Consider the following 1043008-nt stretch of genomic DNA (forward strand, 5'->3'; position numbering starts at 1 on the left):
TTAGTTATTAGTAGGTAGGTTTTTGTTTATAATTTCTTCCGTTTAAAAATAGTCATTTAACTTATATAAAAATAGACATTTAAATATATTTTAATAAGTACTTGAAAAGATTAGTAGCACAGATTTAAAATTACGGTACCTACTAAAAAATCCTTTCTGTGTAAAACAATTGGAAAATCCTTATTGAAACTACGAAAATGCGGGTTGCATTAGGGTTTAATTAATTTTCACATTATCTTAAGTGCTTTGCAAACATTCATTATATGAATAATCCAGTAGAAAAAGCGGGCGAAGCCGCAAGGGGGTCGCTAGTTAATATAATAAACTAATAATTTATTCTTCCAAGTTGAAATCGAACCAACAACCCTTGTACCCTGCGCCGACGAATAAAAAAAACGACTGTTAAAGAAACATATTTTGATAGAAGTCCAAACCCATCATCGCAAGCAGCTGTCCTACCAACCGATCATCATCATCATCATCATCAACAGCCATCTTTTGTCCACTGTTGGACATAGGCCTTCCCCAATTCTCGCCACCACACTCGATCTTCAGCTTTTCGGACCCATCCGCTTCCCGCCAATCTCTTCATATCGTCAGTATGTATGGGCTGACCAACCGATACATTAAACTAAATTGAATATTTTTTTATATTAATGTTTTCATTTAATTTTTTCTTGTTAAACTTAAGTAAATGTTACAGTGCAATAGAAAACAATGGTACGGCGGATTGTAGTCTGTAAATGGAGCGTACCTTTGCTGATGTACTATTTGTATTTTATATAAATAGGAATAGTTAGCTGTGTTCATTGTTTTTATCGTCATTCTTGTGAATCAAATACGAAAAAAATGTATTAATGAACTATTAATAATATATTATTTATATTAGTTAGTTATAAGGCCACACGTGGCGCAAAGACGGAAGCTTGCGACTGTAAATGCACCAGGTTGTGGATTCGATTCCCACTCGAGGAGATGAAATATTTAAAATATTAAGAATGATATATGTGAGATTTCTATCAGTACAAGAGGTGTAGCTGGTTCTCACAAATACAAAGGTCAGCTTAGACCTCGCGGACTGTAGGTATTTTATATTTCCAAAAATATGTAAAATTTCAACTGACGTTAGCCCATTGTTTTATTTAATTCAATCCTATATAGAATATAATTAAATAAGATCATTTTACACTGTGTCTATACAATACTGCGTATAAAGATAGCTATGTAATTTCTGTAGCGACGAAATTTTAGCCTTCCATTCAGAGACGGTAAGTTACCGTCTTTGCAGCAAGGTTTTTTTTGTAGTCATAAACAGTACAAACTATCCCTACGATATAACATGTGCCCCGTTCTTATATCAACGATTTTCTTCAACGAAGTGTGTTCAGTGTTAAGAAATTTAAAGTAAAGGAAAAATATTTTAAATTCCAAAAAAAAAACTATGTCACACTTAATCGCCCACTTTCCGCCCAATTCTCGACACATATTTCGAAAACTATTGTTTTTAATATACATACTATATTTAATTTAAATATAATAAATTATCTTAATTTATATATATATCGTTATAAGTAGTATATGTCGGGTATGATTTTAAATAAAAACTAACGAAAAATCTGCGTCGGAACGTTCACACGATTCCGGCGATTCTCGTTTTTTGACAACGTCCAACTACTGTCAATGGCAGCGGACCAAAGTTATTATGGAACATTTTTGAAATACTAAAAAATAGTTGACATGTAGTTACATATTTTTACAAAAATAAAAAGCAATATTTTGACTCAGTGAACGCAACGGTTGCGGGTTCGATACCCACTTGGAGATTAATCAAAATTAACCTGTATTTTTAACCATTTGTAATCTTTAACAATTCTGTCATCATGAAACTGACGTTAATAGACCATAAATACACCATAAAAATATGGTGTAATCGAGATGGTCTTAAGATCCAGGATCTGAATAGTGAAACTCTTTATTGCAGTTTAGGTTACTTACACTCTACCTTTCTAGAGCTATTTGACCTGTAATCTACCGCTGTTTTCTAACTGCACAGTACGTCACAAACTCACATTCCAAAAACATCTTCTGGATACGTGGAACTCCACTACTCTATAATAATATAGCGATTTATAAATACTGATTTTATTCTAGTATTTACCACCCAATATTATTTATTTTCCCTATTCTAACTCTATAATAATAGATAACAGTGTAACATAATTTTCAAAGAAAGGGACGCCATACTTGCAACAGACACGAACTCTGCAGTTGACATTCGATTAGTCGAATTGTGTACGTCAAGAGTCAGCTTTGATTGTGTTCTCGCGTTTGACTCTATGAGGATTGAGTGATCGGAGATTAGCTGGAGGAAATGAACGGTGAAATTGCTGTTAGCGATGTGCGCAGGGTTGTGGATTCGAATCCTCAAAGGGATTAGATTACACCAGTAGACTTAGTTTGTTAAAGGCACATTATACAAATTATACAATTTTTTTATATAAATTGTAGTTTTGTTTTTGTAGGTAAAAATTTATATATAAAAACACTCACTGTATTTTCATACACAAACATGTATGTGTGTATTAAAATAGAATTCATAAAGTAGGTGAAACAGGATCAGTGCTTTTTCACCTGACTCCTAATCAGGTCACAGGATAATGAGGGTTAGAGGCTTAGTTGATAAAACTACTTATAGCTAATAATCTAAATATATTTATAACCATTCAGCTACATGCAAAGTGTGGAAATGAAAAAATATAACATTTTTTTCCATAATAATTACTGTTTAGACTTAAATTGTGTGAAACTATAATAAATAACCATTATTACAATCTTAATAAATATTTTTTGATATCACAATCTATAAAAAATATTTTAAATTTTATTTTTCGCACATGATGTATGTACCAACGGGATAAAACAATGTGAATTAGTTATGTTATAAAGTCCAAGCACTATATATCAAAATTTTTATTCTGTCTTAAAATATATCGAAAATAAAATATTTCGTTTATAAAATGAAAAAGGATTTGTTCAAATAAAATTTCTCGTCGTTAAAACGAAAAAGATTTTATTTGTTTGTTGTAAAATATTGTCCATCATGAAATTCTGAAATTAATTTTTTAGAAATACTTTTAAAAAAACATTTTGAAAATGTTAATAATGTAGCTTATAGTGCTTAGGTATAGGGAGAAGGGTGGTTAAGGCACTTATTTATTTTTATTTAGGTAAATATTCTTAATATCTTATATTAAGTAAACTTCAATCTTTGAAGTTCATTTTAATTGAACAAAACTACTTGCTGTAATTGTTCGGGCAGTAGCTGCGGTCTGCTATTCAATATTCGTAAGTCTATTGGAATTTTGAAGTAATTAGAATAATATGCAGGTATTATTAGGGGAAAGGAAAAATGTCATTAAAAAATGTTGAATAGGAAATTATTGTAATTATTCTCTAAGTTCGTTTTATGACGACGACGTTTAAAAAAGTAAAGGTTTATCATTTATTTAAAAAATATATATATTGAGCTTTTATCATCCATCATCCATCATTACAGTGTAATTAAATCCCGCATACAGCAGGGTAGGCAGAGGGAACCTAGTGTTAAGACACTCCGTTCTCCACTTTCCTCTGAATTTTGGAGGCATTGCGTATTTAGTGGCGGAACTCAATGTCGAACCCACAACCAATCGGTTTACAGTAACACTTTGTGCCTCTGGGCCACGACTGGCCTCTGAAATAATTACTGACTATTAGGGGATGTGCTGACGGCATAATCTACCTCAAAACTTTGTCAAAAGAAAACTCTAACAAATGCCAATTGCCTCTTGAGAGCTACCAACTCGGTTAAAATAATTTTAAAATATATTATTTTGAAGTTAACTTATCTCCATTTTATTGAAAGATATTTTTTAAAAACAGGTTAAAGAATTACCATCGGGTGCATTATTCTAAGGTCGTATCGCAGGGCACAAGTGTAAATGCGACAGGTTGTGGGTTCGATTCCCTCGATTTCCCACCATTCGAGAGGTTGAAATATTGAATCGCTCTGGTGTCAACATATAATGCCGCGAAAATTCAGCTGAAAGGGAGGAAAGGAGTGTCTTAATACTAGGTTCCCACTGCCTACCCTTCTATATGAGGGATATATATAGATGTATATCTATACTAATATAATAAAGCGGAAGAGTTTGTTTGTTTGTTTGTTTGTTTGTTTGTTTGTTTGAACGCTAAGATCTCTGGATCTACTGGTCCGATTTTCATTGTTTTTGTTTTGTATGAAAGCTGCATTCTTCAGAAGTGCTATAGGTTATATAACATTACATTGCACATATATACTAATATATTTTAAAGTACATTCTAATTTGACATGCAATTTATTCTGCCATGTTAATAACAACCGTCGCGTCGCTACGCAACCGTTACCGCGACATTTTGATATTCATCCTTATGAAAATAAATATAAAAGTCACTTTTAGCATTTTATCTAGATTGAAATTATAGTTTACTGTATAACATACTAATAAATAACTAAGAGATCTAACTAAGATGTCACTGATTCCAAATGACCTAGCCACCTAGCGGGCGGCATAGTATGACCGACGCGAACGGGCAGATGACGTTGACGGTTTTATAAATTTTCATACATTTTCGAACTTTATTTGTTGTTTATAATTAATTTAAAATACACTTTGATTCTCTTCTTATTTTATTTGAGATTGCCCGCTAAAATTATCCTACTTAATAGAGAGAAATGTTTAGTTATTTCGTAGAGTCGATATCTATGTACGCACGTACGGAAAACTTTAGGTACTTTTTCTAATATTAAGAATACCTATCCTTTAGTTACTTTTAATCCTTTTGTTAGTTCATTTCAATAACTCAGATAATTTTTTCTAATAATGTGTATCTACTTATTATTCTTTTTGATTATTTGAGCTTATATTTTCTTACTAATTCTATTGAGAATTGAAAATAATTTCATGAATGTATTTAATAAATATTCTTATAGTTGAAGCAGGCGTAGCCGCGTCCGGGTCCACTAGTAATATAATAAAGCGGAAGAGTTTGTTTGTTTGTTTGTTTGTTTGTTTGTTTGTTTGTTTGTTTGTTTGTTTGTTTATTTGAACGCTAAGATCTCTGGATCTACTGGTCCGATTTACTTTGTTTTTGTTTTGTATGAAAGCTGCATTCTTCAGAAGTGCTATAGGCTATATAATATTACATTACACATATGTACTAATAAATTAAAATACTTTCTAATTTGACATGCAATTTATTCTGCCAGGTTAATAACAACCGTCGTTGCTAAGCACCGGTTTGCAAAGTTTCTTTGTTGTTTTAAGAAAACGTCACCCAAAATGAACTTATATTTCGATATTCATCCTTATAAAAATAAATATATTATATAATATTTAATAAATATTCTTATAGTTCAAGCAGGCGTAGCCGCGTCCGGGTCCACTAGTATGTATATATAGGTAATTCATTACATCACAATAGAATATGTGTACCTACTTTAGCAATAAAACATTTTAAGTAATTGGTCTTGTATTTCATCATTTTAAATATAACTTTATTTCATTGAAATATTATACAAAAAATATAAATTTTAAAAAATATACATTTCTTTAATTTCTGTCGCATAATGATGTACTTTTAAAAATTAATCTCGCCACACAATAGGTGCTAGGTGCGAGGTGGTAGTCGCTGAGCTTTTGTATTTAGGTAAAGTGGGGTCAGGGCGTTTTATTGCTGAAACATTTCTGGTACCACGGTGTAGGCAGCCTTCAATGTTTCAGCACTCACTACAATACAGTAACATGCTGAAATAAAGTGAAAAAGGTATCAAAATACTGGATTGTTTCACTACGTAATGTTTGTCGATGTAATTTTTTTTTTATTTTATTTCCATATATTTTTCCCGACTGCTAAGGAAGGGTTATGTTTTTCGCGCGTATCTTTTATGTATGTACTTATAGCCATCGTTCTCCACACGGTTTATTTCTATTATATTGATATCGTATGTAATTTTTATATGTTAATTTTAAATATGCGGGTGAAATCCAGGTGCGCGCGCTTAACGAGCAATACGGCTCCCGCTTGACCGCACAAGCGACAGCTGATCCGTGATTTCTTACTATGCTTAATTTACATCTTGTGCTTTCCTTTTTTATAATACATTTTTCTTTATAAAACTACACGTTTTATATTATTTATTCCTTTTGCCTTTTCTAGTGTAGCGTAGCTTTTTCTTATCCTATAAGCTCCTTATAGTAATATTTTATTTTACAAATGGCTGTTAAATTAAAACTTTGAGAAGGCCTTATTTATGTAGAATATTTCATTTTATTTATTAAATGACCTAAAGACATTGCTATACCTTCAATGGAATATAAGGAATATAAGAGGGGGGTGGGTGGCATTTTTAATATTTAGTGGTCAGAGGTCACCACCATTAAGGGAAAAAGGAAATATTAGAGCTATTTTTAGACAAATATTTCCTAACTAACACAAAACTCACAAAATTATGTGAAAAAATAGATACATCCCTTAGGTATTATTTTTTATATCTTCTCGCTGTATCCTGCATTTAGCAGAGTTGCGTATTGAAACAAAAATATTAATAATTGCGAAACAAAAATATTAATAAAAAATAAATGCGAGTGCGAATCGAACCTACGAACGTCGCGTATAAACTATTTACTAACGCATCGACTCTAAGTAAACTCGTAAGTGACTTGCATCGTATAAGTTAAAGCGTAATGCCAGCTTAACATAACTACTTTGTGAATTAATGAATAACTTACACAAGCTTATGAACTTTCTTCTTCCTTACAACTTAGTTAGCAACATTGAACTTATTAAAATCTTATTATATCTTTTACTTTAAAAATCGCAAAGTATTTTTTTTTACAATGGTGAATTCAATTAAGTCTCTACTTTTTTATTAATTTATTTTTAAAATTGATACGTACTCATATATAATTATGTTCGACAAATTTTATTTAAGTTTAGTTTAAGGTTTTATAACGCAGAGACAAACAAGGCTCCCAAACTACAAAGATTTTGTGGCTTGATAGAAATATTTATATCCAATGTGTATAAAAACTTAATATAAAAAAAGCTTTTATTTGACCAACGCAGTAATGGGCAGGATTTGAATCTATGCTCCCCATCCAGGGGGAATCTGGTTGGGATGCACATGCTTAATCCACATACATGACTCGAGCTGTAGCCCCCAAACTTGAGTTGCATTTCCCGTTCCCATAGAAATGTCAGGGAGTCTTTCAGTGCTCCCCTACACTTTTCAAGGAACCGACATACCAAGTTTTAGCGTTATACGCCGCGTATATTCGGTTCTTACACAGTAATGGCTGAGTTTTATATACAAGTAGATATTAATATTAAAGTCAAAGTCAAAGTCAAGTCAAAGTCAAATTTATTTTATTAATATTAGTGTTGATTAACTCATACAAATTCTGTAACTATATGAAACTTATATTTCTATTTTAGTATGTCACGTGGTCTTATATCTTACGACGAGGATTGGAATCGAATTCGTGCTATTTATCACGACAGGTTAATGCAGACTGATTTTCTGGTGTACATCAAAGCTAAACATAAAACATGTGAAAACATGTGTGACAGCAATAGCATGCAATATTTATTAAACAAATTTTATTCGTGTTTTACATAAAAGCATTATCCATTTTAAACTAGAAATAAATTTAAAACTTTTAAATTTAAACGAGCGCGAAATTTATTTTCGTTTTATTTGAAAAAAATGTTTGCTGAATATTAAAAACATGTAAATTTACTCACAGACAAGAACTTCAACATTTTTTCATTAAATATAATTGCATAATTCAATTCTGAGGCCTATCATGGCGAAGGGGGTGATTTTAAGCACTACAGGTTGTATGTTCGATTCAAACTTGAGGACATAAAATATTTAATATTTTATTTTTTTCGCTCTGGTATCAAGGCAGAGCGCGGCGTTGAATTCCGCCACTCAACAGGCAATGCCTCCAGAATTCGGCGGAAAATGGAAAGCGGAGTGTCTTAAATCTGTGTTACCTCTGCCAGCCCTGCTATACGGGAAAAAACTTGAAGCATTAGCAATATAACTTTCGCATCGTTATGTATTATGCAACATCATGTTTCAAACTCCAGATATTCGCGAAATAAAATATTTCCAGTGCGGTCCCGAGATGATAAACAACTTTACGTACGACTTGCAGTCTTGAAAGTCTAATGCACATTTGAATAATGTTTTTAAGTGCTCTAAATGTAATGTATATACTATATTATTATATTTAGTCTATCTATACTAATATAATAAAGCGGAAGAGTTTGTTTGTTTGTTTGTTTCTTTGTTTGTTTATTTGAACGCTAAGATCTCTGGATCTACTGGTCCGATTTACTATGTTTTTGTTTTGTATGAAAGTTGCATTCTTCAGAAGTGCTATAGGCTATATAACATTACATTACACATATATACTAATATATTAAAATACTTTCTAATTTGACATACAATTTATTCTGCCATATTAATAACAAACGTCGCGTCGCTACGCGACCGTTACCGCGACATTTTGATTCTCATCCTTATGAAAATAAATATAATAGTCAATTTCAGCATTTCATCTAGATTGAAATTATAGTTTACTGTATAACATTCTAATAAATAATTAAGGAGATGTCACTGATTCGAAATGACCTAGCCTTCGGGCGGCATAGTATGAGTATGACCGACACGAAAATATTCTTATAGTTCAAGCAGGCGTAGCCGCGTCCGGGTCCACTAGTATTGTATACTAGCGACATGGTGTATAGATGTATTAGTTATTCTTATTAGAATATACAAGCGAAGCCGCTGACAAAAACTAGTTAATGTGTACCTAAATAGTTTCCACCGTCATCTATTTTGCTAATTGCCTCGATAGTGGATTATTGGGAAACTTTAATCGTTCCATTGTTTTTGTAAATAGTAGGACGTTTCATTCATTTCATTTCGGATCTAATATTTCTATTATAATAAAATATAATAAACTTTTGTATTGATACATAAAAGTGTTATCTTGAAAAGGTTACAAGGTAATAGTCCGGCGTTGAGTTTCGCCACTCAACACGCAATACGTCGAAAATTTGGGGGAAAGTAGAGAACGAAGTATCTTAACATTAGATCCACTCTGACTACCCTGCTATGTGCTATATTTTTTTCCTCGTACGGCTGGGCAATGAAAACAAAGAAAAATGTGTCTTTACGATATTCTTAGCTTTAACCTTGTAAAATATAAGTAAATATATAATAATGTATAATATATAATATAAACCTTATCTTAAAAATTACACTCGTACAACATTCCGAAGCACTTTGTGAACAATAACGTAAGAAAAAGTACTCTAACTCCATTAATTTTCTCACTTGAACTAAACATTCATATACTGGAATGATTTTCTACTTAAATAAAACTTTCGTGAAAAATATTATAAAGTAAGACAGTAAAGTCGCGTCTTTTCCGTTGCTCTCAAACTTAACTCATTAACAAAATGTTTCCCTCTTCTAATTAAGGAAGTACCTAAGATTTCAAATCTGAATAATTTAGTTAATTCAGAAAACAATTATATTTCCTCTCAACCAATGTGAATCCGTAAATTGTAAAATAATCTAAATCTAATTAATCAAAAATTAATATTATTGTATGAGTAAGATTCATCCCATCTAAAACGTACATGTAAGATGAGAGCCAAGTTCAATATTAAAGAAGTGAGACAATTTCCTCGCTTTAGGAACGAGGACAAGCGTGGCGTAGAGTTTCGCCAACCAACACGCTATGCCTCAAGAATTCGGCGAAAAATAGGGGGCGGAAGTGTTTTAATGGAATACGGAGTGCCTTGACACTGGGTTCCCAGATTCCCTATACCTACCCTGTATAGCGTGAACTTTAAAAAACTAAAAAATAATTATATATAATAAAAATAATTATTATCATTATATGTGAAAAAAATAATTCAAAGCATGTATTATATAAGCTTTATATCAGTTATCCATTCTCCAATGAGCTTTATTTGATTAATGTATTTCGAAAAATGGGAAACAAATCCTTACTGATTATTATAATAGATGCTGGCATGCCCGGTACCGTTTCACGTTATCCGCTTACATTGATTGGGCTTTAGTTAATGGTATAGAGCTTTTATAAAATTACTAGCGACCCGCCCCCGGCTTCTTCCGCTTGAATTGCACATTTATTCATTTAATAGGTATACTAAATTGCAGTCGTGTTTTAACCTTTGTTTGGAGAGCACTTACAGTATTTTTTATATGGAAATTGGTAAATATTAGGGTCGAATTTTCTTTTTTTAAGATATTTTTGTTGTTTTTCAAAAATGCAACTTATTTAAAAATTTACTTAACTTTAAGAATTATTTATTATCTGAAACTAGTTCACTTTGTTATACAACTATTTTAGGATTCCGTATCTCAAAAAAAAATGGAATCCTTATAGGAGCACGCGTTGTACGTCTGTCAAGATCTACCTATTATTTGCTGTGGCTGTAGCTATATGAAGTATGTTTTTGCAAGTGCATGTGGTTATTTAGGTACATTATAAATAAATACAAAACTGTCTGTCCGTGCGCGGGCTCTTTGAAATAACTAAATATTTTTCTATATTAAATACGACAACTTTTGCGAGCAATATCTAATAAAATCCCAAAAGATTAAAATTACGATTTCTTAATCGTATAACAACGGTATAAATAACCGAACGGAGATAGCCATGTTTTCCTTAATACACTTAAATAACATTAAATAAAAAGTAAAGGGCGATGCTGCTCAGGACTAAAACTTATACCACACCAAGAAATTAAAAAAAATCTAACGAATCTACTACTCGAATAAACTGAGAGAACCAAAGAAATAGTAGATCCAAAATGTATGAAAGTTTACAAAACCGTCAACGTCGTCGGTCATAACGTGCAGCTTTTAGGTTAGGTCATTTCGAATCAGGGACATCTCCTTAATTATTTATTAAAATATTATACAGTAAAGTGTAATTTCAATCTAGATGAAATATTATATTATATATATTATATATTTATTATATATCTATATATATAAAAGGACTTGTCCTCACTGACTGGGATAAGACGCACGCACAGCCGTAACCGCTGATGGTAGAAACGTGAACTTTGGACAGATGTTTACTTTCGTAATCTGGACATCCACTAAGAAGGGCTTTTGGAAAATTTTAATTCTAAAGGGGTGAAATAGGGGATAAAAGTTTGTATGGAAAAAAAATTAAATCGACACCGATTCTTATAAAATTTGAAATTTAGATTTTTAAAAGTATTTAATTGAATACGTGTTTCATCGTTTTCCAGAATTCTCTCCCTAAGGGTGCAAATAAGGGGTTGAAAGTTTGTATAATTTTTTTTTTAAATCGGCACCAATTTTTATAAAATTTGAAATTCAGACTCTTAAAAGTATTTAATTGAACACATGTTTCATCGTTTTCTAGAATTCTTCCCCTAAGGGTGCAAATAAGGGGTTGAAAGTTTGTATGGACAAATTCTTAAATCGCCACCGATTTTTATGAAATTAGAAACTTAGACTCTTAAAAATATTTAATTGAGCATGTGTTTCGTGGTTTTCTAGAATTCACCCCCTAAGAGTGCAAGTAAAGGGTTGAAAGTTTGTATGGAAAAATCTTTAAATCACCACCGATTTTTATAAAATTAGAAAGTTGGACTCTTAAAAATATTTCATTGAACACATGTTTCATGGTATATTAGAATTCACCCCTAAGTAAGTAAGCAAAGCTGCGCGCGTCCGCTAGTATAATATAATATTAGAACACATAGAGTTAGAGAGAAACATAGAGTTCTACCACCTCGGGTGGTATTAATTGGCATTGCAGGTAGTCACCCCCACGCCGGACATTAAATGTCAGACGTAGACACCGTGCCGGATATGAACCGTGCTACTATAGTTAGCGTTGCATCCGATACTATCAAGTTTCAATACACTTTGTAAATATCTATATCTAACATGTAGGTGAGGCTACCGTGGCAATGCGATGGTAGGGGGTTCGATTTGAATACGAGGAAATGAATTATTTTGGTTACCCCGCGTTGCCAAGAAATTTTAGACAAACGGCGGTGAAAAGAGTGTCTTGACACTCAGCTCTCTCTGCCTGTAATGCAAACATAAAAAATATTATAAACACAAGAAATTAACGTAAATTGTGTCATCACATACATGTATATCATCGTGGTGCAGATATGCGTATGACTGTGAACGCCATAGATGAGGGTTCAATTCCAACTCTGGCAAGTCGAAATCAACGTTGAATTCCTCTACTTAATAAACAACTCACACACTTCGTCGGATTCTGAAGAATTGAGTGTCTTGATGTTCAAAGCGTACCAAAGCTACCTATCTACTACTATTACTTTCCCCCGAGTGAGAATCGAACCCACACCCATCGCGCTTACAGTCAGACACTGATATATTCTCAAATAACGACATATACAAAAATAAAACCTAAAATATTTAATCCCATTTATATTTTACGGTGTTTCACAATCTGTGACCTACATTTCACAGTACCTTTTCAATAGGACCCTTATTTCACAATATTGAAGTAAAGTAAGGGCCTCTAGGGCGCACGCTCGTCCCGATTACAAGGACTCGGTCCGCTGTCATTATCGGAAACAGATCCGCTAAGTATTTAAATGCTATATTGGATATATCTATATATATTTATTACGTACGTACTCATTAGTATAAACATAATGAAATTTTAAAATTATAATTAGAAAATCTTATATATTATATTTTAAAATTATAATTATTATTATATTTTCAAATTATAATTAGATAAGGTTATTGTGTGGAAAATAACTTAAGTAATATACACAAAGGAAATTAGGAATAAATTAATAAATAGTTAGTATTTTTTAAAAATTATACTCGTACGACATAGCTTATGTTGCAAGTAAAAACCGTCCAAGTGCGTTGTAAGTTGGAATCACTGGGTTCCGTAACAATTTCAGGTGCTGTGCGTGAACAGGAAGATAAAAAACACAACAAAAAACTACAAAATAAAAATTTATAATGTTTTTTCCTATGACTATATACTATCACTTCTCGGATTGTTTTTTATTTGTATTACAAAATTTCACTTCGTACCACATTTCATAACTGAAGGTCCATGGGAAGTACCGTTAAGTATAGTTTTTAATTATATAGAGAATTTTATACAAAATTTAGCAAAAAAGTATAATACTAAATATACTAGGTTAATTCGTTAAAAGAGAGAGTTACATAAATTTATTTTTCACAATTTTTTCTCCTTGATCTTCAAATTGACTCTTCAATATAAACAATTTTTCTGTATCAGAAAGCCCTGCAAATACAGCACCACCTAACCATGTAACAGTGTAAGGTTCAGGTGAAGAAAGAATCGACACCGACTGATTTACTAAATTTGTTATTTCGCATTCCAATCTTTCGTTAAGACCAGGTATCAAAGACAATCCTCCACAAGGTACAATAGCATCATACAATTCTAACCTTAATTCATCATCACATTTCAAAGCCGCCGTCACTACAGCGTCTTGTAAAGAAATATATTCAGTATCTACGTTTTTAATTAGGTCCGGTTGAAAAAGCATTTCCCCAGCCATGAAAACTTCATTAGTTACATCTAGTTCATCTCCACTGGCTAGTTTATATTTAACTTCGTATTTATTTTTCTGCATAGCACAATCTTGTGTAATGTAGCAATCTTTTTTAATATTTTCAATATCCTCTGGTACGTTGACTGCTTGAAACAGGTCCCTGTCTTGTAAACTTTTTTTTATATATTCTGATATTTGTAATCCCCCTAACCCCGTATCGATTTCTGCATAGCTGACCATACCTCCTTCAAAGACAGGCATAATTTTTGTAGTAGAATATCCAAAGTCTACGCACAGGCCCGTAGTAACGCCCGATCCGTACATAGCCAGGACGTTTTGAGATTGTATGCAAAGCGCCGGGGCGTTCAGTGTTTCAAAAAATATTTCGCAACACTCCATTCTAAAACAAATTGTATCTAGTTTACTTTCCGTCATGAAGAACTTGAAAAGTATTTTTTAGGAAAGGAAATCAAAATAAAATTAATAATTAAATGAATACACAATACAATAATAATATAAAAGCTAAAAAACTTAATAGCCAAGTTACTTTTCCTTAAACGTAGCAGCGGGTCCACACGCCAAAATAACAGATCGATCTTCTGGAGCAACTTTTAATTCTTTGTAGAAAACATGATGCCAAATTCTTTCCATATTGTCCCAGTCAGAAATTTTACTATTTACAACCGGCTGTGAGAGTTCTAAATCTTCAGCATTCATTGTATCATCACCAATACAAACGTCATAATATTCACGACCGTATGTTCCGTGTAGATAATTTGGTCTTCCTACTAATGTTCTGAATATAGAAACGGGATGGTTATCGCATGAGAATCCAGCTTTGATACTGTAACTACCGTTATCAATTACTACCACTGGTTTTTCGAATGCCATTATGATGTATTTTATTGACAATATTAGCTTTTAATGTGATATATTTGACAAGTTGCAATATAAATTATTGCACAGATAAACAACTTTATTAACTTTTTTTATAAACCTTATATTTCAGATATACAGTACCTTAAATTAATTCCTTTACCGCAAATATCATAAAGCTATTTCGACACTATAAAGGGAATCAAAATTAATAGAGTACTTCCGGTTGACCTAGTATTATGAAATTTGGCAGCTAGCATCTACAGGTAGTACTAGTTAAAGAAAAATCTGAAAACTATACATTTGTAGTTAAATTTTAAAAAGTAATAACTTTAAAAGGGAGGCAAAATTTGGTATTGAAGCCAGGTGAGGTATCAGATGAAAGGGCTCTGGCTAAGCTTTGGAGAAATTATTATATTTCTGTTGTATTGTGTTAGTCTCTCAACACGCAATATCTCGGAAATTTGGCAGAAAATGGGAAACAATGTGCTTGAACACTAGGTTCTGCAGAGAAAACGTGTGAAGTTATAAAGAAATACACTGAATTGACATTTCTTTTATATGTTCCCTTTTAAGAATTTACCATATTATACAAGCAGAGAAAAATCTATTTGCATAATGTTATACCTTGGACTATACCTAGTCCAATAGCGTCAGCGACGTATAAGTGGTCTAAAAATGAAATATACATGCATATCATAATTTATCTAAGCAAGAATCATTATCAGGATATATATCTACCTAATTACCTATAATTAAATAAAAAATGGAAATAATCTTTCTTTCCAACTTTTTTATTTTTTATCCAGTTCTCCAAGGATTGCATTTAAATTTATCATAAGAAATTATTGCAAATATAATTATTTTTCTTACATAAACTTAATTTATTTAAGTTAAGTTACAAAAATAACATTTCATACAATTGTAACATCAAAAAAATTTATAATGTACTCTTTCGGCTCCATTATCTCCGTATTCGTTATTGGTCATCCAGAAGCCTTGAGACGACTTGAGTGACGCCAAGATCGATCCACCCAACCAGGCAGCATACCGCCTCGAAGGCATGGCGTCGACCCGTGCTACCATCTGCTCCTGTCCAATTACTCGTTTCGATAGTTCAATGCCCAAACGCTCTGGTAAACCCTTAAATAAACTTGTCCCTCCCGCTATTACGATATTTTCGTAGAACAAATGTTTGTATTCATTATCACATTTATTTATACTAGAACAAATATCATCTACAATATTTGCACCATTGTCTTTTAAAGGTCGAAATAGTGTTTCGGGACACAAAAATCTTTCCTCCCCAATCAGGACGTGCTGGCCATCAGGAAGAGGGTAACTTACGCTTTCTTTCTTTGAGTCTTTCAACTCTTTTTCAAAATCTGTTGCTACATAGCATAATTTAATCTATAATTAAAACGTAATTGGTTGAAATATGATTAATTGAGACTAGAAGTGGCGCAAGGGCACAGCCGTGACTGTAAACGTGTCCGATTCTTATTCAAAGAAATAAAATATTTAATATTTCCATTTTCTTCGCTCTGGCGTCGATGCAAAAGTCAGCATTGAGTTACGCCACTCAACACTTGCTTCTAGAATTCGGCGGAAAATGTAAGTAACGCAGGGTCTTAGCACTAAGGAACCTAGTGTAGTTCTGCCTGCCCTGTTGTGTGCGGGAAACGCCGTACTATATATAATACAACTATGATTATATTGGCAAAATATGTAAATCGTTTAATATATTTTATTTAATTTATTTACCTTAATCTTATCTAATATGTCGAGTTCCATGGGAGTGGTGAACGAATAACCGATTTGCGCCAGAAGATTTTGAAGGCGATGTGCTAAACAATTTCCCGTTATTTCAGAACAGACCGTAGCGTGTTTTAGAGGGAACCCCTCGAACACCGGAGAAGCATAGGCACAAGAGTGGCCATTCTCCCACGCAACCCCCGTAGTTCTGCCGCTCGCGTGCAACACCAATGCGGACGACACAGCTAAATACAAGTCATGTATGTCAAAAGATTCAAATAATATTTCTGCAATTTTTTCCCTGTAAAGACAAGTTCAATAACATTAGTCTTATTCACGTATTTCAAAAGGTATGTAAATAAACAAAAATATGATATTTTATTTCTAAGCTTTTGTAATCTCATTATAATAGCTTATTACGATATACGACAGTTATTAAATCCTTCCTTGAAATATGATCAGCAATAAAAATGAAGACAAATCCTGTTTAATTTTTATTTTATTTTTTACAGCCTCATGCTGTATTCCATAGCAGGACATTAGTGTTAAGACACTCCGGATGAAAATATTAAATATTTCATTTCCTCGAGTGGGAATCGAACCCGCAACCTTTCGCGTTTACAATCACACGCGTTTACTCCTGCGCTAAGTCTAGCCTCAAATATATATTTAATATACATAAAATACTTTGATTGTGTTATAAACATGTACAATAGATTATACTTATCCCGCCGCTCTGTCAGTGGATGCAGAGAAACCATAACTTGTGACTCTTCTGGGGCTACATGGAGTTCTCTATAAAATATATGGTGCCAAAGCTTCTCGATATCTCCCCAGTTGTCAACGAGACCTTCCTTGACCGGCCAAGACAGTGTCGATGTTCCTCTGCTTTCAATAGCTTTGTGTCCAAAACATAAATCTGGTACTCCATCTATTAGACCATCGTGTCGAAAACTAGGAACAATTGATAATTAAAAACTTCTGGCACAAAGAGCTCTAAAAATTTTGTAATCACTACAGAAAAGCTAATCTTAAAAATAACATTTGAATAATATTTTCTTAAAGAATTTGTCGCATTCACGTGAACAAAAAAAAACTAAATCTTAATCGGTTTTTCGTTTAAGAGCTAAAGGAGCAAAGAAAGCCATACTGATACACACATACACAGACACACACGCATATGAAAAGTTATAACCCCCTATGTTTTCGTCGGGGGTTAAGAAATATGATTTTTACATTGACTTAAACACCGGGTATAAATTTGAATGTAGTACCGTCAATGTACTCTACCAATTAACCTACGTGCCTACGGTAACGTCAATTTTTTATATAAATTTATGCTTTACTTTCAATATCGATGCAGTAAAGCAAATATATAGTGGACTTCGCTAACGTTTGTTTTGGTTGACACACGTGTCAGTGAGGATTGTATTTAATTTAGTGTTGTTTATTGTTTTAAGTGGAAAAGTTTAAGTTTTTAGAGGTTCCATATTAACAAGGTGTTTGGTTTTAGTAAGTGTTTGTGTTGTTATTTGCTAGATTGGTGTTATTATATATATTTAAAATTGTAGGTGAGGATTTAAAATGGATCCAGACCCCCCGCCTTATCCCCCTGATCCTGGTGGTATAGAATCTCAGGTAAGCAGAAAAAGGCAAAGCGTAGATTCTCATCCTGATGTTGATATGGTTAAAAAAACCATAATCGATCCATCCACTGCAACTCCTTCAATCCAAAATATTTACACTCACCCCTCCCTTTCCGAAAATGCTAAGTCATACTTTGAATCCGATAAAGGCCCTTTCATTGTGTATGTGGCGAGGGAAATTCCTGACCCGGCAGCTGGTACATCTATTAGAGCTATCAGGTTTGGCCAGTTTCTACACAAGAATAAAATTAACGACATCATTGATGGTGGTATTAAAAACATTGGTCGCAATAAGATTAGCGTTGAGTTCTCAAATGCTACTGCAGCGAATTTATTTTTGACTAACCCATTATTGAGTCTATGTAAATATGTTGCTGTTATTCCAACCTTTAACATCACTAGAATGGGTATAGTAAGAGATGTTCCCGTTGACTTCTCATTAGATGAACTTGTCGAGTCCTTGGTATTTCCCTCTGGGTGTGGTCAGGTATTGAAAGCCAGGAGATTAAATAGGAAGAATGTAAGTGAGGGGGTAACTACATGGATTCCGACACAGTCGGTTGTAGTTACGTTCCGTGGACAGATGTTGCCTGATAGGGTCTTTTCCTATCACTCTTCCCTCCCTGTAGAACCCTACAAGTTTCCTACCATTCAATGTTTAAATTGTTGTCGGTTTGGCCATGTTAAAGCACAGTGTAGGTCTAAGCCTAGATGTTACAGGTGTTCCCAGTCGCATACTGGTGATACATGTGACATAACCAAGGAGGAGTCTAACTGTATGTATTGTGGTAGCAAACATTTTGCCAATGACAAAGATTGCCCCGAGTTTTTAAGACAACAGTCAATCAAACTTTTAATGTCACAGGAGTGCATATCCTACATGGAGGCGTCATCACGTTTCCCTTCTTCCCAACGCTCTTATGCTGATATGGCAAAAGAAGTGTTCTCCCATCCTATCCCCTCATACCAACCAATTCCCAAGAATAAATCCCTGTTACCACATTCCAGTGTTCCAGTCGGTCCTAACAAATCTTACCGTAAGACTGTGTTCCAATTTCCCCGTCCCCGCGCTCCTTTAGCAAAGGGATATGATAGGCCAGCTCACCAGGCAATAACTGGTAATTGTTCCTCTTCCCTCCCTAATGGTTGTGCTCTTAATCAGAGTGTTGATAATTCAGCAATGACAACAAAAGGACCTGTTAGTCGTTCTAACAGAGACCCTTGTGAGCATAATCTCTTCCTCTGATGAATTTCCTTTACCGTCCCACGTTGCCCAGAACCTTACTAAAATCTATAATAAAATCATTAATAATGGATCCATTGAAATTCCTCCAGTGGAATAGTAACAGTATTCGGCCTAAAAAGCATGAATTACTGAATATTATTTCACTGTATCAGCCTGTCATTGTTGCCCTCTCGGAGACATGGTTGTTGCCTGATTCCCATTTTAGGGTGTCAGGTTTCTCTTGTTTGCGGGAGGACAGGAGTGACGGGTATGGAGGTAGTGCTATTCTTATCCGGCACTCCTCTTCCTATTCCCGTATTCCTCTTCCACCTCACAATCAGCAGATTAATGCTGTTGCTGTGAGGGTTTTTAATATCTCCTTTCTTTCCGCTTATATCCCTCATCCTTCCTCTTCCCTTTTCCTTGAGCTGAAGTCTATTATCTCTGCGCTTCCTAGCCCTGTGCTGGTCCTGGGTGATTTTAACACTCACCACACTATGTGGGGGTGTTATTACTGTGATAGATTTTCTCCTTCGTTGGTAGACATAATTGACGATGTGGATCTCTGCATTCTCAATGATGGCTCACCGACTCGTAGGGCTAATCCTACTCAGAATCCTAGGACTGCTATTGACCTCTCCTTATCCTCTCCTTCCCTGGCTTCCCAACTATCATGGTCTGTACTTCCTTCCACCCATGGTAGTGATCACTTCCCAATTCTGTTATCCCTCAATAATTCACACTCTCCTACTGTTAATCCCTATTCGACCCTTAAATATAATTTAAAAAAAGCTAACTGGTCTGAGTATGCTGACTCTGTGGATTATATGTTGGGCAATCTTCCTGAGTATGATAATTATGAGAATATCGTTCTTTGCTATGATAGGTTTATTTCTGTCATTTTATCTGCGGCTGACTCACATATTCCTAAAAAGCGCTCCATTCAGAATTGGATGCAGTCCAATCCCTGGTGGGATCAGGAATGCTCTGATTCTGTCGATCGGCGAAAGTCTGCCGAGGTGACATACGCGGCCTGTATGTCAATGGAGAATTTTATTGAGTACCTACGCAGTGATGCGAAGTTTAGAAAATGCATTTGTAAAAAGAAAAAGCTTGGCTGGGTCAATTTCTGTGAATCCCTAAGTCCTCGCTCCTCTTCCTCTCTAGTGTGGATAAACGTTAAGAGATTTCGCAGATCGCTTAACAATGTCAACTCTCCAAACTCCAATAATCCTTCCAGTTGGCTTAATGATTTTGCTGACAAATTGGCCCCTCCTTCTGTGCCATCCTATGACCTTTTTGTATCCTCGCCGGTTGAATCTTCAGAGGAAATGGATTGTCCTTTCTCCTTTGAAGAGCTCAATAACCTCTTAACGGATTTAAAGGACACTAGTCCAGGAGAGGATGGTGTCTCTTATTCTTTTGTTACTAGATTAAGTGAACAAGCTAAGCGCCATTTTTTAAATCTGGTAAATATTATATTTCAATCAGGCAACATTCCCAACTCATGGAAATCCCAAATTATTATTCCTTTGCTTAAACCAGGAAAGTGTTCTTCCGATCCTAATTCCTATAGACCCATTGCTCTATCATCTACTTTATCAAAAATTGTTGAAAGGCTTTTGAAAAACCGTTTGGAATGGTTAGTGGAAAGCAGGAATATACTAGCTCCCTCTCAATTTGGTTTCAGAAAGGGGTTAGGTACCATAGATAGTCTCAGTGTTTTAACTACAGACATTCGACGGGCTTATGCCAAAGGAGAGTATCTAGTTGGTGTTTTTCTGGATGTTTCATCTGCATATGATGGTGTTCTTCTTCCGGTACTCAGGCAGAAGCTTCGACAGCTGAGTATTCCGCCGAGGATGTCTCATTACATATGCAATTTGCTGACCGGTAGAACGGTATCTGTTAAGCACCCGCTTCTTACTGTACCTTCCAGACTCGTCTGGAAAGGTCTTCCTCAAGGTTCAGCTCTGAGTCCTCTGTTGTATAATTTATACACACATGACCTCGAACTGTCTGTCAATAGTTTTTGCAACATACTTCAGTACGCTGATGATATCGTTCTCTACTACAGCTCAAAATCTGTGGAGGACATAACTTTTCGTTTGAATACTGCTTTGCACTATCTTAACCAATGGCTTTCCGATCATGGCCTGGCATTATCAGTGCCTAAATGTCAAGCGATGATATTTACAAAAAAGAGACTAATTCCAAATTTTAACATTTTATATGATAATATTCCCATTCATTTTTCGGATAATGTAAAGTTTTTAGGTTTAATACTCGACAAACGATTGAACGGAATTGCACATGCTGAGTATCTCAGCAAAAAATGTGAAAAAGGCATAAATGCTTTAAGAGCTGTGTCTGGTGTGTGGTGGGGTGCACACCCTTATACTCTTAAATTATTATACCATGCAATAATTCGTAGTCATATTGACTATGGTTTATTTGTTTTAGACCCCTTTAATAAAGCAGCGTCAGAAAAGCTCAATCGAATTCAATATAAATATCTTCGAATCATTCTAGGTGCAATGAGGTCTACTCCCACTAACGCACTCCAAGTAGAGTGTGTTGATCCTCCTCTTCCTATCCGTCGTCAATATCTCTCCGATCGATTTGTGGGCAAAATGTTACAGCTTTCTTCCCATCCTTTAAGGTCTAAGCTATCCGAGTTAGCCGACCTTATCCCTCGTGACAAACCCCTACCATATGTACTTAATAGTTTCCTTAAATTTACCAATCTTCCTCATCCTCTGTCCTGTTCTCCATCTAACCCATTGTTTTGTACACCATACAAGGCTTTGGTTTATGCTCCTCGTATCATCACAGATCTTGGCTTGATCAAAGAAGATCCTGGCACCAACACAAAGTTTCAAGATATAATTCAACTCAATTGGTGTAATCATCTTCTCATCTACACTGATGCGTCAAAGCTCTCTAAAGAAGGCTGTGTTGGTGCAGCATGCTGGATCCCAAAATTCAAAATTATTTTGCAATTTAAATGTCCTCCCGAATCCTCTGTGTTTACAGGTGAGGCTGTTGCTTTATTAGAAGCAATCCTGTTTGCACATTCCCATGACTTTAGACAGACGGTTATTTTTACTGACTCGCTAAGCTGCTTAATGGCGTTAAGGGGTAACCCATTTCATAGTAAATTAAGATCTTCAATTGTTTTAAGGATTCGTGAAGAATTGTACTCATGTTATCTAAAGGGTTTGGATATTACTTTAGTTTGGATTCCAGGGCATTCTGGAATTAGTGGGAATGAATCGGCAGACTCCTGCGCTAAGTTAGCTACACAGTGTGGCACTTTAGATCATTTCTCTAATTCGGCCCAAGATTTATTGTCCCTTGCATCCACTCATCTCGACGAATCCTGGAGTAAATTCTGGGAAAGATCAAAGTCTCTAAAAGGTAAGTACTACGCTTCTATCCAACCTTCTATCCCAAAGCGACCTTGGTTTTTTTCTCAAAAATTTACTGAACGGAGAATTATATCGACAATTTGTCGCTTGCGTTTTGGGCATGCATGTACGCCTGTTCATCTGGCTAAGATCAGGGTCAGGGATCACTCTCTGTGTGAATGTGGCCTCGACGACGGTTCTCCTTCTCACATCCTTTTCTCTTGTCCTAAATTGACCCGTCCCTTATATGACATCCTTCCTTATAAAGTTCCCCGCCCCCTTAATGTTCAGTGTTTGTTAATGTTTGTGTTTAGTCCATTATGTAAATTTTTATGTAAATATATTAAGAATAACAAAATTAAACTGTAAACTAACATTTTTGTAAAATAATAGTATAGATTTTAGTTTAGATTTAGATTACTAACCCTCTTGTTTATATATTGTATATATATATATTTTTTGTATTGTTATAGGTGAAGGCAGTATTTTAACTGGACCACTCTTAAAAACATGCATTTTTCTGTTGTGTAATATTATTTCTCTTTTTTTACCGTACAACCTCTTTCGTGAGTTCTCCATTCAACGTGACACTGGCGAAGTGATTTTGTGCTCAACTGGCACGCTCGGAACGCCATATTAGAAAGAACAGAACAGCAAATATATAGTAAAATTATAATATTTCAACACCATATTTGTATATGTTAACCTAAATTGTAAGTACTTACCGTCCTACGGTTGTTGGTATAACACATCTAGGGAACCACTCTCCCGCAAATCCAGCTTTAGTAAATAAGGAACCTGTATCTAGAACTAAGCCCACAGTGCCTCCGTTAGACATAATTATTTTTATTTCTTCAACAAATCGTCCAATCTTGTTACAATATAAAAATATTCAGTACGATCGAGTATATAACGTGTATTGTAATGCAGCATGGCTTACTAGATCGTTGATTGCAATTAATGTTTTGAATATGTTCCAATAGATTTCTCATTCAAGAGGAATCTTTACAATAAAACTGTAAAGGGCGTAAAATCTGTACATTGAATATAAAGTAAAAAAAACACTTCAAGGACTTAATACAAGTAACAGGAGATAATTTTTGGAATTCTTGTCCGTCTGTCTGTATCGCTCGCTTCAGTATTTTTTTTGTAAATACATATTTGAGTGTTTTTTTTATCTTAGAGTAATTTGCAATATACCATATTGCAAAATATTATTTTTTACTTTCATGATATGATAAAAAAGAATATAAATAATAATTTGAATTATAAAAGCCTTTACAATTGCGTAAATAGACTCAAACTCTGTGTTCTTAGTAACATTAACCTGATATATATCCTAAGGTATCCAAGATACCCAAAGGCCTAAACCAACGTGCGTTTGGTATGTAAAGTTAATTATTAGAAACATCTACATTTTTCTATTTAAATATGTCTTTCTACATTATACAGTAAATTATATATAACCAAAAAAACTTATTTATTTTATAATTGTTTTACAACCTTAACCAATACATTCCAGATCTAATTCTAGTGTAATTCGGTAAAGCCTCAGTAGGTCCTACAGCTGCTACAGCAGGACACTTATCATAAATGTATTGGAATGCAAACTCCTTAATCATTTTATCTGTTATATTGGACAATTCTTTGTAAAGTTCGCACGAAGTTTTTATTTCTGAACCGTATAACAACTGAGATCCTATATCGCGACAGCAAGAATTAACTCCAGTCATTCGTTTGATCAATTCAAGTTTGGCTAAATTAACTGCCCGTTCCACATCAGATTGTACAATAGTAGTGCACATGTGCATCCATTGGTCTTGTATGTTAGACACCATGTCGTCTAAGCAAGAGCGATCGCCTACAAAATAGATTCCCCACAATCCTACATCTTCATATGCAATATAAAAAGATTCAAATCTCTCGCATAATAAAGAAGTGGAAGCCGCACGTGCTAGCGGCGATCCGTTTGCAATAGATCCTCCTTGAGTCCTGTCCCACGATCCTGTCAGGCAACTTGCAACCAGACACGTAAAATATTCAGGAGAGTTCCGTCCTGGGGCTTCTACGGCGATAGTAGTGTGAGCGTAAGGCATGGAATCGTCTCTGTAAATAATTTGAGATCCTGTAAAACGTTGAGTGCCAGTTTCTATTGGATTACAATTCTTGTGCCTCAAGCAGTGTAGATTCATGTTAACTTCATCCATTAGGGCTGTATGTGTTACATTCCCACATAATGCTACAAATAACTTTTGTGGTTGATACGTTTCTTTAATAAAACGCGATAGTACAGCTTTATCGAAGCTTAAAATGTTTTCTGTTGGACCTATCACACTCTGCTCTAAAGGAGTACCTTGAAATGCCGTTTGGTGCAAGTAATCAAACGCCACTGACTTAGGATTGTCGTCATAGTCACTTGCCTCGGAACAAATATTCTGTTTATTCAAATTCAAATCATTATCGTCGTAATCATCAACTTTAGAAATTATTTTAAAAAGTGTCTGCACACAATCAGAGGTACATTCTACTGGACTTACAGCTGAGAACATTTGATATTCCCTAGTGGTGACCGAGGTGAGTTTCACACATCTATTGTAGACAATTTCCTGTAGATCTTTATTCGATATGGCCAAGTGCTCGATAAAATGAGTAATACCATTGTTGCAAGTATTTTCGTATCGTGATCCGCATTTAATGAAAATTGATGCACAAAAAAGAGGAGAATCCATCACTCTAGTAGCAACTTTTAGACCGTTTGACATGATCTTAATGTTTAATCCTGTTGTTGACATTGGGTTATGGGCGGATGAAAAGTAATGTTTTATTTTGATTTTCTTTCTTAATAAATTGAACATAGTAAATTATTGTGCCTTTGTTAGAACAGACGTTTAAACGTTTCCACAAGTACAGAATCCACTCGAATAAGATGAAATGAAAAAAGGCAATTATTTGAAAGATAGACAATATAAATACTTGTATTAACGTCATCGGTTAATAGACTATAAATACAAAACTATTTAAATCAGTAAGATTTATTTGTGCCTATGTAAGCTGAAGTACGGTAATGGTTTGGCAATTATTTAACGTAATACTAAACTAGAGTATATAATTTTAAAAGTAAGTACTTACCTATCTAAAGACAAAGATACTTTAAATTAAAAATTAAATCAGCTTCACGCTGTATCCCACACACAGCAGAATAGGCAGAGGGAACCTAGTGATAAGACACTCCGTTCCCCACTTTCTGCCGACTTCTGGAGGCATTGCGTGTTGAGTGGCAGAACTCAACGCTGCGCTTTGCCTCGACGCCAGAGCGAAGAAATGGAAATATAAATGTAAATAAATATTTCACTTCCTCGAGTGGGGATCGAACCCACAACCGTCACGTTACAGTCACACCCTTGTGCCGCTGCGCTACGACGGCTTCTTTGATATTTTAGATAATAAAAAAAATATACAACCTCATTGAAGATGAAATATGCGTATTGTATCTTTATCTAGACGTTGACAATATCGTAAGTCCTATCATAGTAGAAATCAATATTCGAGTAAACACAATTTAATTTTTTGCTAAAATGCTACTTCATTGGGAATTATTTCAGAATCCTATCAAACTATACAAGAGATGTGTGAGATATAAAATTACCTCAACAGTATATAAGCACGTTTTAAAAGAAACACCTAAAGTACAAATTTTCGAAACAACCAGTGGATTGACAGTTGCTACACAAGAAAGAAAATGTGGAAATGCCTGTATAGGACTGTTCATCAACGCAGGATCTCGTCACGAGGACAACATATCAAATGGTATAACATATTTATTTCAACATCTTGTCTATAAGGGGACACGGAAACAGACGAAAACTGATCTGGAACGTGAAATGACAAATATAGGAGCGAAATTCAAATGTTGTACAACTCGTGATATGACATCTTTCTATGTAGAATGTCTTGCAGGCGTTTCAACACGCGCATTAGATATATTATTTAACTGTATTTTCAACAATGCATATGCCAATCCTGAAATAGAAATTCAAAAGGATTTAATTTATAAAGAAATGTTAGAGCACGATCAATGTCCATCAAAGGTTTTGCATGATTATCTACATTCAACGGCATTTCAAGGCACATCGCTGAGTCAAACTGTAATGGGTTTGAGTAAAAATCTTAGTAATTTTAATTCTAACACCGTCCGTGATTATATGAACAAGATGTTTGTTCCAACAAAAATGGTATTAGCATCAGTCGGGGGGGTCAAACATGACGTTATGTTAAATTTGATCGAACAAAATATTAGAAAAAGCGATGCGTGTTCACAATCTACTACTTTGGGACCCGCCCGTTATACAGGTTCACAATTAGTGTACAGAGATGACTCGATGAATGTAGGATATATAGCTCTTGCTGTAGAGGGACCTTCGTTTTGTGATGAAGATAAACTTTGTATAGATTTAACGTCCTCAGTTATCGGCGGCTGGGATGGTTCACAACCAGGCGGAATAAACCATGGTACTCACGTTGCATATATTGCATCTTCGGGGAAATTCTGTGAATATTATAAAACATTCAGCTATTACTATGAGGATACAGGATTGTGGGGAGTAGAATTCGTATCACCGAAAGAGGAAGTCGATGATATGGTCTTAACAATTCAAGACGAGTGGATGCGCCTATGTCACATGATGACTGATGGAGAACTACTCAGAGCAAAGAACGAGTTGAAATCAAAGATGATAATGAATTACAATAGTACCGTAGGAACTTGTCTCGAACTTGGCCAAAATATTCTTCGTACCGGCTACCATCCTCACTTTCTGGAAAAATTGATCGCTATAGACCAAATAACAGCCAAACAATTGAAAAATGTCTGTGACAAATACATTTACGATAGATGTCCAGTAGTAGTAGGCATAGGAGCAACTGAAGCATTACTGCCTTACCCAAGAATTAGGAGCTACATGTATTGGCTAAGAATATAATTTGCTTAAAATAAAAACAATACAATATATGTTTACCTATATCCTAATTGTATTAAAAATGAAATATATATAGTAGACATTATTTTTTCTTTTATTTCATTTAGAAAACTTAATCAATTTCTCTAATCTTAATTCTCTACAAAGTTAATCGTTGACAAGTCTATATTCTTAATGCTAGCGCCATCTGCCCTCTATTGTTAGCATTAAAAAGTCTATAAAGTCTGTGAAGTCTAAGTCGAATTTTGTTTTAATTGAAATATGGTGCTCGTGCTAGCTGAGTATCGCAATCAGTATAAGTGGTATCAGAAGCGTAGCAAGAGGGAGTTAAAATTGAGACTTAAATATACTTCTTTTATTGAACTTAGGGCTGCGTTCTCCTTTTTCCACCAAAATTTGAGCCACTACGTACGTGCACTACATAGCTTTATTATGAATAACTACAGAGCTTTCATATTAAAGCTTTAGTTTTTTCCCGTAAAATGGCCAATTTTCACATGCGACAATGTTGATAGGGACATGCGATTTTCTTATTGTAGTTATCAGTCTTGTATCTGAAAACATTACTAAGCTGATTATGATGATGGAGGAGGAGGCCTGATTCCTCAGTGACTAGGAATTACGGGACAATATTTTAAATATCATAAGGATACTTGTATACTATCAGTTTATAAGATGATTGTAGAATTGTGCCTTCATACTCGCCCATATTAACTAAATATTATGTAAAGATAAATGAATTGAATAACAATGTAGCTGTTACTTGGAGCGTCAATGAAAATGTTAAAAGTAATATCAATAACTAATATGTAAGATAATATAATTTTTAACCCACTTTAAAGAGATCAACGATTTTGCGAGAATAAACAAAAATTAATATATATACAAAGACAATGTTTTGTTTTATTCCCGCACATAGCCAGGGCTATGCAGGGGGAACCCGAGAACCTAGTGTTAAGACTGCCCACTGACCGCTAAATATAATGATTTAAAATTAAATATTTAGCTAAAAATAAAGGAAAAGGTAAAATAAAATGACGAATATAAAAAATTATAATTTATTACTTTTAAAAGAGCTAAAGTAAAAATATCAAAAAAAATGATGAGTATAAACGAGTATAGTTCCGACATATTCGAGATATAGAGATATTCGTCGAAACATTGCAAAGTGTGACGTGACTGCCGATCGATTAACATTTGACTGTATAAAATAATCAAAATATTTATTTTGTATTTAATTATATTATTATCCACTTAATAAAAATACTGCTATTGAAATCTTTTGAAATACAAAAAAAAGAATGGTGAAGCTGAAGTGAAGTTCGAACTAAAGTCAAAATCGAATATTTTTTATATGAAATCTTAAGACGGCAAATAGCAAATATATAAACAAAGAAATTATATATTTTTCAAAAATATAATATCTTCTGGGACTGTTTCCGTTTCTAAAGCTTTAAAGTTCGACTTCATTTTAGTTATACTTCACTGGCCGTATGAGACAATTAGTGATAAGTTTCTTAGTATACAAGGGAATTAATTTCATTCCGAAGATAAGCGAGATTAAATGTGTATATGTAAATTACATTAATATGTAAGTATTGTTACAGTAATATTTACAAAATAAATATTTTACATAATTGTGATTTATATTCTGTTTTCGCAGTCTCATACGGCCCTACATAGGTGTCCAAGGAAGTAGGAACGAAGGTAACTCTTTGTTTTTTCACGTTTGTTATCCGATAACCGATTTGTTAGCATTTGTTATCCGATTGGTTAGCATTTTTGGTTTATATTTGTTTTTCTTAAGGCCCTGACGACTCTCCAAGTTATAAGGACAGCCGTGAACTACGACTGTTACAGAAACAGTTTGTCACATACTGCGAAATAATTTGTCTACAAGAAGAAGTTTCGTTAACAAAATATATCGTTGAGAAATTGAATTTTGTGGGAGATTTGTGAAATAAAAACGTGAACGTGTACAAACGACAAACAATACACTAATTGAGGTAGGAAATACAAAAAAATATTATAAGCATCTTCAATGAACACATTGCCTATTACCGGCGACCCTTGGTTAGTCATATCGGGGATATCAATTTTCGAACATAAATGGAAAAATTAACTCTACACTTATATATTTACAAAATAATACTTTTTCAATAAAAAGTTCTACAGCACTTCAATATTCATCCCTACTTCCTGGACATCTATATAATAGCATAGTTGACAAAAGTTACTATATAGCAAATGCTTGTATTTGTGCAAAAATAGATTTATTACACAGTTTCATTGTTTTAAAAAAATATATATTCACGTCTTCGCACCGCAAAGATCAACTTAAAAATAAAATAATAAATCAAAAATCCAAAATGATCTCTAGCAGACTAAAACACCGTAAATACAGATCGGCAAAAATCACAGTAAATGTACAAAAACGAAATAGCGTTTATCTAAATGTAAAAATATAAAAATAAATCGATCACACCACTAGAGAGCATCCGCATTTGTCCGTTTTTCGAAGTGATGTAAAATATAATAAAGAAAAAAATATACAAAAATAAGTGATATAATCTAATATATATCTTTATAGATATGTCCACAGACAAATCTCACAATTTAATATAAAAAAGAGTGAAAACGCACTCAGTGCGCTCGAGTACAAAAATCCAAATGCACTTAGCTTAGTGGGAATGCTGTCATTTATTTGTGTTTATTAGAACTTATATTAATAATAAAAATGGAATGCCATGAGTGTAATCTACAAGTATACAACCTACATTATTACTTTCCTTTTCAATCGTTTACAACGCATTAAATAACATTGTTATAATAAGAAATATCGATAATAGAATATCGATAAGATTTCGATGCTAACTATTCTGGCCTTTGGCCTCACTCGCGTTCAACACTAACTACGTCATCGATTCAGAATATGCTTTTTGATATACCATAATGATCATAGAACAAAGATTGCCAAAAAATGTCGGTAGATGTAAAACATTTGGATTTTTATTATATTACAAAAAAAATATATTCGAATATTTTTTAAAGAAACGGTTTAAATGATTTAGTATGTATTGTATATTTTTTAATAAGTTAATAAAATAAAAAAAAATAAACAAATATGATTACAGTGAAATAGTTAAACAGTGATCGAAAATTATTGAGATTATCATTGTTAAAATAAACAAATAAAATAACAAAATTGTTAAAATGTATGTACAAGTGAATGTTTAAAATAATTAAAAAGAAACTGGAAGAAATCTCTTTTAGAGATAAATCCATCCAGTCCGTCTTTGTTAACCTCATTTCTGTTAAATCTCGAAATATAAGAATTTTTCATATTTATTTTTCACTTTTATTATATTATTTATTGAAATTAAAAAGTGTCATAGATTATTTGTTACAAAACACATTCTGAGTCGATATAACGCTAAGTGTTAATTTATAAAAACCTTCGAAAAGTCAATGTTTTTTTTGTTTGACAGTATAAAATTTTAAAAATCTCAAAAAACGTTTTACATACTTGTACAATTCTACGCCAATACTATCACATTTGACACAGAAGCAGCCTTTCGATTACGAGAGATTCCATCTCTTGAAGGACGAAATATATCACTGCAAAATGCGCATATACCTCGCCAAGTCTTTATACAGCGACCCTCACAAATACTGGCCAATTTCACAACATTTCTTTATATGTTCAATACCACAATATTACGCTGATGTATCAAATGAAACTAAATTTATGAATAATGTATGGGATAAAATCGATTCAAATTCCACTGACAGCAAACGTAATTCCCATTATCGATATTGAATTAGAGGTTTCGATAGAGGTCTTATATATACTTTACTTTTTTTAAAATTTTATAAAAAAATGGCAATAGATGCTTGTATACTATCATTACTGAATTCGATAATTCTGACATGAAGCTCATTTTCGTTTTTTATTATATACCCTGATATTGATAAAGTAAAAGGAAAGTACGATATCATTAGAACTTAATACTACGGGAAAATGTTAAAAAAAGAGGTTATAGAAAGTTCTACTAGACACCTATTATGAATAATTATATGGCGAGAGACGACAAATTGACAGTACTGAATATATACGTGATCTTAATATAATTAAAAATTATTATTACTGTTTGTGTACAAGAAAATTAAATTGAAGACAGAAATCGAGTTATAATCGATATGTACCAAACGAACATATTTTATGACTTACAAACTACGTACATCTAATTTGTCATGAAAAAGTCCTCTAAAATAGACATAAATATTTGAGCACTTATTGTACAAAATAACCCAAAGAAGGTAAACAGGTGATTTCTACATAATCTAAACGCAGAAGTAAATAAATTGAAATTTATAAGATTCTAATACGAACAAATTACTATTTGGTCAAGTTGTGCACATTTCCACAGCCCAAAGTATGTCATATGATCAGAAGAACGCTGACTAGCTCAAATTAAAACTTTTTTAAAAATATTAATATAATATTTATTGGAATGTACAGTAATGGAATGCCACAGATAAATAAAACATATAAAATTATCGATATCATTTTCAAACGTTCCCAAATCACATTTTGAGTACAACAACAAAATGGACTGCAGTAATGCGACAACTCTTGGAATTTGAGAAAAATCGACAAAGATATCCTATGTCGTGATTTATAATGAGTATTTAATCAAAATAAAAAAAAAACCTAAATTAACACTAAACAACGCGGCTAAGACCTATACGGGCTCGGCCTCTATCTAACGTATTCGTTCAAAGACCGATAGCTGCGCCTCCCTACACCGACACATAATATAAAAGAGCATTGGTATAAAAAAAATTTGGTAAAAAATATCGTTATAAACGCTAAAATAATAATACAGCTACCAAAAAAAATATGAAATGTGCCTTACATAGAATAAAAAAACATAATAATCTCCTTGGAATATATATAGAGCTTACTCTAAGAGTACTTAATATATAAATATATTATACTTTACCTTATCAGGTTGATTATACGGACTTACAAACTAATGGAATGTAAACATAGAAAACCCTATAGAAAACTGTGTTAGTTAGTTATACCCCTTAATGTTACGGTTACACATAGATTTACCCAAACCATAATAATATAATTTCAATTTAATATGAAATATGAATATCGAGACGTTATCGATTATCGATATTCGCCCTTTTTAAATCTAGATATGAACGTTAGTAATAGTATTCCTATTCTACATAGAGGTACAGTACGCAATCACAACATATGAATTGAGCTTTTCGGTTTGCGGTTTCAAGCTAAAATATTTTGCAGGTTGTGTCCTTTCACCCTGTTTCGTTCGTATCTATTAATTTTATGAATAAACACATTCGATATCTACTAACGTGTTTACGTCACTACTATTGTAGTTACGTCTTTTAACTTGCGGGGGTACATTTAATCTCAAGATACACATATAACATATTATAAATTTGATTTAATTTTAACCGAAGCTTGAAACAACTAGTTTGTTTTAAATAGGGACGGCATAACGCAATATAATATGTAAATCCGAAAAATAAAAACTAATAAAAGCTAATCCGATGCACAACTCGCTTCCATTGTACGTATAAACATTTAACGAGAGAGCTAATGACTAACAACTTCCGTATTCCGACTTCAAACCGATGGGACGAATCGATAAATTAAAGCTTCATTCAACGCCTGCACAACAGATGAAGATAAAAATTATATTATAATATAAAAGTTAATTAACTATTGAAATTTAATAAATGGTAGAAAAGGGGTGGCATTGAGAATATACTTATATTCCTTCTTAATAGATCTGGCCTGGATCTCGCCGCGTCCATTCTACACCAAAACTATGATGGCGACATAATTACTACTAAACAGTCCTTTCAAACATGAGGTACATACAAAATTTCACTTAACTACACCTAGAACCCTTGTTTTTATAAAATAATGAAAAAAAAATGCCGGACTAAACTAAAAAAAATTGTACGTATAAAACACTGTTCCTTCGAAACTACGAATATGGAAATCTTAAAATAAACAAAATAAAATCTTACAATTACTAAGTAAAGCATATACTTTATAAAATGAATAATATACACAATAAGGTATTTTGTACTGTAAGGTTGTTTAAAATCTTGTCCTTGTATTGAATGCAGACGATAAAAAAAATCGTGAAATTAAAAAAAAATACACATTGTTTGTACATTTGTTGGAATGGCAACATTACATATATTTAGAACTAACCGAAAAAGCTGCCTACACACTACCTCCGTGGTCGTTTCAAAACTAATAATAATATATTAATATTAAAAAAAAATCCCGTGACTATAACGCATCTAATAACCTCGTAACCCTAAGTATTGATGCCAAAGAGAAAAAAAAACCGCTTTTAAAACAAAAAAAACTGTAGATGATCTCGAGATTCTAGCTACACTAATACATAAAGCTTGAAACATACATCGATCGAGGCGGCACAGACCTTTACTTAACCTATTTATTATACAGGATGTGTTTATTTATTCATATGATTGTTTTTAACGTTATTTATTGATTGATATTCTATTATAATTATGCAGTATCATCGGTTATATAGGTAGCTTAATATTTGAAATTTTATTTATGAAATATTATTAGACAATTAACAATATGTTACTTTAGACAAGTAACATATTGTTCAATTCAGATTTATATCGAAAAATCGAACGATTACCTTAAAATACAACACCGACAATATAGACAGTAATATGATTATGATTAACTACGTATAATGATTACACAACTAGTAATGTTTGCAACACATCCTGTATATACATTAATAATATACCGTTGCAACTTTTTCTATGTTTTTGATTCAGTCTTTGGAACTTATGTGGTGGAATGTAGAAATATACAACACTCGTCTCAACAGTATGCACTGGATACAAATATATACGTGAGTCGAGTTCAATATACTAATAATTAAGATATATGGTTATTATAATGAAATATAAGATAGTATAACTATTAATTATATTCGTTTATGAAGTTCTTGCGTTATTTTTATGATGATTATTCTTTTGATGATTAATGAGCTGAGTATTTTAACAAGCGTGTCACATGTTTTCGTAAATTTCCATTGGAATCACAGTTAAATCACTTTAATCAATTTCATATTTTTTTATCTTAATTCAAGAACTTCATAAACGGCCACAAGTAGAGTATAGTAGTCCTACAACTACCAGACACAGTTAAAAGTTGTGGTTATACAAAATGCTATAAAATACTATCATCAATTAAAAATCCTCATCCTCCTATTATGTTAAAAAAATGTACATATAAAAGTAGAAATAATGATTAATAATATAATTGAGATGTGTAGTAGTTATGAGACTTAATAACCACCTCGTATCCATTAGTATTGGAGATAATTGTAAGAAATAAGAACTTAGCTGCTTCGAGCGTTAGTTCCAACTTTACTGGCCCATATGTATATACGAGTAAATAATATAAAAGATTACTATATAGATATCGATGTCTTGAACATTCAAATTACATTTTCCTGTCATTGGGCTCAACTCGTCCAAATATCAATGATTTCCAGCGAAACTGTTGAGTGAAGATATCAGCCAAGGTTATCGGGTCTACGAAGTCATCATCCGTAGGGTTCGGTGCTAATCATACGGCCTCGTTGGCCTCAACCTTGGGGATGGTGGCCTCTTGGACTGAGGCCTCGGCCTTGACCTCGCCTGGTGTCGGCGCCGATAAACTGGAATAATGTATAAATATCTTTAATTATTCGAAAAAATATTATGTTGTATGAAATTAATGATTATCTTAACAACAAATATAAATAAATGTATTAATGTTAATCATGAATCGTTATCGAATCCGCTAACTCAGACATAGCAAAACTTCGTATTGAACAACACCTCTTTGCTTCACTTAAAATTTAAAAGTATTACGCAATTTAACTTTAAATTCAAAACACAAATTTAAATTCGCGCAAGTCACTACAGCGACACCCACGATGAAAGAAAAACGTCATACTATACAACACGAACGATTCACGACGGCGCCCGCCCTTATTTAACATTAACAATAGATAGAAAAAAAAAGAGCAATACAAAACTAAAAAAACAATACGAATACACCGCAAAAAAAATAATCTTACGCATATACAAGTTTAGCGTCGAAACCGTCGCAAAGCATTTTAAAAATCACAATATTATTAATAAACTAAAACGACTGTATCGCTCGGGGCGACCGCGGCAAAGTGTACCAAGTAATTAAAAGCAAAGGACTCTACCCTTTATGATTGGCGCATTTGATCCGCGCGGATCGATAATTGCATCTAACGAGATGAGATGAAGCGACATACGAAGGTATTATGTTGCAAGTGACATTCGCTAAAGTGACCTCTATATGTAGTATTTAGGGTTGATTATCCGTTGCCTAGGTGTGCCCCGTCCAGAAAAACCCACCCCTAATTCAAAGCTAGACCGTCTGGATGTATTATTATATTAACGGTACATGCAACGGCTGTACACGCCATCCCCTTGTTCAATATCATCCTTGGATGGGAGGGCGAAACAGAAAAAAAATCGCACATGCAATTATAAGCAATTTTTAATAATAAAGAAATATAAATTCGCTGTTAACCTTAACACAAATTATAATTATATCTTTCTTTAGTAATAATTATATCTATCTTTGGCACATAATATGTCCGTATGGTTATTTTAACCGGTGCCGCATTGAGAGCGTTACGTCTAGAACCATTCAATCTCATAAAAATTTCATTTCATCGTAGTATTTTTTTTTTGTCATCTTCACGATGATCCCCGCATTTAGCAGAGTAGGCAGAGGGAACCTAGATTTCATTCCGTTCCCCACTATTAGCTGATATTTTCGAGGCATTACGTGTTTGCCTTGATGCCAGAGCGAAGAAATGAAAATCTTAATAAATAAAAGTTCCTTCCCTCGAGTGGGGATCGAACCCACAACAGTCGCGTTAGTCACAGCCTTGTACCCGTGAGCCACAACGGCTTCATTTCATCCTACTACTTAATTACAAAAATAAACTTATAAAAATATTACAAATGAGAAAGTTGTATAATTTGGCTATAATGTAGCAATAACTTTAGCGGGCGAAGCCGCATGTGGTTTGTTAGTTATTTCCATATGCTCATCTTAACTTTTTCTTTTTTTTAGCATCACGCTGTATCCCGCACAAAGCAAGGTCCGCCGAAATCAGGGGGTATTGCGCGTTGAACGGTTGAATTCAACGCCGCGCTTTGCTTCAACACCAGAGCGAAGAAGAGAATATTAAATATTTAATTTCCTCGAAGGGGAATCGAACCCACAATCTGTCGCGTTTACAGTCACACTGTCCCCTTCCATCAGGACTGACCTCAATCTTTACTTCTATATATAAAATATTTTTTAATTATGGTCACCGACCTTACATATTGGTCATGGATTCAATCCCACTCTGGGTTGACTTAAGTATAAATACTTAAGTATATTTACTACTCGGTAATAATACCGATTCCACGTATTACACAATGCATGAGTAAAAAGGAAAACCCTATTTTCTACTTTGCCTTTGCCCAAATTAAGAAGTGAATTTATAGAACAGATTTTAATAAAACTGACTTTTACGTTTGCGTAACGGTTTTGTAATAGTAGGTATGCATTATTAACATATTTTTGCTTATTCTTCAATTTAAAATGTATAATTATTTAATAGGAATCGTTGCTATAAAGTTCTTATCAATTCGCTAGAGCTAAAATCTTGCTGAAATGGCAGCGAGGCAACCTTACATAAATATATAAACAGTTTTTTTTCTGCATAAGAAAGTTAAAACAGAGTTAGCCTAGTGTCACATCACTCCATTCTCCTTTACCCGCCTAAATTCTAGATATTGCGTGTTAATTGGCTGTATTCACATTCACGTTTCTCTTTGTCTTGCCAGAACTAATTCTTAGTTCACGGAGTTGGAATCGAACCAGCAACAAAGGGTGCATTGAATGTGAAGGAGTGTTCCATTCCGCAAAAATGTCATATATCATAATATTTATTTTTTATATGAAAATAAGTACATGAATATAAAACTTGTATGGCTAAAAACACACCAACATACAAAACATGAACTTCGCATATATATTATATATAAAAAAACTCAATAAAAATTATCAAATAAGTTAACTTGTTAACACTTACTTGTCAATTTCTCTGAATTCCGCATTTGATTCGTTACGCCACTTGTTTCCCATATTTTGAACACTGCGAATGACATTAATTTTTCTTATACAATACTCATAATATAGTAAAATACAACACAATAAACTCCACAAACACCCAACACAGTATATATTCAACTTAAATCCAAAACCAAAAAAGAAATATACGGAAAAAAAATGTTAAAAAAAAAAACAATTAAAAAGTGCATTAAATACATAAATTAAACAAATACGATCCACAAGTCGTGATTTTGATTACCCTCTTCTCGAATGACCAAAGCACAAACGTTCATAAATCCTAACTTCAGAGCGCCCACGACTCGTCGACCGTACTATAACCAGGTAACAGAAACAATACATACACGTGTCTCATTTGATCTCCTTGCGCGCTGAGTTGAGCCAGATAGGCGGCCTGCTTGCGGTGGTGGTACATGTGGACCCGCAGGCAGGAGGGGTTCCTCATGCGCTTTTGACATATGTCACATTGCAAGGTACCCTCCCTAGTGTCGTGCTTGTCCCGAATGTGCACTTTCAAGTTGTATCGATTCGCGAAAAATCGGTGGCAAGACGGACACTTAACACCGCCGGATTTGCAATTCCATCCTTCGGTACAAAAAATAATATCGATTAAATATCGATTTTTTTTCTCTCTCTGATTAATGAATTAATTAATTTAAATATGCAAGTACTTCCCCGAGTGATAACCAAACCCGCAACCATCTTTAATTTTATTATAATACATGTATATTTTTCGCGAATCGTTTTTCGTTTGAACTCACCTGATTCTTTGCCTGAGTCTGGTAACACGAGGACGTTGTGAAACATGTCGTTGTCGAAGTCAATCATTGGTTCGCTGTAAAGTTGTATATGAAATAAAAATAAACAAAACAAAATGTGCCCAACTTAACAAAATTAAATAAAAATTAAAATAATAATATGTGAATTATAAAAAAAATAATTATATTTTTCGGTATATTTATTGTAGACTTACCCGTCCGAAGCATATTCGGTGTTTTCAGCATGAGATGGACTGTCGTTTACTGGTCTTGGTTTCTTCTTGTTGGAATTATAGCTGTTTTTATTTGACGTGTTCTTTAATAATCTGTGAAAGAAAATGTGAAATGTGATTATGATTTCATTTTTTTCCATCTTCACTTAATCTCTTATAGCAGGATAGAAAAGGTGAATCTTCAATCTTCGATTCAAGACATTGTTTTGCTTGATTTAGGGAGAAGAAAAGAAAATAGCCTATTCCACTGAGGGAGATCGACTAACCTACTGACCACGATGGGATTGATACACAGCAGTGCAAGCAGTGCCTGGAGTTAAGACACTCCGTTACTGCACTATTCGAGATAAATTCTGACGTTTTGAGTTATTCTGATTTAATTTTTGTGTTTTTATTTTGATACCTTACCACGTCAATATCTGTATTAATATTTTTTTATGTTTTAAATTCTCTCCATTCCCTATTAGGACACTTCCGTTGTCTACTTCCCCCGAATTCTTGACGCATTTCTGTGCCTCGACACCAGAAAGAAGAGACGGGAATATTCAATATTGTAGATTTGATTTGAGGATTTTTCTCCGTATGTTGGAACATGCACAAGGGGAAGCTTAAGACTTAGATAAGTTGTCCCTAATGTACACTATTTGTACCACCTTTACCAAATTAGAAATCATTATACCAATACCACCTTCATTTGTTCTAGAAATCCCAGTGTATTTGTTTACATGTATTGTATTTCCAAGTATTTACCGTTTTAGAGGACTTCTGGTTGCCTCCTCTTTAGGGAACGATGCCATAGACTCCTGTGACACCTCAGGGGTTGTTTCGTCAGCGGGCGGCACCCATTCTGGAAGACTATCAGACACAGGCTCCACTGGAGCCCTTGTAAAAGATGTGTCTTCCTCAGAAACTGGAGGTGGTGATTCACTTTTCTGTAAGCAAATTACAAAAATGATATATAGCAAGATCACGAGGCCGTTGTAGCGCACCGCAGGCAGCGGTTAACTACAAGAACGACGGTTGTGGATTAGATTTTACTCAAGCAAATTAATTATTTTCATTTCCTTGCTCTTGCAAGATGTCAAAGTGCGACGTTGAGTTGAAAATTGGACGGCAGGTGAAGAACAGACATTGTTAACACTAGGTTCCTTCTGCATACCATGCTTTATGCGGGATACAACATGAAATTATAAAAAAAGATTAAATACTATAATAAATTTACAACACTAAGTGTTTTTATATAATAGTATCACAATGGCAATTTCTTATTTTTTTCCAGTTAGTTTTCAATTAGTGTAGAGGTTTATTTCACATTAATTATTGTTGGAATATCAATTGAAATAATTTCATATAATTAGTGGCTTTTGATTTTCTATTTTATCTATAAAAAGATAGGCGTCTTTTTATAGTGTCACTTTTTGGTCTTTAACATTTGCATAAGAACATTCTTTCAAGTATTTGTCAGTTTAATAAAATTACATTCTTTAAAACTGAACTATCATTATTTTTATTTACTCTAATCTCATATCATTAAAAATATCAGGCTCTATTTCTTCTTATGTTAAATTATGATTGAACACAAAAATGGAAGGTATATATGTGCATAAATCAATGAAGTATTAATATCAAAAAAATATTCCTACGCCCAAATATGGCCCAAAATTAAGAATTTAAATAAAATTAGCACTATAAACAACTATATTTAAACATAGCAATTTTGTTAACAATTTTGTTAGTAATTTTGGTCACAACATTTAAAATGCAAAAAGAAATTGTAAATAAAATGCCGTATTATTTTATACTAACCTCTCTACCACCTGTAAGGCCTTTAACTTGCAACAGCTCAGCTGTGTGTAAGAAACCTGACAATTCTTGTTGTCGCACATGAACTTCCCCACGATACATAAATTGTAATAGCTGTCTTAGTTCTTGATGAGCCACATCTTTGAGTATGACAATTGGATGCTCACATGGATTCATCTAAACATTTAAAAACATATATATTATATATTTATTTATATTCTGCTTAGCTAACATAGTTAAAATGTTTTACAGTATAACCTTAATGTAACAAAAACTATAAGAGGTAATACAAAATATACTTTTACATTACAAATACATTTGTTCAAGACCTTTTTATGTATTTAGGATTTTTTTACGTAAATAAATATTTTACTTCCTAGAGTGGGAATCGAACCTACAACTGTCGCGTTACAGTGACACCAATGTGCCGCTTCGCAACAACAGCCTCAATCAGACAAAAAGAAAGATTGCCCCTATTTAACAAATTTCATTAGCTTATATTATAACCTTTTTATACTACAAATCCTATCAGTTTACTACATTTAATTTAATTTCATTTCATTTCAATTCATGTCTAGACAGGTCCAGACTTGCTAACTCAGTCTTAAGACAGTTATTATTATTTGGTATTCATTAGTGTAAACATTGCTGTTTGACATTGTTGTTTTAAAGTTTGCAATGGCTGATAAACGGAAATGCTGACATCAATAATTTTTTTAATCTTGTTAAGACAAATCGTAGACCATCCAAATGTCCGTATGACAAACCTCATTGTAACAAATTACTTGATAAGTATAATGAATTGTTTTCTAATTCCCTTCAGTATCATTAAATTAAGGTAGCACTGAATTGTTAATTCTAGTAATAATAGGCAATTGGTTGATGAAAACTCCTGAATAAAAGCTCTGAAAGCAATAAAACAACCAAGCTGATAGGCAATCATGTCACTTTTAAGCAAAAAAGCTAAATCAAATCAGTTAATTTGTTTGGGAGGTACAATGCTATACAGATACAAATATACATGTCAAACTTGTACTTATACACCCCTATGTTGTATTAGTGGACAGAGAGAAGCCAATGTTAAGATACTGTCTTCACCATGCACCACCCAATTTTCAATATGAGACAGAATTTAAAGTAACAGAACTGAGTGTGGCACTTTTAGTACCAGAGTGAGGAAATTTAAATAAAATCATTCCCCTGAATGGGAATCAAATTCACAAGTATCATATTTAAATTCAAATGCTGTCCCGTGAAACCATGAATGTCTTATTTCATTTTAATATATTATATTATTATATTTATTGTTATCATCTATATTTATGAAGTAATTATACTTTAAAGTATTTAACTAAGGTGTGTCCTAAGTGTATGGTAAAGTATCAAATTAGAGGAGTAAATATTATTTTTATACTTTTGTGTAATAAAAAATCCACCACAAAATGTATTAAACAGCAGTACAGTACAATCATAGTGATTTCTTTATAAAAAAAAAATACTGGTTTATATAAATTTCTTGATGTATCCTTAAAATATGTATAATTAAATATACAAATAATAAAGTATTATGTAATATATATGAAAACTATAAGAAAAAAAAATATTTGCTTACAATTACAAAAAAGCAAATCATGATGTTTCATTATTTATATTTTGATAAATAATCCATCTTTTATTATAAATAATCTTTACATTATATTATGTGTAATTTACACATAAATCTTTTGTTAAATATAACATACAATGAGTGTCCTTACATCAGAAACTACTATCACTCTCTGTAATTTACTTATCTTTATTTATTGAATAAATTAACAATGTCAACTAGCTGTTTACATTAAATGTTTACAAAAGAAAGCAACATGTATACAAATATTACTGTTTACAGATACACAATTCATATAAATAACAGAACAAGTATTGATTTATATGGAAAATGTCTGCCTTTTGTAGAACATAAGTATATGTATATCTATGCAAGTATTGAGGAAAATATTTAAACTGACAAAGGCAAATTATTATGAGTCATACCTTAAATAACTCCTTGAAGTATGGGCTGCAGACGGATAGTATAAGCTTGTGAGCGTGAACATACTGGCCACCAGCCGCCAACGTCACATCCACCAGATCTTCGCCTTCCAATAACGCTTGAAAAGACTGGGACAGATTTGAGTGGAAATCATTCCATCTCAAAGAAAACTGCTCTGGCATCGCCATCGCCACCTGAAAAACGCCACCCTTTAATCAGGACTGACGACGCCCGTGTTTTGCGACTAACTGTACACACGACTTTCAGTCGCACTACGCGTCCGCACAATGAAACTGGTACTTACTGAAAATCAATCACAAATATAACTGGCTACGTAAGCATCTAACTACGCGACTGCACAAAGTGTTTTACAAAAATACATGTTAACGAAGGTATATCAAGTATTATATTCCTGCCCTACGGTATGAAATAAAATATACCTCTGACTGGCATGGCAATCAATACACGGAAAAGTTCCGTACCAAAATGTCGCGTCTCGCTTGCGCTAGACTATCACAACATAATAATAGGTATATGTTGACTGATTTTTTTATTAGAAAATAATAACTTACCTCAAATGTACATATATATATATATATCTATGTGAATAATAAAAATATATATTTATATTTTTAGCAAAATTAATATTAACAAACAAGTAAAATAGACGTAAAAATGTAAATGTACAAAAGCATAGACAACTATGGAATAAGCCTTCCTTGTATTGTCTATTTTATTTACTTGTCAAACAACTATGTCCTAGTTTGACATATGTCAATAGTGCTAAAGTGATGAATGCTGTCGTGTATGCCGATTAATCAAGGCTTTTACTTTTATTTATATTTAATGAATAGTGTATATAACTGACCATGAAATCGATGGTTCGTGATTAAGACGACCCCTCTGCCGCTAAACACGTCAGTTAACAAACGTTCGCTTTATTATTTGTCGTCGGAAGTTATCATGATAGGTAATAACATTAATAAAATTAAGTGATAAATAATATTTTCAAGAAGCACCATGTCGGCACATACTACACAAGAAGATCCAGAGGCTGATAGGACCGTGATGGTAAAGAAGATATTAAGCGCTGCATTTTATGCGCTAGCTTCGTTCATGATAACGGTAGTCAACAAAACCGTATTAACGTCGTATGCATTTCCTTCTTACCAAGTCTTGGGCTTGGGTCAAATGTTGGCAACAATAACAGTGCTATGGTGCGGTCGCTCCGCAAAAGTGGTAAAATTTCCACCTTTAGATAGTGGTGTAGCTCGTCGAATTTGGCCACTGCCATTGATATACTTGGGTAATATGGCAACAGGCCTAGGTGGTACTAAAGAATTAAGTCTTCCAATGTTTACAGCACTTAGACGATTCAGCATTCTAATGACAATGCTTCTGGAAAGATTTGTACTAGGCATAAAAGCATCATGGCCAGTTCAAGCTAGTGTGTTAGCCATGGTCGGTGGAGCCTTGCTAGCAGCTGCTGATGATGTTACCTTCTCATGGTCAGGATATACTTTAGTTCTACTAAATGATGGATTCACAGCAGCAAATGGAGTCTACATGAAGAAGAAATTAGACTCAAAAGAACTTGGCAAGTATGGACTCATGTATTACAATGCTCTTTTTATGATAGTACCAGCTGCAATAGTAGCTTGGTGCACAGGAGACCTCGAAAGATCTGCAGCTTATGCTCATTGGTCAGACATGTTGTTTTTAGCACAATTCATGATGTCATGTGTGATGGGATTTGTACTCTCCTATAGTGTTATGTTGTGCACGCAATATAATAGTGCCTTGACTACAACTATTATTGGTTGCTTAAAGAATATTTTGGTAACTTATTTAGGAATGATGATTGGTGGGGATTATGTATATTCATGGCTCAATTTTGTTGGCTTAAATATTAGCGTATTAGCCAGTCTAGGCTACACCTATGTCACTTTTAAGAGAAAGCCGACTAACTATATGCTCCTGAATGAAGCAAATAGCAAAGTGGATACTGTATAGCAGCAGGGGATGAGACGAAGATCAACCCATAACTTTACATTGCATATTGTATAAGTAAATGAGGTTGTTGCCAAAGATGTTTTGTATGGGAACTTTCGAGTTATTAAGTGACAAATAGGCTCAGTGTACCAAAAGAGCAAGTGTTTATTTTTCTCACATTAAGTGTTTTAAATTATACAAAATATTACATATTTAATGTAATTTCCTATAATCGTGGTTATAGTAACCATCATAATAAATAGAAAACTAGTGTTTTATAAGATAGATGATTGATAATAACTAAGCAATATTTGAATAATCTTTAAACATTTTTATCAGTATGTACATAGTGTATGTTGTATATTTATCACAATAAAATATCTAAGTATTTTATGGCTAGTGAGATATTTTACATGACACAAATTATCTTTCAATTTCATTTTTTATAATGTTCATTTATTAATTTTATAATATTTCTGCAATTTCAGTTGTTATACCTTAATAGATATAAGGAATGCATGTATACAATTTGATAGCATTTTTTTAAACATAATGATGTTTTTAAAAGGAACTAAATGAAGTTGAAAATCTATTAGATGTTTTTTTTATTTTTATAAGAGATTGTATGCATGCTTTTAGGATGTTATATCATTTAATTTATTAATAAAATAATTTACTTAATAATTTCACATTGCCTAATAGAATTTCTATTGAAAAATAAAATAAATTTTATATATGCTGAAAATATTTATTATAATAAATTAATAATTATTCTTCATCCTATGATAACTATTAAATTACTATGATGACACTTCCCTTAAATAGATAAGTTTGGTAAAATTATTAAAATTTGTTACACTATTAAAAATAAAATACCAAAAGTCCCCATCAACTCTATGTGTGCTGAAAAAGTTATTCAAGGGCAAATTATTAAACTGATTCTGTGGGAAAACATACAAGGACAATTTTGTAGGTAATTTTTTGATACTAGGTACTTTGTCTTAAAAATTTAGTTTTGTTCATTACCAGAAATAGAAAAAATAGGACCTTTATAGGACCCCTTTATTGTATCTCTGCTGGTCGACTGAGCCCTTTGGAATGGGGAACCTAAGGTATGCCGGGACAACTCGTACTTGACTGGGTTATAGCACCTATAATTTTTATAGCTAGCTCAATGAGACTAGTAATAAATATCAAAAACATTATTGTGAAACACCAAGTAAATATTAGCACAAGTGTGTGTATTTGACATTCTCAAGTGTATAATTAACAATGATGAAGAATATTATTATCACTTAATATTACGAAAATTATATGAACATTTACATGTTATTTTGATGAATATTAAATAATATTTAAAGGTATCCTTATAGAAACTTAAAGGTATCCTTATCCTTATATTTACATTTTTTTGTTTTACAATCTAACCAACTTTACATTAACATTTTTTGTAGATTTTTTAAACTCTCTAATTTAGACTTTTACAGAACAAATTAAATACTTTCAACTTATTTAATTTAACACAATGGTTTATAGTAATGACTAAAAAAATGTAATCACTTATTTGTAAAGGAATTTACTGTATATATAATTATTATCATATTTATAAATATATACAATTTACAAAGGTGTGGTTGGGATTTACTAATACGAAAGATTAAAATATCCTATAAATGGTAATATTTCTACAATGTCCAAACATGTATATTGAAGAAATATTACAATGAGCTAACTTAATAATAAACAATACTTATAATGTACAAGAAAAATACTGCAATAATATTGAAACTTCTATTTATACGAATATTTACATACATAAAACTAAGCTTATCTTAGTTTTACATAATATTAAATTACATATGTGTTTAAAATTATAGATAGTTTTAATTAATTAATTGACCTCTAAATATTATGTGAAATACATTGTATATTGGTAATATACAACTATAAAAAAGTTATTTATAATAACCAAGAGGCCCTAATTCATTAATGCCTGATAAGTACTGTATTTAGATTGTTTATCTGTGATGGTCTCTTTCTGTTTATTCTAATAAAAAAAATGTTTCGTCTATTAAAATAACAGTACCTTATCAGACAGTTTTGAAAAGGCAAGTAAAACTGTCGTTCATAAGGCTTTTCGATTTCTTAATTTCACTACATGTTATGCTATGCTATAACTTATAAACTAAGGCCCGTATTTATAAATCGCTCTCTAGACTGAGATCAATCTTGAGATGCTGTTTTCATTCATTAATTATACATCGATAAATGAAAACTGCATTTCAAAATCGGTCTTGTAGTTGTTTGCTTGAAGTCTAAGATCGATCGCAGACTTGAGAGCAATTTATTAATACTGGCCTAAGTGCTTGAGCAGTGATTTTCAACTTATTGTTTGTGGCGGTGCGATTTTAAAATTAAATAGTATACAAAAATCTTTTAATTTTTTTAAGGAAATTATTAATTATTTATAACAATTAGAATTCTTTTTATATGTTTGCGGCTAAATAGTTGAGAACCACTGTACTAGACTATAGACTATAGTGCCTATGTACGCAATATTAATTGCGTATAAGATGTCCATTAATACCTACCACATGCATTTAGATTGGCGTAAAATCAAAAATTGTGTTCTATGGAAAAATAATAGAAATTAAGATTAACTATTTGACGGAAAAAAAGCCTTATTATATAAGTAGATATACTTACTAGTTTAAATAAATATAGTGTTATTAAATAAAATGTATTATCGTAATCGAGTTGGGGTCCTGTGGAAGTAGTCAGTTGTATATTTAGATAGAGATATGTTAAATTTTATATTGTAGGCAGCATCACAACTTACTAATATATATATATATATATATATATATATATATATATATATATATATATATATATGTAACAGCCGCACGTAGAGACTTAAATTGATATTTAAATATTATTAAACAGTTTCAATTCGCGATCGGGGAATTAATAATTATTTATAATTATTTTCATTTGTTCGCTCTGGAACCAAAGCAAAGCTCGGCGTTGAGTTTCGCCACTCTAACTGCAATACTTCAAAAATACGGCGAAAAGTGGAGAACAGCTAACGCTAGGTTCTCTACTACACGCGGGAAGTGTAAAGCTGAAAAAAAATAAACCGAGAACGTACATATGTGTGGATTTAATGTTAACTAAATACAAATTTATGTCTCTAAGAGCGGTTACAGGTAAATTAAATAATATCTATACATATATAAGAAAATCTCGCACAATTTTAAAATAGTTTAGACTGTACAAACATCGTGCCTATTCGCCAATTGGATATAATACAAGGTCGTCAGTTATCCTATTTTTGTTGGGAAACAATTTGTATCAGCCATTATTAGGTTCTCTTCATTATTATCGTATATTGTAATTTGTATGTAACAATCACTAATTCATCAATCGTAATTTTCATCATTATTTTGTAATACGCAGCAAATTTAATTTAAAACGGAAAAAGAGTCCACAAACTATACAAAAAATTTAAACATTATTAATTTAAACATAATTAATAATTATTATGATCGATATGATAGCTAAAGCTGAACATACGTTACATATAAATATATTTATAATATATTTTGTTAAAATTTCAAATGGCTTAAAGTAATTGGTTCTATATTTAGATTATAAATATTTATTTGGAGGAAATAAACTCATTATTTCAGTCTTAAATTTTATTTTTGGTATATTCAAAGGCAAATTAATGAGATAAATACCTATATTGTAATATTTTTTAAAGTAATCGTGTTTTTTTTAATGAAATACTATAAAATCAAAAAATATGTATTTTTTGAAAGTTTCTATGTGAAATTTTGCAATGTTGCTACTTTTCTTACTCATTAACATTGCCTAGGTATATAATATGTCTGTCTGGCGCATTGGCGGGGTGTTTGGTTACCAAGGTTCAAAAATATATACAAAGTAAGGATTGTTAGTCTTTGCAACCCCAATTTATATATATTTTTTTTAATTCATAATATTAAATTGACAGATATTTATATTGAATTGCTTAAATATACAAAAATAACTCATTCATCACCGTCATTAAAATACCTAAAGCCTTGTGTCATATTAGATGATATTCTTTGTTGTAATTTAGCTAGATTTTTCATTTTTTCACCTTAACATGTGGTCAAGTAAGGCTGTGTTAAATATTTTATACAGTGATTTAAAATGTAATGAAATTGAATTTAAACGTTTCACTCATATTCCTCATATAATATACCGAAGTACAATTAAGTATTCGTTGAAAATTGAAACATGGCCACACGAGATAACATTTTCAAGGAAATAGCGCATGCGTAGTGCACTATATACACTATGTATGTATGTATGTATGTACAATGCCTTTAGACTATAATATGTATCGCGCTTTAAAGCCGTAAGTAACGTCGACACACCGCCGACACATTTTTTTGTCTTTTTTTTTTGATATTCATGCATGCGACGCGCGCGGATGGCATGTCTAAGTAGGCAAGTAGGTGGTGTGGGAGTGTGTGTCTCCAGACGACTCCATTGCTTTTTTATTCATTGAAATTTGAAAACCCACTTTGCCGTTGCTTAGCCCTGAATTATGTTCATATTTTATATGTTAGGTATATCCTGTATTGCGTAATTATATGCTTTTCTATTCATATATTTTTATAATTTACCACTAGCTAGTAATTGCGAGAGAGAAAGAGAGAGTTAGTATGGAAAGTTGATATATAGTAACTTTTGTTCATCGTGTTTTATTAATGTTTTTAACATTTTTAAAGTGTTATTCTACAATAGGGAAAGAAAAATATTTTTTAGATAACATATAAAAAAAATAATAGCGGGATTCGAACCAGTGCCAAGAGGTATCCAAGAGGCGGTTCAAATCCCGCTAAGTTAAAATTTTTGTATGTTTTCTAAAAGTATTTTCGTTCAAGTTGTTGAATTCGTAATATACGTCAGACTGTTAGAATTTACGCCAGTGTATTTTGTTTTTCTAAAGCAATTTGGTGTTTTTTTTATTTCACTATTGAAATATCATTATTATTTATTAAAATATTATTATTATTTTATTTTATTATTAAAATATTCAAAACAGTTTTCATTATAAATCGAAAGCCATAATGTTTTAGATATTAAGTAAAATATGTTTAATTAAATTATATAAAATTGAAAGTTTTTTTTATTCCCTCCATATTGACTGAATCCTAATGATTTGAAATATAATTTTAAAGTAGTAAATAGAAAAAATAGTCTCTTGCTTGCTTTATTTAAGAAAAGCTAAAGTATTGTGGATACAATACTTTAGCTTTTAGATTTAGCTTTTATGAAGGATTTCTATCCTATTATTTTAAAAAAAATATCTTTATTATTTTTATATTTTGAAGAAAGGATATGATTTTCAGACATTGAGTTACTATTTAATGTTATAAACGAATGTCTCAAATTATTATATATTAAATTTAATTCTACATTTCACACTCATTAAAGATGACATCCATAAAAGAAAATGGAAAAAACACTTGCTTATTTATTTATATAAATATTGAATACATTTTCCATAAAAGCTAAGTTTATTTCAGGTGGTAGTATATTGAAAGATATCCTGCATTTGCGCTCCGCTCTACGGGCTGCCATAGACACCGGGGTCATGGTAAGTGGGGTCATATGAAGCCGCCGGTAGGAGCTAGTTATTTTATCTTTTTTTTTCAGTATAGTGCCAGTGACTGCAGGATGAAATTGCGACATCAAAATTTTGTTAATAAGTGAAACTTTTATACAGTGTACAACGCGACGCTTAGATTTAAATATTAATTTAGTATTTAATTAATGTATCCTTGAATTAAAATATTTCTCTAACTTTGTTCTATTCTTTTCATAGGTTTTTCTTTTCCACAAGGTATAAAAATTACGTCACAAATCAGAGAGATTTCAATCCACTACCGTTATCACATTGACGTCACTAAGTTAAGCTACACGCTGTATCCCGCACACAGCAGAATAGATAGACGACACCTAGTGTTTCACTCCGTTCCCCGTTTTCCACCTAATCTAGAGGCATTGCGTGTTAAGTGGCTGAAGTCTTCGCCACCAGAGCGAATGAGCGATTTCATTTTCTCGTGTGAGAATCGAACCCACAACCTATCGCGTTTACAATCACACATTGTAGCATTTATATGAACATATAACATAGTGATATCAGTAATGTAGCAAAAAAGAAAAATATTTTCATTTCCAAAGTACCGTGAAGACTCGATGTTCATTATACTCAGGGTATGTATGTATGTATCATGGAAGTATCGTTCATGTCATTACATGCAGAAGCAGACATTAAAAAAAGGTTCTGATAGCCGTTGTGAGCTAATGTGACTGCTTCATAGTAGATTGTTAGAAAAAAAAGGTCATATTATGTTTACTTTACATAGGAATATTGAATTTACTGTAAGTTTCGCTAAATATTAGTTGTGCAACTTGGTTGTGGGTTTGATTTCCACTCGAGGAAATTAAATATTTAATATTTTCGTTTCCTAGCCGACGCGTTGCCTCGTTCTGGTAAGAGGTAGGCAGAGCGCTCGTCAAATTCCGTCGGCGGAAGTTTATTAACACTTTCCTCTGTTAGATTAGTTATTAATATTTTTAATTTTTTTCCATTTGCATTTATGTAAAATACAATAATAGAGACAAATCTACGATAGTTATGTAGATCTAAACATAAATAATCTTTTTTTGGATTACAAACCGCGTTCAGTCGTGCACATTACGTCGGAGTTAAACACTTAAATAATAATAAACTTCGTCATAATAATAAACGTCAGTAATTATTAATTAGAATTATTTTTACAGAATTATTTTATTTTCGACTCCATTTCAGACGAGCCGAAATGTTAGTAATATAATGCCTATTATAAATGGCAGTGTAGGTATATATCTTTGTATGAAATACAAGCTTTTTTACAAAATTTTTCATTATTAGTAAGAATATTTTCATTCTCCTAGTGGCAGAATGGGATAGCGCCTGACTGTAAAGGGGATAGCGAAACCCCATAGTTTTATTTTCAATTGAGGAAATAAATTATTTTCGCTATTCCACACTTGCACGCAATGTCCCGAATTCAAATTAGAATGAGTTGAGGTTCTGTAGAGTGAGATTTTTTACGTACCTCCTGTTGTGTTGCACGGGATCACCTTTCATCAATATCTATAAAAAATACTGATTTTATAAGTAAAATTAGCTAACATTATAGGTATAAGTACGTACGTACGTAGGTAAGTAGATAATTATGAATCCTTCCAGACTCACTCACACTTCCAGAGCGAAGTGAAACTATTAATAAATAAGTATCCATTACCCTGAGTGGGAATCGAACCTACAATCGTCGTGTTAGCAGTCACACGCTTGTTCCCCTGCGCCACGACAGCCTCAGATGGACGGATATCTATATATATAAAATCGAAAGGTCACTAACTCATCACGAAATCTCAGAAACTACAAGTGCTAGGAATCTCAAATTTTGCATAGGAGTTACTTATAGGACGTAGGTGCTCGATAAGTCGGGAATTTGTAATATTCTACTTCTAAGGGGTTGTTTCTGGGGTTGAAAGTATGAAACTTCGTTACTACTACTGGTAGGAGTCTCAAATTCATATTTTGCATAGGAGTTACTTATAGGACGTAGGTGCTCGCTGAGACGGGAATTAATAATAAAGTAGTTCACGCAGGTGAAGCCGCGGGCGGGCCGCTAATAAGTAATATTAATAAAATTTCACGAGCATGTTTAAATTAATTTGCGTTTCCTCAGGTATCCCTGCAAAACCATCCTCTACTATATACCTACATATTTGTGCGCCAAATATTATATCAAACCTACCACTGCCTACCTATGTATCATTTAACTTAGATCTAGTGTAAAGAAATCAAACACCTCGAGACTTTTACAGAACTTACTTAACTTCACTACAACTTAACTTCCAGGGCCAAATACCATTAGGCTTGTACAATGTATATCTCAGGACTTTTACAGAACTTATATTTCTTCCAGGGCTATATACCATTAGGCTTCTACAATCTTAAATTGTAATACAATATTTTATTCTAGAAGACCACTTTCCTCTTCAGCTCCAAATCTAAAAGTGCGTATCAAAATTTTCATCACATCAAGCGTCCTTTTTATATTAACAACTCGTGCTAGTTCTATGTATAAATTTTCAAATATATCTTTTATTAAACAAAGAGGTTGATTTACAATTTTTTTATAACAAACTAGCGGCCCGCCCGCGGCTTCGCCTGCGTGAACTACGTTATTATTAATTTCTATCTCCATGAGTACCTACGTCTTATAAGTGACGTCCATGCAAAATTTGAAACTCCTAGCATTTGTAGTAACGAAGTGTCATACACACTTTCAACCCCAAAAACAACCCCTTAGAAGTCGAATATTGCAAATTCCCGTCTTAGCGAGCACCTACGTCCTATAAATAACTCCTATGCAAAATTTGAGATTCCTAGCACATGTAGTTTCTGAGATTTCGTGATGAGTGAGTGACCTTTCGATTTTATATATATAGATAATGGTGAATATAAAAACTATTTATATAAAATCATTACATAAGTTAGCTGATCACTTCAGTCTTTTCATTGAGAAAGTGGTGTTGTCGGTTAAGTATAATTAGTGGTTTACGCACAAGATGGTGGTGGGTTCAATCCCCACTCAGGGGAATGTTTACAATTAATATTTTCGTTTATTTTGTTTGAATGGAGTACGCGTCGTAAGCATTTTCCACTTACGTTCACATTCCCTACATGTAATACAGGAATGTATTGCATCATACTGAAAATATAGAATTAGAGGTTAAAATTTTAAAACATATTATGAGAAACGGTTATGTTTTACTATCGCCCGTTATCTAAATTAGTACAACAAAACTTAATTATTTATTTACGCATTCATTTCTTATCGAGCGGTCCTTGTGTAAGTATTAATGGCACTTTATTGCAGTCATTACAATAGTTTTTTATTTTTCGTTTAATCTATTTTTTTTGTTTATTTATATCAACTTAATATTTTGAAACTAAAATTACATTTACTGATTTTAAATGTTCCGAAATGGAGATGGATTGAGCCTAGTGTCCGGGTGCCACGATGGCCTCATTGAGGAACGGAGTGTCTTACCACTATGTTCCCTCTGCCTACCCTGCTATATGCAGGATATGGGAACAAGAAGATAGTAGTATCCAGAATTACTGAACCAAAGGCTGGTTGCCCACATCTCGGCCAGAGACCCACGCCTTGTAGTAGCCAGATCATGTTAGTGTATTAGCACCATCCGGGGAACCCGTGTAGGGTGAGTCTCATATAGCTGTTTTATTCTTTTGTCGGTGAAGTCGAGAACGCCACGCTACTTAACGTTTAACTCGGCCCCCATTTATGTCTTTTATGGAATTTCCTCACTTAATGGAAAAGTGGAAAGAAATTATTATTGTTAATCATTAATACTTTATTATTTTTAAAATCTCTTTATTTTCCTACGTTCTTTGTTATAACATTCATACTTCCAGTTCCAGGTTATTAAAACGTGTAAATAAATTAATTAATAAAATATGTACTAATAGTACATTTATTAAAATGTACTATTAACATTATAACGCTCGCGTTTGGCTATCCGTTCTTCTGGGAAATAATTAGCATAACATCCGCCTAACTTTGTTTATCTGGTAGGCGTAGTGCCCCTTGCGCTTCGGTCAGCTCGTTTTGTCAGATCCAGAACCGTGGTCCCAGCTACTATTTATTACTTTTTAGTTTGTACGTATTTGTTAGGTTGATCGTTCAAAAAAAGGTTTTTTTCAGTAATTATATTTTCTACCTTTTAGCTTGAAATGGACCTAGTCAAGACTCTCCAAGTCTCCACTTCTCATCTTCCAATTCCAGCGCCCAATCGAACGTCACACTGTTTTGCAAAAATAGGAATGAAATTTTATCATAAATGTTTATTTATTGCCTTTAGGTTCAAATTAAAATGTTATTCTTATTATATGGACGATGTAAAATAAATACAAACGTGTGCTCTCTGTAATGATTTATTTGCAACTGGCTAGTGAGGCTACAATACGCTAATAACGATCGGACAATAGATAATAAGTACTTCGAGTGGGAACCAAACCCACTATCCTCGCACCGTAATACTGCGGCATGATGATATTAATATTATGATTATGATAATTTCAAATAATTACTTCATTGACTGATAGAGGTACTAATTTTTTTATTTCACTCAAGAACTGGACGGTGATTTATGTTTCTAACGTTTTATATTACGTAATTTTAATTATTTAAAATTATTTACTTATGAATTCAAGTATACTTTCCTACAGTTGCATGTTCGATCCCCACTCAAGGAAATGACATATTTATTTAAATTTATATCTCCATTTCTTCGCTCTGGTGTCGAGGCAAAACGCGGGGTTGAGTTCCGTCACTCAGCATGCAATGCGAAAAATTCGGCGGAAAGTGGGGAGATGGGGAGTGATTTAACACTAGTTTCCCTCTGCCTACTCAGCTGTGTACTTTACTTTATTACTTTCAGTTAAACTTCTATTTTAGCTAACCTTCCCACTGAGTAGGATTTGAACCCACACTCCCGTACCACCAAATATAAGAAGAACGGCCGCTTATTGTCGTTTCTACACAGAATATTAAAATTCAATCAATTCTAGATACAAATTAATTTATATTTCGTCAACATTAAGAATCAATAATCTTGCATAATAAAGTATTCTATTTAATGAATCAAAACAATATACCAAGTAGTGACACCTGTTTGTAACTATGGATATCGAGTGCTTACTAATTTAAGTTAAAATTGATATGTAGATGGCGATACCAGTCCGAGACGAATACTAAAGTAAGCTCATGTCGAGTGCGCTAAGAAAGAAGCTTTGGATAACGTTGCAGGTTAAGCTGCACTTTCACTTTTCTATACGAGATCAATCTAATGATTTCATCAAGAAATAATATACTGGCACAAACTATGAAACTAAACTTAGTTAATTAAATACTTTACTAAAATAGAAATAGTTACAACAGTTATTTATTTCACAAAAAAAAAACTATAAAACAATATGACATTCAATTAACCTTATAGAATGATGGGAGAACCTTAAAAATATAATCAAACGCAACACAAACTCGTTTGCATTTTGTAATAAAAATGAGTCATTTCGTTTAGCACGGCGGCTTCAAGAATGTGCGCGGGGTGCCATTTTGTCAAGTCCTCTCTTTATATACATTATCCATAGTATAAGATTAAATTGCAATTATGCGCGCATAATATAAATACAAGATATAAATTTCTATGGAAATTGTGAAAGGATAAATAAATAAGAAACACCCATATAATTATCAATATTTATTACATAAATTATAGCCAAGCTTACATTTTCATTGATTGTATCTAATCTGATTTAAAAATTTAAACTGCCTAAGTTAACCATCTGTTACCGTGCAGGGGCATTGTGATAAACCTGATCCGAATCTTATATCCGTCTTCCAATTATTCCTAATAACATTTAAAAATTTTTAACATATTTCAGAGGAAGTACGTCGACACGTTAACGCCAGTGCCCCTGCATCAGCGCTATATATAAAAAAATCTTATCATTATTATAAAACCTAAGATCACGCTATGAATTAGATATTAGGCTATTATTGGTGTTACTACAGTTCAACTATTCGATTTAATAAATGACAAATATTATTAGCGCTACGACAACGTTTTGCGTAAGCAATTTTTACACACTAAAATTTCATTTAGATCTGAATATGGCTTTAAATCTTAAAGTATCACATGTAAAAAGTGCCCTCTTTCCCCATCGACCGAACTTTCGTGTTCTAATGAAACGTAAAAAGGACGTATTTGTTATATTCTCGCACAAAAATTTTATTAAATGTCGATGGTGGTGGGATTTAAAAAATCTTATCTTATTATAACTACTAAGAAATATTAAACTATTCAAATATTAAAAAGGAAACGATGAGGAAAGACGCTACAAATATACATAACATTAAATTTATTATTGTACAAATGTGTCTTATAACCTTCTAGAGAGAGGCGAATTTATTGCTTTAGGCGTAGTTTATTATCGGAGACACAATGTACAAACGTATAGATACATTTAATAACGATATCTAAATCTTAATATATATATATATATATATATATATATAGTGTATATAAACAAAAAAATGTAAATGTAATTAAAAAATTAAACAATATAGCCACCAAGAAACGTAATCATTAAAATCATTGAGATATATATATAAGATGTCAACATAAAACAAATAAATTTACACACACAATATTAAGGTCTTTCACCTTGCTCTATCACTATATTAATGAAAAATAAATATGTATTTTACATTACACTAAGAACCAATTACATTACTGGACAACAAATTTCTCAATAAATATCTAGATTTTTTTTGTCCAGTGTATCAAAAATCGTATATTCTTCCTAATTTTTAAAAATAAATCGAGGTCATAAATAATATTATTTCGACCTATTACTATTAATATCAATATAAATATTATTTCTACTTTGATTAGTGGATATGACAATTGGTGTTATAAGACCGACTTTGTAAATTGTTTAAAGGTACATTTCATGTAAACATTGAAGTTTCGAACAACTGTCAAAGCTAGGAAATTGTTGAATAAATATTTGTAAAGCATTTTATAAGTGGATGATAATCCTAAGCACGATTTAAAATTATTATTCAAATCCAAACAAAGTTCGAAATATCCACATGGCTTTCCTAATTTCGGCAATATACCTATATTCAATAGACCTTGGAAGACAGTACCATGAAGAAGTATAAATAATGAACGCTTTTTTTTCATTTCTATTAACAGCCAATAGCTGCATTATTTGATGGAACACGTAATCATTCTTTTTAGCAAGTACTAAATATAATTATCCATAATTAAATAAATATAATTTATTGTTTTACATTAACAAATACAATTATAAAGATAAAAATTAAATCGAATTTAAATGAAGTTACTCGACCATATTTGCGTGCTCGTTTGTTTGTTGATTCGTTCTCTAATTACAAGTTTTCATTGTAAACAGCAGCATTTTGTGAAGCGTCTAAATATTAGTTATTGTGAAACTTTACTTTGTGGACATTTTAATTAATTCAATTTAACTTTGCTATCTCACAGTTGATGATGGAAGGCGGAACGCAAAACAAGAAACCAAAGTTTTTCAAGAAGAAGTAAACTATCAGACGTAACAATAGTTTCTAGTATGAAGAAAGAACTTCGTAAAAACTTGTTTCTACATGAGACTCATCTATCCTAACAAAACACGAAAGACATCTAAGAAGCCAAGAAAATATAAAACAATGTCTTATTTTTGTATAAAGGATTTTTGGACAGTGGAAAATTTTCAAACGGTAGTAGCTGAAAACGCGAAAGTTTTTTTACATCACGTTTGAAATCGTTTACGAGGAATTTTACTTAAGGTAATGAGGGTCACTAACCCTAAGAAACTACCCCTTTTCACGAAACGGCAGATGGCACTAAATTGTGTCAGACGAGGTGACCAGATGGTATTTTAGGTATAGGCTTCGTACCTATTTCCGGAATACCAACCAGCTTGTGTTGTATAGAAAGCGTTCAAGCGGTCTAATAGGTTTCTCAAGCCCCAATTTGAAATAACAATCTCAATATGAGCATTCACGGTTGAATTAACATGAACTTACGATAAATATACGAAACCTTAAGGACAATTAAAGAAGTTAAAAATAATCAGGTGATATTCGATATTGCCAAGATTGAGGGTTTTAATTTAAGGTCGCGATAAGAATTGTAGCCTAAAAAGTACAATCCAATAAAGTTTCCAGTGTTGTTTTGTCATGATTTGTTCGATGGTTTGGTTGGTGTAAGGTTGCGAATGATTGTAAGCCGCATTATATTATTTGTATGGATTAGTCTTCGAGGAAATTTTATACATAACAAGTTCGTTGAATACGTAATCATATAACTCCCAAACTTCATAGAAAAATATAAAATTACTTGATAAAAAAGCAATAAAGAGTCAAAAATGACATAGTCTTGAATTCAAAGGGGAAGCCTAAAGGATGACTTTATTTATACTAAATTTTCCGAATATCTAAAGTATTGCTAGATAGGCCACTTTTTGTCGTCTAATTCAGTACAGTTCCATTACTTAAGACAATGGGGTGTTGCAAAACAAACTAAAACTTAATAAGTAATACAATAAAAAATCGCATTCAGCGCCACTGCTTTTTGTATAAATCGCTCTGCATTCATATATATTTTTTTTATATATAATTCTCTAAACTCGCATAGCATTAGCCATCGCACCCATGACTGTCATAAGCTGGGAATAATAAACAAGCTCTTACAGCTATATTGGCAGTAGTATTCATTTACCCTAGGTTATGCTAATTTTTTAATGTTTCTAAATAAGAATGTTATTATATTTTAAAAAAGCAGTTGGTACATCAAAAGCAACCAATGTGGATCATATAAAGTGTACATTTCACTTATATGATATAAATATAAAAAAAGATTTGGCATAATACATCAAATGATAATGATATACCATAATCTGTATTACACAGCCTTTGTGAAACATTGGAAACACTAGAGATCCAACATATTAAAGCAAGGAGAGGCATTACACTAGCTAACTTATTATGTACCACTATAAAAGGAAATATTTTAAGCAGCCAGAAAGGATTTAACTTAAACTTAAATAAACACACAGTACTGTGGCAAGCTTAAAAGGTATTTAAGTACTTGAGTCCAATCACAATTGTAGTATACACATACAAAAAAATTAATTTTGGATAAATAAACTTTATGACTGGCATAGACTGAGTATTTCTTATACATTCTTATGCTAAAATACTTTTAATCTTAATATTTAAAAATTTAAACTTTAAAAAACACAAATATATCAAAATTATTACAGCAAATTTAGCTACCTACAATATATATTCTTAGAAAAAAATTACAATTGTTATTCGGAATGTTTCTATAAAAAGGGAGTTACTCTTAAACTATATCTCTTTTGTAACATTTACTAGTGATTATTAGCTTTTCGTTTTAATTGTGGTAAAAATATTAAAATTTTACACTGCATAATTAACATTTAAGGCCAGCTGAAAAAATTGCTTCATTTACATATTTCACAATTGAAACATGTCTTCAGTGTATTTACTGGATTTATTTAAATATTTATTTGTTGTATGTTTTGGAAAATAAAATAAATATATTTCTTATTATTTAAAAATAAATGATGGCATTTACTTCGTTGTATGGTACCTAGAGACGGTAGTATAATAAAGCTATGGTTGTGTATTGTTACTGTAAGACTGGTTTTATATTATTGACAATAACATTAATTGCAAGTTTGTCTTAATTGTAAAAAATTATAAAACAATGATAAATCCAAGTATAAAAAGCGTGCCTAGTCAATAATTCTTCTTAAAATCTATCTTCTGACAACACTATGACAAAGTTAGTCTATTTCTATGACAGTCCTTTTTAGAAAAATATACAAACTGCATCATTTTTTAATATTAATCACTGTATTTGAATCACTTTTTTCGGAGATCAATATCCAAAGGTTTCCTTCTCACAAACACTGAGAACGTTAAACACTTTATTACACAAGAAAACCATAAGGGCCACTAACGCGTATTTGAGCTCGCATACTTTGAACGCTGTTCATTATCTTCTTTTGATGTCCCACTAGAGTCACACCTAGAGAGGCCAGCTGGTGAACTGTGAGATCGACGACGGCGTTCATGTCAGTTATACCGGCAGCTCGAAACTTCTCAATATATCGAGACATTTTTATGCACTCTAACCATTCCTCCACAGAGGAGAATTGTATCAAATCTGGAGTGTCGCCTGCGAGAGGATCCGCTGAGCGATTTTGGGCTATTTTCCTTAAAGTGTCCGGGCATCGAATGAGTTTGTCCAATGTTTTCACGATACTTGCAAAAGAAGGTCGATGAGTGCGCTCTTTCTGCCAGCAATCAAGCATTAGTTGATACACTGCCTCGGGACAGTCCATTGGTGCCGGAAGGCGATAACCTTTTTCTATAGACTTAATAACATCTTGATTGCTCCAATTCCAATATGGTCGTTCACCAAAACTCATGACTTCCCAGCACACTATGCCCATAGACCATACGTCACTAGCAGATGTAAACTTTCTAAACGCAATCGCCTCAGGTGCGGTCCAGCGGACTGGTATTTTGCCACCTCGCGTTGTATAGGCACCATCTGCAGTGGACTCGATTTCCCGCGATAAGCCAAAATCTGCGATTTTACACACGAGCTGGGAATTAACAAGAACATTTCGCGCCGCGAGGTCTCGGTGAATGTAATTCATCTCTGATAAATATTGCATTCCAGTGGCAATGCCACGTAACATTCCAACCAACTGAAGAACTCTAAATTTACCATCATTTGCCCGCAAAAATGTATCTAAAGATCCGTTTTCCATAAATTCTGTTATAATCATAATTGGATTACATTTTGTAACAACACCTTGTAAAAATATTACATTAGGGTGCTCAAATTGCCCCATGATAGATGCCTCTGCCAGAAAATCTCTTCGGGCTCTTTCTGTGGATCCTGGTTTGAGGGTTTTGATGGCGACATCGATTTCTTGCCCACAATTAGCTGGTAGCTTAAGTTTGCCTCTACACACATCTCCGAACTCACCGCCGCCAATGATTGCCTCTATCGTAATGCAAGAAGCATCTATTTCTCGTGCGAACTCTCGTACTGCTTGATTGGGATCTTCGTATGTATGAGGGTCAATATATGTCCTTGAACCTGTGCCTGCAAACAATGGGGTTGTAGCATTACTGCTAGTTTTCGCTGGTCTGTCAGGCCCTGTGTACACTTCTCCATTACGATAGTTTAGAGCATTACAGTCACTTGGTTGCTTTTTGTCACATTCATCATCAGAGCGCAAACGTAAAATTACAACTGTAGCTATAATTGCTACAACCGAAATGACAACAAGAGTGACCATCACACCTGCTACTAGTTTTACTTGAGCACCCTCCTCTTCTCCCACAAATGTTGTCTCTAACACTGATCCAGTCCTAGCATATACAATTGCACTTAATTCTCCCCAACCTCTTTTCATTTTGGCTCTAACTCTTATAGCATATTCTGTATCTCCTTTCAATCCACTAATTATAACATGAGGTTCTTTTGTTATTTTGACAGTTGCATTAGCATTCTTTTCAAGGTTGTCTTTTGGATAACATTTAATTTCATAACTTTCAATAGCATCATCTGGATCAGTCAAATCAATTGGTGGTGGATTCCAAGCAAGAGATAGCTTGTTACTTTCAACACTCACAACTCTCAATTTTGTTATGACACTAACAACAGATGCTTCAGTAACAGCCGTCACTTCTATCTTTTTTGGAGGTTCTCCTGTCAAATCTGTGACACCATTAAGTGCAAAAACTTGAAATTTATATTCTGTTACTGGGTCTAAGCCCATTACAGTGACTCTAGATGAATTGAGACCAGAAGCAGCTGGCCTATATTCAACATTAGGACCGCAATTGGAGCAGTGTATCTTGTAGTTGACATCAGTTCGTCCACCAGCTTTATGAGGAGGTTGCCAAGCAAGGGATATTGAGAATTGATCAGCAAAAGTTACAGTTAAGTTTTCTGGTGCTGAAGGTGGTTGAGTGCAAGGTATGTTCTTAGGATCTTTCTTTGCTCTGAAAAACCCAGGAACACATTTACATTCTATTGAAGCAAAGCCTGTAGATTCAGAATAATCAGGACACGGTGTGCAGGGGTCATCTCCTGTGTGTGCTTTAAACTTTCCAGGTGAGCACTCATTACAAATTTGATTAGTGTGATCTGGTTCATATCCAGCTCTACATTTGCAAGAACCACTGGGCAAGGTCCATTTGCCATCCCCTTTGCATAAATACACCGGTGGAGCCTCACCTGATGCAGTTTCAGCATTTTGGACACAGGTTCCATTAGCCTGTTCAATTATAGTCACTTCACGTCCAGTTGGTGTAGCTGGAAACTTTGCAAAGTTTATTGTCACTTCTGGGCAAGTTATATAATAAACTTTCACAGCTAATATTGATATGCAAGCTCCTTGATCTCTGAACGCAATATACACTCCACGTTTTGTCACTGCTATACTCTTTACTTCAGTGTTAATATCCACTTCAGAGTTGGTGTTAAATCTTCCATCTCCAGCTGCAATACGACCAACTAACTTATAACTTTCAGGTTCCCAAGGAGGCTGTTCTCGCGTCGCAACATCAAACTCATAATACAGTAAACTGAAAGTTTCTTTACAGCTTAAAGCATTTCCAGGAAAGAGTGAACAATCACGAATTGTGAATTTAATCTCGATATAAATACGATTTGCATTTCTTCGTTCAATAAATGGGGTCCACAGCCAGTTATTTACATTATGGTGCGCGACGTCGCATACCACGTAGGATCGCCAATTAATTTGTTTCTCGAAATTAGTGTATGATTCTTCTAGCCAGCCAGGTGTACTTGCTTGTAGACCATACGGAAAACGTGTCCAACCAAGAGTATCCTCGGTCGTAGTATCAAGAAGCATAACTTGCTCGCCGCTTACATGTAAAGCGGCTATCACCGCGGCCGCCACCGCTGCGCAAATCCACATCATCTCAGCGACATAACAATAACTAAGAGAACTCGTAAATACAATATTTATTAAAAGAAACGTAAGTAAAACACGTCGTTTTCACTACATAATGATAAAAACGATTCCTCACAATTAAGGGCTAACACTCCACTTTGTCCAAGATAAAGGATTGTCCCGTCATTTCTCTACGGCAATGTACTTCAAGTGTTCACGGTACAAGAGAATATGGCTTAATGCTTTTAAACGAGTATGATCACAATAATATCACTGATAAATAAACATAATAGGTTGTAGACACTCTTATGGTATTTTATATGAGAATCCACATTTTAATTTATATTGATCCCGTATATAGTCGAAAACTCGCTTACTTTACTTGACATGGACGCGCAGCACTTTTTTGTGTTGCTATTAAAAATAACAATAAGAAAAAAAATAGAATATATCATTGCCATACTTAAAAAATATGTATATTTTGTTGTTATTTTTGCAAAGTGAAACAAAACGTAAATTTTAATAATTTTACATAATAGTTTAGAATAAATATGAAAGGTTTAAAATTAATTAATTATTGACTATTACTTAGTGATTGTAAGAATTTATTAATTTTAATTTATTAAATTAATTCTTTAAAATTAACATTTTGTAGTAAGAATTAGTGGTTCATTTTATACAAAATTATTTTAATACATACAAATAACAAATCTATGTAAAAAAAGCATTTTATTACATTCTTAATAGTAAATAAACTTAAAACACTGTAGTGACAAAATATATATGAAAAATATACTGGTATAACATGAGATATATATTAGTGTTGCCAAACTATCGATAGTTTTAATCTAAAAAAGCCCTTGCGATCGATAGTATCGATTAAATAGATAGTATCGAAACTATCGACAGTTCAAAAGGGTACAATATTATTGGACAAATGCAATACTATCGATATTATCGATAGTATCGTATCTCCTAGTCAGAAAGGTATCGATACGGCGAGTTAATGCGTGAAATACCTTTTACGCACTAACTTTAGCTTGATTTTGTTCAGAATAAATGTGACTGATGCTGACTGTTCAATAATATACTAATGAAATAGCAGGAACATAAAATTCATATTAAGTAGGTTTTAAAGTAAAGATAAGTTTTGTATATTAAAAAAATAAATAAAAGTAATCATATATTAATAATAGATATATTTTATTTATTTTCAATTAATATTAATAAAAAAAATAATTAAAAAAGTATGTAATAATGATATATACAACATTTTTCTTAGTATAAATATTTTCATTGAAAATATACATCATTTTTTTCCAATGTTTTATGAATATATATTTGTGTTAAATAATAATATTATTAGTCAGAGAATATATAAATTTTCATAATTGTGGCCAGTATTTTTATAATGATCTTAACAGAAATGAATATTTTTTTGTATGCAAAAGGGCCTTTTAAGCACAAATTTCTTGCCCTGCCCATTTTCTATTAAATCTTACGAGCAATAATATCCTTTAAGCGTCTATTCACCACCCGTTTACTCTTGTTAACATTACATTTAGTCACAAGTTTTTTTTTGTTTTTCCTCGTTCATGAGCTCTCTTCTAATTTCTTACATGTCATATCAACATTTTCAGATATAAAAAGTTCTGTTTGGGGGGGTTGTGTTGTTGGTGACCACAGATATGACCAACAACTTATACCCAACCCTCTTAGCCCCTCTCACCCCTTATAGCCAACCCTCCATCCTGGCAGAGAATACTAGATCTATCTATCTACTTTTTTTCAAGTTTTTTCTTCACATTTAGCAAAATAAACTATAATTAATTGAAATATAGCATATGTGCTATTTTGATTTCATTTCTTTTCTCCCATTATCTTGGGGACATCTTTTATTTCATGCTTACTTCTGAAGTTTGTCTTATATTATTTTATGTTTATAGGTTTTTCAGATCTAGTAACACATCCAAAAGTACGTCTAATAGCTTTTAATGGTGGTAGAGGTACAAACATGGATTTAGGTGCTACACCAACTATGAAGGGCTTTTTCTTCTCCAGCTTAGCTTCCTTCTTCTTCTTCTCCTTTTCTTCCTTCCATTTAGCTAACTGTATTTTCTTATCATTTGATGTTTGTTTCTTGACAGGTTGTGCACTATTAGCACTTGGGACAGCTCTGGATTCGTCAAAACTTTCGCGTCGCGACTTTCTTTGCCTTTCAATATCCGTCTCCAATCTCTTCTTTAGCTGTAAATTAGGGAAAAACTATATACAAAAGAGCTATTGCCACTCTTTTTTTTTAAATATTTATGCTGTATCCTGCACAAATGAGTAGAGATCGAAACCCACAACCTCAAATTATTACTCTTATTTCTTAAAATATGTAATGTATATTACAGATCCGACCTACCATGACATGCATAATGGTACGATCAATATGAGTACAATATGATTAATATAAAAATGGAAACAGTACCCCGCTAGCTACGCTTACAAATTGCACTGTCTTGTTATTGCGTATATCCTGATATTTCGGCAGTAATTTGCCGGAATGAATTCGCCTATTCTCTGTAAATAATTAGAAAAGAAGCATTTTTTAATAGAAACATAGTACAATCTAAAGAATTTCATGTACTTTCAATCAATAATTGAATAACTTTTAAGATGTTATTAACTTTCAATGTAATCAAGTCTAAGGTCAATATGATATGATAATAATTATTTATTACGTAGGTAGATTATTTAAATGTTTTTATAAACAAATTAAAATTATAACAAATAATATTTACCCATTAGACAATCTAAAAATGCAAATGCAAGAGCACTATTTCAGTAGAGTAAAGAGTACACACAAGGCACAGAACACATTTACTTGCGACGACGGGTCAGGAACACCGAAGGAGAAATTTTAAATTTGTAACTGTAAGCAGTGTTGCTAACCTCGGGAATATAATAATAGAAAACAGTAAAAATACAACAATTTATTAAAAATAATACTTTTACATTTATAAAGTTAAAATGCAAATATCTAACCAAAATATTGTAAATTTTATTAAAATAATTAACTTTATCAACATTTTAAATTTCGAGGCTTTCGACGTTTACGTAATAAATTTTTTAGAATGACGTATATAAAAAAACTTAATTCTTATATAATTTCGTTGTTTGTCTGTTTTTATGTCTCTCTAGACTGCTTATCTCAAGATCGAGTATCGGATATGTTAAGTTGAAAGTAATAATATTAATTTCAGCTCAACATAATAACCAGATTTACGGTCTCTTGGGGCTCAGAAAATAAAAAGTCAACACAATATAAAAATACAAGCGATTATAGTTTTTGCTGCATTTTGCATCTTTATAGTACTTCCTGTGTATCTACAACTATGAAAATAGACTAAAAGTGAAAATTTATAATACAAATGAAGGTATAAAATGAGTGCAAACTTATACATATTTCTCAACTATAATAAGCAAAGTTCTTGTTTACTTACAATCATAATTATTTTTTTGCATTTCAAGGCAAAAAAATCAATCTACTGTTAAAACAGTAGGGCTGGCAGCACTGACCGTAAGTTCGCGAATGAACGACTTCGAAAGAGCATTCACACCACAGAACACATATACCTGAAGGTTACTAGTTAGAAAAAAATATGTAAATTTCTTTTCACGGCAACGCAGGACCACACATTGCACAACAGATGGCTACCAAATTAAAAGAGCTTCAATCGAAAAGTCTAAGATTTTACTTCCGGAAAGTCTATATGTTTTGGATGTATATTTTTCGAGAAAACGTAAAATTAAAATAATTCAACGCTCTGTTTACGGCCGCAAGACTAGGATTCACGGCCGGTTTCTAAATTGAGAAAAGTACAAAATTTCAACTGAGAATTCTCAAGTGGTTGAGCAAGCACTAAAGTTTTTTACGTTTCACTCTTCAAAATTTACTTTCGTCGAACTGTAATCAACTCATTTGCTCAAATACCTTTGAGCACGGCTGTTACGTTCCCATACACGTATAATACCGACCGATACCCCATACCGATACTTATCGGCAATCTGTTAAATAGTGTATTAATTTTGAGTGTAAAACAAAATTAACATTCCTATATGTATAACGTATTCGTGTAATTATTATTTCTGGTGGTAGTGCTATTTAAACCTAATAATTTCAAATATTAAAATATTCATAATTAAAGTCAATTACTTTTACAATTTTCGTGCACATCTTTAAGTAAAACGGATTATTAATGTCAACCGGAAAATAAATATAAACAATAGAGTGTCACTCTATTTCCAATATGCTCTAAAACGGATAATAAACAAAAAACACTAAGCGGTTACCTAACTACACTTTAGAAGAAAAAAACAATCTGTTCATCAGATTCTGCTTTCAATAGTAGCAAAGTAAGTATGTTCAGTAACATTATTACACTGTTATCAATATATATGGCATTATTATTGTAATATTAATTCTACCTTTTATTATTATGCTTCAGATACCTAAACGTTATAGATTGTAAGAGGACAGGAGCATATTTTGTGCATCAGAAACAGCCAGCCTGGAAATCCGTTGTTATGGTTTATCCGTTGATATCAACTGCATATGTATGACCGGGCCAACAGATGAACACATGCTTAAAAATTTTATAATGAAATGATCCTGCAATCAAAAATGTAAGTATTAATAATAAATTATATCAGTATACCCATTTCCGAAAACATTTTGTAATTAATAGAAGAACCAACAAAAATATCATAACTAATATTACATAAATGCTTAGAAAAATTGATACTTGGAGCAATTGTCTGGTCAATCAAATGAAGACTTTTCTTTACAACCATTGACTAGTAGCCAAGCCAAGCAAACTGTGCTTGTCGATGAGGCAAATAATGGATGTGTATGTTGTCTTTATAATTATTATATAATTTATATATTTTTTAATATAACTCTATCTATAGTGTTACTATATATCTCATTTAAATGATAAAATAAACTTTAATAATGTCTAAACAGAATCTTTTTTTTAGGAGAGTTGTGGGAATTTTATCTAAAAAAATTTTTTATTTACCATATGTTATAAATAAAAATCTACTAAAAGATTTAAAGAAGAAGTGTGCTGATGAACAGGTTACCTTACTTTGACATAGTAAATACAGTATTTTTGACATTTTTAAGCGGTGGTTGAACAGTTTTCAAAAAGTGCCAGTTTAAATCCTAGTTTTCCAAATAAATAGTAATACAAGCTCATAATTTATACTTTCTCAATATTTTTTCAGAAAAATATTAAGAAATCAGGTTGTGAATCCTTTACACCTACTGTAATGGAGAGTGAATACCAAATACTCTCAGTTTTGGATAATCAAGTACACCCTGATATAAATCCATACCATGAAGCAGCTGAATATTTTGGTAGGCCTAGATCTTTAATTTTATAACAAACAAAAATATAATACATTAGTATATATACATAGTTTTATCTCTCTATCTATCTACATTGATATTGATATGTTCATTCATGTAAATTAATATTTTCAGGAGAAAATGTTGAAAGTTTCGAAAAAGAGCTAGACCAAAACGAGTGGGCTGCTAGTTATAATAGAATTAAAAATATAAAAATAAAAATTTTCTTAATTTTTTTTCTATTTTAACTGTAATGACACGTTATAAAAATATACAAATTAAAACTATTCATTCAAATGACCATGACTCATGTTGGACAATATTTTAAATTATCTCTCTAATGTGATAATCATTAAAAAAAAACTTTAAAAAGTTCAATAATATACTAATGAAATAACAGGTACATAAAATTTATATTAAGTAGGTTTTAAAGTAAACTGTTGGATATTAAAGTTGTGTATATTAAGACAATAAATAAAAATAATCATATATTAATAACAGATATATTTAATTTATTTTCAAATAATTTTCTACTAATATATATTAAAAAAAGTATCTAATAATAATTTATACATTTTTCTTAGTACAAATATTTTCATTGAAAATATACATCACTTTTTTCCAATGTTTTATGAATATCTTCTAAACTAGCATATGTATTTAAAGATGCTTGTGAATTACTATGTTTATCCACTAGAAGCAGAGCATGCCACCCTGCAGCTTTAGCACCTTCATAATCATTTTTGATATCATCTCCTATGTGCAAACATTCTGAAGCAATAATATTTGTATTGCATTTTCCTTCAGCTAATTTGAAAATTTTCTTATCCGGCTTAGTGATACCGACATCATAAGATATTAAAACAAAGTCAAACCACGATTGTAACTCTAAATTCCTTAAAACATCATGTAGACGTGGGTCAAAATTTGATATGACCCCAATAGTGATTTCAGACTTCTTCAGATATTTCATCAAGTTTTCTGTTCCTTCGGCTACTTCCCAACATTTAGCTGTTTTATAATCTTCAATAAGTTTTGAAGAAATTTTAAAAATTTTCTCTTTATCTAGATCACTTTGAAAGGTCCTCTCGACTATACTACTCCACCACTGCTGCCAAGATATGGTATCTCTACCAAAATTTGGATGTTCTTTGTCCATATATTTATAGGTTTGTAATATTTTTGGTTTTATATCATTAGCATTGCCTTTGAAGCCATATTTGTTCGCAACTGTCGCATAGTATTCCCATGGGGGAACGCGAAATTTTAAAAATGTATTCGTAGCATCAAAAGTAACCAATTTTATTCCATGTAATGGCATTATATAATGGCATTAATATCCTAATTCCTTAATTACTTCATACTACACATACAAAATATTATTTTATTGTTATATAATTAACTGATAGAGAGAGATTCTAGCACTTCTCGTAATGGAATGGAATAAAGATTATATTGCTCGCATTTAATAAGTACTTAAATAATAATAACGATAAGCAAAGATTGATATAAACATATACATAACACTTATAACAAAACGTCAATATTATGTATATAAGTAAAATATATTTAATTTATAATATATGTTCAATAACCAATTCATTGTCAAATACTAATTAATATGATATAAAAAAGATTTTTAATTTAAGGAAAATATTTATCAAATATTGATTAATTTATCATTAAAAATAAATGAACTCGTGTGACGTAGTACTTATTTATTTAACTATTCTTATACTCAATAGTATTTTATAATAATTTAGTAACACGTAACTTAGATGGTACGATTATTATTTAAAGCTGCAGACCATATTTTAATTTGATCAACATAGAGATTTCACAAATCGTTTTTTTTTTAAGGAATATGTTATATTTATAAACATAAGCACAAAGCACATATGTTTAAAAATATTGAATAAAAAGTAAGGCTATATGAAACTTAACTAATAAACCGAAATGCATTTAAAGTATTACTAACTGGGGTTAATAGAAATGCGTGAATAGATACAAAACCAGGAAAGTTTTATATCGTAATATTCTATAACTTTCGTCAGTAAATCTTTTTTTTAAAGTACAAAATAATTATATAAAGGTAGATCTTGGTGTCGACTAAAAGTTAGGGAAATGTAAAATAAAATACATTTGTATGGTGTAATAAAATACTAATTTTATTATATTATGATCAATCATTAAATTGTCTAGTAATCAGTAAGTACAATTGTAATTTAAGTTTACGAATACAAATGAAAAATTTAGTTAAGGTGAATAGAGACGTTAAAGTGGTGAATAGGCTCGATATATGGGCTGAATAGAAACGTAAGGGTTGATAGAAACGGGAAGGGAATGTTAGAAAAACTGATGTTATTGTTGATACAAGCCTATATTCCGTTAGTGGCGGACGCGCGCACCTTCGCTAGCTTATTTAGGGGTGAATTCTAATAAACCATGAAATATGTGTTCAATTAAATATTTTTAAAAATCTAAATTTCAAGTTTTGTAAGAATCGGTGTCGATTTAATTTTTTTTCCATACAAACTTTTAACCCCTATTACACCCCTTTAGGGTTAAAATTTTTCAAAATCCCTTCTTAGTGGATGTCTAGATTACGAAAGTAAACATCTGTCCAAATTTCACGTTTCTGCCATCAGCGGTTACGGCTGTGCGTGCGTCTTACCTCAGTCAGTGAGGACAAGTCCTTTTATATATTAGACTAGCGGACGCATGCAGCTTCGCTTGCGTAATTAGGGGTGAATTCTAATAAACCATGAAACATGTGTTCAATGAAATATTTTTAAGAGTCTAAATTTCAAATTTTATAAAAATCGGTGGTGATTTAAAGATTTTTCCATAGAAACTTTCAACCCCTTATTTGCACCCTTAGGTGATGAATTCTAGAAAACAATGAGACACAGGTTCAATTAAATATTTTTAAGAGTCTAAATATCAAATTTTATAAACATCGGTGGCGATTTAAGAATTTTTCCATACAAACTTTCAACCCCTTATTTGCACCCTTGGGGGGTAAATTCTAGAAAACCATGAAACATGTGTTCAATTAAATACGTTTAAGAATCTGAATTTCAAATTTTATAAAAATTGGTGACGATTTAAAAAAAAATCTATACAAGCTTTCAACCCCTTATTTGCACCCTTAAGGGGAGAATTCTAGAAAACGATGAAACACGTGTTCAATTAAATACTTTTAAAAATGTAAATTTAAAATTTTATAAAAATCGGTGCCGATTTAATTTTTTTTCCATACAAACTTTAAACCCCTATTTCACCCCTTTAGGATTAAAATTTTTCAAAATCCCTTCTTAGTGGATGTCCAGATTACGAAAGTAAACATCTGTCCAAATTTAACGTTTCTACGTACAGCGGTTACGGCTGTGCGTGCGTCTTACCTCAGTCAGTGAGGACAAGTCCTTTTATATATATAGATTATAATATTTAAAAAATATATTTAATGTCCTGAATTTATACAGTTACATATTAATTCGAAAGATAACATTTTCAAGATATATTTTATATATACGTGATTTATTTTTATCTTTATGATTTGTTTGCAAAGTCGACGAAAGCAGTTTTTAAAATAATATTTTTTGTACACTATTAAACATTTATGGCAAGTTTATATTAAAACTTCACTGTCAGCATTTTACAACTTAACAAAAACAAATTTTGTCACGATTGTCAATAGTGGTCAATCTCAATAGTGATTAAAGCTGTTCTTGGCTTCGAATGTTTTCTTTTTCTATTTGAAATTTTGAAGAATTGAACTTTAAACATATTTAAAGAAATATCAAAATTAAGAAAATGGTTTACGTAAAAGGAGGTAATTACTAGTCTAAATGAAGGCCACGTCACAATTTGTGTGGGTTTTCAGGATGATGTTATCGACTCAGAACTTGTTATCGAGTATGGACTTGAATAATTTAGTACTTAATTGAAGGAAAAATTATTTAAGTCTACCTTTTTTATGGAATAGTCTAGTTTGAGAAACAATGTTTTATTCTTAAACTCAAAATAGACAACCCTAACTTAAATAAATAAAAAATAAAAATATTTTTATTTCAGTTTCACATTTTCTTTAGCTATGTGTGAAGTAATGAGACCAACTTAGTAAGTTACTAGTAAAACACTAGTACTTGTGTAAGGTGGCCCCGCTCTTCCATAACACTTCATACATTTGTGGAAATAAATATCTATACAATATCAACTAAAACTACAACAATTAAATATATATATATATATATATATATATTTTCTTTGTTTGCAATATATATCTAAGTTTAAACGTAACTTAATTTTAAATAACAATAAAAATACAGGCAAGACAATAGTTTACAATTTAGATGTTATTTTAAGTTAGTTTAAATAGTGATATAACTATATCCTTGGATTTTTTGCTTCTGTATTACTGCAATTCTTGTTATTTTAGATGGCACAGTTGTGGAGAGCAACTCTTTTAGTATTTCCGGGTGGTTTTGGGGCGCAGTAAACTTTATTTATTTACTGTAAGTAAAAAACATTATTTAGTTTAAAACTTAATTTGTTTCAATCACATTTATATCTAGGTTATTGCATCACAGTTTTAGAAAATATGAAACCTCATTATATATTTAAATGATGTTTTGTAGATTTCAGACCCTCATCAATCCAAATTACAATAAGCATGGGGATAAGTATGTGAGAGATTTCCGTCCACCTGGCAGTGGGTGAGTTTACATTTGATTTATTGACTTGAATTATATATTTAAAATATAATACTTGTTTTTCATAAAAGTTATTAAATATCTATTATACATGAAATATTATACATTTATTATACACAAGAGGAGGTGTAGTGACACAGTGTCTGAATGCAAGTAGTAAAGATGTAAGCTTGACTCCCAATTTTGGGAATGAATTATATTCATTTCCTCCCTTATAATCTTGCTAATAACTACCTCTGCCTCTGCTTACCATATTTTAATACTTTTTATATTGCTGCAGCTAGCATTGTGAAGCCAACCAAGTAATGGCAATATGCTTGTATACATTTCAGTCCTCCTAAACCACCATCTAGGAAGTTTGGTGGATTTGGGCCTTCCAGCTCCGGACCCTCACCTCCACCAATGGGAGGTGGTGGATGTGGCTGCGGCTAAACCATTATGTGCAGTAAATGTAAACATGTTATCTTCTTCTTATTATTAATTTATATAGTAAAATATTCATGCTATTATATTAAGAACTATTATAGATAAGAACTATTATATTAATAAAGCAATATTAATCTGAATTAATGCAGATCATAAAATTTAAACAAATGTTATTGTAATCACTTCTCTAACTTTTGACTTAATATTATTAAACTATAACCAATATATAGTATATATCCATAATTTTTTGGCTATTTTTAGATAACTATAAATAAAAATAATAAAAAAGAATCCTCCTTTCATCACTATTATTTTATAAACATTCTTTATTTAACCTTTATTCATTTATTCATGATTTTTATTGTATCAATTGGCTGATTGCTGTTTTGTAACCTATGCTGTTATCTTATCATAATAGTAAAGCAAACACATTTTATTATTAAATACATTTTATTATAATACTACAGGCCAATTATAATTTTATTTATCTATATAATGATATAGAAAAATAAGCATTTTAACTTTTCTTAGCTGCATTCTCTAATTTGAATGTTTTTCATTTCCAAGTAAACTTAATATAGTAAGTTTGTGATATTATAATAAAAATTAAGATCTGTTTTTAATTATACAATTGTATGTATGGTCTTTTTGGTTCTTTAAATTGTAATATACAGGGTGGAAGAGGCTGCGCTTCTTTAATTGAAACTGCATATAGGGTAAAAAATTTCAAACCCGAAGCTAAAGAAATTAATCAAGATGCCTCAACAGTTTGGCCGTAGGATTTTTTTTTCATTTCACGATTTTGCTCCATACCTGTATTTCGTGTGACGCACACATACACATACTACTACAAAAATACCACTAAGCGTTGCCAAACTTCTACTTTTCATTCGTCAAAACAAAACCGAACGGGAAAGAACGAAATCTCGCGTTCTTTTTCACGCAATTACCTATTTATTATAAATCTAAATAACGTTCAAACCTCTTATTAAAATTGTTTAACAAAATCCTACTTTAAGTCAATTTATTATATCACCTTTATTATGAAATTATTTAGAAATACTGCATGGTTATTGAACCACCCACAAAGTTATATTCAAAATTTTTAACACACAAAATGATATTGAACTACGATAGATAGGTACTTACATTTAACATTAGTTTTACATCGTCGTTGTCGCATTCTCCTTTTACTATCACTAATATTTACATCATAAGTAATATTAAAAACTCAACATTTGTTTCAAATGTCTTAAAAAAATGTATGTTTTGATAGTACACTCAAATACTGACACAATAGTTTCACATTTGAGAAAAATACTCAGTAATCACATCATCACGATCACGAAACATTCATCACGATTTTAGAAATCCGATTAATGATAAAATTAATATTAAACAACATCCAAATAATTTAAAACACTTAATAATTATTCAACGTATAAAATCGAACAAAATAATGTAAATACAACAGAACTTAGCCGTTCCGCGGCTAAGTTCTGTTCTCACACAGATAATTAAAAACATTGTAATAGTTGCCATTAACTAAAATACTTATCGAATATACTATTAAATTTTTTATTAAGATTTTCATTATTATTTATATTTGTATGATTATTTTGATAGAAAATCGTATAAAAATTAAATATTAAACGAGTTTTATAATGTTACACGAGGACCTGCGAAAACTCAATACGAAATAAATTAATATTTAGTAATTATTTGTAAATAGTATTGATAATTTTATTAATTATTTTAATATCAAATCATGCGTAAAAAGTATAATCTACATTTATTATGAATTATAGTGTTATATTGCACAATCAATCAATATTAAAAATGAATTTTGTTATCTGTACAAAGACACCCCGCTCACGCCGCACCGATTACCGGGGATTTCCATAGAATCGGTGCGGCGCGTACATTCTGCGCAATAGTAGTTGGGTCGGACTATAGCTGAATGCTATTTACTAAACCATATAAATACAACGGGTTATGGGCCCAGACCACGTCGTAACAATAATAAAGAAAATTGCATCAATCGTAGAAAATTAGAAATACTGGCGAGATTAAAACAGCGTTACTTCACGCGACGCTTCGGCGTTGGTATTGAAATTTGGAGGTTAAGTTGCCGGGAAGGAATAAAAAAGAAAAACAAGCAAAATAAACAATCACAATGAAAAGGAAACAGCACAGTAATAAAACTGGAAGGAGTAAAAAATTGGAATGCTTGGAAGTTCCAAACCATAATACTACTACGGGGGGAAATTGTGTCATCATCATCTGCATTTATTGTAAAAAGAAATGCTACAATTAAAAGAAATATTAAATGTTTCAAGTGTAATAATATGGGTCATTATCGAGCTGAATGTAATGTGGACAGAAAATGTAATATTTATTGTTAAAAAAAGTGAAAAAAAATGCTATTATTGTAATAATTTTGTAAACATGTTAAAAATGAGTGTTAGTTTAAAACGGAACATAAAAAATGTGTTTGTAGTGCAACAAAAGTAAAATTAAAAACCTAATAGAAATAATTCAATAAAAGTGTGTGTAAAGTGTATTCCTAAGTGTTGCGTTAATTTAACATCAGCTCGCCGTCGTTGCCTACATACCTACGCTAGTTGCTGCGACTCGATTTCTTGAATGAAGCGTGTGCGACGTTGCCGCTTTGACAGGTAAGTGTGTGAGTGATAATATAACACTTTACAAATGGCGTTTTTTTTTAAAACGATTATTTTATTATTTATTTTGTTTGAAAAAATAACTTTTTCATTTTTGGGAATTATTTTTTTTCTGAATTATATTAGGCTTTTATAGAGTAGTTAAAACTGTGGTTTCATTTAAAGTGGTGCCGTCAATTCCACCCTGTATAATAAAATTATATAAAAAATTTTGTTTGTTTTATTAAAAAACGTATTTTGTGATATTATTTTATGGCTTTAGTAGGATACATCAGGGTTGTACTGTATATATAGATACAGGAAATATTAATGTAACACAATGCAGTGTTGGTACCGACGTTGTTATACTGCAGCGAAACGTGGGTTTACAGAAGAAGAATGAAAGAAAGATGAATGCCGTGGAGATGCGATCTCTTCGTAGGATATGCGGAGTCAGCTGATCGAATCCGCAACGAAGAGATATACTGAATGGCAGGTACTAGCTAGGATGTCACTGTGAGAATGAAGAAAAACGTGCTCAGCTGGTTTGGGCTCGTCGAACGAATGAGTGATGAAAGAATGGCAAAAAAGATCTATGATCCAGAACAGAATCCAAACAGTTCTCCAGAACAGTCTCCATGATATATGCGGTAGAGAACGCACAGCGACGACACGCCTCTACGCAAAGCCAAAGTGTCAAGCCTTTCGCAGATCATTGGGTCCCCAACGATTCGATTCTCTCTACGTTGTATTTGATCAAATGAGTCAAGCTGATACCGGGATGCACCAGCCCAGAGATGGGGACAGTATTCCACATGAGGCCGAACCTGGGCCCTGTATAGGGGTGTTTAGGTGGTGACCCCCAATTTCTTTGAGGCCAACTTTGTCTTGCTTTCCAGATGATCGCAATACTAGCAGTAGCTCGAAACGCTAAGGCCCAAGCCGCGGGTGGGCCGCTAGTTGTTCAATATATTTATTAACTCTTATTTTTATAGGTTAAACAATAAGGAAGTATTTAGTTTTTTAATATATTTTTTTATTATTCAATTGCATAATATTAAGGTAGTTTTTAGGTAGACGGAGGTTATTTTGGCACTAGTTGTTACATTACATTTGACCTTGTATTTTACTGGTGCTTATTACGGTGATTTAATATTTTATGTAAGCTTGGGGAATGGAGTGTCTTAACACTAGGTTTCGCCTACCTACCCTTTTAATTGTTAATTGCATTCAACATTTTCACAACTCTGGCGTGGAGCTGTTTTTTTTATAATGCATTACGTTTAATTTTATAAGCAAATTTATATATTATCAAATAAAAAATGTTTTATTACATAATTTTATTAAGGAACTGTTTATGATTCAGCTAAGGCCTCAGGTGTCTTTAGAAAAAAAATGTATTAAACATCTTATTCATTAATTATTGTCGAATGACAAGTAATAAATTTAAAATAACAATGATAAATTACTGACCTGGTTTAATTTATTTAGCAGTACAATTCCGGTATTACCGATAAGTTGCCAATTTTCAAGGTTATTAGGTAAATAAGCAAAGATAAAAAAGCTGAGTTCGTTGAACTGTAGTGTCGACATGATTTTTGTTATTGTTTTTACTTAGCTATCCTGCTGTACCTTTACGGGATTCAGTGAACCTAAAAATTTAACAATGACAATTCCAAGACAAAAAATACTGCTGCTTTCAATTAAAATTAGTGTTCATAATTAGATTTATAAATCCCCTAGACGAGGATCAAAAAAAACAAACAATCGGGTGTATTTAAGATGCTGTCTCCTTTTGTCCAATATATACTATACAAGATATACAATACAATACAATATATACTTGGTAAGGTAAGATTATGGAATAAGGAGTATAAAAAAGAAAAAACAATTAAAAATATTTTTTTATTTTTTATCACACCACACCAGCACTCATAAAAAATAATTGAAGTAATCGAGTAGGTAAATTGAAAAATGTTATAATATATAGACGCCATGTAGGTACGTAGGTGCCACCTTATCTATATATATAAAAGGACTTGTCCTCACTGACTGAGGTAAGACGCACGCACAGCCAAAACCGCTGATGGTAAAAACGTCAAATTTGGACAAATGTTTACTTTCGTAATCTGAACATCCACTAAGAAGGGATTTTGAAAAATTTTAACCCTAAAGGGGTGAAATAGGGGTTCAAAGTTTGTATGAAAAAAAAATTTAATCGGCATCGATTTTTATAAAATTTGAAATTTAGATTTTTAAAAGTATTTAATTGAACACGTGTTTCATCGTTTTCTAGAATTCTCCCCCTAAGGGTGCAAATAAGGGGTTGAAAGTTTGTATGGAAAAATCTATAAATCGCCACCGATTTTTATAAAATTTGATATTTAGACTTTTAAAAATATTTAATTGAACATGTGTTTCATGGTTTTCTAGAATTCACCCCCTAATTGTGCAAATAAGGGGTTGAAAGTTTGTATGGAAAAATCTTTAAATCGCCACCGATTTTTATAAAATTTGAAATTTAGACTCTTAAAAATATTTCATCGAATACATGTTTCATGGGTTATTAGAATTCACCCCTAAATACGCAAGCGAAGCTGCGCGCGTCCGCTAGTCTGATATAACACTCAATAATTATTTAATCAGCTTCACGCTGTATCCCGCACACAGCAGGATAGTAGGGTTACTGTTAAGACGTGTTGAGTGGCGGAACTCAACGCCACATGTCAATACATATTAAGTACATAATATAACATTAAAAATAACAGTATTACTACAATTTATATGTAATAATTATTTATTGGTATTTCATATCTATGTATAACAAACGCTAGCTACTACTATAAATATCTAGATAGGCATATAAGGAACAATAAGCTACAATATTAGCATTTTTGAGGTTGTGACCAGGTAAATATGTTAAAAACGTGATGTTTATCTTTGGTCGTGACTGACTGACAGAACCAGTAAAACAATAGTGAAAATGCTAATCGTTGTTACTATACTATACGAACGATAAAATATAGATTTTTCAACTATCACAAGCTAGCAATAACTTTTAAGATATTCAAAACTAGGCTTAAGTAATATAAATAAAGGATAACTTGTATATAGGCTATTGTTATTTATTAGATTTTTTATAATTTAGTGGAATAAATTATTAATTTGCTTTTAGCATTGAAAATCTTATTGGTAAAACGGCAACGGGTTCAGAAATATTTGGTTTGTTGATGAAGATACTCCATGTCATTTTGTCCAGTTCGAAGAGTCCTGCAATAGAAATTATTTTTAAATTTTTGTGTAAGGAAACGCTCGTGCTTAAAAAGTAAATTCAATCAAGGCCTGCCATATGATTTTGAAATTAATTTTAGAACCACATATTTGCCAAATCTGTAGTGTAGTACTAAAGTATTGTAGTATCTTCTATATATATAAAATCGAAAGGTCACTCACTCATCACGAAATCTCAGAAACTACATGTGCTAGGAATCTCAAATTTTGCATAGGAGTTACTTATAAGACGTAGGTGCTCGCTAAGACGGGAATTTGCAATATTCGATTTCTAAGGGGTCTTGTCTTTGGGGTCGTAAGTTTGTATGAAACTTCGTTACAACAAATGCTACGAGTCTCAAATTTTGCATAGACGTCACTAGGACGTAGTCATGGAGACAGAAATTAATAATAACATCGTTCACGCGGGTGTAACCGCGAGCGGGCCGCTAGTTATCTATATATATAAAATCGAAAGGTCACTCACTCATCACGAAATCTCAGAAACTACATGTGCTAGGAATCTCAAATTTTGCATAGGAGTTATTTATAGGTGACTTAGGTGCTCGCTAAGACGGGAATTTGTAATATTCGACTTCTAAGGGGTTGTTTTTGGGGTCGAAAGTTTGTATGAAACTTCGTTACTACAAATGCTAGGAGTCTCAAATTTTGCATAGACGTCAGTAGGACGTAGTCATGGAGACAGAAATTAATAATAACATAGTACACGCGGGTGAAACCGGGTTCGCTCCCTATTATTTTAGATATTATTCGGGACATAAATAAATAATAATATCTACTTTCAAGACGTCAATAACATTTAAATTGACTTTAATTATATAATCTTAATATATTTTAATTTATTCGTAATATCTTCCAATATGCTTAATTAAGCGTGATTAAGGCACTTTCTAATCACCTACATATGAATATCGGATATATTATATGTATCTTTATATCCTAAATCCAAATTTAGGAAACAAACAAATTTTCTAGAAGAAGATGGCTTCTACCTCTCTTCCAGAAAACTTGTGGGAGTTGATTCCGTAACTAATATAAAACGCTGTTTAAAGCCTGCACCGATAACTTAATATTTTTCTATTGGAACTTCACAAATTGCAAGACGTATCCGAAAATATTAATATAAAACCCTCATTGGGAGATAAATTTTAAACATAATATATAATTACCGGCAGCAATAGTTTTGATAATCGATTCTTTTTTCTCTTGGAAGACTTGGAAGTCAGTTCCGCTGGTGTCCGACAGAATATCCTTTACATCGTTCTGGCTCTGCGGTGGTGGGTGACCGTGGATGACCTTCAGTCGAGAGGTACTACTGTCGATTATTGGCCCAATCACTTCTTTTATGGATATTCTTTGGTAGCTGTTGATATATATACGAATATTAGTAAAAAAATCAACGTAGTATAAATTACTGTATTTCTTTGTCTTTGTAATTTTTCTTTTGTAAATTAACGGAGTGTCTTAACACTAGGTTTCCTCTGCCTACTCTGCTATATGCGTAATAAAGCGTGAAGCTGATTTATCTGATTTAAATATTAATACAACTTACATGTTAGTGTGTACCAAAGGTTCATCTACGTAATTGTGAATGTTAATAATGGACCTATCGCCTTTGAGGTCGGGAGCTACTTCCGCATTGTATATCTTCCTCTCCCCATCCTTATTAGTCCATATCATATTGATCGAGAACCCGTTCGCGATACCAAGTCCCTCATCTCGAAGAATCCTTTCAGCGTCAGCGTAACTCTTGGATGCCAGCAGAGCTCGCGTGATGAAAGTTCGTGCTGTAATTTGTTGGTGATTAAAAATTTTGTAATTTATGATTTATAGACATGATTTGTATTTCGTGCTAGTATAGGATGTAAAGAGTGTTCTCGACTGGCACGCTCTAAACTCGAAACAACATAATTATGAAATTGAACTGATTGATCTACACTCAGGGATATGCTTATACTTAAATTATTTTCATTTTCACCGTGGTTGGTGGTGGTTCACTCAAAAATTGAGAGGAAATATAGTTAAAAATAATTTAATCAACTCTAACATAATTTGACTTTCACACTTACGAGTGTTTCCAGGTTTCAGTACCAGGGGGCTAAGAGTGTTGATGGAAAATACCAGGCCGTTTTCATTGTAGCCCATAGTGTATCCGGGTAGATGACCAGCGTAGCATAGCGAAGCGAAACGTTCTTCAATTGCCTATGAGGGAGTAGTAATATAAATATCTCGACCTTGAAATGTTTCATGAAATGTGAAACCATAAAAATTACTAATGTAGTACAAATTGGTTACTTTTTCAGTAAAATAATAAGTTATTTAAAGTAAATAATGGTAATAGTTATTATAAATCTTTATCACATTGGCCTTCAAACGATATATTATAACCTTGCTTATTTTGTCCCGCAAAAACATTATCAGATTTTTTCTAATTACATTTAAGAATTTAATAAACAATTGCCATATACATTTCAATGAGAAAAATAATATATTTATATGTATATTAACAGCACAATTATAACACAAAAAGTAATTATGTTTTATACTATTATTATAATACTCGCAAACCTCAAAAATACGTAGGAAACTGGGGAACGAGGTGTCCTAACATTAAGGTTCCTTTGTATTTCGCAGATACAGGGTGTAACTTAAAGAATATGCTATTTATAACTTAGCTCACTCACCCCACGTTCCTTGTCCTCGTCGGTTGGTATAATATGCGCCGACATAATGTAGAAGTGATTTAGTGTCTCACTAAAAGCATCTTCGGTGTGACCTAAAACAGCCTGAAACACAAAAAGTGGTATTATTAAAAAAATATTTTAATGTTTTTACAATATAAACTAAATTACTCTCAATATAGAAAACATAGAAAAAAACGTATATAAATATTAACGTCCTCTACATGCTTATAACAACAGTAAGCTGTAATAAGCGTATAAGAATTTCGACAGTTTGTTAAGAACGTATGGTTCAGTGGTCAGAACGATTGGAGGGTTTCCAAGAGGTACGGGGTAGCCCGATAGCATTCTCGCTACACTATATTTATCTATTTTTTAAAATTAAATATTTTAAACTGCTATTATCTTACTAAAATTGCTGCCAGGTTTTAACTTTTTAAAAATATTATAATATAAAAAAAAATAATGGCCATTTAAAGATAATTTTGCTTTTTCATATTAAAAAAAAAACCAAATGACTTAAGACAATTAATAAAAGCACCGAACCGTAAAATAATTCCGTATTCGTCATTTCTCAAAAAGTTATTAATATAAACATTAAATTTAAAAAAGCCTTCTACTTTATATGGGACTCGAATAAGTATAATTAATTATAGATATTATAGGTAGGTATTATAATAACAATTTCGGTAAAAGAATATAAAATGTCTTAAAATAAAGATATAATTGATAAAAAAATGGTTATCTATTCTTTTATAAAAAAAAAACGGATTTTATTATATGAAGAAGTTACTTTAAGACTAAGTTCACATGTGTTATATGCTGATCCATTTAATTATCTACTCCGTTCCTCATTTTCCACCGAATTCTGGTGGCGTTGCATGTTGATGTATGTGTGTATGTATGTATGTATGTATGTATGTATGTATGTATGTATGTATGTATGTATGTATGTATGTATGTATGTATGTATGTATGTATGTATGTATGTATGTATTTATGTATGTGTGTGTAAAACTAGATATCAGCTCTGTACACCCCTTCCCTTTTTCAGACAATGTATTCTCTCCTCTACCCAAAGGTTGCCTGGAAGAGATCGCTCTCTTAGCGATAAGGCCGCCAATTGTACTGTTCTATGTATTAATACATGTATATGTGTCTTTTCTATGGTACAATAAAGAGTATTTTGTTTGTTTGTTTGTTTGTTTGTTTGTTGATTGACAAAACACAACGTCGCGTCTTGTCACTAGGGCGAAGAAAGTAAAATATTAAATTTTTCATGTTCACGAGTGAGAATCGAACCCACCTGTGCGCGACGACTGGCCTCACTGTGTCACTCACTGACTTTTACCCGTATATGGGTAACGTATATGGGAATAAGTAATAAATGGTTTTTTCTTTAATACTTACACTATTCGGAGTTTTAATAGCGAGAGAGCTGCAGCCTCCAGTGTCATTGCGTGGAATGTGGTTGTCGTTGATAGTACCGATTATATCGTCCATTTGCAAAAGGAAAAGCTGCAAGGAAATATATAAATAGTTAATAATTTTATGGTATTTCTAGTCAATTAGTAGTCTTCCGCAAGTTTTATTAGTATAAGAGATCGTTTGGTCGATCGGGTTAGATAAAATTATTCTGGGAATTTGTTTATTTCATAAACTTTTTTAGTTGTTGTATATAATGGCTTCTTAAATATTATATTTATTGCGACATCATATCTAATGGAGGCCATACCTTTAACTTTTTTTTCATAGAAATTCTCTCTATCTATTTTAATCCTGTATCTTTTATTATCTATTCTATTTAAAAATGAATCCTAAAAGATAGTCAAGTGCATGATATTATTAAAATTAATAATAAATAGTTTATATAAACTAAAAACACGCTTTTCGACACCAAGTGTGCTAAAGAACGTGCTTGGAGTTGGAACTATAAATTATATGAGCTCAAACACGAATGGTTTACTAGTAATCTTTGAAAGGTTAACTGGCTCCATCATCAGACCAGCTCGAAGATATCATATTGTACATAATATTACAGTTATTACAAGTGGCACAAATTCAGTTCTTTAGATTTTATTAAATACATACCTGGTGGAATGGGACTTCTGCGCCGTCAGCGACACCTTGCATTTCCTTTACATAATAAGGAAATCTTTCTTTCATATTGGAAAGGGTTTTTTCGTATGCATTTCTGCCTACTTCCGTCTTATATTCCTTTTCGAAGTCCCGAAGGTTAGCGTATGATGATAAAAAGCTTTTGATGACGTTCGCGAAGTTTCGACCCTGCAACAACGTAATTTAACGAGTGAAATTTTCACCTTTCTCCCATGTTGTATACTGAGTGGGGGAAATGTATAAATAGTTACAAATTTAACTTTAATTTTTTTACTTTATTTAACTTCAGGTAATTTCCCCCATAAAACAGAGTAGGCAGTGCCTCTGCCTACATAATGTTAAGATACACACATAGAAGAGCCTTAATAGAAACGGAATGCTTAACACTAGGTTCCCAAGTTCTCCCTGCCCTGCTTGAGCAATAGCGTAGAGCTAAAAAAAATAGAAGAAAATCATAATAATCAGTTAAAATATTAATAGGGCATTTTTAAATATGTACAAGCCATAAAATATCAATTAAAATTCTAAGTTACGTAATTGTATCTACAATCCATACAATGCATAAAATAATCCTACTCTTATACTACAGTCGTTTCAACATATAATTATTTTCATATATCAATTCAATAGGTTCAATTGAAATGTATACAGCAATATTAAGTAAGTACTTACGATATAACAGTATACTGTGTAGGACCCTACTAGAAATTATACAATATAACTTTATGAATAGATAAATTTCTTCTAATTGGACTTAAAGCAGCAGCTCTTTGATGAGATAGAAGCACCAATGTATTTCTCTTATTTTTTATGATAATATTATTATAGAAAATAAGAGAAATACATTGTTATTAAAATATATATATATATTTAGACTCAGGCTGAACACTGCATTCAGTACGATATGCAACGGACTAAGCCATTACGTATTTGACTTAACGAGCCACTCAACACACACACATGTGTGTTGAGTGGCTTCACTCAACGCCGCGCTCTATCTTGTTAACATAGCGAGGAAATAAAAAATAATTCATTACCCAGAGTAGTATTTGAACCTACTACCTTCACGTTTAGAGTCATTAGCGAAATAGTGTAACGACACACCACGACAACCTCTAAAATAAACAATAAAAGCTTTTAAAATAACTCAAATATTTGTAAAATTGTAAGCGAAATGTTCAATATACACTTGAAACTTTCATATTGTATTTTATAACAAAAGTTCAATTTCACATATAGCATCTTCAGACATTTTAAGATTTAATAAAAATCTAAATTTGAGCTCTGTGTTCTAATATGATAGAAATATTTATAAAATTACGAATTACGAGAGATGCTCTCAAAGTAAATTGAATAATATTGAAGCGCATAGCCGCTACCTGAGCATTATATTAATCTTGTGAGAGCATACATTTTATAGAAATTATTTTATAATAATATTAGCGGCCCGCCCACGGCTTCGCCCGCTTGAACCACATGATTATTTATTTAATGAACAGTAAACCCTATTATTGTGGGTTCGATTCCCACTCGAGGAAACGAAATATTTAGATTGTTTCCTCGCTCTGGTAACGAGGCAGGGCACGGCGTTGAGATCCGCCAATCCACACGTAATTCACTATTTCATTTTGAGGTGTGCAAAAGAGATAACAGGTAAATATTATAATGCAATACTTTCATTCAAGTTTCTATCATGGAAACTCGTTATTAGATCGCGCACCGCATACTAAAGCACTTTAGTCGCAATCGCAAAAGCATATAGTTTAGGTAAATGCCAGTATTTTGAAAATATATGAATTTATTTATTTATTCTTAACTTTGTATTTGAGTAAGTGGAACGTTGACAGAGGAGACGTAGAGTTAAGACACTGCTACCAGATAATTCATTCGTCCAATTTATTTTTAAAGTATAAAAATATGCAGATGTGAAAGACGTAATGAGATATTTTATTTATTTTCAAGACTTACGGCGTAGTTGTTAGTTGTTAAAATAATATGCGAGCATATATGGAAAGATTTACAAAATTGCTGTTTCATATGTATACACTACGCTTCGTTATAAAAAAAAAAGGGAATATTAATCAGAATTTAAGTTATTTCTTTTGCAATAACTATATTAATACAAACAGTATTTGACAAATAAAAAAATTACACTCCGTTCTCACTTCCGTTTCCCATTTTCCGTCGAATTCTGAGGGCATCGTTACCAGAGCGAAGAAATGAAAATATTAAATGTTTAATTTCCTTGAATGGGAATTGAACCCACAACCTGTCGCATTGACAGTCGCTTGAGCTTCTGCGCCATAACTGGCCTCGGCCACGAGACACAGCGTAAAGTTTAAAAAAAATACATGTAAAAGATACTAAATTCAACATACCACATCGAAGCCGACTTCATAGTGCGAGCCTTGTAAGTACAATACGGGGACGGCCCGACGCCTCCCTATATATTTTTCACATACAGTAGTTCCTGAAAAGAATATACAATATAATATACTGATATAAAATAATTTATATGATTTTGCTAGTTAATATCAATACTAATATTTTATAATCTAAAAAATCGTGTGATGTAAATACAAAAATAATTAAATATTTAATTTTACAACGTATGATTCTTTCAATAACCTAATCCTACTCCTACGTCTCCGTAGCTAATTAAATGTAAAACGTCTCATACATATATATATATATATATATATATATATATATATATATACATGTTGTATATATATATATATCTCGAATTAAAATTTGGAATTAGAACACTTTAGGGCCTCCAAAACAAGGAGACAAACTCACCATTGAGTTCCTTCATTTCGATCGATCGAGGTTAAAAAAACAAAAATTCGTAATTTTAAATTTTCGCCGCACTTGCTGTCTCAACAGAGGCGCGATTGACACTGTGCACAGCTGTTAGCTCTCGGCTTGTAATATAGCTCTAACCACATCCGAGGATAAGCTGAAATTACGTTTTTCGAATAGCACCGTATGAAGATACGGATGGTGATGAGTAAAAAGCTTAAGTAGTAGCATATATGGTTTGGTGGTGGAATTATATGTTAATTTAGTGATATGATAAATTTGCAATATCAAATAATAAAGTTAAAATCGAAATTTTATATGTGAGTGGTAGACAGACATTGCTTAACCTACCAAAATACAGTATCAAAGATTCTGGAGGAAGGTCATGTAAAAAGCACGAGGACCCCTCGGAGGGCATGTATGAAGTGGTTGATGACGGTAGACGAGGCGAAAGAGAGGTATGAAGAGACCATGGCGTTCTGTTCCCTCTGCGCTAGCGATAGAGCGTGAAGATAGTGTATAGTAGCTGACTGTGATGGTTGTGGTTTCGATGCTCACTCGAGGAAATTGTATATTTTTTAATAAGTCGTCTTCACCTACTCTTCTATATGTGGGGGAAAATGGGCAGTTAATAAAAAAAACAGATAAAATAATTCTCAAGACATTCTCCTATCTTCTTTTGAAGAAAGAAAATGTTTCCTTAAGATAATAGAAGTTCGATTCTATTTATGTTAAACTTGAAAATAAATAATAATCTTTTTTCTATGTCAAGATAACTTTTTTTATCAGATTAAAAATAAATATGTAAATTGCAAGAATAATCTAAGGATTATTTACTATAAGTGAGTGAGGATCCATTATCTGATAAAGACCATTTCAATCTGGTGTAAAATAATATCAAAGTAGATCACTTGGCAATGAAAAATTTACATAGCGTCTTATATTTTTTTAATTTACCTTAAATACCAGTCGTCGCGCAGGGTACAAGCCTGTGATTGCGAACACGATAGATTATAGGTTCGATTCTCATTCGAGGAAATGAAATATTTAATATTTTCATGTCATCGCTCTGGTGCCGAGGCAAAGCACAGCATAGAGTAACTCTCAAAACACTCAAAACGCGATGCCTCCAAAATACAGTGGAAAATGGAGAACGGAGTGTACACAAGGTTTCACTCTAGGTTCTCTCAGCATAGAGCTCTGCCACTCAAAACGCGATGCCTCCAGAATACAGTGGAAAATGGAGAATGGAGTGTACACAAGGTTTCACTCTAGGTTCTCTTCGCCTATCCTGCCGTGACCAAGAGACCCGTGCACAAAGTAGTTGGTCTTTAAATCGTGCTAAGTAATTTTTGTAATAATTCTACATAAAAAATTGTATATTAATTTTTATTTCCTACTGAATTTATTCGCGATATGAATGTATATTGTAATAAAGAGAGAGAGAGAGAGAGAGAGAGACAGAGATCTACAAACACATGTCCACTATGCATTCATATTTAATATCGATCTTCGAGAGTTTAATTCAACGATTTCTTATTGTGCATTTTGATTCATCTGCTAAATTAGTCTCAATAACCTATTCCATACTGATTAATTTGTATACTAAGTATTATGATTATATAAAGCAGTTAGTGAGAAAGTGCACTAACTCTTATAAATGAATAAATGGCCTTAAGAGAAACATTTCTTTAGTATTTTTTTTATAAAACCTAAAAAAAAATTGAGGCCGTCGTAGTGCAGCAGCGTAAGAATGTGACTGTGATGCGGCAGTTGTGGGTTCCACTCGAGGAAATGAAGTATTTATTTACATTTATATTTTCATTTTATTTCACGCCGCTCTGGTGTCGAGGTTTTTGCCTTGAGCGGCGTTGAATTCCGCCACTCAACAGGCATAGCCTCCAGAATTTGGTGGAAAGTGGGGAACGGAGTGTCTTAACACTAGGTTCCCTCTGCCAACCCTGCTTGCTGTGTGTGTGATGCAGCGTGAAGCTCATTTTTTTTGAATGGGTGTCAAACTTGGAAACTGAAGAAAGTCAATAAGTATAGATATCCCGTTTCTACAAAGATAATTTTCTTATCTAAGTGTGTAATAACACTTTAAAAATGTTAATAATTCTAAGTTTTGTTTCATTCTGTCTATTGAATTCTTTAAAATGTAACTTACACCATTTGTGTTTAAGCATCTTATATAATATGCCTTTTCTAGCAACCTCATTTGCTTGCACGTGTTATCTATACACAATACCATTTTCTATACAAAATATACTATTTATATATCTTATTTACTGAAATAAATGTATTATTTTTGTAGCTTATTTAAATTATTATATGTTTTAACATAAAATAATAAGAAGAAACGTAAGAAGCCGTTATGGGTTTGATTCTTACTCTCTTTATACTCTCTTATTACTATTCTCACTTAGAATGAGTCATACAAAATACTTAGTTGAGAGCAAAATCTAGTGATTTAATAAATATATTTTTATTTTGGTCTGGCATTACTTGTGCCTACATAAGATATATATTTTGTTATATTTACATTTTTGAACCATTTATGTAATAATTGATTTTACGCCAAGGTCCACTTCACAAAGTAGAAGTAGGAAAAGCTTCATTTACATTTTGATTTTGAATTGATCATATTTTTTTTATTTTTTTTTTTGATATAAATTATAACATAAACACGTAAGTTATTTTGTTGTTCATGTTTGAGAAAGATATTTTTTATAATTTGTTATTCTATTTTCTCTTGGTGTATACAAAAAATTTATACGAAAGTAGTGTTATTAAAAAATAATTATGCAGAATTAGCTTTAGGTACTATTTTCCCATTATCCGCTATATTCTGGAGGAGTTTTGACAGCAGAGCGAAAAAACTATTTTTTTTCCTCAACTGTGAATCCAACCATGACACTGTCACAAGCTTGTGCCTCTGCGCCTTGACTGGCCTCGAATGATTGATCAAAATTCATATGCAAATTAAACAAACATTATTTCAAAATGTTTTTGAAAAATCTAATCTAAATATATAACTGATTATTTTTGATACTTCGAGGTCAGGGGAGCTTTATTATCAGTAATTTAATAGGTTTGGCCAATTAATAGAAACCGAAATCAGCGTAATAGGTAAGTATAATTTATTTTTATTAACATAAAATAATAGATATCTTCTGAAGTGTGTGACTGTCACGCGTGGGTTGCGGGTTCGACAATCACTTGGGGGAAGGAATTATTATTTATTAATATTTTCATTTTCTTTCAGACTGCAGTTCTGCCACTTAACAAGCATTATCTCGAAAGGCTTCAGCGGAAAGTGGAGAACAGAGTGTCTTAGCACAAATTTCTCTCTGTCTACGCTACTGTGTGTGAGATACAGCGTGACGCTGATAAATTATAATTCTGAAGGTACCGGTCGGTCGCTTATAATAATGGTTGTTTATTGTATTTTATAGGAAAGTATTGCATGTATCGAATAAGGTAATTTTACTTTGTTACTAGCAAAAACAACAAGATTATATAACGGGAAGAATTAATTTAATTTTTTAAAATTAATTATGTTCAATTTAAAAAATGCATTACGTAAGTAAAATATTTGGTCTTTGGGAATTTTTGACTCCCCCTTCACTTAATAATCTATGTTTCTTCTTAATGTTGCCGATGATCTTATCACTAGCGTCTATCAAAGTAGAGGTAGAACGTAAACATAGAAATAAATAAAAATACAATGTTAGTTATTTTTATTGTTAAGGTAAATGCAAAATAAGGTAAGAAGGAATATTTTGCAGCTATTACAGATAAATTAAATCGAACCCACAACCATCATGTTACAGACAGACCCTTGTGCCGCTGCGCCATGACGGCCTCAATGATACATATAGATGATGATGAATAATCGTTAATTAATTACCTTTTATTTTAAGATTTTCTTAGTTAGACGTTATAGCACGAACATAGCAGTGTAGAAAGAATAGTGCTAAGACACTCCGCCACTTTTTACCCAATTATACGAATTATACGATAATATTTTTATTCATAGAAGACAACAACCCGCCCGCGGCCTTGCCATATTTGTAGATCTTTTTAAGATATACAATTCTCTAGTACCTAGATTATTTTCTCTATCTCCTAACCAGCATTTTTCATATAAGCGTACAAAAACTATGTTTTTAAGGTTATCTCGGTGTTATTTTTATGTTATTACATTTATGTATAATAACTCTGTCTCTTTGTGAAAACGTGTCATTGTCACGTGTAGCGGTGCCATTTTTTAATGTAGTTTTCTAACTTTGCATTGATTATAATTAACTTTTCTTGGCAATTATCTAAATATTGACCGCGGCGTTAAACATCGTCGCGCTTTATCGACTATAACGCAAGACGCGTGTCGCAAAAAATTCAAGGGTTTCTTCTGTCTATGTCTATCCTAATATGTGGAAAAAAGAAGAATAATGGAGCTGCTTTTTTAACTAGTCTATAGATACTAAATCCTTATAAGGCAATATTTTTATTCGTAATTTTTATAATAGTATAATGTAGTAGTAATCGTAATTTAAATAATATTTCTCAGTGTGAGCGTGTTTATCATATTAAAATTGCTTACCTACATACTGATATATTATGTAAATATTTCATTATTCATCTAATGTCTTATTGTAATTACTGTGGAGCTCCATGAAATACTAATTAGATAATAATTGTCATTTACTAAGGTAATTAGTATTACAAGTGCATGTTTCAATATTATTGACATTTTTTTTATTATTTTCACGGTTTATCAAACATAAAAAAGCAAGGAGAGAAAATTCCATCTAAATTCGAGACATTGCATGGTGAGTGGTGGAACTCAACCCTGCAGTTTGATGTTACCGGTGCGGGGAAATGAAAATATATTGACATGTCCTCCGATTGGGGATCGAATCATCCCATCATACGTTTGTGGATGATGAAAGATCATTATTATAGTAAATATTATCAAGAAACTGAATAAAAAGACAAAAGGATTGTTTATTCAAGAATTAATGAGCTTTAATTTTACATATATTATTTACGGACTCTTCAAAACCCCTTATAAACACCCAGACCAATTCGATGGCTCAATCATTTTCCCAAACAGAGATGCACCTTTATTTGGTGCTACCTCTAAATGGTCCCCACTTTCAGGTTAGACACTGTCTTAACTACATATTGGTTTAATAGTCCTTAAAATTTCATCTTTGCTAAAATAACTTAAGTCTGAGGGCCCTGGGATAATTGGGATAATTAGGTAATTATAAGGTTACAAAAATTAACCTAGCAACATCTCAATCAAAAGAATAGGTCAATATTGACCATATCAATATTAAAAATATTTTATGTTTTAAATAAATTGATTGACTACAAACAATCAAATTTAATATTATATGTATTATTTGTGAGAGACATTAAGTTTTCATGCTACGTGCGCCATCATATCGCTATGCCAGCCATATGCAATTTTTTTAAATATGCTTTTTTGAAATCGCTTTGTGAACATTTTCTTTTCAATTCAGAAATATTAATTGCACTGTACAACTTATATATCTAATTATATATTATACTAGCGGCCCGTTCGCGGCTTCGCCTGCGTGAACTACTTTATTATTAATTTCTGTCCCCATGAGTACCTACGTGCTATAAGTGACGTCCATGTAAAATTTGAAACTCCTAGCATTTGTAGTAACGAAGTTTCATACAAACTTTAAGCCCCAAAACAACCCCTTAGAAGTCGAATATTGCAAATTCCCGTCTTAGCGAGCACCTACGTCCTATAAGTAACTCCTACGCAAAATTTGAGCTTCCTAGTAGTACATGTAGTTTCTGAGATTTCGTGATGAGTGAGATGAGAGACCTTTCGATTTTATATATATATATATATAGATCAGAGCCTCGTTCGTTGATCAGCAGGATGCACCACGGACAGGTGAGGTTGACGCTTTGAGGACACTTAGATATTATGGCCCCCTTGCATCCTATATTATATTATAATAACTATAAAAAAAAACGCCAATTTAAATCGAACTAGTAATAAACACTAAAACTAAAGGCATTGTTTAAAATACAATAAAATGTTCAATAACATGACAAAGAGCAATGTCGTGTAATTCAATATTTATATATTTTATTGCTTATTGTAATGTTACGTATTTATTATGTCACTAGCTGCCTTTCATTTCCGCTCAGTAGCTAAATATCTACCATTTCATATGGGGTCTAATCTTACAATATACATATAATACATATAATATTTCAATGCTGAATATTTGTAACAATAAGCTAATTCTTTTTAGCTTCAAAGCTGCAAAGTAGGGTAGATAGAGGCAAAGGCGGGTCCCCAGCTATTTTTTTTTTAAATATTGTTTTTTTTAAAACGTCGTACTACATCTCCGTCCCTATGCTGTCGAAGCCTAATCCACATGTACCAATATTATACATTTCAGTTTTCTATGTCATGGAGTTTCAACTCTGATTCGTTTGTCAGTCACTCATTGAGTAAAAGCTAATAGGGAACGCTAGGTTCCCAGCATTCCCTCTGTCTACTCTTTTATGTGCGGAATATACATGATTGTATTGATCGACAAAATGATCCCAATCAATCTAAATGCACTAAGGAATCATTTTGAATCCGTTATTTAATACTTTAGTAATCAGTATCTATCAATGTCTCTGGCTATGAATGGACAGTGTCTATTTTTGGCTAAACTTACAAAATTACATGTATTTATCTCTAAAATATGAGTTCAATGTTTTTTTGTTTAATTTGTGTGACAATCGTGAAAAGAACACAGATTATTATTTCAAATTTGGTCTTTTGTGCAAAATAAGTGACAAATCAGATGTCTAATAAGAACTCTCTGGCTTTTACAAAGTATTCGTCACTCTCATATAAACGATGAATAGGGTTCTATATGATTTCTTAATTAGATGTTTAATTTTTTTTATCTTTTATGATGGCAGGTCCTTACCTGCCTGATATCTTCATCAAAGGTAAACATGATGATGTAGTTAGGGAAATTTGGTTGATCTTTCATCTATACTGTTATGCACCTAATAAATTATGATTAAAATATTATGACATTTTGAAATCAGATTCACGCAGTATCCCGCATACAGCAGGGTAGGCAGAAGGAATCTATAGTTAAGACACTCCGTTCCTCGCTTTTCTTTGAATTTTGGAGACATTACGCGTGCGTTTCGAAACTCAACGCTATTCTTTCCCCTTTCAGAGGGAAGAAATGAAAATATTAAATATTTCATTACCTCGACTGGGAATCGAATTTACAACCTGTCGTGCTTACTGTTACGCACTTCTGCCCCTGCGATACGACTTTTTATAACATTGACCTATGCCTCGCTATAAACAAAAGAAATAAGTAATGTCATTGACTGTTATTACATTTTTGTGAAAGGCTCAAAAAGTTGATAAAGAATTTAAAAAATATATATTAAAAATGAATGTTAAAATTTATATTAAAAAGAAACATTTAAAAAAAAGATAAAAAAAAGGGCTACGCATATGTGAGTAAAGTGAATATCTGAGTTTTATTTAAAAACTGTTATAATTAAAAAAAAAAAGAGTCTTTTATACTTTCTACACAACGCTAGAAATATCCAATTTGCCTAAATAAATATATCACTATATACATAACTACACTATATATATAACACACATAGTTAAAGAGGGACCATCCGTGGCGCAGAGGCACGAGCGTGTAATTGTAAACACGATAAGTCGTGAGTTCAATTTCCATTTGAAAGAATGATATATATTATCATATTTTCGCTCGAGTGTCGAGGAAAATCGCGGCGTTAAGTTCCGGCCACTTGCAATGCCTTCAGAGTTCAGTGGAGCGGTGTGTCTTAACACTACGTTTACCTACGTTAAATTATAGGTAACATAACAACGATCAGATCTAGTTTTCGCAGCTGATCTATGAACCTTTCGACTAGCCCCTTGGTAAAGGTGGGTAGTTATTGAAACCGCACGGGTTGCAATTTTCTTTATTATTGTTTTAAACTACTAGCGTTATGGTAATAGAGTTTTCGATTTCAAACAATATTTCTTAGTACTTACTTTAAAAGAGCAATGACCACATTTGCGGTTTTACACTTTTGACACTTTACCTGGAGACCATCGTTTTCAAGGCCGTGTCATGAATTTTCTTAAATAAATAAAGGAAATAAAGAGGTCATTGTCATTGCAGCATAGGGGCGCACAAGGCTAGACGAGAAATGCCCCATTTGCATAAATAAATAAAAATTAAATAAATCATGTTAAAAAGAAACCGTCGTACCGCAAGAGTCACACTCCTACTGTGTATAAAAGGTACATTGGTTTTTTATTTATTTATTTATTTCCACAAATAATATTATGTGACAAAAATGATGTAGAAAAATAGTAATTACGACGAGGTCAATATAATTAGTTAAAATATTTATGTTACTTTATATTACACATTGTGATAAAGTATGTCCGTGGTGCTTTAAAAATGTCATAAATTTATAATAACCAGATATATCAAAAAAATACGTATTAGCTTTAGTTTTTTTTAATTTGAAGCCATTTCAATATTGGACACTTCTTTTAAAATTTCAACAAATATCTATAACAAATAACCTGAAAAAAAAACGGTGGTTCTGTTTGCGGAACACTATCTGTACTTACTCGTAAAAAAACTTGTATACATTTAGTATGGTATATTAGCCATATTATGGTATGTGGGAATGTCACTTTCCTACGCTTCGTATTTAGTAATGCGGAGTTAAACTACGCATTGATGTCATCATTCATAATAGATGTTTAAATCTAGATGTTTACGAAATATAGAACATAATTGGCAACGAATGGTAAAATATTATTTTAACTAGAATAACCATCCTAAGTCAGACTAGACCTAATTATTTTATAATAATATAGTTATCAGATTTCAACTAGATTTTTCCTCAAATGAATGAATTAATCTCAATTCTATTGTTAAATATACGGCTAGTTATGAGTTAAAAGGACAAACAAAATGCTAATGTAATATATTTAGATATTCTGCTTTTTTTTCTGAAATAAAACAATATTTTTCAGGAAAATAATCTTGGAAACTCTAGCTGAATTCATTATTAGCTGTAATTACATCTAAAGTGCGGGTAATTTTCATGTCGGAAAAGAATCGTGACTGGAAAGGTAACCGCAATACAATGTCATGGTTTATTTACATATTATATTTTTATACCTTATAATTCATATATTTCTGGACCAAAGAGGTGAAAGTAGAATTTGTAATTAATTATATATTTATTTATCTTATAATATACGAGTAATAGTAAGCTTCATCTCCTGATTTCCTGGCTATAATTGTATAAACATAACTCTTTGAAGTATATCATCATCATCATCATCAACAGCCATCTTTTGTCCACTGTTGGACATAGGCCTTCCCCAATTCTCGCCACCGCATTCGATCCTCAGCTCTTCGGACCCATCCGCTTCCCGCCAACCTCTTTATGTCATCGGCCCATCTGGCAGGGGGTCGTTCCACCGGTCGTTTTGTATGGGGTCTCCAGAAGTATATATATTACAATATAGTTTTTCGTATTTTTTATATTTTATTCAAAATTTTCTTGATTTAGTACGAATATATATGTAAATGTTAAACATATAGACAAAGTTAGAAAGAAGACAAATACAAAAAAAAGTCCTTCAAAAATGTATATTTAACCGTTCGACGTTTAATATACATTTTTGAAGTCGTTCAAACCTATGTACTATTTCAATAACTAAATACGATAGATCTATATTAATATTTTTGCCTATCAAATGCTAAATACTTTTTTTTATACTTAGCTTATATATTTTTTAGTGTGTGATTAGTTTTAAATCGATACAAATTCCAAGGTACTATCGCAGGAAATGCTGTTTTAATTTTAATTATATATGTATTTAGTATGTCCTATCCTATATATATAGTGACGTAAAAGGTCATCTGTGCAGTAATTTTTCACTGCACTCGTGATTTTTATGCCATTTGCCTCGTTTAATTTAGATTTGGTATTAATCAATATTGTTTGTCAATAATTAAATGGTTCTTTAATCTAAGATTTAATTTTTTTTTGCTAGAAATAATTAATTTGAGAATTTCATAATAAATGAATGCAATATTATTCATACATCTAAAATAGCTTTTCGACTTACATATAAGTTGTGTACCTTCAATTGGATGTAAAATACTATTCCTTATAAGCAATAACTACGAAAATCGTAAATCTATTATACATACAAAAGAATTAATATCCATATCAGATGTCAAACAACGACAGAAATTATGGTAAAATCGATGGTCAACAAAACTATTGAGATATCCAAAAAATAGTAGGAAGGTCAAATAACATGTTTTTAAAAAATAAATTTAAGACATCGTTAGAATTTTTAAATTAAACTTCCGGAGTACCTACATGGTATTTACTTAGATCATAATTATATATATATGTCGACATTATATTGTTCGACATTATGTTGTTGCTAAATGTTTTTGCGCTCATTATAATATATATATTATATATTTTTTATTGTAGCTATGTATTTAAGTATAATTAAGTGTAGCGTTCTGTATGCGTACGTAACCACATAGTTACTGTGTTAACGGATATCTGTAACACAATAGGTAGACCTTGACAAAACATGTGTCCTCAGACAAGGTAAAGGTAAAAATATATTAGTTGCAAAGGCAAATCACCGCAGGGGCGTAACGGCGCAGGTTGTGGATTCGATTCCTATTGGAAGAAATAAAATATTTAATATTTTCATTTCCTCATTCTAATAAGGAGGCGCGACATTGAGTTCCACCACTCAACACACATTGCCTCAGGTAACCGGTGGACTCTGGGGAACGGAGTGTCTTTACATCAGGTTGAGACTTCTCTCTGCCTACCCTGCTATGGGAGAGTTACAGTCTACATAGGTAGGCTCTATGCAGCGTGAAGCGAAAATATATAACAACTTTATTGACCAGGGACCATTGATTCAGCCTAACGTGACCAGTAAAAAAATATTAACTAATATATGAAAAAAATAAAAGTTTTTTATGTATATTTTGAAAGTACTGAAAATTATCTTACTGAAAAGTTAAAATTTTATTAGTCTCTCTATTTCTTTAAATATTCTAAACAGATCCAAACTTACAAGACTTTACTGATATAAAAATTTCCCAATAGTGAAATTATAAAGTTTATATATTAATATTTTATTTCATAGAAAAAATAAATAAAAACTTATAGTGTTAATATCACACAAAGTAAATACGCCGCACACTTAAGTTTGTTAACTTTATTCGCTATGTAATGCGTCATATAGGGTATTTCCAGTAGACATACAATTATGAAAATTGGCAAGAAGTAAAAACTTGCAGTCCAAATACAGCCTAAATAAATAAAATAAATCCGAAAAATTTAAATATCTTTATATTAAAGATAAAAACGATTATAAATTTATAATTGTTGTAAATTTCATTGAAAATGATTGCATACGCCAGCAAACTTAAGTTTGTCACTTTTATAACCGACCAAAATTCCTGAAGTTGGTATGGAACACTCAGTGGGGGTGTCCGATTCGCACTTCATCGGTTTCTTTTTTAATTTACTTGATAGAGTATATCCGGAAAGTTACCATAATTAAATTTTGCAAAAAAAAAACAACCATAGAATCAATCAACCTCCTAATTTCTTAGGAGGTTGATTGATTTATCATTCGCTGGTTTTGATGTATGATCATGTACTATTATTTTTTATTGCGTCGTTTGATTTAGATATATTGCGATTTTTTACATTTTCAAGTGTTATTCCACTCAGGAAAGAATAATATATCTTTAAAAAATCGTACTCTACTGACCACTAAGCGCTCTCCAAGAGGCGAAAACACAGTATCAAAGATACTAGAGGAAGGCCACTTAAAAAGCATGAGGAACCCCCGGAAGGCATGTATGAAGAGGTCGATGACAGTGGACAGGCGCTCCTTTCTCTCTGACTACCCCGCTAGGGATAAAGCGAGAAGTTAAGTTAAATTAAAAAAAGAAACCTTTAATTACCTATGTAATTTTGAATCAGTGTTAAAACAAACGAACAATGATCGAAGACTAATTATTATCGATCATTTAATTATCCTTAATTAAAGGAAACCGAATGAAATTAACTCCAGCGATAAATTAAAATTCCAAAAAGTGTACGCGTCGCGTGCATTAGCTGGCAACTGAGTTATTAAAATTAATATTTAAAATATTGTTTATTATTTGCTTTTCAATTTGATATTAAACGAATAATTTTTATATAAATATAAAATATTTATTTTCATTTCTTTTAACATCTCCTACATTCAAGGGTTTCTGGTAGAGAATTTTATTTAAAGTGGAAGCTAGTCGTGGCGTTGTGGGTTCGATCCCCACGGAAAAAATGAAATATTTATATTTCGCTCTGGTGTTGAGACAAAGTGCGTTGTTAAGTTACGCCATTCAACACACAATGCCTCCAGAAATCGGCGGACAGTGGGAACGGAGTATCTTACCACTAGGTTGCCTCTGCCTACTTTGCTCTGTACCGTAAGTTTTAATTTTATGTTTACATTTAAATTCAATCCGTTGTAAATATAGAGCATCTAAATTACTTCAAGTCTCTTCTTTTTATCTTTCTTCGTATTAGATTCATTATAAGAGTTTTCAACTAGATACGTCTCTGCTGCTCCGCGAAGTAAAAATAGGAAAGGATTTATGGGTCATAATCAGAAAAAGTGTACTTTTTGTGTCTTTTCTTGTCCCGCTACTTTGAATGCGTTTTAAAAATACAATTTTAAAGATATTTGAAATATTTTGCCATTTACGATAAATTTATTTATTAACTTAAAGATTTTTGTAATATTTTAAATGTATTATGGCAAATAATAGTATTTTTTGTTAGTTGCAAAAAACCTTTCAAAATGCTTCCATACAATTTTACGTGTCCCATTCACCACTTTACTTTTTAAAAATTGATTTGTTACGAATATTTATGGTTTTATTTGATTTCAGATATGTTTATATTACTTTACATTATACATAATATCAAATAGAACTATTTTTATTGATACATAATTTAATAAATAATATATATTAGTTAAGTAAATTTGTCCCAAAATATTGTCTTTTCGTTACTCAGGGCTAGTAACGTACAATTAAATTATAAATGCAATTATTTTGGATGGTGTTTAATATTATTTTTTGTTGTGGTACCATAATTCAAAAAGTCAATGCTGTCGTAGCTACAACAAGTAGTGTTCTCGCAGCAGTTGAGGGGTTCAAATGTTTCAGAGTGAATGCGTGAAATTACATCTCAGGGTTATACACGGCTTTTATTTTGGTAAGTATTCTATAATTTCGTTTTCTTGTTTATGTTATTTGCTTCTTTTTACATCAATCTCAAAAAAGAACTTCAGTGCTTGCACATGCAACACGTGGCTTATGAGCAAATATTTAAAAAGGTTAGAATTTCTCAGACTTCATTCTCAATTTCGTTATATTTCGTTACGTAACGAAACTGAGAAAATATGAAGCCTAGTTCACAATTACGGTACCAATGTTTTCTTATATATGTTTATAATAAAATTGTATCGAACCGGTGCTTGTATATGGAAGATATGTATATAAGAAAAAAAATTGCTGGCATATGAAAAAAACGATTATTGACTTTTCATAGAGTAAAGTAACCAAAAATAATGATTTTTAAGTTTTTTAATTGTTTACTTGTTTGTCTATGTGTTTGTGCATGCTAATCTCAGAAACAGCTGAACCGATTTAGTTAAAAAATTTTTTATTCTTCCTGAAATTAGTTGTGATTTTATGATTATTATTTTTTGATATATATTTTTGTATTTTCAGTAAGCGTCATGGCTCCTATGTCAAATGCTGAAACACATAAAAGATATAGAGAACGTCTTAAAAAGACCAATCCTATTAAATATGAAGATATGCGGAATAAACACTTACAGAGAATTAAATTTAATTCCAATGATAACGACTCAAATTTTGATATATTTTAAAGTGAATTTAATTTTACCATTAACTTTGTGATCTCTAACTAGAAATATAAGTTTATTACGTTACGAACTAGCATTATTATATTGTTAATATTGTCACTTTGTTATGTTTTCTTCTTACATTTATAATCTGTTAATTCAACGATTGAATCTTTAAAATTTTGATCTGTGTCTCATTAAATAAAAAAAACAATAGTTTTATTCATATAATATCGTTATTTTGTTGTGTATAATGCCTTATGTCATCAGTTTCGTAACAAACATTATCAGTGTTGTTACTTATCAGTTACGTTACGAATACGAAAATGTCCACTTTTCTGATTATGACCCTTATACCTAACTGGCTTATGGAAATTATTCTTGCTTTAGAAATACTTATGTAGATGCAGCGCTACCCACCTCATATATATTTTTAAATGGCTCTATTGTTGACTCGCAACGCCACTACACATTTGCAAATACTTATATTTGCAAATGTGTAGTGGCGTTGTGCCAATGCATCACGACTGGCCTTAGCCAGTCGTGATGCATTGGCACAGGTATGTGACGGTAAAATGAATTCAATAGATTGTGGGTTTGACTCCCACTCGAAGAAGTGACATATTCTCTCTGGAAAAATGGTGCACTAGGTTTCATCCGGGATAATGTGGATAAAAAAAAACAAACTTTTTCTAACAAGTAGGTATCAAACACTTAACCTCGCGACAAACCATTATGTACAAGAACACCTAATACGAAATTTTGCGAAATAGCGCATGACCTCTCGACTAACGTCATCTGACCTTCTAAGGAACATTAATTTTGGAAAAACAAAATATATTCAAAAATAGTAATATTTTGGATTTCATCATTGCTGTATATAATAAAATTTATTACATATTTTAAATGAAATTATGATGGTTTTGTAAATGGACTATAACTATATATAATTAACGAATACGTGACCACCGTTTCAAAAATATATAATACTAAACATACGCAATGAATCCAGTTAAAAAGTTTCATTGAAAACTTATGTTAAAAATTATATTTTTGACTTAATTTTGACATGTAGTTTTGTATAGGATCTAGAGAAAAGAAAACTAAATTGTTCTTCTTCGTATAAATTAAGCCGTTTAATAGAAAAAAATAAAATGATTTAAGATATTTATAAATGTTATATTTTATATTTTTTTATTGTTTTGTGTTTGAGGATAAGAACGAGTCTCGTAAGTTCATCTAACATGAGAAAAAAATAATATAAAATTGTAAAAAAGAAAAAATAATAAGGATAAAAGATGTCCGAATATTTCGAACAGGTTTTAAAATTAAAGACGACTCATAAATTAAGTGGAACAATGTTCAATACAGCACATTCAAAGACACATTTTATCCTGATGGAGAGTTGTCCCTCCAAGTTCCCCCAAGTCAGGGTATTGCCCAACTTGGTATTGCTTCGGTTTTTACTTCCATTTAATTTTTTTCATTAAAAGTATTAGAATATGCATATAAAAACTTTAAATTTCACTTAAATAGATGGAAAACTCATATGAAATGAACAGCTGTAATATAATCGTATGTTTTGATTGCTAATCAGCTAGGCGATGATGGAGTGATTAGAGTTGTGGTTACAAAAACCACTTTCCTGTGGCCAGGCTATTAATATAACGTGATAGGTTATTGTATGACTATAGAGTTATTCTTGTATCTTATAATATAACTACAAAGTAGAATATTTTGAGGCCGTCATGGCGGAGGGGTTTGTGGGTTCGGTTCCCACTAGGGGGAATGAAATATTTTCATTTCTCCACTCTGGTAACCACAATCATTCAACACACAATGATTTCGGAAAGTGGGGACTGGGGAATGAAGTGTCCTAATATTGCTTACGATTATAATAAAAAAAAGTATTTAGAGTTGTTAAAACTACTAATATTAATTCGTAAATTTTCATATTTATAACAAATATTCATATACTTTGCTATATGAGCGTTAGTTTTAATAATGAAGATTCCTTATTCCTTAGTGTTAAAACATTCCGCCCTCCACTTTCCGTGATGAATGGCGGAACTCTTGGCGGTGCTTTGCCACCAGAGCGAAGAAACGCAAATATTAAATATTTCATTCCCTCGAATGAGGATCTACGCCACGAATGGCGCACTGATAATTGATAGCAAAATATCAATTCTAACCCTGAAATAGCTCTTGGAGGCACCGAAGTCACGTGACGTGCAATAGGAAGGTCACACGCGAACCGCGCCGCGCCCACAGGGCATTTCATATAAAATGTTATGTGTATTTTAATAAAAGCCTAATTATTTTTTTTCCCAAAAATGAAAATGTTTTATTTTTCAAACAAAATAAATAAATAATATAGTGATATATCTTAAGTAAGTGTTGTTATAGTATATATTTAAGCTAGCATTTAAAAAGAATTGTAATGGTTATAATAAAGTAGTTCGTATCCAAAATTCATATGCTCAATTACGATCCCTAACATTAGAATATGCTCTTCAAGTCAATTTCAGAAATATATTTAAAGAAAATACATTTTTAAGTAAACAGTCAATGTGAAAACGCTTGACTAATACGAAAACCGTATAATTTGAACCATTTGTTGTTAGGTTACTGTCAAGGTCTTCATTTTTCAATACCAGCGTATGTTATATGAGACTGACTGTACTTTTATTATATTATATATTACGGGAAATGAATATAACGATTTATTAATTCATAATTTATTGTATATTTTATTATCAATAATAACTTAAATGTTTTTAAATTAAATTGGATATTAAATATTTAATCGTTTTGGCTTTAAATATCGAACCTTCGTTTCCTAAATTTAGATAACGCTGTAGTAATAATATAAAAGCTAAACAACGTTAACTTAACTATTAATATAAAAAATAATAAAAACACTTTTGTGATATTATTAATATCACAATATACAAACTATAATCCTTTTTTAATATTTATAAAATAGCATTTCTTACTATTATAACTTAGATAAAACAAAAAAAAAAACACCGAAATTTACCTTCGTTGATGTGAACGTCAAATAAAATAAATATAATAATTTCTTTAAGGAACGTCATCATCAGTGACATACGAGTCCAAAGGGTTTAAACGGGGTTTCCTCTGTCGCTAAACTGTATGCGGGACAAATGGAGGTTTTTTTTATTTATAACTAAACTAAATAATTTATATAAAAAGAAATAAATATTCTAAGAATAATATTTTAAGAAGCATCTTATTTATAATACTGGTAAGAATTTAAGTTTATATACATACATGTATATATAGTTTAAGTGAATTAGCAGAAATGTATGGTAATTCCCTGTGAAGGATCGATTCAATGTAAAAATTGTTACGTACTTATGGCACGATCTGCAATGTTTACATCCTGAATGAAGATCAGATTATTTTTTATATTCTATTAGTCAATATCAAGTTATCTTCATAAGACATCCGCCCTAATATTTAATGCAAAAGAAATTGTCTGTTTGTTAGTATCTTTTATTTCTATTAAAATTGATATTGAAAAATACATTATAAACACTGAAATATTGATTATTTGATAAAATATTTATAACTATTCATATTTAACAATGATTTGTCCATACATTTGTGAACGAATCAAAATATCGATGGGCCGACGTGTCTTTACTAACTTGACCTAGAAACTCCTCGGAGGCAAAGTGGAATGGATATAGAAATTTGCTTTAACATTTCCTCATAAATATAAATAAATCAGCTTGACGCTGTAGACAGAGGGAACCTAGTGTTTTATTTATTCTAGCACTACAGACGTACCCTTTTCTACTTTATAATATAGTCTAACCAAAGATATATGTATAGTCAATCAAAAGAATTTGTTATAGGCAAAGGCTTTTAACTTTCAATTATGAAATTTCTGAGAAAGTTGAAGTGCGAAGCCCGATGTCGATACTAAAAGTTTTAGTGCTTAATACTAACAAGGTATGAGATCATCAGGACGCGGTTAGAACGTGTTTTATAAAACATACCTAATGATTTAAGGGATTCAATAATATATTCTTTTATTCAACAAAAGTGAATTTAGATTAAATCCGAACCGACACTAAAAAAAATATCTTTGATTGACTTTACAAGAGCGAGATGCACAAATCGTTAGCGCTTACATATATTACGTACCTACTTACTTTTAGGGATACGCACTTCATCATCATCGACAATTAATTTAACTTAATTAACATATATTTTTAATTTAGGGATAACTGAAACTAAAAAAAATATATTTTCGTTATATTGTTTCAATACAACAATTATCCACCCGGTATTAGAAGGGTATTCTTATAAAATTTACAACGTATGCTATTTGATGAAATAATTGTATTAAAATTTAGTAAAAATTTTAATTTATTAATTATTTTTGCCAATTTTGGCTTGGATATGCACAACTGTGTGATCAGTTGATAACCTGGCCTTATTCTTCTTTCCTTGGGCAAAGAGAATTGAACTAAGTAAGGCTTTTATAAAAAAAATAATAATATATCTTTCACTTTTATTAACACACATTGGGTGTTGACTGGTTCACCTCAACGTCTTTTATAAATAAACTTTTTATAAATAGATCTTTATAAATTACTTTCTTTTTTCTGTTTTTGTTTTGTTTTAAATATAAAAATTGTCCTAGAACGCAATATGACAAAATAAACCTTTTTCCTCTAGTTAACTATTTAAATGTCTTAAAACTATTTATTCAAAACTTAAAGTTTTGCAAACTTTATCTAAATGTCAAAGGAAAGTATGCCAAAATCTGTTGCGTGGCTTAGAAGAAGCATGTGGAAGAACTGGTTTAATAAAGATTGACCTGGCGATTTAGTTTTGAGGTCGTGATGCATGTCCTACTGATTCGCGATCCATATGAAAAACTATTGGTTAATTTTCTTAATATTTTTTGTTTAAATATGCTTTCTATTAAGAAACTTGTTCTATAAATTATTGTTAAAATGGAAAGAAGAAAAGGCTGACTTAACAAGGAGGGTTATTTCACAGCATTTTATTTATAGATGGATGAGGCCAGTCGTGGCGCAGGTGTAGAAGTGTGTGACTGTAAACGCGACTGATTGTGGGTTTGATCCCCACCTGAGGAAATTAATATTTAATATTTTGGCTTCATCGCTCTGGTGTCGAACGAAAACGCAATGTTGAGTTCCGCCATTCACCACGCAATGTCCCCAAAATTCGGGGGTTTTATTAACCCCCCTTACCTTTAACACTAAGTTCCCTCTGATTTTAAGCAGATTAATATGTTTTATCCCATAGTGGGACACCGTGCCTAGTAAGTATAAAATTACCAATTTATATCATTTTAAAAATATTTTAAGAAAATTAACGAATTAAAATTAAAAACAGACTTATTTTATCGTCATCACTTTAATTGTTTATTTACGAAAAAACACGGTTAACTAAAAAAAATATTTGATAACATCTTTATTAACGTAATTAAATGATAATAGGACTTTATTTAAGTTAACGTATGTAAAAACAAGTTTAAAAATGCCTCACTGTAAGTGTTTGGGTTGATGGTATTTTTTTGTTTTCTTATACGACTATAGCATTATAGATACTTCACGTTTTTTCTCGTATAGCAGGATAGGCACAGAGATCTTGTGCTAAGAGTGTGCTTTCCCATTTTTCGCCCAATTTTCGAGACATTGAACACCATGTTTTATTTAACAGAGCGGCGAAATAACAATAAATTTAAATATCTATCCTCCGAATGGGAATCGAATTCACAACCATTGTGTCAAACAGAACCGTGTAATCTGTTATTATATTGTTATTATTATAATAGATAACAATGCAAATATATTACCACGTGTACGAAGATTTTTATAGTTTAAAAAGAAAAATAAAAATTTATAAAAAACTGCATGTGATTCATTTTATGACCATTGACGGATTTAAATACAAATATATAGCAATAGTGAGGCCATCGTGGCGCAGGGGCGGAAGGGTGTAACTATATCACGACGGTTGCGGGTTCGATCCCAACTCAATGGAATGAATTATGATGGCATGCAAGCTTATATTTTTTGAATATTACTCGTATTGCTATATGAGATTTTTCTTTGTATTAACTTTTGAGTTTGTAAAAAAATATATATAAGGAAAACACGATTTAACTTAATGATGTCCGGTTATTGTGTGCAAAGTTAATGGTTAACTTCAAAATAATATTAATATTTTTTTCAGATATATATATTTTTTTATGATCACTTCAATTTCGTAAGGTTGATACACTTACAAAATAATGAAACGTCACTATGCTTTAAATCCACATAATTTTCTTCAGCTAGATATATGTACACACATATTCTATTTGCACCACATTGGTATCGATAATAATTATTCTTATAATAATTTTTCAAATTATATGTTATTGTAAGAATAACATATTATTATGAATGATTATTTTGTAAAGCGCGCAGTTCTTGTTGTAATTGATATGCATAGTTTAAGAGTTCTATTGAAAAGATTACAGAAAAAAAAAACAATCATAGAAAATAAGAAAATTTTGATGTAATTTATTCTGTTTTTTTAAACAAAAATAATCATTAAATATTCGTTACAAATTTAAAGGTCGTTAGTTAAGTATGACTACTAGAGCAATCTTGTGCAAAGCTCCGGTAGAGCGAAGAAATGTTATTATAAAATAAGTAATTTCCACGAGTGGGAATCGAAACTACAATTGTAGTATTTACGTCATACGCTTGTGCCACTGCGCCATGAGGGGCTTAGAGTGTAAACCTGTGAACAACTTATTAATCAAACTATCAAGAAAGGCAAAAAACCGTCATAAAAAAACCCTCCCCACTTTCCGCCGAATCCAGGAGGCATTATGTTTTTTTTTTTTTTTTTTTTTTTTTTTTTTTTTTTTTTTTTTTTTTTTATTGAAGATGGGTAAGCATTTGTCCGCTATCTCACCTGGTGGTAAGTGACGATGCGAACGATGGTGGAGCATGCTTACCCAGAAAATGCCTATTCACTCTTTCCTTGAAGACGGTCAGGTTATATTTAACGGGGAACAGTTGAGCAGGCAGGGAGTTCCACTCCTTAGCTGTTCTTATAAGGAAAGTGGAGGCGAAGCGCTGCGTACGAGAAGCAGGCACATCGATAATATATGGGTGAAACCCCAGCCTACGTCTAGTGCTCTGCTGATGGAAAGGAGAAGAGGGTATCAGGTCATGCAACGCTGCTGCACACTCTCCGAAATGCACCCTATAGAATACCGACAGGCATGCTACTTTACGACGGTGTTCGAGGCTTTGCAGCTTTGCCTCAACAAGCTCTGTGTTGCCAATGAGCTTCTTGGCGCGATTTTCAATCGCGTCTAAGGTCGCTAGCTGATATTTAGCAGATCCATCCCATAGGTGACAGCAGTACTCCATACACGATCGGACTTGAGCTTGATAAAGTTGAAGAAGCTGTCCCGGTGTGAAATACTGCCTAACCCTTGAGAGGACACCTAGTTTTTTAGCTGCTGTAGTAGCCAGAGACTCGATATAACGTCCAAAGTTCAGATCTGACGTAAGGTTCATGCCAAGAAGCTCAAGATGGTCAGCCATCGGCACGGGTACATCTCGGAAAGTCGGAGTAAGATCGAAGGGGCTCCGTTTTGTAGAGAATAAACACGCCTGAGTTTTGGTAGCGTTAAACCTGACAAGATTAGCATCACCCCATTCGGAGACGCCCTGAAGTGCCAGATTCAGACGACTGATCATAGACTCCCGACAAGACTGGATTTCGTTCCGGTTGGCCTTCGCATTAGACCGATATTTGTCAACAACCGTGCTGTCATCAGCGTACCCAACGATACCGGGTGCTAACATATCGTTGATGTGCAGCAGGAATAGGGTTGCGGACAGAACAGAACCTTGAGGAACACCGGCATTTATAGCCTGTTGATCAGATACGCGGCCATCAAGGACAACTTGTATCGATCGCTCACTCAAGAAGTCTGATATCCAAATGCAAAGGTCAGGCGGTATTCCGTATGCGGGAAGCTTACTTATGAGGCTTGCGTGCCAGACCCTGTCAAATGCTTTAGAGATATCGAGAGACACGGCAAGGGCCTCGCCATATCTCTCGATAGCCTCGCCCCATACGTGAGTGACATACACAAGGAGATCTCCCGTCGATCGTCCTTTACGAAATCCGTACTGGTTATCGCTTAGGAGATCATTATCCTCCAGATATGCCACAAGCGTTTTGTTCAGTACACGCTCCATAGTCTTGCAGAGTATGGAGGTGACTGATATCGGCCTGTAGTTGGCAGGGTCAGCCCGACTGCCTTTTTTGGGCACATGTTGCACGTTTGCAAGCTTCCACGACTTGGGCACTACCCCAGTCTCTAGTGAGAGTCGAAACAGGCGTGTTAGAATAGGAGACAACTCAGGTGCACAGTTTCGCAGCACAATCGCGGGAATGCCGTCTGGGCCGCTCGCCTTATTCACGTCTAGATTTTGCAGGGCTACGCGTACCTCTTTTTGGCGAATGCGGACAGCTGCCATAGAGCAGTCGGCGCGGGGTAATGATGGTGGTGTTTTACCAGCATCATCTAGACGCGAGTTATCCGCAAACATAGAAGCGAACAAGTTCGCTTTATCTTCCGCAGTGTGAGCAAGCGAACCATCTGGCCTCTGCAAGGGCGGCAAAGAGGGCCGACAGAAGTTAGTTTCGACCGCTTTCGCAAGTGACCAAAATGCCTTACTACCCGCTGGGTACGAGGCAAGCTTAGCGCCTACTTTACGAATGCGGTCGAAACGAGCTCTGCGTAATTCTTTTTTGCCTAGCCTGGAGGCCCTGTTGAAGTTTTTCTTCAGTTCACGAGTATTCGGAGCTTTGCGCGTGCGAGCATCAGCCCAGGCAGTGTACGCCTTCTGTTTCCGCGCTTCTGCACGGTCACAGTCAGCGTCAAACCATGGGCGAGCTTTACCACCAGAAGGAATATCAGAGTATGGTATGAAATACTCCATGCCCTGCCGTAAGACTTCGGTTATGGCTTCTGCGCAGCTCGACGATTCTCCTGAAGAAAAACAAGATCTCCAAGGATAAGCTGAAAAGAAGTGGCGCATCTCATCCCAGTCTGCTGACTTGTATCGCCACACCCGTCTTAAACCGCAAGGGCCCTGATCGGGTGGTGAGTACAAGGATACAGACTTCACCAGACAGTGGTCAGAGGAGCCCAACGGGGCCGTAACTGCCACAGAGCATCGGTTTGGGTCTGTAGTCAACAGAAGGTCTAAGCAATTAGCTGTGTGGGACCCAACATCGGGGACCCTCATCGCACAATTGACCAGCTGGGAAAGATTTTGCAATAGTGAAAATTTGCGCGCTTCACGTCCAGCGTGGTCAGTCGTCTGGTATGGGAACAGCCACTCTTTGTGGTGAGCATTGAAGTCCCCCAGAATGAATAACTGTGCGGCTGGATACCTCTGCTGAATCTCCTCAGCAGCTTCGTTGAGATGACCAAAGAGCCTGGTTGTCTCCGCATCCCCACTGTGCGAGCGGTAGACACCAGCATACACATTTTGTGTTGCTCCAGTATCGACCAGTACCCAAAGTAAAGAAAAACCCGGTACCTCAAGGTTTTTGAGACGCTTGATGCAGATGTCATCGCGAACGTACAGGCAGACCCCTGCTCGCAGTTCGAACCTGTGTTCCAAGGAGTAGCCAGGATAGTTGAGGTACGAAGCGTCAGCTGGACATTTGATCTGCGTCTCAGTTAGGAACAGAAGATGCGGTCTTTCGGTCTCTAGGTGGTGGTGGACGGCGTTGATATTAGAGTGCAAGCCTCGAATATTGGTGAGGTGCACTTTCAATGGGAGGACGTGCAACCGCTGTTTAACCTTGTTTCTGTTTCTGTGCTTCATAATATTATTATTTGAGACGAGAGAAGAAGTGAATAGGCAGGAAGAAGGCAGTTGTGCGAGGCATCCTGACTCGTTTAGCCAAAGGAGCGAGCTGACTGCGACCACACACAGAAGAGGCTGGCTTGGAGACCGCGGGGACGCCCGAACCCCCCCGGGGATGCTCACCTGGTCCTCCCATCCGGTCGCCAACCGGCAAGGTGGAACAACCCGGGATTTTTCGTCAGGTGGCGGGGCAGCCTTTCACGGGTGGCTTTCCCGCTACTTGGGCCCCAACTGCCTACGGTCGGCCAGCGGTGCACCGTGCTTCGGATCCCGCTAGCCTCCAGAGCCAGACACCCGGTGCCGCGACAGTCAGGCGCTCCAAACCGCTTACTGTCAAGATGCAACTGCACAGACCCAACCTCCACATAGGCTACTACTAGCTGCGTACCGGAACGCGGTGATACCGTTTGGCGGTACGATTTAGTTAGTAGGGTGGTAACCAGCCACGGCCGGAGCCTACCACCGGAAAGAGTGTTGTCCATTTAGCACTGCCCAGGGGTCACGTGTAGGGTATCTAGAGTCATGAAGCCCATACTGGGCTTCGCCTACGGACGCGGACAACAATTAACCCCCTAAAAACAACAATTAACCCCCAAATGTGTTGAGTGACGTGATTAATTAAATAATTATAATAAAAAATACTTTATTAAATGTTATTGTATCAATAGTTCTACCTGTTCTGGTAAAACTCGTCGCACTAGCATATGTGAGCAAAGCATATTACGTACCGAAAAATATTATTTTCCAATGTCATGGTCGTTCACTTTGAGAAACGAGATTGTATAGGTATATTCATCTTCACAAGAACCAGATTGTGTTGTTTTTCAAATCTTTAAAGGTTTACTAATGAATTATATAAAAAAAATAATGTAATTTAAAACCGGTCACGTGCGAGTCGGACGCGCCCATCGCGGATTCCGTACCAAGTCTCTCACTTAAATGTTCTCTCTTCCTGCCAAATTTCATAATTGGATGTCCACGGGGAATACCCTGGACTTGGCTGGCAGGCCGGGCTGGCACTGCGGGCAACCGACCGACATTCGAGGAAATTAAATATTTATATTTTCACAAAGCCTCCAGAATTCGGTGGAAAGTGGGGAAGGGAGTGTCTAAGCACTAGGTTCCCTCGACCCTGCTGAGTGCGGGAAATATCGCGAAGCTGATTAGTATACTTTTTTCAAAATATCTACTCCTTATGATGAATATATTACCGTATGTCAACCTGGAGATGTATCATCTCTTTTAGGCTTGTGTGCATACCCATTTTACCTATAACGACCGACCCGCACTTGTCCTGAAGCCTACATCCACATGGTGAATCTTTGAAAAGCTAAGAAGTTTCTCCAGTTTTCCGGTATTCTTTAATTTTGGAAATATGAAATCCGGACGGGGAAAGTCGCAGTATCAACTATGAATAGTATAGCTATTGCAATGTAAGGTACATAACATTTACATAATGTATATTAATACAGCTTAGACCATTTTTTTAAATATTTAAATAAGATACAATTGATTCTGTCTAACTAGATTGCTATCTATATTCTTATTTACAGTTTATATTCAGATTTTATATTAAATCTATCCTTTTTATCAGGTTCTAAAATATATTAAATGTACTTATTATAATTAGCTTTACATTGTTTCAATTCAAGAAGCTTCTATTTAAAAATAAATGATTATAGTTATTATTTATATATATAGATAATGTAATCTAGTCGGAGTCGGTTATATTCAAAATAAAAACCGGTTGAGTGAATTTTCACTTTACTGATTTTTCCCTGTATTTGATTGATATTTATGTCAATTTGATACCTCCAGACGACCTCACAAAAAAACAAAGTGATCCCATAAGGATTCCGTTTCACCCTTTGAGGTACAGAACCCTAAAATCAGCAGAAGGTCCTAATTATATGGATACAATGCACATTCTTTAACTGAAATTTAACAAATACACGAAAACAAAGCAAAATAAAAAAAAACAACCGTTGCAACTAACAATGAATTTTAATATAAACTTTCATACATTTAGTGCGAACCAGTTTGAATAATATTCGTTTTAGAAAAAAAGTTAAATACAAAGCGGAGTGGAATTAATTTGATACTAGGATAGACTGCATAAAATAATATTATTGAAATTTGCATGTATTTCCATATACAGTAATACTAGCTCATTATACTTTACACGGTTATTAAATACTAGCGACCAACACACGGCTTCGCCCGCTTACGTTTATTATTATAAATTATAGTCAAACTATACAAATTATATAAATTAGTCTATTTTTCATTTAAATGAATGAGTTGTAAATACTACAAAGCCACATCCAAATAGGTTCAGTAGTTTTTGCGTGAAAGGGAAACAAACATTCGTCCTTACAATTTTTTACATTAATTTATAACAAATCTAGCAAATTAACTTCAGAGAAACCAATGTGCTTATCTAGTAGCTATCTATGTAGATAGATAGATAGAACACATTGACAGAATCGTTAATAGAAGAGCATTGAATATGTATGTATAAACGTGCTTCATTTTTTTATAATATTAGATACATAAAATCTTAAGTGAATTATCAATATTTTACGCAAATTTTAAAGGTACGGTCCGATGAGTCCCTTCCTTTTTCAAACAAATAGATAATTTATATTATTAAATAATAAATAAGTAAACAAAAAAACACAAATTAAATTAAAATTAAAAGATTACAAGTGGATATCAAAAATTAGTTTCACACGGCGCATAATAAATTGGTTTTAAGCTAGTATCAATAATTTAAGGTGAATGCTTTAAGAGAATGCCCCCTAGTACTTGGTCTCAAATAGAAATTCTACTTAAGCAGTATTTAAATGGTATGTTTTACTTTTAAAGCTAATAATTTTCTTATATATAAATACTGTTTTCCCATTTAAATATTGATGTATTAAAAATAATATTTTTGATATATATATATGCTTATTTAAAAAAATCGCAATCGCAGAGTCAATAAAAATAATAAAATATATTTTTCTTATATAAGAAAAAAAAAATAAATACACTAAAAAACACAGCAGTTGTAAAATACAAAAGAAAATCTTTCAAATACATTATTTAAAATTAAATTGAATTGGACTTACCTATGTTAAATATTAGAAAAACACAACACACTATGAAAATCTTCATATTTGTTAACTCGTTTTCTATACAGAAGTGTTAAAGATCGCGCCACTACTGGCTTAGCAAACGTTTTACGGCTATTTAAGAAAGGCGCGAGGCTCGGAGAGCATCCATAAAAAATATTATATGTAAAGTTGGAAGTCGTACACGTACAGTGTACGAGACGTTTCTGGTATCATAGTAATACAGTGTTATATAATTAATTAATTATGTATTCCTCTACGTCTTGTTTATTACTAGTATATAAAAAGTATTTTTTATTAAAATGTAAAACTAATTTTTTAACAGCTATGTCAAAAAAGCTAAATATAAAATAATTATCCATTCAGGTAAATTCAGTTGTTACGATAAAGAAAGTAAGCGAATATACGATAGTTAGATAACGCTTCATTACACGAACTAAGTATATATGAATGATTAGTATATAAGAGTATACGTAATAATGATGTACCGAATGGTTATGACCAATTAATTGATTAATCAATTAGTTAGAATAACACAATTAAATAAGAGACTAAGTAAAAAATATATATTATTGAATAAATTAACGGAATATCTCTGTCTGTTTGTTTCTTTTCAACGAGATAGTTACTGAAAGTACCGGTCGGGTTTTTAAAATTTCTTTTTGTGTTTTGTCAATGATAATGACGCTAAAGTTATTGTTTCTGATTGTGTAATATGCAAAAACTATTCTTGCGTATTTTATGAAGTTTATACAAGTGATGTATGAGAAAACAATACTTTTTTTGCATTTTGAAGTTATATCTCGCACCAGAGTAGGCATAAAGAAAAATATATGAAATTAAAAAGTATTTGATGATAAATATGATTGTGTAACTTGAAAAAAAATTCCACTGTAAGTCCACGTTTTGAATAACAATTATTATTCAATTATGTATACATAATTTATTATTGACACTATAATAATATGTTTCAGATCGTGTCTTTAACACAATATTATTATTGCGTAACTCGACACTCATAAATAAGTGTTAAGTTACGCAATACGTATCGTCAATCAATAAGAAAAAACATTTTGCAGTAACATATAAAGTAAAAGTAAGAAATAATTTTAATAAGCATTATTTTATAGCGTTGAATTGCCCTTTCTCACATACATATATGTAAAAACAAGGTCAAAGACTTTCTTTTAATTTTAAGCATTTTTTTAAAAACTTATATGGCCTTAAATAAAAAAAATATTGTATTTTCAGATATATAATTGTTGTTATCATTAATGATATTTCTCTAGATATTTTATACAATGGCGCAGTTTCAACGAAGTCCATTAAAACAACAATATCATATATTAACCAAATATTCATCTTCATAATATACTAGTTTTACGTGAGGCTTCGCCGGCATTGTCAGGTAGAAAAAGCTTTGATTTGTATATGACTCATGACTCATTGTAGGTACCTAAGGTAACTCTCAGGTACAGTGAGTTACATCGAAAGGACTAATGTGAACTAATACTAATAGCTTATAGCCTCGATAAGTGGACTAACTAACACAAAAAAATCAACTCCAATTAATAGTTACTGAACAAATTCAACAACAATAGTATTTAAGGTCCTTAATTAAGTCGAAATTAAAAACACTTTTCTTTTTAATTCTGCAAAATATGGGAATAAAATGAAATAAGAGGCCAGTCGTGCGCAGGAGAACAAAGTGTGACTGTAAATGCGACTGGTTGTGGATTCGATCTCCATGGAGGAAATGAAATATTTATTTAAATGTATACTTCCACTACTTCCCCCGGTGTCGAGGCAAAGCGCGGCGTTGAGTTCCACCACTCAACACACAATGTCTCCATAATGCCGCCTGACTAACCCGCTGTGTGCGGGTTACAGCGTGAAGCTAATATTTTAAAATTGAATAAAAAAATAATAACCAGTGCTAGTCTGAACGTACACCATAAAAATCGGACAGAGCCGGTTTAATTGTGTTAAATATCAGAAAATATGTTATCAGCGTTCTTTATAATAGAGTTGCATAGAAATAAATAGTTGATAAACATGAGGCAATGAGAGGCTGTGATAAGGTAAAGTCGGTCAAGTCCGTAACTTATAGTTTATTGTAATTCATTCAACATCCTCTTATAGTAAATAATCTTATAATATTCCTACTTGAAAATGTATTACAAATCTTATGGAAAATCTTTTGCAAAAGGAATTTAATCATAAGTTTAGCTTATCTGTTTTTTGTTATAATAAACTAAAAGCAATTAAATGTACCTCAAAGTATGTCAAGTCCGACATATTTATCATCATCATCATCATCATCATCAATATCAACCTGGCCTCGAACAGTGCCTGGTCATAGGTCTCTCCGATGACATGCCACGGAGTTCAACTTTATGCTCTTGACATGCAACCCGATGGAGGTTCGATCCCCACTTGATGTAATGATGGATATAATTTCTTAATATTTTCATTTATTCGCTTTGGGCGTTTAGTTCCGCCACTCAACAGACTATGCCTCGAAAAATTCGTCGGAAAGTGGAGAACGGAGATTCTTCACAACGAGTTGATCTGACAGAGAATCAAAGCTATTGATAATAAATACCTTCAATTTTTTACTACATAGTTAAAGGTTACTGAGATTAGCAGACTGTATGATTTGTTTTTTTTTATTTATTTAGGTGTTCCATATAGTGAAGACACTTTTAAGTTCACAAAATATTAGAATGACTGTTAAAAATATATTAATATATATATATATGCATTATATAATAAATATATATATGCATTGTGTGTTGCCAGAGCAAGGAAATGAAAATATTACATGTTTAATTTATTCCACCGAGTAGGGATCGAACCCATAACTGTCGTATTTACGGTCACACATTTGTGCCATGACGGCCTCGATTCACATTTCTTGTCTCATTTTATCGAAGTGTGAAAATTTTTATTATTTATTTAAATGTAATAATTTTATACATGTAACTTTCATTAAGTACCACCATCATCACAGGTCAACCTATTTCCTTTATAGATGTACTAGCTTTTACATGTGGATTCGTCCACGTGGTAATGGACCTAAAAGTACACGCTACTCTTTTTTTCTAAATTTAATAATTTTTACTTAAGGGATTGGTTACGTAATTTAGCCTATTAATAGTATTCCTCAATAAATGGAATATCCAATGCAAAATTTCAATTCAAATCTGCAGTTCCTGAGATAACCGCGGTCAAGCAAACAAACTATTTATGTTTATATTATTAAATGTAGATAGTATAGATGCACATATGCAATATGTAAACAACGTTATAATAGTTTTTGCCTTGCTCTAGTAAAGATAAGGTGTTGAGTATCACTACTCATCATGTACTATGTAGAAGTAGTGATTGTGCTCTAGGTTAAGGCTACGCGGCTGATATTGACCCGTTACATTATAATTATATGCATACTCGTATACATAAATCAATAATTTATATAAAACTGCACGTGACAACATTGATTTTTTATTATATGTTATTACAGTTTTTACGTCGTTTCGTTATGATTTTACTTCAAAGTTGTGCGTTCGATTACTCTCTCATAAATAAATATAATTTTTTAATACTAGCGACCCGTTCGCGGCTTCGCCCGCTTATGTTTTAATATATCTTACAAATAATAGCTTTAAATAGCAAATAATGCATATTTCGACACTCTTAAGGAAATCAAATTTATTACGGTCCTTCTGATTAACCCAGAATTATGAAATTTGGCAGCTAGCAACTACAGGTAGTACTAGTTCAGGAAAAATATGAAAATAATGATTGATCTGACAACAATCAGATGAAAGGGCTCTGTCTAAGCCAAGCCTGAATTCTAAGGCCTGGAAACTCAAGACCTTCAATTTGTATACGGAACCCTCGCTGGACGAGCCTGGCTCGTGCTTGTCCGGTTTTTTTGTTTAATAGATACCAACAGTAATTACAACACATGAAAAGATTACTCAAAGATACAAAGATTACAGTTTATTTTAGGCATTTTTTTATTCTTGTACCATTGGAAAAGCCACAACAATCTTGTAGTTAATAAATATTTTTTCCAAATTACAAAATAGTCTATGTCTTTCACCAGCTAATTATCATACCGGCGGAATTCCTGATTAGTATCGACATTGTACTATTGATAGTAATTGAAAAATTGTTATACGGCAGGAGGATACCTTTGCATTATGCAAAAATTAAAACTATTTTTTAATACACATTATAGAATAATATATTCTATAGATGAGTATTTAATATTGTTTCACTATAATACCTAATTATATTCCTTAAAAGGTCACTCTGTACTAATATTTTAAATCATTTAATGAAATATCAATAACTTCACTATATCGTCGTAGTCGTATATATCTATTTCATTATAGTTTGACTATGATTTCCATTACCTGTTCATATTTACTTTCGAAAACCAACGAAAAAAAATTCAGGATTTTTCATATCAAGTGAGCGATGGAATTAGAAAAAGATTTTATTAAGAAAGAATAAGAATCACGGTACATTTAACACATTAGTAAAGGAGGGTCTATATTAACAATATCTTAATTGTAGTTTGCATTTCTATACAATCTAGGACTAGGCTATTAAGGTTAATGGGCTTTAAGACTATATCTATCACAAATATTTTATTTGTGTAAATAATTACTATATTAGATTTTAGACTATAATCATTTTAAAAAAAATCATTTACATAATTATATTTAAATATCTTTTAAATATAATTGTGTTAATGACGTTACAGTAATTAAGACATTTATATTTAATTATCTATATCTTTATATTAGATTATAGTCTAAAACAGAATTATTATCTGTGTAATACGTTATTCAGAACAATGAGGTCCTGGTAACTTCTGACACTACAATATTTGAGATAGTTCATGAAACATTATATTTCTATAAGAGTCTAAAATCCCCTATATCCCCCTATAATTATATAAAATAATCTCCTATATTCCCTATATTCTACCCTGCTACCATGCTATATGCGGAATACAGCGTGAACCTGGAAAAAAACAAGATCATAAAATAAACCGTTATCTGATTACATAAAACGAATATAAGATGTAATCGAATCGAGTTTTCTCAAAAGGAATCCATCCATCCATCCATCTATTTTAAGAATGATCTTACATTTTATCCTATTTAAAAGAGATTTTCCGGTATTCATTTTCGTCCAAATGGACCGTACTAGTAATATATTCCTGACGTCTGTACTTGGACCGTCTTCCGGAAAATTTATTTTAAATGAAAAATTTCATTTTGTGTAGATACGTATTTTTCTCATAAAACGCTGAAACGGGAATACGTCGTCGTATGTTGTTCGTGTAATTGATTTAATCTACGATACGAATATGTTTGTACACATGTCACTGAGCTCGAGATCAGAATATTACAGAACCTGTATAGCTGTAGCAGAAGAGCGTTATATATAAATAGCTAATTGCATTAGATTTCTTTTTTTACTACTTTTCTTTAGCTTCATGCTGCTTTTCCCTTCTGTAATAAACGGAGAGTACATGATGCCAAAATAGCTAAGATTTAAATTATTTCTTTGCTTAGTAATATACAAATTCAATTGTCATATAAAATATCTGTTTGCACATGCTTTAATTAACATAAATATAGAGTACCTGTATTTCTACATTTTACTTTTGAGATAGTTCATAAAATCTTTCTATAAGAGTTAGAAGCTTATAACTAAATTGCTGAGTATTATTATATTGCTGCAAATAACGTTGAACTTTTATACGTTTCCATATAGGAAAGTCTACCTTTTAAAAGCTGAAAGCTGCAAAATCTGTAGGAAGTGGAAAATTGCAATATTCCATTCCTATTATATATTATTGGCAAGACCTTACGAGTGCGTTCCTTTGATACGGCTCGCTATTCAATGAGTTCTAATATGAAGTGACTTTATTATTGCTATAACTGTACGTCTGTCGTCTACTAACAAGAAATAAGTCAAATAAATAATATTTATACTGTATCCCGCATATATCAATAAACAGAGGCAACCTTGTGAGTTCGATCCTGCCTCGAGAATTTTCATTTCATTGATATTTTCAATTCATCGCTCTGGTGTCGAGGCAAAGCGCGGCGTTGATTTTCACCATTCAACAAGCAGTGACTCAAGAATTCGGCGGAAAATTGAGAACTGAGTGTTTTAACACTAGGTTTCCTCTGGCTATGAAGCGTGAAGCTGATATTCTTTGTATGTTTTGCTAACAAAATAGAATTTGTTGTGAACTACAATAATATAGTCACAGATAAATATTTTCTTACGTAACATAAATAAAGTTCGCTCATTATTTTACAGATACTTAAATAAAAAACCCAGCAAGTTATAATGATTTATTAGAAAAAGTGCAATTTTTCTTGACAATTTTAAAAGCAATTGCTTGTTATTGCGCACTTCTGCGTTTCATCCTCTTATTACAGTTTTTAATTTCTTTTTAATGTTAAATATAAATTTAAAATATTAAGTGAATTTTATCCACAATGTCCATGATTGATATAAATCAAATTAACAATTTTGATTTCATATGAGAATTTGGAGTTTTAATGCCGGTACTATCTTTGATAAGAAATATATTTTGTGTCTAGTATATTTTTTTTATTGGTGTAAAGCGTGGAGTTAAGTTCCACTACGCATTTTTTTGAACATGAAGTAAATGACATAATAATTACAGTACACCGGGTGGGTAGGGAAGAGGGTACTCTGTCCCTGAAAATTGCAAGCACTACGTAGCTACTTGAGAGTAGTACTTACTTAGACTTGCAGCCGCCGATCTGGCTGGAAACATTCCATCACTATATAATATGCAGTAAGTGGCAAGCGCAGCAATTATAATATCACGTTAATGTTCAATAGGTTACAAGGAAAGATGGAGGTTCTTTACAAGGGAAAAAGTAGATCCGTAAAAAAGAATAATTCATACACTTATTTAACTCGAACCACCGATCGACATAACGATGTATGAAATGTGTATACAATTAAAGACAGTAAAATAATGAAAATAGTCTTAAAACATCTACTATCCTCTGATTTTTTAGTCAAAATGTTGTTCCATACTATTTAATTATCAGGAACCTCAGTAGAAACAATAGAATAGAATATTTTTATTGCTAAATAAAAAAAAAATAAACGAAATAAAATAACATATATATACTTATGCCGAAGGAAGAAAAAATGATTTTAGAAGTAATTTATAAATAGAGAACAAAAGTGGAGAAAGGAGACCGCCCTGGAGAACACCCGCAGTAAAAGAGTATAAGAAAGTTGATTTGTTATTTGCTTATACATACTGTTGTCGGTCAGGTAACAAGCTTCTGAACAACAAAGTTATACAATAATAAAAATGATTAAACCTTTCTACATTTATTTTAATAAAAAACGAACGGCGGTAAACGGTGAAATATAATTTTGTTTGTGACAATAATCAATATCGCATGGAAGCCATACTGTTTACTCCACTAAGCTACGTAACGTATTAGAGTTATAATTAAATTTATCGATTAATAGTTTATTTCTTCGAGTGAATACTAACAGAAAGTATTTTGCTTAAACAAACTCTTGTCGGCATTCCTAAAGAATAAGTATCGTCTTGGCAGTAGTTAGTGTTAGTGCTTAAGAAAGGCACACATTAGTCGGTTAAAATTTCTTAAAAAATAGCCACATTTGAAATTTCATTTCGTCTTTTTGATTTTCTTTTCAGATTATATTTGATGCACTTACTTATTGTTGCCTATTATATATCTTAAATATTAAATATATATATATATATAATACAAAGCTATATAATATTAGATACCCATGCTGAACATTGAAATTTATTTCAATACGAATAATATTGCGATAGGTAATTTTAAATTCTTTTAACTATTATTATAGTATATATTGTGGGCTGGAGCACCCAAGGCGAGTGTTGATATATCAGAAAGGGTACCCTTAATAGGAAAGGGTACATTTGTGGTAGCAGGTCCACCTCATTTAGAGAGCGTAGATAATATTAAGTTGTAACTACCATCTACTTCTGATATGTTAACACAGGTTTGGCAATTTGATTTGTTATGTGAAACTGCGCAACCAATATAATTATGTACTGTGTATAAAGTTATATGTATTTTTAAAATAATTTGAAATATCTACGTCTTATTCTATATAAATATTGCGGTAAAATATTTACCTAAGAATTATATACACCAACGATTACAACTTAAGTAATAGCATATCATTACAATATTTATTCACTAGAGCTAGCCTAGTAAAATCATATTCAAAGAAACTAGTATAACAGTTACTATCGTAGAAAGTGTCAGAGATATAGTTATATATATTTTCTTATATATTTATATATTACAACGTAAAATAAAATTCCACAAAAAATAAAACAGCAAAATAATAACCAACGTCTTTCATATAACGTGACCAAGGTATTTAAATACGAACATAATTATGTGTGATCCATCACAAGAATATACCTACTATAAGAACTATTCTTATATTTGTGAACGAAACTTCTATAGGGGAGTCCCCTGATTTTAAACTGAAATATACTTTGCTTAGGCTGAAAATACGTAATTTTTACAGATAAAAAAATATATAGAACATATCTGGGCATATCAAAAGATAAAGCAACAGTCGCTCGCTTAGCTATAGAAATCGTTATCTCTATATTTTTAGTTTAAACGAGTTATCTTATCAATGCACTTACCTTCCGCCATTACCTCGACGCACGTCCAAAACTCAGCAAGAAATGATACAGTACTGCCTTTCCCACTAATGGAAACCTTATGATCGTCTGTAATTGTATTAGCCGCATTATCTATTTTTACTGTTCAACAGCGGTATATTTGCACGTGAAACATAATGTGTTAGATAATTGATGTTAGTTTATTTTATAAGTTTATAGTTTGTTTACTGTGGTAAGAGAGATAAGTGTTTCAGGTTGTTTTAAAATTTTTACTGCGACAGTTATATTACACTGTATCCCGTATACAGTAGAGTAGGCAGAGGGAACCTTCCCTTCCGTTTCGGTCCTTTCGTTTCCTATTTTTCAAATTCTGGAGGAATTTTGTGTTGAGTGGCGGACTGAATGCCGCGCTTTGTCTCAACACCAGAGGGAAGAAATATTTCATTTCTTCGATCGAGAATCGAACCCACAACCTATCGTGTTTACAGTCACATGCTAGTGCCAATGCACCGCGACAGGTTCCAAAAGCTGAATATACATATGTATTAGAAACACTTTGTAAGAATAACTTAACATATACGTTATATATACCATACCATAAAACTATACTTGGATAGATAAAAAATATATTTTGTTTAGACTTACCACGAGCACCTTATTCTACGAGACGAGCATATTTTCAATATTATAACGTGAATAGGTAAAGCTCGTTGTAATCTTCTTATCGGGATTTCAAATAATTCTACCAACCCGCTCAGCCAGTATAGTGGCATAAGTTACTGGCCTATATCTGGGATATTTATATATGTTTTATTAATCATTGTGTATTTGCCAGTCGTGATGCTGACTCACAATTGTGTGACTGTAAATGCGCCTTACTGTGGGTTCGATCCCCGGACGAGGAAACAAAACATTTAATATTTTCATATCTTCGCTCTGGTGTCGTGGCAAAGCACGGCCGGTTGAGTTCCGCCACTCTACACGCATTGCTTCCGGAATTTGGCGGAAAATGGAAACGGAGTGACACTAGGTTCCCTCTGCCTATCCTGTTCTGGGCGGGATGTATTTGACGAAATCGGATTAATCACAATTTAGTTTCTTTGTTTCATCATGGTATAGGAACTTTACTTATACCCATTATCGTCATATTTAGTTAAACACATTTACAAAACGAATGACGTAAAAAAGTATTAATAATTTCGCACAAAAATACATGCAAAGGAATAGAAAATCTAGAAATGTACTTGTAAATGTTCTTCTATATTTTTACTGTTACAATTAGTTTTTATTAATTACTAGCGGACCCGGACGCGGCTACGCCTGCTTGACATATAAGAATATAATTTCTATAGAAATATAATTTCAATCTAGATGAAATGCTAAAAGTGACTATTATATTTATTTTCATAAGGATGAATATCAAAATGACGCGGTAACGAACGCGGTCGCGAAGCGACGACGGTTGTTATTACCATGGCAGAATAAATTGCATGTCAAATTAGAAAGAATTTTAATTTATTAGTTTATACGTGTAATGTAATGTTATATAGCCTATAGCACTTCTGAAGAATGCAGCTTTCATACAAAACAAAAACAAAGTAAATCGATCCAGTAGATCCAGATATCTTAGCGTTCATACAAACAAACAAACAAACAAACAAACTCTTCCGCTTTATTATATTAGTATAGATATGAAAGAAACTTGAATATAAATGCCGTCGTAGAGTAGTCTTTCCTCTGGTAACTAGACGCAGCGTTAAGCTCCGCCATTGAACAAGCAATGTCTTCGAAGTTGGTTTTAAAATGAGCGTTTTGACACAAACCCTGGTATGGCCTGCCATGCAGCCATTACCACGAAAAAATCCATAAATAATTATATGCCTTCATATCTTTCTTTCTATTCCTCTCTCTATTTATACCTATAAACCTATGCTTCATAAAAAAATTATTTATCCTTTAAACGGCACAAACGTTTAGCAAAACCTTAGCGAATCCAATTACGCCAGTTATGTGGTTGACTGCAGTCTGTTTTGTTATAATTTTGTTGCTTCGACGCTATTATGAGGCATAATAAGACTTGACGTTCCTATTTTGATCATTAATTATCAATACATAAATGATATTTTGTGTATAGAGTAATTGGTTATTAATAACTTATTAATACACTATTAATTGAAAAACCAGTTAGACATAAAAAGGAAATAATAGCGAGATGGTGTTAGTAGATGAATATTTTTTTTTTCGTTTCAGGTTCACTCTGTGCGCCGCATGTAATAGGGCAGGCATATGGAGCCTAGTGTTGAGACACTACACTTCTCGCTTTCCACCGAATTCTGGAGATCTCACGTGTGGTGTGGCTGAAATCAACGTTGCGCTTTGACTGGGCATCAGAGCGAAGAAATGAATATATTAAATATTTCATTACCTCGTGTGGGAGTCGAACCCACAACCTGTAGTGTTTACAGTCCCACGCTTGAGCCCCTGCGCCAGGACTGGCCTTTATGTCTAAATATTTTTGTATATTATAAAATAAATGTATAAATAATTTTATGTCATGCTACACAATGAGGAAAAAAGGAAAATTGTGTATAAATAGACATTGCCGTAAGTGCTGTAATGTGAATAAAATTACATCGTTGTCCTTCAAAGAGTTCTATATTTTGAGATTGGTTTATTTGAAGTAGAGGAAATTTCCTTAGTTTGTGTCATATAATATGTATATATGTTTGGAAAATTTTGTTATTTATGTATAGCGTAGAAAATAACGTAAGTATAACGTCTTAAATACACGAAATACACAAAAATATAAATTCAGGGATTGTTATAATTTAATAATTTTATTATATCCATTTCCAAGGCCTTATTTATCCTTTTCAGTAAAACTCCAGTGAAATGTAAAGATTACCATAAAAAATTAAGTAGATATATTAACAGGTAATTTTTAAAAAATGTAAATATACTATATATTTACATTTTTTTAATTAATGTGCTTAAAATAAGGTCAAAAAAGGACACAAGTGTGCGTCTGTAAAAGCGACAGGTGGTTGCCATTCGAAGAAATGAACTATTTAATATTTTCTTTTCTTCGCTTTGGTAACGAGACAAAGCACAGCGTTGAGTTTCACCAGTCAACACGCACGACGAAATGCCTCTAGAATTCGGCGGAATATGGGATACTGAAGTGGGAAAGGAATGTCTTAACACTAGGTTCCCTCTGCCCACCTGGGTGGAGTAAATGGCGTGAGATTAAAAAAATATATTAAAATTTTGAGTCTTTATAATTATATTATAAGTAACAATATAACCAAAGCCTGTAAGTTAGATATTAATATGAAATAAAACATTATTTTTACTTAATTTTTGCCTGCTGTGGTGGACTAGTAAAGATGAACTTCAAAAGATAAGGTTTTATATGTAATTACTTCCAAGCCTATACGTTGTTAAATTTGTTTGCCCATTTACTTACCAGCATAATGAGTCAGAGCCTCATATCGCTAGGAGATCCTGAATTTCATAATATTAATAAAGTAATATATATGGCATGTATCTACTGAACCAAGTCTTAAGTATATATAACCTAAATTACTTAGAATATTCATATTAAAAGTTGGTTTTGTTTCTAGTTAATTTTTTTAAGGTATAATGAAATTATTACAAAAAAAAATTTTCTCGAAAGATTATTGAGTTAGTCTAACGTTTGCTAGTTGCTAAATTAATGTTTTCAATCAGTCTATATTATATCGTAAAAATGTTTTTTATAGATCTTAGACAAAGCTATTTTTAGGGTTCCCTATCTAAAAAGAAAAAAAGGGGGCCCTTATAGGCTTACTTTTTTATCCGTATCAAATGCATTTGGGTAGAGGTATCAATCTGAAATTAATTGCAAATATTTCTATTGTCTTTGGTCCCTTAGCTCAGAAAAAGTCAAGTTACTAAGTCAACGCAATCAAAAGATACGTCGAAACCAATAGAGTACTTGCCGTGGACCTACAGTTATGAAAGGTACGAAGGTATCACTTCCAAAGAAGAGGAAAAAAAATCCAATATTATTTTTTTTGGATATTTTATAAAATATATATATATATATATATATATATTACAAACTTAAATATGTAGTTAATTTCATACAAAATAAATGCACACGTCCACAAACTTAAGCTTGCTTACTTTTATAACTTTGCTTTAATATACAATACTGAAATTGGTACGGAACCCTCGATAGTGCTTCTGATTCACACTTGGCCGGTTTTTCCTTTATAATCTGTTTTTAATGTCGTCTCAAAGTCTGTTTTATAACTCTGGCTGGTAATAATTTAAAAAGCATTGATGAGTTTTTCTGTTTAATCTGCTGTAATATGCCAATATTACTTCTGATTTTTAAATGGTGAAATAGTACAAGGTGACATTAACAAATATAAATAATGAAGGTAAAGTAATGTATATGTTGAAATATAACAATATAGTTTTTTATTATCAAAGAGGAATACATTTTACATTTAAATATAAATTAATATAAAAAATATACAAAAAAACCTTCGGTGGCTAGGGCTCCAAAGACAGACCTCACAATACGCTCAGTCTCAAGTAATACTGCCTTCTGCATTCGGTTCTTGATTTTACAGCTAAGTGAAAACGTCTTGAGATGTTTATAACTAAGTTCTTTCTATGTAAAGTCTAAAAAAATTATAATTTCTTGTAAAAAGTGTGAAAATATTTCTCTTACAAACTAATGAGCAACGACAATATTTTATCTTTCGATATCACTTTTAGTGTACGGTGATGGTATATTTCGAATTTGTTATGAAATTAAAAATACTTATTGTGGTAGCGATGTAGTTAGTTATTTAAGTTTTTTTAAAAATTGAGACATTAATAGTTTAAAGAACAGACATATAAGGATATACCTACTTAAAATAATGTCAATGGTTAATTTTGGTTGTTCAATTTTTATAGAAACATTTTCACAAAGTTTTTCAGATGATAATGACAAACTTGACATAATGTATTTTTTTTTGTAAAATAAATTATTTTTTTTTAGTCTACGCTGCATCTACAGCACCTACAGCAGGGCTTGTGTTAGAGTCATTGCATGTTTCATTGCATTGCACTTTGTCTTAATTCTGGAACGAAGAAAATGATAATAATTAAAGGCTGCGCCACGATCTCCTCTACTATAATATATTTAATTATTATTTATGACATTATAAGACGTTTCAAGATTCTAGATGGCAATGCAAAACAGCACTTAGATTATTTAAACATTTATGTATATTTACTTAAATTTTCAATAGCATTAATATATTCTGTTTATAATAATCTTATTTTTCAGTCTTCTAAATATATTTCGAAAACCCGAGCTGATTTGCGAGAATCGCCGAAAAGTTGTACCGTTATTGAGCAAGGCGGCAGTAGTGTCAAGACCTTTCCTTTACCAAAACAATGGAGTACTTTAAAAAAGACGGATCAACTTGCAGGTGGTAGAACGCTCGCCAAGTCACCACGAGAAAGAGGATCTGCATCAGAATCAAATTTGGTAATATTTTTAATATATAGATTAATAATTAGGTACATCCGATATCATAGGTAGGTAGTAGGTTCGATTTCCACTCTCTGTAGCGGGGTAGCCAGAGAGAACGGAGAGCCAAATGCTACGGTCTCTACATACCTCTTTCGCCTCATCAACTGTCATCAACCTCTTTTCCGAGGGGTCCTCATGCTTTTTACGTGACCTTCCTTCAGTATCTTTGATACTGTGTTTTCTCCCGTGGAGGACTGTGTTACAATAAATTTATTATATTTTCATTTCCTAATAATATTTATTAACATTTTTATTTCTTTATTTTTATATGGGATATATATATATATATTTTATACCTTGTTATATATTATACCTTGTTATATGGGAGAAAGAGTGAATTTGAAAAACAAATCATTGTAGTATATAATTAATCATTTATTTATGAAAGGTTGTTTGTAGTTGCTTGAAGCAATAAGACCGTTCTTACATACAACTTATAAATATATGATTTTATTATTTTGTGTTATTTGTGTATATTATTTGCATAATAAAAGATATTCCACAATTTTTTATTGTAGATTATCTATTTAAAATGTTTTCCTGAGGCCAGTCGCTGTGCAGGGGCACTAACGCAATTGGTTGTGGTTTCGATACCCACTGCTTTTCTTTGCAACACGCATAGCCTCCAAAATTCGGGGGGAAGAGGGAAACAGAGTGCATGCAACATTAGGTTCATTCTACCTACCCCGCGTGATACAGCGTGAAGTTTAAAATAAATAAAAGATGTTTTTTCAGCCAATTACTGATATTACAATGGATGAACTTACTCAAATAGAGATTGATATTCATCATGGCGACGATAAAAGTTCATCAGTGGATAATTCCAAGTTACAACATTCTGAAAATTGTGACACTAAAAAAATACACGGTATTTGGAAAAATGAAAAAGCTAAGAGTTTTGACGCACAGAATCTGGTTGGTAGCTAGTCGAGTATTGAGATGATATAAATGCTTATCGTATAAGATAGAGGCCAGTCGTGGCCGCAGGGGTACCAAGTATGATTGTATACGTGACCGGTTGTGGATTCGATTCCCACTCGAGGAAATTAAATATTTATATTTCCATTTGTACCGCTCTGGTGTCTTTAGTGCCGTCACTCAACACGTAATACCTCTGGAACTCGGCGGAAAATGGGGAACGGAGTGTGTTAACACTAGGTTCCCTCTGCCTATTCTGCATGCTATTATATACTCATAATAATTTATATATTCTTAAATATAAACGTACTCAAATAATTCTTTTGTTTCAGAAATCAAGGACCCGTAAGTATCTTCCTAATTCATTAATTAGAAGTTACATTTCTAAGAATAGCCTTCGACGATGTTATGCAAAATTTTAATGAGAAAATTTTGTAACGAAAATTCTCTTTCTATATGTAGGTACCTACATAACATACAATATTAGTATTACCATGTTAATAAAGTATAACTTTATAATTGAAAAATCACAAATATTTTCATTGCTCTTTTAAATTAATAAGAAAGATCAATTTAAGATTTTCTTTCAAAATTAAAAAAAAAACGTTGTTTACGCGTTTTTTAAATGTTTAAATGTAATCTAAAACTGCACTTATTAGCAGTTCAAAACAGCCATAAAAGAAATAGAAATAAAGGAAATTTTTGGTTTTACCTAGGGACCGCCGCCGTATTATTTAATATTGTAATAGGTATAGAATGTTAGTAGTATTTCATACTTGCGGTTCAGGTTCACCATCTCCAAAGATCACGGGAGATGCACTGACAAGACAGATACGTGATATTCATACTGAGACGCGGAAAAGCGCCAGGATAATAAGAGATTCAAAAGCAAGACTACTTGAAATACAAAAGGTAATTTAATATTTAAAAGTAAGTAAAAATATCTCAAACTGTTTTATTAAAAAAAAAATGTTTTATTTAAATAAAATATTCTTTATTCTTAACTATAAGTGCTGGCTTATTCCTCAGATTGGTCGGCTTTGGTTCCCATGGAGTTCTTATAAGAAATTCCTTCGAAGTCATATTACTATAAACGGGTCTCTTGATATCGGGCTCTTTCTTTATATTTATTACCTTTAAAAACAAGTCCCCGATTGTGTTAGAGTGGGATGACTAGTATATAGCCGTAGTCAGTTCGTGGCACTAGTCTATTGACAAATATAAAAATTTTAGTTAAAAGTTGGCTCAACTTCGCTTCTCCAAATAAAAACTTTGTTCGCTCTGGTGTCGAGGTGGAGCGCGGCGATGAGTTCTGCCCCTCAACACGCACATCCTCCAGAATTCGGCGGAAAGTGGGGAGCGGAGTGTCTTAACACTAGGCTCTCCTTGCCTATCCTGCTACATGTGGGATACAGCGTGAAAAATTGACCATTTAATAATAACGTTTAATGGGGTGGAGCAAAAATATAATATTTGGTGAAATTTTCCATTTTATAAGATGTCAAATAAATATACTTCACTATATTTATAACCTTATTTATTTTAAATTTAAGAAAAAGCCCTTACTTGAAAGTGATATAAAGGAAATCGGTGAACGGAACGAACTGCTTCTACGTGAAATGAAACGTTTTGACAAATTAACTAGAAATATTCAAAAACTAGTGTCTGACGAAAGTTCCCAAAACCGTAAATTTAAGGAAAGTTTACTACTGAGAGAAAACATCGCTGCAAGTATTTATGGTAATCACTTGACTGTTAAGCGCAGGCTAGCTTTCAAAATATTCTATTAATATTTTTTAGTACTTTTTTGTTAGATTTTATATTGAAAAGGATAGACTAGGTTTTTTTTTGTATTATAATATCTTAGTCGTGGCGCAGGGTCAGAACAGTTTGTGGGTTCGATTCTCACTCGAGGAGACGAAATATTTTATTTTATTTCATTTGGATCTTGGGTCGAGGCCTTTCATCGATGAGGAACGGAGTGTCTCAACTCTAGGTTCCCTCTACCAATGTTATTGTGTGCGGAATACAGTGTGACGCTAAAACAAAACCTTAGCATTAATTTTACAGAGTCACCATCGTATCCAGAATGTGAATTATCCACTTCAGATGATTACGACCGTTGTAAAAAACACACTTCCACAACGACAAGCAGTCAGCCAATTCGGAGCAAATCTGTACGTCTTTCTTTATATATTATAATACACATGTTGTGTTTGTACTTTAAAACCAATTTTTCTCGTTTTCGTAAGTAGCTTAGTTCGGTAGGTAGAGAGAACGTGGGAAACCAGTTTTCAAACACTCTGTTTTCCCACTTCCCGCCTAATTCTGGAAGAATTGCGTGTGGAGCGGCTGAAGTCAATGACTTGCCTCGTCACGAGAGCGAGGAAATGAAAATATGAAATATTTCATTACCTCGAGTTGGAATCGAACCCAGAATCTGTCGCGTATACAGTCACACTCTTGTTCACCTACGCCACTACTAGCTTCCAAATAAATTATTTACATTAAATTTCATATATTTTTATCAAGCTTCCGTATATTTTAAGGAAATTGACCTTTCAAGAAAATTAAGTGAAAGTTACGACATGCAGGAGAAGTTGGTGGCAGATAATGCGGATTTGGAAGTCAAGAGGTTCGTTTTAAATTCACACTTAAGGCCCAAACTTTGAAACTAAGTAACTAAGAAGTAATTAACGATATAAATGACTTTTGAGTAAAGCTTTTAGTTCTCAATGTAATGATATGAGGCCAGTAGGTAGCGCACGCATAAGTGTATGACTGTGAAACCGACTGATTGTGGATTCGTTCCGCGAAATCTACACTATACTTCTTTTTTCTTACCAGAGCGACAAAATCAAAATAATTCTCTTCCCTGAGTCTGACCCGAACCCAAACTCGTCGTATTTCTCGTATTAATTTAATATAGATAATTAAAATTCACAATTAGAATTGACAGATTAACGTTTATTACTGTTTTTTTTCAAGGAACATCTAACAAGTTATGTAAATTAATGCTACCTTCAAATTCAAAATCAGCTCGCTATATTCATTTTGAAACTAAATGTCACGGTGTACGTGTATATTTTTGAAAAATAACAGTGCTTTTAAAATTTCGATCTAAAAAATTATAAATTATGGATTTTTTTTATTGATTGCGCAATTAATTAATTAAAAAAATATGTCCCCAAGGCTTTAAGTAGGTATATTAAAATTCCACATGTTGAAGTAATCTATATATATAAAAGGACTTGTCCTCACTGACTGAGGTAAGACGCGCGCACAGCCGTAACCGCTGATGGTGGAAACGTGAAATTTGGACAGATGTTTACTTTCGTAATCTGGACATCCACTAAGAAGGGATTTTGAAAAATTTTAACCCTAAAGGGGTGAAAAAGGGGTTGAAAGTTTGTATGGAAAAAAATTTAAATCGACACCGATTTTTATAAAATTTGGAATTAAGATTTTTAAAAGTATTTCATTGAACACGTGTTTCATCGTTTTCTAGAATTCTCCCCCTAAGGGTGCAAATAAGGGGTTGAAACTTTGTATAGATTTTTTTTTAAATCGGCACCAAAATTTATAAAATTTGAAATTCAGACTCTTAAAAGTATTTAATTGAACATATGTTTCATAGTTTTCTAGAATTCTTCCCCTAAGGGTGCAAATAAGGGGTTGAAACTTTGTATGGAAAAATTCTTAAATCGCCACTGATTTTTATAAAATTTGAAATTTAGACTCTTAAAAATATTTAATTGAATATGTGTTTCAAGGTTTTCTAGAATTCACCCCCTAAGGGTGCAAATAAGGGGTTGAAAGTTTGTATGGAAAAATCTTTAAATCGCCACCGATTTTTATAAAATTTGAAATTTAGACTCTTAAAAATATTTCATTGAACACATGTTTCATGGGTTATTAGAATTCACCCTTAAATACGCAAGCGAAGCTGCGCGCGTCCGCTAGTCAAATATAAAGTAACAGTTCTTCTGCACAATATATTATATAAAGAATGATATATGTAATATTTATCTAATCATTTGTAATATTTATCTAATAATCCTTTTTACTAAATATTAAAATTTATGTCAAACTGAGGCCAGTCGTGGCGTATTGGCACAACCATATGACTATAAACGCGACACGTTCCACTACACAAAATGAAATATTTTATATTTTAATTTTATCGCTTTGGTGTCGAGGCGAAGCGCGGCGTTGAATTCCGTCAGTTGTCTTAACACTAGGGTACCTCTGCCAACTGCTACATGTAGAATACAGCGTGTACTGAAAAACTGAAAATAATTGAGTCTATAACCACCATATATCTATATATATAAAATCGAAAGGTCACTCACTCATCACGAAATCTCAGAAATTACATGTGCTAGGAATCTCAAATTTTGCATAGGAGTTATTTATAGGACATAGGTGCTCGCTAAGACGGGAATTTGCAATATTCAACTTCTAAGGGTTTCTTTTTGGGGTTGAAAGTTTGTATGAAACTTCGTTACTAATGACATTTGTCTTTGTCATTTGTTACTAAATGCTAGGCGTCTCAAATTTTGCATGAACGTCATTTATAGGACGTAGGTACACAGGGAGACAGAAATTAATAATAAAGTAGTTCACGCGGGCGAAGCCGCAGGCGGGCCGCTAGTTTATTATAAAAATATATATTATTTAGAACACAATAAACCAATTATTGTGTTACTTGAGACTGACAGTCTATTACAGGACACAAGCCTATGATTATAAATGCAATAGGTTATAGGGTTCAGTTCCATTCGAGGAAACGAAATATTTATTATTTTCATTTCTTTGCCCCGGTGTCGAGGTAAAGCGCGGCTTTGAGTCAATGCGCAATGCCTTTCAGCGGAAAATGAGGAACGGATATGTCTAATTGGGAACAGAGTGTCTTAACATTAGGTTCCCAGTTCCCTTCTGTGTACCCTATGTGCGGCGTACCCGGGTACGGTACAGTGTTAACCTAAAAATAAGAAATTTTCCCAAGATTTATGTGTTCAACTTAACAAATTTTATAATTTTAGCATTGGAGTAGATAAACGAGTGTGGCAAGTATGAAATTACTACATGTGTTTATTAATAAGTAGATATATGAAAGTAATTATATAATTAATATATGTACTAACTAATCACCTAACTTGTTTTGTCTATACATATAATAAAATTGTAACTCATCTCTGTCTGTACATGGATGGTATATGAGAAATTCTATTATTTGGGGGCATTTATCAGTACATTTTTAACAGTATCCAAAACAATGATTAGTATTTTTTTCTCTGATTATCGATTTGTCTTTTTGTTTGTGCGTTTAATTGCGCCAATCTCAGAATCGGCTTAGCTGATTTAAGTGCAGTTATAAGGTAGATTTTCTAAGGTTCTTTAAAAATTGGTGTTTGTAATAAATAACTAAAGTTATTTTTCATATAAAGTTAGTTTTCATATAAAGTATATGGTTCGAGAAAATTTCTACGAAATAATTTTATTATTCAATTGCCCGAAACTTCAGTTTTCAATGTATGAATATTGTCTTTAAAATGATAATGTTATTAGAACACGAAAGTAATTGAGAAGCCAAAGCTAGCGATAGTCTTATAATATATTTATTGACATTATTATTATTTGCAGAATTTACGTTGAAAATTTTCATCTATATATTATAATTTGCCTGCCATTCAATTTGTATCGTACTTTATCGAATTATATACAACCTCATGTCAAATTCAAAGACATGCGTTTAAAACAAGAACAATGGATTTGTCTAAATTGACGTGTCAACTGGTCTAGTGACGCTATTGTCGCGTCTAAACAATTTTCATTACTAAATTGTGGAGTAATTATGCCGCAAAACTACTAACAAAACAGAATATTGCAATAATGTTTGACGTAAGGTTAGTGTAATTTATATTAATTCTAGATACATTCTGTATAAGGAGTTGATGACGAAGGATCAAAACTTGGAGACTTGTCGAGCTCAAATCAAGAGGCTTCAGGGCGAACTCAAACTGATGAACAAAGAGAACGTTACTCTTCACGAGAGATTGAATAGAAATAATCCTGAGGTATCATTTAGTGCAGTAAAATAAAGTTAAACTTAAAATAAAGCAAATTGTAAAAAAAATTATATAAAGTTAATAGTTTATTTTTTTTTCTGGTGTGACTTGTGAAACATATTCTACGATCCTAAGCTTCTATAATACAAAATCACAACATTATATCTTTTATTATAAACACACGTTTGCCATATTTTATTATAAAAACGGAGAAAGATGTAGTATAAAAGTATAATTTATAGTTTTTGTCATCACTACTTTAAATGAAACCACGGTTTTAACTACTCTATAAAAACTTAATATTTTTTTTCCCTAAAGTGATTCTGTCAAACTACAACAATAAAAGTATCGCTGCAAAATAAAATGCCATTTGTGATTTGTCATCTGAACGATATGTGGATTTAAATTATTTTACCCTATATGCTGTTCCCGTAAAAGAAGCGCTGACGCTTCCACCCTGTATATTGGATTGTTTATAATATTTTTATCAAATCCAGGGCGATGCAACAACTGTGAAACAAGATCCCTCAAATCAAAATACAAATGAAAAGGTATAATATGCACATTGATTAAATTAGATTCACGCACACAGCAGAGTAGACAGCGGGAACTTAGAACATCTTATATCTGGTGTCGAGGCAAAGTGCGGCGTTGAGTTTCGCCAGTAAACACACAATGCCTTTAGAATTCGGCATTTAGGCAGTGGTCGTGGGTTCACCCATTCGTGATTATATTTAAATTATATTCGATTACTTCCGGCGTTAGGGTAGGCAGAGAGAACCTAATGTTAAGACACTCCATTCTCCAAGCGTTGCGTATTTAGTGGCAGAGTGAGAAAATGAAAATATTAATAAATAATAATTTGTTCTCTTGTTTGGGAAACAAACAAAATGGAAAACACAACCGTCACGCTTACAGTCACCTCGGTAGGTGTATAATGAACACACCATATGAAATGGTGGTTTGCAGGGGTAAAGTAAATCGAACTATTAGGGATTCAATCAATTAGGGATTCCATATATTTTTTCAATATTAGGTTATATATAATTTTTTAATTGAAGGATTGATAAAAGTCATATATATCTGTACTTTTTTTCCAATTTAATATTTTATGCTTATAATAATATATTCGTATAATGTACTTGTTTATGTTTATTTTGTATTTCAAGGAGAGCGACACAAACGGGAAGAACGTAGAAAATTTGGTGGGCAAATTAGAAAATTACAAGATTTCCACAGAAGACCTTGTAAATATATTGTTTGAAATCAGTATTATCGTTATATTTGTAACATTGCTTTCTTATAAATTTTAAAGGATATTCATATATATTGTTTGACTGTTCATTTCACAACTTTTGCAGTAGTGGATCGGTAGCGCTTAAAGTTTTAACAACCATATTAACATATTTAGTGAAATAAAATCATATTTAGTAAATGGAACTGATTTTTAAAAATAGCGTTAAGAAATGTATATACTTTAGAAGTAAAATAGAATATTTATTTATTATATATTTATTTTTTATATTATTTATTTATTTATTTTAGAATATTTGTCTAATTTCTTTAGTTACATTTAGTGATGTATTGTATTTTATACAAAAGCTCTTCTATATAGACTCTTTTTCTGGAAAGGCTTAGGAAAGGAGTATTTTAAATAAAGTATGAATAAGGTAAGAAAATAAAGGCCCGCATCGCTCCTTCGGTGTTATATGGCATCGTATTTGGCATCAAGCGACCCTTCTGTCCGCCTGTATGACTTCTGTCTAAGACTTCTTACATAAAACTAGAGACCCGCCCGCGGCTTCGCCCGCCTTATCTACTGAATTATTCATATAATGTATGTTTGCAGAGCACTTAAGATAATGTGAAAATTAATTAAATCCTAATGCAACCCGCATTTTCGTAGTTCCAATAAGGATTTTCCAATTGTTTTAAAGTTAAAAGTTTAAAATTTTAGACAGAAATATGATCACTACACGTTATCCTTAAAAGATACGAATATGCTGTCGCGGACTTTTTTGTAGATCTTATTAAGAGGAACAATACTCCAGTACATTATTTTCATGTAGTACTTACCATTAACGCAGCGCATGCGCGAAAGTGTCTCAACGGGTAGGATTTTATACACATTTATCTTATTTATGTTAATTTACATAAGAATCTACAAATAATAAACAATATATTATAAACCTTCCCTGAGAAATAATCGACCTAATGGTGAAAACCGCATCAACCTTTTAGTGCAGTACTTGTACCGTTTAGTGTTGTACTTTATACAATGAGCAGTCGTGGCCGAGCGGTTAAGGCGTCTGATTAGAAATCATTTTCCCTTCTGGGGAGCGTAGGTTCGAATCCTGCCGACTGCGTCGACTGTCCTGAATCTCTGTCTTTTTTGAAAAATCTGTCTTCTTTTGTACAGTTTTAAGTATTCAGATTTTCCCTTTTTTAACCGACTTCTGTAAGAAAAGGAGGTTATCAATTCGACTGTATGTCTTTTTTTTTTAAATTATTATTATTATTATTTTATGTTTATAACTCATAACTTTTGATTGGGTGAATCGATTTGGATAATTTTTAAAATTTCTATTTTTTTAATGTTTTACTAGATTTTTGTAATTAAAACAAAGCTGAAATTAGATTATATTAAACACAGTACAGTTAATTGAGTTTTATTTTAGTGAGCGAAATTTCGTTAAGACTATTAGTCTTTTAAAGCTTTTTAGTAACAAGATTTTTTTTTTTGCGCTGTATCCTTTTTGTAGTAGGATACTGCATTTCCTACTTTCAGTCGAATTCTGAATGCATTGCGTATTGGATGGCGAAACTTAACTTAACAGAACTTTGCTCCGACACCAGAACGACGAAATGAAAATAGAAATCGAAACCACAACCTGTCGCGTTTACCACGACTAGCTCATAAAAAAATGTTAGGCATAACCTAGCCTAGCTAATTAATTTTGTTTCCTAAAAATATAAGAGGGTCCATTTTGTATGTATGTATTGTATTTCTATTGTAAAGTAGCTTAGCTTTTAGTGGTAGTTTCAATTAATATAATTCGCAAACATGTACCAACAATAGTGGGCCTTGTTTTTAAAAAATACAGATATCGGATATTTCATAACGAATAGGATTTGTTTATTTTATATTTTCGTGTTTTTTCATCAATATCGTTTTTTTTATTTTCGGTGTCATAGAGATAAAATGAAAAGAATATATTTCAATTTTCACTGTTCAGTATTGATTTCTGTCAATTAACCTGCAATATCACGAAAATAATTATATAAGATATAAATGAGGAACGGAGTGTTCTTACACTAGATTCCCTTTGCTTACCATGCTATGTGGTAAAAAACCTGAAATTGTTATTTTCTTAAAAAATAAAAAAATATCTGTACATAATGATTGGATTAGAGTTTGTTTATCATAAATAACTAGCGGACGCGCGCAGCTTCGCTTGCGTATTTAAGGGTGAATTCTAATAACCCATGAAACATGTGTTCAATGAAATATTTTTAAGAATCTAAATTTCAAATTTTATAAAAATCGGTGGCGATTTAAAGATTTTTCCATACAAACTTTCAACCCCTTATTTGCACCCTTAGGGGGTGAATTCTAGAAAACCATGAAACACATGTTCAATTAAATATTTTTAAGAGTCTAAATTTAAAATTTTATAATAATCGGTGGCGTTTTAAAGATTTTTCCATAGAAACTTTCAACCCCCTTATTTGCACCCTTAGGAGAAGAATTCTAGAAAATCATGAAACATGTGTTCAATTAAATACTTTTAAGAGTCTGAATTTCAAATTTTATAAAAATTGGTGACGATTTAAAAAAAACCTATACAAACTTTCAACCCCTTATTTGCACCCTTAGGGAGAGAATTCAAGAAAACGATGAAACACGTGTTCAATTAAATATTTTTAAAAACCTAAATTTCAAATTTTATAAAAATCGGTGCCGTATTAAATTTTTTTCCATACAAACTTTGGACCCCTATTTCACCCCCTTTAGGGTAAAAATTATTCAAAAGCCCTTCTTAGTGGATGTCCAGATTACGAAAGTAAACATCTGTCCAAATTCCACGTTTCTACCATCAGCGGTTACGGCTGTGCGTGCGTCTTACCTCAGTCAGTGAAGTCCTTTTATATATATAGATTAACATCGTTACCAGAGCGAGGAAAATTGATATATTAAATATTTTATTAATATTTTAGGGGGAAGGAAAGTGCCTTAACACTATGACACCAGGTTCCCTCTGCCTACCATGCTACTTATGGAGTACAGCGTGAAGCTAAAAAAAGATTCAGCTTCACTCTGTATCCTGCACACAGCAGGGTAGGCAGAGGGAATTTAGTATTAGGACACTCCGTTCACTCCGTGGGGATATTGGAGACCAGACCAGACCAGAGCGAAGAAATGGAAATATAAATTTAAATAAATATTTCATCTCCTCGAGTGGGGATCGAACCCACAGCCGGTATTACAGTCACACTCTGTGCCCCTACGCCACGACTGGCCAAGACTGGTAAGAAAAGTGTTTTCAAGATGTCATTATCACGAATGATATTTTTAACAACACACAAGACACAGTTGTGTTTTCTCAAGTCCTCGCATTTTTAGGTCATTCTTCTATAATACTAAGTATTTTTATAACTATAAGTCTTCATCTATATTTTTATATAGTACTAGCGGCTCGCCCGTGGCTTCGCCTGCGTGATTTACGTTATTATTAATTTCTATCTCCATGAGTCTACCTACGTCTTATAAGTGACGTCCATGCAAAATTTGAGACTCCTAGCATTTGTAGTAACGAAGTTTCATACAAACTTTCAACCCCCAAAACAACCCCTTAGAAGTCGAATATTGCAAATTCCCGTCTTAGCGAGCACCTACGTCCTATAAGTAACTCCTATGCAAAATTTCAGATTCCTAGCACATGTAGTTTCTGAGATTTCGTGATGAGTGAGTGACCTTTCGATTTTATATATATAGATAGATATAGTATTCAGTGTATATTTCTCATTATAGGAGCGTCAACTCAGTGGACTTGAAGTTGAAGTGCGCAATATTCGCGTAGAAATGGCGGACGTGAAATCAGTGAAGGCATGTCGGGGCGGCGGCGGGCAGAACACATGCTTCCAACAACCGGTAATAACTTTATTAAATAATACTGTAACTTGTTTAGCGGTGTCAAATTATTTCCTTTTACATAGTCTATGCGAAGTTTTGAAATAAAATATATTTTTTTAATATAGTCATGAGTCATTTTGACTCGCACAGAAGCTTCATGCTACCAATGAGAAATGAGTCCTAATCACACGACGACGGATTCGCGAAATTTACAAATGAGTCAATTTGACGCGAACTACCTTTATAGGATTGATTATTTTATCAAATTCAACTGATTTTTTTCTACCTGTTAAGCTTGGTTTCCACCGTGCAAGAGAAATGAGCTGGTAATGCCTATGCGGAACTGAGTTCTTTTTACTAAAATAGGTTTATATTACCACTAATAGAGTTTTGTATATTGTCATTACTTCGCTTTGCTCCCTAGAACTAAGAGTTTATTTCAACTCTTGCTCCGTCCTTCCGCCAGACAGTTTATTGGTGGGAATAACATTATTCAGTTTACTCTTGCGTGTTCATTTTAGTCCTTAATGGTCCGCTTCGAAACTGAAATGGAAATAGTAATAATTAGTAACAATTATAATTATATAGATATTAAAAGGTTTAATCCTCCTGAACAGGTGTTCGTCTAATTTTATAACAAATATCTCGTATAAGTTTGTATTTTAAATATAAATGTAAATTGAAAAGAAATAACCTTTTCATTGACTTGTAGTTATAATTCATTACTTTGTAATCTACAGTTATCTGTCTATTAAAAGTAAAGCGTTAAAATTAAAGATTAACTCAGCTTCACGCTGGATCCCGCACACAGCAGGGTAGGCCGAGGAAACCTAGTGTTAAGACACTCCGTTCCCCACTTTCTGCCGTGAAGAAATGGAAATATAAACATAAATAAATATTTCAGTTCCTCGAGTGGGGATTGAACCCACAACCGTCGCGTTACAGTCACACCCTTGTGCCGCCGTGCCACGACGGGCTACATTACACATATTGAATACCTCGACATATTATAAAATTCGTGAATTTCAACTATAAATAAATATACAAAATCTGATTAATATTTTTTACAGCCCGGTGGTCCACCTGTGCCTCCTATGACAAGAAGCGTGAGTGAACTATTTTATATATTTATTAGTAGGTACTTAAAAAAAAAGGATAAGCAGCTAGTTAAATTACTCAGGCGAGAAAAAGGCTTTTTAAAAATTATTTATTTAATTTTATAAACAACCTTTCTGTTTTAAAGCAAGTTGAAGACAGAGAATCTTTATTAAAATTTTATATAATTCAAAACAGTTAAATCAGCAAAATACTAAAACACTATTGTTCGATTCCGCGAGGTGCAAGTGCGGCGTCATCGGAATGTATCCTTATGCTTATGTAACTCCTCCCTCCTTAAGATGGAAGCTGGTCCTGCAGGTTCCTGAAGCGTCCTCGCTGCTGGTTTCCTCCGGGACTCTGGGAAAATGCTCGTAGATTTTCCAAAAATAACATTTATTATAGTAGTATATAATAATCATAGATAAGCTTGAAACAGCCAGGATAATACTCTATTTCTTTATTTTCTCCTCTTCTTCTAAGGTTTGGATATTATATGCAAGTTGATGTATATAATCGAGAGGTATATATTCTAAATCCTTCTTTTAGCTAAGAGTGCCCTTTGTTACCAAGTATAAGTGTTGGAAATAAGGAATAACTAGGTTATATTTATCATTAGAAATGGAAGGAATTTCTAGGATGGAAATTAGGAAATGTTCTGTACTATATGCTTTCATCATAATAGACACTTTGATTTATTTATTTGAATAGGTTTAATGTTTACAAAATTAAAACTACATATATTTTTTATGAATTAATAAATTTCCTTATAATAATTAGTAGTATCTAACTACTATCGAAACTAAACCATATATAATACCATGATTAACTCTAGAAATAGTAAAAATATTTTTTTTTGTTTTTTTTTATAAGTAAATCTAACTTATATTCTATTTTATTTCTATAAACCTTATATATCCTTTAAGATGAAGTATTCTCGCATACAACAAAATAAGTTCTTTAAAATAATTATATATTATTATATATAGTATTTATTTGTATGTAAAATTATTATATATAATATTTATCTGTATATAGAACTATTATATATAATATTTATTCGTTATTAAGTAAGTAAAAGCAAGGTTAAACATATCATTTTGTATAATAGTTTTTCTTTAATTAATAAAATGTAAATAATATAATATAATAAAATTCCATTATGTATGGGATCTAGGGTTATTTTGGCTCTTGTGTGGAACACGAGGGACCTGATGAGGCCTTCGTAGCAATTTATAACGAACTCTATTAGAGTTAGAGTTTGGATGATTTTTTATAATCTCCGTTCTATTGTAAGGGTGCAAATTAATTATTTTATACGGACCTTTGAAATCTGGTATGGCTTCATCTCTGAGCGTCGTCTTAGCTACTTGCTCATAGACTGTTTCACCTACCTTATGTGGTTTTCTTATGTACTTCCTTAAAGATGATACAATTTTCTTCTCAGTATTATTTACTTTTACCAATATCCTAGTATTAGTTAATCTATTGTCTACTCTGTATTTCGAGCTGGGTGTTATTTTAGGGTTAAACTTTGAACTGGGCGTTATTTTAGGGTTAAACTGCCTAACTCGTCTGTCATTATCGTTATATTTAATTAGTAAGCCTTTATTTTCGTTATCTGGTTGGGAATGGTTAGTAGATACTAGATTATCAGGGTTGATTGTTAAAATACTCATACTGTCAGTCTCAGTCTCTGACGGGATAATGTTTTGTCTGTCGTTGTCAGGCTCTATGTTATTATCGTTGTTATTACTAGATACAAGGGGTACCTGCGCTATGTTTTCACTAGTTTGTGCACCTACGTCTTGGGATATACTGTCATTTATAATGTCGTCTCTATTATTATTAGAATTTACGGTTGATAATGATTCTACATTTTTGTGAGATATTTCATTCATAGGAAAGGCGTCGGCTTTTATATTTTGTTTGCCTTTTTTATATATAACATTATATGGTCGTAACTTAAATGTACCTATGTTACATATGGTTCGTCCTTCTGAATTGGTATTAATGACTTTAGTTATAAATTTTCCATTTTTAACATTAATAATAGCAGCAGGGGATGTTAATCCCTTAGACCAAATATAGTCGTCGTAGATATAAAATCCGTCAGTATAGTTTGTTTTTAACGTGATAAGTTTTTCACACTTTGGTTCTATTTTTATAAGTTTCTTATTATAGTCGAAATAAATAGGTATGTCGGCTGTCGCTGTATGTAGTATTTTATTTTTCAAATTAATATTGCTAGATAATGATTTTAATAAATCTAGACCTATAAGTCCTTTGTATTTAGGGTCAAAATCAAAAATAAGGAATTTATGAAGAGTATCACTATTAAAGATTGGGGGTAAAGGTAAATTCACTACATGATTATGCTGTGTTGTCGCATGGGCTGTTTTTATTTCAAATGGTTCATATTCTACACAATTTTGAAAAATAGAATTAAGTATAACTTCTGGTGAGATAAGGGATCTCGAAGCTCCTGTGTCAATTAAAAACTTACCTTTAAATTCGGGAATTACTATGTAGGGTAAATGATCTTTATCATGATTATTTATTTTTACTATCTCTTTACGTCTGGGTCTATGCCTAACGTAAAATCCTGCTGGTTACTTGTTTCGTCATTAACTGGTTCATAAGTATCCTGCTCGTCTGGTATATGTATATTATCATAATAATACTCACCTGGGGTGTAGTGTTGGGAATACTCATTGAGTTGTTGCTCCTGTGGCTCGTCTGTGTAGAAGAGTTCCTCCACTGCGAACTGCGGCTTCTCTGGTTTATTTGTTGACCTCATAGTCACATCTGATATTTTTTGGGGTGGATTTATTTGCTGGTGAGGGATGTTACCTCTATGATTAATAAAAGGTCTATAATTACCTGAGGGTTGTCGGTTTTTCCATGGTAGCATTGACTGAACCCATTGTTGACGTTGTTCTGGTGTCCAGTTATTTTGTCTAGGGGTAAAATTTGAATTTACGTGCATAGGTGGATTATTTAATCTAGATTGTGAATTTGAAAATGGAATAAAGATTCTATGATTTTCTTTAACCTTACTTGGAGAGTTTGACATATTAAAATTATTATTAAATCTATTGTATGTGAGCTTAGCTTCTTCTTGCCTAGCTTGTACAATGGCTAGTTCTAATGTGGTAGGCCTGGCTAGACGCACACCTATTGAAATTTGAAAGTCTAATTGGTTCGTATATTGCTCTATAACCATGTTTTCATAATAATCTTTGTTACTATGTTTACCTACGGACAAAAGGGTGTCAAGTATGTCTCGAAGGCGTTTCCCAAAAGTTTCCGCGTCTTCGTTTTTATTACGTCGCGTTCGAGTTAGCTCTTGCATTAGTTGGATTTCGTTCCTAGGTTCACCTAATCTTCTAATCAAAGCGCGTTTAATCGCGTCCCAAGAGTCTAGAGACTCTTCGTATGCTATTGCATCTATTGCGGCTCCACTGAGTCTACTTTTTATCAAACACACAATAGCGGGGTGGTGTTTCGCTGCGCCCTCTATTAATTTCAATATATTATCTACTTCTCTAATATAAAAATTCAACGTTTTTGAATTACCATCGTAACGTGGCATAAAATCTGAAATTAACTTAAAACTAGAATTCTCGCAATTTTCAAAAGACATTTTATCTTTTAATCACGACTAACCTATTTAACAAAATAATTCAAACAAATAAAATATTTCAATTTAATATAATATTTATTAAAATAATATTTTATTATTTCATTTAATTATTTATTCATTATTTCATTTCATTTATTTATTATTTCATTTAATTATTTATTCATTATTTCATTTCATTTATTTATTATTTCATTTCATTTATTATTTCATTTATTTATTATTTCATTTCATTTATTATTTCATTTATTTCTCATAAACTTATTCAATAATAGTAAATGCCTATCGCGATTTGAGCTATATAGACAGATACAAAAATACGGAAGGAAATATAGCATAGGAACTTGGATAACAAAAGTACTCACCAAAGAAACCTCTGCATCTCCAACCGGGACTCAACTGCTTGGCAGAACCTCCGATGCTTAGGTGCTCCGCCGGTCTCGCCGTCGTAGATTCTTCTTAATAGATCGCGGTAATAACGATAGAAACCGTTCGCGGGCTTTAAGAGTTTGATTAAAGCCAAACACGCCGCGATCCTACCGACTGCGCCAGTTAAATTACTCAGGCGAGAAAAAGGCTTTTTAAAAATTATTTATTTAATTTTATAAACAACCTTTCTGTTTTAAAGCAAGTTGAAGACAGAGAATCTTTATTAAAATTTTATATAATTCAAAACAGTTAAATCAGCAAAATACTAAAACACTATTGTTCGATTCCGCGAGGTGCAAGTGCGGCGTCATCGGAATGTATCCTTATGCTTATGTAACTAGCTTCACGCTTTATTCCGCATAGCAGGCTAGATAGAGGGAACCTAGTGTTAACACTCTCCTCCACTGTTGAGTGGCGGTATTCAACCTTGTCTAACAGAGCTTATGAATTACCTATTTTTAATTCAAATTCAAAATAATGAATATTATATTCAAATAAACTGTTATAAGCACTTTTGAATCGTCGAATGAACATATGAACAAAAAGCTACCACCGATTCGGAAGGCAGTTCTGCAGAGAAGAGCCGGCAAGAAACTCAACAGTTGATCGTTATTTATGCTCAAACACTTATAACGAAGAGTCAAATTATTCCACAATGAACTTTTCCACGCATTCTTATCTTTTGAGTAGGTAAATCTTACTCTCCGCGGCATATTTATTTTCAGCTTCTTGCTGTATTCCGCAAGTAGCAGGGAGTGTTAACACACTCCGCTTTAGTGCTGCTCAGCTATTGTTATAACATTCACGATGTCACGAGTATTCCGTGAACATCCTTAACATAATCAAGATTACGTTGTATTCGGCGTAAGCGACCCATTTTACGCCCATACACTTATGACAAAGAGTCAAATTACTTTCACAACCAACATATTCCACGCATTCTTATCCTTTGAGTAGATCCCGTCCCGCGCCGCTAGTAGGGTTTTACATAATTTATGTATATCACGGTATAAAGGAACGGGAATGCTAATTTACTTGTAGATGTAGAGGTTTATGTTAGGGTAATGAGATTTTTTTTACGACGTGAATATGTATATATATATGAAATTGGCTTTTGGTATGGGGGGAACGAAAAGTCGAATTTTTTTTTAATATGTAAAGGTTTAACACACAAGCGAACCACATTTTATAAATTAGTCCTTACGCGTATGTTCGTTTACTCAGACGTAAATATTATTATGTATTTTAAGTTTAAATGTAGGTTTACGTAGGGCATTTCAGTAGACTTTTATTATTGCCGCCTACCTATTTTAGGCGCTGACTTTTTAAATAAATAAATAAATTAGCTTCACGCCGTATCCCGCACACAGCAGGGTAGGCAGAGGGATCCTAATGTTATGACTCTCCCTTCCCCACTTTCTACCGAATTCTGGAAGCATTGCGTGTAGAGTGGCAGAACGCCGCGCTTTGCTTCTATACCAGAGCGAAGAAATGCCGGAAACTGTCGATCAGCTTAGAAAGTTTTTTTGTATGGTAAATTTTTATAGGCTACATTTACCGACCGCCGTAGACAGTCAAATAAAATTAAATAAGTATTTAAATTATTCAAAAAAGAAAGATAAAGCTTAAATTATTTGGACTGAAAAGTCAAATTCAGCATTTATTCAATCTAATACAAAGTTAAAAAACGCAGTAAGTTTGTCATATCCGAAATCTGACATCCCCCTCGCCCTGATGACCGATGCGGCCACCGGCAGTGTCGGAGCGGTCGGGGTTAGGTTATTTTTCCAAGAAAATGTCGCCTACAAAACATCAAAAATATTCAACGTAAACCCGTGGGGCCGTGAACTTTTAGCTGTGTTACCTCACCGTTAAATATTTTAGAAATATGATAGAAAAACAAAATTTGGTAATATAGGTTTGGTACACTGACCACAAACCTTTGTTTCGCTTTTTCGAAAATCGGTAGTGATAGTGAGTTACCTAGATGAATTAGGCAATTGATTTTTATTGGCGAGTTTATTACAAACATTAAGAAGGTGGTAAAAATGTAGTAGCAGACGTTTTGTCACGCATAGAGACAGTAACGTGCTCGACCGTATTCAATTACAATTCTATATTTGTCACGAGCAATGTGATGACAGTGAGTTGAATGCATTCCTCAAAGTGTCAAATAAATATTTATTTAAACATATAGTTATTCCTGGTAGCAATTTACCCGTTTGGTGTTAAATGTCCACCCATAGTGTTAGACTATGGTTACCAGAACTGAATTTTTGAATTTGAATTTATGTTTTGGTTCTCCAGTTCGATTTACTAGTGACCAAGGTAGGCAATTTGAGAGTAGTGTTTTTCAACATTTAATGGAACTTTTAGGTATTAACAACACAAGTAGTACGCCCTACCACGCCCGCCAAGTAACGGCATGGTTGAGAGATGGCACAGATCTCTTACGCTGCACTTATGGCCAGATTAGATTATAAAACTTGGGTAAAACAGTTTCTATAGTTTTGTTAGGATTACGGGCATCACCACGTTCGGATACTAGTTTTAGTGCTGCTGAAATGACGTATGGGCAAACTTTAAGGTTGCCCGAAGATTTTTTTTATTGTAATAGTAATTTAAAAATACTAGATCATTGCCAATATGTTAAACATCTTCGGCACCTGATTCGTAAATTACAACCAAAACCTACGTTGCATAAGGATAACCACACTTTGTTTGTACATCCAGACCTTAGTACATGTCTTTGTTCGTAGCGATCTCGTTCGGAAGTCTCTACAACCTCCGTACGACGACGGTCCGATTAAGGTACTGGAGAGAAAAAAAAAACTTTTTTGGTACAAATGCCTAGTAAATATGTGTATCTATCTATTGATAGGCTCAAACCCGCTTTTATCACCGACCAGATATACTCAAATATTAATATTTTAGAAAATAGGTTTAAATCAAATAATACGGAAAACGTATAATTATGTCATAAGAGAAGCGGATAGCTCTGATCGCCCGCTCAGCTACACTAAACGTTACGGCCGAATATCAAAAAAGCCCGTACGTTTCAATTTACAGTTAAGTGTTGAAATAAAAAATAATATCATATAGTGTTACAGGTTGATTAATTCATTTCCATTTTGACTTAACAGACTTTAGTAGTGGATAATTATCTATATCTATATTAATAGATAGTTTAATAAGTAAATATAAATCTTGTGTAAAATTGTGTAAAATCTTGTGTAAAATTCAAATGGGTAATACATTAAATAAAGACGAGGTTGTTATTGCCCAATCCTACTCTGGATGGGCCAAGACAATGTTGTTGGTAATGGTTCCTAAGGCAAGTAGAGATTGTCCAGGAGCTAACAGCACCAGGGCTGGCTTCCGTGGTCCGCGAGGGTAGTCACAATCTTCGACAAAGCTGGAAATATCATAAGTTTTGATTAGAGATCTGAGTAATAATTATCAGATCTCACTCATCTTAAATTTATTATTGCATTCTTTAAATTTTACTTGTAAAACTAGCAGACCCGGACGCGGCTACGCCTGCTTGAAATATAAGAATATGATTTCTATAGAAATATAATTTCAATCTAGATGAAATGCTAAAAGTGACTATTATATTTATTTTCATAAGGATGAATATCAAAATGACGCGGTAACGAACGCGGTCGCGTAGCGACGACGGTTGTTATTAACATGGCAGAATAAATTGCATGTCAAATCAGAAGGTATTTTAATTTATTAGTATATATGTGTAATGTAATATTATATAGCCTATAGCACTTCTGAAGAATGCAGCTTTCATACAAAACAAAAACAAAGTAAATCGATCCAGTAGATCCAGAGATCTTAGCGTTCAAACAAACAAACAAACAAACAAACAAACAAACAAACAAACAAACAAACTCTTCCGCTTTATTATATTAGTATAGATGTAGTTTTTAGTGAATTTTCTGTACTCTTTTTTATGTACAAATTTTAATGTACTCAAATTATGTATTTTTGTTTTCGTTACTTAAAGTAAATATATTTCAATTTTGTTCAATAAATATTGTACAAAAAATGTCAAGTCAAGTTCATATTGTCTTATTAGTATACCTGCATTGTAAAAGGAAACCTCGTGTTATTATTATTTATTTTACCCAACTTCGTATAATGAAAAGAGGGTGTTTTAATTGTATGAATTATATCACTTATAATATTTTGTATACAAAGATTGTTTTTGGCACAGGAGTAATGTAAAGGTTCGACACCGGTCCCTCCGCGTGTGTCCGTTTACTCAGACGTACATATTATTATTACATGCAAATACTATTTTCATTTCACTTGTACAAATATAATATACTAGCGGCCCGCTCACGGTTACACCCGCGTGAACTATGTTATTATTAATTTCTGTCTCCATGGCTACGTGCTAGTGACGTCTATGCAAAATTTGAGACTCCTAGCATTTGTAGTAACGAAGTTTCATACAAACATTCCACCCCAAAACAACCCCTTAGAAGTCGAATATTGCAAATTCCCGTCTTAGCGAGCACCTACGTCCTATAAGTAACTCCTATGCAAAATTTGAGATTCCTAGCACATGTAGTTTCTGAGATTTCGTGATGAGTGAGTGACCTTTCGATTTTATATATATAGATTAATTTTATCAAAGTATGAATCATAGTTATTTATCCACTTTTGCCATTTCTTAGTACATTGATCCCTACTAAAAAAAGCATTCGGACGGCAATCGATAAAATCTTTGAAATCGGTTTGGACTGCCCCATCGGAGTTGATTTTTTTCCCTTGCAAGATGTTATCCAAATTACGAATAAACCCATAAAAAGTTACTTTTTTTGGTCAATTTTTACTTGGGGAAGATTTGATTGGCGTGCTAGGCTCCAGCCATTGCGATGGTCACTTTGATTATCATAGATAATCCATAGTCATCAAATATATCGTTATCAACTAGTCTCTAGGATTTTCTATCAAATTAATTCTTAATTGGTAAAATTGGAAACTTTTAACAGTTTTATTTATTTACAGTGTGGTGTATGCCCACCGTGCCCTGCGCCATGCAATCCAAACGCACCACCGGTGAGAATATATTTAATATTTTATCATATTAAACAAACATAACATTAAACTACATTATTACAATTTTCTATCATATTTGTATTATATTAGACTCCAGCGGAGAGGGAACTTCAGAAACTTAGTATACAACTTCGTCAGACAGAAGAAAGTTTGAAGACCAAAGTCACTGAGGTACCTATATGTATACTGTATACGTATAGAAATATATTATTTTTAATATAATTGTATCTTTATATAGCGCCAGCTAGCTTTTACACCTAGCTAGCACAAAGTGGGTTGCGTTGAGAAATGTCGATGGTACTTAAATAAACAATTGCAAATGTTTTTATATAAGTCTTTTGAACTATATCTAAAGCGGGACCTACTCATAACTAAATATAGTTCTAATTCTTTTCTTGTTTTTTTTTAAAAAAGTTATTTATACGTTTTTAAAACGTGTATATAATCCAAAACTACCCTTGTTAGTAGTTTAAAACAGCTATAAAAGAAATTACCAATTTTTAACGTTCGTCACTTTACCTAGGTACAATGGTGTGAAACATTAATTTATTTTTTCAATTTGAAACAGTAGTTCAATTGAGATCAAAGCGCTTAACCAAAGGAAATAATCAGTTATACAATATAAGTGTAGATTTATTTAAATGTTTAACTGCATATATTCAGTGTGCAATGCTACGAACTGAATTATTGAAAAAGAAAGAAGAATTAGAAAAAGAAAGATGCCAACATAGAGAGGTCCAGAATAAACTGAGGGAGCTTGAAATGAAGTTTGAAGGGTTAACAACACACACTAATATGATGTTGGGCACCAAGGAGCAGGCCTTTGAGCAAGAAGTCAATGTGAGGGCGCTGAAACAGTGTTACAGGGAAGCGAGAGAGGAAATTGATGAGTTGAGGATCTTAATGAAAGAACAGATCAACCAGTTACAAGACTATAGAGTTAAAGTAAGTTTTGTTGAAATATGTACTTCGTTGTTTACTTTTCGCCCCAATTCAAGACTTGACATGTTTAGTGCCGGAACCTAACGCCGCGTTTTGCCTAGTTACTAGAATGAGAAAATCGAAATATTAAATATTTCATAATCTCTAATATAAGTCGAACCCATAACCGTCGTGTTCACAGTCGCACGCTTATCTCTGCCTCTAAATAATGTATATTTTAAAATATTTTATTCAACTCTACTGTAAGTAATTAAATGAAATATTTTTTCATGTTAACTTTGGGTTTTCACATTTTTACCAGTATTTACAAGCGCAGCAACTTGTTGAGGAACAGCGAAGACAAATGGACATGATGGACATGGACAACACGAGGATAAGCGAACAAATTAATTTGGAAATACAGCGTGTAAAGGTATATAACAAAATATTACATAATTATAAAAATTGCGTAGATCGAGTTTAGAGGAATTTAGGTTCAGTCTTAGGAGTTCAGTTCAGTTCGATTTTTTTATTACGGCGTTCCGAGCGTGCCAGTTGAGCACAAAATCACTTTGCCAATGTCACGTTGTATGGAGAAAACAAATGGTCTTATGAGACGATGTATGTGAATATTGTCATTTTAACCATGACAATGCTATGGATATTGTCCCTTAAGGGTGTTTAGAAGTAGAGAAACTACCGCCATTCTGATCTCTAGTATATCCTTCACAGAATGTGGAATGAAGCTAAAATAAAAATAAAAAATATGAAAGAACAATGAGGCTTTTAATTTCGATTTCTAAAAGAATTGCCTCTGTTCAGTAGGTACACCAAATGCCAATTTGTATTTTTCCCTCGTTAAAATTGGATATTTTAAAACACCGTTTTATACAAGATCTTCCATGCATTTTTGAACATGCACCTGACGTGTATTCCGGTGTGACGGTGGCCTAGTCGTTTCGTTAACCTACTTCTGTTAATACCGAAACATTCTTAGACGCTGAAATCCAATACTAATGCCTTGCCTTAAAGAAGACAGCATAAATATTGATAGAATATCCTTCGTATATTCTATTCTATGCAATTCTTCACTGCTTGTGGCCTATATCGGAAACTTTTATTATTTGGATTATTTGGTTGCCTGTTTGTGACTGGACTTCTAATTTATGTTTCAACAAGTTCTCGTATAGAATATGTAGTAGTCGATAAATAGTTTACTATGAGCGATTGATATTTCCTTAAAATATAATATAATATGCATATTATGAAAGATTATACTTGAAATATATATGTTGTTGCAGAAATGTCAGATTCCTTTGCCTGTTACATATTAAAATGAAAGTGAGAAAACTAATCAACCTTTATAAGTTTTATCCTAATATTTTCTTTCTAGCTGAAATTCCAAGAAAAATTACAAGAACTGGCACCTATTCCGGACCTGCTGAAAGCAACGCAAATGAAATTAAAAGATGCACAACAGTCGCAAGCAATAGCGGAGCACAACGCCGAACAACTCGCCAGGGAGTTGAACTCAGCTAGAGAAAAGGTCGCGGCACACTTCTCATATGTTTTATATTATTAACGTATTTCAAATGTTAGTTATTCCAGTTGAAGGTAAGGAAGTCTATATCCGGTTGAGGCACATATTATTATACTTATGCTTTTGTTTGTTATGATGGTAGAAATGTTTTCTTTTTGCCATTATAAAATATAGTAAATTAGTGTTTGTTTATTATATTTATAAGATGATATAAGTTTATTTCTGCTCTTAGACGTAAGTGCGTATTTATTTTTTCACTATTTATTTAAACGAGTATGTTGATTTTATGAAAAATTAAGTTTTATCTGTCGCAGTAACCTTTTTGAATTACAATCCCAACTTTAGTCTTTAAATGTGCGGAAAGAGAACAGTTCTTATCACTAACCAGTTAAGTTGTGTACGCATTCGGACATTATGTCGACACAAAGAAATAATTTTACTTAATTATTATTATTTATTAAATAGGTGCACGTTCTACTACATAATAGCCTAAAACAACCTGAAAAGCAGCCAGAGCGGGGCGCGGATGAGAAACAAATGGCGCTACTGCAACAAAGAATAGCACAACTCACTGAGACCAATGTCTCACTGAAAAATGAAATAGAACGGCTTAAGTAATTATAATACATAAAGTTCCTTTTCATTAAGATATATAAAGTGTTTGAGGTCCCATTTGTATTTTGAATATTTCTTTTTTGAAGCTGCCTTGGAAACGCAGATGTCGTCTCTTTGTTTTAACATTAGTTTTGTTATGTGAAGCTTAAAAATAGTAATTAAATATAAATATTTTAGTATAAAATTTTGAGAGAGAAAGATGTGTTTGAATCAAGATAAAAACCAATGTGTTAACACATTGGTTTTTATCTTGATTTGATTAAATTTGCTTAAAATTTTAATTTTAAGTGCAGTCTTTTTAATCTCAGGATGTATTCGCCGACTGTAAATTATTTAATTATGTACATACAACAACGCACACATTGTATGTAAATATATCATCTATATACTATTGTCGACCGTAAACGTTCATATTTGGTTAGTACCGCGCCCTTTGGAAAGTTAACCTTACAAAGGATTTTTGGAGATTCTACTCCCAAAACAGTAAAATAGATTATGAAAGTTTGCATGAACCCTTTATATATTATATTATAATGTTAGTTTTAAGCCTTTATATTGTGAAAATGTACGCTACAACTTTACACTAAAATTGTATTACAAGTTGTATTTAATTAATCCCAAGTGGATATAAAATCAAACAAAAATACGACAATTGTGTGTTTGATCTGCCCTACAGGGAATGATTACTTTATCATTTTAACTTATGAAATTTCACCCTAAATTGGATCGACACAACACAGCGTTAGGTTCCGCCACCCAATAAGTACAACATTTTTCAAAATACAAGTTGAATGTAAGAAAAAGAGTACCTTAACACTAAATTCCCCCTGCCTACTGTATCTACTATAGGCAAAAAAATGTATAAATCTATAAAAAGGGAAATAATAATAATAATATTCCAATCTTTTTATTTTAGGTCTAACGTAATACGCATGGAAGAAGCTGTGCTGGCCAACGATAAGCGCTTGCAGGAGAAGATGCACGAGTGCGCCCAGCTCGGCGGTGAACTGGACCGCGCGCGCGATGAGGCGGCCAGGGCGCTGCAGCGAGCTAATGAACGTACCGAGACTATTAGAAAGTAAGTGTTTTTGCAGCTTCACACTGTATCCCTCACACTCTTTCTGTCAACCCTGCTACATGCTCCGCCGAATTCTGGAGGTATTGTGTGTTGAGTGGCGAAACTAATCAGCGCGCATTTCCTTGACACCGGAGCGAAGAAATGAAAATATTAAATGTAGAATTAATAAATGTATACAGAAAGTAAGTTTTCACTTAGGTAATTTTATAAAAACCCACAACCGTCGCGTTATAGTTATATATTTATGTTTCTGCGCCACGAAAGCCTCAATTTTAATAGGATAGTTTCTTAAAAAAAGGTTTTATATTATGTAAGTATGTCATACATATATACACATGTATAGATGTATGCAGACAACAGTAGGCGAGCTGGAGAGGCAACTGGCATCATCGAGAGCTCAAGTCAAAACGGCTGAAAAAGATCGGGAGGAAGTGAGTGTTTAATAATAGATTTTTATAATGTGATTTTTAATTTCTTTAGATATACATTTCAGAAATTCTTCCTAAATGAACTGGTAGAAAAGCTAATGTACCCAAAAAGTTAAATTGAAAAAAAAAAAATTGAAAAGTGAAATTTGGTAAAAAGTTAGGTTAGGGAGTATAGGGGGAGAACTAAGAAAGGTTCTCTCAAAATTCTGAACGGAAACGGTAAAAATGGGATGATCCATTTTGGGTCTTAAAGTCCACATAAGCCAAGTTGCGGTTGCGACAACTATCTATCTATTAATTTTATTCATCATCATCATCATCATCATCATCATCATCATCAGCCTGTCTTCGTCCACTGCTGGACATAGGCCTCTCCAATGGCACGCCACTAAACTTGATCTTCAGCTCTTCGCATCCAGCCGTTGCCCGCACTTTACGAATATCGTCACTCCATCTAACTTTATTTATTTAGAGAAATATATAAATTTATCAATTAATTCTATTTTGCCATCCGATTTTCTTGAAAATTGCTCGTATCCGAGCCCGATGACAATAAATTATTTTGTAGCACCAGAATTGTCTTTACCAAAACTTCTACTAAGAACGTGCATGTTTAACTTATAATTTATTTCTTTCAAATTAAGAGTCAAAAGTAATTTCTTTAATTACACAAATTTAATATTTTTTTATACAAATTTCGTCTTCTCTTCCCCTTCTCTTCTAATCTTTTTTATATGTAAGTACGAGTACATTTGCATAAAACTAATTGTTCTTTTTTTCAGTTACAATGTCGCATGCAGTGTCAAATTAAGAGACTGAATGAGAACTTCGAGCAGGCACAATTTAGAATATTAGGTCTTCAGACGCAAGTGCAGACTTTGAGGCGCACCGTCTCCAGCACCGGAGAGGGAGAAGGAGATGGGGACATGCAAGAATGCGCTTGCAAATCTATGTTTGATAATCCATAATGTCTACGGTATTTGACATTTAATTTTGATCTATATTTTGTGATAGTATCTGTTTTGTTAGCTAAACGTTTTTTTTTTAATTTGCTTACTTGTGGGCAACGCCTTGGATATAAAAAAAATAAGACAGCTTTAAAAAAAATTGAAATAGCTTGATTTTTTTTCTACATGCTTGTATGTATATATTACTTACTATGATTATAAAATGAACAAATGTTTTCTTCTGAGGTTTATTCTATAATAACAAAGTTGCCAGACGGCTAGTTTTGTAATAGAGTGGCATCGCCTTTTGTTGAAAAGGGTCATTGTTATCATTCACTTTGATCCCTCTTAGTTCAGATAATGTATTACTTCCCTTGTTGAAAATTATTTCTATGTGCTAAAACAATATGTTATGTATAAAATTTCACAGCTTTTATAAATAATGGAATACTTACTACTAGATCTGATTTTAAAAATTATGAGTTATTGTATGTATATACAATTGTACTTGCAATATTATATGTTCATTGTAAATTGAATTTAGATTGCTATTATGGTGATAATAAAAAAAATGGTTTATGCATTGGTTTTTATTTATTATTTTCTCTTATATCTATTGTCTTGTGTCTTACAAAAAAACTTTACCTATTTTTATGATATTGAAGTGTTATTAAAATATTTAATTGAAATTCTCCTTTAACCTAGTATCGAAACTTTTTTTCATTTATAATCGAATTAAATATTTTATTTTAATATAAAAAGGTTTCAAATTAAATTAAAAATATTTACAACAACTTGAGATTGCAATATTATATAATTATAGAAAACACAATTGAAAAAGATCCAAATTGAAAAAATGCTCTATCGCGCTATTTTTTATGTATTTTTAAATGTAACGAATATAATTTTAAATGTATTTTTTAAACTAGACGATAATAAAATATAATGGTTCTATTTTTTCTGTGTTTCAACGCTAACAATATAAACATTGCTACCGGCTGCGAAACAGGATCGTAGCGATTCTTGCGCAATGTGAGTCTCTTTGTGCGGCGGTCTCGCTACGGCATGGAAGCGGTCTACTGCTTCGGATAATGTGCTGATAGCTTCGTCTGGTTTCTCTTCTTCCATGAATCTAGCTCCGTCCTAATAAAGAAACAGTTATTGTACAAGGTTTATAAGAAAGCTGATTTTTAATATTAAGTTTTTTTTGAGAGCCCAGTTCCCAGTCCATCCACACGTTCTTTACCTTTTTTTTGCCGCGAAGACGCGTTTTTTTCTTGTTCCCAGAACGAAGAAATTAAAATAATTTCCTCGAGTGGATATCGCATCCACAACCGTCGTGGTCACAATCAGATTTTGTGCCGCAAAACCATGACGGCCTCAATAAGGAGAATGATAAGATATACACATATATGCGAGATTTAACGAAATGTAGGATGACCTTTAACGACAAACAGAAGGTGACTACAACGGTTGAATGCGAAGAGCTGAAGATCGAGCTAATTGTCGTGCTATTGCCAAAACCTCATACTCATAATAATGATTCGAGATTAAAACAAAATGCATATTTTAAACATATTTTTATAGAACCTGATATTGCAGTAAACATTTATCAATGTCTTGAAGATATTCTCCTTTTAAATTTTCGTTAATGGGTGTAGAACATTTAGGACACCTATTTGGTAAATTCTTATGGGAGCCAAATTTTGCATGACACCTATTATTAGGACACCTGAAATTAAAATAACGAATATATAATTGGTCTTTAGTATGAATATCCACATGTGACAATTTTACATACTCCTGTATTTAAAATATGTAAAGAATATTTCTTATCAGCAATAAGAAGGCTTACCATAATAATACTAGTACAAGTTTTACAACATAACATTTTTTACAATTGTTAAATGGATTTTGGACAAATGTTTGGTGCCCTTGTATTATATACAGTTACATACAATTAAAAAATTATTAACGCTTATATATAACTAGCGGACGCGCGCAGCTTCGCTTGCATATTTAAGGGTGAATTCTAATAAACCACGAAACATGTGTTCAATGAAATATTTTTAAGAGTCTAAACTTCAAATTTTATACAAATCGGTGGAGATTTAAAGATTTTTCCATATTAACTTTCAACCCTTTATTTGCACCCTTAGGGGGTGAATTCTAGAAAACCATAAAACACATGCTCAATTATATATTTTTAAGAGTCTAAATTTTAAATTTTATAATAATCGGTGGCGTTTTAAAGATTTTTCCATACAAACTTTCCACCCCTTATTTGCACCTTTAGGGGAAAAATTCTAGAAAACCATGAAACATAATATATGTCTAATCTTAAAAGTATTTAAATGAATACATTTAAATAAACATACATTTAAATAATAAATGAATACATTTAAATACTTTTAAGAGTCTGAATTTCAAATTTTATAAAAATTGGTGCCGATTTAAGAAAAGGTCTATACATACTTTCAACCCCTTATTTGCACCCTTAGAGGGAGAATTCTAGAAAACGATGAAACACGTATTCAATTAAATACTTTTAAAAATCTAAATTTCAAATTTTATAAGAATCGGTGCTGATTTAATTTTTTTTCCATACAAACTTTCAACCCCTATTCCACCCCTTTAGGCTTAAAATTTTTCAAAATCCCTTCTTAGTGGATATCCAGATTACGAAAGTAAACATCTGTCCAAATTTCACGTTTCTACGCACTGCGGTTACGGCTGTGCATGCGTCTTACCTCAGTCAGTGAGGACAAGTCCTTTTATATATATAGATAATTGTCAAACGATATTTTGACATTTTTTTATAAACAAATTTGATAATAATATACCTGAAAGATACATTCGATTCAGTGCCCATCTGCTTAAGGGTCGGCCAATCTTCATTACAAGCGCTACATTCGCAACGGAACCAATATCTACACGCTAGCATCCTTTGTCTTTCCTTAAGATTTCGCATTAAGAAATGAGGGCCATAATTTTCTGATACGACTGCCCCGGGTTGAAGCGGCCTGGTAGCCCTTAACACTATTTTTTGATTTTCAAAATATCTGAAATAAGAAATATACATATTTTTTTAATATAAGAGTTTTAATTTCAGCTTCACGCTGTACCTCGCATGGCAGGATAGTCAGAGAGATTATAATGTCAACACCCTCCGTTGGGTACCTCACGCCTGAATTGGAGAAATTGCGTTTTACGTGGCGGAATTTAACGCCGTACTTTATTTTACCGGTGGTAGGAGGGGGAGCGGCCGTGTATACCGTTCTATTGCGCCATCAAGTCCAAAAAAAATCCATAATTACCTATTATTATAATATCTCCTCATGTTTCAAATTGTATTTTAAGCAAACATGGAAAATTCCGTCCGCAATCAAGTCGCAATGTTATTTTTAACCCTAGTAAAGTTAATTTCCATTTTCATCGCTTTTAAGAGGTAAAATATTTTTTCGCTGCATCTATAAGATGTACATGATAAAATGTAAGTTGGTTATTGGTTTAGTTAAGAATTTCAGAATTTTTTACTAATCCGATCCTTTATCCTAGACGGGCGCCCACATATATGGGGCTCATATTTAGTGGAAGTACTTAAACGAGTACAAGGAATCCCCCCTTATATTAATCTGCCGAACTTTAGTAAATTCCGAAATCCCCGCTTGGGTTCTCCTATCATAGAGCTAATCCGACTCGTTTGTTAAAATTGATTTTCAATACAAAATAACGGCGTGCTAGTTGAATTTAATTTCCTGTAAACAACTTCACCAGAGCAAAGCTAAGCAATTAAAGTTGGCACTAAGCAAATACTATACACCACGAAGTTGGAACGACAGCTGCCGATGAATATGTTTTAAGCTGTGAACGCACCACATATAAACTGGTATTTAATAGCTTTTAAAAAAATTACCTCCACCCTGGTTCCCACATATACCAGATAAGGCAGAGGGAACCTAGTGTTAAGATACACCATTCGATATTAATTCGATATAAAATAGTTAAAACAATTTAATAATAGATATCACTTCTTCGCTCTGGTGCCGAGGCAAAGCACATCGTTTAGTTCCACTACTTAACACGCAATGACTTCATAATTCAGCGGAAAATGGGAACAGGTTGTCTTAACACTAGGTTCCCTCTGCCTATCCTGTTATGTGTGGGATACTGCGTGAAGCTGGTAAAAATAAACTTGGAGCCGTCACCGTGGTGCTGTCGCCGTCGGACTGGAAACTCAATGAATTAAAATATGGACCGTTTATTTTGAGAGTGGTGTAAGTCCATTTTCTTTTGTTTCGAGAAAATTAAAGTTTAGTATGTCGATGATTATGCAATTTCATTTACCGACCGATTTTAAGTTGTTCAAAACATGGGTTTTTTTGAGAAATTAAACACGGACTAGTTATATATAAAAAAATTACATTAAATTAAGCATGAATTACGTGATAGCTCATTTTTCTCAAAAATGGACTTACACCACTTTCAAAATAAACGGTCCATATATGTACATCAATTATTTTTCATTTATCGCTACGGTAAACAGCGCAGGGTACAATTTTCAATATAACACGCTATGTCTTGAAAAGTTAATGGGTCGTGATAAAGCTTGTTGTTAAGCAAAAAGTTAATTCTGCCAATCCAGATATGGAATGCGGCAAAGTATGTAAGTAAATAATAATAATAAATAAATAAACTTAAATAATATCAATGCGGGTTAAAGTTTATATAATATCCTTATTATATATTCGTTTTCGTATATTTATATACAGATGAATTTTACGATTTATTGAAAAGCGCTACATCCCTAGCATCCCTAGAGGGGAAAAACGCAGCAAACGCTACACAAAAAATGATAATTGATACAACACTATAATATATATAATTATTGAAAAAAAAAAAGATAATTGCTAGTGTTAATTAGGCACAAATGTGTATATTATTGTACGAGTGTACCAACCGTGCCACTGCGGGATAGCACTCGTGATTGAACAGTGCTCCGGCGGGGTATATACCGACTGCGACGTACACTGGCTTGGAGCCACTGAACGTGTGCTGGCCGCGGACCGTTTCATATATCTCGTGGGCATTGAATTGCAGTAATTGCAAATTACGGACAATCAACTCACATATCGCTTTCTCGGCTGAAATAGACGAATTTTATAAAGAACTAAGCTGTGCCTGCGGCTTTGTCTATGTGGGGTATAATTTGATATTAATTTAATTTATGAATTGATGGAAATAGAACAAGCAATACATGCTAAGGCGAATTTACTAATATATAATTATGAAAATATAATATCTATAAATTGGTTGAGCCATTTTTATGATTGTAAACAAACAAATATAACCCTAATAGCAGATTGTCTCACAAATCACATTTTTTTTATTCTTACAGATGAGATGAGATGTTACCGTGACATAAGTTTTCTTTTTCGCAATCACGAAAAAAGCCACTTTTTTTTAAACATTCCTTAAGGAAGAGCCCCATGATTATTCTTTTCAGATAATCACCCCCCTTCCTTTGGTCTGAATGTGAACATAGTGTGTAAATCTGTGCCGATGTCGTTTCCAATTTCTCTTGGTAAGTCATCTTGTCCTCGATCTTTGCCTCCACACTTTCGTTAGTTAAATTTTTTTCCTCAAAACATTTGAGGCCCTTTTTCGTTCTATTCAGACGTTCCTTTCTGCTTTTTAATTTATTCTTTTTACTTCCTTCGATGTCGTTTAACAGAGCGCTCTCCATTGTTTTAACTTCGCCGCACAAATATTTCTTATGGATTTGTAAACATGTATCTAGGCCGGCTTGAGTGACCATGCGGACTGCAATATGGCTGAGAATAGACATTCCTGATCCTGAAAATAATTATGTTATTATTAATATTTGAGGCCAGTCCAGCTCTGGTAACGAGGCAAAGAAAGGTGTTGAGTTCCGTTACTCAATACGAAATGCCTCCAGAATTCTGCGAAATAGAGGAACGGAGTGACCTAACACTAGGGTCTACCTACCTTGCTATGTGCGGGTACAGCGTAAAATTACAGGAAGAAAAGCTCTTGTAAGTATTTATCATGATCCTGGTCTTCATAACGGAGATTTTTATAAATTTATTAGTTTCATGCTATAAAAATACAGTATTAGCATCTTATCTGAGATAAGCGCGCTTAGACAAATTGAATATGCAATATTTTAAATATTTATATATATACAGATAAAACTACTTAAATAATATTACAATTTACCCATAAAAAGGTCCAAAAATTGACACTCGTAAGTATGGTAAGTGGTCACGGCCGCGTCCCGACATTTAGTGGAACAGAACGCCACCGCGGAGCACGAGGGACACCACACCGGCGCTCCGTCTTCGAAACTGTCTAACCTATTGAAAGTAATTACAAATATACATTTTAAATGTTTTTTTTTTTTTTATAAAACGCAAGCGACTCACATACAGCACACAGCTTCGCCCGCTTAAACTAATGGTATAATCATTATTATTTATTTTTTATTTTATTATAGCCAAATTATACAAAATCTTTTCATAAATAAATGCCTTTGTTTTGTTTCATCTAAATTTGTTCAGTAATTTTTACGTGAAACTGGAACATTCAACTTCGTAATGTTTCACGTTTGTAATATTAGTGGGATAGAATAAGTTTTCCTGAATTTATAGTAGTTTAAAGTTAACGTTTTAAACGAATTTGTGTTTGTGGCTTCACGTAGTGTCCCGCATAGGTGTATCAAAATAGGTGAAAGGCAACTTATATTATGATACTCTATTACACACAACACCCAATATTCTATTTGGGTGTTAAGTGGCAGTTCTTAACGCCGTGCTTAATTGTGCTGACACGTGAAAATAACTTATACCATATTCAACAATATAAAAAAGTAATTATATAAAAAATAAGAATTTATTGTGAAATGATAATAATTTAACCAATATTATAAAATAAAAAAAACCTCCATGGTCTTGTACCACCATAATTAATAGTTTATTTTATTATCAGCTTCACGCTGTATCCCGCACACAGCAGGGTAGGCAGAGGGAACTTAGTGCCGAATTCTGGAAGCATTACGTGTTCAGTGGCAGAGCTCAACGCCGCGCTATGCCTCGACACCAGAGTGAAGAAATGGAAATATAAACGTAAATAAATATTTCACTTCCTCGAGTGGAGATCGAATCCACAACCGTCGCGTTATAGTCACACCCTTGTGCCGCCTCATAATTAATAGTTGGACAAAATATTATATAATTTGATAGATGTATACAATTTCAATATTTTCAATTGTTATCATAGCGTTCATAAATAATAAAAGAACATCGTAATAAAGTATGAAGTGACGTCCTCCATTGAAAGTACCTCGGCTGTTGAAAATTGAATAAATATTTATTTTTTGGCGGACCGAGTTTTAACATGACTGTGCCATAATTAATTATTTAATTATGGCACAGCATTATGTATATGAATACAAGTGTGCACTTCTTTTGTGTCTGTTTTTCGTATGTCATATTTTTAATTTATGAACAGACTATATTAGCAAAGTGTGTCCACATTCGACTAAAGAAAATATATAATAATAATTATTAATAATAATATCCATGCATCCATCAGCCTTTTAATAATATATCCAACTCATATTATGACCATGAAGGTTTTTTCCACTTTCACGCAATAAGAATAGCAGAATATTAGATATAATAATATAAGAAAGATTAAGCGGGCCAAGTCGCGCTGAGGTCACTAGTATTTCAAATATTTTTTTATAATCGAAAACGAATAAATTAAAAGGCGAGTTCAATATATAGGTACACTAGAATATTTACTATCTTTTAAAGAATCTTCTCGACCATTTTAAAGAATTAAATCATATTAAAACAATTAAATTATAACTGAATCTACATTTATATATATAAATACCATTAAAACATAATATATGTATATGGTTTCTATTTTCCATTATAGGAACAGTTACGTAGCAGTTGAAGCTCTTGCATTAAACTATAAGTAAATCGGGATTCGTGTCCGTTGCAAGCTAAATGGTATTTCATATATGAGACAGAAGTTACGGAAATTAGTTATATTGTTAAGATGTTAAGCTTTAATCAATGTTGCTTTAATATTATATATAATATATTATTTAAGCAGAAAAAAATTGTAGTAATGTGTGTCTGTAAGGTGCTGTAAAATTTTGTACTGTAATACAGCACCTTACAGTTTGTGCGGTCGAAGAAGTATAAAATTTGGCACAGTTATAGTTTATGTAGAGAAAGAGTAGAGAAAGCTAATATTTTTTTAAATAATGTATAGAAATAAGTTAAATTAATAAAATAAATACACCACACTCTACTATATGTTTGACATTATTTAAAACGCGCGGAGCGCGTGCCAAGTTTCTGGGTTTCAGAACTGGCGAGCAGCACCGTGTGTTATTTTACACGAACCATTTGAAGCCACTTTTTACCTATTCGTAACTCAAAAACTATTCCACCTAAAGCTGTCATATTTGGCTCAAATATTTAGACCCCCTACCTGTATACGTGCATAAAATTTCATAAACACAGCTCAAACAGTTATTTAGATAATGACGTCCAAAAATCGTAAATTTTTAGGGGGGTGACTGACCTATAGACCTTAATGTTAACCAAGTTCCAGATGATCTAGAATGGTGAAATTTAGCATCCGGTTAAGTAATTGGGTGTATGTCAAGGGAAAAATCCGAAACTAGTATTTTTTTAAATATTTTCTTATAATTTTTCAATAAATAGATTCAATTAGGAACATTTACTTATAGCACCTGTAATGAAAGCATAGCAATCAAAGTTAATGATAACTGATTTTTAGGCATAGCGCCTGCCAACAAAATAAGAGCAATGCATTATTTATATATATTTGCTTTTATTTATGTCACACGTTAGTAAATATTTTATTTGTTTTGTAGACTAACTTCACTATTACTTACGTAAGCCATCTCAAACAACACGATGCTTTCAAGTATATTTTAAGATAAGATATGTCTCCATTTATAGCTGAAAATGACTCTAATTTATGTCCTGAGAAAGCCTGTCATCTTGTGGACTTCAAGGGCTTTACGTAAAAATATAAAAATACTAACGGACGCGCGCAGCTTCGCTTGCGTATTTAAGGGTGAATTCTAATAACCCATGAAACATGTGTTCAATGAAATATTTTTAAGAGTAAATTTCAAATTTTATAAAAATCGGTGGCGATTTAAAGTTTTTCCATACAAACTTTCAACCCCTTATTTGCACCCTTAGAGGGTGAATTCTAGAAAACCATGAAACATATGTTCAATTAAATATTTTTAAGAGTCTAAATATCAAATTTTATAAAAATCGGTGGTGATTTAAGAATTTTCCCATACAAATTTTCAACCCCTTATTTGCACCCTTAGGGGGTGAATGCTAGAAAACCATGAAACATGTGTTTAATTATATACGTTTAAGAGTCTGAATTTCAAATTTTATAAAAATTGGTGATGATTTAAAAAAAACCTATACAAACTTTCAACCCCTTATTTGCACCCTTAGGGGGAGAATTCTAGACAACGATGAAACACGTGTTCAATTAAATACTTTTAAAAATCTAAATTTCAAATTTTATAAAAATCGGTGCCCATTTAAATTTTTTTCCATACAAACTTTGAACCCCTATTTCACCCCTTTAGGGTTAAAATTTTTCAAAATCCCTTCTTAGTGGATGTCCAGATTACGAAAGTAAACTTTTGTCCAAATTTAACGTTTCTACCATCAGCGGTTACGGCTGTGCGTGCGTCTTACCTCAGTCAGTGAGGACAAGTCCTTTTATATATATAGATAATAAATGGATTAACATCCTTCATTATTATTTATTACTAGCGGACGCGCGCAGCTTCGCTTGCCTATTTAAGGGTGAATTCTAATAACCCATAAAACATGTGTTCAATGAAATATTTTTAAGTCTAAATTTCAAATTTTATAATAATCGGTGGCGTTTTAAAAATTTTTCTATATAAACTTTCAACCCCTTATTTGTACCCTTAGGGGGTGAATTCTAGAAAACCATACAACATATGTTTAATTATATACGTTTAAGAGTCTGAATTTCAAATTTTATGAATATTTATGAATATTTGCACCTATAAAGGTTCTCTCTAGGGGGGGAATAATAAGAGGGGACAATTCTAGAAAACGATGAAACACGTGTTCAATTAAATACCTTTAAAAATCTAAATTTCAAATTTTATAAAAATCGGTGCCGATTTAAATTTTTTTCCATAAAAACTTCGAACCGCTATTTCATCTCTTTAAGGTTAAAATTTTTCGAAATCCCTTCTTAGTGGATGTCCAGATTACGAAAGTAAACTTTTGTCCAAATTTAACGTTTCTACCATCAGCGGTTACGGCTGTGCGTGCGTCTTATCTCAGTCAGTGAGGACAAGTCCTTTTATATATATATAGATAATTTAAACATTTTAGTACTTATTATACTAAGAGCATTTGCATAGTCGATTAACGTATTTGATATTAAATACCTGAAGAACTTTTATTAAATTAGTGAATCACTTTTACATTTTTAAATATAAATTATTATAAAAAAGATACATTTAAAAATATAAAAAAACCACTCTTCCGAGGGCGGGACAAGGGTCCAAGCCATCGGTGGCTAGGGCTCCAGAGAGAGGAACCGCCGCACAATACGTGCCGTCTCAAGTAATACTGCCTTCTGTATCCGGTTCTTGATCCAACAGCTAAGCGATAGCCTCTTAAGGTGTTGGTCGAGGCTTTTCGCTATTAAACCGTTAACCGAAACCACTATCGGCACAATGATAACAAATAACAAATTATTATAACAAATTATTATTACAATATTTAAGTACTAAGTCCTATAAGGGTTCTGCTTTATTGCTTTCGAGGTACAGAATCCTAAAACAGAAAAAAATACACTAAAAAATAAATACAAATAAAAGCTTTTAAAAAGTAATTATATTGATAGAAATATATATAAAATTTAATAATAATATACTATCTGTAAGGTCAGTCGTGGCACAGGGGCATAAAGTGTGACTGTAAACCCTGACTGGTTACTGGTTACTAGTTACTGAGTGTTTTAACACTAGGTTCTCTCTGTCTACTCTTCTGTGTGCGGGATACAGAGTGAAGCTGATTGGATTTTTATTTTGAAACATTGTCAGCCTACCAGCTATCTTAACAGAAGTGTAAAGAAATCAAACACCTCGAGGCTTTCACAGAACTTATATTTCTTCCAGGGCTAAATACCATTAGGCTTGTACAATTTATATCTCAGGACTTTTACAGAACTTATACTTCTTCCAGGGCTAGATACTATTAGGCTTGTACAATTTATATCTCAGGACTTTTACAGAACTTATACTTCTTCCAGGGCTAGATACCATTAGGCTTGTACAATTTATATCTCAGGACTTTTACAGAACTTATACTTCTTCCAGGGCTAGATACCATTAGGCTTGTACAATTTATATCTCAGGACTTTTACAGAACTTATACTTCTTCCAGGGCTAGATACCATTAGGCTTGTACAATTTATATCTCAGGACTTTTACAGAACTTATACTTCTTCCAGGGCTAGATACCATTAGGCTTGTACAATGTATATCCTAAATTATAATACAATATTTTATTCTAGAGAACCACTTTCCTCTTCAGCTCCAAATCTAATAATGCGCATCAGAATTTTCAACACATCAAGCGTCGCGCTAGTTCTATGTATATATTTTCAAATATATCTTTTTATTAAACAAAGAGGTTGATTTACATTTTTCTATAACAAATTATCGTAAATATAAAAACTATTTATATAAAATCATTACAGAAGTAATTATAAAGTAATTATTAACAGTAAAAATTTAAGTAATTGTTAATAAAAAAATAAGAGAAAAAAAGAGAAAATTAAAAATTACTTAAACAAAATAATAAAAAAAGCCAAAATGTGGTGTCGTGGGACACCAGTTAGGAACGAAGTTCGCCGAACGACGAGTCCTTCGGCTAATGTAGAATCGACATAAATTGCAAAAAAAGTCGTGCTCAATTTTATGTAGGTTTTCTTGATTTTTCTCTTAAATTTTGCTGATTTGTTTTTATTTAAGTACAAGAAAGTATTTAGAAAATTCAGTATTTTAGGAAATAATAAATTACTTAAAATAAAAAAACATCGTAATTCAAATTATCAACTAAAAAAAGAAAGAGGGAGAAAGAGAAAGGTATTATACATTACTCGTCTGTGTATGCGACTGTCGCGCCTGCGCACGTCTCATTTAACGGTTTTATTCCACGCATTTTTCTTACGGTTTTACTATCACATTTTTTTCAGTTCGTTCACGCAGCGAAATCCCTATCCCTTCCAAGCCTGCCGTAAGGAACTTCGTTCCAATAAATAAATCCGCTTTACGGTGTATCCCACATATAGCGGGGTAGACAGAGGGAACCTAGTGTTAAGACACTCAGTTCCCCTCTTTCCTTCGAACTCTGGAGGCATTGCGTGTTGAGTTATTCCAACAAAATAATAAAATTAGAAAAAAATAATAATAAATTTATCAGATTTCTAAACGCAGCATACATTAATTACTTTATAATCTGACAACTGTCATTTAATCAACAAAATAAAAACTATAGTCGAGATTCATAGATAAATATAATCTAAATTCATATATAATTAAATATCATCTTAAGAGTAATAAAACATAATATTATTGACTATAATAAAAAAGTAAATACCTAATTATATTAGATACATTTTATTGTACGAAGGCGCTCATATTTTAATGGTTTTTTTGGCCTGGGTTTCATGATTTTACTGGTTTTAGGAACACTTGTGAAAACGGCAGACAACGAAGTTAACCTTGGGATCATATCAATTCAGATTGGTACCGTCAGCACTTAATAAACTTATTGTTTATATTTTTTCCAAGACCTGTTGAACAATGAGTCGTTCAATAGAATTGCTTGTGGTTGAAACAAGAACTTACACCGAATTGTTCCAATGCCTCCCGATGGGAGCTGTCTCTTCCGTGCTATTGCATATTCTTTGTTTGAGCGTATTGATATACAACAAACTAATAAATTGCGCGAGACTATAGTAGAGTACGTATGTCGTAACTGGAATGATTTAAGTATCTACACTAGCGCTCGAAACGGGAATCCTTACTCTTCTAAAGAAGACATGCTTTGCTTAACTACGTACGGAGCTACTTCCGAAATAAAGGCTGCAGTAGATTTGTACAATATTAAGATAGAAGTGTATTATCACAATGGTGTCCTACTTGGTTTATTCGGCGAAGAGAAATGTCCTATGAAGCGCTTACTCTAAACTATGTTTTAAAAAGAGCAACTCTTGAGTTTCTTGTTATAGTAGCTTCCTATAGGAAAAGTACTTGTAATGGCCAAATTGAATAAAGAATATTTTGATTTTGATAACATTATGAACCTTCCTACTTATAATTTCTGTACAAAAAGTAATGATATCCCATCAAAAACATAAATGTAAAAAGAAAGCCAAGTTCTGTAATAAAGCGTATGCTTTCAGCGATAAAAGAAGTGAGATGTAAATGTATGCCAAGTTCAATGGTCAGTCCTGAAATTTATTTTTAACAATATAAAATATTTTATAACAACTGAAAATGCCCATTCTTCTTACAACTTGGAGACTTCATTTATGTGTAATATCTGACTTGGCTAGTTTTCAAATTAATTTACATCGATATTAATGAATGTATTCAAATTCTATTCTATTCTATTCAGATTCTATTGTAAATTTATATGAAAACTAGCCAAGTCAGATATTACACATAAATGAAGTCTCCAAGTTGTAAGAAGAATGGGCATTTTCAGTTGTTATAAAATATTTTATATTGTTAAAAATAAATTTCAGGACTGACCATTGAACTTGGCATACATTTACATCTCACTTCTTTTATCGCTGAAAGCATACGCTTTATTACAGAACTTGGCTTTCTTTTTACATTTATGTTTTTGATGGGATATACTTCTTACTTATATAGTGACATACACGTTGCTATGGTAACGCGTATTAATATGAATATTTTTCTTGAATATATTTTCCTCGACCAACATCTGAAGAGGTTATCGCTTAGCTGATGGATAGGTTCCTCTCTCTGGAGCCCTAGCCACCAATGGCTTGGACACTTGTCCCACCCTCGGAAGAGTGTTTTTTATATTTTTAAATATATTTTTTATTACTATTTTGGTTCGAGTTGGTTATATAAAATTTTCTTGTTTAAAATATATTTTTTTCTTCTAACACATTTACTGCAATTTTACATACTTCCTTTAAAAACTGAACTCAGAAGAAATTCTATGGCAACAAACTGAAAAATAGTATTAATAAAAACTACCTTTTAAAGCAATGCAGGCAATGACTGCCGTAGAAGTCTGAAAGTAGGCACGCTGCGTACGGACTGTCGACCAGCAGGATGTCTCCAGTCTTGATTCTCGCGTCAGCTACCGCGAAGCGACCCTGGATTGAACAACATTGTAAATCAGATCTACGAGTATTTTAAGTGTACATACTAAACTAAATCAACTTCCCGCTGTATCCCGCACACGGCTGGGTAGGCGCCTAGTGTTAAAACATTCCTTTCCCCACTTTCTACTGAATTTTGGAGGGATTGCGTGTTGAGTGGCAGAACTCGCGCTCGCGCTTTGCCTCGACACCAGAGCGAAGAAACGAAAATATAAATTTAAATAAATATTTCAGATCGAAATAAACACTTTAAATAGATTAACTGATCGCTGTCTATAAATGAAAGGTATATGAGGATGAAAAAATATTGGGGGCATTTATCAATGCAATGGAAAATGGAAAATTTTAATGTTTCTGTACCTTTGTCTGTGCGTTTGTGGTAACTAATTTCAGAAATGGCTTACTCGATATATATGCATTTTTCTCTATTGTATTTATCTAAGGCAAACTTTCCTTAACACTCAGTGTCGCTTTATTTTAAAAATTAAATATGTTTAAAACTACCAATAAACTACCTTCCTTCCAGATCATAGTGTATTAATTATAACTTATAATATTCACGAGTACATACTTTATTTTCCTCTTCCACAATTCGCACCAATTTAGATAATGCCGGCAAATTCTGTTTCGCGCCACCTGATAATGTCACATCTGAAAAGTTGAATTATTTTATTGTTAATTTTAAATTTGTGTTTGTTGTCGCTATAAAAGGAAGCTACACCCACATTGTATAATTTATTTCATTTTCAGCTTTATCTTTTGTGAATTATATCGTTATTCATTTAAATATGCAAAATGTAAAATAATTATGTTTTTAATATAAATTGGTATTTTAAATTCTATTGCAATTTAAATTAATTCTTTTGTAATCGAGTGTATTCGTAGATAGGCGACTAACATACGTAGGAGACTAAGCCCTGTTATTGCTCTAAACTCTGAGATCAGTCTTGAGGACGGGCGGATCGTTCTCAGAGTTGAGAGCGGTTTATAAATATTACTTGCCTTAGGGAATACATTTCGTCAGAACATAATATATTTTAATGATGGAAATGAACTGGACTTAGACTTTGAAAATATTTTATACTTTTGTTTTTTGAATATTTTTTCCTGCATAATCTATATATATAAAAGGACTTGTCCTCACTGACTGAGGTAAGACGCACGCACAGCCGTAACCGCTGTGCGTAGAAACGTTAAATTTGGACAAAAGTTTACTTTCGTAATCTGGACATCCACTAAGAAGGGATTTTGAAAAATTTTAACCCTAAAGGGGTGAAATAGGGGTTCAAAGTTTATATGGAAAAAAATTTTAATCGGCACCGATTTTTATAAAATTTGAAATTTAGATTTTTAAAAGTATTTAATTGAACACGTGTTTCATCGTTTTCTAGAATTCTCCCCCTAAGGGTGCAAATAAGGGGTTTGTATGGGAAAATTCTTAAATCGCCACCGATTTTTATAAAATTTGATATTTAGACTCTTAAAAATATTTAATTGAACACATGTTTCATGGGTTATTAGAATTCACCCTTAAATACGCAAGCGAAGCTGCGCGCGTCCGCTAGTACAAAATAAGCCGAGGGACTAAATCACTACGTTCCAAATTGTTCATCTAATTTTCAAGACATTGCGTAGTGATTTAATTGAATAGAGTGATTTGTCCACCAGTATAGGGACATTAACTAATTCACTCCCCCGAGTTGGGACCGCACCCACAGTGCAGTCTTGAAAAAGTGGGTAGGTAGGTGTGTAAATTGTATGTTACGCCGCGACAGCCTTTAAAGTTACTTTACATATAAGAGTCTATCGTCAAACAAATGGATATGTGTATTATATTTATTTTATTTATTAATTTACAGTATTAGTGATACATAAGTTAAAATAATATAAAGTTTCTGAAATTGAAGAAAAGATTTAAAATTTAAACGATGTGTATATTTTTGGTTCGCGCGATGAACAAATTAATAAATATCAAATCATAGTTTTGTATTACCTTTTTTGTCCGGGGGAAATTTAGGTTTCACTGTGTAGTCTATAGCGTCTATGTCCTCGGCCAATTGTAGCTTAGCTTGTTCATTTTTCCCCAAAAGTCTGCCCGCTAGTTCGTAAGATACTTTAGCTCGAGTTGGTTCTCCAGTTCCTGGTTAACAAACGCATGATAAATATTAAAAAAATATTTTTTTAGCTCACTTGTATTTTAAAACTTTGTATTTTTCAAGCACTTTTTATGTCTTTATTACTTGAATTTTACTACAGTACTAAAAAGAAATCTGTGAAAATGTTCCTATGACCCGTTTACATGATTCAACTTTATACATATACAACTACATACTCGTACATCACTATGAGCACTATGACCTGTTTACATATTCAAAGATTCTTATGAACGCCTACATACATGTAGGTATAGTTAAGTATTTATCTTATAAAAGTTTATAGTTTCAGTAACTGAAGTAGGTCAAGTCCCTAGATAGCGGTAACAATGATCGATAGCACGTTTGTACATGCAAATCTATTTTGAATCATAAAATTCTTATTAGTTCTATGAATATTTCATGAATTTGTTGTTTCAATTAATTTATAAAATTAATTCAATTCAATTAATGAGTTATTTTAGAGTTATATTATATGATATTATACAGAAGCAATTGAAGCATACTTGGCACGTGTATGCATTTGTTAGTTCAAACTCCACTTGGTGTATATATTTATAGTGTAGTACGCTCGCGGCTTCGCCCGCTTGAACTTCGCAGTTATTTATTTACTGATCTGAATTACTAACGTGTCCTAATTTACCATTACCTTTTAAATTTTAAAGACAGTATTCATACATTGGAAACTATAGTTCTGGCCAATTTAATAAAAAAAATTGCAAAATGCAATATGAGAAAGAAAACGAATATTTTTAAATATTCTATTTACGTCTTAAATATGCATCTACATTAACCTTTCTAAGAATAAAACCAGCGGTTCTGGTCTTAGAAAGGTTAATGTACCTACCCGCTGGTTTCACTTATATCTGAACAAAAATCGATAATAATAAATAGAAGAGGGACAAACGAGATTAAAGTTCATTCTTATACATGTTTTTACTATTCTTATAAATAAACCGGTCAAGTGCGAGTCGGAACAGTACATGAAGAGTTCCGTACTATATTTATCTATAAAAGTACCCTTCTTAAATACATATTAATTTTATTCTGTGTCTTAGTATTTGTTGTTATAGCGCCAATAGAATATAATTAACAAAATTATCACAATTAATTTGTTAAGTTATAATAAAGCCACGTTAATCAAAATCCTATCAAAATTAATCTAAAAGCTAATCCTGCAGAGTGTTGCATCTCGACAGCTTTCAAACGGTAAGGCCATAATAATGTGGGTGTGATAAAATACCTGGGACAGCTTAAGTGTGTGTGTTATAGTACAAACCAGTACTACTATATTAAAAAATATATAAATAAATGTATTATTATTACCCTACTAATACTAATAATAATATTATACTAATTTCAGTCTACATGTACATCAATTTATATTTTTTCTGGTATTCATAAGCACAGGACACACTGGGAGACGTAGGTACGAACTTACAGAAGGTTTCCCGAAATTAGGAGAATGGGAAAAACAGGAACATGCAAATAGGTCATAAATTACACGCAAAATATGTTAAAATATGTCAATATCACACATTTATTAATTACAACCTAGTGATAAGACACTCCCCATATAAATAGGTCGTCATATAAGATTAACATTTAAAAAAATACAATCTAATACCTATATAAGTATGTCCCATCCTCCAATAATACTCCGCTCTCATACGAGCTGGTAGTCTCTCCTTTAGTGCTAATTTCAAGTCTTCCAAGGCCGCTGCGGGTCGTTTTAGTTGTAGAAGTACCTCAGAACGTAGCCAGAGCGCGAGCGCCAGAGATACTCCGTCGTCTATTACTTCTTCTGCTCCTATAATATTTATTGGATATTAGTATATTTAATTTTATTCAGTCCGTTCCGTCTCCACTTTCCCCAACATTGCGCTTTGAATGGTGGAACTCCATGCGTTTTTGTTTTGTTACCAGAGCGAAGAAATGAAAATATTAAATATATCATTCCCTCAAGTGGGACTGGAACCCACATGTTGGTGATGTTCACTGTTGAATATATCTTTACGCATATTATATTTCTATTATCTAGCCTATTTCTAATAATTTTCTTCGTATTGCAATTTTTTCTTTTAATTTTTTTAACGCTACGTAACATTGAAATTTTAAATTATAATGAAAAATTCGCCATAATAATTAGACAATAAAACTTAATATCGATATTCCAAACCCACCAACAACGATTCCCCATTCGTATTCCGATACAAACAGAAGATATCCAAATCGATGATATGCTCACAAATTGGTGCATCAACCGTACCGGGATCGTTGCAATCGTTATGATGTTAGTTCCGCAGTTACCTACTCGTACATAGACAGCCCCTGGGCAGGGTTAGAGTGCCGGCCACAAGTTAACTCGGTAAATCTTTGAATATATTTCCATTGTTTATTATCAAATAATTTTATTATGAAAGTGATTTAATAAAATCAAACAAAGAGTTTTTTATAGATAATAAATTCACTACGAAAATGACGCAAAAATTGGAGAATTGGAAAAGCGGAGAAAGAGCTTTCTAGAACGACGTTTATTTACTTTATATCTCGTTACAACATACAACTAATTTCAAAATGCAAGGTTCCTAATCTACTAAGTACTTAACTTTCAACTTCTTTGAATAGTCAACTTCAGTGAAGATAAATATCAACTGGGGTATTCAATAGGAGGGTTCCACTTGTATTAGTTGAACAGTTTTAACTGAGTTAATTTACTTTGGTTTTAGACGTACACGGGGTGACTGTGGTTGTTAATTATATTTTCTTATATATTCATAATAATGTTAACAGTTTGAGCTTTCAAACGTTATTTTGTTAAATTACATTTTTAAGCTTTGAATACGTGGCACAAGTTTGTAGACGCGACGGTTGTGAGTTCAATGTCCACTTGGGAGGTGAAATATTTCATATTTTCATATTCTAGCTTTGGTTACAAGGCCAAGCGCGGCGTTGAGTTCAGCCATCAACACACAATGCCTCAAGAATTCGGCAGTAAGTGGAGAACGGAAATGTCGTAATGATAACGGAGTTTCTCAACTTAGGTTCCCAGGTTTTTATTTACCCTGCTATATGTAGGATACATTGTGAAGCTAAAAAAAATCTCCTTTCGACCAAGCCGGTAAATTTGCAACTGATAAGTTTTAGCATTAGAACATATCTTAACAAAATGTGTACACAATGTTAATACTTATATGTATATTATAATGATTTTAGCTAATTAAAATATACTATGTTAGTTTCGTGTCACTTTTAGATTTCGAAACGATTGTTATTTTATAGCTTTCGCCATTAATTTTTCTTAAGAAAAATCTGACTATTCTTCACCATTCTGCGATTAAGCATTTGTATGCTAATAAAATATTAAAAGATATTAAAATTATTTCAGTAACCTGTCATTGGTGCTCGCAATACAGCTTGGCTAACCAAAGCTAGACTTTTCTGTAGATCTCCTTCCTTCAGAGCCGCCTGCGCCATTATCCTGCGTTCGTGGGATATTCTTGCGTCTTTTCCCCGAAAAATTGGCTGTATCCTTGCTAATACGTCATTCAGAGGTTCCATGACCTTTTTAAAATATAAATAAGATAATTGAATAAATAAATTTCGTTTAATAAATTGCATTGCAGCGGTGCCTAATCAATGCTTGGCTTTAAATGCTCCAACGACGATTCTTTATCTTTGTACATAAACGAGTATTATGTTTGTAGCACAGAATATTAATCTTGTTTGTTATTTAAGTAAATGATTTTTTTTTATTGTAGCTTTTCAATCTAAATACATAAAAAATGGGTCAAAAATATTAATGTTTAAATTACCCACATTTATAAAAGTAAAATCATATTTAATATATAACTGAAATGGCTTCAAAACTACACAAGTAATTATTTTAACAACTTAATTAAAAAAACACAAAGCTTTGTTCCCAGACTATATAAAAAAATATAAAAACAGTATAAAAACTCATGTTTGAAGTTTTTTTTTCCATTTCATAAAAAAATGTCATAGAATAACAAAATTGTAAACGCGTTTTGATTCGTAGCGTATTATTTTTACGAAATAAAAGCTTCTAAAAACATAACCTGAAAAGAATTTTTATAAAGGAATAACATTAAGGTGCTTTCTCTTCTCTTGAATTTTTTAACTGAAACTTATTTAATACGCTGAGTGATAAAGTAATAGATTTTCTTCAAGGGTCCAAAGTAAAAATCTATTACCTTGGACCTTTCTTAAGAAGTTTGTTTTATAAAAATATGAGATTTATATTAACTTACCATTTCATTTTTTAGCACTGTATTAATTTTTTCATTATCTTTGACACTTTCTAGAGTTTCTAACCACCCATCTCTATCTGCTAAAGACACTATGTCTTCGGCCAGGTTTTTAAAAAATCCTTTGTTATTCGAGTACAGCGTGACATCGCTACATATAGTAGCGAAAGATGAATCAAAATCTTCATATACTCGAGCCATCTGAAAAAAGTAGTTTATTTTTTTTATGTGGTAACTTTACATATGGTAACAATTGTCCACTAGAAAAAATAATAATTTGTCTTATAATCTTAATCTTAGCAATAAAATTCCGTCAAAGCAGTAGGCATCGATGCAGACTTGAATTCTATATTATATCTATAATACATAGAATAATAAATAATTAAGTCCAGACGTTGAGGCCAGTCGTGGCGCAGGGGCACAAACGTGTGGGTTCGATTCCCACTCGAGGAAATGAAATATTTAATATTTTTATTTTTTCGCTCTAATGTCGAGGCAAAGCGTGGCGTTGAGTTTCGCCACTGACCACACAATCCCTCCAGAATTAGTCGGAATGTGTGGAAGAGAGTGTCCTTACACTACCCTCCCTCTCTCCCTCTCTACTAACATGCGGGTTACAATGTGAAGCTGAAATAAAAATATTTTAGTATAGACTTTGCTGTCACTTGTTAGGTGCATTTCGCTCAATTTGCTAACTGAAATTGCTTGTCTTGAAATATTTCAAAAAGTGCAAATACGTCATTGTTGCACCAAATGACCTAAGTGGCATATATATTAGTAAGTAGTGTTTATATTACGCAGTTCTCCATTACTACACTCTAATGTAGAGTTTTTTCGTGATAGGTAACGAACCAAATGTTACATTAATATGAAGAGAATGCGGAGAACGCTAACACTAGCTTCTGGCTACCCTATAATATAAAGAAATAAACTTAAATCTTATCATTATTATTTTTAGTTTCAACCCCGGGATACACCCGGGTAGGCAGAGGAACCGTCCATAAACCATATAAATTATCTTCATAGTTCAATAATTAAATTATCCTCGATCACGGCATTTAGGTACTCTATGACCTAATTTAGGTTCAGCTTACGATAATTGGACAATGTGATGGCGTTTAACGCCGATTAATCGTTCACATTAAATCCTAGGTACGTTCCTATGCTATTGGTGGTATCGGGTACGGATTTAGCGCATTCACATTTCCATGCCTCTAATCTAAATGTCAGAGAGTTGCGTGGCTGTCTGATAATAGATTTTTTTAAAATTATATTATTAAATAGAGATATTTGATATTAAGATATTTGTAATATGTATAATTTTCATATTAATTACTTATGACTAACAGTGGAATGTTAGGGATTTATTTATAAAACGATATAATTATTGTATTTATACTTCTTGTAATTTAGTCTATTTAATGTTTTGTTTTACGCAACAAGATATTAAATTAAATATATGACGCCGTTTTCGTATATTTCTTTCCGCATATAGGACAGGACACAGGGAAATCAACCAGTTAATAAATAAAAATAACACATTAATCTGAATGGGAACCAAACCTACTACCATCGGGCTTTCAGTCAGATGCTGTAGAGTTCCTGAACCCCTACTGTTCTTATGAAGTTATGTATAGAACAAAATGAGTTTTATAAGTATTTTCGACTATTCGCACAATAAAAGTTTTTATTTATTTTAACACTCTATCCCGCACTCAGCAGGCTAAGCAGAGGGAACCTAGTGTTAAGTCTCTCAGTTCCTCATTTTCCGCCAAATGCTAGACGTGTACCGAGTTTAATGGCGTAAATCAACGTCGCGCTTTGTTTCGATACAAGAACGAAAAGATTAAAATATTAAATATTTCCTGGAGTGGGTATCGAACCCACGTCGTCGTCGAATTTACAGTCACATGCTTGTGTCCCTATGGCATTTTAAATCTATGTTCATCAATTTAAATTTTCACGAAAATTATGTATTAATTATCTCATAATTACACAAGCTATTACAATCACATATTAATTTAAATCATAGGTAGGTAATTGAAACACGGAAATTTCGTAATTGCACATTTTCCTATAAATTGTTAATATTGTGACCAATTACTGTTACAACAGAACGAAACACTCGTTTATTATTAATTGTATTTTATAGATACAAGTAAATATACATATATATACGTACGATCGATATATATATATATATATATATATATATATATATATATATATATATATATATATCGATCAAGATAAATTAATTTATAGGATTTAATCCGTCAACAATCTATTATTTCCATATCTCAAAAACTGCTAAACTCATTTTGATGCAATTTAGACTGTTCCCTAAGTTGAGCTATGTGACATTTAAATCAAATAGGATAATCTCGATGAGACTTTTAATTTTTTAGAATTTTCTGGACAAACATACATACTATTACGAAATTTATCACACGGGCTTGTAACATTAAATAGATCATCAAACTAAAACACAATACCCAATACCATATCAAGCTGATAATCTCCTTTCTTTTAAAGTCGGTTAATAAATTATAATCCAAAATACCTATTTTAAAGTCAAATTTCGCAAATAAAATGCTCTCCTTTTATAGTGGGTTATTTTATATTGACTGTTAAATCAAAATATCGTATGGAAGTGTAATACCAATATGCGTTCAAGCTATAAACCCTTTCTATAGTGTTCTTATCTGACGGAGGAATTTGATCTCTCTTCTTTCGCGGCTACCGTCGCGGGTAGAGTCACTAATATCCGGTTCGGTATTTCAGCGTCTAGATTTTGCAATCATCTTTCCGTGAGATACTTCAGCTCTAGATAAGTGTCTATATATACTTAATTTTAAAAACCATAGGATAGTTGAGTTTTATTCATGTAATTTTCTTTCAGCATCAGGCTTTATCCCGCACACATCAGTGTAGGCAGAGGGAACGTATTGTTGAGACGCTTCCTTCTCCATTCGTCCACCAGTTGCGTGTTGAGTGGCGGATCTCAACACCGTGTTTTGCCTCGACACCAGGGTGAAGAAATGAAAATATAAATTGAAATAAATATATCTTAAATATTATTATTATAATAAATATTAAATAGCAAATTACCTTTTTGTTCTTGAAACGTGTGTGCGATGGTCGAGAGCTGCATGCAAACTTTTCTAAAATTATACTTGAGACTATTTCGAACTATACAGTTCTATTTTTGACGTGACAGAGTTAGAAAAGCGCCATCTAGAAAGAAGGATGTGCATTTTAGTGTTACGTGACAGATAATTACGTGTTCTTAATATTTATTATAGTAATATCAATTATGATACATATAAACAAAGTTACTTAGTTTTATTATATTTATAATTTGGAAAATAAATATTTCTATCTAGAGCTCAAGTATTAGAAATATGTTTCATATATATCTATCATTATATATAATTTAATTTAAAATAATAAATTAATCAGTACATATTATATTGATTTGAAAAAAAATATTTTAAAAGTCATAATGTAGGTATTATTATTTAACTGCAAAAATACAAACAAACAAACAAAAAAAAAATATTTTGTTTGTGTTTTAGTATTGTGTAAATGGCTTTAAAAATATGGTTATTTTGAAATTACATACAATTAACGACTTCAATTCTATATTTTTTATACCTACCCTAAAGCACCCTTGATGATAATTTTAATATGGCACATAATATTGAGGCCGTCCGTCGTGGCCCAGGGGCACAAAGGTGTGACTGTAATGTGGAGTGAAAACTGTGGGTTCGATCCCCCCCGGCGAAATGAAATATTTATTTAAATTTATATTTCTATTTCTTCGCCCTGGTGACGAAGCAAAACGCGGCGTTGAGTTCCTCAACTCAACACATAAAGCCTCCAAAATTCTGAGGAAAGTGGGGAACGGAGTGTCTCAACAATAGGTTTCCTCTGCCTGCCCTGCTGTGTACGGGATACTGCGTGAAGCTGATTTTTTTGATAATATTATCATTATTTTTTTGAAAATACGAAAAAAAAAGTACCTACGATAATAAGGAGGCAATGAGGCAGTATTATAATATCGCGGCATAGTATGGTTTTTCTTACATTTGTGTGCAGATTTTTTTTTAAATTACATTCAGACACACCTATATTAATTATATTTATGAAAACCCGATGAGAAAATCAGTTATTTATTTTATTATAAACAATATAAATTACAAACGACACATTATTTTGATAAATTTACCTCTATAGTATATAACCAGTACAAGTCCGTTAAATTATTAAGCTTTTTTTTATATTTTCTTGTTAATACTATTAGAATAGACCTTGCCTTTGGTCAGACACTTGGCAAAGTTTCTGCCCCCTGCCAAATACCTCTAAGTCCTAATAATCTATAAGCGCCTACGGAAATTATAGGAGCAAAGTTAACGCCGCGCCTTTATTAACAAGATAAAAATAATTACTCATATGTGATCAATTTTCGAAACGAAACTTTTATCCTTTGAAAACGTTTTCCTACTCTTTCATTTAATTATTAAAATAAAATGAGGAAGGGTTACGTTTTTATGTACTTACTAGTGGGCCCGGACGCGGCTACGCCCGCGAAATTATAAGCCTAAATAATTAAAATAAGTTAAAAAATAATAATAAGTAGAGATTTTTGAAAAGAAGATTTTTGAGATTATTAGAAAAAATATCTGAGTAACCGAAATGAACAAACAAAAGAAATAAAAGTAACTAAAGGAAATTCTTAATATTAGAAAAAGTACCTAAAGTTTGCCGTGCGCGCGTACTAAACATTTTTCTATATTAAATAATTATTAATTTATGCGAACATTATTAAATAAAATCTCAAATGATTAAAATTACGATATTTTAAGTGTATAACATCGGTAAAGATAACCGAACTGAGATAAATTATTTATAAGCAGCAAATAATTACATAAAAAATATATAAAAATTTACAAAATCATCAAAGTCATCTGCCCGTTCGTGTCGGTCATACTATACCACTCGTAGGCTAGGTCATTTGGAATCAGTGACATCTTATTTATTTATTAGAATGTTATACAGTAAACTATAATTTCCATCTAGATGAAATGGTAAAAGTGATTATTATATTTATTTTCATAAGGATGAATATCAAATGATAGAAATCATCTAATTTTTGTTAATGTATACAAATCTATATCGGCGCGCGCCATGTAGGGGAATTGTGCTCAAGATGGCATACTATGATAAGATGACACACTACCAATATTGATGAAACTATTAGCGCTAAGTGCGATCTTGTGACGTTTTAGAGAGTGTCTGTAGATGCAGCTAGTGCTTAAATTCAGTATGGCTGAAAGTGAATGCAGATGGGCAAGTAATTCATGTTTTCGTTATTTTCAATTGCAACAAATTTTTCTTTCGCTTTTGCATGATGGTGAAAAGACATGTAAGATAAAGATTTTCTATTTGAACTAACTATAAATGTAAAATAGGATTATTATATGACACAACTAACGCTAAAAGCGCATCCTAACCTATAAACTTTTGACACAACGGTTAAAATTAAATTCATATATCTATTGGGTAAGATGACATACAAAACGTGAGTATAAGATGACATACTATCTTACCCTTATAAATAGAATCGATATATTTTTTTTGCTTTACCTACAAAATGCCTGGCAATTACAAACGAATATATATTGGTCACAAGAAGACATGGATAAGGCTGCTAGAGCAAGGGCATTCAATAGCCGCAAGTGACGAAGCTTATTTCCCTTTTGGAAAAGGAAGTGACTGATAACGGAATCCAACCTCATAAAATTTGCAACATGTATTAATCTGGCCTTAATACTGTTTAAAAGCCCCCCAACAAAGAAGAAACTATTGCAGCATTGTGAACTATGCTCGACAAATAACGATGGCGTTTTTATGCCACATACTAAGTATGTCATTTTACCCTGTAGATATGTCGTCTTACACTGGTCGACCTAAGTGCGATTTTTATTTATTTTTATGATGTTTGAAAGATGATTGTTCTGAAACTAAAATAATTTCGTTGATTATGAAATATATAATAGTATAGGCAATATGCTGTTCTCAGATGACTTTATTTATTTGAAATATTTGTCTTCAAACAAAAAGTATGTCATCTTAAGCACAATTCCCCTATGCATTAAGCAAACTCACTTTGGGTGACGTTTTCTTAAAACAACAAACTTTGCAAGCCGTTGCTTAGCAACGCGTAGCGACGATTGTTATTAACATGGCGGAATAAATTGCTTGTCAAATTAATTATTTTAATATATTGGTATATATCGAAAATATTACAAATATGAGAAAAAAAAGTATCCTATGTTCATCCCGGGACCCTCAAGTATCTCTATATGAGTATTTTATCACAATTAAATCAGCGGTTTGGCCCTGATTGCGTAAAAGACAGACAGACAGACAGACAAACAGACAAACAGATTTACTTTCGAATTTATAATATAGGTATGGATTATGTTAGAAGCTTTATTTAACTTTAACTATAAGTAAATGTTAACTTGCATATAAAATTTTGCAACCTCAATTTAATACATTTTCCAGTGTCCAATTGAGCTGAAATTTGGATCAAAACTTCAGTTCTGATTATAATGAAATTACATAAATATACATAACTAATATTGTTATTAATCCAAAAAGTTGCCGCAACAAAATGGCGGATTACAAATGTTTGCACAACCACCCTATATGGACATCTAATGAAAGCTTAATAATTAAAAAAAAGATTTTAAAATTGATAAATTTAATACAGACATTTTAATTTAACACCCACTAGTGCCCAGTATAGTAGGAATTTCAGTTCTTTGACTGTTCAAATAGAACCCTGAGAGAGAACCAGCTATTTTGTGATGCACTGCATTGCTCCCAACAAAGACAAGTCTGATTTTATTGAATGCTCCATACCTTTTATTCGCAACGGTACGTATATAGGTACGAGTACGTACATACGTGGTGCTCACCGTACCGTTAACATCGGTTCTGTCTTGTGCATTTCTGCTGGCAATAAAACGCCGGCTTCAATATACGATTTATTAACTGTAAGGAAGAACTTCAGTTAATATATCTTCTTGCATTGTAAAATATTTTGATATATGTTTATATTGAATTTGTAGGATATATGTGTATAAGTAGAGGCCGTCGTGACGTAGGGGCTCAACACGAATTGCCTTGTAAACTTCGAACCCACTACTGCGAATTACAGTTACTTGCTTGTACCACTACACCATGACTGACTCAATATACAAAAGATAGAAAGTGAAAGATAGATACAAAAGATAGATACAAAAGATAGAAAAAAAATAGAAAGTGGTGAACGGAGTGCCTTAACACTAGGTTCGATTTGCCTACCCTGCTGTGTGCGGGATACAGCGTGAAGCTGATCTTTGTTATCTATTAATTTAATACTTAGTATTATATTATTTTACAAATATTTGTTGAGAAATGTAGGATACATTTGTGTCATTCATAACTCGAAATTATTTTCACTTTTCACGGAGAGTAAGCTCAAAATGAGAAAAATCTCTCTTCAGCATGTATCATCATATATTTTGTTTTCAAAGCATCGTCTAATCTATTCTAATAAGAAAATTCAAATGAAAGTAGGTACATATTAAGAATAACATTATTTATTTTATTGTTACACAAAATGTTGTTTGGCAATTTTGACACTATTTTCTCCTAAATGAATTAATTATACTAAATTGAGCGTGAAGCTATATAAACTATACAAGTTTGAAAATATAACTTTAATATAAACCTTAGCTGAACTATGTCAATGAAGAGAATGTCTTTTCACTGCAATGCTTAAACAAATTGTTGACATAAGTACAAGCTCTTAGCTTAATCAGTTGTGAAGGATATGTTTAAAATACATGATAAAGCATTGTTTAAGATTGTTATACTCAATCGCTGTGTTCTATGCCCTCGTAGATAAGTTAGAAGGTACAGAATTCGAATAGTAATTCAAAGAAGGTTTTATTATATTTGAAAGTTATCAGTATATAAGGCGCGCAGGCATATAAACGTGACTGAAAACTGTGGTAACGAGGCAAAGCGCGGCGTTGAGTCCCGCTACTCAACAAGCAATGCCTCGAACTCAGCGGAAAGTGGAGAACGGAGTGTCTTAACTCTAGGTTCCCAGGTGCTCGCTGCCTACAGAAGAAATTGAAGAAGCTAGTTTAGATATCTGAAATTTCTTTATATTAATTTAGGCAAAAAAAAAAAATGTATTTACAGTTGTTTTTTAATGGACACAGTAAATACAACAAGATATATTTATGCTTTCATTATATTTACATTTCGCTTTATTTGAATAAATTATGTACATATTCACATGTAACGTATTGACGTATAACAATATTTAACTATACTATAATACAAAAAAAAAATACAAAACTAAACCCACTATACAGTATAGCAAAGTTTGTTTTAAGAATATATTTTAAAACATAGTATAGGCACATTTTAGTGAGCATCATGTACCTGATGACGTCGCTTATCAGCGGTTATCACCCCGCGAGCCTCGTGTCTCGATCGTACTCCAGTCTCGCGTCCTCGCTCTTAGAGAGCGGACTTTACGCTCGTTTTTAACGGATTATTTTCGAATGTGATTTGTTAAAGTTAAAACTTAACTATTAAAAACACCAATTTCATCTCTCCAAACAGTTGTAAGTATTACTTATCTATATCACTATCGATATAAGTTAGTCGAAATCATATATTTCTCTAAAAGACACATTATTTCAGATTTGTAAATAAATCTTGAAAGTGTAAATCCTTCGGAAGCGCGTGATCTTCGCGTTAGACGGTTTTGAAAATATTTTTTCTTCATTTTAAAGAGATAATGTGAGTCACTTCATGTGGAAAGATGTGAAGGTCGTGCCTCTTCTCATCCTAAAGTAAATTTGTCCTCGCAGTCTTAAGGTATCAGGATGGATTGGTGTCTCCAAGCGACGACGTTACTTTTAAATGGTAATGGTCATTTGGATATTGGTTTTCGTGAGTTTTGGTTAATTATCTCTTAGTAATGTCGAAGGATGAACATCTGTTCTGGTATATATTACGTAAATAATACTGTACATTTTCTTAAATTGTTTTTCTATACGATCGTAAAGCGTGAAGTATGCGCAAATAGTATACTCGTATATACATACATATGTATGAGGCCGGTCGGTGCAGGGGCATCTGTGAGTCTGTAAAAGCGACGGGTTGTAGGTTCGATTCACAGTCGAGGAAATGAAATGTTTAATATTTTCAAGTTTTTATGGGAACGGAGTGTCTTAACACTAAGTTGCCTCTGCCTACCTTGCTATATGCGGGATATAGAGTGAAAATAAAAAAATAACAAAGTTATTCAATACAGCTATTCGAACGGAAAATAAATATGTGCAATAAACTTTGTAAATGATAATGGCCGCGTGTTGCTGATTTTAAAATTAAAGGTTTCCCTTTACAGATAAAGCAACAGCTACAAGAGATACTTATGTAAGTTGATAAATATTATGTCATAATGTATTGACAGTTATGGGTTCGTTTTACGTCCCAGTGCCTAGTTTAATAGTTTACCATAACTTTTAAGTTATTATATTAAAATGTAATTTTTATCATACGATATCTGATTTACATGGTAGAAAACTTTTCTTGCCAATATATAAGTTTTAATTGAATATATATATATATATATATATATATATATGTATATTTATTGATTTTTCTGTATCATTTTAATCAATCATTACATTGGAAAGCGGAGAACTAAGGTGTCCTTACACTAAGTTGTCACTAATTAACTTGATATCAAGGAATCCTCCTCGGGAATAGGCGAGAAGAGGGATGAGAGAGGGATCTTTGTGCCCTCCCCAGAATAGATTTTATCCACTCCAAAATATTTCCATCCATCCATCCATCCATCAGCCTTTCAGCGTCCACTGTTGGACATAGGCCTCCCCTAATTCTCGCCACTCCGTCCGGTCCTGCGCCCTTTGAATCCAGCGGATTCCCGCTGTCTTTTTAAGGTCGTCGGTCCACCTGGTTGGAGGGCGGCCTGTGCTCCTTTTGCCGAGACGTGGTCGCCATATTCCAAAATATTTACTAATACAAAATTAAGCTTGAACTTGAAAAAAATACCATTTACACAAAAATATCATATAAATAAATATCGATTGGCTTAAGCTTATTGTTTTTCTATATTCATTGCAACTATTTAAAAATATCACAGATTTAGAGGCACGAGCGGCTTAGAATACAATATCTGTTGAGAAAGGTCAGGGTATCTTGAAAATTGTTTAAATTCGTAATGTTGATATTTATAGATGTATATAATATTTATATAGATCCACTGGCTTTTTATAAACATAATATATATATAATATATATTTATTAAGACTTCTTTATCAAGACTTCTCCTTTTTATTCTTCTTTGCTCTCTTCTTGTCTCATCACAGGCGGTCGGTTTTCCTTATCATGTGATGCCATTTGATTAGTTCACTTATATCTTCTACATTAAGACCCTTTATTTTCGTGTCCTCTTGAATACTTGTTAACATGGTAGTTGGAATTTAGCCCTACCTTTCTCTTTTAGGGTTCCTTACCCAAAGGGAAAAACGGGGCTATATGACTGAGACTCCGCTGTCCATCTGTCCGTATGTAATCAGGCAGTTAACCGTAATAGATAGACAGTTGACATTTTCACAGATTATATATTTTTCTTGCAGCTATAGCTACGAATACTAAAAAACAGAATAAAATAAGTGTTTTAGAGCGCACCCATACAATAAACATGACCTTTTTGCTGTTTGGTACGCGGGTCCAACTCGCACTTGTCCGGTTTTTTTTAGTTAAGCAGTACTTCTTTTGTAAGTTTTATTTATATATCTTAGTGTAGACCAAGAGTAGATAAAAATCACGTCAGTCTCATTTTTAATTCAAAAGACTGCATAAATGTACTTAAATATATACGAAACAAAAAAGGACAGGTATAGATTTAATTGTAAGTTGAATTTCTCAATAAATTATACTTTAAATTTTCTATTTACTTTCATTTTTGTAGGTCTGAACATATAAATGACAGATTCATTATCAATGAAGTCTATTCCATTCTATGAATTAGAAAATAGATTTAACAAAAACATGTTTTTATAATGACTGCCATATTAATTTTTTAGTATTTGGTCTCAATACATATCTGTTATTTTCTGCAACTAGTGCATAAATAGTAAGTAGGAGCAAAAAAAATAAAGTGAAAATTGTACCATATTTTACTTATTCATAACTTCTTTAGTTCCGTGACCTACATTTGAAATCATCAACGTTACTTTCAGCAAATTAAAGAAGGTGATATCAATTACGTCATAGGCTTTTAATAGAACATTAAATATTATGAAAAAAATGATAAACTTTAGCATCTTTAAAATTTACAGTTTTTTTTAAACAATGTTCAGACTCTCGTTATACATATACATGGGTATATTATACATGGGTTCGATCCCCACTCGAGGAAGTGAAATATTTATTTACATTTATATTAGTTAGTTGAGTTCTGCCACTCAACACGCAAGGCTTCCAGAATTCAGCAGAAAGTGGGTATCGGAGACTTAACACTAGGTTCCCTCTGCCTACCCTGCTGTGTGCGGGGTACAGCGTGAAGCTGATTTTTTATTTTATTTTATAATCTCAAAATATCACTCCGTTTACAAATATTTTAACGATAAATACAATTTCAATGCTTCTATAATAATTATCAGCAATAGCAAGCAAGCAAGATATACAATCTTGTATGTAGACTATAACACAATAAAGGATCTAATCAGCACGACAGTCAGCCTAATTGTTTGAGAATGAAAAAAAAATGATAAAAAACGTGTATTACATTTGAACAAGAATAAATATATCTACTTGTAATTACATCATAGTAGATTATATATAATACTACTTACATTTGCGGAAATTTAAATAAATTACTATTTTTTTATTTCTTATTTTATTTTAATTAAACAAATTTTGTATTTTGAGTCAGTCGTGGTGTAGTGTTACAAGCAAGTGACTGTAATTCGCGGTTATGGGTTCGATTCCAACTCAGGGGAATAAAATATTTAATATTTTATTCCCCTCAGGGGAATAAAATATTTAATATTTTCATTTCCTCACTTTCGTTTATAATTTATTTTGAGACATACTCGTATTTATTTTATTTAAAATTTTTAATGTACCTTTTTTATGGTGACAATGTTTATCTATCTATCTATCTATTTATAGTTAATCTTAATCGAAGCAAAGCAACAGTATGGATCAATATACATAGATCAACCAAGCTATTCAGTAACGTAGTATTTCAGTACACATTGAATGATCGATTGAAATTCATGCTATTAATCTATTGAATTTATTGTCCGAATTTCCATCGTATGTATCTACATAGTCCAAAAAATAAATTTAATACAAAAATAAAATATTTATCAACAATATCTTTGAGTCCAGTCGTGGCGCAGGGCCACAAAGTGTGACTGTAAAACCGACTGGTCGATTCCCACTCGAAGAGATGAAATATTTAATTAAGTTTATATTTCCATTTCTTCGCTCTGTCATTTCCCAATCGAGGAAATGAGATATTTAATATTTTCAATTGTTTGCTCTGGTGTCGAGGCAAAGCGCGGTGTTGAGTTCTGCCACTGAACCAGCAATGCCTCCAGAATTCGGGAAAAAATGGGGAACCGAGTGTCTTAACACTAGGTTCCCTCTGCCTACCCTGCTGTGTGCGCGATACAGTGTCACGCTAACGCGATACAGTGTCACGCTAAAAAAATGTACAAAATGCCTTTGGAAATCCGTGACATTATGTCCTGGAGATAAATCTTTGTTTCAATTACGAGTCGTGTATGTGTTTAAGCACTAATAATGAAGACGATAACGTCCTAACACCGGCTAACAAAACATGTTATAAGCGCTCGTGATTTAAGATATTTTAGTTATTTTAAATCAGATTGTTATTACTTATTAACTGACTTCAGAAGAAGGAGGTTATCAATTCGAGTGTATTTTTTTTATCTCTAATCATCTTCTTTATTGTGTTACTGTATGGTAATGACGCTTTCTTAACGAGATTGCAACTATATGCTTTTTTTCCGTATGACAGGGGAAACTTAGTGTTATGACACTCCGTTTTCGAGAAGACACAAGTGTTGTGCGGTGGAATTCAACTCTGCAACGTTTTGTCAATAAATGAGTTAAAATAAAACCTATTTTTCTTGGTGGGAATTCAACCCGTAATAAAAGTTAGGACATTTTCTACTGCGCCATGAGCGTCTTCTCTATGTTATGTGTGTTTCAACGTTTTCTTTACATATTCCAAAATAAATTTTATGCAAGATCATATTCATATTATTACAGTAATTTTAAACTCAAACAGTATAATGAACGTTTTTTTCATTTCCTTCTACTTTATTCCTCAAACATGGCTTTGGTATTTTTTGCGGATTCTTTATTAGTTAATCTAAAAAGCATATAACATTAATTGTGTGATTAAAAAGTATTTATTATATTATTATTACGGCGTATACTAGCATTATTATTTAATTTAAATATACCTTAGTGAGTATGAAGGCACGTTCAACTGTAAAAAAATAGTCAAGCTCATATCGGATTCGCTCACTAAGGGTTCCGCACCAAATTCATGATAACGCTAACGAGATATAAGTTTAATTAATAAAAGTTGACATATTTAATTTTGCATTTTTGGGTGTATGTTCTATTTTTGTATTAAAAGAACTACAAAGACAAGGTAGTAATGTTTTTTTTTCAGTGCTATAAATAACATAACAAAGTAATATTACAAGGTACCGTTTTTTCTTTTGAGATACGGAGCCCTAAAAATGATGTAAATTCCATAGTTTTAAATGTAAATGAAATCAATAAAATATAGGTACATACAAATGTACTTATATAAAAACAAATAGAAAGCATGGCAAGGCACAAGCATGTCTCATACTTATTTCATACTCTATCTTTAAAACTATTTAACATTTTCATATAAAAAATATAATATTTCATATGGACTTCGCAATATAGTTCAATAACATTTGTCAATAACGAGACATTTCAGATGATTTTTATTCACATATAATAAAATTTAAATTGAAATTGCAATTTGGTCATAACAATTATAATTTTAACTATTATTCCATTTTATCGTAGAAAAATATGTTATAATTTGTTTTGAAAATGAAAACTTGCACACTATACATATTAATAGTACAGATATGGATTAAAATGTATGCAAAACATCGGTCTCCACCAAAAACGAATATGTTTGATACAACAGAATGCAGTAGTCAAAGATACAATTTAGACAAGATAGCGGCGCCCTTATCTCTATTATATTTATAAGATTTAGATACGAAGGTGCGATAGGGTTTCATTATATTCACATTTATTTCCCGTAAAAATTCAAATTTAATATTATTATAACATAAATAAGACCATGCAAGGTGGCTATATATTTGAGATTGACTATATTTAAATTTTACTTATATATGTTTGACTGTAAAGACGACAGGTTGTGGGTTCGATTCCCACTAGAGGAAGTGAAATATTTAATATGTGCTCTCATGATATGCATCCAGAATTCAACGGAAAATAGTTAGCAAAGTGTTTTAAAAGTGTTTTTGGTTAGTTTTTCGTTTCCCGCTTTTTTTACCATGCATATTTTCTTTTCTGAATAATATCGTAATTATTATTATGTAATTTGAATAGAACCTTTTCTGTGAGTTGGGTTCGAACTGACAACTAGGCACGTACCGTCAGACACTGCCTTCCTACATCACGATGACGTCATAACTAAAATAACTTAACTCACAAACTCCACTTATACTTAACTCTAGGTTAAAAGTACTTTAATTTTAATATGAGTCAAATGTATTTACCATACTGGGTTAATAGGATATTGGAGTGTGATGCTTGTACTAGATAGATATTTTAGTTTAAAATGATTATATCCAATAACGGTGTGCCATATATGACAACGATTGTAGTGTATTCTTTATTTTTAAAATATTGCAGAAGATAGAATGAATTTCATCTTCTTTTTGAGATATATGATATTTTTTATTGACGACATTTCTTTTCTTTATAGTGACTGGCTGTTTCCCGCACATGTCAGTGTAGACAGAGGAAACCTAGTGTTAAGAAACTCCGTTCCCTATTTTCCGTCGATTTTTTTAAGTCATTTCCTGTTAATTGGCTTGAACTCAACGATGTGCTTTTGTTATCACCTAAACACTAAAAAGAGTATTCCTTTTTTATAGTTATGTCAAATTAGTCGAAAACCGGGTATAAAATAAAAATATAGTTTTATAATTAAAATCAAATAAGTAAGCAAGTACTATATTTAAGTGCTCATACATTAAAATAATTATTTTATTTATTTCTTAAAAAAAATCTGCCATTGAACCGCGAGCACACACACATAATGTCACTTTTAAAACTTTATATTACTATTCTTTTACGTTTGTACATGTTACTTTTATTTTTTTGATTGATCTAGAAACTCGACGAAACTATTTCGAAGTTTCCATTATTATTGGCGTCGTCTAAAGAGAAGTTGGTCCACAGATAGTTTTTTGTTATTCCGTCGAAGTAAACAAAACGAATTTGTCTCAGCAATTATTAGGCCTTGGAAGTAACAATGTCTGTCGGTTTCATTTCGTTGTAGATATTTGTATTTACGCCTCGCTGCATTGTTTTAACTAAAAAAAAATACTGTTGACATTTTTATTGAGTTATATTTGTTTGATTTTATTTATAATAACGAAAGTGTTGCTATTCGAAATTATTTTTTATTTTAAATTACATTAGAATTTATTTTTTATTGTATATTTTTTATTTTAACATTAAAAAATATACGACTCTTCGTTTTAGAACAAGAAATTAAATGAGTCTAGAGAATAAACCAAGTAATCAGTTCAGAGAAATCATTATCACTTACACTTTCAGTTTCACGCTGTAGCTCGCATACAGCAGGGTAGGCAGAGGGTAACGTAGTGTTCAGACACCCATTTTCCGCCGAATTTTTCGAGGCATTGCGTGTTGAGTGAGGAAACTCAACGTCGGGCTTTTGACTTGGTAGCAGAGCGAAGAAATGAAAATATTAATCTAATTATATAAAATCGAAAGGTCACTCACTCATCACGAAATCTCAGAAACTACATGTGCTAGGAATCTGAAATTTTGCATAGGAGTTATTTATAGGACGTAGGTGCTCGCTAAGACGGGAATTTGCAATATTCGACTTCTAAGGGATTGTTTTTGGGGTTGAAAGTTTGTATGAAACTTCGTTACTACAAATGCTAGGAGTCTCAAATTTTGCATGGACGTCACTTATAGGACGTAGGTTCAATAGAATAATAACGTAGTTCACGCAGGCGAAGCCGCGGGCGGGCCGCTAGTAAATAATAATTCATTCACACGAGTGGGAATTCAATTATATATAAATATTTATACATATACGGCCATACATATATATAAAAGTATATTTACATACTTATATGTAATATTATATTATATTTATGCTAAACACGAACAAGGCATTATTGGACTTGTCTTACGTAGATCAATACGTATACATTACGTTTATAGATTTGAACATGTGTTTATTCATGTGCCCGCACAATAAATAATACAATAGTTCTACTACAATGTAACTTGCACAAAGAAATGTAAATATGGAACTACATGCACTTTCTGAAAGGCAAGATAAGAATAAGAATATTTGTATCCTAATATTATGTCGAAAGATCACCATTTGCCTATCGGTTTTACGGGTGTTTCTAGTTTCTAATATTTTGTATGCTAGAATATACGAATATTTATTTCATAGTAATCAAAATATATTTGCGATTTTTTTTTAATATTACAGTATGGTTCTCTACATACTGTTATACACTTAATAAATCTTAACACTTCAGTTTTATTTATCAGCAAAGACGATACGCTTTTTGTGGGACCACTAGGGCTTATTCAAGTCCACCTGCGCTGTGACTTCTTCTTGAAGTAAGAGTTCTCCACACGCAATGGCTCCATAATATGGGGGAAAGTGGGGAACTCAGTAACTTAACACTAAGTTCGCCCTGATTATTCTGCTGTGAGCGTGATTTATCACGCTCACAGCAGAATAATGTGAAGAAGTGAATTCTAGAGATAGAATTCACTTTTGTATAAGGTTTATTGTATACGCTTTGGAAAGAAGGATTCATACGGTTTCTAAGCTACGTTACACGAATTTTCAACAATATTGAATATTCAAATCGTATCTCTCAAGTCCCAATGTTCCGTAATAACATGACAATATTGTTATATTAAAGTAGCAAGGTATATCTCACATAGCGCATAGTATTGGGGTTCATATTCCATATAGGGTTTTTTTTATCTATATATATAAAATCGAAAGGTCACTCATTCATCACGAAATCTCAGAAACTACAAGTGCTAGGAATCTCAAATTTTGCATAGGAGCTACTTATAGGACGAAGGTGCTCGCTAAGACGGGAATTTGCTATATTCGATTTCTAAGGGGTTGTTTTTGGGGTCGAAAGTTTGTATGAAACTTCGTTACTACAAATGCTAGGAGTCTCAAATTTTGCATAGACGTCACTATGACGTAGTCATGGAGACAGAAATTAATAATAACATAGTTCACGCGGGTGAAACCGTGAGCGGGCTGCTAGTATAATATATTTCCACAAACGAAATGTATGTCAATCTTCACTGGGGAAATAAATATATTTCAAGTCTTCTTTGTTGAGTTTCACGGAGAGCTGCGTATCTTATCACTATCTTTTCTCTTAAATAAATTACAACTAAACTCTGCCTATACATTATTATGTCGAATCGATCCAATAGTTCAGTAGATTCCCGTCGTACACTGTTTGTACAATCCAAAAATAAGTAAATTTGTTTTCTATGCTTATTTTTCCATCACACGAAATAACTTTTTTGGTAAAAATATTTAAAGTACAGACCCTTGGAAATGGATAGGAAATGTAAACAGGTGTTTTAAATATTATATGAAACTGTTACAAAATATAATACTTGACATCCCACCAACTCATAAGCTTATCGATAAGCCTATGCTGCTCTCATGAAACTACTCATATCTTTATTTTGCTGTAAACAGTGAAGCAAGTCTCCGGCTTAACATTAAATATTTACGTAGACTATGTTAAATAATTAAATCTTGGAAAAGCTGGTTCGGGCATTTTACATATTTTGAATGTCCATCGATTTTACATTTAAATTACAATACATATAAAAGCATTATACATATCAGGAAACCGGTCAAGTGTGCGTCGTACCGTCCACTGAGGGTTCCGGATCATATGTCGATGGGAAGTGCAATTTATAAAAATAGTCAAATTTCAGTTTCTGACTTTATGCGTTAATTTTACGTGCAATAAACTATATTTTATAAATATTGTAATGATGTTTTCTTTGATATATTTATATATTTTACTTTACTTTAATTTACAATGATTCTAGGTCAAAGGAAAAAGAAAAAAACTCATTCGCCCATGTGGGTGTCAGTCATCGCGCTTACTGTCAGATTTTGCACCACGAGTAGAATATGTAATAAGTATTGTATTGTGCATACGCTGTATCCCGCACAGAGCCGGTTAGGTAGAGGGAACCTAATGCTAGGTTACTCTTCGCCCTTCCACCGCAACTGGCGTTATGTAGAAATAACATTAAATAAAAAAAGCCTATTCTCGTTATACGGAGGAGATTTACATCATGAGATACAGTGCCAACTCATTCTGTCACTTAGTTTATATGAAAAGATGAAAAGCAACATTATTACGCAGTACAGGTAACACACCTACTTCAACTTGATATGACGGAAAAGTTAAATGGAAAAAGGTCTTCTCATTTAGTTAGGTAAAGTTAAAGTAATTTCACAGATGTAAGCTATTCCACAAGCACCCACCCGCAGTTTCGCCTACTTTTACTGTACGATTTTTTATTTCGTTCCTGCTTTGTCGTGTCGTTTTGCGTTCGTGTTTAAATATACGTAATTATGTTTGTAGCGTATTTATAGTGACTAGAAGTCACTATAAATTAAAAAAATGTTGCCTTGGGGACTACATATTTTTTTTTATATTCCGCATAAAGCAGGGTAGGCTAGGGAAACCCACTTTTCCCCACTTTCCGCAGAATTTTCGAGACGTCACAACGGCCATTAAGCATTGAATGTTTATAAATATATAACATTTTCATATACTAATACGAGCGCTAATACAAAACTATATAACGAGAACGCAAATTGGCCGATAAAGCTTATAATACGTGTTGAACATTTCGATCCATCATCAGTCGAGCTGTATAGGATCAAAGTAGTAACTAATTGAGGCAAATCAAACGTGTTCAAATATAGTGAATGTTTGTTGTGTTCTAGTTACAATGATGTAGGGAACTTGCTCTTGTACTGAATAGGGAACTAAATGGTAATACATAATACTGACCTTTCTAAGTTAATTGATGATTCAAAAGCATTTGATCAATGCTCTCAACATTGAATGAACTTATCTTAAGTATTGATAATTTTTTAACTTCTTTTAAGATCTCCTCTATTTCTCACTTTCACGCTGTGTCCCGCATGTAACAGGGTAGAGAGGGAGCGTAGTGTTAAGAGACTCCGCCCCCAAATTTCCACCGAATTCGGAGGCATTGCGTGGAACCATGGAGCCCACGACCTATCTTGTTTACGGTCTCACGCTTGTGCCCCTGCACCACAACTGGCCTCAATCGGTATTGGTATTTTAGCAATAGTAATAACATTTACTGGATTCACAGACTAAATGCGATATACGAGTATATATGAACAGTAATTGCATTGCATATCTGGTTGCATTTGAGTTATTCCGCATCTCTCGTGGTTGTATATATTTTTTTTATACTAGCGGCCCGCCCGCGGCTTCGCCTGCGTGAACTACGTTATTATTAATTTCTGTCTCCATGACTACGTCCTAGTGACGTCTATGCAAAATTTGAGACTCCTAGCATTTGTAGTAACGAAGTTTCATACAAACTGTCAACCCTAAAAACAAACCCTTAGAAGTTGAATATTGCAAATTCGCGTCTTAGCGAGCACCTACGTCCTATAAATAACTCCTATGTAAAATTTTAGATTCCTAGCACATGTAATTTCTGAGATTTCGTGATGAGTGAGTGACCTTTCGATTTTATATATATAGATAGATAGATAGAAAAAGCAGTATAATAATATATTTTTTTATTGTTTACAATCAGTCAACAAACTGTATACTGCTGTATACAGTTGGTAAAATGGTTATAGTGTTATCAGTTTTGGACTTTTGCAGATATAAATTTCAGTTTTGTTTTACTTCAGAGCATTTTAAAATGACAATATTGTATTTAGTTGGTAATACTGAAAACACGATGGGTCGTAGGTTTGACTCCTGCTCGAAGAAATGAAATATTTAATATTTTCATTTCTTTGCTTTGGATACGAAACAAAGCGCGGCGTTGAGTTCCACCACACACAATACCTGCAGAATTCGGCGCAAACTGGGTTTTGTTTTAACACTAGGCTCCCTCTACTTATCCTGCTAAATGAAGCGTGTACGTACATACGTAAACAGCGTCCACTCGTATTATTACTCGATTACGATTTGAATGGAAACGCCTAGCTCATTAAAACTATCAAGTTGTGCAATCGTCTGTCGCATGCTGTAAAATAGATGTCTATACAAGGTTAAGGGTAATGAGCGAGGTTCCTCGCTTGAGTGCTCCTTCCTCCTTAGCTAAGAACTGGTATGCTTGTTAATAATTTCGTCATATTATGCAAAGATTTTCATATGGGAAATATTATATAATATAGAGGTAGACTCGAATTACTCGAACTATTATTTACTATTTAATAATTCAAAATCGAATTTATTTCACTCTTGAATTTCTTCTCTTCTCGAATTTCTTTTAGTAATAATCGATATACGATATGAATTTTACACATGTATTTATTTAAAATTTCACGATAATATAAAATAATTAACTGGTTCACATGTTGGACTTTTAGCCAAGTTGCCAATAATTTCTGAGCCAAAAACTGTAATTTTGAAAGCCAGATATTTAGTCATTTTTTGTATCTAATGTCAATTTATCTATTTATCTATGATTATACGTTTTTAATAGTATTACGTGTATGTTTATCAGTTGCAAGATCGCTATATCCTACCTACTTAGGCTCCAGATGGCCGTACGTGAGTTATCTAGAGATGCTATCATTATTAAATCATTGCTATTGTGGGCATAACATTTATGTATTGTTTATCGATATTATACATTTCTTATCTCTTATCAATCATTCTTACAGTATATACTTGTAAAATTCGAAACTCTCCACGTGTTCCACAGAATATCTGTGAATACTCGTATTTTAGTATATATCTAGAACACGACAGAGTGTTCAGTCAAGTTCAAAAACTCCTTTATCGCAATTCGTAAATTATTTAATTTAAATTCATAAATTTTGGCATACTTATTAAAATCATTGCATATCCTTAGTGAATACAGAACTGGACATCCATATAGATTTCAATTTGTTATTCACGGGAGGCGAGAACGACGCCTTATTCAATATTGAACTTGGCTCTTATTTCCTATATACATTTTAATGACACTTAAAATTATAACACTGTTTTGTTTATATAATAATAGAAATTAATATAAATAACATTAAATAAATTAAAATCCATTACTGCAAATAGCAAACTTAGTCGTAGCTCAAAGGCACAGCGACTGACGGTAATTGCGATGGTTGCAGGTTCAATTCCCACTCGGCAGAAAGGATTTCATATTATCATTTTCTCATTCTAGTAACAAGTCTGTCAACTTGGAGTTTCTCCACTCAACACGGAATATGCCGAAAATTACGAAGAGTGCGGTGACCGTAGCACAGTTCATTCTATTATTCCAGATACTACTGTAGCTAAACGGATGCAATGTGAGACTATTACGAAGAAATTACGTGATCCTTCGATTGTTTTTGCTTGATCCGTGAGACGGAACGTATTAAGGTTTTATCATTAATTTAATGTTATCACGAGAATTTTACTAAATACGACATCTACTACCCGATATCAAACTTGTTATTATTAATATACATATTGTAAAGAAAATAATTTGATATTAATTATTATATTCAAATAGCTGTTGCTTGTAGATTCGCGTGGCTTAATCGAAATAAGTAAAAGTTGTTCATGATAAATGAATAGTATTTAATTATTAGGATATCTGACCTATATAATCTGATCTATATAATCTGACCGCTTTACATAGAAACGATTAAAGTGTGAATGTAATGAATATTTTTTTCTATAAAGGACTATCTTATCTAAAAAAAATTTTTATTATTTGAGCCATTGGTAGTTTTGAAATATGAGCATTCAAACATTTTTAGAGAATTAGTTTAGACGGAATTTTCCGTAAATTTTTTCCAAAAGAATTGTCATAATTAAAGTTTAACAAGACAAGATTTAAAAAAAAATATATATTTATATTTTGATATTTGGTACTAATTTCTTTTTGTATAAAACAATATTAAATATTTTCTTCGAGCTTTACACTCTATCCCACTTACACCGCCAAATTTGAGAGCGGAACTCTACGTCGAAATTTGTCTTGAATGAGAGTGATTCGGGATTCCCGCAAGAGGGAATCGAACCTACTATTAGTCGTTGCGTTTTCAGACAGACGTTGTACATTTTGAAACAAATAAAAAAGAGAAAAACATAGAGTAAATAATAATCTCACTACTTTTTCAGTAGAAAGTATAGAAATGCTTTAATATAAAGAAACATAAAAGAGTGACACAACACTGTAACCACTATAAATTTTGTATCAAAAGCAGAGTTGCAAAGTTAATTATCTTGTGCAAGCTAGAATAAAGTAATAGAGCACTCTAAATTAGTAACAGATATAATTTGCCCTTATTACGTCGCTGATCACATTATATTTTATAAAACAGGATAGTCGCGGGCTCGATCCCCAATCGGGGTCATAAGTTATTTTCATTTCCTCATTCAGGAAAGGCAAAGTGTAGTTGGAAAGTAAAGAACGGAGTGTCTTATCATTAATTCTCTCTGCAAACATCTCTCTGCCTATATTAGAAATAAAATAAAATGAACATTCCTCTAAGGTTGCTTGTGATTCAGGTCGATGTTTGGAACACCAAACCAATCTCTTTCATAAATCTTGTGATACGGGCGCTTTAAATCTAATAGTATTTATTCCTGCCTGAAAATTTTTGCCTACTTAGGCCGCGGTACAAGAATTCACATTCTTATCGAAATGTATATTGATTAAATAATAACATGTGTATGGGGGACGGAGTGTCTTAACACGGCGTTCCCTCTGCCTAGCCTGCTCTGTGCGGGATGAATCGTGAATCTGATTTATTTATTTATTTTTTTACATATTGAGAGGGAAGTCTGAAATACTGTCATTGGATGATTTAAATCGCTAATCAAAGTGAATTTAGATTTGATTTCTAGGTATAGAAATATGGGTTATTGCTTAACCGATTATAGCAAATATTTCCTCAATCAGTTTTAAGCGGCCATTACTCTTATTCTTTAAGATATTATTGTTACTTATGACACATGATTAACAAATATTTTGTAATACTTGCGCAGGTACATACTAATTGATTTTTTCCAGCTTCACGGTGAATCCCGCACGTAGTAGGGTAGATAGAAGAAGTAGGGAAGTAGTGTAGGGAGTAGTAGTAGTAGTAGTAGTAGGGAACTAGTGTTAAGACATTCCGTTCCCATTAAGACACTTCCGTTTCCCACTTTCCACCGATCACCACTATCTGTCGTATTTACAGTCATACGCTTTACCTTGTGTTATAACCAAAAGCCAGTTTTGGCGCAGGGGCAAAAAATGTGACTTTCAATGCGACTCGTTGTGGGTTCGATCCTCACCCGAGGAAAATAAATATTTATTTAAATTGATATTTTCATTTCTTCACTCTAGTGTCGAGGCAAAGCACGGCGTTAAGTTCCTCCACTCAACTCACCACCGACTTTCTGTTCTTTCTCTTTTTCTTTTTCTCGGCGACGAAAAGTCGGGAACGGAGTGTAACATCTACTTTTATACGCTAGGTTCCCTCTGCCTAAACTAAACTGCCAAATAAACACATACATTGAATCCATGTTTTAAAAGGAAACATAATTTTGTATTCACTCGTTGCTTTGAGTTGGTCTAATCACGCAAACGAGAGCAAACATCAATATTTGTTAATGTTGATGACCGAACATTATCACACTCGCGTTAGTCTATTAAGCTGTGTAGTGACAAGTAGTGGTCGTACTGTTTGTATGTATGTATGTGTGTACCTAGTAAATACTATACTAGATTATTCCAATTCAAAGTTCAAATTGAAATTCAAAATATTCCTTATTCAAATAAAGTTATTATAAGCACTATTGAATCGTCGAATCGTCGAACATATGAACAAAAAGCTCAACATTATCTATCTATATTCTAGATCATATTATAATCTGAGATGATGTCAGGAAATGAAAATATTAAACATTCTCTCAAGTGGGAATCGAATCCACAACCATGTCGTTTACAGTGAGGTTGTGCCACAAAGGCGTTTTTTTTTTCATTTATTAAACATCCATTATATTAATATGGATATGTTTATAAAAAACTCTTTTCAAAAGCGGTGTTGAATTCTGCCACTCAACACGCAATGCCTCCAGAATTTTTTAAGCGCTACGGAAATTCCGCTGTTTGCGGGATACAGCGTGAAGCTGATTTATTTATATATTTATAATTTCGAATAGTGAATGAAAAAATAATTGTGTTTAGTAGTCCAACCCGTTCCAGTGATCGTGGTTAAGTTAATAAGAGAAATTACCATTTCTCAGTTAGCACTGTAAAATATTATTTTGTTATCTTATTTCATTATGAAATTTTCTCACAGCATAATTAAAGTGCATATGGTATACAAAGGTACTAATGTTATCTTCTTACGCAAAAGACCGTGCAAAGTGGAGTAGGTTGAGTAGGAGGGCAGACCCTGGCAATAGCCGGGATTAATGCCAGGAGGAAGAAGAGGTATTAGTGTTATCTATATATATAAAAGGACTTGTCCTCACTGACTGAGGTAAGACGCACGCACAGCCGTAACCGCTCATGGTAGAAACGTTAAATTTGGACAAAAGTTTACTTTCGTAATCTGGACATCCACTAAGAAGGGATTTTGAAAAATTTTAATCCTAAAGGGGTGAAATAGGGGTTCAAAGTTTGTATGGAAAAAAAATTAAATCGGCACCGATCTTTATAAAATTTGAAATTTAGATTTTTAAAAGTATTTAATTGAACACGTGTTTCATCGTTTTCTAGAATTCTCCCCCTAAGGGTTCAAATAAGGGGTTGAAAGTTTGTATAGTTTTTTTTTAAATCGTCACCAATTTTTATAAAACTTGATATTTAGACTCTTAAAAATATTTAATTGAACATATGGTTCATGGTTTTCTAGAATTCACCCCCAAGGGTGCAAATAAGGGGTTGAAAGTTTGTATGGAAAAATCTTTAAATCGCCACCGATTTTTATAAAATTTGAAATTTAGACTCTTAAAAATATTTCATTGAACATGTGTTTCATGGTTTTCTAGAATTCACCCCCTAAGGGTGCAAATAAGGGGTTGAAAGTTTCTATGGAAAAATCTTTAAATCGCCACCGATTTTTATAAAATTTGAAATTTAGATTTTTAAAAGTATTTAATTGAACACGTGTTTCATCGTTTTCTAGAATTCTCCCCCTAAGGGTGCAAATAAGGGGTTGAAAGTTTGTATAGTTTTTTTTTAAATCGTCACCAATTTTTATAAAACTTGATATTTAGACTCTTAAAAATATTTAATTGAACATATGGTTCATGGTTTTCTAGAATTCACCCCCAAGGGTGCAAATAAGGGGTTGAAAGTTTGTATGGAAAAATCTTTAAATCGCCACCGATTTTTATAAAATTTGAAATTTAGACTCTTAAAAATATTTCATTGAACATGTGTTTCATGGTTTTCTAGAATTCACCCCCTAAGGGTGCAAATAAGGGGTTGAAAGTTTCTATGGAAAAATCTTTAAATCGCCACCGATTTTTATAAAATTTGAAATTTAGATTTTTAAAAGTATTTAATTGAACACGTGTTTCATCGTTTTCTAGAATTCTCCCCCTAAGGGTGCAAATAAGGGGTTGAAAGTTTGTATGGAAAAATCGTTAAAACGCCACGGATTATTATAAAATTTGAAAGTTTAGACTCTTAAAAATATTTCATTGTACACATGTTTCGTGTTTTTTTAGAATTCATCCCTTAATACGCAAGTGAAGCTGCGCGCGTCCGCTAGTCTTCTATATTCGTATTTGAATGCTGTGAAAAATACTTCTGTTGTTTATAATTAGACACTTTTTATTCAGCTCACGCTATGTCCTGTACATATAGCAGGGTAGACAGAGGGAACCTAGTGTTAAGATAGTCCGTTCCCCATTTTCTGCTGCTTGATGCATTGCGTACTCGAGCTTCGCCTGTTACCAAGAAAAATATCTTGTTAAATAATGGTAATAATAATATTATATTTTAATCATTCCAAAATGTCCGGTAATTTGTGAGGAACGTCAAACGGTACTTCTGTTATTTAAATTCATTTTGGGAGCAACCGTCTCATGTTCTAATTAAGTTTAAATTAAACTCACCCTATAAAAATACACAGTAATTAAGAGCGCATATAAAACGTGAAACCAGTCGGGGCGCAGGGGCACAGTGTGACTGTAAAAGCGACAAGTTGTGGGTTCGATTCCCACTCGAGGAAATGAAATATTTAATATTCCAATTTCTTCGCTCTGGTAACGAAAAAAAGAGTGATGTGGAGTTCCAAAGATTAACAAATATAGATAACACTAATAATATAATAAAATTATATATAAAAATACCAAACAATATACTTACTAACAATTATTCTAAAGAAAAATCTAAGAATTCTTATCCTATCTATAATCTAATTATTTTATAGCGAGCTAGACGATAGAATTATATTTAATTAATACAATGACCATTACTCGTCTGTGCACTTAACCCGCTGACCACTGCAGTAAGCTAATTTTGAGTGAACGCTGACATCAAAATGTCGATAAAAGCCTCCTCTTAATACTTATATGTAAAAATAACTAAATGTTCCGTACATTGCTGTATCCCGCACTTTTCAAGTAGAAGTAGAAGTTGTTGAGGAACCTAGTGTTAAGAAACTCTGTTCTTGCATTAAGACATTTTCGTTCTTTATTATCCATCGAGTTCTTGAGGCATTGCGTGTTGAGTGGCGAAACTTAAAGCTTCGCTTTGCCTCGTTACCAGGATATGAAATTATTAAATATTTCATTTCCCAGCGTGAGGATCGAACCTAGAATCATCGCGTTTACAGTTGGACGCTTGTGGACCTACGCCACGATGGTCTGAATTATATTGTTGAATATTTACATAGTTAAAATTATATTTGATTTAGTTGGTTCTTGATAAAACAGCAAAATAATATTCTTTATAAATTTGAAGTATATTAGAAACAAAATGTAAAAAACAAAAAAATATGTGAAATTAGAGCCAAGTTAAATGTTAACCTTTAACTATGGACGTAATTTTTTTATAACATACATATGGACGTCGGGCCTGTCAGACCCGACGTCCATACTTAAAGGTTAAAAAAATACTATAATATAATATTGTTCTCGACATCACCGACAAAAGAATGAGAGATTCGTATGGGTGCCGAGTTCAGAGTTCACTCCAGATAAAATTCAAGCACTAAATTTCACTTGACAATGTTTTTACGTATAGGCTTTATTATATTTTCAGTTAGTGTACTTCCAGCTCATACTGGACTGCAAGGTAGATATTTGATCTGGTGCCTGCTTGTAAAAAATAGGGAAGTCAAATTGTAATATAGGGTGGAACTAGAATAGTATACATATATGTAAAGGTGAAAAAAAAAGATTAAAAAAAACTGTCAAGGGCCGTGGGCTGCGTTCCTTTTGTTTTTTCCATAAAAAAAAAATTACATTTGCTCAAGTTATATTTAAATAACTCGTAGAAATTCAGATGGTCAGACGAGCTTTGAAACATAAATATAAAAAAATAATTTGTAACATGTTAGTGTAAATTTGAAGAGCCTTATTTAACGAAGGGACTGGACGAACAGTCGACAGTTTTGGTCGCTATCTCGTGGCGTGAGTCTAATTTGATGTCGACAAGGGTGTTGCGCTTGTTTGCTCTCTACGGTTAGCCGTCTAAACTAGGTATAGGAAATTGTTAATGCATATTATATATATTTATTATAATGATGTTATATTGATTGTTTTAATATTCACAATATATAAATTTTATTATAAAAATGTCATCGTTTTTTTGTTTATTTTTGTTTAATTAACGTCGAGCCGAGGCGTGTTGAGTGGCGTAACTCAACGCCGGGCTTTTGCCTTGGTGCCAGAGCGAATAACCCAACCATCGCGTTACAGTTACACCCTCGTCTCCCAGGGCTACGACGGCGTCAGCTCTGTGTATATATAGATAACAACAGATGCAATTTTATACAAACATTGTGAAAACGTGATTTTTTTTTTGATAAAAGCCCAGATATAAAATGAAAAATGAAAACCTACAGAATGTATGTATTTACATATCTGTCTATACTAAATAAAGTACGTGAGCTGATACAAAAAGTATTTTTTATATATAGCTTCACGCTGTATCCCGCAGCAGCATAGCAGGGTAGGCAAAGGGAACCTTTGTCTTCGATAAAAGTAAATAACAAAGTAAAAAGCACTATCACTTCAAAGAGACTATTATTACCTATTACTAAATTAGTAATTAAATAGATGAAAATATTTTACTGTCATTTTTTTCGTTTCAGTTACTCTTTTAAAATTATTCTATACTAGCCGCAAGAATTCCTATTCACTTTTTATTTGAATTAATGGTATATTGAATTTATGTGTAAAATAGTGTATTTTCTCACAGAAACTAGCTTTACGGCGAAAATTCACGGTAAATTGTATTAATCAGCTATCTCTCTATAACAATGTTTGCTGAGTGCTCCTCATTATCGGCCTGTGCTGGCCGCCCTCCGCCCTCCGTCCTCCGTGCACGAGGTAAATAAGAGGGTCCCATGTTTAACAACAACAAGCTTCTCCAATAACATCATCATTAGATTACTTTAATCCACCTTTTGTTACCGTTGATGTTATTAATTTCTAAGATAGTATTTAATAACGTTTTGCTACTGACTTTAATGAGGTGAAGTGTATAAAGGGTACTAGCCTTAGAGAAAAAAAATGAATTAAGTTTTATAAAAATATTTTAATTTAGTTACAAAATATTAAATATGCATCATCAGATTTTATGGTTTTTCAATGACAGAATAGCTCGTTTTCCACTTCTCCGACGTTCTTGGGCTTACTTACTGTGTTTTGTAATGGAGACGCCTGGTTTTTTCTTCGTCATGGTTTTCTTAAAAGCAAAAACCATGATTTTTAAGAGGTCTTTTAGGGATTTTGGGGATAGTATAGATAAGAATTGTCAGTCAGACTTTTATTTTTTAAAAGATTCTTTTACTATTTAAAATAACATTTCTATTATCAAAATTCACATGTAAGTGTACATAAATACGTTATCTCCTTTTAAAAGTTTAAATTAAAATCTCTGACGTTATATTACATCGTCACGTTATATATATTGTTTATTTATATTTCAGATCTTTTAATTTAATATTCAGAATTGAATGCTTGTATTCTACCACAAATTATAATCAAAAGTATAATTATTTCTTATTTAAAGTCAACTTTAATACCAATATTGGATTACTAAAATATTTTACTGAATAAATTTTAAATAATGACAACAGTAAATAATAGCCTTTTATTCCATAAATACTGATTTTAATTAGTCCGTGGAAATTGACATTCATTATTATTTAATAATATGCAAAATCGTATTATGAATGATGATTAATGTAATGGTAATATCCGGATTTATGTTATTCGCATGTCATTTTGTTAGTTGAGGGTTAAAATTTAACAATATATTAATAATAAAAAATTATGTTATACTATTGTATAAGAGAATGCATGTTAAAAAGAGACCCAGTTAAAATACTGCCTTCGACTAGAAATACTTAATTAACACCATTGTGAGTCGGAGTAGAACTGTTTTTGTTTTTTTTAAATAGACTGAAATTATTGGGGATGTGAAAAAATCTTTAGAACCATTCCATTTCTTCGCTCTGGTTTCGAGGTCAGCGCGGCGTTGAGTTCTGCCACTCAACACGTAATGTCTCCAGAATTCGGCAGAAAGTGCAGAACGGAGTGTCTTAACACAAGGTTCCCTCTGCCTACCCTGATGTGTGCGGGATACATTGTGAAGCAGATTTTTTTTTAATAACACTTAAGAAATTAAGAACACGATTACACGATTTTATTTACAAAAAATATATATTTAAAAAGATGTTATTTCATATTAAAATCAATTTGGTCAATAACCCAGAGAGGGTTGTTCATCTCTTTCAAATCTTTCAGCGTTAGTCTCGTGAAAATCGGTCCAGCTAGGTCGGACAAACAGAAAGATATACACTATTAATGAATGTATAGATTTGTTTGTAATGAAACTGATATAAAATGGATGATTTGTTAAAAAGAAACGCTACTTAATTGAAGGAAATAACCATTTACATTTATTATAAAATACAACCTTTTAAAAGTGCTATAACTCGGAAATAGATACTTTTAACTTTTAGTCAAAATGTAGCCTGAGGCACAATGAATAAAAGAAGTAAATAAAATATGAGAGAGCCATATCTCAAGCAAAAAACTGTTTCAGACAAAAAAAAATAAAAACAAAATAAACTTATTTATAAGAATTTCTAATTTGTTCGTTTCGTCTAATGTTTTTATTTTTTATGCTTTTTTCGCATAGAAAGTGGGATTTTGTGTCATGACATTTTGTCTCTGCAAACCACCGGAACTTCTTTAAATTTAAATTTTCATTTCTTCGCTCTGGTGTCGAGGCCGCCACTCTAAACGCAATGCCTTCAGAATTCGACGGAAAACAGGGAACGGACTTAACACTAAGTAGGTTCTCTCTGCCTACCCTACTGTGTGCGGGAAACAGCGTGAAGATGAATTTATAGTAAACTTACAGCTGCAAAATATGCGTAAGAGGAAGAAAACAAGCATTTTTTGAGATTTGTATCAAAATCTGTTTTATATTTAGTTTTTTTTGTTTTTCAGTGTATTATTGCATTTGATGTATGTAGAGTGGTACTAAATTACATATTTAATTTCGTTGTAGTACAAAATATATAAATATACGTAGAATCCTTCAACCAAATTAATCCTTTTAACTCAGTTCCGTGTGGTCTCCTTACTCGTATACATATAGTATAAACTAATAGCATTAGTCTAATATTAAGTATATTTGGTAAATTGAAAAAGCCCTTCCGTGTTTCAAACGACACAATCACTCTCCATCTCCGAATATATTTGAAGAGAATGATGAGGTATTAAATAAGACATCACCTTAATTAATATTTGTGACAGTGTGGACGGGCGTCCTCTATTACTTGTATGGATTATATAGAATGTCATTAAGCTAGAAGTAACTGAAGTTTCTTAAAAAAATGTTAAAGTTAAAGTTGTGTTATTATTTTGATGCCATTTGTGGCGCAGGAGCACAAGCGTGTTACGCGAGAGCTTGTGGGTTCGATTCCCACTCGATGTAATATTTAGTATTTAATATTTGGAGGAAATAATTATTGAAATTTATATTTAAATTCCTTCGCTCTGGTGTAGAGGCGAAAAGAGCCAACACGCGCTGCCTCCAGACTTCAACAGAAAGTGGAGAGCGGAGTGTCTTAACAATAGGTTCCCTCTGCCAACACTTCTATGTACGGGAAGCTGATTTAATTTTAACTTGATATAATTTCTTAAATAACATTTAATATAAAAATTTTAAGCTTTATTAAGGCTTCTCACTCGATTTCAGTTATTTTCAAAGCACATGCGCGGAGCAACAGATAGGTGGGGACGCCCCTCCCGTAACCTGACGCCATTGTTTTCCCTCTGAATCGCGCGCCGACTGTCGCCTAGAAAAGTCGCGTTAAATAGTTCTCTGAAAGTTGACTATCGCGTTCGTTTTCCTCTTCCCTCTTCGAAGGTAAGAATAACATAAGTTGTCATTTTATTTGTGCTCGTTACATTTATTGTGGAAGTTGAACTTGATTTTAACTTTTTTAACGTTTGTTTTTTTATGACTATAACTTTTGTGGGTTATTTTCTTGAAATAATTATTAAAATTATACTTTTTTTTTGTATTTAAATTAAATCTTGTATATTGTGTGAATTAAAATATTTTCATATATTAATTAAACTTTGGTTTTGTATTTGTATGCGTTTTTCTTTGGTCGCAATTCATTATAAATATTTTTTTTTTGTAATATTTAAAATTAAAAGAATATTATTAAATATATTTATTTAATAATTTCATTATAATAATGCAAAAAAATATTTTTATTGCAAAATAAAGCAGAATTTTTTTTATGTAATAAAATCATATTTTTTAAAAAAACTTGCATCGTAAATAATCTTTTGTTGAAAGTCTATAAGAATACATTAATAAAAATTGCCCGACCTTTCGCGTCGTCGTTGATGTATTATTCAAAATTGTTTAAGACGAACACAGGAAAGATAATTTTAAGGACCTCTTTATTTCTTTATTTTTTTTATATTAATATAATTTTTGTTTTTTTTATAAGAAAATATCATGGCTCATAATCACTCAAGTAAAAGTCCTAAAAATGGTCCTTTAAGGACTCTAACAGCATGGAGGATTGAAAAACATAAATACTGTGTATTTATTTGCACTCTGTCGAATTCAGGCGGAAAGTGGAGAGTAGTGTGACTTAATAATAGATTTACTCCGCCCTACGTAACGTAGTTTTCAGGTGTAAATTGAAAACTTACTTTTACAGTAAAAAATATGCATGAAATATAATTTTATTTAAAAAAATATTTTTACTATAATGTACTTAATACTTACATATGTCTTATTTATTTTCATAACAATTTTAATCTGATTTCCAATAAACTATTAAAATTATTGTGATTTGCTAGTCTATACTTTGACTACAAATTTAGTTCAACTTAATCCTTAAATATATTACGATTATACGTGGACGTACCCCGAGTGTTTGGTAAATGGTTTAGTTTTAATGGGATTTTTGATTTTTTGATAGCGAGTCAAAGGCTATGAGATCATTGTCTTTCCCTTAGCTAAAAGGTCGTACCCTATAGGATGTTTATTGGGACAGATTATTATATATATATATATATATATATATATATATATATATAGCTTTATCTCGGATATACCAAGTTGCATAGGCAGAGGCAGCGTAGTGTCTTGACACTCTTTTTACCTCTTCGCGCTCGAAACTACAATTTTTTTTAAAGATCCTATATGACGATAGCAAAGTATAAAAATAAATTGTGTTAATGGAGTTTATTTTAAAAATATCTTTGTATGTAACTATATTTATACTTTATGAAAACTTTGTTTTCTGTGAAATATAATCTCTATTATTCCTAAAAGTAATATAGGTTATGTCGTCTCTATTACATAGAGTTCAAAAAAAGGGAATCCTTCAAGATTTTGAAACTCAAAAAATTAAGTAGAGTTAAAACACACCGTTGTACGTGAGTTTTGAGTGGCGGAATTCAACGTCGCGTTTCCTCTCAACAGAGAGGGAATGTTAAAATCTTTTAAATTATTATAACCATTTCCTCAACTTTCGACGGATTCCTTAACAATATTTTTAAACTATAATTTTAGTACATACGCAACAACAGATAAGCTATTAGAAATTAAATATATCCGGATCAATGAAAAGGGTAGTACAGAAATAGAACAACACTATTTATAGATGAGATAACAGGGATAAGGCTATAAATAAACAGTCCTAAGAATGGATAACGGGCCAGTCGCTCGACAGCCGCAAGCCGAGGTTCAATCCCGCAGAGGTGGCTTTCTCCGCCATCGGCATCCTCACAAGCAGCCATATAGTGTTTGGAGATTTTTCAGGGACAGAGTACCCTCTTACAGCGACACTGGGCGGGTGTCGTGTGAAAAGCCAGTAGGGCTAACAACATTAACTTCAAGTTTGAAAAAAAATGGATTACGAGTAAAATTAAAGAACGATTAATAAAATAAAAACTGTGGATCTATTAATATGAGAAAAATATCAAGAATTTTCAGTAATGTCATAATGCATTTTCGTCATTTCATTTAAATCTTAATAAATTTTAATTAAAAAGGTAATGTCTCGCTGTTGTGGTCTGGGTTCGATCCTCTCTCGGGGGTTGATTGGTTATATTCACAAATTATAAAATCATCAAATGACAAATAAAATAATCACAGAGAAATAAAGGTATACAAAACATTTTCTTGTAACACTAGGGACGTGGGGAACGTACATTAACTATAGGTTCCCTCTGACTATCCTGCTATATGTGGGATACAGCGTGAAGCTAAAGCGTGATAACAAAGTAAAGAAAAAATAAACTTATATAATTATAATAACTATAATCTTTGAGAGTGATATTAAAACTAAGAACAAAAGAAATGATAAATGGACAAAATATAAAGAAAACATCTCAAGTACTTGATTTAAATGAATTCCCTATTAATTTCTCTAAAGGCAAATCTTTATGCAACTTGACTTCTGACATTTCATAAAGCCGACGGTTAAAGAAACAAAACTTAAAGCTGCTAGTTCTACAAAGGAACACTCTAGCAATAATATAAAATTTCTTCTTGAGATTGCGATGTTCAGAATTAATTTCAAATATTAGCTTACTTATAACAATATTATTAAAAATAAATTGCTAAAATCTTTGAATGAATACTTACTCATATTATAATACGAAACAAGAATAGAATAATAATAACGGCCCAGTCGTAGAGCACAAAGTGCATTGTAAACGCATCTGGTTCTTGGTTCGATTCCCACTCGAGGAAATGAAACATTTATTTAAAATATCTTTGCTCTGGTGTCGAGGTTATAATAGGAAATAAAAAGGACTAAGGAGATTTAACAAGATAATAAAAAAATCCGTTAATACCTGTGTATTACGAAATGCGTCTACAATTTCTTAGAGTACTATAAAAATACTTTGAATGTATATTATTGTTTATATATTTGTTCTATAATTTGATTAGACAAACCCTCACGATTAGTTTACCAATGATTTCGCTTCACAAGATTTCGTTTCCGAGCACGCAGTGTTATATCACAAAATTATTCTTCACTTCATAAAATACAGCAGTGTTTTTAAAACATCTCTTAACTTAAATAAAGATTATCTCAAATTAATTAACGGATCGACACGCGATGGTGCAGGAGTATATGCGTGTGGCTGTAAACACAACAGGTTGTAGATTCGATTCACAATCGAGGAAATTAAATATTTCATATTTTCATTTCTTCGCTCTAGTGTCGAGGCAAAGGGCAGCGTTGAGTTCCGCGTTCATTTCCTGTCCTGCAGTATGCGGTATATAGCGTGAAGCTGAAAAAATATATTTATATTAAAATAGGCTTATAAAAGTTACAAATTATTATTCACAGTTCAAAATAGTCACATACATTTAACATCTGATTAGAATGCACAAAGTGAGAAAAGTAAAGCCTGTTAGCGGTATATAATTCAATTTATACAGCTAGCTCTTGATCATTCTCTTTAAACTCTTAATACGATTACCAACAAGTATCTTAGTTAAGTATTGTGAGACGAAGTTGATGCAAAAGTAAATCAATATTAAAAGTTTACATTTACACAAGAAAAATACATTTTAATTATTAACTAGATTTTAGAATGTGCATTCTTAATTTAAATTTAACAAGTGATACTGTATTTTTGTGAATTCTAATATAATAACAGTTTTAAAAACCAGATCTACCTCCACTTTAAATACCGGCAACGCACCTGTGGCTCTGGTATTGCACGAGGTCGTGAGAGGCAGAGTTCTCTTACCACCAGGTGAAAAAAAAGCTTCACGCCTTTTCCTTCAAAACACGGAAGGCACAGGACCTAATCTAAAGATATTCGGTTAAATTTTGTTATTTTTCATGTAAATTAATTCAAAAGTATAAATAAAAATTCTGCCCTGAGTGGGAAACGAAACCAAAACAGTCACGTATAACCGGTAAATACTTAGCCTACCACAAACATTGTTATACAGAAAAACTATTCTTGGTTATTGAACATAGTGTTGTTAAGGAGCTTAACTATCTTCTCAAGAATGGTATCTTGTGTTGATATTTTGATATCTTTTTCACAAAAATATCACTCAGTCACTCGACTCGAGTGTTTGATCACCTTTTTCGTACGAACACTACATGGACCGCCAGATCTTTTTCTGTCACTAACAGAAGAGATTTCATTGTTCTTATCAATAGCCCGGTCACATAAACATTTGACTAATACCAGTTGAAATATGGAGAATCTTAAAAATTGTATTTGTCTCCATAGCAACCTCATGTAATGCAATCAAAGCGATTCCATTCTTTGTATCACTCCTCCATTTTAATATTACAAAATATTTAACAAAAAAAAGCAATTTTGTATTACATAAAATACAGTTTATCCATATCATATTAAACTACGGAACTTAACTATAACATTTTAAATATAAGTTAAGGTTTTCGTGCTTGCGGTTTAATTTAAATAGGGGATCACATTTGGTGGTCTATAGTTAAATGAAATGCCGCCGCAGCCAGAAATCAGTAAATAGACTAAAGGGTTTATCTTTATACATTTCACAAATCGTTGAATGGACAGGAGATGGCCCTCCTATTTTGTTTTATAAAACGATAATAAATTAATTTAATTTGGCTTAGGAAATATTTATTAATACTAATATTATAAAGCTGAAGAGTTTGTTTGGTTGAACGCTATGATCTTAGGAACAACTGTATAGGACAAATAAATTTTGCTATCTATTTGATCACGTGGGCAAAGCCACAAAGCGAGCGAGTTCTGCTACTCAACAAGCAATGCCTCCAGAATTTGGCGGAAAGTGGGGAACGGAGTATCTTAACACTAGGTTCCTTCTGCCTATCCTGCTGTGTGCGGGATACATCGTGAAGCTGATTGATTTGATTTTTTAATAGGATAAGTAGCTGATTTTACAAAGCTCAGCCTGAATTCCTTATCGATTCTAAATTTAATAATAAGTGCCACGCTGTTGGCGTCGGTAATAGCATTGTTCCTAAATTAGTACGAAATATATTCTTGAAAAGAAATAAAAAACATATTTTGTTTTTGTAATTTTGATTAAATTATGCTAGCTACGGTTACAGTACGCTATGTAAATAAACTGAAAGATACTATTTTGAAATAGTTTTTTTTTATATACAATTTGAACCGGCAACCATCGCACACAAAGGACTGTGAGATAAGAACAATTAAACCAAATCATCATTCAATATGCAAAAGGAAACATTAACTATGTAAAACATAATTATTTGCGAAATTCCCATTAAATTTTAGCTAAATAGTTCCCATAATAAAGTAAACATTAATTACTTGGTACCGTGAATAGGTATTGCTTTGTGGCCTTCGGGAATACAAACTGTATTGAATGAAAATAATAACATTTTTTTTTATTTAAATCGTTGTAATAAATATATTATGAGGCCATCGCGACTGGCTGTAGGTTCGATGCCCATTCGGGGAAATTAAATATTTACTTAAATTTATATTTCTATTTCTTCGCTTTGGTGTCGAGGCAAAGTGCGTCATTGAGTCAGCCTACATAATTCAGCGGTAAGTTGGGAACGAAGTGTCTCAACACTAGGTTCCTTGTGTCTACCCTGCTGTATGCGGCATACGCGTGAAGCTGATTTTTTTAATAAATATGTTTATTTTGCTATTACATCATCTATTTAATATTATAATCCTTGTTTTTGACGTTAATAAGCGATAAACTAGTTACATTTTTTTATATTATAGATCTGTATGGAAAATGTAGGTACCTACTTATTTTCCTCTAATAAGAGTTACTCTATCACGTTTTATATTTAATTAGAAATATATCAAAGTGTTTGGCCTAATGGTTGAGATTAACATAAAAATGTTTTGGCACCATTAATGATGCTTTTCTAAGCCTTAAAATAAATCCGTCAAAGGGATTTTAGGGTGCGTCCTTGAAGTTTCGTTCGGGATTTGCGTTGTTTAATTGGGATGAGTTGTATAATTTACATACACTATGGAGAATTTAATTTACCGTTAGACACTATTTATATATAGGGGTTGGAGTGTTTTAACACTAGGTTCACTCTGCCTACGGTTTTACTATTTATTCACCTTGAAAATGTGCTAACGTACGAAACACCAAATCTTGGATTTAAATATCTGATCCGTTCAAATATTGCTTTATCATGAAAATTTGAGCCTTGATAATAGAAATTAATTCCTGAAACCACAAAGATCATTCGTTTGGTCCATATAATTTATTTATATTTTGATGAGATAATCGGTAAAATATTTGATAGCTTAAGTTCATTATTTACAAAAAAATAAATCAAATCAGCTTCATGATGTATCCCTCACATAGCAGGGTAGACAGTGGGTACCTAGTGTTAAGACACTCCTTTCTCCACTTTCTGCCGAATTCTCAACGCCGCGCTTTGTCTCGACACCAGAGCGAAGAAATAGAAATGTGTGCCCTTGTGCCGCTCGACGGCCTCATATTATTATATTTATAAACAGTTTCACACTTTTTCAAACATAGCGAGTTATAGGCAGAGAGAACATAATATTAAGACACTACCCAATATTTTCCGAGATATTGCATGTTGAATGGAGGAAATCGACGTCGCGCTGCCTCTACCAGAGAAGGGAAATTAAAATAAATTGTATTAAATATCGTCCCCCGAGTGGTAATCAAATTCACAATCGACGCGTTTTCACTGAACCACTGCACTAAGAGTTTTACTACTGCTTTAAGAGACTGAATTTCAAATTTTATAAAAATTGGTGCCGATTTAAAAAAAAATCTATACAAACTTTCAACCCCTTATTTGCACCCTTAGGGGGAGAATTCTAGAAAACGATGAAACACGTGTTTAATTAAATATTTTTAAAAATCTAAATTTCAAATTTTATAAAAGTCGGTGCCGATTTAAAAAAAATTCCATACAAACTTTGAATCCCTATTTCACCCCTTTAGAGTTAAAGTTTTTCTAAATCCCTTCTTAGTGGATGTCCAGATTATGAAAGTAAACATCTAGACTGGGATCCGGCCGTTGAATCCTGCATAAACGAGTTTTCTTAATTAAACCTATATTAATGAATAATACATGATTAGTAGAACAGATTACACCTGGGTTGCCTGGAAGAATCCTGCCGCAATCACCTTTAATTTCATTTTTTCGTAACTCGTTTTTGGAGATAATTGCACCAATACGTTTTTTATATGAATCGCACATCATTTGAAAGATAATCGCATAAGGAATTGGAAAATTAAGGGTTGCCAGCTCTCAGTCTGCCGCAAGTCTAGGGTTGCCTGGTTTAAAGATGTCACTAAATGTTAATAATTTGCACTCATGTGTTTTTTTAATGAATTATATATCAAATTAAAGCTTATTTTTTTCTGAACACTATAAAACAGGGTTGCCTGGAAAATTCCTGCCGCAAACTGGGGTTGCCAGCGTTTGAAATATTTTATTCCGGTTCCGTTTGACTATGAGAATAGACGATGAAATGCGCGGTCTGCCCCATGTTTTAAAGTAAAATATTATATAATAGAAGGTCAATCTTAAAATCAATGTTTATTCTAATTGTTCACCTGTTAAATGATGATTTTAATCATATTAAGTACACGTAGAAAACTATTTAAAGATGAAATCATCCTTATTTTTCAAGTAAAATAATGAATGTATAATATTGAGTCTTTGCAAAATCTATTTTCTAAATACTAATATTTATTTAAATTACCATTTTGAAACAACTAAATTATCTAATTAAATAAATGTTTACAAATATCGATCTACTATAAGCTATTAATATACATACATATACATCATGTTTCCTTAATATAATGAAGGGTGACCATTATTGCGGATATTTTTTAAATTAATTATATTGAAAAATATATTTCAATGAACTCTCTGTCTCTCTCTCTCTCTCTCTCTTCATCCTCTACTTGTTTGATTTGACAACGCTTGCCGCAACTTTTTTTTTCTCACGCAACTTTTAATAATTTGCATAGGAAAAGAAAATATATATATAATAGAATTATAATAAACAAAACTAAGTTAGCAAAGATTAATTCCAAGAAAATTCGGCAGTAATGCCGACTAATAAACGCTATTTAAGATTTATGACCAGGAGTCGGCAAATATCAATTAGTTAGTTCGCTATTTTTTACTATAGATAAACATTTTGCAGCGCGAAACAAAGCAAACCACATGCAATAAAATTATTTTCGAAGATGTATTGTTTCTAAATGCAATAAAAGTGCAGATGGCCAAATGAGTTGTTTTTGAGCATATTACTTAGTTACTTACCTTTCGTTTTCGAGTAAAGACGTTTTTACTTGACAAAAATGAAGATGTGTTTTTTGTGCGGCCGGAGTGAAAATGTGATAGAATTTAACGAGGAATCTCTCCAAAAGTGTAAAATTATGCTATTGTTTCGCCAAAAAATGAATTTTAAATACAGTGACATTTTTTTTAATAGTGACACAATGCACGGTTATCATTTACAGTGTTACAAAAAGTTCATTGTTTTAAAACAAAAATATAAAGAAGTATTTTTTAATTATTTTCTAATGCAAAACGTAAGTATATTTTAATGTTTAATATTATATATTTTTATCTATGTAAATAACTTCTAATACAGAATAAAATCTAGACAATTGTGGCAGTGGGATAGTTGCCTCAGTTTTGATTACACTAAGTTAAGGACGTTAGGAGTGATTGCGCTTTATTATAATTATAAGAACAATTCTTTCAGACCTAAATGCCTTAAAAACTATCAGCATAAACGGACAAGTTCTTGCTAGTGAAATTTTTTATTTATAATTTTTTAATAGTTATTATTATTTGAATAGTTTTCATTTACTTTGCAAAAAACGTAAATATTCGTACCAAAAAGATGGACACCATAGTTCTTTCTACGGATAGTCTCCCTAGGGGCATTATTCTGAAGATATATATATTTTATTCATATTTTATAATACTATTTTTTGAGAAGTGTGGCAACTATCCGGATTTTATCCTATACTCTTTCCTATTTTCTCCTGTCTTTTCTTATGTTACATATTACATATGTAATTATATTTATTATTGATTTTTTACAGGAAGAGTCGACTACATTTCGTGCGGATGTAGGGCCGAGCACTTCAATTATTAATAATGAAAACAATATGGATGATGATGAAATCTTGTCGTCCAGTAATATTTTGTCTAAAAGTGACCACTCAGCGTTATTAAAGAGTTTATTAGTGGATGTAAAGATAGTACAAATATTACTGTGGATAAAGATTTAATGTGGATAATGTTATTATCGCGTTTCGATTCAATTCCAATGTGGTTGGCTTATAATTGCAAATATTCTTGGGACAATAGTAAAATTCAGGCAATTGAATATTTGCCTCCAATTAATGAACGTACGTCACATGCTGTTGTTCATAGAACTCTTGAAATAACAAGTGAGATTGCTAAAAATTGTAACCAAGATTATATCATCGTCACGTATGACTTGGCTATAGCTAAAATAGCTTTACAGATTCAAGAAGCTTCGAGACCCAAATTTGATAATATTTTCGTAAATATGGGTGCATTTCATATACAAATTGCATTCTTTAGAGCTCTTGGAAAGTACATCGATTCTAGTGGATTGGTTGACATTTTGGTTAAAGCAGAAGTACTTGCTGTAGGCTCAATGAACAACTTTATTGACAGCAAACACTTCAATCGGTGCAGACGACTTCATTCTATGATTGCTGCTGCATGAAAATAATTTTATTGCATGTGGTTTGCTTTGTTTCGCGCTGCAAAATGTTTATCTATAGTAAAAAATAGCGAACTAACTAATTGATATTTGCCGACTCCTGGTCATAAATCTTAAATAGCGTTTATTAGTCGGCATTACTGCCGAATTTTCTTGGAATTAATCTTTGCTAACTTAGTTTTGTTTATTATAATTCTATTATATATATATTTTCTTTTCCTATGCAAATTATTAAAAGTTGCGTGAGAAAAAAAAAGTTGCGGCAAGCGTTGTCAAATCAAACAAGTAGAGGATGAAGAGAGAGAGAGAGAGAGAGACAGAGAGTTCATTGAAATATATTTTTCAATATAATTAATTTAAAAAATATCCGCAATAATGGTCACCCTTCATTATATTAAGGAAACATGATGTATATGTATGTATATTAATAGCTTATAGTAGATCGATATTTGTAAACATTTATTTAATTAGATAATTTAGTTGTTTCAAAATGGTAATTTAAATAAATATTAGTATTTAGAAAATAGATTTTGCAAAGACTCAATATTATACATTCATTATTTTACTTGAAAAATAAGGATGATTTCATCTTTAAATAGTTTTCTACGTGTACTTAATATGATTAAAATCATCATTTAACAGGTGAACAATTAGAATAAACATTGATTTTAAGATTGACCTTCTATTATATAATATTTTACTTTAAAACATGGGGCAGACCGCGCATTTCATCGTCTATTCTCATAGTCAAACGGAACCGGAATAAAATATTTCAAACGCTGGCAACCCCAGTTTGCGGCAGGGATTTTCCAGGCAACCCTGTTTTATAGTGTTCAGAAAAAAATAAGCTTTAATTTGATATATAATTCATTAAAAAAACACATGAGTGCAAATTATTAACATTTAGTGACATCTTTAAACCAGGCAACCCTAGACTTGCGGCAGACTGAGAGCTGGCAACCCTTAATTTTCCAATTCCTTATGCGATTATCTTTCAAATGATGTGCGATTCATATAAAAAACGTATTGGTGCAATTATCTCCAAAAACGAGTTACGAAAAAATGAAATTAAAGGTGATTGCGGCAGGGTTCTTCCAGGCAACCCAGGTGTAATCTGTTCTACTAATCATGTATTATTCATTAATATAGGTTTAATTAAGAAAACTCGTTTATGCAGGATTCAACGGCCGGATCCCAGGGTAATCTGTCTAAACTTTACGTTTCTACGCACAGCGGTTACGGCTGTGCGTGCGTCTTACCTCAGTCAGTGAGGACAAGTCCTTTTATATAAATAGATAAGCCTAGTAATATAAAATTATACGAGTAGGTATATTCCTAAATGCAGTTAGGAATCAGAATTCCAGAATCTATCTATTCTATATCCGGATTTTAATCAAACAATTTATTGACTATCTATTAAGATGTTGATCGAGGTGTTGCGCTACAAGTTATATTGAAATAGCAATAGGTCCTAATAATTGTAATACAATATCTTACACCTGATAATATCGAATCTGCTATCTTGATTGAAATTACTTTAAGATAATAAAATTCTCTGTTACTTATCTGTTAATAATTTCAATAATTTCTTGTTTTTGTTTATTAGCTTCACGCTGTATCCCGCTTACAGCAGGGTAGGGATAGGGAACCTAGTATTAAAACTTTCCGCTGAATTCTTCCGCCGCGCTCGACACCAGGCCGATAAAATTAAGATATTAAATATTTCATTTCCACGAGTAAGCATCGAACCCACGACCAGTCGAGTTTACAGTCATATCTGTCAGTCTTTTGTATCCCTGCGCCATGACCAGCCTCAAATTCTCGTATCTCATCATAATTTCATTGGTAAATTAATTTCATCAAAAATTCGATAAGATTGGGTAAATACTTTTTAAAAAAAAAAACGGAACATTTCATAATAAAAATGTTTGTTTTGACCAATTTTGTAGGCTTTCTGTAATAAAGACGATAACACTTAAATGGTTTCCCCAAACCCGATACAGTGTACCACGTTTATTTTTATTTGCATGAAAACATTTCTCTGATAAATAAACAAGGCTTTCGTTTAGAATTATTAGTTTAGTAAAGTGGGGAACGAAGTGTTCTAGCAGTAAGTTCCTTCTGCCATCCTTCTATATGAGAAAGACATCATACAAAAAAGAAAGAAAAGAATATAATACTTTTAAATCCCTAGAATAGAACTTGACATAACGATTGGTGAACTTAAAAATGACAGTATTTTACGAGTTCAGCGTAGCGTATGACACAAATGATAATCTTCTGTACAGGTCGATCCTACGGTCACTGGCGAGCGGTACTCGCTGGTATTCAATTACAAAAGAATGTTGAAATTATTCACTTTATTTACACGTATATTACTTTACTTGGTGGTGGAACATTTTCGAGGGTTCCTCTACCAATTTCAGAATTGTAGGTCATGGTAAGTACAACATATAAAGGTTGACATTGATTGTTAGAAATGATTGGAATAATTTTTATTTGTAGTATAAATAAAACTTATCGCAACTTGAACTGCAATTTCTCACTTATGTAGTACGGAATCTTTCAAAAGATTAAATATTTAGGCTCAGCAGGATGCACATACAAATATTTTTTACTTAAAATATTTATTAAAGCAAAATTTAAACCAATAACTAAAAATTCCTAAAATAACACTGTGATACTTACCCCAATGAAATATCTATATACCTCTCACTCTCGAAATCGTAATAACTATTATGTTTTGAGTGAATCGAAAATTGATAGAGAGGTTCTAGTTCTAGTTCCGATTTCAATTAATCGATGTTGCCGTGAGTTTTAATTGCATAAAACGTTAACCGTATGAATCAAACATCGTTTATGTTACGGTTTACGGTATTGGTAACAAATATAGGAAAATAAATATTCATATTTACAGAATTGACAAAAAATAAATAGGTACAATTAACTACAAAAAATTTCGAGTTATTGATAGGATTGGATTATTTTTGTTTTTTTTTTGTTTCCATGGTATATGTTGTGTTCTAAAAAAAAAACGGTTCCATACATGAATGAGGCTTAATTTAACTTCTCGCTTTATCACTAGCGGGGTAGTCAGAGATGACGGAGCGCCAAACGCTTCGGTCTCTACACACCTCTTTCGCCTCGTTCACTGTCATCAATCTCTTCATACATGCCCTCCGGGGGGTCCCCCAGTCTTTTATCATCAAACCAATGATATATCAAATTATCTTATAAGCCAACACCAAATCAACAATACGGGAGATTTTGAACAAATATTACATTTAAAAATGAAGCTTTATTATATTTAAGCAATCCCGATGAAACGATCCTAAATTTATTGTATTCCGTTACACCTGAGCGAACAATAAAATAAATATGTTCACGATTCTTTGAATTGATAAATAATCTTGTCGAAGAAACGTTAAAGTCAATTGCGAAAAAGGTTCCGTTGTGGCGTAGCGGCTAAACTGTAAAATGCGACAGTTGTGGGTTCTATTCCTATTCGGAAAATTGAATTTCATTCATTTTCTCGCTCTAGTCGTTACCAGAGAAAGTTGAGTTCCACTATTCAACACGCAATCTCTCGTAAATGACGAACGTAGTATTAACACTGGGTTCCCCCGGTCTACCCTGCTATAAATGCCATACACCATGAAGCGATGTACATGATTCATTATTATCTAATTACAACAATGAAAAGTATAAAATGTGTTATATTACCTCTACAATATATCTATATTATAAATTCTAAAGTAACACTGTCTGTCTGTCTGTCTTTTACCGAATCAGGGCCAAACCGCTAATTTAATTGTGATAAAATACTCATATAGAGATACTTGAGGGTCCCGGAAGGAACACAGGATACTTTTATTTCTCATACAGGGTGAGTCATATTGAACTTTCCGATTTCAATAAGGTGTGTATGTGTGTGTATTTGTAATATTTTCGATATATACCAATATATTAAAATACTTATTAAATTGACATGCTATTTATTCCGCCATGTTAATAACAACCGTCGCTATGCGACCGTTGCTAAGCAACGATTTGCAAAGTTTGTTGTTAGAAAACGTCACCCAAAATGAGCTTGCTTAACTCATCTCTCTATTGAAAACTGAAAAAAAAAATCATAAATATATTTAATAAATATTCGTATAGTTCAAGCGGGCGTAGCCGCGTTCCAGTCCACTAGTTTTTTTTATAAAAAAGGATATTTATTATTTTAACACATTCATATCTATACTAATATCATAAAGTAAAAGAGTTTGTTTGCTTGAGTGCGCTAATCTCCTAAAATACTAATTCAAATCCAAAATAGCTTTATTGGATAGTCCGTTTATCGAGGGAAGTTAATTAGATTACGTTAATAGTTTCAATGTAACCCACAGTGGATTTTACTATTTCTATCTTCGGTCGGAGTTAGGTCCGGAATGCGTCAGATTTCGTATACCAGTAATGTTATACTTTTCTACTTTTATAGATAGACACACATATATCTACCTTTTAATATAAAACAACAATAAACCAGTACTGTTCAGTGAGGCCAGTCGTGGCGCAGGTTGTGAGTTCGATTCCCACTTGAAGAAATGATATATTTTATATTTTCATTTCTTTTCTTTGGTGTCTTTTGCACTCAGAGTGCAATGCCTCTAGAATTCAGCGGAAAGGAGCTAGCTGGCTGTCTTATTAATAAACAGTGCAAAGGTTTCCCTAGTTAATTTTAATATTTCATATTATTATATCACATTGTGATAATCTTGGCATCATAAAATTAAATCAACATTTTTTATTACACCACTTACTTAAAGTCTGGCTGGCTATAAATTGCTAAATATTATTTTATACTTTCCATTTCAAAAATAGAACACATTTTAAAGAAAAGAATGCTTGAGTAATCCTAACAAGGATCATGTGTTTTCCTTTTCCGGCACGAAGAAACTTTTCAAGGAAATCTTTATTATGAGATTCATTATATTTCTTCATACATCTTTTTTTGTAATAATTGCTCTAATGTAATTTATATGTAAGTAATGCTATTTTGGGAATATTATTTTAAGATAAATTATGAAAATCCAGTTTTGAGGCCACTATTGGTGCAATGGTAGCAAGTGTGATTGTTGTGGCTTCGATTCCCACTCGGGGAAATGAAATATTTAATATTTTAATTTTCTTTTAGTAAATTTATATTGATATGTAGAGATATCTTGTCACGTGTAATGTTTCTCTTTTATCTTTTCTTATCATTTCTATTTTATTTTAATAATAATTGTAACCCAAAAATATCTTAGGCATGCCTACATCGTCTTTTCTCAGCAAGCAAATCTATATATAAATTATAAAGTTTTAAAGTTTTATTACACAGTTTTTTTGTCTAAGTGCCAATAATACTTTAAAAATGGTAAAAATAAATAAAATATTTCTAATAGAAATTACAATAAATAAAATATTAATAAAATACCTTCTGATTTTTATAAACGACTTATCTTTTACCATGAAATATTTTGAATCCCACACTATTCAATATCTCTACTTTTTGTTACTCAATAGACAACACTCAGTAGATAGTTCGGGTATACTATATCAAAGTTGAATGGTGATAACAACTTTAAAAGCTTTAACTGCTTTCCGATAATATGGGTTGGACTTAGAATCAAGTAATCTACATGGTCGAGAGGTTCAGCAAATGGTCCATTATATTATATCGAGCTATTTCTAAGGGTTTTGTTCAATTTACCCTCCGTTTTAGGGTTCCGTACTTTTTAAGAAAAAAAGGAACCCTTATAAAAAGGAACACTCTATTGTCCGTCTGTCCGTCTGTATGTATCTATCAAGACCCTTTATCTCAGGAACGCATGGGTATATCGAGTTGTTATTCAAACTACATACTCAAATCTATAGCCCCATGATTTTCTGAAAAAAAAAACGTATTTCTATATTTACATATAAAAAAGATATGATCATAGCTGAAAAGGCATCTTAATTACCCCGTAATTTAATTCTTTCAATATATGATACCAGCAATTAAAGCGCGGCTTCGCCCGCTTAATCTCATTGTTTATTTTAGCCAAATTATACAAAATCTTTACATAAATTGTATCTTAAATTTAAAAGTGGGACAAGCTTCCATCCTCATTAACTTTAACATTATTATTATATTACTAGGACAGTAAGATATACCTATTTATTAAACAAATTTAAATGATGAATCATTACGTTTTATTTGAAAATGTTTAAAACATTTAGAAATGACTACGGATTTGTACTTCAAAGTTGTAACGTTAATAACAGAATTGCAAAACAATTTAATATAATTTGAGTCAAGATGTCAATTCATCTAAACTTGAAGGCTTTCTGTAATTGAATTAGCTTTATTACTTCCGATTTATGGAACTTATGAGAGGCCTTACGACTAATGCTCATCATATTACAAAGTGATTTACTGCTATGGGTATATAATACGTGTTTGTGGGGAACAGAGTGTCTTAACACTAGGTTCCCTCAGCCTTCCTTGCGATATGCGGGAAATATTGCGCTGAACTAAAAAAATAATAATAATGATATAAACACAATATTTTCTATGAGGAAATATGACAAAAATGTCTGTATCTTTACGTTTTTCTGTATGTCCCTTATCTATATATATAAAATCGAAAGGTCACTCACTCATCACGAAATCTCAGAAACTACAAGTGCTAGGAATCTCAAATTTTGCAAAGGAGTTACTTATAGGACGTAGGTGCTCGCTAAGACGGGAATTTGCAATATTCCATTTCTAAGGGGTTGTTTTTGGGATCGAAAGTTTGTATGAAACTTCGTTACTACAAATGCTAGAAGTCACAAATTTTGCATAGACGTCACTAGGACGTAGTCATGGAGACAAAAATTAATAATAACATAATTCACGCGGGTGCCGCTAGTATTGTATATGTAAACGTAATCAAAACAATTAAAAAGAAATGTAAGAAGAACAAGCGCGGCGTTATGTCCCGCCATTCAACTCGCAGCGTGTCAATAATTGGACGGAAAGTTATGAAGAAAGAAAAAGATATATATTTTAAATACAATATATATTCTGCCTATATAGCAGGGTGTATCCTATATCTTATAAAACAAAGTCGCTTTTTGTGTCTGTCTGAACTTTCTAACTCTTCTTCTCCTAAACCACCCAACGGATTTTGATGCGGTTTTCACCATTAGGTCGAGTATTTTTCAGGGAAGGTTTATATATAGTTTATTATTTGTACATTCTTATGTAAATTACCATAAATACGATAAATGTGTATAAAGTCCTACCCGTTGAGACACTTTCGCGCATGCGCTGCTTTAATGGTAAGTACTACATGAAAATAATGTACTGGAGTATTGTTCCTCTTAATAAGATCTACAAAAAAGTTCGCCAGAGCATATTCATATTTTTTAAGGGTAACGTGTAGTGATCATATTTCTGTCTAAAAATTGTAATTTCAATATATTTTTTATTGTGAGGGATATTTTTCCATAATGTTATTAATCCTTATCCTTTAAAATACTTTATTAAATTTCTATGTTAAACGAAGATAAAATTTGCTTTTTACACAAATTCGAAATTGCGAATAGTTTTAGAGAAAAACGCATTTAATTGTTAACACATCACGCCGTTTACACATCAGCTGTATCGAGTCAAGTTTTACTTATCCCTTACTCTCAGCATATAAATAAGTATATTAGTTACGTTGACCATTTAATGTAGATCAAAACTGTTATTTACTGTTTTTCATTTTAATAAGTACTTTAGAAGTTGTTACAATATAAAAACATCCTTTCTGCGAAACGTGCCCCGCGACGTTTTGCTTATATACAAGCGCGTCATGAGCAGTCATCGGTGGTTCAGTGGTAGAATGCTCGCCTGATACGCGGGCGGCCCGGGTTCGATTCCCGGCCGATGCATTCTATTTAATTTTCCTCACAGGAAGCCACGTAGTGCCTACCCAACCGGTGTCGCTGTTTTAACAGCATTAACCACAAGCTCAAAAAAAACCCGCCTGCCTCTATAGCGAAGATTTAGATTTGTTATTTATTTGTGTTTATTTTAAAACAATTTTAAAATCCTTATTAGAAATACGAAATGCGGGTTGCATTAGGGTTTAATTAATTTTCACATTATCTTAAGTGCTTTGCAAACATACATTATATGAATAATTCAGTAGTTAAGGCGGGCGAAGCCGCGAGCAGGTCGCTAGTATATATATATACTAGTTATAAAATCTTCTTAACTTAACTCATTCATTTAGTTTAGCCCAACGAATTTATTAGCGGGTTAAAATAAAAAAATAACAGAAAATACTTTGGTTAAACAAAAATATGTTGAAACATATTTTAAAGTCAACATTTTTCTTTGCAAAGATTAGAAAATCCTCCCAAGATTGCCTCGAGCACGCAGAATAGTAAATCAAAGATAACTTTGAAAATATAGTGTAAGAATTTTGTAACTGTATTAATTTTATAACATTTTATAATCCAAGACCGGTAGGTAGGTATTAGATTGCGTTCTCGGGTGCTACTAATTACTATTATTATCAATTTCTTATTCTATATTTAACATTCATTTATGTTTTATTTAGCTTGACGATGTCAAAATATAGTAGGGAAGCAAGGATCTAATTTTAAGTTACTTCGTTCCTCAAGCATCGCACATTGGCCGTCGTGCAACATTTGCGGGTTCGATTCCCACTCGGGAAATTAGGTTATATTTATTTCCTCAATCTAAAACAAAAATTTGGTTTTTGTATACGTCTTGTGTCTTACACCATATTTTACAAATGTATAAATATTATCTTATATGTTTATAGAAATTATAAATAATATAAATGTACAAATTTAAAAGTCCCTATATATAAATATAACATAAACAAAAAACAAAAAGATTAATTAAAAATAATATATTTAAGGATAATGGAGAAAAACTCCGCCTCGTTGGCATCTCTCCGAGATCTAAATTAATATTGGCACGCTTAAATACCGTCGGTAACTCGTTCGAATTAAGCATTAATAGAAAAGTCAACCTTAAAAGATTTCATTTAGCGCTGTATAAAGAGAGGTAAATACTATTTCTATTTTCTGTGAAAGAAATATATTTTTATGCTACAAATTGCTTGGATACAACCCTTTATAGCTGTGGTCGCTTAGAAAATTGGTTATTACGATACATTTACTTTTCCAAAAAACGCCAATATTTTCAATATTAACACCAATTTTTGATGAAATGCACGTGTTTACTTCTATACGGCGTTTTTTTTAGCTTCACGCTGTTTAACATATATAGCAGGATAGGCAGAGAATCTAACCTTAAAGGCAAAATTTGGTATTAAAGCTAGTTCAAGTGAGGTATCAGATGAAAGGAATCTGGCTAAGCTAAGCTTGAATTTCAGAAAAAACTCAAAACCAATACAATCCAATTTTTGTACGATTTTTGACGGAACCCTCGGTGGGCAAGCCCAAATCGCGCTTGTCCGGTTTTTTTATTTACAGGTATACCTATTTATGTCAGCTGAAATCGAATCTACAATTCTGCACACAGCTAGTGGTACTACCATTTAAAACGTTATTTATTGAACTTCCATCTTTTTCTCGTTAACTAAGAACATTAAGTTAAACGTTAAGATATCATTCAATATTCAAAGTTATTAAAATTTCCTCTTTGCTTAAGTTCTTTGCCGGTTTGTTTATATTTAATTGAATGTTAGAAGGAATATAATGAAAGACTTGATCGTTATTCCATCTGTAAGCATATACTATACCAAAGCTAAATTAGTATTTTATTCTATTAGTATTTTTCATTAATTTAATTGTAATTTTATAATTTATTGTAGTCTATGATATATAGACCAAATATCTGATTAAGAATGATTAAATACAAACATGTAAATTATGAAAGCCCTAACTTGTAAAATAAAGTATAGGGGCCTGCTTTAAATTCCTCGACATATAATGTAATAATAATAATAATATTTATTAATAATAATAATACAATTATCATATAAGTGTATAGATATGTTATTTTTAAAATGATATTATATTAGGAAACGAAAGTAATACATATTAGTAAATTAATAACTATATAGTTCAAGCGGGCGAAGCCGCGAGCGGGTCGCTACTTAATACCTATAATTGAAAGCCCAATACTTTTAAAAGGTAAACAAATAATACGTATTGTCCACTAAAGTCCACTATCGAAACGATGGGACTAGAAACTTATTGCTGCAATAAATTTGTTTCAGAAGTATCATAATTTGTTATCAAGTAGTTCGCAACAGCGGCCGGAGACATTAGCCCTGACCTGAAAATGGTCCTAGAGCGCACTTCCAGTTGAATGTTCGAGGACTCTTACGAATTCGAATTCAATATCATCTTTTTAAGTGTACCATAGTTCTTTCGATATTTTGCATGTATTATTTATATTTTTCATTGTTTCACTGTTTAGATGCATTGCTGTCTTATTTTAAAAGGTTTTATTTATTCTATTAAATCATTTATTTATATCAAAAGTGTTGTAGAAACGGAAATATAGCTGTTATTATTTTTTTCGAGTAAGCATCGTACAATTCTATCTAATTATGTGTCCAACAAATAATACAAATGAGGCCAGTAGTGACGTAGGGGCACAAGTGTGCAATTGTAAACGTGAGAGATTGTCAATACGATTCCCACTCGAGGAAATGAAATATTCAATATTTTTATTTTCATTGATCTGGTAACGAGGAAAAAGCGCGGCTGTAAGTAGAGAACGGAGAGTATTAACACTAGATTCGCTGTTTCCCTCTGCAGGGTAGCAGCGTGAAGCTAAAAAAAAAAATTATTAAATGAGGTGGTTGTCGATAAGAAAAGAAAACTTCTTTTACACTTTTACTATAAACAACAATGTAAATGTAAATGTCTTATTTATTGAGCTTACTCGATATTCTTACTTAGTAATCTTACTTATATAAATCAGTCTATTTTCGACTTAATGTAAGACGATATCCACTAATTACTTGATTGCAAAATCTTTACCCATCTTCATTTTTGCAACTTAAATATTTTTCTTTCAGAAATGAAACACCAGAGACCGTGGAAGGGATAATTAGGAAATTGCAAGTAACCGTACCTTCGCAAAGGAGTGAGGATATTTCGAGCACATAAAACTGACACTTTTACTTTGTATTTGTTTAGTTTTTAGGGTTCCGTACCTCACCCTTTCAATTTCATTGGAACCCTTATAAAATCTAAATAAAAATAATATGGGTAAAATGTTTATTTGTATAGAACTTGGCGGTCTTTCACCCGCTTCATTAACTTTCTTTGTCTATTAGTCTATATATTTTAAATGATTTTTTATCAATTTTGTATATCTAAAAGATACCTAGGCCAAATTATTTCTAAATAATTAATTTAAGATTTTTAGAATCCCAAGCTAAGATTTGAGTATAGACATCTGTGATACATACAAAAGGTACCTTTTAGCTTTCAAATTACCATAGGCTTTATAGAGTTCATAAATAATGTATTCAAATAATATTACCATTTCAATGTAAGTGGAACAAAAGTCAACATGGAATATTTTAGACGAAATCAGTTAAACTGTTGAAGTTCTTTTAGTGTCAGTTCATGTAATAATGGTTACGTATTATTCCAATCCTTTTTTATTGATAACTTGTTTATCATAAATATAAATATATTATACTTATTCTAAAATTCTATAAGAAAAGTTAAGTCTAAGTTACGAAATTTCAAGTAGGTACTGAGGTTCCCAAATTTGGAACCATAACCAGCTCTTAGTCAGACAGATATGTTCATCTAAATATAAAGAGATATCATAAAAGTATTTTATTTTCTTAAAGAAAATACCTAAACTTCCGAAACATTACTTAATATTTTCTCAAAGGCAGGGACGATCATAAATAATACAACATTTTAAAACGTAATGAGACTCTCCTGTAGACTTCAATTGGCAAATCTGCGTTGTAAATAACAATGAATTCTTAATTAATTATTTATAATTATTGTAAAAAATACATATCCATACCTATATTATGAATTCGAAAGTAACTCTGTCTGTCTGTCTGTCTGTCTGTCTGTCTTTTATGCAATCAGGCCTAAACCGCTAATTTAATTGTGATAAAATACTGATAGAGATACTTGAGGGTCCCGGGATGAACATAGGATATTTTTTTTCTCATATTTGTAATATTTTCGATATATACCAATATATTAAAATAATTAATTTGACAAGCAATTTATTCCGCCATGTTAATAACAATCGTCGATACGCGTTGCTAAGCAACGGCTTGCAAAGTTTGATGTTTTAAGAAAACGTCACCCAAAGTGAGTTTGCTTAATGCATACATGGCGCGCGCCGATATAGATTTGTATACATTAACAAAAATTAGATGATTTCTATAATTTGATATTCATCCTTATGAAAATAAATATAATAGTCACTTTTAGCATTTCATCTAGATTGAAATTATAGTTTACTGTATTACATTCTAATAAATAATTAAGATGTCACTGATTCCAAATGACCTAGCCTACGAGTGGTATAGTATGACCGACGCGAACGGGCAGATGACTGATGATTTTGTAAATTTTTATATATTTTCGAATTACTATTATTTTTTATGTAATTATTTGCTGCTTATAATTAATTTATCTCAGTTTGGTTATCCATACCAATATTATGCACTTAAAATATCGTAATTTTAATCATTTGGGATTTTATTTAATATTGTTCGCAAAAATTAATAATTATTTAATATAGAAAAATGTTTAGGACGCGCGCACGGCAAATTTTAAGTACTTTTGCTTCTTTTGTTTGCTCATTTCGGTTACTCAGATATTTTTTCTAATAATAAATCTCCACTTATTATAATTTTTTAACTTATTTTAGTTATTTAGGCTTATATTATCGCGGGCGTAGCCGCGTCCGGGCCCACTACTTTTTTTAATATTTTTATTCCTTTTGTATATACTCGTATACTCGTACCAATCAACGGGCAATGTGTCTGTGAGATAGTTGAGAAGAAGGAATACTGCATCGCTTATCTACCGCTTACTGAGCTTCTCTTCCAATCTTCTTCTTTCCTACTATTTTATTTTGTGGAAGTTGTGAGTGGTCCATACTCACAACCTTCCACAAAATAAAATGGTCTTTCACGCAAAAAATACTGAACAGATTAAGATGAAACGTTTAAGTAATATAACTTATAGAATCAGAATAACGCATAGGCTAATTACACTTCACAATTCAAATTCAAATTCAATTTCATAATTTCAAGTTCATAATTGCTTTAGACACTTCTAATTAATTATTAATTAGAAAATTTCTAACTATATAATCTGACGTTAGCAATACTACCTCCTAATTAGTAGCCTAAATCTTATGACATTTATTGAAAATTCAAATATAGTTTAAATTTGAAATTCACCAAGCGCGATGAATGTTCCGTAGATATCGCAAATATTACATGTAACGTACCTACGAACAGATCGGTGACCGGATGTGGACGTAAATCTAATACCGACAGCTCGACACACGCCAGGAATGAAACCGTCGGCCTCGCTAATGCGACCTAACATACTTCCGGTCTGTCATCCACGAATGCTTTCTATGAAATTCACTGAAATTAGCTATTTCAAAGGCACAAGCGTGTGACGCGAAGTCGTGAAGCGTATTGGGTTCGATTCCTATTCGAGGAAATGAAATATGTCAATTTTCTTCACTCTTGTGTTGGGGAAAGTGCCTCGTTATGTTCCGCCACTCAAATCACAATTCTTTCAGAATTGGGCGGAAAGTGGGGAACGGAAGTATTTTAATGGAAACGAAGTGTCTTAACACTAGGTTTCCAAGTTCCCTCTGCGTAACCTTCTACGTGCGGGATACAGCGTGAAGTTACACGCGTCAAAACTAGTCTGGTAATATAAATGATGACTTTCTCCGTACACACAATTTGTCCTATTTTTTAAACGGTTTTTTTGTATTAAGTACATAACTTCACGTAAAAACTAATTTAATTACATCTTATTTCATTTTAAGCATTAAATAAATAAAACAATTGAATTCTAATAATGGCACAGATAAATAATTTGTTGATATGAAAATAAAATTATTATAGGTATTTTACAGTACAATAAATAATTTCCGTTATATATTTATAGACCGTACTCAAATATGTCATGTGTGAAAACAATTTTAAAATATTTATTCTGTTATTTGCTCTTCCAATTCATTGAATACGACTTTGATTGGAGATATATTTCAATGGAAAAAGTTAATAAAACGTTCACTTTAACTAAAAAGTGCATGCACTTATTTTTAGGGAATTTATTATGCGCAATATATTTTGCTGAGTTCCCGTTGATTTTAAAATTTTTAGATATATTTTAAAAAGTTTTACTATAGCCCTATGAAGCTTTAGAATTCTCGTTTGTTGTGTTTACTGAAAATATATTATATAATAACTTTGTCCACACTTATTTAGAAAACGTACAAAAATTGGAATATAGCGGATTGGAAACCGCGCGCAATCTTGGAAACCGTCCAAGTGCTCCGACCACCAAGCCATGCATACGTTCTGATCAAGCTATGTCGAAATTCTTATACATTTAATAAATAAGTTGTAACAAGCGTTTTCAAGGTAGCTTAATGAGAACGTATGGCTTAGTAGTCAGCCATTGGACGATTGCCAACAAGCGCGGGTTCAAATCCCGCTACGTACAAATTTTTGTAGGTTTCCTAACTGTACCTATAATAAGTATTTCTCATTCCTTACTGTGAAATAACGTCTTAAAATATAAAAAAAAACTTAGTCAATTCTTATAGTTATATAACATAGTTTCTTAAATGAATGGGCTATAAAAGGCTATAGCTAAGATACATTTCTCTATACTTTTCTCAATAATACTGTCGTTCTAAGCTACGTGACATATTTTTCGATATAAGCCCTTCGTCTGCGGTGAGCGATGAAAGGACGTAGCCGTGAATAGCCATAAGAACCAAGAAATGGCTTTAGTGACGATATCCCAGTCACGTACGGCGACGTAAGCAAAATAGTAAAAATTTTAAAAATATGTTAAACAATTTTACATAAAATTATTGTTTTTATGGGTAAATTTATTTATTTATTGAATCTTATCAGTCATATGTTTTATGTAGCCTTTCCCCAGTATTTTCGATTCATTGTTATCGGAGCCCCTCTTTCATTTCTCATTTTCTCCATGTGCCCAGACATACACGACAGACAGCAACGCTAGTACCTGCCATTATGCATTTGCACTGGTAATGTATATTACGTGGTTACGATATTTTACACCAACTTCTTTTACAAAGTTTCATCGAAATCGGATTACGAAAACTCTTAAATGGCGATTGTCGCACTTCAACACGAGATGACCTTGTATTATTTTTTGCGGTCCCGCTAATTCTTCGGACCCCCATCCTTATTCCGGCAACTCACGGAACTGAAAAATGGTGCGTGATCCCGCAATACCGAGATCGGAAACCGTAAACCAGAGTCGATATGCAAAAATAATTATAAGTTTTTTAACCAAACTGTCTTTATAGGAAGCGAGTGTCCTAACATTAGGTTCCCAGGTTCTCTCTGTCTATCCTGCTATGAAAGGTATTCAGCGTAAAGCTAAAAAAATATAAATATCATACGTTCGTTGGTATGAACCGAAATGGGAACCGAACCCACCGCCATAACGACGCCGCCAAATTATTTTGGCGGCGTCGTTATGGCCGTATCGTCGTTATCTAACGATTATAATAATTACTAAGCGAAAACGCCTGCAATATCAATACAAATATATAAAAAATCTAAATAAACGTAATAATAAAATCGTTGTCCCATTCAGTAATTTATTTGGAGATATAGAAGGCACTAATGTGCGGTTTTTTAATGTAGTTTGTTAAATAAGATTCGAGTAAGCCCTAAAACGGGCCGCATTGCGTCTGGTATCGATTCGAGTTTGTTGCCAGAACCCATCGTGCCAAGGGCGATATTTTATTTTCGGTAACAACTTAGTACTCGTATATACATACCTCCAACCCATATTTTACTTTAGTTAATTTGTACTGTGCCGATATAATATAATAAGGTCCTTTGATCTTTGTCGGACATAATTATATGTATTTGCGGCGTTGAGTTCCGCCACTCTACACGATATGCGTCGAAAATCGAAGGAATCCGGCGGAAAGTGGTGAACGGAGTGTCTTAACACTAGATTTCCCCTGCCTATTGTGTTGTATGGATAAAGAATGCAGCTACAAAACAATATTACATATACAAAATGTTTAAATTTGTAATAGTAAACATATTTTATCTTGATAAAAACATAAAATATTTTTTTTACTTGTAAATGTAAATAATAAATATCAAAAACAAACAAAACTCATTGCGTTTTCGGGAGTACACATGTACGTAGTCATCTAAATAGAGTCCATCTCAACGAGCTTCTGCTTTCCTCCAGATTATAATAGTACTGATATTCGGCAGAAAGTGGGGAACGGACACTGGGTTCCCTCTGCCTACCCTGCTGTGTGCGGGATACAGCGTGAAGCTGATTTATTTTATTTATTTAATAGTACTGGTTGAATAAATAATATGCAAATAATAATAACGATACCATTTTATAACTTGAAATTGACCAATTTACAAAGTATTTTTTTTAGAATTAACCAATTTTCCTGTCAGATTTTTATTTTTGGCTTCAAATTGAATTTCTCATATGAAAAGAAGAGGTAGCCAGAAGAAATTTACTTACTGAGTGTTAAAACTGGTCTCATTTAATGTTAAAAGTAATGTATTCTCTTAATCCTAGATACGAGACACTATTGTTGTTGCTCTTATACATGTATTCGGGATTCTAATCAAAGGAATTCTCGTCATCTGCTAATTGTTTGATATCCAAAGGCAATCTCATCTTACATCCTCCTTACAAGCTCACATGTAAGCTGCATGTCAATCGGCTTCAATATCTTATATAGAATCAATATGTTCAATACATTATAGACTATACTATATTATAGTAACTTAACCCAACTCTTCTGTTTTATAGTATTAGTATAGATAGCAAGAAGAATTATAGATCTACATATAAAATGTAAAAAAATAACATATAACTTTATTGTTAAAAAAAGATAACGCAACTTATTAAATTTTTCTTCGTACAAACTTCGAGTCGGCTGCTGTAATTTTGTTATAGCCAAAATACGTTTTCCTTTTGTATGTTAAATGTCGGATCTGATTTGAAAGAAAAAGGAGGAATATATTTTTGGCAATTTAATAAGTGATTCCAGCTAAGGCTCTATTATTACAATAAGGATTACATCATCTTAGTATTTTCTCATAATAATAATGTTGATACTTTGGTATTTAATAAACATACAAAAATAAAAATCGAAATATATTATATTTATTTAGGTTTTTATAAGCATTTTTGAATCGTCAATTGTCAGTAGTGTCAGTCCTACAGGAAACTACCATCGGGTAGCCCCAAAGATTATTTTCATTATCTACATCAGCGTTGTCAGTAGTCCCGATTTTGCTGGGACAACCCAATTTTTCGTCCAAAATTTAAATGTCCCGAGTGAGACATGATCCCGCTTTTCGTTAATTATTCCACTAACTTTGAAAATTATTTTTAAAAATATATTTTTTTTAATAAGTTACTAACAATTCCAGAGATAAAAATCCTCTTGTAATAAAAAAAAAACATTAAGCAAAATAATATGTGAACTATAATACCTCATAGATAATTTTTAGTTTATCTACATCCATGCTTATGTAAATTCGTATTACACAATAACAAACTAATTTCCCCAGAGTACACTAATCTGTATATGTTATTCTAAACATTATCATATATTCTATTAAATATTTTAGCAAATCTGTTTATAGATTAACCTATGCTAATAAATTATTATATATTTTGTATTGAAAAGGAATCTGAATTGGTGAACCCCCTATTAAGATTTAAGCTATTTCTAACTCCATCAAAACCTCTAAATGACTTAATTTACATATATTGTTTATTTTGGATATAAAATAAACCAAATATATCAATTATATAGTATGTATCTAGTAGTTCCAGATCTCGGATACGGACTATAGTGCACGAATCTCCTTCCATCGAATAATTGCAGGTCTAATTAGATCGAATGCTGCAATGCTAGAACGCCGGTTCGTATTTCACTTACTTCCACTGTTGAGGTTTGGTTTGCTGAACTTCTATAGTTTCAGTCTCGTTAAATGTTCAGGTCATTATAGAGTCCTTTTGCTAAAGACGTTGGAAGTTTAAAAAAAACTTACGCGATAAATACGTTTTTCTACGTACGGGTTGCGTGTTAGTTATTTTTCTTGATATAGATAAATAATTATAATATGATAATGTGATTGCACACATAGCTTTAAATTAGAGCTATTGAATATTTTCTCTTCTACTGTGTGACAAGTATCTATTAAGTATTATTAAAATAAAATAACACTAATAAAGATTTGTTTGATTTTTAGTCGGCAAAACGGACAGTCATTGAATTTACGACCCGGCTTAAGTCATAGTTGTTTGCAGTCATTTTAAGCCCACTTTGTGCCTTTTTGTAAAGATACTAATGTAATGAAAGGCCATCGTGGCACAGCGGCATAAAGGTGTGGGTTCGATTCACACTCGAGGAAATGATATATTTATTTACATTTATATTTTCATTTCTGTGACCTGGTGTCTAGGCAAAGAGCGGGGTTGAGATCCGCCACTGAACACGCAATGTCTCCAAAATTCGGCGGAAAGCGGGGAACGGAGTAACACTAGGTTCCCTCTGTCTACCCTGCTATGTGCGGGATACTGAGTGAATTAGCTTCAAAAAACTGAAATGTTTGTATGGTTGAACGCAATATCTTAGGACCTACTTTATTTTACTTTAACTTCACGCTTTATCCCTAGCGGAGTAGTAAAACGCTACGGACAATTTAGTATCCTAAAACTTATTACAAATGACATGTTGATAAGTAATATCGACGTCAGCAATATGTTTGCACGTTATCCATCTATGCAATCTCCGAGATCCTTAGCAAACCTTATTTAACGGGTATATATAAAGACGTTCCTAACTAAACAACACAATCCCTTCTTACCTTCCGTTCATTCTAATAAGAGGTAACGGGTAACAATATTCAAGATTGACAGATCTACGGTACGGTACGGAAGCCGGTCGCGTCCTGTGCCTTAAACTATGATAAAAGCCACTCGGTAAACATCTAAAATTTTGTGACAAAAATTGTGAAAAGGGATCTTTTTAATAAAATGTCTTTTTTTATTGGAACGAAGTTCGGTAGCTTACGGGTAGTGCGAATTGGTAGAAATCGTCGGGTAACGAAATACCAAACGTTGTAGGCTGGATAACGAATAATGCACATTTAAATTATTTTTTGTAAATAGTAAATATTACTATTATAAAAAAAATCGATCAAGTGCGAGTCGGACTCGCCTTTCGAGGGTTCCGTACCCATTTTATGATTGTAGGTCAACGAGAAGTACAATTTTTAAACGGTTATAAGCGTAAATTTGAGGGCTACGTTATGATTATAATTTTAAATAAATTGAATTTGAGGCTTTATCTGTGTCATACCTATAAATTTTGAATATTCGTTCTTATTTTTCTTCATTTGTAGGTACTATAGGTTTTGACTACGCGACGTATTTCGTATAAAATGTGGAAAAAAGAAGTATAAACGCTCGTATCTTTTAATTGCGTTGATTTTGAATTTAATTTTTTTCTGTGCTTCGAGACTTTGTAGTATTCTCATAAAATATTTGATATTATGTCATTACATTAGATTGTAGAGACCTACGCGCGATCTTGAATAGGATAGTCAGACTGACATACAGACAGACAGCCGGACAGCAAAGTAATCCTATTGTACTATTTTATATAAATCCTAATTGAATCCTATTTTTACATAAATCCAAATAACCAAGACACAAACAATACTTGCAACAAAATTATCAAAGCTTAAACGTAAAGCTTGTCATAATCTGTTATTAAAGTGACGAAGGACGATATTCAGAGGTCAGGTCAGGTAGATTAGGGTGAGTATGGGTAAATAATACAAATTATAGAAGGGTTCTACCTGTACATAAAGGTTCGCACGTAATTAATTCTATGTGTAAGGCAATATCAAAATTATAATATACTCCTAATTAGGTAGTAAGTTTACTAAGTTGTTCTAGCTTGATTTATATTGTATTGTATTATAATAACAATTGATACCGTTGTTGTGATTGGGAAAAATTATTTAGGTACAGCTTACGCGGGAGTAAATTACTTTAATTGCTTTAACCCGTAAATACGTTTAAAATATACGAGGTGTAGCCGTTCAACGGAATAACACAAATACATGTATAAATAATAGATAGGTAATAAGAAATTAGACACTCGTGGCGCAGGAGCAAAAGCGTGCAATTAACCTGTGTGCAGTAAATGTATGACTTGTGAGTTCGATTTCCACTGGAATGAAATATTTAATATTTCATCAGAATTTTCAAAAAATTAATACTTTCTTATTTATAATATATTTTATAACAATACTATTATTATACGAAGTGCGCTGCAAACATATTTTAGACTAAAAACACAATTCAGTTTATTAAACAAATTATGGCACAGTAGCCGCGGGCGGGTTGCTAGTTAAATAAAGTAGTCTCTATGGCAGTAAAATTCTAATTTGGAAAATGAGGTCGAAAGTCTTAGTGCCTACGGCAAATCATATGATGAATTAGTGAATTACCGACGGCATTAGGTTGTTTATATTGTTTTAAAATAAATAAAATATATACAAAAAGTTATTTATTTATTTATTTTATTCTTTATTACACCAACTTAAACATAAAAAAGATACAAGATAAAACTAATGAAAAAGTTGTCTTGTCTTAAAATTTTGTATAAAATTAAATGCTGTAGTAGGTGCCTACATGTATGTAGCTCGATCGATCGGAGTTTCAATTTAAAAAAATAAAATATGAATATTTTTTCCTTACAACTATACATCCATGAGTACAGTTATGAAAGTTGGCAGAACGTGAGAACTAGAAGAAGTATCCTGTAGAGTTTTGATTCATACAAAAAGTTTTGCAGCAAATGAAGACTAGGAAGCTTAAATTTTACCGTGGTCAAGAGACCATAGATCTGAATGTTTGATATTAATTTCAGTGTGATAATCGCGCGTGATCTCAAAATAAATGAGCTTGACAGATGGACAAACGGACAACAAAATGATCCTATAAAGGTTCCCTTTTAACTTTTTGTGGTACCTACGGAACCCTAAAAATAATTATTTACAAGCATTTAATTATTACACCGAAAACATTAATTATTATAAAACACAATTTGTATAAAAGAATCCCACGGGATTACACCGTCCTAAATCAATAACGTGAGTACGTTTTCAATTAAAGCAAAAATTTCAATTATACTCCCACAATATTTGTATGTATATATGTATACACTGGCGCGCCCCGCCTCGTTTACGAAGCATTGCTTTGTTTCATTCAGAAGATCATTTGTTTTGCTAGTATGTATGTTTATCTGCCACCGCCAAGGTCGATGAGGCCCTCGTGGCACAAGTGTGTGACTGTAACGCGATGCTTATGGGTTCGATACTCACTCGGGGGAATTTATTCATATTTTCATTTCTGCTCTGGCACCAACACGTCGAAAAATTCTGCGGAAAGTCAAGAATGGAGTATCTTAACACTAGGTTCTCTCCGCCTACCCTGCTGAATATAGCGGGAGATTAGAGCGTGAAGCTGATTTATTTTATTTTTATCAAGGTCGATCTAACAAACTGAAACTGAAACACGAGGTTGATCAGTCTCTAAAAGTACTTTCACATCTTCATGAAAGACGAAGGCCGAGAATGTTTAGCTTTGTGGCTTTTACAGTAATTTGGTATTACAGTTGTTGTGCTATAGTGTAATGGCTAGTAGGTGTTTTTGTTTTAACAATCGTTTAGTGATAAGTGATTTATTGCTATTTTATACTCGTAAAGTTTATATATTCAGAATATCTTTAGTTTCATTTTACGTGATATCCGGCTTGGGGAGAGTGAACTCAGAGTTAAGACACTGGTTGCCAATGATATAAATAATATTTTACTCTTGCACTTTATGCCATCAAAAATAATAAAATATTTATGTAGATATATAATATACTCTTTTATTTATAATATTACAGTTTATGTTATTATTCATTTTTAAAATCTTAATAAAGTGTTTTGCTTAAATTTCTTTTCATTAGGAAGTGAAACCGACAATAATTTAAAAACAATAAATATAAATAATACGTATTTTAAATATTAATCTATTTTATTAAGTTCTTAAAGTAAGATATACCTAAGAAATAAATAGCAAAAAAAAACCGAAACTCAAAAGCAATAAAAACTTAAAAGATAACAAAAACAAGCCGAATATTATTGTTGTTTATTTTTATTTTCGCAAAATATTTATGTTTTCCTCAAAACATAGTGCATAAGCACTAAACGTGCTACTTTGTTGCCGTTTTCACGAGAAAAATAACTAATTAATTTGTAACAACTTAATCAACTCGAAATTTATAGAACTTCGTTAGAAATTAGATCGAAAACTTTACTAAATGTTAGTTCTATTTTTGTACCTTGAATCCTTATAATTCTGCATTTATTGCCTATTTTTAATTTGCACGCTTTGAATTTATATAGATTTTTTAAAATTAATTTTTAGAATGAACATTTTAAACGTGCGTGAGGCTTCAGTTACCACAGAAGGCGTTATTTATTTTTCATATTTAAGTATAATATTGGCATAGCGTCTAACTATAAACACAACGGTTGTGAGTTCGATTCCCAGCTGGCGATAAACCATGAGAACACTAATTAAATGAGTGTTTATGTAAAATACATAAACCAAAATAAATAAAGCTTAAAACTATTATTTACTAAGTAATATGAAATGATGGTTGAATTTAAGCTTAAATCACCGAACGAATTGAACCGAAATTATAATGTAATATAGAGATAAGTACTTGTTGCTCATGAAAGGGTTTTTGGAAATCAATCCCGTAAAGGGATGAATATCTTATTCACATTTCTGTTTGGAGCGGTCGGCCTTGTCTCTGTAAATAGTAACTATGTCTGTCTTTTTGTCACATATGTAATGTGATTTTTATTTTAGTACTAGCGATCGCGAAATATTGTACGAAATTTAATTTGGGAAGCAATCCTGGTATTACAGATAAATTTGTTTGATGGTAATCTATTTATGTTGAAATTTATTTTTACTTGCGTTAGGTTAGCAGGAGGGCTTTTGTCTAAACTAAACAGACCGAAAATCAAATAATATTTTAAATATAATTGTCCGAAATGGAAGCCATAGTGCATAGCATATCTATAAAGATTTTATTGGAACAGATAGAGACCTGTTCCACTCATTTAGAGTTGTGCCAATTAGTTTACTTTCACGTCAACACGTATTATTAATAAGCTGATATCATTTCAAGTAATTTACAACCGTACGAGGTATTATTGATATTATCAAAAAGATATCGATTATATTATTATCGGCTTGTAAATAATCGATTTTTATCTATTCGTTATAAAACAATACATTAAGTAGTATCTGTTAACAATATTCGTAGAAAATTATTATTATTTCATAGCAAGTAGATATAATAGTGGAATTTTTATATCCCATAACAAAGTGGATGAGAACTTATTTCTTTGTTTTATGTTGTGTACTATAGTCGTATATTAATTGATGGCGAAGCCGTAAATAGTAAATATGCCGTTATTGTGGTCTCTTTATTCTCTTACACATTTATGACCAGTTAGAACTTCGATCTGACGCCGGTCTAGTTTTCATTTTAATGATTAAGTAGAAGGGTACAATTATACTGTACTTTTTTCAAAACAATTATGTAACTACTGAAATCTATTAAAAAAACAGGTAAAGGATTTTTTTTTCATTTGACGATGGATAATCATAATTAGAAACATTGGAAACTCATGTTTAATAAATGTATTAATAATAATTATGTTGTACTCATCCAATTGAGGAAGGCAGACCCTGGTAATAGCCGGGATTAATGCCAGGAAGAAGAAGAAGAAGTTGAACTCATCCAATTATCATATAATTTTGTACACATATATATCTATTCTTAGAGGTACAAAAAAGGACAGAGGATACTTTTTATTAACAAAAGAAACAAAAAATAAATATTTTGGCTATAAAATAAAAATAAGTAAATAATAGAAATAAATAAATAAGTATAATATAAAAATAAATAAATATCAAAATATGATATTTCATAATAAAATAAAGGAGGATGATTAAAAAAGCTTCAACAAAGCTATTCTGGCTTGCACAGAGATAAATGACATTATTTAGTAACTAGTCGTCGCCCGCAACTTTGTTTAAGTGGTCGTTAATGAGCCAAAGTACAAAGGACACTTTTTACCCGCTTTTGAAAAATCGCAATTATAAACCAAATTACGCACACAATCTCACAATCTTCATCCACATTTTAATTTCTGTATTTGTGAATTCTAGAAGGATATTATTATTTCTATATAGGTTAGTATTAGTCGTCGTATTCTTGGGAGCTGAGTGCGCTTCGTTAGTATATATTTCTTTTTAGCAAGAGTTCTATATCAAGAGGAATTTCAGGCACCCACGGCGTTTTTAGACAAGACTTTTGTTAATGTCGATGTTTTTATTATTTAACGTTTCTCTCTATTCTCTATATCTATATATATAAAATCGAAAGGTCACTCACTCATCACGAAATCTCAGAAACTACATGTGCTAGGAATCTCAAATTTTGCATAGGAGTTACTTATAGGACGTAGGTGCTCGCTAAGACGAGAATTTGCAATATTCGACTTCTAAGGGGTTGTTTTTGGGGTTGAAACTTCGTTACTACAAATTCTAGGAGTCTCAAATTTTGCATGGACGTCACTTATAGGACGTAAGTACTCATGGAGACAGAAATTAATAATAACGTAAATCACGCGGGCGAAGCCGCGGGCGGGCCACTAGTTTAATATATGCACAAAAAAGTAGAAAGACCTATTTTTGTATGTTTCAGTAAATCTATTTGGTACTTATATATAGCAAGAAGCCCATGCATTTAATATAAGTTTATTAACGAGTACAATAAACATCTGACTTAAAATTATTTGTGCTTGCCGTGGGTAATTATCCAGATCCAGAGGAACAATTATTCCTCATCTCATTTGGTTATGTCCGGTACGACGGTTTCGTCTATACTTTGTCAGTTCATTAGCCAGGAACAGTAAGAGTTTCATAAGTTTTATCAAGTAAATAAATATCTTCAATATACCTATAATCTACTTTGTAAAAAATACCATTATTGACAAAATGTCACGGCAATTTGAATGTAAATTTCCTAACATGGCGTCAATTTTGGATTAAGGAGGCACAAAATGCTTTTACGTATTCGTTGGTGAATTTTTTATTTGTATTAGAGCCATTTTGTGAGCAATTTAGTCTAAATTGGGAAAGCTTTCGCACGAAGCATGTCGAGTGTTTACATATATCTAAAGGTGGAACTCGTTTAAGATCTCCATCATCCTTTCGATTCAGTTTGAGAACTTGGATTGCAGTATAATATTTAATTTTAATTTTTTGTTCCCCTGAATTCCCTGCAATATGCGGGGTGAAGTGAAGTTAATAAAAATATATCTAGGGCTTATATTATACTAGCGGACGCGCGCAGCTTCGCTTGCTTATTTAGGGGTGAATTCTTAAAAACCACGGAACATGTGTTCAATGAAATATTTTTAAGAGTCTAAATTTCAAATTTTATAATAATCGGTGGCGTTTTAAAGATGTTTCCATACAAACTTTCAACCACTTATTTGCACCCTTATGGAGAGAATTCTAGAAAACGATGAAACACGTATTCAATTAAATGCTTTTAAAAATCTAAATTTCAAATTTCATAAAAATCGGTGCCGATTTAAATTTTTTTCCATACAAACTTTCAACCCCTATTTCTCCCCTTTAGGGTTAAAATTTTTCAAAATCCCTTCTTAGTGGATGTCCAGATTACGAAAGTAAACATCTGTCCAAATTTCACGTTTCTCCCATCAGCGGTTACGTCTGTGCGTGCGTCTTACCTCAGTCAGTGAGGACAAGTCCTTTTATATATATAGATTCTGTATCTAAGAATAAACGTTTAAGCATTCCACTTTAGGAATTTATTATAAATAAATATATAAATCGACTGTATCTAATCTATTAATACAAAAATAGAATTAATTATATGTATCTTTCAAAGTTAAGTATTTATAAAAGCATATTATAAATATGTATTAGCATTAGCCATCAGTTCCGTATCATCAAAGGAAATATCTCCAATACTTAAGATACCAACTCGGCGTGGTGGTATGACAGACTACAATGTTTTTACATTAGGATCGATTACTTGAGATTTAGAGGTTTCTCACGTTCTTATATTTGAATAAATTTATTGCTTTCTTGCTATTGTATTCAGAGAAAATGTATGTATATTGATTTTTAACATGTATCTAAATTTATAATATACGTATCAGACCTCGTGCGGATTCGCCCGCTTGAACTATACTAATATTTATTTAAGAAAATAAAAATTTTAGTATGTTAATTTTATCCTGTTATGCACTTAATACAATAAAACAAATTACAATTAATACATTTTTATATATTTTACACTCTCGATAATTTAACAAATCCCTTTTTTTGTTACATATCTGTAAAGTAATTACTAAGCTTAGTTCCACAAAAAAAAACTATTATATTTTAATACGTAATTCATCATCGCATCTATCACGGGGACCCTCTTCCACTTTTTCGGAGAAATCAATAGACTTTAAACATAAAAGATGTCCTGCTTTCTCATTCGGTGCGTCATACGAAATTAGAAACGTAAAAACACTTTCCATGTTTGTTTTTATTAAGATTTAAAATTAAGTTAACTTCTTTAAAATTAAATGAGAATATTCATTTAAATTAATAATAATCCCCTGGATTTAGTTATTAATATATAATTATAATATTCAATATTAAAAAACCGAGTAGTTGCGACGGTTGTGAATTTGATTCCCTCTTGGGGAATTATTATTAGTTACAGGATAAATTAAATTCTTTATTAAAATAGACTGTTACAAGCACATTTGAATCAATTACATACTTACAGATACAAAGTGAATCTACAAAAAATACTATGATATCATTATCGAGCAATACTTTTACTTCTCTACCAAGTTAGTCTACTAAAACACAAAAATAAATTAAAAGTCGCTGGAATTGAAACAAATTAAACTATTAATAATTTAAGATCTAATTAAGAGGCCAGTCGTGGCACAGGGCCACAAGTGTGTGATTGTAAACGCCACAGGTTGTGGGTTCGAATCCCGTTCGGGGGAATGAAATATTTACTATTTTATTTCTTCACTCTGGTGTCGAAGCAAAGCGCGCCTCTCCCCACTGCCTGCCGTGCTAATTGCGTGATACAGCGTGAAGCTGTATAATAACCTAAGCTACGACGTGAATTATTTTCTAGAGAGATAAATTATTTTCTAGAGAGATCAACGGAGCGCATAATTGTTATAAGAGATTTACAAAAAAACAGGTGCATATGACAAGGCCTACATCCGTCGCTCAAAGCCTTAGCTTACATGGCTCAAACTCAAAGGGTAGATGTCGCTAACTAGGTTAATACTAGGTTCTACTCGACTACCTTTTACCTATTAAAACATATTTTTTTATTATGAAAATAAAAGCATAAAGAGTAACCATGTCCTTTTTGTTTCAGATTTCGTCGTGTTTTTGTGTTTTAATACAAGTTTGTTTCTCTAAATATGTCCAACCGTTTTTAATTTTTAAATTAAAATGTGTGTGTTTGGTCTCCACTTACGTTGGTTTATGACTTGAAAAAGTTTTATTTTCAATATTTGAGTGTTTTAATATTATAATAGTTGAGTTCAATTTAGTTAATATGTGATTTTTTTAAAAAAAATGGCTTTGACATTTATAAACAACATGACGTCTAAACAAGTGTGCGTAATAGATATAGTGATATAGGGATAGTTTAAAGTGGAGGTAACTTGCGATAGAGACGCATAATGTTAGTTTGAAGTTGTGTGATGAAGAAGAAGCTCAACAACTGAAGATGTCGTTGCCTATGAAGCGTTCGTTCAGCTCAGAGGGCGGGGCCTCCAAGAGAGACTGGAAAATGAGGCTCAGTCTCCGGAGCCGCAGCGGCCATAGCGTGGTAAGTGAAATATTTTTACAAAACTAGTCAACAATTAATTTAAATTCATTAATATATTAATTAATTTAAAAAAATATAGATAGGATAGCAATTTATACTATAACTAGTGGCCTCGCCGCGGCTTCGCCCGCTTGAATTACATGATTATTCATTTAATAAACAGAATTAACTGACAGTCAATTACATGTTGATGTCAATGACTAATTTAATTTACTCGTTCAGAAACAGCTTTAAATGGTAAATTATTGATTTGAGTAAGGATTATAAATTCATCCTTTGTAAAATAGCTGTAATGATTGTGTATTACAAAAATCCCAAATCGAATCGAATAATCCAATATCGAAATCGAATCCAAAATAATTAGTCGAATATCGAATCGAAAATAATTAATTGAGAATCTCCTCCTTGTTTTAAAAGTCAGTTTAAAATACAGATTTATTATAAGTATAGATATGGATTGCTATATATTTGCAGGCAAATTCATGCCTTGAGTTTTCCGTGGTAAACGTAGTGCCTTAACACTAGTTTCCTAGGTTCTCGTGACACAGCGTGAAGTTAAACTAGTAAATACTTACTACTTACATTTAAAAATAAAATCGTATCAGGACAAAAAAAATGTTAATGCCAAAAGTAGTCTCAATAAGATAAATAAAATAACAAAAGTAACGAAAGGAAAACCTCATACAAAAACTCTAAGACGGCTAAAACGCCTCAATCCAATAAGAAAACAGATAAATGATCCCAATACTTTAAGGAAGTGATGTATCCCACGTTACCCATAGCTGAGTGTGGATAGACTTTAGAAAAGAGCTATTTTAAAACCTCGTGTATATGAATAGACGGCGTAGTGGCACAGTTATAGAGTATATGAGTATTTTTAATGATTGTTAGTTCGATTTCCACATTAGAAAATTTTATCAATAATACAAACCCTTTGTTCTTTTGTTCATAATGTAAATTCCATGAATTGCATATTTTAAAGTCATTTCTTTTTGAATGGCTTGCACATTTTATATTTAGCTTTAGTATTTTTTATTCTTATTTACTATTCTTCACCCTGTATCCCGCATATAACAGGGTAGGCAGAGGAAGCCTGGGAACCTAGTGTGAACACTCCGGTTTCACTTCATTCATCCTTTCACTTCATACTTCCGTTTCACACTTTCCGCTGAATTTAAATGAAAAATAAAATAAAATTGAAAATTCTAGAGGCATTGCGATTACATGATCATTTAGCATAGCGTGTTGTTTAACCTGTCTGTCTTATTATCGAGGAAAGAAAGTAAATCGAATAATATAAACTTATATAAATGATAAATTTAATGATACAAAGAAATAGAGTCGAATAAATGGTAATTTTTATAATACTGTATGAAAAGAATACTGAAAATATTTTAACTTTCATTTAATTTGATTCAACTAACTGTATACTACATATTCCTCTTTCCCCTAATATCTAAGTAGCGTAATACAAAACAATTTTGCATATATCACACAGATTACAAGAAGCATCTGTTTAGGGAACATGAGCTGTCGCCTTACCGGATATGAATCCGGATACGACCTCATATATAATATAGAGTGTTCCTTATAATCGTATACCCACTATATCACAGTAGCCATCTTACAATGTAATCTATATATATAAAATCGAAAGGTCACTCACTCATCATGAAATCTCAGAAACTAGATGTGCTAGGAATCTCAAATTTTGCATAGGAGTTATTTATAGGACGTAGGTGCTCGCTAAGACGGGAATTTGTAATATTCGACTTCTAAGGGGTTGTTTTTGGGGTTGAAAGTTTGTATGAAACTTCGTTACTACAAATGCTAGGAGTCTCAAATTTTGCATGGATGTCACTTATAGGACGTAGGTACTCATGGAGACAGAAATTAATAACGTAGTTCACGCAGGCGAAGCCGCGGGCGGGCCGCTAGTATCTATATATATAAAATCGAAAGGTCACTCACTCATCACGAAATCTCAGAAACTACAAGCGCTAGGAATCTCAAATTTTGCATAGGAGTTACTTATAGGATGTAGGTGCTCGCTAAGACGGGAATTAGCAATATTCGACTTCTAAGGGGTTGTCTTTGGGGTCGAAAGTTTGTATGAAACTTCGTTACTACAAATGTTAGGAGTCTCAAATTTTGCATAGACGTCACTAGGACGTAGTCATGAAGACAGAAATTAATAATAACATAGTTCACGCGGGTGTAACCGCGAGCGGGCCGCTAGTATTATATATATATATAAAATCGAAATGTCACTCACTCATCACGAAATCTCAGAAACTACATGTGCTAGGAATCTCAAATTTTGCATAGGAGTTACTTATAGGACGTAGGTGCTCGCTAAGACGGGAATTTGCAATATTCGACTTCTAAGGGGTTGTTTTTGGGGTCGAAAGTTTGTATGAAACTGCGTTACTACAAATGCTAGGATTCTCAAATTTTGCATAGACGTCACTAGGACGTAGTCATGGAGAAATTAATGATAACATAGTTCACGCGGGTGAAACCGCGAGCGGGCCGCTAGTATTATATACATTTGTAGTAAGCCACAGATTGCCTTAACAAGTAAATCAAAAATATATAGTGCTAATCACTAAAATCTATATATATAAAAGGACTTGTCCTCACTGACTGAGGTAAGACGCACGCACAGTCGTAACCGCTGTGCGTGGAAACGTTAAATTTGGACAAAAGTTTACTTTCGTAATCTGGACATCCACTAAGAAGGGATTTTGAAAAATTTCAACCCTAAAGGGGTGAAATAGGGGTTCAAAGTTTGTATGGAAAAAATTTTAAATTGGCACTGATTTTTCTAAAATTTGAAATTTAGATTTTTAAAAGTATTTAATTGAACACGTGTTTCATCATTTTCTAGAATTCTCCCCCTAAGGGTGCAAATAAGGGGTTGAAAGTTTGTATAGGTTTTTTTGAAATCGTCACCAATTTTTATAAAATTTGAAATTCAGACTCTTAAACGTATATAATTAAACATATGTTTCATGGTTTTCTAGAATTCACCCCCTAAGGGTGCAAATAAGGGGTTGAAAGTTTGTATGGAAAAATTCTTAAATCGCCACCGATTTTTATAAAATTTGATATTTAGACTCTTAAAATATTTAATTGAACATGTGTTTCATGGATTTCTAGAATTCACCCCCTAAGGGTGCAAATAAGGGGTTGAAAGTTTGTATGGAAAAATCTTTAAATCGCCACCGATTTTTATAAAATTTGAAATTTAGACTCTTAAAATTATTTCATTGAACATAAGTTTCGTGGTTTATTTTAATTCATCCCCTAGGGGTGTAAATAAGGGGTTGAAAGTTTATATAGAAAAATCTTTAAATCGCCACTGATTTTTATAAAATTTGAAATTGAGACTCTTAAAAATATTTTATTGAACACGTGTTTCAAAGTTTATTAGAATTCACCCCTAAGCAATAAGCAAGCGAAGCTGCGCGCGTCCGCTAGTATAATATATATAGTGATATTAAAAAATCCAGTCAAGTGCGAGTCAGATACTTACTAATTTCAGGATTATAGGTACATGGAAGGTATAAGTCATAAAAGTTGACAAACTTATTTACTTTTTTCATAAAAGGTAGATAAGTTAAAGACAAAATTTAGGAATATGTCAAAATTGATACATTTTAAAATTATCTACAACAAGTATTATTTCTAGAGACACATTATTTTCTAAGAATCACTATTTAGATAAAGTGATAAAGTAAAAAAAATATATGATAAAGTTATATATAATACTACTCAATGAGCGAACTTCAATTGATAAACGATTAAAATAGTGATTTTTGCAGCTGTATATAAACTTTTTGTAACTGAAATGTCTATTTTCACGGGACTATATTTTACTTAACAAAACACAAAAGATTAACATGAGGAAAAAGTCCTATTTAAATGTAGCCTTTCTAACAATGTATATTTACTTATATAATTACTTATGTACATTCAACATTAGCATGTTTACATAAACAATAACAATATCTGTACCAAATTTGTCTGTTACTCCGAGCGCTAAATTCACAATACCGTCGTAGCCATAACCGATTCGTTATACTGTCAGCTTAGATTGAACTACATTCAATTATATTTAACTGTGATTGATCTACGTATTGACATTTACTGATCATTTCCAGAAACAATATGTTGGAGAAGCTTCAGGGTATGGCGAGATAGGATACTTTTTAGCGCTACTGAAGTAAAATACTGAGAAAATTTATTAGTTTCAATTAACCAATGTCAGTTGGCGCTCCAAATTGATATATGCGGAAGATTTACAATATTAAACGTAATCTTAATTTCTTTAAATAACAATCCATACTTATGTAATGTAAAATAATCTGAGAACTAGAAAAAATTTCTTTAAAAATGATGAAAATAATAATTTCCGCAAGATAAACATAACGTTGAAAATGAATTGATACTATCTACACGCACAGGCCGAAATTAAAGATTTTATCAAATAAGTTTCAATTTGGTTTTTATTTGTTGAATATATTACTATTACAGATTTACTGATAAAAATGAGCTTATTAGGTACTTATTTATTGTAGTACTCAAAATAATATTAATAGCTGTTGACGATTTTTGTTGCAAAATAGATGGATTAAAATTGCTATCCATTTTTTAACCAAGTGTATAAATCTTTCCAAGGATCCCTAAATTGAAAATTTTACCAATTTCCAAATTTCCCAATTCCCAAATTATGATTTTTTTATTGTATTTCATTTCCTCGAGTAGCGATTGAACCCACAACCGTCGCGTTACAGTCACACCCTTGTGCCGCTGTGCCACTACGGCCTTCCATTAGAGATAAATATGTACGAGTATATGCACTCGCGAACTTTTTTTTTCATATTTTTAATAAATACGATTTTGTAATACTATTACAATTATTTGGATCTGTCTGTTAAGGGTTACCAATCAATTTTTTTTAAATTACTTTTTCGGTTTAACTATCATACTGACGAGCATCATATTTTTTAAATCAATTTTTAGCTTTCTATATTAAATTCGAGTATTCATTTCTAGTCATTAAAAGTTTCAAAAGAACGAAAAATTAGCGTTACATTTCTAGCTCAGTAAATTCAATGTTCTATTTTAATTTGACCAGTTGTAAACACGTAGTATGTGTTCATTGAAACGTGTATGCGAAACGGTAAAACTGGCCGCAACGAGCTTTCAGGAGAGATGCAAGAACTACTTCGTGAAGTGGAACTATTCGGTGTAACGAGATTTAGTCAGGCACGTTCAAATGGATTTTTCAGTTCTCTGAGGGAAACAATTAGTGTTAGACGATAATCGTTAAATGTGATTTAATATATTGAGGTCAATCGTGGCGCAGCGCAGGGGCCTAAAGTGTGAGTGTAAGCGCAACTGGTTGTGGATTCGATTCTCACTCGAGGAAATGAAATATTTAATATTTTCACTTGGACTCAATGCCTCCAAAATTAGAAGTGTGACATTAGGCTTCTTAACATTAGGTCCCAGGTTCCTACTGCCTCTTTGCTATGTGCGGGATAAAACGTGAAACTAAAAAAAAGGTATTACGTAAGTACCTTGTATTATATTTTAATTCTATAGTTTGTCATTATAGCTAAGTAAATCACGAAAATTAATAATGTTTTATAATTATTATAATTATATTATTAACAAACGGTATATAATATTGATGTATTTTAAATTACAAACCTCATTTGTGGTTGGTGTATAGGAATATTGAAATTGAAAATATGCCGTCGATTTCCAATGACCCAAATAGTTGGACCGGTTTTGAGATTATTCAAAATAATGTGAATCTTTTCACAAACTTTTTGAAATGTTTCACAATTTTTAATACAAATATATACAAAAGAAATATTTACTTATATAATTGACTAGTGGACCCGGACGCGGCTACGCCTGCTTCAACTATAAGAATATTTATTAAATATATTCATGAAATTATTTTCAATTCTCAATAGAATTAGTAAGAAAATATAAGCTCAAATAATCAAAAAGAATAATTAAGTAGATACACATTATTAGAAAAAATTATCTGAGTTATTGAAATGAACTAACAAAAGGATTAAAAGTAACTAAAGGATAGGTATTCTTAATATTAGAAAAAGTACCTAAAGTTTTCCGTACGTGCGTACATAGATATCGAAATAACTTAACATTTCTCTCTATTAAGTAGGATAATTTTAGCGGGCAATATCAAATAAAATAAGAAGAGAATCAAAGTGTATTTTAAATTTTAAATAAACAACAAATAAAGTTCGAAAATGTATGAAAATTTATAAAACCGTCAACGTCATCTGCCCGTTCGCGTAGATCATACTGTGCCGCCCGCTAGGTGGCTAGGTCATTTGGAATCAGTGACATCTCCTTAATTATTTATTAGTATGTTACACAGTAAACTATAATTTCAATCTAGGTAAAATGCTAAAAGTGACTATTATATTTATTTTCATAAGGATGAATATCAAAAAATCGGTCGCGTAGCAACGACGGTTGTTATTAACATGGCAGAATAAATTGCATGTCAAATTAGAATGTACTTTAAAATATATTAGTATATATGTGTAATGTAATGTTATATAGCCTATAGCACTTCTGAAGAATGCAGCTTTCATACAAAACAAAAACAATTAAAATCGGACCAGTAGATCCAGAGATCTTAGCGTTCAAACAAACAAACAAACAAACAAACAAACAAACAAACAAACAAACAAACAAACAAACAAACAAACAAACAAACAAACTCTTCCGCTTTATTATATTAGTATAGAAGTATAGATATATAGCGGTACGACAGCGGGCAATGGACCAATTTATTATTTATACGCATTTTTTTTTTAATTTCATGCTACATTCCGCATGTAGTAGGGAGAGAGAGAGCCTAGTGTTAAGACATTCCGCTCCCTACTTTCCGCTGAATTCTGGAGGCATTGTGTTTTGAGTGGCGCAAGCTATAACACAATTTGCCTCTACATCTTAGCGAAGAAAATGAAAATATTAAATATTTCCTCGAGTGGGAATCGAACCTACATCCTGTCGCGTTTACATGCTTGTGCCCCAACAATGGCTTCAAACCTATTCCCACCTATTTGTAGTAACTTCTTTTGATATTTTAAAATAAGATACAAAATTAGATTAAAAGGTGTATAAAAGGAAAGGTTGTGAAAAAAAGAATGGCTATATTTTATAGACATTATTATTTTAATAGTCAAATTGAATTTACCAAGAATGTTACCGCGGTCTAATAAATAACAAAGAAGAATATTTAATATATTAGACTTAGTAGCTTGATTTTTTCTGTACTTCAAGGGGCCATAGACCTCCACGTGATCTTGAAATAAATAGTCTAATAGTCTTGACAAACGAACAGAAGATTTTTTTATTTCATACAAAATGAGTGCGTGCGCCCACAGTCCTGAAATTGGTACGGAAGCATCGATGAGCGAGGCCGACTCGCGCTTAACCAGTTTTTTCATAAATATTTCACTTTGAAAATCTGTGATCGCCCAAATCAAACTTCACTATTATTAATTATTTACGTAAAACAAAACAAAATTCCCACGTAAATTCCCCACATATCCTCATGAATCTCATATAGGCGTGTCACAAATGTTATACGAAATCCCCAGCTGTCAGAGTGTAATTACGGAACGAGTACTCAAAAACGCATACAACATTTAGATATATAGTATGTGGCATATATTAACAAAGTACAAATATTAACAATGTTTTTGCTCCCATATGTTGAAACGACTAAACCTAAACAAATATTTGAAGAGTACACGTGATGTGTTTGTTTATGGTAATGCCTGTAGTGGATCATAGGCCTGAGTAGAATTTATAAAGCGCTGTTTCAAAAACAATATGTTATTCTATTTACTGCTGCTGTTTTTGCGTCATAATAGAAAAATTATATTCACTTCCTCTGAGAGGGTTCCCTTTTTATTTTGGTCAGTAAAAAATTGTTTGGTGCTAAGCAAATATGACAAGATATATTATATTAGAATACGTGCTTTTCTATTATGTTTGGTAGATTAAACAATTCTAGCCAGAGGCGTTGTTAATACTCAAATAAATTAATTTTTAACAAAAAGAAAAACTGACTTCTAACAACGAACTAAAAAGTGAAAAATAATTATATAAAGATTTTGTAATTTTGAAGTCGGTGCCAAGTAAAACAAACAGGCTTAGTAATTAGATATTGTAGTAAGGGTGTTGTAGCATTAGTTTGACACCGACTTCAAAATTACAAAATCTTTATATAATTATTTTTCACTTTTTAGTTCGTTGTTAGAAGTCGGTTTTTCTTTTTGTTAAAAATTAATTTATTTTACGATTTTTAGTGATGGGTAGATCTTAAAATGATGCTTCTTGAACGAGAGGTGATGGTGGTGGTAGTGGTTGTCAACGAGTGGTTGTGATTATTCTATGTAAAATTTCATTTAATTAGCTATTATTTTTGTGCAAAGTTACATTTTGGTATATTGACAAGAACATACATAAAAAGTATTCGGGTGAATTCGGAATCTCCCTTTTTTGAAGTTGGTTGAAAATGAGAACATTCTCTTTTTTGAGATTGGTTGTAAAGAAATGCAACGATCAGGAATCTCACCTCTGATATCAATTTAAAAAGTTTTTGCTTGTAACTATTATAGTATAATCAATTTTTTACCAAAAAAAAAACAAACTTTCTCAATTTTCACCGGATTCCATAATCGGAACCTAACCAAAGTTTCACCAAATTATCCTTGAAGTGTATCCTTTTAAATAAAAAAGAAACATCAAAATCGGTCAGCGCGACATTGAGTTATTCGGCTATTTGTCGCGCACATACATATGTGATTTTCTCATAGATACCATTATCAGACATGGACCAAAAAAAAATGGGACCATTCGGAAAGCTTCACCTTACAAATAAAAAAAAAAAATTTCAAAATCGGTTCACCCAGTCAAAAGTTATGAGGTAACAAACATAAAAAAAAAAAAAATACAGTCGAATTGATAACCTCCTTTTCTTACAGAAGTCGGTTAAAAAATGATGGCCATAGCTCATATATGATTAGGATCCGCAGGAGGAAACATGACGAAATCAGAAACCTTTAAGTTGTTTCTGGTTAATCTCTTATCCGATATAAAGAATGAAGCTGAAAAAAATCTATTCCTAAACAATAATATTTAGAAAAATGAATATACATCACACAAGCAGGCGAATCCGCAGGCGGGTCGCTAGTATGTAAATAAACATAATAAACAACTATTTCTATATAGTTAGTATAATGGTAATGTTATCTCAATAATACAATTAATCAAGTATTTATTACACTAGATAATTGGGATTTGTGTTACAATGCAAATGCTTAGAAATAGATTAGGTACGTAATTCAACCTCGTTACGAATCTAGTAATAGGTAACATATATATGTGTAATTTTATAATTACTATAGTTAACGATGACTGTTGGTATATACCGAAGCAGAAATAAACTATATGAATTATATAATATGAGGCAATGGAAACAAGATCCGGCGTTCTTGTTAAAAGTTAGAAATTATTCAAAAATATTTAAAAAGGTATGTGTCCAGGCTAAGTCTATGCATATAAGAGCAAAAATTTTGAACTCTAATAATAAAATTAAAGCTACATGGGATGCTATCACTACTGTAACTGGGAGATCTAGAGCTGTCAGTGAACCTATTAAATTAAAAGTTAATAATATAATCTTAAATTCAGATTTAGAAGTGGCAAATACTTATCAAATTTTTTTTTCTGATATATCTACTGAAGTAACACGTTCACTGCCATCATCTCCTTCGGAAGCAGAATTAATACTAAAATCCCATGTAAATAGTTGTAGACAAAATTTTGTGTTTAAGAATGTGTCACCAGAGGAAATTATCAAAACTTTTAAAAGCCTTAATTTAAAGAAAACTGGTGACTTATGGGGCATGTCTGTTAAAGTTTTTAATTCAATTATACCTAATATTGCTCCTTACCTTGCTTTAATTTTTAACAATTGTGTAGAATCCGGTACTTTTCCTGATTTAATGAAATATAGCAAAATAGTGCCGCTTTACAAAAGTGGAGATAGATCTGAGCCTGGAAATTACAGACCGATTTCTGTTTTGCCATCCTTAAGTAAAATATTTGAAAAAATAATGTTCAACCAGCTCACAATTTTCTTAAATATTAACAATTGTTTCCATAGTGAGCAATATGGTTTCACCAAAGGCAAGTCCACTACGGATGCGGGTGCCGCACTCCTAAAGCATATTTATGACGCATGGGAGAGGTCACAAAATGCAATTGGAGTGTTTTGTGACTTATCCAAAGCCTTTGATTGCGTAGACCATGTAACTCTGTTGTTAAAACTAAAACATTATGGTATACAGGATACTGCCCTTGACCTTATTGCCTCATATCTAAACCAAAGAATCCAGACGGTTAGTATAAATAATGTAAAATCATCTGGATCTCCTCTAAAGATGGGCGTTCCACAAGGATCTATACTTGGTCCTCTTTTATTTCTTATTTATATTAACGATCTGCCTTTTTATGTGAAGAACCTATGTGATATTGTACTTTTCGCGGATGATACCTCTTTAATATTTAAGGTTGACCGAAATAAAATAAACTATGACGAAGTGAATAGTGCATTATCGCATATTCTTCGTTGGTTTGATGTTAATAATCTAATGTTAAATGCTAAAAAAACGAAATGCATCGAGTTTGCTTTACCAAATGTAAAAAAACATAATTTTAATCTAATAATTAAAAGAGAACCTCTTAATGTGTCGGAATCAGCTATTTTCTTAGGTGTTACTATAGATTCCAAACTCCAGTGGAACGCTCATCTGGAAGCACTTGCAGATAAACTCAGCTCTGCCGCGTTCGCAATTAAAAAAGTAAGACAAATGACGGACGTTGACACTGCCCGACTAGTCTACGATAGCTATTTCCATAGTATTTTATCTTATGGAATACTGCTATGGGGCAGTGCTTCAGATATAAATTCAATATTTATCCTCCAAAAAAGAGCCGTAAGATATATTTATAAACTAAGAGCGCGAGATTCTCTGCGAAATGTTTTCAAAGATGCAGGTATTATTACAGTTGCTTCCCAATTTATATACTATAACATTCTCTTCGTCCGACAAAATATACATTGTCATAGTAAACATAGTGACAATCATATGATAGAAACGAGAAATAAAGATAAGCTTGTTACACCAAGTTTTCGCCTCCAGAAAGTTAATAAATCCTTTATGGGTCTGAGTATACATGTATATAATAAAATTCCGCAGTGTATTCTTAGTTTGCCACTACAAAAATTTAAAATATCTGTAAAAAAAATTCTAACAAGTAAAGCGTATTACACTGTTCAAGAATATCTAGAGGATAAGCATGTATGGAATTAATGTCTATTGAATGTAATGCAGGATAGCTGCCAACTAATGTAATAGATTGTACCATTGATTTTGAAAAGAGCAACTGTTGAGTTTGTTGCCGGCTCTTCTCAGCAGAACTGCCTTCCGAACCGGTGGTAGCTTATTGTTCATATGTTCATTCGACGATTCAAAAGTGCTTATAATAATTGCCTATTTGAATAAAGAATATTTTGAATTTGAATTTGAATTTGATGCAGCAAACCAACGTGGTACTTACATGTTTTGAAATTTAATATATTAATATATTTAAATTTAATATGTATTGGTTTTTTTTTTCAAATTTTCATACGTTACTTTTTATTTTTTTACGTTTTCTAAAAAAATAAAGACTATTTATTACAAACAAACGAATAAATCGAAAAATCGATGTATTCACTTGATATTTATTAGAAGATTAAGTCGTTCTTCATCTCTGTGATGAGTTAATTACGACTTAAACTTAACTGTTAAGAATGTAACCATCACCAACAATTCAATTTTGTTTACTTTGTAGTTTGTACTTTGAACAATTGTGCTTTCAAAATATATATTTTTATTAAGAGTCATATAACAGAAATTCTTCTTTCAACTTCCCGCGGGGGAAGAGGGGCAACGGTTCCAGGGCTAAGCTCTCTCTCTGATCGTGGTGATCAACCTCCGCCCTATAGACAGACAGACAAAAAATTCAAAAAGAACATTTTTACTTTCTATTATTCTTTTTAAGCGTCCCTCTATCTATTTCATTCAAAAACTTTAAATTGAAATTAACAAAGAGTAAATGAATATTAAGGATAGTTTTGTAAAAATAACATACATACATACATAAATATTAATGAATTCTAATATTTGTACACATTTGATTCACGGCGAAGCCAAAAGCAAAAATTGTTTCCCTGAAAAGAAAAAAAACTAAATGAAAATTACTTCCCATTGTGAATTACGTCTTCACATAAAATGTCACGCGGCATAACTTGTCACGTCAAGTTAAATGATACAGAAGCTGTCGTTTTTAGAAATTGTCACGTAATTGCTCTTGCGGAAAATAGAGATTGAAAAGATGCGCTGCTATAGACACATTCACAAGCTTCAGTTCAATGGTGGAATTTATTAATTTTCTTAGAAAATTATAATTATATTTTGCTTTGGTGATCTTATCACAAATTTTACATTTCTACATATAAATAAAAATAAACAAATCTAAATCTAAAATAATTTGTTATTTATAATTAAATCTTAAATCTAAAATCTAGTCTTAATATTAATAAATGAGTTTATATTCGATGCGAAATGCGGATTGAAATCTTAGGCAAAGAAGTCTTAGTTCTTATATAAAAGCATATAGCAACAATGTACATTACAATGAAGTCAGAGTTAAATCATTTTGTTAAAAAATCAAAGTTATCTGTTTAATTTAGCATCAGTTCATTAGAACTAATGGCTGTCTGAGAAGACAAGGCACAAGAAACTGAAATATCCTCTTTTTGTTTTCGAAAACAATAAATTACTAATAAACAATTGCTTAATTGTGACCTTTGAAATAAGCTGCTGCTATAAATATTTTTTCATTTAGTCAGAAAGCACCTTTGCCTTTTTCCCCCATATCAAGAGAGAACCTAATATTAAAATACTCTAGTTCGAATTCAAGGCCCAACTAAAAGTATCGTTTTGTATTGTTATACGGACCTATGAAAATAACACATAGGAGGGCAGACAGAGGAAACCTAAGAACCTAGAGTTAAGACAAATTAAATGATGTGAATGATATACTCAAAATAAACTTAAAACCAAGCAAGAGCAGAAAAGGACACGTATGATGTATGTGAAAGAAATAAATAAAAAAATAAAAAGAGAGAGAGAGAAAAACAAGATACTGTAAATCGAATCCACAACCTTTCACGTTTACATTCAGAAACAGTCCCAATGCACTACGACTGCATCGAGTGTAATAATTATTTAATTAATTATGTATTGCAGCTTACATATATTAATTATCCACCATTGAACTTTCTCGAATATAGCCAATTGATATACTACTGGACATATTCAAACTGTACGAATTAAAACAACCGATTGTGATTTAATTCCTTCAGTTGCAGTACATATTCATATAGATGTACATACAAAAATATAATTACATTTTAAATAAAAAAAATCAGCTTCACGCTGTATCCCGCACACAGCAGGGTAGGCAGAGGGAACCTAGTGTTAAGACACTCCGTTCCCCACTTTCCGTCGATTTCGGGAGGCCTTGCGAATAAACAATTTTGTAAGACAGCATTATTTACTTTGTCATAACGTTCTATTGTAATAATAAATTAAAAGAAAAAAGCGGCGGAACTGAACGCCGCTCTATGCCTATATACCATTTCATTTCCTCGAGTGGCCATCAAACCCACAACCGGTCGCGTTTACAGTCACACACACTTGTGCCCCTGCGCCACCTGCGACTGGCATCAATAATATTTATTGAGGCTCGGAAAATAAGTTATGCTCATTTTCTTACTCTGGTAACAAACTCAAGGCGTAACTCAAAGTGCGGTTTTGAGTTACGCAATGTCTTGGAAATTGGGCGGAAAGTGGAGATGAATTGTATATAATACTGACTGACTGCTTAAAAAAGATTACTATGCAGAGAATAAAGTCTTGAAAGTTCCTTATTTTATTTATTTACTAGTGGACCCGAACGCGGCTACGCCCGCTTGAACTATAAGAATGTTTATCCTATCCTATCCTATCTATATATTGTTAGAAATAATCAAATAATGACCATAGAGGTTATATAAGAACGACTCTAATTACTAGCTGGCACTTTTATGGGCTGTCAACGGCGACCGAAAGAAAAGGATCGCTAACGTCACTCTGCCCGATGGATTCTTTAGAACCAGATATTGTTATTAGACTGCTAGATAATTCCCTTTGGTTGTTTAATAATTATTTGAAGCCTTGTTTTAATTCATTACCTTTCCCACTTTATTTAATATTTCCAATAGTTTCTAACAATATATAAAATCGAAAGGTCACTCACTCATCACGAAATCTCAGAAACTACATGTGCTAGGAATCTGAAATTATGCATAGGAGTTGCTTATAGGACGTAGGTGCTCGCTAAGATGGGAATTTCAAATATTCGACTTCTAAGGGGTTGTTTTTGGGGTTAAAGTTTGTATGAAACTTCGTTACTAATGACATTTGTCTTTGTCATTCGTTACTAAATGCTAGGAGTCACAAATTTTGCACAGACGTCACTAGGACGTAGCCATGGAGACAGAAATTAATAATAACATGACGCGCGAATATAAACACAGTTCACGCGGGTGAAACCGCGAGCGGGCCGCTAGTATCTTATAAAACAAAGTCGCTTTTCGTGTCTGTCTGTTGTTTCTAACTCTTCTTCTTCTAAACCACCCAACGGATTTTTATGCGGTTTTCACCATTAGGTCGAGTATTTTTCGTAGAAGGTTTATATATAGTTTATTATTTGTACATTCTTATGTAAATTAACATAAATGTGTATAAAGTCCTACCCGTTGAGACACTTTCGCGCATGCGCTGCTTTAATGGTAAGTACTACATGAAAATAATGTACTGGAGTATTGTGCCTCTTAATAAGATCTACAAAAAAGTCCGCGAGAGATATTCGTATCTTTTAAGAATAACGTGTAGTGATCATATTTCTGTCCAAAAATAATAATTTCAATATATTTTTTATTGTGAGCGATATTTTTCCATAATGGTATTAATCCTTATCCTTTAAAATACTTTATTAATTTTCTACGTTAAACGAAGATAACATTTGCTTCTTACTCTATTTCGAAATTGCGAATAGTATTAGAGAAAAACGCATTTAATTGTTGACACATCCCGCCGTTAACTCATCAGCTGTGCCGACTCAAATTTTACTTATCCCTTACTCTCAGCATATAAATAAGTATATTAGTTACGTTGGCCATTTAATGTAGACCAAAACTGTCTTTTACTGTTTTTTCATTTTAATAAGTACTTTAGAAGTTGTTACAATATCAAAACATCCTTGCTGCGAAACGCGCCCCGCGACGTTTTTCTTATACAAGCGCGTCATGAGCAGTCATCGGTGGTTCAGTGGTAGAATGCTCGCCTGCCACGCGGGCGGCCCGGGTTCGATTCCCGGCCCATGCATTCTATTTAATTTTCCTCACAGGCAGCCACGTCGTGCTTGCTTTTCATCAGGGACAGAATACCCCCTTCAGCATTAACCACAACTTCAAAAAAAAATCCCGGCTGCCTCTAAAGCAACGAAAATTTAGTTAGATGCGTTTGCAGGTATTGGATAATTGGAGTTGATTGTATTATTTAAGCGCGATATATTTGGTTTCACATTTTTTGTAGTAGTTATTAGTAGGTAGGTTTTTGTTTATAATTTCTTCCGTTTAAAAATAGTCATTTAACTATCTAAAAAGAGTCATTTAAATATATTTTAATAAGTACTTGAAAAGATTAGTAGCACAGATTTCAAATTACGGTACCTACTAAAAAATCCTTGCTGTGTAAAACAATTGGAAAATCTTTATTGAAACTACGAAAATGCGGGTTGCATTAGGGTTTAATTAATTTTCACATTATCTTAAGTGCTTTGCAAACATACATTATATGAATAATCCAGTAGTAAAAGCGGGCGAAGCCGCAATAGGGTCGCTAGTATATGGATATACCTATCGTATATATAGGCACGGAGATGGGTTGCGATAACGTCAATCCAGATAGACTTATATAATTAAATTGCAAATACATTTCCGTAATAGCTACTCTAGTGCCCGGACATGCGTTGACACTTATTGAAATGAATATAGTCTTTGAAACGTGTTAATGGTTTATTTGATTATTATAACTTAATGTTGAAATGTTAGTAAGTTTCTAGGTAGGCAGATAGGCAGAGGGAACCTAGAGTTAAGACAGTTCTTCACCCGTTCAAGTTTTAATACAGCGGTAAGAAATTTCGGTAGGCTAAATTCATCGCCGGGTTTTGCCTACTGGCAGGAAATAAATTAATTCAAGTCATTCCCCCGAAATGGGATCAAACCCATAATCATTGCGTTAACATTATCACTGTGCCACGATGGCCTCGTTTATATGTAGATACTGTAAAAATAATATCAGTTATTAGCTTGTATGAATATTATCTCCAATAGACATAAAAGAAGTCTCTGTGCGTATTTGGAACACAATAGGTATCTATAATAATGTTATATTATTGTACTTAGTATTAGGGATTAGGCGATGTTACTACCGACTTCACGATATTAATAAGGATTTATTCGTTCCATTCTTCTTTTTTTTTGAAAGCTTAATAAATATTAATATTCATCTTAGGAAACTTCTGAGGACTTATGTTTTCGGTTAATATAAAAAAGCTTGTTGTTATTAAAATATAAAGAAGAACGTTAGAAATTACTTTTTGCCTCAGGGCTTGACTGAACGGTTACCACCATATTGGATCATACAGTCTGTTGCCAAGTAACAATATACGAGCTTACCATTTCAATTTACCATTCCAATTTTACTTTTGTGGCTCCTCCGGGTTCGGTCCTTAGGCCAAATACTAATAAATAAGTTTTTTTTTTCACCTTCACGCTGTATCCCGCACACAGCAGAGTAGTCATTGGGAACCTCGTGTTAAGACATTTTGTTCCCCACTTTCTGCCGAATTCTGGAGACATTGCTTGTTGAGTGGAAGGACTTAACGCCGCGTTTTGCCTGGACACCAAAGCGAAGAAATGGAAATATAAATTTAAATAAATATTTCATCTCCTTGAGTGGGGATCGAACCCACAACCAGTCAGTTTTACAGTCACTCTCTGTGCCACTGCGCCACGATTGCCCTTAAATAACACATATCTATTCTAAGTTCCCGAGGTAATTATTAGCAGACCAGGTACAGATTACATCGGAAAGCTCAGAACGGAGAGTCTAAGCACTAGGTTATCTCGGCCTACTCTATTATATGCGAAAAGCGTGAAGATAAAAAATATTAATGCTTACTTCTAACAATATTTTATTCAACAGATCAAAATTTAATTTATTAAATCGTTTCACGATTCTTAAGAAATAATTATTTTCTCCCCGGCGGCGATAGTTTAATTTCGTTCATTCGTCGAAACAAAAATGATAAGTAAATTGTTGTTTTACTTTAGAGAAAATCCATTATCTTTGTGTATAATAATTTAGAGAAGTTCACTGTATTCACTATCTAAAAGACATCGCTCGTTTGGTGTAACAATGACGAGATATTGCAGCAGAAGTAATTAAACTTTGAAAAATACAGGAAGACATGCATATATTGACAAATTGTTTTTTTTTTCTACATATGACATGCCTAAGAAAACTATATTTTTTCATTTAACACTTATAAACAATAAAGATGTAGTATATAGACTCAGTTCAATATTCAGTAGAATTAGAAAAAAACATAGAAAAGTAAAATAATGCTTAAAGAAAATAAAATACATTAGCAATGGTCACTATTTATTGTTAAGCCTTAAATAAGTAAAAATAGCGATAGATATATAACATAGAAATAACACAAAGATAATATAAATTAAATAAAAAAATAAATACATAAAATATAAATAAGGCACAAAGTGTGACTGTAAAATCGACTGGTTGTAGGTTCGATCCCCATTCAAGGAGATGAAACATTTATGTATATTTCCATTTCTTCGCTCTGGTTTCGAGGCGAAGTGCGGCGTTAAGTTCCGTCACTCAACTCGCAATGCCTTTAGAATTCGGCGTAAAGTTCGGATCGGAGTGTCTTAACACTAGATTCCCTATGCTTACCCTGCTGTGTGTTGTGTCAGCGTGAAGCTGATTATAAATATGAATATTGATAGAAAATAAAGAATATTGCAAATCAGATTAGACAAAAAGACACATACACACACATAGATATAAAAAAATTCTGGTCAAGCCAGAGAAGACGAGAAATTTGGACGGAAACAGAGTGCCCTGTTACTAGATCGAAAAACCTTGCTAAAAGGAATAAAAGAGCTAAAAAAATGTATTTAACAACATATTTTAAGGATAATTTCAATTATACACCCAAAAGAACTTATCGTGTAGCTGGATAAATATTCATACCGAATTAGGGTAAATGGTTCGGCAAATAAAGTAACATTTTAACGATAAAAATTTTATCCCCAGATCTTTCTTTCATCTGAGATAGCAGGCCATTATAATATTTTATTAGTTAAAAGAAATACTTGTAGTTTTATTTCATTAATAAAATATAAAAGATATAAGAAATAAAAAAAGCAATATTTATAAGGTAAAGGGGCAATATAATAAACATGACGATATTATTAGAATTTGTATTTATCTAGCTATGCTAATACAAACGCAACGACACAACTAATAGTAAGCGTCACGGCTGTGGGTTCGATTCCCACTCGTGGTAATTAATTATATTCATTTCATCGCTCCGACATGCCATAGGGATGAATTGCAACAGAGTGCTTCGACACAACTTACACTTCACTTTATTTTATAGTATAATATATATTCACACTACACTGACAAACAAAATGTGAATGTTTGAATTTTAATCTAAAATATGTCAGATATATTGGATAAAATATATATTTCCTTTTTATTGATAATAATATATTGCTACAATATTTTTCTTTAAATATTTGATAAAAATATAACTCCGTGAGAACTCTTGAATCCGTTAAAATATTCAAACTACAAACGAGAACGATTTAAAAGTTATGCAGAGTTTTCCACGAGAAAAATTCTATTGAACGTGGGAAATGTTCGCGAATAGAATGTAAATAATTTGATAAAAGAATAAGCGAATACTAGTTTTAACATTCATATAGAAGTTCACTAGTAGGTAGCACCTACGTTGCGTTGGTTTATGCGGCGTTGATAGATGAATGTAATCCATCATTCGCTTTGGATTTGCTAAACATCGTTCAGCGCACACATATGAAATTGTATAAATGGTACTTATTATTATATTCGTATTACATCTTTTGTATGAAAAAGTCATAATATTGTAAATTAAATAAAAAAACATTCTCTGGTTAAAAAAAATCTTTCAATTTAATTGTTTTTATTATATCGCTTCATGGTTTGTTTGTTCAAACTAAAATATCGTAATAAATTGTATTCAGTACAAATATTTTGATAACGCGAAAGCTTTATAATTTATATAAACAGAGTTCTAATGATACGACTGTTCGTAGTCTACACTAAGATACACTCAGTATATACATAGAGTTTCTCTGTGTGAAGTTTAGTGTCTCTAACTGCATAATTAGTGTCTAAAATTAAAATTGATTTTTCGTAATATCATTAGTTTCATTCCTGCCTGTACCTACGCAGCTGAAACGTGGTCACGGTAGGGCTGGTCCACAAATTCAAGGTCGCTCAGTGAGCGATAGAGCGCTCAACGCTCAGAGTTTCTCTGGCAGATAGAATCCGCAATTAAGTGATTCGCCAGAGAAACAAAATCACCCAAATTGTACGAAGAATCAGCACCCTGAAGTGGAACTGGGTCGGCTATGTCTCCAAACGTACCGACGGTCAATGGGGCCGACACGTGTTACGTGGAGAACGCACTTATTCAAGTTGTGTTCCTACACGCCTTGCAACACGATGGATAGACAATTTAAAGAAGGTGGCTAGCATCGGATGGATGTGATAAACCCAAGATCTACATTCAGCAGTAGACAGCGATAGGCTGAGAGAAATACTTACGCAGTCTAATATACATATTAAGCAAAATTTTGTTTACCTATTTAAATATTTATAACTAAAGTGAAAACACTATTCGATGTTCTGTTTTCCCTAAACTCAAGTCAAACACAATTAAAGTTATATTAAAGCTAGTTCATACATCGAATATAATTTTAGTTAGCAGTTACACCCACGCACCCTTCTGCCATTTAGAGTCTTTGGCACCGCAGTACAACAATGCTCGAGCATCGAGCTCGGAATGTTGAACTAATTTCTCATATTTGTAAATTTAAAGAGATTTTTGAGGCTTTCGTAACACGGGTGTGTGTAAACGCGACTGGTTGTGAGTTCGATTCCCATACGAGGATATAAAATATTTTTAATTCCACGCAATGCTTCCAGAATTTGGTGAAAAGTGGGAAACAGAATGTCTTAACAGTAGGTTCCTAGTTTTTCTCTGCCTACCCTGCTATATACGGAATACAGTGTGGAGAAAAAAATGTTAATATTTATTGTTTTTTTTAATCTTTCTATCCAAAAGTCAACAAAGTAGTACCAAAACTTTAAGTTTTCTTTGCTTATCCCGCTAAACTTGACGTGAATCATTACGAAAATTATATCAAATTTACTTTATTGAAAATTCTAAAGTAATTTAATAAACGTCGCGTCGTTACGCCGCGGCCTTATGTCATCTTTAAATTTAGTTTTTAATTAAGAACAGTTTCATTTTCCAAATTATCCTAAGAATTAACGTCGTCTGTTTCAATTTCGATTCGAATGATTAAACGACGAATTGAGGTCACCGTAATCTAATCTGTAAATCTGACTTTTTTGTTTATTATAGTTGATCGAAATTTACTATACTTATCTTTAAATTTCACTAAGAGTACTCGCTTAACATATATGAGTATAGAAAACAGTTTCACGCTATATATAAAAATGAATATAATTCATTGACTAAGTAAGTATTAAACCCGCAACCATCACGTTTACGGTTAGACGCTGTTCTGCAGTGTGACTGCCCTATATAGAGGATATAGATATAAATATTTCTGGTGGCACAAGACAAAACTAAAATAAATATGTACATCAAATAGAGCCTGAGTTCGATTCCCACACGAGGAGCAGTAACTAGGCGTGGCAGAGTGGGACGGAATGAAGCGTTTCGTGTCAAAAATCCGTAACTCATTTAGTTTTCATCGCAAAGTGTTGAAATTTTGCATATATATACTTGAATATATTTGCTATCAATGACATAAAATAGATATTAAAAAAAGTCATGAGTTATTTAATAAAAAAAATTCAAAGTTAAAAATTGTCATAAATAAGAGCTTATTAAGATGTTTAAAAATTATTATTATTTTTAAATCATTAAAAGTTACTTAAGTATACTGAATCTAGGCTGTTAAACAAAAAACTGATGTATCATATGTAATATAAAAATATTTTTTATAAAAATAGTGACGTAAAGAAGGAATTTATTCTGTGATTTGCAGAAGTTCTTTAGCTTCGTCAAAAAGTTCGTTAGATACTTTTGTTATTCTTATTTTTTGCTTCCTGAGCGTCTTCAGAAAGTTGCCCAATAGGAAGAATTGCATAGTACTGTATAATTTGAGCTCCTTGTATAAGAATTTTATGCACCGAAGAAGGCATGTAATACTTGTTACATTATTTAACATATAATTGCCCTGTATTAAGTGTATATTGATCGAATTATTCGACATTTACGGCAAGTCCTGATGACATAGGTTGAAGAATTATATTAAAAAATTTTTTGAATGTTGTTCATTATAGTTTGTACGTCTGATGACGACAAATTGAAGTTCTCCTTTTAAAAGTTTTCTATTTCAGAAGTATTTCTCCCCTCAATTATAAAAGTGCATAAGTTACGTCTACTGCAAACGAATTCACTCATGTTGCACAAAATATATGTATATTTTTTAATAAGTTAAGAGTATTAGAAACAATGCGAAAAAGTCTGGTTACTCTAATGAAAGCAACTAGTTATAATTGGCCTTTTTATACTTGTCCAGAAAAGTGTTTTGTGCAAAAACATATTAAATTAATTAAATATTTTATTTTGTATTCACATAAAATTGTTTATTCACATAAAAAAATGATAATGTTATCATGTTTATGGTTGGAATGACCACAAAAAATGTCAATTTCAAAACAAATACGCTCTTTCAAAAATAGACATATTATTATTTTTCATGTTAAAATAAACATTCTGATAGTTTTTTTCTACTTATAGAATAAAAAAGAACTAAATAGGACGCCAATTATTTAAAATAAAAGCAGTATTCATGAAATATCAAAAATTTACATTTTTCTACATTTTGGTTTTTTTGCTCTAAATCAAAATGGCGCAAATATGCGCAAAATTTTATTGTTTCCCGTTATTCTTGAATAGTTGTAGTATATATAAATATAGTTTTCTCGGCAGCGGCAGCCAGCGGCAACAGTGAAAACTCCAATTGAAAACATGAAAATGTTAAAATATAACACTTCTAAAAATTTTAAGATATCTTTTTAAATATAGGTTTTTATTATACACTAATTATATTTTCTTAAAGAAGAAACAATGAGCTTTATAAAAATGTATAACATAAATATAGTTACTATAGAAATTTATTAAGAAACTAACGCTTAAATATCGCTATATGCAGTATGGAAAATAGGGAAATATCGAAGTGTATTGTTTGAAGGTCATTTTGGATACTTTAAACTGTTATACATCTTGTTGTATTGATAAGATAGTCTATTCTAGTATATAGAACAATCAACAGAACTTTGAAATTACGACTTTTGTTTCGACCATTTTTGGCACGTTTTTATAGAAAGCGTTCCATAGTGCGTGGGGGCGGAGTTGAGTTATGCCACTACACATGTAATACTTCAAGAATTCGGCGAAAAGTGGGAGACGGAAGTTTCTTAATGTGGAACGAATTGTCTTAACGCTAAGTTCCTAGGCCGTTCCCTATGTGTGTTTTATGTCCGGGATACAGTGTAAAGCTAAGAAAAAAAGTAGTACAAGTTCTTTACAAACGATATCTCTCTTATGTATATGTAATACTAGCAATCGACTCGCGGCTTCACCCGCTTGTACTATACTATTATTTATTTAATAAATTGAATTGCATGATTGCATTTATTTGTAGCCCACTTATGACTTAGTGACTTTCAATAAGAAATCTTAATATCTTTTGTGGGTAAGGTGAGATGTAGTGGTTCAATAAATAACAGCTTATGTTACGGAAAACTAATAATTATATAACAAAAAAGTATAGTAGTTTATTTTGTGATTCACAAACACTATTGTTTATCTATATAGAACATACAGAGATAGACAGACAGCCAATCAAAAAATACAAAAAACATATTTTGCTTCTGTTGCCTGAATAAAAACCACGAAACGCATATTTTCAGTCTATATTCAATGTATAGAATTGATGTATCACGCTAGTTTAAATAAAGTTAGAAAAAGACCATAGATAAAATACATTATGTACATATTTCTATTTAGTTTTACAGAAAATCTAAATGTTAAGCTTTGTCGAATCAAAGGATATTAAGTATTCACATTAATTTTCCCCCAAACAGAATTCAAATTCACAATCGAAATTGCTAGCATAATCACATTATAATTAATTTACACAACTTAAACTTACAAAAAAATCTTTAATAATATATTTTTTTGTTTTCTCTCTCTGACTCTTTTTATGTCCACAGGACGCTCTACGCGGAAGGAGATGCGCATCTCTACGGTCAGCCGCTACGCCGCTACGGGCGGACGACTCCGGTCGTAGCACCCCGTCAGCTATGCACCGCGCCTCCCCGTCACCGGCTGATACACCAGCACCAAAGAAATCTAATTGGGAAGTGATTGAACACTTCTCCTCCAGTCGGAGCAAGAAGAGCCCTACTTCGGTGAGTGATAAACTAAAAAAATTAAGAAAAACGTATGTGTATATAATAATATATAATTGCACGTCTGAGTAAAGCGAACCTTTACATTACTTCTCCGCCAAAAACAATCTTTGTATACAAAATATTATAAATTCTTACAATTAAAACATAATCCTCTTGTAATTATACGAAGTTGGGTAAAATAAATGATAATAACATACATTGTGCATTACAATAACACGAGGTTTCATTTTACAATGCACGTATAACACACTGCTAAGGCAATATAAACTTTACTTGACATTTTTTGTACAATATTTATTTAACAAAATTGAATATATTTACTCATAAAAGTTAAAATATATATAAAAGTTAGCATATTTGGTTTTTTTATTTCATTACTAGAATTTTACTTATATAGCATATATATTTTTCATTTGGAAAAATAACAGGAATATTTTAATGAATACTGAAAGCTACCAATCCGCTTAACTTTTAAGCATCGAATAGAGCTTTGTGTTTTAAATACAAAAGGATAACGACAATTGAACAGTGCCGAGTAATGCCAAAAATGAACTTTTATAAAATTCCAGATTCCATCTGCAATGGAATACCAATACCATGCAGGCTTTGCAGCCTTAGTACTGAATCCAAAAAAGAATATTTAAATTTTACAATACAATATTTGGCCTTTTGTGAAATGTGAATAATTCGAATATTGCTATGAATAAAAAAATATTAATTAAAGAAAACTGAAGACAGCATATAAAAGGAATGATAAAATTTCACAATAATATATTTCAAAAGAATAATTAAAAATCAATCAAATCTATTATTAGAAACGATTATTTTTTTAATCTAATCTATAAATAAAAAAAATACTCAATTAAAAAATGTTTGTATTCTAAACCTATGTGGCTTTTCGAGCTCTATTAGACGCCAATAATTGAATTACTCGGCAGCGCTATTAGTACGTAGCGGTGTCCGTTTTTCGCACAAAATTGAACATAACATTTCGTCCCGATCGAGTTAACACGGCTTTTAGCGATCATTCGAACTATAATTTTATTATCCTGTAAAAATATTACAGCCAATATTTTGTGTATAAAAGTTATGAATGTCTACATCAATTTATCAACGATTTAAATATGTTTTAAATTTGTAGTATTATCCCACAATAAGAAAAGATATTTTTTTTTGAGTTGGGTTTGAGTTTTGTTATGTCCAAATAAAAATGAAATCAAATCAGCTTCACGATATATCCCGCAAACAGCAGGGTAGGCAGAGGGACCTAGTGTTAAGACACTCCGTTCCTCACTTTCTGCCGAATTCTGGAGGCATTGCGTGTTGAGTGGCAGAAGTCAACGCCACGCTTTGCCTCGACACCAGAGCGAAGAAATGGAAATATGTAAATAAATATTTCACTTCTTCGAGTGGGGATCGAACCCACGACCGTCGCGTTAAAGTTACACTCTTGTGCTCTTGCGACGTCCTCAAAACCCAACTTACTATTCGTTTTCTATTATAAAATATAGGTAAAATATTGTTTTAGTACACTTTTAGTAGATGGAGGAGTAACTAAGTAACTACGTTACAACTAAATAACATCTAAAAATATGTACACTTCTAATTGTTTCATCATCATCGAAGTTGGCAATTGTTTGTAGATTAGATGTCAATGTAATTTTGTGGTCTGATGATGGTATTGGAAGAAGCCCGATGGGACCTTGGACTTACTGGTAAACAAGTAGAGCTTGTTTTTACATTATGTATGTTACATTCATCAGCTTCACGCTGTATCCCGCACACAACAGGATAGGCAGAGGGAACTTACTGTTAAGACACTCCGTTCCCCACTTTCTGTCGAATTCTCGAGGCATTATTACATTCGTCTTATAAAGTGTTAGTTTCTGAAACTATTAATTTATTGAGAAATATAATCTATATATATAAAAGGACTTGTCCTCACTGACTGAGGTAAGACGCACGCACAGCCATAACCGCTGATGGTAGAAACATGGAATTTGGACAGATGTTTACTTTCGTAATCTGGACATCCACTAAGAAGGGATTTTGAAAAATTTTAACCCTAAGGGGTAAAATAGGGGTTGAAAGTTTGTATGGAAAAAAATTGAAATCGGCGCCGATTATTATAAAATTTGAAATTTAGACTCTTAAGAATATTTCATTGAATACATGTTTCATGGGTTATTAGAATTCACCCCTAAATACACGCAAGCGAAGCTGCGCGCGTCCGCTAGTCATTTCATATTTAGTGAGAGTATGTTCAAAGCAACAGTGGCGAACTTTATTGATGTCACTTTATCAACATGTAGTACTCACTCATAACTTCGTAGCGGAGGAAGGAGGAGGAGCAATATCGTATGCATGCTTTTAAACTTTCTAAAGTTGCCATTAATGGGAAACTAATAGAATAGTTTGCGATGACAAACTGAAATTCGGTAGATATTTTGCAAATACCTATATATAGTAATAAAACAAATAAATCAGGTTCACATTGTATCCCGCACAGGTAGGTAGGTAGAGGGAACCTAGTGGTAAGACATTCCGTTTCCCACTTTCCATCGAATTTTTCGTGGCATTGCGTGTTGAGTGGCGGACCTCAATGCTGGTCCTTGGTGCCATATCAAAAAAATGAAAAAAAAATATAAATAATAATTCATATTCTCGAGTGGGAATCGAACCCACAACCGTCGTGTTACAGTCACACCAAAAAAATTATAATCATAAATACATGCTATCTTAAATAAATGTATGGCAATTAGATTTTTTTTACATTTAGGATCACATAGTGATGTATGTAGTTATAAGACAAATCAGCCAGACCTGATCCAGCACTTGGTACATATCTGTGCTGGTTCATATTTCTACATGTACCTGAGGAGTAGGTATACCTGAGATATCTATGCGTTAAACATATAATAATAATAATAATGCCCTTTATTTCACAGCCAAATGTTTATATATTAATTGATGTTAGTCTTATATTAATGTTAGTATAAAATATTTTATTTAATACTATCGCTATGGTTAGGCATTCAGTTCAGGCCAGGCCACCCAGGTCTTCATCCCTATCCTCTGCCATTCATCTCTATTTTTTGCTATGGTCGTAAAATTTATTCCTGCAATTTTTATAATGTTTTCAATCCTCCGTCTTGTTGGCCCGCCCACCTTTCTCAGCATATTTGCGAATACTTTCAAAGTTTATTTCTCGTTTGAAGTAATATCTAACATCGCACTCGTAGATGAGTACAATAACAACAATTATTCTGCTAAGTCGCGTGAAAACATAAATAAAAATTGTAGCCAAGTATTTACTTATTTAATAGCTTCACGCACACTTCACCAAGTGTTAAGACACTCCGTCTCCATGAATACACTTAGCCTTTGATTATTCAAAATTGATATCCTAGTGTTTCTAAAATTAAGTTTCAAAATTAAACTACATATAATTGTATTTTAAAAACTTTATAGGAGTTGCAATTATTTTGTGAAACAAAAACACTAACTACCTAAAACACCAACATCCTCTAGAATTAATAATTTAAAATATTAATGATTTCAATATTAATATGCCTGTGACTATGACTTCATGGGTTGTGAATGAATTATTATTATTGTCTCTTCAAAAAATTTCTTCGCTCTCGTACCCCAAGGCAATGCTTCGAAAATTCAACGGAAAAAGGGGAACAGTATTAAGATACTGTTAAGACACGAAGTTCTCTCTGCCTTTCCTGCCATATACAGTGTGAAACTGAAAAAACTACATATATTATATGCTAAAAGTACCTACGTAATATAATTTTAGTTATCCTCCCATACTTTCCTTTTTCCCGTAATATTATAAAAAGAGCGCGAGAAAATGTTTTTGTACACTTCAGCCTTTATAAGTGTTTGAGACCGTGCGTGTTTGAAGCGTGATGCTTCAACGAATTGATGGAATCTAGTTTCGTGCTTCTGAATATTTTAACACGCGATATGTTGAAAATATTCTCACGCCCAAATTGAATCACACCCATTGTAATCTGTTACAATCTGGTTTGAAAAATCCTTTTGCAAACAAGAAATATGTACATATGTACTTATTTTTTATACAGCTTCACGCTGTATCCCGCGCACAGCAGGGTAGGCAGAGGAAACCTAGTGTTAAGACACTCCGTTCCCCTGACGTATTTCTGCTGAAATCTGGAGGCATTTAATAGGCGTTAAATGGCAAAATTCAACGCCGCGTGTTTTTTTGACACCAGAGCGAAGAAAATGAAAATATAAACGTAAATAAATATTTCACTTCCTCGAGTGGGAATCGAACCCACAACCGTCGCGTTACAGTCACACGGCCTCATATTTTGTCTTCGGACTTTTTTAATATACAGGGTGGAATTGTCAGCACCACTTTAAATGAAACCACAGTTTTAACTACTCTATAAAAGCCTAATATAATTCGGAAAAAAAATAATTCCTAAAAATGAAAAAGTTATTTTTTCAAACAAAATAAATAATAAAATTATCGTTTTAAACGCCATTAAATAAAACGCCATTTGTAAAGTATAACATAGGCACGCACACACTTACCTGTCAAAGCGGCAACGTCGCATACGTATGTTTGCGTGACGCGAAATACAGGTATGGATAAAAATCTTGAAATGAAAAAAAATCCTACGTCCAAGATGTTGAGGTACCTGGATTAATTTTTTTAATTTTGGGTTTGAAATATTTTACCATATATGCAGTTTCAGTAAAAGGAGCGCTGCCTCTTCCACCCTGTATATTATTGTTTATTTACATTATATGTTTAAAATTCAAATTTCAGATTTTATATTGAATGCTTATTGGTCTTTGCTGTGAACGGCAAGTATTTGTACTATTTGAAATGTTTCAGGAAATGCAATCAAAGTTTAAAAAAGTGCAATGCAATAAAAGTGGAATTATGTCATTGATGCACCAGATGAGCGATATATTTTGAAAGCGTGTATGCTATAAATTATTTATGGCTTGGAAAAAAATGTAATTAATTTGTTTAATTGTATTTTATACAATATATAAATCCATTTTCGGTTTAAAATTTTCGAATCCATAAAAGATTGAAAGCTTCACTTATAAAATTATGAAGAGTTAATTACTTTAACAATATTATAATATTAAGTTTGAATTGAAAAAGCTTTTAAGCGGACAATTTAAAGGTGACGTGACTGACCGGAGTCTAAAGTTGTAGGTGATCATTTTTATGTTAAATTCCGCACACCAACATTTAATATCTATTTGTTTTTTTGCTTCACTCTATATCTTGCATATAGCAGGGTATGCAGAGAAAATAGTGTTAACACACTCCGCTCCCCACTTTCCAAATTTTGGAAGCATTTCGCTCTGAGAGGTTTCGTCGCGCTTTTTCTCGACACCAGAGCGAAGAAATGAAAATAGTAAATAATTTACTTCCTCGTGTGGGAAGTGTACATTCTACCACAACCTGTCGTGCCTACAAGTATTTAGAAATCTAAATAATAAATATGTATTTACACTTCTTGCATATAAATTTCATAATTTATAAAGATATATAAGATCATCAAAGTAATATGGACTACTACGATAACATAGTTAAAATAGAATGGACGTGCTCGTGAAAAACGTTCGCAAGGTTAGCTCGAACAAATAAACAAATAGACAAACTGACAGTAAAAATGTTTTGAACGATTCATACACTATGAGGCGCGAGTGTACAGAAACATATTTTCTGAGAAAATCTAACTACGAATATATTTATATCAAATAGATATTATACCTATATTTTTTTAACATTTTTAACAAATTAAGATTTATTACTTATTTATCCTTAAATAATATATGTATGTTTATTATTGTTTAGTTTTAAGACAGTTTTTGAAATGTTGTGTGTTGAGTGGCGAAACTTAGGGCGGGCTTTTACCATGTCGACAGAGCGGGATCCCTCTGCTCTGAAGCCATGTGATGTTATTAAATTAAAAAGATTTGCACAGAATTTAGAAAAAGAAAGATCACTAGATTGCTTGTGCTCAGGTATTACGTTACAAATTGGAAACAGGGTAATTCGCTTTCGAGCTGAACGGTGAACAATTTATAAGCCACAACGGAGCTGCAACGTAATACACACGGGACGACATCACCGATCTCAGAATATTAACTATTGCAATATTGAAATTTCATTTGTACAGACAAATAAGTGTTTAGCTGAAATGAAAAATTTATATATACAGATTTGACTGAAATCAATTGTGTCTTGGCAGCTGGAAAAGAATTATAAATAACATTTATTACTAAAAAGTAAAAGGAATGCGTGCTTAGACATTTTACACAGATTTTCTATTATTTATAGTATTTTTCATACAGCCAGTATGTGAAGAAGACAAAAATAATTATATCAATATTTATCTAACAAGAATATCTCAATAATAATTACAGCAATTACCAGAATATCGTTTTTGATAATATATAAAGGAGATAAATAATTCGCTCATTTATAAAAGTTATTACAGATAATCACTGCTATCTCGGTTTCATTTATCAGAATACGACAAAACCTTATGTAACCCTAATATATATTTATAATGAATCTGTAGAAAAGTCGTTTCTGTACATTGAAAATATTAAAAAAAAAGTAGCCAGGGTGTTAAAGGATAACTAACAGAATACATTTCCAGCATATTTGGAATTTTTATCTGTTTGTCTGTTTATGTGAATACGTATCACGTAAAAAGTACACAACAAATTTAAGCAACTTTTATACATAAAAATGATAAGTAACTCAGGGTAGGTTTTAGTTTTTATTTCATTGTAATCGCTTCACTCTATCAAAAGATGACTGAAATAGAAGATGTATTTAAGTTTTTAAGAAGTTCATATTTGAGATAGTAGAAATAGACACATGTAACGCTATTTATTGTCAAGAAATGGTAGGTACTAAAGTATCTTGATAACGTATAAAATATACTGTTGAACTAAGCTTTAATTTCGTCAGGAGGACTATTAAACATTCTAATCCTCGGGCGAAACCGCGGGCAGGCCACTTGTATAATATAAAATATACATATTATGTAACTCTGCAGGACTGGCTTGCGAGCATTGTGTTCATTCGACTATTCAAAATGGCTTTCAAAAATGTACTATAAAAAAAATTATTCTTAATATTTGTTATCAAATATAAATTTATATTATAACATTTTCCTTTTATTAATATAACTTTAATGTAAATACTTTGATTGTCGTTCGTATATCAGATAAACTATGACAAAAGTCAAATGAAATACCCAGTTTATTTCCTTCTTCTGGTAAATAGAGTCTCCAAAATGTACTTTCATAACCGACAGTATAAATATTAATAGACATATATACTAAAAAGACATCTGAGTATTTAAATGCTTGTAAGTTAGTTTATTAAGCCTTTGATATATAAGCAAGCACTCATTTGGGTTAAACGATTAACGTCAGTACCAAACAGCATTCAGAAATTAGATTTAATTCTTAGTTGGTAAATTCAAAATTTAATTAGATTTATACTAAGATCATGTTGTTGCTTGAAGCAATGTCTGTAATGATTGAAAATATTGTTTTTAATGTTTATTAGGCTATTTAATATGAATTATGAAGCCACACTCTGGGTAACTAGAAATAAAATTGTCGATTACTTTTGAAATAAATGATGATGATGAAGAAATTGAAAATATTTTATATAAGAAAATATTTTCCAGTTTCTTCAAATAAGAAATCGAACAGTAAAATAAATACGAGGCGAGTTTTTTGATATCACATTTTCTGTTCACCTCATTTCAGAAGGCGGTTATAACAATAATTTTATACGAAATACAAAAGAGATTATTCACGGAGATCGTCAATGTTTACAAGGGATGCCCAAGTCCTTAAGCATTAAGCTCCATCCTGCTAACTGAAGTTTAACCATGCGTTAACTTCTCAACTGTTTATCTAAGTTTTGCAGTTGATATTTATTACAATACGAAATACACGAACAAGCTTTGACTTTCGTGAGTTCTCAAAGGAAACTGTACTGTGTATATTATACTTTGTAAATATGTTATAAATATTTTACGATGTGGTTATGAATAGTTATATCAAAATATTGATATTTTGAATCAGATCATACATTAATAAAATCTATGTCGTCTTTGTATAATGACGGAGTGTCTTAACACTAGCTTCTCTCTGCCTATCCTATTATATGCGGTATACAGTGTAAAGCTGAAAAAATATATTATATTATGGTAATTTTCTCCATTCACTCTCTGTTCTCTAACAAATTAAAAATTGAGCACTTTAAATTGAGATCCTGGTTAGATGGACTGGAAAACTAAAGTAGTTGGTCTGCCATAACATCGTTGGAACATTATATCTTTACTATATATTAAAAAAATATTTAATTTTTAGCTATGATACATTCATATTGTATACGGCCCCTATGCGGCTTCGCCTGCTTCTATACGAATATATATTTAAGCGTTTTGATGCTTAAAAAAGATTAATTATTTTAATTTTAGGAATTTATTTGTTCGTGCTCATAAAAATAGACAAATATATATATAATCCACAAGCCCCTCTACGTTTCAATGTTGGTCCCATAAATATCAGTTCAACTATGTCGCTTAAATAAGTATATATACTTTGGACAGTCATATTGTACATATTTAAATTCATATTAAATCGTACAGAAGATTAATCTTATTAGACATACAAATTAGTTCGTAGACGTGCTTTACGTGTAATTATATAACACAAATGAGTGAAGCTTGGACGCTCAAATGTCCGCTTATAATTATATGCGTAGAATTTCAATGAACCACTAACATATCTCAATCAAAATGTATGGATTAGCCGCATATTTTAATTTAGATATGAATTAGAAATTGCACAAATTGTTTCCATAATAATATTGGCATTTGAAGGAAAAAATCGATGTGGTAAGTAAAATTTGGATACGAGTTATTGGCCTTATACCACTTTTAAATCTTTAATTAAGATCTATATAGTGTGTTTGCATGGACTTCCGTTCCCATAGGGATTCCGAAAAATTTTCTTTTAGTACTCCCTTATATATATTACATATGTATGTAGATAACTAGAGACCCAAACGCGGATTCACTCGCTTAAACTTATTTTTATATTATAGCCAACCAATAAAATAATTTTTTTTCAATAAAAAATATCCTATGTGCTCTCTAAGAATATGTGTACAAAGTTTCATGATAATCGATTGAGTAGTTGTGGCGTGAACGCGTAACAAACTTATTTTCACATTTATTATGGTTTTTTAAATATGTTTTATTAATATCTATTAACAAAAAAATGTTTTTTTATGTTCCTTTGGTAATATTAAAGTAAGTATAAGCTGCGTTTGAATCTCTGGTAGGTATATATATAAAAACACGAGTGCTTTCGGGATTTCGCGGACGAAACCGCGAGAGTCTCTAGTATTAGCATAAGACTTATCTATATATATATATAAAATCGAAAGGTCACTCACTCATCACGAAATCTCAGAAACTACATGTTCTGGGAATCTCAAATTTTGCATAGGAGTTACTTATAGGACGTAGGTGCTCGCTAAGACGGGAATTTGCAATAGTCGACTTCTAAGGGGTTGTTTTTGGGGTCGAAAGTTTGTATGAAACTTCGTTACTACAAATGCTAGGAGTCTCAAATTTTGCATAGACGTCACTAGGACGTAGTCATGGACGTAGTCACGTAGACAGAAATTAATTATAACATAGTTCACGCGGGTGAAACCGCGAGCGGGCCGCTAGTAGTATATATAATTCGAATTAAAGAAACATAAAGGTGGTCTAAGTCATACTTAGAAAGGCTAAAATGTTGCTGTCTTTCAAAAGCGACGGTGCAGTTAATATTTCATCAGTCATTAACTTTGATAGCTCGACCTTTTCAAAAGCGTTCTCGTTCGTTCATATTGTAATTTTATATCGACAGGTACTTATTTCATTTATTATCAAAGGAATTTCGCTTAAAATGTGTCAAAACAATTTTACCCTTTCATATAGCGATAATAATTGATTGTTAATAAATATGTCGAGCTTGTACCTACTATAATTTTAAATTAAAATATGATTGATTATTAAAACTGTGTCCTTTGTGTGTTTTAAAACATACGCACCTATTATATATACAAATAGTATATTGTTATCATAATTTAAGAACTTAAAAAAATTATTGGAGTATTTTCTTGCAAAATCAAAATTATGATTTTTTTTTCTTTGTTTTTGCAAGAGACCACTCGTGGCGTATCCCATAAGCGTATGACTATTTACGCTACAGGACGTCGTCAGGTTTTACATTACCAAACTAATTTTAACGACGACGACGACGTAACGCAGTGGGACCACGTCTTACCATAAATGAGATGACTGTGGGCTCAATTTCCAATAAATCGATAAAATATTTACATTTCATTCGAATGTACTAGTTTCAATAAGAACGGACACGAAGCACGGCGTTGAGTTTCGCCACTCAACTCACAATGTCTCGAAAATTGGGCACAGCTACGCTATTAGGGAGTGTTTTAACACTAGGTTCCCTCTGCCTACTATAAAGTGATATACAAACTTTAAAAAATTACATTTCCATTTGCAAATGTATCAGCAAGTTGCATTCGAAGCCTTCTATTTAAATTGAAGTTGCAATATGAGGTGCTTTAGATTAGTTTTTGGCAATTTGAAACTAAATATATATTCGGTAACTTTAATTGGACTGTGGAATAGCTAAGAGCATAGTTTTAGGTTCATTTGTAGTTTTGATAGAAATTAGGATAGTTATATAATATTTTTTCCAATTTCCAATATAATATTTTTTTAAAAGCAGTAAACTAAAACCGTAATGCCTAGAGAATTCTTTGGAAAGTGCAGAACGGAATTGTCTTAATGGGATCGAAGTGTCTTAACAATAGGTTCTTAGGTTCCCTCTGTTCTAAAAACAAAGATTACCAGTCATATTCTGCATGCACTTAAATAACATACCGTATGCTAAGACATGCAAATCTTAATTCATGATAGAGCTAACTAACACATACTGTGGTATACGCAAATAAACCTATGGGGGTAGTCCGAATGGAGTCTAATTTCGTGACTCGTATTAAATTAAAATAATAAATTCATATTATTAATGTTTTACTTATAAATTGGAAACATATCCGAAGACAAATAAATTACATATTACTAACAACCCAAACGCAGCTTCGCCCGCTTATTACGAAATATTTACATAAATATTTCAAAGCTGTGGGTTCGTTTCCCACTCGAGGAAATTAAATATTTTAATTTATTCACTCTGGTGAAGAGGCAAAATGCAGCAGCGCAATGCCGCCAGAATTCAACAGAAAGTGGGGGACGGATTTTCTTAGCACTAGGTTCCCAGGTTGCTTCTGCGTACCCTACAGTATATCTTAATATATCCAAATTAGTTTTAATATATACGATTACTAGTGGACCCGAACGCGGCTACGCCGGCTTTAACTATACGAATATTTATTAAATATATTTATGAAATTATTTTCAGTTTTCAATAGAGAGATGCGTTAAGCAAGCTCATTATGGGTGACGTTTTCTAACAACAAACTTTGCAAATCGTTGCTTAGCAACGACGGTTGTTATAAACATGGCGGAATAAATTGCATGTCAAATCAATAAGTATTTTAATATATTGATATATATTGAAAATATTACAAATATGGGAAAAAAAAGTATACTACGTTCATCCCGAGACCCTCAAGTATCACTATATGAGTATTTTATCACAATTAAATTAGCGATTTGGCCCTGATTGCGTAAAAGACAGACAGACAGAGTTACTTTCGAATTTATAATATAGGTATGGATATATAGTAGTCACAATAATTGTACACTTGATGCAGTCATGAAACACAAGCTAAACTAATTAAACATTAACTTAAGACCGGTTAGGGAAAATGTTACTTGAACTACGAGTACAAACTGAAAGCCCTGAACGGAGAATTTCAACAAAAGGTTTTGAACAAAAGATGGTTGCTTATTTCAATACGGACTATTTAGAAACATCATTGTTTTGTTCTTGTAATAATATGATTACAATTTTTATATGATAGGGTGAATCTGTAGTAGAAAGGGACTTTTATATATGAATAGGATAGTTTATAGGTCGGACGTTACATATATGTAGAATCAGATTCACGTTTTATCTCGCACATAGTAGGGTAGACAGAGAGAACCTGGAAACCTAGTGTTGAGACACTCCGATCCCCATTGAGACACTTCCATTCTCCACTTTTCACCTCTAAGACTTCAAGACATACGTTATAATTCTATTTTTTATAGATTATTTGTTTTAGATTATTTAGGTAGACTGCAATAATAAGAAAAACCATTGCACTAAAAACATTTTTTTATTACTATCAAGCTAAGTTAATTTACGTTTAAAAATAATATAATATGCTAAAATTTTAAATTTTAATATTGTATTCAAATATTATAATGAAACAAAAAAATATGTTATGTGCTTATCAAGTTCGAGAGCATGTAAATTATGTATATAATTAAAAATTCTATATAAAAAATAGTTGCCGTTTACTTTGAAAAATTTTCGTCTCTTGCTTATTTTTTGTTTTAAAACTACTCTCAACTCAACCTCTACGAGCTCTAATTTTGCTGGGTTAAGAAAGCTATTCACTTTTTCAGATATTTTTCTGTTAAAAAATTGTAATGAAAACAGTTAATTTTTCGCAAGGATGTGACTGTAACACGAGGGTTGTGTGTTCGATCCCCACTCAAAGAAATGAAATATTTATTAACGTTTATATTTCTATTTCTTCGCTCTGGTGGCATTGAGTTCGGCCACTGAACACGCAATGCCTTCAGGATTCGGCAGAAAATGGGGAACGGGTATTTTAACACTAAGTTCCCTCTGCCTACACGAGCACACAATGGATGAATTTATTCGATAAATTATTACACTTCTCACACAACCCGGGAACTGCTAACCAAGACGAGATCTTAGAGGAGATCTTAGAATTGAATATGAATCATTTTACACCCATTGTTATATTTAAAATTAAAATTAAATTTTAACTTGCTCAACCTGCTTGCTCAAATTACAAATGCAATTTGAACAAATTCTACCACTCTAGTTATAAATTAATTTTAAAATTCAAACCAAAAGAAAAACTATATAGATTTTCTTTTGAGACATTTCAATTTAACATATTCTCAGATTTTATTTTATTTTTAAGTGTTTCTTTCATTAACCAATAAGAGAGCTAAAAAAGAGACATTATCCTCTGTTCCTTGTTTGTTTATAAACATTGAGTAGGATCCAAAAAAACCGATTTAATTAATATACTTTATATATATATAAATATTTATAACTTTACTATGTATCTTGTACATAGAACGGTAGACAGAGGGAACATGGAAACCTAATGTTAAGACACTCCGTTCCCATTAAGATACTTCCGTTCCCTACTTTCCGCGGTTGTTATAAACCTACCTATATAGGTAGGCAGGTTACGGCAACACTGAGTGACTGAAAAATGAGATTTTTCATTTTACATCTTAGTTCCAGCACAAGTCCACGCAAACTATGTTGCGGCAGCGACTAGTTCATACATAAAGTTGCTTATCAATATGTTGTGAAATATTTAATATAGAATCTTCTTATTACTTTGTAAAATTGTATACATTATATGTTTTCAACTAATCATGTTATTAAAAAGTTTTGTTTAAAGAGGTTAATTAAGTATAATATATACAAAAATCTTACGCAAAGGCACCTACAGTCTCTCGCGCTCGTAATAAATATATTATATTTACATATGATTATTATACAGCCCACCCTTGTGTAAAGTAGCGAATGAAATTATAATATTGCTACCAAAAGATCATTTATTTAGACTTTACATATTAGGACGAGGCCGTTGTCCGTAGAATCGAATAATTCACGCATCGCATGCGGATAGCATGTGACTACACGATGATTTGGGATTCGATTCCCACTCTGGAAACCTGAACTCTATCGTCTACCATATACACGGTGACTACTTTCGCTCTAACGACCAGACTGGCCGATAATACAGTGTTTGTGAACACATAGATGCACTAAAATTATATTTAAATAATTTTTATCTTCGTGCTTTGGGAGGATAGGTAGTTTCTAAAGATGGAGAATTCAGAAAACGAACGTGAAAAAAAAGCAAAATCCGTATAACAAAAGTGTTTGAAGAGAATAACATGAAGCACATAAATATAGAAATATATGTACATATGTTACTAAAATAAACTATAATGGATTTTAAAATTGAAGTTTCAATATAAATCTACAATATAAGATGAATCCTTTTACTTCGACAGTAAATGCATTATCATTGAAAATCCCGATTTGTTCACAGAATGAACAAGACAAATAATAGCATCGTTAGTGTGTGATTTAGAAATATGGCTTTGAGATATTTTATATCGAAAGGACCATAATAGTGCAGTGGGCTTACTATTTGGAAAAATTAGCTATTTTAGGTAACATAGTCTGTCTCTCGATGTCACGAATTTAATTTATCAACACTCAATGCCCTCAGAATTCGGCGGGAAAAGGGAACAGAGTGTCTTAACACTAGATTGCCTCTGCCATCCCTGGATTTAAATATATTTTATATAACATAAATTGTAAATAACTTAAGCTATTTTATTATGAAGCACTCTGTATGTCCTTTATGCATATTTGAGCAACATCAGGTTGAAAGCTTACTTCGTCTTCTAGAGCATTTAAAGTATTTACTTATCCTCATATAACATAATATGTGTAATATTTATACGGAATATTTATATGACATTGCAAATAATAAAATGAGGAATTAAAAACTCTAAATATAGACAAAATGGCGTAAGTGGGATTCGATTTGATCGGCAAATTAAATTATTGTTCAAGTTAACTTTATTTTTATATACACATTTCTTCGCTCTGGTGCCAACGGCGTTGAGTTCCGCCACTCAACAATGGGGAACACAGTGTCTTAACAATAGGTCCCCTGCGTGACTCTAAAAAATCTTTAGTACCTTTATATAAAAAATAATGAAAACGGTTTTTAATATATATTTCTACCTATTTATTTATTTATTATATGTATAGATACGCATTAGCAGCCGAAGCCGTGTGACCCTGCACTACGATACTACAATACGCTGGTTAGTATTAAATAAATTCAAAATAAATATCAAACCGTACAACCCTTTAACCACAATTCAATACAATTAAGGAGCAGAATAAGTGTATTTGTTCTCAAGTCTAAATTAATCTAGAACCGTCCTCCAGGGAACAAAAGCATTCGAAAAAATACAAGATGTAGGGGTCCCAAGTCAGGATGAGTAAATATTGGGATCCGTGCAATCAAACTGAGTGAGCCGCCGGCAACTCAAACACCAATCTCAGGAGGTCTTATTCAATTAAGCCGCCTTGGGGTCGGAAGTCGCGACTGGCTACTTTCATCTTCTAATTATGTATTTACAGATCTAATAATCAAGTCCCGAAATATCTCGTGGTCCTTCTGGTTAATTCTATTTTTAGGAATCTATACCTCAAAAGAAAAGAAACTAAATATAAAATGACCCTGTTGTCCATCTGTCCGTCTGTCAAGAATATTTATTTCGAGATCATGTGTACCAAGCTGAAAATAATATCATATATTTAAGTCTACATTCCTTGGAGCACAGAAAAAACAAGTGTTACAGTTACGAAAATTGCCACGAAACGTCGATTTAGGTACAATAGATATAAAGGAAAAAATGCAAAAAATGAAAATTTATAGATATTTTATAATTTATTTAGTTCATTCGATGTATCGTTTTGACAAGATTTTCTATCTGTGAGTTGTTGCAGTCTACCTCCTCGATGCACAGACTTTGCAATGATTTTACTCTACTAAGTTCTACGTAGCCTTTGAGTGTGAAATAGTTTAATAATTTAGTCCTTTCATTCATTTCATGATATCAATATTGAAGTTATAAATGTGAAATATGAAATCCGTTTTTTTCAATCAAAACAAAAGGCATATACCAAATTTCATGTCAATCGGTCATCAGGAAGGAAGTAAAAATTTAAATACTACACTTGACTCACGACGAAGTAGGTAAAAGGTAGAAAATTGGCTGGCGCATGGAGAACTGTTCCGTTCTCTTCAAAGGTAAGCTGTAAAAAATATTTATTGTTTTTTTGCAAAAAATACGTCTCAATTATTATCGTTTTATTTCTTAGATCAACAACCTAATGGTCCATTTAGTTTAACTAGCCTGCAGAAACGAAATAGCCCCAAACCACACGTCATCCCTGACCGATACTCGAACCCACCACTATCTCATAAGCACGGACAGTTCCAAACCACAAAACCATAACACCAAAGCATTTACATACACAATAAAATCGATTTAGCCTCGCACTGAACCGAACAGCAGCATTTAATAGTATTTTTCTAATTTCATTGTTCATATACGAAATATTAAGTGCAAGCAAATACATTATCTCTCTGTATTTTATTTTTCAACTAGTATACTAGTAAATATTGTCAGTGCTCTTGAATAATAGTGCATTATAATGGTTGAATTTCAACGACTTAAATAGATGTTTGCTCATAACTCAGAAATACAGTATGGCAGATGATCTATAACGTCCCTTATACGTCGGCAACGCTTAACTGAATACATTCTGGACATACAATGTACAGTGGAAATTAGTATAAAATAATATTTTTTAGGGTTCCGTACGTCAAAAGGAACAAATCGAAACCTTTATACGATCATCCCTTTGTTGTCCGTTTGTCAAGGCCATTTATTTCGAGGTAGCGTGAAGGTATAAATCTGACATTAATATTAAACTCTCAAAGTCAGACTAACGTTCCTTAGCACACAATATCAAAAGTGTTTATACATAATGTTTCAGGTGGATCATCGATTTCTTGTATTATAGTTCTCTTTATAGAATAAATAGATTGTTTTCATTTACTTACTCTGGGAACAAAACAAAGAGACTGTTGAGTTGTGCCACCCAACATACACTGTCTCGAAAATTAAAACTAAGTTCCCTCTACGTATTCTTATATGGGAACTCAGCTTAAAGACAATATTAAGTTTTAAAATAAAATTGACTGAATTTATTATCTTTAAATCATGTAGTATTTATAAGCAAATATAATTCTGTTTGGTATAGATTAATACTTCATCATCATCATCATCAGCCTGTCCTCGTTCACTGCTGGACATAGGCCTCTCCAATGGCACGCACTGAGCTCGATCTTCAGCTAGTTTTATACTTATGTGATTGTTAATTCAGTTTTAGAGTAGACGATCTATACCTTTGCTATACAAAAAGAATTATTTTATTTATGCATATTCTTGAAACCTATGCTAAATTTACTTTATTACAAGTTTCTGTAGGAATAATTCAAAATGTATTTCTTAACCCAATTAATCAAATTAAACGCTAAAACGACTATCAAAGCTTATATTAGAACTCCGCTGAGCAAACTGAGAACATCTTTATCGAATTAAATGTTCATCTATTCTCGATCTGATTTACAGTAGTATTACTGTTGTAAATTGTATTCACAACTTTTATTATTTTTTATACTGTGCAATTAATTATTTATTATAAATTTATATTATAATAAAAATAAATAAAGTGACGAAGTTGATAAAAAAAATATCTGGTTTTATTTATGTTTATATTCAAATTATGCTTACTAGGCTTATTACTAATTTTCTGAATACTACATTTTTTTCTGAATCTATTATTAAAATAACCGGTCAATTGCGAGTTTAACTCGCCCACCGAGGGTTCCGTACAAATTTCATGATTATAAGTTAACAGAAAATAAGACTTATAAAAGTTAACAAATTAAGCTTTGCGTACGCACAGATTTTGTATAAAATTAACTACAATTGTAAGTTTGTAATGGTTTTTTTTTGCAGGTGCTTCCTACCAAATTTCATAATAGTAAGTCTTCAGGAAATACTCTACAGATTATGTTATGTGGCGAATAAAGTTGTCATCCTTAAGTTTGCGGGCATATCTATGCACTCATTCTGTATTAAATAATGTATAAATGATTTTAATTGCGTTGATTTAGAAGCTAGATTTCTGTGTTTTTATTGACCGTAGACCCGAGGTGAATGGTTTTCACAGACGAAGCGACAGAAAACAAAGTAATCCTATAAGGGCTCTATATTTTCCTTTTGAGATACGGAACCCTAAAAATAAAGTAACATTTGTATGAAACAAACAATTTTTCAATTATAAATATGTGTGTATGAGCTACAAACTGTGTTTTTAAGGAAGTATTTCGTTTTCATTATTCTCCACAGACATGTTTTTACGGAAATTAAACGTCGATCTTTCATGTACTCCACAGCTCACATTATACGCACAAAGAGTATCAGAAAATTAATTACCGGCCGTAAGAGTGTAAAGTACGTATGTAAATCACAAAACAATATTACAGAACAAAATTAAATTATTGTATTAGTAATATATATTTTAAAATTTTGAACCTCTTTGAACAAATTAAGGACGATGACAATTTCAAAAAAGACCTCAAAAGAGCTTTTGAGCTATTTTAAGCAACTTTTCAGCTTATTGCTGAGTAAATAATTTTTTTTTACGTTTATTTTTTAATATATTGTTTTTTATGTATATCTATTATGGTCCAATAAATCTTTTAAAAATTATTAATATTTCACGATATAGGTCAATATGTTGTGATTACTCTTGAAATTATTAACTTCATTCATATACAGTTAAAATGAATGCACGGTATTTTTATATTAAAACAAAAACGAAAGTGGATAGTTTTAATAATATCATAGCATAAAATAAATATGCATATAAATTATGTCATTAGTTGTTGTATGGGTAGTAAAGAGGGTGTCATATACATATATGTACACTAGCGGCCCACTCGCGGTTTCACCCGCGTGAACTATGTTATTATTAATTTCTGTCTCCATGGCTACGTCCTAGTGACGTTTATGCAAAATTTGAGACTCCTAGCATTTAGTAACGAATGACAAAGACAAATGTCATTAGTAACAAAGTTTCATACAAACTTTCAACCCCAAAAACAACCCCTTAGAAGTCGAATATTACAAATTCCCGTCTTAGCGAGCACCTACGTCCTAACTCCTTTGCAAAATTTGAGATTCCTAGCACATGTAGTTTCTGAGATTTCGTGATGAGTGAGTGACCTTTCGATTTTATATATATAGATTACAGTACATCAATTTTTTTTCTACTTCACTTTGTATCCCGCAATATAGAAGGGTAGGCAGAGGGTCACTCTGTTCCTCTCTCTCCGTTTTTTTCAATTTCTCATTAAGTAGCGGAACACAACGCTAGGCTTTAGCCTTGGTGCCAGAGGGAAAAAATGAAAATATAATAAACATTAATTCATTACCTCGAGTTTCTTAGTCTTGGTTATATGCGTATAACATTATTACCTGTGTTTTAATCAAAAAGTAAATCAATATTATTGTTAATTCGGTTATTTATTATTATCAATTTGTGAATTTACTTTTTTTTATAATTTTAATATAGATACTTACTTTTGAGCTCAGGGAAATGGCTGGGACTCAAGTGTTGGGTTCAGAGGCCTCTTTACAATGCATTAACACTCGCCTTAACTGCTCGAGCTTAATATGGTTAATTAAAAGCAACCTAATCAAATAAAGCCACTTATACAATTTAGTTTTATTTTAGCTTCACGCTTAAACGCAGACTTACGCAGGCAGAGGAAACCTAGTGTTAAGACAATTCGTTCTCCACTTTCCGCTGTTTGGAGGCATTCCGTGTTGAGTGGCGAAACTCAACACCGACTGACAATTCAGTTAGACACTTCAAGATAATGCACGGTGCTACTATTTGCCATTGAAAGAGAAGAGAAGAGAGTTGCATTAAAAGAGATTATAATATATACAGATCCATACCTATATTATAAATTCGAAAGTAACTCTGTCTGTCTGTCTGTCTGTCTGTCTTTTACGCAATATTGAAAAATGAAAATAATTTCATAAATATATTTAATAAATATTCGTATGGTTCAAGCGGGCGTAGCCGCGTACGGGTCCACTAGTAATCTATATATATATAAAAGGACTTGTCCTCACTGACTGAACCAAATTTAACGTTTCTACCATCAGCGGTTACGCACAGCCGTAACCGCTGATGGTAGAAACGTTAAATTTGGACAAAAGTTTACTTTCTGTACAATTCTTTCTGTTACAATCTGGACATCCACTAAGAAGGGATTTTGAAAAATTTTAACCCTAAAGGAGTGAAATAGGGGTTCAAAGTTTGTATGGAAAAAAAATTAAATCGGCACCGATTTTTATAAAATTTGAAATTTAGATTTTTAAAATTATTTACTTGAACATGTGTTTCATCGTTTTCTAGAATTCTCCCCCTAAGGGTGCAAATAAGGGGTTGAAAGTTTGTACAGGTTTTTTTAAATCGTCACCAATTTTTATAAAATTTGAAATTCAGACTCTTAAACGTATATAATTAAATACATGTTTCATGGTTTTCTAGAATTCACCCCCTAAGGGTGCAAATAAGGGGTTGAAACTTTGTATGGGAAAATATTTAAATCGCCACCGATTTTTATAAAATTTGACATTTAGACTCTTAAAAATATTTCATTGAACACATGTTTCATGGGTTATTAGAATTCACCCTTAAATACGCAAACGAAGCTGCGCGCGTCCGCTAGTATATGTATATAACAAATTAACAACAGTAAATTTATAGTTGATTTACAACGGCTTCTCTGGTTAAGCCCATTGAGTCAGATATCCGTAATACCAATACTATCTTACCCTTGCTTGTACACGCACGTGAACTGTCAGTAGTAATAAGATTTAACAGTCACAATGACAATGCAAGAATGAGTAGAATTACGAGTAGCTTCTATTTCGATTTATTCTTATTCCTATTGGCGTCAGCCGCTTAACATGTTACGCCTCCACGATATGGCGAAAAGTTGGGGGCAGAGTGCCTTAACACTAGGGAGTTCTGCCTGCCTTGCTTCATGCGGGATCAAGCGTGAAGCTAAGAAGAGAGGTTTGTTCGGATTTTATAACAGATATTAAAAATTTTAACAAATATTAAAACAAATATCTTCACCGTGGTAATTGTCTGGTGTCATTCTAAATCCAACATGGCGAAACACCTAAGATGGCGGACTAAAACAATAAAAAAAAAATATCCTACGAAATGAATGTCAAATGATAGGGCTTACTTGGTTATTCTCATAACTCAAAAAATAGAATGACACCACTTTGTATCCACTATAGCGAATTTTTGAATATGATAGGCTAAGATTTTTATGCTTTTATACTTAGGGTATTAAATGACTTGTTGAGAATACGAATGCGAATTAAGTCTTTGTTTACATAGGCTCGAAGCTCTTTGCTGCCGGTCAAGCGTACGTGGCCTAGGGGGGTAAAACCATTAGAAGGCAATTGAAGAACTAAATTGTTTCAGATTAACCAGCAAACGACTTTGCACTAACAATGATGCGTTGAACGAAATGAACAGACTTAGAAAAAAATGGTTAAAAGTACTATTTGAGACCAGTTGTGGCGCAGAGGCCTGAGTAAACACGACCGGTTATGGGTTCAATCCCTGCCCTAGCAAATTAAATATTTATTTAAATTTATATTTTCATGGTGTAGAGACAAAGCGCGACGTAAAGTTTCGCCAATCAACACACAATGCCTCTAGTATTCAGCGGAAAATGGGGAACGGAGTGTCTTACCACTGAGTTCCCTCTGCCTACAATGCTGTGTGTGGGATATAGCTATTATGAAGCTGATATTTGATTAAAAGGAAATGAAAAACTAAAAGAGCTTCAGCTTTTATTTAAATGTGTTATAAAGTTTACAATTAGCGTAGATACACCCTTTCAAGTAAGTAAATTAAATAATAACTCAGTCTCAAACTAAATAAATACGAGAATTTAAATCTCGCGACAAGCTGTTAAGTCATATAAATTGTGTAATGACGTTATTAGATCAAAGTAAAAGTCAAAGGATAAGTTTTTTTTATACTTTTAAGTGCATTCAAATGCAAGCCAGATTTAAAATCTTTTTACTTTTTTTTTATTTAATATGAAAATAATAAAATTAAAATATCGATGGCTATTTTAATTTAATTTTGACAAAAGGTTTCCCATAAATAAGATTTGTTTCAGAGTTAATTTGAATTAAAGTTTTTTTTATATAAATAAGTTTTAAATAAATAAAAAATATATGTATTTCAAAAAAAAATTTCACTTTTCAGATTTTTTCCTTTATTTGTAATGTAAGTTTTTACTTCGTGCCAAATTCCATAACTTTAGATCCACAGGAAGTATCATGTAGGTTTTGATAACTTCACGAATTTCGAATATTTGCGAAAATTTGCAGCATAAACGCTCCTGAGAAAAGCGCGTTCCTGAGAAAAAGGATCTACAAATAACAAAGTAATCCTATAACGGCGCCGTTTTTCCCTTTCGAAATACGGAACCCTAAAAACGTCAACTATACGATTGTCATAAAATGCTATACGTTAAAATGAAACTGTTTTTTTCTTTTTATTCATTCGCAATACACTCATAATTCACTATTACATTTTGCATAAAGCGATGAATAAAACTACCATTTCATTGTGTCGCAGAAATCGGAAAATTTATGTTTAATAATGCAAAAGTAAATGCGGACCGGGACGCCCAATTTTTTTAAAATAATAATTAATTTGTTTCCAATTTCAATTTTGTATCAAATAAACTGAGTATTTTTTATGGTTTTTGTTAAAATGTGTCGAAGATGGCCAATGTCATTGGTTATGCCAATAATATGTTTTGTTTTCTTTTTCAACTTAATTGAGAATATCTATCAGAAATAGTAAATATTAAAAATATGATATAATTTGTTACTTTTATTGTCTATATAATAAATGCCTATCTTTAAGAAAATCTTGCATAATAACAAAATAGATAGGTGGGTCATTACATAATGTTTTTTTAACTTCACGCTATTATTCCACACTCAGCTGAGATGGAACTTGGGAACTTGAGGATATGAAAATATGAAATGAAAAATTTATTTCACCGAGTGGAAATCGAACCCCCAAGCTGTCGCGCTTATAGTGCCCCCGCGCCATGGCTGGCCTAAAAACGCAAAGTTTTTGTTTAAATTTTTCGCCTAAATTTTGATCGTTTCGTCGAACTTACAACCATTAGAATATGCTATCAACAACATCTTAGCAACAGACGCCAACAGATAGAGAATTTAATTTTTTTAATTAAACCTACCTTCAATAATAAAATATTAATATAGGTACGTAATATAACTTTCTGAAACAAAATTTAACTTATGATGTTAGATCTATTATTGTATGGCCCAACTCGTTTCATTCCTTTGTAATATCATGCGAAATTAGGCACCGTTCTAATATAATGTAATATACGTACACGGAATATGCTTATTAATGTAAATATTTGGTGGTTCGAAGGATTTACTACTTCAATATCATACTTTATTTTAAAATTTTAAGTGATTAAAATCCAGAAATTGTCAAGTACGACAAAAAGTATAATAGAGGCCATCGCGACCTCGCGTAATGATAGTGTTTGACTATAAACACAATTTTCGTGTTGGGTTGGCACTGATAAAACAAATCACGGCGTTAAGTTATATCACTTAACATATTATGTTTCAAAAATTGAAAGAAAAGTGAGTAATAAAAAGAGTTAGACTAGATTCTTCTGTCCGAAGCGAAATGAAAACAACATATTAATTCTAACTTCTGTGAAAATCCCGGAAAAGTAGGTTTTAAAATGTCAGCCCGTAAGCACTCTCAAACGTGATTTAGACTACGTTTCGAATGCAAATCGGATTACTTTCTATAGTATAGTATATCTTGTTACTTTATTTTTATTTTGAAAAGCACTTTTCCTATTCCTATTCATTTCTGTGGAGGTAAATTGAAAGGGTCAAGCAACATTATGGTTTCCTTTTGGAGTAAACATTATGTATATATAATTATGTGTTGTTATGTCCATCAGTCCCTCCAAAGTAGCCTACGGCGGTTGGGTTAAGAAAAATAAATATTCTATACACCCTTGTACAGTAAGTATATCTACTGTAATGGATGAACTGAAATGAAATTAAATAATTTAATATTTAATAATTTCATTTCTTTGCCCTGGAGTCGAGGTAAAGCTCAACGTTGAGTTCCACCACTCAACATAGAATGGGAGGAATGTGGGGACGGAATATCTTAACACTAGGTGCCCTCCGCCTACCTTGCTGTATGAACCTAAAAAAACACTAGCAACACAACCGAAAGTAGTGCGTTGGAAGAGCTGAAATCTATACTCCTATATTATGTCTATAAGTTCTACTAATTTGAATTGCAAAAAAACAGTGTTAAATACTCTATTCATCGATGAAGGCTATAATCTTTTTTACTTCAAATTTATCATTTCGTTGTAACTCGCAGAGAGTCACTTCAGCCACTCAAAATGTATCATACATAGAGCAAAAGGCAAAAGGGTGTGACTGTAACGCGACGGTGGGTTCGATTCTCACTCGAGAAAGTGAAATATTTATTTACGTTTATATTTCCATTTGTTCTGCCACTCAACACGTAATGCCTGCAGAATTCGGCAAAAAGTGGGGAACGGAGTTTCTTCACACTAGGTTACCTCTGCCTAACCCGCTGGGTGCGGGATACAGAGTGAAGCTAATAAAAAAAGTACTAAAATACATGTAGATATATCACATCACCCCGTAATCCGCTGTGAGTATACCACGTAATGCAATATTTATATCAGAAGGTTGCATACAAAATAATGAAAGTATTGTTTGTTAAAAGCTTCCGGCGAACGTGCTTAAGTACCATTGCTCACTGCGCTGAGGCTGCATTTTCAAATAATATTTTAACATATTATGTATATATTTAGAGGGAAATGTAAAGATATACACTTTTATTTAGTTTGATTTTTTTTTTCACTTTATTAGCTTCACGCTGTATCCCGCACGTAGCTGGGTAAGCAGAGGGAGCCTAGGAGCGTATAATTAAGATATTCTGTTTCCATCTCTTTTCTCTCTGACTCTTCGGTTCTCCATTACGTGTTGAGTGGCGGCACTCAAAGCCGCGTTTTGCCTCGTTACCAGAGCGAGAAAATGGAAATGTTAAATATTTCTCTTCCTCGAGTGGGAATCGAACCCACAATCTACCGTTTACGGATACAAGTTTGTATCCCTTACATCACGACTGGCCTCGCTTGCTTACTGAGCTAAAAAATACAAATTATGCGAGTTTATCCTTCATTAAAAACATAATGACAGCATCTACAACGAACATTTTGGTATTATAACCCACAGATTGTAATTACATTTTTGTTCTGTCTTCTTTTTATCCTACATATACTAGTTTGGAAAAAAAAACACAAACAATTAAAAAAATATTTATGTAAGTTTTGAAGTGACACAAACTAACGAGCACGCTAACGATGATGGAGTTGAGTATAATCTGAGAAATGCCTTCTTAATTAATGATAGGAACTTCGGAAACAGACTGGGGTAAGTCAGCCCGATGTATCCTCGGCTGTTGCTAGTGGTGATAAAGTTATAACAGATATAAAAGATGTTTGGTTAATTGAATATCTAATAAATATTCTATGAATCTTTTCCCAGAAATTTAAATATATATACTTTTTAGCTTCACGCTTAATCCCGCACAGAATAGTGTAGGCAGAGGGAACCTAATGTTAAGATACTCCGTGCTCCATTTTCCGCCAAAGTTTGTAGTCTGAACGCTCCCAGAATTCGGCAGAAAGTTGGCAACGGAGTGTTTTAACACTAGGTTCCCTATGCCTACAGCGTGATGCTGCATATATGCTAAGCTAAAAATATTTGCATTCTGCACTCATTCGCCATATAAACTATAAAACTACTCCGCCCGCATAATTTTCGTATAAAGGCGTACAAAGTTTTTGTACGCCGTTTTCGTATTAATATTTGGATAAGTTGTACGAAAAACTGGTATTTAGATTTTAGCCTCAGGTTGCAAAACCAGATTTATTATTTTTTTACTTTTTATTTGTTAGCAGCCTGCGAACAACAAAAATATTGCGTTAGCATTTTATGAGAAATCTTTTAGTTTATTTTTATTAAAAATCCAGTGATTAATTTGGCGAATTCTGAAGGCATTGTGTGTTGGGTGGTGTGAAGTATTGGAAATATTAAATGTTGCATTTCCTCGAGTAGGAACTGAACTAACAACTGTCGTGTATACTGTCACACGCGTGGGCATTTGCATCACGACAACCTAAAATCAATTAAGCTCCAAAGTATTTTGTTCAAATAAAAGCTTCTCTTTAATTCAACTTATTCCAAGTCATATGTATATATACAAAACTAGCGGCTCGCTCGCGGTTTCACCCGCGTGAACTATGTTATTATTAATTTCTGTCTCCATGGCTACGTCCTAGTGACGTCTATGCAAAAATTGAGACTCCTAGCATTTGTAGTAACGAAGTTTCATACAAACTTTCGACCCCAAAAACAACCCCTTAGAAGTCGAATATTACAAATTCCTGTTTTAGCGAGCACCTACGTCCTATAAGTAACTCTTATGCAAAATTTGAGATTCCTAGCACATGTAGTTTCTGAGATTTCGTGATGAGTGAGTGACCTTTCGATTTTATATATATAGATTTGAACCTGTAACCCTGTGGTAGCATCGTTTTCAGTGCAAACACCTTATAAAGTATTAACAATGTCCTATTAGATCTCTCTAAAGCCGTCAGTGACCTATTTAAATTCAATGAATAAATCTATATTACAAATGGCCTAGTCGATATTGACAGTCGTAAGTGCTCTGAAATGCTAATATTGGATCCTTATTGTTAATACTGTAACCTATCGGCGTACAAAAGCTAGATCTGTACCTTATCAACTTGAATTTACACTTGAATGAGATTGTGAGAAAAATAAGAAATATATATAATAGGTATAAACGAGAACGAAGAAAATATTTAGAAATTTTAACTGCTAAACTAGAGTTTTTAAATTTCAAAATGGTAAAGCTATATTGTATTTTGAAAATGCTTAGAATAAGATGATTTTATTTATTAAACGTGCATATTGTTAAATTAAAAGTCTTTTTAAATTCACTTTATTTATACGAATATTCAGGCGTGTATTTATAAAACGGTCTCAAGTCTGAGATTGATCTTGAGAAGCCGTTTTCATTCATAGATATGTAATTTATAAATGAAAACGGCATCTCAAGATTGATCTCAGACATGATAGAGGTTTATAAATACGGGCTTTAAAGTCATAGGTGTATCATATATAGACGAGTGCCCTCAATTCCCTCAGGACTCAAAATTACTTTGTGGGTTGGCTTTTCACTTATCCCGCGGGATCTACTTAATAGTACGGGATAAAAAAATGAATTAATGGAAAATTTTTCATTATAATCTAAAATAAAATATTTCTTAAAATATTTGGAGAATTTGGCACCAAATTTATTATTTTTTGTCAATGCTAAATTCGTCTTCTAAAAATTTACATTTTAGAATCAAATTGAACAGAATTTCATAACTTAACTCCCTTAAGGATTTATAAAAAAATACCTTTTTTAGTGGTTGATTTCATACTTTATTACCAAATCAATAGTTGAAGGAATATTTTCCAAATTATCATTTTATTTTTATATTTAATATTTTCAAATAAAATATAACATTGTAGCTGAAACTGAGCAAAAGCTCTTCCACTAAGCTGTATAAGCTGTATGTACTTTTCATCAGACTTGTTTTCCAAAGTGGTTTCTGTTTGTATGTTCTTAATAAACACAGGTCTTAGTAAAAGCAATATTTTTAAATAACTTTTAATAAAATAAATGGCGTACACGTGTAGACATCAATATATTATTATTATTATTGAAGCCAGTCGTGGCGCAGAGGCACAAAGTGTGACTATGAACGCGACTGGTTGTGGGTTCGATTCCCACTCGAAGAAATGAAATATTTATTTTAATTTATATTTCCATTTCGTCGCTCTGGTGTCAAGGCAAAGCGCGGCGTTAAGTTCCGCCACTCAACGCCACGCAATACCTCCAGAATACGGTGGAAAGTGGGGAACGGAGTGTCACTATGTGCCCTCTGCTTACCCTGCTATGTGCGGGATATAGCGTGAAACTGATAGGTTTCCAATATATTCACGACAAACTCATTACCTCTCTTTTTGAACTCGTTAAAAATACAATGAAAATGAAATAAATGAAAAATCTACTAAAATAATAATAATTCATTCTATTTGAATGTTATCATGACATTGCAGTAAGTGGCTGAGGTCGAGCTCAGGTAGTAAATTCACATCTTCATATTATTTTATGCTGCGCTTTAAAGTAGCTTCAGGACGTTTCTCATAATCCTCATAATGCTCGAACATTACCATTCTCGCATTCCATATTCTGTGAAAGTTTACAATGAAAAGATTTTTTTATATATACAGATTTCTAAACTAAAACACCTAAAGGTATAAAAATTTATTATTTTATTATTGGTCTTATCAAATTATCTTCACAGCCTAAATAAATTACATGAAACGAAAACTTTAAACATACATTTTTCCCTGAGTGCAAATATTTGTTTAAAAATTATTATATAAAACGAATAATAATAAACACAAATTAAGTAAATAAATAAATATTCATATTGATAATGGGAATATTTTATTTTTTTATTGTAAACAAGTCGTCGCAACTTTGTTGCGTGAACTTTAATATGTAAAATTTTCAATTTTTCCTTTCCTCTAGAAGTTTCGAGAACTATTTTCTACTTTATGCTTCACTAAACAATATAAACTACTTACATACCAAATGTCAATCATTCACTAACAGTACTAAATTTCTTATCTGTAATTATAATCTTAAACGTCATATGTCATTAATGTACAAAAATTGTTGTATAAAAAACGATAAATGATATTATTATTTCAAATATGATGTTGCGGATGATTTTTCAAGTATTATTTCTTCTTTTAATTTTAAATATATTATATTCCACACTATCAATGAGATTTTGCTTTAGAATGTTGAGTATTTTGAAAAATCGCGTAAATGTCAGCAGATATTAACGTCGGGAAAGGTAAGAATGTAAGTTTTGAACTTTCTACACAAATGTTGTTTGCACATCACTTAAACTTTTTAAAGGGGTCCACTTAAAACTACTTTAATATGAATATAAAAAGTTATAATCTCGTGAGACCTTTTATAGGTTTTGGGTATATGATTTTTAGATAGTTTCATTGGCAAGTTAATTTTTTGTTGTACAACTATTATTATTATAATCACTATTTTTGCCTACGGCTTCGCTCACGTGGTCAAATGCAACAAATTCCTCAGCCTTAGGTATAACATGTATGTATAGAAATGTCACATGAAAAAAATATTTTATACTATTATATTATTTTATTATTTATAAAACTAAATTCAATATTTAAGATAATGTTTCCAATATATTTATAGATTTTTTAAATAAATAAACAAAATAGTCAATTACGATTAATATTTAAAAAAACATGTGAAGTATAAAATGATGCATAACAATAATTTTCACCGTTGATCGTTATAATAACAGAATTATAAGGAGTTTTCCCCTTACAGGCGGAAGCAGAAGGTGGCCCAGTATCTTCGTCTCCCGCGCTCCCGCTCTGCCCCTCTGGAAAACCGGATGTTGACGCACAACCATTGCTGAGTGAAGGTGAGTACTATAATAGCTAAATTATTTAGAAATTTCAATGTACTTCACTTCTTCTTCTTCTTCGTGTCAATGAATGGAGAATTCATATCATATTTTGCCAGTATTTAGCCACGTCGACTGCGGCATCTGTTGCCTCCATCAGATCGTCATGTGAGCAGGTGAATGGACATTTCGGGCAGGAGAGTAAGTAAGTGCCATCGTTTGTGGATCGGCGCCACAGTCACAGGGTGACTTATCCCTCAGTTCGTACCCCCATCTCACGAGAAGCTCTTTGCATCGGCCAACCTGGCTCCGTAAACGATTAAGTGACTTCCATGTTGGCCACATTACTTCACTTCTTTGTACTTTGTACTAAAATTATGTTATTAGGGCCAGAACCCTTTAAAAGTAGCAAAGCGTATTATGGTCACTTCAAATATCAACTTATATTGTCTACGAATTAAAGAACATACTAATTATAATAGGGCTAAACCAGCATGTGTTCAAACCATTTGGTTTGAGAGTCTTTGAAGATAGAGAACGCACGTGGTATCTTGCTGCCTTTTGAAAGTGTTCCTACATATTCGATCAAGCTTCCCTACACGACGGTAGAGTAAATAAGAATCTCCACCTCAAAGGCCGGCATCGCATTTGTAGCTCCTCTGGTGTTCCGCAGGGTTGAGGACGGCGATCACTTATCATACCCGTACGCTCGTTTGTCTTGTCTTTTTCCATAAAAAAAAGAATATTTTTATGCTCTCTATTTTCAATTAGGTACTGCTGCACTGGCATTTATATACACATTTGAAAAACTCGTACGGTGTAATTAAGGATATACGAGTATGTAATGACAGGACAACCCCTATACCGTATAACGTATAAACAGCAGAGAATCCATTTTTTTTTCAATTCAAGTGCCACGAAAACTAAATCACTGCTATCAAAATGCCAAAGCTTTACACAACAATGGTACCAATATTGCACAGAGACCATGAATATTTCAGTAACATTCCTGCCATACAAAAATACAATATTCACTGTGAAAAAGTAACTTTTTTGAAACAACCCCTGGAACAATTGTATACGAAATTTGATTTTTAAACTTTTGGGGGTAGTTCCAGCGGGAAGTTGTATTGTGGCGGAGTTATAAATAGTGATAAAACTTGTCTGTCCTGGCTAGTGCAATGTAATTTCGATAGATGCTTCTAAAGTTATTACTGCCGCCGACTTTGGGAGGGCATAACGTGTAACGATTATTTTTACCTATTGTATTTAGTTAAAACTCGCGTCCGATTCTGTTTCAACTGTCGTAAAGTTTCAAACAATGAAATGAACGAATTTTCGTTTTTTGTGTATGTGAAAGCGAAATTAATAACAAAGCAATTTACTCAATAGTAAGTGTGCTTGCTATCTCTATTAAAAACTATTATTATAATTTTCAACTCCAGTTTGGATAACATATGATTTTTAAAACAGTTTCACGCTTCTTCCCGCAAAGGTAGTAGGCAGAGGAACCTAGTGGCAAGACATTGCGTCTATTGTGTGACGAAACTAAACGCCGCATTTTGTATGACCAAAACGAGAAAATTAACATAATTCATTCCCGGACGGGAACCCGACGGTTGTAGGTTCGATCCCCATTCGAGGAAGTGAAATATTTATTCACGTTTATATTTCCATTTCTTCGCTCTGGTGTCGAGGCAAAGTGCGGCGTTGAGTTCTGCCACTCCACACGCAATGACTCCAGAATTCGGCAGAAAGTGGGGAACGGAGTGTCTTTACACTAGATTCCCTCTGCCTACCCTGCTGTGTGCGGGATACAGCGTGAAGCTATTTTATAAATAATCTTTAGCGAAGCTGCTGTGCATGAGGATGAACAAAATCAATTAAATTCCTCAAAATTAAGTGATTATTTGTGTAATGTCTTTTCTTCAAATTTATTTTAGCTTTAAATTATAACAGTCAGGTACTCAATTACAATATATGTTGAAATATATAATAACTCAAAATGCTTTTAGCATTATCTTTTAAAAGAAAGGAAATAAATCTTTTTGTTATTCCACGATTCAGTGATTTTAACCAGAGCTGTCAATATTAGTGTCACGGGTGAGCCCGCCCGCTCGTAATGTATTTCCGGAATCTCTTTATTACGTCGGGTACAAAAGACTTTTGCCATACGATAAATATTAGCCTCAGGTAGTATGCTATTTTTGTGTTTTTTTTTTAATTTTTACTTTTTAGACGTTTTCGGGATTGGTGGTTTTATATATTTTTTGTAATTGTTATAATTCTATTAGGGTTCAGTAGCCGAATAGAAAATATTTTGTCATTTAAATACAAATAGTATGAAAAATAAAGTATTTTCTACTGGTATAAATTTTGAATGGTGTTTTGCCTATATGTACATGTGTAAATAAACAGTTGCTAGCAATTACAAAAAATAGATTACGCAACCTGTTATATGTCTAATTCGCATTTTGCCTTTTTATTTTCTTGAAAGATAGATATTTTCACATTTTATTACGTGAGAAACGGACAACATCTACGGGAATTTCATCTATAGTTCTTTACTAATGTTTTAAAGCTGAAGAGTTTGTTTGATTGAACGCGTTAATCTCTGGAACTAATAGTTCAAATTGGAAAAAAAAAATTCTGTTCTTTTGTTGTAGAAGGCTATAGTCTATGTTATATAAAGTTAGTAGTTCCAATATAAATTAGATAGACCATGTTATACTCGTAACATCAACATGGTCAACCAAAGACCAACTAGAATATTGGACGTAATGGAGCGCAGGATATTCAAATTTAGGAAATAACCTTTGAAAGAGCTCTTCTAGTCGTTCAAAGACTACATTAAGCTCCAAACATCAAATCTAATTGACGTTGACGAGGACACTGCTCGCCCTCATGAACGCAATTTATCTACTATACAAGGTATCTCTCTCTACTATTTCCACTTTAGTGATAGAATTCAATGTTCATGTGGCTTCAGAAAAACCATAAGTTAATTAAGTAAAACACAGGAACAAGAAAAACATGGACGATCAAAGTCTGTGGGGCACAAAAAATTATTTATAAAATAAAGTAAAATTTTCTGAGGGGATCTGATCTGAAAATTGGCTATTTCATTGGAAAAAGGAAGCTGGAGCCCATAGAAAAACAAAGCGGTAATTTGAAAAATCCTAATAAGGACATCGGGGCAGGCTTTTCATATTATAAGTGTTGCATTGTCATCAGACCTTGAGAAGTACGCAAAGTTTCAAATTAATCCGACGTTTCAAAGTCGATCCAAATCACGTTTAAAGTTTCCGTTACAGATATGTACAATGTACTTACATACATACATACATACATACCAAGCTAATAAAAGCGTGTTAAATATTTATGTAGTTAGATATTTACATTAAATCACGATGGTTAAACCACATGTAAAAGATAGTGGTATTATAATGAGTTTATTGAGGAGGTTAAGTTTAACTCGTTGTTGAAATGTTGAATTAAGAAATATGAATAGTTATTCATTTCATCACTCCGGTAACAAGGCATAGGGCGCTCAACCCCGAAAACAGAGTGTCTTAACTCTATGTTCTCTCTAAATACGAGGATACAGCGTGAAGTTTAAATAAAAATATATAATCATTACAGGTTTCGATTTGAAATCTAGTGAATCCTTAAAATGTCCATTGGTTGTATAACAGAACATTAAACACTTCTAATTAGAAAAAGAAATTGATTTTTCTCGTAAATACATAAATAATAAAAGTAAAGTTGTGTTTTGTAATTATATTGACTTGTTCAGGTAAAGTGAACTCAAACGAGAAGGCAATCTTCAATAGTTAATTAATTAACCGCAACCGTAAAGCAACTGCTTTATAAGTTTTCTTTGAAATTTCTATATTTTCTGTTGCGTTACAAGAATAAACATTTTGAGTACCTGTATAATTATTCAATTATATACAAAGCTAATGGCATTGTTATGTACTTTTAGGATTCCGTACCTCAAAAAGAAGAAACGGAACCCTAAGTATCTTAAAGATGAATCAGAATCAACTTAAGAATTGTTATTATATAAAATATTGTATTCCCAATGTCACGAATAAAGTTAGATATAAAACTTACATTTATTACATTTATAAATATATGTAAATAAATTCTTAAAAAAAAAAATGTAATAATTTAAACTAACCAAAAAATATTCAACATTTCGTATGAAATTACTTGTTTAATATTTATATTATTTCTGTTTAAAAACTCGATTCACGCTTCAGATGTTAAATTTCTTATTTATTCTTCGTATTTCTTTATACTATTAACTTAAACTTTTGTTTTTGTTTCTCGCTCATTAAGTTTTTAATTTCAATAACTTCCATATATATTTTTGTAATTTTTCAAGGCGAGGTGGTGTGCATGCCTAAGGACACTTGCACGCACACCGCCTGGCAGGGTCACCATGTGATGATGTGACGCCTAATCAGAGGCTACCTAGAATCCTAAAATTGGTACAGAACCCTCGGTGTCAAACTTCCTGTTGATCGCACTATTTTATTTAAACAACCCGACATATCATTCTAATGGAACAAACATTGATAAAAGTGATAATAGTTCACCAATTAACTAGTGAAATATTCGTAGATTACCTCTTATCATAACAAATTATATAAACGAAAAACCATTTTAGGGAATATTTCATACGAAAATAGACCAACTGGTTTATGTTAAGACTTGCTAAGTACCAATACTTATACATTTTTATATTATAGGAGTACGCAAGAATTAATTATGATTAGCTTAAAAAATATATATTTTTTGTATCAGTGTAGGTAGAAGAATTGTTATTCCACAGTCATTAGCCTCTTCATACATAATTTACATCCGTCCGTCCGTCTATTTACATCCTTATAAAAATATTTAATTATTATATTAAGTGTATTTAAAAAACCTTTCAAAGGAAATACAACTATTATTTAATATTTATGGTATTTTAATCAATTATTCATCGACATAGAGCGTATAACATGCGTCCTAAGGATCTTTAAAATAATAAATATTCAACATGTATATATTATATATATTTTTAACGTCACGCACGTCAGGGTAAGCAGTGGGAACCTATGGGAGTGGGAGTGTTATGATACGAGGAGGAATTGCGTGTTGAGTGGCGGTATTCTACGCCTTTGCTTCGACACCAGAGCGAAAAAATGAAAATATTAAATATTTCATTTCGTCGAGTGGGAATCGAACCTACAACCTGTTGCATTTACAATCACAGTTCTTGCCCCTGCGCCACGATTGACCTCTGTATATGTATTTGTATTCTAACAATAAATCTTAATAAACTATCAACAATGGTGTTCAAATGAAGCAAGGTTAAATAATACTAGATAATCCTTTCATACAATAACCAGTTCCACGAGAGCTGTACTTCGTTTTCAGAATTCATTTATTCATTCCAATATTTCATTATAGCATATTAGAATTGCTATGAGAGCGAATATTGCTCTCAATTTCCGATATACGTAATTCAAATGAACTATTTTAGATATTCGTTTATGGTTTATATATTTTCTTTAATTTATTGATAAAAATGTTGCACATTTTTCCCGCATAGCTAGTGTTAAGACACTCCGTTCTCCGCTTCCCGTCAAATTTTCGATTTTTTGCGTGTGACGCAGTGTGGAGCAGCGGAACTCAACACCGCACTTGGATGTTCTTTTTCAACGATTTTTTATATGAATGTATGCGACGTTGTAGTAAAATAATTAGGCCAAAATATTAAAGTTTTTTTTTAATAATTGTTACTATTGAGGGGTATTCTAGATTTAGCTCCAATTCAAATCATGGTTGGTGCGTGCTTTGACTGGTTACGAAAAGCTAAGGGTCCAAGGGGCCGAGACGGGAATATTTGATATCATTTTAGCTTGATACCTCCAAACTTAAATACCATCCACACCACCTGGATACGTGGCACTCCACTACTGTGCGGTTTCGTAGAAATTTCCTTCCAGGCGCCACCGAACTGTGGAATGGCCTACCCGCGGTAGTGTTTCCAGGTCGGTACGATATGGGTACCTTCCAAAAGCGCGTCTATCTCCACCTCAAAGGCCGGCAACGCACCTGTAGCTCCTCTGGTGCTGCACGGGGTCGTGGGCGGCGGTGATCATCATCAGGTGACCCGAACGCTCGTTTGCCTTGTCCTTTTTCCATAAAAAAAAAAGAGATAAATGATCTTGACAGGCGGACAAACAAAGTGATCCTATAAGGGTTCCCTTAATCCTTTGTATAAGGAACCCTGAGTAATTAAAATTAAATATTATTCCAGTATAAACTACTGCAGCATATCCTATTTATGGGCCAATATTCGATGTTTGTTTAACACGCGTATAATATCGTCATATTAATTTCATGCTTTCTGATTACAAGTTGTAAGATGAGTTGAGCTAATTAATATTTTCACTTCGTCGTACTGATGTGGTTATCACGCTCCATACTAAATAACTTAGAAATGCTAACAATATTGCTTCTAATTCAAATTAAACTGATATGTAGATAATTAAAATCTATTTAGATTTTATATATTTATTTTCATTGTTTTTTCAGCTTCACGCTGTATCCCGCATGTAGCAGATTTGCTTTGTCTTAATACTATAGTGAAGAAATTCTAATGCTATGTATTTAATTTATTCGAGTGGGAATCGAACCCACAATCTGCCCCTGTGCCGCGACTGGCCTGGCTCTTACAAATATATCATTACTAGCGGACGCGCGCAGCTTCGCTTGCTTATTTAGGGGTGAATTCTAATAAACCACGAAACATGTGTTCAATGAAATATTTTTAAGAGTCTAAATTTAAAAGTTTATTAAAATCGGTGGCGATTTAAAGATTTTTCCATACAAACTTTCAACCCCTTATTTGCACCCTTAGGGGGTGAATTCTAGAAAACGATGAAACACGTGTTCAATTAAATACTTTTAAAAATCTAAATTTCAAGTTTTATAAAAATCGGTGCTGATTTAATTTTTTTTCCATACAAACTTTCATCCCCTATTTCACCCCTTTAAGGTAAACATTTTTCAAAATCCCTTCTTAGTGGATGTCCACATTACGAAAGTAAACTTCTGTCCAAATTTTACGTTTCTACGCACAGCGGTTACGGCTGTGCGTGCGTCTTACCTCAGTCAGTGAGGACAAGTCCTTTTATATATATAGATTTTCATTTAATTTCAAACATTTGCAAACCATATGTCAATGATAGGGTTTTGGCAATCAAATTACAATTTTAATATACATATTGTTTTGTGTGCATGCGTTTTCAATTTTTAGAATATTTAACAGTATATTATAATTGAAATCATTTTTGTATTATATAATAAACAATGAAAGAAATAAACAAACATTGGTATATTGAAAATTCGTATAAAAGTTTTGAAAGGTCAAAGTTATGTTTAATTCCCACTCGCTACTATCTAAGCGCTACAGCTAGCTAATTAAGCTGTACGAGTACATTCTCATCGTGCCACGTTGGTTTTTTTACTACAATTGTTCTAGATTTTGTTGTTAATATTCGGATATCAACATTTATTTATAGGATAATTTGACTAAATTATGACCGTGGCTTTGTCGTACATCGCTCAAATATAGAGAAGCATCGGTGTCAGGGCGAAGGGACACATCTCCGATATCAAGAATGGGCACGTATCGAAGTCAGTGTGTGAACATACTGTGGTTAGACTCAACCATTACATCAGCCATGATAAATCCGAAATCCTCGCTAAGTAAAACAGATATATTCCTAGAATGATCCTCGAGGCTATCGATATACAAAACTGCCTAATTTCAATAAAGAAGAGAGGCAGAGAGGGCAAGATATATAAGTATTCGAAACATCAAGCTTATAAATATATGCGATTAATCCGGTTAAATACAATAGTTTCATTTAAAATACATAAAAAAAGAATGTTTTTTAATTTAAATTTATTTAATAACTGTGGCGTATCGTTGTGACATTGACATGGAACGCCTCTAACCAACACACAATGCTTTCTATAAACTGAATAGAACTCTATGAGAGTTAATTAAAACGTCGTCTTACTTTAATTTCCTTTTAGAATCTTTATTATAATAAAGCCATACCATTGTTTTTTTTGGTATGAGAATAAAAAAAATGAAAAATCTAAAAATTTTAATGCAATAATTAAAATACTAATAAAGTTTGTTTAAATTTAAAATATTTTAGCGTTTTTCAAAGTGTTATTTCAGACAAAGGATTTTAAAATGTTACGGAAGACGTATAAAAATTTGAACGTAGAGCCGAGCTCGCGACAGTATCCAAGAGGAACGGGTTTTAATCCCGAGCTATGCATGTAATAAAAAATTCTTGCTTATTTTTCCTTTTTTAGTATTGAATTACTTATGTAATCTTATTAATCTTTCATTTATGTATCACGCCTTGCTATAAATTTCAAGTCAAAGTAATATTTTTCCCAGCAACCGCAGAGCCCTCAGGAAATTGTACAATAATTGTATAGTTTGATGGAAATCCTGTTGCCGCGTTCAAAAGGTTTCGTAAATTGCCTTTGAAATTACTTAAGTAGTATTGGACATTAAATAACAGTATTATGCAAATCGATTGTAAGTAAATGACGAGGTCCATTTTGTTCTGATGTCCATTTTAACTATTGTAACTGAGTATTTAATAAGTTTCAAAACAATTTTTAAATCTAATTAAAAATGGTTTTTTATTTAACTTTACACTGTATCCCGCATGTAGCAGGGTACAGAGCAGGTAGCAGAGGGAGCCTAGTGTTAAGACTCTCCGCTCCCCACTCTCCGCCGAATTCTGTCGGCAGGCGTGTTGAGTGGCGGAACGCAACCCTGCACTGCAAATATCAAATGTTTCATTTCCTCGAGTGGAAATCTAACTCACACAACCCGTCGTGCGCCACTACTTGGCTTGGCTACTTGTATATATTAAAAATACATATTTAATATAAATTGTGTCTAAATTGAAATTACACATTCAATAAATTTTTGTTCATATTTGGAGCAAGATTATATACGATTGGCATTTGAACGGTTGAAGAAATTTCAAAGGTTGCCTTTTTTCCAACGAGTAGTGTAAAGTTTCATATTATAAGCTTTGGAAATACGAGATTGGCCGTTGAATGTTTGTTTATATTCGCTTCCAGTCATTTTAATATTGACAATGTGATGATTATTATATTAATTGTTGATATATATTTAAAGTTATAATATATATAAGTTTATATTAAAGTTATAATATATATAAGTTTATATTAAACCAATCAATATCTGCTAATAATTCATTCTTATTGTATATAATTAGGAAATAAAAATCGGTCAAGTGTGAGTCATACTAGCCTATTGAGGGTTCTGTACTAAATTTCAAGATTGTAGATCAACGAGAAGTACAACAAAAACTTAAGTTTGCGGGAGTGTGCACTTATTTTGTGTGAAATGAACTACAATTATAAATTTGTAATAATTTTTATCTGTACTATAAATATAAATTTCCATTTTCGGTATTTTCTTTTATTTGTACTGCAAGTTATCCATTCTTATGAAATTTCATCATTGTAAGTCTACGGGAAATACCTTATAGGACCTGATTTGGCATGATTACGCGGTGAATAGAGTTGACAAATTTAAATTTGCAGATATATGAACTCATATTTTTTCCTTTATTTGTTTTGTAAGTTCTTTGTAGCAAATTTCATAACTGTAGGTCCACAAAAAACACCCTACAGGTTTTGATTACGCGGCTAATTTCAAACAAAACTTTTGTGGTACGGAACCCTAAAAATTTAAGACATAATATATTTATTTCGAGGCTGTCGTGGTGCAGCGGCACAAAGGTGTAACTTTAACGCGACGGTTGTGTGTTCGATTCCTACTCGAGGAAGTGAAATATTTATTTACGTTTATATTTTCATTTCTTCGCTCTGGTGTCGAGGCCAAGCGCGGCGTTGAGTTCTGCCCCTCAACACGCATTGCTTCCAGAATTCGGCAGAAAGTGGGGAACGGAGTGTCTTAACACTAGGTTCCCTCTGCCTACCCTGCTGTGCGTGAGCGTGACGCTAAAAGAAAAAAAAAGAAAAAAAGATGTACTTTATAATATGTTGTAAATTAGAATAAAATTGTACAAATATATCGTTGAAATGCTATTTACATTACGTTTTCGACGACGCGTAAAAAGGCTTTATACGTCCACTTGGTAGAGGAGGCAGTACTTAAAAGCTTGAATATAAAATGTGTGGCAACAAATATTGTGATTTCTTTTTTTAAAGGTTAAACCTTTTAATTGATATTTTTATATGGTTTTTACGTTTTGTTATATACAGGTGCACCCTTATAATGCAGCATTGCATCACTTTAATGCTATTTATACATGAAATCATTAGTATAAAACTGCTCTATGACGACACGAAGTTAGTCTATCACTACCTGGAACTCTCCTCTCCTAACAGCCACACATTTTTCTATCTCCACTGTACAGTGTACACACACACAACTCTATGTGTACACACAACTCTATTTCTTTATACTATATACTTTTATTACATTAAAGAAATATTTTTTACATTTTAAAATATATATACAGGGTGTCCCAGGAGTCAACGATAAAACGAAAACAGGTGATAGAAAAAAAAATGAAAAAAGAGTAATATTTGTAGTCTTAGGACTTGAAAAATCATCACAGGGTGTCGGTTTTTTCGATATTTTTTTAAATCAATATAATATGAAAAATACATGACACAGATTTTTTTTTATATTTTTCTCATAACTGTCACGACTTGGTCTATCACCTGTTTTCGTTTTATCGTTGACTCCTGGGACACCCTGTATATAAGTGTGGAATAACATTTCAAGTTAATTTAATATTTCCCATGAGAGAATTAGTATCGCCATAATACCTGGTACGCTCACTTCAGTAAACTTGCACTATTGAAGAACTTGTTGAGAAAATGGTTGGCTTTGCTCGCCACTTTCCGCCCCTAGTGAGGGGTTTTCTTATCTCACTTAGATAAGTGTGTTACTAATATAATATATAATGTTTTTTTTAAATATTTTAATAGGTTATTTTAATAATTGATTTTTTTCATTTCCTCGCCCGCCAATTAATATGCAACATAATTTGGTGAAAAGTAGAGAAACGGAAATGTCTTAATAGGAAGGGAATGTCTTAATACAAGGTTCCTAGGTTCCCTCTACTTATACTATATGTTATGTGCGGGATACAGCGTGAACTTAAACAAAAACACTACATACATTAATTAGGTCAAAAAATGCTGAAATTCATTTTTTATATACATTAATCAAGAATTATTCAATTTATTTGCTACTATTATTGTACGTAATAATAAATCACGCGGTAAGGAATTTTTAATATAGTCCCATATGAATCACTCTCAGTGAAAATAATTATCGTAAATAACTCCGCTCTCATCGCGTAAATCGTTTCTATGATGTGCAAAATCCTCAAAAATAAGAATAGATTTATATAAATTATTAGTCGATATTGTATTTTGCATAAATATTTATGTCTAATTATTCATATTTTATAGAATGATTTGAGCTTAGTTTAATATACAACTCACAAGTTTAATAACTGGACTTGGAAAATGAAAATTGGTATATACCATAGGGATATATGTATGTAGGTGGGTGTAGGCACTAGGAGACGATTTCTCGAAATTAGATATTATTTCAACTATAAGTTAGTAGCAGTAGTCTACTGGAAAAAGGAGAAGGAAAAAAAGAGAGTTTACGATTGACATCTTAAAGTGGCAAACAAAGTTGCGGACGACGATTAGTGTATAATAATTTATTCTAAAATAGTAGGTTTGGGACTTTTAATTGATCTCAATTTCAATTATATATGTAGATTTGCACAATATTACAATTTCAATGAAGTAAAGTCTAGTTCTAGAATTCATATAACTACTTTAATTAAACAACCTCGCTTGTCCAGAAGTACGATGTAGTCGAGTAAATTTCTGATATGAAATACAAAAGCTTATAAAAGTAATAAATCTAAATTACACCTTATGTTCTTATCTCACATATAAAATACTAGCGGACGCGCGCAGCTTCGCTTGCGTATTTAAGGGTGAATTCTAGTAACCCATCAAACATGTGTTCAATGAAATATTTTTAAGAGTCTAAATTTCAAATTTTATAAAAATCAGTGGCGATTTAAAGATTTTTCCATACAAACTTTCAACCCCTTATTTGCACCCTTAGGGTATGAATTCTAGAAAACGATGAAACACATATTCAATTAAATACTTTTAAAAATCTAAATTTTAAATTTTATAAAAATCGGTGCCGATTTAAATTTTTTTCCATACAAACTTTGAACCCCTATTTCACCCCTTTAGGATTAAAATTTTTCAAAATCCCTTCTTAGTGGATGTCCAGATTACGAAAGTAAACTTTTGTCCAAATTTAACATTTCCACCATCAGCGGTTTCGGCTGTGCGTGCGTCTTACCTCAGTCAGTGAGGACAAGTCCTTTTATATATATGGATAAGCCCCGAATTCACGAACTGTATCAATAGGATCAGCTCCACGCTGCATCCCGCATGTAGCAGGGTTGGCAGAGGAATTATAGTATTAACACTCTCTGTTCCTCACTTTCTGCCGATTTTTTGGAAGCTTTGAATATTGAGTGGCGGAGTTCAACGCCGGGCATTTACCTTGGCGCCAAGGCAAAAAAATGAAATATTATTAATAAATAATAATTTATTCCGGGAATCGAACCCACTGCACCACGACCGCCTTCCACGAACTGTATTCAACAGAATATGATAAACGTGTAAAATTGCGATCCTTTAACCAGCTGACAACTTCACAAGCCCAGCCAAGCAAGTAGGGGGAACATCCACAACGTATTATAATAACATAGGCCTACGGAACTGCACTGTTATTCGTTTATATGGTTCTAAAAGCATTCCTCGTGAGAGAAATATTTATTTTCATAAAATGTGTAAAAACTCCTTAATCACCGCCCACCATTCACCCTATCTCGTTCCTAGTTGATATTGTATTGCGTTTAACACATTTTGTTAGTTTCACGCTGAACCAAAGCGCTAGGAGTGCGGTGGAACTTAACTCCGCTGTTTGCCAGAGCGAAAAAATGAACTTTAACTTGAGTTAGGGGCCTCGAGCCCAAAATCTGTCGCTTTTACAGTCGCACGCTTGTACCCCTGCGGCACGACTGGCATCCTGGCATTAGATGAACACATTATTATATAAAATAATTATTACTCTTGTGATATCGGGTGCTATATAACACGCTGGTCTGGTTCAAACAATAAAATAAAACAACTATATTAAAAAATATATTACTTACTTATTGTATTTGTAATACCTACAAAGAAATTATGTAATGTAAAATTCAATTAAAAAATAATAGTATATTAAATTCATACATTATGAAACCATCGCGGCGCGAAGGGTTGTGGATTCGATACCAATTCGAGGGAATGAATTGTTATTCTTTAATATTTCATCTTCACTCTAGCACTAAGGCAAAAGCCCGGCGTTAAGTTCCACCACTCAAAATGCTTGAAAAATTCGACAAAAAGTGTGGAAACGTCAACGGGAAGTGTTTTAACATTTTGTATGCCTACCCTGCTGTGTGCGGGATAGAGCGTGAAACTGATTCATACATAATATTATACTATAGGTATATAAATTAATTTGTGAACAAGAAAAGTAATGCAATACGGATTATCCTAACCGAAACACGCTTTACAGCTTAAAGCTACATAATTGAGATCCTCAAGTCACTTTATTAATATACCGAGTGAATAGAGTTACCGATGCCGAGAATATTGAATGAAATTGAAATATTCTGTTATGCGTACTGACAAGTGACGTGACACTATTATATTAGTGTTTGCGTACTTATCTTTTATATTATATTATTATATACTAGTATGTGTATGTGCATGTGCCTAATCTATATTTATAAAAGGATATATTTACAGTATTTACAGCCGTCAGACATTTCAAGTATTTAATAGAGGGTCGAAAGTTAACTATTTTTTTTTTCAGATCACAAACCATTACAATATGTTTTTACCAAAATTAATAGTGATAAAGAAAGTCCAAGTTCTTATATCAGTGAATTTTGCATTTCGGCATATTAAAGGTACTTATAATACGGCAGCGGATGCTGTATATAGAATTTAAACGATAAGGCACCCGACGGTACTCGATTTCGCAGAATTAGCTGACAAACTGTCCGCCGACATGTACCTAATGCAAGCTTTGAAAGTATCTGATTGCAGGTTACAGTTTAAACAAATGACTCTTCCTACCTGCGATAAGTATATTGTGAAATTTCTAATAATAAAATAAGTCCATATTTACCTTTATAATTATTTAGAATATTAGTCATCCCAGCATCAAAACCAGTAAAAAGTTAAACAAAAACAAATTGGCCTATCTATCCCTATACGATACTATCTATGAATATAGAAGTTGCTCAAACCAGCTTGCACTATTGACACAGACATTTCTAAAAATAATAATTTATATACTAAATGTAATTATTATAACAATGGTAGTTTAAATTTGAATAAGCAAAACCCTTCTATTAATCATTAAATTCCTAAAGCAATACGATATGCCCGCGTTATCTAAGAGCCCTATGTTTTGCTTGGTCAACAGACATAGGAGTATGGTAGCACAATATTAGGAATGTTCTATGAATGCATTTTTCAATGAATTTTATTATTATATGAATAAGATTTTTATAGAATTTGAAGCGTATTTAAATACTTTAAAACTTTAGCATTATTTTTTTAGTTCACACACACTATTTTATTTTTACTATATTTTAGTGAATTACTTAGAAATTATACTTATTGTCGTAGCTCTGGTATTGTTGTGTTGACCATAGTCAAGGAAGCATGATTTGTTAGTTTGTCACCGGTGGTCAAGGTGGTCAAGGTCGATACGGTTCCAACCACCAAACATTTCGCATTTTACAGACGCCTACGCTTAATTGTTGTATCTATATATATAAAAGGACATGTACCTGTTTCTACGCACAGCCGTAACCACTGATGGTAGAAACGTGAAATTTAGACAGTTGTTTATTTTCCTAATCTGGACATCCACTAAGAAGGTATTTTGAAAAATGTTAACCCTAAAGGGATGAAATAAGGATTGAAAGTTTGTATCGATTTTTTTTCAATCGGCACTGATTTTTATAAAATTAGAAATTCAGTCTTAAAAATATTTCATTGAACACGTGTTTATGTACATAAATATATATGAACTTAGTTTTTTTATGTGTGTAAAAAAATAACACAAACATGTTATTTTTTTCTAAGTTGGGAAAATAAATATTTTTTGTCATGAGCAGGGCTACTGTAGGGACACAATTATATTAGTGTTTGTGTACTTATGTATATATTATATTATGTGTGTGTGTGTGTGTGTGTGTGTGCATGCAGTGGCGTCGGCGTTGCCTAATAAGTAATAAGTCCAGTCAGAGATAAAACGAGTTTCAGTGAAGACGTGTATACCGAATACCCTTCTGAATTAGGTACACATATACAATACCTATACCTATAATTTAACTTAATCTAGTATTATGCAATAATTTTCTTTTTAAGCTTCCCGCTGTATCCCTCATACAACAGGGTAGGCAGAGAGAACCTAGTGTTAAGACACTCCGTTCCCCACTTTCTGCCGAATTCTGGAGGCATTGCGTGTTGAGTGGCAGAACTCAACGCCGCGCTTTACCTCGACACCAGATGGAAGAAATGGAAATATAAACGTAAATAAATATTTCACTTCGTCGAGTGGGGATCGAACCCACAACCGTCGCGTTACAGTCATACCGTCGTGCTGCTGTGCCATGACGGCCTCAATATGTATTATTATTTAATAATATTTAAATTATTTATTAATATTTTCATTTCTTCGCTCTAGCACCAAAGCACAATCCCGACGTTGCAATGCCACTCAGCATGCAATACCTCGTCTTAACACTAGGTTCCTTCTGTCGACCCTGCTTTGTACGGGATACATCGTAAAGCTGATTTATTTATTTACTGATTTATTTTATTTTCTTACTTTTTGATTTCCTACAACATTAGTAATATGAAAGTAAAAAATTATATTTAACTGTTGTCACTTACGAATGCGCTACATTTGTCAGCGTCCGCATTTTAAACCATTTAATGTCATAAAAAAAACTATTATTCGGGTTTATATAATTTAAAAACATTTTGCAAAATATCTTCAGAATTGTAATATCACGCTTTTCTGCAACAAGTACCTACTACACATGCTATAGATTTCCACTATTCAACTCCTCGCTCCGCCATCAAACCAGCTCGGCGACACCGTATCATGAATGAAGTATCACCAGATTCAGGTATAACCAAGTTTTATTATGACAAATATTTACATGTCAATCAAATTCTATAACGTAATAAAAATATATGATATATGTTCCATTAGGTATTATGTTTTTTGTTTAGCTTTTAGCAGAGTAGGCAGAGGGAATCTGAGAACGACATTTTCCGCCGAATTCTAGAGGCATTACATGTTGAGTGGCAGAACTCAACCGCGCTTAGCCTCGTTACTAGAGCGAGAAACTGAGAATATTAAATGTTTAATTTCCTCGAATAGGAATTGAACCTACAACCTGTCGCGAATGGCTTTAATAATGGCCAGATTTTGCAATCTCGCGTTTGTTTTGACGTGTTAACGTCAAAATTTTCCATGGAAATAGAAAACGGAAATGGTGGGAAGCAAATAAAATGTTGTATCGATTGGGGAGAACAGCCCTCGCTGTTTTGTCACGTCAATCATAGTGCGTGACACTTCAGACGCTTTATTCACCTTTGAGGAAATGAAAACGTGAAAATGACTTATATTATTGTTGATGTCGAAGTTCTTATATTTAGCTTGCTATTATTTTCATTATTTATTTTTTTAATATGTTTGTATAATATTTTTTTTTGTGTTTCTCTGATAAAGCGTGACAAAAATAATTGCTCTGTTTTCTTTTGCATTATATTTTGTAAGTGTACACTAAATTCGTCCTTTTACACATAAAACTCTCAATTTCACACTTCAAATTCATTAATTTTAGTAAAATTTATAATTTATTATATAATAAGAAAAATTATAATTTATAATGACTGAAAAATATATAAAAACATCTTATAACGTGAAATGAAACGTATTCAGTATAAAAAGTACCTACACCACTAACGCAACTCTCATGGTGAAATAAACAAGGCCAAAACTTGACAAATATATTTAACTGCTGCTCTCGTACTAAAAGATACCAGCACGTCGTTAAACGCCGTAAACTCGTCCTAGTGAGGGGGCCCCATGATCACTCGGTTAAGAACCAAATAAACCATTTTATGTCCCTCTTTTATTTCCTGCTGCTCAGCTTTTCTACCTGTTACTCAGTTGAGTAACAGGTAGATGCCTCGTCTCATTTCCCTTAATTTTATTTCAGGGTTCTGTTTTAAAAGGCCGAATGATTGACATGTAAAATTTATTGATGTAGGTTGGATAGGATTACGTTTTTTGTTACGTATATTTAATATAGTCGTATAGTTATTTAATGATCTTCTGATTTTGACTCCCTAATCTAAGCCGTAGATTTTAGTCGAAAAAAATATGTATTTTTGAAGCATAAGTGAGTGATTGTAAACGCGACTGATTGTGGGTTCGATCTCCACTCAAAGAAATGAAATATTTATTTATATTTATATTTTCATTTCTTCGCTCTGGCAACTAACAAAATGGAATAAGTGGGGTGTCATAACACTAAGTCTCCTCTACCTACACTGCTGTTGTAATTTAATATAGTTATTTAATGCTCGCTTCCCTGCTTCACTAGATTATATTTATTTTCACTTATTTCTCTTATTTAAGTCGATTGTAGTATTTCAAAAACGTTTTTTTCTAAATAACTGTCTATATTCGCGCCTTACAAGCATCACAACTAACCTTATTACCAAGTAATAAAATAACGTAAGTCCGCCCACCGTAGTACGTAATTACAGGTCGTTCCACAACAGGTGGAAGAATATTTTATCATTTTTCACGTTTCATACGCCTTGAGATTTGTATGTATCAACTTTAGCCTCGTTTGCATTACAGCTTCGCTCGGTGTTTATCTTTCCTTATTTTTTGCTATAATAATTTTCTTGATTTTCTTATAGGAAAACAGGAGTTATTTTTCTTAAAGTAGATGCTGTTGTTTTGCGATGTTAATGATATTCGATGTTTTATTAAAAATAGTAATGTAGAAATAAAAGTAACGTAACTTAATGAGTGGTGTGGCGGAACGGCAGGGCCTGTGAATGCACACAGTTGTGGTTCGATTCCCATTAGGGGAATTATTTTTATTTTCTGGCTCTGGTGATAAAATAAAGTTGCGGGCGATGCGTGGGGAGTGTGTTAACACTAGATTATCTCCTCTCCTCCTTCTACCTTATTAGATGCGGTCTGCAACGTTAGGCTATAAAAATGTACTTATAACCTAATATACTTATAGCCTATATAGAATAACGGAATAGGCAGATATACTATGAGTGCATTTTTTTTAGTTTATATATTTTTTTTAAAATATTATGCATTTTTAATGATAAAAATTTAAGCAAACTATCTTAATGACTAATCGATATCGATATCTATATATTTCGCATTCTTCTTTATTATACTCTTCATATTATCTACTTTGGTTTTAGCAGCGGTTTTTTTTAATAATATTTCCATCACGTTTCAATAGCATATAGAAATTAAAACAAATTGATTAAGCATTCTTTTAAAAAATAATTAATAGTTAAGAGAAAAACTAATGAAATAGACATGAACGAACTAAAAATTTTTTTTTTCTCTGTTCAGATTCACGTAACGATCCAGCAGGTGGAGGGTGCGCGACCAATAATGACATGGTTGAAGAAGATGAAAACTGCTGTCACCAGTGCGTCGAGAGGTGCCCCGCCCCCATACGCGCCGTATGCGATACACACAGATTTGAGAATTTACACGTAAGTACCACTTCCTATTAATATTATTAATGTAAAAGTTTGTGTGTTCCAATTTTACGCAAAATATAAATTTTCTAATTATTAATGGAAACGTAAGAAATGTTTATAAATGGTCGATCCATAATATATTTGATTTGGTTTTTTTTATGGTAATTACGTCGTTGTTGTACTAAATAAGAGATACGGTAACACAAATAAGGTGCAACGATAGAAATATAATCCTTGAAAGTACTAATATTTGTACACTCGATAAGTAATATTCTTCTATTTTAGTACAGAAATCAAACGTCAATAATCAGTCATAATAAAGCTGTGCTCGAAAGTAATAAAGTGAAGAATTTACAGCCAATAACGCGTACGAATGGGTGTGAACGAAAATTCCGCCCAACACGAGGTCGAATAAAGGCATTGTGAGTTTGCGCGACTAGCTACTGTTTGAATGTAAAATGTACGATCTGTTAAGTAAAGGGAACCTCCGAGAGGTCCTCTTGAAATTAGACCCACGCTCGTTGTAGCTAACGGTTGTATTATGAAAATAAATACTATTGATGTTATATTTACGGCCATCGTTTTTAATATTTTTTTTGCCACCTTCACGCTGAGGGGGGAACCTAGTGTTAAGTCACGCCGTTACTCACTTTACGCCAAATTTTCGAGGCATTGCGTGTTGATTGGCGGAATCCAATGCCGCAAGAGTCATGAATAATATTATGTTAATTCGATATTGTTTATATGTAGTACTTATTTAGGCAGTTAAAATATGTTTGTTGTTATTTAAGAAAGAGTTTCATGTTTACCTTTCAGTTCGCTGGATGAACACCTAAATAAAAGCGAAATATTCAATCATCAATCCACTACTAATATAATTGCAAATTAACTTTATAAATAGTTTCAAAATTCAAAGCTTATTTTGTCATTTTTGTTATTATTATAATAACAATAAATAACATGATAAACCGTAGATAGGTTGGATAAAAATGATGAGTTAAACAGTACGAGAATAATTTTGCATATACAAATAAATTTACATTCATATCCAAATAATTCATCGATTCGCCGATTCTAATCATCGATTCATTCGAATATTAACGTTATCTACCTAATTTTTTACCCGACTGCAAAGGTAGGGTTATGTTTTACGCGCGTATCTTGTATGTATGTATTACCTCATGACTACAGAACCGCTGAACGGATTTACATAATTGAGGTCTCGTTTGATTTGTCGTAGTAGCCTAATATTGGATATGTGACGTTAAAAAAATTATTGCTGTTTAACTCTGTTGTACTTAGTGAAAAAAAATCTTTTTTTTTTTCGATAAACACAATATGGGTATCAAATTAAAGGGCCCAACGCAAAAGGTTCGAAAAGATATATCATGATTATCATTTCCATAATACAAATAAAAAATTATTGATAACTATACCCTTACCTTAAGGGACCTTACAATTCATCAATCAATTAAATCATCCCTAGGAGACCCGCAAAATTTAAATAGGTCCCGAATGTTAATTCTAATGAACTATTGGGCTTATTGTTCTCTTAGACAGTCTGTTTTTTTTTTTCTTTTTGATAAAATTTTTTTTTTCAAAGTATTATTAATTATAGAAGATTAATGTTTTTAACCTCCATACGAGTAAGAGGAAAGATAGAGTGCTTAGCTGCATTGATGGGGCGACAAAACGTCAGTTGAACGTTTATCGGTACACAATGCAGTGGACATGCGACGTATTCGTAGGATAATATGCGAAGTCAGTTTAGCTGACCGAAGCCGCACATGTGATGCCAGGTACTAGCAGGGATGCCACGAGGAGAATGTGAAACAACTTGCTCAGGTGGTTTGGGCACGTCAAGAGAATGAGCGATGAGAGAATAGCAAAAAAGATTTAAGAAGGAAAAGTGAGTGGGGACAGAGGCGTGGCGAGGGTCCACGTCGGTGGACCCTCGAAAACACAAACACGCGTTACGCCCTTTCTCTCTGCTTTATCCCTAGCAGGGTGCTACGATTTAAACATGAATGTAAATAAGTAAAATAAATAAAAAATAATTAAAGGTTAATATCATATAGTTACGTTTTATAATTATATTAATGTATGTTAAGTCTAACATATATTTAAAGGAAAAAGGCTAATATGAAATAGTCCTAATTTTTATAATATTTGACACACACAGTGTACACGTCCCTTTGTTGGCACAAATAGCTTTCGTAATAGTTATTATAGCCGCGCCCGAGCTCAGCTAATTCTCGTAAGCTTATTGTTACTTCAACACTAGAGCGTTTAAACACTAAATAGACCCAGCTATTCATGTTTTTTAGATAGCTAAATATTTTTAATAATCATATTATTAATTGAGGTGAATTTTCAAATTATTATCGATTTTAGATGTCACACTGTTGTCTGGCCGCACAGCCTGCAAAATTCTTCGGAACCCTCTGCCTAACCCTGCTGTGTGCGGGATACAGCGTGAAGCTGATCTGATTTATAGTCGATTTTATAATATAAGTTTTAAATAATCAATACCAGTAGAAATGCATTGGGTGTGTGATCTTTGCGCACAATCTGTACAACGGTTGTGGGTTCGATGCTTATATAAATGAAAATTAAGTGTCATTAACACTAAGTTGTGTTGCCCAGCATATACAGGGTGTCCCAGGAGTCAACGATAAAACGAAACCAGGTGATAGACCAAGTCGTGACAGTTATGAGAAAAATATAAAAAAAAATCTTTGTTATGTATTTTTAATATTATATTGATTTTAAAAAATATCGGAAAAACCGACACCCTGTGATGGTTTTTCAAGTCCCAGGACTACAAATATTACTCTTTCTTCATTTTTTTTTCTGTAATGTAATCATGGATAACCCTTCTATGAATTACAGTTTAAGATTTAAACATACCTGCATCAGTTTTCAATAAAATGTGGTGTTTTTGCCAAACATTAAATTCAAAATATTTACTACACCCAACTTTAACCGACTGTACTATAAAAAAAATGTACTACACTGTTTTTGCAAGTAACTTTAAAAGTTGGCGCATTTAATCTGGATTCCGAAATGGTACGACACTTGCTGGGTTACTTCTTTGTTGAAGAGAGAAAAATCAAAATACACGATAATCGGGATGACGTTCAGTTTTTTGGTATCTTTTCCGATACATTCTAGCTGCAGCATTTGCGTTACATACCCATTCTCCATGAATGAAATGCATATTGGCAATGTGTCAAAGACCGAGTTTATGGCCTGCGAGACCCCGGACTCGAGCACTGTCCTTATAAGTCCTGGGCCAGCCCCTAAGTCGGATAAGCGTTGGCTGGGCTAAGTGGCGGGGGGTCACTGGTGTGGTCTGTGATCGCAGGATACCGTCCAAACTCTTATCCGTCTTATAGAGATCGTGATCGATGCCTTCAGACTCGTGCATGACGGATTCAAGGTACCTGAACTTTTCCAACTTAGGGGCTGGCCCAGGACTTATAAGGACAGTGCTCGAGTCCGGGATCTCGCAGGCCATATACTCGGTCTTTGACACATTGCCAATATGCATTTCATTCATGGAGAATGGTTATGTAACGCAAATGCTGCAGCTAGAATGCTCGGAAAAGATACCAAAAAGCTGAACGTCATCCCGATTATCGTGTATTTTGATTTTTCTCTCTTCAACAAAGAAGTAACCCAGCAAGTGTCGTACCATTTCGGAATCCAGATTAAATGCGCCAACTTTTAAAGTTACTTGCAAAAACAGTGTAGTACATTTTTTTTTATAGTACAGTCGGTTAAAGTTGGGTGTAGTAAATATTTTGAATTTAATGTTTGGCAAAAACACCACATTTTATTGAAAACTGATGCAGGTATGTTTAAATCTTAAACTGTAATTCATAGAAGGGTTATCCATGATTACATTACAGAAAAAAAAATGAAGAAAGAGTAATATTTGTAGTCCTGGGACTTGAAAAACCATCACAGGTGTCGGTTTTTCCGATATTTTTTAAAATCAATATAATATGAAAAATACATGACAAAGATTTTTTTTTATATTTTTTTCATAGCTGTCACGACTTGGTCTATCACCTGGTTTCGTTTTATCGTTGACTCCTGGGACACCCTGTATATAAAAAAATATAAAATAACGAGAAGTAAGAAAGACTTTAAGTTAACTTTATTATTAGAATATTTATATTATCTCAGAAATAGAGGCCAGGCGTAGCGCAAGGGCACAAGTGTGTGACCGTAAACGCAACAAACTATGGGTTCGATTCCCATTCGGGGAAATAAATGCGCGGTGTTGAGTTCTGTCAATGAGCACAGAATACCTCTAAAATTTGCCGGAAAGTGGGAAGCGGAGTGTCTTAACACTAGACTCCCCCTGACTACTCTGAAAAAAAAAGAAAAATCTCAAAACAACTATTCAGTATCAACTAACTTTTGGTTTTACTGTGCTGTTTGGCTGCACCAGATGATGAAAATTGCAATTAAAAATTGAATATTCACGTTGCTAAAAACCGAAACTAAGTTAAATTGAGCTTTGATTTTATAATAAATATTTTTCAATAGACTCTCGTGGTTAACTGCATGTCACCAAAATAAAAGTAAATGTTTTATAAATTCTGTCTATGAACATATTTGCTTGTTTAAATTTTATTTTTTGTGAAAGATTATTTTGGTATTTAAATACATAATGTGAAAGTTAATAGTAACACATTTTTTTTTCATTTATCTTCACTCTGTTCTTCACATAATTTTCACATAGCAGAACAGGCAGAGGAAACTTGGGAACCTAGTGTTAAGATACTCCGTTGCCATGAAGACATTTCGGTTCCCCATTTTTTGTTGAATTCTCGAGCGGACCTCAACACCGCACATTGCCTCTATCACAGATATGAAAATATTAAATATCTAATCACCAACAAAATAAACAATAGTGGTATTTAATTTTCAAAATATTATAATTATGTATTTTACATTATAAAACGGAGCATGCTATATTTTGTATAGTAATACGTTAATTATAATGCCGATTGTATTTTTAATTACAATTTAAATTGTAACATACATAATCCCCACTCACATATATAAATAATATAGGTATTATGTATTTTTCATTTCCCTCCTTGAATCTTTCTGTCGCGGACACGTTTGGTAAAATACAAACGGACCACATGTTTATATTAAACGATAAATACGCTAGCCCTTTTATCTGCTGCTTTTTGAGTAATATCGAAAGAAATATGCAATAACCTTATATATTAAGTGAAGAAGTTAATTGCTTTTGGTATTGGCAATATTATAAATTGTTTAATTTGTATTACTAGCGTTGTATTGTAGTGTAGAGCCACCGTCTTGGTACAGGGGTACCAAAGGTGTGACTGTTGTGGGTTCGATTCCCACTCGGGGATATGAATTATTATATACTAGCGGCCCGCTCGCGGTTTCACCCGCGTGAACTATGTTATTATTAATTTCTGTCTCCATGACTACGTCCTAGTGACGTCTATGCAAAATTTGAGACTCCTAGCATTTGTAGTAACAAAGTTTCATACAGACTTTCGACCCCAAAAACAACTCCTTAGAAACCGAATATTGCAAATTCCCGTCTTAGCGAGCACCTACGTCCTGTAAGTAACTCCTATGCAAAATTTGAGATTCCTAGCACATGTATTTTCTGAGATTTCGTGATGAGTGAGTGACCTTTCGATTTTATATATATAGATTAACTAGCGGCCCGCTCGCGGTTTCACCCGCGTGAACTATGTTATTATTAATTTCTGTCTCCATGACTACGTCCTAGTGACGTCTATGCAAAATTTGAGACTCTAAGCATTTGTAGTAACGAAGTTTCATACAAACTTTCGACCCCAAAAACAACCCCTTAGAAGTCGAATATTGCAAATTCCCGTCTTAGCGAGCACCTACGTCCTATAAATAACTCCTATGCAAAATTTGAGATTCCTAGCACACGTAGTTTCTGAGATTTCGTGATGAGTGAGTGACCTTTCGATTTTATATATATAGATATTTTCATTTTATCTCTGTATTGTATTCGTGATAGTGATTCCATATATTGATAAAAGTAATGTAACTTTAAGCATTAGGTACATGTTTTTTGTTACATAATTATTATATTTGTGTACGGTACATCGAAACCACTCAACGACTTTTGGCCGAGTTTCCAAAGTTGAATGAATTCAGAACTGTATCGATAAGATGCGTGAGACGATTCTATAATGAACAATAATAAAAAATAACTTCGGACAAATGACGCGTTTCCCTTGATTGTCAAATTCTATGGCCTACGAAAGTTTGTATTTTAAGTGTCTTATTTTAAGATTGCCATTGCTCCCTGTACTCGAGATAGTGAGAGAGTGAGAGTGAGAGTGAAGAATGTACTCAGGCACGTGCTAGAATGAGGGGTAGAAAAGATATATGGAGCAAGAGTGAGTGGTAAAAGACGTAAGGGAGAGCTCGACCTTCGGAAATCCAGTCCACTTAAAAAACATGGGATGGGAGAGACCTTGGCGTTTAGCTACACCGTGAGGCATAAAATGCAATAAAAAAATTGTCTAATTATACTAAATTATATAAAATATAAGAATCAAATCAGCTTCTTAGATCTTCTCAGGTAGACAGAAGAAACATTGTGTTAAGACACTTCGTTCTATATTTTCCGCAGTACTATGAACGCGTTGTGTGTTAAGTGGCGGAACTCAACGCCGCTCTTTGCCTCGACATCAGAGTGAATAAATGAAAATATAAATTTACGATGGAATCGAATCCACAACCGGTCGCGTATACAATCACACAGCCGAATTAGTAATAGATTAACTTAAAATATATAAAATTAATTAAATAAATTATTTTTTAATTTTGCGCACTCACAACGTCATTACTTAGACCTCGTAAGTTCTAATTATAACATCCTCAATTTTACCTAGTTAAGAAAGTCCTCCGAAATAATCAAGTGATGAGGAGGCACGAAATTGGGGCGAGAGAGAAAAAGTTGATGCAGTGGATAACTTGGGAACCTTAATTTATTTTACGCTTCCTCCGTCGGTTATTTGAAAAGTTTCAAATCCGATAACGGGAGCCGTCAACTCGCTCTGTCTGCGAGTTTACTTATCTTGAACGGAGCATCATTATGCTCCGTTCAAGATAACACTTTTACTTTGGAGCAAGAAATTAAATGTTATTTTGATTGTAAACACTACAGGTTGTGGATTCAATCGAAGAAATTAAATATTTAACATTTTAATTTTTCCTCGCTCTGGTAACAAGGCAAAGCGCGGCGTTGAGTTCCGCCACGCAACAAGCAATGCCTCAAGAATTCGGTGGAGAGCGGGGAACGGAGTGTCCTGACACTAGGTTCCCACTCCCTGCCCTGCTTTGATGTTCACATCAGTATGTCTATTACCTAATTGATTTTCTATTGTTTCAATTATTAAACAATCTGGATACATATAAACGAGATATTGCCAGTCATTAACACATTATTATACACAAATATGTCTATTTATAGAGCATACAGCTTGAATAATGATAGTGCCTAAAGCGTTAAATTGCATCTATTTTATATTTAATTTAATGAAATTTACATATTGTGCGGGTTGTACTATTCATATTGTAATCTATAAATATTTTTCGATTTACCCAAAATGAAGTATAATATCTATACTAATATAATAAAGCGGAAGAGTTTGTTTGTTTGTTTGTTTGTTTGTTTGTTTGTTTGTTTGAACGCTAAGATCTCTGGATCTACTGGTCCGATTTTCATTGTTTTTGTTTTGTATGAAAGCTGCATTCTTCAGAAGTGCTATAGGCTATATAACATTACATTACACATATATACTAATATATTTTAAAGTACATTCTAATTTGACATGCAATTTATTCTGCCATGTTAATAACAACCGTCGTTGCTACGCGACCGCTACCGCAACGTTTTGATATTCATCCTTATCAAAATAAATATAATAGTCACTTTTAGCATTTTATCTAGATTGAAATTATAGTTTACTGTATAATATTCTAATAAATAATTAAGGAGATGTCACTGATTCCAAATGACCTAGCCACCTAGCGGGCGGCATAGTATGACCGACGCGAACGGGCAGATGACGTTGACGGTTTTATAAATTTTCATACATTTTCGAACTTTATTTGTTGTTTATAATTAATTTAAAATACACTTTGATTCTCTTCTTATTTTATTTGATATTGCCCGCTAAATTTATCCTACTTAATAGAGAGAAATGTTTAGTTATTTCGTAGAGTCGATATCTATGTACGCACGTACGGAAAACTTTAGGTACTTTTTCTAATATTAAGAATACCTATCCTTTAGTTACTTTTAATCCTTTTGTTAGTTCATTTCAATAACTCAGATAATTTTTTCTAATAATGTGTATCTACTTATTATTCTTTTTGATTATTTGAGCTTATATTTTCTTACTAATTCTGTTGAGAATTGAAAATAATTTCATGAATATATTGATTAAATATTCTTATAGTTGAAGCAGGCGTAGCCGCGTCCGGGTCCACTAGTATATATATATTTGAACAAGAGTGAGTGGTAAAAGGTTCGCAATTTCGCCGTTCGCATAATCGATAGCTCATGGCATCCACTTATGGTGCATATTTTGTCAAAATTAGATTCATAGTCGTATACGTCTTACATAGAATAATTAAACAATCCACACGGATTACCGACTTTAGAAGAGTTTTTAAAGTATTTGGAAGTTTTCTACTGTCGAATCAACTAGAAAGGTAAAAGAGACATTAAATACTTATTTTAATTTTCTTAAAAACAAAGTGATCCTTGTTGAGTGAGCAGCATTAACATTATACATTACGTGGCAACTATTACAAGCCACAAAACTCATCAAGACCTTCAAAATCTTTACAAAAATCATAGTATAAACATTACAAATGAAACATAAAATTGTTTAACAAAAACAATTGTTTAATAATTGTTTGTATAATCATAACGAAAATCGGTGTATTTCTTTGAAACGATGCCGCCTTTGCAATGGAAACCACCACATGTTGTTACATGAAACCAGAATAAATTCGACGCCAAACGGACAGCAAATAACAGCTATTGCGCAAAAAAATTATGTAGAAAACAATGACCACCCAGTGAGCATTTTAAATTTACCTAACGTTGATTGTAAAGAAATATACATGATATACTTTTATTAAATTAGTGAATCAATTTTACATTTTTAAATATAAATTATTATATAAAAAAATACATTTAAAAATATAAAAAAACCACTCTTCCGAGGGCGGGGTCCAAACCATCGGTAGCTAGGGCTCCAGAGAGAGGAACCTCCGCACAATACGTGCCGTCTCAAGTAACACTGCCTTCTGTATCCGGTTCTTGATCCAACAGCTAAGAAATATTATTATTAACTGCTAAGATAAAGATCATATCTTCGAATGGATCAAACATGTCTCTTATTTTCTGAAAACGCAGCACAGAGGCCAGCTAGGCTTAGAGAGAACACAATGCGCACGCAAAACAAATTTTTATTAAATTGAAACTTTGAAAATTTCAACTTAGTAGATTTTTACGTAATTAAATTAGTACTAGTTTATTTATCCAAGTAAATCGCGCGACAATCTTTTATGATCATATAAATTGTGTACAATGAGGTTATGAGTTGATGAGTTAAAATTTTCGAGACATGGCGTGATGAGACGCGGAGCTCAACGCGGCGATTTGTCTACCAGAGTAACGAAAATAAAAAAAATAGGGGAAATAATTTAAAATTAAACATGCCCAAGTGTGAATCGAAACCACAACCATGCTTACGCGTCCTATTGCTTCCCGAATGCCGCAAAAAAATTATATTTCTTTGTATTTTAAATACACCTATAGATCTTTAATAAAAACGACAACAAAAAGTTATTTACAGGTATTACTTATCTATAACAAAGTTAAAAATAAACTATAATTTAAAATGAAATATATGACATTTTACTTATATTGTTGCAATTTTTTTTTTGTATTCTTCTTAGCCATCGAAATATGTGTCGTATTCGTGTTAAGTTATTAACCCGAGCCCAGCTTGGGGCTATTGATCAGAGTTACTTGAGTGGAAAAAGGACCGTGATCTCGATAGAACGACCAACAGTTTATATCTTTTGTAGGTATCTATTTAATGTCTTAATTAAAATATATTTATCTATATAAGTGTAAATAAAATCCTTTCTTTACTGATTGACAGTCAACGCACAGTTTAGACTTAGAATGTTTAATATTGGCATTTTGTTTTTATGCTTAGGGAGTAGTAGGATAGCTATTTTCTATTGTATCCCTTAAATTCTCGTGCAAACAAAGTTATCTCTTGGACCTTTAATGAAAATAATTATTAACAAAAAATAATCAGGTTATCGGTATTAACAAATAGTTAAATCCTATCCTATATCTTATAAAACAAGGTCGCTTTTCGTGTCGATCTGTTGTTTCTAACTCTTCTTCTAAACCACCCAACGGATTTTGATGCGGTCTTCACCATTAAGTCGAGTGTTTTTTGTAGAAGGTTTATATATAGTTTATTATTTGTACATTCTTATGTAAATTAACATAAATACGATAAATGTGTATAAAGTCCTACTCGTTGAGACACTTTCGCGCAAGCGCTGCTCTAAGTACTACATGAAAAAAATGTACTGGAGTATTGTTCCTCTTAATAAGATCTACAAAAAAGTCCACGAGAGCGTATTCGTATCTTTTAAGAATAACGTGTAGTGATCATTTTTCTGTCTAAAAATAATAATTTCAATATATTTTTTATTGTGAGGGATATTTTTCAATAATGGTATTAATCCTTATCCTTTAAAATACTTTATTAATTTTCTACGTTAAACGAAGATAAAATTTGCTTTTTACAATATTTCGAAATTGCGAATAGTTTTACAGAAAAACGCATTTAATTGTTGACACATCAGCTATATGTTACTCAAGTTTCACTTATCCCTTACTCTCAGCATATAAATAAGTACATTAGTTACGTTAGCCATTTAATGTAGACCAAAACTGTCTTTTACTGTTTTTCATTTTAATAAATACTTTAGAAGTTGTTACAATATCAAAAAAATCCTTGCTGCGAAACGGCTCGCCACTCGCCATGCGTCCGCCGCGCCCGCCTGTCTTACACACATCGGTGGTTCAGTGGTAGAATGCTCGCCTGCCAAGCGGGCGGCCCGGGTTCGATTCCCGGCCGATGCATTCTATTTAATTTTCCTCACAGGCAGCCATGTCGTGCTTGCTTTTCATCAGGGACAGAATACCCCTTTCAGCATTAAGCACAAGCTCGAAAAAAAGAACCCGGCTGCCTCTATAGCAACGAAGATTTAGATGCGTTTGCACGTATTGGATAATTGGAGTTGAATGTATTATTTCAGCGCGATATATTTTTTTTCATATTTTTTGTAGTAGTTATTAGTAGGTAGGTTTTTGTTTATAATTTCTTCCGTTTAAAAATAGTCATTTAACTATCTAAAAATAGTCATTTAAATATATTTTAATAAGTACTTGAAAATATTAGTAGCACAGATTTAAAATTACGGTACCTACTAAAAAATCCTTGCTGTGTAAAACAATTGGAAAATCCTTAGTCAAACTACGAAAATGCGGGTTGCATTAGGGTTTAATTAATTTTCACATTATCTTAAGTACTTTGCAAACATACATTATATGAATAATCCAGTAGTAAAAGCGGGCGAAGCCGCAAGGGGGTCGCTAGTTGAAAATAAAAAATAAAAAAATAAAGTTGAAATTGAGTTGTTTGTGCTATGCACAATTAAGATTTTCTCGTAAGCGGCATTGTTAGAACTGGACCGAATTAAGATGGGACCATCCTGTGTTTAATAGCACTAGCTTTCAATTAAAAAGCGAATCATCAAAATCGATCCACCCAGTCGAAAACTCTGAGAATAAAAATAAAAAAATATAGTGGAATTGAAAATCTCCGATTTTTATAGCAATCGGTTAAAAATGTATTTTTTTTTTGAATTGTCAAATAGGTTCTTAGTATTCTATTTTTCGCATACATTGCATGTGTTCAGCTGGCAAAGTAACGCGATAGAAAGACATACAGGGCGGTATGTTGGCACAGTGGGATACGTTTTAGTTTCCTTTGCAATATTTTAGTTTGGATATAAGCAGTTTTTGTAATCTATGTTTTATTGTAATATTACAACATCAAGTTAGTGATTGACTGATTTTGGGTGATTTCGAAAAAATGAAAATGATGTAATATAGGCTAAAATCTACTTCAATGATCCTTAATGGACATACAAATGAAATAGATTATTGCAAAATATTAATAGTAAAAATACAATTGAAATTATTTAAAATTATTTATTTGAAGAAAAAAACATATTTTAACATCATAATTCTGAGATAAGTCTGGTTTAAATATGAGAGTAGTTGAGAGGGTTTAAATATGGGAAAATATAAATCCATTGAACACATTTCAAAATGTTATTTGGAATTTTATTTTCTCATAACCAATTAATAAGTCAAAATGGCCGAACAATAATATCCAATTATAAATTTTCGCTTATAAGATTGTACTTTTAAAACAGTCTTGAAGTCAAAACTCTAAGCATTTTTTCACTAGATTAGCGTTTTGGTTTCACGCTTTTTCAAACAGAAGAAAATGATGATTAAGCCAACAAACCCCCATCCCAAAGTGGCTGCTGTACCTCTCCTACATCAGAGTAGACCCAAGTAAAACATGTTTTTTGTCAGCATCTTTTCATTTCCTAGAGTATTAATCGAACTCATAAGCTATCGCTTTAATAGCCTCATGCTTGTACCCTTGCACCACTACTGACCCATATATGAAAAATAAGTATATTAATAGTATTTATTTGTTACAGGTTGAAATGCTATACCAGCGCTATTTTCTGCGCATGAACCAAACCAATATGACTCACCTGCTCGGACTCCTGCTGGCCGTGACCGTCGGTCTCACCACCGTGCAAATAAGTACACTGATTATAGTCCAGAACTTCATCCGCGGACTGTTCTCGCTTACGGAAGGAACGTATTTTGAAACGCAATACGAGTACGTATATAAAAATATATTATTATATTATATTATATTTTTGTGTTAATATAATAAATTAATTATTATTGTACGGGCGGTAGTGAGTACAAATCTTATTCCTGGTATTCGTTTATTATATTTTTGTCAATATGGTTTGGATATTTCAAGGGTTGTAAATCAAGAGCACAAAATCCTAAAAAATATAAAAATAAAGGAACTAAAAATTGTTAACAAGGCAACCGTTTCACAGTCCCTTTGCAACAGCTCTACCGCCATTCTCGACGATGAGCTACTTAGACCCATCTGTATACAGGAACAGCGGCGTCAAAAAAGTCTACTATGAGAAAGAGCGTATCGCTCACATCGTCAACATTGCCATCTTCGGTATGACGTCCGTCGTCTACACTTGTGAGTATTTCAATTATTTTTATATCTATCTTCTATATATATATAAAATCGAAAGGTCACTCACTCATCACGAAATCTCAGAAACTACAAGTGCTAGGAATCTCAAATTTTGCATAGGAGTTATTTATAAGACGTAGGTGCTCGCTAAGACGGGAATTTGCAATATTCGACTTCTAAGGGGTCGAAAGTTTGTATGAAACTTCATTACTACAAATGCTAGGAGTCTTTGGAAGGAAATTTTGCATAGACGTCACAGGGCGTAGCCATGGAGACAGAGATTAATAATAACATAGTGCACGCGGGTGAAACCGCGAGCGGGCCGCTAGTTACCTTATAATTATATATCACACTGTTTTCTGCATGTAGCGGGGTAGGCAGAGGCAGTGTTAACACACTACATTGCGTACAAGCCATTGCGTGCTTAGTGGCGGAATTTAATTTTAGTCTCGACACCAGGGCGAAGAAATGAAAATATTAAATATTTCATTACCCCGATTGAGAATCGAACCTATGTACAACCTGTCGCGCTTTCAGTCATATATATGCTTGTGCCACTGCGACATGACAGGCATCTAAGCTAAAAAACATATAAATATAGATGTTTTTGAATTGAACAATAAGAGGAAATTATAGTCAAATATTTTGGTTTTTAAATCGACATACAGCTCTCACTAGCAATATTTTATTTAGAAAATATATATATTAAATTCATTAATTGTTTAGTTAATTAAAAACTAACCCTAAAACATATATATTATATAAAATATTATGTCGCCAACAGAATATACAATAATTAATTATTAAATATAACAAACTAACAAATAAATGCTAATAAATAATATTGTATGTTAATATATTAATGTTATTTATTTATATTTGAAATATTATCACAGTCTTATACATTTCATACATTTCATTGGTATACAAGAATTACATTGTTATTACAATTTCTCAGTCTAAATACTTAAATAGGATTTAGCTTAAATACGATTTCTGTGTGTGAAAACGTGATAGCCGTTTATTATATACAGTTGAGCCCTTTGTAAAGCTCGACAAAACACCGTATAGCCTTTTGTAAGTGACACGGCACGCTCCCGTTCATCAGACGCAGGTTTCAGTAAATCTTTAGATAATTGAAAAAATGCTTACCGTTTTAATGACCAGCTAATTAAATCAATTTGGATCAGCTAACAATTATATATGGTGCTTTTATAGTGAATAAAGTAACTTTAAAGTTGTGGGTTTGGTTCCCACTCACGAGTCACGACGCATGGTGGCATGGACGCATGGTCTTCATTTCCTCACCTTTGCAACGTTGAGTTCTGGCTCTCAACACACCATGTCGTGAGAATTGATAGGAAATTGGGGAACGGAGTGTCTTAACACAATGTTCTTTCTTCCTACATTGCTATGTGCGAGATACAGCGTGAAGCTATTCTTTAATATAAATGTATAAGTGTAATAAGTATTTGAGGCCAGTCATAGAGCAGGGACGTGACTGTTAACGCGATATGTTCAGGGTTCGATTCTCATTTTAGGAAATGAAATTTTTCTTATTTTCATTTCTTCCCTCTGGTATCGAGGTAAAGCGTTGAGTTCCGCCACTAAACACGTTATCTCTAGAATTCGACGAAAAATGAAAAGGGAAATGTCTTCATGGGAACGGAGCATCTTAACACTAGGTTTCTAGGTTCCTTCTGTGTACCCTGTTGTGTGCGGGAAACGGTGTGAAGTAAAATAAATATATCAATAAAAATATAACTTTGCCCATCCTTCAGGCTTGCTGGCGTGCCTCAGCCGACCAGCAATGAACGAGATCTACCTCCTGACCATTTCTTACATCGTACTCGTCACATTTTTGCTGATTGAGCTCTCTGTTGCCGCGACTGCCGTCCTGAGGTATCTATTACTATTAAATTAAAATAATACAATACGTTTATTCTATTTAATATACGTTTTAAGTCGTTGCTCACAAAATTCAACTCTGTCACATTAAAAATGTATTACCGAGTAACTTTCCATTTCGCCTGTCGACAGTCAACGCTTTAACAATGCCTTGATTAGAAACCTTCAAGCGAACTTCACAAATTTCATTCTAAAACGAAATTTTCCTCTATAAACCTTTTACTGGCCTTGTTTACGTGTTCTGTGTATTACGCTTCGGAGAGATTTTCTGTTTAGATACTTGCGTATAATGTATGTAAATAATTTTTGGGTCCTCAGTTGAGATAATTTTCAATGATTTTGGAGTGGTGTAAAATTAAAATATTCATATATTATGCTCGACAAGAAGCTCAAATTATGCTAATAATAAGTAAAGTATATAAATAAGTTAATTTCACACCCTAATGTCGTGTTACATTGTCGGATGGAAATTCTAGTCGAGATTGCAACATATAATTTTGTTATTTTTTTTTTGTTTGTGAATAATGTTTTCTTTAAGGAAGGATGGTTATAAGTAAGTATGAGGTGAGTATATATTGTGTTGTAATATATGTTAGATGGTTTAAACTAAATGTATACGACTATATCACTTTAGTATTTATGACATTAGAGCATAATAATTGTATTATGTTCTAATGTCATTATGTCACTATGTTATGGGTTCGATCCTCACGAGAGGAAATGAAATATTTATTAAAATTTATATTTTCATTTTTTCGGTCTGGTGTCCAGGTAAAGCGCGGTATTGTGTTCCGCTATTCAACATGCTTTGTTGTGTTTTGACACTAGGTTCTGCCTACCTTGCTGTGTGCGGGATGATGGACAGTGTAATGACTCAGTGTGTACCATATTGAATATGTTTAGATCACTGGAGATCAGCTCCGGCACCTGCGCTTTATTCACATATGTGACGTATGCGACCCTACCATTGCGACTACACGAGGCGATGATTGGCGGTTTCGCTCTGGCTGCCGTCAATATTGGTGCCCAACTGATGATGCCCAAATCTACAGACTCTCAGGTGAAAACTAAGAACTATGTTAAAACTTATAAACTAATATTATAAATGTGGAATATTTGTTTGTTACGCTTTCACGACAAAATTATAAAAGCGATTATCATGAGACTATCTACATATATTCTTAGATTAGAAAAGACAGTAATCTATTTACTTTTTATTTTTTTTAATATTATCCTTTGGTTATAATATAAAAATAAGTTTAAGCGAGCGAAGCCGCGTTTGAGTCTCTAGTATTATATAAAGTTAATGTTTTAACTAAAAGAACATAGGAAGCTATAATAACTAATTTCTATAATAACTACGAAGCACCTCTTTACTGTTTCTGTAAAAGTACTGAAAATCACAGATGAAGAAATTATCTCAAAGCTTTCATAGCATTTTACTTTGTACTTGACAGTTACCCATGTCTCTTTGTGAATCTTTCATAATATTATTCATTCGATAAATTCAAAGTGACATTTATATATTATTTTGTTGTTATTATTTTTAGTTATTACTAGTTGTCATCTGCACAGAATCTGAATTTCTGTTCAGACGTCAGTCGTGGTGCAGGGGCACTAAGTGCGATCTGTGCCGATCGGTTGTAGGTTCGATCCCCACTCGAGAAATGAAATATTTATTTAAATTTCTATTTCCATTTCTTCGTGTCAAGGCAAAGGGCGACGTTGAGTTTCTCCAGAATTCGGCGGAAAGTGGAGAATGGAGTGTCTTAACATTAGATTACCTCTGCCCACCCTGCTGGATGCGGGATATAGCGTGAAGTTGTATTTTCGACTGTAAAATTAAATAAATTTTGTAACTGTAAGAATTCTTAAGAAGATACTGCCCAAAGGATCTTACATATAGCGTCTCATTTGAGATGCCTATATGGAGAAATGGAAGAAGATATACCGATAACAATAATATACATTTATATATTTTTTTTCTGTATAGATCATCGGTAGTCTGGTAACACTGATTGCGTGCAACGTTGCCGGTATCCTGACCCACTACCCGCGGGAGCTGGCGCAGCGACGTGCCTTCCTCGAGACCAGGGATTGCGTTGAGGCGCGTCTCGTTACCCAGAGGGAAAATCAACAACAGGTTAGTTGAAAAAACATTTTTTTTTTAAGATAGAATTAGGATACCCTGTTCTCTTGTCGTCCGATTTTGAGTATTGCGTGATGGATCCCAATGTCACTAGTATCAAGAGTTATAGAATCTAATCCAATGCCATCATTTCGATAACCTATTATGATTAAATAGTAAGAAAAATGTGTCTCTACTGCATAAAGTAATTTAGAATATTATAAAAATAATATTTGAACTCGAACATATTATGATGTTTAAAATTTTTGTCTGATTGTTTGTCCGTTTGTATATACATCATCTGAAATACTGGACGAATTAGGATGATTTTGGTATTTTATTTCGAGGAGTGAAACATCAAAGGTCAAACTAAATTATAAGAAATTATTAATGTGTCCTTAACAAAACTTGATAAAACAAGTTTAATAGGCGAGATGGACATCATACAAAAATTAAAGATGAAATGTATGATGAATTCCAGTCCAACTAAACTATAAGAAATAACAAATTGCCGTCTTAGTTAAATTTGTTCAGTATGATGTGCGATTTTCATTTAAAAAAAAAACCATAAAAATTTTGGCAATCTCAATCTCTTGGAAGAACGCTCTTGTCCATCCGATCTAACTACAGGCCTATTGCTATCAGCTAGGGGCTCTCAAAAGTAATGAAGACTTGCAATAGTGGCACTTGGTTTATTTGGAGGATCACCGATTGAAAAATGACCATCAATACCAGTACCAGTTTTGGACATGGCGAAGGCTTTACGGTTGTGACGTCTTAATGTTAAAAGTTAATAACAACTTTTGTTTAATTAAAAAAGCCGTAACTATTGAATCAATCCATTAACATCCAAACAACAGTGGTATGAATAGAAATTGACGTTGTGACGTCACATACGCTGAAATCTCTTCGTGGACTTTATTAACTATAAGAATATTTTCGCGTCGGTCATACTGTGCCGTAGGTTATGTCATTTCGAATCAGTGACATCTCCTTAATTATTTATTAGTATGTTATACAGTAAACTGTAATTTCAATCTAGATAAAATGCTAAAAGTGACTTTTATATTTATTTTCATAAGGATGAATATCAAAATGTCGCGGTAACGGTTGCGTAGCGATGCGACGGTTGTTATTAAAATAAATATAAATTGCATGTCAAATTAGAAAGTACTTTAAAATATATTAGTATATATGTGTAATGTAATGTTATATAGCCTAAAGCACTTCTGAAGAATCCAGCTTTCATACAAAACAAAAACAAAGTAAATCAGACCAGTAGTTCCAGAGATCTTAGCGTTCAAACAAACAAACAAACAAACTCTTCCGCTTTATTATATTAGTATAGATTTATTTTTAATTAAAAAATACTTGTTAATTATAACGAATACGAAAAAATTAAAATATCCAATTGAATAAACCATTCATTATATTTCGATTACTTAGTTGATTTGATAAAATACACACTATGACATGACAGAGAGAAAACAAAGTGTTATGTTACTAGGTCAGTCGTATACGGAATAGAGTGATAAGCCAAAGAAAAATAAGAAGGAATATTAAAAAAAACATGCAATAAAAAATACCAGAGTTAAATTGATTAAAAACCTTTGTTTGTCCTCGGTCTAGACTAAAGTGATTGTAAACGTGGCCGTCGCTCTTACAATAGCATTTTGTGTTTGTGTTATTTGTAAGATTGAAAGATAAATATCAAGAAACGTTTTAGATAGAAATACCGTTCTAAGAGCTCTATGTAGAACTTTACAAAACTAAAGAAAAATATTTTTAAACTAGGGATCCACATTCAGCATTATTTTCATTATCTAATAATATCATAATAAAAACAATATCTGTACCTATATTGAAAAGCCAAGTTTTAGCCAATTCATATTCAATTAATTTCAATTATTTATAGACATTTTATTGCACAATGTTCTGTAAAAGATTAACCATTACTTCTTTTTTTATAAACCAATTCAAATAAAACAAACACTAAATGTTAAGAAAAGCTTGCCAAAATAAAATAGATAAAACTACAATTAAATCGGTAAAGCCGTTTCTGAGATTAGCGTGAACGAACGCACAGACAAAAAGGAAAAAAAAACCATTGTTTTGGATTCTATTATGTTATAAAGGCTACCAATAAAAAAAAACACATGTGCAAAAACAGTGCTAAGAATTCTTCTTCTTTCTTTTTGCTTCAACCGTGCTACGAATATAAAACCACCAGCTATTATCATTGTTTTGAAGTGATCGTTCACTTACGTTATAAATTGTTAATTTAATTTAAATTGTGTCAAACACGCCTACATAGACATAAAACACTTCTACATATGGGAGGCTATCAAAGCTGCGTCAATTTATTGCATTGTGCTAGTGACGTGGGGATGACCGTAGCCACGAAGTGCATAAGTCTTTGTCAATTTACTAAATGACTGGTGCATGCTATGGGCTTATATCTAGTTTCTATCTTTTATTTTTTCGTGACTCTGTCTCTGTGTGTGTTTTCGCTGCATTCTGGAAGTGTTGCGTGTTGAGTGGCGGAACTTAACGCCGCGCTTCGCCTTCGGCACTAGAGATAAGAAATGAAAATATTTAATATTTCCCCGAGTGGGATTCAAACACCACAACCTATCGTGTTCACAGTAACATGCATGTGCACCGGCGCCACGGCTGGCCTCTAAATTAAAAAGAAATAAAATATGATAATTTTAACATAGTTAGTTTACCTTTTTTTTAGATGTATAATCTTTCATTTTTAAACTTCTTATATCTGCTGTATATATCGGGACTGTTTTGGATCATATTTTGTTTACGCAATATTGATTGATGCGTGATAATAATATTTAGTCTGTCTGTTGCGAAATTTCTTAAGATTTGTTTCTTGTTAGCTTCTACGTTTTCCAGTATATCAATAGACTTTTTTAACTTCAACTTCGATTAGTGAAATTTAGAACAAGATACATGCAAATTAAAGTTGTCATTTTACGATTTTTCCTTGCGTGATATCAGAGACTTATTTTATTTTAATTGTGTTGTCCTATTTGAACAATATAGAAATAAAAGAAATATGTTCATTTTTTTTTCTTTTCTTACTTTTTTCTCTGGCATTTTCATCGATTCGTCGGCGGATTCTCTAGTGTTGCAACGCATGAAAGTAAACGTCAAAATATTTTCATCTTCGAATTATTTTTCGCTAGACAAGTGTACATAATATAAAAATACTTTTTTAGACACTAGGCCAATAGTGGCACAGGGGTACGAGTGTGTGACTGTAAACGCTACTGGTTGTGGGTTCTATCCCTAGTCGAGGAAATTAAATATTTATTTAAATTTGTATTTTCATTTCTTAGTTCTGGTGTCGAGGCAAAGCGCGGCGTTGAGCTACGTCACTCAACGTGTAATGCCTCCAGAAATCAGCGGAAATGATGAAAAGAGTATCTTAACACAAGGTTCCCTCTGCCTACCGTGCTGTGAGCGGGATAGGGCGTGAAGCTGATTTTTAATTTTTATAAAAATTTAGACGTAGCGGGATTTGACCCTGCACCTCTTGAAAATCTCTTAATATGCACTCGTTGCTATGAAAATTCTCTCTTAATATGTACATAACATATATATATTTTAATGAATCCTATTAGTATATATAGAATATGAATATTATATACCCTTACCGATACAATACTGATACAATCTCGTCTTTGTCACTATATCGATGCAATATAACAATAGCCATTCGACCGTTGTCAGTGATAGCGGCGCGGTAAGTGCTAATTTAACGATGACGACGGGATGAAGGATGCTGGAGAGATCGATAATTGATAGGGGTTGCCATCACTCGTTCGAGTCATCAATGATTAATTAAAGTGAAGCCAGGGTAATTCACTTAGTGTTGGTTCATCATTATTATTGAAGGACGTCCTGGTGCAGCGGCACAAGGGTGTGACTGTAACGCGACGGTTATGGGTTTGATCCCTATTCGAGGGAATGAATTATTATTTCTTAATACTCGTATTTTAATTTCTTCGCTCTGGCACCAAGGCAAGAGTCCGGCGTTGAGTTTCACCACTCAAGACGCAATGCCTCGAAAAATTTGGTGGAAAGTAGGGAACGAAGAGTTTTAACACTAGGTTCCCTCTGGCTACCCTGCTGTATGCGGGATACAGCGCGTAATTGATTAAATTGATTCATAAAATATAAACATTCAAATAAAATTTTATATATTTAGCTTTTGATACTGTTGATGCATAAATAAATTATAATTTTCAATGTTGAATTAGTATGCTTGATTATTTTGTTAATTAATTTTGATGGCTGTAAGCTAAGTAAGGTTCATACAGTAATATTATATAAAATAATAAATAATGTTTTTTTTTTCATCAGCCTCACGCTGTATCGTGCGTGTAATGCAGAGAGAGCCTAGTGTTAAGGCACTCCGCTCCAAACTTTCCATCGATGTTTAGAGTCGAATCTCAACGTCGCGCTTTTGCGTCGACTCCAGAGCGAAGAAATGAAAATATTAAATATTTTCATTTCTTCCAGAGGGAATCGAACCGACAACCTGTCGCTTTTACAGTCACATCCATGTGCACCTGTGCCACGCAGATATAGATATTAGAAGTTGAATAGAAAATAAACGTTCAAACACCATCTACCTTGTATACACGGTTATCTAAGCGGTATGGAATCTTGTATAACCCTCTGTCAACGACAGATTTACAGACCATAGCCTCGCTATCGCCGCTCGGTACGCTCACCCGGGCTCCAACGCTAATCCTATTATAATGAAACTTTTATTTTTGTCGGTGTCTAAGTCCTGTCTTCTCATGTTGAATAGGAGCGTCTGCTGCTGTCTGTGCTGCCCCGCCACGTTGCCATGGAGATGAAGGCTGACATCGCCAGCCAGCCGCGACAGGAACAGTTCCACAAGATATACATCCAGAGATACGAGAATGTGAGGTTAGTATAAAAAATCGAGATTATTTTTTAGTGTTATTTAATTTGAACACTTTTCAAGTTAATATTGTGTTATTGGGTAAGTTATGAGAGATTTTGCACTTAAATTATTTAACTACAATGTAAATAATCTATCATATTTAAAAAGTTTAATTGAACAGTTTGATCAAAGTACAAAAAAAATATTTGTACATATTATATATATGTAATTTGTTGCCATTAGCTTGTCAGATAAATTAAGTTTTGGGTTAAGGTAAGGTTGGGCTCAGGGTCTTCACAAAACTAATCATCTATTAATAGCACTGGGGATAAACCCAAAATTTCATACGTAACTTTCAATTCACAACAATGCTTCAAATATTCTATATGTTATATATAATGTTAGATTATTTATAGTGATGTATGTACTAAAAACGATATCAAGAACGGATTCATATTGAATCAAACTTATATATATTATATATTTTTAATTTTTAGGCAGGTATGATTTTTGTTTTCGTAAAATTGTAAATAGAAAATGATTGCGGCTTGTTGGATTAAAATTTCTCTACTAGCTCTAGGGCACAATGTTTCTAGTCAACTAACTTTATAAATTTGAATTTTTGTTATGTTAAACGCGTCTATCGGATCTATTCAATAATAATAATACTTAAACAATTTATTGTAACATTAGATTGTGTCGATCTTAAGTTTATAAAATATCATCATTTTGGAAATAAACGTTAAAATAGTAGATGACGAATCGAATTTATTGAAATATATTTTTGGGTGGATATTTATAATAAATGTCTTTATATTTGGAAAATAAATAAAACAGGAAACAAAAGTAAAATCCATAGGAGAATAAAAAATCACAAAATATAAAGAATTGATCTACGTCGATGAACATTATTACTCAACAACCAATGAAAATCGTTCATTTTCGCGCCACTTCCGCGTCAATGACGCCATTGGCTTCACAGTTCACGTTTCACTTCATTTGTTGTTGAATGATTGTTAATGTTACAGATCAAAATAAATATACATTATAAATAATTACTTTTTTTATTAATCTAAAAGTAACGTTTTAATTTTATTAATTTTATCATTTTAAATCATAAATTAGCTAAGAAAGTATGTAGCTTAATCTTATCCGATAAAAGTTTATTATAGATTTGTTGACATTGCTCTTAATTCGATTTAGATCACAAATTAAAAAAAATAACAGAAATGAGTAATGTCACTAGCAATAGACACACTTTCATACGCAATCGATCCCCTTCGTTACCTAAAAACACCAGTTTTATACAATATTATTAAAAATATATATATATAAAATATGCTTTCAATAAAATATGTATATACTAAAGTTTTTAATTTTCATTTTCTTTGGTATCTACATTTAAAAGAAATATATATTTGTTTGAATATTACAGTTTCAATATATTCTAAAACACTATTTTGTGTGCTCAGCATTCTCTTCGCGGACATCTGCGGCTTCACATCCCTGTCGGACCAGTGCACTGCCGAGGAGCTGGTGCGCCTTCTTAATGAACTATTTGCGAGGTAAGTTACGTTTCGGTTAGGTCGTGGCCGCTCTGAAGTTAGCTGTAGACGGCTGCGCAGATTTAATTTTATACTTTTTCTTACTTTTGATTATATTCTTCCTTCCAGATTGCGCAAAAGTTTACAATGTCTAACTTCACTCGATTCGTTGACTGTTTATATTTTTTACAGTTTTACAGTTACTTGTAAAAGTTTTTATTAAAGTGTTTTATGTAATGCGAGTGTATGGGTTGTTTATATATTGTACCTATTGGTTACGTTGCACAATATTAATTTAAATATTTAATTTATTTTTTGTTTAATGTATTTTTTTTTTACTATTTTTTAATAGAGAATATCTTTATACGAATTTATTCACTTTTTAGCCATTTTCGATGAGTGAATTGCACGTTGGAATAATAACAGCGCCATTTGTCTAAAAACGTAGTATTATACTTATAACGATATATTTATATAACGAATATTATTTAATTTACGAAATCATAATTATTGCTGGTACTCGTACGAAATTAAGTACCTACTATGTCACAGCAATATATAATTATTATTTAATTACAGACAAAATCCGTCTTACAACTGTTAGATCTCACATTTGAAAAAGAAAAATAATGAGAGTAAAAACAAAGCACTTCAGACAGTCATTAAAATTTCAAAGGACTTATATAAATTGCTTAGAAAATTACTTGCCGTTTCAGAAATATCTTTATGTCAATAGTAGTGAAGAACTATGTAAATTAAAAATATAGTTTTTCATTTGAATTCGAGACGTTGCAGAGAGTTTTCTGCGGCAGTTCTCAACGCCGTCCTTTGTCTCACCTCAGCTGAGAAATGAAAATAATTCAATGCACCTAGTTGGTGGCCACGATGACTATATTTTGTACCACATTAATAATACTACGTAAGCGTAAGTCGATGGAAAGTGGGAAGCGGAGTGTGTAAACAATAGATTGCCTCAGCCTACTCTGCTAGAGAAAAAAAATATAATACTATTTTGAAACACACAAGCCTCAAAAATTACTCAAAGGCATTTCTCATATTCACGAAAGTTTGAACAATTTTTGACAGCGGAATATTCAGCTGTCACAAAGTGAGGCCTAGTATGTTACTGGAACGTTTATCGTTCTGTCGAAACTTAAAAATTCGTTACTATTCCTATATTTTTACCCCATGGCTGAAAATCGATACTCCCTCAGGCATGACCTGGCCTTAGTTTTTGTTTGTTTTTTTAGAAATAATAAGATAATCAAAAATAGTAATACTATATTAGTTTGTCATGATTATAGTCAATTCAGAAAACATGGAAAACTTTAATTACTTTCATTATCAAATACTATTTAATATATGCATGCTTTCTTGTATTAATTTAAACAAATAAATTTAAAAAAATGGAGGCCAGTCGCAGTGGTGACTGTAAGCACGACAGGTCGTGGGTGCGATAACCACTCGATTAAATTAATTATTTAATATTTGCACTTCCCTCGTTTAAGTAACGAGGCAAAGTGCGGCGCTGAATTCCACCACTCAACACGCAATCCTTCCAGTATTTGTCGAAAAGTGGGGAACGGACTGTCTTCGCACTAGGTTGCCGTCTGCCTACGCTACTATGATCGGGATATTGCGTAAAGCTAAAAAAACATGGTGCAATGGAAAAATTTTGTTGCCAAGTAGTGACAAATCTTTCCGTTTCGTTTTCGTTTTTTCCTTTTCGTCAATTAACATTATATTTTGTTTGCAACAACTTGTTAGGGTTTCGAAAACTCTATAACAAAGTCAGCCTTTTGTTTGGAAACTATTAACACAACCAATTAAAGACTCGTTACGATGAGGTAACGAAGTTTGTTTTCAAGTTTTAATAGGTATTTATTACATTTCCAATATTTCTCACAGCTTGATGCATGACATAAAAGAGAATATTTTAAGTGTCGTTTTAGGTTCATATACTTAACTGTAGTTTGTAGCTTTGACCCCAGCACTTGCCCACCCAGTACAACTAGGGAAGTACAAATTATAAAACAAACAATAAATTTAAGCTTGCGAGCACATTCGCTAATTTTGTATGAAAAGAACTCCAAATATGAGTTTGTAATTATTATCTTTCTATGAAATATCTATAAATTTTCAATTTTCACAGAAATGCTCGTATATTTTGATTGCGTAGACTTAGAAGCTTCATTTTTTCTGTGCTTCGAAGGGCCATAAATCTGAATATTTGATATTAATTTAAACTTATACTTCTACGCTATCTCGAGATAAATGATCTTGACGAACGGACAGTTGGACACAAAGTGGACAACAAGCGAATGAAAAAGAGTTCCGTTTTTACCTTTTAAGTTACGGAACCCTAAAAGAATCACATGTCCACGTCTTGGCAAAAGAAGTACAGGCCGCCCTCCAACCAGGTGGACCGACGACCTCAAGAAAACAGCGGGAACCCGCTGGATTCAAAGGGCGCAGAACCGGACGTAGTGGCGAGCATTGGGGGAGGCCTATGTCCAGCAGTGGACTTTAAAAGGCTGATGGATGGATGGAAAAGAGTCAAAATTTCAAAATCCATATATCAGAATTAAAGTTACATTTCTATTCGGATCCACCTTAAAAAAATTAAATCGCAACATCACAATGTTATTGGATTTTATATCAAAATGACGCGACGGTAAAATCATTTGTTAAACGAACGCAACAAAGAGGGTCTTTTATGCCGGCAAAGAAGCAACGAACGCCACGAAAAGTTATAACGCTTTGAGGGAAAGCCGAAAGTAATTCGACGAAGCTTTGTGGTCTCCTTTAATAACAAAATATAAAATAGACAGTAGTAGTCAGTAATATTAACAAAACGACTGAAGTTCGCGTTGTTTGAAAAAAAATGTGGATACTTTCCTTGTGAAGGTATTTTTGTAATTATAATATTTTTTTTATGTTGTATCTATATATTTTTTTATATCTATACAATTGACGTGTTTGTTCGGTTGAACGCGCTGATCTAAGAAACAACTTAGGTTTGAATTTTTAAATAAAACTTTTTGTCTAAGTTAATTTATAAAGTACGGCTATATAATAGTATATTTTAAATAGTGTGAAGCGCTCTGATGTAACCCACTGTAAGAGCAGTTAGAGTTAGGTACCTCCCGCACTCAGAATGTTGCATGTTTCATATACAACTCCTCGTTATTTCCATTTGGGGGCGGGGGCGAAGCCGCACGTAAAAGCTAGTCCAAAACAAAATCAAGTTATCTGATCTAGATAGATCAACTCTGTCCACCCCAAACGTGTGGATGTAAGGGCGACGGTTGTGGGTTCGATTTAATATTTTCAGTTTCTGGCTTCGGTAGTGAGGCTAAGCGCGGTATTACTTTCCGCCACTTAACACTCAGCCTCGAGATGCAAACAAATCTTATCACTAAGTTCACCAAGTCTCCTCTGCCTACCTTCCTATGTGCGGGATACAGCGTGAAGCAAAAAAAGTTACATGCTAAGTGGAATATTAACATCCCTAACGAAACAATATTGTTAATTTATTTTAAATATCTGTATGTGTATAACAAAAGGTCGCTAATTTAAAAATATTATATTATTTTATTAAGCATTTATATGATTTAATCAAACATTAAAGGTTGCAATAAAAGTTGTTAGTGTCAGTAAAAAACTCGTGCCGCGTGGCTGTAATATTTCCCGATTCTTTATTGCACTCATAATGGTGCGTAGCTCAGATTTCATTCTCCATTAACAACTTCTAACAGAGAGGAAATACAGCACCAAGTTGTATCCTGTATATTCCGGAGTAAGCAGAGGGAATCTAGTGTTAAAACACTCCGTTGTCCACTTTCCGACGAACTAATCGAGACATTGCGTGTCGCGTAGTGGAACTCAACACCGGCTCCGGTAATTCATTCCCCCAAGTGGGGATCGTCATACCATTCATTGTGCCGTTGCGCCATGACGGCCTTATACACTTTACAAAGCGAATGTAGCAGTCAGTATAAATGATAACATTTCCGTATTGAGATGATGATATGGATATCTTTATCGAATTACTTAGAGTATAACATTTTATTACGCGCGCCCACGTAGGCGGTTACTCTGCCCCGATGAATATTTTATCCTTTCTAATATATGCCATCGATTTTCAGCCACATCTTATTCGTAGAGTGGATATGAATAGACTTTCGACTATTGTGAAAAATTGAGACATATAGCCGCGCGCCTACTTTTCCATTTTCGGGCCTTCTATCACTTATTTTATTCAGTTTTTTTTATCATTTATCCCGCATAGGGTATGCAAGAAGGAACATGACTAGATTCCTAATGTTAACACATTCTGGTCCTATTAACGCACTCCCGTCGCCCATTTTCCGCCAAATTCTGGAGGCATTGTGAATCGAGTTTCGAAACTCATCGCCGTGCTTTCCCTTCCCTTACCAGAGCGAGGAAATTAAAATATTAAATATTTAATTTCCCCGAGTGGTAATCGAACTCACAACCAGTCGCGTTTACAGGCGCACACTTACGCACCTACCACGATTTACTTCTAGCATTTATATAAATGCGCCATAGGATGTTATATAAACTGAATAAAAACATTGGCTGCTTTTTATTAAGTTTTTCTCCCAATCATAATAATATGAGATAGCTACTAAATTTTTTATTCACCGGTCAATTTCAATCTCCTTACGTATTGCCCCGTCCATTTTGCACTTAATTTTTTTTGGTTAAACCAAAAAAACTCGTTATATTTTGTTATGACTGTAATAAAGCGCAAGCAAGGCGTAGCTAGTTCGTAGCGCCTGCAGGCTAAAGATGTTGTAGAGCGTAGCACCTGCTACTGAGATGCATGAATACAAAATACATATATCTCTTTGTAATTTTTTAATTGAAAAAAAAAATAATTTTATTGATTTTATAATTTTTTTCAAAAACTTATTTCTTGTAATATTTTTTCTTGTATGTAATAAATTATTACACAGTTTATACGATTCAAAGTTCAATTATTAATTCTTTTAAGCATAATATTTTTTATAAATAATCCTATATCTTATAAAACAAAGTCACTTTTCGTGTCTGTCTGTTGTTTCTAACTCTTCTTCTTCTAAACCACCCAACGGATTTTGATGCGGTTTTCACCATTAGGTCGAGTATTTTTCATAGAAGGTTTATATATAGTTTATTATTTGTACATTCTTATGTAAATTAACATAAATACGATAAATGTGTATAAAGTCCTACCCGTTGAGACACTTTCGCGCATGCGCTGCTTTAATGGTAAGTACTACATGAAAAAAATGTACTGGAGTATTGTTCCTCTTAATAAGATCTACAAAAAAGTCCGCGACGGGATATTCGTATTATTTAAGAATAACGTGTAGTGATCATTTTTCTGTCTAAAAATAATAATTTCTATATATTTTTTATTGTGAGTCATATTTTTCCATAATGGTATTAATCCTTATCCTTTAAAATACTTTATTAAATTTCTACGTTAAACGAAGATAAAGTTTCCTTTTTACACTATTTCGAAATTGCGAATAGTTTTAGAGAAAAACGCATTTAATTGTTGACACATCACGCCGTTGACATATCAGCTGTATGTTACTTAAGTTTCACTTATCCCTTACTCTCAGCATATAAATAAGTTACGTTGGCCATTTAATGTAGACCAAAACTGTCTTTTACTGTTTTTCATTTGCCTTACACGCATCGGTGGTTCAGTGGTAGAATGCTCGCCTGCCACGCGGGCGGCCCGGGTTCGATTCCCGGCCGATGCATTCTATTTAATTTTCCTCACAGGCAGCCACGTCGTGTTTGCTTTTCATCAGGGACAGAATACCCTCTTCAGCATTAACCACAAGCTCGAAATAAAAAACCGCCTGCCTCTAGCAACGAAGATTTAGATGCGTTTGCACGTATTGGATAATTGGAGTTGAATGTATTATTTCAGCGCGATATATTTGGTTCCATATTTTTTGTAGTAGTTATTAGTAGGTAGGTTTTTGTTTATAATTTCTTCCGTTTAAAAATAGTCATTTAAATATATTTTAATAAGTACTTGAAAAGATTAGTAGCACAGATTTATAATTACGGTACCTACTAAAAAATCGTTGCTGTGTAAAACAATTGGAAAATCCTTATTGAAACTAGGAAAATGTGGATTGCATTAGGATTTAATTAATTTTCACATTATCTTAGGTGCTTTGCAAACATACATTATATGAATAATCCAGTAGTAAAAGCGGGCGAAGCCGCAAGGGGGTCGCTAGTATATTTATAATATCTTATAATTTCCTGTAATTTTCTCTGGTAACAAGGCAAATTGCAGCGTAGAGTGCCACCACTCAACACGCAATGCCTTCGTAATCTGGCGGAAAACGAAACAACCTTAATGGAAACGAAGTGTCTTTTTATACTAGGTTCCCTCTGCCTATCCTGCTATGTGCATGATGATAAAAAGTAAGATCATCAATTTCAATATTTATTTATTTTCCCACCTGTAATATTAGATTCGACCGCCTGGCAGCAGAACACCACTGCCTTCGCATCAAACTCCTCGGTGACTGCTACTACTGTGTGTCGGGGCTGCCGGAGGCGCGCGACGACCACGCCAAGTGCTGCGTAGAGATGGGACTCGACATGATCGATGCTATTGCGTGAGTATAGTATTTTTATATTTAAAGAAAAAAAGTAAGATTTGTTTTTTTTTTTATTTAATTTAAAAAAATAATGACACTAAACTTTAGTTTCATTAAGTACTTGGAACGCCAACAAATTGAACAATGATTAACATTCGTATACTGTAAAATATCTATTTTTTAATTAAAAAATATAATTTAAGCAGTCTACTTTATATATACTTAATTTTTCTATTATAAGTAATATACAGTTTAAAAACAGTACAGAATTCATAATTTTTTATATTACAGGTTTATTTCATACTAAGTAATTGAAAATATCATATTAGATTATAAGACGGACGAAAAAAACTGAATAAAAGGATCCTAATTAATTTTGTCTTAACAACATTTATAAAACCTTATTATTATTAATAGACTAAAATAGAATTTGAATTTATAGATATAATATAATTTAATTGTATACAAATTATAAACAAACATTTATCCACAAATTTAAAAATATATATAATAAGGTCCCACTTTGACCATCGTGGCGCAGTGGCACAAGCACTCGACGGTTCTAGGTTCAATTCCCACTTGAGGAATGAATTCTTTAATATTTTCACTTCCTCGCTCCAAGACAAAGTGCAGCGTTGAGTCTCACACTTGAAAAACATTTTATAGCCTGGTCCGCGAGGTGATGGCCGTCAATGTCAATATGCGAGTCGGCATCCACACGGGCCGCGTGCACTGCGTGGTCCTCGGCCTGCGGAAGTGGCAGTTCGATGTTTGGTCAAATGATGTCACGCTGGCCAACTACATGGAGAGCGGTGGTGTAGCTGGGTAAGGGTTTTTTATGCTTTAAGGTATAAGTAAACCTGTACTTATAATAATTATGAAGAACAAAAATGTTTAAGAAGGAAGTATAAATTAGGTTAGCAAGCTCTTTTCATGAAAGTTTCAGTAGTTTCAGTCCTACAGGACGCTATGAGGCATCAGCTCGAAACATAGATTCTGCTAATAAGGATAGGCGAAAAGCACATTAGTTGCTTTTTTAAAATGTTATATTGTGTATTTTACTGTGTTTCAAATAATCCATACCTATATTATAAATTCGAAAGTAACTCTGTCTGTCTGTCTGTCTGTCTTTTACGCAATCAGGGCCAAACCGCTAATTTAATTGTGATAAAATACTCATATAGAGATACTTGAGGGTCCCGCGATGAACATAGGATACTTTTTTTTTCTCATATTTGTAATATTTTCGATATATACCAATGTATTAAAATAATTAATTTGACAAGCAATTTATTCCGCTATGTTAATAACAATCGTCGCTACGCGTTGCTAAGCAACGGCTTGCAAAGTTTGTTGTTTTAAGAAAACGTCACCCAAAGTGAGTTTGCTTAATGCATACATGGCGCGCGCCCATATAGATTTGTATACATTAACAAAAATTAGATGATTTCTATAATTCGATATTCATCCTTATGAAAATAAATATAATAGTCACTCTTAGCATTTCATCTAGATGGAAATTATAGTTTACTGTAAAACATTCTAATATATAAGATGTCACTGATTCCAAATGACCTAGCATACGAGTGGTATAGTATGACCGACGCGAACGGGCAGATGACTTTGAAGATTTTGTAAATTTTTATAGATTTTCGAATACTATATGAGTATTTTATCACAATTAAATTAGCAGTTTGGCCCTGATTGCGTAAAAGACAGACAGACAGACAGACAGACAGACAGAGTTACTTTCGAATTTATAATATAGGTATGGATTACTATTTACTATTATACTTATTTTTTATGTAATTATTTGCTGCTTATAATTAATTTATCTCAGTTCTGTTTTGTATACCGACGTTATACACTTAAAATATCGTAATTTTAATCATTTGAGATTTTATTTAATATTGTTCACAAAAATTAATAATTATTTGATATAGAAAAATGTTTAATACGCGCGCACGGCAAACTTTAGGTTTTTTTTCTAATATTAAGAATTTCTTTTAGTTACTTTTACTTCTTTTGTTTGTTCATTTCGGTTACTCAAATATTTTTTCTAATAATAAATCTCCACTTATTATTATTTTTTAACTTATTTTAATTATTTAGGCTTATACTTTCGCGGGCGTAGCCGCGTCTGGGCCCACTAGTTATAAATATTTTTAAGAAGGCATAAGTAGTCTAAAAATTTACAAATTTCATTCTCACGGTATAATTCGATGGAAGGGTGTTCTGACTTCCTCCACCTGGAGTATCTATGGAATGGTCAATCAAAATGTGAAAAAGAGAGTGTCTAAGCACTAGTTTCGCCTACTCTATGATGATGTTAGTTATAGATAGATAGTTTTTTTTTTATTGTTGGCTATTCATTGTTTTTTATTTAATTATAAAGACGCGTGCACATCACGAAGGAGACCCTGCGATGCCTAGGCGACGACTACAAGGTAGAGCCCGGCTATGGGGGCCAGCGCAATGCCTACCTGAAGGACCACAACATTGAGACATACCTGATTGTGCCCGATGACACGAGCCGTGTGGTAAATAAAAAAATATATATATAATATAATATATATATAATATAATATAATATATATATATATAATACTTATATAAAATCTTCAACAGTGCACTATATAAGTTGATATAGTAATATATATTTTTTTAAAATGTCTTTAAAAAATATAATATTATGACTTTGCGCTCTCATTGTTAAAGATTTTCTTTAAATGGTTGAATTTCTAATAGTGAAAGTTCACAAAACTAATACCATCTATTATACCGCTAGCAAAATATTGATAGAAAAATTCTTTTGTCCCAAAAAATCCTTTGTTCTGTATGTATATAAAGATATAGATCAAAGAATTTTTTGGGATGCATTCACGTAGAATCGTATGGTACACCTACGCATCACAGATATGCCAGGCCACTGCATAACGGTATTAGCGAGTAATTCCATTTCCAGCTTTTCCACTAAAGGCTATTTTTACGTTCAGCTTTTTCACTAAGTCGTTTTGAGTATTTTCAATGTAGGCACTACGTCAATCCTATACGAACGAAAAACGTGAAACAATCACGCACATGCCTGAATCATAATAAAGAAAAACAATTGATTTTTTTTTTACAAGCTTTCAGGATTAAATATATTGTTTTATTTTGTGTATATTAAATTGAGATTGTCAAAAATAGAAATGAATACCTTATAGAATTCACTCTGACGCTGCTTGGCCTTAAAATATAATCCTAATCGAAATACTCAAAATAAATCAGCAAATGGAACCTAGTGTTGAGACACTCCGTTTCTTACTTTCCGCCGAATATTGGCGGCATTCCCTGTTGAGTGGAGGAACTCAACAGCAGGTTTTGCCTTGGTGTCAAGGCGAAGAGATGAAAATATTAACAAATAAGATGTAATCTAGATATATGTACATATGTAAAGATGTTTGATTTAGAAGAAGGTATTTTTGTTAATTATTGATAACATTCGAAACATCCAGTTTCTTTTCATATCTTCAATTTATTTTTAATTTTCTTATATACTGTAAAAGAAAAAATACATAATATGTTTTTTTTATTTGTAAAGGACAAGAAGCCACAGCACTCGTTCGCGCTGAACGGCAACATCTCGAAGGAGATGCGAGTAATGGGACACGGCTCGCAGCACGGCAAGCACTCATCAAAGTGAGTAAACCTATTTACCCTGACGTTACTTTACTATTTTAAATGTAAATTACATTATTTGTAAGTACCTACTACAGCAGTGCAGTGCATTTTAAATGAAAAGCAGCATTTGCAAGAGATCTTTTTTTCTTTTTTTTTTCCGTTCCTTTTGAGGAAAAAAGAAACCCTTATAAGATCACTTTGTTGTCCGTCCGTTTGTCTGTCTGTTTGTCTGTCAAGAGCCTTTATCTCAGGAACGTTTGGAGATGCCGAGTTGAAATTCAAACCATATACTAAGATATGGATCTACGGCCCCATGATTTCCTAAAAAAAAATCTTTTTGTACATTTACTTAAAAAAGATATGGCCGTTTGTATCGCAAAAAATGTGTATTTCAAGACTAGAAAGGGAATAAATGACCTAGAATTATGAAATTTGGCAGCTAACATCTACAGAAAGTACTAATTTAGTGAAAAATCTAAACATTAAACATTTATTAATTTTTACATAAAATAATAGCCTTAAGAGGGGGTAAAATTTAGTATTAAAGCCGCTAGTTCTAGTGAGGTATCAGATGAAACGGTTCTGGCTAAGGTAGGCTTGAATTTCAAAAAAATCTCAAAATGTCCAATTTTTGGACGGAGCCCTTGGTGAGCAAGCCCCAATCACGCTTGTCCGGTTTTTTTTTTATTATTTAGCTAATTTCATCCGTGTTGAAACGTTTGGTATAAAGTTATGAAGGATTATTGAAATGTAAATGTCAACTACCCTGCTGTGTGCGGGGTGCAGCATGAAGTTAAAAAAAATGTATAAAATCCTTGTAAAACCTGAAAACAAAATTCCAGTTATATGATACAGGGCTCATTGCATCAAGAAATTGCGAGTTGCAAGTTGTATGTTTATTGGAGACGAAAGATACGAAAAAGATGTAGAAATGAATATTTCTTGCGATAGGAATAAAGCTTGAGATTTAAAAAACATAAATAGGTATATTTCAAAGTTCTTTTTATTTCAAAGTCTGCCCGTTGGCGTCGGTCATACTATACCACTCGTAGGCTAGGTCATTTGGAATCAGTGACATCTCCTTAATTATTTATTACAATGTTACACAGTAAACTATAATTTCCATCTAGATGAAATGCTAAAAGTGACTATTATATTTATTTTCATAAGGATGAATATCAAATTATAGAAATCATCTAATTTTTGTTAATGTATACAAATCTATATCGGCGCGCGCCATGTATGCATTAAGCAAACTCACTTTGGGTGACGTTTTCTTAAAACAGCAAACTTTGCAAGCCGTTGCTTAGCAACGCGTAGCGACTATTGTTATTAACATGGCGGAATAAATTGCTTATCAAATTAATTATTTTAATATTTTGGTATATATTGAAAATATTACAAATATGAGAAAAAAAAAGTATCCTATGTTCATTCCGAGACCCTCAAGTATCTCTATATGTGTATTTTATCACAATTAAATTAGCGGTTTGACCATGATTGCGTAAAGACAGACAGACAGACAGACAGACAGAGTTACTTTCGAATTTATAATATAGGTATGGATAATATAATTTTCAATTTAAATATTGTTTACAAAAACTAAAAGTGACTCAGCTTCCTACAATAGCTTCCACATCGCTATAACATAATATTCTATTGTACAAGCTGCCCCGCTTTGCGTTGACTGGTCGGTCAATTCTATATATAATAAGCGAAGTAGAAAATTTCGATAGCGCGATTCAAGATTGACCTTCGAACATTAACGGCATCGATGTTTATGAGTGATCTGTCACCTAGAGGGAACCTAGTGTTCAATATTCTATATATAACATATAGTTCTTGTTGAAATATATATTCTTCAGTCATCTAATAAGACATTCATATTGAATATGATGATAAGATAATTGGTATATAGGGGCACGTCAATGACGCACGACAGCTCAACGTCGACTGGTTTATTAATTACCTACACCACGCTCCACACTTCACCTGGCGTCGTGCCGTCCTCGTCGTGTCGTGCTTTCCCTCTTTTGCTTACTAATCTAATGTAATATAAATAACTATTCTATTATATAAACTAATATAAAAAAATATCCTAACCCTTTCCCGCCAGGATATACATATTTAAAAAATCCTTATTTAAACTATTTTATATTGATAAGTTTGGTAAAAATAAATACATATACCTATATTTGTTCAGTTCATTAAAAACCCGATTTACAATAATTAATTACGTAACTTGACCGCGCGTCATGACTTACGCGCGTCGTGGCGCGCCAACCCCCGTAGCGGACCGCCCGCGCACGTCGTAGCTGATCGTAGCGACCGGGCCGTAGCAGATCAAGACGTCCGCGTAGCAGTCCCGTAGTATTTTGTTCTGTATTTATATACGTAAACGAGTCGCCGTACGGTTCGCTCATCGTACGGTCGTGCGTATAAGATTCTTATTTGTTTTTAAATTCACCTACATAAAGAAAAAAAAAAAATGGTTCAGTGTAAGAAGTGCAAACTTTTTGTGTCTGTAACTAAGAACGATACTATAAAGTGTAAAGGATGTGAATCCATCTACCATAAAAAATGTGCACCAAATATAAAACAGTTTGCACAGACGAGTACTTGTGAGGACTGTCAAAGCACTAGAACTAGTCCTCCACTGCCAAATCCAGGTGGGAACGTATCCAGGGATGTAACACACGAGAAGGTGTTAGAAGACATAAACAAAAAACTCGAGGTCATTTACTGTGTGGAAAAAAAAATTCAAGACCTGACGACTAGTATCGAATTTTGTGCTGAAATGTACCAACATGTAAATGAGTTTAAGGAAGAAGCACAGAAAAAGATAAAATCCTTAGAACAAAAGAATGTGTACTTAGAAAAGTGTAATACTGCCCTCGAAGAAAGGATCCAGGAGATAGAATTGCGGGAAAAAGAAAAAAACATAGAAATTCACGGACTAGAGAAGAGAAACGACGAGAATACAATAAAGGTGGTTAAAGATCTAGCACAAAAGCTAAAATTAGACCCCAACGATATCGAAAATGCAAGAAGGGTAGGCCAAGAAAAATCAAATGATAGTAAACCTAAAATCGTACTGGTTACACTAAGATCTAAACATGCTCGGGACCAATGGACAGCAGTAAAAAAGGACCACAAAATAACTAACAACACAGTATACAGCAATGGCAGCAGCAACAAAATTTTTATTAACGAAAGCTTGCCGAAATACAAGCGCCAGCTGCTATGGACGGTTAGAAATACTTTAAAACCAATGGGCTATCAATATATTTGGGTTCAAAATGGTAATATCTTGGCAAAAAGGAGTAATAAAGAAAAAAAAATATACAATATAAGATCGGAGCAAGATTTAAATAAGTTTGAGGGTAACAAATAAGTGCACTTAGCACTGTTGTTCTACACTAGGTGATTTTGTTCCATAAAATTCGACTCAACAAATTTTATTACAGCTGATTATAATTTCAAACGTTACTGCGACATAGAAAAATTGAATAATGATTTGACATCAAATAAGAATTCCCTACACTTATTGCACTTGAATATTAGATCACTACGAAAAAAATTTAATGAGTTGCAAATGTTGCTGGAAAATTATAAACATAAAGTAGATATAATTGTATTGAGCGAAATAAATATAAAGGAAGAAGAATTAACTTTCTATAAAATATTAGGATATAATACACATATATATACAAGGGAAACTACCCGAGGAGGAGGTTTACTGGTTTATGCAAAAGATAAATTCCATCTAAACATCAAAATACAGAAAACTTCAGAGTTCGAGGTGATCCACGGACAGCTAACAGCAGGAAAAAGCATTACGCACATTTTTGCTATTTATAGGCCTCCAAATAGAAATAAATCACTATTCGTGGAACAGCTGTCGAATATGATTAAATTTATTCCGAAATCTGAACATATTGTGGTAATTGGTGACATGAATATTGACATTCTCAAAAACAAATTAAACCCGATAACTACAAAATACAAAAACACCTTGTGTGAACTCGGGCTGCAGTGCGTCATACCAAATGCAGAAACAACGCGCGAAGCGATCGTCGGCGGCCGCGTCGACGCATCTTGCCTGGACCACGCATGGGTGCGAGCGAGACGGAGCGAGCCCACGCGGTCGTACGTGCTCGAGGCGGACCTGTCCGTGCGAGTGTGTGTGACGACGCGAACGACAGCTTAAACAATGACGTTAGTGTGCTTGAAGTGATTAGTGATAAGTTAGTTAAGCAAAAACTCTATATATATGATATATGTATTGTTGTGAGTGGAATTTTAATAAAAAATAAATATATAATTATTATTGTGTTATATTTTTTAATTATATTAATGTCTCAGACAAATATAAGCAATAATATTATTTAATTATCATTACTTTTTCACTATTTAGTCGGTTTTAATAAATGCCCCGTCCCGAGACCCTCCCCCTACCCCTTGTTAAGTTAGTAAATAATTAAATCAAATTAATACATATGCTTAAATAAAATACTGTTAAGTTAGTGTCGAATGTGGGTTTCATTTTAGAAGTATGTGAATTTGTGTGTGTGGATGATGACTACGTGTGCCCGTTATTGACGATTAAGTAATAATATTATTTTATTTGTGTTTTAAATATATATTACTAGTGGACCCGGACGCGGCTACGCCTGCTTGAACTATAGTGACATCTCCTTAATTTTAAAATGTTATACAGTAAACTATAATTTCAATCTAGATAAAATGCTAAAAGTGACTATTATATTTATTTTCATAACGTCCTTATGTTATGTTACGTCCATAATATCAAAATATCGCGGTAAGGGTCGCGTAGCGACGACGGTTGTTATTAACATGGCAGAATAAATTGCATGTCAAATTAGAAATAAGTATTTTAATATATTAGTATATATGTATAATGTAATGTTATATAGCCTATAGCACTTCTGGAGAATGCAGCTTTCATACAAAACAAAAACATAGTAAATCGGACCCGTAGATCCAGAGATCTTAGCGTTCAAACAAACAAACAAACAAACAAACAAACAAACTCTTCCGCTTTATTATATTAGTATAGATTATTACTATAATACTTCCAATTAATTGTTATTTATTTACTATGTACCTGCTCGTAATATAAATTTATTTGAATTACAATACAATTATTTCTTATTTTTATTTAGAAAAGTCAAAACGCGGCGTTGAGTCCCACCACTCAACAGGCAATGCTTCCGGAAATTTCGACGGAAAATTAGAAATGGAGTGTCTTAACACTAGGTTCCCTCTGCCTACCCTGCAGTGTCTGAGGGTAACAGAAAAAATTAAAAAGAGGAGGTTGTTAATCAGTCAATAATAGTAAGCTACTTTTTATCTGGAATTTGCATGGAATCGGGATTTCTGCAGCAGAAACCACGATTGTCCTACGATCCTCCTACCTACAATTATATAGATATGAACTAACTATATTTTTCTAATATGACATTTTATACGAGCAAAATGAAATATAATCCCAAAATATTTAAATTACGGTCCATTTTCTGCATAACAATATAAGATAGAACTTATATGAACACCAATTCTGTAGGAATAAACTAAAATATCTAAGTAATAATATAAAATTAATTAACGAATAACAAACATATTTGGCACATGTTTAACTAAAACAACTTGTAGCTTGCTAAGGTTTTGCAATCGGAAATTGTTGAAGAAAAAAATTGGATTATAGGATATATAAGCCCATTGCCCATTGTAAACATAACTTTTTAACTGTTTTCTTATTAATAAAGAATATATATATATATATATATATATATATATATATATATATATATATAGTTAGAAATTATATAAAAAAATAATATGGTCACATTGGTAAACATTTCTTTCCATGTCTAAAGAATATGAGCTAGTAAAAGAAATGATATAACAAAGGAAGTCATTCCTTTTTTAACCGACTTCTGTAAGAAAAGGAGGTTATCAATTCGACTGGTTTTCTTTTTTTTTTTTTTTTTTTTTTTTTTTTTTTATATGTTTGTTACCTCATAACTTTTAACTGGGTGGACCGATTTTGATAATTTTTTTTTTATTTGAAAGGTATAGCTTCCCAAATGGTCCCATTTTTTTTTGGTCCATGTCTGACAATGGTATCCATGAGAAAATCACATAAGTCTTAAATTTGCATTATGCATGTGCGCGACTAATAGCCGAATAACTCAATGTCGCGCCAACCGATTTTGATGATTCTTTTTTTATTTGAAAGGATACACTTCAAGGATAATTTGGTGAAAGTTTGGTTAGGTTTCGATTATGGAATCCGGAGAAAATTGAGAAAGTTTGTTTTTTTTGGTCAAAAATTAATTATACTGTTTATTATAGTTACAAGCAAAAACTTTTTAAATTGATGTCAGAAGTGAGATTCCTGATCGTTGCATTTCTTTTCAACCAATCTCAAAAAAGAGGATGTTCTCATTTTCAACCAACTTCAAAAAAGGCAGATTCCGAATTCACCCGAATACTTTTTATGTTTGTTCTTGTCAATATACCAAAATGTAACTTTGCACAAAAATAATAGCTAATTAAATGAAGTTTTACATAGAACAATCACAACCACTCGTTGACAACCACTACCACCACCATCACCATTCGTTCAAGAAGCATCATTTTAAGATCTACCCATCACTAAAAATCGTAAAATAAATTAATTTTTAACAAAAACAAAAACCGACTTCTAACAACGAACTAAAAAGTGAAAAATAATTATATAAAGATTGTATAATTTTGAAGTCGGTGTCAAGCTAATGCTACAATACCTTTACTACAATATCTAATTACTAAGCCTATTTGTTTTACTTGGCACCGACTTCAAAATTATAAAATCTTTATATAATTATTTTTCACTTTTTAGTTCGTTGTTAGAAGTCGGTTTTTGTTTTTGTTAAAAATTAATTATATAAATTATATTTACATCATATTTTTCGCCTAGTACAAAATTACAATATCAAAATATTATATTGTAATAGGCTGTTATAATACAGTGGAACAATGTCTAATATATATTTAAATTATTTTCATTTGCCCGCTCTGATAGACGATCCGCGGCGTTGAGTTCCGGCACTTTTCACACTATATATCGAAAATTGAGCAGAAAATAAGGAACAGAAATCTTAAAGCTAGGTACCCTCGGAATATCCTGCAAAGCGAGAAAAATTATAAATTTGTTTTTGTTTTCTTTTTAATTGGTATTGCATGTTTGTATTGCATAAGCTAAGCTAATTTTTTACTTCGATCACTATCATAATTAAGACAGGATATGGTAGCTGGATCGTTAATTAATAATAAAATTTAATTGAATATATTAAAGTCAGAATTTTTCGTTACTATTAGACCACCATTAGAAATGAATGTGCATTATTGCGTCATTGCATAACTTATCGCTTTGACTTGCACACTCATCCGATATGCTATTACATTAATAACCAACAAAATACTACAAAATTTCATGCTACCCTACATTTCAACTAATGTAATAGCAAAGAAGGCTCTTGTACTAATTTAATTTAGGAAAATATTAATATTTATATTAGGATTTATTATTTCTAGGCCTTTGCTGAGTAAAGAAAGGTGTGTTTTTACTTAACGACATATTTTTCCTTTCTTAGTTACTTATTTCCTGAGAAACTGACAACTTTAAGTATTTAATCTTGTAACTAAGCCATAGCAGATTTCTTTAATAATTAATAAATATGTCCGAAAAAGTCCCTATTCTGATTTAACATTAAAAGATAAATGTTTCATTCAAAATAATCAACTACAACAAAAGATAAGATATGATATGTTGAGATAATATATATTGTTAATCAATATCATCGATCAGTGTTGGCACTTCCTTAGCCAATATACTTGTGTTCAGGGTTTTTTTATATATTAATACGAAAAATATAACAATGGAGATAGAAACAAAAACAGACAACAATGTTACTAAAAAACACATAGCGAAACTTCATGAAAGAATTCAAAATAAGTATGAAGAAATGCAAAGGAAACTGGAAAAATCTAAGTCCACCGAAATCATAGTGGATATAAGTGATAATTATTTAAGTAACAACAAAAAAATGTTTACAAGTGAATGTGATTTGACATCAGTTGATGATAAATTTACTAATGATACCAAAATTCTTAGTAACTCACACCTAGAAAATATTACATATTTAGATAAACAAAACGATGCAATTCTTTCTGATATTTTGTATGACAATATTAATATTATCGATTCTGAATCAGTTTCAATAACAGATGAATTAAAATTAGACGGTGGATCAGATGTAACAGAAGAAAACGAGTTTTTTAATAAAAACTTCCTGAATAACAGTCTTGAATCGTAAGTATTGCATACAAAATTTATTTTATAAATACTAATAGTTTTCGTTAATAATGTATTTCCCTTTAATAATGAAAAATCTATAGGTTAAATGAAATAACTAAAGAGAGCGATGAATCTTCTGAGCCAATCACACCTCCTACAAAATCACACAGCACGATCTAGTTTTTTCCATTAACTTCGTAATATAATCATAGTTCATCGTAAGCAAAGCTAAATCGTACTTTAAATAAAAGATAAAATATAATAATTGCCATCCCCATTTTGGTGTAAAATGGCACTGTGCAGAAATTTGTAAACGTAGTTATTATTTTAATCTCACTCGTTGTCGTTTCAAGCGCTATAATGAGCTTAACTACTGTTTATTTAACTATTTATTTAACTTAACGACAAATTTTACCAAAAATTTATAATATACATATATACTCGTATATAAACTTTATCACTAAAAGTATAATTATAAAATATTTATTTGTTATTTAGCTTCGCGCTGCATTTCGCATGTAAGCAGACAGGGAGGTTAGTTTTGAGACATTCCATTTCCAACTTTCTCCTAATTTCTCAAGTGTGGAAGAAGAGTGGAAGTTGCGCTTTAAGAAGTCGTCTTCTTCGTCTTGACCAGAAAGAGGAAAATGAATATAATTATTTCCCCCTCATACAAATTGAACCCACGATAATATTATATAATAATATTATTTATTATAGTTTAATAATATTATATAATAAAGAAAAATAAGTATCGTGCTACGCAGAGTTTCTTTCCATTTATAAGGACAGTTAAAACTTATTTGATTGCCTTTTCTTCGTTAATATCATTTTCTAATTATTATTATTATAGGGTAATTCGTTGTGGTTGATAAGCTACGTTTCCTCCCCATTATTTTATATGGCTAAAAGTACTAAACTTTTATAGAAAATATTATAAAAATGAAAAATGTTTAAGAAATAAAATAATAATAAGGAATTGTCTTTCCGTTGAACCATAAAGAGAAGCGTTGTGTCCACGATTTTGTTTTCTTTTTTTATTGCTTTATCACATATATTTTTCCATTCTTGTAAGGTGATAGTGCCAACTTTATGTGACGTTGCTATCGGTACTAAAGATAATATATAAGCTGATTGCCGAAAAGCAGTATAAACCGATTTAGGCTAACAATGTGAGGTTACACTACATATGGTCTGTCCTATTATTAAAAATTACATAAACTTTCAATTTACTATAAGTCTAAAAAAAAACACTTTTTACCCATCACGCTTACAAGTAATGTATATATTTTGTATTGTAATACTCGTATACTTAATGTATATACGTACGGATAATGTAAGCTTTAATATTGTGAGATATTTATTGATTCTAGAATTCCTTCCAACAACAATAGTGTTATTCGAATATTTATATATTCGAATATTTACATGTTACAAGTTTAATATAAATGAAACGTGTGGTATATAATATCTAGTGGATCTGGACTTGATTATAATTTATAATGGACTTGATACTGTCGAATTTTCTAAGCTCTATCTAATAAATAAACAAACAACAAATCGATTAACATATATATTTACTATTGAATAATAAATAGCCGATTTAATGAAAAATCCTATCAATATCATTTTAAAGGTACATTAAAAAAACTATATTTTTCCTTAATATTTTTGAAAGAGACATTAATAACGAGATATATATTTGGAATGTAATCTATATATATAAAATCGAAAGGTCACTCACTCATCACGAAATCTCAGAAACTACACGTGCTAGGAATCTCAAATTTTGCATAGGAGTTACTTATAGGACGTAGGTGCTCGCTAAGACGGGAATTTGCAATATTCGACTTCTAAAGGGTTGTTTTTGGGGTTGAAAGTTTGTATGAAACTTCGTTACTACAAATGCTAGAAGTCTCAAATTTTCATGGACGTCACTTATAGGACGTAGGTACTCATGGAGACAGAAATTAATAATAACGTAGTTCACGTAGGCGAAGCCGCGGGCGGGCCGCTAGTAAATAATAAATTTAACACAGTGTTGTTCACATAAACCGTAATCACATGTGCTAGACGACGTGAAAATATTATTTAATTCAGTGATGTAGAATGTTCGGGGATTTGTGCAACATCGTAATCAGGAACTATAAAATTAACGATGTTTATGCTCAACGCACGCTTCACTATCGGCGCTTAGTGATTCGACTTTTCGTTTTATCGACACCGTTTAGCAGCAGTTAGAAACGTAATCGGAAAAGTATTTACATTTCAAATATTTTCTTTCGATATTTTACCCTGCCCTAATACAAAAAGTGAAATGTTAAGTTGCTGCTTGTAAACAAAAATAATCATAGTCAAAATGCCTATAAAATCTTTTATTTCCGAGTATTGAATTTGTTGTTAAGATATCCATTACTGCAAATAAGTATGTATTCAATAAATTCAGCTTCACGCTGTATACCGCACACAGCAGGGTAAGCAGAAGGAACCTAGTATTGAGACATTCCATTCCCCACTTTTTGCCCAATTCTGGAGACAGCGTGTTGAGTGGCAGAACTCAACGCCGCACTTTACCTCGACACCACAGCGAAGAAATAGAAATATAAACGTAACGCAACTTCCTCTAGTGGGAATCGAACCCACAACCGTCGCGAAGGACGGTAAATAAATATAATTATCAATTAACATCTACAAGTACAACTCACGAGGTTTAAGCTGAGCTTAATAATAAAGTTTAATATTATTACTGATAATTTTGATGTCGTTTAAGTTAACCAAGAATCGTTCCATTTTATCATCAAAAACAGTGTTGTTTGGACGTTTTTTCTAACTGCTTAATCATATACATATCCCATCGCACACAAAAATAAAATATTAAGAATTATATATGTGACACTTCTATCGGTACAAAAGGTACCTCTTTTTATCAAAAAAAAAATATAAACCAAACATGAAAATATTTTTTATGTAATATGGGACATACACAGCTTGTAGCTGAATTGGAAGGTAATACTGCATTGCGGTTCGCCTTTCATGTAATCAATATTAGATTCTAAATCACGTAATCTAATTTTATTTTTGTTTTACAAATCTTTGCCTGTTGAGTGGCGGAACTCTGCGCCGCCATCTTCGATCTTGATCTCGATCAATCATCATCAATCGATGCTTGATCTTGTTATCAATGCGAGGAGATGATTTTTTTATTGTCGCGAGTGGGAATCGATCCCATAGCCATTGTATACACTAAGAGCTGTGCCGCTACGCCATGACGGCCTACAAAAAGCGAATTTCTAAATGAAACATTAAAGTTCAAACGCGTTTTGTTCATTTTAAACGTTATTTTTGTATGTACCTACAACGAAAAATGCAGTGTATAAAAACGGCCAGTTAAATCTTCTGTACTTGACACGTGAGAGTCCATTGTGCGGGAAACTAAGTCGAGGCCGAGCTATACGACTCACAATTTATACATGTTGAATTTAAATTATATCGATGGCAATGAAACCTGGTGCAATTTCTTCACTTTCAAATGAAGTCTGTGCTTGACGTCAGCATGTTCTTCGTAATAACATCAAAGAGGGAACAAGTTTTTTTTTGTAAAATTATTCTTTAAAATTTTCTCAAGGTTAAGAGATTCTGCAGCCCGACTATTAAAGTATGGATATTGTTTTAAAAAGTAAATCGTTTGTCTGTTCTAAGTTTTAGTGAAAAAAAAAACTAAGTAATCCTAAAATTAATTTTCTTTAAACATTTATTAAAGTTTCTTAAACACAAAATAAATATATATATTGTTATAAATATTGTACATTATTTTAAAGGTACCTTATTTTTTAAATGACATTTAAACTGCGGCTTCGCCCGCGTAGCTAAATGAAAGTAACAAAAAAAGTGTGTAGGACACATGAAATAATGCGGGAAGTAATGTAGGCTTTTATAGCTATTCCTCGATGAGTGGACTATCCGACAAGAAAAAAAAATTATAAAACAAAGCAATAGTTCCTGAGATAAGGGTGTTGAACAAAACAAACACTTTAGTTTTATATATTAGTGTGATGCATATACTTGTAATACGTCTAGTTATTTCAACTTAAATATATTATTTTCTAATATTCTAGAAATCTATAGCGAAGAAATGAAAATATAAAATTAAATGATATATAATTTATAAAGTAATTCTTTAGAAAGTTATTAAGCTAAGCATTAACCAAGCGCATTTATTTTTCTACTAGGATCGGAGTAGATGTCAGCAACGACAATAAGAAGCCAGAGGACGAGGTGAATGAGTATCTGATGAAGGCGATTGATGCTCGCTCCATTGACCGCCTGCGGGCGGAGCACTGTCGCCCCTTCACGCTGACCTTCCGCGATAAGAAGTTGGAGCACAAGGTACTGTTGCATATTTTTTTTATTACTGTAATCTATTTAGAGCGACGCGACGGTCGTAGATTCGATTCCCCCCAGTATACTCATCCTATTTCCATTTCCATTCGTATTTTCATTTCCTCGCTCTAGTAATTCCTCAAGAAATTGACGCAAAGTGGGGAACGGAAGTGTCTCATTGGAGAAAAGAATGTCTGAACACTAGGTTCTAAACCCAGGTTTAATCAGGCGTACCCTGTTATATATTTATATTTTTAGCGTTACTCTGGGTACGCAGAGGAAACCTAGTGTTACGACACTCCCCCTTCTCCACGTTTTGCCGAATTTTCGAAACATTACGTGTTAAGTGGCGAAACTAAATGCCGCGGTTTGTATTATTAATTAATCCTCCCTATAAATAATTTATTATCCGAGTGAAAATTAAACCTACATAATTTTAAGGGTCTCGTGGCGCAGTGGAATAATGTCCGATGATTACAGGCTCAATCCTCACTAGGGTGAATTAAATACATGCGTTTGTGGAGTTCCTCCGCTCAATAAACTGTCTCGATAGATATCTACTATGCTGATGATGAGTAGATGCTCACCCGGCTACAATATAAAGATAAAATAAATAAAATACACTTATATTTGACTTAGTCAAAATGTGTTAATAGTGTAGGCTTCCATTTAACAAAATGATAATTTTAGTTTACCAACATCCATATATTTATGTAGGTATGTACGTAATACTCTCTTTCGTGGAAGCTATTCAAGATTCCCTAAAAAGTCTACCTATTTTCTCTTTAAAGAAAAAGTAACTAAATATATATTTTTGAATTAAAGCGAAGCTAAAATTAAAGAATACCGATTTTTTTAGTTCTTAACTTCAAATAGCCTACTTTACTGGCGCGTTGCCAGTGCTCCGAACGGGCAAAATTAATACCCATCTTTTACGTGTTTAAACCACAAAAATAAATTGGTCTACTTTAATTGTAGTTATTTCTGACTAGCGCAGTTTGTTTTAGTGGCGCGGGGGCACAAGCGTGTAAACTTCAAAGGTTATGGGTTCGATCCTCACTCAAGGAAATCATTTTTTTTTTATATTTTCGTTTCTTCTCCCTGGTGTGGAAGGAAAGCGCGGCGTTGACTTGAGCCACTCAACACGCAATACTCCCAGAATTTAGCAGAAAATGTGGGACGTGTCTTACGTACGAAAGTGGCTGCGAGCGGGATTCAGCGTGAAGTTGTTTTTTTTGGGGAAAGCTTATAGTTCAATTGTTTGCCCTTTTTTAGGGTTCAGTACCTCGACAGGAAAAAAATGGAATACTTATAGGATCGCTTTGTTGTCCGCCCATCCGTCAAGACTATTTAAATCAAGATCGCGTGTAGGTTTTAAACTGAAATTAATATCAAACATTTAAGTCTATGGTTTATTGAAATACAGAAGAAAAATCAAGCTTCTAAATCAACGAAATCATAAGATTATGCACCGATTTTAGTGCATTTTGTATAAAATTCGCATATATACCTATATTCACGAATTTCATAGAAAAGAATCATTATAACTTTATATTTGTAGTTAATTTCATACAAAACACGCGCATATGGCCGCAAACTTAAATTGATAAACTTTTACAAGTTGTACTTCCCGTTGTCCTACAATCCTGAAATAGGTACTAAAGTCTCTCATTTAGATTTGTTGTTTGTTCATACATTGTATTATATTATATATACATTTGAAAAGTACTCATGGAATTCCAATATAAAGTCATAAAGTCACCGTATCAATATCACACGTGTACATAAAATACGTCAGTCCGCACCAACTCGATCAGGACTACCCTCAAACGAGTTTCCACACGAATGAGCCGCAAATTTATAGATGCGTGAAGCGAACACTGTCCCGTTACGAGGTGATGTCGCCCGCAGTTTGATAATTGCCTGCAATTATCCGAAATTGACGACAATACTCGTTGATTGCACTATATATATATATATTCTCAGATTTTATTTTTGTTAATAGAGGCCGTAGTTGCACAAGGTCCCCCACTCGAGGGAGTGAATTATCGTTTCAGGCAAAAGCCCAGCGTTTAGTTCCGCTGCTCAACATGCAATGCCTCGAAAAATTCGGCGGAAAGTAGGGAACGGAGTGTGTTTACTATAGAGTAATTTAATTATTATTAAGTATTTTAATTCGCTCTGCCGTATGAGGGATGCATGATGTATGAAGCTGTTTTAATTTGATTTCATTTATTTTATTTATCTTATTCCAAGTGCTATATGTTAGACGGACGTAACAAATGATACACAGCTTGTTATTTCTACGTGATGATACAGAAAGCAAAGTACTATTATTGTAGTAAAATGGATATAAAGAAAAATATATATACATTTTGAAGATAAAAGAATAAACCGTCAGCTATTGTTTGTCTCGATATTATATAGATTTTTACATTATCAGTTGAGGTTTATTTCGAATATTGTTTGTGTATTTTTTGTATTACTTTCTTACATTAGGCCATGTTGTTTGACATGGTCTTGTTAACCGAAGCAAACATGCGCGTGTCGTCCTGATAATATTAGAATTATCGGCGATTAATTTCAAGATATAAATTTTACAGTAGAATATATGTTTAACTTTAATTCTGAAGCCGTAGTGGCGCACGTGCACAAGGGTGTGACTATAACGCGACGGTTGTAGGTTTGATCCCCACATGGGAAAATGAATTGTATTTATTAATATTTTAATTTATTCACTCTGACACTTAAGTTCCGTAACTCGCAATGGTTCGAAAAATTAAAAAAATAAATAAAGGAAAGTGGGGAATGGAGAGACTGGGTTCCCTCTGCGTACCCTGCTAAATGCGAGATACAATGTGAAGCTGATTTATATCCTATCCTATATCTTATAAAACAAAGTCTTTACGTGTCTGTCTGGCGAACTCTTCTTCTTCTAAACCACCCAACGGATTTTGATGCGGTTTTCACCATTAGGTCGAGCATTTCTCAGGGAAGGTTTATATATAGTTTATTATTTGTACATTCTTATGTAAATTTACATAAATAAGATAAATGTGTATAAAGTCCTACCCGTTGAGACACTTTCGCGCATGCGCTGCTTAAATAGTAAGAGTATTGTTCCTCTTAATAAGATCTACAAAAAAGATCGCGACGGCATATTCGTATCTTTTAAGCATAATGTGTATGATCATATTTCTGTCTAAAATTAGTCATTTCAATATATTTTATATTGTGAGGGATATTTTTCCATAATGATATTAATCCTTATCCTTTAAAATACTTTATTAATTTTCTACGTTAAACGAAGATAAAATCTGCTTTCTAAACTATTTCGAAATTGCGAATAGTTTCAGAGAAAAACGCATTTAATTGTTGACAAATAACGCCGTTGACACATCAACTGTATCGAGTCATGTTTTACTTATCCCTTACTCTTAGCATATAAATAAGCATATTAGTTACGTTGGCCATTTAATGTAGATCAATTGATGATTTTTTAAGCTTAGATACTCCAGTTTCGACATTTTGTGTAGACCCCTTCGATAGCTCAGTCGGTAGAGCGGTGGACTGTAGCGGTCCATAGGTCGCTGGTTCAAATCCAGTTCGAAGGTATCAATCACATATTGACAGTTTTTGCATATAATATTTTATCAATTATTTTTTATTACTATTTTCAGTTCAAAAATTACATAATTATAACATTTTAATTCAGATTTCGTTTAACATCAGCTCTGTGAATCATTTTGGTTATTTATTTAATTACTGTAAAAATTGCAATAAATAGTGTTGGAATATATACATGGACTATAAAAGGACGTGAAAAGTGTAAAGTGTCGGCGATTAAGAACATGTATGTGCAAAAACAATGACAAAGTACCGGTGACAGTGTAACGGCCGAAAGACGGTTGTATTTGGTTAGCTTAGACACTAAAATCGATGGTGAAGTGAACACAGTTCTTGGACAGATTTATTGTTCCATTTTGCTACAAATTGTAAGGACGATTAATCTAGGAGTTTATTAAAAAATAAAAAAAGCAAGTAATTTTGAAAGGGAACTGCGAAACTACCGAAAGACGCCATCTAGCGGATAATAGGCGTAAATACTGTTAAAGAAAATCAATCAACTTGGTCACAGTTAGGCTAAGTGTTTCTTGCATTGACCACAAGAGGGCAGGAGTTATAAAATAAAACCAATAAAGATTAAAGTTATCTGCTGTAAGAGACGACAACAGAGGCCACTACCTGTATTAAGTCAAAACAATTACACTTTAGAACCATAGAAGAAATAGTAAATGCTCTTAAAAAAATTACGGTCGAATTGAACGATCAAAAACAAGAAATCAGAGAAATGGGAAGAAATATTACTGAACAAGTATGAGTAGAATATTTGAAGAGAAATTTTCATTAATAGAAAAACACTACGAAAATCTAAAAGATAGAATGGAAAATCAAGAAAAAAAGATTCAAGCCTTAGAAAGACAGGTAAGAAAAAATAATTTGGTTATTTTCGGTATAGAAAACAACGAAAAAACATACGAGAGCCTAGAAAGAAACGTAATAAGCTGGTTGGAGCAATATCTTTCTGTAAAACTAAATTATGCCGACATTCAAGAAGTCAAAAGAATTGGAAAGAAAGATGAAAGAACACGCCCAATAGTAGTTACTCTCTCAACTCTAGGAACAAAAATAAAAATATTGAAACAAAAGAGGGAATTAAAAGGTACGCATTATTACATCAAAGAAGACTATCCAAAACAGATACTGGAGAAAAGAAGAGAACTACAACAACGACTACAATTGGAAAGAGATAAAGGAAACATAGCTGTAATCAAATATGATCGACTTATTGTATGGAAAAATAATACTAATATACAGAATAATAGAAATATACAGAAAAATATACAAATAAATAAAAAGAACAAAATACAAGAAAAGGATGTACCAGCTAAAACATCAAATAGTCTTTCAGAAGGAGTTATAAAACAAGGAAAATTAAATTTTGTAATTAATTCTACAAATAAGAATAATAATAAAACAAACAAGCATAGCAATCAAGCACCTCCTCCATAGTTAAAGTAATAAGAAAAGAAAAGAAAAAAAATAATAATAATTAAAACAAAAAATCTTCCAATTCGGCTGGTCACCGCGGAAGAGTACGACCAAAAGCCTCCAAAGTATAAAATGCTATAAAAAGAAAAAAAAATAAAAAGACTTAGATTATTATACGTTAGATTATTATACAGGTGGAATTGTCAGCACCACTTTAAATGAAACCACAGTTTTAACTACTCTATAGAAGCCTAATATAATTTGGAGAAAAATAATTCCCAAAAATGAAAAAGTTATTTTTTCAAACAAAATAAATAATAAAATTATCGTTTTAAAATAAACCGCCATTTGTAAAGTATAACATAGGCACGCACACACTTACCTGTCAAATCGGAAACGTCGCACACGTATGTGTGCGTCACACTAAGTACAAGTATGATAATTGATTAATTTCTTAGGTGTGGGTTTGAAATATATTACCCTATATGCAGTTTCAAAGAAAGAAGCGCTGCCTCTTCCACCTGTATAAGACTATGATTAGCTATAGCAACATAATAATGTTGTTACCAATTGAAAGCAAACGGCACTGCATAGAGAAAAATGGCTACTTTTGGAGGAGGCCTATACCCAGTCTGGGGACCTTGCCTGATATTAAATTACTACTAAATTAGTTATATTTAATAAATAATTTAGAAAATTTTAAATAAGAAAATAAAATAATTTATAAATAAAATTAGAACAAAAGGTAACTAAATAAAATAAAAATATTAACTAAATGAATAGTAACAAATAATTAGTGTGAGTGTGTAGCAGAGTGTGTATTATAAAATACCTAATTAATAAAAGAAACAATTAATCAGCACTAATGTAAAATAAGAATAAGTAAAAAAGATCTTCTTATAACATATACTTAAATATTATTAGTAACGTGTAGATAAAATAAATAAGTTAGAAAGTAAACTATAATAAATTAGCATTAAGTTTGTAACTGTGGCAACGGTAAATAAAAGGGTTTATTATTATTATATTATAGTTCAGAGGAAGAAATGTGAGAAATTTTACAATTTATAATTTATTTGTCTACTAACAAGTAACAATAATGTATTTCCACGCGAAATAGTTGGTTACATCTTTCGTTAAAGTTTTCTGTCTTTTGTTGTTATTTATTTGTGTTTATTTTAAAACAATTGGAAAATCCTTATTGGAACTACGAAAATGCGGGTTGCATTAGGGTTTAATTAATTTTCACATTATCTTATGTGCTTTGTAAACATAGATTATATGAATAATTCAGTAGTTAAAGCGGGCGAAGCCGCGAGCCTGTCGCTAGTATGAAAATAAAATTAAACTTTTTATTTAAATTAAACACTATACATGCAAAGTTAGTCCATAATTGAGACATACTTTGTATCAATATATTTAAAAATGTTTGTAACCATTGTAGTCTTAGTATGTAACGTTGGCTTCCTAATGAATAGATAAATAAATAAATATTAAATGTACAATACAAAATTGATGGCTGAACTGAACACGAGCAGTGCAGCTATCTTTAATATTTTTATAATTGAAATAAATTCAATTCTTTAATTAAAGGTCAGAATTCATATAAATTACTTCGCGGTACATTGATTGATATATATTCTTTTCAGTACACCTAGTTCTGCTTTAAATGTTCTTAACATCTTTTCTTTCATGAAATTAAAAATTAAATTTTAGTTTTTTTTACCTTCACGCAAAACATTTTCGTTCCTCATTTTCTGCCAATTGCTGGAGGCATTGCGTGTTGAGTGACGAAACTCAACGCCGTGCTTTGCCTCAACACCAGAAAATATTAAATATTTCGTTTCCTCGAGTGGGAATCGAATCTACAACCTGTGGCGTTTACAGTGATACGCAACTTTAATAATTTCGATTTGAATACAACATAGACAATTCCATTATTCCACTTCCCTTATTATATAAGTTGAAAACGTGTGTAGCTACTGCGATACTCGAAAGGATCAAAGCTACACTAAGTCGACAGATCAACGTGACTCCGTTACTCCATTTTCTGTTGGTTCACTTAAAAGGGTATTATTCGTAAACTCTATTCAATATCACGAAAAGGAAAAATTGGATTTGGTGTACCGGGTCAAAAGTTGTGGACTAAATTAGCTTTTTTTTTCGTTCTTTACCCACAAAAGAGATTATAAACTGTAATGCCTTTTTAAAACTTTCAGATTAATTAGAATAACCAGGGGCTGTAACAAGAACAATTTATCACTTTATAATACTGTTCCATGTTACGCGTAGAGAAAGCTGATGTTGGTTTTTTTTTTCTCAATTTTCATAGAATACGTTTCTTTTTAATTTTTTGTGAATTTTAATTAATTTGCTTACACAGCGCCTAGAGTAATATTAATTAATCGAATTACGAATAAGCTTTGGATGTGAAGCTTAATTTCATAAAATATTATATCACTAACGCCATCTAGTGAAATGATGGGTAATTTGTTCCAGTACACGATGGAGAGGGACAGAATGCTGAAGTTGTACTTCATCTGCACGACTATACTGTACCTCGCCATCTCTGCCGTACAACTGATGATTTTCGACATGTATGTGCATTATATTAATACTTTTTTTTTTATTTTGTCTAATATATATTTAGTAAAGGTTTTTTGTGTACACATTATAAAATTGTGTGATATTATAGATATTTTTTTAATTAAATCATTTATAAATTTTCAGACCACTTGTATTCATTAATATTAATAAAATTTTAATATAATAAATAATATTTTTCAGCACACCCGCTGCCATTGGAACAATTGTTGTATCAGGATTCGCCATCTTCAGCGCAACATACTTGGTGCTCAGCATTGACTTTCAAGTACGCTAACATTATCCTTGACTCCTATCTAACATCTTATTGCTCTTATTTATATCCTACTAGCGGACGCGCGCAGCTTCGCTTGCTTATTTAGGAGTGAATTCTAATAAACCATGAAATATGTGTTCAATGAAATATTTTTAAGAGTCTAAATATCAAATTTTATAAAAATCGGTGGCGATTTAAAAAAAATTCCATACAAACTTTCAACCCCTTATTTGCACCCTTAGGGAGAGAATTCTAGAAAACGATGAAACACATATTCAATTAAATACTTTTAAAAATCTAAATTTCAAATTTTATAAAAATCGGTGCCGATTTAATTTTTTTTCCATACAAACTTTGAACCCCTATTTCACCCCTTTAGGGTCAAAATTTTTTAAAATCCCATCTTAGTGGATGACCAGATTACAAAAGTAAACATCTGTCCAAATTCCACGTTTCTACGCACATCGGTTACGGCTGTGCGTGCGTCTTACCTCAGTCAGTGAGGACAAGTCCTTTTATATATATAGATATAGATTTTATTAAAGTTATAGTAATATAAAAGTTAACTAAAATGTTACAAATAAAAAAAAAATGTTACTAAATTCACAATGCAGTTTTAATATTAATTTCAGCGCGTCTCGGCCCGTATCAAGAGACTAACGACCGTTGTGCACAACAACCGCACAGTGGCGCAGCTGCTGTCCTTCCTGGTGGTGGCTGCGGTCGTTCTCCAGATTAAAGCTATTATGGTATTCATTGTAAAATACTTGTTATATTATATTATATTTATAAAATATTCTATATGTTCCTTCTCCAGAATTTGTCGAGACAATGAGAAAACAAATTTCACCGCCCAATTTTGACAATTAACTCATTAGATTCGTGGTTTAGTGGTGTTTATTAAAATAGGACAACATTTATACTATAGTAATAATATATTACATCCAAAACCAGTTGCCGCTCACAACAGAGATTACGTGGATTTTATAATAAAAATATAAAATTATGGCTTTTCTCATTCTTTTTCTTAATATTGATGATTTTTAATATTGGAGAATCATCTCATCATCTAGTGTGTCCTATGTACCCAAAAGTAATTATATGATAAATTTTACCTTTCTACGCCTCGTGGTGTCGACCTTTCGTTGTCTGCCAGTCACTCGAAAACTTAAGGGCTTTATATTTTTGTACATACATATATAGGTACAGATTCGAGGCATAGCTATCGGTCCTATTAAAGTGTGTCCTAAACAAATAATATAAATAAATATGCAGTTTTATAGAATATTTAAATTGTATTTATCAGGGCATCTACATGCTTGCGGATAAGGAATTGGTTTCAAAGGATGGAAGTGTACAGTGCCCGCATGATGTCAATGAGGTTAATAGTCTTAATTACTATTATTTAATTTAAGTATTTAAAAAAGATTAAAATAAAACTATTCATACAAACACTGCTGTTTTTCATAAATTTATAAGTATTTTTTTACCTCTCTTAGCACTACCTGCAGCTGACATTGCTGGCGATGTTCCTCTGTGCAGTACATCAAATTCTGATCACGGCGGTGAAGACCATCATCTTACTGGTGATCAGCCTAACATATGTGGCTGTCACAGTCCAGAAGCACTTCTATTATAGGGAACACTTCTATAACTTCCAGTAAGTTGTCATATCTACAATTTTATAATATGATATTTAATGGTAAAAAAATTGACATTGTGAACCTTGACTTAATTTACTTTTGGGATTCATCCGAGCGTTGAATTCTGCAACGTCACAAATTTATACAGATTTTCAATATCTGAAAATACTATTCTCTGTGAATACATACCACTTTAATATAGATTTCATAATAAAAATATTACAATAACCATTTAAAAATATAAATTCTTAAAAATCAAAACAGGCACAAGTGTGAAGTTGATTGGAATCAGCAATGGACAAACGTCGTGGTGGCCGTCGGCGCTCTAGTCGCGCTGGTGCTACATTCACAACAAACGGAGAGCACGTACCGCCTCGACTTCATCTGGAAATTACAGGCCAATGGTAAATTATATAAAAAAAATCAAATGAGCTTCACGCTGTATCCCGCACAAGGCAGGGTAAGCAGAGGGAATCTAGTGTTAACACACTCCGTACTCCACTTTCCGCCGAATTCTTGAGGCATTGCGTGTTTTGAGTAGCGGAACTCTTAATAAATTATATATTTTCATTTATTGAAATCCCACCTAAACATCCTGTAAAAAACAAGCCAAGACCTTACCGTCTACCGCTTTATACCGTCTTAGTGTAAACGCGACGATTGTGGATTCGGTTACCACTCGATGGAACTGTGAACACGCAATGTATCCATAATTAGGGGGAAAATTGGGAACACAGTATCTTAACACTATGTTTCTCTGCCTGTTCTGATATATACAAAATACGCCGTAAAGCAAAAAAATGTTTATTTTCAAATGTGCAATTTCTCTAAAATGGCAAGAAGATGAAAAGCAGAGTAATCCACAAAGAACTTGGTCCTTTCTAATCTATCCCGCAGAGTAAGATAGATGACGTATAAAGTTTAGTGGTACGGTTGTTACTAGACCTATGTATAATATATTTATAAAATATATATTTCTTATTTCCTGTGATTTATTGTTAAAGATGAGAAGGAGGAAATGGAGCACCTCGAGGCGTATAACAGGAAACTACTTGCCAACATCCTGCCAGAACATGTAGCCCAGCACTTCCTATGTAGCGACAAGAACATTGATGTGAGTTAATGAATTGTCATTATTATATTTTATATTAACCTATTTAAAATTTATATTAACCTATTTAAAATTAAATAGATTAATAAAAATATATTTAGGTTACTATTAATTACATTAAAATTAAATAGCTAATTATGATTAAAATTGTAATATCTATAGGAAATAATCTGATAGGAAATTATCCAATAGGATCTAATAGGAAATTATCCTATTACGTAGTTTTGCTTATTAATTCCTCCTTTGATTTGTTTGGATTGGCAAGACCTGGAGTCACTCGCTACTGTGTCCTTGATGAGGGATAAAAAGATGACATCCTAAGCCTAGAACTTTCTCACTATTAATAAACTTCGACACATAGCAGAATCCCTCTGCTTAGAAGGAATCTGGAAACCTAGTGTTCAGACACTCCCTTCCTATTAAGACGTTTTTTACGTTTTCCACTTTTCGCCGAATTCTAAAGACATTGCATTTTGAGTAGCGGGACACAATGCTGCGCTTTGCCTCGTTACCAGAGCGAGGAAATGAAAATATTCAATATTTCATTTCCTCGGGGGAAAATCTCGTGCCTCCTATATTTTAAAATTAATTTCAACAGGAGTTGTACCACGAGCAGTGCGAGTCAGTATGCGTAATGTTCGCGTCGATACCCAACTTCTCGGAGTTCTACGTCGAACTAGAGGGCAACAACGAGGGTGTGGAGTGCCTGCGCCTCCTTAACGAGATTATTGCTGACTTCGATGAGATCCTCGCAGAGGACCAGTTTAAGTATATTGAGAAGATCAAGAGCACTGGTGCCACATATATGGCTGCTTCTGGTAAGTGAGACCAAAATTAAGTTAGTAACAAGCCTCCAATATTATTTATACGAAATTATTGAATTATTTATTTCGAGAACTCGGCAAATAAGAATCCAATTGAGCATTAGTATTAGAAAAGCGGAAAAATATTTCACTTCCTATATTATCATACCTGGATCTTTATCCCTGCTGATTATATTTTTCCAGGATTAACTGCTGCGACCAGGGACCTGCGCGGCTACCGCCACGTAACAGCGATGGCAGACTATGCACTACGACTTCGCGAGCAACTACAATATGTCAACGAGCACTCATTCAATAGCTTCCGCATCAGGATAGGTAAGATGTTTCATCTTAATGGTAAAATGGCAAAATGATAAAATATAAATATATATTATTTAACGTTTAATTGCATTGCGATGTACTCCAGCTTATATGCGAATTGCTTTATATTATATTCGATGTATCTGCAAATTTGTATTAGTTGCTGCTATTGAGTTAGCAATAAAACTTGGAATATTTTGATAGGTATCAACATTGGGCCAGTAGTAGCCGGCGTGATTGGGGCCCGCAAGCCGCAGTATGACATCTGGGGAAATGCGGTTAATGTTGCATCGCGAATGGACTCCACTGGCCTCCTAGATCACATTCAGGTTGCTATTATAATTTGTTAATTCTTTGACATATTCTGTAACGACTTGTTCTTATGTTCATATAATGGCACTGCGAAATTGTGGTACCACAACTAATTGACAATATATATTTACTTTTATCTAAGACAATTAATCCAATTATAATAAATGTTGATATTAATGCTGCTAGCTGCGAATAACTATATAATATAAAATAACTTGTGTTTATGCTTTTCTTAATAAATCATTATATTAATATTTATAATAATCATATATTATATAGGAGCTATGTACCCAGTTATTATAGCCATGCGAATCTTAAAGGTGACACAAGAAGTGTATGACATCTTGTCGACGCGCGGCTACAAGCTACGGTGCCGTGGTACTGTCGATGTTAAGGGCAAAGGCAACATGATCACGTTCTTCCTTGATGGCATCGGCGAAACCCCACAGGCTGGTGTACGAGATATCTATGCTGTAAGAGATTTTTAAATAATCAAGATAATGTCGAATATTTTCCAAGTCCATCAGTTGTTTATTTTATGTATTGGTTTTTAAATAAAGCAATATTAAATAGATATCAAGAAGATTAACAGCGATTACTTTAATTAAAGCCATATAACGTACCTAATTCACGATAGACTTTAATTTGATTATTTGAATCAAATCCTCAAAAGTGTTTCAATTATTCAACAGTATTATTTAGTAAATTCTATTCCAGTCATTATACATTGAAGAACTAGCAAACGTCAGTTCTTTTTTGCTTTACTATATCGTGTGTGTTATGTTTATTGCACTTGTTAATAACGTCTTTATAGAACCCAACGCCGTCAACATCTGGCGTCTGCTTGGGCGTGGACCGCGACACGCACGATGACCGCCGCGTTGAGCACCGCCCGCTCGACACCCTGTCTGAGGGACATACTGATGAGGATGGCGGACCATCCCCACGGACCTCGATCCCGAAGGGTATTAATATTATAATAAATTTTAATGTTCAATTAAAAATCTTTGTATGATTATATATAATGACTTTAAAAATAATATTTTCAGACACCATGAACGGATCAGCAAGCCCGAAGATCGCAAGCGGAGGATCTGCATCACGAGAAAGCCTTGCTAGTGCCGTTCGAGCGCGAGTCCTGCGCCGCCTCGAGCGGCCACTATCGCTGGCGGACACCGCCCCACTGCCCACCCTCTTCTCCCTCTTCAACTCACGAGCGTATTCAGCGGAGCTGGGTGCTGAATTCTCTCACGATGAGGCGAAGAAGAATTTTTCACTTAACGACGTACAACCAGTAGAGACCAGGAGCAGTGGAGACATCGAAGCCCTCCTGCAGGACGGTGGTCCCCGGCGCGCCGCCAGCCTTGCTGACTTCCTTTTCAGGAGGAAGCAACCACGAGCATCGACCGCCCCTGTACACATTATTGAGAATCCAATGAATGCAGTTTAAATTGATATTTTTTGTTCAAAGCAATACCATTGTGTAACTTAAACGACTTTATCGTAAAAAATGCATCGAAAACATTTCTTCAGTTTCTTAAGCCATCACTTCTCATTTCTGACATTTAGATTTACATCTCTTATGTCGTCGATGTTTTATCGCCATTTCACCCTAAGATTAAAATATATATCTACTAAAACACAATTTAAACATAATATGGTAATAGTAGCATATAATTCTATTTTCAAGGACAAATTGTACCCGGACGCGACGTAACACTCAATTTGACAACTCTTCTCGGATTTGACTATTCGTTCTAGATTTGATGAAACTTTTGGAATTGACGCAACTCCGGATTGAGACTCCTTACTCATACCAAGACTGATTACAAATACTGACAATGAAGCCTACCGCCGAAGCCGCCTTGCCGCGTGACTTTACGAATTTAATGATATTAAAGTCACGGACTGGGTTTTATCAAAGCTGTAGTTATATTTCAATGCGGAAACATAATGTTAAGTCGGCAGATATCAGTTGCCAGATGAAATGCCAGTTCTACAATATTTACACAGTGTATGTTTTGGAGAGGGATGGAAGGTTTAGGATGTGTAATTATATAATTAGTTAGGGTGGTTCATAAGGAAATGACTTTCAGAAACATTCAAAAGTTTCTTAAAACATAAGTATTAAAATGTAAGCATCAGTATTGGCCAGTTTTGCTAAATGTTAATGGCGATTATTTTCTTAATTAATATTTAATTGCATATTATATTAATGTTTCACTATTACTTAACTAGCCCCTCCAAACGACAGACTGGTGAAGAAACTTTTGGATATATTTACAAAATCCTAATACAGTGATATCATGAAAAGCACATAGCCTAATCTTTAAAGACATATGACGCCATTTTTATATATGTCAGTATATATTCCGTAGCTGGGATTTGGAGTCATTTCAAGTATTTATATCAGTTTAGTTGTATTTTCAGAGGCCAGTCATAAGCGTGTCAGACACACACACACACTTGTAACTAGTTACGAGAAAGGCGGCGTTGAGTTTCGCCGCTCAACACCCAATGCATCCAGAATACGGCGATCTTAATGGGAAAGGAGTGCGCTAACACTAGATTCCCAGGTTCCCTCTGATAACCCTGCTGTGGGGGATACAGCGTGGAGCTAAAAAAAGTGTAGTGTTCGTGGTTATGGAACAAATTATAACAAATGTGGAAATTAGATCACGGGCTTCGCGTCGTATGGTTAGGTTGTGACTGGCGCGCGGTCCGGACCGAATGCGCCGCGATGCACCTGCGGAGGTGAGGGGTGCGAGGGCGGCGGGCGACGCTGCGCTCGCGCATCCGCGAATCTTAGGGATCCGTAAATGATTTTATATATTTTAATATGAATAATTTTAATTAGAGTTTGTGTGTAATTATATTGTATGTATGTATATGTATATATTTATTGAACAATGTGGGTTGCCCACACATTCATTGGGTGAAAATATATTTTGGAGGGGATGCACGTACATATAAATATTTATGTATCTATCTATTTTAATCATATTAATGATAGATTAATAATTTCCGTAGGCTTTAACATTGATGCTTGGATATTCAATTGGCATCGCATTGAAACTAATCGAATCGAGTTTTACTCAACACATTTTAAACTAGAATAAAAAAGAAATCAAACAAACAAAGCTAAAATCGCTAAAGAAATATTATCTCGGTCTAATAGCGGCACCTAATAACTAACAAAATTATAAAAGGAAAACATAATATTTTGGCTCCAATTTTTTACTATTTAAACAAGAATATATGTATATAAATACACGGACATTTAGGATAACTTTAACATTTAAAGTTATCCTAAACAAATTATTTATTATTCGCGGAAAATTGTTTTCAGCTTAGTAATTCATATATAGCCTATATAAAATGAGCTTATTGTAGATGCTTTTGAAATATATTTAGATAGAATCACACAAAAACAATAGAAAAAAAAAACAAAAAAAATAGTCAAATGAATGTCTATTTAATCATAATAGTTTTAATAAGCGTTCAGTATTCTTTTTAAATTCTCAGTGGATTTTAATAATAAGAGTAGAATCCTAAATCAACTTTAACTGATTTCTCTATACGCTTACACGAACATATCCAACTATTTAAAAGACCTATAATTAATTTCGATACTTGCTTTTTCTACGATTTAATTTAATATGTATATATTTTATTCTAAAGCTCAACCAAAGGAACAATCTCAACATTTAGATAATAACTTTGTATATAGTATTCAACTCGAGGCTAGCTCTAGAATTTGACCATAAAGTAGCATGATATTAATAGTTTATTTTCGATTCCCATATATTTTCGTTAAATATCTTATTATATTAATGGATATTATAATAATTTTCTTAATATTTTAATAATAAAAATCGGACAATGTGCATTGTTAGCAGAATTAGAGCGATTATTGCAAGGCTTTCGGCAAACTTGAAAACAAATAGAAATCGAAATAGAAATTAAGAAATTGTATAAAGTACCGGAAAATTAAAATATTTTCGACACTCGAACGTCCCCTGTAAAGTGTTCAGTAAATGTACTCTAATGTATTTCTTTTTTTTGAAAAATATCTAATGAGTTATTTGAATATATTTTTCTTTCTTTCTATCATTTTAGTCTAATTCATTATAATTATAACATAACCAAATGAGCATGTTAACAGGGAATTAGCTTTTTATCTGACGTATACATTTTTTATTACCGAGAGCTATAACATTCTGAAATATTTTATATTAAAATATTAAAAATAAAATTTTATTAATTCAATCTAGGCATATATTTACATATTTTTCGATGTTCTATACATATTAATTATATATATTCATTATAAAACTCGTGCCAATCCTTCTTGAGGGTAGAATTTCAGTATTAGTCTGCAATATTATTAATGTTATCCTAAATACCTTACCTTATATAATTTTTTACATATCGCGATCGTCATTGCTTATATTTACCGCCTTTTATGGGCATTTTTCAAGTTTATCATAGAACTAGGGATAAGTATGTAGTTGTCTGAGAGACAAAAATTTACCTCGTTGGTTAGACCATACGAATATTGTAAAATATTCAAATTTACTTTGAGATCGTTATTATTATTATTAATAGTTTAGATAATAGATAATACAAAATAATATTAGGCACAACATTGATTAATATGGAGTAACTTTGTTTGCGGATCGTTTTTATCAGTTCTTTTGTTAACATTTTCTCGAATACGTACACGTTCGTTTTATTCGTTCGTTGTAATTGTTGAATAATAAAATAAAATATTTAAATAAATTTATTTGTAACTATTTTTTTCGCAAAATCTACTTGACATCTCTCACAGATATATTACAATCAATATTTATGTTATTATGTAAGCAGGATGGACATAAGTCTATGTAACCACGTCTTAATATGAATCTTTATTGAGAAAATATTATTGAAATTCTAAAATATTATTCGAAATAGAAATACTTTTACATAGAATTAATTATGAAAAAAGTTATGAAATTTTACCATCGGGACGTGGTTCAAAAGATGATTTGTCTTTTAATTATTTACCAACTAAACATCTACTATACTTTACCAATCTGATAAATAATAATAAATGTTCGTATTCCACAAAGACGCATTTATAAACTCGGCTTATATTGAATTGCCTATATTAAATTATTGGTGTCGTATTTCTATTCTTTATACACTTGTAGGATAGGTAAAGATTTCATGTTTTAAGAATTTATTAAACATATAATATAATTAAATGTTGTTTAAGGAGGATGTAAAGGAAGTCCTCTCATGTGGAAGTTCAACGGCCGCCGGTTATATGTATATTGAGGTTGTATTTCCTAATAAGAGTGATCATTCTATTTGAACAAAATGTTCTTAATGTCTATTATACGTAGTTACCTTTTATTATGTGTATGACCAATTTAAGGATGTAAGCGTTGTTCATGGCCTAAGTACTTATATTTTAGTTTTTTCTAATGTGCATTGCCGTGTCACACAAAAAATAAAGTTAGTTTTGTAACATTAGAAATTATTACGTTGCTAAATACAATATTGACACAATAATAAAATCAAATTTTCCATATTAAAAATTAAATTATTTGTTAAGGCAAGAGTTAAAAAAATATGACTTTATTTTTTTTTAATTTTTTCGGCTTTTTCGGCTTTTTCGGCTGTATTTTTGAAATGTTATTGTATGATATTCTTAATATTAATTTAACATAATTTTAAATAAAGCACAATATTTTTACTATAATTACATTATCTTTCTATCTATCTATTGTTAATATTAGTAACAAAAGTAAAAAATAATCGAAACGGCAATGTTTATTCATTTATGTATTTAACATCTATTTTGAATTGTTTTTAATATATTTAGTGTGTTGATATTTTTTTAAATTTATAATTAGTTATTAGAGATAAGTAATTTCCACGCCTGTATAAACTTTCCTGAAATGGCTGCTGTTATAATAAAAGAAATATATATGTGGCAAACCCAAAAAAGTTGAATAATATTTATATAAATAAGTAATACATAATTGTTATAAAACTCAAAAGATAAAAATATTCAGAAAATTTCGATATAAAAACATTAAACATTACCTTAACTTCGAAATAAATTTCATAGAAGTACAAGTTAATATTTAGAAGAAATAACTCCATATTACTCAATCTAATATACTTATCGAGTAAATGAAGTGTAGGTATTATGCATACGTAACTAAAATGTTTGATAAAATGTTGCCCACGTAATTTAAATTGTAAATAAGTATATACAATTTTTTTTTTACATTAGCTATATCATATTGAAACTTAAATAAATTTCTTTATTAAAAAAAATGTTGTGGAAATTTCATATCTCTTTTATTAGTACAGTGGTCATCGATGTATGGTAGCAGGATTACATATTTAATGTTTTATGAATATACTTAGCATGTGTAACGCCTTCTGTATATGTAAACAAATAAATGATGTTACGTGTAAATGTCTTTTTATTTACAATTACCTAAGCTTAAACCTAGAAATCTCGTAGTTTACAGCAATCTGCATTTTCATCTTTGAAGAAAATTGACAATTACAGTCTGCCTAATTAATAAATAATGAATAATTAATATTTTTAGCTATACATAGCTTCATTACGTATCCCGCATACAGCAGGGCCGGCAGAGGAAACCCAGTGTCTCGACACTAGGTTTCCTCTGCCTGCTTCCGTGCGCAGCGGCACAAGGGTGTGACTGTAACGCGATGGTTGTGGGTTCGATCCCCACGCGAGGAAGTGAAATTTTTATTTACGTTTATATTTCAATTTCTTCGCTCTGGTGTCGAGGCAAAGCGGGGAGTTGAGTTCTCTCTGCCGAATACTGGAGGTATTGCGTCCACTCAATACGCGATGCCTCCAGTATTCGGCAGAAAGTGGGGAACGGAGTGTCTTAACACTAGGTTCCGCCTGCCTACTCGTTGTGTGTGGGATACAGCGTGAACCTGATTTAATTTAATTTTAATATAAATCAATCAAACATCATATGTTTTTTTAATTTTAAAAAAAAACATCAAAGGAATATTTTATTAAAAAAAGTCGTATTTTTTTAATTTGAGTAAACTTACCCTTTCAAAGCGATTATGGTCAAAGCTGATATTCCTAAATTATTTCAAGTTACCATATATATACAAGTTACTTAATTAGTTAAGTATGTTAAGTTAAGTTACTTTCCACTTACATATGTGAAAATTGTGTTTATTATTATATTTTATTATTAAACTAATCATAATACAACTTAACAAATATTTTTATGATAAGTAATGCATAAATTAAAAAGACTATAAAAGTATAAAAATAAGTGAATAAAAGTACGAGGTAAAAATATTACAGGCAAATGAATTATTCATATCTATTAAAACGATACTTCCCGTATCCCTGAAGTGCACGGGACATGCGTGGTCTAACTCTCACAGGTATTGATTTTTCGTCCCAGACAGGGAGAAGCCGCCGAGCTGTGTGCTGCTGGGAACTGAATTTTCCTGAACAACTGCTATCAGAGGAAATACCTGAAATGGTTTGTATTATAACTTTTTCTAATTATATTGTCAATTCAATAATTAATTATTTTAGTGAAAAAAATGTGTTTTGATTTAATTTACTCATACATGACGGTCACGCCTTCATATAATTATGAGACTTAACTATATTTTTTGTTGTAAGGAGGAACCAAGTACGAGTAAGATGAGCGCTGAAGACCATATCGATGCAGACATGGAAATTGAGCAAACATCATCAGCGCGGAAAAGGAACTATCCTGAAGACTCTGGGGATGATAGCATGTCGGATGAGTCATCCGACGAATCTGATGAGGGATTCCGAGCGTACAGTCGACGAGCAAGCCATCGCCGATTTGTTCTCGGATGGCTCGATATACCGACTTCTGTTACTTCGAATTATGGCAAAAAGAAGAAATTGAACTGCGGACACTCGAGGCATAGTCCTGATTTCTACGATGATGATGATTCCTCGAATAGCAGCAGCGTGAGCATTAGTAGAAGCTCTGAAGAGATTTATGTGGAACCACGATATGTTGCCCCAAACTCTGAGAACTACCCCAACATACATGAACCGGTTGCGGAGCCAGGACCTATGTCATATAACAACGCGGACCATTTACTCCACGGCTACTGGATTATATTTTCGAACATGCAAGGCGGCTGGCCCTACGGGATTGTCAAAATCTTTGTGCAACGACAGGTGAGTTAACAATAAACTATCCAAAAATATGCGAATATCATAACTATATTAATTATGCCAAATGATTTTAAAATTCTTAAGGAAAATACGTATTATATTTATTAAATCAAATAAATTTAAAAAATCACAGCAAAAATATAATAAAAAGGAGGTTCTCAACCATTTTGAATGCTATTATTGATAGTGCAACCGCGAATGATGCGTGCGCAGCTTGCAGCGAATCTATCTCCGTCTGTTGCATTTATGGTAAATCAAGGCAACTGCGATACAATATTTTTGTGACGAATACGAGGACCACACCCTATGACAAATTGTTTTAAAGCTTCTTTAATATTAAAAATAGGACAACATTTGCACTTTCTTACACAATAAGTTTAACATTTAAGGATATATATTATGATTATTATAAATGACATGTTTATAATAATTACTCGATAGTTTGGATAAAATTTAACAAAAAAAGAATAATAAGGTTAATTAAAACGAAAGTAGGTATTCAAATTCAAATTAATTCTTACGTTAATTATTAATTGCTTATGCTACAAACTTCTTTTTTTTTACATTTTTACCAAATTGTAATTTTTTTAATTAGATACGCAATCTATTTACAAAATTTACACAAAAAATATTAAAAGCGAATATTCTGAAATCTATATTTACGGATTCAGTGTTAGAAAAGAAGTCATTTAATTAAATTATTAATTACTTTAAATAAATAAATAATAAATATTTTTTTTCTAATCTAAATATCCTACTATATTCTATTACAGCTGAAGCTTGACGCCATAAGAGGAAAGCCTTGGCCTGGACGTGACCCAGGACCAGATGACTTCCGTCTTATTGTTAGTTTTAGCTCTCGTGATGAGAGAGACAAGATCTTAGACGAGTTGAAGGCTAGACGCGTCAGCACTTACTTTTCCTATGTTGTGACAGGTAGGTGAATAGTACAATCATTTTACGTTTATTGCAACAGTTTTATTTGAGACTTGATGTAATAGTTGGGTGTATCCGCTGTATGGCCACTGATACACAGCTGACTTTGGTGCATGCCCGTTCTTGACATCGGGGGTATGTTCCTTCACCCTAACACCGATACTTCTCATTGTTTGACCAATATAGGATAAGCCACAGCTACAATCTAGTTTGTATATCTATCTGCACACTGCAAAAGACTCAAGAATTGGCTCTCTTTTTTGTCAGGCTAGAATATAGTTTTTATAGAATCCTCCTTCACATACGTTAGAAGTTTGGCGGGGAACTGATAGCTAGATCTGATGACAAGCATTCTTCACTTGTCGAAACTCGTCCCCCCGAAGTTCAACATCGCATAGATTTTGGGTTCTCTGAAACAAAGATTTGCCACCCGTGCATCGGTGGTGAGATTCACCTTTCCGATATCAATTGGTGCGCATGGGTTTCCTACGTACTCTACAGTTACTAGGCAACTATTTGTTTAATGAGGGGACGCCAAAGAAAAATAACAATATTTTATTTATATGTTATGATGGATTACAAAACTCATATAATAGTACTAGCGGCCCGCCCGCCGCTTCGCCTGCGTGAACTACTTTATTATTAATTTCTGTCTCCATGAGTACCTACGTCCTATAAGTGACGTCCATGCAAAATTTGAGACTCCTAGTATTTTTACTAACTACTTTATTATTAATTTCTGTCTCCATGAGTACCTACGTCCTATAAGTGACGTCCATGCAAAATTTGAGACTCCTAGTATTTTTAGTAACGAAGTTTCATACAAACTTTCAACCCCAAAAACAACCCCTTAGAAGTCGAATATTGCAAATTCCCTTTTAGCGAGCACTTACGTCCTATAAATAACTCCTATGCAAAATTTGAGATTCCTGGCACATGTAGTTTCTGAGATTTCGCGATGAGTGAGTGACCTTTCGGTTTTCTATATATAGATAAGTAAATATGGTTATTTAAAATAAGTATTTGTTTATTTTAGATGCACTGCCCATTGGAAGCTATGATTTTGACAGGGATGCCGAGGACGAACAGTGGTACAGGTATCTACTATTATTTTTTAGTAAAATTATTTGTACATTTTCTTCTAGCTATCGTCACATTATTATTTACATACATTCTTTTTTTCTAGCACTGAAATACTTCGCCGAGGCTAAGTCTATACTTATCTTATTTCCTTACGCAATGTTGTCTTCAGTCCCTGTTTTTCGGTAAGAGTTGTTGTTTTTTTTTTTTATAATATTTGAATTATGATTTTTCGGCCGTCAAGACTGTAAGCGTGGTTTTTGTATCCTCGCTCTTACAACAAGACAATGTCTCGAAAATGACAAAGTGCCTAAACACTAAATTTGCCTCGCCTTCATCTAAACAAAATATTATCTAAGCGATATATTTATTAATCGTTTCAATATTTCACAGGTCACATCGATAGGCCATGCACTGATGGAGTCATTTAATTTTTCTAATAAAGATCATCGGACTAACGGCATTCTAAGGAAGGAAGTTAAGTAGCTCAAAAGAAGACTGCGGTTATATATAAAGAAAGAATTTGAAAATGAGCTTGTAAGACTGAAAACTGATTTGGAATTAGATACAATTTTTTAAAATAAAAAAATGTGCAAAAGGTACATTTTTGATGATATCTTTTATATACCGTTTATTATTAATTAATAATTATTAATATGTATGTATGCTATATTCATTGAATACGCTTTTACTTATCAATTATTATATACCGTTTTACATTATTATTATGCTATAATTACTTTTTAATATATAATATTGTAATATAATATTGTATGTATAAAAATAATTTCTCAGGTATTTCTTTAAACGCACATATCTACTTTAGGATTTTATATATTAGGAATGGAACTAGTTAGCGAATGCTCTGCCAAATCTGATGATATATGAAATATTAAGGAAAAATATTTAATCAAACCAGAAGTGCATATCTACCAGGTGTTAGCCAAAGCCTTCTTCTCTATATACATTTTATATACTAGTGGTAACCGCCTGTAACCTCGTTCGCGTGAACATTACAATCCAAAAATTATCATATTCCGTTTGTTCCCGTTCCACTAGGAATTTTAGAGAATCCCCCCTTAGTGTTCCCCTGCATCCCCTTAGGAACATGCCAAATTTCAACGTTATACATCGGGGCTTGTGTTGTCTATCAGTCATTTGATAATACCGAATTACGGAATTAGTTTAAATTTATGGATATTCGATTAATGTACTCGTACGCTTAAATGTTGTAATTATGGTGTAACCTATGAGACTTATTTACTTATATTCCTGGCAAGAGACCCTTTGTACTGATGCATTGAATGTGTCCTGCCATTTTTAACGTGTAGGACGTTTAATAAGTTTTAAGGTCTAACCTTGTTATTTAATTGTTGCATTATATTATTATGAATTGATGTAGTAGAATAGTAAATATGGCATAGGGTACCTGTATGGATGAACAAGACTCATCGAATTTCGAGAGGCTTTAACTGTTTCCTATAAGAAGTATGTGTTTTATGTTTAAATGTTACTTACTACAAATGCTGGCTATAATCAACACGAATTGTTTTCATTAATTTTTAAAAAAAGTTATGGCCTCTCGCTTCTATTCCTGTTTATAATCAATTTTAATTTTGTTTTTCGTTCCGTTCATGCTATCTATAAAAGTTTAATAGTTGTTTAAATTTTATCTAAATTAAAATAGTAAAAGACATATTTTTCGACGTCCTTTTCTCTATTAAGAATACTTTTTTGACTTGTGCCGTCCTACAATTCCGCCAGTGCGAAAATATAAACACTATAAAATATTAGGCTCTTATTTGTAACACTCTGACAGGGATGGATAAATTGTTGTTTTATGTATTATATATTTAGATTTAAGTAGTTATATACCAAGAAACAAATCTTACCCGTTAGGTATTACAAATATATATTATTAGTTTTATTTTATTACAACTGTCAATTGGAAACTTTTGCGCTTACTCTAAAAATCCCATTAAAATTTTACCCTATGTAATTATTCAATATTGCCTCTGAATAGCGGAAGGCACTAATATTATATAGGTATCATAGTCATGCACGGGCGTGTCTAGAGATATCTTCTGGGGGGACCTGGGTGGGCACGAACCACCTGGCTCTACTCCTCTCATCCGCCCATATCAGTCATGTTTTACTATGAATCAGTGTCAAAATTATTTAATATAGTTTAGACTTATTATGAATTTATGTATTGATAGATACAAATGCTATTATTAGTGGAGTATAACGTAAGTATATAATTAACTTACATATCTGCATTTAATGTCAATACTATGATGTTTAGACAATAAGAATACTGTTTAATCAATTACTTGATGAATAAAGTTGGAATCAATGTTTTTGTTTCTTGTCCTATAAAACCACATTACTCAAAAATGTTCGTGTTTACGAATTAGTTACGCAGGCTACATTAGAGAGCTAAGTAAAAACGCATTTTTTTAATAGTAAAGTCTTCGTGTCGGAAAATGATTCTCAAGCCATGGATGATTCTTGGACTTTTGCGCTGTCTTTAAAATCGAGATAAACTCCATCAAAAATCTAAAAAACATCCAAATAATGAAATATCTACTTACCATAACCTTCAAAAAGTTTTTTTTTTTATTTTTATCGTGATAAATGAATTGATAATCTTCACGCCCTGTGCACATTCATACATTGAATATATAAAATATGTAATTGTATATGAAACCGCATCGCGCCTGTCGAGACGACACAAAGACTTGGCTGTCTCGACAGACTCGATGCGACATTGTAACTTGTACAGCTAACTCATCAACAATAATGATAGAGACATAATATATATATATATAGACGATATAGCTAGAAAATAATATAAATAAATTGAATGTCAAGGCATGATCGTTTCTGTCGGAAACGTACTTACAAAATGTTCGAACCTATTGCTATACACCTGAGCGAGCGGACAACAGACAAAAATGATAGTTTAAGGAATGTATGTAGATATAGTATATAGCTTACAGTAAATGTTACATATTATTATAATTAATTGAAAAGTAATGTCTGAACCATATACGAACCGAACATATAGCACCATTCAAAAATAAAATATGCGAATAAAAAATCAGGTATAATTCGATGCTCATGACATCTCATAAGAATGGCGACGGCAGCGCAACGGAAAATATCATACAAAAATAAATATTCTAACAGACAGAAGCCGATATATAAGATAAGTAGCAAAAGCAATCACTTGAACAACTATGAAACGTTATAATATAATACATTTATATTGAGCAACCGTGGAAGTTCAACTAAAAAACATCGAGTTTAAGACGAATTGCCGTTACTGAACAAAAAAATAAATAATTGTTTAATTCCTCTAAAATAAGGCATCGTAATAAATAATTCATTAATTCGTAAAATCACTTCACCAGAAAGAAAAAGAAAAACGAAACATGTACAGTCCCTTTACACCGACATGCTTCACATTCAGACACCCGAGAGTTAAGTAATTATCTCGATCCTAAAAGTATTTTATTGTTTTTAAAATAAGTGATCGAGCAAATATTTCAGTTATCCATTCAATAAATAATAAAATATTGTATAATAATTATTAATAACAATAATAGTAAATTATTTAATAAAGCATAGCTTCTTGGCGGAAAGTTGAACGGTAGACAGGTTGTCAGTTAACAGTTTTCCATTTCCATGAAAGAGCGTGCTCGACAGTAATGAGTAGATGTTATCTAATTCATGTAATGTGCTATGGTCGGTATGGTGAAAATGTTTCTATGGAATGACAAGGTCATTTCAAAATATAATTTCTAAGAGTAATAAATACACAAATGACTTCATCTTTTACTCATGTCTTAAGAAGTTCTATGGGGCCGGAGTGGGAAAGAGCCGTTTTTTATTTTTAAGTAAATTAATATAGACAAATAATATTGACATCTTCGAAATGGACACGCACTTGGTTTTATCTAGCGTAATTTGTACATATATGATTCTGTAATTTTATTACTAGGTTTAATTGCTACTATATACTGCTAAGGATAATTTGGCACACCAGTTTATATTTAAAACAAATTAAGAGAACCATAGAATTCAACATAACACTAGAGTGTGGGATTGTCTATTGTCGTAGATACACTGTTCTGTCATAAATTATTTAATCTGTGGTTTGTAAGAAAGAACAAAAGTGTTAAATTCGTTATTTATTTTATACCATTCTTCATGTTTTTGGGAAAAGTTTAAATTATTTCAATTCCAAGTACATTTTTGAAAATTACAACAATGGATCAGATGCTGACAGTTAATGAGGTTCTGAGTGATAAAATAACTAAATTGGATAACAAATTAATACCATGCGGTTTTAATGGAGATGATAGGGGTTTGAGGTAAGAAAATTTACATGTTTAAATAAATTTATTAAATATTTAAAAAATCATAGTTAAAAAAATACAATGGAAGAAACTTTATTTAAGTGAAATGTTATAATTTAGAAAAACTGAACATGTGACCAGCCTGGTCAAAGTTTTCGGTATTTATTACAGTAAAGCGATAAGTTATACTTGAATAGACTTTTGATATTATAGACATACTTTTGATATTATAAATATAAAAACAAAATTCAAACAAGAAAGCCAAGAACTACCTGGCTACCTGATACAGAATTAAAAATATTATGTATGAGGGTAGTTATTTAATAAGTTGCCAAATAGTATAAAGACATGTGCAACAGTAAAAGAATTTAAGAAAAATATCAAATTATATGTATACTCCTTGCTTAATTAATATTTATTTATTTATTAAAATAATACCGAACAATTTGTTACATTCGAACACTGGAAATTGTTTATTTAAGATAAATTTAAGTAGTTATATATTAGTATTTAAGCAAACATTATTCTTTTTGAATCAATAAGTGTCTATAACCTTATATTAGTCACTTTTTTCCCCATTTTGACTCTTAGGGCACATTCTAAAAAAATCTATATCATTGCATTACAAACTCTTGGATAATCTAGTCTTTTTAATTTAATCTCACCTAAATATCTATGTTTTGAGTCTGGTATTTCCAGTTGCCTTTGTCTATTTGCTGCTAAATGTTTATATATTTCCACTTGAGCTAGACTTGATCCTCATTAGTGCGAAAGCCTCCATTTCGGGCTTTGTCATGTAACTAAAGACCTCACTTTATCAATTGAAAAAAAATATTCCCTTAAGTGAAAATTTTACCCACAACCATCACATTTATTTTATTATTAATTACCAAGCTGCTGCACTACAGTTGATATTATCATAATTTATTTTTATAAAATATTCATATTTTTAAATGTTTCTATAAGATGCAACCTTTCGTTTCATAGGATTAAATTAAAAACCCTATGCAAGCTAATTGACTCTCTGGGAGAGAAGTCTGCAAGATCACAAAAGCTGAATAATACCATAACTACCGCGGAGAAACTCCGTAATTCCTCACATTATGTGTACATTCTAAAAGATGCCGATGCGAATAAGTAAGTTAAATTTCATTTTACACTGCATTTTTGTTTTTTACTAATTTTAGCTATGTTATTGGTTGACATTTCTTTTTGATATTAAATGAATAGCATTTTTTAAGTTCTTATAATAATCTTATATTGCACAGTTTGAATTCTATTTTATACATGTTTAAGTAGCAAATAGATTACTTTGCAAATTATAAGTAAATTTAAATATGGCACACACTACGCTTTAAGAACATTACATATATTTCTAATATGTTCTTGTTACTATACTTTTGCTGTATTCTGTACTGTAAATATTCATAAAACATATTGTTAGCTAATATTATTAAGATTGAGGCTGTCATGGCGCTGTGGCACAGCATGAAACTGTAACCAAAAGATTGTGGGTTCAATTCCCACTTATATAAATAAATCATTTATTATTTTGTCGTCCGGGGACAAGAGTTCTAGTTTGGTTTTTATTTATTTTTTTTATATTGCGGGGTAGGCAAAGTTCCCCCTGCCTACCCCGCAATATGTGGAATAGAATTAATAGCTGAAAAAAAATGTATTAGTTATCTATGGTTTGGCCCAAAGTATGCAACAAATAGCAAATAGTATGGTTATGCTCTAATCATGAAATCTAACATTAGGCAAAAAATATTTTGAAGTACTTTGTCTAGTGCTAACTTTTTAATAAAATTTATACACTTTTTAATATATTATGAAAGCTGTTGCTGCCAAGCTGATGATGATGATGGCAATGTTTACGGGTATATTTAGAATTATTTTCGTTTCTCCGTTATTCTGAGTATGACTTTGGGGTTCGGCCAAAGTGGAGAACGGAATATCGAGTCACTAGATTGCCTCATCTCTTTAAGAAAGCCATTAAATATGTATATTGTATTATAATATACAGGCAATCGTTCTATTTGTTCTTGTAAAACCTACGGAAAGTCGTAGCCCTTATCGATATCCGCAATGCGGCTAGTCAATTCCAAAGATTGCATGACCCTTCTGTAGTTAGTTACGTTACGAAATTTCGGCACTTACTTTGGGCCAAATTAATGTGAATTAATGTGAATGGAACTTTAAGGCTTAATGCGACTATTTTCTTATTGTTTTTATTATTTTTATAAAATTTAAATGCTTGGCTTTTACTTGTTCTAAATGTCAATGCGAATTCACCTACATGTTATTATTTTACGAAATTTTCACACAATGTCTGTAGAAGTTCAAAATGTATCTTATCATTACTATCGTCCTAAATATAAGAATGTAACAGGCAGAACTACTACAGAAGCTTCCCTCGTAGTTGCTGCAGTAACTCCACGGTCCGCTCGGTAGGTGCTCTGTCAGATGTGACCACATTCGAGCGTGACGCTATGCTATAACATTGTATTGGATATTCTGTTTTACGCGGGAGGTATATAGAGTTTAAAAGCATGCTTTGTATAAAAATGTCTGTCTACGATTTGAAATACTTGGATTTAGTTAATTCTTGAAAGACCTTAGGAAAATACATATATATATACTTTTTATCTTGTTTCACCTAATCCCGGAAACCACTGGACGACTAACGACTACTGTTAATAAATAATTCACGTTAATATTTTTCTGTATTGAAAAGTATGTTGGAAATGCTAGCAAAAAATATATGTAAAGTTAAACACGTTTACATTATGTACCTATAACAAATAATTCTATTGAATTCGTATAAACTATGTCAAACAAACGCAAGCGTCAATTTCTCATTGCGCTAATTGCCAAATAAAATGCTTGTACCTCGTTATACTATACACACTGTAATATAATTCTGTACGACTTTTCGTCGGGGCTATACTATATACTTATAGAATATACTACTTTCGGTAAGGGTATGCTCGGAGAATTTGAAACTGTGTACTAAGAATATTGATTTTAGTTTCATATTTTTCATTACTTTCCAATCAGAGGCAACGGAGAAGCTATTGGGCTTCTGAAAGTCGGCCACAAGCATCTGTTCCTGTTCGACGGGAAGGGCGAGGCGCAGGAAGTGGAGCCCCTATGTGTTCTGGATTTCTTTGTTCTCCAGGACAGCCAGCGGCGCGGATACGGGAAGGTGCTGTTTGATCATATGTTACAGGTAAGTTTTAAATTAATAAAAGGTTTTTTTTTTATTTGTAATGATGTAAAAAAATATCCTTCAATTTTAATCTTTATTTGTAACATCTAATTCGAAATTTAGATATTTTTTGCAGTCCAATCGGTAGGTTTGATCTCCACTCAAGGAAATCAAATATTTATTTAAATTTATTTTTCATTTCTTCGCTCTGGTCCCGAGGCAAAGCACGCCGTTGAGTTTCGCCACTCAACACGCAATGCCTCTAGAATTGTGCGAAAAATGGGGTCAGTTATGTAGGTGGGAGAGGGGTATTGTCACTAGGTTTCCTCTGCCATTGTCGTGTGCGGGATGCAGCGTGAAGCGGGAAAAATTAAAAACTTCCGAGACGATATCTGAAGACTTTCACGAAATAGGAGCAAAATATTGAAAGTACGCTTTAGAAAATCAGACCTATCCTACAATTAAAATAAAAATGAAAATATAGTCAAATACAAAGCCGGATCTCTAGTATTATTATTTAATACTAAATGTACAGACAAAATATTTTGACTGTTTTATTATATATAAGATAAGTATTCTCACAGATTAATATGGTTAGATATGTTTAGATCTCGATTACTGCGTCATTTCTATATACAACTAGGTACATGTTCATAGAAAATAGTAGGTAATTCATCCTACGATGTTGATTAAATTACATACATACATATCAAAATAAGTGCGGAATGGAAGTGTTTTAATGGGAACGGAGTGTCTCTGCAATAAGTTCCCAGATTCCCTCTACCTACTCTTTATTGTGCGGGATACAGCGTGAAGCTTACGAAACCAACATATCATAAAACATTGTTTTCGCTATAGTAAAATATTAAGTAATATCTGTGTAAATTCACTTTGTCATTGTGTCCTGACTGTAATCGCGATGACCATGGATTCGATACCCGTTCAAATTAATTATATTCATTTCTCCGCGAGGCAAGGCAGAACTGAAAAAGATAACGCGATAACGAAGTGTCTTAAAATTAGATTACTTCTGCCCACTATACTACGCGAGTGAAACCTTAAAATTGATTTTTTTTTAAAGTTTTTTTTTTCACTTATAATCTGTCTACTGGTTTACCTTATTGGGGCCTCATCATCATAAAATGTGAAAAAATACATTTTACCGTATCAAGTCCATAATACTACGGATAAATACGGTTAAAGTGTTATTACGTCATGTCCTTGTTCTTACCATATATTGAGATATATGTTAGATAAGACTAGAAACTGAGGTTTTGCGCGTACAATAAAAGTACAAAAAACTGTAAATAGGCATATTTCAAAAGAAAAATTTCTGTATGTCTATATATGTAGGTAACTGAGTCATTACATTATAAACAATTAATTAGCAAAACACTTTACTATGTCTCGAGATTTATTCGGAAGGTGGGGAACGGAGTGTCTTAACCCTACGTTCCCTCTTCCTACTCTGCTATATATATGATATAGCGTAAAGCAATATATATTTTACCATTTTAGGATTTAAATGCAACCCCTCAAGAACTGGCGATCGACGGACCATCTTGCAAAATGGAACGGTTCCTGTGCAAGAACTATGGCATCGACCACCTCGTGCGGCAAAATAATAACTTCGCCATTCCACCGCAGTTCTTCTCATTCGCAGTTCCTGGCATTACGTGAGTTATAGATCATTTTTTTATATAATATCTTATATAATTAGAGTGGTTTAGGAAAAATTGTTTTATATGAAATCTTTTGGCCAATAATAAGTTAGTGAATCCGGTTGTCCATGAATCCATCTTACAAATATTTATTATGTATTTTTTAAATTATTTTTTGTAGTTAGAGCCTACTAATTTATTTATAAATATTACTTAATGTAACTACCATTTAAGCGTACCTGTTTTCGAAAGTGACAACAGACGTATTGCGATACTATGTGTGGCCCTTGCAAGGTTTCTTGACGTCATGATACTATAAAAATAGACAGATAAAAGTACTCCTAACGTTTGTTTCCTACTTAAGTAGACATGTTTCCTTTTTAATTTACAATATTAGAACTATTAGGTACCTATATAAAAACACAAATACATTTATGAATTAGAAAATTAAAAATAATAAAAATATGGGGCCGCCGTGGCGTAGTAGCACAAGGGTGTGACTGTAACGCAACGGTTGTGGTTTCGATCCCCACTCGAGGAAGTGAAATATTTTTCTGGTGTCAAGACAAATATTTAAATAAATATTTTTCTGGTGTCTGGTGGCAAAGCGCGGCGTTGAGTTCTGTCACCCAAAACACAATGCCTCCAGAATTCGGCAGAAAGTGGGAACGGAGTGTATTAACACTAGGTTCCCTCAGCCTACCCTGCTGTGTGCCTGATGCATCGTGAAGCTGATTTGATTTATTTTCAATTAGAAATATATTTCAAAATGTAATTTGACTTCAATCAAAAAATAATATACAAAATATCTATGGTTTTTTTTACAAATAATCATTTTATATTTTATACTAATGGCTTGCCTGCGGTTTCGCCCGCTTGCTACATGATTATTCATTTAATAAACAGAATTGATGACAGTCGTATGTGTTGATGTCAATGACTAATTTAATTTACTCGTTCAGAAACATCCTTAAATGTCATATTATTGATATGGATGAGGAATTATAATATTCTTTCTAAAATGAAAATTTCTAAAATCTATATTACAAAATAAACCCATTTCGGATCGAATAATCCAATATCGAAAACGAATTCAAAATAATTAAATGAATCGAATATCGTATCGAAAATATTTAATTGAGAACTTCCTCCTTGTTTTAAAAGTCCGTTAAAAATACAGATTTATCACAAACAAATACAAATTTATTATAAGTATAAGTATAGATATGGATTGCTTTATATTTGCAGGCAAACTCATGCCTTGAGTTCATTTAAATGCCCATAACTTTTTTTAATGAACCGATTTTGATGAAATAATCTTTAGATTTAAGACAAAGCAATTGGTGAAAGTTTGAAGTAAATCGGTTCAGTACTTTCGAAGTTTAGCGTGATCATACAGACAGGCAGACAAGAAATTAAGAAAAAATATTTTTTCTTTCTATTATTCTTTTTAAGTGTCCTTTTATGCATTTCAGTCAAAAATATTAAATGTACAGACAAAATATTTTTACTGTTTTATTATATATAGAGACTAGCGGACGCGCGCAGCTTCGCTTGCTTATTTAGGGGTGAATTCTAATAAGCCACGAAATATGTATTCAATGAAATATTTTTAAGAGTCTATATTTCAAATTTTATAAAAATCGGTGGCGATTTAAAGATTTTTTCATACAAACATTCAACCCCTTATTTGCACCCTTAGGGGGAGAATTCTAGAAAATCATGAAACATGTGTTCAATTAAATACTTTTAAGAGTCAGAATTTCAAACTTTATAAAAATTGGTGCCGATTAAAAAAAAATCTATACAAACTTTCAACACCTTATTTGCACCCTTAGGGGGAGAATTTTAGAAAACGATGAAATACGTGTTCAATTAAATACTTTTAAAAATCTAAATTTCAAATTTTATAAAATTGGTGGCGATTAAAATTTTTTTCCATACAAACTTTCAACCCCTATTTCACCCCTTTTGGGTTAAAATTTTTCAAAATCCCTTCTTAGTGGATGTTCAGATTACGAAAGTAAACATCTGTCCAAATTCCATGTTTCTACCATCAGCAGTTACGGCTGTGCGTGCGTCTTACCTCAGTCAGTGAGGACAAGTCCTTTTATATATATAGATTATTAGTAGTCGAAAAAAATTAAATGATGATGAATAATTCATTCCCTCAAATACGATCGTACTTACGACCATCGCGTTTACAGTTCCATAGAGCAGCGTACCGATTTTATTATAAAATATTACAATCAAGTCCAATTGACGTAATGAAAGTTCTAATTTAGATTTTCCTAAGTCCTAATTTTAGTTTAAGTTTTGTCTGTCCCTTCCCGTGTCTGGCGTTCAAAAATTAAGCATTGTAACTTCTTTTTTTTTCTTTTTTAATAATCTTTTCCTGACTCTGGCCAAGTACAAAGCTATTATTCCAACATCTAATATTACCAAAATGAGTCCGGCTAAGGGAGACTTTTCAATGGAGGAACTTGTGAAGTCTCTCGTGCTTTCTTCAGGCTGTGGCGCTGTCATGAAAGCGAAACGCCTGAATCGTAAAGTTGTTAGTGAGGGGGTTGTTACTTGGATTCCAATATAAACCGTGGTAATAACTTTCCGTGGACAAATGTTACCTTAGAGAGTGTTTAGCTACAGTACTGTCGTATACTTAGAACCCTACAAATTCCCGACCATACTATGCATGAACTGTTGTCGTTTTAGCCATATTAAAGCTCACAATGGTGATTCATGTATTGTTACTAAAGAGTCCTCAACATGTTTGCATATTGCAAACAAAGCATTTTGGAATTGACAAGGCTTGTCCTGAGAATGCAAGGCAAGAATCTATCAAAATTGTTGTCTCAGGATTATATATCCTACATGGACGCTTCCTCTCGTTTTCCATCCGTCCAAAATTCCTATGCTAACGTAGCAAAAGAATGTATGTGCCACTTGCGAATACTCGTTTGGACTTGTCTTGGAATAATCACTGGAAGTCATTCAAATCTTATAAGGGTAAATTTTATGCAACTATACCACCTGAATCAATCAAAAATTTACTGAACGGATTAATTAATTATAACTACAATCAGTTGCTTGCGGCCTGGACATCCGTGTACTCGAGTGCACCTGGTCTGTACGTTATTGAACGTAAACACTTGGAACTGTATCGCCAACACCTACGACTCCATATCGGAATGAGGCGTGTGCCAAGTCAAGTCTAGATATCCCCACGCGAGTAGTGACGGGTTAGGGTAATAACACATTTGTACTAATATGTTTAATATTCCACATATGAGCAGGCCGAGCAGAAGCCCTGTCCGCAGCCCGATCAGAAGCCCTGTCCGCAGCCCGAGCAGAAGCCCTGTGCCCAGGCGGTTCGCCGCGACCAATCCGACCTCAACTATCGCTAGTGTAAGCATCTCACGATTTTTTTCTTTCAGCTTCACGCTGTATCCCGCATACAGCAGTTAAGATAACTTAGTGATGTCCACTTTTCATGGCATTGCGTGTTGATTGAAGGAACTCAACATCGCGCTTTGCCTTCCTACCAGAGCGAGGAAATGAAAATATTAATAAACTAGCGGACGCGCGCAGCTTCGCTTGCGTATTTAGGGGTGAATTATAATAAACCACGAAACATGTGTTCAATGAAATATTTTTAAGAGTCTAAATTTCAAATTTTATAAAAATCGGTGGCGATTTAAAGATTTTTCCATACAAACTTTCAACCCCTTATTTGCGCCCTTAGGGGGAGAATTCTAGAAAACGATGAAACACGTGTTCAATTAAATACTTTTAAAAATCTAAATAACAAATTTTATAAAAATCGGTGCCGATTTAAATTTTTTTTTATACAAACTTTCAACCCCTATCTCACCCCTTTAGGGTTAAAATATTTCAAAATCCCTTAGTGGATGTCCAGATTACGAAAGTAAACATCTGTCCAAATTCCACGTTTCTACGCACAGCGGTTACGGCTGTGCGTGCGTCTTACCTCAGTCAGTGAGGACAAGTCCTTTTATATATATAGATAACTAGCGGACGCGCGCAGCTTCGCTTGCGTATTTAAGGGTGATTTCTAATAACCCATGAAACATGTGTTCAATGAAATATTTTTAATACAATATTTTTGTGCGTCTTACCTCAGTCAGTGAGGACAAGTCCTTTTATATATATAGATAATTCACTAGACTAGTGTCATTTTAAATTTTCCGACGAACGAATAATGATAGTGATGTTTATTATAGTACTTGTTATTGTAATTGAAGTGTCTTTTATAATCCGCGCCAGGCGGCGTTCATGTTATATAGAATTATTAATATTTTATAGTTACTACTCCACGTATTTATGCCAACTTTGGAATATTTTGTAACCAGTGGAAACGAACCCGTATCCATCGTGTTAACAGTCAAGCGCTATTTTACAAGAATTATTTAGAATTATTTGTCAAGAATTATTTAAAAAATTGTAAATTTCATATTTAACTTTATGCTAATATAATTTTTCAGGTCATCCATGGTCACTGTCACAACAATGAAGGGTAAGTTCTTATTGTAAATATATAAAAAAAATATGTTAATTATATCTACTATGAGAGCATGCTTCCATTTTTAATTGGTAAATGCAGACGTCACATGCAATTTTTTTATGATTTTAAATAATTATCTTTGTTTCGTTTAATATTTATTTTCTTTAATTATTAATTTATATGGTGTTTAACAATTTTTTATCATTTAGTAAAAAAAAAAATATAAAAAACGTAACCATACACATTTGTAAAACATTTTATTTTATTAAAATTATTCCTTTTTGTTTATTGATTTACTTTTCAATTATTTCAGCTTCATAGAATCCATCTTGATAGAATTTAAGAATCGGATTACAATACTAGAGTAATGTATAATTATACGTTTTTTTTTATTTGGACGTGTTTGTCTTGTATTCTGTTATAAATATTTATTTATGTGGTTGAGGATATTCTGAAAGGATTTAAATCGTTGTATGATAAACAGACTTGCGAAGCCTTCTAAGATATTTTTAATTTAAATTATTATTTAACAACGACGGATGTATTGATGAACATGCAGGTGCCGGCCTGTCACGACGGTCTTAGCGGTATTTAAATTATTATATTGAGGCAAGTCGGGGCGCAGGCGCAGTTGTGTGACTCGAGGAAATGAAATATTTATTTAAAGGAATATTCTCATTTGTTCACTCTGGTGTGGCAAAGCGCAGAATGCCTCCAGAATACACCAGTGAATGTTCCCTCAGCCTAGCAGCGGGGTAGTGTGCGGGATACAGAGGGAACATTCATATATGTTTAGTGAGTTGTTTTCTCTTTGACGATATTTGATTTTTGATCTCAATTTTTGTTTTATATATAAATTAACAAAGGCTTTAGACGCAGGTCAGTTTAAAAAAAAACGATTTAAACAATATTTAGTTATAACTATATATTTAGTAATAAATTTAGTAATAAATAATAAAATATATATTTAGTTAGTATTCAAATTATGTGTTATGGATGGGTAGATAATATTAATATATTTATAAATAATTGAAACTATATTTGATTTGTCGTCTCAAATTATATTATTTAAGTAATAATACAAATTGCAGCTTCCACGTTGAAATTAACGGATATATTTAATAATTATAAGAGATATGTATAACCTTTCAAATTATAAGTAACTGTAAAAAGACACGAGATCTATTGTAATGGACGCACTGTGATATATTTTTTTTAAAATATTTAAATATATAATGTTAGTTATTTAATAATTCGATTCATTTTGTCATCAATTTGTTTTCTTTTTTTTAAGTGTTGGATACACTGTGTGTTATTTAAGTTTGCACAAACTTCATTGTTGTACAAGCTGATTTAATATAAAATATATACATTTCTTGTTTATTTGCATGCGTTTTGTCTTCTTTCTTGCATGCGTTTTGTTTCGTAGCATTAATATTGATTTTGTTATATTTTTCTTTTTATAAAATAATTGGTAAGTTTAAAATATGACTTTAACCTGTGGGTTAGTTAAATTGTCATTTGTTTATTTTTAATATAGCTACTGATTGAAATAAAATAAACAATATTGTTAACAATAATTAAAAAATATATATAAACAATAATGATTAATAAAAAACATTTTCGGTAATAGGATTTTTGTCAGCACCACTTTAAATGAAGACACAGTTTCAACTACTCTATAAAAGCCTAATATAAATAAATAATAAAATTATAGTTGTATAATAAAACGCCATTTGTCAAGAACGACGCACGCACACATAAACCTATCCGCAGGGACACCGCCGCACACGCCTCATTCCGAAACCGAATCGTAGTTATTGGCGATAAACTAGATAAAGTTCAAAATTGTTTAACTTTTAATAGTATTTTTGTAGTAGTATGTATTACGTTATTGGTCTTCGTTGCTATGTGTTTACATTAATCCAGGGTTTGCCTTCCTACTCCACTTTGCACGCTCTTTAGCTTCCTCGGTGGTTAGACCATTGGCTCTCATGTCCTGCATCATGACATCCAACCAGCGTTTCCCTGGGCGTCCGGGAAGTCTCACTCCAGAAACTGATATAACAAGGCCCTTACATCCAGCATAGTTCTTAATCCGGCGCGTAACGTCTATAACAAACGATCTCAGGCTAAATCACGGACCCCAAGACTATGTTGCGTATGCGATCACACCGCGTTCCAATTTAGCATCTTCATTTTCGAGACGTGAAGCTTTTGAGTGTGCCGAGATAGTGCTGGCCAACATTCGCTGCCGTATAAAAGAACCAGTCGGGTGATGCTCTTGTATATCAGCCCCTTGACCCAGACCACACCAGTGACCTCCCACCATTTGGCCTAGGCAGCGCTTATCCAGCCAAAGACTTCATGATCGATGCCTCCAGACTCGTGCATAAAGTTCAGGTACTTAACTTTTCCTATTTAACGGCTGGCTTCTGAGCCATAAGGAGCCTATAAGGATAGTGCTCGAGTCCGGGCTCCCGCAGGCCATGCACTCGGTCTTCGTCATCGGCATACATCATCAGCCTTCAGAAACAGACGGCATTATTCTCTTTCACCATAATTAGTAAAGTTCTTGGAGTTACCGTTCTCGTAACGCCACCACAGCAATGATCAATAACGGACAAGTAGTCATCATCATCATCTACACACACAAATTTACATACTTCTGAAATTGAACCCACAACCGACACTAGTTCAACAGTATTTTATTTAAGCATATGTATTAATTTTATTTATTTATTTACTAATTTAACAAAGGGTATAAGGTTATTAACAAGATTATAGTGAATGCCTTTTTTCTTCGGTACGGGGCATTTATTAAAACCGACTAGATCATGAAAAAGTTGAGAAAACAATAATATAATAAGTATGAAACCTGTTTCGGCCCTTGTAATAGATTTCTTTCAGCTTCACGCTGTATCCCGTACGAAGAAGGCAAAATATAAAATATTTCATTTCCTCGAATGGAAGTCGAACCCACAATCTGTCAAGCTTAGTCACTCTTTATGCCCCTGCGCCCATCCTCCTTATTTATAGTTAACTAGCCGCCCCCCGCGGCTTCGCCCGCTTGAAGTTCATGATTATTCAAATGTGTTGAAATGTCTTTAAATGTTAAATTATTGATTTGGGTAAGAATTTATAATATTATTTGTAAAATAACTGTAATGATTGCATATACAACAGACACCATACGTACAGACAGATATACAGACAAAAAATTAAAAAAATATATTTTTGGTTTCTATTATTCTTTTAAAATCCCCCCTCTATCCATTTCAGTCATAAATACTAAATGTACAGACAAAATATTTTTAGTGATTTTTTATTATATATAGAGATTTCATTACATTTACATTTTCTTATTACTTTCATATATAACGTTATTTTTTGAAGGACATCAGACTCGGGAAGCCGATTTATTCATCCTAAACCAGATACTGAGAAACCTCATCCTGAGCAACCTCATCCTGAGAAACATCATCCTGAGAAACATCATCCTGAGAAACCTGAATCCAATCCCGAGAGGCCTTCCACCTTGCCGGTGGAGCCGATAGTAGAGCCCCTTCCTCGTCAACCATCCCCAGCGGGTTCCACCACCACCCGGCGCGACTCCCAGCTCACCGACCGCGGGTTCTTCAACATTAAGTTTTACCATAACAAACTTTGGTAAACGGTTGACCATATATTTGACATGGTAAAGCTATTATATTATAAACCAAATATTATTGTGCCCACTTTCTAAGTCGTATCGTAGCTTAATGTATTGAAAATTATAGCTTAATATATTGATGTTAAACATTCCTTTTTGATAGTGTGAATGATAATTAATAATTATTACGGTTATCTTCTAGGATAAGAGTAAATTTTCTGAAATGTACTGGAAGGAAATAAATACATTTTTTTCATTCTACCAGAATGTTGTATATAATTTTAAATTAACTTACTGATTAAATCTTTGGTTCATTAAAAAGTACATTTTTGTTACAATAATGGAAGCACTTAAAAGATACATACATCATTTTAAAAGATATTCATTAAATATATTAAAAGAACCTATATTTCGATATTTACATGAAATTACTTAAGATTATGTATGTATGTAAGATGTATTTAAAATAATGTTGATAAAACTTTAGTGATTGTTAAGCGATCTTATCAAAAATAGGTAGAATTTACGATATAAAAAAAGAAGAATATAGAATTTACGATATAATGTATGGATGCACTTTTACTCAATATGGATTTATTGGAAGATAACTATTGTTTTAATTGCGTCCTTTTAATTATAATAATTTATTGTTACTTACTTGTGTTCTATACTGAATGTACCGCCAACTCTAACAAAAATAAGGAAATTGTAAGTCATTTTGATAGATCTGAGAAAAATGTTTTTGTATGTTAGCGGCGTAAGTTTAATTATTTGAAAGTTTATATTAGTCCATTTATGTAACCACTTTTTTGAAATAAAATATTGCTATAATAATTATTCTTTAATTTTTGCCACGACAGTACTTGCAACTTAAAAATCACCTTCACGTTGTATCCCGCACCCGGCAGGGTCGTTTGAAGGGACCTAGCGTTAAAACACTCCGTTCCCTATTTTCCGCCGAATTCTGGAGGCATTTAAAGCCGAGCTTTGCATGGACACCAGAGCCACCGAACCCACAACCATTCGCGGTTAGTCACATACACTTGTGCTCGTGTGTAAAATCACTATTTTATTATATTGCTTATAACTTTCCTAACATTAAGTGAACTAAAATAAAAAGTTTATATAAAAAAAAAACATATTACACTAAATACATTTAGGAGAAATAAATTAACAAAAAAATATTATATCGCTGTTGATGTTAAACGTATAGTGGTTAGTGTCTTCCCCGACATCGACCCGCCCACGCCCACACCGGCAAGGGTAAATAAAAATATATAAGCGTTGGTGGTACTTAAACGTGGGAACACAGAAGGTCGATACACACGTACTAGCTGCATATATAAATTTGATATATAGTGTAATTAAGGCTCCAAATTTTAATATTACAACAAAGTTTCAAAGACCAATTAAGTAGTATAATATAGTGTTATAGTAATTGTACACTAATCTTATTTATTGAAAATCAAAATAACTATCAACTGAAGTTTAAATAATTAGAAAACACCAACAACATTCGAAAACACATAGGTATTTACTCAGTGTTAATTATAGCAGCACTTAACCAACTCACAATTTAGTTTGCGAGGGCAAAATGTATCTTCAGGCTTAAATTAGTAACTTTTAATAGCATATTAAAAGAGCGGGCATTTTGACATTAACAGTTGACACATTGCAGTACTATATTTGACAGTTGACATATTGTAGTACAGGAGTCTCCTAAATCGGCCATTTCTGACCCTGCACAATTCCCGACGTAGCTGAATTAATATTCAGTTGCCTGATCACATTTCGGTGGTGCATCTCGATTAGACCCTAACTCATCAGCGTCGTTTCATGGCTGTAATGATGAAAATTCTTCAGTAAATTTTAGATGATGAAGACAGCGAACATGGTACCATATTCGCTGTCTTCATCATCTAAAATTTAAAGTTTATAAATGTGTAAACATTACAACATAAACAGATAGGCAATCAAAATGTCTGTAAAAAGAAATAAAAATAAAAAGTTTTGAGAGCTCTCATTTTTAACCCTATAAAATCTTCATATCCCAGTATGTTCAGTCCGGTGCACCAAACTCTGGAACTTGTGGACAGAACAGTCAGAAGGCTTCCCCTGTCTGCAAGGACCAAGCGTCCACATTGACCATGTGTCATTTAGAGCTATACGCTCTTCACAAAATCTTTCAGGGCCATGAGCCTGTCAAAATTATTTCTCAGGTCATGCGCCTCTTCAGACCAAGCATCTATTAAAAATTATGTGTTTATTAGACCATGCGTCCAATAATACACAAAATGTGTCCAATGAGACCACACGTCCAATTGAACTCAATAAACAAACTGCCAAAAAAATATATTAGAAACAGGAATTAATGAAGAAAGAGAAAAATAAGGTGTCGGTCTGCATGCATGTAAAAACGTAATAAATTAGAAAGAAATTATGTATTCTACACAACATTTTTACATCTTTCTTCAAACAATCTTAAATTGTATATTCTATTATAACGCTTCACATGTTATGTTTTTGTCCATTCTTAAGATAGGTCGTAAAATAAGTTGTAAAATAAGTCCAAATCAATTACTTCAAAAATATACTGATGTACCGTTCCGCTACTTTCACTTGACCACAATAGCATTAAAATAAAATTTATATTAAATTACAAACAACTAACTATATTAAATTACAAACACATGAAAACATTGAATTTGTACTTTTGGTTTAAGAAAAATAAAACGCCACTTAACTAATATGTAACACTTTATTGCTTACTGTTCCATATATCTTAATAGCTGTTGCTATTACAAAGTTAGGTAACTGTAAAATCGGCCAAGGCTATTGTTTTATAGAAGATGAGATTTTCTATTATATAATATAACTTAGATATTTCGGTTTTAAGTAACATATATAAAGTGTTTAATATTTAACCAAATCCAAAAAATGTGAAAAAAAGAACAAAGATATGAAAAAAAAAACAAAAATATGAAAAAAGTACAAAAATATGAAAAAAAGAACAAAAATATGAAAAAAGTACCAAAATATGAAAAAAACCAAAAATATGAAAAAAGTACAAAAATATGAAAAAAATACAAAAATATGAAAAAAAGAACAAAAATATGAAAAAAAGAACAATATTATGAAAAAAGTACAACAATATGAAAAAAAGAACAAAAATATGAAAAAAGTACCAAAATATGAAAAAAACCAAAAATATGAAAAAAGTACAAAAATATGAAAAAAAGTACAAAAATATGAAAAAAAGAACAATATTATGAAAAAAATACAAACATATGAAAAAAAGAACAAAAATATGAAAAAAAGAACAAAAATACGAAATATTTTTCTATATGAAAACTGAAAACTGTAACTTTCTTATATGAAATATTATGTAAATACCACTTTTTTATATAAAATGATGAATATTTATTAAATATTATTATTATTCATCATAGCATATTTATTATTTATTCAGGGCACACACAGAGTGTTAAGGCACTGTTTACCACGCACCGCTCACATTGTGTGATAAGTGGTGAAAAAGAGAGAAAAGAAAAAAGAAATTCTTATAATTTATTCCCCCTGAGTGGAAATCGAATTTAATCGATCGATTAGTTTTCTGGCGGATTATCGCAATAGTCGATCTTGGGCTCCTGCTTCGCTGCGGCTTGACTGCGGGCCGCCCACGCGTTGTTAGACGGTAGTCTCGCCCAACCTCCAGACGATCCATACTTAGCAGCAGCGCTTGCGGAAGGCGGGGCTCTCTCAGTATTCAGTACGGGCCCCGGTACGCGACGCTTGCCCGCTTCACGCGCTAACACATCTAACACACTCATTGCTGGTAACCATGACTGTGAATGAAAATAATATTTTAAAATACATTTTAAATGGTGCGAAACAATAAAGCGAGAGAATAGTAACGTCTGACTGTAGGCGCAACGGTTGTGGGTTCGATTTCTACACAATTTCATTTCTTCACTGTAATAAAAAGAAAAAGTGCGGCGTCGAATTCCAGCACTCAACACGCAATATCTTGAAAATTGAGTGATAAGAAGGTAACAAAATGTCTTAACAATTTGTTCCTATGCGGGATACAGCGTGAAGTTAATAAAAAATACATCTAAAAATTATAAATGCCTCCCCACACACCCTTATAACATTTTTTTATGGAAAAGACAAAGCGATTGACAATACTGATCACGACGATGGTAAGTGATCACCATTGTCCGCAGCCAAAAACAAACAAAAACAAACAGACAGACTGACAACAAAGTCATCTTATAAGGGTTCCTTTGTTCCTTAAAAGGTACGAAGCCCTAAAAAACATATTAGCAAAATCTACCTTCTTATCAGCCGTAGCTACAACATTCCTATTAGGCTCCGCGTCGTACGCCACACTTTCACAGCCAAAGTGTTCACAGAGCTCGTGGATGAACTGCCTTTTCTGACGGTTCATTGAGGGAAAAGAGTGCGTACACGTCTTTTGTTTTGACTAAAATGTATTTTTTAAAATTATTACTTTATTTGTACATTACATTATATTAAATAACTAATATAATAAAGCGGAAGAGTTTGTTTGTTTGTTTGTTTGTTTGTTTGTTTGTTTGTTTGAACGCTAAGATCTCTGGATATACTGGTCCGATTTACATTGTTTTTGTTTTGTATGAAAGCTGTATTCTTCAGAAGTGCTATAGGCTATATAATATTACATTACACACATGTACTAATAAATTAAAATACTTTCTAATTTGACATGCAATTTATTCTGCCATGTTAATAACAACCGTCGTTTCTAAGCAACGGTTTGCACATTTGTGGTTTACATTTTGATATTAATCCTTATAAAAATAAATCCCTTTTAGCATTTCATCTAGATTGAAATTATAGTTTACTGTATAGCATTATAATAAATAGTTAAGGAGATGTCACTGATTCCAAATGACCTAGCCTACGGGCGGCATAGTATGACCGACGCGAACGGGCAGATGATGTTGACGGTTTTATAAATTTTCATACATTTTCGAACTATTGTAAATGTTTATGTAATTATTTGTTGTTTATAATTTATTTAAGCTACACTTTGGTTCTCTTCTTATTTAATTTCATATTGCTCGCAAAAATTAACCTAAGTATTTAATATAGAAAAATGTTTAGTTATTTCATAGAGTCGATATCTACGAGTATGTACGCACGGAAAACTTTAGGTACTTTTTCTAATATTAAGAATATCCTTTAGTTACTTTTACTTCTTTTGTTGGTTCATTTCAATAACTCAGATACTTTTTCTAATAATATGTCTCTACTTATTATCTCTTTGATTATTTAGGCCTATATTTTCTTACTAATTCTATTGAAAACTGAGAATAATTTCATAAATATATTTAATAAATATTCTTATAGTTCAAGCAGTCAGTATTAAATAAACATAGACGTATGTACACACATTAAATACAAAATTAACAGAAAAAATAGAATGAATTAGTACATTTTGTAGTATAAGTTAATAAAACGATATTTTTTTGTGGGAACGATGCTCGGTTAGGGAATTGAATAATTTTTATTTCATCGAGTCGCACGTCGCACTTTCATAACCAAAGTGTTTACAGAGCTCATGAATAAAATGTTTTAACAAAGTGCACATACATTTTTTGTTTCTACTGAAATGTAATTCATGAATCTGTACTTCTATACTAATATTCCAAAGCTTAACTTACTTTAACTGGCTTTATTTGCTTGAAAATGTTACGAAAACAAATTACAATTCTAATTTATCATAATCTATATATATAAAAGGACTTGTCCTCACTGACTGAGGTAAGACGCACGCACAGTCGTAACCGCTGTGCGTAGAAACGTAAAATTTGGACAAAAGTTTACTTTCGTAATCTGGACATCCACTAAGAAGGGATTTTGAAAAATGTAACCCTAAAGAGGTGAAATAGGGGTTCAAAGTTTGTATGGAAAAAAAATTAAATCGGCACCGATTCTTATAAAATTTGAAATTTAGATTTTTAAAAGTATTTAATTGAACACGTGTTTCATCGTCTTCTAGAATTCTCCCCCTAAGGGTGCAAATAAGGGGTTAAAAGTTTGTATAGGTTTTTTTTAAATCGTCACCAATTTTTATAAAATTCGAAATTCAGACTCTTAAACGTATATAATTAAACACATATTTCATGGTTTTCTAGAATTCACCCCCTAAGGGTGCAAATCAAGGGTTGAAAGTTTGTATAGGAAAATTCTTAATTCGCCACCGATTTTTATAAAATTTATAGATATTTAGACTCTTAAAAAAATTTCTTTGAACACATGTTTCATGGGTAATTAGAATTCACCCTTAAATACGCAAGCGAAGCTGCGCGCGTCCGCTAGTAAAATAATATTTAACATCCCTTCATACCTTCTGGGCAAGCTGCACTAAGTTAGTTAATCGATCATGTACGAGTTGTGCAAACGCCGGATCCCTTACTGCGGTTGCGCGGACATGTTCGCTGTAGCGTGGCGCTAACTTAGCTGACATGTCCGGGTTACGTATTTGTAGAGCCAGCTCTAAACGCCGCGAGCGAGCTTCGACTAAACATTCCTCGTCACATTCTAGTCTGGAATTGTTACAAAAGTTGTTTCATTTAGTAAACAACAGAATAGAAACCAGATAGAACATTTTAATGCTAATTATATAAATTTATATATTTCTTTTGTTGTAGATATGAACAAAAAAACTTTAAAAAAAGATTTGAAAAAAAAAAGCACTTTATATCCCGCATAAAATATAAGCAGAGGGAATCTGGGAAAGTAGTGTTAAGACATTATTTTCTCATAACATAAGTACTATACTAGGTTTACAAAATATCTTACGTTTTTAACGTGTTCCCTGGGCGTAGTGTATCTGATAAGTCCACGGTCCCACCCCACGGTTCTTGTATTTTCAATGCAGCTAGCGTGCTCATCGTTCTAAAAAATAAAATATATAAAGGATAAGTAATTGCAACCATAGTTTGGAAAGGCTTCACAAATAAAATATTTTATTTTTTAGCATCTCCCTTGTAGTTTTGTAAAAAAAGATCACATGTCGCGGCGCTGGGGTACGTAGCGAGCACGGTGTGCGCGAGGCAGTGTGACATGGGATAGTACTCACTTGGCATAGTCCCTCGAGTTGTCACAACACGTCCTCTCCTCGGTGCGTCTCGAGCAGGGGCAGGTGGCGCGCACGGGGCGGCGGCAGGGCGTGGCGCTGGGGCACGTGGTGGGCGCGGTGTGCGCGGAGCTGGTGTGACACGGGGCGGCGCATGGATGACCGCATGATGGACGTTTCTCGGTACAGGGTTGGGTACATCTGCATGGTAGAATTAACTGAGTTTTGTAAGACTAAGTGTTGGAGGTAACCATTGTATATTTATCACAGGTATAGTGTATTTAAATAATAAACAAGAGAACTCACTTGCCAGTATCACAAGGTCCCGTGTGACATTTCTTTATACAGGTATGCTTCCCGCAAGGCAGTGGCTTTCCACAAGGTAGACCGCATGAAAACTGCTCTTGAAAACATGGTATTGTTTTACGTTCCTGACAAAACAAACAATATGTTAACAACGTTAAAGTGAAATTTTAAATATAGTTTAGTGGTAAAAATTTAAGTGAATAATAATTAAACAAAGGTTATATTTAGTTTTTTTTTTCATCAGCCTATCGCCGTTGAAGGTAGGCCTCCCTCATCAAGCGCCAACCATCCCGGTCTTGGGCTTCTCGCATCAGATGGATGCGAGAAGTCATCACATTTACTTTTAAATATTTAAAATTACAAAAAAATCCACATTAGATTTTGATTAATACATTAATAAATTTGTCGTAACGCAGTGGAACAGCGTTTAAAAGTAAATTTGATTTTTGTGTTGACTCCCAAATCATGAAATAAATTACTATTATTTCCTCATTCTGGTAAGACAAAGCATGACGTTGAGCTCCTCTACTCAATGTCACATTCTTCCTAGATCGTACCTCGTGGTCACCGTAGCACCGTTTGGTGGTCAGTACGACGCACGGCGGACAGTCGCCGGAGTGGCACGCGTGGTGTGGAGGGTGGTCGCAGGTTCGGCGGCGGCGGCAGGGGACGCTGCAGGTCGAGAGTTTGGTACCACAGCGTACTGGCGGGAGGATGACCTCTGTACCACATTCACAACGGAGCTCTTCGAAACCTGGAGTGGATATTGGAGTAATTGAGTTTAACATTTATAATAAAAAATGTAATACAAGTGTTTTCAGGTCAAGAGAGATACAAATTTGGTTTCCTTTGTAAATAAATCTGTGTAATAGGAACAAAAATATTAATTTGAAATTCATATATTAAAGACTTTTATAAGCAATTTTCTAGTTAATATGTTTCTAGTTATTTAAAGACAGTTGTTAGCTAATGAATATGTATTAAAAATATATAGTTCTGTATAGTCATGTTCCGCCCAATTATCTAAACATTGTCTTGAGTGATGGAACTCAACGCCATGCTTGGTCTCTTTACGAGAACGAGGAAATAAAAATAATTCACTCTTTTAGTTCCAGAACCAATTCCATAACCGTTACTTTAACAGTATTTTTTTCATATCCTATTCCCATCCCACCCACCTATATAACAATCAAACATTGGACTACTCACTAACTCTGGCACACGGTGCACAATGCCCAATATGGCAGAACTCCTCGCAATTGTGCCGTTGGCAGGATAACGTGCGACCGCACACACCTGTGCAGCGGTGGGACGTGGCCGCACAGCACACTGTACGACAGCGGTGACGGCCGCATGATAACTTCTGTTATATATATAAAAATAAATAAGATAAAATGAAAATATCTAAAAAACCATCTTAAATAATTTAAAAATGGTATGCTATTCCAGGCAACCATATCGTAATTCATTCACTGAATAATAAATCAATTATATTGTATAATAAAGTAAAAAAACTAATAATAATAAGTAACTAAAAATAAATAACTTTAAACTTGAGATTGTAAACGCAACAGGTCGTGGTTTCGATTCCTGCTCAGGAAAATTAAATATTTAATATTTTCAATTCCCCGCTCTGGTTACGAGCGGCAATGAGTTCCACTATTCAACATGCAATGCCTCTAGAACTCGGAGCCAAGTAAGGAAAGGAAGTGCCTTAATTGGAACGGATTGTTTCAATATTAGGTTACCCGGTTCCTTCTGCCTACCCTGCTATGGGCGGGATTCTGCGTGAAGCTAAAAAAATATAACTAAAACTTCCATACCTTATTACATTTCCTCTGGCACAACACATTATTATACATTTCTGGTAGATCAGCGCAAGGCACCTCTCGACTGGAGTGTCCACAGCGACACTTTAGTAGCGTTGTGTCGGGACACTTGCGACACGCACCTGGTTGCAAGTTCATTTTTTATTATTTTACAAGTAAATGCCGTCATAGCGCATGTCACAATGGCACAGCGCTGTAAACGTGACGGTTGTGGGTTCGATTCCCACTTGGTTAATTTAAATGCTTAATTTTTTTTCCCCAATCTGTTACAAAGCAAAGCAGGGCATTAAGGGCTGTCAGTCAATATGCAATGCCTCAAGATTTCAATGGAAAGTGGGGAACGGAAGTATATTAATAAGAATGGAGTTTAACACTAGGTTCCCAGGTTCCCTTTGCCTACCCTGCTATGTGTATTACAATGTGAACCAGAAAAAATAAAATAAATTACACAATATTTTTCTTACCATCATGACAGCTTTCCATACAAAAGTGTTCGTTTCCCAGAGGACCGCAGGGGAAGGGTTTGGTGCAAATGTTACCACACAGCGGTATCGGGTCTGTGCATGACTTACGTTGATCCTTGTGAATTCTGACAAAAAACAGTTATTTCTTTTAGTTTAAATTAAAAATAAAATAAACTTCAACATTACCATTTTAACTCCCTCCAGCAGCTAACTTATCCAGCTACACAGATTGCCCAACATTTCGCATTTCGATCAGAAAGCAGAGAGCAAATCTGGGGCACTAACTTCTCACTACCTATGCCAATATTATGAAAAAAAACAACAACCACCCAGTGGCGTAGTGAAGGGGGGCATAATGCCCCGGGCGTCACTCATAAAGGGGCACCAAATAATCCGCAAAACCATCTAAGCATACATATGAAATTATATTGTGTTCGCCTGGGGGGTGCTGTGAAAGTGTTTTGCCCCGGGCGTGAGTTACGCTCGCTATGCCACTGCAACCACCCACCTAGTACCACCACAGGGACAACTCCTCACGTTGTCAGGTCTCAACGGGCACAGGGCGCACGGGGGCGCGTGGCACGCAGTGCGGCACACGTGAGCGCCGCACGCGAGCACGCGCCCGCACTCCGCGCTGCACGACCACGTGAAAACGGGGCCTGTGAGTGTGGTGCAGGGCACGGAACGGGTGCTGGCTGTGCAGTGGCATACTGGAACATATAGGGACTTTTAAATTAGATATAAACAACTATTTATAACATATATATTACATAGGGTAAAACGGTGTCCTATTTCTAAGACTTCCACTCTCTGTTTGTCTGTCCGTCTGTCACCAGGCTTTATCTTATAAACTATAACAGTGGGACAATAGAAATTATCACACATGATATATTTCTGTAAAAAACCAATAAAAATAATCGTAGGGTGATTCACATATAACAAATGTTTAACATTTCTGTGAATTAGAAACATTTTTTCTATTTTAAAATATACCTACCTGTACATGTCATTCATAAAAATTTATTTTCTCTTTATCTCATATTTTCCTTAATAATTAAACATAAGACCAAATAACCTTGAATAACACTCTCTCCACAAGCATCACAGGGTCCCTCATGACAATCCTTTTTACAAAAATGTACACCGCATTCGAGTTTCTTACGGCACTCCCTTCCACATACTTGTGGTAACTTGCTGCTGCAGAACACTGAGTGGGTTTCAGCACAGCAACCGCATTGTCTGATTTATTTGAAAGAAAAATTAAAATCCAGCCTTAAGACATGTTATTATAAGTGTTTGTATTAGTTTATTACAATAAAAAATTAATCTTACTTGCTAACGGTGGCCTGGCAAGGCGGACAAGGGCCTGGGTGACAAAGCATCATACACGGATGGGGACAGTTCCTGGGTCTCTTGCAAGATTTGCCACAAGTGTGGGCACCACTGGAGCCCCTCTCGTACACAGGGTTGCGGACCCTCCCACACATGCATCTGTACTCTGTTGGTATTGTTTGGTTTGTGTTTTGACAGGCAGGACAGCGCCATTTGCATTCTGTGGAGTAATTGTGTTTTTTTTGTGTTAGTGACGTATTTAAAAATTAGCTACATTTTCTTTGTTTAAATATTTTTTTATAATAGAATAATATCAAGTAATTAAAAAACACAACTTCCTGCTATTCCATTTTTTTATTGAGGGTAGGAGAATACACTCAATTATTCATTTTCCACCAAACTTTTTGTATAGTAATAGTGTAAATTTTTTGTTGAGTGGGGAAACAGAACAATGCCCTTTAATAATTAGAGTGAAGAAACAAAAATAAATATATTCTATGTCTTGTTTCAACCTCACAATGTCCACGACAGATTCTCAATTCCCAGTTTTTTTTATTAATTTTATTTATTTAAGTATACAGCAAGATAGATCAAAAGAAACTTTTGATGATTATTATATTATTAAACAATAAAATTTTACACAAATAAACATTTCACTCTCACCATCCATGCTACTCATAGCCCATTTTCTAATACACCTTAAATGAAAAACATGATAACAGTTGCCGCAGTACCACACTGGGTCTGTCTGTGTCACTCTCTCACAGCATACTATACATTCTAGAGTCCCTTTGTCCAATTGTTCACTGAGACTCTCACGCTGTGTCATATCTGTATTCGCTGAAGCTGTGGAAGCAATTATATTTTAATATGTAAGTAAATTTTCCTTATTACTAAGTACTTAAGCCTAAGTATCAAAAAAGAAGCCTAAGTATCTTCAACCTAATCTACTTGAGTATTTTTTTCTTTAAGACTATTAGAACATGAAATAACACATTTATTATTATATTACTTTTATTAAATATTTAAGAAAATTTTAGAAATATTACAAATAATAAAGTTTTTATGAAAAAAAATTACCTGACACCATAGATGATTTATGTCTTCCTTTCATAGGACTATTAGGTACATTATCTCTATTCTTTTCTTCTCTATATTGCAAATACGAATTAGCATTTTGTTCATCTTCAACATACTGACCGTTGTGGTCATATTGCCTATTAGGATTAGGATAGTGTGATTGGTTTGCATATTGATTATTATTTTCACTATCCCAATTATTAGGAGGTAGATATTGGTTATTGTAGTTATATGAGTTGTTCCATTGAGACATAGTGATAATAGAAACTTAATAGATTTTATGAAACATATAATGTATGGATCTGATATGGTAGACAAGTAGTTTACGTTCTCTGTATATTTTCGATGGTATTTTAGGCCGAGACCTGTGTTTCTTGGTCCTCTGAAATGATTATAACACGAAATACGTTATTAAAGGTCCCAATTTAAAATTAACGACATGTGGCACAACACGTAATAATCCCGCTAAAAGCACTACTTACCAACTGTTCATTATATTGGCACTAAATATTAGATAAAAAACTAAAGAACTAAAATAAACTAAAATAATTTAGCAACTTAAAAATATAATGAAGTTACTGGGACTATGTGTCAAGATGATTCGGGTTCTATTGAAAGAGGAACAACGGCTGTTAACTTCCAAATAAAAAGTTTTGTTTGCAAACATACATAGCTATTCTTTGCTTGTTGTGTTTGGTGCTAGAAATGGCATTAGTTCATTTTACGGTACTTTTATGCTTGAAAAATGCATATTTGCTTAATTATAATAAATTTATATTATCGGCTGAAGAATATTGGACAAAAAGAATTATACATAAAATTGGATTTTTATAATATTAATTTCATTTTTTCATATTATTCATATTTTGTTATATTTGTCAATGGCAACAATGTTATCTGGGTTGGGTTAATTAACATGGCGGTTGATCGTGTTCGTGAGTAAATGTGTTCTGTGGACATGTCGAAAAATTCATGATTAACGTTAACTGTATCTCCAGTTAGCCACCAGAGATACATTATTAATATTGGGCGTAAGACTGTAGCTTTATTGTTATCCAACGGGAGATCCATCCGACGGGAGAAGAAGAAAAGTAATAACACTTGGAAACCTAGTAGTTTGGCTTTAACGATACATTCGATAACCAGCATCTTGAGCCAGGGCTTGTTAACGTTACCAATTCCTATTTAAAATAACGGTAATTCCATAAAGGTACGTTACAATTTGGTAGGGATACTTGGTAACTTAACGCAATAATAAGATTAATTTTGCGTTAAATCTTAACGTTAAATTTAGTGTTATTTCAAAACTAGCGGGAAAAGTAACGGTATAAATCATCCTTTTATTTTGTTACCGTAATGCGACGTTACCGTTAGATTTTATTTCGCTACCATTGCTCATTTTGTTAAAAACAAAGATGGGGCGTACGTATTATGGACTATACTATAATAAGACAAAAAAGTGTAATTCTACAATAAATATTTTTTCATAAAAGTAATTTACGTTAATATTGAAAATAGTAACGGAATTATAGTTTTATACGGCGGCTTAACTAAAATAGAAAATTAGTTTCATGGCGCAGCGGCACAAGGGTGTGACTGTAAAGCGACGGTTATGGGTTCGATCCCATTGAAATAGTTATTTATATTTATATTTCCATTTCTTCGCTCTGGTGTCGAGGCAAAGCGCGGCGTTGGATTTTGCCACTCAATACGCAATCCCTCCAGAAATCGCCAGAAAGTCAGGAACGGAGTGTCTTAACACTAGGTTCCCTCTGCCTACCCTGCTGTGTGCGGGATACAACGTAAAGCTAAAAAAAAGAGAAACAAAGAAAGTTTCACAAAATATTTTTTATATATAACATTTTATTCTAGAGGGTAGAATTGAAGAATGTGGTGAAGTCCATTGTTAGTTATATTCTTTTTATTTGCTAAACATATATTGTAATTATTTTTTATTAAATATTAAATTTGTTTTGTATGTACCTATATGGTGTTTTATTAAATACCTTATTATTATTTATTGTTTAAACAATCAGAATTTTTACACAATGATTTCAAGATACGATAGATATTTTAATTTTAATAAATGAAAATGAAAATTCAAATTCAAAACGGAGAAAAACGGAGACTACTTTTAGTTGTAATTTATTAACTTATTTTCAATTTAAAAAAAGAAAAATTCTAATGATTATTTTTATCGTTTCTATAGTATTGTTGTTTGTAAAAATGGCTGTTTTTATATTAATCAAATACCATTGATAATAGTGGCACCGATTATAGTGGCTATTTTTAATTATTGCTAGATGGAAAAATTTATTAAAATAATAAAATGATTTTTTCTATCTTTCAGTTTATTTGTTTTTGTGTAAAAAAAAAATGGCACTGGCATAAGACCATAAGCTAAAGGAAAAATCAATACTTCTCTTTATAAACCTCCTAGTATACACCCCGTGGGGTGTGGGGTGGGAAATGCCGTCACACATGCGCACCATACCTGAGCCAGGATCTAGCTACCTCGATCTGGGCTAGACCTTAGGCATTCTACTTTCTGCTCTGACACTATGATGGCGTATATTGTAAATTTTATTTTCTTTTTAGTTCTGTTTAGTGTATAGTTGTAACTAAATTAGATTATATCAGTTTTATTATGAATCATTAATATTCAAAAGTGGTGACCGGATTCTTCTAATTGTAAGTATTTTTGTGAAATCATAATATATTTATTTATAATATACATTTTATTAATGTATTATTATTTATTATATTAATATATATTATTATTTTTAATGTATGATTTTTTAAAAACATTTTATAACGTGAAACAGTGTTTGGTGCGATCGTGCATTAATATATGCGAATATGATATTAGGTATATTCTTAAACTTATTTATAACTAATGCTGGTGCATTTATATTACTTATTAGCAAAATGGCGATTGATAATTTCGCACGGGCGTCGTTTCTTTGCGACTGCGCCGTTACTATTAATATGGACCTTGTTCGCGATTGCGCCGATGCTCCTTGATGCAACCCAAAATGGCGATGCATCGATTTTTACATTTGCTAAGAAATACTTATAATATGATATATTCGTTTCAATTTGTTGAGAAATAAAAAAATAAATAAAATACTTTAGATAAAATAAAAAAACATGATTTGCATTAATTATTAATTATACATAGCTTGTCGTACCTCGCGTCTGCGCTTTAAATGAAACGCACCCGACTAATAAAGTTCTTAAATATACTTAGTACTCGTACATTATCAATAGAGCATGTAAGCTTCAAATAACTTTCCCTACGTTCTCAGAAACATTCACTGCTCACTCTTTGTCGTTTTTGTCTAATTCCTTGAATATTAAAGCTGCTTCCTTGAATATTAAATGGTATTCTTTACCAATTGAGATCTTGCCAAACGTTTACAAAAGGCACTCTTGTTGTATATTTTAGTTTACATATGTAATGTGTGCAATAAAAAATATTGTATTATGTATTGGGTGATAACACTATTTTATTTCAATGTGCATTTATATTTATAAAATTATATTTTTTGTTTCAGTGTGAATGATCCAATCCAGAAATCGACAGAAATATATTAGGAACTAGCGGCCCGCTCGCGGCTACACCCGCGTGAACTATGTTATTATTAATTTCTGTCTTCATGACTACGTCCTAGTGACGTCTATGCAAAATTTGAGACTCCTAGCATTTGTAGTAACGAAGTTTCATACAAACTTTCAACTCCAAAAACAACCCTTTAGAAGTCGAATATTGCAAATTCCCGTCTTAGCGAGCACCTACGTCCTATAAATAACTCCTATGCAAAATTTGAGATTCCTAGGACATGTAGTTTCTGAGATATCGTGATGAGTGAGTGACCTTTCGATTTTATATATATAGATTAATCAATCAAAACTAACACCGGTGCCTTTAGTTTCTGAAGTTAATACGGAACTACAGTTTTACAGAAACAATAAATAACAAGATGGTTCACATCTCAGATATTAACATCTTTAGCGTCGACGACTCGGTAAATATAAAATATAATATTTATATAATCTGATTTAATTTTAAAGAAAATAAATAACAATTTTATTGTAATATTTCGCAGTTGTCCAATTATACACATACAACTCTTGGAAACATTTGGCAAAGTCAAATTTATATGAAAGAACACATTACTGGACATCCTGGACACCCATGCGTAGTAATCAGCCACACTGACACTGGAGGCTGACGGAGAGTTTGAAGGTAGTTATAATATATCTATATATATATATATATAGTAACATATTTAATTTTAATTAAACTTCGTTGATGTTTGTTATGTGAATTTATAGAAAGTTAAATAAATTTTTAGGTTCTCCGACAACCTCGTCCAAAACTGGGATCATAAAACGCAGAGAAATACGAAAAATGTAATCTATAATTTATTCATCTATAATTTATATATATTAAATTAGATAATATATCGATATATTAAATATATTGCGCTATTTTACAGAAAAGAAGGACATTCAATGCGACAGCTTTATGACAACAGGCCTTCCACGATGAAGATATTCTCTGGTCACCAGCAACCAAAGGCAAAATTATTGTAAAATGTTTTCTCATAAGTGAGCGATGTAATTGATTAATATTAGTGTTAAATCGTTAAATAATAATCAATATAATATTTTTTCTAAAAAAAAAAAAACTAAAAACAAAAAAGTATATTATAATAATTTATCATCGTCTTCCTCGTTAAAATAGCATTTCATTTTTATTATTTTATTATATATAATTTTAAAAATAAAATTAATGTTTATTTATTTGTATTTCGTATATTAAAACAAATTATATTACTTTATGATAGAGAGAGAGAGAGAGAGAGAGCTGGGATTTTTTTTTTGAAATCTATATTTTGTTATTTCGTATTTAAATCAAAATTATTAATCATTTTTAGTTAATGTTAAAAAATGTGGGCTATTGATGTTATATTTAAAAAATGTTAACTATTAAAGTCTCTATTTATATAGCATTTAAAGAACATCAAATGGTGAGTAAATCTAGATTATTAGTTGTAGTGAAAAGACGATTAGATATCGCGTAGATTGTTTAATAAAACAAATGAGATATCTTTGTACATATTGCATAGAAGAAGCTACATATATTTGCACCATATTCAGTTTATTTATAGTTTAAACATTATTCATTCTTAAGCTTATTATTAATATAATTTCTAAATATCAAACAAAGTATTATATTATTTTTTATTGAATGAATATTTTTTTAATTATAATTTTTCACTTGGTTTTATAACAGCATTTGGATGTTTACACTTGAATATGAATGTGATATAATTATATAGTTTCTTCTAAAGATATCTCCTCAAAATTTTATCTTCTAATGTTCTATCTCTGTCTCGCTTTTTCAATAATTTGCAAAACTCGGTATATTAATATTTATAAAGAAATATTATTTCTTGATTAGTATAAGAATTAGGTCGTGCTAATCTATAGGTTACGTGCCACCGGTCACATACCACCAAGTAATTCTGTCTATCATCCATAACGCTAAAATGAGAATGAATACCTTGTTAGTACAGTGGAGGCCAGTCATCAAAGTGTGCTGCAAAATCGACTAGTTGTGGGTTCGATCCCCACTCGAGGAAATGAAATAATTATTTAAATTTATATCTTGATTTCTTCGCTCTGGTGTCGAGACGAAGCGCGGCGTTGAGTTCTGCTACTCAACACCTAATGCCTCCAGAATTCGGCAGATAATGGGAAACGGAGTGTCTTAACATTAGGTTCTCTCTGCCTACCCTGCTGTATACAGAATAAAAAAATAATCAAGTCTATTCACACACCTATAAATTAGCTTAGTTCCTATTAGGATTAATATAATGATAGGTTAATATCTATAGTATAAGTGACATATGAAAGTTGCAAATCCCATGAAGTGGCACGCGTCACGCGCACAGCACGTGACAGCTACGGGCAGTAGTGTGTAAATACGCAGAAGTAGAACTAGAAGTAGAAGTAGATAACATTCTTCTCGATTCTTTATTCTTTATGTTGTTGTTAACGTCTTGATTTTGTTTGAAATATGTTGATCGTAATTTTTTTAGTCACTTATTGTGTATTTTTTTTTTATTTTATGAATTTTACTTTATTTTACGTACTTAGTTTATATATTAGTTTACATTAATTATGCATTAAATTAAAATTAAATGTGTTTGATTAACTAAAATTATTTCGTTATGTTATGTTAATAATTGTACACAAATATAACACTGTTGTCTGTTATTGGTATAAACTTGTCTTAAGCAATTAGATATTAATTAATCGGCAAGATTGAGTAAGCTGTCTCGCCTTGAACTTGAACGGAAAATGATCGTAGTGTGTAAATACGTAGCGGCTGCTCCTCAACCAGTAGCAGTAGATAGACAATGTAGGGTTTACTCTAGTTCTATGGTAGCACTATTAGGACAATTTGCTATTAAATATATTATATTGAAAAAAAATACTTATTATGAAGATATAAAAAGTTTATTTTTTGAGCTACTACTTATATTTTACTAAATAATAGCTAAAATAAATAAACTACAAAAAAAAATTTAAAACAAAATATAAAATTTTCAAAAATATGAATAAAAGAATATGTTAGTTATTGTAAAGTTTAAGTAAGTTGTAAGCTACATATTTTTTGTACTTTTATAGTTATAAATAATCTTGTATATACAATAGGGTGAAATTTCGCATATACTCGTACATTCATCTAAAAAATGAAATAATTAAATACAGAGATTTTGTTTAACCTGCACTTAACAGGGTCGGCAGATGGGGAATCTGGGAACCTAGTGTTATAAAACGCAGTTACTATTAAGACACTTCCGTTCCCCACTTCCCATTGCGTGCTGAGAGGTGGCACTCAATGCCGCGCTTTGCTTCGTTACCAGAGAGAGGAACCCACACCCTTCTCGTTAACAGTCGCACGCTTGTGCCCCTGGGGCACGGCGGCGTGTTATTTACTTCACCCTATTTTATATGCAAGGTATACTAGGAGTAAAGTATTATTTTTTGTAAACCTTATACGCAGGTCATAGTGTCGAACAGAAAGAGGATGAACTATTTACCCTAAGTTGGCGTTATACAATCAATAACCGTATTCATTTTGATATGGAAGTTGTCTGTATTAACTTCGATATCTATTATTCATATTTGTTTCCGTTTATTTCTTGTGTTATTGTTATGGGACGTTTCTAAAGTGATGGTGAGAGTTTGTAGTTTTATTTTTTGGAGTGGATAAATATTCGTGGTGGAAGGCCCCCTGGTCTCGTCTGACCTTTTCCGATCCTTCTGGTTAAGAAGTCATTCTGAAGTAGTTTTCTACTTTATGAAATTGATGAGATGGGATTTTTAGTACTTTGTAATAGGGTACTAAATAGATTCTTTAATAGATTACATTTTTCATGATTTTTGCTTCTAATTATGTCCAATTATTCTCAGTAGTTATTTTACTGCCTTTCTATATAACAATTATTTTAGTGTTATTAGATCTATTATGACCCATTTTTTTACGTCATGTTATGACGGTACTTATTTTAATTCTGCTTCTAATACTTTATATATCCTTAGCTTTTTTTACGGTTATTTAAACCAAACCTAATCTATATAAGAATATACTAATATTTCATATTAATCAGCTATAAGGATTTTTCTTAAAAGATTTATCTTTAACTTTCTACGCTTTGCTCGGTGTTCTCGCTTAGGCGTTGTTGCTTCTAAAGATGAAGATAGGAGTACTGGTTGAAATAACTCAATTTTCCTCAAACTTGAAAATTAAAGAGAAATGGAAAATCTAATAATTGTAATTACAAAACGCTCCTCGCTTAGCATTTTCAACGCAAATAGTAATTAGAAAACGGTAAAGTGTATACAGGATGTGATCTGACTCATACCTTATCTTTGGAGGTTAACACATTTTCATTTTGATAAACATTTTTGAATAATAATCGTATATCCTAGTTGTTAGTATCAAGATCTTAGTTTTTTAAGGAATATTCCTGAGATTTAACCTAAAATTTTCTCATAATTCTACCACTTTTTTGGTTCTCGCTCTAGATCGTTTAAATTTATTACAAATAATACGAAACTGCCACCAGTTAATGCCTAAGTTAAAAAAAAAGTTCTGGAAATTCTTAAAAAAATATAATTTTGAATCTAATATTTGATACAGTCGTTTGATACGAATTATTAAGAGACATGAAAATTATTTGGTTTTAGTTGCATCTTTATAATTAAAAGATGCTTTTCTTACAAGCTTTATGTTTCTATTAACATGTTTCTCTTTATTTATTTTTCATCTACAATTTTGATTGTTTTAATATTTAAGATATTTCTTTATAAGAACAACTAACATTTTTTCCTAATAACTCTGCCGCGACCGTATATAATATTAGTTATAAGTCAATATTAATCGTTAGAATAAGAATTTTTAATACTACACTATTATTATGTATTGTATTACTATATTTTAATTTATTATTTTATTTTGTCTCATAAATAATGTTGTTAAACTTTGTTTAAGTTTTTGTTAATTTAACTAATATATTTAATTAATTCAATATGTTTTATTACATTATTTTCAGGTAAAATACTATTTAAACTATTATTATTATTTTAAGTTTTTTTTTGAGATTTGTCATTTTATTTAGTATAAAAGTTTTAATTGTCTATATATTAATAAATGTTGTGATCTCTTATATTGTTTTATTACACGTTGAGTTTCGCCAGACAAATAAATCTCGGATTATATCGACACAATAAATAAAAGAGGAGTGTTGTCTGCTGTCTTCTGCACAAAATGTGACTGTAAAACCGACTGGTTGTGGGTTCAATCCCCACTCGAGTAGATAAAATATTTATTTCCATTTATATTTCCATTTCTTCGCTCTGGTGTCGAGGTAAAAGCGCGGTTGAGTTCTGCTACTCAACACGCAATGCCTTCAGAATTCGGCAGAAAGTGGAGAACGGAGTGTTACACTAAGTTCCCTCTGCCTACCTTGCTGTGTGCGGTATCCCGTACCTAAGCACAGTACAGCGTCAAGCTGATAAAAAAGCTTTGGTATATGCTATAAGGCACAGTGATAATCACGTATTATCACGGAGAGTTTCCGGTAAAATACATGTTAATATATAGAGGTATAGAAAAGAGGAAATTAATGTTTTTTTGTCTTTATTTTAAAATAATTTTATATGACTATCACATTTTGTTATAAATACTCATAGTTACATTTAATAACCAATTGACGTTTGATAGTTCGTATCGAACTCGTAGTAGATCTGGTAAATGATACGATAAAATCGGAGAAATATGTTGTTATATGTTATACTAGCGGACGCGCGCAGCTTCGCTTGCGTAATTAGGGGTGAATTCTAATAAACCACGAAACATGTGTTCAATGAAATATTTTTAAGTCTAAATTTAAAATTTTATAAAAATCGGTGGCGATTTAAAGATTTTTCCATACAAACTTTCAACCCCTTATTTGCACCCTTAGGGGGTGAATTCTAGAAAACCATGAAACATGTGTTCAATTAAATACTTTTAAGAGTTAGAATTTCAAATTTTATAAAAATTGGTGCCGATTTAAAAAAAAATCTATACAAACTTTCAACTCCTTATTTGCCCCCTTAGGGGGAGAATTTTAGAAAACGATTAAACACGTGTTCAATTAAATACTTTTAAAAATCTAAATTTCAAATTTTATAAAAATCGGTGCCGATTTAATTTTTTTTCCATACAAAATTTGAACCCCTATTTCACCTTAGGGTAAAAATTTTTCAAAATCCCTTCTTAGTGGATGTCCAGATTACGAAAGTAAACATCTGTTCAAATTTCACGTTTCTACGCACAGCGGTTACGGCTGTGCATGCGTCTTACCTCAGTCAGTGAGGACAAGTCCTTTTATAATTATAGATAAGATGAAGACAAGTAATTTAAGTTAAGATTAAATCAGCAAATATTGTAATTATATATATATTATATCTCTACTTTACGCTTAATTTCTCAATAGATTTTTCCTTTTTTATTTTATCTTGTTCTTTAGCTTCACTCTTTAACCTTATCTGGGTAACCAGGACAAACTCTACGGTCTCTGTATGCCTCTTTTATGTTCTGTTCTTTTTTTTTCGTTTCCTCTTTTACTTCGTTCATTGTCATTAATTTCTTTGTACATAGGTACCATCTTATGCTTTTTACTTAAACTTTCTCTATTGTCATATCTCTCTGCCTTTTTTTGCCTGCCTCACTCACGGTTTCTCTAAAATCTTTATTAATTATCTCTGTTTAATATTTCAATTTAGTTTATTTTTAAGATTCTTTTAACAACAATGCAAGTGACATGAGGTTACTTATCTTTTGTTACTTATTTGGTGCCCTCTAGACTATTCTTTATAAATTAAAATACAGAATGACAGTCGTCACACGAATGTGTATCAAGGAAAAACTATAGATGGCGTATAAAGAATTTCTGAATGTAGCGTTTAGTTTTGCTAACAGATGACAGCGTATACCTAAGAAAATTATATGTTTCTGACAATTTAAGCCAACTAAGGGTAGGTAGTGATTAATAATAGGTAGATAAAGTATGGGCAATAAATCGATGAGATCTAATATCCATGCAGCCTCTACCTTTGTGATGCTGATGTCTTGTCAATTTGCATGCTATTGAAGTTAGCTTGAATATGAGCCATCCTTGCCTATTAAAAGTTAGAAATTGAATTTTTGTGATCATTTTATGTCAGACGATAGGGCTTTATAATGAAGTTGCGGTAAGTTTTATCTACATATAGGTACTTTCAAGTCTCAGGTTAAATTATTTATTATTTTCCAAGTTTTCCAAGTTCCATAAAAATCTCTCGTTTTTACAAAAACTTCCCACTTTCTGGCGAATTCTGGAGGCATTGCGTGTTTAGTGGCAGAGCTCAACGCCGCGCTTTGCCTCGTCACCAGTGCGAAGAAATGGAAATATATAAACGTAAATAAATATTTCACTTCCTCGAGTGGGAATCGAACCTACAACCGTCGCGTTACATGGACGGCCTCGAGTGTAAATTAAAAACAAATTTAAACTTTTCTGTACCTATTTACTATATTTTAGTCTGTTGCTTGTGAATACACTTCACTTGACCATTTCAATCGGGTTTAATGAAAAGAGTTTGCAATTTTACTAAAACACTTTGTATATAAATGCAGCAGAGGTAATTTGAATCGAGTTGGTTGCGAGTGCTTCGAGCTTCTCTTTCCGGAACGAGATCACTCCAGCACCTGCACAGTGAACACATGAAATGGTAAAAAGTCTTTCTCTTTTTTTAAAAAAAAGTTGGGTTGAAATTTTAAGTAGTATTAAAGCTACTTGAAACTTTTTTCACATTTTAATTAGATATCGTAATTCTAAAAATAAAATATTAACCAAAGCATCCTCCTAAAACAAACTTTTAGTCAAAAATATATAATAAAAAGAAAATAATAATTGTATGCAACTGCAAAAGTCACTGTTTTTATAAACTTTTGCTGTTTCATAAAATTATTATTTTAAGCTTAATATAACTTACCTTTTGAACAAAAGCTTGTTCATAAAAATGCTTAGAAATTCGGATATTACCTATTTGTTTATGTTTCTTACTTCAGAAATCTTTCTCCAATATTTTCATATTATATATATTTTTTGATATTTTCAAATTATATATGTATATTTTTTCACGCTGTATCCTTCACGTAGCAAGTTAGGCAGAGGTAGCCTAATGTAAGACACTCCACTCTCTACTCTCCGCTGAATTCTGGAAGCGTTGCATTTTGGATGGCGAAACTCAACGCCGCGCTTTGGCTCGACACCAAAGCGAAGAAATAATCAATCGACATAAGCTTGTGTCTTGCGCCACGACTGGCCTGTCTTATTATATAAACTATTATTATAATCCTATAATATTACTAGAGATTTGCTTATAATTTCGATTTGTATTTTTTTTTACTATTTCTTATTTTGTATTTCACTTACTAGAAGTAGTGGGTGGCTTATCTCTATATATAATAAAACAGTAAAAATATGTTGTCTGTAAAGTTCAGTTCTTAATATATGGCGTTTCGAGTTTAAAGTTGTTACTGAACGAGTTAATTAAATTAAGTCTGTCAAATGTGTTGACAAATGACTGTCAGTCAATTCTGTTTATTAAATGAATTATCATGTAAGTAGTTCACATGGGCGGGCCGCTAGTCCAGAATAAAATAAATGGTGCAATATAAAAAGGAGAACAGTGAGCTGATATACTTCTAAATTTTCTCTAAGCTTTTAACTTTTTGCTTTAATCTTTTTCTAAGCTTTATGCTGTATCCCGCATACAGAAGGGGAAGGCAGAAGGAACCTTGTGCTAAACACACCTCTCCCCACTTTCTGCCAAATTCTGGAGACATTGGCAGAGTTCAACACCTCGCTTTACCTCGACACCAGAACAAAATATAGAAAATATAAATATAAATAAATATTCCATTTATTCGAGTGGGGATGGATCGACCCCACAACCAATTGCATACAGTATACTCACACTTTGTGCCCCTCCGCCGTGACTGGCCTCTAAACATACGAGTATTTCCTATATTTTTATATTTATATTTTATATATGCACAGAATATTCTTATAACATTTTTATTTTACTATAAATAAATATTATAATGATTTTAGTTTGCAAAGATTGGCATACAAAAGATCTCGAAATAGGAAAATATGCCAGCGAGCCTGAATAAGAGCCTATAGAGGCGTCAATTTCTCGTGGCACGAGATAAGTTACCAGTCTAACGCGATTCAATTATAGACAAAATTCTAAAGATTCTATAAAGACTTATAAAGTAGATTTTTATTTTTCTGGTATTTTTGTTACCATCTATAGTTAGCACTTTCAGTAGTTTCAGATATGAGAGAGAGAGAGAGAGAGGGAGAAGGATATTTTTATCTGTCCTATTAATTAGTTTTTACTTGGCATTTTAAGTTGTAAGTTGTTAGTTGGTGGAAACGTTGCGTGTTGAATGGCGGAATTTAACGTCACGACTAGTTGCGGCTTCGACCGCCACTCGAGGAAATGAAATATTTAATATTTTCATGTCTTCGCTCTGGTGTCGAGGCAAAGAGCGGCGTTAAGTTCCGCCACCTCTACACACAATGTCTCCAGAATTCGGCGAAAAGTGGGCAACGGAAAATTAGGCTCCCTCTATGTGCGGGATACAGCGAGAAACTGATATTAATATATATTGATTAATATGTACGTACGTAAATTGATTTGGAATATTATTCGATCATATTCAAAAGATTCACTGAAATCCATGTAGTAGTCTCTAGAAACTAAAACGGTTTGCGTCATATATCACAAACATCACTGCGGTTTTGTCAGTTAAAGTAACAAGCAGACAGTTTTGAATTATTGCTGTTGAAATTATGTGTATATATGTACGTACATACATGTAACTACTTATGAAATAATATTATTTTTAAACTATATGAAAAATGTGAAAGTTTTTCTTTCAAACTGTGGTTTTTAAGAAATGACAACGTGGCGACGCGACGTGGCATTGAAAACGAGTTTTGTAATTTCCATTTTGAAAAAAAAAAGTATTTGTATATGAATTAGGAAATAAAAAATGGCGAGTGAATGAAGTGAATGAGCATTCATTATTTTATTACGTTGAACTATTTTTAATCTCACAAGCTCTGTCTTATTTTTTTTAGTTTTCCACTGCATCCTGCCAGTGGTAAAACAAACCTGAGAACCTAATATTAAGACACTTCGTTCCCATTAAGGCACTTCCTTTCCCCAATTTCCACCGAATTCTGGAAACACTGCGAGTGAGCGAGAGCGAAGGCCGTAACTCACCGCCGCCCATTTTCACCGGATGTTATCACCGCCGTCCACGACCCCGCTTAACAACATAGTAGCTACAGGTGCGTTGCTAAGTCCCCGAACCCAAGTCGTATCGACCTGGAAAAACTGCCGCAGGTAGATCATTCCACAGTTGCTTGGCGCGTGGAACGAAGCTGATGATGATGAACCTGGACTGTTCTTTACGTATATTGTAAAAGCTAAGTCTAACCAGTAAAATAACTAGCAATAGTAATTTTCTACAACTTTATACGAAATCTTCATCAAATATATCAACGAAGAACTATTATGTGTACTAAGCTTATCAGAAGTCGGTAGCGATATTACTTGTATTGTGCACCTTTGTTCGAATACGCACTTCTACGGCTTATTTCTTCCAGCTCTCCAATATAGCGAGAGCGGTATTACTTGGGATTTGGAGAGCAATGCATCTTTTAATATTAGGTATTATTGATAGCATTTACAGTTTCATATTTTTACCTACTTAGTAACAGTTCAGTTCAGTTCAGTTCTATATTTATGGCGCTTCGAGCGTGCCAGTTGAGCACTAATCACTTCGCCAATGTCACGTTGTATGGAGAACACGCAAAGGATATTGTACAAACATATATAGTAAATTAAATCTCTTTCAATCTAACATTTATTTTATTTTTTTTGTCAGTGTCACCGGTAAGTGGTAAATGATCACCTCCGTTCACTATCTGCACCACCAGAGGTGATACAGGTACGTTGAGGATCTTCATGGTGAAGATAGATGTGCTTTTTGAATATCCAGAATACCAGTACACTCCGTATTGGTATTATAGGACATATATTTTTTTACCATACAGGTATTTTACTTATACGAAAAATATTATTAAAAATAAAAAATAAAGATAAGCGGTTTGAAATCTTCCATCGAGCCTTGTAATCTTTTTAACGGATTTTTCCTCATAGGAAAACAATATTTAAAAAATTGATGATTGCGACGATGGATGAGCGACTTGTTTGCAAGAGAATGTTATAACGTAGAGCGTATTATCTATATAAAAGCGATATATTTCCCTTTTCGTAAACCAGAAATAAATCAAAACAAAAGAACAAACATGAATTATAGGAGTAGAAAACTAACAAACTATTAAGATAAGTTTTTTTTTTTTCATTCCGTTGCTACCCGAACGAGCAAATGAAAATATAAAATAATTCTTTTTCCGATCGGATCCCACATCCGTCGCGTTTCGGCTTCAATATAATACAAGTAATATGTTCTGATATTGTCTCATTCAATTATTATGTTCAAGAACAACTTTAATTCTAGAGCGCTAAGACCCTAAAATACATGGAGATGACGCAGCTAGTCCATAAACTGGCAACACTTGACAAAAGCATCCAACGCAAGCTCAGCTTATCGGCGCGCGCGTCCCAGGTCTAAAAGGCCGCGTCCCATTGCGGCGACAAAGCATAGCGCATGTGCGAAACAGCTTTATATAACGGCGGGCCGATCAAAAACAAGAGCGATCCATGGACTAACGTCCGTTGGAAACTTTACTCATTCATCTTTTCCCTAAAAGAGGGGAGCGGGGCTCGGGCCGCTGCGCTACTCCGCGTTACGTAAGCCCTGGCGAGGGTGACGCCGATTCCTAGTCGGGTCGCCCTAGCGTACGGACCTGTGTCGAAGTACCCTCCCGATCCCTCCGGACGGACGACGCTCGTCCCAAGCCGCGTTTCCGTCACTCTCGCACAGCAAAACCAACTGGAAGCTATTTTTGTTAAAAAAAATAAACTTTCAACTTCAACATCTCTCCAAGTTTTCTGGTCTCCGGCGAAGGTAAGTTGCAATTTTTAATTATTTTGTTTCTGTTCATAGAAATTATTTGTTATATAACATTTTTATTGCTTTGTTTTCTGTTGTCGTCTTTTTTTTAGGTTTTCTTTCTATTTGTTTTTGATGTGTGCTGAGCGAATATATTATTACATTCTTAATATGAAGTGGCCTTTGTATTTTATTAATTTATTTTTCATATTTATTTATTTATTTAGTTAAAACAAAATTATAATATTTTAATATATGATGAAAGTGCACGCGAAAATATAACAGGAGAATTACAACTATTTTTTGTAACTCTATATCGATTTTAACCTAAGTGTTTAAAAGAATATTATAATAAATTATAAAAAAAAATTACAAAGCCTTATAAACAGTAAAGGTAGGACACCTTAAAATAACGATTGTCCCTTAGAAAAGTCGCGTGTTTTTCCACGCTAGGCAAACATTATATTAGAATATGTTAGAACGCAGGTGCTATAACACGGCGCGAGGTCGCGCGGGTGCCAGAAAGTGCTTAGAGCGGACGATAATCGACGTAAGCCCTGCTCTTTAAGTAGTTAAGCCGGTAGCTTGTAACGTATCATATTAAAGTAGACATAATATACGAGTGAAACATTTGTTTTAAATATCTTTTATAACAACATATTATATATTATTAATATTCTTTAAAAATATAAAAACATACTCTTCCGTCGGCGGAATCAGGATCTAAGCCATCGGTGGCTAGGGTTCCAGAGAGAGGAACCTTCTCGCAATACGTAAACTCAAGTAAAACTGTCTTCTACATCTGGTTCTTGATCCAACACCTAAGTTATCACCTCTTAAGATGTTGGTTGAAGCTTTTCACTGTTAAGCCGTTATCTGAAACCAGTATCGTCGTAATGGTAGTGACATTGGCATCCCACATGGGATACCATTATACCTATTATTAAAAGACTATAAGATAGGCCGTCGTAGTTCAGGGGTACAAAAGTGTAACTTTAAGGCGACTAATATTTTTATTTGTTCTTACATTTCTTCTGCTCTGGCACCAAGGTAAAAACCCGGCATTTAGTTCCGCCACTCAACACTGCCTCAAAAACACAGAAAAAAACGGAGTGTTTTAACACTAATTGCCCTCTGTCTAACCCGCTATGTACGGGATACAGCGTGAAGCTTATTTATTTAATTTTATTTATAAGAAGGACATCTTATTTATAATACAAAAAATAATGGAAACAAACGAATGCAACGGAACTGTGAAACCGTGTCTCTTCGTAGCCCGTAGCTATTCTCGTAGAGGCCTAATAAAGTACCAATAATTTTTGCACGACTTCATCCCGAAGGTTGTATTCCTTGATTAATGCTCTGAAGGGAGAGGGCTGCCGTTATCTCCATTGTTGTGGAACGACGCTTTTTCTTTGCCAAGAAGATACGTTAATGTTTTAAATGAAGGCAAAAGATAAATTATTTAATAAATTTAAGTCTTATAGCAATTTAATATGGATAAATTATTGCTTGCTTATCATTTACAAGTAAATAAACGTTAATATAAATACAATAATTGTGAGAAATAGGTTTCAACTTCAACATAGAAATCAAATAAATTATGTTTTTAGAAAACTAACAGACTGAATGACAAATAGCAACTGTCGTAATTTATTTTATGAATGTATTTGTATTAAAACTTAAGTTAATGTTTTGGTCCAAAATAGTTTTAATGGGAAGTCAACAAATTGACGAAATAAAACAAGTCGATTTAAATCACTTCCTTTGTTAAACATATAGCTACCCCTTTGTGTAATTAACTAAGCGATCTTATCTACGTTTATATATAAAAAATACATAAACATGTGACGATAATAAAAATGTTGAATATTTAAAAATCTTATATATTGAATTTGAGGCCGTAGTGGCACAGGGGCAAAATGGTGTGACTGTAACACGACGGTTCTGGGTTCGATTCCCACTCGTGGGCAGGTTTCGAGCGTGGGCAGGTTTCCTCTGCCTACCCTGCTGTACTGCGGGATACGGCGTGAAACTGATTTATTTATTAGATTTTATAATATATGGAACTTTCGATCGACTGTCCATGTATAATTGGTTGAAGTATGAAACTAGCAATTATTACTAGACATGCTACATTTAGGTACGACATTGTAATAATAGAACATACTCGTATGTTAGTCTTCTACATCGTACAACTATTTTCAATTATAAAGTTTTTAAATTATAGAGCGCTACGCTATTAAAATTATATCATTGTGACAAAATCCCGCCCTACAATTAAAGTTTATAGTTTAGACTCACACCTATTCCTTGTGGGGGTTATTAATAAACATTTATTAATTTTGTCATTTTGGAAAATTAAATTCAAATGACATTTAAATAACGCGACTGGTTGTGGGTTCGATTTCGGCTCGAGGAAATTAAATATTTATTTAAACTAAATTCTAATAATGTAAATTCTTTCGCTCTGGTGTCGAGGCAAAGCGCTGTGGAGTTCCACCAATCAAAACACAATGCTTCCAAAATTTGGCGGAAAATAGGGAACAGATTACTCTATTAGTCTTAACACTAGGTTCCCTCTGTCTACCCTGCTGTGCGTGCGCAATACAACGGGACGCTGATTAAGTAAAATAAATACAGCCATCCAAAATGAGAATCAATTTTTCTGAAAGGTATTTAATTTTGATCAAAGAATGTATGGTGATTTAAAAATATCTACGTTTGATCTCTGGGGAACTTTTCACATTAAGAAACTCCGAGACGGAGGAGGATTAAAGGAATAATTTCTTATAAAGTTGTATTAGACATAGATAGGCTGTCAAAATTTTGCGCAATTAGAAGGTATAAGGGATGTTATCTTTCACATTTTTTTTTATATTCATGAATTTGTTTTTTTTGGAGTTTTTTATATGTTAAGTAATTTAAATTACGCTTTTTTTATATTAAATACTTTTTTTATCCTATCGTCAAATGCAAAGTAATTAGGGTTAGAGCCACTCTGACGGCAGGTACAGTGAGTTACATCTATAACCGTCCTCGATAAATAAACTATTCAACACAAAAAATGTCCTTGTGCTCCTTTTTCATAACAGTTCTGCAATATAGAGCAGTTTTACCTTATTTATCTGAACAAGAAAAATAAGGAGAGTTTAGTGTTAAGACATTTCTTAATATTCCGTTTGTATTCTAGCGGTGGAACTTAAGGGCATTTTTAGTTCTAGAAATTTTATAACACAATAAAAAATATGCACCAAATTGCTTACGGTATTCAAAATTTGTTTTTTTTTAAACTTTATCGTAATTTAGGTTTGTAAAAATACAACTTCTCGCTATTTCCCGCACACAGCCGGGTAGGAAAAGGGAACCTAGTGTAACACTCCGTTCCCCACTTTCTGCCGAGGCTTTACCTCGACACCAGAGTGATGAAATAGAAATATAAATTTAAATAAATATTTCATCTCATCGAGTGGGGATCGAACTCACAACCAGTAGGTTTTACAGTCACACTTTGTGCCCCTGCCCTACGACTGGCCTCAACAGTTCGTAAAAATAATTATTACTATTCTACGAAAAAAATGACAAGCCTTACTAATTGAGAAGAACAGTTTCGAGAAATAATTGTGGCATTTAAATCATTCGATGCTTGGTGGTGGTCTTTCGCTATTACACAAGTTCATCTCAACTAAGGCTATGGCGCAGCGCCACAAACGTACCACTGTAAAAGTAACGATTATGGGTTCGATAGCCTCGGGTGGATGAAATATTTAATATTTTCATTTTCTTGCTCTGGTAATGAGACAAAGCGCGGCGTTAAGTTCCGCTACTAAATATGCAATGTCTCAATTTGAAATAGGTATGCATATTACTACTAAGTAGTAATTTCCTGTTTCTAGAATCATATTCGATCGAAAAGTGATGATTGGATAAGAAAAGATGGATTTAAATTTAGGATTTCTATAATACTTACCACAACCCTAAGCTATTCGTAGAACTGGTAAAGTTAAGTTGACGCATTTAAAGTTATAGTTAAGCTGAACTGTTCGGTTTTGTTAGGCAGTTTCAAAAGCCACAAACTTCATTTGCTAGTGATAGTTGAAACAATAGCATTTAGAACTTAGATTTACCACATTTTCCGATATACAAAAGAAATTGTCGTCGTTCTTATTAACGTAACTAAAGATGTTAGGTTAAATTAAAGAGAGAAGTCGGTATCTACCACATTTATTTCAAACTATAGAAAAATGTGTAATGCTTAACAAAAACTGTAAAGGAGATTTTTAAAAATGTAATAATTTTCACATGTTATGCAAAGAGGTATATTTTTAGGGTTCCGTACTTCAAAAAGATCTCTTTGTTTTTTGTCTGTCCGTCTATTTAGCGAATTTACCTATCCTGATTGATTCCGTGCAGGTGCCGAGCTGCAATTAATATCAAATTTGTGGGTTTACGGTCTCTTGAATTACAGAAAAAAATCGAGCTTCTAAGTTAACGCATTCTACAGCTACGAGCATCATCCATTACTGCTGTGTCAAAACCTATAGGGCACTTCCCTTGAACCTACAGTTTTGAAACTTGGTACAAAGGGAGAACTTACAAAAAAAAATTAAAGAAAAGATTCTAAAATTTAAAATTTATGGGTATTTCATAGAAAAAGAAAAATATTAAAAACTTATATTTGCCGTCGTTCATTTCATACAAAAAGAAAACCTACGATGGCCAACTTAAGTAAGTTACTGTATTCGTCCCGTAACTAAAACCTATATGATATATCCCCTATACCTACTATGAAAACCTAAATATGAAATTTGGCAAGTAGTGAGAATTTGCAGAACCAATGAAAAAAAAATCCCAAAAATGCAAATTTATATTTATATTATGTACAGATATAAACTATCCCAAACTTAAAATTACAGTTCAATCACTTAGTCACAGTTACACTATACAACATAATTTTGATTTATGGTCTCAAAGTTGGATGCTACGTCCACTATATCCAACGCCTTTTATACTGAAAATATGGCCACTCCTTGAGCTGATGATAGGATAATAATTGGAACTTGGAGTTTTATATACAAGAAAAAAAAAGACTTTAAAAAAAATCACGTCTTTCACAGTATATACCAACAATATAAAAATATATCAACTTAAATATTCAAAATTCAAATATTCAATATAACTTTTACATTTTTGCTTTTTATTGTATAGTTGAAAATAATATTTTGACAGGACATCTTTTTGATATGCATTCTCCTATTGTGTAATACTTCTATACCTATTCTAATAAGCTGTATTATAGATGCTCACGTGGAAAGCTATTGACTGTATATAAATATTATTGTAAAAATATTTCGAAAAAGATATTGTTAAAAGGTTCTATGTATAATATTTTTAATTTTGATATATTATATTTATCTATTTAATAAAATATAACATATATTATATATATATATATATATATATATATATTTATGACATTTTTAGTACATAAAAATAAAGTTTATTTTTTAACAGTAATAAGTCTTAAAAACTTCTTTTAAACGTTTGAAAAACTAATACGAATTCCTCTGGCTGTAGTAAGAGTATGTGAGCAATTTCTTGTCCATACTACGTCAATTGCCATTGTCACTTCTTTTTCTGTTGCACAGATGATGATAACATTTACAACATACAAATGAAGTTAACGATAACAAAAAACAATTATATTTTTTACCTTCACGCTGTATCCCGCACACAGCGGGGAAGTCTGAGGGAACTCAGTGTTAAGTTTCTCGTTCCCCATTTTCCGCTGAACTCTAGGCGATGGACCTTAACATCGCGTTTTGCCTCATCACCAGAGATTAATGTTAAATATTTAATTTCCTCGAGTGGGAATCGTACTCACTAAAATAGCCAATAGAAATTTAATTAAATTATAAGTTTATATAGCATACTTCTTCACGGCGACCGGGAAAGAACTTGTAATTTAATGGTTATCAGCACTTTATCACAACCAAGTCCGAACAAATATCGGGGAGGTCAACAAAAACTTTGTGTCCTACGAACAAACTCGCTAACTTCACTTAAATAATTAATTTTGTCATTAGATTTAATTAGTTTTAAAAGTAAGTTAAACAAATTGATTATCTTAAATAATGATTGATTTGTGTCTTCTAAATCTTTTAAATTGCTATATTTTGAGACATTCTGCACATATAAAGGTAATATTACATGCTATGTGAATATGGCATTCAGTAACTTATAAATTTTTATTTTAGTTAAAATATTTTTTTTCAGCTTCCCGCTGTATCCCGCATATAGCAGATTAGGCAAAGGGAACCCAGTATTAAATCACTCCGTTCCCCACTTTCCGCCTAATACGCGAGACATTACGTGAGTAACGGAACTTAACGCCAAGTTTTCTCTTGTCACCAGTACATAGAAATGAAAATATTAAATAATGCATTTCCTCAAGCGGGACTCAAATTTCGAATACATGGTTGATGGCCGATCTCCACTCGAGGAATTGAAGAATTCTGATTCTCCTCCTCTGGCCGAATACATCATATAAGATTCTTCAATATAAAAATATATTTTTAATCATTTCTAAAATACAGTTTTTAATGATATATAATATTTTACTTACATTTAAATTTTAAGAGATAATAATTATGTATGTAGGTACTATTTCTATCATATAAAGAGAATAATAAATCGTATAATTGTTACTCGCTGTATTTCCTTGTATAAGGCCATTGATTTAAATGGTTTGTTGAATGAATTAAGAATGTAAAAGTTTATATATGCATGTATTTTTCACAAATCTGATATAATATGCTTATATACTCGTATTCTTTCTTTATAATATACTATAATATACTAAGCCACTGGTTCCACCGCGTACCGCCGAACTTCAAGACATTGTGTGCTTTGCCAGATCGGAACCATGAAAACAATTTTAAATACAGTCGAACCGAACGAACAAAATATATAGTGTATAACAAATTATTGTGTAATAAACAACCGACGAAGTAAGAGTAGGATCCGAGGATTCCATGTCAATTTCAGGATTGCAGATTAATGGGAAGTATATATCTATACTAATATAATAAAGCGGAAGAGTTTGTTTGTTTGTTTGTTTGTTTGAACGCTAAGATCTCTGGATCTACTGGATCGATTTACTTTGTTTTTGTTTTATATGAAAGCTGCATTCTTCAGAAGTGCTATAGGCTATATAACATTACATTACACATATATACTAATATATTAAAATACTTTCTAATTTGACATGCAATTTATTCTGCCATGTTAATAACAACCGTCGTCGCTACGCGACCGCGTTCGTTACCGCGTCATTTTGATATTCATCCTTATGAAAATAAATATAATAGTCACTTTTAGCATTTCATCTAGATTGAAATTATATTTCTATAGAAATTATATTCTTATATTTCAAGCAGGCGTAGCCGCGTCCGGGTCCGCTAGTAACTTATAAGAATTGACAAACTTAAGTTTGTGATTAAGTTTAGCGTATGCACTTATCTTTTTCTATGAATTAGCTATTAATTTTCACTTTTCATTTTTTTATCTTTATTTGTATTGTAAATTCTCACACAGTGCCAGTTTCATAACTGTAGGTCCAAGGGAGGTCCCTGTGCGTAATGATTATAGGACGAACTTTGTGCAAAATGCAGTAAAAATCATGCATAAATGCTCGTATCTTGATTGCGATGACGTAGAAGCTAGATTTTTTTCTGGATTCAAGGGATCATGGATATCATCCACCCATCCATCCATCAGCCTTTCAACGTCCACTGCTGGACATATGCCTCCCCTAATTCTCTCCACTCTGTCCGGTCCTGCGCCCTTTGAATCCAGCGGATATTAAATATTACATATTAATTTCAGCTTAATACCATATAATCTTGAGATGATGACATGAAATGGTCATGAGAGACACACAACAAAATGATCCAGTAATGATTCAGCTTTTTAGGTACGCAACCCAAAAAAGCATCAAACATTTACGTATAAAAGTAAAAAAGTAACCAAACAAAAAAGCACAAAAATTTCATATATTTTCAAAAGGACAGGTTAAAGCCACAAATCATATCCTATTATGTGGCCAGAGGAATTTTTCATCACCAAATAACACTATTGACGAAGCTATCTTTACAAACTATCCACAATACTGGCTTATATTCTTTTTGTTCGTTCCACTTGAATTGTTGGTTTTACAGTTTGAAAATCATTTTCCGTACTCTGGTTTCCCAAAGAAATATTACATTCCGCTATTATTAATATAAAAATAAAATTTATTCTAACTTAGACTAAAAATATTAAATTTAAACAGTTTAGTTAGGTAAATTGTTCATGTTTTATTTTTTATCCCATATACCCAGATAAAATTAGTTTTGATTTCACATCAAATTATAGCTATATTATGTAGATAAATAGTGAAACGAAATCTCTAAAAAAATATAAAATATTATTTCTCATTTATTTAAAATGATAGTAACATACTCGATCGATAGTAATTTTCCAGTCCACGTCATTAAATGTTATAGTTAGCAAATTAGAGGGCAAATATCTGCACTTTCAAGTCAAAAAAATATACTCAGTATAAACGAAACCAAATTAAAATTTAATCCAATCTTTGTGTAAAATTTATAATTATCAGTTACTACAAATGTTGCTGTTACGCGGTGGCGCAGTGGAACAGCGCCTGCTAAATGTGATAGCTTGGGTTCGATCCCCACTTGGGGAACAACTGAAGTTCTTATCATTTCCACGTTCTAATAGACAAAGGTTGACTTCAAAGTGCACCGCTTAAGACGTAATGTCTCGAAAATTTAGCCGAGTGTCTTAGCTATAGTCTTCCGCCTACTGTGATATACAAGAAAAAGCTTGAAGCTACTTATAAATCGATTAAAATATACAATTTAAAAAATTTATAAATTCTAAAGTTTATGTATTTCTTTGATAATAAAAAAACAAATTATTTTCCAACTATACTTATCCAGTAAACATTGTTCATATCTCTCTCTCTCTCTCTCTCTCTCTCTCTTTCTCTCTCTCTCTCTCTCTCTCTATAAAAACTCTGCATACAGCGTACAGCTATCAGCCACGTCGATTTTAAAGTGTATTCGAGATTGTGACGAAAATTTGATATCCATTCGCTTGGAATAATTGATGCTTTAACGCCAGACTGACCACCGTAGGTCCTCGGACGGGCGAAGTCGTTGAATAAACTTATGAATATTTAGCTTTATCGAACTACGGGGAATGCAATAAAATACGTGTTTATTATATACATTTACAAATAATAAAATTTTGAATTGTTTATTTGTGATAAGTACGAATATATACTGTTGAAATTGAATAAGAATATAAATATTTTTTTGTAATGTACTGACAACAATTGGATTTTATTTATATGTATTGTCCTGCTAATAATAGAATTAACGGATTTTTATCGGAATTGATGGAGAGACAGAATGTGGACAGCTGCACATAAAGTGGAGTGGAACGTGGATATGGTAGAAGAAGAATGAAAGAAATATGAATGCAAAATTTGGTTGCAAAGGTTTTTAAATTTTCTATCCATTATTGTCAAAATTAGTTAAAAGCCCGCGGTAATCTTGCAATTACTTTCTTTGGAGATTATTAAAACATAAAAATGACTCGGTACTTCTTTAAATTAAAATATTTTAATGAAAAATTTGAAGAGCAAAAAAAACTAGAAATAAGAATATAATAAGCCTTATGAACTTATAAAAGCGTTCTATGAAATTAAAGATTCCAATTGAAAATATTGTTTAAATATGAGATATTTTTTTAAGTGTTCTGTGGAAATATTACAAAAATGGTTTCCTTATTCTATAACGACTATAAGAATGAAGCCTGCGGCGAGTTTTTATTTTGAAGAATGTTAAGGACTTATAAGGACTGAGCTGCTGTGAAATATTCTATCTATTTTAGTATTTCCTTTCATCACCAGTATATTGGATGGTGTGTATTTATATCACACTATATTGTTAAGCTTATAATCGGGATATAGTCTTATTGTTAAATAACTTGTTCTATAATGAAATAATTTTACAATGGAGTCCCTCAACCTATAAGCTTTGGTTTTTCTGAACAAACATTTATGAAAGACAATTTTATTTGTTAAATTTAACTAAAGTTGTTTTTTATCATTTTTGTCTTTGTAATTGTATTGCTAAAGGCACCTAAAATTAGTAATTAATTGTTAAATTTGTAATTTATTCATTTGTATATAAACATGTCTGTATGCATGTATACTTATACGAAAGTCCACTGATTAAAAGTGAAATTTTCAAAACTATACGAGACTTCTAAAATAAATTTCCAAACATAAAATTTGACGTGAATTTTTCACACAGGTTTAAACCTAGTGACACACTTACGTTGAAAAGTCTCAATATTATATAACTGTGACGTCATGTACGTCTAAGAAATAAAGCTAAACTTAGAGTGCCAAGTTTTCTTTTATATAATTCCAATGATTTTTTTGCTATAAAGTACATAAATATAATATGGTGTATTTCTATATATTTGCCATTTTTATCATATACAAAGGTATATAATTATACCTTAAAGTTATGGGCATTTGAATGAACTCAAGGCATGAGTTTGCGTGCAAATATAAATCCATATCCAATCCATATCTATATTTATACTTATAATAAATTTGTATTTGTTTGTGATAAATCTGTATTTTTAACCGACTTTTAAAACAAGGGGGAAGTTATAAATTAAATATTTTCGATTCGATATTCGATTCATTTAATTATTTTGAATTCGTTTTCGATATTGGATTATTCGATTCGATTTGAGTTTTTTTTGTAATATGCAATCATTTTACAAATTTTAATTTTACAAAGAATATTATAAATCCTCATTCAAATCAATAACATTACATTTAAGGCCGTTTCTGAACGAGTAAATTAAATATTAGTCATTGACATCAACACATACGACTGTCATCAAATCTGTTTATCAAATGAATAATCATGTAGATAGCGGGCGAAGCCGCTGGCAGGCCGCTAGTTACTAATAAGTAATAATACTACATACTACATAATATTTACATAATTATTTGAGGCCATTAGTGGCGCAGGGGCACAAGTGTGAATGTAAACGCGACCGATCGCCACTAGAGGTAATTAAATATTTATTTAAATTGATATTTTCATTTCTTCGTTCTGGTATATTTTTTTTTTCAACTTAGTCTAACAAGCTTCCAATCTTAATTTATTTTCATCCGAGTAAAGTATATATTTGTATAATATTACATAAGTACGTCGCTTGACTTTGTTACAGAACCTACATTTTCTGTGCTAAGTAAACAGCTTATGTTAACATGTGCAAGTTTAGTAGATAAAGTTTGAAGAGCTTACAGTGTCGTAGCTTAAGCTGCATATATCGTGTCTTTACATACTAATCGATGGAAATTTCTGGAAAACTTCTTAGAGCTTTTCTAACAGGCCAGTCAGGACACACGTACATAAATTGAATATTAAAATCAATTTACTAAACTAATATCTATTTTTTGTACATATTACCTTCATTTCAAGTATTTCTTTTATTTTTTTGGGGAATTAAATTTGATTATTAATAATCAATTTATTTATAAAATATTTTAAGTTGAATATTCCGTAACGTAACTTTCATACTAACAAGGTCCAAAGTAAATATGTATATATATATATGTTTATGTTATATATATATGTTTCCTAATACACAAAGGCTAACCCAAGAGTATATATATATATTTTACATATGTTGTATATTTGAAAGGGTGACGAAATCAGAAATAGGAACCAAGTAACTCCAAATCGAGCGAGGGCTTTGTAAGAAGCGCTCAGTTCGAAGAGGCTTGCATACGAATTACCTCATTATTATAAGTCTCGTCCCTACCCAAATCTGATTTTAGTTAAAAAGCGAATTACATGAAGAAACGACAACGACAACAATAGTAGAGTGTCCCTTGACAAAAATGTATTCTAAAACAAAGGGTGAGGGAAGTATAAGAAAATAAGTTAAAAAAAATTAAATTAAAAATGGAATTTTCCTTTATCGCACTGTAATTTTCTTGGAAGTGTATGAATATTTAAAAATACTTGCATATTTAATTGCATATAAATAAAGTCAAAATCATTGAACGTAATATGTATGTATGGCTTAGGAAAAATAAATATATAAAAATTGCTATATAGAATACTAGCGGACGCGCGCAGCAACCTATGAAACATGTGTTCGATTAAATATTTTTAAGAGTCTAAATTTCAAATTTTATAAAAATCGGTTGCGATTTAAAGATTTTTCCATACAAACTTTCAACCCCTTATTTGCACCCTTAGGGGGAGAGTTCTAGAAAACGATGAAACACGTGTTCAATTAAATACTTTTAAAAATCTAAATTTCAAATTGTATAAAAATAGTGCCGATTTAAAATTATTTCCATACAAACTTTGAACCCCTATTTTACCCCTTTATGGTAAAAATTTTTAAAAATCCCTTCTTAGTGGATGTCCAGATTACAAAAGTAAACATCTGTCCAAATTTCACGTTTCTACCATCAGCAGTTACGGATGTGCGTGCGTCTTACCTCAGTCAGTGAGGACAAGTCCTTTTATATACGAGTATATAGATAATAAAAACCGTGCAGCTATAGCATAATAAACTAATTTTTATCACCAAAACGTTCTGAAACATAAAAAAACTAACTTCAAACGAAAATAACCTTACTAGATTTATCCAAATTATATTTACCCAATCCTACGGGTATTACGAGCGCAATCGATTGGTGTAACGGTGTCACCTACAACACAATTGTAACGAACGCCCTCCCCCTCTTTAGTTCGGAATTGCTGTTCTTGCTTTAAAGAACTGTCTTTTGTCTTTTTTTTACTAAGCTTTCCTTATCTTTTATCTTATCTATTGTTTTAGTTTGTGTATAGAGTGTAGTAAAACGCTGTGATTTAGTGCTTTTATCGTAAGGGAACTTGTAGAAATATATTTTTTAACCTCATATTAGGTCAGGCAGACGAAACTTGAGAATCCAGTGTTAAAATACTCCGTTCTCATTAAGACATACCTTTTTCGTACTTTTCGCCAATTATTGGAGGCATTGCTGGCCTAGCTGGCCTATAAAAATTACATCTTTTTCTTTAAAAGTTAAGATAAAACATTATTTCGTTGGCTATTGTCTAGATATGTCTTAAATGCATCTATACTATATTTTTTTTATTATAAACGGTACTTATTAATTAATTAATTATTTTTATAATAGAAAACCTTTTAATTAATCTATTAATTTTAAAAACCTAATCAAATTTATAATTTTAGTCCAAAACAAAATCATTATAAGTTAATTTAATTTAACAGCCAGTGGTCAATGAATTAATAATATAGCAAATGCATTAGTCCAACTGAATGTGAATACAGCGACAGCCGCAACCACAAATAGATAAAATTTACAATTCAATATCCGCTTAGAACTTAGTTCTATTATTATAATAACTTTATAGGAATGGACGAATGGATGTGCTAAAATAATTGGTATTTCTGTTTGTCTATCTATTAAACGGGTATTGTGGTATAGTGATATGTTGTTTGTTTGTGAGCGCGATAGTTATAGGTTCGAAGACTTCTCGGTTAATTAAATTAATTGCTTCATTTCCCTTATATATACTAACTAGCGGCCCGCTCGCGGTTTCACCCGCGTGAACTATGTTATTATTAATTTCTGTCTCCATGACTACGTCCTAGTGACATCTATGCAAAATTTGAGACTCCTAGCATTTGTAGTAACGAAGTTTCATACAAACTTTCAACCCCAAAAACAACCCCTTAGAAATCGAATAATGCAAATTCCCGTCTTAGCGAGCACCTACGTCCTATAAGTAACTCCTATGCAAAATTTTATATTCCTAGCACATGTAGTTTCTGAGATTTCGTGATGAGTGAGTGACCTTTCGATTTTATATATATAGATAGATATAGAGCACAACAAAGTTATGGTATATAATAATTTATCATTTATTATGAGGTACCAACGATGCCATCAAAAATATTTTACATCATAATTAATAAAATGTTTCAAATGAGGCCAGTCGTGTCAGTTTCTTTGTGGTCAGTCGTGACGTGTCAGGCTGTAAACACGACTGGTTGTGTGTTCGATCCCCACTCGTGAAAATCAAATATATATTTAAATTTATATTTTCATGTCTCCGCTCTGTTGGGGCAAAGCACGGCGTTGAGTTCCGCTAGTCAACACACAATATCTCCAAAATTCGGCGGAAGTGGGGAAAGGTCTTAGAACTAGGTTCCCTCTGCCTACCGTGCCGTGTGCGGGATAGAACGTGAAGCTGATTTGATTTGATTTTTTTCAAATTAACTGACAAAAGTCTAATTTGTACAGATTTTACAATCGACTATAGTTCTAAAATACCTCATTTAAAATCGACGCCTGGGAAAGTTACAAATAATTCATTCTCGTTTCACGATAAATGCCTGCAACACGCGAACAATACTACGAAGTGATGTTTCAATCGACATAAATACTAGATAATAGACGATTTTCTTAACACGAATGACAGTTTCATGACATTATTTCTAACTACTTGCACTTATATCTACATATCTTCCTGGCTTAATGGTTAACTACCTTTGACTGTAGACAATGGCCGTGAATTCAAATACAATTCGTTATATATTTATTTTTATAGTAGTTTGTCTAAATTAAATAAAAAATATGCTAATTTACGGCGTAATATAAATATTACGACTAAAGTTAAAAATGAGCCATGCTTACTATTTTTCAGTTTTCATAATTTATTTCATTGTTCAGTCGACTTGTACAAATTGACAAAGGCTACTTGTTACCCTAGGCTTGCAAGTAATTCCGCCCACAAAAAGAATATTTTACAATTTTTAGAATTTTTATATGTAAAATCAAATTCATAAGGAAGTGGAATCTGTTTCGAATTTTGGTGTGGAGTTTCGCCTAGCCTAGTACTTATTCGTCTGTTACAAATATGTTTTGTTGATCTACAAATATCTTCTTTTTACTCTATTTATTATTATAAAATTACAGCTTTATCTTACCAGCTTATGAAAGTGAGGATGTTTGTTCCACTTTCTCATAAATACTACTGAACGGATTTAGATAAAACTTTACAGTGATATAGCTTATACAACAGAATAACACAGAATACAATTTGCGTATGTATATTGTGTCATTTTGATACATTATAAATATTAGCTGAAGCGGGCAAAGCCGCGTTTATATTGTAGTATATAATAATTCTGAATCTAAACACCTATATTTATCTATCATTAATCAATATTTGTATAATATGACGTTACACACCTACATCCATGGACAATGTACATATACTCGTAGGTATTGATATTCCTCTAGAATATTATGGTTAGGTATTATCACAGCGCGGGGGGGGGGGGGGGCGGGTGTTGTGACTGAAACGCAACGGTGGTGGGTTCGAGTCCCACTTGGGGGAATGTATTATTATTTATTAATATTTTAGTTTCTTTGTTCTGGCACCAAGGCAAAAACCCATTCAACACGCAGAAAATAACTCGATAAATCGGTGGAAAGCAGGGAACGAAGTGTGTTAACACTAGGTTCTCTTCTATCCCGCTATTAAATTTTATGTCTAGGTACCAATTTGAATACAAAGACCACATATAATTTACTGAATAGCATAATTTAGAATGAACAATACAATAATTGCTCGATGGACTTTGCTAAATACGTAACAACCATGTCCAACAATACAATGTTAACAATTCCGTTCAGTTCATGTATCTAGTCTGCCATAATATTGATAGTGGCTCATCGCAGTCAACGAGCATATTTGATAGAAATTCAAATCTGGCTCTAATTAGAATAGTAGGTACATGTATAATTAATATTAGAAAATTGTACCTAGATATGGATTTTCTATAGGTTCGATAAATTCCAAAAAAATTATTAATATCCATACCTGTATTATAAATTCGAAAGTAATTCTGTCTGTCTGTCTGTCTGTCTGTCTTTTACGCAATCAGGCCCAAACCGCCAATTTAATTGTGATAAAATACTCATATTAGATACTTGAGGGTCCCGGGATGAACATAGGATACTTTTTTTTCTCATATTATTAATATTTTCGATATATATCAATATATTAAAATATTTATTAATTTGACATGCAATTTATTACGCCATGTTTATAACAACCGTCGTTGCTAAGCAACAATTTGCAAAGTTTGTTGTTAGAAAACGTCACCCAAAATGAGCTTGCTTAACGCATCTCTCTATTGACAATTGAAAATAATTTCATTAATATATTTAATAAATATTCGTATAGTTCAAGCGGGCGTAGCCGCGCTCGGGTCCACTAGTAATAATATACATATAAACTCAGATACACGCTGTATCCCGCTAACGTCAGGGTAGACATAGGGAACCTAGTGTAATACTCCGTTCCCCACTTTCTGCCGAATTCGGGAGGCAGAAAGTGGGGATTATAAATTGATTTAATTTAATTTATAAGTAGGTATAAACGTTTAAATAATCAAAAAAATCATTTATATTGTTTTTTATTTAAGCACTTTTAAACTTAATTTTTTTAGCTTACGTTATAGCACCATATACGCGGGGTAGGCAGAGGGAACCTGAGAACCTAATGTTAATACATTTTGATCACATTAAAACACTTCCGTTCCCTACTTTTCCTCTGAATTCTGGAAGCATTGTGTGTTGAGTGGCAGAAGTCAACTCAAAAACAAACGCAACAGCGAAGCGCGTTTGCTTCAACACCAGCGCGAAGAAATGAAAATATTAAATATTTTATTTTTTTGTCTGGAAATCGAATCCACAACTCAAATACACTACGAAATAATAAAATATTTTTCTAAATCACATTTAAGCTTTGGAAATTTATGTATATTATACCATCGTACGTCTTTTATTCAGCCTTTGTTATGTCAATTAAGTTTCCGGCGTCACTAAAAATGTATAGAAATTACAGTACAATGCGGAAACAAAGGCTAATATTTTCTTTGTTCTTTATATGATTTATGGTGACCCAAAGACTTTTTTTGAGTTAAGTTACGCCATTAAGAGTTATAGCTTTAGTTTAGTTTATATAAGGCTGTTATTAAGTGTTTGACAGAAATAGATTAATATACACATTTAAAAAATTAAAAAAATCAGACACAACAAGGGTGTGACAATTGTGGGTTCGATCTCCACTCGAGGGAATGAATTATTGTTTATGTATATTTTCATTTCCTCTCTGGCACTAAGCGGCTCTGAGTTTCGCCACTCAACACGCAATACCTCGAAAAATTCAACGGAAAGTAGGGAACGGAATGTATCAACACTAGGTTCCCTCTGCCTACCCCGCTGCATGTAGGATAGAGCGTGAAGCTGATTTAAAAAATCCTACCACGGACAGCACTAGAGTTAAGGTAAAAATAATTTATCGACCGAGCGCCGATCTGGTTCCCTTCGAGCCCAAATTATACAACTCAATCCTCCTCACATAAAATGGCTGTAACATTTATATTATATATCATATAAAGTTACGTAAGGCAGCGTCGCAAAAACAAGTCTACGATAAACCAATGTATAATATGAGGTTATGTCAATATAGATAGTTTAGCCAAATTTAGTATCGATAAGTCAAGTTCCTTCTCCTTAGTGGTACATTTGGTAATGGATCTGTTTCAAAATGGTGGTTGTGAGTTCTAATATCTCTTGAATTAATGTTCTAATTTATATATATTTTGTTAATCGTATCGCAGCTTAGGATTCCGCCATTTAAGGTTACGGGAGAAATCATAGTATTTGTATGTTTTTCCGTTCTATTAACTGTGAATAGAAAAGAGTAACTTATAAGTTGATTCTCACGCCATATATATCTATATATATAAAAGGACTTGTCCTCACTGACTGAGGTAAGACGCACGCACAGCCGTAACCGCTGTGTGTAGAAACGTTAAATTTGGACAAAAGTTTACTTTCGTAATTTGGACATCCACTAAGAAGGGATTTTGAAAAATTTTAACCCTAAAGGGGTGAAATAGGGGTTCAAAGTTTGTATGGAAATTTTTTTAAATCGGCACCGATTTTTATAAAATTTGAAATTCGGATTTTTAAAAGTATTTAATTGAACACGTGTTTCATCGTTTTCTAGAATTCTCCCCCTAAGGGTGTAAATAAGGGGTTGAAAGTTTGTATGTAAAAATCTTTAAATCGCCACCGATTTTTATAAAATTTGAAATTTAGACTCTTAAAAATATATCATTGAACACATGTTTCATGGGTTATTAGAATTCATCCTTAAATACGCAAGCGAAGCTGCGCGCGTCCGCTAGTATTAATATAAAAAAGCGAACGTAAAGCCCAAATAATAATATGTCAGAATTTCGTGTTTATGGAAATTCATCTCGAATAAAGACACTGAAGACACATAAATCAAGGATATTTTTAAAAATACGATAAGTCTAAGAAAAAGTCGGAGCATAAGCATGTGACTGTAAATGTAACACATTGTAGGTTTGATTAGCACTCGAAGAAATAAAATAATTAATATTTTCAAAATCATTAAAATAATTATTTTCAATTTTGCACGTTGAGTTTCGCCACTTAACATGAAATGCCTCCAGATTTCTTCTCTCTGCCTACCCTGCTGTGTGCGGGATACAGCGTGAAGCTGAAAAAAAAATGGTTTTAGCCCTAAGGTGATACCACCAGGTGACCCGAACGCTCGTTTGCCTTGTCTTTTTTCCATAAAAAAAAAAAAAAGGTGTGGCTCATTACGTAACCTTTAATAAGTCGAACCTACCAGTTATTGGGTCACTGGTGATGTATGTGCTGACTTCCTCGTTTTATATAACGCTATACTCTATTTCCGGATGCGAAAAAAACTTTGCTTTTTACAAGCTTTTATTGGACTTGCCGTGTGTTAGTGCATGTGGAATCTTGGAAGCTCGATTTAACAGGAAGTTCCTGATATTTGGATTACGTCTTCAATTCTGATGATTATGCAATTGCAAATAATCAATATTGTTGTTGAAACATGTTTTACTGATTTAAAAATATCTTTTTATACAAGTTTTTTTCTAATTGAAGAAAAAACTGGTAGGTATTTTTTTAGAGTCACATACGCAGCAGGGTAGGCAGATGGAACCTAGTTGTGTGTTAAGTACCCACCAGACACCAGAGCTAAGATATGAAAAATTAATTTCCTCGAGTGAGAATCGAACACACATCTTGTCGCGAGTACATTAATACTTTGTGCCCTTACGCCACCACTTAGAAATTTCATTTCTTATCAATTTTATGTAAATGAAGATGCTGCAGAATGGTAGTGCCCACCTCACGTTTATACTACGAATACGTCTTTTATAGTAATTGAGGGGAGAGTGCGGGTTCAATTGGCTCGTCCCCTCACCCTTCGTGAGGATATAGCCGACACTGCCATTGTAAAATGAACCAAATCATATATTTTATATCAAATATATCAAGACAAGAAGATTTTTCAAATTCATAAAGAATTTGAAAAATCATATACTTAAAATATTTTAGGTAAAAATAAGTTTGCCTAAAAATATTTAAGATTATAATACCTGTTTTGTAAATACGTATATTGATATTTTAAATCTTATTTGTATAGCAAAAGCTAAAAAAGTTTCTCTTTAAAATGGAGCAAATCTAGAAAAGCAGACCATCAGATAGCATTAGCAGGGTGACATCTCTGGTAAAAATGGGGCACACAATTATATAAGAATTGCTGTGTTTCTTGACATTTTAAATCCCTCCAAACTGCCTCCAAAAACTCTATAGTCGTAGTCCTCGCTCTGGTAACAAGACCCAATACAAGGTTCCCTATACCTATCATTCGTTACTAAACGTGAAGCTTATATATATGTTACTATATAAACCATCCAAAATAATATTAAATTAAAAAAATATAGCTCTAAGAATAAATATATGTAACCGTATGTCAAAATCGATATTTATTGCTTGCTGAAGTTTCGTAATATCGCTGGGGAAGGTATAGGGTACACCGGCCGGTCGCAGGCGTCCCCATACGTAGCACATGGGGGCTATCGCGTGTACCTTGTATATCCTTAGTATACAAGTAAATTGAACCAATTTAGCAATTTTGTCGTATTGTATGAATGATGTATGGGTAATACAACTATTGGGTAACAATACTTTTACACAATTTTTATCAGGAAGATTTTCCATGATATTGGTTTCCATGGTTGACTGGTTAAGCAAAGCGCGGCCAGTCGTGGCGTAACATCGCAAGTATGACTGTAAACGCTACTGGTAGTGGGTTCGGTCGCTACTCGAGGAAATTTAATATTTACTTAAATTTATATTTCTCTTTCTTCGCTCTGGTGTCGAGACAAATATCATTGACTTTCGCCACTCAACACGCAATGCCTTCAGAATTCAGTGGAAAATGACGAACGGAGTTTCTTAACTCTATGTTTCCTCTGCCTACGTGTGTGGAGTACAGTGTGATGCTAAAAAAATATAATGTCATTAAATGAATAACAATAAGAAGATAATATCTATTAAAATATAACCATTCAAACACTTAAACATCAAAACTAAGTTGGTAAAATCATAAAAACAACTAAATGTGATATCTGTTATCGCTATCAAAATAAAAAAATCCTTATATTTGGATTGATTTTACCCGTTTCCACCTCACTGGATCCTTATCGCCAGCTGAGGCCGTGCGTTATGGCGGAGATTGTTCGGAAATAACGTGACTCACTCAGCATATCCAGTTCAGCTTCGAATGTCTAATCTTATATGCATCAGAAAATAATACTGAATTGGTTATTTTTTCTTATTATTTTTTTTCGTAGCTTCAAGCTATATATAATGTTTTGTCTTATTATCAGATCAAGAAATGAAAATATTAAATAAATCTTTCCTTGAATGGGAATCAAACCAGCGCGGCCAGACGCCCTATTTTGGCGGAACATCCTGATTTTTTGCCCAAAATTTAAATGTGTTTTCGTGAATTTTCCCACACATTTTCAGAATTCTTACTTAATTTTTTAATAAGTCATTAGTAAATGATTCCAGAGGAAAAAATCCCGCTTTTCTCCGAAACAATATCCAGCAACGATCAAATCCATAACCCTCGCGTTTACGCTGTACCACTGTACCACGAAGGCCTGGTCGAGTCACTGAAGTTGCGATATCTGTCTCAGTGCTGTTGAAGTAGAACATGACGTTCGATTCAATTAACCTCGGCACCTGAGTGTACTGCACTGTCGGTTCATTAATTAGCGAGTAGGAAGAGAACATTCACAATCGAATCAATTTTCAATTTTCAAATCAATCAACAAAATAAGCTTTTATTTTGTTTTTTTTTTTTTTAGTTACGTGTGTATAGTTGTGTTATCTATATATATAAAATCGAAAGGTCACTCACTCATCACTAAATCTCAGAAACTACAAGTGCTAGGAATCTCAAATTTTGCATAGGAGTTACTTATAGGACGTAGGTGCTCGCTAAGACGGGAATTTGCAATATTCGACTTCTAAGGGGTTGTTTTTGGGGTCGAAAGTTTGTATGAAACTTCGTTACTACAAATGCTAGGAGTCACAAATTTTGAATGGACATCACTTATAGGACGTAGGTACTCATGGAGACAGAGATTAATAATAACATAGTTCACGCGGGTGAAACCGCGAGCGGGCCGCTAGTATATACATAATTATAAAACACGCTGTCATTCTGGAAGAGTGGGCTGTTTGACAATATGTGCGATGGCTTTGGGTTCGATTACCACTGGATGGATGGAAATAGTTACAAAGCTCTACGGTGAGTTCTACCGCCCAACATAAATGTCCCGTAGTCGGGCGGAATGTGAAGAATGTAGTGTCTTGACACTAGTTAGTGGTTTCACGCTGCATCTGGCTCGTTGTAAGGCATGCAGAGTGACCCTGAGAATCAGGCATGCGTGATAAGTGGCGAAACTCAACACCACTGTTCGAAACCAGAGCCAGGAAATGAAAACATTAAATATTTCATTTTCTCTAATGGAAATCGAATCCACAACCTGCAACGTTTACACCCCCATGCTTGTGCCCTCACACCACTGGCCTCTCGGCACTCGTTAGAACTAAATATATATAAAAAAGTAAGTAAGTTGTTCATAATATAGTAGTGTGTAGGTGGACTGTAAGTACGTCTTCGTATATTTAACGAGATGCAGCCGGATGTGTTTTACTTGTCACACTAAGCGATGCACTCAAAGAAGACGGCTCTCAAAGAAAGAAACTGCATGGTTTCGATTCGGTCAATTAAAAGAGCTCTCTTTTAGGCCCCTTTGTTACGTGCTTATATCAGAGTCAGCTTATTATTTATAGTTTTATATATATATGAATATTTGAGCGAGGATCGAATTCACAATCATCACGTCTAGTACGTCCACCAAGTAAGACAAACAGGCTTAGTAATTTGATATTGTATTAAGGTTGTTGTATTAAGGTAGTTATTCATCTATTTGTCGTGCACATACCTAATGCAAATTTAAGACTTATGGGATTTTCTCATAGATAGCATTGTCAGACATGAACTAAAAAAAATCAAACCACATGGGAAGCACTACCTTTCAAATAAAAAAAAATCAAATTCGGTTCATCCAGTCAAAAGTTATGAGGTAAACATAAAAAAATACAGTCGAAATGATAACCTCCTTTTCTTATAGAAGTCGGTTCAAAAGTACAGTTAAGGCTCAGTGTACCAAATGTGGAACTGAAATAAAAAGTTTTTTTTTTCGTAAAATATGGCTTTATTTAAATTTTCCCTGTCTTCTGATCAGTAATTACAACCTCTATATTTTTTTCACGCACAAAATAAAAATTGAGCCTTGTAGGGTTAATTCTTAATTTATAATACATAAAATATTATTGTTTATAACTAACTAACTAACTAATAACAACCATGCAGTATTAACTAACTACTAACGATCACACAGTTATTAAAGTTAGAATATTGTTATCAAATATTACTGCAACCCAAAAGGCAACAAACTCAAAAGAACAACATTTTAAATAACTCAACGTTCTCTATTTACAGCATAAATAAATAGACAATTACTGACCAGTCGTAGCGCAGTAGCAAAGAGTGTGACTGTAAGCGAGACAGGTTGCGGGTTCGCTTCCAAATCCAAAAAAATGAAATCTGTAATATTTCCATTTTCTTTCACTCTGATGTCGAGGTCAAACGCGGCGTTGAATTCCGCCAATGCCTCCAGAATTCATCAGAAAATGGGGTACGGAGTATATTAACACTAGGTTCCCCCTGCCTACCCTGTGCGGGATACAACGTGACGTTAAAAATAGAGAATACGATAAATTAAATTAATTCTAAAAATGTTTTCCAAGCTCTCAAATATCCACATGTGAACATAGCGCAATCAACTCGGACCGAGGCTGACTGTGTAAACGTTCAGGTTTAAACATATATATGCCGTGACAGTTTTCTCTCCGATATTCAGATATCGCTTTACGCAGAATAACAAAACAATATTAAATTCCAATACCATTATTACTATTCATTTTTGAATTTTACTATAAAATATTATTTTTCTTATAGATAGATATAGGTTTGATAATTTGATAAATATTTAGGAGCCTTTTAGTACGTATAATTTTAATAAACGATATACAGACAAATTTAGAGTATAAAAATAAAATTTTATTATTAATTATAACATAAATAAATACTTAAATAACTATTTTAGGACGTAAATTTTCATTGTCTCATTGATTTTACGTTTACAATATGAAAACTAAGAAGTGCTTAAGTATAGACTTGAAAATAAATTTTTAATTCTCCCCATATTTTTCATTGTGTAGTTATATTTAGCTTTACGGTGTATGTATAGTAGGCTAAGGTAACATAGTGTCAAGACATTCGATTTTTCACCTAATTTACGATTTGAGTAGCGGAACTCTACGCTGTGTTTTGTTTTGATAGGTACCATAGGATAGGGAAAATAAAGAATAATTTATTTTCCCCGAGTGCGAATCGAACCCAAAACCACGTCACGCTGTTCCTTTTTAAATATTTTCTTAATATTACACTTTCTTCATCGATCATTCAGAGAAGTTGCTACTCACGCTGTAGAAGTTTTTACAATAAATATGGAAATTCCGTCGTATATTTAATCCAGTCTGGTTGTCTTCCGCAAGCACAAAGGAAATTAAACTCGAATATATGTAAATTAATTCTAAGTACGTATAATAGTGGCAGGCTGATCCTCAATCAAAATATAGCTATATAATATTAGCTTGGTAAAACAGAGAAAGTAGGCAGAGGGAACTAGTGTTAAAACACACATTTCTTGACGCACCGCCCAATTTTGAAAACATTAAGTAGTCCAGTCGCTCTTGTTATCTAAGGGGAAAAATGATTTTTTTTATTCCTACGAGTGGAGACAATGTTAACCTTACAAGGTTGAAAACAAAAGGCAAAGACCAAAACCATAAACATTAATCCTACTTCCTCGTGATGTCAGACATAATAGTCATTTCATTTAAATAAGTTACAATTGAAAAAAAGGTTGAAAAAGTACATAGGAAACTATTTTCAAAGCAATTCAATATGTACTAGTTCAATACGAAAAAAATATAGTTAAGGCTCAGTGTACCATATGTGGAACTAAAATAAAAAGTTATTTTTTCCGTAAAATATGGTTTTGTTTTCATTTATAAGTTTTCCCTATCTTCTGATCACTAATTACAACCTATATATTTTTTTCACGCACATAATATAAATTGGGCCTTGTAGGGTTAAATCAAACTCTACAGACAAAATATAAATATTAATTATTTATTTTCATTATATTATCTATAGTACTGAGTTCTTTATATAATATATATATTTCTATATTTTTAATATAATAATCTTAAATTTCATTTATTTTCTCGCAACCAGACGTATGTTTAAACTTTTTATATAAAAAAAATAAAAATAGTAATATACTGATTTGCTCTACTTTCTCTTTTTTTAATCATATGTTTGTAACTTGCATCTTTGACTATAAAAGTCTTCAGTGACTTTTATTTGACAACCTCGGGCAATGCAGCAGTCAGCAACACTTTTACTTTACTCAGTTCTACTTGTTTAAAATAAAGAAAATTTTAAAAAACAGAACAAGATTTTTGTATGGCTTGTAATATCTTCTCTATTTTTAGTCTATCTTGCACCAAAATAGTGTTAAAATAAATAAACCAGGTTTATGCTGTACCCCGCACTCTGGTGACAGAACGAAAAATGAAATTATTAATAAATAATAATTCATTATCTCGAGTGACAATCGAACCCATAACCGTCTCGTTACATTCTCACCCTTGTGCCCCTGCGCCGTGACGGTCTCAAAATAGTGTTAAAATATATTATTGGTACTTCTTGTTCTTGGTCGCGTCCATCATGATGAATAATTGTGGGTGGTAGTCGTCTTACAAGCACGAATACCATCTTTTGCCATTAATTTCTGCCATCGACTGCCACCTCACCCCCTCGCGGAATGTGTAAGAGAAGTTCACCTCTTTTTTCAGTTCTCTACCTCTTGCCTACAGTATTCCCAACAACCTAACTTCTATTTCAAATTTTCGCCACCTATTCTAATTATCTGGCCAAAATAACATTTGAAGAGTTGATCAGTTGTTAAAGAGATACGAGTTTATATATATTACAGTATGAGCTCATTAAAGCTTTCGTTGTCCAGAGTATTCGTAACTTGCGGAACTTTGAGAAAGGTGGTATTTCGACGGCATCGAGGGTATAAGTAAAAATTTCGGCTCCATAGATAAATATATGAAATGTAAGGGCTCGGACAAAACAAATTGATTTTGGTACAATAACTAATTAATGGTAAATTAAGATAAAAAACTCATGTTGTACAAATAAAAAATAATAATATACATACTTAAAATTATATTATAACTTATATTTATTAATGAGATATAACAACTATATTGTATTTTGAAAATTCCATAAAAAAAACTTAACTTATTCAACTCGTCGAGGTTTTATTAAAAAAATGTTATTTTATGCGTATTATTATCAATAAGAATTCATTCAATTTACTTTGCCAAGTACAATACAATAGTAAATTAAATGAAAAGAAGAAAAAAATTAAGCTTCGATCAATAGTAGATTTGATTGCTATTGACTACTGAATACAATACAATTCACTTAACGCCCCCGTGGGACAAGCCTTAGGAGTTAAGCTGCAGCAATGTTACCAGAAAATTGGACAAAATGTTATCTATATAATTGGATTGATATTCTTATATTTGTTAATTGAAAGTATTTTTTTATATATTTTGACTAGATTCTTTGTTTTATCCTCATACATGACATTTGTATTTTCTTTAAATAGAAAGAAAGAGAGAAAAAAAGAGATAAATATAGACGAAAGTAAAAAATAATAAAGATTATAACTATGAGACGAGTTAAAATATAAAAATGTATTTTTACTTTTTAGTATTTAGCCAAGCAAATGAGTATTATATAATTTAAAAAAAACAATTCTACTCTCAAATCTATTTAACTCAATTTTATATAAATATCCACTCCGTTGCAGAATGTCTTAATTTTTAAGGCAAAATTATAATTGAATTACCGAACCTGACATTGTATTCTTTTCTGAAAAAAACAAAAATCTCCACTCCAAATAAGATTAAATCTAAAATCATCACTCATCGGTCACACCACCAACAAATCACTACACATTTTCGACAAAACTATACTTACACCCTTTTACTTATACCCTTACAAATGTTGACACTGTGAGTGCAAATGGCGAAACGACGTTTGCATTCTGGCTGCCCAGCACAACACACCTTAAAGGGATAGCGGATCCGATTACTGCCTCGATGCTCTGGAACATCACCATGTCAGGTCAGTGTAACATGTTCAATTAGTTCCAATACGGAGCAAAAGCTTGTTACAACAGCCCCGGAACATGATGAAATGTTACTTAATGGGTACTTAAAGTAATAATGATTTTCAGCAATTTCTGACTGTTGGCGTTAATTTCAAATATGATAGTGGTGCATGACATTTGTAGACGCAAAAAAACTAGACAATTAATTTAGTTTAACAAAAACAATATTTAATTAATTACCAGTAAAGAAAAGAAAATTTAACTAATTTTAGCATATAAGACAATTAAGAAGATCCAATATTTTTGTAAAGCTAAAGAAAGCGTCAAATATCCAAACATATCTGCAAGATAGAAATTTTGAAATTTAAATTTTGTTAATTAGCATTGCCTTAATTTATTACAATGAGGTTTATTCTGAGTAAGATAAACTCGAGGTTGACGGAATGAACGACTACAATATCTTTCTTTAATTAGTGACTAGTAAAAAGTATGCTAGTTAAAAACAAGAAAAAATAATATTTATAGTATTGTGACGCAGTGGCGCAGCATTTGACAGCCGAACTGAAACGTAATGCTTGTGGGTTCAATCTGAAATCGGGGGAATTATTTTTTTCTTGCTATCGTGCAAGATAAGTGCGGTGCTGAAGTTCCGTCAATGAAATTGCAATATCTTAAAATTAAGAAGAAGAGAATATATTAACAATATATTCTTTCTGCTTAGGGTATGCATCATGCAGAATAGTAAATAAATAACATATTAAAATGAGAGTCAATATCTAAAGAAATCTTATAAAATATTTATATCCATTTATTTAAGCTCTAAGGTGTTCCTTTATTTGTCAATACAATAACATCAGAATCTATAGACAAATCCTATCTTGCCATTACGGGCTTTTGTTTTAGCTATATGGAACTAAGTGGACGTAAAAATAGGCAAATGGAATACATAAAATATGTATAAAAACTAAATTGGATTTATATTGGGCCTTCCATTAAAGGCACAAAACTTATATAAAATAATATAAATATCCCCTTTCTCACGTAAATATTATATTATATAACGCATTGTTCCAGTTAAAATATTTTTCTTTGTATAAAATTTCAAAAAATATTTCAATAAAAGTAAAAAGTTAATATACTATACTCGTATGTTAATAACGTAGATTGTTTCAGATGAAACAATGAACTCGCAAAGAACAAAACGATTCCTATTTTCTTTTCATATTAAAAATAAATAAAAGTCATGATTAATTTCGCTGTCATTAAATATTTATAGATACGATGTATTCATCCGATTGCGAAAAAGGAAAATTAATATATTTCATAATTATTCAAATACATAATGTTTTGCGCTATACTTATAAGTATTAAATAAACAATTTCCAAAATATATCCAACACATAGAAGGGAACATTCCGTTCCCATTAAGGCACTTCCGTTGCCCATTTTCCGCTGAATTCTTGAGACATTGCGTGTCGTGTGGCCGCCAGAGCGAGGAAATTAAAAATTAAATGTTTCTTTCCCTTCAGTTGGAATAGAACCCACAACCACCCACAAATTATCCTTACAGTCGCACGCTTACTACGATGTCCTCAACTGCAATTAGTATCGATATAACAATATAGTATTTAATATATGTACAGTATAGAATATACATTTAGCCTTTCCTTAGTAATTCGAAGTGAAGTTCAACCTTTTATACAGGGTGCCTGTAAATATATTTTTATTTTAGATATTAAGCGGATAACAACCAGCGCTGAGCTGTGAACTGCCAAATACTCGAGATTATTCTTCCCTTTCACCCGTCACGCCGCTTAGGAGGTACCCTCTCTTTCTCTTTCATATTTTCTATAAAGATTCTTCACTTGTAAAGAAATTTATGTTCATATATTGAAACACTATATAGCTGCTGGATGGATTACCATGTCATACCATTACTTTACCTGAATGGGAAAAGATAAATTTATGACTAATACAAAATATTTCTTGTAAGTAAAGAAAAAAATATGTGGATAGAGTGTTTGTTTAACTTTGGTAGCTTCATCTATTATCAAGATTAAGATATAAATACGCCTTAAAAACAACTTTGCCTAAAATTGTTTTTAATAATTTAATCTATACTAATATAATAAAGCTGAAGAGTTTGTTTGTTTGTTTGTTTGTTTGAACGCTAAGATCTCTGGATCTACTGGTCCGATTTACATTGTTTTTGTTTTGTATGAAAGCTGCATTCTTTAGAAGTGCTATAGGCTATATAACATTACATTATACATATAAACCAATATATTTAAAAGTACTTTCTAATTTGACATGCAATTTATTCTGCCATGTTAATAACAACCGTCACGTCGCTATGCGACCGTTAACGCGACATTTTGATATTCATCCTTATGAAAATAAATATTATAATCACTTTTAGCATTTCATCTAGATTGAAATTATAGTGTACTGTATAACATTCTAATAAATAATTAAGGAGATGTCACTGATTCGAAATGACCTAGCCTTCGAGCGGCATAGTATGAGTATGACCGACGCGAAAATATTCTTATAGTTCAAGCAGGCGTAGCCGCGTCCGGGTCCACTAGTAATATAATAAAGCGGAGGCGTTTGTTTGTTTGTTTGTTTGAACGCTAAGATCTCTGGATCTACTGGTTCGATTTACTTTGTTTTTGTTTTGTATGAAAGCTGCATTCTTCAGAAGTGCTATAGGCTATATAATATTATATTACACATATATACTTATAAATTAAAATACTTTCTAATTTGACATGCAATTTATTCTGCCATGTTAATAACAACCGTCGTCGTCGCTACGCGACCGTTATCGCGACATTTTGATATTCATCCTTATGAAAATAAATATAATAGTCACTTTTAGCATTTCATCTAGATTGAAATTATATTTCTATAGAAATTATATTCTTATATTTCAAGCAGGCGTAGCCGCGTCCGGGTCCGCTAGTCAACGATAAAATTAGACTCATGGAACGTAATGTGTATCGCAATGTTATTTATATTATTTAAATGAAATCAATTTTCAGGATCCTCTTGAAGTTTTGCCATTTCTTATTTATTACGTTAGCATGCCTAAAGACATTTCAACCGAAAACTCCAAATAGGTACATACGAGTAGGTAGGTAGGTTCATAGTCTCGTCTACAGAGAGGACACCGTACCTTGAAGTAACTCTAACTATGTGAATTTGGGAACCTACTATAATTTTATTAATATTTTTTAATAAATTTAAGTAATATTTTTCTATTAATTTGGAAGAAATGTGATAAAAAATGTATTTTCTCAATATTAAAAATCAGTAAACGCTAGCAAAGTACTATGTCAACATTCTGTCTTACGAAAATGCTGAATCATTTATATGAATGAATGAGGAAGAGACGGGCTAAAAATAAATCCTTATAGAATCCTTATTACGTTATATATTGTGCAAATCATAGCTTGCGTTTCTTCAAATAAATATACGAAAACGGTGACTAGCTCAAACAAATACAGAAAAACATAATATAAAAACAAACACTATATTGTTAGACTTATCGCACACGGCTTTTTAGATAAAAATAGAAAATAATTATTAGTCCATTGTGGCATAGCGGTATCAAAGAAGGTTGTGAGTTCGATTCTCAGTCGATTCTGGTAACAAGACAAGATGCAGCGTTGGGTTCCGCTACTGTTGTGTTACGCCAATGTCTCGAAAATTGGATAAAAAGTAGAGAACGAAGATTTTTCATTCAATGTTTTCCTTATAAACAAATTATGACAAATACACAATACTTAAGACACACCCTAATATTATAAATGGGATAGCTAGTGACTATAGATGCTTGTTTCATGTTCACTGAAACTACTATAATATAACTTTATAGTATTACTAGCGGCCCGCTCGCGGTTGCACCCGCGTGAACTATGTTATTATTAATTTCTGTCTCCATGACTACGTCCTAGTGACGTCTATGCAAAATTTGAGACTCCTAGCATTTGTAGTAACGAAGTTTCATACAAACTTTTGACCCCAAAAACATCCCCTTAGAAATCGAATATTGCAAATTCCCGTCTTAGCGAGCACCTACGTCCTATGAGTAACTCCTATGCAAAATTTGAGATTCCTAGCACATGTAGTTTCTGAGATTTCGTGAAGAGTGAGTGACCTTTCGATTTTATATATATAGATATATCAGAATAACACATACATAGGCTACAACTCATTTAAAGATTTTGTATTTATTGGCTACTAGCGACAGGCTCGCGGCTTCGCCCGCTTTAACTACTGAATTATTCATATAATCTATGTTTACAAAGCACATAAGATAATGTGAAAATTAATTAAACCCTAATGCAACCCGCATTTTCGTAGTTCCAATAAGGATTTTCCAATTGTTTTAAAATAAACACAAATAAATAACAACAAAAGACAGAAAACTTTAACGAAAGATGTAACCAACTATTTCGCGTGGAAATACATTACTGTTACTTGTTAGTAGACAAATAAATTATAAATTGTAAAATTTCTCACATTTCTTCCTCTGAACTATAATATAATAATAATAACCCCTTTTATTTACCGTTGCCACAGTTACAAACTTAATGCTAATTTATTATAGTTTACTTTCTAACTTATTTATTTTATCTACACGTTACTAATAATATTTAAGTATATGTTATAAGAAGATCTTTTTTACTTATTCTTATTTTACATTAGTGCTGATTAATTGTTTCTTTTATTAATTAGGTATTTTATAATACACACTCTGCTACACTCTCACACTAATTATTTGTTACTATTCATTTACTTAATATTTTTATTTTTTTTAGTTACCTTTTGTTCTAATTTTATTTATAAATTATTCTATTTTCTTATTTAAAATTTTCTAAATTATTTATTAAATAAAACTAATTTAGTAGTAATTTAATATCAGGCAAGGTCCCCAGACTGGGTATAGGCCTCCTCCAAAAGTAGCCATTTTTCTCTATGCAGTGCCGTTTGCTTTCAATTGGTAACAACATTATTATGTTGCTATATCTAATCTTAGTCTTATACAGGTGGAAGAGGCAGCGCTTCTTTCTTTGAAACTGCATACAGGGTAATATATTTCAAACCCACACCTAAGAAATTAATCAATTATCATACTTGTACTTAGTGTGACGCACACATACGTGTGCGACGTTTCCGATTTGACAGGTAAGTGTGTGCGTGCCTATGTTATACTTTACAAATGGCGGTTTATTTTAAAACGATAATTTTATTATTTATTTTGTTTGAAAAAATAACTTTTTCATTTTTGGGAATTATTTTTCTCCAAATTATATTAGGCTTCTATAGAGTAGTTAAAACTGTGGTTTCATTTAAAGTGGTGCTGACAATTCCACCTGTATAATAATCTAACGTATAATGGTCGTACTCTTCCGCGGTGACCAGCCGAATTGGAAGATTTTTTGTTTTAATTATTATTATTTTTTTTTCTTTTCTTTTCTTATTACTTTAACTATGGAGGAGGTGCTTGATTGCTATGCTTGTTTGTTTTATTATTATTCTTATTTGTAGAATTAATTACAAAATTTAATTTTCCTTGTTTTATAACTCCTTCTGAAAGACTATTTGATGTTTTAGCTGGTACATCCTTTTGTTGTATTTTGTTCTTTTTATTTATTTGTATATTTTTCTGTATATTTCCATTATTCTGTATATTAGTATTATTTTTCCATACAATAAGTCGATCATATTTGATTACAGCTATGTTTCCTTTATCTCTTTCCAATTGTAGTCGTTGTTGTAGTTCTCTTCTTTTCTCCAGTATCTGTTTTGGATAATCTTCTTTGATGTAATAATGCGTACCTTTTAACTCCCTCTTTTGTTTCAATATTTTTATTTTTGTTCCTAGAGTTGAGAGAGTAACTACTATTGGGCGTGTTCTTTCATCTTTCTTTCCAATTCTTTTGACTTCTTGAATGTCGGCATAATTTAGTTTTACAGAAAGATATTGCTCTAACCAGCTTATTACGTTTCTTTCTAGGCTCTCGTATGTTTTTTCGTTGTTTTCTATACCGAAAATAACCAAATTATTTTTTCTTAACTGTCTTTCTAAGGCTTGAATCTTTTTTTCTTGATTTTCCATTCTATCTTTTAGATTTTCGTAGTGTTTTTCTATTAATGAAAATTTCTCTTCAAATATTCTACTCATACTTGTTCAGTAATATTTCTTCCCATTTCTCTGATTTCATGTTTTTGATCGTTCAATTCGACCGTATTTTTTTTAAGAGCATTTACGATTTCTTCTATGATTCTAAAGTGTAATTGTTTTGACTTAATACAGGTAGTGGCCTCTGTTGTCGTCTCTTACAGCAGATAACTTTAATCTTTATTGGTTTTTTTTATAACTCCTGCCCTCTTGTGGTCAGTGGAAGAAACACTTAGCCTAACTGTGACCAAGTTGATTGATTTTCTTTAACAGTATTTACGCCTATTATCCGCTAGATGGCGTCTTTCGGTCGTGTCGCAGTTCCCTTTCAAAATTACTTGCTTTTTTATTTTTTAATAAACTCCTAGATTAATCGTCCTTACAATTTGTAGCAAAATGGAACAATAAATCTGTCAGAACGAACGAACAGCTAACCAAATACAACCGTCTTTCGGCCGTTACACTGTCACCGGTACTTTGTCATTGTTTTTGCACATACGAGTATATGTTCTTAATCGCCGACACTTTACACTTTTCACGTCCTTTTATAGTCCATGTATATATTCCAACACTATTTATTGCAATTTTTACAGTAATTAAATAAATAACCAAAATGATTCACAGAGCTGATGTTAAACGAAATCTGAATTAAAATGTTATAATTATGTAATTTTTTATTTATCTTTATGTTGTATTTTAGTCTAGTATACGTTTCTATATTATATTTTTTTATGGAACTGTAAATAGTAATAAAAAATAATTGATAAAATATTATATGCAAAAACTGTCAATATGTGATTGATACCTTCGAACTGGATTTGAACCAGCGACCTATGGACCGCTACAGTCCACCGCTCTACCGACTGAGCTATCGAAGGGGCTACACAAAATGACGAAACTAAAGTATCTAAGCTTAAAAAATCATCAATTGATCTACATTAAATGGCCAACGTAACTAATATGCTTATTTATATGCTAAGAGTAAGGGATAAGTAAAACATGACTCGATACAGTTGATGTGTCAACGGCGTTATGTGTCAACAATTAAATGCGTTTTTCTCTGAAACTATTCGCAATTTCGAAATAGTTTAGAAAGCAGATTTTATCTTCGTTTAACGTAGAAAATTAATAAAGTATTTTAAAGGATAAGGATTAATATCATTATGGAAAAATATCCCTCATAATATAAAATATATTGAAATGACTAATTTTAGACAGAAATATGATTACTACACGTTATGCTTAAAAGATACGAATATGCCGTCGCAAACTTTTTTGTATATCTTATTAAGAGGAACAATACTCCAGTACATTATTTTCATATAGTGCTTACTATTAAAGCAGCGCATGCGCGAAAGTGACTCAACGGGTAGGACTTTATACACATTTATCTTATTTATGTAAATTTACATAAGAATGTACAAATAATAAACTATATATAAACCTTCCCTGAGAAATGCTCGACCTAATGGTGAAAACCGATTCAAAATCCGTTGGGTGGTTTAGAAGAAGAAGAGTTAGAAACGTTTGAAGTCTTTGTTTTATAAGATATAGGATAGGATACCACCCTGCTACATTTATTGAAAAAAATAGAATAAACATCATGCTGTATCCCGCACATAACATATGGAACCTAGTGTTAAGACACTCCGCTCCTCTGACAACAATAAATATTTAATTTCCTCGAGTGGAGATCGAACCCACGACCATCGCGTTACAGTCACAGCCTCGTGCCCCTGGCCTCAAAAATACAAAGTAAAAGTAAAATATTTTACAAACCTAAAATCATATACCACCCTGCCATGTTTAATTAGATACCCAAAAAGATTTCGATGTTGGATTCGAATTAAGACTTTAAGCTCGCAATCACACTTTCACATACATTTGCTTCGGACACGCAGTGAACAGATCTCTTAATAACCTCTACTTATCCCGTCTTTCCCTTTATTTATACTAATTACGATATGCAATGCTTACGTCCGTGGCGATGCGCAGTTAGAAACTCTTTGAAATATATTCGGGAGAATGCCTAATTCTATAAACTATTATCGTTTTCTTGGATTAGTTTAGACGAAGTGATTCTCCATAAAATAAAAAAATAACATATCACCTTCACGTTGTATCCCGCACACAGCAGGGTAGGCAGAAGGAACTTCGTATTAAAACATTCCGTTTTCCACTTTCTGCCGAATTCTGGAGGCATTACGTGTCAAGCTCGACACCAGAGCAAAGAAATGGAAATATAAACGTGAATAAATATTTCACTACCTCGAGTGGAAATCGAACCGACAACCTGTCGCGTTTACAGTTACACGCTTGTGCCTCTGCACCATGACTGACCTAATCTAATAATGATTCAAATGGTTCAAACAATAAAAATCTAATAAATAAGTTCTTCTGAATGTCCTTGTCTTCTAAGTTATTGAAACAAACCACACCTTTTCGTTTATTCCGAATCGATTTTTGGTACGTAACATGTTGAATCCGAGCCAAACATACTAAGTGCATAAAATTGGAGCGGACCTTCTAGACATGCTTACGCAGTAGTTCTTTTTTAGCTCCACTCCTGCGTTAGTGTTAAGACACTCCGTACACGTTAAGACACTTCCGTTCCCCTCTTTCCGCCGAATGCTGGAGGTATTGCGTGTTGAATGGTGGAATTCCACCAATTCCAAACGCCTTTTATCATAATATGATAAGAGGTATTTTCTACTGCGTAATATATTAAACTAGCGGACGCGCGCTGCTTCGCCTGCTTATTGCTTAGGGGTGAATTCTAATAAGTCTAAGTTTCGATTTTTATAAAAATCGGTAGCGATTTAAAGATCTAATCTAAACTTTCAACCCCTTATTTGCACCCCTAGGGGAAGAATTCTAGAAAACGATGAAACACGTATTCAATTAAATACTTTTAAAAATCTAAATTTCAAATTTTATAAAAATCGGTGCCGATTTAATTTTTTTTCCATACAAACTTTCAACCACTATTTTACCCCTTTAGGGTTAAAATTTTTCAAAATCCCTTCTTAGTGGATGTCCAGATTACGAAAGTAAACATCTGTCCAAATTTCACGTTTCTGCCATCAGCGGTTATGGCTGTGCGTGCGTCTTACCTCAGTCAGTGAGGACAAGTCCTTTTATATATATAGATTATCTACACAATCAACTTGAGTAATGGTTCGCTAATGACGTGGCATACCCCCTAGCTTAACGTACAAACAGAACATAACAATCTTACTACATTTAATATTGTTCCTATAAATAACAGAAAAATATTTTTTATTACAACTGCAACTATACTAAGCATACGGATAAAAACAAATTCCTTAAGTGATATTAATTATGTTCTTTCAGCTTAGCACAGGGAACGTAGTGTTAAAACTCTCCGTTCCTCACTTTCCGCCGATTATTTCAAATCAAATATTTCATTAGCAACTAAGGCCTGTATTTATTAACTACTCTTAAGTCAGAGATCGATCTTGAGATACCGGTTTATGCGTGTGGAAAGAAATCTAAAATATGAAGAGAACAGAACAGTGATGAAATCAGTCCTCCTTTCCAGTTTCTTTTTAAATAATATCCTTTATACATTTGTATATTGTTTTTCTTATTTATTTTTTCCAAATCTGTGTCACTGTGAATAACTGTGCACTCGGAATCTGTGGGTTCAATAATCACTTGGGAAATTGTTCTGTTTATAAATTCAATTTTCCTATGTTTTACCCTGTTAGATAACGAAACAAAATGGAACGTCTTTAACATCTGATGTGGAAGAGACAAGAAATGGCGTTTTAATGTGAAGGCGTATCCGTCGTGAGTGAGACCGGTGTGGCATACCTGAAAAATTTTACGCGTGAATTCTTTTTCTTTTCACTTTAGAGAAAAAGAATCGTATCTACGATTGTTTTTTTTTCTGACACAGCAACTTTCGTTTACATCAATTCAAAAAAGAGACATAGAACTTAATCTAGATGTAACAAATAGGTGAAACGGAAGTTTCTTAGCCTGATCAGCATTTTTTCTGACAGACAAAAAATAAAGATCTAAAATATCTAATGAACTAAGACATCAGATACACTATATAGCAAATGTGAAAATTGCATACTTATTAGAAATATTATTCTGTAAAATGGATGTTCTATTATCAAATAAAAAAAAATGTATAAGTCTATGAATGTTTAATGAGATAAGCTGATGGTACCTTCAACCACAAAGCGGTATCATTGCGTCTTAAAGTCAATGAAAATGGATGATAAGTAAAATTTGTGTAAATATGGTGAGTATCGGACTATAACCAGTATAAAATAAAAATTGATTCTTTTTAAATAAAATATTGTCAGGAGGACCGACAGCCTATGGGGTAGAAAGGTCCTTGAATGGCGACCACGTCTAGGCAAAAGGAGTACAAGCCGTCCTCCAACCAGGTGGACCGACGACCTCAAGAAGACAGCGGAAACCCGCTGGATTCAAAGGACGAGCATTGGGGTAGGCCTAGGTCCAGCAGTGGACTTTAAAAGGCTGATGGACGGATGGAAATAAAATAACGCAATATACACATAAAAATTTATTCACTATTAGTAATACATTTAACAATTTAAATCTTTATTATTATTTAATGAATATTATATTATATTATATTATATTATATTATATTATATTATATATATATATATATATATATATATATATTTAGTTGAAATCACAGCTAATAAAAAATTTAATTCAGCATAAAAGTTGATACTGCTTCATCAACAACAACATCACCAACGCCAACGCTGTAGAAAAAAAATATCAGATTAAAGAAAATAGCTTTTATGATAACATCCTATTTTAAATGACAGTATTTGTCACTAAAATATTTCAAATCAGAGCAATTGACGTCACGATTTTAATTTTTTACTAAGTCATGAATTAAAAGAATGCAATGTATACGTTTGTAATTATGATAAATATATTTGCCAATAGTGTTGCTATAACTTTTTCTCAGAATCTGTCATAGCTATATATATTAATAAAAATTTTGTTACTATGAAGTCGGTTAAAATTGAAATAGCAACTAAATTCCAGAGGGCGATAAAGACCTGAAAGAACAAACAATTGTTATACTTTCGATCATTCGCAGTTTGGGTTCCTTTGCGAAATTTAGCCTGACTTTGAAAATAACTCCACTTAGACAGTGAATTACTTCAAAAAGTTAATTTTATTTTGACAACTATAAAGCCTTACTTTTTTAAAGAATAAGAACTGTTGCTAGCTATGATGATTGCTTTTGAATTATTATTGGAATTAATTTTCATTTTCTGTTCATCTATACATATATAAATTATTTCATAACAAAAAGAAAAACCCGACTTCTAACAACGAACTAAAAAGGGAAAAATAATTTTACAAAGATTTTATAATTTTGAAGTCGGTGTCAAGCTAATGCTACAACAACCTTACTAACGGTCTGGAGTAACTGATGTGGAACCCTGAAGAATAAGTACTTTTATACTAATACTATTTATAAAGATTAACACAATTCTTTTATAGTTTTTTTCACAAATATCTACCCTGTTTTACGCGAGTTCGCTAACAGTATAATAAATATTTAGCTTTACACATCAATGTATATTATAATACATATCAAGTATAAACATTGGTCTTATTTTTAATTCAAAACAATCAAAAATCTTTATACAAATTACGATAATGTAGAAGAAAAAAATATTACAAGTAATTATAGTTGTCAGTCAATTCTGTTTATTAAATGAATAATCATATAGTTCAAGCAGGCGAAGCCGCGGGAGCGCCGCTAGTCTTAAATAAATTGATATAAAAGCGTGAGATTTTGCATGTTTATTCTAAGTTTTTTACCGTATTTTCTAATTAAACACAATGTTCTATCCTGTGAAACAAAAGGTGGCTTTTGTTTTGTCTGAACAAAAAGCAGCCTACATTCTCAGAATTGCGAGCTAAGTTTGTATTCTACACCATTTTATTTGCGTTTATATGTTTTAATAACATTGCATAATATAGATTATAGTATTTTGCCTAGCAATTACAGTAAACAATAATAAATGAATTTAAAAAAAATTATATCTTTGACAAAAGGTTTGAGGCCAGTTGTGGCTCATGGCCACCAGCATGTGACTGTAAATGCGACAGGTTGTGAGTTCAATCCCCACTCGAGGAAATTAAATATGAATTATTTATTAAGTGCGGCGTTGAATTACGCGACTCAGCACGCAATGCCTTTAGAATTCTGCGGAAAGCGGGGAGTGGACTGTCTTAATTTATCTATTATACACAAGTTATGAGCAACAGCCTAACAAAATTCAATATAAGAATATTTAAAAATTTTCAGATATTGCCAAGTTATATTTTAAAGCCGTTACTACTTTAAAAAAAACTTACTCTAAAAGTATAATATACCCACCCATCTATCACAATAAAGTGAGGATATACGTTTAGAAATAAACCCTCTTAGAAATAAATGCACACAAGGTCAAAGCAGCAAGTAACGGCAGCATGTAACAACATTTTCATAGCAAAAACCAAGTTGATATCGTTTTAATAAACCGATAAAATAAAGTTTAGTTTAGTAGTTTTTTAGTTTGAGTTTTAGTAGTTTTAATAAAGATTAAATAACCGACCGTATGTCGTCTTTTTATGTGTGCAGTGGGTATTACTTACCAAAATTTCATAAATGCTCTTATAGCTTGAAAAATATATGAACAAGAAATTTGCTGTTTCTTTTTCATATATATATTATTAATAAAAAAACATAAAATAATCTTTCAATATTAACTTACATAAATAACAAGAAAAATTAGTTTATATCCCGCACACAGCAGAATAGGCAGAGGGAACCTAGTGTTAAGACACTCCGTTCTGCACTTTCCGCCGAATTCTAGAGGCATTGCGAGTTGAGAGACGGAACTCAACGCCGCGCTTTGCCTCAATACCAGAGCCATGAAATGGAAATATAAATTTAAATAAATATTTCATCTCCTTGAGTGGGGATCGAACCCACAACCAGTCGATTTTACAGTCACAGTTTTTGCCCCTGCCGCGCCACGACTGACCTCTAGTATTAAAGTAAAAAAATTTAATACTACTGTGATTTTGTATATTATTATTTTCTTAATATAAATTGTGTTCCTAAATGAGCATAGTACTTATCAAATATAATATTGAAATTAGAATTTCCGTTACTCAGTACTTGCTGCTACCATGCTGGTGGGAAAAGTGAATATGACAAAAAATACGTAGAAACGAAAAGTAATTAAAAAAAAATACTTAAAATACATGTCAATTACTGGAACCTTCATATTGTATATAAATACGTGGGTAATTCTAAAACAGGACCGATTTTTACGTTATGGAACACCTAAGTTGTAATATCATTTTGATACCTCTCTATATTATTTATATTATTTAATTTAAAAAGGATATCAATATGATTTTCATATTACGAGAAATTTGTGGATCAACATACAGACATTTATTTTATTTATTTATTTATTTATAACAAAGTACATTAAAATTAATTATTCTTCGCGGTCTTAAGCCCGATTTGGCTTGTGTGACCACAGCACATTCCTAAGTACATTAAGTTAAAAAAAACATAAAAAGTAAACAAAGATACAAATATTTTTTATTAAAACACAAAAATAAAACTAAATCACTAACAAAAAAAAATAAAAGTTTGTCAGGTAGGTTGAAAAAAGATGCGTATTTGTAAAGACGCGTACGTTTTAAATTTCAATCTACAATGTGTTACTTTTATTCTACACCATTTTATTTATCATACATTCACTAATAAGATTTAACTCATGTGTTGGGAGCTTAAATAGATCATACCCGAATTATTCCTCAATTCCAAGGATATCAAAAACACGCATTACTGGGACAGCACAGGCACACACACTAATCTAGTAAAAATAATAATAATTTGTTAGTCACACTGCACTAAAATGAATATTTATTATATAAATAAATAATAATATATAAGTAACCACTCAGGTATATTATGCTAAATAGAAATATAAAAAAAGATAAATTTTTAATGATTCGTCCCTATACTCACAATTGGATTGAAAAGGTCAAAATGAACACAAATATGATTAGCGGTTTCCGAAAACAAGTAAGGTTATTAATGAGACCGTCAAATGGATTATTTCATTTGATATAGAATTTTTATGTTTTTCATTAGTATTTTTAGCCGACGAAAACTCTGTGAAGATTCTATGTTACACTTTTGTTATTTTATATAAAAAAAACAGTCATGTACGAACCGGACATTATTATAATATTATATCTATATTAATTATGTATTAAATTACTCACCTTAACCAAAAATCAGAATCTAGTTCCGCTATCTGTTTCTTCATTTTCTCTGGAAGTGGCACTCCGGAATGGGCTGGCTTGGGCCGCTTTTGCCATGGCGATTTTTTAGCCTTTACACTTTTATCGACGGGAAGCGATTTTTGCTCTTTAGGCTCAGGAGTAGACATCTTTGGAACAGATTTTTGCTCTTTAGGCTCAGGAGTAGACATCTTTGAAACAGATTTTTGCTCTTTAGGCTCAGGAGTAGACATCTTTGAAACAGATTTTTGCTCTTTAGGCTCAAGAGTAGACATCTTTGGAACAGATTTTTTCTCTTTAGGCTCAGGAGTAGACATCTTTGGAACAGATTTTTGCTCTTTAGGTTTATGAGAAGACATTGTTCGAACGGTGCTTGTCTTTTGCCTCGTTGTCAATACAGTGTTATTTCATTCACTTGTTTTGTTCCTCACTTATACTTTCGAAGTGAAGGTAGATATATATACACGATAGCGCCATCTATCTTCGTACTCCGCCATCTAATTTGTAATATAATAAACAGCTTTACTTGAATATTTGGACGTGCATCTTTACACTGCACTGGCTTCTAATTAATTTGTTTTTTATATAATTATATTGCTTGAACTCAATCGTTGCATTTTATTAAGCCAACTTCAAAAAAAGAGAATGTTCTCATTGTCAACCGACTTCTAAAAAGGTAAAGGTCACAATTTGCTCAAATATTTTTTAAGTACGAGTATATAATATTAGTAACTAATTTAAAAACTGTACAGGGGTTAATATGCAATCATTACAGTTTTTTATATAGAATATTATAAATTCTTACCTAAATCAATAATTTAATATTTAAGGCTGTTTCTGAACGAGCAAATTAAATTATTCTCTTACATCAACATTTGACAACCAGTCAGTTTTGTTTATTAAATGTACAATCACGTAGTTCAAGCGGGCACAGCCGCGTGCGGGCTGCTAATATCTAAATAAACGGGATCTAATATGCGGGATACAGCGTGAAGCTGATTTTTTTTAAAGATGTGTTGTTTTTAAGAATTATCTGTAACGTATACCTCTATGGCGATGACTTATTCACTACTTATGCCTTTCACATTCCTTTCATATCTCTAGTACGTCTAGTCCGTTATCGGTACATAAAAATATTTCGTGTCTGCCGCGTACTTCTTAAATCCCTTCTTTAGAATGTTAAACACGATATATGTAGGCTAATATTTATGTTGATGTTTTATTTTATGTTATATTTAGAATATATTTTTGTTTGATAAAGCGCAAATAACAAAGTATTTTTTTTAAATCTATTATATAATAAAGCAGCTAAAAAGTGTACTAATACAGTAATCGAACATTAAATATTTTTTATTATAAAGAAATTAAGATGACATAAAAATAGTAATAGAACACAAAATTTTTAAATGTGTGTCTGTCTCACCGTCGTCGCCTTGGTCGTTTTGTCCGTTTATCAGTTTGTTATATAGCCGGATCTAGATAGATTTAGGGATTTTAAAATTATAGGAATCAATGAAATGCCGCCTTAGGAAATGTTCCTTAAAAAATATTAAAAATTGAGGCCATCAAGTGGTGTTCACCTGCAAATCAATAATGCGAATATATAATGTCTCGAATTTGGTGAAAAGCGGAGAGCGAAGTGCCCTAACAATAAATAAAACTCCAATTTATAATAAAATATTTCTTCTCATTTTTTTATTTCGGTACGTAGCGAATACATATTAAATTGTTCGTCCATCATTCTAAAACGATTGGAAATAGTTTGCCACCAACTGGCTTTTATATAGCGGTTATAGTAGCTTTTATAATTTTGTACATTTTATTTTAGAAAATGGAACACCTACTATTAGAGTTTTTGGCATATTTTGACCTCAATGTTATGATAATTCAGTAATAATAATTCAATTCAATTCAGAAAACTATGCAAATTTTTATCTATGTTTTCTTACTCAAGGTAGGAACGGGGTAACAAGGCAAAAGCGCGATATTGAGTTACGCCACTCAACATACAATGTTTCGAAAATATGGCGGAAAGTGTGAAAGTAAGTGTTTTAACACACGGTTCTCTCTGCCTACCTACTATAATCGGAATACAGTGTGATACTGAAAAAAATGAAATTCCTATACTTTTTAAACAAAGGAATATATAAAAAAACAATAGCAAAGTATACAGTGCGTTTTGCGCCTTAAATGGTGACTTTGATAGATTACAGTTTTTGTTAGCTGTTACGAAGCCTGAATTGTATCAGACGACTAAATGACCTTTCGTGAACTGGCTAAGCATTATGAGGAGGGTCTAATTCTTAAATAAAAGTATTTCTACTAATATTTATTTCGTTTTTATTATTTCTAAAATTTGTTATAATAAAATATCAGTATTTTTTTAAAGTAATATTAAAGTGCTTAAAAAGTACTTTTCTCATAAAAAAACATAACGAAGCAAAATAGTGAAATGTATACCAGAGTGGCTCCTAGTCATTCTTTAAGGCTCCATACAAGTTTTTGCAGTGTAAATCTACAGTTAATTGGCCCCTGCTATACGGATAGTGCTGGGAGATTCTTTTTATTTATATATGTAGGTAGGGGAATTGTGCTCAAGATGGCATACTATGATAAGATGACACACTACCAATATTGATGAAACTATTAGCGCTAAGTGCGATCTTGTGACGTTTTAGGGAGTGTCTGTAGATGCAGCTAGTGCTTAAATTCAGTATGGCTGAAAGTAAATGCAGATGGGCAAGTAATTCATGTTTTCGTTATTTTCAATTGCAACAAATTTTTCTTTCGCTTTTGCTCGGTGGTGAAAAGACATGTAAGATAAAGATTTTCTATTTGAACTAATTATAAATGTATAATACGATTATTATATGACACAACTAACGCTAAAAGCGCATCTTAACCTATAAACTTTTGTCACAACGGTTAAAATTAAATTCATATATCTATTGGGTAAGATGACATACAAAACGTGAGTATAAGATGACATACTATCTTACCCTTATAAATAGAATCGATGTATTTTTTTTGCTTTACCTACAAAATGTTTGGTAATTACAAACGAATATATATTGGTCACAAGAAGACATGGATAAGGCTGCTAGAGCAAGGGCATTCAATAGCCGCAAGTGACGAAGCTTATTTCCCTTTTAGAAAAGGATGTGACTGATAACGGAATTCAACCTCATAAAATTTGCAACATGTATGAATCTGACCTTGATACTGTTTAAAAGCCCCCCAGCAAAGAAGAAATAATTTATTTGTGAACTATGCTCGACAAATAATGATGATATTTTTATGCCACATACTAAGTATGTCATTTTACCCTGTAGATATGTCGTCTTACACTGGTCGCCCTAAGTGCGATTTTTGTTTGTTTTTATGATGTTTGAAAGATGATTGTTCTGAAACTAAAATAATTTCGTTGATTATGAAATATACAATAGTATACGCAATATGCTGTTCTTAGATGACTTTATTTATTTGAAATATTTGTATTCAAACAAAAAGTATGTCATCTTAAGCACAATTCCCCTATACTCGTTTTGTGTAAGCTTAAAGTAAGGGGTTGCAATTTACTGTAAAGAAAGATACATTTTCGTAGAAAGTGTTGCGTTGCGTGAAATTGATGAAAAAATATTAAGGTTAGATTAGTACTTAGATTAATACAACAAGAAGGAACATTAAATATTATTCGCTATTTTAAATATATATTAACTTAAGCTAAAAGCTCTGCTACCTTTTTCAAATACTGTACAAAGTAAAAGACTTTTAAATTGTAAAAGTTAGATTATGCTCAGAAAAGTTGCTTATAATAATCTAGAATTCTCCTAAACAGAAAATCAAAGTTAGCGTACTTGTTCAATTCGGAGACTTAATGAAATAAAATTAAGTCAGCTTCACGCCGTATCCCGCACACAACAGTGCAGGCAGAGGAATCCTAGTGTTAAGATTCTCCGTTTCCCAGTTTCTGTCGAATTTCCCGAGGCATTGCGTGTTGAGTGGTGGTACTCAATGCCGGGATTTTGCTATGATACCAGAGCGAAGAAATTAAAATATTAATAAATAATAATTTATTATCTCAAATGGAAATCCAACCTACGACCGTCGCATTACATTCACACCCTTGAACCTCTGCGCCACGTCGCGACGGCCTAGACCGGCCGGTAAAGACTTAATAAAGTTCCAAATAAACATCCCTCGAAAAATGTCAGACTTTAGAACTAACAAGAAGTCTTTGGATTCACAAAGGAAATAGGTCATTGTCAAGATTTGACCTGCTATTGTAATCGAGTAAAATGTTGTTTAGTTATATAGTTACTCTAGCGGCCCACCCGCGGCTTCGCCCGCTTGAAATACATGATTATTCATTTAATATACAGAATTAACTGACAGTCAAATGTGTTAATTTACTCGTTCAGAAACAACCTTAAATATTAAATTATTAATTTGGGTAAAGATATACAATATTCTTTGTAAAATAACTGTAATGATTGCATATTACAAAAAATACGCAAATCGAATCGAATAATCGAATATCGAAATCGAATCCAAAATAATTTATCGAATAAATGAGTCGAAAATAATTAATTGAGAATCTCCTCCTTCTTTTGAAAGTCAAAAAAAAGTTAAAAAGAAAAAAAAATACTTGTATTTCACTACATTTTTGTCTTAAGTGAGTTCAACAATACATGGTGTCGTCGTCATCGTAGCGTTTACAGGTAGACGATGTGCCGCATGTATAAAATACTTGCAAATAAAATATAATAAATATAAATATATTTATAACCTATTAGCTAAATTTATAAAGTAAAACATATACAGGTAACAAACAAAATGAATATTAAATACTAAATAGGTTATACTAGCCAAGCTTGGCAAACACGTAACTAAAATTAAAAAATAGGATCATCACGCGAACAAATAATTTAATTCAATAAAAAATTTACATAACTATGGATAATGCTTGTTTGTTTATTAAGCTCCACGCTGTATCTAGAAGGGTAGCCAGTTACCAAGGCGAGATAATGAAATTATTAAATATTTCTTACCCCGAATGGGTATCGAACAGACAACCGTCGCTGTTACAATCGCACACTTGAACCCCTGCTCCACGGTGGTCTAATAAAATAGAGGGAACAAAGGATAATGCCTGCTTTTACGTTTTATGTTTCTACAAAAACCATAATGTTAATAAAAACCCTTTATGTTACGTAACGTTTAATCTTTTTTACGGTTCACTAGTACGCTCCAGCGGATTATTCTTATTAAATGATATATATAATAACAGAAAAAAGATTTTTTAAAACTACTTATTCACAGAGGCACAAGGGTGTGACTGTGTTGTGGTTAACTATTAACTAAATTTTATTTAAATTTGGTCGCGCTTGAACTTTTGACCTAATTTTTGTTGCACTGGTCACGCGGCGAGCTCTGCGCGTACGCCTTATTTTACGCCATTATTTTTTGTTCCTTTTATATTTTCTGAGTTCAAATACATATTTCACATAAACGATCCTTTTTTTTAACTTTTTTTCATTAACTCGCTTTGTTAACATTTCTCAGAAAACTTTAAAAGATCCACAATTCACAACAAAGGATTCTACATAATAAATTCATATGAAAATTTAATTTAAATGAATTTCATTGAAATCTTTCAAGCTAAACAGAATAGCTGTAAATCCAAATTCTTGTAGATATATTATTTTAGTTTAACACCACAGACCAGACCACAGCTGCGGAATTTAACTGCAAAAACATGTAGAAAATGAAGCATTACAGAATGAATTGGAGCTTCTAAGTATACGATGATTTTACCAAGTGTTATTTTATTTTAAATTCTTTGTATTCAGGCAAGGGTCCCCCCCTAACTCAATAGGAAAAAACGGAACCCTTTCTTATACATCTGTCTGTCAGGACCATTTATCTCCATTTATTTTGATCGCGTGAAGGTATAAAGCTGTAATTAATATCAAATATTCGGGTCACCTAGAAAAATTTAAGCTTCTAGCTCAATGATATCAATAGAAACGAGCATATACGAATAATTTTTACTTCATTTTGTATAAAAAACGCAGCGTAATCGAAATATATAGGATGTTTTCCGTGGACCTACAGGTATTAAATCTATGATATAAATAAAGGAGAGGTGTAAATTTATAGATTTAGTAGTAGTATATTAGTATATTTAAGTAGTATATTTAACATTCCAATAGTTAATATGTAAAGTAAGCCCGAAAGTCAATTTATTATTGTATACAAAGGCCTTGTTGATTGATTTCGACCCTTCCTTCCTCTTAAGTCCGATGAGAAGATTACGTACACGACAAACTAAAGTAAATGAAAGTGGCTAATAAATGAAACATAGTTAGCATAGTATAGTAAAACACTTGTTCTCCACTGGCGCATAGGCACCAATGGGAGACTAAGTGACGGTTGTAGGCTCGATTCACACTCGAGGAAATAAAATATTTAATATTAGGGCAAGCTTGTGCTTCTGTGCATATATACATTATGTTTATTTATTGAGGTCTTTATATATATTTTTAATTGCAAGTATATTTACCATATTTTATAGCAATTTTAGTAGATATTATGTAAAACTATTTTAGTCACACAAGAGTGCCTACATAGTATACACCTATATACATATATTTGTTATATACCTATACGTATTTATATATAGGCGGCAAAGGCTATTTTCATATTTTCATCCTTACTATCACACGTTGAAAAATAGCAATCTAAGATATACTTGGACCCCTGCACGTACGGCTTAAAAAAGAAGAGAAGATAACACCCCGAACGTGAATCTAACTAGATGTTTTATTCATGCACTTTCTTAAAACATTTCTAGAATATTTTTCGAATAACCATACAGAAATTGAATTCCGAAAGACGACTGCGGCTTTCATTAAACTTTGAGAATCTTGTGGAACGTCTACAAATAGTTACAAGCGGTTAATTATATTAATAAGCAAACGACAAATTAAGGTGGTATAGAAGCCGCCATATTATGACATATTTTGATGTTCTAATGTTAGATATCATATTTCGAAATAGCACAATTTTTGTTAACAGGTTTGTAAAAAAAATATTTATAAAAAAAATCAAAAATAAATACCCAGGAAAAATAATAACGGAAAGATCCCAAATTCAAATTGTGGTGGGTTTATGGGTATTCGCATTTTTTAAAATTTTTATATACGTACCAGCGACCTGCCCGCGGCTTCGCCCGCTTGAACTACATGATTATTCATTTAATACACAGAATTGACTGACAATTATAATGACTTCTAATGAAGTTTCTGGCAGATCCTACAATGAAACTAATTAAAACTACAATTAACATTGCAGTATCTGTCACTATATACACTGTTGCGGGGAGAGTTGTTTTCAAAAGTAATTTATTGTATTTTTCATTTATATCATTTTGTTTTTCATTATAACTAAATTTAATAAATTGAATTTTTTTTCTCCTAATGTAACTTGTAATTTAGTATTATATTTTATCTTGTGTTTACTGTTTGTATCTATAATTTTTATGTGGAAATTTAATTGGATTGTGTGTCACCTTTTAAATTTGTAATGTTTGTGTATTTTGTATTCTGTGTGTTTCCCTAAAAAAAATATAAATAAATATAACTGGAATAAAAGTGGATCATATATACAATATTAAACATGCTATTTTACTTGTCGTTTTGTTCAAGTTGAATTTATAAATAAATGAAAAATAAAGATATTCAATCAAAACGCGCGTTTCATTCTCCTTTTGAGATTTTCGTAAGTGACCGATATGCACGTCCATCAGCCCCGTATATTCCACTAACAATGTAGGAAGGTAAGGTTATACTTACTTATTTGTGCGTATTTAAATACTTAAGAAAAATAAAAAAATAAATATTAACCCAAAAATCTCGAAATCTAATGTAAATATAGATTTTTTTAATAATATATGAAAATATTTTTTAATGAAACACAAAATAATCATTTTTCACATCCTACAGTATTAATTAACATATTTTTTATTTCCTCCATTATCGGCTTACGAAACTCTTTGCACCCTCTATTACAAAAAAAGGAGTATTACTTGCTTGTATATAGTCGATTGGATTGCCTTGTTTCCGAATGCTTATCGACCAAAGATCTAACTAAGAAGTTTTAATGGGTTACAATAGATGGCGCTGCTCAATAAATAGATCGATGAGTTTTAAATCGAAAATATAATTATTTGGCACTTTTCGGATTGCAATTTCAAACGTTTTTAATTTTACACATTTTTTAAATGTTTTTTTGGCAAAAAGTTTTTAGTGCACTTTTTAGTTTACACATTACACTTTTAATGTTGATTGAAGTACTGATTCTATGTTGTGTATGTTTCACTTTACTTTTGACATTATTTAATTTTTTTTAAGAAAAATATTAATAAAAATTTAAACTAAGCCAGCGGCTTTTTCAATACTATCAATCTAAAATAAATATATCAAGGTATTAAAAGGAGGCCTCACTGCAATACCATTAAATATTTATGTTATACTGATACTATCGAGAAAGTCGCTGATTTTGTTTAGTTTTTTTTATTAATATTTTTCTTTGGTTACTTATACTTATTATTTTTGTTCATTTTAATTAGTTAGGTACCTTTTCTAATATTCAGAATTTCCTTTAATTACATTTACTTATTTTGTTTGTTCATTTCAATTACTTAGATATTTTTTCTAATAATACGTCTTGTTCTTTTTAGCTTATTTTAATTAATTAGACTTATAGTTTCTTACTAATACTATTGAAAACTGAAAATAATTTGATAAATATATTTAATAATTATTCGTATAATTCTAGCGAGCGAAGCCGCGTCTGGGTCCGCTAGTCTATATATATAGGTAGGTTAATAAAGGTTCCGAATAACGTTTTTTTTAAATACTTCCAAGTACAGACACCGACCCTCTTACGATTTTATTATAAGTATATGTAGATAGATATAGATAATTAAAGCTTAGAAAAACGTATATTGAATTTAAATATTATTCCTAAGAATAATTTTATTTTCAGCTTTCGCATAAAGACAGATCGAACCTAGTGCTTAAACACTCCGTACCCCATTTTCCACAATTTTTTTAATCATTGTCGTATCTCGTAACTCAACGCTGCCATTTGCCTTGAAACCAGAGTGAAAAATAAAAATATTAATAAATAGTAATTCATTCCCCCGAATCGGAATTTACCCCGTAACCGTCGCGTTTACAATACCACTGTACCACCAGGGAATAGTTTCATATTGTTACATAATATTATGTGTGCGTTGTGAAAATTTACCTTAACGGGTCTTCTAATTCACGAAAGTTTGTTGTTACCCATAATCCTTGCCTGCACATCACGAAGGACTTTGTGAATTACAAACTTTATATATTATAACTTAGAATCTACTAAATAATCACATAATAGTTACCTGGGGCCCTATAATTTAGAAAGCTGACTAGAAAATTTTGTTTTTATAATAAAAACACATTTTATTAATTTATAACGTTATATTTAACGAAGTTAACCAAACAAAATCGTCAAGCATGTTTAATTATTTCCAAAGCTCTTATTTACATATTACATTTCCCAGCCATAATTTTTAAGAAAGTAATATTTCGAGAGGTTATTGCCAATAAACGACGCTTTAGAAATCCAAGATTTATAGTTGCTGTAAACCTTTTTACTAAATCTTCAACTATGTTGAGAGACATCCTCAATATGGCAATAGAACTGATCTCGAGGTTATATATATTGTATAGTTACTACAACTAGAGTTTTAGCTTCCCTATCAATAAAACGAGACAAAGAAATAAAAAAGTTATTAAACCTTGAAAATTTTAATCAAAAGAATATAATTTATGAGAAATCCTTGTGTCCATGTCATACTTCACGCTTTATGCCGCACACAGCAGGGTAGGCAGATGGAACCTAGTGTTAAGACACTCCGTTTCCCACTTTCTGTCATAACTTCCCACTTTATGGCAGAACTCAACGCCGCGCTTTGCCTCGACACCAGAGCGAAGAAATAGAAATATAAACGTAAATATTTTTTTTGCTATTTTGAATGGAAGGGAGGGCAGTTGAAGTATCACCAAGGGAAAGAAAGGGGTTAAAAATGGCAAAAAAACATCACGTGATTAATGGACTACATCCAATTGACAATGAAAGGGGCAAAGTAAGAAAGAACGCTTTGAAGCACACCTTGACCTTAGAAACGTAACGAGTTTACGTGAAAGATAAGCTTTAACAGTCTCAACTTTACTGTGATAGATTAAACTGACCTAATTGTAACGAATGAAATTCTGGTTAGTGAACCTTTGAAAGCTTCAATTGTTTGATTGATATATTAATTATGCTAGTCGTGGCGTTGAGTTCCTCCGCCCCACACGCAATGTCTCCAAATTTCAGCAGAAAATAGGAAACAGAATTGTGTTAATGAGAATGAAGTGTCTTGACACTAGGTTCTTAGATTCCCTCTGCCCACTCTGCTAGGTGAAGCTATAAATAAAAACATAATTAAAGAGTATATTATCTTATTTAAGACTTACCTAGTATTATTTTTTCCATTCTTAATCGATTACATCAAGTTGGGGTGATTCATAATGAATTCAAACAGAGCAAGGCACAAATGCATCCTCTGACATTAAAACAATAGGTTTGACCTGTACCCTATAAAGGGCTTTTATTTTTATCAAATTTCCTTCTGCTTAGTTGTAAAAACAGAAAGTCGAAAATCTACTTTATATTCTACGGCTGAACTAATAAAATAATAAAACATTCGTATTATCATACAAACTACTCCGGAATTTTATAGGAACGTAGATCAGCTATCCCCAACCAAATGTCAATGAAAATGATTTATCATAAAGTTTTTCCTTTGCTGTTTCAAGGCAATCTTTATAATAAAAGATAGATAAGTATAAAAATATCGCTTTTCTGGATACAGACATAAAAACAATGAATTTGTTTCCTTTGCTCATCTTAGTGACTCATCCCTATATATACCAACTAGGTGGTTGGTACTTAGAATTACTATTTAAGTCTAATCTGACCTAGATATTCCATATTTATTGTAAATATATTCGTATATTGATCCAAGCTCGGGGATCGGCCTTTTTTGAAGTGAAATATAGTAAGCACGTGAGTAGATGAAATGTAGGACAGACAGGCTGATGGGACTTTAGCAGTATTTTAGGAGACAAATGAAAATACGTTACACTCGGTACACTTGTTACAATGAGAAGCATTTATTAAAAGTAAAAGCAGGTATCGAGACTTAATATTCGGAAGGTAGGATAGAAAATAAAATAATAACATTGCTCGTATAAATTATATAGGCGCTGTGTGATCACATTCTGTGCTCTGAAGGAAACGATGTCGATGTTTTTTAATAACAGTTTTTTTAGCATCACGTTATATTGCACGTAGAGGAAACCTGGGAACCTAGTGTTAAGAGACCCCGCTCCCACAAAGCCCCTTGCGTCCCCCACATTCCGCTGAACTCTGGACACATTGCGTGTTGAGTAGCGGAACTCAACGTCATGTTTTGCAATCAATTAAGATTAGTTCAAAAATCCTGTTTAGTACCAATAGTTATCTGAGGTCAGTAACTTAATTTAACATATAATGATATAGATGCTAAATGGAGTTATGACTCAATTAAATTAAATTAAAAAAGAGAACCAGAGCGAAGAAAATATGAAATATTTTATTTCCCCAAGTGGGAATCGAACCCATTACCTTTCGCGTTTACAGTCACACAGATTGATTGAAAAACGACGAAGAAAAATTAAATTAATTAAAGTATACCCCAAATATAATAATACCCCAAAATACTGTCCACTCAGACATTTACACTAAAAATCGGTTCACCTAGTTAAAAGTTATGAGGTAACAAACAGAAAAAAAAAAAAAATTACAGTCGAATTGATAACCTCCTTTTCTTACAGAAGTCGGTTAAAAACAGATGGAGCATAAGATATTGTATCTATATTCCATACATATTTTTAGAAAACCTGCAGAAGCGACGACGCCCAACGGAAAAGAAACTACCAAGTTTAAGTTATGTGTTTAAAAAAATGACAATATAATAATGTGAAAACATAAAGTAATGAGCGGAGTGTCTTAGCACTAGCCTCCATCTGGCTACCTTGCTGCAAGCGGGATACAGCGTGAAGCTAACAAAAAAGTTATTACATTTTTTACACTAATAAGTTAAGTTTAAGTACTGTTTTATATTTATTATTTGTTAATTTATTTATTAATAATATAATTTTCAATTTAAATATTGTTTTCAAAAACTAAAAGTGACTCAGCTTCCTACAACAGCTTCCACATCGCTATAACATAATATTCTATTGTACAAGCTGCCCCGCTTTGCTTGACTGGTCGGTCACTTCTATATATAATAAGCGAAGTAGAAAATTTCGATAGCGCGATTCAGGATTGGCCTTCGAACATTAACGGCATCGATGTTTATGAGTGATCTGTCACCTAGAGGGAACCTAGTGTTCAATATTCTATATATAACATATAGTTCTTGTTGAAATATATATTCTTCAGTCATCTAATAAGACATTCATATTGAATATGATGATAAGATAATTTGTATATAGGGGCACGTCAATGAGGCACGACAGCTCAACGTCGACTGGTTTATTAATTACCTACACCACGCTCCACACTTCACCTGGCGTCGTGCCGTCCTCGTCGTGTCGTGCTTTCCCTCTTTTGATTTACTTACTAATCTAATGTAATATAAATAACTATTCTATTATATAAACTAATATAAAAAAATATCCTAACCCTTTCCCGCCAGGATATACATATTAAAAAAATCCTTATTTAAACTATTTTATATTGATAAGTTTGGTAAAAATAAATACATATACCTATATTTGTTCAGTTCATTAGAAACCCGATTTACAATAATTACGTAACTTGACCGCGCGTCGTGACTTACGCGCGTCGTGGCGCGCCAACCCCCGTAGCGGACCGCCCGCGCACGTCGTAGCTGTTCGTAGCGACCGGGCCGTAGCAGATCAAGACGTCTGCGTAGCAGTCCCGTAGTATTTTGTTCTGTATTTATATACGTAAATAAAAACCTGTTTAAAGCTGTACTAAAATATTCTCTTTCTAGTTACGCATTTTTTAAAATACGCTCAATTGAACGAACAGTGAACGACCGAGTACGTGCGGTCACTGTGCGAGAATACACAGAAAAATGTCAGGACTTAAACATGTCGGACAAATAGTTCTTTTTAAAGAACGCCAGGACTTAGGAGGTTAAATAATTTTCAGATCAATTTGAATATTATTTTAAAAAATAATAATATGTTTGTACGCAAAAAGGGAGTCAAAGCTGCTACATCAGTAGGTGGTGCCCACCACCAAGTTTACCCGCAACCACGAAGCTGTTGCACAACGCGGACGGTTGCGGGTAGCGGGAGATTAGAACAGTCTTCCGCCAGTACTGTCTTACTGTGTAGCACCGGACTCCCTGCTCGCATCGGTCGACCCACTTTTATATATACTTAATGAACTTGGAAATTTCGTTAGCGCGATTCAGGATTTACGTTTGAATTTTAGCGGCATTATTGTTTATGACACTTATGTTTTTAGTTTTGTTTTTTATATATTATATATATGATATTTGTATTGTTGTGAGTGGAATTTTAATAAAAAATAAACATATAATTATTATTATGTTATATTTTTAATTTTATTAATGTCTTAGACAAATATAAGCAATGATATTATTTAATAACTATTACTTTCTCAACTTTTTCACTATTTAGTCGGTTTTAATAAATGCCCAGTCCCGGGACCCTCAGGAAAAAGGCATTCACTATATTCCTGTTAATACTACCCCCTCCCCCTACCCTTGTTAATTTAGTAAATAATTAAATCAAATTAATACATATACTTAAATAAAATGCTGTTAAGTTAGTGTCGAGTGTGGGTTTAATTTCAGAAGTATGTGAATTTGTGTGTGTGGATGATGACTACGTGTGTCCGTTATTGACGGTTAAGTAATAATATTATTTTATTTGTGTTTTAAATATATGTTATTATTATTTTTAAATTTAATAATACTTCCAATTAATTCTTATTTATTTACTATGTACCTGCTCGTAATATATGAATTTATTTGAATATAAAATTACAATACAATTATTTCTTATTTTTATTTAGAAAAGTCAAAACGTGGCGTTGAGTCCCACCACTCAACAGGCAATTCTTCCGGAAATTTCGACGGAAAATGAGAAATGGAGTGTCTTAACACTAGGTTCCCTCTGCCTACCCTGCTGTGTCTGAGGGTAACACAAAAAAATAAAAAGAGGAGGTTGTTAATCAGTCAATAGTAGTAAGCTGCTTTTTATCTGGAATTTGCATGGAATCGGGATTTCTGCAGCAGACACCACGTTTGTCGTACGCACGTATCAACCTCCTACCTACAATTATATAGATATGAACTAACTATATTTATCTAATATGACATTTTATACGAGCAAAATGAAATATAATCCCAAAATATTTCAATTACGGTCCATTTTCTGCATAACCCGAGAACGAATTCACAACCACTGCAAGTGATCCTATAAGGGTTCCGTTTTTTTCTTTTAAGGTACGGAACTCTAAAAATGAAATCAATACTACAATACGGGGACTTAACGAGAATTGTTGTTAGCAAACAATATCAAAGAAGCAATTTATGTTAGCCGGTGGCGTTTCATCGTCTCTAACGATTATTACGTAAAAAAAATACTTTAATAAATCATTCTGTTCTTATGATATGCTTAGTTTTACGCTTCCTTTCTTATACATAGACTAGCGGACGCGCGCAGCTTCGGGGTGAATTCTAATAAACCATGCAACATGTGTTCAAAGAAATATTTTTAAGAGTCCAAATTTCTAATTTTATAAAAATCGGTGCCGATTTAAATTTTTTTCCATACAAACTTTAAACCCCTATTTCGCCCCTTTAGGATTAAAATTTTTCAAAATCCCTTCTTAGTGGATGTCCAGATTACGAAAGTAAACATCTGTCCAAATTTCACGTATCCACCATCAGCGGTTACGGCTGTGCGTGCGTCTTACCTCAGTCAGTGAGGACAAGTCCTTTTATATATATAGATATATTATTACGGTAGAAGTTAACCTAGTGCATGTTATGTCATACCACTATGTACGTGATACAGCGTGAAGCTGATATTAGAAAAAGTGTAAAAATGCCTTAAAAATTAATAATTCGATATATAACGATGAGCGGAGGGCCACCCGGGGTCGTCTCCTTGAAGATATGTCTTTGTATTGTACTTTCATACGTTCCAAAGCTGTTTCGTGAACCCCCATAAAGTTCGGTCAGCTAAGCCTACTTTATCGTACCAGACATTCGTTGTAGATAAGATTATTCAACACATTACTCAGACTAACAGTCTAAGCGGTGCTTAAATAAGCTCGAAGCTATGTTTTGCTTCTATATTTAAATATCTTAAGGTATTCATTGAGGTGCTTTGCAGGTATTCAATTTTATTAAGTGTTAGTAGGACGTTCGTAATGTTCTAAATAAAATACTTATTTTTTGTAAGTTTTAATTTTGAGTTAAATTACAAAAAATATGTATATTAAACACTTCTCTAATCATTTTACGTACAATCTATTTCATTTTTTTTTTTAAATCTGTATTATAATGCACCTTTAATTGCATATTACTACAAAATAAGTGTAAAAATTAAATTAAACTAAGTTAAAGGCAATACAAAACCTCAAAATCTTTGTTAATATTTTAGCAAACACGAAAACTTGAGAAATGACAATGATAAAAACAGTTACTCTTGAGAGCGTATTTTAATATTCTATGAAAGGAAAGGCAAGTAAAGTTCTAAAATTAGTAGCATATAGTTGTACAATTGTACTAAAACTTTTATCTTCAAAATATTACTGCGAGCTCTGGGAGCAATTTTTGTACCTAAATAAAATCTGTCCTTGCTTTGAGATTTGAATTTATAATTCTACTAGCGGATCCCGCGCTGCTTCGCCTGCTTGAACTATATGAGTATTTATTTATGTGCATTTACAAAATGTTGCGTAGGGAAGATGAGGCAAATAAAGGATTAAAATTCAAACGAGTTGTATGCTATGTATTCTATTCGATATTTTGGGTAAAATATCGTTCTAAAACTGACAATGAAGATAATTTTAATAAATAAAAACTAGATGTTAGTAACGACCAGTAACGTAGCCGCGAGTAGACCTCCCGCGTCCCCCTCCTACAGTCGTACTAGGGCAACAGCGGGGGGCGCGTTTGATAGTCGGCGAGTCCGTAGGCTGGCTGATGCACTCGCTGGACCGGTTTTAATATATATCTAATTCGGCCTATTGTCGAAATTAAGTTATTTATATGTGTATGAGATAATGCGCTTTATTTTTTTATGCGTTAATTTAAGTTCTGTTAATTTAAGTTCTGTTTTACCAAACTTGGCACGCGCTACCGCGCGTTCTACATATCGTTTAATACCGATTTCGAAGCTTATAAAAAACTACTTTATCCCGCTGATGGATTATATAGCGAAACTTTTAATATTTCCGAAATCCTCAACGTTCACATGGCAGTATATTATATTTAAAGTACCAATTTATTTATACGTTATTAAAAGCTTATGTTAAGCTATTACTTGTTATATGCTATTACTTGTTTAATTTTAAAATTTTTAAAATATGATAATTATGCAGGTTGGCTGTAACTGTCAAACAAAAATTTAATTGAAATTTAACTTAACTGAATTATTATTATATAACTCTTCGAAGCTAAATCCCATACTCCAACCAAATAGTTAGTATGTGTAGGTACTTTGCGCGGTAAACAGCGTACAAATGTTTCTAATATCTACCCTACATTGCATTTGTCAATGAAGTTTATACTACCTTAGTGTTAACGAATTATAAACCACAATTAGTCAAAGTATTATAAGTTTGTGTGTTGTAAATATTTATTATAAAATAAAAAAATAGTTGTATACAGTGAAATATTACTCTTCGCAACAAAAAGGCTTAGGTACATTTAAAGGTTAGTAAATAATAACGTGCTTCGAGAAAGATTATTTTAATACTTTTTTTAAATTTCTGAGTGGCTTTTGTGGGACGTTCACATATTTTTAACCGATTTCTATAAGAAAAGGAGGTTATCAAATTTACTTTATTTTTTTTTTAACTTTCACTGGGTGAACCAATTTTGTTTCAGTTGGTATTATTATTTACTATATTTTATATTATATTAATATTATTGAAATCTCCTTTACGTTTTTCATTTGAAAGTTTTTTTTAGATATACATATTTAATAATCAACTAAATCCATTTGTCTTAGACACAATACAACGAAGTAGTGCAATTTCCTAAGCCATTTATTTAATTGTGCCGCACTCACTGTGTATAAATTTTCGCTGGTAGTTTGGTAGCGACACAGTACTTCTTTTTCGTTTACTTTATTTATAGTCACAGTTCTCTCGAGAATAAATTAAACGAGAAATAAAATAAAATTATATTGAACAAAAATGTTTTAAATAAAAAAAAATCTACCTAAGAAATTAACTATTATACTGAAATATACAAGGAATATAGTAGAAATACAGAATAAAAGAAGAATATTGCCTCGGAATTACCTACGTACAATCATTTCAGCTAAACATTTTAAGATTTTCAAATATATAATAACTATATTATATAGTTATTATATAGTTATTAAATATATAGTTATTAAATACGTGATGATGCAAAGGTGTGACTGTAACGCGACGGTTGTGGATTCGATTCCCACTCGGGGAAATTAATTATTATTTATTAATATTTCATTACTTCGCTCTGGTACTAAGGCAAAAGCGCGGCGTTGAGCTCCGCCAATCATCACGAAATTGGGGAACGGAGTGTCTTGACACTAGGTTCCCTCCTACCCTGCTATGTGTAGAATATAGCGTGAAACTGATTAGATTTTTATATATAGATATTTTGTATTGTAATATCAATTGAGGACGGAAGTAAGATTCTGCTTGTTCCTCATAAATTTATTACTGGTACGGAAATTAAAGCGAACGTATGACACACCGACTTCAGTAAATTACAACGGCAGATGTTATTGTTCGCTTTTCTATATGTAACACATATATATATGTGCTACATATATATATATATATATATATATATATATAGCTACTTGTTACTTTGGTATCTCCACATAAGATGTAAGGCCAAGTGTATATAAGAAAAGGATAGAAAAGTCAATTCTGTAAATTAAATATATTAAAAATAAATAATTGAATCGATTAAAATTTTGATAACAGAAGCGATAAGAAAAAACACTTAGCAGATTTTTTGTCGGTATGTATGTAGTCTGTTTGTCTGTCTGTCTCTCATTGTGTCTGTGTATTTGTCTACTAATTAAAATTTATGTAAAAATTTTGTATTATTGGGCTATGATGCAGCAATAAGCTGAAGCGGTGAATCCACGTTTTCTACTTTTATACTTAACTAGATTTTGGACTCATTATCTACCTAGTTGTAATTATGGAACATAGCAAACATCACGAAACACACACACACACTCACGTTCTTGTTTATACACATACACACAACGTCAACGTTATCATTAAGTTAAATGTATTGTGTTTGTTTTTATTAATATTAGTATTTTTAACATTACTTCTTTTACGGTAATTTATTTTAATATATTTTTTTTATTTCATTTTGAGTATTTGGTGTATATATTTTTGATTATTGAATTGTTCTATTTAATGTCTGGTTCCAGTCAAATATTATGTTAATATTTTATTTGTTTTTGAATATTAGTACATTTCATATGAAAGGACGATTGCGAGGCGGAAGTTAATACCGATTTAAGTTGTATATGTACCAAATCTTAATTGAATAAGTTAATTAACACCTTAAAAGACCTCAATAAGAAATTGAAAAAGACCTTAATTAAAAAAGACCCAAAAGCGATTTCGCCCCCTTTAACTTACACTGTAAAATCAACTGGTTGTGGGTTCGATCCCCACTCGAGGAAATGAAATATTTATTTACATTTATACGTTCATTTCTTCGCTCTGGTGTCGAGGCAAAGTGCGGCGTTAGATTCCGCCACTCAACACGCAACATCTCTAAAACTCGGCGGTTGATATATCTTTTATTTTTTAACTTATAGTAATATTTAAAATAGCAAATTATATTCATTGTTTAGATAAATTGTAGCTTGATAATCTATATTACTGTAAACTATTTCTTTCTATTATTTTTATTTTAGTAGGATAGGACGTATGCTATAATTCTTTATATTTTCTAAAATTACTTCATCGCCGTAACCCAAGTCAGCTCCTGCTGACTAACTATAGACTAATATTCTGCATCCATTATTTAGGCAGCGTTTTGAAATACGAGTAACTACATGTGTTGTTCTAGTTATTATTCGGAGCCTCGTTTATTCCGAAATTTGAGGTTTTTATCAAAACAGAACAAAAAGGAATAAATGTGATTGGGAAAGATTTATAACTTTAATAATAATAATGAAGGAATCTAAATAATATATAAGCCACTCATTTTGTTGCTTTCTTAGCCGACCCCTAGCCCTAGCCCTTTATTTTTTGAGACTAAGTAAAGGAAAACATTTTCTATCTAAAGTAACTATCCATATGTTTAGGTTCTATTCCAAGAAAAGCTAAGTTCCAGAAAATAAATAATAATAAAGGATAAGCTTAGCTAAATTTCAGAGATTATTTATGAAAAATTTATGTTTATGAATTTATTTGGGAGGCTTTCAGAAATGTTTTGTTTACCCTATGATATTTAAAATAAAGCTTTTAAAAAAAGTTTGCAACTATAACCACAACAATTATACATTTTCATTCTAAAACTGACCATATTACTGCATACAAAATTCATTAAGAGAAGTTAACTAATATATCGCCGATGGAACATTTTCAACGTAATTTCCGAATAATTACGCTACTTATTCACAATATTAATTTAATTTTATTTTTCGTTATTATGTTAATAACAATTTGAGTATTTTTTTAAATTTTAAATACATCACGCTAGCGGATTTTGTCAAATGTGCTAAATTTCATATATGTAGACTAATTGAAATTGATTCGAAAGTTACTTGAAATGGTTCGTGTAAAATACATGTCCAGCTTTTTAACTTGGCTGGAGACGTTGGCACGTGCCTCGATAAAAATTAAATACTATCATTTTCTATAAGTACTGTTTTCTAAAGTTATTTAACTTGCCATTGAACGTTAATGATTTAATTTAATGATTTTTATGTCAATCGATTTGTCTTAACCTTGCAAGTGCTACGAACGACATGATAACAAACAAGCAGACACTATATCGTTTGACATTAACATAATAAATAAAAATAGACGAATAAAAAATAAGAACCAAAATATTATTAGGATTAAAGGTAATATAAACAAATTATAATTTTTTTGCAAAACTGAAAATTCAAAGCCCATTCGTCCCCGGCGCCCTACGTGCCCTGTAAAATTTAAACGAAGCCCGACTGTTAATCGAGGCTTTGCCAATTTACGATTCCCTTATGTGTGACTCGATTGTAAAACTATTTCAAAGATCGAGAAGAAGATAGTATATATATATTTATATATATAGTATATACAGGATGTCCCAGGAGTCAACGATAAAACGAAACCAGGTGATAGACCAAGTCATGACAGTTATGAGAAAAATATAAAAAAAAATCTTTGTCATGTATTTTTCATATTATATTGATTTTAAAAAATATCGGAAAAACCGACACCCTGTGATGATTTTTCAAGTCCTAAGACTACAAATATTACTCTTTCTTCATTTTTTTTTCTGTAATGTAATCATGAGTAACCCTTCTGTGAGTTACAGTTTAAGATTTAATCATACCTGCATCAGTTTTCAATAAAATGTGGTGTTTTTGCCAAACATTAAATTCAAAATATTTAGTACACCCAACTTTAACCGACTGTACTATAAAAAAAATGTACTACACTGTTTTTGCAAGTAACCTTAAAAGTTGGCGCATTTAATCTGGATTCCGAAATGGTACGACACTTGCTGGATTACTTCTTTGGACTTTTCTCCTGGGACTGTCCTGTATATAGTATATATATAGTATATTTTTACTTCTTTACGAAGCCACATTTTTCGTTGGAGAAACTTTACATACTTATTTCTAGCCCTATACATCTATATTATAAAACTAAATATTCCGAGTCCCTTTGAACCCACTATCTGGTTTCTTGACAGAATTTTGCAATGAGCTACTGTAGATACAATTAGGTAATATAAAACTTTACTTTCACGTTAATTAATACTTATAGTATAATAAGATATCTAAACAAAAATAATATTTTCACATAAACTCGCGACCATTTTGAATATTGTTAGTTCAACTTTACAACGAAGTTTGAGGTGAATCGTACCCGTACGTCAAAGAGAACTACTAAAAGTAACTTCTGAAAATTTAATATCATTAAAACATTCTAGGTAGGTACTCGAGACGTTAAGCAAATTTCAGCGTCCTCAGAGGTACTTAAGGAATTAATTTATTTATGATGTGTGAGATAACTTCATTTAATGAACTAATTTAAATATAACCCGACAGATCGTAAGTTCGATTTTCACTTGATGAATGAAGAATTTTGCTGCTTAACACACAATGTCCTCCAGAATTTGGCGGAAAATAGGGAACCGAGTGCCCTAACACTAGGTTCCCTCTGTCTATTCTGCTGTGTACGGAATACAACGTGAAGTTAAGAAATATATATAACAAGACTAGTTACCGCTTAAAATTTAGTTTTATGAACTATAAAACGCAAAAAGTTAGTTTTTCCGTTTCCCGTAGGAATTTAACAAAATATTCCTTAACACGCTTTAGTGCTCCACTTCACTCCCCAGGGAACCTACATGCTAAGTTTCAACGATCTACGTCGCGTAATTTTGGCTGTATGTGTTTTGGCTGTCCATCACTAAGTAACTACGTTTTAAATATATTTTTAGAGATCGGAAGTAGGGAGTTAAGGTACTTAGGTACTTCCTAAAACGGCAGTTTCTTTTATACACACACAAAAAAATAATTTAAAAAATATATTTTATTTTTTTAAAAAAATATATTTGTAGGATGTTAACAATTAGCATCTAAGTACATCTCTCCATAATTTTCTCTTCTCATTTATAATTCCCTTCACCTTTCACCTTCTAAATATACAGTCCAGTTCGAATCCTACTGAATTTTTTACGTATTTTAACCTTAACAATATAAAATTCGAATATTTTTAATATAATTAATTAAAATAAAATTAATTTCACATATACTTAAAGAAAACAGGTGTACATTAATATTATATCAATTTCATTAGTGTTGCGACCCGGTAGAGAAACGCAGCGGGTGTTCTCGCCACAATCCCATACATACAATTACTTTACTCACATTAATTTATAAAATTAATATATAAAGGTGTTTTTAGACATATTTATCTATATAGTGTTAATGATATGCAAATAAAACATATTTGATTGGCATTTTGTTGGTAACGTAAAATTTTCAATTAGGTCAACATGATGAATTTGTCAACAAATGTATTGAGTGGATTTGAACCCATAACCATCGAATGTTTATAACGGTGGATGATAAAGTCGTTAGACCCTTTCCAATTTCGCCTCGATGGCGTATGTTTAATTAGTTGTAAACATTTTGCATTGTCTTAATTTTCCAGTATTATAAACTAGTGCGGCTAGAGTCACGGCTTCGAATAGAAATTCTGATAACACTTAGCCTATTTAATTAGTCACCATCCTAAACGCCGTCAAATACGTCATTTTCGCAATCTATCTAATTATTGCTTTACAAATCCATCCATCCATCCATCCATCAGCCTTTTAAAGTCCACTGTAAGACATAGGCCTCCCCCAATGCTCGTCACTCCGTCCGGTCCTGCGCCCTTTGCATCCAGCGGGTTCCCGCTGTCTTCGTGAGGTCGTCGGTCCAGAGACGTGGTCGCCATTCGAGGACCTTCCTTCCCCATCGGTTGTCGGTCCTTCTGACAATATGGCCTGCCCATTGCCACTTCAGCTTGCAGATTTACAAATAAATATTACAAATATAAATTTATGTATTCTAAATAACCTTAATGACATGCCTTTGCGTTTATGCACTGCGAAATGATTATTTTTTTTATTATTTAACACAAAATAATTGTAAAAATAATATAATTAATTCAATTTTCTTTTAAAATCCAACTTCGTTTTATAAGATACGTACAATTACAGTAATAAATACAGTAATAAAAAGCGAATGCTTTGCGAATGTATTTACACAGAAATCTAATAGTGATAGAGGGCTTTCTCACTCGTTTCAGATCCGAAAGAAATAGAATCCGTGATCGGAATACATAGACGTGCGATCGCGGCAATATAATTTAGTGTTCCATATAATACTGTGATGGAGTACGCAAGTACATTTTATCCCGGAGGGTAGTCTAAGTGGCCAAACGTAAAGGTAATAAGTTATAATGACGCGGCTGCTATAGTCCTAAACATGCAGTATAACGATTTTTTTTATTACTTTCGTACCGTGGGGGCACAAGCATCTGCCCCCATGTGTTGGGGGCTAATAGTAAACGCGTAAGGTTGTGGGTACCCATTCCCATTCGATAAAATGAAATATTTTCATTTTTGCGCTCTGGTGTCAAGGCAAACCGTGACCTAGAGTTCCGCTACTCAACACGTAATGCCTTCAGAATTCGGCTTCGGTGGAAGATGGAGAACAGAAGTGTCTTAATAAGAGGGAAGTATCTTTACACTGGGTTCCCTCATATAGCAGGGTAGGCAGAGGGAAATATACAGCAAGAAGTTATACAAAAATACGTAGTTATACAAATATACGTATATATTACGCAAATATACTAGCTATATTAAAATAAAATAAAAATAAAACAACATACCTACAAACGTTTCAAAATATTTTCATACGTTTCCAACATTTCGCAGAAAAATCGCACACCTACAATGATTTAATATAACGGAAAGTTGATTTATTTTTCTTTATAAATGGTTTGTTTACGCCAAAAATGCGAGAACAAGTCTACATTCATCACAATCACACGGTGCTATTCCCTAAGAGGAAAACAACAATATTTTATAGCAGCCCAAGGCGGTTTAAATGCTATGGAAATACTGATCTACGATAATAACTTACGGTTAACTTTATGTTCTATATGAGTGCGACATTTTGCAAATATTAAAAGAAATCAGCTTCAATCTGTATCCCGCACGTAGCAGGGTCAGCGGAGGGAACCTAGTGTTAAGACACTCCGTTCCCCACTTTCTGCCGAATTCTGGAGGCTTTAAGTGTTAAGGGGCAGAACTCAACGCTTCGCTTTGCCAACACCAGAGCGAAGAAATGGAAATATAAACGTAAATAAATATTTCACTTCCTCGAGTGGGGATCGAACCCACAACCGTCGCGTTACAGTCACACCCTTGTGCCGCTGCACCAGGACGGCCTCATATTGCAAATATTAAGTAGGTAATAATATTTTAAACGATTTTTTTTCCAAACAGGAGGACGTTTTATACTCGTTAATTATTATTTTTTAGTTTGTTCGTGGCATTCTCCGTTATTTTTGAAGTCAGTGCCCGTCGAGAATGAAAATAACATCTTTTTGAGTTAACTCCCAAATACACCACACAAAAGCCCAAATAAATAATTGTAAAATACCCGTGTCGGTACAGACTCCTAAAATACCGGATTTAAAATTGTGAATAAGTACATAAGTATCAATAATTTAATTATTTTTTTTCATTTTTCTTTTCTATAAAATAATTAAAATAATATTCTCTGTCTTTCTTTCTTTCTCTGTCTGTCAAAATTAGTGCATATAAGTTTAGTTTTGAAGTCTAAAGTTTCTTTTTTTTTTTAATTATTAGATATGAAAACCTTAACAAAAAATAATAATTTATAATAAACATGAAAGTTTCGAATAAATCCGACGGCTTAAATGTAATAAATATTCATTTTATATTTTCAACTTCTGAACGATACCAACTGATAAATTGAGTGCGGACGATATTTATTCTTGTTTCCGTTTGACAGAGTATCAATTGAAACAAATATAACACAGATTACGCTTAAAATAATATACAAGCATTTACTTAATGAAATATCTATATTAAATTCAAACAAATGTTAATATTCTATTAATGCTACAACAGCTCAATAATGCATAAGATGGCGTAATAAATGAACTATTTATATTTTCTGCTCTCGTGTCGAGATAAACCGCGGTTTTCAGTTCCGCCACTCAACACGCAATGCCTCTAGGATTCGAAATAAAGTTGGGACTTACTGCCTTAACTAGGTTCCCTCTGCTTACCCCGCTGTGTGCACTATTAACTAATACTACTTAATACTATTACTTACATTAACTATTTCAATTTCTTCTACTTTGGCAAGCTAAAGGGCAAAATATATATATTATTTCCAAATAATTTTTAATTTCATGAAGTTATACTGGTGGATTATATCAGAAATATAGCTCTCGATGTAAGCTTAAGAAAACAGCAATGTATAATTAATTCAATTAAAATTTTCTAAGCTTTAACGAAATAATAAAGTAAGTAATGTTACAGGTGGGCTTGAGAAAAGAAGTGAATAATATGTAAAACGCTACTGGAGGTCATTGAAGTCACACCAGTACCAGCGCGAAGGCACTTCATCGAGCGGGCAGGCCAACCAGCAAAAATGGGCAAGAAGAACTCCAAACTAAAGCAAGACACTATCGACAGGCTCACAAATGCCACATACTGTAAGTATTTTTATATATTTTTAAATTTATAATATTATTACAGCTAATATTATTTTCTAAGGCACTTTTTTCTTGTACTCATATATTTCTTTCTCACACTATTCTCACCATTCGTTTTAAAATATAAACAAAATATCTTACATAAATTTATAAGTAAAGGTACTTAAAGTTATATAAATATTTGCAAAAATAACAAATAATGTCAGTATACAATATAACAAGGGAGTTCATACAAAAAATATATGAAAAAACTAAATAACAACAATGGAAAAAAATATTTTTCTTTAATTATTTTAGTTAAGCGAGTATTCTTAAGTTCAACATGACGTCAAAGATTCGAGAGACGTGGGCGGCAAGCTCGACATACTATTAGTAATTGAAATACTAATTATGATATTACGTAACTACTCACGAAATCACTAATTATCCGAATATTTGTATGGGAAATGTTTATTGTTCATTCTACAATTGTTTGCTATGGATTTACTCTCTTTTAGCGCAATGCTCCATCCGCACACAGCAGGGTAGGCAGAAGGAACCTAGTGTTAATACATTCCGTTCCCTATTTTCCGCCGAATGCCTTTGCATGTTAAGTGGCTATGTTAAGTTCCTCGATATCAGAGCGAAGAAAATGGAAATATTAAATATTTCATTTCTTCTAGTAAGAATTGAATCCACAAGCTGTTGCCTTTACAGTCACACCGACTTAACTCATTTTAATTGCCACATTCGTTAACATGAATAAACTGTGTAATAACATAAATAACACTTTAGTGAAGCCAATCGTGGCGTAGGATCACCAGCACGCGACTGTAAACGAGGTTATAAGTTCGATTCCTACTCGAGAACATGAAATATTTAATATTTTGCTTTTCCTTGCTGTGGTGCCTCTAGAATTCAGCGTAAAGTGGAGAACGGGAGTGTCTTAATGGGAACGGATCATGGGGCCCATTTTAATGGGGACGGGCCTTAAGACTAGGTTCACACTTTCCCATTGCCTACGGGATACAGCTGTTTGTAAAAAAAAATATTTACGTATAGCAAGTAATTACAACATATATGAATAACAATTTCTCATGAAATTAATAAAAACGTTAAAAAATTGAATAAAATATTGTATTCTAGTAATATAATTATATAAAAATTATTAAAAATCATATGATTTCGCATTAAAGGTTTAAATAGATCGATGGAACTTACTTAAGGTTTACATAGTAGAAAGCCTTTATATGTTACCAAATACAAAATCTTTATACCTATATACATAAAATTCTTCCATTATTAATTGACTGACTAAATGAAAATAAAACCAACTATAAAACTTAGGATCTTGAAATTTTACATGTCGGCAGTTTAGGGAGTGTAGAGAAACACTAATAGAGCAATCCCCAAAATTACTACTCTAACAGGGAAAACTTGGATTTATCAAAATTCTTCATATAAAACAAACGAAACCACAGGCAGCCACTAAAGCATATTTATCTAACAGTCAGCGGAGGCACAATACAATCCCTATGGAAATTACGCAAACTCAACGTTTGTCTGATCTCAATGAGGGCTCTATGGATTGCGCATTTGAACCGACTGAAGCCCTTTACGGCGAGCGGCGAGTTGTACTATAAGAGAAAATCGATTTATCTAACCGCTTTCATGTGGTAATTAGGAATGATGGAGATATAAAATGAGTATTGGAAATTATTGTAATAGGTAAATGGTCTTATTCTCTAATTAACGGTTTCGTTTTTATATATTAGATAGGTATGACTCTGTCTGCCCTACTATAGGTCTACTATTTTCGGACTCGGATTTTTGTGAAACTATTCAAAAATACATCAAGTTTCGTGTTTGAAACGTCAAAAATTACATTTGTTATTTAATTTTTATAGAGCAAGGAACAAATTAAACACCTTTCACAAATGCCATTAACCTTATCAAGACAATAATATTTGTTTGACATTATTGTAACAAAATGCTTCAATATCAAAAAAGGAAAGGGTTTTTTGCCTCTTTTGTAGATTTTATTTAATGCAAAAATCATTAATAAACATTATACGTCAAAATATCCATACATTTTTTGTTACTTACGTATATGAATTGGTCTTCAAACTGACCCTCATTACAATGCCGACCCGGCGTGTATAAATACAAAGTTCTTCGACAAAGGGTTTATAATTTATATCTAATGTATTCGTAAGTCGTCTGCCTATCCCGCACACAGCAGGATAGGCTGAGGGAACTTAGTATTAACACACTCCTTTCTCTATTTTTCTCCGAATTCTCTTGGCATTGCGTGTTGAGTGGTGTAGTATATTGGTACTGCAATTAAATTAATGTAATAGCGACAACACGGTGATTCATGAAATGCCTGTGCGTGCTGACGGAGAATACAATCAGCGCCACGCCTGCTGCTCACCTATTTTACTTGTACATATTACGATTGTAATACGTTTCTTTTCTATCCTCTTTTTTCAGCTTCACGTCGTATCCCGCATGTAGCAGGATAGGCAGAAGGAGTTTTTTGTTAAAACTCGACACTATTGCGAAAAAACGAGAGAAACGGAGAATCTGAGGAAAAAATTGTAAAACATTTTTTTTAGCACTAAAATATTTTATTGTATAGTACCAAAATTTGTCATAACTTACACATATAAGTTTTATATAGAAATTTAAAAATCCAAATAGGCCGTTCGCGGGTGTACGCTCGGCTTGGAAGTTATATTTTTAAGCTGAACGTCAACGTTTTGCATGTTTAAATTTAGTTTATTTGTGCAAAATGTTTTGCAAATGTGACCAAATTTGAATTTTTTTTTTCCTTTTCATCATAAATTTCATGGTATTCACGTAATTTCTGCATTTTTTTTTGAGTAGCCGAGCTCATCACCGCGCATTGCCTCAATTGGGAATCGAACCCACAAAAAGTCACGTTTATAGTCACACGCTTGTGCCATGCGTCACGACTGGCCTCAATATTTTCTTGAATAAATTTCGAACCTACCACTTTAATATCAATTATTATTAGACATTAATTTGATTGTACTACCACATACTATAATAAAATAATAAAACTAGGCTCCATCTTGAAATAATTATAACATAACAGTCAGCCATAACATTTATATAATATGATAAAACTGTATCCAAGAACTAAACCTTACCCAATACCATTAGACAGCTAATCACTGGTTGACTCGCTGAAATAAATTCCCTAATTAAAATTTACTACTCAATAAATACCGTTAATTTAGCAACGGAATCCGTATTTCGTTGTAATTGAGGAGGTTTAGGGAGTCAGGAACTTAGCTTTATGGCTAAGTTAAGTGGGGAAGTTTTCTTGTCGGCGCCGGTTTGGCTACGTCAGGGGTTGGCCTTCGAAAACTCGGTCTCGTTCTGTAACAATGTTAGCAAATACTACTCGATGTACGTCGCCAGAAGTTTTGACTGAACAAATATATTTTTACCTTGTACGTATCTTCTGTTTTTGGATATAATATTTTTTCTGATAAGAATACATACATATATGGCTGTACAAATATGTTTTTGTTCTTGTTTCAATATATTTTAATTTCACTCGAAGAAATGAAATATTTAATATTATTATTTCTTCGCTCTGGTGTCACGGCTAAGCGCGGCTACGAGTTCCGTCACTTAACTCACTAAGTCTTGAAAATACCACAATAGGCTCCATCTGCCTATATGCGGGGTACGAGCGTGAAGTTCACGCTGTATCCCGCACACTTAGTAGGGTAGCCAGAGGGAAGCTAGAAACCTAGTGTTAGGACATTCCCCATTTTTCTAAATTGCAATTCTGGATATGGAATATGTAATTCTGGAGGCATTGCGTATTGAATAGCAAAACTCGACGCCGCAAAATGTTGTTATTTAAATCTTGCTGAAATCTTGTATATATGTTTAGCGTAGACTAAATTGTACATAGAATGACATAGGTTCAATCTTATATAATTATATTATAATGTATTGAAAGTTTTGTGGAAGGATGGGAATGGTGTGTTATAACACTAGCTTCCCTCTGCCCATATGTGTGAAATTGCGTGAAACTGTGCATTTCTAAAGCTTATATACCACAAACCTCTATGAAAACATATGTTTACTTGTGCTTATTCATTAATACATATACAGTCAATACCTAGACAAATTATAGTTATTAGAAATTATGTGGCTCTTTCAATATACAATTTGAAATTTTAATTATTTGAGCTATCAAAATCTAGGTCAACATCCCAATCGTTTTGCAAAATACACATTAGCAAGAGGAAATAAATAAAACGCGCAACGAAGCGAACTCCTCCAGTTTTGGCATGGTTCACTTCAGTGAAATTCACTACTGCCAAATTTTATAGAAATTGCATTTTTAAACATTATAAATATTTTACTAGGTAATAAATAGGTTACAAATTTATTAAAAAATATATTCTTATATTATTTTAAAAAAACATTTTATAATTTTCTACTAAAGTTTAGGAAGTCGTGGCGCAGTGGCAGAAGCGTGTGATTGTAAGCATGACGGTTGTGGATTCATTTCCCACTCTGGGAAATACTTAATTATGTACTTAATACACTGAATTACGTTCCTGTTTTAAATATTGAATGGAGTTCTTTAACACTACGTTCCTCCTACCTTTTCTGCTATATGCGGGATATATGAAGCTGAAAAAAAAAAGAAAGTTAAATTAGTCGTTTTGAAGATTACAAATAAAATAAAGATTTTTGTTATTACTTCACTAATAATGGTAAATATAAGAAAATGATATTTCATTATTAAAGTGTTTAGTATTTTTTTAAAACTTGCTATTTATTACGTGGTTTGGCCTCTTTTGTTACCTCTGACATATTTTGCAATCTCATTTTATTTTTAACAGTTACTGTTTGTTTTCAAGGGGAAAGAAAGTATTAAAGAATTGTGAGCTACGATATAATTAATATGAATATTTCTCAAATAGCCCTATATTTTTAATGATATAAAAATATTTTTCGTGCTAAAGTTCAAAATGTTTTAAAAAGTATTTTTTTAAAACTTCTATCCTCATGCTCTAACAAACTACTTAAATCAAGATAAATTCCCACTGGCGAGACATAAATCATGGTTAGGTAATATAAAATCGGTCTTAAAAGTTTTAAAAATATCGTGACGATACATTATCTAAGTCTTCTATTTCTTAATATACAATTTTCTTGATTATATCAAAACTTTTGAGATATATCTACGAAAATATGTATCTAAAACATTTTCTCTGTTGGCAAAGAAATCAGCGTAAAGCGGGAAACGGATATGTCTCAATGGAAACGGACTAGTATGGGGCACAACAAATCTATAAAAATAATATAGAAATAAAAAAAAACTGCACCATGATAGATATAACTTTTTAATATATTTTCCATGAGCTACATATATAGCGAAATGTTGAAACACACTTAAAAACTGGGTAGCCAACTGATAAAATAGTACAGTCCTTGCATAAAAGCCAGGCTTGTGGAAAACATTTTGTATAGCGCGAGAGCAATAGAAACAAGAGAACGAGTGGAAATTATGTGCACTAAAACAAAAAGATTTCACAATGACAACCTGCTATTAAACACCCAAGCGGTGAAGTTAAAATATGAAAGGGTAAAACTAACAAAGGTTCCAGGACATCCATCTTGCTATGTCACGCAGAACCATAAATTATATGAACTTGTACTTTTGGATAGTAATAAAGTGGTGTCCATTTATTTTAAAAACTAGTGGTCGCCCTCAATTGGATTTTCGTGGTACTTTATTGCTTTAGCCATGCTACTTCCATTTGTTGTTGTTGAAATTTTCAAATAGTAACTCGTGCTATCACACTGCGTTCTCCGTTTTCCAAAATGTGTTTTAGTTGCAACCCAATGCCACATTTTGCTTTTTGGAAGCGTGATAGTAAAAACAGTTTATATACAATTAATATAAATTGTAATGTAGGACGTCCTCCCGCCAGATGGGGTGACGATATTCGCAAAGTGGCAACGGCTGAATGCGAAGAGCTGAAGATCGAGCTCAGTGGCGTGCCATTGGAGAGGCCTATGTCCAGCAGTGAACGAGGACAGGCTGATGATGATGACGATGATATACAATTATTTCCCTGAAAGGAAATCGAATTCACATCTATAGCAATTACAGACAAACAATATTTGTTACTACCAATGCGCCTTGGCCAATGGCCTTAATTTTCAAAATAATCAAAATTTAGACATATGTTTTACTGTTTTAATATATTATAGATTATACATACATTGTATTTAGACAAATTCTTTAATAATAGTGATAACATTATTATTATGTTTCTCTTTAAAGATTCACGGGTTCAAAAGAACCCGGTCCTTTGGAAGGCTTGCGTGTGGACACAGGTCCAACACGTAGAGGCCCCTTAGAGAATAATAATAATAATAATAAGAATATTCAAACGTTTTACTGTGACGCATCAGCCCGGATCCATCTTTGGGTAACCACAGGTAATTGCCCAGAGATGGTCGCCGGTTAATGCGTATGAACTATGGAAAATGTGGAAATCTAAACTAGGACTATGGAATGGAATTTAGATTTACTGGCTACTGGGCTACTGAATGAGACTAACGGACGTCCGCCTTTACAATAGTCTCAAATTGAATGATTGGCGGACGGTGACTCGCCTCCCACTAGATGGGCCCCCACAAAGCGGCGTAGTGCCTTGGGCGCAACATCGGCGTGGTCGGCTAAGGGTGTAGAGAGATGTGCACCGGTTTCACCATCACGAGGAACTCGTGAGCGGGTTTCCCCGCTATTACGTAGATTAAGCACTTCCACCCTTTCGAGCATATAGCTCTTGCGCTCCACTCTGCCGGCCAATAAAGGCAAGCCAGAGGCGGGGGATAGATTACAATTCCCCTCCGGAGGTCTCAGGTCCGTGGGGTCGCCGCTCCCCAACAGCTCGCCACAAGCTGCCCTGCGGCTCATTATTATTATTATTATTAGTGGGTGTATTGTTATAACAGTATAAACATAAGCAATGTTTTTTTTTATATTAAACATAATATTTTCAATTACGTAACACAAATTTAGTAATATCTATATCAAACACAAATAAACTAAGAACAATTTTCTATCATAAAATCGAGATTGCTTTAATTAAAAGGAGATATTTTATCCTGACTTTGAATACTTTGAATTTGCGGCGAATAAACAAAATCAAATCTATTAATCTATACATATAATAAAATTGTAATTGATTGCTGTCTGTCTGTACGAGAAGAAAATCTACTATGATTGCAATGTGTGTGTCTGCGTTTGTGCACGCTAATCTCAGAAACGGCTTATCCGATTTAAATGCAATTTTCACTATTTTATTTTGGGAACCTCACCTTAACATTTAACGTTGATTTTATCAATTCATAAGTAAAAACTAAATAAAAAAAATTTGGTTCAACTAAATTGCTACAAAATACAACAATGTATGGATATAGTCTTTAAAATAATAATATTATTAGATCACGAAATAATTCGGATGAAAAAATAAATAATTGTGTAGTTCGAACGGGCGAAGCCACAAGCGGGTCGCTAGTACGATATAAGTGTCGCCAGAATTCAAATATTCTATATTATACCAAGTTATATATTATTAGCTTGCGGATTCCCAATGCGATGAGACGGAAACACACAGCGGAAGCTCTCAAGCCCTCCCTACCATGCTAGATTCTTCATTGCCTTCACTCTTATTGATCTCATAGCAAAATGTCGCGCACGAAGAGTTCCATACCATTATCTATGAAAATGGCAAAAAAATCAAGTTTCTTGTATGAGAGGGCTCCCATATAATATTTGTTATAATTTAATTATTTATTTTTAAAGAGAATATGTAACTAAATATTCTGTGAATATTTCAGATGTCTAATCAATTTAGAGCAAAAACGAGTAAAAAATTCACGATTCAGTCCCCTTCAATATTTATCTTATTTCGTCTTTTAGTACTTATTGTTACAGCGGCAACAGAAATATATTATCTGTAAAACTTTTAATTATCTAACAGAGAGAAAGATTAATAAATAAATTAATAATGGACAGCAGAATCTTATAATTTTATAAATAGGGTCCCGTTCCACCTTTGGGTACGCAACCCTTACAATGAAAACTCAAACATTTTAAATGTAAAAGCTCAACCCAAAAACACATTAAATACTAATTTCAAAAAATAAAATTTCAAAAAAGTGGTAAGTGGCTGGTTTGTATGAAAGTCTAGCTCCCAAGGTCTAGTCGGTACTGGAGTCTGTAGGTAATAAAACTTTAAATTTCTTTAATATCGTAAAACTTCGCCGTTCGTATTGCATACGAGAGCAGACTTTACACTTACACATTGTTTAAAACTTTTGGCAACGTACGTCGCACTTCGTACGGAGATAACCACTTCAGTACACATATGTATATATACAATGTCTCTTAAACTATATTCTTAGATATATATTTTTTATTATAAAAATCAATTGATATTTTCAAAATTAACTACTGAAGTGGCATTCCTCTGTTAGTTGACCACGGACTACCGTAAAGTTTTCGAAACGTCGGGTTTCAAATAGTAATAAATATACGCAATTAATCGGCCTAAATAGATCAGCTTCACGCTGTATCCCGCACACAGCAGGGTAGGCCCCTGCCTAGTGTTAAGACACTCCGTTTCTCACTTTCTGCCGATATTTGCATGTTGATTGGCGAAACTCAACGCTGTGATTATAAATAGTTTCAGTAGTAGTCATTTTCAGTCGCTTAGAGATTTTCATTTAATTCCTTAAGCCCACAGAGTTTCCAAAAATCAAACACCCTTAAAAACTGTTCTGTTTCTAGTCAATTTTTTTATGGAAAGGATAAGTCGAGTGACCCGCAGACACCATAAAGATGAGCACATTATATTTTTAAGGCCAAAATTTAGACATTAATTCTTTTCATACCTCTTTCGCCACGTAACCTAACCTCGTTTTATTATTGTAATTAATATTGGAATCCATAAAATTCACTTATGTTATAGAATATACTTTTATTAAATTAGGGAATCAATTTTACATTTTTAAATATAAATTATTATAAAAAAAAATACATTTAAAAATATTAAAAAATCACTCTTCCAAGGGCGGGACAAGGGTCAAAGGCATCGATGGCTAGGACTCCAGAGAGAGGAACCTCCGCACAATACAAATTATTATTGGAATCCATAAAATACACTTATGTTATTATTATTACAGTAAGAATATGTCTAATACCTTATGTCACGTGAAGCTTACTATATCCATTTTTGTACAAACAATTTATATAATACTAGCGACCCTCTTGCGGCTTCGCCCGCTTTAACTACTGGATTATTCATGTAATGTATGTTTGCAAAGCACTTAAGATAATGTGAAAACTAATTAAACCCTAATGCAACCTGCATTTTTGTAGTTTCAATAAGGATTTTCCAATTGTTTTACACAGCAAGGATTTTTTAGTAGTAGGTACCGTAATTTTAAATCTGTGCTACTAATCTTTTCAAGTACTTATTAAAATATATTTAAATGACTATTTTTAGTTAGTTAAATGACTATTTTTAAACGGAAGAAATTATAAACAAAAACATACCTACTAATAACTACTACAAAAAATGTGAAACCAAATATATCGCGCTTAAATAATACATTGAACTCCAATTATCCAATACGTGCGTACGCATCTAACTAAATCTTCGTTGCTATAGAGGCAGGCGGGGTTTTTTTTTCGAGCTTGTGGTTAATTCTGAAGGGGGTATTCTGTCCCTGATGAAAAGCAAGCACGACGCGGCCTGTGAGGAAAATTAAATAGAATGCATGGGCCGGGAATCGAACCCGGGCCGCCCGCGTGGCGAGCATTCTACCACTGAACCACCGATGCGTGTAAGGCAAGCGAGCACGGCGGACGCATGGCGAGTGGCGAGCCGTTTCGCAGCAAGGATTTTTTTGATATTGTAACAACTTCTAAAGTATTTATTAAAATGAAAAACAGTAAAAGACAGTTTTGGTCTACATTAAATGGCCAACGTAACTAATATACTTATTTATATGCTGAGAGTAAGGGATAAGTAAAACTTGAGTAACATACAGCTGATGTGTCAACGGCGGGATGTGTCAACAATTAAATGCGTTTTTCTGTAAAACTATTCGCAATTTCGAAATATTGTAAAAAGCAAATTTTATCTTCGTTTAACGTAGAAAATTAATAAAGTATTTTAAAGGATAAGGATTAATACCATTATGGAAAAATATCCCTCACAATAAAAAATATATTGAAATTATTATTTTTAGACAGAAAAATGATTACTACGCCTTATTCTTAAAAGATACGAATATGCTCTCGCAGACTTTTTTGTAGATCGTATTAAGAGGAACAATACTCCAGTACATTTTTTTCATGTAGTACTTACCATTAAAGCAGCGCATGCGCGAAAATGTCTCAACGGGTAGGACTTTATACACATTTATCGTATTTATGTTAATTTACATAAGAATTTACAAATAATAAACTATATATAAACCTTCTACGAAAAACACTCGACTTAATGGTGAAGACCGCATAAAAATCCGTTGGGTGGTTTAGAAGAAGAAGAGTTAGAAACAACAGACAGACACGAAAAGCGACTTTGTTTTATAAGATATAGGATGTTGTACAATTTAGCCTAATTAACTTATTTTTTTCTTAAACTGATAACAGAATCTCTCAAAATAAAAAAATATATGGACCGTTTATTTTGAAAGTGGTGTAAGTCCATTTTTGAGAAAAATGAGCTATCACGTAATTCATGCTTAATTTAATGTAATTTTTTTATATATAACTAGTCCGTGTTTAATTTCTCAAAAAAAACCCATATTTTGAACAACTTTAAATCGGTCGGTAAATGAAATTGCATAATCAGCGACATACTAACCTTTAATTTTCTCGAAACAAAAGAAAATGGACTTACACCACTCTCATAATAAACGGTCCATATATTTTAGAAAACCTAGGGCGAAAACGTGGAAACGAGTATCTTAACACTGAATTCTCTCTGTGTCTGAATTCTGCCTATGTGCGGGTTTGGTTTTATTTTAGAAAACGTATAAAAATTATGCATTTTATCTTTGTTTGAAATCACAATTTAAAAATGTAAAAGAAAATGCATACATGTTGTATAAATCTCCATCTGCAACATTGTAATATAATATGAGAGTTAATATAACTCTCTAACTAAAAAACAACAAATTTAAATTATTTCACAAAGTAATCAAATTATTCTGTACATTTAAATGTTTGAACTTGTGTAAAGTACTCTTAACATACAATGTATGTTGTTCTCTTTGTTTTCTTTTCACGCTTCACGCTGTATCCCGCACAGAGCAGGGTAGGCAAAGGGAACCTTGTGTTAAGACACTCGTTCCCCACTTTCACCTGAAGTTTTAAGTCATTGCGTGTTGAGTGGCGGCTCTCAATTCCGCGCTTTGCCTTGACAACAGAGCGAAGAAATGGAAATAGAAACGTAAACAAATATTTCACTTCCTCGAGTGGGTATCGAACCCATAACTGTCGCGTTACAGTCACACGGCCTCAACTCATATTTAATATATATAAATCTTTTATTACAATCATTTCCTTTTAAACATCTCAATCGTACAAAAATATTTAGCTACATAAATCACAACCCAGAAGATATCTTTGCAAGATAACCTGTACGTAGATATATCCAATAATTTCCATTGGAAATACGAAAGGAGGGATAGGAATAAATAATGTGGACTATAAAGTTGTCCGCTACGGGCGTCCCTCACGATACGAACTGCATGGATAAAGTATTTTTACGATGTCCTCCTTCGTCCCCTAAAACAGGGGCCCAATCTTATTACTACACAAAACATAAAATGTTCTTATTTTGGTAATTTTCTATATAAATATTACGAATAAACGTTCTTTATTTAATAATCTTAATGAGATTGTAGGGACCTATTTTGTCAGATGTCTTTGTAAATGTTTCTATTTAGTCTGTTAATCCACCAGGAGCCATATTACCAAATATTTTATTAAAAAAATTGTGGCCAGTCGCGGTGCAAGGGCACAAGCGTGTGTAAACATGACAGATTGTAGGTTCGATTCCCAGTTGAAGAAACGAAATATTTAATATTTTTATTTCTGGTGTCGAAGCAAAGCGCGGCGTTGAGTTTCGCCCCTCAATGCGCTTGCCTCCAGAATTCTGCGTAAGGAGGGAGCGGAGTGCCTTAACACTAGGCTTGCTCTGTCTACCCTGTCACGTGAACCAAAAAAACAGTAAAATTGTTTATTACAAGTATGTCAAATAAAAAATTGAGAACAGTTTTTGGGACAGGCCAAGTGGCTGAAAGAGGTCACACGGCAATCGCTCTGGAAAAGACTGAAGAACTTTTATTTTCTAGGTATGGCTTAAGCTAAAAATGAACTATCAAGTGGCACTTCTACATATGCACTTGTTCTTTTCGAGACTTCAAACAAAGATCTATTCGCACGGATTTTGCGATATCTACATATGTAGGAGGCTTAATAATATAAGGCTTTTTTTCTTTTAGCTTCACTCGGAATCCCAATCATAGAAGGGTAGACAGAGGGAACTTGCGAACCTAGTGTTAAGAAGAATGAAAGTCATTCCCCATTCTCAGCAGAGTTCTGGAGGCATTGCCTGTTGAGTAGCGGAACTTAACGCTACGCTTTGCCTGCCACCTTGCCACACCAGAGCATAGAAATGAAATTGTTAAATATTCTCTTTCTTTGAATGGGAATCGAACCTACCACCTTTCAAGGCATCTTAATAGATATGATGAAAATGTCCAATAGATTTTTTTTTTAAATATTGAAATAGCCCCGACAATTAATTTAATTAATTAATTAATAATAAATAATTTTGTCCGTAAGTATATTCTATAGAAATTTTAAATGTATAATTTTATTATCTCAGATTTTACCCGCATAGGAAGCTAACATGTGTTACCATTTTCAATTAATTTTTATACTGTTTTTAAGCTTATTTATATCAAGTTTTTTTTCATTATCTTTAAAAAAATATGAATTAAATACGATAATAATGTACTATTACAAAAAACTGATTCAAAAATAACATTCTCTGTCGGCCAAGCCTATCGTAGCGCAGGGACACGAGAGTGTGACTGTAAACGCGACTGGTTGTGAGTTCGATCCCCATTCGAGAAAATGAAACATTTCATATTTCCATTTCTTCGGTTTGGTGTCGAAGAAAAACGCGACGTAGAGCTCTGCCACCCAGTACGCAATGTCTCCAGAATTCGGCGGAAAATGGAGAATGGGAGCGCCTTAAATCTAGGTTCCCTCTGCTTACCCTGTTATATATCGCAGGCAACAGCTCATTAGTTTTCATTTCAAAACCAGTATTTTCGAACTATAATAGTTATTACTTCATATTACGCCCAGGGCACCTAATCCATTCCCCATAACTAAATTATATTGACGTCCACAGTGGACTGGCATTCTGGCAATTTATTCTCTAAGTTAATTTGTGCTACTGACATAATGTTACAACACATTTAGTCGACAATGGATTATTCCTTTGTTCCCTCACTGTTGTTAGCTGATGGCTAAACTAACGTATTTAGTTTGAATTTGCAAACATATCTACTAAACATAATATTTTTTTTTTTGTTTTTTTTTTTTTGTATTCTGGGTTTGTGTTTGTTTGTGTTGAAATGAAAATATCGACACATAATTAAAACGGGGATACTACGTGTTACTATTTTGTTTATGTGTTTTTAGGGCTCCTTACCAAAAGTAAAAAACGGAAGCCTCTTAGGATTAACCTCTAACCTTGACCTTGAATTGCGTGGAGATATCAAGGTAATTTTCAGAATGAATCATTGCAAATTTATATTTTAGTTCCTTTCATATAGAATGATTGCATGCTTATGCAAATTTAAGTTTTTTCGACGTTATTCGCCGCGTAATAATCAAAAGCTTGTTATAAGGTATTTAGAACAAAACTTCTAAAATTGGAACAGAACCCTCGGTAGGCGTGTCCGACTCGCACTTGGCCGGATTATTTAAAAAAAATATTTACTTGATTACTTGTAAAAGTGGCAAGTATAAAAGCTACTTGTAAATATTGCCACCAAATTTATTATTCTTATTTTATGAAAATCTTTTAATATTGGTCCATGTTAGAAAAGAATAAATTGCTCTTAAAGCTTACTTCACAATCGTATCTCGACGTAATGATATCTTGGCATTTACCGACTCGAATAATTTTAATAATTTCAAATTCTGAATTTAATTACACCATTTAAACGTGAAAATGGCTTTAGAATAAGTACCGACAAATATTAATAATATTGAAAATATTATTGAACTAACCAATCATTTACTTACTAATTTGAACTGCTTTCGTGGTCTAATAAAATTAATATTTTAAAAACGATATCTATACCTACATTGAAAACTTAAATTTCAGCTGATTGTTATAATATTTGTTGTTTAGTAGCAGTCTTGATATAACTATTCTAGTCTTGATATAACTATTTTATATATGACCCCGCAGTTGTTCAGCGTCACGCTGTATCCCGCACACAGCAGGGTAGGCAGAGAAAACGTAGTGTTAAAACACTCCGTTCCCCACTTACCGCCGAATTCTGGAGACATTGGGTGTTGAATATTACATTGTTATATATTCATACAAACAACGATCGGTTATAATTTAATTAAATGTATAGAGTTAGCAAAATAACTTTGCCACTTTGCTTTTTAATTTTAAATAAGTAATTATAATTACGATATTTTCGTCGCTAGAAAATATTATTATAATTTTGTCCTTGAATTAGTGAGCCTGCGCTTTATTGTTTATGTAATTAGATTCCACAATTCTACACAATTGTAAAGGGACAGCCGACAATGAACGTATTATTTTGTGGCCAGGGCTTCGTTTTATATTGACTTTGAAAATGTGAGGATTTTTTAAATTTTAATTATTGATAATTCCCACTCGAGGAATTGAAATTGCTTTTATAAAAAATGGTAATTAGTCTTTAATAAAAAAATGAAATTAAAGTGCTAAAATGTGAAAACTCATATGATTCAACTTGTAAATCATTTTAGTTTAAAATGGAATAAAAAGGATTAGACATATTTAATATAATACGTAAATAAACTAAATGTAGCTCTTTTTTAAATGAAGCAGAAAGTAATTAAATTAAATTAAATAGAATATATATATATAAGAAGTACCATTTCATTGTAGCAAAAAATTAATTAAAATAGATTAAATATTTTTGTCAAATATTTTGTCATCCATCCATGGACATATTTTCGGTATTATAATATTTAGCCCTTAAACCCATCCACCTGACCCCGAGGGTAAATAAAACTAAAAGGTGTTGTTGTTTTCATAGCCCCAAAAGGGGTCGTGTAATATAAGGAATATTACTGCTCTTAATGAAAAATTCCACGAAAATCTACCTTATTCTAAATAAAATTATGACTTTTGGCCGTAAAATTAATAAAATTATAAAGGATAATTTACATAAATCTAAACAAATACAAAAAATGTATTTCAATTAAAAAGTATATAAAAATTTTAATTCCAATATTTTGTTGGTAATAAAAACGCCTGATGGCAATTTAATAGCAATTATACTGTATGGTCAAATGTTACTGACACCCATCGTATATATGTTTGATTTATTATATACTATATATGTTAACAAGGGTAAAAGAATGAAATAAAAATACTACTTCATCCATCTATCACTGTTTAATAATTTGATCGCTATGAAATTATGTAAGACATGAAATTAAAGGCATATTTTAATATCAATGCAATATGAGGCAGGCAACACGCGTTAGTCAGCACATTCTGACTTGAATGGCGAAACCCAAAGTCCCTTTACTGCCAGAGCGGGAAATATTTGTATTTGTAGAAGCTTGGAAACACCAAATTTAAATTTATATTTTCATTTCTTCCCTCTGGTGTCGACGCCAAGCGCGGCGTTAAGCTCCGCCACTCAACACGCACACTGCCACCAGAATTCAGTGTAAAATGGGAAACGAAATGTCTTAACACTAGGTTCCTATCATATCCTGCTGCTGGTTTTGAAAATATCAGCTGCATTAATTTAGTCACATTCAGGTAACCCATAGGCTTATTTGAACAAGCATTGTTTATATCTCCACTGCCGTGCTCAACAAACTGACCTCGAAAGCTTCACAGTTAGTGAACCAGAAAGCAATCAAGCAACCGCCAGTTCGCTGTGCACTTATTTCTGATACTTGCATTCACACTCGATTGGAGAAGAATGGAGAAAATGGGCGATTTTTTTGTTTTTACCTCTTCATAATATTGATGTTTTTCTGTAGCTTCACGCTGCATCCCGCACACAGCAAAGCTTCACGCTGCATCTCGCACACATTAGAGCAGGCAAAGGGGAGGGAGTAATCTATAACATTCTATTTCCCATTTAGTTAAGTAGCAGAACTCAACATTAACAGTTTAATTACAATAATACTTAATTCCAAGTTAAAAAAAGAACTTTCGATTTCATCCTGTTGAGTTTCCAAGTCACGATAGCCATCGATATTGCCGTCACGTACTGTTGCACGGCGCGCGCGTAAAAACGTTATTACATGAATTAGGTGAAAAGAAAGCAACGCCTGTGTAATGTCCTTTCGTGTCGATCTCATTGTCAGACAGAAACACTTACTTTGTTTATCGGCGTCGTTTTGTAAGTTTTGGAAGTTATCTACACGAATACGCGGTTTCGCGGCACGCACTGTGGTGTGTGACGTTAGTCTCGGTTCTATGTACCAAGCAGAGTAGGCAGAGGGAACCTAGTGTTTCTGTTTAGACACTCCGCCCTGTTAAGACCTGGCATATTGAGAGGCGGTTTTTTTTATATTAGTTAGTAATAATAATTTATTATAGAAAGGATTTAATTATTCGCAATATTATTTGCAAAGCTCCTTTATTTAAAATTTAGTATGTAAAATATTACTCAGCAAGTGAGTTAAAGACCAGTCGAGCCAACGCGACAGGTTGTAGGTTCGATTCCAGAATTAGGCGGAAAGTGGGGAACAAAAGTGTGTCAATGATAACGAAGTGGCTTAACACTAGGTTCCCAGGTTCCCTCTGCCTACCCTGCTACGTGGGTGATACAGCGTGACATTGAAAAAATATCAAAAATATTAAAGAATCATAGTCTATACTCTAACCATAAAAAATACAGCCATAAATAACATTTTCGCGCTAAATTATCAGTGTAAATAAACGTACCAGAGATAAATTCTGAAGCCCGGAATAAACATTACAAAATTTCAAAGTTAGCATGGTTCGGAATTGAATTTCTAGTTCTCACTGCCAGGAAATAGCTGCACCTAAATAAATTTGAAAGCTTTTGACTTAAAATGAAAAAGATCGTTCAACAAATAAACAAAAAAAATACCGCGTCTCTACCACCGACCGTGTCGCATTGAATCATTTCGATTTTGTTCATTCCACAAAGTATTTTTTTATGGAAAAGTAAAGTAAAGAAAAGTATAACACCAGAGGAGCTACAGATGTGTTACTTTTAAGGTACCCAGGTTATAACGACCTGGAAATACTGCCGCAGGTAGGCCATTACACTGTTGCCTGGCGCGTGGAAGGAAGTTCCTACGAAATCGCACAATAGTAAAGTGCCACGTATCCAGGCTTTTATAATAACAATATTTTATAATAAAAATGATGGCATGGTATTTGGTATCTGGATGAGCACGATTTTTATTGAAACAGTACTTAAGTACAGCAGTACAGTTGATATTTATATTTAAATGTCGGCAGTTCCTTAAAAAAACTAAATTAAGGATACATCAGGATGAAAATATATACCAGGATATTTCAGGAGGATTATATTCTATTATTCATTTTTATTTTAAGGGAATTGGTTTAATTACCAATAGACAAGTACGTTTACATTACATTACAATTATTTTTTTAAGAGTTATAAAGCTTTTATTACAAATTATAGAAGGCGTAAAAAAATACTGAGGAGGTGCTGTGAATTTTATTAAATAAATATCAATAATCAGTCTTTAGGTACTTGAGTGCTAAACAAAAGAGACCAGATCACAATTATCGCCATGTTTCTTTCTAATGACGAATCCGTATAGATATAATTTAAAAACCGGTTCTTAAGACCTTGACCCACAAATATATATATTTTTTATATTCACACTAAATTAAAAATACATAAGTTCAAGGTGACAGATTTTAATATTAATTAGTATGAATTAGCATAAATCATATATATATATATTTGAAAATTAAAAAAAAAACAATAGACAAAACTTATAATTTCTTCTGTACAATATAAATACGGAAAAAATATTTGAAATGAAATAGTTATATTATGAGGCCGTCGTAGCGTAGAGTCTCAGCGTCCGACTGTAAACATGATGGTTATCGATTCTATTCCGATGTGTGAGGACTGACTCGCTCTTGTAATAATAAGAGAGTGCAGCGTTAAATTCCGCGACTCAACACGCAATGTCTCGAAAATTTAACAAAAAACGAAGCACGAAGTGTCTTAACACTACCCTCTGCCTACCCTGCTATATACGGTGTGAAACAAAATAAAATATGGTTATTAGACAGGGTTAAAATTACGATATAATTTTACTGAAATTAGCTATTCTCATACAATTCATATTAAAAATAGCAGCACATTTCTGCAATTAAAAGAGAAATATTTATGTGCGACCGAACAAATGTCCATTTACTTATTGTTTAGAAGCGGAAAAATAATTATAAAATGCAAGCAATAACAGAGTGGTAATTATGGGAAAGTATAACTAGCTACGTCATAGTGATCTGTATAATATATTGTTTTTCTTTATTATTAATTATTATTGCTTTTCATTTTTATTTTGTTGGCTTTTAATAATAATTATAATTAATACAGAACTCTCTAATATCACGTTCTCGTCGATTCATTAAAGTTCTTATCCTGTAATCCTGTAGAGAAAAATCCTAGTCGATAAATCACTTCGTTCTCCATAATGTCTGTAAAAGAACAGTTTTTCATGTCTTATTTATATTTGAGGGAAACACCGCGCGTTGTATAGGGTGAGTGAAGAAACATTCTTTAATTAGGTATATGAATCTACAACCACCGCCTTTATTCTTATCGTTCATATCGAAACGACAAGTAGAAATGACAGGTTTACTTCTATATCACATTTTAGCAATTATGTATTTCGTAAGCAATAACTCTTTAATATTTACAGCAAAATCGACATTTAACGTCATTAAATATTGAGAAATTCAAGGTTAAATAACTATTTCAAAAATTATTACTTATATCATTAATTATTTCCGACAAATCATTGACCTATATAACATGTGATATGCAATTGCATTTATATGAAATTTCCGAGAAAACTTTCAAAAACAGCGGCCTTTAATTATAGTACTTACATTCAAATGTCCAAATACACTAATTAACCAACGCAACCCACTCAGTCGTCATTCACTATTATATCTATACAACTTCGAATATCATATAGAATGACACCAAGAGAACATATTTCTGGACTGTTCTTTAAAATAATTTTCTATCAATCCAGATGTCAGGGGAGAGGTCCAGAGGTCTGAATATTTTAGCAAATCACATACAAAATTATATTAGGCCAGTCATGGGCACAAACGTATGACTAAACGCGACAGACTATGGGCTCGATTCCCCGACTCGACTCGAGGAAATGAAATAATATATATTTTTATTTCTTCACTCTGGTGTCAAGGCAAATGCGGCGTTAAGTTCCTCCACTAAACACGCAATAACTTTAGAATTCGACGGAAAGTGGGCAGCGGAGTGTTTTAACACTAGGCTCCCTATGCTTACCCTACTACATGCGCGATACAACATGAAACTAAAAAAACATAGAGTCATAGAATCATAGAATTTACAAATAAGTTGAAGTTAAATTTACAAGATGATTTTATAGCATCATTGCAATCGTAAATTTTTTTATCATTCAGCTTTAAGTTGTGGTCAAAATAATCCGTTTTTGGATTTTAGTTGATATTTTTTTTCGATATTTTTTTTACTTTCACGCTATATCCCGTAGACACTAAGGTCAGTTCAATCGAGTGTTAAAATTCTTCGTTTCCTATATCCCTTATTTTTTTCGAGTATTGAATAGCAGAATCCAACGCCTCGTTTGTATTGTTACTAGAGCGCGGAAGTAAATGATGAAAAGTAATTTACATACTTACATCTTCATACGTTCCTAAAATATGAATGTTATATAAGCTAATAAAATTAAAATCAATAAAATAGATATTAATAATCAATTAGAATCATCAACATAACAAGGTCGATTTGTGAATGTACACTTTGCATAAATCGGATTATTATGATTTCTAAAAAAAAATACCAATTCAGTTTTATTATAATATTATGCAACGTATATAATTTTGTAAAATTTTATGCATTTAAGAGCCACACAGTGTAACTGTACTCCGTAACGCCACTCGTTCGAGAGGTGGCGGCAATAACGAGTTTATGTAATGCTACATTTTCAACTTTTATCAAAATTTTTATAAAATAAATATTTAACTAAAAGTAGAATTATGTTAACTTAGAAACAAGATTTTATATTTACGACAACATACGTTCTTACTGTTTTACATATTGTCACTAAAAGGAGAATTACTAAACACAAAAATTGCATCACATATTTTTATTATAAAAAAATAAAAAGCTATTTTATACATAAACATAACAGTCGCAGTAAATTATTAATAATATACGAACAACATTAACATTGTGCACTAATAACGAGTAACGGTGGTAGGGTACGATGAGATAGAAAAAAATGTTTAAAACTTCGTTGCTCAGCCAACGGATGAACTAAGGGGCGGTGACTATATACAGGGTGTTCAACCGAAGGCTTTGCCTTGTATGTCGGTACATTTTGAATGTCAAATCAAATTTTTCAAACTAGAATTTCGCTCAGCAATAAATATTTTAGTTGCATTGTATCCTACCACGTAGTTAAATGGTTGTCTTTAAATTTAATGAAGAGGTCCGGCAACGTGGCCGGGAGGACCGTACTGAGAGCTAGCAGCGCCGTGTCCAATTGAGGCACTTGCGTCACCAGCGCTTGCACCGAAGTCCGCAACGATCTCGGCTCCACCGTGGCTTCCTGCTCCGGCGTGAGCGGAACCCTCAAGTCCTGATCCACCGATACCACTGAGGTCTCCACCAACGATGGCTCCCTCACCATGAGCTCCACCGAGAGCACCACCGCCGAGAGCGCCACCGCCCAGAGAGCCACCGCCAATAGCACCGCCAATAGCACCGCCTCCGATACCACCAGATTCCTTCTGAGTTTGGTACTTAATGAAGTATACTTCGGGCTTGGCAGGCTGGGTGGGTGCGGGAGTGGGGATAACAATATCAGGCTGTTCTTCAGGCTTCTTAACCAACACGTATACGAGGGTCTTTTCTTCGTTTTGAGGTTGGACAGGGATGATAGGAGCAACTGGTGCGGGTGGAGTTGGGGCCTTGATGAAGATGATTTTGTAATGTTTCTGGGGAGCAGCAACAGGAGTGATGCGAGGGATTCTCTGTTCCTGGGGTTCTGGAGGAGGCACGTGGACGTAGATGTGTTTCTGTACAATGGGTGCGCCCGAGTAACCACCGGAGCCGAAACCAGCGTCTCCGCCGCCAAATCCTCCGCTAATTCCTCCGCCGAATCCACCACTGATACCACCACTACCAGAAGAGTGGCCGCCACTTAAAGATAATCCACCAGAAGAGTGTCCGCCAGAGATTCCACCCAAAGAAAGGCCGCTAGAATGACCACTACTGGAAGAGGATGAGTAACTTTCAGCAGGAATATATTTGTTAGAAGGAGCAGAGTAGCTGTATCCTACAGGAGGCTCAGGGCGGCCGTAGGCCAGGGCCACACAGGCGAGAACCTGGAACAAAAATGACATTTTAAGAATGATTTCTAATTAATTAAGAAAAGAAATAAAAAAAATTCAAATATGAAACATAAAACATTTGAAATATTATTTATAAAATTTTACTGTTTAATAAATAAGTTAAAAATATGTTAAAAATATTTTTTTTCTATTATATTAGTTATGTACGAGTATTTGTCATGTAAAATATGCATCACGAAATTAATTTAATGCGTTATATTTCTACGAAAAATCATTGTTGTTAAATATTTAAATCCTCGTTTGACACTACTCTAGTTGGCACAACACACACTATATGGCACTAAACAGTCCATTTTCCAATTTTCTAAACAATCACTGATCACTTCACTTGGAACTCACTTTGTATATAATGCATTCCTAAGGAATAGAAGCACTTAGTACCATTAATATAATTAAATAACAAATAATCGCATATGCAAAGTATTGTAAACAACATTTAAATATGAATAATAATAATAATTAAAAGAAAAAAAAATTAAAACACGCGAGCAAACTTACCACGAATGCGCGCATTTTACGTTTGGGCGTAACGTTTTTTGTCAAAAAGAACTGCTACTGCCGCACAATGTACACTGAAACAACCAACTCTTGGAGATGTTCCTTGGTGAGTGAGCGAGTGATAACTGATGACATTCACTCCACCAACCCGCGTTTAAATACCAAGATACTCATCTCGTCAAAACTCTCCATCCCTACAAGCATTTCACTTGGTGGCGCGCAACTATCGTCATTATTTAACAAGAATAAAGTCCTTTCTTTTCAACGAGGGCCGCGGGCTGCGCGGGCGCATTCGATACGCTGCCTTAGCGTACACCACTCGTTTATTATCGGTTGTAAGCGCGCACACCCATCTATACGGTTCACATTACTTTGCTACATTCACATGTTGAAATATCGATTTTTTTTATTATTAAAATGGTCTTCTTCAATAGTGGAGATTGTACGTCCTTTACCTTCTAAAATGATTAGCGGTAATAGATATGTAACCTCAGCAGTCGGATGCACTTGACATGTATCCTATTTTATCTCATTAGATTTTATAATTGGTATAAAAATTGTTTAATGTAACCGTAGATAGATTGCAAAATCGATCGTACGTAAGATTATTAATTAGTGCAGTAAAATATTTGTTAATTGATCACTATATAATAAATTGTTGTATTTTTTATCTGTATTACAATATTTTAATAATTAGTTTTCTTAATCGATTATTATCAGTACTTTAAATAGTAGGAAATGATAAAATTTACCAGATACGACTGATTCTTCTGTTGCAAAAAGAATATGGAAATAGCAATTTTTTTAAGTATCTGTGCGTGGTTGTAAAAAACTTATGTAATGTTCTAAGAGGTGATCGTGGAAAATTAATGTAGATTTAAGATTGGACTGCTTAATCTCATTCATATTTATAACAATAAAAAATCATAAATTAATTCTATATGTTATACGTATTATACGATTAATTTACAATTAATACATATATGCAATTTTGGCAAATCGATTATTTTTCGTAAATATTAAATATAAATTTAATAAATAAATAAATTATAAACTGGAAACATTCTCTCTTATCATTTGCATATTTATAACACAAGTAGACGATAGAGTCATTCAGTCGTCAAAAGCTTGCCATCACTAAATATTGAATAGAAACCCATAATTCACGTGGCTACGATTTTAACCTTGCAACTGCGTTTACCTGCACAGAAAAGTCGTACCTCTATTATGAAACTTAGAGTCCTAAACGCAACTATGTATATTATAAAATATTGGTAGCTTCGCCTCCATGGTCCAATAGAAATGTATAGTTTGCAAGGCATAAGCTCAGTTTTGTATTTGTGTGAGTAGAGCCAGAAAAAAATATTTAAAAAATATACATTATAAGTCATCAATAAAAACAATTTTTCACTTTTAATAAGTCTAACAATAAAATAAAGTATTAAATTGTAAACACATGACCAGTACAAGGGGTGTAGATACGTCAAATAAGGGATGCTCGAAATGCAAAGCTCAATTTACGGCCCACGGACCGTACTTCGCTAAAAGCTGTATTTGACATATGACATATTCGACATTATTAACTTAATATAACATAGCTTATAGCCTCGTCCAATTTGGACCAGTAGTAGTTCCAGTGGAGACCACGCCTCGGCAAGCGTAATGTAGGACGTCCTCCAGCTAGATGGGGTGACGATATTCGTAAAGTGGCGGGCAGCGGCTGGATGCGAAGAGCTGAAGATCGAGCTCAGTGGCGTGCTATTGGAGAGGCCTATGTCCAGCAGTGGACGAGGACAGGCTGATGATGATGATGATGATGATGATGAGTAGTTCCTGAGATAATATTTGTATAAAAATACAGTTAGATACATATAAATACATCCAATTAGTATGAAACATCAAACATTCTGAGTGACTTTTCTAAAAATCAATGTTTCCATTGCATAACATTCAAAGAACTTACGTATTTGGTTTACATTTGCAAACCTATTTTACGTAATGCCCATGTACGTATCAAGAATATTGAAGGTTCTATTCAGATACATAAAACTCAAATGGTTAATTTTATTGTCCGCTAAGTATGTACATACAATAGACGGTCGTAATCCTACTAATATTATAAATGTCAATGTTTGTGAGGATGGATGTTTTTTTACTTTACAGAAATATAGCCTATAAATCAGAAAAACATACACTTCACGCTATATTCAGCACATATCAGGGTAGGTAAAGTGAACGTAGTGTTAAAACACTCCGTTCCTCATATTCTGGAGGCAGTGTTGAGTGGCGGAACTCAACACACACACTCACACACTAGAGCGAAGAAATGAAAATATTTTTTTCATAAATATATCATTTCCTCGAATGGGGATCGAACCCAGAACCAATCGCGCTTACAGTCACACACTTGTGGCCTTGCGCCATGACTGGTTCGTAACATAGTAAGCTGTAAAACAGAATATATGTTTAATTTTTTGCGAATTATTTATTTCACACTTCCAAGTTTAGATAAAATATGAAAAATACTTATTATACCTGCATAGGTTGTTCTAGGAACATTAGTGCACGTCCTATAATAATTAAATTAGTTAGTAGAGTTTTTACAGTAAAAGCTGCTTTTAAATTTAGCTTTCTGCATATAGTGTTAGAGTCTCGCGGAACACTTCGTTAATGGAATAAAATATTATTATTTTTAAAAATATGCTAACTAAGCTAATGTATGTGAAGTGAGTGTTGTAATTTTTTTATTTCTTTTGTAAATTATAGTTTTATACGTAAAAAGCCTCTTAAGGGTTTTTACTTTAGCGTCAATTAATGATATTTTTAATCTATACCTACGTATAAATAAGATTTTTAAATAACTTTATTTATATTTATTACATATACAAGATAGGAAGACAAATACTATTAGAAAACAAACAAATGATTTTAAGTTTTTTTATCCGTCTGTCTCTGTTTATCCGGACTAAGCTCCGGAATAACTAAGCTAATTATAGGACTTTCACTGGAAAATAATCCTCCAGATAAACCAATAAGATTGGCTAATCTTAAAATTAAAATAAAATTAAATCGGCTTCACGCTGATTAACATAGTGTTAAGACACTCCGTTTCCTATTTCGAATTTCGCACTTTACCTCGACATCAGAGCGAAAAAAATGGAGATTAAATTTAAATAAATATTTAATTTCCTCAAGTGGAGATCGAACTATCAATCGGTCGCTTTTAAAGCCTTAATTTTATATTTCTAAAGTAAAATATAATAATTTATTACTTAATTATGAATTGTTTGTAAATATGTGCGAACTCGTACACTTTGTTTAGCCTACGTCAAAAGTAACGTCGCGTAGAATACTAAGCAAATGTGAGGTAAAATGCAACACGGAAATCCTTTTAAGCTTCAACTTTGCCGCGCGAAAATTTTCTGTATTATGATAAATAGATTTATTTTCGTAATGGAAACTCATTTTCTATTATGATTTACATTTTGCTATACCATTTTATATTTTAGTGTGGATTGCCTTCTTTAATGGAAACTGGACTTTTAGTCTACAGTGTGGGTTCAACCCCCACCCGGAGAAGACCTTATTTTCATTTACTCGTTCTCTGGTAGACTACGCGCGGCGTTGAGTTCCGCCACTCAATATGTAATGTCTCGAAAGTTAGATTGAATGATTTTTTTTTTCTATTTTACAAATCAAATGCTTATATTGTTTTATTTAAAAAAATATATTAAACTAAACATTACTTATAATTTACATTTCCATTGAATGGTAAAACTAATGTAGGGAGGGTGTCTCGTACGAGACTTACGTTTCAAATTCTATTGACGTATAAAATCCATCGTGCTTATTAAAATGTCTACATGTATACTACCGGTCACGAGGAGGAATAATACTTGAAAGAATCTAGAGTACTGCAATGCAGAATCGTTTACTTGTGTATAGAGAAAATATTTTTTTTCCTTACTTTTATACTTTATTTTGAACTAGCGACCCGTTCGACTCGCGGCTTCGCCTGCTTGTACCAACTGCATACATAAGTATTGATTTTCTCAGAATTACTTTCGTGATCTAATAATATTATCATTTTAAGAACAATAGCCATTAATGTACCTAACATTGAAAAGTAAAAGTTTCAGCTAATTTAGTAAAACATTTATTTAGTAGAAATTAAGGGAAATTTGTAAAAATACAATAGTGAAAACTGAATTGATACGCACAGACAAACAGTCAAATCCAGAAACCTACGAAAAATACAATAGATTTTATGATAAATTTTCCATGAACAGACGGCGATAAGTTACAGTTTTATTATACGTATAGATAAATATTGATAAGTCAAAAAATTATATACTTTTTTTATATGAAATTAAAACCTTAACATTGTTTCCATGTATCAAAACAAAGCCTTTTTTAAATAGTATGTGGTAATATGTAACATCTTAGTTTTTAATTTTGATATACTTTTTTTAGCTTTATCTGTATCCCACATTATAGAGGAAGCAGAGGGAAGTTAAAAAAAACCAAATAAATCAGCTTCACGCTGCATCCCGCACACAGCAGGTTAGGCAGAGGGAACCTAGTGTTAACACACTCCGTTCCCCACATTCTGCCGAATTTCGGAGACATTGCGGGTTGAATTACGGAACTCAACGCTGCGTCCCACTTACCAGAGCGAGTAAATAAAAACAATTAATTCCCTCGAGTGAGCTTCGAACACACAGCTTCGTTTACAGCTAATCCACTGCCTTTAATGTTAATTGCTGTAACACATTATAATTAATTAAAATAAATTCTTTACTTGACCTAATGCCGTAGTCAAGAGAAAAAAACCTCTGTAAACTTAATGACATTCATCAATAATAAGGCACAATCAACATAGAAGAGAAGATGGCGTATAAAAAATATATGGATGGAGAATAAATCAATAACACCTAGAAGGTCAATATTACGTTATAATAACAGATGAGTGGTTATTATAGAGTGAATTAAATATTTTAACGAACGATAATATTTTGCCCGTGGCAAGTGGCAAGGTCAAATGTTACATTTATGTCATATGCATATGTTTAGATACATTATAAAATATAAATTACGTGGCCTAGCCTTTATAATGTTGATTGTTCGTTATTAATAGAAGAGTTTTGGTTTTTTTTTCAAGCTTTATCCTTTTGTATGAAGGAAACTTTGAGACATTCCTTGTTTTTGACATTACTGTAGATGGGAATCTAATCCATACCCCCGGTCCCCCAGTGGCCCCTTAGTTATAAAAGCTTAACTCATTGTTTCAAGCCAGTCGTGGCGCAGGGCCACAGGGGTGTGACTGTAAACGCGACAGTTTGTGGGTTCAATTTACACTTGAGGAAATTAAATAATTATTTAAATGTATATTTTCATGTCTTCGCCCTGGCATCGAGGCAAAGCGCAGTGTTGAGTTACGCCACTCAACACGCAATGCCTCCAGTTTGGCCTGGAGTGTCTTAACACTAGTCTCCCTTTACCTACCCTGGTGCATGAATGAATTAACTTATTATTTAAGCTTTAAAAGAGCTACAAAAGAAAATGAAATTATTAATATTAAAATATTTATATTAAAAATACTGGCCACGACGAAGTATACACAAATGACTAATTGTAAAGTTCGCTAGCGCGTAACTGCTCTCATGCTCTCAAAACTACTCGTACATCATAATATGCCGTATAATAAAATGCAGTATTTATGCCATGAAGTCAACTATAATATATGTCTCTATTGTGTCATGGAAATGTATAAAAATTACATAATATTAACTTACATGAAGAATATTTTAAAATTTATATGAGCTACCGTATTATGTGAATTTAGAAACGTGATTTGGTTCTTGAATGTGTAACCACTGCGCGGAATGCTGCATGTTTGTGGGTTCAATCCCTACATGGAAATATGATTATATTTCAATTATTATCATTTTCCCATTATATTAGTAGCTTCGTTTTGGAATTCATTATTATTACGTTAAAACTCATAAAGACACGTTAAAAAGCTGGAATCTCCTACTATAACTATTTTATGCTGTTTTTGAGCCCTCCAGCCTCGTAAGCCAATTAGTCTAGAGCTTGAATTTTATCCTGAACTCCCTCCCCACTCTTTGGTCTCCCATTCTTTGGTCGATGAAGTCGAGAGTGACGCATTACTTTTATCTTGGCTCCCAATTCACATTTATGTTTTTGATGGGATTGTATCTACTTCATATTCCATCTAGGCAATGATGTTTTCTCATACAATTTGAAATATTTCGATGACGACTTTGACAGTTAAATATTGAATTATCAAAAATCATTTCTTAACAAGCACTTAATATTCCAGAGATATTCATGTTTCAAACAAACTTATATTCCCCGTGGCGTCGGAGATTTCGTGTTTGGAATTTTTTTATGAATGTTAATTTACTTCTTTTAGTAATACGTTTATTTCACAATAAGTCTACTAATGGTGTCCTTCGCCTGGGACCTATCTCTCTAATTGGTTTGGGTAAATTTAATTATTTGTTATTATGGCACGACTACGTAAACGTTTCTCGAGTACATTAGATAGGGTTTATAGACACCATTAAAATTTTCAACTTAGCCTATCAACTTAATTCAATTTGGCTGTCCCTTTTAAATAAGGGTAGTTTTTTCAAGATTTTACCTGGATCTCAACTAAAAAAAATACCTCGGTATTTATCATTATTTTAGAACAGCTAACAGAAGGAGATTTCTCATATATTTAAAGAAAATCTCACATGACAACATTTAGCTAATAAAATCCTCTAGCAATTAGAAAATAATCCTTTGATATTTAAAACCGCACCTCTAGAGAAACTACTATAGAACATTACCTCAAAACTATGTTCGTACATTTCTAAATAATAGATATTTATTAAAACCAGTTTATATGTTAGTGAACGTAAGAACTTTGAAAGTAAAAGTTTAATACATCAATATCTACTTTTAGGTAACAAAGTCGATTTTGTTAGAGAATAATTTTTTTTTGGGTCATGTATTTCGTGGAAAATGACTAAATTCATTGAAATAGCGTAATTTTATATGTAGTTTCAATAAATTTATAAACTAAAGTGTTAGATTAACAACTTTTAATATTATAATAATTACATATATCATTATATTGCATATTTTATATCAATGCTTAAAAGGAATCAAACGCCTATAACATCAACCTTAATGAAATAAAATCTTCACAGTAACATTTAAACCAGATAAATTTATAAAGAATACATAAGATAAATCTTGTAGAATATATACTCTTTATAAAAATAATAATATATGCTTCCCCTATAAAATTTAAAAAAAAATAAGCTTTTAGTTGCAAAGAGATGTCTCCAAAAAAAAATTTACTTTAAGACAAAGGGCAACGGATCCAAATTTTGTCATGGGATGTCGATCGATTAAAATTTCGTCCAGATATCAAATTTATACAACAGTTTAATAATTCTTACATTTCTATATTAAAATTTCATACAATAAAATATACTTTAGATATTATATATTGAAAGAAAAATTCGAAAATCGAGCATATAATTTATTTATTTCACGCTTACTGAACATTATCAGGATTTAGGGGTAATAATATATTTTTTATAACTTACTTTGGTTCCCACAAGAAAATATGGAATTTAAATCTATCGGTAGCGTATCGTTACGGTTGCTTACAACTTATCTTTGTATTGAAAGCTATGATTACAATATTATGACACAGGATGTATCGGTGTGTATGAAATTGATAGTATTTCTTTATTTATGTTTCATTTTAATAGTGAGAAGGGTATGACTGTAACTTGACTATTGTGGATTCGATCCCGAATCGAGGGAATTAATTGTTATTTAATAATGTTTTCATTTCTTCGCTCTGGCACCTAGGGAAGAGCCACGAAAAATCCGGCGGAAATTGAGGATGGGGGTGTCTTAACACAAGGTTCCCTCTGCAGCAGCAGGGTAGCCTACTGCTTGCGAGATACAGCGTAAACGGACGATTATTTTGTTTGCTCATTCATTCATTTATGTTTTTTTTCTGTAATAAGCAACAGATAAGTCTACATAAATCCATACGGTCCGCGTAGCTCTTTGGTCACAGTAAAGTTCTGTTCGACATTATAAATTTTAATATCATATTTATTAATACACAAATACTACATAACAATAATAAGTTCAAAATAACAATAAAATAACATAAGAACCTTAATAGTAAATAAGCTAATAAAAATATTTAAAGAACGGATGCAACGAATAAAATTTTTATAACACATTTAAGTATTATAAAAAAATAACTAAACAATATAAAATAAAACAACCTCTTTCACTTTATTATTGAACAAAAAAATGTGATAAGTACCCATACAAATGTAACATATATTTGAAAAAGAAAATACTTTAGATATTCTTATACAAATAAGTTTATCTATTTGATGCATAACTTATATTGGCATATGCTTATACAGGGTGTCCCAGGAGTCAACGATAAAACGAAAACAGGTGATAGACCAAGTCGTGGCAGTTATGAGAAAAATATAAAAAAAAAATCTGTGTCATGTATTTTTCATATTATATTGATTTAAAAAAATATCGGAAAAATCGACACCCTGTGATGATTTTTCAAGTCTTAAGACTACAAATATTATTCTTTTTTCATTTTTTTTCTGTAATGTAATCATGAGTAACCCTTCTGTGAATTACAGTTTCAGATTGAAACATACCTGCATCGGTTTTCAATAAAATGCCGTGTTTTTGCCAAACATTCAATTCAAAATATTTAGTACACCCAACTTTAACCGACTGTACTATAAAAAAAATGTACTACACTTTTTTGCAAGTAACTTTAAAAGTTGGCGCATTTAATCTGGATTCCAAAATGGTACGATACTTGCTGGATTATTTCTTTGTTGAAGAGAGAAAAATCTAAATACACGATGATCGGGATGACGTTCAACGTTTTGGTATCCTTTCCGATAAATTCTAGCTGTAGCATTAGCATTACTAAAACCATTCTCCATGAATGAAATGCATATTGGCAATGTATCAAAGACCGAGTATATGGCCTCCGAGAGCCCGGACTCGAGCACTATCCTTATAAGTCCTGGACCAGCCCCTAAGTCGCAAAAGGTTTGGACGGTATATATGTGTGTGTGTGTGTGTGTATGTTAAGCTTTTTGGCAGCGTTGATTTTAACAATCTACTGCGAAAAGTGGAAAATTTCAAGGAAGTCATGTCGTAGGGGCACAAGAGTGCTACTATATACGTGAAAGTTTGTAGGCTCGGTTCGAGAAACTGAAATATCTAATATTTTCATTTCTTCGCTATGGTAACGAGGCAAGTCAGATTTAGAACTTGAATTTTTTGTCGAGTGATATGCACAGAACTCGGCACCCGTATAGATCTCTCATTCTTCCGTCGATGAAGTAGAGAACTACGCATTACTTACCATTTAACTTGGCTCTCAGTTCACCTACCTATATATTTTTGATTGTATTTACATGTAACTAGTTAAATATTTTATACATATGTATATAGTATATATCTTCATGAGTATACATAACATTATATGAAGTTCCGAAGATAACTGGAATGAAATTAGTTTTAGCTTCCGAGGCTCACCGCATAATCTGCTCCCACTCCTAACACCTGCCTGGGGCCATAAATCTAAATATGTTAATAATTTCGAGACCTAAAATCATATTAAATTAAATTTGTTCTGCAAACAATACATTATGGTATATTCTTTTATTTAATTTTAAGCGATAATATTTAGAAATAACCTTTTAAAATTACGTGTAAAATTACACAGAAACATTTCTATACGAAATTCATGTTGAAATTTTAAAAATTTAAAAAGTAATAATATAAAGGGTAAAATCTGGAGTAAGGTCAGTTTATTTCACACGTTCTCAGAACCGGTATATTGAACGAGTTTTATTTTTAAGTGGAAGTTACTATGCATATATATATTCAAAATGTCTAGATTTTTTTAATTATACAAAGATATGAAAAAATATTCGCTATAAAAAATGTACTAGTCGGACATTCCAATATGAATACTTCTCTATACTACTACTAACTTTATTCGTTAAATTAAAGCGAATTACAATTTTACGATCTCATATTACACCTTAAAATATTCGTATATAAATTTTAAACACTAGAAGGTCAAATAAAATTTTTATATTGTTATTTAAACATCATTACATAAAAAACAAACCACACAGATAAAAAATGTAATGTTTTTTAAAATATTATTTTAATTTTTAATAAAATATCTTTACCTAAAATATAATAGTTTTATCTTTCAGCACTAGGCGATAGTGATAAATTGATTTTAAAATACCGTAACAACATTACCATAGCGTTAAGCTAGAGACACTTTAAATTATATTTCTTGCAACTTCGAGGTTTTCATAGTTTTATTAGTTATTAAGCGGTTAATATCGAATTAGAAAAATATTAAATATTTTACCTTTTATTTTTTATCTACAATTTTGACAATTTCTTAAATCAGTTCTTTAATTTTGGCGCTTTGTCCGTGTCAGTGAGACAAATAAGAGAATAAATGCAAGAGTGCAGAAAGAATCTAGTGTGAACGTACTCTGCCCTCCACGTCCTTCGCGTATTCGTGACACTACATATTTATGGAGGAATTCAACGCCGCACTCTTGCTATGGCGAACCCTGGCCCTAGTGGATTTGGAACTGTCAAAGACATACTAACTACGCCACGATATCTGTCCTAGTTAACTGATTACGAGCACCTAATGCTTAGTATTTTTTTATGTATCCCGAGCAGAGCAGAATAGGCAGAGAAACGAAGTGTGAAGGCACTCCGTTCCCCACTTTTTAATTTTTCTGTGCCAGAAGAAAAGAAAATATCAAAACAAAAAATTATTTCATCTACTATCAAATGTATTAAGAAAATTCAAAATACACTCATATCTTACACAATACTAAGTAAGCGTAATTAAACACTGTAACTAATATACGTGCACTGTCCTAAAAAACATTACAAAATTTTTAAGACTGAAGTAAATCATTACTTTTGTAACTTAATTACCTCTTTGAGATAACGTTTTTATGAGACCTTGGCGCAACCTTTCTAAGACATTCACTTATTACTTGCTGTGGAGATGCACTAATTGCAATTTGAATCTACTTATCGCATTCTCTCACTTTTACGTCACTATCGTAGCTACTTATTCAATAAAATAACTGCTATATCCGGTTATTTATCGATTTTTTTTTATAATAATGGATGTACATCCGTCTCGGTTACTATTAATTTAAGAAATGCTTTTAGCTTAATTTTAACAACCCATACTCGTTATAACCGGTACAAAACAAAATATGAAATGTCATCATACCTAAAATAAACCTGGTGTCCCCATTTAGGTGTGACACCAAAATCCATAAACTAAAAGAATGGTACCTCGAACAAATGTCAAATCTATATTCCAAAGTAAAAAAATTCAACTAAATTAACGCCTTTTGCGTTAAGCTGGACGTCCTGATAGTGTCATCCTTTTTATTAATTAACTAGAGACTCACACGCGGCTTCGCTCGCTTAAATTTATTGTTAAGTTTCGCTACTCAATCACGTAATACCATCAGAATCCGGCGGAAATTGGGGAACGAAAATATTTTAAGGGTAATGATTCCCTTTACCTACCCTGCTATGTGGATACAAATTGAAGTTAGGACGTACGTAAAAAATTGGCATAATGAACAGGTGGTTTCAGGATCTGGAACGTTTTGTCGTGATTTATTATAGCACATTTATATCCGACCAGATACGCCTGAGCTACCTACCTGAACAACCTCATGTTTTGCTGTAATTAATCGTGGACAAGTCTAAATAGTTTCCTTTACGACAAAATTGGTGCTTTGTCGGCGAAATAGGAGTGATTTATGTTTTTTTTTCATTTTATATCTTGAATGCCGACATACTTATCCTTAAAAATTATATTTAAACAACCTTTGAAAGTTATATTATATGGGATTTGGGAAAAAAATATATTAAAAAAACAAAAAAATGAACAAGAGATTGCATACAACTAAGGGGTAGAAAAAACAAGCCCAGTAGGTCAGATTTACAAAAACACACACAAATTCAAATTTTCTTTACAAAATAGAAAAATTACCAGCTATTATTTAAAATTTTTTGAAGAATATATCCCGGTTGTTGATCGAGTCAATTATGTATATTTTCCTACTATACTCTCTCCCTATAAATTCTCATAATACATGAAAATTCTCTAATTTTCCATTTAAACAATGTAATTTTATATGGAAATATTAAGTGAGTAAAACTGCTAAAAGCTCATTTTATTGACATTCATATCGCAAATTTGCACGCCTGTCATCCGACCGCCGCCGTCGCTTGCAATTTACTAAAAATATGCAAATTAATTTTTGCTTCTTATTTCATTTTTCCACTGGACAAGAAGTAGTCACTTATTTACATTAATTATTTCCAACATAAGTTTAATATGTTGGAATCGTCATACGTTTTTATAGTAATCTGAAGAGAAACTAAATTAGGAAGTAAAATAAGACGATATATAACTTTATATCTTAACTACGAGTATATATGTCTGTAAAAGATAACAAAAATTTAATAATTTTATTGGTAGTAAATTATGTAACGTCAAAATATTTGTATGTAACTTTTTATTGTGAACATAATTATTTTAGGCCGTCGTGACGAAGTGGCACAAGCATGTGAATGTGAAAACGCCAGTTGTGGGTTCGATTCCCACTTGAAGAAATGAATGATTATTTATTAATATTTTCATTTTTTGGCTCTGGTAACAAGCACGAACGCTGAACGGAGTGTCTTACCACTAGTTCTCTCTTCCTACCCTGCTATAGGCGGGATACAGCGTGAAGCTGAAAAAGAAAAGAAAGAAAAATTATATATTACTTTGATTTCAACAATTTGTCTAAAATAATAGAAGAAACTACTTAGCATTCCGTGGATTCACCACGCTAGTGCCGAACTCATCGCATTGCATAAAATAATATCCGTCTTTAAATTAGAAAACATTTTATTATCTAGATAAGATATCTTAGCACTACCTCTTAATATTTCTGGCTGTCTGCATTAATAATTTGCTTTCCAAACACGGTAAATCTACTGGAAAACGTGATTAAATTTTGTGAAATGATAGTCTAAAATATCTAAGCTGTAAATATTCAAGGATCCACTTAGAATTCTATAGTAATATTTATATTTGTTATATGGATTGTGTTTGATATAGTATAGTAAATCACAAAAAAGTATGTTCTAAAATTAAATGTGATCATTGTTTTTTTTAGCGTCACGCTGTATCCCGCTTACAGAGGGAACCTAAGGCTAAGGCCTAACACTCTGTTCCTCATTTTCTGGCAAATTCTCTCTTCTTTCAACGTCGGAGCGAAGAAATGAAAATATTACATATTTCATTTCCATGCTTCGCCCACAACCTGTCGACTCCTCAATTCACAATTTGCCACCTGCCCTGCGCCACCAATAGCCTTATCTATAACCATTATATATTTATAATATAAAATTGTTAACACTGTTTGAATCTTTGAATTTGTATAAAATCACTTTTATCACAATTACTTCAAACTAATTTACTAAACGTTTACAAAACTCGCACGTCAACCATCTTTGTTGACGCCGCGAGTCGCATCGTAATCATATTATTACAAGATTAGGTGAATTTCGAAATCACTTGGTAAAGGCAGAGAGATATTGGTGTTGAAATATTCCGTTCTCCATTTTTCGCACAATCCTTAAACATTGCTTTGTTTTACCATAAAAGAAATGAGTTAAATATAATCATTATTATAGAACAGATTGAACCACGTACACGTCAAGATCCACCAGCCACTGAACTACGACGGTCTATAATATAACTATCTATAATTTAATACATAATTTTAGTTAGCAGCCGATATTTATCTTGTTAGTTTATTTGCAAAATGAAAAACAATGGTGAATGGTGAAAGAGCTGCATTCTCGCGCAGCACGCAATTCCGTTTTGTTCATCTTCCTTATCTTCCTCAATACCATCTCGCTTATAAGAAATTTAATTATTCTGGTAATATGTTTAAACTATGTCTATAATTTTACATATAAATCAAATATAAATACGCCGCCCGATCTACATTCTCCTGCCCTTCTGGTTATTTATTTCGATTAATGACGAATTAAATATTATTATTTAATTAGTTAAATATTATCATGTTTCTTATTTCTGTAGCAGACATATTTTGTATAACTTGATTAATTATGTCAATAAAACAACGAAGGCATATGTCAATGGAGAATTTAAAAAAAAAACGTAAATATTTAATTATAATCACAACAATTTATTAAGGAACCTTGTCTGATTGTTAACTGGCCGTGGCTTAGCTGGTTACGTAAAGTATACAGGTTTGTCGTACGCTTTAGGTGAACGGCGGTGCCTTAACTAGTGGTACAGATCTAGGCCAAAAAATGACCGCATGTAGCAAATCCACTTTCGCCGTCTTCGCCACATACTAACCCTATTAAGAATCTTTACTTCACTTAACTTACTTAAATATTACGTAACTGACAATGGCAATGTCAGAGTAAGTTTTAGTTATGTTGAATTCGGGAACATGTAAGGAGAAAGGAAGTGTATTATTGAGGTCGGCGAGTGCTAACACTAGGTTCCCATGTGTCCTCTGCCTACCCTGCTATGTGCGTGATAATATATTTTCACGCACATAGCAGGGTAGGCAGAGGACACATGGGAACCTACTGTTAAGATACTGTCGGTGACATAAAGTATTTAATATTCATATTTATCCGCTCTGGTGTCGAGGTAAAGCGCGGCATTGTGTTCCGCCACTCAATAAACAATGCCTACGGAATTCGGTGAAAAATGAAGAACGGAGTGACCTAACACTAGGATCCCTCTGCCTTCTGTATCCTGTATGTGTATCCTGTATTCTGTATCCTGTGTGTGTACTGTGAATTAAGTGCATATAAAACACAGGTAGAGCCAATTGTACAACTTTTGATGAATTTATATTTGCGCAACGCGAAAAACAAACCACAAATACTGACTAAATTGATTGTTTTATATAACACGAACCAAATTGTATTATTTCGAACGAATGTAAGTGCATATTTGGCTAACTTCCAATATGTCATCAACAATCGTCAATCATTATTCTTTGTTCGGAGTTCATTTGCATCGGTACGCTATTTTCCTTGTTCAAGTACATGTGTATAGGTTTATTTGATAATTTAATTAAACGCTGTGGTGTCGAGGCAGAAACGTGGCGTTGGGTGCTGCTCAACACGCCTCCAGAAACCGACGGAAAATGGGATACGCAGTGTTTTAACACTAGACTCCCTCTGCCCACAATCCTGGGTGCGGGATACAGCGTGAAGCTGAAAAAAATATCACCGCGCCCCCCTTTGCCTCGACACCAGTACAAAGAAATGAAAATACACATTTAAATGAGTATTTCATTTCTTCAAGTGGGGATCGAACCCACAAACTTTACAGTCACACTTTGTGCTCCTGCGACACAATTGGCCTCCAAATGGCCTTGTGTTTTCAAAATGTAAAAAAAAACCATAAAATGTTATTAGATATTTAGTTTACAGCGGGGCCATGACCGTTCAAACACCCTAAAATTAAAGGTAAATTACACAAAAATATACTGCAAAGGGTATTCAATAATTTATTGTATTCCACGCAACCCACGCAAGTGAAACTGACCATTACTCGCCCGTAGGATCGCGTCATGCTATTGTATACGTCTTATTGCACAAGACTTACGACTGGTATACGACCCAACAAATAATATCAAATTTGGAACAGAACCAAGATTTTAGTTCTCTCAAGTTAAGCATATAGCAGGGTACCCAGAGGGAACCTAGTGTTGACATAGTGTTAACATAACCAAAGCCGCACTTTTCCCTTCGCACCAGAGCGAAGAAATGAAAATAATAATAAATAATAAGTCATTAATATTGATTCGAACTCACAACGGTCGCGTTACAGTCACATTTCTGCAATGATTTTCGTTATAAGAGTTTTATAGTGTTATCAAATCTTGGCAAAGATCTATCAGCTATACCTGATAAGAATCAAGTATACTATTTTCTACCCTCGCTTGCACGCAATTACTAGTACCTACTTCTAATCTTTTTAATCAGAAAGTAATTTCTAGTATAAATGTTGAACATTTCATAGAAAAAATAATGAAACCAAAACGGTCCCTCTGTTTGCTTTTCCCTTTTTATAAGAATCTATAATATCATTGTAGAGAGTGTAGAAATGAAGAGGACAATAATATTTAGAAACGTTTAAAAAAAATTACTAAAGCGGACATCGAACCCGCGTTTTTTGGAAACTCTCTAAGAGCTCGTCACCTATAAGCCATCCGTCGTTATCGATTTAATTCTTATACTCTTGTTACATGTAATTTTTTTATTTAATTATTTAGTAAACCATGTATTAACAATTATTTAATTATGCTAAGGATTTACATATTTTTTTATATTATATTTATAAAAATATAAATTAAATTATTAACGTAATATATCTTTAAAACAAACTAAAAGTCAAAGCTCAGATTGTATAACCACAATAAATTAAAACGGAGGCAAATTACAATCTACAGTAGGCACTTCTTCCAACAGTTTTCAGGTCAGAGGTTTTAGATGATAAAATGGATTAGAGATTATTACTAAGAAACTTTTGTTAGAGGAAAAAGTAAATGTGTATTTATTAAAATTATATTATTTTTGTATAAAAATCACAAAACAGATACGTCTGTCTAATAAATTTCAATTCAGTAGTCCTAATAGTTTTGGAACAAATGACTGTGACATACGGACGGACAGACACGACGAATTTATAAGAGTACGGTTTTAGCCATTCCGCTACGAAGCCCTAAAAATATAATATATAATTTTACTAAATTTAGCCAATTGACGTTTTATTTCCAAAACCAAAAAAAAAAATGTTTTAATTCGTTTGTAAAATATTAAATTAACCTAGCGTGGCCTAGCCTAGCCTGGCCTAGACTGGTCTCATTTAAGTCGGTTGCTATGAAGACACAACCACTGAACTCATTACTTAACGTTAGCTCCACATTGATCACTTATATATCATCAATAACAATCTTGAAACTCTACCGTCGAATGTTACGTAATACGTACTCATTTACGAACATAGGTAGATATATGAGGTAGCGAATGTGAATAATACCTCTAAGATTTCTGTACACTTTCTGTACAGTGATATAGTGGGACTGGTTCTATTTAAGTAAGCTTATTTTTATGGTAATTTGAATTATTTTGTTTACCTCGCCCTGGTACAACACGGCGTTAAGCTTCGCCGAATGTTTCAATAGTTATACGGAAAGTCTAAAAAGAAACTAGTCTCCCAAGAATAAAAAACGTGAAACTATCTGTGTATTTTGTTTAACTTCTAAGTTAAGATAGAAAAAATTAAACATACATATTTCTCAGTATACTAAAATAATATACACAATTTTAAATTGCATTCGAGTGGACCGTCCGAGCACCTCGCCTGTTTTAGATTTGAATTCCCTTTCACTTACATCATCTAAATAAGCGCAACTAACATAACGATTGCTTCGATAAACCTCTTATGTGTTAATGGACGCAAAATCTTCAAAAACAATAATGATCTATGGATCAATTTAGTTAGATCTATATAAGGCATTTAATTTATTTATTGCGTAACAATAATTATTTTAAGCAATTTGAGGTAGATTGCGACGTTGTGCTGTATGATATTTGAGTCTTGTACTTCCTTATTGATACTTCTATATTAGAATTAACTAATATTGTATAGATTCTGTATTAACATTGTACAGTTGTGATTTTGTGATATATATATATACAGGGTGTCCCAGGAGTCAACGATAAAATGAAACCAGGTGATAGACCAAGTCGTGACAGTTATGAGAAAAATATAAAAAAAAATCTTTGCCATGTATTTTTCATATTATATTGATTTTAAAAAATATCGGAAAAACCGACACCCTGTGATGGTTTTTCAAGTCCCAGGACATTCATTTTTTTTCTGTAATGTAATCATGAGTAACCTTTCTGTGAGTTACAGTTTAAGATTTAAACATATACATAAACGTTCAGCTTTTTGGTATCTTTTCCGATACCGATACCGATTTCCGATACCGATATCATATAGGAATGAATTATGACTCCTATAGACGAAAGGTGGTGAAAAATTACGGTACTAAACAGATTGTCTGAAGTTCTTAAAAAAAAATCTTATTTTGTGCAACTAAGTATAGGAATCCAAAGGATGATAGTAGATTCAAATTCATTATGGGAGAATATTTGCACCATACAATATAGATTGAGTATTACCACTTGGGACTGTCGTAATAGAAATTGGATAAGACGGATCTAGTAGAGATTTATCACTACTCTCTGACTACTCTGCAAAAATGTGGGAGATTCACAGGAAACATAAATTAATAACATAGATTGTACCATTGATTTTGAAAAGAGCAACTGTTGAGTTTCTTGCCGGCTCTTCTCAGCAGAACTGCCTTCCGAATCGGTGGTAGCTTTTATTCATATGTTCATTCGACGATTCAAAAGTGCTTATAATAATTGCCTATTTGAATAAAGAATAATTTGAATTTGAATTTATACAAAATGAGAGAACTGGAAAAAATATATAAAATACTATATGTCTGCGTGGACTCTAAGACGTAAATGGAAAATTCCAGCTTTAACCGTTTCTGTAGAAATTTTATGCCGAACAGAAATCGTCGCTCCAAATACGCGTAAAGTGAAAAATGTAGCGTCAAATCCCTACATCAATTGTTTTGCTCAACAATCCACGTCTATTACGTTAGCTAATAAACATCTGAATCTTTCTCATTCCGTTTTTACGCGGGTTTCGGCTGTAATTTATGACTTATTTGTGCGTAACTTGATGGTTCGTCTAGATTCTAGAACGTTATATAATTTTCTTTATTTTTCATGTAACAGGGTAGGCAGAGGGTACCTAGTGTTAAAATACTCCGTGCCCCACTTTCCGCTGAGTATTCGAAGCATTGCATGCTCAAAGGTGGAACTCTACGCTTTGCTACCAGACCGATGAAATGAAAATATTAAAAAATAATAATTTATTCCCCCGAGTGGGAATCGTACCCGTAACCACAACCATTGTGTTTATAATCTACGTAGGCCTTCCACTGCACCACGATGACCTGATACTAATACTGGTTTATTAAAAATGACAATTTTCACTAATAATGAGGTCAAGCGCTTGTCGTTTGTACTTATTGACGTCAGGAAACGAATGGACAGAAACGGAAATGTAAACGTATACGAGGAGAAAGGGTAATAAGAATATATGTATGTATGTATATGTTCGAATTAAAGTTACAATTATGTAAAATTTTTATGTTCTTTATAACATTTTGGACAAAAGTGGGATTCTATCGCCAAAAGCGGGATGTAGAAAAAATAGAAATATCAGTAGTTTTAATACATATCCATTAATTGTGTGATAGATCTCGATGTAAAATATTTTTTTTATGGAAAAACGTCACTATACTTTTAACAATAACTGTTGGGTTTACTCCGTACCTAGACCTAGACAGTTAAGTCTTTGAAGTCTATATCTCTCGGAAGTTTATCACAGTGCGTGTAATAATCCATGGAAAGCAGGACCATGTCTGTCCCACTCGAAACACATATTTTAAGCACTAAAAATGGGGATGTTTGGTAAAAATAAATGAATGGATAAAAAAGACTTGTTTTTGCTTATATTTATAAGATCGTTCCTTATTTGGTTAAAGAAAAAAAAATACAGTCGAATTGATAACCTCCTTTTCTTACAGAAGTCGGTTAAAAATAAGGCACCTTGGAATCGAATCCACAACTATTAGAAGCAAAACACCACAAGGTAGCATCAAAAAAGACGAGGGGAAATCTAAATTTCTCTATAATTTCATTGTTAACCACTAAACTATCTTTATATGATATATTTTAAAATATAGAAAGAAATAAGACTATCACTTAATTTTCTATCGAAATCCCTTATCAAAAATGTACCTAATACTTGCTGAACGCAATAACTCTATCCAAAGCTACCTACAGGATACCTACAGGAAACCTACAGGATACCTACAGGATACCTACAGGAAACCTACAGGATACATACAAGATACCTACAGGATACCTATAGTAGTCTAAGTTACCTTAACTCAACTGTTGCGCATCGTGCAGGTGAACGTTGCAATATAATGTTATTTGGTGGCATAATACCTAAGAATAACATTATTGCCGCTCTGATAAAAACAACTCACTCAACGTTTTAGCGTTCGAATTTCTTTAATCCTTATCTTTTATAGATATGTATGTAGGTCGAAAATATTATGTTAATTATATTATACCAGTGTATTATATTTACAACGCGGTAATATTTACACAGCTATAAATTGTGAGGTAAATTTTATACATTAATTTTATCCTGTGAAAAAAAAAAGAGCTTCACGCAGATAGGCAGAGGGAAACCTGTGTTAAGACACTACGTTACCCACTTTCTGCCGAATTCTGGAGGCATTGCGTGTTGCAGAAGTCAACGCCGCGCTTTGCTTTGACACCAGAGGGAAGATATGGAAATATAAACGTAAATAAATATTTAACTTTCTCTAGTGGGGATCGAACCCACAACCATATATGTATATTTTATAAGGAAGTTTTATAAACAACTAGCGGACGCGCGCAGCTTCGCTAGCTTATTTGGAGGTGAATTCTAATAAACCATGAAACACGTGTTCAATGAAATATTTTTAAGTCTAAATTTCAAATTTTATAAAAATCGGTGGCGATTTAAAGATTTTTCCATACAAACTTTCAACCCCTTATTTGCACCCCTAGGGGATGAATTAAAATGAACCACGAAATATGTGGTGAATTAAATACTTTTTAGAATCTACATTTCCAATTTTATAAAAATTGGTGCCGATTTAAAAAAAATCTAAACAAACTTTCAACCCCTTATTTGCACCCTTGAGGGGAGAATTCTAGAAAACCATGAAACACGTGTTCAATTAAATACTTTTAAGAATATAAATTTTAAATTTCATAAAAATCGGTACCTATTTAAAGTTTTTTCCATACAAACTTACAACCCCTATTTCTTTAAAATTCAGTTCTAGTTAAAATTCAAAATCCCTTCTTAGTGGATGTCCAGATTACGAAAGCAAACATCTGTCCAAATTTAACGTTTCTACGCACAGCGGTTACGGCAATGCGTGCGTCTTACCTCAGTCAGTGAGGACAATTCCTTTTCTATATATATATATATATATATATATATATATATATATATAGTACCTATGATAAGCGCCAAAGTTTTCGCAATAAAATATGACGAAACAATCGAATTGATACAATATCTATAGACATTTTCGTATTACCGATTAGGTTCAACCTTTCGGAAACATTTTGTAATCATACGTTCACTTAAGCACTAACTTTATACTTGTCGTTCATATTCTCTTTTGTCGCTCTATGAAAAGGCTTGGAATAAATCAAATGTGTTTTATAAGAAACCCTATTTCTTATTATTACCAAGAAAAAATCTTAATTTCAAACCAGTCTATTCATATTTGGTATAATTTTTTTTTTCCCAAAAAATTGAAAATGGTTATAGATACTGGCTTGTGATTTGAAGTCTGTAATAATTAAATCCGGTCTCCTACGTGTATCTTTTTTATCGATAGATGGATTTCTATTTCTAATATTTAAACAAAAAATTAATAATATATACTTTCAAGTTAGAAAGTATTCATTCAGTCTTAACTATTTATTGGGTTATTAATCCTCAAAATTTCATCTTTGCTAAAATGACGTAGGTCTGGGGGCCCTGGGATCTCAGACTAAATGCTTTGACGCCCTGAAATTTTGACGTCATCCAAATACACATATAATTTACAAAATCATTACCAATATCCTGAGAAATGACTGCAAGCGATCGTTAAAATTTCAGTTTCCATTCATAATGTCATTGAACATTAATTGCATACTTTATATATTATTATTGTTTTCAACAGCATTCTTGTCACTATCTTACGCAACCATGAGATAAAATAAACATTTAGATAATTATTTATTTTTTGTTTTTTTTTTATTTTTTTACTGTATTTTAAGTGTAATGTATTTTTTATTGGTCACGCTTCCTCTCGTAACAAAGTAGATATTTTTCTATTTCGCATTTAGTAGTGTGTAGCCGGAGGGAACCTAGTTTTAAGACACTCCGTTCTCCACTTTCCGCTGAAATCTCGAGGCAATGAGTATTGAATGGCAGAACTCACGACGGCCTGAAGACATTACCACATTTAAGTAAAACTTATGTCATAAAAGATATTATTTAAAAATATATGTTTATGATGCAAAATAAATTTTAGATTATATAGCAACAGAAGTTGTATATATATATATATATATATATATATACTAGCGGCCCGCTCGAGGTTTCACCTGCGTGAACTATGTTATTATTAATTTGTAGTAACGAAGTTTCATACAAACTTTCGACCCCAAAAACAACCCCTTAGAAGTTGAATATTACAAATTCCCGTCTCAGCGAACACCTACGTCCTATAAATAACTCCTATGCAACATTTAAGATTCCTAGCACATGTAGTTTCTGAGATTTCGTGATGAGTGAGTGACCTTTCGATTTTATATATATAGAAGACTAGCGGCCCGCTCGCGGTTTCACCCGCGTGAACTATGTTATTATTAATTTCTGTCTCCATGACTACGTCCTAGTGACGTCTATGCAAAATTTGACACTCCTAGCATTTGTAGTAACGAAGTTTCATACAATTTTTCAACCCCTATTTCTTCCCCTTAGGAGTCGAATATTGCAAATTCCTGTCTTAGCGAGCACCTACGTCCTATAAATAACTCCTATGCAAAATTTGAGATTCCTAGCACATGTAGTTTCTGAGATTTCGTGATGAGTGAGTGACCTTTTGATTTTATATATATAGATGTATATAAATCCCATATATTACGCAGCTTAAACGGTTAAAGCCGCGGGCGGGCTGCTAGTAAATAAATAACAAACATATTTTAGGTTTATATATATTTATTCTTATATATATAATTTACACTAGAGAAAACAGAAAGAGCAATATTAAGATCCTCGTTGGCGCATACTAGTCTATTATACTATAGCCTCGGGGTGAGACAAGCTCATAGTTGGAAGCTTCATACTATACATGATTCATCTTATTGTATTGTTTAATGAAATATTTATTAAATTAAATCATACAAATACTATTATTATTTTATACTTTTTTTTGTACACTTCGCAGAGTAGGCTTAGGGAACCTGGGAACCTAGTGCTAAGATACTCCGTTCTTATTAAGACATTTGCGTTCCTCACTTTCTGCGGAATTGTGGGTGTATTATTTATTGAAGGGCGGAACTCAACCTCGCGCCTTGCCTGGTTACCTGGTAGGGAAATCCTGTACAAATTTTATTTCTTTCCAAAATATTCGTATATATAAGATTTCATTCTTATTGCAACAAATCTATACAATTTTTGGTTATATAATACCTATTTAAACCTATTGCAATAAACGTCTATGGTAGGCATGGGCGTTATCGTTTTTTTTCGATAACGGTTATGAAACCGATATATGGTTTTCATAACGATATCAAAAACGGTTTTCAGATATCGATATTGATAATACAGTTTACATACGTTAAATCATTTTTAACGAAATAAAATGAAGGCAAATTGACATTAAATAGGGATGAGTTCGATATATCAAAACGTAACTTAAAACCGATATGTTAAGGAAAACATAACGTATCGATATTTGTTTTTAGAAAACCGTTTTTACAGAAACTTAAAACTCAACATAGCTGTGATCTGAACAAAACCGTAATAACGCAAAACTTTTGAAACGTCAAACGGTTTTATATTAAAACTAACTTCCTCTCTTTCTAACTAACTTATTCCGAACGGGCGTAAATGAGATAAGGCGAATATCTGATAAACTGATATTCGTTACCTCTCTTTCTATCCGTATATTCTTCACGGGTGTAAAAGAAATGAAGCGGATACCCGATAACTAACTAACTAACAGATTCATGTTTCGGCGGTTTTCTTACATTACATCTACAAGTTATTATTTCGTCGTTATGAAATCGAACTTCTAAGTAAACGAATAAGGTTGAAATTTGGATATGATTTTGTATTTTAATATTATTTCAATTTAATTACTAAATATTGTTTTTTTACATTTGATTATAGTTTTTATTTATATGTAATACTAATTATATATATTTATTATGATATTATAATGTTATAATTATGATTTTGCGTTTATTGACAATTCGAAAAAAAAACGATATCTGAAAACCGTTTTTGATATCGATACGAAAACCATATATCGGTTTCATAACCGTTAACGGAAAAAAACGATAACGCCCATCTCTAACATTAAACGCTGGTTGCGTTTTTTAAAAGTATTATGAATATATGTTGATTTACATACAGCCAGGTTATCAGCATTGTCTTTTTTATCAAAATGGGTCCATATCTCACGCACTTTACGCGACATTTTTAAGAAAAAAATTATGTCTATATACACTAATATATTTAAGCTATACACTAACACTAATTAACTTTAAACTATATAGAAATTGTTGTTAAAAAAAGTATATACACACACTGAAATGCACAATTTTTAAGGAAACCTCGTCCGCAATACGTCAAAGGACTAAATACAATACTAAACTATTTCTAAAATATTAAAAATTTGAAAATAAATTTCAAATAAGCATTTGTCACTTAAAAACAAACGTTTAGAATTTAAAAGTCGAATCCACTCAAGTGTGAAAATAATATGAATATTTTAACCAAATTTAAACCTTATTCCTATTATATAGAAGTTCTTTTTTGTAACGTAAAGTTATAATATCTTAAAGATGCAAGTTATCGGATATTCGCTTCATTTCTTTTACACTCGTGAGAAACATATAGTTAGAAAGAGAGGTAGTTACTTAGTTCGTGTTATGCGAAGTTTTCGTTTTTACGTTTTCGTTGCGATAGCTGCTGTGTGTGATTTTAAGTTTTAATACGCATCTGATACTTTCGATAAGTTTCTATGACAACGGTTTTTTAGAAACAGATATCGATATGGTATGGTTTCTGCATCGTATCGGTTACAAGTTACGTTTTGTTATATCGAACTCATCCCTAGTCTATGGCGTTCACTCTTAGAACGTTAACTTCGATATTTAATAATTTAATTTTAAGGCATTTCTAAAAAAATCATTAAATTCATATTAAAACAAAATTATTATTTTCTGACTGCCTATCCCGCATGAAACGAGATTTGCGTGAAGATAAAATGTTAATAATAGTACACATAATCTTCTTGTTTATTGTCCTTTTGTTTAAATTTTATATAATATATAAAATAAAAAAAAAATTGCAAACAAATTCACAGCTGAATTTTATCTTATACTTCACTTTTTAAAATAAAAATTTTAATTCCATTTTAAATTGAGTAATATTGAGAACGACCTTATAAGTAACAATTAGAATACTATCCGTCATTATATAAAAATCAATTTCCCAAGAGCAACAGTTGCTACTTTCGATAAGCCTTTGCCCATGCGGTGAAGGTTAATATTATTAAAGCTTAAATCTTAAAAAACTGGTTAAGCGCGAGTCGGACTCGCCCACCGAGGGTTCCGTACCAATTTCAGGGTTGTAGGGTTAACAGTAGGGATGAGTTCGATATAACAAAACGTAACTTGTAACCGATACGATGCAGAAACCATACCATATCGATATCTGTTTCTAAAAAACCGTTGTCATAGAAACTTATCGAAAGTATCAGATGCGTATTAAAACTTAAAATCACACACAGCAGCTATCGCAACGAAAACGTAAAAACGAAAACTTCGCATAACACGAACTAAGTAACTACCTCTCTTTCTAACTATATGTTTCTCACGAGTGTAAAAGAAATGAAGCGAATATCCGATAACTTGCATCTTTAAGATATTATAACTTTACGTTACAAAAAAGAACTTCTATATAATGGGAATAAGGTTGAAATTTGGTTAAAATATTCATATTATTTTCACACTTGAGTGGATTCGACTTTTAAATTCTAAACGTTTGTTTTTAAGTGACAAATGCTTATTTGAAATTTATTTTCAAATTTTTAATATTTTAGAAATAGTTTAGTATTGTATTTAGTCCTTTGACGTATTGCGGACGAGGTTTCCTTAAAAATTGTGCATTTCAGTGTGTGTATATACTTTTTTTAACAACAATTTCTATATAGTTTAAAGTTAATTAGTGTTAGTGTATAGCTTAAATATATTAGTGTATATAGACATAATTTTTTTCTTAAAAATGTCGCGTAAAGTGCGTGAGATATGGACCCATTTTGATAAAAAAGACAATGCTGATAACCTGGCTGTATGTAAATCAACATATATTCATAATACTTTTAAAAAACGCAACCAGCGTTTAATGTTAGAGATGGGCGTTATCGTTTTTTTCCGTTAACGGTTATGAAACCGATATATGGTTTTCGTATCGATATCAAAAACGGTTTTCAGATATCGTTTTTTTTTCGAATTGTCAATAAACGCAAAATCATAATTATAACATTATAATATCATAATAAATATATATAATTAGTATTACATATAAATAAAAACTATAATCAAATGTAAAAAAACAATATTTAGTAATTAAATTGAAATAATATTAAAATACAAAATCATATCCAAATTTCAACCTTATTCGTTTACTTAGAAGTTCGATTTCATAACGACGAAATAATAACTTGTAGATGTAATGTAAGAAAACCGCCGAAACATGAATCTGTTAGTTAGTTAGTTATCGGGTATCCGCTTCATTTCTTTTACACCCGTGAAGAATATACGGATAGAAAGAGAGGTAACGAATATCAGTTTATCAGATATTCGCCTTATCTCATTTACGCCCGTTCGGAATAAGTTAGTTAGAAAGAGAGGAAGTTAGTTTTAATATAAAACCGTTTGACGTTTCAAAAGTTTTGCGTTATTACGGTTTTGTTCAGATCACAGCTATGTTGAGTTTTAAGTTTCTGTAAAAACGGTTTTCTAAAAACAAATATCGATACGTTATGTTTTCCTTAACATATCGGTTTTAAGTTACGTTTTGATATATCGAACTCATCCCTATTTAATGTCAATTTGCCTTCATTTTATTTCGTTAAAAATGATTTAACGTATGTAAACTGTATTATCAATATCGATATCTGAAAACCGTTTTTGATATCGTTATGAAAACCATATATCGGTTTCATAACCGTTATCGAAAAAAAACGATAACGCCCATGCCTAGTTAACAGAGTTGACAAAATTAAGTTTGCATATGCACTCATTTTGTTCAATGTTCACTTTTCGAATATTTTCCTTTATTTATTTTATTAGTTAGGTAAGAAGTACTCCATAGGTTTTTAATACACGGCGAAATTAATAGAAAATGTAGCAAAATCAACGCATAGATGCTTGTATCTTGCGTTGACTTAGATGCTTGATTTCTTTCTGTGCTTCAAGGGACCATAGACTTAAATATATAATACTAGCGGACGCGCGCAGCTTCGCTTCCGTAATTAGGGGTGAATTCTAATAAACCACGAAACATGTGTTCAATGAAATATTTTTAAGAGTCTAAATTTAACATTTTACAATAATCGGTGGCGTTTTAAAGATTTTTCCATACAAACTTTCAACCCCTTATTTGCACCCTTAGGGGAAGAATTCTAGAAAACCATGAAACATGTGTTCAATTAAATACTTTTAAGAGTCTGAATTTAAAATTTTATAAAAATTGGTGCAGATTTAAAAAAAAATCTATACAAACTTTCAACCCCTTATTTGCACCCTTAGGGGGAGAATTCTAGAAAACGATGAAACACGTATTCAATTAAATACTTTTAAAAATCTAAATTTCAAATTTTATAAAAATCGGTGCCGGTTTAATTTTTTTTCCATACAAACTTTGCACCCCTATTTCACCCCTTTAGGGTAAAAATTTTTCAAAATCCCTTCTTAGTGGATGTCCAGATTACAAAAGTAAACAATTGTCCAAATTTCACGTTTCTATCATCAGCAGTTACAGCTGTGCGTGCGTCTTACCTCAGTCAGTGAGGACAAGTCCTTTTATATATATAGATTAATTTTAGCTTGATACCTCCACGCAGTCTCGAGATAGAAGGCCTTGTCAGACGGACAGACAAACAAAAAGTAATCCTATACGGGTTCCGTTTTTACCTTCTGAGGTACGGAACCCTAAAAATGGGCTGTTCAGTCGTTACCAAAATAAGAAAGGACTTTTGAAGGCTGCTAATCGCGATTTGTAATACATATTAACAAATATGATATTGTTTACTTTCACATTAGCACTAAACGACGCTAAATGGTGCTAAATATTTATTATAACCCTGACAGTTTGTGTGGTCTTACCTTTTCAGGGCCAAACTACTTAAGCTCAATAAATAGTAGTATTTTACACTCGAAATGAAATAAATTTAGTATATATGACTAAAATGCCGTATAGGATGGCGAAAGACTCATACGACTTCATTAATTTTCTATGAAAATACTACATTTACATAGTTTAAATACAAAAGAATGCTTTAAGCTGTATTCCGTTACAGGGAACCTAATGTTAATTCACTCCGTGTGTTGAGTGGCGGAACTCAACGCCGGGCCTCTGCCTCGGTGGCAGAGCGAGGAAATGAAAATATAAATAAATAAATAATAATTCCTTTCCCCGAGTAGGGATGAACCTACAACCATCGCGATGCAGTCACACCCTTGTGCCACTGCGCCACGATGACGCGACGGCCTCAATGTTTCATAAATGCTGCAACTCTAATAGTAAAATAACGTCAAGTTCATATCTCTTCATCAAAATTCAATCAATATCACACTCTATCATTCAATAATGTGGCCATTACTCATGTTATGCTTGGAACTAATGACACATTTGGGGGGAGGTCTGGGGGGGGGGGGTAAAATTGGAAGTCGATATGTGACAAAATTTATAAAGGTTAACTACACATAAGGCCATCGTAGCGCAGTGTATTTGAATGGGATGGTTGTAGGTTCGTTTCCCATTCGGGGCTTGCATTATTTTACATTCCCTGGTCGGCCCAGACAAAGCGGGGCGTTGAGTTTCATCACTCGTCGCGAACGGAGTGTTTTTACACAAATTATTTTGTCAAAAAGAACGAATTTGAAGCTTAAAAGTGCAAATTTGATGTATAAAAGTACAAATTTGAAATTTAAAAGTATGAAATTTTGAAATTTAAAAGTATGATTTGAAACTGCGAATTTTAAATGAAAAGAGTGTTGCGTAAAAGTATCAATTTAGAATCTAAAACCCATACAGTAAGCACTCTTAAGAAATCTTAATTAGAATTTTCAAATAGTAATTAGGAGATACTTTAAGCCTTTCACGTTGACATTAGTTTATAACATTTTTTTTTTGTATTATTTGTAGATACTTATGTACTTACTAATATTTAAATATTCGTTACTAGTATGTTATATTCTATTTTTTTAGCTTCATGCATGTACATAGGGAGAAATTTTTATTAAAGCACTATTTTCTTCCATTTCCAGCCCGAATTGGAGACATATGTAGGACAAAACGCGCCGTATAGGACAAAGCGCGGCTTTAAACTCCGTCACATGTCACGTCAGGGCGAGAAAATGAAATTATTTAATATTACCGAGTGGGGATAAACGTCGCGTTTATTATAACCAGACGATGTTCTGCTGCGCCATGATGGCGTCTGTTTCATAGCAATAGGATATTTAATTCCATTCAATTAATTATTACATTATATTTAGTATCTGGATTATTTACCAAAGTTTATGTTTAATCTTTTTCTACAATAACACTTATTTGAGGCCAGTCGTGGCGCAGAGGCACAAAGTGTGACTGTAAAGCCGTCTGGTTGTGAGTTCGATCCCCACTCGATGAGATGAAATATTTATTTAAATGTATATTTCCATTTCTTCGTGAGATTCCCTCTGCCTATCCTGCTGTGTGCGGGATACAGCGTGAAGCTGACTTATTTCTTAAATCAAATCTAGCATACAAAATTTCGCTCAAAAATAAAATATTTAAACATGAATTAATAGAATTCTGTTGAATTTAGTACATTAAAACATATTTCAACTTCTGCATCATCTAATGAATTTAAGGCCACTAACTCATAATATAGAAGAGATTACCAACTTGCAACTAAGGAACTTGTGGAAGCTACGTTATAAGCAAAGTCCTGTTGAGAATAGCTGCGATCAAACCTCGTAACTTTTAGTGGTAGTTCCAACGACCGTACAATTTTGTAATACGAAAATTCATTTGTAGTACATAATATGATAACTATGTTATATTGCGACCGCTTGACTGTAAGCTCGGAGGTTGTGAGTTCGATTTCCGTTCGGAGAAATCGCTGGCCGACGCGACGGTCAGTACAAAACTACTATAATTACATAATATATTTCTGTATTTTATATATATAATATTTTATAATATTTTTTTTTACTATCACGCGGGAAGCCCCCCCCCCCCCCCCCTCCTCATAGCAGGGTAGGCCGAGTGACTCTAGTGTTAAGACACTTCGTTCCCCACTCTCTGCCGAATTCTGGAGGCATTGCGTGTTGAGGGGCAGAACTCGGCCGCGCTTTGCCTCTACAACAGAGCAGAAGAGCAAGAGCAAGAGCAAGAGCAAGAAATGGAAATATAAACGTAAATTAATATTTCACTTCCTCGAGTGGGGATTGAACCTTATGTCCTTTTCCATAATAAATTACTATATGTAATTGTTACCGACTCAATCACCATTATACCATCATAGTAAATAACCTTTCACAAGTTAACCGATAGGTGAATGTCCGTACCTTTAACCGTAACTTTGAACCTATAAACGATTAACATCAAATCATAAAAATAGCTTCAAAAAAAATCTATAAAATAAAAAAGTTTCATAATGACTTCAATTTTGGGAACTTTTGTAATTACATCGGCCGAGGCCTCCAACGATCGAGCCATTTGTATAACGACGGTGATGTATCGCAATCTACAATTAAAAGTTTAGTTGGTAATTTCTAAATAACTAAAGATGTATTCGGTAATAGGGTTTCTACATAAGCTATAAAATATCAAATCTGTAATTAGAACTATGTATAATATATTTGAAATATATTTAAGATATATTAAATGTAACTTATAATATAATGTTAATTTAATTTAATGGTAATTTATTAGCAGTGTTTTGAATTGTTTTTGGCTATAATTTCACAATAACAACAAATTGACTAAGTTAATGTTTAGAAAAATAATGATACGTCGATTATTTAATAATATATTTCTTCTTAATTAAATAAAATAACCTAGAATCATAAAAATTAATAAAAACTGTATCCCGCACAAGGTTGTTCCCTACTTTATGCCGAATTCTGGAGACATTGCGTGTTGAGTGGCGGAACTCAACCCCGCGCTTTGCCTCGACACAAAGCGAAGAAATGAAAATATAAATTTAAATAAATATTTAATCTTTGATAACGAGGCAAAGCTCGGCGTTGTGTTCCGCCAATCAACACGCAGTGATTTCAGAATTCAGCGGAAAATTGAGAACGGAAACATCTTAATAGGAATGTGTATAACCAGAGTGAAGCTAAGAAAAATACTAAACAATTTAATTTGTCTATAAAAATGAAAAACCAAACAAAATTTGCACATTTCAAAAAATTAACTTTAAATAACACAAAATTATGATCCAATAATATTATACAATATAATATGAATAAATTAATTATAATTATATTGATAAGTCCTCTGACTCTATGTTGCTTAAAAATGTATAATTTAAATATAACTCAATTTAAGTAACAAATTAAGGCCAAACGTCTCTAAAGACTTTATAATGGTGATATTTATTTATGAATACAATTACTTAATGAATACAGAAGACATCTTCTCTAAGCGAGATGAGTTCCACCACTCAAGATGGAGAAAAGTGGTTATATCGTCTGAATATAAACGTGACGGTTGTGGGTTCTATTCCGATTCGGGGTAATGAGCTATTTTTATTTCCTTGCTCTGGTAACTAGACAAACCGCGTCTCACGAAGGAGTGTTAAGACATTTCCTACCCCACTTTCTACTCCAGGTTTCTTCATCTCCCCTACTGCATATCCGGAATGCACATGCGTTTTTTCTTTTGTTTTTATTGTAAGCTCTCACTTCGTGCCATATAAATATATATGCACTACATAACTGTTTTTTTTTGTTATACAACTATCCAAGAAGCTGAAATGATTTTATTTTAAAAAATCATATAAATATAACCTTGTATACCTTTTACAATATTGACCCAAATATCATACATATCATAAAAACCTTTTTGGGTATCTTCCAATATTTCATTAGCGGATGGAACCGCAACCCAACTGCGGTTGCACAGAAGCTACAGATATATGCTGTATAACTTAAAATAATTCTTAATCCAGTTAAGCCGATTGGCTATTTGTATTTTTAGAAAGAACCAGGTCGTCTCTTATTTGATTTTATGGAAGTGAAATTTTAAAATATATTTCTATATTTCATCTTTCAATTTCGTGAGGCCGGTCGTGGCTTTAAATGTGACAGGTTGTGGATTCTATTCCCACTCGACTAAATTAAATATGTTATATTTTCATTTCTTCAGAATTCTAAGGAAAGTGGGGAACAGAGTGTCTTACCACTAAGCTTCCTCTGCCTACCCTCCTACATTCGGTATACAGCTAAACTAAATAAAATAAATAAATAAAAAAACACAATGCTTATCACAAATGAAATGCAAACAAAAATATAATAATAAATGCAAATTTGACGTAATACTTTCACAGGCACTAATAAATTACACGTTAATCCAGCTGTTGTGAAATAAGAGAAGAATAATCTCATGTTGTCATACATTAATTTGTAAATATAATGGCGTCGTTTAATTATACAGTGTCACAAAAATTAAATAAATAACATATAATTTGAATGATTTGAAAGCTTTAAATTTCAGAGACCGTCGCGGCTCAGCGGCACTGTGTCTGACTAAACAAAACGGGTTCAATTCCCAAATGAGCAAATAAATATTTCAATTCCTCACTACCAAAGATTTCACCCAATTTAAGGGATATTCCTATGTCCAAAATCGAGCGGAAATTGAGGAACGGAATGTCTTTTCTTTGTTTTCCTCTGCTATACGGAAAAAGCACCAATCTTCTTTTTTTTGCAATATCATAAACTACTAAAATTTGTTGCAAATTATAAACACTAATCTCTCTTAATTAATCTATATTCGCTGCATAAAAATTCTACATTAATAGGTTTTATCTATAAAATGCACGAAATTAAACTTAATTTATAATATAAACTGCTTAAAAAATCATCAATTGATATAATTAGCATTTTAAATAAGTATGGCCGTGACACAACTTTCGTAATAAAATATTTCTATATACGTAAGTAGATATTGCATTGAAATCTTTAGAGTATAAAAATAACAACAAAATTATTATTTCGATCGTGTGAAGTTATCACATTTAACTTTATTTAATAATTAATATTAATTTTTATTTATTATTAATTTATTAACTTGTAATGATGTAACGTAACAAGTTGTTTTTCGGATTTTGATGTTTCACTCGCTTATTTTACTTTTTTTTCAGCTTCACTCTATATCCCGCACTCAGCAGGGTAGGCAGAGGGAAATTAGTGTTTTAACACTGAATTCCCCATTTTTCCTCCAAATTCTGCAAGCGTTTATTGAATGGCGGAACTGAACGCCGCGCTCTGCCTCGACACCAGAGCGAAGTAATGAAAATATCAAATATTTCATTTCGTCTAATGGGCATCGAACTCATAACCAGTTGCGCTTACAGTCACACACATGTGCCACGACTGGTCTCTACTGGCTGGCATTATTATTATACGAATTAAAGCTAAAGGAAGCTGAAGGTTCATTGAAGATCGTAAAATACCTTTGAGCAAAATAATATTTTACATAATATAATGTATTCAGAAACTATTGAAAAACGAAATATATTTAAATTACAAAAAAAATTGTAAATCTTTGACCCAGGTGATATTCCACAAAGATTATTTTTATCTTTCTAGCCCAGTCTGTGGAGCTAAGTATAGTTTTTCCGCAGTATTCCATATAAACGATACTATAATTACATTTTCTATAAAGTAGATGCTTACTAATATTTTTTTTAAATATAATACTAAGCAATGAAAATAAATAATACTGACCAAAAATATTACAACGTTTTACCTATATTTCTTGTATTAAACGTTTTACCTGTATTAAATTTATAATTCCAATTAATTATTAATAATAAGTGCACGATTTACATAGTGTTGTTGAAGATACAAAAGAACTACAATCAAAATTTAACTATTTTAATAGTAGGCTGGTGTAATTCAAACCGCGCTCTCCGTTCAAGTCAAGGGCTCTCATCTTTCATTTCACTGAGTTATCCGACCTGATCGATATCGACTTACGCTGATGATCGCTGGCCTGGAACGTAATGGCTCTACCGGGTCTCTTTGCTTACGTAACGTTAGCACCTTTAACACAGTGGTTGCTTGTATAATTAAATATATCTAATTGGGTGTTAAATATATTTTCAAATATGAATATTACATAAAATTCTAAAATTAAAGGTTTTATTCATTTTATATGTAAGTTATAGAGGCCAGTCCTGGAACGGGCACAAGTGGGTTCGATTCTCACTTCAGGTTATGAAATATTTAATATACGCTCTGAAAACAAGACAAAACGCGGCGTTGAATCGCCATCCATGCCATGAAAACCATCGTCTCCATTGCTTCCAGAATGCAACCAACCAATTTGGCCAAAAGTGGCCAAAAGTGGGGAACAGAAGTGTCTTAATGGGAACGTCTTGGCACTAGATTCCCAGATTGCCTCTGCCTACTCTGTTATTTGCATGATAGAGCGTGAAGCTATAAAAACTTATTTTATAATAATATCACTGTTTACTGTTCATTCTATTGTTTGTCTAATTTTTGTTGCCATATTTCCTTTTGATTTTTTATCTGTATCCAAATAGATCAGCGAACTTGTTTCTAAATCTAATAATTCTTGTAACTTTATTACTTTTATATCCTGAAACCGTTCTATTGTTGTCTATAATTAGAAATGGATCATCTACCTTATTTCTTAATAACCTGTTTTTAGCAACAAAATAAATTTCTGGAATTTTAAAATTCTTAACACTATCATCGTCTTCAGGGAAAACAATATAAACGACAACGGGTTCATTTCCGATTTTTAAGTTTCTCGGCGCCTGTGCCACAATAATTTTATATTCGTCAAAAGGCTGTTTTATTGTAGGTACTTTAATAAAACTTTTGCCGTCCCACGAGGCAGGTTGACTTAATTCATTAGAAGCTTTTACCGGAATTAGCATTTTCGCAATTTGATTTGTACATCCAGTCCCCAAGTCTAAATCTCGTGGAAATATTGGCTGTGGAAGTATTTCTTTAGCAGGTAAGTCTTTATTTTCCTGTGGAATCTTAACAAACAGTGTTTGTGATTCTATTTTCCTTGCTCCTCTCTTAAAATTTGGTTTTTCTGTGCCAATAACCTTAGAAGTCACTGCTTTAGTATTAACTATTTCTAAAAATACAAATACAGTATAAGCAGCCAGTATTTTCTGAAAGAGAAAAATATATTGGTTTAATTAATTATTTAAGACTTACTTATGTTTTTTTCCATATAAAACTCACGTTTTTTAAGGAGTTTCTAGTCGAAGACATAATTCAAGACTGAGTTGAAGAAAAATAACGTAGAGGTGTCTATCAGGAACTGTTTGTTATGTTTTCAAACATTAAGTATTCACTAAGGATGTTTAATGGCTTCCAACTGGTAAGACAAACACGCTAGTACGAGTATAAACGTTAGGTTGCTGTTGAAAAACAAATATTTCATTATGATATTGAACTGTACAAAGACGTTGTTCTTTTTATTATTTTTTTGTTTATTTTTGTTTTGAACTTCGTACCCAAGTGGCATTTTCTATTGTTTCTATTACTAAAAAAATCCGAAGTATCACAGCGAAGAAATTAAAATCATCATCATCATCATCATCATCATCATCAACAGCCATCTTTTGTCCACTGTTGGACATAGGCCTTCCCCAATTCTCGCCACCACACTCGATCCCCAGCTTTTCGGACCCATCCGCTTCCCGCCAACCTCTTTATGTCGCCCATCTGTCGTAGAGCCGACGGCCGCTGGGGCAGACGTCTCGTAGAATGGAGACCCCGTACAAAACGACCGGTGGGACGACCCCTTGCCAAATTAAAATATTAAAAAAAAAATTATTCATTCACTCGAGTGGAGGAGTGCTGCAAGTTATTTTTTCGTGAAATATTTTTCATTTTATTTTTCACTATCGTTCAGTTTTTGCAGCGGCGGTTATAATTGTTTTTTTATTAAGCTCTTTTTAAATTCCGCGTCAATTTTCATAGCAATAAATATTAAAGATATAGAATATACATAAAGATTTTTATGTTATCGCGACGTAGTTACCCCATCATGCGTATTTTGTGAGCACGATAATACGATAACTGTAGGTTCAATTCCCACTGTTTCCATTTCGTTCCATAACGTTTCCATTTCTTTAAAGAAAATACGACTTTACACATAATGGTGAACCGGGTAAGCTAGGGTTCCTATTTATAAACCACTCTCAAGTCTGAGATCGATCTTATTTTACCGTTTTCAATCATAAATTACATATCTATTTTATTAATAAAAATGACAATATATGAATGGAACATACATATTTAATTTATGAATGAAAACGTCATCTCAAGATCGATCTCAAACTTGAGAGCGATTTATGAATACGGGACTAAATTTGTCTTACTCAACTTTTATACTGACGGCAAGAAATTCGTTTATTTTGCTGCATTTAACAGAATATTTGAGCTTCATCGCGCCAATCAATTGCCGAAATATAATCGCTTGATTGAATCTTCCGATAATAGTAGGATTGGTGTTCGCTAATAAATCAATCCGCTTTTCAATAGCCAAATTAATTCAGCTCTTAAAATCAATACTTTAAATGATTTTAAAAATGGTTTGATTATGGTTTAAATTTTAAAATGGTAATTAATAAGTAGAAAAAATCTTTTAAAGTATTTTTTTATGTATAATATTAACTGAACATTAACTTTAGGAGCCTATTCTACATAAAGAAATAGTGTTTTTTTTTTAAAGAAATAAAGACTATTTTCAATTTTAAAAATTGCATATTTTCAACAGACGTCACAGAAATAATTTAAAAATGATAGATTATGAATGAAAAATAATTAAAAATAATAATTATTAGAAATCATAAGTGGTTAACTTTTTTTTAAATAAATGCATATGGCGTAGGTGTCACTTATCTATATCTATCTTTTACTTGATTTTGTTAATAATATAATTACTTTTATATTTCCAATAAATAAAAATGTTATTAAGTTATTTAATCTTAATAAACCTAGACAAATATTTGTGTTCTTAAATGATTCGAAACTATTTCAATTAAAGAAGAGTATAATTAAAAGCGAAACTTAAACTGTGCTTCACATAATGGATTGTCGTTTTAATAAGACTTTATGTTGGAAGTTTGTTCTTCCAATTAAATCTGAAACTTGTGATAACTAAAGTTTTACTATAAGGTAATGGGTTCGTTTTCTGCAATACTTTTTTTAATAAAATATAAAAATTTCTTCGCTATTTTAATATATTATAAAGGTAGGTTTAATATATTAGATACATGCGAGGAATAATAACAACGACTGTTACTGGCTACAGCGAATGTTTATATTTAAAACATTAATCTTACTTCAACTAGGTTAGGTTAAGTAAAGTATGTCACAAGGTTCCGCTGCTCAACGGAACATATGATTATGTATTCTCTTACTACTGTAGAATAAGGGAAATACGTGCAGATGAAAAATCTTTAATTATTTCCAAAATAATAGCAAAATATTATTTAAATAATGTTAATAGTACGGCCTCAGTAACCTCGGAAATGCTAGAAGGCTTTTAAAATGAGGTCCACGGCAAAAACTTTCTCACATCAAGGGAATAAAACATGTAAGCAGAGTGTATCATGAGCTTTTTTGAGGTACATATGTATCGTACATACCGTCATAAAAATACGTAGGTATAATAAAAAGTAATAATATATTGTTATATATATTATAGAATGTTTAATATAACAGCTTCACGCTGTATCCCGCACACAGCAGGGTAGGCAGAGAGAACCTAGTGTTAAGATACTCCTTTCCCCACTTTCTGCAGAACTCAACGCCGCGTTTTGCCTCGACACTAGACCGAAGAAATGGAAATATAAGCGTAAATAAATATTTCACTTCCTCGAGTGGGGATCGAACCCACAACCGTCGCGTTACCGTCATACCCTTGTGCCGCTGCGCCACAACGGCTTTAAAATATAATATATATATACTATACTAGCGGATGCGCGCAGCTTCGCTTGCTTATTTAGGGGTGAATTCTAATAAACCACGAAACATGTGTTCATTGAAATATTTTTAAGACTCTAAATTTCAAATTTTATAAAAATCGGTGGCGATTTAAAGATTTTTCCATACAAACTTTCAACCCCTTATTATCACCCTTAGGGGGTAAATTCTAAAAAACCGTGAAACACGGGTTCAATTAAATATTTTTAAGAGTCTGAATTTACAATTTTACAAAAATCGGTATAGATTTAATTTTTTTTCCATACAAACTTCCAACCCTTATAACACCCCTTTAGGGTTAAAATTTTTCAAAATTCCTTCTTAGTGGATGTCCAGATTACGTAAGTAAACATCTGTCCAAATTTAACGTTTGTATCATCAGCAGTTACGGCTGTGCGTGCGTCTTACCTCAGTCAGTGAGGACAAGTCCTTTTATATATATAGATTATATGTACTACAAGACAGACTATGATTGAACCCATATCCATATACATATGTTTAGAAATAGATATATCAACAGCGTTCCACCGCTATACTTCAATGAAATTAATTTTAATTAACTAAAATTTTATATAGCCCTATCTTGCCAATTTCCGCCATGCCACTTCACGTTGTTTCGAAGAAAATTGATAGTAATAGAATGCACTCAAGCGATGCTCATAAACAATTATTATTCTATTCTACGAAGAGTCAAGATATCTATAGACAATTGCAATTATTGGGACGATATCATAATAAAATATTTGGAAAATAATTGATAGTTTCTATGTTATATCGAGACTGAATGTACCATTTAGGTATAAAGTTTATTTACATTCGTATTCATATAAGTTTATTTACATTCGGAGGAAAAATTATATTAAAATTGTTTACTTTTTCTTTCTCCAGCACATGTCATCTTTATAATTTATTGCACTAAAGTTTAATAGAAACGAGTCGTAACTAGATATAGAAGTGTTAATGCAACGACAACAAGAGAGAACGGAGCGCCAAACGCTAGTCTCTACATACCTCTTTCGCCTCGTCCACCGTCATCAACCTCTTCATACAAGACCTCCGGGGGGTCCTCATGCTTTTTACATAACCCATTTCCCCCTACCTCTCTTACCGCTCACATTTCTATCATAGATCTTTTTGGCATTCTTTCATCACTCATTCTTTCGACGTGCCCAAACCTTCTGAGCACGTTCTTCTTCATTCTCATCGTGAATGAAATGTTAATACAATACTCGATAAAACCATAATTTAACTTACTTTTATAAATAGTTTTAGGATATTTTCAATTTCTTACCAAGCTTCCATATAAGTGCATTCAGTAAAGCAAAAAGATATTTACTTTAGGATGCTATTTTCGTAAAATAATGAAAATAATATAATATGATAAAATTAACTTTACACTTAAGTTTATTTATGTTATACAAACAGTAGAAGAATAATTAATAATTTCTTATATAAGCAGTAAGTAAAATTCATAATTTTCATAGCCATTTTTTAACCAGGCTCATTGTTCTAATTAGGAATGGAAGTACTACGCGTTTTATTTAACGTAAAAAGGCTTCCCTTAATTAAAACGTGCAAAGTATACTACAAATTTATCTCCCACCAGCCATTTACGCACAGGACATTAAGGCAAGATCCACACTATAGTACCAGTCACGGTTCGTTCTCGATTTGACATCAATAAAATATTCTTATATGAGAAACAATGTGAGCATTCATACTATCGTTTCGATCAACTTCCGGGTTAATTCCCGAATATAAAAACATTTCTCATACAATATGAGGCCGGACCGTGACCGGCACTATAGTGCGAAACCACCCTAAACCATTTTATAGCTTATTTAAAACTTATTAATGGTTTTTTTTTTTAAGTAAGCGTGCTTATAGCCTAATTAAAACTAACCTAACTAGAAGACATTCTGTTCGCCACTTTTCACCGAATGTTCAAGGCTTTGCGGATTGAATGGCGGAATTCGACGCCGCATTGTTTAATAAAAACAAATTATTACAGAATTAAACGCCTGATTCAATATTAAACTCAATCTTGTATATTTGTGAAATAGTTTCTATTTAGAGCAACATCCTATTAGCTATGTCAAGTTTAATTCTCGATTTTCTAATTTGTCATTCTGTCCTTCCTTCAGTCGTTTGCTGAAAACCTGTTATTAAAGCCGACGCTAAGGTATTGTGGGAAATGAAGAATCTTTATTTGGCATTTGAGAATTGAAACTAAATAATTAACAAGCATTTCTCCGCAATAGTTATCAATTTATTTTATTTATTTTAGTTATCGATTTATTATAATGCCTACCTATAATAGTAAAGCCATATATCTCTATGTACCTGCTTAGTTAGTAATTAGAAACATACTAAATATCCTTTCATTAAAACTGCATATATATGAAAAATCGATCTTGACCTGCCAATTTCGTTTATAAATTATATATCTATGAATGAAAACTAGTGTTAAGACATTGTGTGATGAGTGGGGAAACTCAACGCCGCACTTCGCCTCGACACAAGAGCAAAGAAATAAAAATATAAATTTAAATAAATATTTCCTTTTACGCGAGTGGGAATTGAACCCACAACTAGTCGCTTTTACACATTAACCTATTTGATTCATTAAAATCATTTTACAAATAATTTTAAACTACATGACACGTTCCTCTCTCCTCCATATCGACTAAGAAGTAATTGACCAAGTTCACTACTTTAAAATGAAGAATCCCGAAAGTCAATAAAGGAGAGCAATTAAATGTTCAATCGCAACGGGATTCCTCATCAATTCTAAAGTACCGTGTAAGATCGTTCTTAGCAACCGATGGTTTATTGCCAACCATAAAAAGTGAACGCAAGATAAAATGGATGAACGTAGAAGCTTATCACTTGTACCCGTATAAAATATTTAATATACTTAAATGTATAGATATCTGAATTATGGATATTATCTTGGCGCAGTCAGACACCGTCTATGTTAACGAGTTGTCAGTTCGATTCCCACTTGAGGTAATAAACTATCTTCATTTCACAACTATATATTTGCCAAAGGTAAGGCAAAATGTTGGACTGAGAACAGTAAATTCGGCCCATATTTATAATTTCAACTCTGACATCGATCTTAATATGCCGTTTTCATTCATATATTGTAATCTATAAATGAAAACGACATCTCAAGATGGCTATCAAGATCGACCCCAGAGTTAAGACCAATTTATAAATACCGGGCCTAATACGTAATGTCTCGAATTCGAATGGTAAGCGAAGAATGGGGTGTAGTATTCATACACAAAGAATTAGCTTCATTATAAGATTTTATCTTTGGAAGAGGCACAAGCGTGTGACGCGAAACGCGACGGTTGTGGGTTCGATTCCGACTCGGGATTATTATTTCGATCTGGTACTTGGATAATGCTTTAAAAATTAGGCGGAAAGTGGGGAATGGAGTGTCGTAACACTGAGTTCCCTCTATCTACTCCGCTATATGCGGGATACAAATGATAAAAATCTACGCAAGAGATTTGTAACATTTATTATTTCACTAGCTACTCTTATTACCCTACTATTCTTATACAAAATGGTAAATAAATTATCTAATAAGCCCTAAAATGCGTTCATCTTAACCTAAGCCATATAAAGCTCTTCCGTTAATTACATTAGAATTTACTATAGGGACACCGGACACGTAAACAAAACTAAAATGTCTCCCGCTACTTTCAGATATAAATAAAAATAAATTAGCTTCACCGTGCCTGCCGTTTAGGCAGAGGGAACCAAGGTAGGTTAAGGCGTTCCGTTGTTCCGTTGCACATAAATAATAGGTTTTTTTTTCAGCCTCTCGCTGTATCCCTAGTTGGTTGTGGGAATCGAATCCAAAACCATCGATTACACACGTTTAAGCCCATATGACACAACGACCTTTTATCTATATACTAGTGGACCCGGACGCGGCTACGCCTGCTTGAACTATAAGAATATTTTGGCGTCGGTCATACTGTGCCGCCCGTAGGCTAGGTCATTTCGAATCAGTGACATCTCCTTAATTATTTATTAGAATGTTATACAGTAATTTCAATCTAGATAAAATGCTAAAAGTGACTTTTATATTTATTTCCATAAGGATGAATATCAAAATGTCGCGGTAACGGTTGCGTAGCGACGCGACGGTTGTTATTAACATGGCAGAATAAATTGCATGTCAAATTAGAAAGTACTTTAAAATATATTAGTTTATATGTGTAATGTAATGTTATATAGCCTATAGCACTTCTGAAGAATGCAGCTTTCATACAAAACAAAAACAATGTAAATCGGACCAGTAGATCCAGAGATCTTAGCGTTCAAACAAACAAACAAACAAACAAACAAACAAACAAACAAACAAACAAACAAACAAACAAACAAACAAACAAACAAACAAACTCTTCCGCTTTATTATATTAGTATAGATATAAAATCGAAAGGTCACTCACTCATCACGAAATCTCAGAAACTACAAGTGCTAGGAATCTGAAATTTTGCATAGGAGTTACTTATAGGACGTAGGTGCTCGCTAAGACGGGAATTTGCAATATTCGATTTCTAAGGGGTTGTTTTTGGGGTCGAAAGTTTGTATGAAACTTCGTTATTACAAATGCTATGAGTCTCAAATTTTGCATAGACGTCACTAGGACGTAGTCATGGAGACAGAAATTAATAATAACATAGTTCACGCGGGTGAAACCGCGAGCGGGCCGCTAGTATAATATATATTTTTAGGAAACTTAAATATTCAATTAATATCTATTCCATTATTATTACATGTCTTATGCTAGAATAAATGGCTACAATTCCATATTGTCAGACTCCTAATTATTATTTCCCTAATTGGGACGCGTAAGAAACTATTCGAACGAATATATACACAAGACACATTTCAAATATACTAATTAAGACATTGTGATAGGTCAGTGATAATATTTTAATTTATGATATTTATAATTATTATAAACATTTTTAAAGAATTTTAGAAATTCGTATAAATATAAAAAATTATAATTTTGATGATATAATTCAGAACATTCAGCACTTTCTTTTCCTCCCGCTGTCAAAATGTAACACGTTTTTGTTTACAAAAATGGTACTAGCTACGGGAAGGTTACGGGTAGGTTTATTAATTATAGTGTAAAGTTAATATATTTAAATTTAATTTTTAGTTCATTTTATTAACAAATAATAAAAGATTGTTTTTGAAAAAGGTTCTTTTTCTTTATGCAATTTTTCATTAATGTTTTCTTCTAACGTTATCACGTTAACAAATTATTGTCTGTAAGCCGATTTTACAGAGAACCAGTTTCTTTACTTCAAAACAGCACACAAGACTAAGAATTTCATATAAATATAAAAGCTACATTTATATAAATAAAACGTCCTGGAACCCTTGGAAAATGCCAAAGGAAATTCTGTATTAAGTTCATATAATTACTTATTAAGTGTAGTTCGCTGTACTTGCGGCTAAGTGCTGCGAGCTTAACAATAATAAACTAAAATACCCTCAAAACAAATGAAGAGAGACATTTATTTGGAACACTGTTTACTCTTTGGAGTCAATAAGGTTTTGGCTTAATTTTTCTTTTCTTAATATAAGATTTATAATATTATATAGCACTAACAGTCCCCTATGGCGTAGCAGCACTGTAAGCACGACGGTGGTGCGTTGAAATTTCACTCGGGGGAATGTATTGCCACTCAAAACGATTGGGTGGGAAATGTAGTTCTTTTAAAATTGTCTTTCTCTGCACCAAATTGCTACATTTCCAGTCATATTTACCACATTTTCATTGACAGTAATAAAATATACAAAAATTGTTTTTAAAGCGCGGCGTTGAATTCCGCCACTGAACAATTCCTCCAGAATTCAGCGTTTAATACACTGAATTTAAATTTATTGGGGTTCTTCAAATTTTCTTTATATTTAACAAAAAATATTTAATGCTTGGATGATTATGGTGGTGGCACAATCACTAAGGATTTTCAGATATTTTTATTCTTCAGAATTTAGCTGTAATTTTATAAATAACTAGCGGCCCGCCCGCGGCTTCGCCTGCGTGATCTACCTTATTATTAATTTCTGTCTCCATGAGTACTACATCCTATAAGTGACGTCCTTGCAAAATTTGAGACTCCTAGTATTTGTAGTAACGAAGTTTCAACCCCAAAAACAACCCCTTAGATGTCGAATATTGCAAATTCCCGTCTTAGCGAGCACCAACGTCCTATAAGTAACTCCTATGCAAAATTTGAGATTCCTAGCACATGTAGTTTCTGAGATTTCGTGATGAGTGAGTGACCTTTCGATTTTATATATATAGATTAAGATTATATCTAGTATTTTATTTTTGAAAGGCTGTTAACTATATATTATTGAAAGCTTTTCATCAACATTTTCTATATTACGTGATTGTATCAACACATTTCATTAGTCAGGATTAGACCAGATCCTATGGACGTCAATGTATTGGGACCATATGAAACTTATGGAGAGCTTGCCTACCGATATTGTTCTGATCACTTAAAGCCTGCTGTAAATTTAATATGGCTCGAGAGGCCCGTGACATCAATTACACTTACACAGCTATTTGGCTGTATTGAGTTTGTTAACTACTGTGTGCACTCGACTACGATCGTTAGATGCTTCGAACGTTTACAACGTTATTATAGTTATCGTGTAAATTTAGACCGGAGAAACTTTAAGGTAATCTCTCTTAGTTAGTATGTTGTCTAAATTTCGATATACCAGCCGAGGCCTGATGCCGTCGTAGAGGCTTGAGGAAATCGTTCTGGATTCGATTTTCACTCGGGGAAATGAATGTTTATTATTATGAAAAGTTAATATATTAATATATTATTTTGCAAGATTCAACACGCAATACCTATTTCAACCTATTACACGAAAATACGATACGATATTGTTTCATAGCAACCGATCGTTGTTCTGTGTGTTTAATATCGGTTGTTCTGAGCGGAAACAGAAGAGTCAATATTAGCGTTCAACTCGGTCGTCTGCTCGGGTCTTGTAAGATTTTGATGGCTTACTTGAGGTCTCGTTGTTCTGGATTCACTGTATACTACTACTATATTTTATTTTTATTCTTGTAAATATGAGTAAACTTAATATTACACCTGAATAAAATGGAAGATATTGCTTATTTCTTACTTATCGGTAGATTTTTTTCTTATTAACCTTAAATAAATTATAACTTTTTGGAAGCTTAAATGGAATAATCGGTTTATGATAGTAATGCGGCCGTTGTAGCACAGGGACACAAGCGTGTAACATTAAATAAGGTTATGGGTTCTTAACAGTAGTGAACTGGGTGTCTTAACAGTAGGTTCCCAGGTTCCCTCTGCATACCCTTCTATGCCTGGATATAGTGTAAAGTTTAAATAAATAAATTAAAAAATAATAAAATTTAAATGTCATTCATAAATTTCATCCTTAGCCTTACAACTAAATAATGTTATATTGGATTTTCTTAATATACTCACGACTGTCTTCATTTCCTTCTCAAGTTTCATATAAACTTTTCATCTCAATTTATCTTACTTATGGCACAACAAGCATTTCTAAAATAAGAGCTTGGATTTCTTGATAGTCAGTAACTGAGATTAACGCAGAAATTTATCTTAATTTCTTAATTTTCCATCTAATATAAAGATTAAAGATAGGTAAATTTAAAGTTAATTAAATAATTCATTGAACCATAATATATTTTACATCAGAATCTACTACAAATCCACGTATTCTATTGTCTCTGAAAAGTTTTTGAATGCAATTTGCAAAGTTAATTATATTATTTTAATATGCAGATACTTATTAGGAAAACGTATAAAAATTTGAATTTAGCTGGATTTGAACCAGTACCTCTTGGAGATACAGTGCAGTTCAGTATGGCTTAGTAGTCAGAGTGCTTTACGGTTACCAAAAGGCGCGGGTTAAAATCCCGCTACATTAAAATTTTTATAATTTCCTCATAACTGTAGAATAACTTTAAAAATATAAACAAAAACATACATACATACAGGATAAATCTCAAAGTGTTACAAGAAGTGAATTTTCTGTCTGCATTAAGTACAAATGTACCGAAGACATCGGATGCAGCTCAAATAATTTTCAAAAGCCTTTTCCGTCGCTTCGACGTCGGGGAGTCCCTCTGGGGTTTCGGAAGATAAAAATCTAGTATAGCCCGTAACCTCTTTCATGGAGCAATGTACTCGACATTGCTAGCATTATAGAAAAACGTAAAAGTCCTATATACCTGGCTACCTGCTTGATAATGAAGTGAGAACGAAATTTTATATTTATTGAAGCTATTTCTTTTAAAAATATAGCATGTGGATCGATTCCCACTCGAGGAAATGAAAAATTCTCTAATTCAAAATTCTGCCTACCCAGCTTGCGGGATACGGGAAACTGAAAAAAATATATACAAATTATTTTTATTTTATATTTGAATGACGTATGAAGGCAAATATACTTCACAAGTTATTTTAACATCACACAGAACATTTTTTCAAATTTAAATTCAAAATATTCTTTATTCAAATAGACTAAATAAAAAATCTACCACCGGTTCGGAAGGCAGTTCTGCTGAGAAGAGCCGGCAGGAAACTCAATAGTAAAATTCAATAATAATATATCAGCTTTTCTATTTAGTTTATAATAAAATACATTCTCATCCTCATTTTCCCCCCGGATGCAGCTCTGAACTCTGTTCAAATAAAGTTCCCGGCGAAAAAAGATACAAATAAATTACAGTTTCACTTACCCCTTATATTCCTATAGAAGGATTGAGAAATATTATTACACTCTTGGAAAATAGGATATTGATTATTTTCCCAGTAATAGTTATATTTGGTTCAGTTCAAATCAATATATATATATGACAAAGAGTTATTAATAAATAATATGTTACGAATATGTCAGTAAGAGCGGCGTTGAATTCCGCCACCCAACACACAATGCCTCCAGAATTCGGCGAAAAGTGGGGAGTGTCTTAACACTAGGTTCCCTCTGCGTACCCTGCTCTGTGCGGGATACAGCGTGAAGCTGATAAAAAAAAAGTCAGTTTATAGTTTGATATTGTTATATAATAGTTATATTACTTTAGTACTTATTCACGGGATTTATTCAATTGACAGAGCTGGATCTAGCCACAGATTGCAATAGCGATGGAACGAGGACGGCGAGGATTCAATTGAGTGGCATCCATTGTAAAGTTAAAGTTATTGGATAACCGAGGACTCGCTTTTAAACGCTTGTTGAAGTCTCGAATGTTTAATTTGGTTAGAAATTTCAATTAGTTGTGTATTTTTAAAGATTTATTATTGGATTTTTATATTATTTGAATTTCAATTAGGCAAAAATATGTTTGTTTATAATGCCTGTATTATGGCGATAAAGCAACTGATAAGCACCAAAACAATGTAACTAAATTATTATTCTTTGATAGAATACTTTTAACATGTGACGTGATAGAAACACTGCCTATTTAAGGCCCTGCCCCCCCCCCTTCCCCCCCGGTAAAGATTGAACCCCGAACCATTAGGTAAGCACCACTACACCAACACACAAATTATTCAGGCTACAGGGTTACGGTTATGACTGATTGAACTGGCTGAACTGGCTTTCTATGATGATCGAGGCTATAATATATACTGTTATTGACTAAACCGAGACTAACATTTCTCATAGATCTAAATGTACCATTTGGGCGAATCGAAATCGTCCATTAAGACCGTAAATATCAACCTACCACATCCTCGAAGTACCCATATTTCAGAATGTGTCATTGCCAAGTTGTTTATATCTTATTCTTATATTATTATGTTTCATTTAAAATTATAGTAATAGTAGTAATACAAACTACCTTGGGGGGACATGGGACAGTTTTTCATGTTTACTTCTACTAATTTTTCAAATATCTGCTGAAATAAAAGCTCAAGCACGTGAGAAATTACAAGATAAATAAAAGAAAAAATCCGAAAATTGAATAATCGTAGGTATTACATAGAAAAAAATTGTTACAAACTTATATGTGTAGTTTATTTCATACAAAATGAGTACGTAACGCAAACTTATGTTTGTCAACTTTTATAAGTTGTATTTACTGTTGGCCTACAATCCTGAAATCAGTACGGAAGCCTCGGAGAGCGAGTCCAACTAGCACTTTCTTCCGCCGGTCTTTTTAACATTTTGTTGTCATTTTGCAATTTGTCTCTTATATTATTTACTGCTACGGACTGTTCCGGTAAAAAAAGCGTATCTTTATCACTCACAACACAACGCCACACTTTTTTTCGCATCTCGGATTTAGATAGAAAACAGAGAATAAAGAGAGAATGGCTTCAAATTTCAATGACATCGAACAGTAAATAGAAGTGACATAGCAAAGGTTGTAGAATCCACGCAAAAGAAGTTACGGGTATACGAGTATACCTAATATTGCATATGCTAGTGGATGCACTAGTATATACAGAGATTGGTAAGAAATGTCTGATATGATGATTATGGACGACGTAGGTTGCAGTCGTCAACATTTTCTTTACAACAAAATAAAACAGAATATTACACAAAATAATACATATAAACATACTCATAATATAATATGTAATATCATTTATGTCACAGCTAAGTTTCATTAAACTAAGAATGATATTTAAAGGTCCGTTAGACAATCTAATTTCATAGGAGAGTTAGCCTAATTCAGGGTAGCATTACAATTCTAGGAGCAATCTATGTATGCCAATAATGTTTAATCAACAAAGTATATTGAACTCTCTTCATTTACATTTAACTTACGTAATTGGTTAGTTGTAGAAAATTATTATTACTATTCTAGTTGTTAATGCAATGGCTGTGGATTCGATTCCCACTCGGAGAACTAAAATAAATATGTTACTTGAAACACAAAATTTAAAAAATATCACATACCACATAATACCACAATAATTAGAATTATATTTTATTCAATTTTACTGTAATCTAAAGTACAAATTTTTATACTCGCTTCATTTTCCAGAAATATTTGAAAAGGATCAAGGGATTGATATAATGTAATCCATTTTCGGTTTGATGTCTGCCAGTTGACAATTAGTTAATTGACTTTTGAAATAGGCTATAGATTGGAATAAATCAAGAATATTAGAACTGTATTTTTACCCGACTACGCGACCCGCAAGAGGGTATTGTGTTTATTAGTCTGTGTTTGTTGCTATGTTACGTTGTAAAGACCGAACTTCTTGGCCGATTTTGATGATACTTTCCAATGAATAATGATTGGGCTTATTTTTCTCTTTTTAGAAGTCAAGTCTTTTGTTTCTTTATAATATTTGTTTTGACTGTGTACAAAATAAATAAAATTGAAATTGAAGCGATTGGTGATAATTTAAGACTTTTCCAGAATTTAATTGAAAAATTATGCGGTTTATCATATCTAATCCTGTTATATTTCATTGTTTTATAATATTTTAAATTAATATTTGTGGAATTATTTTTTTTATTTTAAAAATTTTGACGTTATATATATTAATGTGAACATGCCAAATTTCGATACCGTGCCTTTGATTCGATCGTAGCGGTACTAACTACTACATAAGAATAAAACTTTACTTTTTTTATAATTTTACCTATTTATAAAATTATGTATCTCTATGTTTGATTTCTTATCTTAACTCTTCTCTCTTTCTCTTTGTTACAGTTACCGAAAAGGAAATAAGGCTTTGGTATGTTGGTTTACCATCATTATATTTTTTATTTATATGTTTTAGCGTATTTCATTTATTTTATTTATGCATTGTTTGAAATTTTGTTAAATATATATTTAACTGGCCTGTAAAATGTCTAATTTTATTTTATTATACTTACACAGACCTAAAAAAATGTTAACAATTATATGTGTATAGCAAATTTGAATCGAGTTAATCATTTGGAACTCACTTTAAATTTTATTGCTTAGAATTTACATAAAATATTTATCAATACTGTAGCCATAATTACATTTTTATAGACTATTTTAGTACGCTAAAACTTAATTATAATATATTATAATTACAAATGTAATTGCTAAATGCTAATGGAGAAGTTAAGGATATTTTAAATAAAAGATAAGGATTTTTCATGTCTGAAATATATTATTCATTCATTTAAATAATTATAAATAAATGATAACATTATAAAATTCTTTATCATTTTATTTAGGTTTTAAATTTAGTAAAATGTTCCACATACTTATAGCCCCGATAACCGATTGAATGTGGGACACAAAAAGTTGAACTTCAACACTTGACCTCTGTTTTTCTAAATTCAATTCAATTCAAAATATTCTTTATTCAAATAAACTTATTATAAGCACTTTTGAATCGTCAAATGAACATAAAAACTACCACCAAAAAGCTACCACCGGTTCGGAAGGCAGTTCTGCTGAGAAGAGACGGCAAGAAACTCAGAACTCAAAATGTTCAGTTAACTCAATTTTTCTGTTACCGTCCTCGGCTGTGCTCGTATACTATTTAAATATAATATTTATATAAGAATATAGTAGATATATGCAAGTGATGTGCATGAACTCTATTGCTTTCTATCAAAAAAGCAACACACTCTCTCTCTATCTCTCTTCTTAATGTATAGAGTTGTAGGAATGTTTTAAAATTTTAAAGTAGGAATGTCAATAGTGTTGCGTTTAAAAAAGTTTTCATTGATTTTAAATTAGTCACCCAATGTTACCCAAACATTTTGTTTCCTATTTATTGTTATTGTTCATAATAATATATATTGTTTTATTTATTTTGTCATAGAAATATTAATTTGTAATTTATGGTTATAAGTATTTTGCACGTTCATTGCTCTCAATATCGAAGTTCACGAGACGTTATTATATATTTTTTTTCATTTCTTAGGCACAAAGGTTTCCTGAAGGATTGCCCTAACGGCTTGCTCACCGAACAGGTACTTTTCCTTTTATTATCCATATTAATGATGGAAGTTTCATTCAATTATTATTAAAATATATTGCCTAAATATAAAAAAGATACATTTTCTGTTAAATATATTGCTATTGAACTTAAATATATTGTCGTTCTATATGTAGAATAAGGGCATATAGTAAAAAAGTACATAATTTCTTTGTGTTTAGGGTTTCATCAAGATCTACAAGCAGTTCTTTCCTCAAGGTGATCCCAGCAAATTCGCTTCACTCGTCTTTAGAGTGTTTGATGAAAACAATGTAAGTATAACAGAATACAATTTTATACTTTATTTTATAAATATTTTATATAAGATACAAATAAAGAAACCATGACGCGTATTTTATATAGCTGTATATATATATATATATATACTGTATATATATATATATATATATATATATATATATATATATATATATATATCTATATATATATATATATATATATATATATATATATATATCATTTTCATATTATTACTATTTTTTCTGACAGTAAACTTCGAACTTTAAAAGCTAGCTCGTTCCTGCATTAAAGTAAAATAGATAAAGATTAAATCATGTTTTAAATCATTAATTTGGCTATTTTTTTATAGGATGGATCGATTGAATTTGAAGAGTTCATACGAGCGCTTTCGGTGACGTCACGTGGCAATCTGGATGAAAAACTGCACTGTAAGTACGAGTATGTTGCTTTGGATTGTAATCATTGTACTGAGGTATACTAATGCTAGTTCCATTTAAAATTTCTTCTATACTAGTTATAAGCTTAGTTGACTAGAACTAAATGTTACACTTAGTTTTAGTGATGCTGTCAAAGAGATCGGTTCAAATTAAAGTAATATATCATATTGTAAATAAAATTTGAATTTAAACTTACTTTCCATAAATTAAAATAAAATCAGAGGGAATCTAAAGTGAAGAAATGAAAATATTAATCAATAATAATTTATTCCCTCGAGCAGGGATCGAATCCACAACCATCCCGGTACATTTACCTTACCCTTTGTGATATGCTCCACAGGGGCGTTCCGCCTATACGACGTGGACAACGACGGATACATCACCCGAGACGAAATGTATAACATAGTCGATGCGATCTATCAGATGGTTGTAAGTATAACAATTATATATACAGCATGTTCAATAAAATATAATTATAAAAGCATAACAACAACTGAAGCTGCACAAAACAACACAAAAAAAACCAGTCCAACATTTTTGAGTGTGGCCAACACTTCAACAGTAATAATGGGCAACTATACCATTGATTTTTTTTTATAATTTATATATCTACATATAAACGTGTAGAGTCAGATCAGATCCGTTGATTGATTGCCAGTGCGAGCCATGTCTTGGCAACTTTTTGCATGAAAATATTTTTGTGGCATTCCTATAACAATATCCCTGGCATTCCTATAACGATACTTCGTCGATTTCCTTGTTTTATAATTTAACACATTTTGTTTATATTATTGGGGTGCTTTAAATTTTGATTATTGCAAAGTCTTTAGTGACATTTATGTTAAAACATAGAGTAGGAAAGTAACTGATATTAGACTATTACAATTTTCCAGGGCCAAACACCGCAGCCTGAAGATGAGAACACACCGCAGAAGCGTGTCGACAAGATCTTCGACCAGATGGACAAGAACCACGATGATCGTCTCACCCTCGAGGAGTTCCGCGAGGGCAGCAAGGCCGACCCGCGCATTGTTCAGGCACTTTCTCTTGGAGGCGATTAATCGACGGTCATCCTCTCGCCGGATTTCTCATTTTCTTCTGAACCCTAAACTTATTCCCCGCTTAATTATTTTGCCTTCATTTTTCAACTTATGTTTTAACATAGTTCCTATTCCTTATATCTTTAAATGTTTCGTATTTGCCAATATGGACTAAGGTTTGTGCGTGGCGACTGACAGGGCGTGCTCTATTATATAAAAAAATATCTTATAGAATACTTAATATAAAATAGTTTTGTTAACTGTATCTTCTCAGTGTTTTAGATGTAATTTTAACATAAACATCAATATTTAAAGTGAAAAATTTATATGAAAATTGATTTAACATAATGGTTAAGACTATAACTATTTGATAGATTTTATCTTCAGCAATGGAAATATGTGGATATCGGGCACTATGCCAATTGCATGACCTCACTTCGCTATGTTTGTTGAATCACTAACTTTTATATCTTAATTTCCAAAATATATTTTTCTTTTGCATAATAAGTAAGTATATTGTAACTGTATTTTAATTATTTTCAATATTATTCTTTTACTATATTATATTTTTCTTTTATATAATAAGTTAGTATATTATATCTACGTTTTAATTATTTTCTACTTCTTAGTATTATTGTTTGTAAATTAATAAAGAAAGAAATTTACTTATTATTTTGAGAATAATATAGTATGAATTATATTTTGTAACAGAATCTATTATTAGAATACGGGCAAGGGTATCGTCTTACAGATTTCGTGTTGGCAAATTCATTATAACGTGATCTATTTATTTTTGTAACTCTTAATGTCTGTAGATATTTTCGATTTCTATTTACTTTTGCTTTTGCATTCCCAAAATGAGAAAAATCCGTGCGAGAGAGTGATTGGCAAAGGAGCCATCGATAAATGAAATTTTACAAGTCATTAGAATTTTTCTAATTAGGCCGATGAATCATGTAGCTGTCTCCAGCAGCACGGTCTCCACCTTTACCACCATGCTCAAGATAACTGTATTGGAACATAAATATAATGAAGGCCAGTTAAATTGGAAAATCGTAATATTAAATATAATATGCAGCTATTTCATTCACCTCACTTCATCTCCACATAGATCACACAATTATAATACATACGCGGCGTTGGGTTCCACCACTCAGGACGCAATGCCCCCTACCTGATGATACCTAGGACAAAAGCCGTTTACCATGTTACCAAATTCTCTGACCGTGCTGCAATCCACACCTAGCGTGACTTTTGATTCACAATAACACACTTATATTAATATACTTAGAGACAACAGTCAACATCCAAACATAGTGTCCATTCCTCATTAAATATTCTGAGATAATGATCTTTGAATATTTTGTTATAAGCAATTTTCCAAAGTAATTGTTAATTGTTGATTAATTATTAGATTTTAAAGACTTGGCCCCATGATGGTTAAATTTGTATTTTGGGACAATATAAAATATTGAAATGATAAAATTTTTCGTGTTATGATAAAAGTTTTGGGTTTTTACAGCCCCTTAGTTACTATTTAATAAAAATAACAAATTCAAAGTGGCGTGCTTAGCAGCAATGCCGCTAGTCTAGTAGGTGTATTTACATAAAAAAATCGTTGATAAATTTAAAAGGATGATGATTAAACTAATTCGAAGGATGAAATTGAAAAGCAATGTATTTAAATAATTAATTATACACCAAATTGTAGTGATCGCGTACCTATAATATGAAAAAAAAAACATTCGATTGTATTTAGTTAGAATGTAACACATGCACTGTTTTATAGAAATAATTAAGTGATTTAAAGCTTACTGTGGCGTGTACTTTGAATAATATTTAAACTTTAAGCAGACGTACTTACGCCTTACGCACCTACCTATGTATATATTTTATATGCTTATAGAAATTGAAACTATTAATTTATACGAATAATTTATTATTTACTAAATATCCTTTCATATTTTCTTAACAGCGGTCTAAAAAATAAAAGTATTTGGACAGTGTTGCAATTGTCAAGTATCAAGTAAGTGATAGGTATCGAAAATGAAAAATAACAAGTTTTGCTCGTTTGAACTATTAAGAAGAATAGTTTTATTGGTTTTTTTTATTGCAAAAAAGTTGTTGTCTATGCGTTTATTATACGTGTATATAATCGAAAACTATCTTTATTAGTAGTTCAAAATAGAAGGGAATATTTAGGACCTGGAGACCGTCGGCTTGTTTGTTTCTACTTAAATTTTCACAGCGCAGATTTTAAAATTCCGCTTTATATAAAATTAAAGGTTTGTACGAAAGCTTGTCTACCACGCGAACACGACATTTGAAAAAGCTTTTTTATTAATTATCTTAATAATATAGACATTATGGTGTTATGCGGGTTGGATTTATAACTCATAGAGTAGTTTCATTTCACGACCATTAAATATTGAAGAAAATTATAACACAATACTTTCATTCATCATTTTCAAGTTAGGCAAATTTTGTATTTATTTAAATATATACTCGCCCAAGGTACCAAAAGATTATTACAATATTTTCCAGCTACTAATAAATACATACATGTTAACGATTTCCAAATTATATTTTTATACCGTAAAAAATTCCAATGACATATTCTTTAAATGTTTTGCAAATTAAAATTAAAAAGACGCATTTCATGTTGAACAAATAAATTAAAAGCAACTACCACTTTAACACTTAAATATTTATGGAACCTTACAGCCAATAGGTCACTACAATGTTTAATAATCTTTTGTGCCTTAGTACAAAATTATAGTATATTGCCACATAATAATTTACGATACGTTATATTCATCGAATTGTTAATCAAAATTTCTTTATAAATTAGGACTAATTAAGGCGCGTTCTCAAGAACTAATGTAGATAATCGATCGGGCTGTGTATTTCAAGGTTAAAGATAAGTATTTGGACAAGGTGCGATGCGTCGATTGAAATTTAAAAATAAAAAAATATATTAATATTTAACAAAATTTTAAAACTTTTTTCCATTATATCACAAAAAAATTAAATTTTTCAGTATCGTCTGTAAAGATCGCCTATCTACGTCATCAGCACCCACCCACCCACTTGCATCTACTTATTAAGAACACAATACACTCGTATCTTAATAACTAAATGTCAATATAATTGTTAATTATTATAATTAGTTTGCACAAATCATTATTATTTCTCATTAATTTAATATATACTTAATAATTTTATTATATATTTTAGTTGTGTTTAAATTTCGGCAGCGAACTGACATTTTTTGAACAAAATATTTAATCGATTTCAGATAAATAATACAATTTGGATGATATTGTTCACACATTTTAATTTAATATGGTATCAGCTTTACCATTATACCATCATATTAAATAGTAGTTCTTAATATCGTGTACTGTGACCATCTTACGAAACCTTTCACGTTCTGATGAGAAGAACAGAACTCCATCTCCTAAACGTGCAACGATATTGAACTTCGACGAGACTGTTAGTCATCACATCACTCGTTTTCAATGCATGCATATTCAATAATAAATGTTTACATTTTAACATTTTTAAAATGTTAATCCACACTTAAAGAAAATTATTAAATTTTTTAGAAAACTCATAAAAATTTGCCGGATTTGAACCCGCACCTCTTCAATAGTTTTCTTCTGAACTTGAACTTCGTTCCAAGAGGCACGGGTTCATATCCCGCTCAAATTTCTCTTTTTTATACGTTTTCTAAAAAAGTGAATGTTTTCATTATCCATGTTTATTAGACGTAGTTTAAATATTAGACATGTTCGACGTTACTAAGTCAAAACTTAAATGTTTAGTATAACAATAATAGTTTAGGTTTACAGGTATTATCTATTGCTTGGAAGGTCTCACCTTGTTATGGGTTACATGTTTTTTTATATAGGTAAATGCACTAAATATTCAAACGAAATAAAATTAACTGCGATATAATTCGTAAAACTATGTATCTATAATGTTTGTTATCCACGTATTATATATGTATTATATATAGACTAGTATACATAATCATATAAAAATTACCTTCTCACTCCTAAATCGGTTCGCTGCCTTCTTATCGTTTAACACAAAGTAGAATTCCTATATGTAAATATTAATTATTGTTCGCCTACTTTAATACTACTATGATAATATTCACTTTTATTATAAATATTAATAATAAAGTTAATACCAAAAGTGTTTTATTTAATTATGCCCTTTACATAAAATTAAAGTAATTTTGACAGAGGTAAAACAATATGAACATTAGACTCTCTGTTTTAACTATTTATAGTTTTTATAAATATTATAACATATTTGTTTAGAAAAATCAATCAAGTCTGAGTCGGACTCTTCAAAGGTTAATGCGAAGTATAGCTTATAAAAGTTGCCAACTTAAGTTGGCGGGCGTATGCAGTTATTTTGTGTGAAATTAACTTTTAATTGCAAATTTGTAATTATTTTTTCTAGTAAATATCTATATATTTTTTATTATTATTTATTAATTATTATTAATTCTCGCTTCGTGTAGTAATTTCATAGTTGTATGTCCACGAAAAAAAGCCTATAGAAAAAGTATTAAATATAAAAATATATATATTAACTATACATAAAAACCCTATATTAAAATTTATAGGTAATTTATATTAAAAAATCCCGACTACAAAAAAAGAAAAAAATTGATCAAGTACAAGTTGAATTCACTGATGCCTTCAGAACACATGGATGACATGCCTAACATGGATGTTACATATTAATTTCAGCTAGATATCAATAAAATATACGTGGAATTTTTCACATTCGATACTTTACCTAAGGCCGTCGATGTATCCTAAACTGTTCATTAAAATGAAAAATCATCATCTAACAATCATCTTTGAACACCTATCATGTCATACCTATTTGACATAGTTCAACTGTTTTTATTTTTATAATTTTGACAATATGGCGCCGGAGGTCGCTGTGATGTAATTTTTATTATTATCATGTTTATTAGACGAATTGATTTACATAAGAATCACCAAAATATGTGAATTCTTTTGTTTAAACGCCACATAGAAAGATACATATGTACACACATTCATAGACTTGTGAACACGTCACCCCTTATGCGTCGTACAGACAGAGTGAAGAAATGAAAGTAAGTCATTCCAGCGAGTGAATTCGCATCTACAGTTAGCCACGAACGCCTCTTCTGCAATTATTGTATACAGATAAACAAAATCTACGCCGCCATGAAGTCAATATAAAATTAAAGTAAAAATTCAATATTTATTCAATGCATTTATTTCACATTACAATTACCATCAATTTATTACATTCATAATTAATTTTCTTCGGCACAAACAGTTGATTCTACCAAAATTGACATGACAAGGACCGAGGACCACATAATAAAGTACAAGTTTATACAAAATGCATTACTGCATATAAATAGACAGTATGATAAAGGACTGTGCTAATTTAGAATCAATGCATTGTAAATTAAGGTACACTTTATAAACTCACAATCAAAGTTTATTATGTTCATTAGTTTCTTCTTTAAAAAATAATACAATAGGAATTTTATAAATTAGGTTATTGTTTTTCTTTTTTTTTTACAAAATAATTGTGAAAACTTTACAATTTATAATATTATTATTATTTTATATTATTTTAAATTAAATAGCAGATAGAAGATAATACCCTCTAGAAGTTTCTACTTTCATAATCATAAGTTTAAAAAAAGCAAACTCACATTATATGAGGAGGTACATAAGGTTACATATTTATGAAGAGTAGTATATAGGTAAATATTTTTATGTATAGGAAGAGTTTGGGGTGCTGTCGGTTACCTCCGTCGTGGTGCTGCTGCTCGTCGCGGCTAATAAACCGACACGCGGGAGTGCGCTCCGGCGCTACGTATTGTACCTAAGTTGTTCCGAAAAAAACAACTGTACGTCAAAACGAGTTCTTAAGAAATAGTTATTTATTGTTTACTTTCCGACTGCCAACTGTATGTAATTTAAATTTAGTTATTATTCTTCATTTTGTAATACACAACACTCATTCCGCACCATAAAACTATATTAACTTATAAAAAATAAATAATAACTGGCAAATAAACATATCGTACAGACCACACGTGGACACACATTGGACGAAATAAAATACGAATCTAAAAATATCACATACCAATGTATGAACATAAAATTAACATACCAAAGTGTGAAACAACCTGACAAAAAAGACAAGGCACTTTTAATTGAAAATCCAATATTCATCAGGCTGGACACTGTCTAAGGAACTCTGAATCAAAATAAATAATGGTGACCGTCATATCATCCCGGAACATTCTACTGACGTCGGGGGATAAGCTCAACAAGTGTGCCAGCCTCGAATGATCCACGCCATACTCTGTCCCGCCAATAGCGTGCCTTATCAAATGAGTAGCAGCATTTCTATCCTTAGGTTTTATTTTCAAACTCTCCTTTCTATGTAACAAAAGATCATTTATATCACCAAGTTGAATATTCTTCTTTGGCAGCTTGAGGGGATTGAAAAATACTTTGCCCTTCATATGTTCACCGATTAATTTGACGGCTTGAATCGGCGTCATCATATCCCACAGGCCATCCGAGGCGATTATTAGAAACTTGTCTTTTGGTGTTAATCTGTGATAAAAAATGTCCGGCCTGGCAGTGAGGTACGGTGGGGTGTAGTAATTTGCCGGGATGGCTTTCTGCCCAATCAATGGCACCACAACTTGCGATAAAACGTCAGATTTCCATTTGTATCTATAATCACCCATACTACGCAAGGGCGCCAGTTCACCAAGAAGCCTGTCCCTTCTAATGACAGTTTTTCGCTCCTCATCAGGATGTTCGTTCCAAATTCTTTTAAGCTCATCAAAATTTTCTGTGTTATGTTCCTTAGTTATCTTCTTTGCTATCCATTCGTTATCGTCGGTCATAGTGCCTAGAACGGCATTACAATCACCAACATTAGCCACGTACAAGTGAGGCCCGTCTATATAAGACAGGCAAACGACCGCGCCTGATAACGCCACGGACAATGTCTTTGGATTTACAACTCCATTACTTTTAAATATATCTACAACTTCTCTTGACAAATCACTGTCTAATTGCAAGATCCCTTTTTCTAATGATGACTGAATGTCAACCACATTGTTGGTATTTTCAGAAAGATTTTTTAAATAGTAATTAAAACTTTCATCATATATATGTTTTAAATCTTGAACAATTTCAGACTGAAATAATAAAATTAATATTATTTCTTTATTTTGTGTTCATGATTATTATAAAATAAATCAGCTGTATCCGATACACAGCAGGGTAGGCAGAGGGAACCTCGTTAAGACACTCCGTCCCCCACTTTCCGCCGAATTTTGGAGGCATTGCGTGTTGTTGGCGGAACTCAACGCCGCGCTTTGCCTCGACACCAGAGCGAAGAAATGAGAATATAAATTTATTTCCTTATCTCGAGTGGGGATCAAACTCACGACCAGTCGATTTTGCAGCACACTTAGTGCCTCTGTGCCACAAGTGGCCTATATATTATTATATATTCTTAAATTTAGTCAATACTTACTCTATCATTATAAGTCTCTACTAGTAATTCACGAGGTTCTTGTTTCATATATTTTTCTAATATATTCAAAGGTAAAAGTGCAGCAGCTATATACTTGAAAAGTCTTTTAGATATTACTTGTGCACAAGCAGGGCCTCCGTGACCATCAAATACTCCCATAAGAAATCCTGTAATTATAAATAATGAAAAAAATATAACAAAATATAGTATAATGTGGTTGTAACTTACTTTTATTTAATAATTTGAATTGAATTCGTGGGTTGAAAATCAATATCTGTACATCAAAAAATAAAATTTCATCCAATTCAATAATAATAATAGTAATTTTGTCAAGCCAAATATAAAGTATCAATATAAGTAAAGTATTGATATATATTTTTTATTTATGATTGAAATGATTTAAATGAAATGTAGGACACAATATTATATTAGTGTTTATGTATTTAAAAATAAAAAAAACAGAGAGATCGTCGTGGCGCGTGGGTATGATTGTAACGCGACGGTTGTGGGTTCGATCCCCACTCGAGGAAGTGAAATATTTATTTACGTTTATATTTCCTTTTATTGGCTCTGGTGTCGAGGCAAAGCCCGGCGCAAGGCCTCCAGAATCCAGCAGAAAGTGGGGTGCTGCGTGCGATATACAGCGTGAAGCTGATGTAGTTATATATTATTACATAATTATAGATGTGTGTGTGCATGCTTTGGCGATTGCGTTCGCCTAGTAAGTGACGTCACGAATAAACAGAGCTTCATTAAGGACGTATATTATTCATCGAATACGAAACCCTCTTGAATTAGGTAATACACACATAATGTACCTACAGTGGTGACCCCGACGTGATTGTAGAGACATTCGTCATATTAAAGGTAGCGATAATACTGTAGCGGATGCTCTTTCTAGAATTGAAACAGTAATCTGTCCCACGGTACTCGATTTCGTGGAACTAGCAGACAGTCAATCCGCCGACTAATACTTAATGCAAGCTTTGAAAGTATCAAATTGCAATTTACAGTTTAAACAAATGTCACTTCCGGTCTGTTGTTTACCATGGCAATGAGTAAAAATTACAAAGCATACAGAGTGTAAGGTGTAGGAACATTCGAGGATGCTGACCATTTTCGGCATCTACACATAGACATAGATTTATAGATTTTTTCACAGGGTGGCCTGAGGTGATTCCTATGCAAAGCATCACTGCGGAGACTGTAGCTAGAGTAGTATTTGAGAGTTGGATCTCTCGTATTGAATGTGTTTTGAAACTTACAAGCGACCAAGGCAGGCAATTTAGGAGTAACTTGTTTACAAAGTTAATGAAGTATTTGGGCATACATAAAACATGCACAACCTCTTATGGTCTTCAGAGTAATGGCATAATTGAATGTCAGCATAGACCACTAAAAGTGGCTTTGATGGCACGGTTTTATAAATTCTACAGTTTGATAAACCCAAATCCTTGCTAAGGAAAACAGATATTATATGCAAGGCTATTGAAATACAAAAACATCCTAATTACAGTCAGCTCATTTTGCAGGAATCCAGGGCAGTACGCGAAGAAATTAAGAAATTGTTGGTGGTAGTTTGATATAATAATTATGTCGACTGACAGACAAATGCCACCTCAGCCCACCCGTAACCATGAACTACTGTAAAGAATTTGAAACCTCGGGTTTTCCAAAAATATGTATTATCCAAAATAAATGTGATTAATCCGGTTAAAATAGTTTCATTTAATATGTGTAATAATTGTGAAAATCGAAGAACTTAGAACATTAAAGTGTTTAAGCTTAAACTAGGCTTATACTAGAATTGCCCTTGTCCCTACAAATTATTTCTTTAATCTTAAGTAAATTCACTCTAAACTAACTGTATAATAAAAATTACTTTAAAGAAAAAAGCAAATGCATAACCATTCTTTTAAACAATCATATAATAATAATTTTAATACCTGGTGTCATCTTGCAGTGTGCTTCGCATCGAGTATCTTCAATTGGGTTGTTAGATGGTAATTGGTTAGAATCATAGGACTTGACTGAGCCATAAACGAAGTCCTTGTTAAATTCATTTTTACGAAGTATGGCAGTGACCTAAAATATATTATATAGTGTTATATTATAAATATGTGTTAAATTATAACTAAAATTGTTTTATAAGTTTTATTATATACATTAGAGTGGGCCAAAAAAATTTTTGTTTTAATTATAGTGAAAATATTGTTCTGGACTCCAAAAAAATATGTATACTAAAAGGGCAGCTCTTCATTTTTATATTAAGAGGTGTCTCATCGCGATTTTCGATTTCTCATGTAAATAACAAGGAGAAATTAAACAAACTACAAAAATGGTCTAATAAATAACTAAGGTCTAGTAAATCTTTTTTGTAGTTCATTTAATTTCTATTTTGTAGTTTGTTGAATTTATAGCCATAGAATTTGAGAACTCTGTAGACTCAAATATAAGTATTATTTATTTTCAGTTTCTAAATATTTTTTTCTCTTAAAAAATATGGTAACTTCAATAAGAAATAATAAATATAAGTTCCTCTTTTACAGAAACATATATACTCACCTCTTGTGGTGATAGAAGTACTTCAACACCATCTTTTTGAGCTTCTGATGAAGTGTACGAAGAGTGGAAACATCGGGAACCCGAGGAAATATAGTTAAGAAATGCGCGGTCATCTGATACGTAACTCTTACACCATTTATTGAACAATTTTTGCTTGAAGCTATTATCTACTTTTGAACATGTGTTAATAATTACATTTAGAATAGAATAATTCATGTTTAGACCAGGAATAAACCGGGCATGTTACGCAATCACAGAAAAAATCATTATCTTTACTTTTTTAATAGCTTAATATTTGATTTTAAATTTACTTTAGCAGTTTAAATTTATCTCATTACATCTTTTCTGTAATGTTAGCCTTTTGTTACAGTACATAAAAAAAACACTGTTTTTATATATATATCCTATACATATATATTTTCTGTATTCTGTTTCAGTCCGTGCATTGAATAATTTCTATTTTCTAAAAAGCCACAAATGACATACCACAGACTATAGAATTCTGAATATACATATTAAATTATTAATAAAATTTGAAACTACAGATAATAAACAGTTGTCACAGCTTATATTTCAGTTTTGCTTTTCTGGTAAAGAAGAAGATTATTATTTTAAAAACTTTTCGCGTTTTATCACCTCACTCCAAGGAACCAATAACAACCAGTTTTTCAAAACTCATAAATCTCATCTCATCTCTCATGTTTATTTACACGTTAATGGTAAAATTTGTTAAAGCACGCATTCTCACTTTCTTCGGACATATTTCTCGACAAGAAGATATTTCCATGCAACGCCATGTGATTCAGGAAAAAGTTGAGGGTAGCAGGCCACGCGGTAGTTAGGAAGACAGTCAACCGCGTAGAATGGCGTCGGACTGTGTGGCGCACTACCAACCTTTAAAAAGGACGACCACGACCGTTCTGTCAAGAGAGAAACGACAAAGAAGAAGAATGGAAAAAATATTTTAGCAATACAATCAATATTGATCATTCAGTGCTTATATTTTTTTAAAAAAATAAATAATAAAAAATCTGTATTACGCTTTTATTAATGTAATAACTTCTTATGGGGGGGTAAACCACTTCGTTACGTAACGCGTAACGGCGCTAGTCTGTTCCTTTCTCTGACGAATACGGCAGCGGCAAGCAGGCTCCTCGTCTCTCACTCTAATCCACAATGCTAGCTGCATTTCGGACAGACGTTTCTCTCTTTTCTGGGTTTGCTTTTAATTCATAAGCACCACTTCCATACGCGCATTAAACGTTTACGGCTAAACATTCATTTTGAAGCAAAATTCGTTTTATTTTTTATTACATGATATTATTCGTGTTATTTACATGAGTTTTTTGATATTTTTGTATAACACCATCAGAAGATTATCTGATTACTTTCTAATTATCAATAATAAACATCGTTCAGGTTACACGACTATTATTACTCTTATTAATATTCAAGCTGAGCTTAACTCATTTCAGTGCAAAAATATAAATATCATTACTTTACATATACTTACATAGCTAAAGAAAATGTGGAACTGAAATAAATATATTTTTATTTTTACGAACAACAATTAATGCAAACGCTGATGTTATGCATTTAATATTGTATTTTTTGTCGTTAATATTCATTTACTTTTCAGGATTGAATAATAAGTTGTATATGCATAATAATAAGAGAGGTAGGGGAGACTTCGGTTGATCTTCGAAAACGCAGTATCAAAGATAGTGGAGGAAGGTCACGTAAAAAAAATGAGGACCGCGAAAAGTAAAGCATGAGGATCAGTTTATTATTACTGACAGGTATATTGTTACCAATAGACCTGATATAGTATTAGTGGATCGAGTGACCCAACGCGCAGTGATTGTTGACGTTACTATCCCACATGATGACAATCTCGTGAAGGCCGAGAAAGAAAAATTTTTATTTGGACTTTGCCGATAATGGTTTCAGTTAGCGGATTATTAACGAAAAGACTTGAGCAACATCTTAAGAGGTTATCGCGTAGCTGTTGGATCAAGAACCGGATGCAGGGAGCAGTTTTACCTAAGACGACGCGTATTGTGAGGAGTTTCCTCTCTCTGGAACCCTAGGCATTGATGGATTGGACCCTGGTCCCACCCTCGAATGAGTGTTTTTTTTACATTTTTAAATGTATTTTTTATAACAATTTATTTTTTATAAATGTAAAATTTATTTCTCTTATGTAATAAAAGCATATTATTATATTGATTGTGAAAAATATGAAATATGTTTTTTTCTCTCACACTTACAGCATAGGATCATATAACATAAATAAGCTTTTGAAATACCGTGCCATTATAATAATATATATATATATTTCTTAACGTTATTTTTATTAAAAAACATTTATAGATATTTATATCACAAAAACGTAATAAATAACAGTAAAATAAATTGGTTATAATCAATAAAATGTTGATTTAACGGTGTAGATTAGTAATGGCAACACTGATTATAACCAGAATATGGCACTTGTACATAAAAAGAAAGAGAACGCATGCGCAATACGCATGTCGAATTCGTCATTCATCTTCGTTCATCGCTGTGGCCGACATTTCAGAATTATCTATCTTGACCTGTTAAATTTTGCCTACGAGCAACAATATTTAATACAAAATGCCGTTCCAAGTATTAACTATAGAGCCGCAAAATGAACTGAAGTTCAAAGGTAAGTGATTTTCAATCTGTACTTAGAAAACTGCAGCCGCCGCATTACAACTTGGGCAGTATAGGTCGTGTTAACTGCTGACAAATGGAGTTTCTATTTCCAGATATCGGCATTTTGTCAGGGTGCGGTTTTATATATTCCCACTTCTTATCATTTAAATGTTATTTATAATGGATGATACTCATAATATACGACCGTTAAGACTTATTAAAGCACTACATACTTTTCAATACGGAAAATATTCTACTCCCTCAATTAGGTTCACTTCTACTTCCAACGTTTTGACCTATAGTACTGGGATGCTACTGCTTAGCATGGATATAATAGATGTATGATAATTAAAATATTTTACATATTCTGTTTCACTGTTTATTAGATTGTATAATTTCATTTGTCTTTATCATTTTTACTTGTCATTATTGCAATATTCATGCAATGACAGATTAATTATATTGTGATACCTTCTAGTCCTATGTTATTATGTTATTTTAATTATTGTTATGATTGCAAAAAAAAAATTGCTATTTTTAAATGACTGAGAAATTAGACATGTGATATTAATATTGAGTTGTCAAGAAGTGTATATTTTTAACAACTTAAATTCATTAAATATTAAAGACATCATTTAATTTTTATTATCTACATCCAAAGAACATCTTTTCAATTGTGAAAATTATCTACATTAATTAAAAAAATAAATTGAAAATAATACATATTGGTACAAAAAAAAATTAACATAATGTTAATAACAATATGTTAATGTCTTCTGTTTTACCCTACTATAAAGTATATAATTTAATTGTCTATGCACTACTTATATTGAACAATTAACATAACTTATGTACTAATTGTGTATTAAAAAATCTAGCAGAAAATTTGCAAATTTTTCAATATTATATGAGACTAACTTTCTTAAATAGTTCATTCATTGTGATTAAATTAAAAATATTTTTTGAATTTTTAATAGCAATTTATGTTAAATTTTGAATACCAATGTTCATATCTCCCTGAGTGGGTCAGCCAGTGTCCCCCTTTAAAATTTTTAAAAATCAAATAAAAAATCTAACGTACCCTATTATATGTGTATCCAACATATAACTGGCTAGGCGGAGGGAACCTAGTATTAAGACATTTCTTTCTCCACTTTCCCTCAAAATTTTCGAGGCATTGCAGTTTGAGTAGTGAAACTGAATGCTTTTGCCTTAGTTTAACTTATATGTTAGTAACTTATACATATTTGTATATTTCTTATGACAAAGCATTTGAGATCCATAAGTAGACTATATGGCTTGCTATATAAAATATAAAGATTTAATTTCAATGAAACCCAAACTATGTTTATATACGATGATAATATAATTTTTGTATACATCATTCAATATATCTTTAATTTCTATTAGTACCGCTTACATTGGTGACAATTACTGCAATTCGTATTGTCGTCGCGCGACTCGTCTCAATTACACTGCTATATATCTATATTATTTTTTCTTTAGCTTCACGCTGTATTCCGCACACAGCAGAGTAGGCAGACGGAACCTAGTGTTAAGACGCTCCGTTCCTCATTTTTCGCCGAATTCTGGAGGCATTGCGTGTTGAGTGGCGGCTTTGTCTCCACACGAGAACGAAGAAATCAAAACATTACATATATATACATTTCGTCGACCCGGCATCGAACTTACAACCAGTCGCGTTTCCAGTCGCACGCTTGTGCCTCTGCGTCACAACCTGTGGCTTCGTAGTTCTATATGTAACATTTAGAATATACTTTTGCAAATTACGAAAACTATCTGAATTATTTTATGTACTTACATGACAACACCCGTACAAAAACGAGACCTCTACCTGAAACCAATCAAAATTTATGACAATTGCTTAAAGATATGGTCATTATTATTGAATTTTTTAGTTGACTTTTCAGGATTGTTTGAGCAGGGCTACACAACCTACATGAAGTTGACGAATCCCTCAGAACATACCGTCTTGTTTAAGATCAAGACCACAGCCCCAAAGAAATATTGTGTTCGTCCCAACTCTGGTGTGCTCGATCCTAATTCTAAAGTTGACATAGCTAGTAAGTGGTTTTTATTTACATTAGCATTTTTTTACATTTTAAATGAAACTCTTGAATTGAATTAATCGCATCTATTTCATTTAAAAAGTAACTGATCATTTATTCACATTTAAATGTATCCAGTCATATCTTTCACGAAATATATATTGCATGTTTTATTTACTGCGATTTGCAGTTACGCCACAGGCCGTTCATGTGGACTCCAATGAGAAACACAAACACAAATTCATGGTACAAAGTGTTATTGCTCCAGAAGGAAAAACTAATATAGATCAAGTGGTATGTATTTTTTTTTTCATATATTTTTGATTCTTTCTCTTTTTACGTGGCTTAAAAGTATTACATGTTGGGAATGTCAATTAAGTTAATATATGAAATTATTATGCACATGTTATTTAAAAATATAACAATAAAACGAATGTAAACTTTTTCATATTGTTTTGAATATATTAGAAAGCAATGTAAACTTATATATTGAAACATCAGTATTTTCTAAACTGAAAAGATGTAAATATTTCATTGAATCGAATGCACACACTTACTCAGGCCAAACAAAAAGCAATTTAATCTTTTATTCATTTATTTTATATTTCGTTCATTATATATATAACAGTTGTGGCTGGTTTCTATATTGAATTTAGATTTAAAAAACCTTTATTATTGAAAGGACACAATGCCACTTATGCGATAACACAATTTAAGTTAATATCTATTATAATGTAGATCATTCATCGTCGTTACTTACATTAATATTAGTGCGTATAATAACTTAACAAAATATCTTTATTCTTTTCTAAAAAAAAATTTAAAATTTCTTTATATTTCACAACAACATTGCATGTCGTTTGTTTTGCAGTGGAAGGAAATTAGTCAGGATCAGCTAATGGACTACAAACTGAAATGTGTATTTGAAACACCGAGAGGAACAAATCTTAATGTAAGTTTATTATTCTCTAGTATTATTTGAACATTTAAGTAGTAGTAGTTGAATATCCTTCTTATATGAAGCAAATCCATACTTAGAGTTGCTGTGGTCCTTTATGTTAAAGAACAATTATTTATTTCTCTTCACTGAGACCAGGGCAACTTTAATTACTTTATAAATATAATTATATGTAATAAAAATAATAGATATCTATGCTTATTTTTAAGTTATTTCTACTAAATACAATTGAAAGCATCATAGCTATATTTCTCAAAATATCATAAATTATGATTAAGGATGTAATTCATATTTCAATTTTATTTAGTTTGACAAAGCATATTTATGTGTTACTTTGCTGTTATCATTTTTATTATCATGGACAAGTGTATCTAGCTGTATTAAATTAGGTTCTCAATTTCACATACCAAATAAGTAAATATGTTAAAATATTAAATGAGTATACAATTTTAATCTTGCTGCACCCCATTCGGGGAAACTTAATCCATTTGCTGAAATAGTTCTGTGAATGAAAACTGAAGAAGAATGATTTCTAAGTTGATACTTTCTACTACATAAAAAAGAAAAAAATAAATAATGCAATACAATTTAGTAATTATAGTTTTACTTACATTACGAAAGGATTCCGGCGATACTGTCGCTCAGAATGAAATCTCCAAGAAACGAGTAGCAGTAGCCGCAGCGGAAGACTCAAAGTCACTATCAAAGGTACGTCTACAACTTCAAAACAACTTTAAGCAACGTTGACACTTCAACTAACTTGTGAAATTAATATGTAGTGCTAGTGCGCTTTTTCGAGTTTTATTTGCTCGAAGTAATCAAAATTTAATCATTTATACTATAATCTCCATCAAACAAAAATGTATCTCGGTAGGAGAGTTCATGACATTTGTAATATTTAATCAGACATCGAACGCTATCACCCTGAAACTATCGTTCTAGTTAACACGGGCCGGAAGTACTCATCAAATATACAAATAGATTTTGTGAATATTTTTTACATAGAACTGACATTTTTCGTCTTATTACAATTTTTTTATATGTAAGTTGAGGTGATGTGAATGTACGTACGTTTATTACATATATCCTTGTTATTGCCCCCATAATATAGTATTTCCGACCGGTGAAGTACCATAATACGACTCCCCCCGAGCATGGGTTGATATCCAGTATGTTCCCGCATTAAAGATAATAATGTTTAGTGAAATGTTACGAATTCGAACACAAAAGTAAGTCCGAGCTTGGCATGTTACATATATATTCCAGGATGCTGTAGAAGGTCTCCAGAATGACGCTAAGAGGAAGGATGATGACCTCGCAACGGGAGCATTGAATGCAAAAACGGTACTACCATTTGTTCCACAACTTACCGTAGACCATTATAGTGTTTTATACTCATTTATTTACACATATTCAACATCTTTCCTCTGATTATTTATATCTAACAGACGAGTATGAAATATTGATTATTTATGATGTATTATATAAATATATGTAATGTGTGTGTCTATCACTTTTTCTTAAATATGTTTAATATTTATATTAAAAGATATTAAACAATACAACAATAAAAGCTAACGAAATATTTTATGTAAATGTAGTATATTTTAATATGAATACGTACATAATATCTAAGTACAGTGTTTTAACACAACACAGTGAATGTCAAAGTATACAAGTAGTATAGGAGCACAGTCGTTATCTTTAGGAGCCATCCATGAATGACGTCACACGTTAAGGTGGTCAAAGGAGAGCGGCATAGTGCTACAGACTAAGCTTCGTGATAACAGATTTCAAACTTCCGCAATTATACACACATAAATGCGGGACTACTGTTATAATTTAATAATTTCTAGGTGTAAAATTGAAAAATATGTGACGTCACACTAGTTAGGAGGGCTTTGACTAAGTGGGGAGGTGGAGATAATGAAATTCGTGTGACGTAATTTTTTGGGTGGCCCCATAGTTATACAGTATAAGTATTTAATTTATATGTCGTACACTCTTTGCCTGCCAGCCATTAGATACTTTACGTGCATGTTCGTTATTATTTGCATATACTTAACGTGCCGGTTGAGTATGATCTATCTGTATTTTTTTTTATTTTTTGTTTTCATTTATATTTCCAGACCGCTTTCCCAAAATCTGAAAACCTCGAAAGCGATTTGCAAAAGGCGACGAATGAGGTCATTCATTTGAGGGAGGAAGAAAGCAAATTAAGACATGAAAATCTGCGATTAAAAGTGAGTCTCTTGGGTTTCGTTTTCATACATCGCCATCGAGGGGGTTGATTTGCAAATACGTCGACTTTTGCCACTTGCTTACACTCGATGTAAGTGGTGTTTTGCCGTTCTTGTAAAATCTTTTAGGTTCTATCGAACTGGCTACTACAGTGTAAACTCTGTGTAATGTATCACACTCAACCCTAACGTCATTCAAAGTTTGTCTTTTATTTGTTATATTTTGTTATATTCAAGCCAGCTCATAATTATCTCAAGTATCGACAGAAAAGTAGCTATTACATAATTGAATTGAAAATTTCAAATAATGACATTATGCGGAGTTTACACTGTAAATGTATATATAAATATATGTCGCATGTCCTCTATCCGTGTATTATCTCATACATTTGGTGTATTTTAAATAATGTATGGTATATAAATGTGCACGCCATTGTCTGTCCTGCATGTATCACATTCTTGTTATTTACTGTTGTTTCAGTATATATTGTTATATCTACAGACACACATATTAGACACACTTCATATTTATAAAACTAATTTTTATTATTAAATTTTATAGTAATATTTGTTTATTTACCATAATATCACCATGTTCTTTATCACAATCGTATCATACTTATCATTATATTATTACCATACGAATTTATAATACATACTTCGGCTATTTCAAATAACATGAAAGCCTTGGCCAAACTATCGTTTATTCTATATAAAAAACGAAAGAAGTGTAAAGGGGACATTTTGATACATTTTTTTTTCTATTTGACCTAATAATAAAGGCACCTATGATGAAAGTTAAACATAAAAAAAGAAATTGATAAATTAATGGCTGAAATTATTTTATTACATAATTTTCTCAAATATCTAATAATTGAAATTGTTCAAAACTAATGGATAATCCGTAATAATATTGTTTCTTTAACTCTAACTGAAAGCGATATTTTTTTTTTACTATATTCGTATCGAGATCCGAAATGCTATATCCTTAACATCTATAATAAATATGGTAAATATATTTTAAAATAGTGGTAGGAGCATATCCTATTGTAAAATAATAAGTATTGTATTTTTAAAATAGGAAGGAAATAAGTGGTAGAGAAATTAAAAAATAACGGATTTTTTATGGCATATATATTTTTATAGGGGAATTATGTGAAGGTGTTAATTTTCCTTATTGAATGACTAATTATTTCCTTATATTTAAATATTATATTTAGTACCAAAATTAGATTTGATAATACCGTTTGCCCGTTGCTCTTTTTGCTCTATTGTGAAAAACCTATTTACAGATATTTTTACCATTAATGAAGAAAAATATACTTATATTTTATAGTTTTGCTAATATAAGGCTTAGCGAATTGTTAATTTTATTTTTATATTTTTATATAATATGAATACGAGAATATTTATTGTCTAAGAAAAACGTAGTCATAATTGCACACGATAATTGTGAGTTCAAATCTCACTTCGATAATAATAGTTGTACATAAAATATAATTTCCTTGCCCTGTAAATTATGTTTAAATAGGTTAAGTGGAGAATGCTGTAACATTACAAATTTTCTATTCTCCAAAATACAAGAGAAATGTAAAAAGAAACCCAAAACCATAGCTTATGGGGGTTCATCTGTGAAAAAGCAATAAAATTTTATTACCACCCATCGAGACTACTTTGGGTATCAAAGACATTACGTCTAACAGCATTACGTAATCAATCGTTGTATTTCATTTTATATTTTACGCGATCGCTACCGACTATCGATCAATGAGTCACTATAGTAGACTATTGTGGAACAACAACTGTAAAACATTATAGACGTTGTTTTTAAATATTTAATTGACTTTTAATATTTATTTTGCATTGCTTTTATTATATATTTGGTATAATACGTCTCGAACACATTGTACTATGCTCGGCGATGGTGGTCCTATATGTGGCTGGCGCGAAGCTTTTTGTTTGAATTGTACACACGTCTAGTCTATCTATTTAGGTCAGTGTACTGGTTCTGCTTGAGACGCAGCCAAATGAAAATGGCGTTACTTTTAAAATTATTATCTGGATGTTTTTTTTTTAATTTAATGCAAGATCCGGATTTTTTTAGTGGCCTCCTTTTACAACTCTTGGGAGTTTATTTGAACATCACTGATACAGAGAATATTATTATTTTTATACAATATGTTAGGTCCATCAAATGCCATCTGCATTTAAAAAATGTTTTATGGAAGTTATGGTTGCGTCTTGCTCTGCTTTGCGATCAATTACTTTCCTACTCATTATATATATTATATGAACTATACTACTATATACATGCACAATAAGGCAAATGGCAACGGGTAAACGTTAGATTTAGGCAGTAATAATTAATAATAACAATATGCAAAAAATAGTCAATCCATTCCATCCATCATTGAAAATATAAAAATTCGCTTGCGCTCATAGCTTATTAAACGAAGCGTCGACGGGCACAACGAACGAAAAGAAACATACAAAACAGCTACAGAAGAAGTGGTTGCATCTTTTTATTTTCAACACATTAAAATTGATTTTTGTATCACTATCGTATTATTTTATTAGACATCTATATGTATGTTTAGTTATAATTTCATTATATGTATTTTGACGTAATAGTTATCTGCTTAGTATACATTATACTCTAAAATGTGGTAACTATAGTAACCACTACATGAGATTTGCTAATTTTAGTTAGTTTTGACAATAATCAGTTTCTTTAGTCTGTGCCCGTCTTAGAACTATTACATGCGAATAAAAAAGTAAATTTAAATTAATAATAATAATTAATATTTAGTATTTTAGGGACGCCGCGAAATGGGACTATCAAATCTATATATATCGTATATACACAATACCATCGCTTTGCTTTGTACGACATCGTAGTTTTGTCGTCGCATGTGTTCAGTCGATATTCAATATAGGGTTCTAATTTTTGCAAAATGATTAATGTTGAATAATATTTTCTTATTGCTATTAGGTATTTTTTGCTTGAGTGGCTGGAACAGTACAATAAGACAGAAAAATCTAGGAGTAAACGTAAAATATTGAAATGAAATAAAATTTAACTTGTCATCAATTGGAATTAAGAACAAGTGAATACTTTGATTTCTTCGTTCTGGTAATGAGACAAAGCGCGGCGTTCAGTTCTGTTAACTCAACTCACAATGCCTCCAAAATTAGGCGGAATGTGGGGAACGGAAGTGTCTTAATGGGAACGGAGTGTCTTAGCACGAGGTTTCCAAGTCCCTCTGTCTACCCTGCTATGTGCGGAATACTGCGTAAAACTAAAATAAAAAAATAAATATTTTAAAAAATATGAGCGATCACAACAAAAACTCAACAGTCGTTATGTTGTTTATTAATTACTTATGTAATTAACTGTTACTAACTAGGAAATGTTGAACTGATTCATAGAAATTAAGAATCGAATAGACTAAAACAAATATGCTATTATATAATATAATATGCTATTATTATTTTTTAATATTAATACATTTTATCATATTATAAACCAGCGCGCTGTATCCCGCACACAGTAGGGTAAGCAGAGGGAATCATTTTGTTAAGACATTCTGTTCCCCACGATTATATTATAATCGAAATAACGGAAAAGAGTGAATTAGAGTAGGTAAATACCGTTTTGTATCGTGAATGTAATTACATACTATTTAAAAAATTGTTTTTTTTTAAATAGTATGTAATTACATTCAAAATATTTTAAATTCTATAGTATCTATCAGTAGTACGTTAAATTAAACCTATAATGATAAAATCACAAGGTTCTGCTCACCTATGAAATAAGTATAAATCCACGCATTGTTCAATTTTTATTCTTTACATAATCAGAAACACGTGTATTGCACAATTTCAATTAAGAAACATATAAAACTATTTATTTAATTTTATAGATACTTTAAAATTTTATTCAAAGAAAACGTCATAATATGACGAGTACCAAATATGTGTGTTTTGATTTTGAACATCAAATTCATTTTAAAAAAAAAACCAAATCGCTATTTTGATTTTTTCATTCAATCTGATGCTGTGATACTAATTTTTGTAAAAAAAAAATATTCTATAAGTTTTTCCAACGCTTGTTAAGAAAAAAATGATTCGTGCTGTCTGAACAATGAAAAGATACAGTAAATCGAGGACGTAATACAACCTTAATTTACGTAAATTATCGTAAGCGAGGTATCTAAACAAAACCTTGACTCGTCGTTGAACAAATAGAACACCTTTACTAATTACACAAATTTTAATGAAAGACAAAAATGTTAAAATATTATTATTTATTGTTATTTAAATGTAAAATTATGAAATAGACAGGTTAGTTTGAGGACAGTAGAAAGGAAAATTAATTATTTTATGAAAACTTAAGAAGTAAATCTAATCTCAAGAGGGTTCAGTGCCTATATTTTTAAAGAAAATATCTATTCATTGAAAACGAAATTTTCAGCCAATCAAATAAAAAAAAAACATTTTGTAGCAATTTTGTTGAACAAAATACGTTATATATGACTTTTTTATTTATGAACTGATTCAAATAAAACACAATTGTGAAAAGTGCATTTAAATCGGAAGAGTAGTTTGTGAGATAACCGTGCACGAACGCACAGACATAACGAAATAAAAATAATTGTTTTGGGTTCTATTGCTTTGAGAGATGTCCATAATAAAGGATTTTCTCATGTTCCTACCATATACAGACACCTTTACATACTATTTAGTCTATTATTGTGTAATATATATTTATATATATAATCAAATTGTAACTAAATAACATGTATTTTGCCTACAAATTATTTGGGTGTATCATTTTAAAATTATATTCACTTCATTTCAATAAAAAGTAAGCACTAATCTCAAACAAACATATCCATGAGTGCTGAACTGTCATTGTGATATCATAATATATCTACGGTACTAACGAATGCATGTATCACGCTAGTGGGCAGTGTACTTGAGTGTGAGTGCCGAGTGTCTAAGAATAAACGTTGAGTTGACAAGAGTTGAGTGTATATGACTGTGATGTTTGTACATACTGTATTTTCTTTTCTTTTATTTATTTTATTTTTTTTGTTTACTTTCAATTTGGATGTGTAATTAAGGTGTTTTATAATCATGATTCTCTTTACTTAAATGGAAGGGTTCACTGAAACGCGGTCAGACTTGCGTGTTCCAATAAGTATAGGCACTTTGGATAGTATCTTTTTTGTTTACTCTGACCAGCTGTCAGAGATCTAGATAATTGCCTAGAAGAGGTGCGAGAAAATGTATTAGAGCTATAGGAAAATACGGCACACTAAATTAGAGCAATGAAATGAGGTTTGAGTGGGCTAATTGTTAGGTTGTATGTAAGAATTGAATGGTTGGTGGACTGTGACTCACCTCCCACTATATGGCCCTTACAACTGCCCTAACTCCATATGCGTAAAGCTCCTGCACTTGGCTAAGGTGGTCAATGAAGGCAACCCAATTGCCACCCAAGATGTCTTAAGTCCTTGGGACAGCTCCCTCCAATAGTTCGCTATGAGCTGCACTGCGGGCTTATTATAATGATGATGTTTGCAGGAGGAGTTACTCCGCCTGAATCCGACGGCGGGCGAGGGCCGCGTGCGCCGCCACTCGTACAGGCCTGAGAAGCACGAACAGATCGCCCTCATGCCGTGGATCGCCATCGCCGTCGGCATGGCCCTCCTTGGGATCATTATCGGCAAGTTCCTCATGTAGACCCCCCTACGCCCGACACCACCCCACGCCGCTGTTACACCACCCACTAAGGGGCCTTCCGTTAATTACGTCACTCCTCCTCCTGTCATTATCAAAATTGGTCACATTTGTGAGACTTACTACTTAGTGTGACGTCACGTATTTTGCAATTTTTCACCTACATGTGTGACGTAATTTATAGATGGGCCTAAGGGCTGTTTAATTATTACGGAACGCAGTTTTCTTAAGGATTTTTAACGTTCTGATGTACCGCGCTGTAAGGTTTCCTGTCGGTTAATTAACTATCAAGCGTTCGTTTTTACTTTTAAGTTAATTTTAGAAGGGGAAGGAAGGCAAACTGATACACTTGACAAAAAAAATAACTTACTGTGATAACATTTTATTGCGATGCATGACAGGTTCCAGAGCACTGACCGAAAGTGAGGTACTGATAATTGCCGCCACTCATCAACAAACTGGCGTTAATAGTCACCTGTGTTTTGCCTTTTGTTCCCTTATTATCATTCTTTATTGACGATTATATTAATGACGAATGAAATAGTGGAGGGACTCTCCGTAACACAGAATTTTAGAGAAATTATGTTGAAAGAAAAAATGTAATACTATTGTCTTAATAATGTTGCGTAATGCGATACGATTCGGTGTCTTTTTTTGGGTAATTTTTTGTCTTATGTCATTTTGTTTGTCTTTTGTAGGGATTGATTTTTTTTTAAGAAAATAATTATAGAAATTATCCTTTATTTTTGATTTGGTAGCTCTATAAATAAAAGGTTGGCCGACGTCTGGCGTTGAATTGCGTTACGTAATACTTGAACGAATCAACCCCTCACAAGGCAGCTTGTTTTTTTTACGCGACTCTGGAACTTTCCTCGACTCACGTGATAACAGTTGGTCCCCCCCCACTTCTGCCCTCCTTCACGATCCCACTACCTACTTACCTGAGATGATTGGACTCGTAACTGCCTTTGTAAGTGTTTCCTTAATATTAAGATTCGGATTGTTTCGTATTTTTTTTGTTCTGTATTACAATGTTAATATACTTTTGTTTTTTTTAAATATATATGTGTTATATAACTCTTAGCTCTCACAGCTAATGTTGTTGCTTACGATAAACATTTTTGTTTTGATATTTTCTTTCAGTAATACTTATTTAGAACAGTATTCTTAATTTTTATATGGATCATCTGAGGGTAACTCGCAATGGTGACCTGTACCGACGAAATAAAACGTAGGTTTCTTTTGAAAGACAATTTGGTTAAGAACTCAAGGAGTGTTTTATACTGCTCTATAACTAAATTTGAAAATCAAGCAATTCACGCTTTAATTGTAACTATAATATATTATAATGAATGACATGAGAGAGAAAAAATTATCTTGCATTTATATTGTAATAAATTAATAAATTATGATTAAATTGGTTACAGTTTATGTATAACAGCTCCTGCACTGGACGGGCAGCCATGTACTATTAAATATTAAATATTCATGTCTATAAAGTAGTCGTTTGATTCATAAATTTATAGAAATATTTAGATAATCGCGCTTACATCACATTATAAACCAATCAAGTCTTTGTATTTATATCACTTATATATAGGTTAGTTATATATAATTATTGTGTTGTGTGGACATTCGCTCTGATTGTTATTTTAAAGGTGTAACTTCCACCCCTCCCCCCCTGTTCATACAAATCGGGATTTTATTGTTTCTATTTACACTTAATTTTTTCAGTAATACACTATATTTTGTACTTTATCTTCGAAAATCCCCTTGACAAAGTTTTCACACTGCTTTATATAATTAATTATTTATATTGAAATTAATATAACGGTATTTAATAAAATAACATTCTTATGGGAGAATAAAATGAATAGTTCAAATATATAGTTTCTTTTTTATTTACCAATTATACATGTATGTACATAATATATGTATTTAAATGGAAATATCATAATTGTAAGCGTTAAGTCTCGGTGTCGGTTTGTACGTAGTGCGGCGTCTAGATTTTTTACTGTAATTCTTGGATGTACACTGGAGTCGTCGGTCAACGTGAGTAATTAGCAGCAAGTGTGAAAAATAATAAATAGTATTATCAAAGCATAATAAATAGTATTAAGCGCCTCATGTGGTATTTGATATTATTTTTGATTTGGTGGTGTCATGTAATTTATATCTCTTCTGGAAAATGATAATGGGAAAACGCGATTTGCGCATAAATATTGTAGGGCTTTTTTTTTACTATAGATTCTTTAAAATTAAATTAAATTTCCGTATAGTATTGTTGTTATATTAAACTATTATGCTATATTGTATCGTTTTCCGAAATAAATTACTTAATTTATTTGGAATGCTTTGTTCATTGTCTCCATCCCGTTCATTCACATAACATGTGGTCTGGTGGCACACGATATGCAATGTGATATCGTGTAAAATTACATTCCTATGATTTTTCCTTAGCATTAGAGAGGTTTCGAGATTTTTATTATAAGACTTTAATTTATTGTTGTATCATCTACTGAATAGATAAAACTGCCACATAATATAAATTTCAAGATGTTTTCTTAGTTTCCCTTACTTTTGAATATTTTTCATTTTTGTAGCTTCACAATGTTCTCCGCATATAGAAGGGTAGGCGGAGGGGAAACTAGTGTTAAGTGAATCTGTTACCCACTTTCCGCCGAATTATCGAGGAAGGGGCGAAATTTAACGGCCGCGCTTTGCCTAATTAACAGAGCGAGGAAATTAATATTAAATATTTAATTCCCCCGACTGGGAATCGAACTCGCAACATTCGCTTTTACAGCTGCACGCTTGCCATGCCACGACACATTCATCTCTACAGGAAATTCGAAATTAAAAAAGAATTTTGTTCTATCATGATTACCCATATACAGGGTGGAATTGTCAGCGCCACTTTAAATGAAACCACAGTTTTAACTACTCTATAAAAGCCTAACATAATTCGGAAAAAAAATAATTCTCAAAAATGAAAAAGTTTTTTTTTCAAACAAAATAAATAATAAAATTATCGTTTTAAAATAAAACGCCATTTGTAAAGTATAACATAGGCACGCACACACTTACCTGTCAAAGCGGAAACGCCGCACACGTATGTGTGCGTCACACTAAGTACAGGTATGGATAAAAATCGTGAAATGTAAAAAAAATCCTACGTCCAAACCGTTGAGGTACCTTGATTATATTTTTTAATTCTGGGTTTGAAATATTTTACCCTATATGCAGTTTCAGTAAAAGAAGCGCTGCCTCTTCCACCCTGTATACGCCATCGTTTCGCGATGGGGATGTGTAAGACACATACAATAGTTGTGGGTTCGAACCCCACTCGGTAAATGTATATTTATTTCTTCTTTTACTTTTTACTTGTGGTTATTTAGTTAAGACTAGGATGCCGAGATTGGAAAAAAACTACTTATCACCATCACATAACATCTTGTCACCTGAAACTTGTATGAAAAAAATTTATAGCTATAATTATTTTTTATAATAAAAAATACATAGACAAGTGATTTTTTTATTACTTTATCTATATATATAAAATCGAAAGGTCACTCACTCATCACGAAATCTCAGAAACTACATGTGCTAGGAATCTCAAATTTTGCATAGAAGTTATTTATAGGACGTAGGTGCTCGCTAAGACGGGAATTTTCAATATTCGACTTCTAAGGGGTTGTTTTTGGGGTTGAAAGTTTGTATGAAACTTCGATACTAATGACATTTGTCTTTGTCATTCGTTACTAAATGCTAGGAGTCTCAAATTTTGCATAGACGTCACTAGGACGTAGCCATGGAGACAGAAATTAATAATAACATAGTTCACGCGGGTGAAACCGCGAGCGGGCCGCTAGTATATATATAAAATCGAAAGGTCACTCACTCATCACGAAATCTCAGAAACTACATGTGCTAGGAATCTCAAATTTTGTATAGGAGTTACTTATAGGACGTAGGTGCTCGCTAAGACGGGAATTTGCAATATTCGATTTCTAAGGGGTTGTTTTTAGGATCGAAAGTTTGTATGAAACTTTGTTACTACAAATGCTAGGAATCTCAAATTTTGCATAGACGTCACTAGGACGTAGTCATGGAGACAGAAATTAATAATAACATAGTTCACGCGGGTGAAACCGCGGGCGGGCCGCTAGTATTTTATATTCATGTCTTATGTGAGATAAGTCGTTAATGGAATTATGGGAAAAGTTGTTAAATATTTGTAAAGAAACCCTCATACATTGTAATACATAAAACGCGAAATAAAGAATAAACTTGATATAGATATTACGTTAACATATAATTTAAAGATTTTCTTTAAGTTTTTATATAAATCTTAATGTATGACAAGAAGACTATTCAAGTACCTGTTAAGAAAATGTCCAGCAAGATCTAAAACAACGCGAATATGAAGTAAGTACCTACATATTATCGTGGGGCAGGTACAAATATTTTAAAATTTATTTTTCATTGTATTTAACATTTGTTTTTCAATAAATATTATCGGTAGGGTAGGGTCAAGTCGGTAACAGTGACTCAATTTTTTTCAGATATTAAAATTATGAAGAAAAAGTTGAAATAGCAAGCTGAAGTTTACAAACAACATAACTTAGTTATTAATCTTTCTCTCTGCATTATTACTTTTCCAATGAAATTAATATCAAAGTTTATTAATCTTTATCTAATATGCAAGTTGTTAATATGGGCAAGTAAAAAGACGCAACTGAATTATATCTACAACCATTAGCTTACTCAAATAACTTCATCTATATACATATATAAAAGGACTTGTCCTCACTGACTGAGGTAAGACGCACGCACAGCCGTAACCGCTGTGCGTAGAAACGTGGAATTTGGACAGATGTTTACTTTTGTAATCTGGACATCCACTAAGAAGGGATTTTGAAAAATTTTAACCCTAAAGGGGTGATATAGGGGTTGAAAGTTTGTATGGAAAAAAATTTAAATCGGCACAGATTCTTATAAAATTTGAAATTTAGATTTTTAAAAGTATTTAATTGAATACGTGTTTCATCGTTTTTAAGAATTCTCCCTCTAAGGGTACAAGTCGGGAGTTGAAAGTTTGTATGGAAAAAAAATTAAATCGGCACCGATTCTTATAAAATTTGAAATTCAGACTCTTAAAAGTATTTAATTGAACACATGTTTCATGGTATATTAGAATTCACCCCTAAATACGCAAGCGAAGCTGCGCGCGCCCGCTAGTAGTAGATATACAAATAGCCTTCTACAAAACTATTAAAAATGATTGTTTAAAATCCGACCGATTTCAGACAAATAACGGAGGAATGAATATAGAATCTTTTCGGTTAAATTAGGTCTGCAATCCTCTTTAAAGTCAAAATTCAATGCAAATTACTTATTACTATTCACCCAAAAAAATACCATTAATTTGTTTACTGACTTTTAACACATTTTTTTATTAAATGAATGGTATATTAAAATTTCACATAAAAGTAGGAAAACAAATGACCCAAACAAAACTGCAACATTATTTACGTGAAAGTAAATATGGGAAAATAGGAATAGATGTGTTAATTGAAAAAACATTTAATGCACATTACTTTAATATGTATATTTTTAAAGAATTACTTAGACAAACAATTATATCTATAACAATATACACGTGAAATAAACTCTAATACTAAAAACGAGAAAATTATTATTTTTACATAACCAATAACAATTTAAACCTACATAAGCTTTGAACGACATTCAATGTTCACAATTGATAGTTTTATAAATATATGAAAGTATAATCTACAAATATTCATAAAATTATTATTATGTACATTGGTTATCGCTCGTGCTACTAATATATGGAGTATAATAATATTTTAATATAAGAACAGCATATCATAAGTAAGAAATAAACCGCACTAATATACAAATAATTTAACGTAAAAATAAACAATTTTAATTCGGTGGGACTTTGAGCAGCTTCCATCTCATAAAATGATAAACTTAGTCCATCTCTACTTTCATTGCCTTATAATATATTTAGGTAAATAAATCTCAAATTCAAAAGATTTTATTTGAAAAATACTAAAATACTTGATACTACTGCGTTGCGGTTTTACTTGTAAAAAGTCCGGTGTATGTCGTAGGTATACGAAATATTTCTATTTCCTTACTTTGAAAAAATTGTTTAGTTATTTTCCATATATTTGTCCATGTACTACATACACCGGGCTCTTGCGCCAATGTCTATTTTCGACTAACTTCTTGGTGACATGGTACCACCAAGTACGGTAAGTCAATAAATTATATAAATAAATCAAAATCAGCTTCACGCTGTATCCCGCACACAGCAGGGCACACAGAGGGAACGTAGTGTTAAGACACTCCGTTCCCCACTTTCTGCCGAATTCTGGAGGCATTGCGTGTTAAATGGCAGAAACGCCGCGCTTAGCCCTCGACACCAGAGCGAGGAAATGGAAATATAAACGTAACTAAATATTTCTCTTCCCCGAGTGGGGATCGAACCCACAACCGTCGCGTTACAGTCACACCCTTGTGCCGCTGCACCAGGACGGCTTTAAAATATAAATTATATAAACAAATGATAATTCTTAAAAAATAACAAAATTTACAAATCAATCAAATACACCAGACGATTAATGCACTACACAGCAAGATTATAATAATATGTAATATAAATTTTTAGACTTATTATAATATGTTAATATAAAAATAATGATGGCTTACTTTCTCTATAATCATGGCTGATGCAAACCTGTAGTGTAAATATTGAATACTGAGAGCATCTTGAGATCATTGATAGAGCTACTTAAGTTTACACAGCTAGGGACTACTCACGTTTTTTTCTAGTAAGCCTATACAGTAGTACATATGGATTATATTATATTGACATTAGAAAATATCAACTAAGTACCGCAAACTTACAACTAAATCTAAAGCTTAAATCAAATTATATAAAAAAGGAGTATTTCATACAAAACTCATAAAGTGATATGACAGCACCTTAAAAGCAAATACAAAATGCCAGCGTTCTACACCAAATTTAAACCACAACCAAATTTAAATAAGTATATTTTAAAACGAAATATATATAATATACTAATAATAAATGCTGAGTGAATATTGCAGATTATTATTTATTCTCTAGTGATAGATAATAAATACACTGACATGGACATTTATTACTATTCATGTAAATTCGAGACTACAGGATATATTGAGTGTCCATTACACTTAATACAAATTGTTAAGAGTATTCCACTAGATAACACGAACAGAAATAAAAAAAAATACTATGTACAAAAATAAAACTCCCATAAACAATAACCAAAGATACCAACCACCTAATAAATATGTCACAATGATTATATTTTTTTAAACTAGAAATTATGTTGAATAAGAAGCAATTTAAGTACCCATATCATATCAGTAAATAGTTGAAATACATATAAATTAAGCACGTTTTACGCAAGAGTGCCCAGTGGGGACAAAGTTAGCACCAAAGTAAGTGATATTTGTTGATTTTACAAAATGACAATATAGAATGCCAACTAAATTTAATTAGCCAAGGGTGTGCAACGTAAAATTACAATTTTTGTCCAAACTTTAAAAAAATCGGTCCTTTATAATACAGTTAATTAATCAATTGGAAAATATAAGGGATGTTAAAGACAGAAATAACGCTCCATATCAGTCCTTATATCAGTTTTAAGTTAAAAGGTATAGGTTACTTACCAATATCAATACTATATATTAAAAAATTGTTATAAAATAATACTGAAAGTTAGGAAGATTTAGGATTTCATTAGTTAGAAAGGCTAGGTAAAGTTATGAAAAATACATGTTTCAATCAATGTTATTAGAAGTAGCCATTAAAAAAAAAGCTTATATAGAAGAAAACGTATTTAAACAAGTAATAAGAAAATATATAGACTATAAACAATATAAATACTATAAGACCTTTATAAGACTACAAAAGCGTGAGGAACAAGCGGTGGTCAAGCGCGTGCTGTCTAAATTCTAAGCTACTGAATTACCTGTAGTATTAAAATAGACAAATTTACTGTTCCTTATATTTATCTATGTTGGCTGTTTTATCTGCGAACATCGGTTCGTCCTTCAGAAATGTTCCGGAACGTTCCATCACCGGGATGTGTTCTTGATCGTCCCTCCTGTGTACATTGCTGGAAGTACTTAAGGTCTTCGCCTGTTTCTGTTTGCACAGCTTAACTGCGACCGGTGGTTCTTTCGCCACTTTCGGTACAATCTTGGCAGAGCTAGATTTTGTGGCGCTCATTAGTGAACCTGAGATTTTTCGTTCGTAAATCCTTGTCTTGCTCTTGGCTAATTGTGTGTTTATTTGTACTTTGGAGCTGGCATCTGATTTGCTGCTGCCGTTACACGATACAGAGTAATGATTCAAAGACACGGGTATCTTTGTCTTCACATTACCGCGCAATATTGAAGACGGCATCGCGACCTGGCACTTTGTAATCACCGCTATAAATAAAATATTCTATCAATATTTTATTCCCAAATATTAGTGTTGTGAAATTTAATGTTTTTATTGAAATTAAATTAAGATTGCAACATTAAATAAGTTTTTAAAATATTTTCCATTTAAAACTTATGTTTGTTGATCGTTCAAATCATCCTATGAAACACCTATACAATATATTACGTCTATAATTAATCCACCAAGAATGCGGTTTGAAATTACAAATACAAGTAATGTGTTTCGTAAAAAAAAAGATATGAAGAATTATTATTGATATTGGAATATTAAAAATCGTCGTAGCGCAGCGGCACAAGGGTGTGACTGTATCGCAACGGTTGTGGGTTAGATTTCCACTCGAGTAAATAAAATATTTATTTACATTTATATTTTCAATTCTTGGTTCTGGTGTCGGGGCAAAGAGCGGCGTTGAGTTCCGCAACTCAACACGCTATGCTTCAGAATTCGGCGGAAAATGGGGGACGGACTGTCTTAACACTTGGTTCCCTATGCCTACCTTCTATGTGCGGGATTTATTATATTATTTATTATTGAAATAAAAAAAATTACAACTTACATTCAACTGATCCCTTCCCAGTGTGCCTTGTTTTAGTGTAAGTAGCGTATTTATTGCTATTTTGCGATTCACTTAGGGAATCCGTCGAGGGTTCGGCCGTACGAGGCCTCGAAGACGTTGCAAGACTATCTTGAGACATCGTGTGTGATTTCTTTTCACACACCTGATTACCAAGTCGACCCTTCCTCAAATTACGAGACTGTATCGGACTTGAGTTACGCGACGATTCGCTCGACGAAACCATTTTGTTGATAAACTTCTTGGTTGGGGATTTCTTTTCTTGTTGTTTGGGCTGACGTGGTTCTAAATATCTTGGTTTTGTGTTTTCAAAGGGGTGAGGGCGGGCTGCCGGTTTATTATTGACGGTGTGATCTTGGGATGTTAATGTTTTACTTTGGTTAAACTTGGCTCGTTCCTCTTGCGCCTTGGTTGTCCTCACTTTGGGCATATTCGGCTTGTTATTGGAAATCTTCTTATCTGCCAGTTCAGTAGTACTCGGTACTTTGTCCCTCGCGATGACCACCGGCTTCGGTTTGTACGGAACAAAGGAGTTTCTAACTTTTTCCATATCTAGACTCCGCGTGGCGACAGGATTGATTGTTTTAGGTTTACTTTGGTACGTACTTTTCGTTTTCCTGTCTTGCAGTGGGCAAGCGGTGAGGGGTATGGCCTGGGGGCCGTACATTATACAGCCCAGTTCCCTCAGCCTTCGTCTTAGGTCTGAGGGTAGATCTTTAAAGGCCTGTGTGCCGACCACGCGTGGGGCCGCTCGTACAAGAGCGCCTTCACACTGTAAACGCCAACTACCAGCGTAGGTATACAATACACTAAAAGGATGTAGTATTATATTTATTTGATTGTTTATAAGATCGGGAGCCGCGTGATGCGTGGGTATAACTCTGACCAAGGTAGACAGATAGGCATAGGCACGACAAGTCTCGTCTGGGGGGGCCCATTCTATAGCGGCTGCGAGGCAGTCGTCGAGGGCCTGTTGTGCCGCTTGATTCGTGCTGTTGGGTACTCTTGCAATCATCTCTAGGACGGGGAGAAGGCGAGGTGCGGCGTAGTGCGCCGCCGCGTTTACTAATCTACGGCACATACGTGCTACACTTTCTGCCCATCTGCTGTTTTGTAATGATGCCACTAAAAATATAATTATTTATTAATAAACATAGATTTACATATTTATTATTTTCATAACGTTTTTGTGAACAATAGATTAATATGACCAGATACAATATAATGCGTGGGAAAAATTCGTTATAAAAGCCAAATAACCTTAAACAGAGCTAAAGAAACCATATTGATATATTTTTATAAAATAATTACAATGTACAGTAGTGTACTGTTTACTATTACCTGTAACACCACATCCACAAACAGTATCTATTAGATTATCAATAGAAAGATTGACAATGTGTTCCTGATAACATTTGTCGAGTAACTCTTTCGGCAGCGTGGCGAAGGTCTTAGTTGGCCACACTTCGGTAAAATACTTAGTGATCCATCTTAGACATTTGCGATACAAATCATCCAGCCCGTAAACGGACGATAGAGGGAAGCACTCAAGTACACCAGCTGTGCATACTGGACATGGCTGAAAGAATTAAAAATCAAGTATTAAATTACATATATTTAAAATATGACTAGTCGCGCAGTCACATATCCTCCGTGACTGTATACGCGATGCTTGTGGGTTCGATCTTCACGCAGCAGAATAATTCTATGTAAATTATTTTCCTATCCATATATAAACAAATCGGATTGAATTCTGCCACTTAAAACGCAATGTTGAAAATTGGGCTGAAAGTGGTAGCAGTGTCCTTTGCCTACCCTGCAATGCAGGCAAGTGCGTGAAAGTTATTTTAAAATATGTAATTTGCAGTTATAAGATAGTCGATTATATCACAAATAACAACTACAAATAAAAAAATAAATAATAATGTACAACAATATGACTTAAAATGTTTGTTTTATTTACCCGGTGAAAATAGTGGCAATATTTTGCCTTCAGAGTGAACATGATAGCTTCTTTCAGACCCTCAAGTCCCAACATGTCGGCAATCGTCGATAACTCCAGAATGCTTACTGAATCAGGAATAGTCGACAGACCAGAGTATATGTGACACAGGGCGAAATGCACTACGTTGAAGGAGAAACTAAAATAACAATTAGATTCACACTTAATTTTACTTATTTTTTATGTATTTCTCTTTTATTTTCCTGTAACATCATTGAAAACATATAATATTTAGAAAATTAGGCGAAAAGTGAAATAGTGTTTTATAATCAAGTTCCTTCTATCTACCTTTCTATGTAATAAAAATAAAATCAATTTATGTTACAATATCCATAGCTAAAACTGTAAGTATGTGTTTAATAAATCGTTTATAGAAAGAACATAAGAGAAGGATTTATATAATTAATTAAATAAATGTGTGTCAATAAAGGCACAATTTCATAAGAAATAATACTTACGGCGGTAAAACGATAACGTTACCAGCGCTTTCGACCCATCCACCGCTTAATATACCAGCAAAGTATTGACATCTGAAAACAAACAAAGGTATCTTAATTTAATATTTATGTATGTCGGAGAGTATGAATATGCAACGTCCAGTTGTTTGACTTGGGTGTATTCAGAGGACGGCAACACTGTCAGTTGTCAATGTCAATTGTCAGTTTTTAGGGAGGTGGGGTGAATGACGCGTCGTTCTTAATAGAGGAACGAGCGATGCGGACTTCATAGGGCCTCTCTCAGGTAGCCGAGGGTCTCACCCGGGTGGGCTGACCGCCCAGGCGACTTTAGCTCATCCTCCCCCTCCTAGCCCCCATCCTCCCCAAAACCACTTCCCCGTCGGAGAAGTAGCGCCTTCACAACCTCAACCCGAAGATGCACCTATTTTAATAAGTGCAGAGTGAAACCCGGTAATAGGGACTCTCCCTGATGCCGCTCCCCTCGCACCCCCATGGTGAGCAAGAAGGAAGAAAACACGGTCGGACTTCACTTCTCCTTCGAGTGGCATACTGGACGGTTGTACTGAGACGTCATCTGACTTCACCGCGTTCCGAGTATAGACGAAAATTAACGAGCCTGGACCGCCCACGTTTCATTATATATATATCTATATATATAAAATCGAAAGGTCACTCACTCATCACGAAATCTCAGAAACTACATGTGCTAGGAATCTCAAATTTTGCATAGGAGTTACTTATAGGACGTAAGTGCTCGCTAAGACGGGAATTTGCAATATTCGACTTCTAAGGGGTTGTTTTTGGGGTCGAAAGTTTGTATGAAACTTCGTTACTACAAATGCTAGGAGTCTCAAACTTTGCATAGACGTCACTAGGACGTAGTCATGGAGACAGAAATTGATAATAAGATAGTTCACGCGGGTGAAACCGCGAGCGGGCCGCTAGTATATATATATATATATATATATATATATAACGAATATATTATACAAATTAAAATTTCTAGTGAATTACTTTTATTTATTTGCTAGGCGAGACGAAGTGTGGCGTTCAGTTTTTCCTTTCACCATGTAGTGTGTCGAAATTAAACGGGTCAACAGCGTGAAACTTAATAATTAAAATTACCTTGAGGACAATATACATTTATGTGCCTTTATGCGTTTACCGGATACCTCCACTATTACATCTGGCGCTATTTCTTCTAGAAACATTCGAAGCAAGTCTTGGCCCAGCCGAGACTGACAATTGCCTATCAAGCTCGATGTTTGGCTCGTTTCTTCGGTAGTGCTGTTTTCTAGAAAAATAATATTATATTAAAATAAAAATAAGCTAAAAATTCAAATATTTTTTTATAAAATCTTACCTATAACGGAACGACACATGCTACTCTGAACGCTACTAATTTCAGACACATCTGAAACTGGGTCTTCTATCTCGCCCACACTGGCCGGAGCGCCCGGCCTCAGCGGCGACCGCGTCCTGCCCGACAGCGATATTGGCATGCTCTTACTAAATTCATTCTTTAAATGAGGAAACAATCTATTCAAGCTCAACGCGTTCTCTGAATGAAATGAACTGATAACTTCGCTAGATCTCAACGTTGACGCCATATTCTGTTCTGACCAATTGTTATCGGGAATCGATCTTGTCATTCTCGAGTCGAAACTTTCTCTTTGAAATATGTCTGACTTTTGAATGGGTTTGTCTAAGTCTGAGAGCTTCACGAACAAATCTGATTGTTCATTAGGTGCTTCTTCGTGAATGACTGCAGATACGTTCGGTATAAAGCTTTTGTCTCCATTGCGCCGGTGGTTTTTTTCATTTTTCACGATCTCTAAATCACTTGATGTTGTCGATTTTTGAGGAATTGGATCTGGGATGGCTATTATTTCAGAAATGCTTATGTTTGGATCATTGCATAGCAATTCATATCTCTTGAACGTCTCTGAACTGGTATTCTGGTCCGAGTAGTTATGGGACGAGTTTGTTATGGGACTCTTTTCGTTACATGAATTTTTACTCACCTTGGAACTTTTTGTCTTGTTGTCATTGGGTTGTTTTCTAACATTAAGTGAGGATGATAATCTTAACGGCATTTCTTTCAATGTAGATGTTTCTCCTAAATCAATGTACATGGAGAAAATATTTTTCTTTTCATTTGCGTTTTCATTATTATTAGGTTTCTCCGGCGGTAGTGGATCAGGCAAAGTTGACAAGTCAATGTAAAACTTGTGACCAGATTTTTCACTACTATCAGAATCTACAGAACTTCGGCTTTTATTAAAAATCTCGGTACTGCCATGCTTTGTTTCATTTTTTAATGTTTCACATACTCTGTCACCATGCTTTTTAGTATTGAAGTTATGAGGGGTGGAAGTGGATATTCCTTTGTCTACTACTTTGGAATTGCATAACATATCCACTACCCAAGCTGACCCCGTAACTAGTTTTGGGGATTTAGGTAAACTGTTACACTCTTCATTCAAACAAACACCGGTCACTATTGGTATATTTTCCACTTTTCTACGCACTGACGGACTATTATTTTGTGTTCTTACTTTAGAATTATGGATATCTTCGATTGAAGCTCCACCAGACACTATAGGAGATGATTCATTGAATCTGCTTGGCCTGAAATTGGTAAGACTTTCTCTACTTATAACAATTGTGTCACTTTCACTTTCTTCAGATTCATACTGCTTCAGCGAAGATGTTTTTAATGACATTATTGAGTTATTTGGTGTCGTGCCCATATATACAGTACTAGTAGGAAGTGTACCTGATTTTTCAGTTTGCAAATTAGGCAAACATTTTGTATCAAAGTTTTCTTTACTTTCATTTATGTCGTTTGTACTTAATGAATCTTCTGTTATGGGAGTCATTTCAAAAATAGTAGGAGACATATCTTTTTGTATGGTGCCTGGTTCTTTATTATCTGGTTGTTCTAGCGAGTCATCATTGTCGTTACTCTCGGACCAGTCACCCGGGCTGACATCGGCTCTGTTCACTGTAGAACATGGCACTGGCTTGCTAGGAACGGGTACTTTGTCCTTAACCCTATTGCCCTGATCAGATGGTTCCTGTATATTTACGGACAGCTGATCTTCGTCGGCTAGACTTGCTGCATCGATAAAACAAGGTGTGGTCTTTGTTGTAGACTTTTCATAACTTTGATAGTCTGACATGATAGGAGTTTTATCTTTATCTAATATGACATCAAATTGATTGACGAACTGACGTTCGTTGTGAATAAATTTGTCACAAATTTCCTTGTCGTTTATTCTAGGCGGAAACACTGACTCCCAAGATCCGGTTTCAGAAGAGACTGAAGAAGATTCTAATATTACAATTTCTTCGTTTTGTCGCTGTTTTTCTTCTTTGGAAGACTTTCCATAAACAGTGTCGCCCGACCTTGATTGAGATTTAGAAGTCCCTTTAGAGGCGGTGAAATCGGTATCTTGATAAGCGTTGCTTAAGGAGGATGTCCCAGTTCGACAAATAGGAATTTTAATCTTTTGACCTTGGTTTTGATCAGTTTCTGGGCTGGATGTGGATTCCTGTGAATGGTTCGTATCTTCTATTGTGAGATCGTGGAGAGTACTCTCAGTTAGTGACAAATCTGCCAATGTGACGTCTTTGTGACTACTGATACTTTCCAATAAGCCAGTGTTCTCCAAACCTGAATCGGAAGAAGTGAAAATATTTTCCATTTTAATGCTATTTTCGCCAGCATTTAATTGAGGCAAACAGCCAGAGGACCCTAACGCTGGGGAGCAAGCGTATGCGGCGGATAAGTAATCTGAGGAAGAACTAGGATCGTCGGTTATTAAGCTATCAGGTGAGTACGCCGGATCTAATATTCTTTCAGTTAAACATTCATTTACAATGACTTTGTTGGAATCTAGATTCTTAGAAAATTCAAAAGGTTTGGTGCATACATTATACTTTACCCCTTTATCAATTTGTTTGCCATTCACTAAGGGCTCTTGTTCTAATGGTAATTTCTTATAAATATCACAATTATTGGAATGTTTAATTGGTTTGGATGAATGACTAGATATAAGAGATAAAGATGTGGGTTTATTTCGTTGCAAATTCTTACTTAAATCTCTATCTTGCGACTTTATGATAGTATGAAATGCATCTGATAAAGCATCTTGCTCATTGAGCTCTTGTTCTAATAAATTACCATCAATGTGGACTAGCGCATAATACTCCTTGGTTAATTCAGTACTTGGACTAAGACACGAAATTTCTTGAAATGGTTTTTCTTTATAAGGACTGGGACAATTTGGAGTTAAAAATACATCTATGTCTTCTATTTCATCTTTTATTTTTTTGTGTTCCGATAAATTGTTAGTGGTGTTTGTAAATATATTACTTTTAAGAAATATCAATATTTCTTTTTCTTGAGTTGTTATGTCGCATTCAGTGTATGCATCACTGGAAATAAAATGTTAAATGTTTCAAAAATTAAATCAACAGAAAATTTCAAATGCTGTATTAACGATTTTCATTAATAATTTTGATTTAATTCATCAAACTGCACACTCATATGTCAATAATCTTACCCTAGAGTCTATTTATCATGCAAAGTATTTAAATGATTAATTATGAGAGTGACATACATACTTATTATACAGAATCAGTTAATCAGTTTATAGTTACCTTACAAATGAATATATTTCATCAAATGTTTCCCTTCCAATGTTGACATGCAAAATAGCATCAAGCTTCCTATAAAATTTATTAGTACGTGCCTTTAGTATACAAGTATGTGTTAGTATTTTTAATTTTCCACACACAACTTCCAAATCTGAATATATAGATTCATCAAATATTCTGTAAGTAAAAAGATCTATTTTACTATTGCTTTTGCCCATATGAAATTTACATATAATTAAGTGTAAATAGGCAGTGTCTGACTTAAATTATACCCACTGATTATTGACTGTAAGAAGATTAGTAACTTTTTACTTAGAAGTGCTAAGGCATTGTTTACTTTATCTATAGTTTATGGTTTTAAATACCTTGCTACATCCTCTTCAAGTTGTCGTTGGAGATAGAGTTCCAATTTGGAAGCTTCATCCGATGTTGCAGAGTCACTAGCCGACACCGGCTTAACCCTCGGGTCCGGCATTAAGCATTTCTTAAACCTATTTAAAAATAATAAAAAATATTTTATTCATTATTTCTATGTTATTATAGAGAGAGACATTAATTTTCTCAAAAGATTTACATATATATATCACTGATCGAGAAAATTACAAAATATTAAGTACAAGAAATATATCTCGAAATTACTATATGAATATTTAAATTACTATATAATATAAATTTACAATAACCTTATAATATCACCTCAATTCAAACAAGTATGAATATTTTGTGTGCATGTGGGTAGTCTAAGAAATTAATAGTTAAAATGATAGCAAATGTATGATGTAATGATACAAAGACAGGTGGCACATTAAATCTTTTAACTGGTATTTTTAGATTCTGTCAATTTTTTTCATGAAGTGTAGTTTTTTTGTTAAATGTTTTACTTATCATTTACATTATTCTTATTTTCTTTGTATCTTGTTACGTGAAATATAGTGTAGTATTGTATTGTAATAAGTACATATATTAGTTATGATATTAATGCACTATTATATTTTTATTAAATATATTTTAAGAGAAATCCTTTAAAATATGGCTCTTTAGACTTTTTTTTAAAATTTCTCACTAACAACAAAAAACAAAGCTAAAATTTTTTCTATTAAAGTTTATGTTTATGTATATTATACTTTAAAATCATTGAAAAAATACAAAAAAATACCAAGACTATTTATTTTACTATTTCTTTATAAAGTTGTGTAATTGGTGTGATTCTATAGATAAATCATAATCTCAAGATAGAATCTTACGAGAATCACTAATTATATATATATATTAAGGCATCACAATTCATTCAAATTCAAAACATGTTTCTATTGTCTAATGTTAATACATATATGACATCATGCACTACCATCACTTGTATCATGGTGTTATAAAACATACTAATAAAATATCTTCAGCTTTCCTATTTAATTTATATCACATATATTTCCTTTAATATTGAAATATTTATTGTAAATATTAATTTTTATTTTTAACTAGCGGCCCGCCCGCGGCGTTGCTCGCCTGAACTACATGATTATTAATTTAATACACATAATTGACTGACAATTATAATGACTTCTAATATGTTTTTTAAGAGGTCTTCGTAATTTCTATAGGGAATATTGATACTATTATACTAAAATTACATATAACTAACTATTTAAACACTAATATAGAATGATTTTGCAATAAAATCACGACCAAATCTGTGAACTACACGTGTGTCAACCAGTACATAAGCCAGCGAAAAAAAATAAAAAGAAATATCCTATATTATGATAAGAACAAACAATAAAATTGCTCGTGACATACCAAAAGGATTCCAATTAGTACAGCAATTCTTGACACAAAAATAAATAGATTATTTTAAGTGCAACTGATGAATAAAAAAAACACAACCACTTAAAAATTATTTGTTGTTGTATTAAATTAATTATTATTTATTAGGTTTTTATTAGGTTTAATAATTAATTGTTATGTTAACGCGTAAAAATCTTCTCTATACAACTACCGATCGATTGTCACTAGCGCCATTGTCACAGCCGGTGTTTATGATTTATCTATATTCCAATTTCCACCGTGAAGACATAATTATGCTTTAAATAAATCCGATGAAAAGCGGTATAATTTAAAAGTGAAATTATTGAAAAATAGTGAAGATTTATTATCTTACCTTTGAAAAAATTAAAATGAAAACATTTGTTAAGTCATATACGACGAGACAATATTTTTTCTCTTTCTCGTACGATTTGCGCCGGCGTACTTCGTCATTAAGGAAATTGAATGATATAATGACTAAAATAAAAACAAGTTAATTAAAAGCTTTTAAACAAAACGTTAAAATAATATGATTTGTTAGTAATTTGTTTTCAAATAAAATAGGATACTTTTAAATTTGTATTATGATATACTTAAAATAAATATGAATACAGTAACGAATTTATGCAAAAATTAGTAAGATGTTATAAAATTGCTAATACATAATTATAAAATTAATTAAAATATATAATTTGAAATATTTTTGATGCCCTATGGTCATCGATTTTTGAGAATCATTGATGTTAGCAGACAAAATATCGATGTTTTAACATCGCGGTTGCATTAATGAAAACATTATAACATCGATATTCCATTAAATAAAACATCGTAACATTGACGTCATAATCGATCAAAATTTACGAATGCTTTTTTTTAATATTGAATAGGCTTGCGTTTGACCGCATCAAGTCTGGTTGATGCGATCTACGGTGGTGCACGCTTGTCTAGCAGATACCTATTCACTCTGGTTTTGAAGATCCTCATATTGTATGTCTTAGGAAATACAGATGCCGGCAATGAGTTCGACTCTCTCGCAGTGCGGATGAAGAATGTAGCCTCAAAGCGTTTGGTTCGTACGGTAGGAATTTTTGCCACGTACGGATGGCGTGAAGCTGTACTCCTAGAAGTTCTAAGGTAAAAAGGGGCTGGGGGAATTAAGCTATTACACACAAACACACACACACACACACACACACACACACAGTATTTTTATTAAATTCTGAACTTCACCACACACCACAGACTAGTTTTCTACCCAGTCTGTGGTCTATGCCGGTGCAGCCAACCCAGTGTCGTTTTATTATTTGGGCTCTATTACTATTACTAAACCGGGGGGTTTAGTAATAAATCGAGGGATCAATTATTATTTTGTAAATATATTCAATGTTCAGACGCGCCATTTTTACTCTCTTATTATATGTATGCTATCTTATTATATAGCTGAAGCGGGATGGATACAGGGAAATGATAAAAAGTATGAGAAAAAAGAAACATCGATGTTACCTAACCGATGTTAGGATGACAACATCGATATGTTGTTCTTTCGATTTTTAATAAATATCGATGTTACAGCTTCGATGTTGACATCGATGTCAATGGGCATCCCTACTTTACAACCCCATATATGGCATGTTCTAACTTGTCAAACAGTTTTTATGTATTTATAATCTATATTTTTAGGATAGGCCTTCTGTCAGCGCAGTTTTATCTACTTCTATCTATTACTGTCAGATCTTTCATCTGTTCCCAAAATGCACAATAATTTTTGGTGCCCTATATTTCGTTTTATTGTAATGCTCGATCTTGTATATTGAACATAATGCAAAGTTTTATGTTATAAAGAAAACGGAGAGTAAAGTAAATTTGAATTAGACGTTAAAAGTTTATTATATAATTGTTTTAGTAAATAATCCCTATTATGATAGGAACGTTATAATTTATAATCGAAGCTTAAAAATTTATTAGTGTTGTTATTTGTCTTGATTAAGTAATGCAAATATGGATCATTCAACTCAGAGTTGGGACCCTGGTACGTTTGTATACATTTTAGTTAATTTTATTAAATGTACGATGAAATACTCCAAATACAGATTGATGTATTAAGAAATATTTTGATAGTATTTAATATATTTTAGCACTGATGCGTTTGTTAACCTCCTTAAAAGAAGTGCAGTCAGGTGGAGAAGATGTTGCTTTTTTGAGTGAACTTCTCCAGTCTAAACAGCTTCATGCCCTTGTTCAAGTACATAATAAAATTGTGGCAGCACAATGCAAAGATGATAAATTTTATCCATTGTTGTCTAATGCTATGCAAGTCACTTTGGAAGTGCTCCAACAATTTAGTGAGATTGTGACAAACTCTAGTGAATTTGAAGAATTATTGAAATTATTACAAAAACCTCATTTTCAGGTGAGTATAATACGTCTACAGTAATTGATATACATGTATTGGTGTACAAGTATGCTTCGGTGGCTATTTTCAAGTCATAGTATTATCCATCACTAGCTATAATTTAACCATCTCTTGGGCAATGTAAAAAGCTGGTCATCTTTTAAGGCAATTTATCTATCTAGACTTCAATTACTTGGAATTATTGTTTGGCAGGAGAGAATGCTATTTATAATTTTTTTTAAATATTACCCGATGCTCTCGCTACTTTCACATTTTTATATAAAAAAAAGTATTTTTCTTTTCTAAGCATGTAATAACTCTTCAAAAAAATTTAAAAAGTTTAAGATATTTATCATATTGTCTCCTATAACTAGGCAATACTGTGCACTCACGACGCAGTAGCACAAAAAGACTATTACCCTCACTTACCCGATGTACCTTTGGATGCTGATGACGAAGAAGAAACTGTTAAAATTGTTCAACTTGTTAAAAGTGATGAACCACTGGTATGTGTTAATAAATACATCTACAAACAAAAAGTACAGTAAAAAGTACATCTTCATTTAGAAATAGCAGCTATTATTAAATATATTTAAATATGAATAGGAATATATGTATTTCATTGTTATGTATTTAAGTAATATTAAATAACTTAGCTTATGTCTATGAATAATTTAATAGAATTAAAATTTTTATTTATTTATATATATACATGTTATTTAAATTGCTTATTTACTATAATGAAGGGTATGTTTTAGTAATATATTTTTTTTGAAAGGGTGGAGCTCAGAGTGCAGAGCCTATAGTGGTAAGTCTACATACTGAATACTAGTTGAAAAATAATGTGCTTATTTTTCTTTCTGTTTCTGTTTTAAATTATATACCCTATTTTATAAAATTACACTTTTTTTCTGTATTGTATTCTGTAAAAACAAATTATTTTTTAGTATATATGGTATGGTTGTGGATCCTATTTCCACTTGGGGGAATGAGCAGAGCATAGGAAATGGAATGTCTTAATACAAGGTTCCCTCTGCCTATCCCATCATATACAGGTTATAGAGTGAAGCTGAAATAAAAACTAATTTAATTTCATACCTAAATAATATATATAAAATGTATAAAAAATTATGGTTAGAATACAATGCAGTTATCCTTTTATTATTTATCCAAATTATAAAATCTATTTATTAGCTGCTATCTCTAGATGTTTTTGTAATATGTATTGCAATATTTTACCCCTTCATTTCTTTTCATAATTTTGACCTTTTTTTAATAATATTTTTTTATACTTTATTTTATTGCAATGCAAAATTCTATGTTTTAATATTATTTTATTATTGTACTGTATTTTAGTAAGTATTTCTTTTAATTCTATTTTTTTATTATTATTTTTCAGCTCATTGCTTATAAGTTGACATTTAAACTTTTTGGCAAATATCTGTAAATATTACATCCAACTATAAATAAGCGCAACGGTTATGGATTTGATTTCCACTCATGGTAACAAGTTATTTCCATTTCCTCACTTTGGTAATAAGAAAAATTCTAGCTTTGATTTTCGCTCACCATGCGAAAAAATTGGGCGAAAGAATCTCTGTTAATCTTGTTATAAACATAGTCATTTATGTATTAAATTCTAATTACCCCATGAATATCTTAATATCTTTATTTTCTATACTTCAAAATTCAATTTTATTATTATAATTTTATACTTTTTTATTTCGTATTTTTCAAATATAGAACTAAGTTAATATCTAAATTGATAACGTCGCAGCACATCATCTGACTGTAACCGCGACGGTTGTGGTTTCGATTCTCACTCTGGGCAATGATTACATTTGAATTATTTTCATTGTCCCGCTCTGTTTACACAAATAGCGGCGTTGAATTCCGCCACTCAACATTTTTTTTCACAACTTTTTTTTTCAATGAATAATTTAGCTTGAGTGGGTTTTAGGGTGCCACTATAAAAACAGACGAGGAGACGGGGAAGATTGTCATTGCCAGAGTAATGCACGGTGGTGCAGCTGACAGATCTGGTCTCATTCACGCTGGTGACGAAGTCATAGAGGTCAATGGAATTAGTGTGGAAAATAAATCTCCTGCTGATGTTTTATCTATTTTGGTAAGTGTTTTTATCACGTATTAGAATAAAGTAGTAGGTAAGTAAAGCTAACCTGTTATTTTTGTATGTAATATCGCTCGGACACAAGCGCGTGTAGTTCTGCCACTCAACTGTGCTCCCAGATTGAATTCAGATGAAGTGGAGAAATAAAATGTCTTAATGGGAACAGAGTGTCCTAACACTGGGTCCCGTCTGTCTACCCTGTCATGTGTGGCATACATCGTGAAGTTAAAAACATATATCTAAATATATTTATATTGTAACTAACAAGGTAGGGGGAGACCTCGGTTGACCTTCGAAAACACAGTATCAAAGATACTAGAGGAAGGTCACGTAAAAAGCATATGGACCCGCCGGAAGGTATGTATGAAGAGGTTGATGACAGTGGACGAGGCAAAAGAGCTATGTAGAGACCGTTCTCTCTGACTACCCCGCTAGGGATAAAACGTGAAGTTAAATTAAGTAACTAACAAAATAATAGTTCTGTATAGTATTGTACAAGTACTCTTTAGCCACTGCATTGGGTAAGGCACGTTTCAACTGCGGCACGATAGCGTCCAACATATAATTAATTTAATTAGTGTATTTATTAAATTCATTTTCATAATTTGCAACTAAGCCGATGTGGAGAATCAATAATTTATTATCTGTACATGTGAAACTCGATACCCCATTATTATAATGTGTTTCTATTCGTATTTAATGCAATCGCAACTCTACCGGCTTACTGTCCACTAAACCTTGAATTAATAACGTTAGTGTATTAAACTACATGGGCGTAGGGCCCTAGACAAGTCTGGTGGTGGTGGAAAAGCCTAGACAAACTATCCTTGGACCTGGACCTTTTACAAAAGTTAAACATGTTTATTGATTGTAGTCCATAAATTAATTTTTATTTATAAAAAATCGCTTGTTAGTTAAAATTCGTTATTAATTATTAAATTAAATTGTAATTAATATAATTCAACGTTGATATTGCTATGAAGTCTTAACTTACATTAAAGTTTCACATATAAATGTATTCTACGTCGTGCTTTGAAATATTTATCACGTCAGTGTTATATGCTGGCTGCCGTAACGTACACAGTTAGTACTTTAGAGACTCTGTTATTCCTGTCTAAATAATTGAAAAGGAAAAACCACAATGAATTACGTCGTCTGCAAGTACCTATGTTATTTTTATGAGTTAATTAATCATCAAAATTATTTTGTGAATTGTAAAATCACTCGATTATGTTATTTTTTCATATTTCACATCCATATTATGTGTTTGGCAATGAATTCTCCACATTCCGCCCAATTTGAAATATGGAAATGTTGAATGGATATACTTACTAGTGCGTTTAATACAACCATAAACCCCTTAAAGGGATCAAATAATCAACAGTTACCTCAAAAACATCGTCAGATAATATATTTTTTTTTATATTCAATATTCTATTGAGGCTGTCGTGCCGCAGTGGCAAGCGTATTATTGTAAACTACTATTATTGTTATTATTGTTATATTATTGTTATTATTGTTATATTGCTACTATTACTATTATTGTTATTTATTAATATTTTTATTTCGATGGAAAGTAGGGAACGGATTAACATTAAGTTCCCTCTGGCTATACTGCTATATGCGGGATACAGCTTGAAGCTTATAAATAAATAAATAAATCACGCCTCGTACCAGACCTGATACCAGAGCGAAGAAATGGAAATATGAATTTAAGTAAATATTTCTTTCCCTCGAGTATGGATTGAACCCACATGCATCGCGTTACAGTCGCACCCTTGCGCCTCTGCGCCAAGTCGGCCTCTTAAATCTTATTAATGATTAATAAATATTTATTTTTAGCAAAGTTCAGAAGGGACCATAACATTTAAATTGGTGCCGTCGTTTGGGAAAGGCGGTTCAAGAGAAAGCAAAGTGAGAGTGAGAGCTCTCTTCAATTATAATTCCTCGGAGGATCCTTACATACCGTGCAAAGAGGCCGGTCTCAACTTTATGAAGGGGGACATTCTACATATCGTATCTCAAGACGATGCTTATTGGTAAGTCTATATTTAATGAATCGTTATCTATTTGTTAGTATTTCTATATTAGTACATTGTATAAATATATTTTTAAATGGAATAATTTTACATGGCAATAAATGTATCCAATTTACATCAATATCTTTTCAATTTCACTCATGTTTAAAAATTTGAGAGATGTAGAGTCAACTTCCAGGAAATAGACTCCAGTATATTTCACTGTTCTTTCTCTAAGCCAACGAGAGAAAGACCTATAAAAGATAAATATATTTTTACATAGCCCACGTATATTCCTCTTTATAATTCTGTGTATTATCAAAAGTCATCCTACTCGTAACATAATATATTGCATTTCAACTTATCGGTCGACTTGTCTTTGAGCTCGACTAGCTATGCGCTATCAGTTTCAAACTGCAGTGCCTAGTGCATATGCCTTGCTACATTTCCTTCCTGTTTCGAGGAAAGGTCACTTTATATCAGATAGTTAAAGATATATGTACATACGTACGAATTAAGTAGGTGATTCTTAGTTAGGGTATAGCAGCAATGTAATCATTATTTTATTAAAGTTAGAATTTTCATAAGGTTAATACTAGCAACCCGCTCGCTGCTTAGCCCCCTTGAACTACATACAGATATAGCAATCTATATATTTTTAAATTATGAACTGATTGAAATTAAACCAAGACTAAATGTTAGGGGATCTTTTCCAGAAGAGAATAGTGGAAACTACATTAAAATCGGTGAAGCCGTTTTTGAAGTTAGAGTGTGCAAACGAAACACACAGACAAAAGAACAAAATAATCAAAAATAATTGTTTTTCAGTTACGATTTTATTATAAACTAGCGGTCCACTCGCGGTTTCACCCGCGTGAACTATGTTATTATTAATTTCTGTCTCCATGGCTACGTCCTAGTGACGTCTATGCAAAATTTGAGACTCCTAGCATTTGTAGTAACAAATTTTCATACAAACTTTCGACCCCAAAAACAACCCCTTAGAAGTCGAATATTGCAAATTCCCGTCTTAGCGAGCACCTACGTCCTATAAGTAACTCCTATGATAAATTTGAGATTCCTAGCACATGTAGTTTCTGAGATTTCGTGATGAGTGAGTGACCTTTCGATTTTATATATACTCGTATATATATAGCTAAGTTGCTAATAATAAATTATACTGTTAGATATATTTCGATAGTATACCACTCACTTTCCAAAAATAATATATGGATATTGGCCGAAGAGATTAGCTATAATATAAAAAGCTAACATCTATTTGAAGGCTAACAACTAAAGGATTACACTTTCTGTTTAACTTTCTGGCACTCACCACATAGTACGTGAACCTCATGTTCACCGAGTTCTATTTTTGCTCTATTTTTACTGAATATAAAATTCCCTTTGTACGGCATGTCGATATCGTCTAATGTGCTGTGGTTGACGCGATTTTCTCCGTTCAATCACGTTTTTTTAGATGATATCCCTACATATAAAACTAGGCCAGTCGTGATACAGTGGCATAAGTGTAGGTGCGTAGACTATAAACGCGACCGGTTGTGGATACGAATCCCACTCGAGGGAATGAAATATTTACTATTTTCATTTCCTCATTGTGTTATCAAGGTTAAGCGTGGTACTAACACGGAATTCAACGGAAAGTGGGGAACAGAGTGTCTAAACAATCGGTTTCCTCTGTCTACCCAGCTACCTGCGGGATATAACGTGAAGGAACAAAAATGTAAAACTAGGTCATCTAATGATATCATGTGTATGAAATTAAATTGCTTTTGTTACTAACATATAGTTACAATAAAAAAAAAAAAATATATCAGCTTCACACCGTATCCCGCATGCAGCAGGGTAGGCAGAGGGAACCTAATGTTAAGACATTTCATTCCCCACTTTCTGCCGAATTGCTGGAGGCATTGTGTGTTAAGTGACAGAACTCAACGCCGCACTTTGTCTCGACGCCAGAGCGAAGAAATGGAAATATAAACGTAAATAATCACTTCCTCGAGTGGAGATCGAACACACAACCGTCGCGTTGCAGTCACACCATTGTGCTGCTGCGCCACGACAGCCTATAGTTACAATTACTTTCGAATTTTAGTAAAAATTTTGTAACTTTAGTAGCCCTCATACTAAAAATAAAAGAAGAGAAAACATACCTTTTATCTATTAAAATATTATAGTATTAAAATTTTATTTAGATTATTTTTAACTTTATTTTGCCTAAAAGCTCTATCATCTAAAACTGGGCATGTCCAAACGAACCTATAGAACTTCTACGATGCTTTGTATATGAATGAGGAATAGCAAATATTTCTGCTCTATTTAGCACTGTCGGCGAAACATAGCCTAAATAAGTTTTGGATTTAAATACCTCACCTACAAAACATCAATACAATTATATTCTGCACTAGCGCCCCGCCAGCTTAAATAGACAAATTATACATTTTTATTACATAAATTGTGTTTTTCTATTATACGATATATATAAGATATATTACTGCAAAAGTTTCATCGAAATCTGTCCTGTAGTTTTTGCCTGAAAGAGGAACAAATAGCCATCTTTATAAACTTTCACATTTATAATATAAGTAAGATTGAAATATATTGAATAAATCAAACAGCATAAAATGTTGAGAGAAGTCAATGAAATAATTTTCTATATTGCTGATACATCTTAACTAAGAAATACTTAATTACCTCTGGGGTTATTCGGGGTGGTGGGCGGCGGCAATCACTTACCACTTACTCGTTTGCCTTGTCTTCACTATTAAAAAAATTTTACTTTGCATTCCTATTAATTAATTAATATTTATTAATATTCTGATTTCTTTGTTCCGGCACCAAGGCAAACGCCCAGCGTTGAGTTCTGTCACTCAACCTCGGAAAAATTGGCGGCAAATGGGGTATGGAGTGTCTTAACACTAGGTTCCCTCTGCTTATCCTTTTTTATGCGGGAAACAGCGTGAAACTGATTACTCTGTGTGCCAATCAAAAGTTTCCTTAAAATGTGTGTAAGGAAATGTTTTCCATTATGTATAACGTAGTCATGGCTTATAACAATAAAAAATATTGCGAAGTTTTATATTTTTAAATATTTTAATGATGACATTGAAACTTAATACATTCGGATCCTCGCAAATCCGATCATACTCCGATTTGTATATTTGTAAACTTTCACTTGAGTTTTTACTCGACAAGTGTTATCTGTATATGTTTTAAGTAAATCAAATATTATACACACATATATATATATATAAAAGACTAGTGGACCCGGACGCGGCTACGCCTGCTTCAACTATAAGAATATTTATTAAATATATTCATTAAATTATTTTCAATTTTTAATAGAATTAGTAAGAAAATATAAGTTTAATAATCAAAAAGAATAATAAGTAGATACACATTATTAGAAAAAAATATCTGAGTTATTGAAATTAACCAACAAAAGGATTAAAAGTAACTAAAGGATAGATATTCTTAATATTAGAAAAAGTATCTAAAGTTTTCCGTGCGTGCGTACATAGATATCGACTCTACGAAATAACTAAACATTTCTCTCTATTAAGCAGGATAATTTTAGCGGGCAATATCAAATAAAATAAGAAGAGAACCAAAGTGTAGCTTAAATTAATTATAAACAGCAAATAATTACATAAACATTTACAATAGTTCGAAAATGTATGAAAATTTATAAAACCGTCAGCGTCATCTGCCCGTTCGCGTCGGTCATACTGTGCCGCCCGTAGGCTAGGTCATTTGTAATCAGTGACATCTCCTTAATTATTTATTAGAATGTTATAAAGTTAATTATAATTTCAATCTAGATAAAATGCTAAAAGTGACTATTATATTTATTTTCATAAGGATGAATATCCAAACGTTGCGGTAACGGTTGCGTAGCGACGCGACGGTTGTTATTAACATGGCAGAATAAATTGCATGTCAAATTAGAAAGAACTTTAAAATATATTAGTATATATGTGCAATGTAATGTTATATAGCCTATAGCAGTTCTGAAGAATGCAGCTTTCATACAAAACAAAAACATAGTAAATCGGATCAGTAGATCCAGAGATCTTAGCGTTCAAACAAACAAACAAACAAACAAACAAACAAACTCTTCCGCTTTATTATATTAGTATAGATAGATAAAAGATAACTATTAATTTACTATGTTTCACCGTTTTATAAATAGGATTTAGAAAAAAAAAAAAAGTGTTAAATATATTTTAAAAGCATACATATGTCGTGTATGTGTTAAAACGAAATCTAATAAGTAGCTAGCCAGGCAACTCTAGCCTCAATTAGGTCTCATTTTATTCGGTTCGCTTAGTTTTTTCACTCCATGCACTGCGTCTGTGTAGAGTGTACAGTACACTAGGGAATGAAAAATAGGGGATGAAAAATCCTAGTAAATACGAAAATAGTTTTGACATTTGGATTATTATTTACTAGTCGGCCCGGACGCGGCTACGCCCGCGAAAGTATAAGCCTAAATAATTAAAATAAGTTAAAAAAAATAATAAGTGGAGATTTATTATTGAAAAAATATCTGAGTAACCGAAATGAACAAACCAAAGAAGTAAAAGTAACTAAAGGAAATTCTTAATATTAGAAAAAGTACCTAAAGTTTGCCGTGCGCGCGTACTAAACATTTTTCTATATTAAATAATTATTCATTTTTGCGAACAATATTAAATAAAATCTCAAATGATTAAAATTACGATATTTTAAGTGTATAACATCGGTATGGATAACCGAACTGAGATAAATTAATTATAAGCAGCAAATAATTACATAAAAAATAATAGTAATTCGAAAAAATATAAAAATTTATTTATTTTATTTCAAAGTCTGCCCATTGGCGTCGGTCATACTATACCACTCGTAGGCTAGGTCATTTGGAATCAGTGACATCTCCTTAATTATTTATTACAATGTTACACAGTAAACTATAATTTCCATCTAGATGAAATGCTAAAAGTGACTATTATATTTATTTTCATAAGGATGAATATCAAATTATAGAAATCATCTAATTTTTGTTAATGTATACAAATCTATATCGGCGCGCGCCATGTATGCATTAAGCAAACTCACTTTGGGTGACGTTTTCTTAAAACAGCAAACTTTGCAAGCCGTTGCTTAGCAACGCGTAGCGACTATTGTTATTAACATGGCGGAATAAATTGCTTGTCAAATTAATTATTTTAATATTTTGGTATATATCGAAAATATTACAAATATGAGAAAAAAAAAGTATCCTATGTTCATTCCGAGACCCTCAAGTATCTCTATATGTGTATTTTATCACAATTAAATTAGCGGTTTGACCCTGATTGCGTAAAGACAGACAGACAGACAGACAGAGTTACTTTCGAATTTATAATATAGGTATGGATAATATAATTTTCAATTTAAATATTGTTTACAAAAACTAAAAGTGACTCAGCTTCCTACAATAGCTTCCACATCGCTATAACATAATATTCTATTGTACAAGCTGCCCCGCTTTGCGTTGACTGGTCGGTCAATTCTATATATAATAAGCGAAGTAGAAAATTTCGATAGCGCGATTCAAGATTGACCTTCCAACATTAACGGCATCGATGTTTATGAGTGATCTGTCACCTAGAGGGAACCTAGTGTTCAATATTCTATATATAACATATAGTTCTTGTTGAAATATATATTCTTCAGTCATCTAATAAGACATTCATATTGAATATGATGATAAGATAATTGGTATATAGGGGCACGTCAATGACGCACGACAGCTCAACGTCGACTGGTTTATTAATTACCTACACCACGCTCCACACTTCACCTGGCGTCGTGCCGTCCTCGTCGTGTCGTGCTTTCCCTCTTTTGATTTACTTACTAATCTAATGTAATATAAATAACTATTCTATTATATAAACTAATATAAAAAAATATCCTAACCCTTTCCCGCCAGGATATACATATTTAAAAAATCCTTATTTAAACTATTTTATATTGATAAGTTTGGTAAAAATAAATACATATACCTATATTTGTTCAGTTCATTAAAAACCCGATTTACAATAATTAATTACGTAACTTGACCGCGCGTCATGACTTACGCGCGTCGTGGCGCGCCAACCCCCGTAGCGGACCGCCCGCGCACGTCGTAGCTGATCGTAGCGACCGGGCCGTAGCAGATCAAGACGTCCGCGTAGCAGTCCCGTAGTATTTTGTTCTGTATTTATATACGTAAACGAGTCGCCGTACGGTTCGCTCATCGTACGGTCGTGCGTATAAGATTCTTATTTGTTTTTAAATTCACCTACATAAAGAAAAAAAAAATGATTCAGTGTAAGAAGTGCAAACTTTTTGTGTCTGTAACTAAGAACGATACTATAAAGTGTAAAGGATGTGAATCCATCTACCATAAAAAATGTGCACCAAATATAAAACAGTTTGCACAGACGAGTACTTGTGAGGACTGTCAAAGCACTAGAACTAGTCCTCCACTGCCAAGAAATCCAGGTGGGAACGTATCCAGGGATGTAACACACGAGAAGGTGTTAGAAGACATAAACAAAAAACTCGAGGTCATTTACTGTGTGGAAAAAAAAATTCAAGACCTGACGACTAGTATCGAATTTTGTGCTGAAATGTACCAACATGTAAATGAGTTTAAGGAAGAAGCACAGAAAAAGATAAAATCCTTAGAACAAAAGAATGTGTACTTAGAAAAGTGTAATACTGCCCTCGAAGAAAGGATCCAGGAGATAGAATTGCGGGAAAAAGAAAAAAACATAGAAATTCACGGACTAGAGAAGAGAAACGACGAGAATACAATAAAGGTGGTTAAAGATCTAGCACAAAAATTAAAATTAGACCCCAACGATATCGAAAATGCAAGAAGGGTAGGCCAAGAAAAATCAAATGATAGTAAACCTAAAATCGTACTGGTTACACTAAGATCTAAACATGCTCGGGACCAGTGGACAGCAGTAAAAAAGGACCACAAAATAACTAACAACACAGTATACAGCAATGGCAGCAGCAACAAAATTTTTATTAACGAAAGCTTGCCGAAATACAAGCGCCAGCTGCTATGGACGGTTAGAAATACTTTAAAACCAATGGGCTATCAATATATTTGGGTTCAAAATGGTAATATCTTGGCAAAAAGGAGTAATAAAGAAAAAAAAATATACAATATAAGATCGGAGCAAGATTTAAATAAGTTTGAGGGTAACAAATAAGTGCACTTAGCACTGTTGTTCTACACTAGGTGATTTTGTTCCATAAAATTCGACTCAACAAATTTTATTACAGCTGATTATAATTTCAAACGTTACTGCGACATAGAAAAATTGAATAATGATTTGACATCAAATAAGAATTCCCTACACTTATTGCACTTGAATATTAGATCACTACGAAAAAAATTTAATGAGTTGCAAATGTTGCTGGAAAATTATAAACATAAAGTAGATATAATTGTATTGAGCGAAATAAATATAAAGGAAGAAGAATTAACTTTCTATAAAATATTAGGATATAATACACATATATATACAAGGGAAACTACCCGAGGAGGAGGTTTACTGGTTTATGCAAAAGATAAATTCCATCTAAACATCAAAATACAGAAAACTTCAGAGTTCGAGGTGATCCACGGACAGCTAACAGCAGGAAAAAGCATTACGCACATTTTTGCTATTTATAGGCCTCCAAATAGAAATAAATCACTATTCGTGGAACAGCTGTCGAATATGATTAAATTTATTCCGAAATCTGAACATATTGTGGTAATTGGTGACATGAATATTGACATTCTCAAAAACAAATTAAACCCGATAACTACAAAATACAAAAACACCTTGTGTGAACTCGGGCTGCAGTGCGTCATACCAAATGCAGAAACAACGCGCGAAGCGATCGTCGGCGGCCGCGTCGACGCATCTTGCCTGGACCACGCATGGGTGCGAGCGAGACGGAGCGAGCCCACGCGGTCGTACGTGCTCGAGGCGGACCTGTCCGTGCGAGTGTGTGTGACGACGCGAACGACAGCTTAAACAATGACGTTAGTGTGCGTGAAGTGATTAGTGATAAGTTAGTTAAGCAAAAACTCTATATATATGATATATGTATTGTTGTGAGTGGAATTTTAATAAAAAATAAATATATAATTATGATTATGTTATATTTTTTAATTATATTAATGTCTCAGACAAATATAAGCAATAATATTATTTAATTATCATTACTTTTTCACTATTTAGTCGGTTTTAATAAATGCCCCGTCCCGAGACCCTCCCCCTACCCCTTGTTAAGTTAGTAAATAATTAAATCAAATTAATACATATGCTTAAATAAAATACTGTTAAGTTAGTGTCGAATGTGGGTTTCATTTTAGAAGTATGTGAATTTGTGTGTGTGGATGATGACTACGTGTGCCCGTTATTGACGATTAAGTAATAATATTATTTTATTTGTGTTTTAAATATATATTACTAGTGGACCCGGACGCGGCTACGCCTGCTTGAACTATAGTGACATCTCCTTAATTTTAAAATGTTATACAGTAAACTATAATTTCAATCTAGATAAAATGCTAAAAGTGACTATTATATTTATTTTCATAACGTCCTTATGTTATGTTACGTCCATAATATCAAAATATCGCGGTAAGGGTCGCGTAGCGACGACGGTTGTTATTAACATGGCAGAATAAATTGCATGTCAAATTAGAAATAAGTATTTTAATATATTAGTATATATGTATAATGTAATGTTATATAGCCTATAGCACTTCTGGAGAATGCAGCTTTCATACAAAACAAAAACATAGTAAATCGGACCCGTAGATCCAGAGATCTTAGCGTTCAAACAAACAAACAAACAAACAAACAAACAAACAAACTCTTCCGCTTTATTATATTAGTATAGATAAGAATTTCTTCAATACTATTAATAAATTTCTACTATTAAAATTCAGACGAGTATGTTTCTTGAAAAAGGCTCTAGTCTCAGTTCAAACACCATATCCATTTGGGTCGTTTGTATACGGAAAAAATAAATAAAAGTCTAATACAGGTGACTCGATACAGATTTCATCGATTTCTCGATCCTGAGGATGTTGAAAGGGATGTTCCTAGTTTCTAGTATTATGCTCTATATGAAATCTATAGCTTGCCGCTAGGTAAAAGAAGTGTAAAATGTATACTTTAATTTGAATATTTTTAAACATTTTTACAGTAATAGAACTAAGTAACATATTACTTTTTTTGCATATTTCGAAAGAGCTCGTCTATTTTATTAGTATTTTCCTCTATACATTAGTCCATGTGATAACATTAGTATGGAACGGCAAGGCTTTCAGGGGATATTACGAGTACAGCAGCACGTATAGCAAAAGCTTTTAAGAATTGTAATCAGATAAATGTTTGCGGCAGTGTCACTGATGGCTGTATAGCAACAATCTTTATTGCACACATTATAGATATAGTATTTGTTATAACCGCATTAAGACACTATTACTTCGAATCTCGGTTATGGTGATGGTGGTGATAACTTCTATTAATTATCTTTTGTGGTCCTCTTAACATGATTTTATTATCTTCATTTTTATCTATCTATGTATTAGACATTTGGAAAAAGTCTTATTTTTTAAAGTTTCATTTTTTTTCGTATTGAATGATATATATAGGTATACATAGAATGGTTCCGTGACTTGTTATTTCACGAATTGCTGAGATAGAATTAATAAAAATACTTAATATTATAATATCTTATACTTACAGCAATTCCTCGAGTGAGGAACGAACCCACAACCATCGTGTTACAGTCACACTTTTGTGCCACCCATCACTATTTCATATTTAAAAAACACGGTATCAATTAAAGTACGAGAATTTACAATAAAAAATAAAAACAAAAGTGAAATATTTGTTTACGTATATATTTCCGTTTCTTCGCTCTGGTGTCGAGGCAAAGCGCGAGGGAAACAGTGTAAAGCTGATTTAATTTAATTTTTAAAATAATGATTTATCTTATTTATATGGATATATATTGAACGGTTCCGTGACTTGTTATTTCAGGTGGCAGGCGCGACGTGAGGGCGATCGTGTGATGAGGGCCGGGCTAATTCCTTCGAGGGCACTACAAGAGGGTCGTATCATTCACGAACGTCAGGCTGATCCACAAACAATGGATGGTAGGTATATTCGTCTTGAGTACGGCTGCTCAGTGATAAGAAACGACAATGAGAAAAATGTACCAATAAAATTGTACTTTTTCTACGGTACGGTAAAAGTTTGCCAATAATAATATTTCAAAGTAATATATTTTCCTTATATTTGTGGAAGTAATCTTAGCATAAAAATAAACGAGGTTTTTTATCGTCAAGCTGTATTCCGTACACGGCAGGGTAACCTAAGTGTTAATACACTCCGTTCCCCAGTACAAAGTAATAATAATATTAAATATGTCATATCGTCGAGTGGGAAGCGAACCTACGAACTGTCGCGTTTTAGTCATACTTTGTGCCCCTGCGTCACCTCTGGCCTAATGGAAAAATAATTTTACTAAATTAATATCCATAGAATATAATGAAGTAATATTCTAAAAAAACTGTAAAATATATTAAAAAAAAAAAAAACAATTTTCAAACATCACGTTGAAGATTATGCAAGTAAAAGACCCGGAAAAGAACACGTCGTGCCTTTTTCCATTTGACCCAAATAGATTACAGTCGCTGTCGGACGAGTGTATCTCTTGTGTGTGCATTAATATTAATAAGTGTGTCGTAAAACATATTTTAGGGTTTTTTTTATTATTATTAAACTTATGGATTATTCATATGAGTAACATTTTATATTTGGTATTTATTATTATTATTAATAAGTTGTTTTTCTATAACTAACTTAATAACTTCTGAAGTATTTAGTATATTCAAATTTGGTAAATGATTTTTTATATTTTTAAATTGTTATTCCACATTTATAATAATATTTTAAAATACATATAACAAAAATTGAACGTCGTGGGATTTGTTAGGTTCTTAATTTAAGTTCGTGTTAAATTAGAAAAGAAAAACATTCCTAAGTGTGGAATAACACTTAAAAAGTATAAAAAACGCGATATTGTAGGCTCGATCTCCAATCGGGAAAATAATTATTGATTATATTTAAATTATTTTCATTTTCATCTTCTGTCCCAACACTAGGCTCCTTCCGTTTGCTTTCCGGCAATTAGCTTTAAGCTGTATGTAAATATTTTATTGATTATTAAAACAAATATTCTTTACTTTCTAGGTAAACCAGCTCTCTGCAGTCCAACTCAAGCGAACTCGGACTGTGGACCTAAAACGCCTTGCTCGCCAACACCAAACGCAACCGCTCTCTTACCATGTAAATCTATGCCTAAAGTAAAAAAAATCATATACGATATCAAGGAAAACGACGATTTCGACAGAGAAATGATACCTACATATGAGGAAGTGGCTAGATTATACCCCAGAGCTGGTTTCGTGAGACCCATAGTGCTTGTGGGGGCGCCCGGTGTGGGCAGGAACGAGTTGAGGAGGCGTCTCATTGCAAGCGATCCTGAGAAATATGTTACGCCTGTGCCCTGTAAGTATGTGGCAGTTTATGGCGTTTGCGATATTTTTATATTTTAGTGGTTTATTGTTTGTTATTTGTTTTGAAATTTGAGAAACATATAACACGAATAAGTGATTTTTTTTAAAATTTACTTATAGAATTTCGGTTTTGGTTTGTCAGTTCAAATTTTAGAATGAGCCTTTCAGCCTATTCGATATAAAGAAGTCGGCCACCATAGTGTTCATACGTTAGCTAAAATAGATTATACCTAGTAATTTGAGTTTATTGGTAGAAACTAAAATTTCAAAAAGGAATTGTAATACAAAATGAAATTTACCTGTACACTTGCATTTATTTAGTAATGTTAGTAAATTGTACAAATATATACATATGAACATATTTATGTACATATTATGAAATTAGTGGCGCAAGGACACAATACTGTAAACGCGACAAGTTGTGGGTTCGATTCCCACTCGAGGAAATTAAATATTTATTATTTTCATTTCTTCGGTCTGGCGTCGCGGCAATGCGCCTCCTGAATTGGTATAATAGCGAATGCCTCTGAATTGCCAGCGATATGCGGGAGAGCGTGAAGCTAAAATAATAAAATTATAGTTTTATAGCTAGCAATTGTTACATCAACCATATTAAATATTTCTCCCCATTTAATAAGATCCAAAGTAGCAATATCATAATATAGCAATATGTCGTGCGAATTTGCAACGCAGGTTTTTAAAGTATATTGCAAAGCGAATGAAAAGTTAGTACCATAAATACGTTTGTTTTTATAAATCATTCAATTGTTAAACAAAATTAAATCACCATGTTATATACTTACTAAATTTTAAAATTACCTTATGTTATTAGTCCTAGGAAGAAAAATAATGGATATTTTAAATATAATGTTTATTTTATTACGGGGTCGTCGTGGCGCAGGTGTGCAAGCGTGCCAACGCAGGGGTGAAAATGCGACGATTGTGGGTTCGGTTCCGACTTGGGGCAATTAAATATTTAATATTTTCTTTTCCTCGCTTTGTTAACGAGGCAAAGAGTGGACGAATACTTATTGCGTGTTGAGTGCCTTAGAAATTGTTAGTAAATGTGGAATGGAAGTATCGTAATGGAGAAGCTCCCTCTGCATATCCTGCAATTTTTGGGATACGGCGTAAGAAATATTGCAATTACGCGAATGTTATTAAATTTGTTGTTTTAAGTCTGAATAATAAAACAGGACATGTCAAAATCAATAGTACTATTAAAATATCTATATTAAACATACGCAGCAATACTATCGAAAATAGTTACACACCTTTGTTTGGGAAACATTTGAAATTTAAGAAAAAAAGTACGTTATTAATTTTAAAATTTTATTGGGTTCATTTCTATGATATTTAAATGTTCATTTTATATTGTTTTTGGGTTTTTTGATTTTTTTGATATCATTTGATATATTTCGAATTGTCTTAGTTGTACTGATATTATTATAGATACATAATGAGAAAAAAAAACATTCTTTAATGAATCCAAATTTGCCCACTTTTAGTCATCTGTATTGTTTTAAAAGAGGATAATCAGAATAGTACAATTGTACTTTTCTCAAATTAATTAGAAATATTTTCTTAACACCTTAAAATATTGTACCTAATAAATATTCTTTAAAAATATTAAGTATATTTTTAAATTTTACTAGTAAGTACTTAATTACCTATAAACGCAAGCATCGTCGAATTCTTATTTATAGCCTAGCTAGTTGCCGTACATATTAAAGCTTATAGCGAATGAACATACAGAAATACACTATAATAAATAATGTATGTCTAATACAGTATATTTTAATAATTATTTAAATTTAGATAGATTACATGTATATAAAATATGTATACTACATAGAGAATATAAAAATGTAGTCGATATTATTTAAAGAATATATGTTATATTTCTTTCAATTTGTTGTAAGTTTTTGTAGCCCACTACTGATAGATAAACATTATACTGAATATACAGCGGTAAAGAATGAATAACTATTGCACATTATGTTTTGCATTTGAAATTTGCTTCTTATCTAAATTTACATTTACGTAATTTTAGATTGTAAAACAAATGACACTCTCTTGACTGAACTACATACATAGAGCCACATCAGCCTTTCTATACAAACTCCAACACCACAAATTATATTACAAGTACACCAACCCATACTATTTCAAACCTACTTCTAATCTAGCAAGATAGATTCTATCCATACCTATATTATAAATTCGAAAGTAACTCTGTCTGTCTGTCTGTCTGTCTTTTACGCAATCAGGGCCAAACCGCTAATTTATTTGTGATAAAATAGAGATACTTGAGGGTCCCGGGATGAACATAGGATACTTTTTTTCCCATATTTGTAATATTTTCGATATATACCAATATATTAAAATAATTAATTTGACAAGCAATTTATTCCGCCATGTTAATAACAATCATCGCTACGCGTTGCTAAGCAACGGCTTGCAAAGTTTGTTGTTTTAAGAAAACGTCACCCAAAGCGAGTTTGCTTAATGCATACATGGCGCGCGCCGATATAGTTTTGTATACATTAACAAAAATTAGATAATTTCTATAATTTGATATTCATCCTTATGAAAATAAATATAATAGTCACTTTTAGCATTTCATCTAGATGGATATTATAGTTTACTATATAACATTCTAATAAATAAATAAGGAGATGTCACTGATTCGAAATGACCTAGCCTACGAGTGGTATAGTATGACCGACGTGAACGGGCAGATGACTTTGATGATTTTGTAAATTTTTATATATTTTCGAATTACTATTATGTTTTATGTAATTATTTGCTGCTTATAATTAATTTATCTCAGTTCGGTTATCTATACCGATGTTATACACTTAAAATATCGTAATTTTAATCATTTGGGATTTTATTTAATATTGTTCGCAAAAAATAATAATTATTTAATATAGAAATTGTTTAGTACGCGCGCACGGCAAACTTTAGGTACTTTTTCTAATATTAAGAATTTCCCTTAGTTACTTTTACTTCTTTTGTTTGTTCATTTCTGTTACTCAGATATTTTTTCTAATAATAAATCTCCACTTATTATTATTTTTTAACTTATTTTAATTATTTAGGCTTATATTTTCGCGGGCGTAGCTGCGTCCGGGCCCACTAGTAATTATATAAATGGAATATTTTTTTCTACATTGAAGATAATCTTAATAACTGTATAATTACTTTGTTTCTGCTTTAAAATTATCCGAGATTTTAGTTTATTTTAAAGTAAACTAAATTTTATGATTTATATTTTTTTTATTAATCAACTTAAAGCTCGATTGTTACTATATCTGAACATAACCTATTGTCATCATCATGAGCCTGTTCTTATTTCCTGTTGGGCATAACACCTTCTCAATGGCACTCCGCTGAGCTCGATCTCCGGCTCTTCGCATCCAACCGTTGTCAGTCGCTTTGCGTATGTAGTCACCCCACTTATCTGGAGGCGTGGTCTACACCTTTAGAAGGCTTTTACCCCAACAGTTATCAGTTCAGTTCAGTTCTGAGAGAAATGTGATCAGTCTACTGCCATTTTACCTTGCTAATAATTTGAATTAAATAAATAAATCAGCTTCACGCTGTATGCCGCAACAGCATGGTAGGCAGAGGGAACATAGTGTTAAGACACTCCGTTCCCCGCTTTCCGCCGGATTCTGAGGGCATTGGGCGTTGAGTGGCAGAACTCAAAGTCGCGCTTTTGCCTCGATAACAGCGAAAAAATGGAAATATAAATTAAAGTAAATATTTCGTTTCCTCAATTGGGGATCGAACCCACAACCGTCGCGATACAGTCACACCCTTGTGCCGCTGCGCCACGACGGCCTTAATCAATCTTTTGCTAAACATTTGGGCTGTTGAAAATTTTATTTCTCTATGAGATTACCTCGTTTCGAATTCGATCCTTCAGAGAGACTCCAAGCACGCTATGCGACTTTATGACTAGATGGATGGATGGTCAGTGTCCACGTCTAGGCTCCGTATTTCGTAAGCCTCCGTAGGACGAGTTTGACGAGTGGTCAAAGACCTTTAAATTTGCAAGTAATAATGAAAAAAGTACTATTATTTTTATTTAAAGACAACGCCATCTGTTGGCAATTATTTAATATTTACTGTTTTCGAGCTACGCTAATGTAAAACGCGCATCGTAAATAAATATGTAATTTGTAATTTGTTTATTTTTAATTTGTTTATTTGTTAAATAACAATACAGTACAGTACTTTTTTAATTTTTAGTAATATTTTCATAACAATTTCAAGATATTTCATGATTATGGTTGGTTTCCTAATACTATTCAAAGATAAAAACACATTACACTTAGAGATAGATGGCACTGCTAACATTAATCTTAGGTGACTTTAAAGAGTCTTTAATTATATGTATTAATGTCAATATATTTTTAGTTTATATATGTTATAAGATTACTTGGTGCCATGGTTGAAGGAAGTTAAGGAATTTGAAATGTTAAATGTATTTGTTTTGTAAATGACCTTAGAATTGTAAATCCACCAATAAATAGCCTGGCGGTGAGGACTGAGCGAGCAGAAAGAAATGAACTCGCTCAGTTTTAGGGAGCGGAGCGAAGTTATTACAAAATACAAAAATATATCTATAATTAACTCTTTATTGGTGGAAATGTAAACCTATTTTACATTTACAAGGACTCCGATCCGCCTTAGCAATTATATTTCGCGTTGGAAATCTGGCTTTATTTTGATACCTCCGTATTTTTGTAAGGAAATTAGACTTTTTCTATATTTGAAAAATAGTCTTTAATACTTTCAGGCTCACATTCTTCTTCTTCGTGTCAATGCTTGGAAAATTGAGATCATATTTTACCAGTATTTAGCCACGTTGACTGCAGTATCTGTTGCCTTAATCAAGTCTTCATATGAACAGGTGAATGGACATTTGGGGCAGGAGAGTAAGTTTGTCATCGTTTGTGGGTTGGCGCCACAGTCACAGGTTGATTCATCCTTCAGTAATCCTCGTTATATATTGAAAGTACTCATTTTCGTTTCAGTAACGAATAGGCGCAGTCGACACCAGATAGATTTTTAGTATATTTTTTACTAATCGGACGTGAGGGTCTAACCAATACTTGGCAAATGTGTGTAGATCTAGCACACAATGATACTGGAAGTAAAGGCTTAAAACAAATCATAATTTTAACTAAAATAGTTTTAGAACAATTTTGCAGCATTTCTTTGCAGCATTTCTCTGGTAAAGGGCAAAGCGCGGTCTTAAGCTCCGTCTCTCAACATGCAGTGCCTCCAAAATGGAATGGAAAATTAAAAACACTGTTCCCAGGTTCCCTCTGCTGCGCTTGAGTAATAGCCGAAACCAACGTTCTATCTTGCCAACACCAAACACGTGGATTGGTTTTAGAAACTGTAATTTCAATTTAAAAAAAAAGAAGTTTCGATTAATGTAACTCAAAGATTCACTCTAACCCCACTCCACGATATAGTTAGAAAATGCTTTTGATCATCTTTTACTACGGCAGCATCTCGTTGTTCATCAGCTGGTTTCTTCAAAAATCTCACTACTCAACAACTTTTGTTAAGGTATTTCATTACTTCTTATATTTTAGCTGGATTGTTAAGGTTGTTCATAAGATGTACCAGATCTTCAACGTCTTTTATGTTAATGCAGAATACTCATTATGCTTAACAACTTTTGTTATTTTTTATGCTTTAGATGGGCCGTAGTGGTTATTCATCAGAAGTTCCAGATTTTCAATTTTTATAATTCATCAAGGAATATGCTCATTAGGCTCAACAACTTTTATTGTGGCAGCAGCTCATTATTTTTTATATGTTACCTGGATTGTAACAGTTGTTCATAAGATAGATAGATAAAAGTCTTTATTGCACACTTAAAAAGATACAATACAATAAATTCTTAAAACAAAATGCACAAAGGCAGCCTTATCAGTACAAGTAATCTCTTCCAGGCAACCAGATTCCGGAAGGGTATAATTAAAAGTGCGGGCCTATTGCGGTGCAAAGTGACGCGAAAAATAACTAAATAAATAAGAAAACAAAGAAATAAAATAAAAATAAATTAGCACACAATAAAGAGTGATAACTCTCCATGCGAAGATAATAATTTTTGACTCTTTTTTTTTTTTAAATGTTTATAGAGGTAGATTGTCTAATTTTTTGTAGTAACGCATTCCATAATATTTTAGTATAAATTTAATGTATTTTATTTATTAAAAATAAAACATACCTGAGTCTAAAGTACCACCTAAAATCTCAGGTGTTACGCAGATTCGACTTCTGGAAGTTTGTTACTAACAGACCTAGTCAGACCTAGACTAATTTCCCATTTACATAACTCATTATTATAATATATATAAAGCTTATTGGATAAAATTAATAAACTTGATTTAACACGCAACAATCAAATCAAAACGTCGTATATCTACGAAAAACAGAAACGGTATTATGATCAGCTGTGAAATTAACATGAGGCAGACGTTAATGTCATGTGTTCCCTACGGATAGGATATAGAGATGAGCAGTAGAAATACATTTCACAGCAGCTATACGCTGTACGCTTCATTTATAGTTTTAGCTACATCACCCCATGAAAAATATCAGATTATGTTTTTTTTGTAATCCTTAAAGGATTTCCTTCGAAATAAAAAAAATCATTCGCGCACCCAAAAATGGATTCATCCATTTCCTTTATCTTACTTTATACGGCATACCAATTTTAACTAAAGCATTGTTAGTACCTGCATCATCGGTAACGCAAAGCAACACTCCAAATTTGACTACTTCCTTACTTAATGTTTGATGATTGCAAGGTAGAGTTTGATACTTGTTTTAGAAATCCGTGTATCAGAATGGATAGTTCTTTGACATAGGTTCCTCATATAGCGGAGTTAAGCCGAAAACCTTTTGTTGCTACGGGAAGGGTAAAGATAATAATAAAAATAAATAATAAGATACTCCTCTTTTCCCTATATTGGATTATGCAGATTCCTGTTACCTAAGTGTGTGACTGTAATGTGACGGTTGTGGGTTCAATCCCCACTCGAGGAAATGAAATTTTTATCTAAATTTATTTTTCAATTTTTTCGCTCTGATTTCGAGGCAAAGCGCGGCGTCGAGTTCCGCCACTCAACACGCAATGTCTTCAAAATTCGGCGGAAAGTGGGGAACGGAGTCTTAACGCAATTGACCAATTTCCGTTGTTTAGCAGCTAGCTTTTCCATCATCGTTTGCCATTGTTGATAGACGTCTGCCGTTCTGATGGCCAGGTCTGACCAGAGTAACTGTTTTTAGGCGAATTTTCCCTTAGGGCAGGATTTGAGTGGCTTGAGAATTCCTAACCAAAGAGGAGAAATTTGTGACTAAAGTGGCCAGTTCGTACTGGCCACTTTAATGAGGCCATTGGGGCGCAGTGGCTTAAGTGTGTGATTGTAAATGCGATGGTTGCGGGTTGTATTCCCACTCGAGAAAATGAAATATTTCATATTTCTATATTCTCGCTCGCTAGTTCGGCCATCTAATACGCAATGTCTCGAGAATTAGATGGAAAGTGGGAAACGGACACTCCGATAAACATTAGTTTCCCTCTGTCTCCTTGAAGGGTACTGCGTGAAGCTAATAAGAAGTAATTAGGTACTAAAGATTATTATTTAGGAGGAAATAAAAAAGGATATATTACAATTATTTTCTTCGCTCTGGTGTCGAGGCAAAAGCTTTGAGTTCTGCCAGTCAATACGTAATGCCTTCAGAACTCAGCAGAAAGTGGGGAACGGAGTGTATTACACTATGCTCCCTCTGCCTACCCTGCGGTAAGGTTCATAATTACTAAGTTAATAATTTTATCGAAATAGAGTTAACGTCAGTTTTCTTTATTTAGGTACAGGTACATGTAGGTTTAATCACAACCACATCTAGTCAACGCTACAGGTTTGTTGGTTTGTTTTTGCTTCATTTACGACTATGACTGAAATCTAAAAGAATGAAGTAAATAAATATATATTTTTATTTAATCACCATTCGGATATAACCCGTCCGTTGAACTATTTATATATACTATACTTGAAAATACATGATGTTGTCACGAGAGAGTAGATTAACGCAAAGATTAGAATATTTCACTTGTACTGTGAAATATTGCAAACATCAAAGTTCAGTCCCATGGCAACCATCTAGGGTTGGTGGTGGCACCCCCTGGATACATATCTATTGCGTGCATAGGTTACTGCAGCAACGCGCATGCTTTGTACTTAGGTTGCCTGGACAGCGCCCACGAGCAGGGCAGCTGGTTATGTCTTATTGATTTTCACCATCCGTTTGTACCTGACGATATTTAAATGCTAAAGTTTTTATCTACGTAAAAGTGAACTTTTTTAAAAACTATAATATTTTGGTTTATTATGCTTGACAGTCAACAGTAATAAGTATTATTAATAGTACTCATTTTTTTATTAGTTGCCCTCAACTTCTGTTGCGTGGACTTTACCATTATACCTTTATATTTATTACAAATGATAATACTGGCAAAATATGATATGAATTCTCCAAGCATTGACACGAAGAAGAAGAAGATCACAAATGATTTATCTTCGATAATTTGGGCCATAATTTCCAATAAAATAATAACCTAGTAGCGCACTGAGGTTCTTATTATATTATACTAGCGGCCCGCTCGCGGTTTCACCCGCGTGAACTATGTTATTATTAATTTCTGTCTCCATGACTACGTCCTAGTGACGTCTATGCAAAATTTGAGACTCCTAGCATTTGTAGTAACGAAGTTTCATACAAACTTTCGACCCCAAAAACAACCCTTTAGAAGTCGAATATGGCTAATTCCCGTCTTAGCGAGCAGCTACGTCCTATAAGTAACTCCTATGCAAAATTTCAGATTCCTAGCACATGTAGTTTCTGAGATTTCGTGATGAGTGAGTGACCTTTCGATTTTATATGTATAGATATGATATGTTACCGGCATTCTGTATAATTTCGGTATTCTATACTATACCTTGGTGATTTATAGATTTTGTTATTATATTTTTTTCAGGCAATCAATTCTAAAATCAAATAATTTTAATGTCTTATCAAAATCTATAAGAAATATATAAATTTCTTTACAGACTTCTATTATAGTTTATTCGGCGGTACCTTCGCTTAGTCATACACGTTAATTTTACGTTTTCTTATGTGCTCTACAGCAAACCTTTTACGCCGTCCCGCCGTGTTCCTAATCGTAAAAAAGTATATTGCGAATTCATTTTTGAGACATTTCGTAGTGAGTTGAACTTATTGGCCTCGGTGCGCTTTGTCTTGTTACCAAAGCGGGAAAATGAAAGTAATTCATACCCCCGAACGGACCTGAACCCTCAAACGTCACGTTTACACTCAAACAATTATCCTTCCCCAAGAACTTACAATAATGTTAGGTATAATTAGGAAAAACTATATAAGTTCAGCATAGTTCAGTATAGTTTTACAAGTAAATAATAATAAATGAGGCCTTACTGGCGTATTGGCGCAAGCGTGTGACTGCAATAACACTGTTGGCCTTTAACGAGAGTGCTTCTTTAATCTGAGGAACCGTTTTAAATCGAGTGTGTTGAACAGCCCCCCAAATGGGGATGGAACCCGCGATCTAACCTTCCGAACATATAAGCCATCGTGGTCACCGTGACTATAAAGCGATGAATAGCATAGAGTGATGGCTTGTAATACAAGTTTATTATATTATAATATACCTTAACAAATAATAATTATTAATTTTGTGTTAATATTTTAAACAAGATGGCGTCGAAAAGACGGTAGCTTTGCCCGGGCTCGCAATTTGCGCATGTCTAACATCTAGGTGACCTAGGGTGCTAGGGGGGGGGCTCTGAGGGAGACAGCCGATGCAGTTATTGATTTTATGGCGTGATATTCCCATATTTAGGTGTGGCAAGGACTTTGGAAGGACATTGAATAATATGACGCAAAAACCAGTTCTGTATTTTATATAAAAAAATAAAAATGAAAATTATATTTGCATTCACAATTTTTAAGGAATCTTATGATTCCTTAATTAATCATTTTTTATATTTTATTATAATGAATAGTTAATTTCACAACTCTATTGCCTTACATGATTTGACATGTTAAAATGTAATAACAATCGCGAAAATCCCATAAATGAATTAGTATTATTTAAAAACCTACGAATCCAACATAAAATATTGAAAAACATATTACGCAGAATATACAGCTACGTGTTAATATTAACGTTAAAATAATTACAATAGCTTTGTTACAACTGTAAGTAAATAAATAAATAAATATTAAAAATAAATCTGTATCTTACTACCACAGTGGAGACTTTTACAGAGAAAGTATTATGACTATTCTACTTTCCGCTCCTTTAAAGAAATTGACTATACCGAAAAGACAAATTTATTTTCTTATTGCCAACATTTTATCAATTGGTTATCATCTCAACCGTTAGACAGTTTCCAATGAAGCATCGTTGACGACTGACAACAACTAACATCTGGTCAGTTTGGGTTTGGATAATAATAAATAAAAGTATCTTGTCAGGTTGGATCTCCTCAAAATAATGTGTGATTATTATTATATAGATTATTATATTTTCATTTAAATATTGACGCGGGAAAACGGGTGTTAACCGCGCGCGAGTATCTACCATCCAATTAGATATAAAATAACCAAATATTTCTATTAAAAACACATATTTTTCCAAGCGAAAACAAATAACATCTTAAAAAGGAAATTAAAATTCCTTTAGTGTATAACATCCTATTTACACTTAAATAACAATAAATAAATAAATGAATATATGAAATTTGTTTAAGCATTATTATATTTTAGTCTTTTATATCTTAGTTCTTTTTATTGACCTTGACACTGGCGAGCTCTGAACGTTTCGTCAAGGAAAATAATCAAGGTTAACATTATAACCTTTAGAAACAAATCGGCAAATCTACCCCTTGACATTGGGTGTACCTGTTTCTTTGGCAAAATCGATACACCCTTACCTATCCACCCGGCCATTTTGCGCCCCGACCTCCCTCAACCACCGTTGTTTCCAGAAATCTCTGCAGGCACAGCGCAAACGCGAACGTTGAGGTGGCTAGCGCCGACCTTCCCAGGGCTCATTTTCAGTTTGATTCTTCTTGAGTTCGGTCGTGTCTTAAGTTCTTAGTATAATTTAATATGTGTTCTTATAATATTTTAATTTTAATAACTTTGCAAATCAGATACGTCTCGTACACCAAAACCAAGTGAGCAAAATGGGAAGGAATATGTTTTTGTGACGCGTGAGAAAATGGAGGAGGACATTTCTGAGGGCAAATTCATAGAGCACGGAGAGTATAAAGGAAATCTGTATGGGACATCAGCGGAAAGTGTGGAGGCCATAGTAACTTCAGGTAAACAATTTTTCTTAAATTGTATTCATGTTTTTTTTTATATCAAATATTTTCAATATCTAATGTTGTGTATAAGATAAATCATATACATGCTCCGCAGCATAATATTAATTTATTTTTATTTTTTTTATATATTTTGTTTTATTTTTAAATATTGCTTATATTTTTTTTTACTTTTTTGCTGAAAACTTAAAAATATAATTGATGCTAAGGCTAGGTGCATCGCGATGAATTTTGTAATTAAATACAGTGCACAGTTAGATATAGAGTGAGCAGTGTACGTCAGAAAAACGGGAAAAAATGGGTATAGAGGGGGGAATGGAGGGGAGGAGGGTTTTCTCCCAGGGCGTGGTCCCTAGTAGTAGTGTATATTTGCTTAAAGATGAATATTATCGATTGATAAAGAATCAAATAATGATATTATTAAATATTAATAATATTTATGTTATCTTTTCTGTAAAAGTGGTGGGGAAGGGAGATAACTGTATATTCCCTCCTTCCCCTTCCCTGACCTATACGCCCATGCATATTTGACTGCGCATGCCCACTGCCACTGCAGATGCAGAATTGCATCTGCGCATGCGAATATCTGCATCGCTGCACATGCGCCTGGCACATCTCTTTGTCCTCGGTGGTGCACGGCGCAGGCGCATTTTAATGCTAGCGTCTGCATCATTGATCGACGCCATATTGCGATATGACATAACAGTAGCCATTGCGAGAATATTCTATAGTTTATAAAAGTTTTTTTTTTTAGTTTTTATTATTTTTTATTTACTTCATTTCTTTTTATAAATATTATTATTTATTCTCAACTCAATATAATGTAACCATTTAATTACTGAAATAAGCATTTATTTATTTATTTATTATTTTGTTTTTGCCATCAAAGGTAAACCCTGATATATTTTGTAGGGCGTGTCTGTGTGCTGAGCCCCCACTGGCAGGCCTTGAAGATGCTACGAACACCACGGCTTAAACCACATATTGTATTTATCAAACCACCACCACTAGAGAGACTAATTGAAACTAGGACAACTGCTAATGCTCGTTCGACTTTTGACAAGGAGAGTTCCAGAGCTTTTACGGTTAGTATACATACCTACACACATGCACAAGCCAATACCCATTTTTAGACATACATGCATATACACAGGCACACACACATGAACGCACACATATAATAATAATTAAATTTGAAATAGTATATAGTTACAAAAAGACTTTTTAAACTTAAATTACTTATTAATATATTAAATATCATTTCTAGGAGGAAGAGTTTGCGGATATCATAAGATCGTCGAATAGGATAAATTTTTTATACGGCTATATGTTTGATGAGGAGATCGTTAACGAAGACCTTGGGACGGCGATCACTCAACTTCATAAAATGGCGTGGCGGGTGCAATCCGAGCCGCTGTGGGTGCCTGCGGCTTGGGTGCAGTGAGACATCCCTGTTTTGCATCGTTGTATTGTTGTTGAATTCGGTTCTAGTCAAATTGTTTGGTCACTTTTGTTAACTTTATGTAGAATTATTATATCATTGTTATTTATGAGTACATAGAGACACTTGCAGAATTCGTATACAATACCCGAATTCTATGACTGTCGTTGTTTATTAGTTCTACTAGTTTGGGTTTATTATTATTAAGGTTTTTTCTCGTTTTTTTTTTGTAAATATGTAGATAGTTCGCGCTATCGTTACTCAATATATGTGCCCTTATAGGTTAGGTTAGGTCAGTTTAGGTCATATTAGGTCAATGTTAGCAAGTGGGTAGGTCAGGAGCGGCGTATATATATAAGTATTGATATAAGCTTAGGTTTATGATTAGGCATAAGTATAAGTAATAGATATGTCTAAGATGTAAGTGAAGGCATAAGTATAAGTAATAGATTATAAGGAAAATAGAAATAGGATCGTTGTTGGTAAGCTTAGGATAGTTATAATTCCTTTCATTTTAGATCACTGCTGTCTTACCTTGACCAGGTGCGGGAGAAATGTAGCAATCGATAAGATTTTACATATTTTCCTGTTAATGTCCCAATAATATTATGAAGCTTATTGCACTAGTGTGTAAATGTTGGCTGCCACTAGTGTAGTGTTTTCAGCGCTAAAATAAGACATATTTACTCACATCTATATTACGTCTATATAATAGAATCGTTACGGATCGTATTTTAGATAGCGATTGATCTAAAACTATACAAACCATTGAACTATACAAACTATCGACTGAATTGTACCGATACATTGTAAGCTAAATAAATTAATCCCAGTCTCCATTCGAATCCATATTTTAATAGTAAATAATTTGAATCAGTATGTCTTCCTTTGCATTAATAGTTCAATGATTTGTATATTATATTATAATATGTTTATTATATGAAATTTTAAATAGACATTATACAATATATTAGAATTTGCGCTAGGCAAACTAAATTCGCGTTTTTATAGTATTTTGCTGAACCTCCACACCCGCGTGTGATTATGTAACATTTATATTATAAATAGTTAGTTTTAGTGGAATGTACTCCGGGCCGTAACAGGCCGACCGTGAGAGTTCCCAGGAGCTGAGGTGTCCGTTAATAGTTAAGGCAATCGTCGAATAATATAATCCTTGTGTAAGTGTTTTGTCACTATAATAACACATTAATATGTAGCGTAACTTAGAGGTACATGATGGAATTACATTTTTTTTTCTTAAAGTGAAGTTAATTAAATCGATTTGGGCATGTTTGTCGACCTCCTTTGTTACCCATGTTTGCTTCTTTATAAATAATTTAATTCCGTTTTATATATTTCCTAGACATCGTCTATATTCATATTTTTTAATCGCAGATCGGTCGATGATCCGTGTAGGTTAGTGAAAAATAAACGGAAACTACAAAAGGGCAAACTAAATATACTTGAATTAGTTTGTAATATTTAAAAATAATTATATTATATTTAGTATCGTAAGTTGTACACACGAAATAACGCGAGCATTCAAGTAATAATTAGATAGTAAAGTCCGGCACTGCCGCGGTCGACCGACCCGTTAAGTTAGAGTCACCTGCGATTACATTAAATCGTTTAATATAATTCCCCCTTTAACTATATTCGTAGAGAAGTTTCTAGATTATATTGGAGACTTATTTAGATATATGACATTAGGTATTCGTAGCCGGCGGGCAAGAAGGCGCCATTTTAAATAGAGTTGTGGACATCGTGTTATGCGTGATGAAACGTAAATATCGATTGTGTAAGGAAATACTCATCGACTTGTTGTCTCATTATAACTTGTTAACTCGTTAACTTAAATATATTATTTATTTCAAGAAAGTCGACATTATTTGTTTTTGTTTTTATATTGATAAAGGAAGTTGATATAATGGTAGTGAGAAAATAAAATTGTATATTCGGATTTAGTGTCGGTTTCTAGGAAAGGAAATTTTAAAATCGATCTATTGATTTTATTTCATATTGTTGTTTAAATTAATAATTTATTTCATTTAAATTAAAATTTTCTTTATTAATGCAATTTTTTCATGGAGGCTTTAAATAGAGGCCGCCTCGCGTTGGGATTGCATGAAATTGATACTTTTGTTCGGATCATTCGTGCTTATTATCAGTATTCGCTTATTAATCTGGGAAGTTTTCAGAGATGGGGTATGAGTGTAGTAAATTTTCATAGTTTTGTGTATTGTGGGGGATATTTCTGCGATGTTTTGGAATGTTATTGCAGCATACAGGAGTGCCATACACCAGAGAAACTTTTAGTTAAAGCCTTGCTATATAACATACGTCGGCTAGAGAGCGTTTGATTTGACATCACGTTTTCTTCCATTGAGTATAACACTTCCACACTATGAATTTCATAATCCCCAGTGATTGCATATGAGGGGAGAACAATGGATGCTCCAGGTGTGTCTGTGCAAGCTGTCGTAGCATCCCAGTGTGCCATACCAAACGCTCTCTAATTTCTTTTATGTATTATTTGTGTATTTATTCATATATTGTTTTGCTATTTATTTACATTTTTGTAAGGAGCGATTGCTATGACATAAATCACTATTACTTCCAATAACAATAATAATTCGGAACTACGAATTTCAAATTCCCCAGTGATGATTGCATATGAGAGGAGGATAATGGATGCTCCAGATGTAACTAACTGTGCAACCTGTCGTAGCATCCCAGTGCCATACCAAAGACTCTTTAAATTATTATTAATTTCATTTATATACATTTTTACATACTTATTTGCATTTATGTCAGGGGCGATTGATATGACATAAGTCACTGTCACTTCCATCCAAAATATCATTTCCATATTTTCAATTTCAAAATCCCCAGTGATTGCATATGAGGGGAGGAGAATGGATGCTCCAGATGTGTCTGTGCAGGCTGTCGTAGCATCCCAGTGTGTCATATCAAACGCCCTTTTAGCTATATTATGTCTTTTATTGTATTATATTCTGTATTGAAGTTAATTTATATTAAATTATTATATTGGTAATTTCATTTGTATGGGCGAGTGATATGGCACACTAAATCTTCTATCTTCCTTTATGTTTACTATGTCCCCCTCCATAAATATATCTCTTTCTGACGGTCAAGCTCAGTCTCCACTTTTAGATTAGGTTAAGATAATTCGTTACAAAAAACATATAAAATCCAAAAAAATCTTATTTTAATTTAGGATAATATTAGCATAAGATATGCCTAAGATCCGAAGAACTATATTTACTTAATAAGTTAGGTTAATCGAAATATAGGTTAAGTAAGAGAGTGGAATAGATGATGTAATTCCATCACTTTTGGTTCAATACTTATTATTTATGGCGTAATCATTAAAATAGTTTTTATATTGGATTTCGTTTGGATGTCGTTTAAGGTCCTACGTGCAAATGGCCGACTGGGTTGGTACCACCATCTTGTCATTTCTACCGTCGACACAACCTATTAATTCTTTATACATGTGTCTCGATAGAAATGCAAGACAGCCAACTCCATTACTGGCCACGAGAGGCTCATCCGTCGAATGAGTAATACGTCCCCACAGCGTCCTGTGACGTCATCATCTGGACGCCGGGATGACGTCACTCCGCGGTGTTAATATCAATTATACTCATCTATTCCTCTTCGGCGATGCCTCACACTATTGTGAAGTATTGCAGGCATTCCGTATTTCAGTATTAAAAATACATTTTGATTGAGAAAGAACATTCTTTCTATTTCTATTTTGTCATGTATCGCGTGTCCTTTAAGCTCGTTTATTTTGAACGATATTTTTTTTTTGTTACTTCTATCTTCGATGTTGCTATGTGATTTAACTAATTGATTTCTTGATGATTCCTTCATTACTATGCTATATTAGGTATTTATTTAGAATTGTTTTAAATTGCGGAATGCCTATAGTTTTCGGTTTATGTTTATACCTCGTACTTTTTTTTTATATAACTCGACTCTTTTATATTTGACGCGAACGGACTCGAAAAAGCGAATAGATTTTTTAAAAAAAAGCTGATCCAAAATACCAAAAACAGTCGACACGAATAGTTAGTTCTCGCTAGATTAGAAATCGTGATCGACGAAATTTGAAAACGCAGTAGAGATTTTTGTGCGTTTCTTACTTTATGCATAATAAATATTTACTTAATTTTTTCTTTAACTTATTCGTTTATTTTGATATTCGTAATATTTTCTATAAATTTCTTTCTTAATTTTATGTTTTAGTATTGATGGATTTTGTTTTCTGGATAAGCGTTGTTCCGGACTTTTCTTTATTTCGAACAACTTAATCGGAAGTCAACGAATTTTACCGTTAAGTTTTAATCTCTCTCTCCACTGCACTACTAGTCCCATCTGATGGTGGGATCTGCTTTCCTCGTCTTTTGTCTCCACTTCGCTTGACTGGACGCATCGTGAGCGGAAAAGTTGTAGGCGTTCAAGTCTCTTAATGATATCTGTCCATCTCATCTTCGGTACCCAGAGATGTTCAGATTCATTGTGACATTTCCGATATATTCAGGTGGTCTTTATCTTTACGTATCCGTGTACCGTTAAGTTTTAATAAATTATAATTTATTTGTATTTGTATTAATTTTACTTTTGTAGTTTATCGGAATCGAATGTTCGGTACATTTGATTCTTTAGGTGACATTTGTGCAAGAAGGTGATAGTTTTTAATTAGGCTAATACTATTTAATACAACCCTATGACGACGCGCGACACTCGGCCGATGACACTTAGATAAGGCACGGACAATCGACACTTAGATTAAGTAAACACGGACTGTGGACACTTACAGTAGACACCGTTATGTCTCTGTCAACATTTTTTTTATTGCCGGACATATTTAGTATCGAAAGCACTACAACGGATAAGACGTATACTTCGCACACAAGCGTACTAATGACAATGCTCGCGACGTCGATTTTGTTAAAAGTTATATTTAATTGCTTTTGGTTTATGAAATTCAAACGTTTTGTTATCTTTTATTAAATACAGAGACAATATTTTTTCCATAATTTATTTTTTTTAATTATTTTTATACAGATCGACGACGACGTCGTGTTCATTTCTTTATGTTAATTTCTCTATTTATGTATTAAATTGAAATATTTTAATCATTTCGGTATACTAATTTAACTCGGCAATGGATCTAAGAACGAAGAAAAGTTGGCTAATGACCTATATATAATATTAAGTCTTACTTAGGGATTTACTTTTCCTTGGTCCAGCACTATAGATTAATTCTTAGTATTAATATAAATAATATTTCAATAACTCTTAAAAATATGGTTCTGCATTAATTTTAAGTCACATGCTGGATCATTGAAAACTCAATATTATAAAATTAAACCGCGTTTTACTAAGTATATTTATGTAGGTATTATTATTAATTAGTATTAGAATTTTATGAGTAGTTTCAGAGATTTATTTTTATATACTCGAATTTTAAATTGTAAGGACTAAGTTTAAATATTTCTGAAGAAGAAATCCAATGAATATGTATGATGGGGTCAGTACCGTGGTCTGATATGCTAGCTTAAATTAAGTTCATATCACTAAATTTTTTTGATAAACCTATATTGTGTAATTTATTTTAAAATTATTATATACCTGTTTATGGTTTGTATTTGTTATATATTTTACGTATTAATTCAATATTTCATTTGTTACCTTCAAATACAATATTCTTTTAAGTATTTTTCTTTTAAATTTGTAATGCGATATCTAGGTTTTGACATTATCTTCACAATATAATATAATATAATCAATTAATATAAGCGGTAGCTTAAGTATATTTAATTCATTCTCGGGTAAGCATTATTCTTTATATTTTAGGCAGACAGAACTAACCGCAATGATTAACATCTAACGCATGTCTATTTTGTTAGTCGCGTATTTAACGAACTGCTTTTTGTCATCCGTGCTCAACACATCGTGCCTTTGCTGACAGATTAAATATAAAAACTAGTGCACACCAATATCGATACTACGAGAGCTATGGCGTACTGCGTCTAACTTTACCGCTGTCACTGTTTGGAAAATGCTCGGACATCAGCTACGGTACGGTGTTGGTGTGTTGTAAGTCTTACATTTGCAATAGCAAGAAATTTATCAAATATTAGAAAATATATATTGTTAATTTAGGATAGGAATGCTTTCGATTTTTGTTATGTTAACATCCATTATAACCATTCATATTCATCTATATCTATCTTTATTTCATCTCTCATTATTGTATTCTCTCATGGTTAGGTTTAGTTTAGTATAGGAAATAGTATATTATGTATAGATTTAAGGATTTCTCGGATTGATCGTCCGATCTGTGCTCCCATTCTTAAAATTAAGTAGTAACTACCATCATGTACCTATCTGTTTAGTATCTAAGTGCATAGGATTATTAGATTATCTTATCTTTGGCACGTGATTTCTCTATCCCTAATTCCTCATTATTATTATTTGCATAAATATTTTTCGCGGTTATCGAATCGTTTCTTTTATGACATTTGTAACTTTTATTATTTGAATTTGAATTGTTTCAATATTCTTTATTTGTTAACTCATGACAGAGGTGAATTTCTCATTAAGATTAGAATCTAGAGTAAAGTCGAACGGCGAATAACGAGTATCTTGACGAATGAGGATGGATGGATTTATGGCTACTAAATTACCATTGAAATGCAAACATATGGGAAGAACAGAAAGAATGTTATATATTTCTTTAACAATTTTGTTCATTTATATCTGACATTATGTTATTTTCTTTAAGATTTAATTGCGCCATTTTCGACCGTCACTCTCTCTATTATAGTAGTTAAAGATACTTATAGGAATTTTCAATTCTTTCTGCGCTACTTTTCTTTACTTTCTTCCCCTAGAACAAAATATTTCTTCGGGAAGTCAGTATTTTACAATTTAGTGCTAGGTTTAAAATAATGGCATGTACTCTGAGTATCGCATATATAATGAATGTTTTTTAGCATAATACCAATAATTAGATTAATACAAATTTTGTGCACGTACCAGCACACGTTTGTCTACGATACAGTATAGTCTCTCATAATGTAACGTGGTATAATATATAATAATTATATTATATTAATAATAAGGCTGGTTCAAGAAAATGTATCGTTCTTTATATTAGTATTTATAAAGCATAATTTTTGGGGCTCAAATTAATCACATTACGTAGATATTAAGAAAACTTTTTTGGACAATGTTATATTATATGTAGAAAGATGTTTTTAAATTATTGTCAATGTGTTGTTAGTTAAGGTTGGTTATTGGAGTACATTTTGAGTGGAAATATTAAATACGTATGAATATCTTTAGAATAGCTGACGACTTTGTACGTGTGTATAGTAATATTGTGTTTAGCGTCACTGCTGTCCTTTGTAGCTTGTCTTAGTATTAACATTACATTGTGATTATTTCATGATCTCATCGAGATTCAGCAATTTATGAGGATAAAGCTATCTGGTCTACCATTATCTCGCTTAGGAAAAGCATGCAAAATAACATGACTAAATGAACTGAAAAAAATACAAATTTTATAAATAACCCTTTGGTTATTTATAGAGATATTTGGGTCTAGTTCCACCTTCCAATATTATTCAGTTCAAATATTAGCGATAATGCGCAGGATATGAGATGTACCAACTTGAAAATGTATTACGTACTTGTGGAGTTACTAGAAAGAAAAGCTGGATTTACATAAATTGCAAAATCTTGTCTTAATTATATTTTTTCCATGTATAAGTATTTTTTGGGCATTCAATGCTATGATGCTTTATTATTTGAAACTTGTACCACCGAGGTCTAACTAGTCTTAACTAGCCATAAGTCAAACCTTATCCATTCTTATCCCATTTTCAAATTATCAATCACAAGAACAATAAATTTAATTAAAATCATCAAAATTTACTTAATGTATAGAAAAAAAATACTTTTACACATACATTAGTCAACATTAGACGCGAAAATCAAAATCTATGCTTAAATTGTCTTGTTGTCTTAATGTTTCATATTCATTCATGGCTTTCAAAGTGGCTATCATGGCTGCAATATTATTGTTAAAATTAAGGCCTAAAGCACTTTGAGGTTTTAATTTATACTGTGTTCAAATATTGTGACATGATCCTTGCACTCCTGGCTATTAAATTATTCAATGCTCGTTCTGTAATGAAAGTTTAATATTATAGACTTGAACTTTGACTTTTGGTCGCCATTTTGCCTGTCGTTTGAAACAGGGAAGGCGTAACCAAAGGGCTTTCCACCAGTCGCAATGACATATAAGAGGGGTAGTGGACGATTTTGTTAACACATAAGATGGGAGAGTCAGTATTATATAAATTTAAAATTCCAAGTATACAATCAGTGTAAATTGCGCCAATTTTCTCTTAACATCTGGCCATCTTCAACTCTTTGCTTTCCTGTCGTTAAAGTTATACCTACTACTGAATCTCACTATTATAAAGTAAATTATTATTCTCATTAATCTTATTATATTTAAAATAGTTTAAGGTATGATATTTTAAATTATTATTGTAACGTTTCATACGCCACGCGCAATCATTACCTGTCATGTTTAAAATTAATAAATGTAATAATATAATATTTCTTATAAACTATGTTGTATTACCTATGTATGTAATCGCATTTGTAACGGCGCGGCGGCGGGAAGCGTGAAATACCAAATTGGAAGTATGTAGAAGATCTTTGTTTTGACAATTATAGAATGATTCAATATAGCCGTTACAAATGTGGCAGTCGTTTATGTCGTGTCACCTGGCTGTTAATAAATCGAAAAATTATATATGATCTTTTCTTTACTTTCCAACTCCCTATGTATATTGTTGACTGAGTGTTTGATTTTTATAAGAGTCCAAAATTAGATATGTCATTTGTTAGTTAAATGCAAAGAAAATTTGTTTTTTTATCTAAGCAGTAGTTTATTATTGTTTGTACTATTCACTGCAATGTGGCGTTCTACTTTTATTTCTATCTCAGCACACTTAAACGCAAAAGTTGTGCATCGTGTCATAGCTGATGCATCGTCAGGTGAGATAGCGGACAAATGCTTGCCTATCTACAATAATAATAATAAAAAAAAGACCGATTGAAGATACTGTAGCCGCAGCAGGCTGATTGTGACAACCATAACATGAATGCTCACTATTTGGTTCAGAAAATTGGATCGCAATTTAAAAAATTGAAAAGTTTTCAGTTTGGAAAATTGTTCTGTTGGGTACTATAAATTCGTGCATTAGTAGATATAATGAAGTATATCTTACTTATTTGCTTGTTCGCTATCTGGGTAGGCTCCAAAGAGCAAGAGCTGACACATAACGCCACGAAGCCCTTATTAAAAGATCTACTTCAAACCACCTGCACTTGATGCTTGCAAGTAATGCAGAATTTTAAATTGTATCATGAGAAAAAAATACGTAGAAATAGGTAACTGTCAAAGTTTATTTGTTACATAATGAGCCTAAACATAGTTTTACTATAAAAATCCTATCGTTTTGCCTCTCATATTGGAGCGTGATCATCAGACCAGATTAATCATTCTAAATAGCCAAATTGTATGGCGATATGAAATAGTTGGAAATGGCTAAAGTTAAGCTTGGTTTAATAAAAGCGTGTTATTTCAACTGATGGAACAGCTTTTGTAACAAGTAATTTGTGTTAGTTTCACATTTACTACCTTTTTTATTATCCCGTTGACATTTATAATCTAAATGAAGAATGATAATGTAATTAAAATAAAAAAAATATATAGTAGGTATTAAAAAATATATATATATCATCAGCCTATCGCCGTCCACTGCTGAACGTAGGCCACCCTCATCAAACGCCAACCATCCCAGTCTTGGGCTTCTCGCATCCATCCGGTGCCAGCCATCTTCTTTAAATAGTCTGTTCATCGTGCTGCAGGGCGTCCAACATTACGCTTGCCTACTCGCGGTCTCCACTCTAGCACGTATCGGCTCCATCGACCGTCGGTACGTCTGGACACGTGGCCGACCCAGGTCCACTTCAGCGTGCTGATTCTTCGTACAATGTCAGTGAGTTTGGTTCTCTGGCGAATCGCTTCATTGCGGATTCTATCTGCTAGAGAAACTCTGAGCATTGCGCGTTCCATCGCACGGTGAGCTACCTTGAACTGATGTACCAGCCCTACGGTGAGTGTCCACGTTTCAGCTACGTAGATCATGGCAGGTAGGACGCACTGATTGAAGACTTTTGTCTTTAGGCAGTGTCGGACAGACGATTCAAAAATGTGACGGAGGTTCCCAAATGCCGCCTAGCAAAAAAATATATATTTATATATTTCAATGATCCTAACATTGACAAGGGGTAGGTGGGTACCTAATGATAGTAGGTACTACCTATGGGTGAATGTGGCTTCCGCACTATTTTCAAAAGTTATCAAACCTGAGATCTAGATTAAAATAATAGTAGGTATTTAACACATAAATATAATAAAAAATTGAATGTATTTATATTTTGACATTTTAAAAATGTCAAATAATTGTTTTGATTGATCATTCTCTTGATGGTTTTTATACGTTTTACTATTATTATATTATTTTCATTTACTTTAGATTTTATGTTGTCTGACGATTTCGACGATGATTTTGATAGTAAACTAACAATTAGACCGTACGAGCTTGTAGATCTGGTGCGTGAAGAACAATTAGGCAAGAATAACTTAGAAGTAAAGCATAAAAAACCACGATTTGTACCTTTCTACTGGTCTTCTAAGCATACTAATAGTATAGGCAATGGTAAAATTATTTAATTCAATATGATAACTTTTTATTTGGTGGTGTCGTCAATGGTTGTTACGTGTATTATAATAAATGTCGACAAATATAACAATTAACTGAACTGAACTCTTCACACACTATTCCGCACATGGCAGAGTAGGCAGAGGGAACCTGTTAAGGCACTCCGTTCCAATTAAGACTGCTTTCTACCTTCCGCCAAATTCTGGAGACAGTATGGTGTTCAGTGGCGGAACTCAGCGCCCTGTTTGCCTTGTTACCAGAGCGCGGATATTAAAATATTAAATATTTTATTTCCTTGTGTGAAAATGGAACAACTGACTTATATTATTCATTTTTAGTCAATAACCAAATTGTCATGGAACGGAGAAAGCTGTGGAGTAGATGGAGTAAATGGGGCGGATGTTCTGTCACTTGTGGAGACGGTACGATATCGCGCCGACGTCTTTGTGTCTCTGGAAGATGCGCACCTGGGGAACTCGAGGAACAGAGAAGGCCTTGCAACCGCCCTCCATGTAATGCTTTTTCGGATATTTTTGATGGCTCACACGAATGAACAATTCTAAGAAATTTTGAACATACTAGATAGCCTTAAGTTTCAGAAAATAAATTATTTTTTATGATACTGTGTTTTAATAATTAATAGAGAAGGCCTTATTTAGCGAATATTAAATATTTTTTAACTTTATAATATGAAAAATCCTTCTGTCTATTCATATAAAATATCAGTACCTACAATTTAGTAAGAACCTTTTGTCTCCATTCAAACTAGAAGTCTCAATACTGTTGATAGTTACTTCACAATAAAATTAGATCATCCATTATATTATACAAATACTAAATATTTTGGAATTACTGCATGAAAAATTATGTTTGCTTTTTTACTTTAAGAGACTATTGTCTGCAGTCGTTTCTCTACCTGGACACTGATCAGATAAATATGTTAGTCGAACTCTGTTTGGTAATACGAATTGTTTTGAATGAAAGCCAACACTACGCCTTCCAAGGAGTCTCCGTCGCTTCGTGCAAAGGTAAACAGTATGTTCGAAGAAGTAATTATTCCTTGGTATAAATATGTCTGTCGGTATTTTGTGCTGATTTCCATTATCTACTCGATCGTAACTAGTGATACAATTATAAGCAGAGAGTTATAAAGATGAACGTATATATAGCTACAATAGGAATATTACATTATTCATCATTTTATCCCGTCGTGTCACAGTGTACTGATTTAATCGTAACATTATAATCTATATAAAATTTTATTTAATATTGAAAATAGTTCTTGTATTGAAAATATTCAGAAGTGTTTATTCTTTTCAGCGACTGACGATGTCAAAGATGTACGAAAGACATCCACCAGAATACCTTCCAGTGATTATGTGTCTACTCCAGATACTTGGGAGAGCAATCCTGAATTAAAATCATTATGGGTTTACCGACCAGCCTCAATAGTAAGATTTTTTTATTAGAATACTTATTAAATTAACCGATATGTATAGGTATATATGTATGTATGTGTATATTCATTATTATTTTATTACTGTATTTTATTTATTCTAATTGTGCACTATAACGTTATTCCCATTTCTTTATTAAGTTTAAGTCCTTTACTTCACAAGCCTGTAAGAGATATTGTTTTATTTTCGGTTATCTATATTTTATTTTTTAATTTTTTTTAATTTCTGTGTGCAATAAAGTTTTTTCTATTTCTATTTCTAAATATATTTTTAATTAAATAATTATTTATCTTTTTACATAGTTTTCAAGGCAGGCCAATGATATAACATCTTATCAAGTTGCTCCCAGACCACGGCATTTTATCACAAAACTTGCAAAACCTATGTATTATGGGTTTGACCCGTTTTTTGAAAAGGTATTTAGCAAATTTTTGTTAAAAATATTGTAATTAGCGCTTATAGTAAGCTGCCATGTTATTTCTGTTTTATTTAAAGAAAATGTAAAATATTTCAAATAAATATTAAACATTTCTTACAGAGAGTATTTGAACCCTTCGAAAGAAGACAGAGACCTGTCACTCTGCTAAATTTTAGAAGGAATGGAATGGAGCCTTACAAAACGGTAAGGACAACATTTTTAGAGTAAACAAAGGTCAAGATTAACTTCCAACAGCATACCTCACAATAATAAAAAATAGACATTGAAAGTTACTTTATAATTATATAATAATAAAATATACGTTTTATTTACATTTAAAAGTTTTAAAATTGGTAAGCAAAATCGTAATAAGAAAATACATTTGATATTTCCTTATTGCATTTACATCAAAATTTAAAATTATTTAAAATATCTACTATTTTTAGTGAAAAAAAAACATTTAGTTTTAAACGCTTTTCTTTTGATAAGAAAACATGGTGTGGGGCTGTACCAAGCCTCCGTCATCTAGCGGGATGAAACTGAAACGTTTGTTGTATATTACAATTATTATCTGTGTCGCAATACATCAATTGTCAATCTATATATATAAAATCGAAAGGTCACTCACTCATCACGAAATCTCAGAAACTACATGTGCTAGGAATCTCAAATTTTGCTTAGGTGTTACTTTTTAGGACGTAGGTGCTCGCTAAGACGGGAATTTGCAATATTCGACTTCTAAGGGGTTGTTTTTGGGGTCGAAAGTTTGTATGAAACGTCGTTACTACAAGTGCTAGGAGTCTCAAATTTTGCATAGACGTCACTAGGACGTAGTCATGGAGACAGAAATTAATAATAACATAGTTCACGCGGGTGTAACCGCGGGCGGGCCGCTAGTATATTATATTTATTAAAATCAAACATATAAAATATTTTAAAATCTTGCCGTATTTTTTTATATTTTGTTATTATAGAATCACATAAGAATATTTATATATATCCAATTGCCACCATACCGTACACAATTAATATTTTTTAAGTAGAGACTATTTATGGTAAGGAATATAATATTGTTTCACTTTAATATAATCATTTTATTTTTTTTATAAAAAAATATCCTTATTATGAAGCTTAGTTTTGTATACATACTAGAGGACGTGCGCAGCTTCGCCTGCTTTTTAGCACCCTTAGAGGTAAATTCTAATAAACCGTGAAACACGTGTTCAATAAAATATTTTTAAGAGTCTGAATTTCATATTTTATAAAAATCGGTGCTGATTAAAAAAAAATCCATACAAACTTCCAACCCCTATTTCACCCCTTTAGGGTTAAAATTTTTCAAAATCCCTTCTTTGTGGATGTTCAGAATATGAAAATAATCATCTTTCTAAATTTCACGTTACCATCATCAAGGGTTACGGCTGTACGTCTTACCTGAGTCAGTGAGGACATGTCTAGGAGACTATGGCATTTTCGCTTACTGTGCTGCCATCTTTCCTTTCTACAAAATCCTTTCTTTCTAATAAAAGCTTTATTCTCTTAAGTCTTAAGTGTACTACTAGGTACAGATGGGGCTTGACGTCGCTAATTTCAATTAGACCAAATAAATTAGTTAGGATAGTATAGCTTTTTGTTTTCATTTATTGTTGTTTCTAATTATAATTTATAACTTTATAGTAGCTTAATAGAAGAAGGAAGGTAGAGAAGAGAGAGATATATTGCTCGTTTTTTACTTACTTCCAATATGAAATATTTAGTTTTTAATATAACATTTATTTTTCAGATCAATTCTGACAATATAGATTCATCTGATGTTGCTGAAATTCAATCATCTTTTAACGACATTAGTAGTTTTTGGCGAGAAATACCTGGGGCGCATTAATATAAATGTAATGTTATCTAAAAATGTTCATAGATTTTATATAAACTTAACATTATTTATATACTAAGATTTTGTTGTTTGTATTAATATACGTTCATAGTTATATGTCTCCTCTTGTCCCATTTTGATATCCTTTACATAAAATAATATAGTATTCAATACACCCCCACAATTGAATACCTACTATATTACATAATAGATGCTTGTACCATGTATATGTGAATTTGTTCTAACTATATTTGAAAAAAGAAAGAGAAATATTCCCCGTGAATTACAAATAGCAGACTAACTAAATTCATAATATTCATTTATTTCTGTGTTTAATAGTAGGCTTCATTTAAAAAAAATACATATGTAGGTATATGTGTGGTAGCTGTTAAAAAGTATTTTAAAAATAAAATATCTTATGAGTGTTTAAGTGCGAGAGAACAAACGAATAAAAATGTTCTATTTGAAATACCATTACAAATTTATTAGTTTGCACCTGTTACCTCCTCTTGATGATTTTGCCAATGTATTTATTTATTAGTTCGATAATGCTAATCTTATATGCCGGTTACAGTATAGGTAAATAGAAAAAAATACCTGTTCAACTAACAAAAACTCCCATTTTTAGATTACTTAATAAAGATGTCGTTTTAGTTTAAAACTAACTTTTTAATATTAAATTATTAGCTTTTAAAGTGGACATTAACGTCCATTAATGTTACAATAGTCATATTATAATTATAGTTTTTTGCTGAAACGAAGACATAATAAAAGAGTTTTCTAGGAATCATAAAATACTAGAACAGTATATAACTGTAGGAAAACGAACGAAATTCCCGTTTTCTTTGACTTATTGCTTTCAATAAAACTTAGCTTTATATTAACACAATTAATATTATACGGTATATATTTAATATCTTATATATCCAAATATAATCCTCTATACGAGTATTTCTCAACCTCCTAAGTGGCTAGACCGATTTGTATGAAATTTTCGGGTATATTTCATTAGGCTTTTGGATGGCTTAAAATTACAATTGGAACTGACTGGTGACGCTACAATAGGCGTATATGTAAGATACCACCTAAATTAAAATTAGGCTTAATTTTTAATTTGTAAAAATTATGGGGTGGGCACCAGACCTTTCAGAGATAGGCTCGGCCCACTCGCCTCCTCATTCCTATGCCTATGCTTTTTATACAGTACCTACGTTTTAGATATATCTAAAACTAAAATTGAAATATACAACTTATTTACATACATATAAATATATAATGTGTAAATATTATTGCTAAGGATCTAAAAGAATAAGTGATATTATGAACACATAGGTAATTTTAGTATCTGATTTCTAGGCTTCCCACATGTTTTAGATCAAATATCAGATTGTAATGAAATGATAACTTCAACGATTCCAATTGTGTTGAAGTGCATTCATCTATTATGTAAAATTTTCTTCAATATGGGAGTTCAGTGTCATTGTCTTTGTTAACTAACAGTGTTTTTGCGCTAACGAAAATTTTTAATTTTAATTTTAATTTTTAATTTTTTTTAATTTTTAATATAATTCTCCATATTCATACATCATTAGTAAAAAGTTTATATCATATTTTACTGTACGTCTTCCAGCGATGTACCAGCAAACGCTCTTTTTAATTCTTAAAGGGAAAAGAATCAGTCATAGGTGACCAGTTATTTCTTGTTTTTTAAATTCAAATTCAAAATATTCTTTAATCAAATAGGCAATTATTATAAGCACTTTTGAATCGTCGAATGAACATATGAACAAAAAGCTACCACCGGTTCGGAAGGCAGTTCTGCTGAGAAGAGCCGGCAACAAACTCAACAGTTGCTCTTTTCAAAATCTATGGTACAATCTATTACATTAGCTGGCAGCTATCCTCCATTACTTTCAATAGACATTAATTCCATAATTTTGTTATTTGTATAGTAAGAGCATCCACGTAATATATACAAATTATTTGCATTTGTATTTAATAATATATAATTATGATAATAATCGGTAACAATATCATCACTGAAGCTCAGGACTATGGGAATTGCAACATTAGTTCACAATCACAAAAAGTAAAAAGCATGAAGCTTATTACTAATACTGTCCAAGTAGTACGTACGTACCATAAAATGGTTGAAAATTTTGTTAGTATTAAAAATATAACGTTTCTGAACTCAGGTAACATATATATGTCAAAAAAACAATTTATGTCATAAAAACTCAGTGATGACAACTTGTATTAGAGCTATTTCTTATTTCATTTTTATTTTAGAAAAAAATCTTTGTGCTGTTCTGTTTTAAACCTGTATTGAATACAGATGAATAATGTAAAATAAAATATATAGGTATGTACGTTGAGTATAGTATCAATTTGTCTCTATAAAATTTATTAAATAAACAACAGAGCAGAGGCTCGTAGTGGCACAGGGGTACACGTGCGACTGGTTGTGGGTTCGATCCCCATTCGAGGTAATGAAATATTTATTTAAATTTATATTTTCATTTTTTCGCTTTGGTATCGAGGCAAAGCGCGGCGTTGAGTTCAGCCACTCAACACGCAATGCATCCACATTTCGTGGAAAGTGGGGAACCGAGTGTCTAAACACTAGGTTCCCTCTGTTTACCCTGTTGCGTGCGGGGTGTAGCGTGAAACTGATTTATTTATTTTTAAATAAGCAACACATGTAAGAAAATTGTCATCAATGACCAAACAGCTAAAGGTTCCTAGGAACCTGCATACTCTTTTTCGTTTTATAAAGTTGAAGAGCCGGATTTCAAAAACCCCTCCATTCAGCTCGGCAGTGGTTGGGTTGTGACCACCTGCGCACACACGTGTTTCAACAATAAAGCTATTAACAAGTTTGAATTTTTAATGACACCGAACTCATAATATTATTGCATGACATGTTTCAGTATGTCTTTATTTACGCGTCGTATTGGTCGCATAGTGACGGTTCTCTCTGCAAAAGTAGAATTAGACTGCGTTACATAGTGATGATATTTTATTTAAATATCGCCGTTAATGTGTCGGTACTCTGATGACTGTGTTTCTCAAACTTGTGGTATCGTCTTCAAATATTTCGTCTACTAGCAGCAGAAAGGTAATGCTATCAAAGCTCATACTCGTAAGTAAAGAAAGTACCTATTATATATTAAAATTAATATGATTAGTTTTTTTAATGTGGAAATAGTATTATTTATAAGAAATTAAAATATAATTATTATATAAATTACGTCGCGCATTGTATCTCTACATATGGGTTCTGTCAAGCTGCACGTATCGTCATATTACAATTTTTCGGTGGTGTTGATAAGATTAGTTAGTATTATACCTATTAAATATAATATATGATTTAATTTATATATATTGTATAACGTAAGAATTTTGTGTTTTATGTTTAAATTATGCCAATCTCTTTTTGAAGAGTTTCAATAGTAAACTATTTAACTATATTTTATTAAAAATACTGTTTTAAGACTGAAAAAGAGAGAAAAAAGAGGAGACTGACAGGTTGTGGGTTCGATTCCGACTCGAATTATTCAACATTTTCATTTCTTCGCTCTGGTAACATAAGGTGATTCAAAGTGTAGTGTTGAGTTTCGCCACTTAATGACGAAAAGTGGGGAACGGGAATGTTTTAACCCTAATTTCCCAGGTTCCCTCTGTCTACCCTGCTATATGCGGGATACAGCGTGAAGCTAAAAAAACCACATAGAAGATGGTGCGATTCCATCATCAAGTCTCTTTAAATAAACAAAATTAAAATATGAAACTTAACATCTGGCTTACTACATGTTTACTATACATTCACCTGTTTCAATGTAGATATTAATATAAATGAATGAAGTTTTCGCTATAAAAATATTTAAATTACAATTTCTTTACATTTGTATACATTGTGTCAACTTTTATTAGTCACCAGTCGTGCCTTTTACATAGTAAATATTAACCGCTCCAAATCAATAGCTGCTGTCGAAGTCACGATATATTAATTTAAATTTATATATAGTTTGTTGTTATGGATGCATTCGTTTTTTTTTACATTTTTTAGTTAGTGTTTAAATATTTGAGGATAATAAGGATAATTTAGAATTAAATAGAAAGTTTAATTATATAGGTATTAAAAACTACTATCATTCTAAAATATTATTTCTTATAATTTTTCTTCAGTTACACGCTGTTCTCCGTTTATAGCAGGATAGGCAGAGAGAGTCCACTATTAAGATACCACTTTCCGCCTAATTCTGAAGGTATTGCGTGTTGAGTGGAGTGCCTCGACACCGGAGCGAAGAAATGAAATTATTATATATTTAATTTGTTTGAGTGAGAATCAAACCCACATCCTTCGTCTAGTCACACGCTTGTGCCCCAATGCCACGACTTGCCTCGCTACATTTAAAATGTAAACTAGGAAGTAGGAAATGAAGACTTTATCTAACGATATTACATTTGTAGATACTATCTGGTTTATATAGAAATGGAATATTTTAAAGTATTACTATAACTGCTTCCTAATGATAAAAATCCATAGTTAAGTAATTGACACGCTATTATTCTGGAAACTTATCTTTTTTTTTAGTTTCAAACTGTTTAGCATCCCCTTTATAGGAGGGTAGGAAGAAGGATCCTAGAGGAAATAAAAAAATATCGCTTTTCACTGAATGAGAATCAAACCTACAACTGTTGCGTTTACATTTGAAAATATGAAATTCGATGAAATATATAAAGAAATGTAGAGCATAGAGCAACGAGAAAATAATGAAAACGTAATTCTACAAGGATATGCATTTCGTTTCTCAAATTTTAATGATAATAATTTTATCTTCATATTCATATTATATGCTTCGGAATAGAACTGTATAGTCAAGTGCCAGTCAGAGTTCTGAGATACGGAACCCTAAAAATAGTTTTTTTTATAAACTAGTAAATATATTTAAAATTTTGTAATATAGGTTAGTATCTATCTAAGTGTAGTTTATTTAAAATATTATAACATTTATGACTCGGTATTTGTTTAGGTATGTATCATTATATTATCTTTTAAAAGGGTGGAAGTGACAATCACACACTAACAACTATTTTTAGATACAATTATTTTTATACTAAAATGGACTTTGTTAGCCATATTAAACAATAACATAATGAATTAATTGTTACATTTAATTTCTCTTTTTCATATTAAGTACTAATCAATTTCAAATAAATGTATTTGCATTTAGCCATTTACTTTTTTTATTTTTCAAAATTATATTATTTTATATTTTTACACATTAATATCGTCGATACCTAACGATGTATGTATCTACTCAAAGCGGCGGTCTCTACAACTACAATCACAAACGTGAATTCCTAATAATCCTTGTGCTAGACACTGTATTCTGGTTAAAGATTACAAATTAAATATATATATAAATTAAATATATATATATATATATATATATGAAGCTGATAAGACGATAGCCGTGAGAGGTTATGTTAATCTATAGACGGACGGTCCTTAGATAAAATATCGAAAGTTAGAAATGGCTAATTTCTTTTATTTTTATTTTAAGCTACTAACAAAGTTAGTTTTCGATTACAAACACGTTTTAAAGACACATTAATAGCTATTTTTAAATTTTTTAAAAGTCGTCATTAATACACTTCTTAGTAGTTCAAAAGTGCTATATTTTTATAGTTCTTTTGAACTACTACATTTGCGGTTTTTCACTTTCATTAATTTACCTACGAACCATCGATACGTGCGAACGTTCAAATTGCAATTCAATCAATTTCTCTACCTAGAGACTCGGTTGAGATTCTTAGCGGATCAAATGCTTCCATTGTTCTTGTCCCAGGTTTGAACTCTGGTCGTGTCGAATTTTCCTTTTAACAAATTAGGAGAGAGAGAGAAATTGAGCAGACAGGTGGTCTTTGTGCACTATAACGTCTTGATAGCCAAGCCTAGATTGAACTAGGTTGGGATAGCTTATGTTTTAAGGAAATATTATGTAAAATGTTTTGATATAAAATGTATATTTTATATGACAAGTTAACACCCTTGAAGTGTTATGATAAGGTTAGTTATCAAAATTTCGCTACCAGAAATGTATTTTTGGCAATACACTTGTACTGACAAAGCACTCACGTCACCAGAGGGTTTATTCACAAAATACAAAAGAAGCATTATCGTTGCTCGCAGTAATATACATATATAATACTAGTGGGCCCGTGTGGGGCTACGCCCGCTTGAAATAGAAATATTAATAAACAAATTGAAAACTTAAGATTCAGTCAATTCAGTAAAACAGTTATAATTTTAGTGTTTTATGTAAGCCGCGGCCCGCCCGCGGCTTCGCCTGCGTGAACTACGTTATTATTAATTTCTGTCTCCATGCGTACCTACGTCCTATAAGTCCATACAAAATTTGAGACTCCTAGCATTTGTAGTAACGAAGTTTCATACAAACTTTCGACCCCAAAAACAACCCCTTAGAAGTCGAATATTGCAAATTCCCGTCTTAGCGAGCACCTACGTCCTGTAAATAACTCCTATGCAAAATTTGAGATTTCTAGCACTTGTAGTTTCTGAGATTTCGTGATGAGTGAGTGACCTTTCGATTTTATATATATAGATTATATTTTAGTGAATTATATAGTATTATATTATACACTTACACTATTTAGATATAATATAATACACGCACACTAAAATAAAATAACAATTTTAACATTTATACTAACGAGGATTGTAAGTAGGTATAAATTTTATTCATTTCAAATATCATCGTGATTTGCACATTCAATAGACAAAAAAATTAAATACAATTTAGTGCTGCTCTCTTATTAAACCGTTACGGTAAACGTTCTACGACACCAGAGTCTGTACGGAGCCTGACAGGTACTGCCATAGTAATTCTATTAATGTTTAGACGACTTCTTCAGATTCAAAAATAAATAAATATAAATATAATCTTTCCTTCGAGGAGATTATTTATTTTTGAATCTGAATCTAGAAAGCCGTCTTGGCACAGCGGCATAGCGTCTTACAGTAAACGCGACGATTGTGGGTTCGATTCCCACTCGGGGGACTGAATTACTTGTATTTCGTTGCTCCGGTAACAGGATAAAGCGTGGCGTTCAGTTCCGACAGTCAACACGTACGAAAATGGAGGACACCCTGTCTTGTCTTTTCCCTACTAAAAAAATATATACAAAATGACTGCATACACCGGACAATTCAACTTTCCCGTTGACCTTCCTATCCTTATTCTAGATGGGCGAGTCCGACTTGCAATTGATCGTTTTTTTAACATATGTAGATATAGTTATAGCATAGCATAGCATAGCATAGCTAGTTATAGTAGTGTATATATTATCTGTATTCTCACATATTGATAATTTTGTATTATCAAAAGTGTTATTTAAAGATAACATCAAGATTTTCTAAGTATTTACGTTTAAAATTGTACTTAAAGTAATTCTAGAAGTCAAATCTGCTAATAATTTTTCTTGAAGTAGTAGTGTAGTTTCTTCACTAGTAGTGAAGTTTCTTCTTAGTTTTAATTTTTATGAGGGAATGATTGAAATAATTTGATTAATCTGTAATCTTATTTAATATTTTTAAGTAAAGAGATAGGAAAAACGGAGTGATGTTAGTAGGACATTTCTTTGAATCGGAAATTTTAATGTCGTGGTGGCGCCATGGGACTGCGTTGGACTGTAAACACGGTAGTTGTGGATTCGATTTCAACTCGGGGAATGATCGATCGGCCGAAAGTTTTGACACCAGGTTCCTGTTATCAATAAGCGCAAAAACGTGCCCACCCCAGAATTTTACCAACAAAAATTAGCAAAAAATACCTTAAATTAGTGCTTAAACATGAATGATGTTTGAAAAATATATAATATACTTATTTTACATTGTCAGCCTCACGTATTATATTAACACCTAAGAGATTTTAAATAATCCTATAAAGTTTCTATTAAAACTAAAAAAATGTTTACTTTGTGTGACAGTGGCATCGCCTTAAAGTGACAAAAGATATATCTAAATTCCAAAGATCAATAAAAATAATCTGTATAATAGTATCTATCTTTACACGTCGGTACTAAACGTAACTCACATGTTTACATATTATTTTGTATACTTACGAAATACATATAAAGTTGTTTTAAGGAAAATCCTAAAATCAATTGTTTTGTTTTAAAATTCAATTGGAGCTTTTTTTTATTTATTTTGTCGTTTAGATAGATGACTTTTGTTGTGTTAATCTTGTTTGTTGTTGTAAAATTTTCATTTTTTGTTTATTTATTTACCTCATTATTATGATTGCATTTGTATTTTTTATTATACGCTATGGAACATTTTTAAAGTGTTATTCCGAAAGAAAGAGATTCCTTGCTTAGGAAAGAAAAATACTTTTTTAGAAAACGTATAAAAATATAAACGTAGCGGGACTCGAACCCGCGCCTCCTGGAAACCGTCCAGGCGTTCTGACCACTAAGCCATACGTTCTTATCAAGCTATGTCGAAATTCTTATAGGTTTGTTATCGATACCTGATATTTATATTGTTAGCACCCCTGTAGGAAGATTTTTACAAATTTTTGGAAATTTTTGGAAATTAGGAGTTTGAAATATGGCCCAATTATAGATTAGATATATTATGTAGGAGAAATGCAGAACGCTAATATTTTTCAATAATATTAAGCTTCAAGTACATAAAATCTGACAATATAAATATTATACTACTAGTGGGCCCGGACGCGGCTACGCCCGCGAAAATATAAGCCTAAATAATTAAAATAAGTTAAAAATTAATAATAAGTGGAGATTTATTATTAGAAAAAATATCTGAGTAACCGAAATGAACAAACAAAAGAAGTAAAAGTAACTAAAGGAAATTCTTAATATTAGAAAAAGTACCAAAAGTTTGTCGTGCGCGCGTACTATACATTTTTCTATATTAAATAATTATTAAGTAAATAAGCGCCATGTATGCATTAAGCAAACACACTTTGGGTGACGTTTTCTTAAAACAACAAACTTTACAAGCCGTTGCTTAGCAACGCGTAGCGACGATTGTTATTAACATGGCGGAATAAATTGCATGTCAAATTAATTATTTTAATATATTGGTATATATCGAAAATATTACAAATATGAGAAAAAAAAGTATCCTATGTTCATCCCGAGACCCTCAAATATCTCTATATGAGTATTTTATCACAATTAAATTAGCGGTTTGGCCCTGATTGCGTAAAAGACAGACAGACAGACAGACGGACAGACAGACAGAGTTACTTTCGAATTTATAATATAGGTATGGATTGTATTTATAAAGTGACATGCACGTTGCTATGGCAACGCATATTATTATAATACGCGGCAATGAGTCCTCTAGTGATTATCAAGGCACATCCCGTACAAATAAGTTATATTGAATAGTATGAAAACTTGTGGAATTATTAAGAATTCCAATTCAAATATGCTACTGTATGTGGAACATATTCTTAAAACACCGTTTACTTCAATTCCAATTAAAATTCGCCATTTCCGCAGTAATTAAAGGAAGTTACAAATGTCGTTTAATATATAAATATTGTATCACTTTTTGCAGTAACAAATAAGCAGAATTAAGATATAGGTATGTAGGTAAATATATTTTTTAACGACGATACGGCGTCAATTATATTATTAAATATTTACAAAAATAAACAAAAGTAGGTACAATCTTTCAGGGAAACATATTTTTTAATTTTAAATTATTATATTAAAAAATGTATTATCTAAAAAAAACTCACTTTGAATCATTAACATGTTGTTTAATGTCAACTGTTTGAAACAAATAACGCGGCCTTGGTCCTCGTCGTGTAAGTGTTAGAGCTACGCGAAAACAATGTGAATAGCGGCGGAATCTATATCTATATGTGTATTGCGGTAAATAATATGAAAATAGCACACGATTCTTGGCCGGGATGAGTCGATTTTTTTCAGTTTAACGCTTCATCCTCAACATAGGGTAAGCAGACGGAGCCGAGTGCTAATACACTCCGTTATCCATTTCCCCCTTAATTCTGGATGCATTGAGTGGTGGAATTAAACGCCGCGCTTCTGCCCCGACGTCAGAGCGAAGAAATGAAAACTTTAAGTATTTCACATATTCGAGTGGAGATGGAACCTGCGCTACGACTGGCCTCAATTGAGTACATTTAACTTTGTGTGAATTGGGTATAATACGTAAAATATTGGCTCGTAGGAATTGCGAAAACAGAGAAACACTTATTAGAAAACATAAAATTTTAAACTTAGCGAGATATGAACCAGCACGTCTTGGACCAATTTTTATGTTTACTAAAAAGTATTATTGATAATTTGTTAAGGAATTTACGTTTGAACTGTATAATTTAATTAAAAAATTATTCGTGTCAGTTTAAAAAAATAAAAACAGGTTACTATCAATCGATGTGCAAAATTTTATTTAAGTACTTGTCTACATTTCTAAGCTCTACTTTCAATTAAATTGTGACATTTAGTAATTTCAGACGTTTCAAAACTACATTTTTGCAATTGGTAAATATTAATAATGTTTTTTTATAAATGGAGACACCATTAATATCTATATTTTTATGGAAAAAAATAAGATTTATTAATGTTTAATGTACCTGTACTAGGTGGGGCTTGGAGTTGGACCTGTTATACAGGGTGATGCGCTAACAATCTTGACTATATTTTCGACATTTTATAGGTATTAGAATGAACCTTAATAAAGTTAACACTGTATTAAGGCTAAATACGTTTTTAATGTGCTTCATTAAATACATATGTACACATTTGTATGCAAATTGGTAAATTTGCATCTTTAACTGCTGTTATCTTTGAAAGGCCACCGACGTATCGTATTCTACTGTATATAGCTGCAATTAATAAACTTAAAAATATTACTTCCTATTGTTAAAATGGATCTTTTGTATTAGAACATAACAGATATACAAAGTTTCCGTTCATTACAATATTATATAACAATATAGTCCAAGAGGCAGCATGTGTAATCTGTTGTATTACAACCAGCAACAAGTGTATTAAAGTGTGTTTATATTGTTTGTGCAGGTGAGTGCGGTGTGCGGTGGCCCGTGGGCTGCGGCACTGGCTTGTGGACACTTCACGCTTATTGTGTAGGCGCCGGTGGAGCTGCGCTGACGCCTCGTCGCCCGCGGACCATCAGTCGGCTCGTTGCCGGCACGTTATTTACACGTGCATGCCTCCCGCCCAGTGCCGATCAAGTATAGTGTTCTGACTCTCCACACTACGCCGACATGAGCGCCGGTAAGAGGAAGCTCTCGTTCCTTGGCTTCGCCCCACAAGTAAGTTTTAATTTACTCGATTCATTTATTTGTATTAGTTTTTGTGTAGATTTTATGTTGATAATACTTTGATTATGGTTTAGTTTTTTTTAAGTGGCTAGTTTTTAATCTGAACCAAAGTTTCTGCATCGGTGATAATTCGATATGCGTAGAGCATGGCCGTACAATTATTATGAGATTTAAATTGATTTTATAGGCGTTTATTTTATTTTTACTATTTAGTTAATTGAATATAATAATATTTATCTACTCTGATTTTTTTGATTGCTTACTAATAATTTCAATTCTTATCTTGCTGTGTATGTTGTAAAGAAATAAGTCAAGGTGTTCCTAATGTTACTAGAAGAATTCTAACTTTTATCCTTAACGCACTCGGAGTGACAATTAAGGGAGATGCTCATAGGCGTTCAGAGGTCTTCATAAGAGAGATGCTCGTTATCCTTGTTCATAATTTGCGGACTTTTATAATTGCCTAGTTTCTAGAAATGTAATATGCTACTTTTATTACATAATTTATGTCATGATAAAATTTAAAAATATATATCAGCTTCACGCTGTATCCCGCGAAGAGCAGGATAGGCAGAATGAACATAGTGTTAAGACACTCCGTTCCCCATTTTCCACCAAATTCTGAAAGCACTGCGTGTTAAGTGGGGAAACACAACGCCGCGCTTTGCCTCGACACCATATCAGAAATGAAAATATAAATGTAAGTAAATAATTAATTTCTTCAAGTGGGTATCGAACCCACAACCACTCGCGTTACAGGCGCGCCACAGCTGGCCTCTTGATATTTTCTGTTAAAGTATTCCACTCATCAGCACCAAGTCAAAGTAAAATGTAATAAACGAACAGATGACACTACCCCTTTGAGTGAAGTTTGCTGGTTAAATGCATGGGAAACGTGGGTGGGATGTGGACAAACTAAATAAACATTTACTTGTGAACCACAACATACATAGAAACTTTATAGTGACAGATTTAGTCTGTTATATTAATTTCTGTTTAATATACGTATATATATATTTGGCTGTAAATATAGATAGAGTTAGGTGTGTTTTTATGTCATATTAATATGACATTTTCAAAGTGTTATTCAAAACTTAGGAAGACTTTCTTAAAAAGTATTTGTCAATATCCTTTATATACCGCTTTATATATGGCTATACTTAAACTATCTTTTTGTGAAATTTTATTTTTTTCTCACGATTTGTAGCCATTAGAATAAGTTATGAATAAAAATATGTTTATTATTAATGATAGAATATTTATTTATACATGGTTATTACAATTAACGATCAATGTCTTCTAGATTTTCATAAGTTATTGTAATAAATTGTCGTACAAGGTTAAATAATAAGCAGATAGAAGTATGCATATTGCTCAACAGGAACAGTTTACATAGTGAATAGTAAAAAAAAATCAGCTTTACCCTTTATCCCGCATACAGCGGGATAGGCAGAGGGAACCAAGTGTTAAGACACTCCGTTCCTTGTTTTCCGCCGATTTCTGGAGGCATTGAGTATTGAGACATATTTCATTTCCTCGAATGGGGATCGAATCCACAACCAGTCACGTTTACAGTCACTTGAACTCCTGCGCCACGATTGGCTCAAAAAAATTATTACAGTATAATATAGCACTGTGTATTTCTTTTATTTTGATAGTAATGAAGTAGATTTAGTATTTAATCGGATTACGAAGATAACTTATTTTCATTGGGATAGGTCGCGTTTTATCTACTATCTATATGTATTAAATTATTATCTGACGTAGTACTTTCGCTATTAACGAAGGAAACGAGGCTAATATAATTTCAATTTCCAACGCATATAACAATATCAAACACCGAGTGTATTTTAAATAAACATGTCCTCGATCGTAAACAGATATTAGATAATATACGTTATCTTTATCTACTATATATTTTGTTTTTCGTTTATCAATGATTTTTCAAAATTAAATATTAAATTTTAAAGCGCTATCTTGTTTTAAATCACATTAAATAAATCCTTGAAAAAAATAATTTGTAGAACTAATTATAAATTTGTTTGTAATTAGTGGTTGTTGTGATACATTGTATTGAACTTAAAAAATAAACAAAGTTACAAGAAAATTAACTACTTTGCTGAACTTGAGACCGATGTTTGTGGTAAAACAATAAATATTTACAATGTTTGAAATGTTCGCATCCGTCCGTCGCCGTAGTAAGCTGAAGCGATCTAATCAACGACAATCAATCCATACCTATATTATAAATTCGAAAGTAACTCTGTCTGTCTGTCTGTCTGTCTTTTACGCAATCAGGGCCAAACCGCTAATTTAATAGTGATAAAATACTCATATAGAGATACTTGAGAGTCACGGGATGAACATAGGATACTTTTTTTTCTCATATTTGTAATATTATCGATATATACCAATATATTAAAATACTTATTAATTTGACATGCAATTTATTACGCCATGTTAATAACAACTGTCGTTGCTAGGCAACGATTTGCAAAGTTTGTTGTTAGAAAATGTCACCCAAAATGAGCTTGCTTTACGCATCTCTCTATAGAAAACTGAAATTAATTTCATAAATATATTTAATAAATATTCGTATAGTTTAGGCGGGCGTAGCCGCGTTCGGGTCCACTAGTATAAAATATATAAACATCTTTTGTTGACGCTCCAGTCAGTCTTCATAATTCATATTACTTCTTAAGGTACGTCGGGGGTAACACCGGACTTTTGAAGTGTTTCTGTAGGTACTTTTTACCTCAAAAATCTCAGCTTCGGTTTACGCTAAATTAATGTTAATTATAATGATGTTTATTATAGATTATCATAATAAATGCTGCATTGCTCTTAATTTAGTAAGTACATGTGTAAACGTAACGGTTTTTGCTTTTGACTTTTGTAAAGTCGATATATATTTTTGATGTAAGGATAAACTTGAACGTAATTTAAATTTACCTCTGTTGTTTTAACAATAGAGTCTATAGAAGTGTGTTGTCCGATTTTCTCATCTAATTTATGAAACAAATTAAAAAAAGTATGCAAAATTCTTCTACCTACTTAGTTAAAAAAAGTATACATATATATGTATATACTTTTTTGTATAAGGTATATACAAAAAAGTGTATATATATATATATACACGCTTTACATAAGCTCGAAAAAGTATACGCAGAGTGAGTCAACTCTTGTTTTTATAAAACTGTTAATTACAAATATTAATTAAAGATTTGAAATTTATATTTCCACCGAGCAGTCTTCAAAACCACGACCATCTGGATCCAACATTGTCTGCTGTGCTATAGTAAAGTAATTAGCTTTTATTCAAAATAATTCACCTCATCCACGTATTTCACTGTGAAATTCTTTACAAAGGAAATATTAATTGGAAATATTCATGTTATGGTCATAGGTGCTCGAAGAAAGTACTGTACTCTATTGCATTTTACTTACGATTTTTTTCAGTTACATTCTTTGTTTGTATTTGAAAATAATCGTTTTGTGAACAAAACAGCCTTTCTACAAATTTATTTTACGTAATTTAAATATTATACAAGTAGTTAAGTAAAATGAAAGACATTTCATTTTGTACAACATTGTTATATGGATATACCTATGAATTAACTAGATTAGATTTTTCTATAAAATGTAGAATTTTAGCTTAGACTATATGGGATATTTAGAATCTCAAAAGCTAGTTTCTGAATGTATATTAAATTAATTGTACATTTATACTTGTTAAATAAAATAGAAAATAAAAAAAAATTAAAAATTAAATAAAATTAAAAAAAATTAATTAGTAAATCCGTTCTTAAAGCTTTTTTATATGTAATGATTGAATAAAAAACTAAGAATTAAACTAATAAATAAAGTTAATATTAAATACTTGAAAAATTTAAATCGATCATAATTATAGTGTTGTATAATAAATTAATTAGCTTAACAGTACCTACTGTATTATTAACACTTTAATAGTAAAAAAATGTTATCTATTTTTTTATTCATTATGTTTTTAATTATGTAAATAAATGATTATTTCAATATGAAATAGGGAATTAACAATATTAGTATATTGTCGCACAGCCTCTGTCTGTAAACGCGTCGGTTGTGTGTTCGAATCTCATTCGGGTAATGAGATATTTTCATTTCCTTCTCTCTTAAGTCCTCTCATTCAACGCAAAATGTCTCGAAATTTGGGCGGTGCATGGGGTACTTAGTGTCCTATACTAGGGGCGCGAACCGGATTTCAATTTTGAGTCGTTGCGCTCGCAATATCTCGGTAGTGTTCACATGTTGAGCGAAGCGAGAAATGAATTTTTGAATTTTTAGATCTTTTTTTTCGTCTAAAACCTCATTCTATATTCTATGTGGTCATATTTTTATGTTTGCAAATTTTCATCTCAATCGGTTAAACCGTTTGGGACCCTATTGATGACAAAGAGTGTAAAAAGTATCCAGTAGAGCGCGCTCAATTAGGTTCCCTCTGCCTACTCTTACAAAAAATATATATTAAGTAACTTTATTTATTGAAAACAGATACAATTTGACAAATCAATACCTTTTTATATGTAACGATTGAATTAGATTAACTAAAAGTTATTTAAAAATTATGTAAATCTAACTACATGTATATGAATATTGACAACTAAGAAATATAATTAGGAATTATTTAATTTTTAACACCGAATACTTACTATGATATCACTGTTTTTCAAAGAAAATAACTTGAGCTAATATTTTCGTGTACAATATGTAACTAAGTCTGAATAACATAATATTTTAAGTTTGTTTTCCGATAAGAAAATTTTGAAAAGTAAACTATTTCCTAGTATCAATGTCACGTTATCTGGACAGAAGACAAGTGGATTAACGGTTGTTTTAGAAATCCACACAATTGACAGAAAAATCCACATAAAAAAACATAGTTGTCTTAAATATAGATTCAGAATAAAATTTATTATGTAATCTTGCCTCATATATTTATGTAATACTAGCGGATCCGTACGCGGCTACGCCTCCTATGCGATATATATAAAATTATTTTCAGTTTTCAATAGAATTAGTAAGAAAATGTAAACTTAAATAATCAAAAAGAATAATAAGTAGAGACATATTATTAGAAAAAATATCTTAGTTATTGAAATGAACCAACAAAAGAAGTAAAAGTAACTAAAGGATATTCTTAATATTAGAAAAAGTTTTCCGTGCGTGTGTACATACATGTCGACTCTATGAAATAACTAAACATTTTTCTATATTAAATGGGATATTTTTTTGCGAGCAATATCAAATAAAATAAGAAGAGAACCAAAATGTAGTTTAAATTAGTAGGATAATTCTACATATAGCTATAATTAGAAACAATAATTTTCATATATATATCCTATCCTACTAATATTATAAATGTGAAAGTTTGTAAGGTGCATGTTTGTTTCACTTTTACACAAAAACTACTAAATGGATTTAAATGAAATTTTACATGAAAATAGCTTATTATATATATTTACATTAAAATAACACATAGGCTACAGTTTACGTAAATATGGTTTATGATCTGGCTAAAATATTACAATAAATTTAAGCGGGCGAAGTCGCGTTAGGGTCGCTAGTATCTAACTACAAAATTAACTGGTGTTTCATAATAATTTTGTAAGGGATCTTATCAATAGATTTCGTTTGTTTCCTTTAAACTTATTACGATACGATTGTTTACGCCAATAATATCAATATTCAAATCTATATCCGGATAAGATAATAGTCAAGTACGGTTTTTGTTATGTCTAACTAAACAAAAGTACCTACTTTATGCACTTGAAATGGTTTAAATAAAATATGTCTGCCCGATTCATACATTGTTTAAGTACTTAAACATACATCAATATAGGAAATTATTTCCACATCGGGGAAGCGAAAATACGGTAAACTAGCGACCCGCTTGCGACATCGTCCGCTTGAAAAGGATAAAATATAATATAATCACTTAATGTTAAGTCAAGTCCACAACAATACAATAGTGAAAACTGTACTTAAATTAGTTTAAAAGTTTCTGAGACCATGTATCAACGCACAGACCAACCGACAAACATACATAAATTTAAAATAAATTGTGTTCTATTTCGTTAATAAATGCCCCCTATAGAAGTTTTTCTTAAATATCTTCCATATACAGATAGCTACCTGCTACATTTTTCATACTTATACGAATATGTATATTTAAAATTAAATTAAGTCAAATCAGCTTCACGTTGTGTCCCTCACACAGCAGGGTAGGCAAAGAGAACCTAGTGTTAAGATACTCCCTTCCTCACTTTTTGCTGAATTCTGGAGACATTGCAGTGGCAGAACTCAACACCGCGCTTTGCCTCGACACCAGAGCGAAGATATGGAAATATAAACGTAAATAAATATTCCACTTCCTCGAATGGGGATTGAACCCACGACCGTCGCGATACAGTCACACCCTTGTGCCGCTAAGCACCCACCACCAATCCCGCAACCGTCATGTGTATAGACGGGCCGACAGACGCTACCAAATGCCGCGATAGCGTCACCTAACTAAATACTCGCAAAATAATCCCAATGTAATTTATCTAGGTCGGTCACACACTTAAAAGTGAGTAATAAAGTAATAAACGTATGATTTTTATTGCTTATTAAATGCTACCGCTATAAATATAATCTGTATGATTTCATATTCTAAGTGTTATTTTTACTCAGGTGCTAGTCAAACAATGAGTATTTTGTCTCGGATTCTTGTACAATTGCTCAACAAGAGTGTGTCAATGTTTACCATCAAAGAAATAATATATTTCTAAGAAATTATATTATTTTGTAAATTAAATAACACACTAATTATGTTGGATTTTCCTCATTTGTTTTACAGCTAACTATTTTTTTTTTGTTTTTAATAATTTGCAGAGCGGTCGTAGAGTACGTATGTACGTCTCTCGGTTCCCGCTTGTATTCTTCAGCTTCACGCTATATTCTGCTTGTAGCAGGGTAGGTAGAGGGAGCCTAGTGTTAACACACTCTGTTCTCCCTTTCCGCTGAATTCCGGAGGCATTGCGTGCTGTGTGGAGAAACTCAACGCCGCTGCCAATATATTATACAAGCTTTCAACCCCTATTTCATCCCCTTAGGATCGAATATTGCAGAATCCCGTCTTAGCGAGCACCTACGTCCTATAAATAACTCCTAAGCAAAATTTGAGATTCCTAGCACTTGTAGTTTCTGAGATTTCATGATGAATGAGTGACCTTTCGATTTTATATATATAGATACAGTTATGGAGACAGTCTACGATTAATTTAAATGAGGTACACCATGAAGTCTCATAAATATATATTTTATTATTTGCTTAATAAACAATACTTTATTATTTTTTACATAAATAAGTATATTGTGAAAAAAAATAAACCATTAATATTTTATCACCAATGTCTAATTTAACACGATTTTTTTTTTCTTAATAATTCTATAGAAGACCTGCATATTAAAAATTAAAGATATTGCAAAAGAATTATATAGAAAATAATTGAAGTTAAATAAATTGTTCTAGTAATATTGCAGTTCTATAATATATTCAATCCACAAGGGCCCTCTTCTGGTGTACTAGAAAACACGTCATATACGAAACACTAATGCAGTATAAGAGTCAAGTTGTCAGTAATATTATCTTCGAAGTAAATATGTGTGAAGTATCTACAGAAAATCAGATTATTTCTCGATATAATAATATTTGCTGTGATCTTCACAGATCTTGCAAACAACATGGAAAACTACTTAATAATAATCGTTTGTTAAAAAATGCCTCTGCTCGTGGCAGTTGCGGCAAAAGCGATTGGTTGCGGATTCGATTCCCATTCGAAGAAAATAAAATATTGAATTCACTGACGCTTTTTGGGCTAATATATACACAAAACAGTATTTCACCAACTATACAGTAGGTATCAAATGTTCTCAAACGAACGAGCGACGAATCGCCAAGTATTGCTAAAATTCAAAGGTATTTACGTAAAAACAATTGGATTAAATCCAATCTTAGTTTGCGTGACTTACGAATTTAAATAAGTTCGTCATACATCTTGTATGTTGAGAATTGAGATGCCACTCGTGTAGCCTTTTAGGATGCGCGTGCGCAAACTTGCGCTTATTTACTGTACATACGTTATTTTACAATAGACGTAAAAATTAGAAGCTCGATCGCAAAACGGTTAAGTGCGAGTCGGTATCGCCTACCGACGCTTCTATAAATTTTTTTTTTATAAAAGTTGACTAAAACACTTAAGTTTGCGTACATTTTGGATAAAATTACTAAAATATGTGTTTGTAATGTTGTTTTTTTTCTATGAAAGACATATATATTTTTTCCTTTATTTGTATTGTAAGTTAATAGTACCTAATAATTATGAAAATATCTATAATAGATTTATTTTTGAATTTAAAATGTTACATTTTCTTTTCTTTTTTTATACCCTGCACGCTGTATTCCGCATATAGGGGAAGCCAGAGGCCGGGGGAACCTGGCAACCTAGTATTAGGACTGACACCAGAACGAAGAAATGAAAATGTTTCATATTTCATTTTCTCGAATGAGCCCTGCGCCACAACTAGACTCTATTATCTAAATAAAAATAATAATTATTATTTATTTATTTATTATTATCTAATAAAAATATAATACATTGATTTGATGATCGCTGGCAATACAATAAGAAAAGCTATAAATCGATTAAACATGAGAAGTCATTACTTTTTGTATTTACAAGAAAAACCATTTATTCACATATACGCCGTTTTTAATGATGGTCATAGAAAATTATATAAACTTTAGGTACACATGTGCGCATATATGCATTAGTATCTCTGATTGTTTGTAATTATATATAATTTGATGTCAATTATATATTTGTAATGGACAGTTAAATCTTATATGTACTTTATTTCAATAAAGGTTTCGTCATAGCAATGTATCAGCAGTATTATAAGAAGCTTAAAAACCTTAGATAGAATAAAACGATAGATTGTGGATTCGACTCCCACTCGAGGAAATTTAATATTTAGTCAATATTTTCATTTCTTCGCTCTGGTATCGAGGTAGGAGGCTTCGTTCAGTTCTGCCAGTCAACATGTAATGCCTACAGAATTCGGCGGAAAGTGGGGAACGGAAGTTATTTAATGAGGACGGAGTGTTTTAACACTAGGTTGTCAGGTTCATTTTTAATATTATCATATACCGTATTGAAGGGAAGTCGTTCGTGTATTAGAATAATAACGTCGGAAGCGTTGTCGTATGTATGTGGGTGGCAGCGGTCGAGTCAAATTCACAAGTACTACGGTACTAATAAATATGATGCACTGAATGACTTACCAAATCTATACATATAATAATATTGTAACTGATCGCTGTCTGTACATGGAAGGTATATGTGAAAATTTATTATTCAGGTTCTATCAATATAATAGAACCTAAAACAAGGATTATTAAAAAAAAACATGTTTTTCTTTGTTTATCTCTGCGTTTGTGCACGCAAATCTCAAAAACGGCCTTTTCACTATTGTATTTTAGAAAATTTCTCCTAACATTATAGTTAAGAGAAATTTTCCAAAATACTAATAGGTACCTATTAGTGTTTGTTTTATTTAAATCGGTTCATAAATAAGAAAAAAAGTATTTTTGAACACTATGTCTTACAGGTAGCCCACGTAAATTTTTTTATGTTTTATATGTTGCAAATAATATTGGGCTTATATATTTTTTTACTTACATTACAAAGCTATGATAAACTATAAAATAATACTCAACAAATTAAATACGTTATGTAATATGTACTTTATGCTAAATGCCCTTTATAGCGTATAAATTAATATGTAAATACCTTAGAAAATATCAGAGACTTAGAAATTAGAATACATGGACATAGCCGCCATAGCCTTACTATCGAGAGCAACCTCTAAGGAATAGTTATGTTTATATTATAGTCTCATGGAAAATCATCTTTAAACACCACACGTATTACCATTTCATCAATTACTAATCTCCCGGCCTACTCTGACTTCGTAGAAGTGGTGCTTTAATTTTATTTTTTCTTATATTTAAAAAATCATTTCTTAGCCTTAGGTTTGTTGTGTGGTATAAACACTGTAAAAAATAATAGTTACAAATTTTGAATATTACTTCTTATAAAAAAATGCATTTAAAATTATTATTTTTTCTTTCCATCTATTTGCTAAGTCTATAGACTATAAATCAAAGTAGTATTGACATTTAAATTTATTGGAAATATACTATTGCTAATTGTTATGTGAGGTAATTTTCATTATAACACTGAAGTGTGATATGGCGTTTGTTTACTGATTTTACAATCCAGCTATTTTTGTAATTGTATATACATACCTACTTTATATTGTTATATATCATATAAAATGCTATATTTTTTATATTTTTAAAGTGTTATTCCACATTTAGGAAAGAAAAAGACTTTTTTAGAAAACACACGCCACGATTCCTAAGATGTGCGATTTAAACTAAACACCAAAGATTATAGTTTGTGCTTTCACGCCATGCCAGACATGCCCTCGATCTATTTATTATAAAATACTTTGCTTACATTTACAGCGATGTTTACGTGTTTCTTTTGGTACGCGTACAAGCGGATGATGGGTAAAAATAATATTAACAAATTTTTATTTTTTATTTTGGACGAATGTGAAAATATTAATTATTTTCTAATATAAGAAAGAAATAAAAATAAATATTACGTGTTTTGTTACATTATTAAATTGACGCAACTCGATTGTTGTTAGCCAAAAAGTTGTGGATTTTAAATGTTTGGTGCAAAATTCCGACGCCACACGCTTGACGTTTACGTCGATCATGGTGACAGTAACAGGGGACGTTTCTGGCACATCTCAAATTAATTTATTTTTACAAATGTCTTCGTATCCTTGAACAGTGAGATTTTCTTAAAGAAGAAGAGGCCATCGTGGCGCTGTGGAACTAGGGTGTATCGCGACGGTAGTGGGTTCGATTCCCACTCGAGGAAGTGAAATATTTATTTACGTTTATATTTCTATTTCTTCGCTCTGGTGTGGAGGCAAAGCACGTTGAGTTCTGCCTCTCAACATGCAATGCTTCTAGAATTCGGCTGAAAGTGGAGAACGTAAGTTATTTAATGAGGACGGAGTGTTTTAACACTAGGTTGCCAGGTACCGCTCGTCCGTATGTTTTCCCTTATTATAATCTCTCTCTGTTGTGTGCGGGATACAGCGTGAAGCTAATTTTTTTTTTAATAAGAAAATTGGAACACATTTTTTTTGTAAAATTTACAGATTTTTGTAACGTATACTACAGTTATATATCTCATTGATATAAAAATATTTCCTTTTGCAGGGTCGATTGTAGTGTTATCGATTTCTTAATCTGCTCTATCATATACTTGAAACCAAAGAACTACGAAAAAGTATTTTCCCTCGATAAGATTTTTATTAAATAAATTTTCTTAGTACCTATTACGATATTACATAAATGTATTGAAGCGTTGAGTTTCGCCACTAACGCAATGCCTCCAGAATGGGGAACGATAGTGTCTTAACGGATACGGAATGTCTGAACACTAAGTTCCTAGGTTCTCTCTGCCGATCCAGAACCGATCAGCTATATGCGGGATACAGCGTGAAGAATAAAAAAATAAATAAAATAAATGTATTAACAATAATATAAATATTAGTAAGTACTTAACAAACCAGTTTGTATTCTTCAAGAGCCGTGAGCCTCAATAGACTTGCTCCAATTAGCGTTGGCCGTGGTGATGCTTCGCCATGGTCTTTTTATGGATTATCAAGCCTTTTTGTGAAACGTGAGCAACTCAGTTTGAGCCCATTGGGGTTTAGTACCTTTGTAAATTAAATAACATATTTTACACGTTCGAATGACTTGATGGTAGCATTGTATATTGAATGTTGAGTCCATAGGTCCGAGTGGCTAACGAATAGACAACGCATCGTTTTTTTCGCATATATGTATAATCAATGTAGACACATTTTTTTTACAGTTTTATTATGTGCCAGTCCTTTTATATATATATATATATATATAGATTATAATATGGAAAAAAATATAAGGATATGAAATACATACCCTTTTATTTATAGATTTAAGCTTATTTATGCAACGATTATACAGATATAATTGTTGTCTGAGTTGGTAATTATAAAATTATAATCTATACTAATATAATAAAGCGGAACAGTTTGTTTGTTTGTTTGTTTGTTTGAACGCTAAGATCTCTGGATCTACTGGATCGATTTACTTTGTTTTTGTTTTGTATGAAAGCTGCATTCTTCAGAAGTGCTATAGGCTATATAACATTACATTACACATATATACTAATAAATTAAAATACTTTTTAATTTTACATGCAATTTATTCTGCCATGTTAATAACAACCGTCGTCGCTACGCGACCGCGTTCGTTACCGCGTTATTTTGATATTCATCCTTATGAAAATAAGTATAATAGTCACTTTTAGTATTTCATCTAGATTGAAATTATATTTCTATAGAAATTATATTCTTATATTTCAAGCAGGCGTAGCCGCGTCCTTGTCCGCTAGTACAATGATAATTTTAAGTAAGTAATTGTAAAATCTTAAACTAAAACAAAGATGCCAATAATAATTAATAATAGGATCTATCATATCTTTAACTTTAACAATATTTCTTTTATATTTATTTTTATATGTAGGTACAATGTAGATATAAAAATATTTGAAAAAAAATGAATCATAGAAAAAATATGATAAAAACTTAACTGGATTCAATTCCTGTAGCCGAGTGCTTCTGGCGGATAGACAACTTTTTTTTTAAATCTATGTACTTTTTTCGAGTAGATACAACGTAAAATAAACTAACACTCCAACGAAAAATCTATTTACCATATAAATTGAATTTATATAGAATATATATATATATATATATTAGAATTTTATAGAATATATATATATCTATATATATAAAATCGAAAGGTCACTCACTCATTACGAAATCTCAGAAACTACAAGTGCTAGGAATCTGAAATTTTGCATAGGAGTTACTTATAGGACGTAGGTGCTCGCTAAGACGGCAATTTGCAATATTCGACTTCTAAGGGGTTGTTTTTGGGGTCGAAAGTTTGTATGAAATTTCGTTACTACAAATGCTAGAAGTCTCAAATTTTGCATAGACGTCACTAGGACGTAGTCATGGAGACAGAAATTAATAATAACATAGTTCACGCGGGTGAAACCGCGAGCGGGCCGCTAGTATTCTATAAAATTCTACTACTACGCTTGTCGATTAATCATATAATATTATATGAAATTGAATGTACACTTACGTTCATATTATAAGTGTTTAAGGTCAAAATAATATATTCGTGTTATAATTGTCGTTATTGAGCCCGCTGTCCTTTGCAGTGTCATTACAATTTTACCAAGTTTTATCTAATCTATGTATAACATTAAAAATACATGTTCATTAAACATGTGGAGGTCATATTGCTTTTTTTCTGTTTCACGCTATATCCCGCTTATAATAGGGTAAGCAGAGAGAACCTAGTGTTAAGACACTCCGTTCCCCACTTTCTGCCAAATTCTAGACGCATTGCGTGTTGAGTGGTAGAACTCAACGCTGCCGCTTTGCCTCTACATCAGAGCGAAGAAATGGATATATACATTTAAATAAATATTTCATCTCCTCGAGTGGGGATCGAACCCACAACTGGCCTCAAATGAAAATATTAAGAAATAATAATTAACTACCCCGAGTGGAAATCGAACCTAAAACCGTCGCGTCAACAATCACACGCTTGTACCTGCGCCATGACGGCCTGTTTTTTTTTTCAAATTCTTTTGAATGTATCAACTTAGAATTTTGATTGAAGTAAGTAGGTATGTACTGTGCGTCTAAGCCCCTATGCTTGAACAAGAGAACCAGTTTGTATAGTTTTTGTGTAACTGTTTATTCGCACATGGTTTTTGCAGATGCTTTAGTGACCTGTAGTCGAGCGCAAAAAAACGTGCTCTTTTTTTATTATTAAATAAAATCTAGACGAAATACTCTAGACTAAAGGCGAGGCTCACTTCACTTCGGTGGTCACATAGATGGTTAATACTAGTTTAAAAATATTTAATAGCTCGTCATATTATAATTTGATAGAGTGTTAAAAGATTAGTATTTTTTTATTATCTAGATTGTGATAGTGACAACGTCCACGTGATTATGCGATAAGGGCAATTGGAAATTGTAAGTCGATAATAGATCTGAAATTCCCATAAGATTTTTTTTATATTATTATTTATTTGTTGCAAATACAATAAGATCTTATAGTTTTTATAACACTTTATATATTTAAACATTAGAGATTAGGAGACAGGAATATGAATAAAAAGCCAAACACTCGGGTAGGTACAGTCCGCGAATATACAAGTCTAATTAAAAAAATAAAATCTCTTAAAAATTAATTTCTGGTTTATTTTTATAAGCACTCACACAAAAGTAAATGTAAAGCTCGGTAGAGTCTCGTCGAACTGTAAGTGTGTTTTTGTGAGATTCACTTCGTATAGTAACGAGTGTGTTGAAATATCCGAATCATGATTATTAATATGGCCAAAATAAAATGAAAAGGCAGGTCCCAAGTTCTTTTGACCTTGACTCCGATAATACATACACTCTGTATTTTATTGCTCCGTGTTGAATAAGCTTACATCTTTTACGAATACAAGATACCATACAATATGGTATACATGAACCCCTTGGATGTATTATTTCTTCGTCGTAACAAGTTTGGCTTGAAACAGCTGTCGGCGGCAAGTTTTAAAGGAAAAGATGGGGGCTGTCGTCCGGCCGTGACCGTGACCTTTCTACAGTGTTTTGACACTTTGGCTGCTCAAACGGTTATACTTAATTTTTTAGGTTAATTTTCAATTTAATATAATATTATTCCAATCAAATACAAGTTAAAATATTTAGATTTAATAAGTTAAAAATATATCTTTAGATACATTAAAGACTCACACGTGGTAAGGAAGATACCAATGGCCGTTACCTAAATAATATAAATGAAAAATACAAAGTAGTTACATATTTTATATTTATATGCAATACAATGAATGTTTAGGTATATGAAGATAAAACTATACTTTAAATGAGAAAACTGTTGTTATTTAATTTTACTATTAGCTATAAAATTTTACTATATAAGCTGATGACGATCTTGAGTAACGATTTATTTATAACTTGCCTTACAAACACATTGTTAAGTATAAATATTAATATTATAATATTTAATAATAGATAATTATAGATTCATTATTGTCTAGATTTTGTTATTATAGAAATAGCGATATTAATAATCAGCTTCACGCTGTATATTCCATATAGCAGATTAGACAGAGGGAACCTAGTATTTAAAAACGAGGGAGAGATTTTAAGAATTTTAGAAATAAAAAATTTTTTTTTTTTTGGTTCTATTGCGTTGATAAATGTCCCCTATAATCTATATATATAAAAGGACTTGTCCTCACTGACTGAGGTAAGACGCACGCACAGCCGTAACCGCTGTGCGTAGAAACGTGGAATTTGGACAGATGTTTACTTTCGTAATCTGGACATCCACTAAGAAGGGATTTTGAAAAATTTTAACCCTAAAGGGGTGAAATAGGGGTTGAAAGTTGTATGGAAAAAAAATTAAATCTGCACCGATTTTTATAAAATTGTAAATTCAGACTCTTAAAAATATTTAATTGAACACGTGTTTCACGGTTTTTTAGAATTTACCCCCTAAGAGTGCCAATAAGGGGTTGAAAGTTTGTATGGAAAAATCTTTAAATCGCCACCGATTTTTATAAAAATTTAAATACAGGCTCTTAAAAATATTTCATTGAACATGTGTTTCGTGGTTTCTTAGAATTCATCCCTAAGGGTGCAAATAAGCGGGCGAAACTGCGCGCGCCCACTAGTAGTTTCATATATATCTTCAATATACAGACAACGATCGATGACATTTTTATTATATTTATACATTTTATATTTAAAATATATTTTTTTGTAAATATTTTTCTCATTACTAAACAAGAACATGGAATCTAGACTAAGGTGGTCCAGCGACCGAGTTGTTAGATATATATCGTGTGCTCTACTTTCAAATATCGCTTTAAATAAAATCCATAGTATTCGTACTTAATATAAACAAAAATGCACTCAGAAATAAATAGATATTTTTTTAAGTAAATCAAATCGTATCTAGACCTTTTTGGCGCAGGAGCATAAACGTGTGACGGTTAAGAGTTCGATTCCCACTCAGGATAATAAATTGTTATTTATAAATTTTTTAGGTACTAAAGTGAAAGCGTGTTGTTTGTGTTCGGCCACTCAACACGCAATGCTTTGAAAATTCGACAGAAAATGGTAAAGGTAGTGTCTTAACATCGGTTTCCCTTTGCCTCTGATACAGGATGAAGCTGATTAAAAAACTTAAATCAGCTTCACGCTATATTTAGAGGTATCTACCTCACCCACAGGTAGGTTTAGACACTGTTCCCCATCTTCGGACGAATTCTGGGCAGGCAGCGTGTTGAGTGGCGAAACTTAACACCGCTTTTTGCCTCGTCACTATGGCCAAGAAATGAAAACATATGACAACCAGTTGCGTTGCAACTAATCTCTTGGAAAAAACCTTAGATATTGAAAATATGTTTAAAGTTTATTGATACGAGCTGTATTTATACACAAAAATTATAATACGCCATTTCCTCTTTGTGACCCTGAAATCAAACTTGTAGTACAAGTTACAAAAATACTAATTTATACATATATATGTTTATATGATATATCTTTGTATGTTTATATATGAGCTAAATACTCGTGTATATTTAAATATTGCATTTTATTAAGAATGCTATAAATAAAGATTGGATACGTCTTCTCATCAGAGACAAGTTAAGGACATAAGTAGTAGCGTGGCTAAATATCAAATGTTGTTTCATATATGTATATCTATAGGGATATATGGTATACTGAATTAAGTCGGTTGTATAATATAATGTACTCACTTACTCATCACGAAATCTCAAAAACTACCAGAGCTAGGAGTTTCAAATTTTGCACGGGGGTTATTTATAGGACGTAGGTGCTCGTTAAGACGGGAATTTGCAATATTCGACTCCTAAGGGGCTGTTTTTGGGGTCGAAAGTTTGTATGAAACTTCGTTACTACAAATGCTAGGAATCTCAAATGTTGCATAGACGTCACTAGGACGTAGCCATGGAGACAGAAATTAATAATAAAGTAGGTCACGCACGCGAAACCGCGGGCGGGCCGCTAGTTATTGTATAAAACATTAACAATCTTGAGATTGTTTATTTTAAGCTTTGATAAAGTACTGCTTATGTTATTATATCAGAGCGCTACTTGCTTTTACAAAACTTTTATATAGTGTGCAATATATGCTTTTTATAAAATATTTTCTGCTTTATTTTTTTTAATTTTCTTACTTTCTTTCTCTCCCGCATCAAGTGACACGGCATACAGAACCTAATGAGAAATGAAAATTCAAGTTACATTTGCTTTGTACTACTGTTATAAAGGGAACCTTAAGGGAAGACACTTCATTCCCTAGTTTCTGCTCAGGGTTCAAGACGTTACCTTTCTTTGCCAATTGCAAGAGGCGGAACTCAGAGCGGGAAAATGAAAGTGAGTGATGAATCCATTCATTATTGAAATGATTCCCAAACAAATAAATATCAAAAACATTGTATGCTAGCGATATTCATAGTTAGCTCTACCGCTACCGCTGCTCCAGGACGGCTTCGATATTTACACCACATATTTATATTTTGTCGGATTCCCATCTATTTTATGGGGCTCTGAAGCAACCAACCACGATATAAACCATGCTTTGATATTTTTTTAATCTTTACATTTACTTATTATATTCTAAAAAAGTTAAAGTACTTAGTTGAGTAAGTCAGTAATTTTTTTTAATATCTTCATTGTGGAAAACAAAGTAACGTGACGTTCGTAAGTTGGGCGGTAGGCTGCAAGAAAGGTAAAGCTGGTATTAGTTAGACACAATGTGTAGATAGAATATAACATTTTATATAACGTTAGGTGTTTTTTTTTAGGTGTGATATATTATGATGAAAGAATAGCAGACTAATAGGGGGAGTCCTCGGATGACCTTCGAAAACGCAGTATCAAAGATACTGGAGGAAGGTCACATAAAAAGCATGAGGAGCCCCGAAGGGCATGTATAAAGAGGTTGATGACAGTGGACGAGGCGAAAGAGGTATGTAGAGACCGTAGCGTTTGGCGCTCCGTTCTCTCTGACTCCCCCGCAAGGGATAAAGCGTGAAGCTATGTATATATTGTATATATGTATGTATTTCATATTATTGTATTCTCAAAAAGCTCAGTTCGTAGATAAATAATAAATTAATGTTACTACAAACAAGTAAGTAGGTATTCCTTCGGTATAGGTATGTTATATTAGTTTTTACACTTGATTTCGCCCGCATGGCCAAAGGCAATAGCTGACTTATGTATGGTTCATGAAATTATTTATATGTGGATCTCACATACTTTCTGACTGAAGCTACAGTGGGTACTTCCAATAAGAACCAGCAGTCTCAGATATTAGTGTATTTAACCAATCATAGAACCTGTCAAGAGCCTTTAGCTCAGGAACGGCTGGAGATATCCAATTGAAATCAAATCATATACTCAGATCTACCGTCCCTTAATTTCCCGAAAAGATTTTTCTACATTTACATTTACCTTTATTTCTACATTTTATTATATTTTATTTCTTTATTTCTACATTTACCTAAAAAAAGATTGACATAGTAAATAACGCATAGGTATTTCGACACTATAAAGGGAAAGAAAATTAATAGGATATCACTGGTTGACCTAGAATTATGAAATTTGGCAGCGAGCATCCATCCATCCAACAAGTAGTACGTACTAGTTCAGGAAACTAAAATCTATGCATTTGTGGTTAAATCCTAAAAAATAATAGCCTTAAAAGAGGAGCAAAATTTGATATTAAAGCCGCTAGTTCAAGTTAGGTATCACATAAAAAGGCTCTAGCTAAGCTAAACCTGAATTTCAGGAAAAGCTCGAGACCATTATTTTTTGTACGGAACCCACGGTGATCACTAGCCCGACTCCCGCTTCTTTATTATTTTTTTTCTTTTTTACTGCTTGTTTTTATACAATTTTTAACCGACTTCTGTAAGAAAAGGGGGTTATCAATTCGACTGTATTTTTTTTTTTATTTATTTATTTTTTTTTTTTTTATGTTTGTTACCTCATAACTTTTGACTGGGTGAACCGATTTTGATATTTTTTTTTTATTTGAAAGGTGAAGCTTCCCGAATGGTCCCATTTTTTTTGGTCCATGTCTGACAATGGTATCCATGAGAAAATCACATAAGTCTTAAATTTGCATTAGGTATGGGCGCGACAAATAGACGAATAACTTAATGTCATGCAAACTGATTTTGATGATTCTCTTTTTATTTGAAAGGATACACTTCAAGGATAATTTGGTGAAAGTTTGGCTAGGTTCCGATTATGGAATCCGGTGAAATTTGAGAAAGTTTGTTTTTTTTTTGGTAAAAAATTGATTATACTGTAATAGTTACAAGCAAAAACTTTTTAACTCGATGTCAGAAGTGAGATTCCTGATCGTTACATTTCTTTTCAACCAACCTCAAAAAAGAGAACGTTCTCATTTTCAACCAACTTCAAAAAAGGGAGACTCCCAATTCACCCGAATACTTTTTATGTATGTTCTTGTCAATATACCAAAATGTAACTTTGCGCAAAAATAATAGCTAATTAAATGAAGTTTTACATGGGACAACCACAACCACTCGTTGACAACCACTACCACCACCATCACCACTCGTTCAAGAAGCATCATTTTAAGATCTACCCATCACTTAAAATCGTAAAATAAATTAATTTTTAACAAAAACAAAAACCGACTTCTAACAACGAACTAAAAAGTGAAAAATAATTTTACAAAGATTTTATAATTTTGAAGTCGGTGCTCAGTAGAACAAACAGGCTTAGTAATTAGATATTGTAGTAAAGGTGTTATAGCATTAGCTTGACACCGACTTCAAAATTATAAAATCTTTGTAAAATTATTTTTCACTTTTTAGTTCGTTGTTAGAAGTCGGTTTTTGTTTTTGTTAAAAATTAATTTATTCTATGCCTGTACATCAAATCAAAGAAATCCGCTTAGTTATCATTTATCATTTCGATATATTAATAAAAATATTTACTAGGATAGACCTTTAGTATCTATGATATCAGTGCTGCTTGGAGTACATCGAATAGCTATCAAACTTACTGCAGTATGTCCACAAGCTTCATATGTCAACATACAAATTTAATATTAAAACCGAGAACTGATGCAGAACACTTTCTACTCTCAATTAAATTTCTTAATTATATATACTGTATACTTATGTATAAAAATTGTTCAAAATACATACTAAACACATACGGACAAAAACATTATATATATATATTTTACTTTCTGCATGTATTTAGTATAATATTATATATATTTTTTAAATTTATTATGGTATTTTATTTGCTTTCAAAATAAACTTCAATATAAGCAGTTATGTTTAATACTGTGAGCGGCTTAGTGACTGTTCCTATTAATAATGAAAATATATAATCTCATTATAGTTTGCGTCTACAATTAATAATTTTCATATAATTATTAAATATATTATAATTTTCGTTTGTATATACAATAACATATGACATATTAATAACATCCACGCCAGTTGTGGCAAATGGGCGCATGTCACTGTAAGCGCAACAGGTTGTGGATTCGATTGCCACTTGAGGAAATGTTTAATATTTTCATTTCTTCGGTCTGGTGTCGAGGCAAAGCGCGACGCTGAATTCCGCCACTCAACATGTAACGCCTCCAGAATTCAGCGAAAAGTGGGAAGGGGAGTGTTTTAACACTAATCTCCCTCTGCCTACCCTGCTACATGCGGGATACGGCGTGAAGTGAAAAAACAAATAGCAAACAGTATTACCTACCAATTGTACAGCGCATGCGTGTTTAGCCGCTAGCGAATCCCGCGAAGCAGTGGTCACAGTCAACATCGGTCAATCAGTGCATCTGGGTGCACCAGATGCATCGGTGGCAAGCTATATTGTGTTTCCAGGGCGAGAGCCAGGACGAGCTGCGCCTGGACGAGGAGATGGACCGCGTGGTGTGGAGCGAGGGTGCGCCGCCCTCGCGCCTTCCCGCCAGCGGCGATCCCGTGCGAGACAACGCTGCGCCCCCGCCGCCCTATACGCAAGGTAGCTTTTTGAACTTTCAGCCTTAAAATACAGAATATTTTTGTCAGCATCACTTTAAATGAAACCACAGTTTTAACTATTTTGTAAAAGCCTAATATAATTAAAAACTTTTTTTTCCAAAAATGTAAAAGGTTTTTTTCGAACAAAATAAATAATAAAATGATCGTTGTAAATTAAAACACCATTTGTTAAGGACGACGCACGCACACATAAACCTATCAAAGGCACACCGCCGAACACGCTTCATTCCGAAATCGAGTCGTAGGTATTGGCGATAAAATTCAAAGTTGTTTAACTTTTAGTAGTTTTTTTGTAGAAGTCAATGTTTACGTTATTGGTATCTATGCGTAACTGCGTCATATGTAATACAGGTATGGATAAACATCGTGAAATTAAAGAAAAATCTAAAGTATAAACTGTTGAGGTATCTTGATTAATTTCAAATATTTTACCCTATATGCTGTTCCACTAAAAGGAGCGCTGACGCTTCCAGCCTATATAAGATATTTTGGATTGTTCATTCTTTTAATCTTTTCCTAGTTCTAGTGTTTATTTTTATTGTATCTTGTTTGTGTCTTGTGAAAGTTTTACTGTTTGTTGATCATTTAAATTATGTAGATTATTTCAAACAAATTTATATTTTAAATTATCTAAATATAATTTTACCATAATATTTAAAATAAAATCTTACAAGATGAATCAATTACACATTAGTAAGTTATTTCAGCTCTATAATTAAAAAGAATGGGTAGGTAGGTTTTAACCTACCTACCCATTCATTAAACAACTTAAAAATATACTAGTCTCTTGATCAGTGTAACAGTAAACGTGATAGGTTGTGAGTTCGATGCCCACTCGTGGAAATGATTTCATTTCTTCGCACTGGTATCGTGGTAGAACCACAGGTTTGAGTACCACCACTCAACATGCCTTTAGAATTCAACCGAAAGTGTGGAACGGATTTGAACTTATATTAAATACTAGTGGACCCGGACGCGGCTACGCCTGCTTGAACTATAAGAATATTTATTAAATATTATAGATATTTTTTTTTATAAGGATGAATATCAAAATATAAGTTCATTTTGGGTGACGTTTTCTTAAAACAACAAAGAAACTTTGCAAACCGTTCCTTAGCAACGACGGTTGTTATTAACATGGCAGAATAAATTGCATGTCAAATTAGAAAGTATTTAAATTTATTAGTTTATATGTGTAATGTAATGATAGCACTTCTGAAGAATGCAGCTTTCATACAAAACAAAAACATAGTAAATCGGACCAGTAGATCCAGAGATCTTAGCGTTCAAACAAACAAACAAACTCTTCCGCTTTACTATATTAGTATAGACTAGTGGACCCGGACGCGGCTACGCCTGCTTCAACTATAAGAATATTTATTAAATATTATATAATATATTTATTTTTATAAGGATGAATATCACAATATAAGTTCATTTTGGGTGACGTTTTCTTAAAACAACAAAGAAATTTTGCAAACCGGTGCTTAGCAACGACGGTTGTTATTAACATGGCAGAATAAATTGCATGTCAAATTAGAAAATATTTTAATTTATTAGTACATATGTGTAATGTAATGTTATATAGCCTATAGCACTTCTGAAGAATGCATCTTTCATACAAAACAAAAACATAGTAAATCGGACCAGTAGATCCAAAGATCTTAGCGTTCAAACAAACAAACAAACAAACAAACAAACTCTTCCGCTTTATTATATTAGTATAGATTTAGAACTAATTATTCGTTACTTTTTCGGCATTATAAAAATATAATTAAATTTACATCAATAGAGTTTTTTTTAAAAGAAACCGACTTCAGAACTTGACCTACATATTTACAAACTAAACAAAGCAAAAACAGTAGAAAATTATGATAAGTTAATTACTTCAAAGCAATGATAATTGAAGAGCACCTATTAAAGAGGGATATTATTGGTACTTAATTATAATACTATACTGGTACCCATTTAGTATTTACTATCTGAAATATGTTATTTTGGAGGCCGTGCCGACCTAGTATAGAAATTAATTTTATTTGTATAACTCTTATTTGGAATTTTTATATTCTTTTCAGACTCCAAAAATAACAAAAAATATATAAAAAAAACATTAAATTTTGATTGATTTATAATTTAATTTATTTTTATTTCTCAGCTAACTAATTCAAACCTAATTGGTTAGTACAACGGTTGTTATAATTAATAAGCTTTAAACTGCGCTTCTAATAGGATATCCTGTGTCCAGGGACCACGCCCGGGAAAAATCGGCACATCTTGTCAATATATGTTATATGTTCTTCTATCTACATATATAATTATATACGCCTCCAGAAATATCGGAATCTTTAATGGTTGTTTCTGGACATAGCTTTAAATTCGTCAAACGTCATAAGCGAGTATTGTATAACGGTCAGTGCGTCTTTGTGTTCGCTTAAATCCGGTTCACGCTGTATCCCGCAAATAGCAGAGTAAGCAGGGGGGACCTAGTGTCAAGACACTCAGTTCTCCACTTTTCGCCGAGTTCTCGACGCATTGCGTGTATAATGGCGGATCGTATACGTACATATTTACAAAATCTTAAAATAAATAAATATTAATGCACACAATCGATTAACTGACAGAAATAGGTAAACAAACAAAAAGGATTCGATTTTAATATTTTTTTTTCAGGTTCACGCTGTATCCCGCACACAGCGGCAGAGGGAACCTAGTGTTAAGACACTCCGTTTCCCACTTTCTGCCGAAATCTGGGGGCATTGCGTGTTGAGTGATAGAACACAGCGCCACGCTTGTTGCCTCGAAACCATAGCGAAGAAATGGACATATAAATTTAAATAAATATTTGTGCCCCTACACCGCAACTGGCCTCACTTAAACAAACAAAGTAATCGATTTTGATAAATAATTTGAAATAATAATAGTGTGTATTAATTGCAACTTTGACTACAAAGAAACATTCAATTAAAATATATAATATGTAGAATAGAGCCGTCCATAAACGATATAGCTCTATAGAATTATAGAAGTGAATACTCTGGTATTATTTAACAGTTTATCTATATATAAATAATAATAGTAATATAATTAATAATTTATAATTTTATAATTTTATAATTATAATTTTTATATTATTATAATTTTTTAAGGTCGTCGTAGCGCAGGGACAAAAATATATGATTGTAATGCAACGATTGTGGGTTCAATCCCCACTCGAGGTAATGAATTATTATTTATTAATATTTAATTACTTCGCTCTAGCACTAAGGCAAAAATCTCGGCGTAAAGCTCCGCCAAATCGGCTGAAATTAGGAATGGAGGGAGGTTCCCTCTGCTTATCCTGTGGTATGCCTACGCTATTGTACTACTGTGCGGGATTCAGCGTGAAGCTATTTTGTTGTTTATTTATTATTTTTGTATACGGCAAGTAGGTAGTTATGTTGCCTCATGGCGTGAGAACGGTACCGGTAAACGCCTAATCAGCGTTCGGCGTATGTAACGCGAATCCCCTCATGCTATGGGAAACAAACGTAGTGTTTTAGTATTAATTATTCTATATTTTTATTCTTTAGTCGATTAGAGCATGCACTTCTGCTCGGTCGATTCACTAGTTAAGTTAATTTTAATTTAGTTATAAGAACATACATCTTTGTTCTTATTTTAATTAAAGTAAATTTAAATTTAACTTTCTTAGTTATTTTTAAAAGCCCACTCGCGCTCCCGTAAACATGTCTAGCTTGTTTGATACATAAGGTTTATAAAAAGAATATTATGCGATTGTAAAAATGTTGATGAGGTCCATTAGAAGCATACTTGACTACGTGGTAGATTCAAATCCAATATTTAAATTTTAAAATATAGGCATTCTCTTGGTCTGTTAACACAACTGCTGGTTAGGGTTCCATTACAATAAAATGATGATAAAAACAACAGTTTTATAATTTAAAATCTCAGAACAACTCTGTAAAATAGTAATTTATTTTCAGATGCTGGGCGTCAACCAGGCTCGGAAGATGGCTCTATCGTAACGTCACTCGTCACGTCGACGTCAGATCCACAGGTAAAGCTAATGGCAGTTGTATCTACCCTCCTCATACAAATATTTGTAATTTATGTTATTGCAGTATTATTATCCAATATTCTGTTTTAAGGGCAATCGAGGTGCAGTGGCACTAGAGTGTGACTGTAACGCGTCGATTGTGGGTTCGATTCCCACTCGAGGAAACAAAATATTTACTTAAATTTATATTTCCGCCTCCTCGCATTGATATCGAGGCAATAACGCGGCGTTGAGTTCCGCCACTCAGTACGAAATGCCTCCAGAATTCGGCGGAAAGTGGAGAATGGAGTGTTTTAACACTATGTTCCCCCTGCCTACCCTGGTACGTGCGGGATACAGCGTGAAGTCGATTTGTTTTTTATTTATTCTGTTTTATTACTGTTGTCTAGTCATCAGTGAGGCTGCCAATTTATAATATGTAAACTGATTTTTTTTGTTGAAATTAAAAGTTATATTTTTATTGTTTCAAAATAATCTTAATACTGTAAGAAAACTATTTTATTTATGTATCATAGTTTTGTTCATTTGTTTGTGGTTACTTACTTTTACTTTACGTCGTTGGCGTTTCGGCGACATCGGCGACACAGCACGCCAATGTTTACTGGTCTTAACTTTAATAAGCATACTACATTTGCGATCAATATGAAAACGATCATTGCTTCAAGGACACTCCGGGGACCACGGAAAAATAACTCTAGTTAACCGCTAGCTGGCTACGTGAAGTCTTGGCTCTATACTCTTTAAATTTTAAATTTTGTATGAAAATAAAAAAATATACTGTATGTACTTTTGTAATAAAAGAATGATTTAAAAATTTAATGCAAATCTAACTAAGTTTTCTTACAGAAATCAAAAGTTTTGTTAAATTCGTTAAATTAGGTACATATTTTACGGCGGCTTTCGTTGTTCGCTGTGCTTACTTGTTGCTTCTCATTCGTTTAGAGTAACACACATTGTTTGTGAAGTGAATTTTGAAAAGCTTCGTATAATAAGTGATACGGTTCTGTTGAATAAAGAACTAACATGAGATCGATCATGAGATGCCGTTTTCATTCATAAATTGTATACCTGTGAATGAAAACGGCATCTCAAGATCGATCTCAGACTTAAGAGCGATAAAAACGGTAATATATCTCTATCTAAAACACCAGTGGCAAACTAAAGCTAATGGGAGGGATTGATGAATTACCATACTCGGTTTAAACCTGCTTTACAGATGTTAATCACAAATTAATCTAGAAATGACATCAATCATATTTGCATATTATTTAATTTATATTAAAATTGTGTTATTGGTAGTTTTTAATATTTTAGCTGTTTTTGTAATTCATCTAGGTATTGGTATGTAGTAGGTATTTTGTTATTTAAATTATTGTAATAATCAACGAAAAAATCATTTTTAAGAGTAGTATTGTATTGTGTTGAAATTATTTAACTTTTACAAAAAACATATTATATATATTTTTATATTATTAACCAAAATTTTATCAATAGAAATACTTTTAAATGTCTCGAAAGAAGTATTAAATAAGTCATAAATCAACTTCACGCTGTATCCCGCACGTAGCAGGGTTCGCAGAAGGAAAGAGTCCGTTCCCCATTTTCCGCCGGATTCTGGAGGCATTGCGTGTTTAGTGGGGGAACTCAACTCAAGGAGTGGGGGAACACTAGAACGAAAAAAATAAAATGTAAATGTAATTATTAAAAGAAAATATAAATATTAAAGATGAAATGAAATTACATAGATGTCAAGTGTAGTCACTGGGGCGCTGGGTGGATTGCGCGACGAGGACCGTCACGTCCAGTTCGATGGCGATAAAGCTTTGGTAGACCCTCTTGATCACGCCAGTGAAGAACGTCGCTTCCAAAGACACAAGTAAGTTATTGTTAAGTATGTTAATTTAAGTAAGAGCCTAATGAAGAACAGGTATGTTTAAAGTAGGTACCCTTATTTTAACCTATCAGTCAGTTTTTAAGATACAGCCAAACAAAAGAATATTTGAAATGTGAACCAAGAATGATCCTAATTTCCTAGCTGTTATATATCCTATTAGTGAACAATAAGTAAAAGTATTATTTATTTATTTATTAACTGCTTTATTACGAAGTGGTTGGTGTATAAATGACAGTATTAATATTAGATTCATTCCTATTGATATATCGATCATATAATTATTATGCAATATATACCTACATTCAAATGTAGAACCTAAACAATGCTTATAACATAACATAAACTTGTCTGACAATTGCAAATAAACTGACCTTGTCAGTTGAAATTTTGCAGCGTGACAAAAAAGATGAGCTAAACATGTAAAAGTTGGCGATCTCTGGCAGAGGGAGCATTCCACGCGCCGCGCGGAAGTGTCACCTGGGTGCGGGACAGAAATAGTATAGTCTCGCGTGACTTTGGCATTGTACCTTTCTGAAGTGAATCAAGTCCAGCTTATTGCACGCAATCGTATGTAGGCGGCGCGCTTGTGATGCGCCCTCGGAGGTTCCCAATAGCAGTTCAACCCTTTTGTCCTAAAAAAATTTAAATATGCCAGTAACTTACTCCCGGTCGTCCGAAGTGCAAGAGAAACGGTGAGTGCAAACGCACCACAGCCCTAGCGAATAATATTCTATGATGATGAATGTGAGAATCAAAATATGTCGCCGTTAGTAAGTTGGTGTGGACACAAAAGTGTAGTAATCTATGTGTGGAACGTATTGTGTTAAAACTGATATTATGTAAAAATTAAAAGAATTTATTGTTTATTTTTTATATTTAATATGAAATTCTAGAATTTATATGAAATCTGCAGTATAGGTCAAGTAAGCATCTTCTTAATCTAATGGAAAAACATTAGATATAGCGTCACGCTCCACTAGCATTCGGCCCGAATGTTACGGCCACATCACACTACCGCACTTCGCGCTCCTTGCGCTCTCCGTCCTTGAACCCATTGCATTGTAAGAAATTACTTTGTTAAAATTGACTTAAACCCATAATAAAATGGTTAAAAAAATTACACTTTCCGTATTTTGGCCACTGTCAAAAGTAAACTAGATTTTAGAGGAAATATATTTATTCGGGATTGGCCCAGTCGTGGCGCAGGGGCGTGTGACTGTAAACGCCACAGGTCATTGGTTCGATTCCCACTCGAGGAAATGCAATATTTCTATATTATAAGTCAGAGATCAGATCAGAATTATAAAGACCATCAGGTCTAGTTGGAGCTTTCATGTTATCGTAAAAATTTAACAAAAATAATGTAAGAAAAAGATAATTTCTACATAGCCTAATATATAATAAGCCCAATAGATCTAACTAAGCATACGATGATATAACACAAATTAACATAAGTAAGTAGATACTTAATTATATTCAATTGATGTATAATACAAACTGTCTCCCACGTTATTACAGCAGGGTACTTGCATACGGTCAAATCAAACAACCTTGCGTTTACATGGCCACACTTCTAAAATAGACTATACTGGCTCTATGCGAAACAGCGAATACATTTTTTGCACGCAGCAGGGACCACCTCAGCAGGGGTCATCCATTTTCGCCGAATTGAATTTGAATGGATTGATTGATGGGAAGCACTGCGTGTTGAGTGGCTGAACTCAATGCCGTGCTTTGCCTCAACACCAGAGCGAAGAAATTAAAGTATTAAATATTTCATTTCCTCGAGTGGGAACCGAACCTACAACCGTCGTGTTTATAGTCGTACACTTGTGCCCCTGCATCCGGTCTGGTACTCGTAGGTATTGTTGTCCGTAGACCTGGATATCTGATATTAACTTTATGATATCTACACGCAATCATAATTCAAATGGAGTTTACAGACGGACAGGACACATGAAAACAGACTGACCACTAAGTGCTTCTTTGAGGATCCCGTTTTTCCTTTTCAACTTAGGGAACCTTAAAAAAGGTACTATCGTATCTTAAATTGAGGTTAGCTCAAATGCCCAATTGTTCTTTTTTTAGCCGTCATATACATCCACACAAAATGCGTAAGTATTCACTGCAAGAAGGGGCCCGCGGAGGTGGTCCAGAAACTGAGCGGCGAGTCTCCACTGTTCCTGCAGATGAGCCACTACCAGAGGCCGACCAAGATGAACTGCGCAGCCACCGAAGTGAAGATCAAAAAGCTCATCGTAGGCACAAGATGACACCACGTGTAGGTTTTTTTATGATTTTTTTTTCATATATAGCTTTACTATTTATCAAAATATATCGATTTTATACAGTGTACATGTTGGAATTTTTAATATGAAATTCTAGTTTTAGCTGTAACACAACAAGTATTGCTCTTTTGGAGTTCTTTTTTTTTTAAAATAGACAAATTTGATACGTTTTTATTTTATTAATTTGTCCATCTTTCAATCGTTTGAAGAAAATTAGGCAACGGTCTTTTGACCCTTATCTCTCTCTTATCGCTTGATATGCTTGAAAATATGTACAAGTATCCGTATATGCCTTCTGTACTTTTCCCAGGATATCGAGAAAATATATTTAAGCTTTTTATTTAATATATTTTACAATTATTAGGGATCAACAGTGCATGTCGGCCGCAAGGATGGTGGCGATAAGGTTCAGAACATTTTATCAGATGCCACTCTAAAAAAGATGTACGATCACAGCCCGCACGCGGTAAGTTGAGATTTAAGCTTTTATTTTTTATTAAAAAAAATCTTATCTTCTGATTTATCGGCATTATATATTATGACCGATAGGAAAGGAATTTTTGCGTTTTATATAATCGATAATGATTGTGAATAATCTTTATAAGATATAGAGTTGTCTTATATAGTACGTAGAAAAAAATATATAGGACAGTTTTGTTCAGAATGTCCGTAATGCAGGTTTTCGTCCAATTGGACGAGCTCTTGGCTACGGAAGATGGGGACGCCGAGTGGAAGGAGACAGCTCGGTGGATCAAATATGAGGAGGACGTGGAGGAAGGCTCAGCCCGCTGGGGCAGGCCCCATGTTGCCTCGCTTTCCTTTCATTCTTTACTTAACCTGAGAAGATGCCTCGAAACCGGTGTAGTGTTACTTGACCTCGATGAAAAAGACTTACCCGGCGTTGCCTACAGGTATTCAATAATGATTTACATATATTAAACTAAAATATTGGAGAGTTATATAATTGATAGTTTATTTATTATTTAAGGATTTCCATGCTTATTTTTATTAAAAATGTTCAACGTTATTAAACACAAAATTATCAAGTATTATATTATATTATATTTCAAAATGGACCGAATATTTAATAAAATTAGGTGAACAATAATCTTCCCGATAAATTAATTAAGTACAGTAGACCAAAACATTTGATTTAAATATTGTTTATTTAGGGTTAATTTAACCTACAAGGTCTTTTTTCTTATAATTAGGGTTGTTGAGGGCATGGTGACGGATGGCTTAATTGAAGAAGATGATAAGCCAGTGGTGATGCGTTCGTTGCTCTTGCGACATCGACATGTGCACGATGACCGCTTCAGGTTCTCCATCAGCGGTCGCAAGCAATCTTCTTACACCAGTTTACAGGTAGACATTTAAGTGGTAGACATTTTTAACTCTTACCATACAATTATAAAATGAGTAAAATTACTTTAGGCGAATTAATTGTCCAACAATAAAAAATTGCTGTGCAAAATATAACGTCACTATTATATCATATCTTTGTTTAAAGAAAGGAAAATTTCGGTTGTATAATATAAACTTGACATAATCGATAATCCTCGCCAAGATATAAAAGCAGATAAAAAAAATATAATTAATCTCATGTTGTTTAATATTTATTTCTACATACCTATCAGTTTAAGTTTGAGTTAATTCACCTAAATATAAAATAAACTATGTATAGGCGTAAGAATACATACTTATTTCTTAATTATTAGGCAATATTATAAAATAAACATAATATTTTTCAAAAAATAAATATTTATTTTTTATTCAAATCGAATTAATTTAACAAATTATATAATAAATATGGAGGGAATCTAAATGAAAACAGTACTAACACTTGGTTACATTTATCATGGATTACGATAAAAAAAATTGGCATGTTCATGATGTATGTGGATTTATTTGTTGAAGGCCATTTCGTATCAATAATATAGCTACTGATTGTGAAAAGGTTTATCATATATTTTACTAAAAAATAAGATTCGTTTTAAACATGCCAAATGGACAACCAAGTATTTGCAAAACAAAAATTAATTAAATTTTTTCTTAGACGTTTTATACGTTGTCCGGTTTGTAATCTAGAACTAACATGATTCCAATTGTATCTGTTTACTTCTCTAAGCACTATGTTAATGTGCAATACAACGGTATCGATATTTGTTTTGTTAATTGAGAAACGTGTAATTTACTCGTTGCTGATTATTTTCAAAAATAAATACAAACCTGATAGTTCCATTAAAACAATTATCTATTAATAATAAATAACAACTTTGATAATAAATTAATTAACTCCCTGGCGATAGCGTTAACAAATTTTATACTGTCTTGCAAATTGTACAATAATATATTTTAAAATTGTAATGTATTGTAATGTTTTTTTAGTAGCAATAAACATATAGATCGATTTAATTATTTATTTACGCACGATTGTTCACTATTGAGTAGATGTGGGTTCGATTCCTGTTCCGATGATAATAAATTATTTAGCCTAAGTAACACACTTCTAAAAACTTTCTGGATCTAGAGAGGAACGAAAGATATAATATTTTTATGTATTTTAATAAATATATAATAAGCCGTCTGTCTTATCGAATGCACATGCGCTTGTGGAAAGTGCTAATATGTATAATACCTACGGACAAAAAGAAGATTTCTATACGATTATATAATGTTATAAGTTCGATGGAATGACAAAATGTGTTGTGCAGTCTCTGTGGGTGGAGGAGAGCGGCATGGCGGGCGCCTCTGGCACCCCACGGCCCTCGTGTGTCCTCTGCTCGCCCGCCATCGCCTGCCGCCGCCACAGCGCCCACGTCTTTGTACGCAAACCCTAAGCGTGTTACCCCCAGCAATCCTTGCACTAGAGTTTTAGAACAGTATCTCATCAACAGACCACTGCTTCCACCAATGGCTTGATTTATTAGTTTAGTGTGCCTCATCTTTTAAATTGTACAGGTAAACGTTGTGTTAAAACCGTCACTGCTATTTGTTTTTTTTTTTCAGTAACGTAACTGTATGTCTTTGTAGCCATTATTAGCAAGTTATCATATATTTTTCTATGTCCAAGATAATTAGGTAAACGACATAGTCAGTGTTATTTATCAACTTTCGTAGCTCATTCTATAGTAACTTAACGTAATTCTTTACGTCGTTAGTTTTAAATTGACAATCATTGTAATCATTGATAGTGGGCTTTTAGTCAATGTCCGTAACTGAAATGAGTCCTAATTATTTTTAAATGATAAATTGTTCGTTAAATACAGACTGATATTTTACATTTTTTTGCGCATCTTTTTATTGTTATTTTATTTTAAGCATGGTGACAGTAAATTTCGCTTTGGTTTTTCAAATATTGTGTATGAGATCTGATGGTTTTATTTTAAAGTTTGAATGCACGATTTTTTACAATTATTAGTAATTCCATACAAAACTTCATACCTTCAATTTGTTTAGTAATTTTATTATTACTTAAACTAGCAAGCTCCGAAAATATATGTGAATTTTTAATAAAATAATGACCAGCTTTTACAAATTTTGTCGGAGCATTCACGTATAAATTAACAATTATTACATAATTATAATAGAAATATTATTTAATATTTTCTTCTACAAAACACTATTTCTTAAAATATAATTATTTCTTCTTTTGTTCAGAATTTATCAGATCAGAAACGTCGACGTAGCTCGCATGCCTTGCCAGCTGACCGGACAGATGCACGAAAAAAATCTTCCGCGGCCGCTTTGGAAATGCGTGAAGTTGAATATCTGGCGACATCCGGCCCAGCGGGTTCCCAGGATGAGCTCCGTCGAGGTCACAATGATTCCATTATGAAGCGCATTCCGGGAGATGCAGAAGCTACTACAGTACTTGTCGGCGCCGTTGGTTTCCTCGAACAGCCTACCATCGCTTTCGTGCGTCTTGCCCAGGGAATACAGATGCCATCTATAACGGAGGTTCCCATACCGGTGCGCTTCATGTTCATACTTCTTGGGCCGACTACAGCTGATCTTGACTACCATGAAGTCGGTCGATCAATTTCTACTCTTATGTCGAATCCCTCTTTTCACTCCATCGCTTATAAAGCAGATGACCGTCGTGAACTGTTATCGGCTATAAATGAATTCTTAGATGATTCGATCGTGCTACCACCCGGTGATTGGGAGCGACAAGCTCTTTTGCCATTTGAAGAGCTAAGGGCGAAAAGCGAAATGATAAGACGACGAAAACGTGACGCTCTCGAGCGCAAAAGGGCAACCGCTGCTGCAGCGACTCCTACAACCCCAGCTTTCGATGAAAAGAAGGCTCTACTAGCTGCAGAGACTGGAGGCCCTCCTGAAAAAGAACCAGATGATCCACTTTCAAAATCTGGGCGTCTATTCGGTGGTATATATTTTTTATTTGGCTGAAGCAGTACCTGCTTATATTTTTATTTAATTTGAACGAACGTTACTATGAATTATATAATTTCAGGAGTGATTCGAGACATCAAGAGGCGATACCCACATTATATATCAGACTTCCGTGACGCAATAAATGGACAATGTGCTGCTGCCACCATTTTCATGTACTTTGCAGCCTTGTCATCCGCTATCACTTTTGGTGGTTTACTCGCTGAGAAAACTGATAGACAAATCGGCATTTCAGAAACATTAGTGAGTTTTTGTCCTTTTTGACTTTTTCACATTATTGATGAGACGATTCGGTAATTACGTAAACAAGCCCAATGTCACACTCACACTTTATGTTTGTCAACAGGTCTTCACGTGCGTGGGAGGTATATTCTTTGCGCTGGTTTCCGGACAACCGATGATGATTACGGGTGCCACTGGACCTTTATTGCTTCTTGACGATGCACTATTCGTTTTTTGTCGGTCATACGGTTTCGATTTTTTGGCTGCTCGAATGTATTGCGGTATTTGGATGATAATAATAGCTCTGTGCGTTGCCTCTATTGAAGGAAGCGTTGCAGTAAAAACTATAACTAGGTTAGTTACAAATAACATAGTTTATAATTATTGAATTTACTTTACTCAAATCAGCTTCACGCTGTATCCCGCACACAGCAGGGTACGCAGAGGGAACCTAATGTTAGGACACTCCGTTCCCCACTTTCTGCCGTTTTTCACTTTACATGTTATTTTTAAATCGTTCTTTTTATATTTTTACAGATTCACGGAAGATATTTTTGCATTCCTAATATCTCTGATATTTATTTCGGAACCTATAACTAACATAATCAACCTCTACCGCGCTCATCCACTCGGCTACGATTACTGTCAAAATGCAACTGAAACTATTACTCCTTCTTTATTGGCACCGTCAGAATTAAATTCTACACTACTAGGTAACTAGCTGACTATATTCGTTCTTTGTAGAAACTGATAACTATAGAAATATTAGTAAAGTTACTAACTTTACTAATATTATTACATTACAGGTAATAACACAATTGTCGCACCACCTATGATTGTTCACAAGACTGTGCCACCGCAGCCAAACACAGCTCTCTTCTGCACGATGCTGACATTGTCAACATTTATTATCGCTTACTATTTGCGTATATTCCGTAATGGAAAGTTTCTAGGACGCAGTGTAAGTATTATGAGATTTTATATTATTAGTTAATTTTCGCAATTTAAAGTGTACCTAGTTTAATTTTAATATATATTTTTTTTTATATCTATTAGATCATATTAGAAGGTACTTTGACATCAGCTACGTATAACTTGATTCAATAGAAAGCTTGGACCGATTCCAAGGATCAAATTTTGTTAGGTCATTTCTTTGCGTTTGGTGGTGCCCTTGTTTTTGCTATACAAATTATGAAATTACATTGTCTCTATTCAGGCACGTCGTGCACTTGGTGACTTTGGGGTGCCGATCGCAATCGTTCTCATGGTGGCAGTGTCTTGCCTGGTACCAGTATGGACTGAGAAACTTCAAGTACCAGATGGGCTTAGCCCCACTTCAGCGCGATCCTGGCTAGTGCCCTTGAACCCTGGCTTAGAAACCATCCCCTTGTGGGCTGCCTTTGCTATGGTTTTGCCAGCGCTCATGGTCTATATCATCGTATTTATGGAGACTCATATTGCCGAGTAAGATATTAAATTGTATATTGTAAGATTAGTTTAGTACTCTATCGTAAAGTTTAAAATAAAATTAATTATTAAAAATATCCCATGAGTACTCATGAATTTAAGCAAACCAAAAACTATATCTCAGCCCTATCTATGGCTCCGCGTGCCCAGCGACTGCATGATTTTGCTTGCTATTATATTTTGTTTTGTATTAATTAAAGAATATTGGAATGCGATTTATAAAACATTATCAATATTCTCTACTCATATATTTTTCGCTTTGCGAATATCTAAACAATGCAATGCTGCTAATAGGTTGATTATTGACAAGCCGGAGCGGCGGCTGAAGAAGGGTAGCGGCTTCCACATGGACATCGTGATCATGTCGCTGGTGAACGCTGTGTGCGGCATGTTCGGTGCGCCGTGGCAGTGCGTCGCCACCGTGCGCTCCGTCAGCCATGTGTCCGCCCTTACCGTGATGTCCACAACCCATGCCCCTGGAGATAAGCCCTATATAGTCGAAGTTAAAGGTATATTACCTTATGCTTTTTAAAATCTACTATTGTAATATTGTATGGATATGTGTATTTAGGTATATAAATTATTTTTCAACATTCAACGATCAAGATTGTATAAATTATATTTATTTTATTTTCAGAGCAACGCCTGACTGGTCTTTTAGTGTCTATATTAGTGGGTATATCTGTTTTGGCATCTGGATGGCTTCGATCCGTGCCTATGGCTGTTCTATTTGGAGTTTTTCTGTACATGGGAATATCAGCACTTGGTGGTATTCAATTCTGGGAACGATGCATTTTACTGCTAAAACCTATGAAACACCATCCACAAGTTCCGTATGTGAGGAGAGTGAGTACCGCAAATTGCCTTCTATTCAAAATTAACAATACTATTAAATTATTATTTATTTCCGATATCAGTAGCATCTAACGTCTTATAAAACTAATAAATAAATACTAACATTTTTTTTCGCAGGTACCAACTATGAAGATGCACCTATACACCATTATTCAATTGATTGGAATCTGTTTGCTGTATGCAGTAAAATCGTCACGTTTCTCTCTGGCTTTACCGTTCTTCTTGGTTCTGATGATTCCTCTACGTATATCACTGAAATATGTTTTTACGCCATTGCAACTGCGTGCAGTAAGTTAAATTATATATATTTTTTTTTATAAATCAAAAGTGATACGCGGTGTTAAACAATGAAAGGTTTACTTCCTATGCCACACTATGCCGGAGATTCCAACGTGAAAATAATTTCAATGAGTTTCGCCGATATTTCGATAATATAATCGGTTTTTACGTATTATTCAATTTTATTTTACCAAATATTTTTAAAAATTTACGAAGCGAACTCAGATTGAAACGCTCATTCACTATCTACGTGCAAATTAGACATAACTATATATATATAATTCAATCGTGTTAACATATTATATTGACGTTATAATTACATCTGCGTAATGTAAATTATAAATAAAACGAACCTAGACAAAAGCTCTTTCACTGGGTATTTATAATATGCATATTTTTTTTAGTTGGACGGTGCCCAAAAAGACATTGACAAAGATGATGAGCCAGATTTTTACGAAGAAGCGCCGCTGCCCGGATAGGGAACAGCTGTCTGAACACGTGGACGGTTACGTGTTACGAGATCCATTATCCATATATCCATATTTTGTATGAACTCTTGTGTGACCACTTTAGCTGTACCTACTGTATTAGATAATTTTATCGAAAGTACTTCTACACTTCTGATATTCGTATTCGTAAATACAGTACAGTTCGTAGTACCTATACAGATTATATATATATATATATAAGTATTAATATATAATATACATTTTACATTGTGTATAGAGAAATACTATTTTCGAAATCTTAAATGGTCTATATTTTTTGATTATTATATTAATATATAAATATCACATGAGTATTGGGTGCTTTAAGATATTCTGTACTTAGTAAATTTATATTATGACACTTTTGCCTATGTGTAGATATGTAAGTACTTCACTCGACGAGTACCTACTTGCTGATTGATATCACTAGATGCTGGGGTGTTATGTTATTGCTCAAATCTATTTGGCTGTACTTTTGTTATATTAATTCCACACGATATTTAAATGTAGATTAAGTCATAATAAAATTAAATATAAAAAACCTCACAATCGTGTTTATGGGAGTTTATGTTGAGTTGTGATGCAGTGTGATTAATTCTAGCCGGATTTTGATGAAAAAGAATTCTAAAATATCTTATATACTTAAAGTTAGATTAGATATTATGCTTGGTTTTGATATTATACATCGTTTATTTTTCAGCTTTTTAATGCGCATGATTTACCTAATTTACCGTAAGAAATTATTATTATTAATAATAAAGTGAGTATCAACGGTTAGGATAAGTATATATTATATGTCTACATGTTTACACTTGAATGTACTTAGTACTTAGAATAAGTCTTCTCATAGTCTGCCATTTATACTAAAGTGTGGAACTTTTCATTTCGTCCATACACTTTACAAATTTAGTAGATAAAACGCTTTTTGACTTGGCAATTGAATTGCAATAAAAAATACGTTATTTGAAATATGTTTATACAATATATAATTTTATATTGTTATTTTATTTTTCTTATTACTAACAATATTCTATGTAAGTAATCATATTAAGTAATTACTGGGAAACATTGGTAAATATTTGATCCAGATATCATGAAGATATCTTTATAAGAAGAAAAGTAAAGAAGAAGCAATGTATCTTTAGATATACATACAACATAATGTAAAAGTGCGTGTGTTCCATTCTGATATGATTGGCTAACGTTTAATCACTAGATAACTATTATTATTATCCTCTTTGGAGGATATAACATTGTATTGCAGTGCTTATATATATATATATATATTATAATATGCCAAAGTGTAGGTGCCAAAGAAACACTGTTTGTAGATAATTAGGATTGAATTCTAAATACAAAATTGTGCTGGAATGGTTCTCACGCTCTTAAATAAAATTTAGACGACTTAATAACATTAATAACTGAAATCAGTATTAATTTAATGTTACCATATTAATAATAATTATATAAGTTACTAATTATTACATACTACGTATATTGAAGCAAATTAGTTATTTATTTACTGTAGACACCTACAGTAGTGAGTTCTCAAAGATGTTATGTATCACATCAAGATTTAGATGAATTATGTCTGCCTATTGAATATATGTTTTAAGAATTATTAAGAATGTAGTTAAACAACACTTATTTATTGCCTTATCACACCGTCAATGTAATATTAGGTTTATGGTAAGTATATCTATATGACAATTTAATAATCATACCTATAATATAAATTCGAAAGTAACTTATGTCTGACTGTCTGTCGGTCTTTTACGCAATCAGGACCAAACCGCTAATTTAATTGTGATAAAATACTCATATAGAGATACTTAAGGGTCTCGGGATGAACATAGGTTACTTTTTTTTTTCATATTTGTAATATTGTCGATGTATACCAATAAATTAAAATACTTATAAGAAAACGTCACCCAAAATGAGCTTGCTTAACGCATACATGGCCTGCGCCGACTCAACCCTATTAGACCTGCAAAAACAATGTTTTACAAAAATAATGATGAACACCTTTAAATAATGTTTAAAAAAGGTCCGCGATGGTATATGTTTATTTCTGAAGGGTTTTTGTTAATGTATTTTCTATAATTAGATATTCATCCTTATGAAAATAAATATAATAGACACTTTTAGCATTTCATCTAGATGGAAATTATAGTTTACTGTGTTAATAAATAAGGAGATGTCACTGATTCAGAATGACCTAGCCTTAGAGCGGTGCAGTATGACCAACGCGAACGGGCAGATGACTGATGATTTTGTAAATTTTCATACATTTTCGAACTACTATTATTTTTTATGTAATTATTTGCTGTTTATTAGTTTATACTTTTAGAAAATCAAAGTGTAGTTTAAAAAGTAATTTCATTTCTTGATGTGGTGTAAAGTTTGGTCCTGCGCGATATCGCCCGCTACTTTTTATTTAATGTTATTTAAGTATATTTAGGAAAGAATGTTTGGTTATCTCAGTTCGGTTATCTATACCGATGTTATACACTTAATATAATGTAATTTTAATCATTTGGGATTTTATTTGATATTGTTTGCAAAATTATCCTATTTAATATAGAAAAATGTTTAGTTAGAGTAGTACTTATTCTAATATTAAGAATTTCCTTTAGTTACTTTTACTTCTTTTGTTTGTTCATTTTAATTACTCAGATATCTTTTCTAATAATAAATCTGCACTTATTGTTTTTTTAGCTTATTTTAATTGTTTAGGTTTATATTGTCTTACTAATTATATTGATAACTGAAAATAATTTCATAAATATATTAAATAAATATTCGTATAGTTCAAGTGGGCGTAGCCGCGTCCGGGTCCGCTAGTCTGTCTATATAGCAATTGCTTTTGAGTGATATATATTTCAAATGCTGATGATAAAAACATTGTTCTTAATTTATTTATTCCCATTAGTGATATAAGTATGTCTACTTAAATTCTTCAAAAGAAAATAAGTATTGTTATAAAGTAACATGCCTGTGTGCTCATATTATATCAAAATTGACATTATTTAGTCAGTGTAAGGCAATTGTCAAACATTCCATAGCAAATTGTGATTGATTATGTTAATCTGTCTCCTCTAAATATTATATTCATGTTTAATTTTAATATTCATGTAATGTAATTAATGCCATCAAAATCTGCATTACCATTTATGTTACCTAGATATTTATTTTATTATTAATTTATTTTAATTCAGTCGTTGTTTGGACTCTAAACAAAATATGTTCCTTGATTGTAATTGTTTTTAAAATAGAAAAAAAAATTGTTTCATGTTGTATTTATCTATTGGTGTATTTTATTTTCATTTCATTGTTAAGTATGTTGATTTTCATTAAATTATTATTTAATTAACATAAAAGTCTTTTTACTTTACCAGTTACCTAACATTTGTATATGGGAAAAAATGATGTAATTAAATAGAAATGACAATAAAAAGCAATCACGGTTTGAAATAATGACTATTCAATCATTCATTAATCATTTATTTCCTTCTAGTCTTAAAGAAGCCGTTACTTTTTGTATTTAAAGATAAATAAGTCGTTTTAAATTCATAATTGTATTATAATTCATTCTGTTACATCCCTTATTTCCGGGCTCAATATGCCTATGTTAGCAAATTCCATTTATTGTATTTATCCGTAGCATGGGAGTAGCGGGTCAGCAAATTCAATTCATTCTATTTCTTTTTAATTAAATATAATTTATTAGTCAGTTAGATCTTGGACGCGGTCGCGAATACTTGGAAACCATAATTAGCCAATGTAATTATTTTGTATTTCGTTAATAAAAAGTTTGTGGACAAAGTGTAGTTTTTTAAAAAAGACTAGTCAAAAGTTGCATAACAGTTCGCTGTTAGTGGGATAAAGAACAATAAAATATATCAAAACACACTAAATATCATGAAGTGGCTAACTTCCTGCATTAAACTTAATTCATTAATTGTAATAATATTTATTAACTAGTAACATCTAAAAAGATACTAAGAAGATCCGTAACAACAACCGGTAATTGCAGATCTGAATTGTACATAATAAATATATATCTAATTTATAAATTCTAACGCAAGAGATACCTCATTTGTATTGTTAACGTGTGTATATTTATTGCCTCTGTTACTTACTCCCTACTTTAAAATTAGTTATTAGAATGATGAATGATGTTGAATTTAAAAGTGAAAAATATTTTCGGCGCCAAATTTTAAAGTCAATCATAGACTATATTTTCCATAAAGTATTTATATTTTATATACCCTATGGAAAATAGTCTATAAATTACATCTATATGAATATTTCGTAGATATAAAATAATATAAAGATGGAATTTTAATATGTTGTAATAAGAAAAATATCTAAGAGTAACTTATATTATTACAATATTTTATGGCTTTCAATATAAATAAATAATATTTTTGAACTACATACTGAAATAAATATATCATTTGCATATTCTGATATACAAAATATGATTTTATAATAAAAGTAATATATTTTTAATATTGTTATTAAAAAGGTTTTTACAATATGGTAAGACTATTCAATTACTTTAAAGGGCTTCCGATACAGCCTTGTAATCATGTATAAAAAGATGTTTCTAATGAAAAAAATATTCTTATGTCTAATAATAATTTTCTAGAAATCTAATTTGCAGATTGTTATATAATTAATTTAAGTTCACGTTATTTCTATGTATACGAACGTGCCGTGTAGGGAATTTCAAATGAAATTATATGATTTATATGAAATAATATTTAGGCACATATTTATGCTATGGGTGGTATTTAAAGACGTAGAGGCTCAAAATCTAAAATTATAATATTGTTATACTGTCAACAAAATTTCAGTGTTGTCACGATGAACTTTTACATATTGTGATATACAAAAACGTGTTGCTATATACAAAAATATTTTATTCAGGGCTGCCATTTTCGAACAGCGCTGCCCTCATTAGTAGCAACTGCAAACTAAAAAATCGACGTCAATCCAAACATGTCAGTCGCACATAATGGCGGAGGTTGTGTTTTTTATCAGTAATTAAATCCGTAATGTTATTTTCAAAATGAACGGATATTAACATCTTCTCAATTTTAATTAAATGTTTTGTTTATGATATATTATTGACATTTGATTTCGCAATTAGTGAAGATTTTTATAGAGAATGAAGTTTGTGTACGTCGCGCTATCGATAGATTTATTGAATTAGTGTCGGAGCGAGGGTCGCTCGCCGGTATCAGAACCAGAAGGGTGGCGACTCTACCAGATCAAAATGGGGGCCCAGCAGGCAAAAGAACGCGGCACGGCCAGCGGCGCGTCCATGCGTTCGGCGAGAAACAAGCCCCGGGTGCCCAAAGACCCCCGCATGCTTGGCTCGAATATATTTACTGAACACAGCGGTGAGTCACCCTTATTTTTTACTTAACGATAAATTATTTACTTCCAAACTTTATTAAATTATTTAATTTTATTCATTCATTATAATGACCATCAAGTACTTATGCACAAAGAAATTCTTTGTCCCTATAGATTTATTACAAGTTCCTTGAGTAACATTTTTTCTATTAGGCATTAAATCTGTGTCTATTCAAAAGCTCATTGAACTTCAGTTGTAGATAATTCCTGCCTTCTTTTGTTGATTACACTTGCTACTGCCACATATATCCAATATGGTTATCATTGGTTTTATTTTCCTAGTTAACTTATTTTTTATATATTATGTAAAACATATTTTAATATTTATAATATTTAAGCACTAAAAATATTTGGTATATATTATACTTACCTGGATAATTTTTGTAACTGTTGTAACAGTTTAGATTCACTTAATTCAAATAAAGCTCTTGTGAAAAATAATATTTGCTATTCTCACGTTTTAAAGATATAATCAATAATTGTTCTAAATGATGAATACAATAAAACTATTTTAAGGTATTTTAGTATACTGTCATTAAAAGAAATTATAAATAAAAACCTTTTTACACACTAGAATTATATTTTGCTTGCTTACTAATTGTTAATTTTCTAGACATTATGTGTTTAGTGATGGAGATCAACATGGCACTTTGTCTCATTGCAAATGTGTGGAAATAAAAATTATTAATTCCAGCACACCATGATAACTATATTTGAACATAAAAAAATACCTTACGCCTATATGTATAACTTTTGCATTTCGCTAAAATAAGAAAATAAATGAGACAATTTCATCATAAGCTTTTGTAAATTGGCACTTTTTTAATCACTTTTAGTATTTGGTTACCTAAATATTTTATTAGTGGGTTTTAAACTTTTAACCATTGCAACTAAGAAAGATTGCAAAAAGAAGATACTAAAGACAATATTTATATCACACCAATTTTTACTCTTAAGATACTCCTAATTGTCTAGATTGAAAATTGCTTGTGCGATGAGAATGCTGTATATATTTTAACAAAATAAAGTATTGCAGAAAAAAGCGATTGTAAACATATTTTGTTTGTATCATAATCACTGTAGACGTCTTGTACATGACATTCATCTTGCTCACCTTTGATTAGATAACATGTAAAATTTTAGTTTTTACATTTACTCCAAATATGTATATTTCCTACAAAATATTAACAGAAAGTAAAGAAAGGAATATTGCATATTTAATTTCCTTTAAATTTCCAAGACATTGCATGATGAGTCGCAAAACTCATACTTATCGGCCAGAGTGCAGAAGTGAAAATCATTTAAATATAATTATTCCCATAAGTGAAGGTCAAACTCACCACCATCATGTTTACAATCAGACTGTTCCACTGTACCGTATCGGGCTCGTGATATACAAAATATAAACATAGTGTACAAATTAATATTTTAATTTGATCATTGATGCATTTTATCTATGTTAAATTAATTTCTAACACAGTACCAGAGACGTGCGTAAAGCAAAGCGAAATTGACCATACTTAAATATTTCTCTATGCATTCAAAAATAAGTAATACATTCAGTATATAAATAATCAACTCCAGAAGTAGTTGACTTGTATTGAATAGACAATCACAATGACACAATATAATAAAAAAAGTTGTTACAAAAGTTATTTTAATTCATATTGTAATTATGATGTGTATGAATTAATGATACATCATTTCATAAAACTCTTAATAATTAATTCTATTTGATAACAACATTACCTAAACAAATTATGTCCATGATAATTAGGATCTAACATTGATTTTGCATCTTGAATTATGATACTAGAACATAGTATTTGAATGCTGTAATCACAACGCCGCCTTAGTAAACTCGGAACAACGACCACTTAAAACTTAGTCTTTCATTAATCTCACAGTTTGCAGAGTGGAATGTTCTTAGGTTCGCCATCATGTCCGGCGTCCTATAGTTTCTCGTCTTAACTGTTATCCAACTACACAGCGGTTATTGGTTATAGACCAGGCAACTGAAATCGTTGCAGTGTTTGTTTAATTGAAACATTTATCTTTTCGATGTAGGTATATACTTATTTAAAGTTCACTCTAATCTAGTAATATTGCGAATATTATTTTAGCGAGCGCATTTAGTGTTTTTTTAACTTAAAAAGTCAGCTTCACGCTGTATTCCCGCACACAGCAGGGTAGGCGGAGGGAACCTAATGTTAAGACACTCCGTTTCCCAATCTCCGCCGAATTTTGGAGAGATTGCGTGTTGAGTGGCGGAACTCAACGCTGCGCTTTGTCTTCACACCAAAGCGAAGAAAATATAATTTTTAATAAATATTTAATTTCCTCAAGTGGGGATGGAACACACAACCAGTTGCGTTTACAGTCACACTTTGTGCCCCTTTGCCATGCGTTTTTTTAAAATGTAAAAAAACTATTTTTTTTCGTAAGATATTATCTATATTAAAGCTGATATATAGACCTTATACTATACGTCGACAGAAGCTGTGAATATAAATTTTACAGACGCATAAATTGTTATATTGATTAAGAAATCTGATGTTTGAAGTACATATGGATGTCTGTATTAGCAAAAATTGCAATGCAAGAGAGGACCTAGTGTTAAGATACTCCTTTCCCCATTTTCGGCTGAAGTCTGGAGGCAATTTTAGTGGCGGAACTGAGCGCCGTGCTTGACGTCGCTACCACAGCTAAGAAATGAACATATGAAATATTTCATTTCAGTCACACTGTGCCGCTGTGCCACGACCAATTTATTGCATTTGCTCTTAATATAATTTATTAGGAAATTTATTTAAAATGTGTAACATTTGAACAATTACATTAATTAGGAGGAAAATAACATCCATATGATGATACTTACATAATTATCAGTCAGTTACTAATATTATTTGTCTATACATATATGTAGGTGCGAATAGTAGAATTTTGTTGGATAATATGTTCATATGACATTAAAATAATGTCAATAATAAGATATAAAAGAAAAAAAAAACTAATAATTATTTACGTTTCTAATAATTATTCTTTTATTTTATAATATGATGTAGTAATGAAATAACTTAACAGATGTAACTGCCCCCCGACCTCTAAGGCCGTCGTGGCGCAGTGGCAAAAGATGAGGTGATTATGGGTTTGATTCTCGTTTGGGGAATGCATTTCCAGCAGAAATTGGGCAACGGTACAAACAGTAAAATATATTTTAACACTAGGTCCTACACTCTCTGCGTATCCTTCTATATGTGGGATACATAAAATAATCTATACATATAATAAAATCGTAACGGATGAGGTCTGTACATGAAGATTTGTAAAAAAAAACTATATTAGCGGCCTTTTTAATGTATTAGACCCCAAAACAAATATTTTTAATTTTTGTCTGTTTGTCCATGTGGTCTTGTTCACGCTGCTCTCAGAAACGGCTGAACCGATTTTAATTTAGTTTGCAGTATTGGATTCTGTAAAGCTTCACTTAACATTTACCTAGTGTTTGGTTTATATCAATCGATTCACAGATAAATATGTCAATATAAAAATATATATAAACTAGGCTTAAACTTTAGCTATCAATGTATGGATATTGTCTTTAAAATAATAATGTATGTATGATAGTTATCAAGTAGTAAAATAATTGACATAAGAAAATAAATAATTGTGATGTACAAGCGGGCGAAGCCACGTGAGGTCATTAGTTAATAAATGAAACTGTTACGAAATAATTCGCTCTAGAGAGAGATAAGAGAGAGATTTATGATGGAAAAGTGAGTGGTGAGAGAGGTAGAGGGATACCTCGATTGACCTTCGATACACACAGTATCAAAGATACTGGAGGAAGGTCCCGTAAAAAGAATGAGGACCCTCCTTAGGAAATGTACGAAGAGGTTGATGACAGTGGACGAGGCGAAAGAGGTATGTAGAGACGGTAGCGTTTTGCGCCCCGTTCTCTCTGACTACTCCTCTAGGCATAAAGTGTGAAGCTATGTATGTATGTGTGGTAAACTACTTTTTTAAAATTGTAAACCGATCCGTCTTGTTTTATTGATCCTTGAGAAGTGACGAATACAGGTTTCAATGTAATACTAACGTGGAAGCGCCATTAACGCACACGTCCAGCGAGCGCGGCGTGTTGACGTGGTTTGGGCGGAAGCTCGTACAGACAGATGCACTAACACACAATCGCGTTCTGTACACGCGGACTACTGTTCGCCGGTGAATTAAATAGTCGTCCTTCCGCTCAGTATCGAAGTTTATATGTAGATTCGTGTCGATTTTAAGTAAATAAATAAATAGTTGGTTTTATTCCTATTTGGGGGAATGAATTATTATTAGGTAATATTTTCGTTTCTTCCGTCACTCAACTCGCCTTGAATTCGGCGGCAAGTGGAGAACGGAATGTATTAATTCTAGGTTCCCTCTGCATACTTTGCGTTACGCGGGACAGAGCGTGACGCTATACATATTTTTTTTGTGTACAATTTTTTAAGACTACCTGTTTGTGAAGTGATAATAAATAAAAGTAAAAAAATAGCTGTGCTAAGTCCTATTAATATTTTACTAGTGAAAGTTTGAAACTTGTTACGCAATCATATAAAAATGATTGAACAAATTTGGGCGAAATTTGGAACACCTACTTTGTAACGGAATCAGCATAGGATATTATTTATTTAATTAACCTCGATTTTTGTATATTTATTATATATTTTAAAAGATTTTATAAATATAAACATGGTTCAGTGAACGCGACTGATTGTGGGTTCGATCAATGAGAAATATTTATTTAAATTAATATTTTCATTTTTTCTGGTGTCGATGCGAAGCGCGACGTTTAGTACTCAACACCCAACGCGTTCAGAATTCGGCGGAAAATTGGGAACAAATTGGGGAAATTTGTCTTAACATAGATTCCCTCTGCCTGCCCTACTGGGATACATTGTGAAGCTAATTTATATATATTAATAGTGAAATAATTTAATAATACAGTATAACCTTAATGTAACTATTTCCTCGATTTAACGAATTTTTCGAAATCTCCTAAAATTGCTCGTAACAGCTAATACAAAATATACCTTTAAGTATATTACAAATAAATTTGTTCAAAACCCGTTCGCTCGTCTTGTTTTTGCAAAATATAAAAAAATATATATTTACTTCTTTTTATCGAATTCTTTTATAAAGTTTATCGAATAGTATTATTTATCACTATTTAACAAATTTCAGTAACTTATAACCTTTACTTAATGAATGCTATCAGTTTACTACATTCAATTTCATATTAAACTCATGTCTCGACAGGTTCAGGCTTGTTAATTTATTAGAATGTTTGTAGCAAAGGCAAAAAAGCCAAAAAGTAAAAAAAAATCAAAATGCATAGCATAAAACAGTTATCAGCGTTTATGTACAAGTGTTTAAAAGCTCCTTTGAGGACATATAATATGTACGACGAGATTTCTAATATGTTGCCGAAAGAGTTACCTTGTACTTCAGAAGACAATGATGTACAGCTAGTAGAGAAATATGTTTTGTTTCAGCTTAACGCTGTATCTCGCATGTAGTAAGGTAGGCAGAGAGAGCCTAGTGTTAAGACACTCCTTTTTTGGAGGCATTGCGTGTTAAGTAGCGGAACTCAACGCCGCGCTTTGCTTGCATACCAGAGCGAAGAAAATATTAAAATATATTTACAGGCACGCGCTTGTGCCCCTGCGCCAGGACCGACTATTTATTTATCGTTAAAGACGTTAACTAAAATACTTTCCATTTATATGATATTTGGTACCTATGAACTGTTAATTACTTTGCTGAATGGCTTTCTCGCCTTGCTCACATCGGAGATGAGAATGTAATTTTAAATTATCAGGAAATCTAGTTAACCAACGCCATCACCGCGTTCGGTACGCCTTCGCGCTGTCTAGCCTTTATCGTGTTAGATATTATGTAGAATTGTAGAGGATGCATTCTACGAAGTAGTACCATATCGACATTAAAATAATAACTATCTTGTTTACTCCTTAAATAAGATACAGTCGACTGTATGAGAGTCGAAACTCTGAGAATCTCATTAATTCGAAACTCGAGGGACCTTTAACATAATATGTTATTAGCAATTATCTATCGAGTGTTTGAAATATTAAATGGTTTGAAATTTTTGAGAGACAACGTTTATAGTTTGAAATATTGATTAATGAACAATTATTAATGAATAATTAATCAATTGAGTTAAAACTAAAACCAGAAAATTAAAATTAAAACCAATTTGTGTCGAAGTAATCATTACGCAAATAAAAACTAAGTTTGAACTTGTCTCAACATGTACTTACTGGCCTCTGCGAATTCTGTAATCTTTCTCGTTGCATCTTCGAAGTGTTGGACTCCCATAGGGTCGAATTAATGCGTCGTTTTGTTACGAAGCGACGATATTTTTGTTTTTGAACTATCAAGTGACTATACTATCAAAGTGACAGTCACAAAATGTGACTGTAAAATCGACTGGTTATGGGTTCGAACCCCACTCGAGGAAATGAAATATTTATTTAAATTTATATTTCCGTTTCATCACTCTAGTGTCAAAGGGCGGCGTTGAGTTCTGAGGCCAAAGTGAGGAACGGAGTCTCTTAACACTAGGTTTTCTTTTTATTTAGTTAACATAAAGAGATTTTTTAGGGAACGCGTGATAACTTTGAATTATAGGGAGGTTCGAATTATCGCTGGTTTAAATTAACGAGAGTCGACGGTAGTTTCTATTGGACATTCTTGTTTGTTTTTTTTTTCAAGAAGAAGAACAAGAAGTACTATCATTATTACACTGCGAAATACAATGTATAGCTAACATAACTGAAGGCTATACAAATAGGCGTATGAAGAGGAAGGGCTGGGTAGTCTGTACCCATCTCAAAAATTTTACTAACACAAGATTTGCCCCTAAAAATGAACATTTACACGAATATATCTTAGCCAGACTAAAGTCCAGGAAAAGAAAATATCTTTAGGTACGCTCATGGCTATACATATTAATTCTAAATATTTCTGCCCATAGTATGAAATACTACTAATATTACATACATTTATATGTAATATAATTTTTGATTTCTCAACGAAATATAAATGTATAACTTCTTCAAATATATTATGTTCTGCCACTCAACACGCAATGCCTCCAGAATTCGGCAGAAAGTGGGGGACAGAGTGTCTTAACACTATGTTCCCTCTGCCTGTTCCCCTGCTGTGTGCGGGATACAGCGTGAAGCTGATTTAATTTAATTTTTGATTTTAATTTTAAATATTTTACACCACTGTCATTAATAGTTGTTATATATTAGTCTTATTATAGAAAAAAAAAAGATCGAAAAACTGCTCGGTGCCGGCCTTCGAGCCTTATAATAATAATAGGTTAGAACTTTTTGTAGCGCACGGTGGGTGGCACCGGTCTCATCAATTCGCAATTGTTTCTATTTAGTTTATTGCTATATATCTTTGTATCGCGGCATAAGCGCGGCTTTGAGTTTCACCACTTAACACGCAAACCCCCCGAATTTGACGTAAAGTGGTAAGCGGAGTGTCGTAACACTACGCTAGGCTCTCTCGCCTACCTTGTAACATACTGGATACAGCGTGAAGCAAAAAAAAAGGTGATTCTTTGTTCCTCCCTTTCTGACTTAATATAAATGCAATTGAAATTTTAAAAGCCATTAATGTGTTTTAATTCATACGTATCGGAGATAACTAGTGGATATCGAACCTTGTTACCGATTTCCTGCAATTTAGTATCATTTGGATTTCACCGCGACCTTCGTCCATACGAACACGATAAACTCTATTGTGCTTGTGACGCATTATGTATTGTATTGTAATCTAAAATTTTACGGGGCTACGTGTCGAATTGGATGCGCTGTCGTTCTGGCCGGCCAGTTTGGGTTTGTGTGATATTTTTTTTGAAAATTTTACATTTTTGTTTTTTTTTAATAAAAGTATTAGGTATATTTTGTATAAATAAAAACAGTAATATTGGTTATTTATCTAAGTTTTGTTATGTCGTATTATTTATATAATTTTATATTTACTATATTTAAATACTTTGTAAATTGATTAAATTTCAGGAAACTAAAGACACATAGCAAATATGTTAATTTCTGATGAATTTTATGATTAAAATATTTCTTTCTGTAGGTTTTTTAAAATATAATATAATAATGTTAGTTTCTTCATTATTATGAAACATTTGCTTATTATACGTATATGGATGTATAAAAACAAAAACCGACACCACGTCATCATCTTCACCGACCGGTGACAGACAGACTTGTCTTCATCCATAACTGAACATAGGCCTAATGGCACGACAATAAAATCGATCTTCAGCTGTTAGCGCTAACATGAAGTTTATTAGAAGAAAGAGGAAAATATTAGAATGCTTAATATAATATGTTATTATATTTTATTCCTGCCCTGTATACCAACAAGTTTAAAAAAAAGTTTTATTATATGCAATTTTTTTAGACACCCCTAATTTTAGTAAAGCTTAATTAATATAATTAGCTAGCAATACGCGCCACTCGCTGTCTGTAATTAAAGAAAAAGAATACCGTGTTTTTAGTTTATAAAATAAAAAAGCACACAGAACGGAACGGAAGACTTGAGTGCGCTCCAAAGTAAATACACCATCTAGAACAAATTTGAATACGAAATACAAAATGCTACAAACTCGTACAAAAATACCTAATGCCTCTTTATGCCATTGCAGGAACAACATTTATCTCTTTACACTTCTATATAAATAATGTATGAATGAAACATATAACATTTAGTTATAAAGATTTTTATTTCTTGTATACTTACTTTAGAACATGTTATATTATGTAACTTTCTTTAATGAAACCTGTTATAACGTAATTATATATAATATATGTACCGTATACCGCTTAGCACCTTAGCGTTCCAATATTTTTTGACATAGATTATGGAAATGAGAATAAACAAATGTATTATGTAATCGCATAGTTTATTACTTTTTAAATTATATTTTACAACCATATATAGAATTCTAGTGACCCGCTCGCGGCTTTGCCCGCTTTAAGTACGTAATTACTTATTTACTAATCTGAATTAAAAACTAAAGCTTCAGCCGATTCAATTAAACAGTTATTTCAAGGAATTTTGTCGAACAAAATACTTTAGATTTAGGTAACTTTTTATTTATGATTCGATTGGAAATATATAAAAACTAATGTAAATGTTAATGGAAATTTGCCAAAATACAATAATGAAAACTGTATTTAAATCGGTTGAGCCGTTTATCTGTTTGCCCAACAGACAAACCGATAAACAAATAAAAAAATATATTTTTTTTCTTTTGGGTTTTATTACATTGATAAATGCCCCCAATGATGTTTTTTCTCATATATCTTCCATCTACAGACAGCAATCAATTACAATTTTGTTGTATGTATAGATTAGACTTATACACATGTTATAAAGCTTTTATAATATTTATTATTATATTATATGCATTTTATTAACATCTGTTTCCTAAATTTCACTTTGTTCCTCTTTGCTGCTGTACTTTTCCCATGTGGATTGCAGTGTTGTTACATAACGCACCACCACTTTACATACGCTCCTTTACGACTTTCCACTGTCTTGTATTATAAGGAAACTACTTAGCATTCCATGGATGCACCGTGTGGGTGCCGGGCCTGTCGCGTGGCATGAGGATGAGGAGCTCGGAGCAGTGGCTAGAGCAACAACTCTTAGTTTCTATAAGATTCCGTATGTGCATAAGAGATTGTATCCATTATTGTTTGCTTTTATAAAACTGTCGCCATATTAGATCTCAAGATGATTTGTCAATTTTATCATAATAAGTTTCATTGTAGTTATTATCAAGTAACGCGCCAGCGTGCCCAGCCAAATTGAAGAGCTGGATAGTCTATATGATAACCTGGCTCTCATTTCACATTTATGTTTTTAATAGGATTTTATATAACCTCACATAATATTATGCAAAACTGCCATTTTATAAAAGTACCTACAGTTAATGTTCAAGGGCTGTACTAGCTCCTTGTCTCTTCCTCGAGACATGCTTCTCGCACACTTGATCCACAAGCTGAATTCATTTGATGGCACTTGCCCGGCGCATCTTGAAATATTTGAAATTGAAAAATTGTTTCATCGCTAGGTACTTATATTACTTTATTATAATTTATAGTTTTGAATTGCCTCTTTCCCATAAAAAAACAACAAATGTTCATATACCATCATTAAATTTGTTAAATTATACAAACTTTACTTATTAGTATCTGCTTAATTTAACGTAACGCCAATATTTTTTTAATTAAATTAATTAAAAAATGTAGACTCTATTTATTACTAGCAGATTTAGTTTTCATTGTGTGCACGTATAGAGATATAGGTATATGTCATAAAGTAACCAGGTGAAGCCGTCACGACCACGTTCACTTCCCGGAAACCTTTGATCCACCCACCGAGTTTTAATAAAGCCTGGGTCTGATCTATCCATACTCGATTCATTATGGCAAGAGACAAAAGGCAAACATGTCAAAAAAAGGTTCTTATACATGACATTTTTGATGGACTTTTTATATTAATTTAAAAAAACATTGATCTATGTATTTATGGAAGTAATATACTAAATGAAGAGAAATAAAATGTTTTTAAAATTAATTTTTTACACTACAATATCCAATTATTTTCGGTAATAATTTAAAACAATATTTGAACTATAATAGTATATAATATATAATAGTAAAACAATATTTGAACTATACACGACTAGTTCCAAATTGTGACTGAATTAACCTATCAACTTAAATAAGGGTAAAATCAATATAGTATACTCTACTTAAGATGAACGTACCATAAGTTAGTATCAATCATTCAAGATTGCATTCATGTGAATAAATTAACCAAAAGTGCAAAAATACGTAGTGGCCCTTATTTTGTTTTGACTAGTATATATTTTTTAATTTATTAAAAACTAGCGGACCCGGACGCGGCTACGCCTACTTGAACTATAAGAATATTCATTAAATATATTTATGAAATTATTTTCAGTTTTCAATAGTATTACTAAGAAGATATAAGCTTAAATAATCAAAAAGAATAATAAGTACAGACATATTGTTAGAAAAAATATCTGAGCTATTGAAATGAACCAACAAAAGAATTAAAAGTAACTAAAGGATATTCTTAATATTAGAAAAATTACGTAAAGTTTTCTGTGCGTGTTTACATAGATATCGACTCTATGAAATAAATAAACATTATTCTATATTAAATAGGTTAATTTTTGCGAGCAATATCAAATAAAATAAGAAGAGAACCAAAGTGTAGTTTACATAAAACGCGGGCGTATTTTAAATGTACTTCTGTTACTAAAAGTAAATTACTAAAACAAATTCTTATTTGAGGTCTCTTATTTTCTATGTAAAACGCAACAACTCACTACCTTTTTATTATAGCCAGAAGACTGTATAAGACATTAAAGAAATGTCAAGAAAACAAAGGAAGTAATTTTAATTTTGCACTGAAAATATTATTGTAAATAAGAGATTTAATAGTTAAATAAAAATAAATTACTTTGTTTAGTTTTTGTAAATGTACTAAATATTCCCTAGTTTAGATTAAAAACCCCGTAGCTTGGAAGATACTCAAAATGCGCTTGTTTAAATCTTGTGATATAAGTGAACTAGGAATGTAAGTAAAATTACAATTGAAGCTGCTGGTTTTTGTTAAACACATTAAAAAAGTTAGGAATCAATAACTAAGTAATAATATAAGTTATTAACAAATTACTATAAATGGGTGAGGTTGAGTGGGATTTTAATTTTTCGTACAAAAAAAGTGTTAAATTATTTTTATTAATGGAATTGTAAGTTTAAGCAATAAAGAATCCCTCACAATTGATACTCTTAAAAGTGTTACAAAAACCCAAGTGCCATATTCAAATATATTTAATCTATATATATAAAATCGAAAGGTCACTCACTCATCACGAAATCTCAGAAACTACAAGTGTTAGAAATCTCAAATTTTGCATAGGAGTTACTTATAGGATGTAGGTGCTCGCTAAGAAGGGAATTTGCAATATTCGACTTCTAAGGGGTTGTTTTTGGGGTCGAAACTTTCTATGAAACTTCGTTACTACAAATGCTAGGAGTCTCAAATTTTGGCATAGACGTCACTAGGATGTAGCCATGGAGACAGAAATTAATAATAACATAGTTCACGCGGGTATAACCGCGAGCGGGCCGCTAGTTTATTTATATATTCGCCCAAATAGTTAAATTTACTTATTGACGCCATCGTGGTGCCGGGGCACAAGTGTGACTCTAGCGCGATGGTTGTGAGTTCGAACCCCACTTGGGGGTATGAATTATTATTTATGAAAATTTTCATTTCTTCGCTCTGGTACCAAGACAAAAGTGCGGTGTTGAGTTCGCGCAATTCAACACGGAATGCCAGAAAAATTCGGCGAAACGTGGGGAACGGAGTGTCCTATCTCTGACTCCCTCTGTCTACTCTCCGATATGCGAATCCTCCAGAAATAAAATACATATTATAGTAAGTAATTAGTGCGTTTGCAGCGAGCTTGTCTGACACGTGACTCATTATATTTGCGCTCATGAAACCTATACACAGCAAGCTCCCAGCTTACGTAGTGTGACGTGATTTTAATTAAATTAGTACGCGTAGTGTAACACGTTAAAAAGAGTTATGTCACTTCAAATATAGTGAATGCCACTCGCCATCTTAAAGTTATTTCAGCTACCTGCTATTACTCGTTAGTAATAGCAGGTACAATATTTATTAGTACCCATTTCGCTATTCAAATAAAGATAATAAATTATGCTATGGATTTGAAGCGAACAATATGTTTTTTATAATTATTATGTTATATTAATTAAATATATTTCAGAAAACCATAGAAATTATAGTTTTAATTTCCATATTAAGTAATACGATGATATGTTTGATAGCAAAAAATTCTACTGCTAACTTTATTCATCAACTGACATAATAAGAAAGTGATTCACTTCGCTTTTGATCTTTAATTATTTATTTTTAATTGTATATGCTTAGTATTCTTATCGTATATATAATACAAAAAATATTTTATTGATTCTTCTGTAAGTTACTTGTATAAATGTGAATGGACTTTCACAGGTGTAGGTACATTTGATTGCCTTAAAATATACATTAAAGTTACCTATAGATTTAATATATGTATTTTATTTAACTTTAATTGTTTATTTTATTGATGCATGTATAAATTATTCAAACACAAAAATATAAAATTATATAATTTTGTGACTAAAGCGACAGACAAGGCGCTTATGCATTGTAACAGCTGTCTCTATTATAATACGCTTAGGTCCTAAGCCTTTTAATAACGACGGCTGTAGCCATACTCAAATATCGTAACTCCGTTGTCCGTTCCATTTTCTACGTTCGCATTGTTAGTTGAAACTTTTCCGCTAGTTCCACTTACGCTTCTGTAGTATATATACGAGTATACTGTATACTCAGTCGGTTTTAATTTTCTCCTGTTACATTGACATTGACTCGGGACGCTGGTAGAGCAAATTGAATTCATATTTTGTTTGTTGTTGCAGAGGCTCTCCTGCAGAGTCGGCCCTTGCCGCATATCCCGGACTTGCCGGACGGCGAGGGCGCCTCCGCCGCGCCAGCCACGCCTCAGCCCCTTGACTCCGCCAATAGGTCTAATATATTCTTTTATATTATATTTTTCCATTTCAAATAGACCGCGCTATACGCTTTTTTTTATTAATTTAGATGTTCTATAAATTTTATATATTTCGAGAATCTTAAATTATATTATAGTAGCAAATTTTCTAAGTAAAATTGTTCAAAACGAAATTGCTATGTAACAAATAAATTAGTTAAAGATGAATATGAAAGACAGTACCTGGCTGGATATGTCTGAATGCGCCATGGCACCGATATGGCTTTAAGAATTCAAACTCATAATTTTGCTATTTCTCAACCGGTACTTAATGGTACTTGTTGTCATAACCAAGTAGAAAGAAAGATAAAAAGTACTTATTATTTATGCAACAGATGGACTTCAAAAGAAAATTTGCTAGCACATCATGAAGAGGATGACCCCCAGCTCTTTGTCGCTCTTTATGACTTCCAAGCGGGTGGTGAGAATCAACTTAGCCTTAAGAAAGGTCAGCAAAATCAATTTTATATTTTGTTACATCTTTCTATTCTTTCGTAGTATATCTACGTCTTTTAGGTACAATATATAAGTATTTTATATATTAACGAGTACAATATCTACAAAATAAATTATTAATTATTTTTAATACACATAATACCAAAGAAATTGTATGTGCGTCAGTTCACAGCTCACAGTAGAAGGGGAACCTAGGAATATAGTTTTGTTGCCCACTTTCCGCCGAATTATAAAGGCGTTGCGTGTTAAGTGGCGGAATTGAACGCCGCGCCCCCCCCCCTCGTCAGCAGCGCGAGGAAATGATAATATGAAATATTTAATTTCCTGGAGTGGGGATCTAACCTACACCTTTCGTATACGACGACTGTCCTCATACATATATCCCCATCACATAACTAGATCTCATAGATCGTATGCACAGACTCGAAATAAGGAAATTCCAATTGTCGGAATTCACTTATTGCAAAATGGTATTTCATTCTCCGTTCAGGGAAATTCATTTGTTCATGGAAAGCGATCACTGAAAGAAAAGCTATAGCCTACTATACATGTAGGTACGTCAAACAACAATCATACTGGGTGGACTCTAAATATTTAAGACAAGGGACTCTAACGCGGTTTCGCTTGCTTATATTTATTTTTATTTTATAGCCAAAAGATAATATTTTTTTAGAATATTTTTTTTTCATAAAAAGTATGTCTTTTCTAATATTAATAAGAATATGTGTACAAAGTTTCGTCATAATCGTTTGAGTAGTTATAGCGTGAAGTTTGTTAAAACAAATTTACATTCGCATTTATAATATTAGTATGATTATTTAACTTTTCTTACTACTAATATTTTGTTATCTGTCATTCGGTAAGCGGAAGGTAATAGGTTAAAATGCATTATTCACAGATGATGAATGAAATGACAGATGTGATGTTCAACAAATGAATTTATATACTGCACAAAATATTTAAAAGAATAAACGCGACAAGTTGTTTTACAGTTTCTTGAAAAGTGGTCTGATTATAATTTCTTGGTACTGTCTTATTGTATATTTCCACTAGCAAAAATAAAAATATCTTGGAAATATGACGAAAAATATATCGTTTTTAAGAAATGATAGGTGATGTAACTTACTAAGCAATAAAATTTGCTAAGCTATTCATTAATTATAATTCTATTTCAAGGAAAAAATATTATGGAAATTTAGCTATAAATAGTTTATTAATAAGCGACGTTGAAGTTTACGTTAAATAAGATACAGAACTTACGAGGTGGTTCACATTATATAATAATATTGAAACCGTCGTGGCGTATGGATACAAGGGTGTGACTGTAACGCGACAATTGTGGGTTCGATTACCGTTCGGGGAATGACATGTTATTTATTAATATTATAATTTTTATCCTCTGGTGCCAAGGCAACAGCGCAGTGTTGAGTTCCGCCACTCAACACGCAACGCCTCGAATTCGGCGGACGTGATGAATGGTGTTTTAACACTAGGTTTCCTCTGCCTACCCTACTATATGCGGGATACAGCATGAAGCTGATTATAAAAGTAAAAATAATACCCATCCTGACATTCCACATTTCGAGTGGAATTCGTGAAATTTCACTCGAAAGGCAGTGCCATTCAGTTGATATCATTAATCAGACAGATGGATGATGAGATTGTCATAAATAGTAATAGACATTTGTAGGAGATCATTGACATTTTAAAATTAATTAACAATATTTTTAAGAAGCATAGTTTCTTGGTATAACCAAACAAAACTAATTTTAATTTATGTTTCACATTTCCGAATTCGAAGATGATTTAAATTTTGGACAATAATTATATAGGTAGCACGTGATTCGTTGGTTTCACGAACTTATGATGTAGTCGGAATCTCCTAATTCAATAATAGTTAGTTTTAAATTAGATTTTTTTTATACTGTACCCTGTATCTTGCAAACAGCAGGGTAAGGAAAAGGAACCTAGTGCTAATACACTGGGTTCCCCATTTCCTCCCGAATTTTGGAAGCGTTACATATTATATTTGTTTCTTGAAGTCACACGTGTCACACACATGATGACATTACTGAGTGTAATGATGATAAAAGACCCAGCTCCTTAACGATTAGGATTTATTGAACGTTCTTTTAAATATTATAGGGACTTATATTAAGGTAATCATTTCTTTTGAACTGGTTCTGTAAATAAAAACATTAAAAATAGTATTTTTTAGTTCTATTACGTTGATAAATCTTTTGCTTATATGTCTTCCATACATACACTGCGATCATTTACAGTTTTAACGTATGTACCTGTAGATATAAATAGATTTTAAAAAACCCCTTCATTTTATATTCATAGCAATCCGATTTTATTTGAGTTATCCGTTAGATGAGTAGAGCACAAAAAATCTTTTTTTATGCTAATTAAACACGAGAAAACTTTACCAAATTGGATATGAATCATACTTGACTTTTGATTCTCAATTTTTTTTACCCACTACAGTTTTTTTTCAATTTCACGCTGTATTTTATTGTGTATAGCAGGGTAGGCAGAGGGAACCTTGGGAAGACATTACGATCTCTACTTTCCACCAAATTATTAGACATTGTGTGTTTGTTTGTATTGGTAGCAAAGCGAAGAATTGATATTATTAATTCATTCTTCCGAGTGGGAATCGAACCCAAAACCGTTGCGTTTACAATCACGTGCTTGCAACTAAACTAAATACTACACACATATATATTTTTTGGAATATTTAAATAAACACCATATAAATAGCACCAAGCCATTGAAAAACAATAACCACGTGTAATATCACGCCAGGCGAGCAAGTCCGCATCATGAGCTACAACAAAAGCGGCGAGTGGTGTGAGGCGCACACTCTCTCCGGCGGTGTCGGGTGGGTGCCCAGCAACTACGTGACGCCGGTCAACTCCCTGGAGAAGCACTCGTGGTACCACGGACCGATATCGCGCAATGCCGCCGAATACCTCCTGTCATCGGGGATCAATGGCAGTTTTTTGGTGAGTTCTTGTTGATTTTGTGGGTTTTAGGGTTTTTTTTTAAAGTAGGTAATTGTTTTTGTTGGATTATGTTTTGTCATATTATATAGTTAAGGTTTTTTTAATAAATAATTATAATTTGATCTTTGGATGAATAGTTGAATAGACCTATAAACATATTTATTTTTATTCTAAAGTTTTACTTTAAATAAAAGTTATAGTTATATTTATTTGTCTATATATAGGTGCGTGAATCCGAGTCCAGTCCTGGCCAAAGAAGTATATCATTACGTTACGAAGGCCGTGTCTACCATTACCGCATCAACGAGGACACCGACGGCAAGGTAAGCAAATATCAAAATATATTTATCCGTGAAAACTCCTGTAATCTTTCTATATTATCTTATATATTACTTACAGGCACAGGATTCTAGGTTATTCATGTTATTTATTACTTCGTTTATCTCGCGGGATTATATTTATGACGTACATATATTTATTTGTAGATATCTTATAACAATAGGTGTATATAGCCAACTATTATATTTGTATATAACAAGCCCATTTGCCCATTGATTAGAGATAACTTTAATAATTACTTTTATTTTTAACCGACTTCTGTAAGAAATGGAGTACTGTATTTTGTTTAATATAATCTTCTAGACTAATATCAGCACAGGAATGTAACAATAAAATGTAATTTAATTTTATGATGAGGAATATAACACGAGAATTTAACAAGTAAAAGTGTCCAATGAGGATATTTGAATAGTTTGAAATTCAGCGTAGCCAGTAATTGACACCTGGAGGGTGAGTTACCCACTACCCACTACTTCACAAACGAAAACTGTGATATTGTGCCACCGTTACAATTCGACGATAGCGCCAGAGCAGATTGTTTAAGGATTCTATGTAATTTAACTCTAATTGGATAGCTTCCTAGCGCTAACTACATTTAATTTAGTTGATTGAAATAGTCGAGAGATATTTAATTAACTTCTGTAAAACATTATACAGCTATAAGGTGGCACTGTGATATCGTTGTTGAATAAATACATTTCCCTTGCAGCTTCTTCTGAGCTTGTTAGATTGTGATAGATTCATCCTTTGAGAATTATTTTATTTTGTTATTTGTGATGCAAAGTAATAATAGATTCTTAGATATTTGTCCATCTTAGGTTTAGGCCAGTCGTGACGCACCGATGGTGGCTGGTTGTGGCGGTGGTGACTGGTTTTGGGTTCGATTTCCACTATGGGCGGCATAGAGCGTGAAGCTGATAGATATTTGTACCATCCTGTAGATTAAACTTTTTTGTTAGAATTTAAATAGTAGTTACTTAAATATTAATAATATAGTGGCACCAGTAGTATTATAGTGGAATGTATAGGCAATGGATGTTCAATATTGTTATAGTCTTAACCTCCATCTGTATGGAAGTCAATTAGAAACTACTCAAACAAATGGGCTTTAGTTATATCGAAACTTTAATATTTCTAAGTTTTGTTTCCCGATAGTTTTGATATATCGAGTTGCGAAAATTTGCCATTATATATGCCATTAACAAATCAATTAACTATTGAACTATTCTATACTTTCATGAATATTGTATAACTATATAAGTCACAAATGACCCTCTATATTTGTTTATAATTGAGCAACAAAATAATGATTCAAGTTACTATCTAAGTGGGTATCGCATCCTAGCATTTACGTAAAAAGCATAATTTTTTATTTTATATCTGGATGTTTGATGTATAGCTATTTCAAAATTATAGATGATGGTTTCATGGAAGTTACATGATTAAATAGATCATAGAATACAAAACACCAATAATTGTTAAAAAAAACAAGCAAATTACAACATTTAGTGAAAAATGAAAAATCTATATACCTATAGCCAATATATCTCGAAAACGGTAAAACTTCAGACCAGTCAATCTATGTATAAAGATATGTGATATGTCTATTTATAAAGAATAAAAATAGTAGCAAATGACCTCCTCTATAACTTGTTCTAATTTTTCTACCGACCTGCCACTTATCCTTGTATATTACCAATTTATTCCCCAGTAACATATTTTTCATTATTTCCACCAGGTGTACGTAACATCGGAGTCCAAGTTCGGAACACTGGCCGAGCTGGTCCACCACCACTCCATACTGGGGGATGGTTTGATAACCCAATTGCTGTACCCTGCGCCCAAACGCAACAAGCCCACGGTGTTCCCCCTCGCGCCGCCGGACCAGTGGGAGATAGACCGGACTGATATTGTCATGAAACACAAACTGGGGGGCGGTCAGTATGGAGATGTGTATGAGGCTGCTTGGAAGCGAAGCAATGCTACGGTGAGTTCTTATTTTTGTTTTGTGTCAGCTTTACTCTGTATGTGTGAGGGCACACAGCAGGACCTGGGTTTAAGACACCGTTCCCCATGTTCCACTGCATTCTGGAGGAATTGCGTGTTGAGTGGCAGATCTCCACTAAAAATATTACATATTTCATTTCCTTTGTCCTCGAGTGGGAATGGAACGCACAACCTGTCGCGTTAACAGTCACACTTTGTGCCGCTGCGCACCACTGGCCTCTGGTTCTTATATGTATGTTGTAAGTAAAATTATGGCTTATAATGAATTCGCTATTTTTCTTTTAAATTTACACTATCAATATTGATATATCAACTCTGTATGCGGTTTCAATGATATTGTTAGTTTTTCTTATTATAATCTTTTACAGTGTTTGTATATGTAAACATGTCGAAGCGCCTATTTCATTTCATACTTATAATGTACATAAAATCAGCTTCACGTATCTTGTATATCCCGGACACAGCAGGGTAGGCGGAGGGAACTCTCCGTTCCCCACTTTATGCCGATTTCCGAAGGTATTGCGTGTTGGGTGGCAGAACTCAACGCCGCGCTTTGGATATATAAATGTAAATAAATATATCACTTCCTTCAGTGGGGATCGAACCCAAAACCGTCGCGTTACAGTCACACTCTTGTGCCGCTGCGCCACGACGGTCTATATTATAAGTAGGCATATAATATAGTCTACTTAGTTAACGTCATGTGAAACTAGCTTTCATCCCCTTAGTTCGACAATATCGTATTTCCATGGTTCAGGTAAGACGAGGATAAGTCTGGTCTGCTGTAGGTATAGAATAACTACCTACTCGCGAACAACTTTTTAATCTCACAGCTCATATCCTTGTCGATCGTCGTAGTCGAAGTAATATAAGCGGATCGCTAACAAGGCTTTAACTTATAATAATGTATTTATATTCTAAAACTTTTCACATAAGCATACAATACATTATATTTTGTATATTTTTTAACCAATTATGTTATATCTAAATAAGAGTAAGAAGTTAAGTTAATTATAAAATAACCTATGTATGTCAAATCTATTTGTGCGGCGTTGAATTCGGCCACTCAAGTCTCAACACGCAATGCTTTAAGGATTCGCCGGAACGTGGGGAACGGAAGCGTCTTAAAACTAGGTTCCCAGGTTCCTTTTGGCTACCCTGTTATATGCGAGAGGCAGCGTGAATCTAAAAAAAACTATTTGTAAATTTTATCTTGTTAGAAAAATTTAAAATCACTCAAATGAAAATCTATTGAACTTAACATACTAACGGTAGCTATAGATTCTCCTAAGCAGTGTATCGTTACACGCAAGGATAGTTCGCATTAATACATTGTTGAAGATTCAATTGGTGATTGTAAACGTGACAGGTGGTGGGTTCGATTCCCACTCGGTGGGAATGAAAATCAACATACAATGCCTCCAGATTTCGGCGGAAAATGGGCAGCGGAGTGTCTTAACACTAGGTGCCCTTTGCCTACCCTGCTACGTGAGGTATACAGCATGAAGCTGATAATGAGAAGATCTAACATTAAGTTAATCTAATCTAATTAACAAAAGGTCTAACGTAAGTTATAGGAAATGTGTTCTACGACAGTAAAGAAGGCAGCTTCTAGGTCACCTAAATGTCACTGTCTTAGGTACCATTGTGCGAACAAATAGAGTTCTCTATGTAATCAAATTCATTGACGATCCATGTTTTTATGCATTGTTTCTTTTTATACGGACCTACATACGTCACTTAAAATGGACTGCAGTCTTGACGCCGTATCTGGAGACATAGCGTGTTGAGTGGTAGAACTCAACGCCGCGTTTTGCCTCGATAGCACAGCTAAGAAATTAAAAGATGATATATTTCATTTCCTCGAGTGGGAATCGAACCCACAACCAGTCGCGTTTACAGTCGCACACTTGTGTCCCCGCGCCATGATTGGACTGGTAAAAAATTTACGATATTGCTATGCTATTTACCTAATATAAAACGAAATTGAATTAGATTACGAGTTAAGAATTAATTTTATTTGTGTATTGTTTGTACCAACGTTGCGGGAGGGTATCGGGAAATGGCAACTTACAATAGGTGTTCTCAAATCTAAAATCGTAAATCGAGGTCGTCCCATACAGAGTGTTAGCGTCTAGTGGCGACTTAGCCCAACAAAATACACAATGACCTAGTTTTCAGTTTACATTTACGCTACCCATTCGGGTTATTTATTTTTCAAGTGCCATATAAATATGATGTTGTTTATGGTTTTCGAAGTTGGTATTTCTAAAGCATGTACGTATAGCAGTTTTCCATTTAGTTTTCTATTGTACTTTTTATGTAATTTGACAATGGGCATCCCATTATCATTACAGAAACAACAACACAACATTTTAAATGTTGATTGTGGGTTCGATTCCCACTTGGAAATATGATTGAATTTATTAATATTTTCATTTCTTCGCTCTGGTGAAAGTGAAAGCGTTGCGTTAAGTTTCGCCACACAATATACAATGCCTCGAATATTCGGCGGTAAGTCGGGGACGGAGTGTCTTAACACTAGATACCCAGGTTTCCTCAGCCTACCCTGCTATTTCCGGGATTAAGCGTGAAGCTGAAAAAAACGACACTATATATATAAAACATAGCACATTCTACAAGTGAGATTATATTACATAATTTTAATTTCTTAACAAGGTGGCAGTAAAGACCCTGAAAGACGACACGATGGCGCTCAAAGACTTCTTAGAGGAAGCTGCCATAATGAAAGAGATGAGACACCCAAATCTGGTGCAACTGCTCGGAGTCTGCACCCGGGAACCACCATTTTACATCATCACAGAGTTCATGAGTCGCGGCAACTTGCTGGACTACCTGCGAACTGGAAACCGTGAATACATAGACGCAGTGGTCCTCATGTACATGGCCACCCAGATTGCCTCCGGCATGAGCTATCTCGAGAGCCGCTCCTTTATACATAGGTGAGGAATGCTTTGTGTTTATAATTAATATTGTTTTGTTGATATAGATTTTTCGTTTTTGATTTATTTCTACAGCTACCGCTTTGAGATTTAGTTAAATATATTCTCGTTTAAATTAGAAAATTGTTTACATCATTATATTAACAGTTTTTGCTTTATCGCCGCCTAGTAATATTATAAAGGTAATACATTATACATATTTTTTAAATTAGGGATCTGGCGGCCCGTAACTGCCTCGTGGGCGAGAACCACCTGGTCAAAGTAGCCGACTTTGGTCTAGCTCGTCTGATGCGCGACGACACCTACACAGCACACGCTGGTGCCAAGTTCCCCATCAAATGGACTGCCCCCGAAGGCCTGGCTTATAACACCTTCAGCACCAAGTCGGATGTGTGGGCGTTCGGCATTTTGCTATGGGAAATAGCGACTTACGGCATGTCCCCTTATCCCGGGATTGATCTCGCCGATGTATACCATAGATTGGAGAAGGTGAGTCTTAATTTTTTTTTATTTATTGTAGGATTAAAGTTTTTTAGTGCATTGGTGTTTTTGTGGATATTTATATTAAATTCTGAAATACGATACGATATTATAAAAAAAATATTGGTTTTTTGATAGTGTACATGATCAGAGTTACAAAACTAATAATCCTTAGTAAGGTGAGGAAAAAAAAAAGTTCTGCTCTCGCTAAAGTTATTATTTTTTGTTTGTTATATATACAAATACTATTTATTTCTTTAAAATATTTTATGTCTTGGCTCTTACTTAGATTATAAACGTACCTTCTTAACTAATAATATTGTGGACGCTTGTTGTAAATTTTTATACGGGTTTTTTTTATTAAGGTTTCATTTATGCTGCATGAAAATCATCGAAATAAAAAGTGCTAAGTGCCTTTGTGCCAAAAATTATAGTAGTAATAATTATTATTTCATAAATAAAAATAATTTATTATATAATCATTAAATATGATATAGGTCTCGTTATTATTTGAAATTTTATTTAAATTTGCCTTTGAGAATTATTCGACTGTGCACACGTGTCTATGAAATTATAAAATGAATGAAAATTCATTTATGAAAATCTTCACGGTCACTGATTTTGTAGTTGATGAAAATTATTCATATATTAATTAAATCTTGCAACTATTTTCAGTCGTCTACTGAAACTATATTTGCTTCCTGTAGGAGTGACACTAATGACGTTTCTATGTAACTTGATTCAAGTGTTTGTTGGGACCTAATTGAATAAAGAATGTTGATTTTGATAGTACTTCATTGTTTTCCTGTCAAAAGTGTGACAGTCATTCAATTAAATAGTTAACGGAATACAATATAATTATTAAATAGCCTAAAGCCTAGTTGTAAGTAATGACACTATAAAAAATATTTTTTAAAGAAATACCCAAAATAAAAGGTACGGTCCGCGTGTTCCCATTAAATGAAATATAAAACCTACAAAATATATGTGACATATAAAAAAAAACAAGTATAATATTTTTACAGATTTCAGAGCGAACGCAGCACATTCCGTTAAAAATATCGAAATAATAATTATATTTACTAATTAATGAGGAAGAGTTGCCTGGTGAAAACACTATTAAGTGTCTTTTCAACATTAAAAACGAGAATAATGTCAAGAGTTGAGTTTGATGACATCTCGTAGAGTGCATAAAAGTTATGATAAGTGAATAATGGGAAAAGGTTGTGGGTTCGATCCCCACTCGAGGAAATTAAACATTTATTTTAGATTTATATTTTCATTTCTTCGCTCTGGTGTTAATAGTGTTTTTACCAGAATTTGAATGGAGGACGCGTGCAATGCCTCCAGAATTCGGCGGAAAGTGAGGAATATAGCGTCGTAACACTAGGTTCCCTCTGTCTAACCTGCTGTGTGCGGGGTAGAAGCTGATTTTTTTAATAATGGAAAAAATAATGAGAATGAACTTTTTCAAACTAATTCTCCTATAGATGACGCGTTTGCCGATATGCCTACATATTTATATAACAGTTGAGGTTGATTAAAACATTGACAACTTTTTATATTTATTAAATTTTTATAACTATTATAATAATATAAATAAAAGAAAAATGGAAGGAAAAAATATTCTTTTACCGTCTATCGCAACAGGTTCACAATTTCAAAACAACTTCAGTTTTAAGGTTTCGTGTGAAAGTCAACTTTGAAGTTTAATAAACATATTATGTAAACGCGAACAATTACAACGACGAACGAAATTAAACAAATGATAACATTTCATGAGGCGGAGTGAGAATGCAATTGTTTGAAGTATACTTTCTTTTTTACTAATTTTGAGAATTATACTTTAAGAACATTAAGGACTCTATCTCTATCTCTCTAACAGTGGGATGCGTCTGTGCATAAGTGTTTCTTGCATAGCGTACACTGCGGTCTGCTTACTGCTATACGGGAGAATATCTCTGAAGCGGACAATTCTTTACTTAGCTTACTGCACATGGAGTATGAGACGATTTTTTTCGAAAAATCTTTGGCGGGAACACACGTACGGGCCCGGACAGGTCCGATTTCTTGACCGGTTTCCACTATAAACAGAAAATACATTGTAAATGTATTACAATAATATTTTAGCAAAAGTTGTTTCATTAGCGGTCGATCTCACATATTCAATTTAAAAAAAAATGAATCAGCATATTTTAACTTACCCAATTTGGCTGATTCTGATGTAATTACTATGCATAAAAAGGCCATGCCTGGTATGTAACAATCGATGTTAGGCACCTGTGAAAGATTTTTACTATTAAAATTACATTTTGAAACATAATCTTTTTCCTTTTGCAATGTTAAAGTTTTCCGAGATACGTACAACGTTGATTGCATTCTATAAAAAGTGAGTTAGAAGCTGCTATGATTAAAATGGGGTTATCTAATTTTTAACATATCTATTTTATTTTCTTTGCTAACAATTTTTCAGTATCTAATTATCATTTTAAGACATAAAACTTATTGAAACATATATGTATTTACAATTAAAACTCACAGTGATATTGGCATAGTCAGGATGATCAGGGTCCCAACAGCCTGGATGGTCAAACGACAAACAGTTGTAGCATTGAATACCTTTAATTGATGGCGAAACAAATTTTTTTGGCTTTGGCTTTTTGTGCTTCCCTGTTATAATAAAATTTTAAAGCAAATTATTTTAGGTACATAATATTTAAAAATAAATCAGCTTCACGCTATATCCCGATCCCAGCAGGATAGGCAGAAGGAACCTAGTGTTAAGATATCTAAAATATATCTAATATTTACTCACCGTTTACCGCGATGGAAAGGAGAAGTATGTAAATGAATGTATCCTTTACGGAGAACATTATTTTTTTTATATTCCGAAACACGAATCTCGTAAAGTGGTTCAAAACCAAGTAGTTACTTCTCCAGCACCGTATTAACACTGCAAAGACGAGAAGCGAGAGCTACGTTTATACGCGGACGGAAAACAATGATCGCTGTTTTGCTATCGACGTCACCGTGTTTTATACAGGTTGTTCTAAAACATCCTTTTAATATGTTATCTAACGCTAGATGTAAACATCTCATCAACTTCTATTGTTTGATGAAAAATTGTGGTGAAACAATGATATTTTTATATATTTTATTGTTGTCACTTTTTATAAAATATTTATCTATTAAAAGTAATAAGAGGCTTTGATAGGTATTTAGAAATAATAAGGCTTGCCAGCATACAGTTTATCTGTGTAGCTACGATAAAAGAATAAGTAATATTACAAGGAAATTGAGTTTTATTCTATATTTCTATAATGTTGCTACCTATTTGTTTATTAAGACGTGAAATATTCCTTAAACGAATTTTGATAAAACTGATAAAAAATTATACTGTGCAGTAAAGTATTTATATTAACGAATTAATATTTCACGATACATGTTGAGTTTCGCCACTCAACGGAAGGAGAGTGTAGAACGGAGTGTCTTAACGCTAAGTCCCACCAATCCTGCCATATGCGGGATACAGCGTGAAGCTGAAAAAGAAACATAGTGATAGAAACACCATGTACATACAATACAGTCATATTTACATGTGTATTTTTGTTTGTTAATATCGATACTAGCGCGTGCTATTTGTACACAAACATTCAATCGCTGTCGACTAGTACTACAAATATGCGAATTTACTACCACATTGTTTGATTGATTCTAGTGAGTCATTGCTAATCCTCGATGGAAACGGCAAGTGTCATTGAGATGTGAACTGTCTTCAGATTACTTAGTCTAACCATATGCAATATTTAAGACCGATTGTGACTGTAAACGCGACATGTAGTAGGATCAATTCCCATGGAATGTTTTCATTTCTCCGCTCTGGTGTCGCGTTCGCCTGGCGTGGCGTTGAGTTACGGCAATAGGCAACGTTGTCTTAACACAAGGATCCCCGTGACTATCTTTGAAAAAAAGAATTTGAGATTGAAATGCAAATAAAGTTCAATCAAATGAACGTTTTCGCTCACTCAATCGCGACACCAATTATTGATTTTTGTATTAATAAACTGTAGTGGGAGTTTTTGAGAGTTATCCAATAATTGTGTTGCAATTTGTTAAACAAACTGAAACTTAAACACCGTGTAAAATGATATTCGTGGATTGACATGTATTTAGTTATGGGTAAGGATTTTTATTCGTTTGTAAAATAATTGTAATAATTGCATATATCAAAAAATACCCAATTCGAATCGAATAATCCAATATCGAAATCAAATCCAAAATAATTAATCGAATATCGAATCGACAATAATTAATTGAGAAATGCCTTGTCTTGAAAGTCGGTTTAAAATACAGATTAATTATAAACAAATACAGATTTATTACAAGTATAAGTATAGATATGGATTTCTATATATTTGCAGGCAAACTCATGCCTTGAATTCATTCAAATGACTATAACTTTCTTTTTAATGAACCGAATTTGATGAAACAAAGAAATTGGTTTTACGTAAATCGGTTCACTACTTTCATTTTTGTTTTGCTTTTTTAAGTATCCCTCTATCAATTTCAGTGAAAAATACTAAATATACAGACAAAATATTTTTACTGTTTTATTATATATAGAGATTACTATATATTACATATTATTATTATTATATTACATATACTTTTAATTACTTTTTTATGCAGGTAGTTCTATTTTTTTAGTTTTATGTGGTCTAACAATATATTTTTTATATAGGGCTACCGTATGGAATGCCCGCCGGGCTGCCCGGTCGCGGTGTACGAGCTGATGAGTGCCTGCTGGCAGTGGAACCCCTCTGATCGCCCTTCCTTCCGCGAAATACATCATGCGCTCGAGCATATGTTCCAAGATAATTCTATTACTGAAGGTCAGTTTTTATTATACTTTTTGTTTTTTATTTTCTTTCATTGTTTTTTTTTACTCTTGGATTTAGGAGAGTAGGCAGACAGATAAAGAAGTTATGAGCCATCCTCCTCCTCCTGTTCTTAGGAGGTTCTGTTAGTTTAGAACAGTTGGTTGATGTATTTTTATTTAAAATTCAAACCGGATTATTAGAGACTGGATAGATAACAAAAAGTATTAGCGATTAATCCTTTAAGACTATTATCCCGTTTTCATGTATTCCCATTTAGAGAATTTCTTGTTGTTTAATTTTTTAACTCATAATTTTTCCTTCAATTTGGTATTATTTTGTTTATTATTATCTTACATTCTATTTGGAACGACTTCTAAATAATTTTCATAATATCTGTGAGGTAACAATTTTATATGTACAAATGTTACTCTTTAAAATCTTATGATAATAATTATTACTACGATCAAAAATAAATATCAAAATGTTAGTACAGATTACTATAAACGCAATATTTTTGTGTTCAATGACTACTGAGACATGTATCTCTCATTAGAGATAGAGATGAATATCTCTTAATAGAGCGAGAAGAGACACATTTTTCTGTTATTACACGATTTCTGTACTTTCATCATCATCATCATCTGTAATTTCTTTCTCGTGTGCAACTTAAATAAATAAAAAAGAAAACGTATTAGAACATATCCGTTTTATATCAGAAGTGGAGAAGCAGCTACAGGAAGGTGTATGTGGTACACCCCAGATGTCCATCAAGAAGGGCGTGGGTCTCGTCAGCGAACGCGTACAAATGCGACGTCCCACCAACCGCAGGGGCAAACAGGCGCCGACACCACCTAAACGTACCAGGTAAGATGTTATATGTTTTTAGAAAATGTAGTCTTTTATGTGTTTTTTCTAATAATTGTTTTCTATACTTGATGTGGAGAAGCACTTAAAAAAGGTTTAAATTATTCATCATTCATTCTTAGAAATAATTATTAGGTAGCGAAATTTCTACAGAGATTATAACAATCGTATCAGAATTTTCACGTAGCTTGATGACAACGTATGGCTCAGTGGTTTAAGAGCTTAGATGGTAAATAAAGTCGCGGGCTTTAAAATTTATTTATCATATCTAATTTAAAATAATAAATAAACTAAATTTCAATAATATAAATAAAATAATAATTATTTTTCTTAAATTTTTGTAAAATTTTTATTAACTGATACTGTCAAATTCTATATAACTATATTCCTATTTGAGTGATTAAAGTGGTATGTAAGAAGAATAAATATGTTTTTGAGATTTGAATACAATATCATCGCGATTAGTCTACTTCACTTTATTCTATATACTACAGTGTATACAACCGCCATTGAAATTATTCGCAACATTGCTCAATGAAAACCGTATTGTATTGTATTCACAGGTACAGTCCTCTCGTATAGTCGGTTTTTTTTAATAGGAATTCTCAGTAAAAAAAAAACAATATGAAAACGATTGGTGGTAATATAGCTATTGTTTCAATTATATTTTCCATTTTTATATGAGTAATAATATAACATGTAATTCAATCTTTGAACTACATTTATTCTACAAGTTTCTTTGTATATGACTCAATGTTACTAGAAATATTTTTTCTCAATAGTTGGGCATAATTAGTTTACTAAAATATTGTAATTATTTTCGCATCTAAGAAAATTAAATATTTAACATTTTCAATTTTTCGCTCTGGTGTCAAGATACAGCGCGGCGTTGAGTTCCGCCACTCAACACTCAATGCCTCGAGACTTCGGAGGAAAATGGTGAACGGAGTGACTTAATACTAGGTTCCCTCTGCCTACCCTGCTGTGTGCGGGATTTAGCGTGAAGTTAAAAAAAGTTCTTGTAATTGTCTAATGGTAGGCGATAGTGGGGAATTCACTTCTCGCTCGGACGAATACATAAAGTACTTGTAATATGTATTTTAGTTAATTTGGTCAGGTTATAATAAATAAAAAAGTATAATATTCTCTTGATATCCTTAGATTATTATAAACAATTCGCGAAAAAGGCGAACTGAGTGATGAATCACTATTGTTTTTCTGTAAATGGTCATTTCCATCATCATTAAACCTATCTACTATAGACGATCTACATAGAAACCTAAAGAAAACAGAGAAAAAAAGGTGGATATTGAATAAATATATATTAAATATTTTAGTTATTAATTTATTTACTATCTCATACAGCCTAGGTAATATTGTGTTTGAACACCACCAGTTTGCCAGGAGCACCTTTAAATAACAAAATCGTTGTATAACATTATTTTCTATTCTGCTAATAGTGTTCTCTGTTTGTACGAAATAGCTTGCTGTCTTCGTGCAGCTCGTTCCGCGAGTCCCAGTACGCCACAGAGGATCAAGGCGGCCATGACGACGGGCTCGCGTCGCACAATGGTAAGATTGCATATTTTAATACCTTTGGAAGATTTTTTTTGTATATCTTTAAAACTAAGAGTTTAATTTCGATGTATTTATATTTAATATCTTTTCTTTTTTTTTCTACGTTATGTTGAATTCTATGGTTCTCTTAATTCGTTCTTAATATAAATTGGTGGGCCAAATTACTAGGGTTAAATTACAGAATCGAATATGTACAAATTACGGTACAGAAAACAAAGTGTGTGTCCATTTCGAAGATGTGAATATTATTTGTCTATATTAATTTAATTAAAAATAAAAAATGGCTCTTTACCGCTCCGGCCCCATAGAACTTCTTAAGACATGAGTAAAAGATGAAGTCATTTGTGTATTTATTACTCTTAGAAATTATATTTTAAAATGACCTTGTCATTCCATAGAAACATTTTCACCATACCGACCATAGCACATTACATTAATTAAATAACATCTACTCATTACTGTCGAGCACGCGATGGATTCTCTTTCATGGAAATGGAAAACTGTTAACTGACAACCTGTCTACCGTTCAACTTTCCGCCAAGAAGCTATGCTTTATTAAATAATTTACTATTATTGTTATTAATAATTATTATACAATATTTTATTATTTATTGAATGGATAACTGAAATATTTGCTCGATCACTTATTTTAAAAACAATAAAATACCTTTAGCATCGAGATAATTAACTCTCGGGTGTCTGAATTTGAAGGATGTCGGTGTAAAGGGACTGTACATGTTTCGTTTTTCTTTTTCTTTCTGGTGAAGTGATTTTACGAATTAATGAATTATTTATTGCGATGCCTTATTTTAGAGGAATTAAACAATTATTTATTTTTTTGTTCAGTAACGGCAATTCGTCTTAAACTCGATGTTTTTTAGTTGAACTTCCACGGTTGCTCAATATAAATGTATTATATTATAACGTTTCATAGTTGTTCAAGTGATTGCTTTTGCTACTTATCTTATATATCGGCTTCTGTCTGTTAGAATATTTATTTTTGTATGACATTTTCTGTTGCGCTGGCGTCGCCATTCTTATGAGATGTCATGAGCATCGAATTATACCTGATTTTTTATCCGCATATTTTATTTTTGAATGGTGCTATATGTTCGGTTCGTATATGGTTCGTACATTACTTTTTAGTTATTTATAATTATATGTAACATTTACTGTAAGCTACATACTATATCTACATACATTCCTTAAACTATCGTTTTTGTCTGTTGTCCGCTCGCTCAGGTGTATAGCAATAGGTTCGAACATTTTGTAAGTATACGAGACGTTTCGGATAGAAACGATCATGCCTTGACATTCAATTTATTTATATTCTTTTCTAGCTATATCGTCTATATATATATATATATATATATTATGTCTCTATCATTATTGTTGATGAGTTAGCTGTACAAGTTACAATGTCGCTTCGAGTCTGTCGAGACAGCCAAGTCTCTGTCGTCTCGACAGGCGCGATGCGGTTTCATATACAATTACATATTTTAGATATTCAATGTATGAATGTGCACAGGGCGTGAAGAAAAAATAAAAAAGCAATTCATTCATATTTGTATGAAGGAACTTTCTGACGCCTTGTGTTTATAGATATTGAAAAAATATGGCCATTCTAGACGGCGCTTGGTATGTGTTTTCAGTTGTTGCATCCCTTCTTACTGCCTTTTTTTATTAGATGGTTTTTCATTTAGGAATCCTGTGATATATTATTTGAAAAATATAGGTGTTTTTTTTCGTAAAACTTCTTATTGATTTTTTTAGCAAACTACAAAATAATATTAGCAGTAGGTGTCGTTTCAATGTTATTTTCTTATGTTTTATACATTACTCATATTGCCTCTATGATCTAGGAAAATCTGCGTGCGTGCTTGACATACATAATTGAATAAGGCAAAACAACTAATTAATTTCCAAAATATATCTCTATCTAAGTATGGAATACTATATTTACATATTATAAACGCAAATTTTCTTAGATCTTATCATTGCCAAATCAAAAATTCGTAAAATTCCATTTCATAGAACGTTGACACTAAGTACTATCGTTTCATGTTTTTGTTTTCATCATAAAGAATTTGTTTGTTAAAGTTTATAATTATAAACAACTTGTGGTATTATATTCATTGTATGATTTTAAATCATTTTCTTCTCTGTAGTGATATATCTTAGTTACATTTTATAACAATTGTTATTAGTTATATTTTGAAGTTTTATATTTTATTTATTCACATATAATTCGTCCATTATCTAGCCATCGTCATCATTGCAATGGATCATATAGTTGCAAATTTATTGTACTAAGACAAGACGGGTGCATTGACGTATTTATTGAAGCTAAATATGTTAAGAAAGAGCCCGGGGGTCGCAGGTTCGACTCCTGCTGGGAGCGAACAACGATATCCGTAAATTTATTTTTTTAAATATAATATTTATGTAAATGAATCCATGTTATCCCAGGTGCACAAAAATATTATGATTTCAGGGATTTCCATATAGCTAAATTGTGATTTACAGGTTGAGTCAATTTTAGCATGTTGTTGACTTAACTATTATTTAGAAAATAGATAAACAGCGGCATTTTTGACATAGTAAAACTTATCTGTGTAGATTTTGATAATATTTAAAATATCCTTATTACTAAAACTATATAAAAAATTGTGTATGTTTAAAATGCTGTTGAATATCTGGAATTTACTGTATTAGATAAACATGAGTGTTTTCACTTAAATGAATGGAAATTCCGAAATAATGTTTAATAATAACCAGGCGGGGGTCGTGGCGGGGCCGGGGCTCGCGAGGCGTCCTCTGAGGGTTCGCTGGCGGAGGCGACCCCCGACACGGACGAGTCAGGTGGCATGGGCGTGTCAGAGCACCGGCACCGCTCTAAGCGGAGGCACCACGTGCACGCGCAGCCCTCGCACCACCCCCCGGCGCACGAGCTGCAGCCTAAGGTATGTTTTTTTAAAGATGACACACTTGGTAATCGTTCAGAAATTACCTCGCATGTTAAAGGGGATTGAGGAGGTCGATGAAGTATGACGAGGGGTTGGACTGTCTAATAAATTTCGTCAAATTACAAAACATAATATCGGAATTGCTGTTTTAACCAGTAACGAGTTACTGGGGGATATAAAAAATGGCCGAAAATTGACATACGCTGTTAACCTGTTTCCTGTTTATAACACGATATGTTTATAACACATTTTACGAAACTGTTATTTTACTGGCTGTATAGGTTGGCTGTCTCGATTTTGGAGGATTTGAAAATTAACGGGATTAACCGTCGACTGTGTTTACACAGATCTAGAATATTTCAAGTTCATAGAATCATTGTCATTTTAGTATATTACGTTTTTTATTAATAAATAGTATATGTCAATCTAACAGTATAATTAAATTAATTAAATATAAATTTTGTTTGTATTGCAGCCCGGAGTCCAGGTTGCAGCGTTAGAAGTGCAAAATGTGAAACGTGCCATCAACAGATACGGAACATTACCGAAGGGCGCTCGCATCGGCGCGTTCCTCGAGTCGCTGCGGCAAAGCGGCGGCGCGGGCACGGTCGGCGCGGGTGGCGCGGTTGTGGGGGGCCCGCACCAGGACGAGGCACGCTCGCTGTCGCCGCGCACCGCGCGCGCGCAGCCGCACATGATCCGCTCAAATTCGTCCGGCGGCGTGACGGCGCCCGGCCCCGCGCCCTCGCCGGCTTCGCCCCGCGCAGCCCGCGCGCCACCGCCGCTGCGCTCGTTCACCGGCAGCCCCGCCAAGCCCCGCCCGCGGCTGGCCGAGCTGGAGTTCCCTCCGCCGCCGCCCGACCTGCCGCCGCCGCCCGTCGACGACGCGGCCCATCCCCCGCCGCCGCAACCGCCGCCACCGCCGCCCCCTGACACCGCCGATACCGAGGAGAAACCACAGAAACAGATCATGAAGGAGATGCTCGAGTTGAAACTGGTGGCGGAGATTAAGGAGCGCGCCGATAAAAAGAAACATAAACTGAAGGAATCTCCTCCGCCGAACGAAGTCATTGAAATGCAGACGTCGTTCGGTGACCCCGTCACCCGACTGGTGTCGGAGCTCTCAGAGAGTCTCAACATTGAAGCCTTGCGCAAAACTGAGAAAAAGGTGGAACCACCGAAACCTATTGATAATGGAAAAGATACCATTTCTCCTATTGATCTCAAAGCGAGTCTAAGGAAGACCTCGTTTAGTAGCAACGTTGAAAAGAAATCCGAATTAGACGGAAAAACTGATTTTAAATCGCAACTTAAGAAGGTTGACACAAATAAAATAAACAATGCCAGTAAAGATGTTGAAGAACCCGGTCGCTCCATAATTGATTTTAAAGCCCGATTGCGGAAAGTAGACGGCGGTACACCCGCCACTAATGGCACCGGCAAGAAAACCGAACAAAGTTCTCCTGACGACTCAAGGAAGGATGTGTCAAGCAAAAGCGACGATTCTGACAAGAAGCGTTCCGAAAGTGGATCAGTTGACACTAGCGGCGGAGACGACGAAGATAAACGACGAAGCACCGGAAGTATTAGCAGCCTTAAAAAGCTGTGGGAGAGTAAAGAAACCGATGAACGATTGAGTCCAAAGCTGAGGCTTAAAGGGGAAGAAAGTGAAGAAGGTTCCCCTGAAGAGAGGACCAGCTTCGGGCGTAGTGGTAGCGTGCAGCGTCGAGTAGAGGATAAGCCGGTTGTGGCCAATAAGCCGGCGGTCCGCGCTCGTCCGCTCGCCAAGACCGGTATATACGCGACCCCCCTCGCTCCCCCCACCGCTGATGATGATGATGCGCTGGCGGCGTTAAGAGCGTCATTGGAGTGGTGTACCAATGAGGTAAAGATGGTTTTATTTTTGCTTTCTATTATGATAAAGTGAAGTTTGTAAGTGATATAAAATTGCCTTATATTTAAAATAATTTATTTTGTGTGTATGTGTGTGTTATGGTCTTTACTTAGGTGCGTCTTGAAACTGAGCAATATCATAACGTAGCGTATATTAATACTATTTTGACAGTGATCAATGTTAATATATATTTATTTAGTACTATAACAATAAAATAGTTCAATTAAATCCCCTTTCAAATTACAAATTGATAACTTAATTTAAAACTAGCGGCCTGCCAGCGGCTTCGCCCGCTTGAACTACATGAATATTCATTTGATAAATAGAATTGACTGACAGTTATATGTGTTGATGTCAGTGACTAATTTAATTTACTCGTTCAGAAACATTTCAGAAACGTTTTTTAAGTGTCCCTCTATCCATTTCAATCAAAAATATTAAATGTACAGACAAAATATTTTTACTGTTTTATTATATATAGAGACTAGCGAACGCGCGCAGCTTCGCTTGCTTATTTAGGGGTGAATTCTAATAAACCATGAAACATGTGTTCAACGAAATATTTTTAAGAGTCTAAATTTCAAATTTTATAAAAATCGGTGGCGATTTAAAGATTTTTTCATACAAATTTTCAACCCCTTATTTGCACCCTTAGGGGAAGAATTCTAGAAAACCATGAAATATGTGTTCAATTAAACACTTTTAAGAGTCCTAATTTCAAATTTTATAAAAATTGGTACCGATATTAAAAAAAAATCTATACAAACTTTCAACCCCTTATTTGCACCCTTAGGGAGAGAATTCTAAAAAACGACGAAACACGTATTCAATTAAATACTTTTAAAGATCTAAATTTCGAATTTTATAAGAATCGGTGCCGATTTAATTTTTTTTCCATACAAACTTTCCACCCCTATTTCACCCTTTTAGGGTTAAAATTTTTCAAAATCCCTTAGTGGATGTCCAGATTACGAAAGTAAACATCTCTCCAAATTTCACCTTTCTACCATCAGCGGTTACGGCTGTGCGTACGTCTTACCTCAGTCAGTCAGTCAGGACAAGTCCTTTTATTTATATAGATAAGTAGGTAAACACATAAAAGTGATTTATCGAAAAAAAAAATATTAGTAAGGAAAACCAAATTTTAATAAGAAACAATTTTTCTTATTTACAAAAAAATTTGTCCTCAGGTACGCCGCGGTTGCGGTGGTAGCGGAGGCCGCGGCTCTCTATGGCGCCTCCAAACCTCCGAGCGCCTCGCCCGCCTCGGAGGAGCGTGCGCGACCGCCGCCGCCACCGCCCGCCTGCCTCCGCAGCTGCGAGTGCAGCTGAGAGCGGCGGCCGCTAGGTTAGAGGCAGAGGCGCGCGCTCTCGCCTCTCCAGCGCCCCACCACCACCACCTCGCTGACGGCGTGGAGCAGGCACTGAGGGACTTGGCTGCTATTGTGCATAGGTGGGTTTATATTGAAATTAGTGAAGGAGAATGCGCCAAAGGATTTGACTGCCGTCGTTTATAAATGAGTTTATTGTGATATTGGTCATAAATGGTTGGTGAGGCCAGTCGCGGCGCAGGGGCACAAAGTGTGACTGCAAACGCGACTGTTTGTGGGTTCGATGCCCACTCGAAATATTTATTTAAATTTATATTTCCATTTCTTCGCTATGTGTTATATTAAATTTAGTAGAATATTTTTATGTATGGAGGTCAGCTTTCAGGTCCCAGGTGGATTTATATAAAATTTGGTAGTAACCCGAGTAAGTAGTGAGACCGAGTTCAGGTACAAGTTAGGGACGAGGCTAGAAGCGGAAGGGGTGGAGCAGGCGATAAGAGATTGAGGTGTGAACATGCATAGGTGGCTTTACATTTAAGCTATAAATTGAACAATGCACAATTCATAATAAATTCAATTAGTTTATTTTATATCAGTGTATTCACTAATAATAATTTAAATATTACAGGTAAAAATGATGTAGCACCACGAAAGGATCACTCACTGCGTCACAGAGCCAGCCACGGATCCTCAGGGCGTACTGGAAATAAAACAAACATTGTAATACATACATCGTCAACTAAACGCGACGCGCTCTAATTATACATATATTATTAATACGTATTTTTCATAGATATAATTTAGTGTATATTATATATAAGTGTCGCGTATATAATTGACAATGTCAACGACTAACCAATTTGAACCTGATATGACTATTCCGCGCTGTTAGTACAAAATTTTACTATCATCTGTAAATTTTTTCATGATTTAAATGAATATAGATTTGATTATTATAATATTATAATGAATATATATGTATATTAATAATGAATGTATCTTTTTTTTATTTTTACAATTTCTTTAATGATAAAATTTGTATAAACAGTGCGGATTATTATATGAAGTGTAACATGGTTATAAGCTCGGTACTTGTTATATTTAAATACTTATATAAATGAACCAAAGATACAAAGGCTATGACGCCTTAATATTTTGGATTGAACCCACATTAACATCGATGTCGTTTGATTATCAAATACTCTCATTTAAGATATTAGATAGAATATGTATAATGTTTATTGATTGTTAGTACAAAAGCTGAAAACTTTATGAGTGTGTCACAAAGCGACGTGCACCAGTGTCTCTGTCTAGTGACTAGGGAACTGGTTCGCGAACAATCGCCTCAGTTAGTATGCATATTGACATCACGGTGTTATTTTCCTCTAAGAAAGACTGACCACTGCTTGCTCTTAATGGACCTTATTTGAAGACTAATTTGAAAATGGTCGTCAGTTAGCAGGTCGCCTCTTGACTCCTTGCCAAGTAGAAATGGCGGTTTCTATATAACTTCATCTTAAGTCGCAACAGCATATGTACTCAAATATTTAATTAATTATGAAAGAATATAGTAATCATATTGTTCAGTGCCAAATAATATTTTTATTCTATTCACCCACAATGATCCCCCATGTATCTCGTAGGTTGATCCCAGTACCGGTCGTTCCAATGCCGACATTGTACTGATCGGTTTTCCAATAGGTATTTAATATTTATCATTAGGCGCCCATCCAAAAATTACGTTACACGTTGTCCACGATCACGACGTTTAGGGGGTGGCAACAGGTCCACGAAGTCAAAGTCAAATGTGACCAGCTGTGGCAAGCCCAATGGGAGGAGGAGTCAAAATATATGAAATCCGTGTAAGGTAATTTTAAGATGGACCCTTAGTAGGCATTAGTTTACTAGTGCTAGTAGTGTAGGGAGACTCAGTAAGTAGTGAGTATTCTAGCGCCATGGAAGCTTCGGAAGGCGCCTTCGATGCTGTCTCTTCGCACCAGTGTACCGATTCCACCGCTGCCTCAAGCAGACGGAACTTCCCTTACTTCCCTTATTAGTAAACTATATACTGATTGATATATGATACTTTAGATTTGTAAGTATTCGATAATATTGAAGGAGTAGGAAGCAAACGACTCCGACGGACATTCCTCCCTTCGCTCTACTTAACTATATTGTATTATACTATAATATTAATCACCATTTAGCATTTAACTTTATTATGTATACATGAAATTATGTAAGACTTTCGATTCGGACCAATAAGTATCCATTTTGATTTTTTCGTTTGAACGATCGCGCCTTTGCGTTAAGACTGACGTTGAGATCGGTTCGATTCGGCCTATAAGTATATTATATAAAATTTATATATATATATATATATATATATATATGTGTGTGTATGTTTGTATGTATATATACAAAGTGTGTGATATCACCTCAGCACGCCTAACGGGCCGCATCTCCAAATTGTTTCCTTATTTTTCATTTCATTGTAAAACATACTTTTGGATATACAATGTTATTGTTTAAGTTAGCGTAGGTACTGTGATAAGGCGGCTTCTTTGATTGTGCTCAACTTATTGATTTTTTAATGTATGTATTTTTATCTTATTATCAAATTCTTAAGATTATTATCTTATATATATATTAAGACGAGGATCGGAGTCAATCAACAATTATCAAACCCATTATATTGGATGTTATTTAAGAATTTAACTGATATATGCTAGTCTTTATGATAATAAATGTATTACCTAAATAAGATTAATAAACATAATACGTAAGTTGTCTTGAATAGATTTGCGTACGGACTCTTCTTACTATTATATTGATTAATTTTTATTATATATGAATAAATATTTTGTATTAGACGGGTTCTCGGTAGTGATAGCTTACCGTTGGAGGGGAGGCCTGTATACATACATCGTGTGTTTATATATATATATATATATATATATATATATATATATATATATATATATATATATATATATATATATACACATTATAGTATTGCACTCTGGACTCAGTTGACGCGAGGCCCGACGGGTGGTTACAGCTCAATGAGGAACGAATTTATAGAGGGGAATGGAGGTGGGAGAGGGGCGCGATGGGTTCTTTGTAAAGCGTTCTTTTTGCTTAGATCTTAGGGGAGGTGTAAATATCACCCACATCATATGTTCATATAATTACTATACTATATTATACTAATTGGTATTTTATTTTAAACTTTGTTGTAATATTAAAATTTGGAGCCTTAATGACATTATATTATTATAATATATATATATTATAATATATATATATATATATATATATATATATATATATATATTATATTTACACATGTAATTTTTTTGAGTTACCTTAATTTTCAATTTAAATAATTCTGTCTTAATAGATTTCTAAAAACACAATCAAATGTACGTAACATTAGGCGGAGGACGCTTTACATTCTAGTCACGCGAGGTTGTTAGAAATGAACGAGGATTTGATATGAACTGCATTCAGAGTGTCGGGCATTCTTCTATTGTTTATGTCTATGTCTGTCCAATAATCAATAATAATGGAGCTGATTATGCTATATATATATATAATTTTTCATACTGTTTAATCAAATCTACTGCTGCTGTTAAAATAATGTGTTTATTATGCAATATGTGGACGTTTCGACCTCGCTTCAAATTTGTATATGCAGCTAGATATTTTGTATAGTGAATAATAATACCACCAACGCTTATATATTTTTATTTACCCTTGCCGGTGTGGGCGTGGGCGGGTCGATGTCGGTGAAGACACTAACCACTATACGTTTAACATCGACAGCGATATAATATTTTTTTTTTGTTAATTTATTTCTCCTAAATGTATTTAGTGTAATATGGTTTTTTTTTTATATAAACTTTTTATTTTAGTTCACTTAATGTTAGGAAAGTTATAAGCAATATAAAATAGTGATTTTAGAAGACATTGTCTCTTAAAAATAGTGTTGTGAAACTTGAGTTTGGTAACTTGTGACGTCATTTACCAGTGCTCTCTGCCTAATTAGTGGTATTCAAACGCTTGTGACTTTCTTAATATTAAATTACAGTTTATATTTTGATTTTAAATATATTATTTAGATTTATTGATTATTTGTTTGTTATTATCGGTGTCGATGTACTTATGCTTTACCAAGGCGTTTGCCATAAGTTGTAAATAACACATGTCGACGTCCCACCGCCCTACCTTCCTTTGATTTATAGTAAATAGAATCCCAAAGATAGACATTGATGTTTATAATCTGATGTCCAATTGTAATGGAATTAATAAAATGTTTTCTTTATGATATACAACTTTTATTTTGTACCTTTTTACAGTCGACGCCGCACAAGTTTATGTGACTATAAACGCGACTGGTTGTGGGTTCGGTGGCTCTGGTGTCCATGCAAAGCTCGGCGTTAAATGCCTCCAGAATTCGGCGGAAAATAGGGAACGGAGTGTTTTAACGCTAGGTCCCCTCGGTCTACCCTGCTGTGTGCGGGATACAACGTGAAGGTGATTTTTAAGTTGCAAATACTGTCGTGGCAAAAATTAAAGAATAATTATTATAACAATATTTTATTTAAAAAAGTGGTTTTACACATAACTGGACTTATATAAATTTTCAAATAATTAAACCTACGCCGCTAACATATAAAGACATTTTTCTCTGATCTGAGAGTTGGCGGTACATTCAGTATAGAACACAAGTAACAATAAATTATTATAATTAAAAGGACACAATTAAAATAACAGTTATCTTCCAATAAATCCATATTGAGTAAAAGAGCATCATACATTTATATCGTAAATGGTCCTATTTTTGATAAAATCGCTTAACAATCACTATAGTGTTATCAACATTAATTTAAATACATTAGAAATCTTATCTTAATCTTAATAAATCGAAATATAGGTTAATTTAATATATTTAATGAATATCTCTTAAAATGATGTATGTATATTTTAAGTGCTTCCTTCTTTTAAGTTAATTTAAAATTACATACAACATTCTGGTAGAATGAAAAAAATGTATTTAAAATTAAACTAAACTGCCTTATTTCCTTCCAGTACATTTCAGAAAATTTACTCTTATCCTAGAAGATAACCGTAATAAATATTAATTATCATTCATACCATCAAGGAGGAATGTTTAACATGAATAACTAAAACTATAACTTTCAATACATTAAGCTACGATACGACTTAGAAAGTGGGCACAATAATATTTGGTATATAATATAATAGCTTTACCATGTCAAATATATGGTCAACCGTTTAAAGTTTGTTATGGTAAAACTCAATGTTGAAGAACCCGCGGTCGGTGAGCTGGGGACGGTTGACGAGGAAGGGGCTCTACTATCGGCTCCACTAGCAAGGTGGAAAGCCTCTCGGGATTGGATTCAGGTTTCTCAGGATGAGGTTTCTCAGGAGGAGGTTTCTCAGTATCTGGTTTAGGATGAATAAATCGGCTTCCCGAATAATAATCGGTTTCCCCCAATGACTCCAGAATACGATGAAAATTGGGGAACTAGGTTCACTTTGCCTACCCTGCTGTTTTACGGGATACAGCGTGAAGCTGAAAGAAATCTATTACAAGGGCCGAAACAGGTTTCATGTTTAAAAATACTAACTTTACTGAGTTTAAATTAAAAAATGTTGACTGTTTTAGAAGACCCGTGTTATTTCTTGTTAGTCATCTCACATTCGTGTAAAATTATGATGAATTAAAAAATACGTAAAATTACATTAAATAATAAAATACTGAGAGAGAAAAAATACAGAATAGGAAAAAGACAGGAGAAAGAAATATCAAAATGATTATTAAAATAATATACGAGTATGCAACGGAACCTGCGCACCCAATATGACGCGTGACGTTAGGTGAAGAATTTTTCTCAATTAAAAATATATAGATGGCTGTGCAAAAAAACTGGATGTAAGGGCAATAGTTAAAAACCAATTTAAGCATTTCATTTGTTAATAACAATAGGAATTTGTTAATAATTAATAGTGAAAGTATTTTCTTCAGAAAGCATGCACTTTTAGCTCTAACAAATAAAAGCTTCAATAAAACCGGAGTTAAGAAAATTAGCAAAATTTAATCCCTCATATTTTTTAAAATACATATTAAAAAATATCTATTTTTGACACAGTCCGTGAAAAATACTTCAGCCAATTAAAAAAATGTCGGCATTTTTGTACCAAATCTGTCCGGTTTATTAAATGTCTCATTCTGGTAGGATATCATCATTGATAATGCATCGGCACATAAGCGAGGGAGATTGACCATTTATTGAATTTAAAAAAATATTGAAACTAGGTCAACTAGGCCTGCTCTTAAAAATACTGACTTATACAGATTGTCCTGACCTGTTTCAACCCCTGGTATTATATAATCTACAAATACAATTAACACATTATATTATTGTTTTCTCAACTTTTTCATGATCTAGTCGGTTTTAATAAATGCCCCCTACCGAGACCCTCAAGAAAAAAGGCATTCACTATATTCTTATTAATATCCTTATACTTAACTACCTTGTTAAATTAGTAAATAAATAAATAAAATACCAGCACTATCCTTATAGGTTCCTTATGGCTCAGGAGCCAGCCGTTAAGTGAATCCGTTATGCACGAGTCTGGAGGCATCGATCACGAAGTCCTTGGCTGGATAAGCGCTGCCTATGCCAAATGGCGGGATGTCACTGGTGTGGTCTGCGATCGCAAAATACCGCCCAAGCTCAAGGGGCTGATATACAAGAGCATCATCCGACCGGTTCTTTTATAAGACAGCGAATGTTGGCCAGCACTATCTCGGCACCCTCAGGAGCTTCAAGTCACGAAAATGAAGATGCTAAAGTGAAACGCGGTGTGACCGCATACGCAACACATTCATTCGAGGTAGTCTTGGGTTCCGTTACGTAGCCTGAGATGGTTTGGCGACGTTACGCGCCGGACTATGCCGAATGCAAGGGCCTTGTTATATCAGTTTCTGGAGTGAGATCTCCCGCCCAGTGAAGCGCTGGTTGGATGTCATGATGCAGGACATGAGAGCCAATGGTTTAACCACCGAGGACGCTAAAGAGCGTGCAAAGTTGAGTAGGTCGAGTAGGAAAGCAAACCCTGGATTAACGTAAACACATACTACAACTGTACAAATACTATTAAAAATTAAACAACTTTGAACTTTATCGCCAATAACTACGATTCGGTTTCGGAATGAGGCGTGTGCGGCGGTGTCCCTGCGGATAGGTTTATGTGTGCGTGCGTCGTTCTTGACAAATGGCGTTTTATTTTACAACTATAATTTTATTATTTATTTGTATTAGACTTTTATAGAGTAGTTAAAACTGTGTCTTCATTTAAAGTGGTGCTGACAAAAACACTGTATTATCCAAAATGATTTTTTATTAATTATTATTGTTTTTATATATATTATTAATTGTTAACAATATTGATTTTTTTTATTTCAATCAGTAGCTATATTAAAAATAAATAATTCACAATTTAACTAACCCACAGATTAAAGTCATATTTTAAACTTTTTAATAAATATATTTAATATACTCAATTCTTTTATAAAAAGAAAAATATAACAAAATCAATATGAATGCTACGAAATAAAACACATGCAAGAAACAAGACAAAACGCATGCAATAAACAAGAAATGTATATATATTATATAAAATCAGTTTGTACAACAATGAAGTTTGTGCAAACTTAAATAACACACATGGATACACTTAAAAAAAAAAAGAAAACAAATTGATGACAAAATGAATCGAATTATTAAATAACTAACATTATATATTTAAATATCTTTTAAAAATCATATCACAGTGCGTCCATTACAATAGATCTCGTGTCTTTTTACAGTTACTTATAATTTGAAAGGTTATACATATCTCTTATAATTATTAAATATATTCGTTAATTTCAACGTGGAAGCTGCAAATTGTATTATTATTTAAATAATATAATTTATAAAACATTTTGAAACGACAAATCAAATATAGTTTCAATTATTTATAAATATATTAATATTATCTACCCATCCATAACACATAACTTGAATACTAACTAAATATGGGTTATAACTAAATATTGTTTAAATCGTTTTTTTTTAAACTGACCTGCGTCTAAAGCCTTTGTTAATTTATATATAAAACACAAAAATTGAGATCAAAAATCAAATATCGTCAAAGAGAAAACAACTCACTAAACATATATGAATGTTCCCTCTGTATCCCGCACACTACCCCGCTGGTAGGCTGAGGGAACATTCACTGGTGTATTCTGGAGGCATTCAGCATTAGAGTGGCAGAACTAGACGCTGCGCTTTGCCACACCAGAGTGAACAAATGAAAATATTCCTTTAAATAAATATTTCATTTCCTCGAGTCACACAACTGCGCCTGCGCCCCGACTTGCCTCAATATAATAATTTAAATACCGCTAAGACCATCGTGACAGGCCGGCACCTGCATGTTCATCAATACATCCGTCGTTGTTAAATAATAATTTAAATTAAAATTATCTTAGAAGGCTTCGCAAGTCGGTTTATCATACAACGATTTAAATCCATTCATAATATCCTCAACCACATACATAAATATTATAACGGAATACAAGACAAACACATCTAAATAAAAAAAAACGTATAATTATACATTATTTAAGTATTGTAATCCGATTCTTAAATTCTATCATGATGGATTCTATGAGCTGAAATAATTGAAAAGTAAATCAATAAATAAAAAGGAATAATTTTAATAAAATAAAATGTTTTACAAATGTGTATGGTTACGTTACTTATATAATTTTTACTAAATGATAAAAAATATTTAAACACCATACAATAATTAATAATTAAAGAAAATAAATATTAAACGAAACAAAGATAATTATTTAAAATCATAAAAAAATTGCATGTGACGTCTGCATTTACCAATTAAAAATGGAAGCATGCTCTCATAGTAGATATAGATCACATAAATACATTTATTTACAATATTATTTTTATCTCATAAAGAAAAATGTTTTTATACTTATGTTAAATATTAAAATACACATTTTTTTTTTATATTTACAATAAGAACTTACCCGTCATTGTTCTGACAGTGATCGCCATGGATGACCTAAAAAATTATATTAGCATTATTAAATATGAAATTTACAATTTTTTTAATAATTCACATACTTTCCAAAAAAAAACCCATCATTTCTTCGTTACAAAATATTCCAAAGATGGCATAAATACGTAGAGTAGTAACTTTAAAATATTAATGATTCTATATAATACTGGGGGACGCGCGCAGCTTCGGCTGCTTATTTGCACCCTTAGGGGTGAATTCTAATAAACCATTAAACACGTGTTCAATGAAATATTTTTAAGTCTCAATTTCAAAATCGGTGGCGATTTAAAGATTTTTCCATACGAACTTTCAACCCCTTATTTGCACCCCTAGGGAATGAATTAAAATAAACCACGAAACATTTGTTCAATGAAAGAGTTTTAAGAGTCTAAATTTCAAATTTTATAAAAATCTGTGGCGATTTAAGAAAAAATCCATTTAAACTTTTAACCATTTATTAGCACCCTTAGGGGGTAAATTCTAAAAAATCGTGAAACACGAGTTCAATTAAATACTTTTAAGAGTCTGAATATACAATTTTATAAAAATCGGTTCGATCGATCGATCGATTTAAAAAAAAATCCAACCCGTATCTAATCCAAACTTTCAACCCCTATTTCGCCCCTTTAGGGTTAAAATTTTTCAAAATCCCTTCTTAGTGGATAGCCAGATTACGAAAGTAAACATCTGTCCAAACTTCACGTTTCTACGCACATCGGTTACGGCTGTGCGTGCGTCTTACCTCAGTCAGTGAGGACAAGTCCTTTTATATATATAGATGAACGCCGCCTGGCGCGGATTATAAAAGACACTTCAATTACTACAACAAGTACTATAATAAACCTCACTATCATTATTCGTTCGTCGGAAAAATTAAAATTGAAAATTTAAAAAAGTGAATTATTATTTATTAATATTTTCATTTCCTCGCTCTGGTAGGAAGGCAAAGCGCGATGTTGAGTTCCTTCAATCAACACGCAATGCCATGAAAAGTGGACATCACTAAGTTATCTTAACTGCTGTATGCGGGATACAGCGTGAAGCTGAAAGAAAAAAAGCGTGAGATGCTTACACTAGCGATAGTTGAGGCCGGAGTGGTCGCGGCGAACCGCCTGGGCACAGGGCTTCTGCTCGGCCTGCGGACAGGGCTTCTGCTCGGCCTGCGGACAGGGTTTCTGCTCGGCCTGCTCATATGTGGAATATTAAACATATTAGTACAAATGTGTTATTACCCTAACCCGTCACTACTCGCGTATGGATATTTAGACTTGGATACGCCGCACACGCCTCATTCCGACATGGAGTCAGTCGAGTTAATCCGTTCAGTAATTTTTTGATTGATTCAGGTTGTATAGTTGCATAAAATTTACCCTTATAAGATTTTAATTACTTCCAGTGATTATTCCAAACGAGTATTCGCGAGTGCCACATGCATTCTTTTGCTACGTCAGCATAGAATTTTTGGACGGATGGAAAACGAGAGGAAGCGTCCATGTAGGATATATAATCCAGAGACAAAAATTTTGATAGATCTTGCCTAGTATGCCTCGTGCCTCGCATACTCAGGACAAGCCTTGTCAATTCTAAAATGCTTTGTTTGCAATACGCAAACATCTTGAGGACTCTTTAGTAACAACACGAATCACCATTGTGAGACTGAGTACGTCTATAGCATCTATGCTTTGAACGATACTGAGCTTAATATGGCCAAAACGACAACAGTTCATAGTTCCCTTCCTTCTTCCTGGCATTAATCCCGGCTGTTACCAGGGTCTGCCTTCCTACTCAACCTACTCCACTTTGCACGATCTTTTGCGTCCTCGGTGGTTAGACCATTGGCTCTCATGTCCTGCATCACGACATCCAACCACCCCAGGAACTGGTATAGCAAGGCACTTGCGTCCGACATAGTTCTTAGGCCGGCGCGTAACGTGGCCAAACCATCTCAAGCGACGCTCTTGGAGCTTATCCGCTACGTCACGGACCCCAAGACTACCTCGAATGAATGTGTTGCGTATGCGGTCAGACCGCGTTACGCCGCACATCCACCTCAGCATCTTGATTTCCGTGACGTGAAGCTCCAGAGTGTGCCGAGATAGTGATGGCCAACATTCGCTGCCGTATAAAAGAACCGGTCGGACAATGCTCTTGTATATCAGCCCCTTGAGCTTGGGCGGCATTCTGCGGTCGCAGACCACACCAGTGACCTCCCGCCATTTGGCCCAGGCAGCGCTTATCCGGCCATGGACATCGTGGTCGATGCCTCCAGACTCGTGCATAACGGATCCAAGGTACCTGAACTTCTCCGACTTAACGGCTGGCTCAGGACCTATAAGGATGGTGCTCGAGTCCCGGCTCCCGCAGGCTATGTACTCTGTCTTCGACACATTTAGTTTAAGACCGCCGTTCTCAAGCGTACCCTTCCAGAGGTTCACTTTACGCTCCAGCGTCAATCGATTCTCGGCAATGAGTGCTATGTTGTCGGCATACATCATCAGCCATGGAGGCTTGTCCTGGAAGTGAGCCGAGACAGTATCGAGCACTACCCCCCCACCGTAATCGGTAAGGGTCTAGTGTCGCCAACAGCAGTCCTAACCATAGAAGCGGAATCGTGGTACATGCCCCTGATAATCTCAATATAGGCCTCAGGGATCGCAATGCCCACCAGATACACTGACGAGACACACAGTCAAAAGCCTTCTGCAGATCTAAAAAGGCCACATGCAGAGCTCTCCTTTTTTCCCTGTATGCCTCCATCAAAATTCTGAGGGCGAAAATGGCGTCCATGGTACCCGATCCTGGCTGAAATCCATATTGAGACTCAGAGACAGTACACTCTCGGCGGAGCCTGAGGTCGATCATGCGCTCGAAGAGCTTCATGGTATGACTCATAAGCTTAATGCCCCTATAACTACCACAATCTTGAACACTGCCCCTTCCCTTTTAAATAGGGGTAATAAAGCTAAGCCGCCACTGATGCGGCAACTTACCAGTGTTCAAGATATGGTTAAAAAGGTCAGTAAGCATGAGCACACCAAGAGAGCCCAACGATTTCCACGCTTACAACAGTTCATAGTATGGTCGGGAATTTGTAGGGTTCTAAGTATATGACAGAGCTGTAGCTAAACACTCTCTAAAAAAACCATAGAAATAATGTACTTTTTTTTTTATTGAACCTATGTGTGTGGTGTGTTTTTATATATGTACCTAATAGTTCTAATATTGTAAATTAAAAAGGAAACATGTCTACTTAAGTAGGAAACAAACATTAGGAGTACTTTTATCTGTCTATTTTTATATTATCATGATGTCAAGAAACCTTGCAAGGACCACACATAGTATCGCAATACATCTGTTGTCATTTTCGAAAACAGGTACGCTTAAATGGTAGTAGTTACATTAAGTAATATTTATAAATAAATTAGTAGGCAACTATAAAAAATAATAAAAAAATACATAATAAGTATTTGTAAGATGGAATCATAGACAACCGGATTCACTAACTTATTGGCTTTTAAAGATTTCATATAAAACAACTTTTAAAGATTTCATATAAAATAATTTTTCCCAAACAACTCTAATTATATAAGATGTTATATAAAAAATGATCCATAACTCACTTAATGCAAGGAACTGCGAATGAGAAGAACTGCGGTGGAATGGCGAAGTTATTATTTTGCCGCACGAGGTTTTCGATGCCATAGTTCTTGCACAGGAACATTTTCATTTTCGACGATGGTCCGTCGATCGCCAGTTCTTGAGGTGTTGCATTTAAATCCTAAAATGGTAAAATATATATATATAACTTTACGCTATATCATATACATAGCAGGGTAGGAAGAGGGAACGTAGGGTTAAAACACTCCGTTCCCCACCTTCCGAATAATTCTCGAGACATTTCGTGTTGAATACCGGAATTCAACGTAGCTCTATGTCTGTACGCCAGAATGCCAAGAATAATGAAAATATTAATATAGAAATATTTGATCTCCTGGAGTGAAAATCGAACCGACAACCGTCGCGTTAATCACACGCTGTGACAGAGCCACCAAGTACAGTAAAGGTTCGCGGCTTGTCTTATTTGGACTACACTAATATAAAATACCTACATTTCATAGTCCTCACTCTCAGTTTCTAGTCTTATCTACATATATCTCAATATCCTGTCGCATATGGTAAGAACAAGGACATGACGTAATAACGCTTTAACCGTATTTATCCGTCGTATTATGACTTGATACGGTAAAATGTATTTTTTCACATTTTATGTGAGTGATGATGAGGCATGATGGAAATATATTCAAATACTAGAGAATTGGCTTTGTATTTGAATATATTTTCTTTATAATTTTACGCCTATATATAGTCGGATAGGTCTGATTTTCTAAAGCGTATTTTCGATATTTTGCTCTTATTTCGTACACGTACGTACGTCACACTACAAGGTAGGCAAAGGAAACCTAGTGTACCCTCTCCCATCTACAAAACTGACGCTATTTTTTGTTTTTTCTGACGTCATTTTTCGCAAAACTCTAGAGACATTGCGTGTTGAGTGGCGAAACTCAACACGCAGAACCAGAGTGAAGAAATAAAAAATAAATTTAAATAAATATTTGATTACCTTAAGTGGGGATCAAACCTACTACCAGTCGCATGTACAGACACTTGTGCCCCTGTGCCACGATTGGACTCCAAATATATCTAAATTTCGAATTAGATGTTACAAATAAAGATTAAAATTGAAGGATGTTTTTTTTACATCATTACAAATAAAAAAAATGTTTTATTAATTTAAAACTTACCTGTAACATATGATCAAACAGCACCTTCCCGTATCCGCGCCGCTGGCAGTCCTGGAGAACAAAGAAATCCAGAACACATAGGGGCTCCACTTCCTGCGCCTCGCCCTTCTCGTCGAACAGGAACAGATGCTTGTGGCCGACTTTCAGAAACCCAATAGCTTCTCCGTTGCCTCTGATTGGTAAATAAAGAAAAATATGAAACTAAAATCAATATTCTTAGTACAGCGTCTCAAATTCTACTTGCATACCCTTACCGAAAGTAGTATATTCTATTAGTATATAGTATAGCCCCGACGAAAACTCGTACAGAATTATATTACAGTGTGTATAGTATAAAGAGGAACAAGCATTTTGATTTGGCAATTAGCGCAATGAGAAATTGACGCTTGCGTTTGTTTGACATAGTTTATACGAATTCAATAGAATTATTTGTTTTAGGTACATAATATAAACGTGTTAAAAAAAACTTTACATTTTTTTTTTGCTAGCATTTCCAGCATATTTTTCAATATAGAAAAATATTATCGTGAATTATTTATTAACAGTAGTCGTTAGTCGTCCAGTGGTTTCCGGGATTAGGTGAAACATACAGATAGAAAGTAATTTTCCTAAGGTCTTTCAAGAATTAACTAAATCCCAGTATTTCAAATCGTAGACCGACATTTTTATATAAAGCATGCTTTTAAACTCTATATACCTCCCGCGTAAAACAGAATATCCAATACAATATTATAGCATAGCGTCACGCTCGAATGTGGTCACACCTGACAGAGCACCTACCGAGCGGACCGTGGAGTTACTGCAGCAACTACGAGGGAAGCTTCTGTAGTAGTTCTGCCTGTTACATTCTTATATTTGAGACGATAGTAATGATAAGATACATTTTGAACTTCTACAGACATTGTGTCAAAATTTCGTAAAATAATAACATCAGGTTGGCAGCAACAGCTTTCATATTATATTAAAAAGTTTATAAATTTTATTAATAAGTTAACATTAGGCAAAATATTTTAAAATATTTTGCCATACTATTTGCTATTTGTTGCATACTTTGGGTCAAACCATAGATAACTACTACATTTTTTTTCAGCTATTAACTCTAATCAACACATTGTGGGGTAGGCAGGGGGAAGTTTGCCTACCCTGCAATATAAAAAAACAAAAATAACTAAATTCTAAACTAAAATAAAAAAAACTAATAAAAAAACTAAACTAGAACTCTTGTCCCCAGAGGACAAAATAATAAATGATTTATTTATATAAGTGGGAATTGAACCCACAATCTTTTGGTTACAGTTTCATGCTGTGCCACAGCGCCATGACAGCCTCAATCTTAATAATATTAGCTAACAATATGTTTTATGAATATTTACAGTACAGAAGACAGCAAAATTATAGTAACAAGAACATATTAGAAATAAATGTAATGTTCTTCAAGCGTAGTGTGTGCCATATTTAAATTTACTTATAATTGGCACAGTAATCTATTTGCTACTTAAACATGTTATTGCACTAGAAAATATTTTTAAAAATTTTTTCCACATTTGGATATTTTATAAATTTCACTTTAACCAAATATAAATGTAACTGTTATAGATAGAATTAATAATATTGATCACTTCTTGAAATACATTTTTATAATTTAAAATAAATAGAATAAATAAATAGAAACATTATAATATTTTGTAGTTTTTGTTATTTAAAAATAGTCTTATTTGACATGTAAATATTATTTAAATAAAGTTTCAGACAAAATTATATAATAGAATTAAGAAAAAAGTAAACAACATAAATAAAAATTGTATAACAAAATAAATATTTAAATATAATGGAATAAATAGAATTCAAACTGTGCAATATAAGATTATTATAAGAACTTAAAAAATGCTATTCATTTAATATCAAAAAGAAATGTTAACCAATAACATAACTAAAATGATTAACATTTTAAGTAAAAAACATAAATGCAGTGTAAAATGAAATATAACTTACTTATTCGCATCTGCATCTTTTAGAATGTACACATAATGTGAGGAATTTCGGAATTTTTCCGCTGTTGTTATGGTATTGTTCAGCTTTTGTGACCTTGCAGACTTCTCTCCCAGAGAGTCAATCAGCTTGCATAGGGTTTTTAATTTAATCCTATGAAACAAAAGGTTGCATCTTATAGAAACATTTAAAAATATGAATATTTTATAAAAATAAATTATGATAATATCAACTGTAGTGCAGCAGCTTGGTAATTAACAATAAAATAAATGTGATGGTTGTGGGTAAAATTTTCACTTAATTTTTTTTCAATTGATAAAGTGAGGTCTTTGGTAACATGACAAAGCCCAAAATGGAGGCTTTCGCGCTAATGAGAATCAAGTCTAGCTCAAGTGAAAATACATAAACATTTAACACCAAATAGAAAAAGGCAACCGGAAATATCAGACTCAAAACATAGATATTTACATGAGATTAAATTAAAACGACAAGATTATCCAAGAGTTTGTAATACAATGATATAGATTTTTAAGAATGCAACCCAAGGGTCAAAATGGGGAAGACAGTGACTAATATATGGTTATAGATATTTATTCACAAAAAAAGAATAATGTTCGCTTAAATACTAATATATAACTACTTAAAATTATGTTAAATAAATAACTTTCAGTGTTTGAATGTAACAAATTGTTCGGTATTATTTTAATAAATAAATAAAAATTAATTAAGCAAGGAGTATACATATAATTGGAAGATTTTTCTTAATTTCTTTTACTGTTGCACATGTCTTTATACTATTTGGCAACTTATTAAATAACTACCCTCATACATAATATTTTTAATTCTGTATCAGGTAGTCAGGCAGTTCTTGGCTTTCTTGTTTGAATTTTGTTTTTATATCTCATTGTAGGTCTATAATATCAAAAGTCTATTCAAGTATAACTTATCGCTTTACTGTAATAAAAACCGAAAACATTGACCAGGCTTGTCACATATTCAGTTTTTCTAAATTATAACATTTAACTTAAATAAAGTTTCTTCTATCGTATTTTGTTAACTATAATTTTTTTTCATATTTAATAAATTTATTTAAGCATGTGAATTTTCTTACCCTAAATCCCGGTCATTTCTGTTAAATCCACATGGTATCAGAGTGTAATCTAATTTAGTTATTTTATCCCTCAGAACCTCATTAACTGGCAGCATCTGATCCATTGTTGTAATTTTCAAAAATGTACTTGGAATTAAAATAATTTAAACTTTTCCTAAAAACATGAAGAATGGTAAAAAATATATAACGAATTTAACACTTTTATTGTTACAAACCACAGATTAAATAAATTATGACAGGACAGTGTATCTACGACAATAGACAATACCACACTCTAGTGTTATGTTGAATTCTATGGTTCTCTTAATTCGTTTTTAATATAAACTGGTGTGCCAAATTATCCTTAGCAGTATATAGTAGCACTTAAACCTAGTAAAATTACAGAATCATATATGTACAAATTACGCTAGATAAAACCAAGTGCGTGTCCTTTTCGAAGATGTGAATATTATTCGTCTATATTAATTTATTTAAAAATAAAAATGGCTCTTTCCCACTGTGGCCCCGTAGAACTTTTTAAAACATGAGTAAAAGATGAAGTCATTTGTGTATTTATTACTCTTAGAAATTATATTTCAAAATGACCTTGTCATTCCATAGAAACATTTTCACCATACCGACCATAGCACATTACACAGAAAACTGTTAACTGACAACCTGTCTACCGTTCAACTTTCCGCCAAGAAGCTATGCGTCATTAAATAATTTACTTTTATTGTTATTAATAATTATTATACAATATTTTATTATTTATTGAATGGATGACTGAAATATTTGCTCAATTATTTTAAAAACAATAAAATACTTTTAGGATCCAGATAATTAATTCTCGGGTGTCTGCAGCTGAAGCATGTCGGTATAAAGGGACTGTACATGTTTCGTTTTTCTTTTTCTTTCTGATGAAGTGATTTTACGAATTAATGAATTATTTATTACGATGCCTTATTTTAGAGGAATGAAACAATTATTTATTTTTTTGTTCAGTAACGGCAATTCGTCTTAAACTCCATGTTTTTAGTTGAATGTCCACGGTCGCTCAATGTATTATTTTATGTCATGAGCATCGAATTATACCTGAATTTTTATTCGCATATTTTAAGTGTGCAATGCAATCGTTCTTTATGTTCGGTTCGTATATGGTTCGGACATTACTTTTTAGTTAATTATAATTATATGTAACATTTACTGTAAGCTACATATTATATCTACACTTAGGAGACTTCTGTACTACAATATGTCAACTGTCAAATATAGTACTGCAATGTGTCAACTGTCAACGTCAAAATGTCCGCCCTTTTCATTTGCTTTGCTATTAAAAGTTACAAATTTAAACCTGAAGGTGAAGGCACATTTTGCCCTCGCAAACGTGAGGCTATATGAGTTGTAGTCGATGTGATTTGTTATTAGGTTGTTAATAGATCATTATTAGCAAATTATAAAGTAATTGTATAATAATATAATGTAATTATAAATGATATAATTTGTTTTTGCTGGTATTCCTTTACTATTTGTTTTGCAACATAATTATTAAAAATATTTTTATGCTAAAATTAAAATATAAATTTAGTATTACTGCAAATTTTATGAATACATACAAGATTTTATTATTGTTTTTCTTTTACAAAATATATATTTCAAATACATATATGGAAAAAATAACTGTTAGTATGTGTAAAAACGTAAAAATACTTCTCTATTTCACTCTATACTATTTACATTATACTAACAACTATAAATATACATATAGCCAAGTGACACTCTTTATTGAATTTTCCTTATCACAGTATTATCTTCTAAATCTAAATCGCAAACATAACGTTTTTTATTCTAATAGTTTTTTTGAATCATCACCAATCATTTTTCAATCATCACTTTATTTTTTCGTTGTTCTCCTCTAATATGTGGCGTAAAGACGTAAGAATAATTAATAACATTGACGAAGTGTCGGTAGCCTTTTCTTTACTATGCGATATTGAAGATTCATTATCACTAATCCCTATCTATTTATTTATTTATTTATTTATACGGATCTCCAACTGTCGTACGTATTGGTTTACATTACATACATTCTTAGGATATACTTATACTATTATGTACAACTGATTATAGGAGAACACAATATTCATCATCAATAATAACAATGATTCCTCCATGACCACGAGGTATGCAGTCTTAGAGAATATTTTCTCAAGATTGACGTGGATATGCACAAGGATGTGGTAACAGTTGACAAAGGCCTTACTCCTCTTTCCTTGGACAAAGAGAACTGGCGTCGGCCTGTATTATTTACTACTTCTGATCGCATGGCTGTATGGAAGAGCAAGGAGCTGCATGGTAGATTCCATAGAGCCCTAGTGGGCCAGGACGTGGATACTGCTTCATCATTATCTTGGTTACAGTTCAGGGATCTTTTCGGAGAAGCTGAAGGTTTTGTCTGTGCAATTATGGACGAAGTTATCAAGACACGGAACTACCAGAGACATATTATGAAAGATGGCACTATCGACATCTGCCGGGCGTGTCATCGACCTGGGGAGTCCCTCAGACATATTGTCTCTGGTTGTTCTCATCTTGCTAATGGTGAGTATTTGCATAGACACAATCAAGTAGCCAAGATAATACACCAGCAACTTGCTCTTCAATATGGCCTTGTAGAATTGGAGGTGCCTTACTACAGGTACAATCCCATGTCAGTTCTTGAAAATAGCTGTGCTTTGCTCTACTGGGATCGGTCTATTATTACTGACAGGTATATTGTTGCCAATAGACCTGATATAGTACTAGTAGACCGAGTGGCGCGCCGCGCAGTGATTGTTGACGTTACTATCCCACATGATGAAAATCTCGTGAAGGCCGAAAAAGAAAAACAATCTAAATATTTGGACCTAGCCCATGAGATTACCGCCATGTGGGATGTCAATGCGACTATCATTGTGCCGATAGTGGTTTCGGTTAACGGTTTAATAGCGAAAAGCCTCGACCAACACCTTAAGAGGCTATCGCTTAGCTGTTGGATCAAGAACCGGATACAGAAGGCAGTGTTACTTGAGATGGCACGTATTGTGCGGAGGTTCCTCTCTCTGGAGCCCTAGCCACCGATGGTTTGGACCCTTGTCCCGCCCTCGGAAGAGTGGTTTTTTTCATATTTTTAACGTATCTTTTTTATAATAATTTATATTTAAAAATGTAAAATTGATTCACTAATTTAATAAAAGTATATACAGGTGATTAATTTACACTATAGAAAAAATAATAATATCTAATTAAATAACAGAAATATAAAATTACTTAAAATTACATAATAGTAACAATCAATTACAATTAATTCTATTAATTAAGTTTATTATTTAGTATATTAAGTATATGGTTGCATTTTCTTAAGAAAACTGAGAGCCCGTCTTCACATCTTCTTTCAAGTACTCATTAAATGAACGAGAGATGCGATTAATGGGACTATTTTGTCCAAGGTTCGTTCTAGTTCTTTCCGTCTTGAAAAATTTATACTAATCTATACTAATATAATAAAGCGGAAGGGTTTGTTTGTTTGTTTGTTTGAACGCTAAAATCTCTGGATCAACTGGTCCGATTTATTTTGTATTTGTTTTGTATGAAAGCTGCAGTGCTATAGGCTATATAACATTACATTACACATATATAATAATAAATTAAAATACTTTCTAATTTGACATGCAATTTATTTTGCCATGTTAATAACAACCGTCGTTGCCAAGCAACGGTTTGCTAAGTTTCTTTGTTGTTTTAAGAAAACGTCACACAAAATGAACTTATATTTTGATATTCATCCTTATGAAAATAAATATAATAGCCATTTTTAGCATTTTATCTAGATTGAAATTATAGTTTACTATATAACATTCTAATAAATAATTGAGGAGATGTCACTGATTCGAAATGACCTAGCCTTCGGGCGACATAGTAGGTATGACCGATGCGAACGGGTAGTAACGTTGATGGTTTTATAAATGTATGAAATATTTTCGAACTATTGTTAATTTTATGTAATTATTTGCTGTTTATAATTAATTTCAACTACACTTTGATTCTCTTCTTCTTCTTTTCTTGGTGTGGTGTAAAGTTTTGTGTTGCGCGACATAGCCCGCTACTTTCTATTTAATGTTATTTAAGTATATTAAGGATAACTAAAACTACCTTAAACTAATTAAATTAACTAAGATAACCAAACATTCTTTATATTTGGTTATCTCGGTTATCTATACCGATGTTATACACTTAATATATCGTAATTTTAATAATTTGGGATTCTATTTGATATTAATAAAACAATATAACACATCACAACATTTATTAATATATAGACAATTAAAACATTTATACTAAATAAATTGACGAATCTCAAAAAAAAATACTTAAAAGAATAAACGTAATACGTTAAATTAACAAAAAGTTAAACAAAGTTTAAGTTTTAACAACAACATTATTTATAAAAGACAAAATAAAATAATAAATTAAAATATAATAATACAATAAATAATAATAGTGTAATATTAAAAATTCTTATTCTAACGATTAATATTGACTTATAATTATTATTTTTTTTTTTTTTGGAAAACATGTTAGTTGTTCTTATAAAGAAATATCTTAAATATTAAAACAATCAAAATTGTAGATGGAAAATAAATAAAAAGAAACATGTTACAAGGTTTGTAAAAAAAGCACCTTTTTATTATAAAGATGCAAATAAAACCAAATAATTTCCATGTCTCTTAATAATTCGTATCAAACGACTGTACTAAATATTAGATTCAAATTATTTTTTTTTAACTTAGGCATTAACTGCTGCCATGCTGATTATGAGAAAATTTTATGTTAAGCCTCAGGAATATTCCTTAAAAAACTAAGATCTAGATACTAACAACTAGATACTAACAACTAGGATATACGATTATTATTTAAAAATGGTTATCAAAATGAAAATGTAACCTCCAAAGATAAGGTATAAGTCAGATCATTATATTAGGTTTTTCATTTCTCTTTCATTTTTAAGTTTCAGGAAAATTGAGTTCAACCAGTTCCTATCCTTTTTTCGTTATTCGTTCCTATCCTCATCTTTAGAAGCAACAACACCCAAGCGAGAACACGGAGCAAAGCGTAGAAAGTTAAAGATAGATCTTTTAAGAAAAATCCTTATAGCCGATTAATATGAAATATTAGTATATTCTTATATAGATAAGGTTTGGTTTAAATAACCGTAAAAAAAGCTAAGGATATATAAAGTATTAGAAGTAGAATTAAAGTAAGTACCGTCATTACATGAACTTTAACAAAGTGGAAAAATGGGTGATAATAGAGCTAGTAATTCTAAAATAATTATTATATAGAAAGGCAGTAAACTTACTGCTGAGAATAATTGGACATAATTAGAAGTAAAAATACCCTATTACAAAGTACTGAAAATCCCATCTCATCAATTTCATCAAGTAGAAAACTACTTCAGACTGACTTCTTAACCAGAAGGGTGGGAAAAGGTCAGACGAGACCGGGGGCTTCCACCACGAATATTTATCCACTCCAAAAAATAAAACTACAAACTCTCACCATCACTTTAGAAACGTCCCATAACAATAACATAAGAAATAAACGGAAACAAATATGAATAATAAATATCGAAGTTAATACAGACAACTTCCACATCAAAATGAATACGGTTATTGATTGTATAACGCCAACTTAGGGTAAAAAGTTCATCCTCTTTCTGTTCGACACTATGACCTGCGTATAAGGTTTACAAAAAATAATACTTTACTCCTAGCATAACTTGCATATAAAATAGGGTGAAGTAAATAACACGCCGTCGTGCCCCAGGGGCAAAAGCGTGCGACTGTAAACGAGACGGGTGTAGGTTCCTCTCTCTGGTAACGAAGCAAAGCGCGGCATTGAGTGCCACCTCTCAGCACGCAATGCCTCGAGAATTCGGTGGACAGTGGGGAACGGAAGTGTCTTAATAGTAACTAGGTGTTATAACACTAGGTTCCCAGATTCTCCATCTGCCGACCCTGTTAAGTGCAGGTTAAACAAAATCTCTGTATTTAATTATTTCATTTTTTAGATGGATGTAGGAGTATATGCGAAATTTCACCCTATTGTATATACAAGATTATTTATAACTATAAAAGTACAAAAAATATGTAGCTTACAACTTACTTAAACTTTACAATAACTAACATATTCTTTTATTCATATTTTTGTAAATTTTATATTTTATAATTTTTTTTTGTAGTTTATTTATTTTAGCTATTATTTAGTAAAATATAAGTAGTAGCTCAAAAAAATAAACTTTTTATATCTTCATTAGAAGTAACTTTTTTCAATATAATATATTTAATAGCAAAGTGTCCTAATAGTGCTACCATAGAAATAGCGTAAACCCTACATTGTCTATCTACTGCTACTGACTGACTAGCAGCCGCTACGTATTTACACACTACGATCATTTTCCGTTCAAGTTCAAGGCGAGACAGCTTACTCAATCTTGCCGATTTATTAATATCTAATTCCTTAACAACAAGTTTATACCAATAACAGACAACAGTGTTATATTTATGTACAATTATTAACATAACATAACGAAATAATTTTAGTTAATCAAACACATTTAATTTTAATTTAATTATGCATTAAAATGTAAACTAATATATAAACTATAAAAATAATAAAGTGAGCAAAAAATTTATGACTGACCGGAATACATGATTTAAATTATTAAAAATTAACAAAAAAAATCTAAATTACAATAAAGTAAAGTACGTCAACCTATTTCAGACAAAATCAAGATGTTAACAACAACATAAAGAATAAAGAATCGAGAAGAATGTTATCTACTTCTACTTCTAGTTCTACATATTTACACACTACTGCCCGTAGCTGTCACGTGCTGTGCGCGTGACGCGTGCCACTTCATGGGATTTGCAACTGTCATATGTCATCTATACTCTATACTAAAGATATTAACCTATCGTTATATTAATCCTAATAGAAACTAAGCTAATTTATATAGGTGTGTGAATAGATGTGGTTTACTTTTGATTATTTTTTTATTCCGCACACAGCGAGGTAGGCAGAGGGAACCTAGTGTTAAGACACTCCGTTCCCCACTTTCTGCCGAATTCTGAAGGCATTGCGTGTTGAGTGGCACAACTCAACGCCGCGCTTCGTCTCGACACCAGAGCGAAGAAATGAAGATTGAATTCATTTGATGAAAGATTGAATTCATTTGATGAGATTGATGAAATTTAAATAAATATTTCGTCTCCTCGAGTGGGGATCGAACCCATAACCAGCCGATTTTGCAGCACACTCTGTGCGCCACGACTGGCCTCAACTTTACTAACAAGGTAGTCATTCTCATTTTAGCGTTATGGATAATACACAGAAGTACTTGGTGGCACGTAACCTATAAATTAGCCCGTCCTAATTCTTATACTAATCAAGAAATAATATATCTTTAAAATGCAAATTATTGAAAAGGCGAGACAGAGATAGAAAATTATAAGATAAAATTTTGAGGAGATATCTTTAGAAGAAACTATATATGTCACATTCATATTCAGGTGTAAGCATCCTAATACTGTTATAAAAACCAAGTAAAAATTATAATTAAAAAAATATTCTTTCAATACAAAATAATATAATAATTTGTTTGATATTTTGAAATTATATTAATTAAGAAATAAATAATTAAGAATAAATAATGTTTAAACTATAAATAAACTGAATATGGTGCAAATATATGTAGCTTCTTCTATGCAATATGTACAAAGATATCTCATTCGGTTTATTAAATAATTTATGCAATGTCTAATCGTCTTTTCACTATAACTAATAATCTAGCTTTACTCACCATTTGATGTTCTTTAAATGCTATATAAATAGAGACTTTAATAGTTAACATTTTTTAAATATAACATTAATAGCCAACATTTTTTAACATTAACCAAAACTGTTCAATAATTTTGATTTAAATACGAAATAACAAAATATAGATATCCAAAAAAAATAAACTCAGCTCTCTCTCTCTCTCTCTCTTCTTTGTTATATGTTAAATTATGATTATATTACATAAAGCAATATAATTTGTTTTAATATACGAAATACAAATAAATAAACATTAATAATATTTTTAAAATTATATATAAAAAATAATAAAAATGTAATAATATAATGTGTTTAACGAGGAAGACAATGATAAATTATTATAACATACTTTTTTGTTTATTTTAGTTTTTTTTTAGAAAAAATATTATATTGATTATTATTTAACTATTTAACACTAATATTAATCAATTACATCGCTCACTTATGAGAAAACATCTTACAAAATTACCCTTTGGTTGCGGGTGACCAGAAAATATCTTCATCGTGGAAGGCCTGTTGTCATAAAGCTGACGCATTGAATGTCCTTCTTTTCTGTAAAATAGCACAGTATATTTCATAAATCGATAAATTATCTAATTTAATATATATATAAATTGTAGATTAAAAAATTAGAAATTACATTTTTCGTATTTCTCTGCGTTTTATGACCCCAGTTTTGGACGAGGTTGCCGGAGAACCTAAAAATTTATTTATTTAATAAATTCATATAACAAACATCAACGAAGTTATTAAATATGTTAATATAGATATATTATAACTAACTACCTTCAAACTCTCCGTCAGCCTCCGGTGTATGTGTGGCTGATTACTACGCATGGGTGTCCAGGATGTCCAGTAATGTGTTCTTTCATATAATTTTGAGTTTGCCAAATGTTTCCAAGAGTTGTATGTGTATAATTGGACAACTGCGAAATATTACAATTACATTATTATAGAATTTCTTTAAAATTAAATCAGATGATATAAATATTATATTTTATATTTACCGAGTCGTCGACGCTAAAGATGTGAACCATCTTGTTATTTATTGTTTCTGTAAAACTGCAGTTCCGTATTAACTTCAGAAACTAAAGGCACCGGTGTTAGTTTTGATTGATTAATTCCAAATTTATTTCTGTCGATTTCTTGTTTGGATCATTCACACTGAAACAAAAAATATAATTTTATGAATATTTTTTTAATTTTTTTTTTATTGAATATTATGATGATTATGAATTTTTTTTATGCGTATTGAAATTATATAAAATAGTGTTATCACCCAATACATAATACAATATATTTAATTGCACACATTATATATGTAAACTAAAATATACAATAAGAGTGCCTTTTGTAAACGTTTGGCAAGATCTCAATTGGTAAAGAATACCATAATCTGGCAGCTAAAGCTGAATTGAAGGTAATATTGAAGGAATTAGACCAAATCGATAAAGAGTGAGCAGTGAATGTTTCTGAGAACGTAGGGAAAGTGAGAGTCACTTAATCTTAATACGAAATTCGCTAAATGATCATATTTATGTATTAGATGGAGAGCATCATAGAGACCTATTTATTGGGTTGCGAAGTTAAGATGATAAAAACAAAAAATAATGTCACATCCTATTTCGCCGCCCGTACTATATATAAGTCTAATGTAAATATAAACCTAATGCAAAAATTTTGAAGCTGATAGCTAAGAAAATAATTATTTTAATCTTACATGCTCTATTGATAATGTACGAGTACTATATTTAAGAACTTTATTTGGGTATGTTTCATTTAAAGCGCAGACGCGAGGTGCGACGAGCTATATACAATTAATAATACAAATCATGTTTTTTTATATTTTGGCTAAAGTATTTTATTTATTTTTTTTTATTTCTCAACAAATTGAAACGTATTTTAAGTATTTCTCAGCAAATATAAAAATCGATGCAGCGCCATTTTGAGTTGCATCAAGGAGCATCGGCGCAATCGCGAACAAGGTCCATATTAATAGTAACGGCGCAGTTGCAAAGATACGACGCCCGTGCGAAATTATCAATCGCCATTTTGCTAATAAGTAATATAAATGCACCAGCATTAGTTATAAATAAGTTTAAGAATATACCTAATATCATATTCGCATATATTGATGCACGATCGTAACTAAAACCTACTGTTTCACGTTATAAAATGTTTTTGTAAAATCACACAATAAAAATAATATATATAATATAATAAATAATAATATATTAATAAAATGTGAATTGTAAATAAATATATTATGATTTCACAAAAATACTTACAATTAGAAGAATCCGGTCACCACTTTTGAATATTAATGATTCATAATAAAACTGATATAATCTAATTTAGTTACAACTATACACCAAACAGAACTAAAAAGAAAATAAAATTTACAATATACGCCATCATAGTGTCAGAGCAGAAAGTAGAATGCCTAAGGTCTAGCCCAGATCGAGGTAGCTAGATCCAGGCTCAGGTATGGTGCGCATGTGTGACGACCTGGGAATTTCCCACCCCACACCCCACGGGGTGTATACTAGGGGGTTTATAAAGAGGTATATTGATTTTTCCTTTAGCTTATGGTCTTATGCTAACGCCACTTTTTTTACATAAAACAAATAAAATGAAAGATTGAAATCATTTCATTATTTTAATAAATTTTTCCATCTAACAATAATTAAAAATAAATATTATAATGGTAATGCAAATATATATAAGGAACTAGTAGATGAGCTCAAAATAGATAGAAAAGAAATTAAGGAATCACATCGTCACATTTATTATATGACATATATAAGATTAAAAAAAGTAATCTGTTTTTTTTGGTTAAGCATTGTTTTTTTGTTTCGTTATTTTAAACGTTCGTAAATTAATAGATTTTACCCGGGAAAAAACCCTACTTTAAAAGGGGGGGTTATGTAACATTTAACTCATTGTGGATGGCGACTGTCGTATTGTGTTGGATTGTAAAGCATTTAATGGTTATATATTTGTTTTGGCAAATGGGGGTCTCCTCTAGTTAAACATTGATTAAAGTCGAATTTGGAAAAAAAAACAATAGGATTAAATAAAATGCATGTACCATCCAGACATTTATTGTTCATAGTCATATTCGTTACGCATATATAATGACATTGAATGTTATTCTTTTTACAAAAGTTTTTATACATTTTTCTCCTTCTTCTCCGTAATAATTGTCCATCAAAAGAAAGCTCCAATCTTTACTTCCATATTTCCTTGCGTCAAGGCCTAATCTCAGGGACGGCTAAATTGTCCAACTAATTTTAGACTTATTTAAATAATATATAATTTACCTCTAAAGAATACATAATTTTTGTCATTTAAAATTCTCAATTTGGCATCTAGATTGTCTAACCAATTTAAAATTTTATACCTAAGAAAACTAAATCTAATATAAAAAAAAAAGATGTAAAAAGAGCTTCTTACATGTAAAGTTGTAAATAATATTTTATATAAATCATTATAAATAGATATCAAAATATTTAATTTTATTTAGTGCGCACGATGATTTAACTTATTAAAACGAACTAATTGTGTAAAATATTTTCCTAATCTGTCGAGATATATACTGCCCTTATGTTATTATTCAATAACCATCATCATATAATCAACAGTCGAAAAGTAACGCATACATTATACCCTATAATTATACAAAAGAATTATTTAAAAAACTTAATGGAAATATTTAAAAAATACATTTCATTATTCTTACGAGGAACAGTAGTAGTTAGCAATATAAAATAGAATTTACAGATACATTTTATTTTAATTTAGGCTGATATAAAAACTAAAGCTTACAAATTCTTGTAATACCAGAGATGTTAAGAGTAAAAATCATAAATAATAAATACCCATAGCAATGTGTTTAACACATACATACATAGGTTCACGCTTCATCCCTAGCGGGATAGTCAGGGACCGGTGCGCCAAACGGTAGGGTTTCAACATCAACCTCTTCATACATGCACTCCGGGGGACCCTCATGGTTTTTACGTGATCTTCCTCCATTATCTTTGATACTGTTTTCGAAGGTCAACCGAGGTCTTCCCCCACTTCTCTTACCGCTCACTTTTCCATCATAGATCATGTTCAACACTTAACATAATATTAAATTTCTAAACAAGAATTTTAGTAAATTAAATTTCCTAGCCCTAATATATAACTATAATATAAAAAAATATTCAAAATTATTGTGAGGTGATGAAAAATATTTTTTTATGAAATATGTTCACAAGTATAATTGACCGGATCAACATCGGACCGTCGTTGGCGTCGCGATAGCTAGATTTCAAAATACTCTTAAGAAAATATTTATTTTTGCTAATGTAATAAAGATAAAAAAATAAGCAATCAATTGAAAATTCCCTTTGTTGAAGGGTAAAATTTGGATGTTGCAAGACGTCGAATATTCATTTAACTATTATTATTCTAACATTTTTAAATGAAACATTTATCCATTATAGTAGTGGGAGTGACCTAAATATATTTTCTCTACAACTATTAAATTCTCAATAACAACTAATTTATGAATAAACTAACAATTACAATACTATACAATAAAAGTGTACTATATAATAAAAGTAATATACAGTACACTAATTCAGACTTATGTTTAATATAATTTATTAACAACTATAGAAATCAGAATAAAATATCTAAAAAAAAACTATAAAAGAATAATTAATATTATTTCTAATTGAGACCAAGAGGTTTTTTTATAAATACAATAGTTTAATATAAAATAGATCTTAATTAAATATAGGTACATTTTTCACAAAATACTTTTAATAATAATTAATCATTAAAGTAAAGGACTTATATTTAAGGAGTATATGTGTCCCGCGGCTCCGGTGGCGAAGAATTCTGTAGCAATATAAAAATTGAATATTATTATCGGTATAACCATATGAATTATTAGAAAAAATCTTTGCAAAGGTACCCACAAAATTATGTCTGTCGTATCGCATCTGCTCGCGTTCGTACATCTGGCGAATTTGCCGCTCGTGTGGTCCTTGGACATTCTGAAAAATAATATAAGAAAAATAATAAAATTACAATATATTTCACACAATATACACATATAATATTCATCTTTACATATAATTTTGTTACATATAATATATCTATATATATAAAATCGAAAGGTCACTCACTCATCACGAAATCTCAGACACTACAAGTGCTAGGAATCTCAAATTTTGCATAGGAGTTACTTATAGGACGTAGGTGCTCGCTAAGACGGGAATTTGCAATATTCAACTTCTAAGGGGTTGTTTTTGGGGTCGAAAGTTTGTATGAAACTTCGTTACTACAAATGCTAGGAGTGTCAAATTTTGCATAGACGTCACTAGGACGTAGTCATGGAGACAGAAATTAATAATAACATAGTTCACGCGGGTGAAACCGCGAGCGGGCCGCTAGTTATTATATATTATTATATATTATATTATAATTATAAAGCCAATTATTTAAATACTAACGATGTTGTCTATGGCATGCGCCAAGTCATGAATATTGGGCTCCTCGCCCCGGTCGGGTTCGTCGTCGCTCATCTCTTCGGGGGCAAAGGGCAGTGGTGGCACTGGTGATACAGATCGTGGGGGTCCTGAAATTAGTTAATAATTTGATAAATAGATTAGATTTACATTAGATTACTTTAAACATTTTAATTCAACTAGATCCATCCATACCCATTCCACGTTCTCCGCGATGACCGGCAGCTTCATGTCCTTCTAGAAATGTAAAAAAAAATTACAGTTATAATGACCTATGGCTCTTTGATTGTCTTTTTCTTCATATAGAGGTGGTCACTTAAATAATAAAAAAATTGAGTTACCCCCAGAATGGCGATCAGCACGTGCGGCGGCTTCTTCCCGCTCTTCGGCAGCTGCTCTATAGTCTCGCTCCACTCTAGCCCAATCACCTGTTAAAATAAATTATAAAGTGTAAATAGAAAAAAAAAATAGTTTTATGCTGTATTCCCTATACAGCAGAGTAGGCAGATAAAACGCTAAGCTGCTCCCCATTTTCCACCAAATTCTGGAGGCAATGAGTGCTGAGTGGCGGAATTCAACACCGCGTTGTGCAACGACACCAGAGCGAAGAAATGAACATATTAAGTATTTCATTTCCTCTAGTGGTATTCGAACTCACACCGTCATGCTATTGCCCCTGTACCAAAACTGTCTTCAAAAAAATTACACAATAAAAATTAAATAAGTATTTATGCAAAAAAATATTTTCTACAAAATTTGGTCTTACCATAGTAAGGTCTAGCAGCGGGCGCTTGTTGCAGCTGATGTTGGAAATATCGCATTTGATAAGGAACATTTATGTTGAAGTTTACTCTTTCAGCTTCGTTTTGCTGCAATGAGATAATAAGAATAAGAAGAAGAATAAGAATAAGAATTAGATAATAAGAAAGTACACTTTACACAAAATATAATAAGAATCATATTCTTCTCTGAAATTCTATCAAAAGGCCGTTGTGGCGCAGCGGCACAAAGGAGTGACTGCAACGTGACGGTTGTGGGTTCGATCCCCACTCGAGGAAGCGAAATATTTATTTACATTTATATTTCCATTTCTCAACACGCAATGCCTCCAGAATTCGGCAGAAAGTGGGGAACTTAACACTAGGTTCCCTCTGCCTACCCTGCTGTGTGCGGGATATAGCGTGAAGCTGAAAAAATAGAAAAAATATATATCAAACCACAGGTGGTTCAGCAGCGTTGCCCTCTGCCATTGGTTCATCATCTAAGTTGTTTAAGTCGGCGTTATCAACTGCGTATTCGTTGTCGGCCATTGTGCTTAAGTGCTGTGATTGAGTCTTAATTACTTGATTCTTTAAATTTTCAGGACGGGCTCCTAAAAATTAATGAAAAAAAAAACTAGTAAGAAAGGACTCTTTAAAAAGCATATACCTAATCATACATTTATATTCGCATATAAATCAATAATAAATGTAACGTGACAAAAAAGATAAACGCGTTCTACGTTCATGTTCAATCAAATTATTAATTATTTTGTAAGATTTATACAAAAGCTGTTAAAAATATAAACAATCGCACAACAGGCATGAGCTTTGCTATTCTAGTCGCATATAAAAGCAATATAAATAATATAAGTGTATAAGTATACATATATATTATCAATAACAAAATTAAAAAATACTTAGGCCACAGTCCAAAAGCGCTCTGGTTTGCTTAATAACTTCCAAGTGTGTAACTTCACGTTTAATTTATTCAATTACACAATCCAACACTATAATTTAGAAGAACAACATACGTCATCAAAGCAGCTGAACTGTAATTGCAATGCCTAGATTTTCTCTGGCCCTAGATTCGAGCTGCGTGCGCATGTCTGTTGATGCAGGGTGGCCCCGTTTACAATTGTAGGTGGGGAAGCTATGGGGAAGAAGTTCTAGAATATTCCACAGCTCAGTAACGCCATCTGTGTATTACGTGAAATAACTCGTGGGAAAAGTACTGTTGGCAATACTATTGTTTTTAGGAAAATGAAATATAGATATAGTGAAATATTTATTTACGTTTTTATTTCTATTTCTTCGCGCTGGTGTCGAGGCATAGCGCGGCGTTGAGTTGTGCCCCTCAATACGCAATGCCTCCAAAATTCGGCAGAAAGTGAAATATAGATTTTTTATTTCACTGAAAATTATTGGTCACAATTAAATAATTGATAAAGTTAAATTTATTGTCATATCTTATTATTTAAACTTACCAACCATATTATTTTAATTATTATTTTTTTTTTATATTTCAGAGTTATTATTAATTTATAGTAAAAAATCATGTCTTTTAAACAAACCGTGGATTTCAGGAATGGAAAATGTATTTATTTGCTTTATTCAAATAAAAGTAATAAATACTATCGCAATTCAAATATTTAAATTTAACTAATGAAGATAGCAACAAAAGAATATATCAAGTAAATGTAAATTTCATCGAATGTACTTTATTAGCCAGCATCCTTATCGATTACGTGCTGGCTAGGAAATCACCTGATCTAGGGGGCAGGGAGCACGATGCCCACCTCATGCCACTTCATCTCCCCACAGTACCAGGGGTGCTCACCAGGCCACCCTTTCACCCTTAGGTCACCCGTTGGTACCGGATATTGCGCCGGGCAGAAAGCTGCTGCAACATCGATCGGTGCCGTCCCACGTATGACTTTGATATGCCCTAGATGGCTTGCAATAGCAATCTATTTTTAAAGCTATTTTTCAGTTGTTAAATTTATTTCAAAATTTTTTTTTACATGAAAAGATGAATGTCATGTGATTACCATTGTACTTATCGTCCTATTCTTCTTAATATTGACTCATTTAGAACATAATATGTACAATTGTATATTTTCAATTAATTATCACATACAAAATTACTTATCTCAGTTTGAAATGAGCTCATAATAACTATATAACTTGAAACTTTTTAATAATTACTTTTTATCATAATACTTTTTTAAATATTCTTTTTGAAAATACATAAAATATTCTTTTGAATCCGTCCAAAGTTGGATGTTTTCCAAGAGGCGCAAGTTCAAATCCCACTACGTTACTCGCGATGGTTGTGGGATCGATCCTTACTCGCGGCAATCATTACATTTCAATGATACGCATCAAGAAGTTATATGCTATATAATATCTATATATATCCATATCTATATATATCCATATCTATATATATCCATATCTATATTATAAATTCGAAAGTAACTCTGTCTGTCTGTTTGTGTCGCAAACAGGGCCAAACCGCTGATCAGATCCCGGACACAGCAGGGAAGACAGAGGGAACCTCGTGTTAAGATACTCCGTTCCCCACTTTTCCTCGAATTGGGATCGAACCCACGACGAGTTTATTTTGCAGCACTCCTTGTGCCCCTGATTCACGACTGGCCCACGCCATGTATGTGTTCAGGAAGCTTATTTAAGACCTTTTCTTAAAAAAACAAAATTCCTTGTTGCTTAGCCACTGTTGTAATTAACATGGCAGAATAAATTGCATGTCAAATTAAAAGATAAGATAAGAGAATATAACAAATATGAGAAAAAAATAACCGTACAGGTTACTTTTTTTACCTTATAGATAAAATACCCAAAATCCTTAACCGTATAGAAATATAAAATTAAATGGTATATATTTAGATGTGTAGATGTATTAAATAAAAAAAATCACTCACTTTATAATACACAGTCCATTATTTATATTAAAATTTACAATTCCACAAATCACACAATACAATCCCATAGAAGGCACGAGATAGAGAAAGTCAAAGCACAAGCACAGTTCACAGGACATAATAAGCAAGTAAAGAAGGAGAAATTGTAAGAAAAGCATAGAATTAATAAACGCACGTGGCGAAAATGGCAAGCAAACGAGAGACGTGCGTTTCACGTGGGGTAACGCGTACGACTGAATTGACGGTTGACCTCTGCGTGAGCGCATGTCACGTCGCCAAAAGTGCCAATGGCAACAGGGATGTTGAAAATGAAAAATGAAAATGAAAATGAAACTTTATTGCCAAAAATGTATGAATACAGTAAGTAACCAGATACAATCAATCAATCCTATTTATTACAGCATTCAATAAAATAATTTCACTCTGGTTTTATGTACTCTGGAACCCATTGTAAGATTTAACTTGTGCTATCAGCACAGTAGCAGTGCTCTTACAAATTTTTAAATGATCTAGGAATCGATAGATCAATCAAACATCTTGTGTCTGGTTGGTTAATTATAAAATGAAAAACACAATACAAATGTAAGAAAATAATAATAATAATAATAAAAGTAAGAAAACTTATGGATGTTAGATTACAATTGACCCCTAAAGGTGAAAATAAGCAGGCGAAGCTGCGCACGTCCGTTAGTTAAATAGCTATGCATACCACAAGGGTATGCATGTATGCATTTTTTTTTATTTTGGACGATTTGGACGACTTAAAATTATAGTTAACTGTAAACACGAAGTTTTATGAATGCCGAACCTACTGGTCGGCAAAAAAAAAACAAATGCTCAATTTTATCTTTGTAATTCTTTTATTCATTGGAAACTTGTCAATTATCAAATAAGTAACTTATATTTCGAATTTAGTTAGATAGAGAAAAAAAGATTGAGACCATCATATCGCAGTGGCTAAAGAGTGTGACTGTAAACGCGACTGTTCTGGGTTCGATTCTCACTCGGAGAATTATTTAATATTTTCATTCCCCCGCTCTGGTGGAATGTCTGATGTTGCTTTTTCCTACCTATGTGTGGGATAGTAATAAATATTCGAAAAAAAACTCGAAAAGTAGTGGCATTCATTTGTATAAAGAGAAAAACAAAAAATGTTCTACAGCCTACTATGATATTAGGCTCACTCGATATTGGGGAAAATAGTGTGTTACTAATGCTGTTCGATATTTAATATTTAATTTCCTCGATTGGAAATCGAACACACAACCCGTCGCGTTACGTCCGACCTCTTTATATCAAACAGTGTTTCTTTACCAAATTTTGAGTTTCCAAAATCTTGTTGTTGCTAGTGCTAGTGACAATTATTATAACTGTAAAGTGCTACTTTAAGCTATAGCTTCATGCTGTATCCCGCATACATCAGGGTAGACCTAGGGAACCTAGTGTTAAGACACTCCGTCCCTCACTTTCTGCCGAATTCTGGACGCATTGCGTGTTGAATGAAAGAACTCAACGCCGTACTTTAAGCTACGGTGGTAAATAATAGGTAATGCTGCTGTGAAATGCTTCTCTCAGCCCCCCGCGGAGGGAGAGGGGAGACGGTTCCAGGGCTGAGCCTTCAGACCGTGGTGTTCTTTCTCCGCCCATGGCTATGGGCGCGTCGTTGGGGTGGGCCAAGGCCCTGTAGTTGTGTCCAAGGGGACTGGGGCAAAGTGGAGCGGGAGAGGAGGAGCTATATGCTGCTCGAGCGGTCAGCCCAGCCAGGTGAGACCCCTGGTAACCCAGGGGAGGCCCAGCTTAGGCGACCAGCGACCGGAGCTGCAGCTCAGGAATCGAAAGGGGGAAGGATATCCCTCGGGAGTCGGCGTATATCCGGTGGGCGGGTGTGCCACGGTGCGATGTCTCGAATGTGAGTGAAATCCGAGACATCAGCACGGTGAAAGGCGCGAGCTGCGAGCTGGATGATGTGTTCGTCAAGCCCTTGAGGACGCGGAGGTAACGCGGAGGTCACGCTGTATGGTGGCGTTCCTCACGAATCGGGGGGCCTGGACAACGTGCCGGAGTGCTACATTCTGGGTTGTCTGTAGTAAGCGTCGTTGGTTCGCACTGCAAAGCGCGTACCATGCCGGAGAGGCATACGTCAGATGAGGTCTGACGTATGTTTTGTAAATGGCAAGTTTGGAACGGAGAGGCAAACGGGAGCGAAGAACCGGCCGCAGGAGGTGGAGGGCTACCCTTGCGGCGTTTCTTGCCTTCTTGACCTGGGCCGTCATCCGTAGACCTTTGTCTATTACGACACCCAGATACGTGGCATTCGGAGTCCACCTGATGCGCTCACCCTGGAGGACTAGCGGAGGAGGGAGCCTGTGGCACCCAAACACCATGGCCTGAGCCTTGGCCACGTTCAGCGTCAACCTCCACTCCGCTAGCCAATCCGGAAGCAAATCTAGGGCGCGCTGTAACTTGATGGCAGCGTGGGTTGGATTCAGTGATTTCACCAGGAGCGCGATATCATCGGCGTAGAGCGCCAATTCCGCGCCCTGGTGGAGTGGGATGTCATCAGTATATGTGCAGTACGGGGAAGGCGAAAGTGTACTTCCTTGCGGAACGCCTGCTTTGATGTTGTGGACCTCGGACACAGCGCCGTCTACCCTCACCCGGAAGGTCCTGCCGCGGAGGAAACCGGCGAGGATCCTGAGGATGTGGTAGGGGATTCCGGCGCTAGGAATCTTCCAGAGTAGTCCGGTATGCCAGACGCAATGAAATGCGCTGGCAACGTCGAGGAAAATGGCTGCCGCGTTCTCCTTTCTGTTGGTTGCTGCAGCTACAAAGTGAACCACTCTCGCTATCTGCAGCGTCGTGGAGTGGCCCGGGCGAAATTCAAATTGCTCAGGGCGTGGGTGGAGATGCGCCTGGATGAGTGGGAGTATCAGCCTTTCAAACAATTTGGACATCGCACTGAGAAGAGTAATGGGCCGATAGCCCGACGGCTTTCTGGGGTCCTTGCCTGGTTTAGGAATCATAACGACCAGGCCTTCCTTCCACGCCTGGGGGAAGTAACCCAGGCGCAGGATCGCGTTGAAAAGCCTGGTCAATGCTGCTATGGTCCGTAACGGGAGGTGTCGCAGCGTGCCGTTGGTCACACCATCGATCCCTGGAGCTTTCCTCGGTTGGAGCGAAGAAATGGCCCTCCTGACGCTCGGCGGGGATATAAATGGCGGTGGCGGTAGTGGTGTTGGTGGTGAATCCAGCTGGTACAGCACCTGGTCCTCAATCACGGCGTGGCGCTCGGGGCGCAGGCTTGGGTTGGGTTGGAATTTACCCTCTAGATGGTCTGCCAATATATTGGCCCTATCCTGGGAGTCATATCGCAACGTGCCGTCAGGGTGATAGAGTGGTCGGAGCGGTGGGGCCTTCTTTGCTGGCGGCACAATCTATTCAAGGAGGGCTGATCCTCACTAGCCTCGTCAATCCTCGCTTTTCAGGTGTCTGCGGCAGCCGACTCCAGCTCCAAGCGAATCCGCTCGATCATGCTGTTCAGCTTGGTTTTGGTAGCCGGCTCTCGTGTCCTTTGCCACTCGATGCGCATCTTCCTTTTCTTGTCAATAAGGGCCTTAATTCGCCTTGGGATCGGTGGGAGTCTTCGAGTGTTAGGAGGTGCAGTAGTTTCCACTATTGCTTCCTGCATCGTCACCGTGATATCCGTCACCAGTCGGTCAATACTGGGAGGGTCGTTCAGCGGCTCGGAGCGCGGTGGCGTCCTTTCTTCCATTAAAGCTTCGAAGCGAGGCCAATGTATGGGCCTTCTCGTAGGTAGACGTGCAGCCGATATGGGACGTTCCGGAATCGTGACCAAAACTGGTAAGTGGTCAGAACCGTAGGCGTCAGGCAGCGCCTCGAGTGTCACCGGTTTGGTATCCAGTCCTCTATGCACCACTAGGTCTATAGTGCTGGGGAGGTGGGTGCGGTTATGGGCGTAGTGGGTTGGTTGATCTGGTCCTTCCACTACGTAACCATGCTTTTCGGCGTCCTCGAAGAGCTTGCGTCCGTTTCGGCAAGTGTTGCGGCATCTCCAGGCTGGGTGGTGAGAGCTCCAGTCGCCCGCTGCGATAGTGGGGATGGTACTATTTATTATCCTTCTGACTTCCGTTGTTGACAGAGTGGTAGATGGTGGGCGATACACTGCATATAGACGCAGCTCTCCGTCACCATGGTAGACCTCAACCCCAAGTGACTGGAACGACTTAGGGTTTTGGTCTGGCAGCACTTGGTGGGTGATGTTGCGTCTTACTGCGACTAGTAGGCCTCTAAATGGGAAGCCCGTCGGTGCGTCTTGGCGGATAATTTGGTAACCCGGTAGGTTCAGGTTGTCTTGCTTGCGGAGATAGGTCTCATTGATGAGAGCCACATCTATATTTTGTTGCCGGAGAAGGAGACGGAGGAAATGATGTCTTCTTTTCGGGCCGGCGGCGTTCCAAAATATGACTCGGGTTTCAGCCATCTTGAAGGAGGCGCGTCATGCCCTGGAGTACGGCTTCGACAGGGTCTCGACCTTCCCTCAAGGCTAAAAGGACCTTCTTGAGGGTGTCGATAGCCCTGTCGATCGTGATAGCGCGGGCTTGCTGTGGTTGGCTTGGGCGGGCGGCTGCCGTGGCTGCTGCTTAGGTAATGCGCTGCAATATTCAAGCTTTATTCCAGAAAGATGGGGACGTTGTACTAAAAGGGGGGAGGGATGAAGGTGCACTCACACTTGACCGCTTATGATTGAAATTAGATATTTATTAAGTAAGTCGATCCCCATTAGAGCTTACAAATAATTTATTCATCGTGTTTTGATGTTAGGAAAGGAATTAACAGAGTAGTTAAAATAGTAAAGCTTTATATTGGATGTTTTAAATGGTCCTGTGATTTCTTTACATTAATTTTAAAATTATTTTTTGTATTTTCAAATGATTTTAACAATATTAATGAAAGTTTCTTATGAATTCTTTTACATTTAATTTGTAATTTCATCCAAATAAACTGGCGATTTAAATTTATTGTATAAAAAAACTTACATATTTCTTTTGCATTAAGTACTGATATTCAATTTTATAACTTTCGTCAACATCGTATACTGTGTTCATTGATGTACCACTTATAGTAACTAATAAAAAACATTCAATATTTTTATACTCTCCTTCTAGTTTCATTCGTATTTGATGAGTTTTTTCTTTATCATAATTTTCTAAATTTATTAATTGTCTGAAATATAAATATGTAATTATAATCTTTATTCTTTTTATCATTTATCATAAAGAAATCTATTACATATAAATATACAGGGTGTCCCAGGAGTCAACGATAAAACGAAACCAGGTGATAGACCAAGTCATGACGGTTATGAGAAAAATATAAAAAAAATTCTTTGTCATGTATTTTTCATATTATATTGATTTTAAAAAATATCGGAAAAACCGACACCCTGTGATAGTTTTTCAAGTCCCAGGACTACAAATATTAGTCTTTCTTCATTTTTTTTTCTGTAATGTAATCATGAGTAACCCTTCTGTGAATTACAGTTTAAGATTGAAACATACCTGTATCAGTTTCCAATAAAATTTCGTGTTTTTGCCAAACATTAAATTCAAAATATTTACTACACTCAACTTTAACCGACTGTACTATAAAAAAAAAAGTACTGCGCTGTATTTGCAAGTAACTTTAAAAATTGGCGCATTTAATCTGGATTCCGAAATGGTACGACACTTGCTGGATTACTTCTTTGTTGAAGAGAGAAAAATCTAAATACATGATAATCGGGATGACGTTCAACGTTTTGGTATCTTTTCCGATACATTCTAGCTGCACCATTAGCGTTACATAACCATTCTCCATGAATGAAATGCATATTGGCAATGTGTCAAAGACCGAGTATATGGCCTGCGAGAGCCCAGACTCGAGCACTATCCTTATAGGTCCTGGGCCAGCCCCTAAGTCGAAAAACGTTTGGACGGTATCCTGCGATCACAGACCACACCAGTGACCTCTCGCCACTTAGCCCAGGCAGCGCTTATCCGACCATGGAGATCGTGATTGATGCCTCCAGACTCGTGCATGACGGATCTAAGATACCTGAACTTTTTCGACTTAGGGGTTGGCCAGGACCTATAAGGATAGTGCTCGAGTCTGGGCTCTCGCAGGCCATATACTCGGTCTTTGACACATTGCCAATATGCATTTCATTCATGGAGAATGGTTATGTAACGCTAATGGTGCAGCTAGAATGTATCGGAAAAGATACCAAAACGTTGAACGTCATCCCGATTATCATGTATTTAGATTTTTCTCTCTTCAACAAAGAAGTAATCCAGCAAGTGTCGTACCATTTCGGAATCCAGATTAAATGCGCCAATTTTTAAAGTTACTTGCAAATACAGCGCAGTACTTTTTTTTTATAGTACAGTCGGTTAAAGTTGACTGTAGTAAATATTTTGAATTTAATGTTTGGGAAAAACACGAAATTTTATTGAAAACTGATGCAGGTATGTTTCAATCTTAAACTGTAATTCACAGAAGGGTTACTCATGATTACATTACAGAAAAAAAAATGAAGAAAGACTAATATTTGTAGTCCTGGGACTTGAAAAACCATCACAGGGTGTCGGTTTTTCCGATATTTTTTAAAATCAATATAATATGAAAAATACATGACAAAGAATTTTTTTTATATTTTTCTCATAACCGTCATGACTTGGTCTATCACCTGGTTTCGTTTTATCGTTGACTCCTGGGACACTCTGTATATATAAATCATAATTAATGATTAAAAAAACGAAACATCGTTTGATCTCACCTCCCGATAAATATATCTCTGTCCCACAAAGAAGCTTCTAATATATAGTCGTCGTCATATAAATCAAAAGTAGAAAGTTCTTGAAATTTAATTTCAGTGCTGGAAGTTCTGACAATTTTGGACATACGCTTTTCACTACCTAACCTGTAATATTGTTTTGCAATTAAATTAAGTGTTCATATTTTTCTTTATATTTGTTATGTTGAAATGAAATATTTGTTTAAAATTAAGGCAAAGTACGGCGTTGAGTTCCGCCAGAATTCGGCAGATAATGGAAAACGGAGTGTCTTAACACTAGGTTTCCTCTGCCTATCCTACTGTGTGCTGGATACAGCATAAAGCTGATTTATTATTTTTTGATAGTGACTCATATTTACTTAAATTTAAAGAGTAATATACGCTGTTTCTCTTCATCTGATTCTTCTAGTCCTTTCACTTCAACCATCCCAAGGGTTACGGTGGCAATTTTATTCCTCTTCGACGCCTTCGCAATATATTTAGCTGAATTTGTCAAAAAGTACTAAAATAATAATAAAGTCACAGAATAACCTAATTATTATCATGATTAAATTGTTTGCGTCGCGTTTCTTCGTCTAAAGTGCTATCAGCTATAGTCGTCGTCATATAAATCAAAGATATCTTATAGCCAGAAATACCAAAACATGAAAATTAAAGATAATTGTCTATATTTATCAGAAATTTTTAAATATTTATTAGATGTAATATAACTTACTTCTTTTATTTTCTTTCGAGATTCTTTTCGTTTTTTTAATTTTGAGTTAATTCTGTCACGGATTGATTTTGTAGGAGGTGTGATTGGCTCAGAAGATTCATCGCTCTCTTTAGTTATTTCATTTAACCTATAGATTTTTCATTATTAAAGGGAAATACATTATTAACGAAAACTATTAGTATTTATAAAATAAATTTTGTATGCAATACTTACGATTCAAGACTGTTATTCAGGAAGTTTTTATTAAAAAACTCGTTTTCTTCTGTTACATCTGATCCACCGTCTAATTTTAATTCATCTGTTATTGAAACTGATTCAGAATCGATAATATTAATATTGTCATACAAAATATCAGAAAGAATTGCATCGTTTTGTTTATCTAAATATGTAATATTTTCTAGGTGTGAGTTACTAAGAATTTTGGTATCATTAGTAAATTTATCATCAACTGATGTCAAATCACATTCACTTGTAAACATTTTTTTGTTGTTACTTAAATAATTATCACTTATATCCACTAAGATTTCGGTGGACTTAGATTTTTCCAGTTTCCTTTGCATTTCTTCATACTTATTTTGAATTCTTTCATGAAGTTTCGCTATGTGTTTTTTAGTAACATTGTTGTCTGTTTTTGTTTCTATCTCCATTGTTATATTTTTCGTATTAATATATAAAAAAACCCTGAACACAAGTATATTGGCTAAGGAAGTGCCAACACTGATCGATGATATTGATTAACAATATATATTATCTCAACATATCATATCTTATCTTTTGTTGTAGTTGATTATTTTGAATGAAACATTTATCTTTTAATGTTAAATCAGAATAGGGACTTTTTCGGACATATTTATTAATTATTAAAGAAATCTGCTATGGCTTAGTTACAAGATTAAATACTTAAAGTTGTCAGTTTCTCAGGAAATAAGTAACTAAGAAAGGAAAAATATGTCGTTAAGTAAAAACACACCTTTCTTTACTCAGCAAAGGCCTAGAAATAATAAATCCTAATATAAATATTAATATTTTCCTAAATTAAATTAGTACAAGAGCCTTCTTTGCTATTACATTAGTTGAAATGTAGGGTAGCATGAAATTTTGTAGTATTTTGTTGGTTATTAATGTAATAGCATATCGGATGAGTGTGCAAGTCAAAGCGATAAGTTATGCAATGACGCAATAATGCACATTCATTTCTAATGGTGGTCTAATAGTAACGAAAAATTCTGACTTTAATATATTCAATTAAATTTTATTATTAATTAACGATCCAGCTACCATATCCTGTCTTAATTATGATAGTGATCGAAGTAAAAAAATAGCTTAGCTTATGCAATACAAACATGCAATACCAATTAAAAAGAAAACAAAAACAAATTTATAATTTTTCTCGCTTTGCAGGATATTCCGAGGGTACCTAGCTTTAAGATTTCTGTTCCTTATTTTCTGCTCAATTTTCGATATATAGTGTGAAAAGTGCCGGAACTCAACGCCGCGGATCGTCTATCAGAGCGGGCAAATGAAAATAATTTAAATATATATTAGACATTGTATTATAACAGCCTATTACAATATAATATTTTGATATTGTAATTTTGTACTAGGCGAAAAATATGATGTAAATATAATTTATATAATTAATTTTTAACAAAAACAAAAACCGACTTCTAACAACGAACTAAAAAGTGAAAAATAATTATATAAAGATTTTATAATTTTGAAGTCGGTGCCAAGTAAAACAAACAGGCTTAGTAATTAGATATTGTAGTAAAGGTATTGTAGCATTAGCTTGACACCGACTTCAAAACAACAAACAATAAAAAGTATTCGGGTGAATTCGGAATCTCCCTTTTTTGAAGTTGGTTGAAAAGAAATGCAACGATCAGGAATCTCACTTCTGACATCAATTTAAAAAGTTTTTGCTTGTAACTATTACAGTATAATTAATTTTTGACCAAAAAAAACAAACTTTCTCAATTTTCTCCGGATTCCATAATCGAAACCTAACCAAACTTTCACCAAATTATCCTTGAAGTGTATCCTTTCAAATAAAAAAAGAATCATCAAAATCGGTTGGCGCGACATTGAGTTATTCGGCTATTAGTCGCGCACATGCATAATGCAAATTTAAGACTTATGTGATTTTCTCATGGATACCATTGTCAGACATGGACCAAAAAAAAATGGGACCATTCGGGAAGCTATACCTTTCAAATAAAAAAAAAATTATCAAAATCGGTTCACCCAGTTAAAAGTTATGAGGTAACAAACATAAAAAAAAAATAAAAAAAAAAAAAAAAAAAAAAAAAAAAACAGTCGAATTGATAACCTCCTTTTCTTACAGAAGTCGGTTAAAAAAGGAATGACTTCCTTTGTTATATCATTTCTTTTACTAGCTCATATTCTTTAGACATGGAAAGAAATGTTTACCAATGTGACCATATTATTTTTTTATATAATTTCTAACTAAATATATATATATATATATATATATATATTCTTTATTAATAAGAAAACAGTTAAAAAGTTATGTTTACAATGGCGGGCTTATATATCCTATAATCCAATTTTTTTCTTCAACAATTTCCGATTGCAAAACCTTAGCAAGCTACAAGTTGTTTTAGTTAAACATGTGCCAAATATGTTTGTTATTCGTTAATTAATTTTATTTTATTACTTAGATATTTTAGTTTATTCCTACAGAATTGGTGTTCATATAAGTTCTATCTTATATTGTTATGCAGAAAATGGACCGTAATTTAAATATTTTGGGATTATATTTCATTTTGCTCGTATAAAATGTCATATTAGAAAAATATAGTTAGTTCATATCTATATAATTGTAGGTAGGAGGATCGTAGGACAATCGTGGTTTCTGCTGCAGAAATCCCGATTCCATGCAAATTCCAGATAAAAAGTAGCTTACTATTATTGACTGATTAACAACCTCCTCTTTTTAATTTTTTCTGTTACCCTCAGACACTGCAGGGTAGGCAGAGGGAACCTAGTGTTAAGACACTCCATTTCTAATTTTCCGTCGAAATTTCCGGAAGCATTGCCTGTTGAGTGATGGGACTCAACGCCGCGTTTTGACTTTTCTAAATAAAAATAAGAAATAATTGTATTGTAATTCAAATAAATTTATATTACGAGCAGGTACATAGTAAATAAATAACAATTAATTGGAAGTATTATAGTAATAATCTATACTAATATAATAAAGCGGAAGAGTTTGTTAGTTTGTTTGTTTGTTTGTTTGTTTGTTTGTTTGTTTGTTTGTTTGAACGCTAAGATCTCTGGATCTACGGGTCCGATTTACTATGTTTTTGTTTTGTATGAAGAGTTGAGTTGAAGTTTTGTATCCAGAAGTGCTATAGGCTATATAACATTACATTATACATATATACTAATATATTAAAATACTTATTTCTAATTTGACATGCAATTTATTTTGCCATGTTAATAACAACCGTCGTCGCTACGCGACCCTTACCGCGATATTTTGATATTATGGACGTAACATAACATAAGGACGTTATGAAAATAAATATAATAGTCACTTTTAGTATTTTATCTAGATTGAAATTATAGTTTACTGTATAACATTTTAAAATTAAGGAGATGTCACTATAGTTCAAGCAGGCGTAGCCGCGTCCGGGTCCACTAGTAATATATATTTAAAACACAAATAAAATAATATTATTACTTAATCGTCAATAACGGGCACACGTAGTCATCATCCACACACACAAATTCACATACTTCTAAAATGAAACCCACATTCGACACTAACTTAACAGTATTTTATTTAAGCATATGTATTAATTTGATTTAATTATTTACTAACTTAACAAGGGGTAGGGGGAGGGTCTCGGGACGGGGCATTTATTAAAACCGACTAAATAGTGAAAAAGTAATGATAATTAAATAATATTATTGCTTATATTTGTCTGAGACATTAATATAATTAAAAAATATAACACAATAATAATTATATATTTATTTTTTATTAAAATTCCACTCACAACAATACATATATCATATATATAGAGTTTTTGCTTAACTAACTTATCACTAATCACTTCACGCACACTAACGTCATTGTTTAAGCTGTCGTTCGCGTCGTCACACACACTCGCACGGACAGGTCCGCCTCGAGCACGTACGACCGCGTGGGCTCGCTCCGTCTCGCTCGCACCCATGCGTGGTCCAGGCAAGATGCGTCGACGCGGCCGCCGAGGATCGCTTCGCGCGTTGTTTCTGCATTTGGTATGACGCACTGCAGCCCGAGTTCACACAAGGTGTTTTTGTATTTTGTAGTTATCGGGTTTAATTTGTTTTTGAGAATGTCAATATTCATGTCACCAATTACCACAATATGTTCAGATTTCGGAATAAATTTAATCATATTCGACAGCTGTTCCACGAATAGTGATTTATTTCTATTTGGAGGCCTATAAATAGCAAAAATGTGCGTAATGCTTTTTCCTGCTGTTAGCTGTCCGTGGATCACCTCGAACTCTGAAGTTTTCTGTATTTTGATGTTTAGATGGAATTTATCTTTTGCATAAACCAGTAAACCTCCTCCTCGGGTAGTTTCCCTTGTATATATATGTGTATTATATCCTAATATTTTATAGAAAGTTAATTCTTCTTCCTTTATATTTATTTCGCTCAATACAATTATATCTACTTTATGTTTATAATTTTCCAGCAACATTTGCAACTCATTAAATTTTTTTCGTAGTGATCTAATATTCAAGTGCAATAAGTGTAGGGAATTCTTATTTGATGTCAAATCATTATTCAATTTTTCTATGTCGCAGTAACGTTTGAAATTATAATCAGCTGTAATAAAATTTGTTGAGTCGAATTTTATGGAACAAAATCACCTAGTGTAGAACAACAGTGCTAAGTGCACTTATTTGTTACCCTCAAACTTATTTAAATCTTGCTCCGATCTTATATTGTATATTTTTTTTTCTTCATTACTCCTTTTTGCCAAGATATTACCATTTTGAACCCAAATATATTGATAGCCCATTGGTTTTAAAGTATTTCTAACCGTCCATAGCAGCTGGCGCTTGTATTTCGGCAAGCTTTCGTTAATAAAAATTTTGTTGCTGCTGCCATTGCTGTATACTGTGTTGTTAGTTATTTTGTGGTCCTTTTTTACTGCTGTCCATTGGTCCCGAGCATGTTTAGATCTTAGCGTAACCAGTACGATTTTAGGTTTACTATCATTTGATTTTTCTTGGCCTACCCTTCTTGCATTTTCGATATCGTTGGGGTCTAATTTTAACTTTTGTGCTAGATCTTTAACCACCTTTATTGTATTCTCGTCGTTTCTCTTCTCTAGTCCGTGAATTTCTATGTTTTTTTCTTTTTCCCGCAATTCTATCTCCTGGATCCTTTCTTCGAGGGCAGTATTACACTTTTCTAAGTACACATTCTTTTGTTCTAAGGATTTTATCTTTTTCTGTGCTTCTTCCTTAAACTCATTTACATGTTGGTACATTTCAGCACAAAATTCGATACTAGTCGTCAGGTCTTGAATTTTTTTTTCCACACAGTAAATGACCTCGAGTTTTTTGTTTATGTCTTCTAACACCTTCTCGTGTGTTACATCCCTGGATACGTTCCCACCTGGATTTCTTGGTAGTGGAGGACTAGTTCTAGTGCTTTGACAGTCCTCACAAGTACTCGTCTGTGCAAACTGTTTTATATTTGGTGCACATTTTTTATGGTAGATGGATTCACATCCTTTACACTTTATAGTATCGCCCTTATTTACAGACACAAAAAGTTTGCACTTCTTACACTGAACCATTTTTTTTTTTTTCTTTATGTAGGTGAATTTAAAAACAAATAAGAATCTTATACGCACGACCGTACGATGAGCGAACCGTACGGCGACTCGTTTACGTATATAAATACAGAACAAAATACTACGGGACTGCTACGCGGACGTCTTGATCTGCTACGGCCCGGTCGCTACGATCAGCTACGACGTGCGCGGGCGGTCCGCTACGGGGGTTGGCGCGCCACGACGCGCGTAAGTCATGACGCGCGGTCAAGTTACGTAATTAATTATTGTAAATCGGGTTTTTAATGAACTGAACAAATATAGGTATATGTATTTATTTTTACCAAACTTATCAATATAAAATAGTTTAAATAAGGATTTTTTAAATATGTATATCCTGGCGGGAAAGGGTTAGGATATTTTTTTATATTAGTTTATATAATAGTATAGTTATTTATATTACATTAGATTAGTAAGTAAATCAAAAGAGGGAAAGCACGACACGACGAGGACGGCACGACGCCAGGTGAAGTGTGGAGCGTGGTGTAGGTAATTAATAAACCAATCGACGTTGAGCTGTCGTGCGTCATTGACGTGCCCCTATATACCAATTATCTTATCATCATATTCAATATGAATGTCTTATTAGATGACTGAAGAATATATATTTCAACAAAAACTATATGTTATATATAGAATAATGAACACTAGGTTCCCTCTAGGTGACAGATCACTCATAAACATCGATGCCGTTAATGTTCGAAGGTCAATCTTAAATCGCGCTATCGAAATTTTCTACTTCGCTTATTATATATAGAATTGACCGACCAGTCAACGCAAAGCGGGGCAGCTTGTACAATAGAATATTATGTTATAGCGATGTGGAAGCTATTGTAGGAAGCTGAGTCACTTTTAGTTTTTGTAAACAATATTTAAATTGAAAATTATATTATCCATACCTATATTATAAATTCGAAAGTAACTCTGTCTGTCTGTCTGTCTGTCTTTACGCAATCAGGGTCAAACCGCTAATTTAATTGTGATAAAATACACATATAGAGATACTTGAGGGTCTCGGAATGAACATAGGATACTTTTTTTTTCTCATATTTGTAATATTTTCGATATATACCAAAATATTAAAATAATTAATTTGACAAGCAATTTATTCCGCCATGTTAATAACAATAGTCGCTACGCGTTGCTAAGCAACGGCTTGCAAAGTTTGCTGTTTTAAGAAAACGTCACCCAAAGTGAGTTTGCTTAATGCATACATGGCGCGCGCCGATATAGATTTGTATACATTAACAAAAATTAGATGATTTCTATAATTTGATATTCATCCTTATGAAAATAAATATAATAGTCACTTTTAGCATTTCATCTAGATGGAAATTATAGTTTACTGTGTAACATTGTAATAAATAATTAAGGAGATGTCACTGATTCCAAATGACCTAGCCTACGAGTGGTATAGTATGACCGACGCCAACGGGCAGACTTTGAAATAAAATAAATAATTTTTTATATTTTTTCGAATTACTATTATTTTTTATGTAATTATTTGCTGCTTATAATTAATTTATCTCAGTTCGGTTATCCATACCGATGTTATACACTTAAAATATCGTAATTTTAATCATTTGAGATTTTATTTAATATTGTTCGCAAAAATGAATAATTATTTAATATAGAAAAATGTTTAGTACGCGCGCACGGCAAACTTTAGGTACTTTTTCTAATATTAAGAATTCCCTTTAGTTACTTTTACTTCTTTTGTTTGTTCATTTCGGTTACTCAGATATTTTTTCAATAATAAATCTCCACTTATTATTTTTTTTAACTTATTTTAATTATTTAGGCTTATACTTTCGCGGGCGTAGCCGCGTCCGGGCCCACTAGTTAATATATAAATTAACAAATAATAAATATAAAACAGTACTTAAACTTAACTTATTAGTGTAAAAAATGTAATAACTTTTTTGTTAGCTTCACGCTGTATCCCGCTTGCAGCGAGGTAGCCAGATGGAGGCTAGTGCTAAGACACTCCGCTCATCACTTTATGTTTTCACATTGATATATTGTCATTTTTTAAATCACATAACGGCACACTAAATTAAACACACTTTTCCGTTGGGCGTCGTCGCTTCTGCAGGTTTTCTAAAAATATGTATGGAATATAGATACAATATCTTATGCTCCATCTGTTTTTAACCGACTTCTGTAAGAAAAGGAGGTTATCAATTCGACTGTACTTTTTTTTTTTTTTTTCTGTTTGTTACCTCATAACTTTTAACTGGGTGAACCGATTTTTAGTGTAAATGTCTGAGTGGACAGTATTTTGGGGTATTATTATATTTGGGGTATACTTTAATTAATTTAATTTTTCTTCGTCGTTTTTCAATCAACCTGTGTGACTGTAAACGCGAAAGGTAATGGGTTCGATTCCCACTTGGGGAAATAAAATATTTCATATTTTCATTTCTTCGCGCTGGTTCTCTTTTTTAATTTAATTTAATTGAGTCATAACTCCATTTAGCATCTATATCATTATATGTTAAATTAAGTTACTGACCTCAGATAACTATTGGTATTAAACAGGATTTTGGAACTAATCTTAATTGATTGCAAAACATGACGTTGAGTTCCGCTACTCAACACGCAATGTGTCCAGAGTTCAGCGGAAAGTGGGGGACGCAAGGGGCTTTATGGGAGCGGGGTCTCTTAACACTTAGGTTCCCAGGTTTCCTCTACGTACCCTGCTATGTGCAATATAACGTGATGCTAAAAAAATTGTTATTAAAAGCATCGACATCGTTTCCTTTAGAGCACAGAATGTGATCACACAGCGCCTATATAATTTATACGAGCAATGTTATTATTTTATTCTCTATCCTACCTTCCGAATATTAAGTCTCGATATTTCACTTCAAAAAAGGCCGATCCCCGAGCTTGGATCAATATACGAATATATTTACAATAAATATAGAATATCTAGGTCAGATTAGACTTAAATAGTAATTCTAAGTACCAACTACCTAGTTGGTATATAGATGGTATATAGGGATGAGTCACTAAGATGAGCAAAGGAAACAAATTCATTGTTTTTATGTCTGTATCCAGAAAAGCGATATTTTTATACTTATCTATCTTTTATTATAAAGATTGCCTTGAAACACAGCAAAGGAAAAACTTTATGATAAATCATTTTCATTAACATTTGGTTGGAGATAGCTGATCTACGTTCCTATAAAATTCCGGAGTAGTTTGTATGATAATACGAATGTTTTATTTAAAAGGCGCGGAGCGCGTGCCAAGTTTCTGGGTTTCAGAACTGGCGAGCAGCACCGTGTGTTATTTTACACGAACCATTTGAAGCCACTTTTTACCTATTCGTAACTCAAAAACTATTCCACCTAAAGCTGTCATATTTGGCTCAAATATTTAGACCCCCTACCTGTATACGTGCATAAAATTTCATAAACACAGCTCAAACAGTTATTTAGATAATGACGTCCAAAAATCGTAAATTTTTAGGGGGGTGACTGACCTATAGACCTTAATGTTAACCAAGTTCCAGATGATCTAGAATGGTGAAATTTAGCATCCGGTTAAGTAATTGGGTGTATGTCAAGGGAAAAATCCGAAACTAGTATTTTTTTAAATATTTTCTTATAATTTTTCAATAAATAGATTCAATTAGGAACATTTACTTATAGCACCTGTAATGAAAGCATAGCAATCAAAGTTAATGATAACTGATTTTTAGGCATAGCGCCTGCCAACAAAATAAGAGCAATGCATTATTTATATATATTTGCTTTTATTTATGTCACACGTTAGTAAATATTTTATTTGTTTTGTAGACTAACTTCACTATTACTTACGTAAGCCATCTCAAACAACACGATGCTTTCAAGTATATTTTAAGATAAGATATGTCTCAGTTTGTAGCTGAAAATGACTCTAATTTATGTCCTGAGAAAGCCTGTCATCATGTGGACTTCAAGGGCTTCACGTAAAAATATAAAAATATAATAAATGGATTAACATCCTTCATTATTATTTATTACTAGCGGACGCGCGCAGCTTCGCTTGCCTATTTAAGGGTGAATTCTAATAACCCATAAAACATGTGTTCAATGAAATATATTTAAGTCTTAAAAATTTTAAAAATTTTTCTATATAAACTTTCAACCCCTTATTTGCACCCTTAGGGGGTTATTTCTAGAAAACCATACAACACATGTTTAATTATATACGTTTAAGAGTCTGAATTTCAAATTTTATGAATATTTATGAATATTTGCACCCCTAAAGGTTCTCTCTAGGGGGGGAATAATAAGAGGGGAGAATTCTAGAAAACGATGAAACACGTGTTCAATTAAATACCTTTAAAAATCTAAATTTCAAATTTTATAAAAATCGGTGCCAATTTAAATTTATTTCCATAAAAACTTTGAACCGCTATTTCATCTCTTTAAGGTTAAAATTTTTCGAAGTCCCTTCTTAGTGGATGTCCAGATTACGAAAGTAAACTTTTGTCCAAATTTAACGTTTCTACCATCAGCGGTTACGGCTGTGCGTGCGTCTTATCTCAGTCAGTGAGGACAAGTCCTTTTATATATATATAGATAATTTAAACATTTTAGTTCTTATTTGATATTAAATACCTGAAGAACTTTTATTAAATTAGTGAATCACTTTTACATTTTTAAATATAAATTATTATAAAAAAGATACATTTAAAAATATAAAAAAACCACTCTTCCGAGGGCGGGACAAGGGTCCAAGCCATCCAACAGCTAAGCGATAGCCTCTTAAGGTGTTGGTCGAGGCTTTTCGCTATTAAACCGTTAACCGAAACCACTATCGGCACAATGATAACAAATAACAAATTATTATAACAAATTATTATTACAACATTTAAGTACTAAGTCCTATAAGGGTTCTGTTTTATTGCTTTCGAGGTACAGAATCCTAAAACAGAAAAAAATACACTAAAAAATAAATATAAATAAAAGCTTTTAAAAAGTAATTATATTGATAGAAATATATATAAAATTTAATAATAATATACTATCTGTAAGGCTAGTCGTGGCACAGGGGCATAAAGTGTGACTGTAAAACCTGACTGGTTACTGGTTACTAGTTACTGAGTGTTTTAACACTAGGTTCTCTCTGTCTACTCTTCTGTGTGCGGGATACAGAGTGAAGCTGATTTGATTTTTATTTTGAAACATTGTCAGCCTACCAGCTATCTTAACAGAAGTAATTATAAAGTAATTATTAACAGTAAAAATTTAAGTAATTGTTAATAAAAAAATAAGAGAAAAAAAGAGAAAATTAAAAATTACTTAAACAAAATAATAAAAAAAACCAAAATGTGGTGTCGTGGGACACCAGTTAGGAACGAAGTTCGACGAACGACGAGTCCTTCGGCTAATATAGAATCGACACAAATTGCAAAAAAAGTCGTGCTCAATTTTATGTAGGTTTTCTTGATTTTTCTCTTAAATTTTGCTGATTTGTTTTTATTTAAGTACAAGAAAGTATTTAGAAAATTCAGTATTTTAGGAAATAATAAATTACTTAAAATAAAAAAACATCGTAATTCAAATTATCAACTAAAAAAAGAAAGAGGGAGAAAGAAAGAGTAAGGTATTATACATTACTCGTCTGTGTATGCGACTGTCGCGCCTGCGCACGTCTCATTTAACGGTTTTATTCCACGCATTTTTCTTACGGTTTTACTATCACATTTTTTTCAGTTCGTTCACGCAGCGAAATCTCTATCCCTTCCAAGCCTGCCGTAAGGAACTTCGTTCCAATAAATAAATCCGCTTTACGGTGTATCCCACACATAGCGGAGTAGACAGAGGGAACCTAGTGTTAAGACACTCAGTTCCCCTCTTTCCATCGAACTCTGGAGGCATTGCGTGTTGAGTTATTCCAACAAAATAATAAAATTAGAAAAAAATAATAATAAATTTATCAGATTTCTAAACGCAGCATATATTAATTACTTTATAATCTGACAACTGTCATTTAATCAACAAAATAAAAACTATAGTCGAGATTCATAGATAAATATAATCTAAATTCATATATAATTAAATATCATCTTAAGAGTAATAAAACATAATATTATTGACTATAATAAAAAAAGTAAATACCTAATTATATTAGATACATTTTATTGTACGAAGGCGCTCATATTTTAATGGTTTTTTTGGCCTGGGTTTCATGATTTTACTGGTTTTAGGAAGACTTGTGAAAACGGCAGAGAACGAAGTTAACCTTGGGATCATATCAATTCAATTGGTACCGTCAGCACTTAATAAACTTATTGTTTATATTTTTTCCAAGACATGTTGAACAATGAGTCGTTCAATAGAATTGCTTGTGGGTGAAACAAGAACCTTACACCGAATTGTTCCAATGCCTCCCGATGGGAGCTGTCTCTTCCATGCTTTTGCATATTCTTTGTTTGAGCGTATTGATATACAACAGACTAATAAATTGCGCGAGACTATAGTAGAGTACGTATGTCGTAACTGGAATGATTTAAGTATCTACACTAGCGCTCGAAACGGGAATCCTTACTCTTCTAAAGAAGACATGCTTTGCTTAACTACGTACGGAGCTACTTCCGAAATAAAGGCTGCAGTAGATTTGTACAATATTAAGATAGAAGTGTATTATCACAATGGTGTCCTACTTGGTTTATTCGGCGAAGAGAAATGTCCTATGAAGCGCTTACTCTAAACTATGTTTTAAAAAGAGCAACTCTTGAGTTTCTTGCTATAGTAGCTTCCTATAGGAAAAGTACTTGTAATGGCCAAATTGAATAAAGAATATTTTGATTTTGATAACATTATGAACCTTCCTACTTATAATTTCTGTACAAAAAGTAATGATATCATATCATATAAATGATAGTTTTCATATGAATTTACAATAGAATCTGAATAGAATAGAATAGAATTTGAATACATTCATTAATATCGATGTAAATTAATTTGAAAACTAGCCAAGTCAGATATTACACATAAATGAAGTCTCCAAGTTGTAAGAAGAATGGGCATTTTCAGTTGTTATAAAATATTTTATATTGTTAAAAATAAATTTCAGGACTGACCATTGAACTTGGCATACATTTACATCTCACTTCTTTTATCGCTGAAAGCATACGTTTTATTACAGAACTTGGCTTTCTTTTTACATTTATGTTTTTGATGGGATTATTTTATTAGTTCAGCCGTAGAATATAAAGCAGATTTTCGACTTTCTGTTTTTACAACTAAGTAGAATGAAATTTGATAAAAATAAAAGCCCTTTATAGGGTATAGGTCAAACCTATTGTTTTAATGTCAGAGGATGCATTTGTGCCTTGCTCTGTTTGAATTAATTATGAATCACCCCAACTTGATGTAATCGATTAAGAATGGAAAAAATAATACTAGGTAAGTCTTAAATCTATACTAATATAATAAAGCGGAAGAGTTTGTTTGTTTGTTTGTTTGAACGCTAAGATCTCTGGATCTACTGGTCCGATTTACATTGTTTTTGTTGCTGCATTCTTCAGAAGTGCTATAGGCTATATAACATTACATTACACATATAAATTAATATATTTTAAAGTACTTTTTAATTTGACATGCAATTTATTCTGCCATGTTAATAACAACCGTCGCGTCGCTACGCAACCGTTACCGCGACATTTAGATATTCATCCTTATGAAAATAAACATTATAGCATTTTATCAATTGAAATTATAGTTTACTGTATAACATTCTAATAAATAAGTAAGGAGATGTCACTGATTCGAAATGACCTAGCCTACGAGCGGTATAGTATGACCTACGCGAACGGGCAGATGACGTTGATGGTTTTATTACATTTTCGAACTTTATTTGCTGTTTATAATTAATTTAAAATACACTTTGGTTCTCTTCTTATTTTATTTGATATTGCTGGCAAAAAATATCCTTTTAGGTAGTTTTTAGGTACGGGTTATTTTTACTTCTTATGATATTTTTACTTAATTTGTAGTTATTTTTACTTCTTATGTTGGTTTTCAATTTCTCAGATATTTTTTCTAATAATATGTCTCTACTTATTATTATTTTTGATTATTTAAGCTTATATTTTCTTACTAATTCTATTGAAAACTGAAAATATAGTTAATAAATATTCTTATAGTTTAAGCAGGCGTAGCCGCGTCCGGGTCCACTAGTAAGATAATATAAGTACTTCGATCAATTATACACTAGATAAAGGATTGCATACAAATACGGCTTAAAAATATGGCACCAGTCAATATGAACAGAAATTCAAAATATTATTACACACAGACTTAACAGTGTGTTATATAAATGGAGATATAAACGTAAATAAATATTTCACTTCCTCTAGTGGGGATCAAACCTACTACCGTCGCGTTACAGTCACACCCCTATGCCGCTGCGCCACGAGGCCCTTACAACATATTATTGTTTTAGTAAATAATATAAAATATTTATAACTACCTGTACATATATAAATACCTAAATGGAAAATTATAAACATTCTTCTTTCTTTGAATGGTGTTCATTCATTTCCATCCACTGGTTTGATGTTAATCTAGAAGCATATTCATAAATGAGTACTAAATTAAAATTAAGAATAAAACAATTTAAGTAAAGTTCATATATTTACCTTCTATTATCCCCTATGTCACCTAAAACTAGAAGTGCCCTTCCGTGACATTTTTCCTGTCCTTAATGTTAACCTTAAACGCTAAGAATTATATAGTGCATTGGGGATCCTGTGTTAAAATCAACTTCAATTATATTATTTTCTTAACCTGAAAACATTAAAGTATATCGTTTTGTTGAACTCTACTGAAGTACGTAAGTCGCTTGCATCGCATATCCTCTCTAGAGCCACGCCCATGTCCTTCTAAATTAGAATAGCACCGTCCCCTCGCCTTCCCGCCTCTATTGCAAGTTATTGATCGTGGTCGTTCACCCCTGCTCTCTCTTAACCGGAATTCTGATAACATCCACTCCAGCATCCACCTCCAGCATCCACCTCCAGCATCCACCTCCAGCATCCACTTCCAGCACCATCAGCTATATGTCATCTGAGAGTGGAAATAGGCTCCCGTGGTTGATTTTATTTGAGTCATATTTTATTATCTTTTCCGTCTCCTTTATCAGAAACTAAAAATAAATATACTATGTTAATATTTAGGCCATTTAACTATAACTTACATTTCAAAAGGTACCATATATGTATACATCTTATAAAAACAATCAATCAATAATTGATTGCCAGAATTTTTTTCTTTGTTCCCGACACACCCATACCCCTCGTACCCCACCCTTCATGTTACTGATTTTCAGCACCCTCAACTCTGCGTCCATATAGATGCCCCCTAACCCCTTCCCCATAACCTTAAATATATATATAGCCAAGTAAGTTTATTATTATTTTATTTTCACCTTTCTTTTCTCATTGGATATTCTGATTAAATATATTTTTAGGTTATTTCTAACAATGTTACATGCAAGAAGTAATTATATGAATATAAAAAATACTTACGATTTAGATAACACACTATCAATATTGTGTATTCACTAGGTACTATAACATTGTGTAAATAAGACTTTATAAAAAAATATATAATTTATCGAATATAACAAATTTGAAGAAATGAAATTATTAAACATTTCATTTCCTCGAATAGGAATTAAACCCACACCCTGTCACGTTTACAGTCATACTCGCGTTTACTCAACAGACCTCAACATACTGTTGTGTTCTTTAAATGAGGAATTTTCTTTAATGTATAAATATTTCCATATATTCCTTCACATTAGAATCAAACCCATAATCAGTACGTTAACGAAAAATAAAACCACCATTCACTAATACACATTTATTAAGAGGATAATAACTTTAATCAAAAATTGTAAGGTAAAAAATAATAGTTTTATAAGTATATATAAGCATAAGTTTTTAGAAAAATAATAATAATATGACATTTAAAAACTAATTATACAATTATTTATTATATAATTTAAACTAACCTTAAATTATAAACGAAACTTCGAAAGGTGACAAAACAAAACGAAATTTCGTAACTTTATGAAAAAATATAACAATATATACTTACGTATAATTAACGATAAAATAAATTGAACCTTAGAAAATAAATACAAAAAGCTTAATTAAATTAAACTCCTTATAATTACTATTTATCTTATAATATAGAAAAATCTTATATATAAATCTAAACAAACAAAATTATATACTTAAGTACTGAAAATATATTATATACAGATAAATTATTACAGAAAAGAATCCTAAAACGAATTATAAAAAAACCGAATAAATTAAATCGAAATGGACGAAATGTAAAGAAGTAAAATGAAAGAAAACTAATTTTTGATAAGATAGGGAAGTAATATTGAAAAATCCCATCGAAACCTTAGAAGACATGGTCTTTAAGAAATGAAGTGGAAATAGATATGCGGTTTACTAATGTCACATCCCCCCCCCCCATTACAGGGTAGGCAGAAAGTGTCAGGACACTCAGCTCTCTGCTTTGGAGATACTATGCGTTAAATGGTTAATATCATTGCCACGCTTTGATTTACTAGAGTGGTAACGAAAGTAAATTAAATTTATCATTCTCCGAGTGTGAACCTTGATTTATTAACCGAACGAGAGCTCAAAATAAATTTAATTAATTAATTATTAATTATTCAATATTATTCCCTACATAATCGAGATACTTATCCTACGCACAACAGCGATACACGTCACAACATTGACAACGCTAAAAAATAACTCAAAATCCAAGAAAGCCACCCATTTGCAAAATTATTTTCTTTAACAATATTAAGAAATGAAAATAAATAATTATTAAAATTTTGAAATACATTTAAAATTTTTATTCGAATATGTAAACTTGAATAACACATTACAAAACCGGGTCATTAAAAATATGAATAAATCGATAAAATTATATATTTAAAAGTGAATGTGTGTGTGCTTGTGCTTAAGAAAATTAAGTATATATGAAAACTGTTAACAGATTCAAATCCATGAATTTACTATGTCTGGGCGCTAACTGTAACATAAAAGGCCTGCCTACTGGAACATGACTACAAGCAATAAGAAGCTACAACACTTATATTATAGTTATTAGGAAGAAAAAGATGGGATAAGACAGAACAGCTGAACAAATTAAATAAAACTAAAAAAATTTAGAAGATACGAACAATAACAGAATTTAGGCAGCTATAAATGAGGATCAGTAAAATCACATTTCTAGAGGAATTAAGAATTAGAGAGATTAGGGATAAAATGATTGATAGCATAAAAATTGATAATAAGGAAAACTGGTACTCCCTTTACTCTGTTGAAAGACACTCTAAGGCATCTCACTTTGAACAGGTTCTTACTCGGGAGGGTGGTAGACCCAGGCGGGACCCAGCAGCCCCTACCACCTGATGTTCAACAATTTGAACTCTTCTTGCCAATCCGCCATAAAATTAATATTTTTAAAATAAATAATTTAAATTATAAAAATTAGTTACAAACAGCGGATACTATACCTCTAGTTGTTCACTTCAATTCCGTTGTAAACCAGCACGTTGTCAATTATTATAAATTATTTTTAACAATAACTAAATAATACATCAAATCTATACATATATAACATATTTAAAGAAAAAACTCTTCATTATAAAATAGGCCTCAATATAGAACAAATAAATTGATAATTTATTTTATCTATAAAGAGACCTATTAATACAAATATGGGCTGAAAAAAAAACATCAAATAACATGATTTTTTTTCCGACACTATGATTTACGCACATTGTTTGTTGTACAATAATATAATGTAAAATTTCTGTATATAATAAATAATTATGTCTAATCAAAATATTTCTATAAATTTTATTAATTAATAAACTGGAAGATCATTGCTTTTTTTCCTTTGGATTTCGATTCCACGCCCAAGTGCTTGGCCATGGCGGAAGACTGTAGTGGATTTTTAAAGCTAAACGGGACCGTCTCGCTATAAAAAATCCACGTGAATATTTGTGCGTTTTTTTCTGGCTATAATATGAAGTTATTTTTTTTTAATATATTATATAATTTTGCGTGATAATAAGATAACAAATAAAAAAATATTTATGAATTATTTGCAATTTAATTAGACTATATATTAACTAACATTTATAAAGCACTTTTTTTGGTATTTTGTTTGTTTTTTTATTTTTTTTTGGGTTTTTTTATTTTATATTTTTTACCAAACTACATACCTGTTAATAACGATAAGAATTTAATCTTATGCAATACTTAACAAATTTATTCATTATTTTTCATTAACTAGTTAGTAAATTTAGTACCTTATGAAAATTTAGCTAATATATTTACAATTGCTTACCTTATATACTAAAACTTATTCCTACTCGAAAACAACATTATAAAACAACAAAGTAAAAATTTAAATCAGGATGAAGACAAACTCAATATGATAAGAATGTATTTCAATAAAGATACTTATCTAATAATGAGTAATTTAAGTTAATAATATATACACTGACTTATATTTAATATATTAAAATGTAACTAACTTAATCCTATTACATTAAAAATTTCAATCGTATAAAAAAATAAATATGTACAAATTTTGTGCTGTTACAATTAAAAGTCTTGTGAATTTCATCAGGTACAAGCAATCTTATTTTAAAAATTATAACTCACCATAAGTACTTACCATTGGCTCTATCAGGCAATACTTATATTAATGCAGTTCGGCTGACGTTTTTATCCTTATAACTGACAGTATGGCTGACGTCTATAGGGATAGCCCTATAAGTGACAGTATGGCTGACGTCTATAGGGATAGCCCTATAACTGACAGTATGGCTGACGTCTATAGGGATAGCCCTATAACTAACAGTATGGCTGACGTCTATAGGGATAGCCCTATAACGAACAGTATGGCTGACATCTACAGGGATAGCCCTATAACTAACAGTATGGCTGACGTCTATAGGGATAGCCCTATAACTAACAGTATGGCTGACGTCTATAGGGATAGCCCTATAACGAACAGTATGGCTGACATCTATAGGGATAGCCCTATAACTAACAGTATGGCTGACGTCTATAGGGATAGCCCTATAACTAACAGTATGGCTGACGTCTATAGGGATAGCCCTATAACTAACAGTTCGGCTGACGTTTCTATCCTAACAATATAGTATTCGTTATTTATATTTTAATATATACAATATTTACACAAATTCAGTTCAGCTGACGTTTTGATTATCATAATATTGTTCTACTTAAAACTATTACCTAACTATCATATTTACATACTACGGTGTGACGTCACTCATTATGGTGACTTTACTGTCTCGTTGGTTTAAATCTAAAAGCGAAAAAGGCTAAGCGATACACTCTCGTATATCATGCCAACACTTTGTACTGGCTGGTCGTGACAAGAAGACATTAGGCAACATCTTCATCACCACCACTTCCAATGTGTTGACAATACTCAGCCAGTTTCATAACTATTACTATGAAAATAAGAACCTAGTATAACTACTTCGAAATAATATATAACTAAGATATCTCTAGAAGAAGCCATAAACAACAACTGCATGCCAACGAGATGTAAAATAATCGGTAACTAAATATTGAACTATATATAAGTGGGGTGTAGCCAATGGAATTATTTACATGGGATCTAGTGTCGATATGCGTCGAGAGTGTGTGGCTTCTCCTATATTGTATGTACAAAGATATCTCTTTTCTCCTTAAAAAGAACTAATGTTAACATCTTGTTTTTGGAATTACTTATTACCTAAGGTCCGCCTATTTCTACATCACTTATGAATATTCATTCTAAGTCGAGATTATAAAAAATATATACTTACTATTCTAACACTATTCTAATTAACAAGTATGTGTGAATTAAGATATACCTACTTAGACCTCTCTATGTCACTAAAACTTAAATATGAAATATGGCTTGAAATCATTTTTTTTATTAATTGTTAAAATATTTTCTTTATTTTTTTTTTACCATTTTTATATATTTTTTTAAAAAAATTACGCTATCATAATACATTTCATAACTTATAGTGTGAACTTTAAAGGCACTATAATACAATCAGCTATACTTTATTAATACTCCAATAAGTGTAAATGTCTAAAAAATATAATGTTTCTTGTATGTCCACGTAGATATCGAAATATTTAAGGCGTATCTTTAAGAACAGTAATATGATGGTAAATGCAGACAGCCCCGTTGATGTGTTGCTGATACTGTACCTGCCAAATGTAATAAATCAATGAATTGAAAAAAAAGAGAATAAAATATCTATATATGTTTTTAACTTCTTGCTGTATTCTGGCAAACACCAGAACAGACAGAGCAAAACTTTCCGCCTAATTTTGGAGAAATCGCACGTTAAGTGGCGGAATACAACGCCGCTTTTGTGTTTTACTTCCAGAGCGAAAAAATGAAAATAATACATTCCGCCGAATAGAAATCGAACCCGCAACCACTACGTTTCTAGCCAGATTCCGTGCCGTGGAATGTAGAAGACTCGATGACTCCCTAACCTAACTCTTAAAAGACTGAATGAACCGTGTAAAAATAGGTCTAATTAGATAATTTAAAGTTCCAAATATTTCTCTTCATACAACATAATATACAATCGAAAGGTCACTCACTCATCACGAAATCTCAGAAACTACATGTGCTAGGAATCTCAAATTTTGCATAGGAGTTATTTACGGGACATAGGTGCTCGCTAAGACGGGAATTTGCAATATTCGACTCCTAAGGGGTCGTTTTTGGGGTTGAAAGTTTGTATGAAACTTCGTTACTACAAGTGCTAGGAGTCTCCAATTTTACATGGATGTCCCTTATAAGACGTAGTTCACGCGGGCGAAGCCGCGGGCGGGCCGCTAGTACAACATATTTAATGTAATGTAATACCTACGACACTATCCAGAAGATAATTTCAGACGAATATGTCATCAAGATCTTCATAGTTCAGTAAAAAGTATCAAATGATGACGTTTCTGCCGAGGTGGTCTCTGAAAATAAATATCTTTATATTACTTTGTTTTTTAAATTGCTTATTTAACTACGTTTCGTTAAATTATAATGTACAATTATATTTTTTAGCATCGCTGTATCCCGCCCATAGTAGGGTAGGTAGAGGGAACCTGGGAATCTAGTGTAAAGACACTCTGTTCCAAACGTTCCGCCGAATTCTGAGCCATTACGTGTTGAGCGGCAGAAATCAACGCAGCGTTTTGCCTTGTTACTGAGGAAATGAAAATATTAAATATCTCATTTCTTCGAACTGGAATCGAACTCATAACCTGTTGCTTTCATATATTAAAAAGATACGTACGGTGAAACTCTTCGTCAGCCTCCTGAAGAACATGGCTGATCTTTTTCTATGCTTTTTGCTGAAATTCACTATTTTCACTATTCTGTAAACATATTTACAACATATTTAAAAAAACCAATCCTTATTTACAAGCACGATCTTAAAAAAAAAAACTTTATTATAAAAATACATAAACGTGTATCGTACCGTCTAAAATGAAACCCTCAGATTTGTGTCGTAAGCACTCATAGATCGACGGATCTAAAAAAATAAAAATATAATTATTTTCTAATAAAAATATAACAAAAAAAATATAAAAATAAAAACAATAGGAAAAACTTACTTTTAGGTCATCGTATGTCATCTGAGAGTGGAAATAGGCTCCCGTGACATCTTACCCGAAGGTGAATGCAGTTACTATAATATGTCACTGTGACGGTGATGTTAAAGAACACTAGGTCAAACCTAAAACAATAATATTTATTTAATATAATAGAAGCTTATTTTTATTTAAGCATTTAAAAAAATGTCCGAGCCAAGCCCAAGCCCCACCCTTATCCCCTCTTGGATGGGTCTTATCGATTGACCTTTTAGAGGGAAATAGAGCAATGAATCGAATACAAATTTTAAAAAAAAATTACAAAAAATCCTAATAAACCAGTTAATATATTTTTTACCTCAACATAAATAGGATTTTATATTCATATGTAATAAAAATACATTTTCGTATTATATAGCTTGCCCGTGCCACAACCAGGCCATCCCTCCCACTCTGCTCCCTTTTCTCGGATACACCGTACCTGCCAGTAACCGAAATCGATCTCTCCCGGACATAACGCGAACATAATAAACATTTACAAAAAATCTGCTTTACACTTTATCCCAACCAAAACAGGGTAGGGCAGGAACATAGTGTTTACACACTCCGTTTCCTATTTTCCGAAGAATCTAGGTCACAGCTTTTATGCGCATGTCTGGTTTTGGGGAGGTGGGGTGATATACGAAAAGGAGCTTATTTTTTTAACTTATATTGATTGAAAATATGTTTTAATGGAATTCTCACAACCTGTCGCGTTTACGGCCACGACTGACCTGAATTTTTCTTAATGCCACAATTAATGTTACTAAAGTACAAAATGTTATATTAAAATTTCATTTAAATCCTTCTATTTATTGAGCTATAAATATTATCCCTAACTATAATAAAATTTTTATAAATATATATTTTTTACATTATTCATGAGGTCGCCCGTGCCACACCCCAGAGTTACCCCTCCCTCACTCTACCCCTCCCTTGGATGCAAGTTACCGGTCAGTGACCCCGAACGAACGCTACCGGAAGAAAGCTGAGCAAAACTTTGTATAATTTTGACATGAAAGTTTCTCTTAAATGGCTTTAGTTAAATATTTAAACTCAAGAAATATCTATCTTATTTTTATATTTTGATATATTTATTGGGTTAGTGAAGGAGAAACTGCATATATGGCTTGCCACGCCCAAGATTTACCCCTACCCTCGTCACATGACGTCACTAGTTATGGACAGTGACCCCAATCGATCTCACACGGAGGAAAAGTGAGCAGAGCAGAATTTTATAGAAAAGGGTAAAAAAACCATAATCTATACTAATATAATAAAGCGGAAGAGTTTGTTTGTTTGTTTGTTTGTTTGTTTGTTTGTTTGTTTGTTTGTTTGTTTGTTTGTTTGTTTGTTTGTTTGTTTGAACGCTAAGATCTCTGGATCTACGGGTCCGATTTACTATGTTTTTGTTTTGTATGAAAGCTGCATTCTCCAGAAGTGCTATAGGCTATATAACATTACATTATACATATATACTAATATATTAAAATACTTATTTCTAATTTGACATGCAATTTATTCTGCCATGTTAATAACAACCGTCGTCGCTACGCGACCCTTACCGCGATATTTTGATATTATGGACGTAACATAACATAAGGACGTTATGAAAATAAATATAATAGTCACTTTTAGCATTTTATCTAGATTGAAATTATAGTTTACTGTATAACATTTTAAAATTAAGGAGATGTCACTATAGTTCAAGCAGGCGTAGCCGCGTCCGGGTCCACTAGTAATATATATTTAAAACACAAATAAAATAATATTATTACTTAATCGTCAATAACGGGCACACGTAGTCATCATCCACACACACAAATTCACATACTTCTAAAATGAAACCCACATTCGACACTAACTTAACAGTATTTTATTTAAGCATATGTATTAATTTGGTTTAATTATTTACTAACTTAACAAGGGGTAGGGGGAGGGTCTCGGGACGGGGCATTTATTAAAACCGACTAAATAGTGAAAAAGTAATGATAATTAAATAATATTATTGCTTATATTTGTCTGAGACATTAATATAATTAAAAAATATAACACAATAATAATTATATATTTATTTTTTATTAAAATTCCACTCACAACAATACATATATCATATATATAGAGTTTTTGCTTAACTAACTTATCACTAATCACTTCACGCACACTAACGTCATTGTTTAAGCTGTCGTTCGCGTCGTCACACACACTCGCACGGACAGGTCCGCCTCGAGCACGTACGACCGCGTGGGCTCGCTCCGTCTCGCTCGCACCCATGCGTGGTCCAGGCAAGATGCGTCGACGCGGCCGCCGACGATCGCTTCGCGCGTTGTTTCTGCATTTGGTATGACGCACTGCAGCCCGAGTTCACACAAGGTGTTTTTGTATTTTGTAGTTATCGGGTTTAATTTGTTTTTGAGAATGTCAATATTCATGTCACCAATTACCACAATATGTTCAGATTTCGGAATAAATTTAATCATATTCGACAGCTGTTCCACGAATAGTGATTTATTTCTATTTGGAGGCCTATAAATAGCAAAAATGTGCGTAATGCTTTTTCCTGCTGTTAGCTGTCCGTGGATCACCTCGAACTCTGAAGTTTTCTGTATTTTGATGTTTAGATGGAATTTATCTTTTGCATAAACCAGTAAACCTCCTCCTCGGGTAGTTTCCCTTGTATATATATGTGTATTATATCCTAATATTTTATAGAAAGTTAATTCTTCTTCCTTTATATTTATTTCGCTCAATACAATTATATCTACTTTATGTTTATAATTTTCCAGCAACATTTGCAACTCATTAAATTTTTTTCGTAGTGATCTAATATTCAAGTGCAATAAGTGTAGGGAATTCTTATTTGATGTCAAATCATTATTCAATTTTTCTATGTCGCAGTAACGTTTGAAATTATAATCAGCTGTAATAAAATTTGTTGAATCGAATTTTATGGAACAAAATCACCTAGTGTAGAACAACAGTGCTAAGTGCACTTATTTGTTACCCTCAAACTTATTTAAATCTTGCTCCGATCTTATATTGTATATTTTTTTTTCTTCATTACTCCTTTTTGCCAAGATATTACCATTTTGAACCCAAATATATTGATAGCCCATTGGTTTTAAAGTATTTCTAACCGTCCATAGCAGCTGGCGCTTGTATTTCGGCAAGCTTTCGTTAATAAAAATTTTGTTGCTGCTGCCATTGCTGTATACTGTGTTGTTAGTTATTTTGTGGTCCTTTTTTACTGCTGTCCATTGGTCCCGAGCATGTTTAGATCTTAGTGTAACCAGTACGATTTTAGGTTTACTATCATTTGATTTTTCTTGGCCTACCCTTCTTGCATTTTCGATATCGTTGGGGTCTAATTTTAATTTTTGTGCTAGATCTTTAACCACCTTTATTGTATTCTCGTCGTTTCTCTTCTCTAGTCCGTGAATTTCTATGTTTTTTTCTTTTTCCCGCAATTCTATCTCCTGGATCCTTTCTTCGAGGGCAGTATTACACTTTTCTAAGTACACATTCTTTTGTTCTAAGGATTTTATCTTTTTCTGTGCTTCTTCCTTAAACTCATTTACATGTTGGTACATTTCAGCACAAAATTCGATACTAGTCGTCAGGTCTTGAATTTTTTTTTCCACACAGTAAATGACCTCGAGTTTTTTGTTTATGTCTTCTAACACCTTCTCGTGTGTTACATCCCTGGATACGTTCCCACCTGGATTTCTTGGTAGTGGAGGACTAGTTCTAGTGCTTTGACAGTCCTCACAAGTACTCGTCTGTGCAAACTGTTTTATATTTGGTGCACATTTTTTATGGTAGATGGATTCACATCCTTTACACTTTATAGTATCGCCCTTATTTACAGACACAAAAAGTTTGCACTTCTTACACTGAACCATTTTTTTTTTTTCTTTATGTAGGTGAATTTAAAAACAAATAAGAATCTTATACGCACGACCGTACGATGAGCGAACCGTACGGCGACTCGTTTACGTATATAAAAATACAGAACAAAATACTACGGGACTGCTACGCGGACGTCTTGATCTGCTACGGCCCGGTCGCTACGATCAGCTACGACGTGCGCGGGCGGTCCGCTACGGTGGTTGGCGCGCCACGACGCGCGTAAGTCATGACGCGCGGTCAAGTTACGTAATTAATTATTGTAAATCGGGTTTTTAATGAACTGAACAAATATAGGTATATGTATTTATTTTTACCAAACTTATCAATATAAAATAGTTTAAATAAGGATTTTTTAAATATGTATATCCTGGCGGGAAAGGGTTAGGATATTTTTTTATATTAGTTTATATAATAGAATAGTTATTTATATTACATTAGATTAGTAAGTAAATCAAAAGAGGGAAAGCACGACACGACGAGGACGGCACGACGCCAGGTGAAGTGTGGAGCGTGGTGTAGGTAATTAATAAACCAGTCGACGTTAAGCTGTCGTGCGTCATTGACGTGCCCCTATATACCAATTATCTTATCATCATATTCAATATGAATGTCTTATTAGATGACTGAAGAATATATATTTCAACAAGAACTATATGTTATATATAGAATATTGAACACTAGGTTCCCTCTAGGTGACAGATCACTCATAAACATCGATGCCGTTAATGTTCGAAGGTCAATCTTGAATCGCGCTATCGAAATTTTCTACTTCGCTTATTATATATAGAATTGACCGACCAGTCAACGCAAAGCGGGGCAGCTTGTTTGTCATACATAGTTTCCCAACAAAATAACTAACCCAAAACAATATTTTGTAAAAGCAAAATTATTACTATGAACATTCAAAAAAGTACACTATATTTACTTAACTTTAACATATAGCTAAAACTTTTACGTAACGTAACAATTCGCTTAGTAAAGAAATAGTACATTTACATGTATAATATAGTAGACCGAGACGAACCGGATCCAAATGTAGTAGGATCGATTTTTGTCTTGTTGGTTTTATGTTAATTATTTGGAGAATTTATGAATTATTTAAATTTAATGATTATTATATAACCAATAAAAGTTTCATATAATGTGCTTCAGCCTGATTTTCTTATTATCTTATTTACTCAAAAAAAAATATGATTCGATTCGCCTCGGTCTACCCTATATATATTCATACTATTCAGTTGGGACACACCCAAGCCTCGCCCCTAGTACACTGCGCACACCCCTCCCCTCCTCCATCTCTTATTGATCGGACCCTTCCCTACTCCCCAAAGGATAGTAAGAAAGAAATAGTGATCAAACACTAAAAGTACGCTTTACTTATAGACTAAAATATTTCTACACCAATCGCATCATTCGCCATATTTGATCAAATCATATTCGCAATAAAATAATAGATATAACAATATTAATAATTATCAGCATCATAATTAACAACAATCAAAAAATACAGTAAAATATAATGAAAATGGTCAAATACTTACAATTTCGATAGCTAAATCCTTTTGATGCCATATTTGCGTAAGAAACATTTTTACATACTATTATAACATTTGTAAATAAAATTGAGCATATTACATTATAATCTAATTCACATCAAACAGAACTCAAGAAAAGCAAGATACACAATATACGTAATCATAGTGCCAGATTCAAAAGCAGACTGCCTAGAGTCTAGCCCAGACCGAGCTAGGTCCAAGTTTCTACGCGCATGTCAGTATTGGGGGGAGGGGGATATACAAAGGGAAAAGCTTATTTTTTTTTGAAATTATATTGATCGAAAATGCACTGTTGTTGTTATCATTGCACTCTTTATCTCGCACATAGCAGGATAGGCAAAAGGAACCTAGTGTTACACTCCGTTCCCATTAAGACGTTCATTCCGTTCTGCTGCCAAATAATTTCACAAAGGAAGTCTAGCCCTTATCAAAATAGGAAGACAAGCTAATGCTGATGAAGAGTGAATCACTACCTACATTCAAGGGTTCATTAAAAACATCGAAATGTTTAAGGCGAGATAGATATGAAGTATTGACATGGCTAACAATAAATAAATTCGTCATTTTGCCGTGGTAAATATTTTTAATTAAATACTTATGTCACCTAGAGCTCGTATAATAGTTTACAGAATTGTATTATTTTGTTAGTTGGGTAGTTGGTTGAAAGATCAATATCAATCATTGACCAGTATCGTTGATATGAGCTGACGCAGTCAATTCCTGAGACTAAAGGGACGTACTGGAACAGCCATGACTTCGGATTATGGAGTGAGTAGGAACTAAACATATTTGAACCCGCGCCCCTTCAAATCCTGCCAGTTTCAATTGTTTTTTTCTTTTCCAAAGAAGTAATTTTCCTTCCCAGGTGTGGAATAATACAACACTGTGGAATAACACTAAAATTATTTAAAAAAATATCAGGATTGTCTGAGACTAAAGTTTGAATCCTGATAAAAAACAATTTACTACTTCGACGATAGTTTCGTTTTTGTGCCGTGTATAAGATTTTGAAAAAAATGCACCTGTATATTCAACGATTTTAAGTGGTTCAGCAGATAATTTAAAATGTGTGATTTTTCGGAAAAAATTGGAATATTAAAGAAAATTTGATTGGAAGAAAGTAACTGATGCATGTTTTACCGACTCTATTGCAACAAAGTTGAGTGAACAAAGTATATAATTATCGATTTTTGTTCCTCGATTAGCTCAGGTGAACCTATATTCAGAATTTATGCGCATGTCCAGCCCGAGGAGTGACCTCCTCATGAGGTGCGTATGCTACACAGAGGACGAATAAATGGAAGAAATCTGATTTAATTTTACAATATACCGTGGCGTCACTAAAACCTATATCATATTATGTGTGTAGAATATAATTTTATCACTAAAGCTTGCGATTGAAAGGTTTCCGACCGAAGATAGTTGATGTGTAAAAATAAAAAAAAGTAGAATTAAATCAGCTTCACGCTGTATCCCGCACACAGCAGAGTAGGCAGAGGAAACCTTTTGTTAAGACACTCCGTTCCCCACTTTCTGCCGAATTCTGGAGGCATTGCGTGTTGAGTGGCAGAACTCAACGCAGCGCTTTTCCTCGACACCAGAACGAATAAACGGAAATATAAACGTAAAAAAAACAAAAAAAATATATTATCCATATTTTCATCTAAAATGTTAAATAGAACAATGGAATGTTTATTTAGATGTTATTATGTTAAATAAAATATCATATCACATTCAACACATTTATTTTTATATCTACATACAAATTAGTATTTAATATATATTATGTACATTAAGAATGGAAATAAATTCATTGCAAATCTGAATTTATTCTTAAATATAACTTAAACTTTTATACCTATGGTGATGTTTAACTTAAATCTATATATACATACATAAATCAATGGATAGCATCATTTAAATATTTCTAGGGATAATAATACAAATATACTTGTTTTTTGGATTCAATCCCAATTTTTTTTGAGACCCATACATCAAAAGATATTGTTAAGAAAGCATGGTAATTGTAATGCACATACGTAATGAGAAAAGAGAATACATAAGTTACCGGCAGTCTTATAGTTCAGGTATTCTATACAATACCTAGACAATGTATGAAATATTATTATTACAACCTTACTTACTTTATCTAAGTAATGTATACAATTCCTGTCTGCTTTTCCACCGGCAATGTGTTAAATAAATAGACCTTAGATTGGCTGGCTTGAAAAGCTAATCATTCATATTATTTTAGGTTTTCAGCGCAGCTTTAGTTATTTTTAAGTTCAAAACTGGCACTTTCTAACTTGCTCTTAAAAACCGCTAATCTGTAGTGTGCGTGGCTCCAGTACAAGCATACAAATAAAAATAATTGAAAAGAACTAATACGTTCGTTAAAAGAAAAGAAGGTTTACATATTTCATTTATAAAGATCATGGCGCTTTTTGGAAAGTTTTTTAATATATAGCGCTATCACACTCGATACTCTAAATCAATTTTCAACAGATCCACTTAATATCTATTTGTTGTAATAATCAACATATCGTCTAGTCTTAGAGTGTTAACCTATATTTTATGCAATTTATTAGGAGACAAAAAACGGCTTTAAAAAACGATGATTATATACGTACTAATTACAGTTCTTTTTTTAATTTCGAAAATTTATCTTTTTTCTCTACTTTATGAAATAAAAAAGAAAATTGTTGTATTTATTTTTTGCACTTTTGAATGGTATAAAAACTTACATATGGAAAAAAATAAAAAATCGTATTATCAGGTTTACACTCTAAGCCAACGATATTGTAATACATTTTAAGTCTATATGAAATAACGGGAATATTTTGAAATCAAAAAAATATCTAACATTCAAAATAAAAAAAATCTTTTAAATTTTAACTATCGACACATAACCTCATTATACACAATTTATATGATCATAAAAGCTTGCGATTTGCTTTTATAAATAATCCAGCACTAATTTAATTATGTAAAATCTATAAAAAGTTGAAATTTTTAAACTTTTAATTTAATTTAATAATGATTAACGCAATATGGCAACAACTTTAGGAAAAAAAAAATTAAAAAAAATTAAAGACTCGAATCCAAAACAGCGCAACTTCGCAAAAAATTAAGCAGCGACGAAACTTCGAAAAAAACGCAATGTAAAGTATTGGTGTATAGAATATTTACAAAAAGTCAATTTGCCCAGTATAAAAGTGATTTAAATAATATTCCAAATACATGTAAAATTATAATTTATCTATAGGAAGGCATTCCCGAAGTAGGATTGGGGCAGATTGACAATGACTCGAGTTGAGATAAAATTATTTATATAACAAGATCAACTTCAAGCTTCCTGAATTTAGTTATTAGTAATTTGAGTGACAGAACTCAACGAAACAGGCAAACGAAAATAATTAATTGCACCTAGTGGGAACCGAACCCACAGTCTGCATTGCATATAGCATAAGAATGCAATAACAATATTATTAGTAAATAATACATTTCAAAATACTATTTAGATTCATTACACATATAATAGACAGACACAATCATTTGAATTTAACCTAATAATTATAATACACCACTAACAATTGGGTTCTTATTATATCCAGGATAAATTAAAGAGGATAATTTAAACTGTTCAAGTCAGAGAGCAAACTATTAAAATATATGTTTTATATTTACATTTCAGCTATTTGACAAAGTAAGAAAAGAACACACGTCACGGCGTTTAACTACGTAACCCAGTACGTTGCTACGTGAGCATCAGAAATAAGCTCCGTATTTTTTCTAAATACAATATAATAAGCATTAAATATTTTTTTCAAATGGAACCAAAATTCTCAAACAATACATGTCACGTCCACTATTTATATCTTTATTTTTATATAATTGATATATCCAATTAAAATAAATTATTCTACATTTAGGATGTAGCAAGTTATGACTTATAATATATTATGTAGATAATATATAATATATAATCAGAGGCACAGAAAAGGACGAAGACGAAGTCTCTTTATATCAAGCTACCTTAAAATTCTTATATGCTTCCCGGGTTACGATTTACCTAATAAAGTATTTTTCTCTATTAACTTTAGAATAACACTTTCAAAATATTAAATATTCAAAAAGCACAATATCATTTCCTATTCAAAGGCACAACATTCTTTTTACAAATTGTATATATTTGCGATAAAAATCTATACTAAATAGGAGTTATATAATAATTATAAGTGGGAAACGAAAGTGTTTCGGAACGGCGAACACTAGGTTCCCAGGTTCCCTCTGCTTAATCTGTTTTGCGCGGAATATAGCGTCAAGCTAGTTATTAATTAATTATTGAAAAAAATACATTTTAAATGATTTACTTCGATGTATTGATAAAACCAATAATATGTAAGTATTATGTATATGGTGTCCTCACATATGTTCCCTTTTTGTCTAGTGTTTTCATCTCTTTATTTATTATTAATTACTATTTTTAGGGCTGTTTTTGTTATTATTTACTTAAATTTAGGGTCATTAAACATTCCCTATCGATCATCTGTTTTCACAATATTATTAATTATATGTGTATATGTATACCTTCAATATACTTGCATTCTTTAAAATATTTTTACAATTCTTATATGAATACCTATATATGTATAATGATATCACCATCATTTCATTAAGACACGTTGCAAGTAAAGCTTTAAGTTCGTAATTTATATTCATTAATTACTATAAATTATATAAATAAAACGTGATTTATTTATTCAAATACTTTATAAATGAGGTTTAAATGTCAACCAAATGTGTTTTAATATTTTCTATTCAGGAGATACTAATAAAATTTTTTCGGATTTAGAAAAAAATGCATTAACAAAATTGAAAAAAAAACTTTGTTATTTTCCTTTACGATTTCTTAAAAGTGAGCTATCAGCGTTAACTTCAAAGTTAACTTCACAAGAAAAAAAACGCCTATGTGGATTAAAAACCATTGTACCTATATATTGATTAAAAATAAAATTAATACGTTTATTGAAGAAATTAATTGTAAAAAATAAATCAATGCAGGAATAAATCATTCGGGTTTATACATTTTTTGTATACACCCGAATATATTGGGTTTAATCATTGCTGGTTATTGCGTGACGCTTCAGCATCTTGCCTCGTGATATTGAAAGCCTCGGTTTTTAAGAAATCGACTGTTTTATATGCTGATTCTTCATCGTTAGACGAGGATTTACCGTGAATCACAGTAACCGGTCGCGATGCCACCTCTTTAGACTGTAAAAAACATAAATAATTAGGTATAATATTATTTTGTTTCAGCTGCACGCTGTATCCCGCATGTAGGAGGGTAGACGGAGCTTAGTGTTAACACACTCCATTGAGTTGAGTGGCCGAACTTACCGCCACGCTTTGCCTCTACACCAGAGTGAAGAAATTAAAATTTTAAATATTTCCTCGAGTGGGGATCGAACCCACAACCTGTCGCGTTCCAGTCGCAGGCTTGTGTCTTACGCCATGACTGTCCTGTAATTAGTATTAATATTATACAAATAACGTAAGTGGATTTAACGACATAGTTCCTAAACCGCTAAAATCATTCTACTTTTGTTAGTATATAATTTGTATATAAATAGAAATTAATAAGAACTCTAGTTGTGACTTGTTGCTTTTTGTTGTTTTATCATCTAGCGTATAGCCGGACACCGAAAAATATGTTTTTTATTTGAATTACTGGAATTTGATTGATAATTTGTATTACTATGCATGCATAGACTATTGTTTGATAGTGAAAGATTGTAAATACACTATCATATTCTCAGTTGCTCTCACCATTAAACAAAAGACAAAGACTGACAAGAAGAAGTATTAATTACATAAAGAATGAGGCGTTATAAAGAATTTGGTCAATATTTTTAATTTCTAATACTTACATTTGTTGGTGGTTTGAATGATTGCAAGTCCAGATCTAAATACTGTAGACCATCAGATTTTGTCTCCTCGTTGGGACCCAGCTGTGTAAGAAATACACTATTATATATCGAAAAAAGAAGAAATCATCATATAAATGGCCGTCGTGGCGCAGGGGCAGAAGCAGCGGCGTAACGAGCTTAACTCGCGCCCGGGTCAAAATACTTTTACAGCGCCCCCCATGTGAACACAATATAATTTCATGTGAGTGTTTAAATACTTTTGCGAACTATTTTGCCCCTTTATGAGCGGCGCCAAGGGCATGATGCCCTCCCTTGCCCTCTCCCCCTCGCTACGCCACTGGGCACAAGGGTGTGACTGTAACACGACGGTTGTGGGTTCGATCCCCACTCAAGGAAGTGAAATATTTATTCTCGTTTATATTTCGATTTCTTCGTTCTGGTGTCGAGGCAACGCGCAGCGTTGAGCCTGCTACTCAACATGCAATGCCTCCAGAATTCTGCAGAAGTAACACTAGGTTCCCTCTGCCTACCCTGCGGTGCGCGAGATACAGCGTGAAGCTGATTTTTTATTTTTTTTAATCTTATAAATAATAAGGTGTTTTTTTAATCATCAAAAAGTAACATGAAATAATACATTTAATAAAGAATTTCCACCGGTTTCTTCATCTATACTAATATAATAAAGCGGAAGAGTTTGTTTGTTTGTTTGTTTGTTTGTTTGTTTGAACGCTAAGATCTCTGGATCTACTGGTCCGATTTACATTGTTTTTGTTTTGTATGAAAGCTGCATTCTTCAGAAGTGCTATAGGCTATATAACATTACATTACACATATAAATTAATATATTTTAAAGTACTTTTTAATTTGACATGCAATTTATTCTGCCATGTTAATAACAACCGTCGCGTCGCTACGCAACCGTTACCGCGACATTTAGATATTCATCCTTATGAAAATAAACATTATAGCATTTTATCTATTGAAATTATAGTTTACTGTATAACATTCTAATAAATAATTAAGGAGATGTCACTGATTCGAAATGACCTAGCCTACGGGCGGCCTAGTATGACCTAAGCGAATGGGCAGATGACGTTGATGGTTTTATTACATTTTCGAACTTTATTTGCTGTTTATAATTAATTTAAAATACACTTTGGTTCTCTTCTTATTTTATTTGATATTGCTGGCAAAAAATATCCTTTTAGGTAGTTTTTAGGTACGGGTTATTTTTACTTCTTATGTTGGTTTTCAATTTCTCAGATATTTTTTCCAATAATATGTCTCTACTTATTATTATTTTTTATTATTTAAGCTTATATTTTCTTACTAATTCTATTGAAAACTGAAAATATAGTTAACAAATATTCTTATAGTTTAAGCAGGCGTAGCCGCGTCCGGGTCCACTAGTCTATTAATAAAATAAAAAACATATTTATAATAAATCACCTGTACACCATGAAATATTCCATGGACATTTCCAATGCTGTGACTAGAGTGGCGGGGTTTCAGCGCTCTGTCGACTGCTGGGGGCAGCGTTGAAAGGTTGCAATACTGCATTGACTGTAAAAAACAATAATATTAAAAATATAAGCGGGGGCCGTCGTGGTGCAGAGGTATAATGGTGTGTGGTGGTTTGTGGGTTCTATCCCCACTCGGGGGAATCGAGGCAAAAGCCCAGCGTCGACTCGACGGCGTTCCGCTCTAACTCAACACGGAATGCCTCGAAAAATTCGGAAGAAAGTGGGAGTGGAATGTGTAACAGTAGTCTCCTTCTGCCTACCCTCAATGTGCGAGATACAGCATGAAGCTGATTATTAAGATTAAGTTTACTGCTAACTAAAATAACGGTAATAAAAATATTCTATATCATCAGCTTAGAGTGTAAACCAATTAAATTCGTTTTTTTTTTCATTATGTACATTTTTAGACCATTTTAATGTGTAAAAAAATACAAAGTGACTTAATTTTACTCCATGTAATAGAAAATACAACTTAATTTTCGAAATAGTAGAAACCTTTGATAATATACGTACGTATATATTGTATACTGTACATGGAGTGGTGAAATCATATGTCGCAACCAGACTCGATTCGATTTTAGATTTCCACTTGACGTAATGAATGATTTTTATTTCTTCGCTATTATATAGCCAAACACCATATTAGCTCTGCCACTCAAAACTTCTCGAATTCAGCCGGAAAGCCTCGTTTGGAGTGTCCTAACACTACATGCTGAATAACTAAAAGTTATTAAATTAACTCAAAATAGTATAAACCATATACACACATGTCCAGCAGCACCGTCATCCTCATCATCCGTTGTTCTGGCGACACCGTGGTGTGTTGAGCATCCGGGGGAAGGAGGCGCCGTGCCATGAGACTGTGACGCCCGACGTGGCAGACGAAGCCAGGGGAATGGTGACTGAAAGGAAGAAAAGGAAAATCATTTAGTTTTTTTTTTCAAACTTCATGCTGTTCCTGGATATAGCAGAGTAGACATATGGAACCTGGGAACCTAGAGTTTCGTGTCTCCGTTCCCATAAAGAAACTTACGTTCACCACTTCAATTCGCCGAATTTTCAAGACATTACATGTTAACGGGCAGAACATACCAGAATGAGGAAAAAATAATATTAAATATTTCATTCCCAGAGAAGAAACCGAACCCACAAAAGTTCTGTTTACAGGTCACGCGCTCTAGCTATTTAATTAGTTTCTCAAATAATAAAATAAATTCAATATTGTTTTATACATACAGCATTTTCTTCAACTGGCTCTTGTATTTTGGGACCATGGAATGATTCTTTGTGAGTGAGCTCCTTACTCATTGCAAATGTTTTCGGCGGCCGAGGGGGCACGGGTGGACCTATTGAAAATATAATCATTATAGAAAATATTAGAAATATATAGTATCAAACAGTCTTGTATGTGTCTAACTTTTAAATTATGCAAGGGATTTTGATGTGGTTTTCACTCATAGATTTATTGATTTGACACAAAGTTTTATATATTTTATGTTACAGTCAAATATCTCCGTCCCTTCTAGGTTTGACTAGTCAATCCTAGAATCTGACTTAAGGCCTTAGTCAAAGCCAAAGAAAATTACGATTTTCGGCCTTCGATTAAAGAATTTTTAGTCAAATTTAAATTTACAAAAATATGTGTTAGTGTTGGTACATCGCGTTGTCTTTCAAAATATAATTTTTTTTTTAAAGTGCAAGCTAAGTTAGGTGAGATTTTATATACCGTTGATATTACATATCGATGGCGAAGTGCCAATAACATCTAACTGACAAAGTCAAAATTTAGCACAAACTAAAAAAAAACGTTTTATTTCTTGACAAATTAAAAATGTTATTATTTTTATTATTTCAAATAATAATAATATATGGTTTATGAATTATATTTTATTCATACATATTTTAATAGTGTAGTAGGAGTGCATTTAAAATGAAAAAAATAAAAAAAAGGCAATTTGTTAAAAATTTCAGTTATTAGGTATTGGCACTTCAGCATAGATATAGAATTGGTAAATATTTAGTTTATATGGTCTCATCAATTTTTATTCTATTAATTTATTAGCTTTCAATAAATAATCACGTTGCGGAGGCACTGCTAGAACTATAAAAATGGGAAACAAAACTATAAAATACCATTTTCACTGCCTCCATCACGCCTAGGTTGTTGAATGGACATTTTAGTGAAGCTTTTCGTCACTGTTAACTCCCCTGGAATAACAAAACATTAATTTTAGTTCATACAAGTAAATATACATAATAATTAAAAGAATGAAACCATGGAAAAGAATTATTTTCACCATTTTTGTTAATATCTTCCTATAGAGATGCTAATAACATAAATAAGTTGTAACAAGCGTATAAGAATTTCGACGTCGACGACTTGATGATAACGTATGGCTTAGTGGTCAAAGCGCCTGGACGGTTTCTAGGAGGCGCGGGTTCGAGTCCCATTACTCAAAATTTTATATACTTAAAATTTTTATACGTTTTCTAAAATAAGTAGAATTATTTTTATTTCCTAGGTGTATTAACAAGACTGTGAGGCTGAGTTTCACCGCCAAAAACTCAATGTCTTTAAAATTGGGCGGTGCCTGGGAAACATTATAACCGCTCCGCCGGAACCGGCTTGTGGTTACATACAGCGTGTATCAAAAAAAAAGTATGAAAATTTTTTTAATACAATACTATGACCTACCTATAGATTGACTAGCATTCAGCGACCGGCACTCGTCTTCGCTGACGTTAGATTCATTTTCGGAGAGCTCAACATTTGTAACCCTTATCTGTGGCTGGTTCAAATAAGAGCTTCTGTCAAATGATGATTTAGTACTTGTGACTATATTTTTTGTGTCAAAAGTAAACGCTCGTTGTATGTCCTAAAATAAAACATTAATATAATTAATTAATAAATAAATTAATATCTTAAGATTTATTATCGCTTAGAGAAATAATATTGCGAGACCGTCGTAACGTAGGAGCAGAAGCTTGTGCGTGCATAGAACGCAGCGAGTACGGGTGCGATTTCCCCTCAAAGGAATGAATTATTATTTGCTAATATTTTAATATATTCACTCTGGTACCAAGGAATACCGCGGATTTGGGTTCCGCCACTCAAAACGCAATGTCCCAAAATATCGTGGAAAGACACGTCTTAACACTAGGTTCCCTCTGCCCTACTATATCTATAAAGCTAAAGAAAAAAAAATTAAAAAAAAATAATATTACTTGTGCCCTCGCTCCTGTAATGCATTCAGATATTGGTATGTAAGGACCAGTGCCTTCAGAGCAATCGTAGCTGTCTGATATTAACGTCATATCATTATTCTGATGTTCATTCAAGAATACCGTATTGTAATTTGCATTATTCACTCCGATAGTTTTCTTGATGTCTGTTAGATCACTTTTATTATTGGATTTTAACCTCATTGTTACCTTTTCATGATTTCCCACTGTCATAGCATGATTTTGATACACTCCTAAAAATAATGTTTAATAATTGAATAGACTGGAGAATGAAATGTATTAATATTAGGATATCTCTGTCTTATAAATTACTAGTCGCTACCCGATAGTTGATTTTTTTTGGCGTGGTTTTTAGACGACCTTTCTAAAATATCATATTTACCCTGATTCCACAGGAACTTTCTAACTGCGTGTGTAACTACATATACACATTTAAATTACAAGTAAACAAAGTATTAAATATCAAAGACAGTAGTCTTTGATATTTAATCAGAATAATCAGAATTAGACACTAGTCTACATGCAATTTTTTATATTTATTAACTGCTAAATTAAAGAAAAGCACAGCGTAAATAAAATATAAATTGCAATGTGGTACAGTACAAATGTATTTAATGTACAAATAAATGTATTTAATAAAATTTAATAATAGTTTATCTAATTTAAAAAATGTTAATTAACAAATACTGCATTTTGATTTATTTACTCCACTAGATAAAGGCTTGTTGTACTTTTCCTACTCTGTTGGTTCAGTGTCATGACATGACAATTTGATACATCCTTAAAATTAATGTTAGAAAATTTGGAGGGATTGTATTATTTATTTTTAACTACACTGTATTAAGATCTCTGTTCCAGAGAAGAAATACAATGCGACTTTTTGTTTTCCAACTGGTGAAAAAAAATATTCAATAGGAATCGAACCTACAACTATCGTGCTTACAGTCCGACATTGTGCCACACCATCACTGAAGCCTTAAATTGATTATATTATTTAACATATATAAGAATATTTACATTCACTTCGCAAACACTTAAAATATTACAAGCACAGTGCAACTTATTAGTAATAGTAAAAAGTTACTAAGAAGAAAAAAATTACATTTATAGTTTGATACAAATATAACAAATAAAGTCACAACATTGAAATATTTTAAAAATAGGAATATTTAAAGTACTTATAATAGTTTAGTATTTAATTAAATATATAATAAAGGTAATTGACATTTCATAAAATATATTAACTTCAATACTTTTAGCTATGCAGTAGATGTACATACGACTAATGAAATCAATCATAGTGTATTAAAAATCGCTGAGGCATAACTATTTTTAATTTAATATTATATTTTCTGTAAAAATATATTGCATGCAATGTTAAACAAATCAAATAAGTCTTAAATTCATAAATTAAAAGATTATAAATAAATTTTGGATGTAAATTAAAAAATATTTTTCATAGAAACTTTCACACAATTAACAAGAAAATTGTAACAAATATATGACTTTGTCATAGCTATGACTAACATTTCATAGCTATGATAAAGTCATATAAATTTGCTGATGCTAATCATAAAAGTGATTAAAAATATATGACTGTTGATGATTGTTTGTTTTTAGTTATCTAAAACTTACCGGACACATTGGCTGCATCATCAATTGCTCTTAAGCCACATACTCTGCATATTGCATCGACCCATTTCTCCATCTCAGATTCACAATCTGCTTCAAGATGATAAATTCTAGTTTGTGTTTGTATTGTGAACACTGAACCTCTCATTTTTGGATCCATTGAACCATTGCTACCTCTCTCCATATGCAATCCAGCATCCACCTGTTATAAAAGACTAAGTTGCACAAATCAAAGTTTATACAAGTTAAATTTCAATCCCATTGATGTATGAACAAAAATGGATATATTAGGAAATTATCTGACATTTTTAAAGTTAATAAATATAAGCATAGATACCTGCTCGCAAAAATCTAAGTTAATTGTACCCTTGAGCCGTCTACAGTTGCGGTCTGCATAATAATCTAGAAAATACTGCCCAGGGAGCTCACCAGATTGTCGCAAGGCAAACCACCTTCTCCGCCATTTCTGGTTATATGATAAATTATATTAAGTACAATAGAAAAGTTTGTTACTCTATTTTATTATTATACACAAAAATCAATCAGAGGCAGCTTAATCGCAAATTACCGCAAGTAACCAACGAAATTCCAATCTGTCAACAAACTAAGTTAAAGTAAATTTCGCTTACCGTCCTCCAAATCCGCTTCGACGGTGGTGATTTGGTTAACCAGCCTTCAAATACAATGTTTCTCGACATTTTGGCCATTTACAAAAATATATCCTGTGTTTATGAGTCAGAGAACAAATTTTATTTACGTACAGGAGTGATAACGCACACAAATGAGTGGCTTTACTTTTACTTGCGGATCCAGAGTCCAGACGACGACTGAATTGCTCGACACAGATAATTATATTCGATGCTCTATAGAACACGCAGGCGCAAAATACTTGCAACACCAGCCAATGTCGATATTATACTTAAATAAAAGTAAAGTACCTATCAACTAATTATATTTTAATTCACAAAAAAATATAAAATTAGATTTTGAATTATTTATTTTGTATTTTCGTATTTTTTATGAATGTATGTTTTAATAGTAACTTGACGTTATTTTTTATTCGGGATTTTTCGATTTTGATTTCCTTTATAAAAAAATATATAAATAATGAAACTTTTATTTCTTTTTGTTATATGTTATTTTTAATTACGTACCATAATTCAATTTGCTTTTTATTTTTTAATATTAATATTGTATTATTTATTTTTTTATTATATCAATGTCAACTATTCATGCTATCTATAAATTCAAATTAAATAATTTTAAGAATAATTTTAAGACCTTGTGCAAAATTTAAAAAAATAATTTCTAGGTATACAGTACTATAATTGCAATATATAGCTTAAAGAAAATTGTGTTTCGATGTTATTATTAAAATTTTAGTCCAACTTTTAGTTATGGATAATTAAATGAATTTAAAGAATAAAAATAATTTAATTTAATATAAACTTAATAAGCAATACCTTTTTAAGTAATACTTCATAATTATCAAAATAATCATACCAACTTAGACATTAGGTACCTAAAAATTATAAAAATACTCAGAAAATAGAATGATGGAAACTGAAGTTTTATTTTGTCAATATTGTTAAGTAAAACAGCGAGACAAACTTCAATATAAATTTACATATATATTAAAATATTAATTTTCGATATATTTTTTTCAAATAATTAATTTTTATATTATGTCACACCCACAAGACCCTCAAAGTAATGTTTCCAAATTCAGTGGCTATCATCCAGATAAGTTAGTACCACCTACTTATTTTAAACGTTAAAATTATTTGTTAATGATTAAAAAAGATACTTAATACATTTTTGTATTATACACAGATATGCTATTGATGATGTGTCACCTACTGTAAAAACAGACGAAAGTATAACACCAGGCCGACCACCTGCCTTGACTCAAAGGACTATAGCAAAATTTCTACAACCTTTAACAAGGGAACTCGTCGAAATACCACCTAGGTTCAATAGACTATACTAATTAAACTAACTAACTAACTAACTTATACTTTTTTATAGCCACATTTGGAGATGGACAATCCAGTCCGATATGCTTGAAATGAGTGAAAAATTAAAATAGCTGGGCTGAGGCCAGTAGTGGCGAAGTGTGACACTGTTAACGCGACAGGTTGTGGGTTCTATACTCACTCGAGGAAATTAAATATTTTTATTTTCTCGCTCTTGTAACGAGCAAAGCGCGCCGCGTTGAGTTCTGCCTGCCTCTTGAGAACTCTCAATGCCTCTAGAATTCGTGGGTAAACGGAGTAAGGAAATAAAGAGTCTTAATGGGAACGCAGTGTCCTTACACTAGATTTCCAGGTTCCCTTAGCCTACCCTATATGTTTTACACTAAATTTACTACCCCACAGGCCCACTATAGACGAATTGCCAGACGCCGTATTGGAGAACATGGTCAAGAAGGACAAAGCTTTTTGGATCGACAAACCCGGCGCCAACGCTTATACACTTCACGATGCTTATTACAACTATGGCATGACCGCTGATAAAATATTACCACGTAATTTTTATATTAATTTATTAAAGTTAATTGATTTTCTATTTCCAACATACAAATAAAAAGTATTTTTTATGATTTCAATCGAAAATATACCATCTATTTGCTTAAGAATAATAGAAAGAAAAATCAGCCGCACACAGCAGGGTAGACAGAAGAAACCTAGTGCTAATACACTCCGTTCCCCATTGTGACAAACTCAACGCCTCGCTTTGTCTCGACACCAGAGCGAAGAAATGAAAATATAAATTTACATAAATGTTTCATTTAGTCGAGTGGGGATCGAACCTACAACCAATTGCGTTTACAATCACACACTTGTGCCCCTGCGATAATCACGAAATCCTAAATATATAAGTTAAATAACGTGCTAATATTAACTTGCAACAGCACATCAAGAAGTTTTTCCTCATTCCTACCAATATGACCTTGACTGTGTTAAGTATAGACGTCGGAATCGATCAAAAAAAGGAGACAAGGTAAATTTACATGTGTGTATTTACACGTTTTGCAGCAAGTCATCGTGTAGAGCGTTTTCTCAAGTATTATGCTTTTTTAAATATTTACTTAGGTTTAATATTATGTTAATATTAAAAAAAAAATAAGTAGAATAAATACGTAAAGGTAATAGAATGGAGAAAAGAAAAGAACCTTCCTTTTCATTTCTATTTTTTAATCAGAGGTATGCAATACTTAGCTGTTCTAAGAAACATCGCAACTAGAAACCAGAGATATGCCACACCGAAGGCGCTTATATTTCATCATTGCTTAAATTAATAGAGGTGTGCATAAAATATTTTAGTATCATTATTTCTCTATTTATATTTGTTGTCAGGATATTAAAAAAGACTCTCAAACATCCGAGACCACGCAAAAACGTTGGAAGTACTATCCAGATCTCACTGCGACATTATCTTCTCAAGAAATAAAAAAAATGATGAATAAGTACGAATACTTACATGAATCATTCTCCAAAAATAGAATAGAATGGAATAAATATATTGTGCAAAAATATTATCGATATCTTAATTCCGAACCAGTTAACTCTATTTGCGTGAATTTGATGACAAATGACAAGAGATGCCGAAAACGTTGTGTAATTTCTTGCAGACCTCTTAATAAAGAAAAACGACTGTTTTAAATATACAGTTAATAGGCAGAGGGAGCCTAGAACCCAATGTTAAGACTCTCCGTTACCATTAAGACACTGTCCGTTCAATTCTGGAGGCATTGCGTGTTAAGTGGCGGAACTCAACGCCGCGCTTCGCTACCGCAGTGACGAAATGGAAACATAAAAAAAATAATTTCTCTGCTCCTACGCTACGACTGGTATTTTAATCGTCTTTTGTAAAGTTGACCAGATGAAGTTAGCTGGTTCACGAATTAAAATATCGATATATTAAAAAATAGTTACTAATAAATTAACATTATTATTATTTTTCTTCTTGTTTCGTAGTGTAAAAGAGTTTGAATAAAAATAAATTGTTTACCTAATATCAGATCACACTATATTACGCTTTAATTTTAAATAGGCGCCATAAGTAAATACCGATTTCACGTTTCAGTGTTGGTCGTCCATACAAAAACGAGGCTTGCAATTGGTACTATCGAAATTATCCATCAGTAAAATACGATTGTATTTTAAGAAAGTTTTCCAAGTAATTTTATTGTTTTATAAGTCCTGTGTTTAATTTTTTTATCTCTGTAAAAATATTCGAAAATAAAGATGTTTATTCATTTTTAGAAATTTTATTTTGAATTTATTTTATAATGATATGATAACTATTATAATGGCTGCTACCATATTAAAAATGTTAATGTATGAAAAAAATGTATACCAAGTACTAGATAAAAACAAGTAATATCGTTATAGGTGGTTATGGGTGGTTTTTTGCTATTTTAATAATGTTTAGAGTTAGTAATTAGGTATTATATAAATTTGTATTAGGCTCGTATACCCGCTGTAAATTTGCATTAAATGAAATTTAAGCCGAAAATTTTATATTATTATAAGTAATTTAACAGAAGTATGTACCTGAATAATTATTTTTTGCAATATTTACTGGGTTTGACAATGTCCAATACAAAAATTGTTTTTAATATTACGATATATTAAAATATGTAGTTTTTGCTTCTTTATGTAGATATTTACGAATGTGTTCATTATGAATGAAAAACATTTAATGAATAGAACACTTAGTAAATTTTTATTCCTAATAAATTCCAGAGTACCGCAGTAAATAGATACCTACTGTAGGTAAGTTTACACTAAATAGATTGTATATAAAATCTTCTTTGTATGATTATGAAGTATGATAATATGAAATGACATTATATTCTTCTTTTGTTTATCTTTCATAATCAAAATTTTGGTATGAACAAATACGTTAAAATTTATAATTAAAATAAAAAATTAAAGTCCCATCCCCGCAAAAGCTCAAAATGACGAAACAGAATGATAGTCTTTTCCTCCTGGAAGTGCTAATTGATAAAATAGTTTTTCTTAAAAGCCCTTGTTTTTCTGATAAAGATTTCAGGACTTGCGTAAATATTGAGTGTGCAGGAGTTGAGCCTCTGGAGATATGTGATGATGAGTCTGGTAGCTGCATAGCAAAGAGCAATGGACCTTTCATAAAATCCTTTAATAGTGGAAAATCTTGCCTTTTCTCTCTCAGTGAAAATGAAATTGCCACCGCTATGACTAAATTTCCTATAAATATTTCTGTGTATAAGTCTTTACCATGTGGTTGTTTACCAACAAAAATAATAATGGGCGAATGTACTATAGACATGACAAAAGAATTCGTTGAAGCTCGAAATACATTTTTAGAAGACCCAACAAATGTTGGCTACCAGGCTCTGAAAGATTCCTTTAAAATTGTTGGACCAGATAACTCGGAAACTGGCGACATTGTCATGTTTTTACGCATTTCTTGCTTTGGAAAATTAATCATTACTAAATTCCAAGGTCCAGGAGCTCCCTTAAGTTTAGAAACAGGTAAAAAATCTGAAATTGTAGACAGATCATGTGCGCCTAATAAAGATTTCCAAAGCAAGCAAGATCCATGTGTTTGTGGAGGGACGCGAGGCTTAAGTATGGGTGGAGGTAGCAGCTCAGCTCCACCGTGCACTGCCAGTGGTCGAAGTGGTGCGTGCCCACAAGGTAAAAATAAAGCATTGCCTACAATTTTTAGTGATACAAACATTGTCTTATAGTAAATTAATAATTTGTTATTAATACAGCTAAAGATCCATATAACAGTATGCCGTGTGAAGATCCTGATGATGTTTGTTTTTGTTCTGGTCCCAAACCCGCGGCTAAGCAGCAAATGGTCTGTCGAAATACCGATCAATATTGTTTACATGTGCCCAAAGGTTAGAATAATTTTTAAGTTTTCAAGTACTATTATTAAAATTTTCTAGGTGAAATGTCGTACTAAATAAAATAAGCTTAAAGTAACAAATAGTGATATTTAGTCATTAAGGGATTGCATTAAAACTTTTGCTGGCCAGGTCCCAATAAACAATTTGAGGAAATCGGTACAACTCTTGGAGGAAATGAGCTTAAAATAAAAGTACCAGCCAGTGCTTCTATTATAAAGAAGATAAGTCAGACGCATTGCGCTATGCAATGTCCTTTTGCAAAACAGACGGATGGCGGATTGTGTGAGCCACCATGTGGGAAAAACCAAATAAGTTTGGCTTTGCCAAGTGAGGATGTCTGTTGTAATAGACGACTGGCCGATACACAGTTTAGTTGTACGACGGAAGGTTGCCTGCAAGCTTCTAAACATGGTCAACAACTTGCGTTGGCCCGTGGTGATAACAAAACACCAGAACTAGCCAATAAAGATGTTTTCGTTCTCAAAGTGGCTAAAACTGCGACATTGAACGAGAAGAAAATAAAAATGGAACTTGAACTAGTTGCCCCTAAAGGACCAGACAAGAAACAACCTATTAAAAAACTAAATACATGCTTACAATCTGACCTTGATTGCGAATGTTGTATTCCAAGATTAAAGAAAATAAAAAAAAAGACATAAGCAGTTTAGATAGCTGTGTTGAATCAGTTATTAATAGAATCTTCTTTGTTTTTTTAATTAACTTGTTTTTATTTAACATTCCTTTGTATTTTCATATTTCTATTTTTCCACTTAATATAAAAGTTTACCTTTATTTATATTAAATAAGAAGGTTTTTATATAATTTTATAAAATGATTATGGCAATGTTTGCAAAATTTGTTTCATGATAAGATTTTTTTAAATGCATGTTCGTATTACTTAGATTGCTGTCCTACTGGAAACAAAGTTGTATTCCAATTGCCCACGGATACCTGCGAACAGGGGCACAAGCAGCGAGCCCACTTCAACTTTAATTCAAATGGAATAGGAGAACTTGCTAGAGAAGATCCACAACAACTTACTTCACCAGCATCTGAGAATTACCAAGGAGTTGTTTATGATTTTCCGAAGCAAGTTATAAAAATGAAAATAGGCAGAACAATAGAAATGCCAGGAAGAAAATCTAAGCTTGAATACCAGTTTATTACACCAGTTATAAATTATGATAAAATTGTACCAACAAAGGAACCCCGTACTGCTCAATGTGTGCCAATGCGTGTTAATTGTTGTCCATAATTATATTAAAATTTATTATGTCACGTTTTTTTGTTAAAAATATTAATAATAAACATTCCTTTTATATGTATTTTAATTAAAATTTATCTTATTTTTTATAAAATCATACACTTATCGTAGGTTCCGGGGTCCTACGGTCGCCTTACCAAAAAAATAGTGACAGTCGAATGAAAGCCATGTACCAGAGTTCCAGAACGCGTTGTGGTTTCCGTCACTCAAAAATAGATGTACCTAAAGACTTTAGCTTACATCAATTATCATCTGTTTCGTCATATTCAGCACCAAATACAATTTCAACTAAAATATCGAAATGGTCTACTGCATCATTTAGTACTGCAAAAGAATCATATATTTCAATTATACAATCAGACTATAAGGGTATATTTGGAAGTAAAGAAATATCAGTTTACATGACAATACCTGACAAGTGTAGTAATTTTCGACAATCATTAGGTACTCAAGCTACCGCATCAATTAATAAATGTTTACAAGTTTATGATAAACGGAAAAAGCCATCACTGAGTACAAACTCCGATTACTGCTCTACTTGCACCATGTCCACTATACCATATGCATATGAAAAAAAATATGCACCTGAGAAGCATTTTACTCCTGAAGTTTACTTTTTCGGAAGAAAAAAAGATGATAAAAAAAAGGGGATGGGATCTAAAGCATCTAATACAAGCTTAGCACAGAAAAGTCAAGCCACAAGTACCGGTACAAAAAGTGATGTAAAGAAACTTGGCTCCAAATCAAGTATCCAGTCTGGAACAAAGAAACCCCACGTGTCAATCGCTAAGTCAAAATCACAGATTTCCACAAAACCTGTATCAGGGACGTCAAAATGTGTGACAATTAAAGATGACAAAGCACAGAAACCCTGTCCTGGATTAGGGGTATCAAAAGGAGATATGATGGTGACGGTGTCGCACATAAAAATTGGACCTAAAGAAACATGTCCAGTGCACGGGAGTGAACCCTGTCGTGGACCTAAATGTGTTTTAGCTTCTTCGGGTGAGGAGCAAGGACCTGTGAAAGTTACGTCGGCAAATAACCCAAGAAGGGGTGTATTTGAAATAGTTATAAGAAAGTTGACTGGCGCTCCTTTAGCAAGAAATGAATTAATGTTGGAATGGACACCACCACCAACTCGACCTACGCCGTGCAATATGCCGTGTCCACTTTCACCCAGTTATTGCCGTTATTCAAAATGCAAACTAATTCTTTGCCGAACCCCACCACCGTGTAAGCCAAAATGTCCCAAAAGTGTACCATGTGGACAAAATCGCTGCGGCTCATTGCCTTGCAAAAGATGTTGCAAACCATCATGTTGCAGATATCCTTGTGGAAAGTGTAATACATGCTCTCCTCGAAAACCATGTTGTGCCCCCTCACCGTGTGGTAATCCATGCAAACCTCCTTGCGCAAGACCTCAATGTACAAGCCCATGCAAGAGTTCACCATGTATTCGACCATGTCCAGTTGGACGCAAACGTTATAGAAAGAGTCGTAGTCAGCCGAGAATAAGAAGTCATCGCAAAAGAATATCACCATGTCACAATAGATTGAAATCGTGCCCAGTCGTTAGATGCCGCAGTGTACCTGGACCGTGCTCAGCATGTTGCAGCCCGCCAATACTCTGTCTTCCACGGAAATGTTGTTCCGTCTTGCCTTGTAAACCTCCCAAAGGAACATTTAGCAATTGTTCATCGTGTTGTGGCTAAAACTATTGTCTTATGAAAAAAATCTGAAATATTATTAATTAACAAATAATTTCCCTAAACGATCGTATGAAATAATTCATCAATAAAAATATTTGTAACAAAAAAAGTAATCTTTTAATAAATCTATTTTCTCTTTTATCTTATTTTTTAAATATAGAAAAGAAAAGAGAAGAAGAAGAAAAGAAGCCAAAAGTTGCTTTAAATTATTCTATATAATAAGCGATATCCACCTATCGATCAACAAAACCTGTGATATACGTTTATTAGAGTTATGTACGTCAAAGATTAAAATATGAAAAATTCCTCCTCAAAGCATTTAACTACAATTATTATTTATATAGATCCCTACATAAAATTTGCAAACTAAACAACACAAATGTCATAATGAGTAAGTATACTATAAAAAAAAAAACGTTAGTCAAAATTTTTGCAATCTTAGGTACATCGTATAAGCTGAACATAAAAATTTATGTTAAGAAGTACCTAATTAACAACGTTGCTTTTCTCTTCATGAATATTTCCTGATTTTGATCTTACGTCCACTTGTTGATACAAGTAGTTACAAAGTTTATTTAAGCAGAAGATATTAGAAACATATTTCAGCAAAAAATTATTTATCAAATGAATATACTCTCAGAATCAATTTATTGCATTGATTGATGTACATTTTGTAGTGCTAAGAGTGCCTAGTGTTAAGATTCTCCGTTCTCCACTTTCCGCCGAATTCTGGAGGCATTGCGTGTTGAGTGGCAGAATTGAAATCCGCGCCTAACCTCGACACCGGAGCGAAGAAATGAAAATATAAACGTAAATAAATATTATACTTCCTCGAGTGGGGATCGAACCCGCAACCGTCGCGTTACAGTCACACCCTTGTGCCGCTGCGCTACGACGGCCTAAATGTTCAAAATAACTAACTGTGTTTTATCAAGTGCATATGGTTATTCACACGATACTAAAACAGAAACAATTTAAATATTTTTGTCTGTCTTTCTTTGTTTGTCCGGCTTAATCTCCGGAATAGCTAAGTCGATTTTCATTGGACTGTGGTAGAGAAGGTTGAATAATATATAGGCTTTTTACTTGGACATTTTACACTTACAGCTCCATTGGGTAACTAAGCATAGGTAACTAGGACCGCCCAGATAAATATGAAGTGACAATTTATTTATTATTTATTTATTTTTAATATTTTTTTTTATTAAATAAGAATATATTGTTTTTGCGACCAAAAACAAAGTTTTAAAAAATTATTAAGTGAATAGAGTTTTTATTTCCTTCAAACAATTTAAATAAATTATTATATAATTCAGGTGAGCGAATGGTTGTGAATGGTATTCTTGAGTCAGAAATAACGAAGCATTATTATGAGTACGAAATTTCAACTGATTTGTTCCAGCAAGTTGGTTGTGACTTGTGACAGACGAACGGACACGCTTTTTTTATTAATTTTCATAATATAAAACCCGAAAAGAATATCTAAAATTATATTAATGACGAAAAACATTACTAAGAAATATTTTAAATAAGTTATATAAAATTAAAAAACTTAAGCAATATTTTATTTTGGAAAAGCTTACTTAACAGTAATAAAAAAGAACTTTAAACCTTACTGTCACAATAAAAAAAATACTTGACATTCAATCACAAACCACCGATGCTATGTAACCATTACAAATTATTGGAATAATATAAACTTTTAAATCTATAAGTCAATTTCTGATATACTGTTTTACAATGAACGTGAAGGGAACACAAGTGCAAGGGAAGGCTAAGCCTTCGGGTGGCAAGGGTAACTGCCCTTGGCTCTGCAGCTTGGTGCCCGCAGACGTCCCAGGTCCTGGAGCTGCACAATCTGTATTGCATCCCCGAAAGGATGTTTTCCTTCTAAAGGTAATATAATGTTTACTTATACTGAGAATAAGTATAGTGAAAAAAAATATCAAAGAAAAAATAGAAGAATAGAAATTTATAATAGAAAAGCGGGATGCTAGCGTGAAATATGATAATTTCTAACAACTTTATATATTATGAGACTAACTTTATATTATAGAAGAATTTATTTTCTATATTTTTTTATAAGAAAACCTTTCGAAAAACAAAGCAAATTTATTATAACCTTAAGCCTAAGTAACGATAATTTAGCAAAAAAATATATTATACCTGAGCTATGTAGAGGATGGCTTATTAAAATTCATATATTTCGTTTAAACAGGTGGCTAAAGTAGGCCCTAACGGTGATCGCCGTAGTAAATTGGAGTTAGAGTTAGTAACTCCGAAAGGACCTGAAAAAGTAGGTCCTTATCGATGCGATACAAGAGGAGCACAATGTGATCCCGAACCTATCCCTTGTCCTTGTAATAAGCCAAAGAAGAAGAAAATATAAGAAGGAGCTGACAAAAAACATTACTTCACAATTAATTTAAGAGGACTTGTTTCTTTAATAAAATTCTGATACGGAATATTTTTACTGCCAATCAAATTTTAAATGAGCTTGACCTACATTTTATTATTGGTCAATTTTTTTTATTATTTTTTTTTTACATAGAAATCATTAAATGTCTTGTTTTAAATAGTTTTTTTTTATCTTACCCTAAATGATCGATTTAGATGAAATTTAACGTATTTTAATGGGATTCCTGGATGGTTTGAAAGTATATTCAGACCTGTAGGTCAAGGATCCCTAGAGGTAGGCTTTTGGCAACGCTAGTAACTTTTAGTTATAACTTACTAGCGGCCCTCTCGCGGTTTCACTCGCCTGAACTATGTTATTATTAATTTCTGTCTCCATGACTACGTCCTAGTGACGTCTATGCAAAATTTGAGACTCCTAGCATTTAGTAACGAATGACAAAGACAAAAGTCATTAGTAACGAAATTTCATACAAACTTTCAACCCCTAAAACAACCCCTTAGAAGTCGAATATTACAAATTCCCGTCTTAGCGAGCACCTACGTCCTATAAGTAACTCCTATGCAAAATTTCAGATTCCTAGCACTTGTAGTTTCTGAGATTTCGTGATGAGTGAGTGACCTTTCGATTTTATATATATAGATTAGGCGACTACATTTCTAGACATATTATATTGATCTAATTTACAATTGGTCTTATTGAGTAGGTATATCATTAGTATTCCATTTTTTGTAATGAAGGTTAATTAGAGATCACTTTAGAAATGTATAGACGAATGAAAAGATTTTTTTTTCATTAAAACAATATAAATGTGTGTTTCTAATTAGGTTATTTTATCATAATATTAATGTCTTATTAATTTGTACGCGACTCTATGCTAATCGATTTTAAGATTATTATCAAGTGATAATTTCAAAGTCAATTGGTACATAGAAATTTATATAAGAAGATACGTGAAATAACTTATTTAGGCCGTCGTTTACAAGTGTATACGTTACTTTTCTCCGACTCTCACTCGCAGGAAGAAATATTAAATTTTTTTTCCTCGCTCTGGTAACAAGGCAAAGCAAGCTTTGAGTCCTGTCACTCAACACGGAATGCCTCGAGAGTTCGTCGGAAGTGGAGAACAAGGGAGTGTCTTAGTAATAAGTTCTTCCTACCCACCCTACTATATGAGGGAATCTCCCTCATATACTCCACATAAGTATCTACTTATAGTGCGAATCCTCCCTAAGATTGAAAAGGGGAAAACACATAGTAGTTTTTCAATTTACCAAGTTACTTGCCTACCGTGGCCTACGTTTAAATTTCTTTCTAATTACGTTATAACGCAAAACTTTAAAATATTTGATTAATATTTTAAAATATTTGATATAAATATATATTTATTTAATTGTAGTTAAGTAAATTATTAAGCAACAAAACATATATATAAATTAAAGTAAATTTACTAGTAGTATCAGTAAAAATATTTTACCATAATATATACCAACCTCCTTTATTTACATCAATTATTATTTGTCTTCTTTTTGTACTCTATGAAAATCTTTCAATGATGCTTCATTCTTATTATCATTAATAGTCATTAAATTAAATTATATAATATTTCGGCTCAAAATTATAAAGTGCTAATTATAATAACTTTATTAGAATCATGGGGAAGTCTCTCGATGTGAAAAATAATAAAAAGCCCTATGAAGAGATCGGTGCTATATTTAATGGAAATGAGGTTGTCCTTTTATAATATTGTAGTTTTTTTTCCATTTTTTATATAAAAATCCTTACATATCTTTTAATACTGTGCCCCCTATTTAATCTGAAAAATTGCAACTATTTAGCGAAATAGTATATTCATTTTGATCGTGTACTTATATCAAACATATCAGCTTCACGCTCTTTCCCGCACACAGCAAGATAGGCAGAGGGAATCTAGTGTTAAGACATTCTGTTCCCCACTTTCCACCGATATCAGGGGGCATTGCATGTTGAGTGGCGGTACTCAACGCCGCGCTTTGTATTTCTTACATATAGTTACCAAAAAAATAAAAACATAAGTTTATATAAGAATAAAAAAATATTTTTAAAAGGTAAAAATAAGAATTCCAAAAAGCACATCCAAACCGCCCAAGCTGACGCCTTCGCAGTTAAAACTACAAAACCAATGCACATGCGACGACGCGGAGTCCGTGTGCTCGGAAACATGTGGAATTGGAGGTGAAGGTGGTGGACCAGCCAACAGATTAAACTTTCAGGTTGAACTGATATAATATTATTTTTTATTAAAACTTTTGTGATAGACAAGTTATAAGTTTTGGTTTGTGTGTTAATATGAATGAATATATTCAAAAATCGTAATATTTTTGTATAATATTATATCCAAAATATTATATAACTATAACTATTTTTTACTTTATTTTACACCAAATTTAAATTTAAACTTTCATTATGATTTATGTCTTAAAACTTTAAACATTATGAATATCTGATTAAAAAACAAATTTATTTCAGATACCCGACGACATATGCGAAGCCTTAACTAATAGGACTCAACTGAACTCCGAGTTGATATACAGCAAGCAAGAGGCCCACGACACCCTCTGTAATACGTGCAACGTGACACCGTACGACGCTCCTAAGGGAGTGCAGGCGCAAAAAGTTCTCCATCCAGACAAGGATGTGTTCCTACTGAAAATTGGCAAACAGACGGACGAACCCAATCGTACTGGAAATATTGAGGTAGTTATTTCAATATATATATATATATATAAATAGTACTTCTCTTGAGTTTGTAAAAAACTATGTATACCTAGGCAAACAGATGTCTTTGAGTAAAGAAAGAAACAGTCAAGAAATAAACCGACGAGTAGCAATTACCTGGAATAAGTTCTGGAACCATAAGGAAATACTCAAATCTCAACTTCCTCTGTCGACCAAGAAAATAGTGATGGATACAGCAATATTACCATGCCTCACCTATGGGTGTCAAACTTGGACCTATGATCTCAAAACCAGGAATAAAATTCAGACTACCCAGAGAAGAATGGAGAGAAGTTGCCTAGGCTTAAAATTAAAAGACAAAGTTAAAAACGTTGACATCAGAAAAAAGACAAAAGTATGCGATGCCTTGACTTTTTCGCTGAAGGCAAAATGGAAGTGGGCGGGCCACTTAGCTCGATACCAAGATGACAGATGGACCCTAAGGTCAGTAAGGTGGTCAGGGCCAAGAGGCTCCAGAGCAAGAGGTCGACCAAAAACCAGATGGGTAGACGAAATAGTAGCGATGGCGGGTGGAAGTTGGCTGGACACAGCTAAGGATAGAGAGTCGTGGCATTCCTTGGGGGAGGCTTTTACCCGAAAGGGGTCCATACAATTATCAAACAATGAAAATAATGGATAATTTAAAATGACATGAAATATAACAATCTATAAATTAAATAATAACAAAACTTATTAAATCTAAATATATATCAATGATTAAAATTTTTTATAATTATAAATGTATCACTGTATGGAATTGAAATAAAGCTTATTATTATTATTATTATATTATATATACAGGGTGTCCCAGGAGCCAACGATAAAACGAAACCAGGTGATAGACCAAGTCGTGACAGTTATGAGAAAAATATAAAAAAAAATCTTTGTCATGTATTTTTCATATTATATTGATTTTAAAAAATATCGCAAAAACCGACACCCTGTGATGGTTTTTCACGTCCCTGGACTACAAATATTACTCTTTCTTCATTTTTTTTTCTGTAATGTAATCATGAGTAACCCTTCTGTGAATTACAGTTTAAGATTTAAACATACCTGCATCAGTTTTCAATAAAATGTGGTGTTTTTGCCAAACATTAAATTCAAAATATTTACTACACCCAACTTTAACCGACTGTACTATAAAAAAAATGTACTACACTGTTTTTGCAAGTAACTTTAAAAGTTGGCGCATTTAATCTGGATTCCGAAATGGTACGACACTTGCTGGATTACTTCTTTGTTGAAGAGAGAAAAATCGAAATACACGATAATCGGGATGACATTCAGCTTTTTGGTATATTTTCCGATACATTCTAGCTGCAACATTTGCGTTACATAACCATTCTCCATGAATGAAATGCATATTGGCAATGTGTCAAAGACCGAGTATATCGCCTGCGAGACCCCGGACTCGAGCACTGTCCTTATAAGTCCTGGGTCCCCATCCCCTAAGTTGGAAAAGTTCAGGTACCTTGGATCCGTCATGCGCGAGTCTGAAGGCATCGATCACGATCTCTATAAGACGGATATGAGTTTGGACGGTATCCTGCGATCACAGACCACACCAGTCACCTCCCTAAACTAAACACTTAGCCCAGGCAACGCTTATCCGACTTAGGGGCTGGCCCAGGACTTATAAGAACAGTGCTCGAGTCCTGGCTCTCGCAGCCCATATACTCGGTCTTTGACACGTTGCCAATATGCATTTCATTCATGGAGAATGGTTATGTAACGCAAATGCTGCAGCTAGAATGTATCGGAAAAGATACCAAAAAGCTGAACGTCATCCCGATTTTCGTGTATTTCGATTTTTCTCTCTTCAACAAAGAAGTAATCCAGCAAGTGTCGTACCATTTCGGAATCCAGATTAAATGCGCCAACTTTTAAAGTTACTTGCAAAAACAGTGTAGTACATTTTTTTTATAGTACAGTCGGTTAAAGTTGGGTGTAGTAAATATTTTGAATTTAATGTTTGGCAAAAACACCACATTTTATTGAAAACTGATGCAGGTATGTTTAAATCTTAAACTGTAATTCACAGAAGGGTTACTCATGATTACATTACAGAAAAAAAAATGAAGAAAGAGTAATATTTGTAGTCCAGGGACGTGAAAAACCATCACAGGGTGTCGGTTTTTGCGATATTTTTTAAAATCAATATAATATGAAAAATACATGACAAAGATTTTTTTTTATATTTTTCTCATAACTGTCACGACTTGGTCTATCACCTGGTTTCGTTTTATCGTTGGCTCCTGGGACACCCTGTATATTGAAAAGTCAGCTTCACGATTTTTCACGTATAGCGGGATAGACGTTGACTCTGATATACATATATTACAATGCCTTACAATCCTAATTCAATTCCGTCCGAATTACATGTCTGAAACTGAAGCCGCAACCAACATGTTCATAACAGGCTGTCCCATCACGCCACGATGGCCACAAACTTCAAATCAAATCAGCTTCACGCTGTATCCCATCACACAGCAGTGTTTAGATACTCCGTTCCCTATTTTCCGCCGTATTCTGGAGGCACTGCATGTTAAGTGGCGAAACTCAACGCCGCGTTTTGCCTCAACACCAGAGCGAAGGAATGAAAATATTAATTTAAATAAATATTACATTTCCTCGAGTAAGGATCGAACCCACAACTTTTACCGCCCCTTTACCTTCATTTTACAGTCACACTTTGTGCCCCTGCGCCACGTCTGGACTCCTAGTCCAGCTGAGACCAGACCAGAACTTCAAATTTAAAATACATACATTAATTTATAATAGGTACATATATCTGAAATCCAATATACAAATTATTTTATTTTTCCAGGTAGAGCTAGTCACCCCCAGAGCACCCGCTAAGCCGAAACAAGCGCTGCACTCCTGTAAGCAAATCCAATGTGAGGAGAACGAGCTGCCCTGCTGCATGCCCTGTAGGACCTGTCGTGGGGTCTATCCCAAAAAAAGAAAATGTAAAAGACACAAGTGATGTATTTAAACTATTTATCAACTACTATTTTTTATACTTCATTTTGATTTTTTTGTTTGTTAATATATGAGTGTACTTGGTTCTTGAGTTTTTATATTTTTTCTATGCCAAAATCGATAGTGATACAATTCGAGTTATAGAAAAATAACTAATAATATAAATTAAGTTTTTTGTATAATTCTAACTAATGAATACCGGCAACGCACCTGTAGCTCCTCTGGTGCTGCACGGGGTCTTGGGCGGCGGTGATCACCATCAGGTGACCCGAACGCTCGTTTGCCTTGTCCTTTTTCCATAAAAAAAAATCATACTATATTTAACAATTACATTTATGTTTTAGGGATCCCAAGGTTTTCTTTACAACAGTGGCGTAGCTAGGGGGGTGCGAGCGGTGCGGTCGCACCAGGTATCAAAAGGAAAAGGGGCATCAAAGTCGACGATTACTTTGTTTTTCTTTGTTTTTTTAGACTTTAGACCATTGTAAAGGGCATCAAGTCCCCTAAGCCGCACCGGGCATCAAAGGGAAAGGGGCATCAAAGTCGACGATCACGTTTTTTTTTTAGAACTCATTAACGTCGACGATCACGTTTTTTTTTAGACCTTAGACCATTTTAAAGGGCATCAAATCTCCTAAGCCGCACCGGGCAGCAAATACCCTAGCTACGCCACTGCTTTACAAGGAGTGTTTTGTAAGGTTGAAGTATTTTTTTTATATATAGTCAGTAAGCTAGCATAACGAGCTTTTTATTGTCAAATTAGTTTAGTTTTTCAGTCAAGAATTTTTATTGTCAAATTAGTTTAGTTTTATCTCTTTAAAAATATTAAAATTCTTTTATTCTCGTAACACGATAAATATAGAATGAAATTAAGAAAGATTTATAAAATTATGATGTATTGTTTACAAAAACGCTACTTCATATTCAAAATAAAAAGTTAATATAAATTTGACAATATAGATAAAAGTATTATTCGCCACTTAAGCTATCTTTTTTAAGAATTAGATATTTCGTATGTTTACTGGAAACAGGTAAAGTCCTAGAATACTCAAGACAATTGAAGATATTGAAGATATACTATCAATGTAAGTATTCTGTTGTATTATATATACACTATACACTAGTGGACTTGGGCGGCTTCGCCCGCTTGAACTATACGAACATTTATTAAATATATTTATGAAAATATTGTCAGTTTATAGGGTGAATCCTAATAAACCATGAAACACGTGTTCAATGAAATATTTTTAAGAGTCTAAATTTCAAATCAGAAAATCAGTGGCGATTTACAATATTTCCATACAAACTGTCAACCCCTATTTCATCCCCTCAGGAGAAAAATATCACAAATTCTTGTCCTAGTAAGCACTTGGTTGTGTCCTATAAGAAATGCCCATGCAAAATTTTACACAACCCCTTAGGAATTGTATATTGCAAATTCCCGTCTTAGCGAGCACTCACATCCTATAAATAACTCCTACGCAAAATTTGAGATTCCTAGCACATGTAGTTTCTGAGATTTCATGATGAGTGAGTGACCTTTCGATTTTATATATATAGATGATATATGGTGGGGGTACAAGCGTGTGACTGTAAACTTGACAGATTGTGGGTTTAATTTCCACTCCGCCACTCAACACGCAGTGCCTCATAAATTCGGCAAAAAGTTGAGAACGAAATGTCTTAACACTAGGTACCCCCTGCCTATATTGCTATATGCGTGAAATTGAAGAAAAATATTATTATAGAAGAATAAGGAAAACTGTTTGTTAAAGCATTTAATAATTCAATACCTTGGACTCTATAAATAACAGCTTTCCCAGATTTCCCACAAATACACCCAGATACACCTCCTTCACAGAGAACATTCGAGAACGTCCTCAAAGCAAATATTGATTTACGAGTATTATTTTGGTAAGAGCTGCGTCTCCCTATTGCTCCCTATGGTGGTATGGAGGATGGAGATGTCACAAAGTGCTGGTCACATCACGTATTTCTTGGATGCATCAACATTCTACATATTATGTATATTGGTACGTATTCCACGTTAAAATCAATTAGCATAACTGATGTGGGAGTTAGGAGTTATGCAGGTAGGCAAACTCTTTTTTTATATGTAAACTAATATTTTTTTATGAAAAAAATAATATTATTATAGTTATCTCGTATATCTATCGTCGGTATCTCTCGTCGTTCTTTCTAAGATTTCAACAGTTTTAGCATATGTGTTCGTTCCAAGTATAGTAATCGAACACCGCGGCATAACCTTTGACGACGCTCCCGGCGCTAATATTATAAGGCATATTCATATTCATATAGCAAGCATTAAAATAACTTTTATTTGAAATAATATTTTTACTATCAAGCCGCTAATCTAATGTAGGCCAAGTACCCTACAATATGAGATATCTAAGTATATTATCTTCACGTTCTATCCCGCATATAGCAGGGTAAGGAAAGAGAACCAGGGCACCTAGTGTTAAGACATTGCGTACCCATTATGACACTTCCGTTCCCCTTCTTTCCGTCAAATTCTGGATGGAGAAGACGAACATATTAAATATTTTCTTTCCTCGATTGGGAATCGAAGCCACAACTTGTTTGTACTGTTTACAGTACCACGCTTGTGCCCCTGCCCGATGACTGGCATTAACGATTCCGCAATTAAATTAAATTAAATCAGCTTCACGCGGTATCCCGCACATAGCAAGATAGGCAGAGGGAACTAGTGTTAAGACACTCCGTTCCCCACTTTCAGTGTTGCGTGAGTGAGCGAGTGGAGGAACTCAACGCCGCGCTTAGAGCGAGGAAATGCAAATATAAATTTAAATAAATATTTCATTTCCTCGAGTAGGAACGCACCCACAACCAGTCAATTTTACATTAACTCTTTGTGCCCCTGCGCTCCTATAAAATGATCTTAATAACTGAAAGTATTTACTATTTCTTAATTAATAATTTTATTGTGCTAAACTTAATTACATACAGAAACATAGACCTGAACATTTTCGTAAATATTCATTTATTATCTTTTCTCTCTATTATCTTTGCCACAGTATGAAAACTATTTTTAACACATTTTGGTTCCTTTTAATAATAATATTAAACAAATATGCCACCTTGATTCAAGAATCTCTTTTAGAAACGATCATAGCGTAATAAATTTATAATATTATAAATAGAATTAATGCTCTATATTGATAGCAGTCTCTAGAAATTATGTTTTAGTACTAATGAAGAGAGATTATTTGAAATAATAATATTTTTTATATACAATTTTATATAAAAATATAATAATTAAAATTTTTACTGTTTATTAATATCGTTGTATATATTTGTATAACTTAATATACCTACTTAGAAATGTAGTCATGTTGCTTCATGGCATGAGAACGGTACAGATAAACGCTTGTTCAGCATTCGGAGTATGTAACTCAAGCCATGGGAAACAAACTTTATGTATTTCGTATTAAATATTCTTTATATTATTTTTCAATCGACAAGAGCATGGAATTATGTTCAAGTTTTAATTAAAATTAATTTAAATTTAACTTTTTATTATTTTTAATAAGCCCACTCGCGCTCCCGTAAACTTGTCTATGTACGTACAGTGGTCACACAAGCCAAATCGGGCTTAGGACCACGAAGAAAAAAGAAAAATATTATTGATATTTATTATGAAGTAAATATAAATAAACTAGCGGCCCGTCCGCGGCTTCGCCTGCGTGAAATACGTTATTATTAATCCATGAGTACCTACGTCCTATAAGTGACGTCCATGCAAAATTTGCTAGGAGTCTTCCTAGCATTTGTAGTAACGAAGTTTCATACAAACTTTCAACCCCAAAAACAACCCCTTAGAAGTCGAATATTGCAAATTCCTGTCTTAGCGAGCCACCCACGTCCTATAAATAACTCCTATGCAAAATTTGAGATTCCTAGCACATGTAGTTTCTGAGATTTCATGATGAATGAGTGACCTTTCGATTTTATATACATATATAGATAATAGATAAAAAAATATAATAAACATGAAACAAAAAAGCATATCTTTTTCTTTTTTGAAATATAATAAAAGATAAAATATTACTGTCTAAAAGTAAACTGTACGCAACACAAACCCATTGCCAATAGAAGGCAATCATTGATATAGTTTGCATCATCGTTCTCACGACATTCGTAATGCAAGTATACGGTTCATTTCGTCAATACCAGACATGGAGATGGCTAACCTCTCGCTCTTAATTGAGTATTTGAGCCATTTGACCATCCAGGCGTTTAACTGGCATGTCCTACATTACTGATTCCGTTGTTGCTCCGTTGATATCAGCTAATATTATTAAAAATATATATTTTATGTACTTAAAAATGTAAAATTAAAAGTAATTGTTTTTAAAAAAACACTGAGAAAGTGCGAGTCATGCTCGCCCATCGAGGGTTCTGTACTTATTTCAGTATACTAGGCCAACGGGAAGTACCTACAACTAAAGTATGTATATTATACGAAATGCAGCAAAAACGCTTTAAAAGTTTCATAGTAATTTCAGCTAAATACCTCCACGCGGTCTCAAAATAAATTATCCGGTAAGAGTTCCATTTTTTTTTCCTTTTGAAGTACGGAACTCTAAAAATTTATTATATTTGTGGGCTATAGGTACCGTGGCGATGTTAATGAGACGAGATTCAGGGATACAGCACGAAATTGAAATAAATAAATTCTTATTAAACACGCCTTAGCGATTGTTACATATCTACCTATTTGATAGTGAGCAATGCCGATTATATTGTAAGATACAAATTTTATTAAATAGGTAGTAAAATATATATTAAAGTATAAAAATAATGTCGCCACGTCTGTCCTCGTTTCAGTTCGTTTACTTCTTAAACTAAACCACGCAATGGAATTCGATACAGTTTTCACTATTATTTAGAGGCTTTTTATGGAAAATTTATGTATACAATGCATTCTAATCAAGTTTTTGTATACTAAAGACGTTAAACGATTTGAAAATCATTTATAAACTTGAAAAAAGTGTAATTCATCAAAATATAAAAACGTTGGGTTATTTCAGAAGCCTTTTAATAATCTTAAGCCAGATATGTTTATAAGAAATCACTGTTGATTAAAATAGTGATTTGAAATAAGAGAAACCACTTAAGATTAAATTAGTATTTCTCGAAAATTGGTCTGTGCGTGAGGGTCGGAGTAAAAACCAAAAAAAAAGGAACCTAGTAGGTTCCTTCTGTCTACCCTACCCTATATGAGGGATACGGCGTGAATCATACTCGTATATTATTATTCATTTATCGTTATTCATTTTTAGGGTTTCGGATCTTTTAAGGAAAATCCTTTTTTCCCTTAAAAAAAGGAAAAAGGAAAGATCATTTTGTTGTCTGTCTGTCAAAAGTCATTATCTAGAAGCACAACATTGTATCTATTTTTGAAATCCTATCACAAACGGACAAAATCAAAGCAGCTCTGTTATCTGATAAGGTGAAATCATTATACGGAGAATTCAAAAAAGTTATCTATATCTTGATATTATATACAGCGAATCGTTTTATCTTAGATATGTAATTTTATTTGATTAATCATATTTACTAATCATATATAAAGTACCGTAAGTGGGGCCGTCGCGTCGTCGCGCAGGGGCACAGGTGTGAGTTCGATCTACACTCAGGAGAATGATTGAAACTTCAAGGGTAACACTTGAGGGCGCCTGGCAGGAGTAAAGGCTCACGTAAAGGGTCTGGTAATAGTAAATATACATTTCTTACATGATTCTTAAAAACATAAAAAAAAACGAAAACGTTTTTAACGAGCGTTTTTACTTTAACGTAGCTGGACGTATACCTCAAGTTGGCGCTATCTCCCAAAAGGAAGGAAAGGTCCCCATTTTCAAGTTAATTAGTATGCATATAGTCTTAACTATATATTAGACTATTAATCTTCAAAATTTCATCTTTGCTAAAATGACGTAGGTCTGGGGGCCCTGGGATCTCGGTCTAATTGTATTGACAGCGATAATTAGCTTGTAAACAAAACAATGTCAAACCACTCATCTCTATATTTTTAAAATGAAATATTGATAAAATCAGGACGAGTTGATTTTTTTGATGACCAGTGTAGAAGCCGGACGTAGGAGTGTGGGCAGAGGGGGCCTAGTGTTAAGTTCCTTCGCCCCCCATTCCCGCCGAATGCGGAAAGGTATAGAACCCCCAGCCTGTCGTTTACAGTCACACCCTTTATGAACGTATACAATACATAAATAATATATTATCACGTAATCTATTGCCTTGACAGATGATCTAAGAGTGTACCTTGTAACGATAAAGGCGTTATTCATTATGCAGTCAGCAATAATATCACAATTGAAAATATAATCTATTAATTAATGAAATCATACATAAAATTATAATTAAAAAAATATCTTTACACATTAATAGTTCAAATTAAAATACGAAGTCGATTAATGTCAAGTTAGAGTGTTCAATTATGCATATAGCCTTAACTACATATTAGACTACTAGCGGACGCGCGCAGCTTCGCGTGCTTGTTTGCACCCTTAGGGCTGAATTCTAATTAACCATGAAACACGTGTTCAATGAAATATTTTTAAGTCTCAATTTCAAATTTTATAAAAATCGGTGCCGATTTAAAAAATTTTCCACACAAACTTTCAACCCCTATTTTACCCCTTTATTATTAAAATTTTTCAGAATCACTTCTTAGTGGATGTCCAGATTATGAAAGTAAACATCTGTCCAAATTTCACGTTTCTACGCACTCGCACAGCGGTTACGGCTGTGCGTGCGTCTTACCTCAGTCAGTGAGGACAAGTCCTTTTATATATATAGATTGGTGCTCAAAATTTTCAGCTTTGCTAAAATTACATAGGTCTTGAGGGCTATGGGATCTCAGTCTAAATAGTTTATAATTAAAAATTATATTGGCTTGCTACGAATATGAGCTTGTCCTCCTTAGCTCTATGTATATTATAGTAAAACTAAGTAGTTTACTTGCATTAAATTGTATTTTTGACGGAACCTAGTTTTGAGCCACTGCGTTACCCTTAATTTTTGAGATATTTAATATAGATAACACTATAATTATTATAATCATTTTAAAATTATATAAACTGTCCTAAGTAAAATTTAAAAAAATATTGTGAAGTTAAAAATTATATTTTCTTATAATAAGTATTAATTGTATACGAGTATTTAAACATTAATGTAATTAATAAATATGATAAGAAAATTAGACATAATAATAAGGTAAAAAAACGTGTGGACCAAGCGTCAATAGTGGTATGGAATAAATGAAAAATCATTCAAAAATCGTAGGTATGTCATATTATACGAAATACTTGATATATTGTACATTGATAATATCTACATACAAGGAAAGAATGAAATAATATTATCTTCATCCTTTTTATCTTTGAAGTAGCACAAAAAAGACGATAAAAATCCGAACACATGTTTCATGTGACCTTTTGGCATTACCTTGCAACTTTAAAACTAACTCAAGTCTAGATCAAAGATTCGTATCGTTGAATATCTTTATTGCACATATAATTATTACCATAACAATATACTGCAAAATAAGTTTCTAATAACAAATTGCAGATTTCTTTGATATGTCTTTTTCGCTTCACCTTTAACCCATAGAGTACTATAATGCAAATTAAATAAATAAATAAGGCAGCTTCACGCTGTATTCCGCACAGAACAGGGTAGGCAGGGGGAACCTAGTGTTAAGACACTCCCGTTTCCCACATTCCGCCAAATTTTCAGGCATTGCGTGTTGAGTGGCGGAACTCAACACCGGACTCGTGCTTTGGTAGAGCTAGAGCGAAGAAATGAAAATATTAATACTTAAATAATAATTCACCCCCTCGAGTGGGGATCGACCCCACAACTATAATACAAATTACATATACTATTTATAGTAATTTGTACAATAATTTCTCAAACGTAAACAGTATACGGCCAGTAAGGGGATAGCTTACAGTGCGGTTGTCATTCGAGATATGGCAGTAGTAGCGATAAATCTGATGCAATCTTGCATATACTACCATTATTATATTTCTATATTTAGCCTTTCTCCGGAATAGAGAAAGGAAATATATTAAGTGTGAAATATTTCGGTTTCACCTCCTTAAAAACATACAAATAAATTACCTGACACAAAAAATAAAATAATATTGAAACAACAACTTACAATAAACATAAAATATTCCTAAAAATGGAAATTAATATTTATATTACATTTAAAAACTATTACAATTTTATAATTATAGTCCATTTCATACAAAATAAGTACATACTGAAATTAAACTTAAATTTGTCAACTTTTATGAGTTGAACTTCCCGTTGACTTACAATCCTGAAATTGGTACAGAACCCTCGTTGGGCTAGTCCAACTCGCACTAGACTGGTTATTTTTTAAACTAATGTCAATAACCCAATAAATATTTAATTTACATATTATAAAATATATTACTGTTATCTTTAATTGCTACATGTTTTCCATGTTTTTATTTAATTTGAATAATAATCACTTAACGTAACTAATGTAGAAATTAAAAATAAAACAATTAGGTTTTTATAATGTAAGGATAGTCTTCTTCTTCTTCCTGGCATTAATCCCGGCTATTACGGGGGTCTGCCTTCCTACTTAACCTACTCCACTTTGCACGATCTTTTGCGTCCTCGGTGGTTAGACCATTGGCTCTCATGTCCTGCATCACGACATCCAACCAGCGCTTCCTTGGGCGTCCGGGAGGTCGCGCCCCAGGAACTTGTATAGCAAGGCACTTGCGTCCGACATAGTTCTTAGGCCGGCGCGTAACGTGGCCAAACCATCTCAAGCGACGCTCTTGGAGCTTATCCGCTACGTCACGGACCCCAAGACTACCTCGAATGAATGTGTTGCGTATGCGGTCAGACCGCGTTACGCCGCACATCCACCTCAGCATCTTCATTTCCGTGACGTGAAGCTCCTGAGTGTGCCGAGATAGTGCTGGCCAACATTCGCTGCCGTATAAAAGAACCGGTCGGACGATGCTCTTGTATATCAGCCCCTTGAGCTTGGGCGGTATTCTGCGGTCGCAGACCACACCTCCACACCACAGTGACCTCCCGCCATTTGGCCTAATGTAAGGATAGTATACAATATTTATAATAATTGGACGTAAAACTAAGACTGTAAGAACCTTATATACAATGATGATAGATTAGAATAAGTACTTTGAGTAGAGTTTGAGACGTATAATTGAAATCCATATGGGTGCAGCAAGACATGGTCTGACTGTGGGTGCAATGGTTGTGGGTACGAGCTCTGTCCTGGATTGAGTTATTTCTCAATATCTTCTATAAATAGACAGTGAATTTCACCATTCAACGAGTATATCGAATACGAGCGAAAAGAAGAGTATGAAATATCTTCACACTAGGTCCTTTATATATTTACCCAGCTATATATATTATACGGTTTATAATATGAATATGAAAAAAATAACTTGTATCTAAACACTTTTATTTATAAAAATAGTATAATATTAGAAAATATAATAGTAGAAAAAACATACACATCTTTTTTCTTTCTTTTTATTTTAATAATGTCCTCTAGTTTTAAGACTTATTTGTAAGATTTTTCACTCATGGTCTAATTATGTAAATATGGACTATGTTTTTTATATATAAATATTAATCGTACTTAATAATTTAGATATTAAAATATTTTTATTATATATGCAAATATAATGCACTGTAACATTAGTCATCTTGATATTACATTCAAACAATGTATGCGCAGGAAAGGCGATAATGTTTTTATTAATCAAAACTAAATATAGTCCTTTACATAACATCCTTTGATTTTTTACATACTTACTAAAACAAATAAATATTTCAAAGTTATTATAATGTTAGCTCCACCATTTCTGCAATTTCTGTTCGGGGGTAGGGGGGGTTAGTCAGGGGAAATACGTGTATAAAATATGTAAATATTTCATTGAGTTGGGTAATAAGAGATATGAACCCACAGCTAGCTAGCTAGCTAGAATAGTAGTGTCAATGCTGTCAAGATGGCATCATTCTACAATATTTTAAGGAGTCTTGTACCTAGACATGTTTACGGGAGCGCGAGTGGGCTTTTAAAAATAACTAAGAAAGTTAAATTTAAATTTACTTTAATTAAAATAAGAACAAAGGTATATGTTCTTATAACTAACTTAAAATTAACTTAACTAGTGAATCGACCGAGCAGAAGTGCATGCTCTAATCGACTAAAGAATAAAATATAGAATAATTAATATTAAAACACTACGTTTGTTTCCCATGGCATGAGGGGATTCGCGTTACATACGCCGAACGCTGATTAGGCGTTTACCGGTACCGTTCTCACGCCATGAGGCAACATAACTACCTACTCAATATTATATTTGTTTTTATTCGTTTATCACTTTAGTTAAATATATCATTATTAGAACAGCAATAATAGGTGTCAATATATATTTTTTTTCAATTTCACGCACCCGTACATTTTTTACCCGGGATTACAGAGAGAAACTGGGAACCTAGTGCTAAGACACTTTGTTCTCATTAAAACACTTCTGTTCCCCACTTCCCGCCATATTTTTAAGGCATTGCGTTTTAAGTGGCAGAACTCTCCGCGCTTTGCTAGTTATCAGAGCGATTAAATAAAAATACAAAATATTTAATTTCCTCGAATGGAAATCGAACCCACAATCTGTAATGTTTACAGTCGTACGCTTGAACCATTGCGCCGCGACTGGCCTCAAATATCAATATATATCGACAAATAGATATCTGTGAGTTATATATTAAAAAAAATGGAATCACGTGCAATTTACATGCTAAGATGAATATCTAATAAGCAAATAAAATTAATTCTATGCGCAACCCAATAAATGCACACTCTTGTATATTTCCGTCATAAGTATAAAAAAGATGGTGTCTTCTCTGTCTCTCAGATTTAAATATTAAAATAGAGTTCGCCAAACGACTTTGCAATTCAAAGTTACCACTTACATAAGTCCTATATGCATAGTATCGTCATCGCTTCAAAAATATCGTATTTCTTAGCTTTACCACTTTTCATTTTATTTTATATTCCTGAAACATAAGCAAGTGTTTAAACTTAATCTAGAGTAGATTACGTTTATGAATAATAAGTCAATTAGGTTCCTTTTTTCATATCTTCATACACATCCAAGTATTCTTTTTGTGATATAGGCTAATAAGCAGATAGGATCTAGCGAGAATCTAGCTTTTTAATTTGAAGTAGAAAATCAGACGAACATATTTTATTTAAATATAATTGAGGGCACTCGTGGCGCTGGGGCACACTTTATGACTGTAAACTCGACTGGTTGCGGGTTCAATCCCCACTCGAATATTTAATTTTTTATTTAAATTCATACTTTGATTTCTTTGCTCTGGTGTCGAGCAAAGTGAGGAATCTCTTAACACTAGGTTCCCTTTGCTTGACTGTGTGAAGAATACAGCGTGAAGCGCGTAATTATTTTCCTAGGTGGGATTTGAATGGTTGACCAGAGCGTCTAGGCACGCCTCAACTGAGATGTTTATTTGGGAAAAACAAACATATTTTACCCAAAAAATGTAAAACTAATTAAATATACTATCAAATATTTATTGTAAAATATTTCTAAGTATTATAAGTTCACCATATCTTACTAGGATGTATCGAAGCAAGAATGCTACCTAGAATTCTCACAAATAAGATGATGTAATACAATTGCAACTTTCATGTCTATCCCTAGTATATATTTGTGCTGATTGTATAGAACACGACTCTTAGAGACTCAGGTATTTGCCTTTGACCTCGCTATGGTTTGTTTTTAAAAGTTTCAAATTACTTGACATTGAATATTGTACTTATTTAGTTTATAAATATTTCACTTCTTTAGAAGTCCCAAGATGTGCTTACATTTGCTTTCTAATATGTTCTTATTTAATAATTAAATTAAAGATTAAGAGGGAACCTAGTATTTTTTCTTTATTTGTTATTAGATAGTATAACGCTTCATTAATAATTTTTTTTAATCATCTGTATCCCGCACATAGTAGGGTAAGCTGAGGGAATGGAATGTTAAGACACTCCATTCCCCACTTTCCGCCGAATTCTGGAGACAACGTGTTGAGTGGCGGAACTCAACGCCGCGCTTTGCCTCAACACCAGAGCGAAGATATATCATTTCCTCGATCGGAGATCGAACTCATATAACTAATATAGGAAGAAAGTTGCAAATAGAATGTCTCGATCCCCTATCCCCTTATGCTCGCCACTCCTTCCGGTCCTGCGCCCTTTGAATGACAGCGGATTCAAAGGGCGCAAGACCGGAAGTTAAAAAAAAATCAATTACTTAACACTATTTTATTAGTGCTCCATCTGTTTCCATGGCAGCTCCAAACGACTGCACCTAACATAACTTGTTTTAATAATGTTTAAATCCTTATGCAATATACAAAAGTATATTATGTATGAAAAAATTAAAAAAATGTAAATTATAATGTACTGTTTATTGTCTGAAAATCGTGGACTCTATCATCACACAGTTATAAGGATTCTTGGTAAGTTCAATAATTCTGAGTGTATAGTCTCGCAACTGATTAGATAATATAGCTGTGACGGTGACACCAACAAATAAAATGCAATGTAACAAAAAAACTTCAGAATCAGAAAATCTGATGAATATATATGTAACATATATATATACTAGCGGCCACCGTGCGGCTATGCCCACTTGAAATATACGTTACGTTACGTACCATTTATTTAAGTATATTTAAGAAAATACCTTCCAAGCGCGAGTCGGACTCGTCAACAGAGGAGTATGCACCAATTTCAGAATTGTGATTGGGAAATACCTCATAGGTTTTGATGATGCGACGAATAAAATTAACTTAAGTCTACGGAAAGTACTTGTAGTAGACAAGCGGTAAATTTCAAATTACAAAATGAGGCAAAAAAGTATAATTGCTTTGATAGCGTTGTAATCCTGAATATCTAATATCAAAAGTACAACGGACAAAAAAGTGACCCTATAAGGGTGCCGTTTTTTTCCTTTTGAGGTTCAAAACCTTAAAATGGATTAATTATCTTAGTTTGCATAACGCATTAAATAATTCATAATTTAAGTGTTTTGGAAATTGATTTGTTTTTCATGTTTATTTTTTTCAACTCAAAGCCACGCATTGTCTTGTTAAAGCGGAGAAATGAAAATACTAAATCAAAACAAATTAAATCAGCATCGCGCTGTATCCCGCACACAGCAGGGTACGCACAGGGAACCTAGTGTTAAGACACTCTGTTCTCCACTTTCCGCCGAATTCTGGAAGCATTCGAAACACTAGAGCAGAGAAAATGGAAATATAAATGTAAATAAATATATAATTTTGTCGAGTGGGGATCGATTAATAAAGGCTCCCAATAATATTTTTTTTTTATAATTTTCAAGTACAAACACCGACCCTCTTACGATTTTATTATAAGTATAGATAGATTATCATTTATTACATAATGTTACCAAACATAAATAAAAGGAAATATCAAGGCGATAAATTAAACTATTAAGAGATACGAAGCTTTAAGGATCTTGTGTAATGTTTTAAATACTGCAGTGCAATCTGTAAACATGCGAGTATAGGGTTTCTACACTCCCAACGGAGTGACAATTGAACTAATTCACTTTTAATAGGGTAGCTTAGGTGCTGAAACCTATTTAGGACTAAATTAAAATTAATATTATATTATACCAGAATCAATTTTAGCGTGATTATTTTTCACAAACGAGCTTAGAAGAAAAGTAAGATAGGTTTCCCTCAGAACTCTACATTTACATTTATTTATATAAATATTAAAACATTTGTAGATTTTATACATATTTTTCTCTGAGTTCTATTTTAAGAGAAAAAAATAGAAACTGTCCAAGTGCAAACCTGGATGTCTGGTCACCCTGCGTGACATGAGCCGTGTATCTCTATCATCAACTCTACAGGCGTTGGCTTGACTCTGGCTGGCTCATTCCGTTTCAACCAGCGGTCGGGCCGGTTGCGCCTTACGCTATATTTAAAACCACGTGTTTGTGCGAATTATTTATAAAATCCTAACCTATATAAGCGAAAACTGTAGAGACACTAGCCTAGCATATCAGTGTGGACTGCAGCGGGAGAGAGCGAGGTGAGTACTCCTGCCAATATTTCTAAATTATTTATTCAATAATTATGTTTCTCTCTATAACGTGTTCGTCAATGGCGCGCGAGATCAAATTACCACAAATTTATTTGACAGTGATAAGAAAAAATGTTTTATAACATTATGTTTAACTATCAAAGTTACAATAAGAATAGTCTAAAATTGTAAATTTTTCTTTAGTCATAGCAACTAATGTTTATTTAGGACGTGTTCTTTTTTCTGAAAAAATAAATGCAGTATAAATATAGACGTACTTAAAATTTTCTTTTTATTTACTTATATAGGTGGTCTAATCTTACAGTACTCCTTTAACTTAATTAATGCGGTTAGTCAATTTTATATGACGAGATTATAATAAATAGTAGTAATATTTTTTTTCTTAGAAACTTCATAAATTTACAAACGGCTCTTTTTGCGATGAATAAAAATAAAAGATACATACTCGTACCTACATTTAACAATTTCTTGTCTTCGAGTAGATAACAAGAATTACAATAAAAAAAATAGCTTTCATTTTATTGGTATATTATCATCATTTTTATTCAAATTAAAATATTATCACATACAATATTATCGGTTTAAATAGAATTTAATGTGTATAATTAATTATAAATACACATTTACATTTTAAATATTATGTACATTTATAAGATAAACACACGTTGTGACAAGGACAATAATGGACTGGTACGACAAGTTTAAAGTTAGTAGGTGATAATTTAGTTTTAAAATAACAAAACAGTTGTTTAGAAAATAATATTGAAAGAACTTTCAAAATTTAAAAAGGTCCCTGCTGCTTGCTGCACAGTCCACTCTACTCACTCTACATTACAGTCAATCCTATTAACTTTAATTTAATAAAAATTTAAGCATAATAAACCTTAAACACATACACTTAAATATTGCATTTCTTAATTCGATGATAGAGGTCGTTTTTTGTTGGATCCTATACAAACAAATATATTTTAAATATAAGTAATGACGAATGAATTTCGTATTTCGTATTTAAGTATACAAAAAACAGGTCAAGCGCGAGTTGGTCTCGGTGTTGAGTGACGGGACTCAACGCCGTGCTTCGTTTCAACACCAGAGCAAAGAAAGGAAAATATTAAATAGGTTTTGTTTACGAGGCGAATTTCATACAAATCTCTAATGTTTTAACATTGGCTAATGGAATTTTCTGCAGATTTGGTAATATTTTGGCTTGATACTTCACGCGGTCTTAAAAACAATTATCGTGTCGACAAGATAGACGGAGAAATTAGTGATCCAATAAGGGTTCTGTTTTATTCTTTTAGGTACAGAGCTCTAAAAAATAAATAATAATAAATAATAATTTATAAGAGGGCTGCAGTTGGAGGGTTAAAAAAATACGATTTTTATAGATAAACTTATATTGAATTAAAGTACAAATTAAATCTAAAACTAAACTATATCTAAGACTACTGCTTTCAATGTTAGAGAAACAGTAATTTATTTAAACCTAAATTAATCTAACTTAAACTACGACTTAATTACTCAACGATAGTCTCAAATATCAAATAAGTGTGGGGAAAAGAAGAAATTCCTTTCCCACCGGCGCCGTACACCCGATCTCTCTGTTGTCAGCATTTTGTGGAGCATTTCGTGGAGCCGCCTGTGACACCGATCGCTATATAACAACATTCTTAATATTTTGTTATAAACATACACATTAACTTTTTTCATGAAAGGTTAAAAAAGGTTAGAAAGGTAAGGTTAAAAAACTACACACAGTGTAGTTTTTTAACATCATTTATTTCCAAAGTAGGTACAATACTTAAATTTTTAATGCAAGTGGATACTGACTCTATTAAATCACATGCAAATTTGAATTGTATCTAGAAGTCAAATACATAATTATAATTGTATAAGCTTTCTTATTATTTCTTGTGTCGATTAACATATGGATCTTTTGCATACAGTTGTTTCGTTAACTAAATATTATATTGTAGAGAAAAGCAAACTTGCCGAGTATTTACAAGTTCATTTTCTTATTTACTTTACGTAATATAACTCTTAGCATTGCTCAAAACACGTACTTTTACTATTTTGTTTCCCTTTGTTATCAATCGTAAAATAAAAACATATACGCAACCATTTCTACACATCTGTGACGCTACATAGAGACGTGCCGTTCTTAAATAACATACAACATTACATCACTATTTTATACATAATTTAAGATAAACGATCTAATTTTAACCGATAATTTTCATTATAGTGAAAATCACATACGAAAAAAAGTTTGCACGCTGCCGTGTCGCGTGTCGCGTGTAGCGTGACGCGTCGATCCGCACAGCTCTACTGCCCCTACTCCTGGTACACTGACGCAACAAACGGTATGACTTACTAGCTTAGCTAGAGCTACTAGCGGCAACTGCCAAACTGCCATTCTGATTCAACCGGGCGCGGTGACTGGTCGCGGTGTGGGCTATATTTATAAAAACCACGTGGCTTTGTGAATCGTTCTTATATGTGCATAACCTCTACGACGAGCTAGAGCGAGGTACGTCTGTCATTATTTTGAATATTAATCGATATTAATTTTTAAATTTAACTCATATGTTAACCTTCGCTGAAATATTTCACGTAACGTCGGTATCGATTTAGTAAAAGGACATGGTCGTGAGTGAGTTGAAAGCTCATGAACATATGAAATTATATTATATTATAAATAATTAATATTCACACGCCTTATGGTTTTTATATGTTTATATATATATATAACTTTCTTATCTATTATTGAATTTCCTTCAGACTCTTCAATACAGTGAATCGTGGCTAGTTAACAGATGCGACCAATTTTTATCCTAATATTCTAAAATTTACATATCGTTATTTTGGCACTAATGAATAAATTATAAGTAATTAATATAATTGACGAGATTAACGTAGTAAAGTTAAATAAATTATAATAAGCGAAATGTTATGCGAAATTCAAATCGATCTTCGAAATGCCGTTATGTTCGCAGAAGCCGGTACCACTACCACGCCAATTTAGAACCATTGTAAAAAAAAAGTATAAAAGAACAACGGTAACACGTTTTAATCCTTAGAATAAGATGAGCTTTCTTATTTCGTAGGCATTTTGCAGATGCGCCATATGTTTACTTTTAAACATCGTCTTTTAGCATGAGTTGCAATTTAGCTCTGGTTTAAATATAAAATTGTGATTCGCGATTTTGTAAATTCATTATCATTTATTTAGTAATCGTTATGTATTGAAGAGTAAGGTCAGACAGAATAAATTTATCTACAAATATTTTTCATATATGTTATATTAAAAGACCGTTTATGCTTAAATTATTAATCTTACTGTTTGATACTAGGGCAATTAACAATAGCCGAGGTCGTTGACTTCCGATGAGCCTGGCTACGCGTCTTATTGATCCACATTTCTGGGTATACTAATAATTTGTGAAGCACGTCCAGGTCAATTGTTAATGTAAATATATACTTATTAATTTAATATACAGATATATCGTGTGGAGCGTGATATAATTATTTAATCATTGTCGTCACAATATCAAATGTCACCTGTCAATGTCAATGGTATATCACAGATTGTTAATTAATTTTTAATAAATATTTTTATGCAAAACAAAAACAACTTGCATTCATTAGAATTTAGAGGTTTGACTCCCACTCTAGGAAGTGAAATATTTATTTACGTTTATATTTCCATTCCTTCACTCTGGTGCCGAGGCAAAGCGCGGCGTTATGTTCTGCCACTCAACACGCAAAGCCTCCAGAATTCAGCAAAAAGTGGGGAATAGAGTGTTTTAACACTACCCTGCTGTGTGCGGGATACAGCGTGAAGCTGATTTATTTTCATTTTAAATAACTGATCGGAATAACTAATGCGATCCAAAAGTATAAGAAAAAGGCATTGGGTCAGTCTACTTACGCCACGATAACATAGAGCATACGCAAATATAACAAAGATTGTCTCAATTACTATCACTAAAACTCGTATTTTGCTGCTGTCATACAAAATGAATTTTGTTTACAATGAAGATATAGAGACTGACTCAAACCAGAAAACCGTAGTATAGGCTAAAGTTAATATTAGAAAAGCTTATTTCTACATATTTATCTACTAATTAACATACATTTTTAGACAAATATAAATATTAAATATGAATATTTAAAATAATGTAGATAATGTGTACTACATGCGTCAGTTATTGAAATCGTAAATAATTTATGGTTGTTAGTTACAAATAATTTTCTAATAGCTTATTAACTTATATGAATAATTATAATTACTTATTTACTTATATTGATAATTTGTTTTTTTAAATATAATAGCTTATTTTCACTCATGCCTAATTATTAAAAAAAATACAGTGAGTGTTTAAGTTAAAAAAAATATATAGTGACTTTAGTAGAAATGTAATCTTGAATATATTATGTATATATTACTTGATATTTTATTTAATTATACCCAAACACTTTATATTAACCGTATTTTAAATAGATAAGAACTCAATTATTTTGTAATAGCTTCCTTTATTGACTATAATTATATTAATTTATAATTATTTTTTTCAAACCTATCTTAGGTTTGAAAACAACGGCATTACACAAAAGCATATGTTATATGATATATGAATATTGACATAACACAAGCAATATACACCTACGACATTGGTCGTAGTTTCTACGTAAATACACCATACGTACCGCGTCATCACCACCTTGACGAATTGTGGAGGGTGACGTGGTTATTTGTGTAGACTAGACGTCGCCTGCAACTTTAGATGAGAAGAGGGTACCTAGTGTTAAGGCACTCCGTTCTCCATTTTCGCTCAATTCTTGAGGTACTTGCGTGCCCCCGACCACGACTGGCCTTTGATTATTATATAAATATATATGTATTTTGTACATTTTCCATTAAGTTATCACGGTATTCCTTTCTTCTGTTAGCTGAAAGAGATATTACATCCCTTACAGCTAACACATTGTATGAATATAATTATTAGTGGTAGGTAAAAATTAATTTCAGGTAAAAAAAATAATAAATTATCATTATAGGTAACTCACCTAATTCAAAGGTAAAAACATGTAGAAATTTTAATTGTTTCTTGTATTCAATTTTCAATTTCTTGGATTCAATTATTTCCAAGACAGGTGCAGCTATATTATATATATAGAAAAAAGTCGAAGGCTAATTCCGCTGATAAAAAGTAATTTCTAACGGTGATAAAAGTGCAATGCACCAATTATTGTAAAAACGCTAAAGTTTTTATTGTTTTTTTTTTTATATTCATTCTTAATATACTTGTTGTAAATTATTACACGAGTAGCACATTTCTATTTAATATTTCTTTATAAAACTAATTTATTTTTTTATATATATTTTTTTATTTTAATATTAATGTTAAATCACGATATAATATATCTTATCCTCACTGCAATAGCTTTCCTTAAGTAACATATTATTCTTATCTTGTCAAATCTAAATGGATCGCCTAATCCATCAACCTCACTAAAGAACTGGATCCGTTTATTTCAATTTTTGATTTCATACATTAGTTTTTTAGAATTGATTATCCTTAAAAATAAAATTCTGATGCATATTTGAGATGCTTGGTAAATTAGTTAATTCCTAGAAACATATTCAAAATGGCGGGCTAACAAAAAATCTACGTAAATAAATAGGTGTTAATTTATATAGCATTTTTGGATGAATAATGAGAAATTATGAAATATTGTAAATCTTACTATAATATTATAAATGTGAATAATCACAATAATATTCATTTAATATTTTTAACATTTTTAAAGTGTTATTCCACACTTAGGAAAGAAAACTACTTATTTAGAAAACATATGGCTTACTGGTCAGAGCGCCTGGTCGGTTTCCAGGATGCGCGGGTTCGAGTCCTGCTACGTTCAAATTTTTATACGTTTTCTAAATAAGTAATATTAATTTAATTTTTATAACACATATATATCCATCCAGTCCATTATCAAGAAGTAATTGGATTGTGAATGTAATCTGCCGTAAAAAACTACATTAACACAGTTTTTACAGTACTTTTAATATTATTAGTTTCATATTGATAGTTATAGATAGAGAAAAATATTTTTACATATAATATTATATTTTTATATATAATATAAAATATTTGTCTTCATGAATAGATATTACATTTATATATATGAAGTTATAAGGATATAGATAAAAAATACTAAAACAAGTAATAACTAAAACTAATTACAATAGTAAACGTAATGAAGTGGTAATTAAAAAAGTAATATTAAAATATACAATGTATGCGCAACTTCATAGTTTTACTAGTCTCATAGTACACAGTTTCTAAAACTAATTTATGTCATGCCAAAAATATAGAGTCAGAAGTGATCTTTCATATATGCGACCTACTTACATATCGTTAGCTAGGTGATGACCTTACCTTTGGAAGATTTCATTGTATTCATTCGAAACAAATGTTTTTGCCTTTAAAAATTAAATTAATTACGTGGTAATAAAAATATATATAACTTCCTTTTTAAGTTTAATTACACACTTAGGAAAGAGGAGTAATTTTTTAGAAAACATATACATTTTTGCACTTACACAAACAGAGATAACTAACAAGATATATTAAGATTTACTTTTAACAAGAAGACTAGTGAGAATTCGACGTGACTTGTTGAGAACGTATGGCTTAGTGGTCAAAGTGTTAGTCGGCTTCCAAAACGCGCGGCTTTAAGTACCACCAAGTTAATTTTTTTATACAGTTTGGTTCCGAACAAATGCTAAGTTGAGTTATATCACTATAAATAAAATGATTTGCCACTAAGTTCTCAGTGGTTTTGCAAATTTCCACTCACAGTGTTAAATCCGACATTTTGCTATGGGGCTACAAAATTTATGATTGAATAAACTCCCATAAAACATTAGTAAGTTAGTAACATGAGTAACCCCTCGGTCGATGGGTACTTTTGCACATCGATATTTGCATGTACTTCAAATAACGTTACTAACGTGACCTACTTTCTTCTTTCGTTTACTACTGCAAGTTGAGTTTTTTTTCTATTCTTATACCTGCTTTTCCTGAATTTATACATTTTGATAGAAAAGTGTCTTATCGAATAAAGGAAATGCATGAAATTAATGAATATCTGTCTGTCGGTCAGTTATGTCAAACGTAATATACTTATATTTGAAATATAAAATACTACTGGTCGCGCGCAGCTTCGCCTGCTTATATAGACTCTTAGGGGTGAATTCTAAAAAACCATGAAGTACGTGTTCATTGAAATATTTTTAAGAGTCTGAATGTCAAGTTTTATAAAAATTGATGCAGATTTTTAAAAAATCCATACAACCTTGCTACCCCTATTTCATTGTTTTAAGTTTAATTTTTTTCAAAATCCTTTCTTAGTAGATGTCCAAATTACGAAAATAAACATCTGTCCAAATTTCATTTCATTTCACGTTGCTATCATCAGCGGGTACGGCCCAATCAAATTCCATTATTAATAAGAAAAATAATAATACGAAAAAAATCTCAAACACATATTAAAACGTTATTACCAAGAAATATTAATTATTATACAGTAAAATATAATTTCAATCTAGGTAAAATGCTAAAAGTTATTATAATATTTATTTCCATAAGGATGAATATCAAAATATGAAAAATACATTAACAAAAACCCAATAAAATTAAAGTAAATTCATTAAAATGGTTACTTTTGTTCAATTTTCAACAACTGTTTAATACGTACTTTCCTGTTTCGATAAGAAAATGAAAGGTCAAAGGCATCATCAATTCTGTGCTTCGTTCACTCGTCACTTATTATTAATTGTAATAATAAATGAATTGTCTTATTTTAAGAGACAAGTACCAGTACATACAGTGTGCATGGTTGTTGTGCCGTCGCGTCTGTCACCGCACTTATCAAGCGCCACTCTTACGATAACACCAGATAACGATGACAAAAGTTTATACCTATTTATTAATTTACTAGTGGACCCGAACGCGACTACGTCCGTTTAAACTATATGAATATTTATTTAATATATTTATGAAATTATTTTCAGTTTTCAATAGAGAGATGCGTTAAGCAAGCTCATTTTGGGTGACGTTTTATAACAACAAACCTTGCAAATCGTTGCTTTGCAACGGCGGTTGTTATTAACGTGGCGGAATCAATTGCATGTCAAATTAATAAGTATTTTAATATATTGGTATATATCGATAATATTACAAATATGAGAAAAAAAGTATCCTATGTTCATCCCGAGACCCTCAAGTATCTCTATATGTGTATTTTATCACAATTAAATTAGCGGTTTGGCCCTGATTGCGTAAAAGACAGACAGACAGACAGACAGAGTTACTTTCGAATTTATAATATACGTATGGATTGAATGTCCTTATTGACGGTTGTGAGTTCGAGTTGAACTCGAGAAAATGAAATATTTAATATTTTCACTTCCTCGCTCTGGTGTCGAGGCAAAGCGCGACACTAAGTTCCGCAACTCAATACGAAGTGCCTCCAGAATTCGATGGAAAGTGAGGAGCAGAGTGTCTTAACACTACTCAATCTGCGCCAAGCTGAAAAATGCTATCAGCTGAATGGTAATTTTTGTAAAAGTAAGGGACGATGCTATAGTGAATATATATAAGAGTTATTTAACAATAATATTAGAGTGTTACTAAGGAAAAGACTTGCTTTTACCAGTATATATTACTGCTTTTACTAGTACATATTTTATTTACTCCATTCATTTTGCATTGTTAAAACATAACGTTATCAAAATCTTTTTGTACTTGACCAATTTAGGCTATTTTTTATCCTCAAGTAAAATCAACGAAGCATACAATCGTTTGTGTTCTGCCATAATAAAAACAAATTTCATATAAGAAAGCTACAGACTGCTAAGATAGTTTTTATTATATTTTCGAAGAAGTGTAGATAAGAGGGGAAATTTAAACAACTTTCAACTAACCCACTTTGCAACGATAGATAATATATTAAGTTTCATTTGCAGAAAGATTGCAACGCAATATTTCTAAGATAGACAAGTAGGTGCTATCTTGCAGCGTTAGGTACATTACGATTTTGCGTCCAGTTTCAAAACAATACGGTCACCTCGTGTCGTATTGGATATCCGAGCTCAATCCTTTTCATGGTATTTACTAGTACCCTTTAAAATTTATATGTCAGTTATGTTATGTTGTAATATACATACACTATATGTATTATCGAAGTTATTTTGTTTATTTTTAATTAATATTTAAAAAATAAGGCTGTCATGAAAAAGTTTTGAAAATTGGAAGTATTTAACAAATTACATATTTTTTAATGTAATAAAAAACCTCGTTAAACTAAAGTTTTAAATATATGTTTTGTAAACTGTTAAAAAATGCGGCCAGTTATTTTTACTCTGTTACGCGACCCGATAATTTCGCTTTGGAATTAAAATCGATATTCCAGCTATGACAATTTTCCTAGTGACGTATCATAAATAATGCGGCAAAGATTAGTTTACATTGCCCGGTTTGCTTATTGGCATGCAGGTTAGAGATTGGATAGAAATGTAGAACAATCGAAGATTGACGTTAACTAAAGACGATAGATACCCTATTATTTATTAACTAGCGGACGCGCGCAGCTTTGCATGCTTATTTGCACCTTTAGGGGTGAATTCTAATAAGCCATGAAACATGTGATCAATAAAATAGTCTTAAGAGTCTAAATTTCAGATTTTATAAAAGTCAGTGGCTATTTAAAGATTTTTCCATACAAACTTTCAACCCCTTATTTGTACCCTTAGGGGGAGAATTCTAGGAAACGATGAAATACGTGTTCAATTAAATACTTTTAAAAATCTACATTTCAAATTTTATAAAAATCGGTGCTGATTTAAATTTTTTTCCATACAAACTTTCAACCCCTATTTTACCCCTTTAGGGTTAAAATTTTTCAAAATCCTTTCTTAGTGGATGTCCAGATTACGAAAGTAAACATCTGTCCAAATTTCTCGTTTCTCCCATCAGCGGTTACGGCTGTGCGTGCGTCTTACCTCAGTCAGTGAGGACAAGTTCTTTTATATATATAGATATTGGTCACATCGATTCATTCATACGCGCTTTTAGGTCCCACCCTATTCTATTTGCGAACTCGTGTTCCGTTACCGGAGGTACTTCACCTGGCACTACTACTTGAATATAAATAAGTGGCCACACAGAGAATGAGTACAAAATCAACATATTCGAAATATATTGTTTATATATTTTTTTTTTCATCTTCACGCTGTATCCCGCAGTTCTAGAAGCATTGCGTGTTCAGTGTTAGGCCTAGCTTAACGCCATGCTTTGCCTTCGCCTTCACCTGAGCGATGAAATGAAAATATTAAATATTTTATTTCCTCGAATGTGAATCGAACCCACAACCTGTCACATTGCAGTCACACGCTTATGCTCCTGCGCCACGACTGACCTCGTGTCTTGTTTAACGTAATATATTATATAACTAATTGTAAACTATGCATAAATCTCAAATATCATAAATCACGAAGTTCTTTTGTAATCATTTTCGCATAAATTAAAAAACGAATTGAATGAATTTCTCGGAATAAAAGACTCGCTATATTTTCCTGACAAAAACCTGTTCAAACATAACCAGTACTCCGCAAGGTCTGTCTTCGTGTAATGTGGTGATATATTGTAAAATATTATAAAATTTTAAATTACATAGACATATAAAATGGCAATGACAATATTTAAATATTATCTATTTATATAAAAGGACTTGTCCTCACTGACTGAGGTAAGACGCACGCACAGCCGTAACCGCTGTGCGTAGAAATGTGAAATTTGGACAGATGTTTACTTTTGTAATCTGGACATCCACTAAGAAGGGATTTTGAAAAATTTTAACCCTAAAGGGGTGAAATAGGGTTTCAAAGTTTGTATGGAAAAAAAATTAAATCGCCACCGATTTTTATAAAATTTTAAATTTAGATTTTTAAAAGTATTTAATTGAACACGTATTTCATCGTTTTCTAGAATTCTCTTTCTAAGGGTGCAAATAAGGGGTTGAAAGTTTGTATAGATTTTTTTTTAAATTGGCACCGATTTTTATAAAATTTGAAAGTTAGACTCTTAAAAATATTTCATTAAATACATGTTTCGTGGTTCATTTTAATTCATCCCCTATGGGTGCAAATAAGGGGTTGAAAGTTAGTATGGAAAAATCTTTAAATCGCTACCGATTTTTATAAAAATCGAAACTTAGACTTTTAAAAATATTTCATTGAACACATGTTTCGTTGTTTATTTTAATTCATCCCTTAGGGGTGCAAATAAGGGGTTGCAAGTTCGTATGGAAAAATCTTTAAATCGCCACAGATTTTTATAAAATTTGAAATTGAGACTTAAAAATATTTCATTGAACACGTGTTTCATGGTTTATTAGAATTCACCTCTAAGCAATACGCAGGCGAAGCTGCGCGCGTCCGCTAGTCAATCAATAAGTTGACACACCAAGGGCAGCAGTTGGAGTGTTAACGAAAAATACGATTTTTATAGATAAACTTATATTGGTAAAATTTAAAATGAAAATACAAATTAAATCTAAAACTAAACTATATCTAAGACTACTGTTTTCAATGGTAGAGAAACAGTTATCTATTTAAACCTAAATTAATCTAACTTAACCTACGACTTAATTATTCCACGATGGAATAATAAATGTGGGAAAAGAATAAATTCCTTTCCCACCGGCGCCGTTCACCCGATCTCTCCCGTGTCAGCATTTTGTGGAGCTCGGCCGTCTATCAGATTATAATATTAATATATTATTATTTATTATTATTATATTATAATATATATTATAATTATAATATATTATTATTTATATAATAAATACGATTAACGTTTACGCAAAAATAAATATATACATTTAAGGAAAATCATTGCAGGGGCAACCGCGTGTGACTATAAACGAGACAGGCTGTGAGTTTGATTCACACACAAGGAAATAAACTATTTAATATTTTCATTTCTTCGCTCTTCATAAGTCCGTGAGGACTTGTCCTCACTGACTGAGGGAAGGGACGCACAGCCGTAACTGCTGATGGTAGAAACGTGAAATTTGGACAAAGGTTTCCTTTCGTAATCTGAACATCCACTAAGAAGGGATTTTGTAAAATTTTAACCCTAAAGGGGTGAAATAGGGGTTGAAAGTTTGTATGGAAAAATCCTTAAATCGCCATCGATTTTTATAAAATTTAAAATTTAGATTTAAAAATATTTCATTGAACACGTGTTTTATGGTTTATTATAATTCACTCCTAAGGGTACAAATAAGCAAGCGAAGCTGCGTGCGTCCGCTTGTTATTTATACGTGTGGTAAAAATAAATAATTATTGTCAGAAATCAACACCGACATGCGGTGGATATCAATTATGCACACTTAGTTTGTTGCTATAGGTATTGCATAAAAAAATGTTTAGAATAAATGAATAATTTGCATGTGAACAAGTTATTTATTATTACTTTTTCTGTTGCAGGTTCTCTCTTAAAACGAAGAGACAAATACAACCAGCAATATGGTTAACGTAAGTAATATAATAATAGATTCAGGCCCGTATTTATAAATCGAATCATCTCAAGTCTGAGATCGATCTTGAGATGTCGTTTTCATTCATAAATGATATATCATAGACTTTAGAGCGGTTTGTAAATACGGGCCTTAGATATTCATAATTATGTCTTTATTGCATCACCAATATTAATAATAATATTCATTGATTAAAGGAATCTAACGGGAATTTGCCTCCGGCGCAGGAGTTAGAGTCTTTCCTACCTCAAGATGAGAAGAAAGGACAAATCGTAGAAAGTAAAAAGTAAGCATTTCATATACATATATTACAGTTATTTATATTTATGAATATGTCTGAATTTGAGACCATCGTTTAGTGGTACGACTTACTGCAAACACGATTGTGTAGATTCGATTTCCACTCAGAGGAACCAATTGTTTTCATTTCCCCACTTTAGTTAGTAGTACATAGTACAGTCTTGAGGTCTGCTACCATGCGTGTATGTGATCTAGAGTGATCTTCTGGAGAGGAGCTTGACTTGACCCTTGAGCAAATATGTTCGCGTAAATGTATTTTTAAATTTTTTCGGGAAAATTTCTGTGTTGGGCCCCAGCCTTTTCTGGAGCGGGAACGGCACAACCGACCCTCTAGTTGCTGCGCACATAGGTGTTCCTCAACTAGGTTCAATAATATCTATCTACCTACCTTCGTATCTGACAAAAAAGTCCATGAATCTTATGTAATACTTATATTATAATCTGCTTTTTATATCCTCGTGATTCGAATGTTGTATAAGAACCTGTGTATTACAACGTTGCTTAAAACTGTACCAAACAATGCTGATGTTGCTCCATAACATCTTTAGTTGGCTTCTCGGTGATGTATGGCCTCATTCCTATTATCTATGAAAAGTCACCGTATTAATGTGCTATTATAGAAAGACAACGATAAGTAGTTGCCATATGTTCTTAAACTGCTTATATATATACTATATATAATTATAATTACTTATTACTATGTTATGCTTATATCCATATATAACTAAATACATAAATCACAACTTCAAATGATTTATATTTATTTATGTATTTTGCATCGTTAAGGAATATTAATATAATTTTAAATTATAAAGATTTATGTTATTTGAATATTGATTACTAGACAAAACAACCGTGACTTATTTTAGACGTTACAAGCCTTGAGAGTAAAAGATTACGAAATTCCATTGTTCCCGCTATCTTTTTGAGCCTCTGAAAGATAATAAGATTTAGTTTTTATTTGTATAAATTACTTGCTTTAAATATATAAAATGACATATGTACACCTTATTTTCATCTATGAACATTTCGTAGAAACAATGTATGTATCTTAATATATATAATTCCGTTTTAAGTACAAGATACTATATTTGAAATACGGCTTCGCCTGTTTCGCCTGCGAAACTCGGGCACTTACAATAAATATATGACCCATTTTAAAAACCCGAGATAACGACTACGATATCTCGGATTTTTTTACCATTATATAACGAGTGGTTAAGTAATTTATTTTTAACCGAAACAATTAAACCGTAGTTTCGCCTTCTTCGATAAATGGTTTGTCCAAACAAAAAGGATTTTTCAATTCGAACGAGTAGTTCCTGAGATAAATATACATATAAAACAACTACATTACCATTGGTTATCCAATAGGCATTGTATAATGTACTTATGGCATTACGCGTAATCGTATATTCTTATATAAAAAGAATACATCGAGATCCAAGTTATTTATAAAATAATTATTCTTTTTTTAGATACAACTTAACCAAAGAAAAAGATGCAGAGTCCGGAGATTTCGATCCATTCTCAGAAAGACAGGCCGAGAATCCTACTTCGTAAGTATTTTTATAGTTGTCTTAATGCGTAATGGTGGTTTAATATACCCCAGAACTACTTTTAAAATAAACGCATACGTTTCATAACTATAACATTTAAAATATAATGTAAATAACATTTTATTGACTATAACAAAACTACTGAACTAATGTACATTTAGGCCCGTATTTATAAAACGCTCTCAAGTCTGAGATCGAACTTGAGATGCCATTTTCATTCACAAATATATATATAATTTATGAATGAAAAAAGCATCACAATATATAAATAAAACTTAATAGGTATATAAATAAACATCATCTATAACGATCACACTGAGAATGTTTATGAATTTAAAGTTTATTTTGCAAGAGGTAGCGGATTCTAACGCCGCAGAAATTAAATTTATGAATTTATGTTATATTATATAGTTATTGACTCAAGTATATATCAATAGTTGAGTTTAGTCACGTTTTATAAATAGCATTATGCGAAACAAATTTATCCTTAAGTGCTTAATTGTAGGATGGAGGGCACAAAAATTAACGCATAGCGAATTATTTTAGTTTGGCATTTGCGAATTATTAATATACTTGTATTTTCTTATACATATAATAAAATTGTAACTGATCACTGCCCTTACATGAAAGATATATGACAAAAATTATCTTTGGGGGCATTTATCTATGTTGTAGAACCCAAAATAATGATTTTTTTCTGTGCCTTGTGCACGCTAATCTCAGAAACGGCTTAACCGATTTAAATGCAGTTTTTACTAGTGTATTGTGTATTTTGTGTTTATTTTATTAAAATCGGTTCTTAAATAAAAAAGTTATATAGAGAAATATGCAATATTTTATTTGACAAAATTTATACAAAAATAATGCTTTTTTAGCATCGTCTGATACTTTAGTTTCCAATAAAGAAAGTCTTTAAAATGATAATGTTACGAAAGAAATTCAGATCTGTAGACATATATTATTAGTATATTTCAAGCGGGAGAAGCCGCGTGCGGGTCGCTAGTGTTTAAATATATTTTTAAATCTCTTGCATATTTCAAATCATAAAAATATAAATAATTGTTTACAAATCCATTATTACACAAACCATAAAACCACACGATTTAATAAGAAATCCATAAGAATTAACAACTATACCTAACTTTTCCTTATTCTATTTACGTATTTGCATTCGTAAATATAAATATAAATATAAAATACGGGCCGTACCTACGCACTTTGTAAACAATTGAGTTATATTAACACATAAGTAGGTATGTTGGATACTTTGTACCAGGGTCATTCATAATTAACATGAACAAGTCAACTTAGGATTAAATTTATATTAATTTAGTATTCAATTTATAAAACTAGTTTCCATCTGACTCTTTATGGTAATATGTATTTAATAATATTAATATATTTTATAATAATATTTAATCACAAATTAAATATTAATATATTTTTCTCTGATTGGTAGTAATTAGTAACGTTATAGTTACTAATCTGTTCGCTCTCTGAAATTTCTCCTTTTTTCTGACCTTCTTTCTTGAATGTTTGCGAATTGTGAAATTTCCTCATAAGAACTACTTATTTCAATTATAACTTAATATTTCTCGTGAATTCTATCTCGATATATTTCATTCGTGTTCGTTTCCAGGAACATGGACACCCTGACCCATTTACTGAAGGCGTCGCTCGGCACCGGTATCCTCGCCATGCCAAAGGCTTTCAAAAGCGCGGGTCTCATATCCGGGATCTTCTTCGCCATCCTAGTAGCCGTCGTCTGCACACACTGTGCCTACATCCTGGTAAGTGACATCCCATATCCTTAAAACTCGCTTTGCATTCATAAATATTGATTATTTTCTGTCGTATAAATTTATCACGTAAGTAACGTGATTGGAATATTTTACAAATTAGAATATATTAGTATTGTTCGAGTATATTAATATTAGTATTCATTATTATAATATATTGCTTTAAATTTTTAACTAGCCGATGCGAATTTGCGAATTATTTTGTTGAAGTATCTATCTGTCTATATTTATTATAATGAATTGTTTTTCATTTATGTTAATTATAAGTTGTTTTGTAGATAAAATGCTTGCGTACTTCTCTTTGCGTCATACTACTTTAATGTATCTATACTCTCTATACAATATTTCAAAAGATTTTTTTCTTTTAGATAAAATGCGCTCATATCTTATATAAGAAGACGCGAAAGACTGCAATGAGCTTTCCTGAAGTTGCCGAATCTGCGTTAGAGAATGGACCTCAAGGACTTAGAAAATGGGCTTATACTTTCAGGTAATTAATCGTGTGAAAATAGTCATTTTCGACTTTGGCTAGATTATTACGAGATTTAACTATAATATATTTATTAATTACGAAATTTGAAATGTACACGCGACGGTTTTGGGTTCGATTCCTTCTCGGAGAAGTGAAATATTCAATATTTTCATTTCCCAGCTGTGGTAACTAGGCAAAGCGGGATGAGTTCCACCACTCATCACGTAATGCTTCGAAAATTGCTTAAATGCGAATACTCTCTTAACACTAGGTTCCCAGGTTCCACAGTTTAGCCTGCTATGTGCGGGATAGAGAGCGAAACTAAAAAAATCGAAACATATACACATAACATATATTGAGAACTAATATTTGGCAATAACATTTTTATTACCATCTTTCGCATATAATGTTAGCTCGAGTAAGTAACAATATCGATTGTGTTTTCAGAGTTTTCATCCTCGTGAGTCTATTCATGACATACTTCGGAACTTGCTCTGTCTACACTGTTTTAATCGCTAAAAATATCATGCAGGTAAATATACTTTAATATAATAATTAAGATTATTGTAAAAACAAATATCACTCAAAGACTTCGCTTGCTTAGTGTTTTTTTTAAATTTAAATTATCCGAATTATAATTATAAAATTCAACAATTACTTAGCCAATTATTTAATTAGTTAATATCAAAGGAATCGAACCGCAACATTCAATATGTAAAGTAAATTTCACGAGCACTGCGTCAATGTGATATCACATCTATGATTGTTATGAGGTTATCATCTGTAGCTATTACGTAATAACGTAAACAGATAAGAAAGTCAAGTTTATTTCTGAATTATTGGTCATGACTTCCAAGCCTTGTAAGGTATATCTCAACAACATAAAGTATACTGTTTTAGTATAAGAAAATGAAATAAACAAAAATAATTAGTTACTAAGAACAAGAATAAGAACTAGGTACATCACGCTAAATTTCGCATATGGCGGGGTTGGAGATACCTAGTATTTCGAGTAGAATTCGAACTCACACCCGTCGTATATACAGGCACACTGTACCGCTGCACCATAACGGCCTCAAGTGTTTATTTAATCTAGGAAACATTCACAATATGTACCAAACACCATCTGAATGTGTACAGCCGTTCCTGTGTAATGGTATAACAAGTATTTAAACAAATAAACCATGAAAGTTTATTGTAATATTAGCAGGATGTGCATTTACTGTGTGCATATAATATGGAGTTAATTAACTGACACATAATGACATTGTAAATTTCCATTGTAAATAAACATTAAGAGTTATGTTTATTGTTGTTTCCAGGTCGTGGAGTTTTACATGGTCGAGAAGAAAAACTTAGATATACGGATATTTATTATCTTTCTGCTAATACCCCTCATTTTTATGGTTTGGATCAGAAATTTGAAATACTTAGCGCCAGTTTCTATGATCGCTAACTTTTTCATGGCGATTGGTTTGGGTATTACATTTTACTTCGTAGTTGGGACTGGAGGACTGGATTTCGACAAAGTAGTAGCTATAAAGCCACCCAGTGAATGGCCAGAATTCTTTTCTCTAACAATTTTCGCTATAGAAGCTATTGGTGTTATTATGCCTTTGGAGAACTCGATGAAAACGCCACGTTCAATGCTCGGTTTCTGCGGAGTACTTAACAAAGGGATGACTGGTGTCACCCTTATTTATATTCTACTCGGGTTCCTCGGATACTTGCGGTATGGAGACGCCGTTGAAGATTCCATCACTCTCAACTTGGAACCTCACCCTGGTGACCCGAAAATCAAAGAAGTGTAAGTTGCTTTTTTAGCTTCACGCTGTGCAAACTCTGTTCCGCTACGTTGACTCAATGTGTGGCGAAGCTAAACGCCGTGCTCTGTCTTGCTACCAGAGCTGTAAAAAATCCATTCCTTTGAGTGGGAATGGAACCCGCGCGTCCAAACAGTCGCGTTTATAATATGGCTTTATGCTCCAGGACCGCTTCATTGTCACTTTTTTGTTAAAGTAAATTCGTATAATTTACACCATATGTGGAGCTTAAAATATTGCTCAAATTGAAAACCTAAATTAAAGAGCATTAGAGCATAGTGAAAATATTTATTCAATTAGGATCATTGTTGTATAGATTTGTTAAATAACGCAGGAGTATAAATCCTTATGATTTCAGAATGATTATTAAATATATAATGAAAAATTATTTATTATTATCAATTGTTTGTGCAAGTTAGTTAAAATTGTTCTATTATGTCTTTTTATTTGATGTTTACTAACTATCTCAAGAAAGTACCTACTTGCTCAGGTGTTAGATATATTAGAAAAACTTGTTCACTAAATACAAATATTTCTTTCACAGACTATCTCAAATCGTGAAAATTGCCATTGCCATCGCCGTATACTGCACATTTGGACTCCAATTCTTCGTGTGCATCGAAATTATGTGGAATTCCATAAAGGAGAAGTTTACTAAGCGGCCAGACCTTGCTGACTACGTCATGCGCACTATAATGGTCACTTTGTGTGTTCTGCTGGCGGTGGCGGTCCCCACTATTGGACCCTTCATGGGCGTCATTGGTGCATTCTGTTTCTCCATCCTCGGCCTCATCGTCCCAGCCTTCATAGAAATCATAACCTACTGGGATATAGGCTTCGGGCGCTTCAAATATATCATTTGGAAGAATGTCTTCGTCACTATATTCGGTGTGTTCTCTTTAGTATTTGGTACCAAAGATGCTGTTATAAGTATTATCCACACGTACACCCAATAGTATTAAGAACAAACGTACTTTAAACGTGTGATAGTTGACAGGCTTAGCGATATATTTATGTTAATTTTAATTGCAATTGCCAACACTACCTTATCGACAGTTCACAACTGTTTTAAGTGGTGCTATTATATTTTTTAAATATTAATGGGACGATGTTTCCAGAAAAATCTCTTTATACAAGTAAGAGATTTAGAGCTTTTGCGTGAGAGTTAAATGTGAATTAATCGTGAAACGGAGTACTTATTTAAAATTCATTTGCATTCCCAATGATATGAGATGTGGAAAACCTTATATTATATTATAAAATAATTTGGATGTTGAATGTGAGTATGTGTGAGTATACAAATCTAAGTACTATTGTTGTTCAAGTATAAAGCCGCTTGTTAAATTATAAATAGCAAATTCAAGACAACATTGAAATGCAATTTTGTATGAAATATTTTAAACTGATCTATTTTTACTAATAATCTTTTCTTTTTAAGGATTCGAATATTTGTATAATATTTTCTAATTAACAGTTGATGAGCTATACGTGTAATTAAAAAGAAATTATATTGCATGGTGTCTATGATGTAATTTCAATTGATACTGTATTAGTCGTTAATTAATCAAATACCAGTCACATATTTGTAATAGCGTGAAATATTATATTTTTCAAAAATATCATTTAAGTAATTTACTTTATAGGTTAAGAACCAATTTGTTACGGAGATATCTTATATATACAATTTAGTAACAATTGAACAAAAATATTTCTTTTAACATTTTTTTTTTCAGAACGATAAGGATTTTTTGCATTTACTTATATATTAATGTAATCTATAATGAGGCATTATAAGTTTTTTAACGTGTACTATGTGAACTAAATAAGGCAACTATAATAACTTCTAAATATCAAACGGTGCCTTATATTACTAGTATTACTATAAGTAATGAATTTGTTTTACAAACAACGATCTGCCTAAATAAGAAATCTTATTAAAATTAAAGTCACTCAATCGAATGTAATAGACAAAACCGTTAGTGAGTGTTTTAACAACTATTTTATAGAATTCATTCATGTAAATAAAAGAAATAAAAATGTATTATATATTTATTATACTTTTATACGAACAGTTTACAATAAATTCTATGTAAAATACGAGTTAGAAAACTTTCTTACTGACTGACTTATTATAATGACGTACAGTTGGCAAGGCTTAAGTTGAGCTTTGCATTGGTGTGAGTGGTTAGAGAAATAGAGCCAGATTTAAAAAAAATAGTTTATTAATAGAACTCAATAGATAAAATCCAACATGAAAGAAATATATCAATTCTTCTCAGCGGGAGTACCTTCTGGACTTTTACCCTCATCTGATGTTTCATTTGAATTATTAATTAATCATTCCGTTGTCGTCAAAAACAGTGTTATGTTCATGATTTGTGCATTTTCCGTTCCTGTAAAGTGATAGTACTAACTTTATCTTTCGCTTTTAATAAATCAAAAACAAATAAAATATTAAGGTGTTATCAGTACAACAGGTGTAAGTCGGTTGTCAAAAAATTGTATAAACCTCACAAAAAATGCAAAGCTCGGCTTAGACCTCGCGGACTGTAGTGTTATAGTAAGATACATGACAAACCGAGTGTATGACAGGGTCCAAATATTTGGTGCCTTCATATATAGATTGCCCATATTGCATAATTTTTTATCATAATTATTTTATAGTCGTGAAAGGACGTACCAAAGTTACGTTCGAAGTCGCCCAATAGTATAATAGTATAGTAACTATTGAAATATTTTCAACATAAAAACTTTTAAAGTTTATTAACTTTTATATTTTATGCGACCAAAAGAAAAAGCCTACGTCCAAAACGACATGGATTAAATAAAGAGCATTGCGTTTTTATAAAATATTTTGTTGAAAAGTTCCAACATAGTTCCTATAATATATTACATTTTAATAATAAAATTATTTTATTGTTATTATTACTTTTACGCCTGTGACGTACATTATGTTATAAATTATTTTGTAGTGACAGAATCATTGTAATATGTTTAACAAATAAAGATCAGTTCCACTAAATTGAATATTTATTTAAATAATAACCAACTTGTCTTTCATAGATAAGATTAGAAAAAAATGATGTAACTAAAATGAGCCAAATTCCAAAATATGTTTCCCATTAATATCCATTAACAGAGTTCTTCTTTTCTTTCATACATCGAAATTGGCAAAGATGACCAAACATAATTATGGTTCACATATTTCTTTTTGTTTATATGCAATTATGGCCGTCGTGGCGCACGGGCACAATGTGAGACTGTCACGCGACGGTTGTGGGTTCGATTTCCACTCAGTGAAATGAATTATTATTTGTTAACCACTCCAGCACTCAACATGCAATGCCTGGAAACTGTACCGGGAAGTGGGGAACAGTGTCTTAACAGTAAGTTACCTATCCTAAAAAGCATCAATTTTGACCACTAAAATAAGAATATGAAATAAAACCACTTTTATTTTAATTTACAATTTATTTAAACAGTATCTATGATTGCTACACCTCAAGGAAAGCTCATTGAACTTACCAAATTCAAATCATCTTCATAATATCTCAGATCATAACAATCAATATCTTCTTTCCATACAATGATATAGTTTAGAAAAATACTTACGAAATATCTTAAAATAAAGCAAAAAAAATAAAGGTACGTCCAAGATTACAATTTAAAGATACAGTAACCTAAATAACTATTACTAGTACATACTTAAAATATTTAAAATAATATCATGGAAAAGTAATAAATAGGCAAAGACGCTTCGCTTCGATAACTAATTAGAGTGCAAACGTAATTCACACTCAATTAAAAATATAAACTAGAGAAATATTTTTATGTAAAATATATATTATATTTAAGCTTGCTTAGCTTTATCTCTTAGTATAATATACTGGCCGAAGAGCCATCGCATATTCAATTGAAGACACCATTTACAGTACGGTCAACGAGTTGTGGCCGCCCTATTTAGTTAGCTGTAAATAGGTGCCAAATTTGATTTTACCATTTCTCTTACATCTAATTATCTTTTTGACCAGTGAACTGTGCGCAATAGTTCAAAAAACTTAACTTTAAGATGACCACGACTAGTTGACCGTACTATACTATACAGGATTTGGTTTTCGGAGCACATTTACTTCCTTGAATTTTTCCTCTACTTTTAACTATCTAATTTAATATGGAGAAAACAATTATTTTACCTATATTCATAATTTCATATTTGTTTGTATGTCACATTGATACCAATGTGATTATTTAAAATAGTACACATACTGATAACATTAGATTTAAATATCGCCTAAAATGACATCACAGCTAAATAATGTAACTTGATGAATAAAACTGTTCTAGCACCTCTAACTACATTGAAAATATGTTAACCTCAATTTTAAATATTTGTGCAATAAACAATATGTATTGTGGAACTGAAAACAACATTATATTGATATGAGGCAATATCTATATACAGTATCTACCCAATACTCTATGAAGGGGTTCCTTTATTCCATGAAGTAGGCCGTAATCATAAAATGACAATGTTATTACAATATGAAAGTCGCTGTCCAAGCCTTACAATAATAACCTATTATAGATACACATTTTATTTTTGAAATTGTAGAAGAGCTACATAAAACTACAAAAAAATACTTCTAAATGAACATTAAAACGCAGTATATAGTCGAATAACTTCAAGGTTCGCGGTTATTGCTCTTTAAAGTAAAAAAAGTCGTCAAAAAATTCTAGTGTTTATACATATTATTAGTTTGAACAAACTAGTTATTGCCTATTGAACAGAGCTAATATATAAGTTACTTCTTTGGCATCACCGCCAATACACTAAGAGGTAGGCTAAAGGAAATTAGAAATAGGCTTGTTCACGCTTTTGCATCGTGCTTCACGAACATTAGTTGGCAGAAAAATTACGTAATATAGTTTGAAAAACACGTGTTTTTTTAAAGCTAATTATTATTTTTAGACCGATATCTAGAAATGTATCATTATTTGACGTTTATAAATAAGTATTTTCATCTTGTGAAGGATATTACCAAGTATTCATTATATTTTTATCACTGGTCACATCGGATTCTCAAAACAGTATAATATTTTTCCAATATTGCATGGCTAGAACTATAATATTAAACTTTTCCACAATGGCTACGAAGTACCAAATGATAGTAATTTGTTCAACTGTTACAATAATATATTATATGTCATAGAATATATATACATTTATTGATAAATCTTGAAATTTCAAACTATAACATTTTTTTATGTATTCAAAAGAAAATTTTACATTTTATGTTTGTGTTTTTATGCATAATGCTTAATGACTTTTAGACTTAAAATTAATATTTTAAAAGGAAACCGTATAAGAACACACGAGTGTAACATTACTTAAATATTTTGTAAGAAGCTTACAGCTGTTCAAGGTGTCTTAAAGAAAATTTATATACGCTAGTCGTTATTAGTATTATATTATTAACTATACATTTTTATTTGGGATATTAATAAATTATATTTAATTATAGCGTCTCCAAAAGATTGGTTGGACGGAAAACTAGAATTTGTGTTTCGGTACACTTACAAATAATTAAAACGTAATTGAAGCACTATAGTAACATACCTACATACATATATAAAAATAATGTATAAAAAAGTTTTAAATTTTTTTCATACTGAAAATAAACGGTTTAAAAGTATTAAACTCGAATTAAAGTTAGAATATATATTTTTCATGTTAGTATATAAAAATGTAAAAAAAAACAATCCAACGAATGTAAACGAACGAAAGTACGAGTATTAGTTATTATTAAATCTTATAAATAAATATTTCAATCGTTGTAAAAATTTCCTTGCTAAAGTTGTATCAAATAAAAGTAATTATTATTAAATGTTAAAATCCAAAAAACAAAAAACATTTAAAATACCTTAAAAATAAAACTATTCTTTTCTTAAAACGTGGAAATAAAATACGTCAAAAAAATGGCACTGAACTTTTGTTATAAATTGGACGTGTTTCAGGTCGTGAAAATTTTACAAATTAAGATCTTCAAGTGAGATTCTTAAGTCTAAATGAAATCACTCTGTAACACTCAAGACAGTTAATTAATTTATTAATTAAATTGGAAAGCCATAATAAAAGAACTGAACTGAATTTATTAATTTACCTATCACTTATAACGTGTTTATACGTTCCTTTTAACGTGCTTCATATTTTTATGAAAAACAGTAATCAGCCAGCCTTGTTTAAACTAATTGACAAACAAAATAATATGAAAGTCAAAACTTTCAGAGAGTTTTCCGTCCATATTTTGGAATGACTTCTTTTTTTCGAAAAGGAGTCGAATATTTGACAACTGTGTTTTCTTTAAAGAGGTCATTGGTACAATACAATATAATGCATAATGTCATGTAATGTTTATACAATGTTTTTAAAAAAAAGCATTATTTTTTAAAATATAATAATAAAAGACGTTAAAAATTTCATTTGACATTGAAAATTGAAAATGGCATTTTACGTCATTTTAAAAATAAAGAAAAGAAAAAAATGTTTTTTATTGCTAAACAAAAAAAAAATTCAATAGGTGATTGAATTATTAAGATCATTTAATTTTTTTTTTCTCTTTCTGCTTATTGTAAGCGCGACGGGTGTGGGTTCGATCACTATTATTGTCGACAAAGCAAGTGTCTAAACACTAGATACCTTTTGACAATCCTGCTTCGCGGAAAAAACGCGATATTGCTTATTGATAATTTCTAATAGAATACTATTACAATAAGAACGACATACAGAAAGAATTTGTTCATATTTGGAATACCTTTGGCTTTTACAATAACTTATGGATAGAAACGAATCTTAGTACTGGATTTTTTAAAAAGATATTGAATTATAAAAATCTTCAATCACTTCTTGTGATAAAGTAATTTTTTGGGTTAAAGTTGTCCTCGTCCGTAGGCGAAGACCATTATGGCCTTCATGATTCTAGGTATCCTACACGTGACCCCTGGGCAGTGCGAAATGGACAACACTCTTTCCGATGGTAAAAAAATAAAAAATTGAAAACAATAATTGATACTTTCTGTATTTTCCGGCAATTTAACCACTAACTAATCAAATGGAAGTTCACAAGTTTCTTATCAAATAATTAAAAAATGCAAAAACTTAATAAATCTGCATTTTAAATGATAGCTAGCCGACAATAATTAGCAAGTTAATCTTTTGTAGTATATACTTAATGTAATTAGTATATACTTACTTTATAATTTAACTTCACTATTTGACAAAAACACTACGCCAATCTCACAAATGGTAACATGTTAAATTTAAAATACACCTATTTACTAATTTTACTAATAGAATTATTTAATTGATATTATTGCAATTCTCACTGTAGGGTTAAAATTAGTATTGAACAATTGTGACGGCACTTTAATAGTGATTACATATACGCCTAACCTATACTACATATATAAAGTATTATAATTATATAGTAGGCAAATATTATAATTAAATTTTCTTACAAGAAAAACTAACTTGTAGCTATGCTAAGTTTGTAACATTAAAAGCTGAAACCATCGAAAAACTATTTATTATTTCACAAGCATTTTTAATATCTGTGTGAATCGAAGAATAATTAAAACAGCTGGCAATAGGCTTTTCAGTGATGTCACTTAAGAAACTGATAATTAGATTTTTTATAAATTATTTTATTAACATAGTAATCAATATGTCCACTAACTAGCGAAGAACTACTATTAAATTATTTTTATGTAAATTAAATATATAATAAGTATGGAACTTGATAAACTTCCATAAACTGTATGGTATGGTATGGTTCTTTTATTATAGCGTTCCGAGCGGACATGAACTGTATAATTTTATATAAAAAAAATGACAACTTGTTTTGTGAAAAATTTCACATGTAAGTTACTAGTCTATGTTTTGGTAACACAAATTTTCACTAAAATAAAATATAAAATTATTATGATATAAAACAATTTTAATTCAATCATTTGAGATTCTTCTATAATCACAATTTTGATACATGAGCAATACAACTATGCGCACAATTGTTGGAATTCGAGAACGACACATTTAAATTACACACTCCGAAGAAAAGAAGATCATAAAAATATTATTGACAATTACTGTGCATTATCAAAATTAACATAAAAGAATATTTAACTTAAAATATAATTACACAGTAAAATAAACGTTGAAAGTTCATTTATGAACGTAAAAAGACGGAATGCTAATATGGCATCATCTATAAAGAAAATTTCAATACAAGTAAGAGTAATATAATATAAAACTGAATAATACAAGAAATAAGTTAGAGCCTATCACTTGTCTGAACACGACTTAACTTTACTTTACGTAAAAAAAACGAAAAAAAATAGAATAAAATATCATATAGTCGTACCTGTTTTAATGGAGGGTACATATTATTTAATATCATATATACCGGGGTGCGATTCTATGTAGCGTGGGGAAATGATCCGGCCGGAGTCGACCACCGGAGTAAGCAGCTCATCTGAGGTCACCTGGATCCTTATCCTGTTGTCTGAAGTCAGATTTGTAGCGCCATTTGTGAAGAAGCCCAGAGAGACCGGCTTGTGATGTTCTTCTGTGTGCGGTTTGTATTTTGAGGTGACAGGTTGTAAGTGTGACGGACTGGCGGACATCGCGTTGTAGGTGACGTGGATGCGCACAACGTCGTCCGACTGCGGGGACACCGATGGCGGGAAAGGGGTCCCTATCGGTGTAAGGCCCCTTTGTATACTCAAACCGCAAATGCCCGATCTGGAATATCAATAACCATCAAGTCACATCACACATCGATCATTTTAATATATATTATTATTGTATATATATAGCAATACTTTTAACAGTTGAGCTTAATAGGTTTATAGTTATTTTTCTAACAAGCGCTAATATCCGATGGAAATTGCTGTATACCACTGAATGTTTTATGACAATATATATATATTATATATAATATAATTCACTTCAAATACAAACATAATCTACGTTGCACAAATATAAGAATAATGTATGAGCAAATAAAATATATTCTATTGAAGACATTAAGCAAATTTCTAGCATTCATATTTATAGAAACGACGCTGTGGCATGAGCTTGCATGATGCAGTATTACGTAGTGGTGCCAGGAAAGTCCTCTCGTAAAACCTCATAAAATTTATAGCTTATATATTTATATCTTCTACATACATAATATTTATTTATTTATCTAATAAAACTAGTTTATCTATAAAATTTTCTAGCAATCATATTCGCCTGGCAACACTATTTGCAGGGTAGTGAGCGAGACCCACCTTACCCCTGGCCACAGCTTCGGCTAAATTCAGTCTTATTTTTAAATCCTTGTAGAAAATGCTATGTATAGGTCTTAGTTTGTGACCGCCAACTCTGCCACCGGATTGCTTTGCTGCGGTCCCTTTGACCCCACCTTAAGTACCGCAGTATTTATATTATATTATATTATATAGGTAAAAAGCAATGTATACATTAACATTAATAAAATAACTACACATCAACTACTTATTACATAACAAAATAGTGCAAAAGTGTATATTATTTGAAAATATTATAAAATCATGTAAATAAAATATAGATAAAATCATTTTTAAATACTATATTAAATATTTATCATATTAGTGTTTAGTAAAAATATCTAGATTTGGTGCATTATTAGATCCATCATTAGATCAACACAAATTATCCCACACTATCATAAAATATTGGGACCTATTAAGTGTACTGGTAACTATTAGGTATAATATTTATTATTAAACTTTTGAAATTATGAATATTAACTAAATAACCTATGGTACACTTAAGAGGACTTTACACCTCTTTAGAGACGTGACACATTTAAAGCTATAATCTATTTTACAACTATCTTTCAAAAAAAAATACAACAAAATTTTAAATAAATCAATAGTGTCGCTTGTAACTAGAGTGCATATACAAAATCTCACCCATCTGACCCAGTGCCGTCGTCGCTGATGTTGCTGTGAGTGTCCAGAGAGTTGTCCGGGGCGTGAGACCGTCCGCTAGAGAAGACACTCAGGTCCGCCGTGCTCGTGACACTGGTGTCGGCCAGAGACCGGCGAGAGCCTAGAGCCGACACTGAATCCTCACACCGGACCCCGCTGGCTACACCACTGTGATCTGAACATAAGACTTTATTACATCGTTATATGAAGCTACTAATAGTTGATTGAGGGTTATTACAATATTGTTATTAAGCTAAAAATGTAATTTGATTTGATAACATGAACATTGATAAGCACATTTGAATATTTAACAGAAATTCGATATTCAGCGTGATTATTGAATTCTATTTTATTAAATTAAAATAATTTTCTAAAAAGAACGCTAACAATTACTAACAACTTTATAGTGATTGAACAAATAAAAATAACAATCATGCAAAATAACTCACCTAGTTGTATAAGGATGCGCGCACACACACATCTCAAGCAAACAATATGCCAAAATATCATGCAAATTTAAATAAAAATCTCTGCTCGTAACCAGATTGAACTCAAAAACGAAGTTTATTTCTTATCATTTATTTACATTAATTTGAAGATTTTAGAGGATTTTTCGGTTACTTTTTATTTTATTTGTATTCAGTTCAATCAAATAATTAGGTTTCAAGTCCTTGAGGGAAGGAAGAGTGGAGGAAGTCTCTCGAATATTCATAGAGGCGTGGGAGGTGTGGAGAGGAACAGCTAAGATGGCATTCTCTAATGGGAGAAAAACATATAATTTAAAATGCAAAATTAAATATTAAAAAGTAGATCGCTTTATACTACAAAAAAAAGACTTTAATTGGAACTTATATTATTTAACATTTGTATATGATTTAGAAACTGAAGACTAATTTGAGAATAAAATTTTATATATACAGATCGCCGTACATACTAGTACGTGTATGTGATGGTTAAAAAAAATTGCAAATGTCAAAATGTCAAATAAGCAGACGCTGTGTCGATGTGTTTCTACGTCTGACTTGCAATCTATGCAACATTCATATATAACATACAGTACAATAACTACATACCATTGTATAGGTATCGATATGTACTAAGTTTGGTGTCTTCAAAGTTCAAACCACAATGGGCGGCAAAACTAAAAATAGAAAATCCTTTTTATCTACCACTTTTGTATCGCAAGCGGAATACATTACATATAGATAATCAAAGCGACCCCTCAATAAAATGTTTAGTAAAAAAGAACACTTATTTATTTCGAAATGTGTCTTCATTTTCTAAATTTACATACAACACGTAAGTCTCACGTATATGTAGGTAAAATCTTAAAACTAACAAAAAAAAACTGTATAAACAATACCATGGAAAGCGATACCACGGTGTAAAACTGTATGATAGGGGTGGGTTTATGTTAAAACAGAAAGCATGTAAAATAAACTCCGTTGAATAAAATCAGCTTCGAGCAGAAATTTGTGTAAATTGATATTGTTAATTTAAAGATTATGAATATATAATAATTATTAAAATATGATTAACATAATATGTAAAATCAACGAAACATGTTCGTTCTATGGCATTGAAAATACAGACGCGGTAGGATTTTTACAACTTTTGTAATGTAAATATTTGATTAGTGAGTGAATGGGTTAGATGGTATTCAAATCTCAAGCAATGTGTTAAGGCAAGTCAACTCGATGTTAATGACATAAACCCACCGCCGTACCACCATGACCATGCTAGTGCACAAAAACTAAATGATACCACTAGATATTTTTTAGTAAATCTGTGCGGAAATTAAAATCAATATAATTTGGCAAGCAAATTGGACGTTAAATTCTTAACACGTCGTGCATATTATTAAAAAAAACATTGCATATAAAAAAGTAACAAGATGGAAATGAGCTAAAACTTTAGAATTCAAAATGGACGTGTCTTATATAATACATAGTTTTTAAATATAATGTAATACGAAATAAAATTTAGTCACACTAATAAAATTTTAAAATATATATTGCACAAATACTAGTTCATTTAAAAGTAATAGTTCGTTTAAAAGTATATAAGTTTAAGCTTCGCTAAGTAATAATCAATGAACATGTACGTTTTTACTTTCACTTTATAAATTAATATTCGCTTTACGACATATCATAAACTTTCTACACGGTATACATTTTTAAACCTCAAACACAGATTTACTCGTATACAGTTTTTACATGTGTTCGTATCCTTAATAATTTATACACAAAATAAACATACTTAAATGAAGTAATTGTAACCTATGGGTGCCTAATCCCTATACACCAGTAACCAAAACCGGCCGAAATTCTATCGCAATGCGTATCTTTAGCTCATTTCCATATTTATAAGCTATTCAATAGCGTGATTATAGTACATAGTCACACAAAATTCTTTTTAAGCTACAAAAATATTTTCACTTAAGCTATAAAAATATTTTGTACAGAAGCATGTTCTATAATTCCAAATCAATTCGTGCTTTTAAGAACTTGTTTTCGACGTGAAAGTCGTGACGTGAAGACACGATCGAGTCACATTAAGTTATTTACACTTTTTGTTAAATACTAATGAAACTGAACAATATTTAATTTAATACATGAATATTACACATTTATAAAAACTAATCAAAAAGTTGATTACTGTCTAAACAATATATATAAATCAGCTAAAAAAAATTAAGATGATTATCAATCCAAATTAATATTATCATCAAATTAAAAAAATATTCAAATCAACTGAATCCATGATTTTTTAATCTTAAAAAAGGAGGATTTAGTGAGATAAAAAATCAGAAGCACCGTGATGTAATAACGCAATAAATATGGAAGTCGGCACTAAATTAAGGTGAATAACTTGTTTGTTAACAGTATTACAACACCAAGAAGTATTCGAACATTTCTTGTTTGTGTGCCGTCAATACGGCCAGAATGAGCACAAAATATTTAAAATAAAGACATATTGTTTAAATGTCATCGTTTGTACTTGTAGGTCATCACATTTCTCATAAAAAAATACAACTAGAACATCATTCCCACCTACATATCTATAAAAAAGTTTCGAGACTATACTAAATATCAAACACAAATTATTATTATATATATTAAGGACGACGACGACGTAAGTAATACATACACATGCAATTAAATAAACAAACATAATTAAATTTAATAATGAGTTAAATATGGAAACACTAGTTTAACCATGATTTTGATAATGAAAAATATACTACATATATTAGAGTATACAACAAAAAGAATGTGCGTAGAAGAATTACTATGAAAAACAAATCTAAATACAATCATCTATATTGAAGATCAATTTCAAGTAACGAAATATTAAATTAACAGTGTATAAATGTCACATTACTATTGAGCTCATAATAAATTTTGTTACAAACGTAATTTTTTTTTCTATTTAATATAACTGTTATTTAACACTGATATTAGTATAACTGATAAATTTTAAGATACACAAGTTCATAAATGCGTGAATTGATCGGATCCTAGGCTTTCATCGGATGTAGTTAACGACGGCAGAGAGGCCTCCAAGTTACCTGATACTGTGTCACTTTGAGACACGCGAAGTTCCTGGAGCTCCAGCGCGGCTTTCTCGCGACTGAAATTGTATAACATTTTTGTGTTCACTCCAAATCAAAATAAAATATTCTTTATTGAATTAGACTTTTCAAATTATTAAACTTATATTATACATAACAATGCATATTATAACATTTTTCATCTCCATATTCTGGTTTATGGAGTTAACGGCCCACAATGTTTATTATAATATAATTGTATCAAATTTTGTTTATGCACGATAAACAAAAATCGTGCGATATACTATTCCTTCCAAATTTTCTTGCTTATGAGATGGTGGAATAATGTAGACAAGTGCCATTACTTAATTACCATCAGTAATATAATAAATCTTTGACAATGGTATTCCAAATACAGTTTTGACAACTAAAAAAAAGAAAGTTTATATTCTACCGTAGAATAACAGTGGCACGCGCTTGTTTTTCAGTTTCCGAAAAATTTTCAGCTCGTTGACCAATTTTTGATTTCTTGTCTGGTTCCACAAAGATACCTAGAGCTCGTTGTGGCAATTCAGTAGGAGGAGGAGGACCAGGGTAATCAAGCTTTGCTCGCTTCAATTCCTCCATTGATCTCTCTAAATTATATATGACAATATCATCTTCAAAACCAAAATCTTTATGAAGTTTCACCTAAAAATTGGAAAAAAGAAAGTTAGGTAATGACATAATAGATTTCATAGTAGTAGTCTATGCGTCAATCCTGATACAAACCTGAATGAAATTAACAATGAGATCCATATCATTCAATTTCATGATAGCTTTTTTGTGAAGTTTAAGAATAGTGTAAGCCATGGCAGTAATGACACGTTCACCATCCAATAAATAAATGTCCCATACTCTCAAACACAAGCTGAAGGGCACTCGTTCCACAAAGCAAACAAAGAACCATTTAAGAGAATAAAGTATAGCATCAAGGCCAAACTTGTCAAAGTGATGTTTGAGCTTCGGCATAAACTTAGTCAGTATCTTATCATGATGCTCAAGAAATCTTGTGAGTTTTGGAAATCCCTCTACATATAATCCATGCATTGCATATTTTTTGTCTGATAATAGTATTGTCAGAGCCCAGAATGCATCTTCCTCATCCATATACATGAGTAGAACTCCGGCCAAGCCTGACATCCCTTGACAGTAGCCCACTTCTGAATTATACATACTATAAGCACACAGAACATTAAACAATGAGCACTGTTTCTCTGAATATCGCTCTCTATAGAATTGGTGTTCTCGAAATTGTCTGTTGACATCTGAATCTATTTGCCTTACATCTGTAGACCAGTGCTTTGCTAATTTCAGCATTTCTTGATATTTGCCTGGGGTTTCAGATTTTATTGCATTCACATTTAGTAGTTTGCACCATATCTTTATCCTTAAGGAGTTTGGAATGCCTTTGTAAATTCTTCTGTGTAACTTCTCTTTGGTTGTTGTTGAATCCCAGGATCCAAGCATCTTAACCCATTTCTTTTCCCTTTCAACCTCAACATTGACTTTTTGTGGTGCTGTTTTCTGTGTAAGCCGCTCATCATGTATAAAGCCATATCTGAAATATAGTATTTAAAATATTTAAGTTTATTATTGTTTAAAGTTTATTACTTTTACACTAATAAATAAATAAATCAAAATTAAAAAAAAATATTTAAGAAGTTCTGTACGACCAAGAAAAGCAAAATATTTATGACTATAAAGTTTACAGTACATTATTTATTGTGACAAAATAAACTAAAAACAAACAAAAATAGCAATTCAATTTGCAACTTTTATACAATAAATATAGCTTTGAACATTATTTACCTTACTGATATAATTTTGTTACAAATTAAACCAAATAACTATAGTTCACAAGCTGTTTCACTACAACATCAGACTGTTAATATAATGGTTGTGAGTTTAATTTCTCCTTAAAGTATTTTTATTTCCTCATTTTGGTAACAAGACAGAGTGACTATAACACAATATCTATAAAATTAGGCAATGCATGGAAAATGTGTCTTAATATTAGGATTTGCCTGCCTATACTTGTTTGAGGGACCAAAAACTAATAGTTCATTAAAATAAGTACAGTATGTCAAAATAAAAATATAAATGTAATAAATATGTATCATGTGGATTATTATTACCTATATATCATACTTTAAATAAAGGGATAATTCAAGAGCATAACAATAATATAAAAGTGACATGACAGTGAAATTGTATAAATCAGGCATGGCTCAGTCGCTCAGCATTGCTTACTAAGCTTTTTCAAATGGTTCGCAAATGCATTGAATCCTTAAATACATAATTCATACCCAAATTTACATTATCTTTTATACTATTCTAAAAAACAATATTACCTGTCAGTTTTATGGTAATCTTCAAATTCTGGGTCCTCCCAAGGATCAATTTGGCCAGCGAGATTTTCACGTCCTCTTTCGTATCTTTGGAAGATACGCTCCCGCTCCTCGGAAGCTCGTGCCAACAGAGCCTCCTCATTCATAACACAGCCTGCTTATGCCACATACCGATCGAACACCTACACGACCTACAATCGTTTAACCGACCTACAAAAGCTACACTCGTCCTTTATACTTAACTAAAGAAAATATATAGTATCACATCACACCTCGACAATTTTGCTTATTTATCACATTTTTCCCTAAGTTGTCGTTATAATTTTTAGATTTAAGCTAGTAGAAATAATCTCAGACGCTATTTTAAACAGATTGACCACAGATCTATGAATAATTTGACACACTAAATAGCCAATTATCAAATTTTTGATTAACAAAGTTTTAATTATACTGTATGAAAAAATAATTGACTACATAAAAACTTTCACGAACAGTGTTTGAGATTTAATTATTATTAACGACAACATTAATTACACACTTTATACACATCTGTTTCTTACATTTTTACAAATATAGTGAAACAACTCTCTTTTGGTATATTTTATAAAAGAAAAACGCCCCCTTTTTGGTAAGATATTATGACACAGAGTCAAGCCTTTTAAGTTAAAGGTACGTGCGGTACTGTAAGGTAGGTAATTTAGGCACATTTTTTACTGTCATTCGTTAAAAGTAGATAATAAATTTCCAACATAAAAATCTTATAACACTAATATATTATTTGATCTAGGAATACAATTATGTTTTTTTTAAATATATTGACAGTTTTTAATTTAAAAATATATTATTAGAGAAAAAAAAAAAAAGTACGTGCTATTATCTGACAATTAATCAAATGTTGAAAATTTTGAGGCGGCGGTATAAATGACGATACGTAAAAATTTTCATACCTTTTCTAAAAAAGGTATAATGCAGTATTTATTGAAAGCATAAAGTCAATCTCCTTAATAAAATGCGCTTAAATAAAAATTGTTATTGTAAAGTAAAAAAATGACAAAACAAAATGAAACTCTTTTCGAATATATTCAGAGTTGGTAAGCGAAGATTATTTTTAGTATTTCTTTTGTTATTTTTTCTTTATAAGTTATTTTTTAAAAACACTATCTGTTTTTAGGCATTATGTTTATAAGCTATGCTACATTACCATAGACCATTTATTAAAAAAAAAACTTGATCATGTCAAGTTAACTGTCAGACAAACAAAAATAGCCATCTGTCTTAGGTACTTGCCTAATGTATTATATCGTAATCGTATGGTACTGAAATAACGGAATAACATATACCCGTACCTTTTAGGTTTAGGATTTAGCACAACATACGCAAGGTAATTTAAAAATTTATTATACTACCGCTATAACGTAATGTAGGACGTCCTCCAGCTAGATGGGGTGACGATATTCGCAAAGTGGCGGGCAACGGTTGGATGCGAAGAGCTGAGGATTGAGCTCAGTGGCGTGCCATTGGAGAGGCCTGTGTCCAGCAGTGGACGAGGACAGGCTGATGATGATTATACTATCTTTAATTAAGTGGTCAAATGTTGTTTTAATTATTTAGAAGGACAGTGTGTATATTAAGCTTGCGATGATTCATACAACTCTTGTTTTCCTCATTAGGAGCAATGTCTTCACCACGCCCTAAATCACCTCGTACTCCTGTTTTACCAAAGAAAGAAGACAAAGAAGAATCATTTTGGGATAAAATTGGTACAATTGGTCGCAAAAAGCGTATAAAGGAAGGTGAGAATAATGACTTGTATACTAATCGTATGCCGTGTGTAGGTTGAGAAGTTTATAATTCCCCATAATATTATCTCATTCGTCTGCATATGTTTGATATGTGATCTAAATAAGCTTAAACTTTTTATTTCAGTGCAGGAAGTACAGGCGGAAGGAAAATACGCGATCGACTCACCTGGTAGTCCAACAGCTCCTGAAATTCCACCAGAGGAATATAGCTTGCGTAAGAATTCAACATATATGATGACTTAATCTTACTAATTATTGGAATAAAAAGACTATACCCTACCTGGGTAGGCAATCAGTTACTCATGTACCACACAATTTTCAAAACATTATGTTTTGAGTGGTAGGACTAGGAAATTTAAATAAAATTATTTTCATAAGCAGAGATCTAAATTACAACCATTGCATGCAATCTTGTACCCTGCACCATGACAGCCTCACTGATTAATCATAATATTTAATTATATTCAATAATTTTAGATGACAATGAGGAAAGAGCAATAATTGAACCAAGGTGCTTAGAAGATCCTAAAGTAAAAGACTTGATCCAAGTATTGATTGATTGGATAAATGATGAACTGGCAGCACAGAGAATAATTGTCAAAGATATTAGTGAAGATCTTTATGATGGGCAAGTGCTACAGAAACTTCTGGAAAAGTTAACAGAGACTAAATTGGATGTACCTGAAGTGACACAGTCAGAAGAGGGACAAAGGCAGAAGCTAGCTGTAGTGCTGAGAGCTGTAAATCGGGTTAGTAATATTTTGATATCTTATTGTATCTTTCATTAATATAGCGCAAACTCCACTTAATATAGTTGTTGTTTGCTTGTTTTCTATATAATGATAGATTCTGTACAACATGACACCCATAAATTACAAATACATGTACATACATTTACATTCCAATGTAAATATTTTAATATGGACATTATATTTACTACTAATTTGCTTACTACTAATATGCACACTTGGGTATTATTTGAACCACCCACCCATCTGGTATCAAAAAATACTTTGAAGCTATTCAGTCATAATGTATGAAAATTGAGAAGAAATTAAAAAATTAAGATTTAGTTGAGGTAATTATATATAGGTAGAGAGTATGAAGTTAAAATAAGTAATACATAATATAGTTAATTTACCAACAATTTTCCCTACTATATAAACATTAGATCAGCAGTTGGTCTAGCTTGCTTGATGAATATGGTACTCACACCAAAAAAATATTGCTGTAGAATAAAATTTATATTATTGTATGGTTTAAATTATTTTTATAAAAATTTGCTATGCTATTTTATTCTTTTTGTTTTTGTGAAAGCAAAATGTTTTTTTATTGATTATTTGTTACAATTGTAAATTTCACTTCCATAGTACATCATTTATTACTTGCATACCTTTCATTTGTGTTTATTGCAAATTGAATTGTTACATAGGCAATGCAATTGTTATATTTGAAATTATAACTACAAGTTATTATTATTATTGTACAGAATAAATAGGTATTTTTGAAAATATATCTTCTAAATTATTATATTTCTTAATGGTTTTTAATATTAATATATTTAAAAATATTTTTTTAAATTAAAATTTTAAGAAATATAGAAGTAAATAGCAGTATTCTCATTTGAAATGTTGAACTTGAACTGTTTTATTTACAATGCAATAAATAAAATGCTAGCGAATTGAATTATATTGTGTTAATGCTTTTGCCATTTTACGTCATATTTGAGATTTATTTATTGCTGAATGATCTTTTTGCGAATTTGTATTATATAAAATATCCATCCAAATGTTATTTCATTATGATTTGTATCGTATAATGAAAAGACTTACTACTTTACTATTACTTACTAGTGTAGCACTTTACAGTTATTCCCATATTGGGGATGAATTTTTTTTTTGCTCTCTCTGGTGACGTGATAATGGCGTTGAGCCCCGCCACTTAATATGCAATGTCTTGAACTAGTTATCTGCCTACCGTTTTATATGCATTATATAGCATTATGCTGATAAATATGTCATATATGATTTAACAATTATATATGGTTTTGTGTTTAAATAGTTTTGTTAGCGTTTACACATAACTTAATATATTATTAATATATATATATATATAATATAACATTTTTACTATACTACCCTAATTATTTACAGGTTCTCTATGGGACACCAAAACCAGTACAGAAATGGAGTGTAGATTCTGTGCATTCAAAGAATGTAGTCTCTATTTTACATTTATTAGTGGCCCTCGCCCGCCATTTTAGAGCTCCCATACGCCTGCCTGAAAACGTCAGTGTTACAGTAGTAGTGGTAAAGAAGGATGGCTCCAATCAATTGTCTCATAGGTAAGTTAAATAAGATTAATAAGTAGAGTAGAGCGAGGAACAGAGGTTGTCGTAATGGGCAAAATCGACATTTCTAAAATTTGTAGCTACAATATCTACTGTGTGATGTTGAACTGTACATTCTTCCAACTAAGATTAAATATGTTGTTAATAGTGGAGTTTACAGTAGGAATTGTAATATTTGAGTCCATGTTCCATTTGCACTCCAGATGATAGTACGTAAAAAAATCGCGTCTTTTTTCTGTAGTAAGCATTTAGGCTTCAATACGATGACTCCAGTCCCGTCAATGGCCGCCGCGGTAACGTGATCGCCGCATATGACGCGCATCAGCTGTTTGTTGCACAATGTAAAGACACAAGCTAGACGTTCGGTCTGTGTATATTTATCCAAGATTCTTTGCATGTTGTGTCCTTGTTGACGCACGGTAATGAGGTTTGTTGACCTTCGCTTCACTAGTGCATTCTTATTGTGTAAGCTGTATATGGCTGGCTCAAAATACATGTGAATTCATCTTGTCCGTAATGTGCAATGCAGCATATTTTGTTCTTTCAGCGTTGAAATCTTTCAGCTTTCAGCAATGAAATCCGAGAAGAGCCAGTGTTATAGGAGAGTAAGCTCTAGGAGAGTAAGTGTTATATTATTCCATATACTTAGCATTCAACTTACAGGTTACACTATTACTGCAATTTTAAAATAAAGTATTTTTTATAATGTAAATGTAATTCTTTGTACAATTATTTACTTTTTATTAATTTAGAAATACTGTATGATGTATAAAATTATAAGCGAAGTGGTATATAACAAACAATATTTTTATTTATAATGTATCTAAAATAAAGAAAATTCAAAAACAAACATTTTATACGTTACTTTATAATATATTATAGTGTTGATGTATTATTATTAATAATAAATAATATTTAAATATTTGTGAGTCATTCATAATAATAATCTTAATCTATATATATAAAATCGAAAAGTCACTCACTCATCACGAAATCTCAGAAACTACTTTGCGTAGGAGTTACTTATAGGACGTAGGTGCTCGCTAAGACGGGAATTTGCAATATTCGACTTCTAAGGGGACAACCCCTTTGGGGTTGAAAGTTTGTATGAAATTTCGTTACTACAAATGCTAGGAGTCTCAAATTTTGCATGAATGTGACTTATAGGATGTAGGTACTCATGGAGACAGAAATTAATAATAACGTAGTTCACGCAGGCGAAGCCGCGGGCGGGCCGCTAGTATTATAATAAACACCAAAAAAATATTTTGATTTTGGGGAGGGAAATTTCAGTGTCTTTATGCTAAGTAAAGTTTTTTATACATAAAAACTCAACATAATAAAATCACAGAGCTAATAATATGAAAAGTCAAAGACTTCACAGTCTCAGCAGGCAAACACTCAACAGATTATGTAGAGAGTATTGCCGATTGAGTGGCGGAACTTAACGCCGCGCTTTGCCTCTTTACCAGAGCAATAAAATTAAATTATTTATAATTTGTTGAAGTGGAAGTGGAACTCGCAACCGTCGCGTTTACAGTCGCACGCTTGTGCCTCGACTGCCTCAAAAAATGTAAATAGTTCTTAATTTTTATATTATGTTTTTTTCAGGACGTACATAGAAGATATAACGACCACTTACGATGACCTCGGCATGAAATGCGAGAGAGATGCTTTCGACGCTTTATTTGATCACGCACCAGATAAATTACAAGTTGTTAAGAAGGTACAAATTTACATTTTTTCTTATTTATCTGTTACTTTTTTTTATATGCAGTTTAATACTTTGAGAGCCTTTGATGCTTGTCGTGGAATCCTACTCCAGGAATAGATATATTTAATATTTTGATTTCCTCGCACTGGTAACAGAGCCGAGCGTGACGTTGAGTTTCGTCACTTAATACGGGATTTGGCAGAAAGTGGATAAAGTAAGTGTCTTAACACTAGGTTCCCTTCCTTCGTTCCTTTCTTGTGTCTATCCTACTATGTGCGGAATACATAATGAAGCTAAAATACTACTTTGAGATGTAGGTAGAGGGGATGTAACAATATGCCTGTTCTTTTCTATAATTATTTACCCTTGACTATATATGATATTTGACTCATAGTCCTTGAAAATGTACCCATCATTTTCAAAAAGTACAGTTTTTTGATTGACTAAAATGTTCATTTAAGCTCAATTATTACGAAATAACCTGGAATTAACAATAACTTTCATGTATTTTGTGACCTTTTGCTATTTTTTTTCCAGTCCCTCATAACCTTCGTGAACAAGCATCTCAGCAAAGTGAACCTCGAAGTGTTGGATCTGGATAGTCAGTTCCACGACGGGGTATACCTGGTCCTCCTCATGGGGTTACTCGAGGGGTTCTTCGTACCCCTCTACGATTTCCACCTGACCCCCCAGGATTTTGACCAGAAGGTCCACAATGTGACTTTCGCATTTGAACTTATGCAAGACGTTGGTTTGGCTAAGCCCAAAGCTAGGCCTGAAGGTAAGATAATATAAGCTTTTTTTTTCTTTTTGTTTTATCAAAAAAATCGAAGAAGGATCTCACATACTTATAAACCTAGTTTTAATAAAAATATATATTTTTTTTAATAAATATATTAAACCTGCTGCTGTTAAATATAAATCTAAATTACTTTTTTGTATTAGTACAAAACAATCATTGATCGAAGACTATTAGATTAGATTTAAAAAATAAGAAGTTATAAGCTTTTTTTCTATTTTAACTGTAGTTTTTTAAGAATATTATAAACTATGTTAACTAATAATAAAAAAATTAAATAGTGTAGTTTCATTATTTAAATAATTTTGCCTTTAGATACATTATCAAAATAGTATTTAAAAAAGTGGTCAGATGTGAGTCAAACTTTCCTACCGAGGCTTCCATACTATGAGAATAAAACTTATAAAAGTTTACAATGTTAAGTTTGCCATGTAGTACTTTTGTACAAATTTAAAACGGGTTACCAATAAAGTTAAAACATTAATCATTTGATTTACATCTGCTTACTATCTTTTTATTTTCATTTTAAATCCTTTATTGACATAATTAAACTAAAAAAAAATCTTTCAGATATCGTGAATCTCGACTTGAAGTCAACTCTCAGGGTGCTATACAATCTGTTCACAAAGTACAAAAATATGGCCTAAATTTTCCTTATTTATTTAATATACTAATAAATAATAATATTTTATAACTAGATAACTTCGATGTAGAAATTAATAAAATAACTTTTATGTTATGTAATTTATGTGTTTAATGTTTTTAGTATTTACATTTCTCTTTATTTTGAGGCTGTTGTGGCGGAGCGAGGGGATCAGCTTCTGGCGATAAACGCGACGATTGTGGGTTTGATGCCCACACAAGGGAATGATTATACTATTTTATTTATTTTTATTTCCTCTGGTGTACATGTTGCGGCGTTGAGTACCGTCACACAAAATATCTATCTTCACAATAGGTTGCAAGTGTGAAGGAGTTTTTTACAAATTTATGATAATTTTGCTAAAACCTGTATGTACCACAATATATTATTTTACTTTTTAGAAACATTAACATTTACCGCCATTAGATATTTAATATCATATTAACGCTGATTAACGTCTCTGAGTGGGCCTTAGGTAATTATTATTTTATTTAGTTATTCTAAATTAATCTAAAATTAATATTGAACATATTTTGTTCTTATTTTCGTATAAAATAACTATTTTATTAGATACTTAAAAAAAGAAAAGAAAAATCAACAGTTAATATTCTTTTCAATAAAGATTGGAATTAAAATATATATATTTTTGAAGTATTTGACGACATGTGCTTATTAAATAAGTTGTGCTAACATTTGTGTTAATGTATTAATTATATGTGCCTTATTTAATAGATATTTAATTATTATTAAAAAATTATATAAAATATTAACAATTATTATTGTGTTTTATTATATCCTTATAATTTAAATATGATGGTTATGGGTTCGATATCAGGAGGATAATTATATATAAATTATTTTTATTTTCCCTCCCTACCAGACATTTTATAAAAAATGTCTGGTAACATTTGATTGAATAGAGGGACATACAGTCTGCTAGGCGCAAGCTGAACAATTAAGCCACTCAACATGCAATGGCTCCCGAATTCGGCGGAAAGTGGGGAACGGAGTATCTAAACACTAGGATCCCTCTGCAAATACATTTGCAGACGTGACGCACCTACACTATCTGTGTATAGTCATACAAAAGCGAAGCTCAGCTTACGGCTCGCGGGCTATACTCGTATTCATGTTTTTTCATTATTTTGTAAAGTATTTTTGTTTACAAAAATTTGTAACTTATAGCTATTAAATATTATATACACATGTATATTGTACATATAGATTATATTTTCCTTGATTGTATTGATTAAATATTGATTAGAGGATAAGTTCAAAAACAAAGCTTATGTTTTTTAATACATTTATTTAAAAAAATATATTAAGTCGTTTGTTTACATTCGAGGTAGGAGTTAGAACGTGGATATTTCAGCATTTTTATCATCATTATGGTAAATATCTTACGTAGCAGTACTTAAACCGAACCCGGGGTCAATCAGGCAGGTAGGATATCCAAGTAATCAAAAACAATAATATAAAGATTCAAAATCATTTCTCTCACTTGACTGGGCATCAATGTCATCAATTAAACACTCAATTTTCGATTGTACTTCATCATAGTTATCATATAAACATTCCATCTTACCTATTCGTAACCTGCTGTTGACTCAATGAACTAGATAATTCATTTATATACTTAGTGAAATAAGTCAACCGGCCTTTATAACTAGCTTGTTTTTTAATAAGTCCTTTTTCCTCACTCACCGACATTTTTGGAATCTCAGGAGTGAACTAGCCTGGAATTGAAATAGTATACAATGTATATCTGACCTAAGATTTTCTTATATATGTACTTATGTATTTACAAGCATGTAAATAAAGATGTTTAATTTTAATACATTAAGTATTTCTTAATAAAATATCATTTTTTTTTAATTTGTCTTAATATTGAATCAAATTGTCAACTGTGTACTTATATGACCTGATCCAATCAGTATATTATCAAAACAATTATAATGTATTTTTTTACATTTCTACAGCAAAATAATGCAATTTATATGCAAACTTTTAAATAAATATTACAAAGCTTACTTTTTATAAAGTTGTTAAATATTCATATGCTTTTATTAGGTTGTAAGACATAATACAATTGTTATACTGATACAGTAACAAAACACTAGGTCACACTATTTAAATTGCTTAATACACAATATTCAAATCATTTTTTCCTTTAAATAATGATTAAATAATGAAGTACTAAATATTATTTAATAAGTACTACAGTTATATTATAACAAAATTAATGATGACTGTATGATAAGTTAACTTTTACTGTTTTATAAGAATAATCTAGTACATACCTGTTAAAACTATGAAATATTGTTAAAATAATAACAATTAAATATAATTGGAAATAAACAATTTACCAAATATACATACTTAGTTTTACTTTAAATCACAAATTAATGTAATAGGCAAATGGCAATAACAGTAACCGGAATGACAGATAAGTAATGTGACGAATCTTACAAAACTAGAGGGTAGTAAAATAAATTTTAAAAAGTTTTGACAGTGAAGTAAGTCCTTCGTAGGTAGGAAAAATACTTTAAAATTATTTATTGGTTAGAGAGAAGTATAAGCAACATTTTGTTTCTAAAATGTTTAAAATCGAGGATATATTAGAATTCAGCTCTTCTGATGAAGAAGCTACACCTACTCCAAACAAAGTGAGTAAATGATATTAACGTAATTTCAATTTCTTTAATATTATATACTTTTGGAATATTTCTTATATAGACTTTCAATTATTTCAGAGAAAACTACTGAACACTATGGTTGTTATACCGGGTCAATCGTCTTCTCGTTATCCTATTTGGTGCTGGAGACCAGAAGATCAGGAGTTTCCAATGGAAAAGCAATGCGACAAGGAACCAGATAAAAAATATGTAGAAATTGTCATAGAAGGTAGTCCGGTTCAATGTTACAATGAGACAGGTAAAGAATTAGCTATTACAATTGAAGAGTTTTTTGAAAAATGTATTTGTATATAAAAGATATACTTAGTACACAAACTAAATTTACAAAAAAAGATGAATAAAGTTATTATTGCCAAAAAAATCTTGAAAAAGGTAAATAACTTTTATTGAACTTTACCTACATGTAACAAGGTAGGCAGAGTATCATTCGTGAATCATTGAGTGGTTGGCTCGAAGCAGCTTTTTCCTTTTTTATGAAAGCCATAATCTTGTTTTTGTTCTTGTAGCAACCAACAGCCAAGTGCTTTATATTAAAAATATAAATAAATAGATATGACTTCAAGGTACAATAATTTGGATATAAAAATTTAAAGTTTTTATTAACAAAATGTGTAAAAAAAAACCAAATCAGCTTTACGTTGTATCCCGTACACAGCAGGTATAACATAGTTATAAGAAACTCTGTTCCCCACTTTCCGCTACATTTTTCGAGCATTGTGAGTGGCGGAACTCCGCCGGGCGTTTGCCTTGGTGCCAGGGCAAACAAATGAAAATATTAATAAATAATAATTCATTCCCCCGAGTGGGGATCGAACCCACAACCGTCGCATTACAGTCATGCCACGTATTGGGCCACGACGGCCTATGAAACCAATGACTAATTATGAAAACTTTACGATTTGACCATTTTTTTACCAACACAAAGACACTAATATGAAATTTGTGTTTTTCAGGTCAAGACCTACAAAAAGATAGGAGCATCGCGTCCTCAAGCGTTCTCAAGAGAGCACATCACGCTGATCCTGCTGACAATAGCGCAGATTTGCGGAAGAAGTAATAAAGTGTTTTAATATGCTTGTATGGCTTGCTTTGGTTCTCGGGGCTCAATCAACACGCAATGCCTCTAGAATTTGGCGGAAAGTGGGGAATGGTCTTAATGGGGTATATAGTGTCTTATCCTTGGGTTCCTAGGTCTCCTCTGCTTACTCTGCTGAGTGTGAGTTGTATTCTATATGTAGTGGGGTCTTAACATTATTCCCCACGAACGAATATAAGAATTGCGTTGTTACTTTAAAAAAATAATAATGGTCTAGTCGTCTCCATGAATGGTTTCCAAGAAAAGCAGGTTCAAATTCCGCTATAATATACGAATTTTGTCTTGAAAATGTAAAAAATCGTAAATTTTCCTAACTTACCATATAGATTTCTTAATTGAATTTTTGAATATATATTTTCATTATTTTATATTTGGTATAATTACTTATTTAAATTAAAATTTCTAGGTTTGTTGACAAACAGACAGAGAATAGTTCGCTGGATGAGGAAAAGAAAAATAACTCGGAGAACGTAGAAGATACTCAAAGTACAAGTGAAACGGAAGAAACAGATAGCGAAATCTCTGACGTATCCACTGTAGACACCGAAAACATTCAGTCACAGCCTAGTGACGTTATCAGCACTGAAAATTCAAGCTTCTCGGAAAATTAATCTTCTGTTTGTTCTGATTGTCATGACCAATACTCAATTACTTAAATGTAGCACAGAAGAAACAAATAAAGAAATAGTCGAAACTTTTCTTCTGACATCATCTGATGACGAAATCTCATTCCATTGAGTTACACTACAACTGCTTCACTACTATTATTATTATATTAACTAGTATGTTATACTATAACTTAAGTAAAAGAAATATAAGTATTTACTTAAATGCTGCTACAGTTGTGGAAAACAGTCATATATAGGCTGATACACTGATTGTCTTTTTTATTGTAGTAATAAACATAATTTAGTACTAAGAGGTAGTCAAAATAAAAGCAGTGATCTTTCCCTATGTTTTATTTTCAAATATATGTTTAGTTTTAAGTATTGTAAGCGCTGTGTAACAATGTTAATACTTAAATTACATAACAGTCCTTTACTTCTTGTCCATTGTCTTTTCTCTTGCCTTCTTTCCTTCCACGAGCTTGAGCTTCATCAGAAATGAAAAGATGTCATCTTCAGAGAGATTTTTGTTGATTTTAGTTATAACACCAGTTCTCAATGTCATGTCACCAACCTGGAGGGTGAACCTTTGTCCACGCCCACAACGCATAGGTTTTAAGTCTAAATTGTTGCAATAAAAACATTGTTTTACTTAAAATTTAAAGCAAGGTAATAATATTTTATTAATTTTAGGAAATTTGTTTGTTTATAATGGTGTAGTAACACACATGTCTGGTGGTACCAATATGATGATGGTAGGCTTGGGTTATTTTCAATTCAATTTGATTATTCCATGCAAGTATGTATTCATTTATGTATTCATTTCTTGGCTTTGGTAAGAAAACAAAGAACTGCATTAAGTGCGCTACCTAACACAGAATGTATCGAAAATTGGGCAAAAAGTTACCATTGGCTATAGCAGAAAAGTTAAAAAAATATATTAAAACAATAGCATACTTTTTTTTTTATTTTAAAAGCTACATCCACGGGCGCATAGTTGCCCGTGCCTTTTTTTATTTTAAGAAAGTTTTTTTTTAATGTGGCGTACTTAATTTTGGGACAATTTAAACTGTACTTACATTTAGAGCTTATACTAGAGGGGTTGGATGAGACCCCTACCGATAATCCTTTTTTTTTTTTTTTTTTTTTAACATATATTATTATAGTATATTACATATATAATTGTCTTTTATATAATTATTTTATACATTTATATAGGTGTGGAATTTTAGATTTGGCCTGGCTTATGCAGAACGCCTTCAAGTTTTTGGATCAGTGCCTCTATCACCCTATCGTCTCTTTGTGATATTGCCCCTTTTAGGTTCACCTCCACCACCTCCGTAAATGAATTGCATTGTCCGATAATATTGTACCCTTTTAAACTATCGATAGTTTCGATACTATCTATTTAATCGATACTATCAATCGCATAGGCTTTTTTAGATTAAAACTATGGATTGCGAAACTATCGATAGTTTGGCAACACTTCAAGCATTATAATTATTCATTTGGCAGCCAGTGTTTAGATCCTATCATATATCAGTATGAGTAATTAAGATATGACAGATTTTCACAAAATAATTAATATTTTACGTACGTTTCCATCAACTCCATAAGGACAGCCAATTTTTCCTGGCTTCAATTCCGTCCTTGGCCATCATTTTAGGATGGAGTCTACTCCATGCTAAAGTGATATTACATATTTTTAATTTTATATACTGCTGTTGGTATATAATACTTTTATAATTGTGAAAGTTTTAAATTATATGTTATGTTTTGAGATCATGGTAAAGTAGATACTACGTACGTTACGTACATTATAATTAATAATAATTTAATAAACAACTTTTAAACACTGCATAAACGTAAACATTTAGTTGTGACAGTTGACACTTGTAAATTGAAATCCTTCAATTGAAATAACCACTCGATAATTATAGATAACAAAAGCCGAGTGTCTTCTACAGTAGAAGACAATGTCTAGGGGATTTGTCCATACATTAGAAGCGCCATAAATAAAGAACTGAACTGAACTGTTACGTGTTAGAAACGTACGTGTTCTATACTCTATAAGTAATTAGTCTTATAAAAAAGAAATCTAAATTGTAATGAGATGAAATTACAAGCACACCGTACTGTACGGCATATTAAAGACTATTTTAAACTTATGACAATTTTAAAGACTACTTTATTTAAGCTTGAAATAGCGTTTTTAAAATAGTTTCAGTATATCTGTGGAAAAACTTGGACTTTGCACAGCATGTCATAGATAATAAATATTAAAATGAGATAGATAGCTATATAAAAGTTAGCGCACACTGCAGTTAAAGTTTACTTTTCATATTTGCACAATCTTCGTTGGTACTGTGTCTACTGTAGTATCTACGTCTACTACTTGTAATATAATTCAGGTCATTCGTCCCCCGCTCGACGACAAAGTAAATTGCGGTATATCTTTCTTATATGCTACGTGGTACAAAGTCCGACAACCTTATTGTAGCAAAAAACTTGGATTTGAATATTATCCGAAATGAATCCTCTAACTCAAGTAAGTAGAAAACCTTATTATTAATTAAATATTAATGAATCTTGTCAGACTTTTTTTTACATTCTTAAAATTATTTAATAATTATATCAAAGATTATTTATGCATAATATTAAAATATTCATGGACACATTAAAATTAAAAATTAACCAGTTATTAATTTAATATTTAAGTGTTATGTATGTATATGTATATATAAGGCCCAGTCCAAAGTTCAATGTAGACATGTATTTTTGCCTTTTATTATTAAATGTTGATTATATTTTTAGAAAATGGGCCTCTACATGTGTTAAGTTTATTGGTTAAATATAATTCATATTTTTATAAATTATGAGAATGGAAAAAAATCCTAATAGACCTTATTTTTTCAATTTCCATAACTACGCTAATTAGTATAAAAAGTTCTACAATAAATGTATAATAAATATTTAGCTTAATTCAATTTTGAAGACTTTCTTCCAAGTTTTTTTAAATGAGTAAAAGATATTCAGCATATCTTTGAAACTGTTGTAATACTGTACTATTTATTATATGAGATTATCAGACTTATCACAATAGTAATAATTTTTTTAGTAAATATCTATACTGCTTAAAATAGTTGTTTTTATCCATAGAGGTTATGGGGTATTATTATTATTTCATTTCTTAAAATGTAAGTACCAAAACACAAATTTCCATATGGAAACATGATTAATTATTTTTCATACCAGAATGTTGCTGGCAGAGTGAACCTAGTTTTACAAAACTTCATGTTTTATGTACCACCCAATTTTCTAACCATTACTGATTGAGTGGCAGTTCCTTGCTCTGTGCTGTGTGCTACTTAACAGAGTAAGGAAATAATTTGTTCTCAAAATTGGAAATGTAGCCCATGCAACTGTAGCGTTTACAGCCACATTGTGCTTCTGTTGGTATATAATACTGCTGCTCTACAATGGCCTTGATGAAGTGTTATATACATTTTAATTTAATTTTTATACAGATAGCCCGGGTGACACGCCCTATTTATCGACAATTGTCCACAACAAAGGCGGTTGCTTCAGCACCAAGACCAATTCCACCTACTGGCTTATGTTTTGGTAAGTTCAATTATAAATTATATACCAAATAAGAAAGAATATTTTCTTTCATATTATACAATATATACTTTTATTATCTAAGAAAAATAATTATTACAATTTTAAATAAAATTTATATAAAAAATACATTTAAAAATATATAAATTTATTCTGGAGATGATGGGATAAGGATCCTGGCCATCAGTGGTTAGGGCTCCAGAGAGCAGAATAGTGACATTGGCACCCCATATGGTCAACAAATATTTTGTATAACAATTCAATTTATTTATAAATAGTATTTTAATAAAATGAATGAATTTATTTTTAATTACTATTAGCAACAAAAAATTAATTACTCTTCATGGCATTTTAATTTATTGCAATGTTTTAAATTTAAATAGTAATTATGTAAAACATTGTGATTATAGATAAAACTGAAGCAGCATAAAGATATACATATATTAAATGCTTGGAATAATTATATGATATACCTTACATATTTTATTGTAGTGTTTCTTTATAGAAACATTACAATATTCATAACATTTATATGTTATGAATATTTTTATTTAATTTAGATAATCTTTATTATCTATTAAACAATTAAATTATATTTATAATAGCTCGAAGTTTAACATATAATTAAAAATTCACATAATGCTATTAATTGCTGTTTCATATTTAAAAAGTTTTCTTGCTTATTCATCATTTCAAGTATTGAAAAATCCTGAGATGCTACTTTAAATAATATTTTGGAATGAAGTTACTTCTTATATCAATTTTAATAATATAATTATTTGTTGATAATGAATTTGCTTTATAAAATTTATAGGAAATATACTCCAGAATTCGGCGGAAAGTGGGGAACGGAGTGTCTTACTAGGCTTCCTCTGCCTACCCTGCTGTACGCAGGATACAGCGTGAAGCTGATTGTTTTATATAATAAATTATCATTTGATTGAATACGATAAACAGATATCTCTGAGATATAACATTAAATTGTTTATCACATGTTTTATTCAATTATGTGAAATTACTTAGTATATACATATGTATATACTTAGACTTATATAAATAGTCATATGACTATTTATTCAATTCTATTTTGTGCGGATAGAATTTAGGCGACGATCCGCTAGTTTTGTTTATTATAGTTATCTTATCTATACTACTTCTTAATCGATTCTGGTACAGAAAGGGTGACGTGTTAGTTAAAATTAAAATATCACCGTAAAGATATACTATTGTAAAATAACGCCCAATATTAATAATGTATCTCCTATCTCCAGTTAACGTCTATCTCGTACTGTCCGACATGTCTATCCAATCACTAACCTGCATGCCCACCTCCATCTCTGTCTATTTCAATCTATGGTAGCAATTTTTGGATTAGGATTGCTTATTAACATTGGGCGTTACGCCCAGTCGACTGAACGAACTTACTTTGCCCGACTGCGCGACGGAAAAGTAAAAAGGCGGGTAATGTCAAGTCTGTGTTTGTATGTTTGTTTCATTATAGCGATGCATTTCTCTTACGTCAATCAAATCGTCTTAACCTTGTAGGCTTCATTAAAGATGTAATATCTTTATTTAATATCTTAATAAAAATACACCACAGCTACCTTCATACGCCATATTATTAAAATCTAAACTCCTATATGCCTATTCAGTGATACCCCATATCTTTTAATATTTTGAGTATATTGGGGAAGTTAAATCAGGATCTATACTTACGCAGTACCACCCGTCCGTACGTCACATCTGTCCTGCTCACAGATGGTCTCCGTAAAAGGATTGCCCAGTTCCCAGAAAGACCTGTTCTCCAATCTTCTCAAGGAGCCTTGAGTTTAAATGGGACCTGTTATTTAATTCTAATATTATTTTTATAAGAAACCTCTACATACCTACCCACAAAAGACTATTCTAATATTATTTTTATAAGAAACCTCTACATACCTACCCACAAAAGACTCACCACCACACAAATTTTAAAATATTTAAAAGATATTCAAAAATGCGAGCGTTTTAAAAATATGTTTTCTGACTGTCCTGTTGATTTTTAATGACTTTAACTATTATTTATTTTTAATTAGACACAATGACAATGGCAATAAAAAACTGATGGATAAATTATACAACACTTATTACGTAGAGTGGCCGAGGCCAGACGTAGCGCAGTGGCACAAGCGTGAGTCTTAACGACAAGCATTGGGGTCGAAAAAATGAAATATTTAATATTTTCATTTCCTTTCTCTGGTATGGAAGCAAAGCGTGCTAGTCTTAATGGAAACCGAGTATCTTAGCACTGGATTCCAAGGTTCCTTCTGCCCTGCTACGTGTGGGATACAGCGTGAACGTAAAAAAAAGTGTATACAGGTTGTCCTCGTACTAACGACATATTAGCTCTTTATAGCATCCTTTTCAATCCTGTTACACCATCCTACCTCAAGGAGAGTTTTAAGTTCTTGGGGTCACACACCTTTCATTCCCAAAACCTCCGTTCCCACCTTAACCATATCCTCGAAATTCCTCTATGCCACACGAAATGCTATAATGACTCTTTTACGGTTAAAACAGTAAAGCTATGGAATAAGTTGCCGCTGGAAGTAAGACGGTCCCAGTCAATTGGGATTTTTAAACGACGTCTTAAACTTTACTATCTCCAACTCAATTCATAAAACGACAATATTATAATTGTATATGTATTTATCTTTAATTGTTGTATGTATGTAGATATGTATGTATGTATAAATGTATGTATTAAACTTTTTTGTGTTCTCTGAATATTGGTTTATACATTTTATGTACTTTTTGCACCTTTCTGCCTTCTTTTCTAAATTTAATCCTTCCGTTTTTTCTTTGGTTGCCTGTAGGAAATCGCTTTTAGTGATAAGGCCGCCATTGCACACTTGTTAATCGTATTTCTAATTAATTGTATTTTTTTTCTCTCTTCTTATTTGTGTAATAAAGTATTATATTATTATTATTAGCTTCTCGAAATATGTGACGTAATTTCAAATTCAAATATGTTACTTTAATATGCAAAATACTCGTATGTAATGAGAAATAATAAATAAAGCTTTCGGCTTAAACAAACTATCAATTCTAGATTTCTTCTTCTGGTTTTAGTAACAGCGACAGACCGCATAAATTCTGTTATTAACATAAAAACTCCTCGCAAAATTACAATAATTTTCTTTAAAAAATCATAGTGTTCCCAAAGTTTTTTAGAGTAGGTAATTTCTTTGTTTGAGGAGTAGGTAGTGTCAAAATATTGCTTTCTCTAATTCGAAATTATATCGACGGTTGAAAGGCTAGTTTGGTCTTAACGTCATTTTTTGCTATATATATAGATAGAGCTATCTACATATTTGGAATAAGCGGATTTTTTTTTTCAGCTCAGTTTCATAATTTTCAGAACCCTAGTTGCTTTGCTCTCATATTGAAGTCCATTGTATCCACCGGGACAGAGATCATCATGTTTTATTACTAAGTCGCTAAAACCATCCATTTTTAGGGTTCCGTTAAGGTAAAGAGGAACCAGTCAGTTCATCGTCTGTCAAGAGCCTTTATCTCAAAAACGCTTTCAGATATCGCGTTGAAATTCAAACCATGTACTTAAATCTACTAGCCCAAGATCCCACGACCCCCACCTTTAATTTTGAGTACTATTAGTATAATATGTAGTTAATACAGTATACATACTCACTAACTTGAAAGTGGGGACTTTCAGATAAAGTAGAGCGCCAAATAAAAGGACTGGAAAGAGTTTCACTTTCAAGTTAGTAACTACGCACACAGTCTTAACTACATATTAGGCTATTAATCTTCAAAATTTCAGCTATGACGTAGGTCTGCGGGCTCTGGGATCTCAGTATATACCGTCCCTTGATTTTCTGAAAAAAATCATATTGGGGCCAGTCGTGGCGCGGGGGCACAAAGTGTGACCGTAAAACCTGTGACTGGCTGTGGGTTCGATCCCCACTCGAGGAGATGAAATATTTATTTAAATTTATATTTCTATTTCTTCGCTCTGGTGTCGAGGCAAAGCGCGGCGTTGAGTTCTGCCACACACGCAAAGCCTCCAGAATTCGGCGGAAAGTGTCATAACACTAGCTTCACTCTGTCTACTCTGCTGTGTGCGAGAAACAGTGTGAAGCTGATTTCATTTTGACGTAGTAATTCTATAATAATTATTATATTGATTTTGTTACGTAATATTTATATGTTTATTGCCTTTTTTTCCCCGCCTTTGTTCCATAACTATTTTTCTTATTTTATTATTTAAATATAAAAATAATAATAATAATATACCTATACCTATTATTTTGTATAATTTTAATGAATATATATAATTGAAAGTAACCAATTGTTACGTTAGAGATACTGTGAGGTACATCAAAATTATCTATATATATAATCGAAAGGTCACTCATTCATCACGAAATCTCAGAAACTACAAGTGCTAGAAATCTCAAATTTTGCATAGGAGATACTTATAGGAGGTAGGTGCTCGCTAAGACGGGAATTTGCAATATTCGACTTCTAAGGGGTTGTTTTTGGGGTCGAAAGTTTGTATGAAACTTCGTTACTACAAATGCTAGGAGTAGACGTCACTAGGACGTAGTCATGGAGACAGAAATTAGTAATAACATAGTTCACGCGGGTGTAACCGCGAGCGGGCCGCTAGTATTTTATATAATTTATTAGTCCGTCACAGGGCTGAAGCCTGTTAAGCATAAGAAAAAGCACATTGAACATTCTTCTGCATAAACTCATATGAATTTTTATATTTTGTGCAGAACGTAGTTGAAAGTTATTACAAAAACACATTTCTTCTGTTACAGAGCTCAGTGAGGAACAGAAAGCTCTACAGGAACTGGCCCGCAAGTTCACCAAGGAGGAGATCATACCCGTCGCGGCGCAATACGACAAGAGCGGGGAATACCCATGGCCCATTGTAAAAAAGGCCTGGGAAATTGGTCTAATGAACGGGCATATTCCCGAACATTGCGGTAACGATATCTTTTTAATATGCTAAGTTATCAAATTATTATAATGTGTCTTTAAATAACCGCCGCCCTCACTTTCACAAAATTTTTGAAACATTTTAACACAGACTAGGTCTTGTTAATAGAGCTTCAAGAGGTATCCTAGGCAGAATCTGTTCCCATTCTCCGTTCCCATTTAAACTACCGCTAAGTACGTAAAACAATTTCTGCAAGAGCGAGGAAATGAAAATATTAAATAATTCATTCTCCCGAGCGGAAAACACAATCGTCGCTTTTACCATCATCCACCGCGCTTCCGCGCCACTAAAACCTAAACAATTTTTACGTTAATAATGCCTCTTGTAAAATATTTTAATAGGTGTTATAAAGTTTTTCTTAAAAAATCCAAGAACAATCTCGAAATGTAAGGATAGAAAATTATAAAAAAAAGAAAAGGGAAATTGATTAAAATCCCAGCATATTTTAATTATAATTTAGTTTAAGTATTGCAATTCCGTTGATAAAGATACATTTGAACACCCAACTTTCAATTAAAAATTGAAATTAATGCAAAAGTATAAAATTATATAATTTCACAGGGGGATTGGGTTTAAAAGTTACCGAGAATGGTATAGTCTGTGAGGAGGTAGCTTTCGGATGTTCTGGAATAATGGCGGCTATGTATATCACCGAAATCGCAGTGAGCATTAACATGGAAATAATGTGTTGGCGCATGTGGTATTTGCTGAGCTGACTTGGCACAACTTTTCACTTTTTAATTATAATTTAATAGGCAATGCGATCACGAAATACACTATAAACTAATTAGAACATACCGATATTTATAATTATATCATTTATTCATGAATAAATAAAATAAGGGAAACGCCAAAATAATCTATTTTTTTTTTCAAAAATTGAAGAGTCTAAGATTAATTTCAGGCGGCATTGGGAACTTTGGTGTTTTCGACGAGTGTTTAATTGGTGAGGAATTAGCCTTCGGATGTTCTGGTATAGCGACGGCCACCGGCGGCACGGGCTTAGGCGTAAGTTATTATAACGGTTGCTTATAATCTAAATTGTTACCTCGTGCCAATATGTAAATAAATAAATTATATCTGAAATTTAAGTAAGCGTTTTGAATATACAGGATAGCTTAATGGAACATAATATTATGATTTGTAAAGTTTTATTTACAAGAAAGAACATACAGAAAGAAAGTACAACATCAAAATGTCAAGTACTGTTGTTTTTTTGTATAATCAACAGTATTTTTAATAGTTGTAACAGTTTTCAATGTAAATTGAGCTAACCTGTATAATAAATCGTGATCCTAAAAACGAAACACACATCAACTTCACAAGCAAGAAATATAACACAAACAAAATATAAAAGTTACAGTAAAAATACCAATAAAAAAATCCAATGTCGACTTATTATATATATAATGTAAAATTCAAATATAAATTGTTATATGCCGTGTAAAATAATGGCAGGCATGCTGCTTCCTTTCAAAAGCTTTATTTGTAGTTAATTATGTATATGTTGACAATTATATGCTATGTTTGTAAACAAAGTTACAAATACAACTAAAATTATGTATATACTAAACGTAATATAAATGTAAAATATATTGGGCAGTTAGATAGAGCCAGATATAGTATTTGAATAAATAAAAATAATTTTTATTACCGGAGTTTATAAACTTTAATAAAAAAATATAATAACGACAAAGTTTTACGCCTTGTGTGTACATTTAAATTGTGTACAATAAGGAATAAACAATTAAAATTTGTACAAAAAAGGGCTGTATTTTTTTACAACTGCGTATTATAAAATATTTATTACTTATATAGTTTAATTTACCAACATTAAAATGGATAATCTAAATATTTTCAACAAGAACAACAATATTCTATTAGGCAAGAACAAGGGCTATAAACATAATATATGAAGTCCGCCATATTACAATGGCCGCCATCTTAATTTTTTTTATACTGTATTGTATTTTACTAGCCTTTCATTTGATATCCATAACAAGGTGTTAAAAAGAAAAAAAAATAAAATAAAAATAACAGGGGTGTTTTTAAAGAATATAAAATCTGCTATTTTTTAGCGACGTACATCCTGTGTTTGTCATACTTAGACTATATATTATAATTATATTGTCACCAGAACTAAAAGTATATACCAAATTCTAAGTCAATCGTTCAACAGGAAGAAAGTTAAATTTCAAAAGTCAGGTTAATTGTCGTCGGTTTCTAAGCATAAGCGCGGCTCTTAAGGTACCCCCAGAGAAAAAAATCCAGTGGCGTGAGGTCTGGGCTCCGAGGAGGCCACCGAATGTCCCCTCTACGCGATATCAGTTTTCTAGTAAACATTTTTTTACTGGAAGGACTCTTTGGATGTATGAGATGTCGCGCCGTCATGTTGAAAACAGGTCCTGCTAGGAGGCCTGCTAGGTCCTGGAAGTCTTCAAAATAATGCAGTCGTGGGAAGGAAAAAGGAAAAAGTTACGTAATATGTCTGTGTAGCGATCAGAATTTGCTGTTACGGTTTGGCCATAAGGACGTCGCGACGTTGCGACTTCGCTTACAGTTTCTTCCGTTCTTATTGACCTTGGACGCCCCGCGGGTTTTTGATTCAGTTCAGTGTCAGTCAGACACTTTCACTAGGATTTAAATCATGTAAACTAAACTCAGAGCGAAATAGACGCCGCGCAAAAGTGCACGAATTGGCATTTCTGTAATAAGCCACAGAACAGAACTGCTCACTGGTGAAACCCTCCATAGTGACTAAATTTCTGAGGACCAAGCTACCTATGCCCACGATAAATCCGATTTTGAAATTCACACGCCTTTCTGACCCATCCTGTAAATAACTTTCACAGGTGGTTTGGACATGGGTGTCTTTGATGGGTGTATGGTTGCTGAGGAGTTGGCCTTCGGCTGTACTGGCATCATGACAGCAATGGAAGCCAGTGGCTTAGGCGTGAGTGGCGCATGATGCCCATATCCATTAGTTATTATCACTAAATGAATGGCTTACATCTTTGAATGTATATATGAGTAACATAGACTGACTTGGTAGATATTTGGCTGAATCGTTTCGATCTATTGTGTTAGATTAGTTACTAATAAAAATTAAATGTGACGTCAGTTTCAGTGTATACAAATACTGTGTAAATTTCAATAGTGTCTTATGTGTCCTTTTTTTGTGGACTAGATGCATTACCATGTTATGTAAAGACTGTAGGTAGTATTTAGTGTGGTGTGTTAGCGGTATTGCTTGGTATGCTGTGCTTTTTTTTCTGATATCGTTTCTAAAGCTTGTAGTGATACTCCAGTGTTAAACGGAAATACTAATATAATTTCACTCTGCAGTCTTGGCTGCTTGATTTCAGAATAGCCTAGTTTGATTTGGATTTTTTTTTATGCTAACAGTCATTATAGATTGGTCTTGCTAGTGTTTGAATACGCTTTTTTCGAGTATTTGGTTTTGCTTTAGATATTTAAAAAATATTTATCTATTTTTTATTTTTATATCAGACATGTTTCTAAATTATTTAAATATCTATATAAAATATTAACATTTTGTTTCTGTTTCTTTATTACATTATTATTTGATTGATCACTTTTACTTATTTGTAAATAACTATCTCACATTGTATCATTACATATATTCATTATTCATATGTAAACTGCGCGGTACTACTACGTTAAAATACAATCATTGCTCATAGTAAATCCTCCTCCTTATAAACATCTACACTACATGTCCACTACATATATATTTACTGTACACATTTTCATATACTTATGCACATACTGTTAATATTGTAATATATATACATACTTCTAAACCTAACTGCATTAGCATCTTCAGTTTTTGGTGCTATTTAGCTTGGTATTATACTATACATTTTTATAATTCAAATATTATATATTTCTAACACAAAATTTATTTACATGATTTCCCTGGTATATTTCAGCAAACCCCAGTTATAATCGCTGGTAACAAAGAACAACAAAAGAAATACTTGGGCAGATTGATCGAAGAACCCCTTGTCGCTGTAAGTATAAGGTGTTTATTCATAAATTGTATATTTATGAATGAAAACGAGCCTCAGAAAACCGTAATCTACATAAGTTAAAATTTTCATTTAAAAACAACACCATACGTCTCTAAAATGTGTATATTTTTTTTATTTAGTATATAATGATAATATGATTTATACAAAATTAAACTCAAAATTATTTAGACCATTTGCTTGCTGCCTCGACCTAACCTTAAAAAACACTAGAATCATCTAAATATATTTTATATATAAATTACTATTCGTGTACCATCGGTAGATAAAGTCAAGTAAATCACTAATAAATAAAACATAATAAATGACAATTATCTAGGCATACTGTGTGACTGAGCCCGGCGCCGGTTCTGACGTAGCCGGAGTCAAAACCAGGGCGGAAAAGAAAGGCGACGAGTGGATCCTGAATGGGCAAAAGATGTGGATCACCAACGGCGGGGTCGCCAACTGGTAACGTGATATTGTTAATCTTTCATTAGTCAGTCAGTTCAATTAAATGTATATATTTTTCTATATTATTTTATTTTTTTAATTTGGTGAAATATATATAAATAAAACATACAATATACACTATAATTAAAAATATATATAATAAGCATATGTTTCATTTCAGGTATTTCGTACTAGCTAGAACGAACCCCGACCCCAAGTGCCCGGCCAGCAAGGCTTTCACTGGGTTCATAGTAGAGAGAGATTGGCAGGGAGTCATCCCTGGACGCAAAGTAAGAGAATCTCTTCATACTATACGCTCTTATTATATATTTATATAGTGTAAAATAAGATATAGTAAATAAATGAATGTCGGAGGTATTCTTATTAGAGTATTACAAAGTATTACGTATAAACATTATTAGTTATGCCATATAGTTACAATGTTATATATTTTGCCAGGAAATGAATATGGGACAACGTGCATCTGACACCCGAGGCATCACCTTCGAGGATGTTCGCATTCCCAAAGAAAATGTGTTAATTGGTGAAGGTGCCGGGTTCAAGATTGCTATGGGAGCCTTCGACAAGACTCGTCCACCTGTAAGTAATTTATTATATTCTTAATACTACTACTATATTATTATTGAGGATGTTATGGCGCAGCGTCACAATTCACAAACTGGCTGTAAACGTAGCGGTTGAGAGTTCGATTCCCTCTTGGTAGTGAATTATATTCATTTCATCGCTCTGGCAAGATTACAAAGGCGTTGAGTTCATTCACTCAATCGTTTACCAAGCGTAAAGCTAAATTAATTCTAGCGCCATCTTAGTGCCCTCGCTTAAAACGCACAATTAGTTTACAATAACCATACCACTCTATAGTTCATGTGTATACCGCTAGGTGGCAGCTGGTGCTACAGGACTGGCTCAGAGGGCTCTCTACGAAGCTACCAAGTACTCCTTAGAGAGGAAGACCTTCGGGGTGCCTATCGCCCACCACCAGGCAGTGGCCTTCATCCTGGCTGACATGGCCATGGGAGTGGAGACTTCCCGTTTGGCTTGGCAGAAAGCCGCCTGGATGGTAGATCATGGTAATAACAATTTTTTTATTAAATTACCTTCTACGTGTATTCTCTAGTCACACCACGGTTGTGGGTTCGTTTCCCACTTGCAGAAAAGAATTATTTTCATTAACTGCCTACCCTGCTATATGCGGTATAAAGCTAATATAAGTATAAAAATGGTAAATTGGTTGTGGCGCTCAAAACCTCTAGGTCAACCACATAATTAGATGGTCAATTACTAATAAAATTTTAACCTGGCCTGTTCTAGCAGAAAATGGCACAGGATGATCGACGGTAACTTAATATTTGATACCATACAATACCTTGCAATTATTGAGTTAGTTATACTCGGAATCAAAAGGGTAACTTGTTGACATTTGAAAATAAAGACATGTTTATTTAAAATGTATTGGTTGTCAATCAAATGTTTGTTGTATAATGACCTCGAGGTATAGCGTGTGTATACGATTTTTGTTATATGAAGTTCACTTTGCCCTTTTTTATTTCGTTTCTTATGTATACTAATTGCAACTGTTATAACTACTTAATGTTACTTGACAAACAGTTTTTAAGAAAACCTATAAAAAGTTTAACGTAGCGGGATCGAACCTGTACCTCTTGGACACCATCCAGGTTCCAATCCCGCCACATTAAATTTTTTATGTTGTCTAAAAATATTTTTCTCCTAACTATTGAGGAATAACTGCTAAATCTATCAATATTCTTTACTTTCGCTTTGCTTATTTAAATAATATTTTATTTTCCCAGGTCAAAAGAACACTGTAATGGCGTCAGTGGCCAAATGCCACGCGTCCGAAGTAGCCAACAAGGCAGCTTCAGACGCTGTACAGGTGTTTGGTGGTAACGGGTTCAACACCGAGTACCCAGTAGAGAAACTCATGCGTGACGCCAAAATATATCAAATATACGAAGGAACATCACAAATTCAAAGACTTATCATATCAAGGGAAATTCTCACTGATGCTAAACAGAGCAATGCCTAAAAAATATGTAGAAAGTAAGAATATTATTTTTGTTTGACATAATATATTTTAGAACTTTATTCAAGTTCATATTTTAGTAAGTAAACCTAATTTTGGTCAATTACTAATTAAAGTTTTTAATATTTTTGTAGTTATATATTTTTTACATATCATAGGTATCATGTCTAACGATTATATATTATTAAATTTAATTTTTTGTTTAGATTCAGAGGTTTACAACACAATATTTTGTAAGATGTATTTTGTATAACATATTTATTTTTATGAGCTTATATACATTTTTTAATACATATACAAATTAAAATGTTATTTTTAAATATACTGTAGCAGCAGTAAATTTGTTTGTTTTATATATGTGTCCTTATATTAATAAAGTGTCGTATTTATATAATGTTTTTTTTATTTCTAAATCTCTATGTAAATTAAGTTAGTTTTTTTAATTTATTGTTAATTATAATTATATTAAAAAATGTCAGTTGTAGCCTTAGTAGAAAAGTAAAAAAGAATATGAGCTACATATTATAAAAAAAATATAATTTTGCTTCCCTTGTATCGTCAAAAGAAGATTTAACAGCTCTCCGCCTCAGTGCAGGTACAGGGGGTTGGTTGCATTGGAACTTATTGTATTTTTTTTATTATTTTAATAAGATTTGTTTAATTAGAACCAGTAGTTGCGCAAAAACAAAAAAAATCAAAAGCTCTAATCTCAGCGTTAGCGGCTTCAAGCAAATAAGCTTTTCAGCTGTATAATATTATTATAATATCATAATCAATAATGATTAATAAAAAAAAATTAAATGTTTCAAAATAAATTACTTAAAAACATATTAAAAAATACTTTTATGATGAACACTCAATAAGTTCAGTGGCTGCTCATATGCTGTATCACATAAATATCATCAAAAGTAGAATAAAAGCATAAACGTAAATGGAAAACTCACAAGTTTATAGAAAGCGCCATCTGTTTTAAAATCTCAAATCGATTCTCAAGGTTAGCATTTAACGACGTACTTAATTTTCATTGAAACTAGGTGGCGTCACTATCCACCGGATGTTGTAATCAAATATATGATTCTTAATATTAAACAATTGACAAATCGTCAAAGTTTACCATTAAATATTATTAACATGTTAAAAATATTTTTTTAGTTCAATCATAATTAAAGAAAAAAGGTTTTATAAATATTTAGTAGTAAAACTTTGTAATCATACTTGCACAGATTGACCTACATTTGAAGCCCTTGTGAAAGGATTGTGCAATAGAAACGGTCATTTATTACACAACACAACGTATTCATAAGCAAATGTATTCATTTTGCACTATTTTAAATATTTTTTAAGCTACAAACATATTTTCACTAAATAGCCATTGAAGTACTTTTAAAGATTTTTACAATATACTTTCGATTTTCGCTTTGATAATATTATAATAAATAAAGATATACTATAATTAATATTAAAATAATGAATAAGTTTTTTTAAAAAAATAGGCCATGACACACATTTGTAAATTGGGTTAATTTCCCACTGCCCTTTACCGACATATTTCAATGTCAGTCATGAGTATGGTAGCTCTATTGAACCCGAGTTATGTCGGAATATCAAAGTGTAAGTGAAGTGGCCTAGAGACCTACATTTAGTGTTTTATAAGGAATTAATGGTATATATGTACAAATTTTAACATATAATATTTTCCTAAACGAAGTAGATGAAATTTTTCAATTATTGCGGGCAGCTAATGTTAGTTGTTTCGCCCAACTATACGTAAATGATGCACGAAGACTCTCCAAAAATGAGTGTTGCGCAGAGTCTGGCCGCTTCCACGAGCCAGGCCAAGAGTGATATAGTGTTGGACGGCGCCGTGGAGTACGAGATGAGCGCCGTGGACCCCAAGCCGACTGAGAGCATCGCGATGGACATAAAGATATCTTATGTTGAGCCAGCGAATGGTGCGTACCATCTACTTTTACTAATTACATACTATTAGTCACGTATACAAGTATTTATAGACGATTCCAACTCGAGCCGGATATAAGTATCCATATTCTCAGTACATTTTTCTATAAATCAATATAAAAAGTAAAATACGTGTCTATTTATAATACATATTTTCATGTCTCGAAATTCCATGACAAATCTAAATCGAATTAGACTCTGCTTAGATTCTTTTAACACAAATTTAGAGACATGAGGCCTTCATAATATTTTTTTGAATAGTAATATTCAAAAGAGACAAGTGCTGGTTGTATAATAATTACATTGTATGCATTGTGGACTTGTGGAGACTAAAAGACTACCTGCTCGTTTACTCGATCGCACGGTGTGGCAACGTCGCATTGGCTTTTCGCGCTATCCTACAATGAAGCGAACTGAGTGAAAAAGTTTAATATATTATAGAATCGTTTACTTTACGTTAAACAAAACTAAATTATCTCTTGCGTTATTATGAAATATCTATGGATATAATAATAATAATAATTGAAAAGTGACTAATATTCAGTAATGTTAAGTAATGCGTCAACATTGATGTCACTTTGTATTCTACCTGTGGCTCGACGGCATTTTGATTTCGTTCGGTGTCAGTAGGGCACGCTAGCTGGCTGCGGTCTGCAGTGGGGCCGTACTTTGTATTGGTACTGTGAAGTAATTGCTCTAATATTATAAACAACGTTCACATGTGGATGTGGGGACATGGCTACTATTCTTCTTCATTATGATGTAACATTATTAGAAAATATTCGTATTATCAAATGATTGTATGGATCAGCGTTACCAAATTTTGTTATTAGGTATTAAATATCAATATAAAATGGCTTTTTAATGGTAAAACGTCACTATACTTATAATAATAACTGTTTGGTTTATTCTGTATAAACCAAACAGTTATATGGGTATGGCTAAAAAAATCATAGTGCGTGAACTAGTCCACGAAAAGCGGGAACTTAATTAATTAACTTTAGGACTAAAAATCGGGACGTCAAACGACGCTGGTTTAGATTCCAGTTCCTTATTACGTTGTACAGGCTGTATGAATGATATATAATGAGTACCTGACTTGTGCGAACTAGATGGCGCTGCAACTTGTATGTGGTAATATAAAGTTCTTTCGGCTCTACATTTTGTACATTTTAATGATGTAACTAGAGTATTTTAATTTAATTAATAAATTAATTAAGAAATATATTCATCGTAACCATTTCAATACTAAAATACGTAAAAATAATGAATAAAAACATAAAAATAATTAATTTCCTCGCTCTGGTGACTATGTAAAGCGCTGTCTTGTGGGACGCAATGCCTCAAGAATTCGGTGGAAAGTGGGGAACAGATGGGAATGGAAACGGGTGTCTAAACACTAAGTCCAAGTTCGTGTAGGTGCGAGATAAAAGTATGGTATGGTTCTTTAAATCTGGCGTTCCGAGCGTGCCCGAGATAAAAGGTGAAGCTAAAAAATAATGACATAAGCAACTGCAAGCATATAATATTTTCAGTCAGTGTTTGTCAATTGCTCGCCATAATACTACCACTGAGATAGATCTTTCAGTCACTATAAAAAGATTTAATAGAAAAAAATAAGAAAATTGTAATTTTAATTATTTCTTTATTAAAAATTTACGTTTTGCTTTTAAACTACTGATTTTGGTAAGCCGTCATTTTCAGGGGCGCATCGCGATTGTAGATTCGATTCCCACTCGGGAGAATGAAATATTTAATAACTTCATTTTGTGGCTCTGGTAACAAGGGCGTTGATGATTACGCCGGCTTAGGAATTCGGCGGAAAGTGGGAAATGGAAGTATCAGAATAGGAATGTTCTTGTTACTAGGTTCCCAGGTCCCCTTTGCCTACCCTTCTATGTGCGGGATACAGCGTGAAGCCTACCTACTGATTTAGACTTTTATACCATATATTTATCTAGAATACAAGTTTCTACAGACGACCACGTTTAAAAATGTTAATCTGACCGCAAAAGGTTCATAACCTTAAACAATAAATATTACAATAATTATAATAAATTATTATTTATTTGTAATTTTCGAATACATTGATTTTAGGCCCCTTTTGCACTGAAAACCTAAAGTAGGCAGTTTATTGTGTGTCGTATCAATAAAGAAATTACTAAGTAAGTTGTTTTAGTTTCCACCATTTTATTTAAAGACTAGCGGACCCGGACGCGGCTACGCCTGCTTGAAATATAAGAACATAATTTCTATAGAAATATAATTTCAATCTCTATGCAATGCTAAAAGTGACTATTATATTTATTTTCATAAGGATGAATATCAAAATGACGCGGTAACTAACGCGGTCGCCTAGCGACGACGGTTGTTATTAACATGACAGAATAAATTGCATGTCGAATTAGAAAGTATTTTAATATATTAGTATATATGTGTAATGTAATATTATATAGCCTACAGCACTTCTGAAGAATGCAGCTTTCATACAAAACAAAAACAAAGTAAATCGATCCAGTAGATCCAGAGATCTTAGCGTTCAAACAAACAAACAAACAAACAAACTCTTCCGCTTTATTATATTAGTATAGATGGCGAATTGAAACTCATGCACATAGAGCGAATGTTTCAATGAGAATAATCTGCATCTCTTACGCTAATTGTTAAAAGGCGCAAGGTATTGCCTAGTACTTTTATAGTGTGACAACTATTCTTTTCAATGTGTATTAGGAATATCCTTAACAATTCTTTTTGTCGATATTACAAATGTTAATAACTGTTTCCTGTAAACTGCATTTCTCCATTAATCGAAAGATGTCGATAATTATTTCTTTTTTCTAAGATATGTTGGTACTTGTTTGCTGATCAGCTTAACATTTTTAAGACACTGCGTTGCCCAGTTCCTCTTGGTCCATCGCCCATGTCCTACAATTATTATGAATACTTTGAAAATTGTTTGAATAATATCTATACTATATTGATCAAGTAATTGATCTTCCTCGAAAAACAGCAACTTCTCATATGTTTTATTATTATATTTTATTGTGGCATGTTTGCCTCCTTATTCTGAGTATTCCGTTTGTTTATATTAACTTTCACAACGTGACTGATGTGATTCAACGTGAAATTAACTTTAAGTTCACGTGTTTCATAATTTACATTATAAGCGAATTGAAAAACAAAGGCCAAAAAGAAACGTCTGTATAAAAGAAGGCGAAACGACTTCGAGGTACAGACAAAATCACACAATATTTCTCTTTCACAATATTTTTCTTTAATCATTTAAGGCGCCGTGGTAGCAAGACAGCGCGGCGTTGAATTCCGTATGAATTACATATCTATGAATGAAAACTAAATCTCAAGATCGATCTCAGATTTGAGAATAAATATGGGCCTTAGTGCGGATCAGACTGTCTTAGCATTAGGTTCCCTCTGCTTTGCCAGCTTAATGCGGAACATTGCGTGAAGCTAATTTTACAAAAGAAAACTATATTTTCACCTACATTAGATACACCCATGCTTAAACGTTTGAAATTTTAACATGTATTATTGACAAGTGGAACACGCCATACCCGCCAGTGATGCAGCGGCTGTAGTCCAAGCTATTTCGTAATAGTTTACTACTTAATCATCAGATGTCGTCACAACTCTTGAGGCAGATAGGCAGATTGTTGTGTACAAATCACTGTCAATTTAAAATGTCGAACGTGTTTATTTGAAGCCCAACGTTGTATGTTTTTTTTTGTGTTGATTACGGACATGGTCATATGAATGGACATTGTGGGGTGGGCACGGACCCCCAACGCCCACAGTCTTATGCCCATCCCAGACATTTTACTTACTAAAATTTGCATCGAAATATAATAAAAAAATATTTAAACGAACATAAGTTAACACCAATGATTACGCGTTGCGTATCATTATTTTTTAAATATGTTTTTTGTTATTTGAATCATTTATGTATATACTTGTATTTGCGCTTATTTGATGCTTAAATGATTGATATTTCTCTGAATTGTATGAGTTTCTACAATCAATTGAAAAGTCATGTTTATTTTTATTTCGTGCACGCATATTTAATAAATTCCTGGTAACCTGTTTATATGATCGTTATTATTGTAAAAACGTATGTTAAACTAAAGTGTAAACGTGTCTAAAACTTAAGGCTAAAGTTGGGGTAATAAATTTGGTTCCGATTTTAGTTAACAAGTATTGGTACGAAGTGAATTTTCTTTTCCTATATTGTTCTCATTTGGAATGTTAGTTTTTGACTGACAATAAATAGCAATAAACGAATGTCTGAATTGAAATACAAAACATCTTTGACAAGAATAACAATATATATTATTTATTATATTAAAAGGCATCCTACAAGCACCAATCGTCCACCGAGGGTTCCGTGCCAATTTAATGACTAGGTCAAGATAAAATACAATTTATAAAAGGTGCATACTTATAAACTTATAACTATACGCTGTGGACGCTTGCTGTAGAGGAATCAAACTGCAATTAATAATAAATAATAATATCAAATATCCTAGACCTAGACCTCATACCTACAATTACTTGGAACAGAAAAACTAAATCAACACATTCTATATAATTAATATAAGGTTTTCTTTTGTTGTATTTTATATCGAAGCAGCCGCATAATCAATAACATATAGCATGGTTTCCGTGAAACTTAAATTACGAAAGATGGCAAAAGTGAGAACTTACAGTTTAAATAAAAAAAAAACAATAGGCAAAAGTGAAAGTAGTGGATATACATATGTATGTCAATAAAAAAACATTATTATTTTATATTTATAGTATACTAGCGGCCAGCGCGCGGTTTCACCCGCGTGAACTATGTTATTATTAATTTCTGTCTCCATGGCTACGTCCTAGTGATGTCTATGCAAAATTTGAGACTCCTAGCATTTGTAGTAACCAAGTTTCATACAAACTTTCGACCCCAAAAACAACCCCTTAGAAGTCGAATATTGCAAATTCCCGTCTTAGCGAGCACTTACGTCCTGTAAGTAACTCCTATGCAAAATTTGGGATTCCTAGCACTTGCTTGTAGTTTCTGAGAATTCGTGATGAGTGAGTGACCTTTCGATTTTATATATATAGATAATATATAATATATATAGAAGAAGACTAGTGAAATACTAGCTACCCAAACGCCACTTCGCCCGCTTTAATTTATATAGCCAAATTATTAAATCGATACATAATTTGTAGCCTATGTTTTATTCTGATATATAAAAGCAAATTTACTGTAAACTTTCCTTCAAATCCGTTCAGTAATTGTTGTCTGAAATAAATAAATTTTCACATTTATAATATTAATAGGATATCATATAAAATGAGATATTCATATTTCTTGTCATACTAAAGTTGTATTGTAACCCAACTTAAGTTTGTCAACATTTTCAAGTTGTTTTGCTTTAACCTATAATAGCGTTGCCAAATTTTATCTTGAGAGAAAAAAAGATACTTTTAAATGTTTTAAGTAAAAAAGCGGAACATAGAAAAATATTAATAATCCGTAACTTTTATTACTTATACACTTATAGTGTGATTTTTGTGGAAAAACAGCACAATGTTTAAGATTAATTTTGGCTTACGTATATTATTGAGGCAGTTAAGTGTTTAGACTCTACGTATACCTCTCTCTGAAGTTGTTAGTGTCTAAATAAAATATTAAAATAATTAAAAAAGATTTCCCACGCAAAGCGGGACTGTGTCGATCGGGATATTTTTTTTTTCATGAAATCATGAAGTAGGTACGGGACCCTCTGTGGTCAAATCCGATTCGCACTTTATCAATTTTTTTATTCTAGATTGCTAAGCAACGCAGCAATTTAGTTTAACAAGAACGAGGCGAACAAGCCCACACACTCGTTTGCCTATTGTATACTTTGCCCATTCTTTATATATATACATTAAACGATGAAAACCTTATCGAGAGTCACCGATTAAACACTTTATTTTTTTTATTTATTTTTTAATTATAATACTTAATGTAGAGCAAGGTTGATGTGCTCGAATAAAATTAATATACATACCTAGTAAAAAATAATTTGAATTGAAGGTGGGCAGCATTTACTTTTATATTATTTGTTCAATTTTTATGTAAAAAGATATAAGATGGTAAATTCTTAAAAAAAATAGAATTAAATTTACAAAGTAATTACCTATAGTGATTTTTATAAATCTACAGATAGATGACAAAGTCGCTAAGATTTTTCCGTATTAAACAATGTAGTTTGGAAACGACTACTCTCTGCTATCAGCAGGCCTCGTCTGTGACCTAGTGACCCAGTTACGCGGCAGAGCAGCTATCTCTTATATCGTCCACAAGTACATACATACTACGTACAAACAAATTGTGTTCATATAAATGAATATCATTACAAATATATAAACAGTTTACATATTATAAATATTACTGAAAAGTAAAATACAATTCTTTCATAAAATAATAATAAAAAAAAATTTTAAATCAATAAAAAACATCTTTATACTATCGATAACAGCAATGTATTTACAATTAAGATATCATTTTGCCTAATGTCGTATATATTTTAAGTTTCGTCATATTCTTCCGTTCTCTTCGGTCACGTTCTTGTTTAAATATCTTCCGTTTTAGGGTGCTACTTACATAATATTTTGCATGCAGCTAATCCACGATGTCTAATGTTTAATAATCTTTACCTATTCTATTGCTTTATCTATTCGTTACAGCATTTTAAACTTTAAATTCTCTATTAAAAATATTATTTTTAGTACAATAAAGGTATTTATTATTGTTTTTATTTTGGTAACTAGATTAATATGTCATTGTCAAACCTAAGTTTTTATTTATTATTTTTTTTTAGTTTATTAAAAAATATTGTTATATGTAGTGGAGTGGGCTTAGAATGTACTCTTATTTCCTTTGTTATTTTTTAATATAAACCTATAGACTACAACCTATAGGATGATACACTTTCTGCCGAATTCTGGAGGCACTGCGTGTTGAGTGGCAGTACTCAACGCCGCGCATTGCCTCGACACCGGAGCGAGCGAATATTTCACTTCCTCGAGTGGGGATCGAACCCAACAACCGTCGCGTTACAGTCACACCTCTTACATACGACCTCTTAGTCCTTCGTTTCCAAATCCAGCCATTTCACATCATTACAATATGCTCATTTTACTTAATGATTAACCTTTACTTAGTATAAATCACCTATCATTATCCAATTTTATATGATACGAGTACCTAGTATAGTAACATAGCAGTGTCGAACCCCTCTAATTCAGTTCATCCGTTCCTAATATTAGTTCGGCCAAACAAACTAATAAATAATATTTCAAACGCATCTATTATATACTTATACTATATTCAAGGCTTTATCTAAAAACATTGGTAGGTGCTTATCCACTATTTATTATTTTAATCTAAATATTTATTTATTAACTAAAGTAGTTTTATTTATATGTTATAATAACAATAAACGCTACACTCGGACTAATTTTAATAGCATTCTGATGAATTCGCAATAAAATTGAAAGGACATTCGTTGTTTACTTTCATTTTTATTGAAAACACATTCATTATTTATTTTTATTAACAACATGACCCAAAATGTTTATTTAAAATGACCTCATTTTTACAAAGAAATATTGAGAATATATAAACATGTGCATATAAAGGTGGTTTATTTTTAATATAACTTTATTTTACGATGTATGTTAATAAAGGCAGTCTTATTAAGATTACACATTTTAATAATAAATATTACATATTTTTCATAGGTATAAACCTATTATATGTTTTATCCTCTGTAGGGAAGTTAGAGGGAACGAGGATCTTGCTTATACGAGTATATATAATATTTTATTTTTTTAAATACTATCTATAAAATCTGATGTATATATCTATACAGTGCAATTGGTTCTTAAAAATAGAGTATTTGGAAAAAATGTAAAATGTACACAAATACTTTCATCAACATTCTTATCACAAACATAATTCTCCTATATTTTTGGATGTGACAATTTAAAAAGAAAATCGTGTCAATAAAAATAATTCAAGTGACGCCCAGCCCAGTTGACCTGACACACATGCCGTGCCAACAACTGCGACATACTTTCAATGCTGAAAATTTCCTAATTTACTGCACTCAGAATTACAAAATATTTAAATATATCTCATCGGAAACAAAGGCTGTCTTGACAAAAGAAAATATCATTAATTAACACATAATAGTGTTTTACAAAGAATTTTGTTTTAACTCGGATATTTTTTTCTTAATAAAATTCAGGTTTTATAATTTTGCTTCGTTTGCAAGAATCAATAATTTGCTATTGATTGTCAATGGGAAATTCAGAATGATTTTTCTTTTTATATTTATTTCAAAATACCTAATTATTAACATATGTAATTTCTTTTCCAACAAGTGTATTGTTGGAATACCGAGTACTAAAAACAACTTTCTAGCTTCCTACGTAACTGCTTCGTAAGGCTTCATGTCGTTCTATACTTAGTAATATTTCGTGGCTCTGTGGAGCCCGTGGGATTATTTTTACCTCTTACAAAAAGGTGATTATTTTTCTTGCAAAATAATCACGAATATCATATAAGCATTTGGTTTGTTTGGAAAATAATTGTTTAAGTATCTCAAAAGCTACTCGTTGGATCTTAATACAGACCTTTGCTACATTTCTCAGGAAAACACGTTTAAATTAGGAGATGCGGGCTCAATAACGACGAATTGTTTACGTAACTCTATACACGTGTTACTCCATTTGGTTCTAACTATGGAATACGTATAAATTCTGGTACGTACCTGAGACTTTGTAATTAAAAGTTCGTTTCTAACTAATCCATACCTATATCATAAATCGAATCGAAAGTAACTCTGTCTGTCTGTCTGTCTGTCTGTCTTTTCCGCAATCAGGGCCAAACCGCTAATTTAATTGTGATAAAATACTCATATAGAGATACTTGAGGGTCTCTTGATGAACATACGATACTTTTTTCTCATATTTGTAATATTATCGGCATAGACCAATATATTAAAATACTTATTAATTTGACATGCAATTTATTCTGCCACGTTAATAACAACCGTTGCTATGTGACCTTTGCTAAGCAACGATTTGCAAAGTTTGTTGTTTAGAAAACGTCACCCAAGATGAGCTTGCTTTACACATCTCTCTATTGAAAACTGAAAATAATTTCATAAATATATTTAATAAATATTCGTATAGTTCAAGCGGGCGTAGCCCCGTTCGGGTCCACTAGTCTTGTTTATAAATATTCAATTTCCACACGATTGATAAAAAATATTGATATAAATCTATTGCGAATTTGGGGATTAACAAATTTGGGGATCGCTTTATTTTATTATTGCTTTTAAAATCTAATATTTGAAAATTGTTATATTGATTCAGATCATTAAATTTGTTATATAAGTACCTAGTAGGTAGGTTACATCGTGATTTAGAGTAAAGCTGAAATGTTCATGCGTCACAGTGAGCCGTGAGAGGTTCTTTGATATAAATGAGTCACACGTTGCGAGCAGGCGTGATAATAACTAACGAATTTTGCATTTGCTATACTGAAATATTACGTAGAGATATTGATTACCGGATTTTGACTCTATTTCTAAAGTAAACTCTCTAGTTCTGCAGTAAACTAGTGCTTGATACTGTTTATAGTATTTTTTTTTTCGGTTTCTAGAAGCATTGCGTGTTGAGTCTCGAAACTCAACGCCGCGCCTCGACACCGGAGCTCAGAAATGAATATATAAAATATTTCTTTTCCTCGAGTGGGAATCGAACCCACAACCTGTCACATTTACAGTCACGTTCCTGCCCCTGCTCCACGATTCGCCTCTGTTAGGTTAAATTATTCCGTTCTCTTCATCATCATCATCTTTATAGTGACTGTCAATTAATAGTGCTTAATAACCGGAGCGTCGTAAGTCTTGGAAAAAATAGCATACACATAACATAAATATAATTCGTACCTACTCTTTCAATAACAAAGAACTTAAAGAAGTGTAAAATTATAGTATTTTATACTTTGGAAGTACTAGATAATACTTCTTCTGGATTAGTAAGGCATGGAGGCCCGGCCCGGCCCATTCAACCGGCCCACCAGCCAATATTTCCTGACAATTCTTTATTTTTTTTAATTTTTAGCTTAACCATGTATCCTGCACACAGCAGGGTAGGCAGAGGGAACTTAGTGTTGAGACAATCCGTTTCCCATTTTTCCTCCGAATTCTGGAGATATTGCATGTGGAATGGCGGTAAAATTATGGTAAAATAAGGTATATCACAGAATTGTATTATTGAAAGTAAGTCAATTATTCACTTGTAGTTGTACCACATCTGATCCAGTTTGTAATCAATAATTGCTGCACTTGTAGCGTAATTACGTCAATGACACCATTTACTTAACTAACACCTTTATCTAAATACTATTTATTTTGTTTTTTTTTAATTACGTCAGAAAAATAATTATAATGATGTCATCGTACATTTTACATATTTTTTTTATGTATATGCATTAGTGTATATAAGGTTAAAGATATTTAAATTTAATTTAAAAGATTAGTTCTACTGTATTATTAAAATGATTTCGTAACGATATTTTTATTCACGTGCCGAGTGAGCCGGTGTCACGGCTTCGCCCGCTTGAACTGCACAATTATTTATTCATCGGAATTGTTGCCGTGTTCTAATTACAATTTTATTTTAAAGACAATATCTATACATTGATAACTAAACTTTCAGTCAATTTTTTAAAAACATTTACTTTGTAGCAAAAATTTTATATTGATATTACGTTTTTTTAGTGAATATCGTAACGATAACAAAAAAAAGGGGCAGAAGGGACCTAGGGTTTAAGGGTGGGCGGAGGGGACCTAGTGTCCGTTTCCCACTTTCTGTCAAATTCCTGGAGGCATTGAGTGGCAGAAATCATCGCTGCGCTTACCTCGACACCAGAGCGAAGAAAATGGAAATGTAAACGTAAATAAATATTTGACTTCCTCGAGTGGGCATCGAACCTACAACCGTTAGTGCCGCTGCGCCATGACGACCTCAAATGAATATATTAGTGTAAAACAAAATTCGTTTTAAAATAGTGAAGGCAGCGTCCGGTTTTTGTGTATTCAAAACGACAGTTTGAGCACTATCTGTGTCAAGGTGTGGATCGACTCTTGCGCAAACCGCTTTTTTAATACTACGCTCAGTTGCGAGGTAATTAATTCGATTCGGATTGTTGCAACATTATGATACTTGCTGGTACTTTTCGTGTATTTCAAATTTATTTATATCTCTTAGATAAAGCTTTTTGAACACTATATATTCTCTATCTCTATCTATGTTGTTTTTTTATTAAAATTATTCTCGTATTAGAATATTATAATAAATTTGTCAATCTATTACGTCATAATTCAAATATATTTCATCATATTTTTTTCCAATTACTTGTATATTACAAATTTAGGTGTATTTAGAGGTTTTTTATTTACAATGATAATCAACTTTATAGTATGTCAATGTAAATGTTTTCTTACATGTGGTTGTTTCGAAATTCGCTTTTTTTTATTTTTTGAAAATAAATTTAGATGATTTTTTTATAAAAAAATGTTATGTGGCAATAGCATGAACATAATTTATATATTTTTGACATTATTGCCTTCAAAATATTTCCAAGAATAATCGAATAATAGATAGGAAAACATTAAAAATAGTTTAATTAAAATTAACAACGTCACCTTAATAGCCCGGTGGCCCTGCTCTCGATAGCTCTCCTTAGATGGCTCACAAACAGACTAGGTCGAGGAAAACAACTGCGATGTCAGTGTCATAAGTCTGTGTGATCATTTTAATGATATGCCATTTGTAAGACCAATGTTGTTTTTCTTCAACTTCAATATTTATTTTTATAAGTAAAAGCGTAATGTATATCGACTGTTTCATTTTAACTCTATAGTTATATATTTAAGTAATAGTTTGTAGGGGGGAGGCTATGTGGTCAGCCGTATGTTGCATACATAGTTATAATCTATGTAAGTTCGAAATTTGTTGTTGCGCGAATGACCTTATGTTTCAAGGTGCCGAAAAAGTAAGTGCCACGAAAATTTTAATATAAAACTCTTAAGGCATTCGGGTATATAAAATGATTTTAATTTTTAGGTAAATTTACTTGTTAAGATTTTTGTTTATATTATTAATTTTGTTATTAATTAACGTCAAGTCCGAACATAAAATAAATAAATGATAAAAATTCAAATATTAACTAAGTATTATGTTGTCACCGATATGTTTCAGATACCAAAAAAACCTGGTATAAACCTTAATAGTTTATACCATGTTGTCACGTCAGCTATTGCTGATAGGCTGAAAACTGCAATGAAATTAATTGACATTTATTCTGAATTAATATTATGTTAATATAAATATATTTTCAGTAGTATCATTAATCACAATAAAATATTTAATTTATAAATATTTGTTATTTATAATGAAAAATTATGTGAAGATAATTTTTGAATTCAATTACCAATGAACACGCCATGCCTCGGCGGAGAGTGCAAACTCAGTTAAAGCGTGAACCTAAAAAAAAATATAAATTTAGTATACCTAATCCTGCCTAATATACTGCCTTTTTAATAAATCGGTGAAGTTTGAGGTGGTGATTATTCGCAATATATTTGCTCCCTGTATAATTTAGAAAATGTAGATGCGGTCTTCCGCCGCGATTTAAATTTTGCAATAAGTTAAAAAATTTACCAAAACGTTTAGCTGTTATAGCTAAATATTTAGCACAGCGACTGACTTTGACTGCCAGTCAAATAATAATAATAATAATAATCGTTTCTTATTGTTTGCTAATTTCATACAAATAATTCCTACGCTCATTGTACACATGGTGTGTCGCAACTTGTTATTTTAACTGTGTGAACATATAAAAGTTGCTTTTTGCAGTTATATTGTTTCCTTCATAGAATTATATTCAAACTTGACTTTTAAGCAATAATACAATTACGAAGCGGTTAAAAGAATTGCAACACTACACTAATAAATATACGTTAATTATACTTTTTAGTTATGTGGAAATGATTGGTGTTGTTAGGATATGCTTTACAGTATTCACGGAATGCAATCCTGCTTTTGTGATAATATAATAATATCAAAATTGATATTGAAAATTATGCCTTTATTGTTCTTTTAACCACCGACGCTAAAAGGCAGGTGTCAAGTTTGACGTGTTTGTCTGCCTCTCTGTGGCACCGTAGCTCCGCACCGTAGCTCACCGTACATCTCTGTAGCTCTTGAGCTAAAGGAACGATTTAAATACGGTTTTCTTTAAACAAAAGCCTTATTCATCGCAGTAGTTCTTAACTATGTTTTATGAAAATCGGATTACTATTTTAACAGGTATAATCACTTTGCCAATACGAGGTAGTGAAATTTTTCATTAGGAGTTTTTTAAAATATTAAAATTTTACTAGTCTCTTTATTTAGGTGACCATTACGAATTTCGATAATGTTTTAGATACATTAGACATTTCCAATTACTTCAGGCATCGACGCTCGAGCGCAGCTTATCTCTAGGTGTAACGTCACTCGACGCCGACTACAATGGCGTCTGACCTTCGCCTACTTACCCGCTCGTTCGAATCGAGCCTCTCGGAATATTTTCAAAACATATATTTATCTATTCATCTCGCTCTTGATTCTACTAGTAAATGTACCTATATGCGTTTCATATTTATATATATATACTAGCGGCCCGCTCGCGGTTTCACCCGCTTGAACTGTGTTATTATTAATTTCTGTCTCCATGACTACGTCCTAATGACGTCTATGCAAAATTTGTGACTCCTAGCATTTGTAGTAACGAAGTTTCATACAAACTTTCGACCCCAAAAACAACCCCTTAGAAGTCGAATATTGCAAATTCCCGTCTTAGCGAGCACCTACGTCCTATAAGTAACTCCTATGCAAAATTTGAGATTCCTAGCACTTGTAGTTTCTGAGATTTCGTGATGAGTGAGTGACCTTTCGATTTTATATATATATATGCAACAACACAACGATAATATCACTTCAATACTTCGTTAATAAGGAATTTAGGCTACCAAATATATTAGTTTAATTATAATTAACTCCATTTACTTACTACGAAAACAACCCGGTTAAAGTTAAAATTGTTGCAATATATCACAAGGTTTTTTTCAAATAGAACAACGTAAGCCGATCTATTTTTAACTTGTATTATATTATTAATTGTCGTAATAATTATTATCATTTCTTGACATAACTACACTGGATAAATATATGAGATATAAACATGTGCAACCTACATAAAATTAATGTCAACTGCAACTCTGTTATCCTCTGCCCTGGATTGTGTGAACTTGGCCTACTTGTAGTCGTATATGGATATACGAGTGTAGTGTTTTTATATTAATAATATACATTACTTCATATGTGTTCACATATGGATACACGTAAGTTATTAAATGCACCTCTGAGACATATCATGTACATACTATCCGAGTAAAACCAGGTGTTATTCAACATTTAGAAAAGAAAATTACTTATTTATTATTTATTATTTTTACACAATTTAAAATTGGATTAATAAAAATAAAATGTTATGTCTATTGATTCAATTCAATTTAAAATTATAACAGAAAAAGTGAGCAAGATTTTCTGTTACAATGTTTATGTTTTGTTAATATGGCGTCTTAACTTCAATGTAATCATAAAAAAACAATTAATACAAAAATAGACAAATAGTCTCAATTTTGTCTTACGTAAATAGATCCGTTGATTAAATATATATTTATATATATTTATTAAAAGATTGTGCCTTGCGACGTCGAGCGCGGGGCAAGGGCACCGTGTCACCACCCCCTCCCTGCCCCACACTCCGTTGCGCTTCTGGGTATGAATGTGAATCCCTTTGACCCATTTTCCGTTTTGATCTTGACCTGCCCGACCCAATTACCGAGAATCTACGTTAAATTTTCCGTTTTTCATCAGTAAACGAGATTTATTATAAACTGCAGTGATGCAATTTTGTATGTAGTAGTTACGTTTTGGTGCTAGTACTAGTAGTATATAGTATTATTACTATATACTTTCTTAGTCTTTTTCTTTCTGGTAACGAATTAAATGAACAAATAATATTTTTCCAGTGCATTCATATTGATTTCAATAGTGCTGTATGAAAGGATAGACGCTGTGCTCCTAATCTTTTGCTATTATATGTGACATACATAATGTATGTATTATAACTATATTTTTAATATATTATGACAAATTTCCTCGAGATCATCAGTTTCAATATAAGCTGTCAATATAAATATATAAGAAATTATTTTAAATGATGTTCCACAAATATCCGTTCAGGAATGACCGTTTAGCTGCCACTTGTTGAATTTCCCCTGACCCAGTTTCGTGAACTTGACCCATATATCTAAACCCTGGAAGTCGACAAATACTTATAATAATTTTAAAGAATGTTTCGTATAAATTTTTTAGCATTATATTTATTTTACTATACACACGTCACTATTTCACAAGTTATTTCAGCTCTTGTTGTTTATATAATTTTTAATGATATAACAAAATTTTGTTGTTATATAATATAGCTAATTATTATCATTTTGGACTGTAACATTTGAGCAACTAGTTGTCGTCCACCTGGTAGAAATTTAACTAGAGATAATCTAGTTCAGTAATAATTTTATGCTTATGTATAAATTGAAACTTATATTATGATTTTTTGCTTCGGTTGCAATGACATACATAAAAAAATGTACTCTATTGTTCTACTCTATTGTTAAATATAGGTTAATAAACACATTTAAAAATTCTAATAAAAACCATTTTTATTGAATCTTCTCTATTTGATTTTTTAACTGACTTCCGTAAGGAGGTTATCAGCTGATTTTGATGATTCTTTTTTTATTTGAACGTCCCCCCCAAGAAGAAACCCAAAGAAGTCTTTACATATCATATTTTTTAGACTCAGTCCCACATATAGCTATAGATAACACAGAGAACACCTAGGTAAGATACCACGTGCCCAACTTTTCGTGGATAGTGGTGGAACTCGACGTGCGCTTTTTCTTATTAGAGTAGGAAAAATTATTTTGGTTCATTCGTGGGATTGGAATCCTGAAAGGATGTTAGACTGCTCCATTACACTGCTGTAGCCGCCCCTATATTCTATGGTATCTATGATTTTTTTTTTGCTTCACGATTGCCGGATACTCAGAGGGAACGTCATGTTAAGACACTCGGTTCCCATTAAACACCCCTCCTCCCCATTTTCCGCCAAATTCTGAAGGCATTGCCTGTAGAGTAGCGAAACCCAACGTCGCGCTTCAACTCGTTACTAAAGCGAAAAAATTAAAATATTTAATTTTCCTCGAGTGCGAACCGAACCCACGACCTGTCGCGTTTTAGTCTCTGTATAATATTTTTTCATAAAAATAACTTGCATTAGTTGTTACATATAAAAATAAGTGAAATTTAGATTACATCAGTAGATCGTAAAAAAAAAGTGCTGTCAACATTTGCTATGAATCTGGTTTGACACATCAATTTGAAATATTAATTATGCTAATATGGGGAACGTAATATCCTCTTATCACTAGGTTCCCTCAGCGTACTCTGCATGAAGCTGATTTTTTAATATTATTTTATTAATAATGAGAATGGTTAAGAGAAAATAAGTACACCGAGGTATTATTGCTTAAGGAAAATACAGATAGTATTCCGCAGACAACTGTGTCGAGGCCGCTGCGTTCTTGAAAATGGATCAATATTAACATTGCTGTGTTATAATTAATGATCACTCATTATATTGAATGCACTTAATTTTATTATGTTATTTAAATGTCTAGTAGGTGCCTATTCTATTTCGGGTTTGTTGTCTACCACATAGCAGTGTAGGCACAGGGAAATCGGGAGCCTCGTGTTAAGACACTCCGTTCCCATTAAGACATTTCCTTTCCTCACATTCTGACGATTTCTGGAGTCATTGCGTGAGTAGGCATTCAGTATCGGAGTACAACGCCGCGTTTTGCCTCGTTACCAAATTTGTAATGTTTCATTTCCCTCGAATCGTACCCGCAATCTGTCGCGTTTGCTGACCTCTAAATAATAATATTTGCTTTATTTACAAAAATATTCTATCGAAATATGTCATTTAGTATATAAAAGACAATTAGAATGTTTTATATATAAGAAACTGTATTTTTATTCAATTAACATAGTGGGGAATTCCAGATGAAGTTAAATTGCTTGCGCGAGAGCTTGCAAATGTCGACATAAATGGTTTAAATGAAATACCGTCACTTTGTTCCTGCGACATTTGTGACTCATTGGATTTTTAACTTTCGCATCCGTATCCTAAAGTATCACACGTATATAAATATATATATATATATGAATGTGGGTTATTTCGTATTTATTCCTTTTTATTATCTTTTTTTATCAGCTTTAACCTGCTGTATCCCGCGTACAGCAAAGTAGGCAGAGGGAACCTAGTGTTAAAACACTCCGTTCCCCACTTACCGCAGAATTTTTCGAGGCATTGCATATTGAGTGGTGGAACTCAATGCCGGGTTTTGCCTTGGTGCTAGAGCGAGGAAATTAAAATATTAATCAATAAGAATTTAGTTTGTGTTTATTCTTATTATCGAAATATACGAAGACCATTTCTTGACTATCTATCGATTGATGTTTTTCCTATATGCCAAGGGCAATTAAGACAGTATATCAATTCCAAAGATGAAATATATTAGATAATTCTCTTTCCCATCGCTCCCCAAAGGTTTTGTTGTTGATTACTGGCTGCTATCCCATATCAGATGCGTAATAAAAAAATAATATATACTCTTTATTCGATTGTGATGCTAATTTAATTTCATGGGTAGTAAGTTCGTCGTCTTCATCATTCGAATATCTCAAAAGGCCTTTTTTAATTTTGAGTGTACATATATATAATCTATATCTATCTATCTATATAATGTTTTTTGTAATTTAACTATATTGAATGATTTTCTAATAGTCTAATTGCTAACGAAAAACTAAAATATTTTATATTTAATTGGATAGTAAATTTTAGAGATATTAATTTATAATATTGTTTGTATTGTAAAAATATAATCATTTTTCAGTGTCATATCAGTATCTATGTCAAGCAATTCTATTCTATTAAAATTGTTTGTTTCCTTTCATCTCTACGCAATATTGTGAACCTTGACAAAAGTGTTTCTTATATTATTAACACAAACAAGACCTTGAGAAACGTTATTAAACTTCGAGAAATTATTTCTTTAGATAGAGTTTTAGGATGTTAGAATATTTATTGATGTTTTCAATACACTATTTATTCATGAAATATTATTTTTAATTATATTTTCAAAATAGATGTGAAAATTACGCAAGACTAGCCGGGGAAAAGTATTGACAATATTTTCTAAGATAAAAAATCACCTGAATTTAATACAAATACACTACAAGTTGTACTTGTGGAGACAGCCATTGTATTATTGCGTTATTTTGGATATTATGTATTTGTGTGTTATCTATCGGAAATGCTACTGTGCTTGTTATCAACTCTAAATTAGTCATTTGGTAGGTTCCTTATTAAATACGCATCAAAATATATACAGATATTTAAGAAATAGAAATTTAACTTCTTACAATGAAAAAATTGCATATTATTTTAGATATTTAATTAATCATCGAACTAATATTTAGTTCAATAATGATAAAATTTTTAAATATTCTTAAGAATTAGCTGATTTTCTTTAGTAAATTTGAACGTTAGATGGAAATAATGGCACAATACAACGAACAGCTGTGTTGTCCTCGTGCCATTCCTATTGATTCTTTTAAAAATATACGAATACCATTACGTAATTTCTTTAGAAAATATATATTTCAAAGTTTGCGAGCAGAGCTTTTCTTTGAATTTTCAACATCTCATATTGCGGTGTGATTCAACGATGTTACTGCATCTACATCTTTTATCTATCTATCTTTAATTTCTTCTTATTCAAACACAATTTTTTGCACTGTTCTATTAAATCCAAATAGGAAAATTAAAAATAAACTATAAGTCAATGTTATGTCAACGCATGTATGTCACGAGACACGCTGCAGTCGATTAGTTGCAAATTATGCGTGCTTGTAATTTATTCACGTTTGTGTGTATAATATACTTATGTATTTTTTTATGTAATATAAACGGTAATCTTTATTTGTAAGATTTCACATTAAATACGTTAGGCATTTTCAAAAATTCGATTACAAATGTTTAATTAGAAAAAAAAAATAGTCGGCTCCAACTTCGCGCCAGTTCAATGACAATGCAATATTATTGATCTTTTACGTTAAAATAGAATAAAGTGGTACTACTGTACATGTATTGCACACGTAGGACGCACCGAGCGACCTCGGCGGACCAAAAGCAGTACCACTGTCACTGGGTAAGTGTGTCAGTGTGTCAGTAGGGCGCGCGTCATCTGCGACCGTGCCCCCCTCCCTCCTCCTCATCCTCCTCCACCACACCCCCTCCTCCCCTCCGCGCGCGCCCTCTCCCACCGCGCCAAGGTCCCGAGAGATTGCAGTTGGGTTTACTCAACAAATACACTGACTGATTCTTAATAGGCCAAATAAATAGTTAATATCTATGTAGAGACAAATAACACTACGAACAATGCGACAGAACTGTTGTTGAAAATGTCGTCGAAAAATTGACAACGATCCAGGCTGTGGATTTGTACTGCATCAAAAATATTGTATATTTCATAATTTTATACAAATTTTATATAATAGGTAATTCTGATAATTAAATACGATTGTATCGTAATAATTGAATTAATGAGGATGCCTCTATGGTAGATCAACCTATGTACTTGTAAGAGTGTGAAAGATGACTTAAAATGACTTCAAGAAAAATGTAAGCTCTTTTCTAGTTATTTGTTTACTGTCTTTTTTTAATCTTTACGATTAATTAATATTTATTTGAAATATTTTTTTTTTACTTGGTAACTTAAACATAAACGACTGGGATATCATATAAAACATATCTTTTTCAACCCTAACGTATTTATAAATTGGACGCTCTATGAAGAGAGTAATAGCAATCCATGCTAGCATATATGGATTCATACGTTTTTAGAATATATTTTTTTAGGTAGGTGAACTCTAATATCGACAATGTCAGAGATTTCAACTATCTACCGTAGGTATACATGTGTACTTATTAGAAAACAATATATTCTAATATAATAATATTTGACAAAGTTTAACCTTGTAGACCTAACAAAATTATTAAAAAAAAATTATAAAAGATACATTACGAGCACCGACAACAATAAAAATATCATAAAAATTATCTTGATTGGTGGTAGAGTCGGAAGGCTTTCATAGCTACGCATCATAAACCCTCGTTAGGTATCTTAAATATTAATGTCTATAGTGCAGTACTTAATGACTTCACCTTGATTTAAATGAATAATATCTTATTCCATGTCCAAATTTGTATTCCTAAATAGGGGGAACGCCTATTGATGAAGGATTTAATCGATCTGCAGAATAGATATATATATATATATTGGAGTGTTGAGGTAGCCATCTTTCACGCAATTACCTTAAATGAGGACCAAGTTCTCCGCGAATATAGCACTGTAATTTTAAGAATTACCTACGACAGCTATTATGGACGATTGAAAGAGCCTTTTAGTACTGAGTTTGCTTGTTCACTTCATATGATAAAAATTCTGTTATGATGATAGTTGGAGCTGATATCTTATCAGTTTCTATATCTTCATCATATAAATAAAAACGACTCAGTGATTTCGATAGGGCTGGTGTTTGCTAAAATAAGATGTTTCTGTCAAATAAATTTATGTAGTTAGTTAACATTTCATCTTTCAAATTATATGTCTAATGCGTATGCGTAAGGAGAATAAATATTTCAGGCGATTTTTTTATTTATTTGATAGCACTTTACAAATACATTTGCCTATAAAAGAGAAACTCGTTGAACGTACACACACGATAGCTATTTCTCGTGATTCATTTTTTATTTCATAATTGGTTTTAATATAAATATTATATATTAATAGTTAAATATTGTCAATTTTATTGTTTCACTTTGTCGTTCTGTAAATAATGTATAAATTACATATCGAACTGGTCACTGTTTTAATTCTAGGAATAGTGTATTTGTCGTGACGTGTATGCCAAGCCCGCGAGTGCATTCCATCTCTATGAGAGGTGATATTTTAACTTAAGACACAATTATATACTTTTTCTACTACTAGAAATTTAGGACTTCTTCCTCCTGGCATTTATCCCGGCGTATGTTGCCAGGGTCTGCCTTCCTTTACCTACTCCACTTTGCAGGATCTGTAACGTCCTCGTTGGTAAGACCATTTTACGACTATCACATTAAATACCTAATAAGAAGTCGATTTCTTTTGATACTGTTTTGTTTGGAGAAATAAAAAAATACATCTTGCAATATTTATTTATATATACAACTAGCGGACCCGGACGCGGCTACGCCTGCTTGAAATATAAGAATATAATTTCTATACAAATATAATATCAATCTAGATGAAATGCTAAAAGTGACTATTATATTCATTTTCATAAGGATGAATATCAAAATGACGCGGTAACGAACGCGGTCGCATAGCGACGACGGTTGTTATTAACATGGCAGAATAAATTGCATGTCAAATTAGAAAGTATTTTAATTTATTAGTATATATGTGTAATGTAATATTATATAGCCTATAGCACTTCTGAAGAATGCAGCTTTCATACAAAACAAAAACAAAGTAAATCAATCCAGTAGATCCAGAGATCTTAGCGTTCAAACAAACAAACAAACAAACAAACAAACAAACAAACAAACAAACTCTTCCGCTTTATTATATTAGTATAGATAGAGAACAATAACTCACTTCACATAAATTCTCATACAGGTTGCCCAATATATGTATATGCTATAGCAGTTATAGTACTGTAATTCAAACAACAGTTCAGTAAAATGCATTTATCTAATGTAGTAAATTATACTGAACAACTTTTGGTAAGACATTTTATAATTTCTTATATAATTTGGCTTGGCTTACGTTTTTCATGACATATTCCAGATCATTAATTTCCATATAACTAAATAATCTAAATAAATAGTATTAAATAAAAAAGAGAGCGAAGCCGCGCGAGGGCCTCTAGTTAAAATAAATAATAGGTATGGACATATTTCCACTGTTTTCAAGCCTATACAATGAGGTATAAAAAACTATCTTTACTTGTCTAAGAATTTATAATTAGTTATAATTGTGAATATTGGTTATATTGCCCCTGGTACGACTATCTGAAAAAGTTATTAGACCAACTATCATTCTTGGGGTACTTGCCCTTTTAATTTGTAAATTAAATAAAAACTATTCAATAAAGAAACAAAATACTGTAATTTAAAATATAATGCAAGCAAGGGGAAAAAATGATTTAATATGACGAATATTTATAAAAATATTCAATAAAAATATCACTGACCATATGCTGTCAACGCCTGTCAAAGATGTTTACTCGCACTCGCAAGTTGGAACCTGTGCGTCGATGCAAGTATGGCACTTAGGTCTATAGGAAGTGTTCTTGCAATGTTAAACGTCTGTAACTCGGTATTTCATATAAAAAAATAATAAAAATTTGTTAATAAGTTCATGTACGAGCATATCTCTTATTCAGCTTGTACTCTCTTCTGTTCTTCAGGCAATATTCCGCATGCACGGCAAGGTACGCAGAGGGTAAGTTCTCTCTGTCTACCGTGCTAAAACACTGCGTTCCCTACTTTCCGAGGAATTTTTCGAAACTCAACGCCGTGCTTTTGCAATATTAATAAATAATAATTTATTCCTTCGAGTTAGAATCGAACCAATAACCGTCGCGTTGCAATCACAACCTTGTTCCTCTGTGCCACGACGGCCACAATTATATATATATATATATATATATATATATATATATATTCTAGCATAAAACATAATAAAAAAAAAGATTGTATTGTATAAATTTCTTATAAATAATCGGCTTCCCTCGTTTCCAAGCTTACATCAACATAGCCGACGCCGTTTCTACCGACAGCCTTGTGCCACTTCCACACGTTCGGTATATTTGTATGTCTGCTCATTATTCTTTATGTATTGATTCATCGAATCCTAAACGTCTCAATCCTGTAGGTATTGGAAAAGGAGAACTAATGTATCCACATCGAGTTTACTTGGTAATTGGTCTACGTAGATATTGCAACACCTTTCGAAGCTACTAGTTTTGCTTGTATGAAATCTTGGAATTCTTTAGAAGTTAGCTAAGTATCACTCATTAAAATATATTTATATATATGTTTGTATCAGTTTGATTGCAAAATGTTTAACATAAAAATACGATTTAAGTGAAATTAATAAGACTACGATTATTTTATTATTTTCTTTATTAGTCTAAAATATGATATAAGTACATACAGAATTGATTCGATAATTTTTATGTCTTTCTAAATCCTTCATCAACTGAAAGTACGTGAGAGTTCAATATGTTTATAATAAAATTGATGTATTTTTATGCATCTTTAGTATGGTATACTTGCAAAACAAATATATCTGCTCTTAACCAATTATAAATATTTGTATGAAAATATTTAATAAAACTATTGCGGCGTTGAGTTCCGCCACTCAACACGCAATGCCACCTGATCTAACACGATGTTTCCCCTGCCCTGGTATATGCGGGTTACACCGTGAAGCTAAAAAAAAAAACTTGCTAAACCACTTTATATAATTTGGATATATTTTTACGTTTAATTTAGTATTGCGTGTGCAGCCCCCGCCGTCATGTGGGCCGCATCATTGAAATGTTTTGTAATACCGCTAAAATCGTGGTAACGGGGCCAAGGCTCTACTTATTTACATGTACGTGAGAAATAGCGTTCTCTGTGTGTATGTTATACTAAAATATTACTCGTATGAATATAATAATACATTGAAAATTATATATCTATGTGAACTTATATTACACACTTTTATTGGTTTTTTGGGCAGGTGCTATCAATTATACTTAAAATATAATTAATTGTTACAATAGCAACCTATTGTGAAATTCAAATTTCGTATCGAAAATAAGGCGTAGGGTATAAATAAATATGTAGATGCAAAAATTTTAAGTAAAATAAATTATGGAAATAAATGTAGAAAATTTTATATTTTGAAAGGCAAATTATAATGAACGAAAATTGTTTATTAACTTATTACAATTTAAATTATTATAAATTCGATATAAATATATTTGTCATAAATATGCTGTTGGCCAGGTTGACTAATTTTTCAAAACAATCCACGATTGTGCTATATGCGTATGCGCATTCATCATGTAGAGCTTTAATAAAAAAGTGGGTCACCGCCTAATTATGCTAAATGCTGCCTTACTTATTCGTGTTGCATTTGATGGATTTATGCTAATACATACATACATACATACATACATACTACACAATATGCTCGCATTTCAACAGCACTTACAAACTATTATAATAGATGCCTATTTATCTATAACGAAAAATAACATTTTGATTTACGCGACGACTAGTGTAGACTAGTATAATATAACTTCGTTCTGGTACCAAGGCAAAAATGCGGCGTTAAGTACCGCATAATGCCTTGAAATAAAATAACAATAATGTTAAGAATAGTAATAAAACTGATATTGTTAAATAAATAATATTCAAACCGTGCGATGTAATTTGCTGCATCTATCTATGTGCTTGACGTTGGTCGATTTTAGAGCAATTATTTTAAAAGTAAAGCTAGTATTAGCAAATAAACAACAAATTAAACTTACCCTTACTTCCACACTTCTTAAACTAGGAGATGGAAGTTTGTATGATACTTCAGATCTCATGTAGAGTCAATTTTGAAGCCTACTCCCTAATTCTATGTACAAGCATTAACTTCACCAACTAAAATGTTAGTCCAAACTTGTGGCTTGGTTGTTTCTTTGCTATATAGACTGCTAGAATAGAATAGAAGACACATTGGCACAAACAGAGCACTCCCTGATATAAAAATATAATAAATTTACATTGTACAACAGGCGATTTTATCAGTTGGGCGCGATCTCTGCCAGACAACGGAAAGAGGATGCACCGTGTGGACATCTTGTGCATACCTATGTATACATACATACATACATACATACATTATAATAAATATATGTACGTATAATATAATAAGAGCAAAGTACAAAACTGCTTTCAATATGAGTTGGTCTATGACCTATGAATATGACCAGCTAGCTCGCACTGTCAATATCATAAGTCAGGAAAGAGTGGAGCTCAATAACACCAACCAAAATATTAAACAATAGAAATTGGGCTTTAAAATCAATACTTTCGTTGACATACTAAATTCTAGGATCAGGAGCATCCAATGAGGTTAAGAGAAGAGAAATATAGTTTTTAACCGACTTCTGTAAGAAAAGGAGGTTATCAATTCGACTGTTTTTTTTTTTTTATGTTTGTTACCTCATAACTTTTGACTGGGTGGACCGATTTTGATTTTTTTTTTTTTATTTGAAAGGTGAAGCTTCCCGAATGGTCCCATTTTTTTTTGGTCTATGTCTGACAATGGTATCTATGAGAAAATCACATAAGTCTTAAATTTGCATTAAGTATGTGCGCGACAAATAGCCGAATAAGTCAATGTCGCGCTAATCGATTTTGATGATTTTTTTTTTATTTGAAAGGATACACTTCAAGGATAATTTGGTGAAAGTTTGGTTAGGTTCCGATTAAGGAATCCGGTGAAAATTGAGAAAGTTTGAAAAAAAATGATTATACTGTAATAGTTACAAGCAAAAACTTTTTAAATTGATGTCAGAAGTGAGATTCCTGATCGTTGCATTTCTTTTCAACCAATCTCAAAAAAGAGGATGTTCTCATTTTCAACCAACTTCAAAAAAGGGATATTCCGAATTCACCCGAATACTTTTTATGTTTGTTCTTGTCAATATACCAAAATGTAACTTTGCACAAAAATAATAGCTAATTAAATGAAGTTTTACATAGAACAATCACAACCACTACCACCACCATCACCACTCGTTCAAGAAGCATCATTTTAAGATCTACCCATCACTAAAAATCGTAAAATAAATTAATTTTTAACAAAAACAAAAACCGACTTCTAACAACGAACTAAAAAGTGAAAAATAATTATATAAAGATTTTATAATTTTGAAGTCGGTGTCAAACTAATGCTACAACACCTTTACTACAATATCTAATTACTAAGCCTGTTTGTTTTACTTGGCACCGACTTCAAAATTATAAAATCTTTATATAATTATTTTTCACTTTTTAGTTCGTTGTAAGAAGTCAATTTTTTGTTTTTGTTAAAAATTAATAATAAGCCAATTGAACTGAACAAGCAGGGATATGACGCTTAATACAAAATCTATATTAATTAAAATAGTTAATGTTTTTGTAGAACATATGTAAAGGGATATTACTAAATAGTTAAATATCTAAAACATTTATTCAATGGTAGGAATTAATTCATTAATAAATTTAAAATAACTAGAAAACCAAATACGCGTACAGTATGAAGATAGAAGAAGATAGAAGATAGAAGTAGAAGATATAGATATATTTCGCGTAGATACGCGTTGTCATAGCAACGTGTATATCACATTTTACGTAAGCATATATTGTTGCACATTATAAACGCACTATAAACTATAACTGTGCCTTTTCGTAAATAAGAAGGAAAGTTTTTTTCATGGTGACGATTGTTTTCCAGGCAGGTCAACATCTGCCTGGTCTCTTAGTATAAAATATATGAAATCTGTAATTGAGTAGAGTTCAAAACTAAGTATTTATATAATTTATTTAATTTTAGATATAATTTTATCCCTACGTTCAAATTATTACTAAGTTAAAGTAAATTTTAATATAAGTATTTGTTCGTAAGCACTAGTCAATAAGAATAAAACGAAAAAAGTAGTTGAGGAGACAGTTGTTCCGTGTACTTCTCGTCGACCTTGCGTACCTTCAAGAATACAACCTGAACTATAGCAACAGAAAACAATCCAATATCCTATCCTAATATTTAATTTATTTTTATATTTTTATTTCATATTTTTCGCTCGTTTTCGTGATATTACAATAATTGTCGACTATTTTATAACATCAAAATTGCTACTGTCATATATGAAATGGATACTAACTTTAATTTTCTTTGTTACAAAGCCGATTAAGGCTATAAATAAAAATGGAGTGAAGTATGCATAATTATGCGGCCACCTCAAAGAAACTTATCTTTCGCTTAACAAAGAAATTTATGTCACCGAAGTAAAGATATATTCAGAATCATATTTCAAATTTTTCTTTATGTATTCATGTACACAAGAACCTATTTTGCAGCGTTATAATATGTGCTATGTTTTAATAATTTTGTAGTGACCTACTTACTAAAACGAAGAAATAAAATATTTTTTTATATAAAAAAATCGTGTACGCCTAATTTTAAATTTAGTATAATCCTTAAGTAAAACGTAATTTTGAATCATTTCTATTTGTTATGAATTAAATATTTATTTATTATTATGTGGAAATAGTGTATTTTATTAGTAGTACGTTACCCAGAAAAACTTACTACACATGTGGTTATTTAACAGAAATTATAAAAGTTTATGAATTATAAATTAACTAGCGACCCCCTTGCGGCTTCGCCCGCTTTTACTACTGGATTATTCATATAATGTATGTTTGCAAAGCACTTAAGATAATGTGAAAATTAATTAAACTCTAATGCAACCCGCATTTTCGTAGTTTCAATAAGGATTTTCCAATTGTTTTACTCGGCAAGGATTTTTTAGTAGGTACCGTAATTTTAAATCTGTGCTACTAATCTTTTCAAGTACTTATTAAAATATATTTAAATGACTATTTTTAGATAGTTAAATGACTATTTTTAAACGGAAGAAATTATAAACAAAAACCTACCTACTAATAACTACTACAAAAAATATGAAACCAAATATATCGCGCTGAAATAATACATTCAACTCCAATTATCCAATACGTGCAAACGCATCTAAATCTTCGTTGCTATAGTGGCAGGCGGGTTTTTTTTTTTCGAGCTTGTGGTTAATGCTTAAGAGAGTATTCTGTCCATGGTGAAAAGCAAGCACTACGTGGCTGCCTGTGAGGAAAATTAAATAGAATGCATTGGCCGGGAATCGAACCCGAGCCGCCCGCGTGGCAGGCGAGCATTTTACCACTGAACCACCGATGACTGCTCATGACGCGCTTGTATAAGCAAAACGTTGCGGGGCGCGTTTCGCAGCAAGGATGTTTTGATATTATAACAACTTCTAAAGTAATTATTAAAATGAAAAACAGTAAAAGACAGTTTTGATCTACATTAAATGGCCAACGTAACTAATATACTTATTTATATGCTGAGAGTAAGGTATAAGTAAAACTTGAGTCGGCACAGCTGATGAGTCAACGGCGTGATGTGTCAACAATTAAATGCGTTTTTCTCTAAAACTATTCGCAATTTCGAAATAGTGTAAACAGCAAATTTTATCTTCGTTTAACGTAGAAAATTATTAAAGTATTTTAAAGGATAAGGATTAATACCATTATGGAAAAATATCCCTCACAATAAAAAATATATTGCAATTACTATTTTTAGACAGAAATATGATCACTACACGTTATCCTTAAAAGATAAAAATATGCTGTCGCGCACTTTTTTGTAGATCTTATTAAGAGGAACAATACTCCAGTACATTATTTTCATGTAGTACTTACCATTAAAGCAGCGCATGCGCGAAAGTGTCTCAACGGGTAGGACTTTATACACATTTATCGTATTTATGTTAATTTACATAAGAATGTACAAATAATAAACTATATATAAACCTTCCCTGAGAAATACTCGACCTAATGGTAAAAACCGCATAAAAATCCGTTCGGTGGTTTAGAAGAAGAAGAGTTAGAAAGTTCAGACAGACCCGAAAAGCGATTTTGTTTTATAAGATATAGGATATTTATTAATATTTTTTCATTTCTTCGCTGTGGAACCTTGATGCCTTGGCAAAGTCGCGGCGTTTAGTTCCGCCACTCAACATGCATTGCCACTATGCCTTAACACTAAATTCCCTGTGTCTACCCTGCTTTTTGCGGTATATAGAAACTGAAAAAAAAGTAAATAAAACGATATTTTAATAGGTAAATATTAAAATAAAAATTAACCAAATTCTTTTTACACTCGTTTTGATATTATAAAATTTGAATAAATTTACAATTGTAAATGTAAAGAAAACAATCATGAAATTCAACTAGTGTGACAGAATTAGAATAAGGATTTCCATTATTAATCGGTTAGGAAATTTTGAGGGCGAGTGAAATCGACGAATCTCAGAATGAGGTCGCCTGTTTCTTTGCGGCTAGTGTTGTGTAATTCTTCTTTGTTATTCCGTTCATCTATATTGGAACAGAATATACTAACTGACTGTATATTCTGTTATATTCCTTTGTCCGTATAAGTAGGTGAAAGTAGCATAGTAACAGAGAATTCTTCGTCGTTCATTTCGTATTATTATTTTATTTTTCTTATTATTATTTTTATTGTGATACATCGATTTGTGTGATTGGAAATTCATCTGTGTATCCTCAAATTGTGATGATAAAATAATATTTATTTATTTATTATTTATTGGACCAAAAACTATTGCACATTCCGTAGTTGACAAAAATTGAAAAAAATGTACCTTGATAAAGTTTCTTGGAATTTAGTGTTGAATTAATCCGCTTCAGTTATTGTTTTATTTGATACTAAATTATTTAGGTCGTAATAAGAAAATGTTTTAATGTACGAGTCGTTGAGTCCGAGACCGCGGATCGGCAAGCGTAGCGTAGGGCGCCCTCCAGCTCGATGGACCGACGACCTGAAGAAGGTTGCTGGTTTCGACTGGTTGCGGAAGGTGGAGGATCGGGAGCCTTGGCGAACCGTGGATGAGGCTTATGTCCAGCAGTAGATCCGAATAGGCTGATTTGATTGATTGAATAAAATGTTAAATATTTTTTTTTCGCTTCGCAGCTTGGTTTCGCAATATAAGCTAGCTAGCTAAGCTATCTAGCCAAATTAAACAAAACGTTTACATAAATTGTAGCCTATAACTGAGATATAAACTTTACAGCAATTTTGTAAAGTTTCATTTAAAACCATTCAGTAGTTTTACGTGAACATGAGACAAACATCCATCCTCACAAATTTTCACATTTATAATATAAAATAGGATATTAGAAGTAGGTATAGTAGGATACCATTAGGCTATTGCAAGTACTTTTGAATTCTCAAGTTACTTATGTAATAAGTAGTTTGGGTGGTAACTTCCTGTAGGACTGACACTACTGACATTTTATAAACTTACATTTTTATAAATATAAGGAGAAGGTAGTTCATGATAGCTTCGTGTACTACACAGGAAGTTACCACCTTATGGAAAGGCAGAGACCGTCAAGAAAATCCGGAGAGAAACTCACTATACTCGTATATGTATATTCTTTATAAAATAAAATTTTACAATAAGTAGGATATAACAAAAATTAGGTTAGAGAACAAAAACATTTACTTCTACATATTAATATTATAAAAGTAGAAAATTTTGTTGGTAATTTCATACATATATACATACATCAATCAATACTAATAGTATAATCGCAAAACAATTTTATAATCCTGTGTCATACAGTTTTTATTAAAACTAGACAGTACAATCATAAGTATATTATGCGAGACGTACATACAGTTGGCCTGAATAAGAGCTATCATTGACCCAGTGACCCACTGCACTTGGTTCGCGTTCCCCAAATCTGCCCCACCCCTCTCCCCCAGCCTCCGTAGCGACACGCAATTTTACTTGATCGATTCAAATGCCCCTTTTAATGTCCACCTCCTTTTATATACTAGCTACTAGCGTAGATATATCGACGTTCTTTCACAATCGACGGTCTTTATTAACATGTTTAGGTCTTGGGCGTTTGGGCGACCTAATTAACAATATCTAATAAGAATTTTTTACTATTTTCTATTTTGCTACGTTGTATGCTATCCAAGTTATCATTATTTTGATATAGGTATTGTGATGTATATGATATGTGACGTAAAGAGTCATGGGTTAGTGACATCTATATAAATACATTATTAATAGGTCGACAACAGGAAAATCTATGTTAAATAAATAGTTCAAAGAATATAATGAATAAAAAAAAATCCCGCATACATATTATAGAGTTTTAATGATTTACACCGGCATGGGCGGCATGAGCGGCATGAGCGGCATGAGCTAACACACGCGTGGACCGACCGCCTGTAACACATTACGCCGTGTTACATCAACGCGCGTCACCGGACGCGGGGAAAGTGTGACGTCAGACAGTCGGGCGCGCATGCGAAGAAAGCCAAGTTGCGCGCGCGACGCCACGAGCACGAGCACGAACACGAGCACGGCTCGTCGTCGGCGCGGAGCACTCTTGCTTTCGCTGGAGGCCGCGGCGTCTGCACGATAGCGAAAACGACACACTTGCATACTCGCAGACGGATACCTACCACCGCCACTGTCACTTTTTCATCCGGTATTCGAGTCTTGATTATGAAATCGAAACTTATTGACTCACACGGCTCTTATACACCTTTTCTTGTGGTGATTGCGCATATCGAGGGCAGCTCGGCTACTTCTTAAAAGAAGCATTACAAGAGTTGTTTCAAATTGTTATTTCGTAATTAATGACGATATAATCAAGTTATTGTTTAACCATTTTTGAAAATTTGCTTACTATTGTAATTACCGGTACAGTTGTTCCTATGGTAAATTCTCATAAAATTAAAAGAACTAGAACTACGACTGTGGCGTAGTCAAAGATAATGCTTACCCCCCAAAGACTGTAAGATATCCAGGATCACAACTGTATCCACTAACTATTATTAAATTACATCAACATCATTTCTATGGCATTAGCTCATTTTAGTACATGTCGCTACTGCTACGATATTACATTTATTAAAATCACCTTTATTATATTTTCGCAATTAAATTAATTTTGAATACCATTCAAATTCAAATTCAAAATATTCTTTATTCAAATAGGCAATTATTATAAGCACTTTTGAATCGTCGAATGAACGTATGAACAAAAAGCTACCACCAGTTCGGAAGGCAGTTCTGCTGAGAAGAGCCGGCAAGAAACTATTTAAAGAACTTTCTTACTTCTTTAAAGAACTCTCTCATTTAAAGAACTTTTCTTTCTCTGCTTTCTCAAATCATTTTATTGAGCCTCAATATCTTCAATTACGTTTATTGTAATCACTGTTTGTTATTTCTATCAGTAACTGTTGATTGTAGAGATATAGTATTTTTTATGTTTTGACAGCATAATGTTATCTAAAGTAAAATGATCATGTACAAGCAATTGTCGGGTACCTAGCAGTGCCATTTCTTTTTAATCCAATTTACTGCCGTGGAAGTATTCTCCTGGGATGTGCTGCGCGTCGCCATCGATATGCTGCAGTCTACTCACGTGGACGCTATGTGCAGTTCAGTCGGTCTCGGTGTATTAGGACACGTCTAAACACGTTACATAGCGAGCACAAGGCTGTCACAGCCAGTCACTCGTTCGTGACCCGTTGACTGATTTTAACCAGAACCAGGTCAAGATCTTTAATTCATTTCGCTTTTGCTATTGAATGGCTCTCGTTCACGGCAAAAATGAGCCTATTGTGTTAAATATGTTATACACATAGAATCGTTCGTGATAATGCGCTTTGTATATATATATATATATACATAATATTGAATATAGGTACAATACCTAAGCATTGAAGAATAAAAGTTGCATAATATGATTTGGTTGTTTAAAAAATAATATTCTAGTTTGTTAGTTTTTAACATGTTCAAAATGGTATTTTTTGAGTTTTGTTTTTTTTTCTATCGATCATTCCTTGTAACAGGACTTTGTCGGGTACGTCCTTTTATTGCAGCGTGCAATAAAAAGAATTGTTCTGGTAAAAGTACACCCATCATAAAATATACGTATATATACAGTTATTTTCGTTTCTTGGAATTTGAAAAAGAAAATAAGATTGCCTAGAATACAAAGCAACATTTTTTATCAATACTAAAAATATAATAATGTCGATAGTTAGTTAAATATAGCACGTACCATATTTTAGTATAGCTAGTACATCCTATACTCTACATATTCCAATATAAGATAAGTTTGAGTACTCTTTACAGGCACGTATTCGTTATAAGAAAAAATTACTTTATAAAAAAATAATACGGACACATGGAGCGTTAGGTAGGGCCAGGACATGGCATTACCACTGCGAATGTAAACATTAAGCCGTGGCTGGCGAGCGGTGGACGTCGGCAACCCTGCCCTGCTGCGGCACGGCACCGCGCGCAAGTGGGTCAGTGGGCCGCCCGCCCCCCCCGGGACCCCGCGCGCGCCCTCCCCCGCACCGCCGGTGCCCGCCGCCGCCCTCGCCCGCCGCCCGCGCGGTGGCGCAACCGCGCGAACGCGCACTAACATAGACCTGGATCGCGGGAAAGTGGGTCACCGACTCACTTTCACTTATTACATGGGCTCCTAATCGTTTTCCATTGTACGGGCGTCGGGCGTCGGGCGGGCGGGGGCCGGGCGGGCGCCCGCGGGGGCCGGGGGGCGCGCATGCGGGAGGCGCCGGCACGCGCGCCGCCGTCGCCGGCCGGCCGCCACCCGCCAGTCGATCGCGGAACGTCTTTTGGGCGGCACGTGTGCCGCCGTGACTCCTATACTCGCTACGATCGTAACGACGCGCGCCGTTAACAAATTGTACCGACGTTGCCAGTTGCCACACTGTTCCATTACACTTTAACTCATATTTGGCGTACGAACCATTATTTTATTTAAATTGCCTTAGGAAAAATGTGCTGGATTTATGTGTCTTCAATAAAAGTGATCGAACAGGTGCAGCCTGCGAGCGGCAGATAGTGTTGCGGTCAGACCGCCAGTGAACTCAGTGACTGTGTGAGCGTTGTCGCGGTTGAACGCCGCCGTAGGGATTTGTAACAAGCAGCCGCTCCGTGCGGCCGAGCATGACGATGGACCAGCAGACAGGCCTCATGTCTTTAAACATGTCCCCATTCGACCTCAGTCCCGGCCCCGAAGGCTCGGGCTCGGGCAGCGGACCCTCGGGGGCGTCCCAGCAGTACGTGCCCCAAGGCGCAGCTTATCAATGCACATCAGACCAACAGCCTTTCGGCTACGCCAATCTGGACGCTTCATATTTATTTCCAACAGGTGCAGGGAGCGAACCGGGAGCGTACTTACCCGCTGCCGGCACAGTTTGTGACCAAACAGACACCAAGGATGTCATCGAGGAGCTCTGCCCCGTGTGCGGTGACAAAGTCAGTGGCTATCACTACGGGCTGCTGACTTGCGAATCCTGCAAAGGTTTCTTCAAAAGAACCGTTCAGAACAAGAAAGTGTACACTTGCGTAGCAGAGCGAGCGTGCCATATTGACAAAACTCAGAGGAAGCGATGTCCTTTTTGCCGCTTCCAAAAATGTCTCGACGTCGGCATGAAACTTGAGGGTAAGTTCTATAACATTTAAGAACCGACTGAGAACACTGTTATTTATAATGAAATTATTTTGACATTAGTTTTCGCGACACATATTATGTATGTAGGTCAGGTAGGCGGCCGTAGCGAGCGGCCCAGATGTATTACATCATTTGGCGCAAGCAAATGCAGTAAAAATTGAAAGTTCTTAGGGTAAATAACATCAGATAAACTTTATTTTAAAACACTTGCATATTTTTTTACACTGTTTAAGGATTTTCTGTTTCAAAACAATTCTAAAAGCAGCCGATATATAAAGGTCTATCCTTTGTAGCATATCTTTCTTTATTGTTGTTTACGACAAACAACAGGCTTAGTATAATTTTTAAAATAAAAACATATTTTTTTTTTATTATGGATAATTGTTTATAAAATGTTGTGGCAACATTAATACTCAATAGTGTAATAATAGAAAATAATTTAGTTCCCTTATTGATACTGATATATGGAACTGTAAGATACTACGTCTTTACTAGAGTCCCTCTACCTATTATGTCTTATTAGACCATATTTAAAAAATATATATAATTTTATAAATGTACTAATAAGTGTAGTACAATAGAAGTATTTGGGTACTCAAAGAGCACAGCAGCACACTTCTCATTTATTATTTTTTAATGTAAATTTTTTAACTGTTAAATTATATATTTTCATTTATAACAGTTTGTCTAGCTGTCCTTATATGATTCAATACTTTAAACTTATTTTAATGACAAACAACATCCATCATCCATCATATATTATAAAATGAAATGAAACTATTACTGCAACTGTTGATGTTCCATACTATTTAAATATATGCATGTGAAAAAACATCGTGATGTATACGAATACTATACAAGAGTTATGAAATGCTTATCAAATGAGGTCAAATTTGACGTCGATCATTTTATAGCAACGATTAAAGGAACATTAATATTTTCAATGTTCTGAGTGACGACCTTTGGTAAGGAATGTCGATCGAGAGCCCCACAGGTTAGAGTTAGAGTAACAACGAGAACTATAGGTGTGGAAGTCAAAGTCGGCGGCGGTAACAGTTTAAAGGTTAATTCGTAGTTTGGTAGTTAGGTGATCGCGTGGGGCGTAGTTTGAAGCGCAGATCGTTCTAAATTTAAAACGCGCGCGGCCGCAGAGCGCCCTGACCTACTTGCGAGCGGGGCCGCGATGCGGCGCGCGCGCTGCTCGCCCGCGTGTGCGTGCGCGTGCATGTACGCAACGCGGCGGCGGTGCCGCTGTGTGCGTGAGTTGTTCGCGATTGCGGGTTTCGCCAGATGCTGTGATGTTTGCAACACTCAATGCTTATGCTGAAATTTGAATTGAACGTTCCGACACTGATTTTCGACTATTGTTGGCTAAGAGTGTTCCAGAAAGAATGTTACATTTTAAAACAGGGATAATAGATAACAAATAAAATCCATTTAGGTTTAATTATATTGGACGAGGAGTTATAATGTTTACGTTTGCTTGGTTAGGTCAGGTAGAAATGCGGGCTTATCTGTCTTCTACAAAACAAAACAATATTATATTACATTCAGGGAGTTAATATCACATTCACTATACTCATTGTATAAACATTATTAAATTAAAAATGCCGTACTTGTACTTATTGATGAGATCACTAGAGTTGCTAGCCTACATTCATGAACATATATATAATCTCCTTAACCCAATAATAGGTTATATAGTTCACTACTATAAACCATTACGCGGCTTCTTCTATATCATTATGTTCTGCAGCTTAGATAATTCAGTGTACATTTTGTTATCTTAAACATTTAATTATAAACGGCAACACTATTTGTTTTAGAAAAATTTAATATATATAAATATAATAAACCAAAATCTATTCAGAGATCACTCGCTGGTATATAATTAAAATTTTTATTTATGTGAACACTTAATAATAATAAGTTATAAGTGCAATAATATGTAAATAGATAACCGTCGTTATGTAATGAATACATTTAGCTTTTAAAATTATAAATAACATTTGCAATAAAACATATGTCAGATGACACAATTCTCACAAATCGCTGACTGACCTCAATCGTGGTTGCGAGAGGCGCAGTGCCTGCCCGACCTGCAACAAGCCTTGTGCAATGCCAGCGCTCCGTCCGCGCCCGCGCCTGCGCCCGCGCATCCGCCGCCGCTATCATATATCTATCTATACTGTTGATTATTAACTCTTGATTTTATCTATTAGATAGAATCGACACATTTTATACATTTTTCATAGAACATTTCAATATACAAATGCCAATTTTATTCCTGCTTTTTGTTTCCTCAAATAATACATTTAAACTTTATGGTAGGGACCATGTATTTAAATTATAAATCGAATACGAATAAATTCCATGAATAATTAATGTAATACTTCATGTTTTTTCTAACATTCATCTTATTGCTGCCCTTTTAATTTGTCATTTAAATAGTTGCGAAAGGCTTTTGATTTCTAGAATTACCCTTCATTGTTACATTAAGGAATTGGTAGGAATATTTTAGCTTTTCCGTTGGCTGTAATTATAAAGTGCTGTATTGCTTGCTCTATTTTAATAAGACCATTTTAAGTAAAAGTAAAAATAAAGGTTGCGCACCAGGCTCCTAGACGCGCGCAAGCGACTATCGCACGTTTCGACACAACCGACCGCCGCCGCCGTCGGTGGGGTGCGCTGCGCAAGCGGCGTTTCATAAGACGCCTCGCTCGACCTGTCGCAACGGACTACCCAAATGTGACCTGAACACGTATCACATTACACGTCCACAGGCATCCGTGCCGAATTTTTAAGCACTTCACGATTTGTAATGCTTAAACGATCGTTGCTCAACTCGCCGAATATAAAAGTTCCGTTCGGTCTCACAAAGATCAGGAGGAGAAGTGAGGAGTTATTAGGAAGGACCATTTGTTGTAACATTGATCTTGTGCTCAAGATCAAGATAACAATGATCTCAAGCATCTCGTTTCCGTGGCCTATGTTAAATTGGGGTTCATAGATGAGGATTGTTGGTGTGCGAAATGGTGTAGTCCACGTGGGGAGCCCCCGGCCCTCGGCGGCGGCGCAGCGGACCGAGATTGACAATAATGATTGTTGTTACATGGGCCGTTGCTCGCTTAATGCACGTAGCCTTACGTAATCTTACTCCATCCGCCTATCGCTCTCACAAACACCACACTGTAGGTACTGTTTAACAGTTATTTCATACAAATCTAAATGCTATTACGCTTCGGATCTTTTGAACGATATAATAGCTCAGAATATTCTAATAAGAATCTTTTTAGACACTAAACAGCGAGATTCAAAGTGTTTTATAAGCGTATTCGATTTTGCATGACAATTAAATAAATGGCAGTCGCAAAACATGAATAATAGTGCGGGGGTTAGAGTTTGCGACGCACGACAGATGTTAGATCACAATAAAAACGCGCGCGCCAGCAGACTATTTCGGCGCACTGCCTTGACCCGAATCGGGTGTTTCGACAGAGCGGCCTCGCACACCGGGCCTTTCTATTTTTTAGGTATTACCTGTCTTATTATTACGACAGCTTTGGAGGCGCCGCCATCTTGAAAAGAATTTGGTGCGCAAACGGTTCTCTATTCGAGGACTACTCTTTATGGTAATATAACCAATAACACTATGCGGCTAAAAGTTAGCTCTACAGCTGCCTTAGCGAGTACTATAACTCGTTATTGAGTTACATGTTACGTACAATTTACATCAAGTATTAGTATAATGCGAGTCTAATAAGAATCTAGTTAGACTCTTGTAGAGTACTGTACTTCAATATAAATACGAGATCTTGACATAGTTCGGTGGATGATCGCGGGTGATGATTTATCTCGACGGCTCACAGCCTCGCGGGCCATAGCCGCCTCGGTGCGCGGCGTTGTGTAACGTGCGAGCGCCGCGCGAGCTGTCGGCAGTGCTCGGCTCGCGTCGCCGGGGGCGCGGGGCGTCGCGGGGGGAGCGGCGGGCGGCTCAGCCTTGACCAAGTTTCACCGACTCGTCGGTACAAGGAGCGATCCCCACCTCTTCCCGTCCTTTCGGAACACACTATTTTTTATCTCGTTGACACGATTACTTTATTTACCGGCCCTGGTGCATGCGCCAAGGTCACTAATAACTCCAAATTACATTATGCTAAACTCTCTCTCTCTCTGTCGTCGGTCTCGTTGTTAGTTGTTGCGGTGCGGTAGGTACATTGATCCGCCGAGTAGGAGCGTCGACGCCGACCTTGACCCATCTATTTGAGAGGTAAATAAATACTCACAGTGACAATTTAAGGTAAAGTGTTAAGTATGTATCTATTTCTATTTCTGTCCTCTGTGCGTTTGTCACTGTTTCGTATGTTTTTGATTTGTAAAAATGACCTTGACCTTGATCTAGTTTAGTCGTGTAATAAACGGCTGACCTCGTTTACAGCATTATCGGATACTATCGCGTGCTCATTATAATAACATTAGATGATTAAATTCATTGGAAGTGTTCTTAATTCCAATCTTAATAGCTCCTCAAGATAGCTCCTCGCTCCTTGATCGACTTACTTTGGAACTATACAAATATACCGTCATGTTTTAAAATATATTATTATTCATTTATATGATCGAATCTGTACTAGTGAAATGATTGTTAAGAAAAATAAATGTAGAATGTAAACTATTGTAATAGCAGATTAATACATAAACGAAGAAAACAACAAACCTGAACACACTAAACTCTACGCTAAAATACACTAAAGGTAGAGAGTATTGGAGTAGAGTCAGTTCTCTTTCTTTTATGATATTCGTGTATAAATTCAATAAAATAATTAGTTTGTTTACGAGTAGTAATTATGATGTTTTCAAAATTTCAAAGCTATAATTTAGTACACTAAATATTTTTAAATCAATCTCTATAAGTTCTAAAAGCTTCCCTTCGGAATATCCGTCAGTACATTGCTTATAAGAACATAAATTGTTTCATGAATCGACTTGCAATACGAAACTGGTGGAATTGCACACAGCACCACTTAAATCCGCTACGCTAGACGTCTCTTTTGGATCCTTCGCTGTGCCCTATAACTGCGTCCTTATCGCACCGAGGCGCGCTGGCTACAATAAAAACTGGTTGTTATTTTTAACTCGTGGGTTGGGCGAGTCGACAGTCGACACTACTGAAAGCCCCCTTCCGTTCCTGGTTCAGACATTTATTTACAGTTAAGTCTTTAACTAAATTTACGCCGTGTTATTGTAGATTGTGTTTTAAGAAATATGTTTCGAATCTGTCCAAATGATGAATGTATGCTACTTATGTATTTTGTTTAGGATATCATTGATAGCTATAAATTTACATAGAAGTCCCATTAGCAGTTTATTCATATGTTTATATTCAAAAAATTGTAATATTGATACAGTTTTGTTGGACACAAAAGTGTGCAATACACTCGATCATACTATGATGTGATGTTATCTGAGGGAGCTTTTGCTGGAAATTTGGAATTTAGCCAGAATCGAAGAGCTCATTGCGCCTGTGTGTGGTTATAAGGCGAGCGTCCTAAATTTCACGTATAAATTATTAAATATTGAATGTGTCTAGGGGAATAACATACGAGTACGTACACTCGCCGTATGAGTGAGTTTGGATTTATTATCTTTTAAAAAAACTGATAAGACTTCTATCCAGACTTTACGAGAATATTCAGGATGTTTACACAAATTTTTGGATATCTATGGCATGATAACCATAAATATAACCTTGCAGCGTATAATGCTTATAATGACTCGTCTCATAGCAATTATTTAAGAATTACAACTGAAGAGCGGATATCACGCGACTAAAAATGACTTTAAAAAACAGAAAGGAATAGATAGTATTATAACAAGTATCCTGTATATATACTGTCATACCACAAGTGTACTACAGCTTTGCTTGCGTTCTATGAATAGTTAAGGATGTGTGATATGTCCGACTATAACGATTACGTGACCTTTTCGTGATATGAAATCCGATCGAACATTTCCAGGCACATTGTTATTCTTTTTGCTGCTTAGTATTTGCTGACTACTTAAAGTTCATCATGGACCTTTTTGTAATGTTTTGAGAATGCAATTTTTCGCAACATAGCATAATATGTGTCGTACCTGTTGAATTTACAAATTACTGAAAGATATTTTTGTATTACTTGTACTATAAAGATTGACTATATGACTTAAATATTATTTTCAGCCGTACGAGCGGATCGCATGCGAGGTGGACGAAACAAATTCGGCCCCATGTACAAGCGGGATCGCGCTCGCAAATTGCAAATGATGAGACAAAGGCAAATAGCGGTACAGACGCTGCGCGGCTCGCTCGGCGACGGCGGGCTCGTGCTGGGGTTCAGCTCGCCGTACGCGTCGGTGCCCGTGAAGCAGGAGATCCAGATCCCGCAGGTGTCATCGCTGACGTCCTCGCCTGAGTCGTCGCCGGGCCCCGCGCTGCTGGCGGCGCAGCCACAGGCGCCACAGCCGCCACCGCCTTCCGCGCACGACAAATGGGACGCGCACTCGCCACACTCAGCGTCGCCTGACGCTTTCACATTTGAGGCGCCCGCCACCGCTGCCGCCACGCCTTCCAGCACCGCCGAACCCACCAGCACCGAGACCCTGCGAGTATCCCCCATGATACGAGAATTCGTTCAGACTATTGACGACCGAGAGTGGCAAAATTCACTATTTGGACTCTTGCAAAGCCAAACTTACAACCAGTGTGAAGTGGATCTCTTCGAGTTAATGTGCAAAGTGCTGGACCAAAACTTGTTCTCGCAAGTGGACTGGGCGAGAAACACCGTGTTCTTTAAGTATCTAAAGGTGAATTTCCAGATAAGTATAAAATCCTGTCCCGAATCCCCGAACCCCGTCCTCGGTGTACACCAATATGCTTGCGAATGTCAGCCACATTGTTGTCTAGATGCTGCTCTGCGACATCCGAGCACTGCGAACTGTTCACCCAATTATTGTACATGCTGGCGTGTAGAGACGCGTGTGACGCATCGAGCGGTGCGGCGGTGCTGGGCGCAATCGATACCCCACGCCGCCGCCCGCTCGCCAACTGGGTCAAGTTCCCACGACTAGCGTGTTGCCTGCCTGCCTGCCTCTACCAACCTACGTTACCTACATCATTACAGTATTACGTAATCTGAAAATTTGTTCCATTTCAACATAACGACTTATTTGTAATATCGCACATAGTTACATGTTCGACGTTAGTATTTTTAGATGAGGGAAGATTTTTGGAAATATTTGCTCTAGATAGTGTTATACTGTCGTAGTGTGGCGGGCCACACTCGGGTCTACCGTGGCCGCGCGTACTGTATAGTGCACAGTGGTTGTCGTACGCTTACGCAAGAGCCGCAGCCGGTCACGTGGCCGCGCGCCGTTGCCGCACCGCGCACCTCGCCTCGTCTCACTCCAGCAGGCAGCCTCCACTCTTACAACTAGCAATTTTCATTTGTTCTAAATGACGCGGCTTGTTTACGATCCATTCTCAGAATTAGGACGAACGAACGTGCACGAATCTCGCTGAGATAGTGTGCACAGTCTGTTTACGGAAATCGTTCGGTGATCGTTATCTGGCCCCGGCCCCGGTCCCGGTCCCGGCCCTGGCCCTGTCCCTGTCCGGGAAGATGCGAGAGGAGCAATGTTGATGACCCGCACTTTCTCCAGACGGATGTGATGTAACGGTGCGGGCGCGGCGTGCGGGCGCGGCGTGCGGGGCGCGGCGAGCGGGGCGCGGGCCGGCAACGCTGCACTTTCGTCGTCGCACTTGACACATTGCCCGTGGCCGAGTTGCCGCGAGAAAGCACTTTTTACCGACCGCGTAACAGCCGGTAACGGAGACGCAACTAGTAGTGCGTTGCTTTCTCTTACGTAATGTCCCGCTGGACGAGGTTAACTTGTGCTAGATCTCTGTGTAGGGCGCATTGTAGGGACCTAGTATAACTATTTGTTGTATATTTGTATTTCTGACTGACTCTTAGATATATAAATAAATCAATACATAATATAAAACCTATACCTATTGAAATTTGTAATATACTAACTAAACGGTAACCGTGATCCAATTAGTTAAATATTGGAACACTTGTGACCTACTATGAAAGTATTTAAATAAGATATCGTCTCACATGAATAATAGGTACTTACGGTTCGCTTTTTAATAACACGAATCCTGAAATAGATATTTAATATTATCTTTATAATTTTTATTTTATTTTAATAGAGATAGAACGAGATACAAGCTATCTGGCACGCGGCTAACCGACGCGACTTTGACCTACATATGATACGAGTAGCTAGTAGTATCGCGCCAAGATGTCCGGCCAAGGGAATAATAATGATTCTAGCAATTTATTCGTCACTACATCCGTGTCGCTAGTTGTTATCGACTGACAATTTTAGTTTATATCAATTTCTTTTAAAGAAAAAAAAGAAAAAAATATAATTACGCATCCGTAACGTATAAAACGGTATAACCTTTGTAATTTGTTCGTAATCGACGGCCGTAATCGGCATTAGGTACACAATTTTGACAGTACAATCTCGATCCATCGTTAGGCAAGCGGCGCGATGTGGCAATACGCTCCGGGCTCTAAAATTCAGTTATAGCATTTCGTAAACGGCAAATTTTACGCGCTCGCGCACCGCCCCGTGTATTCTAATGCAACTCCGAATGTGGGTCACGACGTCGCTCGCTCCTTTCCAGATAGCGCCGAGCTCCAAGATAACGCACAGAAACTGCTAATGTATTTGGCACGAGCGTATGTAACCGGCGATAGTGGATCCGCTAGTACGATTAATATGAAACATAGTATATTATCATTAGGGCATTGATAGTAATGGCAGGACGCGGTGATCGTTTCACGCGAGACTCTATACGTCACATGTTACGTCGCTATTGCAACTACCAATTGGAGCTAGGCCCCTGTAACCTGTCACCGAGTGGCAACGTGTTAATTATATAAATATTGTTTTGAATGTTTCTAACGTAATTCATTGTAGCGTTTTCTATTGTATTTGCAAGCGAATTATTTTTTGTGTTATGTAGCTTTCTCTATATACCTTATTTCTTGTTCTCTCGATAGCTCCGTTGGTAGTATATATATATAGTGTATGGAACGCGGGGGACGTGTAAAGCAGTGTGTCGATCGTTTGTTATAGGTTGATGACCAGATGAAGCTGCTACAGCATTCGTGGTCAGACATGCTGGTGCTGGACCACCTGCACCAGAGGATGCACAATGGCCTCCCCGACGAGACCACGCTACACAATGGACAGAAGTTCGACTTGCTGTGCCTGGGCCTCCTCGGAGTGCCGTCGCTCGCTGACCACTTTAACGAACTCCAGAACAAACTTGCCGAGCTCAAGTTTGACGTTCCGGACTACATCTGCGTCAAATTTCTGCTGTTACTTAACCCTGGTCAGTATAATTGCTATTTTATTTTCTAAACCTCTTTTTTCGTATGTTGCTTGATTGAGCGAATTATATATTTTTTGTTGTACATTTATTTTATGTTTGCCCCATGTACCATATTTATAATATTTCATTTGTTCATTTTTTCGGTATTATTAGAAATGTTGTAAACGAGGTTGTGTTTTTTTTGAAGTGTTGTCTTGGGGTTTCAGAGGTTAGAGGCATCGTAAACGTAAAGTGCGTCCGAGATGGTTACCAAACTGTACAAGCTGCCCTACTCGACTACACTCTTACTTGCTATCCTAACATCCAGGTATATATGTCATACATTATTATTTTATATACGAGTATCTCTACAATATCTGTCAATGAAGTTTTTTTATTTATTTACATATTCTTATTTTTATTCAAACATGAATTAGTAAAAATATAAAATAAAATTACGTTAAATATTAGTGTTTATGAAAGCATATCTGTTGTTGCCCAAATCTCCTATTTGTATATTGAAAAGACAATATACAAATAGGAGATTTGGGCAACAACGAGAAGAGAATAAAAATATGCCAAATTGAGTATCTAATAAGTATGTATAAGTATGTACTCTGTAGCTTCCAAGTTCTCGTTATTCAACTATCAGATCATATGATAAATCCATTTCAGGACAAGTTCGGTAAACTGGTGATGGTGGTGCCTGAAATCCACACGCTGGCGGCGCGCGGCGAGGAGCACCTGTACCAGCGCCACTGCGCCGGCCAGGCACCAACGCAGACGCTGCTTATGGAAATGCTCCACGCTAAACGCAAGTGAGTTACTCATTTTATTATTTAGTCTTTTTTTACTTTCACTCCGTATCTATAGTACATGTAGCAGGGTAAGCAAACTCTATCTAGAGATATTGGGTGGAGTGGAGGAATTCAACGTTGCACTTTATCTTGTTAAAATAGTGGGGAAATAAAAATTATATATTTTTCTGTCTGGGAAATGAACCCACTATCATGGAATTTTCAATCAGACACACCACTGCTTATTTTTGTTTATATTTACTTATGTATTGTTGTATCATATGAAGACAGACACACATGAGCGATTTGTGTGGATTTTCTTAGCTTTATGCATTCGAAAAGATTTGAAATGCATAATAATAATTACAAAAACAATAGAAAAACAAATACTGTTTAATTTTCTAAAAAAAAACAGATTAAAATGTTCATTGCGAAAAGAAAATTGTTATATTCAGTATTTTTTGGTATAAAAGAAAAGAAACTATATAAATTAATCCTTTCCTATTATATTGTGTAACAGTTAGCTGTCAAATCCAATATAATTTTGTCGAAATTATGTGTCTTGTCTGTGTGTTCAAATAATATCACATTAAAATATTTATCAACATTGTTTTACCATCGATGCCCTCAAATACAACTATTATTAGTATATTTTTACATATGTATATGTTTAAACAGGTTAATGTCCGCAATAACGTCGATTTCAGTTGTAATACGTTTGTGTCGTTGCTTACATTGTTTGTATTTTCATATTATGTCCGCTTTATAAATATACTATTATTATATTTAAGCGTGTATCGTCCGTCCATGTAAGTTTATTACTCGTTCTAGGCCCAATGGCGCCGAAATGGTTAACCGGAGTGCGGAGCACACTTCAACTCTAGACAGATTGTACGTTATATCATAACATATTATAAAATTTATATTTATTTCACTTCATATTTTATGTAATATGTCTTTTTATATGCAAATTAACGAAAGAGTTGTCAGTGATATTTTTTTGTTGATAAAGTATAGCTGATTCCAATAGGAAAGATATATATTTTTTATGTAAGTATTATAGATCTTTCTCATAAATGCGCTATGCCCAATATTTCAAGAACGTTATTGCAAATTATGTGCAATCTATTGTATATACACAAAAATTCTGAATTTGATATTTTATTTAGTAAAATGCTTAATTTTTCTACTTTCTATAATGCTAATAATTTTTATAATATGTTTATTTTGTAATATAATTGTTAATTTAGAAAATATTATGACGTCATATAGTTATAAGAATAAATGAGTAAACTCTATCGGAATCAGTATAGCTAAAATTGTTATTTAACACTATATTCAAATAAAATTATACAAAAATAACTGTAACTGACAGCTCTGTATCCAAGCACTATATATCCTAGATTTTGAATCACACTTATTAGTGATGCAAAGGATAGATTAAAATATAAATAATACCCCTAAAAATAAAGTTACTATACATATTATAATGTACAAACCCATATTATTTAATTTACAATATTTTTTTATTAATAGTGGCTTTTTGCATTTTTTTGGATATGAATTAGTTTGGACCCTTTTTTATACTGAAATTTTCGTCTTTGGTTTTACTAGTTAAACTTCTATTACGAAAATTCGGTTAAACCCAATCCAATGCAACCAAAGACTAAACATTTTAAATATTAATGACGTTCGTGAATTTTTATTATTTATGTATCAAATTATTAGAATTCACGAACGAATTATCTTTTAACACGATTAAAAGTATTTTTTGATCAGAGTCTCTATTAACTTAATAATTAGCGAATTAATAAATATATATATATATATATATATATATATATATATATATATTAGTTATATTTATCCATTGCATTACTAATATATTATACCATAAGCTTCCTTCATATATTTTAGTCTTTTTTATAAAACCTTAATTCTTATATATATTTGTTATATTTATAAGCACTATATATTCATTATTTTGCTTTACTTACACCAGACATATTATGTACATATCAATTGTTATTGTAAATTATTTTTTACACTTTTTTTTATAATCAGTGGGTACAATTACTGTCTATATATATATATATATATAATACATTTTTTAATTTTTGTGTTTGTAGTAGTCGAATTTTGCATTTTAATTTGTTCTACGAGTCTCGTTTACTTGGTGTTGCGCTTTTGTCTATTTACATACAATATTATTTTGTTTGTGAATTCTGTTAAGATATTTTTTTAATTATCAAACTAAATTTTAACGTAAGTTTTCATGTGGTCAATAACTTTACTTTTGATTTTGTTTTGTAGACTTTTTTAAAGGGACAAAATTTTTTAAAGGGAAAACACATTTAAAGATTCCTATTGATATTCAATTGGACATTGTTACTAAATGTCTTAATCATTTGTTTGTTTCTTTTTGAACTCAATAATATGTATAATGAAATTGCCATAGCGTTAATAATAATTTTTCTTAATCAACAAGAGATACTTTTTAAAGAATTGTTGTCATAGCAGTGTGGGTTTTATTATTTTTTATATTGAAATATACTTTGTGATATTATGAGTAGTAAAAAACTAATCAGTTTCTCTCATCAATGTTAAAACAGTATATGTCCTAGAATGTATAAAGAAGCATATGAATTTAATACATATTAATTAATAAAATATGTTTTATTTGTTTATGGCTATGTATGTGGTACATATAATATATTTTCCATAAAGTGAAATATTATTTTGTAGTGCAAAAGTCTACCGATATTATTTCTAAAAGTACCAATATTATTAATAAATATTTTGGATAAATTATGCACTTTAGTCGGCCATAACACTGCAAGTCATTTTCGACATCACATAATATTTACTATTCTTATAGAGTATATAGACAGACAAACTCGTCTACAGTACAGTGGATGAACTTTAGAAATTTTAAAACTTGGTTAAGAAAAAAAAACTGAAGATATTTGCCTCTTGTGTGTCAGGTGCGGTTTCCTGCCTAACGACACGATTGAGCCGCATTCACCCATGTAGAGAGAAAGAGAGAGAGAGAGTAAGAGAGAGTAAGCATTCCGTTTGAGATCTAAGCTCATCTCGCACTGCTCTAATGCACATCGTAATACAATAATGGTACATACACTGGCCTAATTATGCACAGTATATAAGTAATATGGCGCACAAATTTCATTTTTAATTCGGCAGGATGGCGTCCTTGCGGCTTAATCGTTTAGTTTTGCACTTAAACACAGTAAATATAGCCTAGAGATAGCCTAGTTACCGACTTGACATACTCGTACACTAAAATAACAGAAAGTTATCTAATATAATTTAGCTAAGTTACTGTTTGCTTAATTATACTATATTATCAGTCACATTTAATTTCCATATATTAAAATATAAATGTATTTATCTATAAAAATATTATTGTTTTTTTTTTGGGTTTAATGAAATTGGGTTGGTTGGTCTTTCGATATACGAGATTATTATTTTGTTAGTTGTTTTTTTTTTTATTGTATTCTTTTAATAGATTTGAATAACTCTATCTTGCTTTACATGTTCATTGTATCACAATCACTATCTAACTTACATAAGATTAGTATTGCCCCGAGATAGTAAACAGGTGATGGTTTTAACTACTTCATTGCACTGACTTGGCAATCACTCTTTATATTTTATAAAATATATAAATTTCTAAAGTATATAAAGTTCTTAGTTATAAGTTATTTTTTTGAAAGTAACAATAGTGTTTTTCATTACAGATCCTGAGACACCAGTGAACTATGATTTGAGCTTCGCAGCAGCGCCCGGCGTTCAGCGCCGTAACACCACACAGTTTAACATTACTTATTATTATTTTAGAATTAGATATTAATTTTTGGTGTGTGATTAAAAGTAATAAGTTATTTTGCGCCGAGCGCCTAGTCCCAATACAGATGTAACGTATGTACGTTTGTCTGCATAATCTCTGTAACTTTTGACGGTTACTGTTGACACCTCTCGTGTAGCTACCATTAATTTATTGACAGTCTATTTACGGTGTATAATCAAAACTTAAATAAGTACCATTTTAAAGTTAAATAAGTATTTTGTGCAACCATGACGTATTTGCACTTTTTTGATATATTGCAGGAAATGCAATCAAAGTTTGTAAATAGATTTTCCGCATACGTTCACATATTTAACTTGTTTTTTTTAATGTCGCAATGGGACAGCGTCAGACCGTAAGCGAGATTGTTGTGGGTTCGATTCTCACTCGGGGGGAATGAATATATTTAAATTATTTTCATTTGTCCACTCTGATAGACAAAACGTGGCGAGCTCTGTTACTCAACACGCAATGTCTCAAAATTTGGATGGTGCGTGGGGAACGGAGTGTCTTAACACTGGGCTCCCCCTGTCTTCCTAATTATACGTGAAAATGCTTGTCCTTACGTCATTGTTGCACCAACTAGATAAACTAGCTTGTCTATAACTCCGATGCGTGTAGCGATGGTAAATGGTTACAATACATATTTTAGAAAAGCGTCTGTGATTTTAACGAAGAAATTTGATGACCCGTTTATTGTAAGAGGATATGAACATGTTATATATATAGTAATTATAAATAAAATAATAATAGATTAATTCGCATTGTTGTTTGTAAGCGGAGACCGCGATCACTTTACTTATTGTTAGATGTACACTGTTTAGTTTAAGACATGTTTGTAGTCTGGGCTGAAGTATTTTAAGAATTTATTCAAGTTAACATTTAAAATCTCTATGTATATCACTATTATGTAAGGTTCAAATCACGACGGGAGTCGATTTAAAATTTTACAGTTTTTCCATTAAGAGTTTTATTCTAAATGTTATTGAAATTGTCTCTATTATTGATTTTATCGGCCGTACCAGTACAAATATAATTATTAATGAATTCTGTGTAAATATGACAAATAGAAAGTAACAGTGACTTATGCTACTTATATTGTAATTATGTAAAATATTTCTCAAATACGTGCAAGAAGCCTTAAAAATCATAGATTTTTAAAAAAAATATGGGTACTAGCGTCCACAGGTCAATGGCCGGAATGGACGATGTATTTTTATAAATCATATTCTTTATTAACATATATAATATGTTAACTGAAAGTACATTATTTCGTATTTTTCTAATATAAATATAGTAGTGTACGTATTCAATTATATTGATCAACTTTTAATGTGGAAATGGTTATACATATTGTATTAAAAATTAAATATTATAATATAGTGTTGTCGTCGTGTGATACCCGCGTACATATGCGTTGCAAATTTAATTTGAAAACGTTTTTATTTTTATAATATATAAGCGCCAGTCGTAGTGTATGTAGACGGGAGACGGGCGCACCCTCAGTGGGTACGGTGGGTACCGATACATATTATTATTGTCCTTCTTAAATTTTAATTATATTATAGTATCACTGCACCAAGTGCGAATGTGAAGTTGGCCACAGCAACGAGTAAAATACACTGTATGTTAATTGTAAACAAAGGCACCATCATTTATATTTAAAACCGTCCAGTGATAACTAATGTTATATCGCTACTTGCGTCACTTCAGAGCGTGGATTCGATCCTAGTAACTCTATTAAAGTTCCTCGTAACATGGTGGTGGTATCGAAGTTTTGGTGATTTTGGCACACCTTTTTAGCGATTTCATGTTTACATACATTATTATATGTATATGTTTATTCGTCATACACCTACGTGACTTTGTCGATTCTTATTTGATGTACGATAGAAACCCCGCGTGTGCGTCTTGATACGAGTTATTACGTTGTTAACGTTACTTTATAATTGTAAAGGTGAAGCTGCGGTTTTTTTGTAATTTTAAGTTAGTATACGTTTATATATATGTAGAAATGTGTATATGTAGAAAGAGAACATAAAAAGTAATCTCCGCATAGGTTTCAGACGGACAGACAACGCACGCAGCTTCACGAGCTTTAGACGCTTTATCGAATGCAAAGCTGATCTGTGATGGTATGACATAGTTAAGTACATTTAGGCTGTGTGGGTTTACTTGTCCGTACTTTAGGTACTGATCGACAGATATTGTGACCAATTTTATACTAACTTCAAATTGTCCATGTCCGCTTTAAATTTGGCTTTTCCTACGCTGAAAGTTAATTAATAATGTTATTAGTAATCTGCGTGTGGTTCTGTTTGTGTGTAGCGACCATATATTATACATATATTATATTATACATATATTTACATTTTATATTTACGCAAATCGGCTTGTATTACTTGTTTTTTTCAACCATTTTACCATTTACGTTGCCATTGCATCCAGTATTTATATATTTCTAAATCACAATCATTTTTTTTTTAAATATTATTTTACAGTATTATTTTTTATTATACAATTATGCAAGAAATCAAATGTTATATTATGTATTATTATATGTATGTTTCATCTAATGGATTATGTACGTTGATTACTGTCAATATGCTTTATTTTTATCAGACATACATATATGTATGTCGCGATGTGTATATTTAATAATCGTTGAATGAAATAATAATTAAAATATATTTTTATCTTTACAAATAGGCGTTATAAATCGAACGAAATGTATTCATTATTTGAGACACCAGTGGTGATAAAAAAAAAATAAGTCGTGTGCCATTAGTTAAGTGTTTTGTACAGGGTCTGTAGCCACGGTCTCCTCCACACTAATCGCATACAACGCTTCTGTTTCACGTCAATTCTAATTACCTTTCCATATAATTTTTTTTTAAAAAATTAGACAATAACATTTTACGAAGGTGCCAGTGTTCGTTCAAGTTCGATCACCTGTTCGATCGCTACTCTGTGTCACACGCTTTTTTTTATTCAAGAATTTAATACTATTTATTAAAATCCTTTTTTTTAGATATATATATCTATATATATGCTTATAACTTTTAAACCGTATAATTTTAAGGTTAGGTTGTAAATGTTAGGCGGTCATTTAGATAATCTAAATGTATTTGTATGAAGTGAGTGAAGCGACAAGTGCGGTCACACATTCCAAGCTAAGTAACTACGGGTGACGCACGCGGAGCGACGGCGCGTTGCTATTCGTAAGTTAACCACTTTGTTGTTCATTAAGGATAAGTTAGGTTTAATATCAGTCGATGTGGTTTATTTAGTCTGTGTATAGTATTCTAACGGTTTAAGTTAATGTGAGGACGTGAATTTGAACGGATCGACGGGCTCCGAGCCCGAGCCCGAGCACGAGCCCGAGCCCGGACCGGAACCGGAGCCCGGTGTTAGTTATATAAATCTTTAAGTACCTAAGCGATTATTTCTGTTGCACCTAACTTTATTTCGAGAGCCGTGTTAGTTGTATTTTATTAAGTAATTGTACATATAGATAGGGCGAGGTTAACAGTTTTCATTCATCTCTAATGGTTATTGTTGAATCTAATAATTTGGGGCTGGTAAAGTATCAATGCAACGTCGCATTTGCTGTCGACTAGGCTTGTCTACGACGGCGGCTAGCAAGCAATCGGAACGCGTCCCTCGCATGTCGGTCCAGTGACCTACGTTTATAGTACATACCTACATACATAAGGGCCCCGCATGTTTCTGCTCCTCTATTAACTGACGCATCCCTTGAAACATCACTGTTATAGACGTACGCACGAGTGCGTCGATCGTTTATTGTAAATAACTGTACAATTTTTTTCTTAATTTTATATGTTTGTTTTTGCACGTAGGCTAAAGTGCATAGAATAAGAACCGAGTACTTACTTGTGACGGTGGTTCAGTTAATACCGGAGCGAACGTTAAATGTTAACGTTGTGCCGTGTCATTACCTCACATGTCTTTTGTACATTTAAAAATATAGTTATTGTTGTCGCTGTAACTTAAATTTATATTTAATGCCCATTTTATTTACAACATCGTTTGCGTTTAAATTGTAAACACGACAATGATCTATTTTTAGAAGTCCACTTAGACGCATGTATATGGCGGTGTGAGATACCATTCGTGCATCGTCAGTATATTTATTTTCTTCGTGATTAATAAATATTGTGAGACGCACCCACGCGCCGGTGGCGCCGTCGCGCGTCGCCGACCGTTATTGTAGAAATAAATAATATTTTCGTTTACACTCTTGTGTTTTTGTTATTTCCTGAAAAATATATATTCATGTTATATGGAATTAAAATGATGCTGTCTATGCATCTTTCGCTTTTGTGGAATTATATTTAAATTATTTTAATACTAATAGTTTTAAATCATGGATGAGCTTGTAAAAATGTAAATATACTTAAACATAATTGTTGGTAAATGTCTAAAAATATATTGGAGAAATAATTAAATTTTTATAAAAAAAATATGTCACAGCAAGATAACAAATGTAAATACTTTTTTTATTAGAAATCAAAGAAAAAACAAATTTCAATTATTAATATATAAACTAAGTTTTACTGTAGCTAATATTCATCCTAATCATATACGAATAGTATATGATAACTATATTTTAAAGCTTAAATTTATCAATCTGTATCGGCACATATTTGTTATAGAAAAAAAAATACAAATAATTGTTATATAGAAGTGTTTTATTTGAGAATAGAATTTTAAATTGTATTTTTTAAAATATCTATGGTTGCATTCTTAGAGATCCGTCGAGGCGAATAGTTTCGCCATTCAGCATGGGGTTCTGTATGATAGCTTGAACAAATGCTGCGAACTCGTGCGGAGCGCCCAGACGTGACGGGAAGGGCACACTTGCCTCCAACTGCTTGATCGCTGCTTCAGGTAATTTGTCCAAAAGCGGTGTCCGAAATAGTCCTGCATTGAATTATATTTTATTTATTTATTAAAATTTCAAACTGGCAACAATCCCTCCAAAGTTGTCAATGGCGTAATTTGATGTTGACACAAACAAAGCTCTTTCAGATATATTTTCAAAAGCGAAAATGCTTTCAAAATCTATTAAAAATATTTAATAATTATTAAGGTTATAATTGTTAAATTTTTCGGAGTTAATTACTAGCCTACCCTAGGATAATTTAAAGTACAAATAACTTTGTAAATGAATACAATATTTCTTTCTATCTTAATAAGCTGAATAATAATAACTTAAAATATCTAATATAAAATAATATTTGCTTAATAAACTTTACTTATCTAGATAGTATAAAATTCACAAACCTGGGGCGATCGTGACTACCCTTATTCCCTGTGTGGAGAGATCTCTAGCAATGGGCAACGTCATGCCGACGATACCTGCTTTAGATGCAGAGTAAGCCGCTTGTCCAATCTGAAAGAGATGTCCGATTATCCGAAGATAACACTTTTTGATCTCAATAGGTTTAAATTTTAAAGAAATTGCTCTCTAAATAATTAAAGTTAAATAATTGATTTCAATAAAACGTTTTAAATGCATATTGCTTAGGTTACTGTACAAAATATTATTCCTATGTAAATCAACATTATTAAAAAAAATAATTTAAAACAAAATACTTGAGAATGATGGTGTAACATTTATCCAAAATATAAAGAACACAAACCTGGCCATCAAATGCTGCTATGCTTGCAGTGTTGATGATAATTCCTCGCTGACCGTCAGCGTCGGGTGCATTTTTGCCTATCAGACCAGCTGCCAAGCGGATGACGTTAAATGTTCCTATCAAATTAACCTAAAACATTTTAAAAGAAATATATTTAGTTTTTCGTAAATTGTTAATATAAGAATTTATTCTTGATTACATTAGATAAGATACCACAAATATACATATCACTATATAAATTTATATAAATTTGTGAATTTATAAAAATGTATATAAATTTTTACATTATGTTATAATAAACTTTTTTTACCTTTTTATGTCTTTTCTATAAAGTTACAATTAAAAAACATCCAAACTTACTAATCAAGCAACTTCATGTTTCAAAATACCTACTTTGAATTTCAATAAATACAATTTGATTTTGGTAAGTATACCGTATATCTACTTTTTTTCTTGATAAAAGTTTGTAGTACACTATTAAAACTTAATATATAAAAATCTACTGCACGATGTATCCCGCACACAGCAGGGTAGGCAGAGGGAACCTAAGACACTCCGTTCCCCTCCTTTGCCTCGACACCAATGCGAAGAAATGGAAATATAAATTTAATTAAATATTTCATGTACTCAAGTGACGATGGAACCCACAACCAGATATTACATTCACGCTTTATGCCCCTGCATCACGACTGACCTCTAATATGCATAAACATTATATATCGAATTTTAAATAAATAGTAAAGAGTGTATATTAATTATTAAAGAGAATTCAGGAGTTAGCATTCATTAACATAACACAAACCTCAATAACTTTTTGAAATACTTTCAAATCGAAAGGTTGATTTTTCTTAAAATTATAAGTTCTTGATCCTGTTCCTATTCCAGCACAATTTACTGCAACATCTAAACGTCCAAATTTGTCAACTGCAGCTTGCAAGGCTTTCTTTACATCTTCTTCTGATGCTACCTAATTATAGTAATCATTACATATAAATATAAGTAACATATAATATTTTATTGAACAGTATGTAGGTAAAATGACGTCAATGTGTGGGATTTCTAATGATGTTAGGTAAGGCTATTGATGTTTGCTCAGTGAAATTAGTTGACAACTTTAAAGATATTGCCAAATATATACTTTAAAGCTTATATTTCATTTTCTGCTAGTCCTTTAAAGTAGAACTGCTGGAACAGACAGTTATCAGGCAGCAATGAATAATGGGAAAGGGGGTCTTGTGCCCACCCTAGAATTACCAAAAAAATTACAGTAAAAAAAAATATCTTTACACCAACAAATCCGTTGAAAGTCCAAGCTGTTAAACGTTACATAAAGAATAATTCAACTGGATTTTAAAAATAGAATTTTTTTTACAGATACATATCCATCTCTGCTTACAAATAAAATAATATTACGTAACGTTTTAGTTAATCTCAGATACACTGAACAGATAACTTTTGTGAACTTTTGTAAGCCAAATATTTATTTAATAAATTAATTAATTTAAATAAAATAAAATAAATATTTTTTTCGAAAGCATGAAGATATAAGAATATACGAGATACTCGTATAATATTCCATTACACGCAAAGCTACGTTATGCTTACATCAGTCGGTACAAAAGCAACGTTTTGTCCTAATTGCTTTGCTGTTTCATGGCCACTGCTGCTGGGAAGATCACATATTATTACAGAACCACCCTGCTTTACCAACTGCTCGGCTGTAGCCCTGCCCAGTCCAGACGCTCCACCGGTCACTAAACCTACAAGACCCTGCAAAATGTTTACATAAAATAATTAATAAAATCACCAAAGCGAAAATATTCGTTAATTTCAATTATTTGACTCACTTTAAACATTTTGATTTTTCAATTGAATACTAAACTAATTAGAGATTATAATATATAAGAGCAATTCGTTTATTAGAGTTATATAACCACTTCATATCAAATACAATTCCCTACTGAGCTCCGATACGTACAGTACCTACTTAAAAAAACAAACCATTATCATTATGTTATTTACATTAACATACAATCACTTATCGTGCGGTATAAGTGGGACAAGACGACAAGAGATTCTATATTTTCATATAATAATGTCAGCTGTAGTCGAAACTGAAATTTATTTTGTTACATTTCTACACAAGTACTAGTGTTTTACTAGTAACTTAATAGGTTGGTCTCATTACTTCACACATAGCTAAAGAAAATGTAAAACTGAAATAAATATATGTTTATTGTTTTTTTATTTTTATTACTATTTTCACTAAAGACTATTTTCATTTAAATGAATAATCCAGATCTTCAAATTTTATATGTCAATGCTAAATGTTCATTGCTCAACCACTTTTGTTAGGGATGATAAAATTTATTTCTTATAGTTTAGTCTAGCTAAACTAAACACTACGGCTCTACGTCAGGACTTTGAAATCTTTTAACGATAACAGGCACATTTTCTTACTGTTTTATTATAGTATAGGACTACCGTCGAGTAATCGGTGTAGAGGAAAAGTTATACTATCGATGTTAGGTAATAGTCAACCCTCACAGGCAGCCACTTAGTGCTTGCATTTCTTCAGGGAAAGAGTACCCTCGTCCCTACCCACCAGGTGTCGCTATAAGAGCCAACAGGGCTAACAGCATTAACCTCATGTTCGAAAAAAAAAAAATAGTCAAATCATTTACTTAACTTTTTTACATTTTTACTCTATAGGGGGTACCTAAAAAGATTGAAAAGTTCTTCATTAAATTTTTCTATAGGTTTTTAGTTAAAAGTTTTATAAATATATTAAATATTATAAATAATAAACATTATAAGAATGTACCTGCATAGTGCGGGCTGTATTGTGATCATACCACGAAACGAAAATCATAATAGTTTATATTAAAGAAACGTGTCGATATTTGGACAGTGGATAATAACAATCGTAACTTTAGTAGACGTTGTTTAAAAATCTGTATAAGGTACAACTTTCAACTTCAGATCTAGTGACCATTTTGTTATTTGGTGCGTGAGCTCGACGACGCGGAAGCCAAAAAATGTGGAGAAGAGCGATCCTTGTCCTCTGGTGCTACAGTGTTTACTGCTCGAGGAGAGAATTCCAAGCAGATCGGAGCAAAACCAACGATGACGATATGGAAAGTGATTATGACGTTCATAAATACAACCACAGCGTGTTCCCCACCACCACGGGGCACACCGTCAAAGCGGAAATAGCGGTCGAGAAGTTCGTCGACACCATGATGGCCAGTGAGAAATATTTAAAGATGATAGAGGCTGTTGAAATTAAGGTCAATCATTTGAACACAGTATTTTTGGAACGGTCAAATGTTATTTTGAAATATATTACAGAAGTGCTAACATTTATTAAGACTTCACCTGTAGATGTCCTGGAAAACTCATTACAAACTCTTAAGGGTGATCTAGATAAGCTTAAGCGCTTGATTTCACACCAGCTGGAAGATAGTCCCAATTTGCGAGGTGAGTATTACAATATATACACGATAAGCTACGATAATAGTTATTAATTTTTAAATAAACTTCTACTTATAAAAAGAGTCCGCTGCAACAAATAAATTTACCTTTCGATAAAACTTCTTTCTGAATATCTTGAAACATCGCAAGGCCCAGCCACTCACAGCAGGTTAATTTACAATCACACAAAGATTTCACTCACGTACAATAAACATAAAAAAAAGTCGTCGCTATTTAAGTTATTGAACTGTTTGCAAACAATGCCCGCAAATAGAAATAATATATTATTATGAAATACATCAACAATTGTGAGAAAAATCATCACTAAAGAATGAGGCACACCGAGTGTGTGTGTGTGCAATGAATCGTTTGTTATTATTTAGTTTCTGAAACGAATGCAAAGTTATTGTTAGTGGAGAGTATCAATCCAGTTGCTTTTCATCTTTTTCATTTGTGACATCAAAAATGTTTTCAAAAGTTAATATATTTTTCTGCGTTTTGGTATTCAGTTTTATATACGGCGATAACGAAGTGAAACCCGGAAAGATAAATTACAAACGCTTAGATTCTAACGATAATTTGTGGAAAAATGAGTACGAGACGGAGTTAAGTGACGCCATGGTCGTCCCTAGCAGAGGAAAAAATTATTCTCGAGCGCCAGACGTGACGGCTTCTGATAATGAAATAGTCATAGAAAAGCTTATGGAATCGATCACTGCAAACGAAAAATATTTAAAAAAGATTGAAAACATTGATTTTAGATTAACAAGACTCGATATAGAATTGCATGAAAAATCAAATGCCATACTGAAGCGCTTAACTGAAATGACTTCAGCGATCCCGAATCAAGACGATTCTGTTAATTTAACAAATGTTTTGAACGATTTAAAATTAACTTTAAGCCATATTAAACTTATGTTAAAAAATGATCAACAGCACCGTGGTAAAAACATTAACGGTACGAAGTTCGGGGAAATGTCGATAAATATTACAATTAATAGTTTAGTTAATTGTAGTTTTAATTCGCTTTAAATCCATTATTATATGACTAACTATTAATCTCTTAACAATTTACTTACCCTTTATCCTTCATGACTGGTGGTTTGTGAACTATAAAACAATGCTTTAATTTTTCTTTCAGTGGATAACGTGGATTGTCATTTTGAAGCAAACTTAGACAACCGACTCTCATTTCTAGAAACTCACACGAAGTCTATAAAGAAGGGTGTAGATGCTATAGCAAATGTCATTTCGGAAGTACAAAATCGTCAACGTTCACGTAATCTAAATAGGTGCCGAAACAGTATTTTTTTACAACTTAAAGAAGTTTCTAAATAAAATATTTAATATTTTGAAATGGAACTACATAATATTTATTAAAATTAATTTTAAAAACAGATCCGAGATGGTTGGTGGCGTCTTTGATCCCACTTCGTTAATTACCGAATTCAGAAGAGTTATACAAGAGCAGAAATCGAAGAAATGCGATTGCAAGTAAGTTATTATTTGTGATGATTTACTTATATAAAGTTACATGCGCCAAGTGCTGGTTCTCATAATAACTTAACTTACAAGGACAGGACGAGTGGATCGGTCCGAGCGATATCCTAACGACTGCCAAGAAATTCAAGCACAGGGATTTAATATAACTGGTATTTATAAGATCAAACCTGACGAGATGGAACCATTTTACGCTCTGTGTGATCTCAACACAATAGGTGGAGGTTGGACGGTAATGATCATTTTTAAAATAATTTCATAAAAAATACTTAAAATTTATATTTTTATATAAATTTCAATATTTCATAATTAGTATTTCCAATGTCATAGGTTATACAAAATCGTTTTGATGGCTCCCAAGACTTTTTCAAAAGTTGGTCGGAATACAAACATGGTTTTGGAAATTTGGCCGGGGAGTTTTGGCTCGGCTTGGAGAAAATTTATTATCTCACTAATCAAAAGCTGTACGAGTTGAGAGTGGAAATGGAAGGCCAAGACGGGCAAGATGCCTCTGGAATATACTCTGTTTTTACGCTAGGACCGGAGTATGAAGGATATCGAATAAGCACTATTGGAACGTTTCGCGGGACTGCTGGTGAGTTTTAGGAATAATTAATACAATTTTTAAACGGTAACTGTATTTTATTATATATATTTTTTTCGATTCCTACTCAGGCGATTCTTTATCTTACCATGCTGGTCAAAAGTTCTCTACGTATGATGTTGACAATGATGAATGGAAAGAAGGATCCTGCGCCAACGAGCACGGTGGGGCGTGGTGGTATAAAGAATGCGATAAAAGGTAACTTGTAACAATATTATACTATAACAATGATAAATGTTTTTAACCGACTTCTGTAAGAAAAGGAGGTTATCAATTCGACTGTATTTTTTTTTTGTTTGTTACCTCATAACTTTTAACTGGGTGAACCGATTTTGATATTTTTTTTATTTGAAAGGTATAGCTTCCCGAATGGTCCCATTTTTTTTTTGGTCCATGTCTGACAATGGTATCCATGAGAAAATCACATAAGTCTTAAATTTGCATTAGGTATGTGCGCGACAAATAGACGAATAACTCAATGTCGCGCCAACCGATTTTGATGATTCTTTTTTTATTTGAAAGGATACACTTCAAGGATAATTTGGTGAAAGTTTGGTTAGGTTTCGATTATGGAATCCGGAGAAAATTGAGAAAGTTTGTTTTTTTTTGGTAAAAAATTGATTATACTGTAATAGGTTACAAGCAAAAACTTTTTAAATTGATGTCAGAAGTGAGATTCCTGATGGTTGCATTTCTTTTCAACCAACTTCAAAGAAGGGAGATTCCCAATTCGCCCGAATACTTTTTATGTATGTTCTTGTTAATATACCACAATGTAACTTTGCACAAAAATAATATCTAATTAAATGAAGTTTTACATAGAACAATCACAACCACTCGTTGACAACCACTACCACCACCATAACCACTCGTTTAAGAAGCATCATTCTAAGATCTACCCATCACTTAAAATCATAAAATAAATTAATTTTTAACAAAAAGAAAAACCTACTTCTAACAACGAACTAAAAAGTGAAAAATAATTATATAAAGATTTTATAATTTTGAAGTCGGTGCCAAGTAAAACAAACAGGCTTAGTAATTAGATATTGTAGTAAAGGTGTTGTAGCATTAGTTTGACACCGACTTCAAAATTATAAAATCTTTATATAATTATTTTTCACTTTTTAGTTCGTTGTTAGAAGTCGGTTTTTCTTTTTGTTAAAAATCAATTTTTTTAGTAGGCAATTTAAGTTATTTGTCTAGTTTGTTTTACAATAGATATTTGGAATATAAATATCTTCATATAGAGAACTTGTACCTGTAGTACCCAAGTGTATAATAATATTAAAAAAAACGAAGTTTGAAATTAATGGGAGGAGTAAATACTGTAATAGATTTTCTCGTTACAGTAACCTCAATGGGAAGTATTTAAGCGTAACGGACGACAACAACGGGCAGACAATATATTGGATATCATTCAAAGGACCAAACACTCCGTTGTACAAGACCAGAATGATGATAAGGCCGCTCCCGGCGAGTCGCCCCTTGGACTACTACGAACGACTACGAGTAAGCTTTACATTTCTCTTGTAATCATTGTGTAAGTAGGTTCGTGGTTTCAATCCCCAGTCGGAGAAATAAATTATTATTGAACCCGGCGTTGAGTGCCGCCGGGCCCACATGGACATGAATAAACTAACTTATATAGAATAGATTAATGTTAGTTCATTCGTTTGGTTCACTTGTGATAGATGACATTATAAAATAAAATATTTAATCTTCGATTTAACAAATGTTACTAATATGTGCGGGATACATATACCAGTGAAGGCAAAGGGGAAGACGAGATAATATTCCATCATTTATATTGATATGCTGTATTTATTACAGGCCAGCAAATTATCAAACGACAAAATCCGCGGGAAGGATATGAAGAACGCTTATCACGAGGCGGTGCGCGGGCGCGTCCCCTATCGCTTCGACGACGTCGCACATCCCGACAGCTTCTTCCCCAATTACGCGTAAACTATAACGTAGACAATGCACTATACTTATTTCTAAATCACAATTTTATTAATAAAGGTAATATATTTTAGATTTATTTGATATTTATGGTACTCTTGATTTTCTTCATTGTGTATCAACAAAAATTCTTGTTTACTTCAGTTACATTACATGTTTATTCTTACACAAACGCAGGAAACGGATGACAAAATAAAATACTCAGAATCAGTCTCATTCGCTTTATTAATATTAATTCCAACATGAAATTTTCAGCTCACAGAGAGTTGAGCAAAGTGATTGGACACCAACATACAAATTATTTTAAATCAAAATATGAAATACGCTGCACGGAAATATAAGACAGAGAAGTTGTTAATCAAACCGCACGTACATAAATATTCACAATGGCGACCGCGCGGGACACTTCATGCGGCCATCTTCACCTCATGGCAGTGCTCAAGCCGTTGTGAATTAATTAAATTATTCAAAATTTACAATCAAAGATAGTCTCTACGACACGGTGCTTGTATGGTATCGATTAACATGTCATTGTGTCATCCGTATATCACTACTAGTACTACCATAGACATAAATTTAATGAGAAACGTACTTCTAAGCCGTCAAGTTTCTATCATTAACATATACGCATTAATAATAACTTCGGATCATGCTTATTCTAGCGGGAATTCAAAAATATTTCAAATAACAATTATACGAATACAGTAACTGCGAGAAAAAGTACGCCAATTGCGAGTTCGGATAATTGTTGAATAAGACATATATAAGACAAATTTGAATTCCCAAATACTAAGTTTAAAGTTAAGGACCGATTTTTGGTCGCACCCACTAACGTTATATATAACGAGAAGATATTATAGAAAAAAAGAAATATAATTATATACATGAACATTTGTGTCAGTGTTGCTTAAACATTACGTGTAAACACATGGAAACACATTATATATTACTCTATAAAGTCAGCAAGTCCAGTGGTTTTGAATTTGGTTATAACCTTACAACATACGCCTCGTCAGATACAGAGATTACCTTACAGACAACACCACCTTGATCGAAACTTTCACTTAACATATTAAATTATTATTTACAATCAACTACATAAAAGATAAATGTCAATAGTCGATATCGTATAATAGAAAACAAAATACAAAAAAAAAACATTAAATTATTAACACTAACGTAGAGAATAATTACGCACTCAGTTAGAAAAAAAAATAATTAGCACCATAGATTTTATCGTTTATGCTCTAATATAAGATATTAAAGTAAAATACCACCGAGCGAAACGAAGCGACTACTACGACTCCGTTGCGACGTCAACTCACGGCTAATCTTAAACTAAATAGTTAATAATATCATAAATCATAACCGACTGCGGGCTCAAAGTAAGTAACACTTAGAGATTGTTAACTTAATAGAAATTGCATATATCAGGGATTCCCAACCTTTATATTAAATAAGAAAAAACTAAATCAAATTCCACTTATATAAGAAAAAACTAAATCAAATTCGCCTCTTGTCGAAATAAACTTACTATTAAAATTACAAAATAGCATTAAACATCTTAATGAACAACTTAAAATTATTGTCGTGACCTTGTATCTCTCTCAAGGGCAAGCTATATTAGCACCATTACCCTAATATACCTACAATTTTTTTCACACCTATCTCGGACTTGGCAGAGCTAAGGATCCTACACTGTCCAATCGAACATGCTGAACGGCAGAACTCTGAACACCGGACCGAAAAAACGAAAATCTATATCAATACAAACATTCCCTCGGATGAGATCCGAACCATAAATGAACTATAAATAGTAATCAAAAGCAAATATTTTTTTATAACCTAAAAAATACACGTCGAGACAAAAAAAAAGAAGGTTGGGAACCCTGCATTAGAAGAAATACTAACATTAAATGTACAAATAATAATAAATGATTAACACTACTGTCGATCAATAAACAAATATCAGTGACGTGATTTATCGAAAAATATTTATTTTAGGTTTTTACATTGTTATTTATTAATAATTTTCCCATGAGTTTGGTATGCCTAAAGAAATGTCGGTAATATGTATAGGAACAATTTTTCTGTAATATAAATTCAACTTAATATTATTAGTAGCACCGAATCTAAAATTGACATTGACATCTCGATACAATATACGTATTTTATTTAAAGATAACATATATATATGAAAGTATACATTCAAGCACTGATACTTGTCTATTAAGAGCTATTAAAAAATAGAGTATTATTTAAATGATTCTACTCTAAAACGGTAACAAATGAAAGAATAAAATATTATATACACTTTGAATTTGATTAATTTAGGGTTCTGTACTTTAATAATAACTAAAAAAATAGAACTTTTGCAAGATCACTATGTTGTTCGTCTGTCTGTCATTCATGTTTGTCAACATCATTTGTCTCCACTATTCATCAATTTATAGAAATATTACACAGAAAATTGGTAGTTAACATGAAACATCGGTACAGAACCATCGGTGTGGTATCTATATATTCCAGTTCAATTTGTTAGCGCTTTAGTTTCTTTCAAAAGACAAAATACTTAAACTAACTAACTTAAACGCAAATTACTTAACCCTAAGTAGGCGGAACTTTCGACATAGTCCTAGGTTTATGGTTGCAGTACACAAATAATCTAATTATATAAAAAAAAAACTACGAACATAGCGAATCTTGCAAACTTACAAATAATTAAGAAATATATAATATTTCCGTTCTATTACATTTCAGTGCAGCTAAATCGCAAATATGTATAATCAAATTAAATGTGTGTTAATTTACCATAATCAGCACGGATATCAAAAACCACACCTCGTAGCCCCACCTTGTCGTATTACACGTAATAACGCGGGGCCGTAGAGGCGTAGCGGGGCAGACTGACTGGCAACGCAATGGGTGCGGGTTCAACCCACACTCAGGGGAAGACGTTGATCTCTGCCACCAAATGCACAATATCTAGATAATAAATTGTTTTATAGCTTTAAGTTTCCTTTGTCTTCCCTTGCTATATGTGTATATATAGTTGGAAACAACAAGAAAAGATCCAGTATAAAAACGTTACTAACATCAATATTGCAAAGCCGAAGTCACCAATTGGTAGCTTATATTGTATAGTAATATTATTATTATCTATACATAGACGAGATTTTAAGCGTGTTCGGTAATTATATAATATTATCATACACGGTTAAAATCACGTGAAAAAATGAGAATGTAAGATGGTCTCTTAATAAGATATCATCTCAAATGAAAAAAAAAAATAGTTTTCTTTACAAATATTTACATGAAAAGACGCCATTCATTTATTACTTACATAGAAAAATATGAATCAGTCGCATCCTGTTAGATATTTGTTACTTAAGAATCATATCCCGTTTTTACACAAGTTTTTTTACTCAAGAGTGAAAAGCGGACCCCTTATGGGATTACTTTATTGCCCGTCTGTCGGTACGGAACCCTCAGTTGGCGAGTCCGGCTTGCACTTGAATTAAAAAGAAATAAAAACAAATTACAATGTTACGATAAGAACTATCAAAATTACGTATCAATTCTACATAACAAAGAAATGGCGCCAAACTAATTTTACCCTTATGGCGGCGAGTGACCAAAATTCTTACATACTAAAATTATACAAACAACATATTATCCGAAACGTATTTCAGTATTCAGTTTGCTATGGAATAGCCTTAGTTGGTTAATTTCCTCACCAAAGCCTCCATTAATTCGGTTGCGAAACCTCCGTACCGTTCGTCGCTACTTAACTGTACGAGATCGTCACAGATGTAGTCCAACAAACTGTTAACCAAACCTGCAACAAAAGAAAATTTATATTATTATTTACCAACAACAATTAGTATTTAGTATATAGTCATTATTCAAATTACAGATAATATATTTCAATAATATTAATCTCATAAGTCCAAAATGCTGCATGCATTTTGTGAGATCATTCATTCATTCATCTGATATATTACGAAGTAGTGATTTACATACACAAATATAAAAATATACATTATTTTTATCTTCACGCTGTATCCCGCACATAGCAGGGTAGACGGAGGGAACTTGGGAACCAGTGTTAAAACACTCCGATTCCCATTAAGACACTTCCGTTATCCACTTTCCGCTGAATTCTGGATGTATTGCGTGTTGAACGGCGGAACTCAACGCCATTGACAACAGAGCGAAGAAATGAAAATATAAATTTGAATAAATATTTCATTTTTTCGAGAGGGCATCGAACCCACAACCAGGCGATTTCACTTTATGCGCATACGCCACGACTGGTCTCAGTCTGACTACCATTAAGAATATTATAATTGTATCTTTAAAATAAATATTTAAATTACAAAAAAGAAATAGCAAAACAGTAGATCGTTTACGAGCAACATTCGCAAGTATAATTATTGATATTAAAATTATGTTTTTAATATAATATTATAAAATACTCGTAATGGTAGAGCCATTAAATCAAAGGCGATGATGGTTGTGGATCTGATCGGTCATTTCATTCTGTCGCTCAGGTAACAGAAGCCGCGGTTTGAGTTCCATCAATAACACGAAACATGTCTAATTGGGTAGAACATATGAGAATGGAGTCTCTCTGGAGACTTGGCTCTAATGATTATTCAGATGAAAAAAACTTTAAATCTACCAAAAATGTCTGTAAACACGTAAGTATAAAATATTTTTATAACAAATAAAAAAACAAGTGTGCAAACCTCATTCATGCTCAGTAGCCGGTGGCTGATCAGTCTCCGGGCGCAGAGAGTCAATGCAGGCCACTATCTTCAACGCCGGCCCCAGTTTCATGGACAGCGCCATCACCAGGTGTTCGGGCTTGATGAGCAGCAGCGCCTCCCCGTCCACCTCCTGCATGAGGAACTCGTCTGCGTATCCTGCACATCCTGGTATATTTCGTATGAAGTCGCACACTTCGCTCACCTGGAATAAGTTTTTTTTGTTAGTGTTAAAATGTTGCACATAAAAATTAAAGAAAATCAATTGTGCTTCATATCAAATTTGTTACTGTAGGATGTGCAACTTAAAATATGTCATTCTTTATTTTGCAGTCTTATGAACGCATTTTGACATTGAACTACAAATATAAGTTTGTTAGGATTAATTTCCGTAAAAGACTATACATCGGGAATTTGATTTTGTTAATTTGGCAACAGTTTAACTAAATATAATAGTTGTGGATTACATTTTACTATTTGGGACTATTATTTTCATTTTCTTTATATTTTTATAATAAGCATATAATATGTTGTGCCGCCATGAGACTATTTATATATGTTATATATATATATATATATATATATATATATTCGTAAGCAAAGGGTTCAAATATAGAAACACTAACCGTCCAACTATTAGCATTAGGTATCTTCGGCTGAGGTTCGTCACCGGGCGCGTCCGGCTCCACCGCCATAGGCTCAGGCTTGGACTGACTCTCGCTGGGCTCGTTGCTCGAACTGATACGGGCCAGACTTGAACCATTGTCCAGCATTTGTTTTTTACCTGCAATATTCATATTATATGATATTCGGTTTTATCAAATTTTTCGAATTCAATACGTCTCCCCAATACGTTAAAGCAACAACAGCATGCATAAATAAAACACCGATAGAGAAAACTATTCTACTAACAGAAGTAACTAAAGTATAATATATAAATAATTTTATATTATCCTATACATAGTACTAGCGTGAGCGGCCTAACGGGGGCGAAAATAACAGAAACAAGACTCGAAGAAAATTATATTTTGTAATTAATATCAAGTTTAAATTGAAGGAAATATTATTTTCTTTTCAAATAATAAGAATGGCCGCATTCAAACATTTTTTTATTTGCTTACCTGAGCTGAGATTCGAACCAGCTAAAATGCAAAAAATACTTATTATTTCATTGTGCCAGTCGGTGGGATCTGAGCAATAATAAGGGATGATATCTTCCAAATAAATGTCGCATATTATAATTCAAGAAAAACATAATGATGTTTCTAATTTCCACAAGAACAAGAAACGAAAAATAGATTTTGTGCCATTAATGTATTAACAATATTAAAATACATATAAACATATCATAGAATTACATAGCTAAAGGACTACTAATTTATAGGTTTGTTAGGTTCTGGGTTCAGATCCTAGGTTGTGCTAAGAAGTATTATGGTTTTTCTAAATGAAATTTAGGTACTAATAGGTACATAAATTCTGCTGTCTATAAACTTTCTGAATGCTTATATAGGTTTAAGTAACTATTTAAATGTAAGCGGTTCCTCATAATTATATTAATAATATCATTAATAAATATAACGAAAATCATAATAATACATTATCGCATGTCACTGGTTAATGAAAAATTTAAAAAAATTATACAAATTTCTTTTTTCTTTCAGTTAGCTACCTCTAAATCAATATACAAATGTACAAATTGTTCAAATTCATGATTTTCTTTGATTATAACATAAAATAGTTGTTCAAAAGATGTCACTCCTGCGTATGATACGACTAGTTCAATAAAATAATCATCATCTTTTTTGCACCTCTGGATGGTCCTGGATTGAACTCAGCTCAAGTAAGGTTTTTAAAATACGCTACCATTCTTATGATTAAATTCAATAAAATGTTTCGGTAGTAGCTATTTTTAATAATACGTTTCCTTCATGTTGGTTAGTTTTAGTCCACTCTCATTTATTTTATAAAATAAAATAAATATTAAATATCAATGGAAAAAGATTTACAAATATTTTCGACACCCAATCAAACATAATAAATTAATTATCTATCATCTCTTCACATATAATGTATGTTATAGAGAGGCTTGACATTTTTAATGTAGTTTTTTATTTAGCATAAAATATAATAAATAAATAAAAAAAACAACACTGAAACTTACGAGGCGGCTCATCTGTTGAAGGCAGTTTATTCTCTTTATCTTGCTCTTTATCAGTTGCAGACCATTCTCGAAGTGGTCTGTTCACCTACATTTTACAAAAAATACATATAATATATCTATATATTGAAGATTATATTACATACTGTATAATATTTATGTTTATATGCATTTATTTATAAATATATTTTAGTGTTTTTAACTTGGTCAAAAAAATGCTTACTGCAAACGGTTCCCCAGCCTCTTGTATGACATAGCCTTCAATGACGTGTGTCAAGATGTTCGGTTTTACCATAGCTTTGGGCAAACCTTTATCTGTAAATATGAATAATATTCGAATGTATAAAACTAAACATCACAGTCAAAAAATATAAAAAAAAGAAACTTATATTTTTTTAATACTTTATTTTGATTTAATTTAAAATTTTGTCATGCACTTCATTTATTCATTTGTTATTTGAAAGACACTCTGTTTATATCCTTTTAACTGACAACAACTTTTTATAATGTCTTTTCTATAACTTGGTTACTTACAATTAAGATTGAAAGTTGAACATTTTTTCTAATCTGTATCTATATACACATAATAAAATTGTAAATGTCTGTACATGGAAACTAAATTGTGTATATTTGTCCATGTGAACTATCTTAACATGAAGTGTTTCTTTTAATTCAATCGATATAAATAAAAAAGTTATATCAATATAATTAATTATTTTTATAATTACCCAAAATCTTACCATGTACCGCCTGTTGACTCATATGTCTGCTCGTACTTTGAGACGTCTTAAACAAGGCTGAGGAACCTGATGATATGGAGACGCCTATCGACGTTGTTATACTTGACGAACTCGAACATGCCACTGTTGTTGTCACCTAACAAGAAGAAATATATTAAAATGTTATTCATTAAATTATTTAAGTTTATTCATTAACAAAATTGCGTGTAATGATACTATTTTATAATCAACATAGTACATGGTTCTAGTTTTGGGCCGTCATGGCACAAAAGTTGATTGTAAGCGCAACGGTTGTTGGTTCGATTTCCACTCTAGGGAATGAATTATTTTTGGCTTCCTCGCCCTGGTAAGACGATAAAGCGCGGTGTTGAGTTACATCACTCAACATGAAATAACTCCAAAATCAATAGCTCCAATCCGCTCCGTGGGGAGTGTTTTAACAGTAGGTTCCTATCTTGCTTGATACAGTGTGAAACTTAAAGAAAAAAAAATAGTACATAAATAATACAGAAAGAAGCATACTGTTACTTCCCCAAACGATTACAATAATTGTATATGATTACAGTAGTCGATAGTGTTTATTTTTCGGAATTAAAACAAAGGCCTAAACAAAATGCTGCTTTTTTTAGAAATTTTAACTTGGAGAGCGGCCGAAAGAATGGCAGTCAAGTATTCTCTATTCTACGTTTATTTCACTCTATGAATTACATTCACGTTCTTTTCAAATACAGACAAAAAAACTGATTTTAAAAAAAAGATGGTTATATTAAAAAAATATCTTATTTCAATGTTTGTTTTTATGTAAAATTAAATTATGTGTATTAATGTGGTATATGTATACCACATTGACATTATTTTTTATATACATGATCGCCATTTGGCGGCCCTTTCACACCAGTTAATAATAGTCAATAATTCTATTGAAAATCGATTATTTACAGTTTTATTAATTTACCTGTGGCGCTGGCGACGACGTCTGTCTCGAACTACTAGTTACTGGTGTGGAAGCAGTTGATACAGTGGTCGAGGACGTCGTGGCTGATTCGCTGGTAGTCGCCGATTCGGATTTGGATGGACTTGGTTTTGTAGACTCCGTCGGTGTGTTTGGTCCTTAAAAGTAAGATTGGAAAGAAGTTTTAAAAATACAGTATGTAAAAAAAAGTTTATAATATTATTTCTCATATAATATCATTTTAGTACAATTTAGAGGGTAAGCTTTCTTGTTACCTGTATAAGAAAAGTCTGTTAATATTTGGTATTTAAATACACTTATTATAAAATAGCCTTTAGCGGCGAGTTTTCCTGCGTGGTCAAATAGAGATAACTAAGAGTATCTATTATAATGCAAAAAGATTTTTTCAATTCATATCAATACCAAACATAAAAACGATTTTCAACTTTTACAACTATTTAATAGAAACGTCACCTTTTTAATATTAATATAGAAGCATTGATTAACAGTTTAGGTCCAAATAAATACGTACATGTACGGAGATGTATGAAATTGCTAATTCCATATAAAAAACCACAACATACCAGTGGAGGTAGTGGTAGAAACGGCCGCATCCGTCACGCTGGAGGTGCTCGAGGCGTGAGAGGTCGCCGGCGCGGGGGTGGCCTCGATTGACACCTCTGTAGTCTCGGACTGCGCTGACACTTGTTGAACTGCCGTCTGTGTATATAAACAACATTAATATTTTTATATTATCATTGTTAATAAATTTTCTCAACTGCACTCATGGCACCAGAACCACTAAAAGAAAATGCTGTTGACTTATAATAAACGCCTATCCTTAATGTGTTGTTTTTACTCTGACAATTTTTTAAAGTTTAGGTAATATAAATCCTAAAACTACAGTTTATAACTTACCGTAGATTGTATTTGATGATTTTTGTCATCCTCGCTCTTGACGTGAGCCACTAGCGTTTGGGGCTGTAGGGGTAACACTGAACCCTGTACGGGAGCGGTGATGAGCCCCACTGTGCCCTGTTGCAGAGTTAGTTGTGACGAGCTTAGGTTATTCGCAGACACCTAGAGGTAATAATGAATTTATAAATTACTCGTTTATGTTTCGCAGGAGTCAAGACACTCGGCCTATTAAAGTCACAAGTTGAGCTGGTCGTAGTATGGACCGCTTGGAGACCCACTCGAGGCGAAAGTGCTTTTGCTCCATGGCAGAAGACAATTGAAATACTATCCAGGCAAATGAAGTTACCCGAAGTTAGAAAGCTAAGAAAGATTCTGCCAGGCCTGTTATAATCAGATTTACCAGTCTAAAGATACGCTTCAACGTTTGGAATGCAAAAATATAATTAAAAGGCTATAAAATTACTATGACTGAATTTTTAACGAAATCGCGTCAAAAAGTGTTCTTAGCGGCCCGTAAACAACTTAACTTCGGTATAAGAAAATGCTGGTCTGCCGACGGCATGATAGTAATAATGCTTAACAACAAATCCCGAGTCAAGATTTCCTCTGTGCATGAACTTAATAGGTTAATAGAACAAAATCCACTTCTAAAGTCCACCGTCAACAACTAACCGCACATCTTGTTTGTTTATACCACCTTAAATTAGTCGACTTATATGCGATAACTTATATAGTCATCTATTCGTTGATCATTCTATTATATTATATTTATTATATTTATATTCATTATTTATATATATTATATTTATATTCATTATTCTTAGCCGAAATACTTTTTTAATGTACGTATATGATAAACTGTTTTTTCCTAATATTTTCGCTTGTTTACTTTTGTAATTTACATCACATATATCTTACATGTGTAATTTTGTTATAGAATTTAGGAATTAATTCAATATATCAAAACATAACTTAAAACCGATATGGATATATAAGGAAAACATACCATATCGATATATGTTTTTAGAAAACCGTTTTTACAGAAACTTAAAACTCAACTTAGCGGTGATCTGAACCAAAACGTAATAACGCAAAACTTCTGAAACGTCAAACTGTTTTATATCAAAATTAACTTCCTCTCTTTCCAAGTAACGTATTCCGAACGAGCGAAAATGAGATAAGGCGAATATCTGATGAACTGATATTAGCTACCTCTCTTTCTAACGGCATATTCTTCACGGGTGTAAAAGAAATGAAGCGAATATCCGATAGCTAACTAACTAGCAGATTCATATTTCGGCGGTTTTCTTACATTTACAAGTTATTATATATAGATATATATTTTTTATAGTCAATTTGTGCACGTGAATTTGCTGTGTCATTTGATAAAGTTTAAATTCCTTCTTTTAATTCTTCCTTTGACTCCGACATAGTCGATTGTATACTTATTTCTGAGACCTGGCTAAGACCATCCATTTCTTGCTATTCCCTACCGGGTTATCAGTTATTCCGTCATGATCGCACTGAAAGAGGTGGTGGTGGCGTTGGTATTTACATTCGTAACCATATTCCCGCTAGTGTAGTCTCTTGCTCCGCTCCTCATCCTAATGGTTCTCTAGAATATCTTTTTTTTAGAATTGATATTGCGTCACACCAAAATTCTTATTGGACTCCTGTACTCTCCGAACGACCAAATCAATTACTTTAGCTCTTTCGACATTATTCTTGAGAACCTCCGACCTCAATATGAACATGTCATATGTATGGGCAACTTAAATACGTGCCTGTTAAAAAATGATCAAAGGACTCACTTATTAAAAGATATAAATGATTCATATAATTTATTCCTCCTACCTATGTCTTCTCCCACCCATTATTTTCCTTACTGTAGGCCTTCCCTTATTGATAAGCTAAATATGTTATTTCTATAATGTATCATACATTATAGAAATAACTAAATAAGTATAATAAATTAATGTATAGTAACATTAGAATTTGTACTTACTGTTTGCATTTGAGTGGAATGGTTAAGAGCTTGCTGTTGAACGGCCATGCCTACAGACGTTTGTACTAAATTATTTCCAACTAGAGCCTAAAACATATTATAAAAAGTATAAGAAATTTAATTTATTTTAAATATGATTTAATTAAATTTAAATTGAATATTTACTTTTGGTACATGCAACATTTGCATATTATATTATTTTTAACAAAAAATACTAATAAAAATCCTTTCATATTGTTAATTAGTTGTTAGTCTAAGGTGCTTATGTTTTTTTTTATATGCCTACATAATATAGTATTATACAAGTAATATAATCGCCCTATATTATATATTATTTTCATACAACATATTTCATTTTATGGTCGGCTTAGAGAGCATAGCTGCTAAATCAGTTATGCCACTCGAAAAAGTAAAAGCGACTTTTATTTTATTTCATATAGTAAAGAATACAGATCAATTTTTGAAAATTGTAAAGATCTAATAATATATGTACTATATTGATTTTTAACAACTTTTTTTGTCTCTACTGAGAATTTCCTTAATATACAGTTTACATTTTAAATTTAAATCAACGAATTATATCTAATTGAAGTTTAAAAAATAAAATAAAAAACACATAGATATAGATAACTAAAATACCTGAGGTTGTTGTTGGATTGTGTGCACTTGTGTAAGTGTAGTTTGTGGCTGGTTACCACCCAGTTGGCCTACAATGGTGCTAGCTCCAGCCATTCCTCCCAGCTGTAAAATATTTAAATGTATTTTTTTTGTCGGTAGATGTATAAATTAAATATTTAACTCATTAAAACAATTATTTCTATTTTCATAATTTATTTTCTTTAGAATTATTAAGTAACCCGAGGCTGCCGGCAAAGAGTGTTAACGTAAACACGACGGGGCGGGTTGTGGGCTCGAATCCCACTTCTTCTGGTCACAAGTGAGAGCGCACCATTGAGATCCGCTACTCAACAAGCCACATCTGGCGTCGTCAATTGGGCGACGCGTGGCAAGTGCCTTAGCACTGGATTCCTTCTGTCTACCTTATTATATGTTTAAGCTTAAGAAAATAATTAATAAATATATTTTAATTACCGGATGTATTTGCTGCACCATAGATATTGTTTGCGGCATAGCGGTCATGGGTAGCGCTTGTGATACTGAGCCAACGGGTAGAGAGCCTTGCTGCATGCCTAACGTCATACCTGCAAATAACATTCAATGTTAACGAAGTATCGGGTACTACATTCATATTTGAAAGGTGTTCCAAATCGATCCTAAGATATTAATAATCTATCCTTTTTTTTTAATATTTTAATTGAACTAAAATATAATTTTTTGATTGCGCATTACCAAAGCTATATTTTAAGATTTTTTCCCAAATAGATTAAAATATATTGATTGACAATCGAAAAATATTATGTAATACGAACATTGACATACGACTTTTTATCTAGTGTATTTACCTTATATATGATTGTACACATTAATTTAATTTTGTGCTATTGTAGATTTTCTCTTATTTTGTATAACAATTAGTGTTGAACTAAATAAATATGAAAATTATTAACATGGCGAAAAATTTAATTGAATAAATTGAATTTAAAATTAATCTTTTATACAGCTTAACTTACAACAAGAAAGAAAGAAGCTTGCATTAAAGTGATGTAAGTTATGATATAAGATTTACCTTGTTGTTGGTAGTGTTGCACCATCTGTTGTGTTTGTTGCTGATGGATGAGTTGTTGTTGTTGATGTTGCTGTTGTTAATTATTATAGGTATTATAATTTGTAATTTCAATATTATATTAAAAACAAAATCTCCTTGACTTCTCTAGAAGATTGAGAGTGGCAGTGGCTTCAAATTCCTATTTTCGAGTTCTGGAGGCATTGCGTGTTGAGTGGCGGAACTTAACAGCGCGCTTTGCCTCGATACCAGAGCGAAGAAATGAAAATATAAATGTAAATAAATGTTTCATTTCCGCGAATGTGGGATCGAACCCACAACCAGTCGATGTTACAGTTACACTTGGTGCCCCTGCGCCACTGCTGGACTCTCGTAAAGATATAAATAATATAATAAAAAAAATAGCAATAAAGCAAATAAAGCAAAGCTTTAATATATGGTTCTTCTTTTCAGATTTGATTCTATATAACAAATGAATCGTGCACAATAGAACTAAATATGGGTTACCATGGCTTAATAGGACGGTATGTGATTGAGCCCGTGACAGTTGTGGGGTTAGATAACCTACATTCGAGGGATTGACTACATTTAATTTTTTTCTCTCGCAGACAAAGCGCAGCGATCCGCCACCCAACACACAATGACTCGAAGATTGGGCTGTGCGCGGGGTTCCATCTACCTATAACGCTATATGCGGGATACAGCGTGAAGCGTTCAGTGTTTTTTTGTAATACAATTATTTCCTTATTCACCTGTATAGCCTGTTGTTGTAATATAGCTTGTTGCTGTATACTCTTAGTTAGTGGCTGCTTCTCGGCTACGCTCGCTATTTGTGTCATTTGACCGCTCGAATTCATCACCAATAGCCTAAATTGATACATTTTAAATTAAATTTATTTAATATTAAAAAAACAACAACACATGATTAAAAAATACATTAAAAAAGTGCTGTATTAAAAAAGATGTCATTTGAATTTACAAACAAGACATTTTATTAAATACGAACAAATAAGATCGTAACATTTAACTACTAGAGTTGTTTAAATATCAAATAATAATAATAAATATAAAATGAGACCTAAGACCTAATTACCAAAAAAGACAATGTTGAATATGTGAGATTTAACCAATAAAATTGTCGATAAAATATAACCAAAACTAAAGACAAAGTTTAAAAACAGATTATTTTAATACAACTATAGTTATCCTATTTATATTATTCAAATATTTATACGTACTGTTGTTTCGGTTGTTGTATTTGATGCTGCATTTTGTTCGTTTGGTTGGCGGCATCTTGTTTGGACGTCGGCGCCGGCGACCGCACGCCTGGCTTGCCCCGTTGCTTCGCCTGAATAAATGAAAATATTATGTTATCATATTCGATATATGTCGTGGCGAAGGGATACAAGCGTGTGACTGTAAACGAGACGGCTGTGGGTTCAATTACCGCTCGGAGAAATTAATTTTCTAATATTTTCATTTCGTCACTCTAGTAACAAATTAAAGCGTGGCGTTGAGTTCCGCCACTCAACACGCAATGCCTCGATATTTCGGCGGAAACTGGGTAACGGAAGTGTCTTGATGGAAACGTGTGTCTTAACACTACCTTCCCAGGGTCCCTAACCTGCTATGTGCGAAATACAGCGTACAGCAAAAAAAAATTTGTTACTATCATTAAGGGCATAATGTCTGACTGTAATGCGATCATTGTGGGTTCGATTCTTACTTGGGGGGGAAGTATTTTTTTTTTTTGTGACAAGAAGCTCGCAAATTAAATGGAAGTCATTTTACACAAGGTTCTACACTATATAAGAGGTACAGGGTGAAATTAAGAAGGGTGAAACTAATATTTACTGACAAGATGACGTCATCATAAAAAAATCTCTTTATCCGTTATATTTACCTGATTTTGAGCTTGGTTAGCATTAGTCTGTGTCGATACGGAGGAAGCTGGCCGTATACCCGAAGGCAGTATGTTCGACAGTGGTCGGGGGGTCTTTGTGAGGCCGTCAGTTGACGCTCTGGGCTTTGTGGTGGTTGTTGCACAAGCTACAGTTGCATCTGGGTACAAATTATGTTTGAATGTTAGTAAAACTGTATCTACATTTACATTAAATATGATTCTATATCTTAAAAATATAATTAATTATATACGTCAATAATAAATATGTAGGTTGTTAAATTTATATGAAGTATATTAATATACACATAATAACTTAACAATCAAACAAAAACCGATTTCGCCTTCCGCCGCCGCCTACAATAAACAGTTATTAATAACAATGGTACTAGCATACAGCATTATACGCAAAAAACGCATCAGCTTAGCATTACATTTTATTTACACAAATTGAAAAAGATCAACGTATATAATATCATACACATAATTTTGCTGTACAAGTCTGACTCACCCTTCTCATTCGAAATGAGTGGTCCGATTTTGATAAAACTTTGTATTTATATTAGAATTAATATCGGTGGCATTGCAGTCGGTGTACACCGTAACAGACATGCCAAACTATCAGGAAATAAATCAAATAATACTATTCAATAGGGGAGAAATTTATGAATTCAATCTCCTATTGGGGACCAAAACACCTTTGTTAGGGAGGGGCTATTATACAATATACAAAGTTTAATACACACAATCGCTACATACAAAAAGTTATTCGCATAAGCTAATAAACACACAAACAATAAAAAAAATATTAAACATATGATGCAATATATAATATACTATAGAACTGATACTAACTGTTATGTTGCACATTGTTCTGTGGCGAATGTTGTATGAACATCGACGGTGGGGCGTCAGGTTGGGAGCCCCTTATGAATATAGGGTTAGGGGCCAAGAGGCCTCCAGCTGGCAGGGCCCCGGCCTGAAGGCCTCCCGTCCACATCTGCGGAAGGGCCCCCGATATCTGCCAGGGTGCGAACTGCATTGTTTGGCTGCCAGTCTGTAACCATTGGTTTTATTAACATATCTATAATTATATAAATATATACATATGACTCGTCTTTGATTTTAACGCTTAACAGGGTACTGGGTAACATTTTCTCGCCACATTGATCATACTAAATGTAATCCCTAAATAAACAATGATAAATAATTTGCAAAAGTATTTTTGTACTGTTGGTAAATTTGACTTACAGTAATATATTAGTTCATTTTATAGAAAGTTCAATTACTACAAAATTCATTTAGAGTAAAGCCGCCCGTAAAAAGCCCGTTTAAAAGTAACTTAGCTTCAAATTAATCAGCATGTACTTTGTCATTCATAAAGTAAAAATTAGATGAAAATTACGAATTTTATACAACTCCTTTTATCCTAAAAATAGTAAACAATAAAAAAAATACAAAAAAAATAATTACATTACAAGTCACAAAGCAAACCAGGTAAAGCAAAATAGATAAAAAAAATACAAATATATGTTTTTTAAATATATTGCAAAGACTAAAAAAAAACAAATAAAAAACAACCATAAAACTCAAAAATATAAAAATATTTGTTCAGAAGCCATAACAGATAGTGATTCGGATTAGGTATACGTATTAGGGATAACAATCGTACTTTTAATTCTGTTTTAATTCCATGTCGTTTTCTATAACAGTAACATATTTATCTAGCTATAGACCAATTATATCGTTCATTTAAAATAATTCTTAATAGCGGTTCATTGATGTGCAAATTGTAGTTTTTATTTAAAAATCTTTCCTTGCATAATTCCAAGAATAATATTCATAGGGTGCTAAACTATTCAATGTTTCGATCTATCGTAGTGTCAAATTAGTGAAATTGTAATGTATTTTAGTGACTAATAACTCAACTTACAAAATACACGTTATAAATACTGGAGTTAAGTAATATATTATGTAACTTAACAAATTATTTATATAAATATTTTACAAGCAAACACTCACACAATTGCATCGCTATAGCCAACCAATATTTTATATATTATCGCAATGCATTAATAAGAAATCGCAAGTAATGCAATTATTAGAATAAACTTAAAGTATTTATATTAAAAGAAATGTGAATTATGAAAGAAATTCATAAATTAAAGATAATTGTGAATGTATAGATTTGTATGATTGATTTATGTATAGTAGTACATAAATATAATTAGTACATTAAACAGAAAAAAGCATAAGACCAGAGTTTTTATATAAATAATTAATGTTTTTTTTTTTAATGTTAGTGAAGTTCATAAGAGAAAAATAGATGTGATTTATAAGATTATTAACAACTGCCGTATACTTTTATAATGATTACAAAACTTATATAATAAACATTTTATAATCATTATATATGAATTGATAAATAAAGTATATTATTACAACACATATAATATTTACAAATTAAAAAGTAATTTTTAATTTATTTTGGAATAAATACAATAAAAAACAGAGTCACAATGTTATATCGAATTATAAGTATAATAACTATATCTAACCTGTAAAGGACTAATGATTTGAGCCTGCGGTTGTTGTCCCAGCACCGGCTGTGACACTTGCACGCATTGTGCTTGTACTGGCACCGTTTGAGCACCCCCGGCACCGACTTTTGTAGTTACTTTCCCACCGCTCATTACCTTAATGTTAATTATTAAAATATTATTCACTTAAGGCTTAGGAATATTCGATTAATTAAAAATGTTTTATTAAAGCTATGGGTTCATAGAACTGACATACCGATGTTTTCCGTAAGTGTTTCATGTAACATGATTTTGTACACTATAAATAAATATAATTTACTTTTTTCAAAACAAAATTCCTTTTGCATAATATAAAATACTCCTCGTTTGGTTATCTATATTATATTTTATACAATAAATAATTCTATTCTCATTTTGTATCATTTTTTTATTTAGAAAAAAAAAACTGATAACCACAATAATTTTATAAAAATCTCTTAATTTTTAAAAACCCTTACCTTATGCATTTCAGCTGTTTTCTGCTGTTGTCCAGACACAGAAGGCTGAGAATGTGCTGGTAGTATGCTGGGCTGTGAATTTATCACTCCGAGAGGACTGAATACAAAAGTCTGATTTTGCGTGGTGGGTATCGTTGGTATCGTCGTGTATCCCGGGAATGGGGCTATACAGCAAAAAATAAATATATATATTTAAAGCAATTTGTATTTTATTATAATATATGTGTACACATATATAAAATAAAAATCTGACAAACAAACTAACACTTTCACATACACTAACTGAATTAGAAATGATTTTAATTTTAATCTGTTGTGTGAACTTGCCCATGTTTTAATATCTTTGTACTGATTTAATAAATGTTTTAACATGCGTTATATTGTGTAAAATTATCAAAATGTGAGTATTTTTGCTTACATCACATTAATATGGACAATAAACACTTAAATGATGACAGTTTGTAGTTCGGAACGACACTCTTCTGCGTTCAAATAAATATTATTTAAGTATCTAGTAATAGTAAAACCAAGAAAAAAAATTATGTATAATTCTTTTTAAAAAAACTGCGTGGAAAAGCCGAAATAAAAATCGCACGTACAACAGCGCCTCTACTGCTTAGAAGCTGTTGCTAGCCTACATACATCAACAGTACTACTAAATGAATAATAATAACTGAACGCAGAAAAAAGCTTAAACCAAAACCTATTCGAATTGCCAATTAAAAATTTAACAAAGAAAAAAATATATATTCCCTAATAAAAAAAAAGACAGTGACATTCACATATTAAACGAATCACGAGACTCGAAAATAATAGTCATTTGAAACATAATATAGACCTTGTTCCTGGTATGCAGTTAGACCTGTAAAATTAACTGTACAACTAAATAGCGATGCCGTTCTTGTTCTTACTGAACATAAAAAAAAAAACAACTAAATATTAGAGAAGGAGCTTCACGGTGTATCCCGCACTCTGCAAGGTAGGCAGAGGGAACCTAATTTTAAGGCACTCTTTCCCCTAAACTAAATATTGGTTCGTAATATTTCACATAAATAAAAGGTAATTTTAAAATAAATATGACGGTAACGATTGTAACAAACGTAAAGAAAGCCTTGTAGTGACGTACTACAATAGTGGGTCATGTTTTATTCCGTAAATGTCTCCTTGGAATAATGACAACACACATATCTATTATTCATTACAAACTTCAATTTCATCGATTTAATGTTACATAGAGTTTACTTTCTTTCTGTACTTAATGAATTTGAAAAGTCAATAGAAAATTTAATCATACTACTAGATTAGTTTCAAAAATGTAAAAAAACAAAATAATTAAAATTGTCTGTAAACATTTAATGTAATTCTCACACAAAGTTAACGTTTTATGAAAACTTCCTCTATCTTAATAAAAAATTGCCATTTTTTAATTGAGTAACATTGTGAAAAATGAAAGGTGCAGAATGAAAGGCAATAAATATGATGCACATGTTTTATAATAAACTATGATTTGTAAGGATCATTTAGTTCTAGAAATGTTTTTTTTTTAAATCTCCTATAAACTACAAAGTATATCGGTAATAGACCAAGAAGAAAGTAATAGTATGTATAAAAAATATATCTCAAACAGTGTTGTGACTTTCACTCACCAGCCTGGCCTTGTAGAACTTGTTTTCCTTGTGTCGTCAGCATGTGGGGCGCGAGTTGATTACCCTGGAACGGCTTCCCGGCGGCAATCACCTGAAACAAATTATTACACATTCAGATACATGTCAAAAATAATAAATAAACAAGTTTATATTACAAAATATGGTTTTTGTTCCTCAAATATGTTATAATAAATAAGATAGGCAGTGTTTATGGATAAACAGAGGACACGGTGATCACTGACGAAAGCAGGTAAGACGCTGGGCATAAAAAAATCTGATGCATTAATACATTTCAATCGTGCCGTGGATAGCCGCCTTGAAATATAATGTTCTACATGAAATTTAAATCATCCAATGACGTAGTAGGTACATAGCAAAACTTATTAAAATAAAATCACTTAAAATCAAAAGGGGGAAAACAAAGTGGTAAAATGTAAGATAGGTGTGTATTAGTGTTACCTGTATTTGTTGAGAATTGATTCCCGGGTGTAGAGCAATGTTCCCGGGCATTAGCAAAGGGCCCTGGGCGTTATATAGCTGCTGCAAGTATGTGCTGTTCTGCAACGGCTGCTGGATCACTTGAACCCGACTGTGACCCCATTCCGCGCTATAACATTATAAAATAACAAATAAATCATTGCATAGCATGATTTATGTCTCTCAAGACAAATAATTAATATCCTAATACCCATCTTCAATATCGCCAAACTTCTTTACATTAATTTTCATATAAATTTGCTTAAAATACATGATCGGTTCGGTTAGAAGCAGATATAACGCCTTCAAATATATTAGTTGTAACCAGATACGGAATCTTTCGATTGATAGTCATCAAATGAATAGCGTCCGTGGCCAACTAAAGAAGCCGACGGGCAGGCATTTAAAGTTAGCAGTTATTGATTGCAACGTTAAGTCCTATTTCTATTCTGGCTTTCAATCAAGTGACAGCGGTCAGCATTGGATATTTCACACGCGACCAGTCAAAGCAGGCCGCCGCTGCAATTTCATTCACAACCCTCGTTTCCTGCGGTACGTGTTTATTTATTTATCTTGTTCGATCGCGACACGGTGTTTTACCTTCAGACGATGCACCAAGCACACTTAATTAAGTAATAACAATTGGAATATTGAATCGATTGTTGTATAGAAGCACATGTTGTATGTACCTATCATAAAGAAGTAACATTTTGGTAACAAGTTAACATTCCGTTCCCCACTTTTCGCCGGATTCTAGAGGCATTGCATGTTGAGTAACAGAACTCAACCACGAGCTTTGTCTCGTGTCCAGAGTGAGAATATGAAAATATTAAATATTTAACTTGTTTTGAGTAGGAATCGAACCCACAACCTGTCGTGTTTACATTCGCACGCTTGTCCCCCACGCTACGACTGGCCTCGATCGAATCATTATAGTATTACTCAGTCTTGCTATTTCATAATCTCAGCAACTTCACTAAGCCCTACAAAATGTCTGAAAGTAAAAAGATAATTAAAAACTCACCTTATTTGCTGTGGGTGCTGCGTATTAGGCGGCAAGCTTTGTATAGGCGGCATAGAAGTCTGTTGCTGAATTCCACTCGCTTGTTGCTGTACCTAAGAAAATATAACTTTATATTTTTTCAATATCTAGATTAGTTATTCTAAAGAAAACACAATAAAGAAACTACCAATTGCAAGTAACTTAAATACCCCGGATTATAAATTGCTATTGTGCAGTTAAAACAACGAAACAACGAAGAAATATGGCGAACTATGTTGGATGGTGAGGGTAGACTTTACAGAACTATAAACACTACTATATACTATTACTACTATTCAAATAAAAAAATTCTACCTTCAAATAACAACAGTTACCACATTTCAACTATATATCTGCCAAAATCAAATCATCAATTCAATCAGTTGACAGCTGTCATACTCAAATAAATAAATACAAACCACAGATGTTGGTCTAGCGTATGCTGTCAAATGTCAAAATCAAAAAGCAATCTCTTAAACTGACAGTATCTTTCTTATTACCGGTCAATTTCCTTCGTGTGTTTACCATACAACGTGACATTGGCGAAATGAATTGTGCTCAACTGGCACGCTCGAAACGCCATATATCAAAAATTCAATTCAATTCAACTGACAGTATTATAGACACCCATTGCTATTTCAAATTTGCCAAAAATAATGGAAAAACAAATGGAAATATTCTTTGAAAAATTGAAATCCCAAATGGAAGCGGAAACTATTACTATAACCGAATCAGTTACTAGGACCGTTAAAGAAAGTATTCATGAAGAACTGAAAGGAATTATCGAGGAAAATAAGATCTTAAAAATAGAAATAGAAACTCTCAAAGATATAATGAAATTTATGGAAGAGGATAGGAAGAAACAATTTGATATTTTTTGGCATTAAAGAAACAGAAGACTATGATGGGCCCCTCGTGCAACAAATTATTAAAATGCTTCAGACTTATAAATTCAGTATTAGCCTCACAGACATAAATAAACCACACAGATTAGGAGCTAAATCTAATAAAATACGTCCTGTACTTGTAAGTTTTACCACCACATGGAAGAGAAACGAAGTGTATAAAAAGAAAAACAAATTACCCACAAACATACATGTTAATGAAGATTTTAGCAAAGAAGTATTAGTAAAAAGAAGAGAACTTGAAGAGAACTGCAACCGCGTCTTGAAGCTGATGAGCTAAGGGAAAAAATGTTTTATCAAACGGGGTAAGCTTATAGTCATAGAGCAAAAGGAAGATCAAAGGGATAAAAGGAAAAGAGAATGTATGGAATCTACCTAATATTTGTCCGGTATTCACCCAATATTTGTCCTGCAGAAGCGAGCTATTCATGCTATCTATGACTTAGGCCCTTAAGACTCCTTAAGGGAAAAGTTTAAAGAAATCTATATATTGACCGTTGCTCAATATATTTTTGAAAATGTTATGTATGTTAAGAAAAACATTAATGATTTTACCAAAATTGGGGATGTACATAATATTAATACTAAAAATAGGCTTAAACTTAGTGCACCTGTGTCTCGATTACATTGAATCCATATATTCCCGACTATGGTAAGATTTTAATTAACTTGGTGGGAATAAATTTTGGAGCCTCACCTCATAATGGGCCAATGAAAATACAGCATAAACTCTGTCCAAATTATGTATGTTCTTTCATTTGTTATTTTCTTGTTTCATGATTATAAACTAATTACCTCAACTATACAAGATTTTTCCATAAAAGAAAAAATTACCTCAAATATCGATATCAAATATAGGTAGGAAAGTTCTAAGAAATTCGAAATTCTTTCTTTTTAGAAAATTATTTTATATTACTATTGCAAATTGCAAACAAAAATAAAATAATATGATTAGTGCATAAACAATTATCAGTATTAAAGCTTGTTACTTGTAAATGTAATGTTCTGTCCATTTATGCAACAATTACATTATAAATTGCTCAATTCTTTCAGTGATGTTACATGGCGTTCAAACTATACATCATAAATGATAAATAATATTACTTACTTGATGAGACGCCATGCTGCTAGGCATTGAGGATACAACTGTGACTGTCTGATGATGCTGCTGTGATGGCTCGTGCTGGGACATGCTAATCTGCTGAGGGACCACTTGAGATTGACCGTCAACTATCTGTATACAAGAATCCACTCATTAAAAAACAAAATAATGTGGCTAAGTAATGAAAAAGTGTGATAAATAAACAGTTATCTCTCCATTGGTGTAAGATTAACTGTATTATTTCAATAATATTTTGATTCAATTCAATTATCTTAAAATTAGTTGCATGTTCTAATGCAAAAAAATACAATATAATATTTGCATAACACAAATCTTATTTCCATGTCAGCCAGACAGAAAGACCATAAAATACCCTGAACCAAGATTTTTTTAAATTTTTGAACTATTAGACAATAATTCACATATACACACTTGCTGCGGTTTTATCTCTCCACTCATGCCGGACTTCTGGTTCTTGTCAAAAAGCAGGTTGACGTTGTTTTGGGGGGACGCCAGGAAACTGAGATTAATCTCCCCAATACCAGGCACGTTGAACTGTTGCGTATGCACAGGCTGGTTATTCACAACCTGGATGTAAAAAAAGGTATATATTAAACTAAGCAAAGTTAATAATAGGGCAAAGTAATAATAGAGTTTGTTGAATTTTCTTGAACATGCTATCTGCCCATAGGTGTAAGATATTATAATTACCTTATTTCACAATTACAATCTTTTTTAAAAAAGAAGCTTTTATATAATTATAAATTAATTTATTATATTTACCTGTAAAAATTTCTGCTGCTGTAACTCTTGCTGCTGAGAAAGTTGCTGTATTTCAGTTTTGGGCTGCTGCTGCTGCGATTGCTGCTGTTGCTGCTGCGACTGCTGCTGCTGGAATTGCTTCTGTAACTAAAATCAAAGATTGGTGTTTTGCTTATTAGAAGTTAATATAAAATTTTTCAAATTAGTTTTTACAAACAAAACATTCAGCAAGCTATGAATGTTTTAATAAAATGCATTACACTTTTAAAAGGATGTTTTTATTGGTGAAATAATAAATTTAAATTTAAAACATAGTAGTTAAACTGTGACAAAAAAAAAAGAAATAAAAGCAAAATATTACCAGTTCTTGCTGATCTTGTTGATTTTTCAGATGTTGCTGTATAGCCTGATGTTGGCGCTGCAAAGCCTGCTGTTGTAACTGTTGCAGTTGTTGCTGCTGCTGCTGTTGAAGCTGCTGCAACTGTTGTTGTTGCTGCTGCTGCTGTTGCAGATGTTGAAACTGCTGCTGTTGCTGCTGCTGTATTATTTGTTGTTGTATCTGTTTATAAATATAGGCATTAAATATATTTACTATTTTTGAGAACATAGCATATTCTATTATAATTACAATAATTACTTAAGCTTATCTCAGTAAGGCACACATTAAGTACTTACATACAATTTTTTTGTATTTTATAAAAACAATAGATTTTTCATATGATAATAAAGGATAAGCTGGATATTTATATTCTATGAGAACAAATTACTTAGCATTCCATGGATTCACCTTGTGGATATAAGAGGGTGTCATTGCAGGGTGAGGAACTCGGAACAGTATTTGGGACAACAATATATAAGTTTTAGGAGTCCTCTTTAAATGTACCATATGTATGTACAAATTATTGTCTCCATTGTCTGAGCTCCTCCCTCTGCCTAAATAAATATTAAAGTATCTTACTTGTAATTTATCATCCTCTTCTTTCTGATTTCTATATCTGAAATCTTCCCCTTGACTATGATTATCAGGCTCTGACTTAGGTTGTTTAATGTCAGGTCTTCGAAAGCTATTATTCTGCTTATCTAATGCAAGTAGTGTGTTGGCAGCTTCATATTTATCCTCAAATGTTATTCCTGCTTTCTCTGCAAGAGTCTCCAAATACTGAAGTGGCCTCTTAGCAGGCTTTGCCTGTGTCTTCGCTTTATCAGCTTGACCTCCTGGCGACTGCTTTGGGACAGTCCTAGTTATTGTGATACTATTTTTATTGCAGTCATCTTTCTTATCATTTTTGGGTTCCAAAGTAAAATAATTCTTAGGATAATTGTTGTCTTTCTCTTTCTCCCCGTTTAAGTTGCTATTTTCTATTAATGTGATAGTAGTAGAATTTGCAACTTTTATAGTTTTATCTTTTGAATCTTCTTTAGATTGGACTGGAGAACCAGAGCCATGTGTAGGCGAAAGAAGCTGTGTTGGAACATGCTGCGCTACAGACACATTAGCATTTGGGTGATCTGAAGTATGTTGTTTATCAACAGGTTTACCCAATTGTTGTTGAAAATTAGGACTCTGTGGCTGATCTTTATCCTGTTCTTTCTTTTTTTGAATATTATCGAGAATTTCCGACCTGAAAATAATCGATACAGTACATTAAACGCCGCATAAAAATAATAAAAGCAAGAATACACAACATTTGTAACTAACTTCCGTCATTTCATAACCACTTCTTGGTAAGAGAATCGAGGTAATGTACCTGGATAATTCAGCCATTATTCAGGATATAACTCTATACAAATCGCTAACACAGGCTTTCATAAGGTTTTTCATAAAAGCAGTGATAAATATCATCAAGTTATCGGCGTAAAATCTAATTTAGTCAACTTGTTAAAATACTTTTCTTTGTCAGGGAAACGATAAATACTCAAACTAAACTATAGGTAGTTTATAGAGAAATTTAAGCAACTATTTCACTACACTATATGCCAATAATCTGAAATTTATTAAATTAAATAAAAATCCGAATTCAACAAAAAAGTGAATAGTAGGTAGAAATTATAAAGCTGTCATTTTTAATTGTCAACGTCAACATAAAATTGTAGAATATAGACGCTCTATGTTCCATAAACAAAGAACTAGGTAAGTTACAGTTGAAACATATTTTTTTCTGATTAATATAAATATTTATCATAGTAATATAAAAAATATGTCTTTATATATTTAGACCGGTAGTGACGTATGTGGATTATTGAATGCGATATTTTTACTAAGATTACGATTCGGAACGGAATAACAATTATATTTGAAAGACACATCATTCGTATTTAAAGCATCTATAAATAGTATGATTTTAAAACAGCCCTATGAATGATAGTTATTTCAATACAAGTTGCTAAATAGCAGCCTATAATATATCTTATACTAGTCAAACACAACAAGCAATAGTTTCATGCTTAATTCTTTTCTTCTTTCTTATATATTAATATATTTATTAGTGTACTGTATTTTTACATATTTGACAATAATTAGTAACAAGAGACCCATGCCACATGTTTTTTGCCATACTTATACTTACCATCTCCATTATAAATATACAGTTATGCACCTATTTAGGGACAGATATCTAAATAAAAACGTTCCGTCTGGCATTATTTCACAAGGGGAAGCAAAAAATAATGAAAATGTGCGAGTGAGAGGGTTTTATGCAGTCGCGTATGGTGAAAGAAAGAGATTTGTGCAACGCACTAGGGGAGTTGGAGAGTGAACCGGTTCTGCATGTGTGCAGACAGACACTGCCCCCCCTCCTCCCCTTGCCGGCCGACCCTCGATTCCGAGGGCCGTGTATTGTCGGCTTTTCCCCGAAGCGTTTCAATAATAATAATACGAGCTTACTCCCCTTACTGAATACTCAAAAAGCCCGTGCAGAACGGTTTTTTACAACACTCGCGTTACCGACTAAACAATCTATATGGTTCATTCTATATACTGTTTATTTTAATAATATTGTAGTTTTTGTTAAGATTTTATATATCATTTTAAATTTCGCACCAGTGTAATAAATCCAACAGATACGATTAACGACGGTGACGAATAAATTCCTCAACCCACCATCTAGCCACACGCGACGCACTCAACCAAACTTACTCGCACTCATAAAGTAAAAAATAACATAAAATACCTTTTGGTGTAAAAACCATAAGAACAACGTTCCATCGTTTCAAAATAAAGGGTTAACTTAAACGTAAGCGCCGACCCATGCGGCAGTAATTAAAAGAAAAAACAAACAAAAAGGTAAGGATCGAGACATTCGCACAGGTGAAAGTGAACACAACACTTATTATCGACGAAAACGACATACAAACACACTTTATCGATAGTCCGGTTCCCGTCTCATCGTTACAACAACCTTCTATCCGAACGGCGAAATAAGACTGTAGGAGAATGCGCGCGGTGCGACTACCACGGCGGCTGGCAGCCCCCCCGCGCCCCCGCATCCCCGCACTCCACCCCCGCCCCGCAGCGCTCTCCATCACGCGTCTCCAATGGTACGCCTGCTGCAGGCCGCGCGCTGTGATTGGCTGGTTCGCTTTACGACCGTTCCACAAACAAAACCGGTTGCCATGAACGGCGCGAAAGGGCGCGAGGAACGAAATTAGCGTTTCTGCATTATTATTATTACTCCTACAGCCATCTTTTTCATCTTTTTTTATAAAAGTTGAGCACGCACATGCAAAGCTCACCTATACAATTAAGTACTTTGGAATCTACTTTTCTGTTTTATTGTAGGTGTTATTCTTTTCATCATAGTAAATAAAGTCAAAGTTGTTTGAAAGGTTTCCTTTAATGCAGTTCGTTTAGAACTTTTTACTGGTTAGGTATCATAATTATCATAAAATTTACCTGATAAATATAATTGCAGTATTTTTATATATCTACTTTATACTCATATCGAATGAAATAGGTATCTTAAGTGCCTATATGTTGTATAATTATATATGATGAATGATTAAATATAAGGATACCTATATAGAACTTACTACGAATACGGCTTCCTGTTTGTCGTGCAATGGCTTCGTCAGTTTACCCCTCCGAGTCTGAAGTAACAAATAATCCTTTTTTCAAATGAAATGGGAGAGAAATAGGTCTGGCACACTAATTGTATGCTGCAGGTAGGTATGTATTTGTTCTTTTATGTATTTAAAAATAATTTTTGTACAATAAATAATATATAAATGATTTATCGACCAATACGTGATTTAAGGTTTATGATTTGAAGGATAATAAGTAACTAAATAATGAAATATTCTGAATAAAATGAATAGACATTGCAATTAAATACCTACGTGTTTTTTTTTATTTCTGGCACTGCGGCATAAATTGATACTTATTTATTATTCATTTCTACTATATTAAAATTATACTTATATTATTTGGTTACATTTTATGAAAATATTTTTATAGTTTATTTAAAATTAAGTTTTTTTTTACAAATAATAAAGATAACGCCATCTACCTTTATTATTCAAAACTTAAGAGCTTCATTGAAAGTCACGCCATCTATACTTTTATTCGTAACTAAGATGAAAGAACTTTGAATCCCTTTCTGATCAAAGTAGTATTTCAGTGCAAAGTTTACAAGTATTTTACTATTTTCTTTATGCAACAACAGAATTGATTAGATTTACATTTTTGCTAACATTAAAATCAAATAAATGTTTTTTGCAATACTATCTACAGAGAATTGTATAATATACCTATGTAGGTACTTAAATTAGCTTTATCTTGCAACTTCGCCCCCTTTAGCTAAATAAAAATATGAGATATGTGATGACATATTCTATATGCGCGTTGTACCTGTAACCACAGGAAGAGTGGGCTGCGTCGAATCGATTAATGTCTAGCCTTTGCTAGTAGTCTTTCTTGATAAGTTGAGCTTTGCTTTGCATTTGTGTTTCCATATAGTGTATTTGTGACGTCACTTGTTTAGTCTAAACCGGTTCATATAATCCTTTTAGACATGCGGCCTACACCTCCTTTACCTACTGATAGGAAAGTCACATATTTAATTATTATTGTTTGATAATTATTGTTTTATTTTTTTCTTCGCTCTGGCACCAAGACGGAAAATTCGGCGGTAAGTAGGAAACGGAGTGACTAGGTTCCCTCTACCTGCCTTGCTATTTGCCAGTACCATCGAGAAAAAAATAATTATATAAATCTTTTTAAGTGAAGTTTATAAGTGACGATAATTTACGTAGTACCTATATCTTTCATAGGTACGTTGTTGCAGTTCTGTCGACTGTCAAGTGGGTGATTATTGTCCAGACCAGATTACCACATTAATAGTAGAGTTATCAGCGAGTTTGATGGTGAAACAATAAAAACCTTTTTTTCAGATAGTACCTTCCTATTAATTATCAGATTACTATCTGAAACTGTATTCGCAACAGAGGAAATGGGCTTTTACGGTTCTAACTTCTAAGTTAATTACAACAGCAGCTCGTAAGTACTTGTAGATGCTTGCTTTATGTACCTATTTATTAGAAAAAATGTTGATTGACAAACTAGCACATAATAATTAATTTATCATTATTATAATATATAATCTATTATTGTAGTTAATAAGTATTATAATTTTATTTTATCTGTTCTTTAACAATGATCCTGCCAATTTTATCTGTCACTTTTAAAAAATCGAACAAAAAAATGTTAAGATTTACCTAAACATGTGACGTTCTACCAATACAAAAGGTATAGTTATGTCAAATAAGGGATGCTCCACCTCAGCCATAAATCAGTAGGCATTAGGTACACAACGCTCAGACATATGCAAAGCATAGCTTGTAGTGGTATATTACCGTTATTATCATAAACCGAATTTATTAGGTATTTAAATAAAAAAAAGAAAAGAATACTAGCCATCAAGTACCCAAACTATACCTACTCAGAACTCAGCGCAAGGAAACAATCATACGACTTTAAACGCGACAGGCTAGGATTCGATTCCCCCTCGAGGAAATTAAGTATTTAATATATATTCCCTCCCTCTGATGATGAACCAAAGCGCGGCGTTAAGTTTCGCAACTGAATAATGACACAATGAACGCACGCAATGCCTCCAGAAAGCGACGAAAAGTGGGAGATAGTGTCTTAATGAGAACGGATTGTTTTAACACTTGTTTCCCAGGTTCCCTCTGCCTACCACGCTATGTACGGGATACAGCGTAAAGCTAAAAGAAACTATACAAAATCATCTTTCATTTCTATATTTTTAGTATAATAGGTAACTAGTAGAGTAGATGTAATTAATAATTATAATAACTATTTGGGAAAGTAGAACCGGTAGCATTTTGATGACATCTTAAATTAAATTAAATTTTAATAATATGCGCGCATAGGTAGGTATGTTATTTACTTAATTTTTTCATTAATTTATTTACAAATACATTTCAAGATTATCTTCAAAATTATCATTTATTTAGATCACAATATTCTTTTGTCAATTAACCATGCAATGCATGCAATTTTTATATTGAATTTAATCTCGTAGTAATGTTTTGTCTCGTAGTAAAGTATTTATGTTTTGGATGAGATTGTTATGTTTGTATTGTATTGTTACATATTATTTTTAAGTCATTAAAACTATAAATCTATAGTTTGATAACTATAAAAATTCACTAATGATAATATTTTCTATACTCAATCCATATTGTAAGTACAATTAATAACTTAAAATTAATAATAAGAGTAGAGAGAGATAAGAGTAAGAGAATTAGTATTTATTTAGAAAAATACAAATACCTAATACAATACTAATTAAGTATTCCTATTAAGAAATAACCTAATACCGACCAGTAGTTCCTTTTACATTATTATTCCACACCAAACGGAGATTTTTTTTCTGTTTCTTCCTTCATCCATTATTCTGTAGTTATCTCTTTCTCACATATCTAAGTTAATATCATGGTCTCGCTCACACTGCTGCGTAGGTGTGGGCCCATCGGCCGATGAACTCTATAACAGCTGTTTTTGTCAAGTAATAATAATTACAAGACAAAGGTTACAAGGCTTTTTATCATATAGCATTAGAAATGATCCTGCTAGAGAGGGGCACCTAGCTATACTATACTAAAAATAATATTATAAAAAAAACTTAAAAAACACACTTTTATGAAAAAAATATCTAAAAAGTTTTTTTTTTCATTTGAATTAAGAATAATGTATAAAAGAGCGGGGTGGTTTTTAAATTTCACACTATGCACCCCACTCTTTTTATATAATATTCTTAATTCAAATAAAAATAAACATTTACTTATTAGTTGCTTTTTCACATAAGCGTGTTTTTTAGTTTTTTTTAACTATTATTTATGTATCATAGGTTGTAATTCTCGTTCACCTACAATCCGTAAATTGGTAAGGAACCATCGGTGGGAGAGTCCGACTCGCACTTGCCCGGTTTTTTTTATATCATTGCTTTGTTATCGAGCCTTAATAAGTATGCAAAATTTCAAATTAATCCAAAGTTTCAAAGTCGGTCGAAATCAGGTTCAAAGTTTCCGTTATAAACATACATATATACGACCGAAGCTCATAAAAGCGTGTTTAAAAATACTTAGTACCTACACTCGACTTCAGTTGGATAAATTAATTATTTAATTAATTACAACTGGTTCAAATATGTAATTATATGGCATTAATATGTAGAGTAAAATTACGCACTGTTACTAAAGGAACAAGTTTTTTTTATTTACCTATTCATATATTAAAACTATTTTACGCCTTTTTTATTTTTGTATAGTAGGTAAAAATTGATGGTATTTATCAAAATTAAACTTTTTAGGTAATAATAAATTTAATAGCTCTTGAAAATTATCTCTCTCTCTCTGTAATCACTGTTGTTATTACACCTTCACTTAAATGTTCCAGTGGTTAAGCACCCTTCAATGAATTAAAGTGACTTCTATTAAAGATTTTTTAAATATTATAAAGTATAATATAATTAGATATTTTTTTATATTGATATATTTATACTAGAAGTTTTACACTAGGTTCTCCCAGCTTATCCTGCATCGTCGGTTAAAGCGTGAAACTAAATTTAAAAAAACCGGACAAGCGCGAGTCGAGCCCGCCTACCGGGGGTTCCGTACAATTAGTTCATCAATAAAAATGAATAAAATATGTATTGGAATATGCACACCATATCCTTTCATCCTACCTCACTTGAGCTAGCGGTTTTAATACCAAATATTGCCCCCTTTTAAGTCTAATGCTGCTGCTTGCAGCTGGTTAAGAACATATCAAGACTAGACAGATATTACCAATGCAATCGACGTATGGGAATCTTATGTTTATTGTTTTATATTATTATTATTAACATTGTTACTATTTGAACCTTTTAATGTAAACAGAAATTTCTATCTTTTAAATGTATTAGGACTCGATCGATAAGTTCGGTGAGGATAAATATTTTAATATTTTTTTAACTTCCAAAAAATAATCAGTCAATATTTATTTGGCCAGATTTTGAAATTAGTTTAGCGACATCCATTGTAAAAAACATAGTGTTAGATTTTTTTCTTAATATTCTTATTTTTATATTGCCTACCTATATTTGTTTTTATGGCCAACATGACAGGCATACTTCCAGCCTAGAACTTAATCGACTGACTCCAAACTCAAATATGAAACAAGGCATAATGTCCACGAAAAAAATAGATCTTTTAAGACTGAAACGTTAGAAGTATATATTGCATTTCAAAACTAGAATAAAGTATAGTTTTCCAGTTAGCTCGTACCTACATATATAGAGACAATGTAAATAGGGTAAATGACATACCAATTCTCGAAGTATGTCATTTACCAAGTAAACTTACTATATTATATAATACCAGGTAAACTTCCTATATTTAAAATGTGAATGTTTGACTAATAAGTATATAAATATGATATTAAAGTGCCAGTGAGTCTAAAATTGTCCTATGATAACGACAGTATGAACATGGAATGCATAAGATTCGTCATTATAATATTATTCTAAACAGAAGCTAATGCAGTTTGTACCACTCTCAGAATTTTTTTTCTAACCTATCAACTCAAAAATGAGATATAAATTGTTGTAAAGATTTTTAATTTTATCAACTAAAAATACCTATTTAGTGAAGAATGGATTTTGTTCAAAGCTTCTCATTACAAAATGACAATTAGTTTCTTATTTCTATAACTACGAGGAAATGCATTTATATTGTAAAATGTGCACAACATGATCTCGCTATCGGGATTACATTGCTGGGGAAGCGGAGAGGCGGCTGCATCGATCGCAGTGGCAAGGTGGCAGGGTGGCAGGGTGGCAGGGGTGGCAGCGTGGCAGGGGTGGCAAGGGTGGCAGGGGTGGGGGCCGGGCGTTACGTAACCTGAGTTATGTTCGTCAAATGACGTAGCGGGACATTGACCGGGCTTGCTCGACTTTGAAACTTTACATTTGAACTTTTTATTGGATATTGACCAAGTTATGTTTATATAGGATATTGTTTGTTTATACTTATCACGTGTTTCATCATGTTGATGATTTTTATGAATTAGGTATACGTCGTCGTGGCACAAGGGTGCGACTGTAACGTGACGGTTGTGGGTTCGATCCCCACTCGAGGAAGTGAAATATTTATTTACATTTATATTTCCATTTCTTCGCTCTGGTGTCGAAGCAAAGCGCGGCGTTGAGTTCTGCCACTCAACACGCAATGCCTCCAGAATTCGGCAGAAAGTGGGGAACGAAGTGTCTTAACACTAGGTTCCCTCTGCCTACTCTGCTATATGCGGGATAAAGAGTGAAGCTGATTTAATTTTCTAATTTTAATTTAGTTATAGTAGTGTTTAGTATACCTACTTATGAGTTTATACGTAGGTTTAAGACAGTACCTAAGTATTTTCTAAAAGTGAACATCCTTTGTTTTTAGTCACACAAATTTCATTGCAGTACCGAAGAAGGACATAATGTCACATAACACATTAGCAAAGTAGGTAAAGCTTCGCCAGGTTGATTATAGCTTCTATGTCATTTCTTTTGTGTTCCTATAAAAAGCGTGGACCATAATGATAACAAAGTAGAAAATTGTTCGCGTGTGAATGTACGAACCTAGTTTTGTAAGTGAATTTAATTTGTTTTTTTTGTATAATATATTGTTTTATGTTTGTATATATATAGGTAAGCGTGCGAAAACATTTATGTAGGTACCTACAGGTAATATGTTCGTAATATTTATAAAAGTGTGTAAAAAAAAAAGTAGGTACATACTTTTTTTTTATGGAAAAAGGACAAGGCAAACGAGCGTTCGGGTCACCTGATGATGATCACCGCCGTCCACGACCCCGTGCAGCACCAGAGGAGCTACAGGTGCGTTGCCGGTCTTTGAGGTGGAGATAGACGCGCTTTTTGAAGGTACCCATATCGTACCGACCTAGAAACACTGCCGCGGGTAGGCCATTCCACAGTTCGGTGGCGCGTGGAAGCACATTTCTACGAAACCGCACAGTAGTGGAGTGCCACGTATCCATACTTATTTCGAAAACGTTTAAAAATTTGAACGTAACGGGATTTGAATCCGCGCCTCTTGGAAATCGTCCAAGTTCCCTCTTGGATGAATGGTTACATTGAATGGATGGTTTACAAAAGCGCTGGTTCAAATTCCACTACTTTAAATTTTTTATAAGAAGTAAGTATTTTTCTTTCTTAACACTTTAACTACATGAAAAGCTGCGTAATAGTTATACGAAGAGCCGAAGCCTCATTTTTAGACCTGGGAAGACTACAAACGTGAAAATTTCCTCGAACAAAACATGTATCCACAACCGTTCCCTAGATGTAGTCAGCCACACCCCAACACAATATGTACTACCCTTAGCCTATAGGTAAGTATTGTTGGGGCACCGGATCCCATCAGAATACAGTACCACTACGAGCCGGAAGAAGATGTTGGAAAATCAATGTTCAATAATGAAGTGAAATCTAATTCTATAATAATTATACAAGCAGGTGTCCACAACAGCGCATGACCGACTTTAGTTATGGCACTTGCCATCCAATTTCTATTCATCGCCCATTGTCATCGAAAATTGTGTCCAAATTGTTATCACCAGGTCAGATCAAAAAAATATTTAAAATATTTAGCAAGCCAGTGTGATTGTATCTTCGTTCTGGTGAAAAGGCGCGGCATTGAACTCAGCTACTCAACGCACAATACCTCCAGAATTCGGCGGAGAGTTGAGAGTGGAATAAAAAATTAAAGCTCCAATCCCATATTATGATTATGATTATGATTGAACTTACAACTTTTAATCTCAATCAAACTGATCTTATAAGAGTTTTGTTTTTTTTCTTTTGAGGTACAGAACCCTAAAAAGCTCTGTGAAGATTAACAATGTAATTTTCAGTGTTGCAGCACTTATAAAAGTGCTTCCTTATATTTATTATGATACTAGCGGACGCGCGCAGCTTCGCTTGCGTATTTAAGGGTGAATTCTAATAACCCATGAAACATGTGTTCAATGAAATATTTTTAAGAGACTAAATTTCAAATTTTATAAAAATCGGTGGCGATTTAAAGATTTTGCCATACAAACTTTCAACCCCTTATTTGCACCCTTAGGGGGTGAATTCTAGAAAACCATGAAACATGTGTTCAATTAAATATTTTTAAGAGTCTAAATTTCAAATTTTATAAAAATCGGTGGCGATTTAAGAATTTTCCCATACAAACTTTCAACCCCTTATTTGCACCCTTAGGGGGTGAATTCTAGAAAAACATGAAACATGTGTCTAATTATATACGTTTAAGAGTCTGAATTTCAAATTTTATAAAAATTGGTGACGATTTAAAAAAACCTATACAAACTTTCAACCCCTTATTTGCACCCTTAGAAGGAGAATTCTAGAAAACGATGAAACACGTGTTCAATTAAATACTTTTAAAAATCTAAATTTCAAATATTATAAAAATCGGTGCCGATTTAAATATTTTTCCATACAAACTTTGAACCCCTATTTCACCCCTTTAGGGTTAAAATTTTTCAAAATCCCTTCTTAGTGGATGTCCAGATTACGAAAGTAAACTTTTGTCCAAATTTAACGTTTCTACCATCAGCGGTTACGGCTGTGCGCGCGTCTTACCTCAGTCAGTGAGGACAAGTCCTTTTATATATATAGATTATTGATTTCACATTGCTAGGCGTAGGTATTTATTTATTTAATACTTTATTACACCAATAAGACATAAGTACAAAAAAAATATAGGTATAATAAATTAATTTTATAATAGTAACGCATTTTATAATAGAAATACATTAAGTACATATATACATACCGTTATGCCGCCATTTCACTTAGTCTTCTTTAAAAAATTACTCTTTTTCCAAGAACAAACACAAAATTTTTTAAGATGTACCTATTCGCGACCGCGTCCAAGATCTAACTGACTTTTATAAATTATATTTTAATAAAAAGAAATAGTATGGAATTTGCTGAGTCGTCATTCCCATGCTACTAAAATTACAAGGAATGATATTTGCTAGCATAGGCATACTGAGTCTGGGAATGGAGGATGTAACAGTACCCTCGTAGAAGGTATCACGACGTTATGTTTTTGCTAAGGCAAATAGAAAAACTGTCATAAATATAGTGGAAGAAAAGGAACCTATGCAGACGCTCATTTTTCCCATTGGTCTTTTTTCTTTACGTTGCAGAGATATGATGATGATGATGGACCTTGTGAGTACACCGAACGCCTTGTCGTGCAGAGCAGATTGGAAGACACTAGGGAGCCAGGAAGGTTTCCCATGCGTTCCATTATATGAGTGTATCAGGCTGTCAGCCAGGAGAGATAAATGGTGAATGCTTATGAGGCGTATAACATCTGCCCTTAATGTCACTCTCTGACAAGAGTGTTACTAACAGTGCTATCACTGGTACTATTCTCATGTAATAAGGGTAGACTTACAATATACTAATGTATATGTACTTACATGTTATACCTAAGTATAAAAATTCGCAAAAATGATTGTTATTTTTCTAAAATCCTTACATATCCTATATGTATGACGTAACTAGTGTTGTAAATATTTATTTAGTATTTTTAAGGTTCCATATTTTTTTTAAGAAAAAAAAGGAACCCTTATTAGATTACCCTGTTGTTCGTCGTCAGGTACTTCTGGTTGGCCTAGAATTATGAAATTTGGCAGCCTAGCATCTATAGGTATTTCTTCAACAGTAGGTATACAGTAAATAGACTTGAAATATAGTCCAAATCATATATTGACCGGCCGTCGTGGCGCAGTGGCACTAGGATATGACTGTAACGCAACGGTTGTGGGTTCGATCCCCACTCGAAGAAGTGAAATATTTATTTACGTTTAAATTTCCAAAGCGGCAAAGCGCGGCGTTTACTTCTGCCACTCAACACCCAATGCTTGCAGAATTCGGCAGAAAGTGGGGAACGGAGTGTCTTAACAATAGGTTCCCTCTGGCTACCCTGCTGTGTGCGGGATACAGGGTGAAGCTGATTTAGATTTTTAATTTTTATCATATTTTTATTATAATGAAGCAATATTAACATTCAAATCTACTTTTTTTTTTCGTTTATTTTTGAATTTAACTGTGCCACCTCTTAGCGGATATGGAACAAACGAATATTATCAAATACTAAATATTATTTATTCCAATAGACTATTGTAAGCACTTTTCAATCGTCGAATAAAGATATAGAAAAAGAAAACCAGGTATAAATATCTTAATAGATATAGGACATGGTAGAAACCGGTATTGCATAAAGCGTCAATAAAGCTCGAGCTTAAGGATTTCTTACAACTGATCCCGTAATTTTACTAGTGACATTTATTTTGCAGTGGTCCTGCTACTGGAGAAGAATTCAGAATACCTACTTAAAAGTTGTTTGTTGCTTAAAAAAATATTCGTATCGATCTCGTGAAGTTATTTTCTTATATATATTATTTAAAACGTATATTAATAAAAAGTATTACAAAAGCAATCATATAAAACACTGTTGTCGCTTAGTTCTTAATCCGTATTTATAAATCTCTCCAATCTGAGAATGATCTCAAGATAAGTATCAGATTTGAGATGGGCAAGTGTCTGACATTCCAAGTGATGATTAAGGATTTAATTCTCATCAAGTGGGAATCGAACCCACAACTTGTCGCGCTCACGATGTGTGACACCTTGTGCCCCTGTCTGCCCCGACTGGCTTCATTTGAACAAGGACAATATTTAAAATTGCTTTAAGTCTTCTTCTGCATCTAATTTCCCCTAAATCTTCCCTTGAGATTTTATAAAGGATTCTTTACTACATCATTAACTGAAGTGGATTTCAGACAAACTGTACAATTTAAATGCTTCAATTCTGAAAAAATATATCTGTTATAATCCGTAATCGGCATTTCAAATATTGTTAATAAATCAAGTTCAAATATTCAATTTATTTTTTTCTTTAATTTTTCCTACATTAATAAGGTAAATTTTACACTACGTAGATATTTTTGTGTATTGAAAACAAACTAAATTCACAAAAAATATTCTTATTCGTATTTAGCTCAAATTGCTGCCCGCATGTGACAAGGTAGGCAGAGGGAGCCTAGTGTAGAGACACTTTGCTCTCCACTTTCTACCGAATTTTAGAGGCATTTTTTACGAATATTGTGGCGGAACACCATGCTTCATTATCAGAGCGAAGAAATAAAAATATTAATATTTAATTTCTTCGAATGGAAATCGAATCCACACCTCTCGCGTTCAGAGTCACACGCTTGTACCCCTGACCCCCTGGCCCCTAACGACTGGTCCTTAACAAATTAACAATACTATTAACACTCAAAACCGACCTCCAAGCAGGTCAGGCACGCACCAGGTAGTACCAGGTAGTATATACTTACAGATGACCAGCATAAATCATTCGTTAAATGCGTACGTATTGTTACCATCGTACAAAAGATGGCAGGTTGCAAAAAACACTGCCTTACTAATTATTTGTTACTATAAATATCTATCTAATGTCACTGACATTGTTAAATATATTTTTAGCTTTGACCTTTGCCATGGATAGGTATGCTTTGTTATTTAGTAATAGGTAGTTTGTTTTTTTTTTAATTATACTCATGTTTTAGTTATAATAGGAACTGAAGAGTGGAATGAAGTAAGTGGAGTGGTGGAACTGGTGGGACATCACTTTTGACTTTGTTGTGATAAGTAGATGTAGGTCAAATTTTATATCTTTACTAGTGGACCCGGACGCGGCTACGCCTGCTTGGACTATAAGAATATTTTCGCGTCGGTCATACTCATACTATGCCGCCCGAAGGCTAGGTCATTTCGAATCAGTGACATCTCTTTAATTATTTATTAGAATGTTATACAGCAAACTATAATTACATCTAGATAAAATGCTAAAAGTGATTATTATATTTATTTTCATAAGGATGAATATCAAAACGTCGCGGTAGCGGTCGCGTAGCAACGACGGTTGTTATTAACATGGCAGAATAAATTGCATGTCAAATTAGTAAGTACTTTGAAATATATTAATTTATATGTGTAATGTAATGTTATATAGCCTATAGCACTTCTGAAGATTGCAGCTTTCATATAAAACAAAAACATAGTAAATCGGACCAGTAGATCCAGAGATCTTAGCGTTCAAACAAACAAACAAACAAACAAACAAACTCTTCCGCTTTATTATATTAGTATAGATACTATAGACTATAGATTGAAAACTATAATAAAACTAGTCCTTATGTCCAGCAATAAAGGAGCAAGGTAACCAACGATGATGATCATGATAGAGCGAAGTCGAAAAGAAAAATTAGAAAATCTGACACCAGCATCATGTAGGACACGGTTAGGTTAGGAAGCAAAGTGTGACTGGAAACGCGAAAGTGGGTTCGGTTCCCACTTTACTCTGGTGTCTGAAAATAAGGAACGGAGTGTCTTAACACTACGTTCCCTCTGCATACCCTGCAGTGTGTGGGATGCCGCGATAAAAAAAAAACTAAGTAATAGCAACCCTATATTTATCCCTCAATACTAACTGACTGTCCTCGCGTCGTCCGCCCTTCTAACATAATAGGAGCCCATTCGCAAAGTAATTTTATCAAATATCCAATATCTTGTAAATTAACTTTTTCTTAGATAAATAATATTATAGGAGTTAGTTAAAATTGCCTAATTTTTCTAGCAAGAAACAAATATACATACACAAAGTTCTTCTTGTTTTAATTGTCCTATACAGTATTACTTATATAATTATATCTATTTACTTATATTGCTATTTGTTTTTATATAAATAAAGACAGCTTATAATGGGTTATGTTATTTTACAATATAAAATAGAATAGAATAGAAAATATAAAATAGAATAGAATACAAGTTCTTCAAGCGATAAAATCAAAAGAGTCACATGTTAAATATTACACGAAACTGTTTAATATTAACGAAAATTCAAGGGGACTGCCAGTATTAGCCAGGGCGGGCCGCCCTAGCCCCCCTCTAGTTACATCCATGTCGGTTAGTACAACCAGCCCCTCTATTTGTCTCGGTTATAGACGCACTAATTTGTAAAATAGTATAAATGCACCATATATTTAATATCAAAATAAGATTTTTGTGCTAAGATATGTGGATCTTTTAATTTTCTGGAAGTGACGGTTACATGAAAATAATTAACGTCATAATAATATTTTAGTTATAACCATTCTCGATAAATGAACTATCTAAGCTAAAAATAAAAAAAAATCAGCTTCACGCTGTATCCCGCACACAGCAGGGTAGGCAGAGGGAATCTAGTGTGAAAACACTCCGTTCCCCATTTTCTGCCGAATCCTGGAGACGTTGCGTGTTGAGTGACAGAACTCAAAGCCGCGCTTTGCCTCGACACCAGAGCGAAGATATGGAAATATAAATGTATTTCAATATTTCACTTCCTCGAGTGGGGATCGAACCCAAAACCGTCGCGTTACAGTCACACCCTTGTGCCGCTGCGCCACGTTCCCTTAGACTACCCTGCTGTGTGCGGGATACAGCGTGAAGCTGATTTAGATTTTTAATTTTTATAATGTTAAGTTTATAATATATTGATATATTTTTTCTACTGGATATAAAAAAGCTATTTTGCCCAAGGAATATTATTATCATCAATTTTCTTAAAAATTTTGTCAAAATTTATTCAAAAATTTTAGAAATAAGGTTTGAAAGTACTATTTAAAGAATAAAATCACATTCTCAAACAAATGCACCCCCAAATTTAATTATCCAATCTGTTATAAGGTTTCTTTCAATTACACCGCTTTGAAATCTTTCAATATCGGCGATGCTCTGGGTGTATTTTAAATCGATTAAATAGTCGAATCGAATATTCATAATAATGTAAGTCGCCCGATTTATACTAATTTTTAACATAGGTAAATATAAAAAATTAGTATAAATCGAGATCGAGATTCCGAGTTGATTCGTAGAGTTACAGTTTGAAACTTTTGAATGTCAAACTTTTGATTGTAAAGCTTTAATTTACTAATATCACTTACAATGTCCATAAATAATTTTAGTATTGTCAATCCTTTCACATTCTCAAAAACGCAAAGAGTACCTTAGAGTAAATGTGCATAGAGTACCAGAAAACTAGGGACTTAACTACCTAGGTTTTTCAGGGTAAACTGGGCTTATTGCTGTAAATCTTCTTTAACTGAAAACTTAAAATAGGTACTACTATTAGGTACTTGCTTACTACCGTAACGTGATAGTTAGGGGAAAATTTCGTTCTACTAGTGGTTTTAGCCCTATAAAAATATAAGCCTGTTTAGTAAACAATAATTTTATAGTAGAGTTACTTAAAAAGTATAAAGATTTAGTTGATTTCGTTTGTAGGCTTAAATAAGTATTTGTTTCTAATGCAGGTGATTTTCGTAAAAATAAAAAACATTTGGTTACACTATTATTTAATAAGTCCTTGTAAAGCAGCAATTAGAAATTTCTGACAACATAGTGGTTTAGAATTAGTTAGACATTCTTTAAATTACCTAAATTGAAGCAGCTCACAGGCAGCCTCAGGTGTGCATGTATTATGTATATATATAAAATCGAAAGGTCACTCACGCATCACGAAATTTCAGAAACTACATGTGCTAGAAATCTCAAATTTTGCATAGGAGTTACTTATAATTAATAATTTGTAATATTCAACTTCTAAGGGGTTGTTTTTGGGGTCGAAAGTTTGTATGAAACTTCGTTACTACAAATGCTAGGAGTCTCAAATTTTTCATAGACGTCGCTTATAGGACGTAGGTAGGTACTCATGGAGACAGAAATTAATAATAACATAGTTCACGCGGGTGAAACCGCGAGCGGGCCGCTAGTATAGTATAACAGTATAACAGGTACTGAATAGGTATATGGAGACACGCCCACTCTGTCTGCCCTTCCTATGAAATTGCAACTAATTGAATCGATACGTCATCGTCATGAGAAACGCCAGCTTTCTTCATATGCCATCCATTTCGGTAGTTCATTATAGTCCTTCAAATATATTAAAAAATTGAATTAGCCTAATAATTTTCTAGAAAGTATCCAAGGATGAAAATTCTGTAATCTACATACCTACATTGATTTATGGTTTCCAATATATCTATCTATGGTCATTGACATTAAAAATAGTTAACAATATTTCGAAAAAAGAAAGAACAAAAGGGTCTAAATATGGAAAAAAACCCGGTCACGATAACAATAGTAGATCAGGTAAAAAGTACCCTGTCGTCCTTCCCTTCCCAAATCTAGCCACTGACGGAGTATTTGTCGGTGGTTTGGTTCGGTTTGGCAACGCCGCTGTCACTAGCTATCGCCCGGGGGCGTAGAGCTGGCAACGTCGCATAGCCAGGATATTCCACTCACCACTGCAGAGTCCGTGCCTACATTTGGGCCGCTATTATAATTGTTATGCGTTTGACGGAAGTTGCCAGAAAATAGAAACTGCACAACTGGTAGTTTCCAATATTGTCAGTTGGTGTCAGTTGGTGTCAGTCTGTATAAGTGAGTGTCAGTCGTTAGGTCGTTCCTAGTTTATTTTCTTACTTTGTGCGAACAATTCTTTGTTTAGATAAAACCTTTCCAAACGATAAGTGCTTGTGTAAATTGAACGAATTTTTGAGTGTACATGTTACTTTTGAGTGTGGTTATACGTCAAACAATACATATGGAATGTAGCAGTTACTTTCAAGTATTTTAGTTTGGTTGAAAGAGTTCAGTTGTTTTCACCAGAAATATTATATTTAAGATGGCTTCTATGATGCGTGATCAAATGCCACATGTTTGCAAAATAGGTTCCTGATAATGCTAACCACTGAAAGTACTAAAATATATTTTAAATGTGATTACATTCATACGTTTATTTGTTACGCTTTCACTCCAAAACTACTCAAATGATTATTATATAACTTTGAAGCCTACAAAATAGTCCTGTTTCTAAAATCAATTTATATTTTATACTTAGCTTTTGGTTGTTTACACTTATTTTTGTTAAACTATATCATTACTATTAATGTATAAATAATTTTGAAATTATAAATGATATTTGGTCTGTTTTACCAGTTTTTTCTTTAAAATATCTGAAGGTTCTTTTCTAATGTTTTCTATGACTATGACTGTAATTCGTTGTTCTGTGGTCACTATTGTGTAATTATTACTTAAAGTGTACAAAAGAAAACAATGATTTTTCATATTGTATTTTTTTCTGTCTCTATTCTGTTACAAACGAAAAATACTAATTATTTAGGATATACGTAATACATATAAAAATCAGCTGCACGCTGTATCCCGCACACAGTAGGATAGGCGGAGGGAACCTAGTGTTGAGACACTCCGTTCCCCACTTTAATTCCTAATGAACTCATGTCGGTGGATATTTCTTATTTCCAAAGCTCCGAGAGCTAGTAAATTTAAACTGTCATAGGCCAAATTTAACTACAGTAGAAAAAAATAACTCGCTCTACCTTTAATTTCTAATGGTATTTAAAACACTTCTATAGATAGATATATTTAATATGTTAATGTAACGTTCAATATTAGTAATCAAGAATAGGGTTCTCTCAATTTTTTTATAAATAAAAGTCTCAATACTCTACGTTGATTGATCACAAACTATGACGAAACCTTCTGTTCTCTGTCTGTTCATGGAATATATATATATATATATATATATATATATAAGAAAATATATTATTGGAGGCAGGTATCAATAATAACGTAATGTAATAGAACTCAAAACAATGATTTTTATTTTTTTTGTCTGTCTGATAGTCCGTGCGTTTGTTCACGATAATCTCAGAAACAGCTTAAACGATTTAAATACAGTATTCATTGTTGTATTTTAAAATGATAATTATTAAAACACGATAGTAATTCAGATTAACAAATAAATAACTGTGCACTTGAAGCGGGCAAAGCCGCGAGCGGGTCGCTAGTTTGAATGTAGCTCATATTTTTAGCGTCAGCATGCTGGAAGTTTCTAGTATAAACAACATTTATTTTGTCTATCGTGTTAAATAATGATATGTTTATATTATATTCATATAGCATTATCACTGAAAACTGACACTTTCTGATAACGTTTGTTTCTACTTAGGTACATATATATATTTTAGGGACGATATAAAACAGGTATAAGAGGAGGTAGGCAAAGTAGGTAGATAAAAACCTATAGAGTATAAAAATAATATGTAATAGTAATATTTAACGAAATGAATATTTGTTTTTTCTTTAAGATATCAACAAATAAACAAGTACTTATCAGCTACCTACTAAGCTAATTCCTGAAAATCAAAATTCAGTAAAATTCAAAAAATCGTTCATTCTCTTTCTTTCAAGCTACATCCCGAGTAGGTACCCGAGATCAGGTATTATATAGGTCTGATCTTCTCTTTCTCTCTTCTCATCTCCCACATTACATTAAATAAAACGTGAAGTAAGTAATTAAAAAGAAAACATAGTGATAAATCAAATCGGTATAGCAATATCTTTATCCGATTTAATTGTATTTTTTCCTTTTCATTTTGCCCCCTGATTGAGATTCGAATAAAGACTGGCAATCATCGCAGGCAGTCATTCACATACCCACTAAGCATATGACGACTTCCCAAAGTAAAAAATGAATGGAAAGTAGAAGATGATGATTTGTTATTTATTTAATAAGGTCTCCTACTCTATTTTGTACTATGTATGTCGAAGACAGCCGGAGTGTTGAAATAGCAAGATATTATATGGAGGAATCTCTAATAAAAAGCCGAGTGTGTCGTGTTATCTATAACATTTTCCATTTAAATTTACAGCTTCATCATCAGCTTCACGCTGTATCCCGCACACAGCAGGATAGCAGAGGGAATCTAGTGTTAAGACCGTTTCCCACTTTCCCGCCGCATTCTAGAGGCATTGCGTGTTGAGTGGCGGAGCCCAACGCCGCGCTTTGCCTCGACACTAGGGCGAAGAAATGGAAATTTAAACGTAAATAAATATTTCACTTCTTGAGTGCGGTAGTTTTTTTTTATTTTTTTTTAAAATTACATATTATCTTTTTTTCAACTTCACACTGTATCCCACTTATAGCAGGATAAATAGAGGAAACCTAGTGTTAAGATACTCCCCACTTCCCCAGAATTTGTAAGGCATTGCTCAATATTAAGTAATATTTAATTTTAATATGTATTATAAATCATAGCTCATACATCCGACAACAATGATACAAATAACAATTTTAACTTCATACTCATATGACGCTTTCAACTTCAATTAACTAATTTATAATACCTACTTTACCTCAATTCTAGACATTTGGTCATCACCAACCCCTTCATAGGTTACCCTACAAGAGCTCCTCGTGCTTTGTACGTTCTGTCCTAGGGTAGCTACCACCGACGATGTGTTTTGAAGGTCAATCGATGTCTCACCCTACCTAACGTGCGCATAACGCATTCTATCATTTTTACTATAGGTAACTCGTAGTTAAGCACAAGACATATTCTTGTTGTCTTCTCCATGATTTTTTTTCAGCTTCACGCAGTATCCCGCATGTGGTAGGGTAAGCAGAGGGAGCCTAGTGTTAAGAATCTCTACTTCTCACTTTCCACCGAACTTTGGCATGAGAGTCGTCTTAGATAGGTTACAGCATTCTTATTAAAAATATATTGAGTTATTATTATTATATTAACTTCACGCTGTATCCCGCAGACGTAGAGTAGGCAGAGGGAACCCAGTATTAAGACACTCCGTCCCCCACTTTCTGCCGAATTCTGGAGGCATTGCGTGTTGAGTGGCGGAACTTAACGCCGCCCTTTGCGTCAACACCAGACCGAAGATAATAAAAAAATTAAATATCTCGATTAATAATCGAACAAACTGTCGCGTTTACAAACAAACGCGTGTGCCCCTACGCCACGACTGGCCTCATCATTTTATTCACACCTGCTGGTTCGTGAATCTCTTTGTTACTACCAATTTACCGGCGCACATCCTACGACGATATGAGGAGGCTATTGTATTCAGGTTCCTTTCATTAATCTTTTACTTCCAAATTCTAAGCCACACTTTAGGTCGGTCACTAATTTCTAATTACCTATTGAACCAGAACAAGGCCGATTTCTCTCTATATTCTTATTACAAGTACTTATATGATATACTTATATAGTTAGCGGCCCGCTCGCGGTTTCACCCGCGTGAACTATGTTATTATTAATTTCTGTCTCCATGACTACGTCTTAGTGACGTCTATGCAAAATTTGAGACTTTTAGCATTTGTAGTAACGAAGTTTCATACAAACTTTCGACCCCAAAAACAACCTAGTAACTAGTAACTCCTATGCAAAATTTGAGATTCCTAGCACTTGTAGTTTCTGAGATTTCGTGATGAGTGAGTGACCTTTCGATTTTGTATATATAGATTATGTTTTTTACTATGTTTTACCTTCGTTTAACAATAATAGGGCTAAAACTAATCATCTAAAAAAATATTAGTAGGTAGGTACCTAGCATATAAATTAACATATTTGGAGAAAATAAGGAATTATTATGAAGCTAGCCATGGCACAGGGGCACAAATTGTGACTGTAAAGCGACTGGTTGTAGGTTTGATTCCTACTCGAGGAATATATATTTCCATTTCTTGGCTCTGGTGTTGATGCAAAGGGCGGCGTTAAGTTCCGCCACTCAACACGCAATGCCTCCAGAATTCGGCAGAAAATGGGGAACGGAGTGTCTTAATACTGGGTTCCCTCTGCCTACTCTACGTCTGCGGGATACAGCGTGAAGTTATTATTTCAATAATAATAACTCAATATATTTTTAATAAGAATGCTGTAACCTATCTAAGACGACTCTCAGACTTGGCTAGAAACGTAAGTTTCTTCAGCTTTAATCTATATATATAAAATCGAAAGGTCGCGAGCGGGCCGCTAGTAAATAATAATTGTTAATAAATCTTTTTACCTGATTTAATACAAGTAGGTACCTACCAACACCATTTGCTACCTGTAGTCTATCAACCAAGTTATTATATCGAAGCTGACTGAGGCAGGAACTGACGAGTCGTATGACAAAAAGTGCAAAGTGCGAACGACTCATCAGCCTATTGTTATTCTAAATAAATATGTTGATTTAGTAAATATTGCTTGCAATTAAGACGATATTTAGTACAAAGTAGTCATATTTCATCCATATTTAAATGATTGTGCGCTTACTATGTTAAAAAAACCTAAGCCTAAAAGTTG

At 32.6% G+C, this 1043008-nt stretch overlaps 45 protein-coding genes, 8 long non-coding RNA genes, 4 other non-coding genes and 2 pseudogenes across 100 annotated transcripts; 30 read left to right on the forward strand and 29 right to left on the reverse strand.

The window, feature by feature from the left end:
* Positions 1-13332: 13332 nt before the first annotated feature.
* LOC146526872 (uncharacterized) lies at positions 13333-14583 on the reverse strand. The gene is made up of 2 exons (XM_085206470.1): positions 14240-14583; positions 13333-14092 (listed from the first exon to the last, which is right to left on the reverse strand). The coding sequence occupies exons 1-2, from the start codon at positions 14581-14583 to the stop codon at positions 13333-13335; spliced, it is 1104 nt and encodes a 367-aa protein (XP_085062596.1).
* A 511-nt stretch (positions 14584-15094) lies between these two features.
* On the reverse strand, positions 15095-23643 carry LOC146526873 (actin-5-like). Its single transcript, XM_085206452.1, has 4 exons — positions 23330-23643; positions 17047-17277; positions 16333-16624; positions 15095-15978 (listed from the first exon to the last, which is right to left on the reverse strand). The coding sequence occupies exons 1-4, from the start codon at positions 23440-23442 to the stop codon at positions 15499-15501; spliced, it is 1116 nt and encodes a 371-aa protein (XP_085062578.1). The 5' UTR covers positions 23443-23643; the 3' UTR covers positions 15095-15498.
* On the forward strand, positions 17319-23252 carry LOC146526874 (uncharacterized). 2 transcript variants are annotated; one of them, XR_014879305.1, is made up of 2 exons: positions 17319-17835; positions 23078-23252. XR_014879305.1 is itself a non-coding variant. In XM_085206451.1 (2 exons), exons 1-2 carry the CDS (start codon positions 21732-21734, stop codon positions 23242-23244), a joined length of 1050 nt encoding a protein of 349 aa, XP_085062577.1. In that variant the 5' UTR covers positions 21721-21731; the 3' UTR covers positions 23245-23252. The 2 variants fall into 2 exon arrangements, 1 of the variants encoding a protein (XP_085062577.1); XM_085206451.1 differs by lacking the exon at positions 17319-17835 and adding an exon at positions 21721-22614.
* On the reverse strand, positions 23638-25523 carry LOC146526875 (cytochrome b-c1 complex subunit 1, mitochondrial-like). Its single transcript, XM_085206450.1, has one exon. The coding sequence runs from the start codon at positions 25457-25459 to the stop codon at positions 24101-24103; it is 1359 nt and encodes a 452-aa protein (XP_085062576.1). The 5' UTR covers positions 25460-25523; the 3' UTR covers positions 23638-24100.
* Positions 25524-26118: 595 nt separating this feature from the next.
* On the forward strand, positions 26119-27649 carry LOC146526876 (cytochrome b-c1 complex subunit 1, mitochondrial pseudogene; annotated as a pseudogene).
* Positions 27650-28624: 975 nt separating this feature from the next.
* On the reverse strand, positions 28625-43175 carry LOC146526877 (uncharacterized). 2 transcript variants are annotated; one of them, XM_085205868.1, is made up of 9 exons: positions 43105-43175; positions 42667-42858; positions 40639-40812; positions 39583-39764; positions 38815-38925; positions 38603-38676; positions 38186-38426; positions 37804-37866; positions 28625-35346 (listed from the first exon to the last, which is right to left on the reverse strand). In XM_085205868.1, exons 2-9 carry the CDS (start codon positions 42850-42852, stop codon positions 35256-35258), a joined length of 1122 nt encoding a protein of 373 aa, XP_085061994.1. In that variant the 5' UTR covers positions 42853-42858; positions 43105-43175; the 3' UTR covers positions 28625-35255. The 2 variants fall into 2 exon arrangements, with proteins under 2 accessions (XP_085061994.1, XP_085061993.1); XM_085205867.1 differs by having other exon boundaries at positions 42969-43167.
* Positions 43176-43418: 243 nt separating this feature from the next.
* On the forward strand, positions 43419-49834 carry frc (UDP-sugar transporter UST74c fringe connection). Its single transcript, XM_085206147.1, has one exon. It carries the CDS (start codon positions 43685-43687, stop codon positions 44675-44677), a length of 993 nt encoding a protein of 330 aa, XP_085062273.1. The 5' UTR covers positions 43419-43684; the 3' UTR covers positions 44678-49834.
* Positions 49835-56049: 6215 nt separating this feature from the next.
* On the reverse strand, positions 56050-63783 carry Eph (Eph receptor tyrosine kinase). The gene has a single exon (XM_085205927.1). The coding sequence runs from the start codon at positions 63390-63392 to the stop codon at positions 60354-60356; it is 3039 nt and encodes a 1012-aa protein (XP_085062053.1). The 5' UTR covers positions 63393-63783; the 3' UTR covers positions 56050-60353.
* A 766-nt stretch (positions 63784-64549) lies between these two features.
* On the reverse strand, positions 64550-66995 carry LOC146526880 (uncharacterized). 2 transcript variants are annotated; one of them, XM_085206492.1, is made up of 3 exons: positions 66857-66995; positions 65776-65933; positions 64550-65612 (listed from the first exon to the last, which is right to left on the reverse strand). In XM_085206492.1, exons 2-3 carry the CDS (start codon positions 65785-65787, stop codon positions 65295-65297), a joined length of 330 nt encoding a protein of 109 aa, XP_085062618.1. In that variant the 5' UTR covers positions 65788-65933; positions 66857-66995; the 3' UTR covers positions 64550-65294. The 2 variants fall into 2 exon arrangements, with proteins under 2 accessions (XP_085062618.1, XP_085062617.1); XM_085206491.1 differs by lacking the exon at positions 66857-66995 and adding an exon at positions 66155-66313 and having other exon boundaries at positions 65842-65933.
* A 31-nt stretch (positions 66996-67026) lies between these two features.
* Positions 67027-69001, forward strand: LOC146526881 (uncharacterized). Its single transcript, XR_014879309.1, has 4 exons — positions 67027-67769; positions 67862-68039; positions 68643-68775; positions 68902-69001. It is a non-coding gene; the product is annotated as an uncharacterized LOC146526881 (long non-coding RNA).
* Positions 69002-69255: 254 nt separating this feature from the next.
* Positions 69256-70388, reverse strand: LOC146526882 (rhythmically expressed gene 2 protein-like). Its single transcript, XM_085206490.1, has one exon. The coding sequence runs from the start codon at positions 70085-70087 to the stop codon at positions 69362-69364; it is 726 nt and encodes a 241-aa protein (XP_085062616.1). The 5' UTR covers positions 70088-70388; the 3' UTR covers positions 69256-69361.
* Positions 70389-72418: 2030 nt separating this feature from the next.
* LOC146526883 (selenoprotein K-like) lies at positions 72419-74531 on the forward strand. Its single transcript, XM_085206493.1, has 4 exons — positions 72419-72601; positions 73208-73283; positions 73407-73484; positions 73814-74531. The coding sequence occupies exons 1-4, from the start codon at positions 72583-72585 to the stop codon at positions 73911-73913; spliced, it is 273 nt and encodes a 90-aa protein (XP_085062619.1). The 5' UTR covers positions 72419-72582; the 3' UTR covers positions 73914-74531.
* Positions 74532-78461: 3930 nt separating this feature from the next.
* On the reverse strand, positions 78462-123487 carry t (C45 family peptidase tan). Of its 4 annotated transcripts, none has more exons than XM_085206489.1 (9): positions 123343-123487; positions 87039-87130; positions 84634-84828; positions 83953-84060; positions 82546-82647; positions 81931-82063; positions 81414-81648; positions 81031-81224; positions 78462-79840 (listed from the first exon to the last, which is right to left on the reverse strand). In XM_085206489.1, exons 1-9 carry the CDS (start codon positions 123350-123352, stop codon positions 79731-79733), a joined length of 1179 nt encoding a protein of 392 aa, XP_085062615.1. In that variant the 5' UTR covers positions 123353-123487; the 3' UTR covers positions 78462-79730. The 4 variants fall into 4 exon arrangements, with proteins under 4 accessions (XP_085062615.1, XP_085062612.1, XP_085062611.1 ...); XM_085206486.1 differs by lacking the exon at positions 123343-123487 and adding an exon at positions 121398-121446; XM_085206485.1 differs by lacking the exon at positions 123343-123487 and adding an exon at positions 114588-114742.
* A 4936-nt stretch (positions 123488-128423) lies between these two features.
* Positions 128424-157369, forward strand: LOC146526885 (uncharacterized). The gene is made up of 21 exons (XM_085206145.1): positions 128424-128854; positions 129635-129814; positions 130150-130162; positions 130605-130729; positions 131371-131557; positions 131888-131994; positions 132367-132452; positions 135753-135897; positions 136386-136439; positions 137061-137135; positions 140921-141040; positions 142093-142128; positions 151218-151268; positions 151359-151439; positions 151932-152213; positions 152512-152622; positions 153583-153735; positions 154195-154343; positions 155261-155422; positions 155766-155853; positions 156633-157369. Exons 1-21 carry the CDS (start codon positions 128456-128458, stop codon positions 156816-156818), a joined length of 2790 nt encoding a protein of 929 aa, XP_085062271.1. The 5' UTR covers positions 128424-128455; the 3' UTR covers positions 156819-157369.
* TRNAS-AGA (transfer RNA serine (anticodon AGA)) lies at positions 138171-138254 on the forward strand. Its single transcript has one exon. It is a non-coding gene; the product is annotated as a tRNA-Ser (tRNA).
* Positions 157370-157385: 16 nt separating the features above from the next.
* On the reverse strand, positions 157386-180977 carry Smyd4-2 (SET and MYND domain containing, class 4, member 2). The gene is made up of 13 exons (XM_085206494.1): positions 180850-180977; positions 177742-177939; positions 176863-177034; positions 175098-175280; positions 173311-173457; positions 171889-171968; positions 171190-171311; positions 163038-163174; positions 162213-162653; positions 161758-161941; positions 159641-159859; positions 158388-158529; positions 157386-157940 (listed from the first exon to the last, which is right to left on the reverse strand). Exons 2-13 carry the CDS (start codon positions 177937-177939, stop codon positions 157749-157751), a joined length of 2217 nt encoding a protein of 738 aa, XP_085062620.1. The 5' UTR covers positions 180850-180977; the 3' UTR covers positions 157386-157748.
* A 1951-nt stretch (positions 180978-182928) lies between these two features.
* Positions 182929-392952, reverse strand: LOC146526888 (uncharacterized). The gene is made up of 2 exons (XR_014879310.1): positions 392790-392952; positions 182929-183888 (listed from the first exon to the last, which is right to left on the reverse strand). It is a non-coding gene; the product is annotated as an uncharacterized LOC146526888 (long non-coding RNA).
* LOC146526889 (adenylate cyclase type 6) lies at positions 209953-386758 on the forward strand. The gene is made up of 30 exons (XM_085206495.1): positions 209953-210033; positions 247753-248211; positions 272112-272309; positions 302022-302118; positions 321014-321159; positions 334042-334229; positions 334462-334619; positions 336398-336518; positions 337428-337584; positions 338518-338667; positions 343487-343608; positions 345058-345150; positions 351642-351788; positions 352437-352595; positions 354166-354310; positions 355354-355451; positions 368028-368184; positions 375730-375827; positions 376018-376102; positions 376723-376839; positions 377397-377471; positions 377590-377750; positions 377998-378137; positions 378738-378847; positions 379443-379662; positions 379852-379983; positions 380173-380297; positions 380601-380753; positions 381095-381245; positions 381330-386758. The coding sequence occupies exons 2-30, from the start codon at positions 248110-248112 to the stop codon at positions 381728-381730; spliced, it is 4206 nt and encodes a 1401-aa protein (XP_085062621.1). The 5' UTR covers positions 209953-210033; positions 247753-248109; the 3' UTR covers positions 381731-386758.
* On the forward strand, positions 227749-227819 carry TRNAI-GAU (transfer RNA isoleucine (anticodon GAU)). Its single transcript has one exon. It is a non-coding gene; the product is annotated as a tRNA-Ile (tRNA).
* LOC146526891 (uncharacterized) lies at positions 361405-363978 on the forward strand. The gene is made up of 2 exons (XM_085206008.1): positions 361405-363813; positions 363900-363978. Exons 1-2 carry the CDS (start codon positions 363380-363382, stop codon positions 363976-363978), a joined length of 513 nt encoding a protein of 170 aa, XP_085062134.1. The 5' UTR covers positions 361405-363379.
* On the forward strand, positions 371718-371792 carry TRNAY-GUA (transfer RNA tyrosine (anticodon GUA)). Its single transcript has one exon. It is a non-coding gene; the product is annotated as a tRNA-Tyr (tRNA).
* On the forward strand, positions 387678-392879 carry LOC146526893 (uncharacterized). Its single transcript, XM_085206496.1, has 6 exons — positions 387678-387827; positions 387974-388510; positions 389281-389443; positions 390480-390540; positions 390630-390708; positions 390917-392879. The coding sequence occupies exons 1-5, from the start codon at positions 387705-387707 to the stop codon at positions 390652-390654; spliced, it is 909 nt and encodes a 302-aa protein (XP_085062622.1). The 5' UTR covers positions 387678-387704; the 3' UTR covers positions 390655-390708; positions 390917-392879.
* A 1707-nt stretch (positions 392953-394659) lies between the features above and the next one.
* Positions 394660-408767, forward strand: LOC146526894 (alpha-tubulin N-acetyltransferase 1-like). Of its 3 annotated transcripts, XM_085205964.1 has the most exons (9): positions 394660-394902; positions 395875-396024; positions 397948-398119; positions 399617-399774; positions 403053-403164; positions 404262-404293; positions 404595-404645; positions 407678-407745; positions 407776-408767. In XM_085205964.1, exons 1-9 carry the CDS (start codon positions 394799-394801, stop codon positions 407952-407954), a joined length of 1026 nt encoding a protein of 341 aa, XP_085062090.1. In that variant the 5' UTR covers positions 394660-394798; the 3' UTR covers positions 407955-408767. The 3 variants fall into 3 exon arrangements, with proteins under 3 accessions (XP_085062090.1, XP_085062089.1, XP_085062091.1); XM_085205963.1 differs by having other exon boundaries at positions 407678-408767; XM_085205965.1 differs by lacking the exon at positions 404595-404645 and having other exon boundaries at positions 394661-394902; positions 407678-408767.
* Positions 408768-410676: 1909 nt separating this feature from the next.
* Positions 410677-420760, reverse strand: LOC146526895 (protein shuttle craft-like). Of its 2 annotated transcripts, XM_085206161.1 has the most exons (16): positions 420553-420760; positions 420071-420452; positions 419654-419836; positions 418991-419210; positions 418734-418897; positions 418167-418368; positions 417659-417783; positions 417189-417316; positions 416575-416728; positions 415923-416119; positions 415366-415490; positions 415063-415260; positions 414783-414878; positions 414328-414526; positions 412270-412419; positions 410677-411778 (listed from the first exon to the last, which is right to left on the reverse strand). In XM_085206161.1, exons 2-16 carry the CDS (start codon positions 420321-420323, stop codon positions 411539-411541), a joined length of 2634 nt encoding a protein of 877 aa, XP_085062287.1. In that variant the 5' UTR covers positions 420324-420452; positions 420553-420760; the 3' UTR covers positions 410677-411538. The 2 variants fall into 2 exon arrangements, with proteins under 2 accessions (XP_085062287.1, XP_085062288.1); XM_085206162.1 differs by lacking the exon at positions 412270-412419.
* A 1840-nt stretch (positions 420761-422600) lies between these two features.
* LOC146526896 (uncharacterized) lies at positions 422601-428815 on the forward strand. Of its 2 annotated transcripts, XR_014879311.1 has the most exons (6): positions 422605-422761; positions 423628-423669; positions 423969-424098; positions 424180-424319; positions 424429-424486; positions 424573-428815. It is a non-coding gene; the product is annotated as an uncharacterized LOC146526896 (long non-coding RNA). The 2 variants fall into 2 exon arrangements; XR_014879312.1 differs by lacking the exon at positions 424429-424486 and having other exon boundaries at positions 422601-422761; positions 423628-424098.
* A 6679-nt stretch (positions 428816-435494) lies between these two features.
* Positions 435495-583239, forward strand: LOC146526897 (frequenin-2). 4 transcript variants are annotated; one of them, XM_085206498.1, is made up of 9 exons: positions 435495-435791; positions 500689-500828; positions 502961-503136; positions 576047-576071; positions 577245-577293; positions 577481-577570; positions 577909-577987; positions 578337-578425; positions 578890-583239. In XM_085206498.1, exons 3-9 carry the CDS (start codon positions 503073-503075, stop codon positions 579055-579057), a joined length of 564 nt encoding a protein of 187 aa, XP_085062624.1. In that variant the 5' UTR covers positions 435495-435791; positions 500689-500828; positions 502961-503072; the 3' UTR covers positions 579058-583239. The 4 variants fall into 4 exon arrangements, with proteins under 4 accessions (XP_085062624.1, XP_085062627.1, XP_085062625.1 ...); XM_085206499.1 differs by lacking the exon at positions 435495-435791 and adding an exon at positions 494163-494359; XM_085206501.1 differs by lacking the exon at positions 500689-500828.
* On the reverse strand, positions 469725-469799 carry TRNAY-GUA (transfer RNA tyrosine (anticodon GUA)). Its single transcript has one exon. It is a non-coding gene; the product is annotated as a tRNA-Tyr (tRNA).
* Positions 473600-477709, reverse strand: LOC146526899 (uncharacterized). The gene is made up of 2 exons (XM_085206592.1): positions 477253-477709; positions 473600-473696 (listed from the first exon to the last, which is right to left on the reverse strand). Exons 1-2 carry the CDS (start codon positions 477627-477629, stop codon positions 473639-473641), a joined length of 435 nt encoding a protein of 144 aa, XP_085062718.1. The 5' UTR covers positions 477630-477709; the 3' UTR covers positions 473600-473638.
* LOC146526900 (uncharacterized) lies at positions 523862-525784 on the reverse strand. The gene is made up of 2 exons (XM_085206469.1): positions 525645-525784; positions 523862-525119 (listed from the first exon to the last, which is right to left on the reverse strand). The coding sequence occupies exons 1-2, from the start codon at positions 525657-525659 to the stop codon at positions 524211-524213; spliced, it is 924 nt and encodes a 307-aa protein (XP_085062595.1). The 5' UTR covers positions 525660-525784; the 3' UTR covers positions 523862-524210.
* Positions 560858-561584, reverse strand: LOC146526901 (uncharacterized). The gene is made up of 2 exons (XM_085206009.1): positions 561555-561584; positions 560858-561481 (listed from the first exon to the last, which is right to left on the reverse strand). Exons 1-2 carry the CDS (start codon positions 561582-561584, stop codon positions 560858-560860), a joined length of 654 nt encoding a protein of 217 aa, XP_085062135.1.
* A 1073-nt stretch (positions 583240-584312) lies between the features above and the next one.
* On the reverse strand, positions 584313-590227 carry Pdp (pyruvate dehydrogenase [acetyl-transferring]-phosphatase 1-like protein, mitochondrial). Its single transcript, XM_085206502.1, has 4 exons — positions 589198-590227; positions 588579-588717; positions 586633-586799; positions 584313-586291 (listed from the first exon to the last, which is right to left on the reverse strand). Exons 1-4 carry the CDS (start codon positions 589411-589413, stop codon positions 585305-585307), a joined length of 1509 nt encoding a protein of 502 aa, XP_085062628.1. The 5' UTR covers positions 589414-590227; the 3' UTR covers positions 584313-585304.
* Positions 590228-591694: 1467 nt separating this feature from the next.
* Vap33 (VAMP-associated protein 33kDa) lies at positions 591695-605239 on the forward strand. Of its 3 annotated transcripts, none has more exons than XM_085205676.1 (8): positions 591695-591886; positions 593808-593960; positions 594136-594239; positions 594817-594897; positions 595525-595611; positions 596170-596247; positions 597033-597146; positions 602733-605239. In XM_085205676.1, exons 1-8 carry the CDS (start codon positions 591835-591837, stop codon positions 602889-602891), a joined length of 828 nt encoding a protein of 275 aa, XP_085061802.1. In that variant the 5' UTR covers positions 591695-591834; the 3' UTR covers positions 602892-605239. The 3 variants fall into 3 exon arrangements, with proteins under 3 accessions (XP_085061802.1, XP_085061803.1, XP_085061801.1); XM_085205675.1 differs by having other exon boundaries at positions 591697-591886; positions 593796-593960; XM_085205677.1 differs by lacking the exon at positions 596170-596247 and having other exon boundaries at positions 591696-591886; positions 593796-593960.
* Positions 605240-608473: 3234 nt separating this feature from the next.
* LOC146526904 (uncharacterized) lies at positions 608474-621359 on the reverse strand. Of its 4 annotated transcripts, XM_085206506.1 has the most exons (11): positions 620915-621117; positions 619486-619611; positions 619124-619297; positions 618645-618898; positions 615819-618134; positions 615581-615749; positions 614456-614527; positions 613959-614136; positions 613337-613574; positions 611978-613120; positions 608474-611405 (listed from the first exon to the last, which is right to left on the reverse strand). In XM_085206506.1, the coding sequence occupies exons 2-11, from the start codon at positions 619593-619595 to the stop codon at positions 610966-610968; spliced, it is 5094 nt and encodes a 1697-aa protein (XP_085062632.1). In that variant the 5' UTR covers positions 619596-619611; positions 620915-621117; the 3' UTR covers positions 608474-610965. The 4 variants fall into 4 exon arrangements, with proteins under 4 accessions (XP_085062632.1, XP_085062630.1, XP_085062629.1 ...); XM_085206504.1 differs by lacking the exon at positions 620915-621117 and adding an exon at positions 621276-621359 and having other exon boundaries at positions 615819-618898; XM_085206503.1 differs by having other exon boundaries at positions 615819-618898; positions 620915-621118.
* Positions 621360-622632: 1273 nt separating this feature from the next.
* On the forward strand, positions 622633-660847 carry metro (membrane palmitoylated protein 7-like protein metro). Of its 2 annotated transcripts, XM_085206507.1 has the most exons (11): positions 622633-622949; positions 623056-623330; positions 623687-623818; positions 624091-624120; positions 625273-625440; positions 627286-627482; positions 637553-637668; positions 638768-639085; positions 650367-650537; positions 651453-651625; positions 651808-660847. In XM_085206507.1, the coding sequence occupies exons 1-11, from the start codon at positions 622919-622921 to the stop codon at positions 651982-651984; spliced, it is 1788 nt and encodes a 595-aa protein (XP_085062633.1). In that variant the 5' UTR covers positions 622633-622918; the 3' UTR covers positions 651985-660847. The 2 variants fall into 2 exon arrangements, with proteins under 2 accessions (XP_085062633.1, XP_085062634.1); XM_085206508.1 differs by lacking the exon at positions 624091-624120.
* Positions 660848-677733: 16886 nt separating this feature from the next.
* On the forward strand, positions 677734-717838 carry Ae2 (anion exchange protein Ae2). 2 transcript variants are annotated; one of them, XM_085205636.1, is made up of 19 exons: positions 677734-677933; positions 699179-699317; positions 703321-703394; positions 705140-705270; positions 707377-707569; positions 707941-708042; positions 708255-708487; positions 708788-708941; positions 710291-710401; positions 711237-711966; positions 712054-712235; positions 712339-712568; positions 712752-712927; positions 713021-713175; positions 713431-713678; positions 713976-714190; positions 714319-714527; positions 714654-714824; positions 715220-717838. In XM_085205636.1, exons 1-19 carry the CDS (start codon positions 677886-677888, stop codon positions 715292-715294), a joined length of 3576 nt encoding a protein of 1191 aa, XP_085061762.1. In that variant the 5' UTR covers positions 677734-677885; the 3' UTR covers positions 715295-717838. The 2 variants fall into 2 exon arrangements, with proteins under 2 accessions (XP_085061762.1, XP_085061761.1); XM_085205635.1 differs by lacking the exon at positions 710291-710401.
* A 2441-nt stretch (positions 717839-720279) lies between these two features.
* On the forward strand, positions 720280-761600 carry Abl (tyrosine-protein kinase Abl). Its single transcript, XM_085205879.1, has 15 exons — positions 720280-720714; positions 734371-734476; positions 734837-734949; positions 737769-737968; positions 738193-738291; positions 740046-740294; positions 742994-743277; positions 743490-743766; positions 748499-748649; positions 749354-749501; positions 750985-751073; positions 753858-754042; positions 754521-755930; positions 757130-757392; positions 757899-761600. The coding sequence occupies exons 1-15, from the start codon at positions 720588-720590 to the stop codon at positions 757900-757902; spliced, it is 3705 nt and encodes a 1234-aa protein (XP_085062005.1). The 5' UTR covers positions 720280-720587; the 3' UTR covers positions 757903-761600.
* LOC146526908 (uncharacterized) lies at positions 745311-746732 on the reverse strand. Its single transcript, XM_085206424.1, has 4 exons — positions 746573-746732; positions 746297-746427; positions 745962-746037; positions 745311-745841 (listed from the first exon to the last, which is right to left on the reverse strand). The coding sequence occupies exons 1-4, from the start codon at positions 746628-746630 to the stop codon at positions 745636-745638; spliced, it is 471 nt and encodes a 156-aa protein (XP_085062550.1). The 5' UTR covers positions 746631-746732; the 3' UTR covers positions 745311-745635.
* Positions 761601-764686: 3086 nt separating the features above from the next.
* Positions 764687-774568, reverse strand: LOC146526909 (alpha-tubulin N-acetyltransferase 1-like). Its single transcript, XM_085205874.1, has 7 exons — positions 774335-774568; positions 773227-773376; positions 771235-771406; positions 770053-770210; positions 767505-767616; positions 766401-766435; positions 764687-766022 (listed from the first exon to the last, which is right to left on the reverse strand). Exons 1-7 carry the CDS (start codon positions 774436-774438, stop codon positions 766016-766018), a joined length of 738 nt encoding a protein of 245 aa, XP_085062000.1. The 5' UTR covers positions 774439-774568; the 3' UTR covers positions 764687-766015.
* A 4073-nt stretch (positions 774569-778641) lies between these two features.
* LOC146526910 (uncharacterized) lies at positions 778642-784682 on the reverse strand. The gene is made up of 5 exons (XR_014879225.1): positions 784516-784682; positions 783235-783391; positions 783014-783153; positions 782868-782925; positions 778642-782779 (listed from the first exon to the last, which is right to left on the reverse strand). It is a non-coding gene; the product is annotated as an uncharacterized LOC146526910 (long non-coding RNA).
* A 633-nt stretch (positions 784683-785315) lies between these two features.
* On the reverse strand, positions 785316-791597 carry LOC146526911 (uncharacterized). 4 transcript variants are annotated; one of them, XM_085205642.1, is made up of 10 exons: positions 791456-791597; positions 790278-790466; positions 789807-789924; positions 788970-789124; positions 788519-788621; positions 788094-788180; positions 787948-787989; positions 787738-787862; positions 787201-787278; positions 785316-787120 (listed from the first exon to the last, which is right to left on the reverse strand). In XM_085205642.1, the coding sequence occupies exons 4-10, from the start codon at positions 789060-789062 to the stop codon at positions 787079-787081; spliced, it is 570 nt and encodes a 189-aa protein (XP_085061768.1). In that variant the 5' UTR covers positions 789063-789124; positions 789807-789924; positions 790278-790466; positions 791456-791597; the 3' UTR covers positions 785316-787078. The 4 variants fall into 4 exon arrangements, with proteins under 4 accessions (XP_085061768.1, XP_085061765.1, XP_085061767.1 ...); XM_085205639.1 differs by lacking the exon at positions 789807-789924; XM_085205641.1 differs by lacking the exons at positions 789807-789924; positions 790278-790466 and having other exon boundaries at positions 791456-791596.
* A 1207-nt stretch (positions 791598-792804) lies between these two features.
* Positions 792805-801513, reverse strand: LOC146526912 (uncharacterized). Of its 2 annotated transcripts, XM_085205638.1 has the most exons (6): positions 799237-801510; positions 799024-799150; positions 798668-798810; positions 798291-798434; positions 796513-796699; positions 792805-796128 (listed from the first exon to the last, which is right to left on the reverse strand). In XM_085205638.1, exons 1-6 carry the CDS (start codon positions 799668-799670, stop codon positions 796117-796119), a joined length of 1047 nt encoding a protein of 348 aa, XP_085061764.1. In that variant the 5' UTR covers positions 799671-801510; the 3' UTR covers positions 792805-796116. The 2 variants fall into 2 exon arrangements, with proteins under 2 accessions (XP_085061764.1, XP_085061763.1); XM_085205637.1 differs by lacking the exon at positions 792805-796128 and having other exon boundaries at positions 796318-796699; positions 799237-801513.
* Positions 801514-806954: 5441 nt separating this feature from the next.
* LOC146526913 (uncharacterized) lies at positions 806955-814104 on the reverse strand. 3 transcript variants are annotated; one of them, XR_014879228.1, is made up of 4 exons: positions 813919-814104; positions 813531-813678; positions 813362-813455; positions 806955-807050 (listed from the first exon to the last, which is right to left on the reverse strand). It is a non-coding gene; the product is annotated as an uncharacterized LOC146526913 (long non-coding RNA). The 3 variants fall into 3 exon arrangements; XR_014879226.1 differs by lacking the exon at positions 813919-814104 and having other exon boundaries at positions 813531-813867; XR_014879227.1 differs by lacking the exons at positions 806955-807050; positions 813919-814104 and adding an exon at positions 807199-809809 and having other exon boundaries at positions 813531-813867.
* Positions 814105-821899: 7795 nt separating this feature from the next.
* On the reverse strand, positions 821900-865877 carry LOC146526914 (uncharacterized). The gene is made up of 2 exons (XR_014879230.1): positions 865577-865877; positions 821900-821995 (listed from the first exon to the last, which is right to left on the reverse strand). It is a non-coding gene; the product is annotated as an uncharacterized LOC146526914 (long non-coding RNA).
* Positions 826103-827808, forward strand: LOC146526915 (uncharacterized). The gene is made up of 2 exons (XR_014879229.1): positions 826103-826648; positions 826724-827808. It is a non-coding gene; the product is annotated as an uncharacterized LOC146526915 (long non-coding RNA).
* On the reverse strand, positions 827804-839261 carry dos (daughter of sevenless). Its single transcript, XM_085205643.1, has 11 exons — positions 839036-839261; positions 838744-838872; positions 838410-838608; positions 836757-837007; positions 836227-836407; positions 835665-835739; positions 834768-834877; positions 834299-834433; positions 833458-833571; positions 832009-832089; positions 827804-831352 (listed from the first exon to the last, which is right to left on the reverse strand). Exons 1-11 carry the CDS (start codon positions 839111-839113, stop codon positions 831197-831199), a joined length of 1509 nt encoding a protein of 502 aa, XP_085061769.1. The 5' UTR covers positions 839114-839261; the 3' UTR covers positions 827804-831196.
* LOC146526917 (uncharacterized) lies at positions 840092-842593 on the forward strand. The gene is made up of 6 exons (XM_085205644.1): positions 840092-840153; positions 840240-840377; positions 840785-840933; positions 841321-841472; positions 841766-841875; positions 842496-842593. Exons 1-6 carry the CDS (start codon positions 840092-840094, stop codon positions 842590-842592), a joined length of 708 nt encoding a protein of 235 aa, XP_085061770.1. The 3' UTR covers position 842593.
* Positions 843373-847293, forward strand: LOC146526918 (uncharacterized). Its single transcript, XM_085206010.1, has 5 exons — positions 843373-844093; positions 844174-844305; positions 844444-844935; positions 845217-845525; positions 845939-847293. Exons 1-5 carry the CDS (start codon positions 843373-843375, stop codon positions 847291-847293), a joined length of 3009 nt encoding a protein of 1002 aa, XP_085062136.1.
* Positions 849031-849679, forward strand: LOC146526919 (uncharacterized). Its single transcript, XM_085206012.1, has 2 exons — positions 849031-849186; positions 849509-849679. The coding sequence occupies exons 1-2, from the start codon at positions 849031-849033 to the stop codon at positions 849677-849679; spliced, it is 327 nt and encodes a 108-aa protein (XP_085062138.1).
* Positions 851253-855532, forward strand: LOC146526920 (uncharacterized; annotated as a pseudogene). Its single transcript, XR_014879317.1, has 4 exons — positions 851253-851435; positions 851794-851958; positions 852215-852442; positions 855294-855532. The product of XR_014879317.1 is annotated as an uncharacterized LOC146526920 (transcript).
* A 3662-nt stretch (positions 865878-869539) lies between the features above and the next one.
* On the forward strand, positions 869540-891277 carry LOC146526921 (proton-coupled amino acid transporter-like protein pathetic). Of its 2 annotated transcripts, none has more exons than XM_085205651.1 (9): positions 869540-869678; positions 882253-882300; positions 882500-882588; positions 884081-884161; positions 885801-885951; positions 886329-886450; positions 886880-886964; positions 887755-888239; positions 888800-891277. In XM_085205651.1, the coding sequence occupies exons 2-9, from the start codon at positions 882292-882294 to the stop codon at positions 889209-889211; spliced, it is 1434 nt and encodes a 477-aa protein (XP_085061777.1). In that variant the 5' UTR covers positions 869540-869678; positions 882253-882291; the 3' UTR covers positions 889212-891277. The 2 variants fall into 2 exon arrangements, with proteins under 2 accessions (XP_085061777.1, XP_085061778.1); XM_085205652.1 differs by lacking the exon at positions 869540-869678 and adding an exon at positions 872082-872220.
* Positions 891278-894854: 3577 nt separating this feature from the next.
* LOC146526922 (USP6 N-terminal-like protein) lies at positions 894855-904492 on the reverse strand. Of its 5 annotated transcripts, none has more exons than XM_085205649.1 (6): positions 904216-904492; positions 902594-903422; positions 902277-902512; positions 901841-901902; positions 898261-898444; positions 894855-897052 (listed from the first exon to the last, which is right to left on the reverse strand). In XM_085205649.1, exons 1-6 carry the CDS (start codon positions 904356-904358, stop codon positions 896695-896697), a joined length of 1812 nt encoding a protein of 603 aa, XP_085061775.1. In that variant the 5' UTR covers positions 904359-904492; the 3' UTR covers positions 894855-896694. The 5 variants fall into 5 exon arrangements, with proteins under 5 accessions (XP_085061775.1, XP_085061771.1, XP_085061774.1 ...); XM_085205645.1 differs by having other exon boundaries at positions 894856-897052; positions 898252-898456; XM_085205648.1 differs by having other exon boundaries at positions 894862-897052; positions 898252-898444.
* A 945-nt stretch (positions 904493-905437) lies between these two features.
* Positions 905438-912296, forward strand: LOC146526923 (beta-parvin-like). Of its 2 annotated transcripts, none has more exons than XM_085205656.1 (8): positions 905438-905593; positions 905883-906005; positions 906139-906228; positions 906492-906763; positions 908168-908358; positions 909976-910090; positions 910616-910859; positions 911448-912296. In XM_085205656.1, the coding sequence occupies exons 2-8, from the start codon at positions 905888-905890 to the stop codon at positions 911522-911524; spliced, it is 1107 nt and encodes a 368-aa protein (XP_085061782.1). In that variant the 5' UTR covers positions 905438-905593; positions 905883-905887; the 3' UTR covers positions 911525-912296. The 2 variants fall into 2 exon arrangements, with proteins under 2 accessions (XP_085061782.1, XP_085061783.1); XM_085205657.1 differs by lacking the exon at positions 905438-905593 and adding an exon at positions 905658-905798.
* A 510-nt stretch (positions 912297-912806) lies between these two features.
* Positions 912807-918125, reverse strand: LOC146526924 (uncharacterized). 2 transcript variants are annotated; one of them, XR_014879232.1, is made up of 3 exons: positions 916997-918125; positions 913821-916538; positions 912807-913256 (listed from the first exon to the last, which is right to left on the reverse strand). It is a non-coding gene; the product is annotated as an uncharacterized LOC146526924 (long non-coding RNA). The 2 variants fall into 2 exon arrangements; XR_014879231.1 differs by having other exon boundaries at positions 917515-918012.
* Positions 914044-916362, forward strand: LOC146526925 (uncharacterized). The gene is made up of 4 exons (XM_085205658.1): positions 914044-914186; positions 914274-914454; positions 915170-915269; positions 915719-916362. The coding sequence occupies exons 1-4, from the start codon at positions 914118-914120 to the stop codon at positions 915921-915923; spliced, it is 555 nt and encodes a 184-aa protein (XP_085061784.1). The 5' UTR covers positions 914044-914117; the 3' UTR covers positions 915924-916362.
* Positions 918126-918194: 69 nt separating the features above from the next.
* On the forward strand, positions 918195-931492 carry Mcad (Medium-chain acyl-CoA dehydrogenase). Of its 3 annotated transcripts, none has more exons than XM_085205655.1 (10): positions 918195-918465; positions 919445-919541; positions 924368-924535; positions 925111-925211; positions 928503-928583; positions 928921-929051; positions 929215-929323; positions 929493-929633; positions 929935-930124; positions 930866-931492. In XM_085205655.1, exons 1-10 carry the CDS (start codon positions 918448-918450, stop codon positions 931099-931101), a joined length of 1272 nt encoding a protein of 423 aa, XP_085061781.1. In that variant the 5' UTR covers positions 918195-918447; the 3' UTR covers positions 931102-931492. The 3 variants fall into 3 exon arrangements, with proteins under 3 accessions (XP_085061781.1, XP_085061779.1, XP_085061780.1); XM_085205653.1 differs by lacking the exon at positions 925111-925211 and adding an exon at positions 925454-925557; XM_085205654.1 differs by lacking the exon at positions 925111-925211 and adding an exon at positions 927402-927502 and having other exon boundaries at positions 918196-918465.
* A 1181-nt stretch (positions 931493-932673) lies between these two features.
* Positions 932674-986163, forward strand: ftz-f1 (ftz transcription factor 1). Of its 5 annotated transcripts, XM_085205663.1 has the most exons (9): positions 932674-933050; positions 967511-967804; positions 974034-974656; positions 977006-977264; positions 977471-977571; positions 977919-978061; positions 978872-978931; positions 981025-981102; positions 981799-986163. In XM_085205663.1, exons 1-8 carry the CDS (start codon positions 932870-932872, stop codon positions 981071-981073), a joined length of 1710 nt encoding a protein of 569 aa, XP_085061789.1. In that variant the 5' UTR covers positions 932674-932869; the 3' UTR covers positions 981074-981102; positions 981799-986163. The 5 variants fall into 5 exon arrangements, with proteins under 5 accessions (XP_085061789.1, XP_085061790.1, XP_085061791.1 ...); XM_085205664.1 differs by lacking the exon at positions 932674-933050 and having other exon boundaries at positions 966942-967804; XM_085205665.1 differs by lacking the exons at positions 932674-933050; positions 981025-981102 and having other exon boundaries at positions 966942-967804.
* A 435-nt stretch (positions 986164-986598) lies between these two features.
* scu (hydroxysteroid 17-beta dehydrogenase 10) lies at positions 986599-989571 on the reverse strand. The gene is made up of 6 exons (XM_085205669.1): positions 989419-989571; positions 989177-989341; positions 988374-988538; positions 987572-987700; positions 987213-987321; positions 986599-986849 (listed from the first exon to the last, which is right to left on the reverse strand). The coding sequence occupies exons 1-6, from the start codon at positions 989425-989427 to the stop codon at positions 986659-986661; spliced, it is 768 nt and encodes a 255-aa protein (XP_085061795.1). The 5' UTR covers positions 989428-989571; the 3' UTR covers positions 986599-986658.
* An 848-nt stretch (positions 989572-990419) lies between these two features.
* On the forward strand, positions 990420-995237 carry LOC146526929 (fibrinogen C domain-containing protein 1-like). Its single transcript, XM_085205668.1, has 8 exons — positions 990420-991051; positions 992187-992337; positions 992444-992539; positions 992621-992777; positions 992876-993140; positions 993221-993347; positions 994502-994661; positions 994983-995237. Exons 1-8 carry the CDS (start codon positions 990610-990612, stop codon positions 995115-995117), a joined length of 1533 nt encoding a protein of 510 aa, XP_085061794.1. The 5' UTR covers positions 990420-990609; the 3' UTR covers positions 995118-995237.
* An 84-nt stretch (positions 995238-995321) lies between these two features.
* Positions 995322-1022632, reverse strand: LOC146526930 (uncharacterized). Of its 4 annotated transcripts, none has more exons than XM_085205659.1 (28): positions 1022382-1022632; positions 1020170-1020833; positions 1019573-1019770; positions 1019233-1019358; positions 1018882-1019037; positions 1018456-1018581; positions 1016425-1016516; positions 1015383-1015530; positions 1014924-1015014; positions 1013278-1013441; positions 1012799-1012936; positions 1011096-1011297; positions 1010244-1010401; positions 1009579-1009688; positions 1009093-1009207; positions 1008344-1008413; positions 1007749-1007858; positions 1007296-1007397; positions 1006657-1006743; positions 1004652-1004813; positions 1004318-1004453; positions 1003737-1003891; positions 1002770-1002917; positions 1002265-1002356; positions 1002045-1002129; positions 1000510-1000667; positions 999866-1000088; positions 995322-998952 (listed from the first exon to the last, which is right to left on the reverse strand). In XM_085205659.1, exons 1-27 carry the CDS (start codon positions 1022414-1022416, stop codon positions 999867-999869), a joined length of 4050 nt encoding a protein of 1349 aa, XP_085061785.1. In that variant the 5' UTR covers positions 1022417-1022632; the 3' UTR covers positions 995322-998952; position 999866. The 4 variants fall into 4 exon arrangements, with proteins under 4 accessions (XP_085061785.1, XP_085061786.1, XP_085061787.1 ...); XM_085205660.1 differs by having other exon boundaries at positions 1002782-1002917; positions 1022382-1022631; XM_085205661.1 differs by lacking the exon at positions 1022382-1022632 and adding an exon at positions 1020960-1021204.
* Between the last annotated feature and the right edge of the window lie 20376 nt (positions 1022633-1043008).

Source organism: Heliconius melpomene, chromosome 21 (genome assembly GCF_056956725.1).
Source record: "Heliconius melpomene rosina isolate 202511_hmr_F chromosome 21, ASM5695672v1, whole genome shotgun sequence".
NCBI classification, from domain to species: Eukaryota; Metazoa; Arthropoda; class Insecta; order Lepidoptera; family Nymphalidae; genus Heliconius; species Heliconius melpomene.

Excerpts from the sequence above, each read along its gene's own strand:
- LOC146526872 (XM_085206470.1), bottom strand. The coding sequence starts at position 14,583 with ATGGCATTCGAAAAACCAGTGGTAGTAATTGATAACGGTAGTTACAGT. Across the intron at positions 14,093-14,239 it reads GCTGCTACGTTTAAGGAAAA|AATGGAGTGTTGCGAAATAT; the intron begins GTAACTTGGCTA and ends AATTTGTTTTAG.
- LOC146526874 (XM_085206451.1), top strand. The coding sequence starts at position 21,732 with ATGAGGTCTACTCCCACTAACGCACTCCAAGTAGAGTGTGTTGATCCT. Across the intron at positions 22,615-23,077 it reads AAGATCAAAGTCTCTAAAAG|GTGAAGGCAGTATTTTAACT; the intron begins GTAAGTACTACG and ends GTATTGTTATAG.
- LOC146526873 (XM_085206452.1), bottom strand. The coding sequence starts at position 23,442 with ATGTCTAACGGAGGCACTGTGGGCTTAGTTCTAGATACAGGTTCCTTA. Across the intron at positions 16,625-17,046 it reads CTGACAGAGCGGCGGGATAA|GGAAAAAATTGCAGAAATAT; the intron begins GTATAATCTATT and ends TTGTCTTTACAG. Across the intron at positions 15,979-16,332 it reads ACATATTAGATAAGATTAAG|ATTAAATTATGCTATGTAGC; the intron begins GTAAATAAATTA and ends TTTTAATTATAG.
- LOC146526875 (XM_085206450.1), bottom strand. The coding sequence starts at position 25,459 with ATGTTCAATTTATTAAGAAAGAAAATCAAAATAAAACATTACTTTTCA.
- LOC146526877 (XM_085205868.1), bottom strand. The coding sequence starts at position 42,852 with ATGGCGATGCCAGAGCAGTTTTCTTTGAGATGGAATGATTTCCACTCA. Across the intron at positions 37,867-38,185 it reads GGAGATCAAATGAGACACGT|TGTTCAAAATATGGGAAACA; the intron begins GTATGTATTGTT and ends TGTCATTCGCAG. Across the intron at positions 35,347-37,803 it reads GAATTCAGAGAAATTGACAA|TTTATCGGCGCCGACACCAG; the intron begins GTAAGTGTTAAC and ends ACATTATTCCAG.
- frc (XM_085206147.1), top strand. The coding sequence starts at position 43,685 with ATGTCGGCACATACTACACAAGAAGATCCAGAGGCTGATAGGACCGTG.
- Eph (XM_085205927.1), bottom strand. The coding sequence starts at position 63,392 with ATGATGTGGATTTGCGCAGCGGTGGCGGCCGCGGTGATAGCCGCTTTA.
- LOC146526880 (XM_085206491.1), bottom strand. Across the intron at positions 65,613-65,841 it reads TTGTAAGCGTAGCTAGCGGG|CTAAAGAAGAGATTGGAGAC; the intron begins GTACTGTTTCCA and ends CCTAATTTACAG.
- LOC146526882 (XM_085206490.1), bottom strand. The coding sequence starts at position 70,087 with ATGCCATTACATGGAATAAAATTGGTTACTTTTGATGCTACGAATACA.
- LOC146526883 (XM_085206493.1), top strand. Across the intron at positions 73,284-73,406 it reads GTAAACTTTATTTATTTACT|ATTTCAGACCCTCATCAATC; the intron begins GTAAGTAAAAAA and ends GATGTTTTGTAG. Across the intron at positions 73,485-73,813 it reads TTCCGTCCACCTGGCAGTGG|TCCTCCTAAACCACCATCTA; the intron begins GTGAGTTTACAT and ends TATACATTTCAG.
- t (XM_085206485.1), bottom strand. The coding sequence starts at position 114,633 with ATGAAGATTTTCATAGTGTGTTGTGTTTTTCTAATATTTAACATAG. Across the intron at positions 87,131-114,587 it reads TTTTCTAATATTTAACATAG|GAACTACTGTATGTGAAAAA; the intron begins GTAAGTCCAATT and ends TATTCTTTTCAG. Across the intron at positions 84,061-84,633 it reads CAGAAGTCCCATTCCACCAG|CTTTTCCTTTTGCAAATGGA; the intron begins GTATGTATTTAA and ends ATTTCCTTGCAG.
- LOC146526885 (XM_085206145.1), top strand. The coding sequence starts at position 128,456 with ATGATAATAATTAAAGGCTGCGCCACGATCTCCTCTACTATAATATAT. Across the intron at positions 131,558-131,887 it reads CATCGCTGCAAGTATTTATG|AGTCACCATCGTATCCAGAA; the intron begins GTAATCACTTGA and ends TTAATTTTACAG. Across the intron at positions 135,898-136,385 it reads TGAATAGAAATAATCCTGAG|GGCGATGCAACAACTGTGAA; the intron begins GTATCATTTAGT and ends TATCAAATCCAG.
- Smyd4-2 (XM_085206494.1), bottom strand. The coding sequence starts at position 177,939 with ATGGCTCGAGTATATGAAGATTTTGATTCATCTTTCGCTACTATATGT. Across the intron at positions 175,281-176,862 it reads ATTGCGAGCACCAATGACAG|GAGCAGAAGAAGTAATAGAC; the intron begins GTTACTGAAATA and ends TAAATATTATAG. Across the intron at positions 158,530-159,640 it reads GAATCGAATGTATCTTTCAG|GTGTCCTAATAATAGGTGTC; the intron begins GTATATTATTAT and ends TTTTAATTTCAG.
- LOC146526889 (XM_085206495.1), top strand. The coding sequence starts at position 248,110 with ATGTCGTTGCCTATGAAGCGTTCGTTCAGCTCAGAGGGCGGGGCCTCC. Across the intron at positions 334,620-336,397 it reads GACGTCCGTCGTCTACACTT|GCTTGCTGGCGTGCCTCAGC; the intron begins GTGAGTATTTCA and ends CCCATCCTTCAG. Across the intron at positions 352,596-354,165 it reads GAGAGCGGTGGTGTAGCTGG|ACGCGTGCACATCACGAAGG; the intron begins GTAAGGGTTTTT and ends TTAATTATAAAG.
- LOC146526891 (XM_085206008.1), top strand. The coding sequence starts at position 363,380 with ATGGAGATAGAAACAAAAACAGACAACAATGTTACTAAAAAACACATA. Across the intron at positions 363,814-363,899 it reads CTGAATAACAGTCTTGAATC|GTTAAATGAAATAACTAAAG; the intron begins GTAAGTATTGCA and ends AAAAATCTATAG.
- LOC146526893 (XM_085206496.1), top strand. The coding sequence starts at position 387,705 with ATGCGTGGTCTAACTCTCACAGGTATTGATTTTTCGTCCCAGACAGGG. Across the intron at positions 387,828-387,973 it reads CAGAGGAAATACCTGAAATG|GAGGAACCAAGTACGAGTAA; the intron begins GTTTGTATTATA and ends TTTTGTTGTAAG. Across the intron at positions 390,541-390,629 it reads GAGGACGAACAGTGGTACAG|CACTGAAATACTTCGCCGAG; the intron begins GTATCTACTATT and ends CTTTTTTTCTAG.
- LOC146526894 (XM_085205963.1), top strand. The coding sequence starts at position 394,799 with ATGGATCAGATGCTGACAGTTAATGAGGTTCTGAGTGATAAAATAACT. Across the intron at positions 396,025-397,947 it reads AAAGATGCCGATGCGAATAA|AGGCAACGGAGAAGCTATTG; the intron begins GTAAGTTAAATT and ends CTTTCCAATCAG. Across the intron at positions 403,165-404,261 it reads CGACCTCAACTATCGCTAGT|GTCATCCATGGTCACTGTCA; the intron begins GTAAGCATCTCA and ends ATAATTTTTCAG.
- LOC146526895 (XM_085206161.1), bottom strand. The coding sequence starts at position 420,323 with ATGTCTCAATGGAACAACTCATATAACTACAATAACCAATATCTACCT. Across the intron at positions 418,369-418,733 it reads TGGAGAGAGTGTTATTCAAG|TATGCCACTGCACAGCCAGC; the intron begins GTTATTTGGTCT and ends TATATGTTCCAG. Across the intron at positions 417,784-418,166 it reads TGTCCCTGTGGTGGTACTAG|AATTCACAAGGATCAACGTA; the intron begins GTGGGTGGTTGC and ends GTTTTTTGTCAG.
- LOC146526899 (XM_085206592.1), bottom strand. The coding sequence starts at position 477,629 with ATGTCTTCTCATAAACCTAAAGAGCAAAAATCTGTTCCAAAGATGTCT. Across the intron at positions 473,697-477,252 it reads GATTCTGATTTTTGGTTAAG|CGTTGGCGTTGGTGATGTTG; the intron begins GTGAGTAATTTA and ends TTTTTTCTACAG.
- LOC146526897 (XM_085206498.1), top strand. The coding sequence starts at position 503,073 with ATGGGCAAGAAGAACTCCAAACTAAAGCAAGACACTATCGACAGGCTC. Across the intron at positions 577,294-577,480 it reads ACGGCTTGCTCACCGAACAG|GGTTTCATCAAGATCTACAA; the intron begins GTACTTTTCCTT and ends CTTTGTGTTTAG. Across the intron at positions 578,426-578,889 it reads ATGCGATCTATCAGATGGTT|GGCCAAACACCGCAGCCTGA; the intron begins GTAAGTATAACA and ends ACAATTTTCCAG.
- LOC146526901 (XM_085206009.1), bottom strand. The coding sequence starts at position 561,584 with ATGTCTTCGACTAGAAACTCCTTAAAAAAC. Across the intron at positions 561,482-561,554 it reads CTAGAAACTCCTTAAAAAAC|AAAATACTGGCTGCTTATAC; the intron begins GTGAGTTTTATA and ends TTTCTCTTTCAG.
- Pdp (XM_085206502.1), bottom strand. The coding sequence starts at position 589,413 with ATGAATTATTCTATTCTAAATGTAATTATTAACACATGTTCAAAAGTA. Across the intron at positions 586,800-588,578 it reads ACACTGCAAGATGACACCAG|GATTTCTTATGGGAGTATTT; the intron begins GTATTAAAATTA and ends TTATAATTACAG. Across the intron at positions 586,292-586,632 it reads TAGAGACTTATAATGATAGA|TCTGAAATTGTTCAAGATTT; the intron begins GTAAGTATTGAC and ends TTATTATTTCAG.
- Vap33 (XM_085205675.1), top strand. The coding sequence starts at position 591,835 with ATGCCGTTCCAAGTATTAACTATAGAGCCGCAAAATGAACTGAAGTTC. Across the intron at positions 594,240-594,816 it reads AAACTAATATAGATCAAGTG|TGGAAGGAAATTAGTCAGGA; the intron begins GTATGTATTTTT and ends TTTGTTTTGCAG. Across the intron at positions 595,612-596,169 it reads ACTCAAAGTCACTATCAAAG|GATGCTGTAGAAGGTCTCCA; the intron begins GTACGTCTACAA and ends TATATATTCCAG.
- LOC146526904 (XM_085206504.1), bottom strand. The coding sequence starts at position 619,595 with ATGCCGGACCCGAGGGTTAAGCCGGTGTCGGCTAGTGACTCTGCAACA. Across the intron at positions 618,899-619,123 it reads GAAATATATTCATTTGTAAG|TGATGCATACACTGAATGCG; the intron begins GTAACTATAAAC and ends TTTTATTTCCAG. Across the intron at positions 614,528-615,580 it reads AAATGTATATTGTCCTCAAG|ATGTCAATACTTTGCTGGTA; the intron begins GTAATTTTAATT and ends GTTTGTTTTCAG.
- metro (XM_085206507.1), top strand. The coding sequence starts at position 622,919 with ATGGATCATTCAACTCAGAGTTGGGACCCTG. Across the intron at positions 625,441-627,285 it reads CTGATGTTTTATCTATTTTG|CAAAGTTCAGAAGGGACCAT; the intron begins GTAAGTGTTTTT and ends ATTTATTTTTAG. Across the intron at positions 639,086-650,366 it reads ATATGTTACGCCTGTGCCCT|ATACGTCTCGTACACCAAAA; the intron begins GTAAGTATGTGG and ends TTTGCAAATCAG.
- Ae2 (XM_085205636.1), top strand. The coding sequence starts at position 677,886 with ATGAGCGCCGGTAAGAGGAAGCTCTCGTTCCTTGGCTTCGCCCCACAA. Across the intron at positions 705,271-707,376 it reads CGTCGCTTCCAAAGACACAA|CCGTCATATACATCCACACA; the intron begins GTAAGTTATTGT and ends TTCTTTTTTTAG. Across the intron at positions 712,236-712,338 it reads TCGGCATTTCAGAAACATTA|GTCTTCACGTGCGTGGGAGG; the intron begins GTGAGTTTTTGT and ends GTTTGTCAACAG.
- Abl (XM_085205879.1), top strand. The coding sequence starts at position 720,588 with ATGGGGGCCCAGCAGGCAAAAGAACGCGGCACGGCCAGCGGCGCGTCC. Across the intron at positions 734,950-737,768 it reads TCAACTTAGCCTTAAGAAAG|GCGAGCAAGTCCGCATCATG; the intron begins GTCAGCAAAATC and ends ATATCACGCCAG. Across the intron at positions 740,295-742,993 it reads GGAAGCGAAGCAATGCTACG|GTGGCAGTAAAGACCCTGAA; the intron begins GTGAGTTCTTAT and ends TTTCTTAACAAG.
- LOC146526908 (XM_085206424.1), bottom strand. The coding sequence starts at position 746,630 with ATGTTCTCCGTAAAGGATACATTCATTTACATACTTCTCCTTTCCATC. Across the intron at positions 746,428-746,572 it reads CCTTTCCATCGCGGTAAACG|GGAAGCACAAAAAGCCAAAG; the intron begins GTGAGTAAATAT and ends TTATTATAACAG. Across the intron at positions 745,842-745,961 it reads ATCAGAATCAGCCAAATTGG|TGGAAACCGGTCAAGAAATC; the intron begins GTAAGTTAAAAT and ends TTCTGTTTATAG.
- LOC146526909 (XM_085205874.1), bottom strand. The coding sequence starts at position 774,438 with ATGGATCAGATGCTGCCAGTTAATGAGGTTCTGAGGGATAAAATAACT. Across the intron at positions 773,377-774,334 it reads AGAAATGACCGGGATTTAGG|GATTAAATTAAAAACCCTAT; the intron begins GTAAGAAAATTC and ends TTTGTTTCATAG. Across the intron at positions 771,407-773,226 it reads AAAGATGCAGATGCGAATAA|AGGCAACGGAGAAGCTATTG; the intron begins GTAAGTTATATT and ends TTTACCAATCAG.
- LOC146526911 (XM_085205639.1), bottom strand. The coding sequence starts at position 790,314 with ATGAGGTGGGCATCGTGCTCCCTGCCCCCTAGATCAG. Across the intron at positions 787,990-788,093 it reads TGCTGATCGCCATTCTGGGG|AAGGACATGAAGCTGCCGGT; the intron begins GTAACTCAATTT and ends TTACATTTCTAG. Across the intron at positions 787,121-787,200 it reads GATACGACAGACATAATTTT|AATTCTTCGCCACCGGAGCC; the intron begins GTGGGTACCTTT and ends ATATTGCTACAG.
- LOC146526912 (XM_085205637.1), bottom strand. The coding sequence starts at position 799,670 with ATGGAGATAGAAACAAAAACAGACAACAATGTTACTAAAAAACACATA. Across the intron at positions 798,811-799,023 it reads CTCGAAAGAAAATAAAAGAA|TACTTTTTGACAAATTCAGC; the intron begins GTAAGTTATATT and ends TTATTATTTTAG. Across the intron at positions 796,700-798,290 it reads AGAGATATATTTATCGGGAG|ACAATTAATAAATTTAGAAA; the intron begins GTGAGATCAAAC and ends TTTATATTTCAG.
- dos (XM_085205643.1), bottom strand. The coding sequence starts at position 839,113 with ATGGCCAAAATGTCGAGAAACATTGTATTTGAAGGCTGGTTAACCAAA. Across the intron at positions 834,434-834,767 it reads AGCCAGTTGAAGAAAATGCT|TCACCATTCCCCTGGCTTCG; the intron begins GTATGTATAAAA and ends TCTTCCTTTCAG. Across the intron at positions 831,353-832,008 it reads CATTCAAACCACCAACAAAT|TCTAAAGAGGTGGCATCGCG; the intron begins GTAAGTATTAGA and ends TGTTTTTTACAG.
- LOC146526917 (XM_085205644.1), top strand. The coding sequence starts at position 840,092 with ATGTCACACCCACAAGACCCTCAAAGTAATGTTTCCAAATTCAGTGGC. Across the intron at positions 840,378-840,784 it reads CTCGTCGAAATACCACCTAG|GCCCACTATAGACGAATTGC; the intron begins GTTCAATAGACT and ends ACTACCCCACAG. Across the intron at positions 840,934-841,320 it reads CGCTGATAAAATATTACCAC|CACATCAAGAAGTTTTTCCT; the intron begins GTAATTTTTATA and ends AACTTGCAACAG.
- LOC146526918 (XM_085206010.1), top strand. The coding sequence starts at position 843,373 with ATGACGAAACAGAATGATAGTCTTTTCCTCCTGGAAGTGCTAATTGAT. Across the intron at positions 844,306-844,443 it reads TTGTTTACATGTGCCCAAAG|GTCCCAATAAACAATTTGAG; the intron begins GTTAGAATAATT and ends TTTGCTGGCCAG. Across the intron at positions 844,936-845,216 it reads TGACCTTGATTGCGAATGTT|ATTGCTGTCCTACTGGAAAC; the intron begins GTATTCCAAGAT and ends CGTATTACTTAG.
- LOC146526919 (XM_085206012.1), top strand. The coding sequence starts at position 849,031 with ATGAACGTGAAGGGAACACAAGTGCAAGGGAAGGCTAAGCCTTCGGGT. Across the intron at positions 849,187-849,508 it reads AGGATGTTTTCCTTCTAAAG|GTGGCTAAAGTAGGCCCTAA; the intron begins GTAATATAATGT and ends TCGTTTAAACAG.
- LOC146526921 (XM_085205651.1), top strand. Across the intron at positions 882,589-884,080 it reads CAAATCGTAGAAAGTAAAAA|ATACAACTTAACCAAAGAAA; the intron begins GTAAGCATTTCA and ends TTCTTTTTTTAG. Across the intron at positions 886,451-886,879 it reads AAATGGGCTTATACTTTCAG|AGTTTTCATCCTCGTGAGTC; the intron begins GTAATTAATCGT and ends TTGTGTTTTCAG.
- LOC146526922 (XM_085205645.1), bottom strand. The coding sequence starts at position 904,358 with ATGAATGAGGAGGCTCTGTTGGCACGAGCTTCCGAGGAGCGGGAGCGT. Across the intron at positions 901,903-902,276 it reads CGTGCCACTGTTATTCTACG|TCGCGAGAAAGCCGCGCTGG; the intron begins GTAGAATATAAA and ends ATACAATTTCAG. Across the intron at positions 897,053-898,251 it reads GACGGCACTGGGTCAGATGG|ATCGGGCATTTGCGGTTTGA; the intron begins GTGAGATTTTGT and ends TTGATATTCCAG.
- LOC146526923 (XM_085205656.1), top strand. The coding sequence starts at position 905,888 with ATGTCTTCACCACGCCCTAAATCACCTCGTACTCCTGTTTTACCAAAG. Across the intron at positions 906,229-906,491 it reads ACCAGAGGAATATAGCTTGC|ATGACAATGAGGAAAGAGCA; the intron begins GTAAGAATTCAA and ends CAATAATTTTAG. Across the intron at positions 906,764-908,167 it reads TGCTGAGAGCTGTAAATCGG|GTTCTCTATGGGACACCAAA; the intron begins GTTAGTAATATT and ends AATTATTTACAG.
- LOC146526925 (XM_085205658.1), top strand. The coding sequence starts at position 914,118 with ATGTTTAAAATCGAGGATATATTAGAATTCAGCTCTTCTGATGAAGAA. Across the intron at positions 914,187-914,273 it reads CTACACCTACTCCAAACAAA|AGAAAACTACTGAACACTAT; the intron begins GTGAGTAAATGA and ends CAATTATTTCAG. Across the intron at positions 915,270-915,718 it reads AGCGCAGATTTGCGGAAGAA|GTTTGTTGACAAACAGACAG; the intron begins GTAATAAAGTGT and ends TAAAATTTCTAG.
- Mcad (XM_085205653.1), top strand. Across the intron at positions 919,542-924,367 it reads ACCTACTGGCTTATGTTTTG|AGCTCAGTGAGGAACAGAAA; the intron begins GTAAGTTCAATT and ends CTTCTGTTACAG. Across the intron at positions 925,558-928,502 it reads CCGGCGGCACGGGCTTAGGC|CAAACCCCAGTTATAATCGC; the intron begins GTAAGTTATTAT and ends GGTATATTTCAG.
- ftz-f1 (XM_085205664.1), top strand. The coding sequence starts at position 967,306 with ATGACGATGGACCAGCAGACAGGCCTCATGTCTTTAAACATGTCCCCA. Across the intron at positions 974,657-977,005 it reads TGTTCTTTAAGTATCTAAAG|GTTGATGACCAGATGAAGCT; the intron begins GTGAATTTCCAG and ends CGTTTGTTATAG. Across the intron at positions 978,062-978,871 it reads ATGCTCCACGCTAAACGCAA|GCCCAATGGCGCCGAAATGG; the intron begins GTGAGTTACTCA and ends TACTCGTTCTAG.
- scu (XM_085205669.1), bottom strand. Across the intron at positions 988,539-989,176 it reads TTGCTTTTGTACCGACTGAT|GTAGCATCAGAAGAAGATGT; the intron begins GTAAGCATAACG and ends TACTATAATTAG. Across the intron at positions 986,850-987,212 it reads GGTAGTCACGATCGCCCCAG|GACTATTTCGGACACCGCTT; the intron begins GTTTGTGAATTT and ends AATTCAATGCAG.
- LOC146526929 (XM_085205668.1), top strand. The coding sequence starts at position 990,610 with ATGTGGAGAAGAGCGATCCTTGTCCTCTGGTGCTACAGTGTTTACTGC. Across the intron at positions 993,141-993,220 it reads AACGTTTCGCGGGACTGCTG|GCGATTCTTTATCTTACCAT; the intron begins GTGAGTTTTAGG and ends ATTCCTACTCAG. Across the intron at positions 994,662-994,982 it reads ACTACTACGAACGACTACGA|GCCAGCAAATTATCAAACGA; the intron begins GTAAGCTTTACA and ends TATTTATTACAG.
- LOC146526930 (XM_085205659.1), bottom strand. The coding sequence starts at position 1,022,416 with ATGGAACGTTGTTCTTATGGTTTTTACACCAAAAG. Across the intron at positions 1,015,531-1,016,424 it reads CAGCACCCACAGCAAATAAG|CGCGGAATGGGGTCACAGTC; the intron begins GTGAGTTTTTAA and ends ATAATGTTATAG. Across the intron at positions 1,009,689-1,010,243 it reads CTAACCAAGCTCAAAATCAG|GCGAAGCAACGGGGCAAGCC; the intron begins GTAAATATAACG and ends TCATTTATTCAG.